The 1056530-nt window shown below is 44.0% G+C and overlaps 27 protein-coding genes across 34 annotated transcripts in view; 17 read left to right on the top strand and 10 right to left on the bottom strand.

The window, feature by feature from the left end:
- Positions 1-5072: 5072 nt before the first annotated feature.
- Positions 5073-7055, bottom strand: LOC119655583 (serine/threonine-protein phosphatase 6 catalytic subunit). The gene is made up of 5 exons (XM_038061523.1): positions 6866-7055; positions 6575-6703; positions 6335-6493; positions 6100-6254; positions 5073-6037 (listed from the first exon to the last, which is right to left on the bottom strand). Exons 1-5 carry the CDS (start codon positions 7028-7030, stop codon positions 5731-5733), a joined length of 915 nt encoding a protein of 304 aa, XP_037917451.1. The 5' UTR covers positions 7031-7055; the 3' UTR covers positions 5073-5730.
- Positions 7056-11679: 4624 nt separating this feature from the next.
- LOC119655795 (protein suppressor of forked) lies at positions 11680-32390 on the bottom strand. The gene is made up of 10 exons (XM_038061889.1): positions 32122-32390; positions 31743-32065; positions 31410-31685; positions 19546-19657; positions 19280-19471; positions 18431-18622; positions 17944-18357; positions 17779-17886; positions 12033-12306; positions 11680-11971 (listed from the first exon to the last, which is right to left on the bottom strand). The coding sequence occupies exons 1-10, from the start codon at positions 32152-32154 to the stop codon at positions 11751-11753; spliced, it is 2145 nt and encodes a 714-aa protein (XP_037917817.1). The 5' UTR covers positions 32155-32390; the 3' UTR covers positions 11680-11750.
- Positions 32391-32638: 248 nt separating this feature from the next.
- Positions 32639-34487, top strand: LOC119655022 (cilia- and flagella-associated protein 73-like). The gene is made up of 4 exons (XM_038060697.1): positions 32639-32977; positions 33042-33496; positions 33754-34041; positions 34124-34487. Exons 1-4 carry the CDS (start codon positions 32865-32867, stop codon positions 34351-34353), a joined length of 1086 nt encoding a protein of 361 aa, XP_037916625.1. The 5' UTR covers positions 32639-32864; the 3' UTR covers positions 34354-34487.
- Positions 34488-37579: 3092 nt separating this feature from the next.
- LOC119655767 (beta-chimaerin) lies at positions 37580-45389 on the top strand. 3 transcript variants are annotated; one of them, XR_005249953.1, is made up of 5 exons: positions 37580-37795; positions 37875-38918; positions 38978-39083; positions 44198-44430; positions 44959-45389. XR_005249953.1 is itself a non-coding variant. In XM_038061822.1 (4 exons), exons 1-4 carry the CDS (start codon positions 37735-37737, stop codon positions 44355-44357), a joined length of 1371 nt encoding a protein of 456 aa, XP_037917750.1. In that variant the 5' UTR covers positions 37580-37734; the 3' UTR covers positions 44358-45086. The 3 variants fall into 3 exon arrangements, 1 of the variants encoding a protein (XP_037917750.1); XR_005249952.1 differs by having other exon boundaries at positions 44198-44899; positions 44959-45388; XM_038061822.1 differs by having other exon boundaries at positions 44198-45086.
- A 14794-nt stretch (positions 45390-60183) lies between these two features.
- Positions 60184-70697, top strand: LOC119655898 (delta-like protein 4). Of its 3 annotated transcripts, none has more exons than XM_038062050.1 (8): positions 60184-60416; positions 68221-68434; positions 68899-69125; positions 69220-69301; positions 69520-69611; positions 69680-70067; positions 70145-70278; positions 70346-70697. In XM_038062050.1, exons 1-8 carry the CDS (start codon positions 60414-60416, stop codon positions 70553-70555), a joined length of 1350 nt encoding a protein of 449 aa, XP_037917978.1. In that variant the 5' UTR covers positions 60184-60413; the 3' UTR covers positions 70556-70697. The 3 variants fall into 3 exon arrangements, with proteins under 3 accessions (XP_037917978.1, XP_037917977.1, XP_037917981.1); XM_038062049.1 differs by having other exon boundaries at positions 68221-68437; XM_038062053.1 differs by having other exon boundaries at positions 60188-60416; positions 68221-68287.
- Positions 70698-76956: 6259 nt separating this feature from the next.
- On the bottom strand, positions 76957-102986 carry LOC119653593 (ras-related protein Rab-35). Its single transcript, XM_038058342.1, has 3 exons — positions 102350-102986; positions 85197-85496; positions 76957-78553 (listed from the first exon to the last, which is right to left on the bottom strand). Exons 1-3 carry the CDS (start codon positions 102399-102401, stop codon positions 78303-78305), a joined length of 603 nt encoding a protein of 200 aa, XP_037914270.1. The 5' UTR covers positions 102402-102986; the 3' UTR covers positions 76957-78302.
- A 325-nt stretch (positions 102987-103311) lies between these two features.
- Positions 103312-123847, top strand: LOC119653592 (PHD finger protein 12). Its single transcript, XM_038058341.1, has 9 exons — positions 103312-103485; positions 120733-120920; positions 120983-121425; positions 121653-121834; positions 121930-122004; positions 122069-123117; positions 123188-123338; positions 123396-123604; positions 123667-123847. Exons 1-9 carry the CDS (start codon positions 103438-103440, stop codon positions 123830-123832), a joined length of 2511 nt encoding a protein of 836 aa, XP_037914269.1. The 5' UTR covers positions 103312-103437; the 3' UTR covers positions 123833-123847.
- A 13853-nt stretch (positions 123848-137700) lies between these two features.
- LOC119656252 (gustatory receptor 23a-like) lies at positions 137701-139068 on the top strand. Its single transcript, XM_038062667.1, has 3 exons — positions 137701-138648; positions 138716-138874; positions 138949-139068. The coding sequence occupies exons 1-3, from the start codon at positions 137701-137703 to the stop codon at positions 139066-139068; spliced, it is 1227 nt and encodes a 408-aa protein (XP_037918595.1).
- Positions 139069-152379: 13311 nt separating this feature from the next.
- Positions 152380-153273, top strand: LOC119656251 (putative gustatory receptor 2a). Its single transcript, XM_038062666.1, has 3 exons — positions 152380-152925; positions 152978-153136; positions 153190-153273. Exons 1-3 carry the CDS (start codon positions 152380-152382, stop codon positions 153256-153258), a joined length of 774 nt encoding a protein of 257 aa, XP_037918594.1. The 3' UTR covers positions 153259-153273.
- A 16358-nt stretch (positions 153274-169631) lies between these two features.
- LOC119656250 (putative gustatory receptor 2a) lies at positions 169632-174851 on the top strand. Its single transcript, XM_038062665.1, has 5 exons — positions 169632-170463; positions 170524-170579; positions 170657-170683; positions 174561-174719; positions 174792-174851. Exons 1-5 carry the CDS (start codon positions 169632-169634, stop codon positions 174849-174851), a joined length of 1134 nt encoding a protein of 377 aa, XP_037918593.1.
- A 9120-nt stretch (positions 174852-183971) lies between these two features.
- On the bottom strand, positions 183972-185459 carry LOC119656247 (putative gustatory receptor 2a). Its single transcript, XM_038062662.1, has 4 exons — positions 184473-185459; positions 184339-184407; positions 184179-184268; positions 183972-184111 (listed from the first exon to the last, which is right to left on the bottom strand). Exons 1-4 carry the CDS (start codon positions 185457-185459, stop codon positions 184043-184045), a joined length of 1215 nt encoding a protein of 404 aa, XP_037918590.1. The 3' UTR covers positions 183972-184042.
- A 32891-nt stretch (positions 185460-218350) lies between these two features.
- On the bottom strand, positions 218351-219571 carry LOC119656246 (putative gustatory receptor 2a). The gene is made up of 4 exons (XM_038062660.1): positions 218801-219571; positions 218659-218727; positions 218498-218587; positions 218351-218419 (listed from the first exon to the last, which is right to left on the bottom strand). The coding sequence occupies exons 1-4, from the start codon at positions 219569-219571 to the stop codon at positions 218351-218353; spliced, it is 999 nt and encodes a 332-aa protein (XP_037918588.1).
- Positions 219572-227913: 8342 nt separating this feature from the next.
- Positions 227914-229226, top strand: LOC119656245 (odorant receptor 2a-like). Its single transcript, XM_038062659.1, has 3 exons — positions 227914-228671; positions 228736-229102; positions 229170-229226. The coding sequence occupies exons 1-3, from the start codon at positions 227914-227916 to the stop codon at positions 229224-229226; spliced, it is 1182 nt and encodes a 393-aa protein (XP_037918587.1).
- Positions 229227-233787: 4561 nt separating this feature from the next.
- LOC119655247 (odorant receptor 94b-like) lies at positions 233788-239462 on the bottom strand. Its single transcript, XM_038061038.1, has 3 exons — positions 238711-239462; positions 238280-238646; positions 233788-233988 (listed from the first exon to the last, which is right to left on the bottom strand). The coding sequence occupies exons 1-3, from the start codon at positions 239424-239426 to the stop codon at positions 233932-233934; spliced, it is 1140 nt and encodes a 379-aa protein (XP_037916966.1). The 5' UTR covers positions 239427-239462; the 3' UTR covers positions 233788-233931.
- Positions 239463-246030: 6568 nt separating this feature from the next.
- LOC119656037 (exopolyphosphatase PRUNE1) lies at positions 246031-252584 on the bottom strand. Its single transcript, XM_038062304.1, has 3 exons — positions 252451-252584; positions 247582-247641; positions 246031-247515 (listed from the first exon to the last, which is right to left on the bottom strand). The coding sequence occupies exons 2-3, from the start codon at positions 247630-247632 to the stop codon at positions 246460-246462; spliced, it is 1107 nt and encodes a 368-aa protein (XP_037918232.1). The 5' UTR covers positions 247633-247641; positions 252451-252584; the 3' UTR covers positions 246031-246459.
- Positions 252585-252631: 47 nt separating this feature from the next.
- On the top strand, positions 252632-263414 carry LOC119656036. Its single transcript, XM_038062303.1, has 5 exons — positions 252632-253147; positions 253203-253484; positions 253546-254073; positions 261787-262785; positions 262846-263414. Exons 1-5 carry the CDS (start codon positions 253010-253012, stop codon positions 263038-263040), a joined length of 2142 nt encoding a protein of 713 aa, XP_037918231.1. The 5' UTR covers positions 252632-253009; the 3' UTR covers positions 263041-263414.
- On the bottom strand, positions 263337-272382 carry LOC119656039. The gene is made up of 3 exons (XM_038062307.1): positions 271969-272382; positions 263753-263883; positions 263337-263694 (listed from the first exon to the last, which is right to left on the bottom strand). The coding sequence occupies exons 1-3, from the start codon at positions 272273-272275 to the stop codon at positions 263476-263478; spliced, it is 657 nt and encodes a 218-aa protein (XP_037918235.1). The 5' UTR covers positions 272276-272382; the 3' UTR covers positions 263337-263475.
- Positions 272383-272486: 104 nt separating this feature from the next.
- LOC119656038 (pyridoxal phosphate phosphatase PHOSPHO2) lies at positions 272487-273550 on the top strand. Its single transcript, XM_038062306.1, has 2 exons — positions 272487-272733; positions 272798-273550. Exons 1-2 carry the CDS (start codon positions 272707-272709, stop codon positions 273533-273535), a joined length of 765 nt encoding a protein of 254 aa, XP_037918234.1. The 5' UTR covers positions 272487-272706; the 3' UTR covers positions 273536-273550.
- A 7622-nt stretch (positions 273551-281172) lies between these two features.
- LOC119655517 (zinc finger MYND domain-containing protein 11) lies at positions 281173-300171 on the bottom strand. The gene is made up of 8 exons (XM_038061427.1): positions 299768-300171; positions 299566-299702; positions 287141-287731; positions 286868-287081; positions 286037-286808; positions 285745-285967; positions 285521-285676; positions 281173-281514 (listed from the first exon to the last, which is right to left on the bottom strand). Exons 1-8 carry the CDS (start codon positions 299898-299900, stop codon positions 281380-281382), a joined length of 2361 nt encoding a protein of 786 aa, XP_037917355.1. The 5' UTR covers positions 299901-300171; the 3' UTR covers positions 281173-281379.
- A 148-nt stretch (positions 300172-300319) lies between these two features.
- LOC119656164 lies at positions 300320-321884 on the top strand. 2 transcript variants are annotated; one of them, XM_038062508.1, is made up of 8 exons: positions 300320-300737; positions 300801-301178; positions 309522-312383; positions 312444-312946; positions 313005-313119; positions 313191-313438; positions 321250-321516; positions 321580-321884. In XM_038062508.1, the coding sequence occupies exons 1-8, from the start codon at positions 300405-300407 to the stop codon at positions 321752-321754; spliced, it is 4881 nt and encodes a 1626-aa protein (XP_037918436.1). In that variant the 5' UTR covers positions 300320-300404; the 3' UTR covers positions 321755-321884. The 2 variants fall into 2 exon arrangements, with proteins under 2 accessions (XP_037918436.1, XP_037918435.1); XM_038062507.1 differs by having other exon boundaries at positions 309522-312946.
- A 10197-nt stretch (positions 321885-332081) lies between these two features.
- On the bottom strand, positions 332082-936344 carry LOC119655312 (basement membrane-specific heparan sulfate proteoglycan core protein). 2 transcript variants are annotated; one of them, XM_038061144.1, is made up of 56 exons: positions 936169-936344; positions 935669-935875; positions 779070-779658; positions 771612-771774; positions 771381-771547; positions 770763-771155; positions 762788-763165; positions 754899-755531; positions 754262-754399; positions 498826-498933; positions 492324-492446; positions 473935-474102; positions 473454-473590; positions 472833-472926; positions 465490-465660; positions 464674-464817; positions 463833-463971; positions 463499-463584; positions 456462-456581; positions 455581-455712; positions 454022-454300; positions 445129-445365; positions 438384-438512; positions 432704-432781; positions 432364-432378; positions 431304-431437; positions 424818-424911; positions 423925-424305; positions 423353-423759; positions 421891-423288; positions 421397-421825; positions 420721-421335; positions 420394-420654; positions 420153-420324; positions 400675-400814; positions 400442-400616; positions 399482-400188; positions 399267-399414; positions 390504-390684; positions 390044-390447; positions 389367-389841; positions 389067-389307; positions 381034-381202; positions 374052-374108; positions 366916-367104; positions 358081-358247; positions 357682-357802; positions 357458-357621; positions 349859-350781; positions 349633-349796; positions 349308-349558; positions 349153-349242; positions 348942-349095; positions 348460-348876; positions 348250-348397; positions 332082-333195 (listed from the first exon to the last, which is right to left on the bottom strand). In XM_038061144.1, the coding sequence occupies exons 2-56, from the start codon at positions 935795-935797 to the stop codon at positions 333153-333155; spliced, it is 14169 nt and encodes a 4722-aa protein (XP_037917072.1). In that variant the 5' UTR covers positions 935798-935875; positions 936169-936344; the 3' UTR covers positions 332082-333152. The 2 variants fall into 2 exon arrangements, with proteins under 2 accessions (XP_037917072.1, XP_037917073.1); XM_038061145.1 differs by lacking the exons at positions 366916-367104; positions 374052-374108 and having other exon boundaries at positions 348942-349242.
- Positions 538097-540222, top strand: LOC119655313 (glucose dehydrogenase [FAD, quinone]-like). The gene is made up of 3 exons (XM_038061146.1): positions 538097-538378; positions 538459-538592; positions 538652-540222. The coding sequence occupies exons 1-3, from the start codon at positions 538225-538227 to the stop codon at positions 540197-540199; spliced, it is 1836 nt and encodes a 611-aa protein (XP_037917074.1). The 5' UTR covers positions 538097-538224; the 3' UTR covers positions 540200-540222.
- Positions 546359-549927, top strand: LOC119655314 (glucose dehydrogenase [FAD, quinone]-like). The gene is made up of 4 exons (XM_038061147.1): positions 546359-546488; positions 546624-546842; positions 547743-547876; positions 548299-549927. The coding sequence occupies exons 2-4, from the start codon at positions 546689-546691 to the stop codon at positions 549841-549843; spliced, it is 1833 nt and encodes a 610-aa protein (XP_037917075.1). The 5' UTR covers positions 546359-546488; positions 546624-546688; the 3' UTR covers positions 549844-549927.
- Positions 557762-566865, top strand: LOC119655317 (glucose dehydrogenase [FAD, quinone]-like). Its single transcript, XM_038061152.1, has 3 exons — positions 557762-558164; positions 565094-565227; positions 565302-566865. The coding sequence occupies exons 1-3, from the start codon at positions 558011-558013 to the stop codon at positions 566826-566828; spliced, it is 1815 nt and encodes a 604-aa protein (XP_037917080.1). The 5' UTR covers positions 557762-558010; the 3' UTR covers positions 566829-566865.
- Positions 576273-578499, top strand: LOC119655316 (glucose dehydrogenase [FAD, quinone]-like). The gene is made up of 4 exons (XM_038061151.1): positions 576273-576361; positions 576430-576616; positions 576680-576813; positions 576875-578499. Exons 2-4 carry the CDS (start codon positions 576463-576465, stop codon positions 578399-578401), a joined length of 1815 nt encoding a protein of 604 aa, XP_037917079.1. The 5' UTR covers positions 576273-576361; positions 576430-576462; the 3' UTR covers positions 578402-578499.
- On the top strand, positions 620434-623521 carry LOC119655315 (glucose dehydrogenase [FAD, quinone]-like). 2 transcript variants are annotated; one of them, XM_038061150.1, is made up of 4 exons: positions 620523-620542; positions 620601-620923; positions 621323-621456; positions 621972-623521. In XM_038061150.1, the coding sequence occupies exons 2-4, from the start codon at positions 620764-620766 to the stop codon at positions 623499-623501; spliced, it is 1824 nt and encodes a 607-aa protein (XP_037917078.1). In that variant the 5' UTR covers positions 620523-620542; positions 620601-620763; the 3' UTR covers positions 623502-623521. The 2 variants fall into 2 exon arrangements, with proteins under 2 accessions (XP_037917077.1, XP_037917078.1); XM_038061149.1 differs by having other exon boundaries at positions 620434-620923.
- Positions 936345-1015718: 79374 nt separating the features above from the next.
- LOC119656242 (PDF receptor-like) overlaps positions 1015719-1056530 on the top strand; it is a 221142-nt gene continuing 180330 nt past the window's right edge. Inside the window, exon 1 of the mRNA XM_038062658.1 lies at positions 1015719-1016602. The gene's annotated coding sequence lies outside the window, so the exon portion shown is untranslated. The remainder of the gene's footprint in view (positions 1016603-1056530) is intronic.

Below are 1056530 nucleotides of genomic sequence, written 5' to 3'. Positions count from 1 at the left end.
TCACCAAGCCGGGTAAGCGGTACATCAACCGAGATACTTGGCTTTGGAATGATGATGTTGAAATGAAGGTCCGTGAAAAGAAACGCCTCTACCACAAATTTCTCGACGACAAAACGCCTGCTAATTGGCAAATTTATAAGAATGCCAACCGGCAAGCAAAGAAAGCAGTCGCTGTCACCCGAGCGAACCATTTCAAAAATCTTTACGATAAACTGGACACTCGGGATGGCGAGAGACCTGTATCGACTTGCTAAAAGCCGTGATGAACGCACACAGGATATCGAACACTTCTGTTGTGTTAATGACAAGAACGGTACTTTGCTTACCAACCGTCGAGCCGCAACGGATAGATGGCGAGAATACTTTGAGCAGATTTCAACTGAAGAATTTGCTTATCCTCCACTTCCACAATCATTGCCGACATTTGGAGCAGTTCCACCAGTCAGCGCAACTGAGGTCGAGGAGGCAATAAAACAAATGAAATCGGGGAAAGCAACAGGACCTGACGACATCGCATCTGAGCCCTGGAAAGCGAAGAGCTGGGACCCAACACTGTGGCTCAGTGAATTCTTTAACCGAGTTATTCAGGAAGGAAGAACACCATCTGACTGGCAAGAAAGTATCACTGTTCCAATATGGAAAAAGAAAGGTAGCCCAGCAGAATGTTCAAATTACCGTCCGATCCGGTTGCTTTTCCATACCATGAAGATTTTTGAACGCATTCTTGACAACCGTATTCGCGAAATAACCGTGAATCAAGCCGGATTTGTCAAGAACTGCGGAACTACTGACGCAATACACGCTGCGCGGTTACTTATGGAGAAACACCGTGAGAAGCATCGCCCTCTTTACATTGCCTTTCTGGATCTAGAGAAAGCGTTTGACCGTGTACCACACGAACTCATCTGGTATGCTCGGTTCAATTGCTCTACCACGATCTGAAAAGTAAAGTTCGAAGTATGGCGGGTGTATCAAAACCGCTTCGTGTCTCTGTTGGAGTTCATCAAGGAAGTGCCCTCTCACCACTCCTCTTTGTCCTTGTTATGGACACCGTCACACGGGATATCCAACGTCCAGCGCCCTACACACTACTTTATGCAGAGCGCAATCAAGGATTTCTATTTGGGCGACGTCATGACAGAAAGCAATATCTTTAAGGAAGCTGTAAAAATTCAGGATGAGTTGAAGACACTTTTATAGTCAGCTGGGTTCAACCTTCGTAAGTGATGCGCAAACCATGAACGACTGCTTTGATCAATACGGAGCAAAGATAGAGAAGTGGAGCTTTCTGTCGACGACGAATGAAGGCGTGAAAACGTTAGGGTTAACCTGGAACCTCAAGTTAGATTATTTTCGCATAACCACCGTTTGGAAAGAGCCCACCAAGGTAACAAAACGGATGGTCTTGAGTGATACATCACGACTATTTGACCCATTAGGATTTGTCAATCCAGCAATTACACTGGCAAAAATATTTCTACAGGAATTGTGGTCACTAAAACTTGATTGGGATGAAGCCATGCCAATGGGACTCCATACTCGGTGACGTCAATTCCGCCAGGAACTTGTAGATCTTAACAGAATTCGAATACCCAGATATTTGGAAACGAAAAATGCCACAGTCAGTCTATACGCCTTTTCCGATGCTAATGGCAAAGCGATGGACAGGGACCGGTTTACCGGTTTCCTGGAGAAGAGCCACTACACCATATATTATAGCGGCCATCCAGTAAACCATGTGCTCGGAGTAGGGTTCTTAGTCAGCCAAAAAATGAAACCTGCTGTTATCGGCTTTGAAAGTATAAGCGAACGGCTATGCACTCTGCGCTTGCGAGGCAAGTTTAGAAATATAAGCCTCATAAACGTTCACGCCCCTACAGAGGAGACTGCAGAGTCGGAGAAGGATACCTTCTACGAGGCAGTAGAAAGAACCCTCGAAGCCTGTCCCAGATATGATATCAAAATCATACTTGGGGATTTTAACAGCCAAGTAGGGAAGGAGCCCGTATTCAGGCGATGCGTTGGCTCCCATAGCTTACACGAAAAAACAAATGATAACGGACTGCGGACTATTCAATTAGCAGGGTCACACGAAATGGTTGTTGGAAGTACCTGGTTTGCGCGGAAAGCGGTCCACAAACATACGTGGGCCTCTCCAGACGGGACCACTTTCAACCAAATTGACCACGTGTTGATCGAACGCCGCCACCTCTCAGCCTTGATGAATGTCAGAACATATAGGGGGGCCAATATAGACTCGGATCACTATCTCGTTGGCATGGTGCTCCGAGCTCGAATAACAATACCACCTAGAATCCACTCTGACAATCAGGTGAGAGTGAACACTGAAGCCATCCACAACACAACCCTCCGCGACACCTATAAGAGGGAAATGGATGCCGCAATAACCGCAGTCAATAGAGGACCTGGAGATGAAGCATCAACTAATGATCTTCACAACCACCTGAAGAACGTTATCATGGATACGGCCACAAATATACTTGGCCCCAGCCGCAAAAGGAGTCGGAACGGCTGGTTTGACGATGAATGTAAGCTAGCAACGGAACGGAAGAATGCCGCATACCGAGTAATGTTGCATTCTCAAAGAACGCGGGCACGCGCAGAGACTTATCACGAACTCCGTCGAGCGGAGAAGCGACTTCACAGACGGAAAAAGGAAGCCTGGGAGAACCAACAAGTCTGTGAACTAGAAAAGTACAGGGAGCAACCGCACCAGGCGCGGAAGTTTTACCAACAAGTCAGCAGGATGAAGCCTTATACACCTCGATGCTCATCCTGCCGAGACAAAGAGGGAAATCTGATTTCCGACAGAATGGGCATATTAGAGCGATGGGTTGAGTACTTTGATGAGCTACTGAACAACCAGAACATCGGCGAGTTGGAGGTCCCGCCAACTGAAGACGACGGACAAATACTGCCACCACCAAGTTTAGGAGAAACAGTCCGTGCAATTCATCGGCTAAAAAATCATAAGTCGCCAGGAGCCGATGGAATTACAGCCGAATTGGTTAAATATGGAGGCGACCAGTTACACCAAGTGGTTCATCAACTTGTGCTCAATGTATGGGACAGCGAATCAATGCCTGACGATTGGCAACGAGGCATAATCTGTCTCATACATAAAAAGGGAGATATCACACAGTGCAGCAATTATAGAGGTATCACGTTGCTGAGTACCATCTATAAGATATTCTCCACTATCTTGCTAGGCCGGATAGCCCCATACGCCCAGAACATCATTGGCCCATACCAAAGAGACTTCACTCCAGGCAAATCAGCAACAGATCAGATTTTCTCTCTGCGGCAGGCGATGGAAAAACTGTTGGAATATGGACAACAGTTGCACCATCTGTTCATCGACTTTAAAGCCGCCTATGATAGCATAGCCAGGGTAAAACTGTACACGGCCATGAGGGAATTCGGTATCCCGACGAAATTAATAAGGCTGACTAGGCTGACCCTGACCAATGTGCGAGGCCAGATAAAAGCAGCAGGATCACTCTCAAGACCATTCGACATCAACAACGGTCTACGACAAGGGGATGCGCTATCATGCGTCCTCTTTAACCTGGCCCTTGAGAAGGTGATCCGTGATGCTGAGGTGAATGCAAGAGGTACGATCCTCTTCAAGTCCACCCAACTACTGGCCTATGCTGACGATATCGACATCATGGGAAGAACCACCCGAGACGTTCAAACTGCCTTCATCCAGATCGAGCAGGCGGCGCGAGATCTTGGGCTGCACATCAATGAAGGCAAGACAAAATACATGGTGGCAACGTCAGCACCGAAGACGAGTCAACCAACAACATCAAACCGCACTGGTCAAACACAAGCACGAACAAGAATAAGGATAGGGGAATACAACTTTGAGACCGTTGACATCGACAACAACTACGATAACAACTACGATGATGAAATCCGCGCACGGTTGTTGTCAGTCAACAGAGCCTATTTCAGCTTATAAAGACTATTCCGCTCGAAACGTCTCACCATAGGGTCAAAGCTCTTACTGTACAAGACTATGATCTTGCCAGTCCTCATGTATTCCTCGGAAACTTGGGTTCTTAGCAAGAAAAATTGCAAACTCTTGGCCGCGTTCGAGAGAAGAATCCTCCGAAGAATTTTTGGCCCCCTACATGAGGATGGACGATTCCGTAGCCTACACAATGACGAAATCTATGAGCGATACCATGACCGTCCGGTTGTGGATAAAATCCGGCTCAATAGGTTACGGTGGGCGGGTCACTTAATCCGTATGGATGAGGATGATCCCACCCGGAAAGTCTATAAGAGCAATATCTATGGTAGAAAAAGAAGACGAGGCAGACCCTGCCTAAGATGGAGCGATGACGTGGGCCAGGACGCCAGACAGCTTTTAGGGATATCGAATTGGTGGACCTCGGCTTGAAACCGGGATGTCTGGAGTTCCTTATTAAGGCAGGCCTAGACCGGATACCGGTTGTTGCGCCGTTGATGATGATGATGAATGGCAAAGCGGTGTGGTAATATATTTACGCAGTGTGAATAACCATAGAGTTATAAAAGTGACACTTCTCTGTTCCAAGTCCAGAGTGGCTCCAGTGAAAACTATCACTCTATCAAGGCTGGAATTATGTGCAGCAACCCTTATGGTCGTCTAGCAGATCGTGCAACAAAAATCCTCAACATGGACATCGGCAGCATACACTATTGGACAGATTTGCAGATCGTCTTAGCTTGGACACCATCCAGGCCCTCATCGTTTCAAACCTTTGTGGCAAACAGAATTCCATCTACATAAGAGCTAACAAATACATCTAACTGGCGATACGTGAATACGAAACACAATCCTGCCGACTTGGTATCTAGAGGAGCTTGACCTAGTGAACTCATCAAAGATGTGGTATCAGGGTCCCGAGTTTCTCTCACAATCAGAGATTTAGTTGGCCATGTGGCCATTACCCTTACAATTCATAGTTATTGCATATAGAATTGTAGAGAGCAGGAAGAATATCACCATTAGCATGAAATGACTTTATGCTAGTGTCGTTGAAAATCAAACACCCTCGAATTTCTCCAAATAGTTTACTCTCAATATATCCAACTGACTGAATAAAGTATCATAAAGCCGTCATTATCACTATAATCATGTATTTCCTATAAAAAAGTTAAAATAATCGAAATGAGGGCATGTACATTCCAGAAAAGACAATTCTTATTTTATACATTTGTAGAAAGTAGGTGTCATTGTCTTATTTTCTTGCTTACTGTAGAAAATAACGTGAGCTAAAGTAATCCAAGGCGCAACATAACAGTACGTTTCTTTACAAGTTGTTCTCATTCACTCATTTAATCCTTTTCACTTTTCTCTAAGAAAGGACGTAATGCACGATACAAAAAAAATAAATATTGACAACTAATAATTAAAATTATTGTAGCCATTATCCCTGTCTATATCTATGTTCTATTGATTCGCAGTTAGATCACGTTTGTTGCGAACTGATTGGACACTGTCGATGAATATCTTGTTTTTTTACGAAAGCACAGCAAAATTTGGCAGTCGCCTCTTATCCAACGTATATCCAAGGAGTGTGTTGCAAGAGTGAGGAGATTGGTTTGTATGTTTACATGTATATAAAGTAGTGAAGCAGGTAGATGGGTGGTACCGTGTTCGCTTTGAAGTTAACACGTTTAATAGGAGGCACGAATACAAAATAAGTAGAGATATTATAAGAAGTACGGCGTCGTATTCTGCGCAGGTATGACTCTCTCGAAATCAGGCACAGCATTGAATATTTTTACGTTTCCCTTAGTCGATGTTGAGTCAAAGCTCAATATTGAAGCCACATTGCCGCACCGGTAGCAGTAGTTCGGCGCTGACCACACAGTCACTAGTTTATCGTTGAACATATATTTGATGCCTTCATTAACGAGTTGGTGAGCGCGACATATCAAATTGAGATTGTTAATTGTCATGAAATCCGCAGTGACTAGCGAACCGAACAACCAACCAGCACCTCGGGGACTTTCAGCCCTGCGACAATGAAAAAAACTGTAAAATCAAATATTTAAACGAGACCCTCAGTGGGTTCTTACCAAGATTCCATATCTTCCGGATCGGACCAGACTAGATCGCAAAACGCCCCCTTGTACGGAATCTCGCCATTCCGGTCTATTGTCCGAATTTGGTCGAGTGTTTTGATTTCAGGGCTAAGTCCACCGTGAACACAAAGAACATCTTCATCGATTAACTGGAAAAGCGTCACAATAACATGATGATGGTGCTGGTTAGAGATAAACGGTCTGATTAGGAGAAATATGCATGACTTACTGCTGCTATGGTTAGGAGATCGAAAACTCGGCAACAGTACTTCCAAGCATTCGCATTTCCGTATTTGCTGAAACACTCGTCATAGAAACCGTAGACTTTCGTAATTTGCCTCGATTCATGATTGCCCCGAAGGAGTGTAATGCGATCGGGGTAACGAGCCTGTGGGGAATAGTTCTCTTGTTATTATTACTAATTCCGAGCGCTAAATGTATAGCTCATCCGTAAAAATTCGAACCTCACCTTAAGTGTCAACAGCCTTGTTAATGTTTCCAAACTGTAGTAGCCTCGATCCACGAAATCTCCCATGAAAACATATTTAGTCTCAGGTACTTGCCCGCCGCACCGGAAAAGCTCCTCCAAATCATAGAACTGTAATTAAACTAGGTGAACTCTGTGTCGAAACTTTTGCAATCACCCTCGTATGAAGCTTTTTATGATGGACAGTGATAAATTGAAGTATGTAACTGACTACGCTTACCAAACCTCCACTTTCAACTGTACACAAAAGTGATAGTCTCCATCGACTCTTACCTGTCCATGTATATCGCCGCATACCGTAACCGGTGTACTAACTGGTTGAATATTCGACTCTTCTAACAATATATCGCAAACAATATCACAGAGTTGCTTCAAATCATTTTCAGGAAGATATTTACAATCCTTCACCAGTTCGACCCACCTGTCCAAGTCTGCCATTTTTCTACCGAGTTGAAGTTTCCCTCTTGACAGGTCAGTTTGGCGTGATTTTACTTTTTCAGTGGTTGGCATTATACACCGTGTCCCGTAATAGGTCATTGTGAATTGTTGCCTTTATAGGAGTTTGAATTTCTGAAGAGCACAATTTATCCGGGGAATGTTCTATATTAATTAAAAAATAATAATAATAAGTGAACTCCGTCGTAGTCGATCCCAAGCCCGGTTGTGGAAGGAGGAGGGATGGATAGCTTCAGTCTGAATGGCGGTATGCCACCGTAGCGTTTCAGTGGGTAGGTGAGGAGAGTGCAGAAACTTTGCAGTCCTGCAGATTACTCACTAAGGAAGCTATCCCCACACCTGGAAGTTAGGTATAAAATGCAAATCCATCTAATGAGAAGAAGGGGAAATTTGAGATCCGGTACGGATAACCGGCGGGAGTCGTCTGACTTAGTGAATGGGTCGGGCTCCCGTAATGGACAGCACGGCGTCGAAACTGATAGTCGTGGGGTGATTCGACGTCTAGGCGCCACGACGATCAGGGGCATAGCACCGCCTGCTGCAGCTGTTTCGCCACAATTTGTGGCGACCACTTCAGCAGGTTCATCATAATTCGCCAGGAGCCGATGGAATTACAGCCGAATTGGTTAAATATGGAGGCGACCAGTTACACCAAGTGGTTCATCAACTTGTGCTCAAGGTATGGGACAGCGAATCAATGCCTGACGATTGGCAACGAGGCATTATCTGTCTCATACATAAAAAGGGAGAGATCACACAGTGCAGCAATTATAGAGTACCATCTATAAGATATTCTCCACTATCTTGCTAGGTCGGATAGCCCCATACGCCCAAAACATCATTGGCCCATACCAAAGAGGCTTCACTCCAGGCAAATCAGAAACAGATCAGATTTTCTCTGTGCGGCAGGCGATGGAAAAACTGTTGGAATATGGACAACAGTTGCACCATCTGTTCATCGACTTTAAAGCCGCCTATGATAGCATAGCCAGGGTAAAACTGTACACGGCCATGAGAGAATTCGGTATCCCGACGAAATTAATAAGACTGACTAGGCTGACCCTGACCAATGTGCGAGGCCAGATAAAAGCAGCAGGATCACTCTCAAGACCATTCGACATCAACAACGGTCTACGACAAGGGGATGCGCTATCATGCGTCCTCTTTAACCTGGCCCTCGAGAAAGTGATCCGTGAGGCCGAGGTAAATGCAAGAAGTAAGTAGTATCATGGGAAGAACCACCCGAGATGTACAAACTGCCTTCATCCAGATCGAGCAGGCGGCGCGAGATCTTGGGCTGCACATCAATGAAGGCAAGACAAAATATATGGTGGCAACGTCAGCACCGAAGATGAATCAACCAACAACATCAAACTGCACTGGTCAAACACAAACACGAAGAAGAATCTAGGGTCGAAAATCACAACCGATAACAACTTCTTCTTCTTCTTATTCTTCAGCCTTTGTCCCATTCACAAGCGGGGTCGGCTCGTCGTGATCGGCTTCGCCATTTGGCTCTATCGGATGCCTGATCTGGGTGCAATCTCGAGGCTTTCAAATCCCCATCCAGCGTATCAAGCCACCGTTGCTTAGGTCTGCCTTTTGGTCGTTTACCATCGACTTCGATGTTCAGACCAATCTTGGCAAGTGAATTCTCGTTTGCACGAATTGCGTGACCATACCATCGAAGACGCCTCTCTCGCAACTTTTCCACGATCGGTGCAACCCCATAACGATCGCGACAGGTCGACCAAGAAAATGCATAGAATGTCGTTACAAACAACCGATAACAACTACGATGATGAAATCCGCGCACGGTTGTTGTCAGCCAACAGAGCCTATTTCAGCTTACAAAGACTGTTCCGCTCGAAACGTCTCACCATAGGGTCAAAGCCCTTACTGTACAAGACTATGATCTTGCCAGTCCTCATGTATTCCTCGGAAACTTGGGTTCTTAGCAAGAAAAATTGCGAACTCTTGGCCGCGTTCGAGAGAAGAATCCTCCGAAGAATTTTTGGCCCCCTACATGAGGATGGACGATTCCGTAGCCTACACAATGACGAAATCTATGAGCGATACCATGACCGTTTGGTTGTGGATAAAATCCGGCTCAATAGGTTACGGTGGGCGGGTCACTCAATCCTTATGGATGAGGATGATCCCAGCCGGAGAGTCTATAAGGGCAATATCTATGGTAGAAAAAGAAGACGAGGCAGACCCTGCCTAAGATGGAGCGATGGCGTGGGTCAGGACGCCAGACCGCTTTTAGGGATATCGAATTGGTGGACCTCGGCGCAAAACCGGGATGTCTGGAGTTCCTTATTAAGGCAGGCCTAGACCGGATACCGGTTGTTGCGCCGTTGATAATGATGATGACTTCAGCAGGTTCGCGTAGACAGCGGATGAAATGGACTGAAGAAATGAACCGCTTCGTCATCCGTTCGTACTACGAAACATCTTATCGCCCCATGTTGCACCAGAGATTCGCCCAGCGACTGTGCAACGAGTCGCAGACCAGTACCGCTTTATTACTGGCAGCGACACAATCCCGGCCATCATCAGGGAGCGTGTTCGACTTGAGGTCATCACGGAAACTGGTAACCGAGAGTCGATGGGGGCAGAGGCGACGGCATCAACAACAACACGCCATACTCCGCCGAAGCACTCTCCTCCACCGTCCAGCTGAGGTTCGGAACGAATTCCAAAGAGCGTGTATGGAATTCTCGGATATGGATCCTTTGCATAGACCAGGTATTCCCAGGCTCTATACATCTCCAGCAACTCCGGGAATTCTATCTCAAATCAATGATGAGATTGTATCTCGACTGTGTGCTGATATGTCGCTGCTTCAACTACAATCACTTGTGTATTGTAGTGCACGGTCAGAAGATTCGCTTTCGTGTTATTTGTTTGAGTGACCACAGAGATCCACCATGGAAAATTTGGCTCGAACGTCGGCGGGATTCACTAAGGCAAGACCTTGCTAGGCTGATTCAAATCAGTACTGGCAATGCCAGCAGATGAGTGAAAAATAAATTGCAAAGGGTTTACAGGAACTATGCTATCCCCAGTGAAACACGTGTAATTGAAATTCTGGACACACTAAAGCAAAAACTTTCTGTCGTATGCAGTCGGTTACGACGATATGGCGAAGATCATTCCAGACGTGCCCAGAATGCAACGTACGCAAGGAACCAGTGGAGTTTTTTTCAGATCACTTAACGAATCCCAACAGAGCGTCCAGACAGTGCCGTTTTCAGCAACGGAGCGAAAAAGTATTGGGGTGGATTTTAGGGGTTACCTGTCCAGCATGCCGAGTGGATCACCGCCGAAGGCACCCACGATGCCAATACGCCTGGCATGAATTTTGTTGATGTTACCGAAGAGGAAGTTCGACAAGCCATATACAGCTCGAAGAACTGGAGGGGTGCAGATTTAGATCGGGTGCAGAACTTCTGGTACAATAAGTTCACCATGGACGGCACACAGCATAAATCAGACATGAGTCGATCGGAGGAATTTCCATCCTTCCTCATTGTGGGGATTACCTACCTTATTCCTAAGAAGGACACGGTGCAAGACTCCGCAGACTCAAGACCGATTACTTGCTTACTAACTCTCTGCAAATTCATAACGGCCATTATTAGTGGAAGGGTCAAAGCGCACCTTGAGGCCAACAGCATTCTGTCTGAGGAGTAGAATGGGTTGCAAAGAACAAGACTCGGTAGTTGTAGGACAAGCAACTAGAGGCCAAAGAACCCTCTTTAGTTGCTATATCGATTATGCCAAGCTTTTCGATAGCGTCCTGTATACCTGGCTAATCGATGTCCTACATATCATACCGCATTGATCCGAAACTAATAAAGTTTTTGGCGACAGTCATGAAAGGGTGGCACACCATCTGAGGGTGCCAATGTCTCAGAGCCCATCCATATTCGGAGAGGCAGATTCCAGGGGGATTCTTTGAGTCCTCTTTGGTTTTGTATGACACTGAACCCCCTTTCATGGCTACTGAATGATGTCGAAACTACGTAGAAAAGAAGGTGACTATGGCGGCGTCTCGAGCAGGTGGTTGTAGTTCCCATAATATGGTCAGCTACAAGTATTGTACCTAAATCCCTCATGGCTTCCCTTGATGTCCTGGGACTCTTACACAGTCTGGTTCAAACCATGTACAAGTACACTATTCTGCATACATGCCCGATGTTGCGGGGAGTTCACGACGGACTCTCCCACTGATCTACCACTGGCCACCACCGCCAGCGCTCCTTCAGTTTTTAAGTAGGTAGGATCGTCCGAGCCTAAATGTCTGGCACTTAGTGCTAGTATTAGATAAAATCCGGGATCTGCCGAGATTGTGATAACTCGGAAAATAATAATAATCGTTGTGGCAACCGTAACGGCACACTGCAGGATTATAGTACCCTATAGAAGGCAAAGTGGCCAGCATTGCACTCGCCCGAAGTTATTATCCTGATTTGACTCAGGTACTCATTCACAGCTGATTCGACTGGCATCCGACGTCAAATCCCACTGCCACCAGTAAGATTTGAACCGCGACCTTTCGGACGATAGTCTGGTGCTCTAACCACTCTGCTTTTCGGACACAATTAAAAAATAAACTAACCAAGTATCTTAAAAATACTATATTTTATCATATGCTGATTTCACAATAGAAATTGGTTAATATAATTTTACTAATTCACTTATTAAAACGTTTCTGCTGTCTCAGCCGATATATATCATTGGCTGGTGGTGCAACTCCCGGTGTTTCATCGTCACTATCATCACCACCAGGAAGCATGCGCCGTCGCTTAAGTCCTCCTTCGCCGGAAAATGTACTATCGTCTACGATCCAATGTACTGACTTAGCTAAATCGAATAGTTTCGTATCACATCCATGATCACCGGTCGGCACAGGGGCTGTAAGGCAAACAAAAACATTTCTTAAAAAGTCAGTTCTATGAATGGATTATATATTTACCGTCTGGAAGTTTTATTCGATTGAATATATCGGTCAATGCATCAATTGATACAAATGGTCCTCGGAAACAGCTCGGTGGCGGTAGTTGAGCGCAGAGACACGCCAGCGCTGGTGGTTTTGGGAATGTTCCACCTTCGAGTGGATGTTCGCCTGAATATGCATTTGCTTTAGGTTTGTACGGAATCATTTGTGAGAAGTCGGGGCGCGGTAGGTTTGATACAGGCTCGTTGTCTGCTTCTTGACTTGCTGTCTTCGAACCAATGATGCCAGTCATCTGGAGGAATATTGATAAATAAGCATTTAAGTTGAGATATTTATCTAATATTCTTCGTTGGTATCCTAGGATACAGAGAAGGGTCATAATTTTAGAAACAACTGAGGCGGAAGAAGTCTACACACAGGAGATTCATCTTCCGGCGCATTAACTGTCAGCTTTTTTCAGTATTTTTTATGCTAAATAGGTACTTTTCACCAGAAACCGTCGCCGGACCTCTAGAACGCTTCCTGCGATAGTCTACTGAGACTCGATATGCCCGAAGAGTCGCGCCTGGTCGGTTATGCAGACGACGTTGGGTGAAAAGAGGGGCGAAGACGGCTATGGTTTCGTACCAGGACAGAGGCAACTCTTCAGACGCTGCCTCACCTCTGCCCTGGGAGCAAATTGATGCGGACTAAGGACTCCTCAACCCCTAAAAAGAAATTAAGAGAGGTGGTTGCCCGTGAAGAACGTCAACGCACCCTTACCGAGTGGCAAGCCTCTTGGCAAAGGGCACATGGACTGTGCGGCTCATCGACAATTTAGATCCGTGGCTGAACCGAACGCACGGTGAGATTGATTACTTCCTTATCCTTATCAACGGAAACGCTACAGGATTGGAGGGAGAGGTAGGATGCAAGCCATGTAATAAATGATGGATGAAGAGAGGCGAGTTTGGACAATAGTATCTCGTGGTTAACGGAATCGCAGTCCTTCGAAAAGTCCGTGTAAATGGTGTGGACTTCCTGTCAAGAGTTGAGGCATTCGGCCACAAAGTTGGTGAAGTCCAAAAGATTGGTAGCAGTGGATCGATGTTTTATGAAGCCGTTCTGCTCCATAGCTATAAGGTGGCCGAAGCCGGTGGTCAACCAGTCATTGACGAACCTCTTGAGAATATTGGAGCAGGATGAGAGGAGCGAAATAGGGCGGCAATTCTCAGCAAGGGTATGGTCACCGCTTTTGTGTATGGGAAAAATAAGGGCTTCTTTCCACAGGCTAGGAGAATGACACCCTTCGAGGCTCTCATTGAAAATAATGCAGAGAGAAAGGGAAATGAAAGAGGTTTTAATCAGGAAGAAGTTGGGAAGACCATCAGGGCCGGGTCCGACATTGGCATCAAGGTTATCATTAAGGTACTCCATCAAAGAAGGAATAAGGAGGAAGCAGTACTCAGAAGGGGGAGAGAGGAAGAAGAGGAAGAGGAGTTATGCACCAAGGAGATCCTTCTCCTGAAGAGAGTTAGCAGCGGAGCCAGAAAATTTGATGAAAGTGGGAGGAGACTGGGAGGCATTGCGCGCGTTACGGATGTGAGTCCAGAAAGGCTTCAAGTTACCACGCGCCGATTCGATTTCAACATTGTCTAGATAATCCTTCCTAGACTTAACTATCAACCACATAATTGAAGTTCGCAGAGCGCTGAAATGGCCAAAGTCTGTACCGCTTCCGGTGGATAAAAACTTTTTCCTCGCAGATTGCTTCGGACGAAGTTTTTTATGAATTTCAGTGGTGAACCTTAATGGGTAGGAGCTCAGGGATTTGGTGGAACTAAGGTACGTAACTAGGAAGAAAATTAGACAGAATGAAACAAAAAGAAAGGACGGCTTGGTCGCAAGTTAATGGTGAGAGAATAGGAGTCCAGTTGATTGACGACAGAGCTAAGTTCAAATCCTCAACGCTGCCCTTACGAAAGTTGAGCTTAGAGGGCTTGCGCATAGTATGGGAGTTGAGGCGTGGCAGTTGCATCTCGGACTCAAGAGCAGGATAATGAGCATCAGAAGCAATATATAGAAGAGCCAGAGAAGGTTAGGGAAAGGAGCCATTCAGGCATGTTATAGAGGACTAGATCGAGAGTGCGATTTAGATGATTTGTGGTGCGGTTGAACTCAAGAGCAGCACAGGTGTTCATGGGAGTAAATAAGGGGAGAGAAGTATGAGAGGAACAATTTGGAAGCTGTCGCGGGCCAAGAATTTTAGAAGAAGAGAGCAAAGGGTGATTAAAGTCACTACAGACAATGAAGGGAAGAGAGGCGAAAGTTACAGTAAGGGCTTCTGAAAGACTGTCGACGGATTCATCGTTCAGATAGGAGGGGCTGAGGCAAGGGAAGTATACGCAAAATATAATAAAAGGATTGGTGTTGAGAAAGAAAACACGTAAGGTGATCATAGGAGATAGAAGATGAAGAAAAGATGGATTCGGCTTTTAGAGGGGACTTAACCGCGATCAAGGCACCTCCACCAGCTGACTTACCTGAAGCTATGCGATCTCTGTCCCAGCGAAAGACAGAAAACCTCACGAGGAGCTCAGAACTTAAAATCCTATCATCTAACCACGTTTCAGTGATACAGATGAGATGGTGTTGGAAAGCCAGGACAGAAAAATTGAAATACGACAGCTTGGTACGTAGACCTCTCACATTTTGATAATAAAGACTTAAGCTAGTTGACAAGCTGTTTATGCTGGTCGGCGAGGTAGGTGGGCGACACGGAAATTTGTTCGTAATTTATTTCGCTGGTAAGGCTTAATGAATATTTCTTACGGCCAAAAGCAGGGTTTGGGGACGACATCGAAGTCATATGATTTAACAATTGTCTAAGATCCCCTTATTAATACCAAATAGTAAGAAACTCGTTAAAATATACTCCGCTTTGTGTCTTCTGGATGCTGCAATATGATCCCATGCGATGATCAGGGTGTGTGTGTGTGTGTGTGTATGGTGGGGGAGAAGCTACAGCTTCTGAGCACTCAGGCCGTGTTGGCCCATTGTACTCGCCTCCCCCGTCTAACGGAATATTCCGGATTCGTTAACGTATCGCAGGATTTCCGTAAGTGGATGTGATGCTACCCGTCGCAATTGGAGGACATCGGCACCAAAGATCTGATGCCTGATGCGTCCATAGGCGGGGCATTCACATAGGAAATGCTCCGTGGATTCCGCTTCCTCATTACAGTAGGGGCACGTATCATCTTCGGTAATTCCTATTCTGAACATATGCCCAGCTAGTGAATTATGGCCTGTCAGAATGCCCACAATACACCTGCAAGTCCTCCTGCTTTTCGACAGGATAAACTTTGCGGTACGTATGTTGGGTTCTGGCAGGAAAAGTTTGGTGTGTCGAGCAGCATTTAAGCTCTGCCATCTGTCGTTATGGGAAACTTGTTCCCAGTTTTTGAAAACAGATTTACCCAATGCTACTGATACCCCAATTGCTAGCTCCGGTCCCGGCATAGGGGAGATTGACCCCTCTTTCGCTAAAGCGTCCGAGATTTCATTTCCCTCTATGCCACAGTGACCAGGTACCCAGAGCAGTTTCACCGTATTGAATCTAGACATAGAGTTCAAACCGTTTCTGCATTCCTGAACGATTTTCGAGGTGATCAAAGGACTGCTCAATGCCCTCAGTGCAGCTTGACTGTCACTGCAGATTGCGATGCGCCTGCCCTTCAACCGCTCGTCAATCACCCAGTTTGTCACCCTTAGGATCACATAAACTTCGACTTGAAAACCCGTTGCATATTGTCCCAAAGGAAAAGCCCACTTTTTATTCGAGAGGTAGACTCCGGCTGCAGAACCTTTTTCTGTTTTTGAGCCATCAGTGTAGAAGACTTTCGTATATCCCACCACGCATTCTTCTGGGTCTTCCCAGTCTTCTCTACGCTTCAGGGTAACTACATATCTTGTACCAAACAGGTGTATGGGGACACGAGAATCGGGAGGCATTGTAAGAACTGGATTTAGCCCTCCCAGTAACTCTTCCAATGCTCTGTGCCCCCCACATCCGTTGTTTTCCCATAGATCTAATCGAATTAGCCTATGAGCTGCTCTCATTGCAGTGCTTTGAATAAATATATCCAGGGGCTGCAAATTGAGTAGAGAGCTGCGCCGGATGTCGTGTATTGGCAAATTTTGCAGTTCGCATAGCAGTGAGTCGATCAGCATACTCCACAGAAGCGGCGAAAGCACACCTCCTTGGGGGCAGCCCTTCGTCGCTTCTGTAGTCAGGTAGCGATCGACCCCTACCTCAGCGCACAACAATCTTTGCGTTAGCATAGCATGGATCCACTTAATTAAAGCATCATCAACACCATGCACTCTGGCGGCATCACAAAGTTTTTGAAAAGGCGCACAGTCAAAAGCCCCTTCAATGTCCACGAACACCCCCATCGCGTACTCACCATTCAAAGTTGCATCCTCTATCTTTGTGACCAAAGAATGAAGAGCAGACTCACAGGACTTTCCACGTTGGTAAGCATGTTGGTTTTCACTAAGTGGGTGTGACCTAAGTGCGTTTCCACGAATGTGACGCTCCACCAGTCTCTCCAAACCTTTCAGCAAGAATGAAGTCAAGCTGATCTGTCTGAAGTTCTTTGGATTAGAATAGTCATCTTTCCCAGGTTTCGGTATGAAAACTACCTTAATCTGTTGCCAAGAAGAAGACACCTAGCCCAGAGCAAGACATCCTCCAAAAATATTTTTTAGAGGTCGCTCTAAATGCTCCAAACCCTCCTTTAGCATTGCCGGATAGATGCCATCCATGCCAGGTGCTTTGAAATGTTCAAAGGACAGTATGGCAGCTCTCACCTTTTCATGGGTAACACCGCTTTCGCAGTGTTCCAGTTCCCCTTGCAACACTTGCGTGTTGAAGGGGTTGCAAGAACCGTCAACTCTTCCCCTACCACTTCTCTCACCCGTTCTCCCGGGTGGTGTACTTCCAGGAGGGTCTGTACTGAGTCCAGTCTGGAGCTCGTGAAAGTACCGTCGGGTTTTCTAAGAGAATCCAACTTGGCCGACTCATCCTTTTTGAGGACTCTGCACAGCCTTGAAGTCTCCCTTTCGCCTTCCAGTTCCTCACAGTACGCTCTAAAGGAGTCTCGTTTCGAGCACCTCACGAGCCTCTTATATTCTGTTGTGAGTTCCTGAAATTTAACCAGTCTTCGTCCTTGTTACTTTTGCAAGCACGATTTAGAAGTCGCCTGGTTGATTTCCTGAGTTTTTGCAGTTCTCGGTTCCACCAAGGGACCGTTTTACCGCTTTGTCCTCGGGAAATAGGACAAGCCTCTTCATAGCACTCTAAAAGTGTGCCGTTCAAAGTTTTATATGATCAGGGTAATTGAGAGTCAACTTTTCAATTTTCAAACCGCCGAGTTCAATCAAATTTTGGTTGTGATAATTAATATTTGCGTGGGTCTATAGGCTTGTACTGTTGCTATAAATTTATCACCTGCTCAACATGTGATACTAATGAAATTGGGTGATAGGTAATGGTCTCATAAAAAATTAAATACAAAAACGTAATAACGAAAAAGAAGGGTTTTCACAAACGAGCGAAAAGGAGACCTGTAAATATGTATTATATATTCTGCTGAACTCGTTCAGGTTTCACGTGTGTTGATATAATCCCATTATGAGTGCTTAGCACCTAAATTCCTCGCTATTTAATAGCGAATAGTTGAAAAAGCGGAAAATAGTAATTAAAAAATTTAAAACTCACGTCACTGTATCCAATCGACTTCAACTCAATCATTGTACAAGGATACAAGTCTAAAAACTTATATCGATCGACAAGTTGTGCCGTTTCTTTCCCTTCGTACTCTTTCAACTGGAATATACAAAGTATTAATAAAAATTCTCCATTCCACTAAACCGAATCGCATACATTCTGTAATACTGCACTGCGTCTCCTTTCCACCTTAACAATACTCGAAAGATCACCAATATTCGATTCGAACTCTAAAAATCGATTCCACACTTCAACTGACAGTTGTGGCGTCAACCCACCAGACGATAGTACACGTTCAAACAAGACCCTGGTGTTGTTATCTTCATTTAAATGTGATAAGTAGTCAATATAGCACATAACATATTCAGGACTTCCACCGAATCGTTTCAAGCCCAACTCGAAGATTCGGAATGCAATATCTTTATCCTTCGAGCAATAGTATTCCATAAGCGCTGCCGCTACGAATACATGATAACGAGATCGAACATCCTCTCGAGCTTTCTTGAAGACAGCTCGAGCTGATTTTATACCTTCCGCACGCCTTGCGAATTTCATATATTGTACATAAGTCTGTCGGGAAAGAGAGTTATTTAGAGATAGGGAAAATTTGGTATAAAATTTATATAAGACTAGATATACATACCAAAGTCGGATCAATATCAGGTATGGCGATAAATTTGTTGTAAATACTATGGACTTTGTCATACTTAAGACGGCCCTCTTCGAAATCAGCATAAGCGAAGTACAAAAGAGCATTCCTGCTCAGTACACCGCTTATTGCGCGTTCCAGAATGTTCGAAGCTTCATCACTGAATGCCCTTGCTGCAGTTACGTCCTATAAATTTATTCGTTTTTAACATTCTAAATATCTTAAGTAATCGAAATACAATGAGATACAGTTAGAAGAGTAAAAACGCGCAGCTAATATAGCATCGTTGGATTTTGATTGTTCTTTTCAAAGCATTTAGAAGCTGATTAAAATTATTTCGAAGAATTGAGTAAATTCAAACAAATTGCATTGCAATTTTGCATAAACTGGATCACAATTAATTTAAAATGTTCAAGTAGATCAAAGATATAAGATATGACCAATCAGTGTTTCATCCAAATCAAAACCCATCGATACCGTAAAGCCACTTACAAACTCATAAATTCATGAAATAAGAACCACGAAAGCTGAACTTCTGTCTAAAATCTGACTGGAAAAATGTGTCTTTATTAAAGTCACTTTGTCGTGAACAATCACAAACAATTTACACCTAACTAAATCATTACAAACTTCGGTTCTCTTTTGCAGCTTAACCATCATTTGGGTACATACAAAATTAAAATATAAATTGGCTAGAGATGAATTTGACTCTGTTATCGTTCCTTGTAACAGCAAATGTAGAATACAAATTGATATATTTGCTTTTATTCTACGTGATTGGAAACAAATTTTGACGGGATTGTTCCTTTCAGTAAAAGTAGTGATTAGAATAGTTATACGCACTCCTTTCTCTGTTAATAACTTCGAACTCTGATCTAAAAGTTGAGCAGCTTGATGCCAAACGGCCGGATGGTGCGTGAGTACGAGAAGACATTGTTCCGTCGCAAACATTGCACGATGCGTTATGAGAGCCGTGTCCTCCGTTCGTAGTGGATTGGATTTCTCGAATGCAATGTATTTTTTCCAGAGGTCAACCTGAGAAGGATGATTTTTATTAAAAAACGATGAATTTATAATAGAATTAGTCGAAAGAGTGTTTGCTTGCGTACTTGTTTCATTTCCTCTTTACTTAGGGTGGGTGGAATTGCTGGGAGATTTCTGTTTAGTCCTTTTGTGACGATCTCTAATTCTTTGGCTACTCTTCGCGCATTCATGTAATCCCTGAAAAGACACATATGAAAAGTAATCGTTTATTTTTTATATATTTGAATATGGATAAATGTAGATAACCTATTTCTTCTTTCTGTTCACCTAAATGAATGAGAGATGGAAATAGGAAAACACACTTCACTCAACGAAAGTCTAAATCTAAAAATTACTTCCGACAGAAACACTAATTGAATGTTTGAACACAGACAAACAATATTCAGTTCAAGGAGTCAAAGGGTTGTCGAGTTGGGTCAAGGGAAGCCATCTCTTTAATTAGTATATTAATTACACCAAGGCTTTTGATAGCGTCCCGCACACCTGACTAATTGATGTCCTACATCTGTTCCGCATTCTTCTTTTTTTTTCTTTAGCCTTTGTCCAGTTCACAAGCGGGCTCGGCTCGTGATCGGTTTCGCCATTTGGCTCTATCGAATGCCTGATCTGGGTGTAATCGCGAGGCTTTTAAATTCTCATCCAGCTTATCAAGCCACCGTTGTTTAGGTCTGCCTTTTGGTCGTTTACCATCGACTTCTATTCAGACCAATCTTGTCAAGTGAATTCTCGTTAGCACGAATTGCGTGACCATACCATCGAGACGCGTCTCTCGCAACTTTTCCACGATCGATGCAACCCCATAACGATCGCGGATATCCTCATTTCGGATGTGATCGAAATGTGTCACGCCACTAGTCCAACGCAACATCTTCGTCTCCATTACCGCAAGACACCGTTCATTGTCTTTTATAGTTGGCCAACAAGCAGAACTATAGAGAACGACAGGACCGACGACATTGCGATAAATTTTCGATTTCAGACGTTCATTGATACGTCGATCACAAAGAACACCAGTTGTGAAACGCTACTTTATCCAAGTTGCGTTTATGCGTGAAGCAATTTCATAACGCAGTTCTCCATTGGCTGATAGCGTTGACCGGAGATATTTAAATCGCTTAGTTCTGGGCAGATCACTGCCGCTGACAGGGAGATTCACTGAGTCTTCTTTGGTTCTGTATGACACTGAGCCCCCTTTTATGGCTGCCGAATGATGTTAGAAGACATGGTTTTGCAAATATGGTTTAGGTGCTAAGTGTGAGCTGACACACTTGACGTACTTAGATGACATTAGGGTGCATACTGGTACTGATGATTAGGAGTCTGCTATGAATAGTAGACATGTTTAGTCGTGATATTTGGATGTAATTTGGGTTAAATAGCCATCCGCAAAGGCCGTCACGAACCGCATGCTGGACATAGCATTGGTGACCTCCACATCCAAGCTATGATCTAAGCAGACTTCTACAAACATCTAGGAATTCTGCAAGGTACCCATGCTCGAGTTGGTGATCTGAAGGATGCTGTCCGAATTCCTAAGGTTTATGAAGCTTTGTCCGGATAGCTGAGTGGTTAGAGCACAAGGCTGTAGTACGGACGGTTGCGGTTCAAATCTCACTCATGGCAGTAGGATTTGTATCGTGATTTGACGTCGGATACCAGTCGACTCAGCTGTGAATGAGTACCTGAGTCAAATCAGGGTAATAATCTCGGGCGAGCGCAATGCTGACCACATTGCCTCCTACAGTATATATAGTGTACCGTTACGGTCTTGAATGAAGTGCTCTAACACACTTCAAGGCCCTGATTCAATATGGATTGTTGAGCCAACGATTATTATTATTATTATTATGAAGCTGGTAGTTAATTCCCATCTCTGGTGGAAGAATAAAATAAGCGCACTGAAAGTATTCATTATCCCTTCACTGACGTATGCATTCGGAATATTGTTGTGGACGAAAACCAATCTGATAAACGTCCAGCGCCGGTTACGGACCACTATGTCAAAATTGAGAGCGGATGAACAACGACTAGTGCAAAATGTATGGTTTGACGTTACAGACGTTGGCACATCTCATTTCTGGTTGCACTTTTATGGCACGAACAGGCATAGTGCTGTATGTAAGGTGATTCATCAAAACCGTGGATAAAAGCATGGTCTGATCACGGGAACATGCCCAGCTTATCGGTGTGAGCCGCTAGTAGAGCTCGATAGTTCTGCTTATGGCGTGCATTGGGACAACAAGCCTGACGTGCTGATAGTTGACAAAACAAATCGCTCCGCCTATATTATTGATGTCGCTATCTCCATAATAGCAACATTAAACGGAAATACGTGGAGAAATCAAAGAAATTTGGCATCTCGCAAAAATGGTTGCAGTTCCCACAATTTTATCGGCTTCAGGTATTGTATCTAAATTCCTTGGGGCTTTCCTTGATTTCCTGGGACTCTCACATAGTCTGGTTCAACCCACGCAAATATACACCATTCTGCATACATGCTCGATGTTGCGGAGAGCTTTTGATGGATTCTCAAATTAGCCTATCACTGGCCACCACCAGCAGAGCCTCTTTATCTTTTAAGAAGATAGGCTCGGACTAAATTCTTTGCACTTAGTGCTAATATTAGGTAAAATCCGACAACTGCCGAGGTTGTGACAACTAAGAAAATATATAAACATCCTGAAATACGATGAAATCTTTTAAAACCTCAATGAAATTATTAATATCTCGGCTAGTCACCTATTTAATACATTTTTCGAAGTATAATCGTTTATTAAAAGCATAGAAAGGATGTTTTTATTTGAGCGGGCTGTACCACTAATCCCACAAAACCATTTTTCTCCGTAACCGCAAAACTATGTTCGTTGTTTTTGCTGGTTACATAACCATCGTAGCGACAGGCCAAACAATGCTACGATCAATTTTGAATTTAGGGCCCCTGTTGATGCACCAATTGTAAGTCCCGTCAGCTGCGTTTGATTGAAACACGTATTTCGGGAACAACTTCTTTTCTTCTTCAGTTCGGGGTAATAAGTTGTTCCCGAAATATCGGTATTTGCAAAATGAAAACTATTGTTAGCGACGGAGATGGTGTTGCATTTCAACTTTTTAATCTTTTCGCTAGAAATACATTGAAGACAGACTGACTTTATTACATTTTTTCCTGATTGTTCTGATTCTGCTGCATCAAAATTATAAGTTTTTAGCGCGCTTAGTAAGGGGGACTTCCTTCTTCCTCCTACATGCCTTGTGTACCCCCACTTTCTCTGAAGGTGGGGTGAGGTTGGCAAATCAAAGGTTACCATGGTGACATCAGAACACCCCCATTGAAAAGCCATAGTTTTGTGACCGCTGCAATTTTCCAACGAGATTGAGGAAAGGTGATCTCCAACTTCAAATCCTACCTGGGGTTCAAAATTAAATCCTACCATTTTCACATCAAAATAATTCCACCTTGGGACGCCATTAGATTTTAGGCTGGAGAGATGGCGATAATTCAAAGGGAGGACCTTCCTCTTCTCTCCGTGAATAGGGTTGAAAATTTAATCTCAACTTAACTTTACCATGACGATATCCAAGAAAAACATTTTCAGGCGCCATTTTGATCAAGATTGAAAGGGGAACAATGTTCTTCTCCGCGGTGTGTTTGGAAATTCACTCTTTATCGAATTCAATTTAGTGGTGCTAAGAAAAAAATATCGAAGTTTCGAAAACGACCAGACAATACCAGAGATAATAATACGGGGGAGATGATTCTCTCAGAATATAAAAAAAACTAAGATCATTGTACAGGGTGCGGCAGCATAACTTCCTTTTTTCAAAACTCAATAAAAACTATTGTATGCATCGGAAAATATTTATTTATTTTTTATAATGTAGGTACATGTCTAAAGTTTTTATTTACATTGTTTTGAAGATCAAATCTGTTAGGTGACGTCCCCCATTCTCCATACATTGCGTAAACCGATTTCTGCCGTTTGTCATGACTCTTGTTAGCATAGCAGGTGTTATGTTGGCAATTTCTTCTTGGATGTTGGTCTTCAAATCTTGTAGGGTTCTTGGACGGTTCACATAAACACGGGATTTCAAAAAACCCCATAGAAAAAAATCACAAGGCGACAGATCGGGAGAGCGTGCCGGCCATTCCAAATCGCCTCTAATTGAGATAAGGCGCTCTGGAAAGTGTTCCCTCAAAACAGCCATCGATGCTCTTGAAGTGTGTGCTGTTGCACCGTCTTGTTGGAACCAAGTGTCCCCCAAATCCAAATTTTCTAGCCGTTGGGAAAAAAATTCTGTAGCATGTTTACATACCGGTCCGAATTCACTGTCACTGTAACCTCATTTTCCTCAAAAAACCAGGGACCAATAATTCCAGCTGAGGAAATTGCACACCACACTGTGACTTTGGGTGAATACAAAGGCTTTTGATGCAATTCTCGAGGGTTGGTGTCATCCCAGTAGCGCATGTTTTGTTTGTTAACCGACCCACACAAATGAAAATGGGCTTTATCGCTAAAAAAAACAATAGCACCCTCGGGAACAACATCAAGAAGTAGCTCACAGGCGTTCATCCGAGAATTGAATTCACGTTCTGAAAGTTCCTGCACTATCCCCATCTTATAGGGATGAAAATGAAGATCATTACGAAGAATTCTTCTCACAGAACGATCGGATAGTCCAAGGGCAGATGCGTATTTGCGCGCAGAACACCTTGGCGATCGCAACATTGACGCTCTCACTGCTTCAATGTTCTCAGGTGATCTAACGGGCCGAGGGACTCCAGTTCTTCCTTTTGTCGCACTTGCAGTTTGTCTGAGTATAGTGACCCATGTAACAATTGATTTGCGGTCTGGGACGGGAGCCAACGGGGCTAAATTAAAGCGATTCCGAAATGCACACTGTGTTGCAATAACCGAACATCCGCTTGAAAAGTAAACCTCAACGGTAAAGGCGCGCTCCTCACTATTCCAACGCATGATGGCGACTGAACCGTGTCTTCACTTCCGTCCGTCACTTCACTCAAGGAAAGTCTAAACCTAAAAATTACTTCCGACAGAAAAACTAATTGCATGTTTGTTTAGAAAATCGTTAGAAGGAAATGATAAATATGATTTCCTACCAACCCTCTACAGTTAAGTCCTTGAGGGTTTAACGTGAGCACCTGTCGTGGAGGCTTAATCCTACGGTCTTCTTAAGACACGGATTGATTTTGTAACCACAATCAGAGACAAGCAACAACGGTACCAGTCTATACCAAGTGCATGGCTCAGCATTCACACTGGTTTATGCAAGACATACCTAAATCTCTACCGAATTAAGTAGCACGGCACCCGTGTTGAAACGCAACACCACGCCGAGGCCCGAAGATTTCTTCTCGCTTGAGCACAACCATAACCCCCATGAAACTCCCACTAGGGGGCCAACCGCAAACAACCGAGCTGTACTCACATACAACGGGAGTTCACCCGAAGTATGAGAGTCCAGGGGCTATCCCGGTTCCCATGGTACCAGTATACCCCTGGTAAGGTTTCGTGACCAATTTGCCCGTACAGACTCGGGTCTGATCGCCCTGATTAGGCCTTTGGAGCATTCGCCTACTGCATCACGGCCGGCAAGCCAAAGTGAGTACAGCGTCTCCCGGTGTTACCACTACGGAGGTTCTCCTCGGCCACTTGGTTTTGATTTGGCCGACATGGTTACCGCCACCTCTGAGCACCACCAACCCTCTACAAGTTCAAAACGTCCGTTATTAGTGGCCAAGGGCAAGACCAACAACATTCTGTCAGAGGAGTAGAAGGGCTACCGAGTTGGGCCAAGTGGTTGCAACGAGCAACTCATTATCGACCCGGTAGTTGTAGAACAGGCAACTAGAGGCAATCTCTTTAATTGGTACATCGATTACACCAAGGCTTTTGATAGCGTCCCGCACACCTGACTAATCGATGCCCTAAATCTCTCCGCATTGATTTGGAACTAAAAAAGTTTTTGACAAAAGTTATGAAAGGGTGGCACACCGCCTTGTCAATGCATTCATCTAAGGGTACCAACACTCCAGAGCCCATCGGCATATGGAGAGACATTTTCTAGGAGGATTCATTGAGCTCTCTTTGGTTCTGTATGACACTGAACCCCCTTTCATGGCTACTGAATAATGCTAGAAGGTATGGTTTTGCAATCAAATATGGCCTACGTGTACTAGCACTGATGATTAGGAGTCTGTTACGAATATGTTTAGTCATGATATTCGGATTGAATTTAGATTAGAAAAGTGTTAAATCCAAGCCATCCCTAAAGGTCATCACAAGCCGCATGGCGGACATAGCATTAGTAACCTCCACATCCAAGCTATGATCGGAGCAGACTTCTATAAATATCTGGGAATTCTGCAAGGAACCCATGCTCGAGTTGGTGATCTGAAGGATGCTGTCCGAATTCCTGAGGTGTGTGAAGCTGATAGTGAATTGCCATCTCTCGGGGAAGAATAAAATATGCGCATTGAAAACCGTGCACGAAAACTGATTTGGAAAACGTCCAGCGCCGGATACGGACTACCATGTCAAAATTCCGAATTCCTCATCCAAACTCTGTCGTGAAAACCAGACCAAAAGCGGATCGATGAATGGAAGTCGAAGGCAATGCACGGTAAACACGTGAATTGTCTCTTGCAGCCATTTGCTGAAAAGATGGCTGTGTGTTGGGAAACTCTTTGCTGAGACGGAGAGGCTCATGTGTGCAATTCAGGATGGCGTGTTCGCAACTCAAACTTATAAAAAGCTCATAATGATAGAGGGAGTGGAGAACCACATGTGCAGAATATGTGTTTCGGAGTTGGACCATCTCATTTCTGGCTGCACGGTTATGGCTTCTGTGCAATACACGAACAGGCAAAATGCTGTATGTAAGATGATCCATCAAAACCTTGCATACAAGCATGGGCTAATCACGGGAACATATCCGATTTATCGGTATGAATCAAGCAAGCGATGCCCGATAGTGCTGCTTATGGCGTGTATTGGGATCGGCAAATTCTGACTGATTGCCATATAGCACACAACAAGCCTGACGTGTGGTTAGTTGACAAAACGAGTCGCTCCGCGTATATTATTGATGTTCCTATCCTCATAATAGCAACATTGAACGGAGAAATCACAGAAATTTGGCATCTCGAGAAAGTATTATAGTTGCAGTTCCCATAATATTATCAGCTACAGATATTGCACCTAAATTCCTTGGGGTTTCCCTTGATTTCCTGGGATTCTCATATAGTCTGGTTCAACCCACGCAAATATACACTATTCTGCATACGTGCTCGTTGCGAAGAGTTCTTGACGGATTCTCAAATTAGTCAGTAGTCATCACCACCAGAGTCCCTTTACCTTTTAAGAAGGTAGAATTGCCGGAGCCTAAGATGAGGCTACGTTTCAACTTCCGCTACAAATACCGTGAAGACATCCTGACTTTATTGTATTTTTTCCTGTTTTTTTTTTCTGGTTCTACTGCATCAAAATTATGTTTTCAGCGAGCGTAATAAGGGGGACTTCATTTTTTCTCCTAGATGCCTTTTCTACCCTCGCCTCTTCTGAGGGTGGGGTGAGATTGGGAAATCAAAATTTACCATGATGATATCAGAACACCCTCATTGAAAAGCCAAAGCTTTGTGACCGCTGCAATTTTCCAATGAGATTGAAGAAAAGAGATCTACAACTCCTTTTATAACTTTTTCGAAAGTGGGGTTCATAATTAAATCCTACCATTTTTACATTAAAATAGTTTCACCTTGAGACGCCATAACTTTTTAACTTCTCTCTCTTTTCCCTATATACCCTGTTCCCTCTGTGAATTGAACTGAAAATTTAATTCCAACTTTACCATGACGATATCGAAGAAAAAACATTTTCAGGCGCCATTTTCATGTTTTTCTCCGGGGTGGGTTAGGAAATTCACTCTTTATCGAATTCAATTTAGTGGTGCTAAGAAAAAAATATCAAAGTTTCGAAGGCGACCAGACAATACTAGAGATAATGATAAGGGGAAGATGATTCAATCACTACATTTGGCCCTTCGAGCCGAATAAACATTGCACACGGACGGGCAGTCATTCCAGGACATCTTTGAGTCGAACTCTGCGGAGCTTCCCGATGTGGAGCGGCTTCGTTGCCTTTGTTCCAGCCCCCGTGGTGACGCCACCGCATCTATTGAAAACATACCGCTCCCCGCCGAAAATTATAAGCACGCATGGGATCGGCTCGTCAAGCACTGCAACAATCAACGTGCTCTTGTCGATGCTGCCGTTTCCTAGCTGTACTCGATCTTCAGCGTAGCCTAAGAGTCGGCGACCGAGTTGTACCGGCTTCGCGGCAGTACGGCAGGTCAAGCATTGAGACAATCTTTTCGTTCACATGACGGTGAACGGTTAGATACACGCACTAGTCGAGACTGGCAAACATTGCGCGGCAAAATCATCATGCCTCCGACTGACGAGCTTTTGATGACTCGGATCGAGCGGTTGGAGTTTGTTGAACGACCGAAACTCGTAGCCAGAATGGACGATACTGTTAAGCGTAACTCTAACTCCCAGAGTCATTCTATATCGCTTTCTGTCCTAAGTTCGCGTCGATTGCTGTTTCTGAACGTTAGCGTTCACTGTCTTGGCGCGCTTGTATTTCAATTGTTTGGGCGAGCATAGGATGAAGTCTGTCGGACCACGAAGATTTGCCGAATTTGCCATGAATAGCATCACTAGCCGTTACAACACCGAGCAAACTAATTCTGCGCTAGTTGATAGCATTGTTAGCACTCCGATCGACACTCCTGTTGTGAGCACCGTACCGCTACATACGGAGATTCTTCTCACCACTGTTCGTGTCCTCGTATTTTCGGATATTCTCCGACGCGACGAGGACTGCGCTTTTGTTGATCCGTGTTTGTAGGCAACCTTTGTATCGGAATCGATCGCACAGCGGCTGCGTCTTCCCCGGAACTTCTCTTTCGTATTAATCTCTGTTGTCAAGGGCGCTCGCTGCCAAACTGTAAGCTACTGCTCGCAGTTGACTCTTTCAGCACATTTCCGATTTGAAATAGTGGCGAGTGAACCCTCTCATTCTACCGCATCTGAGGGACTACTTTGTATCAAATCGCTTACTTGGCGCTTTCGTTTCCTTTGCCGCGGACTGCAACTTGCGGACCCTCGTCTCGATTCGGATGACGTAGTCGACCTCATCATCGGAGCGGATTTCTTTCCTCGCCTCACACTGAGGAGACTAAGTCAAGCCCGGATGCTGCAGCCCTTACTCAGGTGACCGGCCCTCCTGCGCTGCTCGCCGACACAGAACTCTCTACGTCCCGTCCCCCCCTCAATTGCTGAAGATTGCATCAACGAACACTGTACTTCACCACCTCATAGAGCGGTTTTGGCTGCAAGAGGAAATTTGTAGCAGCAACTTATGTCCATCGACGAGCTTGCATGTGAGCAGCATTTTCGTGAGACGGATCGCCGATAAACTAATTCGTCATCTCTGGTCGGATTTTGTGGTGGCACTTCCATGGATTCGTGGGCAATCTACGCCATGGCAGATGTATGTGGTCAACCGCGTGGCCGACATACAACTCACCGTGCCTCACGCTTACTGGCATCACGTTGCTAGCATCGATAATCCCGCAGATGTGGCCTCGAGTGGAGTGTCCGCTCATGTGTTTATAAACACGGAGTGGTTCTCTGCTCCAAGCTTCTTCTCTTGCTCATCTGAGCGATGGTTATGCACGGATGAATTTTAGTCGCTCGAGTTGCTGCTGCGTCCAAACTGTTACTTCAACTTTCAACGTCCGCTAGATTATTAAGGATCACAGCTTGATGCTTGTAATTTATCGAGAAGGTACGCCGACGAGCGTGACCCTCGCAATCTGCGGTCGACAAGAAGCATCCAGATACGGACCAAGATATTTCGTTGTTTGTGCTGTTGGCGTCGGCGCGCTGCACCTCACTCTCGAATGACGACTGATCTGCCCGACTTACGTGTTTAACAATGCCGCCTGTTTTTATATTCGGGCGTAGACTTTGCGGCTCCTATTCATCTACAACCTTCACGAGGACGAAGAGTGCGCACATATAAAGGATACATAGTAGTTTTCGTTTGCTTCGCCCTCCGCGCCGTTCATGTCGAGGTCGCTTCGAGCTACCCAACTATTGATTTTTTGCTGGTTTTTCGTCGATTCGTGGCTCGTCGTGGTGGATTCGATACTCTCTCGAGTGATTGTGGCTCCAATTTCCTCGGAGCTGACAAGGATCTGTGAGAGCTCTTTTTGCAGGCTCAAGCTCAAAGTGCTTCCATCGTGCACGCTCTTTCTAACGAGGCGACTGAGTGGCGGTTTCACCCTCATTTCGAGAACGAAACATCATTTGAAACGTGTCATCGGCGATCTTATTTTCTGGTGCAGCTATGGAAATTAATTAGTAAAACTTTCCTCCTTTCTGCTTTCCAAATAGAAGTTGTGTTGGTGCTCTCTAAATAGGATCGAGACAAATTCAGAGAAAGAGTTTCATTTCGTTTTTCCCGTACAAAAAGCGTTCCGCCCAATTCTTTTAAGCTTTTGGGAAGGCTTGGCGCGATCTTGAGATAGGTCATCGAAGCCCCTGTGACTGCTTCCAACGTGCCGTGACGGCAACCATTTTTTTTTTATCCTTAGAAACAGATTAAAATTCGATCGAGATTGTACGTTGACTGGGGTAATGTTGCCACGCCATTTCTGCCCCACAAGGAGAGAGGATTGATGGAAAATTTAATTGTTAGCATTTTGTTTCTGGTCGCATTTCACCATGTCTAGCAACGGATGTGGACTTGAACATAATATCCACCACTTACTGATGGCCCTTGATGCAAAAAGACAGTAAGCATTCTTTCAATCATGAATTTGTGTATATGTAGAAAGAGGGTTTAAGGGGCATTCTCTGCTTGTTTAGAATATGTGGGATCCTAAGTCCACATCCACATGATGATGGACCGGACCAAATGAGGAGCAAATTACTCCCACGTTTTATAGTCCATGGATCACTAGTTTGGAGCACAGCATCCAAGCATTAGAAATTAAAAAAAAAACCAAAAAATGACTGACGGTTTCGTTCAGGGCAGGGGCAGGGAACCTTTAGTCTAGCTTAGACTAAAACAGCTGGCGTTTTAGTCTAATATAATTCGCAGCCTTGTCATGTTTTTGCGATGATAAAAGGAAGCGCTTTTCCACCTGTTGGCACTTTCGGTCACGCTGCTCCCAGGGCCGAGGTGAGGCAGCCTCTGATGAGTTGCCTTTGCCCTGGACGAAACCGTCAGTCAGTTTTCGGTTTTTTTAATTCTCTGCTTTCTCAGTTTGATTCAGGATCATTTATCATTCCAAATTGGGGTATCTTTCCATATGTTCCAACTATTGACGGAGCAAACCATTCTGTCTTTGGTAAACGATCAACATTTTAGGGACCATTTTGGGGCGGTAGTTTTTGTGCTTTGACTGCATTTTCATTAATTTGTGACAGTGATTAAGACCCGGGGCGCACTTCGTAATTGACGTCTGCCTAGAGTGCACTTTGTAGTCTGGGTCTTCCCTGAAGTGCAGTCAGATAATGGGGAAAGAGTATCAAGGATTTTCTGTGCTCCCACTGCTTTCAATTAATTCCCCCGAATTCCATAGGTTTCGTCTTCAATCAAAATCCAAGGGTGATAAAGAAAACTGGACGAAAATGTTACATCTCAATATCGATTGATAAGAGAGAATTAGTAATTTCAGATTATGCTGCCCCATGCTCCCAGCGCTTCTCTTTTTACATGGTTTGAACTAGTTAGCGTGGTCAATCTAAATATTCGCGCCTGAATTCAGTGTTGAATGCAAGGAATACGAGCTGTAAACCCCTCCGAGGAGAGAGACAGGAAACAAATCCACTTACCTTGAACGTTCCAAACTCATTTTCTCAGATATAATTGGGTTGATGTTCTGCTCAAAGGCAATGTACTCCTTCCACAATGTTTCAATTCCAATAATAGGTGTCACCACCGCTTTCTGATATACCTTACGCACAGCCGTAATTTTTTGATTCTCCGCATAACTTCCAACAGCCTCCACACTTTTCAAGAATGTAATGTAATCCTGCCAAATCGAAAACGAATGCAGATCCATCCCAATTTTTTCCAAAGCAAAATCGTACGCCTGAGCCAGCTTCTCCCTAAAGCGGAAGAGTAGTTAGAATCGAACCTCATCAAGGTACTCCTGAAAAACTTACTTGTGGGTGCTCAGTCCTGCTTTGGTCTCCTTCACGTAGGTCAAGTACAACTTCCAGAGGTCGATGTTCAAGATTTTAATGAGGCATCTTTGGAAAAGTTTCTCCACTCGTTCAAAGTTTCTGGCTTTGATTTCCTGTTCAATGTAGATTTTCCAGTAGCGAGCCGTGGTCGGGAAAACAGCTACGAGGGATTCATATAGCGAGCGAACTTCGTTTACATGCCGGCTTTGGCCTTCCCGTAAAAGCACTGACCATGATTCTACATCGTATGGACGTAATTCGACTGTCTGTTGAGCACGTACTAATCGTTCATGACCCCATTCCTATGAAATATACTTTTAATTTGGTTTCATTCTCGTCAAGCGAATTCTTCACTAACTATATCAATTTTGATTTGATCCTTCACAGACATCGTAGGTTAGGTTTTAATTTCCAGTCGTGATAATCTTGAACTTGTTTACTAAACTTTTAAATTATGTTTGAAATTAATTTAAGAACGTAATTACTCCTCATCAAACTGTATCTTCAATTATTACACTACTTTTCTGCCGGAATATCCTACTGTTGGCTATAGACGTAGGAAAACATCGCACCGAGTGACAGCGTTGAGTGATTGCTGATGTGTCTTCTTCTTTACGTAATCCCGGTGTTTCGACAACAGACGTAAAAAAAATTATAGGAAAAAATGCCATTGTGAATGGTTTTTTTTTTGCATAACGTTTCTATTTACTTTAATTAAAGATTTTACAGGAAAGTCGCTATTATGGTGAAAGTATTCTAATTTGTTTTAGTTGATATTACACGAATATCTACAATATTGTCTAACCTGTGGTATATTCAATGCATTTTCGAACTAAATCTGAAATTCCCGAGCCTGTGAATAAATTTAAAGGTTTACTCTCGAGAAATAAAAACAACTTTATTAAAAAAATCTACTTTGAATTTTGTTTTTTAATTTGATTTCCTTTAATACTCGTATAATTTCAATATGAACAGTCTACTGGATACGTAAAATTAATATCGATCAAACATAACTCATTCGTGACACGATTTTCAAGTTCTATTCTCATATTTCATAGATTTCACATTTATTCTGTGCTGTAAGGAATATTGTAAATAATAATGCCACGTACGAAACCAACGAAAAAATTAGGCATTTACGGAAGTTTTGATATTAATCCTGAAGATGCGGTTGGCAGTTATATAGAATCCAAACAACAAGAAAAACTCTACATGTAAGTTTTGACCCATAAGAAGGATCCTGTATAATACTTATTCCAACTCATCCATTTATTCTAGAAAACCTCCTGTTTGGGATATATCCCGTGATGGATTGGAATTGTTTGCCATCCAAAATGAACGCGAGCACAATGATACAGTTAAATTGCAAGAGGAGATGCTTGAGAATGCTCAAAAGCAAAAAGTCGTGAATATGAAACGTATCAAGGATATGTATAAAATTCAGCGAGAGCTACGTGAACAATTTATCAATGTAAATAACTTTATCCGGGACTGTGAGGAAAAGAAACGAGTGGCCGAGAAGAAAATCGGCGATGAGAGAAAGATGCATGAACAATTGGAAAAGGATATAGAGAAACTCATACAAGATATAGCTGATTTGGAAAAGTTTGAAGAAACACTAACGGAGACAGTTAAGGAATTGGAACCATATGAGAAAGTTATCAAGGATGTGGTGGAGAGTTCAGATATATTCAAATCGGTTAATGATTGCATGATTCGATGCGATGCATTAAGTGAGTAATATGTGGTTAGAGATCAAAATATTTTTTTTATAGTATTGGAAACTGAAGAAGCTTCTCTTTTAACAAAGGACGTTATATTATAATATTCGACACATTTTTAACAACAGCTTTAACTCGCAGCTTCTAGAATATGTTGAAAGACAGCAATTGTAGAAAAGCCATAAGCAAGAATTTCACTAGACTAACGCCATATTACCGACAAAAAAGGTACCATTGCTACACATTTTCATTTTCATTTGTTTGAACAGTGCTCGCTCAAGTGGAAATCACAGAATTGGAACAGGAAAAAATCAAAGGTATTGAAGAAATGCGTCGTATGATGGTAAAGGCAATGAATGAATCATCTCTAACAATCTTGGGTTTAAATAACGAGTTATCTGCAATGGAACGCAGCTACAGCATAGCAAAGGCGGAAAGTTTAAAATGGGAAAAGATAATGGCTGGAACAAAAGATTACATTTCTGAAAATGAGTTGACTAGAAATCGAATATTGGATGCTATCCAACAAATGTATCATTTACTTTGTCGCCGAAATGGTAAACTTTTTTTTACCGAGTCCTTAGAGAATGTCATCTCTATTTTATTTGTTCTGAAGTGATAATGTGATGTTTCTTCCAGGGGTTGATCCGACAGCTGGACGGTATGACATTGAAGAACAGCTTGATTACATTAAAAATGAAATTGAGATACTGCAAAAAGTTGTTAATTTGTGCAATAAGGATTTAGCAAAGAATGCTTCAGCATCACAGCAACATGCAATGTTCAGTGATGCTCCGACAAAGGATGGATCATCTAAGAAATCGAAAAAGAAGAAGGTCGCTGGACCGCGTATCCGTATAGCTGAATGAAAACTTATCTGTTTCTATTGGAGATATTTGGATATTTATTCGACAACATATTGTAGTAGTTTGTAGAATGATTTTTGAAGTAATTGATATTTTTTTCTGGCAAAAAATATAATTTAATCAAACAAAATGAGCGATTAGAGGAACATCTGAGTTGAATGAATTAATGATACTTATTGGTTCCCTGTTTGGAGTTTCGCTCTGTACCTGACAATATATATTTGATATGCATATGATAACACCACTGATCTTCTTCTATTTCTTCAGCCTTTGTCCCGTTCACAAGCGGGGTCGCACGTCATGATCGGTTTCGCCATTTGGATCTATCAAATGTCTGATCTGGATACAATCTCGAGGCTTTTAAATCCCCATCCAGCGTACCACATAACTTCGATGTTCAGACCAATGTTGGCAACTGAATTCTCGTTAGCGCGAATTACGTGACCATACCATCGAAGACGCCTCTCTGGCAGTTTTTCCATGATCGTTGCAACCCCATATCGATCGCGGATATCCTCATTTCGGATATGATCAAAACGTGACATGCCACTAGTCCAACGCCCACGTCCATCCATTTCGTCCATACTTAGACGCCGTTCATTGCCTTTTATAGTCAGCCAACACTCAGAAACATAGAGAGCAATAGGACTGACCACATTACGGTAAATTTTAGATTTGATTCGTTCGTTGATACGTTGATCACAAAGAATACCAGTTGTGGAACGTCACTTTATGCAGGTAATTTCATAACGCAGTTCTCCATTGGCTGATAGTGTTGACCCGAGATATGTAAATTACTCAGTTTCGGGCAAGTCACTGCCGCCGACAATGATCGTGTCTATTTCATGGGGATCTATCGTCAAAAACTCAGTTTTATTCAGGCGATAATTCCATTTTTGGACAAGTTACTCGAGATCATTTTTGCTATTAGACTCTCTCTAAACATCATCTGCATAAAGCAGTGTATACGGCGCTGGGCTTTGGATGTCCAGTGTGACGGTGTCCATAACAAGAACAAAGAGGAGTGGTGAGGGGGCACTTCCTTGATGATCATCAACAGGGACACGAAATGGTTTTGATACACCCGCCATACTTCGAACTTTACCATTCACATGGTGATAGAGCAATTGAACCGTGTGGCACACGGTCAAACACTTTTTTCTGATGATCCAGAAATACAATGTAAAGAGGGCGATGTTTCTCCATGAGTAACCGCGCAGCGTATATTGCGTCAGTAGTTTCGCAGTTTTTGACAAATCCCGCCTAATTCACGGTTATTCCAACGATTTCGCGAATACGGTTGTCAAGAATGCGTTCAAAAGCCTCCATGGTGTGTGAAAGTAACCAAATCGGGCGGTATTTATTATTATTAACAGTGGTACTTTCTTGCCAGTCAGATGGTGTTCTACCTTACTGAATAACCCGATTAAAGAATTCAATGAGCCACAGTGTTGGGTCGCAGCTCTTCGCTTTCCAGAGCTCAGATGCGATGTCGTCAGGTCCTATTGCGTTCCCCGATTTCATTCGTTTTATTGCCTCCTTGACTTCAGTTGCGCTGACATTTAAGTCCTTGAGGGTTTAACGTGAGCACCTGTCTTGCGACTTAATCCCACGGTCTTATTAGGACACGAATTGATTTTGTGACCACAATCAGAGCCCCGCTGAGACAAGCAACAACGGTACCAGTCTATACCATGTGCATGAGTTAGCATTCATACTGGTGGATGCAAGACCTACCTAAATCTCTACCGAACTAAGGAGTACGGCACCCGTGTTGAAACGCAAAACCACGGCGAGGCCCGAAGGTCTCTTCTCGCTTGACCATAACCAACAACCCCAATGAAGTTCCCACTAGGGGGCCAACCGCAAATAACCGAGCTGTACTCACATACAACGGGAGTTCACCCGAAGTATGAGAGTCCAGGGGCTTTCCCGGTTCCCATGGTACCAGTATACCCTTGGTAAGGTTTCGTGACCAATTTGCCACTTCAGATGAGTCCCCGTGCAGATTCGGATCTGATCGCCCTAATAAGGCCTTTGGAGCATTCGCCTACTGCATCACGGCCGGCAAACCAAAGTGAGTACAGCGTCTCCCGGTGCCACCACTATGGAGGTTTTCCTTGTGAAAGTGGAGGATGAGCAAATTCGTCAGTTGTCAGTCCTGTGGCTGTTTGTTACGACTTTTGGCAAGTCGATACACATCTCTCTCGCAATCCCGAGTGTCCAGTTTATCGTAAAGATTTTTGTAATGGTCCGCGTGAGGGCGACTTGGTAGAAGTAGTGTTGGATTCCCAATAAACTTTAATTGCGAATCGCACGAGCCTACCCTGGATGGCAACGGCAAGTCTGGCGGTTGCAGCAAAAAGGAACAAAGCGCGTGATTTCTACACCTTTAGTCTCATTTCCCTTCGCGACTGAAAACATCCTAGTCGACTGAATCTCGCTTTACGGAAGTAGAAATGCCGCTTCCAGTCCAAATGCCCTTGACGTCTTGAATGAGATCCCATTGCTCGTTGCCACGAACCTCTTATTTTTCGCTCACCCCACAATTCCCGGATGCAAGGGTAATGCACAATCGAACGGATTTAGTGTGTGAATTGTGCGAAAGTTACACCGCCGTTGACATGGAAACACACTCACCCCCGAAACACCTACTCGTCTTCCGTTTGACACTCCGCCGCTATGTTGTACAGCAAAACAGATCCGGCCAGCCCAACGATAAATGTTCCTTCGCTGGCTGAAACTTGACGACTCAAATATGAAATTTGAATTTCAAATTTGAATCTCTAAATTTTGAAAGCGGCCAGGAAAACTATATCGATGTAACAAGGCTCTTATACTTTTGGGGGCAATGAAATTAAATAGCAGAATTTTATAGGGCTTGATATTCAGTTCTGCCTTTGTGGTAGCTTCTTTTACTTGAGAGTTAGTATAAAAAATGTCTATGCTTATGCTTATGTTTCAATAGGTTGGACTATATCTTTTTATTTATTTCCACAATCAAATATTTTGACAACTCAATTGGCTTATAGCAGTTACAGATATAAATGGTATCATTCCACTGTTTCATGAAAAAATCTACTAAATCAACAGTACAAAAGGAAGTCATAAACTTGCTTCCTCCGCAAAAGTAACAATTGCGTTCATTTCCGGCCATTAAACTATTCCATGGTCTACCTCCGATCACTGAACTCAAATTCCATTTAGACACTTCAATTGGAATAACAAAGTGAATATGACAGCCCAATTAGGAAAATAGAGCGGCAGAGTGGGTGTGCGAATGTATCGCGATTTCCTTTGTAAAGTTGCAATTCTCACAGATTTTCTAACAAACACATTATGTATTCGATTTATTATTAAATAAACTATAAAGTTGCTTTGAAGATGGCCAACAAACGACTCAGTGAACCGAATTCTCCGGTCCGTAAAGTGTGGAAACCTGAATGTAAGTAATCCAATTAAGTCTTCAGTATTATTTGGGCGGCAATTATATTAATGAAAACAACATTCTGAAAACTTTTCAGTGTACAAAATTCAACTAGAAGCTCCCACGCCGAAGGCTATACTACGCCGCCACGATATAAACGATGCACCTGACTGCTTTGGCTACGAATATCATGGGGAATTGGGTCATTTGGAGGTGGAGAAAATGTTGGACGGAACTCCCGACGGTTCTTACCTGATCCGAAGGAGCCCAGGCTCGTCGGGATTCTACACACTGAGCGTGCGTTTCAACAACAAAACGAAACACTATAAGATCTACCATCAATGGAACGTCGGCTACTATCTGAAGGAGAACTCGAAGCGATTCGACACAATACACGACCTAGTCGCAGATGGTCTCGTGGATTTCTATATGCAAATCCACGCCGCGCCAATCATCAAGGAAATGTTATCTCAGACGAAGAATAACTACCAACAGAGCCCGTATATGACACTCAACCGACGGAAGTTACGTGCCTTATCAAATGATATTCGAAAATCTATCAAATCTGAGAATATAACTGAATCATCATCACCAACGGTGATTAGTCCCAGTCAAGAGGAAGTCGATGTTCTTCCAGTTGTTTATGAAAAGCCTCACGTTTTCAAAGTGCATACCTTCAAAGGTCTAAATTGGTGTGAGCTGTGCGCTAACTTCTTATGGGGATTCACTTCGCAAGGGGTGAAATGTGAAGATTGTGCTTTCATAGCGCATACCAAGTGCTCTGAGCTGGTTCCCGCGAAATGTGTGCCAGACTTGAAGAAAATCCGAGGCGTGTTCGGGACAGATTTAACTACTCTGGTCACCGCACATAACGGAACAATACCATTTGTTATACGACGTTGTGTTGAGGAAGTGGAGTGTCGTGGAATGTTACAGGAAGGAATCTACAGGGTATCAGGATTTGCAGATGAAATTGAAGCGTTGAAGTTCGCATTGGACAATCACGGAGAGAAGACTGATATGTCGGAGACGGCGTATGGGAATGTGAATGTTATCGCTGGCACATTGAAATTGTATTTGCGACTGCTGCCAGTGCCGTTAATTACTTTTCAAGCATATCCCGCGTTTATGGCGACCACACGTGAGTTGACTTTAAGCTTTATTGCTGGTTGGCCTTAATAATTTCTTATTCAAATTTAGGATGTAAAACGATTGGCGAGCAAATTCTGGCGTTGCGAGACGCATCGAAACAGTTGCCACCGGCACATTTCAAATGCTTGAAATTCATGATTGAACATTTAAATAGGTGAGTGACTATTCCGTATTTTTCCGGGTCGTTCTTTGTTTTCGCCGAAAGGATTTAAGCAGAGAACACTTCGAAAAAAATTCAACAATCACTGAGTAAGGCTTGTGGTCCTCCTATGCCCGCTACATGAATAAAGGGGGGGGGAAAGGCTTTGGGTTGGTTTGGTTTTTTCTCGACAAACACAAAAAGCGCTCTGCACCAGGCACGGATGGGATTATCTACACCTACGTCCATAGTCCGAATCAATCGGCACGAGAAGCTCTTCTGGATGAGTTAAATGATGGCTGTCTCAGAATGCACCAGACGACCGACGTGAGGTCAAACTAGTCCCGATCTCCAAGAAGGGTAAATCTTGAAATGATCTCAACAAATTTAGGCTGGTCTCCCTCCTCAATATTTTCTCCATATTAACAAATGAATGGAGAATCTCTGCCTGCTCCCAGAGAAAAGCTTTGCTTACAGGAGCCACCTTCTCATTTCTCAATAGTTTGCAGCTTCACATCGCCATTGAAATAAGCCCCCAAAAAATATGTTCTTAGCCTATTCCTGGACATCAACAAATCCTACGAGAGGGTGAACCTGTCGTTCCTCATGGGAATCATGGTTGACATGAATCTTCCCTCTGATATCAGCCTATGGATATGGAACATCATTCACAATAGGAAGTTAATCATGCGGATCCATCATGTCATGATAAACAACGGCATTCCCCAAGGTTGTGTCCTTAGCCCAATAATCTTCAACGATTACACGACATGTCTCCATAAGAAATTCTCCAGCGAAGTGGAAATTTTCCAATATGCTGATGACTTCCTAATTATAGTCTCTCGGGAGCACGCAGAAAATATTCTTCCAGTACAGGCGGATCTCTTCAAAAATCAGTGTAATGTCTTGAAACTTCCCATGAACTTGGAGGAGTCATGTACGATTGCTTTTGATCAGCCTTGGCTCGATCTATTCAGGTTCAACATCAATAATGTCTATTTTGAGCACAAAAAGTCAATCACCTTCCTGAGGAGAATCATCTCTGCCACTCTCACACTCAAGGAGCACATTGATTACACCTCGAATAAGGCCATGAAGACGTCCAGGGTCATAAATTTTTCCATCGGGGCAGCCGGGGACTTTATCCTATAGAAGTTTTAGAACTTCTATTATGCTATTAGAGGGATTGTTAGACCAATCATTGACTATGCCTCCAAATACTGCCAAATACCTTGAGAAGAAAATCGAATCTCCTACGGCGGCTTCCCTGAAGCGTTGTCTTGGCCTCATGAGGCCTTCTCCAATGTAGGTTATCTTTGCGCTAGCGGACGAACCTCCTCCCTCTTACAGGAGATTTGCTGCTTGAGAAGCTCATCAAGCCACGGCTGACTGACGCAATATGTGATGAGGGAGACTACTCACCAGTACAATATGGTTTTAGAGCGGGGCGATCCAAAAATGATGCCATTGAGGAGGTGGTCCAAGCGGTAAAATTGGCTGAGGCACACAGTCGCCACTGTGATGCTACTTGTAACCCTTGACATAAGAAGCGCCTTCAATTCGGCGAGGTAGTGCGACATGCTCGAGACACTGGACTATCGTTTTCATATTCCAGGCTACCTATTGCGGATGGGACTATCTAAACGACTATCGAAGAATAGCGCCGAATGAAGGTGACATCGAGGGCGACTCAGGGATCTACCTTTGGTCCGGACCTTTGGAACGTCTTATACGATAGCCTTCTATGACTTGAGATGCCTAATGAATCGCATCTGGTCGGGTAAGCGGATAATGTTGCTGCAATGGTTACCGTAGACACGGTTGAGCAAGCTCTGCGCACACTGGGAATGATGGATGGCTGAGCATGGATTTTCCCTGACTTTGAAGAAAACTGAAATCGTTGTGCTGGCCAAGGAGAGGCTTCCCACAATACTCTCTATCCAGGTAGGTGAAACCATGATCTTCTTGGAGCCGGCGGCGAAATACATCGGCATTATGATAGACATCAAGATGAACTTCTTCGACCAGATTCGCGACACCGAAGAAGGCGTCGCTTGATGATGAGCGCGGTACAGTCCGTCCTTGTTTACGGTTTCGAAGTATAGGCCGGCTCCCTCAATAAGGAAATGTGCCGGTAAGCGCCTAGCGCAAGTACAAAAATAAGGGGCTCTGCGAGTTTTGTCCACCTATCGTACCGTTCCGGAACCAGCTGTAAAGGTGATCGCCGGAGTTATTCCGATCGCTCTCCATGCTGCCGAACGGAGGCTAATATACCTCAGAAAAGGAGGGGGAAATAAGGAAGCTGTCGCTTGTGAGGAGAGCGACCGTACTCTCTGCGCGTGGCAACAATCTTGAGAAAGAGAACGGAGAGGTAGATGGACTGCGCATCTCATAAAAGACAAGGACGTGGGGGATGATGCATGCCACACTTTTTTCTTTGTGGAAGGTGGGAATGCCATCGCCATCATCTTCCGATGAAAGGATGGCTTGCGTTCCCGGACACCATAATTGAGGCGATGCTGCAGAGCGAGAATACATGGAGCCGAGTGGCATCTAACACAAAAAAGCATTCCGATGAGCTTGGCATAAAGAACCTTATGTTGAGAGAATGTTAGAAGCCTCATTGTTTGCAAGAGAGAAAGGTCGACCAAAGATAGCGAATGTTGTAACGAAGTCAAAGTCCAATAAACAAATTTTAATTTCCTTTTAAGTCAATGATTTTCGTTAATTTTCCGTATATGTATTTCGGCAACCACTTGATTCCTTCTTCAGCGGAATAATCCCAGAAATATCCTTAATCTAAATATATACTAACTGTTTTAATCTAATTATATTAATGACTAGGCCTTGATTATATCATAATTCACTTTTTGGTATCAGTGAATACAGATATAAATGCGCCTTACCCATATTTGTATTCAACTGGTGCTCCTGAGGCTGTTTTCCATTGAAGCAAGGTCCAATTTGTTGCGCTTGACCTCTTTCAGCATCGTTACCTTCCCCATTTTATGGTCATGTTCTACAATATGCCATGCGATTGCAGAGTTAGTTTTCCAAAGATTTCCCAACAGCCTTGCGGTTTTTAGCCACTTCTTGTGAAAATCCTTCGATGTTTACTTAGTCCACCTTATCACTACAACCCTGTTCCCAATTTAAGCCTTAACTTGATTTTATTCTTTGAGAATTGTGAATTTTGACTTCAGAAATCGATTGAAATAGGCGTCTTTGAAGAACACGAGAGCTGACAGAAGACTAGTTTTCGCGGAAACGTGAGATGATCATGCGGAAGTTTTTTCCCTTACTAAAAAACAGAGGCTGAACACCACAAAAAAATACCACCAACCCTAAGAACGCACTCCTCGATCATCTGGAGGTTATACAGATAATCTGACACAGAAGATGTAATGGGTGACGACAAACCGGAGCACCTTCACCTCCAGTTACTTTTGGTCGCTAACTTTGTGAACACGAAGAGAGTTCTCTACAAGGGGGGGCTGTTGGTTGCCACTTTCTAGCCCCCTCAAGAGCTCAATGAGGTAACAAAGGAGAAGTATTTCCTTCATGAATAAATGACCCGTGAAAATATTAAATCAGTGCAATAGGTCGGTATGAAGGTATCAGTGGCCGTCCCGGTGAGCGTAATTAGTGCTGTGGTAGCTCGTTTTAAAACCACGACTGCTATGATAACAGCAGATTTTCAGGCCAAGACCGACGCCTACTCTGCAACTAGAGATATTTTAGAGGTTCTCGACATTTGTTTAAACTAGTGTCCGTAGCACTGCTCCAACTGTAGTTGAGCATTCGTATGTAAAGGCATTATCTCCTAGTATCCCGGTGCAAGAAGCCCTTCGAAAACTGGAAGAATGGATCAAAGAGCACGATAGTACTCCGGAGGGTAAAGGAAAGGCCAAACTGTAGATCAAACTGGTGGCAACATGTATGTTAGAAAATTATTTTACTTTTAGAGATAAAAAAAATGGAACGACAGATGACCAAACCTAGAGTTTGGTTACGCTAACTTGATGACGATAAGCAAGATGTACTTGAACAAATCAACAAGTTAGGAAGGACGAGTAATCAAACGGTGGCATTCCCTTCCTTGACATCAACAAGACAAGAGGAATAACGGCTTCGAATTCGACATATATAGGAAACCATCGAGTACACATCGTCAGGACGTCTAACCACTCACACCAACATAAAGTGGCTGCCTACCGATCCATGGTGCACAGACTTTTGTCTATACCTCTTACCAAAGAAAGGTTTGAAGAAGAAAAATGATGCATTGTGGATACAGCCACAAAAAATGAATTTCGGCCGACTCTAATCCATAGCTTAATTAGGAAGATGCAAGGTACGAAGGAATGAAATCGCCTAACAACTTTGTTCGAACAAGAGAGGATGAAAACGTGACACACAACGAGCTAGCATAACATATTCAAGGAAAATGTTCCTAGCTTTGCGACGAATTTTGGCCAAAGAAGGCAGCGAACCAGTAGCAGGATTCACACGCTCTAAGCGCAATTAGACAATGAGATAGACCCGAACAAAGAAGAGGAGAAAAACGGCATCTACAAAATATTTTGCGAAGATTGCAAACCAAACCGCTAGACAACACTCGGGTCAAGGAACCTTTAAAAGAAGCAGAGCTAATAAAACGGGGCAGAAAAACACATCAGTTCTGCAGTCGCACGGTATATTGTAGAACATGACCATAAAATAGAGACGGTAACAGTGCTGAAAAAGGTCAAGCGCAACAAATTGGACCTTTATGTATGAGAGTTTCTTCATTGAAAAAGACCCTCAGGAGCACCGGTTGAATACAGATATGGGTAACGCGCATTCATATCTGTATTCATTGATACCAAAAATGAGTTATAATTAAGGTCTAGTCATTAAGATAATTAGATCAAAATAGTTATATATATTTAGATTAAGGATATTTCTGGGATTATTCCGCTGAAGAAGGTATTAAGTGGCTGCCGAAATAATCCAAATTCATATTTATTTCAAAATAATAAATTTATCCATATCCACTTTGACCATTTACGGTATTGCAGGTTTGGATTAATATAAAAAAATTCAAGGAATTGGAGACTTATCTGATGTTTTATCCATTTTAATTACAGAGTCGCTTCACACTATGCAGTCAATAAAATGAACGAACACAATTTAGCCACAGTATTCGCGCCAACGCTTATAGCCACACCACAACATATGACAGACCTATCGCAGGAAATCTTCATGCTATCATCTCTAATAACGAATTGCCAAGCAGTTTTCATGTAGAACATTATTTGTTAGCTGATATGACAATAGGCAATGTACGGACAGCATTTTCAGGGTAGAGGCATTGCCCAAGGTGAATAAGATTTCTGTAATATTGTAAATAGTCGCCAATTCGGATAAACGAAACTGTAATGATACATACTGGAGATTTTGAGGGGGCGCTAGGAATCTAGAAATCAGTATCGGTTGTTATGCCACATGAAAAGAGAAAATGTTAAGCCGATATTGTTCTTACGTTGATATTTCTGAGTGAAGAGAAGAGTTCGTACATTTGTGGGATCAAAAGCTAATTAATCCGTACAAAAAGATACATTACCAGTAACAAAAATGTGTAGCGATCGCAATAGAAATAGTAAATCAGCCAAATGGCCTAGAATAGAAGAATCTACAAATATTTACACGATTGTACTCATCTTATTTATAACGTCAGTATTTTTAAGCGTCTTAAAAGGCAACTAATTCGAAAATCAACGTCATTTACTTACTTTTCGGATCATATGTTACGAATCTCTATTAGTTTTTTTTTACCTTATATTACTACAGTGAGTATATGAATCATTGAACGATACAACTTTCAAATTTCCTATTTTTTCGCATCTAGCTTATAACCTTGATTAAGGAACCGAATAATTAACAAATGATAGTTGGTTCGTTGGACAGAAATGGAACCGAATTTCCGCAATGTCCGCCCAATTCAAAACCAAATAAGTATCGAAACGTTCTTTTCGTTATTACAATCATGCGGTTGAGTATTTATTTATTAAGAAAATCATTCGAATTTTCGGAAAAATATATTTGCAGAGAATGATGTTTATGATTTCATGTTGATTCGTTATTGGATTGTGATACTGATATATTAAATTAACAAGAATCTGAGAAAGGGTAAACTTTACGAGCTCATTGTATTCAAAGTTGATTCCTTTTTATAATAACTGTAGGTCTTAATTTGTACGTTTTATACATCCTACTTAAAAAATATACAGATATTGCCTAGCAAAATTTATTGTATACATAAAATACGCCTTTTATTTTGCAAATGCATAAAGTGGCTCTTCGCATATTTTTGTAAGACGCGCATTAGTAGATGTGGTTGTTGCTGGCTTGAGACGAGTGTGGGTGGACTTAGTCTTCAAATTCAGAAGTTAGCATAGGTGAGTATATAAATTGATTGGATTTTATTCTAGAGATTCAACTTCATGTTTAAAACATAATTTGTGAATATTCAGATTTGAATTACGTATTGAATTGTCTGAAGTAGAGCAAGTAGTTTTCGAAATTGAGTCGACCCAAACATAGAGTAAAGTGGGGTCAAATGCATCGGTTTTTTAGAGAGCTCTTTCGATGGTGTTTTTGCACTGATTTCGACGTATAAGCATGGGTTGGAAAGGTAAAATATCTGACAACATTGTGGCCATACTGACGTTATGTCTAGCTAAATATTTTGCAAGCTAAATCCAACAAGGCGAAGGTACATTTTTTTGCGATTTTAAAAATCTGGGGGCACGATAGGTCAGTATATTCGAAATGAAATAAAACAATGTACAAGTTTAGAAGATTAACGTTTCTACTTTTATTTCAAGAATATGAATACTGCAAATAATAAAAAAAATATGAACACAAAAAATAAAGGATATCCATTGCCGCTGTTTAGGTACGAAAATAGCAAATGATACACAAAAAAATGAAACAGTTGGCAAAAGTCATTTTTCAGCAGTTACGTCTGGTTTTCTACTTGCGAATGACTTCTTTGGTGTCTTCATCGCCGTCGAAGTGTTCTTGGTTAGCTCTAGGACGACGGCGTATTTTTTTTAATTCCCTTTGCTTCCCTTTTTCTATAAGTTTCTGTTGTTTTGCTGGCGTTCTTTCTCCTCTTTTTCCGCTGCAGCGGCTTGCTCAGCATCGCCGAAATCGTTAGAAGTGCAGCTGTACGTCGCTTCTGGCCACGATTCGATGGTTTGCACAGCTGAGTTTTGGGAAATGGCTCAATGTCTTCAATTGAAATTAATTGGTCGAGACTTGATCGACCGGGCTCTTGATCAGCATACGATCGATCAGCCTCTTGATGGGCATTTGATGAATGAGTTTGTTGGTGAGCATTCAAAGGACCAGTTTTTTGCTAGCATTCGATGGGCCAACCTCTTGATGGGCATTTGATGGAGCAGCCTCTTGTTGGGTATTCGATGGACCACTCCCTTGATCAGCTTCGTCCTCATAAAGTCGATCAGTTACAAATGCTGGCATGAAATCATCTTTCGAAAAAATGTCACGATTAAATTGCCAAATGCCACTTGATCTGAATTCAGCGACGATGTCCCTGCTGCAAGCGCCTTAACACAACGGCTCAGCGACCAGTTTAACTATGAGGTCGATATTAATAGGCACACTAAGCTTGTTGAACCACCATCGACCCCTTGCACGAATGGTCAAAATAGGTTTTGAGAGCCCCAACGAACTTCTCTATCGAGAGGCTGCTGTGTGGAGGTAGAGTTAACATTTCAATATTATTCTCCTTACAAAAGTCTAATCCAACAATTGTCATGTGAGATTCGTGATTATCCATGATGAGAAAAGCGTTTTCGATGGCACGATCAATTGAAGTTTTCACAGGGCGGCGCAAACTCAAGTCAGGGTGGCGTTTCATAAATCCATGCAGCCAGTCTCGGTTAGCTGCTGATTCTTCGACAGAATTTTTCAGTAACCAGGAATCAGTACTTCCTTGATGGCTTCAATTTTTTTTCAATTTGCATGCGTATTGAATTGAGCGTAATTGGTTGATATGAAAGTCCGTAGAATATTTGCTGTTTTAACCAAGTAATCGCGTAACATTTTTTCTTGTTCGTCATTAAAAAACTAAACAACGCCGTAACTAAGTCAACCAATCCACGACGACAGCCGAAGTGATTTATTTATTTAATTTAACGGACAACAAACAGTAAACTCCAATTACTTATTGTCCTCTGGAGGAGGAGAAAGCAATAATCTTATCCTATGCTTAAAACTATTATACTTAAAGTAGAGAAGTTAAAAGGACCAAGCTGTCGTGCGTTGTAATTTCAGCAAAGCCTAGGAATCAGGGAATGAAAGTAGACTTCGAGCTCTGCGATGGGCACGTTGAAAATGTTTGTGTTACGTGTGCTATAAGACGTAGAACGGCAGGTGATGTTGTTAGCGGCGAGGCAGTCCATCAGACCCGGGAATTTTAAAAAATTTGCATAGAACCATATATGTAGGATCTTCGCTGATGTAGGAAGCGAAGGTTCAGAAAGCGGAGGCGGGAGGGGTAGTCCACATGAGGGTGAATTTACGTTAACAAAAAATAAAAATAACAAAGGGCTTAGAATAGATGGGCCGCTAGAGGAGGGGGAAAAGGAGCGGGAAGTGCAGCCGCCAAAAGAGACGCTTGTCTTGCCAGCGCAGCGCAGTTTCTGCCACAACGAAAGACAGAGTAACCTTCGAGGAACTTGGAATCTAAATCCTGTCATCCAGCCAGGTATCAGAAATGCAGATGACGTGATGTTGGAATACTAAGACAGACAGTTTGAAATCCGACAGCTTGAACCTCAGACCCCTCGGCGAGGTCGGGGGCGAGCCGGAAATTTTCATGAAGTTTAGTCCTCTGATAAGGTGGTTGACGAAGACCCCCTGTGGGAAAAAGGAAGATTGGACGATAGCATCGAAGCCGTGGAGATATGCTACTTTGAAGGAAACTATCACTCGGTCAGGAGAGCCATCCTTCGTCAGCTTCATACATGAAAGAGGTGACAAAGTTGAGTTGGCTTTGCTTCTGATATACGCCAGAATTTCGTCGGATGTGGTGGAGTACGCCAGCCTTGGCACGAACAGCTGTTTCGGCGGCGAGACGACGTCCAATCGGGGGCCGCTCGGGCGACATGAGGTCGGAAAGGCCTGCGGTTCAGCAGTGGCAAGCATCGATGATACACAGGAGGAAGCGTGTGGTGGCTCTAATGCAGCGACAGAAGAAGTGCGTAGCGCAGTCGATTCTGAGTAGGGAACATGTCCCTCAGATGGAGGTTTCAGTTGGCTAGCGGACGTTGTCACAGTTTGTGGAAGCAGAATTGACGATGATTTTGAAACAGCATGTTGAATTGACGGCAAAGCCGCCGTGTGTTGATGCAGCAGTTGAATTGCATCAGATAGTGTGGTACCGCAGCAGGCGTTACAACGGTAGTTCTCTACCGTGAATCCAATACATGCGATATGGCCAATAACATGACGACGAACATGCCATCTACCTATTGTGCCCCCATACCGATTTAACTTCATTCTACTCTACTAAGTATGCAGTTTGCTTTGATGATTTTCCATGGGAATGGAGCTAGACTAGTAGAGTTATTCTATAGATATTTTTCGGGTCTACATTTGAAATTACGTTTTTATAAAATGCCTTTATTCTTACTTTGTGATCTTATATATAAAAATCAATTGCTGTTCGTTAGTCTCGCTAAAACTCGAGAACGGCTGAACGGATTTATCTTATCTTGGTTTTGAAATGTCCGTGGAGGTCTAGGGAAGGTTTAAAAGGTGAGAAAAATTCGAATAATTGCCGGTAAAACCCTAAAAACAGCACTTTTCTTCTTCCCATATAAACGTTTTTTTCTAAATAAAATTCAGAGTCAATTTGAACTTTATTGATATTCAATAAGTTCAATCACTCACTGTGTTCATCGGACCTCATATTACAGCTATGAAACGGACACATTTTTTAAAGCAACTAGAAATATTTGACAACCAAGTGACAATCTTTTATTTCTAAAAAGACAAAAGATATCAAATGTTTTACAGCTCAGAACATGTATTGGAAAATAGAATTTCTGTTTTTAGTATTTTTGTTTCTCACCGTCTAAACCTCTGAATTTCCATAAATATTTCAAGACCAATCTAGACTAGATATTAACTTTTGTTACAAATTAAATTTCTGAACGCAACGATAATATTTGACATTAGATTTGACAACCAACTAATATGTCAATCCATCCTGTTGCACTTTACAACACGGAAAGAAGTATTACGATATTGCGTCATGATATCTATGAGTGCGCGAGAACTTTCTTTATTTTGGCGAACCTTTGTGATAGTGACATTCCAGGTAATATGCTCTTTTTTTTTATATTTTGTGATTGTAACACTTTACTGCTAAGTGAGCGGAAAATTTTCTCACTTTGATTATTTACAATTTACGATGCCGAGGAGTAGACGACCTGACTTAGGTCGTCGCAGTCAATCAAATGTGCGAACAGCTACCTTAGGTGCTAACCGCACTGATGACTAGAGAGAGAGACAGATCAAGAAAATAGTCGTATTGCTATGTCAGAATTGCGTTATTTAGTGAGCGATAATGAAGTAGATAGGCTTAGAATGCAACGAGTTCGTGCACATCAAACACAACAACAGCAATCACGACATAATTAAATTGATCGAATCCGGAGACGGAATGCTTCACAATATGCTTTTTTTATTAAATACGGATTCGTTTTGTTTGTTTTAGAATTATTTTATACAAAAGTTTAGGTCTTTTATTTATCGATTGAGGCAGTACGAAGTCTGTCGGGTCAGCTAGTAAAATAATACACTTTATCAAGGATTTGTATGTCCGTGGAGAGTCAGTCACTCGATACGATAGAACGATCGTATCTTAAGCTGCCCTGCCTGAATAATTCAAACTTTAAGGTATAGTGCCGTCCTTGAGGCTACAATAATTCCCTGAGCTCCAAAATCCGGAACAGATATCAATTCTTTTTTTGGCTTTGTGGCCGGATTTCCCATCTTTTAGTGCATGTTTTTGTTAATGATAATAAACCTTGAGTATTCTCTTGAGGAAAATCAGTTCAACGTGTGCTTGAAGATTCCATAGCGGAAAAAACTTCCAGAGGCATTTCTCTTGAGGATTTCCTGCACTTGGATGGCTAGTTTTTGGTAGATTTCCTAACTAGCTTGCGGGAGATTCTGAACGGATTGCATTATATGATTTTGAACCTTTGGAATTATATTTGAGTAACGCTCTAATTGAAATTAACTACGCTTCCAAATGGCTGTAGTAAAATGTTGAGTGTTAAAGCAAAAAAAAAAATGCAACCTCCAGATACCATAAGCAGGAACTCATATCTTTGGTTGGTAAACAAAATCGTTTACTATCATAGGTGGTAAGCACGACCTCTTGTCCTTGAATATCTTATTTCATCGTATTACAAAAATATTTCCTGACGTATTTCTTCGACTGTTACAATTCCCCATAAACGAACAATTTTAGATATGTCTTACTCCAAGATTCACCTGGTGCGTAGGCTGCAAATTGCAACGTTTAATTCACAATCAAATTCAAATCTTTTGCATCTGCTGATTGGCTTTGACTACATCCAAATATAGAGCACTATCACGTCACACTATCATGATGTAATATTCATAGCTAGCTGGCACAAGCGAATGCCCTAATGTAGATATTTTACCATTTCGTTATTTGCCATTTTTATGGATATTAATTTTTTCATTCGCTGAATTAAAATCTCATATGCATATATCCACTTGTAATGAGCTAAATCTGTGTTTGTGTATGTACTATCATCTGTTATATTTATATACGGACATGTCGGCATGTTTACAATTTTTTGAATCAGACACACAGTTCGACCATTGAGTACCACCTACGCACAGAATATCTTTATAGATTTAGATATTCAATGGACGTCATTTTTCATTTCTGGTTTGCTGCTTAGATTAATCATATGTTTTGCATTGATATTGAGATATAATGTTTGGAAAGGAAAGGAGGAATACAAAAAAAATATTGAATCTAAATAAGAGAGGGTGTGTACTTGTGTTCATCAGAATTTGAATCCGGGAACTGAGCTTAAATCTTGTTCTCGATGACTTTGATAGAGTTGTCCCGCTAGAAAGTGGCAGACAAGTTAACCCTCAGATATACACTTATTTTTTTCGATTTTAATTGGAGTATTGAATGAAACTTATGGAATTTTAATGATCAAACGACCATCCTGAGTGGCCGAAGTCGACCTAGAGGGAAGAACTAACCCAATACCTAAAAAGTTGGCGAAATTGATAGTGAAGGCCCGCCCGCAAATACTGAAGCTCCATCGGAGCGCTGGGTCGACACGTGCTTGCACGCCTCTGTGCTACCCAGACTCGAGAATGTGGTGGGGGTCATTTGAATGCTACGTGCCTCACGTGTTATTATTCAAAATTCGTGCGTGGGCCCGCGCCGGATCTTGAAAATAACTACACAAACATAAAGATTCGCGTAAACCTAACGATTTAAACTAAAACGCGAGCTTAAATCTGAAAAGTGAAAATAAAAAAACGACGACTCAACCACGCGCTTGGAGCTGTATATCTCCGAACCCGAATCCCGCGTCCAAGAGGGGAGATCCACGACAGATCTTAGTCTCTATCCGTGTTCCTTCTGTCTCAAATGGTTATTGAGGTGCGACCTTTTGAGGTTCCCTCTCCTTCCCACACCCTCCGGCCATTATTCTGGAGGCAATCATACAAGACAATAAAATAAATAATATAAGAGAAAATATCAGAATAAAAAAAAATTCTCGAGCAGGTGGTTGTAGTTCCCATAATATTGTCAGCTACAGGTATTGTACCTAAATCCCTCACAGCTCCCCTTGATTTTCTGGGACGTTCGCATAGTCTGGTTCAAACCATGCAGAAGTATAGGGTGCAGCAGCATAAGTTCCTTTTTTCAAAACTCAATAAAAACTATTGTATGCATCGGAAAATATTTATTTATTTTTTATAATGTAGGTACATGTCTAAAGTTTTTATTTACATTGTTTTGAAGATCAAATCTGTTAGGTGACGTCCCCCATTCTCCATACATTGCGTAAACCGATTTCTGGCGTTTGTCATGACTCTTGTTAGCATAGCAGGTGTTATGTTGGAAATTTCTTCTTGGATGTTGGTCTTCAAATCTTGTAGGGTTCTTGGACGGTTCACATAAGCACGGGATTTCAAAAAACCCTATAGAAAAAAATCACAAGGCGACAGATCGGGAAAGCGTGCCGGCCATTCCAAATCGCCTCTAATTGAGATAAGGCGCTCTGGAAAGTGTTCCCTCAAAACAGCCATCGATGCTCTTGAAGTGTGTGCTGTTGCACCGTCTTGTTGGAACCAAGTGTCCCCCAAATCCAAATTTTCTAGCCGTGGGAAAAAAAAATTCTGTAGCATGTTTACATACCGGTCCGAATTCACTGTCACTGTAACCTCATTTTCCTCAAAAAACCAGGGACCAATAATTCCAGCTGAGGAAATTCCACACCACACTGTGACTTTGGGTGAATGCAAAGGCTTTTGATGCAATTCTCGAGGGTTGGTGTCAGCCCAGTAGCGCATGTTTTGTTTGTTAACCGACCCACACAAATGAAAATGGGCTTCATCGCTAAAAAAAACAATAGCACTCTCGGGAACGACATCAAGAAGAAGCTCACACGCGTTCATCCGAGAATTGAAGTCACGTTCTGAAAGTTCCTGCACTATCGCCATCTTATAGGGATGAAAATGAAGATCATCACGAAGAATTCTTCTCACAGAACGATCGGATAGTCTAAGGGCAGATGCGTGTTTGCGCGCAGAACGCCGTGGCGATCGCAACATTGACGCTCTCACTGCTTCAATGTTCTCAGGTGATCTAATGGGCCGAGGGACTCCAGTTTTTCCTTTTGTGGCACTTGCAGTTTGTCTGAATGTAGTGACCCATGTAACAATTGATTTGCGGGCTGGGACGGGAGCCAACGGGGCTAAATTAAAGCGATTCCGAAATGCACGCTGTGTTGCAATAACCGAACATCCGCTTGAAAAGTAAACCTCAACGGCAAAGGCACGCTCCTCACTATTCCAACGCATGATGGCGACTGAACCGTGTCGGGACAAAACTTTACAGTATCCCCTCTTGAACGAGACCACTAGCGCTCCGCTATGACATCAACTAACTGAGTGGCGTGCATTTTAAAAAAGGAAGTTATGCTGCCGCACCCTGTACATCATTCTGCATACGTGCTCGATATTGCGGGGAGTACTCGACGGATTCTCCCATTGACCTACGACCGACCACTACCACCAGCGCCCCTTTAGTTTTTAAATAGGTAGGATCGTCCGAACCTAAATGCTTGGTACTTGTAGTATTAGGTAAAATCTGGCATCTGCCGAGACTGTGATAACTCGGAAATATAAAAAAAGCACAGAAGGACCCAATCCGAAAAGGAAAAGGTGAGGATCGAGTGACATCTCCCAATACTTCAGGTTCGACAGTAACTGTGGTTCGGCGAAGGCATACCACAATATATACACAAGAGTAACATTTAAAGAAGTTTCAATAGAAATGAGAAAACTGTTGAAGGGACAAATAATTGAAATATCAAATGAGGGGTCGGAATTCCCGATCTGTGTACATGCTAACGTATAAAACGTGAAATACGAAATTATATAGAAAAAGTGAATTAACGTTAGATTTTTTTCTAAGGACTATATCTTTTTATTTTATTATGAATGCAATGCTGACCACATTGTCTCCTACAGTCAACTGTAGTGTACCGTTACGGTCTTGAATGAAGTGCTCTAACACACTTCAAGGCCCTGATCCAATATGGATTGTTGTGCCAACGATTATTATTATTATTATTATTATGAATATTATGGACATGTAAAAAAAAGGGAATAAGCGTTTTGATGATTTATAGCCTATTTTGATTAAAAATTATTAGGTGTGGTCATATTTGAGAATACTGGTTGATACAAAAAGTATATGTTCACCAGAGGTCTGGGAGAGGGATTTATTTTGACATTTTTTTTATATTTTCTTTATTATCAGTTTTTTTTATTATAATTCATTTAGTTATTATTTATTTTATTCACTTCCCTTTCCTTCTGTTTCATTATTACTTTGGTCATTTGAATATTTTTCCATTCTGTCGTCAATTTGAGGACTTCTTCCTTTTCTCCTCCTCCCTAACTTTGCGAAACTCTAACTCTCTGTCCTGGGAGCAGCATGACCGAAAGTGGCCACAGATGGAAAATGTTTCTTTATATAATCGCAAAAACAGGACAAGGTTGCGAATTACATCCAAGTTTTTACCGCCAATAATTTGAGCCTAAGCTAGGCTAAAGCTAAATTTTTTATTGGGATAAGAGGGATCCTAAGTCTGGATCCACTTGATGTTTAACCATTTTTTATGATAACCCATTCATAATGAATGAGTTGATGTCAGTCAAAATGATGTTGGTCTTCAATCGTTGGCGTACATTCTAGCGTTAAATCAACTTATTTAAATGTTTATTGTCGTTTGATATTCTTGAATGATAGAAAGTGAAAAACCTTGCTCTAAAGATTAGAATTTAAAAAAAATGTATGCATGTTTGCTTTTGTCACCGTTTGCAGACAGCGAAACTAGTTAGTAAACATTTATATCTTACTTCGGATATCGCACCCACTCGATAACATGACTGATGTAACTAAGTTCCTAAACCAAAAAACTGTAAATAAATTCCCGCGAATAAGATGATGAAGCACGCTCTTTTGAATATAGTATAGTTAGTTGCTCATTAATCATCAGTCCTCCAGAGAAGTCTGCATTTCACTCTGATGGGAATTGGAACCTTTGAATCGTAAGCTGGATAATTTTTAGCCAAATTTTGCACTAGCCAACTGCGTCAGAGGTTAAGAGATTAACTCCAGGGAAGTGCTTCAGTGCCTCTCCTCGCAAAAGAAGGCAGAGCTGTTCGGCAAAATGAATTGATTTAAGGAGCAATAACAGCTAGTTGGGTTAAGGTTTTTCAAAAACCTATTTTAAAAACGAACGAAAAAGCTAACTGACGGTTTCGTCCAGGACAGAGGCAACTCATCAGACGCTGCCTCACCTCTGCCCTGGGAGCAGCGTGACCGGTGTTCAACCCAAAAAGAGGAGTCCGTGGACTACAAAAGAGGAAGTAAGTTGCTTCCCAAGTGGTCCGGTCCGGCACCAAGTGGACTCCCAGCACCCTCAACAAAAGTCTATTTTTATTATGAAATATTTATTCAATCAATATTCGTCGAAAAATCAGATATATGAAATTCCTGGCTTGTAGAAAATTCAACAAGTTGAGGGCCGTATGTACGAGTACCATGCTTGAGTTTTCATCCAGCGTAAGCATTGTCGTCTTTGTGATTCTTAAAGTGTTAAATGGCGTTACGGGAAATGGAAAAAGGTTTATTAGGACTTCAAAGATCTTGAAGAATGTATCACATTTTGGTTCGGATTCCAATTGTTAAACAGGAAGCTGATAATTACTCAAATATGCCAAGATCCGTAGAACAGCTCCAAACCTAATTACCCGCCTGCGCTGATTAGGAAAGACAAAGTATATTCTGAGGTGCCGCCTGTCTGCCGGCCATTCTTTATGTTTAACACATCAGGGGTAGACTCGTCGATGCAGTTCGGTTTTAGAGCAATCAGGCATACGACACTATCGACTGAAGTATGGTGGACAAAGCAATGCTTTACTTGGGAAACAAAACCAGCAGCAAAACATATCCCAATAGATACCACACTTTTTATACTTTATCGAGTGTACGAATCCGAGCAGGATCAAAAGAAGAAGATACTCTCACAGAACCCTCGATGACGATCCACGGTGGATGGTCGTAAATGTGGTTCATCGAGGTGGTGCTCAATGTTAGAAATGCCTGCGATTTCATAAAATAGGGGATGTACTAGAAACACAAGGAAAAATACTTCTTTGTGTCGGACTATTTTTGCGAATATTGAGGGATCATATGCGAGATTGATCCTTCCTCTGTGAGACGCTGCAGGGATCTCTGGACTGCTTCCTTCGATAGTCTGCTAAGATTCAGCATGCCAGAACAGTCACGCCTGGTCGTTGCCGATAATGTTGTGACACCTGTTGGTGGATGCATTATTGAGCAGGCGCTAAGAAGACCTGGTATATGGATGCGATGGGTGAGCGAACACTTTGCGCTGGAAAAATTAAAGTGGTCCCCTTGACTAAAAAGAGAATCCCCAAAGGGTAAGTTTCTTGGATTGACGTTGAACTTGAAGATAATTTTTTTGAGTAAATCAAACGGCGGAGAAGTTTGTAGTAGGCCATTCGTTAATGTTAGAACTGCTTGTCATGAGCGTGATGTCGTCCGTTCTGTTATACGGCGCGGAAATATGGGCTCATGTGCTTGCGGGGAGGGGGGGTCACAACGTAAGCGACTTTGGCGAGTACAAGAATGGGAAAATTTTCTAGTGGTGTCTGCTCATCGTACTGTCCCAGAGGCAGCTGTGATGGTGACGGCGGTAGTTAGCTCCGTTGCCCTTCCTGCCAAAAAAACGGAAGACCACCTGACGCAAGAAAATGACTCCAGCAGTGTTGAAGGAAGCGGAAAAATTGTGGTATTAGAAAATGTGGCAAAAAGGTACAAGATGGTACTTTTATATGACCGTACCTAGGTTCACGCAAAAAGAAAAGATTTTCTTCTCTGTTGTTGTTGTATTTTATTCCATGCCTATGTACATGGTGTAATGTTACTACCAATATTGTTTATACATAGCTTGTTCTAGGTAGGAGCATGAACTAATCTAAAAACATCTCACACGAAGTAATGAAAACATCAAAATATTTATAATACAGATCACATATGAAAAGGAAGGAAAATAAACACAACCAAGTGCTAACGAATTCTAATTAAAAACCAACGAAATTTGAACTTCCTTTTCAATTTTAATGTTATGTTTTCAATTACGGCTGCAAAGCAACGACGCATCGGATTGGAAAGGTATTGAATCACATCGGGGCGAATTTCGTTTCCGACTTTCCACACTATCTTGGACTTGGGGCTCGAGCGAATGATACCGATGCTCAAACAAGTCAGGTTTACCGATAGGGGAGGTATGTAGAGTTGGCATGGAAATTATATAATAACCAATCTCTTGATGAAAAGGAAATATAGTTACAACTGCACTCGACCAAGGGACTGATGCCAAGCATTTATAAATACAATGTTTACATAACGCTACTAGATTTCGTAAGGACATAAAGCGATTACACTCTGGGTGGTGACCCCGATAATCGTTCGCTTCTACCCCTATAAAAACTAAAGGACCACGCATTTCGGTTTTAAATTTCTGCACAGTATTCGGGGATAGCTATTGCTAATGATCTTACCAATGAAAAAAGTCGATTCTGAAAACCTCCTAATGTGGCTTCCCCCTTAATTAAAAAAGTACTGAAAAATGAGAAAAAGTAATTAAAAAAGTACTGAAAAATGAGAAAAAGTACTGAGAATGAACTTAAAAAAGTACTAAATTTCGTACTTTTGGTATTAAAAATTCAACCCTGGCTTCCAGAAGGTGTGGTTGCCCATCAAAAACGGCGTTATACCCTGAATGAGTGGTTTTTTTTTGGGTGTGCGAGTCAAGAGGCGGATGGACTGTGCACCTGGTTGGAGAGTTTGGTTGGTGCCTGACACGGAAAGCATGTATGTCCCCTGTTCATTTCTTTATGGGATATAGGGCATACGCATAATCACTTTGTTCTTATTCCTCCTTTCTAAACTGTAATTTTTCATTGAGACTGTGTGCTTTTGTTTCATTATCATCACACTTACTTGGACGACACCGATAACACCACGTTTTCTTGTGAAAGGTATCAGCAATTCTATGCAGATACAGGTGAACTTTCTTAGTGAAATACTAACAGATGAAGCCGTACTGAGCATTCTTTTTCTTGCGAAAAAGATTGCGTTGAACTGGTGGAGGAATCGGATGTTTCTTTGAAATAACAAATCTCTTTTCTCCTGTCTCTTCCCGCTTGTGAAAGGAAGATACTTTTAGGCGGGACAGGGAGGAAGTTGGGAAGGATTAGCCTGAAGTAATATGTTAAACGGTTCCAAACTAGTTTTCTGATAAGGGGTGATGTTTAGTGGGTAGTCCGACGGCTTACGGCTGCAAGAATAAAACACTGACTGCGTAGACTCATTCACCTGCCCTGTCAAAAACAAATCCCATCACTCACTTATGGTATGTCCTATGAAAGTCCCCTTAAGTGGATAACTCGCTCTATTCGTTAAGCTTAGAAGAAGTTAGACTAGTTGACTCTGACCAAACCGGAACTAGCTATAGTTCGCACCGACGTGTGGCATTCACCTATCAGCACGCGTCAAGTATTGGGTTGGGGTTTGATTAGCACTTAGTTTTGCTGAGTGAAATTATGCGGTGTTTCCAACGATTAATTAATTGAAGTAATAAAAACTTGTTGTTTCTTTTTCGTTGGTGTGGATATTTATTCTTGCAAATACCGATATTTCGGGAACCACTTGTTCTCTAACAAGTTGTTAGCACTGATGAAGGGAACAAGTGGTTCCCGAAATATCGCTATTTGCAAGAATAAATATCCACACCAACGAAAAAGAAACAACAAGTTTTTATTACTTCACTTAGTCTTGCATTCTTCTATTAGGTGGCTTCCTCAACTGACCCTTTGGTCATGACATGGTAGTAGCATATATAGAGTAGCATATATAGGGACAAACTTAGCAAGACGTCTAGGCTGTGCATATCTTTAAGGTTGAATTGCTTCAAAGATATTATAAGTATTCCAAAGAAACGGTTAATACATTTGAATTTTCAAAAGGCGAAGTTGGGATGAAGAGCTCTACAAAGATCAGACGAAATCAAAATAACCCACACAATAGGCCTTTATTTTAAGCTACACACCTCCAAACACTCTTTTCTTTGAACTACTATATCTGTTGAGTGACATTAAGCTCGAATGTGATTTGAATGGATTTTAAGGAACATAAGTCGAGAAATCTTCACTTCTTGTCTAGAGGAATAATTGGATCGTACGTGTTTTATCCGATTAGTAGACCAGGAAAGGCGCCTCAATCATCCATGGTGAAGTTCATGGGTAAAGGTTACTGAACCTCTCTTTATCGTTACGTACATTCGTCCATACAAACAAGCTAAATAGCCTTTCACATTGCACAATCCACCATTTAACTACCATTTTAGGCTTGGGGTAAGTCGTTTATCGCAGGCATTAAACAAGTTTTCTGATTGACTCTCAGTACATTATGTAGTTCAATTGAACATCCTATTGTTACGTGGTCATCTATTATTGCCTCCTGTTCTCCGACTACGAGTATCTGTATCTAGGTAAGCTGGCATCTTCCAAGTAGTTCGATTAATCATACGGTAACGATTACCGGGGAATTTGAAGAGATAAATTAAGCATAAATACATAAAATACAAGTTCTGTTGACTGAAAAGGTAAACTTACCTTGAAAATTTGTCACCATCGCGACGCTGGAGACAATTGTAATGGAATATGGTAGTGCGACCATATTATCGAGGCTTCTTCAAAAGTTGAAGTAAACTACTGGAAGAAATTTTCAAGACAGTACCTTGGATTCTAGCTCTCATTAATTACAGTAATTACAGTAGCAATTTGATTCCGGCTCTAGAATTTATTTCACCTTCAAGGACGCGAATAATATTCGGTGAAAGCATTGAGCTGAAATCTTGGAATCTTTTAGGCTCTATCCGAATCAATCTATTTCTATTATTTTAATAATATTATTTTCTTGCTCTGCTGTACCGTCAAGCATGCAAATATCTTAAAATATCTGAGAATTTCGTATTCTCACAGGTTCATCCCACCACACTTATTTCTGCGATGCTATATTTGCTGCCTCCTTACAGCAAGTGATGCTTGAAGCTACTTGAGTAACTATAACATGTTTTTATCTTCTTTTTTGGGTTTTTAGTATATCAAGTGAAGCCTACTCCTACTAAGTAGTTATAAAAGTCTTGAGATACTTTTAACTGGTGATCAGTTAGTAATCGATCGATCCATTGTGCGGTTGTCTACCGTTGTCTCAAGAGTGTGCAAATTTTCTTAATAATATCTTCCGCTGCTGAGGTGCCGCGGAATATCTTTTTGCTTTTTTATTGGATTAAATATTTAGTGAACGTGCTTTTTAACGACATCTAGGACGAAGGTTTATATTTCATTGGATTAGTCCTTCGAATTAATAAAATGGTAAGTGTAGTTTTGGGTGATTGGTTGTCCGAGTGATCATACTTAAGGATGTGAAAGTGACGAAACACTATTAAGGGTACTTAGAATTCATGAAAACTTTTTAAGATTTGAATTCTATTCTTAGAAGCATTGCGTGATATAAATACTAAAATTTCGTGCTAAGATTTGGTTAACCCAAAGTTCAAACTATAATCGGATGTAAGGTGTCGCTGACAGTGTTAATTATGCGTTTGTGAAAAAAATCATTAACTAAAATTGGTAATTTTTGAACAAAAATGTGTTAAATTCCTGAATGTACTTACGTCATCCACTTACATTTATTTGACTATTTAGTTGAATTATTCAACAATGAGTAAGAAATAAATAGATAAAACCACTCCATTGACTTTGAACTTGAAGAGCCAACATGGGGGCGTTATGCTTATAAGGCACTGTTTGAATTTCAACAATGGCAAAGAGGCATTCATAAGTGTGGTGTTTGTTTATGGATTCAATTATTCTTAATTGCTTGACCATCATATGAAAATTGTTCTGGTCGTTTTTGAATATAAAGACGCGCTCCTCCCTTAGATCAAATCATAGGTGGAATCGGCACAAAGGACCTTATTGCATTCTTGTTGCGTGGCTCCTCCTTCAATGGCACTATGATCCAAATTGAATCTTGTCTTCCGAGATGCATAACCTTCAATTATCGAGTTTTAACAGCATGTTATCTAATTATCCAACATGTTCTAGGTCGTCTAGATGGTGGTGCTAGCATAGTAAGACAATAGAAATCGGGGTAAACATATTGCCTATAACAGCTACCAAACCTTGCGAGGATCTGCCTAAGATTCTAATTTGTCTCCCCATGCATCTGTTCGAGTCATATGTCTCCTTTTCAGGATTTATTGCAATTTCGTTGTAAGTCCATTTACAGGTTTTGCAAGTTTAATCCAGAATTTTTCAAGCCAATTCAATTCAATTTTAGAACTTTCCAAATTAACTTCAGACTATTCCAAATGTAATTCAGAATTTTCCATCTCAAATTCACACTTTTCCGTTTCCAATTCAGTATTTTTGCGATCTTTTACTGTAAAGTTTGGTACCAAATTTGATACCACTGGATGAGGATGGAATTAGGTTAGCAGCTCACCAATTTTCTATCGTTTTTTGTTTTAATAGAAAAAGTATATATATAAATACATATTCCTGGCGTACCAGGTTTATCCTCACCTGAGTTGCAAACGCAGAGCTGCCTACGACCAGGCGCGTGTCATGGGTTGCGGATAATGATATGATCCACCGGGTCAGCTACGAATATTGCAAGTTAATCTTGTAAATAAGTAGCCGCGGACAAGCAGAACGTTTCCCTTTGTGTTCGTCCTCCCTTATCGATTCTTCCTGTTCAGGGGGAGTAAACCTCCTTAACAAATCCGTAATCCGGGGTGAAGGAATCGACGCGCCTATCGGATGAATTGCAGTGACGTTACACTGTATTTCAGCGGCTCCCCTCCAAATACCTTCCCTACCTTTGGAGGTAACCATGGGGCATCGCAACATTGGGGCTCTGTTGCAGGGCTGACTGGTTCCCCATTACTCGTGGGAATAAAATTGGGGACGTTTGTTTAAATTCTTTAAATGGGACCCCAGGGACACGAAGACAGTACCCAACACGGTTAAGGGTCGTTCACCAACATCAGAGCGGCTCTTCGCCCTTGGATGTTTTGGCGGTTATGCCGTCAACCACTAGGGACGGGAGACCTAGGCGTCGTATAGTTTGGACGAACTAACTTAACGAATTTATCGTCCGCGCCTATTACCGTGTCACGGATTTGGAACGGAATCCATCAGGGTACAGACATCGACTACATGACGCGTTCATAACCCGATTTCCGGAGCTAAGTCATGTTCCGGAACAGAACGTCGTCAGCCAGTACCGGGTGATAGTGAATAACAACCGAGTTGCCTTACCAACTAGGCAACAAATCTTCCAAGAGGTTTCACTTGAGCTCGGGCTGGAGTCATCAAATTACCAGACTAGTCAAAGGAGTAACCCAAGTACTCCACCTATAAGGCACTCCATGAATCCAGTAGTCAGGAGAAGCTTAGTAACTGGGAATGTCGACCCAATTTATAATGAGGCTTTGACCGCATTCCAGATCGCATTCACAGAATATGCTGAGATTCTCCCAGACGCTAGGCCAAAGATCCCAAAACTGAAGTTTACTTCGGCAACTACTAACATCATTGCTGCCGTTGACAGAATTTTGGCTGGTTCACAGCCTGATCTTCGTTGCAGCTGCCACGGTTATTCGTCTCCATAATCAACATCTTAGAGCGAATAAGAGAGGTATGCGCAGAAGGACTTTACCGTTCTGGGTGTTTCGACTCAACAAAAGAGTCGAAAAGTTGAGAAAGGAGATTGGTCGTGTGACGCAAGCACTCCTTGGAAATCCATCACCAAGAGTGCACAGATGCATTGCGAACATCATTGGAAACTACCATCTGTCCAATGATATGCCAATCGAAGAAATCCTCGAGATGCTGAAGCAGAAACTTGCGGTATGCTCCAATCGCATCCGTAGGTATCAAAAAAGCTTTCAGCGAAGGACAGACAACACCTTGTTCTTCCAGAACCAACGCGGATTCTACAAAAATCTCACCAACTCAAGTCGGGAAAGCAACCTCGATCTGGATCAGGCAGAAGACTTCTGGAGAAGTGTTTGGAGTGAATCCAGCCGTTGCAATTTAGAAGCAGCGTGGCTCCCACACCTTATGCGTTCATGCGAGGCCCTCCCCGAAATGACCATGCCTGACGTAACTGAAGTCGACGTTGAAGCAGCCCTTGACAAGGCAGGTAACTGGAAGGCGCCAGGAGTTGACAAGATTCACAACTTCTGGCTGAAGCGGTTCAAGAGCACTCACAGGATATTGGCAAATCAATTTAATCAGATGATTGCCGATCCTGATTTAGTTCCACCATTTTTCACCAAGGGGATAACTTTCCTCATCCCCAAGGAACAGGGTGTCTCTTGCCCTTCAAAATGTCGACCAATTACTTGTCTTCCTACCATCTACAAGGTCTTCACTGCAGTTCTGTGCGCGAACATCTCAGAACATCTTGATGTTCATAAATTGATAGCTGAGGAGCAAAAGCTTATAATCGATACGGTAGCTGTAAAGCAGGCTGTCCATCAAAAACGAAACATCTCGACAGCCTACATCGATTATAAATCAGCCTTTGACTCCATATCACATTCGTGGTTACTACAAGTGTTACGCTTGTATAAAATCAACCCGAATGTCGTTCTTCTACTGAGAACAGTAATGAAGAATTGGAGCACGAAGCTATCGGTATCCTCGCAAACATCAGGAGAGATACCAATCAGGCGTGGCATTTTCCAAGGCGACTCTCTAAGCTCACTGTGGTTTTGTTTGGCTTTGAATCCGCTATCCCATCTTTTGCATGAAAGCAAATACGGGTTCCAAGTCAAGCATGGCATATTGTCGAAATGTACATTAAGCCATTTAATGTACATTGACGACATCAAATTGTATGCCAAAGACGAGAACCAACTTCGCTCCTTGCTGGACATCACCATCCAGTTCAGCAGGGATATCGGCATGCAGTTGGGTTTGGAGAAATGTCGCATAAAAACAATTGTTCGGGGAAAACACACCGACAACGAAGGATACAGCCAAAATAACATCCGAATTGAGGGCATGGATTCGGACGACGTCTACAAATACCTCGGCATATTGCAAGCAACAACACCTGCTGTAGCAATAATCAAATCTAAGTTGCTGAGGGAATTTGAATGGCGTCTGGATCTTGTCCTTAAAACTGAGCTGTACGGGAAAAATAAAATCATGGCAATCAACACCTTCGCCATTTCCGTCCTTTTATACACTTTCGGTGTGATACAGTGGAGTAATACTGATTTAGAAGCTGTCAATAGACGGGTAAGGGTAGTTCTTGCAAACAACAACATGCATAATAGAGCTGCCGACAAATTGAGGATCACTATCCCACGTCATCAGGGAGGAAGGGGGGTACTTGATTTAAAAACGTTGCACTATAATCAAGTGCATTCTCTTCGTGAGTTTTTCTATGAGAAACAATCCTCTAGCCAAATACATCAGACTACCGTCATGGCAGGTAATAAATTATCTCCTTTGAACTTAAGAAGCAGAGAATGGGATCCCATGTCGAATGTTACTTCAGTCCAACAGAAGATGTGGAAAGCGAAACCCATTCACGGAGGTCATATCAAAAATTTGTTGTTGTCAGACATTGACATCGAAGCCTCCAACAAATGGTTGACTAATGGTGTACTGTTCTATGAGACCGAAGCATTTCTAACTTCAATTCAGGATGCTTCGCTCCCAACAAAAAATTATAAACGGTACATTCTTCACGACTCCTCAATCACCAACTCCAGTTGTAGGTTATGCAACTGTGAAGAGAAGACCATCCAGCACATAACATCTGCGTGCAGGATGTTGAGCAGTACCGAGTACACCAATCGTCATAACTCCGTCTGCAAGATTCTCCATCAAAACCTTGCGTTGAAGTATAACTTAGTGGCAACCTACCATCCTTACTATAAGTATACTCCGCAGAGAATCTTGGAAAATGATCGGGTCAAACTACTGTGGGATCACACTTTTGCCACTGACCACAGTGTTAATCATAACAGACCCGATCTAGTTCTGCTTCTGAAGGAAGAACGAGCGTGCTTTATAATCGATGTAGCCGTACCGTTGGACCGGAACACTGTTGAAAAACAGCACGAAAAAATCCGGAACTACGGCCCCTTGGCAGACGATAGGAAGCAGACTTGGAGACTACAAAAGATTGAAGTAGTCCCAGTAGTAATTTCAGCGGCGGGATTAGTCCCGCAGAACTTACATAAAGCGCTGAAAACGTTCGATCTTAGGGCTGGACTATACATGGAGATGCAAAAAGCGGTTATCCTTGCAATCTGTGCTATAGTCCGAAGAGTCCTGTCCGGTAACAATCTGACCTAATGGGTTTCAGTCTTGATCCGCACTGTCTTCGATATAAGATCCATGTCTCTGTAGTGTAGGACCTCCGCGTCATTGGCTGAAGTGTTTGCGACAATCTGGATGTAGTAATACATTTTCGCATGGTCGCACACACTTTGCGTTAAAACGCATCATCGCTGTGATGCGGGCCTTTGGACGTTGCCTTCAGCCCATCCTTAGGTTGGTCACCCCTCGGTCCGGTTGAGCGGGAAGAGGGTCCGTGGGCTTTTTTAACTATATAATCTACTGGCCTATGCTGACGATATCGACATCATGGCAAGAATGACCCGAGACGTACAAACTGCCATTTTGGCGTGAGATCTTGGGATGCACATCAATGAAGGCAAGACAAAGTTAATGGGGGCAACGTCAGAACCGAAAACCAACCAACCAACAACATCAAACCGCACTGTTCAAATGGGAAGAATAAAGATAGGAGAATACAACTTTGAGACCGTTGATAACTATGCGGAAAATCTGGGCTCCTGAAAAAAACTTCGCGCAGGGGGAATCATTCCGTTCGTTGCCCCTCTAGTCAATAAATAATACCTAAATATTTTCTGAAGGCTTACGTGTAGTGACCGTGCTTGCCTATCAGTGAATATGGGATAGATTTTTTATACTTTTGCCCTTCTTAGTTATTCTACGAAACTTCACGAGTATGTGTTTTATTGCTGCCGAATTTGCATTTGGATAGGCCGCAGAACCCAAGAGTAAGTTAAACAGTGAAAGGCTGCCAGAACAACCATAAACAAAACTAGACCTAATAAATCTACCAGACTGCCCACGAAGAGCCGAATTTCTCCTCAAGTCGGATAGGCTCAGCAGGCGTAACGACTAATAACATCGATTCCTATTTCTGAATGGCACACTTTTGTCAAAAGTGACCAAAAGGCCGGCCAAAACAACGGAAGCTTGATGCGCTGGATGGGTATTTAAAAGCCTCGCGACTGCATTCAGATCAGGCATTTGATAGAACCAAATAGTGAAACCGCTCGTGAACGGAACAAAGGCTGAAGAAAAGGAAAAAGAGGAACGCACTCGGGAATACCCGATGTAATATTTGAAAAATCGAGAAAACGATAGCAGGGCTTAAAGATACGATAATTGGAAGGAACGCATTCGGGAAGGCAATGCTTTAAAAGGGGTATAGCACTACGATGAACATTTAGATGTGAAGGAAACCGGAAGGAGGAAATCTCCATCCAGCGCATCAAGCCGCCGTTGTTTTGGGTGTTTACCATCGACTTTGATGTTCAGACCAATCTCAGCGAGTGAATTCTCGTTAGCGTGAATTACGTGACCATACCATTGAAGACGCCTCTCTCGCAATTTTTCCACGATCGGTGCAAGTCCTTATCGATCGCGGATATCGTCATTTCGGATGTGATCAAAACGTGTCGCGTTACTAGTCCAACGCATCATCTTCGTCTCCATTACCACAAGACGCCGTTCTCTTTTACAGTCGACCAACACTCAGAACAATAGAGAGCGACAGGACGGACGACATTGCGGTAATGTTTAGATTTAAGACGTTCATTGATACGTCGATCATAAAAGAACACCAGTTGGTTCCAGGTTGCGTTAATACGTGAAACAATTTCATAAGGCAGTTCTCCATTGGCTGATAGTATTGACCCGAGATATTTAAATTGTTCATCGCAGTGAGCTGTCATTGACAGTGATTGTGCCAGTTTCATGGGGATCGGTCGTCAAAAATTCAGTTTTATTAAGAATCAATCTGAGACGATCATTTCATTTTTGAACAAGTTGCTTGAGATAGTTTTTGCTATTAGACGGCAGGAAAACATTATCTGCATAAAGCAGTGTATAAGCACTGGACCTTGGATGTCCCGTCTGACGGTGTCCATATCAAGAACAAAAAGGAGTGTCCGCAAAATCGATTATACGCTCGCCACCCTCATTGTGCACTCTCAACCCCTTTCCCCCTTGGCACCTGTTACCGTCTGCCTATTCATCCACATGACCATTAAGGTCGCCGGCAATGATGATATAATCATCAGCAGGCGCATCAGGTCAACCTATCTATGGTGTATACGCGGTAAAGAAGTGAATAGTGCGATCAGCTGATATAATGATCAGTTTCATCAGTCGGTCATTAAATCGTTCAACTTCTTTAATGGCATCACGGAGATGAGATGAGAGAGATAGAGATTTGATGACAATGCCAAACCGGTATTGAGTGTGTGGTCTACCAAAATAAAGAAGTTTATAGCCATTTTTGCCACGTTTGCGTTCTATGCCATAGATTTTCGAAGGGCTCTTGCGAGTTCATTGCTCTTTCTAGTTAGAGCGCCAATATTTAGCGTGTAGACTTACTTACGTCCTGACGCCGTCCATGTGTCAAGGACCCTTGGTCATTTATCGACAGGACCGGGGCCCGTCCTGCTGCGTCGACTGAGGTGGACGCCCTGGTATTTCTCCGAGGCTTGTTTCCCGATCCGATCAGGTTGTTTCCAATGACATTGGATACATTTTCTTGGTCGGCCTATCGCGGGACCTGTCACCAAGAGAGATCAGGTAGGATTTAGCATAGGTGAATAACTCCGACTATACTTTATTTATCTCCTTTGCTGTTGTCAGCATTTTATTTGTGTTTTACACGGGTGGGCTATGTTAAAAGCATAGCGGAGTTTTTATTTCCTTTCATATTGAACTGTATTTCGTCAATAGCATTAATACTCTGCAACTCCCTAGCTGTATAACGAATTCCGGATTGAACCTAATTAAATTTCTTAATTTCTCGTTTCAGATACGCTTATCATCGAAACAACTATTGGCTCTGACCGTAGTATTATCATCGTGCGCGCTAACATTAGGTACGCCCTCAACCCGATGTTATGACTGTAGTACAGTTTACAATCGTTTGGTCGGTGATTACTACACGAATACACCAACTTATACATATCAATCCCGTGTGGTTAACAGAGCTCCCGTGATAACTTACCGGAGTGATATTGTTTCAGGCAGTATCATCACTTTTTGTTTTTTTATGCAAAATATAAAATATAGTACTCACCCCAGTAATTTTTTACTATTGGTCGGTTAAATCCTGATAATGTTGACTTTTCTGGAATTATTCAGGAATATTGGATTTGATTTTGTTAAAATCGTGGAATAAAAATTAATTTGGGACCCGTGGACAGTCATTAGAGTCGTAATATTGAGGAAAATTAATATGTAACAAATTCAAAAATTTGATTACTAAAAGCTTATTGATGGTGGTCATACTCTGCTCAATTACTACATATAAGGAATTGAAGGTCTACACTATATTTACGATGGTTGTTTTAAGCTATCTCAAGGACTCTTCTCTCATGATTTTGAACTAATGTTCTACCTACTTTGCACCAACTCACTTATATTCCTTTTCCTCTATTAACTGACCACGAGGAAGTTCTTTTTCATAACATCTAATTTTCATATTTAGGTCAAGGATGTTTTGGAAATCCTTGCGGAACGAACGCTGTTTGCCAGGAAGCAGCTGGCGGCCGTCCAGTGTGCTCCTGCCCACCAGGCCACAGTGGAAATCCTTTAACTCATTGTCACAGAGCCGAATGTTTGGATTCAATCGAATGTCGATTTGACCAAGCTTGCAAGAATGGACACTGTGTGAATCCTTGCGTTGGAGCTTGTGGACCAAATGCCAATTGTGAGGTAAGCCAAAGTTGAAAATTTCACTATGAAACCTGGGCCTATTTTTAGATAGCAAAGACTAACTCACCTCAATGATAATGTTTCCATGTTGCAGCCACGTAACCATATTGCTGTTTGCAGTTGCCCACGCGGCTATGAAGGTGATCCGTTCAACTCTTGCCGTCTAAGTGATCCAGGTAGGTCTCTGTTTGTTTACTGCATTTGAAAACTATTCCTCTATCTGATGACCTTGATCTTGACTGCAAGATTTACAACTGCCCACTTTGCGTACAATATATCTCTTAGATAATTCTCGTGCATATCAAAATGAGAACCTATGTGGGCTTAAATATAGCCACTTTTAATTTAAATTTAATCCAATGTTATTAATTATTGTTTACACTCCCTTTTACAGAGCAACAATGCCATCCAAGCCCCTGCGGTGTGAATACAAAATGTGAAGTTCTTAATGGAGTTCCGACCTGTTCTTGTGTGACCGGATTCATTGTAATTATCTGAAAATGATGATAGGCGGTTCCAGGTAGTAATTAATAAGCTCATTCTGTCCATTCTAGGGAAATCCACTAACAGGATGTCGACATGAATGCGAAATCGATCAAGAATGTGGCCCACAGGAAATGTGCCAAGGTTTCAAGTGCGTAGCAGCTTGCTCACAATGTGGAAAGGGAGCAACTTGCAGTGGGGTAGCCAACCATCGTGCTGTCTGTGAATGCCCAAAGGGATATATTGGCAGCCCACACACTGAATGCCGTCCAGAATGCTATGGAGACGTTGACTGTCCATCAAATCGACCAGCATGTTTCTATGGTATCTGCAAAAATACTTGTGAAGGAGCCTGCGGTATCGGTGCTGATTGCCATCTGAGAGGACTTACCCCAGTTTGCAGTTGCCCACGAGATATGACAGGAGATCCATTCATTCGTTGCCGCCCCTTCACTGCCCGTGAGTTCAAGTTTTTGCCTCCTAAAAGCAATGATCGTTACTTATGAAAATATTTCAACATCTTTTCTGTACTTTAGAGGACTTGTGTGAACCAAACCCTTGTGGAACAAACGCCCAATGTGTTCCAGGACACGATAATACCGGCAAGGAACGACCAGTATGCACATGCCTTCCAGGCTACACCGGAAACTCATTAAGCCACTGCGTTCGAGTATGTCCAACAAGGATCTATTGAATAACATAACGAGTTTTGATAAAACTCTCTTAATTCTTTTCAGGGTGAATGCCAAAGCGATGCTGAGTGTCCAAGCAATCGTGCCTGTATCAACTACGAATGCGTAAACCCATGCATTAATAAATGCGGTTCAGGAGCTACTTGTGAACCTAAAAACCATGTTGCTGTTTGCCAATGTCCTCATGGAACATCTGGAGATGCTTTGCTTTCATGTCGACAATCGCGAACCTATCCTGTTGCAAGATATCACTAAGTAAACTTGTTGTTTAATATCCATGTCAGGATGCCTATGTGACGAGGAAATAATTAACTTGATTGAAGGTGTTCATGAGATCTGCCAATTTTTGTCTCCTAATTGTAATGATTTTAAATATAACAAACGAGTAATTTATTAATTTTTCCTTTTTTGGTATTTTTCCTTGTTTTGATGTTTGTGAAAAGGACCAATGTTACACTCTGTTACCTTCAGAGCTAGAAAGGACCTACCAAAATATAGTGACTTAGATATGTTAAAATAGAAATGGATTGTGCCTATTTGAAAATTTCGAAGCAATTCATTTGGTTCACACCTAAATTAGTATAATTTAGTTGTGTATACTTTTTAAAAAAGAACACGAATCGCCCCAAAACCAAGCCAGCTGGTATTAGGGCATCCTATTGATTACATAGAAATTGACATAACATTGAACAGGGAGAGGGAGAAACTTAAAGAGAAACTACATTTCTTAAAAATCCAGGAATATATGGAACGTTTTAATCATGAAGGATTATTCTTCTTCTTTTTCTTCAGCCTTCGTCTCGTTCACAAGCGGGGTCGACTCGTTGTGATCGGTTTCGCCATTTGGTTCTATCAAATGCCTGATCTGTATGTTGTAGCGAGGCTTTTAAATCCCCATCTAGCGTATCAAGCCATCGTTGTTTTGGCCGGCCTTTTGGTTGTTTACCATTGACTTTAATGTTCAGACCAATCTTGGCAAGTGAATACTCGTTAGCGCGAATTACGTGACCACACCATCGAAGACACCTCTCTTGCACTTTTTCCACGAACGGTGCAACCTCATATTGATCGAAGATGCCCTCATTTCGGATGTGATCAAAATGTGTCACGCCACTAATCCAACACAACATATTCATCTCCATTAACGCAAGACGCCGTTCATTGTCTGGCCAACACTCAGAATCATAGAGAGCGACAGGACGGACGACATTGCGGTAAATTTTAGATTTGAGACGTTCGTTGATACGTTGATCACAAAGAACGCCATTTCATCTTCAGTTCTCCATTGGTGATTGACCCGAGATGTTTAAATCGCTTAGTTCTGGGCAGGTCACAGACTATTAATCGGTGGAGATAGATGATGATGCCAGCAAAACTATGATGGCAGTAAATGACATCAATGAAAAGCACAGCGGTAATGCGATCTTTACTTGCATTTGATGGCCAGAAATCAGAAGGAACGGGACAAATATAGCGAACAGAGATGATTAATGCCACATGACGCCAGATGAACTCCACCTAAACTGAAGACTGCAACGATGAAGCAGTGGAACATAAATAAAGATGAGAAAGACGGTTATTCCGACCTAGAGAGCTTTTTGATATGGTCCAAAACTGTCGGGAAATCTAGAGGGGGCAATATAAAGTACTTTGGAGGCAATCGCAGTATTCAATACCAAGAACACTGATGAGTCACAGGATCACTGTACGCAGCTGAAGAAACCCGCCTCTAGCCTCTTGGGTGGCAATAACAAGCAGGGAAAGGAGCCAAAGAAACCTAAAATTGGCAGAAGAAAGGGAACACCGGAGGTTAAAGAAGAAACAACAAATAGAAGGGAGAGTGGAAACAAGGTAGTAGGAAAAAGCAGCGCTAATCCAACCAACCGGAGGATACAGTTACGCAAAACTTTTGAAAAATCTGAATAGTTGAATTCAGGCAAATGAGACTGCAAAGGTCAATGATATCAGGAATGCTTCAAGACTTTGAAGCAGGAAAAAAGGTTGAATTCGAATTTCTGCAACAACCAAAAAACGACGCTGCAAGGAGTTCTTACATACTTCGTACTGTTAAAAAGGAAGTGGAAAACGGTGTAAGAATGACCCTGAATGACCTTCTTGAGGAACTCTGTATTAAAGTTACAGCAGCAAAAGACAAAGAGTAAGTGCAGATATTCAAGTGAAGGAGCTGAAATGCTACTCAAGCTAAGTGATTGTGCCTGTTTCATGGGGATCGGTCGTCAAAAAGTTTTATTTAATTTCAATCTGAGACCGCGTTTCATGAGGCGATCATTCCATTTTTGGAAAAGTTGCTCGAGATCATTTTTGCTATTAGACTCTCTCTAAACATCATCTGCATAAAGCAGTGTATAAGGCGCTGGACGTTGGATATCCTGTGTGACGGTGTCCATAACAAGAACAAAGAGGAGTGGTGAGAGGGCGCTTCTTTGATGAACACCAACAGAAACACGTAGCGGTTTTGATATATCCGTCACACTTAAAAATATACTTTTTGGATTGTGGTAGAGCGATTTTCTGGCACTAAGTGTTGTTTAGAGTATACCAGATGAGTTCTTGTGGCACACGGTCAACCATTTTCTCTAGATCCAGAAATACAATGTAAAGAGGACGATGCTTCTCACGGTTTTCCTCCAACCATGAAATGGCTTATGATGTACTAGATAACGCCATTGGACCGCTATATTTCCAGACCGAATATAATGGTTCATGATAGAAAATTGATGGAAAGCTACGAATTTTTTCAAAGAATTCCAGCTCCATCCTTGACCAGTAGTAAAAAGTTGGTATAAAATCTTATAGGAAAATATTGAAGAAATCCTGAATATGAAATGAACAATCTTGAAAATGGTTTGAAAAATTGGTTTAGAAAATTCTGGTCCTTGCAAAACCTATATATAATATAAAGGAGTAATTAAAATTTGGCAACCACTTTTGGTCGTGTTGCTCCTAGGGTAGAGGTGAAGAAGCGTCTGAGTATTTACCTATCTTGGACAAAACCGTCACTCATCGTTTTTAATAGAAAATGATATTTAGTTAGAGGAACAAAGTAAGAACATTAATTTTGAAGAGTGAGGCATGTTTGGAATGCGACTTACTAAGAAGACACAAAATACTCTCTGATAATTGATGAAAAATAGGTACAATGGATAGGAAATCAAGGAGAAGAGAATATGAGTATGATGATATGAGATAGCTTGAATTAATGCAATAATTTTCCATGATTCAAACACAGAAGTCAAATTCCCACCAAAAATATTATTAGGTTCTTCCTTTACGTAGACTTGCCACTTGTTACGTTACTTGCTCTACGTAGACTCGTATCACTGAATTGCGTAGCACTCAACAAAAACCCGTTCTGTAACTTTAATATAAGCGTTTATTTTACATTTACTTATACAACCGTACTGCCCAATTAATTATAGAACAACTCTTTCAACTGGTACAGTTCCAACCGTATTCATAATCGACGCGATCTGTTCTAACAATTCCGACATTTCTATAACCTGCGGAATATTCCAGAAAGGCATGTGAACACTTTGCTAGAAAACTACTTTGTGCTTTTCACAAGATCTCCTTACTAGCATTAGAGTCATCTGTTAACAATTATCCTAACTAAATATTCGTCCTATTGTTATACAATTTGGAGGTCCTGGCTAATTGGCATTACTATTATTTACTTTGACGTCACACATAACTTGTTAAAACATTTTTTTGCTGTTCATATTTAAAATCATTTATTTTAGTTCGAGAAAATTTATTCCAGCTATTTTTTGAAAATGATATCTTTCAAATGTTTGCATTTGGCCTTGATGGCCAAATGTGCTCTTTTTTGGCGTTTTCCATCGTTTTCGCCAATGTTTCGGTCGATATGCCGGCTATTTCGCGTCGAATGTTGTTTTTGAGTTGAGCTAGAGTCCTTGGATTGTTGATGTATACCTTGGATTTGAGATAGCCCCACAGAAAAAAGTCTGGTGGCGTCAAATCTGGTGATCTCGGTGACCATGGAAAATCATCAGTGTTGTACATCAACCTTTCGGGGGACAATGTGTTCAAAAAATCGATTGTAGCGCGTGAAGTGTGGCAAGTTGCTCCGTCCTGTTGAAACCAGAAGCCTTCCATGCCATTTTTTTCGATGATTGACTCGCCATTGATGGTAACAGAGGCTCCATCGTCATTTTCGAAAAAGAACGGTCAGATGACCTTTCCCGCACCACACAGTCACTTTTTGATCGAAGAGAGGCTGTTGTTCTATTAATTGAGGATCCTCGGTAGCGTAGAAGCGACAGTTTTGCTTATTTACGCTTCAATTTAACTGGAAATGGGCCAAATGGGAAAATGGCCAAAAGTCTGGTTCATTGCGAACAATTTCAATGGTTCATTTGGCAGAACCAAGGCGTTTCGGATAATCAGTTGGGTTTAATTTTTGTGCCTATTGAATTTTGTACGGAAACATTTTTAAATCCATATGAATTATGTGCCTGAGTGTGGTTCTTGTAATGCCTAATTCCTGGGAACGGCGATAACTCGATGTTCGCGGAATCTCCTCAATACTGGCTGGTACGGCTTCTATATTTTCATTGGAGCGTCTTGTACGTTGTCTAGATGCGTGACTGGTATTGCTGAGACTACCCTGGTTAATAAATTTTGCGTATAAACCCTGCAAAGTGCTTGTAGATGGAACAATTTTCACTTTATTTTTTTTTTACGAAATGCACGTTTAGTTAACGCAATTGAGAGCTTATTTTGAATTTAAAAGTGAATTATTTCAGCGCGTTCCTTTGGAGTGTACCGCTCCATGTTATAAACTGTCTTGGGTTGACGCTAAAAACGTGGTATGTCATTAGCCAATCTGATATTCCTCCCAAAAGTTACAGGGTTGCCAGATGGGCCCTCAATAAATGGCCTACCCTGTAGTTTGTCCCACCTCTAATCAAGGATTTTTTCAGTGTTGTTTAGTCCACTTCAGTTTCTTTAGTTTTTCACTTCACCAACTTTTAGGTTTGTTGGCGCCGACGCGTCCGGTTTTAATGAGTTTCTAAATGTTTAGCTTCACTTTCACTCGTTGGGTTTTTTTCGCAAGGAAGGAAGGAAGGTTGATTGATTTTAGTCGGTTAGATTTCTTTACCGATTTGACGCGTCCTTTGGTCACGATATTCACGATCGAACTTTGACTTCGTGGGGGGACTTACGGCCTTTTTATACTCCGCGGAATGTTCCAGAAAGGCATAAAACACTTTGCTAGAAAACTACTTGGCGCCTTTGACGAGATCGCCTTACTGGCTTTAGAATTATCTATTAACAATCCTAAATAAATATTCGCCTTGCTGTTATGCAATTTTGCTGGTCAGGCTAATTGTCATTACTACGATTTGCATTGATGTCGCACATAATTTTCCCAATGTGATTTTCATTACAATATAATCCGTTATATTTCAAAACGAGCCTATGTAACCAATGTAGATGCAGGCAAGGAGGGCAATATTCAGGATGGCCGGTAGTATGAGTGAGGCGGGGAGCTGCCTAAATCGACGGAAGATTGATATTCTTTCTAGGCGGTATCCCGAATTACTGATACCAAGGGATAACAGGACAACAAGGTTTCACTTCGATAAGAAATTTGCAACACGTTGAAGTAACAAGGCAAACTGGGAGAACGTGGCTACGACATACGGCTTAAACCAGCAACTGATTACTTGGTACACTGACGGATCCCTCACAGCAGAGGGAGCGGGTGCCGGTGTCATTGGTCCAAGGAAAATGTACTTTGAGCCAATCGGCAGGTACACTAGCATATTCCAGGCGGAAATATACGGCATAGACAAATGTGCCTCCTTTAATCTGCAAAAGAACTACAGGGGATAGAACATAGCTATTCTCACCGATAGCCAAGCAGCGATCAAGGCACTTAGGTCCTACTAGGTGAACTGTAAACTGGTATGGGAATGCCTTGAGAGACTGAATACACTCGGCTCGTCCAACAAGGTCTGGATCCTTTGGGTTCCAGGCCATGCTGGGTTGGAAGGCAACGAGGCAGTGGGCGAACTAGCCAAGAAGAGAGCAGGGACGCCTTTACACGGGCCGGAGCCCTTCTGCGGAATCGGAAACGGTTTCATGGCTATGGCTCTAAGAAATGAAGAAAAACGGTTGAAGGAACTATACTGGGCGGGCCTACCAGGGATGGAGCTGTCCAGGGTGCTTAATAGGAATATGACCCCATACGCATTGCTTAAACCTCACCAAAAAGAACCTCCGAATCATAGTGGGAATTCTCACTGATCATTGTCGGCTAAACTATCACCTAGGGAAGCTAGGGATATCTACCGACACTGGCTGCAGGTTTTGTGAGGAGGAGTACGAAACCTCTCCTTCTGGGACAGTGTCCGGCACTTGTGCAAAATAGGTCGAGGCATCTGGGAGAACACTTAATACCAGATGCAAAGCTGAAAGATCTGGAAGTAGGGAACATACTAAAGTTCCTAACGGTTATAGGCCTGCTTGAGATACTATGATCAATAGGTACACTATTACCAGTAAAAGGGGCACAATAGTTCTTCAAGGACGCGGTGCGACTTTCCCTTAACAGAATAATAATAATAACCAATGTAAATAAATTTATAACGATATAAACAATAACTTCATTGATTGCACCTATAAATAATATTTATTTAATACAAATACATATTAATGCGTTTGATTTTTAATTACAAAGTATAAAACTCACAAAACGTGGTCAATTTTCTTTTCATTTTCAAAGGCAATTCAGCGAAACTATGAGACTGACAAGCGAAATGAAAACTTGTGTTAACAATAAATGAGTTCCAAGCATTGATATATCGGTTTCATTGTTCTCCATGCTTACATTGATGCTCTGTCCGCGACGCGATAATATGGGAACAATAGTTTCTAAAGGGTTTTGTAGGGCCAGAGAAGCTATAGTATAAATTCATATTTCTTCAAATAGAAAATTAGTAAATGCAGCTTTCCTGTTGATAACGAATGTGTCTAGCGAGTCCCGAATTCTAAATTTATTGTACATTGAAACAGATTATTGAATCAATCTATATCTACTGCCTGGAGGTTGTCCAGAGAATTAATTACGAGAATATGATTGCCTTTGAGAAGGGATCGGAATTATTCGAGTTGAGATCTCTGAAACGGAAGAAAGCGCTCTTTAAATAAATGAGCATTGCTTCCTTCGAATTAAAGATCAAGTTACATTGCACGAGTCTTAGTTTCAGCTCCAAGATATGTATACTTTCGCGTTGCGGTTTTGGACAGAGAATCAAGTAACAATGGTTACACCTTTCAAAATTAGAAGCAATTTTAACTTACACGATTCATTCCTAAAACGAATATTACACGATATAATTTTCGTAAAAGTGTAACAGGTTCATTTTCGCAATATCACACTTGTTTTTCTTTTATAAATTAAAGAAATTAATTGATATGGTTGTCTGAATTAGAATTGCAACATACACAATTAGCGACGTATTGCAAGAAAGGTCTAGCGAAACTAAGTCTGATTCTAGATAACATCTTTTCAGTGCAGGTAATTGTGTATTGTCATGCATTTCTAAAAAGATTTGCAAAGTAGAATTTCCGGAAAACTTGTACACTTTTCTTTTATGCATTACAATACACCACGTTCAATGCGCTTTGTAAGCGAAACTAGAAATAATCCCGACATGTATTAAAATTCGCTATAGTAAAAAGTAGTTTACATGTAATCCACCATAACTGGATTAAAACGAAAGGAATGGTGTAAAATACTTGTCTATTTCAAAAAGCTGGTAAAAAGTTTTCCATTACATTATTCCTAAACAATGTTTTTCGCTTCATAACAGTTCATGTTCCTAAGCTTTACGATTTAATTTTATGATCACCAAAAAAAAAAAAAATGTTTTGTTCGTTCTCGATTAGTTTATTTTTTATACTTTTATTATTTTTTATGTTTTTCATTAAAAAAATGGTAATAAATTTACAACTAGCAACATCGACTTTTATGCTTTTTCCCCGGCTTCAGATGTATCGTTTCATTTGTATTCTGAGCATTTTGCGCATTTTGTTGTAGCTTATGTTTTAGGACTTGTCGTGTTATTGCAAGAAACATTTTTTCAACGTTGATGTTGTCTTTGGCAGATGTTTCATATAACTCAATGTCCATTTGTCGTGCGAAACGCTGCGCATCCTCGGTTAATACAACTTTACGGGCGGGATCATCGTTTTTATTGCCAACTGAAAAATACCATAAAATTTATAGAAAGGTCTTTATCAAGAATCTCGAAGGACAAATTAGAAGGAATTGTGTTAGATTGTTGCACATGAAATGGCCGATTTGGCAATCAAGTGAAATTAGTTGCGATTTTGCTGTATCAAACCAGCACCAGTTGGGGTTTACTCAATTTCCCCAAAAATATGGTAATATACTATTATTAACTTAATTTGAATGGATATCGATATGGAGAGTATTTTGAGGCCTGGGCACCATATAGAGGCAGTTTCATGAATTTTTCAGATCTTTCGGCTGGGTAGTTTCTGAGAATGAGTCCGTTAAAGAAATCATCACTTTCCACCCCTTCAACCTAGAAGGATATCACTCACTGCACGTCTGGGGGTCCACAGTTCCCACCTTCTTACCAAATTTCGTGTCAATCGGTATAGCCGTTTCTGAGAAAAGTGCTTGTGACAGACAGACAGATCTGTGCGGAGTTGCCAAATCTCCCATCAGGCACGTCCCTTCGTGCGGATAAGGGAATGCTCGGCGGATGCGTAGGAATATGCACATATACGCATTTGGAGGTGTGCGTGTATGGGCATGCTTATGCGCAGGCCGGGTAGGTGGGAAGTAAACGCCCGCCTGTGGATAAAAATTGGCTATGGGAAGGATACCCAGAAATGAAACGAAACATGGAGGAACAGAAGGAGAATAAAGTTACGGTGCAGGGCTTCGGAAACCCAGTACCGGCGGCTTTTGGGAGTTGGCAAGCAGGCTCCCGACCGTCGATATCCCTCGACTGCAGTGCCTCGGTGGTGGATTACTTGACCACCGTTGCATCGAATACGACAAGTAGTTTGGAGAAAGGCATTTAAAAGGAGTACATCACTCCCGAGAATGTCGGTTCAAACGACACGAAAAGATGCCCCACAAACTGGTCATTTATTTGCCCATAGTGGGGTAACTACACCTGGTCGGAACACGCCGCAGGACTTAGTGTTTGATCCATTTAAGAGAAGCTCGACGATCGTGCGATGTCCTCCGAAATCAACCTTGATGAAGGAAGGAAATCAGGGAGCTCGCGGAAGGCTAATAAATACGTAAGCGCCCAATGGGAAAGCCAAGCGGAGGAGCCATGTCAGAGTCCGGACCAATCGTTTGCCCTACTCCGAAGGAAAATAGTAGAGTTGTCTGAATTTATTAAGGACAAACACAACGTGCACCAGGCCATTAAAAACATGGTGCGTACCATTCGTGTATTATACAATGATGCCAAGGAAGAAAAAAATGCCTCGAAGAAATCAAGCGTCACCCAGGCAACACAAGTGACACCCCCTCAAAATATAAAAGGCGGTAAGCTTGAAAAGAGGAGTAGAGAGGGTGCGAATGATTCTTTCGTGCAAAAGGGAAGTCAAACAAAGTTGCCAAAATCTTGGAAACTACGGCGCCAGCTCCAATCGACCCAAGGGAGGCAAAGCCTCAAAAGGGAACCAAGGAAGCATGGACCAAGGTTGTCGGAAGAAAAAATATGACACAGAAAAGAAGATTACGGCCCGAATTAATCATCATCTCAAAAAAAGGGGATATGACTTACGTCGATATCCTTAGGAAGGTCAAATTCGATCCTGAGCTGATGGACCTTGGAGAAAACGTCAGCCGAATCAGACGCTCCCAAAAAGGAGACTTGATGCTGGAGCTGAAGAAGTCTCCGGGCAAAACGGTGGAAAATTTCCTCGGCAAGGTGGAGAAGTCCTTAGGAGAAGAAGCTCAAGTACGGGCCAGAAAGCAGGAGATTGTCATACAATGTAAGGACATTGACGAAATCACGACCAAGGAGGATATCCACGACGCCTTAGAAAAGCAGTTTGGACCACTTGGCTTGCAACATTCCGCAATCAGGGGACTGAGGAAGGCATACGGAGGCACGCAAACGGCAACCATAAACTTATCAGCTGCAGCAGCGTTCAAACTGCTGGCGGTTGGAAAAGTAAAAATAGGTTGGGTCGACTCAGGGAGCAGGTGTCCCTTAAGGGCTGCTTTAGATGCTTGGAATTTGGCCACATAGCGGCGAAGTGCACCGGTGACTGTGGCAGGTCAAAAAGTTACAGAAAATGTGGGAAAGAAGGCCATATGTTCAGGGAGTGCAAGGCTGAGCCTGAATGTATGCTTTGCAAGGAAAAAAAGAGCGTCGACTGTCGGCACGTTGCAGGCAGCAGCAGATGCCCAGTGCTTAGGAGAGCCTTGAATGCAGTAAAGAAATCAGGTTGGTACAAATCAACCTCAACCACTGCGAGGCAGCGCTAGACCTTCTCTCGCAGACCATCTATGAGAAGGGAATCGAAGCTGCCATAATCAGCGAGCGTTATCGCAACAATAAGAGCGGTGCCTGGACTGCAGATGTAACTGGCAAGGCGGCAATATGGGCGTGTGGAAATCAAGCCATTCAAGAAGTGATGGAGTTTCCAGAAGTTGGATTCGTCAGGGCAAAAATAGCTGGTATCTGTATATATAGTTGCTATCCTCCACCAAGCGCGACGATAACAGAATTCGAAGGAATGCTAGGAAGATCATAGTTGGTGATTTCAACGCGTGGGCCGTGGATTGGGGCAGTCGCACTACGAACACCAGGGGCCGTATCCTGCTCGAGGCTTTCGCGGAGTTAGACTTGATGCTTGCCAACACATGAAACGTTTCAACTTTTCGTGGGACAGGGTCGGGCTCAATAATCGATCTGGCATATGTGAGTACCACATTGGCGAGGAGAATGACATGGCTTGTCAGTGAGCATTATACTCACAGCGACCACCAAGCGATTTTCCTCCAGATCGAATATGGGCCATGCGTCGATGTGCGTTCCCGTGAGGCTGGAAACCGGGGCTGGTCCGTGAAAGGGCTTGAGGAGGATGCATTCATAGAGATGCTATTGGGAGGCCAAAATCCCGGTGGTGCGGCTACGGAAAATGTAGAGCAAATGATGGGACGCGTAACGAGAGCAGGCTTAAGCAGGCTGTACGGACCAGCAAGTGAAAATGCTTCAAGGAACTTTGCACAGAGGCAGACCAAAGCCCCTGGGGAAAGCGTACAGGATAGTTATGAAGAAGATGAGAGGGCGAACATCACAACTGACCTGCCCGCATCTTCTGCTCGATATCGTGACGGCGCTCTTCCCCCCGGATAAAGGGGAACACAAACAGCACAAGCAAGCATTGGACGTCTACACCATACCTACGGTAACTGAGGAGGAACTTACGCAAATTTGCCGGAGAATTGATGATAACAAAGCACCCGGTCTGGATGCTGTTAACAATAGAGCCCTTAAAAACGCTGTTAAGACCAGACCCGACTGGTTTATCAGCGTGTTTGAAACATGCATGATAGAAGGAGTTTTCCCCGACCGGTGGAAGAGGCAAAAACTACTTTTGCTCCCGAAGCCGAATAAGCACCCAGGACACCCATCATCATACCGGCCGATTTGCCTTATCGACACGGCAGGAAAGATGCTCGAAAGGGTCATCTAGAACAGACTGCTCCCTATCATCGAATATAAGGATGGATTATCGGAGCGACAATTTGGATTTCGTCAAGTCCACTCAACGATCGACGCCGTAAACATTGTTTTGAAGCTGGCTTGAGATGCGATTTCGTCTAAAAAATGTTGTCCCGTGGTGACGTTGGACATCCAAAATCCATTCAATTCCGCAAGCTGGGAGTGGATAAAAAGCTCACTGGCTAAAACAGGTGTCCCGAGTTATTTGACTAAGCTCCTCAACAGTTACCTTCCGGAGAGGTCACTTTGGTACGACACGGATGAGGGATCCAAGCAGTACACCGTCACCGCAGGAGTACCACAGGGCTAAGTGGTACGTCATGTACAATGGGGCCCTTGTCCTTCCCGTGCCAAAGGAGGCTAGGATAATCGGTTTCGCAGATGATCTAGCTGTGGTTGTCGTCGCGAAACAACCTGAAGACGTTGAAATGTTCGCTAACGAAACCATTAGCGCCATAAAAGCGTGGCTGGAGATGGTTCAGCTTGATCTTACCCAACAAAAGACGGAGGCGGTCTTGATTACCAATCGCAGGAAGAGGAATAGGGTTAATATTCGTGTTGGTGGTCACGTCATCACTTCGAAACCGGTTATCAAATACCTAGGGGTGATGATTGACGCTAAAATCAATTTCAAGGGACATCTGGACTATGCCTGTGAGAAAGCGGCAAATACCAGCGTATCATTAGCGCGGATGATGCCTAACATTGGAGGCCCAAGATACAGTCGCAGATTACTTGTGGCCGGAGTGGTTCGCTCCACACTATTATACGTGGCACCAGTTTGGAAGGAAACACTAGCGTGTGAGAGTAATCGTAGGAGGATAAATATGACTTACCGCTTAGTGGCGTTAAGGGTGTTCAGCGCCTTCAGAATAATATCAGCCGAGGTAGCGTGTGTTATTGCGGGAATGATCCCGATAGACATTCTGGCAAGCGAGACACGCTGCCTGTACGAGACAAGGAAAATGAATCCTCTTGAAAAGGATGCAGAATACCGAAAGGCGGCAAGGCGAGAATCGCTGGAAAAGTGGCAGAAACGGTGCGACGACTCGCAGAGGCGTCGCTGGATCCATAGTTTGATTCCCCGTATTGAGGAGTGGATCCAGCGACGACACGGTGAGATTAACTACCATCTGACGCAATTCCTGTCAGGACATGGTGGTTACAGGAAGTACCTGCACCAATTCAGTCTGGATGATTCTCCCTTGTCTCCTGAATGTGGTTGCACACCTGAGGACCCGGAGCATGTTATGTTCCAGTGTCCATGATTTCTCTCAGAAAGGAGGAGTCTGGAACACTCCCTGAAAACCAACCTAAGCCCGCAGAACATCGTCGGGGAAATGTTGAAGTCGGAGAGAAACTGTTGTGCGGTGAACTCCGCAATCAAAAGAATACAAGAGAAACTTGGAAGAGCGGAGCGTGCAAGGAGGACGCGAAGGACGGAAGGCTTGGTCGCTTAAAGCGCAGTCCACCCCACGAAGTAATACTTTGCGGCGATCCGCGGGGAAGGAAAAAAGAGAAAGTGGGGATGGTTTTAGTGGCAGCTACAACCTGGCGCGGCAGTGTCTTTATAAAATTGCCAGCTCCATCCATAAAAAAAAAGACAGACAGACAGAGGGCCAAGGGGATATGGACCGAAGTCGAAAAAGTGACTGCAGCCATCGGAAAGAAGATTAGGCAGGAAGAAGTCATCCGAAAGAATGAACGCGAGAGGAGCACGAATATTAACATGAGCGCAGAATAAATTCTGATCCAGCCCCGCGACATAATATGGTAGTCCCGCGGGGAGAGTGGAAGGAGAAAGAGGTGGTTTTAGTGGGTAAGAGTCCCACATAACCGTGTGGCAGCAGCCTGCGGTAGCTTTTGAAGTGTGCCACGTTCCATCGGAAAAAAAGACAGACAGACAGACATTGAACCGATTTTAATAAGGTTTTGTTTTGCAAACAAAGCCTTAAAAAGGATGGAATAGAACCAAGAACGTATACTTTTTTCTGTATGAGCTCAAACTCGGTCATAAAGCAGCGGAGGCGACCAAGAACATTAACAGCGCATTTGGAGTTGATACGGTAAGCGAACGAACCACACGGCGATGGTTCGAAAAATTCCGGTCAGGCGACGTAAACCTTCAAAGTGAGCCACGAGCACATCCAGGACCATCGATTAACAACGGCGAGCTGCGTGTGCTAGTCGAATCCGACATACGTCAGTCTGTGAGAGACATTGCAGAGAAACTGCGCGTACACTATTCGACAGTTTCCCGGCACTTGCCACTACTTGGAAAGGTGAAAAAGCTCGACAAATGGGTTTCGCATGCCCTTACGGAGCAAAACGTGTCGCTTCGAATGGAAATTTGCAGTTCTTTACTCAACCGCAACAGGAGCGATCCCTTTTTGCACAGAATAGTGACATGTGATGAGAAGTGGATATTATACGACAATCTTCGCCGATCAGCACAATGGCTAGATGCTGATGAGCCACCGAAGCATATGCCGAAAGCGAGCCTTCATCCGATGAAGGTAATGGTGACTGTTTGGTGGTCTATAGCTGGAGTTATCCACTATTCTTTTTTGGCACCTGGAGAAACGATAAATGCACAGAAATACTGTGCCCAACTCGAGGAAATGCACCAAAAATTGAGTATTCAATGGCCGAGACTGGTCAACAGAGATGGTATGATACTCCTTCACGACAATGAAGGACCTCATGGATCCAGAACAACGGTTCAAAAGTTCAACGAATTGCAGTATGAGGCTCTGGTGGATGAGCACCATATTTGCCGAACCTTTCGTCAACCGGCTACCACTTTTTTAAGCATTTGGATCATTTTTTGGCGGAAAAACAATTTAGGTACGAAGAGGCTGTCAAAATTGCCTTCGACGAATTTATCAACACCTGACAGTTGGACTTCTACGAAACTGGCATACATGCTCTTGAATATCACTGGGAGAAGTGTTTTGAATCGATTGGCACCTATTTTGATTAAATAAATACAAACCAAAACGACCATTTCATTTGCAACAACCTAATACAATGAATCACACCAACCAATTAATTATGATAAATCTGAATGGAATCTACATCTATAGTAGACAAAAACCTTGTAGCCATCAACTTACCTAAAATCTTATTCACGACGTCACAATTATGCTCGATTTCTTGCAGCCATCGTCGGACATTCGCAAATGAGTCACCATTCGTTACATCATATACAATTATAACACCGTGCGTCCCACGGTAGTACGTACTGGTTATCGTCCGAAATCTTTCCTGTCCAGCAGTATCCCATATTTGTAGTTTGACCCGCTGACCATCTATCACCACCGTACGAATCTTAAAATCAACGCCAATTGTTGTTATATAACTACCAGAGAACATATCGTCTGAAAACCTAATGAGTAGAGATGATTTTCCAACACCTGTTCAGGAGAAAAGAGAAAAGGTTTCAGATGAAATAAGATATTCGTTCTTGTTTGATTCTTTGTTTGGAAATTTAATTTGAATGCGAAGTAGGCTAGCTCTGTGGAGCACTCAAAAATCATAAATTCCAATGTAATGGGCTTCAGGTAAACATTGGCGAAATCTGAGATACTAAGAGACGGTTTATAGCTGACTAAATGGAAATGCTTATCGGTTTATCGTTAAATTATTGGAACACAATATGAAAAGAAAAAATCACAGTTTCATCATAAGGGAACACGCAATATTCGCTCGATACAAAATTGTCTCCCCGGTCTTATGAGGTGGTACGATTTTTTTAGATAATCTCCAGCATCTGGATTAGTGTGGAGGAATATTCGAGCATCAGGATTTTGGTTATGTTACCCATCACCTTGAACTAATGTACCACTGTGATCAAAAAGTAAGGCGAATTTGTTTATAAAATGTAAATTCTTTATCTATTCTTCCAAATCAATTCCATCTCCTTCAAAATAATCCCCATCCGATAAAACGCACTTTTGCCAACGCTTTTTCCAGTCCTGGATACAGTGGGAATTGTCCTTTTTCGGTATAGCCTTCAAGGCCTTTTTTGATTCGGTTTTTAGCTCCTCAATCCTGTCAAAATGACATCCCCGTATTGGCCTTTTGAGTTTGCTGAATAGTCAGAAGTCGCACGGAGCCAAATCAGGCGAATACGGTGGTTGCGGAATGATATGAGTCGAGTTTTTTTGGCAAAAATGCCGCGAAGAACCAATGCTTTTTTTCCAAAAAATTTTGGCACCAATCGAGACACAAAACATCCTTCACAATGGTTTGTGCTGGGCCAAATGAAATTCCAACACTATCAACGAGGTCTCTAATTGTCAATAGACGATTTTCAAGCACCAGATCTTTGATATTTTGGTCGTGGCCCTCGTCGGTGGAGGTTGATGGTCGTCCAGAGCGTTCTCGGCCCGCTTTGAACTCGTTGTACCACTTATAAAGCCTACAAAAAAGTTCTGTCGGTTTTTTGTTTAAATTTGAAGCTTTATTGTGAAAAATTGGTTATACATTCATTGTTCAAAGTATTGCCCATCGCTAGCCACAACTTTGTTCCATCTTTCAGGCAACTCATAGATACCATCCCGCCAAAAATTAGCCGGCTTGGCCGCTATCCACTCATCGAGCCATTTTTTGAGTTCGTCGTAATTGGAGAAGTGCTAGTCAGCCAGGCCATGCTGCATCGACCGGAACAAATAGTAATCAGAAGGAGCAATGTCTGGAGAGTACGGCGGGTGGGGTAGAAGTTCCCATTTCAACGTTTCTAGATATGTTTTAACGGGCTGTGCAACATGTGGACGAGCATTGTCATGTTGCAAAATAACTTTATCATGCCTTTGCTGGTATTGCGGCCGTTTTTTCTTGAGTTCGCGGCTCAAACGCATCATTTGACGTCGGTAGAGTTTGCCCGTGACTGTTTCGTTCGGTTTTAGCAGCTCATAGTATATCACACCCAGCTGGTTCCACCATATACACAGCATGATCTTCTCACCATGAATATTCGCTTTGGCCGTCGATGATGAGGAATGGCCGAGGTATCCCCACGTTGCCCGACGCTTGGGATTGTCGTAATGGATCCACTTTTCATCGTCAGTAACTATTCGATGCAGAAAACCCTTCCTTTCTTGTCGTTGAAGCAGTTGTTCGCACGTGAAAAAACGGCGTTCGACGTCCCTTGGCTTCAGTTCATATGGAACCCAATTTCCGACCTTTCCGATCATTCCCATTGCTTTTAAACGGTGGGAAATGGCTTGCTGAGTGACTCCAAGTGTTTTCCAAGTTCTTCTTGCGTTTGCGATGGATCTTGGTCGAGCAATGCCTCTAATTCTTCATCTTCAAAAATTGTTGGCCGTCCGGCGCGCTCTTCGTCTTCCAAGTCAAAATTGCCACTTTTAAACCGTCCAAACCACCTCTGACACGTTCGCTCAGATAGAGCATGGTCACCATAAACTTCCACCAAAATGCGATGACTTTCGGTTGCTTTTTTCTTCATTTTGAAATAATAAAGTAGAAATCCCCGCAAAAACACATTATTTGGTACAAAATTGGCCATTTTCGTTGATGAAAAAAGTATTGTTGTTTACACTTCAATTAAATAATTTATACTGACGTTTGTGCCTATTGACAGTAGCTTTCCGATGAATGTTTGGAAATGTGGATGAATGGAATAAAAAACAAGCTACCCCATCTATTGTGAAAACCGACAGAACTTATTTGTAGGCCTAATATAAACATCTTTTTGTGCCATAGTTTGATCACCAAAAGCCTTCCGCAACATTTTCAACGTGTCCGCACAAGAATATTCGTTCCGCAAACAAAATTTCATGTAAGTTTTTTTGCACAATAAAATCATCCATTGTAAAACTCGAAAAATTCACTTTTGGTTGTTTACAAAAACACGTGTAACTCGAAGATAATTAAAACTTTTGACAAACAGACGCCTGACAAAGGTTATAGATAGTCCTACCAACCTAGGAAAAAAATTTACTTTCTTTCCTAATGCCCGGGAGTTTTAAATGTCAATTTTACCTTACTTTTTTATCACAGTAGTATAACTTAGTAAGGGATTACATGGATACTAACAAGACTTCATAATTTCTGGTTGGCAAGTCAAAATTCAGGGGGCGTCTATTTAGGTCAGGAAAACAAGCCATCCTCCTTTTCGTTATTCTAAAGCTTGCTTTAAGCCTTGGCTTTGGTCAACGCACACCTCCAGTCGACTTTTGCCGTCGAATGCATTTAGCTATCTATTGTTATCCCCTCCGTCCATTAAATTCTCAGGCTCCTCAGCGAACTCCCAACTATCTTGTGATTTACTCTGCCGTTACTTTTCCTCAGTCTATGTTCCCTCTCCTTCCTCCGAATCCCTCCCGATAGTGGATGTAACCTGCCCCGCATCGCCTACCATTCCACTTCTTACCCTTATCCTTGCCAAACCTCATTGGCAAACTTGATGCCAATGTCGGACCTGGATACGATGGTCTTCCAAACCTCTTTTTGCTTAAAACTGGTAAGTCCATCTCTCTTCCCCTACCCCTTAACTAACTCTCGAAGCATATAATTTTCCCGGCTTGTGGAAAGAGGCTCTCATCATCCCTATACACAAAAGTGACGATCGTAAACTTGCCGAGAATTATCGTCCCATTTCCCTTCTCTTCTCCTGTTCCAAAATCTTGGAAAGATATGTCAGCGACTGGTTGTCCGCCCACTTTGGCCACCAAATAGTGAAAGAGTAACACGGCTTCGTTAAGCGTAGGTCCACTGCCTCCAACCTGCTTGACTTTACCAACTTTGTCGCGAAATGTCTAAATTCACGGCAAAAAGTACATACCATTTACACTGATTTCGCTAAGCCTTCGACACTGTAAATCACATGATGCTTCTATCCAAACTCTCGTCTCTAGGCGTTCCCATACCACTTGCTTTATGGCTTGCCTGTTACCATTCCAACCGATCCTCACGTGTCTCTTTGGACGGCTGCACTTCCCGCTCCTGCTCCTCCTTCTCTGGCGTCCCACAGGGATCTATTCTGGGCCCTTTGTTATTTTTATTTTTTATTAACGACCTTCCCCGCCGTCTCCCCTTCTAAATTGTCGCTGTTTGCTCTATGCAGACGACCTTAAGCTGTTTTCCGCATTATCGTCGCCTAAGGACAGTGTTTCCCTTCAATCTAACTCTGGTTCGTCGGTGCTCGACTAATGGTTTAGCGCTAAACTTCAGAAAGTGTCACTCTATGTGTTATTCCCTAAAATCCTCAACCACTTCTCTCTCCTACTCTCTTAACGGACATTTCTTATGCTACTTAAATTCCAGTCAAGACCTCGGAATCACTTTCGACAATAAGCTCCGCTTTGACACCCATTGCCTCGAAGTCACCACCTCGCTCGTCCTCTGATTTTGACTAGATTCAACCCTTTTTAGCTCCCTTCAATTTCCTCATGAGGAATACCCTCGAGTACTGCTCCATGATCTGGTCACCCTTCCGTAACTGTGATTGTCTTGTCCTTGAAAATGTGCAACGTAAATTCACCTGTTCCCTCTTCTTCCAGAAAAGCTTCCCTCGTGTGGACTACCCCTCCCGCCTCCGCTTTCTGAACCTTCCTTTCCTGCAACAGCATAGACCCTATCTGGATCTATGCATATTTTCTAAACTTTCCTCGGGCCTGATGGACAGCTCCGCCGCTAACGACATCACCTGCCGTCCTGCGCCTTATAACACACGTGACGCAGACATTTTCAACGTGCCCTTTGCAGAGCTCGGCTTGGTCCTTTTAATTTCTCTACTTTAAGTAGTTTTAAGCATAAGGTAAAGACTATTGCTTTCTCCTTCTCCTGAGGACAATAAGTAATTACAGTTTACTCTGTTTGTTATCCATAAAATTAGATACATAAATTAATCTTTTCAATTCTCTGACTGGACCATTTCCGCCAATCATCTTCTTGAATTCTTTTCCTATTGTCCATACATAGTAAGATACAGACCCATTGGAGACAATGTACTTTTCTAGTAGTGATGATTTTGGCGGTCAAAAGGTAGTATAGGTACCCACGATGGAGCATAAAATCTGGAATACGCCTGCTGAACCAACACCACCGAACCCTATCTCCATCTCCACGTGGTAATCACTGGGAGTTGTTTTTTCATGAAAAATTGCAGACGGAGAAGGATGAAGGCGATTCTGCCGCGCTTAAAAATGCGACCAATTGCACTAATTGGTCATCCAGGTTGGGGGTTGGGTAGGGCTGACAACCCTACATAGAAAACCGATGTTGCAAAGCCACAGAAGGAGCGTCGGGCAGGATGGACTTTAAAACGACGAACCTGGCAACGACAACGGAATGACAATTTGCGCGTTTTCTCATGGAACGTGCGCTCCCTGTACAAACCGAATGCTGTTCAGCAGCTAGCCGATACTCTGTCCCAATATAAGGCTGATGCAACAACATTACAGGAGATGCGTTGGACAGGGACTGGTTTCCGGTCTGCAGAGTCGGAGAAGGAGCTGGTCCCAAGTATGATATCAAAATCATATTGGAAATTTCAAAAGCCAAGTAGAAACGGAGCCCGTATTTGAGCGATACGTCGGCTCCCATAGCTTATATAGGGATACCAATGATAACGGACTGCGGATCATTCAGTTAGTAGTATAACACGAAGTGGTTGTTGGAAATATCTGGTTTGCGCGGAGAGCGGTCCCCAAACATACGTGGGCCTCTACAGACGGGACCACTTTCAACCAAATTGACCAAGTGCTGATCAAACGCCGTCACCTCTCAGCCTTGATGAATGTTAGAACGTATAGGGGGGAGGGGCGCAATATAGATGGGGATCGCTTTCTCGTTGGCATAGCGCCCCGAGCTCGAATAACAACAGCACCTAGAATCCCCACACAGCTCTCCGCAACACCTATAAGAGAAAAATGGATGCCGCAATAGCCGCAGTCAACAGAGATCTGATCTTCACAATCACCTAAAGAACGTTATCATAAATACGGCCACAAACATACTTGGCCCCAACCGCAAAAAGAGTCGGAACGGTTGGTTTGACGATGAATGTAAGATAGCAACGGAACGGAAGAATGTTGCATACTGAGTAATGCTGCATTCTCAGCATTTTCAAAGAACGGGCACGAACTCCGGCGAACGGAGAAGCGACTTCACAGACGGAAAAAGGAAGCCTGGGAGAAACAACAGGTCTGTGAACTCGAAAAGTACAGGGAGCAACCGCACCAGGCGCGGAAGTTTTACCAAATCAGCAGGATGCCTTATACACCTCGATGCTCATCCTGCCGAGACAAAGAGGGAAATCTGATTTCCAACAGAATGGGCATATTGAAGCGATAGGTTGAGTAATTTGATGAACTACTGAACAACCAGAACATCGGCGAGTTGGAGGTCCCGCCAACTGAAAACGACGGACAAATACTGCCACCGCCAAATATAGAGGAAACAGTCCGTGCAATTCATCGGCTTAAAAATCGTAAGTCGCCAGGAGCCGATGGAATTACAGTCGAATTGGTTAAATATGGAGGCAACCAATTACAGCAAGTGGTTCATCAACTTGTGCTCAATGTGTGGGACAGCGAATGCCTGACGACGGCAAAGAGGCATTATCTGCCTCATACATAAAAAGGGAGATATTGCACAGTGCAGCGATTATAGAGGTATCACGTTGCTGAGTACCATCGATAAGATATTCTCCTCTATCTTACTAAGCCTGATAGCCCCATCCGCCCAGAACATCACTGGCCCATACCAAAGAGGCTTCACTCCAGGGAAATCTGCAAGAGATCAGATTTTCTCTCTGCGGCAAGCGATGGAATAACTGTTGGAATATGGACTTCAGTTGTACCATCTTTTCATGGGATTTAACGTCGCCTATGCCAGCATAGCCAGGTTGAAACTGTACACGGCGATGAGAGAATTCGGTACCCCGACGAAATTGATAAGACTGACTAGGCTGACCCTGATCAATGTGCGAGGCCAGATAAAAGCAGCACTCTCAAGACCATTCGACATCAACAATGGTCTACGACAAGGAGATGTCCTATCATCCGTTTTCTTTAACCTGGTCCTCGAGAAAGTGCTCCGCGAAGCTGAGGTAAATTGCGAACTATTGCCCGCGTTCGAGAGAAGAATCTACCGAGGAATTTTTGGCCCCCCACTAGACGATTCCGTAGCTTACATAACGAAGAAATCTATGAGCGATACCACGACTGTTGTGTGACTGGTTGTGGATAAAATCTGGCGATGGACCAGTCACCTAATCCGCATGGCTGAGGATGATCCAGCCCGGAAAGTCTATAAGGGAAATATCTATGGTTGAAAAGGAAAACGAGGCATACCCTGCCTGAAATGGAGCGATGACGTAGGTCAGGACGCCAGACAGCTTATAGGGATATCGAATATCGAATTGGTGGACCTTGGCGCAAAACCGAGGTGTCTGGAATTCCTTACTAAGGCAGGCCTAGACCGGACACCGGTTGTCGCGCCGTTGATGATAATGATGATTAAATTGAGAGCAATCCTTCTTTTCGATTCTCTGCTCGAACTCTAACTGACACCGAAAAATAGTTTTGCGATGTCAAGCCGTCACGATTCACACACCTTCGTGCGTCGAACAGGCAAGTTGCTCGTTCTGCCGCAATTCCATGAATAGACATGGTCCACTTCACACGGATACTCCGTGCGGCAGGTTGTGCTCTCCTTCAGTACAGCCGGTATCGCTCTGCTACAAGGATATGAGGGAGTTCTGATGATGATGCATACCCACAATGTGTTATGAACTACATATAAGGGAGCAAACAACAACCAATAACTACTTCGACCGCGTTGTTCCCAGGGTACAAGCGGTGTCTGATGAATTGCCTCTGCCGTGGACGAAACTGCAAGTCGTCTATATTTTTTGAATTTGGATTCTACCCTATAACAGAGGGGTCCGCGGATCAGAAACAGAGAAAGTAAATTTCTTTCCAATTAGTCTGGTCGGCCATCAAGTGGATGGTGGACTCAGGACTCCTTTATATCCCTAAAAAATTGTGAATAAACGAGGTTTTTGAGCTGGAGATACGTTGTGAGACATTTTAAGTGATCTCGAGTATAAAAATGATACGAATTACTGAGGGGCTTAAGTGCATTGTTTTTTTATGGCTTATCGGGATTTTCTCCAAAGACAGGCAACTGTGTACGAATCCACCGGAGTTACGAAATATCTGGATTGCATTGTACCTTATTGGGTGGATCACCATTTGGTCTCATGATGTAAAAAAATTGATGAATGTGCTTTGCAACAGATCTCTGGGCGACAATTTAATTCATGACTAAAAGCAATGATGCTGGCGTATAAAAGTAGACAAGAACCTTAGCCCAATCTTCGGTACAATTGACATCATCTAAGACACGAACGTTCACCGCTATAAGCCGTTTGCTTTTTCAACTACGATTTTTTCTATGAGGAATAATAATAAACAAATTTATGAAATATTAGGTTGGGGACAAAGTAATGTCGTATTTTGTCAATAGATGGCGACATTTAAACATATCTTGTGTTGTACTTATTGCATCGGGTCATAATATACGGCGACTTGAAGGCGACAATCTGGACTACAGGTGTCTCTTTGATAGTTTTATGATCGTACGTTTCAGTCTCAAGTTATAGCGCGTCAAAGATGGAGTCCACCAAGCAAGAAATTCGTCATATTTTACATTTTTACTACCTGAGAGGTAAAAATGCAACGAAGGCGGCCGAAAAAATTTGTGAAGTTTGTGGGTCCGATACTGTAACGATTCGCACAGCACAGCGTTGTTTTGATCGATTTCGTTCTGGTGTAGTGGATGTCGAAGATACACCCCGTACTGGTAGGCCAATCGTCGTAGAAACCGATAAAATACTCGAAATCATCGGATAGTCCGGATTGGCCAGGAACTGGATAAGGACCATAAAACCGTTTGGACCATTTGCAGAAGATTGGATTCCAAAAAAAGCTGGATGTTTGAGTGCCATACGAGTTGACGGAAAAAAATCTCTTGCACCGAATCAACGAATGTGATGCAATGCTGAAACGGAACGAATTCAACCCATTTTTGAAGCGGATGGTGACTGGTGATGAAAAGTGGTTCACGTATGAAAATCTCAAGCAAAAAAGATCGTGGCCGAAGCGCGGCGAGCCGGCCCAAACCATGGCCAAGCCCGGATTGACGGCCAGGAAGGTTTTGCTGTGTGTTTGGTGGGATTGGAATACAAACTAAACACTACATAAGATTCTCCACAGGGTGAGGTATTACCACCACTAATGTGGAGTCTGAAGGGTTCAATAGGAAGATCCTTCTTTAATAGGATGCAATCTGCATTAAGAATTCGGTGAATGAAGCGAGACTGCGCCTCAATCCAGCCAAGGCCACCATAATACCATCCACTAGGAAGCCGAAGCTTGATCATCCAAGTTTGACTACCTGGCATACGGGTTAAACCAGAAACGGAAGTCAAATATTTGGGAATCCCTCTATACTCCCCACAACCAAGGACTGACCAATAGTATAAACCAGCCACTGATTACCTGGTACACTGACGAATCCCCCTTAGCAAAAGGAATAGGTTCCAAACTCATTGGCTCGAGAGAAACTTACTCTGATCCAATGGGAATGCACACTAGCATATTTCAGGGGGAAATATATGCCTTCTTCAATCTCCAAAGGAACTGTTGACAAGCGACTATCAAGACACTTGGGTTCAACCAAATGAACTTCCCTGAATAGATAGCGGAGAAGCTGACGAGAAAAGGAGCACGGATAGATCCCTTCTGCAGAATCAGCTTCATGGCTGTGGCGATGAAGAATGCAGAGAAACAGTTGAGCGAATTTGACTTGGCGAACCTACCAGGAATGAAATAGTGCAGACTTTTCGTGCGGGATTTTAAACCCAAGCGTTCACACGTTTGAGTAAATATCACAAAAAAAGCATCCGGATAACAGTAGGAATACTAACTGGTTATTGTAGGCTAAAAAATATTAAAACTAAAGAGGATTCAACAAATGGAATATGCCTTCCCGTATATGGATAGGCTCTGAGAGTGTTGATACAATCAGATGAATGCACTAATAAGGTGCTATGCCTCCCTTCCATGACTGGTCTTGAGGTGTGTATTGACCCTTCCACTAATAACGGACGTTATGAATTTGTGAAAGGTTGGTAAGCAAGTAATTGGTCTTCTGTCTGCGGGGTCCTACAGCGCGCTCTTTTTAGGGGTAAGTTAGGTAATCTTCGCAGTGAGGAAAGGTGGATATTCCTCCACCGACAGATGACCTCAATTGCATGTGCCAATTGACCATGTATACTGGTGAACCTATTGTCCCAGAAGTATTGCACCCGATCTAGACCTGGGAGCCTTCAGTCCTTCGAACTGTTTATGGCTCGTCGAACCTCATCTTCGGTAACATCCACAAAATTCATGCCAGGTGAAGTGGCCCGCTGACTGCCATCGGTAGTAATCCATTCAGCATGCTGGACGGTTAACCACCAAAGTCAACCCAAATATTTAATCCTATTCGTTACCGAAAACTGCATTGTCTGGACGCTCTGTTGGGATTCGTTGAGTGATCTGAAAAAGTTTCGCCGGTTCCTCGCGTACATTACATTCTAGACATGTCTGGAGTAACTTTCGCCTTCGACTTTTGTATGTCCAGAATTTCAACTACGGATGCCTCACTGGGGATGCCATAGTTCCGGTAAACTCTCTGGACCCGTCTGTTGGTATTACCAGAGATTTTTGACGGACAATTTGAGCTTAGACTGAGGTCACCTTCACATTCTTCTGAGAAATGATCCTATGATTGGTATAGTTGACATAAAGTTTCCATCGGCGGTACCTGTGGAAGCCAAAGTATTTCCAATGGGCAAACATTTACCATTGGCCAAAGAGTTGTCAGCGTGCAGATGAAGTCGTTTCAGAAAACCAACTAAGGATGAACCTCTTCGAAGAAATCGTCGCAAACAAATCACTCCACTATGAGCTGCTCAACTATGGCCAGACCCTCAATTCGGTCTTCTACCGTGAGCAACTCGACGGTTTGAAGCAGGCGATTGACCAGAAGGGGCCAGGATTGGTCAGTAGGAATGGTGTTTTGTTCCACAACGCTCGGCCTCACACATTTGTGGCGCGGCAGGATCTGCAGCATTCGAAATTTATTTCGGATGTTGCGGATGCGGACGGGTAGATGGCGCGGAACTCTCCACTCACTCATTTTCGGAACGCACCAGGGGAGTGGAGAATTAGCGGTGGAAAAATGCCGTTGGTTGGGACAGTGAGGACCGCATGGAAATAAGCCGGTCTCTTCGGTTCCCAACCGCGGCGGCGAACTGATCTTTGTTTTTTTTCTTCTTCTATTTCGCTATTAAATAAATTTATTATAATTGAAAATTATCTTCAGAAGTAAACACCTAGAAATTATAATATCGCTTAGTATAATTCAAGTCAAAGATTGTGATCAAATCAGAACAGTGGTGACCCCGACACTAGAGCCCGCATAAGCGCCGCCGCCACAGACATCGACAACGCAGCAACGGCGGAAAATTAGGTTAGGTGTTTCGTATCGCGGGTTCTCCATTTCCTTGGTGGTGTTTTTGGTCTGCGCTGGAGAGCGTCCGCTTCGGTCGTAATTTTCTCTGTCCGTGCGTGCATTTGTGGGTGCGGCCTGCCGTGTCGGAGTAAAATTCACCGCGTTTCGTTATAAATGCACCGCGTCTGCAATACAACTCGTACTTTTCGTTAAACAAGATGTCGTTTGACAGCAAAGACGCGGCAGGCCCATCGGACACGCAAGTGACCGCCCTCGCCATACGCGTTCCTCCGTTTTGGAGGCGGAACCCGGAACTGTGGTTCGTGCATTTGGAAGCGCAGTTCCAAATGTCCGGCATCACATCGGACGCGACCCGTTTCAACTACGCGGTGGTCGGCCTGGACGAAGAGTCCATTCTTATGGTGTCGGACGTAGTGAAGTCGGCATCATACACTCAGCTCAAGAGTGAGTTGATCAGGGGCCTGTCGGCAAGCGAGTCGGCAAAATTAGACCACTTGCTGGCGGGTTTAACGTTGGGTGATCGAACTCCCAGCCAATTGCTTCGCGAAATGAGGCAATTGGGTGGGAGCAAGATTGGCGACGACCTGATCAAGTCGCTCTGGCTGCGACGGCTTCCGGAGGGCACCCAGGCGATACTAGCTTGCGTTTCCGGTTCCTTGGAGGAACTGGCAGCGACGGCCGACCAGGTACAGGAAGTGTACGTTCGACCAACCATAGCGGCCGTTCAACCACAGTCGGGTGAGGTGAGCGACTTACGGTGCGAGATAGCGGCTTTAACGGCCAGCGTGGCCGAGATGCGGGCGACGTTGGACGCTCAGCGTTCGAGTGCCAGATCGCGAGCTCGCTCACGGTCTGCCACACGAAAAGGGCGTTCGGGTAGCAGGTCGTCAAGACAGCCTGCGGACAAAGCTATTTGCTGGTACCATCTGAGATTCGGTGATAAAGCGACAAGATGTACGCTACCTTGTAAATTCGCACCTACCGCAAAAAAACTAGGTCCGCGGGGGGTCTTGGCGACGGCCACCCAGAGCGCAGCGCCACGTCGCCTAACTATTTTCGACCCCCTCAGCAGGCGCAACTACCTCGTCGACACGGGTGCGGAGGTTTCGGTTCTTCCCGTACCCCGGCATCATCGACTTTATCCACAACCTCTCAAACTGGCGGCAGCAAATTCCTCCCGCATCAATACTTACGGGTACAGGCAAGTGGACGTGAGTCTTGGCTTGCGTAGGACGTTTTCGTGGCGTTTCATCCTGGCGGATGTCAGCTTCCCCATATTAGGCGCAGACTTCTTGTGTCACTATGGGTTGCTGGTAGACATGCAAAATAAGTCCCTTATAGACTCCACAACCAACCTTAATTCGTCGGGCCAAATGGTATCTCACGCTGACAATAACCTTTCCGTTCTTTTGGAAGACATCACCGACTCTCGTGTTCGGACACTCCTCCAAAATTTCAGCCAGATTACTACCGAGTGTAGTCTCTCGAAACCAGTGAAGCACAATGTGCAGCACCACATAAATACTACTGGTTCCCCGATTTTCTCGAAGGTGCGTCCTCTACCACCCCAGAAACTGGCTATCGCGCGGAAAGATTTTGAACAACTTGTTCAACAGGGTATCTGTAGGCCCTCAAACAGTTGTTGGTCTTCCCCTTTACATATGATCCCTAAGCCAAATGGCGTCCCTGTGGGGATTACAGAAGGCTAAACGCACAGACTGTTCCTGACCGATATCCGATTCCACTCATCCACGACTTTGCGCATCACCTCGCGAATTGCCGCATCTTTTCGACCTTGGCCAAGGCATACCACCAAATCCCAGTAGCTCCTGAAGACATTCCAAAGACGGCAATATGCACACCCTTTGGACTCTTCGAGTTCACCCGAATGACTTTCGGATTGTGCAATGCGGCGCTAACCTTTCAAAGGTTCATTCACTCATTTCTGTTTCGTTTATTTGGATGATGTTTTGGTCGCTTCTTCCACTGAGAGTCTGAGCACTTAGCCTATCTCGAGTGCATTTTTCAACGTCTCCTTGAGGTCGGTTTAGTCCTAAACGTTGAGAAATGCAAATTCCTTCAACAACAGGTGAGATTCCTCGGCCACTCCATTTCCTCTGAAGGAATACAGCCCGACCCAGACAAGGTGCAAGCAATCACAAGCTTCCCGCGTCCAAAAACAGTGAGGGAGTTGAGGAGGTTCTTGGGCATGCTAAACTTTTACCGTCGTTTCCTGCCCAAGGCCGCCCATCACCAGTCCGTTTTGAACGCGTACTTGTCTGGCCCCAAAACAAAAGACACACGAGAGATTGTGTGGTCTGAAGAGGCTGTCCGCGTGTTCAATCAATCCCGACAGCAGCTGGCTGATGCTACACTTTTGGCATTTCCTCAGCAAGATGCACCCCTAGCCGTTTTTGTTGATGCCTCTGACATCGCAGTAGGTGCTGCCCTTCACCAAAAGGTGGATCAAGTTTGGCAGCCGTTGAGCTTCTTCTCGAAACAGTTGAATCCCGCTCAACGGAACTACAGTACCTACGATCGCGAACTGCTCGCCGCGTACTTGTCCATCAAATACTTCCGTTTCTCCCTAGAAGGCAGGCCGTTCACAGTGTTCACGGACCATAAGCCTCTCACGTTTGCTTTGAAACAAAAGCCCGACAAAGCGTCCCCTCGTCAGTTTCGACACCTGAGCTTCATAAGCCAGTTCACGTCAGACATCCAGCACGTGTCCGGCAAGGACAACATAGTTGCTGACGCTTTGTCTCGTGTCTCCGAGGTTAACATCCCCGCCTCACTCGATTTCTCGGCTATTGCCAAGGCGCAGGAGGATGACGCAGCACTTCAGAGCCTCAAGTCCAACCCCAAATACAAATTTCGGGAGTTGCCCATCTTCGGCTCAAACCTCTCGCTCTGCTGCGAAGACTCGGAAAAGGGACCTCGGCCATACATTCCGGCCACATTTCGCAAGGAAGTGTTCCACGCAGTTCACGACTTGGCGCACCCCGGCATCAGGACAACAAACCGGTTAGTCACCGGAAAATGCTTCTGGCCCTCCATGAACAAGGATATCAATTCCTGGGCCAGAGAGTGCATCGCATGCCAAAAGTGTAAAGTCTCCAGGCATGTAAGGAAAGAAGTGGGCTCATTCCCCCGCACTACCAAGCGTTTCCACACCATACACCTCGACATAATAGGGCCTTTGCGGGACTCGCACGGTTACAAGTATTGCCTCACAATCATCGACAGGTTCACGCGGTGGCCTGAGGCAATACCTCTGAAAGACATTACGGCGCAATCTTGTGCCGAAGCCCTCTGCCGAGAGTGGATACCTCGCTTTGGCGTCCCTGCAGTGGTCATCACTGACCAGGGAATGCAATTTGAGTCCACCCTTTTCTCGGAGTTAGGCAAACTCCTGGGTTTAAACGCCAGCGGACTACGGCATACCACCCGCAATCCAATGGGGTGCTGGAACGTTGGCACCGGACGCTGAAAGCCGCCATTATGGCATGCGACGACCCGTCCTGGACTCAAGTCTTGCCCCTCGTCCTACTCGGCCTTCGTACAACCCGCCGAGAGGAATTTGCTGCCAGCCCCGCGGAGCTGGTATACGGGGAGAACCCAAGACTCCCAAGCGATCCGGTCTTCGACAAGAGATCGGGTCTCACGGAGTCGGGGTTGGTGCGTCTGCTGAGGGACAATCTCCGACGCATCAAAGCGCCACCACCCACTCGACACTCGTCCATACCTGCTTGTTCGCCCAAGGAACTGGACACATGCACACACGTGCTGATCAGGACGGATGCCGTCCGGAAGCCACTGCAACCTCCATATGAGGGCCCGTACCGCGTTCTCGAGAGGGGAGAACATTTCTTCCAGCTCGAGATCGGTGGTCACAAAAAGGCGGTCTCTTTGTCCAGGCTGAAAACCGTGTGCGCCCCGAAGCAGTGTCGTGTCCGCTTTGTGGATTAACGGCGAACGAAGTTCCGGGATCCGTCGCCGAAATCCCCTAGGTTTCGTCTGGGAGCGGAGTGATGTGGCGCGGCAGGATCTGCAGCATTCGAAATTTATTTCGGATGTTGCGGATGCGGACGGGTAGATGGCGCGGAACTCTCCACTCACTCATTTTCGGAACGCACCAGGGGAGTGGAGAATTAGCGGTGGAAAAATGCCGTTGGTTGGGACAGTGAGGACCGCATGGAAATAAGCCGGTCTCTTCGGTTCCCAACCGCGGCGGCGAACTGATCTTTGTTTTTTTTCTTCTTCTATTTCGCTATTAAATAAATTTATTATAATTGAAAATTATCTTCAGAAGTAAACACCTAGAAATTATAATATCGCTTAGTATAATTCAAGTCAAAGATTGTGATCAAATCAGAACACATTTTTGATGACCCGCCAGAAGCTACGGGAGCTCGGTTGGGATGTCCTATCGCACCTACCGTATAGTTCGGACCTGGCACCGAGTGATTACCATCTCTTCCGATCCATGCAAAACGATGTTGGTGCTACTAAGTTCGCCTCAAAAGAGGCTTGCGAAAACTGGAGGGGACAATGGAGTTGCCTTCTAAATGGCAACAAGTTTGCAAACAAAACGGCGCATATTTGACTTAAATCGGATAATTCTAAGTATGTTAAATAAAGCGTTAAAATTCGATCACAAATACATTACTTTTTCCCCAACCCAATAGTTTTTATCACACTCGCACTTCTCACCCGGTTAAATTCAATATCAAAATCTCATGACGAGTTCCATTCCTGCATCCATAGGCGCGCAAATACCACAATTGCCAGCACAGCGTTTGGAGATCATGTGAAGTTTTTGGTGTTATTTTCAATTCCCCAGACGAAGTGTATTTTTCAACCTGCCAAGCGTGTACATATGTAAATGCATGAGTACATACATAGCGTATGGATATCATGAGATTTTGATTCGTGTCGAGATGAGATGGATGAGATTAAATGGAAAGCAAGAGTGTGCGGCTAAATGATTTCAGCTTTTATCGCTGTTGCATTTCAGTAGTGACGTAGAGAAAGTGTAGTTTGGAAAATTATGTAATTTGGTGTTATTGCAGAAGATGTAAATTGCGGATGGGGAGGAGGTTTAGGGGGTTACAAAGCAATTGGGGCGCGGAAGGATTCTCTGTCGTTCTCAAGGAGATTTGGAGGCAAAATTGTGTTAGCTTCTGTGCCTGAGTTGCTTAGAACTGAGGGGTTTGGATGGGATATATCTATCCGCCCCTATAACTAAGCCAGTTAGGATCATGCTGTAGTATGTAGGGGACTCCCCAAATAAGGAAATGAGTCCGGCGTTTGCTGGCACAGACACTTGATAAGATCGCTCCAAGCATGCCTTTCTGCCCACTGAGCAGTTCTGGAGCCATGCGTTTCGCTGATAAGCTCGCGACAGACCCTTGGATTACTCTTTCCGATCCAGATAAGGCAATGACCGTTTGGCCAGCGTTTCTGGACTTCTATTATCAGCAACGATCCCAATGCCTACTTGACGCCCTAAACCGGGTATGAAGCCCACGCTCGGCACACACGCCGACATCGAGTTTTCTCAGACAATTTGAACGTAATTCACAACAATTCATTCAGTCGGAATTCATTCTCTGGATTTCACGATGAAAACCTCACAAAACATTTTTAGATATGAAACATTCTGTGACGGATTAGGTGCCTACAAGGAAGTGGGATGCAATGCACGCGAACTCACCGCTGTCACCGATTATAAGCAGCTTGAACAGATGGTCGTAGTCTCGGGCCATTTTCTATGATAAATTAATATATTTACTTCACACAAAACTAACGGAAATCAACAGCGACTGCACGAACAAAAAATAACTAAAGCAAAAAAATAAAATCTTTTTTTTTTTGCAAAAATTTTAATTTGACAATTGCATTTACGCACGCACACGCACACACACATCCGACAATCAAATTGTCACTTTTCAGCAATATATCTTTATCTCATTCGAACTTTTTCACTTGTCACATTTCCGATCTCACTCTTGCAGTGCACTTTTTTGAAAACACTGGCGCGCTCCTATACCATCTTCACGTAAACACACACACAAACACGTCGTCTTGATATGAGTAATATTTTTCTTATTTACAATCACTTTTTCGAGAACTTTGAAGACAAAAAATTATGTTTGCGCCTGATATTAAGTCACCATACGATTGAATGATCAATTAACTGACTCGGAAGACAAATGGTCAAGTTTGTTTGAATGTTTAAGATATTTGATTGTGATTAATTAAGAAAGAAATCACGAAGAATTAAGGACAAATCGCACGGTAACCACGGTCGAGTACAGGCGGACATTTTGACTTTGACGTGACGGATTTGACTGAATATGGATGGAGTGGGTATTGTTAGTTGGTTTCAAATTGGAATTCGGGTTTGGGCGTTGTTTCGTGATGGGGCAATGCTGAGTTCTTTTAATATTGAAATTAATGGTTAATTGCTGTAAATATAAATTTCCATTTAATTATAACTGAGAATTTCGGATTACGTCAATAAAATTTTCTCAATCCATAAATTATTGAAATTAACCAATGCCTCCAATTAGATACCAACCAACTCTACCGAAATGCCACCTACCTTTCAATTTCCCTATTACCAATTCCATAATATCTGACAATTCCTTTGACGTTTTTTTCGTTCGCGTGAATATGTCAAAAGACTCAAACATTTTTCTGTCGTTTTCCATATACACTGTACAAGATTTTAGCCTCAATTGAGAATATAAATAGTTGAACGTTAAATTTCACCTCGACTATTGCTCAAATCTTGCAAAAATGTCGAAAATTGAGTATGATTTAAGTGTTTCGGGCAGCATAATGCAGGTACGTGGAAGAAATTCAAGTGCTGGGACAAAGTGTAGGAAATTGAAGCGCGAAAATTTACTATAGCATAACCTCCAGATAGTGGGCTAGTTCGCGGTGGATTTTATTAATTCTGCTCGCTGTTGTTCTAGTCTGAGGTATTTAAGGTATTTAGCGATGAAGGAGACAATTTTAAGGATGAATTTATGACGACTTCGTCAAGAATGGCGGAGTAGTGTGGAGGATTTCTGGGCTTAATTCCGTGGTCCATGGAATGACCTTCTCTAATGTCGAGAAGGGATGCTCGTCGGCTTGTTGTTTACTGTAGAACCAGTGGAGGAGTATTTATTTCCTAAATTCCCTTCCATCCCTCGATCAAGTCAATCTGATCCTTGAAAATATTGTGCCCTGTCCTGCGTAGCGCGTAATCCATCTGGATTGCAACGTTGCCTCTAAAATGCAGATAAACTCGAATTGAACCTAAATTCTAACACTTCACTGATAACAAACAATCTTCAGCAGCTTATCCTCAAAGATACAAGAGATGTATAAATATTGGGTTCGGGAAAAAGTAATGTCGTATTTGTGATCGAAATTTGACGCTTTATTTAACGCACTTAGAATTATCCGATTTATGTCAAATATGCGCCGTTTTGTTCGCAAACTTGTTGCCATTTAAAAGGCAACTTCATTATTCCCCTCTTATAAATCTCCCCCTCCTTATTTGCAAAAAACTCAGCCAGTATTTGCAAGCTTCTTTTCAGGCGAACTTAGTAGCACCAAGAGCGTTTTGCATTGACCGGAAGAGATGATAATCACTTGGTGCCAGGTCCGGACTATACGGTGGGTGCGATAGTACATCCCATCCGAGTTCCCGTAGCTTCTGGGGGGTCATCAAAGATGTGTGAGCCCGAGCGTTGTCCTGATGGAACACAACTCCATTTCTACTAACCAATTCTGGCCGCTTCCGGTCAATTGCCTGCTTCAAACGGTCGAGTTGCTTACAGTAGGGGACCGAATTGAGGGTCTGGCCATAGTTGAGCAGCTCATAGTGGATGACTCCCTTCCAATCCCACCAAACACACAGCAAAACCTTCCTGGCCGTCAATCCGGGCTTTGCGATGGTTTTGGCCGGTTCGCCGGGCTTCGACCACGATCTTTTTCGCTTGAGATTTTCGTACGTGATCCACTTTTCATCACAAGTCGCCATCCGCTTCAAAAATGGGTCGAATTCGTTGCGTTTCAGTAGTGCATCACATTCGTTGATTCGGTCCAAGAAATTTTTTCCCGTCAACTCGTGTGGCAGCCAAACATCCAGTTTTTTTTGGAATCCAATCTTCTGCAAATGGTTCCAAACGGTTTTATGGTCCTTACCCAGTTCCTGGCCAGTCGAGCGAATGCTCACATGCCGATCTACTTGGATGATTTCAACGATTTTATCAGTTTCTACGACGATTGACCTACCAGTACGGGGTGTATCTTCGACATCCACTACACCAGAACGAAATCGATCGAACCAACGCTGTGCTGTATGAATCGTTACAGTATCGGACCCATAAACTTCACAATTTTTTTTTAGCCGCCTTCGGCCCATTTTTACCTCGCAGGTAGTAAAAATGTAAAATATGACGAATTTCTTGCTTGGTGGACTCCCTCTTTGACGCGCTATAACTTGAGACTGAAACGTACGGTCACAACACTGTCAAAGAGACACTTGTAGCCCAGATTGTCGTCTTCAAATCGCCGTATAGTGTCACAGGGGCCGAGACAGAAAGCAAAGTCTTTAACTGATTTACAAGAATTGTTTATTTCACGTTTTAGACACGGAACATATTGTGGTCCATATCGGTCGGCGTCTCGAACTCGACTCCTTTGCTACCCATCGTTGTCGCGATTGTTCGTTTGTGACAGTTCGACCACTCCTGACAAATCGGACTCCTGGCCGGGCACGTTCCCCGGGTCTTCTTCGTTGTCGCTCCCATCGGTATCGTTGTCGAGGAAAGGTGCAGCTGTGCACCACGGTTTAAGATGTTCGGCGTGGAACACCGAATTAAAGCGCCTTTGTCGACGTTGGAGACCTTCGATATCTTCAACGACGTATCGGTCGAACCTTAAAACTTTCGAAATTACATATGGCCCTCGATATCGCGGCTCCAGCTTTCGAGAAAACCCCGTCGAAGGAGCAACGTTGGTAATCACGACCAGATCACCCTCCTGATATTGAGAAGGCTTCTTGCGCTGCCTATCGAATCGCTGCTTCCATTTTGCCTGCTCGGCTTCAATCGCTTTAGTTGCCCTTTCCCGTCGGATATCGATACTTTCTTGTGAATCGTTCGCTTCATCGTGGATGGCTTGTACGAGACGGTTATGAACAACGTCCCGCAATCGAAAATCGAATATGAGATCGTTCGGACTATATTTGGTCGTTGCATTTGTATTGCTGTTCAAAGTCCACTGGATGTCGCGGATAGCTGTGTCCCAATCTGAATCGCTTACACAGCTGGCTCGAAGACATTTGCAAACCGTTTGATTAATTCTTTCAATTGAGCCGTTGGCTCGAGGTGTTCGAACAGCTGTTTGAATGTGTTGGATCCCGTTTAATTTACAGTATTCGGCAAAGTTGTGAGAAGTGAAAGCCGTGCCTCGATCGGTGACGACAATAGCTGGTAGCCCAAAATACGAAGTCAATTCATTCAACGCTCGTATTACTGGCTGGGTGTTTACGCTACGGACGGCTTTTAAGACTGTAAATTTAGTAAAAGGATCGGTGATCCCCAGGATATATTGATTTCCTCGTGATGTCTTCGGCAGTGGTCCTACATGATCCAGGTGCAATTGCATGAAGGGAATAGGTTTCACAGTGTCGATGTATAGCTGCCCTTCGGCCTTCCCTGTCACCGTCTTATTGTACACGCATTCCATGCATGCTGATATATATGATTTGACATATTTTCTCATTTTCGGGAACCAAACATCTTTCCTCAATCGATCTAAAGTTTTCTCCGCAGCAAAGTGTCCCATGTCATCGTGGTACGTAGGCACTACTCTCCATCGCATTGCCGTCGGTACAACGAATCTCAACTGATCGTCAACTTTGCGGTACAAACGGTTATTTTTGTAAACGTATTCGCGTCGAATCTGTGTCGCTTGTTCAGAGCTCATTCCTTGAAGAACTTTGACAATATTTGCTAACTTCATATCCTGCAGCTGGATGGTCGTCAAGAAATCGTGTTCATCGAGTTCCACCTTAAGGACGAGGTCGGCGACTGTCTTGGTTGGGTTTGGAGGCTCTACGGGTGCTCTGCTCAGAGCGTCTACATGTCGCATGCGGTCAGCACTTCGATGGATGTATTCACAATCGAATTCCTGAAGACGTAGCCACCATCTAGCAATGTGAGGATGTAACGGCGTTTTATTTTTCGTAGATGTTATTGCAGCACAATCAGTAATGACACGAAACCTCTTTCCGATCAAAAACATTCTGAGCCGTTCCAGGCTGTCGACTATGGCTAGAACCTCTAGCTCATGACTGTGATATTTCGCTTCGGTCTCCGAGCACTTCCGACTGAAGTACATGACAGGTTTTAACCCGTTGTCGCTCTCTTGAAGTAACACTCCAGCAATTCCATTCGAACTCGCGTCCGTGTGGACTTCGTGCTGTCGCTTGACGTCGTAGATCTCTAAAATCGGTGGACGATAAAGAGCTCTTCGTAAGGTATCGAATGCTTCCTGTTCAAGAAATGTCCATGTAAATCGTTCCGCATCCTTCGTTTTCAGCAATCGAGTTAACGGTAAAGCTATCTGAGCATATCCTTGAACGAATCGTCGAAAGAAACTAGTTAGTCCAAGAAACCGTCGAACCTCGGTTCGATTACTAGGTGTTGGGAATTTCTGGATTGCATCGGTTTTCACTTCACCGGGTAGAAGACCTTCCTTAGTGATTCGATGTCCCAAAAAGGATACTTCGGTCGCTAAAAATGTACATTTCTCTATATTTAATGTCATACCAATTTCCGCTAATATTCCTAAGAACTCATCCAACGCTTCCAAGCCTTCTTTGATATTTTTGCTCGGTATGATGATTTCGTCAACATAAGATACTACTCGTCGTTTCATTCTCGAGGTGATTGTTCGGATTTCTCTTTGGAATTTGAATGGAGCGTTGGTCAATCCAAATGGAGCTACGTTGAATTCATATTGGCCTATATGAGTGGCGAAAGCCGTATACTTTTTCGATGATTCGGCAATCGGGATTTGGTAATATCCTGAAATGAAATCCAGCGTAGTAAAGAAGGAATTTCCGGCCAATTGTGCCACTTGCTCTTCCACACTGGGAACTGGGAATGGTTCCTTCACTGTAATCGCGTTTAATGCTCGATAATCGATACAAAGTCGGTCTGTACCATCTGATTTCGCGACCAGTATGACCGGAGATGAATATTCCGACTCGCTCGGTCGAATTATTCCAGCTTTCAGTAGCTCGTCGATCATTTCTTCCACTTTCAATCGCTTCGGGAACGGAACCTTGTAAGGCTATCGACTGACTGGTTTGCTGGTTGTAACACGGATTTCCATTTCGGTGGAATTTGAACGACCGATCGTTGATAAATTAGTAGAAAAACACTTATGCCATTTTTCCAATACTTCAAACAGTTGTTCTTTATCGATTGATGATATTGGTCCGGTTCGTATGTTCTCGAATTCCGATTTCATTTTAAATTCACGACCATGAATTGTGCAGCACCTACCTTCTTGCAGTATAATATCGGTTCCAATGAGTATCGGCTTATCCATCTGCTCGTTGTCCACGATATACAAAACTCCCTCCAGAATCACGTCGTCAATTCTGATTGTTGCAATTATTTTCTTATTGCAAAGGTATACAGCTCCACCGAACCCTTTAAGTTGTTGTGCTGGCTCGAATTGTTTAATCTGTCCAATTCGTTGAGCCTCAGACTGTCTGATCAAAGAACAGCTACTTGCTGAGTCCACAATACACTCAAATTCATCGTCGCCTATTTCCACTGTCTTCGTTAGCAATTTGTTGTCTGTGTGTTGTGCTATACGATTTATTGTCTCTCGGCGGTTGGCTTCTGTTCGCGCGGCTGTCGGGTAGTCATTCTGCGCATGGCCAGTTCTCTTGCATTTCACGCATAGTGGTCTTCGTTGCGGCTTCGGACAGTTCAACGACAAATGCCCTCTTTCGAAACAATTGTAACATAGCCTCGAGTTTTGATTTGCAGCATTCAGCAGCGGCGGCGATCGGAGTATATTCGTTCGTTCACCCCGAACGCTATTGGAATTATCGTTCGTTCCCGGATCGTTCGCTACAAATCGTCGTATGGCCACTAGCATTTCGCTCGGCGTGTTGAAATGCATCGTGGCTATGGCAGTTTGTAATGGTTTCATACAAAGCCCTCGTCGTATGTAATACACGATCGTTTCGTCGCTTCGCCCGTCGTCCCATTGCGCAGACGCGGAAAAAATATTCTTCGGTTGTTTCGTTGTGTGCGCGACGGCTGCTATCGAGCCGCTGTCGCATATCTTCTGTCGTAAATCGACTGGGGAAATCTGCAATTAGCGCTTTGGAGAATTCTTTCCACGTTGCAAACGTCGTTTGCAATCCGTCAATCCATCGTTTAGCCGGACCTTTCAACTTAGCCTGAGCGGCAAACAGAACGAGGTATTCCTCCCAGTGATATACCTGAGCCAATTTTTCAATTCGGTCGATGAATTGTTCGGCTGATGGGGACACATCGTCGAGCGGGTCAAATGTTGGTAGAATCCCGATAACATCTCGTGGTTGAAATACGTATTCCGCGGTCGGTTGACGAGTTGACGTCATCGTCTCGTTGCGCCGTCGTAGTGTCGGCTCGATATCGCCGAAAGCCGTTGAATGAGTCGGTGCGGTAATATTGAATGGTGTGCGTTGATGATGGGCTTCGGCAATAGCATCGTCGTCCTGGGGTAGGACAGCTGATGGAACGAGTGGAACAGGTGGTACGGGTGGTACACCGACTTGGCCATTTTTAATGGCCGCCATTATTGACGCCACATTTTCCACCAAAGCGGAAACCGTCTGTCGAAGGTCGTCGTCATTGTCCTCGATTTCGTTGTCGGACAATTCGATTTCATCGCTACCTTCACTGTCGATCAACCGCTTCACTAAATCCGGTTTTCGCCCGGCCGATCTCAACTCCCGGTGGCGCAGCAACTTCCGTAATACCGGGCACGTTAAATCTGCGATTGCGAATTTTTGTCGCGGCATTTTGCATTCACCGAAACCGAAAAGGAAGATCCCACTTCTGATCTGTCAAAGGGGCCGAGACAGAAAGCAAAGTCTTTAACTGATTTACAAGAATTGTTTATTTCACGTTTTTAAACACGGAACATATTGTGGTCCATATCGGTCGGCGTCTCGAACTCGACTCCCTGCTACCCATCGTTGTGGTCGCGATTGCTCGTTTGTGACAGTAGCATCAACAGCGTTTTGTATTGATCGGAAGAGATGGTCATCACTTGGTGCCAGGTCCGGAGTATACGGTGGGTGCAATAGCACATCCCATCCGAGCTCCTGTAGCTTCTAGCGGGAAATCAAAGATGTGTGAGTCCGAGCGTTGTCCTAGTGGAACACAACACCATTCCTACTAACTAATTCTGGCCGCTTCTGGTCAATCGCCTTCTTCAATCGGTCGAGTTGCTCACGGTAGAAGACCGAATTATGGGTCTGGCCATAGTTGAGCAGCTCATAGTGGATGATTCCCTTCCAATCCCACCAAACACACAGCAAAACCTTCCTGGCCGTCAATCCGGGCTTGGCCATGGTTTGGGCCGGCTCACCGCGCTTCGACCACGATCTTTTTCACTTGAGGTTGTCGTGTGTGATCCACTTTTCATCACAAGTCGCCATCCGCTTCAAAAATGAGTCGAATTCGTTCCGTTTCAGCAGTGCATCGCAGGCGTTGATTCGGTCCAAGAGATTTTTTTCCGTCAACTCGCGTGGCACCCCAATATCCAGCTTTTTTTGGAATCCAATCTTCTGCAAATGGTTCCAAACGGTTTTATGGTCCTTACCGAGTTCCTGGCCAATCGAGCGAATGCTCACATGCCGGTCTACTTGGATGATTTCGACGATTTTATCGGTTTCTACGACGATTGGCCTACCAGTACGGGGTGTATCTTCGACATCCACTACACCAGAACGAAATCGATCGAACCAACGCTGTGCTGTGCGAATCGTTACAGTATCGGACCCATAAACTTCACAAATTTTTTGCCCGCCGTCGTTGCATTCTCTCTGCCTCTCAGGTAGTAAAAATGTAGAATATGACGAATTTCTTGCTTGGTGGACTCCATTTTTGACGCGCTATAACTTGAGACTGAAACGTATGATCTATAAAACCTACAAAGAGACACCTGTAGTCCAGATTGTTGTCTTCAAATCGCCGTATAGTATGATCCGATACGATAAGTACAACACAAGATTGTAGCGACATGGTAATGACATGACAGCACCAACATGGCAACGCCTTTCAACAGCTGATATGCTCAACAAAGTAACGTCACTATATGGATCGGCAAGGATATAAATTCGACGCCATCCGACTCTTTTAGACGCTCTTTCTCTCGACCTTTTCGGTGTTTGTAACTTAATTGTTTTTCTCGAATTCGAATAAATGGGTAGAACCTAAAAACGTATTTTTATCATGTTTCTACATTGGTGACCCCGACGACTAGAGTTAAAATAAAAAGTGCAGTGATCTTAAATTTCCATACGTTTAATCGACACCAAGCGCGAGTTTCAAAATGGCCACTGAATCCAAATCGCCAGAAACGCCGAAAACATCCCTTCAAAGTGATTTCCTGCCACCGATAGCTAATCGACTAGCAGGCGTATTCGTGGAAGCGGCACGCATACAAAAATTTCCGTCATTTTATCGACCCGACCCGGCATTTTGGTTTGAGCAGGTAGAGGCTGCGTTCCACACTAATCACATCACGTCGGACGAAACAAGATTTAAGTACGTGATACAATTTGCCGAGCCGGAAATCCTTCCGCATGTGATCTCGATAGCACGAGATCCTCCGGCAACAAATAAGTACGAAGCCGTGAAGGAGAGGATATTGGCAGCTTTTGCAGAGTCCGCCGAATCCAAGCTGCGACGACTTTTCCAAGGGAAGAATTTGTAAAGAAAGAGACCATCGCATTATCTGCAGGACTTGCGAAACACTGGCGGGGAGCAGGTAACTGACGCCATGCTGAGATCGTTGCTACTTGAGCAATTGCCCGAAAATATTCGAATGGTGTTAGCAATTTCTAACGAGGCAGACATCGATAAATTGGCGAAAATGGCGGATTTAATGATCGAGATGCAACAACTGCCTTGCATTTCCACCGTTCAGAAGGCACCCACGGAAAATGAGGTCTTGGAGCAAATGTTGAACCGAATTGACCGACTGGAAATCACGACACGCAACCGGTCCCGATCCAAGCAACGGAGCACCAGAAGGCAAAGATCAGGTTCACGGAATCGAGGGTTTTGCTTCTTTCATCAACGGTTTGGGAAACAAGCGCGTAATTGCCGACCGCCATGTAAGTGGCAAAATAATTCCGCGACTTCGGAAAACTAAATTCGTCGTCCCGAATTTCGGCGGTCGAGGACGACCCCTCTCACAGTAAACCCAGCCGATTATTAGTACTCGATCGGAAAAGCTGCATGCATTTACTGGTGGATACCGGTGCTGATATTTCAGTTTTGCCTAAAGACAAAAATCAGCACGCGCCAATGCAATTTCAGCTTTATGCCGCCAACAATACGCCAATCAAAACATATGGACATCGCATCATAACGCTCGACCTCGGCTTACAACGACCGTTTACCTGGAGGTTCGTTTTAGCGGATGTTCGACAACCAATAATCGGTGTCGATTTGCTGCTCCATTATGGCTTATTAGTGGACCTACGCAGGAGGAAGATAATCGACGAAAATACCAACTTATCCTGCATCGCAAAGCTCACCGACACCACTTGTGGTACGACAACTTGTGGTATGACAACACTAAAGTCTAGCGAAAGTTATCATGACATTCTGAGAGATTTTGTCGACATCACAATTCCATCTGACGGAGCGAAGGTGATGGCTCATGATATCTACCACCATATCCTGACCTTAACGCCCGAAAAACTGCGCGAAGCAAAGGCCGAATTTGACTACATGCTACAACAGGGAGTTTGGCAACCATCGAGTAGCCCATAGGCGAGCCCGTTACACTTGGTACGGAAGAAAAACGGACAATGGAGACCATGTGGAGATTATCAGCGTTTGAACACTATCACCGTCCCAGATAAGTACCCCATCGCTCACATTAGTGACTTTGCGCACAAACTGAGTGGATGCAAGGTATTTTGCACGATTGATCTGACAAGAGCATACCACCAGATTCCTGTACCACCCGAGGAAATTCCCAAAACAGCTGTCATTACTCCTTTTGGGCTTTTTGAGTTCCGAGTAATGACGTTCGGTCTACGTAATGCCGCACAAACTTTCCAGCGGTACATTCATGCACTCCGCGGATTGGACTTTTGCTATGCATACATCGGTGACATTCTTATCGCTTCTAAATCGAACGAGGAGCATCGGAAGCACTTATTGACGATATTTAATCGACTCCGTGAATACGGATTATCCATCAATGTCGATAAATGCAGCTTCGGAACATCTTCTGCCGAATATTTAGGATATTTGGTGAGCGAAAATGGCATCAAGCCCCTTCCAGGACGAGTGGAAACCATTTTGAATTTCGGAAAACCGTCAACAATTGCCGATTTGCGACGATTTCTAGGAGCTGTTAATTTCTATAGAAAATCGTTGCAGAATGCAGCCGAAATTCAAGCACCTCTTCACGAGTATCTCATTGGTGCAAGGAAACGGAATAAACGCAAAATCGAATGGAATCCACGAGCAGATGTCTCATTTGAAAAGTGCAAACAGCAAATTGCCAACGCTGCGTTACTACGACATCCCATTGAGAATGCACCATTGGCCATCAAAACAGACGCATCGGACACGGCTATGGGAGCAGTTCTCGAACAGTGGAACAACGATGTTTGGGAACCGCTCGGTTTCTTTTCGAAGAAGTTCTCCGATACACAACGTAGGTACAGCACTTACGATCGAGAACTCCAAGCAATCTACAGTGCAGTCAAGTTTTTTCGCTACATGGTCGAAGGTCGTCCGTTATTAATCAAAACCGATCATAAGCCGATAACGTTTGCCTTCCAACAGAAAGCCGATAAAGCTAGTCCACGGCAATTAAGGCAACTGGACTATATCGGCCAATTCTCGACCAATATCATATACGTCACTGGCGAGGAAAACGTTACAGCAGACGCCTTGTCCCGAATTAGTGCTGTTACATTGCCGGTTGCCATAACCACCGAAGAATTAGCTACAGCGCAACGAAACGATGAGGAACTCCAACATCTACTGCGTTCTGAAACGACCTTGGATTTGAAAAAGTTGCGAGTTGACGACAAGGATACAATGTTGTACTGCGACGTGTCAACTTCCCAAATACGGCCGTATATCCCAATACTTCTCAGGAGGAGAATATTTGAGATTACTCACCGACTATCTCATCCAAGCGGACGCGTCACGAAGAAGCTGATTTGCCGAAAATATGTCTGGCCTAGTATGTCCAAGGACATTCTCGAGTGGGCACGAACATGTCTAGCGTGTCAACGAAGTAAGATTGGACGACATGTAAAACCATCGCATGGCCAAATCGATATGCCGGACACGAGATTCAGTCACGTACATATCGATATTGTCGGACCGCTAACGCAATCACAAGGTCACTCGTATGTATTGACTATGATCGATAGATTTACGAGATGGCCTGAAGCGGTTCCGATATGATCAATTACGGCAGATGTTATCGCAGACGCATTCTACACCAACTGGATTTCACGATTTGGAGCACCTACTATATTAACATCGGACCAAGGATCCCAGTTCGAATCCTTGATCTTCCAGTCGCTGACGCACTTAGTGGGTTGCAAAAAGATTCGAACCACTGCATACCATCCTGCTTCTAACGGATTGATTGAGCGATGGCACCGATCGATGAAAGCAGCTATTATGTGCCACAACAACCGTGAATGGGTCGAAGTTTTGCCAACGGTTTTGCTCGGTCTTCGTACAAGCGTTAAGGAGGATATTGGCGCAACAGCTGCTGAGCTAGTCTATGGGACAACGATTCGCATTCCTGGCGAGTTCTTTCTTGACGAGGAAATGCCTCCCGATCCGAAATTTTTCGTTGAGAAATTTCGTCACCATATGACGCAAGTTCGTGCAACGCCAATCTCTCAACATGATAGAAGGAAGGTGTTCGTCCACAAGGATCTTTCTACATGCTCACACGTGTTCGTGCGGATTGATCGAGTGAAGAAGCCGCTAGAGCATCCGTACGAAGGACCATATAAGGTGTTAGAAAGACTTTCCGACAACGTTTTTAAAATGGAAATTCAGGGCAAAGCAACAAATATCAGCGTCGAGCGACTAAAACCTGCCTATTTCGAAGTAACTTCTGATCCAACGGAAGCAGCCCAACGACCAATAAGTTTGGCTCCCAAAACGTATGTAGGACCAAGAGCGAAATCAGCGAGTGAGAGGCGAGTAATATTCGATACGTAGTTTTCCAGCCGTTAACCGTCAAAACTACTCAGGAGGGAGCAGTGTAGCGACATGGTAATGACATGACAGCACCAACATGGCAACGCCTTTCAACAGCTGATATGCATGATGGATCGGCAAGGATATAAATTCGACGCCATTCGACTCTTTTAGACGCGCTTTCTCTCGACCTTCTCGATGTTTGTAACTTAATTGTTTTTCTCGAATTCGAATAAATGGGTAGAACCGAAAAACGTACTTTTTTCATGTTTCTACAAGATATGTTTAAGTGTCGCCATCTATTGACAAAATACGACATTACTTTTTTCCCAACCTAATTTTAAATTAATTTTGTCATTTCGTTACCGCAGCGCGAACTGTATTGGGATTTTTTTTTTTTTTTTGGATTATCGAAAGTGAGGGTTTGGGCGAAAGTACGCAGTGGGTAGGACTTGGTCGAAATCTATTGTAGCCACAATCATTAAGGGGGGTAAAAAAACTGTTCTAGGACTGCGAATTCCGATAAACATTTCATGGTGGCTCTTCATTTCTCGCTCAGGATACAGCCCGTTAAATTTTGTTCTTCGCTCCTTGTTAAGAAAAAACAAATATAAAATTTATTACCAATTCTAAAGAAACTGTAACGGCTGCGATGAACAGTTCCGCGAGGAGACTATCAAGATCGACAACTTGAGCGCATCGAGGACAGAAGTGATTTCACTTCTATTTGGAGGAGAAATTCATAATCACATGTTACGGTCATTTATACTCTGCGGTAAACGATGGAAAAGCTGTTGGAATATGGCTATCAGTTGCATCATCTTTTCATCGACTTCAAGGCTGCATAAGATAGCATACCGATGTAAAACACGGCCATGAGAGATTTGAGTTTCTCGGCCAAATTGATAAGACTGGCTAGGTTGACCCTCACCAATATGTGAGGCTAGATAAAAGCAGGGGGATCACTCACGGGACCATGCAGCACAAAGACAAGAAGATGCTCTATCATGCATCCTTTTTAACAATGAACAAGTGAGAGAGCTAGGTTGCTTAATCGTCATTGCACGCGTGTTTGCATGGGCAATACGCTGCGTCGATGGTCTCACGGGACTCGTTGACGTAGTTCGAGTAGATCGACCCGATTTAGGGTAAGGTGAACACTCCAGGACTCCTTGGGAAACATTCTCCGATGACGGTAGACACGTTAACTCGGCATCCGTTCACGTCAACTTCGTAAAGGATGTCCGACAGACGCTGAAGGACTTACGGTCCAGAGTAGGGCGGCGACAGAGGCTTCCGCGCGGCATCCACGTGCAGAAAGACGGGAGTGCTTGTGCTAAGCTTTTTATTCTCGAAGGTTCTCTATCGATTTTTGTGGGTCGTCGGTACTAGGGGGAGTTTACGCATAACGTTGCGCAGATTGCTAAGGAACTCGTGGGGGCCCGTTAATTCATTGCTGGAAACGAGGAGTTCTTCTGGAAGCGACATGGTAGTTCCGTAGAGCATCTCCGCGCACGAAGCGTCCAGGCGTTCCTTGCAGGTAGTATGAAGTCTCCACAGGACGGTGGGCAGTATGTCTGGCCAGGCAGGGTTTTCCCCGTGGCACACAACTGCGGCCTTAAGTGTGCGATGCAAACATTTGACAATTCAGTTTGACGCGGAGTGATAAGGCGAAGTCCTGGTCCTAGAGCATCCGATGAAGTTGGTTGGCTCTCCCATAGCTCCGTGTCCAGGGTTTGCTCATGGGGCAGTTCATCTTCGCTGATGACGGCAGACATTTCGATGTTTTCGATACGGGAGAGTGCATCTGCTATTTCGTTGCATGAGACAGGAATGAAACAAAAGTCTGTTGTAAACTGGGATATGTACCTGAGGTGTTGCTGTTGTTGCGGCGAAGCTTTGTCGGCTTATGGTCTGTGAACACAAAGAACTCGGAACCATCTAGATAGTGACGGACGTTGCTGTAAGTACACTTAAGAGGTCCCTGACGGTGGCCGGTTTCTTGAATTTGTGGACTGCATCTACCCGAGACGTAGGTTTCGAGGAACTTTTTTCGCTAATAACATGCTCGAGATTCTCTAGCTCGTTCACACCGAAAGCGCATTTAGAAACGTTGATGACGATCCCAAACTTCGTGACACGGCGCAAGTGCTCCATGTGCTCTTGGTTCGACTCTGATACAACCAATATGTCGTCCATATAGCAAAAGGACCGGTCTAGTCCTTGCAAGACCTCGTCCATAAAACGTTGAAAGGTTTGCCAGCGTTATGGAAACCGAAGTTTATCGCCGTAAACTCAAACAGACCGGATGGTGTAGTGATCCCCGTTTTGGGGACATCGCTTTCGGCGACGTGTATATGATGGAAGGTCTTCAACAAGTCGATTTTGGAAAACGCATGTTTGCCAGCAAGGTTCATGGTGACATCTTCGATGTGTCGCATTGGTTATTTGTCCGGGGTGGTCACAACGTTGAGGCGCCGGTAGTCCCCGCACGGGCAACAGGAGCTGTCTTTCTATGGCACAATTTGTAGGGGGCTTGCCCAGGGACTTTTGGAAGGTCGGCAGTAACTTTTGCTTATCATGAACTGGAATTCCTCTTTCGCAACTTTCAAATTTTCAGGGTTAAGCTTCCGAGGGCGATCTGATACCGGTGGGACGACGGTCGGGATGCAGTGTCATGTGCCGTGAGTACGGCCAGCTGTGCTTAACACACGGTTCATAAGCCCTGGGAAATTCTTCAATCAGCGGCACCGTCTCGCTGCGATGCCAAACCGTCTCTCAATTTCACTCAAGGGAGGCGCGTGCCATGAGTGGCCGCGCGTGTTACAATTTTATGAGCTGCCCGGGCGAGATGACGCGCTGATGCGGCTTAGTTCCAACCGCCGCTCTTTAATTTGCTTCGCCAAGGAGTCGATCTCGGGAAAAAGATCGAAAAGGAGTTGGCTCGTCCTCGGTGACGCCAAACACGGTGAGAAGCCTTTGCTTAAGCGCCTGGTATCTATCAGTGTCGGGCAGCGCAAAATGCAAAATGTCTGCCACGTGGGCCAGAATTTATATACCTAACTCGGTTACAACTCTGTGGACTTTATTGGTGGATTCGGTCTCCTTTATGTATTATAACACCGTGGTGTGGACTAGCCGTTTTGTTTGTCCTACATAAATCTTGTCGCAGAGATGACCCGGAATTCATGTTTGTGTAGCCGCATTTTGATGTTCTGCGTCCGTCCCGAGCAGGTTGATGTTATCCATTGCCTAGGTTCTGTGTTCGCCTCCTGGAGGAGTGTTGAAAGTAGTTGTCTTGAGGCCTGGCGTAGTTTCTTTGTGATTCGATTTTCGATGGAGTTCCTGTTGTATCCGTTTTTAAGGTTTTGTAGAAAACAAAACCTTATTAAAATCGGATTACTGTCTGTCTGTCTATCTGTCTGTTTGTGGCGATTGACATCAAATTTGATGGAAAGGTGGGAACTATGAACGCTCACGCATACAGTGAGTTACGGCTTTCTACCTCGAATTTAAAGGATTGTCTCCATACATGCAAAAGGGAGGTTGACATTTTTTTCATCAACTATAGTCTTGTTTAGTACTTTCCGAATCCGGTCTTAGTTTTAACATTTCTTGGAAAGGTGGGGAATGCGGGGGGTTGAAAATGATCATAACTTTAACGGACCCATTCTCAGAAATTACTCAATCTAAACATCGTTTACAGCGTAAGCGTGATCACTGTGTATACAAAATTACTCAAATAGAAATGCGCATTAAATTGTGGCGATTTCGTGAGAAGAAAGAAGAAACGATGTCACTTACGCAATTAACAACCATTACGAATGTGGAAGAATCGTGGAACCAAATGAAAGACACGATCCACAAAGCGGCCTCTGCAATCCTCGGGGTCACCAAGCCGGGTAAGCGGTACATCAACCGAGATACTTGGCTTTGGAATGACGATGTTGAAATGAAGGTCCGTGAAAAGAAACGCCCCTACCACAAATTTTTCGACGATAAAACACTGGCCAATTGACAAATTTATAAGAATGCCAACCGGGAAGCACAGAAAGCAATCGCTGCCACCCGAGCGGGCCATTGGACCATTGGACACTCGGGATGGCGAGAGAGATCTGTATCGACTTCTCAAAAGCCGTAACGAATGCACACAGGATATCGAACACTTCTGTTGCGTTAATGACAAGAACGGTACTTTGTTTACAACACTTTGCTTGCACACGGACTCATCTGCTATGCTTTACGACAATACTTGGTGCCAGAAGAACTCGTGCGCTGGGTTCAATCTCTACCACGATCCGAAAAGTAAAGTTGGAAGTATGGCGAGTGTATCAAAACTGCTTCGTGTCTGTGTTGGTGTTCATCAAGGAAGCGCCCTCTCACAACTCCTCTTTGTTCTTGTAATGGACACCGTCACACGGGATATCCAACGTCCAGCGCCCTACACACTATTTTATGCAGATGATGTTTTCCTAGCATCTGATGGCAAAAATGATCTCGAACAACTTGTCCAAAAATGGGATGATCGCCTCATGCAACACGGTCTCAGATTGAATCTAAACAAAACTGAATTTTTGACGAGCGATCTCCATGAAACAGGCACAATCACTGTCAGCGGCAGTGATCTGTCCAGAACTGAGCGTTTTAAATACCTCGGGTGAACGCTATCAGCCAATGGAGAACTGCGTTATGAAATTGCTTCAACCTGGATGAAGTGGCGTTCCACAACTTGTGTTCTTTGTAATCGACCTATCAACAAACGTCTCAAATTGAAAATTTACCGCAATGTCGTCCGTCCTGACGCCCTCTATGGTTCTGAGTGTTGGTCGACTATAAAAGACAATGAACGGAAGCTTGCGGTAATGGAAACGAAGATGTTGCATTGGACTAGTGGTGTGACACCTTTTGATCACATCCAAAATGAGGATATCCACGATCGTCATGGTGTTGCCTCGATCGTGGAAAAGTTGCGAGAGAGGCGTCTTCGATGGTATGGTCACGCAATTCGTGCAAACGAGAATTCACTTGCCAAGATTGGTCTGAACATCGAAGTCGATGGTAAACGATCAAAAGGCAGACCTAAGCAACGGTGGCTTGATACGCTGGATGGGGATTTGAAAGCCTCGAGATTGCACCCAGATCAGGCATTCGATAGAGCCAAATGGCGAAGCCGATCACGACGAGCCGACCCCGCTTGTGAACGGGACAAAGGCTGAAGAAAAAGAAGAAGAAGTAGGCAGCGTCTAAATTGTTGCCTCTGTCCTGATAAGAAACCGTAGCTGTCTTCGTCCCTCTTTTATTTTTGGAAACGGGTGTTAAACTCAAAAAGAGGAGTCCGTGGACCATGAAAAGTTGGAGCAAGCTGTTCTCCATTTGGTTCGGTCCGGTATCAAATGGATGCGTACTTAGGACTCTCTAATCCCTAAAAAAATACATACTACGTAGTAAGGAGGCAAATGCACATTCAAATCTCTTTATAAAAGTAAGAAGAATATTCATTCGTCGTGTGTGCAGGCACAATTTTTGCATCTTTCATTTTTATTTTTTTCCAAAGGGAATATTATTGGTTTATTGATGCTATGATAATTTACAGAAAATACAAGAAATCACCAAACCGGACGAAGAGGAAACGGTGAAAATAATACCAAAACCGGTACCAAAACATCCGTACTACAAGCGTCCCGGTCGAGGACACAATCATGATAATTGCGATGCATGTCAGGAAGGTGGTGATCTACTCTGCTGCGATCGATGCCCATCAAGTTTTCACCTAAACTGCCAGTAAATATTAAAAATGCACTTTTTTTGGTTTCATATTTTAAATCTCCCTACTTCCATGCTAGTGATCCCCCTTTAAGCGAGGAGGACATCCCAAATGGACAGTGGCTATGCCACAATTGCCGTATGACATTGAAACCAAGCAGCTCATCGAAATCTGGTTCGGTTGAACGATCAACGAGTAAGACCTTAGAATCGGACCACTCGCGTCCAAACACACCAGCCAGTGAAATTGATTCCACATTGCCAATTAAAATACGTAATTTGCGGAAACGTAGTAGTAGTCATATTTCGAATTCGAGTGAAAGTGGGGCTGCTGTAAGTGCAGAGAAAAATGCAACTACAAATGCTAATAAATTGACGCCTGGTGTTGCGAAGGCGCTCGATCCGAATAAGAAAGTTACTCCATTGGAAGAATTGATCAAAGCTGCCAGCATTATGAATCCGAAACAGTTTGAATTGCCGCGCGATTTGGAGTTGAATCATCAGTTTCCTGGATCAGATAAAGGTAAGGGGAGGAGCGGGTTTGGGTTGCGTATAGGGTGATGAAATGAAAATGTAAAGCTAAGGAATAATTTGAGGATGGAAAGATTTTGATGTAAAGTGCAAATAAATTGAAGAAATTGCTCAATAAGTAACAATGATCTCAGTAATTATCTGCAAAACGATGATCGACAACATTGTTTTGGGTTTGGAAGCAAGTCGACCTATATATTATGCAATTTCTTTCTCTAGTGGAACCATGCGGAAAAAACGGATCAAAGCGTGTTCATCGCAACAATACAAAGTCGAAACCACACGAATTAGATGCTCAGGGATTGGTGCCGCTTCCGGCGAAAACATGCTTCTACTGTCGAAAATCATGTAAGAAGGCGCCTTTGATTGCATGTGACTACTGCCCACTATACTTTCATCAGGTAAGCGGATTATTGACTTGAATAAAAAAGTAGGTTTTGAGAGAAGAATGTCAGTTGCTTCAATGCAATAAAATAATTATTTTTTTTCAAATCAGGATTGTCTAGATCCACCATTGACTGCATTACCTACAGGTCTTTGGATGTGCCCACACCACCCGGAACTATTTATTGTAAGTAGGAGGATTTCTATGCCAAATTTATTTGATCCTCCCTAAATTCCCACATTCACTTCAGGATTGGAAACTAGTAAATAGCATATCAGCGACTGAACGTGTGAAATTGTGGAATCGTTTTGCCGGCCCCGTCGATCACGAAGTTGTGAAATCTGAATTTTTTCGGCGAGTACATACGAAAAATCCACCATTTCGCTATAAAGTTCAGCCGAAACCTCGTGATCGGGCGGAAATTCCTCCCATGATTGAGTATCACTATCAAAATCCTCCAGAACTAATTCCTTCCCTGCGTGATATCATCCGATACGAGTCGATTACACGAAACGGTTTCGTGGAAAAGCTTCAAATGGATCGAATGGATCTGACCCGATTGATCAATGAAGACCTGAACGCCATAAAAGTCGCCCAACAAAAAGTCAAAGAATTTCGAAAAGAAGTGGGCGATGCAGACATCACGGAATCAAGTGAGGACGAACCTTCCGAGAAAGAGGAAGAACCAAAAGTCAAAGCTAAACCGAAAACTGGTCGGCGGCGTGGTGCGAAACAAAACGACGAATCGAAAGTAGCCATAAAATCTGAGGATGACGAGAAGATGGATACAGGGGGGCAAGAAGAACATTCAAGGCAGCTGACTGCCGAAGAAATCGAAACAAAAAACAATATCAAGTCGGAAACAGACGATGAAGAAATGCTTGATATTAAAATCGATACAGAACTGCGAAATTTGGATGTGGATCTTATAAAAATTTTGGCATTTCAGCGTCTTCAACAGATAATTGTTGATAACCCAGATATCGTCGGGAAATATCGGAATCGAACCGCGGCGCGTACAATACGAGATATTTGCAAAGCAGATCCAAGCAAGAACATGCCCTTACCCAGTCAATTATTAACGCAAGAAGACATCGAAAGGATAGCAAGGACGTTTGCTGATGATGGAGATCACGATTCTGATGAAGTCGATGAATACGATCGCTATCAACCTACAATTCGTACGGACGAGGATAAAGCAAGGGAAATCGCTTTGAGATTAGAACCAAAGATATTAAAGTCACAGATAAGAGCGAGGGCGGTTATGACGCCAGTTGGAGACATTATAGAGGGGAACAAGTAAGTTAATTGCAGTTGTCCTGAATTTTAACGATTAAGTCCTTGATGGAACCAAACTACTTCCCTGCAGATGGTTTACATCATACACTATGGAAGGATCAGTTTATATGCGATATCGGAGCCTTCTGATTGGATCTGGCCCGGGATCAGACGTTCAATTAACCTTAGCCGGACACTGCAGTCAAATTTCGCCAAGGCATGCCATAATTTTTTACGACGAGGTAAGCAAATGGGTCAAATTCTGCTATTTGAATTTCAGTATCAATTTCTCGTCTTAGATTACAAAAAGTTTTGAACTTATCAATTATTCGGAATATGGAACCGAAGTGAATGGTCAAATATATTCCTGCGATTTCACCGAACACCCTCCAACACCTGCCAAACAGATTAAAGATGATCCGAAAGAGCTTTACACAAAAGTTCAACAAATTTTGGATAAGCGGCGAGGTATCAAGCGGGCGATGTGTGTTTTGGACGAAAATTCAAGGTTCGAAGCTCGAGAGGACATTTCAGCTCAAATTGTAACGAATTTCAAATGAATATTTTCAGAATGGCTGCACCTGAACTTCCTCCGTGCCGTTGTCCTTCACGACCCGCTCTAATTGCCGGCTGGGAAGGATCCGCGATTCTAACCCATGGATCTTTGATTCGTTTTGGATGCATACCCTTTGTGTTTTCAATAGCTGAATTCGACAGACTTTCAGAGGAGGAATAGCGGAGCCTTGCATTGCAAAAGTACCAAAAGCTAGACCTGATATTATGTTTTCAAAGTTTCTTTTAGATTCTAATTGTTCGTTTAGAGGGTTTTAATTTTCATTTCATATTCGTTAATTGCGTTCCGTTTAACCTAAACCACTGAGTTCCAGTTTGTTCCCAGATTGGTGTTATTTTGAGAACGAATAGGTTCGGTTGCAGTCTTCAAGACTTCGTATAAAAGAACGGAATGAAGAGGAAGCGTAAGAGAGCAATTGTGTGGTAGAGCCAACATTTCTTATCGCAACAAGGTTTATTTCCCATTATGTATGTGTAGTTTAGAATGATGTTTCCGTTGACGGAAAGCCCCAGCGATATATGTTTTTCTCCTTTGTTGGATAGTCAATCAGATCTGATCGTGAGTCCGTTGTTTAGAAAGGTGTAAAATGGTTAGTAGAAGAATTGAATGATGATATGAACTTGGTTGTGTTTGTGAATGAAAGTACAATTTAGTTACTCGGAGAATTTATCGTTTCTATTGCTATTAAATCATACTTTTCATATTAGTTTAGTTATCTACTCTTTATTGATATACATTACATTTAATATTAGAAATTTGATCGATTTGGATCAGTGTAAAAGTAAGGTTTTTTGAAATAAAAATTTATTGATAAGAACTGTTTTTTATTGGCAATAACATGGTCTTCCCCCTTCTGTGGCGGCACAGCGGAGGCAAGGACCATCGATTGCATTGCCGGTCGGTGCGCGCGCCCGATCGCGGAGGGAGGTAGGTAGGTAGGTATCAGTGGCCGCTCCGAGGAGCCCAATTAGCGCATTGATGCGCCGTTTTGATGCCACAAACTCCTAAGACCGTGACTGTTGTTATAGGAACAGGGAAGCAGAGTCCTGCTGGCTCGGATCTTCAGAGCCAGCCCGTAGCATTCACGAAGGAAAGCAGCTCTCCGACCCTGCAGCTAGAAATCTCACTGAGGTCCCCAAAGAATGGTTTACCCAGTGTCCGCAGCCTGACTCGAGCCAGAGCTGGGCAATCACAGAGAAAGTGCATGAGGGTTTCCCTTCCTTCTCCACAGCTTCGACAATGCGAGTTGTAGGGTAAGCCGAGCCCAGCGGTATGGTCCCCTATGGGCCAGTGCCCCGTGCAGACCGCCGTAATCTTGAATGCATTTGCACGCATCTGGCACAGGAGCTCTCGTGATCGGGCTATGTTATAAGCGGGCCAAATTCTCCTTGATTTGGCACAGCTTGTAAACCTTCGCCATCTCAGGCCCGCGGCTGCTAGGTAGTGCGAGTAGACTCGGCCCCCGACAGCCGCCAGCGGAACACCGACTGTATTCCCCGAGGGGCTGCCAAGAGCAGAGCCTTGCCTGGCCAATCCGTCAGCCCGCTCATTCCCCTCTATGTTCGTATGCCCGGGAACCCAGAGGAGAGTGATCTTGAGCGTGCCGCCCAGATGGTTGAGCGTGTCTCTGCGCTGCCCCACCAACCGGGAAGATGTCGTCGTTGAGTACAAGGCCTTGATGGCCGCTTGGCTGTCGTTCAGAATGGCTATGTTACGCTTGGAGCTCGAATCACGCTCCAGCCATCGACAGACTTCCAATATCGCCAGTACTTCCGCCTGGAATACACTGGTGAAACCTGGGAGACCATACGACTTGGATACACCGTGTGTATTCGAGGAAACCCCCGCGCCGACTCCATAGGCCATCTTTGATCCGTCCGTAAAGAATACCGTGTCATAGTCTTGCAACACGCCGCCGGTTTTCCACTTTGCCCTGGTTGGAAGGTCCACAGCAAAGTTTCTCGTGAAGTTCAGCCTGCGTGTCACATAGTCCGTGGGGGATGCCCCGATTTCTCGAGGTATTTCATCTAGAATGTTGCTATGGTCGTAGGACTTCGCTGCCCAGCATCCGCACTCACGTAGTCTGATGGCACTGCACACTGCAACATATTTGATGTGGAGGTCTAGGGGGAGGAGATGCAGGAGTACATTGAGAGCATCTGCCGGGCAGGACTGCAGAGCCCCCGTAGCACCTGCACACGCGGTTCTCTGAATCGTATTAAGCTTCGTTCTATTGTATTTCTTCTTCAAAGCCTGCCCCCATACAATAGATCCGTACGTGAGGATCGGACGCACTACAGCGGTGTACATCCAGAGAACCATCCTCGGCCGGAGACCCCATTTCTCCTGTATTAATGCGATGTCGATGTCTTCCTCTAAGAGGAAGACGAGCATATTAGCCGAGGCGCACTTCGAGTGCTGCAGATTTATCTGCGTTACCCTCAGCATGATTTGCTTGCGTGGGGGGTTTGTCAGCCCCCGTCGGACCGTCGATCGTCATCTCCTCCACCAGCTCGTTGGCGGCGTCGATTGGGTCGAGGTCGTCGTCCGGTTTTGCAGAGCGGAACACTTTTACTTTGGCATTCCTGAGTCCGAACCACACTTAATAATCAGCCTTTTTCAGTGCCTCCAGGCACTCCTCGTTTATGCGGAGTAGTACGGGCTGGCTGTTTATCTGAGGTTCCTCCTCCTTTATAACAACCCAGTCGTCCATGGGAATCCCGGGGTTGTGAAGGCGCAGGAAAGGGACGAGCTTGTCCTTCTCCATGCGGATCTTCGGCAACCAGATGCGAGCGACCGGTCTCCTGGGAATCTCGTCGTAAGGGATAATCTTGAGCTTAACGCCCTCCCAGGCGTCGCTGATCTTAGCGACACACGAGCCGAGAAAGTCCTTAGAGAACTGGTCCATGCAAGCTATTACGTGGAACCCACGGACCACCTGAGATGAATCAAAGTGGAGAGTGTGTCCCGGGTGCTTGCCTCCGGTCTCCACGAGATGTTCATAGACCATGCACACAGCCTAGCCTCCATACTGGTCCACACCTCCAGCGTTAGTTTGCCGCTAGCAGAATTGCCATCCGCCAACGCCACACGTAAGTGACTTCTGGCCACATCGCTGAAGGGCTTCGCAGTACGTGGCCCGTCGGCTGACGGTTGCTGTACAATTTCCTCCGTATGTTGCTTGGCGTCTGCGCTCTTGCCCACTCTGCTCCGCTTCTTATTTTGTTCGACCTCGTCTTGAGATCGGTTGCGTTTTAGGGCGATGGGCTTCGCCTTCTGCTCGTCAGCCCGGCGTTTGCTGTTGCATTCATTAACAATCGCCTGGTATTTAGCGAAGTCTTTTTCATCCCGCTCGTCGACAGTACCGGCCTCCTTATTCTTGGCAATCTTGCCGAGAATATGCATGGCCTTCTGGTACTGGCTCTTGAGCAGGACACCCGTGGACCTTGGCTTCTTAGCCGGTTTCCGGCGACCGACATTCTTGTCGGTTTTTGCTTTCGAGGGATCCCCCGACGCTGAGGGCTTCGGGTCAGGAGTACTATGTCTGGTACTCGCTACACCCAGCTTGACGGCAGTAGGTTCTAGGCTAGAAGCCACTTATCCGTCTGACACCTCGCTCCGGGAGGTCCCTGCGGTTGGTTTCAGCACAACAACAAGTACTGCTCTCGACGGCCACTGTCTCCTGGCTGGAGGCCAGCAGCTCGTCCTCCGATGATGCGCCTGGCATCATCTCCTCCTCTTCTATCGTCGTTTTAGTTTTTTTGTTAATTGAGTCCATGTCTTGGTCCCACGAGTAGTCCGGGAAGAATGTCCACCCTGGCTGGCCCGGTCACCAGGGTAAGAGTCTTATTTGAAACTGAAGGTGCCCAAGGTATTCAGAGTTCGCATACTAAAGACCAAGCTCCCCATTGGCCACGCAGCACTCGGCGTATGCTGTTCCACCGTGGCTTGGGGTCCTATTAGCACCTTCTCCGGTGCAGGGAGCACGATCCCCGGGCTGTTGCTTCGGTCCATCCCCCCGCCAGATCTACTTGCCCTTAACACATGACCAGCAGACAAGCAGATCCTCGTCAGTTGGATGGGCCTACTCCCAGCCCGGCCATACACACTCTTGGCCCGCCCGAAGACGGTTTCCAGCGGCCACCACGCGGAAGTCGTGTGAGGACTTGCCGAATTATGCAACTTTAACCTGAAGCATAATCTGACCAGGCCGCCGATCGCAGAGACATCCCAAGTTTTGCTAGCTGCGGAGATGAAGCGCAAATTTTTGCGGGGCCAGAATCCAGGGTCCATTGGTAGCAGCAGCAGCTGGGATAGATTTATTCTCCCGTTCGAAGCAGTCGGCGACGCCCCTCAAATGTGCAAACTGTGGCCAACTGGGTCACTTTGTCAATTTCTCTATGTACCCCCGTAGACTGGAATCAATCCAGCGCAAAGAGAGAGCCAAAAGCATCCCTCATTCCCGATCTGCTTCGTTCTTCCTCAATCTTGACAGATCCTCGTCTGTTCGTGTCTCTCAGCCTAGCACTTTGCCTCATGCCAACTGGACCGCCCCTCCCTCACTAACTCCGTTTTTTTACCGCAGTGGCCCGGGGTCGGGGGCTCGAAACCCTTAGCTTTTTATCGCCCCCAGATTCGTTCATTCCCAGGAGCGTCTCCATGGAAGCAAGGCCCCTATTCAATAGTCATTTTCCTCTCTGTGAAACACAATCTCTGACTTCTATCACAACTACCTCCGTCTCCCCCTGAAGACAAACCAGAAGCGTACTTACAATCCTCTTCAAATTGCTAGGTAACCAAAATGAAGGTGCTCACACTCAACACTAATTCGTTCATTTCCAACAACAAATGTTTTGCTCTCCACAAGTTCCTCGAGGATTCCGATCCTAATCTCGCTCTCCTAAACGAAACTAGACTGGGCAAGCCCCCAATGTAAAGCTACATGCTCCTGGTTACAGTACTTTCCGCAACGACGCGGTCAGAGGCACAGCCATACTAGTCAAAGCGGGACTTAGGGCATATAGCATCCCATCGGCAGTAGTCAGACTTCCTGTTAGGGGTGGTGGCGTCCTTCGAGTCCTAATCGGCTCTCTCTACTTCCCGGGCGGCACAGGTCGTCACCTCACTCCCATTCTGGACGCACTGTAGGAAATCGCGACCAGTTTCGATGCCTCCATTCTCGGCGGTGACCTCAACGCGAGGTACGTATCTTCAGCGACTCAGTTAACAACGAAAACGGCAAAGCGCGGATATTATTAACGTTGGAGTGCCATCTTTTCCTCGTCTTCTTTCCTAGACGACTTTATAATCTCGTCCAATCTCTCAGCATGTGCTCCTTTGGCAGCCCACTCGCACCAGCATGCCCTCAGCCTCTCTCTTCATCTACGGCAAATTGCAGATCCTTCAATCTGATAAACTGGGATGATTTCCAACGTGACTTAGCCAGTGCATTGGGCCCTCCGCTGAACAAATCGCGCATCCGCTCTAATGTTGAGCTAGATTTACACATCTGAAAGTCAATTCTGCCTTCGAAACTACAATTGACAAAAGTTCCAGTTAAAGAACCTGGTTACTACACCCGTATTTGTCGGAACCAGGTTCTTTAACTTTTCCCTCTCAACCCTCCTTTTAGTCCGCGATAGAAACAGACTGCTGCAGGGTAGGAAACGATTATTTCACCGCTTACGGAATAGATGCAACGCTGACTACCGTCTCCTTTCCGAGATCATCAGTCGATTGGTTGGAAGAAAAAAATCTTCTATTAGTGTCAACCACATCCCGATAAAAATAGGTAACTCCCAGTGTCGCTCCCCTGAGGAAAAAATATTCGCTTGCGTAGACTATTTCAGCCACTTATTCAGAGCTAAATCGCCAGCGGACCCCATCTGGAAATCGGTGGTTGCCATTACTGTCAGCGATAAAAGGTTGAGCTTGGAAGGTCTTACCTTTGCTCCTTTTTGCTCAGATGCCCGGCTGATATAGTCAGAACAGGCCCGTTCGCCTCCTTCTTTACCTAACTAGAAAAAGTCGAACTTCCAATCTCCCGGTCCAACAATAAAAAATCTTCGGGCCCCGACGTCCTGCGAAAGTGTGCGCCTACCATCAGTGAACGTCTCGCCACTCTCTTCAACAACTATCTGAACAGTGGCCATTTCCCGGTATCTTGGAAATCAGCCTTCCTCATACCTATTCCTAAGAAGGAGTGCTCCGCGATCTCAAAGATATGAGGCCTATTTCTCTTCTTTCCAATATTGGAAAAATCTTCGAACGTTTTCTACTAAGTCACCTCAATAGACACTACTCGCCTATCATTCCACTTAATCAATTCGGCTTCGAAAACCTCAGATCCACCGAGCAGACACTCCTGTATCTGCAAGACTATATCCTCAATGATCTGGAAAATAGGCATTGCACAATAGCCTGCGCCTTAGACCTCGAAAAGGCATTTGATTCAGTTTGAAACTAGGGCTTGTTCTACAAACTAATTCAGTCTAATTGTCTCCTCCCCTTTTTCAGAATCTTTGGAGACTTCATCTCCAATAGAACTTGCCACGTGCACTTCGATGGACTTTGCTCCATTTACTTCCCAGTAAACTCCCTCAGGGTTCTATTCTAGGCTCTAAACTTTTTAACATCTTCCTCCACGATATTCTCCTTCCTCCCGTAAACTTATCCCGAACGGCGACTGAGGCAGCCCCTCACCCGCCCTTTTCACCTAAGGACAATGGTCCTCCCGCGTCAGGAGGGATCCTCTTCGCTGATGACACCATCCTACATGCGAGCGGTTAGCTCGCTTATTTCAACCGGTGGACCCTTACCGTTAATTCTCTTAAGTCTGAGCTTATTTGGTTCAGAAACTCCAGCGGGAAGTGCCACTGGCGCACAGTGCCAGAAAGCAAAAACCTGCATTTACGCATTGCTAACCACCCGCTCAAGCCGAAAACAAACATTAAATATCCGGGAATCTCCTTCAATGACAAGCTTAAATCAAACCCTCACGTCAGATTTGCTATTGTCAATGCCTGTAAGGCCTCAGCTGCCTTAAAAAACTCCTCTCATCCCGGGCTCCGTTCCCTGCCACCAAAACCTTTTTGTACAAAACTCTTATTCATCCAATCCTGACCTATGATTTCCCAGCATGGGCTACCATGTCACCGAACGTAGCAGAAGCCCTCCAACACTTTGAAAGGACGATACTCAGGAAATTTACAGCCAAATACAGAAGACCAAACCTAAAATTCACATGATCAAGCTGTCGCGCGCCAGACTGAAAAAGTGGTTGTCCCACCCTAACCCGGTGATAAAAAATCTCGCTAAGCGCAATGCATTGTAAGGCGAGAAGAGGTACTACGTGTCAGGGCTGGCTCTTGCAGAGGCACAAATCGAGTAAAAGTAGCCCTTTCTCAGTTTGCTATCAACATTGAGAAAGGTCTGCGCTTTACTCCAAATCCGTCGATCAATTCTGTCCACCGGTGCCTAAAAACTCCCGTTTTCTTGTTTCATAGTACGCCAGTCATCAACACCCTCGTCCCAACCTTTGTGCGTCGAGGCGGATATGGAGAGTAAGAGAAAATCCGCGGGAAGCAGAAACAACCGCGCCTCCCGATGAGAGCATTACGAGTGCCAAACGGATCGGAGACAGCCTATTGCAGAGCGAACTGGTGAAAAAATGAAAGGAGGAATGGGCATTTGAAGGAGATTTCACTCAGGTACTCTCCAGGGCTCAAAGAAGACGGCGAATAGGGACAAGAGACAACATGCCGTTCCATCAAAAAAACCTCTGCTTAAAATTAAAGCGGACACGAAGGACGGAGCACCAAAAGGAAAGGTGGAGCGACGAAAGAGAACTAGAGAGAGGGCTCTGCTTATTACGGAAGGCAAAACTTTTGCGGAAGTCCTCAGTGAAACTCATTACAAGATCAAACTCGAATATAGCGGAGCAGAAGTGTCTTCCATTCGTAAAACGAGGGGTGGTGGAGTCCTAGTCGAACTAGGCCCGAGGTCAACAAATAAAATTACGTTCTGTGAAGCAGTCAAGGGGCTTCTGGGAGAGAAAGCTTTGGTTTCCAGCTTGGAACCCACGTGTTTTCTGGAAATCCGAGACCTTAACTTCTCACAGAAAAGAACGAGGTAGAAGAGGCCATTAAACGCGAATGTCCGGAGGTAACCAATGTCCGGATTTGTATCACCGCTGCGAATCCCCAAGGGCAAAAATTCGTTGTGGCGGAAGTTGCCGAGCAATATCGAGGAAGCTTCTAAACAGCGGGAAAACCAGAATTGGTTGTGTAGTCTGTAGGATACGAACCCGGGCCGCCACAACCAAATTTTACAGATATTTATATTATGGGCACACGTGAAGGACACCATGCCGTAAAAACGTTCAGTCAGGCCATAAAGCAAACACCTGCAATGAAAAGGAAAAGGAAAACTGCGTCCTAAGCAGGGACCGTGGCGCGTCTGATGAGAACGTTGTACACACTGCGGGTTCGGGGCGGTGTCCAGTCTTCACAGCAGAATTGGAAAGAGCTAGGCCGCGGTCAACATGATTCGGATCCTATAAATCAATATGCACCTGAGTGCAAACGCACACCAGTTGCTTGCGCAGTTCGCTGCGGATATCAAAGCTGATTTAGTACTCATCAGTGAGCAGTACCGAAAAAAGGACCCAGTTTCATGGCACCCTAACATATCAGGTACCTCTGTCATATGGGTTCGGGGCGGCACCCTCTTTAGGGTTCTTACCCAAGGCCAAGGCGGCTATGTCTGGATTCGGTGTTTAGGGATATCCTACGTCGAATGAGACGATGGTTTGGAGGACGCTATCTTAGGCACAGACGGGCGGATCCTGGTCGGGGGTGATTTCAATCCTAGAGCACTTGTATGGGACATGTCTGACACAGACTCTAGAGGGAAACGGATTCTCGAAATGACATCGAGAACAGAACTGGTAGTTCTAAACACCGGATCCATCTCAACGTTCTAACGCCCGGGCTGCGAGGGAAGCATTCCCGACGTAATTTTCGTGTCAGAATCACTGGTGTCGCTGGTGGACGCATGGTGAGTTCTGGAAGACTTCTCGGCAAGCGACCATCAATACATTGCCTTGGAAGTGGTGGACACAAACTCTTGGTGTGCGCCACTCCCGGCGCTCTTTCTGTGCATGGAACGTCGCGAAAGTGAACACCGGGAGGTTTGTTGAAACTCTTAGAACAGGTGGAGCCACGCTGGAGGTTACTCCTGGGGCTGACACTATCGTAAACTGACACTATTCCCTGCGAACTCCGTACGAGATGATGACGGCGGCGCCGAGAGTGCCGATGACTGTCCACTTTTCTCTATGAAAATCAAGAAGGCGCCAGGACCTAATGACATTCCAGCAGAGGTATACAAACTGATATTTCAATAACGGCCAGACCTACTGCTTGGTGCATTCCTTGCCTGCTTGCCTAAAAGAGGGAATTTTCCTTGCTCGTTGGAAGGTCGCGAGGGTTGCACTGATCAGCAAGAGGGAGGCGTCCCCGAGTTACCGGACCTCTGGAATGCTACCTATGATAGTATACTTTAACTCGACATGCCAGAAGAGTCGCGCCTGGTCGGCTATGGAAATGATGTCGCGGCGTTTGTTGCTGGACACCCTGGCGAACAGGCATAAAGCGGGCTCGGCATATTGATGCGACGAGTAAGCGGATGGATGACTACTCATGGTTTCAACCTTGCACTGGAGAAAACCGAAGTAGTCATTGCGACTACCCCCCCCCCCCCCCCCCCCCCCCCCCCCCATATCATTGGGCGAGTCAATAGTCGAGTCAAAACCAGCGGTAAAGTACCTCGGGTTGACTCTTGAGTCAAAGATAAGCTTTTTTGAGCAAATCAAAGCAGCAGCGAGCAAGGCTGCAGCTGGTGTTTCGGCGTTAAGTAGGTTAATGGCAAACATTTGGAGTCTTACATCTAGCTGGTGACGTCTTCTTTTTTTTTTTGTTGAGGAGGTGGAAATCTTCAAAAAGACACTGGTCTGGACACACCAGCGTGTGGGATTTTTACCCACTAAAACCACCCCCGACTCCCTCCCTGCCCCGCGGAACCACCATAAGGAATTACATCACGGGGCGGAGTCAGCTCACTCTAGCTTTGTCACCTTTCTTCTATAAGCGGCGCACGTGACCGCGTTTTTCTCCTCTCCTCTGCTTTTCGCAGTTTATTTTGGATAGATGCGATCATGGAGTTTACCGCATCCCAATTCTCTTGATGTGCTAGCATTTTCGGCACCTCTCCTAGAGTCTCCTCTAGATTCCTCCTTTCTTCCACAAATCTCGGACAATGGAAGAATACATGCTCTGGGTCCTCTGGGACTCCATTGCAATTTGGACAATCGGGTGAGGTCTCCAATTTAAACCTGTGAAGGTATTGGAGATATCCTCCGTGCCCCGTGAGAAACTGGGTGAGATTATAATTAACCTCACCGTGTCGTCTCTCTAACCACTCCTTGATAGCAGGAATGAGCCTGTGCGTCCACCGGCGCTTTCCCGAGCGTTCCCACCGCTCTTGTCATCTATTTATGGATCTCTCCCTTTCAGTCTTCCTCGTCCGCGATGAGGAAGAGGTTGGCTTTGGATTGTATATGTTCGCCATCTCATCTGCCAAGATGTCAATCGACATCATTCCAGAGATGACGGATGCTGCATCATCTGAGACAGTCCTGAAGGCAGAGCATACCCTCAGGGCTGTCCTCCTGTAGACTGAACTCAGTTTGGTAGCGTTCCCTGACATCCACAACGCCTCCCTCCAAACTGGGGTTGCATAGAGCATGATCGAGGTCACCACCCTGGCTATAAGCAACCTAGAGATATGCCGTGGCCCTCCAATGTTCGGCATCATCCTTGCCAGGGCCATACTTGCAGTGGATGATTTGTCGCAAACATACCGCACATGTTGCTTATAGCTAAGCTTCCTGTCTATCACCACTCCCAAGTATTTGATGGTCGGCTTGGAAGTGATGATATGATTCCCGATTCTAATACAGGCGTAATTTCTCTTCCGGCGCTTAGTGATGAGGACCGCTTCCATTTTTTCCTCCGCAAGTGTCAGACCAAAGCTCTTTAGCCAACTTTTAACAGCACCGATTGCATCACTTGAGTATAACTCAGCATCTTCGAGATGCTTTGCGACAACAACCAGCACTATGTCGTCAGCGTAACCCACCACTGTGGCTTCCCCCGGAAGGGGAAGATTAAATACATCGTTGTACATGATGTTCCACAGTAGTGGGCCCAATACGGAGCCCTGAGGGACACCCGCGGAAACAACATACTCCTGGGGTCCGTCATCGGTGCCATACCAGAGCCTCCTTTCAGTTAAATAACTATCGACGATAGCAGCGAGATAGGCGGGAATACCAACCTTCGCTAAAGATTTTCGCATTAGATTCCAATTGGCCGAATTGAATGCATTTTTCACATCCAGGGTTACTACCACGCAATATTTGCTGGTACTACCCTTCCCGTGAATTGCATCTTCGGCCAAGCCAGTAACCAATTTGATGGCATCAATGGTTGATCTGGCTTTACGGAACCCATACTGCCGATCCGAAAGGCCGCCTTGGCTCGCAACAACCGGGAGTAATCTATTATAGATTACCCGCTCTAGCATTTTCCCCACCGTGTCCACGAGACATATGGGTCGATATGAGGATGGTTCACCTGGAGGTTTACCTGGTTTAGGCAGAAGTACCAACTTCTGCCGCTTCCATGCTACTGGAAATATCCCCTCGGACATGCACGCTTCGAACAACTCAGCGAACATGTCCGGTCTGGATTTCACGGCAAGCTTAAGGGCCTTATTCGGTACTCCGTCCAGGCCCGGCGCTTTGTTGTCTCCTGTTCTACCGCAGATATCCAACAGCTCGTCTCTGGTGACTGGCGGAATTGCCGCCACATTCAGAGGTGGTTGGAATGTGTCGGTGCTCTCCTCTTACTGGGAGAATAACCCCTGGATGATTTTTAGCAAGAGGGTGGGGCACGTGATCTGCGGAGATGAACGGCCTCTGAATCGTCCCATCACAATTCTGTAGGCATTCCCCCACGGGTTTATGTTCGCTTCTGAGCAGAGCTCCTTAAAGCACTCCCTCTTGCTTCGCTGGATGGCGAGCTTGAGGTTTTTACGGGCTGCCTTATAGATGCGCTCTTTTTGTCCCTGTTCGACTCTACCTACCGCCCTCTGAGCCACTCTTCTGGCTCGGTGGCAGGCTGATCGAAGGCCGGTCAGTTCATCATTCCACCAGTAGTTTGGTCTTCTACTGGGGAATGAACACCTTCTAGGCAAGGACGCGTCACACGCTTTGGCAATGCATTGAGCTAGATGGATGGCTCTTTCCGTAGAGGTGCCTGCTTTATCAGGCTGATCTAACCACACCTCTATGAAGGTCTCCTCATCCAAAGATTTTGCAGACCAGCCTGAAATCTTTCTCGGTTTCGGGCATGATAGCTCTTTGGCCTGTGGCTCGACACATGTCTCAAGAAGATTGAAGCTGGTGACGTCTCTTGGTGAGTTCAATGCAGTCTGTCCTGCTTTACGGCGCAGATGTTTGGATTGACGCTCTTAGCGAGGAGGTATATCGTAAACGCCTCGCGCAAGTACAGAGACAGAGAGTTTTGCGGGTGATGCCTGGGTACCGCACCGTCTCTCACCCTAGACGAGTGGCAACTCTCTTGGCGAAATGAAACTAGAGGCAGATGGACTGCGCCGCTTATCAACAACTTGACTATTTCCTTACGTAGTTCTTAAGTGGGTCTCACCAGATTGGAAAGGCACGAACTCCAGATTGTGTGTTTTCCAATGGAGTTGTGGACGACACGCAGCACATCTTTTTTTCTTGTGGAAGGCGGGATGGGATTCGTCAGCCACTCTATTTAAACACAAGGGGTGGAGCTGTCTTGCCCATTACGTTCGGGTCCTTCTCGTTGCTAAGAAGATAGAGCTCGACCGGTGGAGGAGACGGATTGCAGGGGGTTCCTTGAATTGACAGTTCCTTTCCCCTGCTCTCCTCCCGTTGGTGAAGGAAATTCCCTGATTTGAAAGCTCCGCAAGGCAGGGGAGTTCGCGGACTAGCCCGAAGTAATGTGACAAACGATTCCAGGCTAGTTCTCTGACGATGGGGGCGAGGTGTTTAGTTAGTAGCCCGGCGACGTACCGAATCGAGAGTCCAACACTCTGTGCGTAAATACATTCATCCACCCTACCCCCCAAAAAAAAAATACCTGCATGGGTTTAAATTGGATACCGTACCTGATTACCCAAATTGCGATGGGGACCCCTCAATGATCGCAACGATCCAGAGTAGATTCCCAAAAACGGAATAATTTACGAACCCCGCGAATAGAAGAAAGGAGACCAAGCTAAAGTTAGCTAATTCCACCTTGGGATGTAATACCTAAAGGTGGTTCCACGGGGCAAGGAGGGTCGGAGTCGGGGTTGATTTTAGTGGGTAAAAATCCCACACGCGGGGGTGTTCGGGACAGACCCTTTTTAAAGATTTCCGCCTCCTTAAGAAAAAGATAGATAGACGGACAGAGAGGTATTGAGTTCATTTTGATAAGGTGTTGTTTTACACAAAATTCCATGATTCCTTGGACCAAAGAACTGGGAGAAAGTTTCTCTTCAACTGATCCGGTTCGCCATGAAGTACCATAGATGGCGAACGTAGGACTCTCTCAAGATCTTAAAGTCTTGATGGTACGATGTGCTGACGATTACTAATGACCAAGAAATTTTTAATTACTGTTCCTTCTTTGAAGCCGGAGATGAATGTAGTAAAGTAGAAAATGTCCCATTAATGCACACTTCACTTAATCCTACAATAGACATAAATTGATTGTCATCGATTGATTCTTTCCCATTAATAATTGCCTGCCATTGGCATCTGGCGTTTGGTAATTATTCACATGAGATTTTTATCAACCTCGGTTAGTGTAGGACACACAGGACCTTCCATTTTCACTCCGAGGTTTCCAGACGGTGACGACGGATCTCTAAAAATGAAGCTACTCCGTAGAACTTCCATAAAGGATTTATCTGGATTCTTAACAATTTACAAAGTGGCTGGCTTGGCACCATTTTCAAGAAAGGATTCAGTTCGTCTGTTCTTGGGAATCTATCAAGTTCTGCATCTGGTACTTGTTGTCTTTTTGTTTTTCTCGGCCTTTTTTATCTACGACGTCTTCAGCGGGAACACTCTATCAAGTTTGGTCAGTGGTCTTGTGTTTGTTGCGTTATCCTTGGCGCATGTTGTTCTGAATGTTCAGGCATTTTGCACTCGAAAGGACCAGCAAAGAATCCTTGATATGTTCCGGTTAATTGATTCTGAATTCCGGGAGAAGCTCACGGTTCGAACGAACACGGAAAGGTGGAATAGGAAATACGTTATCGGTTTTCTGGTCATTCTCTTGGTAATCCTGGGTAACGATGCGATAATATGTTTTTCGAGGGCAATGAATCAATTCACCGATGGATTTTGGGTTTCAACTTTTTCAAGGGAAATCGTTATATTGCGGCTTACCCAATGCATGCACTACGTGAGTATGGCAAGTGAACGGCTAAATTTGTTAAACGCGAAAATCGAGGAAATCGTAGCAGTTCGAAAAACCACCCCAACATTCATTATCCTGGAGGATAACTACGGGAGGAGGCGATTTAACAATGGGACCAAATCTGAATCAGTTTCGATTGAAAAGATTTTGATGTTGAAACAGATTTTCGGGCATATCTGGGAGGTCACCAATATTATCAACGATTGTTTCGGATGGTCCTTGCTGGCGATTGTTACGTACTATTTTCTGGATTTCACTAGTAACGGTTATTGGCTTTTCCTAGCCTTGGAGCATTTTATACCGTATTTTCTTATCATGGAATGCCTTTGCCGGATGATTCCACTTGCCTTTATGCTGAGCGTGTTATCATGGGTGTGTAATAATTGCAAACAAACGGTGCGGAAAGTTCCTTGGAGTGGTAAGGATATTCATGAAAGGAAAACTGATTTTCACTTTCTTTCAGAGTGAAACGACAGGTTGCCTTGTTCATAAATTGGAAAAATCTACTGAAAGTGAACAGTACAATGCCCTCGTCAGTGAGTTCTCTTTGCAAATCATGCATGAGCCTTTTCATATTTCTGCGAATGGATTTTTTACTATCGATTTTGAACTCCTTGGATCGGTAAGTCCTACCTACCTAACATACTTTGGTACCAAACTTTGCAAAATGTATTTGAATTTCTTCCTGGTGTTAAGATGGCTGCTGCTACGGTTACTTACCTTGTAATTCTGATACAGTTTTTGCTGAATGACAAGGGTCACAAAGAGGCATCAGCTGTAAACGCAACAACTCCTGAATCAGTTTCAACACCTTGAATTTCATGAACCCAAATAAATAATATTTTTCCTGATGACGGTGGTTTCTTTGCACTTTTGTGATTTTCATTTTTCATTGTTCAATGTTTTCAAAGTCCACCACTTTCATGGCTTACCAAGGATATTCGTCTGCTCCAGATACGTCTGAAATGTACATCAAATTGTCCTCATTCCATTCCCGGTTTTTATTTCAAATTCCTATCCTGTAAAAAATATCCTCCATTACACTTTCCATTCGTTGATTGTATGGTCTTCCTGCTATTGCTATGAGTATTAAAGGGTACAACTGGATGTATCGTTTTGAAACTGCAAGCGAAATTCTTTTGTGTGAGCGACAGCAGCAACTCGTTAGAACAAGTAGTCGCGCATAGGCGATTTGGAAAACTTGCTTCTTCATTTTTTAGCTCTTTTGGGGAGTGCTCTCGAGTACCCTACAATATCAAGTGGATCCCTTGGCTAATAAATTGTATTTTCATTTACGACGCGGCGGGGATCACTGCCTGTTAACATTGGTGTTGATGAAAGACACGAACCTTCGATATCATTTGCAAGATACGCTGGCTTCAACCTCTTAATGTTCTGTGAGCATAGCTCTGCTAAGGTGGTAGTTGTAACGTGTATCAGGAGCCAGCCCCTTCAGGACCCTGGTCGGGGAGTGTGCATTGAACGGGTGTTAGTAGACCGCGTTGCCCCGACCGAGCGCTGATCCGTCCGCGAATTCCAGGATCAGCTAAGCGTAGGTCAGGCCTCAGGGAGCTGGGGTAGGGACTGTGTCTCCGAGGGTACACCGGTTCCTGACTATTATGGCCCGCTCCCTTGCACACGATGCGCTGGTTACTTTTTCATGGAGAATAAACATACATTAATAAAAAAATTCGACGAAACAACATTAAAGGAGGAAGAGGTGAGTGCGTTTGGGCGGAGCACAAAAATGCGTCGTTCACCGCAGCGATCAGTGAAAGAGGCAGCGAGGATTGACATACCCAATGTGACACCGGGGCGCCCAAATAAAGAGGAAGCTTCATCAAGTGGTGCGACTGACCGTTCGGAGATGGTAACTCCGATACCTTGCAGTGCCCCTGTTTCGGAAGAAAGCTCAGTCAGAATCGCTAGTCCTGAGTAGATGGATTCGGTTACAAACCGAGTGGAAGTGCAGTCGACCGTCATAGCTAGAGCCTAAGAGGAAAAGGTCATCAGCAAATGTGCGGCAATGGCGAAGTATATGCGGTCGGCAACGTTCCTCTAGAAGAACGTCAGCAAAGGCGTCAAAACCGGGCTGATGGAACTGGAGGAACTATTGGACCACATCTCCTTCTATAGGCGAACGTGGAAAGCAGCGGAAGACGATTGGAGAGCAGAAAGAGCCGCACTCCCCGCAGAGAACGCTGCTTGCCTCAAACGGACCGCAGATAGCCCACTGCAAAGCGAACTGGGGAAAAAGCGGAAAGAGGACGACGTGTCCGAAGAAGTCTTTATCGAAGTAGTTTCCAGGGCCCAAAAAAAGAAGGCGAAGAAGGAAAAAAAGAAACAACTGACTCCGCCGCCAGAGACACGTCTGTCCAAAGACAAAGAGGCTGCCAACCAAAAGCCAGGAGCAGAAAGGACGAGGAAGCGAAGAAGGACCAGACCGTCGGATCTTCTCATTAAGCAGACAGAAGGCAAGACATTTGCGGAAGTCATTAGTGAAATGCGCTACAGGATGAAACCCGAAGACAACGGAACAGAGGTGTCGTCCATACGGAGAACAAGGAGTGGGGGAGTTCTCGTCGAACTGGACCCTCATAGACGACTAACAAAAGTACGTTTTGCTAAGCGGTCAAGGGGCTATTGGGGGAGAAGGCTCTTGCTTTCAGCCTAGAACCCATGTGCTCTCTAAAAATCCGGGATCTTGACTGCCTCACAGAAAAGGTCGAAGTAGAGGGGGCGCTAAAGCGTGAATGTCCAGAAGTAACCAATGCCCGGGTAGGTGTCTCCTCTGTAAATGCTCGAGGCCAAAAGGTTCCCGTGGTAGAAGTCCCCGAGCAATATGTGAGGAAACTCCTTAGCAGCGGGAGAATCAAAATCGGATGGGTAGTATGCAGGGTGCGAATGCGGATAGTCCTAACTAAGTGCTAGAGGTATCCATACTCCACATGTCAGCATCTTGCAAGGGACCGGACAGGAGGACAGTATGCCGGAGATGCGGCCAAGTGGGGTCATCAAGCGAAGACCTGCAATAAAAGCGAGAGTTACGTTCTCTGCAGGGATCGTGGCGCGTCTGGTGAGAGCGTTGCACACACTGCGGGTTCGGGACGGTGTCCGATCTTTTGGTTGGAGAGGGCTAGGGTGCGAACGGCATGATCCACATTTTACAAATTAACAAGCACCGGAATGTAACCGCTCACCAGTTGCTAGCACAGTTCGCTGCGGAAGTAAATGCTGATCTAGCATCTCGACTTATCGGGCACCGCTGCCATCTGGGTTCGGGATGACGTTCGACTTTGTGTTCTTGCCGAAGGCCAGGGGAACGGGTTTGTCTGGATCCGGTGCGTAGGGATAACGTTTTTTAGCGTTTACCTGAGGCCAAGCGAGACGATGCCGGATTTTCGGCGCCCGCTTGATGCTCTGGAAGACACCGTTTCGAGCACGGAGGAACGAATCCTGGTAGGCGATGATTTTAATGCCAGGGCTCTTGAATGGGGCATGCCTCAGTCAGACTTCAGAGGGAGACGGATTCTGGAAATGGCGGCGAGAACCGGGCTCGTAGTTTTAAACACCGGATCCACACCAACGTGTCGGCGCCCAGGCTGTGAAGGAGGTATTCGTGACATCACTTTTGCGTCGGAATCTCTGGCGTCATCGGTGGACGGGTGGCGAGGCCTAGAAAACTTCTTGGCAAGTGATCACCAGTACATCGCGTTCGAAGTGATTGACGCTACTTGCCGGCAAGCACCAACGCGACGCTCCCCTTGCCTGTGGAATGTCGCGAGGGTGAGCATCGAGAAGTTCGTCGAAGCTCTTGGTGCAGGCAGAACCGCGCTGGAGGGCACTCCGGGGGGTGGTAGCGTCGCAGTTGACACCGTCGTAAATTCAGTGATGAACCTGATAACGACGGCGTGTGAGGCTTCCATGCCTCGGAGGGGCCTCAGGCGCGACAAACCTTCTATGTACTGGCGGACGCGAGAAATTGCCGACCTACGGAGGGAGTGTCATAAGCTCTGCTATGTGGCACAACGTTTGCACGCCAACGAGGAGGCATGTGCCATAAAGGCAGAGCATAGATTAGCAAAAAGGAGACTCCGCAGCGCTATAAAGAAAAGCAAACCTCGCGGCTGGCAGAACTTTGTTAACGAGGTGAATGAGGGTCCGTGGGGACTTGGCTATAAGCTTGTCACCCAGAAAATCGGGGACCTGCGGAAGCCTTGCGTACTAAGTACCGACCAGATGGACCGCATTGTGCAGGCATTGTTCCCCAGACAAGTGATAGCGCGGAAAGCGTCGAGAATTGCCCCTTTTCACAATGAGGGAGCTCGAAGAAACGGTTCTCACTATGAAAAAGAAGAAGGCGCCAGGCCCTGATGGCATCCCGACGTAATTTTACAAACTGGTGTTCCGTCAACGACCAGAATTGCTGCTTGAAGTGTTCAACGTTTGCATGAAGGAGGGCATTTTTTCTTGTGGCTGGAAAATGGCCAGACTCGCGTTGATCAGTAAGGGTAAAGGAGAGCCGGAGCTCCCGTCTGCACACCGCCCGCTGTGTATGCTTGAGTCGGCCAGAAAGGTACTCGAGAAGCTCATCAAGAGTAGATTCCGCAAGGCAGTTCAAGTTCAGAACAGGAAGATCTTCAGTGGATGCTATTATCGAGGTCGTAGGTGAGGTTCATCGAGCTGAGGCACGCAGCCGCCAATCTCGACGGATAGTGCTCCTCATAACGCTTGATGTCAGAAATGTCTTCAATTCCGTAAGATGGACAGGTATGCTACGCACACTAGAAAACCCATTTCACGTGCCAAAATATCTCTTGTGGATATTGAGGGATTATCTGAAAGATCGCTCCCTGCTCTATGAGACGCTAGAGTGCCAAAGGAGGATGGAAATCGTGTCGGGAGTAGCACAGGGATCCATCCTAGGGCCGGACCTCTGGTACACTTCCTACGATAGTATGGTGAGTCTCAATATATCCGAAGAGTCGCGCCTGGTCGGGGATAGGGCTGCAGCTGGAGTCACGGCCTTGAGTCGGCTAATGGCAAATGTCGGGGGCCCTATATCAACTAGAAGATGTCTCCTTATGGGAGCAATGTAATCGGTTCTGCTCTATGGTGCGGAGGTATGGGCTGATGTCCTTGACAAGGAAGTGCATCGCAAACGCCTTGCTCAAGTGCAGAGGCGGGGAGCTTTGCGAGTGGCGTCTGCTTATCGCACCGTCTCCGAACCGGCTGTGATGGTGATCGCGGGAGGGATCCCCGTTGCCCTCCTTGCCAAGGAGCGCGAAGCTATCTACCGCCGTAAGGGCGAAAACTTAAGAGATGTGGTTGCCCGTGAAGAACGTTAACGCACCCTTACCGAGTGGCAACTTTCTTGGTAAAATGAGCCAAGAAGCAGATAAACTGCGGGGCTCATCGACAATTTAGACCCGTAGCTGAACCGTACGCACGGTGAGATTGATTACTTCCTTACCCAATTTCTAAGTGGACATGGAGGTTTTCAGTCTTACCTATACAGGATCGGGAAGGCGCGATCTCCTGATTGTGTGTTCTGCAATGGAGTGGCGGGCGACGCTGAACACACTTTTTTCTCTTGCCAGAGGTGGGACGGCTCTTTCGTCAGCGGCTTTATGCAGACACAGGGGAGCTCTCTCCAGACAACATTGTCAGAGATGGAATCGTATTGCGCATTATGTTCGCGTTCTTCTTATTGTGAAGAAGATTGAACTCGACCGGCGGAGGGATCAGACGGTAAGGGGTTCCCTGAAATAACAACTCCCTTCCTCCCCTCCCCTCCCGTTGGTGAAAGGAATTCCCTGACTTGAAGGCTGCCAAAGCCGGGAGAGCGGGAGGGCTAGCCCGAAGTAATGTGTCAAACGGTTCCAGGCTAGTTCTCTGATGACAGGGAGGTGTTTAGTTGGTAGTCCGGCAGCGTGCTGTTGCGGGAGTTCACCACTCTGTGCGTAAACGCATTCACCTACCCTACTCCCAAAAAAAAAAAAAATGATCGGGCGAGAGACGTCAGTAACATAGCACTGCCAAGTGACATGCTGGTTGCCAATTACTATGTTCGTATTTCCGAGAAACAGCAGATACGTCCGTGCCAGTGTCGATCAAGGCGGTTTTTTGATGGTGTCGGCCCCCGAATTTGACAACATCGGTTCTATCTTTTCGGCTGGTCCCTTTGCCATCACTATGGATTACGGCGCCGTTGCGTATCGTATGAAGAAGCTTTTGGTCTCCTAGTTCAAGCCCAAACAATATCTCCTTATTCTCTGTATCTTCGGACACTCAAACGCGCTTATGATCCGCGCCTTGAATGCATTATATTATATTTGCCAACTGGCTAACCACCTTGTTGAACCTGATGTCATCAACGTAATGGAGGTATTTACGAAAAGATGTCAAAGTTCATTGAAGCCCCTCGCGTAATCCGGAGAAGGGGCGGCATGAAGAACGTCGCCTATAACAAGAAGAAATAATATCGGTGACAAGATACAACCCTAGCGGATTCCGATTTGGATTTCAAATCCCTTTGAGAGATCTTAATTCAGCAAGTGACATTTTCCGCTGTCATATGTCGCCCCGATAATAGTTTTTATTTTCTCCGGGAGGGAGCACGCACAAACTCCTCCAAATTGTCATACTTAAGACGAGTGCCCTAGTCTAGATTGTAGGCCTACAAATTTCTACCCTTTTCATCGATTGCTGAATTAATGGATATGCCCTGGGAATGACATGCTCCATGCCCAAATATAGGGGCCCGAAATATGTCATGTGGTGGACGAATGCTAACCGAAAGGAAGAGCTTCCAAAAGGGACGTCGTCATAGTGTGATAAATCCCCATATTGAATTTGGTTCCCCATATTGATTAGGCTCGAGATCTTTCGTCGTATCATATAAAAAGTTGAGTTGAGGCAAGCGTTCCGTCGGTGAGCATAGCGATGACCTTTGGCGTAAGGTCTGCCGGATAGGCAAAAGGTAATGAAGTCAGGATATTGCCGACATTAAGGTGAACGTGTAGTCTGTGTTGACATGGCGTGATAGTATTTGTGCCAAGCGATGTGCATTATTTCCGATATCCGAGCCTTTAGTGTCTCCTGTCGATCGCGCTGAAGGGGAGAAAAAATTCTTCCTCGGCAGTGTTGTGAGAGCGAAGAGAGTATGGCGAGGCTTCGGATGACTGGGGATTTGAACAAAGCCATCTGGTGGGCCGTCCCATCTCGTGTCCGGTGTCTTATTGAGTGTCGTTTACTGAGGGTTATTTCCTTGTATTCTGGAGGACTGCAATGGTGGTTGTATTCCTGAAGTCGCTAGGGAAGGATGAGTGTAATCCTCGGTCGTATCGGGCTCTATCTCTTTTCCCGGCATTTGGTAAGGTCCTGGAGAGGATTATGGTCCAGGAGCTGTTGCTGGAAACTTCCCATGTGGTGTCAGATAGGCAGTACGGCTTCGAAATTGGCAGGTCCACCGATGACGCCTTAATGCATGTAAAAAAACTTGGCTGTCCATTCAAACAAATACGTCCTTGGAATGTTTGTAGATTTCAAGTGAGCATTTGACTACTTAAGTGGATTAATGTGAAGTGCGGCTGCCCGCAGGGATCTATCGCAGGTCCATTTATTTGATGATGAATGAACTGTTGGGTGAGCTTGGTTTAGTGGTTGAATGCGTTGGTTACGTGGATAATCTCCTTATTCTTGTTGAACCTTGTCTTCAGTCACGACTGTGTTCTGTGTAGGGCAGAATCACAGGACTGGTTTTATGTCCTTCGCGTCTGTCCAATGGGAACTTACAACGAAGTCTCACCGGAGGCTATGTGGTACCATAGGAGTCGGGATAGCCTTCTTAGAACGTTATTTGCGGTTGATCCCCTCTAGGTGTTTTATGGTGGTTGCGGTTGCGTCCATATTATGGGTAGAGCTTCATGTGGGTTCAAACGTGAAGTTGCGTTATGCAACTCGGGTGCAGTACCTCTTAGTTGCGGCAGAGGTTTTAGATAGGCTTCGCATCCAATGGTATGAATGAGCAGCCTACATTTAGTATAAACCAGTATATCTGTGTAAGTCACGGCGGGGCTCTGATTATCGTCTTTAAATCAATCCGTGTATGAAGAAGACCGTGTGCTTATGCCTATATGGCAAGTACTCACCAGGAGGTAACCCCTTTTAGTCGCCTTTTACGACAAGCAGGGAAGACTTTTATTATTCTATTCTTAAACCCCAACTCCAGGTGTTACCCAAGAAAACCTTATCCACCGTTTCGTTCGGACACTGCTGAGTTAGACTCAACAGCGAAGGGTTCTGTTTGATCGTTCCCTGAGACTACAAGGAAACATGCTGTGGATTTGGATTATCAATCCAGACAGGATGCAATGGTGATGAAAGCGTTTATTGCCTCGCGAGTTAAGAGAGTGCTTCGTGGCAGGTTTTCAGTTTTAGGTTCCAAATCCAAACTTGAAGACTTACTTACTTTGATTCTCCAGCGAGTGAACCGCGTCTCCATTTTTCTTAAGCGTTTCGCCAGCTTACGCGATGCGATTTAAGGTTTTTGTGAGAGCTGAGTATTGTAATATCGTCCGCGAAGTTGGAGAAAAGAAGGTCGGTAGGTCCACACGATGCTATATTTCCTAGACGTTTAGGTGGTGTTTAACGGAGAACTTTCTGCCAGTGATGCAGGAGGTCCCTGTTTTATAAAAAACAGAAGGCAAAATTTTATTGATTTTATAGATGTGACCTTGATGTCATACCTTATGATGAATCGCACCATCTTACTAAGCTTGAAACGTATAAGTCTCCGTGGTGTCGGCTGTTAAAATGGCTCGTCATTTGGAAGCGGCTCATCATCTTGTTGACGATTCGCTTGAAATACGTTCCTAAGGCGTTCTGCAAATGCAGTCCCTTTTCTTTTATTCTTGCATACCCAGGTCCCGTGGGCCAATCCTATCGGAGATTCACGTTGTATAGGTCTTTTCGAACGTCCCGTCCCTTTCCAAAGTGAGTAGTAGTTGCTTGCTGAATTTTGTAACATTTTGTCGAGGTAGCGATTAAGAGCTTAAATTTTTCGTCTTGAAATCCAACAAATCTAAGGGCTGCAAATTGAGTAATGCTTTCAGAGCTGATGACACCGGTGATGCCCAGACACACAGTTCTTTGCAGAGTGGGTAGTTTACAGTGAAAAATCTTTTGTCTCACCTTAACCCACGACATTACGGACGCATACGCGAACATCGGTCTAATGATAGCAACGTATATCTACATTACCACGTGATGCCTAAGTCCCCATGCCGGGGCAAAGGTTCGCCTCCCCAGCCTATAGGCTGTGAGAGCTAGTTTCATCCTAACCACTATATGTTTGTTCCAAAGAAGCTTCTTGTTTAGAATAACTCCCAGACTCCCAGACTCCCACTTCTTCGGAGAGTTGAAGGGTTGTACCCCTCATTTCTGGAAGGCAAAGATCATTCAGTTTCCTCATTTTTTTTGTAAATGATACCTTTGTGGTTTTATTTGGATTTACTGCAAGTCCATGCTTGAGACATCAACTGTCAATCAAATCAACAGCGTGTGATATATTTCTATGCACCTTTCCGAGATCTCGACCAATAACTAACAAAGCCATGTTATCTGCGTAAGCTTGAGCGTTTATTGGCAAATTTTGCAGTTCGCATAGTACTGAGTTGATCAACATGCTCCACAGAAGTGGCGAAACCAGAGACCTGACTCACTGCATTTTACACGTTGGTGCGACCTTAGCGCCTTCTCGCGAATGTGACGCTCAACCAGTCTCTCCAGACATTTCAGCGAAACTAATGTTAAGCTGATTTGCCTGGAGTTCTTTGGATTTGAATAGTCATTTTTGCCAGCCTTAGGTATGAAGACTACCTTTTTTTTTTTGGGGTAGGGTAGGTGAATGCATTTACGCACACAGTGTTGGACTCCCGATTCGGTACGTTGTCGGACTACCAACTAAACACCTCCCCATCGTCAGAGAGCTAGCCTGGAACCGTTTGTCACATTACTTCGGGCCAGCCCCCAAACTCTCCCGCCTTGCGGAGCCTTCAAATCAGGGAATTCCTTTCTCCAACGGGAAGGGAACTGTCAGTTCAAGGAACCCCCTGCCATCCGGCTCCTCCACCGGTCGAGTTCTATCTTCTTAGCAACGAGATATGGGGCAACACGGTTGGGGCAACACGGTTCCAGCTGTCAGCAGTCCTCAGCATCTCTTCCACAATGTTGTCTGGAGAGAGATCCCCTGTGTTTAAATAGAGCTGCTGACGAACCCCATCCCACCTTCCACAAGAAAAAAAAGTGTGGTGGGCATCGTCCACAACTCCATTGCAAAACACACAATGCGGAGAACGCGCCTTTCCAATTTTGTGCAGGTAAGACTGAAAATTTCCATGCCCACTTAAAAATTGGGTAAGGAAATAGTCAGTCTCACCATGCTTCCGATTCAGCCACGCACCTAAGTTGCCGATGAGCCGTGCAGTCCATCTGCCCCTAGTTTCATTTTGCCAAGAGAGCTGCCACTCGTCTAGAGTGTGTTGCCGTTCTTCGCGAGCAACCACCTCCCTTGGCTCATCTCCCTTGCGCTTGTATATGGCCTGACGCTCCCTAGCAAGAAGGGCAACGGGGATAACTCCCGCGATCACCATCACGGCCGGTTCAGAGACTGTGCGGTACGCAGACGCCACCCGTAAAGCTCCCCGTCTCTGTACTTGCGCGAGGCGTCTACGATATACCTTCTTGTCAAGAGCGCCAGCCCATACCTCTACGCCGTAGAGCAGGGCAGACTGCGTTGAGCTCATCAGGAAACGTCGCCTACTAGATGTAGGACCCCCAATGTTTGCCATTAGCCTACTTAGCGCCGAAACTCCAGCCGCAGCCTTGTTCGCTGCTGCTTGGATTTGCTCAGAAAAGCTCATCTTTGAGTCAAGAGTCAACCCGAGGTACTTTACCGCTGATTTTGACTCGATTATCGACTCGCCGAACGATATGGGATGCAGGGATGAAGACTACCTTAACCTTCTGTCAAGAGGAAGGCACGAAACACAGATGAAGACATCCTTGAAAAATACGGATGGTAGAGCAACTCTCGCTTTTTCATTGGTAACAACTGCTTGGCAGGGTCCCAATTCCCCTTACAACACCTCCGTGTTGAAAAGTTTGCAGAAACCTCTTCCTCCCACTTCTGAGACTTGTTCTCCCAGCTGGTTTTCTGTCTATTTTACCGCGTTGGTCTCGGGAAATAGGACAAGCTTCTTCAAAGCACTCTAAAAGTGTGTTATTCAGAGTTTTCAATTTATCTTTTATCGCTAAAGGAGTCCTTAGTCGTCTAGGGAACTGCACTTTGTTGTCAAGAAGTTCCTTGAATTTTGTTCAGTCCGTTTTCCTAGGATTCTATCTTTGACTGTTCGCCGTCAATAGTCAAATTAATTCTAAGTAAAGGTGATCTGAGAGTGAGACTTCATCTAGCACTCGCCAGTCTTTAATCAACTCAAACAACTGTGAAGTGCAGATTGTTACGCCAATTGCTTCACTTCTTCTTGGCCCCACGAACGTAGGGGCGTACCCTATGCTCGAGGCTATCAGATCAACTGAAGTGATAAAATCAAACAATTTCTCTATTCTAGGATTGCATTTGCTACTGCCCCCACAAATATGTTGAGCGTTCCCACCACAACCTATTAAGAATGTAAGGCTACTTGATTCTGCATACATTATCAGATTCAGATCGGCAGAGGACACAAAAAATCATACGAGAAGTAAGCAGACGCAACGATGACGTTTCTCCGCTAACCATTAACCTGGTACTGTAAGTTGACCGCAACAAGTTCCCGGGAACAGAATTGTCTCAGCATGGTTGCCTCTAACAATTGTGACATCAGAAAGTAAGCCCTAGGTCTCAAGGATCTCTCATCGAAGAAGATCCTAGTCTCCTTGCCTGACCCAATAGCATAGATTTTGTTAAAACGAACCCATGGCCCTTATAACAGAGATATATAAGGACAGTCCTGCAACTTAGCTAGTCTTGCTGCCAGTAGATAGGAATAGGCTTTTCCAAGTTGTAGGTTAACTGTTATGCTTGTAGACATAAGTGTAGTCTAATATGTAAGCCCCCGCTAACTGAAAAATCTGCAGCATTCAGTATGGATCTCACTGGGGATACCAGTCTATCCCTACCCTTCCACCAAAAGCTCCGCTTTCTTGTGTCCAATTTCTCTGGATATCGCCACATTTGGTGGTGTAGCAACTCCTATGTCCTCATTCCCAAGAAAATTTGCGTTCTTTTGCAGTGCCTGCCATTGTCGTTGGCTGAGGGCACTTCCAGGTTCACCAATTGCGTCCACATCATCCGCTTCCCTTTCTTCTACTTTTCCTGGTAGAGGCGGAAGAGAAGGCTTTGACAGGCAAGCCTGTAGTCCCTTCCTCTTTTTTAGAGGAGTTAGGCAGACGTGTCACCAATACGGCCGAATTCAGGTCTTCAGGTGTCATTTAGGGAGTTGCTGCTTTTTTTTTCTGACTAACCGCGCCACAGGTACCGGGTGCAGGTATTCCACTGACGTGAAAAGCTTGTCTTCCACAGATTTCTCCCTAAGGGAACGTGAAGCTGGTGAAGCCCTCTAAAATTCGTGTCTCGGCCACAACCTGATTTCTCAAAATCGCGGGTGGATTCTAAGTCTGTGACTTTTTACCACTTGGAGAGTTACAAACTTTTGTTTCCATCTTCATGTGTTTTTGGACAGTGTAGTAGTAAACTGCCACAGGCTCCCCCACCATGACAAGGTGGTATCCGGGAGAGGGGGGGGGGGAGTAGAAGAAGACTGTATACAGGAGTAACCAATCCAACGGCGAAGGGGCGCGGAATGTCATTGTGTATCTTTGGGGTAGGGACGAGATATCTAAATGGCCCCTGACCCACGTGGTTGATGTATTGATGGGCGTGGGCATGTGGGCGTAAACCAACTCAATGCATCGCATACACAGCGCTAACACCAGACGTTAGGCGCGGATTTTTTCTCCGGCAATTACCGTCGGTGGTCGATGAAGCGCAATGATATTTCTCCACTATAAAATTTCAGACAATATGCTGTCAGTCCTTTCGGTACAAGTGTAAGATAGATGACAGATGAGTGATCGTAATCTAGCTCGGAAGGTGAATGAGACAACAGTTGTTCTCGCTGAATCTTTTTAGTGACTGGAAAGTCTATAAGGTCATTGAGGTCTTTTGGCCAGTAGGTTGAGCTTCCACTATGTCAATATTTTTCATCAGAGCTGGCCATACGATTTTTTTTCTTGGAGTTATTAATCGTAAACCCTAATGTGTAAGCTTCACATTGTAGTCCCGCCTGTAATCAATTTTTTATCGAGGGGTTTAAAAGGTCCTCAAATTGTTGTTGTTTGTTGATCGAATGAAACCTAAATATGCGGTAATATTTGCATATATAGAGCTCACTCATTGCACACGGTCTTCTGCGCAAAAATTATCGAATTTTAATTAGAGAATACGAAGGTCATGGACGTTTCATACTTAGGTAGATTGCACCTGCAGTGAGCAACAAATTACCATGCATTATTGTTGATGACTGTGTTCGATCAATTTCTATAATTATTCTGCACTTTAATACATTAGTTTTGCTACTTTTTCATGGAAGACTGACCCAATTGCCTTTTGTAAATTCAGTGGAAGTCAGCCCTCGTGTAAACCCCATAAGAAATATTAAGATGAAAACTAATTTGTCTGATCCACGTAAACACATCCCAAACTTTTTGATTATCTTCAAAAGTGCAGGCCTAGCTCCATTCTCTGCAAATCAAAAGGAGCAAATATTCCTAATAATATTTCAGGTCCTTCATTTCCTCCTTATCACATACATTTTCATTTGCGTGGTGTTTATCCTGAAGGCATTCGAGGACGGAAGTAACCTTTCCACGCTTGTATCTATTCTAATCTTTGTTGCATCTTCGGTGGTGCATTTTGTATTCAATTTCGAATCAATTTTCACTCGGAACAAACAACGAAGAGTTTTCGATATTTTCTCTAAAATCGATAATGTGTTTTCTGCAAAGTTAGGGGTGAAAGTGGATACTGAGAAGATGAACAGGAAATATACTATTTGGTTCATAATGGGGACTTCAATGGTGTTATTCAGCGATGGACTCCTATGTCTGTCCAAGTATCTTAACGGCTACAACAATGGGTTCTGGTTCACGGTTTTCTCTAGATTGATCCTTAAATTGCGGATGTTCCAGTGCTTGCTCTATGTACAGGTTGCAAGTGAGAGGTTGAAGCTAGTGAACGAGAAGTTAAAAGAAATTAACTCTTTGGGTCGAAACCTTTCAAATTTTACCATTCTGGAAGCAAATAATGTCCCCTGTTTGGATTTGGGGGAGGCACACTCCCTGCACTCAATCAATCAAATTCTTGCCTTGAAGGACATTTTCGGTCGCGTATGGGAAGTCATGAATGTAATCAATGACTGCTTTGGTTGGTCCTTGCTGGCTATTATTAGCTATTGCTTCCTTGACTTTACGAGCAACGGATATTGGCTGTTCCTTGCCATGGAAGACATAGTCCCCGACTTCGTCGTTTTAGAGTGTCTTTGTCGAATGTTCCAGTTGGGGTTAATGTTGACTGTACTATCGTGGATCTGTGATATGTGTAAACGGGAGGTATGTTTTTCAGTCCTTTTAACAGAAAGTTGTTGTTAAGGGTATCTTTTAGAGTGAGGAAACCGGACGTTTGGTTCGAAAGTTTAAAAAATCTACCAACAATGAGCAGTACAACTCCTTGATCAGTGAATTTTCCTTACAAATTATGCATGAGTCAATACGTGTTTCCGCGAATGGATTTTTCACTATTGACTTCGAGCTCTTGGGATCAGTACAATCCTGAATTTGCGTTTGAGTCTATTCTAATCTTCATTAATTTTTTAGATGGCTGCAACGACTGTTACTTATCTTGTGATCCTTATCCAGTTTCTACTTAATGAAAGCGGGAATTAAAGCATTTTATCCAGTGGAATTTTATTTAATTTATTTAATGTATTTTAATAAAATAAATTCTTCTACGCTTTGCTCTGAGGAAGGGACTAAACGATTCCTGAAATATTGGTACTTGCTAAATAAATATCACACTAAAAAAGGGAAATGTTTTTCATTGTTCTATATTTTGTGTACGGGTTATAAGTTGCTCTCGAAAGTTACCGAGAGGAAGCTGGAACATTTCAGGAAAACAGTTCGGGACATGCTAGGTTTTCGAAAAACCTGAGGGCGGACTTGGCTCAGGGCCAGGAAAAATAACGACCATATTTCAGGTGAACGTATAATAATAATGTCAAGGTTGTCAAGTTGTCCCACTTCCAGGTGTTTGCTATTAGGTAAAAAACGAATGGTTGACTGACGGTTTTGTCCAGAGCAGAGGCAACTCATCAGACGCTGCCTCACCTCTGTCCTGGGAGGAGCGTGACCGAAAGTGGCGACAGGTGGTAAACGCTCCATTTATACAATCTATAATCGTAAACACGACATGATTACGGGCAGAGGTGAGGCAGTGTCTGATGAGCTGTCTCTGCTCTGGACGAAACTGTCAATAAACCTTTTGTTTTTTAAAAAAAAACTTGGATGTTTAATTCAAAACGAGGGGTCCGTGGACCGTAAAAGACAAAGTAAGTTGCTTCCCAAGTGGTCATCAAGTAGCTGTGGACTCAGGACTCTCTGTATTCTCAACAGAAAATTGGTATTAGGTATTCCCAATGCCTTAACCTAATTTGCCCACTGTAGATTGTCTCAGATCACGTACGAAGGTTCCATGATTCTCCTCACAAAATCTGCGCAGATATCCCTAGCTTTTTAAATTGATGATTTTGCCTGTTATGACCAGTGAGTATTCCTACTATGATCTTAAGGCTTTTCTTGGTGAGGTTTAAACAATCCTGCGAATACTTCTGGTTGTCGCCCCTTATGAGACGCATAGTGTTTCACTCATTAAAAGTTCGCCCAGTATATTTCTCTCAACCGCTCCTTTTCATTCCTTAGCGTCTGTATAACGTTGTTGCTCTTTCCATGGCTAACTTATTCGCAGCCTCATTGCCTTCTAACCCTATATGGTCTGGAACGCAGCATATTCAGACCTTACTGAGCGAGTCAGGCGTATTGAACCACATTGAGGGACATTCCCAAACAAGTTAAAAGTTCACATGATTGGTGCCTGATTGTCAATGCCAGTGTACCAAATTATCAGTTTTTTGTCAAAATAAAACTTCATTGTCATCCGTGGGTATCAATAATCCGGGATACCATCTAAAAAGAATGTTAATCTTCCCCCAATTAGGGCAGGTCTCTGCCACGCTGATACCCTTGCATATTCTGAAGGTTTCTCTTCCTTGTTTTTATATGTATGTAAAGATAAAAAGAAGTCAATCACAGAAAGACTTCCAGGGATGTCTTTGAGTACCTCCTCAGTGATGCACACAAGCAATCTTTTTTTATTCGTACACAGAGATGGAAAAACACGTCTGCTCGCGCGAAACGTCGCAACTACAGATGGTGTGAGATTCGTACCCACTTACAACTACCCCCAGTCTCTCGAGCCCCAATCCTGGGGGTCTACCCTCTAGGTATTATTTCGCCGGGAGGATTCGTTTTAGGGACTCGTCCCTATGTTCCTATCTGTTTTACTCCTTCATTCCTTCTTCAGCAGATCCCGCTGTACTTTTAGGATTGCGGAGGAGATCGTGACCCAGTTTTCCTTTGTCCTCAGTATCTCGCAACTATATTCTCCGGGTCCACGTTTGTGCCCAGGGTTTGGTTTGGACTCCTCTTTTCCATTGCAAACCTTGGGCAGTGAAACAATATATGCTCTGAATTCTCCGGTAAGCCACCGAACTTAAGACAATTCGGTGAATCATCCAAGCCAAATCGATGCAGATTATGCCCATAACAACCACCCGTGAGGAACCGGGTAACGTAGTAGTTGGTCTCCACATGTTTCCGCTCAAGATAAACTCTAATGTTGGAAATGAGCCTATACGTCCGGCGACCCTTTGGTAGACCCATTCTATCTGCGTTGCCAGACATTTTTCGACTCTGATCTTCTCGCATTCCTGTGTTCTATGTGTCTCTCCATGCGTCTTGCATGCCACAGCATACTCGTTTCTTTCAACGGACTGACGACAGGGATCATGGCCACCACTACCAGTACTCCCTCATCTGATGTGGTTCGAAAAGCGCTGTAAACTCTCTAAGCCATCAGCCGGTAAACGGAAGAATTTGCTAGCGCTTTTGCCCGCACAGGCGACGCATAAAGCAGAATGGATCACACCACTCCGACTAGAAGCAACCTCTGACAGTGTTTCGGCCCGCCAATATTCGGCAAGAATTTTGAAAGTGCTGGCTGCCTTTTGACGTGAATATTCTAGATGTTGTAGCTCAGCTTTGAGACGATCGTATATTCATCTACCTCCACTTTCACAGTGTTCTTCTTTCTACGGTTCGTTATCGGGGCCACTTTCGTTTTCTCGTCTGCCAAGGTCAGCTAGGCAGCAAGGCTCTTCCTAACCAGGTATTTTTCGCTCTCACTGTTTCCGTCGCGAAGATCGTCCACATCCTCTAGGTGCTTTGCTGTAGCAACTACGACTAGGTCACCCATACAGCTGACTATCGTAGCCTCTTCAGGAATGGAAAGAGCTAGAACCCCATTATGCATAACATTCCACACCAGAGTAGCCAGTACCGAGCCCTGTGGGACTCCCGCTGTCACGATGTTCACGACTCTCATCCGTCACGTACCAAAGAGTCCTTTCAGAAGGGTAATTTTCCACCAGACTCGCTAAATATCTGGGAACACCTATGTCTGCCAACGCCCCTTTAATTCGATTCCATTAGGCGGAATTGAATGCGTTTTTGATCGGGCCGCCGCGGACAACGTGTCTCCTTCAAAAGCTTTCGCTGTCCAGTCGGCAAACCACTCGGCTCTCAGCGAGATTTCTTTTTCGAGCTTGATTCGTCCTTGAAGTCCATGCAAATTGTCTGGTGGTCACCGTCAGTATTGCTCTTACTGACTTGCCAAGCGACTTTACTGATTAAAGCAGCGCTTACGTATGCGAGATCCAATATAGACTCTAGTCCCCTTCCTCTTAAAATGTATGAGGCCCCTACATTCGCGAGTACCACGTCAAGGAGAACACGTTCTCTCACATTCGATGTTCGGCCGTCGCATTAAAGAGCCCAGGCGTTAAATTCCTCTGCTATGATTTTTGGCCAACGCCAGAATCAGAGCGCTCAACATTTGCTCATACTCGACAAGTGTAGCACTGGGTGGGGCATAGCAGCTATATATGTGGATTCCTTTCAGTCAGTTCTGCATCTCCTGCATTGCCTCAACCTGATATTTGAATATCTTAAGTATCGATGCAGTGTCACCTGCTCTCTAAGTCGGTGCATAACCCAGCCTATTCCCTGCTGCTCACTGTTTAAGTGCTGCCTCCACTGGTAAGCTGATGATGGCGGTTTTTATCGCTGACTCTTGTAGCCCGATAAGATCGAATTGCTTTTCCAAGGCCCCGCGAACTTCCTTCTTTGGAGTGATCTCATCTATGCCTTTGCAGATTATAGTAATCTGCGACCTGCTGGTTCTTATATCGAGTTCCTGTCATGAAGACTTTTTGGCTCAAGAATTTGTTCGCGGTTGCATCCTTGAGCTCCAACATAAGATATCCTTTCTGAGGCCGTAAAATACGGCTAACATAATATCCCAAATTTGTGAGTTCGGGGTCAGCTTTCGCTCTCCCATGTCAGCGTATGATCCTTCACGATGTTTGGAGATGATAATAATCTCCGATTATCTTCCCCCTGTCTGTTCTTTTCCGAGGTGTCACCTTTCTCTAGGCTTTTACTCCTAGTTCTCGGAGTCGCGACTACGTAAGTTTCGCGGAAGCTGCTGCCATCCTCTTCAAATGTGCCGTTTTTTGGGAGTTGAACGTTTTTTTGCTTCAGGGGTTGCTGGCCTGCTGCCTCTTCAAACTGTTAGTTTCTCTTCTTTCATCTTGAACCTTTCTGTACTCCAACTGGATGCCCCTTGTCACGGCTCTTATATTCTGGAGAAAATTTCCTTGATGAATTCATAAAGTCCCTTGATTTTTTTACTCAGTGCGAAAAAGGCACCTCTCGATTAATCGCTCCATCCTACCTCACTCGGGTGATTTGACGTCAAGGTTTCTTCTTCTTCGTGTACTCCCGCTACACACGCTGTATGGCTTGATGAATACACCTTCACAACACGACAAAGAACAATTGCCGAGGACATCAGGTCCGTGTTTTTGTCTTTTGTCAGTTTGACGCAGGACAGAGGAGAAAGTAAACAAGCTTGGCCCTTTATATACTCCAGAACATCGTCGGTAGAAATTGCGAACGCTAGCCTAGAGATAAAGAGCTGTTTAGGTGGGGACGCCACTTTTAGCTTGAGGCCACTGGTATGGGTAGATGAAGTATCAGGATATATGTGGAGCTTCGTTGGTGACATGGACAATGTCAAAAAGTGGAGCGGCTGTGTTCCGATTCGTGATTTGTTGAGGAGGCTCCGGATATTGTCCCGTTGCGAGACAGGATCGGAGGCTCGGTGGACCGTAACTCGTCGCATAGGGCTGCTGGATCAGGGGTGTAGAGCCAGTGGAAGCAACCCTTATGTAGGAAGGCATTGCAGACTTGCATCCCTGCCAAGGTTTTTATCGGGATGTAAGGCAGCCGTTTCCATGAGATGTCACTCTCATGTACTAAGGGAACAGATTGTTACAGCTGTCAGCTCATGTGCAACCTATTCTGAATCGGTTGCTAAATGATAAGTTAATGCCATACCAAGCCGGTGTCGTTGCCGCCGGTCACGTTAGTTCACCACAAGGTTGACTAGTGGTTATCCGAGACTACCAACTGGAAGGTGTGAGTCGACTTGGTTTGGAAATAGCAAGGATCTTTGCCATCCACCAACTTTGTCCTGTCTGTCCGAACCCGTTTAGATCACTTGGGAAAGATATTTTCGGTGGTATCAACGCGCTTGGAAAATTTCCATCTCTACTAGAGTAGTCTACCCCGGGTGGTTTTAGTTTTTTTTTAATTTGGAGTTTAGGCACGTGAGTAAAATCTGTGCCTTGACAGGGAGGTAATATTTGTGATCCAAGATCCCCGGCCTTCATCTCGCTAGCATTCGAGTTAGCTCCAGTACATGCCGAATTGCGCTTTCGTGAATCCAGCTCCCCCTTGTTTAGGTACGAGCTCTGGATCAATAACGCAGGTCTCGAATTCGCAGAACCTGCAGCCTAAAAAAATCGACAAAAAGGACAATGAACAATCACAATCACCTGGCAAGTAGCCGCAACAACCGCAGAAGCAACGTCTACAACATCAACGTTGTGGGGATCGGACGACTCTTCGTTTTGTCTAACTAATCCGTCTATTTTCGCAAATATCGTTTGAGAACAGCGTGACAAACGTCTCTGGCGTCTCCGTACCCCCCGTGGCTGAAATGCCACTACAGGTGCCACCGCTTTGGCGATGTAATTTGGAAGACTGGTTCCGGCAACTGGAGGGGCAGTTCCCACTCGCGGGCATTACTGCTGATGTCACACAGTTAAATTACGCGCTGGTCGGCCTGGACGAGGAGTCGATAGGGCTCGTCACCGACGTTCCGGAGGAGTGTTCATATTTGATATTAAAAGGCACCCTCATCATGCGACGGTCGGTAAGTGAGTTAGCAAAGCTGACGGAGCTCACCTTAGGCGACTGCTCCCTGAGATAACTGCTGCGTGAGATGAAGCAGTTGAGGTCGGGATTGAGCTTCTGAAGTCGCTGTGGTTGCAGTGACAACAAGGAAGGGACCAGATGATCTTGGCCTGTGCGGACTCCGGATCATTGGAAGTATTAGCAAACATTGCTGACAAAATCCACGAGGTGCATGCGTGCTCCGTGGTCAGAGAAGTATCGCGGGAAACCACGGGCCAAATTGTTGAGCTTTAGCAGGCAGTGGCAGCCCTCGCAACTGCCGGCTCCAAACTAGCGGTAATGGTAGAACCTTTGGGTTTAGGTTGTAGGTCCTGAACTCGTTCGCGGCTCGCCACCCGAAATGGGCGATCGGTTAGCCGTGCGTGAAGGACCTCAACGAGTCCTGCAATTTGCCGGTACCACCACCACAAAGCAAAGAAATGTATCAGTCCGTGCACGTTCACATCTTCAAAAAACTGAACTGGTTGGGAGCTCCGGCGGTGGCTAGCCAGAGCGCAGCTCCACGTCACATAACAATATTCGATCCCTTGAGTAAGCGATCGAGACAGGCGCAGACGTCAGTTGGACTTAGTTCTCCCGGTATCGCGGAATAAAAAACTGACTCCGCATTACCTCAAATTGGCGGCGGCAAATTCTTCAACCATATACACTTACGGTTTCTAGCAAGTAGACGTAAGTCTGGGACTTCGACAAACGTTCTCAAGGCGTTTTGTAGTAGCGAAGATCAGTAGCGCCATATTAGGCGCCGACTTTCTAGGCCACCATGGATTGCTAGTGGATCAGCAGAATAGGTCCCTTATAGATCCTGTAACTTTGCTCAGGTTTTCAGGTAAGTTTGCCACCTGCTCTACTGTCAGTCTTTTGATCATTTTTGAAGAAGTAGTTGACCCTCGTATTCGCCCACTAGCTGGTGAGCTTCTCCACTACACATGATCCCAAAGTCCAAAGGCGAATGGAGACCATGTGGCGATTACAGACGTCTGAATGCTTAGACCATTATCCTATACCACTCATCCACGACTTTCCGCACAATCTCGCTAGCTGCTGTGTTTTCCTGATGTGCTTAACGTTGAAAAGCGCAAATTCCTTCAACAGCAGGTGAGGTTTTTGGCCCTGTCATTTTTCGACGAGAGTTAACAAACCCAGGGACCTGGATGTCTGCACACACGCTTTGGTTCGTGTGGATGCAACCACAATATGAGGGTCCATATGAAGTGTCGAACAGCGGGTGGCACTTCTTTAGGCTTGACGTCGATGGCAGGCCCAAAAAATCTCCGTGTCCAGGTTAAAGCTTTTTGTCTCCCGGGCTGAGGTCTCGGAGAAAAGGGATGCATGGCGTGTGAGATTCGTCTAAAGGTGGTGGGCCAGGAATCGAGTGATAAACCCACTGAACTATCCGCTGGGGGTGGGGTAGTGTGGAGGCGCGAGCTGATTAACGATGATTCGTTGGAGCTTCGCACCAGAATAATCTAATTCACCACGAAGTGAAACTCACCCGCCTGAGTGGCTCGCCGACCTGTGGGTAGTGGGGTGACAGTCACGAGGCCAACAGAAACATCCCTTTAATCATAAATGGTGATTAAAATGTAAACACCACACTCACATTTTATTCTCGTGTTATCCTTTGCAACTTTGTAGCAACATCGATTACATTTGCAAATTACTCTTGGTCGTCTCATTTCCGTGACGTGTGTTGAAAGGGACTAAATCAACATAATTCAGGGCAAATCATATCAGAAGTAATTATCAAAGTGTCGACGTGAAACTAATCAACTTGAAACATAAGTTTTCCGGCATTCTTTTGTGAGCTTAGGAGAGAAAAGGGCCTGTGAGCGTCATGTCTGAGTTTCTGTCAAACATAGACGTTTTCCAGAGGATTTTCAAAGTCATCGGGATTTCGCCAGTCGATATCTCCGAGCAATCACAAAGGACTTCTTCTGCTTTCACTGGCTATAATTCAATCATTATACTGTTATCATCCTTATTACTGTATTATAGCGCAGTAACACCAACAAGTATCTACTCTGATAGTGAATATATTGCCCAACTTTTGGACAACGCAAATCTCTGGGCTACCCTTAGTCTGCATATTTACATTCAGTTTGAGTCCTGGCGGAAGCATAACGTCCTGATAGATATCACGAAACAATTTAATGAAATTGACAATGAATTGGCAAAGAATTTTCAGGTGAAATTTAATCGAGCTTCGGTGAGGCGGAATATCCTAAAATTAGGTTTGATATATTCCTATACATTTTCAACCATTGTATTTTTGACGATGTTCCACGTTTACCTTGACTGATCCTGGCTCTATTGGTTTCTTACCTTCTTCGCTGAGTTGGTTGTACGTTGGAAATATATCCAGATTTGCCTGTACGTTACGTCGATTGACGATCGTGTGAAAATGTTGACGATAGAGGGGAAAAAGTATCTAAAGGAGTTGGAACTGACACGATTTGATAGCAGGAGGGAGCGGGAGAAGATACTCAATAAAGTCAGCCACTTTAGGGATATTCACACAAGGTTTTGGTGGATATGTGATAGTTTCAATGACTGCTTCGGGTGCACCATCGTGGCACTGTTTATAGTAAGTTTTTTGAGTATCATATCTCGAGTATTCTGGTTCTACGTAGGAATTGAGGCAGACCTTCCATACCCGGAGAATATCTGTATGTTTCACTTAGATTTCCTCCTTTCAAAAATATTTCATTTGCCAATTTGTAGTGGGAAAAGTTGAATCAGCGATGTATACCCCGCCTATCCTTTTGCAGCTATTCATGATATGCAGGAGCTGTTACAATTGCAGAAAAAATGTAGGTCCTTTGGCTGATCTAAATACAAATAATTTATTTCGAAAATATCCTAGAGTGACAGGACAAAACATTTATGGCATAGCGTCGCCAATTCAAGGTTTGACCCAACTTTAAACCATGCAATTCGTGAGTTAAGTTTGCAGTTTCTCCATGAGAATCTGATTTTCAGTGCATCTGGATTTTTTGAGTTGGACCTTAAAGCACTTGGGGGAGTAAGTTTCAGTTTCATACAAAATGTCAAAATGTAGATTTATCTAAGTTTTTATCTTTTTCATGATTTCAGTTGATCTTTGCAGCAACAATCTACTTAGTTGTCTTACTTCAATTTCAAATAGATGGTTGAGCTGGAATCTTGTCCACTTCTAAAGAGAAGTATCTTGTGACAAAGATTCAAGTATCTATTGGAAAATATGACGGTGTGTTAAGTGGTTCATAAAATAAAAGTATTATTCAGATTTGTAAAGGAATGAATATAGAACAAGTCGTAAGCTGAGCGCTTCAGGTTACAAGATTTTGTCTTTTTCTTATATAAGAATTTTTTGAGCGTACAGCTAACGTGATATTGACGAATTATCATCTTGAGGATGCAGTAAATTCACATGAAAAGTATAAATTTGACTTTAATGATATATTGATACGTAAATGCTTTCCTTAGGTGTCCACTGAGATACCGAATCTTGCGTACTCGAAATGGTTTCCATAAAACCTGGTACTTTCTAAGCCCCTTTTACTTGAAACCCCGAAGCTTCTGCAATCGGAATTTTCACACATAATGTCTCGTACATACTATTACTATTTCCGTGGATCCGTATCACTGAATTGCGTAACAATCGACAAAGTCCCGTTCTATAACTTTAATGGAAACGTTTAATTCATACTTAAGGACTCGCCAAACAGAAAGCGGATTGTCCGCGCATTCCGCAATCCGCCGCAGACTGCTGATGTCAAACAGCACGTGGACTGTTTACGGCGGACTAGTTTTATGCAAGAAGTGATTGAATGTACACCGCCGTGAATAAGAAGAAGAAATTGGAAACGGGTAGACGACATTAATCAAGGAACAGAGGAATTCGGTATATTTCATCGGATTTTACATGGAACCGAATTCCTTTGACGATCGTTTTTCTTTATTATCGAATACCCAGAGGAAGAGTTGAAAAACTGCATAATCTTGCGAAACAAAAATATCAAACTAGGACACTAGCGATTTGCTTGAGGTATTATTATTTTGTTAGGGAGAAGTCCGTCCTTTAAGGACGGACTATTGTGCCCGTTTTACTGTGTACCTGCTAATCATAGTATCTCAAGCACGTCTATAACCGTTAGGAATTTTAATATACTCCCTACTTGCAAATCTTTCAACTTTGCATCTGGTATTAAGTGTTCTCCCAGATGCCTCAACCTACTTTGAACAAGTGCCGGACACTGTCCCAGAACGTGTATAGGGGTTTCATCACACTCCGCATAGAACCTGCAGGCAGTGTCCGTAGATATCCCTAGCTTCCCTAGGTGATAGTTCAGCCAAGAATGACCAGTGAGAATTCCCACTATGATTCAGCTTTTATTTTTGGTGAGGATTAAGCAATCCTTTGCGCGTTTGGGGTTTGTATACCCCAATAAGAACCCTGGACTGGTCCATTCCTGCTAGGTCCGCTAAGTATAGTTCCCTCAACCATTCCTCTTCATTTTTTAGTGTCATAGCCATGAACTTGTTTTTGATTCCACAGAAGGGTTCTGACCCATGTAAAGGCGTCCCTGTTCTTTTCTTGGCTAGTTCGTCCGCCATCTCATTGCCTTCCAATCACACATGGCGTAGAACCCAGGGTATCCAGACTTTGTTGAACGAGCCGAGCGTATTCAGTCTCTCAGGGCATTCCCATACTAGTTTCGAACTTATCTGGTTGGACCTAAGTGCCTTGATTGCTGCTTGGCCTGCTCCCTGCTGTAAGGGATCCGTCAGTATACCAAATAATCAGTTGCTGATCCAAACCGTATGTCGCAACCACGCTCTCCCAGTTTGCCTTGTTACTCCAACCTGTTTCAAACTTCTTATCGAAGTGAAACCTCATTGTTATGTTATCCCTTGATATCAATAATTCGGCATACCGCATAAAAAGAATATCCATCTTCCTTTGATTTAGGCAGCTACCCGCCTCACTGATACTTCCGGTCATCCTGAAGATTGCCCTTCTTGCCTGCATCTGTATCTCCCTGGCCGGTGTGGTGAGTTCAGTTCTTTCTGCCCAGGTTATCATTGGCCTTACTATTGCAGTATATATCCAAATCTTCGGGCTGCAACATCATTTTTTTCCTGCTATGGATCTACAAATCATCAGATCCCTCGTAGCCTTCCGACAAGTGTTTCTGACATGCGTCTTCCAGAGTAATTTTTGGTCTAGCATAATTCCCAAATATTTGACCTCTGTTTCTAATTTCACCTCCGTGTCATGTAACCTTGTGGCTCTCAGGTGATGAAGCTTATGTTTCTTAGTGCATGGTACTATGATGATTTTGGATTGATACGCAGTCCTATCTTCTTGCATCAGGCACTAGTTACCTTTAGTCCACCAGTTTGGATTCTGTCACATAGGGTAGCCTCATATTTGTCCCTATAGATTAAACCAATGTCATCCGTGTAACCCTGGATCTGTATTCCAGTATTTGTTAGAACGTTTAGGAGTTCGTCCACTACCATACTCCACATAAGCGGTGACAGTACCCCGCCCTGTGGACAACATTGCCCATTCAGACAGCCAGGGTGTTTCCTACTCCCTTGCGGCTCAGGACAGCTTGCGCTGTGTTGTCGAATGCTCCTTCCATATCCAACACACAGGATTTCACCTGAAAACTTTATTTAGTTTCATCAGACAGCAGGAAGTAGTCGAGGATAGACGGACTGCTCGGTCTTGTCGGTATATCTGGCAAAACCATCTCAATATTGGCGAGCGAAAAAGGGTCGTGCATCCATTGTAGCAGTCTTTTCAAATTTATATATATTGACTGCTTTATCCCCTCAGGAGGTATGTCTCGCTCCCGAGAAGAAGGACATTAACTGGAGATTGCCCAAGACTTACAAGTCATGGCTCAGTTGCTTTGTTTTAGAATTACATTTGATGTAGATGGAGACTACCAGAATCCGTCTACCATTTGTAATTTTAACTAGTATCGTTGCAACAGAAGTAGTTTGCAGGTTCTCGATGACGACTTCCTCAAAAACGTAGTCTCTATGGACTAGAAGGGATCGGATGTTTCAGTCCAATGATATCTACCGTAGTGAGTAACGTGCACCTAAACGCAGCCAGCTTTTCTATTTTCCTTATTATCCCCATTTTGGCTGTTTTGTACTACATGGAATTTACAATAGTTCAGTAGTAGGCAGCAATAGTTAGCGATGTTTGTACCATAGGGAACAAAGTCTTTATTCCAGTTCCCTGAGGCCTAAACTGTGCTCAACAAATCCCGAAACTCATTCGTTCGGGGCGATTGGTTCCACTAATACCGGATCAATGCACACTATCCGATCGGAGGGACTGACTCCTGACACACGTACCACCAATACCCTGGCAGAGCCAGGCTCACATCTCTCCATCCACATTGCCAGGGAAAATCGGTCACTGACGGTTGACTCTTTCTCGAGAAACTTTTTCAAGATTACTACCCACGACGCAGGTGTAATGTAAAGGGTTACGGCTACTTGCCTATGGTGCTCTGAGGTGGCAAGGAAGCAGATGGAGCAGCTACTCTGTCGATCGAATCAATACCAAGTGGCCAAGGAGAACTCCCACGTGGTGGCACCAGGAAACGCCGTATTCGTATTGACTTGTTGGTCGTAATGCAGTAGGCGAATGTTTCAAGGCCTTGTACAATCAAATCCAAGTACAGACAGCTTCTAGGGACATCGAACTGATAGACCTCTGTGTTTGCTCTTAGGCACTCATCCTTCTCCTATTTGCAGCTTTCCTCCTTCTTTGTTCCTTCAGCAACTCCTCCTGTATTTGGATAATTGCGGAGCCAACCGCAAGTCACTTCTCCTCGGACTCCAGCATCTCAGTAACCAAGCTCTCCGGGGTCCCGCTCCTGCCCAGCACCTGGTTTAAGCTCCTTCTCTCCGTCGCAAATCGTGAGCAGTGAAACATCACATGCTCTGGATCCTCCGGTATGCCATCGCATCTGGGACAGTTCGGAAAATCATCCAACCCAAAGCGGTGCAAATACTGCCTGTAGCAACCACCGTGTCCCGTGAGGAACTGGGTAATGTGGTAGTTGGTCTCCCCATGTTTTCGCTCAAGCCACACCCTAATGTTGGGAATGAGCCTGTGCGTCCACCGACATTTCGCAGACTCGTTCCATCTGCGTTGCCAGAGATCAAGTGGCTCTGACCTTGCCGCATTTCTGCGCTGTGCATGCCTCTCCATATGTCTTGCATTGTACAGGACACTCATTTCTTTGGCCAGAATGTCAACCGGGATCCTGCCTGCCACCACCAATACTGCCTCATCTGATGTGGTTCTAAAAGCACTGCAAACCCTCAAAGCCATCCGCCGGTAAACCAAGTTCACCTGCTTCCGTCTCTGAGAGTTTGCAAGCGCCTTTGCCCACACAGGCGACGAGTAGAGCAGGATGGAGCGCACCACTCCGGCTGTTTTGCTGCAACAACCACGGCTAGGTCATCAGCAAAGCCGACAATCGTAGTCCCCTCTGGGACAGGAAGAGCAAGCACCCCATTATACATGATATTCCACAACAGGGGACCAAGTACCGATCCCTGTGGTACCCCGGTTGTGACAATGTACTCTTTGGGGTCCTCATCCGTCCCGTACCAGAGAGTCCTCTCTGAGAGGTAGTTTTCCACCAAATTCGCTAAGTATCCGGGGACACCTATGTCAGCCAACGCCCGTTTAATTCTATTTCAGTTGGCCGAGTTGAATGCGTTTTTGACATCCAACGCCACCACGGCACAGCAGCCGCCAGAAATCAGTGCACCTTTTGCCAGGTTTACCACCATGTCAATTGCGTCCACCGTAGAGTGGGCGCGTCGGAAACCAAACTGGCGTTCCAACAAACCATGGCTGGCTTCGACGATGGGCAGGAGTCTGTTGTAGATGACTCTCTCCATCATCTTCCCCATTGTATCTAACAGGCAGATAGGATGATACGACGCTGGGTTTCCAGGTGGCTTGCCAGGCTTCGGAGGCAACACCAACTTTTGCTTTTTCCACTGGGCAGGGAATATTCCTTCTTTTAGGCACGCCTCGAAGGTGTTGGCGAAAAGGTCGGGCCTAGTCTTCACTGCCAGTTTCAAAGCTCGGTTGGGGATGCCATCCAAACCTGGGGCCTTGTTGTCACCGAACCTACCACATATTTCCCGCAGCTCCTCCACAGTTACAGGCGGTATTATGCCGTCATTTAGCTGGACAAAAATTTGCCTTCCCCTATTTTCGTGGTGAGGGAATAGAGTGGTAACAATCTGTTTCAGGAGGCGCGGACAGGTCACCTGGGGTGATTTCCGTAGCCTTTTCATCACCACTCTGTAAGCCTCGCCCCAAGGGTTTATGTCGGCATGGTCGCACAGCTGTTTGAAGCAGTTCTTTTTGCTCCTCCGAATGGCTTCCTTTAGGCGGCCACGCAATTGCTTGTGTGCCTCCTCTCGACCGTCGGCACCGGGTTTTCTCCTGAGCCTCTGGCAAAGCCTCCTTGCCCGAAAACATGCGGCTCGCAAGCTTGCGATTTCGTTGTTCCACCAGTAGTTGGGTTGCCTACTGGGGAGCAATCGCTTTCTGGGCATAGTAGCATCGCATGCTTCCGCCACCCATCGAGTGATCTGGGTGGCTTTCTCTCCAGCCGTACCATTCAGGGATATGTCGGATTTGAGCACCGCGGAAAACGTGTCCCCCTCGAAAGCTTTCACTGTCCAGCCAAGCATACCACCCGGCATTCTACGAAAACTCTTTTTCGAGCTCGATCCGCCCTTGATCTCTATGCAGATTGCCTGGTGGTCGTTGTGAGTATAGTCCTCACTGACATGCCAAACGATTCTACTGGCTCAAGTGGCACTCACGTATGTCAGGTCCACTATAGACCCCAGGCCCCTTCCCCGGAAAGTGTGCGAAGACCCAACATTCGCCAGTACCACGTTCAGCTCCGCGAATGCTTCGAGGAGAACACGTCCCCTGACATTAGTTATCCGGCTGCCCCATTCAAGAGCCCACGCATTGAAATCGCCTCCTATTATGATCGGCCAACGTCCTCTTGCATCCAAAACAAGAGCAGCAAGCATCCGCTCATACTCGACGAGTGTAGCGCTGGGTGGAGCATAGCAGCTGTAGATTTGGATGCCCTTCACCTTCGCTCTGATGAAGCCCTCCTCCGGGTGCTCCATTATTTCCTGGAAGGCTTGTTCTCCACAAGTCCACAGCGCTGCTTGGCCCGTTTGGTCTTTGACCCAAATGCTACCACCGCGGTTTCGGTGTGGTTCACTTAGTATGGCCACATCGATGTTTTTCTCGGGGATGGTTTGCGCGAGTAGATCCTGCGCCGTCTCGCAGTGGTTGAGGTTGATTTGTATCAACCTCATCTGCGATTTGTGCTAAGGGCTCTCCTGTATTCCGGGCACCTGCCGCTGCCCGCAATGTGCCGATGGTCCACACCTTCCTTTCCTTTGCACAGTAGACAATTTGGGTCAGCTCCGCAGTCCTTGCTGATGTGGCCTACCACTCCGCATCTCCTGCATTGCTTTGACCTGTCATTTGGGTTAGTGCATGACTTCGCAATGTGACCAAAGCCAAGGCATCTAAAGCACCGTTTTAACGCCACCTGTTCCCTAAGGCGACACATAACCCAGCCTATTCTCACTCTCCCTGCTGCTAACAGTTTGAGTGCGTTCTCCACTGGTAGGCTGATGATGGCGGTTTGTGTTCCCCCATAGGCTTTCCTTAGCGTTTTCACCACTGACTCTTGTAGTCCGGCAAGATCGAACTGTTTCTCCAACGCTTCGCGAACCTCCTCCTTCGTCGTGATTTCATCTATATCTTTGCAGATTATAGTGATATCCGGCCTGCTAGCTCTTATGTCGGCTTCCTGCCATAAAGTCTTCCCGATTTGGCTTAAGAATTTGTCCGCGGTTACATCCTTGGATTTCTTAAGTTCCAACATGAGATTTCCTTTCTGCGACCGTCTAATACGGCTGACGTTGTCTCCCAAATCGATCCGGTTATTTGCGGTTGGCCTTCTAGTGGGAGTTTCATGGTGGCTGTGGTTATGTCCACATCGGGAACAGACTGCTTCTGGCCTCAAGCATGACTTGCACTCTACGACTTGGGTGCTGTACTTCTTAATTAGTTAGGTAGAGTCTTCAGCAGAAATAGGCATTCAGAAGGATACATTGCCTTTGTTCCCAATATAGTACCTATTATTGTAGGGGGAGGGATTGAAATTACCAGATAGGCTGAACATGAATACAGACCACTTGCTGAGTATGCCAGATGACATTTGTGTAAATTTAAGGAAGGGTATCTTTATCCATTAAAACTCTCTCCTATGAAATTTTCTGGTAGGTGATGAGAAAGGTGATAATATCCCACTCATCATTCATTTTGATATTTACCATAACTTTATTCCTTTCTACATAATAACTTCGATTACATTTGCGAAATTACACTTGGTCGATTTATTTCATCACTCATATCAATAGTAATTATCAAAGTGAGGGGGTGGAATTAATCCACTTAAAACGACAAACCTCTCGCCATTAGTTTCAGAGTCCAGATCAAGAGGAAAAAGCTAGCGAAAACCATGTCTGAGTTTTTGTCAACCATAAGAGTTTTCCACAATATTTTCAAATTTATTGGAATTTCACCAGTTGATATATCCAAGTCATCACGAGGAACCTCCTTCGCTTTCGCTGGTTACAGTTTAATGATAGTGTTGATAACCTCTTTATTACTCTATGGCAGCGTTGTTATAACCACGAGTATTTACACTGAAAGTCAATACATCGCCAAACTACTGGACAACACAAACCTTTGGGCTATCCTTTCAATGCATATTTACGTCCAGTTCGAGTCCTGGCGGAAGCATAATGTTCTAGTGGACATGACGAAACAGTTTGACGAAATCGACCATCAGCTAGTGAAGAATTTTCAAGTGAAGTTTGACCGTGCTTTGTTAAGGAGGAATATCCTTCCATTTGGCTTAATATACTCCTACACATTCTCATCGGTTCTATGCCTTACAACCCTTCATATCTACTGGGATTGTTGCTGGATTTATTGGCTCTTCACCTTCCTCGCTGAGTTTGTGGTACGTTGGAAATACATTCAGATCTGCATCTATGTTACATCGATTGACGAGCGTGTCAAAATATTGGCGAAGGAGGGAAGAAAGTATCTTAAGGAGCTGGAACTGACACGATTTGATAGCAGAAGGGAACGTGAGAAGGTTCTTGATAAAATATTCTACTTTAAGGATATTTACACGAGGTTTTGGTGGATATGTGATAGTTTCAATGATTGCTTCGGGTATACTATCGTTGTCTTATATCTGACCAGCTTTTTGAATCTAATATCTCGGACGTTCTGGTTCTACATAGGAACTCACGCTAATTTAGATTATCCGGAGAATCTCTGTATGTTTTACTGATATTTCAACCGCACCGGAATAACTAAGTTTATTTTCCAATTTACAGTGGTTAGCATTGAATCTGTACTATATCCACCACCAATCCTTCTGCAGCTATTCATCGTTTGTAGGTGCTGTTACAACTGCAGGAAAAATGTACGTTTTAAGATTTTTTGAACCTTTATTTTTTCTTGAACTAGATTATGAAGGACAATAGTGAAAGGAGAGTGACTTGTCCCATTTTCCCATTATCATCATTAATGACACTGTTTTTTGCCGTAGCAGGGAAACGGTTCTTTCACCATTACGGGTGGTCGTCCCTAGGCGCAATGCCAAGGACCAGACGATGTCGTTGGCTATGCGGACTTCGACTACTCTAATCAGATTGTCGTGGCCCTGGAATGTTCTTATAATTCGGCCTAATGGCCACTGCATTGGAAGAGTGTTATCCTCAACCCCACCATCAACCCTCTTTGCTTCCACTTGTGACGTTTCTGCAATTCATTCAGGTACTCGCGGGACCATCTTTTCCAGAATTCGTTTTTGATGTGTAACAAAACCTTCCACCGTGCGAGGAGAGTAGGCTGGGTCGACCTATCAGGATCATCTGGAGGTGCATCAAGCGGCGCTCCTATGAAGAAATGTCCTGGAGTGAGAGCCGATAAGTCATTTGGGTCCGAAGACGTCGGGGTTATCGGGCGCAAGTTTAAGACCGCTTTGACTTCTATAATGAGCGTCTCCAGCTCTTCGTAGGACAACGATGCAGTTGAGAGACTTCGTTGCAAAAGATGTTTTGTAGATTTGACAGTTGCTTCTCAAAGTCCTCCGAAATGCGGTGCTTTAGGAGGGATGAAGTGGAGCTGACATGCGCTAACGATTTGATTCTGGGCTTCTCTTGATAGTATAGCTTGATGCAATTCGCGGAGTTGGTCGCTAGCCCCCACGAAATTGGTAGCATTATCGCAATATATGTTGCTACATTGTCCGCGCCGGCCTATAAAATGACGCAATGCACCTATGAAGGCGGCGATGGTTAAGTCGATGACTACTTCCAGGTAGACTGCCTTGGTAGCGAAACAGCAGAATACGGCTATGTAAAATTTGTGGGGCTTCCTTCCGCGCACCTTATAGGTCCGCAAAAGTCGATTCCTACATTGCTGAATGGACCAGGAGGCTTTATTTTGTACGATGGCAAGTTTCCTATCATCTGGGATAGTAACTTGGGTTTAGCCCTGGCGCAACGCATGCATCGCTGGACGGTTGCTCGTGCTATAGATTTCCCCTTTATTGGCTACTAACATTGCCTCTTTATGGATAACATTGGACCGACGTGTAGATTCTCGATTTGAATAGCTGTCATAATACGGCAACAGTATGGGATGTTTTCTGTCTTAGGTTAGCTCAGCGACCTGTAGTCTTCCTCCTGCGCGTATAACGCCGTTGTGATCTACGAACGGAACTAGGCTTGACAATGGACTTTTCTTTGGCACCTCGTCATAGCGGGAGAGATCCTTCAGCTCTTGAGGAAAATGCTCACGCTGTATGCATCGGATGATGGTTCCTGTATTTCTGGGATTGACATCCTATGAGAAGAGGTTTTGTCCTTTCTTTGAGACTGCGCTTGGCAATTTTGAGCGAACCGGAGTATGTAGGCTACTATTCTAACCAGCCGATGATATGAGTTGCTGCGTCGTATGTCGCCCAGTATGCGCATTTGAGCGGGTTCAGCAATACTAGCTACCATCTTGGTCCGCTTCTCTAGGGCGCTGCTTTCAGGGGGTGTCACGTGTGGTGGCCATGCAGACTCCTTCCCATGCAGGAAGATAGGTCCATAAAACTATAAGCTGCATTCCTTGATCTTTTCCGGATTAACTCCTCGCGAGATTAAGTCTGCCGGATTTTGTTTGGAGCTCACGTGAAGCCATTGCTGGCCTGTACTGTAAGCTTGAATGGCGACTACCCTATTTGCCACGAAGGTGTGGAATGATGAGGACGACTCGTTGAGCCAAGTTAAGACAATTTCCGAATCTGTCCAGAAAAACCTGCTACCAAGTCGGTAGCAATCTTAACGGCGCTCAACTCGAGTCGGGGCAACGTAATTTGTTTGAGGGAAGCAATCCTTGATTTGGTGCTTAATGAGTTCACCCTTACGACACCTTGCCTATCTATGAACCGTATGTAGACTGGTGCGCCATAGGTCCTTTCAGAGGCATCGGAAAAGGTATGAATTTGGATGATTACGGGTTGGCTGAGGAACACATGCCTTGGAAATTTGACGTTGTTGAGCGTCTTGAGTTGTTCCTTGAAGGCGAGTCATTGATGGTGAAGATGTTGAGGCAAAGACTCGTCCCATTCAAAACCCTCTTTCCATAGCTGGTGTAGGAACATTTTCGCAATAACGATAACCGGGCCCATGATCCTGAGAATATCAAAGAGACGGACCGTATCTGAGCATACGCTATGTTTTGTGACAGCGCCACGAAGCTCGAACGCAGAGCACATCAACTTTGGGTGACCCTCCCAATCATAGGGCCTTGTATTGCTGGTCTCCATCGTGGTCGAAATCCAAGGGCACCTCGACATCTTCCATTGGGAATCCCTGCAGTAGCTGGGGATGATTACTGGATCATTTGCGTAAGTTGCCGTGTTTAGCAACTTTTTCAGTTGGTGTTGAGTGCCAGCCATGGCATTGTCCACGTAAAAATTTGATGGTTTTAGAAACAAGCGGGCATGTGCGAGCCCCCTCCTCACTTAGACTTTCAAGGCACCGGATAGCCTGAAAGGATGCTGATGTCACGCCGTAGGTAACTGTTCGCAACTAATATGCGCGAATGCGCTCACTGGGGTCGTTTTTCCACAAGATGATTTGGAAGGGTTGGTCAGCCTCATGAATCCAAATTTGCCTGTACATCTTTTGATGTCGGCAACGAATGCGAATGTAAGAACCGGAAACGAAGAAGGACGGAAAACAGTTCGGATTGGATGATTGGTCCTGTGACCAATATGTCGTTGAGGGAGATCCCTGAAGTGGCCTTACAGGATGCATCGAAAACTACACGTAGTTTAGTCGTTGTGGTGGTTGGTTTCAGAACTGTATAGTGAAGAATTAAGTAACGAAGCTTTGATGACTGCTTGATGTCAACCTCTCTCAAGTGATCTAGTTGGCAATGTGTGTGCGTGGATGTGTTGCAGCGTGTATTTGCCGTGTGTGTGACGCCAACACGCAGTAATACATACAACAGACGCTTTTAGGAAACGCATAGACTCTTTTAAAAAATGTCCAGGACTAGGTCCGCTTTCACCGGCGAGTGGGGCAAGAAGAAAAAGAAAACGCTCGCCGGCGTGCCACCAGCTGTGTCGGTGGCAGTTCAGTGCGTCTGGTGGAGATGAATTCACCACCGGTTGTTATTGCTTTTGATGTACCGCCACATCACTCAGCCTCCCAGCTGAAACCACGCGGGTTCAACGGAGGAACCCGGGACATGATCCCGCCAATGGAGTCCCCGGAAACCGATGCTTCACGGACGCTTTTTCGAGCCTCCCCTGGTCCTGGACCCATTTGAGCTCGTCTCGAACGTTAAGCTTGAAGGAGTGTTCCCATCGCTCCAGGTCTTTAATGGAGCCCTCGTATGGTGGGTGCAACGGCCTCCGAAAAGCGTCCACCCTGATGAGGACCTGTGAGCATGTCTCGAGGTTCCTGGGAGTGTGAGCCTCTGACGCCGTGTGTCGGGAAGGTGGAATTGGCTGCAGTTTGGAAAGCGCATCCCTGAGTAGACGCAGTATGCTGAAGTCGCTTAATCCTGCTCTGATATCCAGAACAGGGTCAGCGGGAAGTCACAGATTATCTCCCGTACATCATCCCCGCGAGGCTGGCCGTGAACTTCTCTCGGTGAGCTGTGCGAAGGCCGAGGTGAACGAAAGGCAGGGACCGCGACCAAAACAGATCTTCGCGTTAATACTTCCTGAAAGAATGAACTCCTAACATTTGAGAGGAACTATTTCACTTGTAGGTTCGCATTTTCGGTATTTCGGGAACCAGTTGCTTCGTTCCTGATAATCTTTGCATCAGTACTAAATAACTTATGTATTTTGAAACTATTATAGAACGAAAGGACAAAACAGATATGGCATAGTATACCGAATTCGAGATTTGATCCGTATTTAAATCATGCAATTCGTGAGTTGAGTTTGCAGCTTCTCCATGAGAACCTCATTTTCACTGGAGCTGGATTTTTCGAGTTGAATTTCAAAGCACTTGGTGGGGTAAGTTGCAATTTTCATTTGAATGTTATTATGTAGACTTCATTTAAATATCGATCTGTTTATTGATTTCAGTTAATCCTTGCAGCAACAATCTACTTAGTTATTCTACTCCAGTTTCAAACAGAAAGTTGAATTAACAAGTTATACTACGAATAAGAGGAAAGGGACTTGCGGAAACCACTTGAAATTTCACTGGAAATATAGTAAAGCACGGAATAATGTAGGAAATTAAAAATTAAAGAATAAAAAGTTATTCAGATTTGGGACAGAAAAAATAGTGAATACAGAGCACATAACAAGGGAAGAAACTGGAAGGCTTTTTGTCCGTTTTGTTGAGCATCCGATATGGACCCTGGTACGAATGTTTTTTCTTTCTTTTGGGATAGGGTAGGCGAATGCGTTTACGTACAGAGTGCTTAGCTCCCGCAATGATATGCCTGTCATCAAAGAATTAATCTGGAACCGTTTAATACATTACTTTGGGTTAGGTCCTTGGCTTAGGGACCCTTCTAGTCAGAAAGTTCCTTTCACCAACGGGAGAGGAGAGGAGGAAGGGAGTTGTTAGTTTAGGGAACCTCTTGCCATCCTGTCCGTTCACCGGTCAAGCTCAATCTTCTTTGCAGCAAAAAGAACCCGAGCGCATTGCCCAACACGACTCGATCTGCTAGCGCTCTTCGGCATCTTTCTGACAATACTGTCTGTAGAGAGCTCCTCCGTATTTGGATACGCGGTCGAAACTCATCCCACTTTTCGCAAAAGAAAAGGGTGCGCCGTCTACCACTCAATTGCAGAACACGCTACTGATTGTATGTTCTGCAATTGAGTCATCGTGTCTTCCCAATCTTGTCTCAGTCAGGGATCTAAATTGCCGGTAAGCTGCGCTATCCATTTATCTCTTAGTTCATTTTGTCAAAGGAGTTGCCACTCGGTAAGTATACGTTGATGTTGTTCACGGGTAATTACTTCTCTTAAATCTTCGTCGTTGCAGCAGTATGGCTTTCTATTCCTTACCAAAGAGAGCAGCAGGGATCGCTCCCGCGATCACCATCACGGTTGGTTCTGAGACAGCACGAGAAGCAGACGTGACTTGCAAAGCTCCTCCACTTGGGCAAGGTGCTTATGATACACCTCCTTGCCAAGACATCAGCCCATACCTTCGCCCCGTAGAGCACTGCGTTGCTCGCATGAGAAGACGTCTTCTGGTAGATATAGGACCCCAACATTCGCCATTAGCCAACTTAAGGCTGAGATTCCAGTTGCAGCAATGTCTACTGCTACTGTGATTTCCTCGAAGAAGCTCATTTTCTAGCGGAGTATTAAAACCGTCGCATTAATATGCAATGTCTGCTTTGTGCCAGTTCAACAATGCCTCCGGCAACAACTGCCATAACGTCGTTTCTAAAACTGACCAGGCTCAATTTTGCTGGCAGGCTATCGTAGGAAGCGTTCCAAAGTGGTGGCCTTAGGATCGATCCCTGTGCTACTCCGGTGATCTCCATTTTCCTCTGATCATCTAGCGTCTCATAGAGCAGGGAGCAGTCTCTCAGATAATTTCTCAATATCCGCAAGAGATAGTTTGGCACGTGGAATGAATTTTATAATGTCTGTTTCTAATTGTCCATCTCACGGAATTTAGGGCATTTCTCACATTAAGCGTTATGAGGAGCACTCTCCATCGAGATCGGCGGATGTGTACCTTGGCTCAATGAACCGCATCCCCAACTTCCATAACAGTGTCCACCGTGGTTCTCCCTGTTAAGAACCCAAACTGCCTTGGGGGTAAGTCCCCAGCAGCGCGAATCACTTCAGCGAGTCTACTCCTGATGAACTTTTCGAGTACTTTCCCGGCCCTGTCAAGCATACACGGCGGTTGGTATGGAGAGGACAGCTCAGGGTGTTCTTTTCCTTTGCTGATTAACGCAAGCCTCGCCACCTTCTAGCGACAAGGAAAAACTCCCTCCTTCAAACAAGCGTTGAACACCCCGAGCTCTTTCATTGTGAAAACGGGGCAATGCTCGACGCTTTCCGCACTATTGACATCAACCCGTATAGGATGTCTGTGGAATAATGCTCGTACAATGCGGTCCATCTGGTCGCAGGGTTTCCGCAGAGTCCCGATTTTCCGGATGACAAGCTTATAGCCAAGTTCCCACGGGTCCTCATTCACCTCGTTGACCAGGTTCCGCCAGCCGCGAGCTTTCTGTTATTGATAGCGCTGCGGAGTCTCCTTTTTACTGGTCCATACTGTGCCTTTTTGACGCATGCTCCCTCGTTAGCGTGTAAACCTTGTGCAAAACGGCGGAGCTTATGACACTCCATCCGTAGGTCGACAATTTCTGCTCTGATTACTTCACAAAAAACTTTCGCCAATTGAGAACGGGTGTCTTTTCTAGCACTCGTAAAGGTTGAAATTCCCCTGGAGGAATTAGTCAGCAATGCCTAGGCCGAGTTTTGCCTCCAGCACCTAAATGCAGTCGTAGACGCGCCTGATGGTCTTAACGTAATCCAGGTCCCTAGCATCTATCAAGTCCAGTTTTAAAAGGCACTGAGTAAACATTTCGTCTAGAGATAGGTACCCCCTGCTCATTCGGGAACCGCCGTTCAATTGCTCCACTCGGTCCATCAACTTCAACACATTAATCTGGACCTTCTGGATGGGTGCAATCGCTTTGGGCGACGGTTGCACCGCTGATGACGACTTTTCGGTCGTCGCAGTATCAACTTCGTCAAAAGCGACAGATCGACGTTTCGCAGACGAGAGACGTGTTGAAATGCGAGCTACCTAGGAGTGTCTTGAGAACCAGACTTTATGTCCTTTCTATGGCACACTTCCGGATCTTTCCTACGATTATCCGTCAACCGGTACTGTTAGGCGCCCAGCCGCTTCTTCATTATACTGTACCGGAGCTTCAGGTTATCAAAATCGCTTTGTCGGAAGTTCCTCCGGAACATCCTGACACCTCGAAGGTAGATGGTCTTACCTCAAGTTGTGAAGGCCAACTGCTCTCTGCTGGGCCAATCGCAGTTTTTTTTGGACGGTATGTTTTAGGAGCTCCGTCCTCGCATCACTAGAAGTGACCCAGAAAAGATCGTGAAGAAGGTTCAGTTGGCGCAACTGAGAGTAGGAACCTCCGTGAGTGATGATATTCTGACCAAAAGTTAAAGTTAAAGTAAGTGTTAAAGTAAGTGTGGAGTGTGTCCGCTGGTTGAATGTACAGATGATCTCAGCGCGCAGCAGATATCAGGGACCTTGCGGCCTCAGTCGCACTGATCAAGAGAAACGTAAGTTCATATGGCTATTAGGAATCGGTTAACCCGTTCGGAGGCATCTGCTTAGGGAGAATACAGAGCGGTGAACAAGTGTTTAATGCCCCTGTGCTTCATCCCCCGACCGAACGGAATAGTACCCCGTTGTCCGTCAACACCGATTTAAGAGTGCCGATCCTATCCACTAGAAATCGAGTTACAACTCAGCTGCGAAGCGGCGGGCCGACTCCATAAAAACGAATTTCGTGAAGTGATTAAGCACGACGATAGCTCCGACATTTTCCTACTTACTTTGTGGATACGGACCAATAATGAACGTAGGACTTTACTTGTTGAGCCATATGGGGTCAAAGGTGCATGCTTTTTAGACGATGTAAGGTCTTAGCAAACCCCACATGAGCACACAGGGAGTGCTCATGAAGTCGCTCAATCAAACCTCTCCGTGAATTCCCCCGGAACCAAAATTTTCCAACTCGAAGCTTCCTGAAGAGCATCTCCAGACGCGCGTTCTGTCCTTTTGTAGATGTAACCGCCGACCACGCGCAGATCCGGAAGTTGATGAGAATTGTACCGGATTCGAGCTATCAATACCAGATATTCCACAGATTTAAAACCGGGAGAGTTCAAGTGGGGTTCAGTGGTGTCCTCGTCGCTGAGCGCTGACATCTCCAAGGCATCAGTACCATGAACAGAATTGATGCAAAAAAAAACGATTCTTCTTATCTGACAGACAGGATGACCCCCTTAAGGCACTAGCAGAGCCGGCACTGACGCTTGAAACTAGGGGAGCACTTACACTTTTAGCACTCATCTATTGCTTTTTGGGCTTTTTTCACTGACAGACCAAGTTGAAAGGGTCTTTTTGTTGCTCCTCGTCGACGACCTCAAGGCAGAACTTTTTTGCTTCGGGTCTCCTCCTTTGGCTTACTTGCGGGCTCCTCCCGCGTTGGACGGGTTGACGAAGTCGCTGGTTGATGAGGCTCGCGCCCTGGAAGATAGTCAGCTGGTGGTTCTGCTAAATAGCTTGGTCAGGGCAATAGCTTGCTGCCCCACGTCCATAGCGGGAAAAACTGTCGCCAGCATAGATTGCAGGGATTTCACTGTGTCCCTAAATCCACGCTGATTTTCATTTTTCTGTAGAACATCGTCGTACTTAGCTCGTATTTCGTCGAGCTCAATGACCTCCGTAGGCATTTGTTTCTGTTTTTCGAAGTCATTATCACTGGATGGCGTGGGTAACTCCGGTACCACGTCATCCTCGGAAACATCGTTAATACGCATAATAGGGTCGCATTTCTCCGTACTTATTACCTGAAATTGCTAAAATCTATTTTTGGAAAACAGTTTCTTAGTTTATGAAGGAAGAGGAAACTTAATTTTGGATGTTCATCGGCACAGAGTGCCTAAAACTTTGTTGACGAGTCACAACCACCGATGACAGTCTGGCGGCAATAGAAATCTCTGCTCCTAAAAGCTGGCAGTTGATAGCGGCGGTGAGAATTTTTCCTGGGTAGGCACGGGTACAGGTTGGTGACACTTCACTACTGTCCACGGCAGTCAGATGCAGAATGGGCAAAGGGGCACAAAATCTCACTGTGAACCTTTCGGGTAGAGACGAGGTAAGATGTATTGGTGGGTCGAAGTCGCTTAGATAGTTTTCTTGGGTGTGAACCGCATAAGGTGAACACAGAAGGGCGACCTATTGCTGGAATTCAAACCAGGCGAAAACAAGTCAGAAGACTTGCAGAAAAAAATCGAGTCGTCACTGGGTGAGGCAGCAGAAGTGAAGCTCAGTCAAAATCGTGTGGTCATTGAGTGTAAAGACTTGGACGAGATCACAACGAAGGACGAAATTTGTCAAGCGCTACGATCCCAGTTGGGAATACAGTCGGTCCAGGAGCGAGATATTCTACGGCTGAGGAAGGCATATGGCGGCACACAAACTGCGTCCATAAGCCTAACACTTGAAGCGGCCAAAAGAGCTATCACAGCCAGTAAAGTTCGGATTGGCTGGGTCGTCTGCCGACTACGAGAGCAGATAACTCTAAAAAGATGCTTCAGGTGTTTGGAATTTGGGCACGTGGCGAAGAAATGTACTAGCGTTCACGATAGGTCCGACCTGTGTCGTAAATGCGGAAATAAAGGCCACATTGCAAAAGCCTGTGAAGAAAAACCCAATTGTCTGTTCTGCAGGCAAATAAACGTCATTGATGGCGCCCATGTCACAGGCAGCAGCACATGTCCGGTGTATAGGAAGGCGATCAACACCATGCGCAAATGAGGTTCCTACAGCTAAACCTGAACCATTGCTAAGCGGCTCAGGACCTGCTCTCCCAGACGACATTGGAAAACAAAATCGACGTTGCTATTATCTGCGAGCAGTACAAAAACCTAGACAGTGGAGTATGGGTCGCGGATAAGAGCGGAAAGGCAGCGATATGGACATGCGGAAATCGGGCCATAGAAGGAACCACCAAGATCCTCGAGAATGGCTTCACTAGAGCAAAAATAGGCGGAATATCTATTTACAGCTGTTATGCGGCTCCAAGCCTTACGACAGAGGAGTTCCATTCTTTGGTGGAGAGGTTAGCAACAGACGCACAAAACCATAGTCCTAAGATAGTGGCTGGAGATTTCAACGCATGGGCTGAAGAATGGGGCAGCCGAGAAACGAACGCAAGAGGACGAATATTACTCGAAGCTCTTTCTCGTCTGAATCTTGTAGTGGCTAACACTGGATGCGTAAACACTTTCCGTAAGAGAGAAATGGGGTCCGTGATAGATGTCACTTTTGTTAGCGATGTTTTAGCTAAGGATCTGCAGTGGTATGTCAGTGACGAATATACACATAGCGACCACCAGGCCATCATTTTTGAAATCAGACATGGAAAACGAATGAAACGGTCTCGGACGAGAGCTGAAAGGTGGGCAGCTAATAGGTTTGACGAGGAGATTTTCGGAGAGGTTTTGCAGCAAAATGCAGCGCTTTAAGGAAACGCGGAAAATAAAGCTCTGCAGATTGGCGAGAAGTTGCGACGAGCATGTGACGCATCCATGCCAAGGTATGTTGTATCAGAGAAGCGAGTTCCGAACTTTTGGTGGAATTCTGAAATCGGAGAATGCCGCAAGGCCTGCCTCAAGGCCAGAAGGCGCAGTCAGCGAAATAGAAACCGATCTGGATACGAGGAATTACATGAAGAATATAAAAACGCTCGGAAGAAACTACATGTGGCCATCATGAAAAGTAAATGCGAACACTTTAAGCGACTGTGTAATGAAGCTGACACGAACCCCTGGGGTGGCGCTTATAAAATCGTAATATCGAAAGTTAAAGGCAAACGCTCCCCACCGATCTCTTCCCCTACTCTGCTTGATGAAATAGTAACGGATCTTTTCCCACAGAATGTGAGTACCGCTAACCTTTCCACTGTCGAGATAGACACCGCGGAAGTTCCCACGGTAAGCGAAAAGGAGGTCCTCGAAACTGCGGATAAAATTGTTGGAAATAAATCACCTGGCTTGGATAGCATCCCCAATAAAGCTCTGAAGGCAGCAGTAAAAGTAGCTCCACATATGTTTGCCGAGGTGTTCACCACATGCCTTAAAGAAGGAGTATTTCCTACACAATGGAAGAAGCAGAAATTAATTCTAGTCCCCAAGCCAAACAAACCTTTGGATGAAGCTTCGTCCTACAGGCCGATATGCCTTCTAAATAATACTGGCAAACTATTCGAACGAGTAATCTATAACAGATTAATTCGAATTGCCGAAAAGGATGGCGGTCTCTCCGAAAATCAGTTCGGTTTTCGAAAGGGGAGGTCTATAACGGATGCACTTGTCCTAGTAGCTAACACAGCTAAGACCGCACTTGACGAGGGCAAATGTTGTGCAGTGATTACACTTGATGTGAAGAATGCCTTCAATTCCGCTAGATGGAGCAAGATACTTGAGTCCCTAATTAACTTAGGCGTGGCGAAGTACCTGGTGCGTATTGTTGCCGACTTCCTAATCGATAGGACTCTGTGCTGTCAGATGAAGGAATGAAATCCTACCAAACGACATGCGGAGTTCCGAAAGGGTCTGTCCTAGGGCCACTCTTGTGGATTATTATGTATAACGGGGTACTGACCCTAGACCTTCCTACTGGTGTGGCCTCCATTGGTTTCGCGGACGATATTGGTGTGGTGGTTGTTGCACGCCTTCTCGAGGAAGCCGAGCTCTATGCAAATGAAGCAGTCTATGAGATTAAATCCTGGTTAGAGAATGCTGGTCTACAGCTCGCAGAGCATAAGACGGAAGTAGTACTTATTACCAAGCGGAGAAAGTGCACTTCCATGAAGATCAAAGTTGGAACGCAAACAATTTATTCCAAGCCTGCACTTAAGTACTTAGGTGTAATGATTGACCAGAGGTTGAATTTCAGATTGCATGTGGAGGGTGTAGCAACCAAGGCATATAACATCGGAGCGCTGGTTGCGAGAATGCGACCAAATATAGGTGGCCCAAGGCCGAGCCGTCGACTCCTTATTTCAAAGGTGGTCAGTTCGATCCTACTGTATGCAGCCCCAGTATGGGCAGATGCACTGGAAAATATAATAAATAAAAAAAAAGATTGGAGCTGCGTATCGCATAAGTGTACTCCGAACATGTTGCGCTTACAGAACAATTTCTAATGAAGCAGCTTGCGTGATAGCAGGAATGATCCCGATTGAGATTCTGGCGAAAGAAATACAACGACTTTACGACCGAACGTATCTCACCGGAGAATCTCCTGCCCGTCGGCGACAGTTCGCACGAGCTGAAACTGTCGCGGAATGGCAAGAGAAGTGGGACGAGTCAGAAAAAGGCCGTTGGACTCACAAAATCATATGGGATATCCGGAAATGGATCGAGCGACCTCACGGCGAAGTAGGTTTCGACCTAACTCAATTCTTGAGCGGACACGGAGGCTATCGAGCATATCTGTACCGATTTGGGCGCGATGATTCGCCATATTGCCCACAGTGTGCAAACATTCCAGAGGACGCAGAACACGTCTTTTTTCACTGCCCCAGATTCGAAACCCAAAGGGCTACATTAGAAGTTACAACCGGGAAGCACTTTACACCCGAAAATATCATGGAGCTTATGGTGAAAGCCAAGGGGATATGGACCGAAGTTGAAAAAGTGATTACAGCTATCGGAAAGAAGCTTAGGCAGGAGGAAGTCATCCGAAAGAATGAACGCGAGAGGAACACGAATGTTGACATGAGCGCAGAATAAATTCTGATCCAGCCCCGCGACGTAATACCAAATGGGAGTCCCGCGGGGAGAAAAAAAAAATATAGTTTTCATGGCTGTGTTTTTTTATATCTTATCCCAATAGGAAACGAATGCATCCGAAAGATTGATCTTCAATGCATCTACTTATTTGCTACGTACTTCCTAGGAGAACAAATATGGCGTGCGCGTGTTTTCTTCTACCGAACTTCCAATAGAGAAATTTTGAAGCATTATTCACTCAGTGATTCTATTAAGATCCATTATCATTAATCCGAAATGAATCTTTAAGGAATGCAATGTTTGTTGTTATGACAAATGCTACCTCGCAGCAACTCGCAGCCATGTGCCGCAACACTATCACAAGTCCTTATGCACGAAATTTTGCTCGCGCAACTCCCGTCGCGGTCGAACTTGTGCAAGACTTTTTCGTCTCTATAAGATTTCAACTATACTAGATTATACTAGAAGTTGAATCTCCAGTGTATAGTCTTCTTGGGAATAACCGATCTGGACGAAAATAACAAGGAAATTTGGATGAAAATTCAAGTATAAATAAAGTAAAAGACAAATTAATGTTTTATTGACCAGAACGCTTGCTATCGTGCCCGAGAAAATCTTTTTTTGAGATGGATGGATAAGTTGTCGAGTTCAACGACTTTGTGCTGAAAATTTTGGAAAGTGTGCACAAGATATTAGTAAATATGAGGTGAAAAACTCGCTATGTGTCTTCCTCTCTTCTCTCTCCTCAAAAAATGGCCTTCACACATGATAACCTGTCTAAGTGTTCATCAATATCAACCTCGCTTTGAATTCACATAGAATTGGATCAGGATGACTAAATAAGTAGTGGTAGCCCCTGCAATCTGAAAGATTGAAAAATAGTCGGAATAAGTAGCTTTTTGTTTAGTCCTAGAAAGATGTGGTACGAACCGTATATAGTAAACTCATATCGATGTTAAAGAAACCAACTGCGTTGAATGCAATTTTCTGGTGAAGAAGTTGTAAAGAAAATTCCTCAATCTATAAAATGAATGGTTTGGTATGAAATAAGAAAGATACGTAGATATCTTACACCATGAAGGATACTCACAAGAAAATTTTGCTTATGGTTATCGGAATCAACTGGTATCTTATGTACCAAGAGGGCCGACTTAGTTGCCTGTAAATTAATGAAGCAAATTAAGCTAGTAGTAAGCGAATTACTAAACTAGATGGATATCTTACGCTTTGAGCAGCTAAAAAACACGCTCGACAAATCAGGATAATATTGAAACCATGCGGGATCAGAGATAGTATGAATGCCAACAGTCGCAAGTATTCCACCAATCCAACCGCAGTAGCTTGCATTGTTATCAGAGCCCAACATTTGGCAGTCATCAGGATAAAGTCATTTGCAATATTCACTAACAAGGATAATCCAAAGGATTGATTAAAGATTTTGTTTAGGTCCCACAAATGGTAGTAGATGCGCCGTAATACGTCCAGTTGATGATGGGAAGCGCTCTCCAAATTTGTCTTCTGCAGATACACCTCGGTGTGGTAGAAACCAAATTTGAGCTTCTTGGGGTTATCAAGATCCATCAGTTTCTTAGTAGAAAGTTTTAATCCTTGCAGACACTCGTTCAGTTTAGTAAGTCTCCATTTGAATGCGGTCACTATTGCGTATAACTCAAAATAACGTAGTGCACAGAGTTTCGATAAAATGGTATACAAAGCCCAGTATTCTATGGTGGAGAACTCCTTTAAATACAAATTAAACCCCAGAGTATAGGAACTAAACAAAAAGTATGCCGAGAACATTAATAGACAAGTCAACCCCACTTCCTTGCCGTTAGTTGCCCAGCCAGTGTCGACTTTCAGGACACTCTTGAAGAGTCCATCGATTTCTTTGAGCTTTTCAAATTGTCTTCTTTGCTTCCGATGATGCACCATGGTCTCTACCATAGTAACCGTGTATGCTATTCCAATACCAACCATTTGGGCATAATCTATTATTCTCCCCACCTGATTACTTCCTAAGGGATTTGTTTTATATTGCATCCGTATGACTGCATAAATCAGCCAGGATACAGTTGATATTAGCAGGACCGACGAATAAACCAATAAAAATTTACTGCGAACAAGCTGTCGATTCCTTGAGGTTAGTTGGGTATATCCGAATATTTGCATGAGACGCACGTAGACTTTCGGAATCGAACCAAAACCATCCATTTTATAGGATTCCGTTGCGTTACTATAATATCAATGACAATCCTTTTTATTCAACAATTCAAGCACAACTATTTCAGTCACTGCAGATACAGGATATTCATGTGGTATACCCAGCAACATTCAATCGAGACTATTTTAGCTTCCATAAATATGAACGTTCCCTCGACATATTCAGGAAAATCAATTAGCACTTAAGGACCTTCAATCATTGAAATAAGATTCTATCTCTACAAGCAAGATTGATTGTGATTAGGACATGAACATTTCGGGGAGACAATGTGATTCTATGCAAGGTAAATGGGTTCGAACTGTGCAATTCAGCTTTTCCCAATATATGGTATCCACATACATAAATATGCTCATGGTTAATGGGATTTTTGAGCTTCAATCTTGATTAAATACTACTCAAGACCAGGCACCATTCAGCCATTATCAATAGCATTTCTTGATGAAACTTTTGCCTTATCTATATATTTTTTTACAGTTAAAGTGGCCAATGAAGTTAAGGTCAAGTATAAGTGGCCGTTTCCAAGGAGCCCAATTAGTGCTCTGGTGTTTCCTTTTGATGCCACAAACTCCTAAGACTATTACTGTTGTCGTAAGAGCAAGGGGAACAGCTCGTAGCTTTCACGAAGTGAATTAACTCTGCTTCTCTCTCTATCCCGTTCCCTCAAAGAATGGTTTACCTAGTGGTCGTAATCTATCTTTAGCTAGAGCTGGATTATAGGTGACTGCCGTTATGAGAGCAGAAAGGGAGAGTCCAGCTGGGTCGGATCTTCAGAGCCAGCCCATAGCATTCACAAAGGAAAACGGTTTCCGCACTCTGCAGCTTGAAATCTCTCTGAAGTCCCCAAAGAAAAGTTTACCCAATGTCCGTAGCCTGACTCTAGCTAAGGCTGGACAATCGCAAAGAAAGTGCATGAGGGTTTCCCCCCCTTCTTTGTAGCTAGTAGGGTATGCCGAACCTGGCGGCATGGTCCCCTATGGGTCAATACCTGGTCCAGACCACCGCGTCTGGCACAGAAGCTCTTGTGATCGGATTTTGTTATAAGCGAGCCAAATCCTCCTTTTTTTTTTGGGGGCTAGGGTACGCACACAGTGTTGGACTCCCGATTCGGTACGTTGTCGGACTACCAACTAAACACCTCCCCATCGTCAGAGAGCTAGCCTGGAACCGTTTGTCACATTACTTCGGGCCAGCCCCCGAACTCTCCCGCTTTGCGGAGCCTTCAAATCAGCGAATTCCTTTCACCAACGGGAGAGGAGATGAGGAAGGGAACTGTCAGTTCAAGGAACCCCCTGCCATCCGGCTCCTCCACCGGTCGAGTTCTATCTTCTTAGCAACGAGAAGGGCCCGAATGTAATGGGCAACACGGTTCCACCTGTCAGCAGTCCCCAGCATCTTTTCGACATTGTTGTCTGGAGAGAGATCCCATGTCTTTAAATAGAGCTGCTGACAACTCCCATCCCACCTTCCACAAGAAAAAAAAGTGTGGTGGGCATCGTCCACAACTCCATTGCAAAACACACAATCCGGAGAACGCGCCTTTCCAATCTTGTGCAGGTAAGACTGAAAACTTCCATGCCCACTTAAAAATTAGGTAAGGAAATAGTCAGTCTCACCATGCTTCCGATTCAGCCACGCACCTAAGTTGCCGATGAGCCGCGCAATCCATCTGCCTCTAGTTTCATTTTGCCACGAGAGCTGCCACTCGTCTAGAGTGTGTTGCCGTTCTTCGCGAGCAACCACCTCCCTTGGCTCATCTCCCTTGCGCTTGTATATGGCCTGACGCTCCCTAGCAAGAAGGGTAACGGGGATAACTCCCGCGATCACCATCACAGCCGGTTCAGAGACTGTGCGGTACGCAGACGCCACCCGTAAAGCTCCCCGTCTCTGCACTTGCGCGAGGTGTCTACGATATACCTTCTTGTTAAGAGCGCCAGCCCATACCTCGGCGCCGCAGAGCAGGGCAGACTGCGTTGAGCTCATCAGAAGACGTCGCCTACTAGACGTAGGACCCCCAATGTTTGCCATTAGCCTACTTAACGCCGAAACTCCAGCCGCGGCCTTGTTCGCTGCTGCTTGGATTTGCTCAGAAAAGCTCATCTTTGAGTTAAGAGTCAACCCGAGGTACTTTACCGCTGATTTTGACTCGATTATTGACTCGCCGAACGATATGGGACGCAGGGTCGGAATTCTCTTTTTAGTCAGGATGACTACTTCGGTTTTTTCCAGTGCAAGGTTGAAACCATGAGTAGTCATCCATCCGCTTGCCCGTCGCATCAATATGCCGAGTCTGCTTTCCGCCTGTTCGACAGTGCGTCCAGCAACAAGCGCTGCGACATCATTTGCGTAGCCGACCAGGCACGACTTTTCTGGCATGTTGAGTTTAAGCGGACTGTCATAGGTAGCGTTCCAGAGGTCCGGCCCTAGGATGGATCCCTGTGCTACCCCCGACATGACCTCCATCCACCTTTGACCCTCTAGTGTTTCATAGAGCAGGGAGCGGTTCCTCAGATAGTCCCTCAAAATCCGTAAGAGATAGTTCGGCACGTTGAAGGTATTGTCTAGTGTGCCTAGAATGTCGTTCCATCTTACGGAATTGAAGGCGTTTTTGACGTCAAGCGTTACGAGGAGCACCACCCGTCGAGTTCGGCGGGTATGTGCCTCTGCTCGTCGAACGGCGTCCACGACCTGCATGACAGCATCAATTGCCGATCTCCCTGCCCTAAAACCAAACTGCCGAGGAGATAAATCTCCGGCGAGTCTACTTCTGATGAGCTTTTCGAGCACTTTCCCAGCAGTATCAAGCATACATAGTGGGCGGTATGAAGACGGCAGTTCGGGATCGCCTTTCCTTTTAGGGATCAGCGCAAGCCTCGCAACTTTCCAACGAGCAGGGAAAATGCCCTCTTTCAGGCAAGCGTTGAATGCGCCGAGCAGTAGGTCTGGCTGGTGTTGGAATACCAGTTTGTACACCTCTACCGGAATACCATTGGGTCCTGGCGCCTTCTTGTTTTTCATAGAGAGGACTGCCTGTTCCAACTCTTTTACAGAGAAAAGTGGACAGTCCTCTGCGCTCTCCGCGCCGACGTCACCATCCCATACGGGGTGTGCAGGGAAGAGTGCCCTCACAATGTGGTCCATCTGCTCGGCCTTAAGTGAACAGGGTTTCCGCAGAGCCCCGATTTTTCGGGTTACAAGTTTGTAACCGAGTCCCCACGGATCCCCATTCACCTCGTCGATCAGATCTTGCCAGCACCGAGCTTTACTCTTGTTTATTGCGCTGCGGAGTCTCCGTTCCGGATGGATCCGGTGTTTAGAACTACCAGTCCTGTTCTCGCCGCCATTTCCAGAATTCGTTTCCCTCTGGAATCTATGTGAGGCATGCCCCATTCAAGTGCCCTAGCATTGAAGTCACCCCCGACCAGGATCCGCCCATTCGTGCTTAAGATAGCGTCCTCCAAAGCCTCCAGCCTGCGACGAAAGTCCGGCATCGTCTCATTCGGCGTAAGATAGACACTAAAAAACGTTATCCCTGAACACCGAATCCAGACAAAGCCGCCCCCTCGGCCTTGGGCAAGAACCCCCAGGAGGGTGCGTCCCGAACTCAGATGGCAGCGGTAACTGATATGTCTGGGTGCCATGAAACTGGGCCCTTGTTTCGGTACTGCTCACTGATAAGTACTAAATCAGCTTTGGTCTCCGCAGCGAACTGCGCTAGCAACTCGTGAGCGGTTGCACTCCGGTGCATATTGATTTGTAGGATGCGAATCATGTTGACCGTATCCTAGCTCTTTCCAGTTCTGCTCTGAAAACTGGACACCGCCCCGATCCCGCAGTGTGCGCAATGCTCTCATCAGTCGCGCCACGGTCCCTGCCTAGGACGCAGCTTTCCTTTTCATTGCAGGTGTTCGCTTTATGGCCTGCCTGACCGCATTTACGGCATGTTGCCCTTCTGTCAGGTCCCCGACAGTTTGCAGATGTGTGCCCATAATCCAAACATCTGTAACATTTGGTTGGGGCAGCCCGAATTCGTATCCTACACACTACCCAACCAATTCTTATTTTCCCGCTGTTTAGATGCTTCCTCGCGTATTGCTCGGCAACTTCCACCACAGTGAGTTTTTGGCCTCGGGAGTTTGCGGAGGTGATACCAATCCGGACATTGGTTACCTCCGGACATTCGCGTTTGATGGCCTCTTCTACCTCGTTCTTTTCCGTGAGACAATCAAGGTCTCGGATTTCTAAAGCACACGTGGGTTCCAGGCTAGAAACCAAAGCTTTATCTCCTAGAAGCCCCTTGACTGCTTCACAGAACGTGACTTTATTTATAGTCTTCAGGCCTAGTTCGACTAAGAGTCCACCACCCTTCGTTTTACGTATGGAAGACACCTCCGCTCCGTTGTCTTCGGGTTTGATTTTGTAACGGATTTCGCTGACGACTCCGCAAAAGTCTTGCCTTCCGTCGGCTTAATAAGCAAAGCTGACGGTCTAGTCCTCCTTCGTCTCCCCACCTTTTCTTTTGGCACTGCGTCCTTCGTGTCGGCCTTAGTTTTAGGCAGAGGTTTTTCTGATGGCGCGACGTGTTGTTGTCTTTTGATCCTCTTCGCCTTCTTCTTTTCAGCCCTGGAGAGTACCTGAGTGAAGTCTCCTTCAGATGTCCCTTCCTCCTTTCGTTTTTTACCAAGTTCGCTCTGCAATGGGCTGTCAGCGATCCGTTTGGTACTCGTGGTGTTTTCCTCGAGAAACGCGGTTGTTTCTGCTTCCTGCGGATTTTGTCTTACTTTCCATGTTCGCCTATAGTATGAAATCCTGTCCAGGAGCTCTTCCAGTTTCATTAGCCCGTTTTTTACCCTCTTACCGACGTTTTTCTGAAGGAGCGTCGAAGATCGCATGTGCTTCACAACTGCCGTGCATTTTTTAATAAGTCTTTCCTTTTCTGCTTGCGCCAGAGTAATCGATAGCCCTCTCACTCGGCTTATATTCGAAACCATTCTATTAGTTTCGGCAGTTTCCACTGTGCTTCTTTCCCCAATTACAGCACTGTGTGGTATGGTTTGGGTTCCTATCTGTATTGCAGGTGCCGCATCACTTTCCAAGTCTTTCTCTCCGTCTGCGCTTCCCGATGTCTCGTCGGGTATCTCAGCCCTTGTTGCGTCCTTCGCTGAGCGCTGGGGCGAACGGCGCATTTTCGTGCTGCGAATAAACGCAGCAAGCTCACTCTCCATTTCCACTATCTCCTCGTTTCGTTCGTTTTTATTCTCCGTTTGAGTTGTTTACCAGCGCATCGTGTGCAAGGGAGCGGGCCGCAATAGTCAGGAATGGGTATACCCTCGAGGACACAGCCCCTACCCCAGTCCCCTGAGGCCTGACCTACGCTTAGCTGATCCCGGAATTCACGGACGGATCAGCGCTCGCTCGGGGCAACGCGGTCTACTAACACCGGTTCAATGCATACTACCCGACCAGGGTCCCGAAGGGGCTGGATCCTGATACACGCCACAACTACCACCTTAGCAGAGCTAGGCTCACATCACCCCATCGACGTCGACAGGGAGTTGTCGACGGCTCCGGGGACTCCCAGCGTGTCCCGGCGTGTATCGGTCATTAGCAGTTCGCTCTTCATCGAGAAACTTTCTCGAGGCTACTACCTAGGACGCAAGTATTATGCCAGCTAGGGGGTCAGAACTACTTGCTCGGGCACCTCGAGGACGCCACTCCCCGTATCATAAACGACCCATGAAGGATCGTTGACAATCCCTGAGGGATCCTTGACTTGGCACAGCTGGTAAGCCTTGGCTATCTGAAGGCCGCGGATGCTAAGTAGTGCGAGTTGACTCCGCCCTTGACAGCCGCCAGTGAAACACCGACTATACTCGCCGAAGGGCTGCCAAGAGCAGAGCCCCGCCTGGCCAAACCGCCAGTACACTCATTACCCTCTATGTTCCTATGCCCGGGAACCCAGAGGAGGGTGACCTTGAGCGTTCCGCCCAGACTGTCAGTGAAATAAAAACCGATCTGGATACGAGCAGCCACATGAAGAATACAGAAACACTGGGAAGAAATTATATGTAGCCATAATAAAAAGTAAAAGCGGACATTTTAAGCAACTGTGTGAGGAAGCTGAGACGGACTCCTGGGGTGGCGCCTGTAAGACTATAATATCGAAAGTCAAAGGCAAACGCTCTTCACCAATTTCTTGCCCTACTCTGCTTACTGGAATAATAAGGGATCTTTTCCAACAGAATGTGAGTACCGCTAACCTTCACATTGTCGAGATAGACACCGCCGAAGTTTCCATGGTAACTGAAAAGGAGGTCCTCGAAGCTGCGGAAAAAATATTCGTAAGGGATGACATTGAGCTTTGCGCTCTTCCAGGCGTCGCTGATCTTAGCAACGCACGAACCAAGAAAGTCCCTGGAAAATTTGTCCTCGCAAGCTATAACGTGGAATTCATAGACCACCTGAGAGAAAAAAGGGAATGGATGGTCTTTTTCATTCCGCTCGTCGATAGTACCGCCCCCCTTGTTCTTAGCAATCTTGGCGAGAATATGCATGGCCTTCCGATACTGGCTCTTGAGCAGGACACCAGTGGACCTTCGCATCTTAGTCGGTTTCCAGTGACGGACGTTCTTGTTGGTCTTTACTTTTGAGGGATCTCCCGATGCCAAAGGTTTCGGGTTAGGGGTTCTATGTTTGGTACTCGCTACACTCAGTTTGATGGCGGTGGATTCCAGGATGGAAACCACTAGTCCATCTGCCGCCTCGTTCCGGAAGGTCCCTGCGATTGGTTTTAACACAGCGTTGCTACGGCTGGCATCGAGTTTTATCTCCTGGCTGGATGCTAGTAGCTCGTCCTCGGATGATGCGCCTGGCATCATCTCCTTTTCGCCTATCGTCGGTTTATTTATTCTTAAAATTGAATCCCTATCTCGGTCCCAAGAGTAGTCCGGGAAGAACGTCCACCCTGGCTAACCCAACCAACAGGGTAAGAGTTGGACAATCGTGAAGGAAGGCCTCAAGGTTTCTCTTCTCTGCAGCTTCGGTAATGCGAATTGTAGGATATGCTGACTCTGGCGATATGGTTTCCCGTAGGCATTTGCACGCGTCTGGCAAAAGAGCACTTGCGATCGTGTCTTGTTTTAGGCGAGCCAAATCGTCCTCTATTTGGAGCAGGTGGTGAGCCTTCGCTGCGTGAGGTCCACGGCTTTTAAGTAGGTCGAGTAGATTTCTCTCTTTTTTATGCGTGGAGGTTTAAATCTTAAAAAGATGCTGCTGCGCTAAGTTGTAGCAGTGTGTGGAATTTTCATCCACTAAAACCATCCCCACTTCTTCTCTCAAATCCCCGCGAGACTACCGTGAAATATTACTTCGCGAGGAGGGCTCTGGTTAACACCGGCACAACTAAGTCGCTTTTTGGGTTCGTTCCAGTTCTTGCAGCGTTTTCTGTATTGCAAACCTCAGCGTCTCCTCTACGAGATTATGGGGTCCGATAAAAGAGTTGAGAGCGTCGTTTAACTTACCTCTTTCAATCCCTCCATCCAAACCTAAGCGATGCTAGTACTTCCTGTATCCACCGCGTCCCGTAAGGAACTGTGTTAAGTGGTAACTCATTTCTCCATGTTTTCCAGTAGACCACTTAGCTACCCTGGTTTTTGCTCCTTCTGTTGCTCACTCGATCGTCGCCTGCCCCATTCCTGATGTCCAACTTCATTTTCCGTATGGAAGACACTTTTGCTCCGTTGTTTTCGGGTTTCATCTTGTAGTGGATTCCACTAAGAACTTCGAAAAATGTCTTGCCTTCCGTCGACTTGATGAGCAGAACCGACGGTCTAGTCCTTCTTCGATTTCTCGTCTTTTCTGTTACTGGCTTTTGGTCTGTAGCCTTCTTATCCTTGTACAGACGGGTGGTGCTTAGAGGTGACGATGAGGAAGACAGAACCAAAACCAAGTGGCCGAGGAGAACCTCCATGGTGGTGGCAACGGGGGACGCTGTATCACAATGGTTTGCCAGCCGTGATGCGGCAGTCGAATGCTCCAAAGGCCTAATTAGGACGATTAGACCCGAGTCTGTACGGCGACTCATCGGAAGCGGCAATAGGTCACGAAACCTTACCAGGGGTATACTGGTACCATGGGAATCGGGATAGCCCCTGAATTCACATACTTCAGGAGAATTCCTGTTTTATATGCGTTCAGCTCGATTGTTGCGGTTGGCCCCCTTGTGGGAGCTTCATGGGGGTTGTTGATTACGTTCAAGTGAACAGAGACTTTCGGACCTCGACGTGGTGTTCCGTTTCAACCTGGGGGCCGTACTCCTTAGTTCGGTAGAAATTTATAGGTAGGTCTTGCATCCACTAGTATGAATGCTGAGCCATGCACTCGGTATAGACTGGTACCGTCGTAGTTTGCTGCTTTGATCGTGGTCATAAAATCAATCTGTGTCATAAGCAGACCGGGGGATTAAGTCCCCGAAACAGGTACCCACGTAAAACTATAGAGACGTAACTGTACAAAAGGGTCTTTGGCAGCGTAGCCGGTTGTTTCCTTTTATCCTTCCCCGCCTTTTTTTTTGGGACCTGGAAACTGCTTGAATAAAGTCTCTTTTAGGCATGTCTTTCTCTCTCCGTTTTTTTCCCCAGTTCGCTTTGCAGTGGGCTACCTGTGATCCGTTTGGTGTTTGCAGTGTTTTCAGCTGGCAGTACAGCTTTCCACGCTCACCACGTTGGCTTGTAGGAAGAAATGGGGAACAGTAGTTAATCTATTTCCATCAGCCCGTTTTTGACGCCTTTGCTAATGTTCTTCTGGAGGAATGTTACTGACCGTATATGCTTCATCACTGCCGCGCATTTCATGACGAGCCTCTCCTCCTCGGCTCTAGGTAAGACGGTCGACTGCACTTTCATTCGATTTGTGTCCGAATCTACCTACTCAGAACTAACGATTCTGACTGGGCTTTTTTCCGGAACAGGGACAGTAGAGGGTATTGGAGTTGTCGTTTCCGCACCTTCAGTCGGGTCACATAGTAAGGCATCCTCTTTTTGTTTTGGGCGGACATCGGACATTTCAGCCTTCGTTGCTTCTTTCGCTGTGGTGTGCGAAGCATTTTTGTGCTGCCCCCTCCTTCACTGATATTTCGTCGATTTTTTTGTATTATAATTATTCTCCATGGAAATTTCACCAGCGCATCGTGTGGAAGGGAGTGGGTCGCAATAGTCAGGAGCTGCTGTACCCTCGGGGATACAGCCCTTACCCCTGAGGCATGACCTACGCTTAGCTCACCTCGGAACTCACGGACGGACCAGCGCTAGCGCGGGGCAACGCGGTCTACTGATACCGGTTCAATGTACATTACCCAATATCAGGTCTCTGTCGATGGTCCCGGGGACTCCTAGTGTGTCCCGACGTATACCGGTCATTTGCGGTTCGCTCTTCAATAAGAGGCTTTCTGAAGGCTTATACCTAGGATACAAGTATGCTGCTAGCTAGGGGGTCAGAGCTTCTTACTCGGGCACCTCGGGGGCTTCACTCTCCGTATTATAAGTGACCCATCAAAGGTGGTTGACGATCCCTGAGGACAGAGGCTACGTATGAGCAATCAAAATATGTCCTGTCAAGAGATATGATTCATCCGAGGTCAGGTCTGGCGATAGGGCAAGGAAAAGGGGTTGAAGGGTTGACGCGGTTTTTATGAATAAAATAGATTCGATGTCAATGGAATAAATGATTGAAACCTTCCTAGAAAACTAGAAAAAGGTAGAGTGTTCATAGAGAAGAGAGAGTAAATTCAGGTCTGGTGATGACTTGCAATTTTTTTAACAAAATCCTTTTCATGTTCCTCGTGATTACTTCGTCATCGTCATTTAAGCCATGAGAGAAAGCTTTCACTAATGTTATTAATGGGGGTTCATAAATGAATGAATAATAATAGATCAAAATGATTTAAATGCAATTCAGATAAAATATCCTTAAAGACCTTCAGTTGGTTGTGAGCTATTCTTAAAGGACATTTATAATATTTGGATTTTTTTTAAATTTTTTGAATCAGAAAGAAAAAGTATGGAACCCAGTTCGGCTTCCTTTATTCATTTGCGAATTATGCAATTGGTAGGATACACCCAACTGTACTACTGTCCAAAGAGACAGAATCTTGTTCGGAGTAATATTCTGGTAGTTTATTCAATAATTCTGTGCATGGTTGTGATAACATGGTTGATATATAATTTGGTTGATATCGAAGCTCATTGGCGTTCTCTAGAGATCAATAGCGTAATGGAAACCATCGAGTATATCAACCTCATTGGAAGTGGCGCAGGATACATTAATTCTATTGTGCAATCCATAATCCATTGTGACAAACACTTAAAACATTTCAAGAAAACAATGGAGATCAACAAATTGTTCAAGCAAGTGTTAAAAGTTTATGTTCCCTGGGAACGATTACGCAAGAGGCTCGGAACCGTAGCTGGGGGGATGTTTTTAACCAGCTTTGCAGCCACGGCTTACATCCTGATGATAGCTTTGTATATGAAGTGGTACTATTACATACGTTACTGGCTCTTATACAGGATTCTATACAATTTTTGTTCGTTACGTTACTTCGAGAGTTACATGGTTGTCAGCGCCTTTAAATGGACATTCGACTACCTAAATAAATGCCTTCAGGAGCTTAGTTTTCTTGGTGGAAAACATATGGATGCCTATGAAAAAAAGAATCGAAAATTTGGATTGTATCTTACGGAGATGAACTACCAAAAACAGAGCCACAAAAACAGCGTTTATTTCAGATTTAAGATATTACGAAATATCTATCATCTGCAATGGGAATTAAGCAAAGTATTCAACGATATTTTTGGGTTATCCTTGTTAGTGAATATCGCAAGTGATTTTCTATCTTTTTTGACTTTGACCTACTGGATGCTAACTACTATGACAACCTTTTCAATGGCACTCGTGGACGTTGTTGCGCTGTTCGGTTTCCTGATATGTTTGGTGCCGCATTTACTCAATCTAATCCTCATATGCCGAATATGCTATCTGACCACTCAAAGTGTGAGTAAAAGGACTTGTAGACTAATAAGATTTTTTTACTCTAATATCAGGTGATGGTGATGTTTTTCCAGGCAAGCAGGACTGCACTTTTTGTCCATAAAATTCCACATGACCCCACTAATGAGAGCCATATAATGCAAGTAAGTGCGGCTATGAATTAAGATTGTTTAAAGCGCTGCTGCGAGATGCAACTCTACTCCATATTACAGATTGAAGAGTTCTCACTACAACTCCTTCATCAAAGGATTACCTTCAGCGCTTTTGGTTTCTTCAATATCGACATGAACCTACTCTACACCGTGCGTAATATTATCTTTGTGGGAAAAGTTGGCCACCTTGATCCTATTTCGACTTTTCCTTCCAGATTATTGGAGCTACCGCAACTTATTTGATAATTTCCATCCAGTTTTACCTGAGCGCCCAGAGGGGTTAGAGCTGGGTCCTGATTTCCACTAATTTATTTTCGGTGTCAACGATATTACGTGTATTACATATATGTATTACCACTCAAGCTTAAATAAAGATTTCCTTTTATGCTTGAAAGCGATTGGATTGTTATCAAGGAGGAGGAACCCCAAACAAAAAGCCAACCTTTTCTACTCCGTATAAACTATACTGGAACAGGTCGACTATAAAGTACGGTTCGGAGTCAGGAACGCAAAGGTAAAAGTGTTCCGCTCTGCAAAACCGGACGACGACCTAGATTCAATCGACGCCGCCAACGAGCTGTTATTATTCTGTTAAGGGAAAGTCGCACCGCGTCCTTGAAGAACTATTGTGCCCCTTTTACTGGTTACAGTGTACCTGTTGATCATAGTATCTCAAGCAGGCCTGTAACCGTTAAGAACTTTAGTATGTTCCCCACTTCCAGATGTTTCAGCTTCCCCCTTTGGGAGACAACGTCAGCCGCATTAGACGGCCCCAGAAGGGAGATCTTATGTTGGAACTTAAGAAATCCAAGGATGTAACCGCGGACAAATTGTTAAGCCAAATCGAGAAGACTTTAGGGCAGGAAACCGACATAAGAGCTAGCAGGCCGGAGATCACTATAATCTGCAAAGATATAGATGAAATCACGACGAAGGAGGAGGTTCGCGAAGCGTTGGAGAAACAGTTCGATCTTGCCGGACTACAAGAGTCAGTGGTGAAAACGCTAAGGAAAGCCTATGGGGGAACACAAACCATCATCATCAGCCTACCAGTGGAGAACGCACTCAAACTGTTAGCAGCAGGGAGAGTGAGAATAGGCTGGGTAATGTGTCGCCTTAGGGAACAGGTGGCGTTAAAACGGTGCTTTAGATGCCTTGGCTTTGGTCACATTGCGAAGTCATGCACTAACCCAAATGATAGGTCAAAGCAATGCAGGAGATGCGGAGTGGAAGGCCACATCAGCAAGGACTGCGGAGCTGACCCAAATTGTCTACTGTGCAAAGGAAAGGAGGGTGTGGACCATCGGCACATTGCAGGCAGCAGCAGGTGCCCGGAATACAGGAGAGCCCTTAGCACAAATCGCAGATGAGGTTAATACAAATCAACCTCAACCACTGATTTCTGGCTGTGCCGTGGTGGCGTTGGATGCCAAAAACGCATTCAACTCGGCCAACTGGAATAGAATTAAACAGGCGTTGGCTGACATAGATGTCCCCGGATATTTAGCGAATTTGGTGGAAAACTACCTCTCAGAGAGGACTCTCTGGTACGGGACGGATGAGGGCCTCAAAGAGTACATTGTCACAGCCGGGGTACCACAGGGATCGGTACTTGGTCCCCTGTTGTGGAATATCATGTATAATGGGGTGCTTGCTCTTCCCGTCCCAGAGGGGACTACGATTGTCGGCTTTGCTGATGACCTAGCTGTGGTTGTTGCAGCAAAACACCCAGAAGATGTGGAGGTTTACGCAACAGAAACAGTGAGAGCGGTAAAGTCCTGGCTAGAAAAGGCCGGGCTGACCTTGGCGGACGGGAAAACGGAAGCGGTCTTAATAACGAAACGCAGGAAAAATAACACTGTAAAAGTGGAGGTCGGTGGACATACGGTCGTATCAAAGCCGGCTATCAAATACCTGGGGGTGATAATTGACACCAAATTGAGTTTTAGGGAACACTTAGAGTATGCATGCCAAAAGGCAGCCAGTGCCACCACGGCACTTGCAAAAATGTTGCTAAATATTGGTGGGCCGAAACATTGCCGGAGGTTGGTGCTAGCCGGAGTGATGCGCTCCATCCTGGTCTACTCGTCGCCTGTGTGGGCAGAGGCGCTTGCAGACTCTCAGAGACGGAAGCAGGTGAACTCGGTTTACCGGCGGATGGCTTTGAGGGTTTGCAGTGCTTTTAGAACCACATCAGATGACGCAGTATTGGTGGTGGCAGTGTGTCCTGTACAATGCAAGACATATGGAGGGGCATGCACAGCGTAGAAATGTGGCAAGGTCAGAGTCGCTTGATCTCTGGCAACGCAGATGGGACGAGTCTGCGAAAGGTCGGTGGACGCACAGGCTCATTCCCAACATTAGGGTGTGGCTTGAGCGAAAACATGGGGATACCAACTACCACATTACCCAGTTCCTCACGGGACACGGTGGTTGCTACAGGCAGTATCTGCACCGCTTTGGGTTGGATGATTTTCCGAACTGTCCCAGATGCGATGGCATACCGGAGGATCCAGAGCATGTGATGTTTCACTGCCCACGATTTGCGATGGAGAGAAGGAGCTTAAACCAGGTGCTGGGCAGGAGCGGGACCCCGGAGAGCTTGGTTACTGAGATGCTGGAGTCCGAGGAGAAGTGGCTTGCGGTTAGCTCCGCAATCATCCAAATGCAGGAGGAGTTGCTGAAAGAACAAAGAAGGAGGAAAGCTGCAAATAGGAGAAGAATGAGTGCCTAAGAGCAAACCTACCCCGCGAAGTAATACCTCAATGGTGGTCCCGCGGGGCTGGGGCTGGAGAGACCGGGGGTGGTTTTTAGTGGGTGTGAATCCCACACGCGCCCGTGAATCCCACGTTCGGGCGGCGGACGTGTCTTTCTAAGATTTTCCACCTCCGTGTACGCACAAAAAAAAAAAAAAGATGTTTCAGCTTTGCATCTGGTATTAAGTGTTTTCCCAGATGTATCGACCCACTTTGCACAAGTGCCGGACACTGCCCCAGGACGTGCATAGAGGTTTCGTCCTCCTCCTCACAAAACCTGCAGGTAGTGTCCGTAGATATCCCTAGCTTCCCTAGGTGGCAGTTGAGCCGACAATGACCAGTGAGAATTCCCACTATGATTCTGAGGTTCTTTTTGGTGAGGTTTAAGCAATCCTTTGTAAGCATGGGTTCGCATCCCCCAATAAGCACTCTGGACTGCTCCATCCCTGGTAGGCCCGCCCAATATAGTTCCCTCAACCGTTTCTCTTCGTTTCTTAGATTCATAGCCATGAAACCGTTTCCGATTCCACAGAAGGGTTCTGGCCCGTGTAAAGGCATGCCTGCTCCCTTCTCGGCTAGTTCATCCGCTGCCTCATTGCCTTCCAACCTAACATGGCCTGGAACCCAAAGTATCCAGACCTTGTTGAACGAGCCGAGTGTATTTAGTCTCTCAAGGCATTCCCATACTAGTTTAGAGTTCACCTGGTTGGACCTAAGTGCCTTGGTCGCTGCTTGGCTATCGGTGAGAATAGCTATGTTTTGCCCCCTGTAGTTCCTTTGCAGATTAAAGGAGGCACATTTGTCCTATGGCGTAAATTTCCGCCTGGAATATGCTAGTGTACCTGCCGATTGGCTCAAAGTACATTTTCCTTGGACCAATGACACCGGCACCCGCTCCCTCTGCTGTGAGGGATCCGTCAGTGTACCAAGTAATCAGTTGCTGGTTTAAGTCGTATGTCGCAGTCACGCTCTCCCAGTTTGCCTTGTTACTCCAACGTGTTTCAAACTCCTTATCGAAGTGAAACCTCGTTGTCATGTTGTCCCTCGGTATCAGTAATTCGGGATACCGCCTAGAAAGGATATCAATCTTCCTTCGATTTAGGCAGCTCCCCGCCTCACTCATACTACCGGCCATCCTGAATATTGATCTCCTTGCCTGCATCTGTATGTGCAGATGGAGAGGGGTTAATCCCAGAAGGACCTCCAGGAATGCCGTTGGGCATGTCCTCATTGCCCCACTGATACACACGCAAGCCAGCCTTTGGAGCTTATGTAATTCCCTGGCTTGTGTGCTGAGTTGGGTTCTTTCTGCCCAAATTACCGCTCCATAGGTAATCATTGGCCTTACTATTGCAGTATATATCCAAAGTAGTATCTTCGGGCTAAAACCATATTTTTGTCTGCTATGGGCAACTGCAAGTCATCACAGCCCTCGTGGCTTTCCCACAAGTGTTTCCGACATGTGTCTTCCAGAGTATTTTTTGGTCTAGCGTGATTCCCAAGTATTTGACCTCTGTTTCTCGTTTCACCTCCATATCATGTAATGTTATGGCTTTCAGGTGATCCAGCTTACGCCTCCTAGTGTATGGTACTATGGTGGTTTTGGTTGGGTTGATCCGCAGTCCCACCTTCCTGCACCAGGCACTAGTAACCCTTAATCCAGTTTGGATTCTATCACATAGGGTATCTTCATATTTGCCCCTACAGATTAGAACAATGTCGTCCGCGTAGCCCTGAACTTGTATTCCAGTATTAGTTAACACGTCCAGGAGTTCATCCACTACCATACTCCACATCAGCGGCGATAGTACTCCACCCTGTGGACAGCCTTGAGTGGTGTTCATGATAATAGACAACGAGCTGTTAGAGGAGATGAGGATCGACGCTCCGACGGGGAGTAACAAACCCCCCACGCAAGCAGATAATGCTGAGGGTAACGCAGATAAATCTGCAGCACTCGAAGTGCGCCTCCGCTAATCTGCTTGTCTTCCTTCTAGAGGAAGACATCGACATCGCACTAATACAGAAGTCTTGGGTCGGAGGCCATTAAAGGGCTCCAAAGCAAATATTTTAATTTATTCCACGGCACAGGAGACGCTGATCAGGACAGACCTAGAGCATGTATCCTCATGAGGAAGAGTCTGCACGCTTTTCTGTGTGCGGTCCTGAGTGTCAGCGACCTAGTCGTGGTCAAACTGGACCAAGCGGGGGCAGAGAACGTGTATATTTCCTAGGCTGACATGGCTCACGACCGATCAGCTCCGTCAGAAGAACTACAACATCTGACGAACACCGTAGCAACAAAGAAGACCTGGGACGCCAATGCAAGGCACACGCTTTGGAGTAGCTCGGAAATCAACGAGAGGGGTGAGCCATTCTTTGATTTTATTATTACTTCAAAGCTATCGGTCTATAACAGGGACAGTGCACCAGCCTTCCATTTCCCCAGCTCGGAGACCTGTGACGGTTGGGACGAGGCTCTTGATATCCCCCTAATAACCGACAATGGAATTCTTAAGGTGGAGAACTGGAGAGTGTCTGACCAAAGATCCTTCTCAGATCACAGTTGGATTCTTTCCACTCTTGATCTCTCCGCAGAGGTCTCCAAACCCTTCAGAGACCCCAAGAGGATCGACTGGAGAAACTTTGACCAAGTAGTTAAGAACAAACTCTTCAACGCGCAAATTGGAAAGATTGGCACGACAGATGAACTGGAGTCAAAGGTCGAGGCTCTGGAAAAGGCATTCGATATCGCCTTTAAAGTTTCGTGCCCTACTAAGTACAACAAAAAGACTCTGCCACTGTTGCAGCAGCTCGCAATGATGACCCATAGAATAATAGATCCATCGGGTAATTCGGATAGTTTCCAAAACCGGTAGTTCCTCCTAAAGCTGCTTCCATTGAGTCAAAATCTCATCCGAGGGAATTTCATCCCAACCAATTCCTGACCGCCAAATTTTGTGTATCAAGACCTTGGCCGAAATCGTCACTGATGCGAGCCATTGAAGGGGTCAAAAATCCCTGCAATACTTGATAGAAGACATCGCTTTGTCATCTTTCTTGAAGGGTTATGCTTCAACAGTTTTAAGCGTCCTTCTTGGGGTTCCATATCAGACCAAGGGTGGCCATTGTTGAATCTTGTATGAACTCATGCAACCCCATAATTAACTTCACATTCATAACACATAACTCACATAATATAACTTTATCGTATCGTCAAAGTCGAAGAAATGTTGGAGCGCCTTTGCGAAGCGGTACTTTGCCAAACAGGATCCAGCCTAGCTTCGTTTCCTGAGCTAACAACAGTCTGCCCTTCTTCAATCCCAGTCTAATAATCTCTTCGAAGATCTCTGCTCCTAGATAGATCCCTGATTTAACGTTGAAGGCTAGAGGTCCACTTCGGTTTATAGAAAATCGATCCTTCGTTTGGAAGCAAGGACGTCAATAAGTCCATTATGTGGGCCTCCACGAGTAGCCTGAAATTGGATTGGAAATTCCTTGGAATACCTTCCGAATGGTTGCTGCGTGTACACCGCCAATTCCGCTAATTGAGGCAAGCGTTTTGGTTTTTTCTAGGCCCAGTTTGTTAGCGGCTTTCAGGGAGATGAAGGATGTGTGGGATCCAAGATCAACTAGAGCGCGCAAGACCGTGGACTTTCCAGTAACGCTAAACGCCTTTACTAGAGCTGCAGCCAACAGAACTCCGGAAACTTCTTGATCTTTAGCCATGTTCGCACTCACGTCCTTCTTGAAGTGCAGTAGTGTATGATGACTTTTGTTGCACTCGAGGCCAGACGTTCTGCTGTTGCACTTCCTAGTGTCAGCATGTGCTAAGCAATTTCGACACAACTTCTCCAGCTTTGCGAGCCGACACCTTTCTTCAGGGTAGGGTAGGGTCTCGTTATCGAACTCCCGCATGATGATGCGGGTCACCATAAGGCTCCAATCCTGAGTCGCGAATCCCAGGTTACGTAATCCAGCGAGACAGTTGCGGATTGTAGTGTACATTGACATCACGTCATTCGCAGACCTGTAATCCAACCTTTTAATATCGATGATCGCATCCAGATATTCAATAACTGCTTGGCGGGTGTTGGCAAACCGTTCCTCCAGAATAGTCAACGCCGCCTCGTAGTTTGCACTACTCAATTAAAGCTTGGAAACCGCTTCCTTCGCGGCTCCTTATAAATATCCTAGCAGATACTGTAATTTCTGAATGTTTCCCTAGGACCGATTGTTATGTATCACGGCCTTGAACAAATCGATAAACTGACTCCATTCCCTATTCTGACCAGCCTTAGTTGGACTATTGTCAGAACATCGAAAGCACCAGTGAATCCACGAGGCACAGTAAGATTTTATCCAAGGAACATAAGGTTCCTTGACGGAATCTTCTAGCGAAACCTTGGGGCTGCTGATTCAAACGCACTTTCCCGTCAGCAAGGAGGAGTCTGAATCTTGCTTGGAGGGTTTGCGGCCACCCCAGTTGTGCGAGACTATCAAATGAGTAATTACCGAGGTTAAGATCGGCTGGGATATAAACAGCTTCTCCGCATATAAATCTCTAGGCCCAGAGGACCTGTTTCGTGCTGAAGACACCTGAGCGCGTTCTGGACAACTACTTAAGGACGATTATGGACAGCTCTCCACGAGGCAATTGGCACGTTGAGCGATCACTGCAGTAAAGCAGTAGCTGTATTCTTGGATAGACAGAGGGAGCTTTCAACAACGTTAGCACCAACGCCATCAAGGAACCCTCGACCTGTATTGGATTGGAGAGGTATCTTACGCATAGGATTATATCCACGCTAAGTATCAGGATAATCCAGTCAGATCTGATAGGCGACCACTGGACCAGAGTTGTGAACAGAGGCGTGCCCCAGGGTGGCGCCATCTCTTCGGTGCTCTGGTTAATAGTAATGGAGCAAAATTTTACGAATATTGGACAGCAGTGGGGTGCAGGTGGTGTAGTATGCCGCGACTTGGTGATATTAGTATCAGGGATGTTTCCGTCCATTATGAGCGACATCATGGAAGGAGCGTTGCGAAAAGTGTGCCGTTGGGCCACAAGATGCGGACTTGGCGTAAACCCAACCAAAACGCAATTGATGCTATTCACCACCAAGGCAAGGATACCTAAATTCCACCTACCACGGCTGAATGAGCAAAGATTGGTTCTTTCCTCTAATGTAAAGTATCTGGGTGTAATCCTGGATCCTAAGCTAAATTGGAGGTTGAACATAGAACTGAGGGTTAAGAAGGCCTGTATAGACTTCTATACCTGTAAGAGAACCTTTGCAAAGAAATGGAGTCTCCGGCCGGGGATGGTTCTCTGGATGTACACTGCTGTAGTGCGTCCGATCCTGACGTACAACTCTATTGTATGGTGGCAGGCTTTGAAGAAGAAATACAATAGAACGAAGCTTAATAGGATTGAAAGAACCGTGTGTGCAGGTGATACTGGGGCTCTGCAGTCCTGCCCGGCAGTTGCTCTCAATGTACTCCTGCATCTCCTCCCCTTGGACTTCCACATTAAATACGTTGCAGCATGCAGTGCCGTCAGACTAAGTGAGTTCGGATGCTGGACAGCGAAGTCCTAGGGCCACAGATGAAATATCTCGGGAAATCTGGGCATCCCCCACGGACTATGTCACACGCAAGCTGAACTTCACGAGAAACTTTGCTGTGGACCTTCCAACCAGGGCAAAGTGGAAGACCGGTGGCGTGTTGCAAGACTATGACACAGTATTCTTTACGGACGGATCAAAGATGGCCTATGGAGTCGGCGGGGGGTTTTCTCGAATATACATGGTGTATCCAAGTCGTATGGTCATAGCCATTCTGACCGACAGCCAAGCGGCCATCAAGGCCTTGTACTCAACGACGACATCTTCCCGGCTGGTGGGGCAGTGCAGAGACGCGGGCCTGAGATGGCGAAGGCAAGCTGTGCCAAGTCAAGGAGAATTTGGCCCGCTTATAGCATAGCCCGATCACGAGAACTCCTGTGCCAGACGCGTGCAAATGCATTCAAGATTACGGCGGTCTGCACGGGGCACTGGCCCATAGGGAACCATGTCGCTAGGCTCGGCATACCCTACAACTCGCATTGCCGAAGCTGCGGAGGAGGAAGGGAAACCCTCATGCACTTTTTCTGCGATTGCCCAGCTCTGGCTAGAGTCAGGCTGCGGACACTGGGTAAACCATTCTTTGGGGACCTCAGAGAGATTTCTAGCTGCAGGGTGGGAGAGCTGCTTTCCTTCGTGAATGCTACGGGCTGGCTCTGAAGATCCGAGCCGGCTGGACTCTGCTTCCTGCTCCCATAACAGTCACGGTCTAAGGAGTTTGTGGCATCAAAACGACGCACAAAAGCGCTAATTGGGCTCCTCGGAGCGGCCACTGATACCTACCTACCATAGATGAATACGTGAAACTGCTTTTGGCTACATGGGTGAGCATGGCATTAGTGCCGCTTTTTATACACAAACTGATCGCATTTCCAATAATTTTCCAATAGAATCGCAATTAATTCGAGATAAACTAAACCTTTTCAAATAAAATTCCCGCTTCCATTACCTCTCAACACTCACGTTTTGTTGTGTGACCTTTGTTTACCTTTTATTTGCACTGAAGTAAACAATAAAACGTACACTTTAAATTTTCAACTTTTGAATGAAACTATTGTATCGGCAGCTTCTAAATAGAGTTTGGGCGCCATTCAAATGGCTTTTTTTCATTCAGAAATTTCTCTTTTTTTCGATTCAAAATACAAAAATGTACAAATCGGACAGAGTCCATGGTACATAATTTTTCGTTCAATCAATCTTCCGCAATGCATTTCCAAGTCGGCGCATTTTAGTGTGGGTACTAGCTATTAGATATAATGTGGCGAGGGTGCACTAAGAGTGACGCTTCTGCATAAGTGTCTTTAAGTTGAGCGAAAACTCAGCTGGCTCCGGTATCCAGTCCACAGTACATCTAGGTAGTACCCACATTCGATGATCATGGACTTCCGAATATGTTGAGGAAGCTTATCTCCACACATTATAGGCACTAAACCACTAGTAGATACTGCTAGATTTTAGGACCTATAATGTGTATGGATAATCTACCCCAAGACATTCGTAAGTCTGGGACCACTAAGTGTGGGTAATGCCTATTAGATATATTGTGGTCCAGTCAGCTGCTGTTGTGCCCTTAATATTGCTGTTCAGCAGATTAATTAATGGAACTTGAGTCGCCGCGGAATTCCGCATCCAAATCCTTTGCCGCTTTCGGCTTGGGATAGTTAATAGCCGAGAAATTGGACCTTCGATTTACCAAACTTACATTTCATCAGATTGACGACTACGCCATATTGCTGCAATCGCTCGAACAGCTGCTTAAGATGCTCGCGGTGTTAGTCTTCGTTCGGTCAAGCGTTGAGCATGTTGTCGATATATCATAATAATAATAATCGTTGGCACAACAATCCAATTGGATCAGGGCCTTGAAGTGTGTTAGAGCACTTCATTCAAGACCGTAACGGTACACTACAGGATTATAGTATCCCTGATTTGACTTAGGTACTCATTCACAGCTGAGTCGACTGGTATCCGACGTCAATTCATGATGCAAATGCCACTGTCACCAGTGATATTTGAACCGCAACCTTCCGTACGACAGCCTTGTGCTCTAACCACTCAGCTAGCCGGACAACCGTCGATATATGCGTAGGCAAAATGGAGACCACGGAGGATGCTGTCGATAAACGCTGGAACGTTTGCGCGGTGTTTTTGAAATCAAAGCTCATGAATGGAAATTCGAAGAGACCAGAAGGCGTGGTTATGTGCCATTGAAAATTATCACTTGGTCAGAAGGTCTTTTACTCTATTTCAGCGCGTTGCTCGCCCGCATCTTGACCCAATCGCTCCGAGGGAGAGTTCCGTTTGGTCGTGATTAAGTTTTTGCGTTTTTCGCTCCTTGAGGGGCTTGGACAACTCTGCATTTTTTCTCCAAGTAATCCGTATAGTTTCGCAATTGTTGTTTCATAACAGCGCAGCAAACGCCTCCGCCGCCTTCGCACCCCCCGTGGTCGCAGTCACGGTACGAGTGTCACCGTTTTGGCGTCAGCAAAGGTGAATCATTTGCTGATGGGGCTCACTTTACCCAGGCCATCTTGGCCTGTGCGAACTCCGGATCTTTGGAGGTGTTGGCAAACACCGCGGATAAAATCCACGGGGTAGCTGCTGGTCTTCTCTAATGCATATAATCCCAAAGTCCAAGGGCGACTAAAGACCAAGTGGGGATTACAGATTAATGCACAGCCCAGTCTAGACCGCTATCCCATACCACTCATTCACGACTCTGCGCAGAACCTCGCTAATGCCGTATTTTCACGACCTTGAACTTAACCACGGCACACCATCAAATCCCTGTAGCTCCAGAAGATATTCCGAAAACGGCAATATGTTCACCCTTCGGAATCCACGAGTTCACAAGGATGCCTTTTGGGAGGGGCAATGCAACGCAAACTATTCAGAGATTCATCCACTCTGTCCTGCGAAACCTTAACATTTATTTTGTGTATTTGGATGATGTTCTGGTCGCCTCTTCTTTAGAATCTGAACATTTGGAACATCTCGAATGCAGGTTTTACGTCTCCTTGATGCTGGTCTTATGCTTAATGTTGGAAAGTGGAAATTTCAGCAGCAGGTGAAGTTTCTAGACGACATGATTTCTCTTGAGTGAATTCAACCGAATGCAGACATGGTCCAGGCAATCATAGACTTCCTACAACCTAAAATGTTCAAGAATCTGCAAAAGCTTTTGGGCGCGTTAAACTTTTATCGTCGTTTCTTGAGCAAAGTTTCCCCTCTTCGGTTCAACCTCCAAAATACTCTGCGAGACCTCTGAAAAGGGGACCTAAGCCATGTATTCCGACCGCTTTTTGCAAGGAAGTATTCCATGCAGTACACGATTATGCGCATTCAGACAACTAATCGGCTGGTCACAAACAAATATTTCTTGCCATCAATGAATGAGGATGTTAACTCCTGGGCAAGAGAGTGCATCGCATGTCAGAAGTGTAAAATCACTAAGCACACATGTTTTCGGAGCTAGGCAAACTCCTAAGCTTCAAACGCCATCGGACCATTGCATACCACCCGCAATCCAATGGGATGCTGGAACGCTGGCATAGGACTCTGAAAGCCCCATAATGGCATACGATGACTCTTCGTGGTCGCAAGCCCATCCTGAGGAGTTTACCGCCAGCTTCGCCGAGTTAGTATACGGGGACAATTTGAGACTCCCCAGATCAGCCCTTTCCATCACTGAGCTTTTGCGCTTGCTCCGGGACACCGCGGACCCTCGTCATTCCGTCATTCTGCAATGAAAGCTAACACCCCCAAGGACCTGGACGTATGCACACACATCTTGGTTCGCGTGGATGCTTCCCGAAAGTCCTTGCAACCACCATATGAGGGCCCTTGTGAAATGTTGAACAGGGGGGAGAACGTCTCCGTGTCCAGGCTAAAGCCTTTTGTCCCCGGGGCTGAGGTCTAGGAGAAGAAAGTTGCACGGTGCGTGAGATTTGATCTGCGCCTCTAAAGTTGATGGGCCAGGAGTCGGGTTTTATCAGTTAAACCCATTATCAGCTTGGGGTGGGGTAGTGTGGGGCCACCTTGCACCTACAATGTATTAGTTTTATTTATTACAAAGAGTTACGCTAGTATATTCCGGAGGGGCCTTTGCTAGTCGCCGCGTCTGTGTCCCTGTTCCTTGCTTGAGCGAGAAGAAGAACATATGGGCGATATCGACACGTAGGCGACATCCGAGGTAAAAGACACGTCGAAGCTTACCCGATGATGACGATAGGGCCGCCGGAAAAGGGATGGTTTGGAGATCGTGTGTTGGGCGGAAATCAGTTACGCTGATAGGTGGTGCTCGTCGCCACAATTATGTCTCCTTGATATGCTTCACTCTCGCTATAAAGCGGCACAGAAGGCTCTAAAGAAGAGCATAAGATCGGCTAAACGATCATATTGGAGACGCTTTTGCGAAGAGCCTAACTCTCTTGAGGCAATCTCAAAGCTGAAGCGGATTCTGGTCAAAGAACGTAGCCAGAAACTGGGTTATCTACGTTTACAGAATGGGAAGTACACAGAAAGCGATGAAGAAACGGCAAATCATTTGCTTGAAGTACACTTCCCAGGCAGCATCCAAAATCTAATCTCGGGGCCAACAGGTACATACAGCCCTCAACCGAGAGACTGGAATCTGCCATGCAAAGTAGTATCACTGGAGCGGGTGAAATGGACATTTAACTCGTTTCATAGATACAAGTCTACTGGTCCGGATAGCATCATCCCTGCGCTAGTAATAGAAGGAATGGATGCCCTGGGTCTACACATTCGGAATATATATCGTGCATGCCTTGCACACGCTTATATTCCAATTATGATAAATGGCGGGATGTGAAGGTGTTGTTCATTCCCAAACCAAGAAAACCGACCTACACAGACGCAAAAAGTTTTCGACCGATCAGCCTAACGTCCTTTCTGCTAAAAGGACTAGAAAGACTAGTAGATCGGTTCATAAGAGATACACACATTCCTAAGTGGCCACTTCACCATAGGCGACAGCACTCCATGAACTTACGGCAAAAATTGAAAAGGCGATGTCCGAAAAAGAATACGCCTTAGGTGCAGTCATGGACATGGAAGGTGCCTTCAATTATGCCTCATTCGCGGCAATTTATGATGCGGCAAGACAGCATGGAATCGAACCGCTGCTAATCAGTTGGATCCTTCACATGCTAGAGTTGAGAAAAATCCACATATCGGTCGGCCAGAAGTCTATTGAGGCAGGATGTCTCAGGGGCTGCCCACAGGGAGGGGTTCTCTCTCCACTGCTATGGCTCTTGGTCATGGATACCTTGCTGTGGCTCCTGGAGGACAAAAAAGTCTTCTCGCAAGCATTTGCGGACGACCTAGCCGCAATAATTACTGGCAAGTTTGCGGACACAGTATGTGACCGCTTGAATGCAACTCTGCATGTAATCCACAGCTGGTGCCTCCGCAATGGAGTCACGGTGAACGCTAGGAAGACTGGACTAGTTATGTTCACTAGGAATGTCAGGTGGGGCAGCTATACGCTACCCACCTTAGCACTTGGAGGTGAAACGGAAAGCGGCCAATGACGCATATAGGTTCGATATCATTGGGCGTGGGAAGGTGGCCAATCAAACGGTCATGCGTCTATCTGGAAATTCCTTGAAAAACATCCGATAGCCCTGATGCCGACCGATCATATGGTTTCCAGATTCGTCTTTGAAAAGACATATACTGTCATAATCACCGAAAGAGAAGAATGGTCGACAAGTGGCCATGAGTCTTTTCAGATTAGAGACCTAATAATCTTCACCGACGGGTCAGTCATGGAGGATGGATCGGGCGCAGGGGTGTTCTCGGAGAATCCGATTATAGAACTGGCCCGACCCCTCGGAAAAATGACGACCATATTCCAGGCGGAGATATATGCCATTTCATTGGCAGCAGAAGAATGTCTGCGACAAAAATGGAGGGGTCGCACCATTCGAATCTGTTCCGACAGTCGGGCGGCATTATCAGCACTAAATGGCAACAACATATCAAGCCAGTTAGTGTGGAGTGGTTATCAGGTGCTGCTGAAACTTGGCCGACTGAACAAAACATTCATGATGTGGGTGCCGGAACACTCTAACATCGCCTGTAATAAGGAGGCTGACAGACTGGCTCGCCGAGGGTCTGGATCCACAATGGTGGGACCAGAACCAGCTTTTGGAATCCGACCATCTACTGTCAAGTCTACTTTGAAGGGTGAAATTGCAAGGATTCACGCAAGCGAGTGGAGAAATTTGGACTCTTGCCGGCAAGTGAAAATCCTTGTGAAGGAGCCTAGGGCCACTAGAGCGGCATTTTTGTTGTCCCTTAAGAAGCGGGACATGAAAACCCTAGTAGGGCTTTTGATGTGTGCAGCCAATGTGAGGAAGAGGAGGAGACGACCCTGCACTTTTTATACAGCTGCCCGGCATCCTCAGATCTCAGACGAAGACACCTTGGCAAGGTTTTCTTCAATGAAGAATCTGTTCACTCTCTGCCTCTGGAGAATGTTCTAAGATTCGCTAAAGCCTGCGAACACCGTAGGCGGGAAGCCATTGAATAGGCAACTTACGGGGATAGTACAATGGGCCTAACAATGGCCTGAGTGCTCGCAGCTACGGCTCCCCCCAGTTAACTAAACTAACTAACTATGCTTCACTCTTGAGGCGCGATGTGAATGGTGGAGGGGGTGGATCATGGCTAGATTAAGGCGCTGCCCTAGATACACTGACACGAAAAAGAGATTGATTGATTTGTATAGAAGGCTGGGCCATACCTTCCTAGATCGTGCATAGAATTTATGGAAATAATTAACAAAACCCCTTTATGTCTTTATGTATGAAATCAATTCGCTACGAACCCAATACCAACATTTTTTTCCTAGAAAAGATCATACGTGGGTGGAGTGTTCATAGAGTATTTATAAATTGAGGGCTGGCGATGATTTGTATTTAAAGAAATGCTTTTCATCTTCCACGTGATTTCCACTTCCTCATTGACATTTAAGCCGTGAGTGGAAGCTTCCATGGACAGAGTTCATGGCAAGTCATAAATGAAGGAGTAATAATAGATTAGAAGGATTTAAATATAATTCTGGTTAAGATACAATAAAAATCCTTCAGTTGCTTTTGAACTATTCTGAGGTGGATACCCATTTATATCTGGAACTCTTTAAATTTATTGAATCATAAGGAAGTATGGGGTCTCCTTCACTTTCGTTTGTCTATTTGCGATTTATGCAACTGGTAGGATACACCCAACTGCACTATTGTCCGAAGAAACAGGAACTGTTTCGCAGCAAATTTCTGGTACTTTATTCAATAGTTCTGTGCATATTAGTGACAACATGGGTGACATATGCTTTGATCCAAATCGAAGCTCATTGGAGTTCTCTAGGGATCAATAGCGTGTTGGAGACTATCGAGTATATTAACCTTATTGGTGGAGGAGCAGGATACATTAATTCTATTGTGCAATCCATAATCCATCGTGGCAAGCACCTAGTACACTTCCGGAAAACGATGGAGGTCGATAAATTGTTCAAGCAAGTATTGAAGGTTGATATCCCCTGGGAACATTTTCGAAAGAGGATCGGAAGAGTGGCTAGAGGAATGTTTCTAACGAATTTTGCAGTTACGGTTTACATCCTGGCGACAGCTTTGTATAAAAAGTGGTATAACTACGTACATTACTGGCTCCTGTACAGGATTCTATACAACTTTTGTGGCATGCGCTATTTCGAGACTTACATGGTTGTTAGCGCTTTCAAATGGATGTTCGACCACGTCAATGAGTGTCTGCAGGAGCTTAGTTTCGTGGGCAGAAAAAATATGGACGCCTATGAAATAAAGAATCGAAAATTTGGATTGTATCTCACGGAGATGACCTACCAAAAACAGAGCCACCAACACAGCGTTTATTTCAGATTCAAAATATTGAGAAGTATCTATAATTTGCTCTGGGAATTAAGCAAAATATTCAACGATATTTTTGGGTTATCCTTGTTAGTGAATATCGCAAGTGATTGTGTATCTTTTGTATCTTTGAGCTACTGGATTTTGACTATTATGACAAGGTTTTCAGCTGGACTTTTAAACGTTATTATTCTGTTTGGAGGGATGATATGTTTGGTGCCGCATTTACTCAATCTGATACTCATCTGTCGGATCTGCTATTTAACCGTACAAAGTGTGAGTGCAAGAATCCTTTGACTAATGTACAAATTTTTATGTTAACTCCGGGTGATTTCCAGGCAAGCAGAACTGCACTTTTGATCCATAAAATTCCACACGACTCCGGCAATGAAAGCCATATAACACAAGTAGGTATCCTACTGGCTATTCTCAATTTAGATACATTAAAATCTCTTATGTAATACAGATTCCATCATGAAACTCAATTTCAAATTCCAGATTGAAGAGTTCTCACTACAACTCCTCCATCAAAGGATTGCATTTAGTGCCTTCGGTTTCTTCAATATCGACCTGAACCTGCTCTACACTGTGCGTAATATTCTTCATTTATCCGTAATTTAATATAAAATCTCTTCCAGGAAAAAGATACTAACTTGCTTCTATTTAAATTTTCCCTTTCAGATTGCCGGAGCAACTGCGACTTATCTAATAATTCTCATCCAATTTTACTTGGGCGCACAAAGGGACTAGAGCTGGATCGTGATTTGTGACCCTATCTCTGATGATCTGCACATCCTTTCTTGCTGACTTTGAGTTTCCATCATATTATCTATAGTATATCCGGTTTAAAACAAAGTTTAGTAATCAATATCGAATAAAAGATTGCAATTAAATCTTCAAGTTTCAACGCAATTACTATGAAACGCAGCTCCTTGAATAGTCAGAAGGCGCATCGTAAAACATCAGAAAGGAACACTTTGTAGGTCCCTGAAATGAATACGGAGGATGACGCTATTAAAAATCGAAGAAAATTGAAAATTTCCGCGACCCCCGATTAGGAAAAATGGTCAAAAATACGAAATCGTCCGATTTCCACGGGCGATGCCTCGTTCGAAAGGGAATGGCGCCCAAATTCAGGAAACGCAAGAATTTTAACGCTACGATTTCGGGGAGGCGAGATATCGGGGGAAATGCGCCGCCCAGGGGGCTCCTGGAAATCTACGAAAAATGAAAATTTCCACGACCCCCGGGTGGGAAAAATGGTCAAAATGGTTTTACGGGCGATGCCTCGTCTCAAAGGGGATGGCGCCCAGATTTAGGAAATGCAAGGGTTTTAACGCTACGAGTTCGGGGAGGCCAGATATTGCGAGAAATGCGCCGCCCAGGGGCTCCTGGAAATCGAAGAGAAATGAAAATTTCCACGACCCCCGGGTGGGAAAAATGGTCAAAAATGCGAAACCGTCCGATTTCCACGGGTGATGCCTCGTTCGAATGGGGATGGCGCCCAGATTCAGGAAATGCAAGAATTTTAACGCTACGAGTTCGGGGAGGTGGTCAAAGGGTAGTAGGTCCCAGGGCGAAACGTGGATTGGTACCCACGATGGAGCATAAAACCTGGGAAACGCCTGCTGAACCAACACCAACAGCTCTACTACCAAACCTTATCTCCACCTCCACGTGGTGACCGCTCGGAGCTCTTTCTTAACGAAAAGCTGCAGGCGGAGAGACCGTTGACAATTTCTCCTATCTAGGGTCGAAAATCACAACCGATAACAACTACGATGATGAAATCCGCGCAAGGTTGTTGTCAGCCAACAGAGCCTATTTCAGCTTACAAAGACTGTTCCGCTCGAAACGTCTCACCATAGGGTCAAAGCTCTTACTGTACAAGACTATGATCTTGCCAGTCCTCATGTATTCCTCGGAAACTTGGGTTCTTAGCAAGAAATATTGCGAACTCTTGGCTGCGTTCGAGAGAAGAATCCTCCGAAGAATTTTTGGCCCCCTACATGAGGATGGACGATTCCGTAGCCTACACAATGACGAAATCTATGAGCGATACCATGACCGTCCGGTTGTGGATAAAATCCGGCTCAATAGGTTACGGTGGGCGGGTCACTTAATCCGTATGGATGAAGATGATCCCACCCGGAAAGTCTATAAGGGCAGTATCTATGGTAGAAAAAGAAGACGAGGCAGACCCTGCCTAAGATGGAGCGATGGCGTGGGCCAGGATGCCAGACAGCTTTTAGGGATATCGAATTGGTGGACCTCGGCGCAAAACCGGGATGTCTGGAGTTCCTTATTAAGGCAGGCCTAGACCGGATACCGGTTGTTGCGCCGTTGATGATGATGATACAGGCGGAGAAGGATGAAGGCAAGTCTCCCGCACCTAAAAACGGGACAAATTGTACTAACTGGTCCTCCAGGTTGGGGGTTGGGTAGACAACCTTACACGGAAAACCGATCTTACCAAGCCGCAGAAGGAGTCTCGGACAAAATAAACTTTAGAACGACGAACCCGGCAACAACAACGGAATAACGATTTGCGCATTTTCTCATGGAACGTGCGCTCCCTGTACAGACCGAACGCCGATACTCTGTCCCAATATAAGGCAACAGTAACAGCGTTGCGGGAAATGCATTGGACAGGGACCGGTTTCCTGGAGAAGAGTTGCTACACCATATACTCTAGCGCCCATCCAGTAAACCATGTGCTCGGAGTAGGTTTCTTAGTCAGCCAAAAAATGAAACCTGCTGTTATCGGCTTTGAAAATATAAGCGAACGGCTATGCACTCTGCGTTTGCGAGGCAAGTTTAGAAATATAAGCCTCATAAACGTTCACGTCCCTACAGAGTGTTGGGAAGGATACCTTCTACGAATTGAGTGGACCCTAGAAGCCTGTCCCAAGTATGATATGAAAATCATACTTGCAGATTTCAACTGTCAAGGAGGGAAGGAGCCCGCATTCAGGCGATACGTCGGCTCCCACAGCTTATATAGGGATACCAATTATAACGAACTGCCGATTATTCAGTTAGCAGTATCGCGCGAAATGGTTGTTGGAAATACCTGATTTGCGCGGAAAGCGCACCACAAGCAACAATGGGTTTCTCCAGACGGGACCACTTTCAACCAAATTAACCACGTGCTGATTGAACACCGCCATGACGGGAACATGCTGCCACCACCAAGTATAGAAGAAAAAGTAAGTGCGATCCACCGCCTTAACAACCATAACTCGTCAGGAGTCGATAGAATTACGGCCGGATTCGTTAAATATGGAGGCGACCAACTAAACCAAGCAGTTCATCAACTGATGCTCAAGGTGTGGAACAACCAATCAATGCCTGACGACTGGTAACGAGCCATTGTCTGTCCCGTACATAAAAATTACAGAGGTATCACGTTGCTGAGTACCATCTATAAGATATTCTCCACTATCTTGCTAGGCCGGATAGCCCCATACGCCCAGAACATCATTGGCCCATACCAAAGAGGCTTCACTCCAGGCAAATCAGCCACAGATCAGATTTTCTCTCTGCGGCAAGCGATGGAAAAACTGTTGGAATATGGACATCAGTTACACCATCTTTTCACCGACTTTAAAGCCGCCAATGATAGCATAGCCAGGGTAAAACTGTACACGACCATGAGAGAATTCGGTATCCCGACGAAATTAATAAGACTAATTAGGGTGACCCTGACCATTGTGCGAGGCCAGATAAAAGTAGCAGGATCACTCGCAAGACCATTCGACATCAACAACGGTCTACGACAAAGGGATGCGCTATCATGCGTCCTCTTTAACCTGGCCCTCGAGAAAGTGATCCGTGATGCTGAGGTAACTGCAAGAGGAACGACCCTCTCTAAGTCCACCCAACTACTGGCCTATGCTGACGATATCAACATCATCGGAAGAACGATCCGAGACGTACAAACTACCTTCATCCAGATCGAGCAAGCGGCACATCAATGAAGGCAAGACAAAATATATGGTGGCAGTGTCAGCACCAAAAACCAACCAACCAACAACATCAAACCGCACTGATCAAACGGGAAGAATAAAAATAGGAGCCTACAGCTTTGAGACAAGTTGAAAATTTCACCTATCTAGGGTCGAAAATCACAACGATAACATCTACGATGATGAAATCCGCGCACGGTTGTTGGCAGCCAATCGAACCCAAACGTCTCACCATAGGGTCAAAGCTCTTATTGTACAAGCAATGATTTTGCCAGTTCTCATGTATTCCTTGGAGACTTCAGGTTCTTAACAAGAAAAATTCGGAGGATTTGTCGGAGTTGGCAAGGTTGCATCCTATCACCGATATTATAGACGTGCTTCATGCTGCTTCTCCGGAGTTCGTGGAGGGATTCAATGGGCAATGACATCTTTCCCCAAACATCTCGACTACGCTGATGCTATCCGCTTGCTCTCTTACCATTCTCATCGGGTGATGGACGTTGGCTAAATGGTTGTTGATTTGAAAAGAGAGACAAGCAAAGTTGGATTGAAAATAAACACCAACAAAATCAAGGTTGTCAATCTGAAGGGTCAACGCACTCTCCCTATCTGTATTAATGGGCAGAGCATGGAAAGGGTCGATCAATTTGTATATCTAGGAGGTGTGGTTTCTGCGGATGGTGGCATTGAACTGGATGTTTCCCGATGCATCAACAGCTCTACATTCGCTTTCGCCGCCCTATCTGAAATCTGGAAATGCAATTATGTCAACATCAAGATCAAATTGTCTGTGACTGTTCCATGTTAGTATTATTTCCGTATTGCTATATGGGAGTAGCACATTGAAAGTGAACTCCACTGTTACTCAAAAACTCCAAGCTTTCGTCAAAACCTGTTTGTGTGGTGTCATCGCGCTTGTCTGAAACTATCTCAAACGAAGAATTTGGTCGGCGCACAGGCACTTGTATGCACTGTGATCGGAAGACGGAAGTGGCAGTGAATAGGTCACACTTTAAGGAGTGGCGATAATTGCATTGAGGGCTACGCCATCCAGTGGAGTCCACTCTCGGAAGATGACCGACTAGTGGGCCGCCCCAAGGCGCAGAGCGGTAGAGGACGAGGACGAGTGCGATCGTCTCGGGAAGTCGTGAGGAAGAGCTAAAGGACATTTCAGGTAAACGCGAGCGATGGGTGGAAGGTGTGGTTGATCCGCAATATACTATATAGGTATATGGTTATAAGATAGAATATGTTGGAACTATGGATTATTGAATGACACCACTTTATGTTAAGCTTATCAAGGCAAATTTTCATCTAATCTTGAAAATATCTTTCCAGTACAAATCCAAGCGAATTTAAAGGTAATCAACAGATACAGTAACCAGAAGTATCTAAATGATCAACGATGGTAGAGAGCACAGTCCAGTTCTAATCTGCTTCCGCATTCAAGTAGAACTGGATGAGAATTATTAAATAAGTCGTAGTAGTTCCAGCAATCTGAAAGCAGAAATTGAGTAAGATTAGAATGATATCTTTTTTGTTTATGCAATTTTATACTAGACTTCGGGTACGTACTGTGTACAGTAGGTTCAAGTCGATATTGAAAAAACCCAAAGCATTAAATGCAATCCTTTGATGAAGGAGTTGTAGTGAGAACTCTTCAATCTGGAATTAGAGATACAGTTGCACTATATAATGCATGGCTTTTATAAATTTCAATTTACAACCACACTTACCTGTGTTACATGACTTTCATTGGCCGAATCGTGTGGAATTTTATGCACCATGAGTCCAGTTCTGGTTGCCTGGAATAGTACCATCCAAGTTTTGGCATAAAAGTTCGTTAAATATATTAGTCAAAAAGAATCTTTTACTCACACTTTGAACGGTTAAATAACAGATCCTACAAATAAGTATCAGATTGAGTAGATATGGGACTAGACATGTGAAGCCTGCAAACAGGAGAGCAAAGTCTTTGAGTCCAGGCGAAAGTCTTGTCATTGCAGTCAACATCCAGTAGGTCAAAGTCAGAAAAGATATAAAATCACTCCCGATATTCACTAACAGTGACAGACCGAAGATATCGTTGAATATTTTGGTTAATTCCCAGAGCAAATTATAGATACTTCGGAATATTTTGAACTTTAAATAAACGTTTTGTTGGTGGTTGGGTTTTTGGTAGTTCATCTCCATAAGATACAATCCGAATTTTCGATTCTTTAGTTCATTCGCGCCAGTATCTCTTTTGGCGAGGAAGCTAACCTCCTGTAGGCACTCGTTAAGCTGGTCGAACATCCATTTAGAAGCACTGATAACTACGTAAGTCTCGAAGTAACGCAAAGAACAAAGATTGCTTAGAAGCCTGTATAAGAGCCAGTAATGTACGTAGCTGAAGACTTTGTTGTGTAAGATTATCACAAGAATGTAAGTCGTAACTGCAAGATTTGTCAAAAGCATCCCTCCAGCTACCCTTGCGATCCTCTTGTGGAATTGTTCCCAGCGAACGTTGACTTTCAATACTTGTTTGAACAACTTATTGACCTCAATCGTTTTTCCAAAGTGCATCAACTGCTTTTCATGGTGGACCATGGATTGCAGAATAGAATTAATGTGTCCTGCTCCGCCACCAACAATATTAAGATACTTCATTGTCTTGAATATGCTATTGGTCCCTGGGGAACTCCAACTGGCTTCGATTTCGACGACAGCATATATTAACCAAGACACCATTACCACGCATAGGATTATCGAATAAACTATCAGAAAATTACTCCGAAAGAGTTTCTGTCTCCTGGGACAGTAATACAATTGAGTGTATCCTGCCAGTTGCATAACTCGCAAAAGAACAAAGGAAAACGAACGAGATTCCATACTTTCTCCTGATTCAACAAATTTAGAAGATACTAGATAGTTATAAATAAGTATCCACCTTGGAATAGTTCAAACACAACTGAAGGTATTTTAGGATATCTTTATCTGAATTATATTTAAATCTTTCCGATCAATTACTGCTCATTCATTCATGAATTGCCGTGAACTCTATCGATGAAAGCTTTCACTCATGACCTAAATGGCAAGGACGGAGTAACCACGAGGAATATGGAAAGCATTTCTTAAAAATCTCCAAGTCATAATCATATCTGAACTTATAAATACTCTATGAGTACTCTTTTTTTTTTTTTGTGCGTACACGGAGGTGGAAAATCTTAGAAAGACACGTCCGCCGCAGCGGGCGCGTGTGGGATTCACACCCACTAAAAACCACCCCCGGTCTCTCCAGCCCCAGCCCCGCGGGACCACCATTGAGGTATTACTTCGCGGGGTAGGTTTGCTCTTAGGCACTCATCCTTCTCCTATTTGCAGCTTTCCTCCTTCTTTGTTCTTTCAGCAACTCCTCCTGCATTTGGATGATTGCGGAGCTAACCGCAAGCCACTTCTCCTCGGACTCCAGCATGTCAGTAACCAAGCTCTCCGGGGTCCCGCTCCTGCCCAGCACCTGGTTTAAGCTCCTTCTCTCCATCGCAAATCGTGGGCAGTGAAACATCACATGCTCTGGATCCTCCGGTATGCCATCGCATCTGGGACAGTTCGGAGAATCATCCAACCCAAAGCGGTGCAGATACTGCCTGTAGCAACCACCGTGTCCCGTGAGGAACTGGGTAATGTGGTAGTTGGTATCCCCATGTTTTCGCTCAAGCCACACCCTAATGTTGGGAATGAGCCTGTGCGTCCACCGACCTTTCGCAGACTCGTCCCATCTGCGTTGCCAGAGATCAAGTGCCTCTGACCTTGCCGCATTTCTACGCTGTGCATGCCCCTCCATATGTCTTGCATTGTACAGGACACTCATTTCTTTGGCCAGAATGTCAACCGGGATCATACCTGCCACCACCAATACTGCCTCATCTGATGTGGTTCTAAAAGCACTGCAAACCCTCAAAGCCATCCACCGGTAAACCGAGTTCACCTGCTTCCGTCTCTGAGAATTTGCAAGCGCCTCTGCCCCCACAGGCGACGAGTAGAGCAGGATGGAGCTCACCGCTCCGGCTAGCACCAACCTCCGGCAATGTTTCGGTCCACCAATATTTGGCAACATTTTTGCAAGTGCCGTGGTGGCACTGGCTGCCTTTTGGCATGCATACTCTAGGTGTTCCCTAAAACTCAATTTGGTGTCAATTATTACCCCCAGGTATTTGATAGCCATGTCCACCGACCTCGACTTTTACAGTGTTATTTTTCCTGCGTTTCGTTATTAAGACCGCTTCCGTTTTCGCGTCCGCCAAGGTCAGCCCGGCCTTTTCCAGCCAGGACTTTACCGCTCTCACTGTTTCCGTTGCGTAAATCTCCACATCTTCTTGGTGTTTTGCTGCAACAACCACAGCTAGGTCATCAGCAAAGCCGACAATCGTAGTCCCCTCTGGGACGGAAAGAGTAAGCGCCCCATTATACATGATATTCCACAACAGGGGACCAAGTACCGATCCCTGTGGTACCCCGGCTGTGACAATGTACTCTTTGGACAACTGGGGCTCTGCAGGCATACTCGATGAATGTCCCTAATATATTCTAGCAACTTCTCCCCAGGAGTCTTTATGTTAAATATGCTGTCCCACATAGTTAAGTTCTGGGAGTTTTACGAGAGAACCCGTGGAGGTAACACCGCGGAAGGCTAGCGATTTGGTGCGGCGTGACCACACAGTATTCCTTGCCGACGGATCAAAGGTGGTTTTTGGATTCGGAGCCGTAGTATTCTCAGATGCGTATGGTGTAGCGGAGTCGTTGGATTTTTCAGGATATGCTAAGGTACTCCTAGCAAAGGTGCTATTGCAAGGTTCAAGTCCTAAGCGTGGTGTAGTTATCATGACCGACAGCCAAGCTACCATTAAAGGCTTGTTTTCAGGCTAGAGGGGCAGTGCAGAAACTTACTAATTATTATATAGTTGTGTTGTTTGAACAGTAATATGCTTCCCTATGCACAGGAAGCTCTTGACACCTTTGACCCCCCCTCCCCCCCCAACCGAATTGACGAGAAAAGTTATCTATTTTTGAATTTTCTTCTTATTGTTCGAATCTTCTGATTTAGCTATGCCTGGAGGCATGACCACATATCTAGTCTCCAAAAGTTGATCAATGTCACTTATTGTGACGGGCATTTTAGGGTCTCGTAATGATGAGTCAAACTCCCTTCGGGTCGCCTCACCCATCTTCCTTGTTAGGACGAACGGAATGAGTAGAACTCCTTCGTCAGAATTGAACCCTGCTTTCCGTAAGTTCTGGACCGCAGACAGCATCATATCCAGTGCCCGTCCCAGCCTTTTTGAGTCCTCCTGAACGATTTGAGGGAGGTCAATTAACGCCTGGATATCCTTCTCTATTAAGGCTCGGTGATTACTATACCGACGGTCCAGAAAAGTCCGTGTTTGCGAGTAATTCTCGCCATATGCCCCGAAATGGTCTATTACACGTTTTACATCCCCTTCAATTTGCTCATCAAACGCTCTGCATATCCGATTTCTGAACCATCGTACACCGAGTTGAATAAACTTTTAAACGGCTTGCATTATACCCCCACTAAATAAAGGGATTCCTGGGACTGGTGGACTGGGTCTTAGCCGGTACTATCGATTCCAAAACGGAAGATCTTCCGAGCTGGCGTGAATAGGACCAACTCCATAGCTGAATCGATGCCATTCTTCATTGGTTTGTTTCGGTCGTTTGGATTCTGATTCTCCCCGTCACCCCCAACTGAACTTGTAAACGTCCTGGTAGCCTCCGAAGGAGGAGCAATAAGGTCAAGCCATCTGTTGACGGGGCCTTATGGTCCTCAGACCGCGGAACTGTTGCGTGATTTGCACCAACTACATTCGATACTGAGGAATGACTGGGTTGAAATTCCTTCACCGACTGAATCGTGGGCGATTTTCCTGCTGCACCTTGCAAGGATCTCAGCTTCTCCGCGATCTTGTTCTCTTCGGATATGACCGTTGGATGCACTTTGCAGATGGACTTAACTTCCTTACAGACGGCCAAGTCACCATTAAGGGTTTGTATTCAGGCTAGAGGGGCAATGCAGAAACACATTGAATTGTCTGGGCAACACGTTCAAAGTCACCCTCTTTTCCATGGGTACATAGAGGAAAATTAGCAGGCCGACCAATCGGAGAGGCAATGTTCAGCCGTTGACAGTCCCTTGGTAGAGAGAGCATTACCAAGCTTATTGCATGACGAATCTCCATACCCTTACGTCTCCAGTAAAATGGTCGTTGGGATTTCTCAGCAGCAGGACTTCAAACTGTCAGGGGGATATACTGGGGGTGTGTTGCTATCAAATCCAAGAAAAATCGAGGGTTTCTAAATTAGAAGTACTCGACTCGGAGTGCATGGTCGGTTGGCGAATTGGGAGCCTAGGATAGTGGAATCTGAGTAGATTGGTCGACTTTGACCGAAGTAAATCAGTCCTGCATAGACACGCATTCATTTTAAAAACGACACAGCGAAACAACGATATTCACTAGAAGAATATATTTTTTTTCGTACACGAATTGGGAAAGACGCGTCCACCCCAGCTCCGCCATTCAAACACCGGGGCTATAGCAGGCGCGTGTGGGATTAGCACCCACTAAAAACCATCCCGGTCTTCCCAGCTCCAGCCCCATTTAGATATCACTTCGCGGGGTAGGTTTGCCTTTAGGCACTCGTCCTTCTCCTCCCTTCGGGTTTCCTCCTTCTTTGTTCCTCAGCATCTCCACAACTAAGTTCTCCGGGCTCACGCTCCTGCCCAATACTTGATTTAGGTTTCTTCTCTCCCTTGCAAATCTTGGGTAGTGAAACATCACATGTTCTGGGTGTTCCGGTATGCTACCGCATCAAACTTTTCACCAATGACCAATGGTGTTATCAGGCGCAGCTGAGGCTTCACGAATGCTTTTTTGGAGCGTCCCCCGGTTCGGCAAAAGGTTTTAGTCTTGACAAGGTGCCGACACCCGAGCTTTAAAGAGTGTTCTTGGCGCCCCAGGACTTTAAAGGGGCCCTCATATGGGAGGTGCCTTCGAAAAACATCCATCCCAATAAGGACCTGAGAGCATGTCTGGAGATCTCTGGGGGTGTCGACTACCGGCGTTGTATGTCGGGAAGGCAGAGTTGGTCGCAGTTTCAAAACCGCATCCTTGAGCAGACGCTGCATGTTCGAGTCGCTTAACACCTCATTGATATTCAATAAATGGTCGGGAAAGGAGCAGCAGATCTCCGCAGGGCTGGCTGTGAACTCCTCTCGGCGGGCTGTGCGGAGGTCGTGGAGGACGAAAGGCAAGGACTGCGACTATGACAGATCTCTGCGAACCATTGAGGCGACCTTCAGCGCCCAGTGCCAACGTTTCAACATCCCATTGGACTGGGGGTTATAGGCAGTTGTTCTGTACCCTTTGGAACCCAGGAGCTTGCCTAATTCCGAGAAAAGAATAGACTCAAACTGCATTCCCTGGTCCGTGATGATTCCGGCTCGTACAACAAAGCTCAGGATCCATTCTCGACAGAGGGCTTCGGCACGCGATTGTACAGTAATGTCAGTTAGACGTATTGTTTCAGGTCACCGTGTAAACTTGTCAATGATTGTGAGGCAATACTCGTGCGAGTCTCGCAAAGAGTCAACGATGTTGAAGTGGAAGCGCTTAGGCCATTGAGGGAATACGCCTATTTCTTGTTTTACATGCTTGTACACTCTCTCTGTTACACTCTCTGGCCTGAAAGTTTACGTCCTTGTTCATTAATGACCAGAAGTATTTTCCGATGTCTAACCGGTTCGTCGTCCTGATACCTGGGTGCGCAAGATCGTGTACTGCGTGAAGTACTTCCTTGCAAAAATCGACCGGAGTAAGTGGCCAAGGTCCCTTGATAAAACGTCTGCAACGACTTTGTCTTTTCCAGACACATGTTGGATGTTGGAAGTAAACTTGCAGATGACGCTCAGTTGCCGAAGTTGGCGAGGAGACGTTGTGTTGGGTTTTTTTGTTTAAGCCCGAAAGCAAGGGGCTTGTGGTCCGTGAACAGAGTGAACGGCCTAGCTTCAAGGGAGAAATGGAAATATTTAACAGAGAGGTACGTTGCAAGTAGCTTACGATCGTAGGCGCAGTAGTTACGTTATGCTGGGTCGAGTCGTTTAGAAAGGAAGCTCAACGGTTGCAAGGTTTGGTTCGCCTGTTGCTAAAGAGCGGCGCCTACCGCTCTGCCTGAAGCATCGACGGCTAGGACTTGTTCGTCATTTGTCTAAGGTCCTCGAGTTCTTGTCGTATGTTCCTAGAAATTTCCGCAACCACGGCGAACGCGTACACTTCGTGGATTTTATCGACAGTGGCGGACCTCGAGTTCACGCAGGCCAAAATAGCGCAGGTGCTCTCTGGAAGTCGCTGCAGCCATAAGGATTTTCACAGCTTTGAGCCGACCTTATTTCCACACAGCTGCCCCATTTCTCGATGCAGCTGGCTGGAGATATGGTATGGAAAAAAGTGGCATCATTGTCGCAAAACGGGGCAACTGTACGATTAGGCGTTGCTGCTATCGCTGCGACATAAGAAACATAAGATAAGATGTAGCTGATGGTGTTAATGCGGCTGAAGGTGCTGGGTAAGATGTAGCTGCCACCTCGGAATATACCGGTATCGATGTAGGGATTCTAAGATACAAATTGAGTCGGTGCTTATCTCCAGCTTCGGCTCCACTCCACTCCAGTCCACTTTCAACCGAACACTTCCTCGCCATCAGAAAACTAGCCTGGAACCGTTCCATTACTATTACTTCGGGCTTTCCTTCCCGTTGTCCTGCCTTATGGAGCTTTCCAATCAGGGAATTCTTTTCATTCACCATTAGACGACTTAAGGTCAAAACTCTCTCTACTAACTGCGAATAACCGATACACGCCGGGAGTTTCCGGAGCTGTCCTCCTTGTCGTCGTCGATGGGATGATGTGAGGCTAGCTCTGCCAAGGTTGTAGTTGTGGCGTGTATTCCAGCCAGCCCCTTCGGGCCCCTGGTCGGATAGTGTGGATTGAACCGATATTTGTAGACCGTGACCGTCCGTGAATTACGAGATCAGCTAAGCGGAGGTGGGGCCTCGTGGAACTGAGGTAGGGGCCTTGTCCCCGAGGGCATACCCGCTCCTGGCTATTGCGGCTTGTTCCCTTGCACACGTTGTGCTGGTAAAAACTTAAATAGCGAATAAAGAAAATAAAAATGAAGAAATAATGGGAATGGAGAATGAATGGGCTGCTTGTACGCAGCACGATAGTACGACGCTCGCCCCACCCCCTAGCGAAGGACGCAGAAAGAGCTGAAATGCCCAACGAGACCTCGGCATGCGGCACCTACGATGGAGACGGCAACCGAGACTGTATCATGCAATGCTGTTGCCGCGATAGTAACTATTAAAACTGACCAGATGGTTTCGAATATATATCGAGTGCCAGCGCTGTCGACTATTCTTGCGAAAGCCGAAGAGGAAAGGCTTATCAGACGTTCCTCAAGAAAAAAATAAGCAGAGGGGTGAAAAACAGGCTGGTAGAGCAGGAGGAGCTGTTGGACATAATTTCGTATTACAGGCGGACACAGAGTTAATAGAAGATGCGCGAAAAGCAGAAACAACCGCATCCCCCGCTGAAAATACCGCAAACGCCAAATGAATGGCAGAAAGTCCATTGTAGAGGGAGCTGGTAAAAACCGAAAAGAGGAAGGGGTATATGAAAGAGGCTTCACTTAGGTACTGTCCATGTCTAAAAAGAAGAAGGAGAAGGAGGGCAAGAAGCAACAATAGGCCGCGCCATCAGAAAACCCTCTGCCTAAAATTAAGGTGGGCACGAAGGATGGAACACCAAAAGAAAAGGTGTGAAGACGAAGGAAGAACAGACCGCCGCCACCCGACGAAAGGCGGAATTTCTCAGCAAAATCTGTTATAGGATGAAGCCCCAAGATAGCGGAGCGGAAGTAGCATACAAAGTGGTCGATATGCAGACGGCAACTCAGGGTCGCCTTTCCCTTTAGTGATCACCGCAACTCTAGTCACCTTCCAACGAGAAGGGAAAATCCCCTCTTTTAGTCAAGCGTTGAATGCGCCGAGCAGTAGGTCTGGCAGACGTTACAGCACTAGTCTGTATATCTCTGCTGAGATGCCATCGGGTCCTGGCACCTTCTTGTTTTTGATAGAGAGGACTGTCTCTTTCAAGTTTCATCATCCCGTACGGAGTGACCAGGGAATAGTGCCCGTATAATACAGTTCATCACAGGGTTTTGGCAAGGTCCGATTTTTCGGGTTACCAGTTTGTAATTGAGACCCCATGGGTCGTTGACCAAGTCGTGCCAGCAGCGAGCTTTGCTGCTGTTTATTGTGCTACGGAGTCTCTTTTTGGATGATCTGTACTTTGTGATTGTGTGCCTCCTCCCGGTTGTTTAGATATTACCTCAAGGGGCGTAGTTTATGACACTCCGTCCGGAGCTCTGCAAATTCCTTCGTCCACCAATACATAGAAGGCTTGCCGCGTCTCCACACGCCTGGTCGATTATGCAGATGACGAACAATTTTTTTTGTTGTGTCGGGTTGTGTCAATGTATATAATACCTGAAATATCTGAAATCATGTTTTTATAAATAACTGGGTCTGTGACCTGCAAAATATTTAATAAAAGCCTTCCCTGAATAATTACTCAATCATTCTAATCCTAATGCTTTTAAAATTAATGAAAGTTCAATGATGCGTCTCCCATTTCATTGATATAGTATTTCTGGGACCACGTGCTTGCATTTTCCACCCCACGCCTGAAATTAATTCCTCAATTGCGTATATTGAAATTTCAATGATTTGAAGCGATTACATGGCTCTCTGAATAATAGATGAAGGGAAAATGCCAGAGCACCACTTCCTAGGTATAAATTGAATGTCCTTTGATCTGCTCGGGGTAGTCAACAGGCGACAATCGTGCTACTGTTTGTGTAAAATTAAGAACAACTATGGACCCTTCATACGAAGCAACCACATTGCCAATGGAGCGAGTTGATTTTGTGGCATCTGCAAAATTCACAATCAAAACTTTGTACTTTCTCGGATCCTGGGTTACTCCATCCTCAACATTCCAGTACAAACTATATGCGTTCATTGCGCAGATTTTCGGGGCCTTGACTTTCGCAATCAACGTTAATTTGATGCTGCCAGGAGTTCGTGATTTGGAGAACCTGATGTGGAGCATGCCAATATCTCTGACCATGCTGGGATATTGGACGAAATTGTCCAACTTGTATGTGAGGAGGCATGAGGTCCAGGAGTTCTTCAATCTGCTCAATTCGGACGATTCACAGGTGGATAGCTACAAGGAGCTCATGATTGTAAAACGGGCCAACAAATACGGAAAGAAGCTGACATATATTTGGTTCTGGTTATTTCTAACAGCGGGATTGAGTGCGTTAGTAACGATGATGTCCTCTGATCCGAAAGTTCCTTATCCGATTTATTATCCAGACTGGCGAGATGGACCGAGGATGTTTTACGCATCATGTGTATACCAAACTTTCTGCATAATTCATGGCTCCCTGGTGAACCAATCGAGTGATGCACTTTTGCCATGCTTTCTTACCGTACTGACCGGCCAAATTGATGCCCTTGGCTGGAGGCTAGAGAACCTTAGAAAGTTATCGCAACCTTCGAATGGAAATGAAGCCTTAATACGAAAAGAGTTCGTCAACTGCGTTAGGCGACACAAACATTTACTGAAGTGAGTAGTTGATCTTCCAATCCGAACCTCTGGTAAACCTCACTATTTCCACTATTTATTTCAGGCTATCTTTAAGACTGCAAAACATGTTCTCGTTTGTGACATTCTTTCAAATGTGCTTAGCCGGAATTATTGTTTGTGGATTGATCTTTCAGTTATCCCTACTGTCACCTCTTGACGACCCCAAAATGTTTCTCAAGTTACTGTCATTTGCTTCGGCGATATTCCTGCAGGTTTTTCTACCTTGTTTCACCGCCTACAACGTCCGAATTGCGAGTCAAGCCTTGAATCTAAAAATGTACTCAGCAGACTGGATAGGACTATCGCAGCCGTTGAAAAGGATGATTATTATATTTATGCAACGCCTCCAGTATCCGATTCTCATCACAGTGGGAGGGATCATTTTTCTTGGAATGGAGAATTTTATGGTGGTAAGACAGATATTCCTCTGAAGATAATTCAGATATTTTGAGTTTGAAAAACTGTTTTTTTTTTCAGGTGCTCAAATACTCGTATTCGTTGTATTCCCTGTTGAGGAAGGTTCAGTCGAAGTAAAGATTGGAGGCATTTGAAAAGGTTTTTCTTACTCTACATTTTTGTGTGCACTCTCTTTATTCAATATGCTGCATTGGAGAATTAGAAGTTATGCGTAGTTGTTTCCTTGAATAAACCTTATTGCATTGAATAAACCTTAGTTCAATCCTTGCTTATCACTACATTTAGCTACTTCAACACACAAACCCATTATCCCTTATTCCGGATTTCCCGACTTTTTCGACCTTCTAATTTTATGTAGCTCTTATTACGGAACTAGGGGTCAAGAATACTTAAATATTTTCTTTTCCCTGAATTCTGATTTCTGAATTCCGTTGTTGGTTCCTGGCAATGTGCTTCAACTTTCTTTAATCTTCTATGCCATGAAGCTCCATTCAGGGAATAGCCCGCATTATAGTTGTCACTTTCTGTAATATTTGACCTACTCACTGCCATTTCTGCCATCTTATCAACACACCAGCGGGCGAAAGCAACGATTCCTAGATATACAAATTGATCAACCCTTCATCAACTTTGGTGCTCTGCCAATTATTGCAAACAGGAAGATTCTGATGACCCACCAGACCGAGAACATTGGACTGTATTTGCCTCCACCAAATTCAGAGTCATTCAACCAAGATCCATGACTCAGGTTGTGAGCAAACAGATGACATGATTGTAACCGAGTTGTTTGAGGAAAGATTAGATCATCCATTGAACGTGTGTATGACCTCGGTAACAAAATGGAATCTTGGGAGACTCCGCTCGTCTCCCCCCCCCCTCCGTGGAGCATTCCAAATGCACTCCATGTTGGTGCTGTCAGAGCCTTTCTTGAACAACAGGAGAAATAGGCTTTTAAACTCAGAGAGGAAACCGGTCAGATCCAAGTGTGAAAATTATGCAGGAAAACTGAGCCCGGGGCGAAAATTATGCTGGCCCCCTATTATCCTTTTTTTTTTCATTGACATTACTACTCCTGGTCCCGAAGAAAACCCCGGACCTAAAGAGAATCTCGACTTTTCCACCCCCTCTGGTCAAGCCTGTGGTCAGAACTTCGTCGATGAGGTCTTCCTTCATCCGTGCTAGAATCACTTAGTCAGTCTGTAGAGACGACAAACAAATCTTCACATGTCTGGTGTATAGGAACGCAATCAATAATATGCGCAAATAAGGCTTTTACAGCTTAACCTGAATCAAGCCAAACAGCCCAGGACCTGATTTGTCATACTCGAGGAAAAATTCGCTTGCAGACAGTATGAATATCTCCACAGTGGGATCTGGGTTCGATAAAAAGGGCGGTATAGATACGCTGAAATCCAGCAATAGAAGAATCAATGAAGATTCTTAATAGAGTTATTAGGAGAGCGAAAATAATCGGTGTATCCACCTATTATTATTATTATTATCCACCTACCGTTGCTATGTTCCATCAATGACAAGACTACAAGCCAGAAGCCAGTAACAGAAAATACAAGGAAACAAAGAAGAACAAGACCGTCGGGTCTGCTGATTAAGCCGATGAAAGGCAAGACATTTTCGGAACTCCTTAGTGAAATCCAGTACAGGATGAAACCCGAAGACAAAGGAGTATCTTCCATATGGAAAACGAAGGGTGGCGGAGTCTTCGTCGAACTAGGCCGGAAGACAACTAGCAACAGTACGTTCTGCGAAGCGATCAAGGTCTCTCGTTTCTAGTCTAATGCCTATGTGCTCTTTAGAAATCCGAGATCTTGGCTGCCTCACAGAAAAGGTCTAAGGAGAGGAGGCCATAAAGCGTGAATATCCAGAGGTAACCAATGCCCGAATAGGTATTACCTTTGTAAATGTTTGGGGCCAAAAACTTGCTGTGGTGGAAGTCGCCGAGCAATATAAGAGGAAACTCCTTAGCAATGAGAAAATCAAATTTGATGGATAGAATGCAGGGTACAAATGTGGATAATCCCCATCAATTTCTGCAGGTGTCTGAACTGTGGACATACGTCAGCAACTTGCAAGGGACCCGACAAGCGGCCAGCATGCCGCAGATGTTTCAGGTAAGTTACCAAGCGAAGACCTGCAATGAAAGCGTAAATTGCATTCTCTGCAGGGATCGTGACATGCCATAAAGGCAGAGTATAGATCAGCAAAAAGGAAACTCCGCAGTGGGATAAATAGAACCAATGCTCGCAGCTGGCAGAATCTGACCAACGAGGTGAATGAGGTCCCGTGAGGACTTGGCTATAAAATTGTCACCCGGAAAATCGGGGCTCTGCGGAATCCCTACATACTAAGTACCACCGAGTTAGACCGCATTGTTGCGGGGGTGAAGGAGGGGGGCTGATGTCAATAGCGCGGAAAGCGTCGAGAATTGCGCCTTTTTCACAATACGAGAGCTCGAAGAAGCACTTCTCATCATGAAAAACAAGAAGGCGTCAGGTGCTGATGGTAACCCGGCGGAAATTTACAAACTGGTGTTTCGCCTACGGCCAGACTTGCTGCTCAAGGCATTTTTGTTTGTCACTGGAAGGTAGTGAGACTCGCGCTGATCAACAAGGGATAAGGAGGCTCGGAGCTGCCGTCTGCATACAGTCCGCTGAGTATGCTTGACACAGCCGGGAAAAGCGCATCAGGAGCAGACTCGCTGAAGCGATCTGTGCTGCCGAGGACTTATCCTCACGGCAGTTCGAGTTAAGAACAGGGAGGTCCACAGTGGATGCTATTATGGAGTTCGTGGATGCGGTTCTTCGAGCTGAGGCACACAGCCGCCCATCTCAACGGATAGTGCTCCTTATAACGCTTAATGTCAGAAATGCCTTCAATTCCGTAAGATGTCAAGCTATCTCTTAGGGCAAATATTGAGCAATTTTCTGAAAGACCGCTCCTTACTCTGTTGGACTCTCTGTTGGAGGGCCAAAGGAGGATGGAAACGTCAAGAATAGCATAGGGATCCATCCTAGGGCCGGAATTTTGGAACGCTTCCTACGATAGTCTACTGAGACTCGACATATGAGAAGAGTCGCACCTGCCGATCGCACTGTTGAATAGGTGCAAAGCAGACTTGGCATATTGATGCGACGGGTAAGCGGATGGATGAATGGACAAGGAGGTGCATCATAAACGCCTTGCTGAAATGCAGAGACGGGGAGCTTTGCCAGTGGCGTCTGTTTGTCTTACTGTTTCAGAACCGGTCGGTCAACGCCCCCCTTTGCATAATGAGCCAACAATTTAGATCCGTGGCTGAACTGAATGCACGGTGAGATTGATTACTTCCTTACCCATCTTTTGAGTGGGCATGGAGGTTTCGGGTGTGTTCTGCAATGGAGTGGAGGACGACGCTGAACGCACCTTTTTCTCTTGTGAAAAGTGGGACGGCTGAGCTAGTGACGCTTTATGCTGGCACAGGGCAGCTCTCCCTGTGCTCAGGTATAGCAGATTACTCACATCCGTCATCGTTCGCGATTTGCTAAAATGCGTTTCAACTCCACCAAGACTTCCCGGGACGCCCGCACTCCCCCTGTTCTGTGCCAAACGTTCTTGGGATGGCCCACCCGTGGGTGATATTTATTGTCATTTGCATTGCTAATGATGTTGGTATTTTTGTCTGATTCATATCCTTGTCTAAATTGCTGAGATGTACTGAAAGTCTAATGTCTTTATTATCAATATTATCCAATTTTAAAAATTGTCATTATTAATTTTAGGTTGTTATTTTCTGTATCCGAGTTAGAGACATTTTTCTTTCCTGGTTTGGGTAAGTGTTTCTCAAAGCAGCTTGTAGGATTCAGTTTCTTCAGTTTTGCTTCCTTTCGATTATCGTCAAATTAATCGTCCCTGCCCCTTCGTTCCTGCTGTCTCAGCACACCTTCGGGGGTTTTTTGAATGTTGCCACTTATATGTGTATTTCGCCAAGCGTCTCTAAGGAACTCAGTTGCAAGCTTATATGTGCTGTCAAGGATTTTTTTCAAACTGGAGATGTACATTCTGTCAAAATATAACTGGCTTTATTCTGCCAACTCCCTGGTATGTCCAGATGTTAGCCAGGTGACGAAGTAGTAAAAGGCCTCCTCTTTAACATTATAGAAGTCCAGGCTCGTCGAAGGATAGAAGGAAAGGTTATGACTCTTCCTGGGCCCAAAATAAAGACTTTACCAAAATTAGATTGTGTAATTTCGGCTTAGATTTTCTCGCTATGAACCTATGGAATTGACAATCACCAAGGGTTGTTCAACTCAGTACAAACATTGTTCTAGTCGACTTATCCAACAAGGGATGGTGTGCTTGGCTCTCTGTAGTCAATGTAAGGAAGATGAGGAGATTACCCTGCACTTCATATCTATCTTTCTGGTTTGCTCGTGACGATACTTTGAAAGGGTTTCCTTTAATGAGAAATCTGCATGCTCTTTGCCTTTAGGAGATATCCTTTGATTCGCTCATTTGATCCAGACAAACATACCAAAAGATGCCGATCGATGTGAAAAACAAATTTCTTTTAACATGTTCAGGTTGGAGAACATTTTTTCTTGATTGAGAGAGTGAAGGCGTTATACTCTATACTGGACTTCAAGGACTCAGATTCGAAGACCCTAAAAAAAGGACCATCAAGTTTCAGAGCAATTAACAACATTTATTGCCAATTACAACAAAGAGTGTGATAGCATTGAGTGCAAGTCTATAAAGGGGTAACTTTATGCATTCATTCCAATAGACGTTTTCGGTATCCTGTTCAGCGTGTCAATTTATCAAATGATTATTCCGAATGTACTCTCCTAAGTAATGAATATAGAGAATAGGAGAACCGTAAGACCTGCGAAATATAGAAAGGAAAAATGAAAAATTCTGAATAAAAATCAGAACACAATAGTGTTGTAAAGTGCCTAGGACCACCTACGTTCAGTAAAATTCTTGCCAATAATGTAGCAACCCCAGAAGCTTTTGTTGCAAAATTCTCAAGATGCAGATTGAACTTTAGTCAATCATGAGTCCTAAGTATATAAGCGTTGGTTGCAAATGTATGATGTATTCGCCAATTCCGATCTTTATCTACGTTTGCTTCCTTCACTTGATGATCAAAACTACCTCGGTTTTATGCTCTCCGAGCGTCAGACCAGCGTCTCCTAGCCAAAATCTGAGCTTAAAAGTCGCCCCGTTTGTGAGGATCTTGGTTTCCTCAATATCTTGTGCCACGATAGTTATTCCGATGTCGTTTGCAAAGCCAATGTATGTCACTCTTTTGGGCAGTTGCAACTTCAAAATTTATCCGCAGGAAAGGGACAGAGTAGCGATCCTTGTGGAACCTCACACGTTGTTCTATACGTCTTAGATCCTTCGTTCGAATGATAACACCATAGCCTCCCCCAATTCTATGACTATGCATACCAGGTATTTGGGAGTGGCTATTTTGACTAAAGTCGCTATTATTTTGCAGTATTGGAGGTATTCTTCACATCGAAAGTGACTACTGCGCAAGCTTTATTGGTATCCATTGCCTACTTCGCAATTTTTCGTCACCATACCGATCGCATTGACAGTAGATTTTGCCTTTCAGAATCCGAACTGTCTATCTCAGGGGCCATCCATCCTTTCTGTGGTCGATACAAGCCAATTTAAGATGACCCATTCGAAAAGTCTGCCGATACCGTTTAATAGACAAGTAGGCCTATAAGATCACCCCCAATAGATTAGCACAAACTTCTGTTTTTCCCATTAGCTGGGAAAATCCCTTCTTTGTGGCAGGTCGTAAATGTTTCAGTCAACCACCTTGAAACTGTTTTGGCGGTCACTGAGAGAGCTTTATTCGGACTGCCGTTTAAGCCTGGGGTTTTATTTTCAACAATCTTTTTCACGGCTTCCAGGACTTCTTCAGTGGTTACCTTGGAAATTCCATCGACATCTATCTGGGCAGGGGCTAGATTCGATTCACTTCAAGCGTCGGGGAAAAAATTACTAATGATATCCTGCAGCAAATCAGAGTTGGTGATCGGTGGTGAGCGTTTATCCTTTATTGATGTCAAGACTTCCTTGTATACACCTCCCCATGAGTCGGAGTCCGCTTCCTTGTATAACCTCTTGAAGACAGTTTTACTTCTAGAGGTGTCTGCTTGCAGTTCTTTCCTCACCTTTTTATGTCTGTCTGTTTCTCTGCCTATCACACACGATTTGCTCGAGAAGGGCTTAATCGATTGTCACGAAATTTGGTGACAAGGTGTGATCTGTGAATTCTTTAACATATAGCAAGTGGCGCAATTTTTTGTTGAGTTTGAACGGGGGCTCCTGTTACGAATGCAACAAATATGGCGCCACGTTAGGTGCCAACTCCGTTATGAATGCAACAACTGCGGCTCCACGTTGGACCCCAACTCTGTTAGGTACGCAACAAATATCGCGCCACGTTGGACGCCGACTCTGTTGCGAAGAAAGTAAGGTGTTGCATCACCTTGACAGCAACGCGATCATCAAGACTGTCAACCCACCAAACTCCCTTAAAAGATTTGCCTGTCATAAACACCGACTGAATGAATGAGATAATATGTAGAACCGGACGGCACGTGCTGAACCTAACCCCAACGCTAGCAGTTCGACGAGATGAGAACCGAGGTTCCTGGTTCTCAAATATTACCTACCTGTCAGAACACAGAGATTTTAGCACGTGCTTTGACTCAATAGTCAAAAAAACTAAACCCACCCGGGGTAAACGACCCTAATAGAGACGTAAAGTTTCGAAGCGGGTTCATACTACCGGAAATTTCAAACCCGAAGGAGCTAAATTGCCAAAAGGCCTAATAAGGGAGGGGAAAAATCCCAAAGAAAACTAACGCGCGCGGGATGAACGAGGAAGGACAAGCCTTGAGCGGATTCAGCCACCTATTCGACGAGTGGCCCCCGTCTTCCATTCCTCCTCACGGAGAACCAGATGACATGGCTCTACCGCAACCCCCCACCCTCCAAGGAAAGCCCAGTCCTTCTAGTTTTAGAGTGCTCTACCGTAACCCCCCCCCTCCAAGGAAAGCCCAGTCCTTCCTAGTTTTAGAGTGCTCTACCGTAACCCCCTCACCCTCCAAGGAAAGCCCAGTCCTTCCTAGTTTTTAGAGTTTCCGCCATTATGTTTGAAGCGGCAAGGGTGAGCAATTAGGTTGGAGTGGGTCGCCGCAGGGTCACGATATCACCTGGCCTGCCATGAGGAAAATTGACAGAGGAGATTCGGCTCATCTGGTTGTCAGAGGAGATTCACGTTTTGAAATGTGCCTCGCAAACGCAGAGTTCATAATTGTTCGCTTATGTTTTCAAATTCGGTAAGAGCAGCTTTCATTTTCGGCTGACTAGGGAACACTATAATATATGGTGTAGCGTCTCCTCTCCAAAAAAAAACAGGTGTCTGTCGAGCACATCTCTTGTAATGCTGTGACATCAGCCTTATTTGAGACAGGGCTGCTTAACAGCTCATAATTTGTACAGGGAACACACGTTCCATGAGAAAATGCGCAAATCGTTTGTCCGTTTTGGTTGCCGGAAACGTCGTTATAATTCGTGTATTCCGAGACTTCTTTTCAGGCTTCACCACAATTGTTTTCCGTTTCCGTGTTATCGGCCTTACCTAATTCTCAATCTGGAGAATGAGTTGGTACAGTTGGTACCGTTGTTGGTATTGGTTGAGCAGGCGTTTCCCAGATTTCTTTGACCCTTTAATGAATTGCACTCAAAACTGAAAAAAAATCGCTGAAGGAACTAAAGGTCATCCCGGTTGAGCTTGACGCTCAAAACAGAACTCTTCATCAGATTCTTCTGCATACCTGGTTGAAACTATTGCCAAGGTGTCTGAATGGAGGATATTGAAAGAAGTAGAATGGACCTTCCCCATTCACTTGTCCATCCAAAGCTCAGAAGCTCCACCTTTTAAACATTTGCTGAGGAGTTAACTCAAATTATTGACTCATCACATATTATAAAGTTCAATGTCGCGTTTGTTGGTTTTGTGGGTTTGGAACGTGGCTTTCAGCTTCGACCAGACTAGTCGAAGTTTGGAAGATGGCTGTGCCGTCACCCCTTCCCTAGCCTGGGAGGGACTTATGTCTGCGATTCTGATCAGATTCCTCACAAAACTTACTTGATTGTTTGATTGTTTCTGTGGACTTGCCTGAGAGACATGCGGTTGCAACAGTGCAACGTCCAGTTGATGATTCTCTCGCGAGTGTTTTCAATTAACTTGTCAGTGCCTGGCTTGTATTCCTACGGAACCTCACATCCATCACCCTGGCGTGCACAATGGAACCAGTGACTTTGGTTTTGGAGCCTTGTTACGTAGAACGCCAAAGGAGGTCAGGAGGAGATAAGTATCAAGGATGAAAATAAGACCATATTAAAAAGATTCACTTTCTGTTGGTCTGTCACACGCACTTTCCTCAGAAATGACTGTACCGATTAACACGAAACTGGATGCTAAGGTGGGAACTGTGAACTCCATGCATGCGATGAATTAAATTGCTGCACATGGAACTTAAGGTGGAGGAGGGGCGGTCCGCATATACTTAAAAGAGGGGTGCATATTTTTTCACCAAATATTGTCATGTGGGGTATCAATTGAAAGGTCTCGATTAGTACTTTTTGAATCATATATTAGTTTTGACAATAGTTGCAAAGGAGAGGAGTGCGGGGTTCGAAAGGGGCAATTACTTTAAGGACCCTATCTCAGAAACTACTCAACCAAAATTTCTGAAAAAAATATGGTAGTTCGAACACCATATCTAGGTCTCAAAATACTCTCCGTTACGATATCTTCTCAGATAAAGTTGATAATAGTCTATTTTTGTATTTTGAAAATTTACTGCGGACCCCCCTTAAGTTCATCCTAGTTCCGTAAAATTTTGCAGTAGGGTAGGTTTTGATAGGAAGCATCATACTGGAAAGGGTGTGGAACGCCTGCTACTGGATTATATGAATATCGTCTGTGCTGTGCAGTGCTGAACAGGCTAGCTTGTGAATCGCTGTTGGATCGTATGAATAGAGCTTTATTAACAGGCACTCGACGATATTCAAATCGTTTTCCAATGTCACTCTGGGAAAGCAGTGGTCCTTTTAGAAAATGTAAGCTATCTTCTTACCACCATGAAATTTTCCATTCCAAGGAACAAAATTCCACCGACAGTTATAAGAATTGGATGCTGCAGTCGTTGCATGAATATGATAATCATCTTCTTCGTGTCCTGGGGCATCTCCGACCATTCCGAGCTGTACGTGCTTAACTTCAATTCTTCAGTTTTGATTCGGACTTCATTTGCGGTGTAGCATGGAATGAAAATTTGAATGAATATTGCTGAAGCAAAACTCAATAGTTTAAAGAACAATTTCGGATCTTGTAGTGGCGACAGTAAAGATAGTTGAAATAGAAGTCCACATACAATCACACTCGATAGAAAGATCTGAGCAAAGGTCACTGTTGAGAAGACACTTTGGAGCTCTGAGGCTAACCTGGAACAGAATAAAATAAGGCATCACACTTCACTTTTACCTCGGCTTCAGGGGTCGAAATTACCTCAGCAAATGTTTATGTCGGCTGATACACCCTAGATATTCTCTCCTGGCCATAGCATCGTCCATCTTTTCAGTTTTCTTCAAAGTGCTCAGCTTCCAACGGAGGGCGTCAATCAATCCACCCAAAACCACCAAAAAGTACGATATGAAAGCATCAATGGCTCCGTTAGACAGGCTAGCACTAAACACGCAGATCAACTGATATCCACACGATATATAAAACATTTTAGGACCCTCACGCCAATCTGGATAGAATATAGGATAAGGGACTTTTGGGTCAAACGAGATCATCGGAGATAAAGCAGTTAGGCCAGCGGTTAAAAATATCCCGAACCAAATGTATATAAGTTTTTTTGCAACCTCGTTTGCACGGAGGATTATATCCAACTCTTCTTCGCCATAGACTTGGCTTTCATTCGAATTGAGTAGAGTGAAGAAATCCTTGATTTGGTATCTTCTCACATATAAATTTGCCAACTTTATGACGAATCCAGCCATAGTCAAGGAGATGGGCAAACTCAGCATAAATCCTTCCAAATCGTGTTGCGTCGGCAAAATGAGGCAAACATTCAGCATGAACGTGTATCCAATTAATATTTGCATGAAAAATGCGTAGATTCGGTACAGAAGGGATGAATCTGGAGTCACCCATACTCCAAAAAAATGAAGGAGTTTTATGTTGAATTGAGCCGATGCCACGAAATCGACTCTTTTCATCTTCTTAGATACTTTAATTCCGCAATTCTACACCGATTTAATTGAAAAATCACAACTAATTCCAGTCCAAGATGGGGCGTTCAATTTATACCTGAAGTGCTGAGGTTGACCAGGTAATTGAGCAATTATAGCTAATCAAAATTTCATTTGTAGTTTGATAGTCCCTTCATCGTGATTAACACGGTGTAATCGGCTCAAACTATTCAATTATTCAGAAGAGTTTTAAATTCTATTTGATTTTACCCCGAGGACGGTGCTTGCGTGCTAATAAGCTGGGAAAGTGTGTTTTAAGGGATGTAGCCAGCTACTAGGGTTTGTAGTTGAGCTTCAATTTGTAGTGCATTGGAACCATAAGGTATTCCCGGGAAAGGGAGATAGGGGAGAAGTGTAGAAAAAATATGCATGACACGAAACACGTTGTAACGTCTCATCAAATCGTTAGAAATCGATTGAAAAAAATCTAAAATTATGTAACCGTCGCATCCCAGACTGCCAAGTGATTAAGGGAAAATAGTCGTTTACCGTTGCAATGACCTTCGGTAGTTTCATAAGAAATGTCACCCACAGAGGGTAATAGCTTTGTTTAGCTTTGTTGTATGAGTCCTCCTCTCCATAAGGATTTTTTACTGAGAATAATGCGAGAAACTTGGGGATCCTATTCACTTCCCCGATATATGCAATAGGCTGGGACATCTCCTCAGCAAGGCAGCTGTGACTGGTTTTGATTCCATCATTTTCTCAAGGTGTTTAGGCATGATTAAAGAAGAGGAAGCATAGTCAAGGGTAGAGCATACAGCTTGCCTGTATAGTTTGTGCGTTCCTCTGTTGGACCCTACAGTTGGGGCCCATTGTAAGGTTGACAACCCTCGTAGACTTCTTAACTTTCTGATAGAATCGATATGCTCTTCATTTCTTTGCCTAGGAAACAGTGAAACAGCGAAAACTGACCGACTAGGTACGAACTGCGAAATTCTTCGGAGACGTGGCCAGGAGTGTGAAGTCGGACGATAATTATTCCCCCAGCGACAAACTAGCACCGGAGCTGTGGACCAGATGGTCAGGTCCTGGACAGCAAATGGGAACAAGAGGAATGTTTTCTGCTTTGATCTCTTGCAGGTGGTGCATGGGTTCCATGTCATAGCACCCAAGGACCAATTCTCTAAGGGCTTTTTTGGTTCGTGGATCGTTAAGATTAGCGGGGCACGGGAAGGCGTAAACCTCAAGGTCAACTCATACGACAAAATTCCCAGGAGGTTGGTTGCTGACATCTGGTCGTTGAAAACTCCAAGTCAACATGGACGACTGGCTGGTGATCAAGGAGAAGAGAAGGAACCTCACATGAATAGCCTTTTTCTACTCCGCGTATATGGAGAGTGCCTGGGGGCACTAGATATAGCGGACTATAAAGCGCGATTTGGATTTAGGAAGACAAAGGCAGAAGTTTTCCGCTCCACGCAACCGGATCTTGATCTGGATTCAGTCGACGCCACCAAGGGACTGACGATGATCCGAAAGGGGCTGAAGAATCTCCTACGCGAGCAGATCATACTGACAGAAGCGCAGATAAATCTGCAATACTCGAAGTGCGCCTTAACTAATCTAACGGAAGAAATCAGAGGAGGTCGAACCAGCAAAGGGTATCCCGGTTATTTATATTTCCGATTAATTCGTATACATTTGCCTCATCCAAGTCTTTATTTTTTACTCCCGATAAAATTGGTAGTCCCGATAATTTATACCAAACTGTCAGTCCCTTGACGATAGGAATTATCGGGATTCTACTACATTAAAATTTATTCTAAAGCACAAGATTCACTAATCGGGACAGACCTAAGGCATGTATAGTCGTCAAGAAGAATTTGCACGCTTTCCTGTGTCCGGACCTAAGTTTCAACGACATAACCGTGGTCAAACTGGAGCAGCAACATTTATATTTCCTCGGACTACAGGACTCAGGATCGATCAGGTCCGAAAAAACTGCAACGTTTAACGCCCATCATCGTAGCAAAGAAGGCCAACCTGTTGATAGGCTGCGACGTCAACACTAGCCATAAACTGTTGGGCAACTTGGAAATCAACGAACGAAGTGATTGTCTCTTTCAATTTGTTATTAACACAATCCTGTCGGTGTATAACAAGGGCAGTACACCGGCCTTTCACTTCCCTAGCTCGGGAAACTGTGACCATTGGAAGGACATCCTTGATATCACCCTACTAACCGGCAATGGGACTTTCAGGAAGGGAAACTGGAAAGTGTCTGGCCAGAGATTCTTCTGAGATCACAGTTGGATACTTTTCAGTGGTCTCTAAACCATTCGGAGACCCCAGGAGGATCGACTGCAGGAAGTGTGGGTAAGTTGTGAAGAACAAACTCCCCAGTGCGTGACCTGGGAGGACAGATAAACTGGAGACAAAGGTGGAGGCTCTGGGAAAAGCATTGAAAATTTCATATAAGGACTGTCTGAAGAAATAAAAGTCGGCCATCAAGACTGCCGGGAAGCAGCCCTGGCTGTATTATTGTCAAAACATTGAAAGCACCACCGAGTCTGTGAGACCCAATAAGATTCTGGCCAAGGAATATAAGAGCCCATCCTTCCTTGAGGCGGAAGGCTCCTCGACGGAATCTTCCGGTCAGGTCCCGAGACTGCAAGTCCATACGAGGTTCCTCGATAGCAAGAAAGAATGTGAGTCTGAATTTTGATTGAAGTGTATGAAACAATTCGATAAATATTCAGGATAAAACCAGCTGGGTTTTAAATAGACGGAATGGTAGTCATGCTACAGAGTCAGCAAAAAAGCATTGTACCGTGGCGCGTAGAGATTTACCATAGCTGCATTTTTTCGGATACGTACCCACTCTTGGAAACTCGCGTCCGTAGCTTTCACGCCGAAAGCGGCCATAAGTCCGCGAAGGATTTTCGACGCCTACCTCAAAGCCAGATCCACAGAAACCGTTCTTCACGAAGTAATTAGTTTAGCGGTCGTTACATTACCAGCAATATACTCTACCTACCATGATATACAGGGGGAGCATTCAATAATGTTATCAACGAAACCATTTAACCAGAATAGGATTGAAGGGAAGTCTTACGCAATTGACGATATCCATGGTAAGTGCCAGGATTACCCAGTCCACTTTAATCTGATCTGGGAGGTAGCCGCTTGACCGGAGCTGTATGTAAAGGTACTCCATTGCAATTATTTTTTTTTATTGAACGGATTTCTTAAAATTCTTCAAAGTACCGTCCTTGAGCTTTTACGGATTTTTTCCAGTGAAGGAGTCTTAGAGGATCTCCCGCAAAGTCTGTAGACTTTCCGAATATCCATACACAGAGCAATAAAATATTTCTAATCACTTTTCTCGATAGAAATGTGAATCAGCAGTGGATTTGGGCATGCACTTTTGGGTATGTGTTTCCTATAGGCAAAACAATTGTTCGGAAGGCAGCAATGATTTACAAGGAAGAAATTTAGACTGGCCTTGGCTTTGAATGCACAAGCTTGAGGAAAACAATGAGAGAAAAGGAGCCTTTCCTCTCATTAAAATTGGCTAATTAAGCCAGATTTTATTTATAGACTCTAGGAGGACTTCTTAAGCAGACTCAGCCACTGTATACAGGTATAGATGACACCATCGGGTCTAGAAACAGAACGTTTGTTGAGTCTGACAGCTCTTGCGTTGTAATATTTGCTTATGTGCTGGAGGTATAGTAAGGAGCCTTAAAATTCGATGGAGGAAATCTAGATCGAAGTATCCAAAACCATTGCATACCAAACTAAGATCCCAAAGTCTGCTAACCAGCGGAAACTAATATCGTAAGAGAGCTGCAGAAGAAGCCGGTATACTGCCTAAAAGCAGACAAAGGTAATGCGATTGTAATTATGAACAAACAGCACTACGACAATCTAGTAATGGAAAAGTTGACTGGAGGAAATTACTTTAAATTTAGGAAGGACCGGCTACCAGCATCCATAAAACGAGTAGAGAAGGCCGAAAAACAAAGTTCTCTAGTGTTTGATAACCCAGTCCAGCTCCGGATTCCAAACTCCTTTTTACCCAGAATCCGATGGCAACCAAAAATGCAGATTGCAGATTCTAACTGCCGTACTTACAACATTGCGAAGTAGTTGGTTAAGGAATGCCAAAAATTGGGGTCTAGCAACAGGAAACAACCTGTCAAAAATTCGAAAGAATTGATTGAAAGATTGAGTGTAGCAGGGACTTTGGCGGATAATATTCGCCTAGTGGCTTTCATATCAAAGGTTTATTCCCAACACGCCTGTAAAAGAGGCAATTATTAAATTTGAAGAGTGGTCACTACAATTTGGACAGAATGGAGGAGAAAGGCAAAACAATATGCAAAGTTGGCTTCCATCTGCATAAATGAAAACTATTTTACATTCAGGGGAGAATACTTCAAGACAACCTTAGGTGTAGCGATGGGCAATCCGCTCTCCCCACTCCTCAATGCAATCTTTATGGCATCATTTGGGGAGAAAATGGAGCAGGATAGATTGTTGCCAAATATATGGTTGAGGTAGATGGATGACATTTTGGCAGTAATCCCAGAAACATGTATCAACAGTATGTTGGATAGCGGATAATCCCGGTCACTTCGTTCCATAGTTACCAGCATAAAATGGCAGCCTATGGTACGATGATCAATCGCGTTCTGACAATCCCACTCACAGAGGAAGACTACGAGATCGAAAAACAATACATTATGGACACTGCAGGGAAGAGCGGGCATATCAGCACCACCATAGATGCGATGATCAGGAGACATACACGAAGGATAGTTTACTGGACAGCCAACAATCTACTTCTACCACATTAAAAAAATCAAACGTTGCCTTCTCAAATCTGCCCAAGCATAAAAAAATGCACAATGAAAAGGTTTGACATACAACCGGTAGGATCAAGTCGTATCTACCAGCTCAAATCTCAGCTTGCTAAGGAAAAGGACCAAAAATGCTCTTCTACGGTTTTTGGTTCGTTTCTCTTAATAAACCCACTGAAGAGCAGACTTGTTAACACTGATGAATGGTATATTGATATTTGCAAGACCAATAAATAACATTAGTGAATAGAAAAAAGCAAGTCTTAATTATTTCAAATAAAAAAGTATTCTTTATTCAATTATAAAGAAAGACTTTCGATTCCATCCGGTTATTCCTCAAAATAATATTACGGAGATATACAGGGTGCGGCAGCATAACTTCCTTTTTTAAAATGCGCGCCACTCAGTTAGTTGATGTCATAGCGGAGCGCTAGTGGTCTCGTTCAAGAGGGGATACTGTAAAGTTTTATCCCGACATGGTTCAGTCGCCATCATGCGTTGGAATAGTGAGGAGCGTGCCTTTGCCGTTGAGATTTACTTTTCAAGCGGATGTTCGGTTATTGCAACACAGCGTGCATTTCGGAATCGCTTTAATTTAGCCCCGTTAGCTCCCGTCCCAGACCGCAAATCAATTGTTACATGGGTCACTACATTCAGACAAACTGCAAGTGCGACAAAAGGAAGAACTGGAGTCGCTCGGCCCGTTAGATCACTTGAGAACATTGAAGCAGTGAGAGCGTCAATGTTGCGATCGCCACGGCGTTCTGCGCGCAAACACGCATCTGCCTTCGGACTATCTGATCGTTCTGTCAGAAGAATTCTTCGTGATGATCTTCATTTTCATCCCTATAAGATGGCGACAGTGCAGGAACTTTCAGAACGTGACTTCAATTCTCGGATGAACGCGTGTGAGCTTCTTCTTCATATCGTTCCCGAGGGTGCTATTGTTTTTTTTAGCGATGAAGCCCATTTTCATTTGTGTGGGTCGGTTAACAAACAAAACATGCGCTACTGGGCTGACACCAACCCTCGAGAATTGCATCAAAAGCCTTTGCATTCACCCAAAGTCACAGTGTGGTGTGCAATTTCCTCAGCTGGAATTATTGGTCCCTGGTTTTTTGAGGAAAATGAGGTTACAGTGACAGTGAATTCGGACCGGTATGTAAACATGCTACAGAATTTTTTTTCCCACAGCTCGGAACATCGTGGCTGTTTTGAGGGAACACTTTCCAGAGCGCCTTATCTCAATTAGAGGCGATTTGGAATGGCCATCACGCTCTCCCGATCTGTTCCCTTGTGATTTTTTTCGATGGTGTTTTTGAAATCCCGTGTTTATGTGAACCGTCCAAGAACCCTACAAGATTTGAAGACCAACATCCAAGAAGAAATTGCCAACATAACACCTGCTATGCTAACAAGAGTCATGACAAACGCCAGAAATCGGTTTACGCAATGTATGGAGAATGGGGGACGTCACCTAACAGATTTGATCTTCAGAACAATGTACATGAAAACTTTAGACATGCACCTACATTATAAATATATAAATAAATATTTTCCGATGCATACAATAGTTTTTATTGAGTTTTGAAAAAAGGAAGTTATGCTGCCGCACCCTCTATAAATGAGTACTTAACATCTGGGACTCGCTTCGGTCACGCTGCTCCTAGGGCAGAGGTGAGGCAGCGTCTGACGATTTGCCTCTGCCCTGGTATCTGCCTAATATTAATCAACACGGAATAAAAGCGAGAAATAAGAGACTGTTTTGAGACTACAAAAAAGTAATGTTTATTCAATTTTAAAGAAATAATAGAGAGAATAGGAATTTTAGTCTATATTTTTAAAGTGAGAAGGCTACTTCCACTTAAATGGGTCACGAATCATTATTGTTTACTCGTGGCAAAACGTGGTTTCAATAACATAAATCGACTCTGAATACTGCCGGAACCTTCAGCAATTTTCTACGTAAACATTCAGTGCGATCCTCTGGCGAACGAAAACGAACCCCTTTGAATTTTTCTCTATGAGTTTACCTTAATAATTAAGTTTACGGTAGAAATTTGGAGTCTTTTTAAAAGTTCAAGACAGCATTGTTTTTGATTTAATATAAAGTGGTAATACAACAATGTCCTCACAGTTTTTGTTTTAGTCACTTTTGTGAACATAAATCTGCTACCCGGTACGAATGTCATTCAAAATTCATCTAAAATCGTCTTCACCAGCGGCAAAATCTGTTTTCTTGAAGCTCTTATATTTTTTTGATTGAAATATTTGCCTTCTAGAAATTTACAATCTATATATTCCTCTAAATCGAAAGAATGATTGGAACTCTTCAAATTGCTTACAATAGCATCAAATAATGTATCATTTCCCATGTTAATCACGCCCACATCTCTCTTCAAACCGTCATCTGTAACTTTCATCCCTATCAACACTATAACTTGACACTGATGCGCTTTTGCGAACTTTTTAATGTTTTCTTCTGCATTTTCCAATGCTATGTAATCTTTAACCAACTTAGGGAAACCAGGCAGTGCAACTTTGATGGACTCGTTCTTCTTACTTGATATCAGTTTCATATCCTTCAACAAAATTTGATAGGAATCAAACGAACTGACATCAGCCCTGGCTTCCACTAGCTCATCGAATAATGTCTTGCGATAGTTGTCGACATTCGATAGTCCCAACAAGGACTCAATTCTTTCGCATACGTTGAAGTCTTTTTCTTTAGCTCTTTGAGCCTCCTTTGAAAAGTTCACGGTATCCAGTACAATCGCTGCATGAAGGAGTCTCAAAATATCCTTATAGTCTGCATAGTTTTCATCGCTTAATATTATGTTTGCAATCAAAGTTGCACATGAGCCTACTAGTTCCAGCTCCATTTTACATTCTTTCGGTATGGTGGAGTTCGGATCGAAAGGTCTATGGTCAAATACCGCTATGGGGGAGTATCTCGAGAAGTGATGATCGACCAAAACTACGTCATTGTTTGTTATGAATGACTCATTGATGTCGTCCTGGAATGTAATACTATCGAATTCGATGTTATTCTTCCTAAGGAAGTAGATGACTTCGGTTTTAATTGGTAACTCCTCTCGTTTGATATTGAACAAAGGTACAACGTGGGCGACTTTGGGTGAATTGGGAATTTTATTTTTGTTCCTGTTGTAATAGTAAGCCAGAGACAGCGAGCACACAGCAGAATCCAAATCGCAACTTTCGTTACCAATGATAATACAGAATCGTTCCTGTACAGAAAAAGAGATTCATTTAATTTTTTTTCTGAAAGGAAAGCTGATTATTCGAAAATTTACCGATAATTTGCTGGAAACTAATTTTCTTGCCTCACGTAAAAATGTGTTCATGATTGCTCCCTATAAATAAAAAACGAATTGTTATCAAGAAAAATATCACGTTCTACTCTTGATTAAAATGAATAGATCCCTGCGAGACGTCAGAGGAGGAGGAGAAGGAGCGGGATGTGCAGCCATCATAAGAGACGCGACAGAATCAGTTGGAAAAGTAAGAAGCAATCCATAAAACAAATGATATAGGAACGCTTAGAGACGAGAGTTTAGATAGAAGTACCTTGTGATTTACAGTGTCGAAGGCTTTAGCAAAGTCAGTGTAAATAGTATGCAATTCCTGCCGTGAATATAGATATTGTGCGACAAAGTTGATAAAGTCGAGCAAGTTGGAGGCACTGGACTCACGCTTAACAAAGCCGTATTGCTCTTTCACTATGTGATGGCTAAAGTGGGCGGACAACAAGTCGCTGATATATCTTTCCAAGATTTTGGAATGGGAGGAGAAGAGGAAATGGGGACGGTAATTCTCGGCAAGCGTACGTTCGCCACTGTTGTGAATGGGGATGATGAGAGCCTCTTTCCATAAGCTGGGAAAATGATTCTTTTCGAGGCTTTTGTTGAAAATAGGGGATAAGGGAAGGGAGATGGACTGACCAGTTTTAAGGAAAAAGAGATTTGGAAGATCAACGTAGCTAGGACCAACATTGGCATCAAGTTTGCCAATGAGACGAAGACCCCCTGTGGACAAAGGGAAGATTTGACGATAGCAAGTCTTGGGGATACGTTACTTTAAAGGAATCTTTACTCGCTCGGGAGAGCCATCCTTCGTCAGACTCACACATGAGAGAAATGACAAAGTTGAGTGAGCCTTGCTTCTAATATAGGCCAGTATTTCGTCGGAAGTAGTGAAGTACGCTAGCCTCGACACGAACAGTTATTTCGGTGGCGAGGCAACGTTCAGCAAATTTCATTAAATAGTGTGGTATCGCAGCAGGCGATACAACGATAGGCAGCATTCGGTGAGAATTTTGCGCCAATGTCTACGAACGCAGACGGAATCAACAAACATTTGACGTGAGAGATCGTATCACAGTACCCATCGCAGTCCGCAAACCTCTTGCCTCTTGCTAAATCGTCAAGACCGCTAAAGCGCATTTCCAGGAACCGACAGCGATGACGGATAGGTGTGGTTGACGCGCTATGGCCCACATAGGGCTCTATGGCAACAATATTAGATTAAAAATTTTATGCTTTTACTGGTAAAGTACCAATCTCAAAGAGGCTGAGAAGATACATCGGATATGATATCAATTAAGAATATTATTATTAGTATCCCAGGAATTGTCATAAAAACTAAAGGTGGAAGTGGATGCAGCGAGATATTTTGTAGCTAAGCCAAGTGAAGTCAAATGACTTTTGAATATTTGGCGGCAGGCTGTGATCAAAATACCTTAGGTGGTTAGGTAGAGAGATATAAAGAAACAGTAGAGCACGTCAACAGCTGTGCCTTTTCTCATACGCAGTAAGGATTCGCGAGCCTATTTTATTTCATCAATAAAGCCCGTAATACTGGAATGTGGTAATTCAAATGAATTTAGACCCCGGTCGAGGCGAAGAAGCGCAGTCAAAGATTGGAGAACGAGGATAACATGAATGCAGGTCTGACAACGATTTAGGGATTTAAATAGTGGTTCCAAGTCCAAGCCGATTGGCATTGTTTGTTAGTTGTGCACTGTTGTCGGTTTGACGATGTGGTCAAGTTTTGAAATTTTTACTTGGAGTTCGCAGATACCTACTTATCTGGTAGTAATGTCGCTACTGACGAAGCAAAAAGACAGGTGAGAAGAGCATTTCGCCATGGTTCTCGATCCTATAATAACCGGTGAAATTACACCTCTTGTGGATAATATGGCAAGCCACTGTAAGATGCGGATACGGACTGCTCCTCCGAACAGAGCGGAAATTGCCATCGTGTTCAAGTAGAGTAAACCCGACGGAAGCATTGGTCCAACGCGGTTAGCCTCGGCGAAAGTCCGGAAAGAGGATAACTCTTGTTTAAAATAGCCCTAGTTTGTTAGATTGAAGGATCTGCATTTATGCGGATGGGGGAGGGAAGGGAGAATTTGTTGTAAATGCATAGAAAAACTGAGGGCATTTCGTTGTTAACTGACTCGCCCCAAGTTACATGCATGGTGTTGAGGTCACCGCCAAGGAGGAAAGCGCCAAAACTGGCAGCGACTTCCCATAGTTCGGACAAAATGGTAAAGAGCCGATTAGAACTCGAAGCCCTCCTCCGCCCCTGACAGGTTATCTGACCACTGCTAACAGGCAGTTTGATGCAAATGCATCTGATTGGATGGTATTTGCTCTTAGTCCCGATTTGACTAGGATGGATGTGCTTCTGCGTCATTGCGGATTGCGATGTATTCGGGAACGTGTAGTTTAACATTGGGAGCTTCCCAAGTTTGGTTTCGTTAGGAAAGCAAGATTGGAGTCAGTTTCCTCGAGGAACTTGTGGAGATCGAAATGTTTGTCGTTTGAAATGAACGAATTGTTGATGAGTGTGATTTGAGGAGGAATTGTAAGTACACTTTGAGTCTATCTTCAGGGGGAAGACGAAGGTAGTTGTGATAGAAGTCAGAGATTGTATTCCAAAGGGAAAAGGAAGACATGCTAAAAAGGGTCCTGGCGTCCATGAGAGAGTGTAGGAGTGATGAAGAGCTGAGGGTTTCAAGAATAGAATGAGGCAAAAGGTCAGGCTGAGAGCTACGAACAACGGAGACTATGTTAAGGGGGAGGGGAGAGAACGGAGCAGAGCGGGAGTGCATGACACTTTTAGCTCTTTTTACTTTGGATTGATTCTAACCTACGGGGACATTTGAGAAATTGGCTCAGTGACTTAGCTGGCCACAGTTTACGCATTTAAGGAGCCCCGCCGAGTCCTTATCTGCGTTGCCTTGGACATTCGAACGGGGGCAATCCCTAAAGGCGTAGAGGCCCACGCATTTGACACATTTGTAGCCGCAATTCGAAGCCAAATTGTTAGCAGTTAAAGCACTGAATGACCACCCTTTTTCTGGATTTATCCCAGCTTATCCGCTTGTTTTTAGTTTAGAGACTATAGTGGCATCTGCCTCGGAATTGAGAGTCACGCGAAAGAGGCTTAAGTTGGTGTCGTTGTTCCGCCACCCCTAGGGTGGGGAACCTTTAGACGTGAATCGGCTTTACCTATGCTAATTCCTTAATTTACATTGCCACGTCGTCAGAAGTGTATTCGTGAGGGGGGATTCCTCTGAGAATGAGGGTTGGCTTCCTCCCCTCCATAATGGTGAAGGAATGACCTTCTAATTTGGAGGCCTTGGTTAATTGGAAGAGTCTCTTCGTCGGCAGGCAGATTAGCAATCTCATATTTTACGGTTTTGTCTATGTTCTTAGTAACCAGACCCAGTAGCAGTCAAGCCGTACATAAATATCGATGGGAGAAAATGAGTTTTACTACTATCTTTAACTATCGGCGGGCTGGCCGAATTGGCTGATTTCGAAGTTCCGGGGCATGAATGGGTCGCTTTGGGGCGGTGCTCATTGTCTGCAAGGAGATGGTCACGGTTTTTGTTTGCTGGAGCCTCGGAATCCGAGGTGCCCAAAGGCGTTCGTTTTTGCTTGTAGACAGACTTACATGAGACAAATTTGAATTCGTCTTGAAGTCCATGATTAATCGAGGAATTTGCTTCATAGTTCCGAGCGTCCGGCTCGTCCCCAGGAAGGAAGCTCTAGTAGTCGTGGATTATTATGAGTCGGCAGTCTTCGTTAATCATGTCTTCGGCCGTAACGGTATTGGCGGCCAGATGAAGGTGTTAGGTGGTGTTGTTAGAAATGCCCTGTCCATGGGCGGCGATGGTATATGTTAGGTCCACATCCTTTACACGCAGGGGTTTGACTAAAGTCTTGTTCCGATTTCAGTTTCTTATCAAATAAAGCACGTGGACTAAATCTCTAACTGTCGCGGGGTTTCCATTAAACCGGCTGTATAACTAAATAACTATATTAAGAAACTTGGCAACGACGGAGAAGCACGATCCAACCTCAGGTGCAACCAGTCGGTAGAATGAACCATTCACTTTAGCGGACACGAGCGAACTTCGGGACCAGTTTCACACTCTACACAGGTCCTAGTCCCGCGAAAATAGGCTTTGATGCTTAGCATTTGGAAGCTCATTGTCCGCCGTATTGCTGTTGTCCGAAAAGACATATCCAGTGTGGCTCTCGCCAGAGTTACCCGCTTAGTATCTTGAGCATGCATAGTACTTTTTCCAGCCCGATGACATAGTTCAATATTGAAATACAGGGCAATTTATGTACCCATCTCCAAAAAAGGTGTTTTCTGCTGCTACGCTAGAGGACGCTGTGATCATCTTTAAGAAAAAATGTAAACGGCATTTTAACGTGCGAACTTAATCACAGTCAGGGAACTAGAATTATTAAAAAATATCCAAAACTAAATTTTTGGTGCCTTGTCTAACTTTTTTTTTGTAAATTTTGGTGTTTTTTTCAAGGCCTCTTTAATGAATAAAAAAAAAACTACCGAATGAATCACAATTATCCTAGTTTGCAAACTATTTTGTTCTGAATAAGTCGTGAAAAATTCAAAGAATTTCGTTGGATAGATTTTGGGCTATGGTGGCCGCAGATTTCCAACATGAAGTTTCGAATTTTTTTTTAAATATTAGACGCTGTCCATTTAGTGTAACACACTGTATTCTGTACTGCAGAAATGGCAACAGTCCAATCAGACTGGGAACACTGGGCTAACCTATGAGTTAACTAAGTTTTGTTTGTATTCGGTTCTATTTCTATCAATTTCATAAAAACACTCACTTTGTCTGCCGCCACCGTCACATGAAATTCTGCCCAAAATATTGAAATCCTCCAAGACGCCGCACCGTTTCCCACTAATCGTTCCAATCAGCTGCTTGGCTCCTCTGTAGACTTCCCCTCATTTAGTACAAAACTGTCACTTGTGTCTTTGATAATCGCATCACTTTTCACATTGAAGTACTAATTCAACTTGGCTGAAGGAGCGACGCAATTTCTTTTTGCAAAAGCCATCGGCGCTTGTGAATTCCTCAAAATATTTCGTGTCCTCGTCGACGAAACGGCGGCAGTAGCTTTTTACTAGCTTTTATCCACGCAAAGTGTTTGGCTTGCGAGAAAATTGGTTTTGTGCGTCCGATGTTGGCCCCCAAACCCCTCAATAGGGGTTAAAAACGAGTAATCACTACCGCAGGCGGATACTTTTTTCCGAGATTTTTTTTGTTGTTGATTAGCAAAAGGTAATTACGGTGAAACGTGCAAGTTTCTTGTTGTCGTAATTGTGCACACGACTCTTGCTTGAAGCAGGTTACGCCCAGAGAGAGTGTAAAGCATCGCGACAAATATGTCGTTCCGGCTGCTAACCAATCGACTTTTCAAACAAAGTCGGTCCGCACTGCAATGGTATTATAAGCGCGATATCTATACCAACATTTTGGAACACGGAAAGAGCCGGGGAATCCCCTCTGCCCATCTCCACAAGGTACGTTTGTCCTGTTTACATAATAATTGGCTCCTTTAAAAGTTGATCATTGAAGGCTGGAGTTCAACAACAGCACAACCATCACAAGTCGCAAATCGCCTTACGAGCCTCCACTGGACTGTTCAGGTTTGGCCAGCATGCCCGGAAACTGTTCATTGACAATGTCCTCAATCGGGTCACCTCATCCTATTCGAGTGAACTGCGAGCTAGAGCTACAAAGAAACTCTTCTTCGGGGATTCTGCGCCGTTTTTCGCCCTTGTGGGAGTCAGCCTTGCTTCCGGAGCTGGAGTATTAACTAAAGAAGATGAATTGGAGGGTGTCTGCTGGGAAATACGTGTAAGTATACTAATCTCATTGCGCTGCTTTCGACGCTACTAGTAGTTGCCTTACTTTGCAGGAAGCCGCATCACGAATCCAAAATACCTGGAACAAGGAAGAGGCCTCCGGCGCTACCATCAACGACGAATTCACTCTAGACGACTTGGACATAGGACCCCCGATCGCGAAGGGTTGTGCCGCTGTAGTTTATGCTGCTTCAATGAAGAAACCTGACGAGAACAAAACCGATCCTGTTGAAGTTCCAACCCGTCCATCACCAGCACAAAGTCCCGTGAATTTGTCATCCCAAGAACGGATGGACGTTGATCCTTCCCCACGACGAGATTCGATATTGGCGAGCTATAAGAGTGGTGGCGGCGGAATGCTGTCTCCCATTCACAATCTGAGTCGGTTTGTCCACAACTTTGGAGGAAGTGTCGATAACTTGTTTATGTATGGAAACCGTTTAATGGGAAGCCAAATTAATTTGTTGCGAAACGACAACGAGGAAAACGCAGAGAATGCCGCAATGATGAATCGATCACGTCATAACTCTGAGATAAGCCAGTTTGAAATGCTGGACGAGGATGTGAGCGTGACTACGATGGTAAGTTATTATCTTGAATCAATAATAATCATATTCGTCAAAAAATTATAGCCAAAGACCATCGCGAGGAAGACAAAATATGTTGTCTAACAAGCGGTTTTGCATCTTTTTCTTCAGCCTTTGTCCCGTTCACAAGCGGGGTCGGCTCGTCGTGATCGGCTTCGCCATTTGGTTCTATCGAATGCCTGATCTGGGTGCAATCTCGAGGCTTTCAAATCCCCATCCAGCGTATCAAGCCACCGTTGCTTAGGTCTGCCCTTTGGTCGTTTACCATCGACGACGATGTTCAGACCAATCTTGGTAAGTGAATTCTCGTTTGCACGAATTGCGTGACCATACCATCGAAGACGCCTCTCTCGCAACTTTTACACGATCGGTGCAACCCCATAACGATCGCGGATATCCTCATTTCGGATGTGATCTAAACGTGTGACGCCACTAGTCCAACGTAGCATCTTCGTCGCCATTACCGCAAGACGCCGTTCATGGTCTTTTATAGTCGACCAACACTCAGAACCATAGAGAGCAACTGGACGGACGACATTGCGGTAAAATTTAGATTTGAGACGTTCGTTGATGCGTCGATCACAAAGAACACCAGTTGTGGGACACCCCGTCATCCAGGTTGCGTTAATGCGTGAAGTAATTTCATAACGCAGTTCTCCATTGGTTGATAGCGTTGACCCGAGGTATTTAAATCGATCGGTCGTCAAAAATTCAGTTTTGTTTAGATTCAATCTGAGATTGTGTTTCTTGGGGCGATCATTCCATTTTTGGACAAGTTGCTAGAGATCATTTTTGCTATCAGATGCTAGGAAAACATCTGCATAAAGCAATGTGTAGGGCGCTGGACGTTGGATATCCCGTGTGACGGTGTCCACAACAAAACAAAGAGGAGCGGTGAGAGGGCGTTTCCTGGATGAACACCAACAGAGACACGAAGCGGTTTTGATACACCCGCCATACTTCGAACTTTATTTTTCGGATCGTGGTAGAGCAATTGAACCCAGCGCACGAGTTCTTCTGGCACGAAGTGTTGTCGTAAAGCATACCAGATGAGTTCGTGTGCTACACAGTCAAACACTTTCTCTAGATCCAGAAAGGCAATGTAAAGAGGGCGATGCTTCTCATGGTGTTCCTCCATGAGTAACCGCGCAGCGTGTGTTACGTCAGTAGTTCAGCAGTTCTTGACAAATCCAGCTTGATTCACGGTTATTTCAACGATTTCGCGAATACGGTTGTCAAGAATGCGCTCAAAAATCTTCATGGTATGGGAAAGTAACCGGATCGGACGGTAATTTGAACATTCTGCTGGACTACCTTCCTTCCTGAATAATCCGGTTAAAGAATTCACTAAGCCACAGTGTTGGGTCCCAGCTCTTCGCTTTCCAGAGCGCAGATGCGATGTCGTCAGGTCCTGTTGCTTTCCCCGATTTCATTTGTTTTATTGCCTCCTCGACTTCAGTTGCGTTGACTGGTGGAACTGCTCCAAATGTCGGCAATGATTGTGGAAGTGGAGGATGAGCAAATTCTTCAGTTGAAATCTGCTCGAAGTATTCTCGCCATCTATCCGTTGCGGCTCGACGGTTGGTAAGCAAAGTACCGTTCTTGTCATTAACACAACAGAAGTGTTCGATATCCTGTGTGCGTTCATCACGGCTTTTAGCAAGTCGATACAGATCTCTCTCGCCATCCCGAGTGTCCAGTTTATCGTAAAGATTTTTGAAATGGTTTGCTCGGGTGACAGCGACCGCTTTCTTTGCTTCCCGGTTGGCATTCTTATAAATTTGCCAATTAGCAGGCGTTTTATCGTCGAGAAATTTGTGGTAAAGGCTTTCTTTTCACGGACCTTCATTTCAACATCATCATTCCAAAGCCAAGTATCTCGGTTGATGTACCGCTCACCCGGCTTGGTGACCCCGAGGGTTGCAGAGGCCGCTTTGTGGATCTTGAGTCAATAGTAATCATATTCGTCAAAAAATGATATCCAAACACCATCGCGGAAAGCCGTTTTTTTTTCAAAGACAAAATTTGTTGTCTAACAAGTGGTTTTGCATAAGTCCTCAAATATATTAGATGAAGTTGACAATAGACAGACGCGCCCTGGTGCCTGGCCGCTACTTCGCATCTCTCCCATATCTACCTCCGGCAGCGTTTAGCGGGCGGCATCTAGCTTAATAACAGATAAGCCCGGCAAAGTGTATCAGTGAGTGGCCGGCATTCAATCCATTTTGAGCTCCTAGGGCCTCCTTTTGTAGCGGAATACTAGAGCAACGCGATCTCAAAGTTCGACGAAGAAAAATTCGTTGGATCCAGCGGTGAAGTTGCACCCTAGCCTGTATCAGCGAATCGGTTGGAGGCACCTAAAAGTAACACAACCTCCACTGAACTTAGGGAACAGGAACTGCAACACCAAGCACAACAGGCCCTGGTCGGGTTAAACGAGGAATCTTTTGGGTTCCTCTGTCTTGGAGCAGGGCTCGTATGAAATACTAAAGAAGCGTCTAATACGGCGTCTGTCAGTGAGTAAGACAACCAAGCTGAATCGCTTCCTGACACAATTTTCGCTGGGCGATCGGACATCTAGTAAGCTGCTTAGGGAAATGAAGCAACTGGATGGAGACACAGTGGGGCCGGCTCTGGAGAGCACACGTGCCATTTTTGGCGTGCACAGATTCTGGTTCGCTGGACATGCTGGTGGCAAACGGAGACAAAATCCATGAGGCGCACTCGCGGCACTGGGTTAACTCGCGCAACTACCTTAATCAACGGCCGTAACCATCGTAGCTAAGTTAGACGACACCGTTGCTGCTCGAAACAAGTCGAGAAATAGGCACTCGGTTAGGTCGGCAGGACCCTCGATAGGTACTGGGCTATGTTGGTACCACCGAACGCTCGCGGAAAAAATGTACAGCCCTTGCGCCTTTGCAATAAAAAACTAGACCTGTCCATAGCTCTGGCGACAACTACCCGACCGACAACACCACCCCGTCCTTCCGTTTACGACTCCCTGAGTAGGCGCTACTATTTGATTGATACAAGCGCTGAGGTTTCGATTCTCCCTGTATCCAAGTACCATCGATTAACGTCTCACGCTCTAAAATTAGCGGCAGCAAATTCATCGTAGATCCGCACTTATGGTTGCAGGCAAGTAGACCTGAGTTTGCGACTTCGACGCACGTATTCGTGACATTTCATTTCAGCGGATGTTAGCACTCACATTTTGGGCGCAGACTTCTTGTGCCACTATATCCCAAATCACTGTGCCACGATTATCCCAAAACCAACCGTACGTCATCAGGGACGATCACCCCCTGCCGGTCAGATACTGTCCATCACTTTTGAGGACGTCCCGACCCACGTATTTACCTCTTCAGAAATACCGCAACATAACTACCGAGCATAGCCTCTTCCAGCCAGTAAAGCATGATGTCCAGAATCACATCAACACCATCGGCTCTCCTATCTTCTCTAAGGTGCGTCCACTACCAAGACAGTAGCTCGCTGTTCCGCGGAAAGGCTTTGAAGAGCTACTTAAACAAGGTATATGCAAACCCTCAGACAGTTGTTGGTCGTCGCCACTTCACCTGGTCCCTAAGCCAAACGGCAAATGGAGATCTTGTGGCGACTATAGACCCTAAATGCTCAGACTACTCAGGACCATATTCTATAGCGCTCATCCATGACTGCACATTCTCACGCTGTTAGCGGCCACAATATACCCCTTGATGGTATCCAACTGGACCTGGACAAAGTGCAATCAATCGCGAGCTTCCCGCTTCCCAAAACTGTTAAGGATCTGGGCGTGTTAAATTTCTACAGTCGTTTCGTGCTCAGGGTCATCCACCATCAATCGAGCTTTGACAACTATCTTTCCGGGTCGAGAACCAAAGATACTCGACTGATTGGGCAGCCCACAGCGAATATCCACGTATTTGAATCAAACAAGCGAACCGGTTAGCCACTGTGAAATATTTCTGGCCTTCTATGAAGAAGGGCACCAATTCTTGGTGTGTGAGAAATGTAAAACTTTGAAGCATGTAAGAAAACAAGTAGGCGTGTTTCCCAGGTTCACCAAGCGCTTTCAAATCAACAACCTCGACATCGTTGCCCCATTGCAAAATTTGCACGGTTCGAGGCATTGCTTCCTCATTATCGATAGGTTCACGCGGTGGCCTGAGGCGATTTCCCTAAAAGGGATTACGGCATTATCATGTGCCGAGGTTCTCTGTCGGGAGTGAATTCCACGCTTTATTTGTGCCGGCGATCATCATCCCTGATCAGAAAAAGCAGTTTGAATCCTTTCTTTTCTCGGAGTTAGGCAAACTCTTAGGCTTGAAATCCTAACGGGCAACTGCGTTTTTCCCTTAGTGCAACGGGATGCTCGAAAGATGGCACAGGACGCTATAGTCCGCCATAATGGCGCAAGACGATTCTTCCTGATCGCAAGTCCTGCCTCTTGTACTACTTGGCCTACGGACAGTCAGCCGCCAGGAGATTGCTGCAAGCCCCGCGAATCTTGGGTACGGAGAGAAGTGACCCAGTTCTCGACGTGCGGTCAAGCATAAATCCAACTGGTCTGTTGCGTCTGATCAGTGACGCCATGAGCCGGATCAAACCAACTATGCGTCATGATAAGGACCGACGCTTCGCGGAGGCCGTTGAAGCCACCATACGACGGATCTCATATAGTCCTTGAGGGAGCGCACTAATTTACCCTCGATGTCGGAGGCGCGTCCAAGAAGGTCTCGATAGCTGGCCTTTCTTCCGGGAGACAAATACTAAATACTACCGGGGAAGGCAGGATTCGACTTTCGGAGCTGAGGCAGTCGGACTTCCGCTGAAATCCCCTGGTTTCAGCTGAGGATGAAGTGCTGTGGAGACCACCTCATCATTATCAACGGCGCAACAACTGGTATCCGGTCTAGGCCTGCCTTAATAAGGAACTCCAGACTCCCCGGTTTTGCGCCGAGGTCCACCAATTCGATATCCCTAAAAGCTGTCTGGCGTTGACTTACGCCATCGCTCCATCTTAGGCAGGGTCTGCCTCGTCTTCTTTTTCTACCATAGATATTGCCCTTATAGACTTTCCGGACTGGATCATCCTCATCCATACGGATTAAGTGACACGCCCACCGTAACCTATTGAGCCGGATTTTATCCACAACCTGACGGTCATGGTATTGTTCATAGATTTCGTCGTTATGTAGGCTACGGAATCGTCCATCCCCATGTAGGGGGCCAAAAATTCTTCGGAGGATTCTTCTCTCGAACACGACCAAGAGTTCGCAATTCTTCTTGCTAAGAACCCAAGTCTTCGAGGAATACATGAGGACTGGCAAGATCATTGTCTTGTACAGTGACAGCTTTGACTTTATAGTGAGACGTTTCGAGCGGAACAGTTTTTGTAAGCAAAAATAGGCTCTGTTCGCTGACAACAACCGTTGTTATCGATTTGATTGCTCGGATCAATGGGCAGACGAGGTTCACGAGTTCATAGCACTTCACCTAGTAGAACTTTTGGAAACTTTTCAAAAAGGAACCCTTTATCCTCCCGCGATGCCTAGCAATCCTCCTCAAAGGAAACTTCTCCAAAATCCTTTTCCACAGCGTGACTTCACGGCTGTTCCCGGTGCTAATTCAATCTTTCACTCCTCCTCAAAGGAATCTTCTCCCAAATCCTCTTCCACAGCGTGACTTCACGGCTGTTCCTGCTGCTAATCTAGCCTTTCACTCCTCCTCAAAGGAAACTTCAACAAATTCTCCTCCACAGCGTGACTTCAAGGCTGTTCCCAATGCTACTCCAACCTTTCACTCCTCCTCAAAGGAAACTTCTCTCAAATCCTCTTCCATAGCGTCGCTTCCCGGCCACCCCGGTGCCAATCAGAACCTTTCTCCTATCTCACCGGCCAGTCCAGCTGTTCCACCAAGAATCGGTCCCCATGCCGCTACGCTCGCTTTGAACTCTGTAGAACTCCGAGAGTTCATGTTGCAGCAACATGCGCGTGCGCCTACGGATGCGCTAAATCATTCCCTTCTGTCAAGATGAATTCGCCCGAATGCATTCAATAATGTGCAATCTGCGGCGAATATTTAGGGTAATTGCACGTTATGAAATGCATTATTTGGGCAATTAATTCAGAAAGACGCGAATGAGTTTCCGCTCCTGTCGCGAAGCCGCGGTCACTACACATTGTAGCAAGGGAAAAGTTACCGATTTCCCCCAATCGACCTAACTGTACTCATTTCGCCCCTCTATCTTTCTCTTTCTGAAAATCCCACCGGGTAATATATTTTAGTGAATACCTTAAAGAGTATAATGGGCCACTACGGTCTGGCCTCTCCTCCATCTCAAAAACACCCTAGGAGTGTTTTAAATCGCGCAGGATGTAATATTAGGTTGAGGAAAAAAGTAATGTCGTATTTTGTCAATAGATGGCGACACTTAAACATATCTTGTATTGTACTTATCGCATCGGGTCATATTATACGGCGATTTGAAGACGACAATCTGGGCTACAGGTGTCTCTTTGACAGTTTTATGTTCGTACGTTTCTTTCTCAAGTTATAGCACGTCAAAGATGGAGTGCACCAAAGAAGAAATTCGTCATATTTTACATTTTTACTACTTGAGAGGTAAAAATGCAACGAAGGCGGCCAAGAAAATTTGTGAAGTTTATGGGTCCGATACTGTAACGATTCGCACAGCACAGCGTTGGTTCAATCGATTTCGTTCCGGTGTAGTGGATGTCGAAGATACACCCGGTACTGCTAGGCCAATCGTCGTAGAAACCGATAAAATCGTCGAAATCATCCAAGTAGGCCGGCATGTGAGCGTTCGCTCGATTGGCCAGAAACTGGATAAGGACCATAAAACCTTTTGGAACCATTTGCAGAAGATTGGATTCCAAAAAAAGCTGGATGTTTGGATGCCACACGAGTTGACGGAAAAAAATCTCTTGGACCGAATCAACGGCTGCGATGCACTGCTGAAACGGAACAAATTCGACCCATTTTTGAAGTGGATGGTGACTGTGATGAAAAGTGGATCACGTACGAAAATCTCAATGGAAAAAGATCGTGGTCGAAGCGCGGCGAGCCGGCCCAAAGCGTCGTCAAGCCCGGATTGACGGCCGGGAAGGTTTTGCTGTGTGTTTGGTGGGATTGGAAGGGAGTCATCCACTATGAGCTGCTCAACTATGGCCAGACCCTCAATTGGGTCTTCTATTGTGAGAGCAACTCGACCGTTTGAAGCAGGCGATTGACCAGAAGTGGCCAGGATTGGTCAATAGGAATGGTGATCTGTTCCACCAGGACAACACTCGGCCTCACACATTTTTGGTGACCCGCCAGAAGCTACGGGAGCTCGGACCTGGGACCAAGTGATTCAGAGTCAAATTTCGATCGCTACCCCGAAATCTACCAATGGCTCATAAGGAACAAATTGATGACAACATATGGCTTACAAATAACAACAACTGAAGCGTTAATGCTCGTCCTTACCCCCGGAATTCAATTGTCGTACATCCTAAAGCACTGCCTGTTCCAGATTTTGTTCTTTTTTTGAATGATCCTCGTATGTTAAAATTCTACCTTACCAATAGTGCGCAACTGATAATTCCATACTAAACTTCTTAGCTCTAATCGAATAAGAGAATGCAAGATTACGTCCACAGCGGAATAATCCTATCAAAATCCTTTTCTCTTTTCCAGGATCTGTCTCCATCAAACATCAGCATATGCCGATATTCACTAGCCTTAAAAATGATGTTTAACTACGACATTCAGAGCAATGCAATGTCAATTCTTCGCGCAATGTATAAAGAAACAATTCCGGCTCGATACCGTCCAACCAATGACAATTCCGACGGTTGGGAGAAGTTACTGCGTGACCAAACACTAACACTTCCACCACATCCAAACATAGTCCTAATGTTCGGTTATTTCTGTGCTGAAGTACGTAATCTGATTGGTGGACGAATTCTCTATCCAATGGCGCAACCGCCGCGTATAAATCCCCAAGGATACGGACGAAACATGAGCTTATATTTACTGATGAAGCGATACGACTGCAATTTGCGTTCGTACTTAGATAGCGAAAATGTAACAATGCGAACGAGGATTTTATTATTCGCCCAGCTTTTGGAGGCTTCCGCACATTTGTCGCGACATGGAGTTGCACATAGAGACTTGAAGTCCGATAACATTTTGATTGAGTTGAATGACGACAATTCGCCACCAGTTTTGGTGTTATCTGATTTTGGGTGTTGCTTAGCGGATAAAGTGCACGGTTTGTGTGTTCCATATACTTCGTATGATATGGACAAGGGCGGGAACACAGCCCTCATGGCTCCAGAAATCATAAACAAGACACCAGGCACATTTTCAGTTTTGAACTATTCAAAATCGGATTTGTGGGCTTGCGGTGCTATTGCCTATGAGATTTTCGGGCATCCAAATCCATTCTACGCTGCCGATGGTCAAGGAAACGAAAATGGCACAAAATCCCTGAAAAATAACAATTATTGCGAAGAAGATCTTCCGGAATTGACAAATGAATGCCCGCATATTATTAGAGAGTTAATAACAAATATTTTAAGTCCAAATCCAAAAAGACGATTGAGTCCCGATATAGCGGCAAATGTGATTCAACTTTTCCTTTGGGCTCCATCATCCTGGCTCAAACCGGCCGGCATGCCATCCAGTCCAGAGGTAGGTTCTATAGAAGTTAGTATTGTGGAATTGTACTCAAGTTACGTCTTCTGCTTTCAGATCCTTCAGTGGCTCCTTTCCCTGACTACAAAAGTAATGTGCGAGGGTCGAAGCGCCACAATCAACACAAACACAATTGCTTATAAGATGGGTCGACGTACTTACACTGAATATCTCCTAATCTGTAGTTTCTTAGCTCGCGCCAAGCTGCGACGATTGCGTGGTGCTCTGACGTGGATTCAATCGATTGTGTGAGAGGATTTAGTGCGGATGAATCCCGACCCTTACAGCTTTCAACTAAAAGTCTGCCTTGGGAGAAAAATTTCAAAAGAAATGAATGTGATATACTTTTTTTCTGCTTTGTTTTCGATTGGCTTATGAGAAAATCTAATGCTTTCCGTGCATTGAGTCACTAATTTTATTTTGATTCTGTTTGGTTTTTGAACACTATTTTTGAACGAAGGAAGTTTATTTCTGTATTGACTTGTATTTTGGATTGTCACGTGGATATTGAGTTGAGATTTGGTCTCCTTCAGAATTAAACATGAATCAATGATAAAAAATTGTTATTTAACTATTGGATTATGTATTCATAAATAAAGTAATTACAAATAAAACTTAGACTTGAATTGAACGAGGAAGCGATAAAATGACTTGTCTCCTATGAATCCCTCCAAACTAACCATCCAATTAATAGATATTTCGAATTTTTGAGTTATTGCTGTCCGATTTCTTCGAGAAGTGATGCTTTCTTAAGGCATACAGAAGCCCCGACACATCTTCGGTATCATTCAGAAACTTCTGAAGCGTTTCAAAGGCGGAGTGAGGCGGCTCAATGGCTTGCAATTCAAACAGTCGGTCTAGGACATTATATGAGAACTGAACAAACTTATTATCATCGAAGAAAAACTGGAATAAATTAGGCGTTATCGTATGTGTTATTTTATCGGTTTGAAGATGCTCTTACCATCACATCCCAGGTTTCCAGGTTCAGAGGAATCAATTTCAGACGCACTCCTAAGTGATTCATCATTGTATGTCCCAAGGTAGTTTCAATGCTCGCGGAATGCTTTAATTCTTGTGTTAGAAATTCATAATCTGCAATAGAAATGACAGCGATAACAGTCAAGGTGGTTTTACACGTAAATTTTCGAAAAAATTTTAAGCCCTAGTTGTTTGCTATGGGAACTGACTCGGACGTGGACATTGTAACCAACTCATTTCGCTCTGCATGGAAACGTTTATAAATCCCGATTTAATTTAGAAAGAAAACTTCAAGTTTACAGAATCAGTGGATATGTTTGAGCGATTCCCACAAGCCATCGGCCGCCTAAGTCCCCGTAAACATAGTCAACAATCACCGGCAGTGATTTCTGTAAGGTCAGCGTACGTCGCAGAATACTGCTATTCCATAACAAACATTAGCAACCTTGCCCATGTGCTAATGTATAACTTTGTAAGCGATTCCATGTTCCGGCTTGCTATCGAGCTATGTCGTCACCAGCACCATAGATCCAGTGATGTATGCACATGAGTGAGAATATTCTGACGACATCGCCCCCCGGCTGACTTTTGAATTTACTGTTGTATTTAGAACTTACAAACAAAACTTCTTGACCTGGGCAATTGTGTAAGTTCCAGGTTGCTGCAAGTGGTCTTGACGACCGAAGCTATTTAAGCTGCAGCGAGGCGGAAATAAAAGGAGTAGTTAAATTTAATTAACGCGCTTTTTAGCATGTGGACTTTGCTGAGTGCCCGAGCGGCTGAGGAAATTAATGTAGTAGCGTGGAAAAGTAAATAAAAGTGTTAAACGTAGACAAAAGTGTGGTTTCCTTCATTGAGGACGATGAACTCTCTTAGCCTATACAATGACGAAATCTATGAGCGGTACCATCACCGTCCGGTTGTGGGTAAAATCCGGCTCAATAGGTTACGGTGGGCGGGCCACTTAATCCGTATGGATGAGGATAATCCCACCTGGAAAGTCTATAAGGGCAATATCTATGGTAGAAAAAGAAGACGAGGCAGACCCTGCCTAAGATGGAGCGGCGTAGGCCAGGACGCCAGACAGCTTTTAGGGATATCGAATTGGTGGACCTCGGCGCAAAACCGAGATGTCCGGAGTTCCTTATTAAGGCAGGCCTAGACCGGATACCGGTTGTTGCGCCGTTGATGATGATGAACTCCCTTAGTGAGACAGGAATTCTGGTAAGACCCTAATTTAAAAGACTTACTCCACAACTATCATCTGTACTCGGCGGCGAGGGATAAAGGGACAGGAGACCGTCACTAGGCTGAACTTGGGACGACCTGTGTCATAATTTAAGACTCCCAACCAGTCGCTGATAACAATATGGTTACGAATCTCAAACCATACATTCAAGAAATGATCGACCAGCCGACACGGGAGCCCGATCGGCGAGAGAAATGCCGACATCATCATCATCATCAACGGCGCAACCGGAATCCGGCTTAGGCCTGAAATGCCGACCGAGAAATTAAGTTTGTAGCTAGCGTCTGCTTTCCAATTTTGTGTTTCGTATGTTTTAAAGAAATTTACATTAAAACTATCACATATGTATCATTGTATCTACCTTTCCAGAAAAAAAATCCCCTCATTTCATATTCGCCATACATACATGGATAATCAAAGATAGCAAGGGATATCTTCACTTCGTGGCTACTTAGGGGAGTATAAAAGATCAAAACATAAATGAGAGCCAGCAAAAGAATTGTTGCCCTTTTTCGAAGTGTTACACATCTGCTGCCACTTCCGCTATCTAATCAACGATACCTGGCCCGCACATCGAAGCAGCTCTTCGTCTAAGATTTTATCGGGGTAGAGTGCGCCGGTGACACGGCCGAGGCAGATGCTAACGAAACCCTGAAGGCATTTAGTAACAGATGAGGTCACTTTCTATGTGCTACTCTCACAAGAGAGTCCTTGAATCCGTCCACTGCCCTAAAATTGTTTAAAAGGTGTTGATGTGGCTAGAATAGGAAGACCCAGACTGCAAACCAACGTGATCTATGTCGATCAAGCTTTAGACGTGTTCTTTATACGTTCTTGGATGATGATGGTAGGGGGCGGCACGCAAATACCTCTACAATTTGACGATTGTACGGTTAAGAACCGTGGCTGGATGAGGACCATCGAAAAACTTGCGACTCAAGAAGCGGTATGCAATAATGAATTCATTATCATTTGCGGAAATGTCTGCCACTTGGACTAACGTAATAACAGACTTCGTTTTGTCGTTCGTAGCGGCAATATTAGCTTCCAATTCCCTACCCTCATCCATCCGCTTCCAAATTTCGACAATCAGACAGATCTAACGGGGACGTGGCCAACAAACTGACTTGCACCAGAAGAAAGAGAATTTTTTATGATGGGCTGATGTCCGATCAGCAAAATAATTTCCCCCTGCTGAACGATACCGGTTCCCAGGGCCGGGGGCTCTCCATCTCCGGAAAAAGATGCGCCTGCAATACGCAAGCGATTATCACTTGATTACCAGATATTAGGGCTTCTCTTGTTTCACACATCCGGATGACAACTCTTTAATCTACCGCTGATAGCAACATAGTCGAATCAGAATTTTCGTTAGTATATGTGGCAGCGCCAGCTCGGCGCGACAAGCAAGCATTGGTCCCGTGGTCCCGTCAATCGTGGCGGTCCTAGGAATTAGACGTCGTATATGCAACGATGCCACACGCTACCACTTGCTGATTTCTACCTTGGACTTTGACACTATCTTGGACGCGTGCGATAATATACATTTGCCCCCGGAAAGGGATAAATACGTAACTTTGAAGACGGCTATCATCAGCTGCTACCTGTCGGATCGCAACACTGCAGCCTGTTTCCTAGTGGACTTCGGCTCTGTGCTCTCCATTATTCCGAAACAACTCATTACAAGGCCACTTATAAACAGAGTTTCGTGCTACAGGCAGAAACAATGGGACGCCCATCACTACATTCGGCACTTAGCGTCTCACCTTGGACCTCGACCTGCGCAGAGCATTCCACCGCTAATGTTCAAACAGCCATCTTCGGAGCAAGTTCGGGCCGGCTTCACAAATTCACTCCATCAGCGTCATCTCAATTGACACTTCGCGACCTTTCGGAGGACAATAGGCAAATTATCGCTAAGTTCTGAAAGACTGCCTTTTTGCTAGGAGAAATGACAACCTTGCTAGATTTGCTAATTCACTACCAGATCGTCACTAATGGACCACCGGTTTTCGAACGGCCTAGACCCTTCATCGCAGCGAGGCAGGAATTCGACCTCCTGTTGGTGCGTGATGTCAGTGTGGGCCAGCCCTCAACACATGGTGCCCAAGGCTGGCGGAAAGTGACACGCTACGGGTGATTACCAACAACTAAATGCGATCACCCGCCCGGACCCGTACCCAAATGGATCTGCTCCAGGAGACTAGCGGTTTGGTATTTTTGGTCATCGACTTACAACAAGCCTTCTAACAGATTCTGGTCACTCCCGAGGACGTCTGCAAAACAGCGGAAGCAGGATTTTGTTCACAGGTATCAAAACGACATCCTGGTTTCCTCTAGCGAGAAAGAACATCGACGAACTTCTTTTGCTCCTACAGGCAGCCAAGCTCCAGGTCAACTGGGACAAATGCCAAATTGACCGGTTTGAAGTTGTATTCACTGACTATACATCCAAAATTCAGGCAATCACGAATTTCCCGAAAGCCACAGACACCTTGCGGCTAAGACGTTTTCTCGGCGTAATTAATTATTATGGCCGCTGCATCCCGCACGCCGTTGAGCTCCAGGTCCCGCTCGTCGAGCTATCCAAAGGCTGCACGAGCAAGAAATTCAAAATCAGTTGGACAATTGAGGCTGACTTCGCGTTAAAGCATTGGCCAGACAACTCTTCAGGCCAGGCAACTCGATTTCATCGGTTAGTTTGACCCCCGCTTCTAGTGTAGGCCTGGAGACCCAAATGTAGTGGCAGACAGTCTTGGGTGGAGACGGTCTCTATGCCCACCACACTCAGTTGCCGTGCTATCAGCAAGGTGCAGACGAAATATGAACAATTGCCGCACCTCATAGCCAACCCTCGTCGTAAGTTTCACTGACTCGGGTTGGACAGCCACGCGGCCTACTACACGGGGTTCAACGGGACGATCAAGTCGTATTTACCAATTTTACTGCTCCGCCAGACTTTTTACACCGTTCACACACACCCAAGCGGCTGAGCCACAGCCAAGCGGGTAACGCTTAGGTTCTTTTGGACAAATCTTCGCAAGGAAGTTTTGCGCTGAGCCAAGCAATGTGTGCCATGCCAGCTCTCTCAGTACACAACCACAACAGAGCAGAGTTTGTTAATTTCAAAACAAACAAACTATTACGTAAGTTCGACTGGCCGGATGCTCGCTCCGCCACAACACTCCACTTCCAGCTGCAACCAAATGGGGTTTCAGCGAAGATCTAGAAGCATCGCTTCCTCAACTCAGCTGCCTCAAGTGAAAATGGACGTACTTGGGTCCTGGTTGCATTTTTTCCTTGCTAAAATAGTATTGGCCTCGTTTAAAAGTCTCGAAGGGGCCCTCCTAAAGTGTCCGTCTTAATTAGGACATGCGTGCAGGAACCGAGATCTTTGGGCATGCCTGTCACATTTTCCGCGTATTTGGCAGGTGTTGCCAGCTTCAACTTCCGCACTGAGCCCTTGAGCAGATGCAAAAAACCGGTGATATTGAGCTCCGACCTAATGTCGAGCACAGGGTCGCTAGGGAGTCTCAACTTCTCCCCGTATACCAGGCCCGGGGGAGCTTGAGCAAATTCTTCGCGATTGGTTGTTCGAGTGGCAGGATTTGCGGCCAAGAAGAGTCATCTTGGGCCATTATCGCGGTCTTCAGTATTTTGTGCCAACTTTCAAGCATATCATTGGAATGCGGGTGGTACGCGGTTGATCGGTAGTTTTTCAAGTCGATAAATTATGGCCAACTCTTAGGGGAAGGGCTCAAACTGCATTCCCTGGTCGGTGAATTTAATGGCCGGCAGACTAACACGTGGAATCCATTCTCATTAGAGGGCCTTAGCGCAAGACTGTGCAGAAATATCTTTCAGAGGCATTGTCTCAGGCTAGACAATATCTGAAACCGTGCCAGTTTCGCAAAGGGCCAATTAAATCGAGGTGGAATGTGTAGACACGCTTTCTAGATCAACAAAGGAAGACACTTGCCTCTTTCTTCACATGCTCTACAGCCTTGCACTATCCTGCCCAAGAACTAATATCGTTCTTCATGGGGGGTCAGAAATACTTTGCGGTGACTAACCGATCCGTTGCCCGGATGCCTGGGTGCGCTAGATTGTTGAACGGCATGAAATACTTTCTTACGAAAATCAGCTGGAATATATGGGCCTTTGTTCCTTGTCTGAGGATTTTTTTACTGGACGTTGAGACCAAGATAAGAAGATCCCTAAATGTGTATTGATCCCAAGGCTCTGAATAACTGTGACTCCGCGATTGGCAGAAATCGACTGGCCGGATCTTGACCTCTACAAAACATAACATAGCGCCAGCAACTACTTACAGAGACGACATTTAAATCGGAACTGGCTGATAAAGCTCAAGTGCTAAAGTTGGCGAGAGGACGCTCTGTCGGTCTTTTGTTTCAGGCGAAAGTAAGTGGCTTATGATCCGTGAACATTATGATTGCGAGGTGCGCGGCTAATAACTCACGATTGAAAGGTCCTTTGAGCTGGGTTCAGTGGCTTGGAAAAGAACCTCAACGGCTACCAAATTTCGTTCATCTTTTGGTTAAGGACAGCCCTTACGGCATTACCTGAAGCATCAACGACGGCTACACGTCCATCTTGCTGAGGGATTCCTACAAGTGTACCTTCCACTAGTTGTTGCTTAGTGGCCTCAAACGGCTGGACAGCTGCTGGGGACCACACAATCAAGCGGAAGACTTTGATTTTCGACCCAGACAAGTAGCCGTTAAGGATTGATTGATGGTGGGTGGCATTGGGCAAGGAATGCCGGTAGAAGCTTAACATGCCCAAGAACCTTTTTTGATCCTTGAAGTGGGAAGCTTTCATTTTGACTGGGTAGGGGTAATCAGGTCGCAGTGGAATCTCACCTGCAATTATAAAAATTTGCAGTTCTCATCGTTGAGACCGGCATCAAGGAGATGTTGAAAAATGCAACTGAGCTGCTCTAAATGTTTGGATTCAGAAGAAGACGTGACCAAAATGGTATCTCTCAGTAGAGTGCGCGAAATCGTAGAATGAGGTATCGGTCTGGAATCGTCTGGGCATTAAAACTTCTGTAATTGCCACAAGGTCTCCAATTACCATTGGATTTAGTGACCATGTAAAATGGCGAAGATCAACAATCCTCTGAAGGTCTGCAAATACCTCCCTTTTCGTGCAACTGCAAGCTTCTGCCGTGGTACAGGACACACGTTGTGGTGCTGAACGTCAAGCTTAACGGGTTCAGAAAGACTGTGCTCGCAACTGATGTTGCGGCATTTTTGAAGGCAACCCCTTCAAAACCCGTAGAAAGAGTGTTGGACGTGCAATTCTCCTTAATGACCTTAGGAAGATTGTCGGGCCAATGAGTGTAGATACACTAGGAATCCGTAGTGGCACAGGAAGACGGCGATTAAGATGAGAATGCTGATAGTGAGGATAATGAAGAAAACGTTCGTCGACGGCTTAGATTGATACGTATCTGCCTGGCGGGAATTTGCTGCCACGAGTTTTAATGATTGCAGTGTTAAATTGTGATTTCGAGATGTGGGAAGAACCGAGACTTCAGCGTTTTTATTGACAAGGTAGTGGTACCGGCCCAACGAGTCGTAAATTGTAAGGCGACGTGGTGCTGCACTTCGGATAGATGTCTCCAGAGCTCCAGGCAAGTCTACTTTTTTGAAGAAAAGCTGGCATGCTGGTATCAGCGTCAGTTCGTCGAAAAGGCGAAAATATATACCGTTTTCGCCTTTTCGACGAACTTACACTGATACCAGCATGCCCCCGTATTTGCCGAAGATCTAAATGAGCTACAACCCGATCGCTCTTTCCGGGAGGCGGATCAAGGCCGCGATCTTGTCATACTTCCCAAACGCGAAGCAGAGCCACATGGCTTGACGCGTCACAGGACACCGCGCCAACCACGAGTTGCGTGTGGTCCTCATGAGTTTTAACTGCGTGGCAGACAATACACATATCATGGACCCCGCACATGTCAGAATGGCCTGTGTGTGTGTGTGGCCCAAATGCTTCATTTCCGTCTGCAATTGGCTTGGCGCACGGTCATCAAGTGCAAGCTCCGTCCGACACGAGAGTCCTGGGGGTTTAACGTGAGTACCTGTCTTGTAGACTTAATCCCATGGTCTTCTTAAGACACGGATTGATTTGTGACCACAATCAGAGCCCTGCCGCAGCAAGCTACGGCGGTTCCAATCTATACCGAGTGCTCTATCTCTACTGAACTAAGGAGTACGGCACCCGAGTTGAAACGCAACACCATGCTGCGACCCGAAGGTCTCTGTTCGCTTGAACACAACCACAACCCCCATGAGGCTCCCACTAGGGGGCCAATCGCATACAACGCTGAACGCACACACAACAGGACTCGGGTCTGATCGCCCTAATCAGGCCTTTGGAGCATTCGCGTACTGTGTCACGGCCGGCAAGCCAATGCGATACAGCGTCTCTCGGTGCCGCCACTATGGAGGATCTCCTCGGCCACTTGGCTTTGGTTCAGCCGGTAAGGTTGCCACCCGGCACCTCAGAGTACCGCTCCGTCCGACAGACACTTTATGAGCTGCTCATGCAGCTTCCTGTAAGCGCAGCCACTGAGTACGTCGGAGACAATCTCAATTGTCTCCTCATCCAGGCCGACAAAGTGCGTGATGTGTGATGACATTTTGACGCCGACTGAGGCGAATTGCGCTTCGAGCTTTCGGGACCACGCAGCCAAATTATCAACTGCTTTTACTGCACCAACTGAGGACCAACCTCGGGTAATTCCGATCAAATGTTTTCTAGGGAGTGCACGTTGGTTTCTCAATGGCTTCTAGCCACCATCTAAGTGACAGGCTCTGTAAAAAACAAACCTAAACCATCAAGCGAACATGGGGCAAACACAGAAAATCATTTATAGTACATGGACATATGTAGAAAATCCGCAAATTGGCACTCACCCTTCTTCCTGCCATCGATCTCCTCTTTCTGCAAATTCAATGAGATCTCCAGGTTTTGAATGCCGTGTTTCATCTTGCATATTTCCTCAATATTACGCCGCACCACCTCATCCAGCCGTGACTCTTCTTCCAGAAGTTCCTCTATCAAATTTTCATTCTTTTTCAATTCCTGGTCAGATTCCACTATGTCGTTGAAGTTTTTTTCGGCATCCCCTAAAATCGTTTTGATATCCAAGCCTACTGTTTTGTACCCAATGGGGGTCTCAAGTTTTGTCAAACAATGTCTACTCGCGTCCAATCTCGACATTTTCTTTTAGTTAAAAACCAATAATAAGTTCAAGCGTTTGAACGTAAATAAAATTGAAAAGTGTCAAATTCGTAACGACTGAACAGGCAGTTTTCCATATTCGTACTGCCATACGCAGTTGCTGGATTGTGTGGCGGAGTCAGGCAAGTTGTACTAAAATAAAGAATATGAAAGCGACAGACCTGTCAGATTGTCACTAATGACTTTTGTTTTGTTTATTGGATGGTGAGCTGTTGCACCGTGAGTGTGATATGATGATTTTATCTCGGGCTTTTTTATAACTCGCCTTATCGACAAATTGGCTTTAGGCTTAGGCCGATAGCGGTATTAGTAACAAATAAACGATAGCAATTAACTAGCTTTAAGTCAGCTGTGAGGTGGAATTCTCATGAAGTGAATTGGGTTAACTAAGAAAGTTTAGATTTGTGGCGATGAATTCAGTACAGTCGGGGTTTGAGGTAAAAAAAGAGATATTTTACGCTTGCAATGGTTTCTTAGATATCTTCTTGTTTTTGCTTTTAGGACAAACGCAAGCCGAGATACTTGGCGGCGTTCGACTTCGATCACACAATGGTCAACGACAACACGGATACTGTGGTCGCCTCACTTCTCAACCCAGGCGACATCCCGCCGGAGGTCATCAGTCTGAGTAAGACCGGATGGACAAAATACATGCAAGCTATCTTCGCATTGTTGCATCAGGCCGAAATCAAACCGGCTCGGATTAAAAAAACCGTCGTGGAAATCGCTGAAACTGCGGGCATGGTGAAGTGTCTGAAAACCTTGCGCGCCAACAATTTCGATCTCATCATTATAAGTGACTCGAACTCGCAATTTATTCGTGACTGGAATGATGCCCACGACTTGACGAATGACTTCGCCCAAGTATATACAAATCCTGCGCATTTCGACGAGCGTGGAATGCTCGTGTTGAAGCCCTACGAGCGTCAGACCGACTGCAACCTGAGCGCCGTGAACTTGTGCAAGGGGAAGGCCTTGTCGGAGTTTATATCACGCCGGCGTGAAGATAAGAATATTCGGTATGAACATGTCTTTTACGTGGGCGACGGAATGAATGATATCTGCCCGGCGTTACGATTATCAGAGGCGGATTTCGCTTGCATGCGCATTGATTACAGCATGGATAAGAGGATCAAAAAAGTGGCCGCGGATAATAATTTGGTGTTGCGGGCCCAGACGATACGGTGGACAAATGGATTGGACTTGTTGGCAGCAATTATTAGCAAAATAAAAATCTAACTGAGTTTGTTGGAAGCGATGTTTATGGCTTTTTTCCTCGAATAATTTGGGGTGTTAGTTTTTACGAAGCCTCCGTGATCTGCTCCTATCGACTGAGTCCAACATTTTCGAAAAAGCTTAAAGATATTCTGTTCTGGCTACTGACCTCATCACTCTTGACCTGAAACAACTCCTGACTGCATCTGTTCTTCCCGTCTAATTACCTTTACAGGTTAATATCCTCCGGTGGCCGTCATCTGTTGCGGGACAATTCGGGCCCACACGCCTCCAGGGACTGCCCCCGTTCGAATGTAGAAGACAACACCGAAAAAGAGTCGGCGGCACCACTCAAATGTGCAAACTGTGGCCAAATGGGTCACCTTGCAACTTCTCTATGTGCCCCCGTAGGCTGGAATCTATTCAGCGCAAAGAAAGCGCAAAAAGCATCCCGCACTCTCGATCTGCTTCGTTCTTCCCCCACCTTGACAGACCCTCACCTGTTCGCGTCTCGCAGCCTAACACTTTGCCTCATGCCAGCTGACCGCCCTGCCTTCAATGACCCCGTCTTTTGCCGTAGTGGCCAGGGGTCAAAACCCTTAGCCCTTTATCGTCTGCACATTCTTCCATTCCAAGGGGCTTTTTCATGGAAGCTAGGTCTCTATTCAATATGTCTTTCTCCTCTCTGTGGAGCACAATTTCCGACTTTTATCACAAATCTCTCCGTTTCCCCCCTGAAGACAAACCCGAAGCATACCTACAATTCCTCTTCAATTGCTAGACAACCAAAATGAAGATGCTCACACTCAACACTAATTCGTTCATTTTTAACGACAAACGTTTCGCTCTCCACAAGCTGTTAGAGGATTCCAATCCTAATCTCGCTCTCCTAAACGAAATCAGACTGGGGGAAGCTCCCAACGTAAAACTACAGCAGGCAGAGGCACAGCCATACTAGTCAAAGGGCAAATAGTATCCCATCGGTTGCACTGGCATCAAACTGCCTGTTATCAGTAGTCAGACTTCCTGTCAGGGGTGGTGGCGTCCTCCGAGTCCTAATCGGCTCTCTCTACTTCCCGTGCGGCACAGGTCGTCACCTCACTCCCACTCTGGACGAACTCTGGGAAATCGCGACCAGTTTCGACGCCTTCATTCTCGGCGGTGACCTCAACGCGAGGCACGTATCTTGGGGCGACTCAGTTAACAACGAAAACGGCAAAGTGCTTTTCGATTGGTTCCAGTCAGGCCCATTCCTTAGCGCGAACATCATTAACGCGGGAGTGCCATCCTTTCTTTGTGGATCTTCTTTCCTAGACGGCTTTATAATCTCGTTCAATTTCGCAGCATGTTTCAATAGCTGCTCCTCTCTAGCACCCCACTCGGACCATCATGCCATCAGCCTCTCTCTACATTTGCAGCAAATTCTCCCCTCACCACCATCCGCACAAATGCAGATCTTTCAATCTGACAAACTGGGACGATTTCCAACGCGACTAGACAGTGTGCTGGGCCCTCCCCTGGACAAATCGCGCATCCACTCTAATCTTGAGCTAGGGTGTATAAATTCCTACTTGGAGGCTGCCTTTTTCTTCTGATTATGCTTTAGGTTAAGGTTCCATAATCTGACAATTTCTCACACGATGGCCGCTAGAAACTGCCTTGGGACGGGCCCAAAAGTATGTAGGGCTGGGCTGGGAGTAGGCACATGAAACTGATGAAGTTCTGTTTGCCCAGGAATCGCCCTCCCCGCACTGGGAAAGATGTTAACAGCACCCCAAACCAAGGTCAACAGCATTCCTCTGAATGCTGCGGGAACAATGTGGAGCCTGGTATTTAGTATGCGATCTCTGAATAACTTGGGCACCTTCAGTTTCTAATAAGACCCTTACACTGTGGCTGGGCTAGCCAGTTGCCCATTACTCCCAAACTACTCGTGGACCCAAGACATGGATTCCAATTTAACAAAAAAATCGTTGACAGAAGCAGAAAAGGTGAAGATGGGAGGCGCATCGCCGGAGGACGAGTCGATAGGATCCACCTAGGAGACAGTAGCCCTCCAGGATAATACAGTCGGTGCCAGCCGTAGCACTGCTAGGCTGAAACCAACAACAGAGACCTCCGGGAGCGAGGCGGCAGACGGACTAGTCATTCCCAGCTGAGAAACGCCTTTAATCGTAATCGATCTCAAGACGAGGTCGAACAGCAACACAAGCAGAACAGAGTGTGCAAGGGCTCGGACGCCAAGCAATCTCTACAAAGAGCCGGGCCACGAGGCATGAGCTGCAAAAAGCTTCAGTGACGTGGTCGGGAGTCACTTACGTACGATGCTGGCTGGGGATATGGATCAGTATTGAGATCAGGTTGCCGGAGATGATCATCGAGCATCTCCACGACAGGACAGGGAAACAGGGGAATTCCGCTCCTGCTTCAATTCCTCTCAGGTGGCTCGTAGGTTCCATCATCCGAGGATCAATTCTCGAAGGACTTTCTGGGTTCGTACGTCGCAAAGATCAGCGACGCCTGTGCGGATACAAATTCCATACGACGAGATCCCTGGCAGATCGGTCGCTCTCATCTAGAGATCCGCATGCATAAGAACAAGCTCATTCAATCCTTGCACCGTCAAAACCCCAGGATTCCCATCGTCAACTGATTGGTAGGAGGAGGAACTCCAGATGAACAACCAAACCTTTCATGCTTCGTATAAACGAAGAGGGCCCGAGGGCATTGTAAAAGGTGGATTATAAAGTGCGTTTCGGAGTCAGAAACGCAAAGGTGAAAATGTTCCGTTTCGTGAAACCGGCGACGTGGAACCAATCAAAGCCTGTGACGAGCAGTTGAAGGAAATGAAGATCAACGGTCCGACGGCGATTGACGAACCCCTTACACCAAAAGATCTTACTGAGGGTAGCGCTTATAAATCTTTCCTTCGGGAGGAAGGCATCGACATGAATATGGAAATCCTTGTTCGGAGGCCGAACCATCGAAGATCTCTAAGCAAGTATTATTATTTATTCCGTAGCACAACATACCGTGATCAGGATAGACAGAGCATGTATCCTAGCCAGGAAGAGCTCGCACACTTTTCTGTGTCTACTCCGAAGTTCTGGAGGTCCTTGATTTGACCCTATTAACCGACAGTGGGATTCCTAGGGTTAAGAACTGGAGAGTGTTTGACCAGAGATCCTTTTCAGATCACATTTGGATACTTTTCAGCCTAGATCTCATCGTAAGGGGGGAGGATATGCCGTCGAGCGATCATATTAAATCGGCAATTACCGAGGATAAACTAGGCTCGGCTATAAACAGCTTCTCTGCATATAATTCTCCGGACCCAGACGGATAATCCCAGTCATCCTAAAGAAGCAGCAGGAAAGGTTTGTGCCGTGGCTTGTCAAGATTTACCGGAACTGTATCTCTTTGGGATGCGTATCACACACATCCTGGGCATCCACTTAAGGATGATTATGGGAAGAACGCCTTTCTGTGCTGAAACCTAGCACGCGTACCTACTAAATCCACAGAAATCGCTCTTCGCGAGGTAATTAGCTGAGAGAAAAACAGGAACAGAAAAAGCAGGATAGAACGAAGCTTAATAGGATTCAAAGAACCGAGTGTGTAGGTGCTCCTGGGGGTTTGAAGTCCTGTCAGGCAGATTTTCTTAATGTACCCCTGCACCTCCTCCTCCTAGACATCCACACTAAATATCCTGTAGCGTGCAGTGCTGTCAGAGTACGAGAGTCTGGATGCTGGACAATAAAACCCTGTGGCCACAGTAACATCCTAGATGGGAACTCTGGGCATTCCCAATGGACTAGGCGCCACACAATTCGAATTTCATGAGTAGTTTTCCTATGGATTTTTCAACCAGAGCAGAGTGAAAGACTGGCGGCGTGTTGCAAGGCTATGACGCAGTATTCTTCGGCAACGAATTTAGAGCCCCTGTAGTGTAGCCGAGTCATGGATTCCTAGGATTCGCCAGTGTATTCCAAGCGGAAGTACCGGGGGTACTGGAAGACTGTCGATGGCTGGGACATGGTCTAAACCCCAAGCGTAACATAGCTATTCTAACTGACAACCAAGCGGCTATTAGAAGTTGTAGAAACGAGAAAGAAACCTTCAGGCATTTCCTTTGTGGTTGCCCAGGTCTAGGTGGAAGGCTACGGACACTAGGTAAACCAGTATTTGAGGGCATCAAAAAGATCTCTAACTGTATGGTAGAAGAGCTACTTTCCCTCGTGAATACTATGGGCAGGCTCTGAAGATTTAAACGGCTAGACCCTGTTTCTTTGCTCTTACCACAGCAGACATGGCCTTAGGAATTTGTGGCATCAAGACGGCGCATCACAGCGCCAATTGGGCTGACGACATTGGATCCGAGCTTGGGAAAGCAAAGACCTCTTCAATCGGGTTATTGAGGTAGGTAGATCATCATTTAATTGGTAAGAAAGTATCACCGTTCCAATATGGAAAAAATAAAAGTCCAGCAGAATGTTCAGATTACCGTCCGATCCGGTTACTTTCCCATACCATGAAGATTTCACAACCGTATTTGCGAAATCGTTGGAATAACCGTGAATCAAGCCGGATTGGTCAAGAACTGTGGAACTACTGACGCAATACACGCTGCGCAGTTACTTATGGAGAAATACCGTGAGAAGCATCGCCCTCTTTAGATTGCATTGCTAGGGATCAAGCAGTGCACTGTAGGATTGCGATTGGTGGCTTTTCAGGGGCCAAGCCTCTTGTCTATCAAGACCATTAGTGAGTGGTGATAGCCACACCCTGTACTAGGTGACTCTACTATTAACAAAACGCTACGAATCTAGACTGGGGAGTCGAGAAACACCTCCCCCAATCCAGGGTGTCATGCGAACCGTGCCCATTGGATAGTTTGCAGTCGTGGGTAACTGACTGTATTCGAACGGAGCCTTACTGATACCTGGTCGCCTCAGTGAGTAAGTTAGACCTTACCGTGCTACGGGGGGCTATGGCACGGCGGACCTCCTAACCCCCATACTCGTGGGAATCAAAACCAATAAAACGGGACCCCTTACCGCACACACACTGGTTAATAAGGCGAAGAAACATCTCCGAAATAGTAAGAACCAGATGATTACAACCAAGAAAGGAGAAGTTGGGACGTCAAGCAGTGGATTCCAGGTCATCATTGGTAAACTACGTGCACAACAAACCACAAACGCCATTGCTCAAAAAGCAGGGACTAACAAAAACACGCCTGAGATAAATATATCCGACGTCAGGAAGGAGACAGGTCTCAGTGGCGCAGGTGCCCTTAAGAAGGCCCAGAATAGACCTAAGCCATCTTTACCGGAGCCGAGAAAGCGGGGAGTAGCAGGGAATGCTCCCAAAAAATCCAAACCTGAACCCAAGGAGGGAGAAAATCCGGGCAGGTCAGGAGTGAAGGCAGGACTCAGGAAGCCTGCCATTAGCTATGCTAGTGCGGTCAAGGGCCATACTGCCAAACATGTTTCCCGAGCAAATAAATACTCGTGAGGAGCAGGATCAGGAAACCGTCGAAGACCTTATCCTTAGGTAGATGTGTTCACCGGGATACGCTTTCGACCAGGTTTTATACTGGTGGACTGCGCGACGGAAGACACTGCAGAGTGGATTAGGACCATAGTTCCGAAATTGCCAGGCTGGGTAGGTGCAGAATTGTCAACATGTACTGGGGATGATATACCAGGAGCACACATGGTGACAGTTTTTCTCCCAAAAGCCGCGACAATAGAGACGGAAGATCTCATGGATCTCCCAATCGCTCAGAATGAGGATCCCCATACGCGATTATGGAGAGTCTTCAGAAGTCAGTTGCAGGAGGGAAAACTCCTTACGATCGGGGTAGATTACCGATCCCTGGAGGCAATCAAATGTCGTGGTTGCGATATCAACTGTCGATTTGGCAACATTCCCGTGCATGTGCACAGGGAAAAGCCGAGGAAAGATACCTCGGAGGAGATACCGGGTGAAAAGCATAGCGAGGTCCCCGAAGAAGTCTCAAAAACTATAGAGGCGGAAAGGACTGGATCAACCAGGGAAGTAGATCTGCTGCCCAGTGAAGAGCAGAAGCTGGACGACCTAGACCTAGCGCTTCTAGGGATCAGAGTGGACAGCGGAGCGGAGGAGGAAAGCGATACTCCGACAGTGCAGAAGAGCTCCAAACAATAACGGAGTCAATGGCCAGCACTAAGACAGCCCAGATAAATCTCCACCATGCGAAAGCTGTATCTGCGGTAATTGCAAGGGTAAATTCCAAGGAGAACATTGGAATAGTTCTGACTCAGGAGCCCTGAGAGTATCGGGGGCAGACTCGCGATCTGCAAGGCGGATGCATGCAGGTAATTTAGGACTCCTCTTGTGAAAAACCAGGTTTTCTTCAATGAAGAATCTGCACACTCTCTGCCTCTGGAGAATGTTCTCAGATTCGATAAAGCCTACGAACGCTGTAAGCGGGAAGTCATTGAATAGGCGATTTACGGGGATAGTACAATGGGCTTAACGTGCTCGGAGCTGCGGCTCCTTCCAGTAAACTCAACTAACTAAAGGGACTTGTAATTTGCATTAACGACTAAGATTGGTCTGAATATCGAAGTCAATGGGAAACGGCCAAAAGGCCGGCCGAAACAACAGTGGCTTGATATGCTGGATGCTGATGTGAGAGCCTCATGACTTCATCCAGATTAGGATTATGACCGAGCAAAATGGCGGAACCGACCAGGACGAGCCGATCCCACTTCTGAACGGGACAAAGGCTGAAAATCAAGAAGAACGTCACATCCAGCTAATATGCCATGAACGAAATTAGTTAGCCTTGAGCTTTGGGGTGGATTTAATCTCATAAACAAATAGGAAACAATCAAAGCAAAACAAATGAGCATCCCCTTTTGTAGCAAAATTCTCACCAGCCATTTTCTCTCTCCTTGCAACAATTGTGACATTTCCATAAAAAACAACTTGCAAACGTTTCATTTTTTTCCCATCAAGTAGTCATGGTCAAACTGAACAAAAGTGTCTCGAAGCTTCTTGTATTCTTTAGTGTCTTTTCATAGTCAGGCGGTTTCTTATCCTCTCAGCCAGCAGACAACCATAATAATGTCAACAAATGAAGATTTGGTACCAAAAACTCAATTTGTAATTAGAGGTGAAAATAAATAAATGTCTCTGCCTTTTCCCAGAATCATAAGATACAACTTAGCTACTCGAAACTTGGAAAGAACCTTTCAACTATTTCCAGCCATTGGCGTAGCTTCTTGAGCGATTTACATCATGCAAAGACGAAACGGACTGAAAGGATTCTCAGAAATTCGGAATCAATCCCGGAGTTCATAGAGCGGTTTAGCATAACTGGAGGAGAGTCCATTTCTGCTGGTGGGCAAGCGAGTAGTTGTAGTCATCAGAATTGTAGTCATAGGAGTAAAACGTAATAAAAAGATTTCCGTGGTATCTTAGCCACTGAGTAACTGATACTTCCATGATTTGATTTCCACTATTTTTTGTATTATCTTTCATTTGCAAAGAGGCTTCTGACAACGGAATAATTTGGATGAAACGAGATTGGAATTTAACATGTGTACATGCTTGATTCGCTTTTTACCTAAACAATAAATATTCCATAGATGAGAGATCGAAAACACGAGTGACGACAAATAAATCATTTTCAATGTTTGGGCGCTTTTCCGTGCGAGAAAAATATCACTAGAACATTTCACTTTTTGGCTAAGTTCAACAGCGATTAGATCAAGGAAAACAACAAGAAAATAAAGAGTAGAACATGAAAAAAAAGTCACTTCACTTTGAAAACACTTAGTCTAATAAATAGGTTGGTATTTACGCCTCGTTTTAGATTAGTCCGCTTTTCGGCGATCCCGTCGACATGCCTTTTTGTGCTCCATCTGCCAATGTTCCTGCTGGCATTCAGTCGAACAATAGGCTGTGTTCCAGCAACAATGGTAGATGGCCTCTTTGCCGCAATAATAACACTGGAAATATATTGGTCGGAAAATAATATGAAACCGGCCGGGGCTCTTGGCGATAGAAATATTAGGTTGGGGGAAAAATAAATGTCGTATTTTGCCAATAGATGGCGACAATTAAACATATCTTGTGTTGTACTTATCACATCGGGTCACACTATACGGCGATTTGAAGACGACGATCTGGGCTACAGGTGTCTTTCTGACAGTTTTATGATCGTACGTTTCAGTCTCAAGTTATAGCGCGTCAAAGATGGAGTCCACCAAGGAAGAAATTCGTCATATTTTACATTTTTACTACCTCTTATTTTTCTTCAGCCTTTGTTCCGTTCACAAGCGGGGTCGGCTCGTCGTGATCGATTTCGCCATTTGGCTCTATCGAATGCCTGATCTGAGTGCAATCTCGACGCTTTTAAATCCCCATCCAGCGTATCAAGCCATCGTTGTTTAGGTCTGCCTTTTGGTCTTTACCATCGACCTCGATGTTCAGGCCAATCTTGGCAAGTGAATTCCATCGAAGACGCCTCTCTCGCAATTTTTCCACAATCGGTGCAACCCCATAACGATCGCGGATATCCTCATTTCGGATGTGATCGAAACGTGTGACGCCACTAGTCCAACGTAAGATCTTCGTCTCCATTACCGCAAGACGCCGTTCATTGTCCTTTATAGTTGGCCAACACTCAGAACCATAGAGAGCGACAGGACGGACAACATTGTGATAAATCTTCGACTTGAGACGTTCGTTGATACGTCGATCACAAAGAACACCAGTTGTGGAACGCCACTTGATCCAGGTTGCGTTAATGCGTGAAGTAATTTCATAACGCAGTTCTCCATTGGCTGATAGTGTTGACCCGAGGTATTTAAATCACTCAGTTCTGGGCAGATCACTGCCGCTGACAGTGATTGTGCCTGTTTCATGGGGATCGGTCGTCAAAAATTCAGTTTGAGACCCTGTTTCATGAGGCGATCATTCCATTTTTGGACAAGTTGCTCGATATCATTTTTGCTATCAGATGCTAGGAAAACATCATCTGCATAAAGCAGAGTGTAGGGTGCTGGACGTTGGATATCCCGTGTGACGGTGTCCATAACAAGAACAAAGAGGAGTTGTGAGAGGGCGCTTCCTTGATGAACACCAACAGAGACACGAAGCGGTTTTGATACCCGCCATACTTCGAACTTTACTTTTCGGATCGTGGTAAAGCAGTTTTTGACAAATCCCGCTTGATTCACGGTTATTTCAACGATTTCGCGAATACGGTTGTCAAGAATGTGTCCTAAAATCTTCATGGTATGGGGAAGTAATCGGATCGAACCGTAATTTGAACATTCTGCTGGACTACCTTTCTTTTTCCATATTGGAACAGTGGTACTTTCTTGCTAGTCAGATGGTGTTCTTCCTTTCTGAATAACCCGATTAAAGAATTTACTGAGCCACAGTGTTGGGTCCCAGCTCTTCGCTTTCCAGAGTTCAGATGCGATGTCGTCGGGTCCTGTGGCTTTCCCCGATTTCTCTCTTTTTATTGTCTCCTCGACTTCAGTTGCGCTGACAGGTGGAACTGGTTCAAATTCAACCGCGGGGTGATGAGCGTCGGTTTTGACATACGGGGATGTGCAAGGAAATAAAGAGAGGTGGCGCTCGGGTAGGTTGGAAAGGAAGAGATCGAGAGTGCGGGCCAAGGAGTTTTTGGTGGTATTGAAATTCAGGGCAGAGCAAATGTACATAAAGAAAGAAAGTGGGAGGGAAGAATGGGAGAGGTTGTTGGAAGGAATAGGAAGGCTAGGATGATCAGGCCAATTGAGCATCGGGAGGTTGAAATTTCCACAAAGGAAGAAAGGGAGGGAAGGGAATCTGACGGTAAGGAGTTCAGACAAACTTTCAAACAATTCTTCATACAGGTGAGAAGGGCTAGCAGGAGTACCCTTCGGGGAGCTCGGAGTTTAATATGATATCGTCCAGCCAGGTTTCGGAGATACAGATGGCATGGTGTTGCTGAGCCAGCGCAGATAAATTGAAGGCCCCCGGCTTGGTTCCCCTGACGTTCTGATGAAATAGACGGACAGTGAACATGGATCCAGTTATATAGCTCGGCGAGGCAGGCGGGTTGCCTTGAAATTTACCCGCGAATTGGGGCGCTTATATGGCTTGATGAATACACCTTCAGGTCAGAAAGAAGGGTTGCCGAGGACGTCAACTTCGTGTGGATAAGTAACCTTGAAAGATGCAATCACCCGGTCGGTGTTGTTGCCTTTTGTGAGTTTAATGCAGGACAGAGGAGAAATTAAACCAACTTTGCTCCTTATATACTCCAGAATATCGTTCGTAGAAGTTGTGAACGCTAGCCTGGAGATGAAGAGCTGTTTAGGTGGGGACGCCACCTGTAGCTTGGGGCCACTGGTATGGATGGATGAAGTGCCCGGATATATGGCAGTAGTGGGAAGCGCAGCTTCGTTGGTGACAGAAACGGTGTCAAAAAGTGAGGCGGCTGTGAGATGGCAATGCCAACACCATATTGAGTGTGTGGGTTGCCAAAATAGAGAAGTTTACAGCCATTTTTACCGCGTTCGCGTTCAATGTCGCAGCTTTTGGCACCAGACCATCGGGTTTCTTGCAGAGCGCAGATATTAATGCGTTCCAGTTAGAGTACCAACATTTAGCGTGCAGACACGTATTTGTTTTGTTTTGTTCGGACTAACTTGCTTACGTTCTGACGTCGTCCATGCGTCAAGAACCCTTGCCCATTTCTCGGCAGGACCGGGGCCCGTCCTGCCACGTCGGCTGAGGTGGATGCCCTAGCATTTCTCCGAGGCTTGTGACTCATTCCGATCATCATGTTTGTAACGACATTGTATGCAATTTCTTGGTCGGCCTCTCGCGGGACCTGTCACCAAGAGAGATCAGATAGGATTTAGCATAGTGGAATAACTCCCAACTATACTCTATTTATCTCTTTCCCTGATCTCAGCATCTTATTTTTGTTTTGCTGAGGATAGTACAGAGTACGTTGCGTCAAACGCTCCTCCTTTACCTGGGCTTGGGACCAGCATACTATGTTAATAGCACGACGGAGTTTACATTTTTACTATCTGAGAGGTAAAAATGCAACGAAGCCGGCCAAAAAAATTTGTGAAGTTTATGGGCCCGAAACTTTAACAATTCGCACAGCACAGCGTTGGTTCGATCGATTTCGTTCTGGTGTAGTGGAAGTCGAAGATGCACCCCGTACAGGTAGGCCAATCGCCGTAGAAACCGATAAAATCGTCGAATTCATCCAAGTAGACCGGCATGTGAGTATTCGCTCGATTGGCCAGGAACTGGGTAAGGACCATAAAGCCGTTTGGAACCATTTGCAGAGGATTGGATTCCAAAAAAAACTGGATTTTTGGGTGCCACACGAGTTGACGGAAAAAAATCTCTTGGACCGAATCAACGAATGTGATGCATTGCTGAAACGGAACGAAATCGAACCATTTTTGAAGCGGATGGTGACTGGTGATGAAAAGTGGATCATACACGACAACCTCAAGTGAAAAAGATCGTGGTCGAAGCGCGGTGAGCCGGTCCAAACCATCGCTAAGCCCGGATTGACGGGAAGGAAGGTTGTGCTGTGTGTTTGGTGGAATTGGAAGGGAATCATCCACTATGAGCTGCTCATCTATGGCCAGACCTTCAATTCGGTCCTCTACTGTGAGCAACTCAACCGTTCGAAACAGGCGATTGACCAGAAGCGACCAGGACTGGTCAATAGGAATGAGTGTGCTCTTGGTGCTACTAAGTTGGCCTCAAAAGAGGCTTGCGAAAACTGGCTGAGTCTTTTGCAAATAAGGGGGGGGGGGGGTTCTAAGGGGAAGTTGCCGTTTAAATGGCAACAAGTTTGCGAACAAAACGGCGCATATTTGACTTCAATCGGATAATTTTAAGTACGTTAAATAAAGCGTCAAATTTTGATCACAAATACGACATTTCTTTTCCCCCAACCCAATATTTCGAGGAAGAGATACTCACCCATTGTTTTTTCTTTATGACGGCAATTGCTCGGTTGTGCTTCTCTATAAGCTGCTTGTTGCGTTCTGCTGCTCGCTCGATTTCCGCCTGAAGTGTTTGCGTCGCTAGTTTACAAGCTGCTGGGGGACATTTCAGCGCTTGCAGATCACGAAGCAGCTGAAAGACAAGGATAAGCATTGTTAAATACGCTACATTCCCACTAGGACTTTCGGTCATTTTCCCACCGTTTCAACGATGTCCTGCTTTGGCTTTCCAAGATTTGATTTGATTCGTGCTGGTGTGTTTGGCTTTGATGTTGGCCGGGAAGAATGATCTTGCGTCGAAGAGACTTCTGATTCCTCACCATTTGTTTGACTCACTGGAACTTGTTGATTCGGATCTTCGACGTCTGACCTTTTATTTGGATCATTTCCATTTGCTGATTTTTGTCTTGCCATGTTTGGTTTGCTGTATATCGAAGCGAGCGAACAAAAGGTCAAAATTCCATTCAAAAACTGACTTTTACCTGATACTCACCCCTTAGCATTCACCTTCTTCTTCAGCGGCGTAGAGATAGCGTTTGGTTTTGATTTTTTATTTGCAATCATATCAGCCACGCTATGAATGCTGCTTTCAGTTGCGCTGGAATTATTTTTCCTTCGTTTACCTCCTCTGTTATTTGGGGTCGTGTGACTTTGCAGGGGCGATGCAATCTCCCCTGTAGTAGTGGACGCAGTGGTCATAGTTGTGGAGTTCAACGATGTGTTCCACACTTCAGATGATGTATCCGCCTCACGATTTACTGAGTTTTGGGCGGTTTTCTTACCTTTCCCTGGTTTTCTTTTCTGGTTTTGCCAAATCGAGTGTATACCGGACAGATCAACTGGGTGCTTTCGTTCGGCTTCATAGGAGAATTGTCCAGGCGGCCATTTCGATAGTTCCTGATGGATCTCAAGTTCCTCCATGGCCTTATTGAAACTGACAGTTTTCTTTACTTTCAATGATTTGATATCAGTGTCGATGGGTAGAACGTAGACCGCGTCGATGTTAGCACGGAGATGTTGGCTACCGAAAAAACGCACATCGTAACGATTATTCTCTAGTTTTATCACTTTGGCCGGCCAATGACTGTAGCCAATTTGCTTTGCAAATACCAACTCATGGCGGGGCACGCATGGCTTGCAGAACCAATATTCATTCGACTTTTCGTTGGAATGACGGTAGCAGTCGGCACACTTACGAATTTCAGACAACTCAAACGCGCAGTCCGACAGAAGATACACGCAAGCATAGTATTCATCTGATTGCACTGGAATTGAAAATGTTCTACATCTCCACCACTGAAAAAGGAGACTCTTCAAAGCTTACCTCCATAAACAACCCCGACCGAGTGTTGTATATCCATAATATCACACTGAAACTCCGTTAGACTCGAATACCCATTCGATTTCAACTTTTTATCGATATAATCAAGCGTTTTTGGAAATTTCAGACATTTCTTTTCGAACAGCTCAAATTCTTGCTTCGATGGCATTGGAATGCTTGATGAAAACGGGAGAGGCGAATACGTATCGGCTGTGATCTGGAATACTCAAACATATCAGATGTCTCCCAACAGACGGACAAGAAAATAAAACCCACCCAAGTTTTTATTCGCGTAAATATGAATTTCAAAAGATAATTTTTCTCTTCGGCTTCAATGACTGGATCACTTTGTGTTCGATATAACCGGCACGAAGTGCACAACATCACATTATCCTGATTTTCATCTGTATCTAGGGCAGATGCATCGAGTTTCTCATAGGTGGATAGAACCCGCCTCGTTCGGCGACTGGGTGGTCGCACCTCGCCCATACACATCACATCTTTGGTCTCAGAGTTTTGTGATAGCAATCTTTGTATCCTTATGTCTTCCGTGCTGCTGGCAACCTCTCTTTTGAATGATGGTTTTTCTTCAACATGCTCTGCTGGGGGTTGTTGCTCTTCTACGTCTGCTTCATTGACTGTTGTCTCCATTTGTGAAACAGATTCTTCGACAGATTCTGTTGTGGTGTCATTTGTAGTCACTGGTTGCTGATTTGGAGGTGATTGTCCTCTCTTGTTTGTGCTGGAACTGTTGGCATTGGTTGGAGTACAATGCTCGTGGAAAACACGCGGACATAATGAACATTTTTGTAAATTTCCAGGACTGTGGCATTCGAAGCAGTACAGATCGTGGTCGAGGTCGGCTATCTGGGAATTATGAAAGTTTGCAAAGTTATTCTTAGTAATAAACAAGTCATTTTGCAATACTTTTTTTCTTAAATTATTAACGCCCTACTCAGAGCGTTCGTAGCTGCTGGGGGGACAACAAATTTGTAAAAATCCTTGTGGACATCTCTTGAATGCATTAACGCTCCTGCTTTAGATACAAATCCAGTCAATGTAGAAGACAAACTGAATTATGTAAAGTCAGTTGAATCAGATGGGAAAGTGGTCCCGAGAAGGCGGTCTAGTCTAGTTCAGCAGAGAGAGCCACAGCTCATTGTACTATTCCTGCAGAATGCCTATTCAGTGGTCTACAGCCGCATCTGAAAACATTCTCCAGAGGCAGAGAGTGCGTAGAATGTTCCTTGAAGAAAACCTTACCCAGGTGTTTTCGTCTGAAATCTGAGGAGGCTGGGCAGCGGCATATGAAGTGCAGGTCCTTACTTTGGCTACATATAGGCGAGGCAAGCACCTCATTTTCCATGTTATGCTTTACTTCTCGAGCGCATCATATACAGAGCTAATAAATGCCTTCAGTTCTTTACACTATTCGATTTGCTTCCATGGCGCCTTTCGGGACGTGACCGACAACCTCATTTACGCTGGAAACAAGAGCACTTTTGGTGGCGGTCAGCGTTTTTCAATATTCTCCGGCGTTCTGTTCAAGATGACAGCAGCGCAATCAGCAAGATAGTTGTCCCACCGTCGAATGACAGCTGAACCCCGTAAGCTAATCGTGTTGAATTTTGGAGGATGAAGCTGAACACGATGTGTATGTGATATACAAGTGAAGGCATGCGATCATCAAGGGATGGCCTTGCTCGAGGCCGAGTTCAGCGCTTCTCTTCGTACACTCAGAAGACAACTCTTAAATCTGTTGCTGATCGGGATGTGGTCAGTCCAAAAACTCTCTTGGTGCGTAGCACTGCACTATTGGAATGTACCTCATTCTGGATCAAGGTTTCGTAGTTGAGCATTAATCCAACAATGGATATACGCTTAGTTCCGGCAGACCATCCAGAATACAAGGGCGCAGGGCTGCAAGAGAGAGAGGAGTAGTGCCCAGAGTTGTGAAATCTCGCTTAACCCCAATAACCCCAAAATGTCCAGTCTTTATGTAAGCATTCTGGGGTACCTCGATAGCGTTGCTGAGAAGGGTTCGCACATTCCAAAATCCAATCATAACCGTTGACTGTTGGTGTCACTACTTCAGTGGGGCTCCGAGATTCCCGTCTTAATAGCGAATATCATTAGTCCGTGTGGATTTGGCCCCGCCTACTCCCAGAGACGCCAGGAATTTACATGACTATTCAGACTGTAGTGAGCGATAGTGACCTGGTCTGATTATACTTCAGGTTAAAGTTGCATAATTCCTCCTCGCGGATGCTGCTTTAAACCATCTTCGGACGGGCCGAGAGTGTGTAAGACCGGGCTGGGATAGGCTCATCCAACTGACGAGAATATGTTAACCTGCTGGTCATGTGTTAGGGGCAAGTGGATCTGCCGGGGGAAGGAGCGGAAGCAACAGCCCGGGGATCTTCCTCCCTCAAGTGGAGACGGTGCTAATAGGACCCCAAGCCAAGGTGCAACAGCATACGCCGAAGATTGCGTGTCCAATGGGGAGTTTGGTTTATAGTATGCGAACACTGAATATCTTGGGCATCTTCAGTTTCAAATAAGACCCTTACCTTGGTGGCCAGGCTAGCCAGAGTGGACATTCTTTCCGAACTACTCATGGGAGCAAGACATGGACTCAATTAACAAAAAGAAAATAACAAACCGACGAGTGAAGAAGAGGTGGTGATGTCGGGCACGTCATCGGTGGACGAGTTGCTGGCATCCAGCCAGGAGACAGTAGCCGTCGAGAGCAGTACAATCGGTGCCAGCCCTAGCACCGCTGTGCTGAAACCAACCGCAGGGACTTCCCGGAGCGAAGCAGCAGACGGACTAGTGGCTTCCAGCCTGGAATCCACTGAAGTCAAACTGGGCGTAGCGAGTACCAGACATAGTACTCCTAACCCGAAACCGTCGATGTCGGGGGATCCCTCAAAAGCAAACTCCGACAAGAACGTCGGTCACCGGAAACCGGCTAAGAAACGAAGGTCCACTGGAATCCTCCTCAAGGGCCAGTACCAGAAGGCAATGCATATTCTCAGCAAGATTGCTCAGCTGTCGACGAGTAAGATGAAAACGACCTCGCTAGATACCAGGCGATTGTTGAGGAAGATAACAGCAAACGCCTGACAGACGAGCAGAAGGTGACGCCCAACGCTCTTAAACGCAACCGACTTCAAGACTAGGTCGAACAAAAACACATGCGGAGCAAAGTGGGCAAGAGCTTGAACGCTAAGCAACCTCTGGGAAAAGGTAAACAGTCAGCCAACGAGCCACGAACTGCGAAACCCTTCAGCGACGTAGCCGGGAGCCACTTGCGTGTAGTGCAGGACTGCAAAGGCGAACAAAGGGCATCCGTTCCCTCTTTTGATTCCTCTCAGGTGGTCCATGGGTTCCATGTTATGGCTTGCGAGGACAAATTTTCCAGGGACTTTCTCGGTTCGTGCGTTGCCTGCGAAGGCGCAATGCTCAAAGTCATCCCCCAGGAGACCGAAGATCCCCATGAATAAGGTCAATCTCGTCCAATCCCTGCGCCTTCAAAATCCCAGGATTCCTATGGACGACTGGGTTGTTATCAAGGAGGAACCCCAGACAAGAAGCCAACCTTTCCTGATCGGCATAAACGAAGAGTGCCTGGAAGAATTGGAACAGGTACACTATAAACTGCGGTTCGGAGTCAGGAACGCAAAGGTGAAAGTGTTCAATCGACGCCGCCAACAATCTGTTGGAGGAGATCAAGATCGACGGTCCGACGGGGATTGGCGAACCCCTTCGAGGGGCCAACAGAATATATATGGCTGCCTTTCCCCCCTTGGTGGGGTATAGTGCCTACGCGTCCTTAATGTGTGACCTACCCACTGTCACTTCTGTTTTTTAATCACAGTGCGTACGAGTGCCAGACCTGTGTGTCGACCGAGTTCTTCGTTTGAGATAGTATCAGGAAAGCGTACTCTGATGATACGGCGCAGACAGGTGTTGACGAAGAGACGTCGACTTGGAGCTTTTGAGTAACAGTGGAATTCACATGCCATTTGTAACACAGAAAGGACACTAGTACAGAACAGTCTCAACTTGATTTTGGTGTTGAGATAACTGCATTTGTAGATTTTAAACAGTGCAGCAAAAGCGGATCTAGGGCTGTTAATCTGTCGCGCAACATCTAGATAGGGAGAGTGCGATGATCCGCCAGACTGAGAACTTTGGTTTTGTTATTTGTTTTTGTTTATCTTCAGTCCAACTCTACTTGCCTCTTTTCTAAATTCAGAGCCATTTGGCCAAGGTCCATGACCCGATGAGAGAGCAAACAGATGTCATCAGTGTAGTTGAGGTGTTTGAGGAAAGATGTCATTGTCCATTGAATTCCTCCACAAGCTCCAGACGACGCAGCATGCAGAACGTCACCGATAACAAGAAGAAATAATATCGGGGATAGGATGCAACCCTGGAGGACTCCGCTTTGGACTTTAAAATCCCCCGGCGAACATAATCCCATTCGACATTCTGGCGAAAAGAAATGAGTGTACTGTACCATGGAAGGTCTATAGACGAGCGAAGAAAGCTCAGAGTCGTATGATGTCTGGGAAAGCGGATGGCGGATGGAATCAGTCTTAGGATTGGTAGACGGTAGAGAGTTTGACTTGAGCGAAAACAGAGAGCCTCAACCGCTTTTGGTTGCATGGTACGCCAAATTGGCCGGTATGCAGTGGCATACCGAAGGATGCAGAGTATGTAATGTTCCACTGCTCAAGATGGCAATGTTCGCGATAGAGAGAAGGAAACAAAACCAACCCCTGAGGACAGGGCCCGCAGAATATATATATTTGCGGAGATTCTGAAGTTGATGGACTTGTTGTTGAGCTGATTTCCTTGGCAATTATAAAAATTCAATTTTTTACACCGAATCCGAATGCAACCCCGGCGGACTGCGCTTTGGACATAAAAATCCTCCGAGATTTTTCCTCGGTGCAGCACGTGCTCTGTTTACGCTATCGAAAGCTTTCTCGAAATTGGTGAAGAGCAGGTGCAGCGGAGAAAAAAATTCCCCGCACTGTTTCAAAACGATCGGTAGGATGTAGAATGATTCGGAACGGAGACTAGACTGCTCTCTGCCGATTAAGTTTTCGAGATGTTTTTGATGCGTTCCAGGATAATGTTAGCTATTATTTTTGTGACGGCAGGGAGCACGCAGACACAGCTCCAATTGTCACACTCTAAACGTGTGACCTTCCACTCTCTGGGAAAGGTTTTGGATTCCAAAGATTTCCGTACGAGTTGAAGCAGCAGATCTGCAATAATTGGAGGTGACAGCGGCAAATAACTCTGCATGCAAGCATGCAAGCTCTTTCCTGATGCGGTATACACTTCTGAAATAATTGCGATCTGTGGCATCGTCCGTTTTTCGGACCAGCACAATAGCAAATTCTCTCTTGTCACTGCCTACACTACGCTAAACTCATCAATCCCCTTCCATGACTCCGTAGTCAGCCAGCTCTTATGATGCCCCTTCGGGATGTGGCCGACGACATGTATAGCATCCGAGAAATGATCATTTTTTATGCCCCAATGCCCAATGCTCATCGACATTCTCAGGCGCGTTACTCAGTAAATCAGCAAGATAGCTCTCCCGCTATCAAGCGACAGCTGAGTTGAATAAGCGGTTGATGTTGAATTTATTGAGTCGCAGCTCCCCACACCAGCGAGAAATGGCGGAAGCAACACTCAAGCGATCACCAGATGATGATCCCTTTCGAAGCCGATGTAAGGGCCTGTTACGCACATCCAGAAAACAATTCCTAGATCTACTGGTGATTGCGAAGTGATCGATCTGATTGCTTGTACGGCGTTGGTCAGTTGAGACCCATCTGACCTCATGGCAGGCTCTTTACTCGAACAATGTGCCACCACTGACGAAGCGGTGGAATTTGCAGAAGTCCACGAACCTTTCACCATTACCGTTGCAGCCGTCAAGATCGTACTTCCCCATCACATGCCCGAGAATGGTATTGTCAGATCCTACCTGGGCACTCAGATCACTCATCACGATCCCAATGCCACCTTTAGGAAGCTTCCCTTGAACCGCGTTTAGTAGCTCGTAGAAAGCATCCTTCTCCATTAAATCGGAAGTTTCCGTTGGTGCGCCTGGTTAGTGAATTCAGTTCCCTGATCTGATTTCAAAATTTTAAATATTCCATATTTTAGTATAAATTCTTTTACTAGTGTTTCTGCTACCGTTTTAGCATCTTTAAATTGTATAGGGGCTGCTACTACAAATTTTGTTAATTCACACTGCATTGTCAAAACATATCTATAACCGTTTGATATGCGTAAAGGGCCTACTGTATCTATCGAAATAGTTTCAAAGCTCGTCGATGGAGTGTCTGTTTTTACCATTCTTTCCTTTGTATGACGGGTTTGTTTATTTATTCTGCAAGATTTGCAGTTAGATATATAATCTTTTACCATTTTACTCATATTCTTCCAGCAATAACGTTGTCTTAATTTCAAAATTGTCTTCCTGACTCCTAAATGTCCTCCATGTGGCGTGTCATGGTATTCTTTTATCAAATCTTTCTGTATCGCGATATCCTCAATTCTTTTAGGGGGTTCACATATCATTATATTTACTTCGAAGTTCTTTTCTTGTTGCAACGTATTAATTATACTTTTTAATTCATTTTTACCTAGTACCTGGAAAATATCATTTGTGTTCGAAAGTGCTAGCTTGTGAATTTTCCATTTAACCGCCTTTATCAATAACTTCTTCATGATAGATGTGTACATCATATCAGAATTATCGCTATTATTAACCGATTTGGTATCTGTGGAAAGTGTTGTTGAATGTAGTTTGTCACTAATCGAAACGGATTTCTTATTAGTTTTATTGCTACAATATACACTTATTCCCTCTGTGGTGCGTATAATTTTATTCTTACTTGATTCATTCAAAATGAATTTCAATTTTAATATATCTCTGACGTCTGATATCGAAGAACAATCCCAAATATGAAATTGATCAGGCTTCTTAGGATGATCTGCTTTAGCGTCCTCGTGCACGTTTTTTACAATATTGTCAAGCTTTCTCTTAGCTGACATACCCCTTGTAATCGCCAAAGTTTTCTTTACAGTAGTGTCATTCTCTACTGGAGTCATCTTCTTCAATATGTCTGAGTTTAATTCAATTCTTGAGAGTGCGTCAGCATTTGTGTTCATTTTCCCCTGCTTGAAAACAATGTCAAAGTCGTAATCTGATTCTCGTCAGTTTGGAAGATGGATTTTTGTGTGAAAAGAGTGATACTAACGGTCTGTGGTCAGTTACTACAATAAATTTCCTACCGTACAGGTATGGTCGGAAAAAGTTGATACCCCAATGTATGGCAAGTAACTCTTTCTCGATAACAGGTTTGTTTAGGTCATGTTTTCCCAAAGACTTACTGGCATAAGAAATTGGTAAGTCATTGCCTATTTTGCCCTGCGAAAGTACAGCGCCCAATGCATAATTTGATGAATCTGTAGTTAATATAAAGGGTCTGTCGAAATCTGGGTATTGCAGTATCGGTGGTTGGATAAGCTTCTGCTTCAATGTATTGAAAGCAGTCTGACATGCCCCTGTCCAGGTAAAAGTAGCATTCTTTTTTAAGAGAGCATTTAGTTCTTTCGCTATTCCCGCGAAGTCCGGGATGAAGCGTCTGTAGTAATTGCAGAATGCAACGAATCTACGCACTTCATCTGCGTTCTTGGGTATGGGATAATTTCGAATGGTTTCGTTTTTTGTAGGATCGGTTCGTATCCCTTTGTCCGTGATAAGGTGCCCTAAGTATACGACTTCTGATTTTAAAAACTATCATTTGCTGGCGTTCAACTTCAGGTTGTATTTGCGTAACCTCTGTAGAACTTTTATTAGATTTTCATTATGATGATTGATACTACATCCGAAAACTATAATGTCGTCAACATAAAGAAAAGCTTCTGATCCTAACCCAGTTAGTGCTATTGTTAACATTCGTTGAAAGCTATTTGATGAAATTTTGAGGCCGAAAGGTAGACGTTTAAACTGAAAATGACCTGTATCTGTTGAAAATGCGGTGAGTGGTCTAGAACTTTTTTCCAATTCTATTTGGTGGAATGAACTCGTCATATCCAAAGTTGAAAAGTATTTGGCCCTACCTATCTTGTCTAATACATCCTCTAGCCTTGTTAACGGAAATTTATCGCTTACAATTTTGTTGTTCAATCTGCGATAATCTACTACTAGTCTTCAGTGTTTTTTGTCATCAGTGCCCTTTTTTGGTACAATTAATAATGGAGAGTTGTAAGGGCTTACCGAAGGTTCGATAATGCTACTATCAGATAATTGTTTGACCTGTTCTTCAATCTCATTAAGCTGTGCGTGTGGTAATTTATAGTTTTTTGTGTATACTGGCACATCATCCATAGTTGCAATTTTTTGTTTATATAAAAATTATTTACGGTAAGTTTTTCTCCTTCAAGGTGAAAAACATCCTGATATTCTGCTATGATCTTCATAAGACTATCCCTCGCTTTCTTATCTTACACGTCTGTTCTTATCCCATCTAAAAGTCTCTGTAAACGGTCTGGACTTTGTGATGTTGCTTCTAATATTCGATAGTCCTTTAGTGGTTTTATCTCAGCATCGAAATGTTTGAGTTTTACCGGTCTATCATTTGTATTTAGTATTTTTACGTGACAAACACCTTTGGCTGGAATTATGGTGTTGCCTACAAAAACGCCTCTCCGAATTTCCTTACTTAGAATCAAACTGTCTTCTTCTCTTACCAGATCTATTGGTATTATTACCTCAGCTCTAGCTGCTATGTTAACGTAAGAACTTGTTAACGGTTTAGTGTTCATAGGAATTGTTACCTCGTCATATTTCGTACTGAAGGTTATGGTATAAGTTTCGAAATCTATCCGACATATGTATTTCTCTAAAATATCTCGCCCTATTATTCCATCTGTTTTTATTGGAAAGTTATCTCCTACTATATGAAATCTATTTCTATCAAATTTTTCACCTATACGTAAAGTAAGTTCTGTGGTGCCCGAAGATTCTATTGACTCTTTAGTGATGCCATTTAACTTGCATTTTTCCTTATCATCTATTCTGTCTGAACTAATTGTTAGTTTTTTGCATAGCGAAATATCTGCCCCTGTATCTATTAGAAAAGTTAAATCTTGGCCCAAATCCTTGCAATAAAGTTTTATATAACTCGAAATTGAATTATTGTTCAATAAGTTGTATACATGGTTTCCGGTAAGGATTCTATCTTTATTTTCTAATCTTGTTCCTCGCCGGAGGGTGTCCCGTTTCCCTGGTTCTGAATTATATTTACTCTGTAGTTGTTCCTATTATCTCTGGGGTTATTGCGATTCTGGTTGAAATTACCTCTATTCCTACCACGATTACTAGGTCTACTTTGGGTATTACTGTTATGTCTAGCGCTGAAACTTTGGTCACGATTCCGCCACGGTTGTTGATTATAGTTATTAGATCTATAGCTATTATTGGGTCGATAGTCTATTCTATTGTTAAATGAGTTATTTGAAGAATGGACATTTCCGCGGTTTGTATTTCTGTTTTGAAAATTTCTACCTGAACTATTCACTTGAAAAACACTAGCCCGATTTCCTGAATCTCGTTTCTCTAACTCTAATGCGTAATTTGCGGCTTCAGTCATGTCTTGCGGTCTTGAAGAGAAAACGGTATCTCTTATCTCAGGGTTTAATCCGGTAAGGAAAGTTGTAAGAGCTTGTCGCCCATTTAGTTTTGTAATCAAATTCTCTTCTGCCTCTGTCACCGTTTCACCCAATTCGGCAACTTGTAGGTGACTCAACTCACTTGTAAGGTGTAGTATTTTGTCCCGATAATTAGTCACTGAAGATTTGTTCTGGGATACTGAATTCAGTGTTGTTTGGATGCTCTGGATTGTGTTCGAGCTTACAAATTTTTGTTTTAACAATTTTACAAAGCTTGCCATATTAGTGGGTACATTAGTACCTACAGCTAAGCGAGCTGTTTCTGTTAACTTGACATTTATGACAAAATTTAATAACTGTTTTTTCCCTGGTTCGTTTAATGTCTCGTTTAAAAATTCTAGCAATTTTGTGAACGTATGGAGATCTTTATATTTACCATCGAAAGTTGGTATTACTTTGACGGCGGTTGTAATATCGAAGTCACTCATATTTGATTCTATCAATTGTATTTCAAAAAGTTCTTTAAAGGTATTGTACGCTTGTTTAAAAGATGTCGATAAGCTCAAGGTTTTACTATCAGTAGTGTTCTGGATTATGCTCGAGGCTTGAGCCTTTATCTGTTCTAAGTTTTGCAATTTTGAAAGGACAGTGTCACGTTTGTAACCTCTACCCGCACTTTTTTTTTGCGTTTGATATATCTCTTTGTAAGTTACTCAATAATCCTTTTAGAGTCTCTAAATCGCCCATGAAAAATTATTTTTGTGAATAATATGTTGTATTGAACGTTATTTATTGTGAAAGAAAAGTTAAATTTAAAAAAAAAATTGTTCTGTGGTTATACATTATTTCTATTAACTACCTTCCTAACGTAATTCGAATGGTGCCTATTATATAAGTATACGAAAAAAATTATGATGACGAAACATCCTGATGTCGTGATTGCCTGACGATATTCAGTCACGAGGCTGTTGTTGGTTGCCGAGCTGCAATTGCCCATGTTTAGCGTTCTGCTTAAGTAGTCGCAGTTGTTCTGTTATCTCCTTAGCTTTCTTTATAAACTCGTTCTTCTGGCTCCCCGTTGCGATAGTCGCTAGCCTGTAGTACTCTGCTTTTTCCTTTCTTAATTTCTGCCGTTTACCTTCTCTTGTCTTCTTAAATTTTTGTTGATGTCGCTCCTCTGCTTCCTTCTTCGCTTCAGTTCGCGCCTTTAGCTCCGGAATTGTTAATTTCTTCGGTCCTATATGTTTTAATTCATCCTTCGGGGTCGCTACATATGGTGGTGGTGCTGCCTCTTGCTGTTTGATACTTTCTGGCTTGTATTCCTCTGCTATCTTGATCATCCGATTGAATATACGGTCGACTTCTTTTTGAAAGTCGTCTTCGATTAATATGTTGATGGTGTCGTCCATGATGTGGAATTACCAACTTCTTGTTGGTCCATAATAGGCAGGGTCGTACTTTAAGCAGTACATAGAGCATACTTGCGAAAAAGTATCCCTCATGAGTATGGCTCTGGCAAGGATGAGGGCCGCAGCGTACTTGCTGTGCGCAGTCCCTGTTTGGGGAAAAGCGCTGCATGTTTTAGGCAATGAATATAAACTGAGTGCGGCATATAGAAGAGCAGCCTTGTGTGTTCTGCCTTTAGGACCGTCTCAGATGAAGCAGGGTTCGTCACCTGGACCGAAATCTTGCACTTAGAAGTCTGTCAGAAACCGGCTCCCAGGTTAAGAGAGCGCGCCTTGCAGCAGTCGTCAGACACCGGATTCGCGTCTGCTACCACTTGCTTTTCACATTGCCGTAAGATGGCGATGGGTTCTCTCCAGAGTTCCACCATCTTGCTTCGCTTAGTATGTCATCGCTGGAACTCCCGCTCAATTTGAAGAAAGCGAGCATTCTGAGAAACTTCACTACCGGTGTCGAGGAGCTCGAGCACATTCTAGAAACCAATCATAGTCGATTTTCGATAGCCAAAGGTCGTTGCCGTGAGATCAGCCCTTATCCGAGGCCTTGTTGACGTCTTGGTAGTAGAAGACTTCCAAAATTTGCAGGTTGCCAGCTTGCAAATTTCTGTTCCTTTTAGTCGCCTCTTACGACAAGCTGGGAAGGGTTTGAGTGTATTCTTATCCCCAACTCATAGGGCAGGGCAGACTACAGGGTCTGCAAGAAAAAGCCTCAAAGGGAGATCGCCAAGCCTGACGACTTTGCCCCGCTTGAGGGCATTCAAGACCGACATGATTTCAACTTTACTTAGAGGAGCAGTTGCATCCGTGTTTGGCGCTAGTGATGATCATTAAGGTCAAAGAGACCATCACATACTCGAGTAAGGTGGCTTGAAGGTGGTCCTCGGAATTTAACGTGAGTACCTGCCGTGAGGGCATAATGCCTCCGTTTTCATACCAGTGAATGCGAGGTCAAAATAACATTTCTGATATACTTACTGCATGCGGCTCCCTGTGAAGCACACAACCAAGAAAGAGCTCTAACCGCGATATGGGCGTAGCCACAACCAGCAAGAAATTCCCACAAGGAGGCCCACCGCCTACAGCCGAGCTGAAAACACATCCTCCAGAAATTCTCCTGGAGCACATTCTCTCAGGGCCTTCCCCGTCCCAAATAACTTCCAGTGAGGGTTCGTGGTAAGGACTTCAAAGTAGCCACTTGTGGCCTCGGTTCTGATCCGTAGACAAACAGAGAGGACATAGGACTAGTCCCCTGAATCCACCGTAAGACTCCCTTAGAAGAGACTACGCCTAGTCTAAAGGGAGCCTATATTGAGCCCAAAGTCTACGATAGAGCTAATCCTGGTGGACACATATTTGACCAATCATATGTGACTCGACCTTTTCCTACTTTCGTTCTATCTAATCTGCCATTTAGAGCTGCAAGTCTACTGAACCTTGGCTGGACAATGCGATGACTTGTCCATCGTGTGTCTTGGGATCTATGCCCGGGTCCTGATCTCCGTTCGACGGGATCATAGCGAAACTTACCGATACTCCAACTTCAGACGGAATTCGATATGTTCTTGTTGGACTTTTCCTTGCATTCCTGGCTGGAGTCGAGCTGTTGCTATTTACTTCCAGCAACCCATCCTCAACGGCATCCTTCACGGCATCTTCTGCTTCAGCTGAAACGAAATTACCAAAGGAGAGCTTGAAAATCGTCCCAATATGGGTTTACGCCTTGAATTACTTTCTGTCAGGCCCCCTTCAGTCATAAGAAATTTGACGATTTTGGAAGTCGAGGCAGTTGCTGGCTTCTGCTGCTTTATAACCGCCCATAGTATTCGAATTAAACTGCTGTTTGCTTTCCTCTCCTGATTCATTGCTTTATCGTGTGATGTGCGGTTTAGTGTAATATGCCCGGTTAGAGGCCGGTGATGGAAACAGGGCAGGATAAATACGTTCCTTTTAACCTACAAAATTAGCCGCTTTAATCTAATCCGGCGACTTTATCAATCAGCCCCTTCGGCAGCACTCTCACTACAGACGAAGAAGTGCACACCCGGGTTCAATCCAGAAATTATTTCACTTTTCTGTTTATATTTATTTATCGATTTCTGCCACTAATAAAAAACTAGTCTTCTTCTTGATATGAACTCGCAATCGAATTCAGCAGATTTAGTACAATTCATAAGGCAATGCCTTTGTTGACCGGCGATAGAGGGATTCTCAAGCGCTGACAACTTCGCTGTCGTTGTTTTACAGTTTTGAGAAGTTTTGAATTTGTTTAGGGGATCTGTTGTCGGTTGATGTATTCTTGCTTATTTCTGTGTTATTCCATCTCTGTTCGTAAACTGCCCTTTTGTGAATCTACACAGTGACAAATTATGGATTTAGACGGAGCCAAGGAGAATATAATGCCATTGGCTTGCGGGCGCAATGTGCGATATCTGCAGACGGCATTGAGTGCCGAAAACGATCATGAACTGATGGCGGAATTACAAAAACAAAGACAAGATTTCGAAAAAGCAATTCACGAATATGAGGGTGACGATCCTTTAGAGTTGTGGTTCAATTATATTCAATGGATTGAACAAAGCTATCCGAGTGGCGGAAAGGAGAATGGCTTGTTCGAAGTGCTTCAGCAATGTCTTGGCAAATTTGAATGCGACGAGAAGTATTTTCAGGATCGCAGGATGATCAAGCTCTGGATCAAATATGTGAGTGAAATGAATTCTCTTCCCTGTCGGTACATTTAGTTAAATATTCCCTTTCGTCTTCAGCTCGACAACCAAAAGGATCCTCAGGAATTCTACCAAACGCTATACAACCAAGGCATCGGGACCATGGTCGCTGATCTTTACATTTGTTGGGCTTATTATTATGATCTGTGCGGGAACTTTGCCAAGGCCGATGAGATATTTCGCAAGGGAGTGGATGCAAGAGCTCAACCGTTCGATGAGTTGGAACAGGCACATAAACATTTTGGTTTCACGATGTCGCAACGGCTCTTGTACAAGGACGAGGAGTCGAATTTGCAATTTATGTCGTCCTTGCAGGAGAGAAGACATGCATTGACATCTTTGAGGACACATAAAAAGAATGTGGGCAGCATTAGGACGGGAGCGGCGGTGAAGAGCTTCAATCCGGGCAAAGTTGAGGTGAGTATTTTTGTGTTAATATTTGGCTCAAATGAGTGAAAAAGTGATAAAGGCTGAGGTGACTTCTGTCTTTCAATGCCTCCTGGTTACTCCTCCATGGAGGGCATCCATATTGTTCTTTTTGTAACGTTTTCTTCCTATTTACATTATCGCCGCGCAAGGACGAGGCAATTCTAACATCACCACACAACTGCATTTGGCCACCAAGACCGCTGCGGCCGAAGAAATCAGTTAATAACGACGACTGCCCTCCCATAATAATCGACGACCACCAGAGCTTCCCTCCTGGGGACCAGCCTGACGCTCGGGACGGTGAAATATTATATCCAAGGATTTCAAGACGAATTCAAACTTTCCTCAGATAAGGTCTCGGAAACCGAGGCCCCAGCGAACAAAAACCGTTTCTATCTTCTTTCTGGCAACGAGCATCGCCCCGAAGCGACGAACGCACGTCCCGGAACTTCGAAATCTGCCGACATGGCCAACCCACCGGTAGTTAAAGATAAGAATAGAATTGGCTCTCTTTCCCCGATTTTTCTGTATAACTGCCAGGGAATTGGGCGTTGTTATCAAGAATATCGACACAAATGTCAAATTTGAGGATACCCACCTACCGGCCGGCCGACAGGCTCAAAGTCCGGCTCAATACCCACAACAGCTGTTCGTGTCAAGGCTAGCGTACTCCACTACGCCGGACGAAATTCTGCCCTATATCAGAAGCAAAACCAACTCAACTTTGTCATCTCTTTCCTGTGTTAAGCTGACGAAGGATGGCTCTCCTGACCGAGTGATAGCTTCCTTCAAAGTGACATATCCCCGTGACTTCGATGCTATCGTCCAATCTTCCTTTTGGCCCCAGGGGGTCTTCGTTAAGCCTTATCAGAGGTCTAAGCTCCGTGAAAATTTCCGGCCTGCCCGCCTGCCTCGCCGAACTTGATTCCAATCACTATACGCTATTTTATCAAAATGTAAGGGGTCTAAGAACCCAGCTGTCGGATTTCAAACTGTCTGGTTGACAGGATTTTAGATTCTCAGCCCCTCGAAGGTTACGCTGTCTTTCGTTGTGACAGAGACTGCGTTGCGCTTGGCAAGACAACTGGCGGAGGTGCCCTAATAGCTGTTAAGTCCCCTCTCCGTGCCGAAATTATCTTTTCCTCCTCCTCCTACGATTCTGTTACAATACGTGTCCTTCCGCCGAACGTATGTTCCTTTATCATATCGTGTGTACATTTTCCTGCCTAAGCCCGCCTTCTCTGTACGAGGATTTCTTCGACAGATTATCAGAGGCCCCAATCGTTTTGTTTCCTTCACTTTCTTCCATCCTCTGTGGCGACTTTAATCTTCCTATGCTCTCCGGGCCTTCCCTCCCGAACTCGACCCACCCTTCCCTTCCTCTATCCCCTTTCATGTAAACCTGTGGCGCCCTCAAATTTAACCTTTATAGAAACCACTTAGATCACACTCTTCACCTTGTCCTCTCTAACCTTCCTTTACGTTATCTTTCCTAATCCCTTCATGCTCCGTCTTATGTTGCCCCTGACGCCTATCATCCTGCTCTCGAGTTCGATGTTCAGATATCCCGACTCCACTCTTCTGTCGCTCGCAAGCCTACCAAGTTCAACTTTCGTAAGGCGAACTTCGAAGGTCTGAACTCAGCCCTGGCGTCAAACAACTGGGTCCCCCTCCTCTCTCCATTTAAGTGTGACTTAACACTTTCTATACCATTTTATCTGATCTTCCTTGTTACTTTCCCTCCTCTCCTAAGTGCTTACGCGCTTACCTCGTCTGGTTCACCACTGAAATTCACAAAAAACTACGTCAAAAACAGACTGCGAGAAAGAAGTTCCTGTCTTCTAGAAACGTTGCCGACTTAGTTTTTTTCAAATCCCTTCGTTCCACGGTCAAATCCTTAATACGTAAGTCCAGAAACGAATATTTGTCCAGCGTGGAAAACTCACTAAAGCGCGGAAACCTGAAACCTTTCTGGTCCCACATTTGCAACTCCCGTTGCCCTGCCCAGTTATCCCCTCCGTCCATTAAATTCTCTGGCTTCTCAGTTAACTCCACCAAACTATCTTGTGATTTACTCTGCCGCTACTTTTCATCAGTCTATGTTCCCCCAACCTGCTTGACTTTACCAACTTTGTCTAAATTCACGGCAAGAGGTGCATACCATTTACACTGAATTCGCGAAAGCCTTCGACACTGTAAATAACAAGATACTTCCATCCAAACTCTCGTCCCTAAACGTTCCCATACCCCTTGTTCTATGGCTTGCCTCTTACCTTTCTAACCGATCCTGCCGCGTCTCTTTTGACGGCTGCACTTCCTGCTACTTCTCCCCCTCTTCTGGCGTCCCACAGGGGTCTATTCTGCGTCCTTTGCTATTTTTATTTTATATTAACGACCTTCCTCCTCTCCTTACTTGTCCTTGTTTGCTCTATGCAGACGACCTTAAGCTGTTTTCCGCTATATCGTCGCCTATGGACTGTGTTTCCCTTCAGTCTAACCTGAACACTCTGGTTCGTTGGTGCTCGACTAATGGTTTAGCGCTAAACGTCAGAAAGTGTCACTCTATGTGCTACTCCCTAAAAACCTCACCTATTTCTTTCTCCTATTCGCTTAACGGACATTCCTTATCCTGCTTAAATTCCACTCACGACCTCGGAGTCACTTTCGACAAATAAGCTCCGCTTTGACACCCATTGCCTCGATGTCATCAATCGAGCAGCAAAATTGTCAGGATTTATTCTTCGCTCCTCCTCTGATTTTGACTCCATACAACCCTCCTTAGCTCTCTTCAATTCCCTCGTGAGGAATAATTTTTTTTCTTTCTTCTCCTGAGGACAATAATTAATTGGAATTTTCTCTGTTTGTTGTCCGTTAATTAAATAAATAATTAAAAGAAACTCCTATATCTAATCAAGATGACCAAACTAGAAAGTCATTCCTTCGCCCTAAAGGAGACGAGGGAGCCAACTTTAATTTTCAGAGGAATCTCCCCACACGAATTCACTCTCGAACATGCCGATGCGCGTGTCGAGGCTTTCTACCCTGTGGTCACGAGCCAACAGCATGGACCTAAGCCTCTTCCGTGTGATCTTCCATTCCAAAACAGATGCCAACATTTTTAGTAAACAAAATATTCTACTTCGTCAGCGAATCCAGCTGGGAGAAACCCAGAAAAAGGGACGTCACCCAATGTTTTAATTGTAAACCGTTTGGCCACGTTTCCTCAAACTGCGGATACGACCCCAGATGTGCCAAGTACGCGAGCCCACACACCTCTAGGGACTGCCCCAGCTCGATTGTACAAGACAATGCTGACAAGGAGTCCGCGGCAGCCCTCAAATGCGCAAACTGTGGCCAACTGGGTCACCCAGCCAATTTCTCCAAATGCTCCCGTAGGCTGGAATCAATCCATCGTAAAGAGAGAGCTAACAGCATCGCGCACTCTCGCGTCCTTCGAGCCCTAATCGGCTCTCTCTACTTCCTGGCCGGCACAGGTCGCCATCTCACTTACATACTGAACTTTGGGAAATTGCGGCCAATTTCGACGTCTTCATCCTCGGCGATGACCTCAACGCGAGGCCGACTCAGTTAACAACGAAAACGGCAAAGTGTTCTTCCTGTTTCCAGTCAGACCCATTCCTTAGCGTGGGCATCCTAAATGCTGGAGTGCCATCTTTTCCTCGAGGGTCTTCCTTCCTAGACGGCTTTATAATCTCGTCCAATCCCTCAGCATGTGTCACTAGCTGCCCCTCTTTGGCAGCCCACTCTGACTACATCCCCTCAGCCTCTTTCTGCGTCTACAGCAAATTCTCCTTTCCCTCCACCATCTGCATAAATGCAGATGCTTCAATTTGACAAACTGGGACGATTTTCAACGGGACTTATCCAGTGCGCTAGACACTTACATCTGGAAATTAAACTCTACCTTCGAAACTACAATCCACAAACATCTTCCAGTTGAAGAGCCTGGTTACTACAAATACGGATGTCTTTGACCCTCAACCCTCCTCTTAGTCCGCGATAGAAACAGACTACTACAGTGCAGAAAACGATTATTTCACCGGCTATGTAACCGATGCAACGCTGGCTCCGTCTCCTCTCCGAGATACTTAAAAACCTGTCCACCAAAGTCAATGGAGCTATTCGGCCCGGACTGAATGCATCCTACAAAAAACTCCTCCAATCCCTCAAATCTGGCCCACAAGTTTTCTAAATAATTAATCGATTGCTTGGAAGGATAAAATCTTTTCTCAACGCATCCCGTCTAGGCCTGCCTTAATAAGGAATTCCAGACAACCCGGGTTTGCGCCGAGGTCCACCAATTTTACAGAACGTCAACTACTCCCCGATAAAAATAAGTAACCTCCAGTTTCACTTCTCTGAGGAAAAAATATCCGCCTGCCACTTATTTAGAGCCAAATTGCCCGCGGACCCCATCTGGAACTCGGTGGTCGCCACTACTGTCAACGATAAAAGGTTGAGCTTGAAATGGTCTTACCTCTGCCCCTTTCCCCCCAGCTGCTCCGTTGATATAGTCAGAATCGGTCCGTTCGCCTCATTCCTTATCTCACTAGAAGAAGTCAAACTTGCAATCACCCGGTCCAACAAAAAAAAAACATCGGACCCCGATGATATCTCTAACGTTGTCCTGCGGAAGTATGCGCCTACCATCAGCGAACGTCTCCTGTTCAAAGCCTGCTTGAACAGCATACATTTCCCGGTATCATGGGAATCAGCCCCCCTTATACCTATCCCTAAGAAGAGGTGCTCGGGCGATCTTAAAAATATGAGTCCTATCTCTCTTCTTTCCAATATTGGAAAAATCTTCGAACATATCCTACTAAGTCACCTCAACAGACAATACTCCCCTATCATTCGACTTAATCAATCCGGGTCGAAAACCTCAGATCCACCGAGCAGGCAATCCTGTACATGCAAGACCACATCCTCAATCACATGGAAAATAGGCATTGTACCGTAGCCTGCTCCTTAGACCTTGAAAAGGAATTTGATTCAGTTTGGAAAGAGAACTTACACCACAAACTAATTCAATACATCGTTTTGGGTCGAAGAATTCGCAGAGCGTCCATTTTCCTCAACGAGTTTTTTCTCTCAGTTAGCGGTAGCACTCAGAGAAAAAACTCGCATTGTGTTTAATGGCTTCCCTGACGGGCTCAGTATAGCCGGTGATACCGCCAGAGCCCGGTCCGCACTTTGCCTCGAAAAATCCTGCTTCATTCTTTTCTCCTTATCACTTGCGGAGTTATCTGCTGCGGTGGCCAAGTAAGATTCAATCCTTTCCTATCCTTCAAAGAAAATTTGGGAGATTCATCTATATTTTTGTCTGGGTATTTGCCCTAAATTCAAGCACAGAGTCAGCATTAGGAATTGCCTTTTAAGTCTCGAGTCTTGCAAAAAACACCAAAAAGGCATTGCCACAGATCTATTCAACCTCCCGAAGCTGACTAGGAAGGTTGTCTTCGACATCTGATATCGGCACAAATAGTGGCGGACGTACAAAAACTGCCGAAAGAGGTACAATTCGGCCATCAAAACTACAAGTAAGCGTTCTGGCTAGACTATTGCCTAAATATTTGTAAGATTCTGGCGAAGGAGCATAGCAGGCCATTATTTCTAAAAAAGTTAGAAGGCTCCTGGTTGGATTCTTCTTGTGAGACTCTGAAGCTGCTAGTCCATATGCACTTCCCTACCAGCGAGGACGACTATGAGAAAGAATCTTGCTTACAAGGTAGTTCCAGTCGTGTGAGATTACCAAATCGGTAATTACTGAAGATAAAGTCATCATATAAACCTCCGGACCCAGCCGGCGTGCCAGTCATGCGTCAGAAAGAGCAAGAAAAGGTGACAATGTGGCTTGTCGAGATTTGCCGCAACTATTTCGTTCGGGTGAGGGCAGAACTCATGAAGACGCGCGCGTGCCTTTTTCGTGTTGAAGATCCTAGACTGCTTCCTGGAGATCCATTTAAGGACGATCATGGAGAGGAAGTCCTTTTTAAATCTCTGCAAGAATATCTCAAAGGCAAATCCCTAGAAATCGCCCTTCATGAGGTAATTAGCACGCTCCTCTACAGATAACATATTCTAGCTGCCGTTCTGGATATTAAGGGTTGAATGCTCCGTGCTGGCGCTAATGACAAAGCCGTCAAGGATACTCTAACCAGAATAGGATTGGAGGGGTATTTTTTACCACTAAGACAAGAGTACCCGGATTTCAGTTCGCGCGGCTGGACACGGATTCGCACCTGCCTTCAATGTAAAGTATCTGGGTGTGATCTTGCATCCTAAGTAAAATTTTAAATTTAACATAGAACTGACGGTTAAGGCCTGTTTAACCTTCGTTGCCTGCAAGAACACTTTTCTCCCACTTTTTTTGGTCCACGGTCCCCTCGTGTTGAGCTTAGCACCCAAATTAAGAACGAAGACGGCTTACAATTTCGCCCAGAGCAGAGGCTTCATCTGTAAGCAGTCTTCGTCCTTGATTTTTCAACGAGGAGTCCTTGGACCAAAAAAAGGGAGGAAGTTGCTCTCAATTTGGTCTGGTCCAAGGTCCCTCAATGGTCAAACAAAAAATCTAGCTTCGGCCAAGCTTAGGTCGAACTACGGCAGATTTATGTTAGTTATAATTCGCTGTCAACTTCTGTTTTGCCAATGTATAAAAGAAAAGCATTAACATCTGCGAATCGCTTCGGCAACGCTGCCCAAAGGTAGACGTTGGGCAACGTCTGATGAGTTGGCTCTGCCCTGAACGAAACCGAAAGTCGTCTTCGTCTCTGACTTTCAAGCTTAATAGGATTCAGGTTATACTAAGGCTATGTTGTCCTTTTCCCGGCCGATGCCTTAAATGTCCTCCTGCATCTCATCCATCTGAACTTTCAAATTAAATACGTGGTAGTGCTGTCAGACTATGTGAGTCCGGATGTTGGATAACGAAGTTTTACGGCCATACTAACGTACTAGACGAAATACTTCTGGAGCTTTGGTCATTCCCAATGGAATACGCAACACGGAAGCCGAGCTTCACGACGAATTCTGGAGTAGGCTTTCCAGTCAGGGTCAAGTGGAAGACCAGCGAGATATTACAAGGTTATAACAAAGTTTTTTTCATTAATGGGTCAAAGATGGTCTGTGGAGTCGGTGCAGGGGGGTTTATCAGAAATGCACGGTATAGCTAAGTCATACGATTTTACAGGATTTGCCAGTGTATGGAGAGTGAAGATACTAGCGATATTGGAAGCCTGGCATGATCTGAGTCGCAAGTTTAATATAGTCGTTCTGGCCGATAGCCAAATGGCCTTTAAGACTTCATACTCAGTGACGATATCATCCAGGCTGGTGAAGTAGTGCATGTTGGACGGCACCCTCGAAGTCATCCTCGTCTGGGTGACTTGTCATAGGAATATGGAAAGGAATGAGCCAGGTGACGAATTGGTCAGGCCTTGACAGTCTCTCGTCGAACACAGCGTGTCCCTGGCGACTGTCAAAGGTGGGCTCAACAGGCACTACTTGACAACTGCTGACTTCAGATGGCAAAGATTCAAAATCTGTGCCAAGTCGAGGAGGATTTGGCCTTCCTTTAACAAGACCTGATCGCGAGAGCTTTTGGGCACTGGTCCATGCCCATCGATCCGGCATTAGAATTGCTGAAGTTGCGAAGAGGAGTGAGAAACCTTAAGGCACTTCCTTTGCGATTGCTCAGCTCTAGCTAGAACCAGGCTTCTTTTGAGGACTTCAAAGATCTTCAGTTTAGTCGCAAGGTGAAGGAGCTGCTATTTTTTGTAAATGCTACTTAAGGGTTTCGACCTCAAAACCACTGCTCCAATTGGGCTCCTAGGAGCAATGCTGTCTCAGAAGTCTTCGGTATTCTCGTCGCATTCACTCAAAACCTGACGATGATGAGCTCTATCGCGGATAGCTTTCAGGCCGGTACTGACCGTCGCAGATGGGCGATTGCTGGGATCGTTAGTGGGGGGACCAGCGAACAAGGTATTGTTGCCAGATTTCGCCTAACCTTACGCGCGGCAAAGTTACAGCGTTGGGATCCTTTTTTGAAAGAACTCTCGTACTTTTCGCTGTCTCTACGTTGATATGATAATCTCCTTTCATTTTTTTGTGGTTCTTCAACGCTCAAAAGTGTTTCGGTTCGTTCGGGTTGAAATTTTCTTGTTTGGAATGTGTTGTTAGGCAAAGGATGAAGGGGTGTTACCACCCAGTATCAGTCTGAGTTTCATTAGTTATAGAGTCTAGCCACAAAAATCCTTATCGTTATTCTAATCGCATTATCCTCATAAAATTTATTTTCGTTTCATCTAGCTTGCTTCGAAAACTCCAGTTCAGCGAAGCAATGTGGCCATCAAAGTGTTCGATGATCAAAATCACGATCCGAATGCCGTTGAACCATCTACATCTGCTCCACCAACCGAGGAACATCCAATGTCCCAGTCACTTGTACGGAGTATTATTGATAGCACACGTAAGCAAGAGAATATTCGCGAACCGGGGCCCTGGTCCAAAGCTCGATTGAATAAGAAACGTTCTGTATGCTTACTCGGCTCTGGTAGTCATCACGAACCAGGATTTGAGATATTGGAAGATGATAACGCTGAATATCGAGCCCCATTACCAAAAGGCGATGTTAATTTTTCAAAAGGTATCCAATTGCCACCTGACTTTGTGCGTCAAAATGTACCACTCCCGAAGTGGGAAGTGCCCCCGACTCTCGATACGGATGGAGTGCGAGCAAATATATATCCATGTTATGAGAAAACCCAATTGTATCCCAAGGAGAATGAGGTGTATTGCCCGGAAGAGTACAGGGGTTGGTGTTGGTTTAAAAAACGAGGAATATCCAATCAGTTTACACAAAAACACGATCATATTTGGACGCCTAACTTGGATTATGGATTTCATTTGTATCCGAACTTCTGTAAAAAGAATCTTGAACAGACGGAATTCTCCACAAAAAGATTTGTACAAGATGAGGACATTTCAGCTAATCATAATTTCACATTTGCCTTCAAAGAAGTCTATCCGGATGATAGCACCGAGGAATTTTCGTTTGAGGAAATACTTTGGAAAAAAGTTCGGGAAGGAAAAAGAAAGCTGCAATTAAATACGGATGAGACTATTCTCATGGCAGAAGATTTGGATGAAACTCAGTGCGTTGCTGGCGCGGCCCCTCGAGACCGTCGAAGTTTGTTCCCATCGAGGAGATCAGTTTTGCCAAAAATGATGGCTCCTATTGTCGAGGCTCCTGTACAGCCACGAAGAAGCGTTATAACGGTGAATCCGCAAGGAAGTCCACCACTTGATGACCAGCCGGTTTCGCTCCAGCAACGTGCAGCAGAGGCATCCGTTTCGAATATTGCCCAAGATAAAGCGGAAGCTCAGATAAGACAGGGACTTGTTGGTGAAAGCGGATTTCCATCGGTGCTTCGGAAAATAAGCAGCTTCAGCAGTGGCGAAGATACCGAAAAGGAGGATAAATTGAAGCAGAAGGCAACGGCCCCGCAAATATTAGCAAGAGTTGGTAGTTTGGAAAATGATTGCGGCCCGCGTGATGAAGTTTTACCGAAGGCATTGCCTAGTGCCACCAAAATGAGTAATTTTGAAGATGATTTTGATGATGGAGATGTATTCAAGGCACCACAAAGCTTCCCGCGGCCGGCGAAACAAAGAGTTTCTATCCATCCCGTCCAAGATGAGGAGGACGAGGAGAAGGCGACGGACGCATTTGTCGTTAACGAAACTTGTTCCACGCAAACATTTAACTTTTTCATAAAATCTCAATCGGTAAGTACGCCAAAGCATTTGCGGAAGTCACAAGGTGCATGCTTGCAAGAGCAGGAGCTCCCAGCACCCAGAACATTAATGTCACCTCCAACACCACCCACTGAAAATGAAAACCAATTGAATATGACTCCAGCAAACACTCTTTTTCCGCCGAAACAATTGTCCATTATAATGGAATTGACTGAGACCAACACAGTGTCGTCCGGTACGAAATCAACGGCTGAAACTCATGATTTTGATTCGGAGTCATCAAAGTCGAATTACACGACGAAACCATCGAGTTTAGAGCAATATCCTATGTTGGATCCCATTCTTGAGGTGTCAGCTGCCCAGAAATCAAGGGAAGCAGGTCGACAATCGCCACAAGTGAATCGAGATGTGATGAAAATGACCGATGAAGAAGCAATGCCTGCTCTTATGATGTCTATGAAAGTTTTCGAAGATAAGACGGAGACGGTCCCGAAGATGTTGTTAACTAAACTTGGAAGTAATCCACCGCCGTCAACTAATGATGATGATTATGCGACTTTATTTACCACGACTCCTACAAAAGCTAGTCAGTTCTTGGCAGACAAGGTTAATCCGTCTGCGGTAAACGAATCAATGACTTTCTCTAAATTATCCGAGATAACTTTGCCAAGACTGGAATCCGGAAAGATTGTTTCAAAATTTGTTCCAGCGAAAGAATCAGTGCAACAAGGTTGGCATGAAGCAAGCTTGAAAAAGGACGGAATGAACGTAGATGATTGCGGTCTGGCAAATGATTCGATCACGTTCTCGAAGTTGAAAGATCTCACCAATCCTGGTGGCTTGATGGATAAGGGTAAAAAGCAAGTTGAACCTAGTGAACAGCGGCAGAAAGTGTTTGGAGATGGGAGTTTCGACGATAAGTCACTTCTGGAAGCTTTCGAAACTTCACTAGGATCAAAACATTTGAGAAATTTCAACCCTTCCGCGGCAAAATTTGAGACTAGCGACATTAAGCTGGAATTCAAGGAGCCTGCTATGCCCAATGTGCCATCTGAAAATCTGACTATGTCGACAATGAATCTAATTGGCGCGAAAAACTCCTCAATTTCAGAGGTTCCATTTTTTCCGAGCACATCGCAGATTCAGGAATCGTCAGTGCATATAAAACAGGAACCATTTGAAGCTGTCTCAGGTGGAAAGATTGTCAATTTTAGGAGTAGTTCGACATCGTCTCAAGCTTCTTTGGTACCGCAAACTCCTCAAACTCACGAAGCGTCTGCTCATGGTGAGAGAGGACTAGGCGACAGCATTTGCGCTGGGAAGTCTAACAGCCATCACGGTAGCTCCTCATCCGTCCAGGAACGATCAATATTGAGTCGATTTGCTGAAATCTCCCGTCGTCAATCGGAAAAAGTTGATGAATCGTTAAATATCGATTCTAGTCTACATGCATCTAACATTGGCCATTTTCAGGAACAAATGGGCGTAGTGTCAATGAAAAACCAGTCGGTTGTGTGGTTTCACGGACAAGATTCGAATTCAAGACCTAGTGCCATTGTGAAGCAAGAAACAGGGGCGACAGGCATTTTTTCCGAGTTAAAAACCAAACCTACAGATTTGGGTCGAAGTATTTATGTAAAAAGGACCCCTGAAACTAGGAAAGTTCATTGTCAGGATTGGTCGTATGATGAGGAAATATCCGAGGACAATCATTTCGTTCACGCTAACGTCGATTTAGACCAGACGAGGATTCTGATCACGGATAAAATCAATCAAAATGTTAATCCATTCGATCGAGAGTTAATTAAAGCCTTTTTAGATAATATCGAAATTAGTTCGTTTATAGAAAAGTTGCCAACTTGCACGATGGTGAATAGAGTGAGACCTTTGCAAAAGGGTAGCTCGGTGACTGTGGCAAATGTTAATTTTGATGTATTAAAAACGGTGGGAGAAGGGAGCTACGGTAGCATTTTTTGGTAAGATTGAAGATAGCAAAATGACTTCAGTACGCTTTCAACGATGTTTCCCTTGTAGTGCCAAAGAACGATCGACCGGAAATTTGTTTGCTATTAAACAGGAGAAACCAGCGAACCTTTGGGAGTACTACATTTGCTTAGAATTGAAGTCACGTATTAATAACGACAAAATGGTAAGTGGTCACAGATTTGACGTCGCTAGCACCGTTCATTCGGTTATTTTTCGTTTGCTCTCGGACTCTAGATGCGCGGATTTATGGATGTCGAATATGCTTTGATTGGAAACAATGCCAGCTTGTTGTTCACGGAGTTTTCGAAATACGGGTCGTTGATTGATGTCTGCTATAAAGTCCACGCTGCGACTGGAAAAAACATTGACGAGTTTGTTGTGATGGTTCTTGCGAGCCAGCTGTTGCTGATTATGGATCATCTGCACGCCTCGAAGATTATTCACGCTGATATTAAGCCAGATAACTTCCTGTTAATGTCGAAGTAAGTTCAGTTTTCTAATTTTTATGAGTAGCTGGTGCCTGGTATATATATGTACTTAAACATAACAGAACTGGTTAATATTTCCTGCGCTTCAGCAACATTTTGTGTACGAGTATGTATTTGCTGCAGTGAAATTAGTTCTATTGTCGCTGAACATGACAACTATTCCTTTCTATGTACCACGTAGCGTCTATTCATCCCCATGTGAATGTATTTGCTGTCAAGTTACTGCTAATTCAAGATGCTCTCGTAGCCAAATTGACAACGACCACGTTGTATTTTTTCAGTGTTTTATTTCCTTTTCCATCGCTCCGTTTGATGTATATAGAACCAGTATAGTCAACCCTTCGTGTTAAAAGGATTCCCTGGGATAACCCGCTCTACAGGCAATTCGCCCACTAATTGTTGCGTCGGCCCTGCATTCACCATAAACCATTTTCTTATTAACCATTTTACCGCAGTCAAGCCGTTTATGATCCAACATTTCTTTCTTATTCTATTAGGACCAATTGCGTTTCTCCATGAAGCATTAGGCGATGGTGCTCAATTACCAGATTTACGGAATGTTCTCTTGAATCCTTCCCCAGCTGCTCTGCGTCTCCAAATGGGGCAGGATTTGGGAAGCGTTTTCTTGACTAGGTGCAGCTAATTTCCTCGGGAAAAGCGCGTTGCACTATTCGCACATATACCTTTTCGGTTTCCCGCAATTCATTTGTATTTAGGCCTGTGTTATCGCCTGTTGTAACCCAACATCTGCACCAAGAAATTACTTTGACGAAAAAAATCGGCTGAGGGTTTCGTCCAGGGTCGAGGCAACTCATCAGGCGGTGCCTCATCCCTGTCCAGGGAGCTGCGTGAATGAAAGTGGCGACAGGCGAAAAACAACATTTTTATGTCCCTATTTCTAAATTAAAACTAAAAACGGGCGGGCGGGAGGAAGAACTAGGATGTGGGTTGGGATTACTCTACCGCCGGGGTCGAATAGGAGGTTTCTGGTTTGGAGAGATAACAGGATTTGATGAGTTTTTGGTGGAGGTGTACAGGATGAGGTCATCCGCGTATTGGAGGATTTGGATTGGGTTTGGTTGTGAGGTTGGTTTGGGTTGGTCTGGGGTCAACAGGAAGAAGAGGGTAGCGGAGAGGACTGATCCCTGAAGGATGTTATCCGGGCCTGAATAGGAAAAACGGAGGCGCTCTTGGAGTTGGACTTGGGATTTCCGTGCGTCAAGAAAACTAAGAATTAGCTTCTAGAGGTTCGAATGGAAATGGAAGACTTCGGAAAGCTACGAAAGCCTTCTTTATGTTGAGGATACAGGTCTATGGTCGGCGCGTTCCGGTTGAAGGCCAGGAGGACGACCGATTTGACCACGAGGAGTGCATGCTCAACCGAGTCTTTGAGTTTGTAGCCTGTAGCTATCGGGATTTAGAGGATTTTGGTTCTTTTTTGGGATAGGAACCATTCGAGCATTCTTTCAATCTGTTGGCAAGTGGGCAAGTGGTGTTTTGGGGTAGGACCGCGTTTTGTCTAAACGCGGGCAGGTTCTTTGAGGTCTCTGTATGTACCAGGGTTCAGTTTGGTGTTGGAGATCCGGTTGTGGAAATATTGGGTGTGGGTGGGGGTGAGGTGAGGACCCTTTCGCGGATGGATCTGATCTGTTCACTGATTTCGGAAAGTAGGTGAGAGGATGGCGGAGAGTATCTATTTCTAAATAGTCTCCGACTGAGGGTTTTTTTGTGTTGTATATTGTTTAGGATATCATCAAGGAAGATAATGAGGTTGTGGCAGTTTAAGAGACGGGATGGGATCAGTTCGTCACATACTTGCCGAATTGCTTCGGTGTATTGACGGACTGTTTGGTCGATGGTGTTATTGGAAACTGTACTGCTGGATGGGAGTAGGAGGGGTTGAAATTTACTTTTGAGGGCCAGGTTGATGTGTTTCCAGTTTGCGCGCAGGAAGTCGGGGACTGAGGGCGGGGTGGAACGAATGACTCTGTCTGGGAACTTGATATCTAGGATTATAGCATCATGGTCGCCGATGTCAGGGATTGTTTCGGTGAAGGGAAAGGTGTTTGGGTTGGGAATAACAGTTAAGTAACTGCTAATTTGGAAATGGTGTAGGTAGGAATGGTAGTAGCTTCTGTTGAAGATTGGAAGGGCTGGGCTGAAATGGGCTAGGTTGATGGTGGGATGGGCGGTTGTGAGGAAATGGTAGAGCGGTTTCCTGTTCTGGATGCCAAGATACCGACCATTGAGTTGAACATCTGCAAGAATTCTTCCGATTTCCTGGCGAACTCAAGGAAGTCAGGATTGGAGATGGTCGTTGGGTGGTTTTTACAGGTAGATGCATAGGGTTCCGCTTCTTGCGGCGTCTGCGAACTACACGGACGGTCGGGTGAAGGCGGGATTCGTTGTTGGGCGACCAGAGGGACGGAAGGCAGTTGTGGGGAGAGGGTGGGTGGTAGGCACACGTTTTTGTGCGTTTCTCCTTGAAAAAACGAAGGTATTTCCTATAATTTGTGGGGTGGTCGTTCCATCGCAGTTAACGCATTTAGGTGCCTGTTCAACCGTTTTGGTGCATTCGCCTGGACCATGAAGCTGGTCACACTTGATGCATCTGTATGCGAGATGGTAGTTGGTTGCCGCGTGTCCTATGCGCTGGCAATTCTTCCATTGCAGTTCGTTCTTGTCCTTGATCTGCTCGAAGCGGACGATCATGTGCTGCTTTGATTTGATGTTGCGCAACTGTTTCTCGTTGAATGTTGCGTCAAAAGTTAAGGTTAACATTGTTGTTCCTTGCCCAGGTCGTGGCAAAGGGTTTAGCGCTCAGTGTGCTGGAGACTCCCTGAGCTTTTAATTCGTCGATGATCTCCTGAGGGGAGAACGGTGCTTGTAAACCTCGGAGGATGAGGCTAGTAGTCTTCTGGGGTGGGAGGGTAGACGGGAAGAACGTGTTATGGTTCTCCAAAAGGGTCTTCCTGACGGTAGACTAATCTTCCGATGTTTTCGTTAAAAGTTGGTGAGACTTACCTGATTTCTTTATCAGGTAGTTATTAGGGAGGGTGCGGGAAATTGATTTAAAAATCTCTGGGTTCTCTACGACCACGAGTGGAGAGATTTACCTCCTGTTGGCGACGTGCTGTTGCGCGTAGCGTTGTTTGGCTCGGGTGATCTGGTAATGGTTGCTTGGCCATGCTGGCGGGACGTAGCTTCTTGGGTTTGTTGAGCATGGGGAAGGCTTCGGGGTGGGGCCCAGTAGCGCAAGTAGGGCCTGCTCTACGTGCACGGTCGTGTCCATCCCGTCATTTTGCAAGATGTCTCGAAAGTACGCATGATTGGCCTCTAGTGACACGGCGGTCAGCTTTTTGATCCGACCGCCTTGCCGTCGGATGTTCTCGAGAGTTTCCTTGAGTTTCTTAGTAGTTTTTTATTTTCTTTTCGGAGAGCGACCGTCTCATGGATCGCGCCTACGGATGTCTAACTTCTGACAGTGTTGTCAGATCCGGACTGCGAATCGGACTCGCAGTCGTTTGAGAGTTCATCTTGCTCGCGACTGTCAAGGGCGGAATCTTCTTGCACTACTTAGCAGCCGCGGGCCTCAGATGGCGAAGACTTACCACCTGTGCCAAGTCAAGGAGGATTTGGCCCGGTTGTTAGCCCAATCACGAGAGCACCTGTGCCAGACGCGTGCGAATGCATACCAGATTACGGCGGTATTCACGGAGCACTGGCCCATAGGGGACTATACCACCAGGCTCGGCATACCCTACAATTCGCATTGCCAAAGCTGCAGAGAAAGGGGGGGGGGGGGGGTCAGGCACTTCCTCTGCCATTGCCCAGCTCTAGCTAGAGTCAGGTTACGGACATTGACCATAAACGATTCTGTGAGGACCTCAGAGAGATTTCTAGCCGCAGGGTGGGAGAGCTGCTTTCCTTTGTGAATGCTACGGGCTGGATCTGAAGATCTGAGCCAGCTGGACTCTGCATCCCTGTTCTCATAACAGCAGTCACGATCTTAGGAGTTTGTGGCATCACAACGGCGCTAATTGGGCTTTCCCTTGAGGCCGGCCCCTTCTAAACGTTAAAAAAAATGGAAATTCCTACAGAAGCAGGTGAAATTTCTCGGTCACATAATTGCCCCTGACGGAATTCAACCTGACCCAGACAAGGTTGAGGCAATCAACAGATTTCCCTGCCAACCGCGCTTGTGTACATTGTAAAATTGTGATGCTCTTTAACTTGGACAAGAACCTAGAAGTCAGAAGTTTGCCAGAAACCGGCTCCCAGGTCAAGAAGGCGCGCCTTGCGGTAACCATCAGAAACAACCCGACATCGGATTCGCGTCTGCTATTACTCGGCTTTTCAGAGTACAAAAGCACATTGCCATAAGTGTGGCAAGAGAGAGAAGAGTACTCTTCAGAGTCCCGCCATCTTACTTCGCTTAGACTCAGAATGTCAAACTTATATCGTTGGCATTCCTGCTCAAGTTGAAGAAATCCAGCATTCTGGGGGTCTTCGCAACCGTTGAACCGAGAAGCGTGCGTACATTTCAGAAACCAGTTACAGTCTCTTTTCGATAGCCTGTGGTCGTTGCCGTGAGATCAGTCCCTATCCGAGGCGCTGTTGACGTTTCGGTAGTATTAAAATTTCAAAATTTCCAGGTTGTTAGCTCACAAATTTCTATCCTTTTTAGTCGCCTCTTACCACAATCAGAGGAGACTTTGAGTGTATTCTTAAGTTCCAACCGACAGGGTCCAAAAAGTGGGTTTTAATTTCATTAGAACGTGAATAATGTTCTTTTGCATCGTGAGTCCAATCAGCAAGAGATCGTGGAGCGATTTGCCGGAGGGGATTGTTTGTGATGCGTTGAACACCACTCTGTGCGTTATCGTTGAGCTCTCTGCCTTGCAGACTGCATGATGTGACAAATAATAGTTGGCCATCGAATAGACTTCCTTATGGGGAACCTCTATCATATGACCCAAGCTGAGGTACCTTTCATAAATGAAACATATTGTTGCCGAGATGCATCATTCGTAGCTAAGCGCTTTTCTAGTTGTGAAAAGCGATTGTGCGTAATTTTCGGTGAATGGCATAACTCATTGACTGGTTGCGCTTCCTCTTTGAATGGGAGTCAGTCTTCTCGTTGAATCCCATTTAGTTGTATTCGTATACCAAGTGTTTGCTCGTCTTGGGCGCTGAGTGCTTTTGGCGGTTGCTCTTCAATCTAATATCATTTCTTCAGCAGTTGCTTCGAGATTTCTTCGGTGCTAACAATACCATTGCCGCGTTTGTGTTTATCGGATGTGTCGGGTTAAGCAGTAATAAATCCATATAGTAGCACGCCGGTGTTGTCAGGGATGTCGTAAGGATGGACACGGTACGGTGTCCCTTCGCTGGTAGAGTGTTGAGGGATTGAACTTATTGCATTCGTGCATCTGGTGATCCTTTTGATATATGTTGCATTCAGTAGTGTCGTTGGCCACGAGCGCAGCGCTTCGATTCGCTTGGTCTTTTTCAGGAAACCAAGAGCTTCCAAAGTTCTGAAGCGACCAACGAATCTATAAATACTGATAGCTTCGGAATATCGGGTGTTTCTCATAGACGCTTCGACTCTTGATTTAGTTTCTGAACAATTGTTTAAATGGTCAGTACATCCCAATGTTCACGCTGATGCCTTCCATATTAGCTAGGAGCTTAGTAAATGTGTCTTTGGTCAGCTTGATCGTTGCATCTTCTCCTTTCTTTGTTATTGGTTTGCTTGGAATTTCCGCAAGTAATTCCAAACGATCGCGTTTTGGTTTTTCGTAACAACTCCCACAGCTTTTGGTAATTATCATTGTTGACCTCCAACTATTCTGACAGCCTTTGTTTCTGCTGGTGAGTTTTTAAGTACTACGTCTTCTCTACAGGAGAGGGCCCTTCGTTGTTATCGATCATCGACTTGAAGAGTTCGTTGAAAGTTCTCCACTGATCATAGTCACCATTGAATTTGGGAATAGCAATTTAGCAATTCGCTCCTTGAAATCGTTGATTCCTGCCTGGAAGTAAGTGAGAAGGTTCATGTAGATGTCCTCTGTCAGTCCATACTCCTGCGTAAGTTTTGTTGCGGATAGTACCACCGAGTGTAATTCCGGGCATTAAGTCCGAAGTTACTTAAGTCGCTCCAACCTTGCTTAGAAGCACCCTAGTGAATGACGGCTATCCTTCTCGAAATTTTGACGATGCTCGCAAAATTGTTCTGTTAGAGAGACCTATTGCTGGTTTCTACGATTTTCGTTTGTACTTGCACTAGAGCTACAACTTTGTATGCCCCAAATTATTTTGACAATAATTTCACGGTGGAAATTATGAATCCTATTTGCTTTACGCAGACGACCTTAAATTGTTTGCTTCTGTTTCGTCTCCGTTGGACTGTGCTCTCTTATAGTCCAACCTTGATAATTTCGTCCGTTGGTGTTCGGTCAACAAGCTAACATTTTTTTTTCTTCAGCCTTTGTCCCGTTTACAAGCGGGGTCGGCTCGTTGTGATCGGCTTCGCCATTTGGCTCTATCAAATGCCTGATCTGGGTGCAATCTCGAGGCTTTCAAATCCCCATCTAGCGTATCAAGTCACCCTTGTTTAGGTCTGTCTTTTGGTTGTTTATCATCGACTTCGATGTTCAGACCAATCGTGGCAAGTGAATTCTCGTTTGCACGAATTGCGTGACCATCGAAGACGCCTCTCTCGCAACTTTTCCACGATCGGTGCAACCCCATAACGATCGCGGATATCCTCATTTCGGATGTGATCTAAACGTGTGTCGCCACTAGTCCAACGTAGCATCTTCGTCTCCATTACCGCAAGACGCCGTTCATTGTCTTTTATAGTCGGCCAACACTCAGAACCATAGAGACCGACTGGACGGACGACACTGAATGTCAACAAATGCCACTGGATTTCTTATTCTCTCTTTTCTTATTCTCTCAGTGGACAGCCCCTTTCACTACTGACCTCCTTCAAAGACCTGGGTGTGATATTCGACGACAAACTTCGTTGACATCATCAATAGAGCTTCCAAAATGTCTGGTTTTATCCCACGTTCTTCCTTCGACTTTACCTCAATCCAGACCTCCTTAACACCCTTCAATTTCCTTGTCAGAAACATCCTTGAATATTGCTGTGTAGTCTGGTCCCCTTCCGCATTCGTGACTGCCGGCCTCTTGAAGTTGTACAACGTAAATTCACCCGGACCCTCTTTTACAAAAAGAACCTTCCACGGGTTGATTATCCGTCACGACTTCGCACCCGCAATCTCCCCTTCCTGCAGCAACGCCGCATTTTCTTTGATATATGTACTCTTTAACTGCTCCGTCAACTCAGATATTACTTTCCGTATCGCTTCGTCTCATAACACACGTAGTGCGGACATTTTTTATGTACCCTTCGCGGAGCTCGAGATTTACTTCCACTCTCCGGTGCCGAGGCTATTCCGGTCTTACAACGCCCTACAGCTTGGGTCCTTTGACTCTATTTCCTTCTCTAGTTTTAAGTGTAAAATACGCCATTCACTTGCTCCTCCCTCTGAGGACAATATGTAATAAGGAATTTGTCTTCTGTGTACTGGACTCATTGAATAAATAAATAAATAAATCCTATCTTGCACTAAGAAGGACAATTCCTCACCATCGTTGGTTTAATATTAAGAGATCGACAACTCAGCACGGGCTTTATTAGCACCCGAAAGATACTTAACGAAATCATTCATAGCATTAGATCTACTTTAACTTTGTTGAAAAGCTGGACTAAATTCAATTACCACATTTTACAGACTTGCCCATCCTTCGGACACGCCATCGGTGCAGCTAATCGACTTCGGTGTATCCATTGATTTGTTGTCATTCTTGCCTAAGCAAACTTTCAACTATGTCACACGCACGGAGGGCTTTACTTGCATCGAAATGCTCGAGAATCGTCCTTGGACCTATCAGCCCGACCTTTTCGGCTTGGCTGGAACGATACACGTTCTACTTTTCGGTAAATACATGGATGTCGAAAAGAGACACACTGGCTGGAATATAAAAACCCACATGCCGAGGTGAGTGTTTGGAATATTTTCTCTTAGTTTCGGCTCCAATATTTAATTGTGGAATCGTTTCAGATATCTGAATAGGAGTTTATGGAATTCGATTTTTACGACGTTGTTGAATATTCGGGATTGCGATTCAATGCCGAATCTGCAACAACTTCGTGTTATGCTAGGAGAGGAAATTGTCGAGAATGAGAAGCATGTGCAGGATAAAATAAGAGAATTCAATTTAGCCATCGAACGATGATTGGGATGGGATAGTTGCGAATTTTTTAATTGATTAGATTTAAATCTTCTTTTACTTTACAATTGCATTAATGTGCTATTAGAGAACTTATTTTTTTAGAGATAAATAAAATCGAACTAAGACTGCTCCTACAAACTAAATTTTGGTTTTTATTTATTCTTGTTGTTGTCGTTTGTTTCGTTTCTTGAAGCCCTGGCGAACTAACAGTTCTGTCACTGATGCGCTTCACGATAAACCTCCAGGAATGGGTGCTGGATCAGGAAAGTTTTGGGACCCTTAACTAGGAATTCGAATTCACCGGAACATTTGCACTTGTTCAATTGAATTGAGTATTATTTGGGTTCACACACATTTCAATTATTTGGGTTGTAGGCTTGTAGTATCGGCAGCTCCGCAGCATATGCATGATTTCCTTCGTTTTATTTTGCGATAAACTGACGAGAAGATTCATTCACTTGTACGCAGCACTTTTCCTTTTCTCCTATCGAGGATCCTTCAGCAACTCTATTGTTCTCCTTTCAAATAACGACCTCCAATCTCAACATCTTATAACACGAAAAACAGTAACGTATTTTGAAAATTTCATCTTGAAATTATCTTAATAAAACCTTCTCGCCTTTTAAATTTCCCGAAACCTTAAAATCCATCTAAATATTTTGAAATATATTTATTTTCGAATATTCCTAAATGATCATTAACCTTTTCTTTTGTTGTTGTTTTGTGTATTGCATGGATCGGCCGTGTACAGTTGTGCTGTGTATTAGCAAATGCATTTTTAATGTTCGCTTCGGGCTAATACAAGGTATTGCTGTGAAAACAGCTGATATATCATGGATTTTGGTTTTTTTGAGTGTTCAAGAGGCCAGATCGATGGCTGGCTAACGCTTTGGGGCAATGTTATCAGTGCCTATCAACTATTTTCTAACTACAAAGAAGTGGTTTGGAGGTAATAAGTTTGAGGACAATGAGGAAGTTATCAATATTTTAAGTTCGTATTTTGAGGAACTTTATGATCCACACTGTTGGAGTACCGTTATGAAAAAGGTATGCATTCATGGAAATTACGTTGAAAAAACAAAATTAAAAGTTTTTTTTCTTTATGAGATTTTTACCCCGCCCTTGTACCAACGAAGAGTTTTTGATTTAATGATTTCTTCTTCCCCCGGTACTACTCCGCATAAACGAGGAGTGCCTGGAGGCACTGAAAAAGGCTGATTATAAAGTATGGTTCGGAGTCAGGAATGTCAAAGTAAAAGTGTTCTGCTCTGCAAAACCGGACGACGACCTTGACCCAATCGACGCCGCCAACGAGCTGTTGGAGGAGATGACGATCGACGGTCCGACGGGGGCTGACGAACCCCCCACGCAAGCAGATCATGCTGAGGGTAACGTAGTTGTGATCAAGCTGGAGCAGGTGGGGGCAGAGAATGTGTATATTTCCTCGGTGTACATGGCTCACGACCGATTAGCTCTGCCAGAAGAACTACAACATCTGACGAACACCATAACAGCAAAGAAAGCCAACCTGCTGATAGGCTGCGACGCAAATGCAAGGCATACGCTTTGGGACAGCTCCGAAATCAACGAAAGAGGTGAGTCATTCCTTGATTATATTATTACTTCAAATCTATCGGTGTGTAACAGGGGCAGTACACCAACCTTTCATTTCCCCTGCTCGGAGAACTGCGACGGTTGGGAGGAGGTCCTTGATATCACCTAAATAACCGACAACGGCATTCTTAGGGTGGAGGACTGGAGAGTGTCTGACCAGAGATCCTTCTCTGACCACAGTTGGATACTCTTCAGTCTAGATCTCGCCGCAGAGGTCTCTAAGCCCTTTAGAGACCCCAGGAGGATCGACTGGAGAAAGTTTGGTCAGATAATTAAGAACAAACTCTCCGGTGCGCAAATTGGTAGGATTGGCACGACAGACGAACTGGAGTCAAAGGTCGGGGCTCTGGAGAAGGCATTTGATACCGCCTTCAAAGTCTCGTGGCCTGCTAAGTACAGCAAAAAGACCCTGCCACCGTGGTGGAACGAAGATCTCTCTAGTCTCAGGAAGCTGACCAGAGAAACCTACAACACCTGCTACAGGCAAAAATACTGGCAGTCATACAAGGACTGCCTAAAGAAGTACAAGTCGGCCATCAGGACCGCCAAGAGGCGGTCTTGGCTAGACTATTGTCAGAACATTGAAAGCACTAGTGAATCCGCGAGGCTCAGTAAGATTCTGTCCAAGGAACATAAGAGGCCATCCTTCCTTAAAAAGTCGAAAGGCTCCTGGACGGAATCTTCTAGCGAAACCTTGGAGCTGCTAGTGCAAATGCACTTTCCCTCCAGCGAGGAGGACTGTGAGTCAGAACCTCGCTTGGAGGGTTTGCGGCAACCCCAGCTGTGCGAGACTATCAAATTGGTAATTACCGGGGATAGGATCGGCTGGGCTATAAACAGCTTCTCCGCATACAAATCTCCAGGCCCAGATGGCATAATGCCAGTCATGCTACAGAAGCAGCAGGAAAGGGTTGTGCCGTGGCTTGTTGAGATTTACCGGAGCTGCATCACTTTAGGATACGTATCGCAGTCCTGGAGGCGCGCACGGGTGGTTTTCATACCAGAAGCGGGCAGGCGCGGTCATGAGTCCGCGAAGGACTTTTGGCCAATCAGCCTGACCTCTTTCGTGCTGAAGACCCTAGAACGCGTCCTGGACATTCACTTAAGGACGATTATGGAGAGAACGCCTTTCTCTAAGTCCCAGTATGCCTACCTCAAAGGAAAATCCATAGAAACCGTCCTCCACGAGGTAATTGGCACGGTTCAGCGGTCGCTGCAGTACAAGCAGTATACCCTTGCTGCCTTCTTGGATATAGAAGGAGCTTTCAACAACTTCAGTACCAACGCCATCAAGGAAGCCTTGACCGGTATTGGATTGGAGGGGTATCTCATGCATTGGATTATATCCATGCTGAGTACCAGGATAATCCAGTCCGATCTGGGAGGCAACCACTTGACCAGATCTGTGAACAGAGGCACGCCCCAGGGTGGTGCTATCTCACCGGTGCTCTGGTTAATAGTAATGGACAAAATTTTACGTACATTGGACAGCAGCGGAGTGAAGGTGGTGGCGTATGCCGACGACTTGGTGATATTAGTATCAGGGATGTTTCTGTCCATTGTGAGCGACATCATAGAAGGAGCGTTGCGAAAGGTGTGCCTGTGGGCCGCAAGATGCGGACTCAGCATAAACCCAACCAAAACGCAACTGATGCTGTGCACCACCAAGACAAGGATACCTGAATTCCATCTACCACGGCTGAATGAACAAAGATTGGTTCTTTCCTCTAATGTAAAGTATCTGGGTGTAATCCTGGATCCTAAGCTAAATTGGAGGTTGAACATAGAACTGAGGGTTAAGAAGGCCTGTATAGCCTTCTATGCCTGTAAGAGAACCTTTGTAAACAAATGGGGTCTCCGGCCGAGGATGGTTCTCTGGATGTACACCGCTGTAGTGCGGCGTACGGCTCTGTTGTATCGTGGCAGGCTTTGAAGAAGAAATACAATAGAACGAAGCTTAATAGGATTCAAAGAACCGCGTGTGCAGGTGCTACGGGGGCTCTGTTGTCCTGCCCGGCAGATGCTCTCAATGTACTCCTGCATCTCCTCCCCTTAGACCTCCACATCAAAGATGTTGCAGCGTGCAGTGCCGTCAGACTACGCGAGTCCGGGGCAGCGAAGTCCTACGGCCACAGCAACATCCTAGATGAAATACCTCGAGAAATCTGGGCATCCCCCACGGACTCTGTCACACGCAAGCTGAACTTCACGAGAAATTTTGCTGTGGACCTTCCAACTAGGGCAAAGTGGAAGACCGGCGGCGTGTTGCAAAACTATGACACAGTATTCTTTACGGACGGATCAAAGATGGCCTATGGAGTCGGCGCGGGGGTTTTCTCGAATACACACGGTGTATCCAAGTCGTATGGTCTCTCAGGTTTCACCAGTGTATTCCAGGCGGAAGTACTGGCGATATTGGAAGTCTGTCGATGGTTGGAGCGTGATTCGAGCTCTAAGCGTAACATAGCCATTTTAACAGACAGCCAAGCGGCTATCAAGGCCTTGTACTCAACGACGACACCTTCCCGGCTGGTGGGGCAGTGCAGAGATGCGCTCAACCGTCTGGGCGGCACGCTTAAGGTCACTCTCCTCTGGGTTCCCGAGCATAGGAATATAGAGGGGAATGAGCGGGCTGACGGATTGGCCAGGCAAGGCTCTGCTCTTGGCAGTCCCTCGGGGAATACAGTCGATGTTCCGCTGGCGACTGTCGGGGGCCGAGTCTACTCGCACTACCTAGCAACCGGGGGCCTGAGATGGCGAAGGCTTACAAGCTGTGCCAAATCAAGGAGAATTTGGCCCGCTTATAACATAGCCCGATCACGAGAGCTCCTGTGCCAGACGCGTGCAAATGCATTCAAGATTACGGCGGTCTGCACGGGGCACTGGCCCACAGGGGACCATGCCGCTAGGCTCGGCATATCCTACAACTCGCATTGCCGAAGCTGCGGAGAAGGAAGGGAAACCCTCATGCACTTTCTCTGTGATTGCCCAGCTCTGGCTAGAGTCAGGCTGCGGACACTGGGTAAACCATTCTTTGGGGACCTCAGTGAGATTTCTAGCTGCAGAGTCGGAGAGCTGCTTTCCTTCGTGAATGCTACGGGCTGGCTCTGAAGATCCGAGCCGGCTGGACTCTGCTTCCCTGCTCTCATAACAATAGTCACGGTCTTAGGAGTTTGTGGCATCAAAACGGCGCACCAAAGCGCTAATTGGGCTCCTCGGAGCGGCCACTGATACCTACCTACCTACTTTCTTCCCCTTCTCCTCCCTAACTACCGCGAATTCACACTAACCTATAAGAGACACTCTCCATTTCGATGTCCTTGCGTTGTGGATCTTGCCTCTCGAACGAGGCGCTCGGGTCCTGGGTTTAAGGCGCGCGGTCAAGCCGGTATTTTTTTTTTCATTTCCAGTTTAGCTTCGCATGTGTTTTTCGCTAGGTTAACGTAGTATTTCCTACCAGGTTGCTCTGATTTAACAAATTTACCGTCGATGGTTGTATGTCAAAGCTGGACACCATTCGCGTAGACCTTCCTGTCGCCAGGTGTGTTACACTGTTTGCGAAATTGATAGAATCTCACGTTTTTCACAATACACACATGCCTCGATTGATGAATTGAACGGGGTTTCGTCGATTGTTGAGACTGTGTAGCAAGGATGATTGCTCCCTTGCAGGAACCTGCAGGCACAAAGTGAAATAGTATGAGGTGCGATTTCTAGAAAAGTTCCTGTTTCGAGCTAACCGGACAGTTCTATACATGATTGACACGTCTACATCGAGCACCAAGATGCCTGTTGTATGAAGTTTAGGTAAAGTTATAATTTTAAATAAACGTCGCCGCGGTCATCTTCTTTTAAAAGTTGATGGCGCCTCAAATCGCTCATTGTCTGCTATATGTGTCCATATTGGTCCTGATCAAAGAGATTGGGATAACAAGCTGTCACCAATCAATTGTGCACTTCATTCTGCAAAACATGTCCCGATAGAGACTTCCCCCTATCACGTTTTTTGGCAAAGCATGGTCACCCATGGGGGTACCTACGTCTATTTACGACGACTGAAAGCCTTATAGGATGCGACCCTGGAGGTCTGTTTTCAGGATAACCTTGCTATTCTGAGAGCAGAGGTTCAAAGGCGCATTCTCCAAACAAGAGAACCACAGGAGAGGGCTTGCAACTTGCGATCCCGAGGTCGTGAATTTTAGGTCGAAGATATCGTGTGTGGGCGGCTCTCCAACTTAAGCAGTGCAGCAAAGCTGTACAATTCCAAACTGGATCGGAAGTTCGTACAAGCGAAGATCATCGGTAGAATCGGAACGGTTCAATGTGAGTTGGTAGACAGGGACGGTCATAACTTGGATGTCGCTCACGCGAAAGATCTCAGGTTTTCACTACTGTTTGAAACCTTGACTGCCTGTCCTCGCGCAGGAGTCCAATATACAGCCACCTTACAGCATTGATTACATCTTTGGTCTTCAGCTGTCTTTTTCTGAGCGGGCCTCGGCAACCTAGCTGCCCTGTAGTATGCGCATCTGTGCGACAGGTGCAGTCTTTCCTTTGCCTTTTTTTAGAGATAATCGAAAAGAGACATCTTCCCAAATAATGGCCTGAGGATGTCAAGGAACCTCAGAGGCCGCGGCTCGCTATACATTTGAGGTAGGAGGATGTGATCCGTCGTGGATCCTCCCTTTCGATTGTGGAATTTTACGGCTCCCTGCGTCTTTTATTTATTTCTTTTGCTTTTTTAGCTCGCGTGTTGTTTATTTCGTTAGGCTCGCGCGGACCCGCTTGTTTTGTTTATTTCTCAGGATCCGGTGCGGACTCACGCACCGGCAAAGACACGTGAATTTTTGTAAAATGACACGTGAGAGATCGAAGTGTTCGAAGGACCTTGTCCTCCTATTCCCGAGCCTGGCTAGCAAGTCCCGTCCAAGGGCGGAAAGAGGAAGTGCCCCTCTTCAAATCCGATGAAAGCTCATGGCGATCACATTTCCCATAAAAAACATAGCCCCTCAAACTGGATTTTTTAGATGATCATGGTAAAGTTTGATTTTTCAGCCCTACCCTTCTCATGGGGTGGGGTGGATATTTAGAAAGAATAAGGTTTAATATTGAACCGAAACCCCGCAGGGGTAAAGGAGGCTGTGGACGAAATAAACCGTCAAAATGTCAAAACGGTCGCTATTCCTTATAAAGTTACGGCTTCCTGTATATTCGTACGAAAATAGCTTCTTTTCGGAGTGGGGGATGATCACCAGAATTCTTCAACGGTGTTAAGGATAAGGATCTTTTTCTTCTAATTTCTTCCCTGCTTCTCTGGGAGTGGAGTTGGTAAATCAAGCTTTACCATAACGACGTTTAAATAAACTCCATTCGAAGCATCATAGCTTGTTAAGGGGGAGCGACTGCCACGATGTTTCAACGGAGTTTGATTAAGAAAATCTCCTGGCTCTCCCTTCATATCCTCCTTTATCCCTGCGGTATTGGGGTTCAAAATTAAACTTTACTGCTTTAACTTGAAAATAGCTCCACTTTGAGGCGCCGCGGCATTTTATGAATGTGGGGGGGGGGGGGGGGGACATAATCGCCACAATAATTTAACAAGTTTGGAAAATGGAGCCTCCTCTTTTCTTCTACGTATCCTTCCGATAAACTCCCTCTCATGGGGTGGAGTTAATTCAAACTTTACGTTGATGAAATAACAAAAATTCAATTTAAAGGCCACAACTTTTCTAGTGCGGGGGGGGGGGGGAGGCGGGGTGATTGCTACAAGTTGGGCTTGAGAACGGGGACCTCCTCTTGGGGGTGTGGGGGGTATCTTTTTGGAACTGGAAGGCGGCCTAGATTCACGAAATGCGAGAATTTTCACATTAAGACGTGGGGGAGGCGAGATATCGCGGAAATCGAGCGTGAGAAAGCCTCGTGAAAATCGAAGAAAACCGAAAATTTTCACGAACCCCGGGTCGTAAAAATGGGCAAAAATGCAAAATCATCGGATTTTCGGTGGGGGATGTCTCGTTCGAACGGGGAGGCGGCCTAGATTCAGTAAATGCAAGAATTTTCACATTACGACGTCGGGAAGCGAGAAATCGCGGAAAATCCACCGTGAGAAGGCCTCATGAAAATCGAGGAAAATTGAAAATTTTCACGAAGCCAGGGTCGTAAAAATTGGCAAAAATGCAAAATCATTGGATTTCGGTGGGGGAACGGGGAGGCGGCCAAGATTCAGGAAATGCAAGATTTTTCACATTACGATGTCAGGAAGGCGAGATATCGCGGAAAATCCACCGTAAGAAAGCCACGTGAAAATCGAAGAAAACCGAAAATTTTCACGAATCCCGGGTCGTAAAAATTGGTAAAAATGCAAAATTGTCGGATTTCGGTGGGAGATGTCTTGTTCGAACGGGGGCATTACATCAGCAAGATATAGCGGAAAATCCACCGCGAGAAAGTCTTGTGAAAATCGAGGAAAATTGAAAATTTTCACGAACCCCGGTTCGTAAAAATGGGGAAAAATACAAAATCGTCGGATTTCGGTGGGGGTGTCTTGTTCGAACTGGGAGGCGGCGTAAATTCAGGAAATGCGAGAATTTTCACATTACGACGTCGGGGAGGCGAGATATCGCCGAAATCGAGAGTGAGAAAGCCTCGTGAAAATCAAAGAAAACCGAAAATTTGCATGAACCCCGGGTCATAAAAATGGGCAAAAATGAAAAATTTTCGGATTTCGGTGGGGGATGTCTTGTTCGAACGGGGAGGCGGCCTAGATTCAGGAAATGCAAGAATTTTCACATTACGATGTCGGGAAGGCGAGATATCGCGGAAAATCCACCGTGAGGAAGCCTCGTGAAAATCGAGGAAAATTGAAAATTTTCACGAACCCCGGGTCGTAAAAATGGGCAAAAATGCAAAATCGTCGGATTTCGGTGGGGGATGTCTTGTTCGAACGTGGAGGCGGCCTAGATTCAGGCAATGCAAGAATTTTCTTACTGCGACCCCTGGAAGGCGAGATATCGCGGAAAATCCACCGTGAGGAAGCCTCGTGAAAATCGAGGAAAATTGAAAATTTTCACGAACCCCGGTTCGTAAAAATGGGGAAAAATACAAAATCGTCGGATTTCGGTGGGGGTGTCTTGTTCGAACTGGGAGGCGGCGTAAATTCAGGAAATGCGAGAATTTTCACATTACGACGTCGGGGAGGCGAGATATCGCCGAAATCGAGAGTGAGAAAGCCTCGTGAAAATCAAAGAAAACCGAAAATTTGCATGAACCCCGGGTCATAAAAATGGGCAAAAATGAAAAATTTTCGGATTTCGGTGGGGGATGTCTTGTTCGAACGGGGAGGCGGCCTAGATTCAGGAAATGCAAGAATTTTCACATTACGATGTCGGGAAGGCGAGATATCGCGGAAAATCCACCGTGAGGAAGCCTCGTGAAAATCGAGGAAAATTGAAAATTTTCACGAACCCCGGGTCGTAAAAATGGGCAAAAATGCAAAATCGTCGGATTTCGGTGGGGGATGTCTTGTTCGAACGGGGAGGCGGCCTAGATTCAGGAAATGCAAGAATTTTCACATTACGATGTCGGGAAGGCGAGATATCGCGGAAAATCCACCGTGAGGAAGCCTCGTGAAAATCGAGGAAAATTGAAAATTTTCACGAACCCCGGGTCGTAAAAATGGGCAAAAATGAAAAATCGTCGGATTTCGGTGGGGGATGTCTTGTTCGAACGGGGAGGCGGCCTAGATTCAGGAAATGCAAGAATTTTCGCATTGCGACATCAGGAAGATATCGCGGAAAATCCACCACGAGAAAGCCTTGTGAAAATCGAGGAAAATTGAAAATTTTCACGAACCCCGGGTCGTAAAAATTGGCAAAAATGCAAAATTGTCGGATTTCGGTGGGGGATGTCTTGTTCCAACGAGGAGGCGGCTTAGATTCAGGAAATGCAAGAATTTTCGCATTATGACGTCGGGAAGGCGAGATATCGCGGAAAATCCAGCGTGAAAAGGTCTCGTGAAAATCAAAGAAAATTGAAAATTTCCACGAACCCCGGGTCGTAAAAATGGGCAAAAACGCAAAATCGTCGGTTTTCGGTGGGGGATGTCTTGTTTGAACGGGGAGGCGAGCCAGATTCAGGAAATGCAAGTATTTTCACACTACGACGTCGGGAAGGCAAGATATCGCGGAAAATCTACCGCGAGAAAACCTCCTGAAAATCGAGGAAAATTGAAAATTTTCACGAACCCCGGATCGTAAAAATGGGCAAAAATGCAAAATCGTCGGATTTCGGTGGGGGATGTCTTGTTCGAATGGGGAGGCGGCCTAGATTCAGGAAATGCAAGGGTTTTCACACTGTGACGTCGGGAAGACGAGATATCGCGGAAAATTATCCTAAGATTGGTGAGAGCATTGGATCTGTTGTTCTCTTTACATGCAGGAAGTGGCGCCATTTTGTATTAAGTTTAAGGGGGGGGCGCGCTCCGCATACATGTGGATGCGGAGTGCAAGATTTTTTTTTTCATAAAATGTGATCATGTGGGGTATCAAATGAAAGGGCTCAATTAGTACTTTTCGAAACTGGTTCCATATTTGATATCGGGTGAAATATAGGGGAGTGAGGGCTCAAAATGTGACCATCAAAAAGTGTAAAAGGTGTTGGCAGCTTTGCATTTGTGTAAAGGACCGAACCAATGTGGTATTAAAATAAATGACAGACATTTCTTAAAAAAATCATTTATTTATAATATTGAGTGAGTTAATAGTTAATAACATTTTGGCACTTGTTGAATTTTGTTGTTGTTGTTGTTATGGTTACATATTTTTCTTTTCTGTTTGTTGTTCTTTTCTCATATATTCTGTATTTTATTTCGGATTTAATATTAGTAATAGTTGAGTTTTTGGGTTGTTTTTGAAAAATATTTTTATTGTTTTTGTTGTTTGAATTTGATGGTATTTAATAATTTTCTAGTATCAAGTGTATATGTGTGCGTGTGTATGATAGTTTTGCTGTTTTATTATTATTTTTGTTTTAAGCTAATAATATTCGATTTGAATTTGCATCATACAATTATATCACGTAGACACTTGCTTAAAATTTTAAATAATTTCATAATCAATACGTTGTTTTCTTCACTTATGGCCTTATTTATTGAGTTAGTTTTGTTCTTGGTTAATAGTAAATTACATATACAGTTTCTTTTCACTGGTTTAATTAGGGCTTATGTGTTTTTAAGATTAGTGTTATAGCTGCTTGATTTTTTTTTTATTTCTGGCTTATACTGACTGTTTTTTTTTTGTAATTATTTATTTGCGTAGTATGGCTTTTATATCGTTAGGAGACATTTATTGAGATGAACAACAAAGTAAATATTGGAGTCTGGTTTCATGACTATTTGTTATGAATTTTCTGACTATTTGTTTTGTTAGGGTTTGAATTTAGATATTTTATACACCCAAAATATTATTTGAATTCATTAAAAAAAATATTCTTTCTAACTTTTGAATAGAAAAATATAAACAAAAATGAACAAGGTAGGGAACACATTTTTGATGCTTTGCAATTATTATTTAAAAAAAAATGTATTTTATACATGATTTTTAGTTTAATATTCGTATATCCTAGTCTGTTATTGATTTGATGCTTAACAAAAAAATGCTTTCCTCTTTCTTTTATCATATATAAAAATGAGTTGACTTTCGAGGAAGTCTACTTCGTTATGACTATTTAGTTGCATTATTTATGCTCGCTTAGAGTGAATATTCGTTTCTTCCTTTTTTTAGACTTTTACTTAAACTACTGGCGGTTCTGTGCCCAAATCCAAATCGGAATCGCTGCAAATAAAAGAAAAAAATATAAAAAAATGTTATTGAAGGGTTAAATTATATTATGTTATGTTAAAATATCGAAATACATTGTTAATTGTAGTCTTACCACTAAATTTATCTCAAATATGCAGCAATGAAAATAAATGAATTTATTAGTAACATATTTTGAATTTGAATCAAACGCATGATCAGAATTGTATCTCAATTGAGCAATCAGCAAGGGCTAATATTACAGGTGTTATGATATGAAAAGTTCACGCCAAAAACTTCGGACACTTTTGGTTCGTAGCAGTAGAAAAGTATTATTCCGAAGTGAGCCAGCATAGAGAGAGTATTCGCACGCCCACTTAAGCCACACCCAACAGTTCTCACAATGTGCTTCGAGTAATCGCTGTTCTTTATGTACATAGTATAGCCCATAAGTTCTGTCAGTCGATGCGTATGGCGAGAAATGTTAGACTGCCGAAACTGGTAATACTGCGCACGGAGAGTACTTAACCATACCCCACTTCTGTCAGACTGACAACACGATTAAGTTTGGTAACTACGAAAAAAGAATCGCGATTATTGCGCTGAACCAATGTGGGAACACGCCGAAAAAGATTCATAGTTTGTTAAAAAGAAGCTGCCGATACCGCGAAACAGCTGACGCGGTTGATAGGAATTTCGTACATGCTGTGCGTGAGCATGTTCGTCGCAATCCTCTCCGAAAGCAGAAAGGAATGTGTGCCGGAACGGGGGTCTCAACTCGAAATATGGGCCGTCTTTTACGAGAAGATGTCGTTCTTGCTGTGTACCGGGGCGCGTTAGCTAAAACTTAACGAAGGAAATACGGCGAATTCGGTGTGCTGTTCTTCTGCAACGATTTCCCGGTAAAAAATATCGCAAAATTCTATTTTTTGATAAAAAAATGTTTACCATCGAGGAGAAATTCAACCGACAAAATGATCGGCGTCAAAACCAATACGAGCTGTACCAAAAGATGCTAGAGGATGTAGTCGAACCATTGAGTGAATCTCTATTCGTGGTGTTCCCAGTAAGACTCGGCCCCCGCTCACAAAGCCAAGATAATTCAGCAGTAATTAGCGGCAAGTGTCCCTGATCTTAGGCAGCCCAAAATTTGAATCCTCTGGTCTACAGTCTTTGGACTAAGTTAGAGAAGACTGCCTGCCATCGAACTTACACCGATTTGGAGAGTTTGAAAGCTAGCATCGTGCGTGCAGCTCGAGAAATGCCGCTTCATATCGTGCGCGAAGTGATCGATGCATGGCTTCACAGACTTCGGGCCTTTATAGCTGTTAGCGGCGGCCATTTTTATTTATTCAAAATTCGTTTGACAGCTCTATTTTTTCCTTTTCTAATGATGTACTTTTCGATTGATTTGGTTTATTACTTAGTGAGAAATAAAGATTTGCTTGACTGACAAATTTTATGGCTATACTATGTATACATTTTTATGCACTTCATGCATATTGATGAATTTCGTTTTTTTTTTCTACGGAAGATTGATGTCTGAACTTTTCGTACTCAATTGAAAAATCGGTAATTATGGATTTTTGCCGATTCTAGCAAACACAAAATTCAAATAAAAGTCGAGTCGAGGATAGGAAAGTGCCTGTCTTATTTCTACACTAAACAGATAGGTGACCAGTTGGTACAACCCAATTCTGACCCTCTTTAGGATAGAGTTCTGCTGGCTTCATGCCGAAGACTCTATATCAGGAAAGGCGTAGCAACTCCAGTTGGCCCTGCGGTGAGGGTAGTTGTTATGCTTTTGTCCGATGGACTTCTCGAGTTCGCAGCCGGTAGGATCATGATGGCAGTCCATAACATTTTGGCGAAACCGGCATGCACTAGCAGCTTTGCACATAACAAATTTGGTACAGCCGATAGTAGTTTGTGCATTATCAATCTGGTAGGATTATGGAAGCCAGTGTGCTAACACATAAGATTTTGAAAATCTTCAATACGAAACCTTGCTTCTTACTCACAAGGTAGTTGGGCAGCTGACATAGTCAGTTTAACTCCAACAATTTTGTGTAGAAAAAGAGGTATTGGCTTAAAAATTTGTTCCGAGAACTGGAAATGTCAGAGAACACATTAATGAATTGAGAGGGTGCATACGTAAACCCATAACCTTCAAAGCTTGAACTCTTAGAACTCCTAGACCAATATTAAAACAAAAACGGACGTGTATGTCAACGACATCTACCAGTATCAAGGAGGAGTAGCCCTCGAGATGACTACCCAGCGGTATCATCTTAGTAGAAATATTAGTCAATAAGCTTTAGTGGATCTACGACAAAGCGAGAGAATTGAATGATCTAACCTATTGGGAGACGTTAAGTAGCCATTTTGAACAGATTCAACTGTAAAGACAGCAAAAAGTGACTGAAATTAGGGACGTCACTGAAAAAAATAGAGTACATTTATCGGAATTTGTGTGGAGCGTGGAGTGTCAGACTACATAAATCCGGATGCTGGACAGCGAAGCCTTACGGTCACAGTAACATCCTAGACGAAATACTTCGGAAAATCTGGGCATTTCCCACGGGCTATGCCACACACAAGCTAAACTTTACGAGAAATTTTGCTGGGGACTTTCCAACCAGTACAGGGCAGTGGAAGACCGGCGGCATGTTGCAAGATTATGGCGCAGTATTCTTCATCGATGGATCAAAGGTGGTCTGTAGAGTCGGTGCGGGTTTTTTTTTAATACACACCGTGTATCCGAATCGTATGGTCTCCCAGGTCACGCTAGTGTATTCAAAGAGTTAGTACTAGCAATACTGGAAGTCTGTCGATGGCTGAAGCATGAGCCGAGACCCAAGCATAACATAGCCATCTCAGCGACGCATTCTCCAGGTTGGTGGGGCGGTGCAGAAATGGGCTGAACAGTCTGGGCGGCACGATCAAGGTCACCCTATTCTGGGTTCCCGGGCTGCTGGTGGCTGTCAAGGGCGGAATCTACTCGCACTACTTAGCAGCCGCGGATCCCAGATGCGAAGACTTAACATCAAGTTAAGGAAGATTTGGTCTACTCATAACAAAACCCGATCATGAGGACGCGGGTCGACAATAAAACTACCCAGTGAGAGGTAGTAATAAGAGAGATACCTGGTATCATAGTTGATGGTTTACTGGGAAACGATTTAATCTCGGAACAATGTAATGTAGAGGGGTCGAAGGGACAAATAGTGTTCCCGAGGACTCAGACCACTGCTGATCCATTCCAAGTACCACTAGAGCAAGTAACACTGGCATGTTGCACTGGGGAAATGGGATTGAAAGAATCCAAATACCAAATACATCACTCAGGCACGTTAATCAAGGGAGTGAGATTGCCTGGCTACAGCACCAGTGTGTGCTCACAATGGTTCGAGGGCAGATAAGAACAGACCCGAATCTGAAGTCAACACTTCGGGGGATGCTCCTACTGTGGAGACTCCAGTCGGCCAGCTGATTCCTTACAAGGAATTCAAGATAAATTTGCCATAGAACAGAGGGGTCAGCGTTAACAGAAAGTTGCACAAGGGGTCACGGGGCCAGCGAGAGGGCTAACTATCCAGAGGAAAGGCGCGGAATGGAAAGGGATAAGTACAGAGACAAACGAGAATATATTACAATGGAGATAAAATTAAAAGAGCCAGTGGGAGAACTGTCATGCATTCGGGGTACTGGTACACTTGACACAAAACACTCTCTGTCTGGCACAAGATATATGTAGCGGTATCTACTTTGGAAATAGTTTATTACCCGGACAAACTGGAGAAGTAGCCATCCCAGTGGTTAATAGGACAGAGACTGAGGTTGAATTAAAAATATAGTATTTCTAACTGACCCAGGTATACACACTCCAAAATGGGCGTACCAGAGAAACTGAAAACCCTGTAGTCTACCTTGCTAAACTATTCACAGCTAATGGCCTCCAAAAGAACGCAGAATAAGCAAGGTTGGACGAGATAAGAGATGAGCTAAACTTAGGGGACCAGTCATGAAAAGAGGAGGAAATTTCGATTAGACAATTCTGTAATGAATATCATGAAATATTCCACTTGAAGGAGATAAGTTAACCTATAGAAGCAGCATCACCCATCAAATTCCCTTGGTGCAGGATCAGGCGCCTACTAAGCAAAAACGTTATCGATTGTCGCAGGTATAGTGGCAGGTCATAGACCATCAATTGGTTTAAATGCTAGAAAATGGAATAGTCCAACCAAGTAAGAGCCCGTGGAATTCACCATTGTTGCTGGTTCCGAAAAAATCCGGCCGTAACGGAGAAAAGGAATGGAGAGTAGTGGTCGGTTTTCCTAAACTAAATGAGAAGCCCATAGAGAGCTCCTTTCCTCTTCCTCGAATAGAGAACATAGTGGACCAGTTAGGACATTCACGGTATTTTTCTACACTGGACTTAGCTAGCGGATACCACCAGGTGTTAGTGCACCCGAAAGATCGGGTTGAGACCGCTTTTGGTACGGATTATGGCCATTACGAGTTTAAAGCTATGTCGCTTGGTTTAAAAGGGGCTTCAGCCTCATTCCAAGGACTAATGAATTACGTCTTTACTGGACTACAGAGTCTGGGATATTTCGTCTATTTAGATGACATATTAACTTGTGGCAAAAACCTAGAAGACCACAATCGAAAGTTATGAACTGTATTCGACAGGGTCAGAGAAAGTAACTTGAAATTACAGCTTGAGGCCTGTAGTGTACCTAGGACATGTCTGCTCAGAAGAAGGACCAAGAACAGGTCGAAGTTAGTAACAAGTGTTAGAGATTTCCCCCAGCCGGCGAAAGTTAAATACGTCCAATCGTTCCTGGGATTAGCCAACTATTACCGGAAGCTCATTCCGGACTTCTCAAAAATTGTCCGATCGCTTACAAACTTGCTCCGCAAGGATGTTCAGTTCACATGAGCAGAGAAGGGAGAGCTACCATTAAAACAGCACTAATTTCATCTTTGATATTGTAGTATCCGGGCTTTTTCGTTTAATGGGACAACGGACGCGAGTGATGAATCAATGGGAGCACTGCAATGACAAGGACCTATAGGGAGGACCAATCGATAGGCTATGCCAGTAGGACATTAAACAAGGCAGAATGGAATTACTCGACTACTGAAAGAGAACTTCTGGGTGATGGGTCTGGACCGTGAAGATCTTCAGGTGTTACTTGCAGGGTAGGACCTTCACGGTATACACGAACCATAAGGGATCCTCGATGTACATGATCCGACTACAAGGTTGGTGTGACCGTGTTGAAAGTTCAGCTAATAGTGAATAAATGATATTTCTTAAAAACTGTCCCTTATTAGGAGGAGCCACGCGGACAGCCTACCATTGCTTTGCAAGTGGTGAGGAATCTGGTACAGAACTAATTGTGTATGAAGTGCTAGAACTGAGAATTTGTCGAGGTAAGCCAGGGGGACTCCGAAAGTCATGTACTGCTTATGTACTGAGAAAGAACTAAATGTGATATTATTTCGTTGTTCTGTAAATATTTACAGAAAATAAGTTTGCATTGACTTGCAAAAACTATATTTATAAACAATTTGATAAATTTTCATTTAATTTATTTAATAATAATTCTCTAGTTTTAATTTAAGATAAAGCATAGACTTTTTAACAGTTCAGAAAGTTTCAACGATTTATATATATCAGCTATTCAATAACAAGAAATTCTGATTTCGAGAACCTAAACAGAACCAATTGAACTATTTTTCTATTCACAAAATGGTAATAATTTGAGACTAGACCGAAAAAAAGATTTATTTTTATTTTTAAATTAATTAAAATTAAAGGCAATAGCAGTTCACTAAAAAAAATTAAATTAAAAATAAAAATAAATCTATTTTTGATTTATATTTTTATTTTTTATGTTTAATTAATTTAAATTAAGAGCAATAGCAATTGCCTAAAAATAAATAAATTAAAAATAAAAATAAATCTATTTTTGGCCTAAACTCCAATTGTTACCATTTTGTGAACAATAATTTGACTAATTGTAGTCAACTAATTTACCAATTTGCCTAGAAATATTTATATTTAATAATTTGCCGCGTTTTTCTCTAAACATTTATTTCTATTCGTTTTGAGAATGAGAGAGAGAATGCAGAGGTGAGGCAGCGTCTGACGATTTGCCTCTGTCCTGGTAAGAAACCGTAAAGCCGCCGTCACTTCACTTTTTTTAAAAAAGTTTGGGTGCAGGCCCAGCGAGGGGTCCGTGGACCAGAAAAGAAGGAGTAAGTTGCTCCTCAATTGGTCCGGTCCTGCATTAAGTTGATGCGGACTTAGGACCCCTCTTCATTCTCAAAACGAATATTTCAGCCATGGCCAGCTTTGGTCAGCAAGGCGGATTTGCGCTCAATATAATTCGTAGGCATGTCATGTTTTACGAATTATATAAAGGAGTATTCAACATCTGCGAGCCGCTACGGTCACGCTGCTCCCAGGGCAGAGGTGAGGCAGCGTCTGACGATTTGCCTCTGTCCTGGTAAGAAACCGTAAAGCCGCCGTCACTTCAATTTATTTCTATTTACGGTAGGAGGTAACCAAGTTAGTGATAATTTCCTCATACTATAAATATACCATTTATTTAATTTTCGACGGAAGTGTAGTGTAGCTTTTCTTTTTCAACATTTAAAAAATCATCTCTTACTTATACTCGTATCATTTTCATTTATCTACTTCTAATATTGTGTTTAACAACTCACAGCAATTTATTAGGAAACTAACTAATTTGTCATCATTCATTCGCGTATAGTTTCTAATTTTATTTCCTATCATTCACATCAATCAATTTCCTATGATTCATATCAATCATCATTCAACCCGTTAATCATTATTCAGTGCCGTAGACCAATCTCAAGTCATAATTCGATTAATTTTCGATTATGCATTATTCACATTTGTATTATTTGAATAAAATCAATTGTTCGTTGATATTTATATATTCCCCCTACATATAAAATTCCTAATAATATATACACATCAATTTATATTTTACCGTTTGAGCTCATCTAAAGATTTAATAACAATTTGTGCTATTCGTCCTAGGGTGGATGAGAGTAAAATAATTAATAAATTTTCTAAACTATCTCGACTACATAAAGACTGTTGGAAGCTAGTGTATGCCGGTCGAGGGTAAATAATATGAACCGGAGGCGGTTCCTCAAGTTCATCAAAACTATTTGGATCGAAACGATTGCCGAAATCGCTATCGAGATCGGTATAAACTAGACTTGATGGTATCCAATGTGGGCTTGTTGGAGTTAGTAAGTTTGTTAGTTAGCGGTTTTAATTTTAATAATTTAAATTTAAAAATATTTGGAACGCTGACTGTTAGTTAATTAATAAAAATAAATAAATAAATAAAATAAAAAAAAAAAATTAATATTTTGTAAAAAAAAGAGCAATTTCGCACTACTTTGAGGGTATAATCTGACTAATGATGGGCGAAAAAAAACTAGCACTAATGTCGAAGCCAGCAGCTGGGAAGGGTACCCTAACAATAATAATAACAATCATGGGCGCGGCAATCCAGTTGGATCACAGTCTTGAAGTGTGTTATATCACTTAATTCAAGAACGTAACGTACCCTATAGGAGGCAAGACGATCAGCATTGCGTTTGCCCGTGATTACTACCCTGATTCGACCCAGGTAGTTATTTACAGCTAAGTCGACACCCAGTCACGGTACAAATCCCACTGCCACCAGATTTGAACCGCGAGCTCAGCACTCTAACCTCTGAACCAACCTTTACTAAGTCTTTGGTGACGGTTGAATTTTCAACCCCACCCTTGGCGGGGATGATGAGTTTGGGGGGGGGGGGGGGGGGGGGTAGACCAAGGGCCTCCTCTATTAAAACAAAAAAAAAACAAACCCATGGTGGTCACCCTTGTCTTAAAAGGTTATGACTCCTCAAAGTGTTTTTTGTTTTTTTTTATATCACCTTGGTGTTCTCCGCTTCGGGCTGATTCCAGTTAACCCGTTGGGGAGTTCCGTCCCCACGTACTCGAGGAGGGCGATCAGACCCGAGTCTGCAAAGGACTCATCTGAAGTGCCTTCGGTCACGAAGCCTCACCGGAGGTTATCTGGTACCATGGGAACTGGGACGCCTTCTGAGAGCATATGCTCCAGGAGAATTCCTGGAGGATGTGTTCTCGGCCCGGTTATTTGCGGTTGGCCCCCTAGTTGGAGTTTCATGGTGGTTGTGGTTATGCCTACATCGCGGGCAGAGCTTCTCAGAGCTCAAGCGTGGAGTTGCGCTTTACAACTCGGGTGCCGTACCGCTTAGTTGCGGCAGAGGTGTTAGATAGGCCTCGCATCCACTGGTATGAATGCTGAGGCTGCACTCAGTATAAACCAGGACTGCTGTGCTTGAATGGCGGGGCTCTGATTGTGATCCCAAAATCAATCCGAAGAGGACCGTGGGATTATGCCTACATGGCAGGTACTCACGTTAAACCCCATCATTGATTTTCATATCACCCTGGTAAAGTTTGATGTTCAACCCTACCCTGTGAAGGAGAGAGGGTATGCAATTGCAAAAATTGTAGTGATCATTCTCGTTTAGATAGCTACGGGGTTCCAAAGTGGGTAGGTGGCTTCGAACCCCATCCCCTTATAGCAAAGGAAAGGTATGAAAGGAAAACCGGGAGATCTTCTCTTTCAAACTTCGCGACGCAAAATATGGGTACTATACCCAAGTCCCCTTGTGCACGTAACCCGCCTAATCCAACCGCTTTGCAGGGTTTTGATGCGGCTCCGATAGTTTCGACCTTCCCGGTGAACCCTCTAGCCCAAACTTCGCCCGCCGAACGTGCTTCATCAGGAGAGGCTGCTGTTCACCCATTAATAGGAGAATTTGGGGGCTTCATAGCTGTTCGAGTAGCAGTGCGCTGTCTCTCCACCGGATCATCAATGCCTTCCGCCGTAGCGCACCATACATCAGCCGCCTTCATTCCGAGCTCCTCTCCTTCGCACTCGGGTGACTCTCTGTTGCAAGTCGCATCACGGCCTAAGCAACTTTTGGTTACCAGACTTGCCTATTCTACTACTTTTGATAAAGTTCTTAATTACATCAGAAGTAAAGCTGGTTTTATCTCCGTCGTCTTTTTCGGGCATGAAGCTGACGAAGGATGGCTCCTCTGACCGCGTAATTGCATCCTTCAAAATGACGTATCCACATGACTTCAATGCCGTCGCCCAACCCTCCTTTTGGCCGCAAGGAGCATTCATTTTGCGTTACCAGCGGAATAAATTACGAACGAAATTCCCTGTCGCCCGTCTGCCTCGTCGACCAGTATGAACAACTTGTCAAGTAGCTTAAGTCTACGTACCAAGCTATCGTGTTTCAATCTTTCTGCCCTGGCTTTCCAACACCATTTCATCTGCATCATTGAAACGTGGTTGGATGATAGGATTCTAAGCTCTGCGCTCCTCGAGGGGTCTCTGTTTTTCGGTGCTACAGAGATTGCGTAGCTTCAGGTAAGTCTGCTGGTGGAAGTGACTTGTTCGCGGCTAAGTCACCCATATGAGCCGATTCCATCTTTTCTTCATCTTCGACCTCCTATGATTGTATCACCATACGTGTTTTCCCTCCCAACGACAATCTTTCGGAAAGTCTTACTATAACTTTGGTGGCGCCTTTAATCTCTCTTCGCTTTCCTGGTCAATTTGCTCCTTTCATCCGTCACTTCATTTTCATGAACACCTGTGCTGCTCTTCAGTTCAACCACACCACAAATCATCTAAATCGCATTCTCAATCTAGTCCTTACCAACATGGCTGAACGCCTCCTTTCTCAATCCTCCCTTGCTCTTCCCTATGTTGCTTCTAATGCCAATCATCCTTCTCTTCAGTTCGAGGTTCAACTGCACGCCCATACCATGCGTAAGCCCTCTAAGATCGTAAGGGCAATTTTGAGGGTTTAAACTTAGTTCTGGCGTCAATTAACTGGGCTTCCATTCTCTCACCATTAATCTGCGACTAAGACCTCCGCTCCTTCTTTTTTGTCTGACTCCCTCGCTAGTTACGTTCTTCCCTCTCCCAAATTCCAGAGCTCCAGAAATCCATAAAAAATTTGTGAGGAAAAAGTTTTTATTAACTGGAAGCTATGGAAACTTTGACCATTTTAACGCTCTGCGAACTTCAGTTAGGTCACTGAGAGTTATCTTATCTGGACAGTGTTGAAGTCGAATTGGCGCATGGTAACTTCAAGCCTTTCTGGTCTCGCATCCGTTACGCCCGCAATGCCCGTAGCCACCTCCCACTTTCATCATTCCCCTCCTTACACTCTTTTTTGTGGAGTACCTCACCAATGTCGGACCCGTCGCTGAAGTTTTCCCAACCTTCTCCTGATTAAAACCTCTAAGTTCATTTCTCTTCCTCTCTGCATTATTTTCAATAAGAGCCTCGAAGAGTGTTTTTTCCCAGCCTATGGAAAGAAGCCCTTATTTTTCCCATATGCAAAGGCAGTGACCATACTCTTGCTGAGAATTACCGTCTTACTTCGCTCCTCTCATCCCGCTCCAAGATCCTCGAGGGGTACGTTAATAATTGGTTGACCACCTACTTCCACGTCATTTACATGGACTTTTTTAAGGCCTTCGATTCCGTTGACCACGAGATACAATTGTCTATCTCAACATTCCTTCATCACTCTTTACATGGAGTGCCTCGTTCCTCTCTTTCCGATCCTGTAGCGTTTCCTTTGATGGTTACACTTCTAGTCCTTTTCCCCCTCCTCTGGTGTGCCGCAAGGATCCATTCTAGGACCTCTTTTATTTTTATTCTTTATTAACGACCTCCCTTCTATCCTCACTTATCCTTACTTGTTATAGATCGATGACCTCAAGCTGTCTTCCTCTGTTTCGTCCCCAATGGATTGCGCTTCCCTGCAGAGAAATCTGGATAGTTTGATCCATTGGCTCTTAATATCAGCAAATATCAATCAATGTGGTACTCGCTTGAAACCTCTCCCACCCCTTTCTCCTAATCTCTTGGTGGTTACTTTCTGTACTATAAGAACTCTATCTTCGTCCTGGGCGTAACCTTCGACGACAAAGTCCGTTTTGACACCCACTACTTCGATAACACCAACCGTGCTTCCAATATATTCGAATAAATTTTCATTTGTCAGCGTCACCATCGGAGACGGTTTTGGCATGAAAATAGCCACACTTCGGTGCACCCATAATTTTTTCAGAGGAGGTGGTCGCCAAAATTTTTTAGCCGGGTCAGAGAGGAGGGAAATTCCTCTTCTTTCTAAACACAGTCCCTCTCTTCTCCCCCTCACTGAGTGGAGTTAAACTTTCAGATTTTACCATGTTGAAAAAACCAAGGAGGAGTCATGACTTTTTAAGGGGATGGTCACCATGAGTTTTCGTCGGATTTGAAGAGGCGGGCCTCCTATCCCCCATGAACTGTTCACCACCTCCCGGGATGGGGTTGAAAATTCAACCTTCAAGTCCCCAACTAAAACCGGGAGGTCATGTTAGGTTCGCGCGTGTTTTCCAATTATATGAATACTCCCCCCCCTTCCCTCGAGTAGCCACAGCTCTCAAATTGTTCAACTTCAACAACGGTAGTGGCACTTCAACCGGAGGCAGCCAGCTTCCGCGACGAGGATTTGCGTCAGTCGCTTTGTGCGCACAGCCCCAATCTATTTAGCGACTGGAGGCGCAGGTAGCCAGATTTGTGAAGTTCGGGGCCTTTTACAAAGCCGATGTCTGGTTCTGGCCTACCCTGGTCAAAACTACGTTCAGTATTAGTAAAATGACTCGCGAAAGGATAAAGTTCAGTTTTGTGATCCAACATGTGGATGCGGAGTTTCTGTCGCTGATTAGGGCTGTTAATCCCTACTGTGCCAATAGGCATCTGTCGTCCTTTAAATAGTCAATGAGCTTCTTGACTGTGTCTCATTCCCAGGAGTCACAAAGCCTACTGTCCTTACAGTGATTATCGCCAGTTGAACAGAGTGACTGTTCTGGACAAGTATCTGTATGACGAGCCGGCTTCATTGGTGGCATCTTGATAACCTCAGAAACGCTGCGAGAACACGAACACGCCTTCGGAACTTTTGGATTGCAGATAAATTTGGGCCCTTTGGCAGACTCACAGGGTGCACACAAGTCTTAATCATGATGGACACCTTCTCGCGATGGTCAGAAGCACTGTCGACCAGAAATATATTAGCAGAGACAGTAGCGGATACTTTTTTCACTGCAGGTTTGAAGCGCCAGGGTCCAGGGGTCGCAGTTCGAAGTAGTTTTGTTCATGGGTACCTATGAGGGCACTTGGATGCGAGAAGAGTCAGACTTAGGTGTACCACGCCGCCTCGAATGCGATTTCAAAGTGCTAGGGAAGTCCGTAGAAAGACTTTCAGCGATAATGGCGATTGGTACGGTTCTGGAAGATTTATCGGGAAGCGACCATTAATACATTGCCTTCGAAGTGGTTGACAAAACCTCTTGGGGTGCGCCACTCCGGCGCATTTTCTATGCGTGGAACGTCGCGAGGGTGAACAACGGAAGGTTTGTGGAAACTCTTGGAGTAGCTGGGGCCGCGCTGAAAGACACTGCTGGGAGTGATGGCGTTGCAACTGACATTGTTGTAAATTCAATTATGAATCTGGTTACGACGGGCTGTGGTTTTTCCGTTCTTTTTGGAAGGTGGCAAGGCTTGCACTCATCAGCAAGGGGAAAGGCGGAGTTTCTGTCTTCATACCGACCACTTTGTATGCTTGATCCTGCCCGAAAAGCTAGACAGAAGTAGACTCGCTGAAGCGATGCGTGCTGCCGGCGACTTGGCTGATCGGCTTTAGAGCAGGAAGATCCACTTTTGGATGGCATCCACGAGCGGAGGCACACACAGCCGCTGTGGTCGATACGGGGTGCTTCATGTAACACTTGACGTCAGAAATGCTTTTAATACTGTAAGATGGACAGATTCAAGGGAGACTAGACAATACATCCCAGGTACCGAGCTATCTATTACAGATGTTGAGGTATTATCTGAGGAACCGCTCCCTGCTCTATGAGACGCTAGAAGGTCAGAGGACGATAAAGGCCACGTCGAGGGTAGCGCAGGGATGCGCCCTAGGGTTGGACCTCTGGAATGCTTCCTATGATAGTTTGCTTAGACTCGACATGCTAGAAGAGTCGCCATGCTTAGACTCCACATGCCAGAAGAGTCGCTCCTGGTCGGTTATGCAGATGGTGTTGCGTCTCTTGTCGCTGGACCCACTGTCGAACAAGCGTAGAGCAGACTTGACATATTTATGCGACAGGTAAGCGGATGGATGACTCCTCATGGTTTCAACCTTACACTGGAAAAAAATGACGTAGTTATCTTGACTAAAAAGAGAATCTTGACCCTGCTTTCCATATCGATGGATGAGTCGATAGAGTTAAAATCAATGATGGACCTCTTGACTCAAAGATGAGCTTCCTCTTTCTCAGCAGTGGGCAAGGCTGCAGCTGGAGTTTCGGCTTTAAGTCGGTTAATGGTAAACATTTGGAGTCCTACGTCTCGCAGGCGACGTCTCCTGATGAGTTAATCGCAATTTGTTCTGTTCTACGGCGCAGAGGTATAAATTGACGCTCTTGGTAAGGAAGTATATCGTAAACGCTTTGAAGAAGTTCAGAGAAGTACAGAGACAAGAGGCTTTGCGGGTGGCGTCTGCATACCGTACTATTTCTGAAGCCGCCGTGATGGTGACCAAAGGGGTGATCTCCATTGCCCTCTCGCTAAGGACCGAAACCAACACAGATAAGTGGCAACTCTCTTGCCAAAATGAGACAAGAGGCAGATGGACTGCATGACACATTAAAAATTTAGGTGCGTGGCTCAATCAGAAGCATGGTGAGACACTATTTCCTCACCCAGCTCCTATGTGGGCATAGAGGTTTCCAGTCTTACCTCCACAAGATTGGGGAAGGAACGAGTTCCTGATTGTGTGTTTTGCCATGGATTTGTGGATGACGCCCATCACACTTTCTCCCTTGTGGAGGGCGGGATAGGATTCGCCAACAACTTTATTCAAACATAGGGAATCTCTCTCCAGACAACATTGTCAAGGAAATGCTGAGAAGCCCTGATAGTTGGAGCCATGTTGCGTATAATGTTCGGGTTTTTCTCGTTGCAAAGAAGGTGGAGCTTGATCGGTAAAAGGCCGGATGGAAGGAGGTTCTTTAAACTAACAGTTCCCTTCCTCCTCTCCTCGACCATTGGTGAAATTAATTCCCTGATTTGAAGGTTTTCCAAGGTGGGAGAGATTGGGGGCTAGTCCGAAATAATCTGACAAACGGTCGTAGGCTAGCTATCTGACGATGCGGAGCTACTAAGTCCGACGGCATACCGTTGCCGGAGTCCAACACTCTGTGCCTAAAGGCATTCATCTACGTTACCAAAAAAAAGTCAGACGCGACCAGAACTATTCCCTAACTAGTTTGAACAAGGTGGCCGCAATGGAGAGCAACAAGGTCAAAAGGAGAAAAAGGAAAAAAAATAATAAATTTGAATATTGGCGCTTTTCGCCGCTGTATCCATAATTCCAATTGGTTGTCACATTATCTGTTCTATTTGACAATTCCAATTTGATTGTCTTGTTTTGCGCGCTTTGCACTAAAATAAAGGACTCGAAATGAAGGGCGGACAATTATTGGATAAGATAAGTCACTTGCCAAAAATGGTCTGATAATTGAAGACGATGGGAAATGACGTAAAGGCCGCTTGAAACAACGGTGGCTTGATACACTGGATGGTGATTTGAAAACTTCCCGACTGCATTCAGATCAGACCTTTAACAGAGTAAAATGGCGCAACCGATCACGATGAGCAGACTCCGCTAGTGTACGGGATAAAGGCTGAAGAAAAAGAAAATTGAACAAGACAGGAGATTGCGATTGAACACGTTCACAATTGGATGAAAATAGCGCTGGGCATCGCTAAGATCGCTAATTCCTCTGCGTTGAACTATGACTATCAGCGTTCCAAATATTTGAGTTATGGCTCTTACGACTACTAAATTTGAAAGGATAAACTCAATACTTACTCAGGACATTCATCAGCATTCACTGAACTAATAGCACGCAGTGCCAAATTGATAGGACCATCAGTTTCGTTCTCAATAACACGAATACATCCAACAAATCCGTGTATGAAGCGATTACCAGTGAATTTACCCAGGTCGGGTGCGCCACCTGAAATCAACCATATTATGAACTCCTTCTACAGGACCTAATCTTGCGGGACAGGATCTTACCAATGAAAAGATTTCCAGACAAATGGGTCTTTGTTCGTGGCGTTGGTCGGGTCTCACCATAGTACACCAGATGATCCAGTTCCAATTCGGCCTGATTGCCTTTACGTCTAATTATGGCAACGTGCCGTTGTCCATCATCAACTCGGAAGTCGTTATTTCTGGTTGTGGCTTCTTCGCCGTCCAGTCGATAATTATATTCTAAGAAACCGTCAACAATGGCCAATGCCAGGAAGTCTTGACCATCATAGTCGACTCCCTTCTCTTGGCCCCACCAGAGGAGAAGACCGTTTGGTTCGTTTGTAGAGAAGAGGATTGCCACGAAACTTTCAGGTTGTTCTGTTGCATTGCTAAACGCTATACGATCGATTTCAATATAGCCATCTCCGTGGAACTGGGCTGAGTTTTCAATACGGATATCTGCGGATTAAAAATGGGATCAAGTAAATATCGTGGACTAACAAGGGTACATCATCGATTATTACATTTATCGCAGAATTTTCCTGCAAATCCTAGTGGGCATAGACACTTGAAGTCGTCACCGGTCAGGACACAGGTCCCTCCGCTCTCGCATGGTTCACGGGCGCAGGCATCGGTATGGGAATCTATACTGTTCTCGTTAGAAGGTGGGAGCTGATTCTGCAAAAATTCATCAATTTGTAGTTTGGTTTGAAGGAACCACCCCCCATGACCTACCGTAATTTCGTTACTATCTCCGCAGTTCTGGACGTTTGCAGCATCCAAAATGTTGGCAATTAGGTCTATTGAATCTGTACCCTCTTCAAGCTGGAAAAGAAAGTCAATATTTGATTTGATCCTGCGTTATGTTATCCTTTCTGGGTTGTCCTTACTTTTGAAATACATCCTTCGAAGCCTTTCGTCACGCCCACGTGTTTGTTCAAATTGATGCGTCTGTCGTAGCCTCCAATGTACAAATGCGTTTTAAGATAGACACTGCGAGCAGGTCCTTCAGTGCGGCCACTTTGGGCTGGTTCGTTTCCGACCTTGAGGTGGACGACTCCCATTTTACGAGTGATGTGAATTTGAGTCCATTTGTGTGGAACGACAGGTGATTTCGAGCGGATGATCAGTGGTTTCAGATCTGGAAGAGTTAAGGAGAGACCAGGGAATCAATATTTGAACTCGGGATGTCCTGGATGGGCCGAAAGGACTTACGTGCACTGATGTATAGCCTCAACTCCAAATGTTTATCCTTGATTACAAGGGCGACAAAGTCTCCATTGGCATTTTCAGACTCAGCAACGTAGAGGATGACGGCATCTGCATCGTTGTCAGGACGAATATTGAATTTAATGTCTAATTTGAAGGCTTTGGGTGTCCTGAGAAAGAAAGAGGGAGGTATTAGATGGGACTCTTGGTAACGTAAGAGAAATCATCATACTTATAGGCAGCGTAACTTCCATCCTTGAATGACAAGCTTCCCTCATCCAAATGTTCAATATACTGGCATCTGTCACCTGTCCTGTTCAGTGGACAGTAGCATTCCATTCCGAAGTCGGTGTTTTCACAACGTCCAATTCCACAAATACCTGGAGCACATGATGATCCTTCTAGTGCGCAATTTTTGCCTGTGAATCCATCCTGGCAGATGCATGAATATCCCATTTCAGTTTGGCTCTCCAGACATACACCGTCATTCTGGCATGGATCATCAGCACAAGGTTCGCATGAAGTGATACCTTCCTTTAACAAAGCTTCCTGATTCAGTTCAACTGTCTTATCCTTCAGTACCAAGCGACTTATGCAACCAACAAATCCTTCTTGGGTAGCCACTGACGTTGGCGGGATCTCTTCCCAAGCTGGAACACCACCCAAGTATAGGCTTCCAATCAAATCAAGACCTACTGATTGTGCGACCGGTGGGAAGGCAACAGGACGTTGATCATCAACCATCATGAATCCATCCTTGCGGACACGGTTAACCTTAATAGTGTGCCATTCGCCAAGTTCGATAGGTTCTTCGGAGCGAATAATAGTTGGTTTTTGACCAAAGTCGAAACGGAATTCAGGATATCGGTCATTGAGGGAAAGTGCGATGTAGTCTCCGCTTCCTTTCTTTTGTCCATTGTACAGGATCAATCCGTTTTCACGTTCTGGGCGGAAGGTTATTTCGAAATTGAATTTCATGTAGGCGTTCTGTAGGGTTGGGAAGGACATGTAGCTTTTTGGTGCTTGTGGGAAGTATGGAATGGCACCGGTTACGACGAGAGTGGTCTTGGCATCAGATGATTGTGCTCCATTTGAAATGGTGCAAATGTAGGCTCCTGCATCCTTGGCTTGAACGTTGGATAGGTTGAGGGTGGGCTGGAATTGTATCGAGTGATGTATTAAAATAAATTGTTTTAAAAGAAAATGCTTGAATTTGAGGCTGGTTAGTAATATATATGCTGAAGCCTGTGTAGAGTTTGTAGGTTGTCCCTCAGGGTCGCCAATATTCGGGAATGCGCAGTGTGCTCAGTGCATGAGTGTACTTATGCGCAGGACGCGTTGGTTAGTGAAAGTCTTAACTGGGACAGAAATGGTCGGATAGGTTGGCAGACCAAGTAATCAATATGGAGGAGAAGATCAGCAAGAAAATTACAGTGCAAGGATTTGGAAGTCCTGGCTGCAAGGTTCCGGGGCCTTAAAATGTGAATAAGCCACAGAGTAGTGTCCGTGAATATCATCGGTGTTTCGAAATAACGGAAGGGACCCTTCTCGTATTGCAGAATGACTTTACCAGTCTGAACAGGCTGAAGAGGAACTTCGGAAAAATGGCAAGGATTTCTTCGGGTACTTTCAAGCCAGATAAGGGAGGCTGAAAGACTAGCAGCAGGCGTGTCAGGAACGATATAAAGCAGTCCTAGTTGAGGTCTCAAACGCAGAACTCCTGCTTGGAGTAGAAGTGCGAGGAGATATACTTGGACCTACTCATATGGACGATGTTGGAGCATCAAGACAGCAGTGGTCCATTGACATCAACTCGGATTCTATTGGAACGATGGTCAATTCCAAAGATTGGTGGAGAATATAAGGACTGGCGCATATTCAACGACATGTTTACGTCTTCGTTTCATGGCAAGAAAGGAGGGTAATGTCGTGAAATTTGTATAATACATAAATTCAACAACTGCCAGTGGTTAAGAAAGAGCTCGATTCTACCATCAAGTATGGGTGATGGGTGTCATTGCAGAATTCATTGTTGAACAGAATCGGCGTTAATACGGATCATTGGGATATCTTGACCATTTACTCAACAAACCAGGTAGCCAGTGCAGGTTTCATCAACGGCACAACAACCGGTATCCGGTCTAGGCCTGCCTTAATAAGGAACTCCAGACATCCCGGTTTTGCTCCGAGGTCCACCAATTCGATATCCCTAAAAGCTGTCTGGCAAACTGACCTATGCCATCGCTCCATCTCAGGCAGGGTCTCTCTCGTCTTCTTTTCTACTATAGATATTGCCCTTATAGACTTTCCGGGCTGGGCCAGTCTTATCCATACGGAATAAGTGACTCCTGTTAAATTCGAAACGCTTCCTTTGATGACATTGACAACGTGGAGCATCTACTGAGGAAAGGATCACTATTTGGCTCATCATGATGAAATAAAAAAAGGGATTCGCAGCAACGGAGGAACATAGCGCAAACTTTTTGGAAAAAGGATGTGGCTTCAATCGTTGCTCACCGAAGGACCTCTGTCAACTATGTTAAAAAAAACCCATTTTTTGCTATACAGTGATGGAATCGTAGTTTCAAATTTAATGTAAAACTTAGTCAACAATTATTGGGAGAACTACCGTACGAATAGGTCCACCAGAGCAAACCATTTGGTTGAACCGGTAGTCAAAGAATTTGACAGTCGACGCCACGCGTCAAGGTTCCAGGAACCCAGTCATTGTTAGCAGAGGACTCTGCTTCAATACTGCTAGCAACAGCTCGCGTCAAACCATTCTAGGCGAAGGTAATATGCAAAGGTCCTGATATGCGGAGTAGGAAGAAATGTCAGACAATAAACTTTCGTAGCCTATTCAATGATGAGTGATACCACGACCTCTAGCTATGGATGAAATCCGCCTAATAGATTGCGATGGGCAAGTCACATAATCCACATGGGTGAGGATGATCTAGGCCGAAAAGTCTATAAAAGCAATATATATGGCAGAAAAAGAAGACGGAGTAGTTTCTGCCTCACATGGAGCGATGGGGTAGGACAGGAGGCCAGACAGTTTTTGGTGAACCTTGGCGCAAAACCTAGATGTTTGGATTTTCTTACTAAGACAGGCCTAGACCGGATATCGGTTGTTTCGCCGTTGATGATGATGACACTGTCCGTCGAAAACTTAGCTGACCCCCGTGGTCAACTTCAGGACGCAATGACATTCTGCTAGGAGTTAAGAGTTACAGTGGCATCTTTTTACCAGGATTTAAAATGAGATCTCCTTGTGCAGTCAACACTAGATTCCGATTGATCTTACTTGCCAAGAAGTCGTGGAAGATGCTACTGATCATTTGGTTACAAAATCGTGGGAGATCGGCAAAAGTATCAACCGAATCGCCTGCAACGGATGACGAGAAAGCAGTCATGGAGGAGTATTAACAAACCACCACGGGAGACAATGCTGGGAGGGACATTTTGGAATTATAGTTACTCTTTGCCCTATCATGCTGTTAGCAAAGAAAATAGTATTCAATCTGTCTCAGATCCCACCATCTGGATACTGATGAGGTGGCGTATATATCGGTATGTAATGGTAGAAGAGAAGATATAGAGAAGATAGAGAAGGTATAAAGAAGATATACTGCCAAATGTTGGTATACCTTCAGGCACATGATTTTCAGGTAATAGTGTGGAGAAGTCATCCAAAGGAGCTTCTTAAGAACTTCAAATTAACTACAGTAACGTAACTTGGACCCTACATCAACCGAAAGATGGTGAAAATTGCTGAAGCTTGCCCAGCGCTAAAAGAATTCACATTCAAGGAAGCTCATGCGCTGAAGCAGGACCTCATCAAAGTGCAACTGAAGGGAGGGGGATGGATCAACAGAAAAAGGACTCGATGTGAAGTGGTAGACATTCTGGTCAGAGCTGCCAGTTTTTCAGGTAACTTTGATTTCGAGGTGGTGACAATGCAACAACTTAGCCTGCATCTTACTTCAGGGATTTTGTGATTCTTTGGAAGCAGCGTATGGAGCAGGTTGTAATGACATTATGTGATTGGTGATGGTCGAAGACAATCCTGAGTGGTCGTAGACGACCAAGAGAAGAAGCTATCCCAAAACCTAAAAAAAAGAAAGAAGGCGAAATTGACCGTGAAGGTCCGCCCGTAAATATTGAAGCTCCATCGAAGTGTTTCGCCGGCACACGCTTACTTGCCTTTTTCCTAGCCATGGCGAGCGTGGAGTCATAGAACCCCGGGTGTCGCAATCGAGAGGCAAGGTTCAGACGGCTCGCATCCTCCATTGATGCTTCCTCTGCCGCAGATGTATTGTTAGGCGCGGCTTTTGATGTTTCTTCCCTGTCTTAATATCCTCAGGCCAATGTAAAGAATGCCTGGAATAGCTTGCTGCTAATCGTATCTTTCCGCTAATTCAGCACAACGTCACTTCGAACTAGGTCTCTTTTGTCCAAAAACACTTAGGTTTCTTGTGCTTTACTGATCACTGATTGGATTCCTAAAACTCGCCAAAAGAATCCTTTGCGAACAAAGGAAGGGAAAATTCGAAGCTAAATTGCGACTTCAGCGTTCGCCATTAGCTCTGTGGTTCTACTAACCGAACTGGCTAGCCTCTCAAAAAGACGAAAACAGTCTCCGCTCTGAGTCCAGCTGATCAAGCTCCCAACCCCATCAGCCGGTCCGGGTCTTCGACCTTGAGTTTAAAATTTTAAATTGGCGGCAGCAAAAGCAAAAATTACATAAAATTTTTTCGGCATTACTAAATGCACTTATATTCACCCCAGCCAGACGCCATTATGGCCGCATGCAATGATTGCAGGATCAACGTTCAGCTTGCGTTTTTCCCTCTGAAGGCCGGAGCGTCTGGTTGGGAGCTTTTGATGTCTGAATGTTTTACAATTACGGACGTTATCCTTGATCTGTGAGGCAATTTTTGGCCAATAGAACCACAATTGCAGCCTACCCAAAGTTTTACTAACCTCCCCATGTTCACTTAAAGGATGATCATGGGCACGAGTGATCATCCCAGTCCTCAGCTCCTCGGGAATACAAAGCTTCGAAGCTTGTAGCTCTTGCAAATCATCTCCAGAAGTATGATCCGTTGGGTTGTACAACAATCCATCGCATACCTGTAGATCAGGGATTTTGTTACGCCTCACTTGTGGGCTGGTACCATCGCTGTCAAACATGTCTGTTCAGTGACAGTGCAATTTCACTGAGTTTGACCTTCTCCGACAGGTACGCTATTTATTGATGAGCGTGATGGTTTCGTCCCGGTTAATTTAACGAAATCAAGGTCAAAAATTGATTGTTCGAAAATGGCTTTAAAGTCTTGTAGAAAAGTGGAAGGTGATTGTCGTTAATAGAGTGATTCATATCCTCTCAACGCCTGACATTAAACAATGGCAACATATAAGCAGCCAAGCAAATCCAGCAAATGTTGCATCTCCGGGAATATTCCCGAAACTGCAAGTTGACTATATTTTTGTCTAAGGAGAAGAGTCCTAAGTCTGTATCCACTTGATGTCGGAGCAGACCAAATGGAGAGCAACTTACTTTCAGTCTTTTGGGTCCACCAACTCTTCTTTTTGAGTTTACCACCAAAGGTTCAAAAATGAAAGGAGGACGAAGACGGCTTACGGTTTCGTATCAGTGCAGAGACAACTCATTATCGCAAAACATGCAAATCATAATAAGGAGTGAACCGCTCCGGTCACCCTGCTCTCAAGCAGAGGTGGGGCAGCATCTGATAAGTTGCCTCTGTCCTGGTACAAAACATTTTCGTACTCCTTTAATGGTTTATATATAATGGTGGATTGGACCAGTGGAACAGTGCTAACGGAGCAGTGGCAAGTGATTAAAATCGAAGTTTCTCTGATTGCTTATTAGGAGGATCGAGCAAGAGGCCTTTCTAGGTGAAACCAATCTGCTCAACGCAACATTCCCTTGGCAAGAACTAGTTCGCTGATTAGGTTAACACATACGCTCCTCGATTTCCTCTGTTGATGTACGGTCTACCCCAATTGGTGCATTCAACAATTTGAGTGAAATACTGGATTACTGATGAACTAACAACAGTAAAACAGTTTGGGCGGAATATAGTATTCAGCACCAATTGTCCTTGGGGCAACCCACCCGTCGGCCACCTTGGGAAATTGGATTCCACTGCATGGCGTGCCCAGCAAGGCAATTGTCGCCCCTTCTTAATATGTGACCTATCCACTGTCACTTCCACCTTCCGGTCAAATTGCGTACGGCGCGTGTATCGAGCAAGTTCTTCGTTTGTAATAGTATCAGGTCAGCGTACATCGTTCACGAAGGCATGGCGCTTTTAAGTGAAAGAGGGGGGGGGGGTCACTTTCCATGTGCTACTCTCATGTAGCAACATAGAAAAAACACTAGTAGCGAACAGCGTTTGATGAAAGATGTCATCGTCCATTGAACTCCTCTACGTCCTCTGGGCAAGGACGCGTGAACTTTCTCCGGAAGGTCCCTCCTCCGCCAGATATACTTCCTGTCCACGCTATCGAAAGCTTTATCGCAATGGATGAACAGCAGATGAAGCTAGGACCTAAACTTCATTGTTCCAAAATGATCTGAAGGGTCCTGATGTAGTTAATGTAGGAGGATCCAGAGCAAAAACCAGCCTACTCTCTGTCGATCAAGATGTTCCAGAGATGTTCTTTAACGCTTTCCGGGATTGTTGTAGCTATTATTTTTGCAACGGCAGGGAGCATGCAGATACCCCTCTCAAAACAGGTGCTTTTCTTTGGAATGTTAATGGTCATTCCCTTTTTCCATTCTCTGGGGAAAGTCTCGGATTCTCGAGATTTCCGTACGATAGTGAGCAGCAAATTTGCAGTAACTGCAGGTGCAGCGATAAATAACTCTGCGGGGAGACCGGCACGCCAGATACTGATCCTTTTCGAGGTTCCTAAATTTACTAAATTAACTGCTTACTGCAAAATAGCAAATCTGATTGCTAGTATGGTGTCTGTCAGTTGAAACCCAGTTGACCTTATGTGAGTGGTTGAATGAGGCCCAAAAATAATGTGGATGATCATGGGGAGTAACCAAATGCACGATTCAGCCGTTTAGTCAATTGCATCTAGTAAGAATTGTCGAAGTTTGTCCTGGAAATGATGGACTGACCAGGGTTGTGACGGTGAGAGCAAAGAATAATGTTGTCAAACGACCTATTATAAAGATTTGCCCATTGCCAAGCAATCAATAATGTGAAATAGAGCCACCAGCAGGGGACGTTGGAATTCGTCTAAATCGACTGAAAAGGAAACAAAGGTCCAGGCGTCCGCAAACCAATGTCCAAACCAATGACCAATTTATTCGCATTACGAACTATAGGGACTATTCTGGTTGAGCCTCAATCTCTCGAGGGAAGGGATCATATCCGATCTGTAGCCAGCCAATTGGGACGAGAAGTCAACCATGTCTATGGATGCTATTAGACCATGGCTTAAATTGAGGGGCTTGAGCGGTCGTTACGCACTCTTAGGGAATTTGCTGAAAAGATTATTCGGAGTAAAGGACAAAGTTTGCGCAGGCATCCTTGATGACAGGTTGTTGAGACTTTGGAACATCATTGAAACCAGTTTGTAATCATTATAGCACTGGTGAAGGAGGCCCACCTCCATTATCATCTGCAACTAGCAGATATATCTGGGAATTTTATATTCCTCGGATTGGGGGAACGATTACACAACAGGCAAGCCATCAGCTCCTAGGCTATAATTGACACACCTTGTCACACTTAGAGGTCTACAAGAATAGAGTATGTTTCCACAGGATGATGCGTCATATACTTACACCAGAGGTATCCTGTCCTGGGTTGAACTTGCCATGTTGTCGTGTCCATTTAAATGTAGCTGGGTATGCGTTAGCATCACATTTTAGAACTACTGTTGAGCCAACTTCAGCATGTTGTACTTTAGATTGTCTAGTGGGACGTTTATAGCTTTCTTGTTCTTCAGCTAGAATGAAGAAATTGGGAGTGATTAACACTTTATTTCATTTTTAAATCTTCTACTTACGTTCAATGTTCAGTTCGTAAGTGGCGTTGATTTCTCCATTCGATGGAGTCCTGCAGCGACAGATATATTCTCCGGTATCTCCTAGTTGAGCGTTGTCTATGTACAATTTGTTGCCCTCTTGCTGTAATTTTATACAAGGATTTATTAGCATTTCTACTATCATGGAATAGAGAGGTGGGTGTTAAAAAAAGGTCTAAAGGCCTAGTTCTAGGAGGGACTAAGTTGCACTTGATCCTGCTGAGAGGGGTTCAGTTTTACTAGATCCAGGTGACAAGGTCTTAGTCTTGCTACATTCAATTGGAAGGTACTTAATCCTAGTGAATTCAGCAAGGAGGTACCTAGTCCTGTTAGTCCAGTTCGACCAACAGTTTACTTTGGGTTATTATGGATGCATCTTACCTTGATGTGCGGTGGCAAAGCCTGCCCATCGGCTCTTTCCCAAATAAGGGAGTTGTAGTAATTTGGCAGCGGGCTACATTCAACAACAGTGGATTCTCCAGCACGAAGGTAGGCACGTGGTGGATTCAGTTGCAATGACGGCGGTTCCGGAGCTGCATTTGAGGTTGCTATTTTTTGGTTTGTTTCAAGACAGGTTCAAAAAGTTCCGGTTGAAGAAGAATGATGATAATAAAGATAAAATTAGTGAATATTATCGATAAAAAATTATCCGAACAGATATAGAACAATTTCTAGGTATGGTGCAGATATTTAAACTAAACTGACAATTTTAGAGTTTTTTATTTTTATTTTAATAATAAATATTTAGATTGAATTGAATTTAACTAAATAGGTGAGAGTTTGCTTTCAATTTAATTCAATTTTCCACACCATTTTACTAAATCTACAATGGACAGTTACTATATTTCTATTTCACTATTTATCTTCTTTAGTTTAACTTTTTTACTTTCTATTTAATTGTTATTTAATTTTTAACTAAATTAATAAAAAGCAATTAACGCCGCCCAAAAAACCCAAAGATGAAAAAAAGAGCCAAAAGCCAATTTTGAAAAGTTAAAAAATGCACTTGCAAGTGTTATATTTATTTTTTCGCTTAACTAAAGGCGATGATATACATACGTTGAAGGGAATTGTATTATATTTATTACAAAACCCTTGAAAATAAAGCAACTACAGTAAAAGAAGAAAGAAAAAGAAAATTTTTTGCATTTTTTGTTAAAGATAAAAGCATTGACAAACTTCATTAAATATCATCAATCGAATTTTGCATTTTAAAATGAAAGAAATGTAGAAAACTGTTAAACTTATCATGCAAATTAACAATTCGTCAAACCATGCATGTTTCAAAGAAAATATAATTCCAGAAAGCCAATCAGATAATATAACAAACTGGAGAATTATCAATCTTATATAAAGGAGCATGAATGTGTGAAAATTATTTCTTTTTTATGTGAAAGATTATGAATGCATAAGTGATAAAAAATTATAAATTAAATTAGAGATGAAACAATTAAATTGATTTATAAATGGTTGGAACTAGATAGTACTAATTTTTTTAAATAAATTTTCATTTGAATTTCAATTTTAAATAAATAATATTTAAATTTTGAATTCGGAAAACCATATTTATATAATATAATTCAGGATGATGATTTAGAGAAATATAAATCAAATGATAAATAAGGATTTCTGGAATTAAAATATGTTTTTTACTGCTTGATATTTTTTGTTGTTTTCTTTTCTATATTTTGCAAGTGAAAGTCTAATATCAGAAATGTGCAAAAAGGTGTATATGAGAAATTTGTGTTATTTACCTAATCATATTGTTGATAGTTTAACCTAATTTATAAATGCCATTTGGTTTACTAAATATTGATTTAATAGATTTTTTTTCAAAGAGGAATAATTGTATACTATGTTTGTGGTTTCATCGTCTTCAATAGCTGATCTTCATAATAAATCTATGACCCAAAGTGAACTTTTACTGTAGATAAATATTCATTCATATATTCCTGTGTGGAGTTGCCAAATCTCCCATCAGGCGCGTCCCTTCGTGCGGATAAGGGGATGCTCACACGGGCATGGTCATGGGCATGCTTATGTGTAGGCCGTGTAGGTGGGAAGTAAATGCCCACCCGTGGGTAAAAATTGGCTATGGGAAGGATACCCAGAAATGAACCCAAACATGGAGTAACAGAAATAGAATAAAGTTACGGTGCAGGGCTTCGGAAACCCAATACTGGCGGTTTTTGGGAGTGGACAAGCGGGCTCTCGGCCGTCGATATCCAACGACCGCAGCGCTACAGTAGTGGGAACCTTGGCTACTGTCGCATCTAATGTTACAAGCGTACGGGAAGGACTGAAACTAGCTCCATTGACGGACTCGTTCAGAAGGAGCTCGATTCTTCGTTGATCCCTTCCCATACGGGCACGCTACACCCCAGTGGGAAGCGCGTAGCGGGAGTTGTCGATGAGGAAGAATCCTTGACGCCGAATCACCCGAACGATGTTTTAGGCAACGATCAGTGTGGACCTGCCTTTACTGCCCTAGGTAAAAAGATCATGGAGCTGTGTGAATTTATAAAGGAGCGCAGGAGCATTCACTAGAAAATAAGGGCCATGATAAGAGGCATCCGTTTGGCGTACGTCAAGGCCCAGGACGAACGAAGGGGAAACCCGTCGATTGAAAGAATGAACCAGGCAACTCAAGTAACGCCTATTCAAAATACAAAAGGGGAGAAACCAGAAAACCCCGAAAATTAGAAAGGATTAAACACCCAAACAGCTCATAAGAACTACGACTGAAGCTGCCAGTGAAACTATTGCAGCGGCGACCTCGAGAAAACAGACCGGACCTTCAAAGGCGGATGCGGAATAATAATAATAATAATCGTTGGTGCAACAATCCATATTGGATCAGGGACTTGAACTACGTTAGAGCACTTCATTCAAGACCGTACCGGTACACTACAGTAGTACACTCTAGGAGGAAATGTGGTCAGCATTCCGCTCGCCCGAGATTATTACCCTGATTTGACTCAGGTACTCATTCACAGCTGAGTCGACTGGTATCCGACGTCAAATCACGATACAAATTCCACTGTCACCAATGAGATTTGAACTGCGGCCTTCGGCACGACAGCCTTGTGCTCTAACTACTCAGCTATCCGTACACGGACAGGAAAGTGGAACCGCCTAAAAGAAATGATCGGAGGAAGATAAGACCAGAGGTGATTATCATTTCCAAACGAGGTGAAAGGTCATTCGCCGACATTCTCAGGAGAGTGAAGGCAGACCCCGAACTCACCTGCTTGGGAGACAATGTCAGCCGAATTAGACGGTCCCAGAAAGGAAGACCTTATGTGGGAGCTTAAAAAATCCAAAGATGTAACCGCGGACAAATTCTTGAGACTAATCAGAAAGTCGTTAGGACAGGAAGCCGACATAAGGGCTAGCAGGCCGGAGATCACTATATTCTGCAAAGAAATAGATGAAATCGCGACGAAGGAGAAGGTTCGCGAAGCGTTGGAGAAGCAGTTCGATCTGGCCGGACTACAGTAGTCAGCAGTGAAAGCGCTGAGGAAAGCCTATGGGGGAACGCAAACCGCCATCATTAGTCTACCAGTAGAGAACGCACTCATACTGTTAGCAGCAGGGAGAGTGAGAATAGGCTGGGCTATGTGTCGTCTTAGGGAACAGGTGGCGTTAAAGCCTTGCTTTAGATGCCATTGCTAAGGCATGCACTAGTCCAAATGACGGGTCGAAACATTGCAGGAGATGCGAAGTGGAAGGCCATATCAGCATGGACTGCGGAGCTGACCAAAATTACTTACTGTGCAAAGGGAAGGAGGGGATCATTACGTTGGCCGACCATAATAGTAGGCGATTTTAATGCGTGGGCTCTTGAATGGGGCAGCCGGACAACTAATGTGAGGCGACGTGTTTTTCTCGAAGCATTCGCGGAGCTAGACGTGGTACTGGCGAATGTTGGGGCTTCGTACATTTTCCGGGAAAGGGGCCTGGGGTCTATAGTGAACCTCACATACTTGAGTGCCACTTTAGCCAATATAGTCGCTTGGCATGTCAGTGAGAACTATACTCACAGCGACCACCAGGCAATCTGCATAGAAATCAAGGACGGATTGCGCTAAAAAAGAGTTTTCATAGAATGCCGGGTGGTAAGCTCGGCTGGACAGCGAAAGCTTTCGAGGGTGGCACGTTTTCCGTGGCGGTCAAACCCGACATATCTCTGAATCCCAAATCACCCGATGGATGACGGAAGCATGTGATGCTACTATGCCCAGAAGGTGATTGCTCCCCAGTAGGCAACCCAACTACTGGTGAAACAGCGAAATCGCAAGTTTGTGAGCCGCATGTTAACGGGCAAGGAGGCTTTGCCAGAGGCTCAGGGGTAAACCCGGTGGCAACGGCCGAGAGGAGGCACACAGGCAATTGCGGGCCCCCTAAAAGAAGCCATTCGAAGGAGCAAAAAAAACTGCTTCAAACAGTTATGTGACCACGCCGACATAAACCCTTGGGGCTATGCTTACAAAGTGGTCATGAAAAGGCTGCGGAGATCACCCTAGGTGACCTGATTTAGTTTGTCTTGAAATAAAACTGCGATAATTGGGAAAGGGCGATTTTCCTATTTAGGAAGGTAGCTTCGGAAGTGCTGAACGAGAGAGCTGACATTGCAACTGCCGAAACGGAAGGCGATTTATATTTTCTATGCGAGCATGGAGAGAGCACTTGCGTGTCTGGTTAGTCGTGCAGATTAGCTGTGAGGCCAAGCTACTGGAAAAAAGTAGTTTCTCAGAAAACACTGGAAATAAATCCTTAGGGTCCTTTAAGGAGAAGTACGATTCAGATCTAATCTTTGAGAATGTGTTCTCAAGAATAGTGTTCGGGTTCTAGCTTCTAGGGTAAGGGTAAGTGGAGATCCCCCCGGGGTCTAGTTTTTTCGGGCACGGAATAGAAATTTTAGTGATAAAAAGGGATAATAGGTGGTCAGCTCTATTTTCACCCCAGACATGTGCAATTTTCATTCCGGGTCCAAATGTTCCTCATAATTTTCACATCGAGCCCGAATTTTCTTTCTCTAGACTGGCAAAGATTCGAAGACGACAGCCTAGGACATGGAACCTAAAATAATGACGGAGCCCGGGGGTTGCCACAAAAATCAAATGTATTTTGAAGAATTATACTGGGGCTCTAACTGACACCTCCAAAGATGAAAAAGTCATCCGTAGCTATGTGGTACCTTACAGCAAAACTGAATCTGAGAGAATGAATGCGTATTTGCTCGCTCAATGGTGCAGAGTATTGTATTGTACCCAAGGCAAGGTCTGAAGAGGGGTGTTGGGGTGGAAGGGCTTAAAGGAGAATTATGCCGGGGTTCTTACTGGCACCCCTGAGGACGGCAAAGTCATCCGAAGCTATGTGGTGCTTTGCAGCTAGCTGAATCTAAAGAGAGAATGAAGGCGTGTCTGCTTGCTCAATGGTGCAGAGTATTGCAATCCCCAAAACCAGGCTTGACGAGCGAGACGGGGGGGGGGGGGTGGGAAAGAGTAAGGAGAGATTCCTCCTCTGATCGGCAAATGAAAAAATTCGAAACGGAGGAATCGTTAAGCAGGTGGCAGCAATGGTGAGAACAGGCGAAAAAGGGCCGATGACCCACATATTGATTTCCAGCATCAGAGGGTGGACGCAGAGAACGCATGGTGAGATAAACTATGATTTCACGCGGTTTCTCACGGGACATGGCGGTCACCGTAAATTGCTTTATAGGCTTAAACTGGGCAGCTCACCCAACTGTACCAACTGCGACGGTATTCCGGAAGACCCGGAGCACGTTTTCTTCAATTGTCCTAGATTCGCTAAAGAAAGGAAGAGTCTAGAGGAGACATTGGGAGGAACACTAGCACCGGAAATTGGAAAAATGCTTGCATGCCAGGAGAGCTTGAATTCAGTGAACGACATGGTAGGGCGGATTCAGTGCAGATTAAGAGAGGCAGAGGAGACGAGAAGGCGCGCCTACGAATGCAATCGATGGGCGAAGGGAAAGGCTAGACCCATGTCCATCCCGCGACAAAATACTTCATGGTGGTTCTGCGAGGAAGAGAATAGAAGTTAGGGGGTGGTTTTGGTGGGTAAAAATCCCATACGGTGGAACATGTGTACCAGTGTCTTTGGAAGATTTCCGCCTCCAGAAAAAAAGACGGACAGACGGACAGTAAGATAGACCGACAGCCAGTGAACCGATTTTAGTAACGTTTTGTTTTACATAAAACCTTAAAAAGGAATGTTTGCTGGAGAAGTTATCATATGGTCTTGGATAAGCTGATGGGAGAAACTGTATCGAATGCTAAACTGAACCTCAAAGAGATGTGGTGCCAGGGCGATAGCCTCGAATTCTTGTCTGTTTCGTATTGGAAGCAGCAGTACAGCTGTATATGTTGATTATCAGAGAGTTATTTCTGAGTTTGGTGGAGCCGCGTTGGAGAGAAGAATCTTTCGAAGAATGTTTGCCATACACGACGAAATATATGAGCCACACCACGATCGTGAACCTATGGATAAAATCCGGTCCAATCGGTCGCGGTGGGCGGGTCCCTTAGTCCATAATGGAGAGGATGATCTTCGCCGGAAAGTTTGTAAGGTACGATAGGAATATGGTAGAAAAAAAAAAGACGTAGCAGACCCTACCTCGGGTGGAGCGATTGCCTAGGATAGAACGTCAGGTAGTTGGATGTCTGGAGTTCTTTATTAAGGCAGGCCTAGACGAGATACCGATTGTTGCGCTGTTGATGACGATGATTAGGGTTTCGATCATTGTAAAATAACAAAGAGAGCGCTACGTTTTGTGAAAGAAGCGGCTGATGTGAGACTTATCTGTGGTGTTGGCTCTGAACGTATTATACAATTCATCGATAATGTTTGGGGGACCTGCCGGCTGGATTCCAAATTTTTCCAGGGGAGTCTTGCTTATAATCCATTGTTCCTGCTCCTCATATTCTCCGATGGAGGAGAATATGTATGAAAAGAAGTTCAGAATCACTAGTAGGTGTTGTCACAGAATGGATACGGAAATTTGTTCCAATTTATGGTAGAGTTTTGGACCTTTCCAGCGGGGAGGCCATCTAGTTAAATTTGGGCAGCTACCTATCCTTACAGACTAGGATTATTAGTAATCAGCTGAATTGGAACAGTAAATCTAAAAATGAACGAATTTACGGCTCCTGTATGAACGCGAGACCATAAGTGTCTAAGTAAAATAACTACAGACGGAAGATTGGGAGAATTGAATTTTTGGTTCATAGTTCAAGAAATGTTGTTATTTGGAGGCTTTTGACAATCTTTGGAAGAAGAATTTCATATGCCTTAGGGATTCGTCAGTTGAGAAAACGATGGACGGTGTTTGTTGTGGACGATGGCAACTAAATCATGGACCAGAGAGGAAGTAACTTTTTTTTTACTTGCAGAAAAATATATTTGAAACCAGAGTGTTAATTCTTCGGCAAACCGACCTCTTTACCGAACCATTTTAAAGATTTTTCTTTCTATGATTGGAAAGTATCTTCCAGAGAAATATTCATCAATGTTGGGAACTAAGTGATTAGGCTACACAATCAGGAAAATTTTAAATTAAAATGGCAAATTATTAAACTATAAATTAAGGTCACCTTGAATATAAAGGTGAAAATATAGTGTTTTTATAAAAACTTGAAGAGCATTGCAGCATTGGAGTCAACGATCCACAAACGTGTAAAAATTTTACATCCAGAAAGAGTATTTCAACAACAACTACTTGCGCGTGTACCTTGTGCTATTTATATATAATTATAATTTATAATAATATCAAATTGTGATAATTATATTATATAATTGTGTAAAATTTTCAAAATAAATTTGAAAATATTTAGCAACGTTTCAATGACTAATTTTTGGATATTTGAATATTATTTTGGTATTTTTTTTATATATTTTTTTTTCGAATTTAATATAATATTTTCGAATAAAAATGTTTTTTTTTTGTGTTAATTATGTTTGTTTTTTTCTTTTGTGGCCTTTGATTTATATATGAAAATGATTTATAGTCATCTCCACGCTCGTCCAATTTTTTTTCCCTACATATACATACATACATATAATGGTGCATTGCCAATTTGAATTTGACGATAGCTACTGTGCTTCAGTGCTGAGTGTGATACATTTACGTGACATTGATGTTGATTGATTTTGTTTTCACAGAAAATAATTATTTGATGTTGAAAAATATTATTAACAGAATATATCATGACCTAAATGCAATCAATTTGATTTTGTTTTTCATTGTGTCCGCAGATATATCAAATAGTTGGATATTTTTTAAAATTGTAGTACTCTAAAAATTTATGGCCTCTAAATAGAATAATCACATGGCTAAGTATGTAATTCCTAATCAGTCTTTAGAGAACTCGAGATCTACAAAATAAGAAATTTCATAAAAATAAATGCATGTTCAGCTTCGTTGATAAAAGCTTTAGGATTTTTAGGAAGTCAGAAATGGCAATTTTAAATAATATTAATTTCAAACTAGAATTATTATAATATCATAATTAATTTTAATTTGAAACTGGAATGATTTGTGCCAAATCAAAAATCAATAGACAAACTGTCGGAATGTAATATATCAAACTAAAGACTGTTGAAGGTCAATCCTAGATACTTTGTCTTTAATTTATAGTTTAAAATAAATAAAAAAGTTTTTTCTTATTTTGGATAGTGAGACCTTGTGCTTTCCGATGAAAAGTAAAATAATTTTCTGGTATTTTTTAGTATTTAATACCAAATGAGAGAACTTAAAAATTAATTTATAATAGAATTGATTTTATAAGATAATTTACGGAGCATTTTTGATTTTAATTGAAAATTTTCAAGATCATATTAATTTAATTGTTTTAATTGTGAATTTTGATACAAACTAGAGAAGTTTCAGGTAACTCTAATTTAATTGTTTATGAAATTTGATGCTGATTATATTTATTTATTTTATTATATTAAATATTATTTTATTAAATTAAATTTTATAAAATTTTATATAATTTAAAATTGAATATAATTCTGGGAAATCGACAAATAAATTTTAAAAAATAAGCCAATTGAAACAAAATATCCTGTGGACCAATGAAAAATTTTCAACATCAATTAATTTGCAGTATTTGATATTTTCTTTAATATACACAAATATCCTAAACAAATAAAATCTAAATAAAAAAAATAATTAAAACAACAAACCGATATGATTTCTCTTCTTTTGTACATTATACGGTCGATCCTTTTTCCATCTCTTCAATGTCGGGCAATTTAATTCATCGGAATGATCGACACAATCATAAATACCATCGCATACCCTGTCGCGCAGGATGCATGTGTGCGTATGTGATACACACTTGAAATCATTCGATCGACATAATCTTGGTTGCACTGATTATGTATAATATGATTTATATAAATAAATGAATTATATTAAAAGTGATCCACCCAATTTCGTATGCCATTCAATGCAATGCAAACAATATTGTGCATTATTTAATTTATCATTTCCATTCGTGGTTGTTCATCATCACCGAAGTCAGGCAAAAGGGATCCAAAGTATTTTCCAGTTGATTTCCATATAATTATTCGTGTTTGTTCCATGTTTTGTTTTAGATTTTTCAGGCAAAGTTGATATATATTTTGTTTTTATATCAAATATTTATAGCAGGCAATCAAATGATATTTAACGACGTAGAAGTGAGAATAGTTTGTTTTTTGTTTGTTTGAAGAGTAGTTGTTTAATATAGTATGAATAAAGGGAGAATGAAAAATATGAAAGAGAAAATTAATAAATTAGAATTAATTAGAAAAATAAATTTAAAAAATATTTATAAATTTGAAAGTATCTTTTTACAAAGAAGTACGTATACAGATATTGAAATGGCGTAGAAAGTATGCCTGCAAGTTTTTTGGGCTTAAAAATATAATAATTTGGTAATAAAAATGGAAGGTAATAAAAATGGAGCGTTCCAAAGGGTATGAATTTTAATTAGTTTTATTGTAGTATCCACTTTCCAATCAATTATACAAGTTTAGTTTGAAACAGGGAAAAGATGCATGTTGCATTGAGGAGGAATGGTAAAGCCCTCTAGCGCTGTGACCCTCAGAGGTCGTTCCCTCAGGGGTTATTAGCGACCTTTAACTGGTCGGTTACGATACGGGGTGTAACGTCCCCGAGTGAGTAGTTCTGACCCCCTAGCTGGCAGTATACATGCGTCCTAGGTAGTAGCCCCGAGAAAGCTTCTCGGTGAAGAGCGAACCGCGAATGACCGGTACACGTCGGGACACACTGGGAGTCTCCGAAGGCGTTGACAACTATCTGTCGACGTCGACGGGGTGATACAAGCGTAGCTCTGCCAAGGTGGTAGTTGTGACGTGTATTAGGAGGTAGCCCCTTCGTCCTCCTGGTCGAGTAGTATGCATTGAACTGGTGTTAGTAGACCGTGTTGCCCCGAGCGAGCGCTAATTCGTCTATGAGTTCCGGAATCAGCTAAGCGTAGGTCAGGCCTCAAGGACTGGGGTAAAGGCGGTGTCCTCGAGGGTACTCCCGTCCCTGACTATTGCGGCTCCCTTGCGTACAATGCGCTGGTCAGTTTTCCATGGAGAATAAATATAAATTATTAAAAAAAATCGACAAAACAACAGGGAAGGAGGAAGAGCTGGGTGCGTTTGGGCGCAGCACAAAAATGCATCGTTCACCACAGCGACCAGCGAAAGGGGGAGCGAGGGCTGACATAACCGAAGTTACTTCGCCAAAATAAAGAGGAAGCCTTATCAAGTGGCGCGACTGACCGTGTGGAGATGGCAACTCCAATACCTTGTAGTGCCCCTGTTCCGGAAGAAAGCTCAGTCAGAATCGCTAGTCCTGAGCAGATGGGTTCGGAAGCAAACCTAGTGTAAGTGCAGCCGACCGTCCTAGCTAGAGCCGAAGAGGAAAGGCTCATCAGGAAGTGCCCAGCAGTGGTGAAGCGTATGCGGTCGGCAACGTTCCTCCAGGAGAACGTCAGCAAATGCGCAAACGGGCTGATGGAACTGGAGGAACTGTTGGACCGCATCTCCTTCTAGAGACGAACGTGGGGAACAGCGGAAGACGATTGGAGAGCAGAAACAGCCGCACTCCCCGTTGAGAACGCTGCTTGCGTCAAAGGGTCCGCAGATAGCCTACCACAAGTCGAACTGAGGAAGAAGCAGAAACAGGACTACGTACCCAAAGGAGACTTTATCGAAGTAGTTTCCAGGGCCCAAAAAAGAAGGCAAGGAACAAAAAAAGGCAAGAACTGACTTCGCCAAAAGAGACCCGTCTGTCCAAAGACAAGGAGGCTGCTAGCCAAAAGCCAGAGGCAGAAAAGATGAGGAAACGAAGAAGGACTAGGCCGTCGGCTCTGCTCATTAAGCCGACGGAAGACAAGACATTTGCGGAAGTCCTTAGTGAAATACGTTTCAGGATGAAACTCGAAGACAAAGGAGCAGAGGTGTCTTAAATATGGAAAACGAGGAGTTCTCATCGTACTGGGCCCAAAAACCACTAACAAAAGTACGTTTTGCAAAGCGGTCAAGAGGTTATTAGGCTAGAAGGCTCTTGTTTCCAGCCTAGTGTCCATGTGCTCTCTAGAAATCCGGGATCTTGACTGCTTCACAGGAAAGGTCGAAGTGGAGGAGGCGATAAAGCGTGAATGTCCAGAGGTAACCAACGCCCGGATAGGTATCACCTCTGTAAATGCTCGAAGCCAAAAGTTTGTCGTGGTGGAAGTCCCCGAGCAATTTGCGAGGAAACTCCTTAGCAGCGGGAGAATCAAAATTGGATGGGTGATGTGCAGTGCTATAGGTGTCTGGATTATGAACACACGTCAGCAGCTTGCAAGGGTCCGGACAGAAGGACAGCATGCTGGGGATGTGGCCAACTGCGTAATCAAGCGATGCAATGAAAGCGAGAGTTGCATTCCCTGCAGGGATCATGGCGGGTCTGGTGAGAGCGTCGTACACACTGCGGGCTCGGGAGGGTGTCCAATCTTCAGGGCGGAATTGGAAAGGGCTAGCGTGCGAACGGCATGATCCGCATTTAACAAATTAATATGCATCAGAGTGCAACCGCTCACCAATTGCTAGCACAGTTCGCTGCGGAAGTAAATGCTGATCTAGTGCCAATTAGCGAGCAATACCGTCCTCACGGCATCTCAACTTATCGGGCAGCACTGCCATCTGGGTCCGGGACGACGTTCGACTTCATGGTCTTGCCGAAGGCCGAGGGAGCGGGTTTGTCTGGATCTGGTGTTTAGGGATAACATTTTTTAGCGTTTACCTGACGCCGAATGAGACGATGCCGGACTTTCGGCGACGGCTTGATGCTCTGGAGGACGCCGTTTTAAGCACGGAGGGACGAATCTTGGTAGGCTGTGATTTTAATGCCAGGGCTCTTGAATGCCTCAGTTAGACTCCAAAGGATTCTGGAAATAGCGGCAAGAACCGGGCTCGTTCTTTTAAACACCGGATCCACGCCAACGTTTCGGTGCCCACGCTGTGAAGGAAGCATTCCTGACATCACTTTTGCGTCGGAATCTTTGGCATCATCGGTGGACGGGTGGGCGAGTATTAGAAGATTTCTCGGCAAGTGATCATCAATATATCGCGTTGGAAATGGTTGACGCTACTTGCCGGCGAGCACCAATGTGACGCTTCCCCTGCTTGTCGAATGTCGCGAGGGTGAGCATCGGAAAGTTCGTCGATAGTCTTGGAGTAGGCAGGGCCACGCTAGAGTGCGGCTTGGGGAGGTGGTAGTGTCACAGCTGATATCGTCGTAAATTCAGTGATGAATCTGATAACGACGGCGTGTGGTGCTTCAATGCCCCGGACAGGCCTCAGGCGCGGCAAGCCTTCTATGTACTGGTGGACGGCAGACATTGCCGACTTACGGAGAGAGTGTCATAAGGTCCATCGTTGGCACACCAACGAGGGGACATACACCATAAAGGTACAGTATAGATCAGCAAAAAGGAGACTCTGCAGCGCTATAAATAAAAGCAAAGTTCGCGACTGGTCAACAGGGTGAATGAGGACCCGTGGGGACTTGGCTATAAGCTTGACACCCGAAAAACCGGGGCTCTGCGGAGGCCCTGCATACTAAGTACCGACTAGATGGACCGCATTGTGCGGTCATTGTTCCCCAGATACCCTGTACGGGTTGATGTCAATAGCGCGGAAAGCGTCGTGGATTGCTCCCTTTTTACAATGATAGAGCTCGAAGAAGCGGTTCTCACTATCAAAAACAAGAAGGCGCCAGGTCCTGATGGCATCCCGGTGGAAACTGGTGTTCCGCCAACGGCCAGAATTGCTGCTTGAGGCGTTCAACGCTTGCTTGAAGGAGGGTATTTTTCCTTGTTGCTGGAAGGTGGGCAGATTCGTGCTGATCAGCAAGGGAAAAGGGGACCCGGAGTTGCCATCTGCATACCGATCGTTGCGTATGCTTGACATGGCCGGGAAAGTGCTCAAAAACCTCGCCAGGAGTAAACTCGCTGAAGCGATCCGCGCTGCCGGGGGCTTATCGCAAAGGCAGTTCGGGTACAGAACAGGGAGATCCACAGTAGATGCTGTTGTGGAGATCGCAGATGCCGTTTATCGAGCCGAGGCACACAGTCGCCGGTCTAGACGGATAGTGCTCCTCATAACGCTTGATATCAGAAATGCCTTCAATTTCGTAAGATGGATAGATATGCTAGGCACATTAGAAAACTCATTTCACGTGCCAAGCTATCACTTTCAGATATTGAGGGATTATTTGAAAGACCGCTCGCTGCTCTATGAGACGCTAGAGGGCCAAAGACAGGGATTCATCCTAGGGTCGAACCTCTGGAATGCTTCTTATGATAGTCGGCTGAGACTCGATATGCCCCAACAGTCGCGCCTGGTCGGTTATGCAGACGACGTTGCGGCACATGTTGCCGGACGCACTGTTCAACAGGCGAAAGCAGACTTGGCATATTGATACGATGGGTAAGCGAATGGATGACTGCTCACGGTTTCAGCCTTGCGCTGGAAAAAACCGAAGTAGTCATCTTGACCAGAAGAAGAATCCCAACCCTACGTTACATATGGATCGGCTAGTTGACTATAGAGTCAAAACCAGCGGTTAAATACCTTGATTTAATGCTCGACTGGAGAATGAGCTTCTTCGATCAAATCAAAGCAGCAGTGGACAGGGCTGGAGTCGCGGCTAATGGTGAATGTCGGGAGCCCTATATCTACTAGTAGAGGTCTCCTTATGGGAGCAACGCAGTCGGGTTTGCTTAATGGCGCGGAGGTATGGGCTGATGATCTTGACAAAAAGGTGCATTGTAAGCGTTTTGCTCAAGTGCTTGCGTTCCGCCTCCGAACCGGCTGTGATGGTGATCGCAGGAGTGATCCCCGTTACCCTCCTTGCCAAGGAGCGCAAACCTATCTACCGCCATAAGGGCGAGAACTTAAGAGAGGTGGTCGCCCGTGAAGAACATCAACGCATCTTTACCGAGTGGCAAATTTCGTGGCAAATGAGCCAAGGGGCAGTTGGATGGCACCGCTCATCGACAATTTAGACCCGTGGGTGAACCGTTTTCGTCAACAGCTTTATGCAGACACAAGAGAGCTCTCTCCAAACAACATTTTCAGAGAGATGCTGAAGGGGGATGGCGGCTGGAATCGTATTGCGCATTATGTTCGGGCTCTTCTTATTGCGAAGAAGATTGAACTCGACCGGCGGAGAGATCGGATGGTAAGGGGTTCCCTGAACATCTCCGATCCTTCCCTTCCCTCCCGTTGGTGAAAGGAATTCCCTGATTTGATTTTTTGATATACCTTGGAATGTCACAGTGGCATAGTGTTGATAACAATTGGGACTTATATAAACGCTTTTCTAAAGATCGGTGCGGAGATAGTTTAGAACTCTATTCGAAGGGAACGTAGGTGTGGTAGAATCGCTGGACAATTACTTTATAACTGGCAAACCACCCTAAAGATTCACATTATGTCCATTGTTCTGGAATTTTTTTGATAGTTTTACAGATAAGATTGTTATGACAGATACAAGTAGTTTTACTAATTAATTTTATCTAATTTATAAAATAATTAAATCAATTAATTAAATTTTTTAAAAATAAGATATTGCAATACTTTCTATCGCCATTTATATGAGAAGGAATATATGAAAGAATTTTATATAAATTAAATAGGAAACATGTGTAAACGTTGATAGTTGTTTTTACAGAAAAAATACAACTAAAGCGCATTTACAAAAAAACGAGGCAAGAGTTTTTTTTATACAAAAATCAAAATGGAACAAAAAAAAACACACTACTACAACAAAAAACAAATAGCAACACTGAGAAAAAATACGGTTTTGATGATATTAGCAACATGTTTCGTAATTATAACCAATTGGGAAATATCAGATCATTCCGCTTGGATTTGTTTAAGGGAAATTAGTAAATAATTTCGTAAGTAATTTATTTTTTAAATTTATAGATTAAGGGATCGTCTTTGGAAGTGATTTATTTGGAAGTGAATTTATCAATTTTTTTATTTTTCTGAATTTTTCGCCCAATTATAGCAGAATGATCATAAATTTAATATTTTTTTTTTTGGTCAACACTTTATAGTTTCAAATAATAATTTTTTTTTCTCAAAATTATAAAGTGTGTTGCATTTCTCCTTTTTCAAGTTCTTGAGAATTTTGCCTGAATGTAAAATAGATGGGAAGGCAATAAATTTATTTGGTTGGTTGATTGGTAATTGAAGGTTTCATTGATATTCCAATACTTTCAATTTTGCTTATTGCAAAATAGTTTTCTGCAGAGAATATGCAGGAGACGAATTAAAAAAAAAATTGGTTTGATTCCGATGGTTTGGGTTTTTCTAATTCAGATTTTGCCTTGCCAAAAGTATTAGATATGATGATAGATGAGAGGATTTAAAGCAATAGAGATTGTATATTTTTTTAAAATATTATTCTTAGTTTTAATTCGTATCTTTTTCAGAAATATTGTTTTTTTTATCAAGAATTAATTTTTTTACATTTAGTTAGTCCCAGTAATATTTTAAAAGGTTTTGTTTATAGTTATGCCAATGTTACAATTATTAATTACAATCTCTATTGCTTGGTTCATACTAAGAGATATGAATTTTCAACTTGATTAGATCAACTAATCCAAAAAAAACGTTGAAGTCAATATTCTACTACACATTTTAATACTAAAACTAAGAAAAAACACTAATCAAAAAACTATATTCAAAACTGGTATATATGTATATGTCTATAAATATTTCTAACTTTTTTTTCTAATAAATATAAATGTTTATTCAAAACACACCTGGACATATATAGAAAACCATGCAATAAACCTCATTATAGGCGTGAGCTCCTCTTACTTAGGTTTATTCATTTTATTTTTTTTTATTATTTTCATGTTTAATTTTGTTTTGTCGTTTGGTTTGTGATGAAAGATAATATGAAGAACAATAGATATTTTTAACAAATTCAACCATTGTTTTTTGCATTTAATATTATCATATATGCATTGTAATATATTGTAGGCATAGCGAGAGGAAGAAACGAGAAGTAAAAGAAGAAGGAAAAAAATGATCAAATAAAAGAAAATTATTTTTAAAATATGTAAAAAAATCAATTAAATAGGTTAAATGAATGTTTTTTTTAAAAAAAGTAGTATTGGAAGGTAAAAATAAATATTATTATCGTTATATTAATATAGTTTGCAGTAACTGTAAATATTATAAATAATATAATCGCCTTCCTAGATAACTATAAAAATATAAAAGATTAAATATTATTATCATTCAAATAATAGAGAAATAAGCAAATATTATTCAAGTTTAAATGCCACATTTAAAGACCAAACCATAGAGTACAATTCTACACCAGGTTAGGAATTATAAACAATTAATACACAAATTTGTTTCAAGTTAAATTATAACAATTAGCAATATTTTGAAACTATATTGAAAATACAACATCTACGTTACATTTAAAGCCTACAAGGAAACTTCTAAGTGATGTTAAATTTATAATAGAGTTAGACAACCTTTTTCAACTATTTAAGTACTATTGTATAGGAAAATGCCATATATATACGGACGGAGCTTTTAATATTTTGAAATTATATGTAAATGAATTTAGGGGGGAGGTTTGAATTTTTTTCGCATTAAAGATAAAATTATTATTATTATTCATAATAAATAAATAATTAAAAAATATCCTTCTAATATTGTTGAATTAATTTGAGGATTTTGCTCAACGTGAACCAGTATAATTCAAGATCTTGTTTATCCAGGTTGTAATTTTGGCACCTGGTTGGTAATGGGACCCAAAAAATAATTTTAAATAGTTTATAAATTGGGAAAAATGTTATATATCCATTTGAAGCTATCATAAAGGCAACGCATTCGAGACATAACTGATTTTCTGATATGCTGAAATCTTGGAATCATAGTGAAGAGATTCTCTTTCCTTGGTTGGATATAACGTGAATCCGAGACCAGCTGCTGACTAGTTTCTTTTCAATTTTATCTCAGTTGTTTTGTCTTTACGGTCTTATGGGTGGTTATATTTTTTCACAGAATCCTTTGTTTCTCTCGTTTAATAGGAAGGGTTTTTGCGAAAAGTTCCTCCTAACTTCCTAAGCTGAGGTAACGATGATGATCCCCACGGTCGTTATGTTTTAACTCCTTGCAGTTGGCTTCTAAGTATCACGTCGTGGAATATGAGGAGCAGTTTTCTAGGGTCATGAGTCACCTTGGCTCCTACAGTGTACTGTAGTGTGCCATTGCGGTCTTGAATGAAGTGCTCTAACACACTTCAAGGTCCTGATCCAATATGGATTGTTGACCCAACGATTACTATTAGGAGTCGCTTATGTTAGCGACGCTCGGGAGAGCGTACAGCTCAACTCTATATGTCCAGATTCCTAGGATATCTGTTTCCCGAATTTTTCTGCTGAGGATACCCACTGTCAGGGATAGGGATAGGCACAGGGACAGGGACAAGTATTGGATGGTGCTCGAAGAGAAAGGGTCTCAAAAACCTAGTCTGTATATCTGGCGGTCGGTTTGAAATTAAAAGTCGAAGAGTTAGTTTAGTTTAGTGGGGCAAACCACAGCTCCAGGCACTCAGACTTTTGCTAGGCCCATTGCACTATCGCCGGAGATCGCCTATTCATCGGTTTCTCTCTGATGGCGATCACAGGCTTTCGTAAATCTGAGAAAATTCTCCAGAGGCAGAGAATGCGCAGACTCTTCGCTGAAGCAAACCTTACCAAGGTATCTGAGATCTGACGAGGCTAGGCGACTAGGCGAAGTGAAGGACTGTCTTTTCTTCCTCCTCGCATTGGCTTCATATGACCGAGACCACCACTCCGATGTTTTCTATGTGGTAGTTTACTTCTTAACGGTCAACAAAAATGTCGCTCAAGCGGCCTTGGGTCCTTTCACAAAGATTGTGGAAAAACTGCCAGAGAGGTGTCTTCGATGGTATGGTCACGTAATTCGCGCTAACGAGATTTCGCTTGCCAAGATTGGTACAAATATCTAAGTTGATGGTAAGCAACCAAAAGCCTGATCGAAGCAATGGTGCCTTGATACGTTAGATGGAAATTTAAAAGCCTCGCGATTGCATGGAGATCAGGCGAAACCGATAACGACGAGCCGATCCCGCTTGTGCACGGGACAAAGGCTGAAGAAAAAGGCAAAGAAAACATCGAAGCTACATTAATATTGAAGTGCTGAATGGGGGAAGGTTTAGCAATAAAAGGTTTCAAAAACAGACAGTTGAGTTTATTTTGAGGTTTAAAAGTAACGAACGGAATAAGGGCAGAACCTTTACCCATCCTAGAAGGAGCTAATAGATTTTTCTTGGTCCTGGCTTAATTTTCAGTAATCTAGCGTGGACCATGAAAATTAACGAAGAGGTGAGTGCTCTTTTCTATCTAATTATTGGGACCAGTCTAACAACACAGCCAGTACGTCAAATTTCCGTTTTCCTAATTTAAAAAATCACGAGGTCTGTGATTAAGCCTATGATATTATGTTACTATCTGATAGTGTGACTTTCAAGGTAGAAAACTGATGTTCTTTGGTTTGGATCTTGTGGCAGAATTTTCCAAACCATTCAGAGATCCTAAGAGGACTAACCAAGCGGTAGGGAATCACAAACTTCGAATCCACCAGCGACTTTGAGCAATCAGATCGCGGGTGAGGCACGGATCTCGTAAGCCGCACTAGATTCATGTTCCTCTACGGAGGAATCGGTGGAAGACTTGCTCTCAACTTCAATGGAAAGTCTGCACCCAGCGTCTGCGGGACGGTTAGCCAGAAACTCTCTTAATGAAAGGAACTGGAAATCTGACTACGGCCGACCTATCAGTGACTGTTGCCGAAATCTTCAAGAAAACGTCAGAGGAAGGGTACAGGTTAAATGTTGCCTGTTAGAACCTTCGGTGGCTTGATACGCTGGATAGGGATTTGAAAGCCTCGAGATTGCTCCCAGATCAGGCATTCGATAGAGCCAAAGGGCGAAGCCGATCACGACGAGCCGACCCCGCTTGTGAACGGGCCAAAGGCTGAAGAAAAAAAAGAAGACTAATACTGGGAGGTCTAGAAATCATCTAAGAGTCTATTCTGAGGGTGGTAAGGGGCCGCATAGTCCTGGGATATATACCAAAGGCGTGGAGACTGGCAAATGTTGTTTTTATTCCGAAAGCGGGTAAAAAGGATCCTTTTCTGCTAAATCTTTCGGACCAATTTGCCAAACTAGCGTAATCCCCTACATCGGTGTCAACACGATTACCGGGCAAAATGGGAGCTCCCGTCTCCATTCCGACCGCTGTGCATGCTTGACATGGCCGGGAAAGTGCTCGAGAAGCTCATCAGGAGTTGACTTGTTTAAGCGATCTGCGCTGCCGGGGGCCCCAAGGCAGTTCGGGTTCAAAACAGAGAGATCCACAGAGGATGCTATTATTGAGGTCTTAGATGCGGTTCTTTGAGTCGAGGTCGCCGATTTCGACGGATAGTGCTGCTCATAACGCTTGATGTCAGAAATGCCTTCAATTGCGTGAGATGGACAGATATGCTAGGCATATTAGAAAACTCATTCCAGGTGCCAAGCTATTTCTTGCAGATATTGAGACTTGGCGCGACGGGTAAGCGGATGGATGACTACTCACGGTTTCAGCCTTGTGCTGGGAAAAAACCGAAGTAGTCATTTTGATCAGAAGAAAAATCCCGACTCTACGTTACATATCGATTGGCGATCATGGTGATCACGGGAGTGATCCCCGTTGCATTCCTTGCCAAGGAGCGTAAAGCTATCTACGAGATTAATTATTTCCTTACCCAACTTCCAGGCGGGCATGGAGGTTTTCAGTCTTACCTGCACAGGATTGGGAAGGCGCGATCTCCTGATTGTATGTTCTGCAATGGAGTGGCGGACGACGCATAAACCTTTTTCTCTTGCAAGAGGTGGAACAGTTTCGTCAGCAGCTTTATGAAGACACAGAGGAGCTCTCTCCGGACATCATTGTCAGAGAGATGCAGAAGAGGATTGGCAGCTGGAATCGTATTGCGCATTATGTTCGGGCTCTTCTTATTACGAAAAAGGTTGAACTTGGCCGGTCGCGGGACCGTATGGTAAGGGGTTCCTTGAAGTAACAACCTCCTCCTCCCTCCCCTCCTGTTGGTGAAAGGGATTCCCTGACTTGAAGCGGGGAGCTAGCCCCAAGTAACGTTTCAAACGGTTCCAGGCTAGTTCCCTGACGATAGGTAGGTATTTAGTTGGTAGTTTGACTGTTCGGGAGTCGAACACCTACCCTTCTCAAAAAAAGCACACTAGCATGTTCCAGGCGAAAATATACGCCACAGACAGACTGCTTCATTTAGCGGCGATCAAGGCACTTAGGTCCAACCAGGTGAACTCTAAGCTGGTATGGGAATGCCTTGAGAGATTGAATACGTTCGGCTTGTTCTAGGGTTCTAGGCCATGTTGGTTACCTCGTTAGCGGCCGAATTTGCCAAGAAGAACAGACAATGGAAGTTGCTTTTAGAGTGTCGTGCTCAGAACAAAACCCAGCAAAAGGACGCTCCCTACGGTGGAGTTAACATTTGTTACAAGCATAAATACTGCTAGTCATAAGACGGTCCTGATTGGACTGTTGGTAAAATATAAGAAACATCAGTGATTCCGCAAGATTTAGTCAGATTCTGTTGAAAAGGAAATAGTAATAATAAGTGCTAAAGTGTTAATATTTTGTGCTTTAAGTGGTTTTTATATTTTTTATTTATGAGAATTAGCATTATGGATTAGCATTATTTGGATACTACGGAGAATTTTTTAGTCATGTCTCTTGTTATATTGGAAGATATATATTATAGGAAGGAGATAAATGACATAGAAAAGAGATAATGGATGGAGGGGTACTAACGTCTCATTAGCACGTCTCCGTCTCTTCATTGGTCATAAGAATTATTGGAGAAGTCCAATCTCGATGAATATATCTATACAAGAGGTAGTTATATATACATATTTCCATTTGGTTGGTTCGTTTTGCTATTTAAGGAAGTTTAAGATGGTTGTTTTGTTGGTTGTATCATTGTACTATTATTCATCCGACAAAGGAGGTGTTTATTGAGAAATGTAACTATAATTTTTATAGTTCCATCGAGAATGAACTATTTTTTCTTGGTACAAAATGCATGCCAGGGTAACAGAAAGTTAAAAACAAATTAATAGTAATTATTTTAAAAACATGAAAGCGCTGAAATACAAATATAACAAATACCTGAAAAAATAATCACGCACTGAAAAAAAAATTATATTCTTATAAAAGAAATGCCTGAAACGAGCTGCCACCATCCACAAAACACCATTTCACAAAATAAACAGGGAACAATTTAATAATGATATATAAACAAAGAAGTTTTACACAAACTGAAAAGGAGTTATGGAGAGAAAAGTATCTTTTATCTTAGATTTATATATATATAAAAAAAATCATGAAACTAAATCATAGAGGGCACAGAAAACACACGAATACGCATTGGTTGTGGAGTTTGATGTGCACGAAAATTATATGGATAAGTACAGGTAATGGATGCAAAAGAGGTTATGTGAGTATAGTTTGAAAAAAATAAAACCCAAAACCGATAGACTATTAATAACGATTATTATTTATCAAATTTGTTGTTTAAAAAAAAGCTTATTTTCTTTGATTTTTATGGTTTTCAAAGAGAGATTTATCAAAAACTTTCAAAAATAAGTAATAATATATAAAATATTATGTGGTTTTTTACGGTGCAAAGAAATAAAATTAAAATTAATATATATATATCTGCAGAAATATAAAGTAAAAAATATATTGTTCATTTTCTAAAACAATCAGATTTTATATTACTGGCGAAAACATTTTTAAGAGTGTGTCAGAAGTAGCGATGCATTGGGAAAACATGTACACTATTTATAGAGAAGCAGCTTCTCGTTATTATTTATAATTGTTATTAATTATATTTTATTGTTGTTTGTTAAGTAACCAAAATATCTTTCTTTGATTTCACCTTATTAGAAAGTATCAGAAAAAAAAATAACATGCAACAAACAAATTATTATTAAATGTTTGTAATTGCAGAAAGGTTTTGTTTTTCGCCGTATTGCAACAAAAGATTTAGATATAATAAAAATGATCAAAGTATCTTTTCTGTGTGTGATCAAACATGGTTAGCTGCTGCAATGAAGCTTGCGGAAAAGTTCTTTATACAAAGTTTTTACTTTATTGGCAGTTATTCGAGCGTTAGCGTATTGTCTAGTGAACACTTTTGCTAAAACAAATTTCGTTAAAGAAATACAACTAAGCAGTATCCATTTAGTGTGTGTATTAATCACCGTTAAGTAAGTCGTTCTTAATTTAAAAAAAAAATCTACGAGTTAAGTTTTTGACCTTTCGATGTTCTCGGATTATATATCAAAAAGATTTTATGGAAATTAATGAAAATTTAAGAGAAAATTCGGTGCATATTGTGAATATTTATATAAAATTCTATATGTGCCTATATTTGATTGATTTAAAATTAATAAAATAAAAAAAAAAAACAATATTGCGTCCACATAAAAATTAATTAATCAAAGAAAAAAAGAGTTTTTTTTATTGTGAGTGTTCAAAAATATTTAAAATATATATGTGTACTGGTCTTTCTTTTTTTTTAACTAAGGTTAATACCGCCACCGTTTTGTTTTAGATGAAGCAGTTTTTTTAGAAGAATAATTAGATGGTTGACGTTTACGACGATACTCACTCTTAACGGCGACTGTAACCTGATTGGCAGAGATAAGAGCTCCATCTCGAGAGATTATCTGGCAAGTGTAATCTCCAGTTTGAGATTGCGAGATGTTTCGTAAGATTAATGTTTCATTTGATGGGTCGTATTCTGGAGATAGTTGACCGTTTCTGAAGAGCCAATTGAACTGAAATGAAAAATTAAGGATAATGAATTATTTATTGTTTTAATGAAAGAATAGAACTTTGAGAATACGCAAGGACAAACAATTGTAACAAAATAGTACCAATATTTCCTTAGGATATTTAACATAGTATGCTGGTCCTAAGCCCAGTTTGCGGCCCCGTAGTTTGTACTATCCTCGGTAAAACCAAAGTTATTCCACTATGCTAAATCCGCAGTCCTGGAGGCGCGCACGAGTGGTTTTCATACCGAAAGCAGGCAGGCGCGGTCATGAGTCCGCGAAGGACTTTCGACCAATCAGCCTGATCTCTTTCGTGCTGAAGACCCTAGAACGCGCCCTGGACATTCACTTAAGGACGATTATGAGATCTCAAAGGAAAATCCACTGAAACCGCCCTCTACGAGGTAATTGGCACGGTTGTGCGGTCGCTGGAGTACAAGCAGTATAACCTAGCTGCTTTCTTGGATATTGCTGTGGACCTTCCAACCAGAGCAAAGTGGAAGACCGGCGGCGTGTTGCAAGATTATGACACAGTATTCTTTACAGACGGATCAAAGATGGCCTGTGGAGTTGGCGCGGGGGTTTTCTCGAATACACACAGTGTATCCAAGTCGTATGGTCTCCCAGGTTTCGCCAGTGTATTCCAGGCGGAAGTATTGGCGGTATTAGAAGTCTGTCGATTGCTGGAGCGAGATTCGAACCCCAAGCGTAACATAGCCATTCTGACCGAAAGCCCAGCGGCCATCAAAGCGTTGTAATCAGCGACGACATCTTCCAGGCTAGTGGGGCAGTGCAGAGACGCGCTGAATTGTCTGGACGGCACGTTCAAAGTCACTTTCCTCTGGGTTCCCGAGCATAGGAACATAGAGGGAAATGAGCGGGCTGACGGATTGGCCAGGCAAGGCTCTGCTCTTGACAGTCCTTCGGCGAATACAGTACAGGTGTTCCGCTGGCGGCTGCCGAGGGCCGAGTCTACTCGCACTACCTAGCAGCCGCGGGCCTAAGATGGCGAAGGCTTACGAGCTGTGTCAAGTCAAGGAGAATTTGGCCCGCTTATAATATCACGAGAGCTCCTGTGGCAGACGCGTGCAAATGCAATCAAGATTACGGCGGTCTGCACGGGGCACTGGCCCATAGGGGACCATGCCGCTACCCTCGGCATACACTACAATTCGCATTGCTGAAGCTGCGGAGAAGGAAGGGAAACCCTCATGCACTTTCTTTGCGGGCTAGAGTCAGGCTACGGACACTGGGTAAACCATTCTTTGGGGACCTCGAAAAGATTTCTAGCTGCAGGGTGGGAGAGATGCTTTCTTTCATGAAAGCTACGGGCTGACTCTGAAGATCCGAGCCGGCTGCGTTCTGCCTCCCCGCTTCCATAACAACAATCACGGTCTTAGGAGTTTCTGGCATCAAACCGGCGAACCAAAGCGCTAATTGGGCTCCTCAGAGCGGCCTCTGATACCTACCCCCTACCTACTCATGCTAAATCCTATCTAACCTCTCTTGGTGACAGGTCCCCTCATAGGTCGACCAAGAAAATGCCTCCAATAGGATTGGATCGAATAACAAGACTCGGAAAAATGCAAGGACGTCAACCTCGGGGTCCCGGTCTTGTCGAGAGATGGGCAAGGATTCTTGACGCAGGGTCGGCGTCAGGACATAAGCCAGTTAGTCCGAGCAGAAGCAAAACAAATACGTGTTTGTACGTTAAATGTGGGCATCCAAACTGGAAAGACCGAGGAACCACAAGAGCCCTTCGAAAAAGACGCATTGATATCTGCGCTCTGTAAGAAACCCAATCGTCTGGTGCCACTTCGGTCTCGGTGCTCCCAGGGCAGAGGTGGGGCAGCGTTTAATGAGTTGTCTATGGCCTGGACGAAATCGCAAGTTACACGGTAAAAATAGCGATAAACTTCTCTGATAGCTCAACACGGTGTTAGCATTGCTATCTCAGAGAGTTTCCGTGATGAGATTAAAGAAGTCGAACGACTTCCTGATTGAGATTTGTAACGTGCCTGCTGATGACTATATCATCATTGTCGGGGACCTTAATGGTCATGTGGGTGAGAAGGTAGACTGTAACAGGTGCCATGGGGGAAAAGGGTTTGGAGCGCGCAATGAAGGTGGCGAATGTTTAATCGATTTAGCGGACACCCATGACCTCGTAGTTATGAATTCATGGTTTCTCAAACGATTGTCTTATCTTCCTACATTTTGCAATGGGAACAGTAAGCGGGAAGTGGAGCACCCTTCGAGAGCTCAAAGTTTACTATGGTATCGCCCAGTCAGCTTTCGGAGATACAAATGACATGGTGTTGCTGAGCCAGCGCGGATAAATTGAAGGTCCCCAGAGACGGAATATGGGATTGGTGATTGACCTTCTGAGGATCTTCTAGTTTAAGGATCTCCAGTGACAGGTGTGCGAGGAATATACGCACAGAGACCACTAGGTTATCATCTTCCAAATGGAGCGTAAGACAGGTGCAAAATGTATCCAAAAAACTGAAGTAGCGGGTTGTACATCCAAGAAACTTGACGAGGAAATGTTCGAGAAAATGCTTCTGCAGGAAATAATGCCGATGGGAAACGCAGAAGGAAAGGTAACGCAGGTTCTTGACAGGATACACAAAGCATGTGACGCTTGCGCGCCACGCAGCACTGTACTCAAGAAGGCACGCAAGGTTACGCAAGGAAGCGGACTCCAATCCATGGGGAGGTGGATACAGGGCAGTCATGGGATCACTCGCTCGCTCGCCACTGCTCACCAATCCTGATTTGCTGCGGGATATCATTAGTACCCTCTTTCCAACAGTTTCAAATGAATCGAACCTGCCCACTGTCCAGATGGATTCCAATGAAACTCCGGAGGTAACCATTGGAAAAGTCCTGGAAGACGCAAAGAAAATTGTGGAAAATAAAGCCTAAGGCTTAGATGGCATTCCAAATAAAGCTCTGGTAGTTCCAAAGTGGTTCTCTGAAACATTTACGCCGTGCCTCAAAGAAGGAGTTTTCCCGGACGGAGCGACGACGTAGGCCAGGGCGTTAGATAACTCTTAGGGGTACCGAATTGGTCGATCTCGGCGCAAACAGACACTCCCTATGGTGGAACCATCATCTGGAATGATGAAACACTGCTAGCCATAAGACCATCCTGGTTGGACTGTTGGTAAAATATAGGAAACATCAGTGACTCCGCAAGAGTTAATCAGATTCTGAGGGAAATCGATCGGGAGCCGTACTTCTTAGTTCGGTAGAGATTTTCGTAGGTCTTGCATCCATTAGTACGAATGCTGAGCCATGCATGAGCTTAGTATAGACTGGTACCATTGTAGCTTGTTTCAGCGGGTCTCTGAATTTGGTCACAAAATCAATCCGTGTCTGAAGAAGACAGTGGGATTAAGTTCCTGAGACAGGTATCCACGTAAAACCATAGAGATGTAACTGTCAGCGCAACTGAAGTCGAGGAACTAATAGAACGATAGCAATCGGGGAAAGCAACAGGATCTGACGACATCGCATCTGAGCTCTGGAAAGCGAAGAGCTGGGACCCAAAACTGTGGCTCAGTGAATTCATTAACCGGGTTATTCAAGAAGTTAGAACGCCATCTGACCGAAAAATTCATCTGGCTAGGCACCAGAAAAGATTGCCACTCAGAGCACGCAAAAGTATTCCGTGCCAAACAGTCATGCCAATCTTGGCAACAGCGTCCAAGCCCCGGAACTATATACTAACCATGCCCACTTATAGACCTTTTCGTGGAGGCGCAGGTAAGGGAACACAGGGGTTATCTAACAATAATGATGGCGAAAACAATTAAAACTATGTTATACTATAAACGGGTGACGCTCTTTGGTATTCCTCTCACTATAACAATTAGCCAAGGTTCGCAGTTGGAGGCAGCAATCTCTTCTCTATAGGAAAACCAAAGGGTACTGAATGAATATGCCAAACGTCGTCCCTCTACTATTTACACGTTGCTGGCATATTTAAAAGACGGGGATCAAAGCTTCGCTACCAGAACTTTTGCTGGGAAACCCCATAAGAACCAAAAGGATTCTTTGTCTCCAAAAATTTGACAACTTGGCTCATTAACAACTAGGGCCATCTGTGACGCCACATTTAAGCCTTGCAACTAAGACCAACAGCGCAACATATCAAGTTGGAGTCCATCACGCATCAGGTTTTGCTCACCTGCAATGCATGTCTTCCAGCTCATTGAAGCTGTCAAACCATCGTTATACTCACTTACGTAGGGCCTTTAGATAAGGTAACCTCTCGAGGGAGAGTGCCTAGATACACTCAATTTCTATTGCCAGGTGCTACCGTTGGGAAAACTTCATAAACCCTTGGCTACGTTATGGAAACGGTAGAAGCTGGTATTGATGCCTAAAGGTATTATACCTTTTGGCAAGTGATTTCCTTTTTTGGCCTTAGTTCTTTTTGGTAGTGGGATGGGCTCATTTGGTACAGGTACGGCAACAGGTGACTTCTTTCGTGCTCTGCAAGACAAACGGCAGAGACCGATAATATAAAAAGAACTTCCCGAAATTGACTATTACAGCTCTATTCGGCCTCTTTGAGTTCGGTTCAATAAGATCTGGATACTTTGGGTTCTAGACCACATTCGACTGAAAGGCAATGAGGCAGCGGACGAGCTGACCAGGAAAGGAGTAGCGACGCCGCTATACCGACCAGAACAATTCTGTGGAGTCGGGAATGGGTTCATGGCTATGATATTGAAAAATGATGAGGAACGACTGAGGAAGTTTTACTGAGCAAACTTACCAGAAACGGAACAGCCCAGGGTGTTTAGGGGGGAATACGAACCCAAGTGCATTAGAGTGTTTAAACCTAACCAGTGGGAAGCTCACTGGTCATTGCAGGGTAAAATATTACCTGGGGAAGCTAGAAATATCTACGAACAGTGTCTGTAGAGCCTGTGAAGAGAATGATGAAAACTCCACACATGTTCTTGGACAGTATTCGGGACTCGTACAAAGTAGATTGACGAGGTTGACCAGATGTCTGGTTGAAACACATGGAAGTTGGGAACATAATGAAGTTCCTATCTATTGTAGGTTTGACAGCCTACTATAGTTCGTAGGTATAGTATAACCAATAAGGCGGTACAATTGTTCTTTTAGGACGCAGTGCAATTACGATCGTGGTTCATCAAGTTTGTTATCGTCACCCTATTTTAAGGATTGCTGAGGTTCTCAAAGGTCGACCTGCCAGCGATAGGAGACTCTCTTAGCGTGGACGCACGAAGTGGAAACAAAGCAGCGCTCGCTGACAACATTACACGTTGTTCCTTCATACTTTTCACTGGGCATCTGCCCGTAGTCTAGAAAGACTTCTGCTTCTTCAACACATCCTGCAGCACCAAGTAACCTGTAAATATGCTCTTTCGAGCAAGTGCGCGTTCTCTATGCCTTCCATCATTATTCCTCAAGTCAGGAATGCGACGATACCTTGCCTTTTGCCTCCTGTAGCACATCCTCGATGATGGAAAAAGGGTAATGGTCTGGGGTGGCTTGGCTGGGCTTCGTAACTAGATGGAGCGGGCTGAGCCACTGGCTAAATGATGGACGGATGGTTCCCTGCTCTTGTAAGTCGCGAAATTGCTCCTTCGGGGCTTCGAGGCGGAGGCCGACAAGCCTGCGTGGTCACTCGAAGACCGGTGGGTCCGTTGTGTATTTAAACATCGGCAAGTCTGGAAGAGTGACGGCTGCATTAAGCGGGGAGAAGCGGTCCTTAAACTCTTGGAGTAGAGCCGTGTACTGAAGTCCGGACTCTCCCGCAGGTGTAGCGATTTTTGGAAAGGCTTCTTCCTAGCAACGGATTTAGCGAGTAGCGAAATAACCGATCCAGAGTTTATTAGCAACTTGATTTGGGTGATCCAGACAAACACGTGCAGGCGGTTTTCTGCAGACACTGTAGCGCCGATCTCTGCTGTCTGGGTCGGAGGTGTCTTCCTTTATTTCCCTGGCTGCTGGAAGAGCATGGATTCTGAAAATTGACGTGCTTGAGGGCCATATACCTGCACTAGCTTGGGTTGGCTACTGGAGAGTTTTGACGGCCTATTAGTAGACTTTGTCCTCTTGATCTGGAGCGACTTCTTTGCTTCCAGGCGGAAACGGCGGCTTGGTTCTGAATCAACTGCCTAGTCAGCTAGATAAGCTGAGGTATGTCGAGGTGGAGCGCTACTAGTCTCTTGGCTATCGGATCGTTGTTTGTTTGGGGAAAGGATGAAGGTTGAGGCTGATGCGCAGCGATGGCGTAGACGGAATTGTCCGTAGTGATGAGCGAGGGTTGCCTGCTCGTCGAGGTTGGATGAATCCGTGAGTCTGTTGAGGATCGCAGCCTTAAGTTTCGCATACCTGTCCGTTTCTGGGGAGGAAGAGGGTTCAGGTGGACATTGACTACCTGGATAATGTCGGGAACTAGGAAAGAAACGACTAACGACGTTGCCAACGTTTCGGTCGCCTTTCCTTTTTCAAGGACCTTTACATACATATCTAACATCATTAGTCGTTTCTTCAAACATGTCGACTCATCCAGGAAAGGTCATTTGCTGTATTAACGACCGAACTTCACTATCGACATCACGGTCAGCCAGGCTCGTCTACCGGCGTCCTGAGTGTGAGTTGACAGACTTTTCACAATCGACTTACCTATTTCCGCTTATTACTGTCAGTCAATAGCCACCATAACTTCAGGGTTCTGGATCTTACCAATGACTTCCAAGAAAAGAATGGCTGCAATTTACAATCAGTAATGCAAGGATTGTGGATGTGGTTCCAATGTCATTTAAGGCAGTTTTACCCCGAAAGTAGAAGCGCGCCTCTTCACCATCCGCACCACCCCCTTTCAAAAACGTAGCAAGGAAAGGAGTCCAGTAACCTTAAATTCAATAAATTATTTTCTTGGACCTCATCCGGGCTCTTGATTCCTCACCGTGCGAGAGGTTCACTCATTATGACCCCAAAGACCTAACTAGAGAATATTATTTAATTTTGGGCGCCATAAGAATTTTTTGTTGAGGATACTGGGAGTCCTGAGTTCGTACTCACTTGACGAACCGGACCATTTGAGAAGTAACTTCCTTCCTCTCTAGTGGTTCACGGACTCCTCTTTTTTGGGATAAACACCCAAGTTTTCTAAAAAAATTGACTGACGATTTCGTTCAGGTCAGAAGCAACTCATCAGACGCTGCCTCACCTCTGCCCTGGCAGCAGCGTGACCGAAAGTAACGACAGGTGGGAATCGCTTCATTTATATATAATTGCAAACAGGTCATGAGTATGAATTATATTGAAGAGCTGCTTCCAGGGCAGAGGTGAGGCAGCATCTGATGAGTTGCCTCTGCCCTGGACGAAACAATCAGTTAACGATAAGGATGTTTTCTTTTCTATACAAGGGTATGCCAATGGTGTGGCCTAGGAATCCTTTTCATGATTAAGTTGTTTTTCAGAACGTTGGGGATGTGAACTTGAAGTCACAGTTGGAGACTACAGTGAGAAAGGTGCAAAACTGTGGTGTTCTTATTTCAAGGGTTACTTGTTCGGTCTTACTGTACACAGTCCTTGTTTAGGTTAAAAGAAAGAAATATTGACTGGACGAAGGTGCGGTTGCAGGTATGGTTCCCAGAGTAGCAAATCTGGAAAATTTGGTGCAACTCATGTGGTTTTTGTCGAAATTTGATCAAACTGATATTCTATGGTTATCCAGGAATTTTTCGTCCGGGTACTTTGTGGAGGCATGTTTTTCCTCAATGTCGTTGTGCTTTGTGGGGCTAATCGTCTTTTTTATCGTCCTTTTTAGGATCTCTAGAAAATATATTTAAAAAAAGGAAAAACTCACGCTTATTCCCGGCTCGTAGAGTTCCAATGGCACTGCGCATTTCAATGCAACACTGTCCCCTAGGTAGACTTCATGATAATTGGATGTTGCTGGTCGGTCGACGATGGTTCCACGGTTCACAAGTACTTCGGCAACTTTGGTGGCATTACCATGAACATTGGAAGCAGAGCAATAGTATCTTCCAGCGTCGATTGGTGTAATATAGTTGAATCTTAAGTAGTATCCATCCACAATAACGGATCTGGAAGGTAAAGGGTACATTAGCAAATGTTCCAGGGAGTAACCTAAGGATATACTCACGATGGCAGTGGTCGGTGATTCTCTGCATGCCATTCGACACGGATAGGATGTTCTCCGGTTGCATTACAGAAGATCTGTACATTCTCTCCGGTACGGACGATCATTGGCATTGGGGGTGAGAATGTAATACGAGGAATGTCGATAACAATTAATTCGGCAGTGACAAGTGGGTATTGACCATAATTATCGATAACGGAACACTGATAAAGGCCGGCAGCGTCAAAGTTGACATCTTCGATGATTAAACTATTTTCTGTGGTAAGGTAATTGCGAGGCAAGGGTCGTCCATCAACCCGATTCCAAGTGGTACGAGCATTGCTTCCTTCGATGTTACAAAGAAGAGTGGCGCGATCTCCTACTCCTACCTTGTAAGGCTGAAGTGAAGTTGGGGGTTGGTTGGGTCTAGGTGGAGGTCGTGGGACATAAGGTGGTCGATATGGAGACTCTGTTGATGGTGTATCAATATCGTGGATTCCTGGGAAAAATATTTGATGTTAAGACAATCAAAGTTTTTGTCGCTAAAGGAGGGGTTATTACTGTTTTTGTTTCGTCCTTGTAAAGACATGTTAGTAAAGAATATCATAGAAACATTAGTTGGACCAACGCTTGTGCTAATGACGAGCAGGGAGGAACCAGAATGGCATCCACCCTCGTTCTTTCTCAGCTCCTATCCTTACCTGTATCGCCGCGTCGTCTGTTGACGATGACGCTAATGTATTTCCGATCTGTTCCAGCTTCATTTGTAGCGGTACATGTATAAACTTTGGCGTCACTCATTTTAACCTGGTATGACTGTATTGTGGCCTCCCCACTAATTGAATATGTCGGTTGTGAATCTAGCACTCTAGGATATTGTTCGATTTGTGGATCCCAAACTACATGGGGCGATGGATTACCAGTTGCTGTGCAAGTAAGCTTGAGTTCATCGCCCTCTGTTAAGGACAATTCTCCTTCTGGTGGATCAAGAGTAATCTGCGGTGGACTTTGTACGATAATCACGGCAGTGAGACTGACATGTCCAGCAACATTATCAGCACTACATTGATATTCTCCAGCTTCATCGTTGGTAATATCTTCGAGACTGGAACAATGTGAGCTCTCAAAATTAGTTCCTCCATAGAAATTAGGTATACTTACACCATTGTTCCAGGGTATAGTTCCTTAATGCGCGATGAGAGTGGTTTGCCATCAAGTCGTTTCCAGGATAATTTTGGTTCGGGAATGCCAGCGATGGCACGACAACTGAGCATAGCTGATTCTCCAATGCGTACTTTTTGTGGTTCGCGTGGATGGATTTCAAGTACAGGCCGTTCACGTGCTGAAACGGATAGAAATTATTGAGCACAAGTACAGGTGTAGGAGGGTTGTTGAGGATATCACTGAACTTTTACCAGATGCCGATTTGCGTGCTTGCGATAGAAAGGGGAAAAAGTTATTTCTAAAAGTAATTTAGTTCGTACAATATTTGGTTTTGTTTCTTCTCAATTTGAGGGAATGGTTAAGTACTAGAAAAGGGACCATCCCCTTTTGACGAAAAGGGAGGTCAACATCGTTGGGTACTTTAGACAAACTACGTGCACTGGTTGGTCTATTTCTAAAAAAAAATCCTTTAAAGAGGAACGAAGATTCTGGCCCAAAATTGTCGAATAGAAGCAATAAAAGTTCTTAGGATTTAGGTGTTGGAGCATGGGAAAGGCGTGGTCTGAAGACCATGACCATGACTACCGTGAAAGTCCCGCAAATATTGAAACTCCATCTGCTTCGCCGCCTCGGTCGTGCTTGCATGCCTCTGTGCTAGCCAGGCTGGAGGATTTCTTCAATTTGAGGACTTCCTTTTCCCCTCCTCCTATTCGACCCCAAAAAACTCTCCTTACCATTAGGGATCCTCCAATAGAATGGCCTGATGAAGCCAAGGCAGGGAGAAATCCTTGATGGCCGTGACTCACCATACATCTCAGGCATCGATTGAGGATCCAATCCGCCGTGGATCTTCCCTTTTCATCGCGAGGTGTCCAAATCTAGAAAGGATCGTCATTCGCTTACAGGCAAGAAGATACAGTTCCCAAAAGCTTGAACGGCGCAATCTTGCAGCCTCCAGCCGGGAACGCCCGTATACCAGGACTTAGGGGAGACCTAAAGCCTCACGACACCACACAACCGAAAGTCATGGCAAGACACACTTCAGGGTCTGGACGCATCTCCACCGATACCTGAGAGGCTTCCCTTGTAGGGTCAAGATCTTATCCTTTAAACAAAACCGAGCACACTCACAAGAATGGCTCAACCTTCGTAGTATACTATAACGAAAGGGTAGGAAACTCTATTATACAAGCTGGGACGGGAAAATGACGGAACACTTGTTTTTGGGGAAAATGGCGTGAAACCTAAAACTTGAAAGACGAAGCCAAGTCTACGTGGTACCTTGCCAGGAACAATGCTGAGAAACTATTGTTAACCAGAATAGGCTATCCTCCACTGATTCAAGCAACCGGAACCTAGGAAATCTCTGACCCCACGTTGGGCGCCATTTGTCATAACAAATGATTACATCCTTGTCTTCTCGATTCTCCAAGTTACTAAGAAGGGACTGCAAGGGATCTGTGGAGGTGTTGGAGATAAGAAGGCCTGGAAATTGAAAATTGGGGTTCCGAACAAAGTCCTTGTCCGAGTGGGCCACTAGCATATTTGAACCATGTATGGTGGAAGGAATGTTTTCCGTGCACTAGAAATGGCAGATATTAGTTCTGCTACCGAAACCTCAAAGACCATCTGGCGTCCCCTCTTCATATTTCCCTATTTGAGTTTTAGGCACTACGGAAATGATGTTAGGGAGGGGGATATACAAAAGGCTGCTGCGATTCAGCAAACTTCCGGTTGCTTGGAGGCCAAGGAGACCGAAAACCAAGACGCAAGATGTTCCAGCATCCCATTGGACTGCGGATGGTATGCGCAATTTTCTGAGCACCGAGAAGAGACTAGATTCGAACCGGATTCCCTGGTTCGTAATAATTTGGGCGGGAACTCCAAAACGCAGAATCCACTCTCGACAGAGGGAATATTCTTACTTCCTTTTCAGGATGGCCAGTGAAGTTGCATAGTATGGGCACTCTCCCTGGCCCAATAATTCACATGGACCGCCAAAAATACTAGCTGGAAACTACTCCCTTCGTCGTCCGAATATCAGGGTGCCCAGAACGTGCACTGAACGAAACACTTCTTTACGAAAAACGGGCCTTTTTTGGAGATATAGGAAAGTGAGCCGAAGGTAGGGGTTGAGCTTGTATTTGGAGGCCGATTGCAGGCTCTGAAGGACTACGTTCGGAGCAGAGCGTCAGCAACTACACTGTCTTTACCGAACATATGTTGAATATCCGATGTAAACCGAAGCGAGGGGATGCTTTGTAAACCTGACAACCTGACAACCTGACGTTGTTGGGCAAAAGTTAGAGGCTTAAAGTTCATAAGCAGCATGAATGATCTGCCTTCACGGGGGAAATGGAAGCTACTTAGATATGCGGCTATTAATTCAGGATCGTAGGCACTGCAATTGCGTTGAGTGGAATTCATCTTTTTTTGGAACAAAGCAGACGGCTGCTAGCTTTGGTTACCCATCAGGTGGAAAGGAGCGCCTACTGCGCTCATGTCGAGGGAATGCCAAAAATGTTGCAACCACTAGCCGTTGCTTGGTGGCTTCAAACCCTTGACCTTGACTTCTGGACACCACACACAACCTCCCGTAAATCTTTGGTCTCAGGACCAGACTGGATGGCGGTAAGTGGGGTCTGGTGGCAAATGACGACTTCGAGCAAAAACCGACGATAGAAGTTTACCAAGCCCAAGAACCTTCCAAGGTTATTTACTGTATTAGGTATTGGAAAGCTTGCACTTTCCTTAGGTTGGGTTGTATGCCGTCAGGGACAATGGAATGGTCTAGAAATTTCACATGCTTCTGGAGAAATCTGCATTTTTCAGGGAGGTCTCCATATATCCTGCTCAATTATGACGTCGAACTACATCAGTACAAAAACGAGCTCCTGGGGTGGTCAAGGATACACCATCGAGAAGATTGGGGAGTCAGTAGTGTTGATGCGATACTGAACATGATTCTTAACTGGCTGAAAGATACTACATTTGGTAGTTATATTGCAGGACCTAACAGAGGTTGTGGGGTCTATCAGGGACCAATGCTGCATATCAGGGACGTTGATGTCAACTAAAATGAAGCGCCTCGAAAAATCCAAAGCGAAGGCATTTTACCTTAATTTGGTGTCTCTGGGTACTTGTCCCGGTTAATTGAGAGTTACCCTGCTCTGGTGTGAGACAGATAACGAATCAAAAAAATACATTGTGAAAGCAGGTGCTCCTTAAGTTTCCGTATCGGGATATTCGTTGTGGAACGTTCTGTACGATGGACCGTTTAGCCTTCGTAAACCAAAGGGCGCAGCGTTGAATGATTTTGCAGACAATGCTTGTTTGGTATTTTTCAGGATCTGGTGCGGACCCACGCATCGGTAAAGGACACGTGAGGGTTCGAAGTGCTCAAACCCACCTTTCCGAGCCTAGCTAGCACAGAGGCATGCAAGCACGTGCCGACGAAGCACTTCAATAGAGTTTCAAGGTTTGCGGGCGTCAACTTTTCAGGTTCATGGGATAACTCTCCCCACTTGGTCGTCTCCGGACACGTAGGATGGTCTTTTGGCTATCGACATGTGAGGGATCGAAGTACACAAAGGAAGGTGGGGGCCTGGCTAACACAGAAGTATGCATGCATATGGCGACGAAGCAGTTCAATAGAGTTTCAGTGTTTGCGGGCGTCAACTTTTCAGCTCTTCCCACTTGGTCGTCTCCGGATACTCAGGATGGTTTTTTGGTCATGGCCAACCCCATTTAGTCATTACAATCCTCAGACTGGAAAGCAAAATGGATGAGTCAGTTCAAATAGTTGTTGGAACCTGTATGTGGATATTTGAAAACTCCCTTAAAAATAACCCATGGAATTTCGAGAATGTTAATTCGTTGTTTCTGGTTATTCAGACCTCTCTAACAACTTCTCCATATTGGGTCCAACACTATATCGATCCTCAGTCTTTTGGAAGTGATAGCCAGTTATCCCGCTACTACACCTTCGTCTCCAAAAGCGCGGCAGATTGAATGAATTCTAGAGAAACTAGCGAAGGCAGAACCAACCACATGTGGCGGTCAGAATCGATCAAATGAGCCACAAGCTTCAGACTGAGAGCGTACTGACCAATGAGCTGGAGTTTGAGTTGACTTGTTAACAGCGAAAGATTCAGACTTCGGGGAACTTCTGAAGAAACCCAAGACCAGAGTAGATTCTCGTGGACGATGGGCCGTTACTTCAGCCGATAGCCAGCTAGCAGTTCTTAAAGAAACACCTATATCGGAAAAATTTGGGCACCAACAAAATTAGGTCACTCACACGCCGGTATATCCTGAGAAAATTGGTAGACCAAGTGAGTGGATACTCTTTGTAAATTTGGTTTTCCTTTCCCAGCATCAAGAACGGTCCTTTCGAAGAAGGAATCATTAGAATCCGATCGTCATTAATAGAGGAGGCATGCCAACTTTCCTAGGATATGATATTGTCATTGTTTTCAACACTGATGTGTGATCTGATTCGTCTCGGTCGTAAGGTTGGTCCGGTTGGAGTTCATCTAATCTAAGTACTCCAACTGAAACAGACGCGATATATCTAAATATTGGCAATGCGGATATGGTAAAGGCGAAACCAAACGATGACCAAACGGACTGCCTCCGACTTACAGAGCGCGGGAAAAGTGCAGATTCCTTCGGTGAATTTTTAGGCGTCTAAAAGAAAAGAGGCATAGTGGCCGTAGAAATAAAATTGAAGGCTCGGTGGAATGGAGGTGTCGCAAGTGCACGTGTCAATAAAGTGGGAGACAATACCAGTCGATCGACCAAATTTGAAAGGCAAGGAAGGAGTCAAAGCATAAAATTCGCTCCGATATGTGGTTGTTATTTACACTTTGGCACGCCACCGTTCTCGGTTACTTGAAATGCCCTTCGGCTTTCCCACGATTTTCTGAGACAACTGAACTATTTCTATATTGTTTTGCCCCAAGTGCCCTTGGAGTGACTACCCGGTCGACCATTTTGGGAGAGTGGATTCGCCCGTAATGCAATAGTCGCCTGTCCTTGATTCGTGGCCTGTCCACTGTCACTTCTGCCTTCTGATCACATTTCATACGGGTGCCAGCCTTGTGCACCGACCAAGTTCTTCGAGAGGAGAGTGGGATGACTGAAAGCATTGGTTTTGTTGGTGTTTATCTTCAGTCCAACTGTACTTGCCTCTTTTTCTAAATCCAGAGCCATTGGGCCGAGTTCCATGTTGAAGAGGGTGCAAAGACCGAGGAAGATTCTAAGTTGTTAGAGATAAGGGCGACGAAAGGTACGGAGGCGGGCGGGATAGTCAACACGCGGGAGGTTCATCTTGAAGAGGAGTGGGCGGATGAACTTGCGCTGTATCTTCTCTAGGGTAAGACAAGCACAATTACGGAAGGGGAATCAAGTCACGGAAAAATACTCAAGGATACTTCTCATGAGGGAGCATTATGAAAGGTTAGACCGAGGTGAAATCAGCACAGGAACGCAGTATGAAACCTGACATTTTGGAAGCACGGTTGGTGAATCGAATGGGTGGCTGTCAAAACGTAGTTTATCGTCAAAGGTTACACCCAGGTCGAGGATAGAGATAGGACAGAGAGCAACCACCAAAAGAGTAGGAGAAAGTGGTGGGAAAAGTTTTAAGCAAGTAACACGCCGAGTGGTATTTCTTGACATTAAGTGCCAGCTTATTAACTGTGCACCAATGGAACAAAGTAACGAGATTTGCCTGCAGTGAAGCGCAAACCATTGGGGGCGAAACAGAGAAAAACAGCTTGAGTTCATCATCCTATAACAAGCAAGAATAAGTGAGGATAGAGGGGAGGTCGTTGACAAAGAATTTAAATAAAAGAGGTCCTAGAACCGATCCTTATGGCACACCAGAGGAGGGGGAAGGGGTAAGAAGTGCAACCACCAAAGGGAACGCTACAGGATTGGAAGGAAACGTAGGAGGCAAGCCATATAATAAGTGACGGAAGAATGTTGAGAGAGGCGAATTTGGACAATAGTATCTCATGGTTAATGGATTCGAAGGACTTAGAAAAGTCCGTGTAAATGACGTAGAATTTCTGCTGCGAGTTGAGGCATTTGGCCACAAACTTGGTGAAGTCCAGAAGATTGGTAATAAAGCCGTGCTGCTCCTTAGGTATAAGGTGGCCAAAGTGAGTAGCCAGTCACTGATCTACCTCTCGACGATCTTGGAGAAGGATGAGAGGAGCGAAATAGGGCGATATTTCTCAGCAAAAGTATGGTCACATCGTTTGTGTATGAGAAAAATAAGGTCTTTTCTCCATAGGCTGGGAAAATGACACCCTTTGAGGTTATTGAAAATAATACAGAGAGGAAGGGAAATGAACTTTAATCAGAAAGAGTTTGGGAAGACCATCGGGGCCGAGTTCGACATTGGCGTCAAGGTGGTCAATGAGGGACTCCACCAAAGAGGGAGTAAGTAGGGCTCGGAGGAAAGGAGGATTTGGAGGGAACTGTGCTCAGAAGGGGGGGGGGGGAGTGGAAGAACAGTCTGTGGTGTTGAATTTAGATGGGATAACGCAGAGGTCTGGCAATTTTGTAGGAAACATACCCTACTTTTTCTTCTTCTTCTTCAGTCTTTGCCTCATTCAGAAGCGGAGGAGGGGGGGGGGGTTCATTCAGAAGCGGAGGAGGGGGGGGGGGGTTCATTCAGAAGCGTGATTGTTTAAGCCATTTTGATCTGGATGAAGTTGAAGGGCTCTTAAATCACCATCCCGCGTAGCAAGCCAACGTGTTGTCTTTTCATGTTGGTTTTGATGCTCAGAACAATCTTGGCAAAGGAGTGTGCTTCAGCGCGAATTGCATATCCATCATTAAAGACGTCCTTCTAACAATTCCTCTACGGTCGGTGCAACCTCATATCGTTTGCGAATATCCTCATTTCTGATGTGATTATGATGTGTTACGCCACTCGTCCGGCGTAACATTTTTGTCTCTAACACCGTGGGGCATCGTTCATTGCCTTTTATAGTCGGCCAATGCTCGGAACCATAGAGGACATAAGTTATCCGGTTATCGGCATAGCAAGAGGGGCGACGTTCATTTCAGTAGTTATTAAAGATGAAATTATGGAAATCTTTGGTAGAATGGGGGACAACAAAACTTCAGGTTGAGACAATAAGCTGAATGAGACCTTTAGGCTCGCAGTGAATTCTAGGGTTCTGCGTTGAGACTACTGTACAACAACGAAGTTAATCTTTCAGTTCCGGAAGAATCCATGGGGGTGGGATAGTCCGTGAACGCAGTAGTTATACTCATGTGAAACAATCAGTCCTGTTAAGAGAAGAAGAAGAACGAAGCCTCTGGTATGATGGATGCAAGGAGTACTTTATTTCTGCGGGTATACTACAGGCTTCTGCGCTGAGACTACTGTACAACGACGGAGTTAATCTTTCAGTTCCGGAAGACGCCATCTTGGTGGGTTAGTCTGAAGGCACAGTAGTTATGTCCATCTGAAGCAATCTGTGGTGTTAAGACTTAGTTGGAAAGTGGTGGCCTGACACTTGCGGAGGAAACAACAGGAACGATTTCATCACCAAGAATAGTAAGAGGAATTTCGCTCGAATTACAATTGGGGATCATATTATCACTTCCGAGGCAGCTAAGGTATACTCCGAAATGGTGATAGGCGTACAACCTAAATTTAATTAGCACGGGTAGGATCGTTGCTACAAAGCATGTAACATTGGCAAGAGGGTGGTAGGTGTTTGCAGGAGAGGAGAGGAAGAGAAGCGGCAAAAATTGTGTGGAGAGTAGTTGAGTGGCAGATGGAAAGAGAAAAAAGTAGAGGGGAAGGAGAGAATAATGAAAAGATGAAGGGAACATCGGGGTCTTTCCAATAGAAAGGGAAAGTGTAGAGGCAATGAATCAGGAAGGGAAGACTAGAAAGGGAAGAAGGGGAGTAGCTTTTCTCGAAAATAACTCTGCTGAGAGTGTGAAAATTGGTAGTTGAAGCACACTCCGGTTAATGAAAACAGGGAGAGTCCCTTAATGTCCTTAAATTCAGAAAATAGGAAAAGAAAGAATTCGCTACAGTGGTCTTGTATCGAAGAAACCAAATTTGTTTGCCAAATATTTAAGGCTTCAAAAATCTCTGGAGGCTCGTACTGATTGGGAAGGAAACCTATCTTCCCGTGTCCGTTGAAACTCAGCTTTTATAAGACAAATCCTGTAGGAATGTAGGTCCGTGATAAGAAATCTGTGAATGATAATGCGACCGTTTGGTTGTGGACAAAATCCGCGACTGCGGTGGGTGTGACTGGGTTCATATGGGTGGAAATGATCCACCCTGGGAAGCCTTTAAGGAAAATATTTATGGTTGAAAAGCAACACACGGTAGGCCCTGTCCCAGAGTAATGGTGTAGGCCAGGATATCAGGCAGTTCTTTGAAAAAATTGAGTTGGTCGATCTCGGCCCCAAACCGGGGTATTTGGAGTTCGTCATTGAGGTAAGTCTAGACCGGACACCGTTTATGATAGTTGTGATGAATCTGGTCCGTAGGGTAACACCAGTTTGATGGAATAATATTAATTTGGAGGAGGGGCGGGGATACGTCGGAAGTCAACGAAGGCCCGGAAAATCTAGAAGGAAATTAGGACTTCCTTTATTTTACTCTCTCTGACCGACCTGTAGAGAATATTATGATTAAAGCTGAGTAAGACTCCTTTGCTTTTATTCCTTTAAGGGGAAGTTATGCATTAAATTAAAAAAAAAACTCCTACTTACGTTCAACTTCTACTCTAGTGCTTGCTTGATCCGTTCCAGAGGGACTTTCAGCGATGCAAATATAGACACCACGATTGGCTGGTTGAGCATTCATGAATCGAAGGATATTTCCAGTTTGTTGTATATTTGAGTCGAGAGTGTCATGCAACTACAGAAAAACAAGTAACTTTAGTCCTGTTTCTTCCAAAATTTTCATTTAAATTTTGTCAACTTACTTTAGTCCATTTAATCGTGGGATATGGTGTACCGGTTGCTTCACAAGTGATAGCGAAATCTTGTCCTTGAATCAAAGTATTGTCTTCAAGGAGAGTTTTGATTTTAGGTGGTGTGCCCGAGATTCCTTCCTCTATCAAGACATCAGCTCGAGCGCTTGATGATAGTCCAGTGGTTGGTACGGTAGCTGTGCAAACATACGATCCAGTATCACGAGCTGTTGCTCCAGCAATGACAAGAGTATTATCCCTGATAACAATGTGTCCGCTATAGATGGGGGTGTTATCCTTCTCCCATGTGTAAATTGCATCTTCATTTGTTCGAATGTTGCAGATTAGACGGACCTCATCGCCAGTTCGTCCGTAGAATGATGGTGGCTCAATCAAAACGGTCGATGGTTGTGGAGGTTGTGGCGGGGGTGGTTGTGTTGTTTCTCCCATTACGTAGACTTGCACCAGGACTTCATTTGTACCAACTGAATTTCGTGCTTGACATTGGTAAGATCCTTCGTCGGATTTTTGGATTGAATCAAATCGTAGGTAGGGTCCTTCGGGACGTGCATATGGTGATAGGTATCCACCAACCTTAGTCCATGTGATGGCTGGGGGTGGATTTCCGGTAACAGTACAATACAAATCAGCTGGAGAATACTCAACGAATGTTTGGTAGGTTGGCTGAATTGTTACTGTTGGAATTGTGAGTTTGGGGGCTGTAAAGGAATAAAGGGTTAGTGATGTGCTTTAATTTTTGATTTCTGAATGGAGAGTAAGATTCGTCAACCATTACCATGTTTCTCAATGAATTCCTTTGAAAATTCTTGAAATTAGAATAATAGTAGGAAGCAATAAGTCCCTTTTGGTTTCTTATGGGGATATTAGGTGGTCCTGGACGACATCTATGTAAGTGATACCGAGATGCCCGCAGGAACTTCCTTATTATACTTAAAAAAAATTGCTACTTACGTCCGACTGTAACAGTGACGTGTTTCTCAGCAACTTCTGGTCCTCGTCGAGCCTGACAAACGTAAACACCAGAGTCGTGTTCCTGGAGATTTTGCATGTATAGACGACCACGGTCTTCATAGGATTGACGTGGTAGTTCACCATCAACTTTGGTCCAGGTTACAGACAATGGTACCTGAAAGATAGGATCAAATCAGAGATAGTTTGACTAGGTGACAGTTGGGAATACTTACTCCTGTGGCAATTATTTGTCCTGAGCAATCCAGAGTAACGGAACGGCCAATTTCAACAATTTGAATTGCTGGAGATGTAATCGTTACCGTGATTGTTGGTACTGGTACTGGTGGTCGGGAAGTTGTGGTAGATATTTCGCCTTAGGTGAGAGGAGAAGAGAACAATTATTAGATAAATAATCTGGATTCCGTTAAGATGAAACAACAAAGGAAAAGTGCAAGTTAGCCACGGGTTAGATGATTAAGGCTTTGTGTTAATTGAGACATTTACTGGTCCCGGTTAGTGGATGAACTGTTTCTAAACATGATTTCCGTGAAGACAAAGAATGATTGTTTATTTTGATTGTTATAGTTCGGAAATGTGGAATGGAAGGACTATTTTATTGTAAGAGAGATAGTATCAGAGTACGCCGGTTCCCTCACTTTGCTTCGAAGGAGGTATCTATTAGTAACAGCGGTAATCCCATTTCTTTGTGGGGCTTGTGTCCCTATGATCTGTGCAGGAATGTGTGATAAAATGCAAACTCTATTTAGGAAGAAGAAAGGTCCTAAACTTCGTAGGAAACTTTTTGATTCAACTGAAGATGAACCACTTGGATTTAGTCTTTCTTTCTGTAAACATAAAAAACCCTTAAATATCTTGAAAACCAGCAACCGCAACGTTTATCAAGGGTAGGGGTGTGGATTCTTAGTAGAGTAGGCCAAAAACTGTGGATTTTGCATAATAAGGATTCAGAAGACATTGAAGGAGAGATGTGGATCCTTAGGACCGTAGGAGATATGCCAGGACTATGAGATTCCTCAATGGATTGAGGGAGAGAAATGGGAATTGGTGAGGGGTCTGAATTGAGCCAGCAATAAAAGAGAGAAGAAAAAGAAGGGAATTTATTTGCTTAACCTTCTGAAATTGCAGGAATGAAGTTCAAAATCGTTGATAAAGCCGTCGTCCTGGAAGAGGTTTTGATGAGCTGTGCTGAAGGGGGATGGATATGGACGGTGGTACTCCTAACATCCAAGATGACTTTTTCAATTTTAGAGGATATTATTTATTTCAGCTCCGTATTCTCGCAGTTCATCCCAGGGGGCCTCCTCTAGAGAACAATACTTGGGCACACGATGGCACTGTTTGTACTTGGCATCCTATCGTATATGCATAGAGTACGTCTGACTATTTTATGTCTCAGGCTGCAGTAATTTCACTCGAAGGAGGCAATTTTCATCTCTTGTAACTTTGTTGATAACAGTAGGATTTCCACCAAACTTCCCAGGATCTTGTTCGATATCATTGCCGGAGCTGGAATGAGCGTAAGGGGGGTTTCCACTCGATCTTCCAAAAATATAGTAATATAATAATAGGGGGGGGGGAGTATTTTGAGACCTAAGCTCCATATATGGAGACCACAATGATTTTTTTCAAATTTTTTGAAATAAGTGTTCACTTCACCTTAGGGAAACGGCATATTTTGTTGTTTTGAAGCAGATGAGGAAGGAACAGCGTAACTCACTTGACACTTTTTCTTGATAGAGTAATGGCACTGTTCCCACGGGATAAAGGAGAACGCCAAAAATATAAGCAGGCTGTGGATATCTTCACCATACTTGCGATAACTGAAGAGAAACTTCTGAAGATTTGCAAGAGAATCGGTGATAATAGATACTATTCCCAATAGAGCCGTTAAACGCTCTGGAAGGGTTCCAGCCGTGACAAGTCTTCTATGTACTCGTGGATGGCAGAAATTGCCGACTTACTGACGGAGTGTCATAAGCTCCGTCGTTTGGTACAACGTTTATACGCCAATGAGGAGGCATGGGCTAATGACCTTGACAAGGAGGTGCATCGTAAGCACCTTAGTCAAATACAGAGACAGGGAGCTTTGCGAGTGGTGTCTGCTTAACCCACTGCCTCAGAACTGGGCATGATGGTGATCGTGGGAGTGATTCCCGTTGCCTTCCTTGTCAAGGCGCGTAAAGCTATTTACCGCCGCAAAGACGACAACTTAAGAGAGGTGGTTGCCCGTGAAGAACATCAACGCACAGTAAGGTACCGAGTGCCAACTCCCTTGGCAAACTGAGCCAAAAGGCAGATGGACTGCGCGGCTCATCGACAATTTAGATCCATGGCTGAATCGAACGCATGGTGAAATTGATTGGGGTATGGAGGTTTTCAGTCTTACCTGCACAGGGTTGAGAAGGCACGATCGCATGATTGTGTGTTCTGCAATGGAGTGGCGGACGATGCTGAACACGGGCTTTTTCTCTTGTAAAATGTGGGACGGCCTTCGTCAGCAGCACAGGGGAGCTCTCTCCAGACAACATTGTCAGTAAGATGCTGAAGAGCGCTGGCAGCTTGTTGCCCTTTATGTTCGGGCGGAGTTCATTGAACTAACAACTCCCTTCCTCCACTCTCCTCCCATTGTTGAAAAGGATTCCCTGATTTGAAGGTCCCCAAAGCCAGGAGAGCGGGAGGGCTAGCCCGAAGTAATGTGTCAAACGGTTCCAGGCTAGTTTTCTGATGACGGTGAGGTGTTTAATTGGTAGTTCGACAGCGTACTTTTGCAGGAGTTCAATACTTTGTGCGTAAACGGATTCGCCTACACTACTCCCTCCCCAAAAACTGCGCTATTAAAACCAGAGCTGACTGGTTGATCAGCATATTAGAAGCGAAACCTAGTTTCATTACCGCAGTCCAATAAGCGACCGGTTAAGCTCCACGAAAAACACTTCTCGGAAGGGACACTTTGGTAGTATGCGACTTAGTGGGGAGTACCACAGATCTCACCTGATGTACAGTGGGGTCTTGGTCCTTCGTATACCACGACAGTCGTGGTGTATGCTAATGAAGCCATTAACGCCGTGAATGCGTGGCTCCCGATAGCTCGACTTGATCTTGCGAAACAAAAGATGGAAACGGAATTGGACTATCATTATCAACGGTGCAAGAACCGGTATCCGGTCTAGGCGTGCCTTAATAAGGACCAGACATCTCGGTTTTGCGCCGAGGTTCACCAATTCGATATCCCTAAAAGCTGTCTAGCGTACTGACTTACGCCATCGCTCCATCTCAGGCAGGGTCTGCCTAGTCTTCTTTTGAGAATTGGATTATGCCTATAAGAAAGTGGAAAATACAAGGGTATCGTTGGAACAGATGATGCCTTACATTAAGGGCCGGCGATACAACCGCAGATTACTTGTGGCCGGAGTGGATCGCTCTATGCTATTGTAGCCTACTGGGGATCTAACATAGGAGACCTCTTTGGATATCACAATCCACTTTACTTCACTTATCCAACTGTCATGTTTCTACACACAATAGAGACATGCAAACTAAGAGACTTGTGATGAGTAGAAATTAAAAAGAGAGTTAGAGTTGAACCTTAACGTTTGGAACGAGGAATGGAGTATTCACCAGCGATCACATCCTCATCAGACGGATCATCATGTCTGACGTCCCACCGAAACTTGGGGTTTTGGCTATCCTTGGATGATTTGGTCTCTCAAAACATGTGGCGGTAATATCTCAACGGAGTATGCGTTTAGTATCCGAAACAACGTCATTCATTTACTTGGAAAGCTTACGTTTGGTGGATTCCTGGACCATAATACCCATTCCTAGACTACCCGGACCTCTTAGGTAGATGTTACCAGACGAATATATATGATCCATGCATGAACATTTGATGTCTTTTCAGTGGTTCGTCAAGTTGCTTTCGTAACCCCTTGCGTTCTCCAATTCTGGCATCCATCAGTGTCAAAATAATTTCGGGACCCTGGTTTTCCTGGGTCGGGCCTTGTAATTGGTCTTTGAACAAGGAAGTGTAGAGGTCGGTGTTAGTCGATCTGTGCGACCACATTGATCGGAAGGTTCCTCATGGGATTTTATAAGGTAACTTTTTCAAAAGATTTGTAGGTGGGTCAGTTGTAGAGTTCTAAATAGATTGCCACTTTACGTTCTTACAAATTACCGGAATTTTCATCAAGAAAACACATCCAATTCATGCTCCGGTGCTTAAAGGCTGTTCGGTCAAAAGGACAGCTCTTAATTACTCCCCGGAGTTCTCCCCAATCGCTCTTGGTTTTCAAGGTCCTAGGAAATCCAATATCCAGTAAGGAAGATGTTAAACGCGTGCCTAATTATTGATTAAGCTCATTACTAGGAAAAGCCTTAGATATGGAAGCATGTAAACGAAGGTTTGAAACCTTGAAAGCTTAGGCAACATAGAAATCCCAGATAAAAACGGTTATAAAGTTCGACAATAAAGGCCGTGATGGCGTCGTCACCATTATCAATTGCGCAACAACCGGTATTTGGTTTAGGGCTGGCTGGCTTGGTAAGCAACTCTAGAGATCTCAATTTGGTATTCCTATTGTCTGTTGTCCTGAGGCAGGGTCTGCCACGTCTTCTTATTCTTCCCTATATAGCAGAGGTAAAACAGTGCGTCCTGAGAGGAGAATACAGAAGTCAAAGGGGTTCGGTAGAACTACAAGGAAGACTAGCTGAAGCTATTCCCTGTTAACCAAGGATTACTGCATTTAACTGGGTAGACCTTGAAGGAGATTATGACAGAGACTTGCGAAATTTCAATTTAAAGTTTTTAAATCCACTCTGACACAGATAAGGAAATCGTTTTTAACAAAAATATTCACAGAAAACATTGTTAACGACTAAAGTTAGTTCTTTTAAATTAAAAAAAAATATTTATGACACATAATACAATTTTTTAACGATGTTAGCACAATTTGAGTTAAATTTAATTTAAATCAGTTGTGGATTTTTGGACAAACACAAAATCTTCTTGCGGCGAAAATATCTGAAACAATGGGAAACTACTGAAGCTAAACATTGAGTATACCTAAATCCACTGCTTGGAAAGGGTCTAACTGACAAACTATGTTCTTAACCTTTTTTCAAATAATTTATAAAATAAAAAAATAAAATAAAAAAATAAAATAAAAATTATTTTAAATAAAAAAAAAACCTAAAATATTTAAAAACCAAATCCTAAAACTATTTAAAATTAATTTAACACAAAACTAAATACCTGAAGGTTTGTTTAATTATAATAAACTAATCAGATATGAAGAGATGAGTAAAAGAAAATTTGAAATCTTGAAATTATAGATACATTTCGGCAAAACTGGAAATCCGATGTTGTAAGGAAATTTCATCTAAAATTGCATGGAAAAATTATAGGCTTGACATTAGGAGACGCTTTCCACTGAGTAGGGAAACAGTTTTCTACTTTTGTGGGAGGGGGGGGGGGTTCCCAAAATTAATTTTTTAAATGTTTCAGTGTGCATTTAAATATTGTTAGTTTGATAACTAACGATAATATAAATAAAAAATACATTTTATTTCTTTTGTATCTTATCAACAGAGGGGGCTACAAGCACAAAGTGGATTTTACTTTTGACATCTGTCATCCTCTATGGGATTGCTGTGGAGATGTGAACGAATTCCATTCAATAGTTTGTTTGCTGGGAGCGTTTACAGAGCTTTATTCCGGGGATTTTTTTTTAAAAAAAGGAAGAAATTTAATTCGCACTAACGAGAATTGATTTTCCAAGATTGGTTAGAACATTGAAGTCGATGGTAAATCAAAATGCTGACCGAAACAACGGTGGGTTGATACGCTAGATGGTGATTTAAAAGCCTCGGTGTGAGAACTTTGATTGCACGTTGAGAGCTGCGTTTGCTCAATCTAGACCAAAAACGTGTTCGAATGAGCATGCTCTCCTGGTGCAGTTTAGGGAGAACAAATCAGAGTTTTGATGCCGATTAATTGCTGAAGATGAAACTTGAATACACATAAAACTCGGTTATGGATAAGAATTGGCCATGGGAAGAATACTCAGAAGTAACACAAAGCATGGGAGAGCTGAAGGACAATAACGTTACGGTACAAAGCTTCGGAAATCTAGTACCGGCGGTTTTTGGGAGTAAGCAAGCGGGGTCCAAGTTATCGACATCCAACTACAGAAGTGCCTCAGTAGTGGAAACTTTGGCTATTGTGGCATCTAATGTTACAGGTACACGTGAGGGACTAAAACTGGCTCCATCGATGGATCAGCTCAGAAGGAGCTCAATTCATTGCCTATATGGGTACAAGCCCTCGCAATTGAAAGCGCTACCCCAATTGGGAAGTGTGTAGCGGGAGTATACGATAAGCAACAAGCCTGAAGGGCAAACCATCCGAGTGATGTTGGAGGCAACGATCAATCAAAGTGTACCAGACGACACAAGTAACGTTTGTTCAGAACCCGAAAGAGGTTGAGCGAACAGTTGAACAAATCAACAGGCCAACGAATCCGGAAAAGAAAAAGGGCTAAACTCTCAAACAAGTGGAGCACGTAAGGAGGCAGGTTGAAGCTTCCGGCGAAATTCACCTAGCCTCAATTGCGAAAAATAGGAGTGGATCTCGCAAAGCGGATGTAGAAGCTTCTCTCTAGGTGAAAAGTTCGGAGGAAGACAAGACTGAAGGTGAAGATCATCTCCAAAGGAGGTAAAGGGTAATACGCTGACATTATCAGGGGAGCGAAGGCAGACTGAGGATTCACGAATTTGGGAGACAATGTCAGCCGTATTAGATGGTCTCAGAAAGGATTTACCTTCTATTGGAACTCAAGAAATCCATAGATATAACTGTGGACAAATTCAGAGATCACCGCAAAAGAGGAGGTTTCCGAGGGCTTGGAAACTACAAGATTAAGCGGTAAAAACGTTGAGAAAAGCCCACGGAATACAAACCGCCATCATCAGCCTACCAGTGGAAGCAGCACTCAAACTGTTAGCAGTAGGGAGAGTAAGAATAGACTGAGTTGTGTGTGGTCTAAGAGAGTATGCAACACAGAAGGGATACTTTAAATGCCTTGTCTTCAGCTACTTTGAGAGGGCATGCACCAGTTCAAATAACTCGTCAAAGCGATGCAGGAGATCCGAAGCGCAAGGCCACATCAACAATTACTGTGTTTTTGACATTCTGTGGCATGGAAGAAGGGTGTGGACTATTGGCATATTGGAAATTTCTCTCAACACAAATCACAGATGAGGTTGATTCAACCCACCTCAACCACTACCAGGCGATGCAAGACCTACTCTAGCAAACCCTCCGCAAAAAAACCATCAATGTGGCCACATTTAGTGAGCCATATCGAAAGCACGATGGTGACATTTGGGTCAGAGACCAAATAGGCCAAGCAGCGTTATGGACTTGCGGGTAATAAGCCTTCCACTCAGAGGAAGGCTTCGTCAGATCAAAGGTCAAATTAGTTCACATCTACAGCTGCTATGCTCGACCCAGCGCTACATCTGCGGAGTATGAGCTGATGTTGAGCGCTCTGGCTTTGGTTGAAAGAGGACATGCGGCAATGATCAAAGCAGGTGATTTTAACACGTGGACTCTTGGTAAGACGAAGTGTTCTTCTCGAAGCATTCGTGGAGGTAGACATGGTACTCACGAATGCTGGGACGTCATTCACTCCCAGGGGAAGGGGCCTGTGGTCTATAGTGGACCTGACATACGTGAGCGCCGCTTTAATCAGAAGATCCAGAGAAGAGCTTTCGCAGAATGTCGGCTGGTTTGTTCGGCTGGATGGCAAAAATTTTTGAGAGGGACACGTTTTTCGCGGCTCTCAAGCCCGACATATTTTAGGATGGTACGGCCAGAGAAAAAGTCACCTTAATCACAGGATGGGTTATGGGAGTATACGATGCATTTATGGCCAGAAGACGACTGCTCCTCAGTAAAAAGCTCAACTACAACGAAATCGAAACTTCCGTTCCGTTCCGTTTTCGGTCAAGGAGGGTTTACCACAGGTAAACTCACAGGGGAAAGCGCGGTAATGATGGTCGAGGCAACTTCGTGGCCGAAACCAGGCAGAGTAGTAAAATGAACTGTTTCAAACATTTGGGCGGTCATGCTGGGTGGGGCCTACAGAATGGTATTGAAAAAAGCTGCAAAGATAGGCTCGGGTGACTTGCCCACGCTTTCTGAAAGAGATTGTTGTCATTCTGGTTCCCAACTCAATGAGGGCATAGTGCGTCCACTAGTTGCGGGAAGCGTGTGGATCGGCGCCATTAAGGCCCCAGGCTTGGATGGCATCCCTACCAAAGCTTTGAAACTAACAGTGAAGACTAGGTCAGTCCGGTCGCAATTTACCTCTCAGAGACGACTCTCTGGTACAGAACGGATGAGGACCCCAAATAGCATATCGGCGAAGGTGCCACAAGGGTTAGTACTGGATCTCCTGATGTAGAATATCATGTACATATAATGGGATGTTTGCTCTTCCCGTCCGAGAGGAATCTACGTTTGTCGGTTTTGCGGATGATCTAGCCATGGTCGCTATAGCAGAACACCCAGAAGATGTGACTAGAAAGAGCCCGGTTGACTTTGATGGACGAAAAAACTGAAGCGGTCTTAATATCGTCGGATATAGGTTCGTCTCAAATGTGAACGGGCACATATAACCCAGGAAGACTGCATGATCAGAGTGAAATGATCTCTGGCAACGCAGATGGGATGATTTACGAAGAATTGGTGGAGGCACAGGCTCATTCCCAACATTATGGTAGGGCTTGAGGGGAAACATGGGAAGACCAACTACCACGTTACTTAGTTTCTCACGGAACACAGTGGACACAGGCAGTATCTACATCAGTTTTTTTTGGATGATTCATCCAATTGCCCTAGATGCGCTGGTATACCAAAAGATCTAGAGCATCTGATGCTCCACTGCCTAGGATTCTCAATGGAGAGGAGGAATCCGAACCTAGCGTTGGACAGGAACGTGAGACCGAAGAATTTAGTTGCAGAGATGCTGACGACAAAGGAAAACTGGTCTACAGTAAAAGTTGCTGAAGAAGGAAAGAAGAAGAAAAGCAGAAAGGACGATTGCCTAAAGCCAAACTCACCTTGCGAATTAATACCTAAATTGTGGTCTTGCGAAACTGAGGCTGGAGAGACCGGGGGTGATTTTTAGTGGCCGCGAATCTCACACGCGCCCGCTCTACTTTCGGTGTTTATGCGGTGCAGTTGGAGCGGACGTGTTTTTCAAAGATTTTCCATCTCCGTGTACGTACAAAGAAAAGAAAGAAGAAAAGCTAAACTTGTGATGCCTTCTTTACTCTGTTTTCTGGCGGATGTTTGATGTTGATGCCAAGTGCCTGATATGTCCATTAGGACTAGGTTAGTCGTCTTTTAGTAGCTTACTACAGTCTCAATTTTTGTTTAGGGATTGATGAGTCCTAAGTCCTCATCCACTCGATGTGGGACCGGACCCAATGGAGAGCAATTTTCTCCGGTCACGTTACTCCCAGGGCCGAGGTAAGACACCGTCTGATGAGTTGACTCTGCCCTGGTGCGAAACCGTAGCCCTTTTCGTCCCTCTTTTGATTTTTGAACTTTGAGTGTCAAACCTAAAACGAGGAGTCCGTGGACCATAAAGAGTGACAGTTGCTGAGAGCTACTTTAGTCCTGACCGACATCAAATGGATGTGGACTTAGGACTCCTCAATTCCTAAACGAAAATTTTCGAGTTCCGGCAAAGCTTTGGTCCGAACTGTGGGCGGATTCGCACCGCTGTAATGTTTTGCCTAGCGTATAACACCTGCGAACCGCTTCGGTTACGGTGTTCCCAGAGCAGAGGGGAGGCAGCTTCTAATGAGTTGCCTCTGCCTTGGTACTAAACCGTAGCCGTCTTCGCCCCTTTTTTTGACACAGTCTCAATGTTACACGAAGGCGTACTATGATCCAAATTTGGACGACCTGGCGATAACGTTTACTCTACCAGAAAATTGGAGCGATACCTAAAAAGACTAAGAACCGAGTTGAGTTGGGATTTGGTGGGAGGAACTCGTCTTGCACTGGATTCTACTAGTCTAGAATCAGGGTTAAAGATGTTGAGGCAATAAGACCACAAGAAAGCGAGCACTGACACAGATGGGTCACAAGCTGCTACGTTAGGTAAGATGAAGGTTATCAACTGTGGAGATTCTGTGGGTGCATTTGAGAAAAGTCTTCGAGGCGTACCAATTCTAAATATTAGAGGAAGCCAATCAGACCCGAAGCTGTATGAAACCCATCTGAAGTGGAACCTATCAGCGTTATTAGAGGTTATCTGGTAGACTGGAACCAGGATAGTCCTCTAAGGATCTATGTTGCGGGGGAAATATTTTTCTTACTCAATGTAGCCAGGCCAAATTTGCTTATTTCCAGTTAGTTCTGTATTAATCGGTTTTTCTACCAGATGGGCTTTCAGCCCATGCAAGGCTAGTCGAAAAGGATTCTTCTGGCTAGTAATATATCACGGGAAGGACCAAAGATCAATGACATCTATATTTGTTGCTTCTGGACTTCCAATTAAATGTTGTTTGATGTTAAGTCGCTCGATGATGGACACAGGAAGTGACACTCCTTGATAAGTCCAAGCAATGATTGAGGAGCTGACCCTAAGCAGAAACGTGCAGGTAGGCGTAAAGGCGAAGCTGGGAAATATTATCAGCTGAAGAACGAACGTCAGGATATGTGTTCTCTAGGAAAAAATGGAGGAGTGGAATGTGGTACCTGCGATTGTCGTGAACGTAAATATAGGCCTAGATCTATGTGAGTACCTTATAAGCAGGAGAGTTACTTGGTTTGCCTGTGAGCACTTTTTCCGTAGTGGTCGGCCAGCAATCTCGATGTAGTTCAAATATATCTCGGAAATTTTTAAATAGCCTACGTGTGTTCTTCGCGAGGTATGAAGTCTCATATCTCGAATCCACCGGCATCCTTTGATAATAAAGTTGAGTTGGAGGTCTCAGCTAATTTAAGTTACCTATCATGAAGGAAGGTTCTCCATTTCATTGGAACGCCTGCACTAGATGACAATTGTAGAATCAGTAAGAAAGGAAGTAGAATCTTTGGCCAATGGTAGGAACAAGCTGGTTGCCAAAGTACACTCGACTGGCAGACTCCATAGCCAGCGACAAAACTAGTCAAAAGCGCAAGGCCAACGTATCTGCTGCAATTAACACTTTAAAATGCACTAGGTTTTCAACGGTTACTGCAACAGGAGGACTGGTGCCTTTGTTGAGACAGAACTTAATGAAGCTGGTACTCCTTTCAGAAAGACTAAGAAGAAAACGGTAAAGAAGAGGACGTATGTGAAAGTGGACGGTCAAATATTAAAGAGACCATTTACGATCTTGCAAGTGTATTTCTGGAAAACATACCTTCGCCTCCTAAATTTGAAGTGTGATCAGTGTCCCGGCGATAAGTTCTGGCGACCGGCTTAAATTCACCATTGTGAGTAGCAGGGTGAGCAGGGCAGAGCATGTTTATTATTGAATTCTCGACCTTCGAAGAAGGGCAGCGGAGATCAAAGATCTAGGTCTTGGGGGCTGGTAAGAAGGTTGTGGGCGTTTCAGATTGGTGACTGACAGTTTTTCCAAAGAAGCTCTAGTATATCAGTAAACTAAACAGGATCAATTTTCAGAAAGTGAGGAGTTGGTTGGTTGGGCTTCGAATCGAAAAAATTAACGCAGCTCTGTGTTGACTGGACATCCCAAATCAGCGAAGGCCTCTTCTGAATGGGGACATTGACTTGCGCTACCAGATGTGGCTATTCTCAAAAAAATCGAACAAAAGGGGATAGGGTCTTTGGCGGTAGAGTGTGAGAGAAATCTGGTAACATCAGGGATCTAGGCTGCCAAACTGACTGTGGTATGCTTTTCTAATTCTTTTTCATCACTATGCAAAGTTCGAGGACTGTCCTTTCATCTTTCTAGTATACGAGCCACGGGAAAAGCTGCCGTAGAGGGAGAGGATTGACCTGAGTCTAGTCAATTAGGAAGTGCCTTAGGTACCGCAAAGACCAGTACCTGAGGCACTCATTTGTCATCACTTTCTGGAACACTATTACGGAGGAGAAACGAGTTCCTTCAGACAAGATTGTCCTTATCTTTTTAACTGTTTTCTTTTACTCTCTCGTATCTTTTTTGCCCTGACAAAATTCTTTATATAAAAACTTTTTCTACTTGAATCTAGGAAGGTAAAAAATGAGAAATAACAGCAACTCGCGTCCAAACTAAGTAAACTAGTAAACATATTTTCAACAGATACGTAATAAACAAACATAAAAAGATACTTGTGATCTCTAAATCTACCAAAAGGTAGCTCATAAAGAAGTAAAAAAAAAAAATTATTCCTGAACCTATTCTGCATTCATGTTGAATACTAATTCCATTGGTTGGTTGTAGTTGTTCATCTGTTCTGAGTGGAACGCTCATCAGAAATAAAAGTTTATTTCCTTTGCGATAACTTTCCTCGATTTTGGCATTGTTGCAAATCCATTTTAAGCATTTGTTCGTGCAATTGGCGGTAGCTGTTTTATTCGAGCCTATCAATCCTACTTGCGTCGTTTTTGTTTCGGGTTAGGTGAGCGGATACATATTTAGTTTTAAAGAATTTTAAAAATTACATAGTTTATCTCAAAAATATCCAAACTTTTAATATGAATCGTAGAAGATGCAGTGACATCTTTTAACCAGCACGGTCAATCAAAAAATGACGTTTTGTCTTTCAAATGCACCCAACTTCATGCAAATACTAACAGCCACTCTATGTTCTTATGACAATCGTAAATGGTATACGTCAAACAGAGCGTTTTACGCTGCCTTACGGTAAGTGACACTTCATTATGTGCATCGTAAATGCGTAAATGACAGACAGTAGCTTGAGTGCTTATGCTGTAAAAGTACGGCGGGATAAAGGGTTAACATTGAATTTTAAACTTAGAAAAAAATACTGATGGCTACAAGTTAGCCTAGAGCATAGTAGCACCAACGTCATGTTGCAGAAACCTTGGGCAGACATGTGGGTGATCTCTGCTAGGGGGTCGGCCAAAGTGGTCGTTGTAATAATGAGTGGGACTCCTACTGACGTCGTGCTGGTGAGTAGGGGTGTGAATGTGACTGTTGATACCCCCCTCTCAACCACTTACGCCGACTCATTGGAATGCACGTGAGTGCAACTGGGTGGAATATGCTGCTCGGGTGAAGGAGCTACCCGGGCGCTCTCCCCTATTTGAATATGTGCTTTTGTCTGCCGATGAAAAAGTGAAATTGTTGAACGAATGGATGTCTATTGTCAATGACGGCATGTTGACGAAGCCCGAACGGAGAGAGATTCGTCGTCTGAGGAAGAGATTCCAAAGGGCAAGTCGCCAAAGTATTGTCAATCCTGATGTTGATGTCGACCAACTTAGGCTCCACTGTAAGCAAGGTGTTTCGTCGTATAAAGAGATGTTAATCGACTGCCTCAACATCTCTTTACAGAGAGAGGAAGACTGGAGGCGCTTCGTCGGCAAGCATAACGACGATCCTTGGGGAAGGGTCTACTGGGTTTGCAGTGCGGGACGAAATCATGAAATTGCCGGCATCAAGGTGAACGGAGATCCTATGTTGACATACCGGGATAGAGTTTGTGCTTTTCTGGGTGAATTATTTCCGAGATCTGAGCCTTTGGTGTCTCCTGATGGTCACGCGGAATTTGGGAGAGGAGGGAGGGGGGCCGAGGGGGGATTCCTTGTCTTCGGTGGTGTTGCGTGATCGAGAGAGCATGGCGGGGCAGAGGTTTCGGAAGTCACCTGGTTGGGATAGGATGACCATCTGGTAGCCATCCCATCTCATGTCCAGTGTTTGTTTAAGTGTTATCTATGGAAGGGTTATTTCTCTGAATTCTGAGAGACAGCCAGGTTGGTTGTGCTCCTGAAGTTGCCAGAAAAGTATAAGTTCTCCCGCCCCCACCATATTTTTTCTCCCAGTCCTGAAGAAGATTATGGTCCAGCAACTGAGGGTTGCATCGATCATGGAAAAATTGCGAGAAAGGCGGTATGGTAGGATGTTATGGTCACGTAATTCACGCTAACAAGAATTCACTTGCTAAGATCGGTCTGAATATCGAAGTCGATGGTAAGCGACCAAAAAGCTGGCCGACACAACGGCGGCTTGATACGTTGGATGGGGAATTGAAAACTTCGCGACTGCATCCAGGCCTTTGATAGAACAATGCAATTGATCACGAAGAGTCGACCCCACTTGTAAACGAGGCCAAGGATAAAGAGAAAGAATAAAACTGAGGGTGAAAACATCCCATCTGATGTCTGACAGGCAGTATGGGCTCCTACTAGCAGGTCCACCGAAGACATCTTAATGTTTGTGAAAAACTTTGCTGTTCATTATCCTTGAAATGTTTGTGGATTTCAAAGGCGCATTTGATCATCTGAGTTTTCGAAACTTCATGAGTGTGGCTGCCTGGAATTAGCTTTGATCAAGATGTCAGGCCCACGGGGATCTATTGCTGGTCCATTTATATGGAACCTGATGGTGGATGAACTGTTGGGTGAGCTTACTTTCGTGGTTGAATGCGTTGCATTCGCGGATGAACTCTTCATTCTTGTTAAGGGAAATAGCCGACTTGAGCTTCAGCAGCGGACAACTGAGTGCATGATCATTGTTAATGTGTGATCTCTAAAAGTCGGTGTCGCGGTCTCAACCGATGAAATCGTAGCGATGATGTTGAAAGGCTATTTACGATGTCTCCCATCGTTTAAATTGAACGGAGTATGGTTGAATTACCGGGAGAAAACGGCATGCTTGGGAGTCATAATCGGGGAGGGTATGTCCTTGTGCCCGCACCTGATTGAATTCAAGGTAAGTATGTTGAAGCGTGTGCCTTGTGCCCGCACCTGGTTGAGTTCAAGGTAAGTACGTTGAAGCGTGTGATGAAGTATGAATGGAGTCATAAGCAGGAGAGCTGCTAGATCCATATATGTTGGACTCTCTGTTTCGTGTTCTTCCTATGCGTCCCCTGCTTTGTACCACTTTCCGTTGACAGTGAAGGGAAGGAAACTGTTCTATGCTTGTCAGCGAGTGGTTTTGTTGACGTATCTTCCTGAGTGTCGTACGGTTGTGACCGATGCCATGCTTGTTTTACTGGGTGTTTCTCCTCTTGATATAGAGGCAGTCAGGCGTGACATGACCTACAGGATCAGGAGGGGCGTATCTTTGCTGCAAGCTTATTTGGTTAGGGTAGATAAGGTGAAAGGGTTGTTAGACGAGAGTGTAATATCTAAGCTTAGATGGGACGAAAGTGGGAAAGGTCATGCCCCATGCAAGTACGTTAAATATGTGTCTGTCAGAGGAAGCTTTATTGTGGAGTTGGGGCTTAAGATGGGATTCCACGTGACGGGCAATGGAAGCATGAATGAGGATATCTTTTCGCGGAGCCTTGCCTCCAGGCAGGGTTGTGTTCTGTGTGGGACAGACTCTGAGGACTCCTGGTTGTGCTGCTAAAAGTTGGCTAAAGAGCTCTAGTCTGACACTTGCGGAGGAAAAAACGGAAGCGGTCCTCATCACTAAGCGCCGGAAGAGAAATTACGCCTGTATTAGAATCGGGAATCAAATTATCACTTCCAAGTCGACCATCAAATACTTGGAAGTGGTGATAGACATGAAGCTTAGCTATAAGCAACATGTGCGGTATGTTTGCGACAAATCATCCACTGCAAGTATGGCCCTGGCAAGGATGATGCCGAACGTTGGAGGGCCACGGCATACCTCAAGGTTGCTTATAGCCAGGGTGGTGACCTTGATCATGCTCTATGCAATCTCAGTTTGGAGGAGGCGTTGTGGATGTCAGCGAACGCTACCAAACTGAGTTCAGTGTACATGAGGACAGCCCTGAGGGTATGCTCTGCCTTCAGGACTGTCTCAGATGATGCAGCATTCGTCATCTCTGAAATGATACCAATTGACATCTTGGCAGATGAGATGGCGAACATATACAATGCAAAGCCAACCTCTTCCTCATCGCGGACGAAGAAGACTGAAAGGGAGGGATCCATAAATAGATGGCAAGAGCGGTGGGAACGCTCGGGAAAGGGCCGGTGGACGCACAGGCTCATTCCTGCCATCAAGGAGTGGTTGGAGAGACGACACGGTGAGATTAATTATAATCTCACCCAGTTTCTCACGGGGCACGGAGGATATCTCCAATACCTTCACAGATTTAAATTGGAGACCTCACCCGACTGTCTAAATTGCAATGGAGTCCCAGAGGACCTAGAGCATGTATTCTTCCACTGTCCGAGATTTGTGGATGAAAGGAGGAATCTAGAGGAGACTCTAGGGGAGGGAAAATTTGGTGCCGAAAATGCTAGCACATCAAGAGAATTGGGATGCGGTAAACTTCATGATCGCATCTATCCAAAATAAACTGCGAAAAGCAGAGAAGAGGAGACAAACGCGGTCACGTGCGCCGCGTATAGAAGAAAGGTGACAAAGCTAGAGGGAGCTGACTCCGCCCCGTTATGTAATACCTTATGGTGGTTCCGCGGGGCAGGGAGGGAGTCGGGGGTGGTTTTAGTGGGTAAAAATCCCACACGCTGATGTGTCTAGACCAGTGTCTTTTTGAAGATTTCCACCTCCTCAACAAAAAAAAAAAGGCTCTGAGGACTGAGTACTGTGTTATCCGTAAACTAGACGACATTGGGTATCTATGATTTTAACCAGGGGTTTGTTAGCAGTGACACGTTTCGTACGTTCCTTCTTACGAAGGAGTGAGTTCTTTGATGCTGCTTCGTTTGCAGTATGATGGGGCAGTGGCCATAGTGACCGTGGCGGATAGCCAGCAGTTTTGGGTTAGCGTCGTCATGTGACATCTTATGTGTTGTATTAGTCGAGTGGTGGAAAGTTTTGGTTGCGGTTTTTCGTACTGAGCTGATTTTAGTTAACCTACTGGGCAATGCCACCTCCATGTACTCGAGGGGATCAGACGCATTCTTGGGGAATGTGCTCTTTGCCCGGCTGTTCGCGGTTGAACCGCTTATAGGAGTTTCATGGTGGTCATGAGACAGAGGAGGTTATCTGGTACCATGGGAACCGGGACAGCACTCTGAGAGTATAAGTTCAAGGAGAATTCTTGAAGGATCTGCTCTCGGCCCATCGCGGTTGGGTCCCTTGTGGGGATTTAATGGTGGCCATGAGCCACCGGAGGTTATCTGGTATCATTGGAACTGGGATGGACCTCTGAGAACATATGTCCCAGGAGAATTTTGGGGGATGTGTTCTTGGTCCGGCTGTTCGCGGTTGGCCCCTTTGAGGGAGTTTCATGGTGTTTATCAGTCACCGGAAGTTATCTGGTACCAAGGGGAATCGGGACGACACTCTGAAAGTGTATGTTCAAGGAGAATTCTTGGGGGATGTGCTCTTTGCCCGCTGTTCGCGGTTGATCCGCTTGTGGGAGTTTCATGGTGGTCATGAGACAGAGGAGGTTATCTGGTACCATGGGAACCGGGACAGCACTTTGAGAGTATATGTTCAAGGAGAATTCTTGAAGGATCTGCTCTCGGCCCATCGCGGTTGGGTCGCTTGTGGGGATTTAATGGTCATCATGAGTCACCGGAGGTTATCTGGTACCATTGGAACCGGGATGGACCTCTGAGAGCATATTTTCTAGGAGAATTTCTGGGGGATGTGTTCTTGGTCCGGATGTTCGCGGTTGGCCCCTTTGAAGGAGTTTCTCGTGGTTATCAGTCACCGGAGGTTATCTGGTATCATGGGAACCGGGACGACACTCTGGAAGTGTATGTTCAAGGAGAATTCTTGGGGGATGTGCTCTTTGCCCGGCTGTTCGCGGTTGATCCGCTTGTGGGAGTTTCATGGTAGTCATGAGACACAGGAGGTTATCTGGTAGCATGGGAACCGGGACAGCACTCTGAGAGTATATGTTCAAGGAGAATTCTTGAAGGATCTGCTCTCGGCCCATCGCGGTTGGGTCTCTTGTGGGGGTCTAATGGTGGTCATGAGTCACCGGAGGTTATCTGGTACCATGGGAACCGGGACGACACTCTGAGAGTATATGTTCCAGGAGAATTTCTGGGGGATGTATTTTTGGTCCGGCTGTTCGCGGTTCCCCCTTGAGGGAGTTTCATGGTGGTTATCAGTCACCGGAGGTTATCTGGTACCATGGGAACCGGGGCGACACTCTGAGAGTGTATGTTCAAGGAGAATTCTTGGGGGATGTGCTCTTTGCCCGGCTGTTCGCGGTTGATCCGCTTGTGGGAATTTCATCGTGGTCATGAGACACAGGAGGTTATCTGGTGCCATGGGAACCGGGACAGCACTCTGAGAGTATATGTTCAAGGAGAATTGTTGAAGGATCTGCTCTCGGCCCATCGCGGTTGGGTCTCTTGTGGGAGTTTAATGGTGGTCATGACGACACTCTGAGAGTATATGTTCCAGGTGAATTTCCTTGGGGATGTATTTTTGGTCCGGCTGTTCGGGGTTGGCCCCCTTGAGGGAGTTTCATGGTGGTTGTGCCCATATCGCGGGCACAGCTACTTGTGGGATTAAGCGTGAAGTTTGGTGGTGCACAGTATGAACCAGTGATTGTGGGCTCCATGTCTGAAAAGGACCGTGGAATTATGCCCACATGGCAGGTACTTACGTGATACCCCCAGGACCCTCATTCCCTAAGTTTAAAACAGTAACGAAGGAAGCTTTTTATGGTGATCCTTCAGCTATTCGAGCAATCATGAGAACGAGATAGAAAAAAATCGATGCATCTTTTAATTGACCGTGCTAGACATTGTATTCATTAAATTTGAACCTATTTTTTTATAGCTGAAAAGTTCGGTTATTTTTGGGATATATATCAATGAAAATTAGGGTAATTTATGTAAATGTGCGCAGAAATATGAATGAATGTATGTACAATAGGTTTTGAAATTAGAAACTCTCTGATTGGATGGATTCTGTTTGAAATTTTAATAGTTAAGGTTTAATTTCATGGCAAGAGTTAACTTTGTAATTCATATCATACAGTGCTTGAAATTGATTTTGTTGGAGGTAACGAGGTGATGAGTTGAGGTCCTTAAAAGGAGGTTTTTTTTCTCCGAAATACCATGCTTGTCCTTTTAGGTTCGAAATGTATCGAATGAGCGCTAATCTTTTGCCAAAACTGCTTCAAAACTTATCCAAGTAAGTAGGTTTCATTTTTGGTACTACTAGACGAAAAGGCGGAAAAAACTGCAAAAGGACCACTATCCGTAATGGAATTACCAGGAAGCTTAGGATATGAGCAGCTGATGGAAACAATGGTTTGCTGTATTTTGAGAACTGTCCCAAAACGTCTGCGAAGTCATTCTTGATAGTTGGTGTTTTTTATACAAGTCGAAATTTTGAAAAATTTGGTGCGAATCGTACTACTTTTAGCAAAAATATAATTTTAAAAAAAATTTTAATTTGCTGCTACAATGCAAAAAAGGAATAATAGTTGAATAAAACTCTTTATGCAGTCACTAAATATTGGTTGGTATCACCAGAAATTGAAAATGAAGTCCGCGTTGATACTGGGACCTCAACCACCTCCATACCACCCAACAAGCATCATTTTCTTAGAAAAAAAATATTTCAGAGTCTAATATCTATCACTTACCTTGATATCGGCATTGTTCACCAGAATATTGACTCTTGCAATTACACTGAACATGTCCTTTTGGTTGTAAACTGCATGACTCTGTGCCATCAGGGTTACAAGGACAACTAATGCATGAGCCAAATGCGGTATATGCATCAGATGTATTGCGATAGTGTAGTCGGTCGCAAGTCTATATAAACAAATGAAATGAATATAATAAACTCTGAAGAGCTATTTTCAGTTCCAAACATCGGCATACCTCACAACTTATGCCGGTATAACCTGCTGGACATCTACAAACTTCAACCTCACTTGCTGGTTCAGTTCCTTCTGAAAGAGCTGTATCAAGGATGATATCACGAATTCGTGAAGATGTGGTGGGCGACTTAAGCGTGGCTCGAATCAAAATCTGTTCCAGGTTGGCCAGAACACTAAGGAGATCTTGACGAGTAGCTGGTTGGATACCGATCCTTTCAACACGTTGCCAGTTGTCAGTTTCCTGTAGGGTAACTGTGACCAACTGAAATCAATGCAAAACATTTAGTTTTATATCTACGGCTGGACACAATAAGTTGGGTCTACTTACACCTCCTTCAGATCCTCTTGGTCTAGACCATACCAAGGTCCTTCCGTTTCCACGCAGAATTACATCTTGGCCCGGAACGTATTCTCCATATCCTTCAGATTCAACAACGAACTGCAACTTACCCCCATAGGATTTCAATTGGTTACCCAAAAGTTTATCAGGCAATCGCCAGAAATACATTCGGTCATCATTGAATTGATGAGACAATTCATTTTGTTCAAGATCCACTGAAATATCATCAGCAATACGAATTTGTCCTTCATGATCGGTCAGTGCTAGTTTATCAGTTACAAAGAATACACCCATTTGCTCCCTGAACAAGTTAGATGAATAGCATGTTCTTGAAACTCCGGAGCAGAAACATTCTGAACATCCCTTCCGGTTGGAGCCGCTCAAACCGAAGGTACCTTCACGACATTCATTACACCTTGCTCCCTCAACATTATCCTTGCATTGACAACGTCCATCATTACATGAGATCGTTCCGCGTGGGTCACAGTTCTCGCATCGAATGAGGTTCTCAGGTTGGCAACCTCGTGGTCCACTGAGGGCGTCACCTTGGAAGCCTGGGGCACAAAGCTCACAACTATTTCCAGCAGTATTATCCCGGCAATTCTATTAAGGATATAGGGTTTGCTTTGAAATAAATACCAAGGAATTAACCAGCACTTCTTACCAAGCAATGTCCGGAATCTGCGTCACATTCTTCTGAGTGTCCATTGCATTCGCATGGCTCACAGAAGCCCAAATATAGTCCCTCCTCTGATCGTTTATATCCAGGTGCGCAATCTTCGCAAGAAAGGCCTGTATGTCCTGGAGGACATCTACATTCTTCAACTTCGAAAGCGCGTGCGTTGCCAGTGTTTCGGGGTACTGAAGTATCCAAAGAGACGTCACTGATAGCTGCTTCTTCGGTGAATGTGGTGTAGGTTCCCTTGATGAAAATGGCCGAAACATCAGCCAAAGCCATCAGTAAGTGCTCCCTGTTGACAGTATTTCCATCCAAACGTTGCCATTCATCTTCCCAAATTGGTACACTGTAGGATTGTGGTCCAGCTGGTGGTACTCCATCCTTGCGGTAGTGCACGAACACGATATCATTTGACTGCAATCAGACAGTGGAAACAAGGGTCATTGGGGGTTCCAGGCATTTATTGGGAATATACTTACGCTCTTGATGACTACGTCTGGGGCATTGTTTTTCGACATGGCACCACTTTCATGTGGATTGTATCGAACTGTGTAACGCAAATATCCACCATACGATCCCAATTGATTTCCCAAGAACTCGTTAGGAAGACTCCAGAATTGAACCTCTTGATCCTCGTATCTGCCTCGGAAGCTGAGTTCCCTGCCAGTTTGCGCGATATTGTATTCAGATTCCAGTGGTTGGGGGTCTTCAAAGTTTGTGATCAAACTGAATCCATGTCCAGTGCCACCATATAATCGGGAGTGAATACTATCACGGTACAAAGAACTGCTTGTGCATTCCTTCGTCACACCCATGCAGAAGCAATCGATGCAACCAAATGCAGTTTTGTTATTCAGATGGAATGAGCTAGCGGCACACTGGTCACAGTACTGTCCTACGGTCTTTAGTTTACACTCGCAAGATCCATCGGCAGCAACTCGTTGAGTACCACGTTGATCACAATAGGTCGGGCGAACTGGGACACATTGACCGCCAGGTTGAAGTGGGTTTCCTTCGTAACCTGCATCGCATTGTTCACAACGACGTCCAACATATCCCTTAAGGCAATGGCAAATTGGTTCGTTATCAGCTCCCAAAGAGCATCCTCGGGCAAAGTAGTTTCCACCGCTGGTGTAGGGGCATGGGCATGGTCGGCATGGAATACCTCGGCTTGGGTTTCCGAATGTTCCATCGGGACAGGTTTCAGGTTCTTCGGGAACACAAACTCCTAGCCAAGATCCTTGCCTTCTTCGTACATAGCCTGGTGCACACTTTTCACAAGAATATCCCATATATCCTGTTGGACAGATACATTGTTCGACGAGTGAAGCAGATCCTAATCCTCTATCATCTACCGCTGCTGAATCCATGCTGATGCTCGTGACCTCAACCTCACGTTCGGCAGAGTCAATGTACTGAAGCTTAATAAGGATATATTGAACATCGGCCAGAGCCATCATGAGATGCTCCCTCGATGCTGGTTGTCCGTTTGCCTGATACCATGAGCCTGCGGTGAATTGAACTGAAATTCTGTTGGGTGAGTTGGGCCGTATTCCGTATCCTGCACGATGGACAAGCGTGTAACCATTGCCAATAAGGACTATATCCGGAGCATTATTCGGAGCGCCTGATCCGATGTATTGAAGGTCATACTTCAAGTAGCCACCATATGATTTGAGCTGATTTCCTTGGTAATCAGCTGGAAGCGATAGGTACGGAATCTCTCTTGTGTAGGGAATATCGGATGCCCTGAATTGGACGCCATGTCGTGTTTTGAGGAGATCATGTCCAGAGTATTCGCCAACGCGATATTCTCCTGAGCGTCCAGATTGGGTGTCGAGCCCAACGACGTTATGTGATTGGATCGGTGGCGGAAGCTGCAAAATGTAAGAGAAAAGTTAGGGCGGATAGTTCAAATACGTTGACTCCTGGATAACTTACCGCATAAGTGAATAAATCGGCACTCTTACACTGGCTGGCCACTCCGAAGCAGAAGCAATTGATACACTCTTCTTCGCGGCTTGCTTGTGAGTTGAACATTCCCGCGGGGCAAATATCTTCATCCGGGATAATGGTGACAATTGTGTCTGGGGTGACGAAAATACGTCCCTTAACATTGATCACCTCACAGGAGTATGCACCAGCATGATTGAGTTGCATATTTGTGCATTCCAGATGGCCTACACCGCCGCTATTGGAGGTGACACAGTTGTCTGGAATATGACCCCAGTTGAGTCGGAACAGGACAAGAGGAGTGGGTACTCCAGTAGCGCGGCATGTTATATTCAGGATTCCTCCAACTGGTATACTGACTAGTGGCGGTGGTGGTGAGATAATTTCAGGTGCCACTGAGGGAAATTAGGAGAAAGGTTAAATATGTGAGGAGAGTCGAAAGGGACCGCTAAAATTGATTGAGAGGAACTGGTGCTTGAGAGCTCTTTCTACAAAATTTTTGAGCCCCTGATTCATCCGATCAACCAATCTCTTTTAAGCCCTGAAATGTGAATACTTACTGCAACCAACTTCGTCGGACGTGTCTCTACAATCCGGTCGTCCGTCACAATGGAATGACTTCGGCACACATTGGCCGTTTCCACATTGGAATTCATCATATCTGCATGGTGATCCTGTCGGCTCTGGATCGCAGCTCTGCTCATCTGAACCATCTCCACAATCATCTTCTCCATCACAGCGCCAAAGACGATCCACACATTTTGAATTCATGCAACGGAATTGATCTGGATTACAGCGTTGTCCATGGCTGCAGGCATGTTCATCAGATTCATCGGAACAATGAGCAACTCCATCACAAATCTGACTCTTGGAGATACATTCGCCATTCATACAGGTAGCTTCGTGGAAGCCGCATGCTGTTGCCGGGCGTGGTGTGACATCTAAACGTTTCAATTGGAGTTTGAAGGGAGAGGGTGAGAAAATGAAGAGTTCCGATTAGTAGGCTTAAACTTATTCCTTGAGACTATTTACCAAGTCCATGATATGGGTTACGTTAGAGGAATTGATGAGAGTTGTTAGTACAGGGGTGGTTTTTGTTTGTGCGTGAATCAAAAAAAAAAGTTAGAGACAATATTGATTAACTGTAGGCTGTTTGTTTTAAAGGATAATTCCAACAGTCTCAATATACCTATGCCGAAAAATTCAAAGCCTATATGGGGCACAGTTCCGTACAGAATTTTTTTAGATGGCTTGATGAAGCCATCATCGTTCCACGCTGCATGTTAGTAATACGTGGGAATTTAGTAATATTGCGAGGAGAAATTATTGACCTTATTACTAAGTCCTTACAATTGACGCCTCCAATTATCGGGGACTCAAATATTATTTCCTTAATATTTGGGTCCCCGATAATTAAGACGCCCTCATTCATCGTCTCCACCAAATAACTTACATCGTTCGACTGTTAAATGAACAGTAACTCGTTGGCCTCGAGTAGAGGGTGGATATCCTTCAGCTTCACAAACATATTCGCCAGAGTCGCCAACCTAAAAATATAGAGTCCAAGGATAGAAAATTAGATTCAATGAGGATAACTTTGGGGGTCAAAAATCTGACAACATCTCTGTTATAGGTATAAGGTTTGGGGGTGAGTAATTACTAGTTCAAAGGGGGGAAAGCAGCTGCAGATTGATCCCTGGTTTGGGGCTGACAAAGAGCCGTAAATTGACGTATAGATTGCAGGACCGAAAAAGTCGAGGGAGTGGAGGAAAATGAAAAATCATTCGAAAAGCTGTGAGCGTTTATAACTTCGCCATTAGGCAGAAGGAAAACAAAAAAAAATTTGAAAGTGGTAAATAAATTGCGGGGGGAGGGGGATCGAAAGTGACTTGAAAAAGGGTGGAGTTGAGTTGATGAGTGAAAGCTGCGATATTGAGGTCAACAGGCGACTGCCCATGAAAGAACCAGAAACAGTGAATTATGTCCATCTATCTCCGTTTTGGATCCCAAGTGTCTGTGCCTTTTGGAGTGGTCAGGCAAGTCCTTAGCTTCCGATATTCCTGGACTGCGTCTCAGTGGTGGAGTATATGGCCATCACTGCATCTAGAGCTCCAAGTAGCCTGGAGAAAGGATATTTGACAGGAGCATATCACGCCCGAGCATATCTAAAGTGAGAGCAGTGTCAGGCTGGTCCGACATTCCTGAACTTTGCCTTGTCAGTGGATTATATGGGTATTGCAGCATCTAGAGCTCCAAATAGCCTGAAGAAAGGGCGTTTAACAGGAGCATGTCACTCCCAAGAAGATTTAAAGGAAGAGCAGAGTCAGGCAGGTCCTTAGCTTCCGATATTCCTGGACTATATCTCGGCGGTGGATTATATGGTCATCGCTGCATCTAGAGCTCCAAGTAACCTGGAGAAAAGGCGTTTAACAGGAGCGTATCACTCGAGAAAATCAAAAGTGAGAGCGGAGTCAGGCAGGTCCTTAGCTTCCGATATTCCTGGACTGTGTCTCGGTGGTTGAGTATATGGCCAAGCTGCATCTAGAGCTCCAAGTAGCCTGGAGAAAGGGGGTTTAACCAGAGTATATCACTTCCGAGAAGATTTAAAGCAAGAGCAGAATCAGGTAGGTCCTTAGCTTCCGATATTCCTAGACTGTGTCTCGTCGGTGGATTATATGGCCACGCTGCATCTAGAGCTCCAAGTAGCCTGGAGAAAGGGGGTTTAACCAGAGTATATCACTACCGAGAAGATTTAAAGCAAGAGCAGAGTCAGGCAGGTCCTTAGCTTCCGATATTCCTGGACTATGTCTCGGTATGGGAGTATATGGCTATCGTTGCATCTAGAGCTCTAAGTAGCCTGGAGAAAGGGCGTTTAACAGGAGCATATCACTCCCGAGAAGATCTAAAGCAACAGCAGAGTCAGGCAGGTCCTTAGCCTCCAATATTCCTGGACTGTGTCCTGGTGCTGAAGTATATGGCCATGCTGCATCTAGAGCTACTAACAAACAGGAGCCTTTAGAGTTGTATATAACTGTGCAAATGACTTAATAGATGCCATGCAAAAAGGACAATTCTCACTGATTCCTGTTCGAAAGACAGAACAAAAACGAAAGGGATCCCTTCAGGACATCAAAAGGCAATTACAGGTTCAACTAGAAAAAGCAAAATGACTAAAGAAGTCATTTTTCGGAAAGTTAAATTCCATCCCAAATAATGGACCTTGGAGGGAAAGTCAATTATTTGGAAGCAAGATTTTATGATGGAAAGAGAGCCCAAAGCATCGGTACCGGCGATCAGTTCTTCACTGGAAATGAGTTGGAGAAGCGTCAAATGAGCATCGAAGCGACGTCGCGCTGCCTTCTAGAAGACGAATCCCTGGCTGTGGTTCTTGGCATTAAATATCATCTAGTCGTCCTCTCTCTTGACTCCGATACCATGCAGGACATGATGGACGTCCTCTTGAACTCGTCATAGTGCAACAGGTAGGCGAATCTGAAGACAGAGATAATTGACCGCCTTACGGGTTTGTTTTCTACACAAGCTTCTCACCGAATTGTGGTTTGATGGCAGGAATCGCTCGCAGGTTCTCAGGCAGGTGAGTGCACTCGCAGGATCAGCTATCACCGATGATGAGATAAGGGTGAAATGGCTAGACCTGCTGCCCAGTAACATGGGTAGATTGCTGAAGGTGCGTCCATATCTACAGCTGCTATGTTTAGCTGTTTAGCGCAACGGAGATGCTAGACAGCTTGGTGTTGGACGCTTGAGACCACAGCCCCAAAATCATTGTCGGCGATTTGAACGCATGGCCTTTAGACTGGAGAAGTCGAGTGATGAATACCAGGGGCCAAATTTTCTTTGAAACTTTCGCGGAGCTGGACATCGCATTCGCCAACGTTAGACGCTTGCCTACTTTCCGAGGTAGAGGACTGGGTTCAATCGTCGATCTAACCTGCCTCAGTACCTCGTTGGCGGGAGGGATGGTCTGGCGGGTAATTGCGCACTATACCCACAGTGACCATCAGGCCATCTTTCTCGATATCAGGAACGGTGAAGGCGGCAATGGAATGAGCATCAAAAGCGAAAAAACCGGGACAGCTGAGCGGTCCACTGGAGCTTTCGAGGAAGAGACATTCTTGGCGGCTTTAGATGGAGGTTACGACCCGAAGGGAACGGCGCTGGAAAAAGTGAAAAAGTTATGTCAACGGATAACTGAGACCCTCGACTCTACAATGTCCCGACGCAAGTTGCAGCACAGTAGGAAGCCAAACTACTGGTGGAACCAAGAAATCGCGCTGTTGAGGGGCGCTGCTTACAAGGTTGTAATGAACAAGATTCGTGAACAAAAACCACCCCAAGTGACGTGCCCGCGACTCTTGCTCAAAATAATCGCAACCCTTTTCCAACAATAAGAAAAAAGCAGACCTCATCCAATGGTTCAACATAACGTCTTCACAATCCCCGCGGTGACCGGGGACTGGAGATCTGTCGACGAATTGGGGACAATAAGGCTACGGGATTGGACGGGATTCTGAAGTTGGCTGCTAAAATCAGGCCTGCATGGTTCATAAGTACGTTTGAATCATGCATAGTTGAAGGGGTGGTTCCCGCTCAGTGGAAAAGGAAGAGGTTGGTTCTGTTATCAAAGCTCCAAAAACCAACTGGCGCACCCTCTTCATATCGCCCTATCTGTCTGTGTGTCGACACAATGGTGAAGATGTTGGAGTCTGTGGTATACAACAAGCTACTTTCAATTGTCGAGCTAGCGGGTGGTCTATCAGAGCGGCAGTGTGTATTTCGTAGAGCGCGGTTGATGCTATTGCAATGGTCGTGGTCCTGGCCCGGGAGGCATCAGCCGCTGGTAAGTGCTGCGCGGTGGTAACGTTGGATGTAAGGAATGCCTTTAACTCAGCCAAATGGGGTTGGATCAAGGGCACCCTGGCTAAACTGGGTGTTCCTTAGCTCGGATAATCGAGTGTTACCTTTCGGAGAGACTTCTTTGGTACGAGACAGACGACGGACCGAAGGAATATATTGTGACAGCAAGTGTTCCCCAAGGCTCCGCACTGGGGCCCCTGCTGTGGAACATAATGAATGACGGAATGCTCGGCCTTTGCGTGCCATGGGAGGCAACATTGATTAGTTTTGCAGACGACCTGGCAGTGGTAGTAGTTGCGAATGACCAAAAGGACGTGGAACTGTATGCAAGTGAAACCATTCATGATATCAAAGCATGGCTCCAAATCGTGAAATTGGACCTGGCGGAAGATAAGACGGAGGCGGTCCTTAATACCAATCGCAGGAAAAACAACACTGTCAAAATCCACGTTGGTAATCACGAAGTCGTTTCATGATCGGTGCCAAGTTGAGCTTCAGGTGGCACCTGGAGTATGCGCGTGAAAAGGCAGCAAAGGCTAGTTCATTTCTAGCAAGGATAATGTCAAATATTAGAGGGCAAAAACCAAGCCGGCGGCTGCTTATCGCAGGAGTGGTAAAATCCATCCTGCTATACGCGGCTCCTTTCTGGGCGTGCGCCCTGAATAACACAGCGACCCAGAGAAGGGTATTTATTTATTTATTTAATTGAATGGACAACAAACAGAGTAACCTCCAATTACTTATTGTCCTCAGGAGGAGGAGAAAGCAATGATCTTATCCTATGCTTAAAACTTCTTAAAGTAGAGAAGTTAAGAGGACTAAGCTGTTTTGCGTTGCAATTTTGGCAAGCCTAGTAATCGGGGAATGAAAGTAGACTTCGAGCTCTGCGAAGGGCAGGTTGAAAATATCTGCGCAACGTGTGTTATAAGACGCAGGACGGCCGGTGATGTCATCAGTGGCGGAGCAGTCCATCAGACCCGAGGAAAGTTTAAAAAATGTGTATAGATCCAAATAGGATCTACGCTGTTGTAGGACGGGAAGGTTCAGAAAGAGGAGGCGGGAGGGGTAGTCCACACGAAGGAAGCTTTTCTTAAAGAAGAGGGAACGGGTGAATTTACGGTGCACATTTTCAAGGGCAAGACAATCACAGTTATGGGAGGGTGACCAGATCACGGAGCAGTACTCGAGGGTTGGATGGAGGGTAAACCATTAGTCGAGCACCAACGAACCAGAGTGTCTAGGTTAGATTGGAGGGAAACACAGTCCATAGGCGACGATATAGCGGAAAACAGCTTAAGGTCGTCTGCATAGAAGAAACAGGGACAAGTGAGGAGGGGGGGAAGGTCGTTAATAAAAAATAAAAATAACAAAAGACCCAGAATAGTTCCCTGTGGGACGCCAGAGGAGAAGAAGAAGGAGCGGGAAGTACAGCCGTCAAAAGAGACGCGGCAGGATAAGTTGGAAAGGTAAGAGGCAAGCCATAAAACAAGTGGTATGGGCACGTTTAGAGACGAGAGTTTGGAAAGAAGTATCTTGTGATTTACAGTGTCGAAGGCTTTAGCGAAGTCAGTGCAAATGGTATGCACTTCCTGCCGCGAATTTAGACATTTGGCGACAAAACCGGTAAAGTCAAGCAGCTTGGAGGTAGTGGACCTACGCGCTTACGCCGTGTTTCTCTTTCACTATGAGGTGGCCAAAGTGGGCGGACAGCCAGTCGCTGACATATCTTTCCAAGATTTTGGAGCAGGAGGAGAGGAGGGAAATGGGACGGTAATTCTCGGCAAGCATACCAGTCAATCGCGCTGAGTGTGTGCAGTGCATATAGAACGGTATCAGGTGGAGTAGTGTGCGTCATCGCGGGAATGATTCCCTTGGCTCTTCTGGCGAATGAGGCAGACTGTCTCTACCGGAGAAGGAGTGTGAATCCGACTGAAGTGGCTGCGGGTTTACTAAAAGCCACTAGGAAGGAGCTGTACAGGAGATGGCAGCAGCGATGCCATAATTTCGTAAAGGGCCGCTTGGTCCATACACTGATCCTGTGTATTGAGAGGTGGGTCGAGCGCAAGTATGGAGAATTAAATTACCACTTGAGGCAGTTCTTTACGGGACACGGTGGATAGAGGAAGTACTTGCATCGCTTTGGGTTGTAGGAGTCTCCAGACCGAGGACCCGGAGCATGTTACATTCCACTGTCCGCGAATGAAAAAAGAAGGTTCAACGATGCCATCAACGCAATTATCGGATCCCATAATTTCGTGGAGGAGATGCTTAGGTCCGGAGCAAACTGGAATGGGATAAACGGAATAGTAACTGCCATACAGGAGAAGCTGAACTGGAAGGAGCTCGAAAAGCGCAACGGACGCGTGACATATTTGTGCTGGCGTAAACCAGAGCACTCCTCGGGAAGTAATATTTCACGGTGCTCCCGCAAAGATACGTGGGGGTGGTTTTAGTGGGTGAGAATCCCACACACTGCTGGCCCCTGGCGCAGTAGAGTCTTTTTAAGATTTCAACCTCCACCCATAAAAAAACCAGTCAGAGGAGCACAATAGCTCTTTAAGGACGCGGTGCGATCTGTACACAACGACGGCTGAATGAGGTTCTGTGATTTAATTAAGATGATTGGTTACAGCCTAAGGAAACGAGCTTTGTTCTCGGATTAACTTGTAATCATCAGATCTACCATGGCTAAGTTTCAGTATGTGAGATATGGGGCCGCATTCGAAGACACGTGAGTGGATAGTGTCTCAGCTAAGGTCGTTTTTCTAATGAAGGGGGATGATTATCAAAGGGGGAACAAATTTTATTAATTTTATTTAACATATTGAAAAAATAGCGCCTCAGAAAGTTTGAGATAAAAAAAAAAATTAAAAACCAAAAGATAAATGTAAAATTTTGATCGGGTTACTCGCTTAAATCTTTCGTTTTAGTTGACTTGATTGACTCTTATTTGAATCATTTTTCCAGTTTAAATTTTTTTTTCAAATAAACAAACAAAATTGAAAATCGACTGTTAAGGGTCTTGCAATACTGAAAACATATTTATTTCTCCACTACTCACCTGAATATTTGGAATTTCCAAGCGTCCATTAACATCAGTTGAACCAGGTGGTAATGCAAGTCCATTTCCTCTTGACCATTTGACGCGTGCACGGCTGGGTCCTTCGTCACGACAACGGAATACAACTTCACGACCTGTTTAAAATGTTCAAGAAGATTTTAGTTTATCTAATTTAAACATTAAATTTCAATGGAGAAAAGCAAAATGGTACAGCTTTGTGCGCTTACACGCATTACTTCAAAGCTTGCCAGTGAAATTGACGCATGTGCATGTGGTTTTTTAATTTTTAATTTTTAGTCAGCATGAAATTTTGGGTGCTAAGTGCGTGGTCTAGTGCACTAGTCTGAATTTCAGCGTGAAAATATACTTATCTATATTTTATTTAAACATTTTGAATGTTTCTAGCAACACTTCTGTGGGTTTAACACAAAACATTAACAGTCCCCAAAGTATTTTCACAAAATGGGAGAATGCGTGATTTTTAGTTGCATTTTGCTTTGTTTGGGTGCAAAATGTTTTCAACATCTTTTTTTGTTGTTGGAGGGTGATCAGAATATCTGTGTTTTGGTGGTGATTTCCTCATTGTGATGAGATGAAATGTATTTTACAGAAGATTGTTTTTGAAATTCCGGTCATATTTTAGTATTTTTTTTTTTTTTAATTTATGGCCAGGGAATGATATGTTGCATTAACATTTCATTTTTTCTTGTGATTCCGGTTTAGCACTTTTATGTCTTTGGCTGAAACGAAACTTTCTATTCTATTCCGAGCTCTGAAGTCAAAAACTCTAACGAATTCAATTGTTAGACTTCGAAAAAGGGTCACAATTTGGATGACCAATGATTGTGTTAATTATTTACATGAATCTATGTTTATCATGATTTTTTGGACATCATGTAAATGTTTGAATGTATTTGTAACAAGTGCACAGTGGATTTATTTTCCCATGTGGTGAAAAATGTGTCGATGTCGAACAATATTTGATTTTTATATTCTCTGATCACCCTTTTTGCGGTGGCATGTGAAGGCTATTCATACCTCAACTTGAATAATAACTTACCTTCCTTAATATATCCTTTTTTATGTGTTGTTATTTTATATAAAGAGAAATATATAGTGTTTTAGTGCCTTTTTGTGGTTATTTTAATATGGAGAATATTTTGAACGTGAAGTTATATTATTAATTGTATAATCTGTGCAGATATCCATACTAAATACATTCACAGGAGAAGGAAAACTCTTTCAAGTATGGAAAATCAATTCAAACATCGGGAAAAATATATTTGTAAGTCTACCAAAGGTCACTTACTCGATTTGAAATCAAATCATTGGAAAATCAAGTAAAACAAATAAATAAAGAAAAAAATAACAATAAAAATTCAAAGAAATCAAAAACTTACTTTCTTTAATGATTTGCTCGTTCGGGTACGTTTTCAAGTTGAGTTGGGGATCTACACCTGGTGGTGGAGGGGTTGGACCTGTAAAATATTCAAAATTAATACAATTATTAATAAACAATTTAAAAATCAAATCAATCTCATTGAATCAATCTTTATTTTCAAGCAAATAGTACTGCACTCCACGCAAAATTTCTTTTCAAAATTAATTAGAATAAAATATGAAAAAGCCTTGGAAAATGGTAAAAGAAAAAAACAAAAAATGTAGAATTAATGCCAACCTTTCTCTCAATGAATGATGCTGGCTATTAGTTTGTTTATGTAGTAAATAAAACTTTTTTTTTAATATCTATTAGGGACTAATAAGTGCTAAAATAAGAAGTTGTTGGTGCATACGCTTTCTACGCTAATTTTGCTATCGTTTGAGCGGTGTTCCTGAGGTGCTAAGTTCGTTATACTAAAATTTTGATTCCATTGCTTTAGACAGACCCTCGGTAATATACGACACTTTATGTACCATTTGCAAGAAGTCAGAACCATCAAGGCCGAAGTCGACACTAAGTTTTTCCACTAATTTTCTAGACATCCGTTCGAAATTCCCGTCTAACAACTGCCTCAACGAACCTCTAATATATGCGGTAACAGCCCTCAGGTATATTTGCCTCCATCTGACAGGAATTGGAACTGCCTACGGACGAGACTCCGTGCGTACCTCTTCTGAAGAACCAGGAATTACTTCTACGGTAGTTGGAGGCATCCTCGATCACCTGCCTCTGATTCAGGCTCCTCATATGCTTCTTACAAGTACATCCCCGACTGCTTAATCTGCTGTACATCCGGCGGCAATGCTTTTGGTGCAGATCACAGTCTCACCCGCTACCAAAGTCTACAAAACAGGTGGCCACTGGAACTGTTCTAATAAAGTTTCCAATCCTGTTCCTCTGCTCCTCGGCTTTCAACAGCAGCTCAAGTCTTCGATAATGGTTCTGTCTTCGGGGAAGTGCGAGTTCCCGCCGGGGCACACAAACCAGGTACTTAATCGATTGCCTTAGTGGCTTTGGGTGAAAGGACCTCTCCCTATCAAAAATGTTTTTTAATCCTAGGATTACGTACGTTATTTCTTTGGACCAATAAAAGGACTGTAACCCGACAACAGGATAACTTTATTCAAAGTAACTTATCCCTACAAATTCGTTTCAATCGATTCCGTCTTGACTGTCTTTTGCTTGCTTATTTTACCAAATTGTTGGAGATTTAAGAGCCAAACTTTCAGTTCGTCCGCGCTGGTTTGGCAACACCGTGCCATCTGTATTTCAGGAACCTGACGTGAAGATAAAGTATTAAACTCCAAACTTCTCCAAGGATACTCTATTTTTTGCTGTGACAGGGACCGGGCTGCATCACGTAAGTTTACTTGCGGTGAAATCCGTTTGCAATTAAGCATTCCCTCCACACCGAAACCGTCTTCTTCTCCTGTGGTTCCTCTTAGAACTATGTTGTCTTACGTGCTACTCCATCCAACTCCGTCCTGTAAATTGTATCTTCTGCATACTTGCCCTTTACTCGCCATCTAACCCGTATGAAGAATTATTTGATAGTTACTGTCAGTTTTTTACTCTGCTGGTATTTTAGCCTTCCCATGCTCAACTGACCTTTAACATTGATTCAACATGCAGTTTCAAAATTACCAACAATCCTGCTCCCTCAAAATGCTACTTCATCGAGCACCAAGCGTAGCCTCATAAGGCGCTGCTGACTGCCTTTACTTATACCCTGCCGGTGATTGCAGCCAGCAATATTGCACCATACCTTAGTTGCCCTGGTCGAGTAATTTCCCGTCTCTATTTGCCACGCACTGTTCCACTGTATCTAGAAAAGATCGTACCAGCCCGACGACGTCCGTAAGCCAACTTAAAAATCGCCCTCCATCCGAAGCACATGTTCCTTACTCAGCATCGGCTGCTCTAAGCACCTGCATTGGCGCCGCCTCCTGTGCATCATCGACGTCCGACACCGCTGAACCGCAGGCCTTTCCGATTTCATGTTCGGTCCCGAGCGGGCTCCAACTGAACGTCGCCTCGTCGCCGAAACAACTGTTTCTGTAGAAGCTAGCGCACTCCACCACGTCCGCACAAATTCTGGCCTATATCAGAAAGCCAACTCAACTTTGTCACCTCTCTCATGTATAAATCTGACGAAGGATGGATCTCCTGACTGAATGCTATCGTCCAATCTTCCTTTTTGCCGCAGGAGGATGTTCATCAATCCTTATCAGAGGACTAAGCTTCGTGAAAATTTGCGGCACGCCCACCTGCCTCGCCGAACTTAAACCATTCTTACAACCTTACACTGTTTTATCAAAAGGTAAGGGGTCTAAAGACCAAGCTGTCGGATTTCAAACTGTCTGCCTTAGCATTTCAACATCACGTCATCTGCATTTCTGAAACCTGGTTGGATGACAGGATTTTAGATTCGGAGCTCCTCGAAGGTTACTCTGTTTTTCGCGGTGACTGAGACTGCGCTGCGCTTGGCAAGACAACCGGCGGAGGTGCCCTAATAGCTTTCACGTCTCCTCTCCGTGCCAAAATAATCTTTTCCTCCTCCTCCTGCCCCACTTACGATTCTGTCACCTCACGAGTCATTCCTCCAAACGTATGTTCCTCTCCTCGGGCCTGATGAATTGCCAACGATACCACCTGTCGTCCTGCGCCTTATAACAACCGAAACGCAGATCTTTTCAACGTGGCCTTGACAGAGCCCGAAGTCTACTTCCATTTCCCGATTTCTAGGCTTTGCCGAAGTTAGAACGCACAACAGCTTGGTCCTTTTAACCTCTCTCCTTTAAGCATAGGGTAAGATTATTGCTTTCTCCCCCTCTTGAGGACAATTAATAATTGGAGTTTACTCTGTTTATTGCCCGTTAATTAAATAAATCATAGCTTTAAGGCTATGTATTCCGCTGGGAAGCCAGTAAATAAAACGAGCGTCGAAGCCGCTCTTATTAACAGTGATTTTGAAACCATTTTTGGCCTCTCCTCTCGTTATTACCGTAATCTTCCTCAATTTTTCCCCACTTCCCCAATCAATTTCAATGACTCCACTGCCAATTCCCTGCGATCGACTCTGTCTTTACTTCTCCTCCGAGGTCGAGGAGATCCACTGAGCTCTTTATGTTTCTTCTAGGTGCAGACGACTCCCAGTCGCCCGCCGACTCTGTATAACCTTAAAGAAAATTCACGAAGAATGCTACTTTTCTTATTTTTGGGAAGATACCTTTATTATTCCTCAAAAGGGGGGATCCTACTCTAATTGTGAACTACCGTCCCATCTCTTTCCTCTCATCTTGCTTCAAAATCCTCGAGAGATATATCAACGGTTGGTTGACGGTGCACCGGTCATGGAAAGAGGTACATGCGATTTAGACCGATCCTTCTATAGCCATTAATCACAATATCCTCCTCTCCAATCCCTCTGGTCTTGACTTCCTCTCCCCAAACATGTCACAGCTCTCCTCCTACCAATCAAACCGTTCTCACAGACATGCCTTTTATGGCTACTCATCCCGTCCCGAGTCTCATTCTGGAGTCCACCAAGGCTCTATACAAGGCTGCTTACTATTCCTATTTTGAATTCTTTTAAGATCTGTGTATAGCGTGCGATGATAAACTTCCAATTAATTGCCACTTCATTGAAATTATCAACAGTACTTCGAAAATGACTAGTTTTATCCTACGTTCTTCCTCTGCCTTTATCTCAATCCAATCCACCTTAACGCTTTTTAACTTCCTTGTCAGAAACATCCTTGAATATTTCTCTGAAATTTGGGCTTCCAGCCGTAACTGTGACTAGTGGGCCCTTGAAGCTGCACCAAATTAAACCAACCCCTCTTTTTGAAGAACATTCCTTGTATAGACTATTCACCCCAGCTTCGTACTCTCAATCAATACTTGATGCCATTGAGGAAGTGATCCAAACGGCGAAACTGACTGAGGCATGAAGTTGCCACTATTGGCGAGTGGTGCTCCTATGATCCTAGACGTAAAGAAACGCTTCCAATTTTGTGAGGTGGTCCCATTTGCATGGGCCACCTGCAAATCGTTTTCTTACTCTATTGCGGATATTGAGGGACTATTTAAAGGACTTTGCCACGCTCTGCGAGAACCGTGAGCGGTTCAGGGACTACCCTTGGTCCGGACGTTTGGAACGCCTTATACGATCGGCTTCTATGACTTGAGATGCCTGATGAATCGCATCTGGTCGGATACGCGGATGATGTTGTGTCACTGGTTACCGCAGGGACGATTGAACAGGATCAGAGCATACATGGAATGGGATCGGAATGACGCTGAGTATTTGTCCTCCAAAAGAAATCCTAGAAGAATACTTTCGGTCCGGTTTTATTGCGGTTAGCCTTAACACGTTGAAAGCTTCGTTTTGGGGTTAGTGTGTGAAGCTGCCCTTTACAACTCGGAGGTCACACAATTTAATTGTGGCAGAAATGTTAAATGGATTTATGCTTACACAGGTCAATCTTATGAAAATCCATAGAATTTCAATGCTCTAAGTTGTTGAGGATGGTGCTAAATCTTGAAGTTCGAGATAGGCAACCATGCTTTCGTTACCTATCCTGGGTTCAATAAAAAACTATGCATCCATTGAATTTCCAGTTTTCACTCTCTGAGCAAATACGTTTCGCTTGATATCATCCCCGATTCGATTATATCGTACTCTCTACCATTCCACGATTTAGTAAAGCTCTCTATCACACTTTCCACTTACCCAGGAGTCGCCTGCAACATGCATCACATTCTTCTCATTTTCTTCTTTTCTTAAAAGATAGTACTTTTCTGATTCTATTTATCTCAAAGTCCTAAGTTTTACCACTAAGAGTATAATTAAAAAAAAAATCTCCAATATAATATTGCCTTGAGATTCGTTACACCTTTTCGTCCTAAAAATGTTATTATATTTTTGATTTGTTCGCATTTCTGCCTTGCTATTGCTATTATAAGTAACAGCTGGATGTACCGCCTTGATATTGCAAACGAAATTACTAAGCGAGGATGGTAATTTTATTGCGATCTCAATCAATGGTTGGAATTATATACCCATTCCAGTGGAAATTCAAATGGGACTAGATTTAGTTGTCTGAGATAATGAATCTATCGATGTTTTTATAGTTAATTTATCAACGGTATCGGCTCTTATTAAATGATGTTGTATCTTAAGATATGTTATCTACGATATGTTGAGAAAAAGTTCTACGAAGCGGTGCGTTGTTTAAGAAATTGTGAATCTTAAAAATTATTTTTCGTTTATAAGCTAAAATTAGATATTTCATAAGGACGAAAAGTGCATTTATATTTTCAAAAACTCTAACCTGTCGCTATTTTGGGAAAACTGCTGATAGTAAGAGAAAAGTGGTGCAAATAAGGCATTTTAAACTGAAAAAAGATATTTTCCTTGTGTTCGGATTACTAATCTAAAAAAGCCACACGATTAAGAAAAAAAAGTATCTAAAATTAGCACTAACTAAACTCTGTAACTATATTAGAGGGGTTAGAAACTCTGCATCGGTCGACTAAAAGCCGGAATTTTAGTTTGCCATTTCACGATAATTCTAGGTTTGGTTTTTAAAGAAAATATGCTCTCTTGAGAATAACAATTCTCTTGAAACACTTACGCAATACTTCACAATCTAATTCGTCACTTGTATCGTAAGGGCAATCAACAATACCGTTACATTGCAGATTTCGTGGTATACATGGACCATTTTCACATCGAAATTCAAATGGACTGCAACTTCTACCAGCTAATATTGTTGGGTGTTAAAATTGTTGTTTTTGAATTTTGGGAGTATTTTTAAAAATAAAATAAAAAAAAATTAATAAAATAAATAAACTTTAAATTTAAAAATAAAATAAAAAAGTGAAGGAGAATAAACTAAAGTGTTAGGTGGATCAAATGCCTAAATCGCATTTTTAATTTGTATTTTATATTTTTGCTTGTGGGTCTTGCTTGATTATAGGAAAGGATCCATCTTGATTGCTAGAAATTAGTCAAATATTACTATGCCTTCATGTACTAGACGTACAGACTGTACAGATATTTGATGAAAAATGGAACATAAATACCAAATGAACTTGACTTAATTATGTACGCTGTGGGGGAGGGAATTTATAGCACTAATAGAAGCAAAACTTTATGAAAATTCCAATGAGCAGTTAGGTTGAGAGAGGTAAAACTCTGTAGCTTTTTTTGTCGCCCACCATCTATAAGGTTCTACTAGGGGATTGTGTAACTTCAGCATGAATTGAAGCCAATGTAGGACGTCGTAAGCCTCATCTTGTCATGACGTTCGTTAGTGTAAGGCAACGAGCCATGTCATTTACGAGGTGTCCCTTTGCTACATATCTAGATTCAATTCAGAGTGTCAGTGAACACTTTGAAGCTAGGGCAAACTAGTGGTATTCGAAATGAACGTTACTGATGTCCTCAATGAAAAATTTGGTCCTTATCGTTCCACTAGAAACTACATCACGGCGGGCTTCGGTTCTAGATAGCTCAGAAAAGAAGATACGACCCAGGAGATGGTACTGACAAGGTTAATGTTGTCAAGAACACTGAACTGACAACTCTATCGAATTCGCATCAAGAACAAATGCTCCTTAGGGAGGAGGAAGGATAAATCAAGAGACCTATTATCAAGCACTTGTATATGGGGTGCAAAGCCGAGGACATGTTCAAAGTTTTCCGCCATGATTAATACTGGCGGAGTACCTCAAGGGCATAGTCAAATGGTTTAGAATCATAGTCTCAAAAGTTCTAGATTGGGATGAAGCTGAACTATTGACATAGGTTGGGGCAATACACGTGTCTGAAGTGGCAGGAAGTGAGACAAAGAGATTCCTAGATCCTATTGTTGCCCTGAGTGAGTGCCTCTATATAATTGGTGAGAGCAATCAATAGTAATGATTGGGCCAAGTGAATAGCGCGAGTTACGGACGAGTGACAGGCCGGAGGAGCAGATAGACACTCCAATATCCATATTTTCAATGGAGGAAGGTTCTAAAATATAATAGAGTGAATGACCGAAAAATCAGTACAGGTCGTATCGAAGGTATACGTTTAGTACTGATGCAGCAAGTTTTCGCTGATAACAAGAGCCGCTTCGTTGTCTCTTCGACACTCCGATGTCAGATAGGGCATACTCGGAAGCGAGAGTGAGATAGGCAGTAGGAAGCTTCCAACTGTGTGAATTACCAGCGCTATTTGGGATAAGTTTCAAAGTCATTGAAGGGTTCGTCCTGAAAGTGACAAACAAGTAGTTCTGTGTGGTTTGCCAGGGAAGGGTTATCAATAAAGAACTCAAAATCACAACGATGGCTATATGCCACAATATTACGGCCTGTATTTACTTATGGTGCGGTAATTTGGGCAGGTTCCACAGATCTCGGTACAACAGCCAAGGTCCTTTATAAACTCCAAAAATTTGCCTCCACTGGGGCTATGAGAATATTTCCAAAGGAATTTGGAATGCCTTCCTACAATTAACTCCACGGCACTCGAGGCAGAAATAAGGAGCAGGGTAGGTCAGAAATGGTATCGCAAAGATCTACAGATTAAACAAGCAAATGATAACTTGGTATACCAGTGAATCCCTCACAGCCGATGCATGAGTTTTTGGACCAAGGAAAAAATACTTCGAGAAAGTGAATACATACTGTAAGGCGATTGAAGGGTGTTCTAAATTTCACTCCCATCCTTATATTCCTATCGATTGCATATCTGTGTTTCCTATTCACTTCTTTGCCGAGTATAGATCTGTGAGTTGAAGCTTAACAATATCCTCAAAGTCAGCGCGTCTCTAATTGGGACTGACCTAACATACACGACCTTGGGCAATCGAAAATGGAGTATGATTGGTTTCTGGGATGAGTAGGCCCTCTTCGACAATGGTGGCAAAGGTCCTCAGAATCCTCGCTTTCTCCGTCTTGAGCGAGAATTTCAACGATATAAGTTGATCATTGTAGCCTTCCCTTCCCTCCTGCCGGAATGTCCTTTTTTAATCTGGAAGGCCAAGTGGTAACAGGCGCGAATCTGGTGTCGGGTTGCTTCTGACGGCTACGGCAAGGCGAACTCTCTTGACCTGGGTGTTGGTTTCTGATAGGTTTATAACTGGAAGATTCTGTGTCCAGGTTAAGAAGCATCATATTTGTGCAATGTTATGTACCAACGGAGAATTCCAATATAGTGGAGAAAGGTATTTTCTACGAGCAATTAAATGCGGTCCGGCGGAGGCTTTCTAAAGGTGACATTGTAATCGTGATGGATCATCTGAACGCCAAGGCGGGCTTTGACAACACCTTGTTCGGACATGTGATGAGGATACACGGTCCTCGCGACCGCGACGGTAATGGCACGAGGTCTGTATATTTTTGCCGCTTCCACCCCCTCGCCATTTGTGGCACTTCGCGATCAGTAGCTCTTGTATGATCTAACTGTCGCTCGACAGTTGGGGAGCTATTTTGCTGATCAGATGGCAGGTATACTGAGTAACCCGCCCGAGAATATCGATAAGCATTGAATCGCCATCAGAAACGCTCTTTCCTCGGGTATTACGCAGATCGAAGACCACGTTTCGAGGGGGTGTCATAAGGTCTGGCTGACGGCGGAGTTTTGGAAGCGGATCAATTAACGAAAGGAGTTGAAGGGTCTATTGATCGCTGCATGCGATGTCGGGCCTGACGCGCTCGCACTCTGATACCGAGCGACATCGCGAGAAGTTCTGGGTAGTGTTCGGCCATCAGTGCACTTAACAGAGTACAGCGGCTGGGCTTGATGGTCTCCCCGCAGAGTTATCTGCTACTTCTAGTCGTATGAAAATCTTGCAATTCGAGAACTTCCCAGAGAATGAAAGAAGGGAATGATCATTAAGATTCCAGGAAGGATACCCGTTTTGAGTGTGACAATCAGAGGGGTATCTTCGTGCTCCCTGTCGTTGCCAAGATAATATCTAAAAGAAATCCTGGAATGCATCAAAGTACATCTTGAAAAGTTGGTCGACAGAGAGCAGGCTACTTTCTTCTCTGAATCCTCCTGCTTTGGCCAAATCAACAACCTACCGATCATTTTGAAGCAGTGTTAGGAAGTTAGATCTTTGATTTGCCTGTTCCCCATTGATTCCGGGGGAGCTATCGAGAGCGTGAACGAGGAGTGTATCTGGAGTGCAGGAAGGACATTGCGGAGAAACTTGATAGTGCAAAGTGTAATGTGCTACACCGGGGTAAAATCCGATATTATTTCTTCTACGGAATAGATAGAGTGGCATCTTTCTTTAAACACCTAGATTACATCGGAGCTCGCTGTGAAACCCCACAGTGACACGCTTCTAAGGGGTAAGACTGTTAAAGGCTGACCATCGACTTACTAAACGGGGTCAGGGAGAAATTTTTAGTGAATAGGAAAATAAATAGGGCATCCCTATATTGAATTTCAACTTGTTCCGAATGCATCATCGACATAGACCTTCAAGGTTTGGCTTATGATCAGTAGACGAAGCTACACCAAGGAATACATAGTGTTAATCATCAGCATATAGAAAACAAGGACAAGAATATAAAGAGGAAATATTATTTTGGAATAATGACAGCAAAAATGAACGAGGGACCAGGAAGGGACAACATGGTGTGTGGTTCTAGTTAGAGCTAGGCCCGAAAGTTTCTCGTTCCGCGCCGCAACTTCAACAAATCGAATTATAAGGTATGGTGAGTCTGGAGGCATTGTCTGTTATAAATTAGTGTCCTAGGCAAACCGACGTGATTCCGCATGTATCTGGCCCAAGGTAATCTGGTTTTACGACAGAATTCCTCTGCAAGAAGACCAGATTCTCTTTGATTCACCGCAGCTGGTAAGTCTTTGTCGTCTGGAGAAAGTGACTGTCAACTAGTGCGTGTGGACTCTTCATAGTCTTCAGCGGGACACAAACTGTGCCTACCGGGGGCTGCCAAGAGCAGAGCTGCATCTAGCAAGCTCATCGACCTGCTAATTCTCCTGCATATTCCTATGACTGAGAACCTAGCAGAGATTGATTTTGAGCGTGTTGTCCAAAACTGTTCAGTGCGTGCCCCTACAGCCCCATAAACTTCCATGTTTCCATTGTGTAGTAAGCCTGAAAGGCAGCTTAGCTATCGACCCCGGTCAACGGCAGGCCCCTAGTATAGCTAGTACTTCCACTTGGAATATATTAGCGAATCTGGGACCGCACGATTGATCTACATTGTCCTTATCCTGAAATACTTTCAGACTGACTCTACAAACCATCTTTGACCTTTCGGTAAAGAATATTATGTTATGACTTCGCGGTGCTTCGTCGGTCTTTCACTCTGTCTTAGATGAAAAGCCCACCCTAAAGTTCCTCTTGAAGCTTGGATTGTGTTGGGAGTGCCCAGAGTTCACGTGGTAGTTTATTTAGGATGTTGGAAATGAAAGATGGGACAGCAATTGGAAGCGTTTGGAGCAGATGAGACAATAAAGAATTTTTGTCGACTTGGGTTACAACCTCCAACGGGAAGAGAAGTTGAGTGACCTGGTGGTGCTGCCTGGCCAAAAACCAAAAAAAAAGGGATCACTACACCGGAGCGTCCGTTCCTCTTCATTAGCAATAAAGGAAAAAAAACCGCTTGGTACATTTTCCACGTGGAGACGGAAACACATGCGGCGGGAATCAACATCAGACGATATCTCCTTCTTGTAAGTTAGGTTGCGGATTTAACCATTTATTGGGGCGTTGCATGTGATGTAAGACCTCCTTCTTCTAACGAGTCCAAAAGGAGTCACGCAGGTTGTTGAGTAGCCTCCATTGATTATTGATGGACATACGATGGTCTGAATGACTGTATGATTTGGGAGGGCACAGCAAGGATGATCCAACTAAATGGATGGAACTAATGGATGGGAATGGACCTTAGGCCTATAGCGTCGTTGGCGTTTGAATTGAGTGGGCAGAGGGACGTCGAGTTGAGACATGCTTCGATTTTCGGAGAAAGCGTTGATGCTTCGCTCTTTGAAGGTAAGGGTGGGATCTCCGATAGTTCTGCGAAAATGGTGCTTGAAATAGCACAGCACTGCTTCCCAGAGACCGCCAAAGTGTGGAGCGCAAGGTGGTATGAATGACTGCTCGGTGCTTCGGAAAGCCAAGACCGTGGTCACGCTGTCCATGAAGGGCGACGACTTGGTGAAAAGAGCTTGTAACTCCTTGTCGGAGCCTTTGAAGGTTGTGGCATTGCCGCAGTAGAGCTTCTCGCAGACTCCTCGGCGAGCGCAAAATTGGGCGTAAGCTCCAAGAAATGCATTCGAGTAAAGGTCGGATATAATTTCAATGTACACTGCTCGAATTACAAAGCAGATAAAAATAGCTACATATGTCGTCTTTCGTGGTTTTAGCGTGGTTACAACGTAGTCCAAGCCTGTGATGGCTAAGGCGACGAGCTCGAAGGGTAACGGGCCCATTTGCTGCACAGGTCTTCTGTCGATGAATCGAGTGCAATGAACGCATCAACGAAGTACTCTGGTGGTGACTGCTGAAGATCTCGTTATCCAGAATAAGCAGTAAAGATGGGATAGCATGAGTTGAAGGCCACTATGCAGTTGTTAGTTGGTGTGCGTCCTCGATGAGACGTCTAAAGGTGGTGCATCGCCTGGAAGCACGATGGGGTGTTTCTAGCTAAAATGGAAGCGGTGTGTAGTGTAGACGTCCACCTACTTGAATTAGTCCTTGCTGACAAATCAGTCCTTGCTGAGTCTGACTAATGGGCTGCGTTTTGATACTGACTTGCCAACGATAAGCCCCGCACGCTTGTCCTTGAAACAAAATGCACGAGCGAGGCTCATTGCTGGCGAGTCCGTATTCAATCTCACGGAGATTGACGGCATTGCACGATATGAAGTGTTTAGATCCAAAGGAAGAAAGAAGTTGAAGGAAATATTCTGGACAAGCTTACCGAGAATGGAACATTTCAGGGTGCTTATGGGAACGTATGAACCAATTCATTTACAGGATTATTCTCATCTGGCTAAAAAGTGCCTCTGGGCATAGTGGGCAAACTGTCCAACACAAAATTTTCATCTCCATTACCGCAAGATGTAGTTCATTGTCTTTTGTAGTCAGTTATCACTCAGAACCATAGAGAGCGACAGGACGGACGACATGGTGGTAAATTTTAGATTTTGGGTTGATATTTGTACATGAAGGAGGTTTTTAACTTTTCTAGCCAATCAAGTTCTTACACAAACACATTTATGAGACGTCACTCCAAAAAGAGATAAAAACTACACTGAAAAATTCATCTCAGTACATACCTCTCAGAGTTTATCCCTTTGAAAAGACGAGATATCTTAGAGCTACTTAAAAAGAATATTCAACTTACCGCAATCTCTTTCGTCTGAATAGTCAGAGCAATCTGGTCGTCCATCACAATGCCTGAAGATGCTGATACATTGCCCGTTACCACATTGCCATTCATTTTGTGAGCAACGAGAGGGTTCCGGCCTAGATGGACAATCAACCTCATCGGAGCCATCTTGGCAGTCACGGCGACCATCGCATTGAGCACCTCCATCTACGCAGCTTCCATCCCTACATTTGAATTGTGATGCTGTGCAACCTGTGATGGTAAAGATATTTTTTTAGTGAAATTGTAAGTGAAGGTCCTTTATGAGAACAGTTACAAAACTGCAAAAAAAGCGAAATTCAGTTGATTAAGTTCTTTTTTGAAAAACAACTGAAATTTAACTGCAATCTACACGTATTTATTTAACTTTCAAAAGAAACCACAATTTTTATCTAAATATCGATGTCCAAGTTTAAGGAGGGAGTTTAGGATTTTATACAAAACCTGTTGATGGTCATCATTCCAAAATGATTTATCCATTTATGAAAGATATTTCTAAATGATCAGGACATGCAGTTTGAAAAGTGTTAAAATCAATCCAACCATTGCAAAGAAGAGTTGCTTCTACTTTTAATATCTTAAATTGCTAGCAAACCAGATAGAAAGTAGAAAAAGATATTTCAACTGATAAAAATGATGAAATATTTTGTACAAAAAGATCTAACTAAATGAATGGATGATGATATAAATTTTACACGATGGAATAGTGAGGGATGAAAAATTTTAGGAAGCTCAAAAGGTCCAAAGCTGCTTTCGCTTTTTAGGACCTCTTACTCCTAATAAATGTCCTTTAGATTTTTTAAATATGATTTTTGTACAATGAAATTATCTGAATTACCAAATTTCCTACTTAAATTAACAGGAAAATTTCAAATCTATGAACGAGATTCAATGCATACCAAGGGATGATCAGGAGTTAACCTCATTGCTAAAGGTTACACTAGAAAATGGATAAATCTAAACTAACATTCCACTAAAAAGGGAACACTAAAGGCCCCTTAAAGAGGTTCGGAAAATACAAAACGAACATTTGTTTTTACATGTTTTCTACCATATTCACAGATAAAAGATACAAATTCAAAAATCTGATATTAACCAAAACAATTTTGTTCGTCTGAGAAATCTTTGCAATCGTAGTAACCATCACATCGCAGGGTCAAATTTATGCATAATTGACGATCGTTACATGGAAATTCAGTATCCTTGCACGGACCTATGATGACGGTTACAATACATAGACGCAGTGATAGTAGGAGCGGATAGTCGTTTCGCGCAAAGATAGAGAGAGTGTAGCATAGAAAAGATAGTTTAGATTATGGAAATTTCATGGAAAGGTATTCTAAGTTGTAGGAAAGATATTTTAGCATATTTAGGACGAGCAAAATGCTAAGGGAGAATAAATCTAATTAAAAAAATCTAAACTTGATTACCGAATTCAGTTAAAATGTAAAAGGTTAAGGTTGGGATTCTCGGTGAGATCGTGTGCAAAATTCGGCGGGGATTCTTTAACCTATATTTTGGCATAAATATCTGGGATAACAGTAGGAATATGGGAGCAGGGGAGATCGAAAATTGGTGCTGAAAGACCCAGGGATACAAGAATAAGTACGTATAGCTGAGATTGCATTTTCCACCTTCTTTTGTGACTAGTATTGTTTGGTTCTCCATGGGAAACTTACTAACGCATCGTATGCAAAGGAGCGGGCCGCAATAGTTAGTAATAGGTGCACCGCCGAAGTTAAAGCCCCTACTCTGGTTCACTGAGGCCTGACCTACGCTTAGCAGATCCCGCAACTTACAGACGGACCAGCGCTCGCTGGTAGCGACGGGGCTAGGTTTACATCACCCCATTGACGTTGGCAGAGAGTTTTAGATGGTTCCGAATATTCCCAGTATCGTTCAACGTGTACCGGTCACTCGGGGCTCGCACTTCACCTAGAGGTTTTCTCAAGGCTACTACGTAGAGGGCAGGTGTAATGCCAGCTAGGGAGTCAGAACTATTTACTCGGGCACATCGGGGACGTAGCTTCCCGTATTGTGAGTGACCCGTTGAAGATCGCAGGCGAACTCTGAGTCCTGGCGATTGTAACGCTGTATTTCTTAACCTCTGCCCTTGACTAGGGTTAATTTTTGGTGTAGAATGTATTTCAACTTAATGGTAGGTAGGTAGGTAGGTATCAGTGACCGCTCTGAGGAGCGTTGTGGTTCGTCGTTTTGATGCCACAAACTCCTAAGACCGTGACTGATTCTATGAGAGCAGAGAGGCAGAGTGCAACCGGCTCGGATCTTCAGAGTCAACCGGTTGCATTCACGAAGGAAAGCAGCTCTCCCACCTTGCAGCTAGAGATCTCTCTGAGGTCCTCAAAGAATGGTTTACCTCCCGACTTGGTCACTATGAAAAGTTTGGTTGGAGATTCGGCTGGAAGCGTGAGGTTCTCCCTGTGAAGAGCGTCTTCCTTCCTAGTCATAAGGTTAGCAATAGCAGCACGAATATTGGTCTTCAGCATATCCAAGGTGTTTGGACGATTACACGAAGGATTTGAGATATCCCCATTAAAAAAATCACAGGATACTATATCTGGCGAGTGTGTTGGTCATTCAAGAGCACCCTTTAAAGAGATATCACATTCAGGAAAATGTTCGCGCAAGAGAACCACTGCTGTCTCTGCCGTGTGAACTGTGGCGCCATCTTGTTGGCACCGCACATCCCTCAGATTAATTTTTTCAAGTTTGAGGAAGAAACATTCTTCAATCGTTTGAATATAACGGTCAGATGTAAATGTAATTGCTTCGTCGTATTTTTGAGAATAACCAGGGTCCAATAATGTCAGCTCTCAATAATGCACACCAAACAGTCCCTCGTTCTCTGAAGTTCTCGAGGGTTCCTGCCATTCCAATTGCGCATCCTGACAGATGGGAATGTGCCTCATCACTGAAGAACACAATCGCGTCATTAGGCAGGTTTTCGACAAAAGCTTCACAAACCCTTTCTCGTGAATGGAAACCGCATGAATTAGGTTTTTGCATCAGTACCGGTTGGTATTGATGAAATGTTAGGTCTTCGTTAAGAATCCGTCTTACTGTGCGATCAGAAATTTTGAGAGCAACTCAGTGCTTGGGTGCAGATCCCTTACGAGATTTCAAACTCGACTTCCATACCTAAGGACCTTCTCTGAAGTTTTTGGGGGTCCTGTTTTTTTTTCACACATTGCCAGTATCTATAAACGTGTCCACCCACTGAACAATCGATCTTCGATCAGGAACAGGTCCTGCGGGGGCGATTTTAAATTTCTGCGGACATATCTACTTTGATAATATGGCCGCTGTGTGGGGCTCAATTTAAATAAGGGAGTTCCCGCGTCGCACACTGTGTCTGCAGTTGGTGGATTAGCATCTTATTCTCCAGAAGTAAATTCAACCTTTTTTTGCTGGAAACTGATTCCCGGGTAATGGTCCAAAATGAATATTCGACACCAAGGAAATACAGCTTACTTTCTAGGAAGGTGGAGTTATCAAATTCGCCGTTTTGGAGTGAGTAGTATAGTCAGCCCTTTAAGTAAAAAGAAAAAAAGGGTTTTCCGGGCGACAAAACACTGAGGAAGGGAAAAACTGATTCCCGAAATGCAGTATTTGTTTAATGAAGAAAATTGTAGTTGTAGGAAACTGGTTCCTTTTTTTTCTACGTAGTGGAGCTATCTGAACAATTGAGGATAGTATGATATTGGAAGGAGCCAGGATAGTATGCGGTTGACTAACGCGAACACCAATAAAAGAAGGGGGAGGGGGGTTAGCAGACAATTCTGCAAGATTTGGGGTTAGCAGACAATTTTGCAAGATTTTTCCTAGGTTAGCTATTCACTAGTGAAGGCTGTTGAGAAATAAACCTTGGTTCTGTGGAGGATTCATTTGTAGGATTAACGTGCTCGAAATTGTCAGGGGGTAGTAGGCCGTTCGGTGACTGCAGCCTAAATTGGAGAGGTAAAGTTTCTATTCAATATACATGTATACTTGGCCTTTGACTCAAACTGATTTGGTGGGCGAAAATTAGGTTTGCACTTCTTGGAGTGACAATGGAGAACCCACGAGAGTTTGGGTAGTACCATAACTTTATTCGAATTACTAAAAAGGATTTGTGATAGTATATAGGTTGTAGAAAGCAAGCTGCCAGGGAAATCGTAATGAATTTTTTATTCTTTGAGAATTGCGGCAGTTCTGAGCCTCCATTGACTTGATGACGGTTTGAAACACTTGGGAAGCGATCTGCTTCCTCTCTTGTGGTCCATCCTTTTGGGTTAAACACCTAAGTTGTTAGAAGAAAATCACTGAGGATGAGTTGTCTCGGCCCTGGACGAAACCGTCAGTCAGTTTTTTTGGAGACGTGATAAGTTTCCTTCTCACTCTCAACAGCAATAAAAGGGAGGATCTTACCCCAGGTTTCAAAAAACCCACCAGGCTTCATTGAAAGATATGTAGCACTTTCGTAAATAAAACGCCAGACCGACGAGTCTTACATAGATAACCCTTTCACTAGCAAAACCAACTAGTGGTCAAAACCCCCAACGGCCGATTTCAATCTTCTCCATAACAAGAAGAATTCGAACGTAGTACACAACACAACTTCATCAGTCAGCATCTCCTAGGGTCCCTCTGATAATTTTAATTGGGGGCAGCTCCCCTATGTCTGCATAAAGTTTTTGACGAATCCTATTTCACCTTCCACAAGAGAAGAGAAAGGTATGATCAGTGCCGTCCACCATTCCCTTGCAGAGCACACAGTCAGGTGATCCTCATTTCCCAATCTTGTACAGATAAGACTGAAAATGAAAACCTCGATCCCTATTTAGGAGCTGGATAAGAAAATAATCAATCTAACCACGCTTTCGATTCGGGCACGGATCCTTCTGTTTCTTGGCTGATTCTGCCAAGAGGGTTGCCTCCCCTTGCGTCCTTCTCGAGCAACTACCTCCCTTGAGTCTGTTAACCATACTTCCGCGCTGTTGAACGGAGCGGACTGTGTTGCAGTCATGGGAGTAACCTATCTTGATAGGTGTAGGAGCTCCAACATTGGCCATTAACCGACTTAAGGCCGAAAATCTAGCTAAATCCTCGCCCCCGTTTGATTTACTCAAAACAGCTTATCTTCGAGTCGAGCGTCAATCCAAGGTACTTAAGTCATCCAACCGACTGTCCGTTGCATCGATATGCCAAGTCTCCTTTTCCCTTACTGAACAATGATTCCGGTAACAAGTGTCGCAACATTATCTGCATAACTCTTCGGGTATGTCAAATCTTAAATGACTATCGTAAGAGGTTTCCAGACCTAGGATGAACCCCGGGGCTACTTTTCAACGTGGTCTCCATCCTTCTCTGGCCTTCCAGCACCCCACAAGGCAGAGAACGGTGTTTTAAATAATCCCCCAATATCTGCAAGAAATAGCACTGCACTTGAAGCTAATTTTCTAGCGTGTCTGGCCTATCGGTCCATCCTATGGAATTGACATCATGTGCTGTGATGTCAGAAGCGTTCGGTGGATATATATCTCTGCTTGATGAAGTGCATTGCGACCTCTAGAATTCACCCTCCGAAATCGAGCTGGCTGGGGATAAGTCCACAGTAGCACATATCCTTTCAGTGAGTCTATTCTTCATGAGCCCTTCAAGTACTTTCCCAGCAATGTCGAGCATATAAGGTCGGTTTGGCATCTCATAGCCTGATCATTGCAAGACCCACTACGTTCCAGCGGGAAGGAAAAATGTCTTTCTCCAAGTAAGTGTTAAATGCACCGAACATTAGCTCTGGCCAATGGTAGAATGTCTGTGTATATACTTCTGTGGCGGGTGGAGACCGCTTCTTTAAGCCTTTTATGGCGAAAAGCGGGCAGTCCTTGATGCTTTCTGGCCTGTTGTCATCAACGCGTACAAGATATTTAGGAAAAATGCCCTTACAAGGCGGTCCATCTGTTCGGTATTAAGTGAGGAGGATTTCTGGAGAGTCCTGCTTTTTTGGGTGGCAGATTTATAACCTCGTCGTCCTGCCAGCAGTAAGCTTTGCTTTTGTTTCTCGCGTTTCGGGGTGTCCTCTCTAACGTTGTACTGCATGCCTCCTCCCGGGCGTGAAAACGTTGTGCCGCTTATGACGCTCCTTACGCGGCTTTGGAATTTTCTTTGTTAACGCTAGGTCCTTTTTCACAGATCTCGAAGCCTACAGAGGAACGTGACCTGAAATAGACAACTCCTTGAACATGTATTTGGAATGTGACTGCAGGCAGTGAAAAACTGCGCCATACTTCTGCCATAGTGACTATCGAAAAGTCAACTGCGGCTAGCATGTTGCTTTCCGAGATCCAGGACAAACCATCAGCGCACAAGTTGTCTTCATCAGACAAATCTTGAATGCCCCAAGTAAACTGATTAATGAAGGTTAAGTGTTGACCACTGCGATGAGTGGCAAGTCATCAAGATATGTACCGCATGCAAAGACTTGATGCCTCGGGGGTGATAGTTGGTTGGATCTTTTGAACCCCTTCCAGGGATAGAGTGCAGAAGTGGCTGAGGCGTTAGAATGTCCAAAGGCAACTGGGGAGCAACCGAAGCAATTATTGCAAGCTTGAATTTAAAATAATTCGACGATGGGCTTGACAAAAATCAGCGTCGAAAAATATAAGGCTAAAGTGATGTGTCTAAGCACTCCCTCAGCCGAAAACTTGAAGTCATGGTTGATGTTAGCGCTGAGCTTTATGACGAAAGAAATCCTGGAAGGAAGTGCATGGTCTGCGATCTCCTGCGTTTCAGTAAATTCCTTCTGTCATTGGTGCCCAGTTATTAATTACTATCAGCGGCACTTCCCACTACTCATATAAGCTCTTTCCTTTCGCTTCCTTATGCGTTTTTAAGAATTAAGGGGTGCAATGGTCTCATCAAATGAATTAGTTTTGACCGAATAACGAAATCAGTGCTTACTTTCAATTTTCATTTTTTTAGTCTTTAATGTGGAGATGACGTCATTGGCTAGTTCTGGAAATTTCACTGGGAGAACGTAATTGGCTAGATTTTGAAAGGCTCTGAAAGATCAGGGACCCGAAATAGCAACAAGAACTCGACTCCTTTGCTAGCAAACACTCAACTTTCGTGAAATTTGGATACCATAAAGTGGTACCTATGCCTGTCTGTACCAGCCTGTAGAGATGGGCTTTCTAGATTACACCTGTCGGGGTTTGACTAAAATAGACAAATGTCGGGGTGTAGATCGCTTTTCCCAGGTCCTTAAAGGATGCCACAAGGAAGTGGGATACTATCACAAGTCAGTTCTCGAGGAACCACTAGACCCAGCCAAATTAGCTTTTAACTAACCAAGCAGGCTAAGGCAGAAAGGTTGCTCAGGCTCCAAGCAAGGCAGTATGCAACGATTTTGGAGGGGGGGGAGGGGGGTGGTTTATCCCAAGGTTGTTCAGCAAGTGATAGAAGTGTGAAAGCTGGTCGGTAGCTATTTTGTCCCAGGTATAAATCCGCACACTAACTACTGATGCAAGTTGGTACGGTAACCGGTTGTGGGATATTCATGCTTCTTCCCGGATAGGCGAATTTGTAGGAAGTCGGCGAAAGTATACGGTTCCTGGGAGAATTCTGAGGCAGGTAAACCGAAGTTCATTTGATGCAGCGCGCCATAAACTAAGGGAAAGGGAAATACTTGGATTAATACAACTGAAAGGTCAGACATGCAGACGGTCAGACTGGCAATGAGATTAAGCTAACTGAGGGGATTTCCTTCGAGGTTACTTTTACTGAAACATCGGTGGCTTCTTGCATGTGGTAGACGCCGATTCAAAAAGAGGACAGGACTTCATACGAAGAGGCAAAACCTGGCATTGTTACCGCTATGAATGTGAGGTCACAGTGAAATCAACAATGGTGAGGTTCAGGATTCCAGAGTCAGCTGTGTTTGGGAGTGGAACCTCATAATTTAACAGCCGCAGGGTTACAGTAGTATCTGGCTTTGGTAACATTTGATGCTTCAAAATGAGAAAAGTATCAAGCGAGCGTTAATGGTGTAAAAGAATTGTAAGTGGACATCCAAAGCAACTTAAATGGAACTATGTCACTCGCTGCAAATCACCAACGAGAACCAAGGAGTTTGCATTACTTTGTCAGGAAGAATCAGTACAAAGCAAACCTATGGGACCTACGGAAATGGGGCTAAATATTCTCGGAAATAAAAATTTCGAATTTAGCGAAGGTGGAAAATATATACAGCAAAACATATGGTTGTGAAGAGATGGACGAGATGGAAAATGGTGAACCAATTGGTCGACAAAAGTAGCATCACTAATGCCAAAGGGAAGCGGAAAAATGCAGAGCAGGATTAAAGCCTGATTCCTATAATCTTTGGAAAGGCGAAAGGGTTCTTCTTTGAAAGAAGATTGGGATAAAAAAGTTGCTGAACGTGGTACTTTAGCTTTGAAGTCCCGAGAGATGGATGAGCCCAAAAAGGAGGCTCATAGGTCTGGAACAAAGTCGGGGTTAAAAAAGGGGAAAGTAGGAGAGAATCTGCGTTGAGGTAGCATCGCTGCTGTCGACTCGGACTTAAATGGATACGGAGTTGAATTTTACGGATACAGAAAAAGGACCTCTTTCTTGAAGTTTGGGTAGACATCATCAGAGAATTTCTGCAACAAAGTAGGAAGCCTGCTGGTTGAACAGGTTTTTGTCGGTAATTTTCCAATCAGGACAGGCACATTGATTCACCGCGGTTTTGCACACGACCTTCGTTGAATTATCATTTAAAAGTAAATAAGTTTTAATTGTTGTCCTTAATACCCAAGTGTAGATAATTTCTGTTTATCATAACCGACGACAAATAAATTCTACTTACATTCACTTTCATCAAAACCATCATCACAATCGCGCGTTTGATCACATCGTTCGGCATAACTATAACATTTTCCGCTACCAGGACAAGTAAGTTCCGGGCATGGATATGATGGTTGAGGCTTTTCCAGATATGTAGGTAAAGTGGTAGTTATACAAGCCTCCTCATCCTTACGATCTAAACATTCAACTACTCCATTACAAAGGATTGATCGTGAATGGCACGCATCATCACAGAAGAATTCATCAAAAGTACAATCGTCTGATGTGATATTTGGACTTTCTACGCTCATTTGGTAGATTTAAAGTTCAATTTCCAATGGTTTTCATGATGATGGATATGGTGTTGATCCAAGTTGATGATGATTGATGATGGAGAAATTAGAAAGAAAGATTTTTTTGTTTGGTTTTTTTTTGTGTTAGGAACAATGGGTGATACTGGTAATCACAGTAGTGTGGCTGGTGTAGTCAGAAGAAATGCTTTGCTAAATTTTTTGTGGACTTTTTAATTATTTTTTATATCAGATTTCAGCACTCGCGAAATTTTTGTTTAAGTAGATACTTTGTAAATTTTTTTAGATGATTTATATTTTTAATTTTAATTTATTATCAAAAATATATTTTTCACTCATCAGTGAGATATAGAATAAGAATGGAGTATTCAGGGACATGGAAGAGCTTCACTAATAAATCAAACATTTTTCTAAAATTTTACAAGTTGTTAAGGTCGAGGCCCATCGACATATCCACCTAATTCTTAATAAGAATGAATTGTAACTATGTAATACATAAAAATATAATAAATAAAATACATAAAAAAATTACTAAAATGTTGTTTTGTATATTAAAAAATGTAATGGTATATGACACTAAAATTGAAATTAAAACCACATGCTGCATCGAATAGTGCTGAATTCTATAAATGGTGCTGTTGATATAGATATACATATATAAAAAAAATGACTAAATTTTTTTCTTTTGATTTACACCAACTACTCTCTGTGCATTGATGATAATAATTAGTGCCAAAACAAATATTCTAAATATGTGATAAAGTTGAGACAATTTACCTCCAAGTATATTTTAATATTGAAAAGAAAATTATTTTATTTTAAAGCAAAATTGTCAATATAATGCTTTAAAATTCAGTTAATTCTTAGTAAAGATTTTGTTTTTGGCAAAATAATAGTTAAATTCACTTAAAAATATCTTCAACCTTCTAAATTTATTTATATATATATATTTTGCATAGTTGGTAAGTATTATTGGTTAAATTTCACCATTTTTATAATTGTGCTAGATTGATCCCAAATATTTGATCAGTAGATGCATTTTAGTATTAAACTTTTATAAATATTTTATAACAAATCAAGGCTGATAATGAAATGTAGCATGATATTTATATATGTTTCATTTTAAGCTATTATAATGTACCACAAATAACACAAAGTAATGTAAAATTTTCCAATAATAAAAAAATTAATATAAATTTTATAATTTAATTGATATGAAGTTAAATATATGAATATTAATAAATTAATAAAATGAATTTTAGTTAATTACCACTGTTACATGTGCTTGAATTTTCATCAGATTCATCCGAACAATCATCGACCCCGTCACACAAAAACTCTATGTTAATGCACTGACCATTTTTACATTGCCATTCATCATGACCGCATTTAGTAGTAGATGCTATTTTGAGTAGTATATTTGTTTTTAATAAAGTTAATTTAGTGATTTGTTAAATTTTAAATAAAATATAAAATAAAAAAATAAAATAAAATGGAATATATGATAAATAATTGTTAAAATATATTAAAATGAATATTATAAATGATTCTGAAAATAATTATAAAATTATAAGTAATAATTTGCCAATAATGCCAATATGGTTAACCAATTAAATATGTATTTGTTAGACATATATGGAAATAATATTATTAGTCACAAATAATGTATGAAATTGATAGAAGAGAAAAATGAGAGCCTTCATAAATTATTTCTGGCTTAAATTTTTGTTTTTGTAATTTAATTTTGTTATTTTAGTTCAGTGTAGGATAAATATTATTATATATATTTTATGTTTAAATGAATTTCCATTTCCATCACGAATGGATTTGCTGGATTTGTGACTAGGTATTCCGTTAACGGGAATGTTTGTCTTAACCATTTTCAAACAGAGGGTGATTAAGAGAAGAACCTCTCCTGTTAATTGGCTAGGAGGTGGAACAACATTTCAAATAATTCTTTGTTATTGATTCAATTTAAAGAATTATTTCTACGAACTTGGCTATAGTTGAAAATAATTATTTGCCATACTAGCATTACTACCAAAGCAATAATGAAAAGTCTCCACAGAGACCAAAAATATAAAATATAAAACCACACCAAAAATTCAATAAAATAAAAGAAAAAATAAAAACTTTTAATATAGTTTTTACCCTCGTGTGGACAATTTGCTTCATCAGATTCATCTGAACATTGTGGTCTACCGTCACAAACACGTTTACGGTCTAAGCATAGACCATCACCACATTGAAATTGATCGGGCGGACAACCGACTAAAATGTTGACAACACAAATGGAAGTAATAATAATAATAATAACAATATAATGAGCATAAAAAGAGAAAAGATAATTCAAATAATGGTAGAAGATAAAAACATATTATATCGCTTGGGCGCGATATTTTTTCAAAAGGACTAAAAGATTGATAAAATTCAAAACGAACATTTTATAAGCAAGCAATAAGCAGGCGCAGGGCGAGTAAATAAATATATTATAATAAAAATAAATAAATAAATAATTTAAAAATGATAAATAATCTTTAAATTTATTTTTTATTATTGCATTATTGCGGGATTCATTTTTAAGGCACTACAATAGAATTTGGGAAAAGAAAAAATAGTTTCGAAGTAGAATATAAGATTAAGTAGTCTTTTTTTGGTGGGGGGAGGGGGGATTAGCGTACGTGAATTAGCAATTTTGACTAACGAGCTAAATCAAGGTTGAAAATTTATTGTTATGTTCAAAAGAGACTGTGATTATTATTACACGGTATCATTCATATAAGAGTTGAGATTCTTAAATATAGTCCAGGATAAAAAAATTAAGGCCCTTTTAGCAATTTTTGCATGGCTTTGTAAATGGTGTCTATAGAATTCTGGACAACCTTGAAGCGATCATCTTAAAAGGCTTGTTATGCCACATAGATTTAAAGATGATTGTAATAGCTTCAATGATTGGAGGAAGATCTTGCCAAATAGTTTTGTGGATTGATTGTAGTCAATGGGGGCAGCAGAGCTACCACAAAATTCTAGCTCCAGTTTCTCTCTCTGGATAAGGCTTCACTCCATCGACCCACCAACTTTGTCCATCCATTCTTTTTTATGGTACAGGACCAACTCTATTCCATCCAGTGCAAGTTCTGTCTCAGCTTATTCAGGATAGGAGGCTGGAAATTTCCGTACTCTGTGCTGAGGTACAGCCTCATGATTTTTTGGCGACTTTGAGACGTTGTAGGAACCCCGAGTCATCATTGAAGACCTCATTAATCCCAAAAGGCTGGTGAGCTTCTAACTTAGCTAACTGTTGGGTTATATTCCTCCATTGGTACTGCTGTGCCCCCTTAGATCAAGGTTCCGATGATACAAAATCTGAAGTTCTAGGGTTTTCTTAAAGTCTGTAGCTTAACCCTTAAGAAAATATAGAAACGCACCATCGACTCTTTGAAGTATTTTAGCTCAGTTCAACTTCCACCTGGACCTTGAACAACCTTGAATTCTGAGCTCTTGTTATCGTGCGAACAAAAATTTAAGAGCTCTGGCTGCAATGGAATGGCAAATTATCTGATTAGCTTGCCTAACGATGGAAGTATTTGAGAAGCGGGTTATCTTGTTAACTGCATGCCTTTCCAGAAGCATCGTATACTATGCGCATGGCTGCATGTATCAACCGAAACTCAGAAGAATTAATGGGGAAACACCACTGAATTCAGTCAATATGCCAAGCTTGGAAGTTACCAAAGTTTATCAGACTAGGTAGGTAAGTAGGTATCAGTGACCGCTCCAAAGAGCGCAATTAGCGCTGTGGTGTACCATTTTGATGCCACAAACTCCTAACACCGTGACTGCTGAGAGCAGGGAGGCAGAACCCAGCCGGCTCAGAACTTCAGAACCAGCCTGTAGCATTCATGAAAGAAAGCAGCCCTCTCACCTTGCGGCTAGAAATCTCTCTGAGGTCCCCAAAGAATTGTTTACCCAATGTCCGTAATCTGACTCTAGCTAGAGCTTGGCAATGGCAGAGGAAGTGAGGGCCTCTCCCCTTTTCCGAAGCTTGGGGAATGCGAATGGTAGGGTATGCCAAGCCTGTCGGCATGGTCCCCTATGGGCCAGTGCCTCGTGCAGACCGCCGTGATTTTAAATGCAGAAGCTATCGTGATGGGGCTATGTTAAAAGTGGGGCAAATCCTCTTTGACTTGGCACAGGTTAGGCTAAGTAGTGCGTGGAACTCCGCCCTTGACAGCCGCCAGAGAAACACCGACTGTATCGGCCGAAGGGCTGCCAAGAGCAGAGCCCTGCCTGGACAATCGGCCAGCCCACCCATTCCCCTCTATGATTCTATGCCCGGGAACCTAGAGGAGGGAGACTTTCAGCGTACTCCATCACCCTGCAGGATGTCGTCGCTGAGTATAAGGCCTTGATGGCCGCTGCAGGCATTGACAGACTTCCAATATCGCCAGTACTTCCACTTGGAATACACTGACGAAACATGGGAGACCATATGACTCGGATACAGTGCGTGTATTCGCGGGGAATACCCAGATTTCCCGAGGTACTTCATCTAGGATGTTAGTGTGGCCGTAGGACTTCGATCTTCATCATCCGGAATCCACGTAGTCTGACGGGGGGACTGGGGAAGAGATGCAGGAGTACATTGAGAGCATCCACCAGGATTGCAAAGTCCCAGTAGCACCTGCAGACGCGGTTCTTAGAATCCAATTAAGCTTCATCCTATTGTATTTTTTGCTCAAAGCCCGCCATCATACAATAGACCCCATATGTTAGGATTGGACGCACTTTAGCGGTGTACATCTAGGGAACCATCCTCGGCCGGAGACCCCATTTCTTTGTAAAGGTTCTCTTGTAGACATATACTGGCTTTCTTAACCCTCAGTTCTCTCTTCAATCTACAATTTAGTTTTGGATCCAGGATTACACTCAGATACTTTACATTGGACGAAAGAACCAATCTTTGTTCTTTCAGCCATGGTAGATGGTACACAATTTTGCCCCGTCCGAAGACGGTTTCCACTGGCCACCACGAGGAGGTCGTGTGCGGACTTGCCGAATTATGAACCTTAAACCTGAAGCATAATCAGACCAGGCCGCCTTATCAGACTGACTCATTCTCCCCCTTTACTTATGGACCGATACATTAGTTACGTTATCGTTGATCCTAAGCCATCCATCAGAATGGAAGCAATTTGTTCAGAATTGATTTCTATCCATTGAAGAGCCCAATCAATGGGCAAAGTGGCAATATGCCTCTGTGGAGTAAAACCAATGGACTTTGCGTCAAGAGGTTTACCTTCATCCCCCCCCTTCAAGCTGCTCCTCGTCTCGGCCAGCTTGGCTAATTCAAATCTCGAGGTTCGGCTCATAAGGGATCATCTCATCAAGATAAGAAGCATGAAGACATACAAAAGCTAGTTCACGTTGCCTGGTTCGTCCGTTCAGAAGTTCATCTGAGCGAGTGGAAGGGGGCAGAGAGAGAGAGAGAGAGAGAGCTGAGCTACAGCGACTGTGAAATAACTTTCCAGGGTGTTAACAAATTCGAAACTAGTTGACGACCTCAATCTAATTTAGAGTTCGTAGACTCAATAGTTCAAGCAGAAACGACATTTCTCCATGGACAAAATTGGGAAGCTACCTAGTGCGAGTTACATTACGTGCCTTCTTCTTTGAGAGCGCAATTGTCCCATTCTAAGCTTGGCCCCTTGAAGTATCGCCTTAATTCACCCCGATATGGTGACTTCGTCCTCTGAACACAATCAGCTACCAATTCGCTCTCTGAATTGAAGTGCCTAATGGTTAGCGTCCCTTATCATTCCAAAAATTGGTCCGAAACTTCTTGATGATGGCACTCAGTTTCTTAATTATCGTTGGTCTTCACTCGTTTTCGGATGGGAGCTAGAAGACGCCTTATTAAATCATTCAATTAAAGTATCATCTGCAATGGGACAAGTTTTTCAAGGCGCTGAGGTACGGCCTGCTATGGTTCACGTTTTCCTCCTCAACTTATCTAAGAGTCGAGTGGTGACGAAGGCAGCTTAAGGTTACGTACCAGGGCAGAGGATATTCATCAGAGGAGAGAGGAGGGGGAGGGAGCAGCGTCACCGAAGCCGTTCGCAGGCATTATAGGTACGCACCTTTTTGTGTCCCATTCGTAAAAGTCACAACATGGGTGCGAGATATGTCCAACGTCAATTCTCCCATACTTCAGACCAAAATATGGCCCCTGCTAAGAAATTTTTGTTCAGTGATTGAGGGGTCCTAAGCATTCATTCACTCGATGTTGGACCGGACCAAAGGGAGAGCAACTTACTCCCACTTTTTTTGGTTTACGGACTCCATAAATTTGGTTCGTCCCCTCTTGATCATTGATACTGCGTTGTTTAGCCCAAAAGAGGAGTCCGTGGACCAAAAAAAAGTGGGGGCAAATTGCTTTCTATTTGGTCCTATTCGATATCAAGGGGATACATACTTAGGACTCCCAAATCCTTAAATAAAAAAATTATCTGAAGGTATTTGGTATGAACATCTTATGCTTGTCAGCGGCTCCAAATCCGATACATGCCCCTTTTGAAAAGGGACATCCTGGATGAGTTTCACCTAAGGAACCCTGCATTTTGAAGAAATCAACTGAAAGGAATAAACTTTTTTTTGGGCTTTTTAGGTTTTGCAAGTTTTTTGTAGGTTTTGCAAGTTCTTTGTAGGTTTTGCTTTGAGACCCTTCTCCAGCTGAGTTTTTGGTTCAAATTGTGATTAATTTTTGAAATGGAGGTACCAACTTCGTAAGAAACTGTAGAGCTTTCGAAGTGGTCAGCCCCCCTCCACTTGATCGCGAATTTAGGTCACTTTTAATAGCTGTGGGGTTGAAGAGGCCAAGCCAACATCCAAGTTAATTATGTATATCAAACCACGAGTGCAGAGCTATTCGAAAAACCAACGAAGAGGCGAATTTCGACTGTCTTGATTCGCCAGCTCCTAAGCGCAGTTTCAACGAAGCTTACGATTATCGAGACTTTCTTTGCCTTTTTGCTAGCGTGTTTGTGGGAAGGTGGGTTCGGCGTTCACCACTTCGTTCCCGAACTTATATTGTGGGAGGATAATGGAACGTTCTGTCTTATTGTTTTGCTTCAGTCTGGTGACCACTGACAGTGGCAATGGCTTGGATTTTAAATTAAGGTTTTCCCTTTATAGGCCTCGGTGGTAGCTCCAAGGGGAACTTGAACGTCGAAGTTTCGCTGGACTAAGAAGCATAACAATGGGGCAGTGTTAAGTAGCAATGATAGCTTTTAACGTAGATGAGAACGTTATTTGGAACAAGAGAACTTCCAAAAGGATGTAATAGTCGGATCAGAATTGAAAGCTGAAGATGAGCTAAGCGCTTTTCACACAACCCTATGCTGATGATGTCTTCCTAGCGTGTCATAGCAAAGTTAATCTAGAACACCTTGTTCAAAAGTGGAATGATCGCCTCATGCAAGACGGTCTGAAATTGAATTTGAATAAAACAGAATATTTGACGACGGAGACACTATCACTGTCAACAGCAGGGACCTGCCCAGAACTGACCGATTTAAATATCTCGGATCAATGCCATTTCCATCACGCATCAAGTGGTCTTTCACTACTGGTTCAAATCGAAAATTTACTGAAGAGTCCTCTTTTCTGTTGCTTCTATAGTTCTGAATGCTGACCGACTATAATAGACAATGCATGATGCCTCGCGGTAATCGAGAGGAAAATCTTGCGTTGAATCAGTGATCATATTTGAAATGAGGACATCTGAGATTGATATGGGGTTGCATGAGCTGGTGAAAAATTGCGATGGAGGGGTCACTGATAGAATTTACATGTAATTCGCGCTGATGAAACCACACTTGCCAAGATTGGCCACAACTTCAAAGACGATGGCAAACGACTAAAAGACCAACCGATGATGGTTTCAGAGCCTTTCGACTCGATCAAGATTAGGCGACCGAGCAAAATGGTGCAACAGGTCAAAACGGAGGTGAAGGCAAAAGTTGATTATGGTAATGAAAGGGGTCTCAACAATTGTTACTAAGCCGGATCGTCTTCACAGACGGGAATCGTTTCAAATGGTAGTAGGCAAGTCATCATTAAAACGAAAGAGTAACCACAAATCTGAAATCGGTCAGGGTCTGGGTCTGAATTTGCGCTTTTTCTTCCTCATTTTCGAGGGTGAATGAGCAGGATCAATCGACAAGTATGCTGAAGGGACATTGTTAATGGTGTCGTACTATCTGGAGCCCAGCAGTATTTTAACAATGCTAAGTAGGACTCTGTGCCGGACCGAAGAGCTAAGCGGGGCTTGTGCGGGTGCCCTACTTCTAGGGTCCTCATCCGATCTACTGCAGCAACTGATCGATTTTGAAAGCCAAGGCTTGTGAAAAGTGCCCACGAAGTCTGGCGTCACTGGATCAATTGTTACACCGAACGTAGGACGCCAAAAGTGATCTCAGAGGTTTGGTATTTGAAAGAGACCACTTCGAAGCCGACTGATTATGTTGTCACCAGTGATCCACGCTATTGTCGGTGACGTGATATACGGTTTGAACTGCAAACGAGACTTTTGGCCTTTCTACCCATCCAAATGGATTTTTTATGGTAGCAGATACTTGGCTTTTTTGAAGACCAGGTTTCGCTCACTGCCTGATACATACAGCGTCTCCTACTATCCAGGTTGGAAACGATATCTTAGAAAATCAACCTAAATATCTGCTTGTCTGTTAAAATATCTACCATCTCCTCTCATCCAGGCTTTTCAAGCCAGAGGCGAGATAGAGGACGTCACCGATTTCAACGGGAAATATATTCGGTAACAAAATGTAGCTCTTAAGAGCTATAAATATCTTTAGAATTTTATTTAGGTCTAGGAGAGACATTAATGTAATTATTTTTAATAAATATCATAAAAAAAATTTAAGGTTTAACAATTTAAAGGTTTGTAAAGTCAAAAGCAAGCAAAGAGTTCATAAAAAAGAAGGCTAATTGCATTATTGAGGAGAATAACCCTCAGCGCATTAGAAGAGATAATAATAGCAATAAGACGGTATTATAGGAACCAAAGTAACATTCAAGCAATGTTAGATTCAAGCATGTTTTCTTAAACTTTCTTTAATTTGCTGCAACCTACACACTCTCTAATCAACCTCTTCTCAAACACTTACCGCAATTATCTTCATCACTATAATCGGGACAATCATAACGTCCATTACAACGTGCACTCTCGGGCACACAAATATTATTGTTACAACTAAAATTGAATGAATAATAAGAAACAGAAAAATAAAATGAATATAAAATAATTGGAGAAAATATAAATTCAAAAGAATAGAGAACAAAAAATTATGGAAGAAGGGCTTAAAAAAAGATTCAATTAAGTTACTACAATTATCAAGAGAAAAGATACTTCTGGGTAAATTAATGAGAAAATTAAAATGACTAATTCATTGAAACTTTGAAATTAAAGTAACAAAATAAAGATACAAAATAATATCTTACTGGAATGCATCAATTGAACAGCTTGTGCAATTTAATTCGTCGGTTCCATCTTTACAATCATGAACACCATTACATCTTCCATCAATTGAGATACAAGTTTGGCCATCACATTGGAACTCATCCGAAGTACATTCGATATCTGAATTATTAATTGTTGTTTTTTTGTGAATTTCGATAATACAAATTGCAGATATGTCAATAGGAAAGCAGAAAAGTTTTAAGAAAAATCTAAAGATATTTTCGTTGGTTGGTTATATTTCTCAGAAGTTCAAACCATCGTAGAAGAAAAATTCGGGGTTTGAAATTGTGTAAAATGGTGAAAATAGATGAATTCGGGACTTTTAATAGTAGAATCATAGCTGCAGGATGTCACACTTGGGAAATTTTCATTTTCAATTATAAAATAGTTAGTCAAAAACAAACAGGGAAAAGTTATACATTTATAAGAAGATTTTTTAGAATCGAATACGTTGTCTGTTGTAAACGTCGGAGATGGAGAGGGAGGTGCGTTCGTTAGGCTGATATGTCACCAGTAAATAAATTAAATGAATTGTAGACCGGACGTTTCAATTAAATTCAATTAAATATGAAGAATGGTTTGTAAAAATTTGTATAAAATTATTTTAGTATTATTTAACTTCAAATATTTTTTTAAAAATAGTATGCAGCCGATAGACAACATATTCAAGTTTTTCATACGGGTTCAAACTTTTTTTAGTAAAACGGAGTAACAGATACATTTTATACAGAAAATTTTTAATTTACTTTGACTCATCAAATTTGAATTTAGTAGATATTAGGTCACACAACAATAGTTTTGGTTTTTAGTTTTTATTTTTACCTTCAAGAGGAGGACAACTATGTTCATCGGTTTCATCTAAACAATCAGGATAGCCATCACAACGTAAAGTTTGTAATATACATGTCCCATTATCGCATTCAAACTCGTCGTGAGCACATTTACTAGTATCCACTTCTACGGTTTCTATAGGGATTACGATGAAAATATTGGAGAGAGAGAGGATATGAAAGGTTTCCATTTTATTTTAATGATTTGTTAGATATGTAGTTGACTATCTTGAGTTTAATCGAAGGAATAGTTAGGGCTAGTTGCACATATTTTTTTGGGGAGAGTTGGAGTATTTTAAACTACAATAATTATAACTATATAATTATAACTACATAATTGTAACTATATAATTGTAACTACTATTACAATATTATAATTATAACTATATCACTTATTTATTTGGTTTTTAGCATTTAACATTTTGAAAATAGTTGATGTGAAACTAGCCCCAAAACATAGTAGAAGAATAGAACGGAAAGATTTGAAATAAAAAAGGTAGACTAGGTTCAATATTAACAACAATGGAAGCTCCTTGGTTTTCGACACAACCATTTTTAGGTATAAGTAGTAACAATTTGAGTTCCATTAGCTTATTGAGTCTTTTGATCAAAGTGCTACTATTAGGGGAGATGCCTGTGCAGGTATCTTCCATAAAATCACCGGAATCTCCGCTACTAAAGGTTCTAACACACCATTCCCCAAACAAAACGTATTCCTATCTATCACAGTCAAAGAAGAAAAGAGAGTGAATAGAAAAGAAAGTAGATTTTTGATAGTTGAAAAGTGATGAAAAAGAGAAATAGGTACCATCTTCGTAATCATAATTTAAACTTGGCGGACAATTCAGTTCATCCGATTTATCCGGACAATCGTCGATTCCATTACAACGTTTTGTATTTTCAATACAATTTCCATCTTTACAACGATATGGGGCATCAGATGGGCATTCATTATTTCCGTCCGTATGATTTGATAGTGCTATAAAAATTTTATGGTTTTACAAAATATATTTTCTGTGTTTTTTTTTATTTTTCACACGGAAAAAAAAATAATTTTAGTTCAAAAAAAAAAATTAAAATTTTGAAAAAATTGAAAAAGTTGAAAGGATTGTTTTTTAATTTAAAAATAAAATTAAAAAAAAAACTAAAATAAAAAGTATAGGATAAAACTCGGTTTTAATTGTGTTGTTAAATTTTAATTATTATTTTTATTTGAAGTGATCATCGATGTGTGATTAGAATTTTGGTAAAAATAACACCAGTTGTGAAAAAAAATCATAGAAACTATGTATATGACCCTAAAAATCTCAGAGGGGTGGTTGCATAAATGCAATTGGCTAGTGGTTTTAGAAGGGGGAAAATGCCCAAATTTAATAAATAAAATAAATGGTACAACCAGAAGTTTCTATTCCATATCAAGGGTGAATTATCAAATATTTTCCGAGGTTTTTTTTGAAATTATAGTTTGCTTGCTATAATAGTTTGTGGAAGTAGTTCTTTTTGCCAGTGTCACTCAATAATTGATTAATGAAAAAGGGTAATTTTTTATGTTATTAATATTAAGCCTGCAGTTGACATTTTTCATGGTTAGTCTTCTATAATCATTTCCAGATTGTTGGAGATACAGTAATGCTCAGAATCAGATAGGTTCTGAGAACGAGACGTGTTACTCTTTTTGGGTGTCAAATTTTGAGACATCACTCTCCTATGCTTAACTTGATATCAAATATGGGACCAGTTTCGAAAAGTACTAATTGAGCCTTTTTATTTGATATTCCACATGGCCATATTTTGTCAAAAAAATTTTGCACCCTCCATGTATGGGGAGCCCCCCTTAAACTTAACAAAAAATAGCGCCACTTACTGCATGTAAAGGGAACAACAGACCAAGCGCTCTTGACAATTTTCGTGGCAATCGGTACAGCCGTTTCCGAATAAATCGGGTGTGACAGACAGAGAGACAGACCTGTGCAGTGTTCACAGATCTCCAATCAGGCGCGTCCCTTCGTGTGGATAGGGGTATGCTTGGCGGATGCCTAGGAATATGCACATGTACCCATTTGGAGATGTGCAAGCATGGGCATGTTTATGTGCAGGTCGGGTAGGTGGGAGAAAAACACCCACCCGTGGACAAAAACGGCTATGCGAAGGACACCCAGAACAAGAAACCAATATGGAAGAAGAACGGAGAGAAAAAGTTACGGTGCAGGGTCTCGGACCCTCAGTACCGGCGGCTTTTGGGAGTGGATAAGCAGGCTACCGGCCGTCGATATTCCTCGACTGCAGTGCCTCGGTGGTGGATTACTTGACCGCCGTTGCATGGAATACTACAAGTAGTCTGAAGAGAGAGGCATCATTCCCGAAAACGTCTGTTCAAAATACACGGAAGATGTCCCACAAACTAGTCATTCATTAGCCCATAGTGGGGTGACTACACCTGGTCGGAACATGCTGCAGAACTTAGTGTTTGATCCATTTAGAAGAAGCTCGACGATTCTGCGATCTCCTACGAAATCAAAGTTGATGAAGGAAGGAAATCAGGGAAGCTCCCGGAAGGCTAATAAATGCGGAAGTGCCCAGTGGGAAAAAAAAGCCGAGGGGCAGTGTCAGAATATGGACGAATCATCGTTTGCTCTACTTGGAGGTGAAATAGTTGAGTTGTCTGAATTTATAAAGGACAAACACAATGTGCACCAGGCCATCAAAAACATGGTCCGTACCATTCGTACACTTTACAATAGTGCCAAGAACGAAAAAAATGCCTCGAAGAAATCAAGCATCACTCAGGCAACACAAGTGACACCCCCTCAAAATCCAAAGGGCGGTAAGCTTGAAAAAAGGGCTAGGGAGGGCGCGGACGATTCCTTCGGATCCACACAGAACGCGAACAGGCGAAAAGGCCTCCCACCGGCAAAGGGGAAGGCAAATAAAGTTACCAAAATCGTGGAAACTCCGGCACCGGCTTCAATCGACCCAAGGGAAGTGCAGCCCCAAAAAGGAACCAAGGAAGCATGGAAAAGAAGATTACGGCCCGAAAAAATTACCCTCTCCAAAAAAGGTGATATGACTTACGCCGATATCCTCAGGAAGGTCAAATCCGATCCTGAGCTGATGGACCTTGGCGAAAACATCAGGCGAATCAGACGCTCTCAAAAAGGAGATTTGATGCTGGAGCTGAAGAAGTCTCCGGGCAAAACGGTAGAAAATTTTCCCGGCAAGGTGGAGAAATCCTTAGGAGGAGAAGCACAAGTACGGGCCAGAAAGCAGGAGATTGTTATACAATGTAAGGACATTAATGAAACCAAAGCAGTTCGGACCACTTGGCTTGCAAGATTCCGCAATCAGGGGACTGAACATATATGGAGGCACGCAAAGGGCAGCGATAAGCTTGCTAGCTGAAGCAGCGTTCAAACTGCTGGCGGTTGGTAAAGTAAAAATAGGTTGGGTCGTTTGCCGACTCAAGGAGCAGGTGCCTCTCAAATGCCGTTTTAGATGCCTTGAATTTGGTCAAAAAGTTGCAGAAAATGTGGGGGAGGAGGTCATATGTTCAGGAAGTGCAAGGCTCAGATCAAATGTATGCTTTGCAAGGAGAAAAAGGACGCCGACTGTCGGCACGTTGCAGGCAATAGCATATGACCAGTCTTTAGAAGAACCTTGAATGCAGCAAAGAAATGAGGTTGATACACATCAAGCTCAACCACTGCAAAGCAGCGCAAGACCTTCTCTCGCAGACCATCTATGCGAAGGGTATCGAAGCTGCCATAATAGCGAGATGTAACTGGCAAGTCGGCAATATGGGCGTGTGAAAATCAAGCTATTCGAGTGATGGAGTTCCCAGAAGTTGGATTCGTCAGGGCAAAAATAGCTGCTATCTATATATATATATTTGCTATTCTCCACCAAGCGCGACGATAGTAGAATTCGAAGGAATGCTAGTCCCGGATGCAAGAAGCCGAAACCCTATATCATAGCGGGTGATTTCTACGCGTCGCACTACGAACACCGGCGATGTGCGCTCCCTCGGAGTTGGAAACCGGGGCTGGTCCGTGGAAAAGTTTGAAGAGGATGCATTCATAGAGATGCTATTAAGAGGCCAAAATCCCGGTGGTGTACAAAAAAGGTAGAGCAAATGATGAGACGCATAACGAGAGCATGCGACGCTGCTATGCGAGGCGGCGAGACCTCGCAGAAAGGCGCTCAAACTATTGGTGGAATGAAGAGGTCGCAGAGTTACGGGATGCATGTTTTCGAGCTAGAAGGATCTGCCAACGAACTAGAGGGAGACCGGATTTCGACGAGAAGCGGCAATTATATGTGAACCTTCGAGGTAGGCTTAAGCAGGCTATACGGACCATTAAGCGAGAATGCTTCAAGGAACTTTACGCAGAGGCAGACCAAAGCCCCTGGGGAACAGCGTACAGGATGGTTATGAAGAAGATGAGAGGGCTAACACCAAAACTGACCTGCCCGCATCTTCGACTCGATATCGTGATGGCGCTCTTCCCCCGGTAACTGAGGAGGAACTTGCGCAAATTTGCCGAAGAATTGGTGATAACAAAGCACCCGGTCTGGATGCTATTCCAAATGGAGCTCTTAAACTCGCTTTTAAAACCAGCGTTTTTGAGACATGCATGGTAGAAGGGGTTTTCCCCGACCGGTAGAAGGGGCAAAAATTAGTTTTGCTCCCGAAGTCAGGACACCCATCAACAAATGCTCTAATGGTAGATATTGATGTCGAAGAAGCGATTCAAGGACCTGAATCGTACGAATGGAAGCGTCCTATAGCAGAAGGGATACGTTCTCATCTCAAACATGACACGTGAGAGCTCGTAAAGCATCTAGAGCAAGGGAGAGTAATAGGCTCCAAATTGATACTCAAAAAAAAAGACAGATGCCAAAGGAAAAATCGAGCGCAGAAAGGCTCGAATAGTGGCCAGAGGCTTTATCCAAAGACCTGGATTCGACTACGATGAGACACCAGCACCAGTGGCAAGACTTGAAACCATTATATTGCTGGTGGCATTATCAACTGAAATGTGTAATGAGACAAGTGGAAATAAGAGATCAGGTCGATCATCCTGAGTGGCCGATGACGACCTAAAGGGCAGAGCTATCCCAGAAATCTAAACAAATTGGCTAAATTGACCGTGAAGGTCCGCCCACAAAGATTGAAACTCCATCAAAGTGCTCGGTCGACACGTTCTTGCACGCCTCTGTGCTAGCCAGGCTCGGGAATGTGGGGGGTCCTTTGAGCGCTTTGATCCCTCACGCTTCATTACTAAAAACCAACGTGTCTATTCCGATGCATGGGTCCGCACCGGATTCTAAACTCGACATTAATACGGATTTCGCGACGGCCTATCGAATGATAAACAGAACGCGAACTAAAATTGGAAATTAAAAGGAAAAAAAACGATTCGACCGCGCGCGTGGAGCCGTAGGTCTCCGGACCCGAGTGCCGCGATCAAGGAGGAGAAGATCCACGACGGATCACCGTCTCAATGATCGTCTCTTCTGCCTCAGATCTTGTATAAAGCACGGCCTCTGAGGTTCCCACCCTTCCTCGACATCCTCAGGCTAGTTATTCACTTTAAGGATGTCCCTTAATGGCGCCCAACGTGGGGCCCGACGTTTCCTGGATTCAGGCCTAATTTCGTATTTGCAGGTTTTCTGAATCAAGTGGAAGATAGCCTATTTCGGCTCCCAACTTCGTTTGGTGGTGTCGGATAGAGAATCAATAGATTCTCAATATTGTTCCCGGCTAGGCTCCACGTACACTTGCCTTCAGATTTCTAGTTTTAGGTTTCACGCCTTTTTCCCCGGAAGCAAGTGTTCCTAAGCGTCAATTTCCTATTCCCACTCATATCATTACAAATGGGAGCGAAACTGCACCAGATCGATGTGGAAAGAGCATATCTCCATGAAGAAGTCGACGAGGAAGTATACATGGAAGTTCCAGCGACACTGAAACAAGTCCAACATCAAGGTTGAAAACAGCCACAGACCCGACGAAACTGTCGAAGAATCCACACTACCGAGAGCTAGTGCTATCACTAATGTATTCAGCCGTAGCGACGAGAATGGATATCGCGCACAGCGTAAGCGTGCTGAGCTACTAGGACCAAACTAGGATCCAAAGGAGGAACATTGGGGGGCGGCAAAGAGAGGGTTCATAGAAATCTGAACACCGAGTCTAGCACGGATTTACGAAGGACCAGTAATACACAGGATACGCATTAACACTGGGAGGAGCCGAAATCAATTGGAAGTCCCGACAAAGGTCTCCATCGGGCATACAAGCTACTGACAAGCATCACATTTTACACCGTCGCACACAGGGAGTGTATAGCAAGGGCTCTGACAGCGTGAGCAGCAAGTCATGCGTAGTATACTTAAGTGTGTATAAAAGTACTCTGAATATGGTTTATAAATGGACTCTTCTATTAATTATTTCACTGAACTCTGCTTATTAATCATAAAAATTCTAGAAACCTATTTTTTCTCCATTCAATTGTACTGGCGGCAATGTGAAATTTATTGTTAAAAGATCCTAAGGATCTTGAAATCACAAACATTTTAAGAAGGCTCTTGTGGATGGGTGGTCTGAGGACCCACTATTGTTATATTTAATCTGGTGTTTTTCCCCTTGACTTAAAAAATATAATTAGAAATATGCATTGATTGTCACTAAATCTCATCTACAAAGTGAGTAGCCCGGCAGACCAGAGGAATGACAAATAAGTAAACCAAAGTGACTAATTCAAAATAATACCACCAAAGTAACTAAAATCATAAAACTTTTATGCAGAATTTCTTCTGAATAGAATCATATTTTTCCCCGTAGTAACTATTTCTGAATAGTTATAATAATTCATAGAGACATAAAACTGTGTCAAGAAAGTATTACCCAAAAACATTTAACACTTAAAAAATATTTGAATTTACCGCACAATCATTCCCAATAATAAAAACATTTAGCCAATATATTCTGTATGTGTTATTTGTTTGTTTGATTTATATTGATTGTTGCATGCATGTCTTAAAGATAGTATGCCAATTCGTGCGAAAACAATGAAGTGAGTGAATATTGCTTTTAATAGCTTCAATAGTTAATTCAATTGCTTAAATAATGGATTTTAATTGAGCAAACATAAAATGGTATTCAAATATGAATAATTTTAATTTTTAATTTAATAATTTTTAAAAATAGATTTGTGAATATAAAAATATAATACAATAAATATAATACAATATATTGAGTATAGCATTCTGAATATAATTGAATTAACTGAATTGCTGATCATGCATACGTGATTTTTTGTGATAATTGTACCAATTAACAAGTAAAGATTTGACCGAGCATAACGAAAAATTATAAATTAGTAAAATTTATAAAACTAAAATTAGAAATAAATCAAGTTATAATAAGTAAATAAATCAATAAAGTTATAATAAGTGATAATTTAAATAAATGAATAAAGTTATAATAAGTAATAAAAAATTTATACTATTAAAAGAAGTAAAAACAATTAAAACCAATTAACATACAAATCAACGGTAACATAAAATACATAAAAAAACCAAAAATAATGAAGGTCAGTGAAAGTTTTTTCATACTTTATAAAAATAGATTGTAAATTAACAAAAATAAAATTTCGAGAGATTGAAAACTGATAAATTATTAGACGTGTATGAAGAAGAATTATATAAGATTGTTGAATTTGAAGATGAAATTGAAACCGGTTTCTAGTTAAATTTATAATTAATGACTAAAATTTAGATACTTCGGAAGAAAGTTAAAGAAGTATAATTTTTTATAAAATATAAAAATATAATTTTAAAGGAATAAATAAGGTCTGGTAACCTTTTGACTAAAGAAATAAAGATTTGATTTGAAATTTTAGGAATTCAAGAATAAATAAAGAATCAAATCGAAAACAAGAAATACTTTTTTTGAGAAGAAGAAGAAGAAGAAAAGTAAAATGAAGTAAAAAAGTAAACAAATGTAAAATAAAGTAAAAAAAATGAAGCTCAATTGAAATAAAAAAAATAAAATTAAAAAAATTATAAATAAAAGAAAAAATGCTTCAAATTAATTTTAATCATGCATCAAATAAATAAAAATGTAAAAAAATGCATTCCAATACTTACGACATTCCGTTTCGTCACTTGCATCATAACACTGCCTTTCTCCATTACAAACCAATGATTTTGGTAGGCATCCACCGCCACGCAAACATTTAAACTAAAATTTGTTTGTACATTTTGTTTTCTTACTCGAAAAGTATTTGTATTTTGATTTTTCTTGAAAACTTTTTCCACAAGAGCATTAGGTTTAAATCATCAACGGCTTCAATTTGGAAGTTTTAATAATTTTTTTTAAATAAAACAATAAATAAGAAAGAGAGGTGAATTGGAAAAATGTCCATTGAATTACCTCTTCAACAGCTAGAGAGGGATTTTTTCCACAATTAAAAATTCAATTTAATTAAATAAAATAGATAATTTCAAATAAATATTAAAATATTTTCAACGTATTATTTCTAATAAAATCAAACAATCAACTAATATTTTCTTGCAAAATATTAAATTAAAATTTATTTTGCAATTTAAATATTCGACTTAAAGGTTTGCCTGGAAAACATAAACAATCCCCTTCTCTAAATTCTCAAAAAGTTTCCAAGAAATCCAAAATTTTCATAATTTGAAGACATTTATATCAAACAACGATTGCATGACGCTGGCCAATTGTTTTATGATTTTGAAACTCACCTCATGGTCGGCACATTTACACAATTTGGAACTTTCATCTTCACCATATTTGCAATCTTCTACTTGATCACAAACTGCTAATTTATGAATGCACTCTCCATTGATGCATGCGAATTCATCAGAAGTGCAATTGTTTTCTAATTTTGATTTGTTTTTTTTTTGTTTTTTTAATGAATTCCATTCCACCGAAAGATACCCCAGATAAAAATACATGAAATAATTGAAAATAATATTTAGCAAAAGGAAAAAAAGCTAATTTGATGATTGGTGGAAAATATGATAATTATAAATTATTGAAAATATTGTATATATCAATATTAGGAAGCTAAAATATTTAAAATATTTAATGATATGTCTGAATGAAATGAGATGAATTGAAAATTCATAAATAAAAATTTAAAAATCCCAAAAATTTTGAATAAAATAAAATTAAAGCTGAAAATAAATAAAAGCCAATAATAATGAAATAAATGAATGATACCTATCCGTGGTATAGTGGGAGGTTGATGCGGTTTTTCGTGCGATATACAATTGCTTTCATCTGATCCATCATTACATTGATATACTCCATCACAATGTTGTTCTTTTGGTATGCATTCACCAGTTAAACATGCAAATTCACTATGCTCGTCACATGCTCGTCTAGCAGCTTTTCATTTATTTTTTTTTTGGTTAAAAGAAAAATTAGAATAATAATAATTTTATTTTGATGGTTATGTTTTTGTTAATAATAATGAAATGTGAATTATAATGAAATTTTCAAGTTTTTAAAGACTATGGATGATAAGTTGTTCAAAAAATATTGAAAGTAACGAATAGAGAAAAAGGTATAAGCCATGTTCGTTGACTATATTAGAATGGAAACAATTTCAGATATTAATTTTATATAATTTTGCTCTGAATATACAATAAAAAATTTCAGCTTTACTATTTGATTTATAGATTTAATTTAAATAAATAATACCAACATTTTTAAACAGATAATTCGGCAGATTTCCGATGGAGGATTATCATCAATATTTTTTTAATTATAAAATTGAATTTATTATTTTATAGAACTAAAATGAGCTTTTTAACTAATCAAATTAATGAAAGCCCTTTACCATAAATTCAATATGGAAAAATACCATTCAATATTTCAAAAATTCAATATGGAAAAATACCATTCAATGATAATTTATTGAAAAAATTAAATACAAATGAGTACTAATTCTATTTAATGATTCTTAACTTCATATTTTAAAATTGCTTCCACTGCCGAATATGTGCGCAGGAGTCTCAAGTGTAAATGTTTTAATGGTTAGTGCATTTTTCGTTTAGTTTACGCATAAATAGTATTTCATAAAATGAATATAATACATAAACATAGAATCAACATATAAATTTAGAAATGAAAAAATAGCCCATGGAACATAAAACATAAATTCTGAAAAATGAGAGTAAATAAAACTGAACTGAGCTAAACTTAACATTTAACAAGGACACATATAATTTGTGGTATTATAACACTGGCTTGGTTTCCAATTTATTTCCAAAATTTCATATTTAACTCCAAAATAAAAGAAGGCAGTTTTTGGGGGTCCATTTTTGGCAGAATTTGTGCAAACTTTGGCAGAGGGAGTTGGAAATTTTAATTAACACCTAGAAATTTGAGATCTGGATGCTCCACGAAGGCCCCCCTTCTCGAATCATTGTCAAAATTGGGGGGGGGGATGAAGATTTAAGGCCACTTGGTTAATCAAACGATAACGGAAAAACGAGTACTAAGGGAAACAGCAAGTTGCAACGGAAACAAATTTGGAGCGAATATGTTATTCTATAAGAACAGTACATGGGATTTAAAACTGAAGAGTTTCATGCTCATCATAACGATGGTACGGGGTGCTCCTTCCAGGAAAACGGGGAAAGAGTTCTTATTCTAAAGCTTTCTCAATAAAAGAGCCGACAGGACGAGAATTGAAGTCATAGTTATATATCGCGAGTATTCAGGACCGCTGAGAGGAAGTTCGGGCTCGGGTTAAAAATTATGTGGACCCCTCTATTATCCTTTTAAAGTTTGTTATTTCGTGATTTGTCTCTATTCCGGCTCCAAGGGTAATCAACTTTTTTCCTCCCCTTTCATCAGGATTAGGTATCTTACTTGCAAGTTTCATCAGGTCTAGTCAACCTGCAAGTTTACTGCATACCACCTTTACCACGAGCTAGAAGACCTTATTAGGTTTACCTTCCTGACCCAAAACTTCGGTCCTGCATATTGCACTGCATATTTCCAGTAGCCCTTCTCTGATTCCTGTTGATAATACCAATCTTCCAAGTCTCTGATGACAGCCACGATTTCCTCTTCGCTGAAGGAAAAATCTTTAAAGGATTTTCAGCAGGAGATTAGTCTCCGTGATCCGTGGGAATATATGGCTTTTGAATGGTTTTACCATTACGCTCAACCCGTTCTAGTTACTACCTATCCCAATTTCAAGTATATCGTGCTCCCTGCAATATGGCAATTATATCAACCTTCTAATCTTTCGCACAATATGAATTTAAGGTCCTGCCGCATTCGTTGACAATTTGGCCTGGCTTTGGTCAAACCGATTAGTACCTTTTTATGCTTTCGTGAAGCATTCATGCATAATAAGGATCAGAAGTAAATATGAACCCCTTTGTTTTGAAGTCTCTTTCTCTATTTTGGAGAAATCTGCAAGCCCGCCGAGAATCAACCCTTACTCCTCCTCTCTCATCAGGCCTACCCAAGCTTCACGAAGGACTAAATAGGAAACATATAAGTGCGCTGGGAACAGAATCGTGAAAGTTGTATAATATGCTTGCCAAGTTGCAGGGATGTTTAGAATCAATTATCCTTATAAGAATTCATAGGTCCAACTAACTGAAAACGTGGATCACGTTAGAGGAAGGTTAAGCGCAGTATTTTTTGGAGTCAATGCTCTTTCCAGGATTGCGCCTCCGTGTGAAAGTGTCATCAGTTTGTCTAAGTCAACCGTAGTCGCTTGGTAAGTCTTTCGAGGAGTTGTACTGTATAGCCCTACATACATTACCAAGGATCTGATCAATACATCACTGACTAAGAAATCGAAATTCACGCATTTATCTGGGTCTTTAAATTGGAAAATCTAATTATTTATTCCCTTAAATCGTGTTAGATCACTTTATTTCAAGACCATAACTATCCCCTTTGAGGCAATGTGGTCTGCTTTTCGCTTGCCCAGGACTATTACTTCAATTTGACTTAGGCGCTCATTCACAACTGAGTCAGTTGATACCCGGAATGTAGCTTGTGATAGAAATCCAGATATTTTCAAACGAATATATGCATGTCGACCCAAGATTGCCTCCTCTAAATTATGTCTCACAGGGTATAGGGTTTACCAAATGAAAGAGTCTGAGTATATCCCCCCAAAACCAAGTTTTGGTAGGCTCTTTTCCATTTACCTCGGTGTTCAGGCCAATTTTAGGCTACCTGTTATGACCAGCTGACTTCTCGACACGCCTTAATCCAGGTTACATGGAGATGGGCGGAAACATCTACGGGTCTAGTGTGGAAAATATGTCCTTCTTTTCTTAAACATTTGGATACAAAAGGGAAGGATCCGTTCGATCATAGGCCGGCGCGGGTGTTATTGAAATAATATCTATTTAGGCATGTTGTGATAGCGTTCAAGGTTAGCCCCAGAAAACTTCGGGCCCGGGGGGAATCCTTCCTTTCCCGCCTCCTTTTGCCATCCGCTCTCATCAGGCCTGCGAGCATTCTCAGAGTGAGGATAGGAGAAGGAGTTGCTTGTAAATATTGAGCATCAAACACTCTGTAAGCACTGAAGGGTTCAAGAGATATTTCGTGGCAATGGTGGAAGAGCCTGATTCGTCATATGGGAATCACAATAACTTAAGGAGTATTTGATATGTTAGTGGAGGAGAGTTGCGAATTTGGTGAATAAAAGGAAACTTTTAAAGGGAAAGCATTATCAGAAAATATTGTATCAAACAAGGAGTCAAAAAATCAGTCAATTCAGTGATCTAGCGGATGTGCATGGTCCAACTAAGCAAGGAACATATTCGGAGAGTGAATGGTCTTCACTCAGATTCTTTTTAGAATGACGACTGGTTATCATAGGTGCCGCGGTGGGACACAAAACCTGGGAAATGCCCCCTGAACCAACACCAACAGCTCTACCACCAAACCATATCTCCACCTCCAAGTGAGGATCCCTGGGAGTCCTTTCTTAATAAAAAAACTGCAAACGGAAAAGGGTGAAGGCAAGTTTCCCGCGCCTTAAAACGGGACAAATTGTACCAATTGATTCTCCATACCCATGGGTTTGCGGTTTCCTATTCTACCGCAAGTCTTCATCAGCTTTATTCTATTGACTGATGGTTTTGCAGGACTTCTTATAGGCGATGAGTCCTGAGTTGCTCTTTTGGCTTTGGCAAGTTCACTAGTTTGATTTTTACTGGGTAATGAGCAGCTCCTAGGCATGGAGGCGTCATAGGCTTTGGCGATGCATGGTGCCACGTGGAGAGCTCTTTCAGTAGAGGCGCCTGCTTCATTAGCTTGGTCTGACTGCACCTTTACAAGGTTGGAGTTTGAATAGGGCTGGCAAACCCTATTCCGCTCAAAACCGTAATTACGACACCCATAGCATATCCTGTGTATGACGTGCGATTGGTCAGCGTGATCTACGTCTCATATGTCACCGTAAGAATAACTCTTCAACAGAACGAAAGCTCGCCCTGCTGTTCTGATAGGTATGCACGTGGCTTGACGTCAAGACCCTAAGTTCCTTAAGTTTAGACTATTAAGGGTTTAAATCGATGGTTTTCGGTCGATATGATCTATACCCCTGTTGGGTTTTTGAATTGACATGTTCGGAGCCGCGGTTAGGATGCCCCGCAGGCCAGAACTCGCCTTTATTGAAACTTTAGACCTCCCTCTAAATTTCTGGCACCTAAAACAGGTGCAGCTCATTTTGGTGGGTAAGTATCAACGGTCGTGCCAAGAAATCCAATTAGCTCTGTGAAGCGCAGTTTTGATGTAACAAAGTCCTAAGCCCATGACTGCTGCGATAAGAACAAGGAGGTTGAGCCCACTCGGTTCTGATCTTCAGAGGAAGCCTGTAGCATCCACCGAGGAAAGAAGTTTAGTAGAAGATTTTCTACTGAGTTTCAAAAAACGATTTGAACAGTTTGTTTCCCATTAGATGAACATACCACAACGAAAAATAGCTCTTCATCTTCAAAGACAAAGAGATTACCTCGAAATTTGTGTCCGTTCGGCATGACGACCCCTCCTGCCTTCCTCTTTAGTTATTAGCTGCAACCTTGCTGCAACCCTAGAACATCCAGGAGTCTTTGCAGTTCTAAACTACAGAAGAAGCACATGCGTCCGATATTTTTTTGGAAAACGGATTTTTAAAAAAATTAATTTTTGGGTGACCCTAAAGTAGGTCATAAGGAGTTATGGAGTTGGATAATTTGAATTCCGAGAGGAACTCCAAAAATTTACGGCGGTGGAAATTGCCGAGCAATATGTGAGGAAGCTTCTTAACAGCAAGAAAATTGGTTGGGTAATTTGTAGGATACGAATCCGGGTCGAACCAAATGTTACAGATATTTGGGTTATGGGCACACATCTGCAGCCTCCCTGTGGTCAGCCAGGCGGGCAACATGCCGCAGAAACGACCAGATAGGTCATAAAGCGAATATCAAAAACGAAAACGAGAATTGCGTTCAATGCATGGGTTGTGATGCATCTAATGAGAGTGTTGTACACACTGCAGGCTCGGAGCGGTGCAAAACTGGGGAGAGCTAACTTGATCTGCTTCCTATAGATCAATATGCAGCGGAGTGAAACTCCTCACGAGTTGCTAGTGCAGTTCGGTCCAGAGATCAAATCTAGTGCCTATCAGTGGACAATACCCAAACAAGGACCCAGCTTCATGGCACTGCTGCTAGTTGAGTTCAGGGCGCTCATCTTAGGGTTCTTGTCCAAGGCCAGAGGGACGGTTTTGTCTGGATTCACTGTTTGGAGGTAACATTTTTCAATGTCTGTCTAACACCGAATGAGACGATGTGGGACTTTTGATACAGACTTGATGCTCTGGAGGACGGTATCTTGGGAACAGAGGGGCGGATGCTGGTCGAAGTGACTCCAATGCCAGAGCACTTGAATGGAATATGCCTCACCCAGACTCGAGAGGGAAAAGAATCCTTGAAATGGCGGCGAGAACAGGACTCGTAGCTTTAAGCACGGGAGGCTGCGAGGGAAGCACCTAACCGACTTGACCATCGTGTTGAAATCGCTGGTGTCACCGGTAGATGGGGGCAAGTTTTGGGAGATCCACCATGACGGAGTACAGACCAGCCAAAAGAAGACTCCACAGTGCAAATAGGAGCAAAGCTCGCTGCTGGCAGGACCTGAACTTGAGGTTGCTGAAGCTGTTTTTTTATTGTTCCTCAAAAAAGGGGACAAAATAATCCTGGGTGAGAAGTACTTCCCTGTTGGTTTCCTAACAGAGAAGTACTGGGAGAAACTTGGGTTGGTGAGCTTGGCAACCGGTAGCCAATGTAAGGAAGAGGTGGAGATATTATAATTTTTTAATAAATGATGGGAGGATTGACGTTTTGGTGCAAAGAAATTACACTGTTCGATGCTGTTACCAGAGAGCAGCACAATTCTGGCCTCAATGTAGCTGATCTAAAATATGGCGGTATTTTTTTTTATATTTAGCTAGGAGTTAAGCAAGTGTTATAAGCTGTTTTTCTGACAAATTACTGACTAGTATCTAGAGGACATAGTTCTCAACTTCCATTTACTTTTATGGTACCAGAATCAAATGATGGTTCATGAATTCAAGAAAAGAAGAAAGCCCTGATATGAAGGTAGAGATAAAGCTTCGAAATCTTTATACTGCAAGGATATGCGTGAATATGTGACACTAACGAGACATAAATACTCTGTCGTTTTGGAAAATTCAGAACAGATCCTTTCCCTTATTCTACGTTGAAAAAAAATCATGTTCGAAAACGAATAGTCTTGATGAATGACAGACAATTGAAAATTCGACGTTTACTTTGCAATATCTCTGAATGACGCGACAGTGGAGGTTTCAAATGGACAACGCTGAATTGGATTATTTTTTTGTGCTTTCTTACTTACAACAATCCCTTTCGTCGGTGTAATCTGTACAATCATACGCGTAATTGCATCGTAAACTCATTGGTATACATTGTCCACTGTCACATTGAAATTCGCCGGGACGACAGTCATAGGATGATTCGGTATGCTCTGATTTATATTAAATTTAGTTGAATTTGGTTAGAGACAGAGGGTTGAGTGTCAAGTGTGTGAAAACTCAAAGGGTTGGGATGAGTTGACAGTGTGGTTTTTGAAAATGATTGGAAGATAGTTTACTGTTTCTTGTGAGTTTGATATTTTTTTTTTAATTTCTACGGATGAATTTGATGATTATATAACACTTTCTTTGTAATAAATGAACTTTTGGTATTTATTAATTTTTTTTTCATAATTTTCGTTTCTGTTTTTATTAATTTTAATTATTTTTTTATTTATTTTGTTTTAATTCTATTTCTATTATTTGATTTTTTTCCATTTGAAATTCATTATTTTTCATATTTAAATAAATAAATAATTACTTATTATAATTACAATCGTAGCACATTTTTTTTGAGTTTTATTATGTTTTTTTATAGTTTATGATTTATTTTTGTTATTATTTTAAATTTTGTAGTTATATTAATTTTGGCTTTTATTAGAAATCTACTCATGTTTTTGTTGTTTTTTCCAAATAGTACTAATTAAGAATAAGAAAATTACAAAAGAAATATAGAAAATAGAAAAGAAATAGAAAAAATTATAATTTTCAAGTTTGTTTTGTTTCTAGTTTATAATAATAATAATAATAATTAAAAATAAAATATAAAAGAAAATAGTTAAGATTAATAAAGTTTTTAGTTTATTGTAAAATAATGGTAGAAAATATTTATATTAGGCTGAGTTTTTATTTTAGAATCAAAATAATGTTAAAAAGACGCAAAATAATCACAAAAAACTGAACTGAATTGAAAATGATTGGTTTATATTTCTCTGGATATTATCCTCATAATTTATCAATTAATAATAATTATATAAAATTGTTTATACTTTCTTTTGTAATATCCCATTACCAATTCCTTTTTCTAATAGTTTAATGCCAATTCTTGATAATAATAATTCTTAAAAGACCAGAATCCAAAACACAGACTCTCAATTTTATCTAAAGCTAACAACAAAGATACATAGTAACATTTCCCCGTTTATCAAACCATCCAATATCCGGAGTATCTAAATTTCTATTTTCCTCCATACCCTCGTCCAATCATTGCTTTCAGACGGTCACTAGTCATATTATTAGTATTGATGCTGACAGCAGGGAAACCCTAATTTCCAATATTTTATTCATCAATATACAACTTGCATGCGGATTTGGGGGGGATTAAAGGTGTCTGCCATGATAGGGTGTTGTTCTTTCAAGTGAAAAAGGGATGCGGAACTGTTGCAGGTGAGAAAATCACTTTGTAGTTGGATGCTACTCGTATTCTCAAGTGTTTGAGGGTGGCGAGTTGGATCTTTTTCTGATTTGAATCTTTGATGTTGAAGTTTTATTGTTATTAGAGTTCTTGTTGATTTTTAGAATTTTCCTTAGTTTTCTAGTTGTTCCCAAAAGGGGTCGATGATTTCTTTGATTTACCCTTACTTCCCTCCTACTCTAATTCGCCGATTCCTACCTCTAACCCCACAATTTTCAAAAGCACCCTCTTCCGCCTTCCCTAAATATTTTAAAGGAGTAATTGATGTTCTATCAGAGAAATTTTACCGGAAATTGGTTAGTCGGTTAGCGTGGAATCTTTCGGTACTTGCAGTCATATGTGTATCCAAATGAGAGTCATGGTTATTCCATGTAGTTTTAGGTAGTTGTTCTTAGCGTTGTATCTGCAGATAATGCTCTTGGAAAGGTTGAATGTAAGCATGTTTGTATGTTCAGTGCTGTGCATACTTGCGGAAAGTATTAACATCGTAAGTTGGGTGCACTTGTTGCATGTCACTTTTATGTATTGGATATATAAATTGTAGTTGGAATCTGTTTGTATGCACCGCCGACGATCTTTAGATTGCGGAAAGAATCTCCAATTTCCAGGTAAAATAGCGACTAAATGAATGTATAGAGGCGATTATGTGTGTTCGTGGGGCTAGGCTGAGACGAGCGAGGAATATGGTGGTTGGTAATTTGATGATGAAAACGATTGAGAGAAGTGTTGGATAATTGTTTCGGAATTTAATAGAAAAAATCCCCATCGTAATGCGTTGACGGTGGGAGAAGGTGTTATCCTGTTTTTTTTTTTTTTTAAGGTTTGAGGGACCCGAAGTCTGCATCGACTTGATGTCGGACGGACCAAATGGGGAGCAACTTAATCCCACTGTTTTTCGTCCCTGGACCCCTCGTTTTGGGCTTAGCATCCAACGCTTCAAAAATAAGCAAAGACGGCTTTACGGTTTCGTACCAGGACAGGAGTAACTCGTCAGATCCTGCCTCACCTCTGCAGATACTAAAAACGCTCCTTTTTAAGAAAGATTTTCAAAAGGGGTTCTTTTATTGGCAAGACGGTGAAACATTCCCGTCCCTCTCTCGATGTTCAGAATGAGAGAGGTCTAGCGCTTCGACTACACAAAATTTTGATTCTAGACTCAGGGGACACAGAAAAGAGGGAAACCTGGAGGTTAACGGTAATTAAACTTAAAGCCAAGAAGTGGTCGCCGTGACCACCGTCAAGTGGTAACAGTGATTGAGATGTTGCGAGCCCCAGTTTCAACTAGTCTTGACTCGGTGAAAAGCCAAATTCGTAAAGCCAAGATCATTGCAGCCACTTTTGAGAACATCAGCTCAAAAAAGGACAAGAGAAAAAATTAAACTTCAGACGTGACGGTCTAACCGTGAATAAGGAGGCAATCATGTTGATTCTCAGTGAAGAGTATAGCCTTAGATTCGCCACATATTTAACTGGGAGTCAGTCAAATCGGTTCCCTTCTGAAATAAGCCTTTCCTGTCAGTAAGATGTGCCATTCGGTGCCACCTACTAGACCAGGTCTAAATTTTATTCATCGGTAATCATCCTTTAAGAAAACTCCTTAGGACAAATCGCGAACATAAAAGAATGTCGCCTCGAACTAAGGCCGAGGAAAAGGGTCGTTCAATGTAACGAGGCATAAGCCAAAGTGGCAGCGATCGTAATCTGCTCAAACGGCCAACAAAGAAGGTTCTGTCGATAATGGCTGAGTTTTCACTTGTAACCATAGATATCGAAACCGATGCATGGGTCTTCCATGATGACACAAAATCATTAAGTTGTCGCCTGTCCCCTGAGGGCAACCTCCTTTTAGTTGCATCATCACAAGGCATTGAACTTCCTTGATTCCCATGAAATATTACGATTAAACTTTGCCGATGGAAGCATAAACAACTGGCTTGGGTAGTACTGCTGCTTCCACAAAGACTTGTTGCCATCGTTCAACAAGTGCGTCATCTTCCTCGCAGATAGGGATCGAAATAGTGTTGAAGATCTCTAACAGTTTGCTGCCAGAATAATATCGACATCACTAACTGGGTATTACTTAGTAGGAGACTAGAAGGCAAAAGGTTGGTTTATTTTATCATCAGCGTGTCTGAGGCGGGAACGGATGGACTTCCGACTTTTTTAAGGATTCGCAACCGCCACTTTATAAAAGAAGACTCGGAAGCACAGTGAAAGTGATGCGCAATCCACAGCAGGAACATCTAATAATTAAATTTGCAGCATTGTGGAGGACCCACTACACTAATAGGACTACAGGCCATAGGACCTTCAGTCAGCACATTTATGTATTAGGATATTTACGTGCTTTACCAAAGAAAAATGACTGGAGGATTTGGAACATGAGAGGGAGAGAGTAGGACTGGTTCCATTGACGGATCTGTTCAGAAGGAGCTCAATTCTTCGTAGGTCCTCACCCATACCGGCAGAAGTGCCCACGATTGAAAGTACAATGTCCAGTGTGAAGAGTGTAGCGATCAATTGGGGGACATCAGGTTGACGTACGGTGTGGTCCAGGATGAAAGAGGAGTGAAGACGTCGGGCGAAACATAAGTGACGCCCAGTCAAAACAGGAGCGAGGAGAAACTGGGAAAAAGGCTGCGTAAGCGGTTGAATAAATCAGCAGGATAGTAAACCACCGAGAGAAAAGGGCTCAACTCTTAAGAAAAATATGCAGATCAGCAGGACGACTGAAATTGCCGGCGAAATTTATTAACTGCGATTCCTGAAAAAGGGAGTGGATTCCCGGAAAGTAGGATGCGGAAGCCTGGAGAAAAGTGAAATTTCGGAGAAGGAGAGACCCGAGGAAGACACGGTCGGTCGGAGATTATAATTACCTCCAAACCAGGCAAAGGGTCATGCCACGACATTTTCGGGAGAGAGAAGGCAGAGGCAGAACTTCCCAATTTGCGAGAAAACTCTAGTTGCATTAGACCGCCTCGGAGAGGAGATTTTAGGCTGGAACTGAAGAAATCTAGGAATGTAACCATGGACAAATTCTTCAAACCAAATCCGAAAATCCTAAGGACAAGGAGCCGACATAATTGCTAGCAAGCTGGAGACCATTATTGTTTGCAAATTGACGGGATCACAATGAAGGAGCAGGTTCGCCGGTTCTTGGAAAAGGTGTATGGTGGGGGAGAGGCGAAGTCTCCAAGCACTCAGACTCTGGTGGACTATTGAACTCGACCTTGGAGAAATAGTTCAAGCTTATCGGATTTCAGCAGTCAGCAATGAAGACGCTGCTAGAAGCCTTCTATGCAAACAAATAGGTGGGGGGGGGGGCGGGGATCAGGTAGCATTGAAACCGTGCTATAGATGCCTTGGGGTTTGCTCATATCTCGAAGTACCAGTGCGAACGACAGGTCGAAGCAAAGCAGGGGATGTGGACTAGAAGGCCAGTTGGGCAAGAACTGTGACACCTTGCCCTGAGTATAGGTGAATCCAAATGAGGCCGTTGCAAATCAGTCTCAAACACTGCCAGGTGGCCCAGCATTTATTTTCCTATACCATCCGCAAGAAAGATATCGATGTGGTCACAATTAGTGGGCGATATCGAAATCATGGCGATAGCATTTGGGTCAAAGTTCGAAGGAGCCAAGCATTTGGGTTAAATATCGAACGAACCAAGGCCTGCAGAGAACAAACCTTCTATGATATATTGGAGCACTTAGAGGAGGATTTTATCAGAGCGAAGATGAAAGGACTTTACATATACAACTGCTGCGTTTTACCTAGTGATACACGTGCCGACTATGAGCAGATGCTGAGTGTGTTGGTTTTGGACGTGAGAAGACGTGGGGAGATAATTAGGGGATTTCAACATGTGGGCCGAACAACGGATGTGAGATAGCGTGTTGCGATCGAACCATTTGCGGAGCTGGACGTGGTTTTCACGAATGTTGGCACGTCATACGCTCTCAGATGAAAGGCCTTGAGGTTTGTAGTGAATGTGACATATGTGATCGCCCCTTGGCCAGGAGAGCCACCAAGCGATCTGCGTACAAGAAGAAGAACTCTCAGAGAATGGTGGGTGGGTTGCTCTAGTAGACTGCGAAAGATCTTGAAGGGGATACTTTTTGGGTGGCGTTCGATCCAGAAAGAGTGCTAGATCACTCAATGGGTGACGGAAGTATCCGAAGTATCCGAAGACGACTGCTCCTCAGTAGGTAACCAATAACTGCTGGAATCACAAAACTGGAACTTTGCCAGTCGCATTTTTTTGGACAAGAAGGCTTTATCCAAAGGAAAACCCGGTAGTAACGAACAAGAGGAGCAATATAGGCAACAATAGGTACTGCTTGAAACAGTTGTGCAAAAATGCCAATATAAACCGACTCACATGTTAGTGATGAAAAAGCTGCAAACAACAGGTGACTTGAAATTATTGCCACTCTGTTTTCCCACAATCAGGGCAGCGAAAGGCAAACGGTAGCTCAGTTTAAAAAGCACGTGGAACCTCGAGTTACTAAGGGGTAACTGTGGGAAATATGTGGTAGGATCGGTGACAAAAACGCTCCAAGTTTAGAGCTCATTTCCAACAGCAGGGTATGGTTCGAGGAGAGAAACGGGGAGACCAATTAAAAAATTAACGAGTTTCTTTGAGAACACGGTGGTTGCTACAGGAAGGATCATCAGTACTTGGTGCAAGGTAGCTTACTGAATTAGACTGTATGTAGTGGCGTATTGACGAATCTAGCGTATTCCATTGCCCTAGGTTCACGACGACGGAGCGAGAAAATATGAATCAAGTTTCAAGAAGGAAGTGATAATGGATAGGTCACCCATTAACGAGGGGCGACAATTTCATTGCTGGCTACGCAATGTAGTGGCCCCTACTACCCCGAGACGAACGACGTGTGGGGAGTTCTGGAAGGACCGTGCACCAAGGGCTAGGGATGTAATTGAAGGGCTATGCCTCCCAACGGCAACTATATATTGTAAAGTACTCACTGCACTAATTAGTCATAGGAACATCAGTCAGGACATTAATGTGCCGCTTTTACTCAGCTGGATATAATTCTGGCTAACAAAAGTTATGTCAGCATCTTTCAGAAAGGAGGGTCTGCCTCAATCGTAGACCTAACCTTTGTCAGCCCTACATTGGTGCGTGGTATGCCCTGGTACACCACCGAGGACTACACCCATAGCTATGGGTGGAACCACCGGGAAAGGGACCGTCTTATCCGAAACCGAGAAAGATGTCAGGCTGATCTACAAAAGTTCTGGATAAGGAGACCTTCATAGAGGTATGGCACCAAATAAAGCAGACACCTGGTCGGAAAGAGCGGTTCATGTGGCCCAAACCATCGCAAAAATAGGTGATGCGCCCATGCCTAGGAGGTGCACATTCTCCAGTAGAAAGCCAAGCTACTGATGGAATACTCAACTGCCCAGCCTTCAATCAGCCTGTCACCTAGCCAAAAGAACGACTCAGAGGGCGGTTGGCAGAAACGACCAAGGGCAAAAAGGGCACACCTATAAGGAAGCCCGCAAAACCGTCAAGCTCGACATTCAACGGAGCAAGAGAAAATGATTCAAGAAACTCTGGAAGCGGATGCACCCCCGTCGGAAAGCGATTGGTATTCTGGTCTATCTCGCAGCTATTGTCAACAGCTATTTGAAAAACGAAGGCTTAGTATGACACTGATGACGGACACCAGGAGGACGTTGTCTCTGCGGGTGTCCCACAGTGCTTTGTACTGGTACTCGTATTGCTGTCGAACATCATGTACAACGATGAACTTAATCTTCCGGTTTCGGAGGAAGCCACGATGGCGGGTTACGACGACGATATATCGCTGGTTGTAGTCGCGAAGCATCTCGATGAGTTATACTCATACGAAGCGATAATTGGTGTTAAGTGTTGGCTAGAGAATTTTGGTGTGGCACCTGTGGATGAAAAAACGGAAATGATCCTCATCATCAAGTGTCTTTACGGCGGAAATTATGCCTGTAATCAAATTGGGAATCATATCATCACTTCCAAGGGTGCCAGCAAACACTTGGGAGTGATGATAGATGGAAAGCTCGGCTATAAGCAACACGTGCAATAGGCTTATGACAAACCATCCACCGCAATTGTGGCTCTGGTGGGTATGATGCCAAATATGGGAGGGGTATGGCATGCTTCCAGGTTATTTATAGCTGGGGTAGTAAGTTCGGTCCTGCTCTATGCAGCTCCAGTTTGGGGAAAGGCATTGCAGGTGACATTTAACGCTAACAAACTGAGTCTAATCTACAGAAGAACAGTCCTAAGGGTGTGCTCTACATTCAGGACTGTCTCAGATGATCCAGTATTCATCATTAACGTTTTAGCAGATGAAATGAGGAGCATATACAATGTCAATACAAGTCTATCTCTCTTTTATCGAAGACGAAGAAAGCCACAAGGGAGAGACCTCTAAATAGATGCCAAGAGTGGACACACGGGCTCATCCCTTCCATCAAGGGGTGGTTGGAGAGACGACACGGTGAGATTAGTTACAATCTTACCCAGTTTATTATGGGTGATGGAGTATATTGCCTGAAAGAAAGGAAGAATCTAGAGGAAATTCTAGGAAAGGTGCTCGTAGGCTGGGATGCGATCAACTCCATGGTCGGATCTATTTACAGACAGGTGCGGAAGGCAGAGGAGACCGCATAGAGACGAAAGGTAACCAAGTTAAAGTGCTCTGATTCAGCCCCGTGATGTAATACCTTATGGTGGTCTCTTGGGGATGGTTTTAGTGGGTACGAATCCCACACGCCGGCGCGTACAGGCTTTCTTTTTCTTTTGAAGATTTCCACTTCCTTGAGTCAAGGTGAAGCTAGAGTCCTTAGAGCTTCACACTGGAGAACCTCGCCAAAATTTGGACAAATGAAAAGGGAATGATATCAATCAATTACTTCTCATAGACCAGTTATCCTTTCCCGACTTCTAAAAAAGGATATGATTTCAGAATCATCAAGATGCGGGTAATACGGCAGTAATGAAGTAGTTTATAAAGATATGACAGAAATTGCTTGTTAAAGGACCTGAACTGGGGTTAACATTGGAGCAGGATCATCCGCGTAGACCTGAAGAGTTTCAAGAGGGACTTCTGACTTCTTTCTGACCCAAGTTGGGAGCTACTTTTAGGGAATTATGCTAAGGAGGAGTCGTTATTTCAAGGACCATGGAGCACGCCAATATTGGAGAAGGCAAATAGCCAATTGCTGAACATTTTTAAAAGGTCTACCGAACCAATTGAATAAGTCTCATATTGGGTGCTAATTTTAAGGTACCGGGAAAAAAAAGGAGGCGTTCATCCAAGGATCTGGGCTTTGGTTAACATAGAAGAAGAGCCAATAACTAAGAGCTGAAAATTTTAAGACGGGATTGCTAAGACAATACTGTGGGTTCCAGATTGGGGGCAACTTACAACGAACATGCAGACATAGTATACTCTGTCAATATATGTCCTTATAGAAACGAGTACATATAGCTCCACTGAATCGAAAGATGGGCAGGGTCGGATCCTTGAGTGTCTAAAGATTGAATTATCGAGAAAAAGAAATGAAGATAGTGAAACTGAAGAAGTGCTCTTCTGTTTCATCCCACAATGGTCCTACTTAAATCCCTCACGGTTTCCACTAATATCATCCAATATCCAAGGACAAATCCAGGAATGCTTCTCCACTTTTCAGTCACATTCTTTTGAGATATAAATTTAGATCCACAAAATCACAAGTCCAACTATATGAACACATAAATGCTTCCATAAGCATAAATAGATATGGTTGTGAGTATGCAAAAAAAAGGTGTCCAAAGCTCAAACGTTGTATTAGATTGCCGGAGTCATTATGTAGCGTCGGAAAAGTCCAACAGGTGGTTGAAATTCGATCCCCTTGTGTCTAGCGTGACGTCTATGCACTAAAAATCACTAGTTCAGAGATATACACATTTACCAGGTTACATATGTTAGCTTTGCATCAACATGAAAATGGTGATTTCTGCACATTTTAGATTTTTATACTCTTCTTCTTAGATACTTGTATAGGTTGCAGTTTAGATACATGCAAACCATCACGTGTGTTTTCATTCAATTCCATTGTAAGGAAGCAAATTCACTTTTATTTTTATGTTTTTCCTAGTGTATCTGTTTTGCCTTCGTTTTTCATCTCAGCTTTGGGTTAGTTGTTGGGTTGTTAGATATAGTGATATCTTCTTGTGGATGGTACTAATATAGATAGATAGATTCCTGTGGTTACATATGAAGAAATCTTCTGGAGCGTTTTTGTAGCAGTAGCTGAAGAAGAAAATGTATTGTATTTGAAATGGAAAAGAATTTTCTTGGACACAAGGAAACTTAGGTGCCTGCTACGGTAGGTTGGTTTCCTTTTGCTTTTGTCCATTGTTACATTGCAGGAACCATTGTTTTAGTTTGGTTTTTACATGGGTATAATCGATGGTAATATGTTGATGTGACCATTTGAATTTGCATAGGAAAGTGGACGATCGAAGGATGGATAGATAAGATAAGCATTTGGAGAAAGATTGTTCAGAGTTGCAGATTGCGGAAGTAATATATTTTTGAAAGGTTCTTTGGTTTTGTTATTTTATATTTATTTGGATTCAAATCTATTAATATGAATAGTTTTAGTGGTTTTTTGTCATAAAAAATGAGTCTTACGAATATTTTTTGAATTAATTATAATTTTTTCATTTAATTATTATTTTTTTAATATTTTAAAAATATTTATTGTTTTATTATAATTTTTAAACTTTTTTTAGGGTCATAGAAATCAATTGTATTTGTTTTAAATATTTTTAATAATAGTTTTTAACTCTACGATATTTTTAAAATGATTTTAGTTTTTTTTTATCTATCATTCATAGATATAGTACCTAAATACAATTTCCCCCATACTCTAATTATATAGATATAGACTTCCTTTGATGCAGCTTTCTCTTACTCTTATACCTTTTAGATCCCTTTATGCGAAATTCACCCTGAATTATGTCCTCCCATATCATATTCTGGGCCATTTTCTCATCTTACATTTAAGGTTTCTAAATAATTTATATTAAAAGATTGTGCAATTGATGCTCGAAAATTAGCTTAGGCTACTGTGCATGGGTGATTATTTCGAAAAGTAGTGCTTGATTTGGTGAACGTGAATATAATTTTGTGACCTCATGCTGTGCAGAATTTTCCCCTTACCTTCACAGCTTAATTGAAGGACTAGTTTGAAGAGTACTATTTATAAATTATACCCCAAACTATAATAGTTTCTGGAATCAACCACCAAAGCTACTTACCGTCGCAGTTTCTTTCGTCCGAAGCATCATCCGGACAATCGATGTTTCCATTACATCGAAGATCCTTTGAGATACATGTCCCATCATCACATTGCCATTTGTTATATAAGCAAGCTGAGGTAGCGTTTGTTAAGTTGTAGGCAGGGTAAAATATTAGTTTTGTTAGTTTGATTTTTTTCAAGTTATTATTTACAAAATTCTGGTCACCATATTGCTAATTCTTTGATTTTATAAATAGGTTCAATCTATTGGCATTATATAATTGCTAATCAGTTAGACACATACGACAATTTTCTTCATCCGCACGATCATGTGGACAATCAATTTTCCCATCACAACGTCCAATAATTGATATACATGATAGATCACGACAGGTGAATTTCCCATCCGGACAAAAATAATATATTTCTGGTATGACTGTGGTGTTAATATATAATTTTTAGAGAAACCAAAAATAATATTATAATTCCAGTTATTTTTTGTGTTATCCAAATTATTTTCATATTTTTTTATGTAAATAAAAATAATTTATTTATGAAAAATCATAATTTTTAGTTTGTATTTTTGTGATGTTATGTGATTTTTCATAATTTCATAGATTTCGAAATTATTATTATTTTTAAAATATTTTTAGATATTTATTAAGATAATATACACAATCCCCATATTTTAATGCAGCATGAGAAAAATAGTAGAAAGTATGAATTGTTTGTATAAAAATATAATAGATTTTAGATGGAATTGTGAGTGTGTTTTTCGTGGGTTTTCTTCCTAAACATTAATTAATTCAATTTTTTTGTATACGTGTAGGAGGTGAGTATACATATATACATATATATACGTGTGTCAAGAATAGAAATATCCATTTAATAAAATAGGGACTTTTCTCTCTTTTACGAGGAAAGGAATAAAGAAGAGAAAATTGATTTCCCATATCCGTTTTGATGACTCACCTGATCGACAGTTTTCTTCGTCATCGCCTCCTGGACAGTCCACACGTTGATCACATAGTTGATCAGGGTAGATGCAAGTTATTCCATCTCTGCAAGGTTGTTGGCCTACTCGACATTGTGGTCCTGCGGAATGGATTTAAATGAAAATTATAGTACTCATTCGTCTTTTGTGTTTTTCAGGTAGAAATTGATTTAAAAATGGATAACTTTCTGTATTATACATAAATCTATATATTTAAGTATTATTAACAAAATTTATACTATTAAATTCTATAAAAATGGTTATTTTTTAAATTTATTTATTTTAAATATTTTTTAATTTATTTTTTAAAATTCACTAATTTTACAATTTTTGTTTACGTTGTTTTACCTCTATATCTATATTATTTGTTTTTATGTTATTTTTTCGGATTTTGCCAAGGGTCTCTTTGTCAAACCTCAAGAAAAAGTTAAATTTGACAATTGTAAGATTCTGTGCTTATGTGACTTAGATTCTGCTCATAAATGAGATTTCTTTAGACGAATTTGTAAGAGGTCTTCGTATGGAAAGCGGCAGTTTTGACTTTGGTGGAACAATGGACTAATGATGTTGAAACCAAAAATCTGAGCGTCTCCAAACAGTGCTGCATGTTTTATGAAGAGTTGTAGTTAGATGACCGCCATTTAGATCCGAGACGGTTCTTACGAAACGATATCTTTCTTCTCCTTTTTGTAGACTTTAGTGCCATTTAAAACTGGCAGAAATACGAAGACGAAGACGAAGAGTAGAGTTTATTAGGAAGCAATGGGAAACCTTGACGAGTTCCTAAGCAGTGGTCAATGCTCCATGAAATATTTTGATCCCATGAATTGATTTCGGAAATCTCCTCTTGTTGAAGTACGAAAATACTAGAAAACTGCTGTCACTGATGGCTGTGCGATGGTCAAGAAGGCAGAAGGTTAGTCTCTTGACCTCGCTGCCCCGGATTTGAATTCCAATCGTAATGGGTATCTGTGTTCGGCTTGTGTTTGTCTCGCTGACCGAGAGGAAACAACGTAGGGTGCGCCTCTATATTCCAGGGAAGAAGTGAAGTAATTGACCTAACAATCTGCATTTCAAAGTTGTTGGAGTTGATGAAAGACTGGCGAGTGCTAGACAAAGTCTCACTTTCAGATCACTGTTCATTAGAATTTAGTGTGACTGTTACAGGTGAACAGTCTGTAATACAAAGATGGAATCCTAGGAAAATGGATTAAACAAAGTTTAATGAACTTCTTGGCGACAAACTGGAGCTCCCTAGTCGACTAAGGACGCTTTTGGCGATAGAAGCTCGATTGGAAACTCTGGTTCGCACACGTTTAGAGTGCTTTGAAAAGGCTTATCCTACTTTCTGAGAACAACGCGCAAAAACGGTTCCATGTTGGAACCAAGAATTGCAAAGACTCAGGAAATCAACTACACGATTTCTAAATCGTGCTTGCAAAAGCAATAAGAATAAGGACTCCGGACCTCATAGCGTGAATGCAACGTTCGAAATGAGGCTCCTTTTGAGCATATTGTGAGGAACTGGAAGGCGAAAGGGAGACCTCCAGGCTGTGCAGAGTCCTTAATAAGGACGAGTCGGCCAAGCTGGATTCTCTTAGAAAATCGGATGGTACTTTCAAGTCCAGGGTTGAGTCTATATAGACTCTCTTGGAGGTACACCACCCGGGAGACCAGGGTGGGAACTGGGAGGAAGAGAACTGGCGGTTTCAATGCACCCCTTTTAACACGAAAGTGTTGTAATGGGAATTGGGACACTGCAAGAGTGGTTGTTGCCAATGAAAAGGCGGGAGCTGTTATACTATCCTTTGGACAATTGAAAACACCTGGCATGGATGGCATCTATCTAGCGATGCTGAAGAAGGGTATAGAGCACTTAGAGCAACTTCCAAGAAATAGTTTTCAAGGATGTCTTGCTCTGGGCTACGTGCCTTCCTCTTGGCAGAAGGTCAAGGTACTCTCTATACCTATGTCTGGGAAAGATGACTATTCAAATCCAAAGAACTTCAGGCAAATCAGCTTAACATAATTTTTGCTCAAATGTCTGGAGAAACGTCACATTCACGAGAAGGGGGTAAGGTTGCACCCCCTAAATGAAAACCAACATGCTTACCAACATGGAAAGTCGTGTGACTCTGCTCTTCACTCCTTGATTTCAAAGATAGAGAATGCAACTCTGAAAGGCGAGTGCTCGATAGAGGTGTTCGTGGACTTTTGGCTTTTGACTGTGCGCCCTTCCAAAAGCCCTGGGATGCCGGCGATAGCATTGTGCTGATAAATAGGTGGATCTACGATGTGTGTTGAAGTGGGTGTTTATCGGTACCTAACATCGGAAGCGATGAAAGGCTACCCTCAAAGAGCTGTGCTATCGCCACTTCTGTGGAACGTGTTGATCGATTCACTACTATGCGAACTGCAAAATCTGCCAACATACGCTCAAGGGTATGCGGATGACTGAGGGCTGTTGGTAGTAGGGCGAGATCTTGGAACGGTGTGTAGAAATACACAACGCGCCGTAAATCTGAGTGACAGTTGGTTCCTCCCAATTTCCCCTATTTACAGACCGGAACCAGCAATTGGGGAATAAACTTCCCATAATGAAAGGTGGCTAAGCCTTCATACTGCTCAACACACCAAACTTTCCGCTGTCAGAGCTAAACAAGCATACAGCAAAGATTATTCTGTTGAAAAGCAGGAAGACTTTCGGCTGGACATATGTTCAGAATAGGAATTCTCTAAGATGATACGTGTCCATCCTGTAATGAGGGAGCGAAATCTAAGTAGTATTTTCTACGTGAGCGATACATAGGCGAATCCGGCATACTCTGCTAGACGGGGGAATCGAGTACAATGGAGCACTAGAGTCTCAGTGCTTAGAGGCTTTGTTTTCATTTCAGGTTTGATGTTCCCTGGATCGATCATTGCCTAGCACCCCATTGCTCTCAAGTATAATGCTGGTACAATCTAACGTCAGTTGGTCATTTGTAGAAGCCCAGACGATTGGGAGTTTTCCCCCAAGCGTGGAATTTTCAGAGCAACAGGGACTGGTTCAGGAGCCCTTCTACCCCTTATGCCATAAGCCATAAGTTCTACCATTGAGTGCTGATTTTGAATGTCTCCTGCTCTAAAATTACGCGGGCCTTACTTACAGTTAAATCAATAAATTGCTAAACGTTCCCTTCTGAACTCGCAGAATTTCGCTTCCATCACATAACAAACTTTCATTTTTCGAATCCATTTTAACTAGTTCTTTCTCGAGAGCCCCTCCTTCCCTTCAAGGATTCAATTGAGAGTATTGGCTATCAACAGCAAATTTCATTGACATCCCTCTTACTTAGTTTCGATCAGAATAAAATTTAGGTCACTCTATCGGTTCTGCTTATGGACGACATTGGTCATTTGGAATTTCCTTTAGCTTATACAAGCGAATCGGACTATTTGTTTCTGTTATGATCCCTCTTGTTATCCATCGCTTCAATCTTAGCCAGGTTAATTGATGATACTAAACTATTCCTAAAAGTCAGCCACGGTTATTATGTGGTACTCTTAAGCTTCCAGACCTTTTCTGATCGTAACCTCGATTATTCCTTTCAAAAACAGCAAAGATTGTTTCTCAATTGTACCTGGTCTGCTTGTGGAACAAGAGCTGAATTAACTCTGGATACCAAGGGAAGTCTAACCCTCAGTAATCCAGAAGGGGACCGCATTTCATACAGACATTTTAAAGGGAAAGTCTTCTTCTGTGTTTTAGTCTGAATTTTAGCATTGTGCATAACACACCTACGCATCAAATAATTGACGTCCTTTCACTCATTTTTTCATCTGATTCATCCTTTCCCGACGTCTGTTGTTGTACCACTGATATGGCCGTGACATGTACACCACAGCCTCGAACCTCGCTAATGTGGAGTCTGTAGGGATCAATATTAGGATACAGGCCACCATAACGCCAGGAAGTCCAAGTTTGATTACCTGGCATACGCGTCAAACCAGAAAGGGAGGTCAAATATTTGGTAATCCCCTTACACTCCTCACAGACGAGGGCTGACCTATAGTTTAAACAAGCCACTGCTTACCTGGCACACTGACGGATCCCTCTTAGCAAAAGAAGCAGGGACTGGAGTCACTGGTCCAAGGAAAACATACTCTGAACCAATGAGTAAGCACACTAGCATATTTCTGGTGGAAATATATGGCTCCTTCAATCTCCAAAGAAGAAAAAAGGGAAGCGACTATCAAGGTAATTGGGTCCAACCAGGCGAACTTCCTTGAACAGACAGCGGATGGGTTGACCAAGGAAGGAGCAGGGTGCCACTACATGGTCCAGAACCAGAGCTAAAAATTTGTAAAAGGAATTTTTGGAGCAATTAACTGAGCTACTTTTAAAGAACTGGATAAGGCAGAAGCCGTTCGTTCAAGGAATAGGGCTTACGTCAACATTGAAAAAGGCCAACCGTCAAAAGGTGTAAGTTTTCAGAGGCTGCTGAAGCAATTGAGTGAGTCCCACGCTGGGGCTGCTTTTAAGGTGCATAAAAGTCCCAAGCTTGATCACCCAAGTTAGATTACCTGGCATAGTAGTTAAGGCGAACTTCCCTGAACAGACAGTGGATGAGCTGACCAAGGAAGGAGCAGGGTGACGTTACACAGTCCAGAACCTTTCTGTAGAGCCATGTTTATGGATGCGACGATGAAAGGTGCAGAGAGATGTTGAGAGAATTTGACTGGGCGAACTTGCCAGAAATTAAATAGTGCAGAGTGTTCGGGGGGATTTTACACCCAAGCGGTTCCGGATAATAGTATGAATAGAAACTGGTCATTGCAGGCTCAAAAATAACTTAGGGTATCTAAGGATATCAATGGACATTGTTTGCAGATTCTGTGAAGGGAGTGATGAAACCTCTATGTTCTTTGGGAGTATCCGGCAAAGTAGGCTGAGGTACCTGGGAAAATATCATCACTTCAGGACAAACTATAATCTTTGGGCTATAACAATGCCTAGGGGAGGGATCGTGCAAAGCATCTGGAGTTAGGAGTAAACCGAACGGATTCGACCGCCAAAAAAAAGGCTTCACTGGCAGTCAACTCAGGAAGACGACTGTCTTGTTCCATTAGGCTAGGGTAGTAAACGGTGTAAAAGGATTAAAATGAAATTATTTTTGAGATTGAGGACATTGCAAACCTTCAATTTCTGCTTTAGATCGGGAGGCGCATACCGTGATATTGCACGGTTAAACTTTGCCGACCATGATACGAATGAATGGCTCCTGCGTTACTCTTTCTTCTTTAGTTAGGGTCAGACTACCCTTAAGAAGACATAATGCGCTGCCATCATTAAGTAAGTGTTTCCTTTGACTTTGGGGTAGTGAGACGGCAGGCATTGTAATTTCAGAACAGTTTGGTATCCAAAACAGTCAATCCCACCATCTATAAACTGTTAGGCAGTGAACAGGAGAAACAAGCTAACAGTCCGTTTGTCTGAAGATGTGGGAACATACAGCTACTCAAATCTTTCTTTAGACTTTAAAAATATAGTTTACTCCTGTATATAGAGAGAGAGCCAGGCTTTCCTATGCTCATCGTCTACTGTAACAGTTCGTACATGATCAATTTTCAGATATAGAAGTCGACATTTTCATTCCTCTTTTCTATTGCAGGATTCTGGTGAAATTAAGAGACAAATGATGGTGCAAAATGTCATGTGTGGCGTCGTGGTAAAAGAGAGGTTTTTCAATTCAAAGCAGAGTCCCCCCAAGGTCGCTGATATAATTCCTTTTTGTTATCGGTCACGTGCTTTGTGTCACATTGTCCGGGGGAACGAGGACTACCTTGAGACATCTGTCTATTGACTCATGGAGTCAGGGACCTTGACTAAATGGCTCCGGATCTCGACAAGGAAGCAAGCAGAGTCCAGCTGGACTTAGTACCAACAAAATCAAGGTTTTCAGCCTGATAGGTTATCCTATCTGCGTTAACAGACCGAACGTTGGGGTATCGATATTTCAAAAATAACGCCAATATCATCGATGGGTCCTTTTATGGGTATAACATATGGAATGTGACCACCAATGTTACTCAAAAGTTCTAAACCTTCGCGAGAAACTCTGGAACGATCAGTTGAGACCGCACGCAGGCCAGGTACCGATAGATGTATAAAGGAAGAGGACATAAATGGCAGTGGATAGGTCACGCTTAAGGAACGGGAGACAACTGCAATGTGGGCAATGTCATCCAAAAGAATTCGACGAGTGGGTCGATCTAGAAGCACATGGTGCATAACCGCAGAGGAGAAGCGCATGGTTTTCGGAGAGACTTTGAAGAAAGATGAAAGGTATTTCGTCCTATCGGGAAATTGATATTTATAACTTTCAAAACATATGTTTGCACATTAAACAAAATAACGACGCTAAAATGTCATAGTCATATACATTCACCCATTTTAAGTAACATTTTTGATACTGATCAGAGAAAAAGGATACTCACCACAACTTTCCTCATCTTCACCGTCAACGCAATCTTGATTTCCATTACAACGGTATAAGCTTGGTATGCATCGTCCGTCATTACATCTGAATTCTGATGGTGAACATGCTGCAAAGGAAAGGATAAAAGTAATAAAATATGGTCCATCTTGTTTGTAGATTTATTTTAATGTAAAGGAGAGGGGTCGAAGGGAAGCAATGCGAGGATCCAATGGAAGCATCCTGGAGAGGGAGAAAAACGCCGATGATTCGTTAAGGTTTATGGACATCTTAGGTAAAGTAGCTGCAACTTTTTGCTTATCAATGTTTAGCTAGTTCTGAGGGTTGAGGATTGGTAAAAGGACCAATCCAGAGGATCACTCATGGTGCGATCCCTTTGAGGGGTTTTATGGGCACAAGTTTACTTAGCAGGACCTTGCTCATATTGCAATCGAAAGGCCCTCGGATTTTAACTTGAAAAGTGGAGCCTCATGAAATGAGACATCAAGCGGGAACTTCGCCATGGAAGAAAACTGGAAATAATCTGGCCGAAAGTTAATCAAACTAACTAAGGACCACCGGCGGGCTTTGTGGTCAGAAACAACTGGGCAAACGCCCCTCTAATCGGCTCCCCCGAGGTTATAGGAACAATACGTTTCCACGGTTCCACTAAAGAAGGGTACGTGTAATGATTCTTAGGAAGGTCAAGCAGAAGTGAAGATAACTTTAAGGGGATAGGAGAGGTGTAGCTCCACACAGGGGTCAAAATAATATTTAGCAAAGAGAAGTGTTGACCCATCGCTGAAGGATGTATTTGTGGGGTCAACTCGATCTGCGTCGAAATGGTCAATAGAGCACCCAGTGTGTGGCTACTTAGCTTGAATATCACATACATTCTTTGATGGTATGTGGAGGCGTGTTAACTTTTATAACCCAGGGCACTTATCAGATGTATGACCGAAGATGAGTTTGACACAAAGTGGAATCGGATAGGATAAAGCGATCAGATGTATTTAAGGGTCCTTTGGAACATCATTATCATGCTTCTAGCTGGTCCGATATATGAGTTCACGATCGTTTGAATAATTGCAAAACGACTATCCTTTCAAATTATGGTGGAATTGCCCGAAGGTAGTTTTAGAGAGGTCTACCATCAATTTCTAGTATATTTCATGAAAGGTGAACCAAATTCCCGTCGCAAGTAGGTGCCCATTATTGAAGAAATAGTACTTCTTCTGCGGTAGCCTTTGTCTTGCTTAGTGACGAGGTTAGTTTGATTGGATCGGGTGCGTCAAATCGCTCGGTCGTAGAGGTGATCAGGGTGCATTCGATCGTCGACATCTAGGATTCGGGTTAGTACGAGCAAACTATGTAAGGACCTACTCAGCCATTATTTGGCTAGGTTTGTTCAACATTTTCTACGCCGTGGTCACCATAATAGGTGAACTACATGAAGTTTTGAAGGGAGCTGTAGTAATATGAAATGAAGGGTTCATAAGTGTGCCAATGGTCACGAGTAACTGGTTGGAGTAGGAAGACTTTTTTTTTGAGAATGATGGGGTCCTAAGTCTGCATCAACTTAATGCTGGACCGGACCAAATGGAGAGCAACTTACTCCCTCTTTTTATAGTCCACGAACCCCTCGTTTAGGGCTTATCACCCAAACTTTACAAAAATGTGAAGCGATGACGGCTTTACGGCTCCAAAGGCAGAGGTCCTCACCTCTGCGTCTGATGATTTGCCTCTGCCCTGGTAAGAAACCGTAAAACCGTCATTGCTTCACATTTTTGTAGTAGGAAGACGTTTGTTTGAGGGTTGAAGAGACAATTTTAGAAAAACTGGTAGTCGACCTCAAGTGGCTTCAGAGTTTGGCTCGCCATTAGAGTTTGCGCTTGATGCTAAAGGTATTCATGCTATTTTCGTTGCATTCTAGATCTCTTAGGTTGCTTATGGATTTTGGTTGGTATTCCATACTTGCTTAAGCTCCTGCAAGTAGCTGATGACTACGTGGTATCCATTGTCTACCATGTGGCTGGCTACCAGGGATTCTGTAGTCTTTCGTTTCCTGGCTATTCCTACTTTAACTGTTCCGTGAAAGCTGTGGTTATCAGCCTCTTTGTTTGTCCGATATGTGCCCAAAATATCATTTAAGTTGGCTTTAAGAACAATCGCCAAAATCCTTGTACTTCATGGAAGGATTGGTCATCGGGTATCGGGTATCGGGGCTTCATCTTCGATGTCGTTATCCTTATTACACTTTGATATCAGGTGAAATATAGAATGGTCTGTCAGTAGTTTAGTGTCCATTTGACAAGGATGACTGATAGGGCACTGGACAGAACAAGGGGAAGGTGGATCTCTTTAAATGGATAAGTTAACCAGACTGATGTAGCTCACCAGGATTCTCACTATGAGGTGCAATAGTGAGGACCTAGGGTTACTAAATGATTCTTATGCATGTCGTCAAGCAGTGTGAGGATCACGTTTTTTTTTTGCATTATAAATGCGCTTTTAGGAATGTTTCAGTTCTCCTGATAAGTCATTTACTGAATTCACATTTAGCTTGCGCTTCCTGCAACCATGACTAAAAACCTACAGTAAGCAGGTGGACTAAGACCTTGAATTAAATGTTTTTAAAGGTTCTTGAAGCAGTAGACGCACTCAGATAAGTTATGCGTTTACCTCATAAGAATCCTCGATCCTTCCTGGGAGAGCAAATTTCCAAACAAAAATCATCTATTCTCACCTAATACCCATTTTTCCAAACCACTTAAATCCTTCCCCTTCACCAGTTTTCCATTGAAACCAAAAGTTCCTATTATCCAGTTACACTTGTAACATAATCAACACAAAATTTCTCCATTATCCTTGTTTCGAAACTTTTTATATTAAGTATTTTCCCAGCTTTTTTGTCTTTTTCGTAAATCACTTTACCGACAAGTGAAAAGATGGAAGCCGGTATATCCTTACTCCTTGCGCGGTATAATCATTTTATTGCCGGATAACAACGATAAGGGAGAGAAAAATCCTAGTTGCCTTTTAACCTTTGGTGGTACCAACCGTTGCCACCATTGAAACGTAAAACGAGCACTTTTCAATGGAACATAGGAGAAAGGACGAAAAAGTCGTAAGTGCGGATGCAGTACAGCTCAGGTGTCTCTGAAAATTAAAAGGAAGCAAAAAAAAGCGTAAAATCACAGGAGATTTTCTCAATGAAACGTTCGGTGCTTTTGCTCTGTGGGTACTTCTCGCAGGAAGAGGTGGAGGGGGAAGGTGGTTGCTTTATGGCATCATAGAAGCTTGTCTAACTTTTTTTTGTAACTTGTCACCCACGTGTCTCAGGATATGGTTTACGTTTGTGTGCATATGGGACGTAACTCGATTCTTCTTGGTCCTTGACGGTTAAATTGTTTAGCTTGGGTTTTCTTGGAACTTACTTTGGTAAATACGATTGCATGGATGGGTGAAGTGATCGAAAAACATGAGAAAAGTGCACAAAACAAGGACAAAACTGCAAGAAAGTTATCTCCAAGGTTGAAAGATGGATGGAATGCAGGATATGTGATGTTCAAATGACACTTCTTGGTTTGTAGTTATTTGAACAAAGGGAGGACTTTTTTTTAATATAACACCGCCAGGTACTACATTTCTTTACTAAAAGGGGTAAAATTCTCAGTAAAAAGGGAAAGATAAGGAAAATAATAGCGATTTTTTGAGATAGGATGAAAATCCACTTTCCCAAAAGCTAAATCTCATTAGATAAGCTTGAAGAAGGGTTGGGGGAGGACGCAATGTGTTCGCCAAGAGGCTCTCATAGGAGTAGGTCAGTTACGAAGAGCTAATGGAAGAGCATATATTCGGAAAAGGAAAACCGAAAAGTCACGGGTAGTTGCCGAAGTAACCGTAGTTAGTAATACTAGCGTGAGAAGTCTTAAAGTCGCTACCCCTTCCCTGCATCCTTCGACGTCAAAATACCCCAATGACCGGGCACAATCGGCCCAGCCTATTCAAAAACTCTAAAGAAAACATGACTGAAAGCCTCGTTTAAAAGCGTGAGGGTTGAACATATCCACATATTTGCAACAAAGAACTATAGGCATATTTTCGGCCTAATGAACGAAAAAGACCCTTATGCCACCACATGCGTTCCCTCCCACTGCCTTTCGTAGTACATCACAAACTTTCTCAGTTGGAAGGTTAAACTCCTTCACTAGGCGAATCCAACTGTCCCTATTAAGTCACAATCGTGACTTTTCATCGCAAGATTTGAGCCCGTCCATGAGCCTCGAGAGGGGGTCATGGACATACATATCAGAAAGTTATTTTTGACAAATTCAATGGTGAACAAGTACAACGTTACAACCGTCAAAACTTCGGCACATTCGCCTGAAATATAGCATAGTGCACGGATGTATGAAGTGTACTAAAAGCCTTCTTCGCGGGGAATGGCTCGTCCCATCTACAATGTCGCATCGCCCTATCTATAGTGGCGCCACCGCCACCACATCCGAGTCAGAATCAGTTAATGATTGACTACTTCATGATCTCCGATAGGATCAGCCAGATCCTTGAAATAACAAGCAGTAAAACTACCCCAAGCATGTCGGACTGTTTTGCGGTTGAAATAAAACCTTCTACCCCTGAGCCTTACTGGAAATTCAATGTCAAGCCAGCGCGTCTTATATAAAGACGCCACTTTTCTCCAGATCAACAAGTGCTGGTCAAAAATATCTGTGATAGGCAGCAAGTAATCTAAATATAGAAATATTTGATAGCGGAAATAAGTGGGGACGGCTTCATCCATCCACTACTGCATGGTTTGAAGTGGATTGCAGAGTCCAAAAGACATCACACGAACCGATGAAGAGGTCTGTTAGGCCAGTCTTATCCTTGAATGCTTCGCCCAGAGAAGTTTACCAGAGCACATCCTTCAGATCTAAACTTGTAATAAATTTGGCCCTCGGAAGACGATTAAAAATCCCCTCGATGAGAGGTAAAGGATGAGCGTCCTTCCCGGTGACAATCAGGCTCTTTGCGATTCCTTTATAGCTCGCGAAGTCAGTATCTGACCAGTCTCTGCATTAGGAAGCTTCTCTATGGCGGGAAGGACTGACATCGAGGACGTGAATCGAAGGAATTGTACGTCCTAAGTACTTCGATTTGAAATACGGAAAACGGCCAATGACAGTATCGAGCCTTTCTCGCTGGGGTGTCCTCAACTGACGTTCTCAACATTTTTAACTGAGCATATGGAAGATGCAAATAAGTCTTTTGCGTCCTCGAACTTCCACGTTAACGTTGAGATAAGGAGAAACGTTATCGGTTTCGTCCAATCACGAAACGTGATGTCAGCCAACAACCTGCCTACTGTCCAGTGGCTACATAGTCCCGTCGGCACTCCCATTTGTACTGACCATCGTTAATGATCCTTCGAGTCAAATCCGAAGTCTAATCACTTACGGGGGCTCTGGTATTAATCAATCCTGCGACTTGTTCACCCAGGACTATGACGTCCGCATGTGGACGGATATAGTGGCTGGGCCGACTTGTGAGAACGGCAAAGTAGTAAAGACGACAGTTGTGCATTATTTGCCGCCAATATTGACGCATCGCCACCTTTGCTATTCCGAAGGTCCGCTCTCTGGTCACTCGGTACTCCCCGACCGCTACAGCACGGTAACCTTCTGGATTTTCAGACTGTGAATTCCTAGAGATGCACTGAATCTTCACATCTCCAAATTGAGCACCAGCCCCAAAATAGAGAAGTGGCCTCTGAACGTTGGGTCTTAATCCACGACGTAACATCTCCACCAATTTCTCTTCCGCTAAGCAATTTTCGCCTTAGCGAAGGCCCAGCTTTATAGTGGCTGTGGAAATCCTCGCATGGACATTGAGTGTGGCACCGTATAAGGAAGGATATCCAGGTCATCTAATGGGTCTCTAAACTGATGGCGAAAAGCCTCACGAAAAGAGGTTCATTAGTTTTGTATGACAGACACTAACAGCAGACGCAGTGCCAGTACTAAACTGTTGCTCTCCCTCTCAAAAGGGTGTGTATATGAGTCCACGATAATCCCAAATCTTCTTTCCGGGTTCAGTGAGTCAAAGCCTCCATGCGAAACAAGAACTCTGTGATTGGCAAAGACGTTGGTATGCCTTTAAAAACCAGTTCTCTGGAAGTGTTAAGCGGTTGAGCCTGACATCCAAGTGACGTATTATCATCGTCCAGATCAGATATGAAGCGGGTCTGAATCTGTTGTTATATCTGCAAAAGTTAGCAGATCCACACCGTCGTTAAGTCCGCGAAAATGTCAATATTCGGTCCATCGTAGTGTCTATCGTTTAAATGGATCACACTAGCTGAGCCAGGTAGCTGTTATGAAGGATCGGGGCATGGTCATGTCTGAAGGTTGAAGCGCTCAAACTAATCCTTCAACTCGTGAAGCGGTAAAGGTGTCCGCCACCTTTGCATCCTTCTTGGAAGGATCAACCCAACCTAAAGAAACTTTTTTCATGGTTTCATGCTACCGTCCAAGTGCCCGAGCCCAAGTGACCTGTGGTGCGTAACCAGTGATTTCTTTGCAGAAGAAAAAAAAAAGAAGAAGAAGGGAAGAGATTGTCGTTCCACAAAAAGTTTGGGAGAAGGTCGGATGCCAATACCTTTCAGCAGATAGTCGAAAAGCCCGGAGATTCAGAGGCGTCTGGAAGGTAATCAACTACGAGACGAACACCAGAAAAACTCTTAAGGTATACTAGCAAGGAAAGGATAAGAAAAATCTACTTTATTGGGTAGGGTGCGGAAATAAGGATTGGGAACACTTGCTTCTCTCTGAAGCAAGTTACCGGAACAAAGCTAAGAAACATTTGTCTTTCTATCCGGAACGCGAAAAGGAAGCCGGGAGCTGGGAGAAAAAGACCATCTTCGACAGGACTTAAACAATGGAAAGCTTCGCTAAGAACTCAATGAATGATAGGTCCACGTTGGGTGCCATTTATCTAAAGACCACCATTAAATCCGCATAGTCATTATTTGCTGCAAATTTTATTAAAATTTATGAGTCTTGACATAACTCCTTTCAATCAGGCCTATCTGAAGAGGGAGTCTGGAAAGATTGTTTCATAGACATGGGAGCATAATCAATGCATTACTCGCCCGGATTAACTTCACGTCATTTTCGCGCCCTTCCTTCTTTCAAATTGTCTAACTTCCAAACCTCCCTAATCTTAGGCCTGTTGAATCCGTCAATGGCTGGAAATCTTCAAGCCCAGATGAGATTGCTTATTTAGTAAGTAAAAACTCGCATTTCTCTAAAGTTCATCCTTAGATCCTTCAACAACTGCATCAACAATGGATAGTTTCCTACTACTTGGAAAGTCGCAAAAATTGTACCAGACCATTAGAAAGGCAAATCCAAGGAGTCCTCCAGCTTTTGGCTAATCTCTCCCTTGTCTAACCTGAGAAGCTTTTGAGGAACTGTAAACAATTGGTAAAGCCTAATACTGTGAGGTCATAGAGATGATCCCCGATCATCAATTCGGGTTCGGTTGTAAACATGGAAAAAAGCAGCCCGCCTAAGAGCACTTCTATGATAAAGTGTACTCCAGATTTAAGGTCGAAAGTAGGCCCCTTTGATTTGAAAACAAATGGACAAACGGGCGGACGAAAAATAATTCTTCACTAATTCCCGATCCCTATTGTTAAACCACCACTTAGTTTCTTCGAGGATAGACACTTCTACGTCAGTGTAGGGAAAAACATTCTCAGACGTATAATACTCTGCAGCATCAAGAGTTCCCCAAGGTTCCATCTCTGGACCTACATTGTACAAAATTACGCCCGTTCTACAAAAAATTTTCATCCGACGAATTATACGCTACAGAGCACCCACCTGCATCAGTTATTCCGCAACTAACAAGGGCATACGAATTCTACCCTATCGTACAGGTCTCATATACAGGACCGAGGTTGGTCCGCTTGGTCCTTGGCACAAATTCCATGACCGTGATTTCGATGTGGTTCGTTGATTATGGCCACGTCAATGTGTTTCTCGCGGATCGTTTGCGAAAGTAGATCCGGCGCGATTGGCGATGGTTGAGGTTGATTTGTGTCAACCTGATCGGCGATTTACATTGAGGACTCTCATGTTTTCCCCCTTGAACTTCAATAGAATGTCATCCTTTCTGGGACCGTCTCATCTTTCCCCAAATTAATGACTCTCTTGAGAATGCCAGCGTATGACCCTCCGAAATCCACTCCCGTTTTGCGGAATTACGGCTACATGAATTTCGCCGGGAGTTTCACTAGCTCTCCGTTTTTTTTTTGGGGAAATGAGCCTTTTTCCAGCTTCGAGGTGTGCTAGTCTGTTGATTTATTTAACCGTTCATGCTTCGTCTGTCCTGGATTCTCCTCTCTCGTTTTCCGGATGGGCATCACTTGTGTCGTCTGGCTAATTTTTTCGCACGACGCCTTTACCCTTCTTTTTTACTGCGCCTTACAATAGGTCAACTTGTTGGCTCTTATCATAGCCCTTATATTCTAATTAAAAATTCGGTGTTTGATCGGTGTTGAGATAGTTTGATGTGAAATTTTCTTTTGTTAAGGGTCCTCCCTCTACACATCCCCTCCTGCTCCTTGGGAGTAGTGCTTTCAATCGCAGGGTCTCTAGTCCCTCCCGAGCATTTGTAACCTTAGATGTCACAATAACTAAGGTTCTTACTACTGGGGCACTACTTCTATTGGATATCGACTGGCGACTCCCAGAAAAACTACCTATACTGAGTTTCTGAAACCATAGCCTCTCTTTTATTTCTGGGTTTCCTTTAAATAGGGCATTTTTATCCACGGGCAGGCGACAGTTGTTAGTTCGTCTTAGTCCCTGTAGCCCATAAGAAAGTTCTGCCTAATTGCAACGCCTGAAGCTGTGCCCCCAATCTTTGCCCATCTCAGAATTTAGTTTTCGAAAAAACAAACCCTCTACCAAATAATCGCGACCAAATAAGGTAAATGCCCAAGTCCCATTTTCTCCAATTCGAGTCCTTCTTTTTAATGTCTCTCTCCCATTCAGCATTCTATTTGCTATCAACTGGTTCTTCGGAAGCGATCGAAGCTTCTAGTTATGAGTTTTCCAGATTCTTTAAATGACTCTAAAATCTGGGGAGGCTTCGAGGGTTTCACTGTCTCGCAGCAGTTGTCCTCCTCTGGAGAGTCAGAGAGTCCTCAGTAGAGGAGTTGACGTTATTGAGGCTTTTGTGGGTTCCTAATAGGCGAGCCTCTCCCGCCTAAAAACGTACTCAAAAAATATAGCAACTGGTCCTCGAGGTTGGGGGCTAGGTAGGGCTGACAAACCTACACGGAAAACCAATTATTCCCGGGAAGTAAAAACTGCCCAACCCCTATCCCTTCTTAGGGACAACCAAATATTGAACCCCAATCTTTTACTGTCCCTTCCTTGTCTTTACAAACGATATCCGGTTATTTATTTAATAAGCCAATTCGGATTAAAAATAAAGCCACCACTGTCAATGAAGCTTCCTGTATTCGACAAATATATCTCATAAAATCTATTAAATTGTTCGTTTCAATTATAATTTTCCCAGCTGAATTCTGTGTGGAAATTCATTTTCAAAAATGTTACGCTAGAACGTCAAAAATTATTAAGTTATGACGGGGGCATATTTTTAATTGACTTTGGCAAGTGCGCAAACAACTCAATTGAGCATTCCAAGATACTTGATGGCTTGCAAAAAACCATGGGAAATTTCAAATTTCAAAACTATTGAGTGAGCATGGTAAGTGTTTTTAGATACAGTTGAATAGATTGTTGTCTAGCCGTTTTCAATTGGTATCGGTTTTCATGTTTTCTGAGTTCAAGAATAGAAGCTCGTGTATGGGAAGCTGGAAAATACGCTGGATTAAATCTAGATTTCCGCAGTCATGAAGACATTTAGATGTAATTTGAGATGGATGGATATTATGTCAGAAATACAAACTGAAATGACCTGCGTGGCTATCAGCCGATTGAGGGAGAAAGGTGGTTAATTACATATCTTTCTGATACTCTTCTATTCTCATTTCATAGTGGGAGACTTTAATCTTTAAGATTACCTTTCTTCCTCGGCATCCTGAGTTAGCGAAAAGATATCCATTTCGTTAACTCAACTTTTTTAACCTAGGTTAGCAATGGCGTTCAATTATCTTTTTCAAAATTCCAGCGTTCTGGAGAAGCAGACCAGGCTTGTGGTTTGCCCGGTCTGAGACCCAGTTCTAGACGTTTCAGATCACGAAGAAGAATCTTCGATTTGGTAAGGTTCCCAACGAGGTGGGCTTGGAAATTTTGACGCAGATAGCAGACATCCTTGAGTCGCCGGACCGGGTCCTTCAGATGGCCTAACTCCGTGGCATATCTGCGGTTCCTTCTTCACTATCACCTTCGCAATTCTGAGCGCTGTCAGTTATTTCAGGATTGCGAAAGTTGGATGCGTGTCACGTTATCCTGAGCTTCTACAAAAATTCGCGAGCATCCTAAACTTGGCCAAGCAAGTATATGCAAGGAGTAATGTCTACCACTACTGTCATTTGTCATTTCTAGCCCGCCCGTAGCCGGGAAGCTGGATGTCTGTATCTGATGTAGAAGGGATTCTCTCCTCACTCGAAAAGCCCTTGGAAAAGGACTTTGCATGTGGTTCCCAAAAGAGACAGTACCCGGAGGTCTTGCGGCGGTTAGAGACGTCTAAATGCCGTCACAAAGCCCGACTCCTGATATAGGACATAGAGGATATTGCTACTGGTTTGGAAGGGGAAACAATCTTTCCGAAAATCGACTTGCTAAGGCTTACCAGCAGATCCAAGCAGCCGAATTGGACATTTCTAAGGCGGTCTCGCTTTTTGGTTTGTTCGACAGCCCCATCGTTCCAGCGCTTTATGAACGACGTATCTCATCAACCGGCACGGTATCGCACCACCTCGCGGGTAGATGCGATCAAAAATTACAAACGCTCAGAAACCGTGAAGGTCCTTCGCAGATTTTTGGGGACGATAAACTATTATCGTTGATTTCTTCTTGTTAAACGAACTATGAAACCCACAAAGCACTTCAATGCTGCAGAGACTCAATCTTGCTAAGGGCTCGTTTCCCATCAGTCGCAACATTAGATTTGGTCACAGACGCATCCAACATAGGCATCAATTTTGAGGTGAAAATTGGACATAAACCATTGGTTTTGACCTTTGATCAGATTCGCAACAAAGGTTGAGAATGTCTCCTGCGAGTCGAACGTCATCGCCGACGCGTTGCCTAGAATTGAGCCAATCTCGTTGCCATCAGATATCAATTCCCAACTCGTAGTTCAATTGAAAACAATTCAAGGATACTGAGCTGGAAAACATTTTCGCTACCAACGTCTTTACAGCTACTTCCAGTGATACTCTCGAGTCAGCTGGAAGCGCGCCGGAAGCACACGAAAAAGGACCTTCAGCAGTTTGGAGCACTTTGCCAGTACATTCCCTTGGACATCGGTGAGCCGATTACAACATCCCGAGGTTTCAACTGCTGTTTGACCATACTAGATCGATTTTTTCGTTGGTTCCAAGCCGGACGAATCAGTTGAGCTCAGGGCCCTAAAGAGAAATTTTGGGGCCAGGGTGAAAATTATCCAGTAAAATGGGGCACGGGCTGAAAATTATGCTGAGATGAAAACTATCCGAGCCCCCTATTATCACGTTTCTCTTTGAAATTTCTATTCTAGGCTCCTGAAAAACTCCAGTCCCTGAAAAACTCTGGTCCCCGAAAAACTCCGGGGTTCCCCCCACATTTTAGAACCCCCCCCTTTTTAGGCCTTCTGAGTTATAATACTTTATGGATAAACTCTGGATTTACCCGAAGAGTGCTACATCGACGACAATGCAGATGAATGTGATTGATTGGTTGCACAACCTGCTGTAAGATCAAAACCGAAGAGAGTCGACCAGAAGTGAGTTCCACACGAAATACAAAGGGTGGCAAAGGGCTTAGTTGTTCTTTGAAATACGAGGTCTTGGCTGTCTCACAGGAAGGGTCGAAGAGACTGCCAAACGCCCAAAGGTAATCAATGCTCGGACAGGTATTATTTCTGCGAATTGTCGGGAAATACGCAAGGAAACTCCCTTAATAGAGGAAAAATCAGAATTGGTTGCGTAGACAATGTGTCGGAGATGCGGTCAGGTAGATCTTAAACCGAAAAATTGCATCGAAAACAGATTCATGGCGTTTGTAGGGATCATGACGTTTCTGGTAACTGTGTTGCACACACTGTGGGCTTGTGCCAGTATCCAGTCTCCAAAGCTAATACGTGGCTAACGTAATCCACATTCTATAGGTTGGCGTGCACCAGACTGGAACCGCTCCCGTAGTTTGCTGCTAAGGGAAAAAAGTGATCAAGTGCTAACCAGCCAAGCCAAGCCAAGCCAGAATAAGGACCCAGTTTTATGATATTTCGACTTATCAGGTAGTGCTGCCATCTGCGTTCGGAACGGCAGTCAATTTCGGATTCTTTCCCAGAGCCAAGGGGGCTTTGTTTGGATTCTGACCCTGAATCCTAGAAACGGTGGTGAGAACTGGGCTTATTGTTTTAAACACCGATTCCGGGCCATTATTCCGCTGCCAAGATTGCGGCAGAACTTTAACGTTGGAATCGCTACTACCGTCGGTGAAAAGGAGAGGAGATCTAGAGGGCTTTTTGACAAGTGAGCATCAATACATTGCTTTGAAGTGGTTGACGCTATTTCTCGGCGTGCAGCAATCTTCCTCCGCCTGGAATGTCGCAAAGTTGCCCATCGGGAGATTCACCGCAGCTTGTGGAACAAGCAGACCGACGCGGTTCATCGCCAGGTTACTCATCGAGCAAAGCCTCGCACTGCAACACAGTTACTGGGACGCTCATCACCACCTTAGACCTCAGTCTGTGCCGAACATTCCACTGGTTATTCATCATAGCCGATGTTCAAACGCACTCTAGTATCACGCATTAATCGTCGATTTTTGAGACCTTGCCTTCCACGTTGGCCTTACCAGTCTTTCCAAGACCTCATGTTCAGTTTGGCTACACAGGTTAACATCACCAGCGCCGTCTCATTTCGATCGACCCCTGCCGGCCTTTCGGGTGATAAATATAAGCAAATTAAAGCCAAGTTCTCCCAGACTGTCTTTTGCTAGGGGAAATGATAACCTTGCCAGCTCTGGTAGTTTACCACCAGATTGCGACTGATGGACCACACGCCCTCGACTCCTTACGGGAGAACGTCTCATTGAAGGGAAGCAAGAGATCGTCCTCCTAGTGGAACGTGGTACCATTCGGCATTTTTCGAGCCAATAGGTCCGTCCTCCGCACATGATGCTCAAGGCTGGTGGTAAGTAGCGCGCTATGGGTGAATACTGACAATTAAATTCGATCATCAGTTTGAACCAGTACCCACTGCCTATAATAAAGGATGTTTTCGGTATTCTTGTTCGTCGACCTGTACCGGGCCTTCTATCAGATTCTGGTCACTCTCGAGGAATGCAGCTCAAACATCTTAGCGGACTTCAAACCACCTCTTTGGTAAACTGAACATCGTTCGCAGCTACCAAGATGATATCCTGGTTATCTCCAACTATAATGAACTATATCGATGTTACCACGAAGAGCTCCCTTCGCTCCTACAAATAGCGAAACACCAGGTCAACTGGGACAAGTGTTAAATCGTCACAAAAAGAGTGGTTCCTGTCGACCAGAGCTAGGTAACCTCGGATTTTTCGAAACCAACAGACTGTGCGCAGCTAGGGAGTTTTCTCGGCGCTATTAATTATCATCGCCGCTGACCACGATAGCTGAATTACTCAAGAGTTGAACAATTAAGGCTGACTCCACGATTGAGTCTCTGCTGCCACTTCAGCCTTTCTGTCATACACTCAAAGGAGAGTTTTGCACACCGATGTTTAGACCACCAATGAGCAAGCTTCACATGACCTCCATTAGGGTTCTTCTCCAGGAAGCTGCCAACCTCCGACAGCGGTATTCCATTTATGATCGCAACAATCGCGCCGCTTTCGCTGCCGCTACATATTTTGAACGGATTTTGAAAGAACTTCCAATATATACCGACTATCGCCCGCTCACCATCGCTGCGCTAGGACTTCACTTCATCAAATCAGGCGGCTTAGCTTCATCAACTGGCGCTCCTCATCGCTAGTCCTCGCCTGAAGTTTCATCGGATCGAGTAGGATGACCACGCAGTGTAATACACGGAATTCAAGCACATCTACCGATTTCATTTTACCGCCAGGCTTTTGATACCGTACATCAACTGGCATACCCCAGCGGCCGGGCTATAGTCAAGTGTGCAGCGTTTATATTTTTTTTTTTGCTGAAGTTCGCTGATTTCAAAACGCTTAACATTTTGATCCCATCCATGTTGATAAGACCAAGGGAGGGCTACGGAAGTTCTCTCATTACTATCACATCTCTACACACTGTGGGCGCAAGCAGTTCCAGTCCTGGAACGGTGGCCCGCACCATTGCACCGGCCATATTGAGCCACTGGATTTTCATTTTTGATACGCCTTTGTACATCACTATTAATTAAGGTCGCTAATTTGAGTCTGACCACCTCTCGTTTTTCCGTGAAATATGTCCCCTCGACACCCTACTACCTCCAGGTTAATAGAGTAGCGGAACGGATGTACTACATTCTGAAGGCTATCTTAACGCGCATGTTCGAGATTCCATAGCTCCAGCAGACCTCCTTAGACTATCCACTACTTTAAGAAAGGATTTGCAAACCTGCGGTTGAAATAACTTTCGACCCATTGCTTCGCATTCCGGGAGAGTTCATCGTTACCCAGGATAAATCAGCTACCAGTCTCAAAGACTTCGTCAACGACGTGCGCAGCTTCTTTATAAAAAGCTTTGGTACCTCCACGTTCATCGTAGCCATTAATGAGGTCGCAGGAACCGGATCTATGGACCATCTGTAACTTGCTTATTTCGAGTTGGCAGACGCAACAACTGCCTATCCATTTGCAGCCTTCGGATTTGGCAATTCCATCACAACATCGCTCTCGCAACCAGTGCAGTACTCTCGGCGTAATCAAGCGTTGGTCCCGCGCGAGATTTTCCCTTGCAGTTCAATTCAATAATAGTGGTTCTAGGAGCCCATATCCCTACACTGTATCCCAGTTTCGCAAAGTGATGCAGGGCCCGGTACAGGGTTGGGAACTCATATATCCTGCAGTGCTCTTGTTTCGGGAAGAAGGCGAGAGAAAGTCGCTGGTACTGAGCCGCTGGATTTATACATAAGCTGACTGGGAGGACAGCTTCAGTTGTGAAGCACATACGGTCTGCAAGCTTTCTGCAGAACGTGCGCAAAGGCGTGTCAAACGGGCTGGTAGAACTGGAAGAACTCCTGGACTGGATTTCCTTTTAGAAGCGGACATGGGCATTAACAGAAGACGCATGAAAAGCAGAAATAATCATACTTCAACTGCAGTCAAATGCACCGCAGATAATCGGTTGCAGAATCAACTAGGGAAAAATGGAAAGAAGAAGACGCGCCTCAAGGAGACTGGACTGTAGCTGCCACCGCAATGCAACTGATAACGACAGCCGTGACTATATATTGGTGGACGACGGAAATTGATGAATTTCGAGGGGAGTATCATATGTCGTCCTTCACAATGACCAGCGTAGAAATGGGAAAAGCGCTAAAAAAATGTTTCATGTGGAAGATATGGTTGCCAGACCGAGATAACTGAGAACAACGTATCAAGGATGACAAGGATGACTAACGCGCCTTTTACGATGGTCATGAGCAAAGAGCTTGTTTCTTATACGAATCTTGATGAGGAGACGACATATGGAGAAGAGCAGTGTTGATCTCCAATTATCTCGACTCCGAAGGGGTTTTCCAAAGAGATCGGTTACTAAGGCATCTGGAAGCAATTTTGCCCCTGATGTGGTTTTTTTGAATATCTAACGGACAGGAAGCAGTCGATAATGGCCGGTTGGTATCCTCTATATTATATGATATAATGGAAGTTAAAGGTGTTACTTTAAAGGACTTGTGGCTGCTGTTGGAACAGACTGAAAAGAGGTATTGGAGCATATCTACTATTTTTTGATCACTGGTTTGATTGACAGTAAGACGAGGACGAAATCCCTTCAAGAAAGGTCATTAAAAAATAATCCACTTTGGGGGGCGGTTTTCGAAAATGTCCAAAATTGTCCATTGTCCACCTATCAAACAGCTTGTTTATGACTCTAAAAGGTGTATTTCCGCCACGCAAATGTGCGGCTGATATTACCTAATTTGTGAAGTCGGTATGGTATGTTAGTTTGACCTGTATGATTTAGTTTTGTCCTGAAAAAAAATAACTGTAATCCTCGTCCAAAGGTGTCGGGGCTGTGGCAAGTCTTGTCTGTGTCCTGGGAAAACGCGTCGATGGTCCTCAAATACTGGTTGTCTTATTGATTGAGAGTTGAATCCAGCAATTGATGGACCTCGGGGAACACCTGGGTGTTTTTCACTTTTTCCTGTTTATTGTTAGGCCAACAAATACTTCAGAATATCTACACCTGACTTACTTCGTCTACTTTTCGAATTCACAGACTTGCTGGTTTCCCTACAACCCCTTCATCTGTCTTTGCAGTTTGCATCCCCGCCTGACGAAGTTTGTAATGAATATTTGCTCAGTCGCGGTTCACTACTGGACTGCAGGATAAACTGATGCGGAATACAGATTCTGGGACCCAACCTATCACTCTCTGGAGTTGATATGTGGCCTTCCAAGAACCAAACTCCTCGTTTACCAAGACCGTTAGTGGGCGGCAGCCACACACTGTATGAGGTGACCATACTAATGACAGAATGCTACGGATCCAGGCCGAAAATATCTTCACCAATCCGGGGGGTTATGAGATAGTTTGGATATTGAGGTAACTGACTGTATTCAAATGGAGCCTTACTGATACCTGGTCGCCTCAGTGAGTAAGCCTGACCATACCGTTGCACAGGGGAACTCCTAATCCTTATACTCGTTGGGATTCTAACGTAGAAAATAAAAACATAAAAAAAGCTAACAACCAAACAGGACCTCGTACCTCAAATAAACTGGAGTCAAGATTAACAATGGCCTACTACGAAGACCACAACCAACAAAGGGCTTGGGGCTATAGTCTCTAAAACTAGGAAGGAAGAGAACGGAACTATCGACATGTGCTGGGAATGATATAACAGGGGCGTACATGGTGACGGTCTACCTTGCGAAAGTCAGGGAAGCTTTTACGCCCTTCTCATCACTAAAAACATAGATCTCTCTACATGGTTATGGAGCGTTTTAAGAAGTAAGGAGGAGGGCAAAGGCAAATTGCTGACGATCGGATAGATGACCGATTCTTGGAGGGAATCAAACGTCGTGGCTACCTTATCAATTACAAATTTGGCAGAACACCTATGCACGTGCACAGAGAGAAACTAAAGAACGATACTTCGGAGGGTACATCGGGTGGAAACTCTATCGAGATTATTGAAATAGTTCTGGCTCAAGGATTCAGGGTGTACTGGCAGCAGATTCGCCGTCTGCCAGGAGGAAGCATGCAAATGGCCTGGGATTCCTCTTGTGAAAAACGGAGAGCTTGAATTATTCACAATCGAAACTTACGAGTAATATACATTTGTTTTTCAGCATCAGAATAGTTCCTAAGAAACGGCACCTGAATCCAGGAATTAGTCGTTAGACTGGCGAAGTCATGCGAGAGGAAGAACATGTTCAGCTACAAGTGAGTGGTGACATTAGGAGTGGTGAAGGGCCTCAACAGAGTTTTCATTAACGCATATGAGGCTAAGGCAGAGACGCTTTTAAGGGACGTACCCTGGTGGAATAGGAACTTAGCTAGTACCAGAAAGGATGTGCGAAAACTCTTCAACCGGGCGAAACAAATCGGGGACTGACAGCGGTAAAAAAGAGCACTGACGACGTGTAGAAACGTAATTAGGGAATGGTTTGAATTAGGAGGTAGTTGAATTAGCCGAAATTTTAACTGAAAGATTTACATTTGAAGATATTTTCTTATTTATTGGCTAAAAGTATTTGGTAATATATTCTGGGACCAACTCTTCTGTCCCTTCTTCAGTGTTTTATCCTCTGAACATTTTCTTTGCAGTTTGGGTTCTTATAGCTATTTCTGTAATGATAATAAGCTCCTTTTCTTTTCCTGGTCTTTCCTAAACGTTCCACCAACGTGGAAAAATTGGTGCCCATGTAGGTGTTTAGCCTTTTTTCAGGGGGAATTTTCCTGATGCGGGGACTCTCGTAGGAGTCTAACATCGTACCCCTCCTTGAAAATATTGGCGCTGTCTAATGACAAATGGTCTCCCTGCTCTATTATATGTTTGGCAACCGCGGACTTTATCAGTGAGCTATTCCTATTTTTAGCGGATTCGCCTCCTTTATGTTGAAATAATAAAACTTGTTTTCTCTTTTTCGTTGGTGTGGATATTTATTCTTGCAAATACCGATATTTCGGGAACCACTTGTTCCTTTCATCAGTGCTAACAAGTTTGCTCATCTGTTGACATCTGCTGATATCTGTTGACATCTGTCAACAGATGAGCAAACTTGTTAGCACTGATGAAGGGAACAAGTGGTTCCCGAAATATCGGTATTTGCAAGAATAAATATCCACACCAACGAAAAAGAAAAAACAAGTTTTATTATTTCAATTAATTAATCGTTGGAAACACCGCAAAATTTCACTCAGATCCTTTATGTTTTCTAACATCCAGGTGTGGACTAGTTGTTTTGTTTTCCCTACGTAAATCTTGTCGCAGTCTGGGTAGGAAATCTTCTAAATGCCGCTTTTTTCAGTACACCTTTTTTTGTCTTTGACTGATTGTAACCGGGTCCTGAGTAGGTATCGTCTGCTGGTCGAAGTGACACGGAATCCACGTTTGTGTAGTCGGTTCAGCTTTTGGAGGATTGTTCCTGCTTCTTCCCTTATGATGATTGGTAATACATCGTTCACGTATCTGATCCAGAATCCCGGAAGTGCTCCAGACACCTCGAGTTCATTCTCCAGGTTCTCCGTAAATACCTCGCAATGCTGCGGTGAGAGGGCGTTGCCCATTGCTGCCCCGCAGGTTGTTTTATAAAATTTATTCCTGAATGTGAGATAGGATTCACTCATGCACGTGAAGGGCAGTTTCTTATACAGTTTAGCCTTCTTCCTCCATTCGGATATGTTTTCGTGTCTCGTGATCCATTTTTCGACCAAGTATTGGGATTCCTTCATCGGTATGCTTGGGAATAGCGCTTTTAGGCCAAAGGATACTAGTGTTTCATCAGTGTGTATCCCCCGACCTCGTTGAGTCTGGCAATGACTTCTCTGCCATTTTCCAATGACCGTTTTCCTATTTTAAGGCCTAACCTGTTGACTTCTTCCAAGAGCCACTTAGCAATATTTTGGGCCGGTGAATTGGTCACTGCTATTATTTCTCTGACCTCGTTGCCTTCTTAGTGTATTTTGGGGAGACATTTGATTTTAGGCAGAGATGGGTTAGGCATTCTCAGTTCGGCGGTTTTCTTAATGATGGGTTTGCATTTAGCCAGAGCCTTTTCCACTTTTTTAACGGAGTCTGGCAGAGTGTCCTTCCAGATGATATGAAACTTACTTCCTACTTTTTTGCCTACTAAGTCGTCCTTTGTCCATGATGACCACTGCATTTCCTTTGTTTGCTGGTAAGTAGAAAACGGGTTTCTCTTCCAATTCTTTAATGGTTTTGTGGTGGTTGGGTGATGCTCTTTTCCTTGTGGCCATTTGCTTGGTGGGGGTCAGTAGTAGTGGTTAGGGAAGCAAAACGAAACATCATCAACGGCGCAGCAACCGTTATCGGGTCTAGGCCTGCCTTAAAAAGGAACTCCAGACACCCCGGTTTCGCGCTGAGGTCCACCAATTCGATATCCCTAAAAGCTGTCTGGCGTCTCGATCTACGCCATCGCTCCATCTCAGGCAGGGTCTGTCTCGTCTTTCTCTTCTCTTTCTATCATAGATAGAGCTGGATCATCCTAATCCATATGGATTAAGTGACGCCCACCGCAACCTATTAAGCCGGATTTTATCTTTCGTCGTTATGTAGGAAACAGCTTTGAGAAATTCTGTCAAAGGATAGAACAAACCAGTTTGAAAAAGGAGGATGGTGCATTTACCGAGAATGAGGACGACAGGACAACTAATTTCCCGGGATCCTACCCTACAACGGACAGAAGGGAGGGAAAGGTGAATAGGAAACTAGCGAAAGCAGAATGGTCGGAAGCTAGAATAAGATGGACCGTAGGAACTTTTAAACCACTGAAATCACCCGGAGTAGATGGCATTTTCCCAGCACTACTCTAGAGAGGCTTTAAATAAGTTCTGCTTCCCTTCATAAACGTCAGTAACCATTGACCTGAATCCGTTCAAGTGGAGACGAAATTCTTCACAGATTCGCTGGCAAGTCTTCGAATTATTGGTGAAGCTAAAGGAAGACGACCCGACCAAAACAAATCGTACCTCCACAACCCAGCGTTTTTGTCCTCTTCAGGAAAATTTATTGATAACTCAGAAAGTTCATAGAACTTGCGTTGAAATCCATCCAAGAGTGAATTCCTTACAAACCGTGTCTCCACTAACTTTCTCTTGACTGTCCTCATTTCCTCGCGTCCTTCCTCCTTAGCCCGGTAGCCTAGGCTAAATCTGAAAATTGCTGATGACTATGAAATTCATTGGGAAAGTTAAAGTTCAAACACGGGAAAATTCTACATCGTCACATATTCATTGTGAAAGAATTTCGCTTGTTGTCAGTGGGAAATGTTTGTAGGAAATGTTTGGTTTGATGGAAACAGTTATTTTACTGCATAACCATTTTATATTGTGATTATTGCTGGAGTTGTTAAGCCTTAGTGGCTCAATTGCATGACTATTCCAGTCAAAGTATGGAAAACTTTGGTATAAAGTCAGGAAAAGTGGTCCTAGAAGGACGCAAAGGAGCCTTTACTGGAGCTGAATTCACAGGAGCTCCTGTGCCTTTGAACAAGCTCTTTGAAGACTCGAGCTCCTTTCTAGACCGAAACCAAACTCGGTGGGTAATTTTCCAGCAAGGCTGTAGCCCGAAGGGGTTAAAATCGAAAGAGACAGTCAAAGTTTTTCAATGTTCATATCCAGCAAGCCCCGGTGCAAACATTTTTAATGTCACGCAACCAACTGACTTGTGGATGGATCATTAATTTGTTGGTCTGTTAAATGACATCTTCATGTGGTAAAGGGTTGTTGTTGAAACATGCAAACCTCAACTCGAACTCACTTACAACAACAGCAATCGTCCCAATCCCGAGTTTCCAACCCCTCAAACCGCCCTCCTATCGCAAGCATACCATCTCCTGTTTCTGTCGCTAAAATATTTCCATCCCCTAAGCAGTTCCACTTGCACCCCATCAGCACTATGTATAGTTTCGTCATCGTCCTTCTTCTCATACCCAGGAAAGAATAGGACTCACAACAGGCAGACGACAAACACTGCAGACAATGGCATCGGCATAAGTTCAACTTGCCCGCGAATCCGCAGGAAAAAGTCGCAGGGAAAATTATGAGAATTTTCCCTTTTATTGCCAATTAGCATGACGACGACTATGATTCTTACTTTTGTGATTTACCTCAATTCTAATTGATATGATCCGCAAAGTACTCGGCTTCTGGTGCGACTCGGCTCCATTACGTTTACCGGTTTTTTGTTCTTTTCGGTGAATCTCCCTCCCCCCAATTTCAACCCCATGGAAGATGGTTGCGCCAGGCCCAAGGAAAGTTTCAAGAATAAATCCTTCACCGGCAAATTACGTACGTTCACCTCTTTAATTCAATTTTCACTTTAATGGCGTGGAAAGAAAGTATCGGAATTTGTGAATCTAAATCTGCGTACATATATACAATAAGGTACGTAGGTGCATATATGAAAGGGAAGGAAGGGTCTTCTACCAACGAAAAACAATCTTTATAATTTTGGAGCAGGAAGGGATGATACAGGCATCCTGTCGATTGATCCCGGCTCTTTCTGTGGGTTGTGTTTATCAGAGAGATTTGAGCCATGTATACATTACTTCTCTCATGTAAAAAGGTGAGATGTGTTCGCTAAGGGGATGATTATCTTATTTGGCTTTAAGATTTCATGGAATTACTGATAAAAAGATAAAAGGATTCGTTTTGGGGAAATTGTCAAAATGTTCAGGTCAAAAGCTAATATTGATTTTCTGTTGTTTGTGCGAAGGAAAGCGTGGTTAGAACGCTTCAGTACCATGCATTCCGCTTCCTGAGAGGCGCCAGAAGCTATAAAAAGGGTGGAGAGAATCCATGATTTCTTGGCAATAATGATTTGATTTCAGTGGAAATTGTGCTAAATTTGGAAGCTCATTTTTTGCCAAGGAAAAGTGAAAAAAAGAGCCATGTTACAAGGCTGGAATCTCGATAGTCATTCGTGCTAAAGATCCTTTTAAGGATCACCGTCTTATTGCGAGTACGACTCAAATCTGACAAGTCTCGAAGACAATTATTTGAATTAGTATTCGGTGGTTCGTGTTCTGCATATTTCAAATTGTCTGGTTTCAGAATTTTAAGAGGTGTTGACTGCTAAGCCTTGGGGGACTTATTTGAGCTTTGATGGCCAATCCATGGAAGCCATGGCTGAACGTGTCAACTGGTCAGCAAATCCTTAGGAGAAAAAAAGGGCTGAACTCCCAGAAAAGTAGAGCAAGCAAGGAAGACTGCTACTCAAGCTGTTAGTGAATCGCATGTAGCCGCATTTCCGGAGAGAGGGTATGAACCTCCAAGGAGGATGTTTTTTTTTTTGGGGGTAGGGTAGGTGAATGCATTTACGCACACAGTGTTGGACTCCCGATTCGGTACGTCGTCGGGCTACCAACTAAACACCCCCCCATCGTCAGAGAGCTAGCCTGGAACCGTTTGTCACATTACTTCGGGCCAGCCCCCGAACTCTCCCGCTTTGCGGAGCCTTCAAATCAAGGAATTCCTTTCACCAACGGGAGGGGAGAGGAGGAAGGGAACTGTCAGTTCAAGGAGCCCCCTGCTATCCGGCTCCTCCACCGGTCGAGTTCTATCTTCTTAGCAACGAGAAGGGCCCGAACGTAATGGGCAACACGGTTCCAGCTGTCAGCAGTCCTCAGCATCTCCTCCACAATCCCCTGTGTTTAAATAGAGCTGCTGACGAACCCCATCCCACCTTCCACAAGAAAAAAAAGTGTGGTGGGCATCGTCCACAACTCCATTGCAAAACACACAATCCGGAGAACGCGCCTTTCCAATCTTGTGCAGTAAAGCACCCGTAAAGCTCCCCGTCTCTGTACTTACGCGAGGCGTCTACGATATACCTCCTTGTTAAGAGCGCCAGCCCATACCTCTGCGCCGTAGAGCAGGGCAGACTGCGTTGAGCTCATCAGGAGACGTCGCCTAATACACGTAGGACCCCCAATGTTTGCCATTAGCCTACTTAACGCCGAAACTCCAGCCGCAGCCTTGTTCGCTGCTGCTTGGATTTGCTCAGAAAAGCTCATCTTTGAGTCAAGAGTCAACCCAAGGTACTTTACCGCCCAATGAGGATGTGGAAGCTTGGAGAAAGGTGGCTCCTCGGAAAAAAAGAGATAGGAGAAGAATACGACCGGAGATTATCATCATGTCCAAGCGTGGCGAAGGGTCATATGCTGACATTCTCAAGAGAGTGAAGTCAAACCCAAAGTTATCAATTTGGAAAACAATGTCAGCCGCATTAGGCGATCTCAGAAAGGAGACCTTGTGCTGATACTCAAAATAAATTCTTGAGTCAAATTGAAAAGTCGGACGGGAAGCCGAAATCAGCAAAAGCAGAGCGGAGATCTCTATAATTTTCAAGGATATAGATGAGGTCACCACGAAGAAGGAGGTTTGCGAGGCTTTGCAAAAAGACGTTGATTTCATTGGACTTGAAGAGTCACCGGGAAAGACGCTACGGAAAACCTACGGTGGAACACAAACCGCCATCATCAGTCTACCAGTGGAGGCCGGGTTATGCGTTGCCCTCTTAGGCGACGCATAAAACGGTACTTTAGATGCCTTGGCTTTGGTTACATCGCGAAGGCATGTTCGAGTGGTGATGGCGGGTCGAAGGAATGCCGGAGATGCGGAACTAAGGGTCACATCAGCAAGGACTGTGGAGCAGACAAAAATTGCCTACCATGCAAAGGGAAGGAAGGAGGAAGTGGACTACCGGCACATCGTAGGTGAGGATATGCAAATCAACCTCAACCACCACAAGGCGGCGCAGGATCTACTTTTGTAAATCATCCGCGAGAAAATATCGATGTGACTACAATTAGTGAGTCATATCGAAATCACGGTGGTAGCATTTCGATCAAGGATCAAACGGGCCAAGCAGCGTCATGGACTTGCGCAGAACAAGCTTTTCAGGAAACAATGGAACACCCGGAGGAAGGAAGGAGGAGGTTTCATCAGAGTTTACATATACAGCTGCTATGCTCTACTCATCTACACATTTGACGAGTATAAGCAAATACTGAGCGCTTTAATTCTGGATGTCAAAGGACATAGGCCGACCCTAATTGTAGGTGATTTTACTGGGTGGACTATTGAATGGGGCAGCCAGACAACGAATGTACGAAAACGTATTCTGCTCGAGGCATTCGCGAAGCTAGACGTGATACTTGCGAATGTTGAGACCTCATACACTTTCTGGGGAAGGAGCCTGCTATCTATAGTGAACTTGACGTTTGTCAGCGCCGCTTTAGTCAGAAGAGTTGCTTGGAAGGTTAGTGAGGATTATACACATTGCAACAACCAGGCAATCTACATGGAGGTCAAGGGCGAATTGAGCTCGAAAAAGAGCCCCTCAGAGAGTACTTTTTGGTATGGGACGGATGAGGGTCAAATCGTCACAGCGTGGGTACCACAGGGCTCCATACCGAATGCCTTGCTGTGGAATGTTATGTATAATGAAATCCTTGCGCTTGCTGTCCTAGAGGAGGTTATGATGGTAGACTTCGCCGATGATCTGGTTGTAGTTGTTGCAGCGACGGAAACGGTGAGAACGGCAAAGTCCTGGCTGGAACAGAATTGACCCTGGTGGATGAGAAAAACCGAAGCGGTCCTAATAACGAATTCTTTCAACCCCTAGACCTCTGTTCTGGATTAATTAGATCCCACCACTAATCTTCCAGAACTCGGTAAGAAAGGAAAAACGAGTAATATTATGCCTTTAAAGTACGTAACAATGATGTGTCTAGGTATACAGGAGAGAAAAACCGAAAGTTACCCACATTATAAAGGAGAAAACAAGGACTCCTCAAAATAAGGCAACTCTGTCGTAACTTTGAGTAAAGTGAAATATGGTAGTCAGGAAGCTCATTTAAACCTCCCAAGCCGCCTGGTCTAGATACCCTTTCCTCTTTCAGCAGAGGATTCTGGCTATGGAAGTCCTACTAGTGAACCTATATAGGGCCTGTTCGAAGTCGTCGGTATGTACCGACGGTTTCGAGGAAGGCTTTGTAATGAGGTATTTGGGGGAAAATAAAGCCTGAAAAGGAGCTTAACCGGGTGCATCTAATAATTCCTTAGCTCAGCGAATGGGCCTTCAGAAGGGGATACAATAAATTAAAAAGCTTCCGTATGGGCCCCAAAAAATTTAAACCTACACAAGTCCATCCAACAGGCACCACTAGGGCTCCAATTAACTTGCTGAGAATCTCGGTAATTTGTATAGTCAAGCGACTGATGGTTTTGGACGAATTATCGGGATTAAGAATTATTAGGAGTACAGACGCTTGGATACACTAACGTAATCTCCTGATTGTATGTTCTGCAATGGAGTGGCGGACGACGTTGAACACTCCTTTTTCTCTTATAAAAGGTGGGTCAACAACTTTATGCAGACACAAGTGACCTCTCCCCAGACAACATTGTCAGAGAGGTGCTGAAGGGCGCTAGCAGCTGGAGTCGTGTTGCGCATTATATTCGGACTCTTCTTATTGCGAAGAAGATTGAATTCGACTGGCGAAGGGACCGAATACTAAGGGGTTCCCTAAACTAGTAACTCCCTCCCTCCCCTCCCGTTGGTGAAAGGGATTCCCTGACTTGAAGGCACCCAAAGCCGGGAAAGCGGGAAAGCCCGAAGTAATGTGCCAAATGGTTCCAGGCTAGTTCTCTGATGACATTGAGGTGTTGAGTCCGACAGCGTACTGTTGCGGGAGTCCATCCCTCTGTGCGCAAACGCATTCACCTATGCTGCCCCAAAAAAATATCCCGTTTTAAACCCAGTATGGCAAATAAGTTTGGCGATTCATTCTAACTTCTTCCACAAGATCTTGTTTGTGACATCACGGCTCATACTAAGGGTATCATCACGTCATAATATAGGCCTTTTGGGGTGCTTGTAGACACTCCTGATATAGTGGTGAAATGTTTTTTTTGTGAGAAAAAAGCTAGACAGTCAATTTTGAGACAGGAATCGTTTGTGGTGTTGGGATGAGCCATCGGTTCTGAGCACTCTGACCACCGTGACCTGTTGTACTTAGGAAGAAAGACAACGGGTCGCTAGGAAACGGGTTATCGGGAAGCTGGACCAGGTTTTTCCACCAGCGTGGACTTGGAGGTAGATCAGTGCTGTCACTTTGGTGACCAGTGTTACATTCGCGGGGGTTGTGAGTGTGGTGGCACATTGGAGGCGCGAACCTGAACGCCATCGTTAATTCACCTCTGTCGCCGCATTGAATGGCTGTGGAAACAGCTGACGGCCTGACAGGAGATTGAAGTGGCAAATGTCAAGAATGACATTTTGTCATATGGACTCTAACCTTCCCCCGGGCAACGAAGAGCCATTCTTTCAAAAGGTCCAAAATATGAACGAATTGAAATAAATTTAACATTTTGGTAATCTTAGAGACATCTGTGATAGTTTCACGGAAAATTGTGCAATAAAGTGTACGGTCAACGAAGAAAACGGATTTTTTAATATATTGGGGAAAACGGTTCTCCAAAGTGGAGACCCTATACAGTTTTCAGGACCGTTTCTACGGGAAAGAGTGGTTGATTTAAAAATTGATCGAGGACAATTACTGTGCAATCGCGGCAAGCTGATTACCAACGAGAGTCTGCAACAATCTGGACACTGCAAAAGAATCTCGCAATTGTTAGTTGTTCTAACATCAATTCATTTTGATCGGCATCCAGCAAATCGTATCCCATCTAGTGTACGGTGTTCCCGTTTTATCGCGTGCTGATATACTGCCAAGTAGCACACGGTCACACGTTGCTCGCTCCTGTGTCCCGCCTCTTTTTTTTCCGCCCCCTTAAATTGAACTGAATATGTCGCTAAGGAGAAAACCGTTGGGAGGTGCAATTCCCCCGCTAGCAGCCATCGCGGTTAGGGTGCCTCCCTTGTGGCGGCGTGGTTCTGCCACGGACGTGCTTGAGAATTGCTCGTACGTCCGCTTGAAGGAGCAGCTAATTCGACGATTATAGGTAAGTAAGGAAGCAAAGCTTAATCACTTGTTGAATGAGCTTACGCTAGGCGATTGTACCCCCAGCCAGATCCTTCGAGAGATGAGGCAACTAGGTGAGGATAAGGTTGGCTTAGAGCTGCTAAAATCTCTCTGGCTACAGCGACTCTCGGAGAGCACCTTCCCATCATCTTCGCCTGCGCGGACCCTTGATCGCTGGAGGTACTGTCCGCCGAAAAGATATACAAGGTGTACGGGCGTTCCGTGATCGTGGAGGTTTCTCGAGACACAACTCGGGAAGTGGATGAACTCAAGTCCATGGTGACGACACTGACTGACGCGGTCACATAGCTCGCAGCGTTCAGGATGAAGATCTCGATCGCAATCACGTTCGAGGTCTGCTTGTCAAAAAGGACGATCGGGTAATCGCACGCCAGAACCCTCATCTGCCTCGACGATTTGCGGGTACCATTGCAAATACAGAGCCCAAGTGACTAAATGTACCACCGGCTGCACGTTTAACGGAACAAAAATCTAGGCTCGTTGGGTTCCTCGGCTATGGCTATCCGAACCGCAGAACCACGCCGCCTTACAATCTTCGACCACCTCAGCAGACGTTCCTTTCTGGTCGATACGGGAGCTGAGGTGTTGGTTCTCCCTGTACCTTGTCCGCACACCCTAATCCTGCAAAACTTACAACTGGTTGTCGTGAACTCTTCCCCCATTCGCAACTATGGCTACAGGCAGGTGGACGTGGGTCTCGAACTGCTCTGAAAGTTTTCATGGCGTTTGGTTTTGGTGGATATTATCATCCCCATATTAGGCGCAGACTTCCTGTGTCACTACGGGCTGTTGGTGATTCTGCAGAACAAGGCCTCGATGGAGCCCGCAACCTCACTACTGACGTCAGGGAAAGTTTCTTTCTGCAAAGATGACACTCTTTCAATTATTTTCGATGATTTGACGAAATAGCTGTTGGTCCTCTCCACTTCATTTGGTCCCTAAGCCAAATGGCGAATGGCGACCATGCGGAGACTATAGAGGTCTGAACGCTGAGGCATTTCCAGACCGATACCCCATCCCACTCATCCATGATTTTGCGCACTCGCTTACAAACTGCCGTGTTCTTACGACCTTGGATCTAGCCAAGGCGTATTACCAAATTCCTGCCGCTCCCGAAGGCATTCCGAAGACACCCATCTGCACCCCTTTCAGACTCTTCGAGTTCATCAGGATGACTTTCGGATTGTGCAATGCTGAGCAGACTTTTCAGAGGTTCATCCATTCTGTCTTGCGATACTTGTCGCTTCTTCTTCGGAATCTAAGCACTTGGATCATCTTGAGTCCATTTTTCAACGCTTCCTTGAGGCATTTTCAACTTCTGTTGAGGCTGGTCACAATATCCAGCCTGACCCAAAACAGCGTGCAAATGATAATTAAAGGGCCGAAGGGGTCTAGGGGGTTACCAATAAATAATCCTATCAGAGAACCCTTTATTCTATCAACTGTCAACCATCTGTTGGTATGCTTGAATTGCTTGGAGAGGCGCCAAATTTTAAACCGAATTCCGAACCAATCGAAAGCAACTGGCACATATCAGCCTCGATCATGTCTCCTGATTAAACAATGAACGCATCAACAATGCAACTTGAATAATTGAATTGTAATCAAAGTAGTCATGTTTTCACTAACTATTTCATCGGCATATCTGCTGGGTTGGACTCATGTCAATCAGACAATTATCTCGGAAATTAATTCAATTCCTGCAAATAACTGGTCTTGACATCAACAATGAAACTGATCCATCGACGACAAAGTGATTCCAATCTATTTTCTTGGCATGTTCTTCCAATGAATAATTAAAATTATTTCAGTCCATTTAGTACTCCCCGGGTAGACCAGAAATAGTAAATTTGTGTCACGAAGATAGTGCCAGGGAATGACTATGTATGGCAGTTGACGCACCCACCCTCGTCCACTTAGCATTAAGTATGTGCAGTATGTGATGCATATAATGGATGTCTTGATCTAGTTTTCAGAGTGCTTGATCATAAATCGATCAATTAGACTGACATGTCCATCAACATGCATGAATTGTTCATGTTCAAGTGCGTGGAGTACTGGGAAGACATAGATTGTCCAGTGTGTTGCTGGACGATTCCGGCTTGTGGTAAGAGCTAGACACCCACAAGTGTTAACTAGTGTTTGCAGATTGAGTTATCAGTTTGAAAAATCTGCATTCTTACGATGGTTTCAAGACATGATAGGGTAATTAGTTGGTGCATGCTAGATGACCTATTTTGTGATGCAATCTTGATTCTTTGAGTTAATACCACATATATTCAGCTAAGCTCCTTCACTCTTGTGCTTCCTACGACCTCTGGGACGAATTCAAATAGGAACGAGATTGCAGATGATGATCGTTGATTAGTCAGCGCATATTAATTAACCTTCTTCCAAGAAGCGGTCTTACCTAGAGTTAATTATTTAGAGGGAAAACTCTCAGTGCTTCTTCCAGTTTTCCAGAGCGAAGCCATGTCGCCTCATTCAGTTACAAAACTTTCTTCAAATTCAAATTAATAAAGTGATATAAACGCTTCCCTAGTTGCAGTTCTGAGGTATGCACATCCACCGGGAAAAAGTTCTGAAACCATTTCCACCTTGGAAAACGGAAAACAACCAGACGATCTCACTCAAAACTTTTCCGACTACATCCTAGCTCCTTTCTCGCCCCTTCGTAATCTAACCCCTTTCTCGAAAATCCACTATTTATTATTAATAACTTGTATCCTTCCAATACCAACACTCCATGCCACAAGAAAAATAATTTTCCTATCCATTTTCTGGACTATCTGAAAACAACAGACGGAAGTATGGAAAATACGAAAATTTTCCCACCACGTGTATTATTTACGGTTCACCTGCCATCATCATGTCTGACAGTGGTGAGAGTATCTTTTTGTTTTTCTTGAGAGCGTACCGTGGAAAACTAAAAGAAAATTAACACTTTCTCTTTTTCAATCCGTCGTAGTTGGTCCTGGTCCCTTCCGCTCTGGTCGATCGTCGAAGGTGCAAACAGAGAATGTATGGATGCTTATGTGAATGTCGTCGTCTTATCACGTCTGATTAAAAAACGTGATCTCATTGGAAAAAGTCAGATACGAAATGCGTTTTCCATCCAAGCGAGTGAGTGGCTGACAGCCTAGCATCGCTGAGGAAATGAAGTGGAAAAGTGATGGTTTTTCACCAAGAAGATGACAGGACTCTGATGCGAGCGCATGTTCATGTTCATTTCCTTCCTTTCCACTCGATATTTCCTCTAATTTGAAGTCTAAAAAAAAGAAGCCCCATGCGGGAAGGTCCTTCAGATTGTTCAAAAATAATGGGATTTAAAAAAGTCACCAATCCTCCTACAACTCCTTCTGAATCCTTAAGATGATATTCATCCTACCAGTTCTAAAGAAAGAGCCTCATTTCTGTGTCCTTTTGTCAACAAGCATTTATAAATATAGAAGCCGTCGGTGTCCCGGCAGAGAGTGCAACACAGGTCCTTTTGTACTGCAAGATTCCTCCCATGTCCTTTTCCAAACAATCCTACATTCCAAGTTGATTTTTCCGTTCTAAATTATTTCCGCAAATCTTCATTGTCGATGGTGGTTTCAATCTTTTGTAACGAATTCCGATTTCTACAGTTGCCATTGTTACGTGACTAAATATTTTATAAACTACGAGCCGTATGCCCTGATTTCGACTAAAGATATCCTTCGATACCGGTACAGAGCAAAGGGTGAAAAAAGACTCCACTCAAAGTACGAGCAGTGAGGTTGGTATGCCTCCTTACATCTCTTATGAAAGAAGGAAAAGAAAACATTTCTCAAGCTTCATCACACAAGCATGTCCTTGGCGTGAGGCAGAAGGACTTCACTAACAAACAAACAGAATGTTCCCTCGGATTGTACTGGGGTATTTTGTACTCATTTAGTCCTGCTTTGAAATCGGAAACGAGATTTCATTGAAATTTAACGCAGCCGAAATTGTTTGTATCCCCCTGCAGGCTTGACTTGTAAGCGGATACTAAACACAGCTCAAAATTTCAGTCATAGTCAACCCTCTTCCGAGCCGTTTTTCGTCCTGTGAGAATTCTTCATGTAATTCATCCCTGGAGATATTTGTTGCCGGGTTTTTATATTCGAATCCTGCCTTGCTCTCCGGCAAGGATATGCTTTCATTTCAGACGACGATACTATGCTTGCCTAATAGAATGCCGAAGGATCTTAGGTTGTGGTCCGGTAAAATCACATAGAAAGGATGGAAGAGGAATGGTTTGTCTCCGGCACCACGTGAACCGATAATATACAGATCATTTGAAAGTCATGAGGTTAGGTCTATACGTCCTTAAATCTCTCGGATACAATACCATTGCAGCCAGGACCATTTTCTACTTTTTCACCCCGGACAAGATGATGCACCCCCGATGTGGCTTCCAGGAGTCATCTTAATCTTCCCTTACAATAGCACAAGTACATAGTGCATTACCGCAAAAGTATCATGCGGTCCGGATTATAAACCAGGAACTGACTAGGCCAATTTGATATTCCTGCGGTGTCCTCCTTTAAAAAAAAATAACGACCTGATTTTCTCTCAATCCTCGATGGATACCCTCAAGAAACATTGACCTTCTCGGTCACCACTTGATTGCAATGCAAGTTAAAATGTAAAAGAGTCCTTCCATCCACCTCTCCTTCGATACATGTTTCCCGTCACAGCATGTCCTGTTTGCTGTTTGGTGTCGACTATCTTTTTATGTGTTGAAACTTTTAGATGAAAGGAAAAGAATAGAAACAGGAAGTTTCGAGGACATCGAAACCGGAACACGAGTGACCAAGTTCCGATTTCAATTTTCTATTTCAAAAGAAACAGGACGAGAAAATTTACACGTTTCAGGTTGATTAAAGAACGTTTTATGAAGTTTTGGATAGTTCAGAGGAGAAGTAATTATGAATAGGCGGAAGAGTTGGTTTGTTTACATCCGGACAATATAGGAAAGGATCCTTTTCGCATCTTGAGATATGGAGAAATTTCTCCCCAAAACATTACTTAACAAGTCGGAATACACGACGACGCTTCGTCTATAAAGGTTTTGTGCTTACGTTGTGTGAGGAATTTCCAATTGTTAATAATGGTCGGGGTTTTGCCAAACTTTTCAAAATTAAACTCTATGTTATTACTTATATAATAATAATATAATAATCGTTGGCGCAACAATCCATGTTGGATCAGGGCCTTGAAGTGTGTTAGAGCACTTCATTCAAGACCGTAACGTTACACTAGGAGGCAATGTGGTCAGCATTGCGCGTTATTACTTATAACCGTACTAAATTTTGTACTTCTAGGATCGCTTTCGGGTAAATATCTAAAGTATACCATCAATTTTGAAAAGTACTAACAGAGCCCTTTCGTTTGATACCCCACATGACCATACTCGGTGGGAAAAAAATTCACAGCCCCTTTCAAATTTATTTGGAAGCACCCCTCACAGTCAACACAAAATCGCGCCAATCGCTATCTGTAAAGTGATTCTTACAAACTTTGTGACAATTGGTTTAGCCATTTTCAAGTAAATTGATTGTGATAGACAGACAGATAGAACTAAGGATCGAAACACAAGGCAGGACAACCGTACTCCGAAAACCGAAATTCAAAAGAACGCCAGGATGGTCTACTAAAGCGATGGACGAGCAAACATTCATAGAGGTGTGGTTAGACCTGCATAGCAAAGCAGGCACCTCCATGGATAGAACTCACCATTCCACACAAAGCATCTGATGACGCATCGATACTTAGCAGATGCTCAATCCTCACTAGAAGACCTAATTTTTGGTGGAATAGTGAACCTGTCAGCTTCGATAGATTTGCCAACGAGGAGCATGGGTATAGGGGAAGCCCGCAAGAACCTCAAGCTCGCTATTCAGCGGAATTAGAGAGAATGTTTTAAGGACCTCCGTTCGGAAGCGGACACGAATCCGTGGGGTAGCGCCTGTAAAATCATGACAGGACAATTCAGAGGCCGTTCATCTCCGCAGACCACGTGCCCTATCCTCATAATTCAAGGGTTATCTCCCTAACAAGAGGAGGGAATCGACGCCTTCCAGCGCCCCCTGAATTACGGGAAAAGACACAAGAACGGGCAGAAAGCACGAGATTGTGATACAATGTAAAGACACTGATGAAATCACGACCAAGGAAGATATTCGCGAGGCCTTACTAAAGCGGTTTTGTCCACCTGGTTTTTATGATTTCGCAATCAGAGGACTGAGAAATGCATACGGAGGCCGGCAAACGGTACCTATAGGCTTACCAGCTGAAGTAGCATTCAAACTGCTGCGGCTGGTAAAGTCAAAATAGAGGGAGCAGGTGTCCTTCAGGCATTGGTTGAGATGCATAGAATTTGGCCACATAGCGGCGAAATGCTCCGATACCTGTGAGACCAAAAGATGCAGAAATTGTGTGGGAGAAGGTCATATATTCAGGGAGTGCAAGGCTGAACCTAAATTTATGCTTTGCAAGGCGAAAAATGGCGTCGACTGTCGCCATGCTGCAGGCAGCAGCAGATGCCAATTGTTTAGGAGAGGCAAGTCTTACTCTCGCAGACCCTCTATGAGAAGGGAATGGAAGCTGCCATAATCAGCGAGCCTTGTCCTTATACCACATTGGCAAGGAGAATGCCATGGTTTGTCAGTGAACATTATAGCAGGTAATTTTCAGTCAGATCGAATATGGGCTATGCACGATATGCGTTCCCGTGGAGCCGGCTTAAGGCTTAAGCAGGTTATATGGCCCAGCAAGCAAGAATGCTTCAAGGAACTTTGCCCAAAAGCAGACCAAAGCTAAGGGAAATAGCGTGCAGCGTGATTATGAAGTAGATGATAGGGCAAACGCCACAAGTGACCAGCTCACATCTTCTGCTCGATTTCCTGGTGGCACACGTCGCCCCGGATATAGGGGACAGAAAAAAAGACATAAGCAGGCAATGGTAGGTTACATTATCCCTGTGGTAAGTGAGGAGAAACTTGCAGAGAGTTGCCGGAGAATCGGTGATAACAAAGCTCCCGGTCTGGATGCTGTTCGGAATAGAGCTCTTAAACTCGCAGTTAAGGCCAGAGCCCACTGGTTTATCAGCGTGTTTGAAACGTGCATAGTAGAAGGAGTTTCCCCTGTTCGTGAAAGATTCAAAAACTAGTTTTGTTCCCGAAACCGCTCCATTTGCCTCATCGACATGGTAGGAAAGATGCTCGAAAGGGTCATCTACAATAGACTTCTGCTACCATTAAATATAAGAATGGAGCAATAATTTGGATTTCGACAAGCCCACTCAACGACCGACGGCCTAGATATTATTCTGAAGCAAGTTCGAGACGCGATGTCGTCTAATAAATGCTATGTCGTGGTGACGTTAGACGTCAAAAATGCGTTCGTCTCTCTAAATGTGACGTCGATTCCACCAGTCACCATGGAGGAGCTGTTGGAGATCTATAGTCGAACAGGCGCCAGCAAAGCCGCGGATCTGAACGGCGCACTGAATAAGGGCCGCAAGCGCCAAATTTGTAAACAGAGTTATTCTAGGCGTATATGTCTGAGGGTATTTTTCTGGCACCATGGAAGCGACAGAGGCTGGTGCTGCTCCCAAAGGCTAGGAAACCTCTAGGGAAATCGTCCTTCTATAATAGACGCACATGTTTTCTCGACACTATGAGGAAAATGTTGGAGGGGTAATTTATAATAATTTACTCCCGGTAGTCACGAGCCAAGGATGTCTTTCAGATCAGAGGTATGGGTTCAGCCAGATCAACCGTTGATGCCATCAAAATGGTTACTGGTTTGGGCGAAAATGCAATTCACGGAAGGGGTTGTACAAGCAAGTATAGCGTGGTGATGACCTGGGTCATGAGGAATGCATTCAACTTGGCCAATTGGAACTCAATATGAAAGTCTCTGGCGGTGACTGGTGTTTCCTTATACCTCGCTGCTATTGTCGCTAGTTACTTGCAAGAGCGGACGGTCTGGTATCACACCGATGATGAACCCAAGGAGTACGCTGCCTCCGTATAATAATGTACTAAACCTTCCGGATCCAGAGGAGGCGATGGTGGTGGATTACGGCGGCAATATAGCACTGAATGTGGTCGCAAAGGGCCTCGATGATACTGAGCTGTACTCAAGCAGAGCAATCAATGCTGTTAAGGCCTGGTTAGAGAGCGCTGGACCGGCACTTGCAGAGGAAGAAAAACGGAAGCGATCCCCTTCACGAAGCGACGCAAGAAAAATTACGCCTGTATTAGAACTGGGAATCGTATAATCACTTAGAAGCTGGCCAGCAAATACTTGGGAGTGATGACAGTCGGGAAACTAAATTTTAAGCAGCCCGTAGAGTATACTTGCGAAAAAGCATCGAGCGCGAGTATGACTCCGGCAAGAATGACGCCAAACCTAGGAGGGCCGCAACATACTTGCAAACTACTAGTAGCCAGGATGGTGAGTTCTATCTTGCTGTATGCAGTCCCAGCTTGGGAAAAAGCGTTGCATATTTTAGGCAATGTACGTAAACTGAGTGCGGTCTAAAGAAGAACAGTCTCAACGGTGTGTTCTGTCTTCTCAGATGATGCCGCGTTCGTCGTCTCGGGAATGATGTCGATTGACGTCCTGGCAGACGTGATGATGAAGATATATAACATTAGGTCTATCTCTCCTTTATCATAGGTGAAAAAAGCCGAAACGAAGAGATCCATAAGCAGATGGCAACAGCGATGGGAGCAGTCAGAACTGGACTTACAGGTTGATCCCTTTCATCGGGGAGTGGCTGGAGAACCCAGTCTCTCATCGGCCATGGAGAGTATCGTCAGTGCTTGTACAGGTGTAAATTGGATACTTCACCTGATTGTCCAAACTGCGATGAAGTCCCAGAGGACCCAGCGCGCATATTCTTCTAATGTGCTAGGTTCATGAAAGATAGGAGGAAGCTAGAGGAAGCCCTAGGTGAAGTGCTATCATCAGAAAATTTTATCCGGAGAATGGTAGCTTGCCAGGAAGATTAGGATGCGATCAACTCTATGATCGCAGTAATCTAGGATAAACTGCAAAAAGCAGAAGAAGTGAGGAACGCGCTTTTATGAACCCCGCGGGTAGACCGAAGGAGATCTAGCTACAGTTAGCTAACTCCGCTTCGTGATGTAATATCTAAAGGTGATTCCACGGTGTAGGGAGGGGAGGAGTTTGGGAGGGGAGGAGTTTGGAAGTCGGCGGTGGTTTTAGTGTGCAAAAATCCTACACTTTGGCGTGCCCAGGTCAAAGTCTTTTGAAGATCTCCAGGCAGACAGACAGATAGACAGATGGACAAAAAGGCAGACATCGAACTGATTCTAATAAGCTTTTCTTTTACACAAACCCTAAACAGAATAGAAAACCAATATACGAATCGTCTATATGGATCATGCCTCGCTGATTTGAAATCAGTCATGGGGGGAACCTGCAATCTGAGTGACTCAAGTCTACCGCAGTCTCTCATAATGTAGATGATAAAAGCGCAATCCCAAGGTGTAGATGAGAAAAGTGCAAGAACTTTAAAACCTTGTAGATAGCTGAGAAAGTAATGAGGAAGTAAGTAAGAGGCTTGAGGTCTATAGTGGAACTGACACCTGTGAACGTCACGTTCCTTAGGAGTTATTTGGCTTCAGGATAAACATTATACTCACAGGGATCATAAAGCATACAGGCCAAAAGGATTATTGAACCCCAAATTGGCATGCCTGGAAAGAGGCCTGTCCGCGTCTTCTCAAACAAATGGTTGGCATTTCTTTTCCTATTTACTTTGTTCGCCTACCACAAAAAGAGTATAAGGGAAGCCGTGGTCCAATCTAACCAGTGCGTAATATCCCCAGTTGACGAGAAATAATAGCGGGAAATATGTGTGAGGATCGACGACAATAATGACCCAGGTTGGATTACACTACCAATGGTCCAATTTATTCACTGGAGAAAGAATAGTTTTGTGTCCAGAAGAATAAGCAAAAGTTGGTGTTGTTTTTGCAGTTTAATGAGGCACCTGAACACCTACAGGATGTAATGCAAAAAGTATAGTAATTTACAGTAGACTGTTGCCCATCGGCGACAACGGCCATGGCTTTTCGGATCTCTTTTATAATTTTTGGTCACTTTCCACCTTCAAACTCTCGAATGTATGAGGCCAGCACCGGCCGATGTCCCAGCCGGGCCGTCGGTCAAATCGATTTTGGCTCCTAAGCCTTTCCAACGTCGGATTTTTTATGGTCGTTCACTAAATTTAAGGTCAGCTAGGCCTTCACGGAATTTGCTTCCTTGGTCTGAACAAATTTAGTAAGATAATTTACATTGGAGACAAATAGCATGTTTAGATTTCGATTATGTTGTCGGTCAATGCCGTGGGGTTGCCAAAATTTCTTTACCCGATTGCTGGTAAACAAATGAATTTTGGAGTCCGCGTGGATAATTTAAGTGGTCTAGATAAGATGTTTACTTTCCTCATGGCCTTAACGTCGCAAATTTAGGCCCCTTCCAGGTGTTGTCAATTTGACGTATCGTTTGCCTTTCAAGCAATTCGAGTTACACGGAAACAAACTCTAAATTCATTCTGTTCTTGAACTTGTAAGGGATGTACAAGCCAATGAGTAAGACCATTGATGTTGAACCAGGAACCCCGACAAGTTGAGACTGCTTTAATTGGGACTCCAGGACAGCGGTTAGCCCTTTTGACATCTGATGATTTTAGAATTTTTTGTGCGTTGCTGTTTAATGTTCCCTCGGAAAGAGCTTGGAGAAAATTTGATTTTGAGGGTTTTTTAAAGAACTTTATTTACATCCCTGGAAGGCCTTGTTAGGAGCTCTCAAGAATTGTTTTTCACCTGCTTTCTGCCTATGAGGTCTGGCTATGTGGGTAGGTATCTGAGCATTGCTCTGTCGTCTTCCATGTGTGACCTCTTCAGTGCCATTTTTGCCTTATAACTAGTTCATCAGATTATTATTGTATGAGGTGTGTTCTATCGAAGCGCTACCCTATGATGTGGGTCAAACTAGAACGGATGGATTACAAAGAATAAAGAGAGATGGTGATACCAGAATGCTGATTCTTTTCAAACCTTGTTCTGCGGATTCTGGCACCTCGTGGTCATAGGGTCAAAACCGTGAATTCACTAGGTCTTTAACAATTTGATCAAATCTATTCCCCTTTCAGTAGTAATAGGGAAAAATTTCTAAATGGGCTTTTAATTTAGCCGCCCCCCCTCCCTTGCCATATCAACTACTATCAAACAGTCAAGATAGTTTGATCCAAACAATTATAGATTGGCACCAGGAAACTAAACAATTTTGTGTAATTTTCCGGTTTACAAATTAGAACTTCTCCTCATTGTCTAGAGGAATTTGTGACTCGGGGCTGAAAATATGTAAATAATGTCGTCTGCAGATAAATATTTAGGAAAACACAAGAAAAAAACTTGAAAATCATCACAATAAAGTTAAATTGCTCTTTAATTCTATTTCTTGCTCTGAAAATCTTTTATTACCGTCAATCTATGAATGGAACTAATTCTTTATCTGGGCTTACCCTTAATTGCAATATTTTATTGCGCCCAGATAGGTGCGTAGATGATAACGAATTGTAACTCATTTAGGAATAATTTTTTGTATAAATTAAGAATTTTGGAAGAGCTACTTCGACTCCATTTTGGGTTGGCTCAGTTGACTGTGGAATCACCAGAACAAAAAAGATATTTAGAGGAAAAAAGGGGTCCTGCAGTGTTCGTCCTTTTGTTCAGTTTTGTTAGGCAAGAAATCAGGATAGGCAGACAAGCATGGATCTACTGGATCCACAATGTGCTGCCACCAGCGTGGGAGTGGCTAATCCGCTGATGATGCATTTGGTGACCACTCTATTGACATCGTATTGTAATACATCATCCCCGGATATGTGGCCCGAGGACTATGGACCATTGGCCTTAGAATACGGTACTATTATCTTGAATATGTTTTTTCTTTTCCTCTTTCCTTTTATCCGATCTTTAACCAGGGTATTGGTTTCTTTTCAGGACCTGAACAATATGACTTCATAGTAATTGGGGCTGGATCAGCGGGAGCTGTTGTTGCGAATCGCCTTTCCGAAAATCCTGCTCAGAAAGTTCTATTGATTGAAGCTGGCGGCGATCCTCCTATTGAGTCTGAGGTAATGCGCTCCACTCAACCTATCCTCAACGAATAATATGACTTCCCTCTTCATTCTAGATTCCAGGCCTCCTTACGAGCCTCCAAGAAACTGAATTTGATTGGTCCTACCCGACAAGATCCAACGGCAACTCGTGCCTTTCAATGATCGAGGAGAGTTGCATATGGCCACGCGGCAAATTATTGGGAGGATCAAGTTCAATAAACGGAATGCTGTACGCTCGAGGAAACTCATATGACTATGATAATTGGGAGCGACAAGGGAACCCAGCTTGGGATTGGCAGACCGTCCTGAAATATTTCAAACTTTCCGAAGATTTTCAAGGACGTGATCGATACAATGCCCATGGTGTTGGTGGGCCACTGAATGTAGAACCATTCCGGTCTCCCAGAAAGGATCAAAGGATGATCCTGAAAGCCTCCGAAGAGTTGAATTATCGGCAAGTTGATGATTTTGTGGATGGAAATGATATCGGGTTTGGCTATCTTTACGGAACTTTAAAAGATGGAAGAAGGTTTAGTACAGCCAAAGGTTACCTAACAAGGATTCGAGATAACCTGCATGTAATCAAACACGCAGTCGCTACCAAGATTAATTTTGACGCAGAAAAAAAGGCTGAATCAGTTACATTTGTCCTGGATGACATGCACGAGATGACAGTAAATGCAACCAAGGAAATAATTGTGTCAGCGGGAGTCATCGAATCACCTAAGCTTTTGATGTTGTCCGGAATAGGTCCAAGGAAGCACCTGACTAATTTAGGTATTCCCCTGGTACATGGTGCTCCCGTTGGTGATAACTTGCAAGACCACCCGGCAGTTCCATTGTTCCTAAGCCTTGAAGATCAAGGAAAAACAAACGAATCGACTGTCCTCGATGGAATTTATGACCAATGGATTCATCGTGTAGGACCGATGGGGATGGGAGTTCTCAACATAGGAGCCTTTGTGAACACCAAGAGAAATGCGATCAAGTATCCCGACGTGCAATACATCTACTTGCCAGTACCGAACTTTTCGAGGTTCGGGGCTCGTTATAAGCCAGGTGTTCGTCAAAGTATCCTTCATCGACTTAGCCCCAATGATCGTCTGATGGTTGTTTTTGTGGCCGCTCTGAATCCTAATTCACGTGGTAGGGTACGCTTAGCTAGCACCAACTATAAGGACAAACCATTCATTTTCCACAATATGCTAAGTGATGATCAGGACATCGAAACATTGATTCGAGGGATTAAAAAACAACTGGAGTTCGAGACGACAAGGTCCTTTGAAAGAAGTAACGCCAAATTCCTGAAGGTTGACTTGCCAGCTTGCAACGAGTTTCCTTATCAAAGTAATGAATATTGGCGGTGCTATGTCAGACATATGACGACGACCGTTCACCATCAAGTTGGCACCGTGAAAATGGGTCCTCCTATGGATCCTACTGCAATTGTCGATCATCAGTTGCGGGTACGTGGCGTGAAGGGGTTGAGAGTTATTGATGCAAGTATAATGCCAACGTTGATTAGTGCTAATACCAATGCGGCAGCGATTATGATTGGTGAAAAGGGCGCGGATTATATTAAGAGTAACTGGAATATGAGAAGATATGTCAGAGCAGGTTAATAAAAGCGGATGTCCTTTATGATGCAGAATATTAGTTTTATTTTTTGGGGGCTCGTTGATGGACCATTCAAGAATTAACTACTGGGTAGAATTGAGGTTAATTTTTGGCTGTCTTATATGGCGGTATTAACTGGGACAACATTTGTAGTAAAGGCGTGAAATTCGCAGGACCTTTCCCAAAGGATATTAGCTCAGATGATATTGTTTGGTGAACAGAGTTTCTATTTGCCTGGAATCTTCATTTCCTCTCTGGGTGTCGTTTTGACTTCGTTTCACGCGTTTTCCTTGTGAGTTTTCTGATCTTGAAAAATTTTCTATTCCAATCTTTGCCTTTCTCGGTAGTCTTTCTCGTCCCTTTTTGATTTCAGATTCCTTAAGGTACTGCAGTGTTTCCAGTTAGATTCATATGTCCTCTTTGGCCTCTCGTTCTGAATTTTATCAGCAAAAAGGTAGAGAACTCATTTTTATTGATGACGATCACGAACTATGGCATGGGGTTCGTACCAGGGGAGAGGCAACTCATCAGACGCAGCCCCACCTTTGACTGGGTGCGAATTATATCCAACGCAAGTTCGCCCACAGTTCGGACCAAAGTCTGGGTGGAGCTACATAATTTTTGTTTACGGATTTAGGATCCTAAGTCCATCCATGTGTTTGGCGAATTATAAAAGGGAGCGTATAGCACCTGAGAGCTACTTTGGCAACGCTGCTCCCAGGGCAGAGGTGAGGCAGCATCTGATGAGTTGCTTCTGCCCTGGTACGAAACCATAGCCGCCTTGAAAAAGAAGAGTTCGTGGACCAAAAATAGTGAGAATAAGTTGCTCTCCATTTGACCCGGTCCGACATCAAGTGGATGCGGACTTAGGACTTAGGACTCCTCAATTTATGTTAGCATTCTCTAACCTTAAGGGGAGTATACCGGTTTATGCCAAGTGCACGCTTGCTGTTCATACCAATGAGCTTGAAGTCTACCTAACATCCCTGTAATCTTCGGATATCGATTACCGATTTGGAAAAAGGGGCGTCAAATGCCAAGTTTAAGGCGCTCTTGCCTTTGGTTTGAAGTATAAACTCCAGCCAGCAGGAAACTTTATAAAAATCTTTCAGAAGGCTACCCCGGTTGCCTTGCTACTAGGTAAAACCCTTATTCGCGTTTCAATTGAATCCTGTTCGACTCCCCAACTGAGGTCACCTGTAGAGTGTGACAATGTCCTCTCCGCAGATAACAGCAGTTTTGGAGATTCAACAACTTTTAAGATTAACAGCTTTTGGGCTCGGTTGCAACAGAACTTTTGAAACTGGCTGTCGAGCAGGCTTCCCCATGGGAGACATCGACTTCGCTGACTTTTTTGACGCCAATCATTTTGATTTTCACTTTGTCAACTCTTTTACGTAGAAAGTACGTTCTCATGAGGTATAATGCTATTGCAATCTTACATGAAAAGTCCTTAGGATTGACGTAGTTTTTTTCCTAATAATCTGGTGGAGCCCCACCCGCTCTACACACACAGCTACGTTTTTTGAAGTTGAGTCGTTTGGCGGAGTTTCTAGACTGGGTACTATAATGCGGCTATCTTGCCATCTACTGAATGTCGGGCTCTCTTTTTCTCCGCGGAAATAGGGAGTACCGTTACTGCCGTCATGGATTCAAAGTAATTCCTTGGAAAATTCTGAAGAAAAAATACCTAGGGGATGATATCTGCCACCTAGTGAAATGGGAATTCCTTGAAATGGTTTCTGAATATCTTTCATGGAAAATTGCCTATTCTAATGGACAACGTAAGCCTGGAGAAGGTCGGAGCCGACGGTAGAAGAAGGCACTGCAAAAGAAAGTAAATCCCGTTGGGAATGAAGACATGGACATGGACGTTTGAAGCCAGGAAGTAGCACCTTCGATGGAAGGCGGAAAAAAACTATTACCCGTGGTGAGGGCCATACTGAAAGCAATAAACTTTTCGGTCAGTGGTAATACGCGCAAAAAGCATAAGATCAGCCCACCTTTGGTAAGGATCGGTTTCATGTGCTCTGCACTAAGGCTTTTTTTAAGGTTTTTCGGGAGGGTTAGAACCAAAATGGTTGGGGGTAATCAGAGAGAGGGAGCTTAGTCCCTGCTTTGGAAATACTGACACGAAAACGAAAAAAAGCCCCATATCCGCAAGCGATAATCTCATTTTTGACCGCTAACTTGGAAAGCCAAGATTTCAGGGGGCAACTTATCATTCTGCGAGAGTATTTGTGGAAGTAAAACTTGGAGCTTGGACAGAAGCCAAGCTTTATTAACTAAGTAGCCCCATTTGCAGTGCATTGATGAGACTACCTTAAAGTAATTCTCGCAGGTATTCCAAGCGATGGGCTGTGACGACCGACCTAAGATCACCACTGTAAACATCCAGTTGAGCACAACAGAGCCTATCGAATGTGTGTCACCCAGTCCACAAATAAAGGTAGGGGGAATCATGCACAACACAAATCAGGCGCTGGAGAGGAAGATTCATGAGTTTCAAGTAGGATGGATCCACTAATGTGGAGGATTTCAGCTTGGTGATCAAACTGGACTAAAAGAATCCGATCACAGGAGGTTGTACTTTTTCCTGAAAGGATTGAAATTCGATGATATCATCAAACTGTCTGGACTGGACTGTCTAATCCCAACCTCCGAAAATTTGTTAAATACATTTGAAAGAAAAGTCCTTCGGCAAATTTTCGGAACAGTTCGTGGCCGTGATGGATGGCAAATTCGGTACAGCCATGAGTTGTATGAACTGATCTAGATGAGCTAGAAGTCTCGAAATTCGTTAAAATACAGCGGCTTAAGTGGGGAGGGCATATCCAACGAAAGAGCCACGATCGCATGTCTGAAAAGGATATGAATGGACTACTGTCGACGGAACAATATTACGACGAAGATCGAGGGCACGGTGGGAGAGCACAATATGTACGGACGCCGAGGAACTACCAGGCTTCAAAAATTCAAGGACGCGGTTATGTGAACGAGATAACTGGAGGACAACGATCCAGGCGCCAGAGCCCGAGGTCAGGCTGTACTGCGAGGATAATGATGTTCTTACTGAAGAACGTCATCTTTATTTGCAGACTAGTAAGGAATATAGGCTTTAACTCAAACAATATTCAGAAAATTACGACATTTTCGTTGCGTTTTTTAGAGTGGAATTGCGGTCAGAGGATAAAGCTTACATTGGCAGAACCCTCGTATGAGACCTCAAACTGGTAAAGGGACTGCAAATTAAATTCCACCTGTTGGACCTACTTCATGGACCGAACTATCCTGATGCCTGTTTATGAATCCTGGAGTCAAATCAAGCAACCATATTGGGGCATTTCTGTACCCTACGTAGTTGTGGTCATCTTAAAGCACCAGGTTAATGAAAAGGGGAGAAACTTCACAGTTAACTCTTTTTCCTATGACTCTTTTTGTCCTCCGTCGAAGCACGAACTATAAGTTGCAGCAAGTTTCCGGGAAAGATTTGGTGGCAGCTAAAGCGTATTGTGAGCCGACAGTGATGGTGCGTAGTTGACTCGCTATGCCTCACATGGGGGTTCATAGCAACCATTTTGAATTTTTCATAAGGTGTGACGCGAAGACTCAACTTATGATATTTATTGAGGAAGTGGCAAATGTCACCCTAGAAGAGAGAAGCTATTTGATTTCATCATTTCAGATGGTTTCATTACGGAATACAGGCTGAATATTAAAGACAATGAACGGCGCCTCGCGGTAATGGTGACGAAGATCTTGTGTTGGATTTGTGGAGTAACATCCCATGATCATATCCTGAATGAGTGCATTTTTGATCGAAACACGACTGAAGGAATCGTGGTCATTGTCATGTTTCTCGGTCCCATTTTGCACAGACTTCCTCCATGTGCCCAGTTTCAACTGGCGTTAATTGCCTAGTACTGAAAGGATGAGATAAGTGGAGTTTTTGTCCTATCCGGGCTTATCTTCGAACTACAGTAAGAGTCATAAGGGAAACAGTATACGCAAAGCAGCAAAGGATATCAGGGAGGTCTATGAAAGCATTGGAGGAAGAAACGTTCATTAAAGTATGGTTAGGCCAGCCTACCAAGGCCGGCGGCCCTACGGAGAAGACACCATGTAAGGCAATGCATCACCAAGGCATGTGGCGCGTCCATGGTTAGGAGATGTACATTTACTAGTAGAAGATCAAACTGTGAACTGTCCAGCTTTCGAGAACGGTAGGTAAGATCGATCAGGGGAAAAGACCATACCTACAAGAAAACCCACAATAACCTTAAGTTGGCCGTCAGGTGGGGAAAGAGGAAATGTTTTAAACAGCCCTGTTAAAAAGCAGGCATCAACCCGTAGAGAAGTGCCTATAGACCCGTGATGGGATGACTAAAGGGCCGTTCATTTTCACAGATTGGGTGGTTTACCCTCTTGTTGGAAATCATTCAAAGGTTCTTCCTTCAGTTAGAGAGGAACACTGACCAGTTTCTAGCGACCATTGGATTTGACAGAAATTACGGCAGTCACCAGAGACGAGTTGTTGGAGATCTGCGGTAGAATAGGTGACAGAAAAGCCCCCGGGTTTGGACGACATACCGAATAAGGTCTTTGAGCTCGCCGTGAAATATAGACCAGACATGTTCGTTGAGTTATTCCAAGTGTACATGCATACAAGTTTATACAGGTTTAAACTAGATACTTTAGCTGATTGTCAGGACTGTTATAACGTCGCATCGGACCCATAGCATTTTTCAGGTCCGCGATTGAAAGCTGTCACTGAGAAATGTTGTTCGAAATATGCTAGCATCCTGGAAGAATTAGGAAAGGATCAACTCAATGATCGAGGGGAGGAGGGCATTGTTTTTGAAGATCTCCACCTCTTAAAAAAAAGTTGCTAAAAAAAAATACCAAACCTCAGTGTCCTTTATGTTATACAAGATGGTTTGGTTCGGACTCCATGGTCTGAGCAGGAGAGTGATCGGAAAGCGATTAGATCTTACACAAGGTCTGGATAGCGGAAATAAATTTACCTTATTTTAGTGGCTGTAAGGCCACATTTCTTCATATGGGGCAGGTGCCTATTCCTTGGACAGGCATTTTCTTACGGATAGTACGGGAGGATATGCGAGGTTGAGGGAGGTAAGGTTAGTCTGCATCTGTGGTTCTGAGTATTGGCCGATTATAAAAGGCCCTAAACGGAGCTTTGCGGTAACTCACTTTCCGAGATTGGTCTGGGTATTGAAGTCGACGGGAGGAGACCAAAATGTCGGCAGGAAAAACGTTGGGTCTATACGTTAGATAGTAGGCTGAGAGCCTCTCGAATGAAATGGTGGTCGACCCCGCTTCTGAACGGGACAAGAATGAAAAAGAGGGTTAGCATGAATTGCCCATCACTTGTATAGGTGTTGACCCACCTGCATGGTCAATTTTCACAAGGTTTTCGAGCGTATTCGATATTATTTCTTTGGGACATGAAAAAGTTTGATACGAGCTCCACATCTAAACATTTTTTTCAGACTATAGCCAAGAGACGCCATGATGGTCTCTTAACTGAAACTTAACGAACCTCACTTTGAATAAGAGCATGGGACTTTTTTTCCCCAAATCAAGGTCAAGTTGAAATGTAATGATAAAATCAAGGTTAAAATTCTATCGAAAAGCTAACGACCGCCATTCCAAAAATATAGTCACTGTAACAGTAGGTTGAACTGCCTGATTTAAGTGCTATAAGTATTTTAGCATGGCGAGTATTAACCCGGCTTCATTGGAGTCAATTAAATACCATTAAAATACCGTCATTGACTTCTAACTTTCCTTTCTTCGTCACGAATTCTTTAAATATTTTCCGGCCATACTAAGTATTGTTTTGTGCTATTGTATTACTGAATTTTTCCACATGCTTTTGATGATAATATCTAAGAAATGATAATATCAGAGAAAGAAATTTCTAATAATAACATTATTTTTGTTATTCAGAAAAGTCTAATTAGTCCAAATAATACCATTCCATAAATATTAATATCACTTCCAAAACAGCAGCACAATCTACCGCAATTTGTAGTCATATAGGGAGTTTGGGAAGATTATTCCTATTTTTATTTCAATTCGTTGTTATGCATTTGTCGTTTTTTTTTATTTTTAATCTTTTTCTTTGTTTCGTATCTCACTTGCATAAAAGCTCTGAGAAAATTAGACTATAAATTTGATGTCATTTCGGCCATTGCTTTTAGTTGAGTTGCCATCGATTGATGGGGAAATTTAGAAGGTTTCCTCTTTTGTTGAATAAATAATTTTAAAAAGGTAAAACCAAAGGACCTAAACCATCTATCTTTCATTGATCTAATTTTGGAAATATTACTTTAGATTTTTATAAAATAATAAAGATCATTTATAAACTTTTCCGTATAACTTTGAGATTTTCAACTTTCTTTTTAGTAATTGGGACACATCTTGGATCGAAACTTTGGTAATTAGACTAAAAGGCTCGGAAAGCGGTAAGGATGGAGTATTTCAGTTCGGAATGTTTAGCCAGAAGTGCTGGTCCTGGCAATCAGTTGATATCTACACTTATTGCTTCCCTGGTGACTATGCATTGTAATATGTCCCACCCAAGCATGTGGCCCAAAGATTATGGACCAACAGCTTTAGAAATTGGTGAGATATTTAGATAGTTTTAATGAAAAGTTATAAAACTTGAAGTGCTATAATATTGTTGAAGGTTTATGTTCTAATTATTAACACTTTTATATTAATAATAAAAGGAAACTTACAAATTTATGATGAAATATAAAAAATAATGATATATTTTCATGAAATTCTAATCAATGAATAAATTTTTATTTATAATTTTATTCCATCCATTCCATTTTGTGGAATTAATTTATTTTTTTTAGTAATATTTGTGAAAATAATTCATTATTTCTTATAATTCTAATCAGACGCAGAGTTCTTCTTAAATTTCAGTTTAGTGATAATTAATATTTGTATTAATTTTGGGAATGAGAGACGTAATATGTTTGTTGCTTTTAATCTAAATGCATAAATTAACTATCTTTTTATAATAAAATAAATAATTCACTATTTTTTTTTAATTCAAACCAAACGCGTAAAGTTCTCCTTAAATTTTGGTTTAGTACTAATTTTGTGAATGAGAAACGTAAAACATTTGCTATTTTTAATGTAAATCCATAAATTCTTTTTATAATAAAATTATAACAATCTTTTCTTTGAAGATATCTCTTGAAGAAAAATAAATATATTGAAGTAAATGAATCACACTTTCTTCTTTTGAATATAAATGAATATTTTGGTCAATTATAATTTTTCTTTTTTTATATTGATTTTAAATGAATAAACCAAAGACAATAAATTAAATAATTAAAATAAAAATAAGCAAAATTATTTATCTTTTATCTAAAACGCTTAAAATGTTTTCCTTTTTCAAGTTGATAATTTTAATATTTTTTTAAAATATCAGTTCGAGTACTGAATTATAAAAATTAATCAAATAATTCAAAATAAAAACAAAAAATCCATTTTTTTTTATATTTCCAGGACTGGAACCTTACGATTTTATTGTAATCGGAGGAGGAACATCCGGATCCGTAGTGGCTAGTCGATTGAGTGAAAATCCGGAATTCAAAGTGCTATTATTGGAGGCTGGAGGAGATCCTCCCATCGAATCAGAGGTTTCATCTTTGATTCTAATTTAAATTTTCAGTCATTGAGATATAGTTTGACGGTGATTTTGCTAATATTTTGTGACAGTGTTATAAAAACCTTCACGAGGGTTATCATGGACGCTTTTTTAGATCCATTTTCCGTAGTTGAAGACCCAATGAGAGGTGTCATAGCTAGGGCAAGTTTGTTTAACTAAAGGTTAGGCTGACCAGTTGATGTAGAAGTGGAGGGGTATTGGAGTTAAATAGTTTTGAATGAACATTTGAATTATATTATAAAGAGGGCACTCATTCATTTCTTCGTAGATTATAAGGCATCCCAACATTCAGTTAGATTAAGGGAGATAAAATTCATACCCCATTCCCAATAATACCAAGGCTTAGTATATTAGGCAGCACTTCTAACCAAACCATCATATTCCTCTTTACAGATTCCCGGCTTGACATACAAAGTATTCCACACTGAAGGCGACTGGCAATACAAAACAACTTCCAATCAACTCTCCTGCATGGCAATGCAAGATGAGTCTTGTGTTTGGAATCGTGGTAAAACCCTCGGGGGTACCAGCTCAATGGATTCAATGCTCTACTCACGAGGTGTATCACGTGACTACGACTACTGGGAACATAGAGGCAATTCAATGTGGAGCTGGCGTGATATCCTTCCATACTTCAGGAAGCTTGAAAATTTCCGTGGCCCAAATCAATTCAATACACTCGGAACTAAAGGACCTGTAAATATTGAAGCATTTTGGTCACCAAAAGATGACCAGAATATGATCCTGGAAGCTGCTAATGAGTTGGGTTATAAATTGGTCAATGATTTCCTTCATGATGATTATTCTCCGTGTTACGGATGGCACTATGGGATGGGAAAGGATGGATGGCGAATGAGTTCGGCCAAGGCTTATTTGAGTGGCGAGAAAGGCAATCGGCCAAATCTCCATGTTATCAAATATGCAGTTGCAAAAGAGATTGGATTTACCAAGAACAAGAAGGCGGAGAAAGTTTCATTTGTGTATAATGGAGAGCATAACTTGGAAGCTAAAGCAAAAAGGGAAATCATAGTCTCAGCAGGACCGATTGAAACTCCAAAACTGCTCATGCTCTCAGGAATAGGCCCATCGACCATACTCAAAAATCAAGGTATTACAGTCATCAAAGATTTGCAAGTTGGTGATAACCTTCAAGATCATGCCAGGGTCGATTTGTTCTGTAAGTTCTCCCAGCGATTCACCCAACCAGCCGAAATTCGAAAACTAGACGCTATATTCAATCAGGTTGTCCACCGATTTGGTTCATATGGAGCCCCAACGTTGGACGTTGGAGGTTTCATCAACACAAAAAATAGCAGCCGCTACCCCGATATCCAATTCGCCTTCATACCAGTTGCAAACATCTCTGATTATGCAAGACACTATAAAGAGACCACCCTGCGAGGTTTGGTGCGGGAGGTCCGTGACACTGACAAGGTTATAGTGTGCTCTGTAATCTTGTTACGACCAAAGTCCAGAGGACATGTTCGACTTCAAAGCAGTGACTACCGTGAGCAGCCTTTGATTATCCCAAATACCTTCCAGAAGGACGTTGACGTAGAAACTATGATTCAAGGCATCAAACAGATATTGCGGCTCGAGGAGACTGAAACTTTCCATCAATTCCACGCGAAGTTCATCAAAGTTCGTATTCCAGCTTGCAATAATGAGCGGTATCGAACTGTTAGATATTGGGAATGCTATGTGAAGCACATGTCTAATACTTTCTACCAACCAGCTGGGACTGCAAAAATGGGTCCCTCGTCGGATCCTAATAGTGTTGTTGACGCGGAAATGCGAGTTCGTGGAGTTAGAGGATTGAGGGTTGTTGATGCTAGTATCATGCCGACAATGGTTAGTGGACCTATAACTGGACCAACTATTATGATTGGAGAGAAGGGAGCGGATTCGATTATTGAAGGATGGAAGGATTTTCAGTAGTAAATGATATTTGAATTGTTGTTAGATATTGTACATAATTTGAATTGTTATTTCAATGAATAAAATTATAATGTTTTAAATGATTTTGATGATTTTTTTAAAATATTTTATGAATTGTTTTTGGTTTCAAACGGAAATTGATGTATTTTTCTTTTTCAAAGGTGATTTTTCGGAGAGCTTTGAAGTTATTCTAACATTTTATCTAGAAACAATTTGAGGAATAAATGCTTGCGAAGAAATGGAAGGTGTTAGAGTAATCGAATGATTTTTATAAGATCTAAACTATCATTTAATCCATTTATATTCCTTTTAAAGCAAACTTTCTTGAGATCATTTGTTTTTTTTTTTTAAAATATTGTTTGTTTAGGTTTTATTATTTTTTAGTGTTTTGCTTATTTATTTATTAATTTATTTATTTTTTGCTTTGATTTTTAATTTTTGTATTATTTTATTTATTTATTTTTTAATTTATTTTTTATTAAATAAAATATAACTGTAAAATATACTGTAATTATTTACATTTATTAATTTTATAATGTTAATACTATAATAAACTAAAAATTCCAAGGGAACCAAAATTTGATTTATTATAGTAAAATAAATTAAATTATTATAATAAAATAAATGGTTTTGTAATATTATAAACCATTTTTAATTTCCAAAACTTTACTTTACTGTCTAATTACTATTATTTTTGTTATTTCTATTTTGATGGTTCCCAACAAAGTCCTTTTTGCTGAGAATGTACCTGAATATATTTCCAGGCATCTAAATCTCAATTCAAATGACCTTTTAAACTAAAAATGACAAGAAAACTATTTAAAAGAGATTCGCGTCTAACTTCTTATTTTAGAATGCAAATATACTTTCTTCTAATTCTTTTTCCTTTTCTTTTACTTTTTTTCTAATATTTTACTTTCTTTTTATCTTCACTTTCAAAATTTTTTATCCTTTGGAAGTTTATATGATATTATAAGCATTAGACGCATTTATACATTCAGACAAGAATTAGAAATTCCCACATTTACGTAATAAATATAATTTAAATGAAGCTTTTAATTTAAGGCACCAATAAATCATATTTTTTTCAGCTTCTACTTAACAAATATAATCACACTCATTTTATCATTATTTATAAATCATTTTTTCTTTGCTCAAATGCAATTAAATTGTCCATCCAGATTTTTTTTTAAATAATTAAATAAATACAATTATCAAGAAAGTTTAAAAAATTACGTATTTGTCTGGTAAATATTATGAAAAAATTATAAACATGATAAAGACAGTGAAAGTAATGCAAATTTGGTAAATATCATAAAAACTGTGAAAATATTTGAAGAGATTTTAGTGAAGAATTACAAAATGCGATAGGAGATAATGAACGAGTATAAAAGAAAAAAAAAAATGTGGTTGATTGTGCAGTTGAGACTTGGATCATTGAATTGTTTAGTATTATATTTAAAAGGGTTCTTAAATACGGATTTGGCTAAGAAAATGTCTTGAAGGCGCCGAGAATTAACATAGATCATTCAACAGGAGTGGCGTTTTTATAGAAGAGATGGGGAGGATTAATATATGGATTCTCTTTCGGCGATTACCTACCTTGTTGTCAAAACTCCAAGGCGAGGTGTGGCTACCCTGCCGAGGATTGAATGGTCACAGGGATTAAGATGTGGCCGGGAACCAGATGACCCCCAGTTTCAGTTAGCCTTATCTCGGCAAAAAGGGGCTCTGCCGAGATCGACGTTTTCGAAAAAACAAAGGCCATAGCAGCCAACTATGAAGAAACTAAAAACTTAACAAAAACAAAAGAATTCAACACCACTTTGATCATGACGATGCAATCCTGAGCTTTTCGATCGAGAACCTGAGTCTAGACTCAGATTCACCACTTATTCAAGTGGGAACCAACCTATTGGAACGCAGTCCTTAACGGACAAGTCGAAGCAGTCCCCTTTTGTCAGAATTCCTGACCCCGGGCTCCAATTGGCGCCACCTGCTGAGGCTAAAGCCTTACCTACGGGTAAACATCTGTCTTCAAGCAGTAAAAAGCCTCCGGGCAAACAGTCTTCGGAAAAAACAATACTTCCGGGTAAACAGCCTTCGGGCAAACCGTCTCTGGCAGTGGCAGCGGTCTTCTGATGATCCCGAACCCTTCGGCTCGAATGACTTCAAAGAAGGCTCGGCCGGTAATGGCTAAGTCTTTATTTGCTGCCAAGGCTATCGAAGTCAACGGGTGGGTCTTGTATGACGAAACCAATCCTTCCGGTTACGATACTGAACTGTGTGAGTAGCTCAGGAGAAAACTCTTTCTCTTCTGTAAGGACTGCATCCTTGCAAGGCAGTACACTATGCTTTAAGTCGGTATGTTATGGATACACTTTGCCGATGAAAGCGTGAACGAGTGACGTTGATAGTACTTCTCCTCCTTTGCTTTAACAATTTGCAGGAGGGTGCATTCCTAAAGAGGGTCTCCGAGCTACCATCGTTTAGAAAGTGCTTTCTCTGGCTTACAGAAGAGAAACGTAGTGGTGGTGAGGTCTTGGAACAACCTGGAGTCCGGGAAGGCCGGGAACTTTCCTCACTATCGGTGTTCCTGAACCAAATATTACGAATGTTCGAGAATAAATGGTCTACCGGCTCTACTACGGGCTTGCGACCGTCACATTACAAGTGTCGGCTCCTAAAACCATCGGGGGGGGGGGGTGGGGGAGGGGGGGACGTGCAGCCCACGACATCTTCATCTATACCGTAGTTGTGGTGCCATATTTTTCAGATAAATTTCCAACATTATAAAGCGGTGATTGGACTCATCAGTCGTCGGATCATTAGTCACAAGACATATATACACCTCATATGAGAACTATGGGTTGTTGGTGGGGAAATTTGGGGCTTAAGCTTTCGGCATGCTGACTTGGAAATGATAGTACCCGCTCCTGCATGGTGGTTTCAAAAGAACTCCAAGCTAACTACCTAAATGATGGCGACAACACTCCGCTAAAATTGGCCATAAAAAGCCCAAAAAGGAGATAAGGAGATTCTATTGAACTGTGCTTATTTCCCTTTTGACGTAGACGAAGTTCCCAGTGGCATATTCATCCAAACAATATGCCAAAAGCAAAGGCATGTGAATAATAGCAGGATGTGATGTTAACGCCCACCATATATACTGGAGAAGTTCCAACATTAACGCGAGAGGATCGAGACTACTGGAGTATCTTGTAGAAACCGAATTGCACATCCTCAGTTTCGGTAATGAATCCACTTTCTTCAACGTGGTCAGGCAAGAGGTCATCGACATCACGGTGGCATCCCCTGACATTGCGACTCTTGTTTGAAAGTGGAGAGTATCAAACGATATCACGCTCTCTGATCACAGCAATCCACTTCTACCCACTCCATTTCGGATTCTTCGTAAGACAGAGTTACGATCCCCAGGAAGCGCATAAAGATCCCTGGGAGACGCATCAAATCAAATTTACCCCCAATCCATTTGGAAGTAAAATGAAAAACAGCTAACGACGCAAATAGGCCTGATACCATTGGCCCGGGGAAAGGCGGCCAAGCATACGGTCATGCGTCCAACTAGAAATTTCTTAGCAAACATTAGGTGCCCGCAGATCATATGGTTTTCAGATTCGTCTTCAAAAAGACATATTTCGTCGTAATCACCAAAGAGAGGAGTGTGGTCGATAAATGGCCTCGAACCTTCTGGAATTACAGACTTCACCGACGAAAAAGGATCGAGCGCAGGGGTGTTCTCGGGAAATCTGAGTATGGAACTGGCTCGACCTCTCGGAAAAATTACGACCATATTCCAGGCGGAGATATGGATGATGGTGGGTGCCAGGGTACTTAAACATCACTGGTAATAAGGAAGCTGATAGACTGGCTCACTAAGGTTCCAAAACTACAATGGTGGGGCCAGAACCAGCTTTTGGCATCCGGCCATCTGTTGTCAAGTCTACTCTGGACAGGGAAATGGAAAGGATTCCGGCAGCCAAATGGAGAAATTTGAACTCCAACCGGCAGATGAAAGTCTTTGTGAAGGAACCCGGGGCGGTATTTTTGTTGTCCCCTAGGAAGTGAGACATGAAAAGTCTAGTGGGGTTTTTAACGGGGCACTGCGCCTTAAATTATCACATGGAAAAAATCGGAGTGATGGTTGCGCCCATATGCAGCCAATGTGAGGAGGGTGAAGATACGTTGGTAAGATTTTCTTTAGCGGAGAACCTGCGCATTCTCTGTCTCCGGGGAATGTTCTCAGATTTGCGAAAGGGCGCGAACACCGTCGGCAAGAGGCCGATGAATAGGCGGTCTCCGGGGATAGTACAATGGTCCTAGTAAGTGTTTAAGGGCTTGAAGCTGGTGATCCCTCCACTAAGCTAAACTAAACTAACTAACTAAATATTTGGATTGGCTTTTATTGAAACGGCACTAAAATATGCGAAAATTAGATTAACAAGAGAGACATTACTGCTAATGAAGAAAATGGAGCCGCTTCTCCAATGCCAATAGAAAGTCTGAAGGATGAATTATCACAATTTACAGGAATGCCATTCTTTGCGAAATTAGAAGAGGGTGAAAATTAGATCGCCTCCTCCTTCTCTAGTCTTGGCCCCGTTCGGTAGCGGAGTCAACTGGTCTAGATCGAGTTGGTTTTGGTTTGGTAGCCAACTCATTTAGATGGAGTTCGCTTTGGGCCTGGTAGAGTCGAAAGTTTCTTCAATCGGTGCCTAGCGTACCAAGTTATTGCCAATTGTGCTATACGACGGGGCTCTACGTAAGATTACATTAGCTCTTGGACTCTTCAGTGTGGGACGTTCACTGGTACTTTCACTCCATTTACATCAGCCTGGTTTAGGTCTGAATTTACGACGGATTTCACTTACTCATTTCACTTCAATATAATACGCAGTGATATCGTGTTTGCGATTAGATATAAATGGAGCGATTACCAACTGTCGCTACTTTCGGTCACTCTGCTCTCAGGGCAGAGGTGAGGCAGCGTATGATGAGTTGCCTCTGCCCTGTACAAAAACATCAGCCAACTCTTTTGATAGGAGAGAAAGGAGGGATCCATGGATCACAAGAGAGGACGTAAGTTGCTTCCCAAGTAGTCCGATCTGTCATCAAGTTTATGCGGATTCAGGATTCCAACATCCTCAACAAAATCTCAATGTTTCAGAGAGGGATAGGCTTAAATTATCCCTTACGTACTTAAACTCAGACCCTTCAATTTCTGAAATAACTGAGTTGTTCCCTCATTTATCAGGTTCAAGTTCTCCTTGGCAGTCGGACATCACTGGTGTCATTTCTCCGCTTTCTTGGCCTTTTCCATGTATACCTAAGTTTGTGAATACCCCTCATTGGTCGGGGATGAAATTTTCTCCCACTAAACGGAGTTCTCCTTCTCTCTATGACACAATAGCCCGATGCTGGTTTTTGGCCTTCCGAAGTCTCTGCTTCCATCCTTTTCCGTTGAATAACCCTGTATCCGTCAGTTTTACAAACCAAGTGACGCATACTTGGGCTGTCAACCGAGCGTTTTCATGGACCTTGGGTCTTCCCAGCTTGCTTTCGATTAGACTTCAAGAAATTTTTAAATGTTTCCTTTCATTTGCCAGCTGGAGACTTAGAAGTCACCAGCTGTAAGTTTCGGGATAAGGTTGGACTATTTGACTGATTTTCAAGATTTTAAGGTTACCCTTTTAGGGTTTTCTATGGCATTTGCCTAAAATTATGGCTGATATCCACCAAAGTCTCAACAATAAAATCTTGTCCACACGCACATTCGAGACTTCTTAAAGTTGTTCATGGCTAGTTAGACGGGACTTCACTACTACCCTGCGTAGGTTTCGTCCTGGTAGTGTAGCAACCGAGGCAGCGATTTGAAAGCTGACTTTTTGGAGAATTTTCTCCCGGCCAAGGTTTTTATGATTGACTCTCCTGAGAGAAGTTTCTTGAGATTGTGTTTGATGTCTAAAATCGAGCAGAGTGCCTTTTAGGCGCGGTGTGTACTTGCGTTTTTTTCCAACCAAGTCCTAGTATCCAAAGCGATAAATGTGCTATATAACCTTCGCGTCCACTGATAAATTTTCATGGATCGATAGTTTCGGCTTTAATTGAGAGGGTGCCTCTTTAAGAGCAGTAAAGTTGGTGGGTGCATATTCCTCAACAATACTACAAGATGAGCAGAGTCCATAATGGCATACAATTTTAGCACGAAGTTTATCGGGATATTGTCTTCCATGCTTCAATGGCTCAATTTATAACATTGGCGCCCAATGTGGGGTGCGAAGTTTGTAAAGTTTGCCAATGAGAACTATTGGAGACAATTTATCCAAGCGCCATAAGTAGGTGTTTCTGGTCCTCAAACACGTGGGGAGTTCCGTCCCCACGTACTCGAGGAGGGTGATCAGACCGGAGTCTGCAAGGAACTCATCTGAAGTGGCTCTGCCACGAAGCCTCACCGGAGGTTATTTGGTACCATGGGAACCGGGATGGCCCTCTGAGAGCATATGCTCCAGGAGAATTCCTGGAGGATGTGTTCTAGGCCCGGTTATTTGCGGTTGGCCCCTTAGTGGGAGTTTCATGGTGGTTTTGGTTATGCCTACATCGCGGGCAGAGCTCGAGCGTGGAGTTGCGCTGTACAAGTCGGGTGCCGTACTCCTTAGTTGCGGCAGAGGTGTGAATGCTGAGCCTGCACTCAGTATAAACCAGGACCGCTGTGCTTGCATGGCGGGGCTCTGATTGTAGTCCCAAAATCAATCTGTGTCCGAAGAGGACCGTGGGATTAAGCCTTCACGGTAGGTATTCACGTTAAACTCCCAGGACTTTCGTGGTCCTCAAACATCTGCCCAACTTTTCTTTTCATTAGTTGGTGGGTCGAGATATCCAGGTAGATCCTGAAGTAAACTAAGGACTGGTAGATGCATTTGGTCGTAGACGAGACCTAGTGATACTTCATTTTAAAAAATTAGTCCTCTAACTTTTAATTAACCAGAAATGCAACTATCCCCGGCTGCTCAGCTTGCGGTCTAGCCTGCAGAAGTTTTGTCCAGTACAGAGGAGTCTTTTGGCAGAGCTGAATATACCGACTTTTCGGGCCCGACTTATGTGTCAAGTGGGAAAATGCGGACCACCTCCACAAATTCCGTTGTAACAATTACCTCTGGCAGTTGGTGCCTCAAATGATCACGTGTTATTCACAATGAAAGTCACCAGATGATAACAGTGAAATGAGTAGCTTGAATGGTCAAACCGTATTTCATGAACCATTTTTTTCTTTCTCTAGTTTAGTCAGATCTTTCACCAAAGAAGGGATCAAGTCATTCCCGAAAAAGGTATGTACAACAACGGAATAGTTTTCCAAATTGGTAGACCCTTGTCTTCGCTATCCGGCAAACTCAAAGTTGGGCTCCAGATTTGGGTACCTTCTAAGGTTTTACTTTTGAAAAACGTAAAGAATGTCCTGTCCCACATTGGGTGCCATTATGAGTTAGTGTTTTTTGGCTCCAATCAGTCCGGATGGTCTTCCACATCATTCTCCACAACGTAGTTTCCTTGGTCCTTATGATAAGCTTCAATACAGCCCTTCACAGGTGAACATTGGCTAGTAAATCTGATACTGACAACGTCCGTTACTAAGTAGTAATCCGTAGCTACCACTCTACCAAAAAGACCAAAAGAAAATATCTTTCCACCAATAAAAGCGCATCTGATCCCTTTTACGGCATTTAATCTTTTGTTCAACGAACTTGAATTTTTGTGGAAAACAAAGATTGAATTTCTTCTTTTTTTAAGGTCAGTTACCGAAGATCCCACAATTTTTCCACCAGAAAGATACTAAATAAGAAATAATTCTTTATTTACTTTCAAGTTTGTCAGTTAATACCCTTTTGCCGACAGTGTCTAAACCAGAAGCTTGTTCGCTTAATTTTCTTTTCACATTTATTTGATACAATAAGAATGGTGCTGCCAAATGCAAATAGCAGCAATGGAAGTCACAAGAAAAGCCTTGAATTGGCTATAAATTCTGCGTAATTTATAAAATTAATTTAGTTTTATTGCAAACGAATTTCGATTGTTCGTGATAGGGTCATTGAAAGTTGTTTGAGGGTGGTATTCTGGAGGTTCTGAATCATCGGAGAAACAGCAAGAAATTATGGACCTAATAAATCCCGTTTGTGAATCAACTAGCATTGGACCAGCTAACCAGTTGGTAACTACTTTGGTTACCGCCCTGTTTGCTGCTCATTGTAATATGTCGACCCCGAGTATGTGGCCTAAGGATTTTGGACCACAAGCTGTGATTGAAGGTAAGAGTTTGTGTTAATTCCTTCCCTTCTGAATTCCGGGATGTTGCAAATTCGACCTTGTTTGGGCTCCGAAAGACAACGGGAGATATATGGATCTGGGGAAGGAGACAGGAGCTATAAACTGGTGGTGCTATAAACCGCGCTTCAAGGTTGATCTTTAGAATCTAACCTGACTGTCTGTCAAAATCCGACTGGGAGCTGACTGGTATTATCTCAGAGTCTCAGAGGTGGAAAGCTCGGCACTCTTGCCTCAAAACTTGACTTGTCTCAGGTGCAGAAACCTTACCCCAATTCCTATCAAAGCTTAATTCACCTAGCTGAAGGTGAAGAAAGCCAGTCCATGTCAAATCGAAACCACTCCTCACTAAAAGCCTTTCATATTGACTAGAACATACAGGACCTCCTCCTCCAGTGTCAATGTTGAGTCGGTTTATAATTCACTAGGATTTGTTGGTGACTCAGGAAAAGGAAAAGTTGACCCATGCTTATGGCCTATTACGTCTTAGGTGTAAGCTATCTTTGAAAAGGTTCCTTGCATTGTTTCATGTACTATTCAGACATATCTCGAAGTATCTTTGTAAGAACTTAGAAACCTCCTCACGAAGCCGCAGAGTAGATACTCCAACGCCTCAAAAGCTAAGCACGTATAGGCTCCAGCTACTTCCTATCAAGTTTAACTTCTGCCCACTGAATGATGGATTTCCCACAAATTTGGCTACTTTTTACAGTCATTGCCCTTTAAGTCAAATTGTCCAGTTCACTTGAAAAGGGATCACACATTGCCTCCAGGATATCCATTATGTAAACCAGCCTTCATTGCTCAGCAATTTGACCGTCCATACTAGGCGGCCACTCGCTCAGAAAAGGGTATATTCCAGTATACCGCGGTTTAAAGGAGTCTCATTGGTCAAAGTGGACGCATCACACAATTTAGACCACGAGACCTTATTACATTTTTCTATGTAGATGTTGATAGCTACGTCGAAGGATTTTATTCTGTTTCCGCCGCTTTACGGGAAGGAATCTTTAGAACGGATAACGCTTTCTTTGATAGTACGTCAAAAATTAAGTGACCAAAATCTTCCTCCTTGTAATGCCAGTGGAAAACGCCTTTCCTTATAGCATGTGACTAGGATTAATAGGTCAAATCTTTGAGGCTCAAGTCCACCGAGAGAAACACTGACTTACATTACAGAAAACACTATTATACCAAGCAGACTTGTGGCGCAGAGGGGTTAACAACATTCGAAATTCGTGCCCGGAAACAACAACATAGTTGCTGACGCTTTGTCACGTATCTCCGAGGTTAAGATCCCCGCCTCGCTCGACTTCTCGGCTGTCGCCAAGGCGCAGATAGATAATGCAGTACTTCAGAGCCTCAAATCCAACCCTAAATATAAACTTCGGGAGCTGCCAATCTTCCGCTCGAACCTCTCTCCCTGCTGGGAATGCTCGGAAAAGGGACCCCGGCCATATATTCCGGCCACTTTTTGCAAGGAAGTGTTTCACCCGGTTCACGACGTAGCGCATTCAGGCATCAGGACGTCAAATCGGTTGGTCAGAAATACTTCTGGCCCTCCATGAATAAGGACATCAACTCCTGGGCCAGAGAGTGCATCGCATGCCAAAAGTGTCAGGTTACTAGGCATGTAAGAGAAGACTGTTGACAATACGCTTCCTGTATGGTTTCAGGCATTCCAAAAGTGGTACTTACCTAACTCCACCATTAATGATGGAGTTAGGTAGTGTCAGTGCCTGATGATGGTAAGACACCGATACGTGTCACGTCAGGATCAGGAATTATCTGATTTCGCCAGTTTTTAGAATAGGGCTTGCTTTATTTGGGTCAATTCAGGGGATACCATAAGGTAGCTCTATTCCAGTGACTCTGGAGCACATAACCGTGTTTACTCACTTCTTTAATGAATAAATAAAACCCAACCTTGAATTGGAAAATACAGGACACCATCGGCTGCATCCTTAAAGTACTATTGTGCCCTGGGTCGCCCTTCTGCATAGTGATTGGCTACTGAAGTTGGACTCATGGGCTCTTTATATCTAAGCGAAGAAGTGCTTTCTGTTTTGGCTTTAGTTAGGTTTCGTTTCTGACAGTACCACTATGGAACCTGTGTTCTTAATAGATTGACAAGGACCCTCAAACCAAATCGATATAACAAATATTTGGGTGAACCATATCGAAAACGCAATGTGAGGTGGGGCTTAAGAATACACTCAAAGCCTTCCCTGCCTGTCATAAGAGGGGGACTAAAAGGGGTAGAAATTTGTGGGCTAGCAACCCGCCAATTTTGAAGCTGTAATGCTACCGAAACGACAACAACGCCTCGGATAGGAGCTGACCTCTCGGTAACGACCTTTGGCTATGGAAAACGGACAATGATTGGTTTCTGGAAAGTGCGCAAGTTCCTCGACAACGGTAGCGAAGGTCCTCAGAATGCTTGCTTTCCCCAACTTGAGCCGCAACTCCAGCGATATAAACTGAAAACTTTAGGCCTAAGCGAAGTAAGATGGTGGGACTCTGAAGAGTTCTCCTCTCCCTCATGCGGCAATGCCCTTTTGTACTCTCGAAAGCCAAGTGGTAGCAGACGCAAATCCGGTGTCGGGCTGTTTCTGACGGCTACTGCAAGACGCGCTGTCTTGACCTAGGTGCCGGTTTCTGACAGACTTTTAACTGCAAGATGTAGGCTCAGGTTCAGAAGCACCACAATTGTACAATGCTATGCACCAATGGAAACTTCCGATGTAGTGGAAAAGGATGTTTTTACGAGTAATTAAACGCGGTTCAGGGGAAGCTTCCTAAAGGTGACTTTGTGATCGTGATGGGTGATCTAAATGCCAAGGTGGGATCTGGCAATGCCTTGGTCGGACAAGTGACGGGGAAGCACGGTCTTGGCGACCGTAACGGCATTGGTGGAAGGTTCATAGGTTTCTGCAACTTCCACCGCCTCGTCATTGGTGGCACACTGTTCGAGCACAGAGCCTGCCATAAAGCCAGTTGGTTTTCAACTGACCGACGCAGTATGAGCAACCATATCGACCACTTCGCGATCAGCAGTAGATTTAGAAATTGTCTTCTGGATGTGCGTAACAAGAAAGGCGCTGACATCGACCTCGAAAAGAATCACCATCTGATGGTCGCTTATGTTCGCATGCGTGTCGCGTCCGGCACTTCTCGCAGGATTGGCGAACTGCGACCCCCAAAGTTCAGCATCGATCGTTTACATGACCCAGCTGTCGCTCTGCAGTGGGGGAGCTATTTTGCAGATCGAACGGCAGATCTACTGAGTAACGTGAATAAAAATATCGGTGATCATTGGACCGCCATTAAAAATGCTCTTTTTTCGGTTGCTGCACAGGTTCCACGTTCCGAAGGGGCTTCATAAGATCTGGCTGACTGCGTAGTCGTGGAAGTGGATCGATTAATGGAAAAGGGTTGAAGGCTCTACTGATCGCTACGAATGATGGCGGCTGTGACGCTCTCGAACTCTGATGCTGAACAAAATCCGGAGAAGTTTAGCGTAGTGTACACCGTGAAAAGACAGAATTTGCTATTGCGCTCGTCAGAGAAGCGGAAGATGCCACAGATCACAATGATTTCAGAAATGTATGCCGCATCATGTGGCGGGAAATCTATCGATGGTCCTGTGAAGGACGTTAACGGTCGACTTCTCACTAACAATGATGAACAACTGAAGACGTGGAAAGAACATTTCACCAGGGTCCTTAACCGTATTATATTCGGTGAAGTTCCTCCTCTTGTGGATGAAGGGGGTATTCACCGTAACGTGCGAGTATTATTTCGGCCATTAATGCACTCAAACGGGGTAAAGCCGCTGAGCTTGAAGGTCTCCCCCCAGAGTTACTTATTGCTGCATCTGCAGTTATTCCATATCTACTCCTTCCACTCGTACGGGAATCTTGGTGATCCGAGACTTTTCCTAGAGAATGAAAAAGGTGAAAAAAGGGAATTCCAATGAAGGGTGCCCGTTTCGAGTGTGACAATTGGGTATCTGAGTGCTCCCTGCCGTTGCAAAGATAATAGCTAAAATAATCCTGACGCGGATCAAAGGACATCCCGAAAGTTTGATCGACAGATAGCAGGCTGATTTCCGCTCCTTATCCTCCTGTATTGACCGCATCAACACCCTACGGATCATTTTGAATAGTGCGCGGAATTTAGATTTTCGTTACACCTGCTCTTCATCGATTTCGAGAAGGCGTTTGATAGTGTAAACAGGGAGTGTATCTGAAGTGCTGCACCGAGATAAAATCTCGGAGGATTTTAAGGTCCAAAGCGGAGGGTTGCATCCTGTCCCCAATATTATTTCTTCTTGTTATCGGTGACGTTCTTCATGTTGCCTAGTCTGGAGGACGTAGAGGAATTCAATGGACAACGTCATCTTTCCTCAAACACCTCGGCTACGCTGGTGACATCTGTTTGCCCTTACTGGGTCATGAACCTTGGCCAAATGGCTGTGGATTTGGAAAAAGAGGCAAGTATAGTTGGACTGAAGATAAACGCCAAAAAACTAAGGTTCTCAGTCTGAAGGGTCATCGCGTTCTCCCTATTTGCATTCAGGGACTTCTCTTGGAAGCGTTGTTTCTGCGGAGGGTGGTACCGAAGTAGATATTGCTCGACGCATTAACAGCCCTAGATCCGCTTTCGCTACCCTGTGACGGATGTGGCAGTGGATAGGTCACACATTAAGGACTTAGATTGCAGGCTATGCCAAGCAGTGGAATCCATTGTCCCAAGATAGCTAACGAGTAGGTCGCCCAATTTAGTAGCTCTCACCACGATCTGGATTTTTCTGAAGGATTGGTTTCAACCACGCTCATCCAGACACAGGAGACCGTCTGTAATCAATTGCTCAATTGAAATCGCTAGTTTACGAAGGAGCTGCTATAGGCTTCGCTGGATTGCAAATGAGAGAATCTTTATGGCAGATCCGGTAGAGTATTGTCCTGCGAAGAAGGAATTTGGTCACCTAATCAGGAGGTGAAAAACACATTGGTATATAAGAGCTGGTTAATGGCATTAATACGAACCCAAGGTTCCGCTGGTAAAAGGTGATTATCAGAAAGTCAAAGTAACTCAAATGGAGGAAATCTTGCAGGCATTTTTGTCTTGTTCACCTTACCCGAGCCGAGGCTATCGACCAGAAGCGACTATTCACTCCTCACTAAAAAGTGCCTGATGGAGCCTGTTTTGACGATGACAAACAAAAAAGCGGCATCGTTAGACCATGTCCTTGTCGAAGAATTGAGGCTTGAACTTAGCCAAAGTAAAAACTGTGAAGAAGTGGTTCAGCGGCCAAAGGAGCTGCGGCGTACAGCTATCACTATCGATAAGTTGTACGCCTCGTAATCTTGGATGTAAGGGACGCCTGTTATTAAGGGAAGCGAACTGACATATCTAAGGATATTGAGGGGGTACCTGGGCTTTATCCTACGAGACCTTTGCATCTATCGAATGCTTAATATAATTTGCTGTGACTTGTGATACCTGGTAAATGGCACCTGGTCGAATACGTGGTTGGTTTTCCAGCACTAATCACCGCATTTTCGGTTCAATAAGTCCAGCGTGTGACAGAAATGGTGATATGAGAAACTGATTTGAAAGATGACTTAGCAGGGATTCTTTGTAGTATAGAAAAAGCCGAAGAGAACATCCTGGTCATAGGAGGGACCACAAGTCCCTCCTATACAAGTCGGTGAGATTACTGTCGAGTCCACCAAGCCGATTGGGAAAAGGTCCCGCTATGATGATTGACTCAAAAATGAGCTTCTTCGAATAGATTCGCGGTACCGCGAACAAGGCTACAGGCGGAATGAGGGCGGTTCAACTCATTCTTTTGAACGGTTCTGAAGTGTGAGCTGCTGCATTCAGTAAGGCTCCTAAGTGCAGGTTTAACGAAGGAGAGTTTTCTAAGGAGTCTGTGTCTAGTGCAATGACTGAGAACCAGTGGTGCTCGTGATACTAGCAGACATACTGGTCGCTCTTCGCTCTCCTTAGGCAAAATGCGAAGTGCAAAGAAGTTGCCTTCTGGAAAAATAGCACAAATTGGAAGGGGAGGTTACTATGGAATCTTAGGGCGTTCCGATCATATCATTATGCAAGTTCGTTTAGTTGATCGACATGTCCTTAACGATCTCAGCCTATCCTCCCTTCCTCCCTCAGATGCCGTAGGACTCGCAGTGTTTCCTCCTGAGAGCTTACCAATGTCTTTCAGGAAAGCTGTGTATGCTTTGCAAAAGCAGATACCAATTGCTACCAAGAATGTATGTACCTTTCTTGAAAGCAATGGTTCCATGAGTTTTAATCCATCTCGTGAGTGAACAATGACAACTGAGTTTCCTGGGGGACGAAATACACATGGCACTGGATATCTTCGAAAATACGTCAATTTTGTTCGGAACATACTGCAAGTTTCCAAACTAGGAGGATGGGTGACGGTGGGAAGTCAATTTTGCGTGCCTACCCCTATCTACCAATTTTACTGGAAAAAAATATTGGTACCCAAGCTCCGCCTCCCCCCGCAAAGGCTTTTTGTAAGTATCTTTTTGGGGGAGTTTGACATAAATTTGCTGGTTGCCATTTTAATGGAATGCCTAATCCTCAGGGAAGGAAATGTGGGATTCCCTGTTGGAAGAAGGATAGTTAATTTTTTGGGTCACCTGTTTGTATCTGGGAACTCTAGGTCGCGAATTTTGCGTAGAATAACACAATCACGGATCAAACTTATTAGGTTGAAACTACTCTGCAGGTGTCCAAGGGACGTTCTGCAAAAAACATTGGCAGTGGTACATAGAAGGTTCAGAGATCCTCCAACTTCCAGACCGGCTTAATTTCGGATGATATGCTGAAAGTTATCTTTTAAAATTCTAAAATATTTTCTCTATCGTTTCAGGATTAGGAACTTACAACTTCGTCATAATTGGAGCAGGATCGGCAGGATCGGTGGTTGCCAATCGCTTATCGGAAGATCCTAACCAGAAGGTTCTTTTATTGGAAGCTGGAGACGATCCGCCCATTGAGTCCGAGGTAATAAAAATATAAAAATAATGACCACAAACAACTCACTCACTGGTGTTATGTGTGTTCTACTCACCTTAAAGATCCCTGGCTTGGCAAACTCAATGCTAAACACTGAACTCGACTGGCAATACCCCACTATATCCAACGGACAATCATGCCAGGCTTTTAATGATAAATCGTGCACATGGAACAAAGGCAAAGTTCTCGGCGGTACCAGCACTATCAACGGAATGATTTATGCTCGGGGTAACGACAGAGACTACAACGAATGGAAGAATCAAGGAAATCCTTCCTGGGGATGGTACGATGTTTTCAGATATTTTAAAAGGTCCGAAAATTTCCGGGGCGAAAATCCTAATAGAGTTCATGGAATGAGAGGTCCTTTAAGAGTTCAACGATTTCAGTCACCTAAACAAATTCAAAGTGTTATCCTGAAAGCTGCTAAAGAGCTTGGTTACAACAAGGTGGACGATTTTGCTGATGGAAACAATATGGGTTTTGGATATCTTCACGGAACTGTTGCTAATGGAAGAAGAGTGAGCTCGGCGAAGGCTTTTCTCCGCAGTCATCGGCCGAATCTTCAAGTCATAAAACACGCTGTTGCCAGAAAGATCTATTTCAACCACGAAAAGGAGGTGGAATTTGTAAAGTTCATATACAATGAGGAAATGGAATTGGTTGTGAACGTGGGAAAGGAAGTGATTATCTCAGCGGGGTCTATAGAAACACCGAAGCTTCTAATGCTTTCCGGCATAGGTCCAGGGTATCATCTGAAGGCATTAGGAATACCTGTCGTGAGCAATTTAATGGTTGGGGATAATTTAATGGACCATGCCAAAGTTAGTTTCTTCCTAAAACTTAGGTATACCAGTAACACTCCTTTGGAAGTCCGTCAAATGGATGATATTTTTGAGCAATGGGTTCTCCACAGTGGAGGTTTGGGAGTATCTATTATGGACTTGGGAGGATATATTGACACCACCGGAAGGGGGGCGTATCCTGACGTTTATATCGGTTTCGCCCCTATTATGAATATTACTCAAGTGGCAGGCAAGTATACTGAGCCCACTAGGAGCAGTTTGTTGAACCAATCTGCTCCTTTCGACACCATTTTAGAGGTTTTTATCACACTCCTTAAGCCTAAATCCCGAGGAGTAGTTCGCCTGTCGAGCACTGACTATCGTGACAAACCCATCATCATGCCAAACACTTTCAGAGAAGAGTCTGATGTTAAAAGGATATTACGTGCTATTGAAAAACTTTACGATTTTGAAAGGACCAATACGTTGATGAGGGTTCGTGGGGACTTCTTGAAGTTGAACTTACCTCCCTGTGATGTGTTCGAATATAAAAGTTCAGAATATTGGGAGTGTTATGTGCAGTATATGTCGGAGAGCGGCTTTGATCCTGTTGGAACAGCAAGGATGGGACCAGTTTCAAAGAAGGATAGTGTAGTTGATCCTGAGTTATGTGTCAAAGGTGTTAAGGGGTTGCGGGTTATTGATGCTAGTATAATGCCCACGATAGTGAGTGGACCAACGAATGCTCCAGCGATAATGATTGGGGAAAAAGGTGCGGATTTTATTAAGGATACTTGGAGTTTGTGAATGCAGTTTTTTGAAATTTTTGTTAAATAAAGTTTGTTGTTAACTTGTTAGGTTTTTTGTAAGGATTGGAAGTTCGGAGTAAGAAGAGAAAGGATGTCTGGCTGTGAAACAAAATGAAGGTGGTACAAAAGTGACAGTACTTAGGTGCAACTCCAGCATAAATGGGGCTTTTTAGTAACCATTTTGCTCGCATTTAGCTAATACCTAGATAGGGTAGTTAGAATTATGGTCCTCAGGTTCATAGGACGATCTCCAATTGAAAGCTCACGTGGCTAGTCTTAGGAGACCAGAACTGTAAATGGCTGAAGTGACAGGACCTACCCTGAAGGGAAGGAGGAATGAAACTTTATGGATAGAACTCTGAGGAAATATTGAAGTTTTAAAAGGCAGGATAAGGTTCTCGTGGAACAGGTAGAGCACTAGAGACAAGAATTAATCGCGAAATATCAAAGGTCCCAATACTCTCATAAAGGTGGATCCTAAACTTGTGTTATTTTGTCAGGATAGGACCTACTTCTCCCTACTAACTGCTCCTTCAAAAAAGGCGATCCTTTTGGATAGGTATTCAGATTGACTAAATGGATTTAAAAAGTACCACTACCTCCACGCAGAGACGATGAAAAGGGACAAAAAATACGGAAAGGTACCTTGAATTTTGTTTTCGGACTTTTACAAAAGATCTCCAGTTGATGACTGCTATATATACTATCTAACTTTAAAAAAAGTCGCTTACGAAACTATTCCAAAATATAAAATTTAGGTGATTACGCGTGCACAAGGTGAACACCCTTTAATTAACGCACTATAAAGTTTTATAGTTTCACGCTTGTTCGCAGTGATAATGCACAAGTGCGTTCTAGATATTTTTTATAAGTTGTAAAGATATTACTATTGTGTTTGGTTTAACACCCAAGAAAATCTTCTGGTAATACTGCAAGGACTTACTATGTTTGAGCTGTCATTAGAGGAGGCTCTGTTTAAAATTCCATCGAAACTCACCTAGAAAAAATAGAAAAAAAATTGTATTTATTATTTTGTCTTTGATGGCTGCAATATTTTCTTAGAAAAAAGATACATTTGAAGAATCGATCCAAGAAAAATACATGTAAGTAACCATTCAATTTAACCAAGAACACGCATTGATAGTTACAGTTTGATCCCTTCTAGTGAATAGCCAGCTTCAGATTTGGAAAGTTTGGTTGAAACCGCGTTATATCTTGCTTCGATAGAGGTAACCCTTCCTTAAGCTTTGGACGACCATCATATGAATAATTTAAATTGGAATATCCTCCTGCTTACAAGCGGTCACTGTTTGAAACAGAGAGCTATATCATACCATTCGTTACCTCTATCTGCTGCCCAGAGGTTCCTTTTAGCGTTGGACGGGCTCATTCAGAAAAAAAAACTTAAATTTTTGCTGAGAAGTCCTGAGTTTCTTAAGAGATTTCCGAAAGTCCACCTCAATCCTTGACCACTCGAACTCATATCGAGGTTACCACCATGGATGTCCTCCAGGTCAAGGTAGTCAGAAAATGCTGAGTAGTTCGTCAAATGTCAATAAGACAAAGTGGTCGTTCCTGAGCATGGAGAGAGGTTTTCTCTCTGAGAAAGTGAAAGCACTAAGTAATTGAAAAATACCCACATTAGTTTCAAGATCAGTTTGAAGTTTGACACCGTTGTGCTTGGTACCGTTAGCCTCCCCCCCCCTCAACAAATATTCCTGGAGGTTATGCGTTTCCACTGGAATTTTCCTCTATATAATGAGAACTGCCCCAGTTCAAGCTCTGGCGTAAAGGTACCTAGTTTAAATAGTCATCAAGCTGAGAAGATATCAGTTTCTGGCGTTGAGTATCCAACACCTCTATTTTTTCGGACCTTATGGTAAATCAGATCTAACACTTACATTCGTGTAGAAGCATTCTTGGCTAAGGTGAGGGTTGCACAATTCTGTAAGGACTGCACTTACAGATTTTTAACATTTACAATCAATACACTCACATAAGAGGCATCGTTAGCGAGGAAGTTAGGAAGGAACTCCTTCTGGTGCTCATAAAATTGGGGTAGGCCGCAGTGAGGGAGATTAAGAGGCCGGCGTAAAGCCCATGAGGTGGATCAGCCCCGTAGAAACTCTGAAAAAGGCATATACTATAAATCGAATTAGGTTCCAGGGATGGGGGTAGGAAGGGTAGTTTAAAGGAACTAAGATGGGGAAGAGGGGGATTACTCCTCATGGAGGGTGAATTAACGTTGCACCTTTTCCATGCCAAAAAAATCTCGGTGACAGGGGGGTGACTAGAGAACGGAGCAATACTCGAAGATACTTCCAACGAAGGAGTTGAAAAGAGCAAAGGAGAGTTGAAAGGAAGCGTAGTCTAGGACCCCACAATTTGGCAGCCTAATTGCTGACTTCGAGGCAGTGGGTAGCGAAGTGGAGCCCGTTGTCGAAAGTAATTCCGAAGTCTTCAGTCTAAGGAATATTCGTCAAGAAATACAATAGGATGAAGATTAATAGGATTCAAAGAACCGGGTGTGCAGATGCAATTGGGGGTTCTGCAGTCCTTCCCGGCGGATGCTCTCAATGTACTTCTGCATCTCCTCCCCCTAGACGTTAATAATAAATACGTTGCAGCGTGCAGTGCCGTCAAACTAAGTTAGTCCGGATGCTGGGCAGCGAAGTCCTACGGCCACAACAACATCCCAGACAAAGTACCTCGGGAAATCTGGGCATTCCTCACGGACTATGCCACACGTGAGCTGAACTTCACGAGACCGGTGACGTGTTGCCAGGTTATTCATTACTGATGGATCAAAGATGGCCTGTGGAGTCGGTGCAGCGATTTTCTCGAATACACAGGTTTCGCCAGTGTATTCCAATCTAAAGTACTGACGATATTGGAAGTCTTAAGGAAGGCTTATAAGCTGTACCAAGTCAAGGAGAATTTGGCCAGCTTATTACATAGCCGTCAGGTTCGGCATACCCAACAATTCGCATTTCCGAAGGTGCGGAGAAGAAAGGGAAACCCTCATGCACTTTCTCCGCGATTGCCCAGCTCTAGTTAGAGTCAGGCTACGGACACTGGGTAAACCATTCTTTGGGGACCTCAGAGAGATTTTTAGCTGCAGGGTGGAGAGGTTCTTTCCTTCGTGGATGCCACGGGTTGGCTCTGAAGATCCAAGCCGACTTGGCTCTGCCTTCCTGCTCTCATAACAATAGTCACCGTCTTAGGAGTTTGTGGCATCAAAACAGTGCACCACAGCGCTAATTGGGCTCTTCGGAGCGGCCACTGATATCTACCTACTTACCCATCCGTCAAGAGGGTAGAAAAAAAAAGTGGGAGAGGATTTGAGGGAGTAGGGAAATGCAGTCTATAAGAAGCGATATAGCTGAAAGCAGTTTAAGGTCATCCAAATAGAACAAACAGGAAAGGCCGAAAAAGAAAATAAAAATTATTGGGGGTGGAGGACAGAATAGAGCCTTGTGTGGTTTGTTGCTTGTTGAGAAGAGGAGGAACAGGAACGCGATGTTTGGTCATCGTAAAAGACGTAGCATGATCGGATGGAAAGGTTCGAGGCAAGCCACTGAGAGAGGTAAGTTCGGACAAAAGTATCTTGGGATTTACAGTGTTGAAGGATTTAGAGTAGTCAATGCAGATTGAATGCACGTTTTGCCGAGAGTTTAGACATCTGCCACAAAGTTGGTGAAGTGTAACAATTTGGAGACAGTGGGCTTATCGGAGGGTGGAGTGGGCAATGTAGGCGGACAAACAAACGCTGACATATTTCTCAAAGATTTTGGATCAGGGGAAGACGAGCGAAATAGGGCAGGAATTCTCAGCAATATTGCGATCGCCTGTTTTGTGACTGGGTATGATGAAAGCCTGTAAATGGCTCTTATCAAAGTTCTTATTGAAGGGAATTCGGCTGACCAGTTTTAACCAAAAAGTGGTTTGGAGTACCGTCATGAGCAGGGCCAACGTTGACATCAAGGTTGTCAGTGAGCTACTTGACTAAGAGGGGCAGAATGAGGAGGATGGCAGGCTCCAGTAGTAAGTTTTTGAAGAAGCTTTCTGTGGCCCTGAAATCCACTGAACTAGACTGGGTAAGAGTGCAGGGACCTAGGCGAGGAAGGGATACGAAAAGGACCCGGAAAGGATTGAATAGTGGAGAAGGTGTTGCTTGGTCGAACGCTAATGGAGGAACGAACAGAGCCCAGCTGATTATTGCTGGGACTGGACAAAGCAGCACACAGGAAGGTTGAAAAGGAGAAGATCAAGAGTGCAGTTTAAGTGATTTCTGGAAAGGTTGAATTGGAGGGCGGCACAGGTGCCGTGAAAGTGGATAAAGGAAAAGAACGGTGGCAGGGCTTAGTGCTAAGAGATGGAAAGCCGGGAGTATTAGGGGCCATGAGGGCATAAGTGTATTACATTCACCATAGAAAATGAAAGGAAGAGGGGGGGGGGGGGGGGGTGGGGAGTGGTCATAATATGGTTAGAACTTCTTATAATCTCTCGAAGAAATATTCGTACGGGAGAGGGGAAATATATAAAGAATGGTATAAAGGGACATGCGTTTGGCGGTATAACTCGTACGATGATAAAGTCGTAGTAGGAAAAGGGAGGATTAAGAGTGGTTTTAGCTCGGAAAAGACATTTAAAAGTTATCAAGGTACCTCCGCCGTAGACCTGCCTAGTGCAGCGCAGTCTCTTTCGCAACGAAGGACAGAGAAACCTTCAACGAGCCCGGAATCTAAAATCGTGTCATCAAATCAGGTTTCACTAATGCAAACGTCGTGGTGTTGCAAAGCTGAGGCAGATAATTTGGTACGCGACAGCTTGGTCCTAAATGCCTTATATTTAGGTAAAAAAGTTTTAGGCTATTTGAAAAATCATTCAAAATCAGAGAAACAGGCGGGCGGCTTGGAAATTGTCGTACGGTCCTTTGAAAAGGAGACCCTTGGGACAAAAGGACCCCGCTGCGTCAAACGTGTGGGAATATGTCACTATCGCTATCGCTTGGTCTAACAAGTCATCCTCTGTCATATTCACAGACGCGAGAGATGAAGGAGTTAAGTTGGTCCTGCCTCTGATGTAGGCAAGAACAACGTTCGAAATGCAGGAATTGAGTTGGGATTGCTTTTGATGTAAGGAAGAGCAGCATTCCAAGTGGTGGAGTAAACTAGCCGCGACACGAATAGTTGGGTGGTGAGACAACGTTCAGCAGGGAGCCGTGGGAGTAACTAGAGGGTGAAGGCAGGTGTAGCTTACAGTTCAGCTGTGGCAGACATCGACGAGGCGCTGCAGGAAATCCGCGGATGTGCTAGTTCAGCGACATCAGATGAAGGAGAGGAAGACTTAAGTACGATACCAGTATTGTAAGCCCCAGTCTCAGAAGCTGAGGTTACGCTGGTGCCTGATGATGGACCATTGCCACTTTTTGTTGAATCGTTGCTAAAATTCCCGTGTGTCGATGCAGCTGTTGAATACCATTAAAGAGCATGGTACCGGAGCAAGCGTTCTAGTGGTAGGTAACGTTTTTGGAAAATTTCGCTCGAATGTCATCGAAGGTCATTCCACAGTACCCGCTGCAGTCTAGAAACTTTTAGCGAATACATTGCGGATCCTTACAAATAGGATAGGGTGTGCCACAGGTCGACTGGGATGTTGCCGAAATATATATGATTAAGGGTCAAATTGCACCCGCAGCCGAAGGGCTGTACGCCACCGCAGCGTCTCAGGGGGTAGGCCTTGCAAATTACTCACTGAAGAAGCTATTACCACACTTGGCAGTTAGAAATAAAATGCGAATCCATCTAATGAGAAGAAGGACAAGCTCGAGGTCCGGTACGGATAATCAGTGGGAATCATCTGACTTGGTGACTGGGTCGGACTCCCATAATGGGATACGATGATCAGGAACATTGTTCCGCCTGCTGCAACTGCTTCGTCACAATCTTTGGTGACCACTTCAGCAGGTTCGCGTAAGCACCGGATGAAATGGACTGAGCATATGGACCTCTTTATCATCCGCTTCTACAACGAAATAACGGCGGGGGTTGGTATAATATCTTACCGCCCAGTGTTACACCAGAGATTCATCAAGCATTTCCCACAATTCGCGCCCTTGACTATGCAGCAGTCGCAGACCAGTACCGCTTTATTACAGCGATAGCGGCACAATCCCGGCCATCATCAGGGAGCGCGTTCGACTTGAGGTCGTCACGGAAACAGGTGACCGAGAGTCGATGGGGGCAGAGGAACGTTGGCGGAACTCACTAAGGCAGGACAATGACAGACTAACTCAACTCGGCTCTGGCAATGCCGCCAGACGGGTGAAGAATAAAGTGCAGATGGGTTTATAGGAATAGTTCCCCCCAGTTCATCCCCAGTGAAACACTCGTAGCAGAAATTCTGAACACACTAAAATAAAAACTTTCTGTCATATGCAGTCAGTTACGACGGTATGGCGAAGGGCCAGACGTATCTAGAATGCAATTTTCGTGAGAAACCAGCGGATTATTTTCAGATCACTCAAGGAATCCCAACAGAATGTCGAGACAGTGCAGTTTTTGGTGACGGAAGTGAAAGAATATTTGGGTGGAGTTGGGGGGTACCCGCTAAGCATGCTGAATGGTTCAGGGTGAAGGCACCTCCCATGCTCCTACTCCTGGCATGAATTTTACTGATGTTACCGAAGAGGACGAACCATAAATAGCTCGAAGAATTGGAGGGGCCCAGATCTGGAAAGGGTGCAGAACCAGTATACATGGTCGGTTGGCACATACCATAAATCAGCTCATTAGTCAGCCGGAGGAATTTGCACCCTTCCTCATTGCGAGGTATACCTACCTTATCCCAAAAAGGACACGGTGCAGGATCCTGCAGATATAAGGGCGATTACTTGCTTGCGAACCTTCTACCTGGTCATAACGTCTATCATTTGTGGAAGGGTCAGTGCGCACCTTGAGGCCAACAACATTCTGTCTGAGGAGCAGAAGGGCTGTCGAAATGGGTCAAGGGATTACAAAGTGCAACTCATTATCGACTCGGTAGTTGCAGGAAAAGCAACTAGAGGCCAAAGAAACCCCTATGCTATGTCGAGTATGTCAAGGTTTTCGATAGCGTCCCACATTCTACATCTGTATCGCATTGATCCGAAACTAATAAAGTTTTTGGCAACGGTCATGGAAGGATGGGACACCACCTTATCAGTGCCTTCATCTGAGGGTGCCAATGACTCAGAGCCTATCCATATACGGAGAGGCATTCTCTCAGGGGAATTCTTTGAGTCCGCTTTGGTTTTGCATGACAATGAATATTACCGTGGACGAAGACCGATCTGGAAAACATCCAGCGGCGGATACGGACAATTATGTACAAATTCTGAATTCATCATCCAAACTCTGCTATGGAGCGAATGAATCTGCCTCGTGACATCGGAGGTAGGGGTGTGGTTAACGTGGCGGCACAAAATGGTCGGCTATCTGTAAGGCAGACTGTGGACTGACTCCAATTAAATTGAAGGACCGATCTTTCAATCCTCTGAGTGGGGTTAAGTCGGACCAAGAACAGATCCATGAATGGAAGTCGAAGGCAATGCACGGTAAACACGTGAATTCTCTTTGGCAGCTATTTGTCGATTTACATTTGTCGAACAGATGGCTGCGTGCTGGGGAGTTCTTTGCTGAGACGGAGGGGTTCATGTGTGCCATTCAGGACGGACCATACAGAAGTACACCATTTAGTATACGTGCTCGATGTTGCGGGGAGTTCTCGACAGATTCTCCGATTGACCTACCACTAGTGACCACCACCAGCGTTCTTTAGTTTTTAAGTAGGTAGGATCATCCGAGCCTAAATGCTTGGCACTTCGTGCTAGTGTTAGGTGAAATCCGGCATCTGTCGAGTTTGTAACAACTCGAAAAAAATAATGTACTCAGTATAGTTCCGAGATTAAATCTGACAACAGGATTTGTTTGTAATGAAAAAAAAAAATGAAACCCGATGTCCCGGGGATTGAACTCGGCACCTAATGCATATTGCGCAAACGTGATGTGAAGGAGCCACAGAGAACTACACCCAGTATGTCTACAGAAGGATGGGAAGCTACTTATAAATCGCACAACTATCTGAGGCACTTTTAGAAAATTAAAAGGTTGGCATTGTTTTCTTTGGATTTTTGGTAGCTGTTGCTATGCTATTGCTGGCATAATGGTCAGCTGGGTGTACGCATTTTGACTTAATTTCTTGAAAATTCTAAAAGAATCTTCTCTCTTGGATTAAGCCCGAATTATCCTTTCACAATATCTGAGGAAAAGTCGGACGCTGACTTTTTCACCATCATTTGTGTGACTCATCGAATTTTCACTGCAGACAGTCATTAACGAATATGTTTACGTGCATGGAATAGGTAGCCCCCAATGTAAACTTTTTTAAACAAACAAATGCAAAAATATCTCTGAATCATAATAAATATTTGAAATTGTTGAACTACTTCAAGGTCATTTCTTTATGGCTCTCTACGTAAAATAATTTCATCTCCGCTTTGCAGATGCACCGCAGGTTAAAATCCCATTCATAAATGAGAATGGTCCAGCCAAAAATTTCTCACGATGCGGACTCAGGACTGAATTAGGTGGAAAACAACTTTTGAAAAATTTACTGAGGAGCTTTCAGTATATTTTCGTCATTTCGTTATCTAACCGAGGGAGCTTACTTATCTTATTATTGGATAGCAAATGACCTTTGCAAGCTTCGACCTTTTGCATTTTGGAAGGGGTTTAATTTGGAGCAGGGCTGCCTAACATTTGGTGACGATATTTGGCCTTGGTCGCGGTGGTGGTCCAAAGAAACGTGAGGAACTTTCCATAAAGGACTCGTTATAATCTTTCTCTTGGTCCTATATAGTTTTAAGATTGAGTAGCGCAGATATGACTAGACCTACCGCCAAATGAAGAGGGGACCAGAATCCATGATCCAGAGCCCCATCGAAGCCAATAGGACATTATGAGAGACCTTATGATGGCATCCCCAAGGAGTAACATCCAATATAAATTCGACCCCTAGATCGTCTACCAAGGGTTGTTCGTCAGACGCTGAAAGCTCACAGTAGACAAAGTGGTCGATTGCCATTCTAAAACGAACAAAAACAAAGACAATTCCAATTCATGTTATTCTTATTTTTATGATCTTAACACCTTCGTAATTCCACCAATAAATTCATTGCTTCTTTCGGAGCAAAATAGGCCATCCAGACTGGGCGAACGCAAATGCGTCTATGAATAATTCTAGCGCCTGAATTCCATAGCGTGATGCTGATGGCTCTATAACAATGATTTCATCTAAGCCTTTCCTTTCATTGCGATTATTTCTTTTATTGTGTTATTTTAATTGTTTCATGAATTTCGTTTAAGCTTCGATGGTAGAAACATTGCGATGATATAAATATCACCGATTTAAGTGTTTTCCATCTTAGTTCTTAGATAGCGAGCGTGGAGATTTACAGAGAGACTTGACACCAGCACAAGGACGAAATAAGTAGTGGAACCATAAAGAATAAGCCCTTAAAGTCCTGAGTCAGAAACCTGATCTTATCTTTATTCCAGAACTCCCCACGTCTTAGGGACTAGAGCTGAACAATGGAGTCCATAGGCCAAACTTGTGCGGCAAGGAGCCTGGGTCCTGCAAATTACCTAGTGACCACACTGATATCGAGTCTTGTTTCAATGCATTGTAATACCTCGCCCTTGGACATGTGGCCGCCTGATCAAGGAGAAGAGGCTGTGAAAAATGGTGAAGTGTTTCCTTATTTTAAGCCCACCTCTTTTGACAAACTTGACTCTGATTGACCTCTAGGTTTTGAAAAGTACGACTTTATAGTGGTCGGAGCAGGATCAGCAGGATCTGTAGTTGCGAGTCGATTAGCAGAAAATCCGGATCATAGAGTTTTACTGCTGGAAGCAGGTTCAAATCCACCGATGGAGTCTGAGGTACTGGCAGCTCTTATTCTTATATTATCAGGTTTCGCCACTATTCCTTCTTATTTCCCAGATCCCTGGCTTGGCGTTCACTTTACTCGGCACAAAGTACGATTGGAAATACGAAACAACAACAAATAGTTTGTCCTGTTTGGGAAGTGAAGGCGAATCATGTACGTGGCACAAAGGAAAAACCCTAGGTGGATCGAGTGCCATAGACTATATGAACTATCACAGGGGTAACTCCAAAGACTATGATCTCTGGGAAGACGAGGGGAATCCTTCATGGTCCTGGCGAGATATTCTGTCGTTCTTCAAAAAATCTCAAAATTTCAAGGGTGACAATAGCTACGATGTACATGGAACTGGTGGTCCCATAACAGTTGAACCATGTATATCGTCGAAGCATGATCAATATATGCTTTTGGAAGCATCAGCTGAGTTAGGATACAGTCAGGTTACGGATTTCGTCCCCGGACAAAACCTTGGATTTGGTTTTCTTCCTTGCACTATGGACAACGGACGACGAGTGAGTACAGCAAGAGCTTATCTGCTGGAAGAGCGGCCTAATCTGCACATCGTCAGGGATGCATATGTGCATAAAATAGAGTTCGACGCTGAGATGAAAGCGACATCTGTAAAGCTCAAAATCAATAGCACTCACGAGTTGGAAGCGGATGCAACCAAAGAAATCATATTATCTGCAGGAGCGATTGAAACTCCAAAGCTACTTATGCTGTCTGGAATCGGTCCACAAACTCAACTACGACTCATGGGTATTCCAGTATTGAAGGATTTACCAGTAGGCGAAAATCTCCAGGACCATTGCTCTGTTTCTCTCTTCTTGAAGTACCAACCGGTCCAATATTTATCCAAAGAAAAACAACTTCTGGACGAAGTATACAACCAGTGGATTCACCACAATGGGGCATATGGTAACGCGGCTCTTGACATAGCCGGTTTCATCAGCACCAAACGGAGCACTCGCTATCCTGATGTACAATACCAATTCATCCCAATGGCGAATAGTTCACAAGCGAGCATCGGATTCAAGTCTAACATCCAAGCAAGTTTCGAAAGGATTCCCGATTCATACCGCATACTGAAAATTGACGTTGGACTTCTAAGACCTCGATCGCGAGGACACGTTCGACTTGAATCCAAGGACATCACCAAACCTCCAATAATCATACCCAACACCTTCCAAAAGGACTCCGACTTGAAAACAATCGTTCGCGGAATTAAGGAAATCGCCGATTTCGAACGTACTAAATCCTTTGAGCGTGTTCATGCCAGGATCATTCGAATCAATTTGCCAGCCTGTGATCTATTCAGATATAAAAGTACGAAGTATTGGGAATGCTATGCCAAATATATGACAAGTTCCATGTATCACGCAGCGGGAACAGCGAGAATGGGACCGGATAGGGATATTCATGCAGTGGTTGATCCTGAGTTGAGAGTGAAAGGCACAAAAGGATTGAGAGTGGCGGATGCTAGTATTTTTCCGAATATTGTTAGCGGAAATTTGAATCCACCGACAATAATGGTGGGTGAAAAGGCGGCGGAATTTATCAAGGACGCTTGGAGGCAACCATAGGCGATGTTGTAGTTTGTTTTGGTAATTTTATTGAAATAATTTAATTGTAATCGTTATTTTTTGCTGTTTTTGTTTAAAAATAAATGTTAGTGTATTGATTTGACCTTATTGATTAAGCTGGATGTTCAGGATGGAAGGAGGACCTAGTTCAACCAGTTTACCCGTAGCTGTATTCTGTGGTATGAAGACCTTCTACCTTGTTTTTGATGGTGAAGTTTGTCATGGAGGTAATTCCATTGCGTTTTAATCATTCAAATTCATTGGGGCATCTGTCAAACCCCCCCCCCTTGTTTGTCATCCTACCGGGACTGTACGTACATATATACGTGTACCTTCCTTAACTCTTTGATAAGTTTAAAGTTTGACATTATCCTGATCACCTGGAACCAACAAAATGCATTCTTGTGATATTAAGATACACCTCGTCCTGAATTCAAGCTTTCCAAAAGTGGATAATTTGGTAGCACAGCTACAGACTAGTTCTTTAGCTAATGCTGGAGTCGAGGATAAGCAATATTACACGGAGGGTCCAGATTGAAAGCTTGCCTGACTTCTGCTGGTACTTTACATGCTGTTCCAACGTCCTTAATTGAATGTGCCAGATAACCTCTTTCTTGCGGAAGACCCTGACTCTACTAGATTAGCCAATGGGTGTCAGGCCCTCCATGATCTGCACAAGGCCTCGCTATCCAAGTCGAATTCGTTGGTTACTGTCTATGTCTAAAAGACGCTTCGATTTTAGAAGTTCTATTTGAGGGACCTTCATCCTTTCATGAACTGTTATTTAAGGTGACACTTACTGTGTGGGCTTATCTTCTTCCCAGAAAAGAAGGCTAAACGTCTATCTTGAAGCTCCACTTCTGATGCTGAACGTTCAACCAAAGTAGGACCTGTCATCGTTTTTGGTTTCGTGGCACAGCAGAGGTTTGCATCAGAGCGGTTGCAAGGGTTATTTGCTCTGATTGTATTGATTGATATCATCTATTTTTGGGATCAAAAGAAGTGCGCACCTGCCTCGAAAATGGGAGAGTCAGGTATTCTTCAAAATGTACTCCGCCATTACGTAGGTGGAAATCGAGGACCAATTCTGAACTGAACTGAAGTTTAAATGGGAGAATGTTTTGAACTTGTCAAGGCCAGGACAAGCAAGCAACAAAGAATGTGGGAAGATATGTCAGTTTACTATAGAACAGGTCTCTGCGGAAGGAAGTAAGGAGAAAGGGCTACATACGATCTGATACCAGCAGAAAGAGCGTATAAACTACGAGATACAGGAAAAGTTCGCATTGGATAACTGGTCCATGATAACAGGAAGCATTGCGTGGGTAGCTTGTGAGAAAGGCTGCTTTTGATTGATTGTCCAATACCGAACGTTTTTATGACTAAATGGAGTTAATGATGGTCAGGCGGCCATCCTGAGGGGCCGGAGATGACCAAGAGGAGAGAGCTATTCCAAAAACTTAAAAAAAATGGGGAAGTTGACTGTGAAGGTCCCCCGAAAATATTGAAGCTTCATTGAAGTACTCCGTTGACTTGTGCTTGGATGACTCTGTACTAGCTAGGGTCGATGAAGTGGAGAAGAGAGACCTACCCTCTGAGCAATTCGATCCCTCACGTCTCATTATACAAAAATTTGCGTGTCCTTTATCGATGCATGGGTTCTCGGGGTAAAAAAAAATAACGGTGTAACGATCGAAAAGATCGAAAGGATCCATGGCGGATCTCGGTTCTCGATCAATGTTCCTCCTGCCTCGGCTGTATGATGAGGCGTGGCTTTAGAGGTTCCTACCTTGCGTTGGCATTCTCAGACCATACTTTTAAAGGATGCCCCTAGACAAGGCAAAGGAAATGTTGCATATGTCGCAAAACTACGGACGCTACAAAGTATAGAAATGGGTCATATCGACAAGAAGTGGAACAGGAGCTCAAACGTATATTCGGAGGCTGAAAGGAGGGCGCTCATAATAGGCGTTCTAGCAGAAGCAGTAAGGGTGCTGAATTGATGTTGATTTAAATTAGCCTCAATCATTCTAGGACACCCCTCATGAATAGGACGCGCAAAGAGCGTGTAAATCTTCTCAATAAGGTAGGAAGGTAACCGATTGGACATGCTCACGGATTCGTAGCTGTCAGAATCCAAGATCATCCTGGATGCTCTTGTTATGAATACACGAGGTCAGAGACCAAAATTCATTACCCTTGATATCAGAATAGGAAAGTTTACTTGCGGAAGAAAGAGGAAGTTGCCGTCTGCAATGTTTAGCTCAGTCGGACCTTGTATTCCTTATCGTAGATAAAATGAAAACCTATCGGATTTGAGGGTTTACTTCAGTTAAGGACCTGATTTTCGTCAGCATTGCCTTAGATAGTGATATCTTTTGGAGTTTCTGCCAGCGGTACATCGAAGGCTATCAATAGGAAATCGTTCTCGATCAAAGTGCGTCCAAAAACTCAGGAAGACTTCATGACTCTCTGTGAAAGTAATGAACGAGCGAATATTAATGGAGGTTTAGATGGACCTGAATAGCATACCAGACCTATCTTCGGCGAGAGTCGTGTAATTAGACAGCGTGTGACTCATTAATCTCGGGACAATATATATCCCTATCTAATTACTCGTGAAACTATGCAGAGCAGTGTAAGGGCGGTGCTCTGTCTGCTTCTAGAAAATTGGTTGCTGGAAACTGTTGCGCTAGGATACGCTAAAATGAAAATTCTGCCACTAGCTATGATCGCGACGTGGGATGTCCAATTGGAGGCAACTCCAGTGACGCCTATTCGAAACACAAGAGATGAGCAACCAGGGAAGAGGTTGTGCCAACGGTTGAATGAGTGAACAGGGGATTAAACCCCCAAAAGAAAAAAATGGTTCAACATCTAAGTAAGTCCAGGTGAGGAGACCGGCTAAAGCTACCCATGAAACTGACTTAGCCACAATTCCAATCCTGGAAACGTAGACCGAAGATGTTTAAGCCTGAAAAAGGTATTATCTCGGCAAAGGAGAGATTGGAGGGGGATATAACCAGAGGTTATCACCATCTCTACACGTAGAACCAGAACCGGAACTTACTAGTTTCTGAGGTAATGTCAGTTGCATTAGACGGTTTCAGAAACGAGACCTTTTGTTGGAGCTCAAGAAATTCAAAGATATAACAATGAACGAATCTTTGAGTCAAATTGGAAAGTCTTCAGGACAGGAAGCCGACACTAGAGAGGAGAAAGGCTCCCTCCTTATTGGACGGAAACACAGCACTAAAAAAGCCACCATCAGCAGCCGAACTATTGTCAGCAGGGAGAGTAGCTTCGGCCACATAACGAAGGCATGTAGGGGAGCGGAAGGCCATACCAGCAAGGACTGCGGTGATGACCCAATTGCACATTGCGAAGGAGGGCGTGGGTCATCGATGCATATGGGGCATATAGGGAAGCCACCTATGTGAATCGATAAATCAACCTCAACCACTGCCAACTGACGCCGGATTTACATATTCTCGCGGGAAAAATAGCGATGTGTCTATCATTAGTGATGTGTATCGAAATCACGATGGTGACATTTGGGTCAAAGATCAAACAAGGCTTCCAGGAGATAATGGAACAGCTACAAGAGGGATTCGTCAGAGCGGAGATGAAATTAGTTTCTATATATAGCCATGTTCCACCCAGCGGTACACTTTCGGAATATGAGGAAGTGCTGAGTCCTCTGATTACTTGTAGAGTTAGTGAGGACTATGTTCATAGTGATCACTAGTTCGAGCTCTAAAAAGAGCTCCCACAGAATGCTGGGTGGACAGTGAAAGCTTTTGATTTGGAGACGTTTCCGTGGTAGTCAAACTTGACATATCCCTGAATTATACGGCCCGAGAAAAAGTTACCCAGATCATCAAATGAATGACGGAAGCATGCGATGGTACCATTACGAGAAGGCGACTGCTCCTCAGTGGCCAACCCAATTACTGGTGGAACAATGAAATTGCAACTTTGCAAGTGACAGGCTTTATCAGAGGTTCAGACGAAAACCTGGTAGCGATGATCGACAGGAGGCACAAAGGTTACTTAAAAGAGGCCATTCGAGAAATGAAATGGAACTGCTTCAAACGTTTGTGCGAAGACACCAATATAAACCTTTGGGGTGGGACTAACATTGGGGTGAAGGGAGAGAGAAGTCAGCATAGCTTTTTACCCCAGGTGACCTGAAGGAATTGTTGCCACTTCCTTTTCTCTGCGGATGGCAAACGGTGGCCCAACTGAATGAGTGTGTGGTACCAGCAGCTACCAAGGAGAAGCTGTGGAAAATATACCGTAGGATTGGCGACAACCAGGCCCCACATTTAAATGGAATCCCTAACAAAGCTGTGAAGCAGGCAGTGAATAGTAAACCTAACCTTTTTAACAAAATGTTTGAGGTGTCTCCAAAGAAAGGAATACTCCCTGCTCAGTGGAAACCGGAAGAGTTGATATTGTTTCCCAAACGAAATAAACTTCCTGGAAATTCAGCATCATATCGGCTGATCTGCCTGTTTGATACCATAGGAAAATTGATGGAAGGAGTCATCTACAGCAAATTGTTACCCATCGTCGAAAGTGGCAATGGCTTGTCGCAGCGCCAATGTAGGTTTCGACACGGGCACGTCACAGTGGATGCAATGAATATGGTTGTGAATATAGCGGAGGGCGTGCTGATGCACGATGCCTGCTAAAACCAAATTCAACTTCACCAGCTGGAGGCGTATTAAAGGCATATTGACTGACATAGATGTTCCTGGATATTTGGTGGGTCTGACCGAGAGGCACTACCTTTTCTCCTGTTCAAAAGCGGATTTGGTTCAAAAAGGGATTCTCTGGTACTGGTCGGATGAAGGTTCCAAATATTATCGTGTATTGCCACAGGGGGTACCACAGGGTTTGGCACTGGATCCCCTGCTGCTGGGTGTCATGGATAGAGGAGTGATGTTTCTTTCCATCCCAAAGGAGGCTACAATTGTCGACTTTGCTGATGACCTCTCTGTCGTTGCTGGAGCAAAGCATCTACAGGATGTTGGGGTCAACGCGACGAAGAATATATGAGCAGTCAAGTCCTGGCTGCAAGGAGCCGGGCTGACCCTGGTGGATGCGAAAATCGAAGAGGGGGAGAAGATCGCTGGGAAGGTGGAAATTGATGGATATGCGGTCGCCTCTAAGCCGACTATAAAATACCAGGGGTAATTATTGACGAGTTAGTAGACTTAGCTCCAGACAGCACCTAGACTATATGTGTCAAAGGCAGCTATTTCAACGCAGCATTTCCAAAAATATTGCTGAATGCTGAAGCAGATTTCTTCCATAACATCAGATAAGACAATGTGGAAGTGAGAATTATTCCAGTCGCTACTCTAGCGAAGCAAATGAGCGTGCCCTACAAGTATGGAGGTGGAAACTAAATATGGAAGTACTGTTAAATGAGAGTTGTTTAATCCCTGGCAACGCAGATGGGACGAGTGTTCGAAGGGTACAGGTTCATTCCAAACATTGGAATTGGAAACACGGGGACACCAACTACTACATTATTCAAAACCTAACAGGACACGTTGAAGGCAGTATTTTCACTTCTTTGGGGTGGATGATGGTACCCTGGAGCACCGAGAGCATGTGATGTTTCCCTTCCCAAAGTTATCAACGGTGAGAGGAAATCTGAACCGAGTGCTGGGAGGAAGGGTGAGCGCGGGGAGTGTAGTTGCGGAAAAGCTACTTTCGGAAGAGATCTAGCTTCAGTTAAAGCAAGTTAGAAGGAGGAAAACTTAAAGCACGGGAAGCAAACTCTTGCAGTGAAGTCATACCTAAGTGGCAGTAGGCTGGGGCAGGAGAGCCCGTGGTTGGGTTGTAGTGAGTGTCATTCCCGCTTGTACGGCTAAACAGGGGAAGGCGTGTCCTTCTAATATTTGTTACATCCTTGTAGGCCCAAAAAAAAAAAATATCAGGGCTATATGTTGGCCTTAATGTTTTGGAACATTATGTTATCAGATATTATTAACATCCTGGATATTTAGGAGGTCAGGATAGTGGCTTATGCCGACGATGTACCAGTGATTGTGGTTGCAGAATAGTTTTAGAAAGCTGAATTCTGCTTATATGAAACGAATTATCCTACAAAGGAATCCTTAAAAGACGAATGTGGTTTATAGAAAAACCATCATGCGTAATGCGGCAGGTTACTGTCAATTTGGCCTATTTAGACCACAATTCCAGTTCCTTTGATCGCCACGTGAAGAACTAGGGAAGATGAGGAACTAGAAGAGAGGAACCTCTGAGCAGGTGACAACAATGAAGATGATGATCAGAAACGGGGTTCAGCTAGGTTTGAATGCAGAGTGAACATTAAGAGATTATTTCGCTTGAGGATCGAAGGGTCCTAAGTCCGCATCCACTTGATGTCGGATCGGACACAAAGGGGAAGCAACTTATTCCTTCTTTTTTTTTGGTTCACGGACCCCTTTTAGGTGAAGACGGCTTTACAGTTTCTTGCCAGGGTAAAGGCAAATCGTCAGACGCTGTCTCACCTCTGTCCCCACCTCGAAATCTTGCTGTGTTTTGAGAATTATATAAAGGAGCATTCAACATCTGTGAGCCGCTTCGGTCACGCTACTCCCAAGGCAGAAGTGAGGCAGCGTTTGACGGTTTGCCTCTGTCCTGGTAAGAAGCCATGAAGCCGTCTTCACCTAATATTATTGAGAGATTAATTTCTCATAGAGCATGAAAGTTACCACTGACATAATAAGTCGAAGCAGAATAAGTGGCCCAATGGTGTCCCGGAAGACGCAGAGTCATGTTGTCCCCTCATTATCTTATTCCTCCAAATGAAAGGAAAAATCTAAGAGAAAGATTGGGTAGGACCGTAGCACCACAAAATCTTGTTGAGAAATTGGAAACTTGCCGGTGAATGGAGCTGGTCATTCAGAAGCCGTTCAAATCCTGGCTTAGGGAAATAGGAAAGTGAGCTGATAGCAAGGCTTGGCTGCGAGAGCAATGAAGAGTGCAGGGAGAGGTGTTAGAGCTAAGTCCGCTCTACGATATAAAACTTTGCGACATTTCATGGGGAGGAGGGCAGAAGCCTTGGTGGTTTTATGGCTCAGCTTGCTGACAATATCCGTGTCAGAGTTTTTGGTTTCACCGAAAAAATAAAAAACAGAGGTTTACAGCAGGACCTTAAAAGTTATTTCGGTTTACAAAAGGAACCCAATAAGAGTGTGTTGCACCTTTAAGATCGTCCCGAAAGATGAGATAATGTTGTATGGGCTTTTGATGGGAGGCCTAGTTCGTCTGATCGGCTTATGGAGAATACCACAAATGAGAAATCTATAAGTGACAACAAAAATGGAAGGTTGGATTTGAAGATTGATTCAGCAAAGTCTGGAAGTAGGGAATGCACGTAAAGATTGACTATAATGTTACCTGTTTTTCCACGGATGTAAAGAATCTCGCAGATACCTGCATAGGTCCAAACTGGACAATTGTCCCAACTGCGACCATTTGGCAGAATACCCAGAGAACATTTTTTTTTACTTCTGTAGATTTTTAGACAGTCAATCTGTTGGGAGTGGCATCCCCAAGTACTCGAAGAGGGTAATCAGATCTGAGTCGGCAAGGGACTAATTTGCAGTGGCTCTTTCCACGAAGCTTCACCGGAGGTTATCTGGCATCATAGGAAATAGGATGGTCCTCTGAGGACATATATTCTAGGAGGATTCGTAGAGGTTATGCTCTTGGCCCGGTTATTTGCGGTTGGTCCTCTTGTGGTAGTTTCATGGTGGTTGTGGTTGTGCCAGTGGTCCTTGGTGGCTCAAGCGTGAAGTTACGCTGCACAATTGGGATCCTCGTAATGTTTTGCCGCAGGTTCATGAAAATGAGGGCATGAGTCATGCCTCTTTTTGAATCCCATGCAAAAGGTTTCCAAATGCGGGAATGAACCACGCCCCTTTTTCTATAATATGTAATTCATTTTTCATTTCATTTTCAATGAACCCATTCTACAGCTTCATTACCATATCCCTTAACGGTGTGAAAGTAATAAGCCTGATAAGCATAAAGACGAATACAGACACCCATGACGTAATCAAAATTCGAAGCCAGGCGGGTGATCTAGAAACCCGCATTCATCAAAGACAAATGAAAGTGAAAACGATTTCCGTAAATATCAAAGACTTTCCCTTAAACTCATCAGAATTTAGGCCAATTATGCGTTAGACGAGACTACGTCTGCGAGAATTGAAAAAAGATAAATCCATCTTAAATCAACATGGGGCCATGCTATTCATTAATGCTTAACCCAAACAACTAATCAGCCAATCTGTAGACACAATAAATATGTAAATAAGCCGAAAGGTATTCTTCTCCGGTGTCGCGTCTTCCTCAGCCCATCTAAGTAGGAACACCAAAGAACACGAACACGTATAAATAGTCTAACGTTTCCGAAAATCTCAGTTCATTACAACTTCTTGAAGAGTTGAGTACCTTCCTAAGAAGGGCGTTGGAAGACTACTGTGGAGTAGCATATCTGATTGACAATGGATTTTCTGGAACCCTCTTGTGCGGCTAGAAGTCTAGGACCGGCCAATGACCTCCTAACAACATTTGTTTCTTCAATTCTGGCGCTTCATTGTAACATATCTAACCCGGATTTATGGCCCCCGGATCATGGGGAAGATGCATTACAAAATGGTCAGTGGTTTATCTGCATTTGGGGACATGTCAACTTGTAACTAATTCTCAATTCGATTCTTCATAATTTAAAGGCCTCGATGACTATGACTTCATTGTTGTGGGGGCCGGATCGGCAGGATCAGTTGTGGCAGGACGTCTGGCCGAGGACACTAAAAATCGAGTTCTTCTGATAGAAGCTGGGGGAGATCCGCCGATAGAATCTGAGGTAACATGTACCCTAGTGAATTCAGTGAACCTAACAAATGCTCTCTTCTAGATTCCTGCCCTTGCCTGGTATGCCCTGGGTTCCTCTATCGATTGGATGTACCCAACAAGGACGAATGGATTATCCTGTCTGGGGATGAAAAATGAAAATTGTTTTTGGAACAAGGGGAAAGTGCTGGGAGGTTCTCATGCTACCAATGGAATGTACTATGTCCGTGGTAATCCTCGCGACTACGACAATTGGGAAGACCAAGGAAATACCTCTTGGGACTGGAACAATGTCTTACAATATTTCAAGAAAACTGAAAATTATAAAGGACCTAACAGATCCAGCAATCATGGAACGAATGGGCCAATGAATGTCGAGCCGTATCAGTCGCCGAAACTTGATCAATATATGATCGGTAGAGCTGCCAGAGAATTGGGATACAACAAAGTAGACGATTTTGTCGATGGACCCTATATAGGATTCGGGTTTACTGATGGAACCTTACAAAATGGAAGACGAATAACTACAGCCAAAGCATTTTTGACCAAGGATACACCCAATCTTCACGTCATAAAGCATGCAGTTGCGAGAAAAATTCAATTCAACCGAAAATTAAGGGCTGAAAGTGTAAGTTTTGTTTACAAAGGACATTATGAAATGAAAGCCAGAGCTCGTAAGGAGATCATCCTATCAGCAGGATCAGTAGAATCTCCAAAATTGTTAATGCTCTCTGGCATAGGACCAGCTTCACATTTGAAGCAATTAGGGATACCCGTCATTAAGAGCCTGCCTGTCGGGAACAACCTCCAGGATCACATTCGAATTGACGTATTCATGAAATTGAAATATAAGCACCGAATGAATTTGGATGTTGCAATCTTGGACAGCATCTTCAACCAATGGGTTCATCGCAATGGGACATTTGGAATGGCAGGATTTGACATTGTCGGTTTTGTTGATACTGATGGCAATGGTTACTACCCTGATATCCAGTATACATTTCTACCGGTAGATGATGCCAGTCTTTTCGGAGCTAATATGAAACCACATATCCTGCAAAGTCTTAAGAATCAAATTGATCCTTCTGACAGAATCTTCTCTGCATCCGTCACTTTACTAAGGCCTAAATCACGGGGATATGTGCGGCTTCAAAGTACTGACTATCGTGATCAACCCCTCATATTCCCGAACTACTTGGATGACAAGGATGATTTAAGACGAACAGTTCGAGGTATTCAAAAAGTTGTTGAACTGGTAAATACACCGACATTCCAAGATTTGGACGCTGAGTTGCTGAGATTGAATCTACCTGAATGTGTTTCGCATGTGTACCAAAGCAAACGCTATTGGGAATGCTATGCTGCCCATTTGTCCAACACACTTTGGCACCCTGTGGGTACGACAAAAATGGGCCCCAGTACCGATAAACGAGCAGTTGTCGACTCGACGTTGAAGGTGCATGGAGTGAAAGGACTCCGCGTTATTGATGGAAGCTTCATGCCTACTATTGTGAGTGGGAATACGAATGCTCCGATTATTATGGCTGCAGAGAAAGGGGCGGATTTTGTCAAGGCTGAGTGGGGATATTGAAGGGAAGTCTTGGATTCCTTCCATGTTCACTATTGTAGGATTAAAATAAATGCGAGAAGAGACTAATGTAATAAGGTTCAGTTCCTAAATTTGAGGATGGGAAAAGAGGATTGTAAAATATCGAGAAAATATATGACTGGCAAACGTATGTAAATTACTAATGCTACAATCAATCAACAGCTGTCAGGATTACTGGGAAGAATTGGGGAGAGGAGGAGCGAGACCTTGCAATCTCGGCGCTAGGGGCAGTCCTCCAGATCAGCATATCTGGAGCAGTTGCTGCTTCCGATTAAATTTGGGCCTGTGCAGGGATGATCGAAAAAAAAGCCCAACTGAACCGTGCCTGATCTCGTTAGCTAGTCTAGTTACTTAGCAAAGGGAGATTTGGTCAATCTTAAGTGGGATTTTCTCTCTAGAAGGTGGTGATTTATGGTTTATTCCATGGACAAATAGCTCTGAAACTTAACGTAATTCAGACATTCGCCTCCTTCGCCGGCTCAAAGTCATGTGACCATCTAAGAAAAGAAGAAGTTTTGAATGACAAGGACCGATATTGGATTGCAGAGTGATGAAAAGGAGAGTGGAACATGAACTAAGACTAAGTTGGAGCAGCTCCTGAAAGGGAATCTGTGGTAGGCGTTGAATTCGAGAGAGGGAAAGGAGGTTCTTCTCCCTGGGTCCGAAGATTTTTTCGGGCCCCGAATTTTATGCATAGTTTAATCTTCGGCGCAGACTTTCTCTGTTTGGGACCGTCCAACATTCGAAACTATTAAAACCTAAATTTCGCCCTGATCGACCGCTTACAATGTAAGTAAGATCCTCCACAACCGAAGTTCGCCTCTAAGATTACAAGTTAAGTTAGTTATCCGAGTTTGCAAGGGCAAGGCAGATCTAGGGGAAACGTTTTCTCAATGGGTCTGTTAGCAAGTTCACGTGTACATGAATGAGCAAGAGTATTTGAAAGCAATGGGTTTAGAGACAGCTCTTTCACTCCGTCACATGTACGAAAGCTTTGTGAGGCTACATGCACGCATGCCCTAGAGGCATAGACACAATTTTACAGTCCTCCTTGGGCACAGCATTGGTTGATATTGCGTCTCAGCATTTATTCTAGGGCATACGGGGTCTGTCGGTGTGTCCGAAGAGCTGTAAAGCTAATTACACGCATTCTAGCGTGGAATCCTTTCCACGATGCAGGCATAACCATAACCATCACTAGAGAGCCAACTACAAACAATTAAGCCAAAAGTACATCGGCTAAGAATTCTCCTGGAAAATGCTCTCAGAGGGCCATCAAATTTCCGGTGGTATCAAATAACCTCGGATGGCCCTCCGTTGCAAGAACGACTCCAGATGAGCCCTCTAAAGATCTGGATTTGGTAGATCTCCTAGAGTATTTGGAGACGACACTTTCAAAGGCTGAAGTCTGCTGCTGGACTCCTAAATATTCGATGGTTTCTACCAGCCGGATTTTCGCTCCCCACAAAATGTGGTTGACCTACCTAACGTTCAAAGTGAGCACAACACCAAGTCCGCCATCAGTGAGGTTACGAGGGTACCAACTGTCGATTATATGCAGAGTTGCATTAAAGCGGTCACACACTGTGGTCGTAAACTTGAAAATAGTGATTACGGTTAGATCGTCCCCAAATGATTGTGCGAGGACCTTTATGTCCTTCAGTAATCGTCGCAAGATGCCCATTACTAGAAGTCGTAACAGAAAAGAGAGAATCCCTCTCTGTGGAGAGCCCCTAAGACATCCCAAATCAATGGATTTTTATGCGACCAGTATGTTGATCTTCCTTCACTCCAGCATAAGGAAGATCCAACTGATGAAGGGCGGGTCGATTCGATGCTGTCATGCCACGTCACAAATGGCTGCAAATGAGGTATACTTAAAGCCGCCTTCGATGACCATGAATGCGCCTAAGGCGTAATCTTTTTCAGACTTCGCCTTCTCAATTTTTACCGAGAGGTCTTCTAGTGATGTCTACTTTTCTGGTAGGCATGTTGCCTACAGTGAAGTGGTCACCTAGGGATGTACACCTTTTCAGCCCTTTTAGTAGAAAGGAAGATAGACTAACCTGTCGGAAGCTTTTTGGTATCCGTGTAGGTAGCACTTCCTGGTTTGGGAATAAACGTCACCATCACATCACGCCAGTAAACTGGGATCTAAGCGTGTGATAGGCAAGCACGTTACATATTCCGAATATGTTAGCCAAGAGCATGCATTCCCTCTGAGTTGACCACCCTTGTGAAAGCGACATAGGCTGAAAAAAAACAGAAGAGGGTATGCATTCTTCATAGACCCTGCAACTTCGCTACAGACGTCAGGGAAGATTTCTACCTGCCGAGATGACACTCTCTCGTTAATTTTCGAGTACTTTGCTGACCATCGCGTCCGCGCACTCCTCAGAAAGTTTCGCAACATCATTACGGAAATTAGTTTCTCCAAACCGGTTAAGGACGATATGTAGCACAACATCAATACTACCGGCTCTCCAAGGTGCGTCCTCTTTCACCCAAGCAGCTTGCTGTTGCGAAGAGGTAGTTTGAAAATTTGATGAAACAGGATATCTGCAGACCATCAAACAATTGGTGGTCCTCTCTGCTTCATATCGTCGCTAAACCAAACGGCGAATGGTGGGCATGCGGAGATTATAGGAGTTTGAACGCTCAGACAGTTCCAGAGCGATATCTCACTCCAGTCATCTATGATTTCGCGCACTTACTAAGGATTTGCCGAGTTTTTATGACTTTGGATCAAGCCAAGAGGTACCACCAAATTCCTGTAGCTCCCGAAGACATTCCGAAGACTCCAGACTTTTCAAGTTCACTAGGATGACTTTCGGCTTGTGCAACACTGCACAGACTTTCCAGAGGTTCATTCAATCTGTTTCGTATACACGGATGATGTTTTGGTCGCTCCCACTTCAGAATCGGAGCACTTTGAGCATCCCAAGTGCTTTTTTCCACGTTTTCTTGAGGCCGGACTTGTCTTAAACGTTGAAAAATGCAGATTCCTACAGAAGCAGGTGAAACTTTTCGGCCACTTAGTTACCCCTGACGGTATCCAACGTGACCTAGACAAGGTTGACCCGATTAAGAGTTTTCCACTTCCAACCGCGATGAAGGATCTGGGCATGTTAAATTTCTGTCATCGTTTCTTATCCAGGGCCGCCCATCATCAAGCGATGCTGAACGCTTACTTGTCTGGGCCCAAAACTAAAGACTCCCGCGTGGTCTGCTGAGACCGTCTCTGCGTTTGAGACGGTCAAACAACAGCTTGTTGAGGCAACACTGCTGAAATTTCCGCAGCCAGATACTCTCCTAGCTGTGTCCGTCGATGTCTCAGATACTGCGGTAGACGCCGCTCTTCAGCAACGGATGAATCAAATCTGGCAACCCTTGAGCTTCTTTTCAGAACAGCGCAACCCAGCTCAACGCAACTGCAGCGCCTACGATCGTGAACTACTCGCTGCGTACCTCGCTGTAAAATACTTCAGTTTCTTCCTTGAAGTCAGGCGGTTTAGTGTATTCACGGACCACAAATCCCTTACATACGCGCTTAGGCAAAAGCCCGACAAAGGGACCCTTCGCCAACTTAGTGACTTGCATTATATTAGCCACTTCTGATATCCAACAATGTTGTTGCTGTGTATCGAATTTCGGAGGTCATTGTCGCCTCGGTCCATTATATGGAAATTACCGAGGCACCAAAAGATATAAATTCAAGGCGTTGCCTATTTTTGGCTCAAACTCTTACTTACTCTGCGAAACCTCAAATAAGGGATCCAGGCCATTCATTCCGACTGATTTTCGCACGGATCGCGATTAACGATCCTGCGTAACCAGGCATCACGGCGACGAACCGGTTAGCCACCGAAAAATATTTCTGGCCATCCATGAACAAGGACCAACTTCTTGGGCCAGACAGTGCATCGCGTGCCAGAAGTGAAAGATCAACAAGCACGTTTTAAAGAAGTAAGTCTGTGCCTTCCGTCAACCAAGCGCTTTCACACCATCCATCTACACATCATCGGCTCTTTGGAAGATTCGCACGGATTCAAGTATTGCCTCACAATCATCGACAGGTTTACGCGGTGGCCTGAAGCAATACCTGTGCCTGACATTACGGCGCAATCAAGTGCCGAGGCCCTCTGTCGAGAATGGATTCCGCGCTTTTGTCATGATCACGGACCATGGACTGCAATTCGAATCTACTCTTTTTGCGGAGTTTGGAAAGCTCCTTGGCTTTAAACTGCATAGGTCTACCCAATGGTATACTGGAATGTTGGCACTAGACGCTGAAGAACGCTCTAATGACTTGTGATAATCCTTCGTGGTCGCGGTCCTTGCTTTTCGTCCTTCTCGGTCTCCGTACAGCCCAGCGAGAGGAATTCGCAACCAGCCCAGCGCGGAGATGGTTTACGGGGAGAATCTACCCTTCCCCGCCGATCCTGTTCTGGACATCACAGCAGGGTTAAATGACTCGGGAATGCTGCGTCTGTATAGGGACGCGATTTCGAAGATACGGCCGATTTCACCATCCCGACATCTGACATTAGAGGTCAACACCCCCAGCGATCTCGAGACGTGTGACCAGGTCCTCATCAGGGTGGACGCCCCTCGGAAGCCGCTGCAGCCACCATACGAGGGCCCCTTTAAGAGTTCTAAAACGAAGAGAGCACTCACTGGTTCAAGCTTGACGTCCGAGGCAGGCCCAAGTGGGTATCTTTGTTGAGGCTGAAGGCCTTTGATTCGTCCGGTGACCCCCATTGGTGGGATAATGCGCACGGATTGTTTCGCTGAACCCGCGCGGTTTCAGCGGGGGGGGGGGGCGGCGGCGGAGTGATTTGGCGGCACATCGGAGGCGTGAACCTAGGCGCCAATATGAGTTCGCCTTCGCTGCTGTATTCAATGGTCGCAGAAACAGCTGACGGAATGACATGAGACTGGGCTATATGTCTCACTTGTTCGATTGAACTATTTTGTATGAAGGAGTCCAATATTATGGATGAGGGCTATATGCACCTGTTGGCTTTAAGATGTGATTTTGGATGGTGCCTGGGAAATGCAGTTCAAGCTAATGTTGTTTCATCGCTTTCTGTGTACTTTCCGCTTGTCAAACGTAGATAACTTTGCTTTAGGCTTCGTTCTATGACAAGAACCAGCTTGAGATTTGAGGTTCCCTCAAGAGAGTTAGTCTCTTCGCAAAGGCGTCTACACGATGATCGCTTAACCTACGTGAAGTTCTCTTTTAGAGGTTTCTGAACCTCTTGTGCCGAGAGAACCCTTATTGTTCTCCACTCTTCTGTCAAATCCAAGTTCCACCGGGGTATCTGCCATTCCTTGACGTCTTGAGTGGAGACCTCTCTTTGAAAGCTTCTCTCATGCTAGTTGTGATCATCTGGGCTGTTTTCTCAATTCCAGTAATGGATTGGATGCGTCTGTCAAGGCCCGTAATTTGGACACTCAGTTCTATTTTGTACGTGGCATATTCTGTCTTCAGCGGATTCTGAAATGGAGTGGTTTGGGGGTGAATCCAGGCCCATCCGAGACCATGACATCTTTTGATATTCCCCACTCTCAGACAACAGTCGCAATGTCGGGGGATGCCACCTCCCTCTCGCCTGACCACGTTGAAGAAAGTGGGTTCATTATCCAAATTGGGGAGCTACAGTTCGGTTCCCACTAGAAACGCTAATAGTTTCGATCCTCTCGAGTTGTTGTTGGAACATCCCCAGGATATATGGTGGGCGATAACAGCACATACCGCTGTCACCTTTACTTGTGGCATTTCTGATGAATCTTGCATTGGGAGCCTCATCTACGTCATAGGGGTCATATGCAGAACATCAAAGAATCTTCTTGTCTCCTTGTTGAGCTTTTACGGCCCACTTGACCGTTGTGGAGTCGCCGTCACATAAGAAAGATAGTTTGAAGGTCTTGTAGGAGATGCAGACCTTTTGAAACCACCATGCAGGAAAGTCAACTATGGACTGTATTAACACCTTTCCAAGCACTGAGTTAAGATTCATTGAAATCCAAATCCAGAACGCATTTATTATTCACAATGGACCGAATCACTTTCGAATTTTAAGATAGAAGATGCAGCTCCAGAGTGTGAAGGATGAATGAATAAAGATGCAAACAGGCTTGCATGGCACCAGTCTCTTGCACATGTAACAAATGATTTTCTTAGGTTGGAACATGCACATAAAAGATCTTCAGACTCCATAGAACCTGTTTTAGGATGAGATGGATTAATGGACTCGGATAAACTTAGATTATCGTCGCCCAGTGTTTATTTTGTACAATCAAATAGTTTATGAATGGAATAAATTTCAAATTTCCTATAAAAGTTCCATTAAACATAAAATCTCCCGCATCAGAGTCGAAAAAAAATTGGATGCGATTAAAGTTTATAGATACTCCGGATCCAAGTCCAAGATGCTAGCATACTCGAGAAAAATGATTTTCCTTGCTGAAAGAAACACGTTATCTGTCCAGAAGGTATTCAATCTAAAAATTTCCATTTACATATTAGAAGATATTTGGAGGTATATGAGGGTAATAGGGTCCAGTATAAAACCCTCTGTTGCGCTCAAAATTGGTTTAGTCTGGATTTGTTCGATTTTGGTGTATCTACGGAGCTGCAGTTTGGAAGTGTTGGAATTTCCCATCGACATGGACTATCTGAATCCGTCCTGTGCAGCCAGGAGTCTAGGACCCGCCAATAATTTGATAAACACCTTCATTTCTACAATGTTGGCCATCCATTGTAATATTTCGAACCCCGATATTTGGCCCCCGGACTATGGTCAATACGCGTTAAATTATGGTGAGGTATCTTTCTGAAAAATTTTATTCTAATTGGTATCGAGGCAAAAAGATGCGAATATCTTATTGTAATCTAGCAGTAAAGGTTTACTAGTCGTCCTTGCTTGACTTTGTGGCCTGAACTTCTGGGCCCAAAAACAAGGGATGACTGACTCAACAAGGGAGTTTCCTTTATAATTTTCAGGTCTGGACGAATATGATTTCATTGTATTGGGAGCTGGAACTGCAGGATCAATCATCGCAGCGCGCTTGGCCGAAAACGTTGAGAATAGCGTCCTTTTAATCGAGGCTGGCGGAGACCCACCCATCGAAAGCGAGGTACCTGCCTCGCAGGTCATCTAAATCTAATTCTCTTACTAAAAAGATATTTTCCAGATTCCAGCTTCAGCTTGGTTCACATTCGAAACAGCAATCGATTGGCAGTATCGGACCACATCGAATCAAATATCCTGCCTTGGACTGAATGGCGAAGCTGCAATACTGAACAGTGGAAAAGTCCTTGGAGGATCACATTCCATGAATGGACTATTATACCAGCGTGGCATACCCCGGGACTACGATGAGTGGGAAAACTTAGGAAATCCAACTTGGGGATGGTGGAATGTTACTGAATACTTCAGGAAAGTGGAGCATTTTCATGGAGACAACAGATACTACTACTACGGAACACGCGGACCGGTGACTATTGAATCATTCCAGTCCCCCAGGATTGATCAGTTCATGATTGTGAGTGCAGCGAGGGAGCTGGGTTACAGTACGGGTGTCGACTTCATAGAAGGTGATTATCTGGGATTCAAAAAAGTATATGGAACTTTGGAGGACGGAAGAGTGATGAGTACCGCAAAAGCATTTTTAACTAAAAAACAGCCAAATCTTCATGTCATTAAGCATGCCGTCGCTCGAAGGATCGGGTTTGACAGGAACTCCAAAGCAGAAAGCGTCAGCTTCGTTTATGAGGGCACTTATGAAATGCAGGTGAGAGCCCGGAAGGAGATCATCTTGTCAACCGGAGCAATCGAAACCTCGAAATTGTTAATGCTCTCCGGGATAGGACCTGAACGACACTTAAATGCCATGAGGATACCAGTCCTTCGAGATCTGCCTGTGGGAAACAATCTTCAAGCTCGTCCTCGAGTTGACCTTTACCTCAGATTAAAATACAGGAAAAGACTTGACTTGGATGTTCAACTATTAGATGCAGTCTACAGTCAATGGGTCCATCGAAATGGTGAATTTGGTGCACCAGCATTGGACATGGCAGGCCATGTTGATACTGATGGAAACGGATACTATCCTGACGTTGAATACTACTTCATAAGAATCGACAACGTGACTTTTTACACCAACAAGTTGAAACCTCAAATATCTCAGAGTATTCTGAAACAGGTAGACCCATCAGATCGAATTATTGCCGTGCTGGTGACACCTCTAAGACCAAAATCACGAGGATTTGTTCGACTTCAAAGTGACGACTATCGGGATGATCCCTTGGTATTCCCAAATTATCTACAACATCCGGACGATATGAAAAGGGTCGTTCGAGGCATACAGAAATTTGTTGAATTGGAAAATACTAAAACCTTCAATGACTTGGACGGCGAGATTTTGAGGATAGATCTTCCTGAATGTGATAGATATGAATACCGAAGTGACAGGTATTGGGAATGCTATGCAAGGTATATGACAGATACTATTTGGAATGTTGCTGCCACTGCAAGGATGGGTCCTAGTAGAGATAGAAGTGCGGTAGTTAACTCAGAGTTAGAAGTGCATGGAGTGAGAGGATTGCGGGTTGTCGATGCGAGTGTTATACCAAAATTGGTGAGCACGTCTATTAATCCAGCGGTAATGATGGTTGCTGAGAAGGCTGCGGATATTGTGAAGCGTAGATGTGGGTTTTGATTAAGGGAAGTGATTTGTTAAAGTGATTGCAGAAGTAAATTTTATGAAAGCCCAAATAAATGATGGAGCTATTTGTAAAGATGTGATATTTTCAGCTGGATACTGGTGAGTGTACCTTTGCTGGTTTCTCAGTCCCAAACAAACACGGCCTCCCGGGCGCCCTATTACCCTGTTCTTCTCCGCTCATCATATTTAAGGATATTCCTACGATACTAAGTTCTCAATTATGATGGTAAGGTTGGAGAGAGCTCCAAAGACTGTGGTGCCTTAAGATCTGAGATAGGAGAACATCGATTGAAAAGGATGCCATCCCTTGTGGATTGCTCGATTACTGAGCACTCGGGTCTAGAGTTTGCCGACTCCAGTTATGTGGTCGAGCTTCTTTATTTTCCGTTCTCACTTGGCTTCACCCGCTAAAAGGTAGGGACGACTGGTTCGACGATGGATCTAATTTAGCAACGGAGTGGAAGAATGCTGGATACTGGGCAATGCTGCACTCTAAAAAACTCACGGGGACCTATAATGAACTACGTCGAGTAGAAAAGCGACCTCACAGACAGAAAAAGGAAACCTGGGATAACCAACAGGCCCATGAACTCAAGAAGTACAGGAAGCTACCGCACCTAGAGCGGAAATTTTACCAACCAGTCAGCAGGATGAAGCTTTATACATTTCGATGCTCATCCCGTAGAGACAAAGATGAAAATCTGATTTTTAACCGTAAGAGTATATTGGAGCGAGTACTTTGATGAATTACTTAACAATCAAAATATTGACGAGTTGGAGGTCCCGCCACCCGAAGATGATGGACAAATGTTGACACTAGCCGAATTGGTTAAATATGGAGGCGACCAACTATACCAGGCGGTTCATTAACTGATACTCAAGATGTGGGACAGCGAATCAAAGCCTGGCGACCGGCAACGAGGCATAATCTGTCCCATACATCAAAAGGGAGATATCACACAGTGCAGCAATTATAGAGGTATCCGTTGCTGAATAGGTCTATAAAATACTCTCCGCTATCCTGTTAGGCCGGATACTCCCATACTGCCAGAACATCATCGGCCCATACCAAAGAGGCTTCACCCCAGACAAGTGAGCAGCACATCAGATTTCCATCAGATCCATGATGCTGATGTTAATGTGAAAGGCAGAGTCCTTTGTTGATTTTTTTTGGCAGGAGGATAGACCATTCTGAGTAAATGACGAGATTTATGAACCATACTTCGACCATCAGCTTGTGGATAAAATCCGGCTCAACAGGTTACGGTGGACGTATAGATGACAATGATCCAACCCCGAAAGTCTATAAGGGCAATATTTACGGCAGAAAAAGAAGACGAGACAAACCCTGCCTGAGATGGAGCGATGGCGTAGGCCAGGACGGCCGAGAAATTAGCAAATTGGTGGACCTTGGCGCAAAACCCTGCCTTACTAAGGCATTCATTTGTACGGCATTAAATGTGATGATAATGAAACTGATGCACTGTCTCATTGGAGTGAATAGGAAGAACTGTCAAAGGCACATCAGTCAGTGTCTAGTCTAGCCCTATCTTGAAAAGGAAATGCACACCCAAGTGTTGCAGCGACCAATCATTGGATCGCCATAAAGGCAACAATGGGAGATGACAAATGTATCAGTCAATTAAGGGGCGAAAACTCAAAGAAATAAAAATTAGTCTACGAGAAGGAAAATTTGAAAATTATAACCAGCCTGAGCATTACCAGACAAGGAAAAAGGATCACGAATACCTTGGAGATTACGGCGGTCTGCACGGGGCACTGGCTCATAGGGGACCATGCCGCTAGGCTCGGCTTACCCTACAACTCGCATTGCCGAAGCTGCGGAGAAGGAAGGGAAACCCTCATGCACTTTCTCTGCGATTGCCCAGTTCTGGCTAGAGTCAGGCTGCGGACACTGGGTAAACCATTCTTTGGGGACCTCAGTGAGATTTCTAGCAGCAGGGTCGGAGAGCTGCTTTCCTTCGTGAATGCTACGGGCTGGCTCTGAAAATCCGAGCCAACTGGACTCTGCTTCCCTGTTCCTATAACAACAGTCACGGTATTAGGAGTTTGTAGCATCAAAACGGCGCACCAATGCGCTAATTGCGCTCCTCGGAGCGGCCACTGATACCTACCTACCTACCTACCTACCTTGGAGAATTTACAACATAGTTACAGGCGATTCCTGGTGCTGAGCTGCTCCATTTATCCATACGAAAATTTTCGCAGTTACTTAAACTCAGCAACTTCGAACGCGATTGTAGATGGTGAGGTGATAGTGGGTAGGAGATTTCTGATCAAGGTCTATGCTGGAATCCTCCACAACCAGAAAATCCGTCGCCTTTATGAAGAATATGTCATTTACCACTTGTAGCCATTTTTGGTTACACTACTCCCTAGGTAGGACAACACCGTTAGTCGTTTTCTTGTGAAAAATTTGGATGCTTAGCCCAAAAAGAAGAAGGTGAAAGTCTCTCCCTAATTGATCCGGTCCATCAATAAGTTGGCTCAGGACCTCTCCAATTTTGAAACAAAAGTAAGGCATTGTCACCGAAATAAAAATATTTCTTATCAGATGGACCAGGGATGTCATTAGAATGTCGGAAAATGCTCCTGAAAACCGCTTCCTATGGTTGCAAAGAAGTGGTTTTCGTGGAAAGTTTTAGGCAGCACCCTCCCTTATGAACATATGCTGCCCAGGATTGTGTAGGGTAGTGGTTGTAGGTGGTCTGTATTTGCTCTACCGGTGATGTTCCGTGTACTTTCGGAGCTGGAGTTTTGGAGAATTCCACTGTGCGTCTGTTAAGCGCAAGGTGCGGATATACATTTTACCAAGTGACCATTGCAAGAAAGCTGGGAGAGACTCCTATACTAGAACTGGGGAAATTTAAGGATTTCCACGACAAGCAGGCGATCCCCAGATGTTATTGATTGAGAAGTCTTGAAAAGCCAGATTGACAAATTCACTTTACCATTTAGGTACTAAGGATTAGACACTGATCCTCATCGTTGGAATATCGTTGAAAATTGGAGAAATCTACGCAGGAGTTTGAGAAGTTTGTCAAGAAAGTCAGAGTATCCTAGAATCGTTTAACGTTCAATCGAACCAGTGTTAATTTTCTAGCTAAGTCCGTTTATGACCCATTACGATAGAAACAGTAGCCAGAGCACCACACCATCTCTTTAATTAAGGTCCTTATACTCCAAAGATCCAACTAGTTAAGTTTGGGGGGATTGAACCACCCGTAAAAAGGGTGCGCTTGCTTAACCAGTTTTGGTACTCCCGACGCTCATCATTTCGCTGACTTTCTTGGGAATTTTTACCTTAAGACATTCAAAATATATTTTCTAGGTCATAAATGAAATTTTAAAGCAAAGGTAAATTAAAAGATTTGGATGGTCATCCCCCCTTAAAGCAGCATTATAAGATAATCCTTGCAGAGGGTGAAGTAACTTTGATGCTGATTATAGGCTCGATGGATTCGATGTACGCCCTATGCGCAGGTTAAAGTGACTTAACACTTCTTGGAATAAGGTACGTTATTATTTCTAGTAAAATTGAAGATACTTACAATAAGATTTTTGGAGATAGGAATAAGTTTTATTCGGAATTGAAACTCACCTGTAAAGAAATAAAAAAAAATGTTCGTCATTAACTTGAATATGACCGTTAAGTTTTCGAATTTTTAACTTCTATATGTATATATATACATCTTTGTAATCACTGGGTTACCGGAGTCGACCTAGAGAGGAAAGCTGAGGAACCTAAAATGTTGGCTAAATCGACAGTGAAGGTTGGCTCGCAAATATTGAAACTCCACTAAAGTGCCTCGTCTACACGCGCTTGAACGTCACAGTGTTAGGGGAGGGGATAGGGTCGTTAGTGTTACTCGTGTCCGACAACTATCCAACAACTTCAAGTGTCCTTTTCACCGATGTATGGGTCAGCTCTACATGCACGTGAGTTATAGCTGACGGGTCAACCGCGCGTGGAGTCGGAAACCTCGGGACCCGAATACCACGCCCAAAAGGAATCCTCGAGGGATCACATCCTCAATCGATACCTCTAATACCTCAGATGTTCTTGAAACGTAGACTTTAGGGCTCACAACCTGCCTTTTCATCCTCAGATCATGAAAGTCGGGGATGCCCCTTGTTAAGTGTTGATACGCGCAGAAGTAAAGACTAAAAGGATCCACAGAGTATTGAACGCTACACACGCTCTTTATAGGAGATCTTTTTCCGAAATAGCCACAACATGGAGAGTTTCCCCCTGACTTTTAGTTGATTTTCGAAAACGTCAAACTGTCTCTACTCCTCTGCTATTTCAGCTTCACTAGGGATCGCTAACACTATCTGTCTAAAGTTAATTATCAAAAGTTACCGCAGAAGATAGGAAAGGATGACTCTGTACATGCCAAAAAGAACACCGATGATGGTACTTGTTGTTCAGATTTCATCGTTTCCAATATGAACTCTCAAGACTACTCCGTGCTTCCCACACCCACAGGTAATCCGAGTTGACTCTTCAGTTTGTAAAATTAGTTAGCGGCAAGGTGCATGCAATCTTTGGAAGAGAATATTACAAATCGCGTGCATAGAGCTTATTCGGAATTTCTTTAGGACTAATCACCTAAACCCGCTAGCGTCTGATGCGACTCAATATTAACTTCTGAAAATAGTCGCACTGAAAATCCAGACTTTTTCCACAGAACTCAAAAGAACCTCCTAAAATGTTACTAACAGAGGACACTGGCTTAACTTCAGTTGACCAACTACCAAATGTAAGATCGAAACCACTTCAACTACTACAAAAGACCAGCTACGGCCGTAAACCCATTTTCTCTCGTTAGCTGAGTAGCGGGTCCGCCTTCGCTCAGCCATCCGTTGCTCTACTAACTTTTCGGTCAGACAGTGAACTCAGATATCATCATAAACAGGGCCAGCAACAAAAGCTACCTCGATTCTGTTACAATTAGCTGAGAAGAGACTTTGAGCGCCGTAGCTTATACGTCACTTGGTAGGCTAAGCAACGTGTTAATGATCACTTTTGAAATATTAAAAAAATCTTTGCTATTATTGGAAATATTTTGAAGATTTTCTTAGGGTTTCGGAAAGTTTGAAAATTAAGAGGGTTTTGTTAATAACATTTTTCAAAGAAAAAAAAAAGGGAAACTGAAAGGACGGTAATGGAGGTGTTGAGGTAGCTCCCATCAGTAGGGAAAGGGATAAATGCTGCATATTAGCCAATGAAAGGCCTTTAGACGAAAATTTGATATATTTTTGTGAATGAGCATTTATCAAAAATGTTCACCAGCGATAAAGATGGCCATGAAATTCTCGTTCGCAGCCTAGACAAACATGAAATACTCGCCAAATAATTTTTCATTACACCACCGACCGCTTGGACAGTCAAAACGGGCAAAAAAACTTTATCCCATTCACGTTACGGCCACCGGTCAAATGCGGCATCTTCAGTCGTAACTGACAGGTCGAACTGAACGTGGATAACAGGCCTTAGTGATATTTGATTGATAATCGTGATTAGTCTCCTTGTCATTATACTTTATGCTATGCATTTGACAAGTCTAATGACACAAACATCCATGTCAGAACGGAGGTTCGAATTCGGGGCGTCAATATTAGCTGGAGGCTGGCGATCAATCGGCACGACCATCGCACCTGTTGTTACTGATAAATCATGGAAAATACCACGGACTTAAAGCTGCTACAAGGCCACCTCTAATCGATTTATTAGCTTAATCTGCACCTACTTATCACTGAATGGTTGCCTCCTTTCTTGATCGCCTTTTGATTTAAGATCCTTAAATTTCGGTCACGTGACTTGACTTTTATAGCAAAATGGGTTCTTCAAGAAACTTCGTTTATCTTTCTGTCTGTGTCATATGAACGGAATACTCTGATCTTAGACAACATCAAATAAAGGACAATGTTAGTTGACGAGCCAGACACCCGTGAACGTATTGCTTAAAGCACAGAGTGGATAGGTCACGCATTCAGAAGGTACATAATTCCAATTGTGGACTATGCTATGCAGTGGAATCCGCCGAACGACAGAGCATCGGCAGGAACCGTTTGTTACTTTGAAGGAAATGTAATGATGATCATTGGCTGTGAAGTCTTTCAGTACCTTCCATCATTGAACCGCTGACACTAGCAAAAGTTACGTCAGAGATAATGCCCTTGTAGCCTGGACGTCGCAATGTCGGAATACCAGGAGTATTAAAGACCATAAGTCCTGTCCTGGCAGCCATCTTTAAAATCTATGTGCATTGATGATCTGGTTGAGGCATGCCTCTTTCAAGGGCGGTTGTGTTAATGTCCTCCGACTAGAACTCTCCCTTCTGTGTTTCCAATCTCGTCCTCCAAGACGGTGAGCCTATTCCGAAAAGCGGGCGTAGATTTGTTCGGTGTAAGGTAAATGCTGAAAAACGTCACTTCCTTATGACGAACCAAACGAAGCAACTTCCTCGATCATGGACCCGCACTCGTACCCAAAAAGGAGTAGTACCAGATATATCGGCATACCGCGATAGTGAGCTCGTATCTCGATACTGCTTGCTGAGAAATGACAAGCCAGCTGTTCTCTCTAGCAAAATTTGCCCTACCAGGTCATAAGTAGTTGGATTTCTATGCATGTTTGCTTGTAGGAAGTGGGTCATGGTGTTTAACTTTTCGCATTTTGTGACTCTTCTGTGAAGATATAGCACCGCCCAGAACTGGGAACATGAGCCACATCTTCTTTCTATAGAATACGGTTCTTGCAAAGGACACAACACTTTACTGACTGCGGTTTGTGCTCCGGTTCGCCACACTTGTAACACAAAGTGCTTCTGTCCTGCTTGTTGTAAGCCCCTATTATGTGTCCATATGTTCAGTATTTAAAACAGCGGGTTAGCACTGCCCTTCGAATTATTCTCAAAAAAATGGAGAAGTCGGCTCGCTGTCTTCTCAGGAACACTGACAATGGGCAACTTTTGTCCTCAGGAGTTGACAGACGTACCACCCACCTTAAGGTTGCTCACATCTGAGTAATCCCTTTTTATAGCTTTCTCCGCCTCTTTCTCGTTAATAAGACGATTCAGATCCCCTATTTTAAGGGTTCTAGGCTGGAATCACTGTTTTCGTGCCCAGAATGCGCTGGATTGTCTGGCAGAACGAAGTATTTTTAACGGTTTTCGACCCAAGCTCGGCAAGGAGATCGGTCCGTTTAGTTACCACCTCGAGGAATTCTTCTTGATACTTCATTATAGGCAGATCGACTATTTTTTCTCACCTCCTTTTTTTGGGGGAAGGAAAAACCTGCTCGGACAGGCTGGGCAAAATTTCCGGATGGCAACGGTCCTTGTTTTTTCTTAAATACTCAAACTTATAACCAAGTCGACTCACGTATATCAGTTGGTAGCTCCGGATAACCACTAGACAATCTGGTGGTGAACTAACATGAGTGGCGATAACGATGATGACCCAGCATGGCATGCATTTATGATTTGGCAAACGATTCGAAATAGATTGAATATGAACTGTGGCATCCTGGTACCTTAGTAGAGCTGCCTCCGTCTCGATAAAAAGGCAAGACTGCAAGTACGTTTAAAGCAATGACCCCATTAAGTTTGCAGTGCAGCCTCAGTTGAGGCACTCCTGACGAGCGTCTGATCCGAGTTATGAACACAAATTTTCATAAGGGTTTGTGTCAACCCACGCGTGACATTCCTACTCGTATAGACAATCACAGGGATCATTTAGGGCGATTGTTCTTTCTAGCAGAGTTAGCGGCTTGCAACAGCAAATATGACGACATGACCGGCAATAGTCGGAAATTTTAGAAGCAACACCAATACACAACGCTCACCACTTCCGGTAGATAAAATGGGAGATCCCTCTAAAAATCCCTTTACAAGAAGCGCGAAGGTACGACGGTCATCTACTGAAAAAGTAAAAAGGCCGGCTGTGTGCCAACAGTGAAGTCGACTGGTAGTAAAAAAGGGAGTGACACCGTAGGAGCAAAAAGTCCTGGCGGCCAAAAAGGAGGGGAGGCTGTCCAATTTGAGTTCGGAAAAGGGGAAATGAAATTCATATCACAGAAGAAGATGGACCATATACGAAAGATAAGGGTAGAGGAAGAATAGCTACTCAAGAAGTGGGGGTTGGTGCAACGGAAAATGGAGGCGGCTACTATCATCCAGTGAGACATCTCTAAGGGTCGATAGAGATGGAAGAACTGCTGCACACCAGCAAAGCTCCTGGAGGACAGGCAAGACAGGAGCTGAGGAAAAAATACATCACTAGTGTAGCCCCTTGTTGCAAAGAATGCAGTGTCCTCAGTCCGCCCGAGAAAGACCAGGCACTTCGTATCAGTCGTGTGGATCTCCTAATAGTCAACAGAGGGGAGGGTCAGCTAAGATTTCGTCCCCATATCTTTTCGACTTTTGATGAATGAAGAAACAGTTTTGTGGATTCTACATTGTGCATCAGGTTATTTAGGTCCCCGGAGCCATTTGTCCGCTTTGTTTACAAGTCGGGTAATCGTGGAACTGTGACTTCAAGGTATGTTTTTCAAGCTTATTTGTAATACGGTTTTCAGCCCATAAATTGTAGGAGAAAACGTAGTGATAGTACACCCATGAAAGGAGCGGGATGCTATGAAGAATATATCATTAACAACCAAAGACCAATTTACATTAATTTTTAATAAAAATCAGCCATGAATCTTCTACTAATTTTCTTTGGAGTTATTTTAAGATGACTCGGTCAACTTAAGATAAATTAGTACCAGAAACTACGGTACTACTCACAATCATAACAAAAGTTCAATAAACTAACAAACGTGCGTCAGTTTCGATCGGAACCTTATAAAAATTCAACAAGTGTTCATCCAATAAAATCAAACAAGCGAATAAATGTGGACCCATGAATAGTTAATCATCCATTTCTTCTGCCTCACATGATCACAAAATGATTAAGAAAAGATACATAAAATGATTAGCTAAAGATTGGATATAAATACATAAGTTGGGTGCGTTACAAACTCAGTTAGATTTCTGGTCGAGTCCCCTTACGAGTATCGGTTTTACGTTATCGAAATTTGTGTACGGAATTTTCACGAGAAGGATACCTGACTCAAGATGGACTTTCTGGATCCTAGCTGTTCTGCCAGAAGCCTAGGACCTGCCAATACCCTGATAAATACATTTCTTTCGACGATGATAGCGATCCATTGTAACATATCAACCCCTGATATGTGGCCACCGGATTATGGAGAGCAGGCACTGGCTTATGGTGAGACCCCGTTCCGCTTAAATAGTGAGAAGGTATCAGTGTCCACTAGTGTTTCAAAAGTATCTTCGGAAAGTGATCAATGTTGTGTGAAGGACCTAAATTCTAAGTGGATCGTTCAGTGAGGGCGGACGGAGAAGAGTCAAAGTCCCTCCCTGATAGAGTCATCGTTATCAATGCTCTAACCTGGGGCGCCTAAGTAGGGAATCCGGAGCATTCCCGGTTGGCTCTGAGGCCTACCAATTTATCGTCCTCAGATAGGACCTAGGCCTATTCTAACATTCTATAGACAGTACCCTTATATCACTTACCAAGCTGCATCATCTTTCGCACCCCCACCCCCAACAAATTAACCAACTGAATATTTTCTGTATCTCCAAGGACTCGACGAGTACGATTTCGTCGTTATTGGATCCGGATCAGCAGGATCAGTGGTTGCCGGGCGCTTAGCGGAGAATATCGACAATAAAGTCCTTTTGATCGAAGCTGGAGGCGACACATACATAGAAAACGAGGTAAATCTTTAATAGATCCTTTCTCCCTTTAGTACAAACAACCTAATTTCAGATACCAGGATTCGGTTTTGGAGTATTCGGAACAGAAATCGACTGGCAATATCCAACGTTCCCAAACAACAAATCCTGTCTAGGAATGCAAGATGACTTTTGCGTGTGGAACAAGGGTAGAATCATAGGCGGCTCGCACTCCATAAACGGCATGATCCACCTTCGCGGTAATCCTAGAGACTATGATGAGTGGGAGAGGAACGGAAATCCTTCTTGGGGCTGGGATTCAATCCAACCGTATTTTCGTAAGACAGAAAACTTCCAAGGAGACAATAGGTACGGAATACATGGGGAGTATGGCCCAATGAATGTTGAGGCATTTCGATCTCCAAAGCTCGATCAGTTCATGATCCTTAATGCTGCTAGAGATCTGGGATATAATAAAGTGGAGGATTTTTCTGGAGGACCATATCTGGGCTTCGGGAAAATCTATGGGACCCTGAAGTCTGGAAGGAGAATGAGCACGGCGAAAGCTTTTCTCACCAAAAAGTATCCAAACCTCGATGTCATTAAACATGCAGTTGCTCGAAAAATCAGGTTCAATAGAAAACTGAGGGCAGAAGGTGTCAGCTTCGTATACAGGGATCGATACGAAATGGAAGTGAAGGCTCGAAAGGAAATCATTCTATCAGCAGGAACGGTCGAGACCCCGAAACTGTTAATGTTATCCGGTATAGGACCCAAAGTACATTTGAAAGCCTTAAGGATCCCCGTCCTCAAGGATCTTCCTGTAGGAAATAATCTTGGAGATCATGCTAGAGTCGATGTATTCCTCAGGTTGAAGTATAGGAAGAAGCTGGGTTTGGATACGAAATTGCTAGACGCAGTCTACAGTCAATGGGTTCATCGGGATGGTCCTTATGGAATGGCAGGTTTTGACGTTGGAGGATTCATAGCTACTGATGGGAATGGTATTTACCCAGATGTCCAGTTTATCTTTACACCAGTGGATGATATTACCCAGTTTGGAGCAAATTTGAAGCCAGAAATATTACAAAGTTTGGTCAACCAGATCAACCCTACAGATCGCATTATTTCAGTCTCCGTAACCGTGCTGAAACCTAAATCAAGAGGGTTCATTCGACTTCAAAGTACAGATTATCGTGAGAATCCATTTATATACCCGAATTACCTTCAGCACAAGGACGATTTGGATAGGGCTGTCCGTGGTATACACAAGCTTATAGAGCTAGAAGATACCCCGACATTTAAGGATTTGGAAGGCGAATTCCTGAGACCAGAGATACCTGAATGTGATGTTAAGGAGTATCGAAGTACGAGCTACTGGATATGTTACTCACGTTACATGACTAATACCGTATGGCATGCTGTTGGTACAGCAAAAATGGGTCCCAGGAAAGACAGAAGTTCGGTTGTTAGTCCAGAGTTACTAGTCCATGGAGTTAAGGGATTGCGAGTAGTTGATGCAAGTGTCATGCCAACCGTTGTGAGTGCGAACATCAATGCGGCCGTAATTATGGTTGGAGAGAAAGGTGCGGACTTCATAAGGACTTCGTGGGAAGGCTGACAAGATTGTTGAAGCCCCTCTAATGGGGTCTGTTTCTCTTGTAAAAAATTAAGAAATTGGAAGAACGGAAGCTGTTCCAGGGGCTGTTATACGTCAAACTAAACTGTCATGATATATTCTTCGTTTTATGTTTTTCACAGAAAATATTTTGAAATCATATTTGTGCGTGGTTCACCTGAGTTTAAGTAAATAAACTATTTTCGTTGTCAGATAATTTTATTGGCGCCATAATGACTGAACGCCAGCCTCTCGATCTCGTCTCAAAAATGGAAGGCACGAATAAGGGTTGGGGTCGCCTGGAAACTTTTTGACTCAAACCCTCCATGAGGACGAAAGATCAGGATCATATTTGATCATTCAGATTGACACTCCCTTAAGAAGGAACTAGTTATGTGTCTCTGATTGAGATATGATAAAGGGGCGTCCAATGGATTCGAAGAAGGCCACAGACTGGACTGTGGATTAGACCGATGGGAATATAGCGCTTCAGGAGCGAACATATTGCTCCACGGGGGTTGATATGTGGTTCTCCAGAAGCCATTCTTCCCGGCTTCTAACACTTTTAGTACATAGTGCCACACTTTCACGGGGAGACCTTACTATTGACAAAACGCTGCTGGTCTAAACTGGGGAGTCGAAAAATATTGTACTTCCCCAATCCAAAATATTATGCGGACCGGGCCGATTGGGTAGTTTGCAGACAAAGAGTAACTCTGACTGTGAAAGGAATGTCCCCATGAGTAAGTCTGATCATACTACCTGCTACTAAGGACTTTGACATATCCATGTGAATGTGAGTGCCGAAATCAATAAAAAAAAAGGAACAAACAAGAGGAACCCCATATCGGACGCAAATTACTGCAGCAAACGAAAGCATATCTCCGGAACACAGGTAACCAGAAAGGTGAAGTTTAAAAATTAGGCAGTATAGCCAAATTCGTCACTGAATTGTTGAGAACTCCACAACCAATGACCACAAGGCAGGGAGTAGTAACAGTAGGTCTAAGTTTAGTAAACTAGCCGTCAGAAAAAAAAACCGGCCTCGGCCTAGAAACCGAAAATCAAGTCGGAGGAAACCTGGAGTGAGCTTAGCGACGAGGATAGAGATGTGACCTCAACTATGCTAATGTCATGAAGGCTAGCCAACTGGCCTAAATTATTTCAGGAGAATATAGTCACTCGTGAAGGGTTGGAAATCATCGAAAACCCTACCGTCGGCTAAATGTGCAAGAAATGGAGAGAAAACTTTGTATTCAGTGTCGTACGCTTTCGACCAAGTCTGATACTGGCAGACTGCACGAAGGAGGATACTACATAATAGCTCAGGATCATAGTCGCAAAATTGCCAGTCTAGAAGTCAGCAGAACTGCTAACTGACATACCAGGGCCACTCGTGGGGACAATCTGCCTTCGCGAAGCCATAACGATGGAGACAGAAACTCCTAAACCTCATGATCGCCTACAATAAGTGCGTTCACACAAAGCTGTGAAGTGTCTTCAGTAGCAAAAGGGGGGGAGGGGGGCAAGGCCAACTGCTCACAGTCGGGGTGAAGGGACCATCTCTAGTGGAAATTAAAAGCTACAAGCGTCACTTCAATTACAGATATGGGTATTGAGATACCTGAGGGATTCGTACAGATTGTGGAGACCAAAAGGGCAATAGCAGTTAGACCTGTTCTGTCTATTGAGGAGAGCTAGACTATTTAGTCCTGCATCACTTAGGGCTCATAGTCATGGCAGAAAAGGAGAACAAGACTCTGGCACTAAAGAAAAGCCCTAATAATTATTGTAGCTCAGGTAAATCAACACCATACAAGCTGATTTTGTGATAAGGCCAACAGCTAAGTATGACATAAGAATAGTGCTGATTTAAAAACCTTGGGTGTACCGGGGTAGACCTTTATAGGAGAGAGTTTGGAGTGGAGAATTTCGGGGAAACTTCTATGCCGAAACGCAGAATAATGAAACTCAACTTTGACAAGTGACTGTGAAATCGGTAGAATAGTAAGGAATTCTAAGGGAACAGTTCCGGATTGCTATGTAAGGAACCTGAGCAATAACATGGCTCAATTAGAGGTGGGCGATTATATCGTAGAGGCAGTAGAGGCAAACCTCAAGTGAATCAACGACGCTGGTCGTATGGTTATGATGGTCGCTTCCTCAAGGAACATACCCCGGTGGAACAGGAACCTACCCAAAGGGGAGGCAAACCCCAGAAGATTGTCAACTGGGCCTAACAAACTTATGACTAGCAAGGCACACAGGCACTGACCATGTTCAGCAACGCGATTAGAGAAGGAAAGCCAAATATCTTCCGGAAATTCTATGAAGGGATTGAACAACCCATGAAATCATCCAGACTGTACAAGACCATAGTTAGGGACGGAGCCATTTCCTCTGTCTGCTTATAGCAGGAAGATGGGACATTTGCCAAGAATGAACAGAACAGAGTGTACCGATATTCGAAACCTCACTTCCCGCGGTTACAGTGGGAACTTGTAAACCACTGAAATCACGTAGAGTGGATGGTATCTTTCCAGGTTTATTTCAAATGGGCGTATTTTGCTTGCACTACAAGATGAACACCAATCATTCGCAATTTTCAACCTATTCCTACCAAGAAATTCATATTATCGTTAATGATTCCATTTCCCTGCAGGTCTTCCCGAGACAGTTGCACGCCTCCTCCACTGCTAATGCATGGCCTATACATTGTCATATCCGCCTTTTGATCAACTCAACCATGGATAACTGGCCTTGTGCCTTCGAAATTGTATCAGACCACCGTAATCCGATAATACGTCAGACAAGTGTTGACGAAGGCTAGGAGCTTTTACTTGAGGATTGGAATTACTTTCCATGTTCCATCCCTATATGTGCAATAGGCACACAAAAAAACCATTGGTAGTCTCAACTTTATCGTAGTTGGGAAAGGGAATACAAGGACCCGTCAGGCTAAGAGCCTTGGCTTTGATAGTGTCTATCTTCAGTCTAACTCTACTTCCGCCTTATATCAAATTTAGAGCCACTTGACCAAGTTGCGTGACTCCGTGAGAGAGCAGATATCACCAATGTAGTCGAAGTATTTGAGAAGCCCTTCACGTCCTCCGGACGAAGCAACACATAGAACCTAACCAAAATTAAGAGAACATAATAAAGGTGACAAAATGAAACCCTGATGGGCCCCGCTTTAAACTATACTACCTACTGACCCTGCCCAAAGCCTGTTCAGAATCGAGGAAGAACAAGTGAAGCTGAGATCTGAACTTCCACGCACTGTTCTAAAGTGATCCGTAGGGTATTGATGTGGTCAACACAGGAATATCCAGAGCGGATATTAGCCGACTGGGGAGACCGACAAGCCCAGCGGCTTTACTCCGTTTGAATGCATTGATAACCAAAATGACTTCTCTTCTATTTGGAGGACCAGTCCATATCCGCATGATACGCTGACTGCCGGATGTCTTGCACCTCTTGAACTAGACGTCATTGTAAATGAGGGATCGACCAGTAACGTCCTTCACGGGGAATATGGAAAGATTTACGGCCACATGCCAGTTCTTTTGTAATGCGGTATACAATTCTGCAATTCTGTCGCTATTGACAGCAATCAAGGATTTCACATGGATTTGGAGCTCGAACTGCTATTTCTCAAATGAGTATTCCAAGGTATCCAACGTCCAATCAGGAAGATATCTCTCCCACGGTCGAGTGACCATCAGCTGGTCATCTCTTTCGCAGCTGTCATCCACATTCTGAGGATAGCTCCTAAATTTGCTGCTGATCGCAAAGTAGTTAATCTACTTGTTAATTCGGTATCGATCATTTGAGACCCAACTGGCTTATTGAAAGCTCCATGCTCGGACAATATGCCCCAATAACGAGGCGGCGAAACCTACAGAAATACGCAAATCTTTCGTCATGACCGTCATGACTACCACGATTGTACTTCCCCATCACAGGCCCGAACAAGGTGTTTTGAGCGCCCACCTTAGCATTCATATCACCCATTACGATTAAAATGTCACCTTTAGGGAGCTACTCCTGAGCTGTGTGTAATTACCCATGGAAAGTATCTGTTTAAAGAATTTAGCATTTCTTCCGGAGGTTGGATCGAGCCTGTTTGCTCAGAAGCATCCCGTCATTTTGATAAATGTCACTTAGTAGGCCTTCTAACCCATTGCACCCCCAATAAGTATCAGCATTGCCGAGTAAGGCTCACGATAAGTCCTATCCGAGAATGACAGTTTATTCTTGCGCTTCAGCAGCGGATGAAGAAAACGCTGTGGTCTATCCGAATGAGAAGGTAATCCTCGGCTCCAAAAATGGTCGACCTACCCGCGTCAATTCTAGGCCAACTCTAGAGGGTGGTAGGGGCCAGAACAGGTATGGGATATGTACCAAGGGTATGGCTATGTTCAGACCAATGATGAAGGCAATCCATTGTACGGAAAACAGTGGATAAGGCCTTCGGGTCCTGGCATTAGCTTTGTAATATATGATTGCTAACACACATGCTAAAAAGCTTACCGGGAAAGACGATCAGCCGAAACTGTCTTGGATATCCAAGTTGTTTTCGACAATACATCATTTGCGGAAATACAGAATGCTCTTACCCGTGAGGGAGTCAGGAACACTTTGACCTTCACGATAGCCAAAATGTTAGAAAATGGATAACTGGTAGTACCTAGAATCCAACGTTAAAGCTGATGAACTCTTAGAAGAACTAAGAAATACTGATCAAAGGGCGTGGTTGACCAACACCGCGTAGTTCCATGTACAAAGGAGTTGACGCTATTAGACAAGGTGGCATAGAGGTTAAGCAGGAAGCAGAGGTCAAATAGCTAGACGATTCACGTCGAAAATATATGTAGAAAACCTACAAGAGGTCTAATGATTCGGATATGACACTATGTTGGGTTGGTACTGCAATAGTAAAACCAATAATTATTTGTGAGACAGTTATCTACGCGGATATGAACAAAATCGGGACAACACTCAGCGAGTTACTTAAACTTCAAAGACTGGTTTGTATCTGCATCACTGGGGTATATGAGCATGCCCAATAACATCCCTGTAGGTCCTTGTGGGACGTTTTCTCTTCAACTTGCCAGACAGATGTGAGTGCGAAGGACAATCTTCAGAATTTTCGAGGATATCGTGCAGGTACAGAGCTGTCTTAACCGGACGAAGATTGACATTTTTTCTAGGTAACTCCCCAAATTACTGGTACCGAAGGGTAGAATGACAATGGAGTGTTATTTGGATAAGAAATTTGACAGATGATGAAGCACCAGGCCGGACTGAGTTTGAGAGGCAGTGATCTACCACTTCAACGAATAACTGATTACCTAAGGTACTGATCAATCACTGGCAGCAGAAAGACTGTGTGCAGGGGCCATTGATCCAAAAAAGAGCTTCAAACTATTGGTTAACCATAGATTGGCATGATCATTTTTACTTGCAAAGGATCTATTGGGAGAGAACATTGCGACCCTTTCTGACAGGCACTTAGGTTCAACCAAGTAAAGTCAAAACTGACATGGGATTAAATGGACCAAAATGCCTAGAAAGGGAGAAACGAAACCAACGCGTGTAGACTATTCCAGATAGCAATAAGCACTAAAGTATTGAAATTATAGAACGCAGAACGTTTCGATTACGTTTATCACAAAAATTGCACGTCATATTGGTACGTGAGCATCCTGGAGGTTATGAACTTTTGAAGTAATTTATTTTTTTACTAAAAGTGTAAATAAAATAGTAAAAAGTTCAGATATTTTTAGCTTCAATAAAATTAGAATCTTTCTGCAAATATATACTCTAAAACAGAAACTACAGAAACTAAGAACCCCCTGGGCTTTCACCGATGCTAGTTACCAGAGGTTAAATGGAATTTAGATGGCATTTCTCGTCTCCTCAAAAATGACTTTCAGTTTTTTTAAAAAATATTGATAACAATAGAAAGCAATGGAAAGATACTTTTTTTTTTGTAAACCAGATTTATGTTTTATCAGAGGATTTAAATGGCAAGGCATAAACATATATTTGGGGTTTGCTTGGCTTTAGTTATGTATCAAGTAAAAGTATCTTTTCGGTAAATTATGGGCCTGAATAAATAAGTAATTATAAGAGAAAATTATATCTAATACCTTACTTGCAACCATTTAAATAAGAAAGCTTTTGAAAAAGAATATTTGTTTGGGTGCTCAAAAAAGTTTTCGGGGATTCATTGGGGAAAAAGATGATATTTCTTTCTTTGTAAGGGAACAATCAGAAACTGAACTCATAAAATGTATCTTTTTAATTTTCAACTTGAGGTCTCAGATGTTCGATCGAGAACTGATTTGCTTTTTTAGGTGATTGTCAATCCCCCGAAATGGTCAAACCGCCTTAATCACATCTACGCTCGATTGTTGCTCTTTCGAAAGGAAAACATTCTTTCCCTACTGTTCAACTCATTGTGTTTTTATGACGAAGCATTTGTTGGCCACTCTAGTGAATTCCATGATAGGGATAGCCACCAATGGAGCTGTCACCCTTTCTAAGAGTGTGACCTATCCACTGCCACTTCCGCCTTCTTCTCAACATGACTGCAGATAGGAAGAACTTCAGTTTAATTTTGAATTCTGTCTTCTTCAAATTCAAAGCTATTTGTCCAAAGTCCATGAGTCCGTGAGAGGGCAAATAAATGTCATCAAAGTTCTGGTTCCCTTGGGTTCGCCAAACTCTCTTGCGCGTGCTGTTCCCGCTTTCCTGGGATCACTTCTACGTTACCCTATATGATGCTATGTCTCTCTTCAATTATGTGCCATGCTATCATTGATTTCAGCGTTTTGCTCTTCGCATTCTTTCTCTGGCCGTTTCTGCTTCTCTTCCGCGCTCTCCCCAGCGTACCAAAACCAGCCTTTAAGTTTCTCACAATCTTGACGTGTCACCTTTTATAATCCCACTAGATTCATGTTTTAATTTGCGGTCCTTGGGGATCTCAGGCTGCTTTTGAGCTGGTAAGTCCTACTCGATAGCACCATATTGATGTTTAGCCCTTTCATCGTTTTTATCAATTTCGACGAAGCCGCGGAGTATGTGACCACTATTCTTCTTTTCCCTTCCAAGCTATTACCGGGGGATGTCATTGTAATTATTTCTTGTCATTTCTCCTTTTTCCACATGAGTCTTTCAATAATTGATCGTTGGAAGCCGTTCTTCACTTCGGTGTTGATTATATATTCCTTTTATTTCCTAATATTTTAGCACTGAGGAGCACGGTGAACAATCGGTGGATCAAGGCATGGAAAGGGGCCATTTTATTGCGAATGGGAGTGATTTGAATTATCTAATATCGTTCGCTGCATGCGTCGGTTTCCTATAAATGTCAAAATAGATCCCCTTTTCCTCTGTAATGATTCTTAAATCAAGAAACGGGAGTTTTCTATTGTCTTCCACCTCCATTGTGAACCTATGGTTTTGACGTACCTTATTGAGGACCTCCAGCATTTCATACAATTTATCTTCACGGACAATGGTGATGATGTCATCTATATTCTTTGACCAGATCTTTGGAATGTACATCATTCTCAATCTTGTCCCTGAATATGTCACTCAAAAAGGGTGAAAGGGAGTTCAAAATTGCCTCCCCTCTGGTTCCTTTGTAGAACTTCCCTCTGAATGTCAGGTATGGATAACCCACTTTCTGCTTTTTTAAGTGACGTATTCATGGACAAGATAGAGAATGATCTACATTCCAAAGGCCCTGGTCAAGGTATGTATACAACATTTTCACCATTGTCCGTGAAGACAAAGTAAAGGAGATGCTGGGGGTCCTGAACAAGATACATCGGAAACTTAGGTTTACAATGGAGGTAGAGGAGAGTTGTTCCGTTTCTTGATTCAATGATCCTTAGAGAGGAAAAGACGATCTTCTTCCTGTAGATATAATTCACAGTCATGATGTATTTGCAGTATATCGCGCTGCTGTTAGAGGAGAGGCTCAGCAGCCTCTGATGAATGGACAATACTTCCAGATGTTAGCATCTAGATGAGGAACCATAATTCGATGAATCTTTTAGAAGGAAATGCGAGATCAGCGTGGTTCTGATAGTAATAGCATTCGTGTGATGCACACGTAGAGAAAAGGGTTTGATCGCCTGTTGAACAAGTTTATCTAGTGTGCATTGTGGAAACATCTAGCGTCATAAGAGCTTTTTCACACTTTGTCATTGTGTTATCCTACACGCCCCTCAAGGAAGATTTAATTTGACCAACGTTTGACCTCGAGAAAAGCCTCTAAATTTGAAACGATAACGTAATACAACACAAACCTTAGCCTAACATGAAGAGAATAGATTTTTTAATGCCAAAAAACTCCGCCGGGTAGTTGCAAAAGGGCCGGTATCACCTTGCACCAATCGTCAAAAAATTGAAAGAAAAGCACCTTCAATTATAGGGTCGTTGCATCCAGGCCGAGAAAATTGGCTGCAATATACAAGTCGATGGAAACCGACCAAAAAACAAGTGGTTGGAGACAGCAAAGATTTTAGACCCTGAATGTAATCATCACAGGCATGACCAGTTTAAACCTACAGGAGTTGAAATTTCTATAGGCTTCGGCCATCCAGTTTGATATTCTCGAACTTTCTCTGGCGATAACTAGGCAGCATTTCGTGAGGTTCCCTTTTTCAGCGGCTGTTAACGCCAAACAAATCTAGCTCTCCCAAGGACTGAATATCCCCTCCCTTTTCAGAGCTAAAGTCTGCTTTTCGTTCATTCAACATCTTCATAATTTTATGGACTTTCGAAACCAACATTGCACTTTACCAAAGGTGCAGGTCACTTGGTTGAGCATGTCCTTCTGATCTGTGAGAACCGGTACCTGGCTCGCTATTAACCGAAAAAAAATACACAATAGCCTCGCCTGAATTCTGTAGTAGGTTGACGTCCTTTTTCTATGTACATTTTCAGTGCCTAGTTCTTTGAGACAGATAGGAACAGTGGAATGCAAGCATTGGCAATGATGAATCCGTCTTTGTTGCTTTTTCAAAATTAAAACCGCATATACACCAAGCCCAACATTAAGTTGTTGGGGATCAGACGCCGAAGGTGTCAAAGGAGCAGGTCATACAGGACAGACCGATGTCTTTATTGGTACTATGCAGTGGAATACACTATCCAATTCTACAATTTTTAACAATAACCGTAACCAAAGGAATTTTGGCCCGGGACAACGGCGGCTAAAGCTATTTGCACATCCATCCTGGATAAGGGAAACTATTTGTAATATTTGAGGCATCACCATTGAAGAAGAATTTCAAGCCAGGACAGCTCCCTGGCAAAGGTCAAATATACAACAAGTACGATGTGGTCCCAAACTAGGCTATGCTAGGCAGCACCAATAAGGGGGCAACTTCAGCCCAAGCCATGTTGGTGCTAAGATAATTTGTCTAGCTAGCAATTCCTAGAGAAAACTTCATAGCCCCAATCTCAAGCTTTCAGCTTCTTAGTCACCAAATATCTTTACATTGAGATTGGAGCGTAGATAATTTCCTTCGCTCGATGCGATTCTCACAAGTCCTCATGCCTATCGATAGCGATTTCCTTTTCCTCTATATCGCCCATATCTCCCTCTAGTTTGCAAAAGATTAAAATTTACGCTTCAAAAAATCTAAGCACAAACAGGGGGGGAGGGGGGGGGGGGGTTGTCAAATGCGTACTCAATCCACAAAAGAAAAAGGAAAATTTTAGACAAGTGACGATTTATTTCTTAAGATAGCCTCCGTGAAGTGTATTGAGCTAGACACCTGTCTGAAAAATACGTTTCCTCGAGGTCTGTCAAGTAGGCGTCCGCGGCGTTCGTCAAAGTTCTACCCGGAAGTGACTTTTTTAAGGTTGGAAACAAAAGGAAGTCACACGAAGCCAAATCTGGAGGATAAGGTAGATGGGGTAGTCTTCTTCAGGTAGTCCATGCAGATTATTTCCTGTAAAACCCAGAAAACGGCGGTCAGCAGCTTTTCGGCCGATAGGACAGTTCGTTGAATGAAGTCCACTGTTTCGACTGCTTCTTAGTCTCTGGTGTATACCAGTGGAGCCATGTTTCGTCGAAGGGTACGAAGGGACGCAGAAACTTTTTCGGATTGCGCTTAAACAGTGTCAAACACTGCTCTGAAGTGGTCTCATGGTTGGGTTTGCTGTCCGGAGTAAACAAAGGCGGTACCTATCGCGCCGATAGCTATCTCATGCCCAAAATTTCATGCAGGATATGACCCAGACGATTCTTTAAGATGCCTTCTATCTCAGCTATCGGTGGCCTGCCAATACGAGATCGTGGATTTTTTTCACGTTATCCTCTGAGTGACCCATTTTCGCGGTACCTAGGTGTGGTTCATAAAAAATTGACGTGCAACCACGTTGAAATTAGTTAAACCAATTTTTCACGGTCGCCATTTTAGGAGCAGAGTCATCGTACACAGCATCCAAACACTCGTATATTCGTCCAATGAACAACCTGATAGGGGCACTACCAAAGGAACTGTCCACTGCCTCGACTGGCGACTTTTATATTCTTTCATAATCCACTAATTGGAAAGGAGCCTTCTATGCAGACTAGGCAGACTAAAAATCTATAGTAACGCAACTGATCGTGGGTGCGTCTGTTTTTTTTTTGTTCAATTTGGGGACAGATTCTCTTATTTGCGGTCTAATACTTTTTTCACTATTTCTGAAAAAAAAAACCGCACAAGAACGATGGTATTATGGTTCGACCTAGAAGGATACGCAGGCGAAATTATGAAAATACGATAACTAAGGAGAGAACCAAAGTAGTTTAGCACAATTGCCATATTTGATCGATAAAAAGATTATAATCGATTATCGTTGGTGCGAACTCTGCAATTTTGCAGGAACAGTCGACCTAGGGCTACATTAAGGGACATAATCGAGTAATTCAGGTCAATGCCCTTACAAACCTCGATTTTTTCCATTTCCAGTAGCGCTTGTTATTATATTATTATGGATTCGTATCACTGGATTGCGTAGCACATTTACTTAAATTCGGTTTTTTCGAAGCTCAACATACTTGCTCCCATAAAATTAAAATATTATGTACTAAATATGACAGATTCTTCTTAGTACTATCATATGCCATGCTTGGTAGGTGCAAATTAATCTTCCCAAGTGTTGCCAGTGTTCAACTTTCATTGCATTTCCGTAGCCAGTTGAAAATTTCTCAAAAAAACTTACTGGCACACCCAATTTATCAAACAAAAGCTTTACGTTTCCAGTGACTTTCAAATTAAAAGCAAATTTGCATAAGTTTAATTCGAAAGTTTCTTCGAAAATTTACATTATAATTTTCGACAAATTCTAAACAAAACAATAGGGAGATCCCCTCATAGTTGTGTAATGGAGATCGCTTAATACTGCAGTAGTCCCGGGAGCTCAAGTAGTGAACCTTCCCTAAATATCTTTCTCCAACAAAACATAATCAAAAGTTTTCAGTGAAAATATTCTGTAATCATTTAGATAAAGTACCAAATTGCATGACTATAAAAATTCCACAGTTCATCAAATTCGATTAATTTTCAGTAGTTGATGAACGCGGTAGAATCAAGGAGGAAGGCGTGATTTTGTGGTTACCTGATAGGGAGGTCATAAATTTGGTTTAGTAGTGAAGCTAGGAAGCCGGGCAGGCAATCGGAGTGCATTAACTAGTTGGTTTGGTGGATTTTTTTTTGGTGGAACAAGGACGATGTATAATAATTTGATAGAGCCACAATGTGCAGCAAACAGTATAGGTTTGGCGAATGGGCTGATCACTACTTTGGTTTCAACGCTTTTGACGATGCACTGTAATATCAGTTCGAATGATATGTGGCCGCAGGATTATGGCCCAATGGCACTATTACATGGTGAATAGAAATGTGTTGTGGTCTTCCTAGGACCTAGTTCGTTTGACGCTTGTGGAAATTTTTAATATTTCGAAGTCAAAAAATTATTTAAAAAAAAATTAAATTAAATTAAATTAAATAATAAAAAAACAAAATTAAAACAAAAAATAGTTTCAAAAAGGACAGTAATAAAATTCAATGAAAAGATCATAACTTGGTGGTTCAGTGGATTACACTCAAGTTTAAAGCATGTGTTTTCCCAAAAATAGTGAATTTCAATTTTGGATGCTGACACTGCAATTTATTGCTCGATAATATTCAGGACGAAAAAGTGTCTTTAAGTTTCCAATTTCCAATAAGCATCAAATCAAGGAAGGCAAGTCCTCAGACCATTGAAAAATAATTGGGTTTTATTTTCAGGAGTGGAAACATATGATTTCGTGATCGTTGGAGCAGGGTCAGCCGGATCTGTTGTTGCCAGCCGTTTGGCAGAGGTTCCACAGTTCAAAGTTTTACTCATAGAAGCTGGTGGGAATCCGCCCATTGAATCAGAGGTAAATAGATAATACTACGTTAAAATCAGGGAGGGAGGAGGTTCTTCAGGATTAAAACACAAAGGTAGAAACTGGTAACCATGGACGTGATCCTGGTACGTTGGTCATACTTAGGAGTGCATAAAAACCATATACGATGATTCACTTGCATGCTAATACCACGAGCTTCTTGTTGCAAAATGAAGAAAAAGGACATCATGGTCCGAATATGACCCTATTGGTTGAACTCTTCCGAAAAAGTAGGGTAAACGGCTTCGTCAAGACAAGACGGAACTTGTCAAACGCTGCCTCACCTCGGCTCTGGCAGCAGGGTCACCAAAAGTTGTTGTCAAGTGTTGATTTCTCGTTTATAATGAACGAAGCAACTTAGAAACTCCCTGGACGAAACCACACTGACCAAAATGAGGCGCCCGTTCGTTCATACTCATCAGGTCCCCTTATAAAATGAATGTTGATTTAGGACTTCCTTAATTCAAACAAAAACTATGAACAATAATTTATCCTCCATTTTTCAGATCCCCGGAGCATCTTACGCACATCGGTTCTCCCAATACGATTGGCAATATCCAACCCATTCGAATCGTATTTCCTGCCTAGCAATGAATAACGAATCATGTATTTGGAGCAAAGGAAAAGTCCTTGGAGGATCTAGCTCGATAAATTCCATGTTCTACATCCGAGGTAATCCAAGCGACTACAATGAATGGGGTCAAGCGGGTAACACAGATTGGGATTGGGAACACCTCCTACCATATTTCATGAAATCAGAAAATTTCCAAGGTGACAACAAATATGACATGCACGGTCTTGACGGACCAATGACTGTAGGACCGTTCCAATCATCGCGGTATGACCAACTAATGATAATGCAAGCTGCCGAACAAATGGGGTACCCTTCTGTTGAGGATTTTGTAGATGGACACTATCTAGGATTTGGCAATATCTACGGGACTGTTGAGGATGGAAGGCGTGTAAGCACAGCGAAAGCCTTCCTTGTGGATGACAAGCCGAACTTACATATCATTAAAAATGCAGTGGCGAAAAAACTACATTTTGATCCGTCGAAACAAGTAACCTCGTTGAGTTTCGTGTACAATGGCAAGCATGAGATGAACGTGAAAGCAAATAGGGAGATCATCCTCTCAGCAGGGTCGATTGAAACACCGAAGCTCTTGATGTTGTCAGGTCTAGGTCCAAAAACGCATCTGCAGGCTCTAGACATTCCCGTCATGGTAGAACTACCGGTTGGTGAAAATTTACAGGACCATCCATGCGCTATACTCTTCTGGAAATTCGAGTACAAGTACAAGGTCAGCCCCGAACTACGGACCTTAGACACAATATACAAACAATGGGTGCATAGGACCGGGAAATATGGTATTGGTCCCTTAGACATCGGGGCCTTCCTGAACACGAAAGGTGCAAGTGAGTACCCCGATCTGCAGTTCATCTACACACCAATTGACAACATAACCGAATTCGGAGTAAACTTCAAAAAGCCAATCCTCCGAAGTCTTGAGCAACAAATAAACCCCGGGGACTACGTAATAGCTGTTCATGTCATATGTCTTCGGCCCAAATCTAGAGGGTTCGTTCGTCTAGCCAGCCTGGATTACCGGGACCACCCGGAAATCTTCCCGAATACCTTCCAAAAGGACGCTGACATGGATGCTATCATCTACGGAATACGGAAGCAGTACGAGTTTCTGGATTCAAAGATATTCCAGAAGCATAGTGCTGGAATCATTCGGGTGGATTTGCCTGCTTGTGACCTGCATCGGTTCAAAACTACGAAATATTGGGAGTGTTACGTGAAATATATGTCGAATTCGGTATTTGATGCAGTCGGGACTGCTAAAATGGGTCATAGACGAGATTTGATGGCGGTAGTGGATCCTGAGTTGAAAGTTCGAGGTACAAAGGGGTTGAGGGTGGTGGATGCCAGTGTTATGCCGAGTATTGTAAGTGCAAATACGAATGCAGCGACAATTATGATAGCAGAAAAGGGTTCGGATTTGATAAAAAGGACATGGGGTGTATTATAATTTTATATATAGTTGATAATAAAGATATGAATAGTGGAGGTGTTTTTTCGGTTAGATCTGCGGGTAGAGGCTTGTTTTCCCTGTTCGCCTTGACTAGGACTATCAGAGGAGTTAGGTAGACAGGTCATCAGGTTCCAGGAGTTGTTTCCCTTCTCCTATGACGTTCATATTTTGACTCCTCCAAAATCCCCTCTTTTGAAGGTTCGGCCAAATTTTGTTTATTGTTATTCAACAATGAATCTACAAGTTAAGCGAACTCTTCCCGCTATTATTCAAGGCCACTGCAATCTTCTATCTGAATACTTCGGGATCAACATTTCATTATCATTTCATCACCAAACAGCAAACAACTTTCTCTTTTGATCCGACATAATTCTTTGAAAACAATTGCAAGTTGCTCAGTGGAGACTTAGAGGCTTATCATCTCAGAGAAACGTCAGAGAAGTAGGTGAAGTATTCCCTCCGTTATATCATATAGACAGGTGACATCGTCGGTAGATATATGCACTGGAAGGAATTGTTACAGTAGCAGATTGGTTGGACTTAAAGATGATTATGCGTCGAATGCGCCAAAAAATCAAGGGCGATTCCAAGTTCAAGAGCAAACGAGGAACTTTGTACTGTTTTAGGGTTTAAAGGGGGACGTCAGGAGAGTTTGGGGTATTCAGATAAATCTATCTATGAAGATATTTTTATTAAAATCTATTTATCTATAAAAAATTAGCGAAAGTTTCTCTCCAATTGGCTGGAACTATCATTAAATGAAAGGCTGACAAGGTTGGTCTGTTTGCGACCACCGATTGTATAGGTAGTGAAGGACCCCTTACTTTATTCATCGTTATCTCCGATGAGGATATACAGTCTTTTGTTTCTGAAGGTGGACCTTATTGACAGCAGCACTATATGTTTTGGTCTAGAAGGAATTTTTACGCCCCTAACCCAGTACCAAATTATCCCACTTGTTAGTAGGACCTATTGTGACCCCATAGTGTCAGAGGTAGTTCTAATCGTTTTGCTTGACTGCTTTTAGTGTATTCAAAAAACCGGAATATGGTTGACTCTCACGAACCACATACCACTGTGAAGCCTTGTTTTCTCCTTGGCAAAAATGCAGTGGTAATAGATATAATTATACAAAGGATTTCCAAGGCACATTCCCTTGGTAGAGCTCAACAATTCGATTGATTTTTGCGGTTGAAAAGGACGAAATATTCTATCCGTTTGCTCCGTGGACATTGTCCGCAAGTCTGTAGTGTTATCAGTGAAGCTGGACACCGGACTCTGAACAAATGGCGACGACGACTCCATGTTGTTCAAAGGGTATAGTTGGTCATTCGCAGGTGACAACAACTTCTCGTCAGAGACCAGTTTATGACTGAAACTTCGGTGTCGCTTACAACAATCTTCAAACGCAATGGTTCCTGCTTTTAACTAATCACCCAACTTTTTAGAAAAGATTACAAACAGGTTCGTCCAAGGCAGAGGAAACCTTTCCTACGCTGCCTCACTTCTGCCCAGGAAGTAGCCTGGCCTGGGAATCAACCGATCCTTTAGAAAGACCATAAGTGCGGATTATTAGAAGAGGTGGGGCAACACCCGATGAGTTGACTTTGCCCGGGAAGGAACTCCTCTTTAAACTTGTTAGCAAAGCTGCAGAGGTCTTATTGCTTGCCTTTCCGTGACAACGACTTTATGTTCGATGATCTGGGTAGAGGTACCACATGGCATTTTTAGCCATTTTTTCAACCGAAGGATCGTGGATTTTTACAATTTTCTTCCAATTTCCCCGAGGTGGTAGTCTTAAGACTCTTGCATTTCCTGAATCTGGGTCGCCTCCCCTTTCGACGGAGGCATTACCTGTCAATTGTCTTCAAATTTAATCCAGTACATTTTGGTGAACAATTCGGGAAAGCGGAGAATGGCAATCAAGTTTCTGGATAATTTTCTGACCAGAAACAAAAGGATTTGTTGCTTTCGAACTTGCCATAAAATAAAGAAACAATGCGCCCCTTGCTGAGACTAAGGAAAGAGATAAGTCAAGGAAAGAGATAAGTGTGTAAATACGGTTTGCTTTTTGGCATCCCGGCGAATTAACAGTACAAGATGAGTGCCAAGAAAACGATATGATAGGTTATTGCCTATTACGACAGCGGTAATAATACCTGACCCCACGTGAGTCACAGTTATCCGAAGACAAGAGTACAATTTTCTTGGTTGATGGTGGAGAGCCTGTTGATGGTCTTCTTAACTGCAATACTAGGCGTCGTACACAGTTTGACTGGGAGGCTCAGAAAAATGTGAGCAAAAACCCTCCATTATTCAAGGAAGATTTTCTGTATTCACGATTCTATCTTTTCGGCCCTTTTTTAGAGCCATAATCCAGTGGCTGAGAGTGAACAGACTGGTTTTCCTTGGGTTATAACCCACTGAGCTGATTTACATCATTACCCCTGTGTCCAAGGGACTATAGAACGCAGAACGCAGGGCGCATACTCTATCTTAAAAGGGTTGAATACTTCATGAAACTTAAAATTAGGATAAGACCAGTTTTGGCGAGCGGATTTTCTTAAATAGTTCTGTACAAACCGGGATTTCGAGCATTCATCCTTACGATTTTCTTTATGATCCACAACGCCTTCCTGCAGGGTGGGGGCGGTGCTCTAAGCTGGCAGCGAAGAAAACTGTGCAGCAACCTTGTCGACCAAAACAAAACCAGGTGCTCAAGAAGAACTTCCACGTGGTCGCAACGGGAAACACAATACTAATTCTGGCTTGCTGAAGGTGATTCAGTTGGTGAATGCTTCAAGGCTTAATTAGGGCCATGAGATTCGGGACTCTTCTGAAGAGATTTCGGCCAAGAAACTTTACCAATGGTCTACGGGTACAATGGGAGCCGGGAAACCCTCTGAATATACATGTTTCAGGAGAATTCCTGGTTCATGTACTTTCAGCCCGGTTGTAGCAGTTGGCCCTGAAGTAAAAATTTCAGGGCGGTTGTGATTATGTCCAAGCGGAAAAGATATTTGAAATCTAAGGAACTGTTAGGCAAGAAAACTATCTGTCCTGGATTCTTTACCTTATCGTATTGGCTGAGTTTTAACGTAGTTCACCAGCGTGGAATGCGCAGAGGAATTATTCCAGTTTTCCTCCCTTTGGAGTCCTATTGAAAGCATTTTGTCTTTAACTGTGCGACGATGTGTAATTTGAGAAGACTTAATCTAATCCCCGCAAGAGATCATCCAGCTACAATGTCCTGGTTTACATAGCTTTTTCTGACCTAAAAGTAGGTGGCGTTACCCTTATGTTCGATTACTGGCAATACGGAGGAATTTGTGGAAACCCCCACAGAAGATATATCAATACTTTTGAACCTTACAAGAAACTCGGTGGTCTGTTGCCAAAAGTATCGGGGTAGAACGTGACCACTTGTTTTCTCTGGTTACGCATGCACTCAATATGGTGCCAGCATTCGTATCTCGGAGAGTTTCCGCTGAGAAATTGGTCATGGTTGCTATTATTTCAGCTAATCACGCAGATCTACTTCCTTACTACCTATTTGCCACTGGCAGGTCGATCTGAAGTCTGAAAAAAATGCTTTCAGCCAATTGCTCAATACAAAGGACTGCAACATGTCTGCCGGTGGTCATATCATCATTGTGTTGGTCCAGCGATAAATGAATGCGTTTGAGTAAAAGAAACTCCCAACGTAGGGCAGACCACAGGATAAATTTCAATCGAGAATAGTCTATAAAACTGAGAAGGAAGTAAGTAGTTCATTTGTTCTCCCTCGACGATTACCTATCTGGTTATGGTAAGGGAGCTCAGTAAGGAGGATCCTCCGGAGGTGGCACCTGAAGCTAAGCGGTAATCAGAACCCCAAGCCAGGATGTGACTATCATGCCGAGGGGTAAATGGTCACATCTAAGATGTAACCGTGAACGGAGAACTCTGGGTACCAGGCGACCTCCAATTTTAACTAGCCTTATCTCAGCAAATAGGGGCTTCACCGAGATCGACTTCGACGAAAGTCATGGCAGCACACTAATAAGAAATTAAAACCTGAAATACAAAAGGAAACAACAGCACTTCAACCATGACGATGCAACCCTGAGCGAAGGGGCCACCATGAGCTTTTCGATGGGGAAGTCTGAGTCTAGATTCAGGCCCTATTTGCAGCCAAAGCTATCAAAGCCGATGGATGCGTCTTCTATGACAACAACAATCCATCCGGTTACGATGCAGAGCAGTGCGAGAAGCTTTGGAAGAAACTTCTCCTAGCTATAAGGACTGCATCCTCGTAATTATTTATATTACACTTTGTATACCGCAAAATATTGCGGATAAACTTTGCTGCCAAAATACGAATGAGTGGTTCAGATAGTACTTCTCTTCCTTCACCGATGTACGGGAGGGTGCGCGACTGACTCTGAAGAAGGTTTCCGAGTTGCAATCGTTTAAAAAGTGCTTTCTTTGGCTTCCAGGGGAGCAGCGTAATGGTGCTGAAGTTCTGGAACAAGCTGGAATCCAGCACAACTTCCACACCTCCACCTGGATGTTATTAGGCAGTAAAGCAGGAGAAAGAGTCGATAGATCAGGAACTTTCTTCACTATCGGCGTTCCAGAACCGGATATTAGGAAGGTTCAGGAACACACGGGGCTATAGACTCTAGTACGAGCTTGGGACCATCATATTACAAGTGTCGGCTCCTAAAACCATCGAAGTTTGACGTTCAACCTATGGCATCTTCAGAGGCAGATGAGGGCCATATCTCTCAGATAAATGTTCTGCATTGTAAAGCGGCGACTGCTCTTATCAGCCGTCGGATCAATAGGTGCAGGACATTTATATACCTCATACAAGAACCATGGGTGTTAGTGGGGAAATTAGGGGCTGAAATTTTCAACATGCTGACTTGCTGTGTGCCAATGGAACCCCCTCCTGTATGGTGGTTTTAAAAGACCTCCAAGCTATCTTGGTTAACGACCTATGTGATGACGACATCACAACAATCAAATTGACCATAAAAAGGCAATAGGGAGATGATGAGATTCCACGGGCTCAGCTTATTTACTTATGAAGTAGAGGAAGTTCCTGCTGGAACATTCAGCAGAGCTGACCAATATGTCAAAAGTGAAGACATTGGAATAGTAGCAGGATGTGATGTTAACGTCGACCATATATGCTGTGGAAGTACCAACATCAACGCGCGAAGATCGAGACTACTGGAGTATTTGGTAGGAATTGAACTTCAGATCCTCAGTTTGGATAATGAACTTACTTTCTTTAACGTGTTCAGGCAAGAGGTCATCGCCATCACGGTGGTATTCTCTGACATTTTGGCTTTTTTCGGAGAGTATAAAACGGTATCACGCTCTCTGATCACAGGCACATTTATTTCGTAATGGGTATGAATCTATCTGCACCCACCTCATTTCGGAATACGCATAAGAAGAGTACGATCACTAGGAAGCGCATCAAGACCCCTAGGAGACGCATCAAATCCATTGTTGAAATTGAGAATTTAGATGATTCCAACTACCACGAAAGGAGCTTTCGAAGGGAATTGTCCACTCATGATGCCAAAGAAGAGTCGAATTTTGCGAAACAGAGAAGGTCGATAAGGGTGCTCCTCAACCGAGCTCAAAGGTCTGTTGGATTCGACACAAAGAGGTCCAAAAAGAATATTTGGTCGGGCAAACGATCATCATGGAGAGGCTTTCACGAAGCTAACGCGGATCCTTGTCAAAGAATTATCCACGTTTACTGAGTGAGAGGTACACAGAAAGCGATGAGAAAATGGCGAACCATTTGCTTGAAGTTCAATTCCCAGGGAGCATCCAAAATTTCATCTGGCAGATTTAGAGGCTCGATTGCCTCCAACCTACTCTAAATTTACCCCCAATCCATTTGGAGGTGAAGCAGCTAACGAAGCATATTGGCTTGATACTATTGGCGCGTAGTAAGGTGGCAAATTATACGGTCATGCGTCCATCTGATCAGGTGGATCTGATGCCCGCCAATCATATGGTTTCCGGATTCGTCTTCCAAAAGACATATTCCGTCGTAATCACCAAAGAGAGGAGTGTGGTTCAAAAATGGCCTCGAATCTTTTGGGATTGCAGACTTAATAATCTTCACCGATGAGCCAGTCATGGTAAACGGATCGGGAAATTCGAGTATGGAACTAGCTCGAATTCTCGGAAAAATGACAACCATATTTCAGTTAGAGTTGACGAAGCTGACAAACTGACTCGTCAAGGTTCTAGATCCATAATGGCGAGACCAGAACCAGCTTTTGGCATCCGGCCATCTACTGTCAAGTCTACTCTCTAGGGGAAAATTGCAAGGATTCACTCATCCGAATGGCGCAATTTGAACTTATGCTGGCAGACTAAAATCTTTGTGAAGGAACCCGTTGTTGTCCTTTAAGAAGTGGAACATGGAAATGCTAGTAGGGCTTTTAACGCGACATGGCTCCTTAAACGACTACATGAATAAGATCCAAGTGGTGGCCTCGGCTATATGTGGCCAATGTAAAGAGGAGGAAGAGACGGCCCTACAGTTCGTATGTAGCTGCCCAGCCTCCTCAAACCTCAGATGAAGATACCTTTGTAAGGTTTTCTTGAACGAACAGTCTGCTCATTTTCTATCTTTGGAGAATGTTCTGAGCTTCGCGTAAGCCTGCGAAGACGCCTGCGTAAGCCTGCGAGACGCCGATGAATAGGCGATCTACGGAGATAGTAGAAGGGTGTAACAAAGGTCTGCATGCATGGAGCTGCGGCTCCTCCCGCCAAACTAAGCTAACTGAGTAGTTCATCATGAATCTGGCTTATCGTCAGCACTACCAAGATCCCTTTTGTGCATTTTATTAAGTGTCCTGATCTTCGCAAAAGAGCGTGAACAGAGCAGACCCCACCTTAATTTGAGTTTAATCATTGTCCAAACACTCCGTACTTGAGCCACGGATCATGCTAGATTTCATACGAGAAAAGCTTTGTCAGACTCCGCGAATATTTGCTCTATTTTCAGAGTGGACAGAAAGTCTCCCTTTTAATTTAGGTCTGGGGCTTACGCATTTTGTAAGGGCCTCAAAAAAAAAAAAGGAATGTGGTGACAGTGAATAGCTCACAAAGCAGAAACTTGCTTCATTTTAAAGCGACAACGCGACAGGAGTTTTTTTTCGGGGCTATATTCTCGAATTCTCCAAAGCGCTTGGAACTCCTCGCGAACAATATGAACCTAATAACTAGCAATGGTTGCAAATTATTTTAATTCATTTCAGTTTCATAGCTAAACAAATATGACTCTTTTGTCAGCAAATAGTCACCATTTTAGTTCATAATAGCTCTGAGTCATGCAATTGTGCTCAGTAAAACGACACTGTTGCTTGCTAACCAGAATAATGTCGTCCATAATGCGCTATTTCTTTCGCTAACAAGCTCAGAATTGCTAACTTGATCCCAGTACCTACGTTGGAAAATTGAATCACCATTAAGAGGGTGGAGATACCATACAAACATCACACTTAGACGTACAGGTATGCAGCGATCGCAGTTATCTATTGACTGGTGCACAAGATTTAAAATCAGTCAACTTTAGATACTCCTACGCAGAACCATTTAGCGCACGCTTTCCAATGCTGAAAGTGCAAGAAAGCCCAGTGAAGGCATATCATTTCCTAACGAGTGGCAGTAACACACCTTAAGCCTGTCTACTGGAAAATTTCACACTTTTCATCTCTGTCAGGAGGTGTGTATTCAAGCAGCTTTTCACGACTCGTTTCATGGCTTAGAATAGAAAAACAGAAACTGAATAGAGACTTTTCATTGCGCTCAATGTATCTTTTTGTTCCGCGAATGATTTCATACGTTATAAACGGGTGGGTAGAGGCTGTGAGGCGATATGATCACATGATGACGTCGTTGAATTAAATAGCGTGACATAATTGCATCTACTTGAATTTATTATACTCGCATTGCAGAGAAATAATTCTGAAGATCATCTGATGTAAGACGTTGAAGGCTCTTTGCCAAGAATGCAATGAGGTTTTCTTTGTGGAGTAGTTTGGTCGCAATGAATGGAGGAGATATCAGTAAAAGGAGTCCATGCTCGAAAGATTTTCAAATAATCCCAATAACCTTGCTGTTTTGTACGTGCCCACATGTGCCCATCAATGAGGACCATAAATAAATTGGTCATCCTAACCGTCTCTCCTCCAATACCAACTCACGCTTGCCTGCTTAACTGCGCATTGGTCTACTACAAAAAACTGAGTTATTGATAGTATAAGATCGCCAATGATCCCTTGTCTATACGCATAAAAAGCTATAGCATTGCATGGTCAACTGTATCTGCAGGCGATTCTCATCGATCTTAAGGAATTTATGTCAGAGCAATTTGAATGATATCGCAGATGATGGAAATAATTAGAGATCGCTATCGCACTAATGTGTAGATCCAATAGAATGCATTTAATCATAGTCAATGAAGGAGCTGCATTGCTGGTGGATCTCGTAATTTGCAAATGATGCAACGGAAGATGCTTACTTTAGTCTGACACCTGGAAGATGTTATGCATGGTTGGTTTGGGAGCGAGGTATGTAGATTTATCGCGTATCTTTTTAGAATAGATAACAGGATTGGAACATTGATAATCCATTTACTTTAAATTCATCTTTCAATCACTAATGACTACACAAAAATGTTGAAACAGTTATTATTTCAATCCGTTCATTCCGGTCAGTTAGAAAAGGGCTAGATCTATTTTTTCATCTCCCCAAGCTTGCTACATCCCAATTTGATGGTGTTCAAACCCATTATATCAGTATAGAAGAGGAAAGCAAGTGGTTATGGACGGTCTGGACAGAGTACCAAATAAGACCCTTAAGCTTGCCGGGAAATCCACCCCGAACATGTTCACTGAGTTGTTCGAAGTGTGCATGTCCCAGGGAATATTTCCAGCAGCGTAGAAGCGACAGAAGTTGGTACTTCTGCCTCAGCCTGGTAAATCTCCAGGTGAACCATCCCCATACCGGACTCATATATCTTCATCTCATCGATAGTTATTTAACTGAAAGAAGGCTCTGGTATGACACTGATGGCGGACCCCAAGAGTACGTTGTTTCCGCGGGTGTCCCGCAGAGCTCCGTATTGGGGCCACTACTGTGGAACATCATGTACAACGATGTACTTAATCCTCCCCGAGGGAGGTCACAGTGGTGGGTTACGCTGACGACATAGTGCTGGTTGCTGTCGCAAAGCATCTCGAAGATGCAGAGTTATCAGTGCTGTAAAAAGTTGGCTAGAGAGCTCTGGTCTAATACATGCGGAGGAAAAAGCAGATGCGGTCCTCATCACTAAGTGAAGAAAGTGAAATTACGCCTGTATTAGAATCGGGAATCATATTATCACTTCCAAGCCGACTATCAGATACTTGGGGGTGGTGATAGACAGGAAGCTCAGCTATAAGCAACACGTACAGTATGTTTGCGATAAATCATCCACTGATAGTATGGTCCTGGTGAGGATGATGCCGAACGTGGGAGGGCCACGGCATAGCCAAGGTGGTGACCTCAATCATGCTCTATGCGACCCCAGTTTGGAGGGAGGCGTTGCGGATGTCAGTTAACACTCACAAACTGAGTGCAGTCTACAGGAAGGCAGCCCTGAAGGTATGCTCTGCCCTCAGGACTGTCTCAGATGAATGCTAATTCGTAATCTCTGGAATGATGCCGATTGACATCTTGGCAGATGAGGTCGCGAATATATACAATGCAAAGCCAATCTCCCGTTATTGCAGACGAAAAATGCTGAGAGGGAGAGATCCATAAATAGATGGTAAGAGCGGCGGGAACGCTCGTGAAAGGGTCGGTAGACTCACAGGCTCATTGGCGTCAACAAGGAGTGGTCGGAGAAACGACACGATGAGATTAATTACAAGCTCACCCAGTTTCTCACGGGGCACTGAGGATATCGCAATACCTGCACAGGTTTAAATTGGAGACCTCACCCGATTGTCCAAATTGTGACGGAATCCCAGAGGAACCAGAGCATGTATTTTTTGACTGTCCGAAATTTGTGGAAACAAGGAGGAATCTAGAGGAGACTCTAGGAGAAGTGCTGGTACCAGAAAATCTGGGGGCGAAAAGGGTAGCACAACAAGAGAATTGGGATGCGGTCAACTACATGATCGCATCTATCCAAAATAAACTGCGAATGGCAGAGAAGAGGAGAAAACACGGTCACATATGCCGCGTATAGAAGAAAGGTGATCAAGCTAGAATGAGCTTACTCCGCCCCGTGATGTAATACTTTAGGGTGGTTCCGGGGGGGGTTTTAGTAGGTAAAAATTCCACACATTGGTGTATCCAGACCAGTGTCTTTTGAAGATTTCTACCTCCTACCTAAACAAGTGATTATGGTAGAGCGCAAAGTTGTCCAAAAGAGAAATTTAGGTTACTTAGTGGTTAGTTAAGATAGACTCAGAGATCCTTTCCGTAAAAGTTCAAAACTTGGGAGGCCACCATTGAGGGCAATATCGCCCCTAGGCAGTCGAGATTTACCGCGGGACTCGGAAAGGAATTTGGAGAACCCCGGACTGACATAATTATCGATGCTGTAAAAGACGATCGTGGAAGCAACAACGCGTTGCTTCGCTGGGGGTACGTGATAATAAGCTGTCCTATATTAGGGCGAAGGAGAAGTAAAACGCCCAAACGTCATGTGGCATAGTCTCGCGATACACGCAGGTGACGCCTCCTCAACATGAGGTAGGTGAGAACGCGGGCAAACGGTGTAGGGATGGAAGATGGAAGAGATGGAAGAAAAAAGCTTCTTCGTCTAAGAAAGCTGCGCCGGCAAAAACTCCGGGTAGTCCTTCGACTGTAGGCTTCGCTTTGACAAAAGGAGAAGAGTCTACAAAAAGCGGAAAAGGGAAAAAGAAAATTCATCCGGAAATAATCATTATTTTCAAGAAAAGAGATATGTCTTACGCCGATATTCTTCGAAAAGTCAAAGCCGATCCGAAATTGACAAACCTGGATAGCAGTGTGATCCGTATCAGGAGTACGAAGAAGGGGCATCTGATAGTGGAGCCAAACAAATCCTGCGAGAAGACACCGGATAGTTTTCACAGGCAGGTGGAGAAGGTGTTAGGTGAGCAAGCTGAAGTAAAAGCTCGAAAGCAACAAATAATAATCGATTGCAAACACCTAGACGAAGCTAGATCACGAGAGGATATCTTAGCTGCGTTAAGGGAACAATTCAACCTCAGCAGAATAGAAGAAAGTGCGATAAAGAGAATGAAGAAGGCATATGGAGGTACACAGTCTAGCTAGCCGGTTGAATTGTTGGATTAAACTGATTACCAAGGGCTAGGGCTGGTTGGGTCGTGTGGCGACTTAATGACCAGGTATATTTCAAGAGATGCTTCAGATGACTCGATTTAGGTCACGATAGGTCGAGAAATGTGGAAATGAGGGCCACCTTGTCAAAGATTGTACTGGAGATCCGCGATGCATGATATGCAATGGGAAAAAGTTAGTGGACGACCGGAATGTGGCAGGTGGTGGCAGGTGCCCGGCATACAGGAGAAAGCTGAATCGTAGGGTTAAATGAGCTTGATACAAATTGGGGCAGCTCGGGACTTCCTATCGCAAACCATTGGAGAATAGTATGTGGACATAACAGTAATCTACGAATCTTTCTTAAATTAAAATAGTGCTAGGTGGGTGAAAACTTATCTGGAAACACGGCGATATGGTCATTTGCACGGCAAGCCATTCAAGAAACAATGGCATTCCCTCCGGTTTTGTAAGGGCAAAAGTCAACGACGTCCATATTTGCAGCTGTTATGCTCCTCCTGGTGCAACATTAGCGCAATACGTGGAGATTCTGGACGGCTTGGTGTTGATCACTAGGAATCACAGCCTCAAAATCATTGCCGGCGATTTCATCGCATGGGGTTTAGAAGCGGGAATTCGAGTGACCAACAACATGGGCTAAAGCCTGCGTAAAACCCTATTCGAAGCGTGCTCAACTTCTGAGGCAGAGGGCTTGGCTCAATTGTTGATCTGACTTTCTTCAGTGCCTCGTTGGCGAGAGGAATCGTCTGGCGGGTGAGTGAACGCAACACACACATTGACTATGAGGCCTTCTTTCTCGATATCAGACATAGGGGAGGCGACGATTGAGTGAGCAACAGAAATGGAAAAACCAGTATAGCTGGGTGGTCTACTGGAGCTCTCGAGGTAGAAACATTCCTGGCGGCTTTAGAAGGAGGTCACGACCGAAGGGAATGGCGCTGGAACAAGTGAGCCTGTTATTTCCACGGGTTACTAAGGCATGCGACTCTTCATCGCAGCGACAGAAGTTCCACCACAGTAGGAAACCAAACTACTAGTGGAACCAAGAAATTGTGCTATTGAGAGCAGGTTGTATGCGAGCGAGGAGGCTTTACCAAAGAACAAGAAGGAAGCCAGAACATCGGCAGTCAGAAAAAACTAACGCGATCTTCAAAGTAGTCTTAGGAAGGCCATACGGGAAAGTATGAAACTGTGCCTTGAGGCAAATACGAACTCGTGGGGCGCTGCATACAAGGTTCTAATGAACATGATTTGTGGGCAAAAATTACCCCAAGTGACGTACCCGGGACTCTTGTTCAAAATAATCGCAATCCTTTTCCTCCAACAGGAGAAGGTGAATTTCAACCAATGGTTCAACAGGACGTCTCCATAATCTCCGGGGTGACCGGTGGGAAATTATGAGAGATTTCTGGACGAATTGGGGATAATAACGCTCCGGGATTGGACGTGAATCCAAACGTAGCCCTGAAGTTGACTGCTCAAATCAGGGCTGGGAGGTTCATAAACATATTTGAATCGGGCAAAGTGGAAGGTGTGCTTCCCAGCCAATGGAAAAGGGAGAGGTTGGTTCTGCTACCTGCGAATCCCCAAAAACAACCTCTTCATATCGCCCTATATGTGTTTGGGATGCTAAGGGGAGGAGGGTGTGCAGTGCATATGGGACAGTATCCGGTGAGACTGTGTATGTTATCGCGGGGATGATTACATTGGATCTTTTAGCGAATGATTAGATTGATGAGCCTCCAAACTATTCCAAATACCTCGTTACATCCGAAGACCCAAAGTATGTTGTATTCGTGTGACTTAGTTGGGTTGGTGTGAATCAGAACCCTCTTCACAAAGTAATACTTGACGGTGGTTCTGCGGGGATATGGGGGGCGAGGTGGGGTCGTTATTAAACCACTTTAAAGGACGTTTTTATTAAAAATGGTAGAAAGCATCCCGACAAGATAAAACTTTAACATGCCAGGCTCATCATGAATTCCACCAAGTAAGCTTTACTTTGGTGGAACTTGGGCTAGGAGCTGATGATAAAGATATACTTCGCAAGGCAATCAGAGGCATTCCGGGTATAATCATTTTGGTACCTAGTCTCAACGCAGAGACCTAAGCTGTCCTGCGAGATACATGGAGATAAACTAATTAATCCAATTTGTTTATCGAAAGGTAATTAGCGCTACAGTGGGAATTGCCACAGAATTGTAAAGTGAGCGCAGTTAGAAATAGAGGTTTGCCTCCCTGGTGACGATGATCAAATGTCAGTCAATCAGGGAGGGCAAGGCAAGGAGGTCGTACCGAGACAATCTAAGCTTAGGACGAAAATTAAGGGGAACATGGAGACCGGAGTGGAAATTATTCGGGTCTGTCATAAAAATTATGGGGAGCCCTCCTAATATCCCTTTGAATCTATATCCTGGGCGCGGAGGATCGCCTTTTTCTATCACCCCCTCTCGTGAACTCTGGACAAGCGGATGTCATTTTAGATCAGAGGAGGTTTTTTTTTTGCGTTTTCGGTGATATCCACTTATGGTCGTAGTTCAATTTGGCTGACATGTGGGTAAACAGTCGCACAAACATAACGACTTTATTAGAGCAATCTTAAGTCGCCTATCTATTTGATCTACTTGATGGCGGATTGCACTAATTTTGAGGAGCAAATTGATCCTTCCACATGGACCACCCTTTTTGGGAAATTTTCTTCGACAATTTCAGGCAAACTTTGGAGTTTAAATGTGCTGGTTGGTGGATTGCTTCGACTGGCTAAGGATTACTAAACTTCGCGCGAAGATACCTTTAATTTAGCACCATTTCACTTCTCTGCTTCGGGTGCCTTTTTGGTTTATTTGCCGAGTCCTCCCATCATGGATGGGATCACGAAGTTGCTGCTGAACCTTGTTCGCGTAGTTCAGGGAAGTTAGTTGGTACTTTTGTGTCTTCAGCAACGTTGCAGTGCACTGTTCCGCGTTCATAAGTACATACAGGGTTGATGCCGTTAGAAGGGTAATAGATTTTACCGACTACGGATCAGTCGTGGGTAATCGTGTCTATTATATTTCCGGGAAATCCGGTAATGTAGCTGATTCGACTCTTTTAAAAAATGTGATCATATCTCAGATGGAAATATGTGTCAGTTTAGTGACAGTAGAAGATTAACCGGGGCAAAGCTAGTTTGAAGAAATTAGCCTGCCAGTCAATCTGTGGCACTTAGAGGCAATACCCAAGCAAACCCATTGGATTCGTTACTAGATACTTCTAAGAGCCTTTTTCTACAATGGTATGGTTAGTGCCACCGTTTGGCAGTCCGCTCTGAAGAGAAAAGTCGCGGACCAAAGCACTTTGTTATCCCTACAAAACGGGGACATGTAAAGGCTAGTAAGGATAACGAAGAACTGCCTTCGTCTTCAGAAAATGGGTTCAATGGGCTCGGCAAACGGCTCTGCAAATTAAAAGCGGTTTTGCAGCCTCCTTAGACTTATAACGAAGAATTCTCGCAAAGATTTTCTTCAATGAGGGCTCGATGTCCTTTCTGCCATCGACAGATGCCCTTATATTTGGAAACAATCTGCGAGCTGCGGCAGCAGAAACAATTACAGGTGTATGGTGGCCTTGTCCTTGTGAGGTCCTGAGGTTGTCTTCTGATGTATACATGGTACTATTTGTTCATTAACTTTCTCTTGGTTTCCAAAGTATTTTCAAAATAATGTTTGCTCGAGTGAGAGAGAGAGAGAGGTCCATGGAAAAGGATTTCGCTGAGCAATACAAAATCGAATTGTGGTTACAAAACCCATTATCAGATGTTTCCCTTCCCTATTTTGGATTACATGCACCTATTTTTACCAAATAAGTGATTGATTCCCTTCATTTTGACATCTTAAGTCACAATACTCCCTCGACTTCCATGCATCCAAAATCACCCGAACTTAAATTCTAAAATTATCTTCTGCATTTTCACCGGAAAATCTCATCCCACCAAACCCCTCCTGGCATTGACACATAATTAAAATCTCTCGAAAATTCATTTGCTTCTGTTACTTTTCATCACCATAGCAAGGATTAGGATTCTCCCTTCGAGCGGTGGACGCTTGATTATACTCAAATATGTATATCACTTGTCGGCTTATTTCTACCCCTTTTCGAAAAAAAACATGTCGTTAATGAAAATTACACGGAAAAAATCCAAAAAGCAGCACAAGTTTACAGATTAAGGAGCTTCCTAATTAGGCAATGATGATAATAGCGAGGTTGTGCCCTGTTTCGGAGGATCACAGCATAAATTGCGCCGCCAAGATGACAGCGAAACTTTGTGTTGTCTTTTGATTTGCTTGCCTGAAGGTAATAGGTCCACGGAATATTCCCAGCAGGTTTCGTAAGGGTAGGTAACCGTCAAAGGACCTTTTGACCATGATGTTGTCCTCATAGAATTTTTCTTATTTTTTGTTACCCTTATTAATACAAGAATTGCGAGGGGGGGGGGTGACAGAATGTAATTGTGGAAAAACGTCATGCGATAAATTGGGAAATATGAAGATTATCACTTACAAGTTAAGGATTCACCCTGGGTCCGGAAGGACCTACGAACATTATATCAGGAACTTAGTAAGGGCGCAGGGTAGCTGTAACCTCTTTAACCCAGTTCACAAACTGACTTTGATTAAATCCTTTCAGAGAGTTGGGGTTCAAAATTCATCAGAGTCCGATAGCCTTACTTCTGCATTGCTCAAGGATAAATCCTTAGAACTTTCCGTATGTTGAACTTGCTACTCATAAAAGGGACTGGGTATGTAGGTTGATGCCAACAAGTTGAATTCAGGTTTACGATTGTAATAACTGCGGATTTACTTTACGACAATTGCTAGATATGTCACCAACTGATGATTACCTCATCCCAAGGAATTTAAGGAGTTTGAGGGTTCTGTTTCTGACGTCCTCCTTCCACTTTTCACATTATTATGCAACTGTTAAATGCCAGCAAACAAAAGTGAAAGCACTTTTATATCCTTAAAGCGATTTAATAGCTGGGCTATGTCATAGGCTTTGGGAGGGAGCTTCAGTGGGGATCCATGTGATGACGGAGCTCATTTAATTATAATTTATACCCTCTACACGGTAAGTGCCTGCATGTCAACATGCGAGTAGGGTAGAGTAGATGCTCCTGGCTCATGTGTAGGTGCTCGACCGTTTTCTGCAATGCTAGGCTTCTTCTCGTCTACAGTTAAGGGTTATCATCCCTTAGATCCTTGTACTGAATTGATGTCAAGGATATTAGTAAACAAACATTTGAGGATAATGTCGGGGAGGAACGCCACTGAAAGAGGAAGAAAGGTCATGGAGTGAAAATCCAGAAACAATGGCTAAGTTCCGTTGGTAACACCGGTTTGGACGCAGGAAAACCCGGGAGCCTTTCTTCCTTCTCGCCCGTTATACTACCTCCAAGACTTGTAATGAGCAGACGAAGGACATCTTTGACATATTAATCCCTATGGTGTTGTGTATGTTCGTTGTTGAGCGGATGCCAACGTGGGTATAAGAGTATTAAAAGCAACAGATTGAATTTTAAACGTCGGTTGGTAAGCGTGAGAAACACCAAAAGGACAAGACCAAAGTGAAAAAGGGAAACATCAGTAGCAGGAATGCAGAGGGGATGAGAGTAGACATGGATTGGGACTTTGTATGGCTTCAGGCTGGATGGAATCAAGTGGTGGACACTTGACTACTATTGAGTTGATGTTGGCTCATTGCTTCCTTGTGCGACTTTACGGGTAATTGACAGAGTCCTGGACAAGGGGTGGAATGATATAAAGCGGTTGAGGATATGATTTGTAAATTGATTAGATGCATTATGGAGTTAATTTGTGAAGGTAGTGGATAAGACTATGGAATATGTTGAGTGTTTCACAGAACATATGTGACACAAGGAGGCAGTTTTTCATATTTTTTAGTTGTGACCCAAAATGTAAGAAGGTAAAATGGATCAATATGAACTGCTCCCTTGATACCATATACTGAACACCTAAGCAAGCAATATGGTTTGGGCAATGGTCAAAAGACCATGCTGATTGGTCGAAACCTACCAAGAGGGGATCGCTATCCTGCGAAGCTGAAAAGATGAAGAAACTGACAGCGAAGTTTCCCCTGTAAATTCAAAAGCCCGACTTCAGGGTTCCACTGGCACGTGCTTGTACGCCTGTGTGCTTATCAGGCTCAAGGATGTGGGGCCTCCTTTTAGATACTTCAGTCCTCCACTTATTATTAATCATAATCTTCTCCATCATCATCATCATCAACGGCGCAACAACCGGTATCCGGTCTAGGCCTGCCTTAATAAGGAACTCCGGACATCCCGGTTTCAAGCCGAGGTCCACCAATTCGATATCCCCAAAAGCTGTCTGGCGTCCTGACCCACGCCATCGCTTCATCTTAGGCAGGGTTTGCCTCGTCTTCTTTTTCTACCATAGATATTGACCTTATAGACTTTCCGGGTGAGATCATCCTCATCCATACGGATCAAGTGACCCGCCCACCGTAACCTATTGAGCCGGATTTTATCCACAACCGGACGGTCATGGTATCGCTCATAGATTTTGTCATTGTGTAGGCTACGGAACCGTCCATCCTCATGTAGGGGGCCAAAAATTCTTCGGAGGATTCTTCTTCCGAACGCGGTCAATCTTCTCCATAAATGACAAGTGAATTTTACTTAGTGGGGGAATGGAACTTTTCCGAAACAAAGACTTCCATAGGCTACTTCCCCCTCCTAAAATTGCTTAAAAGAATTGAAGAAAAAAAGGAAAAAACTCTGGAGCTCTCTGGCTGGAAACCTTATAAACTTTTGTTACAAATGAATTTAAAGGACCACACTGAAGTGAAGGCAAGTTGCTGTAAAATAACGTTACGACATGGATGGTCTGCGGAAGTTTCTCTATCTGTTTCAGAGAGGCACATTGTTTTCTTACGATGGTTCGCGATACGCCAAGCAAGGATACTAACGACATTGGAAGTCTGTCGATGGCTGGAGTATGATCCGACCCCCCAACATATACATATGCGCATCAGGGAATGGACGCATATGGGCTTGCTTATGCGCAGACCGGCTAGGCGTGAGCAAACGTCCACCAGTAGTGGGAAACTTGGCTACTTTGACATCTAATGCTACAAGAGATAGGTGCGAAGTGGAAATGAAATCCACATCAAATCCTTTCCAAAAGAGTTCAAAGCTTGGAAGATCACCACCGAGGGAAGTTTACCCCTAGATGGTCGAGATTAACCCCAGGACTTGGGAAGGAAAACGGATAGTCCCTTGGTCAGCATGAATACTGCTATCGTAAAAGGCGAACGTTGAAGGCAGCAAAGGCGAACGCATCAAGAGGAAGAGAAATATCCACCCGGGGAGGGAAACGCAAGTGACACCTCCTCAATGTGAGGTAGGTTAGAACACAAGCAAACGGATTAGGGACGGAATAAGTAAACCCCTTTATACTCAGCAAGCGACTAAGATGAAAAATGCCTCTTCGTCGAAAAAAGCTGAGCTGGCGAAAGTTTCTGGTAATTCTTGGATTACGAGCTCAATTTTGACAAAACAGGGAGGAATGAACAAAGGAGGATAGTAAAAAACGGAAGGAGAAAAACAAGGTTTGTCCGGAAATAGTCATTATTTCCAAGAAAGGAGATATGACTTACCCCGATATCCTTCGGGAAGTCAAAGCTAATCTGAAATTGACGGACCTGGGGGTAATGTGAGCCGTATCAGGCATACTCTGTGGGGGACCTTATGTTGCTGATAGTATTTCCCGCAAAAGTCAACGGCGTCAATATCTACATCTGTTAGACTCTCTCTAGTGCAAGATGAGGACAATATCTGGAGATTCTAGACAGCTCGGTGTTGGATGCTGAAGATCAAAGCCCCAAAATTATTTCCCGTGATTTTAGGGCCAAATCCTGTTTAAAACCTTCGCGGAGCTTGACATCACCCCCCCCCCCCCTCCTCTCCTCTCCTTTCCGAGACAGAAGGCTAGGCTCGATAGTCGATCTGATTTATGTTAGTGCCTTGTTGACGAGAGGGATGGCGAGTGAGTGAATATTACATCCCCAGCTACCACCGGGTCATCTTCTGCGACATCAGAAACGGAGGAAGCAGAATTGGAAGAACCAAGATACCTGGGTCGTCCACTAGAGTTTTTGAAGAAGCAGGTGTTATTCAAGGGATACAATCTATGACGGAGGGCTTGGTTTTTGGGAGCTAAAGGAGGCAACGTTGATTCGTTTCGCAGACGACCTGGTGGGGAAACTCCCCGAGGACGTGGAATTGTATGGAAGTGAAACCATTCATGCCATCTGAGCATGGTTACAAGTGATTAAACTAGACCTGGCGGACAACCAGATGGAGGCGGTTCTAATTATCAATCGCAGGAAACACAATACTGTCAGAATCCGGGTTGACAATCATGAGATCGTTTCAAAACCCAGCATTAGATACGGAAGTAATGATCGATGCTAAGTTGAACTTCAAGGAACACCTGGACTATCCGTGACGCTCGTTTATCTCTAGCAAGGATGATGCCTAATATTGGAGGGTCAACATCTGATCGCTGGCTGCTTATTCCAGAGACGATGAGATCTATCCTGCTATATGCAGCTCCTGCCTGAGCAGGAGCACTGGACAATACGGAGCTCCAAAGAGTTCGACATACCTGACAATCATGCACAGTGTGCGCAGCGCATATACAGCATCCGGTGAGACAGTATTTGTCATCGCGGGAATGAGTACCTTCGAGCTTCTAGGGAATGAGACACACTGTCTATATCAGAGAATAGGCACTAATCCAGCCGAAGTAACTGCGGGTTTCCAGGAAGCCACTAGGAAGAAGCTGTACAGGAGATGGCAGCAATGGTGGAATAATTCCGAAAAAGCCGCTGGATTCATACATTGATCCCGTGTATTGAGAGATGGGTCGAGCGGAGGCATGGAAGGTTGAATTACCACCTAACACAGGTTCTTACGGGATACGGGAAGTAATTGCATCACGAATCAGACGAGTCCCCAGACTGTCTCGAATGCGCAGCTACATCCGTGAACCGCGCGAAGATTAAGGTTATACGACACCCTCAACGCAGTTGCTGAGGGCGGAAGCAAATTGGAGCGTGGTGAGCTCAGCAATAGCTGCGATACACGAGAAGCCGCAAGAACTGGATCGAGCCTAGAACGCGCTTCAATCGCGTGACTTAATCATGCTGGTCTGAACCAGTGCTCTACTCACGGGGGGCGGGGATAAAGACGGAATAGTGGACGTGGTTTTAATGGGTGAGAATACCGTACACTGCTGCAACTTTGCGCAGTAGCGTTTCTGAAGATTTCAACCTCCACCCCTGAAAAAGCTCCCATTAAGCCTTTATACTCAATGGTGGCATCTTCTAAGCTAGTAGGGTTGTGCTGAGCCGAGCTGAACGGTCTGAGCGGCACGACAGTGCTTCGATGGACGTAGTCTGCGCCCCACTCCACCTGTGTAGTGTGAAGGAAGAAATGGCCCTTCTACGAAAACGTGCTTATACACGTTTATGCAATTATAGTGAACCATGCCGCTACCATTCGTATTGTCGAGTTTGCAGAGGGAGGGGAGGGACCCTTGAGCACTTTCCTTGTGAGTGCCCAGCTCTAGTTAGAGCCAGTCTTTGGGCAATAGACAGAGAGATTCTTCGATGACCTCAAAGAGATCTCTACCTGTAGGCTGAGAAAGAACCGTGGCATCAATTCGGTTCCTTAGAATGGACTCCGGTGCAGAAAGTAATATCCGAATTGCCAGAGCAGCCTATCAGGCGATTGCCAGAGTTTAAAAAGTGTACACATATCAAGGAAGATGTGGCGTTGCTACAGGGAGGGGAGATTGAGGATGCGGAGTCGTGACGGATAGTCAACCCGTGGGGGGGGGGGGGGGGGTGAATTTGAGTTGTACAACTTCAAGAGCGTAACCGTCACAGATGCGGAAGGGGAACCATACTACACAGCAATATTCAAGGATGTTTCTGCCAAGGGAGTTGAAGAATGTTAAGGAGGGCTGAATTGAGGTAAAGTAGGAGGAGAAACGTAGGATAAAGCCAGACGAAGTGGTAATTGAAAGTTTGTCATTACACCCAGGTCTTGGAAGGATGTTAGTAGTGAAAGGCGTTGTCCACTAAGAGAAAAGGAAGGTTGGGAAGGTTTTAAGCGAATAGCTCAACCGTTGACCGAACATCAACGGAACAAATTATCAAAGTTGGACTGCAAGGGAGCACAGTCCAGCGGAGATGAAACAGAGGCAAATAATTTAAGGTCGTGTATGTAAAGCAAACACGGGCAGGTGAGGATGGAAACGAGGTTTTTGATAAAAAACAGGAACAGTAGGGGGCCAAGTATAGAGTCTTAGGGAACACCAGAGGAAGGAGAGAAGGAACGAGATGAGTAAGCATGAAAAGAAACTCTGCAGGAATGCATAAGAGATAGGAGGAAAGCCAGGATATGATTGAGCGAGGGAGGTTGAGTAGTGAGAGTTTAGAGAGTAGAATATTATGGTCATCGCTATCAAAGGTTTTGGAGAAATCAGTGTAAATAACGTATACCTCCTGTCGTGAATCAAAACATTTAGCAACAAAGTTGGTATAGACGAAAAGATTTGAAGCTATATAGATCTAGATAGATCCATGTTTCACGAAACCATGCAGCTCTTTGACAATGAGGTGACCGAAGTGCGCGGTCGACCAGTCATTGACAAATCTTTCCAGGATTTTGGAGGAAGACGAGAGAAGAAAGATGTGGCGGTAGTCCACAACAAGAGAAGGGTCTCTACTCTTGAGGATAGGAATGATTAGGACCTCTTTCCAAAAATGGGGAAAGTAGGATTCTTCAAGACTTTTGTCGAAGATAGGAGGAGGGAAATGTGTGGGGTCAAGATTACCAATGAGGAACTCAACCAAAGAAGGCGTAAGGAGAGGAATGGCCAGAGATTCGGAGCAGTCCGCAGTTAGGAGAGGCATAGATGGATAGAGTGGTTGAAGGGGAAAACACGGAAGAGTGTTCAGAGAAGGTCGCAGGATTGTTGTAGGGAGTTGGCAGTGGAGTCAGTAAAACTGGTAAGAAAAAGGGAAAAATTGAGTAGGATTGCGAAAATTGCGCCCGTCAGACCAAAAGTTTTTCAAGTTACCGCGGGCAAGGGCGGCTTCATAAGTACCTTTTGTGCGCTTTTTTAATCCTTGACTTCACAATGGAGTGCATAGCCTTAAAGTAAGCAAGTTTGGCGTCATTCGGCCTCACCGTCGGTGGACTTACGAGATGCACCCCGGTTCCTGTTAGAGCGAAAAGTGGAGTACCTTTCGGGAAGCTCGGAGTTTAATATTGCATCGTTAAGCTAACTTTCGGAGATACAGATTGCATGGCGTTGCTGATCCAGCGCGAATAATTTGAAAGCCCCCAGCTTTCTTCTTAAAGCCCTAACAGTCTGATAAAACAAACGAAAAGCAAACATGGATTCAGTGACATTGCTCGGCGAGGCAGGCGAGTTGTCCTGAAATTTACCTGCGAATTGGGGCGCTTCTATGGCTTGATGAATACACCTTCAGGTCAAAAGGAAGGGTTGCCAAGGACGTCAAATTCGTGAGGATAAGTCACCTCGAAAGACGCAATCACGCGGTCGGTTGTGTTCCGATTCGTGATCTTCTGAAGAGGCTACGAATATTGTCCCATGGAAGGCGCGATGGAGCGAGACAGGATCGGAGGCTCGGTGGACCGTAACTCGTCGCATAGGGGTCGCTGAATCAGGGATGCAGAGCCAGTTGAGGGTGCGATATAGCGAGACAAGCTCGGAGGCTCATGGGACCGTAACTCATCGCATAGGGGCCGCTGAATCAGGGATGTAGAGGCAATTGAAAGAACCCTGATATAGGAAGGCATTGCAGATGAAATCAACTCAGATTGAGAGGCCTGCTGCACAGACTCCTGGGAAGATGTTGAGGCTACAGGCTGCATAATTGGGCGAATTTATTTGGTGCCATCGAATCAGACAAAAGTGGGAGACAATAAGAGCATCAAAGAGTAGATACCAAGTAAAAGACGTCAACCTTCCGTACCCTTTACGGTTGTACACGGAAGCAAGGACGAGATGAACTCGAGCTGGTTGTTTCCATTGTGAACCTTCGTAGCATCATTTCCGGAGGATCCATCGTGCACTGTCGTATAAGATTTATGGATAGCTTGGTTAATAATTGAACTAGTTGGACAACTTCTTCTTCCAATTAACCACTTTATGATTGAATCATCCGTCTCTCAGCGCTCCTTGGCTTACTACAATATACGCAACTAACTACCATAAACTTTTTTCTTATTTTTGTGAAGAACATTCTTATCACACGCAAGGTTACTTATCTTCATTGAAACCATCAACATAATCATGCGTAATGACGATAATTACTGCAGCTTGGGGCATCTCAATTTACGATCAATCAATTATAGTTTAAATGCGTTTTAATGCCATTAAATGCTTCAATGCACGAGCATGTAGGTGGCATTCCAAGATGCGCTCCTTATGGCTCTTTTCTTTTCGGACCATGGAAGATCTTCATAGTCAAGCCGTGGGTAATGAGCATATTTGAGATAAAATTCAAGGCTGACTTTATACGAGTGGTATCTTTTTGATTGATTAGATAGGAAGTAATTCAGATGAAATGATTAGTGGCGATTTATTTACTTGTGGTTGCCCATACGTGGGGTTAATTATAGAGTACCAGCGAATGAGGTTATTTATGGGACAGGTGATTTAGGATGATATATGATTGGAATGAGTTTAAAGTGGTTTGCACACTTGAGGAAGGAGATTTACGGTCGGTGTGATTAATATACCTAAACAAGTTGGGTTGAACAATTTCGGAAGGGTCCCAACTAGTCCAGTTTGTTTATGAAGAGGACAAGGGTATAGGATTCGCTCAATCAAAAAAAAAACCTGAGTCTCCAACAAGCCCTCAATGTTCATCTGATTCTGTTGATTGATTGAAGAGGAATGGGACAATATTCAGTTCCTCACTCAATCAGACTTCATACCTCTTTGACATTCCATTGATATTGGAATATTTCACGCTTATCATTCATATTTCACAAGCCATAATGCAACCACCATCAGTTACCATTAAATAACATTTGCACCACTTGAATCACGCGATCCTTTGGACAAATATCTACCACAAAATTACCCTCAATAACCTTTCTCCTGTTATTATTCGTCTCTTGTTTGCATTTTAACCACAACATCGGATAATACACATTCGCTCAATTAAACTCATTTGAGGGTGACAAAAATTGTAATGCTTTTCACTGGGTGTATTAAAATCTAGCCTTTGTGAGGGTAAAAGCAATTTGTGACTATGCATGTGTATCTTTATATATGCCTGTATAAAGGGAAGAGTTTACAGAAAAATGGGAATGAGCAGAGGAATCAATTATCCTTACGACTCAAGGTGTCTCTTACCCAATTTTACCCTTTACTGGGACCTTTCCCTTAAAACCTTAATATTCCTTTGACCAAGGAGACATCCATGTTTTGCTTGGTCAATTAATATATCTTTCGTTCATGCATTTCTCCTACTTTCCCCGTCACCCTCATCCCACAACCCTTCCAACATATTCAAAAAAAATTGACTCCGAAACAATCCAACACAGATTAATCTCTGACACCATTTACTCAATTGCTGAGGTTCGTTTCCATATCAAACATAATTTAGTTTCTACCCTTGATAAATACAAGGCAGCTACCCCCGAAAAAAATAATAATCCGAACAACAATTCAATGTTCTCTCTTCCATTTCAACTCCCGTTTAACCCCTAAAATTTAAATAGTATCTGGTTGTCGGTCATTTGCATTTAAATTCATAAAGTTTTCCAGAGTAGTCAAACACGAGGGAAATTATTATTTTTTTTTTATTTTCGGGAAAAAAAAAAGATTCTCATCATTCAGATGTATCTGAAACATATGAAATGATGAGATGAAATCAATATATGCACATATCCTTTATGAAGGGTTTGATGGCAGATTTAAACAAAATAATAAAAACAGAGCTCATAACAACTGCTTTTTTTTGCCTCTGCAGGGAAAATGGTGTGATTTATTGGTAAATTTATTATGCGGTTCACAGTAGACAAAAAGGAGAATTAATGAATAAAATATTTATGATAAATAAGTCATATGTTGTTGAATAATTTTGATTGAAATTATATTTTATCCAGAGACAGAGAGGGTCGAAGCGCGTGTCTCAATTTTCAGTGATAAAGCACAAATGAACTGATCAAATTCCTAAAATACAGATAGTCCCCGAGTTGAAGGGAACCCTCAGTGTTAGAAATTATTATCAAGGATATCCTAAGGTACCAAATTCGAGGCGAGATCTTTTTGATAGGAATTTGCATCATCTGTCTTCTCTTCACTCCCTTGTGGAAGTGGGATGGAAAAATTAAGCGACTTCGACCCCAACTTTGAAGAGTCGCTCCTGAGTTATAGCTCCAAACCACTTCCGAAGTAAACCCCACGAGAATCTTTTACCAAAGATCGGCCTGGTGGAGCAGACAGCGTTTGGAACTATGCTTCGGAAGCCTGTTCTCCAAGGCTCGTAACTGCTGATGACCACAAAAACTCAAGAAACGTTTGCAGGGACACTACTCAGAGATATATATAAATTTGTGGTAAGTTTCTACAGGCTTTAGATGGGACCATTGAGGATCACATGTACTTATTCCGCCACCATTCACACGGTTATTTTCTCAGGAACGAAGAGCTATAATAGCATTATCCGTAGTAATCACACCCCTTGGCGGAGTATAGCGCGTCAACCCACACCTCCCGAGACACTCGTAATCGTCCTCTACTATTCTACGTCAACTGCCCTTGAGGCGACCCACTCGTCGGCCATTTTGGGAGAGTGGATTGCACTACATGGTATAGCTCGCTATGCAACTGTCGTCCCTCCTCAATTTGTGACCTATCCACTGCCACTTCCATCAGTCTGTCACATCGCGTATGAGTGCCAGTCCTGTGCGACGACCAAGTTGTTCGTTAGCCAGCGTACTCCAATGTAATAAACAGAGAGAACCACTGAAAATTCCAAAGAGGAAACTGGGAAGTGAAGCTTGTGCTTTACCTAACCTAGTAACTTTTTCAGGTACGAGGGAAAAATAGGGCCAGATATATTCGTTGAGCTACACAGAAGACTGCTTTGCGATAATGACCCCAAAGTTTTTCGCAGACTTTTGAACTCGCTGCCGAATTAGATTCCAGGAATGCAGATGCAACACTAGGACTTGGCACGAGCCCCCCTCGAATCTACCAATTTGTCTTTTCTTTCTTCTTCGTTAAGGAATCCGGGGATCATTAGTCAGAATCTAGTTGATGTCCCACAGGGCCGATATCTAGTCGCAGCGGACTGACATCATGTAGATGCGTAAACTTCCAAGCAAAAACATATCCTTCTGGCTAGGCTTAGACCACTTTGCACTCACGTTTTCTTTGGGAATGCATATAAAAAAGCGTTTGGTACTTGTGAACCGCTTAGGTCACGCCACACCCAAGACAGAGGTGAGACAATATCCCATGAGTAGGCTCAGTTCAGGACGAAACCATAAGTCGCCTTTATCTTCTTTATAAAAAAGGGGTGTCTGTTCATCATCAGTAAACCTTGTCGTATCAACACGCATCAGGGATAATTGGCCAGAAGAAAACGCTCTTAGAGCAGCTGAAGACGCATCACTTTTTATAATAATGAACTCTTGTTGCAGGTGGTAAAAATATTGCCGAACTATTTTTGGCCATAAAATAAGCCTGCACTGAAGTCGAATCGCTCTCAGGTGCTATGGCAGAATTGCTGGTCGTACCTTGAGGTTTCTCCCTTGTGCCGTTGTGAGGGAAGCACCTGTTTTTTTTACCGAAAGTCAACAAAATCACATTGAACACTTTACATTGAGCAAACCTCCACTAATTATAGTTTTGGGCACTCAAACTGAAGGGCTTGTGTATTACATGTCCGGAAAAATACGGTTCACATTCTTGGCTACTAATTCTTTTAACGAAATTTCCAAGACATCTCTCTGTGTATCCAAAAGGAGTAAGCAGTGTCGGAATAGATGAAAATAATTCCATTGGAGCTAAGTTGAAAACAACTGGGATAGCAACATCTGCACCAAAAAAAAAGGGGACAGACCTCGCTCAACGGCTCTTCTCATTAAGCCGATTGATGTGAAGGTCCTTTAGATAAACAAGGTTTTCAAAAAAAATGCAATAGCGCCAAGCCGAAAAATGCCCGGGTAGATTCCCGGCTATATACCTGTTGATTTCGAGTTGAAAACTGATAGCTGATATTTTACAAGGTCCGCAACGGGAACAGTGTTTTCCAGCCTCAAATTCACTAGAATCAGAGATTCGGTCCATCTCGCGGACCATTAGAGATAGAGGAACTGTTCAAAAGGGACCACTTGGTTGTAATCAATCTCGAGCTGGGGTTCACATCTGTTAATTCCAAAGGGCAAAAATTGAATAACATCAGCGTCCCCAATAAGACAGCGTACCAACTTCTTGATAAGAGGCAAACAAAGATCGGGTGGATCATCTGCAGGATGCCGAAAAGGAGCAGTTCTCACTCAGTATTTCAAAGGATATCAAATGATACCCCGGCTAGGTTCTTATATACCCAGAACCTAGCTGGGGTATCATTTGATGAATGAACCGCTGTTCGCTGGATGGCGTAGCGCGAGAAAGAGACTCATTCAGAGATACCATTCTGAGGAAATGGTTAGTGGCAATCACAACGATCTATGGGCTTGGTTAGCTGCATAAAACACCCTGTTGGAGACACCTCCTCCTGTCCACCTTATCGGTGCTTTAATGGGGCGGTGAGGAAGACGAGGCAGTTACCCTGTCGCCGGACCAAAACCGAGTGTCCGTGGAAGCCCTCCATGTGGTGGCACCGGGAAACGCTGTAATCACTATGACGTTCTGGTCGCGATGTAGAAGACAAATGCTCCAAGGCCCAATATAGACGATTAGACCTGAGCTTGCACGGAGGCTCATCTGGAGTGTTTCGGCCACTAAAACTTACTAGGGGTATACTGGTACCATGAGAATCGGGATAGCACCTTGAATTTCTCCTGATTCATGTGCTTTGAGCTGGGTTGTAGCGCTTTGCGCCCTTGTGGGAGCTTCATGGGGATTGTGCCGTCCCCTTTTTCCTCAAAAAAGTATCGGCATTGAATGACTTACTTTACCCTATACGTAATAGTTTTTGTGAAAACCTGCCTTCGTCATTATTTTTGTATTAAATTTTATTTGGTTAAATAATAAAACTGATTAACGTTGAGAAACTCATTGACTAAATAGTGAATAGGACTCTCAAACATTTTTTGTTCTTGGTCAGCTCAAGGCGAAGGTTACTTTGTTGATTTAAATCAAGTCACTCCTGGCGGTTATTATCAAGCGATAGTGAGTCTTTCGTTTGGTGGACTCTGAAAATCACGACCCTGCGAGAATTGTCGACAATTTCAAAACGTGGATCTTATAATGGGGAAGCCGAATGAGGAACACCAGAGGATAAATCCTACTCAAAAACATCACCAGTTGACTGATGTTTTGGCTGTGTGCCGACCTTTTGAGGTAGGGTCGATCATCAACCTGACATACCTTAGTATCTCGGTGGCTGGTACGAAAGATGGTCTGCCGGGTTAGTGCGGACAAGACCCCATCTTTCTCAATATTTGAAACGGAGTAAACGGCTTTTGGAGGTTTACTGGAAGTAAAAAGGCTTGGCTAGCTGGCAGGTCTACCTGAAATTATGCGGAGGAGACATTCTTGGTTGCCTTGGAAGGAGATCACAGTCCGGAGGGAAACTGCGTCAGATGATTGAAACAATTTGGAATTCCTGTTTCCTGAGCCAACTGTTCTTGTTATGTATTACCTGGAAGTTAGTCAATATTGGAGTTATGGAACTGTAAGGATCAACACAGTCAGATTTTGGAGGAAGAACAAAATGCGGCTCAATGTTGAGGTGACACACGTCCTTCAGCGGAAACTCTAGCATATTTACCTTCACTCAGGTCGCCAACGAGTCAAACGATTCCCTAAAGCAGTGTTAAGCAGTGTTAAGAAGGAAGAAAGAAGTCCTCTTGCTGTCCCATATATCTTTTAAGAAAGATTGGCATTTCGATTTCCGCACTTTTGAAACTATGAAATTCTTACTGATTCGATTTAAAATGAGTGGATCTGAGAAATGCATCGATTTTGGCCAACTGCAACCAAATTCGGAACCGTCCAACGATAATTGACAGGTCCAGTTATTTCATGGTATTTGCCGACAGCTATCCTTAAGAAAAACAGCTTTTTATGAAGGACTCAAGTGGTATATTCCAATATATTTGCACGTATCCCATAGGGCATCGTGTTGCGCCTTCTTTTTGGAACTTCACCACGAAGAAATGGAACTTACTTATTGGGTCTGCGGGACTACTCCCAAAAATATTTCAGTGAACTTCGAGTGCCGAGAGGATATTACAAACATCCTACTATTCTCTGAACGGATGCAAGTGCAACACAAGGAAGTATGAGCCTCTCTATTGGCACAGAGTCCGTTCATTTAGAAACATTTTGTGTTTGCGAATCTATATAAAGAAGCGATAAATACCCTCGAGCGGCGTCAGTCACTACACTCCCAGAGTGGAGGTGAGGGAGCATCTGATGACTTGCCTCTGCTCTGGACGAAATCGGAAGTCTTTTCAGTCTTCCTTATAAAAAGGAAGCTAACTCAGTCGTTGAAGTAGGTTCGCTATTCACAGAGGAACAGCTATTGGCAGAGGAACAGAAGCCGAAGTCCACCGCTCTCAAACGCAATCGGTCTCAAGGTGAGGTCGAAAAAAAACAACAAGCGGAACAGTGTAGGCAAGAGCATGAACACTAAGCAACCTCTGGATAAGACTAAGCAGCAACAGCCAGCCGACGAGACTCCAACTGCGAAACCCTTGAGCGACGTAACCAGTAGCCGCTTACGTGTGACGCTGGCGCATGGCAATTCTGCTGGCTCGTCCAATCCCTGCGCCTTCAAAACTCTAGGATTTCCATGGACGACTGGGTAGTTATCAAGGAGGAGGAACCCCCTTGGCTAATCTGTTTGTCTTCCTCCTAGAGGAAGATATCGACATCACATTAATATTGGAGCCTTAGATCGGAGGCGAGCGAATCATTAAGGAGCTCCAAAACAAATATTATAATTTATTGCACAACACAGAAAACACTGTTCAGGGAAGGCTTTGAGCATACATCCTTGCGAAGAAGAGTCTGCAGGCTTTTCTGTGTCCAGACCTGAGTTCCAGGGACCTAGTTATGGTCAAACTGAAGCAGGCGGGGGAAGGGAACGTGTATATTTCCTCGTGTTACATGGCTCATGACCAATCAGGTCCGCAGAAGATTTGCAGCATTTGATGAGCACCATATTAGCAAAGAGGGCGAACCTTTTGATAGACTGCGACGTTAATGCAAGGCATACGTTTTGGAGCAGCTCGGAAATCAGCGAGAGAGGTGAATCTTTCGTTGATTTGATTATTAATACAAATCTGTCGGTGGGCGATACACCAACCTTTCATTTCCCCAGCTCGGAGAACTGTGACAGTTGGGAGGAGGTCCTTGATATCACCCTACTAACCGAAACCACGCACCACAGCTGTGTATATCCAGAGAATCATCCTCGACCCGAGACTCCATTTCTTTGCAAAGGTTCTATTGCAGGCGTAGATGTCTACACAGGTCTTCTTATCCCTCAATTCTATGTTCAATCACCAACTTATCTTAGGATCCAGTATTACAGCCAGAAACTTTACATTGGAGAAAAGAACCAATCTTTGTTCAGTCAGCCATGGCAGATGGAATTCAGCTACCTTTGTACCTTTGAGCATCGGTTCCGGTTTGCGTGGGCGTACGGCGAGTCCGCTTCTTTCCGCCTCTTTCCTAATGCTCAACATCCAAGGCACTAATATCACCAAATCGTCGGCATACGCCACTACCTCCATCCCGCTGCTGTTCAATATTCGCCGAATTTCATCCATCACTACTGACCAGAGTACCAAAGAGATGGCGTGGAGCGTGCCTCTGTTCACAGCTCTGGTCAAGTGGTTGCTTCCCAGAACCGACTGGATTATTTTGGCTCTTAGCATGGATATAATCCAATGCGTAATATACCCCTCCAAACCAATACTGGTCAAGGCTTCCTTGATGGAAGAAAGGCTCTGACTCACAGTCCTTCTCGCTGGCGGGAAAGTGCGTTTGAACCAGCAGCTCCAAAATTTTGCTAGAAGATTCCGTCCAGAAGCTGTCCGATTTTTTAAGAAAATATGGGCTCCTATCTCTAACCAAGACCGCTTCTTGATGGTCTTGATGCCCGACCTGTAAGTCCTGAGGCTGTCCTTGTATAGTTGCCAGTATTTATGCCTGTAGCAGATGTTGAAGATTTCCCTGGTCAGCTTCCTGAGGCTGGACAGATCTTCATTCCACCACGGCTCCATTGTACAGTCGCAGGCTTTGAGCAGAAAGTACAATCGAATGAAGCTTAATGGGATTCAAAGAATCGCGTGTGCAGGTGCTACTGGGGCTCTGCAGTCCTACCCGGGGGCAATGTGCCATCCTGGACGACGTACTTAAAAAAATCGGGGCACTTCCCACTAACTATGCTACATGTAAGCTGAACTTCACGAGAAACTTTGCTGTGGGCTTGGCAACCAGGGCAGAGTGTAAGACCGGCGGCGTGCTGCAAGGTTATAACACAGTGTTCTTCAACGACGGATCAAAGGTGGTCTGTGGAGTCGATGTTGGAGTTTTCTCGAATACACACATTGTATCCGAGTCGTATGGTCTCCCAGGCTATGTCAGTATATTCCAAGAGGAAGTACTGGTGATATTGGGAGCCTTTTAATGGCCTTTTAAAACTCAAAGCGTAACACAGTCATTCTGACCGACGGCTAAGCGGTCATTAAGGCTTTGTATTCAGCAACAACAGCCTGCAGAAACGCGCTCAACAGTGGGCTCAAGGTAACCCTCCTCTGGGTTCCCGGTCATAGGAACATAGAGAGGAGTGCGCGGGCTGACGGATTGGCCAGGCGGGTCTCTGCTTTTGGCAGTCCTTCTGCGGGTATAGTCAGTGTCTCGCTGGCGATTGTCAAAGGTGGAATCTACTCGCACCACTTAGCAGTTCACGGACCTCAGATGGGTCCAAATGCATACAACGGAATACCCTACAATTCGCATTGGCGAAGCTGCAGAGAAGAGGGGAAATCCTCAGGCACTCCCTTTGCGGTTCCTCTGCTCTAGCTAGAGTCAGGCTACGGATACCGGGTAAACCATTCTTTGGTGACCTGAGAGGCCACTGCAGGGTGGGAGAGCTGCTTTCCTTCGTAAATGCTACGGGCTGGCTCTGAAGATCTGAGCCGGCTGCACTCTGCCTCCCTGCTCTCATAACACCTGTCACGGACTTAGGAATTCGTTGCATCAAAACGGCGCACCACAGCGCTAATTGGGCTCCTTGGAGCAGTTACTGACACCTACCTGCCTACCCTTTCGAATTGAAAAAAAAATCATAATTTCTCGTAAGTAATGTACAACGATTTCCCTAGTTGATTGGCATAACGCAGGGGAGCACATGTGGCTTTTCCTTATATCCCTGAATGAGCAGAAACATCATTAGCCGGCCTTTTTCGTTTCACTATTTCAACTCCGAAAAGTGCATCTTTCAATAATTAGATACAGCTTCCTATTTTTAGTATGGACGAAGATTCCGTGATTAAATTTCTTTCAAAGCAAGATACATTTTTGCCGCTCTATAGTTTTCAGTCTTATGTAATTAAAATCCCCTCATTACATATCCATAGCGTAACAAATTGACTATGTCACGGAAAAATGATTGATGATCATGTCTCCCAACCAAGATATTAGATACAAACACTTTATCTATGCATTATCGATAATTATCTAAGCACCTCTAACTTGTGGCTCCAAACATCTTTCAAGTCTAAATCGAAAGAGTTCTCTCAACCCCGTATGGTCACTTCATTGCTTTGAGTACTCTCACTTACAGATAATTGCTGACTATCAATTTACGATAATTAATATAATTGTTATTACACGATATAAATGATTTCTTATTTATCTTTCTCCCATTAACCATCTGACGACCACTAAAGTGTAGTCGATTGCCAGATAATGTTGGAGTGATAAAATAAATGAAATGCTTGGGGGGCTCAGTGGCACTAAGTTGCTTCCATGGAGTCCATTCCAGTCACGATATGGGCTACTAACGGCCATTGGACCCTGAACATAGCATAAACACAGAAAAGCACCCGATTCAGACTATCCAAATCCATCCGATTGCATCTAAATTCAAATAAATATCGTCTGCCGCAACATTAGCGTTTGACTCCATTTTTTTTGCGTCCATCATGGGTTACTACACACGAAACTGTGTTATTATTAACGAAGCTAGTGAGATTTTTGCGTGGTCATTTGTTTATTTTTTGAATGAATGAATTTGTTTATATTGTCGAGGAAGTCGCGGAGAAATATGCAGAAGAGTTTGATATGGCTCCAGACATAATTCAGTGGGATATGAAAGGGTAACCACTGTTGGGTAACGTGCAGATCAGGACGATGGTTAGACTTACCATGGCAGGAAGTTCGTTAATTTGAAGTTTTTAAACACCAGATTGATTTGGACTTACCTGAAATGAAAAGAAAAAGAAAATTTATTATAACGCTATCAAATCTACATATGTATCTTTTGTGGAAGATAAGATTTTTTTAGCATTGATTTATATTAGACACACCCACGAAGGGAGAAATTGGGACGTCAAGCAGTAGATCCGAGGTCAACATTGGTATACTACGTGGACAACAACCAATAAACGCCACTGCTCAAAAAGCAGGGACTAGGAAAAGCACGTCTGAGATAAATATATCAGACCTCTGGAAGGAGACAAGTCTTAGAGGCGCAGGTACCTGTACTACCTGAAGGAAGGTCTGAAACCAGAAAAGACCCTTAACAAGACTCAGGATAGACCTAAGCTATCTTTATCAGAGCCGAGAAAATGGGGAAAAGTAGAGATTAGCCCGCATGAAGGGAATGCTCCCAAAAAATCCAAACCTGAACCCAAGGGGGAAGAAAACCCGGGCATATCAGGGGTGAAGCCATTAGCTATGCTAGTGCGGTCAGGGGCATTCTACGGGTCATACTGCCATAAATATTTCCCGAGCAAATACTCACTCGTGAGGCAGATGTGCAAGGGATGGACTTCGAAACTTGTGTTCACCGGGATACGCTTTCGACCAGGTCCTATGCTGGTAGACTGCGCGACGGAAAACACTACAGAGTGGATTAGGACCATAGTTCCTAAATTGCCAGGCTGGGAAGGGGCAGAACTGTCAACATGTGCTGGGTATGATATACCAGGGGCACACATGGTGGCAGTTTTCGCCCAAAAGCCGCGGCAATAGAGACGGAAGATCTCATGGGCCTCCTATCGTTCAGAATGAAGGTCTCCATACGCGATTATGTAGAGTCTTCAGAAGCAAGGTTGCAGAAAAGGGTAAACTTCTCAAGATCGGGGTAGACGACCGATCCGTAGAGGCAATCAAAAATCGAAGTTGCCATATCAACTGTCGATTTGGTAACATTACCGTGCATGTGCACAGGAAAAAGCTGAGGAAAGATACTTCGGAGGAGACACCGGGTGAAAAACATACCGATGTCCCCGAAGAAGTCTAGAAAGCCATAGAGGCGGAAAGGACTTGATCAACCAGAGAAGTTGACCTAGACCTAGGACTTCTAGGACTCAGGGTGGACAGCGACGCGCAGGAAAGCCCCATGTTGGAGGAGGAGGGCGATACTCCAAACAATAAAGGAGCCAATGATCAGCACTAAGACAGCCCAGATAAACCTTCACCATGCGAAAGCTGCATCTGCGGTAATTGCAAGAGCAAGTTCCAAGGAGAACATTAGAATAGTGCTGGCTCAGGAGCCCTGGGTGAAGTATGCAGGTAATTTGGGACTACTCTTGCGAAACACCAAGAGCTTGGATAATTTTTAAACGTAATTTAGAATATATACGCCTTTTAGAGTTCCTAACCGGGGACCATATGGCTATTAACGTCTCGTTGGAACCCGGGAAGAACACTCGAGAGGCAGTCGTGGCATCGGAATACTTCCCAGGAGGCGAAATCCGGGCTCCTCAGGAACAAGTCGCAAAACTGCTGAAGTATTGTGAGAAGAGGGCGTTACCACTTCTGCGCGGCTGCCATGCCAAAGCCCATCACGAAGTCCAGGGAAGCAACGACACCAATCGAAGAGGTGAGTACCTTCTTGAATTCAATAAGTTAGAAATGTATAACTTAGGGAACACTTTAACATTTGCGACCAGCACTAATCAGGAGGTACTAGACATAACTCTAGGAAGTGCTCTAATGAACAGGATGGTCAAGAATTGGAGGGTGCCGGATGAGCCCTCTATGTCTGATCACAGAATAACCAGATTCGACATTGAGGATAATTCCGACATAAAAAGAATAATAAGGAATCCCAGGAGAACGGATTGGAAATCCTATGTAACACACCTGAGAAACAATATGGCTCACCTTCAAGGGGGCGGTGACATCAGGAGCGAACTGGAACTAGAAACAGTGGTAGAAAACCTGAACACACTCGTCATTGGCGCTTATGAGGCCAGCTATCCGGCTAAGAGGGTTAAGTCATCAAGGGATGTACCATGGTGGAACACGAACTCGGCCAGAATGAGGACAGAGGTATGAAAACTCTTCAACCAGCCAAAACAAACCGGGGACTGGCAGAGGTACAAAAATGCAACGCGATCAGGGAAGCAAAACGGAACAGCTTCAGGGAATTTTGTGAAGGGATCGAACAGATCACAGAAGCAACCAGGCTGTAGCCAAACACTGAGCAATATCGTCTGTCTGTTTGAAGAAGGAAGATGGGACATTTACCGAGAATGTGGAGGACAAGGTACACCTGCTTCTCAGCATTCATATCCCGGGATCCTACCTGTCACCGTGGGCAGGCGACAACATTCTGCCTGACACTCCAGCAACGAATAAAAGGGGAAGAAAGGAGAACTGGAAACTAGTAAAAGAGATATGCCCAGAACCTAGGGTAAGGTGGGCAATGGGATCTTTTAAATCACTGAAATCACCCAGAGTAGATGGCATTTTCCCAGCACTAATCCAGAGAGGGGCGAGCATAGCACTGGGATACATACCAAGGGCATGGAGACGGGCAAAAGTGGTCTTGATTCCAAAAACCAGTAAAAAGGATCCTTTTTAAGTCTTTCGGACTCAAAACGGTGGAGAAGGTTATAGACAACTAAATTAGAACTAACGTTCCAAAGTGTAATCCCCTCCATCACTGTCAACACGCTTACCGGGCAGGAAACTGCTCTGTATCAGCTGACAGAAGGGCTAAGGGATGTCATAGAAACAAAAGAAATAGCACTGTGAGTGTTTTTGGATATCAAAGGAGCATTCGACAACACATCGCACACAGAGGTACAAGATTCTCTCAGCTGCAAGGGAGTGGGAAACACCCTGGCATTCTGGATGGGCAAAATGCTAGAAAGCAGGCAAACATAAGTATCGACAGGTACAAATTCTATTGTCATGAATACTACGCAAGGTTGTCCACAGGGCGGGCTACTACCGCCGCTTATGTGGAATATGGTAGTGGACAAACTACTGGATGCGCTAACAAATACTGGAATACAAGTCCAAGGTTACGCACGCGACACTGCTTTAATATGTAGCGACAGTGAATCCTTGAGGGTTTAACGTGAGCACCTGTCTGGACGACTTAACACCACGGTCTTCTTAAGGCACGGATTGATTTTGTGACCACAATCAGAGCCGCGCTGAGATAAGCAACAACGGTACCAGTCTATACCAAGTGCATGGTGGTGGTGGTGGTTTGCTTGAAATACCATGATTAATTGGTACACTATAACCAGAAAAAGGGGCACAATAGATCTTTAAGGACGCGGTGCGACTTCCCCTTAACAGAAATATTAGATACGAGTTACCAGAGATCAGATAAACTAAGACTGAGATGAAGCGATTTGACGAAATATCGAAAGATACAAATCCAAAAGACAAAGATATTTGCTCATCTAGAATGCCTAACCTTTTCTACCTAGAAATCTATTAAGACCTTTCCTAAACTCTGCTTAAAAGCGAAATTGGTTTCCAACCCTACATATCCCAACCACTATCTTCTCCACTTCTCATTTCGCTGGAATGGTTACTATTGATAAATTACATAATTCCACTGTCGTTTAATTCTTAACTAATCGAGCTCTTATAAGTATTTATTCCATAACTGATGAAGTAAATGATAGTAAACCGCATACTGACCGCGATATTACCTTTTATTCGAGTACATCAACTTCACGCAGAAGGACGACACTCGACAATTGCAATATGTTGTATCTATTTGTGGCCTGAAATTCTATATCAAAAACTAAATTTGATCCGCAATCAAACTCAGCCTAGTTTGATTAAAGTCATAATCGACAATCAATCAATTGAAATTCATTGAAATAGAACTGTTGGCAACAGATATCTCTATTGAGGGTCTAAGATATCAAAGGTTAATGTAGGAAAAATTTGAGACCGAGGGTTCCACAAGTATCTGATCCTAATGACAGTTTAATTTGAGATGAAGATTAGTCGAATTTTTCCGGGGATGAGTGCATCTATCAATGGAGTGTCGACTGAGACCCCGACTAAATTGAAGCAAAGCCAACCGCAATTTGTCTGACAGCACGGAATAGTCAAAACTGCCACTTCTTCAATGTCAGTGCCACTCAATTATAGCGCAAAGTGTTACACGCGTACTTATCGATAGTGCAAGCTTGCGCTATTAAAATCTGAATATGCGAAAGATATGACGATATGTGAAATGATAAAAACTCGGATACGTTATATCTTAAGATTCACTTTAGCGTTCAGTGAACCCGCACCAAGCTGAAGTAGCAGCACATTTGTGGTTTCTGTTCTGTAATAGATACACTCATTGCAGTACGGAATATCAGTTTAGATTGTGATTAGTTGACGCTTTTTCTTTCAATGACTTTATTGGAAAGTTCTCATGATTTGGATGTGATGCTGAGATGATATGAAAGGGGGTTGAAAAAGATGAGAAGTGCAAAACCAGATTTAAGAACGAAAGGTAAAGTGAAGTATGGTGCATGCCGAATAGAAGAATGAAGCCACAAAGGGACTATAATCTTGGGTTTTAAAAATTTTACATGACAATAGTCGATCCCCAGTATTGGCATGTATAGTCCTTCGAGTGCCCAAAGTTAGCAGTGTGATTGGTGGAATGGCAGGAGTTACCTACCAAATTCTGTTTCCGAAGAAATATCTTCAAAGCAGAGTCTGCTGTCGCCTGCTCCTACATAGTGCCGAAGAACCAGCTCGTTAAACGCCTGACAGTATGTGACACGGCTAAGCTTATTCACTCATTGATATATATAACGCTTAGGATACGCCAAGCCAAGAACTGTGTAGATGCAGAGACTTCTGGAGAGCAGACAGGCCGCCTGCACTGAACAAATTGGCTGTCACTGCCAATAAAATCAAAATGTTCCACGCCTTACCCATAATTGGCAAGGTGTTGCGTGGCACGTCAGACCAGGTTACCCAGCCGTAACAGACGATGACAGCCATCATTTCTATGTTATCGGAGACAATTGATGCTTTATCTTCTGGAGGTAGGACCAGATCGCGGTCTAGATCCGCCTTTCGAAAAGAGCGATCTGATAGTAGATCGTCGGGACTCTGGACAAGTGGCAGGCATGGTGGTATTACTGAAAGTTTGCTGAAAAGACCACTCAATGTACCAGCCCCTGTACTTTTTTTCCCAAAAAAAACTAGACTTGCTAGGGACTGGTAATGGGTATCCGGAACAAACCACCACATCACCAAACAAGTTATGACAGCCGTGTCACCAAATAATATATTAGATTTAGGCGCTGAAGTCTTGGTTCTCCAAACATCCTGAGGTATCGCCTAACACCAAAAGCTTTAAAACCTGCTGCAGAGAATTTTTTCGTGGACCTGCGCTTATAGTTGCAGGCAAGTAGACATGAGTCTGGATTTCGAGGAAAGTTCCTTTGTTTCGTTCGTGTGGATATTAGCACCCCCATTTTAGGCACAGACCTCCCGTGCACAATAGATTCCTCATCTCAAACTATACGCTCAACTATTTTTGTATCCTTTTTGAAGACGTTGCTGATCCACGTATTCACGCACTTCTTCGAAAACATCGCAACATCACTATAGAGTGCAGTTTCCCTGACCCAGTTAAGCATGATGTTCAGCACCACATCAATACTACTAGGTTCCCTATCTTTTCTAAGGTTCCTATATTACTTCCGCAAGAACTCCTTAAGTAAGGTATTTACAGACCTTGAAACAGCTGTCGGTTGAATCTATCGGTTGTTAATCAGTTAGATCCAATAACATACTGGAGTGCAGAAATATCCGCATTCGGGTCGGACAGTACTGGGGCAGGATGCCTTAGCAGCTGCCCACAGGGAGGGGGTTTCCTCTGCTTTATTTTGGCTTCTGTTAATGGACACCTTGCGATCGCTCGTTGAGAATATAAAAGCATTCGCACACGCATTTTCAGACGATCTAGCCATAATAATTATCGGCAAATTTGCTGACACGGATGTGACTGCTTGAATGCAGCTATGCATGTAATCTACAGTTGGTACCTCTGCAATGGACTCTAGTTATGTTCACTAGGAACGTTAGATGGGGCAGCTACATGCTACCCACCTCCTCAAGGGTGGAAATCCAGCTGCTGAAAACAGTCAAGTATTCAGGAACACATCCCGACTCCAAGCTAACGTGTACGCCCAAATCCAAAAGCAATATTAGAAATCCTGCGGATTGATCTAGGCCTGTAGGACTACGATAGGTGAGACCTGGGGAGTTTCACTGCACCGGATTGATTAGAAGTCCATTTCGATATAAGTAGGCATCGCCTTGTGTCCGAGACGGACGAGCTTACAGTATGAAGCTGAAAGCGCAGATTCAAAGGCTTAGTTGCCTAAGGATTACTGAAGCAAAGAGTACTATGCTGACGGCTGCAATTAAAGCTACCGGGCATTTATCCCTCCATTCATTTGGAGCTGAGATGGACAGCAACAAACGACGGCGGATACCGGTCGAACAAATGCTTTCCAGATTCGCCTTTAAAAAGTCATACTCTGGCGAAATGACCAAAAGCGAAAAATGACCGATAAATGGTCACGAATCCTTAGGATTACAGACCTGATATCCTTCACTGACGAGTTAGTCATGAAAGACGGCGGAGGGGTGTTCTTGGGAAATTCGATTATAGAACTGGCTCGACCTCTTGGAAAAATGACGACCATATTCCACGCGGAGATATATGTCAGTTCAGTAGTAGCAGAAGAATGTTTTCAACAAAAATGGCGGGGTCGCACTATTCGGACCTTTTCCGAAATTCGAGCAGCGTTGTTAGCACTAAACAGGAACAGCATACCAAGCTAGTTGTTGTGGAGTGCCACTAGTTGTTGCTGAAACTTGGCCAACTATACGAAACATTCCTGATGTTGCTGTCAGAGCATTCAAATATGGTAATAAGGAAGCTGACAGACTGGTTTGCCAAGGGTTTGGATCCACAATCGTGGCGCCAGAGCCAGCTTTTACCACCTGGCCATTCATTGTCAAGTCTGTTCTGAAAGGGTAAATTGCAAGAATTTATATTACAGATTGGAGAAATATAATCTCTTATCGTCATGCGAAAATCTTTGTAAGAGAACCCTGGGCTGCTAGAGTGACATTATTGTTGTCCCTTAAGAAGTGGGACATGAAAATCCCAGTAGGCTTTTAACAAAAGGCTGCTCCTTATACTACTATATTGAAAAAAACTGGAGTGCTGGTTTCGGCTCTATGCAGCCAATATGAGGAAGAGGATGAGACAGCCCAGCGCTTCATATGCAGCTGATCGAACTCCTCAGATCTCAAATGAAAACTCCTCAGTAAGCTCCTCTTTGACGAAGAATGTGTGCACTTTCTTTCTCTGGAGGATGTTCTCAGAGTCTCAAAAATCTTCGAACGCCACAGCCGGAAAGCTATTGAAGAGAAAACTTTCGGGGATAGTACAGAGTATAGTAGTATAGGCCTAACAAATGTCTGAGTGGAGCTATGGCCTTGATACTAAATCAAACTAAATTAAATTAGTCACGGCATGTCACCCAATCCCTGCAGCTCCCGAAGAGATTCTACCCTTCGAATTAACTAGGATGACTTTTGAACCGTGCAATATAACGCAAACTTTTTAGATGTTTATCCATTTTGAGCTACGAAACCTTGACTTTTCGTTTGTTCGCTTCCTCTTCTGGGTCTGTTGAACGGCACTTTTAGGCCGGTCTAGTCCTCAGTATTAAAACATTCAAATTCTTATAACCGCGGGTGTGATTCCCTCGCCATTTGATTACCGCTGAAAGCATCCAACAGGACCCAGTTACAATGTAAGCGATTTCGAGTTTCCCACTTTCAAAAATAGTGATGAATCTTAGAAGGTTTTAGGGCATGTTAAACTTCTACCTCCGTTTCTTTCCCAGGACAGCCCACTTTCGGTCGATCCTTAACGGTTAGGAGGAAAATGGGCACGAGGCTACCTAAGCATTTGGCACCATCAGGCACACAGCTGGTGGAAGCTACACTTTTGACAGCAAGGTAGCCACCTAGTTGCATTCATCGATTTCTCAGACATAGCCGTAGGTGCTGCCCTTCACCGAAAGGCAACTGATAAGATTCTTTTCCAAGCAACTGAACCCCGATCAAGACAACTACAGCGCCTATGATCGTGAGTTATTAGCGAACCTTAAACTCTCATTTAGGGAGTTTGCCATCTTCGATTCGACGTTCAACATATACTGCGATTCCGGAAAAAACATTTCACGATTTAACACACGAAGGTATTCGGATCGCGAATCGGCTAGTCACCGTAAAATATTTTTGGCCGTCCATGAAGAAGGACATTTATTCTTGGACCAGACAGTGCATCGCATGCCAGAAGTGCAAAACAACGGAACATGGGAGAAAAGCTGCGTATTCTCTCGGTCAACATCTTCGCAAGACTCGAAAGGTTGCAGGTATTACCTCATAATCATCCATAGGTTCACGCGGAAACTTGAAGGGATACCCCCGGAAAACATTACAGCATTAACTTGTGTCGAGGCTCTCTCGTCATAACCGACCAGGGAATGAGTTTCGAGTACTCCCTTTCCTTGAAGTTATGCTGATTAAGTCAACTTTGGTTTACTTTGTGTGATCTAAAGTACTCTTAATTGTGTTGTAAAATCAACCTTAAGTGGGTACTTAGAACGCTCTCTAGGGGTTTGAGTGCAAAGAAAGTAAGACTGATTGAGCAAAAGTCCTTCGCGGGGTCACAATCAAGCCTGTTTATTTTCGATATGAAAGCTATACGCACGGATACTTTGCTATGCAATACGTCCTTAAGTAAAACACGGGTTCGATAAATCTCCGTCAGCCACGGAATGACCTTTTGCTGTGGTTACATAATATATGGCTTTTTATTTCCAAGCTACAATTTCGATACAATTTCGAGGGTAAATCCTTTGGGTTATTTACCACGAAGCCTTGGATGTGCAAGGACATCATTCTACCCTGACTTTGACATCATCTTGATCCCTACTAGAAACTCGAAACTGATTCTTTGCTCAACTTTTTTGCAATCAGTGTGTACTGAATTTCAACCCCTCACAGCAGCCACCGATTTTAAGTGCCTAGTTCGTCTAAATTGACATCATGCCACTCTGAGGATCCTTTATCACGTATTCAGCCTTAAACTCTCTGATATGTATATTTTAATCAGCTAAACGTATCGTCCCACCCAAAAAATCGTAGAAGCAGCCTACCATCTGGTATTTTCTCCTCCTTTTTTCCGTGACATTCTCTGGCTGAGCCTAAAGAAGCTGACCTCCTTAGGCTCAGCCTTCAAAAAGAAATGTCAAATTGGTCCTCCGTGCATTCGTTCGACACGTTCTGTTTTTTGTAACATAGGAATTTAATTAAGGTGAATGCTGGTAGGTCATTCAATAACTGGTTTGGCGCACAGTTGTACCTACTTCGCTATACCTTTCCTCTATATAATTCTCATAGAATGCTCGGCTTAAAAGTGTCGGTTTGTTCTTCCGACGGCTCCATACGTTATAATAGTAAAACATAGAATATATTAGTATTTTGTAGACCTTATGAACCTTTCTTAACTAGATAGTGTGGAGGATTTCAGCGAATAGTTTGGTACGTATGCGGAGGCGTTATTCCTCTGAAGTAATTAGGGCCAACATGTCATCTGGCGCCCCAAAAAGAGGAAAGGAAGACGTGGACTCGTCGCATAGATGCCTGAATCGGCTCAGGGCTAGTCCTTCTCCGTCCATCCCGCGCACGTAGAGTTTTTTGTGATTTAGTCCCCTCCCTTATTAGGCCATTTGGCAATCTAGCTTCTTTTGCCAAGAAATTTTCTATGGTGTCAACACGCCTGAAGACTATGCGTCCCTATTAGATTAGTTTCCCCCGGGTGTTTTCAGTTTTTTGGCTATTGAATCAAGGCACGTGATAAAATCTATGTGTCCTACCAGGGAAATAATGTTTGACAACCAAGAACCCCAGTCCTCATCTCGACAAACTGCTAGCATTCGGGTTAGCTCTAGCAAGTGCCGTCCGGTTCCATATGTTATCACGCGCAGTCGGTGTTCACGACTGGTAAACCTGTTAGGAGAGCCTGGTTCTTTGACAACCTTGGTGCCCGTGCTGGTGTCAAGGTGATGCAACGCCTGATTCTCAGCGTAGTAGAGTAAGCGCCTAATGTGGGGCTACAGTTGTTGTATATGTTACAGAGTAGGCGCCCAGCGTGGGCCCACAGTTGCAATTTTACGAGTAGAAGTGACTCGTCGCCCTGTTCTGTGATGCTCATGGCTGTCTTTGGTCATCGCTTCTATTTCATGTGGTGGTCTTCTGGTCTTCTCGGTCCCCTGTTAAGGTCATGCAATCGGCTTTCGACTCGTTAACCCTGAGTTCGTCTTCACTTGCTGCTGGAACCAACTTTTGGCGCATCTCCTTCGAATGGATTATTAATGGGGCCTTTACATGCATATCCTCTAGGTACGCCATGAATTGTGCCAATTTTCGGAGCAGTGTAGGTCTGATGTCCCCTGAGGTCAAGTTGCTGACGAAGATTGAGATTGTCGTACCTGATTCTCATTGTTTTCCGTTGTATCTTTTACTAACCCAGCAAGATTCATTGGGATCTTTTTTATGTTCGGCAATTGTCCTATGAAGTACTTTAGGAGGAATGTTATCTCAGATTTGAAAGAAATCAACATTTTCACATCAGATAATGACTAAATCTAAATGAACCCATTTAGATATAACTCATTGCTGCACTTATTTCATCTCCATGCAACTACCTACAAATGACAATGCCTCAATGCCTAGTGAGTTGAGTTTAAATCAATTTCTCTCCCGCCCACATTTCAAACGTTCCCAACAAAACCATTAAACAATTTCGCACGTTACATTGTACGCTCCTTAGGTAATAAGCACCGTTGTAAACACTTAAGATGCGAGTATTTATAGTTTGAAATCTTTCAGATACTTCTAGCGTATTCTCAGCTTACTATGCGTGTGCGTCGTGTTACGCGAATAATTATTCAACCAAACACACAACAAAATAATTCATATTCGGTCTCATTATGTTATTAATGGTTTTTGTCTCGGAATACACATAAATTGAATGAGATCATCTCTGTTTTGGGGTTTGTGTTCCTTCCCGCGGTTCTGATAAATTGCAGAGCTACGCGCTACTATAGCAGCGAATTTCTAATCTCAGATACCCTTGGCTCAATTTGCAATTAAAAAACATTAACTTTGAAATTTTTTCGCGATTTTCTTCTGCACTATCTGGTGCGCTTAAGATAGAAGTGAAGTCAAGCATTATCAATAGAACAATATTTATATGGTCTTTGGTTGGAAAGAAGCTGGAGGAGACAGGGGCTCCCTGCGTTTTGCCTTATAAATAATGGAATCAGCTTTTATTTTGAACGCATAGAAGATAGTGGAGGCACGAGTTTTTCGATTCAAATTTTTTTCCAAAAAGTTTAGATAGTAAAACTACGCTTCTGTGACGAAGCTTCGACACTAGACAGAGCTCGGTGCTAAGTGCTGAGAACGATTTTTTCGAAAAATGGATCAAAAGTGATAAGTCCCATTCACACAGCGCAAATGCACAAAGCTGATTAGAGATACTTTGTACTATTATCACGCCCGCAAGATGCATGGTCGCTAGTTGCTCTGATTTCAGATGTGACATGGCGTTCATTTGCAGTTCGTACTATTTAATTTCTTTCTGTTAATAGCCAGCCGCATGACAACTTCATGAATTATTATAAGACAAGATCATGACGGAGGAGCCATGAAGTGATGAAAGATTCATTGGTGTTAAGAGGAATCACGCAGATGATTAATTAGTGAAGCGTAGTTTACGCAAGATGATTTGAAATAGAGCAAATGTGATGGAGAGACGTTGGGTTCAATTTTGGGTCCAGTGGTTTTCTGGAGCACAGTTGGGCTTGGTTTATGGATCGGGTTTTTGAGTCAATGTGGCGACCGTAGAGCTGTTGTTGAGCTTTGCTATTTTTCTATCACCGAAGAAACATTCAGGAAAGGCTTCATCCTTACCTGTTCAGAACTGAGGACACTTGGAGGCAGGAGAGATTAATGAAGATATTTCAAAGCCTAGCCACCATATATAGTGGCAGCCTCTTGATTTTTTTTTCAGATCTTTCGGTTAAGCAGTTTCTGAGAATGGCCCCGTTAAATAAAAAAAGATAACTTTTGACCCCCGGACTCCCCACCTTTTCAACAAATGTCAATATTAAGACCAGCTTTGGAAAGTACTAACCATGACCTTTCATTTGATACCGCACATGACTATATTTAATGAAAAAAATGTACACCCCCCTTTGCATGTATACCTCGTTAAATTCGACGTAAAATGATGTAATTCACTATATGCGTGAGCGTTCACAGTTCCCACCTTTCCACCAAATGTGGTGTCAATCGCTGTTACAGTCTCCGGGAAAAATACATGTGACGGACAGACAGACCGACGGACAGACAACAACCTGCGGGGTTCCACAAGGATCAGTCCTCGGTCCTCTCTCCTGGATAATAAAGTATGACGGAATTTTAAAGTTGTAACTACCCAAAGGAGTGACAATCCTTGGCTTCGCAGACGATATCGGAGTAACTATCGCTGCACAAGACATTGATGAGATCGTGGTACTCACAAGCGAGGCAATTTTTGAAATCAGGTCTTGGCTAGAGGAAGCTGGTCTGACACTCGCGAAGCATAAGATAGTCCTGATTACCAAACGAAGGAAACTAACGTCGATAAAGATCAGAATTGGTGAAAACATCATACAGTCGCAGCCAACGCTTAAATACCAAGGGGTCATGGTTGACCAAAGGCTGAAATTCAAGTCCCATCTTGAAAATTTAGCAATCAAAGCTTTCGGAGTGGCTACATTGTTGAAAAGAATGTCACCAAATGTAGGTGATCCTAGGCAAAGCGGTCAGCTTCCGATCTCGAGAGTTGGCAGCTGCATCTTGCTTTATGCAGCTCCAATCTGGGCACCGCCTTTGAAGTTGGAAGCAAACAGAAGAAAAATCGCAGCCCCATATCGATTGAGTGCATTGCGCGTCGCGCGCTTACCATACAAGATCAGACAAAGCAGCTTGTGTGATAGCAGGTTTGCTCCCTATCGACATCTTGGCGAAAGAGGGTCGACGCCTCTATGACCCATCATATGCAATAGGCGAGTTGTATACCTATCGCCAGCAATTGGGACGAAGTGAATCTATTTTGAAATGGCAAAAAATGATGATGATGAGATGATTCACATAAAGGACGCTAGACACACAGGATTATTCCGAATGTCTCTAAATGGATCAAACGAAGGCACGGTTAGTTAGCACCTAATTCAATTCCTAAACGGACATGAAGGGTACCGTGTATACCTTTATCGCTTCGGGCATGACGACTCCCGGAGCATGTTGTTTATAACTGCCGGCGGTTCGCCGCACACAGAGCGGAGGCGGAAATCGACGCAGAGGCACGGTTGACATCCGAGAATATCGTGGATCACATGCTAGTCTCTGAAACATCTTGGAGGGCGGTGGAAAAATTAATGAAGGCCATCCGATCCACAATCTGCTGAGGAGGGAGGAGCTTCGGAGGAAAGTTACAAATAACGACAAGAGCTGCAGTTCATAGCTGATCTAGCCCCACAACATAATACCGAAATGGCAGTCCCGATTTTAATAAGGATTTGTTTTATAGAAAACCTTAAAAACCAATATCATTTCCGTGAAAGGGGACGGCTAAAGGGTGGTGAAGGAACGTGATTTTAGTCCATTACAGAGGTCTCCTGATTTCACTTCATTGATTATAGGATTTCGCAAAGGACTTCAGCAATTCGTTAATGTGTTTCTTTTTCTCAACATTAAGCGTGGACATTGAAAGAACTATATCTGGAACGGTCATCCTCACTGCATGAAAAGCAAACAAGATATATCCGTACTTTGGTTTTCACCATTGTAGCCATAAAAATAGGCAGTTGGAACAGTATCTCCATATCCTGGAATGTAGGTGACTATCATACCAATGGAATTGTTGAAGGCTTCCAATGGTTAGAATATTTAGCATCCTCCCCCTCCCGTGGATGATACTATCAGGATTCAATTTAAGGAACTGACATGTAGACGTAAGTCTAGAGGGTTGTTTGAATCACTGTGCTAGGGATGTGCCTGTGGTATATATGTCCCAACAGTCATATAAATAAATACTGTAGTTTGGCAACATGTACGCTAAGTCCGCACAGTTTAGCTCTCGGCATTGATTCCACCAAGAACTTTCATACGCTCTTATGGTAGAAAAGTTTAGAACAGGGAAACTTGGGGCTTTAGTTATGAATAGTTGTTTGGATTTTATATGTTACAATATTTGGATGCAGTAAAGCTCAATTTACTACTGCATATGCATTCAGAATGTCAGGCTAAACATTTCAATGCTATACTGAGACTCTGTAATATCTTAAGGTGCAGTAAGCTTACGCAAATGGGACAATTTAAACTTTTATTAACTTCGCCAACAACTGCACGAGTTGCACCAAACTTTTCAGTATTATGCTTTCTGTTATGCTCTGTATTACATCACCATGCGTACTTTTAAAATGATTTTAATGAACAGCACACAGGACCATAACCATAGCTTTTCTTAAAATTGTTTGGTTTAAATTCAGCGAACAGGTGGTAAGTATCGCAGAGGCCACCACATTTAAAAAAAAAATTAAAGGTCAAATGATGTCATGGCATGTACTGATTGATATTTTAGGCATATTTACTGAACTTTGAGTGAATAGGTGAAATGTATGAATGACACCGTCAGCTAACACGGAAACCAATGCAGGAGGGCGGATATTCTTCGAGACATTCCTACTCCTGAAAATTGAACCTGCGAATTCTGGAGGAAGCAACACTTTCGGGGGGAAAAATTAGAATTGGTAATGAACGTTAACTTTGTCAGAAATACCTTAACCAAGGGCTTGCAATGGCATGCCAGCCAAGAGTACACATACAACGATCATCAGGCTAACATCTTCCACATCTTACATGGAAATAATATGAACCCATCAAACAGAATAGTGATAAGCTCGATAGCCAACAAATATGACGCGGAGAAGGTCATGGAGGTATTTTTGGATTACGCATTGTAGGCCGGAATCCGCGACGATTCCCCACACTATCCAATATTCTTTAACAGAGGCTAGGAATGTTTAATATGTTGTATCTCATTGCCCCAGGTTTACTGCTGTCACAGGCAAGCGCTTAACACCTGAAAATACTGGAAAGTTCGCGCTGGAGTCAACGTAGGCTTGCGACCAAGTTGAAAAGGGGTTGACAAAAATTCATGAACAGCTTTGGCAAAAAGGTTTCCGACGAAGAAAAGAAAAGGAGAGAACGCAGTTAAGAGCTGATCCAGCTGCGCGACACGATACTTTAAAGGAATCCTGTGCAAAGAGTGGAAGGAGGAATGAGAGTTTAACGTAACTGCATGACACGAGGCAGCAGTAAATTTAGACCCTTTCCCCACCGATAAAAAGACAGAAACTCTGGGTCAATACGGAACTAGGTGAAGAAGAAGTACAATCCAACTATTCACAATCAATGTTCAAGTGTTTAGGGGTAATGGTCGACTGACTGAACTGGATAGGGAAAATGCTTTATGCTAACTCCACCCAATAACATATGTATATGTAGCCCCAGTTCCTCATAACTACCCTGGAAAAGAAAGCAAAGAATGAAAAATGGGACTTACAAACCGCCTAAGTGCATTCCGAACACATGAATGACAAGGAAGGTGAAATGAGTCAGAATCTTAGATATAGAGAGGTCAGCCAGAAAAAAGGAAAGAAGGAGGAATGAAAACATGAGCATAAGAGCCAGATAATTTCCGAACTAGCCCCACGACTTGGCAATTCTGTTGGTAGACAGAAGGTGGAAGGATGTGGCTTTCATGGCCAAAAGTTCCTCATAATTATCTAGCAGTAGTTGGTACTGGCTTCTGAAGTTTTTACTTCCTACCAAGAAAAGGCAGACAAAGAACTTCAAAAGCCGCACATCTGATGAAGCTAGTTTTCGAGACATATGCCTTTGACAGATTCCTTCACCTTCCACCTGCCTGAATTTGGTCATTCCTTGTTCTTCAGCAGTCGAAAGTGGCAGTAAATAAGTCGCACATTAAATAAAGGTGACAAGTACATTACTCACTACTAAAGCAGGCCCTCCTAAAAGCATAAAGCCATTTAGAGTCCTTAAAAAGTTCTGAAGCATTTTTTCGAAAATTGGAGTTTAGGACATGAGGAGAACACCTTAAAAAACTGCATCGTATCCCAGGTGTCCGGATAGCTGAGTGGTTCGAGCACAAGGCTGTCGTACGGAAGGTCGCGGTTTAAATCTCACTGGTGGCAGTGGGATTTGTATCGTGATTTGACGTCGGATACCAGTCGACTCAGTTGTGAATGAGTGCCTGAGTCAAACCAGGGTAATAATCTCGGGCGAGCGCAATGCTGACCACATTGCCTCCTAGTGTACCGTTACACTTCAAGGCCCTGATCCAATATGGATTGTTGCGCCAACGATTATTATTATTATTATCGTATCCCAGAGAATAAGTCCTTATCTATTCTCATTTCGTTAATATTGTGTTCTACATCTTTGGGAACAGACTCAAGTTAGGCTTGTTTTGAGGGAAGGGGAAAGGGGGAGTCAAAGAATGGTGTTTCTAATAAAGCCTTACTGGTTGTTGATAGTAAGCAGAGGGAACGAGGATTTGAAAAATATTTTTGGTGTGGTCAAGGGGATAGTCACAAATGGTTGATTTTGGAAACTAGGTGTTAGTGTCCTTCTGTAACAATCTTGGGATAGGGGGCTTATTGGACCTCGACTTGGGAATGAAACCCTCAACCAAAGTCTAATGCAACTCCTGCCGATGAATGAATGGTTCCCCGGATAAATTATGTCGGAACGGTCGAATGGTCAGCAGATCTCTGAATGCTTTCTCCAAGGTTAAAAAGTTTGTACTTTCAAGAAGATCACTAGGAACTGGGAAAACGATCCTAAACAATTTCGACCAAATGTAAATTTTATTTCGGCTTGCTCGTGATTTTAATTGAATACTGTCATGATGTGCCCTAGAAGAGATGAAAAAAACATCACGGTGTCACGAACTGGGAGGGACAATAGAATTTCTACCTCAAATAGCCTACAATCCGCATTATCAGAAATTGGCGTGTTAGTGGCAAAATGGCCATGTGGTGTTACGGAACGAATAACTTCTTGAAGTGCTGCGGACGACTCTAGAAATTGGAGCTGAAAAATTAGTTGAGTTCCAGGGGAAGATACTCAGAATTAAGAAAAACAATTAGGGCGTAGGTAAAAAGGGATCAATTATAAAATTCGGGATTTCCTTGCATGAATGAGAATGCAGTTCCTCTCCTATGGACGGTCTTGTGGCTTTTCAATAGTTAAACATAGAAAGACTCTTCTGAACTTCGCAGACTCCGGTGGTATCCGAAGACATTATTTGCTGGACAATCTAACGCCCAAGATTTTCTCTGAACTATTATGGAAGTGTCATCTCTTGCGATGATTAAGTTAGTTTTATTTTAATGGCTGCATTTTTGGAACTTCCCAAAGCACGAGCTGGGTACAGTCGGCGTTTCGTTGACGATTGCGAAGCGCGGAATCTACTCACACTAAGTAACCAGCGTTAACTTCGTAGGCTCACCACGTGCGCCAAGTCAAGGGGGATGTGGTCCCCTACAATAAGACCGGATCGATAGAGTTCTTGGACCAGACGTGTGTAAATGTGTACAGAATTTTCGGCGGTCTGGCCGGGGCCTTGGTTTTTAGAAGATGCTCTTAAGCTCGGCATACCCTACAATTCACATTGCCAAAATTGGGGGGAGGAGGATTAAACCAGGCACTTACTTTACAATTGCCCCTCCTGGTTAGAGCCAAGCTTCAGCCAATAGATAAATAATTTTTTGATGACCTCAAAAATATCTCTATTTGTAGAGTGGGAGAGCTGGTATCATTCGCAAATGTTTGTGAGCTGGGACTGAAAATCTAAGCCGGCTGGATTTTATTCCACTTACTCTTTTTACAGCGGGTATAGCCTTAGTAGTTTCTGGAAAATAAACGGCGTACCATAACGCTAATTGGGCCGTACTAATATTTGAGTCGAATCGACAGTAAGTTGCTGTGATTGATTCGCTTTCCATTTTGGGATCTCTTTCGCCCACAAAACCGCAGTTGTGCCGATCTTTATTCAATATTCGTATATTATATATAACAAAACCTTTCTCTGTTTTGGAGGCTCAAGTAATATTGCTCCCTAGAATCCACAACTTTGGAGGTTTTTCCCAGTTCGTAATATACTTGAAAGCCTATCACCCGGTTTTGTGGTTTTGGAAGTCTTTAGAAGACCTTCATTTAAGTGTTCCCCTCGAGAAAGAAGCTTCCAGTTGGGATCTCTCATATAAAGAGAAAGGAATTGTGGTTCCTTCCAAGCGTAGCGTGTGAAAGATGCATTTGTCATAAATGCTCCTGATAAAATTGGTAATCGAAATCTAGTCTCCCATGTGGAGTGTTAAGTATTGACTGCGTAGGAATTCACAATCTGTAACATTAGCAAGATCTGCTAGGATCTATCGATAACAAAACAAAAGTTCTCAGTCTGAAGGATCAGCGCTCTTTCTGCATTATTTAGCAGAGAATCGAAGGTTCATGAGATGTCATTCATTTTATATATCTCAAAAGCGTGCTTTCTGCCGACGATGGCAACGAACTGGGTGTTGCTCGATGCATTGACAGCGCGAGATTCGCTTTTGTTGCCTTGTCTAAATTGTGGACGTCTTGATGTTGAAATAGCAAGATCGGGTTAAGACTGTTCTGTTCTAATGTTTTTTCTGTGTTTCTGGAGTAGCACATAGAACGGGAACATCATTGCTACTCAAAAGCCCCAACCGTCTGTCAACCCTTGTATAGGATGTATCATCGAAGTACGATAACCTGATACCATTTTCAACAAAGAATGTAAGCGCATAAGCTCGTGATCGCAGAGTAGAAATGGCAGTAGATAGGTCACACATTAAGGAGGGACGTAAATTCTATTGTTGCCTACGCCATGTAGAGAAACTCAGTGTCCCAAGATGGTTGACCAATTTGCCGGCACGAGATCATAGCAATGGAAGAGGAGTGCTGGCTTCTCGGGGAGTCCCTAGGAAAGTTGAAGCACATTTCAGCGAACCTTGACCATCCGTCAAGGGGTAAGGGGTCGGAAGTAACCACATTTCTTTCTTCTTCTTATTTTTTGTCGGAATAATAGCCAAGCCCATTCGATTTTGATGTCTTTTTGAAATTCATGCCTAGCAATGTTGGCTAATAATCATCAGTGAACAGGCATAGATTTCGTCTTGAAGGCTGCGTTATTATTTTTCCTAATTGAAGCAAATAGATTAGAGGCGAATAGATACATATTGGAAGTAGGGTAGGGTACGGGAATTCAAAATAGAGTTCCTCCCATTTCATGTGGAAATAATAAATTGTAGGAAGTGTTAACATACTCTACTGAAGATAAGCAACATACATTTTTAGGTGAAATAGTTAACAAGGAAGCAGTAGGAGCAAGACTAGACTAGACTGGGTTTAAGTTTCACCATTCTTCAGTCATACTAGGAGCTGAGGTTTGAGTGAGCTCTTCTTGAGCTCTATTTAATAGTAGCCTGTCACTTTTCGCTGATTGAAGCTTTGCAACCTTCAGCCAAGATCCTCTTTATAAAACAAATATGCTGATATCTTCGGTTCTTTGAACCATATTTTTGGCTTCCAGGCGTACTTTTCAGGTTAAACTAATTTTGGTGACCATAACTGCTAAATTTGCTCCTGTCTTCATCAAACTTATTGGCCTTGCTTAATTTTTTTCTACTGATTTAAAGATCCAATGGCACAGAATATTCTCACGAATTTTTTCCCAAAATAAGGCTGAGTTGACATTTGACTATTCAACACATTCCCTTGGTGTGCTGGATCTGTTCCAGTTAGACCCAACTCAAATAGGCTTTATTACTATATTACCGGATTAGTGACACAACACACTATGATCACCCCCGAAAAAAGGGGCATGAGCGAAGAACATGTGGTTACACCTTTCGGGAGAATATTTTAAGGGAAGTATTTTCGATGGTAAGGTCATGTAATTGCCGCTGACCAGCACTCACTAGCTGAAATTGATTTGAATATTGAAATCGATGGAAAACCACTCAAAGGTCAATCAAAACAACGATGGCTTGATAATTTTCGACCCCTTCTAGGCCTTCCAACCGAGGAAAGTGGCTAATTGAGTCTGGACAAGCCGACTCCAGACCGAACGAGGCAAAGGCTAAGGAAGAAGCAAAAAAAACCTCAACAAGAAGGTAGTAGTTTGCTCGAATCTAGATCAAAATGTTTTCAAAAGGTGCAAAGAATATATCGAAGATAATGCCTAATGACAGGAAACCTTCGAAGAAAATTCATCATATGCATGTTAGTAATTGGTCTTGCAATGAAAGGTCGACAACGGTGGATCTAATTCAATGAGGTGGTCACTGTCATGTTTCTTTGATAACTACTTGCAGCAGATCAATAGTGAGACAAGCACAAAGACAAATACAAACATTCATGACGACTGGACTCGAACCTATAGAAACGAGATGGAAAGATTGACGCTTAACTTTCTCAACCATTGTACTGAGTCAACTTTCCTTGTCGAATAAGGGAAAATCTTGGATTATTGTTTTTTAGATAGCATCTTATGGTGTTCTTTGTAAACGACGTATCTACGAACGCCTCAAATCTAAAATTTACTGCAATGTCGTCCGTCCGTCCGTAGAGAGTTCTCTATGGTTCTGAGTGTTGGCCGACTATAAAAGGCAATGAACGATGTCTTGCAGTAATGGAGAGGAGGATGTTATGTTAGACTAGTGACGTGACACTTCCGAAATGAGGATGTTTGCGATCGTAATGGGGTTGCACCAATCGTGGAAAAAATTCGAGAGAGGCGTCTTCGATGGTATGGTCTCGTAGCTCGCGCTAACGAGAATTCACTTGCCAAAATTGGCCTAAAGATACAAGGACTAGGATTAGGACTAACCAGGGAAAATACAGTAGTGATTTTCGACATACTCTTAAAATTTATCTTCAATTTCAAAACGAAAATAGACTTACCGTAATACTGTGAATAGGCTCCTTGTAATATTGTCGCCAAACAACAACTTACAAATAACACAACTATGGGGTGATGCCACCCCATTTTGATGAACTATTCTTTGACTTCTTCGCCTTCACACCTTCCCCGTTTTTGTGATGTAATCGGGCCAATTACAAACCCTTTATTTTGAAAGATGGAAAAACCATTTGTTAAAATACAATTCAGAGTCCTTTGACCTCCACAATGCGCGCTTTAAATGCAATTTTCATGTTTAAATCCTTTATTTTGGGAGTTCTATTGGTTTTAATATGCATTGACAATCTAATCTTCCACAAGTCGTTTTTCTAGTTGTGTAGATGTGGTTCATCCTAGTTTTTCCGAGGCAAGAGAGGGTGGCGGGTTTTTGGATGCAGTTGCAAAATACGAAAGGGGATGAAAAACGAATGACCAGAAAAAAACCTCCTGAGTGAATATTAAAATGCAAATTTTTCTCATATTTTCAATGCCCACTCAACATTTTATTGTCCTTGATTTGGGAGCGTATTGTTAAGCGATTTCTCCCCAACATAAACCGCGACGAGGAGATAAATGAACTCTAACAGGCAAAATGAAATTATCCTGAAAAATATATACATTCCTTCTTTGTTGTGATAATGATGATGCTAGCAATCATTTAGGATTGAGCGAAGCAGCAGGAAAGGAAGCTGGCAAACCATCACAATAGCGAAATTCGTGAAACGGAAAGCCGAACAGGCTGAAATTTTCTGAGATACATGCCGAAAGGATATGCGTCCTTCAAGGAAAACCTTCAAATCAAGCGAATTTTCATGTCAATCCTGAAAAAATATCGCGCGATAAAACATTTTTCGGGAGCTAAAGTGAAGGAAAAGTCAGAAACTTTTTGCCCTCCTTTTACTGCCTGGATTATTGTGATGCAAATCGTATCCTGAAAATGACGACAATTTTCTGATGGTTTGTGGCAAGTTTCTTGCTGTTCGTAGTACACGAGTTAAAGAATCCTTGACTCAATAGCGATTTTTTTTTCATCTATCGCGGTTTGACTTCCACTCGTACTTAAGATATTCCGTAATGGGAAAGTATTATCACTGAACAGTTTCAAGGATAGATATCATAATCTAACCCCTAGTCCGTCGCTAGCATCCCTTATGGTAACAAAGATTTCAGGGTTGAATCCAATGCAAGATACAAAACAAATTTGAACGTAAGCAAGGAGAAAAAAATTGCAATCTACTCCGTTCCACTCTAAAAAATGGATGTATTCAGGATCCTCCCAGATATCCTTAGGAATGTTTCTTTCGTTGTGGGAGGTTGTGTGTTTTTTTTCAGTACGATTCCGATTAATATAGAGTCCAGGATGGTAAAGGACTTTAGCACGACTCCTGCGGTGCGACATACAATTTACGAGATGTTAGCAATGTGTTTTCTGTGTTTTGCAAGGATGTTTTGGTGCTGGTGATGGTGGGACATTAACGAGCAGTTACGACTATTAAATTTTCACCAAAAAGTGCGAGAAAGCGAAAGATATATTTCGGGGATGGAGAGAGATTTTCGGGTGTTGAAATGGCAAATCGCTTTGTATTTCAAATTAAAAATTGAATGGCGACTCATTAGGTTTTGTGAGGGTGATGCTCTTTTGTTGTCGGGTATAGGCAATTTGAAGGGATAAATTTCGGGGATTTAAATTCTCTAGGGAACTTTTCCCCAGGACGAAAAGTTTCTGAAACTGTGTCTCAGAATGCAAATTAGATTTAGAAAGAACTTTATCCAAAATTGTTAAGATTTTCATCTTGAAGTTCTGCCGGATTTTCAAAAATTCAGAGCTCAAAAAACAATTTGAACCTATGATGGAAAAACTGGTTCCCGAAATGCAATATATTGTGTGTGTGTTTTTTTGTTGTTTAGTTTCACGTTGTCCTGCAAGGTTAACGATGTATGACACTTCATTTTCATTTTTTGAGACATGGTTTATTGTAGGAGTGACCTGACATGATTCTATTGGCTGTTTTTATAAGGTACACCCTTTGTGGGGGCAGGTCTATAGTGAGAAGTTGACTCAATGCGCAGGACTCGACACACTTGTAAGGAGTCCGTCATTATGACCAATTTGCCCCTCCGACGATGGCCTACCTTCTGGTGGTAAGGGAGCTCAGTAAGCAAGATCCTCTAGGAAACAAGAGGTGACACTCGAAACCAAGCGGTAATCAAAACCCCAAGCCAAGGTATGACTACCGTGCCGAGGGCCAAATGGTCACAGGGGCTAAGATGTGGCCGTAAACGGTGAACTGTCGGGCCTTGTTTCGACAAAAAGGGGTTCTGCCAAGATCGTCTTACTTTCTCTCATAAATCTGAGGCCAAGCCAACCAATAATGAGAAACCAAAAAAACAAAAAGCTATTAAAAACCTAAAATTGAATCTCGATCGTGACGCCGAGTGAAGGGGCAACCCTAAGGTCATCGACGAATAACCTGAGTCTCAGATTCTCCACTAACTCAAGTCGGAACCAACCTAATTGGGACCCCATTGCGGCTAAAATTTTGCCCTCTCCACGAACAGCAAACAGCCTTCGAGCAAATCACAACCCACCCGCTGTGTCAAGGTTGAGAGGAAAGGATCGTTTGAGGCACCTGCGGCTAAGCGATAGCGGTCCTCGGACGATGCCAACTCTTCGACACAAAAGACAGCAAAGAGGTAGGCCAGTAGCTTACTCCAAACAACAATTTTTATTTTATAGTGTAGATATATATTCCGGGAGCAACTTACCCCCTTTATCGGTACAAAGCTAGCTGAATTAGCTTTGTACTGATGAAGGGGGTAAGTTGCTCCCGAAATATATATCTACACTGTAAAATGAAAATTGTAGTTTGGAGTAAGCTACTGGTCTATCAATTTTAGGCTTGACTACAAATAGAAGACAATACCTAACCTCTCAGCAAAGAGGGTTTGACCGGCAACGGATAGGCCTTAATTTGCAGCTAAGGCTATCGAAGCCGATGAATGGGTCTTGTATGACGACACTAATCAACCCGGATATTAGGAGGAAACTCTTTCTAGCTGTAAGGACTGCGCTTTGCTTCGGTAGGTGTATACCCGAAAACGGCTAAACTTTACCGTCGAAAATACCAACGAGTGACTCAGGCTGTACTGCTACTCCCTCAAAAATATGTGGAAAGGTGCGCATCTAACTCTGAAAAGAGTCTCTGGACTACCGTCGTTCTAAAAATGCTCTGCTCTGGCTTCCAGAAAAAGAGCGTAATAGTGCTAAAGTTCTGGAACAATTTGGTATCCAGAACAACCCCAACACCACCACCTGATGGCAGCAAAACAGGAGAGAAAGCCAATAGGCTGGGAACTTTTCTTATTTTCGGCGTTCCTGATGTTAATAAGGTTCGGGAGCAAACGGGTTACCGGCTCTACTGCGGACTAAGGACCGTCACCTTACAAGTTTCAGCTCCTAAAACCATTGAAGGGGATGCGTAGCCCTCGGCATGTTCATCTGAAGCGTAGATGAGGTGCCATATTTCCCAAATAAATTTTCAGCGTTGTCAAGCGGCGACTGCACTTATCAGAAGGCACAGAAGATTCTAAAGAAAGGCTGAACGACCATCATTGAGACCAACTCCCATGAGGCAATCTAAAAACTCTCTCGAGGCAATCTAAAAACTCAAAAAAATTATGGCCTAAAGCTGGGTTATTTACGTTTACAGAGCGGGAGGTATACAGAAGGCGACGATGAAACGCTAAACCATTTGTTTGAAGTGCACTTCCCAGGCAGCACCCAAAATCTCATCTCGGGGCTGACAGGTGCACACAGCCCTTAACCAGGAGACTGGTACTTGCATGCAAAGTAGTATCACTGGAGCGAGTAGAATGGACATTTAATTCGTTCCATAGACACAAGTCTGCAGGACCGGGTGCCATCTTTCCTGCGGTAGTAATAGAAGGAATGATTGCCCTGGGTCTACATATTCGGAATATATATCAGGCATCCCTAGCACACGCTTATATTCCAATTAACTGGCGTGTTGTGAAGGTGATATTTGTTCCCAAACCAGGGAAACCCACCTATATAGACGCAAAAAGCTTCTGACCGATCAGTCTAACGCCCTTTCTACAAAAGGACTAGAGAGACTTGTAGATCGGTTGATAGGGAATCCACACATTACTAAGTGGTCACTTCACCATAGGCAACACGCTTACCAGAAAGGCAAGTCCACTGAGACAGCACTCCATAAACTCACGGCAAAAATTGAAAAGGCGATGTTCGAAAAAAGATACGACTTAGCCGCATTCGTGGACATCGAAGGTACCATCAATTATGCCTCATTCGCGGCAACATAGCATGGAATCGAACCGCTGTTAATCAGTTGGATCCTTCACATTCTAGAGTGGAGAAAAATCCACATATTGGGCGGCTAGAAGTCTATTGAGGCAGGATGTTTTAGGGGCTGTCCACAGGGAAGGATTCTCTCTTCTCTGTTATGGCTCCTGGTAACGGATACCTTGCTATGGCTCCTGGAGGACAGAAAAGTCTAGCCATAATAAGATTGCGGGCACAGTATGTGAACTCTACATGAAATCCACAGTTGGTACCTCCATAATCGACTCACTCTAGAAGACTAGACTAGTTGTGTTCAATAGGAACGTCAGGTAAGGCTACCCACCTTAGCAGGGGCGGAAATCCAGCTGGCACAAACAGTCAAGTATTTAGGAGTACATTTCGACTCCAAGTTAACGTGGAAGCACTATGTTCAGGAACAATGGCAGAAATCCTATAGATTGCTCTGGTGATGTAGGACTGCGATAGGTAAGACCTGGGGACTTTCACCAAAACGGATACATTAGATGATCATCACTAGTAATGAGGAAGCTGGCAGACTGGTTGGCCGAAGGTGGGGCCAGAACCAGCTTCTGACATCCGGCCATCTACTGTCAAATCTAATCTGAACGTCCCAGGCTTTTTCCTTTACCGACATCATCCACGAATAACAAACTCATTTGTTGTTTCCTTCAGAGAAGCACATTAAATTTCTATGATTAGCATTGCTGTAGTAAGCTCTCAGAGCTTGCCTGTTTTCTACACGATTTTTTTTCAGATCGCCGTTCTGCCGTGAAATGGCAAGGATTCCTGCAGTCGAGTGGAGAAATTCAAACTCTTGCCAGCAAGTAAAAATCCTTGTGAAAGAACCTGGGGTCGCCAGAGCGACATTTTTGTTCTCCTTTAAGAAGTGGGACATGAAAACCCTAGTAGGGCTTTTAACGGGACACTGGTTCTTAAACTACTACATGGGGTGGTAGTTTTGGCTAAGTGCAGTCATTCTGGTAATGGGACGGAGACAGCCCTGCACTCCTTATGAATCTGCTTTGCCTTTTCTGATCTCAGACGAACATACCTTGGTAAGGTTTTCTTCAATAAAGAATCTGCACACTCTCTGCCTCTGGAGACTGTTCTCAGATTCGCTAAAGCCTGCGAATGCCGTACGTGGGAAGCCATTGAATTGGCGATTTACGGGGATAGTTCAATGGGCGTAACAATGGCCAGAGTGTTCAGAGCTGCGGCGACCCCCAGTAAACTAAACTAACTAACTAATTATGAGCAGTTTCTCATGACCTCTCTCAAGCGCATGTTTGGTGGCTTGCCAAACAGCCTGGAGCTCCGCTGATAACGTTGTTAATGGGTTTTGTTTGTGTTGTTCCACCGTTACAGCTTGGTCAATGACAACTGCAATGCTGGTATCGCCTCCTCTGACAGAGGCATCTGTGGCATATATTTCGTAGTTCCTAGATGTGAAGTTGCTTATGGTAAGTCTGTCTCCTGATCTGCTATTACTTGTAGCTTACTTAGGTGGTGGGTTAGACTTGAGGAGGTCAAAAAGAAGAAGAGAAACGTTTATAAGTCGTAGCATTCGCGCTCTTTTGGACGGCCCGAAAGCGATAAGGTCGATTTGCATTTAGCCTTATTAGCTCTTTAGTTGCTAAAATCGTTATCCTGAGCAGAGGTAGTGGTTCATTTGCCAGAACAAAGGTGGACGGACAGCTGTTTTTGTGAGTCCTAGACATCATTTTAGAATTGTGGCTGCTAGTGAGGTGATTGTGTTATTTAGGTATCTGGGTGATAATACAGATATGGCGGCTGCGTAGTCCAGGATGGGTATTAGAACTTTGAAGAGTTTGATAGTGTTTTCAGGAGGGAGAAGCCAAGAATGCCCAATAGAGAAATTGATGACTCCAGCAGCTTTTTTTGCCTTAGTGATGGTGTCAACTGTTTGGCCTTTTAGCACCAAGGATGAGTTGATGGTCTTGCCTGGGAAGATTATCTTTTTGACTTGCTGTCTGCTGTATGCTGACGTCTCCAAGGTTCAAGGGGTGTAGGGAGCTACTGTTTTTTTTTTTTGAGAGTGATGAATTTTGATTTGTCCGGCTTTGGCTATTGAAATTGAGAAAAGGATGTCGTTTAGGTATCTTTACAGTAGACAATCCACTATGATAGGCGTGGCTATTGAGAGGGAGAATTATTTGGAGTTGTGTTGATGTGGTTTGAGCTCAGAAAGTCTAGGTATTTTTGGTAATTTTCAGAGTCCCAACTCCTGTTGTTGGCTTCCTCCACTTGGAAAATTGTTGATGCTTTTCCAAAACATGTTAGTGTCTTTTTCAACACTGAGTCCTTCCCAGATCCTGTCCCAGGCTTTTTTCTTTACCGGTTTTACCGCTTATACCCATTTGTTGTTTGCTTCAAAAAAGGACATTAAGTTGCTATAATTAGCATTGCTGTGGTAAGCTCCCGGGACAAGCCCCTTTTCTACAAAAAGTTTTTTTCAGATCGCTGTTCCACCGCGGTTTATAGGTAGAGTCCTTATGGATTCTGAATGTTGAATCTTTAATTTTAGCTTGGATTTCGGATGTCAAACCGTTTAAATTTTTGGTTGGAGAGATGGACTGGAAGATTTTAGGGGAAAGTGGCCTATTTTGAATTTCTCCTGAATTTTAACGGAGTTATTGTGAAGGGCAATTGGTTTATGCCTGCTCTTAGAAATAGGTTCTGCCAGTGAGGTCCAGCACCAGGATATAATATTTGAATTATTGAGGGTGACATCTGGGGCATATGCTTTTATTTTGCCATTTATTGACTGGTGCACGAAAGTTAACGCACCATTGTTGCATCCTCTGGTTGACTAGAGCAGAGGCAAGAGAAACATTGTCGTGGTCTACTCACATAATGGTCAACCTCCACTCTTACACTATCGATTCAAATGTGTTTAGAGATCTCAGACCCTTCGAAGGTTAGTTGATTCGTTTTGGATGGAAGGAAGATGTCTTTATTTTCCTGGGATCTGAAATTTGGCCTTTGCACTTTGGTGATTTTAATTGGAGAGTTTATATCCTGTAACATTTCTTCTTCGGAGAAATCAATGGGAATACCAATGGTGATACCAAATCTGTGATGATATGTTGGCTTTTAGCCTTAATGTACTCAAGGAGTTGCCAGAGGCCAGACTATTCACACAGAGAGCAGATTTGCAGGGAATTTTTATTCTTGGAGGCCTGTCTTCCTTGATTATTATTATCTGGTCATTAAGGAAGTTGAGCGACTTGAAAGGCTCAATTTTTTCTCTCGTTGTGTTTGTACTCGACCGGGTTTTTTTGCTCCATTGTAACTATATTTTGATTCTCCATGGGAGAAGGAAATTCTTGAGTCGAGTTCCAGACTCTTAGATGCCCTTCTTTCTTTCCTGGTTAGGACATGACCTCCAATTTCTATTTGGCTTCTGAAATGCGGCCCTACAGATGCCTGAGGAGATGATGAAATTTGGGAGACGGACTGACCTAAGCTTATTCCCCCCTTGTCCGGGGGTCTTATCTTACTTCGAGTTGTTGTAGAGATACATCGATACCAAAAAGGAGACTCCTTAAACTTTACGAGCAAGATTGGAGTCGTAATTTTGAAGCAGCTGCTAAAAGCCGCAACAAATAAAGAAAACTTCGCAATTAAAACTCTCTTCCAAATGCAATTTCCAGAAAATTCTTGGGGCAACCAAATGTCTTCAAATTAATAATGATTAATCCCACCCTTTGCTTTCTAAATCCTCAACGCAACAGAAAACATCACAACATGACAAAATCAAAATTCGGCTGACAAACCTGAATATCTTTCACGCATAGATTTATGGCAATTTCTGAAATATTTTTTGATAGATACAAAATATAATATTTTGTAAACGAGGACACTAATAACTCGTCCTCAGTAAGTCAACATGTCACCAGCCTTAACGATACTGCACGCAGTTTGTTTGAATGGAATCCCTCGCACCTACTCGCTCCCAGGCTATTAATAGCCTTGAAGAAAGGTGGAACAGTGTTATTTCTGGAATATCCAAAGATGCCATAGATGAAATCGTATTTTGGTATCTATTCGAATATTTAAGGGAGTCGTTGCAGGGACAATTATCATATTAATATCGGGACGAATTCTTCTGATTTTTATCTTGAATCCATGAAGTAAAAAAATTTAGATAAATCGCCAGAAGTGGGCTAGGTCGGAAAATGCAACATTTCAGTGAAAACGACAAGGAGGACCTTTAAGAGTGTGGACTTATTCTCCATCAAAACCAAAGAAGAAAAAGGAAACTCCTCCTGATGTCCAATAATTTTGGTCCGAATTGAGTAGGAAAAAGTCTCAGTCACCCTCAACATTTGCCAAGCCCAATTCTGCAGCACATTTCCATTACTCAAGAGAAGAAGCCACAAAATTTCAACCAAAATGTATTCCGATGGCTTTTCCTTCATCGATGGTATGTAAAAACAAATGGATCTACAATCTGTAGGTGCATCGTATGGTATGAAAATAGAATTTCCATGATGGTCCACCATTAGTCCACGTGGATATAATCTGTCTCATCGGAATCAGAACATATGTAAAAATAGGATTTGCTTCCAATGGATACCGAATGATCGACCTTATCTACATATTGTTTTGGATGTTTGAAAAAACAAAACGAATCAGATCAAACCAGCGATAATTCAGGGACTAATTTATGGCCCGATTAACATTAGCGGAGCATCTGAACAATTTATCAGTTGAAATTTTGATGCTGGTGTTCGCTGATGGTCACAGGAGCTAAAGAGTTATGGCTGCAACAGCGGGGATATCTGCATCTAGTTCCAATGAATTGATCGGACTTAATTTCAAGAGTCTGGTGTTTCTGACCAAGTAAATCTGATGTCCTTGTCCTGATCTAAGTACAAATAGTCAGCTGAAACAAACGAATTACTATGGGACCAAGCCCAGGTGCAGTTGCACTTCATTAGAGGAATTCAATTGATGACTCATGAATTGCGAGTCCACACTAATATTCCACACGAAGTTTGGACCATCTAGAAAAATTCGTCCTCTCATGGCGAGAAGCATTCCGAAAGGAGCCTCATCAGAGAAGAAAATATATCCCTAGGTGATATGTTAATGAGGACTCCTGGGTCTAACTGCCTCCCTTCAGCTAAATTATGTAAAAGAAATGGCAGGAGTTGGAACTCCAAGCACTCAGGCTCTTGGATTAGTGCCTCTATTTGCTATGCCTATTTGCAGCGCACCAAGGAATTTTCGAATTTGGGAATATTTGCGACGCTCACAGGACTTTGTGAGTGTGGAACACCTCCCAAAGGAAAAGAGTGCACAGGTTCATTTACATGGATTCCACCGGGGTATTTTCGATCGAGGTTCAAAGAAATTAGACAACTACAAATTGGCTTCATATGGCTTAGGCTGTCTTCAGGTACGCCATCGCATGCAAGATAATTCGGCGAAGCATCCAGCCCAAAGTGGGACAGCAAGTCATATGGTTAATCCATATTTCCACTCAAACCACAACTCAATGTTGAGAATGAGACTGTGGTCCGATGGCCATCGAAGACTCGTTCCATTTGCATTGCTACAAACCTTGTGACTCTGATCTTGCCCATTCCCGGGTCCTGTGTGACTCCTCTTCACATCCTGTGTGGTACAGCTCTTTTCGTCAGAATGTCGATTGCAACCATGCCTGCCACCACCAGTACTACCTCATCTGAAGTGGCTCTAAATGCGTTATAAAGCTTCAGCCTATTTCCGTCTCGAGTCTGTGACAGTGTTTCAGCCGCCAACATTCTGTAACATTTTCGCATTTGCTCCCGTGGCACTAACCACCTCTTATATGCATACGCTAGATGCTCCCTGAAGCTTAGTTTGGCGTCAATAATTACCTGCACATAATTGACAACCAGCCTAGGGATAACCTTGTGTCCACGGAGTTACAGTTTGACAGTGTTCTTCTTTCTACGGTTCATAATTAGCTCCGCTTCTGTTTTTCAAACCAGCAGGATCTTTACCGTATTCACCACCCCCCATACGTGATCCTTAACATCGTCTAGGTGCTTTGCTGTCATTACCTAAAAGGTTGACAATTCATTATGCTTTACTTTTCACAGCCGGAGACCAGTACCAATTTAGGTGGTACTCCCACTGTGACGGTATACTGCTTGGAGCGTCCTGTGCCCGAGAGTTCTTTCTGGAAAGTAGTTTTCGATCAGACAAACCAAGTATCCGACAACACCTATGTCAACCAATGCACCTTTAATTCGACCGGGGTTGGTGGATTTTTTTTATATTCAGTCCTAACAGGCACAGCTGTCACCAAAATTGAGTGTATCTTTTTCCAGACTTACTACCGTGTTTATTGCATAGAGTAGGCGTGTGGAAACCCATATATAAAACACAAACTTTCTCTTTCTCCATTAGGCAAGGTTTATTCCTTTTTTTAGAAACGTCTCGAAAATATTGCCGAAAAGTGGTTACCCAAACCTGAGACCTTATTGTCACCGATTTTACCCGCATATTCTCTGTAGTTCGTCCTCGGTAATTGAAGACACCACGCACTCGTTTAAGTGGACTACTGTCTGCCTTCCACACCCATCAGTCGTTTTTCCAGATATTGATTAACTGGCTTGCCAGTTGCTCCTAACCAAACAAATCGAGCCTTATATTGATCGAGTCAAGTGTTGTAAAAGGGATAGAAGAAGAATAGAAAAGAATAAGATCAAAACCAGATTCATACCCTCTTTCTACCCCTCTTTTACCAAAATCACTCTCTATATTTACTATTTTCACTGAATCTAACTTGATCAACTCCACCACGATATTTATAATCCCTGAGGGATGGAACAGAGGGACAAATGAATTTCACAGACAGTTGTGGGTGGAATTCCTCTGTTGTGACAGGAGAAGTGGTAAGAGGACTACCAAATTTTGGGAAGAAGCAAAAGGTAATACCAGAACGCCAATGGTTTTTATTATTGTTATAAAAACTTTTGCCCGAATTAGGCGTAAGGGCTTTACATTTAAAATAGTAAGCCTTCCTCCTCCTTCAGTCCTCATCCTCTTTAAGAGCCACCTGATAAGTCTGTAGTGCAGAATATGGACTCCATCTTGAACAAATGTTACATGTTTAGACTCTTTTTTGACCTCCGCAATTTTCAATAGGTCATTGCGGTCGTCAGATCTTTTCTCTTAAGACGGTCATTTACGATACGGTAGACCTGTCGGACACGCCTGAATTGACCCCAGTCCATACGCTGGTTGGACTGAACACACTATTCACCAATTGGCAAACCGCACGGCACTATCTGCTAAACTCTGGCATTGAAAGGTGTGTGGCCTGTGCGGCGTCTACACGGATCGGTTTGCCTGATCTCGTTACCAGCTGGATGGCCGAATCGTTTTTCAATCGATCAATCCAAGCCAATCTGATCCTTTTCACGTTTCGTCCATCATTCAACTGGACTGTTCAGGTGCAATTGATACGGCGGTCTGATCGTAGCATCATCGTGGAACTCAGATTTGGCAAGACAGAGGAAAATGACAAGGGTGCTCCTCAACCGAGCTTTAAAGTCTGATTCAGTCGTTTCCTGGATTTGGTACAAAGAGGCAAGATCATTATGGAGACGCTTTTGCGAAGAGACCAACTTTCTTGAGGCAACCTCAAAGCTAAAGCAAATCCTTGTCAAAGAATGTAGCCAGCAGTTGGTTTATCTTCGTTTACAGACCGGGAGGTACACAGAAAGCGATGAAGAAATAGCAAACCATTTGCTTGAAGTGCTCCACCCAGGCAGCATCCAAAATCTCATCTCGGGGACGACAGACACATATGGCCTTCAATCGGAAGATTGGACTCTGGCATACAAAGTAGTTTCACTGTGCACAGTATGTGACCGTTTGAATGCAACACTGCATGTAATCCACAGTTGGTGCCCCCATAACGGACTCACGGTGAACGCTAGAAAGACTGGACTAGCTGTGTTCACTAGAAACGTCAGGTGGGGCAGCTACGCGCTATCCGCCTTAGCAGGGACAGAAATCCAGCTGGTACATAGTCAAAAATAAAATAAAACCGAATGTATGATGGTGGAGCCAGAATCAGCTTTTGGCATCCGACCATCAACTGTCAAGTCTATTCTGAAGGGGGAAATGGTAAGGATTCACGCAGCCGAATTGAGAAATTTGAACTTTTGCCAGCAGGTGAAAATCTTTGTGAAGGAACCCGAGGCCGCTAGAGCCGCATTTTTGTTGTCCCTTAAGAAGTGGGACATGAAAACCCTAGTAGGGGTTTTAATGGGACACTGCCCCTTAAATTATCACATAAAAAAAAATCGGAGTGGTGGTCTCGGCCATATGCAACTAATTCAAGGAAGAAGAAGAGACGGCCCTGCACTTCGTATGCAGCTGCCCGGGCTCCTCAGACATGAGACCAAGATACCTTCGTAAGGCTTTCTTCAACGAAGAGGCTGCGCATTCTCTGCCTCTGGAGAATGTTCTCAGATTTGTGGAAGCCTGAGAATGCCGTCAGGGAGAGGCTGATGAACAAGTGACCTCCGAAGATAGAACAATGGGCTTAGCAAAGGTCTGGGTGCCACTAAACTAAACTCAACTAACTAAGGTATGATCCTGGTGAATACTTTAGACGACGAGGCAAACTGATTATATAAGAAGGAGAACACAAACCTGAGTAAACAAAGTGATTGGCCGAGTGACTAATAGTATGGGACCAGAAAAAAAATAGTCGGTGGACGCACAGTTTAATTCCGGTGAGACGACCTTTGATTTGACTTATTTCCTAGGCGAACAGGATGTCTACACTTAGTAATTCAATAGGTTCGGTTTAGTGAATCACCTGGGATGAAGATGCAGCGAAGATCCAGATCTGAAAGCTGAAAGAGAAACCTCCAGATTGCGCTAAAGACCTTCTTAACAGTTGATAATCTGGCAATAGGATAGAACGTGGAATAGGATACAACGTGGAATGCTGATGTTGCAAAGGTGAAAGGTGATTACCAGTCAGCTGAAACAAAGACACAGAAACCAAGCTTAATTAACTCCGCATAAAGCATTAGTAGCTAATTTATGTGGTGTGACCAGAACCAAGAACTGGACAAACAACCCCCCCCCCCCTTGGGCAAGAACGCAGGTTCGCGGGGAAAATGTGGAGAAACTATGGGAGGATTTGGTCGGTAGGAATCCGGTATGCGCATATCCATCATTGGTTGCTCCCGGCCAAAAACCAGGCAGACAGTCGGCCTTACTCTCCGTCTGCTTTTAGTCATTGTAAAACCATAAAAATGTACACGGAAATACAGGGAAAGGGAGGAAATTTGTGACACACTAGGGCTGCGCACCACCTCCAGTTGAAGCTCAAGAGAGTTTCAAATGAGGACCTAATTTTTGGGTATTTCTTTCGTTAGGATCACATGTTTCGGGTTTATTTATTCACGCAGTTTATTTTACTCTCCTTCCTTTCCTTTCCTTTCAGTGGTCTAACCGTCAATGATTTCGGTTGATCTTGGGGTCCTAGGACTAATCCTGGGGTCCGGCGAATTGACGCGCCAGGAACCACGAGTAATATCCTAGACCAACTAGCATTTCGAGAAGTCTAAGGATTGCCATTTGCCTTCGTCCACTCGTCTTTTTATGATGAGCCGGGACTGCTTATTTAAAAGGACCAATTATTTGGTTTAACTCCGTGTTGTGTAGTGCTTCCAGATAAAAGGGTAGTTCAACCATTCCATTCAAGGTCAATTGTTCTCCCAAATTTGATTTCTTTTCCAACTATCGTTTCCTATTATTGGCAGATAACAGCCTAGCACATATAGCATCCCTTTTGGATGAAAACTTTATCATGTTAGTATGCTACGCTCCTGAAGGATATTCAAAGCATCCCCTACCAAAGCCCATAACACTTAACCTTTTGATCTTACACAGAAACCCATTAAAACTGAATTTACTTAGACCATTAAAACCGTTCATAATAGATAAACGCAGTTAACTATTTTTTACAGCCCTCGCTGGTGTAGTATTTTCTAAGCGTTCACCGAACAGCCACCAAAGAAAAGGATTCACCACAACCACAAGCGACTATTGTCCCTTCTTGCATTCCAGAGCAAGCATTGAAGGAAGTGCAACAACTTTCCTGCATTCAGTCCTGTTAGCGACTGAATCGCTGGTTGAATGTTTGAACCATACAAGAATGGCCACAGGAGCCGGTTAACAAGAATGAACCCCACTAAGCAGAAAACGTGGTTTGGTGATCCACTTTGCGTTTTAAATTGTACACTAATGAGGTGCCTCTTATTTATTTACGTCGGGACGATGAGCCTGCGATGCTGCGAAGGTAAATCAAAGTTGAAAAGTCGAGCAGTAAGGAACGATTCCTTTTTTCCCATCTCGTTTAGGTCCTTTTCTGCAATTTTCCAGTAATTTTCCATTCTGAGAGAAATTTCGTGAAAGAGATACGTTTCGATGATGATGGTGTGCTCTACAGGTGGATGATGCGGACGATCTACCTTCAATTTATCTTTCCAAGTTGAATACGGAAAGATAGTGTTACAAGGAGCAGCTGATTAACCCCATATTAAAAGAGTAGAAGTCAAAGTTTTCGGAGCTGAACTTTTACCCAGAAATTTCGTTGGTTTCTGGTGGTTTTTAACTTAATAGCCAAACACTTCTGAGGAATTTTACACTTTCGGGGTTGCGCTTCCCTTGTTGTGATTGCCTTTTTCGATGAGTACGAATTTTTAGATACTTGACTTCAGACGAAACCATGGAAAAGCGTAGGATTAAACCAGAACTGTTTTGCTATTCCTGATGATTCAGAGAACAGGAACAACCGACTAGCCTAGATGCTACCCCCGAAACGTTGGTCCAGATACCTACATGCCCGATAATTGCTGTTCTCCACAAATCAGATATTTATCTCAGTCTATTATTTAATAGACGGTGAAAGGTTTGGGTTTAAGAAATTCAATCCCCCAATTAAAGGTAAGCATCATAATTTAATGATAGACAGATGGGTTTCGTAGCCGTGCCAGGGTCCTACCTCTTCCCAGTCGACAACAAGATTCCTGAATTATTTTCGCGACGACGAGGGGAGGGGGATTATGGTAATGGGGTGCCAAATTTCAAGTTAACAGTCAGAATGCCTTCTCTTAGATTATGAGTTTAGATTTTTAATTGGGTATAGTTATTACCAGATAATTGAATGGTGGTTTAGATACAGTCGAGACTATAATTATCCTTAAAGAGCGGAATCAGGACTTGCTGATGGAAAAGGGAATGAGTTGTAGTTTGAGGTTTTTTGCAGGAGATTTATGTGTTGATGGGTTTCAGCGCAAATTTAGGCTGAATTTCAATAAAAGACAAGTCGGGAAACCGGAAGCTGGGCGCTTCAATATGGTGAGAGCTATAAGAGGGCTCTACAGCAAATCGCAGCAAGAGGAACGAAATTCCCAGGGCAAATTGAAATTTGTTGCCCCAACTGTGTCACAGGCGACCCAAGTGACACCTAATCATATTGCAATCAACCAGCCACCAAACAAGAGAGTGCACCGAAGAGAGAAGGCAGGTCCTCCAAGTGCGAGCTCCGACAATCGATTCGACAAAATCCAAGGGGAATGAAAACGGTGGATGGACCAAGATAGTTAAGAAAAAGGCAAAAGTGCGAATTCGCCCAGAAGCGATTGTAATCTCCAGCAATGGAAGTTTGTCCTACGCAGAGATACTGAAAAATGTCAAAGCTGACTCCGACCTAAAAGATCTAGGTGGAAATGTCAGCAAGATTCGAAGGACCCAAAAGGGTGACCTCGTGTTTGAGCTGGAAAAAACCAGCTTGGGGAAAACTGATTGCTTCCGAACTCAGGTTAAGAATTCACTTGGGGAGAATGTCACAGTACGGACCCAAAAACATGACGTCTATATACAGTGCAAGGATCTCGATGAAGTGACATCCAAAAGAGAAATTTGCACTGTCTTGATGGAACAGTTCAAGTTGGAGGAACTTCCCGAAGAGTCCATTGTGAGTTTGCGGAAACCCTATAGGAGTACTCAAACGGACACATTGCGGTGACCAGTGGACGCAGTGCAGAAGTTATTGGCAGCCGGGAAGGTTCGAATCGGATGGGTTGCCTGCCGTCTGAGAGAGCAAATTTCTCTAAAGAGGTGATTCAAGTGCCTCGCGTTTGGTCATTTCGAGAAGGCATGCACCAGCGGCATTGATCGGTCCAATCGATGCAGAAGGTGTAGGGAGAAAGGCTATATTGCCAGGGAGTGCAATAGGGACCCCAAATGCCTATTGTACGAAGTAAAAGAGAGACAGGATAACCGGCATATTGCCGAAAGTAATAAATGTCCGGAATTTAGGAAGGCGCTCATTGCAATGAGAAAATGAGGTTTATTCAAATAAACCTCAATCATTGTGGGTCGCTCAAGATTTACTCGAGCAAACCATCTACGAATCCGAGGTGGAAATTGCCATCATTAACGAACCCTATAGAAACTGTTGGAAGGTGTAATGCAAGTCACCAAAGCATCTGAAGTTGGGAATAAAATTTGTGCCACAAATCAACATGATAATGGTTCCGATGAATGGAGCAGGTCAGATTAAGTGAACTGGAGGCTGTGTTGCCCTAGAACGAACCAGAAAACTTGATGTTAGCTCTGTCATTATCTGGTCAGCACGTCCAAAGCAACACCAAGGACGCAGCAACTATAATACTATCTCCATTAGTTCATGCAGAAGCGCCTAAAATCTCGCAGAATAGGACAATGAGAAATTGAGGCCCATTTATTTACAGTGGGAGATCATCCACTTCACTTCACACAAGGGATATGCTCAGAATCGTCTTAGTCTGCTTCCTCCTTGGCCAATTCGTCCAGCATGCCCCTGTCAATTGTTCTTCCTCAACATAGAGTCCCATGACTATGGACTTCTCTCCATTCTATAGACGATTTTGATCTACATAAAGAAGTTCCCTTAGTTCTTTGGTAGCTCGTCTACTGCTGGCTTGCTTTTTACCGCGTTTACCTGTTTGCTTAGAGGGTTTCTCCCTTGGCCTAAGAACTCCTGAATGTTTTATCGCTTCGGTCCAAAGGTAACCAATGCCCAGATAGGTATCAGTGGAAATTACTAGGCAATACGCGAGGGAACCCCTTAACAGTGGAAAATCCGAATTGGTTGAGTAGTGTATAGGCTACGAATGTGGATGGACCACCATTAAGTATTAAACGTCCTCAGACTATAGGCACACGTCTCCGTCACCGGATTGGAACTGATCCAACGCTACTCAACGAACACTATCGAAAAAATGACCCAGTTTCATGGCTACTCAACCTATCAGGTACTGCCGCAAACCGGGTTTGAACAGCTCCCAGCTTCGGGTTCTTGCCCATGGCCGAAGATGTAGCTTTGTCTTGATTCGATGTTTAAGGATAACGTTTTTTGGCTAACCCCGAAAGGAACAATACCTGACTTTCAACCTAGGCTTGCGGCCTGAAAAAAAGCCATTTCTTAAAGGGAATGGCGGATTCTGATAGAGGGGGGCTTGAATGCAAAGGTGCCAAGACTCCAGAGAGAAACGGATCCGTAGCGAAGGAAACATTCTGACGCAACTTTTGCATCGGAATCACTGGCGTCGTTAGTGGATGGGTCCCGATTTCAGGAAAACTTCTCGGAAGTGACCATCAACATATAACGTTCGAAAGAGTGAAAGCTATTTGTCGGGATGTACCTGCCCGCCACTCTCTCCACTAGGGGAGCGTTGCGAAAATGATCATTGACAAATTCGTCGAAGCTCTTGGGATAAGCAAAGCCGAACTGTAAGGAGAGGAGACTCCGAAGCGCTATGCACTAGAAGGGGAATGGGGATCTGCGAGGACTCGGGTATAAATTTGTCTATTGAAAAATCGAGACTCTGCGCGAAACCTGCTCACTTAGGGTCAACGAGATAGACTGTGTTGTACGAACCTTATCGGGGAAGGCACCCAAGACTGCCAGCCTTTCATCATAAAAGACCATGCCAATAAAGACGCACTTCTCGCTATAAAAATTAGGAAGCCGCCAGATCTTGATGGTATCCCCGCAAACATATATAAACTGCTACTGTTACTGCTCACGTAGTCCTTGCCTGACGGAAGGTACTTTTTCTTGCCGCTGCAATATAGCGAGGCTCGCGCTGATCATCCAACTGAAAGGAGACCCTGAGCTACCGTCTGCATGACCGCTGTGTATGCTTGATACAGCCCGGAAAGTACTCGAAAACTCATGAGGTGTAGATTCGCTGAAGTGATAACAATAATAATAATCGTTGGTGCGACAATCCAATTGGATCAGCATCTCACAGTGTGCCACCAGTTAGATTTTAACCGTGACCTCCCATATGCCTACCTGGTACTCCAACCACTGAGCTACTCGGATGATCGCTGAAGTAATACGTGCTGCCCTACCCTACACAGACCCGACTGGTGGAGCGGAGATATGGGCATGTTATCGACAAGCCATACAATGTACTGGGTGTCAGACATATAGCAGCTTTATGTATGTGAATTCGAGGAAATGCTTGACAGTCTTGTTCTCGACACAAGGGGTTGTAGTCTAAGGGCGACTGCTGGTGACTATAATGCTTGGGTCCGTGAGTGGGGTAGCAGAGAGACAAATGCAAGGGGCCGCAGTCTATTAGACGCTTTCGCACAGCTGGATATCATTCTGGCCAACGAAGGATATGTAAACACCTTTCAGAAAGAGGGGTCTGCCTCAATCGCAGACCTAAATTTTGTCAGCCCTACACTGGTACGTGGTATGTCCTGGTGTGTCAGCAAGGACTACACCCACAGCGATCACCAGGCAATCTTCTTTGGGCTATGTGTGGAGCCAGCGGACAGAAGACCATCATGCGCGAAAGCGAGAAAGATGTCAGGCTGGTCCGCTAAAACTCTGGATGAGCAGACCTTCATAGAGGTGTGGTTAGACCAACCTAATAAAGCAGGCACCTCTATGGAAAGAGCTTCCCATGTGATCCAATGCATCGCCAAAGCGTGTGACGCGTCCATGCCGAGGAGGTGCCCATTCCCCAGTAGGAGACCAAACTACTAGTGGAATACTGAACTGGCCAGCCTTCGATCAGCCTGTTACCGAGCCAGAAGAGCGGCTCACAGAGCGGTAGGCAGAATGGACCGAGGGCAAAAAGAGCGCCTATAAGGAAACCCGCAAAACCCTCAAGCTCGCCATCCAACGGAGCAAGAGGAAAAGCTTTAAGGAGCCTTGTTCGGAAGCGGATGTAAGACCGTGGGGGAGCGCCTATAGAATCGTAATGGGGCGATTCAGAGGCCGATCATCTCCGTAGATCAGGGATATCGAATTGGTGGACCTCGGCGCAAAATCGGGATGTCTGGAGTTCCTTATTAACGTCTGAACAACACCGCAATACCGTCAGTCACCAGTGACGAGCTGCTGGAGATCTGCGCTAAGATAGGAGATAACAAAGCTCCGGGTCTGGATAGCGTTCCGAATAGGGCCCTTAAGCTTGCCATGAAATCCAGACCGTTCGCTGAGTTGTTCGAAGCGTGCATGTCCGAGGGGATACTTCCTGCATCATGGAAACGACGACCTCCAGGTAAGCCAACCTCCCACAGATCTATTTGTCTTTTGACACTGTGGCCAAAATGCAAGAGCGAGTAATCTATAATAGATTACTTCCGGTTGTTGAGAGCCAGGGAGGTCTCTCAGATCGGCAGTATGGATTCCGTAAATCCAGATTAACCATTGATGCCATCAAAATGGTTACTGGCTTGGACGAAGATGCAATCCACGGAAAGGGCAGTACTAGCAAATATTGCATAGTAGTGACCCTGGATGTGAGAAATGCATTCAATTCGGCCAATTGGAACCTAACACGGGAATCTCTGGCGAAGATCGGTATTCCCGCTTATCTTGCAACTATTGTCAACAGTTATTTACAAGAACGGAGGCTTTGGTATGACAGCGATGACGGACCCCAGGAGTACGTTGTCTCCGTTCGTGATCCACAGGGCTCCGTACTGGGTCCTCTGCTGTGGAACATCATGTACAACGATATACTTAATTTTCCCCTTCCGGAGGAAGCCACGGTGGTGAGCTACGCCGACGATATAGTGCTGGTTGTGATCGCAAAGCACCTCGAAGATGCTGAGTTATACTTATGCAAAGCGATCAGTGCTGTTAAGTGTTGGCTAGAGAGTTCTGGTCTGACACTTGCGGAGGAAAAAATGGAAGCGGTCCTCATCACCAAATTTTGCCCGTATTTAAATTGGGAATCATATCATCACTTCTAAGCCTGCCATCAAATACTTGGGAGTGATGAAAGCTCAGCTATGAGCAAGACGTGCAGTTTGTTTATGATAAAGCATCCACTGCTGGTATGGCCTTGGCGAGGATGATGCCGAACGTTGGAGGACCACGGCATACCTCTAGGTTGGTGGGGTGGGTGGTAACCTCGATCATGCTCTATGCAACCCCAGTTTGGAGGGAGGGGTTGCGGATGTCAGGGAACGCTACCAAACTGAGTTCCGTCTATAGGAGGACAGCCCTGAGGGTATACTCTGCCTTCAGGACTGTCTCAGATGATGCAGCATTCGTCATCTCTGGAATGATACCCATTGACATCTTGGCAGATGAGATGATGAATATATATAATGCGAAGTCTATCCCTCCTTTATCGCAGACGAAGAACGCCGAAAGGGAGGGATCTCTAAATAGATAGCAAGAACGTTCGGCACGCTCGGAAAAGGGTCGGTGGACTCACAGGCTCATCCCTGTCACCAAGGAGTGGTTGGAGAGACTGTACGGTGAGATTAATTATAATCTTACTCAGTTTCTCACGGGGCATGGAGGATATCGCCAGAACCTCTTCAGGTTTAAACTAGACACCTCACCCGATTGTCCAAACTGCGATGGAGTCCCAGAGAACCCAGAGCATGTATTCTTTCACTGTCCAAGGTTTGTGGAGGAAAGGAAGAACCTAGAGGAGACTCTAGGAGAAGTGCTCGTACCAGAGAATCTGATGGGAAGAATGATAGCATGTCAGGAAGACAGGGATGCGATCAACTCCATGGTCGTATCTATCCAGAGCGCTGTTACGTACGCCGCGTAGAGACAAAAGGGGACCAAGCTAAAATGAAGTGACTCCACCCCGTGATGTAATACCGTACGGTGGTTCCACGGGGCTTGGAGAGGGGGGAGTCAGGGGTGCTTTTAGTGGGTAATAATCCCACACGCTGGCGTGTCCAGGCCAGTGACTTTTGAAGATTTCCACCTCCTCAACAAAAAAGACAGATAGACAGACAAACAGACGGACAGGCAGACACCGACTCGATTCTAATAAGGTTTTGTTTCACACGAAACCTTAAAAACAACATAATTTGCTGAAAAAAAATGGAACTTTCCCAAAAACTTTCGGCTAAACAAAAAAATGTTCCCACACTCTCTCTCTGTGATTTATTCCATCAAATTTTGAACATAATAAATCGAAATTTCGTCTCGTGAACAAATATTAATTTCCAACAAAAAGATAAATCACGATCCTTTTCAACAACATTAACTTTTCCTGATCTCAAATTTAGATATAAATGTATCTGACTGAGCGGACAATATGACAAATTTCACCAAAACACTTCACGTCCGACATAGACATTTCACTATCCAAATGACCGAGACTTGCTTCGAGGGGTGAAAAGTGCCGGAAAAATTGGAAATATGTTGTGACCCGACATTAAGAAAAGCCCAGAATAGATATTTAGATTAATATCTAAAGCATTTAACATAATCCTTACACCGAGCCATAAAAAAGGAAAGCATGTGGTCACACATTTGGCCATCTAAAATTGTAACGTCAGAAATATCGAGGAAAAGCGCGAGAAACATATCTCAAAGCAAATTGAATTACGTTCAGATACATTCCTACAGATGTAGATTAAAAATTAAAAATACGTCTGAGTGTAAAAATACACTTTATGCGTGTTTTTACACATTTGTTACTAGTTTTCGGGATTTTCTTTTTTTTCGTCTCTCTTGGAGACTTTTATTTCTATTTTTCAGATTCGATTTGTTTTCCCGCCGCCACTTGATTTATTTTCATTCTGAATCTAAGATTTGATAGCACGTAGAATCCGCTAAATTATAATGTTTTGTGTTTTCTTGTTTATAGGAGATTTATTAGTAGGAGACCGTCCAAGATGAGCCTTATTTTATTGAAAAGAGGGCGATGCGACCAAAGGGATTAAGTGGATAAGAGCATCTATCCCAGGCCTACTTCACAAGGCCTTTGAGGTTCACTTCAGATACACACGATCTGAAAATGATATTGGCATGAATTGGCTTTGAGAGATGTTGATAATCTCATTTGATATTTATGTCGATGTTTTGAATTCAATTAATTACAAAATCGTGACCTGAGGAGGATTTTTCCGAGAATGGAAATCTGCTCCTATAATTTTAGCCGGAGTATGGATTTTGCTTTTCGGTATTCATCTTACTTTGATGTCAATGGGGCAAGCTTGCAAAAACGAAGACCGATTGTTAGCACTTCCTGAAAGATCATAATAATATTCGGGGGCCAAACTGGCTTGGACAAGGGACAGGGCAAAGTTGCTGGTTTGAGATAGACTCCTGAATAACGCCGGGTCTGAACACAAATTCCCATAAGGATTTGTGTCAACCTATGCGTGGCCTCGCATGGTCCGGCATGATCAATCCCAAGAATCGTTTAAAGTGACTGCACTTTCTAACAGCTGGCACCAAACTACAATAACAATAACAACAACACGAGGACACAGCAATATATCTTGACCATTCGGATCCCCAGATGACTCGGCATATGTGAGGGCGACAACTGGCAGCTCTATGGATTGGTAGACGCTGGAACTTTGGAACTGTGCGCAGTGACGCTTCTTGCTCGATTGGTTTCGCATATCCTCGATAAATCGCAGTGACCACCGAAGGCCACTCACGAGTGGTTAGACTCCCGAGTCATGCTGGAATGGCTCAAAGGCCATCCGTGCAAATGACATATCTTTATTGCCAATCGCACAAGTGACATCATCACCCGACTTACTACGACTACTAGGTAGTATGTGCGAGCAACTGACTGCGTCACAGATGGCCTGAGCCTTGCTGACCTCGTTTCCCATAACCTCGGATGGCATGAACCAGATTGGTTGACGAAACCAGAAACCGATTGATCATCCTCAATGTCTGTCCACTGGCACGCCGACGAGGAGGTGCACTCCCTTGTTACCTTCGAGGAGAGACCAGACGAACGAACCCTCAACGCCGTCTGCATACAATTGCTCGCCGGAGCTGCAAAATTTCAAAAAATCATACGGATTTTGACCTGTTGCTCCCACTGGAAACTTTGCACTGTAGAAAAGCCAAGCAGAGAATGGAGCCTCGCCCCTGTATTTTGTTTCAGAGCCGGTCAACTTCAACATTTCAATGATGAGCGTGCGTGGCTCATCGTTGGCGAGTCAGTATCAAAACGTAGCCAATTGGCCCTTTCATTTGTCATCAAGGACTAATTCGAGTAGGTGGATGCCTACACTACTCATCGCTTCAATTCAACGAGAAACACGCCATCGTGCTTCCAGATGGGTGCACCGAGGATGCACACCAACTGACAGTGCATGGCAGCATTCAACTCATGCTATCATATCTCTACCGCTGGTTTTGGATAACGAAATGTTCAGCAGTCGCCACTAGAGTACTTCGTTGATACGTTCGCTGCACTTGATTCGGTGGCAGAAGACCTGTGCAGCCAATGGACCTGTTACCCTTGGAGCTTGTCGTCCCATCAAGAGTCTTCTCCATCACAGGCTGGACTACGCTGGACCAGTGCTCGTGCTGTTCTCCAGAGACAGAGGAGCTAGAACCACGAAAGGCTACGTATTTATTTTTATCTGTTTTGTCATTCGAGCAGTGCACATCGAAATTGTATCCTGACCTTTGACCTGTCACCTTTCTTCGAATGCATTTGTGGCAGCTTACTCCCGATTCAGCACCCGCGGAGAAGTCTGTAAGAAGCTCTACTTCGACAATGCTACAACCTTCAAAGGTTCTGACAAGAAGTTACAAGCCCTTTTCGTCAAATAGCCGCCCTTTATGGACAGCGTGACTCTAGGAAGCAGCTCTGCGCAACTTCAAGCACCACTTTCGCGGAACTATCGGAGATTTCACGCTTACTTTTGAAGAGCTGTCAGCACCGGCTGCAAAAATTGAAGTTTGACTCGATTCGAGGCCCCTCTGCTTACTCAGTTCAAATGCCAACGACGCTGCGGCCCTAACGCCGGCCCATTTCTTAGTTGGATAATCCTTGCTGTACTCTCCCAAACCCTACAGCGACTTAGACCAGCAATGGAGGCTACCCAATAAACTGCGTGACTGCTTCTAGGCTCGGTGGAAGAAGGAAGTCAACTCAACCTACAAGAAGGAGATATCATGCCCCTGCCGCTCCCCCTCTCCCTCGGTCTGATCACCAAGCCACATACAGGTATTGACGTGCAAGTGCCACGGTGAAAATGGCAACTACAACCCTCACTCGACCAGTAGTTAAGCTTAGCAAACTACCAACTGAACCCCCGAATTGGAAGCTTTCTACCAAAAAGCAATCAGAGGATGGTTGAACTTCATCCACGTCGGGCGAAGAAAAGATTGTTTTAAAAAAACAAATATACAGTTTTTTTCTCTTTCACATCTCGGTAAATTACCTTAAGGAACTTTTGGATTTCACTATTTACTATGATGGAACTCAGGTTTGGCAAAGTAGATAAGAAGAGCAAGCGCACTTCACACTATAGAACCCACTCTCTGAAAGCAGAGCGAACAGCCAAATGGAATCGACGCAGGGACTCAGAAAATTCTAATGAAAAGCTTGATTTCAACTAAACGATTATCATGAAGGCGGTTGTACAAGGAAGCTAACTCGGTAAAGGCGATCAACAGCATCATCATCATCAATGACCAGTATCCAATGACCATCATAACCAGTATCCGGTCTAGAAGTGCTTTAGCAACGAAACCCCAGATATCCTGGTTTTGCGCCGAGGTGTACCCATGTGGTATCTCTGAAAACTGGCCTACGCCATCGCTCCATCTGAGGCAGTTAGCGGTCGTGCCGAAGTTAAAGTAGATCCTAATCGAAGAGTATAACTAGCAATTGGGCAACCCTGCAGAGCGGGAAGTACAGAGAAACCAATCAGAAAAGGGCAAAACATCTGTAGGTGTAGACGACCTTGAATTCCATATGCAGCTATCCGGCGTTCTCGGATTTCGGACGAAAAAATTCCGGCCCTTCGCCTATTTTTCACCCATCCTACCTAGAGCTGCTGCAGACTACCAATTTTATGGACATGTAAACGCAACTAGCTCAAATGTACGAGTTCCCGCGAATCCGAATTAACAAAATTTATGCAATAGAAAGTATCTGGAGACTTTCATCAAAACAGGTTCAAGGTGGTCTAGAGCGATGTTGAGAAACACTGTTTCTACCCGTCGCCTTCCTTCAGTTCGATCCGAAATACATTTTTGATCGATTTTGCAGCTTTTGTTGAGGTCGACGGTACTTTATGTCCATTGTTTTTGACAACACAGCGCACGGGTTATAGTGTTACAGCGATACCCTTTTTGTACAAATAAGGCATATCTCCCAGGAAAGGGAGAAGTTTCGAGATGCAAATTCTGCTCCAGAGTTTATGGAGCTTCATTACAGCAAATATAATTCATGTTTTAAGGAGTTCAGCATGTGTCACCATCCATCCATTTTTACAGCATCATTGATCTTTTCGAGGGATGGTTGTGGAAAAGACACCCCCGCGATTTTGGATATATCGAAGGGAATGGATTGTAGCGTTTTCAAAATATAGGACCCATCCATTTTCAGCCTCTCTATTATCAGGTCCCTTTTTTACCACAACCCAAAAATTTAAAAAAAAGCCACGAAGCTGTATCTACTCGATGTCTAAGGCCTCAAAAACCTCTCCACACCGATATCTACTCCAATAATGTTAAGAAGACTCTATTCTATATTTCGAAAATTCACTGCAAACCCCTCTTATATTCATGGTTGGACCACAACATAGTAATATAGATCATGATATGGAGCACAATAGTGGAAACTTTGGTGGAGATCTTATTATTATCACCAAAGGGATGATAGGTTGAATTTTCGTTTTTTGGGTGAAATTACTCTATGTTCTCTCTATGTTGCTCTATGTTTTCGAGCAAGAAGGATCTGCCAACAATTTAGAGGAGGACTTCGGCGAGAAACGGCAAGTATATGTGAACCTTCGAGGAAAGCTTAATCAGCTATACGAACCAGCAAGCGAGAATGCTTCAGGGATCTTTGTATGGAGGCAGACCAAAGCCCCTGAGGAACAGCGTTTGAAGAAGGTAGAAGGCAAACACCACAATTGACTTGGCCGCATCTTCTGCTCGATATCGCGATGGCGCTCTTCTCCCCGGATAAAGGGAAGCGCACATTGGAGCCCATATGGCTAGTTCTCAGCCATCATTGAAATACCTGGGAATAACAAGCTGGGCTTTAAACCTCACTTAAAGCTTACTGGACAGGAAGCAGCAACTGTCGGCTTTACACTGGCAAGGATGCTTCTAAATATAGCCCGCGCGAAAACCACAGTCGACGATTTGTTTCATCGCGAGTCATCAGTTCTGTCCTTTTATACAGTGTGGGCGCCGCCATAAAAATCGGAGAGAATCGCAGACAGCTTCAAACTGCATATCGACTAAGCGCTCCCTGAAGATGTTGCGTCTACCGAACAATATCTTATGAGGTAGCATGCGTGATTGTGTTGATGTTCCCGGGGGATATTTTAACCGATGAGGCAAATCGTTTATACGGGAACCGGGAAACGAGCCTAAACAAGCAAAGTAAGCGTTGAGGTCATGGACTGCATGGCATGGGACCAGGCGGCGAATGGCTGGTGGACATACAGACTTATCCCAGACATAAGTATGTGAACTATTCGAAACCACGGCGAGACGAGTAACGATCTGACTTAGTTCTTAACCGGACATGGTGGATACAGGAAGTACTTCTATAGGTTCGGTTTCGATGAATTGCCTGATTGTTCTACGTGTGAAATTGCAGCCAAAGCTTAGCGAAGACGTAGAAAGGAAGCTAATGCAATTAACGCCACGCGAAACGGTAGCAGCTCATTTAGAGTGACTAGCTAAGAACTGAACACTCTCGCGAAACAATGCGAGAACGGCTGTCCCGCGGGGCGAGTGCGGAGAAAACATGGAAGGTTTTCATCAGTAAAACACCGACATCCGTGTCCTCGATTCCGGATGCGTCTCCATTATGGATTTCTCCCAGTCCAAAAAAAAAGTCAGACAGACAAACCGACGAACGGACAGACAACATTCATGGAGGTGTGTCTAGACCTGCCTAGGAGGGCAGGCACCTTCACGAATGGGGCTCTCCATGACACATAGGGTATCTCTAAAGCATATGACGCGTCGATGCCCAGGACATACTGATTCCCCACTAGAAGACCCAATTATTGGTGGAATGGTGAACTTGCCAGCCTTCGATTGATTTGCCACTGAGCCAGACGAACGGCTCAGAGGGCAATAGGTAGGATCGATCAAGGGCAAAGGTAATATGCCTATAGGAAAGCCCGTAAGAACCTGAAGCTACCCATCCAGCGGAGTAAGAGGGAGCGCTTTGGGGGGCTCTGTTCGCAGGTGGACATAAATCCGTGGGGTAGCTCCTATAAAATCGAGACTCAAAGATCGTTCATCTCCGCAGATCACGTGCCCTATTTTTTTGTTTAAAATAATCCCAGCAAGAGGGCGGTGCTGACACCTTCCAGCGGTCCCTAAAGATAACACCAATTCCACCAGTCACCAGGGGCAAGGTACTGAGGTCTACAGTCGGATAGGCGACAGCAAAGCCCCGGATTTGAACGGCATACCGAATAAAGCCCTCAAACTTGTCGTGAAATGTAGACCGGATATGTTCGTGGAGTTATTCGAAGCGTTCATGTCCGAGGGTATCTTTCCTGTACCATGGAAGCGACAGAAGGTGGTGCTGTTGCCAAAGGGTAGCAAACCTCCAATTGTTTCCGCGGGTGTCCCACAGGGCTCTCTCCTGGGCCCACGTAGGAGGGCCGTGGCATAATTGCAGGCTGTTCATAGCAAGGGTGATGAGTTTTATCTTGCTGAATGCAGTCCCAGTTTGCATGTTTCAGACAATGCATATAAACTGACTGAGGTCTACAAAAGAACAGCCTTAAGCTTCTGACTTCAGGACCGTCTCAGATGATGCGGCGTTCGTCGTCTCGGGAATGATGCCGACTGTCATCCTGGCAGACGAGATGATGAACATATATAACATCAGGTCCGTCTCTCTTGGTTATCGCGGGTGTAAAAAGATAGATTGAGCAAGCCAATAACACGTATTAATGACTACACTCTATCTAATGGTCGAACTTGAAGCCAAGAGAAGCGTTTTACCCCACAAATTATAAATAACAAACATACCAAGGAATAAGCGGGTAATTTTGGACTCAATACTACCTGTCAAGGCCGTAGGTTCCTGATAGTGCTCTTTTCACCTCCAATTATTTGTGTAATGAACCTGAGGACAACATTTTTCAAGGACATGAGTGGTATTCATAGGAAAGCATAAAAGCCAATTACTTAATTACAATTGATGGTCAATCATTGACCTTAACGTATTTATTGAACAACCAAAAATTGGCTGAAATTATTCCTCTAGTCACTCGACAGCTTATCATATCAATTATCTCCGAAAAAATCTTCAAAATCATTGTTTGATCGGATGGGCCGGGAAGGTAATTGCTGACAGGTATCATCAAAGATGTTGGGATCAAAGACCTAATATTAAAAAGCTTCTAATTATAATTATACAAGAATTCAACATCGGAAACGTGACGGCCATTAGCATTATAAATTTTGTTGTAAATTTACTATTTTTTCAAATTTATGTAAAGAATTTACAACTGATTTATGTCTTCACAGGCAGATATATATATATATGTATGCTTGCAAAACCTAATATATTCTCATATATACAATATTAAATATATTATATATCAGAAAAAAATTAAATACGGATTTTATCTTGTAAAAATTGATAGATAGATTTTTTTCTTTATTTTTTACAATATTTTTACTATTGTTGATATTTAATTTGAATCGATGCCAAATGAAATTTCAAGTTGAACTCACTAAAAATATCACCGTCATGTAAAAGGGGAACAGAAGAGGGAGGAAGAATAGAAATGAAAACACCCCACACATACATAAACAATATAAACTTAAAGAAAATATAAATATTTTACATCAGAGAAAAGTTGTGATCGCAGCAATATATTATGCCAAATGTATCTTTTTTATCCATTTTATTTCTCTTTCTTCTGGCAAACCACTAGAAGCATATTAATGTTAAGTAATAATTATTTTACCACTTGGAAACTATAGAATTATAGTGAAATGGTATTTTAAATAAATGGCAACTGGTGCGTCTCATACGAGTAATATTTTATTGAGTGACGAAGAAAGATACATAAAAACCATGAAAATTATAGATGAAAGTCAGGAGTTGATTTTTTATAAATAAACGTGGATAGTCTGGCTGAGTATTTTATTGATTTGATAGAAGAGCTGATCACTAAATAAGAAAGTGATAGTCCCCAAATATATCACTAGACAATTCCGATTATTATTTCTTCAAAAATCAAACCAATTAAATAATAAATCCCAACTGGCTTCTAAGCTTATCCCTTCTTGCAAACAAATCTCTCCTCGAAGAATTATTAAATCTATTTGCGTTTCTTATAATGCTCCTTTTTTCGCAATCTTTCAACCCTTTTTACTTTTAGCACTTCAGTAAACATACGGACGTGATTCAGGCAGTTCAAATAGCACCGAGACATACAGACGGACAGACAGACCGTAGAGACGTAATAGTACACGTAGAAATGCGAGTATCTTTTCTTTTTCTGAACAAATGTCGGGGACGAGACAATACACACTAAAGACGCCACCTGAGTAAGGAAAGAGCCGCTTCTTTTCTAGTTTAATTGATATTTTAAAATGAATAAGACATTAGTGAACAGGTTGGTGTTTATTTTACTTGAAATCTTTTCTTTGGATAATATTTAGATAATGCGTAATGAGTCGAGAGATATTCTGGTTTAAAGATGCAAATATTGTTGGATATAATGCAAAATGCAAATAGATAAAGAAAATATGGATAGAAACAGTACTCATGGTGAATTATAATAATATCATGATAAATGGTTTAAATATGTGGCAATGTCTAGTGAGATTTTAAATGACTATTGACAGAATTAGGCCTTTAATTTATGGTATCTGCAGCGAATTATATTTGTTTATTTACTGCCTTGTGGCGGACTATTGGAAAAATTCCATTACATTTTTGTCACTCCTATCTTAACATACCATTTTCTTAGGCCTTCCCGACTTATAGTTATTCATCAGGTAGCTTCGTTTCCAACTTTTCACAAAAGATCGTCTAACCTTTAAAATCCCTCCCCCCTTGTTGGAAAGTGGAGAGCATCAAACGATATCACGCTCTCTGATCATAGCTATCCACCTCCACCCACCCCAGCTATCCACTTCCACCCACCCCATTTCGGATTCCACGTAAGACAGAGGAAACGCATAAAGAATCCTGGTAGATGCGTCAAATCAATTACTAGAATTGAGGAACCAACTCAGATGATCCCCACTAGAATGAGAGAAGCTTTTGAAGAGGGAGGAAAACGACAAGAGTGCTTCTAAACCGAACTCTAAAGTCTGATTCAGCCGGTTGCTGCATTCGGTACAAAGAGGCTCAAAAACCTCTAAAGAAAACCAGAAGTTCGATCAAACGATCATCATGGAGACGCTTTTGCAAAGTGACCGCCTAAATGCAACACACATGTAACCCATAGTTGGTGCTTCTAAAATGGACTCACGGTGAACGCTAGGGAGACTGGACTAGTTATATTCACCATGAACCTCAGGTGGGTTAGCTACACGCTACCCACCTTAGCAGGGCCAGAAATCCAGCCGCTACCAACAGTCAACTATTTAGGAGCACATCTCGACTCCAAGTTAACAAACAAGCACCGTATTCGTCGTAATCACCAAAAGAGAAGAACGGTCGATAAATAACCTCGAAACTTTTGGCAATACAGATTTAATAATCTTCACCGACGGGAATCGACGAATCGGTCGCAGGGGTGTTCTCGGGAAATGCCAGTGTGGAACTGGTTCGACCCCCGGGAAAAATGACAACCATATTCCAGCTGGAGATATGTGCCATTTTATTGACAGCAGAAGAATGTTTACGGCAAAAATGGAGGGGTCGCATCATTCGTATCTGTTCCGACAGTCGGGCAGCACTATCAGCACTAAACAGAAATGACATATCAAGTCAATTGGTGTGGAGTTGTCATCAGATGCTGCTGAAACTTGGCCGACTGAACGAAGCATTCCTAGTGTGGATGCCAGGGCACTCAAACATCGTTGGTAATGAGGAAGCTGACAGAGTGGCTCGCCAAGGTTCCGAATCCACAATGATGGGGCCACAACCAGCTTTTGGCATCTAGCTATCTACTATAAAGTCTGCTCAGAAGGGAGAAATGGTAAGGATTCACGCAGCTGAATGGATAAATTTGGACCCTTGCCCCCTCCCCCCAAGTAGGGCTTTCAAAGGGACACTACCCCTTAAACTATCACATGGAAAAAACCGGAGTGGTGGTCTCAGACCTCGGACGAAGATACCTTGGTAAGGTTTTCTTTAGCAAGGGGTCTGCGCATTCTTTGTCTCCGGAGAATGGTCTCAGATTTGCGACAACTTGCGGAGGCTGTCGGCGACAGGCCGATGAATAGGCGATCTCTGGGTGAAAGTTAGGTCCTCTCCTCTTTATCTAATTTTTGCCCCATTCGGCAGTGGGATCAACTCGCCTATATCGAGTTCGCTTTGATCTGGGTGGACTCCAGAGTGCTGGAGTGCTAGAGTAATCGAGATAATCAGCATTAAATATCTAAAAAGTTGTAATTTTGTTAATTATGCTTTCAAGCTATCACCCAGGCTAGCATAACTAGGCCTGCAAACCACTTACTTTGCCCTTATAGCTTAGCCGATCAACTCAATTGGCTTCAAGAGAGCTGAAGGGAGTTGACAGAGGCAGCTTTTGGTCTAAAAATGGAATCCAGGAATTTTTCGGATCTCTCTCTAAATTGTGGGCCACTATTATACTTCTGTGAATTCACTTAGTTTCTAGCATCCGATTCCTCCTCATGGCATTACCAAAGACCTCCAACTACGACATCATCAGCAAGGTCATTACCGTTAATGTTATTCCGGTTCATGCTTGCAGGACTGCAAGATCGTAAATGTATGCTCCAAGGAAAATTAACGGCAATATATCGTCTGAAAATATCACCTTTTCGGCATAGGAAGGCATACTTGCCACAAAGTGAGATTGGCTTCGTCCAGGGCACTTTCAATCAATTCACTTTCGCCTGGTGTAGGTCTAAATTTGCGACGGATTTCATTTCAATATAATTCGCACTCATGTCGTATTTGCGAGTAGATATAAATGGAACGATAACCACCTGTCGCTACTTTCGGTCACGTTGCTCCCAGAGGTGAGGCAGCGTCTGATGAGTTGCCTCTGCTTTGGACAAAATCGTCAGTCAATTTACTTGGTAGCCCAAAAAAGAGGGGTCCATGGATCACAAGAGACGAAGTAAGTTGCTGCCCAAGTGGTCCGGTCCTTCATCAAGTTGATGCGGACTCAGGACCCCAGCATCCTTAATAAATGCTCAATGGTTTCAGAGCGGGATAGGTGTAAATGATGCCTTGCGTACCCAAACTCAGGCCCTTCAATTTCTGAAATAAGCGAGTTATTCCCTCATTTATCAGATTCAGGTTCTCCATGGGAGCCGGTGTCATTTCTTTTCTTTCTTGGCCTTTTCCATTTTTGCATAAATTTGTGTATGCCGCTCATTGGGAGGGGATGAACTTTTCTTTGTTTGTGAATACCACTCATTGGCAGGGGTACACCAAGCAGAGTTCTCCTTCTTTCCATGGCACAATAGTCCGGTGCTGGTTTTCGGTTTCACGAAGTCTTTGGTTCCATCATTTTCCGTTGAACGACCCCGTATCCATCTGATTTACAAACCAAGCGTCATTTACTCAAGCTGTCAGTCGAGTGTTTTCATGAACTTTGGGACTTCCCAGGTAGTCCCTCGGACAAGGAATTTTTAAATGTTTCCTGTCATTTGCCCGCTGGAGACTCAGAAGTCACCAGCTGCAAGTTTCGAAACAAGGTTGGACTATTTGACCAATAGGTTTGCAAGATTTGGAAGAATATCCTCTTGGGGTTTTCTATGGCGTTTGCCTAAAAGTATTGCTAATACCAGCCAGAGTCTCGATGTCCATGCTTTTAATGAAATCCCGTCCACCCTCCGATTTGAAATTTCTTAAAGCTGTTCGTAGCTAGTTCCACGGGACTTCACTACTACCCAACGAAGGTTTCGTCCTATTTATATAAAGATAGAACGAAGAAATCGTAGATCCTTTCGTATGGTACATACCATTCCGATGTTAAAAATGACCATTTTTATGCTCGCAGACAGTTAGGTACTTTGGGCCTAAGCGGCTCGGCACAGGCAAGCGCTACAGTAGCCTGTTTTTTGCTGCCTTGGTTCGAGTTCCACGGGGTTGGCCGCTGATTTGAAATAAGGACAGCTCATTCTCTGATGATCGTTCCGTCACCTATCCTTTCGCTTCGGTTAAGGAAGTAGTAATGCAGTTTTTGACGAACTTAAGGAACTGACTTTTTGAACATACGCAGCCTATGAAATCCCACGTATATAATGCATGCCATGCGGCAACGTATGTTATCTTAAGTGCTAAGTTGATGAGATCAGGAAAATTAAACAGTCAAAATGCGTAAATTGACCGCGCTCTCCTTACGCAGGCGCTACCAAAATAAGCTAAAATTTCCAGAGCGACGTTTTGAGTGGAAGAAGCATCACTTTGAAAACTGGGGCTGGAGAATCGGAACTTCTTTCACAAATCCAGTTCCGCATGGATGATAAAGTATTCGGCTGTGAGCCGGTCCTGAATTTCAAGTTGCTGATTGACAAGGGAGACAAGTGAACAACTCCTAGACATTGGATAGTCTAGGTTAGGTAGTTCTCAGTAAATTGCATATACTTGCTTGAGTGACGTGAGAAAAAATTCGGTGCGAAACGCATGTCAATTAACCGTTTAGGAAAAAGGTGTATGACACCTTTATCGAATGTTTTTTAAAGCAATTCTGATGCAACAGCTTCTATTACTGGGCATACATAAGCTGCTTTCAACTTATTTTATCTTATGACCAAATCATCCTTAAGTAATCAATTAAGCAACAACAATTTAGTTTATGTTAAACGAGGGCAATATTTCATAATTTGTGCACTAAATACCACGCCTTCCCGCCACCTCTCCATGTCTTCCCGAGAACCTTACATTCTTCCCTTGTTGTTCCATGCCATGTGATTCTAAGGGAACTCACCCGTCGGCTATTCTGGGAAAGTCCACTTCCACACGGTCCTTAAGTGAACTTAAGTCAACTTGGTCTTGAAGTATAGGCCTTTCTAGATTTCAGAAAAAACAGAAGAGGTGGATCTCGAGCTGTTAGTGGGTCGCTCAACATCAAGCTCGGTGGTAATAGCTATTAGTTTCCCCACAATATCTCTCCTGAGTAAAGTGTTCGAAATAGATTCCATGTTCACACTATCTTAAGCTTCTTTCTATCCGTCGAGTATTCGAGTTGTTCCCTGATACCTTCCAGGATGATTTTAACTAATATTTTCGCGATTGCAGGGAGTACACGAATGGCCCTCCAGTTTTGGTACTCAAGAGGGCTGCCCTTCTTCGGAATCTTAAAGATCATCCCCCCCTTCCGTATCTAGGGCAGATATCAAATTCCAAAGATCGATGACTTTACTTCGTTTGAGTTCGTTTATGGTAATGATAATTCCGCTTCCGCTAGGAGCTGATAATGGTGGCCCAGTGCTCAACTTTCTCGGGTAGCTTATTTTTACTCAGCGGGATAACGTTGGATCACCCAGACGGCCTGCATTGAAACGGGGGGAGGGGGGGCGGTGCTAACGCTCTCTTCCCCTGGGACCTGATGCAGTAACGGCAAGGAAGGGAAGGTAAACAACCATTAGATGATGATCCCTTTTGAGGAGTGTCACTTTTGTTCAAACATACAGAAGACGGTTCTTACCAGGGCAGAGGCAACAAACGCTGTCTCACCTTTGCAAAACACGACAAGGGTGCGAATTATATTCTACGTAAATCCGCCTACATTCCAAACCAAAAGCTTGGCCGGAGCTAAACAATTTCTTTTCTTAGGAATTGGGGAGTCCTAAGTCCGCGTTTACTTGCTGCAGGCCCAGCTGGGGTGAGGCAGCGTCTGAAGTGTTGCCTCTGCCTTGGTAAGAAACTGTAGCCGTCTTCGTCCCTTTTTTAATTTCAAAATCAGGTCGGTAGCCCAGAAATTTCTATCCATTTTAGCAGCTAAAAAAATGTTGAGTAACATTACATTCTTAAACTCCAACTCACATGGCAAGTAAGCGCGTGTCGGCTACTCTAGTTTAGCTACATTTACAAACTCCTTCAGTTTATGGGATAACTCTGCCCTCGACCCCGTCAGTCTGTGAAACTGGAAAGTCAACGACGCCACCATTTTGATCCTCATGATCATCTAACCGTCATTTCTATCTTTTTTGAATAGGAAAACGCGTTTATTTGCAAGGGAGTTGATGAAAAATTGAACTTTCTTCTATTTTTAAAAGTAATCGGCAATCGATGCAGCCATGGAGGCGCTTTTCAGAGTGTTGGCCCACTGGTAGAATAGGTAGCACTCGGCCTTATCTCTCAACCCACCGCCGATCCGGAAATTCGTTTCATACACTAACGACTTCAGGCCAGCAAACAGATGATAATCATTAGGTGATAAGCTTGGGGTTCAACAAGAGGCTCGGTGACGGTGTTTCAAACTTCCAAACTAGGTCAGAAAGTCGACTTTTTTACGATGAATTTTATAATCTCTTTTCGCACGTTTCTACTATCCATTAAATGTGGCCCATAGACTTCGCATAATTCATGGTGAGCATCGATGTCGGTAGTACCCTTGGCATTCAAAAAAAGGTATCGCTGCACATGGCTCAAACCTGTCAAGAGAGACGAGCGTTACTTTCATAGCAGAAGAACTATCTACCCAACCATATTAGCAAATCTCTTTTAAAATCGTTCCTCACCGAATAATTCGGGAAACCGAAGCTAAGTTAATAACAGTAGGATGCTCACCAAACTTTTCAGTATAATGTTCTGCTGTATAATTTTGTACTGCTAGAATGAGCTTCAACTTAATGTCCTATCCTTGCGGTATCGATTAAGACTACCCTAGATTGTAAGAACTTTGTCATGTTTGCCGAACCTAAGAACAGTCTGTTGGCCTTTTGAGTTGAGTTTGAGAATTTTTACTATCAAGCGGACTAGCTTCAGTTCAATCAAAAGATAAACTAAACTGACAGTCAGGAAGTTTGTACATCCGCATCCGCAGTTCCCATAGGTGGTGTTGTAGATAGTCAACCAGGATTAAGTTTTGTCAACAAAAGGACGAGTATGTAATAAGACAAAGTAGCGCTCCAGATGGAGCGTAACCAATCTGATCTACAGCCCATTCTTCGCGTGCCCACCTCCCAGGTCCGTTCAATTAGATAGTGCATAATTCAGATAGAATATCTATTCTAAAAATCTTCAAATCTTCATTCAAGAGCTTCAAGGCTTTTCCTTTTTTGTCCAAACCTAGAAACTCCAAGGAATTCAAAATGGGAGTTATTCTGTCCTTGCAATGCTTAGCTTGATAGCAGATAGCGGTGAGAAACCAGATGCAAAAATGTAAATAGTAATATAGTTTGAGGGTTATTCGTTCAAAAAAATCAAGTAGATATTTTTATTAATGGCAGAGATTTCGAACTTCGAGATTCGAGATTCTTTTAAACATCATCTAATCAGCATTTTGCGCTGAGTGTACAGGCGCTCTTGATCCTCTTTTTGCTGCTATAAACTATGTATTTGGGGCCTTTATCAAAATGACACGTGAACTCCAGGAGTCACAAAACATATTAATTTCATGGAAACAATGCAGCTAAAGGAAGGAGACAAGATGTATTCCACGATCATGTAATAACATCGAATCATATGACAAAAGCTACATAACAATGTCTCGTAAAGATAAGAATGAATTTCATGCAACTAAGCAAAATAAAATGACAATTTCACGGTAACACTTTACAGATGAGTTCATCTCAGATTTGTTTTCCCATTGTTAAGATTGTGCTGATTATGCTTACTCGGATCTCACCTAATCTTAAAGGTTTCGTGTTTTTTGCACTTGGATTTCATTTGAGGAACCTATGGAAGCCGGGGAATCCCCGGATTTTGTATCCCAACCCCAATATTTCCGCGAGGAAAAACTAAAAAACGTATCTTATCTGGAGGGTCATATTACACTAAATTTAAATTGTTTAGATTTTTACCAAACGAGCAACATCTTAATGTGGCTACGTTATTGATCCTTTTGCGGGCATATTTATATATATTAAAACCCTGAATAATAGGACATCTTTTTCAGTGATGAGTTTGGAAAAAGGAGGAAAATGTGATAGACAGATATTTGTTGTGAGGGCTAAGAACTGCTATTTGATTTAGGTGAGCACAAATCAGACACACCTTTCAAATATCAGTTCAAGCAATTTGGAAAGCAATGGTGAGCATATATACACTTTAATGTTGAGGTTGCACAAACTGAGCCTCCATTAATTATGGCTCCTAAGGTGGGGCCTAAATACTTTGAGTTTCACAAGAGCCACACTTCCAAAATTCCAAAAGCCCAATTTGAAAGTATGAGTCTTTGGTGGTCTGTGCCGAAAAAGTTGATTGTCCAAGCTCCTTCAAGGGTCTGTTCTTACCTTCTGTCGAATGGCAATTTCTTTCGTTATCAGCTTGTTGAATTTGGGTAATCTTTTCTCCCCGTTGAGATAAAGAAACGGACCGAGGTAGATATGGTGAAGCTATGCACGTTATTTGGCACATGTTGTGCTTTTCTCAAAATATGGAAGAAAGAAGCATCAAAAGTTTCGAGTTGACAGCTGGGCCTTTCTTCAAACCATTTTATTCATGTGGAGCCAGCCCGAAAGACTAGCAGCGGATGACATTGCAGTAATAGTAAAGAAAAGAAAAAAAAACTGAGATTGCATCTGAGCACGTACACCTAGTACTGCAACTAATTCAGCCTTGGAGGCTCACCTGAAGTCCAGGTTAAGCCTTGGCATAAAGATAAAGCGCTAAAGGATGAGCAATGTTACTGAATATTCGATGAGCCATAAGCTTTTAATTAGAGGTCACCAGGAATAGGGCATTGGGCAAGCCAACAAAGCAGTGAAAACAGTTTGGATTTTGGATACAACAGGCCGAAATGCTTCTTCGAAGATAAGAATTCACACGAGTAATAGTACCTCAAGTTTTGTTACTTGGTAAAATGGGAGCACCTTCCTTCATTCCCTTAGAATAATGAAGTGACCAAATCAAGGAGAAGGTAGGGAGCTTTTAGGTTTGACGAAAATGGGGAGTAGAGAGAGTTCAACTGTGAAGGCTATGTAGGTAATCTCTCGGTGGAGAATTAAATTTAAAAATGAAATCAGTTTCTTCGGAGAATGTACCACGCAAGCAATTTGGAGATAAGTCCTTGCATGCCAGCGCGTACACTTTAAAAATACTGCTGAGCCCAAATAACCGCAGAAGTCTACTCGAAGCAAAATAATCACAGAAGAAGTCAATGTAAGGCCGCCAACAAACTAATGAAAGTCTGTTTTAATGACAAAGACTCGTTTCAACGTTTGCGTAAAATTGGTTAAACTTACTAGCGGAAAACCACATTAAGTAGTAGTTTCACCCACTCTAGAATTATGAAAGCGAACTAGGTGGTTTAGTCAAAATTCTCAATTCTCCAATGGATTTAGGTGGACCGAATTCCTCTCTAAGATCGTTCACTTACACTACTTCGAAAACTGAGATAAAGGCCGACAACAGTTGAACATCAAACATGGTAGACAAATTGTTTGAAAGCAGAAAGATAGACTAAATTACCAGTCAGTGTTTAGAAAAATAAAGTGGTATAAAATTTACTGGCAAACCCTGAAAATTACGAAACAAATTTAACGCAGGTGAGTCGGATAATGTAATCTGGGGGCTATTTGACAGGCAGTGTCGAAAGGATGCTCCCTCTTATTACCATTCAAAAAAAAGTCAGTCAAACCTAAGGTCAACGCCAATTAGACAGGGTTCATCGTACTTCAATAAGATTGGAAAACAAATAGCCACCAGGAACTTTATTATGTCCCCTTCTTCCAAGCTTTTCAACCTGACATCTGGTATTATATATTCTCCTAGGTGCCTGAATCTAGTATGCGTAAGTGCCGGGTACTCCCTCAGAACATGTATGCAGGTTTCATCACTCCCCTTATAGAATCTACAGACAATATCCCTAGATATCCTTAGCTTCCACAGGTGATAGTTTAACGAGCAGTGATCGGTGAGCGTTCCCGGAAGTCCTTTTTGGTGAAGTTAAATAAATCTTTCGAGCACCTCGATTCGCATCCCTCCTGAGTACCCTAAACTGTTTCATTCTTGATAAGTTCGCCCAGTATAGTTCGCTTAGTCGTACCTGTTCATTTTTTTTAATGCCAAAGCCATGAACACGTTTCCGATTCCACAGGAAGGTTCTAATCGGCATAGGGTCGTCGCTGCTCATTTCTTGGCTAACTCGTCCATTGCGTCAGTGCTAACCCTTATTGAGCGAGCAGAATCTATTCAGTCTGTTAAGGCATTCCCATACCAATTTGAAATTTACTTACCAGGTGGTGCTTCTCTCTTGTATGGTTAGTTTTCCAATTTGCTTCAATGAGCTTCAAACTTCAAATTAGGAAGTTCGGCGCTGAGAGAAAATGTTCCAATCAGATATGTCAGTGCGCCCAAAAGGACGTTACGGGTGCAGAATGGATTTTACTCGACTCCTCCGCCTATCGGAATATTCCGAATTCGTCAATGTATCGCAGGATTTCCGTTCCTGGATGTGATGCTACCCGTTGCAACTGGAGAATATCAGCATCGAAGATATGATGTCTGATGCATCCAAAGGTGGAGCAATCACATAGAAAATGCTCCGCGGATTCCGCTTCCTCATTACAGGAGGGGCGCGTATCATCTTCAATATCTCCTATTCTGAACATATATCCAGTTAGTGAATTATGGCCTGTGAGAATGTCTACAATACTCTTGCAAGTCCTTCTGCTTTTCGACAGGATTAATTTTGTGGTATGCATGTTTGGTTCAGATAGGAAAAGTTCCTATATGTTTCAGGGGTATCTTCTACTAAACGGCTGTATGGGGACCCGGGAATCAGAAGGCATTGTAAGAACTGGATTCAGTACTCCCAATAACTATTCCAATGCTCAGTTGTTGGAAAGTGGTCGCTTAGTTCAAGGGCCCATCGTCAGGAGATACCCAACCAGAAGGTCTGAAAAATTTCTTGCTCCTTCCCCTACCCACCTATAACATCCAGGTTTCACCCAGTTATTTGCTCAAATTAAGTTAATCCAAGGTAATATACTCCCATATTTTGAGAAGACCTGCAACTCACCCTTTAGGTTCTTTCTATTATGGAAACATAAAATTGCACTGTATTTTATGGGGCACATTCCATAGAGTCCAGTGAAAACCCCGGTCTTATTAACTAAGTTAAAAATAGACCAAAGTTCCTCCATCGTGCGTGCAAATATTGGTCCTTAAAAAATCCTACAACCATTTATATAATACGCGGAAACTTTCCGGCTAGTTATCCTTGACCAAGTACTTATGGGAGTGTTGCTATTCAAAGGAACTGTGCGATCAAACAAGACGTTTGAGAAATCGGAGTAGTATTTATGATACTACTCTGAAACTGTATAGGATCGTTGATCATCATATCAGAATTATCTATCAGCACATAACCAAAGGAACTAAAAACAACCAAACAACTAAGAACGCAGATGGAGACTAGTTCGGTACAATGTTTTGACCATCCTTCCTGCAAAATAAAATACAGTAAACTCAACGTAATTACCAATGTAGGTAGGTGTAGAGAGTACTCAATAAGGGCTTTAGAAAAAAGTAGTACCGAAGACCGTTTCCGAGGACCTGAACTATTTTATGGGAAACGAAAAAAAGGTTGGACTAAGAATACGAATGGATGAGAAGCGACCCAAAAGTCTGCTGAAAAACGATAGCTTGAGATGGTAGACAGTAATATGAAGACCATTTGACTCCACCCGGACCAAAATCGTGACAGAGAGTAGCGTCAAAACCAGAGTTTGACAGACTAATTTCGCTATCAAATGGAACAAAGACTAAGGAAGCAAAAGAAATGTCTACATTTCACATCCTTCACATTCAGGAAGGAACCTGAGGTAGACAAACTTTTAAAATAGGGTTCAAAGCCATAACTAGTTTTCTAATGGGTGGCATCAAACAATTCCTTGGTTTCTTAATAGCACCATTTACACTTTTAGCTCTCAAATGGATCGCGTTTTACACACTTTTTTTTTTGTTCTCATAATGAGCACCTAACTACTCTGAAAAGGTACAGACAAGAAGCTCCACCGAAGAAAGGAACAACTGGTTCCCGAAATGCAGTATCTGCAAGCAATAAAATTCTTTCACTCTACAACAAACCTTTACTTTCCAAGATGGATAAGGACAAAGGGTATGCCACAGCGGATTTCACTAGGTTGCAGTATATGAAACGGTCAATCACCTATGCTTACTACATTACTGCATAAGGATAAAAATAGGAAATCCAGAACTTAATTAAAGATACTTCTTTGGAATAAAGATTTAACAGGAAAAGAGCTGGGGACTTTTATTGGCAAGAAGTGGTAATGATCAGTAGAAAATTATAACTTTAATAGGACACAGGCCAGGAGAAGCCCTGAGCAAGGGAGAAACTGGTTCCCGAAATGCGGTAATTCAGTAAAAAGTTATACATAAGAACGAAACGACCTAATAAAGTTTATGACTTTGAATTGGAAATCTAGGATTGCATGGGATTTTCAGGGAAACCGTCGTGGAAGTAATATCTAAAGATACAACAAAAATTTGTGAGATACAATTTAGGACTAATAAGTCTCATTCTAAATAGTAATTTTTCCGACTTTATTCCTAACCACCATTTTAGATTGCAATGGATTTGAACAATCTTTTCCCTTAGCTTCAAAAAAAGCTCAGCATAGTCCCGTTCCCGAATATCAAGTGATCAGAGAAGATAGATAAATAATTTTATTAGGACCACAGACCCATGCACAGGTTCCAGGAAAAATGTTAAATCCTTTTTGATTTGACAAAATATCTTGATATTTTCTTGAGCATCTTTCACTCCCAAAGTCTCATGAAAATTGCATTTAAACGCTTCAAAATTTTCATTATTCAAAATTACCCAAATTCAGCTTTCCCAGCAATAACTTTGTAAGATTTTTTTTTTATTTACAGAAAAAGAAAATCTACACTAAAATGCACTTTTCACTTTTCTCTCACACAAAAACTACTCCTTTTCCGCCTATAATTCGCCAACTTTTCCCGAACTGGAATTAATTAAAAACAATTTATCTAACAATCGACCGCCTGCAAACCGTTAACAAGAAATCCAAAAAGAAAATAGCGAAGGAAACCGTGAAAATTCCTTCACTACTCTCTTTACACAATTAATCCTTTTTTTTCCTGTTTCCGTTTCTTACAATTTTCCGAATTTTAGAGCCGTTATAACCGTTGGAAAAGTCAACAGCGAACTAGCAGCTCAGTTCGAATGGATTTTCCTAAGCGGTTGGAAAATCATTGAAAATCGTGCGTGTTCACTCCACCACATACAATTTGGAGTTGGTGGTGGTTTTTACCAGAAGTCGTGAATCCCGACCGTTAGTTGATGTTATGCGGAATTCAATCGAAATATGTATTATTTTGTGTACAGTTCAGATGGAAAGATACTTTTCGAAAAGTTGTTCGAATGTTCCAATTTTCTTTGAGGAAAGCACACTACCCGCCTCGACTTTTCCGATGGATTATGTTTAAACGCAGTCGCGGCTCGCGATCGACTGTGTGGAGATAATCAAGTCTTATGAGGCCCCAATGTGTGGTGCCTGAGTACGTCTGGTTGCCTATCTGACCCGGCTTTTTCGCGCGAGCTTGGAGCATAACACCAGCAACATCTGAGCTCCACTTCTTTGGATCAGTTTTCTTACTCAAAAGTTTTTCATCTAAAGATATTCCCATGTTGATTGCACGTTTGTGGGCTGTATACATGTGGGTGGTAAGTTGCTTGGAAAAATGTTGATGGTCATAGTCTTGGCATAGTGCAAGTGTGGATGGAAGAGGGAAATTGTGTTGCTAGCAACATTCGTGTTAGGTGAAAAGCAGGCACAGTGAGGGTGGAGTGGAATAGTTGGAAATCGGAGTCGACAATGTGAAATGTTGACGCGCCTTTCCTTGTGCAGACTCGTTTGAAGGATGTCTGGAAGGAGGCGGAGAACATTTGGTGCGTGCCTTTGCAGCCTGGGCGGAAATCAAGGGGGTGTGATTAAGTCCTTGAGATTCTTCTGGAAGATGATTGTTTGTTATGCTGGGGCAGATTGTACATAGTAGCGGCTGACACGTGGACGAGTTCGGATGTTGTGTTGCGGATCAGAATTATGTTTTGTTGTCGATAAGGAGTTAAATGGAAGAGTTAATCATTGTCTCAAGGATTCTTGCTGAATTACAACAATTGAATCTGATTCGGCGTAGAAAATTTTTGTCTTACTAAATTATCTTTTTAAATAAAATATATTTAAGTACGTAAAACAATTGTATATAAGATCTGAATGGAAGATTACTCGGAACAGGTGTAACAACAGATATCAGACCTGAAAAGACCTGAGGCGAGACAAGGTTTACAAGGAGGACTAGAACCAAATACAATCCTCAATCCACTACTTACTTTGTCTCTTTATTTCTTTGTGTTAAAAATAACTAAGTAGGCTAGTTTTGTGTTCTTCAAACATTTGAATGAATTGTAGTCTACCGCTTTCTAACAACGCCATAAATTTGAAAAAGGCGCCACATGAACCCATGTGAAACTAAAAATCTGAAAAAAACTCTTGTAGGTGGCTCTAGTGGCCTCCCAGTTTGGAACGAAGTTTGCCACCAGCATCTGCCATTCTCCGTTGTTGGGCGCATAAGAAGTGTTTTCATATGTCAACAGTAAAATTTTAAAATCTCTGATTTTTTGTTTTCATAACGAATTTGCGGGTGGTATACACCATACTTGTATTCTACATTGCTACGCACATATTCAATAGTCAAATTTTATGCACTGCTATCATTATATGTATGTTTTGCGAATATGAACATGACATATGGCGCTGGGGTGTGACATGAACACCAGGATATGTCGTGACGAGCTCCCTTTCGTTAATTTTAATACAAATTTCCGTTTCAAGCCCTATATAACATTTTCACGGCTGACCTCCGAATCCTTGCCATCGGCAGAGGCCTGATCCAATTAGCCGAAGAAACGCTTGTCTTTTCTTCGAATCTCAACTCCTACAAGGCAGTTGAGGCCATTGAAAAATATTTGATAGATCGCTGCAAATACAGCTTAGCTGGGGTATTGAAATTAAGAAGATAAAACCGCAAGTCTGCACTTTTCGGCGAAACTGTAAATATTTTCCCTGATCTATCCACAAAGAAGCTAACAGAGCTAAAATCGGGAAAACCATAGTGAGCAGATCGAAATTGATTGATACGACAAATTATATGTTACGGAGCCCCAACGTGGATCACATGATCATTGTCAGCCATGGAAAAGGCTATGACATTCGAACGTCGGATTTTACGACATTGCGCTGGCATGTCTTTCAATGGGGAACCGGGATGTCTGGAGTTCCTTATTAAGGCAGGCCTAGATTGGATACCGGTTGTTGCGCCGTTGATGATGATGATGATCCCCCTCACCCCTGGAACTATGGCATTCACTGCATGCAAATTTTGTATCAATAGGAGTAACCTTTTCTGAGATAATATGTGTGACAGACAAGCAAACAGACAGACAGATATGTGAGGAGTTGAGAGATCTCCCATATGGTCGGTCCCAAATTGGCGGATAGGGGCATACCTCTTGATGTGTAAATATGTGCTTACTTATCTCTGGTACGTGGACCAAAGTGTCTACATATGGTAAGCGTACCAAGAATAACTCAGAAGGCGTCGATATCCCTCGACCGCACTACTTCGGTGCTGGACACCGTGGCATCAAATGCTAGAAGTAATTTAGATTGAATGAAAGAGGTATTCGAGCGAAGCAAGGCCTTTCCAAGAATACTAGCAAGCTGGTCGCAAAATATTTGAGCTGTCTGAGTTCATCAACATGGTGAGATCCATTCGGGTCCTCTATAATAGATCGCAGAAGGAGGAAAAAGCACCGAAGCGAAAGCTGAAACCGGTCATCCAAACAATGTCACAAGTGACACCTAATCATAGTCCCATCGACCGGCCACCAAATAAAAGACTGCCTGAGAAAGATGGTGATTCTCTAGAGAATTTGCAGGCGCCTAAGCGAGAAGGCTCATTAGTAGTTGTGAAGAACGGAGGTAAAAGTACTGAAAGGAAGAAGCCTAAGCCCTTAGTGCAATCATCGGCAACCGAAGCGAAACCCAAGGAAATCGAAAATGGTAGATGGACCATTCACAAAAAGGTGAAGCAGAAATCGAAGGTGTGAATTCACCCAGAGGCAATTGTTACCAATTGGCCGCATTGGCAATCTGTCATACATGGAGATACTAAAAAAGGTCAAAGCTAACCCCCTTCAAAACCAAGCTAAGAACTCATTTCGAGAGAAAGTCACAGAACAGTCCCGAGGCAATGAGATCTCTATACAGGGCAAGGATTTCGACAGTCCAAAGATCTCGGTCCGATCGATGTAGAAGGTGCAGGGACAAAGGTCACATTGCGAAGGAATGCAATAGGGACCCCAAATCCCTATTGAGCGAAAAAAAAGGGATGGGGCAACTGGCATATTGTCTGAAGTAGCAAATGCTCGGAATTCAGGAAGGCGTTTGCAGCGATGAAAAAATGCGGTTCATTCAAATAAATCTCAATTATTGCAGGGTTGTTCAGGATTGAATTAAGCAACGAGGGCGAGAAGGAAAGTGCCATCGTAAGGAACCGTCACGGGCGGTATGGGTCACAGACTCGGCTGATGATGCAGCGATACGGGCGTGCGGTAAGCAAACTATACAAGGCACCATGAGCCAGTCGGTCGGTGGGTTTGTGTGGGCAAAAATAAGGGGCGTGTAGATGTACAACTGCTACGGCCCACCCAGTTGTCTGAGTTTGAAGACATGCTCTGGGCCTGGACGGAATACCGAATAGAGCCCCTAAGCTTGCCATGAAATCTAGATCGGACACGTTCGTCGAGTTGTCCGAAATATGAATGCCCGAGGGGTTATTTCCTACAGCATGGAAGTGGCAGAACTCAGTACTGTTGCTTAAGGCTGACAAACCTCCAGGTAAGCCAGGGAAAGCTATAATAGATTATTCCTGGTCGTGGAGAGACAACCTCTCAGATCGACAGTATGGGTTCGGTAAAGCCAGATCAACCATCGATTCCATCAAATTGACTTGGCTGAAAGTGAAATTCATGGAAAGGTTAGTATCAGCAAATATTGCGTGGTAGCGACCCGAGATGTGGAAAATGCATTCAATTAGGCCAATTAGAGTCGTATATAGAAGTCCCCACCTATCTCGCTACCTTTGTGGACAGCTACTTGTGAGAACGAACGCTCTAGTATAATACCGCTGAGGAATCTTAGGAGTACGTTGTCTCCACGGGGTTCCCACAAGGCTCCGAACTGGGCCTACTACTGCAGAACATCAATGATGTTCTTAATTTTCCGGTTCCCGAGGGGATCATGGTGGTAAACTACGCCAGCAACGTCGTGCTGGTTGTGATTTTAGTGGGAAATTAATCATGCCTAGGTGCGAAATAATGTGCGGAAAACCGCTGCTGTGAATGCAGTCAAAATTACAAAATGACATTCGCGTAAGAAATGCCGCGAAGAAGTTTGGCGTTAAGGCTGCTGATCTTGAAAATGTAACAATCACTGGATTAGGATTGACGTCGGTGTTTTTTTAAAAGATGAAACGTAACAATTTAAAAAAAATTAAACAATTTTAAAATTCTTCTTCTTCTTTTTCTTCAGCCTTTGTCCCATTCACAAGCGGGGTCGGCACGTCGTGATCGGTTTCGCCATTTGGCTCTATCGAATACCTGATCTGGGTGCAATCTCAAAATTTGTAAAAAGAAAATAAATAATTTTTAACATATTTCAGATATTTAATGAAGATCAGGAACAAGCTTTGGTCGATTACATTTTGGAAGCACCTGACATTTATTTTGAACTTTCACCAAAGGAAATTCGAAAATTGGCTTCCGAGTATGCCAGATAACTAAATTTCGACATACCAAATTCTTGGACGGAACAAGAAATTGCTGGAGAAGATGGGTTGTCCAATTTTTTGAAAAGGCACCATAGTTTCTCCATACGTAAACCAAGCAAGGCTTGCCAGAGCCTCAGTTTTCAATAGAGTGACTGTCAATGAATTTTTCCAAAATCTATAAACCACGTACAACCGAAAAGACTATCCTCCACGATCCAACTAAAATATGGACGAAACTGGTCTTATCACAGTACACAGTCCCTGTAAGATTGCAAGCCGCAAAGGTTTTAAGCAGATTGGACGGACCACCTCGGCAGAAAGAGGAATCTCGTGACAATGGCGTCAGCTTTATCAACACAAGGGAGCTGTGCCACCATTTTCGGTATTCCCAAGAGTAAACTTCAAATCTCATTTTTTGTCCAACGCACCCATTGGCAACGTCGGAAGCGCAAATAAGAGTGGCTGGATGATTACTTCTGATTTTTCGTGGTTTTTGAGACATTTTTGAGACCACTCTCAGGCTTCAGCAACAAATGCAGCGGTTCTCATTTTGGACAATCATTAACCTCATATCTCTATTGAAGCTCTCCAGTTTTGTCAACACAATCATATAACAGTTTTGTCTTTGCCGCCACCTTGTTCGCACAAATTCCAGCCCCTGTATCGGAGTGCTTTCGGTCCATTGAAAAAATTGTACAACCATTATTTTGACGTTTGGATGTTACGAAATCCTGGAAAGACGATGACAATATATGACATTCCTTTGATTGTCACCTCCGCGTTGCCCTTGGCTGCAACAAATTCAAAAATAACATCTGGATTTAGAGTGGCAGGAATCGTTCCCCCTGAATCCAGGTATTTTTGACGAAATTTATTTCTCGTCCGGTCATGTCACTGATAGACCATGGATTGAAGAAGACCGACCACGGTCAAGGGTGTCAACCGAAAGCAATGTGTCAAATGCCTCAGGGTCGAACCTGATGGAGGATGACATTCCTCTCGCATAGGTTCTCCAATTCATTCAATCTTTCCCAAAAGAGGGTGAAAGAAAGGTCACAAAAAAAGGTCGAAAACGCAGACAAACTGCAATTCTGACTGACTCCGCCGAAAGCAATGCACTGGTGGAAGAGGAACCAATGACAATGTCAATGCTAGAACATTGAAAGGATCATGTATTGTCAAATGTGAAGCCGTTAGTTTGTGTCGATAGAGACGACTGAAAGGGCATGAATTTTGAAGCTGACGATCGGGGAAATCTGAGCGGTATTGATAAGGTTTGGGAAATGACAGTAGATAAACCGATCACTTTCTTTTGAGTGTCATTTGCACCCAGACTCCCCGACCTATACATAATTTTGAAGCTCAGACCCTCCCCCGACCCTAGTGATCAAGAGTTTCACTCCTTTTCTCGAAATTTTCAATATTAACGTAGATCCAAGCGTATAAAGCTTTTCCCAAGATTGCTACAAATTTCAGACATTTTCCTTGCACCCAGATCTCCCGGCCTTTACATCATTTTCAAGCGCCGACCCTCTCCCGACCCAAGTGATCACGAATTTCACTCCTTCTCTTAAAATTCTCAAAATTAACGGTGATACAAGGGTTGAACATTTTTCCGAAGATTCCGACAAATTTCAGCAATTTTCCTGGCACCCAGACCTCCAGACCTATACTTCATCAGACCCTCCTTCGACCCTACTGATCACGGTGATGTGTACTTGGGATTGGAGGGGGGCTCTGACGATCAAAAGAAGGAGAACTTTGTGAAGTCCGACGTTAAGTGCCTTACTCGTTTCTGCACAGAATTGAGGTCTTGCGCCAGCCTAGTGCCGTAGGTGTTGGTATTTCGTGGGAGAAGGAGTCATGAATTTGCTAAAGTTTTTATAATTTGCCTTCCAAAATATAGATTGATGTTTCTCAGCGAATAAATGGGTGCTGACAAGAATGCGGAGGCGAGGGGAGGGGTAGCTTCATGATTTTTTCGTGGAGATGAACTCTGATTTTTAGTGGATTGAAGGACTGCTTGCAGTGAACGGTGTCCGGACGAGTTGGAGCCGCTAAAGTCCGGTAAAAACGGATTCACAACGAGTGGGAGGAGTGCCGATGGTTTTCCGCGATTTTCTTTTTTTCTTTCAATCAAGAAAGGTTTGTCATCAGTATAGGGAAAAAGGTAGATAAATACCCGTGGATAGTCCTTTGTGGAAAGGGCTCTTCGGTTAAGTATCAGGATAACATCAATGTCTATATGTGTTAACATTGAGACGTTTATATATGATACAATGGTCTAATGAGGGGAGAGTGACGGGTGGTTCCTGTATTGCGTCCGGTTAGTGATGGAATTTTGAAGAATCAATTTAGGAAGGAAGGAAGCTTGGAGAAACCTGTTATTCTACAATATTGTTTCAAGGAAAAGTCCTCTTGAAATCCTAGTGGGAGGACACATTTAAATAAAAAAATGTTCGAGCAACCAATGAAGTGTAAAAATTGAGAAAACTTGCTGAATGAATGGATGGGTAACTGCCTGTTTATTTATCTGTTCCGCCCTATTTACTAGACTCAGCAGAAAGAGGGTGTGTTATTCTTCAGATACTGACAGACCACCACGGAAGATTAAAAAGCAAAGTGGACTGAGCGTCACTGGAGACTACCTAGCAGACATCATGTGCGACCTAAAAACGGGGCATCCATACCTCAAATTGACTATGGTCGCAAACCCTGTGACTAGAAAAGACAATACTTTTCATAAAGAGAACCGCATACTTCGGCAGTGAAATCACAATTGAGGCTGTTCGTCGCGACCTCTGAGCCCTCGCAAGAGCTCAATGAGATCGCAAAGGTGAAGTACATCCTTTACCAAAAAGCCTCTCTTAAAAAATGCAAGGCAATTCAAGAAATGCAGCACTTCAACCATCAGATCTTCGGGCACATCGGCCCAAACTGTACCATCGTGCGCAGGTGCGTGAAGTGACACAAAAGGTCACACATGCAGGGAATGCCAGAGACCCGCAACTGAAGTGTCATGCTGCTGCAACTGTAGTGAAACTGGTCACCTTGTGAGTTATCGTGAGTGTCCAGTCTACAAATATATGGTAGCCGGAAAAGAAGCAGCCAAATCACGTAAAATTAATGATGTTTCTCAAGTCAAGCAGACGGTGACACAACTGTCATAGAGCTTGATAAGTCATCACCACACGCTGAAGCCGCCAGGTGAAGGTGCTCGACAATCTCTATCTAAAGTCTAGATACCTTACTTTTGTTGATGACTTCAACTTGAGGCACATATCCTGGGGTAATACGGCAGTTAGAAATGGGAAACCCCTACTGAAATGGATCCACGATCATTTCATATCGACCGACTTTGAAATGGTTTTTTTCAGAATATCCCACAAGACCTTCGTGACTAATTCTTGCTGTCTCAGGATAACAAGACAAAAGTTTCAGATCTTCTGTAACTCTTTCTCAAAACATGCCTGGCCACCATGCAGTGGAACTTAAATTGTCCTCCACTTCTGCACTGTAAAAGCGTGTAATTACCACGGCCAGATCTTTCGCCCAGACGATTTGGAATAAATTCAAGTCAGACCTAGTGCCAAGGCTGAACTTGAAAAAACTCGCGACCACCCAGAATTTATCGGATAAAGACATTGACTAAGCAATTATTCTGGCCACGGAAGCCATTAATATTTACCAGTACTCAGTAGCCAGTAATCTAGGTGGACATTCTTCCCGGACTAAACATAGGACCAAAACATAGGCTCAACCAAAAAATACAAAAAAAAAATAACGATAGAAGAAAAGGTACTGATGCCAAGCAGGCAGCTCCTACCAGAAAGCCACATATATTCTAAGCAAGATTGCAAAGAATAAGAAGGCCGGTACTGTTGACGAGCGTGATGAAAAGGACCTCGTTAATTACCAAACGATGGTTGAAGAATATGAGAGAAAACGCTTGGAAGACGAACAGAAGGCGGAGCCCATCGCCGTTAAACGCAATCGTTCTCAAGACTAGATAGAATAACAACACAAGCGGAGAAGCGTGTGCAAGAGCTCGGCCGCCAGTAGGCAGTAAAGTAAGCAGCAGTAACCAGCCGATGAGCCACGAACTGCTTAATCCTACAGCGAAGTGGCCATTAGCCACTTACATGTAGCGCTGGCGGTTGCCAATTCATCTAAACCAGTGTTGATCCAAGTTGTCCGAGATGATGATTGACCAGCTCCTGGACGACAAAGGCGAATACAAGGGATTCATCCCATGCTTCAATTCCCTCCTTGGCTTCCACGTTATAGAATGCGAGCAACGATTCTTCAGGGACTTTCTTGGTTCGTACGTGCTGCGTAAGATCAGTGATGCTTGGCAGGGCGTAAAGCTCAAAGTTATACCCTACCACTTGCATGTGGTTGCCGAAGATCCGTAGGGATGGGGAACAGTTAGTCCAATCCCTATACCATCAAAACTACAGGATTCTCATGGGTGAGGCAGACAGACTACAAAGTGCGATTTGAACAAAAAATTTGTAGTTCGGAGGATTTTTCGTATTTAGTTGCTTCTTGCAGTTTTATCTGAATTTTCGTGGACTGAATAGCCTAAAACGTGGAAAATGAGCCACCGAGCATGAGGAAGTGATGAGTTGCTTTCCTGCAACAGTTTTGCTTGAAATTGTGTGACATCGAGTGGGGTACTTGGGAAATAACTCATAGTTTGGGGAGATTTTGGGTGCTGTCAAAACCTTTCACACCAGAATCGTCCAGCTTCCGGTTTCCCGACTTTTTTTTTTAGCTCTAGCTGGCGTTCTGCTTTATCTCGTTTGGCTTCGCGAATTCCCTTGTTCGTTTGATTAATTTTAGTTCCGGTGGGACCCACGAATCGGTATAAATACGTTGATTTTTTAAAGATGACATGTGAAGGATCGAAGCGCTTCTCTCCTATCCGCCTCCACTTTCCCGAGTCTAGCTAGCACCGAGGTGAGCACGAACGTGTCAACCGAGCGCTTTGATGGAGCTTCACTATTTCCGAGCAGACCTTCACGGTCACTTAGCCAATTTCTTTTAGGTTTTGGGATAGCTCTTTCCTCTAGGTCGTCTTCGGCCACTTAAGATGGTCGTTTGGTCATCCTATTTCCCAACAGTTTCATTATAAAGTATATCCAAACATGTCTCCTCCCTACCACAAACCAAATAAAATTTTCAAACTATATTCGCAAATACATCTTTTCACTTATAATTTGCCCTTTTCCATTTCCACCCCCAACTTGCTGCTCTCTTCCGAATATGTAAATCAACTATTTGGATTAGATTGGATAAATCTGAGGAAAATTTGCATGGAAAACTTCACTGCACTAGCTTCATACGAGCAAATTCATGTACGTAATTACTTGTTTCAATAATTGAAAATCTTTTTGTCTGAATTCACTTTTCGCCATCCACCACCCCCAACAGTACTTTCCCTAAAACCATAAAATATTTTTGCATATTTTCCGCTGCCAAATAGCATGAGAGCGATTTAAACAAGGAGCAAGGATGCAAATGCAGAAAAAAAAATTACAAAACACACACCAAAAACTCAGTCTAACCAGAATTAAACAAACAAATATACGGAGTCCTTTGTATCGAAGCGCAAGGTTCGTGCTCCTGTGTTGTCGAATGTCCTTGCTTCCTATGAAGTGCTCGTGGGATTCAGGATGTTTTCTTATAACGCTGCTCGGCGTCAGTCAGTTCGATGCCTACGGAAGTTGTACGAGTGTAGACGGGAAGAGGTATTCGAGTATAATAGACCGTGGGTAGCCAATATTCAAAGGAGGTGTCGACTTGGAAAGGATATGGTTTTCGGTTGTTCACTTCAAAGGGAAATAATGTGCAACAGGTAGTCCGGTTCAATTACGGAAGTGGCTTTTATGTTTGAGATTGAAGATTAAGTTGAAAGGGTAGTGAAATGGTTTAATGTGGGATGAATGGGAGGAATATTGATGGCGCAATTTTTTTTATTTTCTTAATTTTCTTCACAGAGATACACATATGAAGTACTTTTAGGAAAAAACCGAACCGAAACCGAAAATGACGCGCCAATGACCATATTTAGTGGTCGGCCATGGACAGCATAACATTCCACATAACCTTTAAATTATTACTCTTGACTTTGGTTTTCTTGGTATATCTACTTTTGTGTTATGGTTTTAAGCACGAGTAGCGATTTTTGAAAAGTATGAATTTTTACGCGAAACTGGAGAAAAATTCCCAGGAACACATTTTTGAACCAAAAATGATCATTGACCTCTTTTTCATAATTAGCTCCAAAATGCTATGTACATGCCCAAGCCAGCTTGCAATTAAATTCATTTTGTCTAACGGATCAGCATAGGCAATGGAGAAATTTTACTGCGGGTGAGTATGTGAATTCCTGCAACAAATTTAGTAACGAGTGGTGTGCAGTCTTGACCTTTTTGTAATTGTTTTAGCCACAATATTTATATCCGGCAAAAAAGCAGGCTTAAATTAAAATTGTTATGTACTGGTGATATGTTTTTTTGGTTTAATGTTGCAATACGGAAATTAAGCGGATCTTGCATTGTCTCTGGCTTTCTGACGATCATTCACAGATTCACAGATAAAGAGGACGTTTCGGGAGTTGAACATGGACGACCATTGGAATTGCAGAAGTGGCTGGTTGCGAATTTTATGAAATTCTCGAACGTGTTTAAGCGATTGAAGAAAAGAGTTGAGGCAGATGCGAAGTTGGATTGAGAGGGTGATTCGTAGGGGAATAGCGCGAAGTCAATGCTTTCGAAACGTGAGTTCTTCATGAACATTCCGTACGCCGGAATTTTATTATGGATGCCACGACCTCGGAAAATTGGGAAATTTGTTTTATGAGTAATAAAGGAGACACGCTTTAAACTTCCTATGTGAAAGTTATAGAATTGAGAAGAGTACGGAATTTTGGAGAGGAGTCTTCTTGAGATTTGTGGATAAAGAGGGGCACTTTATACGCTAAACTGGACAATTACCGATCTGTGGGAGAGGTTATGTGAGGAGTTTGGCAACAGTTAGTATAAGATATTGGGAAGAATAATCTGAGAAAAAAACTCGATGCTATCAATACTCGAAAAGTACCTTCAAGTTCAGTTGTTCGCCAGCCGATTTGTTTTAGTGCTCTGCCGCTTGGCGGAACTGAAATTTTGGGGAGATTTGTTCGCAATATCATGCTTGGATTCCCGCCGAATGTTCTTAAATTAGACCTAAGATAGGAAAGACATCGATTGAGGATGTATTCCGATGTGAATCTTTCCTCTCAACTACTACAACTAGATACCCCGGGCCACGCCTTAATGAGACTTCAGATATGAGAGACATCTACAGGGGATGTAATATGTCGTGAATCTTTCCCGCAACTATGGTACTTGATTCACGAAGCTACACGAGTTGGCGGAGTAGAAAAAACGTAATCCCATATTCCTTTTTAGAGTTTTAGCTTCTGATGCGGTCCCATCGCACTCGATTAAGAATCCGAGCCCCAGGAGAAAATTATGGGGCTTCCCATGTTTCCTTTTATATATTTCAATAAAATCTTTACTCTGAACAAGGACAAAAGTTCATGCTTGGCGGATTACCCCTTTTCTCTCTCTCTCTCTCGTTTGGTCTACTTCTGTAAGAAAGTACTTTGGACGTGAAAACTGCGTCCTTAAAAGTTTCCAATTCCAATTTCATTCTTGAAGTAAAAGGCTTGGACAGTTTTTCGAAAAAAGAAGGTAGCAGGTGGTAAGACGGAATTATCCAGGTGCAACAAACATGACGGGTCACATCCTTTTTAACTTTAGAAACTAGAAATTAGTATCCCGTCGCATTCCGGGAAGAAAGTCGAGTAATTCTAAAAAAGCAAGAGCTTCAAATTGAATAGAATGCGTAGAGGCAAGTACGTTGGGAAGGGAGGAGGAAGAGCCCAGAATTTGTCTAAGAGCGGGGGTCGCAAATAGAGACTTCGAGAAAGTTAAATCGGAGTTAGGAGTCCACATGATTCCCAATTCGGGTCTGAATTTCGCCCCACGCCCAGTTCGCCGCGTGCAATATCTCTGCGGCACCGCAGTTTTAAAGCCACTGAGCAGGAGTCAGTAGGTAAGACGCCTTCCATCTGCTCTCCAACCAATTATGGCCACAATCGATGACCAAGCAATACAAACTCCGATCGCCTTAGCTGATAAGGTCAACGGCGCATTTCCATCAAACAGCGTTAGAAATAACGACATCCTTGCCTTCAGTAGCAGAAACCCAGGAATTGCCAAAGATGGTAAGCGACCAGATTTCATCGTCTCCATGCATCTTCAGCTAACTGCTAACCTTACACTTAACATCCACCTACGTTGGATGTTTTACCTTTACCCTAAAACTTTACCCCTGACCTATGTGCTTTGTTCTCTGCATTCTGTCCTCTGCCCCCTGCCATCTGCCCTCTGTCCTCTGTCCTTTGTAAAGGCACTAGAGCAAGCAATACTGGTTGTGCATCGGAAATAAAAGATCTTTGACCACTTTCTGCGATGCATTTGACTTTACGTTTGGAACCAGAACTGGTGTTCCTTGTGATAGGCGCATTAACGAACGTCTCAAATCTAAAATTTACCCTTCGCCCAGTCGTTCTCCACAGTTCCGAGTGTTGGTGACTATAAAAGACAATGAACTGCGCCTTACAGTAATGGAGACGATCATAACTCACCAGAGGATTCCCAAGTAAAGAGAGGATCCTAAAGACAGCATCTCATTGAGACCTAAGGTAGGAGAGACAAGGCAGAGGAAGTGATTATCGCGAATCTTTCTTCTTGATCACGGCACCAGGGTTACACGTTTCTTACTTCCACTTTATTTTTTTAATTTCTAGCTTCAAGTTAGAGGTGTTGACAAAATGAGGGTATCAGGGGAAATTATTTTGGCACTAGCCTCGCCCTGTCTAGCTACTTCTTCAATAGCTTCATTTCATAGCGAAAGATTTGAATTTGATCAGTTACCCATCGTCAGCACAATTAAATCAGGACGATGGAGGGAGGAGATCGACCATTAAAGATTCAACCCAACGTAGAGAGAAAATTTGAACCTGAGTGATGAGGATCGCCTTATTTTCTTTTATAGAAATAAAGTCTTTCCGAATACCGGCAAAAGTCTGGATTTGGGGGATTACCTCCTTTTGCCCCGTTCTCATCTGACTTGCTTCTACACGTTACTCGCGAAAGTTTGGATGTAGAACTTCTAGCCAACCCTTGCGCCAGTTTTCCGAAAAAAGAAGTGTAAGAAAGTGGTAAAACAAATCCAATTGCAAGCTAAGCCCATCGAGAGAGGAGGAAGTGACTTTCTCTGGGCCCAGAATTTTCCTGAGAATCGGGGGGGGGGGGGGGGGAGAAGAATAGAGAGAGAGTGGATAGGATATGCATGATTTTCATTCCGAGTCTGCATTCCCACGAGGTTTCTACTACGCAGAATATAACTGGCGAAATAGTTCGATCTTTTTTCAGGAGTAACAGTCCCATCTTAGAAGACTCAGTTTGGAATGCAAAAACCAGGGTCCATGATAGACGACAGTTAAAAAAATGAGCTCCAAAACATGGCGTACCTCAGCCTGCGAATCTTTTCATCAGGGTTGTTATTCGCCATCAAATAGAGACGAAAATACCTAGCAGAAGAGCCAATGACCACCAGCGTAATGCTCTGCGGGATAATTAAAAAATGTCAATGCTCTCATATTTCGAGGTGCTTGAAATATTAGAAACGGTTAGAGAGAGGTTTTCTTAACATAAAAAGAGTGTCATTATAGGCACACAGATTTCACACACTTTTGCTTGATGAGCACATAGGCACTCAAGATAGAAAGCGGGGGCGGGGGGGGGGGGGGGGGGTTTGGCCAAGGAGATGATTCCACCTGGCCTAAAAAATTCTCCGGGAGTTTCTCTCTATAATCTTGCTAGGCATGGAATCTTAAAGCGAAGCCCGATTATTGAATTAGTGGAGCTGGAATGGAACCTTGTTGGCACGAGCTAATTGTTAGGATAACTGCGGGTATAGCCACTGAAAAACCGACGAATAAACTGTTATTTACCATATGATGGCTCTGGAGGCTTTGCAGCGCTTTTAGAGCCACATCTGATAAGGAAGTACTGGTGGTGACGTGGATGACCTCAACTGACATTCTTGCGAAAAAAATGATCTCTTGAAACATAGATGGGACAAGTCACGGAAAGGTCGATGGATGCACAGGCTCATTCCCAACATTAGGATGTGGTTTGGTAGGGGTAGTGTAGCACGTTACAAAACTCCACACGGAACACACTGGCTGCTGGAGGCAGTATCTGCACCACGTTGAGCTGGTTGATTTACGGATTTTTTGTAGACGGTCGTATACCGAAGGGTGCAGAGCATGTGAGGCTTCACTGCCCAAGGGTCAGGATGGAGAGGAGGAACCTCAACAAAGCCCTGCGAAAACCGTAGAGTATAAATCAGGAAATGCTGTATGAGAGATAAAGCAAAAATGCCTTTTTAAGATCCTTTCACCTCCATACACGAGCAAAGAAAAGATGCTTAATGCATTCTGATCATCGTGTTACCAAAGATCACCCCCGCCCTCCTATTCTACTCACCCTGTGCGGGCGGATCTCATTAGTTAAAGGACAAATGGAAAACTGCCACCTTTCGTATTCATGGCACCGGGTATTTTTCCCCCTGGCAGAAAGCCCTCAAGGCATACCATGTTGGGTGAGGTAGAAAAATACACAAACCCAGAAAAATTACCGAAACCAAATTGAATAAAGCTTTTCTAAGAAGGATCATCAAGTTCCAGTTGGGCGGGACAAAATTGAAGAAGTTAAAAAAAATTTAGGAAAAGTTTCCTCATTTTGTAAACTTAGAGAGGAAATATTCCGGGCTGGAGAGAATCACCACCTTTCTCTCCTCTCTCAACAAGTTGGATTATTGCCTTAGGTTCAGATTCCACTGGTCACGGATCTTTTTTTCTGGTACTGACTTGCACAGCGTTAATTGTGGTCGTAGAACGCTCTGTGTTAGATAGGTCCTGGTTTTGCATTAGATAGAGCCTGCCTAGCAGCGTTAACAAATTTGAGCAGCGTGGGTTAGACTTCCCTCCTAGGCCCATGATATTTGACACGTGGATAACGCACCAGAAACCCCGAAAACTTGGATCGGTATCGTTAAACGATGAAGGTTTCCAGCGGATATGTCGACCACGCTCGCACAAATTAGAGAAGTGGAACAGTTTGCATTGCATTTGAGTTATCCTAAATTGCACAAAAAGAATCCTTCCAGGGATGAAACCAGTATCTAGATATAAACCCCCTAAGCCCTTGAACTATGTAGTATGACTTTGTCTGCATTGTCATCTTCCTATTACGTGAACTATTGCCATAACCAAATCTCAACCCCTGAAACTACTGCCTGGCAACATAAGGGTGGAAATGAAATCAACCTCGCTCAGTAATTAATAATGAAAATGACATTCAATAATTTGTCAACAACTTTACTGTCTTTTCGTATCTGTTGGCAAAAAATTTATTACCCATGTAACCCCTCGACTTGACGACAAAGGTTAATTTTTCTTTTGTTTCTTTGCTACCCCCTAGTTGGTAGTGAAATAGTGAAAAATCATTCACCGTGAAATACGTATAGATAGCATGATGACAGTGGAGTCAGTCCCGACGTTTTTTTGAGTGAAGGGTTGCAGGGGGGTGGAAAAGGGTGGTGAAGAGAGGGGGTAGGCTGCGAGGTGAGAGGAGAGAGAGAGAGTGAACGAATATAGTGCGGCTTTTGCAAGGTGTACGTTGAAGGTTGCTCAACTAGTTTGCGGAGACATTGGGTTCTTGGGCTGGGGGTGCAAGTTGTTGGAGGATTTGAATTTTTTTTGGGACGGGGAGGGAAGAGTTTCATGGCTATAGGCTTGCATAGAAACACTCTAAAATCTGGGAACGCTCAGGGGTTCAATTTCCTTGTTTTCAAAAATGGAAATCTATTTTGGGTGCAATTACAATCTCAATAAATTGTTATCCGAATTCTCCATGATTGACACCATTTTTAGATGGATTTCTGCATTCAATCACTAATTTTGCATAACATTTACATTTATATTACGAAACATGTGTAAATCTTTTTATATTTTTGAAAGCCCACCCAAACCCTGCACTCCTACCTCTCCGAATTCGCCGAGAACGCTTTCTATTTCGGACGATTCAGTATCATAAATCAGAATGAATATTGTGGGAAACCTAAAAAAAGATTTTTTGCTGTTGAAGTGCATGTTTTGACTGAGTTGACTCCTCGTCGTTTTATCATTTATGTGGGTCAACTTGGTCTATACGTTGCATGTACATATGTACGAAATGGAGTATATTCATTCACGTTGGTCTACGATTAATACCGACGGTGATATTTGCAATATTTTCGTAATTGATTAGATTCCGACGACATTGACCTCTAGGTGGGTGGAAATGTATTTTTGGAAGATCTCAGCTAGTGTATGAGATAATTTTCGTGGAAATGATTTTGGAGGTTCAAAATTTCGCTGATTTTTTTTTTGGGGGAGGCCTTATAAAGAGAGCAAATTTAAGCAGCTTGGAAACCTGTGGGGGGTTGCCAAATTTTCCATCAGGCGTCCCTTTGTGCGGATGAGGGAACGCTCCCCGGATGGCTTATGGGCATACACATGTACAGTGGATAAAAATTGGCTCTGGGAAGGATATCCAAACAGCAGGCCAAATAAGGAGAATGCATTGGAAGTGGGTAACAGGGCTTCCAGACGTCAGTATCCAGCGACCAAAGTGCCTCCCTGCTGGTAAATTTGGCTATTGTAGTGTAGGGTGAAATTGAGATTTCCACCGGATCTTTTTCCAAGAACTCGAAGTTTGAAAGGTCACCACCAAAGACCCCCGACAATCGAGATTCAATCCGGGACTCAGAAAAGGATACCGGTACCCCTACGAACATAGAAGGCAGCAAATCGAAACACCATTTATTTCATTGGGAGAATGCATAAACGAACCTTTTAAGCTCATCAAGGAGGGGAGAATGTCTACCAAAATATCAGCGCATTGATACTGGGCATTAAGTTGTCCTATATTACGGCATTAGTCATATTGCAAAGTCATCACTTCAAAACGCAATCGAGAACGCTGTTGTAAAGGTAGGGACCGTATTTGTGAACCCTTTGGTGCACAGCAAGCGGCCAAAGAAGGAAGAAGCTTCTTTACTGACGTAGAGTAAGCCGGCGAAAATTCCTGGGAAGGATAGTAGTTTCTCGATTATGACCACAAATTTGGTACAAGGGAAAGAATCAGCAGTTCGTAAGCCAGAGCACTGGTCAAAGGTAGGCAGAAAAATTGACAAAAAAAGACAAAAGGAGATATTTCCTAAACCGATATCATTCGGATAGTCAAAGCGGGTCCAGAATTGAGAAACGGGCGGTAGCGTGACTTATATCAGGGAAAAGCAGGTAGGGAGTCTGCTGTTAGGGGCTAAATAAATCCAACGAGACGTTAACGGATATTTTTCCTCCCCAGACAGACAGAACCCTGGGGGTTCAACGTAAGTAGTACCTTCCATGTAGACATAAACACACGACCCTCTTCGGACACGAAGCGATTTGGAGATTACAATCAGAGCCCTGTCATGACTGCACAGCGGTATTGGTCTACACTGGATGCAGGTGCAGCAATCATGCTAGTACATGCGAGGCCTCTTTAATACCTCTCTCACAACTAGAGGGTACAGCACCCGACTTGAGCTCATAAGAAGCTCTGCCCGCGATATGGGCACAATTATAACCATCATTGAACTCCACAAAGGACCAACCGCAAATGACCGGGTCGATGGTACGAAGCAATAAACAATAACTATCTCGGAGAAACCCAGCGTAGGGAGCGAATGAATTTCCACACTGTTTCGCTTCAAGTAAGGTCACCAGAACGCCCCTCAGTAGTTCACCAAGTGTAGTGATGTGCGCTCTCGGTTATCGTTGTGCATATGTTCCTTTTATGAACATTTTTATGGTTACTTAAGTCCGTAGCCTGTCTCAAGCCATGGTTGAGAAAGGAGAAGGGAGGGGTAGCTGTAGTCTGAATGACTGAGTTACACCTCAGATGAGTAGGGTGTCACGAACTACCTAGCCAGACCCAGAACATAGTTGCGCGAACTCTGCACGCTTCACACCACCTAGGGTGCTAGCTATTTATGAGGCCAAACCTGGATAGGGTTTTGCGATGCGGCAACAACCCATCCATGTAAAGTCTACTCCATGTCAACTCAACAACAGACTTGGAACATTCATTAAATGACGACGACCAAACAAACGTCTAATGGACTATTCTTTCGAATTTTGGAATGCACGCTCGCTAGACAAACCACGGACCATCAAGGCCCTCCTTTAACAGGTCGAGTTTTACAAATTGAGCATGAATGCAGTCCAGGGAACAAATTGGATTGGTAGGAAAATAAGCGATATGAATTCGCACACAATTTTCAAAAGTGGCATCCGGTCACAAGGTATTTGGAGTTGCATTTATAGTGAGCAAACAATTCAAGCCGCACGTCATCGACTTCCAACCTATCGACGAAAGGATGTGAGCGATTCGAAGGAAGGACTCGTCATCAAATGCACACCCCGACTGAAGTCAAGGAAGATTCAGTGAAAAACGAGTTTTATGCACGCCTGAAGACTCTGTTTGACTCACTCCCAACAAACGATGTCAAAATACTGTTGGGGGATTGTAATACGAAAATCGGAAACGAAAGCTGGCATCGGGGAACCACTAGAGGACACATCCTCTTGAGGAATGCAATCATAATGGTCAAAGATTAATTAACTCGCCAGGAATGGGAATCTTGCCGTAACCTCCACGTCCTTCCCACAATGGTGCATTCACAAATGGACCTGCAAATCGCCAGACAAATATACCGTAAACCAAATTAATCACGTCCTTATTGGTAAAAGATGGGCGTCCCGTGTATTGGATGTACGCTCATATCAAGGAACAAACTGCGATTTAGACAATCACTTGGTGAAGGCAACATATCAGTGCAGAATTTATTCAGTGCACCAATCGGGGATCAACCCTTCCAAAAATGTCGCGGCTGGTAAACTCCTGAGCGATGCTAAGGCGCAGGCATATACAGCCGGTTTGGAGGACATCATCATGTATCCTATACGACATCTGCAACACAGATATACAAGGGTTCTGGGGAGAACTTAAAGGCATCATCAAGGAAGTCGTAGAGAAGGTCGTGGGATACAAATCCCGGCGAATTAAATTGACCGGATGCAGAATATCACTCGACGGAAAGGACGAAGCCTACAGACAATATATCCAACCTGCAACCAGAGCCAAAAAAGGAAAAAAAGCGCTACGACAAATTAGGCGTAAAAAACGGGAGTATTTTGACGAACAGTTGCTGAACATTGATGAAAACTTACCTAATAGAAACACCAAACAAGCATATAGACTAATGAATACAATTAAGAACGGTTATCAACCCAAGACTAGCCTCTGCAAGGACAAAGATGGAAACATCATCAGCGATGGTGACAGGATCAACAAAAGCTGCGCATCCTATTTTCAGGTGCTCCTGAATCCGACACCGACACCCGTATTGGGGATCCTGGTTCCAGTACACATCTTCCGACATCAGAAGGGGTTGATTTCACCATGCGGTTACTGAAATGGAACTAAGCACCGGTCGCCGACGAGATTTCAGCTAAGCTGCTCAAATCCGGTGGAACGGGTCTATTAAATGCAGTACACCAACTACTCCTGCGAATCTGGAAAAACGAGGAGACTGTCGCGGAAGCTTCATCTGCCCCATCCACAAAAAGGAAGATAGACTGCGTTATGAAAACTACTGAGGCGTTTCACTAGTCTATTCGTCCTATAAAATACGGACGAAAATTCTGGAGAATAGAATTAGACCATACGCTGAACAACTCATTGGCGAGTACCAAGGTAGTTTTCAAGCCGAGTCGCTCCACAACCGACCAGCTTTCTACTGTCACACTAAGCCTGCAAAAGTGCTGCGAATATAACGTTGAGGTGTACCAAATCTTTGTCGACTTCAAGCAGACATACGAGGGTATAGATTGTGTAGTACTGTAAAACATAATGCTGCAATTTGGTATATCAGCTGTAGTTTAGCTGGTACGAGTGACGAAGATGACTATGAGTAATTCCATCTTACAGGTCAGGATCCAGAACAGGTTGACCGAGCCTCCTTCAACCTAGCACTTAAATACACTATCCGAGCAACACCATCGGGATGCTATTCATCAAGTCGACACAATTGTTACCGAATGAAGATGACATCAACATCATGATTCGAAAATTGACCGACCCAGAGGAACTTCTGCATACTTAGACTACGCATCGACTAGGTCAAAACGAAAATAATGATGCTATGAAGAAGTAGGATGCCAGCTCACTCAAGCATCAACGTAGAGGACCTAAACATCGAATTCATTCATTCAGCCTGTCAAAGGACGCAAATAAGACGGACAAGGTCAAGCAACGGATACAGCTAGCGAGTCAGATTTTCTACTCGGTCCTTTTTATAATGAAATCGAAGCTTATTCACAGAAATGCGAAGTTCCGCTTATAAAAAACCATCATGCGAAACCTGTGCCCTAACCCAAGCCTTCGAAAATTTGTTACACACATTCAAAAGGAAAGTCTTTCGGCGAATTTTCGGAGCAGTTCGCGACCGTAGTGGATAGATACAACCATGAGTTGCATGAACTGGATAATGAGCAAGAAGTCTCGAAATTCGTCAAACTACAACGCCTTCAATGGGCGGGGCGTGTCAAACAAATGATCGACGATTGTATGCCTAAAAAAGTTTTGAACGGACGATGTGTCAAAGGAACGAGACTACGAGGAAGACCGAGAGCACGATGGGAGAGTACAATATATACGGATATCGAGCAACTACTGGGCTTCCAAGATTGGAGGATGGGGTCACGTGACAAGATAATTGGAGGACGACGGTCCAGGCGACCAGGGATCGACATCTGGCTGTATTGCTACGATGATGATGATGATACGCGGTCTTTGTCTGGGCGAGGGCACTGGACATCGAGGTTGACTGAAGAAGTTTGTCCTACCAGCCAATCGTGTTGAGGGTGCATAGCGCACATAAGACAGTATCGAGTGAGGCAGTGTATATCATCACAGAAATGATTCCTCCGGTTCTTTCAGCGGATGAGGGACATTTTTTCTACTACGATGAAGCTGTACAGGGGTTGCAACAAAGGTGGGATAACTCTGGAAAAGATTTCGTATTGAGAAATGGTTCGAGCGAGAACACGAAAAATCGAATTACCACCTAAGACACTTCTTTAGGGAACACCGTGGTTACGGAATATATTTGCATTACATCGGATTGAGGAAGTCTCCAGACTATCCTGAATGCGCCACCCAAGGACCCTGAGAATGTCTGAGATACGCGGAGGAAAGGGAAAGGTGGAACGACGTCCTCAGCGTGGTGCTCGGATGGGGATGTAGACATAGGAAGCAACAATAACCGCAACACTAGAAAAGCTCTGAGAGCCGAAACCGTAAACCTAGATACAGAACAGATGCCACTATATGCCACAGGGCCGGATTTCTTTCGTAGATTCAACACTTTGCCATTTATAACATTTCATACAAAAATGTTAAAATCGACAAGAAATTATTGTATTACCTACACCAGGAATGCATCGCATAAAAACAAGATACCCTCCCCTGACCCATGTTCAAATAAAGAAACAATCAAGCTATTGATTACCATTGAATGTTGCTATAAATAGCAAGATCAACTTGAAAACATTCATCGGCAATAACCAATAACAATTCATTCTGCAGCATTCCCCGGTCCATCAAAATACCATCTTTCATTGTATCTTGCTTTCGCTGTGACAAAATCGAGAGTCAATCTGTTCGGATAATCGGCGATACAGATGCAACCGCGGCGAATATCAAAGGCCATTCAATGCATCCGAAAGAATCTTGTTCCAATTAAGATTGAGATTGTTCAACAGCAACCAACGCATGGTGGACAACATAATTACATAGCAAGCTGGTTCCCTTAGATTTCCATAAGAAACACCAAGTTTCGATCATGTTTGGTTAGCTCTTCAACCAGGGGTCATTAAATGGCTCTATATCATCATCCAGTGGATGACCCGCATCACAATCGACTAAACCCGGCTAAGTGATTGATCAATCCAAGGGTCCAGAATGTGGTGTGGTCCGCGGGCGGTGTCTTTCTTCAATAAATAATTGTTGATGCAAATGCGTGAGCAATGTAATGTGAATATCAACAATGCATGCTCGTTACTCTGGCGAGGGGGGGTACCAAGACCCATACCACGCATACTTGTTGCTGTGGTCAATTGTGGTGTTAAAGTGATGATCGGTCGTCAATTGAACGACTTTCCCTTCCAGTGTTTTGTAATGGAAGGAATTTGTTTGTTGAGGCGCCAAGATGATAGTCACTTTGCAATAGAGACGCAATCCCTCGACTCCTTCACCGCTATCTATTCCTAAATTTCAATGGTGTGGACTAAATTGATAACGACCGATTGCAGTAACTGGGCCAAGTGAAAATGATGATTTGTTGACGTACGATTTGATCTGATGGTTCAATTTCATTTGAATTTCTAGCGTGCATCACACTCTTTGATCTGTCATAATTTTAATAGATTTCATCAATTAGATACTCTTGATATGAGGCATGCGATTGGAAGTGCAAGTTATAGATACATTTGGACCAGTCTCAGTGGATACATTCGCTGTATTCGACAGACTGAGGCGCTTAATTTGAAATTTAATGTCATTCCCCTTTAACGGCCATAAAAACTGCTCGGGGAGATGGTTTTAGTTGCAGGACTGTATCTAAATCATACTTGTTGGCATCTATAGATGCTTCCCATCTTTCCTATGTTTTCTAGCCCCCACGAGGCAATTTCACACCACAACCGCAACAAATCCACACATAAAATCTCAACTCATCAATTTTATTGAAACATTTTGCACTTATAGCATATCTTGATTGATAAAAGTCATGCACATGGGTAAAGTGCATCCACTGAACGAGTGACCATGACGTTCCCCTTATGGATGGTTGATGGGTCATCTAACATTGAACTGCACTTAACATTTCGATCATTCCTCGAAGCCAATCTGTATCCATTCCATCCGATACCATCTGTTTATTATAACAAATACTTGCTCTCTTGTGCCGAGGTCAAACACTTGGACCAGAATCATTCAAAAATTATTCATATCTTTTTTTCGGCCCCGAATCTTACGGTCCAGAACTCTTCCTTCTTCTCAAAAGGCTTTCTCCTTCGTGGAACAATGGAAGCCAACGAACCAGACCAATCAGAATATATGATCAGAAAGTCAAAAGTTCCCTTACGACACCATTTGTTATGGCGCATTCGATTAAAATGCAGGCTAGCAATTGTGGCGAATTGAAGCTGAATATGCGTTGGAAATGAAGAAAAATCATTAGATAGAGATTAGGTCATCAAATGGACAACGAGAATGGCATAAGCCGCTCAGATGACTCTTCCAGGAACTTTATGACTTTAGCACGAATGTATCTATGTGCACTCATCTGGGATGATGATTTACATACTAAATGATATGCATCGCAAGATAGTGGTAGCCAAGTACCATTTTGATGATGATTGTCTAAGCAAAATAATTGTTGCCGTCGTCGTCACGAAGTGATCCAGATTGTAATGTTCTTTTTTCTGTGGTTTGTGGGAGTGCAGACATCTGAAGTGGTTCGAATCTTCTCGAAGAACAAGGAAGTCGGAGATGTGGTTGCTAAAATGACGCAGTTCTGGAGAGATAGATAATGGAAAGGACCAAGAAAAAACTCTGCCAAAAAGAGTCTCCACCTGGGCCAGAAAGGTCAAGAAAAGAAAAATCTAAGTATGTGTGGAATAGGCGGAGAACGTTAGTAATCTCAATGAACTAATGATTCTTCAGGATATCGCCTGTTTGTCATAGAGTTTCTCAAATGCTAAAAGAAAGCGTTATCTTAATTTGTGGGACAAACTTTTCCGAGGCACGAAAAGCGTTCGGTATATTCATAGAAAATCCAAGAGATGGCGATTACTAAGTCAGGAAGTGTTTGTTCTTAGTAAATGTCATTTTTTAGATAACTGTCAAAGTCTCGGTTATACCCGTCAAATGGTTTCATTTTGATTGTCAATTGAAGGAAGAAACTTTTACTTATTTCGAAAAAAATGAGAAAAGTGGGGTTTCGGACAGTGATTAATCACTTATATTTCAAAGGCTTAACACTGGAAGAGAATAAAGTTGAATTCATCGCACACACTTGAAATTATTTACAATTGCGTAAATAAACGTAAACATGGCCGTTCATCCACAAAAGATGAACATTCTTCGGGGGACCCAAGGGAAGTGACTACTTTCAAAATAATTGACAAAATCCCTCATAAGATTTTAACTGATCGACAAATTAAAGGACGCCAAATAATTAAGGTCACAGGTATATCTCAAAGTGCATTGATTCCGATTTTCCACATGGATGTTGAAAAACTTTCGGCAAGATGAGTACCATGCAATCGTGTGGTCGATTTTGAGGCTATTTTGGCGTTTTTTCATAGTAACTCCGATGAGTTTCTGCGTCAATACATTACTGGCATATAAACAGTATTACATTCTTCAGAGATAAATGAAGAGTCAAAACAAAGGGCTTTTAATGGCGAACGGGCTCCGCAGAAGGCAAACTTCATGGAAAAGAAGTGTCGCAATGCGGAAGAAAAACTCACAGAAAGACTAAAAAAATAGTTTTCCCGCCCTCAATGGAGGGTGCGTTTCAAGTGGCAATGGGCAAGAAGTGTCAAAAGAATGACGGTAATCCGGGTCCTGAAGAAATGGAGTCGCAATACGAGGATGCCTCAGCGACGGAATCGGTCATGTCTAAAAACATGAAGTCTAATGCAGGCCATGACAAGCCTTTAAATGAGGAGACTGTGTTCTAGAAAAAACACCAAACACTCATTAGCAAAGTTGAAGAGGCTCAAGACAAAAACCAACTTTTAGTAAGCCTAATCCGCTGTCTGCAGGCATCGAATTCCTCGTTACAGAAAGTCATAAAGACATATGGCGGACCTATCTGCAAGCCAAGCGAACTGGCCGACAACAACGCCACAGAAACAAATGCCCAGTGCCACTACTCCAACCAAATCTGCCAAAAAACAGCAGGCTCCAGCGACTTTTAAGCCACAAAAACAACCACCGCAGGCACTTCGGAAGAAACAGCTGAATACCAAAATTCCTCAAATTTTTGCCGTTGAACCGCTAAAAAATTTTAGGGCTACGTCAAGCCCTATTACAAATTTCGGGACCGAGGACTTTTGATTAAAAAAATCAGGGAGTTCTATTCATGAATTATCATCGTCAAGAACAAACAGGCGACCAAAAATCTTTTAGTGTAGAGCCAGGTGAAGTTCTTCACCTATTCTCTCCCCGCGGAGAAAATCACATCCCTTGATTTTCGCGGTCTAGACCACACTTACTCCGCATAGGAGGACCCAAGGTATATCCAGCGTGCTTTCCGTTAAACCCTTCGCTACAATGAAAGCGATGGTGAAGGGCCGTAAAATGAGCCTATGGCTAGCCACCTTTGACGCATTCTTCGAGATCGATGATCATTCGGCGTCAAATTGCCAGCTCCAATATCGGTGTGTCAAATGTGACGGCGTACACGAACCAGGTGAGTGTCCCAAGAACCTGGATGAAAGTCCATAGAGCGTAAATTGGGGGGCAAGCGACCACCCTACCAACCACCGCAAGTTTTCCTACACTGTCACAACCAGCTCCTTGAACCCAACAACCTCTCCACCATCATACCATTCTGTGAGAACTAACCTCACTCAACTGGAAAATCACGGTCCCTCGCTTTTTGGGAGGCGATTTTAACGCCAGTAATAGTTCCTGGTTTGACTCTTATATAAACGACAATGGTCGTCAATTTCAGCTCAGGATAACATCAAATCTTGCTGCACGTAACATCCCTCATTTTAGCCCGGTGCATCCTACTTATAACGTAAGGAACTGCCACTCGTACCTTCACCACTTCCTGATTAGGAGCAACATCAGCATAAATCCGAATGCGACTACATTTCCACTCCTGGAAACCATACCTGGCATCAGTGACCACGATGCCATCATCCTTGATATTCAACTATCCAAAAGAGTCATGCATTTTAATAGCAGCTGAATTCAGGAACGTTAACTGGGGGCTCATTTACCAATCCCTTAGACGTAAACTATCCTGAATCAAACGCCGATGCCTTTGAACATATCGAATTGGTGGACCTCGGCACAAAACCGCGATTTTTAGAGTGCCCTACTAAGGAGCGATTGGTTCATCCGTACGGACGATGGTGATGAATGCAAGTGCGCACCAAGGGGTGGCCCGCCGTCTGATCTTCGCTTTCAATGTGATCTCGCCCTCCTTAAGCATAGATTCCCTTTTTGTCTGCTTAAGTTCTTTAACAAAAATCTGCACGTTAAGTTCAGGATTGCCTGAAGAAGCGAGTTTACTTTTGCACCAAAGCGTCTCCATGGAGATGACTCAGTGGAACTTATGTTATTCGGCAGAACATCCTGAGCTTATTGCCTCGACTGATTCGGTCATCAGAGGTCTGTTTAGAAGTGCTGGCCCGTTCTCCTTCACTTTCTGCAATTCGAACAGCACTGAATTCCCCGAAAAATTCTTTTTCGCTCCTGATATCACCTTTGACAATGTATTTTTATAGGAACTTTGGAACAGGGGATAGTGGAGCGGCGAAATTGGTTATCTTCGTTATCTATTAACGACACAGACTTATGATTTGGCAATTCACTTGCGGATCGAGAAAATTCTGTTTTCTTTATAAGGATTACTGTCTGCAGAAAGAAGACGTGGACCATGTCTGTAGTTCCAGTCGGTGCCAGGTCTTCAAAAAAAAGCTAGACAAAGTTAAAAATCCGACACCATGATCTGCATCTTTCGAGCGAGCCATCGCTCACAATCTGATGGGTCAAATGAAGAAATGAAGAAGAGCTGACTTGGCGCTCCTCAGCGAGTAGTATCATCATAACACACCAATATATTTGGCACTGCTGTCATCTGAGTGGGATGGGTTCATTGTGAAGAAGTGACTTTTGCAACCTTTCCCCCAAACGGAACGAGTCTATGTCCGCTTTTCGGAATAGACTTGGTGCCTTGAAGTATGAAAACACGGAAGGGAGAGTTCTAGTTGGAGTAGACTTTAACGACATTGAATAGCTCATGGCTCAACTAGGCTCTCAGGGCAGGCAAATTTTGGAAATGTCTGCTAGGTTGAGACACACCTGACGCCCTGATTATGAGAACACCATTTTTGACGTAATATTAGCTACGGAACCCTTAGTACCAGCTGTGCAACTCTGGATGGTACTGAAAGATTTCATGGCCAGCGATCAGTACATTTCCTATGAAATTACAAACGGCTCATAACAATATTCTGAAGCTCGGCAGATACCTCCGAGGTAGAACATCGGGAAGATCGATATTGGCAAACTTGCCGAAGCTCTTCCAAGAAAGGTAAACAAGCTACTAGTCCTCGACCTAGATAGAAGAATTGCGACTGAATCATTAATGGATTCACCAGGGGACCTTGTCATGGCAGCTGATGATGCACCAAGAGAAGAAAAACTCCCATTAATTGATGGACGGCTAAAATTGCAAGTCTATGAAGGAACTGCCTCTAGCCTGGCAGATTTCACTTCGCACAAGAGGCTCAAACGAGGTAACACTGAGATCAACAATCAATAGATAAAAAACACGCTGTTGGCAATAGTTAGTCATTGACATTATCAGGGACTTGAGATGCAGGTATTAGTTGATTACCAAAAAACTTAGTGTTCATCAGTTCTTCAATACTATTAAAGCAGTGAAATGGTAGAAATTCTTCAAGCACTTTTTTCCTAACCATCCCATAAAAGTTGTCATTGTCGATAAGAGGGGAATACTAAGAAAGAACCACCTTCACTATCGAAGAACTCGAAGAAGCAGCCTTGTTCATGATGGGCAGAAAATCACTAGGACTGGACGGTATTCCCAGTGAAGTGCTGAAAGTTATATTGAAGTATAGGCTGGACTTGGTGCTTATCGCATTCAACGAATGCATAACAATGGGTGTTTTTGCCTTCCGCTCGAAGGTTGCTGAGCGTTGTCCTCTCAATATTTTGGACAAAACCGGGAAAACATCATCAAAACAGGGTTGATTGCAATAATACTAGACCGAAAGACTTCTCACCAAAACAATTTCAAAAATCAGCAAGCGATGAGATTGAGAAAGTGGTTCAAGTGGTCAGACTGGCTGAGGATCACAGTCGCCACTGTCGATAGGTAGGTAGGTAGGTGACAGTAGCAGCTCCGAGGAACGCAATGGAGCGTCGTTTTGATGCCACAAACTCCTAAGATGTGACTGCTTTTATAAAAGCAAGGAGGCAGAGTCCAGTCGGCTCAGATCTTCACAGGCCGCTGACAGCAAGGAAAGCAGCTCTGCAGTGCAAAGTCTTTCTGAGGTCCACGAAGAGTGGTTTGCCTAGTGTCCTTGTCCTGACTCTAGCTAGAACTGAGCGAAGTAAGCACCTGAGGGTTTTCCCCTCCTTTTTACAGCTTCGGCAATGCGAATTGTAGGGTATGTCGAGCCTCACGACATGGTATCCTATGGGCCAGTACCGCGTGCATTTTCAAGCGTTTGGCACAGGAGCTCTCGGGATCCGGCTTTGTTATAATCTGTCGATAAGTGCTCCCATTTGTTGATGAAGATGGACCGTTTAAAGAACTTGCTCTACGAGATCCGGGTAGGACATTGTAAAATGACAGTTTTATCGGGAATTGTTCAGGGGTCTATCTTTGGTCCGAACTTTGGCCCTGGTCGCTGAAAGCATGGTGGAATTAGTTCATTGTATACTGGGTATGGTAACGCCTTAAGTCAGCGGATGGAAAAACCAAGTAGAGGTCCTGACCAAGGAAATAACTCGGCATCATATTAGGCGCAAAGATTAGCTTCTTCGAACAGAATGGAACACAGCGAAGGCTGTTTGGGATTTGGCGGGCGATGGTCAGTTTGATTTAGTAGGCGTCCTTTGTTGTTGAGTGTGATTTAGTCAGTTGTTTTTCACGGTTTGAAAGTATGGTGAGGAACCGCAAGGACGTAGTGCAAGTACAACGGAGAAGAATTTTGCGCTTGCCTATCATGCTTTCTTGGAGGCAACAATAATGATGATACCAGTAGCTATTCTGATCGCCTTCCATGTTGAAGAGCGGAGGTCTATATAACGCAGACAAGAAAGTCAACCGCAAATATCCACCTTCCTCCTGAAGGATTGCTCTGGTTCTCGTGCTTCCATATCAAACGTCCAGTCGATTATTAATTGAACACTGAGCGGCTTGGCTTTGGCATTAAGGGAGTTCTTAAAAAGGCTCTATTTTTACTGCATATAAAAGAGCTGAACCATAGGAAAGGAAGACGTGTATTAGCGCTTGGAGTACCAAGTATACGCTTTAGCATCTACACCAATAAATGTAAGGTCTATCTAACACCTCTGCCACTTTTAGGTATCGACATTCAGTAGGAAAGAAATCTGACTTCACAGCGAGCTCAGAGTGCCCAACCAAGCGATTTGGGGTATCAATAATAGCCAGTACGAAACCTCTAGAAAGGAGCCAACAGCAAATAACCAACCAGGACTGGGGTTTCCAGAAAGGTCAGTTTTCAGAGGGCTACCCCATTTTCCCACTGAAGTACGCTGAATAAAGTTATTCCCTGAATGTGGATACAAATTGAAATTGGGGTGTAAAACGGATATATACCACTTGAAATCACGGGTGTTGTTAAATGGGCTTTTTGTTTGTGAAAGGAAAGTAAATCCTGCCAACCTTCCCTCCTTGACTGTTTTATTTAGTCTATTGGAGGATGAGCTCCTTCCCTGAACGAGTGCCATCTAACGTTTAAAGAGAGCTGACCGATAATTGATCTAAAAAACAACGAAAGGATCATCTCATCTCAAAAAATGTCCTGAACTCAAAAAATGTCCTTATCTGAAGAAATGTCCTTAACTCAAAAGATATCCTTAAATCCGACATCACATCTACGTAACTTTAAAAAAAGCAAACTTCCTCCTAACCCCTGAAGATTCCAAGACAAAAAAAAAGTTTTAATCAAAACCCCAAACTTCATTAAGCAACGAGTCCATTGTCCCTGTCGTCGACGCTTGCTCCTATTATTTACTGACTCCCACATGAGTACCTAGTTTAAAAAATTTTCAAACATGGTGAATATATGCGTAATCTCTACTACTCCCGTATAGCTTAAAGTACCCCCAATCCAACGCCTCGACGAAGGTACTTCTACTGGTTGAAAGTGCCGGGGCCGAAAAAGGATATGAACGATTTGCCGAGGAAACAACTTGATCCAGTTTTCATCTTATTTCTCCCCTGGACATTATCACACTTACTGGTTAAATGATTTCGTTTTTTTCGTCCTTCGTGGGTAATTCGTAGACATGCATGCGTGGGGGGGGGGGGGGGGGTCACCCTCTTAGGGTGAGGCAATAAGGAATTTGAGGATGTGCAAAGTTACTGTTTACTCATGAATATTCAATTGTTATAGATTTGAGCTGGTTTTGAGGGGATTTTTAAGTATGAGTTAAAGTTTTTAGGTTGACGTGCGTCTTGTGGTGGAGGAATTAGATTTAAGGACTTGTTGAGGGCACGCATTCGTCTGGTTAGTTGCTAAGGAGATGAGCTAAACTAGGACTTAAATGAACATAAATTACTTTCAGTCAAGCTCGAATGTCCTTGTTGGGCTCTTCAAAAAATTATGTATGACCAAGTCTAATAAATGAATTCACTGGAACTAAGGACCAAAAGGATCAGCGATGGTACTTGCAATACAGGACTTCCTCTGGTTTAAAATAAAAACAAATAACCAAGCAAAGTACAATGTAATCAACGGAATGAGAGCACTTCCATGGTTGCTTCCCTCTCCAGGACATGCAGCAGTAGCAGCTACAGTGCCATTCAAATCTAACACGATGTAATCGTGAGCCATTTTCCTCCTCTGGAAGTCCTTGAGGGAGTGATTTTAATCTTCGTGTAAATTGTTTTATCGTTCGTAGGGAGAAAAGTTCTAGTGTTTTTATCACCGATACAAGGACATTTGGTGTTGAATTTTCTGGAGAATTTATGGTGGATGTTGCTCGGTTGGTAGTGCGGATTGAGTGGGTTTTTTGGTAGTAATTCTTACGACTGGTTCCTGATATCTAGGTCAACTGTTCAATCTTGAAGTGCTGGACTATAATGGCCAATTAAAAATAAGGACTCACCTGTTGGTTGTGGCTCTGGCTCTGGTTCCGGGCAGTTGCTCTCATCTGTTCCATCGGTACAATCTGGATTTCCATCGCACTGTTGTGTTTTTGGTATGCATCTGGTTGCATCACACGCGAATTCATCAGGTTCACATTCTGTAAAATGAAACTGGCATTAGATTCCCGAAAAAAACCACCCTTTCCAAATTCGACACTAGAACAGAAAAAAAAAAGTTAAGCAAAATCATAAAAAAATAGTTGATGATTGGTTTTTATTGATTCGGATAGTGCAAAACACGCAGAGTTAGTAAAAGTGATGGAGCGTCGCCAAAATAGAGTCGAGTTAGAGTAAATTTTTCGAAGGGGGGAAAACAAATTTTGAGTCAGCAGACGAGACACAAACTGGATGATGAAAACGTTGATTTTGTTACGAATGGTGAGACCATTTCAGTGCCAATCTTGCTTGGTGCATCACTTCACCAGTGACCGTGATCAAGCAAATGGGGCACGAAAAGGGTGAATTAGTCATTTGAAAAAAAAGGCACACAAACACATAGGGTTAAGGAGAGAGTTAGCTCTATATAAAATGTTTATATAGAAAAGTACAGGAAAATAATTTAACACTAAACAAAATAAAATTAATTTTTGTAACTACCACGAGGACAGTCTTCTTCATCATCACCATCCGGACAATCGGGGGTACCGTCGCAACGTTGTACTTCACAAATTTCCACGGATCTATCTCTACAAACAACGACATCGTCACCACGACATCTTGGCGAGGAGCCCAAATGGGGAACATTTTCCTTCTCGAAAGGTTCTTCTAAATTACGTTCACCACCACCAATATCGTATTCATCGTAAGGGGTTGTCTCGTAATCATCACCATCGTCATCGTATGGACTTGAAGTTGCTGATGGAGCAACTGGTGGTATATATTCCGGTTCAGTAGGTGATTCCTCATGTGGTTCCCTTTCTGGTGATTCAAATGGTCGTTCAAATGGTCGTTCAACTGGTTGTTCAACTGGTGTTTCAACTGGTGGTTCAACTGGTGGTTCAACTGGTGGTTCAACTGGTGACTCATCTGGTTGTTCAACTGGTGATTCATCTGGTGATTCAACTGGTGTTTCAACTGACGGTTCGACTGGCTCTTCAATTGGTGGTTGACCGTCTAATTCAGTTATCGGTCTATCTGGTCGTTCAACTGGTCGTTCCACTGGTTCGTAGGGTCTTTCCGGGGACGGTTGGCTTGGTGGTTCAGTTGTTGCAGTGTCTTCGGATTTTTCACCTTTTTTTGATTGAATGGTTTGATTTTATGACGAAGAAGATTATAGTTAGGAGATTGATTGTGATTTGATTGATATTATTGATTAGATGTGTTAAAAAGTTGATTACTATTTAGTTTTTTGATTTCTTTCATAGAATGCAATGCAAGAGAAGATTATGAATGGTAAGATGATATCATGCGTATCCCAAAACCAAAGGCAGTTCATATGAGAGATGAGATTTCATGCAAGTAACATCGTTGGGCGTAACCCTTCCGGGTTTTCCAATCTTTTCCAATACGTGATTCCAATCCTAAATCCTTCCTTTTGGAAATTTGGACATTTTTTTTTATGTTCGTCGATTATATAACCAAAACTTTGTTTTTTACAAATGGGTCCATGCGGTGACTGTTTTTCCGTGTGTGAAACCAGCGCTTTTATAAAAACCCAATGAAGTGCTGAAGGTCACCCATTTTTGCCGATAAAAACAATGAAAAAATTTAAGCCGTTTCCAACGTAACCTAGAAAATATTGAAAGATCGACGAAAAAACCCCGATTCGCTGTAAGAAGGATCCAATTATAGATGATTGAAAGATAGCCCGGAGATGGGGGAGGGGCCGGTGATTCCCCACCCACGATAGGACCATCTACCCATTTGTAAAAGGATCCGTAATATTTCACGCTAGTTTACGACATATTTGAAATAGTTAAGACTTGCTTTTTTTCTATTCGCTAGTGATATTTATTAATCCTGCAAAAATCGATATTTCGGGAACCACTTGTACCCTTCATCAGTGCGGAGCAAGTGGTTCCCGAAATATCGGTTTTTGCAAGATTGTTTCGATATTCCAAATAATTTAATCGCTAGAAACACCGCGAAATTGCACTTAGCTTACAAAATAGTTCCCATAATTTTAGCGAAAAAAAAACTGAGCTAGAAAAGCGAGTCGCAGTATCTAACGTCACATGCCCTATCTGATATCTTTACCTGGCTAAAAAAAGCGTAACTCCATGTCGAGTCACAGAAACTTTCCCAAAGAAATTTGGATACCAATAACAGCAAGCAGAATTTTTTTTTTCTTAAAAACTACAAACTTATGTAGAAGAGAAAAACATTCATTTCAACGAAGCCATCGGGGCTCAAAAAGGGTACCTTTGGGAAAATCCATTACCGAGAAGTTTTCGCGGTCCCCATGTTAAATGGTCTTACTTTCGAGCGTGCGCCAATAAGGTCCAATACTTCTTACCGTTGATATACTCCTGTCAAATAGCATTTACGGATAGAAAAAGGACTGTCTCTGCCTCTGAAGGACCGAGAAATCAAAAATAAGATATAAATTCATGAGGTTCATTTCAATCTACTCAGCTTAGCCCCATTATTAAAAAAATACAAGCATATGCACGCTTGATAGCTGAGGGAAAAGTAAAGTTGAGTTGGATCATGGACAGACCCAGGGTATCTCCAAAAACATGCCCCAAATGTCTCCATTTCGCCCACGTTGCAGTAGCATGCACTAACCATTATAATAGGCCAAAAAGATGGGAGGACTGTTGACCTCATCAAGGATTACACCGAAAATCCATAGCTGCAGGTAGGTGTCCGGCATTTAGCAGGGAGCTGAATCTCAGCAATAAATAAGTCGGTTACAAATTAGCCTCAACCACTCCGAAGTAGGTCAGAACCTACTTTCACAAGCTATTCGAAAATCGAACGTAAACTTGGCCGCAATTTGTTAATAATACCAAAGTCACGGTAGCGCAAACTCAGTTGGGGATACCCCAAGATATGGGCATGCAAAAGACAAGGTATGCAGGCTACAATGGCATTTCCGGGAGCCGGTTTTGCTGGGATAAAAACCATCTGTAGCGCTATACTCCTCCCAGTGTCCCCCAATGTCCCAGCACAATATGAGGAGATGTTGGATAGTTTGGTGTTGCACGCTAGAGATGATAACCCTAAAATAGCAGCCTCATCGAAGCCTAAGTAGAGCTGAATCGTACAATTCAAAGTTGGATATTTGCAACCCTTCTGAGGTAGAGAGTTAGGGTCTTCGTCGATTCGGCATACTTCAGTACCTCATCACCTAGGGACCCATCACAACCACGAGGTTACTTTCTCATCGAAATCAGAGGAAGGAACAACCGCAGGCATGCACTGCCAGTAAAGAAGCGAGGATGGTTGGCTGGTCCACTGGGACTTTCGAGGAACAGATATTCCATTCCGTCTCAAAATGAGGTCACTGCCCGGAGAGAACAGCGATGGAAATGTTGGGTGAACTGGCCCACGCAGAATAGAGACATGTGAGGTTACAATGTCTTGGTGGCTTTTTGATCACAACAGGAAAACTGAACAATGGAAGCAAGAAACCTCGTTGTTGAGTCTATCAGTGGTTCTTACTCACAGACACTATGATCTCAGCAAGTAGGTTTCTTGGTTCCGTCAGTAAAACGGCAAGAGGGAAGCCAGAAAATCGAGGCCTGGAGGAAGGATACCGAATTGTCCGAAATAAAGTTAATAGAGTTGCAAGGAGAAAAACAAGGATTGCTGTCGTGGAATGCTGTCTATAGGACTGTAGTAAACCAGATACCTGTAATGACAATAAGGGATTGGGGTGGTCACAAGACCATCCTAAGTGGCCGGAGACGACCAAGAGGGGACAGCTATCCTAAAAAGCTAAAAAGATGCAAAACTGACCGTAAAAATCAGCCCGTAAATACTCACTACTTTTTTAGCATGCCAAAAATGTAAGTCTACCACATTTTCGGAATACGATGCCCTCTCTGGCCCAAGAATTCACATCCTTGTTCACGGACGCCCAGAAATACTTCCTAGAAGCTACTCGCTTCACCGTCCGAATATCGGGGTGCGTAGAAGGTGCACTGAGTGAAACATTTTCCTATGAAAAGCAGCCATAATATATATAGCCAAGGTCCCTTTTTGAAGACCTCGCAGCAAATGAGGAGGAGGAACCAAAGATACGGAACTCCTTCATTCTCCTCCATTATTTAGAGGCCAACTGGAGACACTGAAGAACTGCTTAATACTTCTGGAGTACAGCGATTGCCAAAAAATCGACTCCAGCTGGGATGTCTTTACTGGACCCACATTGAATGTCAGATGTAAATTAGCTGATGAAGGATAACTGCCGAAGTTTGGCGCGGAGACGCTTTGTCGGCCTTTGCCCTAAGGCAAAAGTTAAAAGCTTAAGTACGCGAACTAGGTGAACTGCCTTCTTTTGAGAGAGACACTGGAGTACCGAAATATGAGGCTGATAATTCACAATCGTTCGAGCGGGATTCAACTGTTTTGAGAAGAAACCAAATGGTTGCCAGCTTTAGTTCACTATATAGTGAGGAGTAGCGTCTACTGCGATGTCTGAAGCATTGACGAACACGTCAAGGAGTGCATTCTGCAAAGGGAATGTCATAAGTGTCGTGCCTATCAGCTACTGCTTGGTGGTTTCAAAGACTTGGATGGTTAACCTTCTACGGTTCTTTGCTTTTAGGTTCAGACAGCAAGGCGTGAAGTAGGGCCTTGTTATGAGCGACTTTGGGCGGAAACGACGGTAGTAGTTTACCAGGCCCAAGATAAGTCTAAGGTCTTTGACCGTCGTAGGCAGCAGAAAGCTCGCGATCACTTGCACCTTGCTTGGATCGGACTGTTCGTCGTCAGGCGTGGTGGAATGGCTTAAAAATTTCAATGTTGGAGGAATATGCAAGCCATTGTGAAGGAAAAATGAAAAATGCACTCGAGATTTCCAAATTTTCAGACTCAGTGGAAGAGGTGACCAGAACATCATCCAAGTAGACGAAACCAAAGTCCAAATAGATGAATCTCTCGAAGTTTTCCGCCGCATTGCACAGGTCAAAAGCTATCTTTGTGAACTGGAGGAGTTTTGAAGGTGTACATATTTTCGAGAGATACAGGAATTTGAAGGTCAACTTTGGTGAGATCCAAGGTCGGGAAGACATGACAGTTTCCTATGTTATGCGTTAAGTTTTGGAGGAGTGGAATGGGATTCAGAGCCGTTTTAACATTTGGGCATTTAAGATGTGACTATAATCTCCACAAGGTCGCTATCGCTATTAGGCTTGGGAATCGGGTGGAGGGGAGATGACCAACAGCTTGGAAGTTGGAAGGTCTACCAGGGATCAGTAGGCCACAATATCGCGGGAAGTCTGCGCCTAATATGGGGACGCTGAACTCAGCTAAAATGAAGCACTACGAAAAAGTCCGAGGCAAGTGAAGGTGATCACTTTCGATAGGCTAAAGCCTTTCTTCCAAGGGGCAGGCAGACGGCACTGAGGGGAAGCATAAGCGCCGCATACGTTTCGACGTCTACCAGTCGGCCGCCGCCCAACAGTCACGCCGTGGGTTCTCTCGCAAAAACCCCTTGGTTTCACCTTGGGCACAGAGTGCTCGCAGACAAGCCCATTGCACGTCGTAAACAAGGCTGTGAAGCGGGTTTCAAGTATAGTCTGACTCACCCTATCGGAGCGACAGTATGGATTCCAGCACGTCCGTTAGTAACCGCTGAGCATTGGTGGCGCTAGATTTCAAGAATGTCTTTAATTTGGCCAAGTGGCGTTGGATTCAAGGCACTTTGGCTGAATTGGGTGTCCTTAACTTTTTGGCTTGGATAATCGAGAGTTACCGCTCAGAGAGGCTGCTCTGGTACGAGATGGACGACGAAATAATATATTATGGCAGAATGTGTTCGTTAATCTTCCGTTTTGGGGCCTCTGTTGTCGATCGCCATGTACGATGGAGTGTTTGGGCTTCCTGTGTCAGAAGAGGCAACGTTTTCTGAAGGCAATCTAGCGGAAACTATATAGAATTAAAACCACTCATGCCATCAAATCATGGTTATGATTTGAGATGATCGATGTCAAGGTGAGTTTCAAAGGACCCTTGAGACTAATTTATGTCTAGCGGAGATAAGAGCTAATTCCGAGAGCGAAAATAAAGTTGAGCTCTCCTTATCATAAAGTTGATGAAATCCATTCTGCTAGCAGCGGGTTCTGTCTTAGCGACTACATTGGGCGATATTGTGAACCGAAAAAGAGTGAGTTCGGCATATCAGTCAATCGTGCCGAGGCTGTACAGTGCATGTAGGACAGAATTATGTGAGACAGTGTTAGTCATCGCAGAAATGATCCTCGTGGATCTTCTAGCGCACTATATCTACCATAGAAAGGGGGTGTCCATCTGAGACGATACCGGATGGAAGAACTATGCATTAGAAAGGGACTGTGTTGGAGATGGCAGCTTCGGTGGGACGTTTTCAAAAAGGGTCGCGCGAATTTTATTCAGTAATGAGTCGAGCGAAAGAGCGAACGATTGAACTTTCACCTGGTTGGGTTTTTTAACGGGGCTCATAGTGGTCATAGGAACTATTTGCGTCCTTCCAGATTGGACGAGTTTCCTGACTATCCACAATGGCTGATACCACCTGAATCCCATGCAACTTCGTATTGCAATAACTTACTTTTGTGTCTCAAAGCGGTCAAGTCTCACCCAGGTCTAGGGTGTAGAGTTGCAGCAGTGAATACACAAAAAGTCATGAATGAACAGTATATGCGGCTATTACCAGCTCCTATTTGTCAGCTCTTTCCAAGATTTCCCGGAAAGCTTGTATTGCCTCACTATTTCCGTCGTGTAGATCTAGGACGGCCCATTCTATGGGTTGTAGCTCTCTTCTGATGTGTGACCTATTCACTGCCGCCTTCAATTTCCGATCAGCACACCGATCAGTTCGTATCGACCTTGCTCTTCGTTTCAGACTTTGTTGGGCCGAGTACCTTGATGATACGACAAAGACAAACGTTGATGAAGGTTTAAAACTTTCCAGAATTTTGGACGAAGTGGCAGAACTCAACGACTGGCGGTACTGATACTGAAGACAGTAGAAAGTTGACCTCATAGTTCCGATGAAAAAATCCGTGGATGGATATTATAGTACAATGCTTGCATCTGTTTAAGATCATCTATATTGTAAGGATAAGAGCTGAAGGAAAGATCCTTTCTGGACTGTGGATAATATCCGGGTTAATGGGTTCCAGTGGTCAGTCACGAAATCCGTATGGAAGAGGGTGATGTGACATGCAAAGTCTATACGAGAAATATCTATCGTAGTAAAAGAATGCGTGGCAGACCTTGTCTAAGATAGAACAATGACATAAGCAAGAATACCAGAGAACTGGTAGAGATGTCAATTTGATGAATCTCGGCGCGAAACCGAGTTATTTGGAGTTCCTTATTAAGGCAGGCCTAGGCTAGATACTGGTTGTGGTACCCTGATAATGATGATGATATTCCTAAACCGAAAAATGCTTACAGAATTTAAGCCAATGTGCATAGCGCTTGTACAACATATTCAGCAACCTAAGTTGTCCTCAAACCTTTGATAATTTTTTTAAACTTCAGAGATGCAACATAGGCTGTCTGTTCAGCAGTTTACCTTTTTGGGTATTTCTCGGCCTCTGAGCACTCGTATCAAAGTGGTCCATTCTACTTGACACCTCTGCCTAAGAGAATATCCCAGATTCGTTCCCAGTTTTAGTTTGCTGCTGACAAATGTGAAAAGGTGTTTCGGTTTCAATTCGATATCTATTCGGTACCTAATTGAAACTGTATAGTACCAAAAGCTCCCATGATACGAGTAGGTTCTACTTTCACTTGTCGGCAGCAACCCAAACAGAACCGAAAACGAACCGAATCGAACAGAACCGTAAACGTGTGAAACAAGCCTAAGAAATAGACCCTGCGCCAAAACTAGGTTCTGTTTTTGAATCATCGGTGAAGATACTCAGGCTAGTCTTTTATATCTTTCGAATAAATGAGAAGATGCAATAAAAGCCTTTTCTCAAAAGTGAGTACGTAAGAGCTAGTTTCATGCATTTTGGCAGCGGATACCTGTAGCTCCGCTGTTCTTAAAGTAAAGCCAAGAAAACATGTCAAATGAAGGCTCCGGTTTGAAGTCGTCGATCATTTGATTTTCTCGTTCTTTTTCGAATGTTAGCTTTGACTGGATCATAGCAAGCATTGGGTAAAGTACATCAATATTTTATGGGTTAAAATTTAAGCTTTTAATTAAGACATGGAATAGCAGTTAAACTCTTTAAAGTTTAGGATTAAAGTCTGCCTAAACGTTAGGCTTTATTATGCGGTCCTGCAATTGGCTGAGTCCTTACTCCTGCGATTGCGCTTGGAATTTTCTAAGCAACTGACATGAGACAACATCCATAACATAACCACGACATCGAGAACATCTTTACCTGTAGCTGCTTGTTCAACTTCCATCTCATGAATATCAGAGATATCATGGATATCTTCACTCACAATCATCAGACAATCTTCCTCGTCAGATCCTTCAAGACAATCTTTCTTACCATCACAAATAGCACTCTTTGGAATGCACTGATAGGGATTTCGACAAGCAACCTCATCGATGGGACAATCGTCATCCAAATGAGAGTATTCATTAAATGTATCTACATAAGCGACACGAGGGTAGTTTTCGTTATCGAATACAATTCCGTAAGGGTTGAATGGTGCTTCCGATGTTGGAGGACCTTCAGTTTTATCGTAGAAGTGCAACTTTATTGGTGGATAGCCGGGAGTGTGATCTTCCGAAGTGAGGGATGTTGATACTCCTGGGAATAGTAGGAATGGATATAGATTGAGTGATTAAAAGGATTTTGTGATATAAAGGACCACATCTTTGCATGCTGAAATATTCAAAATTTTAGGTTAGAGTAGATACCGAGTTTGCCAAAAATCAAAATTGAGCCATAAAATTTTCAGAAAAACCTTAACATTTTTTTGGTGGAACAGGTATTTGTTTGGTTTAGATCTGTGTTAAGATATCCTGAATAGGAAGACAGTAGAATAAGCAGGGTAGCAGGTACTCTGGGCTTTCTACATTGCGGTGCCAAAAAACCAGCAGATGCACTCAGAATCATCAACGGCACCAAACCCTACTCTATTCTCTTCCTCGCAGTTAACATTGACTAGTACTTTGGGAGTAAATGGAAGAGGACGAGTTAATACGAACTAAGGGTAGTCAGCGATGCCTGAGCCTGAGGTAGCAAACAGAATCTTAGATGGGAGAGGGGATCAGTGCAAAGGAGCGGCGTAAAAAACTGGGTTTTAACCAAACGTAATAAGGTTTCAACTGCGTTTTTGACCAAGCGTGGAGCAAGCTGATTTGAATCTAAAGGGTGTAGACGAAATTGTGGAACACATCCGCAGAATTTAAAGGTAGAGCTTTTGCTACAAATAAATAGGCCAACGTTCAGTACAGCAGCAGAACTACCCAAGCAGGCAAGGGCAGAACGTGGATTGACCTCAGGAATAATACTAACCGAGCGGGACTTATATTGGAGGTGCAACTAAAAGGACCTTTTCGGAACTTAGAATATGGTCATCTCATTAGAAAGTGGTAAAGGGATAGTGGCATATCAGAAATTTATGCATATTGTCACGGCAATCCTAGACATATAATTGGTACACCTTAATCAACACACGGTAGTAAAGGATTTGCATCCCAAACCATCTATCAAGGAGGATAATATATCTATTACCACCGAAATGCCTAACCACCTCAACGGATAACCATGGTAATAGCAAGCTATCGGTGATCCCAACGCATGGCACCCCGGACTTTTCGACGTCTATAGCATTGGCAAGGACGGATAACTAGTAAGAATAAAAGGAACTAACAAGCAAGCAGGACCCAAAATCTCATTCAAACCGGTGCACCAGGTGGGTTGATATCTTCGCAATTCTGGCAACCAAAAATCAACACCAATGGGAAGGCAACCTGGACACTGGGACAACGGCACCAAACCTCACCCTGGTCTATTGTGAAGAACAGTTCTACTGAAGAACAGCGAATGGAAGGCAGAGACCAGAAAAAGTGTCGGCAAACTAAAAATAGCTTGGAAAAATTAGGTCTCAGTTATGTAGTAGCCAAATGGGATCCGGACTATTTAAACCAAAGCCGAAAGTTGGAAAAACGATTTCAAATACTCAAAAAGGACGCAAGTTTTCAATAGCAGACGCTGAAAACATGAGTACTGGAAAAATATTTAATTGACAGTTTCTTCCAGGGCAAAGGCAACTCATCAGATGCTGCCTCATCTCTGCTTTGGGAGCAGGCGGAAATCGCACCATTTACACTATATAATCGCAAACACGACATGAGTGCGAATTATATTGAAGAGAAATCCGTGTTAAGTTCAAACCTAAACCAGGCCGAAGTGAATTTTTTGTTGAGGATACTGGGAGTCATAAGTCCGGACCGGACCACTTGGGAACTTACTTCCTCTATTTTGGTCAACGGATTCCCCGTTTTTGGGGTTTAACACCCAGGGGAGAGGTGAGGCAGGGTCTGATGAGCTGCCTCTGCCTTGGACAAAACCATCAGTCAAAATTTGTTTTGGAAACCTTGAATGTTTAACTCCAAAAAAGAGAAGTCCGTGGACCACAAAAGAGGAAATAAGTTACTTCCCAAGTGGCCCTGTCCGTCATCAAGTGAGTGCGGATTCATGACTCCCAGCATCCTCAACAAACAAAAAGTACTACAGATGAATCTGTAAAAGGAAAATGTCAACAAAGAAAATTAACTTGAACTCGAAAAGAAAGAAGCTTCGGGAACTTAAGGAGTGAAGGCAAGTATCCCGGCGTGAGCCAGCAGAGTTGACTGTTATAAACGGGCATTCCAACTGAAGTCGTTTCTGGAGCCAATGCTCATTCGTCAGGAGAAGTGAAAAATCGGGAACCTTACCGTCGAACGGATGTATAAGGGATGAGAAACCAATCACCGATGACAGGACTAGTTTTTGGCAGTCTCTGCGACGAAGGGCACACCCATGACATCAGGTGCGGATTCCGCTGAAGGTGTAAGTCTGAGGAGAATTTTTTTATGAAAACCTCTTCAAAATCCAAGACGTGACAATTTAGAATGTAAATAGAAAACATACCAATATTCATAACCAGGTTCAAAAAAGAATTTCAAGATGAAAACCAAAGAAATGCTTGAGGGTGTTACTCAGGAAGCTTCTCGAAAAGGTACTAAGGAAGCTAAGGATAAAAGATTGGGAGTTCTATGTAAGATATCTGAGCAACAATACTATTCGCAGAGAGTTTGCAAAAACTGTCGGATGAAGAGGATTAATGGAGGGAAAAATGCAAAGTTCACCAGGCTGACAAGAGTTACTTGCTGACATGATCATGCAGTTGTCGCCCCTCCTTAATGTATGGCCTATTCACTGCCACTTTAGCCTTCCGATCACAGTTCGTACAAGTTCCAATACGCCGACCAAATTCTTCGTTCGAGATAGTGTCAGCCCAGCGTACAGACAGGTGTTAACGAAAACTTAGATCTTGTGAGCAACAGTGTGGATGACCAAACAAATTATACTGGCCAAGGAAAGGGCGATATCTGTCCGCATGAAGAGAAGAAATAGAACATTCAGCAAAACTGAGGAGGATAAAGTATACCAACGTCTAAATACTTATGTCCTTCGCCTTAACATCGTTTTGGCAAACACCGGGGGATCAGACACATTTCGAAGGGAAGAAGTGGGTTCTATAATAGACAAATCATTCGCCATTGATACCGTAGATAAGGGTCTCCAATGGCGTGTTAGTGAGCAAGCATTACACACATAGCGACCATCAAAAAATTATCTCCCACATGAGGTGCGCTGTTCGGCCAAAGCAAGGGATAGCTCCAGACATAGGATGGACTTCCAAAAAGCTTGACAAATTATTGCTACAAGGTACAAATTTGGCAGGGAATGCAATGGATAAGGTTCTACAGATTCTGGAACGGATGCAAATGGCTTGTGACGCTTTCCTGCTGCGGCGGAGGGAATCACTGAGCGGAGGGAATCACTGGTGGAATGCTGACATCAATGAGTATACTAATGCATGCGTAGATGCGAGGAGACGATGTCAATGCCACAGAAACAGACTAGAATATAAGGTCCTACACTAAATAGACGAGGTTTGCCAGAGAAAGAACTGTCAACGGCTATCCCAAAGAGCAAAACCGTGCACATCAAGCAGCTCTGCAGGGAATCTCACTTTGATCCTAAGGTGGCGCATACAAGACAGTTATGGTATCAACCAACGCGCTGACCCAAGTAATGTCCTGTTTCCTCAAAATATTAACAACGGTTCAAATCAACCCGGATGAAGTACCAGAGATAAGCGACGAAGAAGCGACCAAAAAGATCAAACTCACCAAGCTCCCAGCTTAAATGGCATATTGGACACATCTCTCAAATTGGCAGTAGGGATAGGACCAAAAACTTTCGCACAAGTGTTTATTGCATGCTTGAAAGAAGATGTCCTCCCTCCACACTGGAAGAACTAGGAATTGATACTCATTCCGAAGCCGAACAAGCCACTAGGCGAGTCTTCGTCGTATAGGCCAACATGACCCCTAAATACCATCGACAAATTTTTCGAGCGAGTTATCTATAATGGATTACCCCCAATCGCGGAAGGGGAAGGCGGTTTAGCAGTTTGGATTCCTGGAAGATCGATGCTGTCAATTTCGTGAAAAATGTGGCTAAATCGGAAATTTAAGGAAATAAATGTTGTTGGACAACCTTCGACGTAAAAACCGCCGTTAAAGAGATAGAAAGAAATCATTGAGAAGCTTGTAAGGCTGGGCACTCTGAAGGACCTTACACGTATTCTTCTCGAGTTTTTGGTAGAAAGGCGATCAGATGAGGGTCTTAAAGAATACCGAACAACCTGTGGAGTATCACAAGGGTCAGTCCTCGGTCCTTTGTTTTTTGGAAGATAATGTATAACAGAGTGCTAACGTTGCGTCAAGCCGGTGGGCTCACCCTCACTGAATTCTCGGATGACATTAGAATTACAGTGGTAGTAAGCCATGTTGATGACGTCGAAATATAAACCAACGCCATTGAAGCAATCTGACAAATAAAGCCGAGGTTGGAAAATACTGGACTATCACTCGCAAGGCACAAAGCAGAACTAGAGCTGATCATCAAGAGCAGGAAGAATGCCTCTATGATGATTAAAGTCGGAGACCATTCCCAGCTTACTCTCAAATATCTCGGGGCGGTTTTTACGTTTACCGAACAAAATCCGACGACCCAACGTATATAATAGTTGGGATGATGCCTATTGATATCTTGGCAACTGAATTCCTGCGAATTCAGGAACCAAGCTATGAAACTGGCGAATCTAACGCCGTTCGGCAATAGTCAACGAGGACCCTATCACTGGTAGAATGGCAGAAAATATGGGACTAAAGAAAGAAAGCTTGCTGAACACATTGGTTGATACCGAACATCGAGACCTGGATTAAACCAAGGAATTGAAATGTAGGATTTGACTGGACTCAGTTTTCAGGCAGATATGATGACCATCGAAGATACTTCATAGTATAGTCATGATAATTCGCCGAACTGATGGAAATGTGTGCACCTAACGGAGGATGTGGAGCATGAACTCCTCGATTGCCCAAATTTCGCAGGATATAGAATAGAAATGGAAGCGATAGTCAATACCCACTTATCAGCGACAAACATCGTGGAGAACATGTTGAGGTTCGATTAAGGTGTGAAAAGAGCTGGAAGAAGCAATGAAGAATATCCACGGCGGGAGGAGCTTGGAAGGAAAAACGGGGGAGGGGCACCATCATGAATAACAATTAAATACTAATCCAGCCCTGCCACGTAATACCTTCTGGCGGTCCCCCGGGAGAGGGCTGGAGAAGAAAGTAGTTTTAGTTGGTCAAAATCCCACATAACCGCCCGGCAGAAGTGAACGCTAGCTTTGGAAGCCTTCCACCTGCCAAATAAAAAACACTCATGTTGCGAGGTCCTATCCTATAGTAGGTGTTTTTTTTTTACAAAGGAGGAACCGTAGTTCCAGCACTCAGACTTTTAGTTGGCCCATTGTGCTAACCCCTTTAGACAATCACAAACATCTATGGATATTCGAACCCCAGGCATGACGTCGAGATTGTGAAACTGACGCCTCAACCATCTCGGCCATCGCACCGTCGTAGTAAATGATAATACCACACGGTGACACAGAGGTATTTTCGAAAACTAGAATAAGATGGGCAGTCGGGACCTTTACACTATTGAAGCCACCAAGGTGGGGCTGATATTTTTCCAGGACTACTCCTACTTCTTCAAAGAGATCTAATTTTCTCCTGAAATTGGTAGCTTTCGGATATATACTAAAGGCAAGGAAGCGCTCAGTAGTGGTCTTTCTTCCGACAGAGGTTAAAAAATTGATACACCCAAAATTTTTCAGACCATTTTGTCCGACATCCTTTCTATTGCAGACAGTAGTGACAGCTACATTAAAACTAATGCTACAATACATAATTCCTCATATCCAGGACCATCTGAATACCGGACAGGAAAACCAGCCTAAGCTGTCCAGCGTCAATTGATAGCTGCACTACGTGGAGCGATAGACGAAAGACGATAGACGAAGAAACAAATCCTTAAAGGAGTCAACGACACCCTTGTCTTTTAGATAAACATCAATCTGGAAACAGGTTAATGAACGTGTCAAGAGATACGATACTCATGAAAATAATTTAGGATTTTCCCGAGATTATGCTAATTTGACCTCAAATGTCAAGTATGGCAGCAACCGAGGATCTGGAAGAACTAACCAATACTGAAACTAAGGTCCAGAGCTGTGCTGATGGGGATATCCTAAACCACAGAATTCAGCTGCGACTAAAGATTGACAGGTATTAAGGAAGGGAAAGTGGAACTGGACATTGATTCACCAAAGATCACCACAGTGCCTATCGCTAGGAAGCTAACGCCGAGGGCCGGTGGTGAAGCAAGAGACAATGGTTCACTATTTGGGAATCACTTTAGAGGAAAGGTTTTTCTGGAGATCCCGTGTCAACAACATAGCAACAAATTCATGTAAACTACAAACTAAAAACACGATTGGTGCAAATACCCTGCATTGAAAGATTGAGGCGTGTCAAGTGGATCCTCAAAATTGAAGGAAGGATCCTGGCGTAATATTGTATTCTCAGTTCAATGAACCATTCACGAATATATAATAGTTTCGGAACGAAACGATAACAGTGATCTTATCAAACTCTTTCGATATATCCTTGAATTTGGACTTGAATCCTTGGTATGACCGTTAGTCCTTAGTAGCTGATGTGGCTGAATGCTAACTTTGTTCCATTCCTTAATTCAGGTATGTGACCAGAAGCTGCAGATAGTGAAGTGGTTTTCAAGGTTAACCTTTGAGAATATGGGTTCAGAGAATGGCATACCTGATACCAGGACCCTCGCAACGTCACCCAATCCGCAGGGGTAAGGATGATCCAGCCTGCAAAGTCAATAAGGGCGATATCTATGGGAGACCTTTTCTCAGATGGAGCGATGGGGTAGGCCAGGATGCCAGACAGCTTTTGGGGATACGGAATTGGTGGACGTCGGTGTAAAACAGGGAGGTCTAGAGTGGATAGTGGGGCGTCCTTCTTCTTAAATTGGAATAAGGACAACTGGAGCCATTCAATAGGGGGAGAGAACGAGAGAGAAACGAGTTTAAAGCAAAATTTAGGGTCGACTAACTGACACCAAATCTACTACTTCCCATCTGTATGGGTCCCAATTGAAAACGTGGAGGATATGCTTATCCTTTCAAGTGTTCTGCTGCATATTCGATGGTAGCTCCTAAAAGATTCCTAGCATTAAAAATCCCCAATAGCCGCATGCCTTAAATTAAACGCTTTATTATCATCTTGGATCGATATTCAAGCAAAAAAGCGAATTCTGTTAAAAAGCATTGAGAATCGAGCCTGTAACTTTGGCACTTTTCGTGGTTATATTTTCAAGCCTTTGTACCCGATTACCTTAGGCAGATATAGTTTATTGCGTTATTCCATTAAAAAGGATCGTCAGAAAGCGGCAAAGCGGTAGCGATCATTTGAAGCTTATATTATAGCTGAACTTCCTCCGGTCTCTTTAAAAAAGCGTTAAACCCTTCCTGTTATCTGCAGGAAACTATCTGATTTCGGTTTCTTTGTTTGTTTGTTTTTTCAGTTCATGTGGGTTAATTTAGAGTATGCACATGCTCCTTGCCTTCTAAGCGTTAAATAATGGGATTATTCGACTGATAGTGTGTGGTTATATTATGCAGGGTCATGCGTCAGAACCGTTGGTTCGGCATTGATGAAATTATGAACATCTGATCAGGATCACTCTTTACCTGCTGGAGGCTCATCATAGTCTTCAGGACGATCTTGGTCAATGGGACAATTTTCCTCATCGGAATTGTCAGCACAATCGGTGTAATCATCGCATTTTCGTTCCAATGGGATACACTCTGATCCATCTTTACAAGCGAACTCATACTCCCGACAATTGAGCTCGTAATTTGGAACCTCCTGGTCGATATCGGTATCTGTTTGTGCCGTATCGATGTTCGTATCTGTAGGCTCTTCCTCCTCTCCACCATTGGGTTCCTGTGGTTCGGCTGGTATTTCTGGAGGTGCCACATCGTAGGGAGCTTCACTTGTAGTCTGGATTGGAGTTTGATCCCGTCCTTCATCGGTAGGGGGGTAGCCTTCATCTGGTGCACCTGTATCGTCTATTCCTGTTTCTATTGTTTTTCAACCCAATATCAAAGCCGAATCGGAGTAGATTCAAGTGAGAAATCAAGAAAAAATTGTAATATTTATAATGTATCTAGGACAGTGTGAAAAACTTATTGAGTACGCTCTGCTTAAGGGAGTGGGAAAGCTACTTCAAGAACTACTGAACTAATCCTTCGTCCTTTGAACCTTGCATTTGAGGAGTTTTCCCATCAAGCGTCCATAAATCTTACCTTCCAACGTCTCCAACTTGAACAACTCTTCACTCGGTACTGTATAGTCACCAATGTTGTGGTAATCTCTGATTTGGTTCAACAAAATTCTCCTGATATCCTCGGGATTGACATCAGTTTTGGTACGAATGTCAGCAGTGATCTTCTGTTTCAAATTGTCCAATTGCCTGAAAGTGTTGAGATCCTAAGGTTACCTATTTTTTTCGGGATTAATTTACAAATCTCTCTTACCCGATCTCAATGACTTCCACGTCGATATGCGTACCAGGCATTTCCCGTGCGAAAAGGTCCTGGATACCTTGAACAATGGAGCTTGCTACCTCATTGAACTTTCCGCTTCCACGGACGATGAACTCTGGATCAGAGGCTTCTTCGATGATGAATCTCAGTCGCACTAAAATTAAATGAAATTGGTGATACCATGGACAATTTGGAAGGATCATCCCGCTAGAGGGTTACTTTTGATTCAGGACTATTCTATTTGCAAATATGGCACAGTTCCAAACTATTTCGGAAACTTGAACACAAAGGAAAGAAAGGGTAGTTCGAATACCGCGCGGAGGAGCTACTAACCGTAATATATTGGTGGTTTCCTCATCTCTCGTGCGTAGATCAAATTATTTATAGAAAGGATACTCAGAACACGAAGTCATTATAGACGGAAACGTAGTACCGGCGGCTTTTGAGAGTGAGCAAGCGGACTCCTCGTCGTTGGTGTTCTTCAACTACAATGCCTTGGTGGTGGACATCTTGGCCATGGTGGCATCTAATGATACACGTGAATTTGACCTTACCGAAAACACCAATAACAGCGCCGAAGGAGGATAAACTGAAAGCAGATTGAAGGACGAGAAATGTGGTAAAACACCAACCGAATTTGCTCAAGAGGGGCGGCCGCAGAAGGTACTCCAAAAGCAAGAAAAAGGCCGTTTCAGGAATAACTCGTCAACTTTGAGATCTGCCAAAAACCTTAAAATATAAAGCACAGGCAAGGTCAATGAAAGCCAAAAGTCATAGAGAACAGAGTCTTGATACGGAGGAATTACCCTTCACCCAACATGGGGGAAAACATTTAAGTTGTCCGAGCCAACAGAATATAGTCCTCTACAACAGAACCCAGAAGGAAGAAAGGAAAGGAATTCCGACGAGGAGCCGAAGCTAACCGTCTCAACAGTGTCATAAGAGGGGGGGGGGGAATCCTCTAGGGAATCAACAGGCGCCAAAGAGACAAAAAAATGCATACAGGTAGTTACCAAAAACGGAACTAAAAATTCAGAAGGGGAAAAGGATATGACCCAAGGAGGAACGTCTGCTAAACCCAAGGGGACCGAACTGAATTCGGCCTAAAAGACTGATCCTAGCCAAGATAAAACTGACTTCGACTCCAACCTGAAAGATCCGAGCAGAAATGTCAATAGGATCCGAGGAACCCAGGAAGGAAATTTCAGCATTGATGCGTACCCAAAAGTATGAGCAGGTACCTCAATGAAGTGAGAAACCTGCATTGCATTGAAGGAACACTTCAAGTTGAAGGACCTTACGAGGGAGTCTATCGTATAAGTTTACGAGAAGCCTACGGTGGATCTCAAGTGGCCATAACCATCATTACCAGTGAATGCGGTGCAGAAATTATTAGCAGCCGGGTCCGGGAAAAAAGGACCTTGTTGCCAAAGACTGCAATAAGGACCAAATCCCTATTGTGTGACACAGGAATGGGACGGGATAATCGGCATTTTTCGGTAGTGGTCAAATGCCTGAAATTTCAGCAGGGGTTGACAGCATTGAAAAAAATGAGATCATGGTGCCACGGTAGGCATGGGTCACAGATTCGTCCGCAATTTATCATAAAGCAAGCAGCATTATGTGGGCGAAAATATATTGTGTATATGTGTTTAGCCTAAACACCACCAACACCCTCCCCCCCCCCCCACCCCCTTCCAAACCTGAAACTGTTTGAATCCGAGGAAATACTTGAGAATCTTGTTTTCAGAGCAATGAACGAAGTCCAAAGGATATTGCCAGTGATTTCAATAATGGGGCATTCGTGTGAGGTAGCAGAGAATCAAATCAAAAGGGGCCGGGAAATGCTTGGCATTCTTGTTCTGGAAGTAAAAGGACGAAGTCCAAAGGGGATGATTTTTTGTGACTTCAACGCTTAAGGCCCCGGGTTGGTTAGCAGAGAAGCAAACGCAAGGGAACGCAGTCTATTTGAAGCTTTTGGGGAGCTGAATATAATTTTGGCCAACAAAGGTAATGTAAAAGCCTTCTGGAAATGGAATCTGGCTTGGCTATAGAGTTGATTTTTGTCAGCCCTACGTCGGTGCGTGATATTTCTTAGCGCGCCAGAGAGGACTGTACCCACAGCGAACTTCTCCTTCTTCGCCGAACCAAGAACCTACATGCCCAAAACGTAGGAGGACGTCAATCTGGTCCGTAAAAAACTTTGAATGAATAGACGTTTAAAAATGTGTGGTTAGACCAACTGCGTCCATACGGAAAGAGATCCCCACGTCACAAGCACATTCCCCAGCAGAAAAACCTGCTACTGGTAGGATAGCTGAGCCACATGAATGACTCAGAAGGTGGTAGGTTGGATCAATCATGGACGAAAAGAGCAGGTCTATAAAGAAGCACGAAAGAACCTCAAGCTGGCGATACAGCGAAGCAAAAGTAAATACTTTAAAGGGCAATGCTCTGAGATTCTCAGAAATCCGTAAGGGAGCGCGTATGAAATTTTGACAGGACGACTCAGAGGGCGTTCATTTCTGCAGATTTCGTGTCCTACCCTTGTTGGAAATCATCCAGGATTTATTCCCTGAACAGATTGACAACTCCCAGCGGCCTCTGCATACGACGACAGTTCGCCAAGCACCAGAGATGAACTGCTAGAACTCTGGGGCCTTTGAGTTCACACGTTTCCCAGGCTCTATGCATCTGTAATAACTCCAAGAAGTCTGTCTTAAGGTGGTGATACAATTGCATCTTGACTGTGTGCTGATATATCGCGGCAGCAACTACAATCACTTGTCTATGTTGACGCAGTTGCAACTGTCAGATTATACGGTCAGACAATTCGCTTTCACGTTAGTGGTTCGAGCGACCGAAAAAGTCCATCATGGAAAATTCGTCTGGAAAGTAGACATGACTCCTTACGGAAGGACATTGCTAGACTGACTCAAATCAGCACTAGCAATGCTAGTAGACGAGTGAAAAATAAAGTGCAGGCTGGTTTACCAGAACTATTTCATCCCCAGTTGAAATTCTGGACACACTAAAGCAGAAAGTTTCTGTGGTATGCAGTCGGTTGCGACGGTATTCAGAAAGTCACTCCAGAATGGAACGTACGCGTGAAATGAGCGGAGCTTTTCCAAATCACTCAAAGAAACCCCCCCCCCGTAACAGAAGTGAAACAATATTGGGGCAAACGTAGAGGGCTACCCACCCACCATGCTTAGTGGATTACCGCTGATGCCACTATGCCGAGCATGAATTTTATGGATGTTACCGAAGAGAATGGTCCACAATGCATAAACCGGAGGGGCCCTGTCTGGATCGGGTGCAGAATTTGTGGTACAAATGGTTCACCAGTCTGCACAGTCGGTTAGCACATAGCATAAATCAGGTCATTAACAGGCTTGAGGAATTACCATCCTTCCTTACAGCGGGGATTTTCTGCGTTATCTCGGAGAAGGACACGCGACTACGTGGTACCCCCTTATTCAGCTGAGAACGTTACATGATCATGGATAGATGGATAAATAACTTGTGCCGATTCGGGTTTTGTAATTCCGTACTGTGACCTTCCTGGCTCATTACACGTCCTACCCCTCATTGCAAGTGCATTCACTTTTTCAAAGCCTGGTTTTACCTTTATGTCCTGCCCCTCAGATGAACGTAACGAATCCGCGAGGGACTCATCTGAAGGAAGGAAGAAATTGGGTTAACCCTCCGAGAATATATGTCCTAGGAGAATTCTTAGGGAATTTGTCCGCGGCCCAGTTTTTGGTCTTGTGGAAATTTCATGGTGGTTGGGGCCTGCACCAAAATAAGCCAGTACCGCAATCTTGAAATCAATCCGTGTCCGAAAAGGGGCAGTGATACTATGCCTACAGTGAGAGTAGTCACTTTAAACCCCCAAGACCTTCATGCCTGTGTGCCGCAGAGTGACATATGCCATTTAGTTAAAGTCTGTATGATGTCAGCCTCGCGACTTTCTTCATCACAAGATTATAAGGCGACAGTTGCAACTGCACCTCCATCCCAATGGTAGACGTAGTCTTCATGGCACAGGTAATGTAGAGGAAGAGAGTCATCATTAGCTTCCTTCCAGCCTACATTTGGCCACCATAGTAGAGCTCTATAAAAGAGCAGGAACCTGGACACAATTGGAGTATACCCACAGCTCTTCTTGCAGCAAAGAGCATCCGCCTGTCCTTTATTATTATCACATGTGATAAGCGAAAGGGGCTGGCTGGTCGTTGTCTTATCGATCCTTCAGAATGAAATGTTGAGGGGAGGGAGGAGAGAAAAACACTCGCTTAAGAGGTCCTACAGGGGGCAGGGGGCAGAACTTAGCTATTCTCATCGATAGCCAAGCAGCGATCAAAGCACTCAGGTCCAACCAGGTGAACTCTAAACTGGTATGGGAATGCCTTGAGAGACTGAATACACTCGGCTCGTCCAACAAGGTCTGGATACTTTGGGTTCCAGGCCTTGCTGGGTTGGAAGGCAACGAGGCAGCGGACGAACTAGCCAAGAAGGGAGCAGGGACGCCTTTACACGGGCCAGAAACCTTCTGTGGAATCGGAAACGGTTTCATGGCTAGGAATCGAAAAAATGAAGAAAAACGGTTGAGGGAACTATATTAGGCGGGCCTACCAGGGATGGAGCAGTCCAGGGTGCTTATTGGGGGATACGAACCCATGCGCACAAAGGATTGCTTAAACCTCACCAAAAATAACCTCCGAATCATAGTGGAAATTCTCACTGGTCATTGTCGGCTAAACTATCACCTAGGGAAGCTAGGTATATCTACGGACATTGCCTGCAGGTTTTGTGAGGAGGATCACGAAACCTCTATACATGTCCTGGGACAGTGTCCGGCACTTGTGGAAAGTAGGTCGAGACATCGGGGAGAACACTTAATACCAGATGCAAAGCTGAAACATCTGAAAGTGGGGAACATACTAAAGTTCCTAACGATTACAGGCCTGCTTGAGATACAATGATCAATAGATACACTATAACCAGTAAAAGGGGCACAATAGTTCTTTAAGGACGCGGTGCGACTTTCCTTTAACAGAATAATAATAAGAGGTCCTTTGATGAGATGATCAAGTAGCACTTACAATAACAAATGGGAGAGTCCCAAACAGATTTGAGAGAGGTATGAATTACTGTAGAGGCTGAGTTTTCAGAGAAAGATTAGGGATATCTGATGGGCAGCTTACTTATATGATGGCGCAAGCTGGTTAGCGAGGATTTGTCCAAGCTACCGTTAGGGTTGAGCTTCTGGAGTCGCTGTGGTTGTAGCGACTTCCGGAAAGCATTCAAGTCATTTGGGTCTATGTGAACTGTGGATCGTTGGAGGTATTAACAAACACTGCTGACGAAATCTACGAAGTTCACGCGCACCCCGTATCTTTGCAGACAAAGCAAAAAAATGTGTCAGCCCGTGTCCGTTCGCGGCTGCAAAAAACTAAACTCGTTGGGAGCTCCGGTCACGGTGACCCAGAACGCAGCTCCACGTCGCTTAACAACGCAAGGGAAGCGGTGGCAGGCAAGATTAAAATCGTCCCCGCCATTCTTCGACGAGGACTACCACCCCCAAGGACCTGGATGTCTGCACACATGTCTTAGTTCGCGTTAATGCTTCCCGGAAGCCCTTGTAACCACCATATGAGGGTCTATATGAAGTGCTGAACAGAGGAGCAGCACTTATTTAGGCTAGATGTCAACGGCAGGCCCAAGAACGTTTCCGTGTCCAGTTTAAAGACTTTTGTGTATGGGCATGAGGTTTCGGGGAGAAAAAGTGCACGGCGGGTGGGATTTGATCTGTGCCTCTAAAATTGACGGGCCAGGAGTCGGGTTTGTCGCTGAAGAACAGTATCAGCTGGGGGTGAGGTAGCGTGGAGGTGATTAGCTGGTTAGCTGATTCGTAAGCTTACCTACGGCTGAGGTTAACTTAGGGATATTGTAGGGAGTTCCAAGATTTCTACTGGAGGGTGGGAGTAATTTTCTTGCATTAATAGTCGGCTCCATTAAAGCCTTATGATAGTTTTCTTATTAGAGTGCCCCTTGCAAGTCAATGCCCGCCGCGTTCTCTGCTCCTTCGTGAACCAAAACAATGGTTTCCCAAAGTTCCTTTCAATATTCAGAATAAATTTCAGTTAATCTATTAGTTTTCTCCTCCGATGTCTCTTTGTTTCAAGAGCTTTGATCTCTCTTCAGGGTCCTAATGGTTGATACCACATGCCCAGCATAATTGTTTGTGGCAACCATATAGGGTTTAGTAGGTCCGGTTGGCTCAGAAGTTACTGTAGTGGGCTGTGGTAGCAGAAGGTCGTGGTTCAAATGTCAATGGTCGCAAAGGAATAGATGGTCGGATACTAGTTGACTTAGTTGTGAATGAGTACCTGAGTCATATCAGGTGAGCGAAATGCTGACCACGTTGCCTCCCATAGTGTGCTTATAGTGTACTGTTACGGTCTTGAATAAAGTGCTCTAACACGCCTGAAGGTCTTGATTAAAGTGGATTGTCACCCCAATGATTATTATACGTGATAGGGTAGGGAAACATGTGGGGGTAGGTAGGTATCATTGGCCGCTCCGAGGAGCCCAATTAGCGCTTTGGTGCGTCGTTTTGATGCCACAAACTCCTAAGACCGTGACTGTTGTTATGGGAGCAGGGAGGCCGAGTCGACTCGGTTCGGATCTTCAGAGCCAGCCCGTAGCATTCACGAAGGAAAGCAGCTCTCCGACCCTGCAGCTAGAAATCTCTCTGAGATTCCCAAAGAATGGTTTATCCAGAGTCCGTAGCCTGACTCTAGCCAGAGCTGGGCAGTCGCAGAGAAAGTGCATGAGGGCTTCCCTTCTTTCTCTGCAGCTTCGGTAATGCGAGTTGTAGGGTATGCCGAGCCTAGCGGCATGGTTCCCTATGGGCCTGTGCCCCGTGCAGACCGCCGAAATCTTGAATGCATTTGCACGCGTCTGGCACAGGAGCTCTCGTGATCGGGCTGTGTTATAAGCGGGCCAAATTCTCCTTGACTTGGCACAGCTTATAAGACTTCGCCATCTCAGGCCCGCGGCTGCTAGGTAGTGCGAGTAGACTCGGGCCCCGACAGCTGCCAGCGGAAATGAGTACCTGAATCAAATCAGGCGAGCGAAATGCTGACCATGTTGCCCTCTCCAGAATAAGGAGCCCTTGGACTAAGGAAAAGTGGAAGAAAGTTCCTTACAACGCAGAAACTCGCCCAGGATTTCTTCAATTTTCAACCATAAAAGGACTAGGTTACGCTAGATCTAAGTTTGATATTCATACCAGTGGATACAAGGTCTATCGCTCTCCATCGCCATCATAATCGAGACATGGAGAGGAAAATTGGGAGGGAGAGGTCTGTTGTGTTCAAGTTTCACCGTTGGCTGTAATGATAATTGGAAAAAAAATTATTGCCTTTGATAAAAACTTACACAATTGCTCTTCAAGCGCTCCATTTCCTGATCCTGCAGCAAAATCGTCCTCATCGTCTGTAGGATAGACATCCCATTGTCGTTTGGGCCGTCCATCTTTTTTGGGCAACCTCCTCAGAGACTTTTTCAACAATTTCTCAGCTTTCTTCGCTTTCTTGCCGCCTTTCTTGCCTTTACCATGTTTCTTGCCATTTCGTTCTGTTTTCCTGACTTTTCGTGGTTTTGCTGCTTCCTCATGACCCAGCAATCGGCTTACTTCGCGCTTCAACCGTCGTACGCCATTAGTTAGCCAATTACCTGCATTGTCGGCCGCAACTTCATTCTCGGCGGGATTGTCGAGCGGGTTTTCATCGGGTTCATTGTCATCATCATCATCTGCTAGTTCCACATTTGCGTCTTCGCTAGAGTCATCGTCCATGAGAGCGACTCGCGGCGAATTCACGAGAGCATCGCTAGCGACCGGTTGGAGCATTTCTTCCACGGAGATGTCATCGAAAAGAGCTTTCGCCGGTTCGGAGAGAAGCAGCGATTTCGCTCTGTTTGTGGATTGACCGTCATCGAAAACGATGTCGCTGTCTTCGTTTGTGTTCTAAAATGAGAAAGAAAAGTTTTTGATTAAGTTCGGTTTGAGAATTAGATGGATGTGGAAAGTGAATTGTGGAACATTTTGGTGGTGGTATAAACAGATGAAGACTGGTCGCCGCACCATTCAGACGTTTGCATTGCAAGAATGGTTTCCGGTTTAAAACAAAAGACTTTCATAAACTTTTAACTTCCAATTCGATGGAAGACAACCAAACGGCCGACTGATACAAAGATGGTTTGATACGCTAGATGGTGATTTGACAGCTTCTCGACTTCAACTACATTAGGCCTGGACTGGAACAAATGGTGCAATCGATCAAGGAGACTGAAGAAGAGGAGTATCTCTGGACATTCTAACAGATATTTTCGAAGCGATATATGCTGACCTAAAGTGTCACGTGTTGTATGGAAGTAAGGTCATTGAGAATTTTGAAGCCCGCTGTATTCTGTCTCCGATGTTTCTTCTTCTGTCACCTCTTCAGTGACATTTCGTGCTACTTTGGTCCAAGGACACATAGAAGTTCAATGACTTTGACTAGACTAAACTAGACAATGGATTGGAAACATAATTTAATTAATATGAAAGCAAAGATGATACCCCGCCGAGTGTCCATCTCCTACCTTTTGTTCGACCGAACATACCTTAATGTTTTAAGAATTGAGGTATAACATATAATCATGCAAATAAAAAATAGGAAAAATGTTATGTCCAATACCTTTTACAGCAATGACTTGATGAGTTCAACTACGCGTTGTTCAACTCAACATTTGGGCTAAATTTTCCCAGTTTTATTTCCAGAGCAAAACTACCTAAAGGTTTTCAGCTCGAAAGGGTTTTTTTGCAATGTGGGTCTACAGTTTTGCCAAAGTAGCATCATCAGGACTGACAAAATGTGCTGGGAAAAAGGGTAAGCCCTTCAATACTTAGGAAGGAAATTTAATAGTGGAAGGGCCCGCATAATTTTCACGACGGGCATGGTCTCTCCACATAGTTTCCACTGAGGGCCTGGATTTTCTCCTTCGACTGCTCTGAGCGTTCTAATCCCTTTTTGCCACTTAAACTCTGGTGGCAAAGCTTGACTGCGAGCGCAATTGTGGTCAATATCTTTCTCCTCATCAAATTGGAGCTTTCGCCTGGTTGGATTTCGGCCGAAAGCAAATCCGCATAAATATATACGAATTGGGAGGCACAAAGGCGCTAGAAACAAGCCCACAATGCTATAAAATTGCCAACGCAAAAGATACCCCAAAGATGCTCCCAAAATGAGCCAACCATGTAGAAGGAGAGAGAACATTTTTTAAGGCGTAGGTTCAGTTTCAAGCAACGGGCAAGTGTCGTCAATATCCAACGATCGTAGCGCCATAGTAGCGAAAAATTTGGCTGTGGTATCTGGTATTACCAGTATGACTCTTAATTCAATAACGAGGTTACTCATGTTCAGCAAATAGAGGCGTTTGGTATGACAATAGAACTACACCTCCAATGCATGCAGGTTAAAGGCAGGTCACGAGATGCCCCGCCGAAATGTCTTTTGAGGGAAATATGGTTCTCAAGATCCTGGCCGAAATGCATAGTGCCATAGAGATAGTCGCTCAATATTACATAATGGATCACGGAAGCATGCAACATCATCATTTCGTGAGATCGTGAGGCATCATCAGCGGGCAATCCAGTTACTGGAGGAATACCAAAATTGCACCGTTGTGGGCGGCTCACATTTGTGTAAAGTGACTCTGTCAGCGACTCAAATGAACCCCTCTTGCATCGAACTGAAGGGGCTTCCAGTGAGTAACGTACAAAGAATCACATCGACCAACCCACAAACTATAAAAATGGAGGATGCCCCAGAAGTGTAGAAACTCCAAAGGTCGCACCTCATGAAAAACTGAGGCACGAGAAGCATCGATTGAGCATGTAATTCGTCAGGAAGTATCGATTGATGTAATCTGTCATGGATCTGCCCTCTTGATCACAGCCCTTGGGTCCCGAGTTTTGCGGTTCTACGAGCACTGTCAAGTGGGTATTTTTTATTTTTCAATTTTGGGTTTGCGCGTTTTTTCGGATAGGTCCACGCGATGTTCCTTTCTTTGTTTTTCAGGTTCCGTGGTATTATCACGCATTGGTTTAAAGTGTGTGTTTTGGAAATTGACACATGACAAGTTCAAATGTTCAACAGGGTCCTCCCACATTCCCGAGCCAGGCTAGCACAAAGGGGTTCAAGCGCATGTCGACGGGAGACTTCAGTGGACCTCCAGTATTCGGAGGCAGATCTTCACGGGCAACGCACTGCACTGATTGACGGTAACATGAGGCCATGAGGAGAGAGTGGGGCGAGGTAAGAGCGACGGGTGCTTATATCGCTTCACAAGTTGAATAGCCAAGCGTGATGCAATAGGCTTCATAAAATAAGCCTCCTTCAACTCTTGCACGCATAGACCCGCCAGACATTACTGTGTAATTTTGACAGACTTGAAGGCAGGTGGGAAACGCCTGCTAAACCAACACCAAGAGCTCTACTACCAAACCCTATGTCCACTTCCACGCAGGGAGTTCATTCTTTACGAAAAACTGCAGTTGGAGAAGGATGTAACTGAGTTTCTTGCTTCTAGAAACGGGACAAATGTATCAACTGGTCCTCCAGGGTGGGGGTTGGGTATGGTTGACAACCTTACACGGAAAAATGGGCAGGATCGAAATCAAAACGACGATCCCCGCCACGACAGCAGATTGCGCATTTTTCATGGAACTTGTGATCTCTGTACAGACCGATACCTTGTCCCTTTGCTGATGTAACAGCGTTGCAAGAGATGTGCTGGACAGGGACCGGCTTCCTAAAGAAGAGCCACCACACCATATATTATGGCGACCACCTAGTAAACCATGCGCTCGAAGTAGGGTTCTTTGTCAGCCAAAAAATGAAACCTGCTGTTATCGGTTTTGAAAATATAATATAGACATCAGTTGCATCGACTTGAAAGCCAATTTTATAGCATAGCCAGGGTATCACTGTACACGGCTATGAGAGAATTCGGTATCCCGACGAAATTGATAAGACTGACTAGGTTGACCCTGACCAATGTCCCAAGCCAGATAAAAGCAGCAGGATCCCTCTCGAGACCATTCGACATCAATAACGGTCTAAGACAAGGGAATGCCCTATCATGCGTGCTCTTTAACCTGCCCTCCATTATACTGAGGTAAATGCAAGAGGTATACTAATAATCGTTGGCACAACAATCCATATTGGATCAGGGCCTTGAAGTGTGTTAGAGCACTTCATTCAAGACCGTAACGGTACACTTGCAGGCAATGTGGTCAGCATTGCGCTCGCCCGAGATTATTACCCTAATTTGACTCAGGTACTCATTCACAGTTGAGTCGACTGGTATCGGACGTCAAATCACGATACAAATTCCACTGCCACCAGTGAGATTTGAACGGCGACCTTCCGTACGACAGCCTTGCGCTCTAACCACTCAGCTATCCGGACAAGACTCATAAACTTTTAAAAAAAGGATACTTGCTTTTTTTTTATGTAAAAGAGTATTTCGGGGCGACAGAATCTATCGGCCGGCAAAGATGGTTTGATACCCCAGATGGTGATTTGAAGGGTTCTCGACTTCAACTACATTAGGCCTGGGCTGAGACAAGTGGCGCAATCAATCAAGGCGAGCTGACACCGGTTCTGAATGGGACAAAGACTGAAGAAGAAGAGTATCTCTGGATATTCTCCATCAAAGCAACATATGACGACATAAAGTGCCACGTGTTGTATGGAAGTAAGACCTTGAGAAAATTTTGAAGCTCGCTGTATTCTGTCACCAATGTTTCTTCTTCTGTCACTACTTCGGTGCTACTTTGACCCAAGGAAACGTAGAAGTTCAATTACTTTGACTGCCCTAACCTAGATAAAGAATTTCAAACATAACATCAATATGAAAGCAAGAATGATACCCCACAAAGCACAAGGAACCATATGGACCAGTCAGCAAGCGATTAAAACGAAGGATGCCTTCGAAGCGTAGGAACTCCAAACGCCGCACCTCATGAAAAATTGAGGCAGGAGAAGCATTGAGCATGTGGTCCGTCAGGAATTTGCCCTCTTGATCACGCTTGGGACCCTAGCATCGGTTCAGCATGTGGTCTGTCATAGCTTTGCCCTCTTGATCACTTGAGTCTCGAGTTTTACGGTTCAGCAGGCGTTGTCGCAGATTCAGCTTCATGCGATGTTTCTTTCTTTATTTTTCAGGCTCTGATGTGATCCCAAGCATTGGTTTAAAAGCACGTCAAGTTTACATGGGGAACTGAAGTGTCCAAAGGGGTCCCCCACATTTCCGGGTCAGGCTAGTAAGAAGGGGTGCAAGCACATGACGACGGGAGACTTCAAGGGACCTTCAGTATTCGGAAGCCAATTTTCACGACAATTTCGCCAAGTTATTAGGTTTTTGGGGTAGGTCTATTTTCTTCGTTGACTGTGAACACCTTTGCTGGCTTTTGATCATTCCAGATTCCCAATGTCATTACAAATGGTGCCCAACATGGGGTAATAATAATAATCGTTGGCGCAACAATCCATATTGGATCAGGGTCTTGAAGTGTGTTAGAGCACTTCAGGAGGCAATGTGGTCAGCATTGCGGTTCTCAACATCCTTTTCGTGTGAGGAAATTGATTATCTGTTAGGATTTAAGGAATTGCCTTTACAGGCTTTTTTCCAAGTTTTTATGTGAAGTAGAACCTCATTTAAATCGGTTTACTGCCTGCCTGTTCGTCTGTCTGTCTGTCATATGCACTTTTCTCCAAAATGGCTGCACCGATTCAAACGAAATTTGGTAGACATATGTTAACTATGAAATCCCACGCATACAATGAGGAACATAAATTTACGGGGAGCTTAAAAAGGGGTTCTCCATACATACAATGGGAGATGTAAAATTTTTTCACCTAATGTACCCTTGTGGGGTATCGAATGAAAGGTTTAAATTAGTACTTTGACAAGCAGATTTTAGTTTCGACGTAAATTGGAAAATGGGTCAGTGAGGAGGACTGTCAGAATCCATCTGTAACGCACCAACACAGATAATTGATTGATTTGAAGGTCCGTGGAGATGTTGATGTACACTTCGCAGTTCATCCCTCAAAATCTTCAGTTAGGCTTTGCTGAACACCGAAACTGTTTAATTGTTACTTGTCATTCCTGATCCTTCTTCCTTTTTCAACCGAAGGTCTGACCTTACAGAGCATTCATGCTTTCCAGGATGAAGGCCTTCCTGGGCGCAAAACAGAGGTGTATATCCAAATGTGCGCACGCTCTTCGATAACGGTAGCGAAGGTTCACAGACTGTTCGCTTTCTCCAACTTGAGCCGGAATTCCAATGATGAAAGGTAGACGACATTCTGGGTCTGAGCAAAGGAAGATGGTGGGCCTTTTGAGAGTACTCCTATCCCTCTTTTCACACTAATGACAATGTGCTTTTGTACTCTGGAAAACCAAGTGGTACCAGACCTAAATCCGCTATCAGGTTGCTTCAGACTTCTACCGCAAGGCGCGCTCTCTTGACCTGGGAGCCGGTTCCTGATTCTGATTTCTAACTGTTAGAGTCCGGTCCAGTTTAAGGAGCATCTTCATTTGAACATCAAGGTGGTTTCCTAAAGGTGATATTGTGATCATAATGAGTGATCAGAGTCAGGAATACGCATTACGAAAGAACTTGCATTCGGTCGCATGTCTTTCAATGGTCTTGTGAAGGATGTCAACGGTCGACTTCTCATCAATCATGATGAATAAATGAAGAGGTGGATAGATTACTTCACCGCGGTTCCCAATCGTATCACATCAGGTGAAGTTCCTGCTCTTGTGGATGAAATATTTAGTCACCAGGACATGCAGATGTTCCTATAAGCAGAAGGGAAATGAATTCGTCCATCAATGCACTCAAACGGAGTACAGCCGCTGGGTTTCACGGTCTCCCCATAGAATTATTCATTGCTTCACCTTCAGTTACTGCTGCTTTCACTCGTACAGAAAGCTTGGAATTTCGAGATTTTTCCAAGAGAGAAGAAGAAGGGCATGATTGTAAAGATCCCAAAGAAGGGGACTCGTTTTGGGTGTGCGTGCTCCCTGCCGTTGGAAAGATAATAGCTAAAATAATTCTGGGACACATCAAAGAACATTTTGAAAACTTAATTGACAGAAACTAGACTGGTTCCCGCTCCGGATCCTCATGCATTGACCACATCAACTCCCTATGGATCATTTTGGAACAGTGCACAGAGTTTAGATCTTCATTGCACTTGCTCTTTATTGATTTCGAGAAAGCTTTCGGAGGCATTTCAGAGAAACTAATAGCTATTATCAGATCGACATATGATGGCGCAAAATGTCACAGTGCTTCACCGATGCAATATGCTGGAGAATTTTTAAGTCCAGAGCGGAGTTCGCCAGGGTTTCATCCTGCCATCAATATTATTTCTTCTTGTTATCGGTGATGATCTTCATGCTGTCTTTTTTGGAGGACGTGGAGGAGTTCAATGGACGCTGACATCTTTCTTCAAACACTTCGACTACACTGACAACATCTGCTTGCTCTTTCATCGGATCGGATTTGGAAAGAGAGGTAAGTAGAGTTGGACTGAAGATAAACACCAACAAGTTCAAGATTCTCAGTATGACGGGTCATCGCAGTCTCACTCTCCCAATCTGCATTAATGGGCAGAGCATCGAAAGCGTCGATCAATGTGTATATCAAGGAAGCGTGGTTTCTACCGACAGCGGTACCGAACTCAATGTTGGCCGATGCATTAGCAGCACTAGATAGACACTTTTTCAAACGAAAAACTTCGTTAGGGGCATTTACTTTGCAGGCTACGCCATACAGTAGAATCCTCTTTCCCAAGATGGAGTGGGTGAAGGGCACTTGGCGTAGAACAGTAGAGGAGGAGTGCGAGCGTCTCGGGGAGTCGTGGTGGGAGCTGAAGCGCATTTCAAGTAACCGTGTGTGATGGAACCATATATATTTATTCTTTGAACCATATAAATTTATTCTTTCAAATACTCGATGAGGTCCTTCCCATTGTGACTGCTGCTTTGGCGGTTTCCCTTTTCTGCGTGTTGCATTATGAAGCAGCAGTTGTTCTTTGATAAAGCCCTCAAAATTTCCCCTTAAATCGTACCTTGCTTTCTTCCTGTCACTCACAGTTCATAATTGTCCCCTAACTATTTCATGAATGACCTATGATCGGGTTCACTGCGCTTCTTTAGTAGAAAATCTTCGCTGCTTCCCTCCGCCGCAAATCAGACCTGAAGATCATTTTTGCTGGAGTCCTTAACGTTGTATCGTGAATTGCCAAATAATATGCCATCAAAAGGTGTGATATCCCAATCCCTATCCAGTCTACCATGGATTTTCTCAACGGTTTTGGTTATACCCAGGTGTCCACCGCTTGTTTCATTGTGGTATTCCCTAATGATTTCATTTATTTTTGTCTATGGAACGATGATAAGCTTTTATATACTTTCCCCATCCTCCGTTCCCCAAACGCACGATAAAGACATCCATCCTCCAACTGGAGGCTCTGCCTTTGAACCGAATAAGCCTTTGTGGTTGGACTTTCATTTGAAATTTCTTCCCAGATGGTTTTTGGTTTTCCTCCTTAAACTCTATTATTAACGCTAGGTTGGTATGATCTTTCTGGTCTTTTGGTATCTGCTCTCTAGTCCATTCTTCATCGGGTAAAATCATTAGTAAACAAATGTCGATGATTCAGGCTTTTCCTTCTGCATTGCTACAGAACTTATACTCGTCTTAATAATGCATCTGCGTTCCTGTACTTCCTCCTTTGTGGTATTCAATGGGAAACTCACAGCTTTCGAGTCTCTCAATCCATCGAGCCAATTGTCGGGGCCACGGTCCATCATGAAATTAAACGACTGTCCACAAAGGTACTTTTGGAAATACCTCAACGATTCAACTACTGCCGGAATAGGATATGCCAAAGTCGGTGCACTGAAAAGTCCTTTTTCAAAGTCTAAAAATGATTCCTATTGCTCCTTACCCCACGAGTATTTACGATCCTTTCTCGTAGGTTCATGTAAACTGATGACAATAGGTACAAATCGGCGATAGTAAGTAGACAAATCAAGCAGACTTTGCAGTTCGTATATAGTTATTGGGTCTTGTCCAACTTTTTTTATGACCAAGGTACCTTACCTCTTTCAGGAACAGCGAACATTTCTTTGCACTTAGTATGAACCTGGCATCTCGAATTCATTCAAAAACTTCCCGTAAGTTCTTCAGATGGTCGTTGACGTCTTTTCTCCGGACAATGTCATTCAGGTAGATTAAGCATGTTACCGGAAAGCTGCATAGTCCAGGCAAAGTCATCACTTAAAAATCGCTACAATCCATTACCAACGCTGAATGCAATTTTATCTCAAGCTTTTTCGGCGATTTCCACTTGACAGTATCCGCTTGGCAGGTCCACGTTAGAAAACCATTTGCTGCTGGATAGTGTATTCAGAGTATCATCGGTTCGAGACAGTGGGTATCCTTTAGAGATGGGTAGGTGATGTATGTAGTGCGTGAAGTGAAGTGAAGTGATATAACCTTAAAGTATGATATTACATTACCATCGCCGAACGCCATCTAAAGATTACAGCTTCACCTACCATTACCACATCACGAAGCATCAGCGCATTACCTAGCATCATCCCATTTCCTAGCCTCAACCCATTATCAAGCATCGTCCCATTACCAAACATCATCCCATTGCCTAGTATATCCCTATTACCTAGCAACGTACCATTACCAAACATCATCCTCTTCGTAGTATAAGTCGCGGTGGCAGTTGTTAATGCTGACGTCGAGTATCGGGATGGCTTTGGACATACTTTAGGTTGGCTACGGGCTGGCTTTGGGCTGGCATTGGGCTGGCATTGGGCTTTAGGTTGGCTTCGGGCTCGCTTTTGGATTTTTTTCGCGTTGGCATTGAGCTTGCTTTAGATCCAAATGGCGAAACCGATCACGACGAGCCGACCCCGTTTGTGAACGGGACAAAGACGGAAGAAAATGAAGATTGAGCTTGCTTTAGGTTGGCTTCGGGCTGGCTTTTGGATTGTTTTCGTGTTAACTTTGGGCTTGCTTTAGGTTGGGTTAGGGCTGGCATCTGGCTGGCGTTTGAGCTGTTTTCGGGTTGGCTTTGGCCTCGCTTTAGGTTGGCTTTGGGCTATCTTTTACGTTTTGAATGTAATAAATCCATGCCAAATGATTTTAGTTATAAGAAATATTAGGTACTATTGGTTACTGAGCGTTAAATTTAATGTTGACGTTATAACATCATATGTACGGCTAACGGTATAATGTCAAATGTTGGTGATGTTACTTTGTATTATCAATATCATCTTTTTCAATAAGTGAAGTGATATCACATTACCTACTAAGGTAATGTTTTACGCAACTCTAGTATCTTATATTGTTAGGTCGTTTAAATTCCTATAATGTACACACAACCGAGGACTGCTACCTTTCTTTTCCACGAGTATAACTGGGGAACTCCATGGACTAGCTGACGACTCAATAACTTTATTTTGGTGCATCTGTTCTATCAATTTTCGGATCTCATCTCGATTTCCAAGTGGCAACCTTCGGGGAACCTGCTGGATCGGATGGGTTTCACCAGTGTCGATCCTGCGCTTCACAATTGAAGTTCTATCAGGTTCTCTCTGGTCTGGTCGGTCAATCCTTAGACCACAAACTGCTGCTTTTTGTGGTCAAACATTTCCACATGGAGATAACCATTTGACAGGGACATTGTCATCCAAGTGTCTGAATTGTCTGGTATCATACAAACCATCGTTTTTCTCAGCCTCTTCAACTACCATACCTAGGAGAGGCTGGCAGTAGTGCTAGTTTCATCCCTCCTCTATCATGCCTCGTACTTCGCTTCGATGCCCAGACAGAAAAACACATTACAGGTGGATACTGTCGTTTTTTCGTCCCTGAATATCTACCCACTTAGATAATCTTGTTAATCTGATAATTAATCTTCAATATGACCACCAAACAATTAATAATAATTGACTGTAATTAAAGTGCCTGTAATTCGATAACTCCCTAGCCTAGAAAATCTTCAGTCAATATTCAAATATTGTATCTCTCATTCTAGTTTTCCATGGCAGTCTTCATTGCAGAAATAGATTAACTTTCAGCAACCTCTTACCAGCCTCATTTATCACCAGAAACATATCCGCATTCAAGGGCTTCCTCTCCTTGAGGGGGGTTTGACAGACAAATTTTCGGGCAGGTGATCATGAAGTTACTTCAGTTTAGGTCTGGTTAGATACAGTCTACTGTAAGTATCATATTTCTTCAAAAATGCCAACCAGATACATGCACATATGCATGCTCGCATATGAGTTTAGATAAACTTTTCGAGATAAAATTCCTCCATCATTCGCCTTGATTACATTGATGGGTTGGATACTGTAGAAGATACATTCTACCATAGTGCTTGTATCTATGCTGTTTTATTAGCGCCTTTTTATGGTATTTAGATTGGAAGTCGCGTACGTTACTTGCTTGAAACTTAGATGCCGTGGATATGGCATTGTAGACTCGGTGGTGAAGCTGAATCTTCAGTTTTTACTATGTTTGCTTGGCTGGTGAGACCACTCAAGCGCATGATGTCTGTGGTTAATGCACTTTATCTTTTCTGCTCGTTTATGAACTTATCAATTAATTGGTGAGATTATACCAAGTGTTTTCACACTTTTTGATGAGTTTACCCTAGTATTTGTTCACCGAATTGATGTTGAGTAAGTTGACCTATTTAGCCCTTTTTCATGTGGTGGTCTATGGAAGATTCCGTGGTTTTACCTGATGTGCATCGATGAGCCACTCAATGGGGATAGCTAACCGCACGCAAAGGCGCCCACATATCGAAACCTCTTCCATCTTCTTGTCTTAATTTTAATTAACTAAACGTTTCCAATATCCAATCAACCCACGACATAGCCTTCTATCATTAACTCAGATTTCCGCAATCTACCATATGTTAAGTCCCCCTGTGTCTTCTTGCGAATTTTGTTGGCTTTCTTTCTGAGGAACACACAAGAAAGAACTCATTTCTGTGAAGAGTAAAGTCATAAATCAGAATTTTCGCGCTCAGAGACCATTTTAAAAAACCAATCTAAACACATGCACACCTTGATACGTTCGTATCTGAATGGATAACCTGGATTTCGTAAATTTACGTTAGTCATAAATTACACCGATCTTACGAGTATGCATACATATGGTTATGGCAAAATAAAGGTGCATCTGCATGATCAGATCGATCGAAAGAAGATAACTAATGCCAAAAAGTTCGGAGAGAATATTGAAAAAATCCCAACAATTTATGTTCAAGAATTTATTAAGTTTCAGCTTCTTCCAGGAGACGAATGGAATTAAAAAGATTCTTCACTAAAAACCAAACGCCCCAAATTCTGTTTACCCAGAACGGCGGAATGCCAATAAAATACCTTAAGATCTCTCCAGGAGCAGGCATAGAATACCCCAGCCAGAGGAGGGTAAGGAAGGCGGAAAGAAAGAATAGTCTTCGAAAAGCACCCAAACCTTCTAGGTCCCAGGACTTTTTTCCTGCACAGGGAACAATGCAGGATCGTACCGAGAAAAACCCAAATCCGAGTTGAAAATTTTGAGCCCCCAGAAATTGGTCAATATTACGGGTCTCTGGGAATACAACCTACCGGGACGAATCCATTCCTTTATTCCTCCTCTCAGCGATTTCCGCGGGTTGTGCAAATCGTAAGGAGTAGTGATTTTGAACAACGCTATAATTTGGCCAGGATTGTTGACCTTCGTGGCTTTACGGTACGCTAAAGCAACGGGCAGATATCCCAGTCTACTCTCTGTCTAAGGATATTGGACAGGAGCCGGGAGAAGGTGGTTGCGTATGTCGGCGATTTGGTGAAAGGTGCGTCTGTAGGCCACAAGATGCGAACTCGGCATAAATCCATCTAAAACGGAAGAGATGCTATACACCACCAAGACAAGGTTACCCGAGTTCCAAAGTCCGAAGTACATCGGGAAATGTGAGCATTCCTCACGGACTAAACCACACCCAAACCCAACTTTACGAGAAACTTTGTTTTGGACTTCCCAATCGGAGCAGGGTATTCTTCACTGAAGGATCAAAGATGGTCTGCGGATATTCACAGTGTACCTGAGTTGTACGGTTTCACAGATTTTGCCAATGTAATCCAAGTGGAAGTACTGGCGATACTGGAAGCCTGTTGATGACTGGAGCATGATCCGAGCCCCAAGTGGCTATTAAGGCCTTGTACATAGCTGCGATATACTCCAGGAGCAGTGCAGAAATGCGCTGAACAGTCTGGGCGGCAAGGCGCTCAAGGTCACCCTCCTCTGGGTAATAGGTAGCTCTTAGGTAGGTCAAAGGAATGAGTAGAATGTCGGACTGGCCACCCAGGGCTCTGCTCATTGCACTCCTTCGGCGGGTGAAAGGTGTATCCCGTTGGCGACTGTCAAGTGTGGAATCTCCTCGCACTATTTAGCAGCCACGAACAGATGGCGAAGGCTCACCAACTGTGCCCAGTCAAGGAGAATTTGGCCCGCCTGTAACGAAACCCGATCGTGAGAGCAGTTCAACCCAGCGCATTCAAATGCATCCAAGATTCGGCCAGTATGCACAGGGCATTGTTCCATAGGGAACCATGCCTCCAGAATCGGCATATCCGACAATTCGCATTTCTGGAGAAGAAGTTATAACCTGCAGTCACTTCCTTGCGATCGTCCAGCTCTAGTTAGAGCCAGGTTACGGACACTAAGTAAACTATTCTTTAAGGACATCAGCATGTTGGGAGAGCAGTTTTGCTTTTTAAATACTACGACCTGACTCTAAAGATTTGAGCCGGCTTGACCCAGCTTCATTGCTCTTGTCACAGCAGTCATGGTCAAAACGGCGCACCGCAGCATTAATTTTGCCCAACGGGGTGCCTACTGATACCTATCACCTGCCTACCATCTCAGAGCGTTAAAAGTTAGCAAATTTAAAATAGGGTCAGATAAAGCAATACTCTTAGTAGCAGCAAAGCCGTAGAGAGAAAACCCGGGTTCGTGGTGGACATTTTTTTAAAAATTCTGGCCTGAGTCCCCCTATTATCCCTTCTTTTCATTGAGACTTCTATTCTCGCTCCTGAGAACATTCCGGCCCGGAGGAAATTTCCCCTTTCGACAACCTCTGGTCAGAGGCTCTAAAGTGGCGAGGAGGAAGACAGAGCAGCAACTCTGTCGGTCGAACCAAAACCAATTGACCGAGAAAAACATCCAGGTGGCACCAGGAATTGCTACGCTCACTTGACTTGAAGTCGAGGAATCTTGGAAAGGCCTTTAACGCTAGTATCGCCGTTAATATAGCGAATTTCGAAAAAAAATAGCGAAATTGGTAATCATTGATGTTAGGGAAGGTTTAGAGCGGCAAAACGGTATATAGATTGTAAACCGGGCTAGCACAGAGGCATGCAAGCATGCGCCAATGGGATACTTCAATGGAACTACAGTATTTACGTACGGACCTTCACGGTCAATTTCTCCTACTTTTCATGTTTTATTTTAGGTTTTCGGCCCATCCTGATGGTCGTTAGATCATCTCAAATCACTTAAGTCATTACAGTTGGTATACAGGTTACAGTGAGTGAAAGCTCCAATGCATGGAAGCTCATCTGAAATGGCTTCGGCCACGAAACTTTACCAGAGGTCTACTGGTATCATGAGATTCGGGATAGACATCTGAGTTCGTATGTGACAGGGCAATTCGTGTGGCATGTGTTCTCAACCTGGTTATTTTTGGTCAGCCCCCTAGTGGGGGGTTGTTGGTTACATCTAAGCGGACAAATCACTCAGGGGCCTTAGTTCGCTAGAGATTTAGGTAGGTTATGCATCTACGAGTATGAATTCTGAGCCATGCTCTTAGTATAGACTGGTATCCTTGTTCCTTGTCACAGCGGCGCTCTAATTCTGGTCACAAATTCAATCCGTGTCTTAAAAGGTCTAAACGACTGTTGCTCACGTAAGACCACCAGGACAGAGCCCCACAGCTCTCTGTTGATGCCGATGGAGTGATGTGAGCCCAGCTCTGGCAATGTGGTAGTTGTGATGTGTATGAGGAGCCAGCCTCTTCGGGAGCCTGGTCGAGTAATGTTCATTGAACCGGTGTTAGTATCCGTGAATTCAGAGATCAGCTAAGCGTAGGTCAGGCCTCAGGGAACTGGGGGAGGGGCTGCGTCTCCGAGGGTACACCCGTTCGTGACTATTGCGGCGCTCTCCCTTGCACACGATTTACTTGTGAATTTTCTATGGAGAATAAATCTAAACCAGCAAAAAAATCAACGAAAAAGCAGAGAAGGAGGAAGAACTGAGTGCGCTAAGCTGCAATACAAAAATGCGTCGTTGACCAGCGAAAAACGCAGCAAGAGCTGACATACCCGATGTGACACTGGGGCGCCCAAATTAAGTGGCGCAATTGACGGTGCGGAGACGGCAGCTCCAATACCCTGTAGTGCCCGTGCTCCGAAAAAAAGCAGGGTTAAAACCGCTAGTCCTGAGCGGACGCGAAGTGCAGTTAGCCGTCCTAGCTAAAGCCGAAGAGCAAAGGTCCATGAGGAAATCCGCGGCAGTGGTGAAGCGTAGGCGGTCGGCAACATTCCTCCAGGGGAACGTCAGCAATCGCGTCGAAAACGGGGAGAGGAACTATCGGACCGCATTTCCTTCTACAAGCGAGCGTGGAGAGCAGCAGAAGACGAACCGCAGATAGCATAATGCAAAGGGAACTGGAGAGAAGGCGGAAAAAGGAAGGAGATTTTATCAAAGTGGTTTCCAGGGTAAAAAAAAAAGAAGGTGGAGAAGAATAAAAGGAAACAACTGACTACGCCCCCAGAGACGCATCCCTCCAAAGGCAAAGAGGTTGCAAATCAAGTACCAGTAGCAGAAAAGATGAAGAAACAAAGAAGAATTAGACCGTCGGCTCTGCTCAATAAGCCGACGGAAAGCAAGACAGTTGCAGAAGTCCTTAGTGAAACCCGCTACATGGATTCTTGGATGAAAACCAAAGACAACGGAGCAGAGCTGTCTTCCATACGGAAAATGAAGAGTGGCGGTGTCCTCGTCGAGCTGGGCCCGACGAAGACCAGCAAGAGTACGTTCTGTGAAACAGTCAAAGGATTGGGGAAGAAGGCTCTTGTTTCTAGCCTAGAGTCTATATGCTCCCTAGAAATCCGAGATCTTGACTGCCTCACAGGAAAGGTCGAAGTGAAGGAGGCTATAAAGCGTGAATGTCCAGAGGTAGCCAATACCCGGATAGGTATCACCTCTGTAAATTTCCAGCCCGAAAACGCCGCAGTGGAAGTTCCCGGGCAATATGCGAGGAAACTCCTTAGCAGCGGGAAAAATTAATTCAAATCAAAATTAGATGGCAAGTATGCAGGGTACAAATGCGGATAGTCGCGACCAAGTGCAACGGGCATCTGGACTATGGACATACGTCAGCAAATTGAAAGAGACCGAACAGGAGGGAGCATCCTGAAGATGCGACTAGGCCCTGCCATGAAAGCGAAAGTTACGTTCTTTGCAGGAATCGTGGCGCGTTTGGTAAGAGCGTCGAACACACTGCGGGCTCAGGACGGTGTCCAATCTTTAGGGCGAAACTGGAGAGGCCTATGGCGTGACCGGCATGATCTGCATTTTACAAATTAACATTCACCGGAGTGCAACCGTTCACCACTTGCTAATGCAGTTCGCTGCAGAGGTAAAGGTTGAGCTAGTGCTAATCAGCGAGCAATACCGGAACACCGTCAAACAACGACAGCGTGTGAGGCTTCCATGCCCAGGAGGCGCCCCAGCCGTGATATGTACTGGTGGGCCGCAGAAATTGCCGACTTACGGAGGGAGTGGCATAAGCTCGGAACAACGTTTACAGGCCAACAAGGAGGAATGCGCCATAAAGACAGAGTATAGATTAGCAAAAAGGATTTTCCGTAGCACGATAAATAAAAGCAACACTCGCGGTTGGCAGAACCTGGTCAACAAGGTAAATAAGGACCAGTGGGGACTTGCCCAGACTTCCTGTACGGGTGGATGTTAATAGCGCGGAAAGTGTCGAGGATTGCCTCCTTTTAACAATGGGAGAGGTCGAAGAAGCGGTCTTCACCATGAAAAAGAAGAACGCGCCAGGTCCTGATGGCATCCCGGCGGAAGTTTACAGACTGGTGTTCCGCCACTTCCGACTTGCTACTTGGGGCGCTCAACGCGGTTCATCGAGCTGAAGCACACAGAAGAGTCGCGCCTGGCCAGTTATGCAGACAAAGTTGTGGCAATTGTTTCCGGACGCACTTTTGAACAAGCGCAAAGCAGAGTTGGCATATTGATGCAACGGGTAAGCGGATGGATGACTGCCCATGGTTTCAGCCTTGGGGCGAAAAAAACCGAAGTAGTCTCGAAGATGAGCTTCTTCGAACAAACCAAAGCGGCTGCGGACAGGGCTGCAGCTGGAGTCTCGGCCTTGAGTCGGATAATGGCGAATGTTGGGGGCAAAATGAGCCAAGAAGCAGATGGACCAAGCGACTCATCGACAATTTAAACCCGTGACTGAACCGAACGCACGGTGAAATTGATTACTTCCTTACCCAACTTTTGAGCGGGCATAGAGTTTTTCAGTCTTACCTGCACAAGATTGGGAAGGCGCGATCTCCTGATTGTGTGTTCTGCAATGGAGCGACGTACGACGCTGAACACAGCTTTTCCCTTGCGAAAGGTGGGACGGCTTTCGTCAATAGCTTTATATAGACAGCTCTCTCCAGACAATATTGAAGTCGGCCGGCGAAGGGACCGGGTGGCAAGGGGTTCCTTGAACTAAGAATTCCCTTCCTCTCCTCCCCTCCCGTTGGTGAAAGGGATTTCCTAATTTGAAGGCTCTCATAGCCTGAAGAGCGGGAAGACTAACTCAAAATAATGTGTTAAACCGTTCCAGGCTAGTTCTCTGATGACAGGGAGGTGTTTAGTTGGTAGTCAGACAGCGTTTTGTTGCGGGAGTCAAACACTTTGTGCGTAAAGCCATTCACCTACCCTACTCCCAAAAAAAAAAAAAAATCATGGAAGGAGCATCTGGAAAGATGCGGAGTTAGCATATATCCAACCAAAACGGAACTGATACTATTCACTGCCAAGACAAGGGTACTCGAATTCCAACTCCTGTGGCTATATGAACAAAGATTTGTTCTTTCCTTCAATGCAAAGTATCTGGGTATAATCCTGGATCCGAAGCTAAATTGGAAATTGAACATTGAACTGCGGGTTAATAGGGCCTTCTACACCTACACGACCTATCATACCCTAATGATCTTTGCAAAGAAATGGTGTCTCCCGCCGATGGTTCTTTATGTCTGGTTGTCCGTCTCATCCTAACATATGGCTCTGTTGTACGGTGGCAGGAATCAGCAGAAAGTACAATAGAACGTAACCTTACAGGATTCAGAGAACAACAGTTCTGCCCGGTAGATGCTCTCAATGTACTCTCTTACAACTCCTCCCCCTAGACCTGCACATTAAATGCATTGTTTACTGTAGTGTTCTTAAACTACGCGAGTCCGAATGCTGGACAGCGAAGCCCCACAGCCATTGTTACATCCTAGACGAACTACATCGGGAAATCTGGGCATACCCCACGAACTAAGCCACATGCAAGCCGAACTTTACGAGAAAATTTAGTGTGACTTCCCAATCAGGGTAGACTATTCTTCACCGAAGGAACAAAGATGGTCTGCGTAATCAGTGTGGGAGTTTTCTCCCATGTTTCGCCAGTGTATTCCAAGTGGAAGTACTGGCATTATTGGAAGCCTGTCGATGGCCGGGGCATGATCCGAACCCCAACTTTAGCATGGCCATTCTGGCCTAAGTGGCCCTTAAGGCCTTGTACTCAATGGTGACATCCTGCAGGCTGGGGAATGCTCAAGGTCACCCTCCTGTGGGTTCCCGGTCATAAGAATATTGAGGGAATGAGCGGGCTGACGGAGGACCTCTGCTCTTGGCAGTCCTTCGAGGGGTACAGTCAGTGTCTTGCTGGCGATTTTCAGGAGTGGAGCCCAGCAGCTGCGGACCTCAGAAGGCTCATCACCTGTGTGAAATCAAGGAGAATTTGGCACTTGTGTAGCGAAATCTGATCGTGAAAGCTGTTCAACCAGACGCATTCAATTGCATCCAAGATTGCGGCGGTAAGAACAGGCTATAGGGGACCATGCCTCTAGAATCGGCATATCCGACAATTCGCAGAAGAGGTTGTAACCCTCAGGCACTTCTTTGTGATCGCTAAGCTCTAGTTAAAGCCAGGCTACGGACACTAGATAAACCATTCTTTGTGGACTTGAGAAAGACATCCAGTTGTATGGTGGGAGAGCAGCTTTGCTTTTCAAATGCTACGATCTGGCTCTGAAAATCTGAGCCGGCGTGACTCTTCCTCACTGTTCTTATCATAGCAGTCACAGTCTTAGCAGTTTGTGGCACCAAAACGGTGAACCGTAGCATTAATTGGGCTCAACGGGGTGGCTACTGATATCTATCTATCTACCTACCATATCAGAGCGTTAAAAGTTACCAAACTTAAAACAGGGTCAGATAAAGCAATACTCGTATTAGCAGCAAAGCCGTTGAGAGGAAACCCGAGTTAGCGGTCGAAATATTTGAAAAATTCGGGCCTGTTTTTTTGATATTCCGAGCCCGAGAAAACTCCGGGCCGGGGGAAATCTTCCCTTTCCACCACCTCTCGTCACGTGTTCAATAGTGGCGAGGAGGATGATGCAGTAACCATAATTGCCGAATCAAAAACAATCTGTCGAGGAAAACATGGTGGCACCGGGAAACACGGTACTAACTTGACTTGAAATGGAGGAATCTTGAGAAAAATTTTAAACGCTTATATATCCGTTAATTTTGCGTGTGGAATGTCGCGAGGGTGAACATCTGGAAGTTCTTTGAAGCTATTGGAGCAAACGAAGCCGCGCTGGAGAGCGCTCGCTGTTTAATGAGACACTAGAGGGCCAGAGGAGTATGGAAATCACGTCGGGGGTAGAACAGGGGTCCATCCTAGGGCCGGACCTCTGGAACGCTTCCTACAAGAGTCTGCTGAGACTTGATATGCCAGAAGAGTCGCGCCTGGTCGGTTATGCAAACGACGTTGCGGCACTTGTTGTTGGATACATTGTTGAACAGGCGCAAAGTCGACTTTGGATATTGATGCGACGGATAAGCGGATGGATGCGCTGGAAAAACCCGAAATAGTCTCGAAGATGAGGTTTTTCGAACAAATCAAAGCAGCCGCGGACAAGGCTGCAGTTTGAGTTTCGGCCTTGAGTCGGATAATGGCGAATATTCGGGGCCTATATCTACTAGGAGATATCTTCTTATGGGAACAACGTAGTAGGTTCTGCTCTTCTTTCTTCTTTTTCTTCAGCCTTTGTCCCGTTCACAAGCGGGGTCGGCTCGTCGTGATCGGCTTCGCCATTTGGCTCTATCGAATGCCTCATCTGGGTGCAATCTCGAGGCTTTCAAATCCCCATCCAGCGTATCAAGCCACCGTTGCTTAGGTCTGCCTTTTGGTCGTTTACCATCGACTTCGATGTTCAGACCAATCTTGGCAATTGAATTCTCGTTTGCACGAATTGCGTGTCCATACCATCGAAGACGCCTCTCTCGCAACTTTTCCACGATCGGTGCAACCCCATAACGATCGCGGATATCCTCATTTCGGATGTGATCTAAACGTGTGACGCCACTAGTCCAACGTAGCATCTTCGTCTCCATTACCGCAAGACGCCGTTCATTGTCTTTTATGGTCGGACAACACTCAGAACCATAGAGAGCGACTGGACGGACGACATTGCGGTAAATTTAAGATTTGAGACGTTCGTTGATACGTCGATCACAAAGGACACCAGTTGTGGAACGCCACTTCATCCAGGTTGCGTTAATGCGTGAAGCAATTTCATAACGCAGTTCTCCATTGGCTGATAGCGTTGACCCGAGGTATTTAAATCGCTCAGTTCTGGGCAAATCACTGCCGCTCACAGTGATTGTGCCTGTTTCATGGGGTTCGGTCGTTAAAAATTCAGTTTTGTTTAAATTCAATCTGAGACCATGTTGCATGAGGCGGTCATTCCATTTTTGAACAAGTTGCTCGAGATCCTTTTTGCTATCAGATGCTAGGAAAACATCATCTGCATAAAGCAGTGTGTAGGGCGCTGGACGTTGGATATCCCGTGTGACGGTGTCCATAACAAGGACAAAGAGGAGTGGTGAGAGGGCACTTCCTTGATGAACTCCAACAGAGACACGAAGCGGTTTTGATACACCCGCCATACTTCGAACTTTACTTTTCGGATCGTGGTAGAGCAATTGAACCCAGCACACGAGTTCTTCTGGTACGAAGTGTTGTCGTAAAGCGTACCAGATGAGTTCGTGTGGTACACGGTCAAACGCTTTCTCTAGATCCAGAAAGGCAATGTAAAGAGGGCGATGCTTCTCACGGTGTTTCTCCATGAGTAACCGCGCAGCGTGTATTGCGTCAGTAGTTCCGCAGTTCTTGACAAATCCGGCTTGATTCACGGTTATTTCAACGATTTCGCGAATACGGTTGTCAAGAATGCGTTCAAAAGTCTTCATGGTATGGGAAAGTAACTGGATCGGACGGTAATTTGAACATTCTGCTGGGCTACCTTTCTTTTTCCATATTGGAACAGTGGTACTTTCTTGCCAGTCAGATGGTGTTCTTCGTTCCTGAATAACCCGGTTAAAGAATTCACTGAGCCACAGTGTTGGGTCCCAGCTCTTCGCTTTCCAGAGCTCAGATGCGATGTCGTCAGGTCCTGTTGCTTTCCCCGATTTCATTTGGTTTATTGCCTCTTCGACTTCAGTTGCGCTGACTGGTGGAACTGCTCCAAATGTCGGCAATGATTGTGGAAGTGGAGGATGAGCAAATTCCTCAGTTGAAATCTGCTCAAAGTATTCTCGCCATCTATCCGTTGCGGCTCGACGGTTGGTAAGCAAAGTACCGTTCTTGTCATTAACACAACAGAAGTGTTCGATATCCTGTGTGCGTTCATCACGGCTTTTAGCAAGTCGATACAGATCTTTCTCGCCATCCCGAGTGTCCAGTTTATCGTAAAGATTTTTGAAATGGTTCGCTCGGGTGACAGCGACCGCTTTCTTTGCTTCCCGGTTGGCATTCTTATAAATTTGCCAATTAGCAGGCGTTTTATCGTCGAGAAATTTGTGGTAGAGGCGTTTCTTTTCACGGACCTTCATTTCAAGATCATCATTCCAAAGCCAAGTATCTCGGTTGATGTATCGCTTACCCGGCTTGGTGACCCCGAGAGTTGCAGAGGCCGCTTTGTGGATCGTGTCTTTCATTTGGTTCCATGATTCTTCCACATTCGTAATGGTTGGCAATCGTATGAGTGGGACCGTTTCTTCTTTCTTCTCACCAAATCGCCACCATTTAATGCGCGGCGGGCCAGTACGTTCCTCACGCTGTTCTATCGGTGGCTTAATTCGCAGGACGGCAATCAACGGCCGATGTTGAGGTGTGATGGTCTCATAGGGAACGACTTTGCAATCAGTGACAGTGGTAAAATGTTGGCGTCTTATGAGAATATAGTCGATTTGCGTTTTATTGTTCCCACTATAAAATGTGGGAAGATGAGACAATCGTTTGATGAACCATGTATTCATAAGTACAAGGTCATGGGGGTCCGAAAAATCGATTATACGCTCGCCACCTTCATTGCGCGCTCCGAACCCCTTTCCCCCATGGCACCTGTTACCGTCTGCCTTTTCACCCACATGACCATTAACGTCGTCGGCAATGATTATGTAATCGTCAGCAGGCACGTGACAAGTCTTTTCATCGAGAAGTTCCCAGAAGGCATCTTTCTCGGCATCAGGTCGACCTGTCTGTGGTGCATACGCGGTGAAGAAGTGAATAGTGCGATCAGCTGATATAATGGTGAGCTTCATCAGCCGATCATCAAATCGTTCGACTTCTTTAATGGCATCACGGAAACCCTCTGAGATGGCAATGCCAACACCATATTGAGTGTGTGGGTTACCAAAATAGAGAAGTTTGTAGCCATTTTTACCGCATTCGCGTTCAATGTCGCAGCTTTTGGCACCAGACCATCGGGTTTCTTGCAGAGCGCAGATATCAATGCGCCTTTTCCGAAGGGCTCTTGCGAGTTCCTCGGTCTTTCCAGTTAGGGTACCAACATTTAGCGTGCAGACACGTATTTGTTTTGTTCGTTGTGTGCGGACTAACTTGCTTACGTCCTGACGCCGTCCATGCCTCAAGAACCCTTGCCCATTCCTCGACAGGACCGGGGCCCGTCCTGCAGCGTCGACTGAGGTGGATGCCCTAGCATTTCTCCGAGGCCTGTGACTTAATCCGATCATCATGTTTGTAACGACATTCTATGCATTTTCTTGGTCGACCTGTCGCGGGGCCTGTCACCAAGATAGTCGGTACTGCTCTATTGTGCGGAAGTATAGGTTGATAGCCTTGACAAGGAGGTGCATCGTCAGCGCCTTGCTTAAGTGTGGAGAGAGATCGGAACTTGGTGAAATGCACCGAGAAAGTTGATTTTTGAAAAAAAAAAACGCGTCCGCTAGTTAGTCCAGTGATAATATCTTGCATGTGTCGCATGGGATAATGATCAGGGGCTGTGATGACACTTAACCGACGATAATTGCCACACAGTTACCACGTTCCATCCTTTTTAAGCGCCAGATGTAGGGGGCTCGTCCAAGAGCTGCCGGATGGACCTTTTTTGCGGTAAACAGTAAAATTCCTGTTTGTCCTCCTGGACGTCCTAAATTAGTCAGCATAGCTGTGGGATCAACTAGTCGATTGTTCTTTGTATCGACCACAAGAGCATGATGTCGCAGGAAGTCTGCACCGATGATGGGTTTGGAAAGGGGGGGGAGGGTGGTTTATGAAATTTCCAACTGAAGGAACGTCTAAGAGCTAGATTAACGTCAGGCATTTAATAAGCGTATGTGCTTAGTGGGGTCCATTCACTGAGAATAGTTGAAAGTCTAAAACTAATTGTTTTTTTTTAATTGTCGAGCTTGAGGGTTTACTGATATGTCTTAATCTTGATCTCGAATGTCGTTTGTGGTCACGTCTTCCTTACAAGACGGTTTAAAGACACACGAATGACAGCTACTTCCTCTTTGACTGATACGAGAGGGTCTGGTGCTGGAGAAGTGATGGTGGAAACGTTAGGCGGTTCGCGGATTTCCAAGATACAGTGGTAGGCCATCTCCGAAAGACGCCCAAAATTGGAAATTTTCGAGATGCTGAAGATTGCTTGGACGTTGGCTGGCAACCTTTGAAACTAGAGAGTGCGAAATACGTTTTCCGACATTTTGGTACCAGCTTTGAGTTTCATTGCCCGCAACAACTGGGACGGCTCTAAATTCGGATTCAGCTGAGGCTGGATTCGGTATAAAGAGGCTTAAAAGGCTCTGAAGGTCGGCCAAATGATCATCATGGAGACGCTTCTGCGGAGAGACCAACTCTCTTGGGGCAACCTCGAAGCTAAAGTTGTGTTGAGGTACACAGGAAGCGTTGAAACAAAGGCAAACCATTTGCTCGAAGTGCACTTCCCAGGTAGCACCCAAAATTTCATCTCGAGGCCGACAGATACTTACAGCCCTTAACAGGAAGATTGGAATCTGACATACAAAGCAGTTTCGCAGGAACGAATGAAATAGGCATTTAACTGCCCTGCCGTATGCAGGTGCTCGGCTTCTTCAGACCTCAGACGAAGATACCTTGGCAAGGTTTTCCTTGAATTGTCAGTCTCCACCTCCAGAGGTGTCACTATCTCAGCGAGAGGTTTGTCACTCTCCATTCAAAGCAAATACTGAAGGCATACTCGTAGCTAGGGGATGGGCAGGGTAGGATGTTGCATGGTCTTTCTCAGTAAAACCAACTTTAGGAGTGGTACTACTAGAGTAGACTCAAAATCCAACATATACTGGTTTCAATCCTATCATATCTGGAGCTAGGTTCACTAGAAGTTGAAGGCTCCTCCATTGGATCTAATATGAATTAATGGAGGCTCCCTGAGCTATGGTCACTTTGGAACTATTATGTCAACACCTCATAAACTTCTTTTTGTGTTAATTCCTTTATGGTAATTTGCAATTACTATTCACCTGTTGGTCCCAATCGAATGCACTTTATGACAAAAGAATTGAGCGTGCAACTTAGGTCTCACTTTTACGATCTATTCCAATGAATAATGAATGCATATCTATGCAGCGAAATGCACCAAGCAATCAATCTGCAGCAAGAAAATCATTGCGCAACCCACGACAATCTATCGAATAATATCTATATTTTCCAAAAGATACTATCATCTTTAAAATTTCATCAATTTACTGAATGGAAAATAAGGGGCCGGTTTGAGTAAACAAGGACACCGGCATAGTGTGGAGCTGTGGCTGCAAAACTTCGTACGTTGCATCACCTCTATCAAAGGTCGATAAGCCAGGTCGTCCAGCAAAATTCTATTACACGCCTATTGGGCACAACCTCCATCCCAGCTATTGAAAGCCTTTGCCACGAGACCTCTAACCAGCCGATTACTGTGAGAAAACCACTGGATTGCAACAACAGCACCGTCGACAACAATAAGATGCGGAAGAAGATTGAATTGTTTGTTGTCTGATGCTATCAGGACAACCAGATAGAGCCTCCTTGAATCCAGGAGGAAGGGATGGTGGACGAACCTTGAATGTTGAGATGGGGTGGAATATACCTTGTCCTACGAAGATTAAACCTCAATTATAATTGTCTGGAAAGAGCGGTGCATATGCTATCATATAGACAGCTCCTAACTTTCACCTTCATCCCAGGGGGTTGGTAGAGCGTTCACTGCCTGTTGGAAGTAATTCGGATTCGACTACAACTTTGCATGAAAAACATCCACCGAAGACATAAAAGATACGAAAGCATGATGGAATGTGGTAAGATATGTAACGAGTTTGCCAGGAATTCGAAACTTGACCTAATATGGATTCTGGATAATTTGAGGAAAATGTTTTCTATACAATGCATGCGTGTCGTCTTTAATATCATCTCGACTTACTGTTTCGTCTGCAGTTCTACCGTTTAATGGTATCTAGAGCATTTTCTACGAAACGATCCGTCCGCATCACATTACATTGCATAGGCTTTAATTTGATAGTCAAATCCAACATCCCCGCATTGATTAAAGCTTCAAGTATAGTACATGCGTTTGCTTTTCGCTGAATTGCACTTTTATTTGGCAAAGAGAAAGTGTGAAATCTAAGGATTTTCACAGATAACAGAAATGTGCTTGAAACTGAATTAGAATGAAGTGAGTAGCGTTCAAGTTGGACGTGTTCCAAAGAGTTGCATATGAGGTAATCGATTACATATCAGCGAGAGAGAATCGGTCATTAAGACGGCGCCTGTGCTGATTGAAGCTCACATCGTAGCACAACTATCAATTATTGATTCAATTAGCTACTAAGAATCAATTTATGCCGTAAAGTGTCAGGTGGATAAAAAACGCGACCTCCCTGACTTCTCAAGTGACTCAAGACTGTCATTAGCGGAGATGAGATTTTTGAGCCCCGTGATAAGTATGCATATCGGGCCTCCGAAATGTGATTAGCTTCTGATTTCATGTTGAGAATTACACATAGTAATAAGCCCTCAATGAAGTCATCATTATGGTTGACATGATCACGACGATAATCGTCATCAGTTCCCAAAGTATTAATTGAGGAGCTTTGTATGTATGCCAATACCCGGTCACTTGCAAGTCTTAGAAATTGCCTGGCATTTCCTATATTCGCTGTTTGTATGCTTTATTCTATTTTAAGCGAAATTGTTTACTTTAGCGATGAAATGAAAATCGCTTTCGTGAATAATAATTAGTGGTTTTATGGATAAGATTATTTTTGTTTCGAATTATGAGGAAAAGATGCTTATTTGTTGGATTATGTCACTTCAAATACACTGATTGCATCACGTACCCAATGTGAATGAGCTATGGAGATGAAGCTTTCGCTTTTCGAGGAGACTGGAAGGAATTCAATGGCAAATATTTAATATTTGGGAATGGTTCTTGCTTAATTGATTTTTGAATTGAAGTGTTAACAAATCATGTTTTATTTGGGCGTGTGACAGGGACATGCTTAGGTCACAAAGAGTCTGAGTGTGGACCGAAATTGATCTCAAGAAAAGTAAAAATCACTATCAAGATGACAAATTTTGGAAGCACAACTTTGATAGAATCGACCAAGAGGATTGCAAGGAGCCTCTCTGGGTGGTCCTTGCCAGCCTACTGGGAAGAAGCGAAGTATTAATCTGGAAGGTACCATTCGCTTTGAAAGCAAAGATGTCCGCTTAAAACGGAGTCAGGCAGGCATATATCTGTGAGAGACCAGATGGAAGCCAGAACATGGAATCTCCTTATCTTTGAAGAAAACTGAAATCGTTGTCCTGACCAAGGAAAAGGTTCCCACAGTCCTCTCAATTTAAGACGGTCAAACTATGGTCTAGTCGGCAGGCACGAAAATGGGCTACTCCGAGCAGATTCGGAACACCATGATTTGCCAGATAGTGTCCAATATCGGATATCCCTCATCGAGCAGGCTACTCTCTCTGATTAGTACGGTTCAGTCCTTCCTTCTTTCCGGGTCCTAAGTATTGGCTGCCTCCCTCAGTAATCAGATGTACCCCAAGCGAATAGCACAAATAAAAAGACAAGGGGTTATGCCAGTTGTGCATGCCTATCATACCGTCTGGCGGTCAAAGGGTAGTATAGGACCCAGGGCAAAACATGGATTGGTACTCACGATGAAGCATAAAACCTGGGGAACGCCTGCTGAACCAACACCAACAGCTCTACTACCAAATCCTATCTCCACATCCACGTGGTGATCGCTGGTAGTTCTTTTTTCATAAAAAACTGCAAATGGAGAAGGATGAAGGCCGAGGATGAGTCTCCCGAGGCTAAAAAAGGGGCAGAATGTATCAACTAGTCTTCCAGGTTGGATAACCCTACACGGAAAACCGATGTCACAAAGCCACAGAAGGCCCCTCGGACAGGATGGATTTCAAAATGACGAACCCGGCAACGACAACGGATTAACGATTTGCGCATTTTTTCATAAAACGTGCGCTCCCTGTACAGACCGCTGAACAGCTAGCCGATACCCTGTCTCAGTATAAGACTGATGGAACAGCGATGCTAGAGATGCAATGGACAGGGACTGGTTTCCTGGAGAAGAGCCGCTACACCATATATTATAACGGCCATCCAGTAAATCATGTGCTCGGAGTAGGTTTCTTAGTCAACCAAAAAATGAATGAGCATTGAAAATATAAGCAAAAGGCTATGGACTCTGCGTTTGCGAGGCAAGATTAGAGATATAATCCTCACAAACATTCACGCTCCTACAGAGGAAACTGCAGAGTCGGAGAAGGGTACCTTCTACGAGGTAATTGAGCGGACCTTCGAAGCCTGTCCCAAGTATGACATTGCAATCATATTTGGAGATTTCAACAGTCAAGTTGGAACGGAGCCCGTATTCAGGCGATACGTTGGCTCCCTTAGTTTACATAGGGGCAAGGATAAGGATCCACTTCAAGGGGACCTCTCCTCATGTGTTGACAGTTCCTAAGTTATCTTCCATCAGAAGAGTTCCTCCAGAGCATAACATTGATCTTTCTGTACTCCAGGTAGGAATAGAAAGCAACTAGTTCACAGGGGATCGACATCATGTGACACTATTGGGTGCCGGAAAATCTAGTCTCTGGATTGGGGATGTGTGCGCTAAAAGTTGTGCTTTGTAGATGCTGACTGGTAGTGAGCAGATAGTTGCTGGTTCTCTATCGATTTCTAGGCGCTTCCCGCTCAGTGAACGTAGGTTGGCCAGGAGGAGAAGGCTAAGGGACTCGAAGGCTATCTTCATACTGGATGTGATTTTTTGTATTGCTGTCTCTATTCAAGTAACGGATTTGGTGTGACTTTCATGGGTCGTAACGCTAGCTTGCTGGCAGCGAAAGACAGAGAACCCGTCCGTTCGATTTCTAGAAAATATGTGGTTGTCTGCATCACTGCGTGTTAATGACGGATTTTCTTTAACAAACATCGTTGGCGTTAATATCGCAGCTTGCTATTATTCCTGTGCTTATACTCCTAAGCTATTGGGTGGTCCCCTGAATGTGTCATTAGGAACTCCGTCCTAGCCATAGAGTTATATATGTAGTACCAAAAATCTTCCTCCTTCCATGTTGACACCTTGTGGTTCCTTTTGTCGCAGTGGTGGCTGTTACATAGATTCTTGTCCAGGAAGAATGAAACCACAATTCAGAAGGAAGCCTGCTGCTTTCAAGCGTATACAGTAAATGTGCATACCAAAAGTAAAGCTCAAAATTTTTGCACCAACCATTGAGAATACTATATTAGATGATGAATAAAACTATTATTATTATCAAAACTCGATCTGATGCGAGCGTTCAACCAGATGCCAACGGCGGAGGAGGTCATTGATAAGACAGCCCTCACGAAGCCATTTGGCTTGTTTGGGTCATCGTACCTGACGTTCGGATTGCGTAATGAAACGCATTGTCGGCGAGGTTTCCCAAGGACTCAATTTTTGCCATATGTATATAGACGGCATACTCGCCTCATCCATAGGAGAAGAGAGCTCGACCAAATTACCCGAGGACTCAGTTTTTGCCATATGTATATGGACGACATCCTCGTCTCATCCATAAAAAAATAGAACTACCTAAAGCACATGCGTTTCCTGTTTCAGCATCTCAACCACTACGGAATCGTTATCAGTATGGCTAAATGTTGTTTCCGGCGCACTTGAGGTATTCTTTTTTGAACATCTGGCCAATACTGACGCTCGCTTACCACTCGAGGAGTCCAAACTGTCCGCAGCTACCCGAAGCCGAACACCGTCAAGGAGTTGTACCAGTTTCTTGGCTTCATCAACATCTACAGGGGCTGCAATCTGAACTGTGCTAAAACATTAACACCATTCAAAGCCCTTCTCGTCGACAATATCAAAAGAAAGGCAGAATTTTGTGGGACTCCTGAAGCCGAAGCGGCTTTTCAGAAGACAAAAGACGGACTCCTTCAAGCCACCTTGTTCGCCTATCCTTAGACTGGAGACTTTTCTAATTTCAGCGCTGGTGCGCCCCTTCAGCAACTGGCCTTCTTTTGAAATAAGGTTGACTAGCAAATCGACATAATCGTTATGCCTTGCTCAGAAGGCAAACGATGTCGCCTTATGTGCACGCAGATTCTCTCGTTGGCCTGAGGCGTCTTCGGTGTCGAACCAGGAAGTTACCACCGTTGCTTGGGCATCCTATCATGGCTGGATATGCCGCTTCGGCACGCTTCTTCGAGTGACAACTTATCAGGGAACTCAGTCCAAACTACACATTTTCAAATCGATTTGCCAGTTGACAGGTATGACTTATCTCCGCACTACGCTTTGTCACGCTCAGACCAACGGATTTGAGAGAGAAAATGCGTAATGAACCCGCGTATTACCAAGAGTTTTTCTCGGTATTTGCGCATCGTGTAGTGAGCATTTAGCATAGAAGCCATTGCCGCTGACCTTGTTTCCTGGTGAAGTCAACATCCGGCTTCGTTTATCATGGAGCAGCTCAGGTCGACCACCAAGTGACGACATGGTGAATAATAACGATAAATTTCAAGGAACATGCCTTAAGGAAATATGTCTCCGTAAAACACGACGCCATCGAAAGTACGATGCAAATGCCGTACGTTGGTCCTTTTTCGATCATTAACCACTCAGAGAAGGTTTTCCGTGTCAACTTTCACAACAGGCAGGTAAGTATCTCTATCAACCGTTTAAAGCCTGTTTACATACTTGGAGTGAAGCCAGATGATGAGGGACGAACCACTCCAATAGATGGTTTACGACATCAACAACAACAGCAGCTATCTTTGCAGGACGACGAACAACCAACGAAACAACCGAGATAATCTGCGGGACGCGTGATTTATTATCATTTCATGACTGGCAGCGGTGCACTATAGTGACTACGACTTCCTTCTATTGACAGTGCATGGAGACGAAAGGATTCCAACTGGCAAACACAAGCACTACACTCAGCTCGTCCCTAGATGTCTGCCTTATCCGGAAATTGTACGACCTCCTTTTGAATATACCAAGGTAGAAGTCTGGGATGGTACTTCCAAATCTTGACAAAATCTTACTAAAGTCCGCTTTGCTGGAATTGAGTTTGTCATGTGTGCCCTTAAATTCCTTGATCTTTTTTTTCCTTCTAGTTTGACCTACTCCGCGGTCGGGTGAAACTTAAAGCTTGCTTTTAGTCGGGTGTGAAGCCTTTCTTAGATGGAACCAATGTCACTATCCAACAACACCTTACGAACTAGATCCAACTAAATTAGGACCGCGTCGGAAAGGCATCACTAAAACTCCACGATTTAAAGGATTTAGTAAAATTCAGCTAATTTGGACATGAAAAAGGGGCCAAAGTTCCGACGCATAATACGCACTCTTGAAGTTATGACCTCATCAGGATTTGCGTCACTTAATAACGGACTGCCTCTGCCTTGATTTCAACTCAATTTTTGTTTGAAAGGTTCACATTCCCATTGCTCTCTCAGGACATTTGCTGTTTCTGAAGATTCTTTTGCAGTTCCAGAAATCTCGCTATCCTTAAGGATACTTACTGCGTCTAACGAAAAAGTAAAATATAGTCCTTAATCTGACATTGACACCCACCTGAAAAATAGAAAAAAAGTAAACATTAGACAGTTGATCACTTTTATAAATAAATTATAATTTGAAATGTCCTGGGGGTCCTAGAAGTGCAAAGGGATATATTTTCGCAAACAAATAGTCGAATATCAAAGGCGCTTCTGAAATACCCGAATATCCTTCAAAACCTCTTTCTCACAGACATCCCCAAGTCGTTACTTCATCAATACTTCGAGGATAACATTAGCGCACCAAAAGCAATCAACACACTTCCATTTCCAAATGAACAATACAATTTTTGCTCTTTTAGCCACATTTCACGTCCATCAAAGGACTTAACAAATCCTTTCCACTAGCGACTATCATCTCAAAGATAAATGGTCACTACACCATCTCACAAGGCAATGTACCCTTACAAGGAGGAAGTTTTAAGGAGCTTCTTAAGACATTGCAATTTGTCACTCTTAAATACCACACAATTGTGCTACATCAAATTTTATTAGCGGGGGCAAGAAGGACATGAAGGCAGGATTAACATGTTACGAGCATAATACCATCTATGGCATATTAGCGCTTCGATATTATGATATATTGCCAGCACGGCGGTGATAAGGATGCTGTGCGTGTCTGTGTTTCAGGATGACATACTGAACGTGGAACACCTATTCACCTGGAAGTCCTTTCTCACCTGGCATACCTAGGCCGAGACTAAGGAAGGACCAAACTAAGAGAGAATGGTCCTTGCTTTTCTGCAACATAGGAAATTCGAGGCCTGAAATAAACCACAAGGACAAAAAAATTACACCAACGTTCGATATGTATATATTATGGCTGAATATCCTGTCATCAGACAATTATCGTCCTGGAAAACTTTTAAGATGTTATAATAGTTGTGAGAGGAGCCAACCATCGACGGTCGTTAGTTTTTCCTTTTACTGTCTCTCCTTACATATATGATATATGCATATCATGCATGCAGGACATTCCGAAGAATCAGCTTCTCAGTAAGGACCCTTTGCTCACACGCCATGTATATGAGGGAGGAAGAACAGTTTAACAATGAGCTAGGAGAATACATATTTTTGGGGGACGTGATATGAATAATAAACACAGAGATTTCTGCAAACTATGAAGAGGAAGGAACTGATGGACTTAGTCCTTGTTGCTGTGATTTTTTGTTCCGATGGCGGAAAGAATTTCGATAATGGGTCGTATAATAGCATCAAATGTATCTAATAATGATGAAGAAAAGGAATATGTCCTGTGGTTGAGATGTGATCGATCATTTCTCAAGAGGATAGGTAATGTCTCTTTGGCGAAACTGTTGAACGTTGTGCACTTTAGTGGGGTGTCAATTTAAGGCTTGCTTGGGCCAGCATTGATTATCTGTAGTGTGGCTTCGCACCTCGGTCAGTTGGCTGTCATCGGTTCATACCATGTTTTGGACCTACTTTTAAAAATGTGGACTGATTTGCATAAGTCCTTGCGCAATTCAGTTCGGTTCCGATAAATATATGCAACCCAAAAACTGTGTGAACTGGGTGAAGCCTCGGTGGCCAGAAAACCCCAAAAAAACATTTTGTCAGATAGCACCTGACATAAGTTTCTCCCCCGACAAACATTCACTAATCTATGTTAAAGAAATTATCGAGAATACCACAATAAATCTGATAACGGATGATTCCGTCGAAAAATATCTTATCATTGAATGATATGCGAGTAGAGTAGATAATTGGGTCATTTAACTATTTCAGCTTGTGGCCGCATTTTTTTTGGTTAGTGCCTTCGAAATTGAGCCGAATATTTTTTTGATAAGCGCTCGTAGATCAGTATGTTGCCCATGAACGATATCCAATCTAGTGAAGTATTTCACCAGATATGGGTGCGATTATAGATAATCTGGCTCACGTCACTTGGCAATCCAATGTTGATATTTGGAAATAATATAAATATTTTGACGATAAGGGATGAATGGTATTCCAGGAATCCCACCCAGACTTAGTGGGGTAGGATTGGTATGAATGAAGACTATCTAGATGGTACAGAATTTCAATACGCAATCTTTTGACGTATAGATTAATTTGATTTTACATGGGTCTAGTCTGGCAAAACCAGTAAAATTCAGGGCTGTTTCCAACCACCATTAGTTCTGAATTATAAATACTTCCTATCCCCCGTAGAAACGTTTTTATTATAGTAAGTCACATATAAGTGGGGGCCTCATAATTATGAGCTCATTAGCGACAGCCTTATTAGAATCCCATCATTCCTTTGTAATCACGTATAACCCCTCCTGTGAGAAGTTGTTAGATCTCCCATCAGGCGCGTTCCTTCGTGCGGATAAGGGACTTCCCGATGTTGTACGAACATGTACATGTATGGGGGGTAGGTGAGGGAAAACGCCCACCCGCGGACAAAAATGACTACGGGAAGGATACCCAGAACAGAAAACCAAAAGTCGCTGGTGTGTGACTACTAGTTGGCAGTAACTGCGTCCCAGGGGGACTAGGGGAAAAAACCTGAGTTACTCCAACTAACTCAAGAGATGTGCAGGGGGGACTATTACTGAAAGCGTACGCAACTTTTGGCGGCTGTGTACTGTTTGGTAGGGGAGCATTTCAAAGAGGGGAAAGGCCCCAGCAAAGAAGAAGCGGCGCATGCCAACGATGAGAGAGAATTGAGGCAGTGCTAGCAAAAGTACTCAGGGTAGAAAATTGCCTGAAGGGTAATGTACTGAACATGTTCTATGAATTCGTCGTGGCGGAACATATTAAGGTGGTTGTTCGAAACTTTCAAGAGACCTGCGAAAAGGCCATGGGTGAGTTAGGTTCGACGAACTAATGCACAGCAAATACAAGACAATAACAAACTCCTACCGCGACCCCATTGCGGCAGGTATCTATTGCTACCAAAAAGATGGAACGAGCCACTCAAACAAGCCCAAAGTGGAAAGTTGTGGAGGGCGTAGAGAGGAGCAGAGGAAGAATGGAGGATATTGCTGTAAAGCTTCCAACACCAAAGAAAAACCGAGGGCTCAGAGTACCACTAGAGGAGGGACTGCAACGTTTGGATCTCAAATCGGTTCCACAATTGAAATCCCAGAAAATGGGAGCAAATGTTTAGACAACTGTGAAGCCAAGGAAGCAGCTAAAAAGGAGGAAGCCCCATCCGGATACAGCTGTTATTGAAAGCAGAGGTTACCTCTCATACCCTGAGATTCTGCGGAAGATCAAGGTAAATTCGACGCTAGGCGGCATGGGAGACAATACTATACGGATCAGAAGACCGCAGAAGCGAGAACTACTCCTGGGACTTCGGAAGACACCGGGCAAAAGGACGCTCAATTACCAGAACACAAGATAACGAAGGAGGACATATGGAGACAACTGGTGCAACAATTTCAAATTCCAGACGGCAATGTCGACGCAATAAAGAATTGGCGAAAAGCATACAGTGGCACGCAAACCGCAATCATCAGCTTGTCAGCTGTTTGGCGGAATAAGTTGCTGGAAGCTGGCAAAGTCAGGACCAGATGGGTTGTCTGTTCGGGAGATATCTCCTGCTATGTACATTGCATGTCTGTAGTACGGTCACATAGTCAGATCACGATAGGTCTCACTGGTGCAGGCGGAGTAGCGAAAAAGGACGCCTGGCACGAAATTGTGAGAAAGACCCTGAAGGCATGTTGTGTAAAGGTGCAGGTTTTGACGATAAGGGCCACGTCTTAGGAAGAGGAAAATGGGTGTTGTCTTGGAGGGAACAAAAAGGAAAGAGTAAATGAGATTTATTCAGATAAGTCTCAACCATTGTCAGGCCACACACGATCTTTTGAGCCAGTCAGTCCAAGTGCTCGATGTGGACGTGGCGGTTATTAGCGAATCATACAGAGGAAAAGATAACGCGGTATGGGCCACCGACAAAAGTGGAAAGTGAGCAATTCGGATGACAGGACGATACCCGTTCTATAGTTGGTACGCTTCGCCAAATGCGAATGTTACATGAACTGGCGTTAGACGCAAGTATACGATCCCCCCATTGTTATTGCGGAAGACTTTAACGCATGGTCTACTGATTGGGGAAGTAAGGTTTCTAACAATATGATGCTGGATGCTTTTTCTTCGCTGGACCTTGTTCTTGCTAATATTGGAAGTACGTATACCTTCCGGAAAGGAAGGGTACGTTCAGTGGTAGATGTTACCGTCGTGAGCAGTGTGTTGACCAAGCCTGGCGAGTTACTGAACACTACACGCATAGCAACTATCAAGCTATACTGTTTAGTTTAATGGAGGACAGGAGAATGGAGTATCCGAAGGACATAAAGTCATGCCCGATGAAGCAGTGGAGCTCAAAGATGTTTGGCGCGGAAATGTTCACTGATATATTTAAGAATAGTTCCACACCACCAGATATAGCGCGTGAAAAATCTGGGCAAATTGTCAGAAACATCGGTCGCGGCCTATGGTGCCTCTTTGCCAAGGTGTAGAAATAACGCTCACAGACTACCGAACCCGTGGTGGAAAGACGAAATCAGACGACTGCGTGGCATATACCTGCATACAATTACCAACGCGCAAATGATGCACAGAGAAAGGCAAGGCAAAGGCAAACTAGTCGAAGAGAGCGGTGGAAGGCGATCCGTGAAAGTAAATGGAATTCCTTTAAAGAACTCTGTCAAGAGGTCTACTTCAACCCGTGGGGAGGAGCTTGTGGAGCGGTAATGGCTAACTTGAAAGGAGCAGCCCCCCCAGTTTTGTTGCGAAGAATAGTGACTACTCGATTTCAACAGCAAAGCAAATATACTATTGCGTTCGAAAGAGAGCATCCCACAAAGGATGAGCTTGCTGTTGCCTGCAAAAAGGTACGGGCTAAAAAGGCACCCGAGCTGGACGGAATACCAAACGTGGCTTTGAAGGCGGCGATAAAAGCAAGACCGGAGTGGTTCATTTCCACTTTTAATTCCTGCTTGGAAGAGGGCACCTTCCTGACTCAGTGGGAAAGGCAAATACTGTAGCTGCAATGAAAATAATTTTTCTAGAAAAATGAAGCACCCATTCTACGGGAGTACCAGCTGAAGCAAACAAGACTGCGATCATTGAGACAGCTTTACAATGATTGACATGGTTTCCGCACCAAATTCTCGATCTTGACGTTATGCCTGCATTTAAATCCAGGCTACGGTCTTGGATGCATGGTAGAGAGTCACAAAAGGGGATAGATTTATGGTGCCACATGCGGTTCAAAGGATTGAACGCTGAAACAATGAGATGTTCGGCACTTTGAAGAAACGACTGTGAAAAAAGTGAGCTAGAAACTCCAAAGTTCAGTTTCTTTCTGACAGAAAAGAGATACTTAGTGCAAGATTCATCCAAGCTGCAAAATTCGACACAATAAACCTCCACCTTAAATATAAGGAAATGTAAGCAGAATCCTTTCCTGTCCTGTAAAATTTATTGACAAAACACTTGAGTCATAACAAGTCAAAAACAGACTGCTATTTGACACGAGTAGGTATGGAGGCAAGGAGGGCTGGGCCACTTTTTTTGGGCAGCATCTTCATTGGCACTTAGGGTTCAACTGGCCGACCGCGTGGCAATATTAGAAAAAATGAGCTCACACAGCCATGGCGACTAGGACTTGTAAAACTGTGGATGGTGCATGAACCCCAGGTATGACTATTTGTCACTACCTAAAAGTAATAGTACATCGGCCCTACTTAAAATTTGAGTGTTGAAACTAACCTGGCAGGTCTTTGAAAGGAAGCGAACCTATGTGGCAATGTTTATTACTAAAAGACTGACACTGACATTGCTTCAACGAGTCTTTGATCCTGATATGCAGTTGCTGTATCGCTGAATGGAAGACCAGAACGGAAAACCTTCAATCGTTGCCGGAAGAAGCACTAAGATATGCTTTGATTTGCGAAGTACGCAAAGTCATAAACGCATACTAGCAAATCCCAGTACACATGGCAGTCGAAACAGTAAACACCCAGAAGTGGTAACCATTCATGCCATCAAAGTATGGTAACGAATGGGTAAATTGGACTACCCAAAATCCCGTTTGTTAACCACGAGGTCATTTAAAAATCGATCTTTAGATACCTGGAATTAATGATCGACGTCAAGTTGAGAAGCAAAGGCTAGTTCATCTTTAACAAGGATGATACCTAATATTACCATTACCAAATATCACCATCACCGGCTTATCACAAGGCTGGTGAAGTCTATTCTCCTATACACGGCTCCTGTTTGGGCGGGAGCCCTGGACAAAGCGGTGAAATAGAGAAAAGTAAGTTCGTCATAGTGCGGTAATGGAGATGAGGATGTTGTGTTGGACTAGTGGCGTGATCCTGCCTTGATCACATCCGAAATGAGGATATCCGATATCGATATGGGGTTGCACCGATCGTGGAAAAATTGCGATATAGGAGTCTTCGATGTTATGGTCACATAATTCGCGCTAACGAGGATTCATTTGCTAAGATTGGTCTGAACATCGAAGTCGATGGTAAGCGAGCTAAAGGCCGGTCAAAGCAACGAACGGTGGATGGGTATTTGAAAGCCTCGCGATTGCATCCCTACCAGGCTTTTGATAAAACAAAATGACCCATCCGATCTCTGACCGCGCTTGTGAATGGAACAGAGGTTGAAGAAAAATAAGCACCCAACCTAGGGATAATTAAGGAAGACTACATGCCCAGCAAAAAACAATTGCGCAGGAAGGACCTTTTGCTTCAAAGTGTCTTCCTCGTTTGCTGAGTCAATGCTAGGTAAAAGCACCTATCATCAGCCAAATGACTTTCAGTAGAAATTTTCTTCGAATTAGAGAATATTGTTAAACCTGCCCTCCTCTTCCGCCTTATTGGAATAAAAAATGAGCGTTTTCAAAACTGTCAAAAGTGCATTTGCTCATACTTTCATGTCAGATAACGTATACGTGCCTAATGAAATCCTCCGACTGTCACACTACGAAGACAGGTCGATGAGGATAAGGAGCTGAGAGGTCTGCTGACTCTCCAGAGCTCGGTTACTGCAAAAACGTACGAGAAATGCTCCGTAGCCCCCTGACAAATGGAGCTCCATCATTACCTTAGTGAAGGAAGCAGAAATATCGATACTGTATCATGAAACAGCTTGTTGGTGATGGTAAGCCTTTCGATAATCCCAGAAAGGTCGTTAACTGTAGGTTTCTCATCAGCGATGATGAACAGCTGAAGAAGTGGAAGAAGCGCTTCATGTCGACTCTGACTCTGATAACATCCGTTGACGTTCCCCTTTCTGGGGATCCGTGGGGTCTTTCCAATGAATGGAAGAATGGATGACGATTAAGATTCCGAAGAAGAACATCCGCGTTTAGTGCAGTGTCTGGAGAGGTATTTACATACTTCCTGCTGTCGCAGAGAGAAGAGATAAAACCATTGTGCAATGCTTCGTTCTTCATAGATTTTGAGAAAGTTTCCGACAGCGTGGACAGGGACTAGATCCGCAACTCTATCTAAGAGGGGCATTCCAGGGCAACTAATCGCTATTATTTCGAAGTCATGTGCTACATCGTGGTAAATGTCAGAAGAACTTGAATTGGGCTGCATTTTCTCACCGATGCTGCCTTCTTGTTATCGGCGGTGTTCCACTTTGTGCTTTGGCTTGATGATGTGTAGCCAAACCCTTTGAATACGCTGATAATCTCTGCTTGCTCTCTCGTCGAGTCATACACCTTAGCCAAATAGCTCTGGGGTTTGACAAGAAGGTAGGAAGGGGCAACCAAAGTTCACGGTCTGACAGGTCACCGCATCCTTCTGTACAAGGACAGTGGCCTCCAGTGTTACTAAAAAGATCCAAACTTTCATTAATTCATTGCTCTGTCATGTTATCGGGATATTTTGGGCTGAGACAATAACTAATTAAGCACTTCGTTGTTGTACTTGTCAGATACCCATGGGCGTGTTGATGAGAAGGCAAAATTTGCAGTTGATAGGTCACATCTTAACAAAGGACGATAGCTCCATTCCTGAATATGCCATAAAATTTATTTATTAGTTCTTTTGACGGATAACAAACAGAGTAAACTCCAATTACTTATTGCCCTCAGGAGGAGGGGAATGCAATAGCCTTAACCTATGCTTAAAGCTTCTTAAAGAAGATAAGTTGAAAGGAGCAACCTATTGTGCTTTGTAACTTCGGCAAAGTCTAGGAATTGGGGAAAGGAAGTAGGCTCCGCGAAGAGCACGCTGAAAAGTCTAAGTTACGTGTATTATAAGACGCAGGATAGCAGGTGAGGCGGAGAAGTCCATCAGACCCGAGGAAAGTTCAAAAGATGTGCATAAATCTAGATAGGGTCTACGCTGTTGTAAGAACGGGGGAAGGGGGGACAGGGACAGACAGCGAAGGCGGGAGGGATAGTCCACACGATGAGGTTTTTCTTAAAGAAGAGAGAAGGGCTGAATTTAAGTTGCACATTTCCAAGGACAAGACAAACACATTTATGGGAAGATGACCAGACCATGGAAGCAGTACTCGAGGGTAATCCTCATAAGAGAATTGAAGAGAGCTAAAGAGGATTGGATGGAGTCAAATTCAGGGGAGGAGCGAAGTATAAAGCTTGACAATTTTGCTGATCGATTGGTGCCTTCAAGGCAATGGGGGTCGAAGTAGAGCTTATTATCGAAAGTGACTCTGACATCCTGAGCGGAATTTAGGGATTATAAGGAATGTTAAGAGAGTATTAAGAGAGTAGGAGGAAGTGGATGAAGATTTAAGCGAGTAGCACATATAGTACTGTGATACTTCCTGACATTTAGCGCTAACCTATTAACGAGCAGCAGGGAACTAGGGTGTCTCGGTTAGATTGAAGGGTTAAATATCATCGGCATGAAGGACACATAGGGGGGGGGGTCATTGATAAAAATAAAAGCAATAAAAGAATAGAGGAAGAGCAGAAAGACTGAGATGGGCAGCCATCAAAGGACACGCGCTAGGATCGGTTGGAGTGAGACTTTCTGACGTTTCGCGCTAAACGAATTAGTAGCGCACCAACGAATCAGAGTGTCTAAGTTAGATTGAAAGGTCTAAGGTTGTCGACATTGAGCAATCATGGACAAGTAAGGACAGGGGAAAGTTGTTGATAAACAATAAAAGTAATAAAGGACCCCGAATAGATACCTGTGGGACGCCAGAAGAAGAGGAGAAGGAGGCGAGATATGGAGCTATGAAAGGAGACGCGGTAGAATTGGTTGGAGTGACACTTTCTGGCGTTTTGCGCTAAAGTAATTAGCAGAGCACCAAAGAACCAAAGTGTCTAGGTTAGATTCAAGGGTTTAAGGTCATCGGCATTAAGAAACAAGGGACAAGTAAGGAGAGGGGAAGGTCGTTGATAAAAAAACGAAATAGTAAGGGATCCAGAGTAGATACCTGTCAGATGCCAGAGGAGGAGAGGAAGGAGCGAGAATTTGGATAGAAATATTTCGTGAAATTCAGGGTAGAAAGTATGCACTTCCTGCGGTGAATCTAAACATTTACCGACAAAGTTGGTAAAGTCGAGCAAGATTAAGGCAATGGACCTACGCTTAATAAAGCTGTGTTGCTCTTTCACTATGCGATGGCTAAAATAGGCGGACAACCAATCGTTGACATATCTTTCCAAGATTTTGGAACAGGAGGAGAAGAAGTGGGGGGGGGGGGGGGGATTGTTATTCTCGGCAAGTATACGATCGCCACTTTTGTGAGTGGGGATGATGAGAGCCTCTTTCCACAAGCCGGGAAAATGATTCTTTTCGAGGCTTTTGTGGAAGTTAGGGATATGAAAGTCCTGGGGGTTTAACGTGAGTACCTGTCGTGTAGTCAGCCCGAAGCGGAGAACCGCAATGGAACCTTTCACCAGCTAACTACTGCTCTGCGTACTAGAAGTTAAAGATAGGGGAAAGGAGACGAGTTTACCAGTTTTAAGCGAAAAGAGGTTTGGAAGACCATCGTTGTCCAAGCCGATATTGGCATGAAGTTTGTCAATGAGGTATTCGGCAAGGAGAGGGGTAAGGAGGGGAATGGTAGGCTATGCTGCTCAGGCTATATGCACTAGTGGGAGGGAAGAAGAGAGAACATAGACTGAGAAAAAGTGGCGGCAGAGTAAATCACAAGATAGTTCTGGGGAGTTAGCCGAGGACCTAAAAAATTTAATGGACGGAGCGGATATCTGGACAGGATAGCGTGAGTTGCCAATGTGGGATCAGAATGGTTTGTGAGTGAGTTTTCAACACAGGTCGGATATTCATTTTTGAACTTACGTATTACGGATTTGACCGAGGAAGACAGAGTTTGAATGGAACCCACTATCCCAGGCTGGCCGACAGATGGGTCTTCCTAGAACTTTGTGGCGTAAAAAAATTGAGGAAGAGTGCAAGCTTCTCGGAAAATCAGGCGTTTGGAATCGGCAGCGATGGGGCGTAAGTGTGGTTGATTCGCAGTGACCACAATGTGATTTATGGCAACTATCTAATGAAGTTCGTGATTTCGATATTGCTTCTCCTTTCGCTGGAAATTTGGAGCTTGTGACAAAATAGTTGGTGCGATCTATAACTAACCCTTTTCAAGATAAAGGGCCGACCTGCTAAATTGCTCACTGCAAGAAAGGAAGCCATCTTCATATCTTCAGTACGATTGCGAGTAACTTAGTACCTTGGATGGGTCGCTAGAATAAGATATACAGTATCTTTTTACGCTCAGATTTCCTGTACATCAAAGTAACTTGTGCGAACAACACGCCTTAATCGTGATTAGACAATCCACGTCAAGTGCGTTACCGCTTAGTCTGCAAAGTTCTCAACATCCACACGTGCATATATGAAATTACAGCGAAACACCGCCAAACACCTACATCCATATGGTCTCCATTTTCATGCTTTTGAACCCGCTTAAAAAATAATTTAGATACTTTGGTGAGACGAGGTAATGTGCGGTAATAGTATGCCATTAACGACAATTCCACATTGCCCGAAGTCCAAGGCAAACTGGTCTTTGTCGTTCTAAAGATTGGATCGTACCAATTAGATTTTTTCACGGGAATCTTTCTAAAGTAGGAAGAAATCTTAAATCTTATTTAACATATTCCATAATGGCAAATGTTTTGTTTAATGTTAAATATTTGTACAATACAAAGTTCGGTGGGATTTTTTTTTCTGTCAATTTTTGTCGGTAGATTGGCTAAATCGCTGTAGATGTTTCGCGTGATTGCCGGTGAAGATCACTTGAAGATATCTTGTATCTTAAGCTAATATCTTTGAGGTTTAAGTATGGTTCGTGGTCTTTGCTGATTTAGCAATAGACACAGACTTAGAATTAATTAAATTTATGCTTATTCAGCCTAATTACATGGTGGTTTGGTGATGAAAAGTTTGAGGGAGATTAGCAAAATGTGCTGTTAGAGATGGGGCTGAAAATCTGTTGAGAGCAAATAAAATATTCTCTTTTTTTTTTAAAAAAAAACATGGTCTTCTACACCTTTTCAATTTAAAATGAATTGTGTGCTAGAAATACGATCCCCTTGCTGACCTTTCAGTTCCATGGAGAACGTAAAACCGAGAGTAAGCCTCAAATTTAAAACGCAAACGAAGATATTTGCTCAAAAATGCATTCACTTTATTCTGTTTTTAATTTGTTTATTTAAAAACTTAGTCACAATCCTTATCGCATATCTAAGATGCGCTGTTCGCGCTTACTTCCAAGTGGTTGCATTCAATCCCTCCACAGCAATGAGTAATTGCCTTTCTTCTCAGCTTTGCAGCTTTCTTGTCTTTTATCTTTTTTTATCAGCACCGCGTTCTAGACATTGTATCTTATTTTCTTCTCAAGCAAGTTGTGGCTACAATTCGTTTTCGCAAACTTATGGAATTTTATTGTATCTTTTTTCGCCACTCATTTATGCACAAAGCCAGGGATACCTTGGTAGTGATGAGAATTTATGCATGTAGTGCGGACTTAGGTCTATTACGAATCAGATTGGATTTCATGATTTTGTCTAGAAAAATTAGCATGACTTGTGGGTAGTTATGGAGCGCGAAGTGAATACTGATAAGCCAGGAATTTTTAGAGTTATTGCAATTCTTTGGAATTTGGTTCGAGTAAACCCCAACATGCTTCGAACCTATTGTCGAGGTACCATCTCCATGCCAACTCCACAGCGGACTCTCTTATTTCCGAAAGGTTAAAAATCTAATGCCATTCTCTTTTCAAAGGAGTGGTCCCGATTCCTCAAACTTCAAACCATTGCCGACCTATCAAGCTCAAATATTACAGTCACGTCCGCCAAACAAATACCCAATCCATACCAAATGAGCCTCCAACCAGCAGAAAGCTCCACAAGCCACTCATTGTTGTCCTATTTATATTTGTTTCAACTCCATAAATAAAAGATTTCAAGTTCAATTCATTCTTATTCATCAGCTAATAAGCCGCCTCATATCCCTTATTCCCATCCCCAACAACCACAAATCCTCCCTCCATAACAATCGCTTGACATCGCCGTAAATCCTTTTAGTAAGCCCTCAAAAATGTATTTAGATGCCATCCCAACTAGATATGGACTTTAGAGTCAAGTCAAAGAACAACACCCGAGATGAGAATGTCATCCGGACAAGTGTCGTCCTGGCATCCTTACAAGAAGCAACTCATGAGAAAATACAACACAAGATAACTTATGTAGTCTCCTATGACCCTATTTAATAAAACGGCACGTTGCAAACGGCATCCTAAAGAGGCAAGAGAGAGAGTCCTTGATGTTGTCAGGAAAAAGCACGCAGTTGGGACGGTTTGGTTATGGTACAAACGATGAGTGTGAAGCCTCATCCGTGAAATAGTGGTGACGAGAGTGTGATGCATAAGAATTGTTGTGTCCTTAAGGAATTTCCAGCTTTCCATATACAAAATTTAAACATAGCCATCTTGGAAAAGGACGGCTTATGAATCGGTAAATTTACTTATGATTTCGACCCCATCTCCGTCCGCAGTGTTACGGTTCTGATTCGTCTTACCTCAAGTGTCCTTAACGAGAGAAGCTCCTGCTATCCCTGTAACAAAGCAACCTAGTCTGAGGATATAAAAAGCTTTTTAAACTGCGGTAAACTGTTGAAAGTTTAAAAGGACACTAAACTGTGATACAAAAGGAAGTCTCTGAAAAAACCTTTTATCGATATACTTCCAACGCTTTCTTCTTGGAATCCTACGATTTGTTACTTTTGGCCATTTTTCCGACCCAAAGGTCGTGAATATTTTCAATTTTCCTGGGTTTCTGAAGGACCCCCAGGCGGTGATCATTGCGTGATATCTGGTCTCCCCGACGTCGTAGAGATAACATTTTTGAATTTCCTGACTTCCTCCTCGACTATCTGAGAGCATCCTAAGGGTGGGCTTTGCATGATATCTGGCCTCCCCAACGACGTAGAGGTAAAATTTTTGCATTTACTGAATCTGGGTCCTCTCCGCCTTCGAACGAGGCACCACCCGACGATCCGACGATTTTGCTTTTTTCGCCATTTTTCCGACCAATTTTCTTGGAGTTTCTGGGAACTTCCCAGGCGTGAACTTTGCATGATATTTGGCCTTCCCGACATCGTAGCGATAACATTTTTGAATTTCCCGAATCTGGGTTGCCTCCCTTTTCGAACGAGGTATCACCCGCCGAAATCCGAAGATTTTGCATTTTTGGGCATTTTTCCGACCCGGGAGGAAGACCCTCGAGTTTCTGGGAACCTCCCAAGCGTGAACTTTACGTGATATCTGGCCTCCCCGACGTCGTAACGATAAAATTCTGGCATTTCCTAAATCTGGGTTACCTCCGCTTTCGAATGAGGCATCGGTCGCCAAAATATGACGATTTTATATTTTCGGCCATTTTTCCTACCCACGGGTTGTGGAATTTTCAATTTTTCTCGAGTTTCTGAAGGCCTCCCAGGGATGAACTTTGCGTGATATCTGGCCTTCCTGAAGTCGTATCATTAACATTTTTGAGTTTTTGAATTGAATCTGGGTCGCCCCCACTTTCGAACGAGGTATCACCCGCCAAAATCCGTCGATTTTGCATTTTTGGCCATTTTTCCGTCCCGGGGGTTGTGGAAATTTTCAATTTTCCTCGAGTTTCTGGGAGCCTCCCAGGTGTGCGTGATATCTGGCCTCCCCGACGTCGTAGCGTTAACATTTTCGAATTTCCTGAATCTGGGTCGACTCCGCCTTCGAATGAGGCATCGCCCGTCGAAGTCCGATGATTTTTAATTTTTGGCCATTTTCCCGACCCGGGACCGTGGAAATTTTCAATTTGCCTCGAGTTTTTGTGAGCCTTCCAAGGGTGGACTTTGCTTGATATCTGGCCTTCCCGACGTTGTAGCGATAAAATCTTTGCTTTTCCTGAATCTGGGTCGCCTCTGCCTTCGAATGAGGCATCACCCGTCGAAGTCCGACGATTTTTAATTTTTGGCCATTTTTCCGATCCGGGGCCGTTGAAATTTTCAATTTTCCTGAGTTTTTGGGAGCCTTCCAAGCGCTAAGCTTTCGATGATATCTAGCCTCCTTGACGTCGTAGCTATGAAATTGCTTTTCCTGAATCTGGTTCGCCTCCGCTTTCCAACGAAGCATCGCCCGCCGAAATCCAAAGATTTTGCATTTTTGGCCATTTTCCCGACCACGGGGGTCTTGGAAATTTTCAATTTTCTTCGAGTTTCTGGGAGCCTATCAGGCGTGACCTTGGCGTGATATCTGACGTCCCAAACGTCGTAGCGTTAAAAATTTTGCATTTCCTAAATCTGGCTCGACTCTGCTTTCGAACAAAGCATCAGTCAAAAATATCCGACGATTTTGCATTTTCGGCCATTTTTCCTACCCGGTGATCGCAGAAATTTTCAATTTTCCTTGAGTTTCTGGGAGCCTCCCAGGCGTGAACTTTGCGTGATATCTGGCCTTCCTAACGGTGCTCAGAGGTGACGGTGAGGAAGACGCGACGGGGCGGGGGGGGGGGGGGAAACCAAAACCAAGTGGTGGCACCGGGAGACGCTGTACTTACTTTGGTTTGCCGGCCATGATGCAGTATGCGAATACCCCAAAGGCCTAATCGGGGCGATCAGACCCGAGTTTGCACGGGGACTCTTCTGAAGTGGCAAATTGCTCACGAAACCTCACCAGGGGTATACTGGTACCATGGGAACCGAAATAGCCCCTGGACTTTCATACTTCGGGTGAACTCCCGTTGTATGTGAGTACAGCTCAGTTATTTGCGGTTGGCCCCCTAGTGGGAGTTTCATAGGGGTTGTTGGTTATGCTCAAGCGAGAAGAGACCTTCGGGCCTCGGCGTGGTGTTGCGTTTCAACACGGGTGCCGTGCTCCTTAGTTCGGTAGAGATTTGTATTAGACTGCTACCGTTGTTGCTTGTCACAGCGGGGCGCTGATTGTGGTCATAAAATCAATCCGTGTCTTAAGAAGACCGGGGGATTAAGTCTTCCAGACAAGTGCTCGCGTAAAACCCTCAAGGACTTAACTAGCCTCCCCAACTTCGTAGCATTGAAATTTTGGCATTTCTTTAATTTGGGTCGCGTTCGCTTTCGAACGCTCGCGGAAATCTTAGGATTTTCCATTTTTAGTCAATTTTTGGTTCCGGGGTGGTGGAAATTTTTAATTTTCCTTGAGTTTCTGAAGGCCTCGCAGGCGGTGATATTTGGGTGATATCTGGCCTCCCCGACTTCGTAGCGCTAACATTTTTGCATTTCCTAAATCTAGGTCGCCTCCGCTTTCGAACAAGGTATCGCCCGCCCAAAATCCGAAAATTTTGCATTTTTGGCCATTTTTCCTACCCGGGGGTCTTGAAAATTTCCAATTTTCCTTGAGTTTCTGAAGACCTCCCACGGGTGAACTTTGCGTGATATCTGACCTCCTCGATGTCATAGCGTTAACAGTTTTGGATTGGACTGGCGGTCGTAGAGGTTTTCAGTTTTTCTTGAACTTTGCATGCTACCAGGCCTCCCTGACATCGTAGCACTAAAATTTTTGAAATTCCCATTTTGAACGAGGTATCGCCCGCCGAAATCCGACGATTTTGCATTTCTGGCCATTTTTTCAACCTTCTTTGAATTTCTGAGGGTCTCCCAAGGGTGGGTTTTGCGTAATATCTGGCCTACGCAACGTTGTAGCGATAAAATTTTTGATTTGGCTGAATCGGGGTCGCCTTCGCATGTGCCTTCTGGAAGAAAGCCTTCAGCCTCACCAAGGAAATCTGCGTGGGCTTGCTACCGACACTCAAACTGAACTCATGTTCGCCATGCTCGCGGACCTTATAGGGACCCTAATATGATGGCCGTGGGTTGCTGAATGTGCGTGACGAGATGGCGAATGCGACTTCAAATTGGAAACGGTTTTCCGTAGCAAGCGAAAGAATCCAGTCTCTCCAAGCCCGTCTCTCTTACCGAAGACCAGAGTCCCGGGTTGTCATAGGCTCTCCTCGTCTCCAGACCAAAGAAGCTCTTCTCTCAACAGCTGAAATTAGTGGCAGCGAATCCATCAAAACCTGTTTCCCTCATGTCATCGAGATACTATGAACCGATTGACCTTAAAACGAAGAAGCTGGTTGGCATATGGGTCATAGATAAGAGAGCAGCAGTCGATATGCTACCCATTAAAGAAAAGCGATATCTCAGTGTGTGCTATGCTATGAATATGAAGGCCAATATCTCAGGACGGCCAATGGCAGGTTGGACTGGACACACTGTGAAACTCACTGTCCTCGTGAGTATTGAGCGATTCCTGCAGCTAGGTTAGTGCTTTCCTTTTTGGGATGCTCGGGAACAGGGCTTTTAGGCCGAATGAGGCCATTTTTTCATCACCCTTAATTCCTTTTACTTAGCCTTCTGCTGACCTGCTCTGTATTTTTTTGAGGTCCTTCATCCTGGGCAGGCCAGAATTATGCACTCTGAGGGTCAAGATTTTTCCAATAATCGTTTTGCTTCGTTGAGGTCATTTCCGACTCTTTTGATGGATTTTGTTGGAGAATCCTTACTTCGAAGAACTTGCCTTCGTTCAGCTCCTTCATGATTGGCTCATTGTATCCCTTTTTGTTCATTATGATGTTTATGTAGGGTATCAAAAGAGAAGTCTCGATTGTTACTTTCAAAAGCCGGTTTTAGTTTTGACATTTATGGGAATGGTGGGGAGTGCAGGGAGTTGAAAATTGTCATCGTTTTACCCGGAATCGGAAAATTTTGCAGCAATGTAGGCTACAAAACAGAGCAGAATCTATCAATTTTGGTGCAAACCGCACTATTATTAATAAAGTTATAAAAAGACAAATCTGTCCCTTCGACACCGAAGCGCAACATTAATGGGCACAAGATTGTCCTCTATATTTGGTGATACCAGGAAGGGGTCGTGTATTATGACCTTCTGAAACCAAACGGAGCAGTCACTGCTGATCGTTACAAACAAGAATTGGAGCATTTGAACCAGAACATCCAGCAATTGCATGCGAAAGCGGTGAAGGAAAATGGGTGGATGACAGGATCGTTGTGAAACCGCAGTCGTTCTATCGTGAGGATAGAAGTAAATTGCAAGAAAAATCAGAGAGATGTGGCACTAGCGAGGGAAGATATTTCGATTGATAGAATCATTCGTTCAATCTTAGGGTGCAGTGATGCTAATAACGGCAGCATGTCCACCAAACTTGCCACGACTCTGGACCCTAGCTCCCGCACACCTTCCCCTTCACATCTTATGCCATTATGGGCCATTCCTTTGATATATGAGTATCACCTATGACAAAGCAAGTGTTCGTATAAGTCGCTCCTCCGTTTAATGCTGTAAGGCCCACTCTTGTGGTGCTTATCCAAACTAACATTCCGAGTGATCCCTTCTTAAAATTGCTGTCATAAAGGTATGTAAGTGGGTAACTGCGGACACTTTTACGAAACCGAATTGAGGTCGTGCTTCATCCTTATAATTGAAAGCTACTTGAGGGCCAAATCTAGGATTTTTAATCTTAGGATATGGTAAGTTTTCCAGGATACAAACAACACTGAACATTGGCTTTGGTCAATCACGAAAGTAGAGCTACAACTGACATTGCACATGAGGTTAATGTAGAACTCAGAAAAGTCTCCTCCCCCACCTTGCCAAACAGCGTCGCATAGTATGCAAACGGGGGTCAACGATTAATTCTTCAGTGCTGCACATGACGCAGGCTGATGTGGCTGTTCCCATGTGAACTATTGTCGCACCCTCTTGGTCGGCAAACAATAACTATGGATGGATTTTTGCCACTTCACTTCTGTTGTTCCGCTCTTGGTGCTGGCTTCACCTATTTTTTCACCTATTGTGAACTGCAGCCCTGCACTCCTGTCGTAGCCCTTTGCTAACTTAGGTCAACTCCGGTTTATCATAACTCCTAATCGGCTGAAGTGAAAACTCAACTACCGAGCTGAGGTGTACTATGTATCCACTGATAGGATCCGGGCTAAATTTTGAAGGTTGGTTCATTACTCCACGACACCTAGGCCGAGTGAAAGCTGTGCAGCTTCGCCGTTCGATATGAAAGTAACTTCTAACTTGAAGCTAAAGCCGATTGAGGTAAGAACGAGAAATCCTTGTTTGGAAGTCTAATGCACTTCAGGAACCAAAATGCATCAACGATGATGGCTGAAGTCCACATTCAATGTAGGCAGCTGACCACCCGATAAATGTCAAAGACCTAACTTAGTTGCTAAAAATGGGACCAAAAAAGAAAGCAAGGGTCAGACATTGACTCTGGGTTTTCGTGACATAGATTTATTAGGTGTCACACGCCCGATTTAATGATAGCATAGACCACTACCCCGCGGTTTCACCAATATAAATAGCTATTTCACGTGACTATTCCAATATAGAGATGAACTCGCAACACTCATCCAAAACAAAAAGAAGTTTAATCGTGTTGACTGAATTCTTTGAAAATTAGCGGATGCAAGATATTTGCAACATGCATAAATAAAACTTGAACATGTTTTCAAGGCTACATTTTATAGAGCACTAGAAGTAACGAAACTATTTTAGTGGCTCTAAAACAATGCTTGCCTGGTACAGATCTTATTGACAATCCCCCGCATACCAGGAAAATAACCATCTAATTTTTCAATTGACTTAGAATAGATACAAAGATAGCTTTGCGGGCGCGTATTTAATCACCTCGCGACACACGCACTTCAGATGATGGAACGGATTGAAGTCTAGTTTTGAGATGAGTGACTGGTACGCGGAGGAGTTTGAACGGTTGGAGCATCTTAGTTTGTAGGGTGAAATGGGGCAGTTTGTCTAGGAAGTAAGGGGTTTTTTTTCGGGAATGAGAATTAATTTCAAATTTCAAAATGTATAGTGCAAACTATATCTGGAACTTATTGAATGAAACAGAAGTCTAATTTCCGTTTGACGTCCAGAAGAAGTTTGCCAAATTATAAACCACCTCCTTTTCTTTCATTTTCAGTTTGGACATCAACAACTCAGTCGGCCAAACCAAAACGAAGTGGCTGAGGAAACCCTTCTCGTGATGGTATTCACTTTGGTTTGCTGCTCGGGATGCATCAAGCGAATACTCCATGGCCTAATTAGAGCGATCAAACCCAAGTTTGGATGGGCACTCAGCTGAAGAGGCTTTGGTCACGAAACCTTACCTGAGGTATACTGGTAACATGTTTCAGAAGAAATTCTGGAGCATGTGAATTCCGCTCGGTTGTTTGCGGACAAGCGAACAAGAAACCTTCGGGCCTCAAACGTGGTGTTGTGGTTCAACACGGGTGCCGTGCTCCAAAGTTAGGTAGAGGTTTAGGTAGGTCTTGCATCCGCCAGCATGAATAAACTACGCCGCGCACTCAGTATACACTGGTACCGTTGTGCTTGTCTCAGCGGGGGCTCTGATTGTGGTCACAAAAGCAATCCATGTCTTAAGGGTGGGATTAAGACCACTGGACAGGTGCTCACGTTAAACCCATAGAGACGTAATTATCACCATTTATGATGGACCTTGCCAACCCACGTTCATTACAAACTCTAGCAGTTATCCATGCAAGATGACACCCTAAAAACGAAGCAGGGACAGCGTAGGGTTTCGTACCAGGAGAGAGACAACTCATCAGACCCGGTTTGTGGTTCACATGTATCAAACGCTTGGAGTGCGAATTATATTGAACGAAACACCACCCATACTTCAGACCAAACTTAGTCGGAACTAGAAAGGATCTCACACCAAATGGATGTGATCCCTCAATTCTGGATTAGCCTCGATATTTCTTCGAGGAGTGTTTGTATATTGGGAATAAATTCAGTCGATAGCTATTAATGTCAAATTTAACGAGACTAAGTCCTTTAGAGGAATGTCGCCTTACTTAATGTTCATACAGGATATTCTAGGGGAAGTACGGTTGAAGTTCGTTTTACTGCATATTCATGCTTTAAGGAGGTGGAGAGGAAGGGAGGGGGGAGAATAAATCAAATTGAACGCTGCATCACAAGTAGAATTTGCCTTTTTTAGACCATATATTTTCCAGCACTGTGGATAGTCAAAAAGGATGGTCATTCTATTTGTCAAATCAGGGAGACAGTGGCTAATAGCGGGGAGGTAATGACACCTACGATAAGGTGACTTGTACTACACTTCCGCCGAAAATGGACTCGAAAGTGGTGTTAAAAATATTAGGGAGCTTAATTAAGGCACACCAAGCTAGGTCAACTGCAAGCTCGAGGTGGAAGTATTTGAACAGCTTCTCCAATTCAGTCACTTTGTACCGGTTTGTACTAGCGATTAAGGCTGGAGAAAAGATGAGAAGCTGCAGAGAAAAGGAACATGTTTTCCATTTATGTGCTGAAGGGCCGCAGTGGGCAGGTGATAATGGATGCAGCGAGTAACTATGCATATGAAATATTATATATCAGGGAGCAGCTTTGTGGGTATGTTTAAGTAGCAGACACTCTGAGAGTATGGGGAGTAGAACGACAAGGCCGTTTAATATTTGAAGTGTGATCAAATTTACGTATCATATGTACATGTGTGCAGCAAACACGGCCAGGTGGGGATGGAGAGGGGTCATTGATAAAAAACGGGAATAGTAGGGGCCCAAGTATAGAGCCTTGGGGAACACCAGAAGAAGCAGAGAAGGAATGGGATGAGTATCCATGAAGAGAAATTCTGCAGTAGTATGAGAGGTAGGAGGAAAGCGATAAGATAATTGAGGGGGAAGTTGAGTACAGAGTGTTCAAAAAGGAGAATAGTGTGGTCAACAACATTAAAGGCTTTGGCGAATTAATAAAGACTAAAAGTTTTGATGCAGTGGTTCATGAAATCATGCTGTTCCCTCACAATGGGGTCACCGAACTACGCGGTCACCCAGTCGTAGACGTACCTCTCCAGGATTTTGGAGTAAACCGAGAGAAGAGACACGGAACGGAGAGATGATAAAGGCCTCTTTCCAAAGATACGGAAAGTGACAATCTTCGAAAATTTTGTTAAAGATAATGAACAGAGGAAAAGAAATGTATTGTTTACAGTTAACAAGGAAGATGTGCCTATCGGGACCAGGACCAACATTGGTGTTAAGAATACCAATGAAGAACTCAACTAAAGAAGGCGGAGGGAGAGAGCAGTCCGCAACTAGAAGAGACGAAGAGGGTGCAGTGCTTCAAGGAGTAAGTACGGTTTCAAGTTACCGCGAGCAAGGGCGACTTTACTTCTGTCTCTGCTTTGGACGAAAATGCAAGTCGTCTGTTTTTGAAAAATCGACCACTAATCCAAAACAAAGGAGTTCATGAACCAAAAACAGTTGCAGAAAGTTTCTCCCAAACTGGTCCGGTTTGCTGTCAAGTGGATGGCGATTAAGCACTTCCTTCTTCCCAAAACCAAAATCGCAATGTTAAGCTAACCCCAATTTCCAGGCGAGAAAGCAAGGGTAGGTTAGTGAGGATATCTGCCAATATGTGTCTGAGTTTAATTATGCGGTGTTTCCAGCGATTAATTAGTTCCCTTCACCAGTGCTAACAAGTCGACTTGTGCCCTTGTGCCTTCCAATCGTTGTTTGACGATTCGAGAGATAGCAGAGAAGAGAAGGTTTTGACCCAAAAATTGGAGATTGGATTCCAAGACTGATGACAGAGGATCAAAAAGCGCATCGCCTGAAGGTTTGTCAGTAGCTCTTAGAAATGGCAATGTGACGAATCTTTGGTTACAGTCGTCAAAGTGGAAGTGAAAAAAATCATCAAGACCGAAAAAGGCTCACCAGGTGAGACCAACCGTTAAAGTGATGCTCATTGTTCCCTTTGATTCAAAGGGTGTCATCCATCATGAATTCCTCCCAAAAGGTGAAATAATCAATCGTTATCGATACCTCCAAACCCTGAGGACTTAACACCAAAAGATTCGTCGGAAGAGCGCAGAATTGTGGGCCATAGGTGAGTGATTTTTCCACCACGACAACGCTCCTTGTCATACTGGGCTCGTCATTCGTGAGTTTTTTGCGAAAAACTCGATAACAACCCTTCCCCATCCCCCCTATTCTCCTGACCTGGTTCCAAGTCACTTGTGGCTGTTCCCGAAACTCAAGTACCCAATGACAGGACAGCGCTTTCAGACAATAGAGGAGATCAAAGAAAAAATACTTGAACAGTTGAACAGCATCCATGAAACAGAGTTTTCAAGATGCATAGAACAGGATATCGGTTATAGGAGAGGAAGTGCTGGGAAAAGTTGGTTTGCGGGGAAGGGATGGTCTGGTAGGTGAATGAATGCTATATCTGTAGTGACCACCAGGCCATTTTACTCGACATTTGAGACGGAGAAAGCAGAAGCAGAAGGCGGTCAACAACGAAACACAACCACAGGGCGTCACTGGTTAATAGAAACTTTTTGGAAGAATACAATTCTAGTGGCTTTAGAAGGGGGTAATGGGCTGAAACGAACACAATATGGAAAGCAGAATAAATGCCTCAACACGTAGCCTAGACATGTAAAGCCACAATGCTGAAAAGGCGTTTTGTCTTAAGTAGGAGACCAAAATACTAATGAAACCAGGAAGCTTGTAAGTTGGAGAGTTCGTCAGTGGCTTGAGCAATCATACTGGTGTCTCCAATTTAACCTTATTTTTTTTTCCTATATTGTTTTGTTGGCTGACAAATTGACCCAAGTGACAAATATCGTCCTTTTTACGTCAAGAAGAGAAAGGACCCAAGTTTTATATTTAACAGGAAGCTTGCTTGATTCCTGCGTTTTTACGGAAATCTGCGGATATATTGGGGACAACAAGGGTTCGAAATTAGATGAAATTCTAAACAGATTTCTCAAATCAACTGGCAAGTCCAGGCTCTTATGATTCACTAGCACTTTCGGACCGCAAATGGCAGAGAAAGAGAGGAGTTCCCCCCCCCCCCCCATGTGTACCATCATATCATCTCAATTTTTTTTGGACGTGTTGACTCAAGCAGCAATATGGCTTTCGTTCTATAGTCAATGCGATAGGAAGAGGTTGCCGAAGAAAGGATAAAACTGTTATTAATACCAACCGTAGGAGAAACAGCACCCTATGTTAGTGGCTATGGCATCCATCATCAAAAATCTGGGAGCAACGATCGATACCATACTGAGTTTCGAATGGCATTGCTATATGAGGCTGCTGTATAGACAGAAGCATTGGTCAGCACCGGGAACCATAGAAGTCGTCCAGCATTGGGACTAACTGCGGAGAGGCTTCTCATTTTCAAAAAAAAATTAAGGGTCGTACAGTCCAGCTAGAAGATGAAGATGTCCGAAGTGGCAGTGAGCTAGGAAGAAATTGTACCAAAGACAGTACCAACAGTGGGACAGCTCTGCAAATGTAGCCACGGTCATGGACTGATCCTGTATATTACGAGGTGGTTTGGTTGGAAGCATGGGTAATTCAGGTACCTCCAGATATCGGATATGGTAGTCAAAGTTTATAAAAGAATGCGCATCGCATTAGGTTAGGTAGGACGAGTTCCCCCCCCCCTCTCCTCCCTCCAATCTTCGATACACCGGGACCTCGGCAAAGGAGAAGGATAAGGAATATCACGATGATGAACCCGGTAAATTGATCCGCGGTACAGGTGAGTCTGGGGCTATTAATGTGGACCAGCTGGTCTAAACCAGAGCCCTCCTTCCAGGGTAACGTTTTAGGGTGGTTCGGTACAAGTCGGGGCCGAAAATAGCGAACTAGCGCAGCAGTGCTCCTCTATTCTTGGAATTTAGCCTGAACTCGAGTCTCGTTTGAAAAATTGAAATCAAAAACATACTTCCAGGTTTTCTTCACTCCCAACTATTCCACAAAAATTCTTTACAGATACTTCCAAAATCAAACGATATCCCAAGTCATAATTGGGAAATTACCATATATAGGAAGCCCCATTGCCCCATGCTAGAAAAACACCTTCCCATTGAAACTAGTACAGGAAAAAACCACTTCAAAACAACACACCTCATTGAAATCCCACCCCCCTCTCCGCTAGCCATGAACTCCGCGCATCCCTCACAGTAAAGTGCATGGGCATAAAATTCTAGTCCAAGTGCAACACCGTTGCCAGCCATACATTGCACTTTTGTCTCGCAAAATCACTCAGCACTCGGTCAGGAATCTGTGATGACCGTAATTGCATTTGGACATGACCGAGAAATTGTCGTCAATTTGATTGATGCGACAATTTGATATGAACGCGATAGTGGTGGCCTGCATAGTGTAAACTCGTCCATTATTTTCAATGTGTGATGTCACATATTAAATTTAATTGAGCGGTACAATTTGTCTTAGACCGCCCACATTGCTCTCGTATGGAAGCAATCTTTTTCTATATTGAATGCACGACAACGGCTTCTTGTTGAGATCTCAATTGGCTACTGTTTTTATGTGGTTTTATGGTCATTGAAGTTGGTGGATCTGATGGACGTTGGCGGGTTTGATTGATAGTCCACGTGGATTTGTTGAGATATTGTGGTAATGATGGATAGATAGGGGGTAGGACAGTTTTAGTAGGGAGTTATCCTAGGGATCTTACGTTTAGAAGTCCTGATCTCCAATTTCTTTCTAAGGTATCTGTATCTACTAGAGCGGTCCCCGTAAGTAAAGTCGATGTACCCCCAGTCCACTGTTAACAACCATTCAAAATGAGACATGACCCTTCCTACCTCCAGCAACTACTTTGACAAAAAATTTTGACTAAAAATTCGGCACAAAGCTCCCAAGATGAAGAAGTGATACATTATCTGACAAGGTTGCCCCGAATACAAGTGGGTTCATCTAGACAGTGCGATGGCCAAGGTGGTTGGAATGTGCGCCTCTCGATCTCGACCTCGTGCCCTGGGTTCGAATCCGGGCCAAGGTCGCGGATCTTTGTGATTATCTAAAGTGGATATTTATCTGGCGGTTCAACACAATGCCATCAGGGGGTTTCTGGTCCGTAGCTAGAAGAATAGACCAATAAGAAGTCGATGTGTGGGTTCCACCGTCGTTTTGGCACAGATGCGAAACGATGCGTGCCGGCATGCATGTTTTTTTCCAGTGGGCAGGAAACGAGCTCGATCACTGATTGCTCAGACGTTGGTCAGCGATTGCTTGAAAAGGAAGCATTTTTGATGATTGAACTAATTTTGGTTTTCTGATCGACACCGGCGCCAACGTGTCAATCAACCAACTTTTGTTAGAAAGCGGCATAAGATTAGTCTTGAACTTAGACGAACGTTTGAGTGGGGTAGTCGCCAAGGTGCCGCGACTGATACTATCACGACCTAATTCGACATTACGGCCCTCTGGCCGACCTAGGAAATGGCCGCCTGTTAGATCCAGCAACCGAATCGGGCTCGAAGGGCCAAGTGAAAAAATTACAATTTCAATCGATATCTATTGTCGCGGCCAGGTGCCACGCTATGTTAAAAGAATTTCCAAGGGTCCCGAAACCGGCATTTTACAAGCAAAACATTAGCCACGGTGTTAGGTACCATATAATAACCACTGGCACCCCTGTCAACGATCGCCTTGAGGATGGTACTGCAACGCCTGTCAGAATACTCAATCATCATCAAGGTTTAGAAATGCGTATTTGGAGTCCTCGAAATAGAATATTTAGGCCGTGCAATCTCACAGAACGGTTTCTCACGTCTCCAACATCGGGTTGATGCAGTACAAAAATTTCAAAAACCCAAAACCGTCAAGGACTTGCGGAGGAGCAATATACTTCTACTTAGGGTTTTTAAAGGACGTGGCTCAACTGCAAGCACCATTCACCCATTACGTACAGAACTCGAAAAAAGGCAACAAAACCCAAGTCTTCTGTAATCCGGATTTGAAGAGCTTTCCAGACATGCAAAGATTCTCTCGGAGACGCCACACTTCTGGTCCATTTCAAGCCTGCACTGCCTAAGTTTAATCTTGAATGCATCAGACACCGCAGTCAGTGGTGTCTTGCAGCAGTTTCACCGCACCGAACTTACATTCATGGAAAAGCGTAAGATCTGGGTCCAGTCGGGACCAACCCCCGCACTGCCCGAAACCCCGCGCCTGAAGGTGGCATCCAATGCCAAGACCAAAAAACCACTAGATTTAAGGCCATCGGTCTACCTACCACAATTATCCGCCACGTAGACCCAGCCACAGGTTCCTTCCAAATCATAAGACAAGATGACCTGAACCTTGAAATCACGGAAACTTCATCAGGAACTACAGTGTCAAACAGGATCCGGAAAAACCTATAGATTGAGGACAGACTATTGTCGGCATCCGGGTTTTGTACTATCAAATTATAGGTTTTAGGATTCCTTTCCTTTAGCTTCAGAAGTTATTTGGCTGGCAAGGGTAGTCTCCTGAAACGGAGCGGCAGCTCCTTCAATAAGGGAAAATCTGGTATAAGGGAGTGGTCCCGGTCATCCCCAGGCGCCTTCGTGTGCTGTATTGGCCAGCTAGATAGTCGAGGTAGTCAACATTCTTTCTAGGATCCCAAGGTAGGGGGTTGTCCCTAAGACAGCGACGAAATTCCCTCATGGATTTCCAGAAGGACATAACATCTTTTGTCTTAGATAAATCAGACTAAATTTGATACCAACGCTTCCGCTTAACGTTCGCAACCACCATCCCCCACAGTTGTTGGGCTTCCTTAAAAACGAAAAAATTTGTAATGTTGGAGTTAGTCCCAAAACGCCTATTTGCAATTTGTCTTTTTCCTTTCAAAGGGTTATCCTCTTGGGGTGTTAAGTTGCTGACCGGAGTCTTTATCCTAATCGAATCAATCTTGAATTTGGGAGAGACATTGAGCACCTGCGTGGAGATGCAGATGGGAGTGTGGTGACTATTAGATATTTTTGGTCCGTAATGGAATTCCACTGCCAATATTGACTGGCAGAATTTACAAGAGCACTGTCAAGAACCCAGCCCAATTGGTTTGACCGGCAGGTTGTAAAAAGTGGGCATACCATTATTAAGGAAGATAAATGAGAAACTGAGGACTGCAGCCTTGGTGAGGTAACCACCAAGGTTGATGGATCTGGCATTGAGACCCCCCTAATGAGAACGCTATAACGATGTCATAGACGGAAACATAGCTGGCTTTGCGAAGATTTACGGAAAGCCAAAATGACATCACCATAGCTGTTCTCCCTAAATTTAGAAATAAGGTTAAATGCAGAGATGAATTTAGAGAGGTGAGAATGGTTAGTAGTGTAGGCTTCTTGCAGCGCAAGGATATCAAAGCTTTTACTATGCCGAATAACCGCCAACATACAAGGCAATTGCAAAAAAAGTCAGTGGGGATTAGAATGAGCAAAGATATTCATTAGTAGGCATGTATCTTCATCCCGGGCCAGCGTTTGAAGGTCGGCCGTCATAACAAAACCCTAATCCATGGTATCTTGGTTCCCGAACGAGATTTAAACTCGTTCATATAGATAAAGTGGGACCCCTAATCGAATGACAGGGATACAAGTAAGTTAGGCAGGTTCCCTAGGTGGCCGGACGCTATCCTTTTGCGAGACTAATTGGCTCAATCGATCGCTAAAACGCTTTATAATCACTGGATTTCGTATTTTGGCTCACCTCAGGTGATTACTACGGACCAAGAGATTCAATTCCAATCAGGCTTTTGTGTATTCGCACCCTTGTTGGGCTGTGAAAGGACCAGGACTACTCAGAATCAACCAACCTCGAGTGGCCTGGTGAAACAGTGGCACCGGTCGTTAAAGGCCGCCTTTATGTGCGAAGAGAAAACCCCTGCTTGGGTAGACTCCCTTCTCACAGGCTTGTTGGGATTGCCCGGAAGCAACCAGGAAGATGTCGACGCATCAGTAGTCGGAATTCTTCATGCCAGACAACCATCAGGAAGACGTTAACGAGTTCATCACCCATCCTATCAAGAAGGGTTGAGGAACTTACGCTCAATCAACTCCTCCAAACATCCCAAGCGAACAATATTCGTCAGCAAGAGCTTCCAGTCGTGCTCCCATGTATTTTTGCGGGTCAATGCAGTATGTCGGGTGCTTATGCAACCGTATACCGGCGCTCACCGTGTGGTTCGAAGAATGTCAAACCTCGTTAACACAATCGAAGTCAACGGAAAGCACATCAACGTGTCCACCGAGCGCTTCAAACCAACCTTCGTTGAAGTTACCCAACCGGCATCACCAACCCAAGGTTACCAGCCCACCAGACATCAATGCAAGTGGGGATGATACGAATCGTTAGGTAGAGCCGATGCCCATCGGTTCCAAGCCTGCAGTGGTACCGGTTCTCCAGTCGGCTCCGAAATTCTCTCACCAGATTGAACCGCAACCAGGACATTGCTTGGAACACATGCAGAGAATTTCATCACCAATAAATCAGTCGCATCCTCACTCGGAGGGGTTGATGTAGCGGTTCAACACAATGCCAACAGTGGGACCAGCAGGACTGTGAACAAACTTAAACCAATGGAAATGTCCTGGTTAGCAATCTCCTCAGAGATTGTCATTTCAAAACAACTTCAATCTGCTAACTTTAAATTCAACCCGGAGACCTCATAACGTATATCCCCATATCAGGAACAATCGGGTGATGACAGTTAATCTCCACGTAACCTTGTCCTTGACTCTTCCACCAAATCCTCGACACCCAACTCTTCCGTCTGCTCAACTTCACATGCACAATGCATATCAGAACATATTTACGTATGTAAATGTATCAAAAATCTCTGGATATCATCCCCTGGGCAGTGTCTCACCATTATTTCGGCATTTCAAGCACGAAACATCAATTTCTCACCCCAAGCCAGAAAAAATCCCATCCTGGAAAAGAAAGTTCGCTAAGATTTTCCCCGGATTTTTTCTGCTAAATAATTTGGGACATGATCATAGTGGATTGGGGTTGCAGACGATAGTTTCCGTTGGTCACATTTTGTCATGACGGGGATGAAGCAGGTTCTTAAGTTAACAACTAAAGTTTAAGGAATTTAGTAAAGTCCCAGTTCGGGGGTGAGACTTTAAACAAATTACAAGTTTACCACGCTATTGGGGTACCATTAAAGTGGATTCTGCTAATACTTTTAGATTTCCTCTCAACAGGATTCAAAGATAGTTTTCCGGTAGCTTTCTTGTTGGAAAGATTTTTCAGTCCATGGTTTCAGTTCGTATCCTTTGCTCCTTTTGGGGATGATAATGACCGATTTGTGTGTGCCACGAGGAGACAATGCTGTAGATACACAAGAAACTGTAGGCACTAAGTATGATTGCAAAATGACCTCATTATTTGCATATTTTCTGCATTTATGCATCTGAATGAAAGGATGGTTGCCAACTATAAGAGATTCCTCGAATATGTCGGCATTGTCATCGACTAAGAAGTGAGAAAAAGCTATTTTGGTAGTTTGGGTTGATGCCGCGATGGTATAAATAGCAACAAGACATGTTTCTTGACCACGATCATGGGAAATTATGATGAATACAGCGTGTTCAAGAAAAGAGCACAATTTGACATTGGCTATAACGTTAAAGATACTTATCTCCGGCTTTCACACTTTGGAATAGTTTAAAAATGATATTAAAGAAGTTTAAGGTATACCGTGGATACCAAGGACTGATTGGGTTTGCCGTGCCATTGAAGACTAATTCTAACTGGTTAGGTTATATCTGACCCCTTGAACTCCTGGTGGATTCATGAGACCAAGACAATTAACGTTTTTCTTTCAGACACCATTAGTTCCTTTTACTTTAATTGGTGGTATCCACTTTGTCTTTTAGGCACTTGCTGGTTGGTGTCCTTCTTCTGTCAACCCTTTTGATTGTTGTCTGTATGTCAAGGGGCGAACAGAAAAAACGAAACTCATCTTCATCAGTCAGTCCTTAAGTCGGTCATTGCCTAGCTTGTCGTGATGAGGAAGTTTAGGAAGGCAGGTCCTCTGGGAAACCGAGGTGTAACTTGAAGCTAAGTTTTAATGAAAACTGCAGCCCAAAGTATAACTACTGTCCCGAGGGCTGAATGGTCATAGGGGTAAGAATGGGTTGTCAACGGTGAACTCTGGGTACCAGGGACCCTCTTGTCAACTAGCTTTGACTCAGAAAACAGCAGCTCTGCCGAGATTGACTTATTTTCCTATGGGAAAACAAAGACAACCACATAAAACGATATTAAAATTGAATAACATACAAAATCAAACGGACGGAAACCGTCACGATCCAACACTGAGGGGGGGGGGGGGCAATGCCGAGCTCATAAATGGAGAACCTGAATCTAAACTCAAATTCGCCAACCATTCAATTAGAGGTCAATCCAATTGGGATCTAACCCATAACAGACGAGCCCCTTTTGTCCCCACGCCTAACTCCGGGCTCCAGTCAGTGCCACCTGACAAACGTTAAAGGTTTTTAAAAGATTCCTGTATACCATTTTAAAGGTCTAATTCTCCTCTATATAAGTCATCACGAATTAAGGTCCTCTTTTCGAAAATCTCAATATCAACGTAGATACGCCTCGGAACGAGTCACCTTCGGGCAAATTACAGTCCTGATGGCCTCGACCCTTTTAAATGCGTATGTTCACGTGCATAAATTTTTAAAATAAAAAACCAGGAGTTCTCTGAGATATGTCTCGAAGCTGTCACTGGCCTAATGGGTTGGACAAGGCTGCGGAAACTCTCCGCAAATACGAAGCGACAGGCGCACTTTTTTCTGGGAGATTTCTGAGTAAATACTGTAAAAAGAGACATTTTTTGCGGACTGTAACAAGGAGGATTGGATTTATAAAAGGCCACTGGGACTCATCTTTGCATCATGTACAACAGATTTCACCTCTGCTATCCAAGAATCAATCAGGATTTTCATGTGCTTTAACGGTTCTTGTCTGGGTTTCAGATTGGAATGTTAGGTTACATTGATGAAGGCTGCTTAGTGAAAATTTTTCCCCACAACGGTTCCATAGAGGAGTTCTGTCTTCGACAGCACAGGAACGTAGAAAAGCGTCTGACTGCTGATACCTGGTGTTCGTTGCCGTGCTTTGACTGAGCTGAAGAGACTTGGTGATGAAGATGCCACGTTGAAACTACAACAACAACCTAAGATACATAAAGTGCGAAATCCTGAGATATTTCTCAAAACTTTTGTAATCTTTCAGCATTTGTTACACTGCTGGGAGTTGGAAATCCTGAAGACAGATTCTGGACGATACATTATAGCACCGCATAGGCTATTCATGCGTATACTTAGCAGCACATAAGGGACTTCCAGTTCTAGTTAACCAATCTGAGTAAGGAAATCGCGGCATCAAAGATAAGAGGAATAAAATATATAACTACCGCCTCCCCTTGGCTCTGAAACTTTCTAAAGGTGTTGTGCCACAGAGCGGAACAAGCTACCCTTATTTATTCCTGACCTTCACTACGAAATTGACGGAATGCTCAGTAACCTCGTTGTAGCTGGTCTTCCCGAAGTTCTACCGCTCGTTCCTAACTATCGAAGAGTGAAAGAACACCTCAACGGGATTCACCATCAGAGCGGAAATAGTGGACTCTCCCATTCAAACCTGAGCTGAGCTGCATGGTTTCGTCCACATCCAATCAAGCTCCTCATGCTCTGTGACAGCACCTTAATATAAGGAAGTAGGCCTACCTGTGGCGAGTCTGAGGAGGCTTCTCAGCTAGAGCATCTAATTTTTCGTGAACCATGATGTCAATTAACATCATTTCTGTTATAGCGAAGAAACCATATATCCTTAACAATGTTTGCCCTACATAGAGGCTTGTCGAGCGAGGCATTGAAGGGGGAGTTTTTCAGTGAAGGGGAGCATAAGGACCTTAACAACATTTGCTTGATTGTACGATGATCGAGTTGCACATCATTTTCTGTAATTTTTCAGAAGGTGTCCGCAGTCCGCCGCGGGCAAGACTTGTCCGCCGTGGTAAACTGCTTGCTGGTTGACTAGGATTATGCAATATTTCATAATACAGAGTTCAGTCCGCTTACTGTTTGTCGACCCTTCTAAGTTTATCGGAATTGGCAAGAAGTATTTTTTTATTGAAACTCTCTTTCTCTTTTCTCCTTTGGTTGCCTGTACGTCAGAGGGGGCTGTTTGTCATTAGAGGTCTCTGAGACCTTGTTGGAAGTATCAAGTTTGGACTTTTCTCTCCGAGTGCACACGTCTTGTTGAGATGCATCTCGATACCATCCGGGTTAACTATGGTCAACCACAATGATAGTGCTATGCAAGAATCTAACTGGCGAAAGTTGACCATTTAGGTGTACTAGCACCTAATGCAGCTAATAGGCGCTACCTTGCAAATAAAATCTTATCTATATCTAGGTTTGGAGGCTTAAATCAATGAGCATCTTGAAAACTACGTTTTCCAAGGATGTATACTAGGATGCCTAATGTATTTCTACTTTTCGTTAATGAGCTTCCCTTTTGTCCCCCTCCAGTGATCGCAGATGAGCTAAAATTACTTGTCTACTGATCGGTGAATATGCTGACACTAAATGTCACCAAATGTCAGTCGATATATTACTCACTTAAATCCTTTGCTATACTCTTGGTGAACAACCTTTTATGGCATGAGTGCAAGCTTCGACGGAAAGTATCCGCTAAGGCTGAAGTTGTCATTATAGAACAACCTAAGGACGTCGAAATGTGCGCTACTGGGAAGACATGAAAACGTACAGGGAGATGATCACTAACCTGAAAGAAAAATAAAGGCTTTGGTTATCAAATGTAGTAAAAGGAATACGAAAATAGTTTGGATTGGTAGCGACACTATCTCTACAAAGCTGGCTATCTAGTACCTGGCGGTGATAAATTCAATTTCCAGGGACGGTTGAAATATACCTACGAGAAAGCAGTAAAAACTAGTGTATCGCTTCAGCTTAGGAGGAGGGAATCGCAACTTCAAACATTCAGACATTTTGTTAGGGCCATTCCATTATCCCCTAGAATCACCTCTTGGATGTGGTATTCGCAGGTCTCTGCAAATTTGAGAACATTTCCCAGAGACAATGGGTGTGCAGATTGTTCGTTGAACAAAGCCCTACCGACGTATCTTCGTCTGAGGTCTGAGGAAGCCGGGCAGCTGCATATGAAGTCAGGACCATCTTCTCTTCCTCCAATTGGCTACATATAGCCGAGACCATTTTTTTTTCAAGGTAATAGTTTAAGGAGCAATATTTTCATATCTTATTTCGAAAGGAACAATAAAAATACCGCTCTAGTGGTCCTCGTCCTTCCACAAAGATTTTCGTCTGCCGGCTGGAATTCAGGTTTTCCCATTCGAATGCGTAAATACTTGCAATTTCAACTTTCAAAAGAGATTTAGTAGTGACATCAGGATGCCAAATATTGGCTCTGGTTCTACCATTGTTGATCCAGAGACTTGGCGCTCCAACCTCTCAACCTCCTAGTCACTAGCAAAGTTTAAGTGCCCTAGCAGCCATATCAGGAATATTTCGTTCAGTCGACCAAGTTTCAGAAGGACTTGGTAACCACTCAGCACCAACTGACTCAAGATGCTGATGCTATTTAGTGCTAATGACGATGTCCTACTCTTAGTAAAAATTCAAGTAGTGAGAACCTGTCATTTTCCCACCAAAACTTTTCTGCTGCCAATAAAGTGGCATACATCTCCCCTTATGAGGTCTTCTGGGTTTTCGAAAAAAATCCTGGGTCCGACCCGTCTTTTGATGACAGATGCAAACGCTGGCACAGAGAACATTGTGTTCTATAGCAGAAATAGTAAGTTTCCCATTACCAGGAGCCAGTTCTTCAAGGACGCGGTGCGGCTTTCCCTTAACAGAATAATAATAATTACCAGCAGCCATAACAGAAGGGAGAGAACCCTTTCTTGGGAGCAGCCCCTGTGACATCTTGCTTCAACTGAAAGCATTATCGATGTAAGTAGATGCACCTAAGACGTAACCGTTCTTGGATATCGTCTCCTCAATTTTTGCCGGAAGCTTATGCAGTTCTATCTCCACAGATTTCCCTTTCTGGTATGCATGTTTCTTATAGTGAAGTGGCCACTTAGGAAGGTATGCGTCCAATATAAATCGATTTACTAGCGTTTCCAAGAAAGTTGGGCTAATCGGTCGGAAGCTCTTTGAGTCCGTGTAGGTTGGTCATCCTGGTTTGAAAATGGATATCACCTTCGATTCACAGCAGGTAATTCACTTCCCTTTTATTTTGCCAAATCAGAGTTCTACCATGGTGTTTGCCTTTCCTTGACATATTGAGGGCTAAGCTGTCTTCATAATAATTGCAATCATTTGTTTTGCTGCTCATTGGTTCTTCCGGTATAAGAAGGGCTTGGTCTACATGAGAAGATGATACTGAATCTACCTGAATAGGATGCAGAATAGCGAGGATTGGTAAAGGCAGATTTACTGAAAACGTGGCAAGGACGAATGGAGGATTCTCAAAATGGACGCTGGAGAACAGAATCAGCGACGATATTGCGATCTGAACTACAATTTGATACATTTTCTAAAGGAACATGGTGATTGGATGAAACACATATCTTAGTAATAGCCAAGATTTGGGCACGGAAAGAGAAAGTTGATGTAATTTAGGTGGCTGTAAATTCAATATACAACACAAATCTGGTACAAAAAAAAAACACAAAATAAAAGACAGACAAACAGCATCGTTGTCGTCGAGGCCCACAGCCCATTTCGGCCTTGCCTTCATAATGGCTTTTTTCAACCATCCCGATCAATCCACCGCGTTCTCTAATTTTGGAAATTCGAGAGAGACGCTGTCTTCGTCGAGGTTTTCCTACCGAGACTTTCCTACATGAGTTTTCTTACCGGTCTAAGTCTTTCTGCTCCCCCCCTACCTTCAAATATTCGGTTAGGTGTATCGTGGCCAGCCCATTGCAATTTCCGACATTTAATTATTATTATTTAAAGACCTCGGGGTCGCCAAATATTTTGTACAACTCCTGGTTATATCTGATTCCCCATTGGTCGTCCTCTTGTTGGGCTCCTGGTATTCTTCTCAGGACTCTTCTCTCCAAGGTATTGACCTTTTTTAGGAAGGTTGTGTTAGGGCCCATGTTTGACATTCGGAGCATAGGACAGGTCTCATTATCGTTTTGTGTACTTGAAGTTTTGCTTTCCTATGCTAGCAGCTGGCTTTTAAAATCGGCACGACCGAGAAGGCCTTGTTTGCGAGTGGAAGTCTTCGTTTTATTTTGTTAAGCCAGTTTAATTTTTCGTCAGTTATACGCCTAAGTAAGTAAGTTTCCAAGTTATACTTGTCAATCGTTATATTTTGCCTAATGAGCAACATTTTTCTCGTTTGCATTGTGACGTCTTGTTTTCGTTAATTCGCAAATCAACTTCGTTTGCTGTTTTATCGAGGTTTATAAATATCTCCTTTGCTGATGTGAAAGATCGCTCCATAATGTTTACATCGTCTGTATATGCGACAATTTGGCAGGGCACATAGCGGCGTGACACAGGCAACTTTCCTATAACCTGCTCCATTGACAGATTGAAAGAGGTGCCGGCCCATCTCCTTGTTTTAAACTGACACATCAGCGGCCTGTTACTGACACTGACCTGCACTGCTATGTAGAACATTGCCATTCTGGTAAGGCTTACCAGTTTCCCTGGAATTCCCAAGTCAAGCATTATTTTGTAGAGAACACTTCGGTAAATGCTGCCATATGCCTGCTTGCGGACCAACAAATTCGTTGACTCCCCAGCATTTTTCTAGCACCTGTTGGACCGTAAGTAGCTGGGCATTGGTTGATCTTCCAATCCGAAAACTTCCTTGGTTATCAGTCGTCTTGTCGACGTGCAGTCTAATTCTTTTATTAGAACGTTTATAAGGATTTTATAGAACATACAAAGTAGTGAGATAGCTCTATAATTCTCACATGGGGGGATATCACACTTTTTAACCACTCTTGTGGGATTTGTTCGTGGTCCAAATGGAGAGAACCAAATTATAGTTCAGTGGGGATGTCATTCATGCCCGGCGCCATGTTCTTTTTTTTTGGCATTTGATTTCTGACTTTATTTCTTCCAATGCTGGCCGTTCAATATTCACATTACGTATATGTGGGGTTGGGACGAGGTACCTATCCAGGTCGTGCCCCATGTGGTTAATGGTGTGTCGATAGCTCTTAGATGGTTTTCTTGTGGGTGTTTCCCCATAAAGAGCCGTGCAATGGCATATGCCCGCAACCGCGGGGGTACATAACAATGCACTACATCACATACTTATTACTAATACCAGACCTTATGCGCGGAATTTTTCTCGCGCAATTCCCGTCGCCGTCAAAGATCCGCAATAATTTTTCTGCCTATAAACTTTCAAAGAATGCACTCTCGAAGTTGAATTTCCTGTATACATATACAATTTTTTAGTTGCTGAGGAGGAAAACCATGCACTCGTTGCATACCTAACCTCTGCTGGTCTTTAAATTTTTTATGTAGGTAGATGAAATATCAACCGTTTAGAAGGAATTTGTGTGCAGACAACAAAATTCTGTCCACCATTCGTTTCAATTATGAACTATGCCTTCATTGTCGAATCCATTTATCTAAGATACTCTTCTATAATAGTCTTAAGATTCAAATTCATCCCTAAGGTCATCAGAAAGACACATGTTCAAATTAGCCCAAAGTCAATTTGTTGTTGAAATCTAATCACGAAAGAGCCATCCACTACAAAACTTCAACATAAGATAAATCTGAGCTTCAACCGCATAGACTCAGGGCTAATCCCCAGATTAGTCAGCTGGCTTAATGCAGGCGGACTATTAATACCAATTAAAAACAATTAGTCCCACAAACATTGAAAAGCAAACAAATCCCCATTTACGAGAGCAACCACCTCCGATCGTTCCACTGGATGCTTTCCCATTGCCCTTTTCCTCGAGGTTTTATTTATAGATCCCAAAGAAATTTTGCGACCTAGATGCCATCACTCAGGCCCTGTCTGTATGACCCTCAGAAAATTTGGAAAGATTGTGTTTTTAATTGGGAACAAATCGTTTTTGGTTGTTTTTTAAATTAGATCTATTGATGTGGCTTTGTTGACGCGGTCGATGGCTGATGTAAACATGAATTGGGCTGGTTTTACTGCGGAACCTTCTAGATAATCTTGGGAGAAAGGTATCGACAGAAGGAAGGGAGAGCCTTGCCTCTAAAAATAATCTTGGAAGAATCAGTTTCCGCTGCAATTGTAATTCTTCAATTGGGTACGTTGTGGGGTGCATTGATTTTGTGCTGTTTTACTTTCAGGGAATTTTTGTTGCAGTTCTAATTTTAGGGTCATACCATGGTTTTGTTGTGGATTCGCTGACTCATTCAGCGATCAATTGATGGGGATCTTGGGAGCGAACTTTGATACAGAACAATTCAGTGGTTTAAGGTGCGGAGACCATTGAAGAAGAAATTTGCCAACAATCGTTCAATCTAATCAAACTAGGAAGGCACCGCGCACATAGAGACCTCCCCCAATTCACATACCACCAAGAGGCTTGAATCGACTTCAGAACTATTCCTATCAAACTTGACTAATCCGTATGAAGTGTAATTAATTCGATCTTTGCATTTGCAGCTGTAATATATCTGGATTCTTAGGATCGCCTTGGAGAATCGAGGATCCTTCGTCTCTTTGAGTCCAGCTCCAAGATGTGGAGATGAGCTTCCTCCTCTAAGTGACAGTCTTCATTGGAACGAAATGATTAAAAATTTTTGAATTTTTGACAAATGGAAAGATACACAATAAAAAATCTTTCTGGTTGATTGACTCCAGAGCCGATGAGCGGCAAGCTCCGACGGGTAGAGGTTGGACCGGCCCTCCACATTAAGACAGAGAGGCACGAGGATTGCCCATGTGCCTATGACCCTTAGGGCTCGAGAAGCGCTGAAGCCGAACAAAGAAGAGCAAAAACACGCATTGCGAATTTGGAAAGAAAAAATGAAGAACTTAACAAAACCTTAGAATAGTTCCAGATGAATATCGAAAAATTAGTAATCGATAATATAGAGTTAACGGAGAAACTGAAAGTGGGAGAGGCAAGGTTACTGTCCCCTCAGTCGACTGCGAAGAAACTGCGTGTTGCACCGGCTGACTGGGCCCGAAAGTAGCATCTTGGGGAAGAAAAAGGGAGAAAAAGTGTCTCTCATAAATATCTTCGGGCTAGGCGAGTGCGACCTGGGTAAAATATTGAACGAGATAGCTGGTCTTTCCGGCTTCGCAATAAAAAGAATTGGGACTGAAAAAGCCCGAACAAAATGTGAAAAAGCGGAGGACTATCACCAAGCGCGGGAGATCCTGGACAAGGTAGAGGCTCCGTACTTCATCGTACTTCAAACCTTCTACCTACAGGATTTAGACGTAGAGGAGGAGCCCAGCGAGGTGTTCGAATTGATTAGATTGCTTCGGGCCAAAACTCCAGAGATCAAGTTTGTCTCAGTGTCGCTCTGGACGAAACCGTCAGTCAGCTCTTTCGTTCTAAGTGCCGAGGTTTAGCACGAGGAGGTCTGCGGTGGTGAAGCCGGTTCTTTTACAGTTCTTTGTACGGACAGTCAGGCAGCGATTTGTTCGGCATCAAGTACCTGAACTGCCAGACTGTACGTTTCGAGCATCTGCAGAAGAATGATGTTTTACAGTGACCTGCACATCGCAGGGTAAAGAACATGAGATAGCAGATTCCAAGCTTAGCCTAAAAGTCGACCGCATCGGCGGTGCTAAGAGCTAGCACTCCCTCCAATTCCAATTGTGCCATGAAGTCCCCTTTACAGGAGGTGGTCCAACAGGAAAGCAATCTCAGAAAACCATCTCAATCCGAGGCATTCTTTAACGTTCAAAGATTTTTAATTCGTGAGAAACGATAGGTGAAATTGTGAGGGAGGAGCTGGTACCGGGATTCTCATGGGTCGGCAGTATCGTTTCAGACCCATCAACAGGTCCGAGTTTGAAACGTTTGAATGGTTGGAGGTCTCCTGTGTTTTGTTCTCGCTGCCTAGGGGACGAAATTTATACATTCTCTCAGTCTATGTAGTGGGAAGCAATCGAGTCAAATTCAAAAAGCCACAAACAACCTAAGAGGGATACTTCTCAAATCTTGAATAGAGCAATACCAGATAGAGTAGAAATTGAAACTTTGTGGGTAAGATAGTCCTAGTTTTGTGCATTGCTGACGCGCGCTTAAACTTCTTTTTTAAGAATCCTCAACGTAAACTGCAGACTCTCCCTTACGATAGCGTGGAGGTTCTAGTGAAGGTTCTTTTTGATGAACGAAAAGTCCGCCTTCTGTCGATGGAGAGCGACGTCCGCAGTTTGACCCTTAAAAAAAAATTAGGAGGAATTCCAAGAGAAGTTTGGTCAGGGATATCGGGAGGAATGCCCACCTATTGATGGGGACAATGACGGTACGATTGTGCCCGGGGACAGGAACTTGGACCTTTGCGTCGATCAAAGAATTTTCAAAGTGCTCCTAGAAAAGTCTCTGTTGACAAATCGGAGGCTAATTCCAAGTGCACTGCCTTCTAAGCGAAGCAACAGAATACCGCAATATATGTCTTCTGTGGTCGTTTCCCCTGGCTTGCAAATAGTAGTATATTGGACCGTAAAAATAAACACCAGAGTCAATAAATGGTCGCGCTGACTATACCCTTGGTAGGTTACCCATCATTTGGCTGAGCAGTTTCGGATTAGCGCCGGTGCAATTGGGACCCTTGTGGACGATGGATCGTGCTAATGTCTTGTCTTTCAATGGAAGAAAGTCGCAGAAAGTCTGCCTTGCTAAGGCTAAAAAGCCTTGGGGACCAACATGGGAATGATTCTTTGGTATGTTTTCCATAATCATCCTGGTTATGTGGTCTGAAGCTGGGAGTAACATTGGGTGTTCAGTGCTGAAGGATAAGTTTGCTGCTTCGAGTCTTCCACCTACTCTTAATAAGCTGGAGGCTTAATGAGTTGGAGGTATGGAGCTGTTCATGCCTTTGCAAATGGCACATTTTTTGAAGTCTTCTTGTTGGATGGCTCTGATAATGCATCGTAAGGTCTGCTGTCTCTCATTTTGTGTCAGTATGTGAACTGGTTTGGATTAACCTTGGTGTTGGGATCTGCCTTACGATGACTTCATCCATCTGATATGCACTTCCATCGGCAGTGCGGCGTTCCAATTCAGTTTTGGTTTCCACACGTCTTGCAGGAACATTTTCGCTGTTGATACAATTGGGGCAACCAGCCCTAGTGGGTCGAAGATGCCGAGCTAATGGTTCGTTTCGTGATTCTAGTGGTCTCAGTTGAAGTTGCGTTGATTTTAAACTCATCAGTCCTTGGTCTCCAGGACAGGCCTAAAGTTTTGATGTAGTCATCCTCATTTCCGCTGAAGTCATGGCACAACTGAATATTTTGTGGCGCTATTTGCTTTAAGAGACGTTTCTCGTTCGCTAACCATTTTTTTTTTGTCAGGTTAAATACTCCTTGGGAAAATGGCGGTTTGAGCTCTGCTTGATTTCTCAATAATTCCGAGAGGCTGTGAGATCCGGTCATGATGTCGTCGACATAGCAATTCTGTAAGATTACTTGTGCTGCGTAGGGATGACTGATCTGTGCCTTCCTGGACAAAGTCTCGAAACATTTGGTTGCGAAATATGGTACTGCCTTATGGGTTCTTCGGGGCTGCGTCTCCAGAGCACCAGTTAGAATTTCCTATTTGTTGGAAGAGTTCGATCTGACGGTACTTTTTCTCAATGTCCGCCATGATCACGTATCCAGGCTGTCTGAACCGAAGTGGAATGGCAAAGACTTCCTCCTAAATGGTGTTACCAGCCATTGGGTGCGACGTTGGACGTGGTTTTATCCGACGCATAGAAAACGACTCTGACCTTTGTTGAGGTACTGTCAGGCTTAACGACCCAATGATGTGGTAGGTAGTAATGTGGTTGGGGAATGTCTGTAGCCTCCTGCATGTGGCCCAGTTTCAGATATTCATCCATGAATTTGATGTACTCTTGTCTTAGCTCAGATTGACGTGTTAGCTTGCGTTCAAGCGCATGGGAACTTCGAAGAGCCATGTCCTTGGATTCGCCTAGCGTGCCTGGATCGGTTTTGAAGGGTATCGTCCCGCGGTAGTTCGCTTGGTCCATTGGCCGAAATGTGTCTCGCATTGTTTTTCATTTGGCGAGAAGTGCTGTTTGTCTGTCTAGACTCCAAAAACGATCCACTTGTTCGGAAAGATTCTTTTCCTCAATTCCACTCGTTGCATTATTGCTGGTTGTGCCACCGATTGCGCCTGCCACAATCCAACCTAACAGGATGTTTTGAAGGATGGGGAGGTTGGGTCCCAGCTTAATTGGTTCGATTGATAGAAACTGGTAATAAAATGCTACACCGAGAAAGAAGTCCATTCGATTAGGCTTGTAGAAGTGTGGGTCTGAAAATTAAATGTTTTTTTGGAATGTGAGGAATCCCTTCAGGGTTGCGGAGAAATTATGCGGGGAAGTACAAAAGACTCTACTGTGGTTGAGAATATTCTGAATTCAAATGGAAGTTGGCTCTGGTTGCAGTGGATTGGCGTCCATCTCCAATATCTTGAATTGACATATTGCTACTTGGCCTGAGATCGCAGGGTTCTTGTTGCCAAGGCAATTGCTTGGTTTCCCTTCTGGATACTGGTGTCATTCCCCGGCGTAGTGCTTGGTATTGACGACTCAGGTTTTCAGTCATGAGGAGACTACGATGGAGAGGCATCGTGGCTCTTCGGCAGTTGCAACAAGTTATTGTGTTTTTTGGTACAGAGTTTGTAAGCCCCCCTTTGACAGGTCTTAGCGGTATGACCAGCCTGAAGGCAGTTCAGTCAGTCAGTTTCAGTCAATTTCTTGGTGCCAGCTTGAGGAAGCATTTGCAGAAGAAAACTGAATGTCTGGCATCGCAAGTTATGCAGCTCGACCTGTCAGGTACAACTGATGTTAATGATCTTGCTGTAGATGGCCTTCTGGGTTTTCTAAAAACGCCAGAAACTCCGCCAAAGATTGCAGCTTCCTTGAATGCGTCAGGGATTGTTCATACAATGTATGTGTGGTTTTCAAACCGTGCCTAATTATGAATCATTTTTTTCTCCTCTGTGCAAGCGGCACATCTTCAACAGAATTCCTGAAATCACAAATCTAAATTTAACCTGCCTCTGAAAAAATCACTCAAACACCTAATCAAAAAAAAAAAAAGACTTGAAATACCCTAAAAATCTTCTTAACTGAATATATACAAACGCAAATTGTTTATTTATCCCCAGCACACATGCGTTCTTTCCAGCTATCAAGCCATTCAACTTCCTCCATTCCATTTGGCCTAGTTATTTCTAAGGAAAAACATATGCAAAATCCAGCGAAAATCTTAGGAAAATTGTTTAGAAAAATTCACCTTTAGAACATGTGTACATAACCTGCGTCCATTCTTGGTATCTAAAAATAGGGATTCGCCTTATGTATTGCAGTAACATAGAGGCTGGGAAAAACTATGCGAAATTTTCCTGGAGATTTGGATTGAGTGTCTTCAGTATGGGGTGCAGATGGTATCTCCCAGGGACGTCGGGGTTCTTTGTATTGGCGAAGCTTGGAGATCCTCTCACTAATCGTCTAATTAGAAGTGAAAGATGGGAGGATGTGTATTTTAGATTTTATGTATGGAATCATTGCATTTTAATATTTTTTCGACCAGAGTTTTATTTAGATTTAGCGATCATCCCCTCGCCATTTAGATACTACCAAGCTTCCCAGTTGTTTATTTCATTTGAAGGAATTAAATGCAACATTTTGCGAGATGCCCCCTCAGCGCCTCCCCAGTGAGTTCTCTCTTGTATAATTGGTTTTCAAAAACTATCTTTAGCTGTATCCCCGGAAAACTGTATACATTCTAGCACAAGGAGCACATAGAAAACAATTTACAGAGTGTTGACCTGGGGTCCAATATGAAATTCATCACTGGAAGCACATAGGTAACCATCAACAGTGCAATGGCCTTACAAATCCATTAGATCGCTCCCTAGAACCAGCTTGACACTTTGAGTGGAATATTAGGAACGTCTATACCTTTCGGATTGTCTATCAAAGGGTAATTTCCGTCGGTTTCATTTCAGTCAATACTATCAAACCCTCTTCAGAATGGAATTTTATTGCTCCACTACTTCCGCGATGTGCTTTTCAAACACTATTAGCTGGGACGTGTGACTGTTTCCAAGTCTCGCCGTACATAAAATGCAACTTTTTCCACCATTCAGATATCCTGAATGCAAGAGAACTATCTGAATCGAGTAGAGATAATGCAACCACCCACTCAAAATACCATCAACGGACTATTCCAGGTGAAAGGGATGAGTATCTGCCTCATAGAATCAGTCAATCTTTGAAGTCCTTTCTATTCGTCCTCCACTCAATCTGCCTACAATCTACCTTTCCCACCTGATTATTTTCGAACTAATCAGACGTAGTATTGTTTGCCGAAAATATTACATGAACTTCAAGTGGTTGAAGCAAGGGAAACCCCGCTTCAGAGGTAAGGAGAAACCAAATTCACACCTCAAATATCTCGCTTGGATATAAATGAAAGTAGAAAATCAGGCCATGATATAGTGAAAGTCCCGCTGCACTTGTATTCACCCCCATATGTGCGTTGGAGTCTGGGGGATGCACAAATTGCTAAGTCTTTAAGCGGCACTTGACATCTGGTCTTTGTCTTTTTGGTGAATTCCTTGCCTGCCTCCTTGCTCGTCTGACTAACGTGTGGAGGATTATGATGGGAGTCATCATTTTTCGCGGAAACGGAAAAAGTGAAAAATAGAGGAGCAAGGATGTCGATAGAAGAATTACAAGGCTTTTCGTGGTTGATGTACTAGGGGATGAAATGATGCTCTCCTAGAAGGGCATGTAGGCAGAGGCGTTTCAAACAGCTGCTGCCACAGATCAATAGAAACATCAAGGACTTTCTCTGCAAATATTGTTTCCAGTAGAAGCCCAAAATCACCATCACCAATCTTCCACTAGGAATTATCACATGAAATTCAATGATAGAACATCATATTTATATCGAAGATATACCATCCAAGGAGACCGAAATAATTGCCAACAAATTCATCATCTGGTTAGCAAAATGAATGCCAAAAATTCCTTATGTCTTGTGCATTAGAAAGTCCCCAACTATTATAAGAACGTGCCATTTTGCATTCTCATTACACTTTCCCATTTAATTTCTAATGAACGTGAGAAATAACTGCATGAAAAATTAAATTAGATGGGACATGTCTTGTTAAAAAGCATTTTAGGGGTTGAAAAATGAGTTGAATTTTCATTCAACCAATCTTTTCATATAAATAGCAGGAATACATATCTGATTATATGAACGAAGAAAATTTAAATTCAAAATTTTGCGCCACTTCATTTGTCAAATTGAAAGATTGTGTCATCTGACAAGTGTGTTCAAGATGGCCGCACAAGATGGAAACTACACTACTTCCACCATTATCTGATGAAAGCAAAAAATATTGACTATTATTAAGTGTGATGAAAATGAAACTGAAACGATACAACGGTGGTTTGATACCCTGGATGGTGATTTAAAAGCTTCGCAACTGCATCCATATCAGGCAAATGGCAGAACAAAACGACACAATCGATCACTATAAGCCGACCTAGCTTGTCAGCGGGACAAACGATAAAGAAAAAGAAAAGGATAATGAAACTGTAGCAGAATCTAAGTGAAACCTAAGACTGTAATCTATACTCACAACCAAGTGAGCAGGAGTCGGTAAATAATCAGAGCTTTAGACGATCATAGGTCGAAAATTGGGAACCTTCATGAAAGCAGGATTCACCGACAAATTTGTCTGCCCCTGCAGGAGAAAGGACAATTTCGTAACCTGTATACAAAAAACATCTTTAAGTGCTACCACGATTTTTTAGTTGTGGATAATATCTGGCTAAACAGGCAATAATGGGTGGATCAACTCATCCATATAAATCAGACTGGCGAAATTCGAAAAGTCAAAGGCGGCTGAATACAAGGCAGAAAAAGAGATGGCTAGAATGTTAAACAGCTGTTTGGGGTATCGAATTGGTGAACCTCCTTGAAAACCAAGATAATTTGCCAATCTCTACTAAATAAGACCTAGAGACTGGGCACGCTTGTTTCGCCATTGATGATGACAAGTGAGGGACGGAACCAACTCTGATTCTTCGTGGTGCACCCTCATTTCTCTTCACAGAAAAGGAGTCAGCCGAATAAGGGGTTTGCACCAGACGCAACCAATCTCTGTCTTCCCGGTACACCCTAATTTCTCTCCACAGAAAAGTTGTGGGTCGACATCAGGGATTTGCGCGAGATACAACCAGTTTCTGCCTTCAGGTTCTCTAACTTGTGTTTGGGAGTAAATGGTATTATTTTCGGAATCACTTTTGAGGCGGAAGCTCACTTTACCAGTCAATGAAATGGTATTTGTGAATTACGACCCATAGTGCGTGAAATGCCCGAAATAGGGACATTCAGTGACCCAATCAAATTTATTCAATTGTAAGGATGGAGTGTAACAACCCACCCCTTCTCCAACTTTCAACGGCAGTCTTTATAACAAAATATTCGTTTTCCTCCCCCTTTCATTACAGGGCTATCAGGGCGATTCTCTATGCTTAGTTTTACACCTTAGTCATTTCATCCGGACTTGTTCAACAAACATTCCGAACATCTTACTCTCTCTTGAAGATTTTTTTTTAAGGAGACTCTGCTCTTCTGTCTAATTTATGGCAGAAAACAAAAAAGAGTCCTTTGTTAATTACGGCAGCGTAATCCAAGGCTAGCGATTTTAGTTTCGGAAGCAAAACAAAGGGAGGCTGGACATCATCATCTGTACGGGATACAAGGGCAGGAATTGATTTACCCATTCCAAGAAACACAAGACGATAAATCTGTAATCCACATCCTGATTCCGCCCCCATCGAGCAATAAGTTACAGACTACAAATTGACGTTCAGTCTAAAGAGGGATACTCGTTATCAATTTTAGGTAGATCACAAATATAGTCTTTAACGCAATATCCAGCCTTGGTGAACCTGCATCAGGAAAATTCGGCATAAAGGCTCTCTACGGTGGCCTGAATGAACAGTTATATACGCCAGCATGAAAGGGAAACAACATAGCTATCATAGCTCATACGTTCTTAAACCTTCGTCAATATATTGGAATCACCTTCATGAATGCACTGAACAAACTTGGGCTGCATCCGATCAGGGTCGACTGCTTGCTACAGGAGAAGCTAATCAACGCAACCAAGAAAGCATACCGAACGGAATGACCAGAGAATTCAATGATTGCTTATTGATCTTCCTGCGCTAGAGAACCTAAAGATGACGGTAGAGATGGCAAACCACACAAAGACCTCAACTTCCAAATGCAGATGGAGGGAAGCAGAAAAGCACTGAACATGCCCTATCATCAGCTCATCAGGTTCCTTTAAATAGTAACACAGTTGAACCCATATATAGTGCAAACCAAACCAGCCTTGCCTCAACTCCTACTGGAAAGAAAGGTATAACATCGAAGGACCCTTATTTCCCAAACGGAAAGATTGCAATCCCGTTTGCCTATACAGATGCTGAGTTCATCATATATATGAAGACACGGACGACTGACCAGATAATTTTAGGTCTGTCCTTATATCCTTATATAGCCGCCTGTCATACCACGAAGGACCTAACCTTGATGAAACGACTCTTCAATAATCAAAGCACAGTAAAAAGGTTCCTCGAATTTTGTGAGTGAAACAAGCACAATGGAATTCAACATCATTCTCTTAGGAGAGTGGAGAGCTTGTCCTAGAGCAGACCTTCCGACCAAAGGACTCTTAGGACCAAAATAGATCTAACATTAAAATCAGTTGAATATCACGACAAGGGAGAACGTTGTGCTCAATATCAGTGGAATATAAGCTAATGGATTGCAGGAGCCAAGATAGTCACCAACCAAGATAGAGGTGGTCAAAGCGTAGTATATGTCCCAGGGCGAAACGTGGATTGGTACCCACGATGAAGCATAAAACCTGGGAAATGCCTGCTAAACCAACACCAACAGCTCTACTACCAAACCCTATCTCCACTTCCACGTAGTGACCGCTGGGAGCTCTTTCTTGACGAAAAGCTGCAGATAGAGAAGGATGAAAGCGAGTCTCCTGCGCCTAACAAAGGAATAACGATTTGTGCATTTTCTCATAGAACGTGAGCTCCCCGTACAGACCGAATACTACTGAGCAGCTAGCCGATACTCTGCTCCAATATAAAGCTGATGTAACAGCGTTACAAAAGATGCACTTGACAGGGACCGGTTGCCTGGAGATATATTACAGTGACCAACCAGTAAACGATGTGCTCGGAGTAGGTTTCTCAGTCAGTCAAAAAATGAAACCTGCTGTTATCGGCTTTAAAAATATAAGCGAACGGCTATGACCTCTGCGTTTGCCAGGCAAACTTAGAAAGCCTCATAAACGTTCACGTTCCTACACAGGAGACTGCAGAGACGAAGAATGGTACCAGCAGTTGAGCGGATCCTCGAAACCCGTCCCAGGTATGATATCAAAATCATACTTGGAGATTCCAACAGTCAAGTAGGGACTGAGCCCGTATTAAGATGATACGTCGGGTCCCATAGCTTACAAAGGGATACCAATGATAACGGACTGCGGATTATTCAGTTGGCAGTATCGCACGAAATGATTGTTAGAAGTACCTGGTTTGCGCGAAAAGCGGTCCACAAACAAACGTATGTAGGCCTCTCCAGACGGGACCACTTTCAACCAAATCGACCAAGTGCTGATTGAACGCCCTCAGCCTTGATGAATGGCGAAAAATATAGAGGGGGGGAGGCAAGCGGCCTGGAGTCATTTTGACCTCAACAAGATGATCAGGGATGCTCTCTGTGCCAAAAGTGGGCTGTGTCACATTAATGAAGGAAAAATCATCAAAAAACACTAGATTTTTAAGTGTCGCCGGGCTCCTATGGAGCGTGCAAAGACGGAAAATTTGGCGCTCGTGCAATTTAGATACAGGGTCAGTGTTAACCGTAACTTTTTCTGCGGCATCAGGTGAGAAACAAAGTCCCAGTGGTTTAAGAAACACTTTCGGCCTCCCCCCCCCCCTTCCCCTCTCTCGGCATCAACACTTTTAGTCTTTTGGAAAACTTTCACCCCCTCTCACTCTCTATGCATGTACCTAACTTAACCACACCTCTTCCAAAGTTTGATACCTCATCGGTTTCGCTGACCAACTTGACACTTTTTTTGTATTTGCAAGTTTTCTATATCGTCTAATGGTCGCTGTGGGGATAATCCTCATTATCCTCAGCAATCTCTTGGACGTAGGAAGGTAGGTTGCCACGCCATGCCGTCGAACTTATCAAAGTAAGAATTGAGGGAGCGTAGCGGTGTTTTACCTACACCGCCTTGGCAAAGGGCTTCACCATGAAATCTCGTATGATTTGCCCAAAGCACGCTTATGTTGCACATCTGTCTAATCTGCGATGCTCGTCTCATTACAAAGGCTATAGTAGGCTTCACGTCGGAAGTGGTCAGAAAATGCAATTCTGGGAGACTGGCACCGAGCTTCATTTGCCATTTGGACTGACACCAGCATTTGAAGTCTCACCGGTCTAATCTGTGACGAAAGTTAAACTTGGTAGGCTTGGGCGCGACAGGGGAGTGGAGTCAGCATATTGTTGTATCAAACTTGGGAGCACGATGATGAGCTTTAGGGGCAACGTATGAGGGGGCATGAGAAGATTGGGAAAGGCAATGCACAGGAAGGCTAGAGAGGATAAGATCGAGAGTGCGATCTAAACGGTTTTTAGAAAGGTGAAACTAGAAGGCGACATAGGTGTCCATGAAAATGGATAAAAGAAGGGAAAAGTGGGTGGGGTTGCTTGGGAAGGAGAGAAGGCCGAGAGTAGTAGGCCAGCAGGACATGATTAAAGTCGCCACACAGGATGTAAGGAAGTGAAAGGAGCGAAACCATGAAGACTTCTGATAACCTGTCGAATAAATCTTCGTAGAGAGAAGGGAGGTTGAAGCAAAGGAAAAATATACACAGGATATGATAAAAAAGCATTCGTTTGGCGGAATGACTCATATGGTGACAGAATCGTTGGTGGAGGAGGTGGAGGAAAAAAATATTTTGGCACGTAAAGGGGACTTAACAGCTATTAGGGCACCTCCGTCAGTTGTCTTACCAAGCGCAGCGGAATCTCTGTAACAACGAAACACACAGTAACCTTCGAGGAGCTCGGAATCTAACATCCTGTCGTCCAATCAGGTTTCAGAAATGCAGATGACGTGATGTTGGAGTGATAAGGCAGAAAGTTTGAAACCAAACAGCTTGGTCCTTAGATCCCTCGCTTTTCGATAAAACAGTGTAAAGTTGTGAAAATCGTTTAAGTTCGGAGAGACAGTAGGGCAGGCCCGAAATTTTCTATAAGCTTAGTCCCCTGACAAGGCTTGACAAAGCCTTCCTGTAGCTAAAAGGAAAATTGGACGATAGCATCTAAGTCGTGGGGATACGTCAATTTGAAAGAAGCTATCACTCGGTCAAGAGAACTATTTTTGGTGAACTTCATACATGAGAGAGGTGAAAAAGTTGAGTTGACCTTGCTTCTGATATTGGCCGAAATTTCGTCGGAAATTGTAGAGTACGCTAGGCTCGACATGAACAGTTGTTTCGGTAGTGAGGCGATGTTCAGGTGTGGCCTACGGTTCAGCGGTGGCGTCAACGATGCGCAGGAGGAAGTTGGTGTTAATTCAGCGACAGTAGGACAATCGTCAAAAGTACGTAACGCAGCCGAAGTTGAGTAGGGAACAAGTCCCTCTGATGGAGGGCGTTTGTTAAGTTGGGTTACGGACGTCGTCGGGCTGGTATTATCTTTTCTGGACGTAGTACTCGACTAGGGCGACTTAGGTATAGCGCCAGTATTGTTGGCCGCAGTCACCGGTAGTTTCAGGTTTCAGAAGCCGAGGGTAAAATGGCGCCCGATGAAGCAGCAGCTTGACGGGGCAGATTAGATGGTGATTGCATGTTGAATAGACGCTAAAGTTGTTATGTGTTCATGCAGCAGTTGAATTCCATCAGATAGCGTGGTACCTGTTATCCATGGCCAGATATTTGGCTCTCGTTGTAATGGCTATTAGGTTACCCCTCCTTTGCTCTATACCACATGGATTTCGAGACCCCTCACACGTTCTTGGGACTATGTCTCCGATCCCCATGTTTTCTGCATCGAAAGGACCCATCAAGATGGATTTGAATGCTTTCACGATGTACTCCTACGTGAGCTAAACTGTGCAAAAAAGTTCCGGGCCCATTGCTAGAATGCACCCATCTCTAAACTATCAGGTATGGAGGGTATTTTTATGAAAGTTTTTATCCCGGCCCGTTAAGAAAACTTGACCCCTTCTGCACCTTTTTCCTCAGGCCTCTATTGCGGAATCCTCTAGATGCTGACACTTGCATTGGCTTATCCCTTTGAATAGAAAGTGAAACCCCGTTTGCAGGGGCATAGTCAGCGGTGATCATAATAATCAACGGTGCAACAACCGGTATCCGATCTAGGCCTGCCTTATTAAGGAACTCCAGGCACCGCGGTTTTGCACCGAGGTCCACCAACATATGCAAGATACCAAGATATCCCTAGAAGTTGTCTGGCGTCTTGATCTACGCTATCGCTCCGTCTGAGGCAGGGTCTGCCTCTCCTTTTTTTCAGGGCTGATCAGGATCCCTTAGTTAGCAATGCCTCTAGCTATTAATAGCACGTTCGTTGAGGATTATTGGCTTACGGATATTGAGTAACCAAACCTTTGTTCATTCCACCATAGTGAATATATTTAGCCACTTCAAAGCGATTAGCAACATGGTCCCAGCCTCATCTACATAACCAGAACATATCTAAGTGTAAATATCTATGATTTTAATTGATCAATTGGTTTGCGAACGTGATTATAATTCCGACGTTCATGCGTGATTGATACGCATAGCGCGTGGAATCAAATCAATGTCTAGGTTAGGCTTGGCGGGACCTAATCTTAAATGGTTCGCTAATTAAGATGCGTGCGTGGAATTAGTGTGGCTTTTTGGAGATTACTGATTGATTATGATCTTCCAGTGGGGTTTCTTGGGTTGTTTGAATGCCTGGCCCGTAACGCAGACTAATTTTTATTTGCTCATTGTTCAGTCATGCCTGAAATGCCTGCAAACCTAAGTATCGCAATAGAGTGTGCCACTAAAGTGTAAATTGATTTCGACTGGCTCCAAGTCCGTGCCCAAATTGGTTCTTAATATCACGAAATGGGGGAGGTGGTTAGTGAATAGGAATTGTTATATTGTGTGGACAATTCAGAATTGGTTCTTATTTTATGATATCATCTTTGGACGGGATTATGTAATATGATTGATTTGGATTTGGATCTGATTAGTATTTTGAGACTGTTGGGGAGACTGTGATCCCGACTGAGGCTTTTATAATGAGAATGTATGATCACAGATTTATTCCAAAGAATTCTGCAGTTGTCGTCAGTGATGCTTCATAATCATTCAATCTGCTGCGACCCACCTATGGCAGTAGTCAGACCATTAGTTTCCGAGATATTACCCAAAAGTGTTTTAGGTATGTGGTATGATCAAGGTCGACCAGCCAGAAGGTGTGCTCAAAACGACTTACAGCCCTTTGGGATGCCTAATCAACGTTTCCAAAACCAAGGCTTCAGGTAAAATTTGACCATCCTCGATCGGTTCTCTCATTGTCCAGAAGTCATCTCTATTTCGGATTAAGAAACCGAGGAAGTCAATCAGGTCTTCCAAATGAATTGGGTGTCGCGGTACAGTGTACCGTTACTGACCAAAGTAGGTAGTTCGAGACAGATTTGTTCAACTCACTGAGCAAACTACTCAGCTCCAAGTGAACCCGTACTATACCATACCATCTGGCTTTGAAAGGTTTCATTGAACGCTGAAACCGCACTCTGAAGTCGACAAACATGTGCCACAAGGACAACCTTAAATGGGTCGGTATTCTTTCCGCTGATCTGTCAGGTCAGCTACGATATCCTTTCAAGGAGGATCTCGATATACCATCAACCAACGCAATCCGACACGGGTCAATGTCTTATCATAGATCGATTGTCGTCCTTAATCTACACCATTTTCATGGATACCAAGCATACCACTATTTCCATTGAGAAGTTGAAGCCGGCGTATCCTACAAAAAATGCCGTAGGTTCGCTACTATCATCAACACCTCCATTATCTAGTTCGACATTGTATTCCCAAACACGCTAATTCGTAGGAGCACATGCGGATCCACTGGGTGTTTCAACTTCCTCGTAGTTCATCTCAACGGTTGCTATTGAGTTTGAAATTTCTGGGATGGTATCTCCTACCACTCATTATGGCGAAGGACGACAAATTGGTTGATACGGCGTCAACCTGCTCGACGGAAAATTCAGCGAAGTTAGTTCACTCGTATCCTTTGAAATATCGGCATTTTCAAAGAATAGTCCGGTATTACTTTCTGCACAACTGGAAGGCCAATTCCAAACTTATAAAGTCACAAAGGACGAACTCAGGTTCGATAAGGTAGTTAGCGAACTGGACCCTGAAATCCTAGCGTATTCGGTGGACATAGTTGAATCATTCAACCCCCGCCCTCCGCCTCTCAGGGGTCGTAACAAGGGCTGAAATACCCGACGAGTCATCGGGACGCGCAGACTGAGAGAAGAACTCGCAAAGTGATGCGGGACCTGCAACAGAGACACTAACCCATACCTTACCACGCAGTGCTATAATTGCGGAAAGAGGCAGAGTGGAAACTGCCGAAACTAACCAAATGGTTTCGAATATAAGCCGAGTAGGAGGACTGTCCACTACTCTGGGGCAAGCTGAAGAGGAAAGACTTATTAAAAAATCCGCGCCAATTGTGAAGCGCATGTCATCTGCGACGTACCTCCAGAAAAACGTCAGCAAAGGGGTGAAGAACGGACTAATGGAACTGGAGGAGCTCCAGGACAGGGTTTCATAAAATAGGCGGACATGGATAGTAAGAGAAAATCCGCGGGAAGCAGAAACAACCGCTCCTCCCGACGAGAACACTACGATTATCAAACAGAGCAGAGCGAACTGGGGAAAAAACGAAAGGAGGAAGGGACATCCGAAAGAAACTTTACTGAGGTACTCCCCATGACTCAAAAGAAGAAGCCAAAGAGGAACAAGAGACAACAACACATCGCGCTATCAGAAAACCTCTGCCTAAAATTAAGGCGGACAAGAAAGACGGAGCACCAAAAGAAAAGGTGGGGAGACGGAGGAGGACTAGACCAGCAACTCAGTTTATTAAGCCGAAGGAAAGCAAGACTTTTGCGAAAGTCCTCAGTGAAATCTGTTACTAGATCAAACCCGAAGATAATGGAACAGAAGTGTCCTCCATTCGTAAAACGAAGGGTGGTGGAGTCCTAGTCGGGCTAGGCCCGAGGACAATAAATAAATTTACGTTCTGTGAAGTAGTCAAGGGGCTTCTGGGAGAGAAAGCTTTGGTTTGCAGCCTGGAACCCAAGTGTTTTATGGAAACCGAGACCTTGACTGCCTCACAGAAAAGAATGAGGTAGAAAAGGACATCAAACGCGAATATCCGAAGGTAACCAATGACCCGATTGGTATCACCTCTGCGAACTCCCGACGCTAAAAATTCGGTGTGGTGGAAGTTGTCCAGCAATACACGAGGAAGCTTCTACACAGCGGGAAAATCTGAATTGGTTGGATAGTGTCTAGGATACGAATCCGGGCAGCCCCAACCACATGTTACAGATGCTGGGATTATGGACACACATCAGCAACCTGTCGGGGACCTGACAGAAGGGCAACATGCCGTCAGCCAGGCCATAAAGCGAACACCTGTAATGAAAAGGAAAGCTGCGTCTTATGCAGGGACCATGGCGCGACTGATGAGAATGTTGCGCACACTGCGGGCTCGGGGCGGTGCCCAGTGTTCGGAGGAGAATTAGAAATAGCTAGGACGTGGTCAATATGATTCGCATCCTACAAATCAATATCCACCAGGGTGCAACCGCTCACTAGTTCCTAGCGTAGTTCGCCATCTGGATTCGGGGCGGTACCCCCCTTAAAGGGCATTTCAATGGGGCATGTCTCACATAGACTCCAGAGGGAAACTAATTCTGGAAATGGCGGCGAGAACAGACCTGGTAGTTCCAAACACCGGATCCACCCCAAAATTCCGACGCCCGAGCTGCGGGAGAAGCATTCCCGTCGTAACCTTCTGTCGGAATCATTGGTGTCGCTGGTGAACGGGTGGCGAATTCTTGAAGGCGTCTCGGCAAACGACCATCAATACATGGCCTTCGAAGTGAACACAAACTCTCGGTGTACGCCACCCCGGCGCTCTTTCTGTGCATGGAATTTTGCGAAAGTGGACACCAGGAGGTTTCTCGAAACTCTTGGAGCAGGTGGGGCCGCACTGGATGGTACTCCTGAGGGTGGTGGCGCTGCCGCGGACACTGTCGTAAATTCAATTACGAACCGAGATATTGCAAATCTTACATGTATTGGTGGACAGTGGAAATCGCAGAGCTCCGGAAGGAGTGTCACAGGCTCCGCTTTTTAACACAACGTCTAAGCGACCGGAAGGAGGCATATACCATAATGACGGAATACAAAGGAGACTCTGCAGCGCAATAAACAAGAGCAAAGCTCGCTGCTGGCGGTTATAAACTGGTAACCTGCAAAATCGGGGCTCTTCGGAAACTCTGTTTACTTAAAGCCGAGCAGATGGATCATATTGTAAGGGCACTATTACCTGCGCACCCCGCACGGGATGAAGACATCGGGCCGGAGAGCGCGGAGGACTATCCACTTTTCTCCATAGAACAGGCAGTCTTCTCTATGAAAAGCAAGAAGGACCCAGGACTCGATGGTATTCCAGCAGAGGTATACAAACTGGTTTTCCAACACCGGCCAGATCTACTGCTCAGCGTATTCAACGCTTACCAGAAATAGGGCATTTTCCCTTCTCGTTGGAAGATGGCGAAGCATGCGCTAATTAGCAAAGGGAGGGCGACCCTGAATTGCTGTCTTCATACCGTCCAATATGTATGATTGACACTGCTGGAAAAGTGCTCGAAAAGCTCATCAGAATGAGGTCACGCCGGGGGTAGCACAGGGATCCATCCTAGGGCCGGACCTCTGAAACGGTACCTATGATAGTCTACTTAAACTTCACATACCAGAAGAGTTGCGCCTAGTCGGCTATGCAGATGATGTCGCGGCGCATGTTTCTGGACGCACTGTTGAACAGGCGCAAAGCAGACTCGGCATATTGAAGCGACAGGTAAGGGAATGAATGACTACTCATCGTTTCAACCTTGCACTGGAAAAAACCGAAGTAGTCATCCTGACTAGAAAGAGAATTCCGACGCTGCGTCCCATATCGTTCGGCGAGTCGATAGAGTACCTCGGGATGACTCTTGATTCAAAGATGATCTTTTTGGGGCAAATTAAAGCAGCAGCGAACAAGGCTGCAGTTGGAGTTTCGGAGTTAAGTAGGTTAATCGCAATTATTGGGGATCCTACGTTGTCTCCTGATGAGTTCTACGCAGTCTGTCCTGCTCTGCGGTATAGAGATATGGACTGACGTTCTTGGCAAGGGGGTATATCGTAAGCGTCCCCCGCAAGTGTAGAGACAGGGAGCTTTGCGGGTGGCGTCTGCGTACCGCACTCTCTCTGAATCGGCCCTGATAGTGATCACGGGAGTTTTTGCTAAGGAGCGTCAAGCCATATACAAGCGCAAGGGAGATGGTGAAAGGGAGGTGGTTGCTCGTGAAGAAGGGAAACGCACTCAAGATGAGTAGCAGCTCTGTTGGCAAAGTGAAACTAGAGGCAGATGGACTGCACAGCTCATCGGCAACTTAAGTGCGTGGCTGAATCGGAAGCACTTTTAAGGGGGCATAGAGATTTTCAGTCTTACCTTCACAGCATTGGAAATGCACGATCTCCAGATTGTGTGTTTTGTAATGGAGTTGTGAACGGCGCCCATTATACTTTTTTTTCTTGTAGAAGGTGGATTTGTCAGCAGCTCTATCTAAACACAGTGGATCTCTCTCCAGACAAAATTATCGAGGAGATGCTAAGGAGTAGCTCGAAGAAGATGGAGCTCGAGCGGTGGAGGAGTCGGATGGCAAGGGGTTCTTTGAACTGACAATTCGCTTCCTCCTCTCCCCTCCCGTTGGTGGAAGGAATTCCTTGATTTGAAGGCTCCGCAAGGTTGAAGAGTTCGGAAACTAGCCCGAAGTAATGTGACAAACGGGTTCAGGCTAGCTCTCTGGCGATGGGGAGGTGTTTAGTTGGTAATTCGACAAGGTACCGAACCGGGAGTCCAACACTCTGTGCGTAAGTGCATTCGCCTTCCCACCCCAAAAAATAAGTACCCCCCTCCACGTTTGCAGTGATCCGAAAGTTGTATGTAAACACCCGTTTATGGCTTTATGACCGCAGTCAGAATATGGGACATAAGTCCCGAATGGAGTGCAGATGCCAACTCATCATGCACAATAGCATTTTCTTGCTAATTCAAGAGGTAATCCGGTTTATTTTCAGATGCCTTACTTGGAATTAAACTGTTAATATATCTAATAGCGATCAGCTCATCAATCTTCCACTTTCACTGGAACTAAGTTCAACAATCACTTCACAGGCATTAGCCACTCAACGGGCGTAACAATAGCTCCTATAGTAAACTATTTTTAACTGATTATCAAACCAGCTATTCCGATTGATATCAGTTATTATGAATTGAGTATACAGACTCGCTGGATTGTTGACAAAGTAATAATAGTGAATGCAATAAATGACGGGCAAAAATTGGGTCATGACTGATAATAGAACCCAGTTCTGACCATAAGACCGTCGGTACTTTTTTTTCCATTAATAGCGGAAATTATTTTAATATTTACTATTTATTACATTGTTGAAAAGCTTAGAGATGCCTTTACAGTGCAAAATTAGGGGGAGTCCTTTAACCCAAAGAAGTTGCCCCCATAACTGCTCGGGGACCATACACTGCAAATGACATCATACATCACGTCTGTAAATAAAGACAGATTTTAAGAAGATAGCATCATGGAGGTGAAAACGGGAGGTTGGCGAAGGTTATATACAAGCTCACTTTGGACCATCTGTAAGCCCACAAAACGATTAATACAATCCCAACCATTTTGCACCCAAAAGAGACAAAGGAGACAAACCAAAAACTTTACCGTCTGAAATATTAATAAATCTGAGACTAAACCTTCCAGCATCATCACCGAAACACATCTTGCCCTCGACTTAAAACTGGTTTTAAGGTCATCTGATGGTAAGTTCCCTTCACTCGATGCGCAAACCTTAAGCCAACTTCTTCAAGTACAAGGCATTCCCTATCAACATCCGATGGTGACCCTCTTCGTTCGCCACTCAATCAAGTTTCTTTCTTGTACTTATGAACGTGAACGATGACGACAATGATGATCCACCGCTAATCCAACTACTTGAGCCACCAACACTCCACAGAAAGCTTGAAAATAGATACTACACAAATATTATCTTTTCATAGCGTAACAGCAATAAGATACCATTGGAATACCGCAAGGGACCGTCTTAGGGCCCTAATTTTTTATCAACCAACATTGCGCAAACCGATCGATGTAATCGTACTTTGTAATTTTTTTTTTCGGCCCTTTGGACTTGGTGTCCTATATTTATCTTGTTTTCTATTTATGGTATCTTATTTTCTCTGACAACCAAGGGAACTGTTTGGATAAATTATTCCGAATTTTATATTGATTTATGGCGCCAAAGAAAGATCACAGCGTGAATCATCGAATCAATTTATTGGGCATAAAAGGCTGGCTGGAAGCGAATAAAGTAAATATAGCGGGTAGAGACTGGGTACTTATGTGAAAATAGGAAGAGAAGGCGATCTACTTTGATATTGGATGCTTGCTGATCTCAAGATACATACATAATTTATTGAAGAGCAGAGTTTATGCATGGATGACCTAGGATTGATAAAATTTAATGATTTTCAATTTATGTATTTTTAGGAGGGCGCTAAGGAAGCTGATGAATTGTTAAGTGTGGAATGAAATTTCAAAAATGGGTGGGCAATTGGTAAACAGTTGGAGAGTTGATTAATTGATGAGTATCTTTCATTGGAGGGAGGAATGTGAAGGATTTGGGGAAGAGGCTCTTCATTTAGTGTAAATAGATTAAAGCACAGTCGACCCATTTGCTCTTGATACGGTCGAAACTGCTCTTTGATTGCCTTTTTTGCTCTTTCTGTAAGTGGTTTCATATCTTCGAATTAAACTTCAAGTTTCAGATGGACCTAAATAACACATTTAGAGGTATGTGAGCCATATAGAGTTCCCGTTTCGGATTATTGAAAACGGCGCCCAATGTGGGATGTCCGATTACCTATTTTCTCCTTTGACTACATTGTCTGTCTGCTAGTCAAGCGTGAACCTAGACATTTTAAGAATGAAAACCAAACACAAATTCACTTCATTCAGCAAGAAGTCATCGTTAAAAATATAAAGAGGAGGAGCGGAGCAGGATGACTTAAAAGGGCATCAAGCAATCACGATTTTCTATTTGTCCTTAGACCTCCATTCAACCTCCATCTCCTCTCGCAGTAATGGGGTAAGACAACCCATGCTTGGACGGAAAATAGATCCTCCAAAAGTAAATTTTTCAAAACGCAGGCGTTTAGTAGGTTTTGCAGATTTGCCAGATGTCAGATAACGAAGCTCTCCTGCCATAGTAACGTCTGAGGAAAACAACCTCTGGAACTTTGAGCATTCCCAGCGGAGTATGTCACACCCGACCTGAGCTTTAAGAGGAATTTCTTTATGAGCTTGCCAATCAGGGCAGAGTGGAAGACCGGTAAGGTGTTGCAAACTTATGACAGGGCATTTCTTCTATCCTATATATCCCCTCGGTGGACCCAAGCGACGTTCCGCTAAAGACTGGGAAGGATGGAATCTACTTGCAGAAATTAACAACCTCTGACTGCAAAAGATGAAAGCCCACAAAGTGTGCCAAAGCAAGAAGGATTTGGCCCTCCTACAACAAGACCCCATCGCGAAAGCCTTTGGTCTTTTAAACTCATGCGAATGCGTACAGGATTACGTCAGTTTGCATGGGAGTGGCGACGACTGCCCGGCTTTAAGTAGAGCCAGAATACCGACACTAGGTAAACAATTCTTTGAAGATTTCAAAGATATCTCTGTTTTCAGGATTGAGGAACTGCAATCCATCATATATACTACGAATTGGTTTTGAAGATCTAATTCGGCAACATTCTCCTCCCCTTACCCCCTACCTTCGTACTTTCATTTGCTATTTGCCATCAACAGAGCTCTCAGCCGCATATGCTCAGCGTCCTTTTGAGACATGGCTCCAACTCTGGTTTTGAAGATCTGATTCGGCAGCATTTTCCTCCCCTTACCCCTTACCCCTTACCCCCTACCTACGTACCTTCATTTGCTATTTGCCATCAATAGAGCTGTCAGCCGCATATGTTCAGCGTCCTTTAGAGACATGGCTGACCACTCGACCTGCACCAAAGGTAAATCCTGATAGCATCCAGTGTTCATCAATGTACTCGAGTGTGTTGTTCAAAAATCGTTTACTCAGTAAAAAATTTTACCCATTACTAATCGACAGCCGAATCCCGGATACAAGGCGGATTGATTTGGGTGCTCAGTTCTCCTAGATGCAGTAGTGCGTATGAGCGACCATCAAATGATGCCCCTTTCTTTTATTACGCTCATTCAAAAGACAGCTAGTCACTTAGATCTACTGGTGACCGCGATGGGGTCGATTCAATTAAATGTTCAGTGTCGGTCAGTGAAAGCCCAACTAAGCATGTGGAAGTTTGTTCATCCGAACGGCGTGAACAGCGAACAGAAGCAACTCATCAGTCGCTCTCAAGGCAGAGGTGAGGCAGCGCCTGATGAATTGCCTCTGCCCTGGACGAAACCGTTTGTCAACTTTTTTGGAAATGGAGTAGCTAACGAGGCTGGGTTAGCTAATTATCCAGCTGATGGAATTCGTCAACCCAATGAATAATTTGCACCACGTCATCAAAAACCAGATCCGGGTCATCAGACCCTCCCTTAAGAAAGCCCGCGAGGAGCTTGGCAAGGGTTGCCTAAGACTGTCAAAGGCTGCGACGGCGGAGAGAGCAACTTGATTATCCCTAACGCTGCCCCACAGAAGGGATCTGATCGAGACCCGCCTTCAGTAAGTCACTTCACAGCCAAGACAAAAAACATAAAATTATGTCAGAAGATGCGTTGATGATCTAGCTTTACATCAGCAAGGACCAAAGGAAAAGGAAGACGCCAAGCCATTCGTCAACGATAGGGTAAAACTTGCCGAGAGCCAAAGGGATCCAAACCAAGGTTAAAACAAGATTGGATCAAGGTTAAGCCAAAAGAATTACTCAGAAAGGAAACCGCCACGAAGCTGACGAAGTACGAAGTAATAGCAACAAAAGAGGGCATGCTAACATTCTACGCAGGTTTAGGGTGGATCTCACATTAAGGGAGCGGCAGTATTACGCGAATTAGGAGAACACAAAAAGGAAGACTACTTTTCGAACTATTGAGGGTCACGGCGAGATATAAAAAAAATCGATGCTTCGCTCAGCAAGCAAGCGACCCTCCAAGTCAGTTATTGGCTGTGATAGAGTGCAAAGATCTTGAAGAGGGCACCACCAAAGAGGAAATTTGCATAGCGCTCAAAGACCAGTTGAAACCGGAAGACGAGCAGGAACCGGATATCAAGAGCCTAAGGAGAGTTTACAGCGGAACGTCGACAGCGACGCGAACCATATCTGTGGAGTCAGCTATAAAAGCACTTTCTGCAGACAAAATCTGTTTTGGATAGGTCGCACCAGGCTACGAAAGCCAATTGCTTTAAAAAAGTACTTTAAATACCTTGAGTTCGAACATATGACGAAGGACTAGCTATAAAGTGGCTAAAGTGGATGGCAAGTCATTGTCGTACCTCTCAAGGATCTTGGAGCAGGATGAGAGGAGCGAAATAGGGCGGTAATTTTCAGCACGAGTATGGTCACCGTCTTTGTGTATGGAAAAAATAAGGGCTTCTTTCCACAGGCTGGGAAAATGACACTCTTTGGGGCTCTTATTGAAAATAATGCAGTGAGGAAGGAAAATGAATTTAGAGGATTTAATCGGGAAGAGGTTGAGAAGACCAGCGGGGCCGGATCCGATATTGCAGTCAAGATTGTCAATGAGCTGCTCCACCAAAGAGGGAGTATGGAGGGAAATGGCGGGAGGTTCGGATGTAGCTGTGCTCAGAAGGGGGGGGAGAGGAAGAAGAGGGAGAGGAGTTTTACAATGAGGAGAAGTAACTGCAAAGTAAATCACAGGATAGCTGTGGAGAGGCACCAGTGGAGCCAGAGAATTTGATGAAAGTGGGAGCGGACTGGAAGGTATTGCGAGCATTACGGATGTGAGACCAGAAAGGCTTCAAGTTACCGCACGCCAATTCGACTTCAACACTGGCCAGATAATCGTTCCTAGACTTAACTATTAGCGAATGAACTGAAGATCGCAGAGCGCTGAGACGAAGTACTTTATGGATTTCAGTGGTAAACTATAATTGGGGACTTGAGGTAGGAAGGAACGCAACTAGGAAGGAGGTCAGACAGAATGGAAAAAATGGAGAAGAGGGCCTGGTCACAGTTTAATGGTGAGAGAATGGGAGCCCAGTTGATTGACCCCAGAGCTAAGTTCAAACGCTCAAAATTGCCCTTACAAAAGTTAAGCTTAGAAGGCTTGCGCCTAGTGTGGGAGTTGAGGCATGGCAATTGTACCTCGAACTGAAGAGTAAGATAATGGCATCAGAAGCAACATAGAAGAGCAAGAGAAGATTGAGAAGGGCGCCGATATGGGATGGTGGAGAAGACTAGATCGAGAGTGCGCTTTAGGTGGTTCGTGGTACGGTTGAACTGAAGAGCAAGAGTGTTCATGAAAGTGAACAAAGGGAGAGAGGGATGATATGAACAAATTGGAAGTTGTGGCGGGCCGGGTATATTTATATATATTTCTTCGGAGAATTGAAGAGTTGTACCCGCCACCTCTGAAAGACAAAAACCATTCAGTTTCCTCTTTTTTTGTAAATAATACCATTGTGGTTTTATTTGGATTTACTGAAGGAGCCTGTTTTCATCGCACAGTTGATAGTCGTGTCGATAGATTTAAAGCACACTTTGAGTAACCATAAGAAGAAAAGAATAACAATCCGCGCTCGAGGAGCTCTCCTCGAACAGTGCGAAGTATCCACCACTGACAGCACGAAATTTTCACAAAGGACCTCATTGAAGTTCCGAGCTATATATAAATGGACCCAAAGGAAATTTTTGAAAAAGATGCAGTTCGAATGAACCCTTGGTCAAAAAAACATTTAAGTCCCGTATCATTTGGGATTGTAGTAGAAAGAGCAGCCTCTAAAAGGTATCATAAATATTGGTTACAACTCTTCAGTCAGGGGGATTCATTCGTTCAAGGATTCAGATTCTATTCCGCAGCGAATCTCAAGGTTGACAGGCTAAAAAGGATGTTTAAGTTGCAAATGCAGCAACGACAGGTTTCTCTTCATTTCGATTGGGAAAAACTAGTATTGTGGAAAAGCAAAGCTCGCTCGTGTCAACGCAAACAGTAAAATGGGATCCATGTCTGATAAGCCAAGGACTAGGCCAATTTTGTATTTTAGCCTTAACTTTCATTCCGTAATTTCGTTATCTTTCCCTTTTACGAAATTTCCCGGTGCTCTCTCTTGACTTATTCACACTGACGAAGGGAAAAATGGTTCCCGAAATACGGTATGTGCGGTACGTCCTCACTTGTTGGCGCTGATGATGGGAACAAGTAGTTCCCGAAATATCGGTGAGGACTTGTTAGCACTGATGAAGGGAACAAGTGGTTCCCGAAATATCGGTGAGGACTTGTTACCACTGATGAAGGTAACAAGTGGTTCCCGAAATATCGGTATTTGCAAGACCAATAAGTTAACAGTAGCGAAGAGGAAAAACAAGTTTTTATTATTTCAGAAAATATTGTATTCAATGAAGGAGAACTCTCTGGTTTTTGAATACTGGTTAACAAATCGGTCCATTATATAATTATGATATATGTATATTTTAGAGGAAGCTTTGGAAATTTACTGCCGATTTCAGGGATCAATTATCTTTTGTCATTTATGAGGGAATCGTGCCATGCATTGCATTCAACTCCTCATTAATGATTCACTTATTTAGTTCCTCATAGCACTTAAAATCCAAGTGATCCACATCCCATAGCTGAAGTAATCATTCTAAGAAATAGTTTTATGAAACCTCATAAAAATCTATTGACCAATCAGTAAAACACGCAACACATTGGCTTCCTTATTGATGGGCTAAATCCGGGAGATGACTTCATTCCCACTCGCCCACCAAGTCCAGTCATCTTCAATCGCTCATAATTTGCCGGATTAAATGCGTGTACATAAGAACCAACACCAAAAAGCACAAAGTTACTCACTATTTTCCTCATCCACATCCTTCATCATAAAATTGAAATAAAAAAAAATAATGAAAGTGGATGCTTCCAATTGGCGATGAACTTATCAAACCACAAGAGGGAAATAGTGCAAACTTTTTACTCCCTGATTTGTTTATACTCTTTCGAGACGAAGGTCTATGGATGTCTGGAATAGTCGAAATTTCGAAAGATTCATTTGTTTACAATAGTTTGTTGGGAAAACAAAAAAGTTAAATAAACTCTTTGGAGTCATGTGGGAAGAAAACTATTCAAGAGTTAAGATGGACGATGTCGGGGAAAGGGGATGCCAAAATTCGGTGTTTTTTGTGGTCGAATTCCGTCATTTTGTGACCGAACGAAAGGAAGGACATAAATTCTCTGAACCTATATGAGGCCTGGGCCCATATTGTCAAAATCATCAATGAGGACCGAATTTCATTTTACTTTTTATATTTCACATTTTTGAACCAGAAAAAAATGTTAAAAATCATTTTTGAATAAAATTGCAAATTATTTTATTATTAAAATTATCTAATTTGTTACTTTATTGGTTTTTAATATTAATAAATTAAGAAAAGGCGAGAAAAAATCATTGAATGAAAATTATAATAAGGAAAAACCCATCTACTATGCGAAATCGAATGTATTTTGTTGTGTCAAAAAGTTTGATCTCGTCTGTCAAAACTGGAAATTTTTTAAAAATAAGTTGTTATAGTTTATGAATTATTCAAAGGCTATCGGTGAATTAAAAATATCATGGAGCCAAGGCGAATAAATTACCATAATCTTCAAAAAAGCTATGAATATCCACCAAACGTGGGTTTCATTTGAATTTATCTTCAAAAAAAGAAGCCCCACATGGGTTCGGGCAAAATCTATAATTATAAAACGCATATCAATTTAATTCTATTATAAATTCATTCAATGAAAGTTTATTAGTGCAAAAAACTCATTTATTTATGCAATCGAAAAATGCGTGACGCCAGCCGCCTTCACCTTTCCCATGAAATTAAACACACGTTCCACATGAATATATACAAATCAATGATTGGTGAAAAATTGCTGATGATGCTGATTAGGTCGGTAACCTGTACAGCTGATTTCTTGGATCCAAACTACTCCATCAGCGCACCAGATCCTGGGATTGGGAGCACATCCCCCAGGAGCTGACAGATCTATGTCGACGTGATTCATAGACACTTTAAGAGCACTTCGGCCCCAAGACTGAGTCGAAATGAACCACGTTTCATGAATAATGCACTGGGATGTGTTCCACAGACATTCGAGGACATGAAAAATAAATAAAGTTGGAAAGAAATGCAGACGAACAACATTGACTGATGGACGACTTCCTTGGATTAGTCACTCAGAAGAATCTCCAAGAAAAGATTCAAAACTGGATCCTTCTGAAACTTACTCAACCCACCACGCCCACATTAACTCACTAAGCCAATTATTCCCAAACTTTTTTTTTGTTGAATCCTGCATTCTTTCGGCGCTAGCGGCTTAACTTGCAATTTTCCCAATCCAAAAATAAATTTATTGGCCATGAATCGACGCAACAGATACTTTCATTTTCCTAGAATGCAACACACCCCGAACAACTCGTCAATGCGTCCCGCCCTCTCAACACAAACCGCTCCATAAACCCGCCCCCCCCTTCACAAATAAATGCATAAAATTTTCACCCGGAAAATGAATCTCAAAAGCAATTTTCATCAGCTCATCCGGAATCTGATGATGATCACATTCACCAATCCATTACAGATAATCATTGTTTGATGAGCAACATTTTGTTTATTTAAGCAAATCTGCGGGACTCGAAATGTTTAAATTAGGATTGATTATAATTTCGCCTTTTTCATGGGAAATTCTGACTTTTCACGCACGCCTAGGTTAATGATCTGATGTTCTTTTTGGGATTTTATTTATTTATTTCAATAAATTATTGGATTTTACTTGTATTTAAGATTTGAAGATAATGTTGCTGGGAAGGTGTTCGCAACATGTTCAACTTCCAAGGAAATTGTTGAGTATCGGCAAAATATTCAGGTTAATGATCTTAAAGATGGAATTGTTGGATTTGTTTATGTAATGAAGATGGAATAAGTTCCTTCATCTATGAACCATTAAATCCAAATGGTCAGATTAGTTTTTGGGGGTAAAATCACGGAAATGAACTCATCAATTCCGATAGAAGTAAAGATGGATTCAGCTTGATGGACAGATCAAATTATGAACAACCATCAAAGAATTTTAAACAGGAGCGTGTTACCCAACTTTTGAAATATTACATATCTGAATCTGTAGCTTAAACTTCAATGTTTATTTTAAAATTATAGACTTTGTTGCTATGTTTATTTACAGAGAAATGCGTCCATGGCAATTAGTTATGGCGAAAGTTCGAAATCTCACCTGCAAAACGATATTAAACTCAAAGATATTCTCGATTTTTATGGCCTTACCTGAAATTAAAAAGAAAGGAAAACATTAAAAAAGATATTCAGAATTTTATTAGATTCTTTGATAAAATATTAGCTTTAAAATTTGATTTTTAGGCACAGTTGCATCACCAAAAGGAATTTATTCTTTCTTCATAAATTCCGAAGATGAAAGAAAAGATGTTGCACAAGTAAAGACTGTAATCCAGCTAAATATTCCAATAAACCTAGGAAAATGAAAATATCCAATGTCCAATCCTAAATACCAACCCTGGAAAAAAACAACCCAACCCAACCCAACCCAACCTCCCACTTTCTATCCGATTAAAATATTAGATAGGTCGCTGTCATCTTCTTGAACCATTTCCATGTTCAAAAGACTAACCTCAGGGTTAACATGCCCTGACAGTGTATTATTTTTACCCACTAAAACCTCCCCTTGCCAAGCTACGACTGGATTTTTCCTATCCAGCTCCTTCTTTCCATATTTCTCATTTGCATTTATAAGGGAAAGCCCTCATGATCAACCCCAGCACTTTGGATGGCTTCGCTATGAAATTGACTGTTCCTGAAAAGCTTAAGGGTCGTCATAATTGTGACATCTGTCAACTTTTGAAATTTCCTTCTTCGAAAAATGAAGGATCCTCCTAAATCGAGAGCAGCTTACTCTCCCTTTTTTGGTCCACGGAACCCTCTTTTTGGGGATTAGGACCCAAGTATTCAAAAAAGACGAAAATGACTAAGTCAGTCCAAGGCAGAAGCAACTCATCAGATGCAGCCTCACCTCTGCCCTGAGAGCAGCGTGATCGAGCCCCCACGTCTTGGCTGTGATTACATAAAAAGGAGTGACTACCACCTCTTTTTTTGCTTTTGAGGCGGTGAAAATCTCCAAAAGACCCTGACCTAGACACGCCAGTGTGTCAGATTTTTACCCACTAGAACTACCCCCGACTGCCCCCTACCCTGTGGAACCACCTTCAGGTATTACATCACGGGGCTAAGTTAGCTTAATTTAGCTAGGGTCCTTCCGTCTATTCGTAGCAATCATAACCGTGCCTTCCTCTACTCTCCCGTTTTTTGGAGTTTACTTTAATGGAGTTGATGCCATCCCAATCCTCCTAGCAAGCCACCATTTTCTAAACAAAATTTTCCGGTGATAGCATTCCACCGAGAGTTTCCTCTAGTTTCCTCCTTTCCTCCACGAACCTCGGGTAATGGAAGAATACGTACGCTAGGTCCTACGAGACCTTACCGCAGCTTGGACAATTAGGTGAGATGTCCAATTCAAACCTATACAGGTATTGTAGGTATCCACCATGGCCGGGTGTCATTATAATTGATTACCTAAACTCCCTGATGCTGGGAATGAACCTGTGTGTCCTACGGCCTTTGTTTGAGTAGTCCCATCGCTGTTACCATTTAATTATAGATCTCTCCCTTTTGATTTTATCACTTGCAATAAAGGAGAGATGGACTTGATACTATATATAGGTTCGTCATCTCATCTGCCAAGATGTCAACCTGCACCATTCCAGAGATGACGAACGCCGTATCATCTAAGACAGTCTGGAAGGCAGAAAACACCCTTAGGGCTGTTTTCCCGTAGACCGCACTCAGTTTATATACGCTAGATAAGATATGCAGCACCGATCCCCAAACTGGGACTGCATACAACAAGAAGGAACACCCCACTCTCGCCACAAGCAGTCTGCAAGTATGCCACGGACCTCTCACATTTGGCACCATTCTTGCCAGAGCCATACTGGCGGTGGATGCCTTCTCGCAAATATACTCCCTGTGCTGCTTAAAACTAAGCTTTGCAACGTGCGCCTAGGGTCCATTACCGATGTTATATCAGAGCGTCCGTTCTCGCAAGTAGCTGTCCACAATGGCAGCGAAATAGGTGGGATCACCAATCGTCGCCAGGGACTTCTATATATGACTCCAACTGGCTGAATTGAATACAATTTTCACGTCCAGGGTTACTACCACGTAATATTTGCTGGTCCTTTCCGTGAATTGCATTTTCAGTGGAGCCAGTAACTAATTCGGTGGCATCAATGGTTGATCTGGCTTTACGGAACCCATACTTTCGATCTAAGGATGAGAATGATCCAGCTCGAAAAGTCCATAAGGGCAATATTTATAGTAGAAAAAGAAGACGAGGCAGATCCTGCTGAGATGGAGCAATGGCGTAGGTGAGGACGCTAAACAGATTTTAGGGATATCGAATTGATGGACTTCGGCGCAAAACCTTGACCGGATACCGGTCATTGCACCATTGATGATGATACTGTCAATCTAAGGAGCCTCTTTGGTTCTCAACGACCGGGAGCAATCTATTACAGATTACCTATTCCAGTACTATTCTTATAGTTTCTAGAAGGCATACCAGTCTATAGGAGGATCCATCCTTGGGCAACAGTACCAACTTCTGCCGCTTCCAAGCTGTAAGAAATATCCTCTCGGATATGCACGCTTCAAACAACTCGGGGAACATGTTCGGTCTGGACTTCACGGCGAGCTTAAGGGCCCTATTTGGCATTCCGTCCGGACTCGGAGCTTTGTTGTCACCTATTCTGCTGCAGTTCTCCAACAGCTTGTCTGTTGTCCTATAATTTTTAATGCTTGGGTGCCATGCCTCAAACGAGGGATCCGCGGACCAAAGAAACGTGGGAGTAAGTTGCTCTCCATTTGGTCCGGTCCAACAACAAGTGGTTGTGGACTTAGGATCCCTCACTTATCCTAAACAATTAATTTAGCTTGTCTGTGGTTACAGCCAGAATCGCCGTTACATCCAGAATTCTCTGAATGGAGCCAGCGCCCCTCTCTTGCTGGAGGAATAACCCCTGGGTGTTTATCAACAATAGAGTAGGATACATGATCTGCGGAGATAACCGGCCCCTGAATCGTCCCTACGCTCCTCCATGGATTTATATCTTATGGAGCAGAGCTCCAGCTTTGCTGGGTAGTCAGCCTGGGATTTCTGCGAGCTCGCTTGTATGCATGCTCTTGCACTTGATCGATCCTACTTACCGCCCTCTGAGCCGTGCGTCTGACTTGGTGGATCGAAGGCTAGTCAGTTTACTATTCCACCAGTAGTTGTGTTTTCTATTGGAACTACATCAGTATGGACGTGTCACATGCCTTAGAGATGCATTTTGTAACACAGAGAATTGTTTCCATGGAGCCGCCAGCCTTAGTAGGTTGGTCCAACCACACTTCCATGAAGTTCTGTTCATCCGATGTTTTTGCCGACCAGCCTGATGTTCTTCTCCACTTTGCATAAGTTTTTTGCCAACCGTGTGGCTGTCTCCTTTGTTCGAAGATAACCGCCTCATGATCGCTGTGGGTGTCGTCCTCGCTAACGTGGCAGGACATACAGCACATCAACGCAGGGCTAACGGAGGTCAGGTTTACGATTGAAATAGACACTCCTTTCCGGAAGGTACTTACGATACCTTCTTTGGTGGAATAATATCTAATTGGGCAAAAGCCTCTAATTGACTTCAGACCCTTGCGCTATTTTCTCCGCTTCCCCATTCCAAGGTCTACGCATTAAAATCATCTTCAATCACCTGCGGACTTCGTTCCCTTGCATCGTGAACAAGGTTCTTCAACATGTCCTCAAACTCAGGCAATGTGAGACTGGGCGGGGGGTAGCAGTTATACATATACACGTGGCTTATTTTTGCCCTCACAAAGCCAAATGACTCATGGTACGTTCTATAGCTTATCGACCGCACCATATGCCCACTACACCAGTCGGGTCTGTGACCCATACGCCCCATGAAGGTTCCTGTATGGTTACTTACGATAGCACCTTCCATGTTAGTCAATGTCTTCCTGAATTCCTAGCCAGTTATCCTGATCCTTCTTTTCTTCGCACAATAGTCATTTGGGGTCCCTATTGAACTCCCCGGTAATATGGCCTTTTTCACCGCACCTTCTGCATCGATCGGATCGATATACTATATATAGATCTCATGTTTTTGGGTCCGTACCGTGATATTTTCTCCTAAGAGAGTTCTTAATTTAATTACAAGAACCATCAGTTTTTCCCAAGCTGGATTTTTTCAATTCAAATAGGAGATCGCCTGTGTCGTTCGGAATTTGCTGACAGCTATGCCTAGATCCTTTAGATCCCTGTCAACTTTGACTTTCTTTAGTATCTCCGTGTACGACAGATTGCCCTTGCTGTGTTATCTCCCCTGTTGCTCCTGGATGAATCCACACTTTCGATTTCTTCTAAGCATTTTTGAGAATGACCTTGGTTCATCCACCATATTCGGTTCCCTTAGGTTCCGCCCCGGTTGCTGATGATTGCGCTAAGAACTCAAACTTTTTCCTTTCCATACTTTTAGCTCGATTCTTGAGAATCGCTAGTGCGCCTTTTTTGCAGTTAGACACCTGCTGGTTTTCCAGAGGATCGCCATTTTTCTTCCGCACTCTTCTATTTGCTGGCAGGTCGATGGCACTACGGTTAGGTGTCACATGGTTCGCCTGTGACACTGTTTGAACGGCCTGTTTTAGCTTTTGCTTGAGTGCTCCTTCCTCTTCCTGCGACCTATTATAGAGAACCCTAATGACTCTCACCATGTTTCTAATAGCTTGGTGCACGTTGATCTTGTCCTTTATGAACTAGGAAAGCTGAAAGATTTTTGCTCCAAGCTGGATGAAGGATAGTTCCTCCATGTCACTACTCCGTCCTCTACGAGCCCTGCCTGGATCACCCTTTTTAAACACTCCGCCACTCTTCACATTTACGGGGCTTTCCAGACTTTTTGCCGTCTTTGGCATTGGTGAAGATAGGAGAATTGAAGAGCTCCTTCTGAATGAGGCCCTTAATTTTGGAGTATATCCTGTGGTACTCCATCTTGGGTAGATGTGGCGGGTGTCAAAAACGGGTTCGTAGGCAGGCGATTTCCTTTCAGCACATCATTTTTCGCCTTGGTCGTTGGTGTTCCTGGCAGATCTTGCTTCGTTTGAACATCTCTTTCTGCAAATCTAAATCGCTTGTAGTCTTTCATGCAACGGTGGCCAAGTTGTCTACCACCGAGTTACTGCCGTCGAGGGATATTGATTGATTAATTGAATGAAACCGCGGGTACTGGGATTCCGAGCCCTTGCACCGTAACGTTACTCCTTCCCATAGGGCAGAGGTGAGCCAGCATTTTATAAGTTGTTTCGCACTAGACGAAATCGTTTGTGATCTTCGCCTTTTTTGGCAGATATGGAGAGGTTCTGTCTTATAATTATAAGCAATTGCGGTCTTTGTATATGAGAGGTACAGGTTTTTATTATAGGAGAGGTACAAGGCCTTAAGCCTTGTTCTTCCATGAAAGTGAAAATTTTCTCATGATCCTCGCAAGACTCAGCGAATATTAGGGTTTTGCCTGGCCTAGCGCTTTTAATTGTTGCTCTCAATCCCTTTTTCGTTAAAGTTCTCATTCCAGAATAGGGACCTCATTTATTTGGTACACCGAGATTGGATCAGTCATGCCCGATTTAGGTTTTCAGTTGTTGGGTTGTTTAGACCAGGGGGAAGGGAGTGGGAGGAGCCTTGTTTTTTATGCTCATACCTGAATGCAAAGTTGAAAGGGACCTCATTACCTCCTTCATCCCTTTCAAGTTCAACTTTCAGGCACATATCTTCGACTGCTGATATCTCTAATTGATCTGTCCCTGTCCGAAACTTTTGCTGCTGTTGAGGTTTATTTTTGATTTTATTTTAAATAAATAGTAAACGAAAGGAATTCCAATGACATATTCCAATACACGTACAAACCTAATTTACAATTCAGCCGGAACCTTATTTTTAAATGAGGTAAAGAATGAAGCCAAACGACCAAGCTCCAAACGATTATAGGCGACTTAGGTTGCAGGAGAATAAAAGTAAAAGTAGTACCCCAAGAGGCACCTCGAAAATACTAAGGGTGTGCACGCTACAACACAATTCACGGTTGATGCTGATGTTGGTGTCGATAACTATTGAGTGCTGTTTCAGGCTCCTTCTTGAGGATTATTAAAGAGATGCGCGAAACATCACCTTAGTAAGTAATTTGATATTATATCACTTGGTGAAAAAATGATATTACAAATCAATCATTTAAATCTAAAAATTTGCATGGCCACATTCGAATGCACCCGAACTACATTTCCAGACCAACACCATCCCAAATCCAGCTCATAACAATAGATACCGATTGCGGCATTTACATCGGCTTGTCACCCGGCAATTACCGCCGCCACTTTTGTAATGCGGTAATATTTGGTAATGCGGTGATATTATAATAATAAAGTGATATTAGGTAATGTTGTAATGTTTGGTAATGTTTGGATGGTGCTCGATGATGGTAATGTAATATTTCATTTGACGGTGATATCACTTTTGTGGTATCCATCTCAACATCCTTGCCACCTCTTGCCGTCCTTTTATGAATGCCTTCTAACACTTCAGCTGCTGGGCCTCCACTGGGTTTGTGATGACCAATCTTCACGTTGGTTTTTTTTGTTATTGAATTCTCAGGAAAGTATCGCTTTGAAGTTGGAAATTACAAATGAGGAGATCAATGACCTTTTCTCGATTTCGCAAACGTTTAACTCTACGACTTAAAAGGGCCGAAAAGAGAATTTAAGAAAAAGACCCATCAGTTCAAATTTGACAGTTACTAAAAAAACCAAAAACATATTTTGGAGATCTAAGGGAATTATAAACGTCACACTTATTAGTCAAGTTCACCTCCCCTCACCACAAAAATAATGAAGAACATAGTGGTTACCTCGAATTTTGACACGAGTGCATGGTATAGCCTTCAGGGGCTATTAGCAACCTCAGATATTTTTAAATTGCATTTATGTATGTATCTTTTAGAAGACAATATTCCTGCCCTCGAAGCATTTCTTATCTTTAATGCAATGAGCTGCTTAAGCTCATCCGACATGTTGATAGTTCCGACCAAGGTAGACCCTAATCTCGATCTGTGTTCCACAGAAACCTTAATTCGAGTATCTTTCCTTCATAGACCCGTCCTAAACTTAAAATCTGTCAGATTAAGCCACTCAATTTGTCCAGTGAATAATTTGCATTCTATCCATCGTCAAAGTGTTAAGTTCTTTTGCTTTGATTTTTGCAAACTGTTGCCATCTTACAAAGAAGCTTGGAAAAGGCTGTAAGATGCGTGACTACCGAAGCACTTTCTTGGAAACCGGGCATGATGGAATGCCCGAATTCACTGGATACATGTCTGCCTTTCTATATATTTATCTTTTATTGCGGCAACTGCCCAAATGGAGCGACTCCATCCGCGGTTGTGTTGCAGTGGACGCCGGAGCCGCAAATATGTTTGAATTTATGTTTGGTGGCTTTTTTTTGGCATGTCTTAGCCCCATTTTGAATGGATTTTAGATCGAAGTGATATAGGGATCCGCCGGACAGAACATGTATCTTCCGAGCATTGACGTCTGCCAATAATAGATATTTATGACAACAGCAGTCAAATTCGAACATTGTCTGAACAAATTCGATTTTGATTAGGTCAACTAATAGCTGGCCTTACCAAATCATATCTTTTTTGGGAGCGATAAACTATTTGGGGCTGACTGTGATGAAGCCCCTTCAAGGGTAACAATTTTTCACAATAACTTCTGTCCGGGTTTTATTTTCCTTCGTCTAATTGAAGTCAATTAAGTGTCTAAAATGTAAGCTGTAAGATACCATCGAATTGAGTTCCAATCTTAATTGGGTTGTTGGGCAAACCAATTTTCTTGAATCTCGCCTGAGCAGACACTGCTCTGGGTTGGTCATGGGGGATTTTTTCGGTTTTATTCTGGGTTGTGAAATGAAAATCAAGAATAAAAAAATATTAGCACTCGACGCTAATAAAAACTACTTAACAAGTACTTAAGAAAGGGCAAATTTCAGAGTCTTGGAGCTGGAGCTGATGGTATCCGTGGATTCCGCTGACGACAGGCTTTAATTCAGTGTCTGGGTCCATATGGCCGGCGAATTGTTTCGTATTTAAAGAAGACATTTTGAAAATCGTTTGGTTATACGCAAATTTATTTGACGCCACAAAGAGAGCGTAGCCATAAAGCATGAATAACGAGCCAACGAATTTTTTATGGGTTGTCCAGATCCAGACCATGGTCTTTGGTTGCAATGGTTCAAGCCGAACTGAGTCACAACTTGGCTTAGTGTCTCGGAGTCAAGCAAGTGTGGCTGAGGAGGGTGAACATGGTCTGGCAGCGAATGAGTTAAAAGTGAATCGAAATGTGAGGAGCAACAGGCATACGACATTAATTCATCGTCGATATGATGTCATCCAGCGCAATCCAACATATGAGCATGTACCGAGTGACATGCGATGGGGTGTTTTATGACCAGGGATTTGATGGTTTGCAATTCACACTCTGATCCAGAATCCGAACGATTGCTGGCTAATGATTTGATGGTCACTTTTCGCTGGGAAAATCGGTTAATGGCTGAGAATGTGGTGTTAAGTAATTTATACTCTGGAAATAATCAGCGAATTCTAAGACTTAGCGATTATTCTATTTCAAGGCAACTTAGATACTCAGATATGAGTCTGTTCACTCGAGGGTCTTAGGTGCTTCCACGCCGGGAAGAATAGGAAACTGACTACAAAACGTAACACCATCACGTGATTCATCCAAGTGCGAAACGTGGATTGGTACCCATGATGGAGCATGAAACCTGGGAAACGCCTGATGAACCTACACCAATAGTCCTACTCCACCTCCAAACCCTATCTCCACCTCCACGTGATGACCGCTGGGAACTCTTTCTTAACGAAAACTTGCAGACGGAGAAGGATAAAGGCGAATCTCCCGCGCCTAAAAACGAGACAAATTGAACCAACTTGTCCTCCAGGGTGAGAGTTGGGTAGGACTGACAAATCTACACGGAAAACCAAAGTTACGAAGCCACAACAGGAACCTCGAACTGGACGAATAACACAACGACGAATCCGGTAACGACAAAGGAATCACGATTTGCGCATTTTCTCATGGAACGTGCACTCCCTGTACAGAGATGGAGCTGTCAAGCAGCTAGCCGATACCCTGTCTCTATATAGGGATGAGGTAACAGCGTTACAGGAGATGCTTTGGACAGGGACCGGTTTCCTGGAGAAGAGTCGCTACACCATATATTACAGCGTAAATCATGTGCTCGGAGTGCCCAGTGGAAAAAGTAAAAGTTGGTGTTGCTTCCGAACCTTGGCAAGCCACCTGGAAACCCAGCGTGGTATCGTCCTATCTGCCTGTTGGATACAATGGGGAAGATGATGGAGAGAGTCATCTACAACAGACTCCTGCCCATCGTCGAAGCCAGCAATGGTTTGTCGGAACGCCAGTTTGGTTTCCGACGCGCCCACTCTCCGGTGACGCAATTGGCATGGTGGTAAACCTGGCAAAAGGTGCACTGATTTCTGGCGGCTGCTGTGCCGTGGTGGCGTTGGATGTCAAAAACGCATTCAACTCGGCCAACTGGAATAGAATTAAAGGGGCGTTGGCTGACATAGGTGTCCCCGTATACTTAGCGAATTTGGTGGAAAACTACCTCTTAGAGAGGACTCTCTGGTACGGGACGGATGGGGGCCCCAAAGAGTACATTGTCACAGTCGGAGTACCACAGGGATGGGTACTTGGTCTCCTGTTGTGGAATATCATGTATAATGGGGTGCTTGCTCTTCCCGTCCCAGAGGGGACTACGATTGTCGGCTTTGCAGATGACCTAGCTGTGATTGTTGCAGCAAAACACCCAGAAGATGTGGAGGTTTACGCAACGGAAACAGTGAGAGCGATAAAGTCCTGGCTAGAAAAGGCCGTGCTGACCTTGGCGGACGCGAAAACGGAAGCGGTCTTAATAACGAAACGCAGGAAAAATAACACTGTAAAAGTGGAGGTCGGGGGACATACGGTCGTATCAAAGCCGGCTATCAAATACCTGGGGGTAATAATTGACATCAAATTGAGTTTTAGGGAACACCTAGAGTATGCAATGCCAAAAGGCAGCCAGTGCCACCACAGCACTTGCAAAAATGTTGCCAAATATTGGTGGACCGAAACATTGCCGGAGATTGGTGCTAGCCGGAGTGGTGCACTCCATCCTGCTCTACTCGTCGCCTGTATGGGCAGAGACGCTTGCAAACTCTCAGAGACGGAAGCAGATGAACTCGGTTTACCGGCGGATGACTTTGAGGGTTTGCAGTGCTTTTAGAACCACATTAGATGAGGCAGTATTGGTGGTGGCAGGCATGATCCCGGTTGACATTCTGGCCAAAGAAATGAGTGTCCTGTACAATGCAAGACATATGGAGGGGCATGCACAACGTAGAAATGCGCTTGATCTCTGGCAACGCAGATGGGACGAGTCTACGAAAGGTCGGTGGACGCACAGGCTCATTCCTAACATTAGGGTGTGGCTTGAGCGAAAACATGGGGAGACCAACTACCACATTACCCAGTTCCTCACGGGACACGGTGGTTGCTACAGGCAGTACCTGCAACGCTTTGGGTTGGATGATTTTCCGAACTGGGCGATGGCATACCGGAGGATCCAGAGCATATGATTTTTCACTGCCCACGATTTGCGATGGAGAGAAGGAGCTTAAACCAGGTGCTGGGCAGGAGCTGGACCCCGAAGAGCTTGGTTACTGAGATGCTGGAGTCCGAGGAGAAGTGGGTTTCGGTTGGCTCCGCCATCATCCAAATGCCGGAAGAGTTGCTGAAGGAACAAAGAAGGAGGAAAACTGCAAATAGGAGAAGGATGAGTGCCTAAGAGCAAACCTACCCCGCGAAGTAATACCTCAATGGTGGTCCCGCGGGGCTGGGGCTGGAGAGACCGGGGGTGGTTTTTAGCGGGTGTGAATCCCACACGCGCCCGCTGTAGTTCCGCCGTTCGGGGGGCGGAGCTGCGGCGGACGTGTCTTTCTAAGATTTTCTACCTCCGTGTAAGCACAAAAAAAAAAAAAAATGTGCACGGAGTAGGTTCTTAGTCAGCCAAAAAATGAAACCTGCTGTTATCGGCTTTGAAAATATAAGGGAAAGTCTATGTACTCTGGGGTTGCGAGAACAAATTTAGAAATATAAGCCTCATTAACGTTCACGCCCCTACAGAGGAGACTGCAGAGTCGGAGAAGGATACCTTCTACGAGGCAGTAGAACGAACCCTCGAAGCCTGTCCCAGATATGATGTCGAAATCAAACTTGGGGATTTTAACAGTCAAATAGGTAAGGAGCCCGTATTCAGGCCATACGTTGGCTCCCATAACTTACATCAAAATACAAATAATAACGAACTGCGGATTATTCAATTAGAAGGGTCACACGAAATGGTTGTTGGAAGTACCTGGTTTGCGCGAGAAGAGGTCCACAAATATACGTGGGCCTCTCCAGACGGGACCACTTTCAACCAAATTGACCACGTGTTGATTGAACGCCGCCACCTCTCAGCCTTGATGAATGTGAGAACATACGAGTATAGGGGGGCCAATATAGACTCGGATCACTATCTCGTTGACACGGTGCTCCGAACTCGAATAACAATACCACCCAGAATACCCTCTAACAATCAGGCGAGAGTTAACAATGAAGCCATCCAAAACACAGCCCTCCGCAACACCTATAAGAGGGAAATGAATGCCGCAATAACCGCAGTCAACAGAGATCCTGGAGATGAAGCATCAACAAATGATCTTCATAAGTACGTGAAGAAAGCTATCATAAATACGGCCACAAACATAATTGGTCTCAGCCGCAAAAAGAGTCGAAACGGCTGGTTTGACGATGAATGTAAGCTTCAGTTCCGTTGCTGAACGGAAGAATGCCGCATACCGAGTAATGTTGCATTCTCAAAGAACGCGGGCACGCGCAAAGACTTATCACGAACTCCGTCGAGCGGAGAAGCGACTTCACAGCCGGAAAAAGGAAACCTGGGAGAATCAATAGGTCTGTGAACTCGAAAAGTACAAGGAACAACTGCACCAGGCACGCAAGTTTTACCAACAAGTCAGCAGGATGAAGCCTTATACACATCGATGTTCATCCTGCCGAGACAAAAAAGGAAATCTGATTTGCGACAGAATGATCATTTTGGAGCGATGGGTTGAGTACTTTGATGAGCTACTGAACAACCAGAATATCGGCGAGTGGGAGGTCCCGCCAACTGAAGACGACGGACAAATACTGCCACCACCAAGTATGGAAGAAACAGTCCGTGCAACTCATCGGCTTAAAACTCATAAGTAACCAGAAGCCGATGAAATTACGGCCGAATTGGTTAAAAATAGAGGTGGCCGCCAAGTGGTTCATTAACTTGTGCTCAAGGTGAGGGACAGCGAATCAATGCCTGACGACTGGCAAAGAGGTGTTATCTGTCTCATACATACTCGGGTACTGTACCCCTTAGCTGCGGCTGAGGTGTTAGGTAGGCCTCGCATCCACTGGTATGAATGCTGAGCCTGCACTCAGTATAAACCAGTACCGCTGTGCCACTCATGGCGGGGCCCTGATTGTGGTCCCAAAAGCAATCCGTGTCCGAAGAGGACCGTGGGATTATGCCTACACGGCAGGTACTCACGTTAAACCCCTAGGACTTTCATGTCTCATACACAAAAAAGGAGCTACCACGTAGCGCAGCAATTTAGAGGTATCACGTTTGCTGAGTACCATCTATAAGATATTCTCCACTATCTTGCTAGGCCGGATAGCCCCATACGCCCAGAACATCATTGGCCCATGCCAAAGAGGCTTCACTCCAGGCAAATCAGCAACAGATCAGATTTTCTCTGTGCGGCAAGCGATGGAAAAACTGTTGGAATATGGACAACAGTTGCACCATCTATTCATCGACTTTAAAGCCGCCTATGATAGCATAGCCGGAGTAAACCTGTACACGGCTATGAGAGAATTCGGTCTTCTTCTTCTTTTTCTTCAGCCTTTGTCCCGTTCACAAGCGGGGTCGGCTCGTCGTGATCGGCTTCGCCATTTGGCTCTATCGAATGCCTGATCTGGGTGCAATCTCGAGGCTTTCAAATCCCCATCCAGCGTATCAAGCCACCGTTGCTTAGGTCTGCCTTTTGGTCGTTTACCATCGACTTCGATTTCAGACCAATCTTTGCAAGTTAATTCTCGTTTGCACGAATTGCGTAACCATACCATCGAAGACGCCTCTCTCGCAACTTTTCCACGATCGGTGCAACCCCATAACGATCGCGGATATCTCTGTGAGAGAATTCGGTATCTCGACGAAATCGATAAGACTGACTAGGCTGACCCTAACCAGTGCGCGGGGCCAGATAAAAGCAGGAGGATCACTCTCAAGACCATTCGACATCAACAACGGTCTACGACAAGGGGATGCCCTATCATGCGTCCTCATTAATCTGGCCCTCGAGAAAGTGATCCGTGATGCTGAGGTAAAGCGATCCTCTTTAAGTCCATCCACCTACTGGCCTATGTTGACCATATCCGGGAAGGCACAACCCACGACTTACAAACTGCCTTCATCCAGATCGAGTAGGCGGCGATTGGGGCGAGATCTTGGGCTGCACATCAATGAGGGCCAGTTAAAATATATGATGGCAACGTCAGCACCAAAAACCACCCAACCAACAACATCAAATTGAAAATCATAACCGATAACGGCTACGTTGATGAAATCCGCGCACGGTTGTTGTCAGCCAACAGAGCCTATTTCAGCTTACAAAGCTGTTCCATTCGAAACGTCTCACCATAGAGTCAAAGCTCTTACTGTACAAGACAATGATTTTGCCAGTCCTCATGTATTCCTCGGAAACTTGGGTTCTTAGCAAGAAAAATTGCGAACTCTTGGCCGCGTTCGAGAGAAGAATCCTCCGAAGAATTTTTGGCCCTCTACATTAGAACGGACGATTTCGTAGCCTATATTTCGACGAAATCTATGAGCGATACCATCACCGTCCGGTTGTGGATAAAATCCGGCTCAATAGGCTACGGTGGGCGGGTCACTTAGTCCCTATGGATGAGGATGATCCCACCCGGAAAGTCTATAAGGGCAATATCTATGGTAGAAAAAGAAGACGAGGCAAACCCTGCCTAAGATGGAGCGATGACGTAGGTCAGGACGCCAGACAGCTTTTAGGGATATCGAATTAGTAGACCTCGGCGCAAAACCGGGATGTATGGAGTTCCTTATTAAGGCATGCCTAGATCGGATACCGGTTGTTGCGCCGTTGATGATGATGAATTTGCACTCTGATCCAGAATCCAAACGATTGCTAGCTAATGATTTGATGGTCACTCCTCACTGGGAATATCAGTTAATGGCTGAGACTGTGATGTTGGGACCCAAATTTGTTAAGAAATTTATGTTCTGGAAATAATCAGCGAATTCGAGGACTTAGCGCTTATTCCGTTTCAAGACAACTTAGATGCTCAGTTAGATGTGAGTCTATTCACTCGTGGGTCTTAGGTGCTTCCACGCCGAGAAGACTAGGAAACTGACTACAAAACATAACGCCATCGCGTGATTCATCCGCCCCCACCGGGTTATGCTTGATTCAGTCAAGCACCCACTATCCACCTTTGGAGCTCGAAAATTTACGTTACACAATGCGGGTATCTTCGCAACTTTATCTTTCAGCAAATATTTACAGTGCGAGTACTATATCAACTGTATCAACTCAGTTGACTGGCGTTGGTAAATTGAGAACCACATTCGCAATACAACAACACTAAATTCCATTGCACATACGTGTGTGCTAGACGTCCCGTCTATTGAACTCTCATATGGGATAATAGATCGGATTACAATTTTATCAAATATTGGCAATTCAGATTTGATTTCTTTCGTTTGTATTCTTATCGGATTCATTCGAGTAGAAATGTGCAAACTAAGGTACACACATATGATTCACGGACGTGCATGCATTATGAATGAGAATTGAGCCCCGGAAAATCCTCAGATCTCCGTCATTAATGCGAAAGATAATGATTCCGTGAACAATATTTAGAATCTATCAAAAATAATGTGGAAAACTTCCGAAATGGTTGGAGGAAGGAGGAAGTTCGTGTGCGGCAAATGGCTAGGCATTGAAAGTATCGGATACCCAGACCATCTCACGAAAAGCAAAAGAGCCTAAAAGAATTTCAGCCCCAAGTCACGTTCACATAATATAATAATGCTGGTGTCCCTGTTCAGAAAGGTTAGTCACAACGCCTGTGATAAGACTCTCCCAACGTCTAAACACCATAACAAGGCGCCTTCCACAGCAACACATTCATATGGTGGAGGAATTAGCGTTGAGGTCAACCATAGGATTGACTGCATCAGAACTGTTTTTACTTTTCTTTCTTTGTTAGATTTTCCCTTTCTGTAATTTTGTCGCTTCATGTTGAGTGTTTGCTGCATTTGATGGCTGCATCTCATTAATGCTTTTCATACAATTTATCTTGCACAATATCTTACATGTGGTATGTGTCTCACTAACCCAGTCTTTTGAATAGAGTGGGCTCTTTTGTAAATGCTACAATATTTACCTATTGTGCTCGCAAGATGAACACATGTGCGAGTATTTTGTATCATACAAATTGTATCTCGGTTTAGTGGCAACAAAACATTTATCTAGAACACAACATTTGAGAAGAGCCAGTGGTTTTGTTCACTACATCCTTGTCCGTCCTATACCAAAAATCACTTTGGGAAATCCAGTGAATTTCGACATCTAGAAACCACGCCTGGTTTTTTTCAACTGATAATGGTGCTGCTTTTAACATTTGGCGCCTTGAAAAGAAAGGTATGCACCCCTATCTGTGCTCATTGATTCCTTTGAAGATCTACCAGGCGAATTTTTAGTTTGGCAGCTCTCATCGTATCTAGGCTAGACGAAAGCGTCATCTACAAAAAAAGTTCAAGTTACCTAATTTACTAGGTTTACCAATTACCCAGCATATGCAGATCGAAAATCTTCCAAAAACACTGGTACACATGTGCCAGCGTGTGGGCTTTTTATCCAGTAAAAGAACCCCTTAATAATGTCGTCTCTCCCACGGGGTGGACATGACTCTAGCCTCTCCTTTTGCCTATCGATTGCATTCCTAAACGCGCCTTTCTCGCCTCCCATGCCTCTCTCAACCTGCACTGAGTCCGGCGGACCATCCATTTCTCCTCTAACGCAAGCATTTACCCAATTATATTTTCCGGTGCTACTGCTCCACCCAATGATTCCTCTAAACTACTCCTTTCCTCCAACAATCAAAGACAATGGAAGAAAACATGCTCAGTGTCCTTGGGAATACCGTCGAAGTTGGGACAAGTACCTTATGTACACGTGCCATGGGAATGCCTAAGTCTTTCAACCAAACTTCCCCTTCGAAAAGACCGCGTTTTTCTGGCAAGCCAGATGAAAGATTTTTGGAAGGGTGCATCCTTACGAGACCCTCAACCATGTTGCAACTCTAGCAGGGTGACTTGTTTAATACTACAGCCACCTCGAGTCCAACTTCATCGTTGAGCGCATACGAAGCATGCCTGAAGCAGCTTATGCCGTCCCCCAGTAAAACATTGAACCGTCCACCAATAACTTGGAGGTCGTTGCAGCATCCTTGTCAAAACTTGCCAAAATTCACGTTTCTCCTTCAAACCTTTATATATCCCCCAATTAAATCGCGCTATTGGTCCAGAGTGTTCATACCAATGCTTGATTGTTCACAGAACTAAATGAACACAATATGTTAAGCGTAATACTACATTAATCTAGCAGTTAACGACTTCGCCAACATCCTTGTGACGGGCTGCTGTTAGCCGATATGCAGGATATCCGTCTCCTGCATCACGGCCAACATCCCACAGTGAAGACAGCGTTTCCCGGCGTCTCTCTGTGGATGTTTCCTTTTGGCCATTTTGGCGTTGACTCAGCAGACAGGGTTGCTTCTCTGTCTCTCTCCTCGCCAGCTTAAAGCACCCGTAGTTGGGGCAGGGAACCTGTGTGTATTCTATTCGCCTTGAGAATGCCAAAGCCTTTCGGCCAAACTTCCCTTCTGAAGACACGGGATTTCTCTGCCGATGTCAGTTAGAAGATCCTCGGAGGGTGTGCCTTTACGAGACCCTTACTGGGGATGCAACTCTAGCAGGTTGATTTATTGTAAGACCACAGCCACCTCGAGTCCAACTCCACCGTTGAGCGCATAGGAAGCATATCTTGAGCATTGCGCAACCCCGACGAATGGGTTCTATAAAGATTCGGTAAAGTTCGATCTCTTCAGAGATCTGCCGAATTTGTAACGCACTCCAAGCTCCAACAGCTTATGCCATCCCTCGGTAAACGGGTGAACCGTAAACCAGGGAACTGTTCACCAATAAATTGGAGGTCATTGTGGCATGCTTGGATATCCACATATGTGTTGGTGGGACACACTAGGATACCCAACTCCTGTCAAAACTCACCTTTCTCCCCGACCTTTTCTCAGTTTGATTGCGTTATTGGTCCAGAATGTTATCATACCAATACTCGATTGTGTTCACAGAACTGTACCAGGATGCTGCGACATGCCAGCCCTCAGGACATTCGCCTACTATATCACAGCCAGTAAACCATTGTGCGTTTCCCGGTGCCACTTCGTGCAGGTTTCCCTTGGCCATCTGCCTCTTCAGCACCTTAGGGCACCCATAGTTGGGACAATTGGTTGAGCTGTCGTTTTCGTACCAGCGCAAAGGCAACTCATTAGACGCTGCTCCACCTCTGCCCTGGGAGCAGCGTGACCGAAGCGGCTCGCAGGTGTTATACGCTCCTTTTTATTATTCCTAAAACACAACCAGAGTGCGAATTATATTCAGCGTAAATCAGCCCATAGTTACTGGTTTTGAAGGAGCATGTTTCGATTGGAGCAGTGGTTTTCTTTCGCCGCTTCGTGATATACACCGCCTCAGTTTTAATACAAGATCTGCATCTTTCGGCCTTTTTTTGTAGCAGTGATCGTTTGGAATGAATATAACTCCATACCCGGGAGACGTTTTGCAACAACAATGACTGCTATATCATCAGCGTAACCCACTATTGTGGCCTTACTAGCAGCTGGGATGTTAAGTACGTCATTATGCATGATGTTCCACATTAGCGGCCCCAGATCAGAGCCTTGTGTAACAACCGCGCAGACAATGTATTCTCTGGGTTCATTGTCTGTATCATACCAGAGCTTTCTACCTGCTAAGTAGCTATCGACAAGTCCAGTTAAGTAACTTATTGCTGCCAATTCCGATACTTCGGCATTTGTCGATCTTACGCTTATATTGCCTGTCCTCCATCGCCTTTGGAATTTTATCATTGGTTTGTAGCACAAAGGTCACCTTGCCCAATTGTCTTCCACTCCTCGCTTTTAAGGTCTAAAGTTTGAGCCTTAAGTGAGTTTCTGTTTTGAACCAATATCAACCAATGTATCTGTGTTGGGGGTCCAGACAACAATCTTGTTAGTTCTGCCTACTCGCTCTGCCTGGTTAATTCCCAAGATAGCACCATCCAAAGGGGTGACAAGCCGAATCGACGCCTCCACTCAATCTTTAAGCCAGAGAGTATAATCAGGGCACACCTGTCGGGAAAGCTAATAGTGAACTAAGCCTGTTAGTGAAGGACCCATACCTGAGGCAGAATATTCGTTTTAACCAATTTACTTTATCCCGCGTGCAGGTACTTTTATAACACCGCACCCATTTTTAAAGTAGTCAGCGCTTCCATGCACGTTTCCCCAAGTGCTGTTGATCCTTTAAGTCTTTTCTACAGAATATCCTCACCGAAGAGCTAAATGTTTAACCTTTGGTTTATCACTTCTGGAGGAATTGGTTGGTTGGACCGAGGTTTAATTCCGGTGACATTCTCCTTTGGTTCCTTGGTCTCTATCAAATTTCCCCGCTGGGTTGGGTGCCATTTAAGATAACAATGGTTTCTTGCGGGTTATAATGCAACTTCCTCAGGTTGGCATGCGCAAACCACGAACCTCATTCTGGGGATGTTAGCGACTTTTTTCAGGTTTGTCCGCGCCTAAGTTTAGGTCTACCGAAAAGTTCACCTCCCCAACAGAAGAAGAGTATATAAGTGCATAATGGCGAGTATCTTGTCATAACTTCCTATATGTGCGCCTTTTCAAAAACTTTGTGATGCCACCGGAGAGCATGGTGTTGATGATGCTTTAATTAAGTGTATCACATGCTATGCTAACGCAGAGGTTGTTGTGCGCTGAGGTGGGTGTTGATCGGTATCTGACTGCAGAAGCAACGAAGGGTTACCCCCAAGTAGGTGTGCTTTCGCCACTTCTTCTATGCGAACTGCAAAATTTGCCAATACACGCTCAAGCTTATGCTGATGACGTGGCTGTGCTTGCTGTTGATCGTGATCTTGGAACGGTGTGTAGGAATATACAACGGTCCGTTGATTTCATAGACCTGGCCTTTCATTAGACATGGTCTTTCAGTTAATCCAAATAAAACCACAATGGTATTACTCACAAAAAGGAGAAAACTGGATGGACTTTGCTTCCCTAAAATGAGGGGTACTATCCTGCAACTCTCCGAAGAAGTGAAGTATCTGGGAATCACTCTAGATAAAAAACATCTTTGGAAGAAACATGAAGAGGTAGAAATGAAACTAGCTCTCATAGCTTATGGGCTGTGCAGACGGACCTTTGCCTCGACATGGGGACCCAGGCCTCATGTGGTAATGTGGATATACGTTCCCGTCATTAGGCCGATGTTTGTATATGCATCCGTAGTGTGGTGGGTTAAGGTGAGGCAAAAAGGTTTTCACCGTAAACTAGTCATACTGCAAAGAACTGTGTGTCTGGGTATCATTGGTGCCATCAGCCCGACATCCGGTGCAGCTCTAAATATTTATTCAAAGCGCTGCAATGAGAGCAGCTCATAGGCTAATTCGATTAGATCTATGGGAAAACAACGGATATGGGGGGCACAGAGCATTGGAAGAGTTACTGAGAGGACTGAATCCAGTTCTTACAATGCCTTCCGATTCTCGTGTCCCCATACATCTGTTTGGTAGAAGATATGAAGTTACCCTGAAGTGTAGAGAGGACTGGGAAAACCCAGAGGAATGCGTGGCGGGATATACGGAAGTCTTCTACACCGATGGCTCAAAAACAGAAGAGGGTTCTGGAGCCGGAGTCTACCTCTCGAATAAAAACGAGAAGTGGGCTTTTCCTTTGGGACAATATGCAACGGTTTTTCAAGCCGAAGATTATGCGACCCTAAGGGCGGCAAACTGGGTGATTGAGTTGAAGGGCAGGCGCATCGCAATCTGCAGTGATAGCCAAGCTGCATTGAGGGCGTTGAGTAGTACTTTGATCACCTTGAAAATCGTTCAGAAATGCAGAAATCGTTTGAACTCTATCTCTAGATTCAATACGGTGGAACTAATCTGGGTACCTGGTCACTGTGGCGTAGAGGGAAACGAAATCTCGTCTGCTTTAGCGAAAGAGGGGTCAATCTCCCCTATGCCGGGACCAGAACCAGCAATTGGAGTATCAGTAGCATTGACTAAGTCTGTCTTGAAAAACTGGGAACAAGCTTCCTGCAATGACAGGTGACAGAGCCTAAATGCTGCTCGACACTCCAAGCTTTTCCTACCAGAACCGAACATGCGTACCGCAAAGTTTATCTTGTCGAAAAGTAGGAGGACTTACTGAAGTATTGTGGGCATTCTGACAGGCCCATAATTCACTAGCTGGGCATATGTTCAGAATAGGAAGTACTCAAGACGGTACGTGCCCCTTCTGTAATGAGAAAGTGAATTCACGGAGCATTTCCCATGTGAATGCCCCGTCTATGGATGCATCAGGCATCAGATCTCTGGTGCCGATGTTCTCCAGTTGCGACAGGTAGCATCACATCCACTAACGGAAATCCTGCAATACCTTAACAAATCCGGAATATTCCTTTAGACGGGGGTGGCGAGTACAATAGGCCAACATGGCCTGAGTGCTCAGAAACTGTAGCTTCTCCCCCACCACACACACACCTCAGGTTGGCATGCGCAAACCACGAACCGAACCGAGCAGAATCCCTCATTTTGGGGATGTAAGCGACTTTTTTCAGGTTTATCCTCGCCAAAGTTTGGGTCTACCGAAAAGCCCACGTTCCCCAACAGCAGAATAGCTTATAAGTGCGTAATGGTGAGTACCTTGCCATCATTTCCTATATGAAGACTGCATTTAATCTTCTTGGATGGTGGGTTTTCGAAGGGTCGTGAGTGAGGTTTCATTGGCTATTAATATCAGAGGTCCCGTTCAAAGTTCTGAAAATCCCTACGAATTTAAAATGTTACCTGTCATCACCTGGAACTTCGCTAGTGCAATCTGGCAAACTGAAGGGTCTTTCTTTTCTTGTCTGTGTGGTTAATGAATCGACGTAGAATATACTACGTACAGTGTTGAAAGGAACGAGGAGTTGGAACACCAGTTTGTCCGGGTTTCCTCCTATTTACAAGAGTTTATTTAATTTTCTATTAAACCATCTTTTTCTGAACTAACTGTAGCCTCATTAGCAGGAAACAATGTCCATAGAGATATTCATATATTACGTCATGCTACTGTCTTGTCCAAAAACTCAGAACTTGCAGCCAATATTCTTCTATTGAATTCGGAATAGATACTTTCAAATCTACTGATGTGGGTAGTCAAACACCTCTTCCTCTATTCCCATCTGCATCTTCATCTTCATTCACGAATCGTATCAATTTCATTGAGAAATTCCACTGACCACCCACCGAATCTACCCGCATATTCTCCGCTTTTTCAACACTCCTCCCAATTAATAGATTAAATATCTGCATCTAACCGAAAATGCCACCGAACTGTACAAGTACATACTTATGTATCTGGTCTTGTTGTAAAAATCCAATAACGACTATATCTGTGAGTTTGCTTACTGGTCTATTAGTTTGCTTACTGGCATTCTTCTGGAGTTAGAGACCCACAGTCTCCAAATGTAGTAAAGACAAGTCCACCATCATCATAAAACCTCACCGAATAAACACCGAGCACTTGAAAAAAAAATCTGAAGAGAACAAATCTAATTCATGGTTCCTAACTTTTTCTATCTGAAATCTGATATAGAAATAGAAAAATAGTTAAGATTCGCCCACATTAACTAGCATTTCAGAGAGAAAGATATGAATGTAAATTGCCTTCAATCAGCAGCCACTTTTTCAATATTCACCAGAATTACGTATTCAAATGACGTTTTGGGCCATTGAATTGATTTGGTAGCGATGATGAAGACATTTTGGGTAGGAAGTCATCAAAAGGTTGAGGTACTTCACATATTGTCCCAGTAGTTCATGATGGACCTGAGGTAGCCTGCAATCTGTCAGCGGATAGTTAATGAGATCGTTGCTATGGTGTAGGTGCTTCCAGGCAACCATTGAGGTTCCAGGCATGTGGTCTAATGACTGGCGCTATCACGTCATTTTTTCGGCTCTTAAAATAATTAACGACTGTAACCTTAAACGGTTTGGTGTGTATCTGATGTTTCCGGTCTTTTGTGGTACAATGAGGTTTGAGTCTTTTGAAATTTTTTTGATTAATTACCGCCAAAGGCAGATTGAGTGTCGAGTTGAATGGGTTATATTTAATTCTATTCAAAGCTTTTCAGAGCTATTTTGGTAACCTGGTTGCCATTTATATCTGAATTTTGTCAACCTTGTACCTGTGTTTAGCATATTCATTTTATCGAGTTAATGCACAATTTTGAGCCGGTTTTTCCAGCATTTTTCACATTCTTCACACTTTATTCTTTTGTGGATTAACCGGCCGGGCAGACTACTTCAGAGATTTGAAGTAAGTTTGGTGCAATCCTGCACTTATTACTGAAGCATGAGTGCATATGGTATATCCGGTTTTTTGGCATTCCACTCGCTGATGCCACCTGCCTGTCGGCCTTGCTGTTTTTCAAATGTAATGCCAGCTCCAAAGAGCTCGAAGGAGCTTTAACTTTTTGTGCATTACACATTGGCACTACTTAGCACAACATGGAGTCCACCCCCGGGTTATAATGAACATACAAATATACCACTGGTCTTCTGCATTCAGCATTAACTATACTCGAAAAAATCAAAATTTGACTGACGGTTTCGTCTAGGGCAGAGGCAACTCATCAGACGCTGCCTCACCTCTGCCCTGGGAGCAGCGTGACCGAAAGTGCCAACAGGTGGAAAGACGCTCCCTTTTATCAGCACAAAAACACGACAAGGAGCGTCTTTCCACCTGTGGCACTTTCGGTCACGCTGCTCCCAGGGCAGAGGTGAGGCAGCGTCTAATGAGTTGCCTCTGCCCTGGATGAAACCGTCAGTCAAATTTTGATTTTTTCGATTTTTAGTGCTTGGGGTGCTACACTCCAAACTAGGGATCCATGGACTAGAAAAACGTGGGAGTAAGTTGCTCATCATTTAGTCCGGTCCACCATCACATGGATGTGGACTTAGGATCCCGCAGATCCTAAACAACAACCTAGCATTAACTATACTATTTTACAACGTATTAAATGATCCAGTATAAAGTTAGATTGGACACGCGAGGGATACAACTACCCCTTATGCCCGTATGCAGTTTCCTGAAAGAGTCTTCATCCCGCCGAGCAGCTGTCGACAATAATAGCAATACAGCTTAGAATGCCAATCGTCGTTAGGAATCTCTAAGATATCCTTATTCGCTGAATTATGTGCAACATTTGGGTAACACCAGAGGATATTTGATGGTACAACTCTTCCATGAATTTTATTCTCAAATCGAACCACTCAGCAAACATTCCTGACTTAAACTTTACCGCGACATATGAGGCTTTTCATGGATGTGCCGTGCTAATCAGGAGCCTTGTGATCCTCAATTCTATGCATCTGCTTGAAGGAAACCCATCTGTACCACATATTCTACATATTCTCCGCCAAGTTCTGTCAAAAAAATCTTCTTTTTTCCGTCTATTCCGTCTTTACCTACATAAAAGAAATAAGTCGGGAAATCGGAAGCTGGACCCTTCAGTCTTGAAAGGTTTTGTGTATTTCTTTTATCTGAACATTTTCCACCAAACTTGGTATACTATAGCTAAAAATTATAGTAATATACTATTAGTAACTTTATTTGAACAGACATCGATATGGGGGGTATTCCGGAGCCTAGCACATAGTGTCAACCCCCCTGATTTTTTCCGAGTTTTGGATTGGGTAGTTTCTGAGAATGGGTCCGTGAACGTAATCATAACTTTCAACCTCCGCACTCCCCAACTTTCCAACAATTGCCAAAACTAAGCAGCGGCATCGGGAAGTACTGATCGAGACCTTTCATTTGATACCCCACAAGATTATATTTAGTGAAAAAAAACTGTACACCCCCCCCACCCCCTTGCATGTATAGGGACCTCCTCGACATAGAATGATGTAAATCTCTATATGTGTGAGCGTTCACAGTTCCCATCTTTTCACCAAAGTTTATGTCAATCGCTATACCCTTTTCCGAGGAAAATGCGAGTGACAGACAGACAAACCTGTGAGGAGTTGCCAGATCTCCCATCAGACGCGACTCCAGTTGTCGGATAGGGGCTTTTGATGTGTAAATATATGTTCATGCACTTTTCTTACTGTGCATGGGCTAGTGTTTGCTCATATCTGGTGCGCGGACCAAAATGGCTATGTGAAGGATACCCAGAACATAAAGCCACCATGGAAGACGAGAGAAGGAGGAAACTTACGGTACAGGGGCTCGGAACTCCAGTACCAGTGGCTTAAATAAGCAAGCTCCCGGTCGTCGATATACCTCGACCGTAGTGCCTCGGTGGTGAACAACTTGGCCATCTTGGCATATAATGCTACAAGTACGTTGGATCTGGAGAAGCAGGTGTTTAAGCGAGGTACGACCTTACAGAGAACACCGGTAACAAGACCAAACAAAGATGAACTGAAGACAGACCGCTGGACGACTAAAACTGTGATAACAACCACCGCATATGTTCAATATGCGCGGCAGCAGGAGGTACTCCAGGGCCAAGAAAAGGATCCATTCAAAAGAGATCGTTAACTGTGAGACCTCCACCAATGGCAAACACGGTAAACGATAAGATACAGGCAAGGTCAATAACGGAGGAATTACCCTTCAACCAGCTTGGGGCAAAAATAGTTGAGCTGTCCGAGTTTATCAAGGACAAGCACAACGTGCTCCAAGCTATAAAGAATATGGTGATCACTATTAGAGTCCTTTATAATCGATCACCGATGAAGGAAAAGAATACTAAGGATACGGCGAACCACGAGCGACCCAAGTGACGCCTAATCGTACTGCCGTCGAATCATGGAGAAATGGACGAGTACGCGAATAAGAGGGGGATCCTATAAATACTCAGCAGGCGCCTAAAAGAAAAAAAGGCGGACAGGCAATTCTGAAAACCAGCATGAATACTTCTGAAGGAGAAAGCATGCAACGACTGTAAAAAAGTCGGCCAACGTTGCGAAGCCCAAATGAACGAAAACAATGGATGGACCAAAGTTACCAGCAAAAAAGTGAAAGGAAAAGCAAAAGTGTGAACTCGTCCAGTTGCAATTGTTATCTCCAGTAAGGGCAATCTGTCCTACATGGAGATACTTAGAAAAGTCAAAGCTGATCCCGACCTAAAAGATCTGACCGGAAAAGTGAACCGAATCTGAAGAACCCAGAAAGAGGATCTCATGTTCCAACTGAAAAAATCCAGTGTAGGCAAATCTGATGACTTTCGCAGTCAAGTCAAAACTTAGTTGGGGAAAATGCCGCAGTGCGTGCCTAAAAATATGATTCAAATAAACCTCAATCATTTTAGGGTCGCTCAGGATTTACTTGAGCAGACCACGTTCGACTCTGAATTTCCATCATAAATAAACCGAAAAGGATCCATCACGGTGGCATATGGGTTACAGATTCGATTGGTGGAGCTGGCGATATGAGCTTGCGGTCAACAGGCCGTACAATGTACTGCAAGTCAGGCAACCAGTGGCTTTGTGTGTGCAAAAATAGGTACTGTATATGTATACAGCTGCTACGCCCCACCAAGTTTGACACTGTCTGAATTCGAGGAAATGCTTGATAATCTTGTTCGCAAGGCAAGGGGACGAAGTCAAAAGGTGATTTCTGGTGATGACATAGTTCTGGCTAACGAACGTGCTGTAAACACTTTTCAGAAAGGGAAATCATGTTCGGCTGTAGACCTGAAATTTGTCAGCCCTGCGCTGGAGCGGGGTAGGCCCCGGTGCGTCAGCAAACGCTACACCCACAGCGATCACCAGGCAATTTTCTTTGAGGTATGTGTCGAGCTAAAGGGTAAAGGCCCTTCACGCCCGAAACCGAGAAGATTTCAGGCTGATCTGCAAAAGCTTTGAACGAGCAGAACTTCATAGAGGTGTGGTTAGATCAACCTGATAAAGGAGGCGCCTCTACGGAAACAGCCGTCCATGTGCCCCAATGCATTGCCAAGGCATCTGACGCGTCCATGCCTAGGAGGTGTTCATTCCGCCGTAGAAAACCAAACTACTGATGGAATGGCGGGTTCGTCTGTATGGCATCCACATCTTGTTAGCTATAACTATCAGAAGAGTCCAGCTTGGAAATAGAATTTCTAACAATTTTTCTAATGTGTGAGCTACCTATAATAGAAGGTTCTGGGATTAGCAGACGTGGAGACGTGGAATTTACCTTCTCTTGGCCTATTGCGAGTTATGTTGTTTACTCAAGCTTGTAACAGTCCTTGCCCAAGCGCAATTCTTTCCTAATGTTTAGGTTTATGAGTTCGCTGTTGGACAAACGTTCACGAATTAAGGAATCTTCTAACTAGAACTCTCATATACTTTCCTCAAAATGTCTGATGCTATGCTCCTGGGAAGCAATCATAGGCTTATCGGGCATAATGTAGAAGCTTCGATTGTCAGTTTTTGGAAATACAATACAGTTGGTGAAATTATGCGTACCTTCATGGATTTCTGCTTTTCTTTTTCTAGAAGACAGTCAAGGCCCTCTATTACAAGGTTCCAGTAAGCTTTAGTGGAAACGTCCTTTTACTGACCTCGTCTATTGAGCCCTTGCACCGTTTGCGTGGCCTTTCCACAGGACGGCGTCCTTCGGGTATGACTCTGTCATGTAGTCACTTGTCGTTCATCCATTCTAAGTGAAGCGCTCACTGCAATTTTCGTAGTTTTACCACTACCGATGCCATTGGGTCGCATAGAGCGATCCGGTCTAGACTTGCCTTAATAAGGAACTCCATACATCACAGTTTTGCGCCAAGCTCCACTGATATCTTTTATAAAAGGCTACCAGACATTCCCGACCATTTTGCCGTCAAACTTAAACTGTCCTCTATGGTTAGTCATAATCTATCCAGGACGAAGGGCATACCGGCTACAGCAATTAATCATAGCAATTTATTCCGCATGCGTAAAGCAGACTTTATCGAACCATGACATTATTCCCGTCTGTTCGGGTGATCGTAGGGAGAAATTAGGAGCCCGGGACGAAAAATATGAAAAAAACAGGCCTAGATTGAAAATTATACAGACCTCGTCATTACCATGTGGACGAAAACTGAAAATAATGCAACAATGAAGATTCGACAGCGGTGTGACCTGTGGACCTTCTCCCTATCTTTGAAATATTTATTGATCTTACACAAACCGATATTTCGGGAACCACTTGTTCCCTTCATTAGTGCTAACAAGTCCTCCTCTCTTCGACATCTTTTGGTCGATATATTAAAAAATATTCCAAAGAAATTAAGACTATTTACCCGACACCGAGGGGCTAGAGAAGAATGGAGGACCTCATACACAAGAAAGGACTTTTTATTAAATTTTAACACAGGAAGATAGAAATAACAGCAACAAATGAGCCCCTGTTGGCAGTGAGATAGCACAAGGTGACCTTCTATGCGCTATATGTGGAAGAACTTTTCATTCTGCTCATTAATCTGAAGGTGAACCTCGATTGTAACTAGAGCCTTCAAAAGATACCCGGACTTAGGCTTCAATTGGAGTCAGATATCTATATGTCGGCCTTTCGCCTGTTTTTGTGTGTGTTTCTCCATCCCATGTGACAAGATACAAATAGCTATGCCCGCAGCCATGTATTCGCTACTACGCTGCCGCACATCAGCGCACTGCCTTGCATACCAGGCATTAACACTAGAGTAAATGTGCGAAATTTTCGTCAAGAAAGTTGAATATGTGTAATGGTTTTTTTCTACCATACAATTTCAAGCAATGCGCGAGAGGTAAATCTCCTGTGTGTAGTCTTCTTGCTCTTCTGTTGTTATCGCTTTCTATTTATTACAAGTTGGGTTTAGACACAGAACTGGCACTGCTGCCTGCAGAGATCATCCAAACTAACAAATTCATCTACTCCATCTTGTAAATATCAAATTAGCTATCATTACCACCGCAGAACGATAATTAATCTAGCTCCTTTCAGGTTAGCTGTATTGTCAGCGCTTGCAATCTTTATTCTTAGACCACACATGGTACTATCCGTATCTGAAGACATTTAGGGATGCATGGCTCTTTTTCATCTGTAGTTAGCTCCTAATGGATGGGGCAAGGGCTGTTCTATCTTCCCACGAAGGGCAACTGCTAAACCTTTCTGACAGTCATGTGGAATACCAAATGGAGTTCCAAGTCATTTAGTTGTTCTTAAATTTATGATAGGAATCTTCTGACTTTTTCCAGTTTTTGAGATAAATAACTTTCACTATCCTCGGAAATTTCAAATTTTCCAAATTCTTTTCTCCTAAAATTTATATCAATTCAAACATTTACTGCTGAGATAACATATGTACAATATGCTAAATTTGGTATAACTGTCGCTAAATTATCTGTGTTAAAACTCAGTTACATAATATTCATAAAATAATTATCTCATTTCAACGTAACCGAGCCTCTTATCGATGTTCCAGAAACACATAAATTTTTTTTTCGACACTTTCGCACTCACTTTATAGTTTAGTAGTGTCGCCTGAAAATTCTATTATGTCATTGTGCCATTTTTATCTCTAGAAAGATAAATAAAGCTTTTACTTTATATAGAATACATGCAAGTGTTAGATATTCTCAAATTCAGAATAGAAAAATTCACGAAAATATTATTGACATTGACCTTCATTCGGAGCTAGAGTTGTCTAGATTCAGTGCTCAAAACAGAAGTATTCAGAGGGCCGGTGTTGATTGAGGCTTTTCTTGGCTTAGAATCTTGAAAATAACTATTTATTTTGCAATTATGCAGATTTTTATAGGAATATGAAAAGTACTTGGATGTAAGATTCTTGAATGCTTTAATGGACCTCTGAAATCGTCTCGTGGAGATTTAGTTTGAGGTGATAATGAATGTTTTCCAGCCTCTAGATAGCAAGTACAAAAATAAAACTGGGAAAACTGTGCAGACGCTTAAAACCTTTGAATTCAAAATAGACCTTTTAATGCGTAATACATAAGGGTTAGTTGGGGAAGTTTACATGCCTACTAAATCTGAGTTTCCTTCATTCACGCACAAAATGGATTTAGGCATATACAGGGTGCGGCAGCATAACTTCCTTTTTTAAAATGCGCGCCACTTAGTTAGTTGATGTCATAGCGGAGCGCTAGTGGTCTCCTTCAAGAGGGGATACTGTAAAGTTTTGTCCCGACATGGTTCAGTCGCCATCATGCGTTGGAATATTGAGGAGCGTGCCTTGCCGTTGAGGTTTACTTTTCAAGCGTATGTTCGGTTATTGCAACACAGCGTGCATTTCGGAATCGCTTTAATTTAGCCCCGTTGGCTCTCGTCCCAGACTGCAAATAAATTGTTACATGGGTCACTACATTCAGACAAACTGCAAGTGCGACAAAAGGAAGAACTGGAGTCCCTCGGCCCATTAGATGACCTGAGAACGTTGAAGCAGTGAGAGCGTCAATGTTACGATCGCCACGGTGTTCTGCGCGCAAACAAGCATCTGCCCTTGGACTATCCAATCGTTCTGTGAGAAGAATTCTTCGTGATGATCTTCATTTTGATCCCTATAAGATGGCGATAGTGCAGGAACTTTCAGAACGTGACTTCAATTCTCGGATGAACGCGTGTGAGCTTCTTCTTGATGTCGTTCCCGAGGGTGCTATTGTTTTTTTAGCGATGAAGCCCATTTTCATTTGTGTGGGTCGGTTAACAAGGTTGAAGACCAACATCCAAGAAGAAATTGCCAACATAACACCTGCTATGCTAACAAGAGTCATGACAAACGCCAGAAATCGGTTTACGCAATGTATGGAAAATGGGGGACGTCACCTAACAGATTTGATCTTCAAAAGAATGTAAATAAAAACTTTAGACATGTACCTACATTATAAAAAATAAATAAATATTTTCCGATTCATACAATAGTTTTTATTGAGTTTTGAAAAAAGGAAGTTATGCTGCCGCACCCTGTATAAGGGTTAGTTGGGGAAGTTTACATGCCTGAGTTTTCTTCATTCACGCACAAAATGGATTTAGGCATATACCTCGCCCACATCAGCAATTTTATTCGAAATATATTTGACTCCTGATGACTGGGATTTTTTTCTCTTTTTTCACGGAGCATAACGGTTACAAGGTGCTCTTTTCTCGCCAAGTTCATTTTAAATAAGGCTGGGCTTCAGTTTTGTTATGATCATCTCGTAAAAAAACACAAAAACAAGCAAAGCCTCCATGATGCGACCAAGATTCGTACCTGGAATACGATGAGGAGGTGTGGTCCCATCAATCAGCTTCGAAATTGCATTATGTTTATGGAGGGAAAACCAAGAATCGTCTAGCATAAAAAGGACATATTCGCATACTTTCTTATACGAATATTTCCATCCCTAAATTTCCACTAGCTAGACATCTCCAGGACTGGTTGAACCATCTTAAGCAGAACTTCTTCAAAACATCGACCAAATATATTATTCAAATAAAGAATTGACACCTTTAATCAAACCAACCATTTTAGTTACAGGCTCCTGCAGGAAGCTGATAACAGAGCGACACTTCTGAGCTAATATAAATTGGAATACCAGGAAATAGTCAGTTTATATAACTTCTCAACGGTCCAAGGTTTGGAGATACAAACATGCCACTAAATGCCTTCAAGTCAAAACAACTCTATGTCGCTTTGGTTAATAGATCCGCACGTTAGGGAAGAGCTGACCTAATAGTAAATATGGAAAATTACTTCATAACCACTGGACAGCTCGATTCATTATACCTCACCATGTCACGACAAACCGAGATGCCAATTCGAATCGGTCTTTCCAACTATCCTCGTCAATTTTTTGGGTGTTGATCTTATCAAGACCACGCCTTGCAACTTAAGGGGAATACCACGAATATATTGACGGCTCGTAGCATTCAATAAAAGAATCATCAGGGTCCATTGCAACCACCCAGGCAATGGCTACCATACCTGCCCAACAACTGCCAAAAAATTCGTTACAGTAATTCCTCAATGCTGGGGTAGTTTGGAAACGTAATGGCTTTCCTAGAAGTTGCTAATATTATTTGCCTAAACTTACCCAGCAATTTCCCATTACATTTGGTGACCGTGTTAGATAACATTAAGATTGCGCTGTATAAGTTGGAGCCATAGCAACCTTACGACTTTTCTGCCAATGCTATCTGTTACGTCTCTTCAAACCTATTATATGTATGCCCATATTCTATTTTACTCGCATTGTTATTGTGATATTGCTGGCAATATGATAAACTAAGTGAGCCTATCTAGCATTGACTACCGGATTGTTAGTGGCGATCTAGGAGGGGATGCTAGCCGATAAAGGTTTAAAAAGGTGCTTTATGCGGCTGATGAACAAAAAAGTCATTGGTGCCAAAAATGAATATTTTTACCGACAGCAGGAGGCTGACGAACATCTATTGATTTAGACTGAATGACGAAGAGTTCTTGAGGTATTACAAAAAAATATTTATCACATCAAGTTATTCAAGCGAAGCTGATATATTCTGTAAATTCACTAGATCGAAAGATATTTTTGGAGCTGGCAACTGCAGATAGGAAAAAAGAGGCAAGTATTTGCGAGTAAGGGGATTGAATTTAGAAGGTTCTTAAATACATAAATAAAAGATAATATTCTTCTGCACCGAGGTAGCCACATTATCAGTTGAAGGATGGCAATAATGTTTTTCCAGCTGATTTAAGGAAGTGTTGTGGAAGAAATTATTTCATGCCATGCCACAGGAATAGACAGTCTTCCGATCCGAATAGAAAGTGCAGCATTTAGAAAATGAGGTCACGTGAATTTTTTTTTGGTAGAAAGTTCATTTACTGCAAGGTATCCAGCGTCGAAAGATGAATTTTTCGAGCAGCACGTTCTGGTTGTATGGTTGAATAATTTGTAACCGCGATCAAGCTTTTTCTTTACGGATTGAGAGGCTGTGTCCTCTTGATAACAGATGAGAACAGCTAAAGAGAAATTTTCTCTCACTTTTTTTTGGCCCACGGGCCAATTCCTTTGGACTAAGTATACAGGGAGCAACCGCACCAGGCACGCAAGTTTTACCAACAAGTCAGCAGGATGAAGCCTTATACACCTCGATGCCCATCCTGCCGAGACAAAGAGGGAAATCTGATTTTCGACAGAATGATCATTTTGGAGCGATGGGTTGAGTACTTTGATGAGCTACTGAACAACCAGAATATCGGCGAGTGGGAGGTCCTGCCAACTGAAGACGATGGACAAATGCTGCCACCACCAAGTTTAGGAGAAACAGTCCGTGCAATTCATCGGCTAAAAAATCATCAGACGCCAGGAGCCGATGGAAGTACAGCCGAATTGGTTAAATATGGAGGCGACCAGTTACACCAAGTGGTTCATCAATTTGTGCTCAAGGTGTGGGACAGCGAATCAATGCCTGACGATTGGCAACGAGGCATTATCTGTCTCATACATAAAAAGGGAGATATCACACTGTGCAGCAATTATAGAGGTATCACGTTGCTGAGTACCATCTATCAGATAGTCTCCTTTATCTTGCTGGGCCGGATAGCCCCATACGCCCAGAACATCATTGACCCATACCAAAGAGGCTTCACTCCAGGCAAATCGGCAATAGATCAGATTTTCTCTCTGCGGCAAGCGATGGAAAAACTGTTGGAATATGGACAACAGTTGCACTATCTGTTCATCGACTTTAAAGCCACCTATGATAGCATTTTTTTTTCGGGTAGGGTACGGGGCCTATGATAGCATAGCCAAGGTAGAACTGTACACGGCCATGAAAGAATTCGGTATCCCGACGAAATTAATAAGACTGACTAGGCTGACCCTGACCAATGTGCGAGGCCAGATAAAAGCAGCAGGATCACTCTCAAGACCGTTCGACATCAACAAAGGTCTACGACAAGGGGATGCGCTATCATGCGTCTTCTCGAAACCTGGCCCTCGAGAAAGTAATCCGTGATGCTGAGGTAAATGCAAGAGGTGCGATCCTCCTTAAGTCCATCCAACTACTGGCCTATGCTGACGATATCGACATCATCCAGATCGAGCAGGCGGTGATTGGGGCGAGATCTTGGGCTGCACATCAATGAAGGCAAGACAAAATATATGATGGCAACGTCGGCACCGAGGACGAATCAACCAACAACATCAAACCGCACTGGTCAAACACGAAGAAGAATAAGGATAGGAGAATACAACTTTGAGCCCGTTGACAATTTCTCCTATCTAGGGTCGAAAATCACAACCGATAACAGCTACGATGATGAAATCCGCGCACGGTTATTGGCAGCCAACAGAGCCTATTTCAGCTTACAAAGACTGTTCCGCTCGAAACGTCTCACCATAGGGTCAAAGCTCTTACTGTACAAGACTATGATCATGCATTCCTCGGCGTGTTCGAGAGAAGAATCCTCCGAAGAATTTTTGGCCCCCTACATGAGGATGGACGATTCCATAGCCTACACAATGGCGAAATCTGTGAGCGATACCATGACCGTCCGGTTGTGGATAAAATCCGGTTCAATAGGTTACGGTGGGCGGGTCACTTAATCCGTATGGATGAAGATGATCCCACCCGGAAAGTCTATAAAGGCAATATCTATGGTAGGAAAAGAAGACGAGGCAGACCCTGCCTAAGATGGAGCGATGGCGTAGGTCAGGACGCCAGACAGCTTTTAGGGATATCGAATTGGTGAACCTCGGCGCAAAACCGGGATGTCTGCAGTTCCTTATTAAGGCAGGCCTGGACCGCCGTTGATGATGATCAAGCATACAACTTCTTAAAGAACTTCAACTCAGGATCCCTCACTTTGGAATCCTTTTTTTAACGACATATTTGTTTGATTGGTCCTTTCTAAAATAGACAATAAGTTTTCAAATCTTGGAACTAAACTTCAGATACAGAATACATTATTAAAAAAAGCAAGCGTGGTTACATACTACATTTTAGAAAGACGATTTTTTTAATCGAGTGACACTATACTGTTGTACCAGTCTCCCGGCTAAGAGGTTAGGATAGAATCTTCTTTCCCTCCGTAGTATCCTGGCCTAGGTTCTCTGCAGCAGCTCAATGTTGGATATGCAGGCTGAATCCTCCCCGATGAACTCTAGAATTATGAGGGCTTTGTAGAACCTGCGTTTGTACTCGAGCCGCAGCTGGCAGTTTTTATTTTGAAGCCTATATTTTGCAATTCTTTTGTCTCAATAGGTTTTCTCTGTCTTAAATGCCTTTCCAGGTTCAAACCGAGATATTTCACCTCCTTATGCTGAGGTATTGTTACACCATTGATAAAGACTTTTGAGCAGTTTGGTCGGCTCAGGGTGAAACTGACGTGACAAGACTTGGTTTCGCTCATGTGGATTTTCCATGTTGTAAGCCACTTTTCACTTCGGCTTAGGTAGATTCGCAAGTTTTTTTATGCAACCTGAGGATCGGTGTGAATACTTAAAATGGCTGTATCATCTGCAAAAATTGAGGTTATGAGGTTAGGATCAATTGATAGATCCGAGATTCAGATGAATTAGAGTGTCGGTGTCGGTCCGGGGACTCCAGCTTCAATGTTGTACTCGCGAGATCTGAAGGTTTTCTATTTCTCCCTGAATTTAATTTCCAAGAGGCAAGATTCCAAAATTCTATGAAACTGTACTGAAAGCAGCTTCTTCACTTTAAAAATCGGTCCTTCATCCCACACTTTTATCCTCCGGTGCATTTCTTATCTCAGAGATGATCCTTTGACCCTGTTCGTTTGTGCCATGTTTCTCTCGAAAGTCAAAGTCAAGTCTGGTGTTAAGGAATCACTTTGTTTTCCGTTAGACGTGGTGAGATTTATTATTTCGATAGGTGACAGACTTATGGGTATGTAGGATGCAACCTACGTTTGGTCTTTCCCTCATTTAGGAATCATCATAGTTTCTGAAAACTTACAAACTTTGGGAAAAAAGCGAGACGTAGAATTGCGTCGAATATCTGGGTCACGTGAGTGATTGCGAACCCCTTCAATATCTTTCCCGTGATTAGGTCATACCCTGGAGTTTTCGTTGGATTTACTTCTTCTTTAAATACTGGAACAACTTGTTTCGCTCTGAATGAGAAGCTTCTCTTCCGCACAGCGTTAGATATTTTTGGAAGTCTTCACTCCATCTGCGGTAAATGAGGAGGGACCACAATTGCGATCGACGCCTTCGATGCTCGGTACATTAATTTAGATAAGGACAGTGCGATGATCTGTCAAATTGAGAACCTTGGCTTTGTTGGGTCTTCAGTCCAAACCTACTTGTCTGTTTTTCTGAATCCGAAGCTATTTGGCAAAGGTCCATGACCTTATGTGAGAGCAAACAACAGTCCATTGCATTTCTCAATGTCCTCCGAGCAAGGCAGCATGGGGAACGTCACCGATAACAAAAAAAAATGACCTCAGTCACAAGATGAAACCCTAGCTGACTCCGCTTTGGATCCCAAAATCCTCTGAGATTTTACCTCGATGCAGCACGTGACATTTTGGGCTATCTTTGTCGCTCTGGTAATAGCTATTTATTTTTCCGGAATACCTTACCTCCTCTCCCTCCCGCCTTGAGCACACCAGATGCACTCACTCCCCGGAAGCTTTCTCAAAATCGATGAAAAGCAGGTGAAGCGGAGAGACCTAAACTTCGCACGCTGTTCCGGGATGATCCATAGCGTATTGATGTGGTCAATGCAAGAGGATCTAGAACGGAAACCAGCCTGGTTCCTGTCGATCAAGCTTTCGAAAAGTATCGTAGATGAGATGTCGACTGTTAACGTCTTTGACAGGACCGGCGAAAGATTTGCGACTAAATGGAAGCTCTTTCGTGTTAGTGGCGTCTTCTGCTACCCTGACAAGCGCAATAGTAAATTTGCTTTTGCACGGCGTACATTACGCTGAACTTCTCGGGTCAAGGGATTGCACCTTGCTGTAGCCGTCAGAAACAACTCGACCCCGGATTCACGTCTGCTACTAATTTCGCTTCTTACAGTACAAAAGCACATTGCAATTAGTGTCGCAGGAGGGAAAAGGGTATTCCCCAGAGATTCACCATCTTATTTAGCTGGGCCCTGAATGTCCAGCTTATATTGTTGAACTTGCCGCTTGAGTTGGAGAAAGCGAGCATTATGGGGACCCTCGCTACCGTTGTCGGGGAGCATGCGCACATTCCAGAAAACAATCGTAGCCTGTTTTTGATGGTCAAAGTTCCTAGCTGTGATGTTGGTCCCTATCTAAGGCGTTGTTGACACTTCGGTACCAATAAAGTTTCAAAATTTTCGAGTTGCTGGCCCATAAATCTCTGTCGCTTTTAGTCGCCTCTTACGGCAAGCAGGCGAGATGTTTCTCGGCCTTAAAGCTAAGACCAAGGTGTAGGACTATTGCTTGACGGATCCTTCCTTCCTTCGACCAACCTCAACTTACCTCAAAAGGTAAAAGGGCCCTCGTAGAATTCTAAAATTATTTAAAAGTAAGGAGTCAAAGATCTCCAGAATATGATAGGAAGAATTCTACCTTACTTTGTGGGAGACTCTATCTTAGATGACGGAACTTCATTCCCAAAGAACGTTTCAATCTTACAAATCCTGAATAACTTTTTTGAGCCCCAGTTCTCCACAGTTCGACCTATAGTAACTCTTCCGTCAATAATCATACAAGGCTAAAATTAGGCTAGCTCGAGCCATCTAAAAACGAAAAAAAACTTGATATAGTCCAAGGGCACCCCCAGAATCTATTATCACCAAACAAACATCTCCGACATATCATGATCTAGTCAACATTGACGAAGAAGGCGGAAGTGTCAGATTCATCATCAGAAAAAAATAAGACCCATCTCGATGACTGTCCTACTTTCCATGATTATGACTGATATGTAGCCGTTACCGTTCAATGAAAATGCAATTATTCACTATTTGTACATTAATTTTTTTTAAAATAGTTTTACTGCGGCGATAAAGATACTTCTGTATAATAAGCCACATATGACAAATGCATGTTTTCTTGTTGACAATTACAACACTCCTCAGCATTCGATAGGGCTCTGGGACGACTGCCTCATCATTCTTGTCATCGGAGCCTTTGTCACAACGATGATCCCTAGGCCACCTCTGGCCTAGTTTTTTTGTGTTATTCCCCATTCACAACGAGACCACAAGAAGTGATTAGACCAGGGCTGAGTACATCTGGAGTGTAATCACTATCAATTTGTTTAATGTGGTCATTATGGTGACATCATGCCTATTTTAAAAGACAAGATTGAATGGAAATTCATCCATTGAGATGCTCCCATAGATTTATATCTTTTTTTTTCCATCTTTTTAGCGCATGTTATACAATTCGGAGAACACTTAAGTGCGTGGTCTGAAAGAAAGGAAAACCGAATCAAGCATATCAACCATATTTGTAACAACTGCAACTACAAGTTTTCGGCGTCTTTCAAGCGCCGCCGGATGTTATGAAATCATCGAGAAATCTGCGACTGACCGGCATGTTCTTTTTTGGATTTAACATAGAAGAATCGCGTCATCGATGACAATGGGTGCAATATCCGCTATTACAAACCAAAGTAGTGGCGTCAATATCGTTGCCTTTTTGAGGGGTGCTTGGAGCGTTCTTTGTTTAAGGGTATGCCTTGAGAGTGCTGAGATCATTTTTGAATCTTGAAAGATCCAGATGGACAAAGGATGGGAGCAGAGTGCCAACATCTACATCTGATGGGAACTTTGAAATTTTTGGAAAGAGCCCTTCTACTATGCGCCCGTCAAACATGCTCATAAATTAGTCTGGGTGTGGTGTTAACAGCGAGTTTAAGGGCTTTATTTGGCTCATCACACAAACCGGGAGCTTTATTATCACCGAATCTCCGGAAAATCTCCGTAAATTCCTTCTCAGTTGCTGCAGGTACGTGGAAGATTTTTGAACCCTTTCTTATATTTCTGGCATTCCCCTTAACGCTGAGGAAAGAGCACTGCATGAAAGTCACCAACCAAGCAGCAAAATTGTCTGGCTTTATACTTTGTTCCTCCACTGATTTTGACTTCATCCAATTCTCGCCGTCAATTCCTTTGTAAAGAGTACCCTCGAGTACTCCTACGTGATCTGGTCACCTTCCCGTAACTATGATTGTCTTGCCATTCAAAAGGTGAAACGTAAAGTCGCTCTCTTCCCCTTCGTCAAGAAAAGCTTCTCTGATGTGGACTATACCTCCCGCACTGAGTTTCTGAAACGCCCCTTGTTACATCAGTGTAGAACCTATCTGGATTTATGCATATGCGGGTCTGATGGACTATTCCGTCTCTAACGACATCACCTGCCGTCGTGCGTCTTATAATTCTGTTAAGGGAAAGTCGCACCGCGTCCTTGAAGAACTATCGTGCCCCTTTTACTCGTTATAGTGTACCTATTAATCATAGTATCTCAAGCAGGCCTATAACCCAGGACGTGTATAGAGGTTTCATCATCCTCCTCACAAAACCTGCAGGCAGTGTCTGTAGATATCCCTAGCTTCCCTAGGTGATAGTTCAGCCGACAATGACCAGTGAGAATTCCCACTATGATTCGGAGGTTCTTTTTTGTGAGGTTTAAGCAGTCCTTTGTGCGTGTGGGTTCGTATCCCTCAATAAGCACCCTGGACTGCTCCATCTCTGGTAGGCCGGCCCAGTATAGTTCCCTCAACCGTTCCTCTTCATTTCATAGATGCATAGCCATGAAACCGTTTCCGATTCCATAGAAGGGTTCTGGCCCGTATATAGGTATCCCTGCTCTCTTCTTGGCTAGTTCGTCCGCTGCCTCGTTGCCTTCCAACCCAGCATGACCTGGAACCCAAAGTATCCGGACGTTGTTGGACGAGCCAAGTGTATTCAGTCCCTCAAGGCATTCCCATACTAGTTTAGAGTTCACCTGGTTGGACCTAAGTGCCTTGATCGCTGCTTGGCTATCGGTGAGAATATCTATGTTCTGCCCCCTATAGTTCCTTTGCAGATTAAAGGAGGCACATTTGTCCATGCGGTATATTTCCGCCTGGAATCTGCTAGTGTACCTGCCCATTGGCTCAAAGTACATTTTCCTTGGACCCCTCCCTCTGCTGTGAGGGATCCGTCAGTGTTTCAAGTAATCAGTTGCTGGTTTAAGCCGTATGTCCCAGCCACCCTCTTCCAGTTTGCTTTGTTACTCCAACGTGTTTCAATATGTTATCCCTTGGTATCAGTAATTCCGGATACCGTCGAAGTGAAACCTCGTTGTCATGTTATCCCTTGGTATCAGTAATTCGGGATACCGCCTAAAAAGAATATCAATTTTCCTTCGATTTAGGTAGCTTCCCGCCTCACTCATACTACCGGCCATCCTGAATATTGCCCTCTTTGCCTGCATCTGTATGTGCAGATGGAAAGGGGTTAATCCCAGAAGGACCTTCAGGGATGCCGTTGGGCATGCCCTCATTGCCCAACTGATACACACGCAAACTGAGTTCGGTTCTTTCTGCCCAGATTTCCCCTCCATTGGTAATCATTGGCCTTACTACTGCAGTATATATCCAAAGTAGTATCTTAGGGCTGCAACCCCATTTTTTTCCTGCTATAGGTCTGAAAATCATCAGAGCCCTCGTGGCTTTCAGACAAGTGTTTCCGACATGTGTCTTCCAGAGTAATTTTTGGTCTAGCGTCTTATAATATAGGCAACGGAGATATTTTCATCGCGCTCTTCACGAAGGTCCAACTCTACTTCCATTCCCGGATTCCTATACTTTTTCGAAGTTATAACGCACAACAGCTTGGTCCTTCAAACTTCTCTTCTTTAAGTACTTTTAATCATAGGTTAAGGTTCTTGCTTTCTGCTTCTCCTGAGGGCCAGAAGTAACTTGAGTTTACTTTGTTGATTGTGCCTTAATAAATAAATAAATAACAGGAAAAAGATACGAGCAAGTCACTAGTGGGTTTTACCCTCCTATTTTCTTCATAGCAACCCTGTACCTTGTTTCCCTCCCCCCCCCCCCCCCAGCTTTGGTCTGCTTCCGCGCAAAGTTACTTGAAACAGTCTCCTAACTGTCCAGTATAGCTTACTTAAGCCTGCCTCGAAGGTTCGCGTATATTTCCCATTTCAAGTCAAAGTCTAGTCCTCATCCAAATCGGAGGCAGATTCTTCTTCCTTGGAAGCATGCAGCCCACTACTCCGCAATTTCTTCGTTACATCAATAGTTTGACCGATTTGATTGGCAAGGATTCGACGCCTCGGCATAGCATGGCATGGACCTTATCATTTGTGCTACCTTTTCTGAACCCAGACCATTGGGGTTATGGCTTCACAATAGCATCCATATGACTGCAACCCTTTCAAACATTTTCATGGACCAGCCCTGATTTTTAGCTCTGCGGGAGCACACATTGCTGACCCATTTTCGATCTGGAGGAAAATTGCCTGGCGGTAGATAAGAGTACTTCACTCACTGAAAAACCAGACCATCCTCCTCCCCAATGTGGTACTGACATATGTCGGATCGATAATTGAGCCTGAGTTTGTCTCTGAAAAAGTAGTCACATTTCTGGTGTTGGCAAGCAGCAAGCCTAGCTCCGCTAAAACCTCGAGCAAAAGATAGGTGTCATCATCATCACCATAAACAGTCTAGGGCTACCATAGTAAGGAACTCCAGACACTCCCGGTTTTGCGCCGAGGTCCACCAATTCGATATCCCTAAAAGCTGTCTGGCGTCCTGACCTACACCATCGCTCCATTTCAGCGAGGGTCTGCCTCGTCTTCTTTTTCTACCATAGATATTGCTCTCGTAGACTTTCCGGGCTGGATCATCCTCATCCACACGGATTAAGTGACCCGCTCACCGTAACCTATTGAGCCGGATTTTATCCACATTAGTCCCTGATGTCATCAGTCTTAAATATTAGCATCTGCTGCTGACTGCAACGCAGGCCGGGTAGGTGGGAATAAAAACGGCCACGCGTGGATTGAAATTGGCTACGGGAGGGATACCCAAAAACAAAACCAAACATGGAGGAGAAAAATAGAGGGAAAGTTACGGTGCAGGGAAAACCAGTACTAGCCTTTTTTGGGAATGGGCAATCGAGCTCCCGGTCGTCGATATCCAACGGCCGCAGTAGTGGGAATCTTGACTACTGTGGCATCAACCGCGATGGATGGAGTAGAACTGGTTTCAGTGACGGACCCGTTCAGAAGAAGCTCGATTAGATCCCCACCCTTACAGGTACAAGCCTCGCGAATGAAAATGCTACACCTAATGGGGACAATGCCGGATATTTACTTGAGCGAGAGAAGTTGCAGCGGCAAATCAGGAGCTGCGTTCACCGCGCTAGGTAATCAAATCCTAGAGCTTTGCGAATTCGTCAAAGAACCCCGGAATATCCATCAAAACATAAGGGCAATGATTGGAGACATTAGATTGGCGCACGTCAAGGTCTAGGATGAAAGGGGGATAGAGGCATCGGGTAAAAAAGTAAGTCAGGTAAGTGACGCGCGCTCAAATCTCAGGAGAGGAGAAACCGGGGAAGAGGCTGCTCTAAAGGTCGTACGGGTCAACTGGCCAGCAAACCCCTAAGAGAAATAGGGCCCAACTCCCAAAAAAGTAGAGCAAGTAAGGTGGGCTGCTTAAGCTGCTGGTGAATCTCATGTAGCCATTTCGGGGAGAGGGTATGAACCCCCCAAGGAGGATGTGGAAGTTTGGAGAAAGGTGGCTCCTCGGAAAAAAAGAGATTGGAGGAGGATTCGACCGGGGATTTCATTACCTCCAAGTAAGTGAAGGCAGACCCGCAACTTACCATAAGAAGGTAGAGCGGAGATAATGTTAGCTGCATCAGACGGTCTCAGAAAGGAGACCTTATGCTTAAGAACTCCAAGGATATAACGGCCGATAAATTTTTCAGTCAAATTAAAAAGTCCTTGGGACAGGACGCCGAAATGAAGGAGACTTTGGAAAAGGAGTTTGATCTCATTGGACTTCAAGAGTCAGCGGTAAAGACACTACGGAAAGCCTAAGGTGGAACACAAACTGTCATCATCAGTTTACCAGTGGAAGCAGCACTCAAACTGTTGGCAGCAGGGAGAGTAAAAATAAGATGGGTTGGCCTCGGTCACATTGCGAAGGCATGTTCCAGTGTCAATTACAGGTCGAAGCAATGTCGGAGATGTGGAACAGAGGGCCACGTCAGTAAGGGCTGTGGAGCAGACCCAAATTGCCTACTGTGCAAAGGGAACCATCCGCACATTGCAGGCAGCAGCAAGTGCCTAGTCTCAGAGGCTCAGAGGAAAACCCTATGCACTACCAGGGATGAACTACGCATTTTTCCTGGTTACTAGAGTAAGGATCTTCAGTATCTCCAAGACTAACTTCCAAAACTTGGTTTCTAATTTCTCCACCTCCACCTTAAGACCCCCCTTAACAAAACATATTCTCTTGATTTGCATTATTTCCCAGTCGGCCCCGCTTCCAACAACGTATTCAGATCCCATAGAGTATCTCCCATCGTTCCTACGTGCGCACGCATCTTAAGTGCGAAACCTGTAATTTATATGTTGGATGCTTGATCGTCTTGAGGCCCCCGGCACTTACGTGTGTTACGTGCAGTTTTATTAATGTTATTTAGTTGTTTGTTGGTCTCAGCTAAGAGTCATCTTCCGCGAATTCTCCTGAGCCTGGTGCATGAATGCCGTCACCACGACACCCATCCATTCAATAGTGCAACACGGCTGTCGCCCTGCACCTCAAACTGACTTGGATACCCCGTTCAGAGTGGCATTTGCAACATTTGCATTTGTGCAATTGCACTGTATGCAAATAGCGTAAATGATTTTAATATATTTATAGAGTATCTAAACGCCTTAGGTATATGGTAATGTACGGAAATGTATGTCTAGCTGCGCCAGATCAGGAGGAAAGCGTGCGAGACGCAGAATTGTTGCATCTCGAGCAAGCGTGATGAACGGTCCCATACATATGATGCACTGATGCATTAGTGCAATTTTGCATGTAACATATTTGAACAAGCTGAGAGCGTGCTCTAGATATGAATGCTAAAATTAAAAGATGAAACTTTAGCTTTATCGACGCGGCTTGCTTGTTTTGATTCCAACAGAGACACATAGTTTATTGCTGAGATAATTTCGTTTAATAGTTGCATGTGGCTTATCACAAATTAGAGATGTCTGAGGATGGAATTCTGGACCAAAAGAACTAGGCAGTATGCAACTATCTACTCAGCAGAAGAGCTAGTTTCCGATGATATCAAGGAATGTTGGTAGCTCCTAGCTTATGTTAAGAAAATAGACCATTTTCAGCTCTTGTACAATGCATCTAACAATGGTGGGCGACAAAAAGTGGCAGAAGGGGAAAAAGAAGGTTCGTCAGGAAATAATCATCATTTCCAAGAAAGGAGGTATGTCCCAAGCCGATATCGTCTGGAAAGCCAAAACCGATCCGGAATTGACAGACCTGGGTGGCAGTGTGAGCCGTATCAGGCGTACGCAAAATGTGGATCTAGTGCTGGAGCCAAACAAATCCTGCGGAAAAACCATGGATAGTTTTCGCGGTCAGGTGGAAAATGTGCTAGGTCAGCAAGCAGACGTGAAAACTCGAAGGCAACAGATACTTATCGAGTGCAAAGACCTAGAAGAAGTCGCATCACGAGAGGATACCTGTGCTGCGCTAAGGGGACAATTCAACCTTAGCGAAATAGAAGAAAGTGCGATCAAAATAATGGAGAAAGCATATGGAGGCACACATACCCTTATTATTAATTTGCTGATTGAATCAGGGATTAAAGTGATTAATGTGGGCAAAGTAAGGATTCGCTGGGTCGTGTGCCGACTTAGGGAGCAAATATCTCTCAAGAAATGCTTAAGTCGACTCGATTTCTATCACTTTGCAGCATGTACAACATGTACTAGTGAGCACAATAAGTCCAGAAGGTGCTGGAAGTGTGGAGAAAAGGTCCATCTTATCAAGGACTGTACTGGAAACCCAGATGTGTAAACTGAAAAAGGGAGCGGACGACCGTTGCAAACGGTGGTAGGTACCCGACATATATGAGGGAGCTGAATCGTAGGGTTAAATGAAGTTCGAAGATATGAAGGTATAAATCAACCTCAACCTGAACCTTACTGAAACTACGTTAAAGCTACCTGGGTGAGAAACTCATCAGGAAACGCGGCAATATGTGCACAGCAACCCATTCAAAAAACATTGGTGTCCCCAAGAGGCGGCTTTGAATGGGCAAAAGTCAACGGTGTCCATAATTATAGCTGTTACGCTCCTCCTAGCGAACATATGGAGGGACGCTAAACAGTTTGGTGTTGGACGCTAGAGACCACAGTCCCAAAATCATTGCCGACAATTTCAACGATAGGAGCGGAAACTGGGGAAGTTGAATGACGAACACCAGGAACCAAATCCTGCTTGAAACCTTCGCGAAACTGGACCCCGTACTAGGTAACATTGAATGCGTGCCACTTTCCGAGACAGAGGGTTAGGTTCGATCGTCGATCTAACCTACCTCAGTACCTTGTTGGCGAGAGGGATGATATGACTGGTGAGTGAATACTACAGCCACAGCGACCATTATGCCATCTTTCTCGACAACAGCAATGGGGGGGGGGGGGGGCAACAGTCAGGTAGCAACAGAAGAGAAAAACCCATGATAGCTGAGTTGTCCATTGGAGCTTTCGGGGAGGAGACGTTTCTAGCTACATGCAGCTATATGCAGTTATGTAAACGAGTACAACGCCGCGACGCAAGTTTCGTCACAGTAGGAATCAAGAAATCGAGTTGTTGAGATCATCGTGCCTGCGAGTGAGGAGGCTTTACCAAAGGGCCAGAGGGAAGACAAAACATCGGCGGTCGGAGAAAGAATATCGCGATCTTCAAAGTAGCCTTAACATGGGTATACGGAAAAGTAAGCGGAATTCCTGAAAGCAGTTGTGCCTAGATGCAAATACGAACCCGTGAGGCGCTGCTTACAAGATTCGTGGACAGAAAACACTTCAAGTGACGTGCCCGCGACTCTTGTTCATAATAATCGCAATCTTTTTCCCATAACAGGAAAAAAGTTGACTTCATCCAATGGTTCAGCATGACGTCTTCTCAATTCTTGCAGTGAGTAAGGAGAAACTACGGGAAATCTTGGGACGAATTGGGGGAAATAAGGTTCCGGGATTTAACTGAATTCCGAAGAAATCCTTGAAGTTGGTAGCTAAAATCGGTCTCGCATGGATCGTAAGTACGTTTAATCATGCGAGGTGGAAGGAGTGTTTTCCACCCAGTGGAAAAAGCACAGGTTGGTTCTGCTACTGAAGTCCCAAAAACCGTCTGTCGCAGTCTCTTCATATCGCCGACACTTTAGACACTATGGGGAAGATGTTGGAGAGGGTGATCCATAATAGACTGGTACCATTCGCCGAGCAAGTGGGTGGTCCATCGGAAAGTCAGTGTTGTTTTCGCTGAGCGCAGTCCACGGTCCATGCCACTGCAGCGATCGTAGACCTGGCCCAGGAGGCATCGACCGCTGGTAAGTGATGCGCCGTGGTAACGCTGGATGTCGGAATGCCTTTTAATCAACCAACTGGGGTAGGATTATGGGTACACGTGTTGGTGTCTCCGGTTACTTAACTCGGTTAATCGAGAGTTATCTCTCGAAGTGAGTTATTTGGTACGAGTCGGACGACCGGCCGAAGGAATATATTGTGACTTGTCCTGCTGTGGAACATAATGAGGCGTGCTCGGCTTTTGCGTGCCAAAGGAGGCAACGTTGATTGGTTTCATAGACGACGTGGCAGTGCATCGTCTGCAAAATTCCGAAACACCAGTAGGACGTAGAACTGTATGCAAGTGAAACCATTCATACTATCAAAGCATGGCTCGAAATAGTGAAATTCAGCCTGGCGGAGATTAGACTGAGGCGGTCCTTGTTACCAACCGCAGGAAAAACAACACTATCAAGATCGGAGTTGGTAATCACAAGGTCGTTTCAAAATACTTGGGGTAATGATCGATGGCAAATTGTGCTTCAAGGGGCACCTGGACTATGCACGCGAAAAGGCAGCATAGACTAGATTATCTCCAGCAAGGTTGTTGCTTTATATTGCAGGACAAAAATCTAGTCGCTGACTGCTTATTGCAGGCGTAGTAAAATCCACCCTGCTACACGCGGCTCCTGTCTGGGCGTGTACACTTGATAGGACAGTGAACCATGGAAGAGTAAGTTCGGCATACCGGCTAATTGCGCTGAAGGTGTGCAGTGCATATAGGACAGTATCTGGTGAGGCAGTGTGTGTCATCGCGGGGATGATTCCTTTGGATCTTCTAGCGAATGAGGCACACTGTCTCTATTGGGGAAGAGGATCAATCCAGCCGAAGTCAATACGAGCTTCCAAAAACCCACTAAGAAGCAGCTGGCAGCAACGGTGGGATAATCGCAAAAGAGGCCGCTGGACCCATACAAAACATGGAGAATTGAATTACTGCCTAACACAGTTTCGTACGAGGCACGATGGATACAGGAAGTACTTGCATTGCTTCGGATTGGCTAAGTCCCCAGACTATCCAGAATGCGCCGCTGAACTCGAGTACCCAGACCATGTTATATTCCACTGTCGGAGATTCGCAATTGAAAGAGATAGGTTAGACGACGCCCTCAACGCAGTTATCGAACCCCATAATTTCGTGAAGGAGATGCTTAAGTCAGAGGCAAATTGGAGTGCGATAATCACAGCAACAACTCGATACACGAAAAGCTGCAGGAACTGGGTGTAGCCCGAAAAGCGCTATGGACGCGTGACTTAGTTGCACTCGTGTAAACCAATATAGCCGGAGAAGTGGGGGTGGTTTTAGGGGGTGAGAAACTGCAAACTGGCGCAGCCGATTTAAATTTCCACCCGTAAAAATACAATGCATCTAAAACCCGAGGATTGTCTCTCCGTATACAAGCAGATATGCTTATGCAGTAATCCAGTGGCCGATATTGAAACCTACCCCTTGTATTTCCAAGGTGATGCGAGTCTCCTTGGGCGCCTGAATGGAGGTTTTCCTAATAGATATTAACATCTTAGAAAATCCTACTCTGATAGAGTTATTTTTTGTGAGGACTTAATACTGATAATTGTACTGGAGAATGTAGGGGAAGAATTTTTTGAGCTACACATGAGATTAATGAACCATCCAAGAATAAATTAGAAAACGTCCTGACATCATTAAAACACGTTCGGTTAATTGCCCCTCGGAGCCGCGTTACCCCATTCAAAACCCAAGTGAAAATGAGTTCCAGCTCATATACCATTCCAAAACTAGGATTTAGAGCGTGGTATCTCTTGAAGAATTGGAGACGTACGGAATAGCTTAGAGACGGTTCCTATTAGATTGACAGAATATACCAACTTCGAGGTAGGTTAGATTAGCAATCAAAAGAATATTGAGAACAAATTAGTACAGCGAAGGGTCGCTATCATCCATAAATATTTTTCAGCTGTGGACCTTGATCATGCAAAATCGAGGTGCAATTCTGTGGATTGCGCTTCTAGAGGTCTGACCCCGCAGGGGCGTATTGCTCACGAGCCATGGTTCAACGGACCACAGTTCCTGCAGCACGATCTTCCCCTTTCGCCATTCGTTACTTCGGTTTCAGTGCCGGTTTTCTAGTCTCACTACGTTAGTGACACCAATTGCAAGATTCCTTCGGTGGAGGATTAGGACTGCAGATCCCTACTCAGTCCAAGAGTTACAGCAAGCTCAATATGCAGTAGTTAAACTTCAGCAGAGGCAAGTTTTTAGGGGCGCATATGGAGAGAATTCAACGAGGGAAAGCAACAGAAAAGTAGCATTGGCTGTCAACACTTGACCCGTTCATACAGGAAACCTCTACTTGTGGGTGGAAGACTGGGGCAGGCGCTCATTCCTTTCGAACAAAAACATCCAGTAATATCAGTCAAGTCACATTTGGTCGACTTAATAATTGAGCAAATCAGTAAATCAACATTGCCGAATTGACCTAACTATGTGACTATTCTCTGGGAGAAGTGTTATATTCCCGGCCTACAGCAGAAGGTCAAAAAATATATTAGGAGGTGTGTTTTGTGCATTAACATGCATGGAAAAACCGCAGCGTCGAAGATGGCGGCGATAATGTTTTTTCCGGAGGATCTAAAGGTGTTGATTAGGAGGTGGACCATATTTTAAGAAGGAGAGTTATTGCGCTGATGCTGACTATACCATTCAGTCGAATCCATTATCCCACAATGGACGACGAGTGGGTTGTCCTAGAAACATGTTGATCGAGAAGACCGGAAGAGAGCAGCTTATATGTGTGGTTAAAACGTTATGCACCATTTAGGAGATGATGGCAACCGTATATCTCAGAAGTGCAAACCTTCTGTCTGTATCGCTCACTGACCTTTGAGAGCCAAACAATGTCTCGTAGGTATAGAGATCGTACTGATTCCCCGTTGAAGATAAGCGTTCTGAAGGATGGAATGCAAGAATTAGATGTTGTTGAAGAAATGATGAGTTTAAGGACAATGACGCCCTGAGTTCAAAGTAGCAGCATCCACTTTGTTCAAGGTCTTTTGAAGGAGCAGCAAAATTCGGCGGCCAAGAACCGCTTAGTGACTAACTAGCTCTCAAATTGTATCCCCAAAAATGTTTGACGTAAGTTAACCCTCACCCAGAAATCACAAAAATAGAATCTATCTCTCAACCAGCACAGTTGCCTCAAAAAAGTCAAAAATTTTCTGATAACTCTTTATCAACGATGTCATCGTAATGAAATCTGAATTAATTTTTTCATCCCCGCCTTTCCGCAACCCAGAAAAAAAAATCACCACCACAAAAGCTAACAAGTTTAAATTTCAAATCGGTTTCGGTTCAATCACTTTTATAGTGCACGGGCATCAACAAAGATAGATACAACCTTCTGTGACGAACCCAACCATAACACACCAAAAAAAAAAAAAAATGAAAATCTAATATTAAAAAAAATCTGCTTATCAAATCTAAATTTCAAGAGCTTCCGGTTTTCTATTGCATAAAAATCACAAAATTTTATTGCTTTGCGAATAAAAAAGAACTTCTTCATGACCAGATGAGGTATTGTTTTGTATCTGTGCTGTGAATCTGGGGTATAGGGCGTCAGGTTACGGTTAGGCGATAATATGCTGCTGATGAGGTATAGGACACTCGTAAATGGAATTGTATCTGACAGATAAGGTCAGAGATTCAGGGGAAATGTGGACGAGTAAGCAGTTTTCTGTGGAATAGTCGAGCTCTAGATAGGGGTCGTATTCCAGTATGTTCTTATCGTCCCGGGTAGATAGGTACATAGCCTGGTCTTTAGCTTTGGATTTTCCAACAGCAAAGATTTAATGCTTTTTTATTTCAGCCTGTAGTCGCGTTTCAGACCTTGGCCTAGGAAAGCCCCTGTTTTCATCTCCCATGGTCAGACTATCCCGTCTGGTTCCGATAATGGGAATTTCATTAATCCATGTATCGGCATGAATATTATTGGCTTACCACAGCACGAGGAATCAAGTTACCCAGTAGTTTCAGAGTATTCAGTTTTTGGTAGCATGTGCTTTAATGACGCTTCAGCATATTGTTTCCTGCTTTGGCCCATATTATTATATGGTTGCAATTCAAGCCTTGGGCCGGTATAGCGCTTCAACCACACCTATGCGGTTACCTGAAATGCGTTTAAGCTTCCTTCACGATTTTCTAAGATGCTTGAACTCCTTCTCTAGTGTTCTGCGCCAAATGTCACTGGGGCGACCTACTTGTCAGCCATCTTAGGGGAGTGGATTCTGCATAACATTGTCAGCAATGCAATTATCACCCCTCGTTAATGTGTGAACTATCCACTGTCACTTTCGCCTTCCAAACAGAATACATACGGGTACCAGGCTGGGATCTACTTGCCTGGACTAAAAGTAAGTCAAATGCTGGACAGAGCCTTAGTCGAAGCCTACCTAGCCTAAAATTACGAGAACACATGCTCAAAAGTAGACCCTTTCTCGGGAGTGAAAATTGTAATGAATACGTGAGTATGAGATGGCCAGAGCGACCATCCGAATTGGCCAGGGGAATCACAAGGGCAAACGTATTCCAATAACAGAGAAAGGGCAAAAGCCAGCAACTAAAAAGAAGTGTACTGACCTGTCCCGCTAGCAAGTCTCTGTGCTCGGCAAACTCAGAATCCGTATGGTGTTTTTCGGAAGCTTAACAAAAAAAACAGTGCGTTGGGACGCCACTAGATCCTAAGATGCCTCCTTGATGTCTCTGCATCTACGGACATTGATTATGGAGATACTCCTTGTGATGAGACAGCTGGTCCATGTCCGATCGGGGTTACATAAAAAGTGTTTTTTTCCGCTTCAACGATCCTATCAAAAGAAGCATAGAGCCCACATAAAATACCGGATGGGCAGATGGCCCAGTGGTTAGAAATTTGTACTGTCGAAACGGAAGGTCGCTTAAAACCCAATGGTACCAGTCGACTTAGCTGTCAATGAGAACCTGAATCGAATCAGGGTATTAATCACGGGCGAGTCCAATTCTGACAACATTTCTTCTTTTAGGTACACAGAGCGCTCAGAAATTAATAGCTTAGTTTATATGAAATCTTAATCCGAATTTAGCACATATACGGATGTAACCCCACCGTAAAACAGCAAACCAGCTACCATTTCCTTCGAACGTAGCATACTGTGATGCATATTAGGGTCATTAAAGGTAGAGAAATTAAGTACAATCAAGTGCTGTTTAATGTTTTGAACACCTCTTGAACCTAAGGACGACACACTTCCATCCCTTTAACATTCCGGATGAACCAAAGGGAGAACAAGACCCCATACCCTATTGTTTGTACGAAGTAGAGGCAGCTTTGATTAGAAACTATTCAGCAGAATGTAGACAACCGAACAAATACCTGACGTCTGGAGGAAAAAAGAGGGAGAGACTGAGAGAGTATACAGACAACATCATCGGATAATACCAACGTGGTTTCAGATCCGGACGATTGACAAAGGACCAGATATTCACAGTTAAGCAGGGATACTTTGACTTATGTCGGCGTACGATAGTGTAAATGTGTACAAAACAATAATGGAGCTAAAAATCCCGCGAAGCTAGTCCGGCTAGTTAAAGCCCCAATGATAAATAAAAAGAGCCAGGTAAAAATCCAAATTTATCTGACACAAAGCTTTCCTACAGTGCCAAGACTTAAACAAGGGGATGGTCTGGCCCCCACCCTCTTTAACTTGGTGCTTGAATATGTCGTCAGGAAAGTGATCTCAATTTATACCAGAGGTACGTTACTAGTGAAACCGCGCAAATGGTGGCGCACGCAGACGGACATGGATATTGTTCAAGCAGTTTAAGCCAGCAGCGAGGAAAGTGGCTTAGGTTCAATGAATCCAAAACGAAATACTTGAGCCAAACTCGAAAGGCGCAGAACATTGCAATAGTCGAACATAATTTCGAGGAAGTGGACCAATTCATCTACCTAAGAGCCCTAATCTCGAAGGACGAAAATGAAGTCGGATTACTACTGCTCACAAAAGATTTTATGGGGAGGACCACCCATAATGAGATCCAAAAAAGTATAGAGGCGCAATAAACTGTGCAACTGGTAGCCGATTAAAAGGCAACCCAAGCAAACGTTGGAAGGACTCAGAGGACGCAGATTGCTGATCAATTCTTAGATTTTCTAACTGGAGCATGTACTCCTTAGATCGAGAAGGTTGAAGGCGATGCATCCAGGAGGCCATGGCTCGATTTGGGCTGTAGCACCATCGAAGAAGTTGAATTATTCAAAATGTATAGTGAACCAACTGTGTTGACCCCACTCAAGGAGCAGAAACTGCTATTGGCTGGCTTGCGAAGCGAATGACAGATGACCAAATCCCCACTATGGAAGGTCCAGGAAAAAGGTGTCTCTACAGAAAAAAATCATAGAAGATAGGAGGACTCGATGGAAATGGATGAAAAGTAACTGTTGAAATTCAAGATCCAAACACCGTTGTTAGACCGAAGCCACGGGAGTCGACTCCTATTCCAGGCCAAACTTAATTTGGGCCATCGCGTCATCGGTGATGACGATCATTTCGGTATTTTGGAGGGAATTTAATATCATAGTCCGTTTTTCCATACCCTGCTTCCTATTCTGCCAAAGCTGTGCCAGATGCATTCGTTATCCTTTGCGGGGATAACAGAATTCTTCCAGGAATTGGTATGAATCGACCATTGTTGGTTGTAATCATCATGAGAATTAGACAATTTTCAAATGATTGTGGCGGAGAGAACCTTTGCAACTACGAGTCGCGTTGGCCATGGATTCGAAGGTTACTGTAGGGAAAATCCGTGAGAGGTCAGCTTTTGGCGGAACTTTTATAGATATAGATTTATTTATAGATACTGAGAAGACCACGGAAAACAATGCGAACCCACTCTTTTCTCAGAGTTCGAAAAGCCCCTGGGCAATTGAATTCCAAAGTCAGTGTAGAGAAAATCCGAGAGACAATAATAAGAGGTCAGCTTTTTGGCGGAACTTTCAGTGACAGATTTATAGACACTAAGAAGATCCAGGAAGACAATTCGAATCCACTCTTTTCTCAAAGTGCGGATAGCTTCTAAGATTCACACGGCAGCGAATAACCTACGATTACCCGGCAACGTGGTCCTCGAAAAGAAGGACGGGCCTGGAAAAGCCGGATTATTGCGGCTTCTATGGAGGCCGTTGAAGCCACCTCTACCATCTCCTGAAACACAGTCGTTCCTACCCATAGGGTGCTTGACGTCTGCCACCACGTTCTGGTCAGAAGTGATGCCACTCGAAGAACACTGCAGCCACCATATGAAGGTCCCCACAAGGACACTATTGGGTAGATTTTGTTGACGGAGACAGCGCATCACTGCGCGAATTTTAAATGACGCGATCGATGAGTCGAGATAATTGGAAGAAAGGCATTCTGAAGACCAAGGCCCCAAATAGGCTGTAGAGACACGACGACGACGACGATTTCAATTTCCATGTTACTGGATTCCATATTACTTCTGCACTAATGCGTAATCATAGTAAAAATACCATAGGGCTCCGTGCTAGAACACTTCTTGTGGAATATCGTGTATATATTTAGTCTCCTGAAGGTCAGTACATTGGGGTTTGTTAGTGATCACACCCGTATTGGGCAAATATATACTTAACCTACCAGTTGTGAAGGAGGTCAATATAGGGGACTTTGGAGTTTGTCAATGATCACACCTTGATCAGAAGTGCGAATACTACGAGCACGCAAAAGTATCAGCAAGGAAAATCGACAACATAATAAAATAACACTGATGAGATTCGAGCTAGATCTGGTGGAAACAGTGGTAAATCCCCTGCAAGAATGATGCCTGGCAAGGGAACACCAGGACACGATCACAGACTGGTCATACCCATTATGGCAGGTCCCATATTGCCTCATGAAATGTCAGCTTGAGCAGAGAAATTAGACATGGAAGCATGCAGCAAGGGCCAACTCTAGAACTGCGTCCAAGAGAGGTGTCTGTTCGGTAAAAAGAAGGATCCCAATTGATCTTCAACTAAGAAAACGCATAGCAAGTAGCATGAGGCCCAGAAGGACAATTTACCTGAAAAATAATAGGCAATGAAGGAACAAATCTCGAAAAGGTGGTAACAGTGGAATTTGGAGTAACAAAAGACTTAATGAACCCAAAAACTCATTCTCTATATTATCGAAAAAGTGCCTAAAAAATGATATGGGAAGGCAACATCATGGACCAATTCCGGACAGGACTCAGCAAATGTCATCAACGATACTTACAAAGTTCTCCACTTGATGTTCCCTGGAGTTGCACCAAGGCAGCAATGCACCTAGGGACACAGAGCATACACTGTTCAGTGGCCTGCATTTCCGAGGGGTCTGGGCGCTCCGAGCAGCTTAAAGAGGAAGATGCTTAATTCGAAGAAAATTGGCAGACATTAATTAAGATAATCCAAGAAAGGCTACGAGAAGGGCCGAAAGATCTGCTGACGTGGTAGCTTAGAGCCAAACTTGGTGCGGGGATTTAGCGGTTTTCCCTTGGTTCAAAGGCGCCAGAAAGGAAGAGTAAGGGTTTCTTGTGAGGAAAAAGCCTTGCATTTTCTGAAAATATAGCTGGCTCCATATGGTCGCGAAAAAGTTAAACTTTCGACTGAATATCAATCGGGCCCCTTTGGATTTAATCGGATACGTGGGTTAGGAACTGATGAAAAACTTCCAATTGACCCCCCCCCCCCCCCGCAATATTCCGATGAAAATTTTTATTAACTTTTTAAAGTGGAGGTAGACGCTTGAAAACCCTAAGCAGCGCGTAGATGAGCAAAAAGTTTTTATCTGAATATACCCCCACGTCCTTCAGGGGATAGTCTAAATTGCGCTAAGACGATCCTTAAAAGCTAAGCGTTGTACTCGAGAACAAAAGGTAGTTACCCTGTTTTGTGACTTCAGAGTCCAATGCATATAGCGTCTAGCCATATTCAAGTCCTGGTTGAAAGGAGTGACCCATGTTCGACCCCGCTTATATCATCTTCTCTTAGGGCACCTAAATCGATGAAAAATGACTCGACTCGGAAGCAAACAACAAGAGCTATCTCCAGAACCACATCAAAAAAGAGGTCTCTCTAAGAAGTACGATCCCAATCGATTTTCCACTAGGAAAACGCGTAGCAAGTAGCATGAAGCCTGGAGGGACAGTTTACCTAAAAACCAAAAGGCAATGAAATCTCAAAAAGGTCGTAGCAGAGGAAGTTGGACTAACAAAAGAGATATTGAACCTAAAAACTCCTTCCCTATATCATCAAAGAAGGAACTGAAAGACCATATGGGAGTGCAGCTTGATTGAACTGATTATGGGCAGAGCTCAGGCTGTGCTTTTACACAGGTCCCCACTTGATGCCTCCTCGAGTTCCCCCAAGGTAGCGATACACTCAAGGACCCTGGGCATATACTGTTCTGTCGCCAAAATTTCCGAGGGAGGTTCTTAATTCAAAGAAAAATTGGTCAACAGTAACTAAGATAATCCAAGGCATCCTTCGAAAACGATGGAAAGATTTGTTGACTTGGTAGCTTAGAGCTATACTTGGCGCAGGGATTCAGTGGTTTTACCGTGGTTCAAAGGAACCAGAATGGAAGAGCAAGCGTTTCTTTTTAGGAGGTATCCTTGCATTTTCTAGAAATATAGCTGGTTCCATACGGTGAAATGAAAAATAAAATTTCTGACCGAATATCAATTGAGCCCTGATGGATTTGATTTTAGTGGTCAACTATGGGATATGTGGGGTAGGTACTCATGAAGAACTTCTATTTGTTCGACAAAACCGATCTGGGAATACCAATATTCCGGAAAAAATGTTCAACTATTTTTAAAGTGAAGGGGGAGGTGGGCGCTTTAAAGACCTAACCAGAGGGTAGCTGGAGAAAAAATCTTTTTCTGAACATGTTCTCTCGCCAGTCATGGGGGAGTTTAAATTGCTCTAAGATGATCCTTAAAAACTAAGCATTATCCTAGAAGTAACTACGTTTGATGTCTTCAAAATGTGATACATAGTGTGGCTAGTCATATTCGAGTCCTGGTCTTCTCTTAGGGTATCTAAATCGATGAAAAACGACTCGATTTCTGTCTGAACGCTGATATCCTATCATGCTTAATGAGGATTTAAAAACCTTTTCTCTCTCGCAGGATCAAGCTTGAGATGAAAAGAAGAAGAGAGTTTGGACCCAGACGAGCCGAGCTGACTGCCAGAAGAAGCAGAAGCTAAGGAAAAAGAAGATGGGAACTAAGGTCTATTCTGAAGGAATAGGTATATAGGTGTATAAATACTCCTACATTTAATCCAGGGGTCATTTCAGTTTTGACCATCGTTGGGATAACAGCGAATAGAAAGGAAAAAAAGGATGGAAAAGAGCCAAGAACGTATACTTTTTCTGTATGAGTCCAAACTCGGTCATAAAGCGGCGGAGGCGACCAAAAACATTAACAGCGCATTTGGAGCTAATACGGTAACCGAACGAACCACACGGCGGTGGTTCGAAAAATTCCGGTCAGGGGACGTAAACCTTCAAAGTGGGCCACGTGGACATCCAGGACCATCGATTGACGAGGACGAGTTGCGTTTGCTAGTCGAATCCGACACACGTCAGTCTGTGAGAGACATTGCGGAGCAACTGGGCGTACACTATTCCGCAGTTTCCCGGCACTTGCAACAACTTGGAAAGGTGAAAAGCTCGATAAATAGGTTCCATATGCCCTTACGGAGCAAAACATGGCGCTTCGAATGGAAATTTGCAGTTCTTTACTCTCCCGCAACAGAAGTGATCCCTTTCGGCACAGAATAGTGACATGTGACAAAAAGTGTATATTATACGACAATCGTCGCCGATCAGCACAATGGCTAGATGCTGATGAGCCACTGAAGCACATACCGAAACCGAGCCTCCATCCGAAGAAGGTAATGGAGACTGTTTGGTAGTCTACAGCTGGAGCTATCCACTATCCTTTTTTGGCACCTGGAGAAACGATAAATGCACAGATATACTGTGCCCAACTCGAGGAAATGCACCAAAAATCGAGTATTTAACGGTCGAGATTGGTCAACAGAGATGGTGTGACACTCCTTCAAGACAATGGACGACCTCATGTTTCCAGAACGACTGTTCAAAAGTTGAACGAATTGCAATATGAGACTCTGCCTCATCCACCATATTCATCGGACCTTGCGCCAACTGACTATCACTTTTTTAAGCATTTGGATCATTTTTTGGCGGAATAACAATTGAGGAAAGAAGAGGTCATCAAAATTGCCTTGAATGAGTTTATCAACCCCTGAAAATTGGACTTCTACGAAACTGGTATAAATGGTCTTGAAGCTCGCTGGGAGAAGTGTTTTGAATTGACTGGCACCTATTTTAATTAAATAAATAAATTTTTGTAAGCTTTACAGTCGTTTCAAATTTTTGTACAAAAATGGCCATTTCATTTGCAACAGCCTAATAGTTATACGCCCACATTCAGGGGACAAGCACAATGACGAACACAAACATCCTTGACGAACTGAAATTCGAATTCGGGGCAACGAGACTGAAAGCCCAACACCTAATTATTTCAGTCATCTCGACCATCACAAGGGCCATGTATAGTAATGTAAAGTGGAGGTCCTTTCTGAAGGGGACTTAGGCTTTTCACATACCAGGCTGGAGGAAACCAAGGCTATTTCGGAGAGCATGAATTTTTAAGGTTACCAGGTTTGCAATGCATCAAGTCTTGAAGAACTCATGAGGTATCCATCTGATTCCTTCAAGTTTCAGCCCCCAACTTTACAGCTTCCCTTCTAAGGACATAAGTACAGAACTGAAATATTGAGATTTTTACCAGAAAGGGCGGTCAAATCCGCGTCAAAACCCTGTCAAAAATTGAAGAAATTCTACTTCAGGAAAATTTAGGTCAACCAATTTCCTGGCTAAACTAGTTTTCACAAATAATTTCGAGCGAATTGGATCTAGAAGAAGTATCTTCTCGGCCAGAAGTAAAGTAAGTGGAATCATCATTCCGCAGGAGGCTTGCCCAACTACCCAACCAGCTGATTGGGGTTGCTATTTGTGCACCCACTGAATTACTTCAAGCCTATGTACGCGCAAATGCACGCCATGCAACCACATAAAGATCACCTTGATGCTCGTTTGCTCTATGTAACATGGTCCACGGCTGGTACGTCTCATATGCAGATGAACTTGAAAACGGATGTACAGCATATTATTCAATTAAAATGCATCTGGTTCGCATAGTTCCAAAGACACAGAAATCATTCATAGAATACACTTAACCTGGTCTAGTCTCGTCTAGCTCAGACAGAGATCGCACCGTGGACCAACCGTTCATAAAAGATTAATCAGAACAGAACCTGATGAAAAGAGGAGCCTCGATTCAAGACGAACTCATCCCGTTCACCTTCAAGAGGGCATTATCATCGCACCGGATTGGACTAGTGCCAGCGGAGCCCACTCGAACCTAAGCCTACCACACTTACCTTTATCGTTGATGCATGACTCGAGATGACTGTTACAGCCAAACATAAGGCCAGGATACGCCACATATTAATACCACTTGCACTACCGTTTGTCCTTCTCGACACTACAAGATGGGGCCGGGACCCCATTTTTCCAAACTCTATTGTAAATCCAATCTAGGCTGCGGGGACGGAATGCACCGAGTCGATGCACTCAAGTAATCCTTTCTACGGAAAAGAAGTTAATCGAAAACTAGAAACACATTTAAGACACTCAAAGAATCACTAAAACGCCCTTCAAGGATAGTCGCGTTTGCGAGTCGATTGCGATTAATTAGATACACTCGAGGGTACTGAACGATCAAAGATACCGCGGCTCACGACTCTACTCTATGGACTATATATGTTAGCAACAAGGAAGTAAGTAGCAAGCAACCGATACTATGCTGGTGGGCTTAGTGGTCGGCGGGTGGACAACTGTATCTATAGCTAGATGTTGGGCAGGGAAAACTGGAAAGTACCTCCGTGAAGATACTCTTAGGTTTCCGCTTGGACTTGGTTTCCTTCTCAAAACTCCACCAAAGACCAATATGCAAAATAGCGAACCGGTCTGCAAGCGATAACTCTCCGAGAAGGAATAAGTCCAAGAACTGAACTAAATCTGAACTGAACCGATCCGCGAACAACCAAGACTGAATCTGTTTTTAGGTATCACCCGACTCTCTTGACTGTCGAGTGCGTCCATAGTACGTATATACGAATAGTGTAATATAGTATCTTATCGCATGTTCAGATTTAACTCGGCTTAATTTTTTGGCTTTTCAACTCGACTCTCTTTCCAGAGTGTCGTCTTCTTATGTACAGCCCGCTATATGCCCAAGGGGTAGGAGGATGTCTTCAATATTTTACTTTTTTTCTGCAAGGATATGAAGGAGTAGAAACGCGCGCGAATCTATCTATATCTGTACGCGAGCGAGATTGAATGAAAAACGCGATTACTATTGTGCCCGTACCAGTTGACGGCGCACAACTGAATGGAGTATCTCGAGCTTCACTCTAAAGTCAGCCAACAGACCCAAGATATTCTTCTCAATCATACAATTTTCGTCGGCTTTTTACCTTCGGCTGAACAGTCTACATGAGCACCATATGTAGCATGCTAGCGTACAGATAGCCGGCCAGCCTTAGATGCAAGAAGCACGAAAGAAGTATGCGCGAGTGAGAGCTTTTCTACACCACACTCGTCGCCGTCGTGGTCGTCCACGACTCGGTGTTTGCCACACAGCAGTCACCTTCCTTCCAATTAGATAGTGTTGAAGGCTTACAATGGGACGAGACAATTCTTACATGCGTTTTTCTTTAAAACAATCCGAAAAGATAAAAGATACATGCATAGCTCAATGTGTGTGCAGCCGAGCGAATGTAATATAGTCAGCATGAAAATTAGATACTTGAAAATGTTCCTTAATTGTGGGTGCATGAGCATTCATGACTCATGGGAACATAGAAAACTACAGACTTTTCGCCATGGGCTAGGCCGAGTAATGCTCAGATGCAGATATCATCATCTAATTACTTTTCACACTTCTCAGACTTCGCTCGCATCCTCAATGGTACTTAGTTAGGGACTTAGTGTGGGGGGGACGAAAAATATTTGTGCAGATATCTGGTTTTCGCACCACGAAGAGGACATTCCATACATCTGCCATCCTAAACAAAAGATTTCAAGAGAGCCTCATCTCTAGCCATTCTAGTCCATCTGAAGACTTTACATCTGATAACAATCTAAATAAATAATCGAGCCATACTTAGCTCATGATGGACCCTCAGTTCTTCGATTCTAGGGGAATTCAGAAGCATTTTGCGTCTTTTATATTTCATTTAAAAAGATATTCTCTATGGACCGATTCCAAGAAAGATACTTAAACTGAGACTCCATCTGAGTCTTGTGAAAATTTTGGTTAAGTGATTTTTATTAAAAACCGAAATATGACTGACATGAATCATTAATTGAGACATTCAGACACTGTTAAGGCGATTTCGTTTAAATATGATTAAATAACCACTCAATCTTGTCATCATATTTGTGGCCAAAAAATTCAGCCCCAAATTGTGGGAAATTTCTAGGCAATGGGTATAGTGGGAATGACTCATTTCTGAGCAATAAATGGTATCAATTTAACTAAAATAGATTGACCTTATGAGTTAGGAATCACCTTTGTGAGTTAGGGCTTAAGAATACACCCAAAGTCTTCCCTGCTCGTCTTAAGGAGCGACTAAAAAAGATAGAAATTTAGTGGACTCGCAACCTTCAAAATATGAAACTTTATTACTACCGAAATGTCAGCAGCACCTCGGATAGGGACTGACTACACGGCTACGTCCTTTGGCTATCGAAATCGGACTGTGATTGGCTTCTAGAATGTGCGTACGCGACAACTAGGAACGAGGGTCCTCAAAATGCTCGGTTTCTCCAACTTGAGCGGGAATTTCCACAATACAAGCTAGACATCCTGGACCTAAGCGAAGTAATATGCTGGAACTCGGGAGAATACTCCTCTGAGCAAACGCAAATCTGGTGTCTTAGAAGCCAATCTCTGGCAGCCTTCAAACTGCAAAATTCCGATCCAGCTTAAGGACCATCACAATTGTACGATGTTGTGCACTGCCCGAAACTTCCTATATAGTGGAGAAGGATACTTTCTGCAAGTAATTAGGCGCAGTTCAGGGAAGGAGTCCCAAAGGTGACATTGTGATCGTGATAGGTGATCTGCATGCCAAAGTGGGCTCTGACAACACCTTGCTTGGATAAGTGATGCAACACAGGGCAGATTCATAGATTTCTTCAACTTCCACCACCCATCATCATTGGTGACACATTGTTCGAGTACAGAACCTGCCATAAGGTCACGGAACCTGTATCTACCGCACTCGCCTGCCAAGGACTTTCGGTCAAACTTCGCCTCCGAAGAGAGGGCGTTTTTCTGGCGAAGCTAGATGGAAGACTTCTCGAAGGGTGCGCCTTACGAGACCCTCACCGGGAGGGGGAGGGAAACTCTTACAGTTTGACCTATTGTAACACCACAGCCAGCTCGAGTCCAACCCCACTGTTGAGGGCATACGAAGCATGGCTGGATCATTGCTCAACTCCGAAGCATCCGTTTTTTAAAGATTCCCCCTAAGCCAATGCAATCGTCTGTTCAATCCCTTTACAAATCTGCTGGATTTGGAACGCACTCCAAGCTCCAAGAGCTTATGCCATCCCACGGTAAACCAGCCAACTGCTAAACCGGGGAACCGCCCTTCAATAAATTGGAGGTCGTTGTGGCATGCTTGATTACATCACATGGGTTTTTTTTTGGGGGTAGGGTAGGTGAATGCATTTACGCACACAGTGTTGGACTCCCGATTCGGTACGTTGTCGGATTACCAACTAAACACCTTCCCATCGTCAGAGAGCTAGCCTGGAACCGTTTGTCACATTACTTCAGGCTAGTCCCCGAACTCTCCCGCTTTACGGAGCCTTGAAATCAGGGAATTCCTTTCACCAACGGGAGGGGAGAGGAGGAAGGGAACTGTCAGTTCAAGGAACCCCCTGCCATCCGGTTCCTCCACCGGTCGAGTTCTATCTTCTTAGCAACGAGAAGGGCCCGAACGTAATGGGCAACACGGTTCTACCTGTCAGCAGTCCTCAGCATCTCTTCGACAATGCTGTCTGGAGAGAGATCCCCTCTGTTTAAATAGAGCTGCTGACGAAAATAGAGCCCATCCCACCTTCCACAAGAAAAAAAAAGTGTGGTGGGCGTCGTCCACAACTCCATTGCAAAACACACAATCCGGGGAACGCGCCTTTTCAATCTTGTGCAGGTAAGACTGAAAACCTCCATGCCCACTTGAAAATTGGGTAAGGAAATAGTCAGTCTCACCATGCTTCCGATTCAGCCACGCACCTAAGTTGCCGATGAGCCGCGCAGTCCATCTGCCTCTAGTTTCATTTTGCCAAGAGATCTACCACTCATCTAGAGTGTGTTGCCGTTCTTCGCGAACAACCACGTCCCTTGGCTCATCTCCCTTGCGCTTGTATATGGCCTGACGCTCCCTAGCAAGAAGGGCAACGGGGATAACTCCCGCGATCACCATCACGGCCGGTTCAGAGACAGTGCGGTACGCAGACGCCACCCGTAAAGCTCCCCGTCTCTGTATTTGCGCGAGGCGTTTACGACATACCTCCTTGTTAAGAGCGCCAGCCCATACCTCTGCGCCGTAGAGCAGGGCAGACTGCGTTGAGCTCATCAGGAGACGTCGCCTACTAGACGTAGGACCCCCAATGTTTGCCATTAGCCTACTTGACGCCGAAACTCCAGCCGCAGCCTTGTTCGCTGCTGCTTGGATTTGCTCAGAAAAGCTCATCTTTGAGTCAATAGTCAACCCGAGGTACTTTACCGCTGATTTTGACTCGATGATCGACTCGCCGAACGATATGGGACGCAGGGTCGGAATTCTCTTTTTAGTCAGGATGACTACTTCGGTTTTTTCCAGTGCAAGGTTGAAACCATGAGTAGTCATCCATCCGCTTACCCGTCGCATCAATATGCCGAGTCTGCTTTGCGCCTGTTCGACAGTGCGTCCAGCAACAAGCGCTGCGACGTCATCTGCGTAGCCGACCAGGCGCGACTCCTCTGGCATGTCGAGTTTAAGCAGACTGTCATAGGTAGCGTTCCAGATGTCCGGCCCTAGGATGGATCCACGTGCTACCCCCGACGTGACCTCCATCCACCTTTGACCCTCTAGTGTTTCATAGAGCAGGGAGCGGTTCCTCAGATAGTCCCTCAATATCCGTAAGAGATAGTTCGGCACGTTGATGGTATTGTCTAGTGTGCCCAGAATGTCTTTCCATCTTACTGAATTGAAGGCGTTTCTGACGTCAAGCGTTACGAGGAGCACCACCCGTCGAGTTCGGCGGCTATGTGCCTTTGCTCGTCGAACGGCCTCCACGACTTGCATGACAGCATCAATTGTCGATCTCCCTGCACTAAAACCAAACTGCCGGGGAGATAAATCTCCGGCAGCGCGTATCGTTTCAGCGAGTCTACTTCTGATGAGCTTTTCGAGCACTTTCCCAGCAGTGTCAAGCATACATAGTGGGCGGTATGAAGACGGCAATTCGGGGTCGCCTTTCCCTTTAGGGATCAGCGCAAGCCTCGCAACTTTCCAACGAGCAGGGAAAATGCCCCCCTTCAGGCAAGCGTTGAATGCGCCGAGCAGTAGGTCTGGCCGGACATCACATGGGTTGGTGGGATACACTACGATACCGAAGACTTGTCGAAACTCACCTTACTCCCTCAGATCCTTCAAAAACCCTTATTTTAATCACGCTATTGGTCTAGCATGTTCGCACCAACACTCCATTGTGTTCACAGAACTAAATGAACCCAACATAATAATAATAATCGATGGCACTACAACCCATATTGGATTAGGGCTTTGAAGTGTGTTAGAAAACCCAACATGTTACTCGGAAAACTTAATTAATCTAGCACTTGACGACATTATCAACAGCATTATACCAGTGTTCGGATAGCTGAGTGGTTAGAGCGCAAGGCTGTCGTACGGAAGGTCGCGGTTCAAATCTCATTGGTGGCAGTGGAATTTGTATCGTGATTTGACGTCGGCCACCAGTCGACTCAGCTGTGAATGAGTACCTGAGTCAAATCAGGGTAATAATCTCGGGCGAGCGCAATGCTGACCACATTGCCTCCTAGTGTACCGTTACGGTCTTGAATGAAGTGCTCTAACACACTTCAAGGCCCTGATCCAACATGGATTGTTGCGCCAACGATTATTATTATTATTATACCAGGTTGCTGTCAGCCGACATGCCAAGCCTTAGAGCATTTGCTCACTAGATCAAGGCCAGCAAACCATAGTGATACAGCGTTTCCCGGTGTCACCTCTGGCCTTTGGTATTGGCTTTGGCCTTTTTAATATTGGCTCAGCCGACAGAGTTGCTGTCCCGCCTTCCTCCCGTCACCTTGAGCACCTGCCAGAAGGTAAATTGGGTTTCAACTGACAGATAACGAGCAATTAGATCGACTATTTCGCGACCAGCAGCGGATTTAAGAGTTGTCTTTTGAATGTCCCTAACCAACCAAAGAAGCGTCGACATTGGCCTCAAAAAAGGGATCACCATCTGTGTCACTTACGTTCGCATGCGTGTTGCGTCCGCCACTTTTCGTAGGTTTGAAGACCAGCGACCCCACAAGTTCAAAATCGAGCGCTTGCATGATCGGGCGACAGCAGTACTGAGTACCCCGCCAGAGAAAATCGATCAGTATTAGGTCGCTCACGTCTCGAATGCGCGCCATATGGTCCTCCAGACTGCGGAATCGTGGAAGCGGATCGATGAAGGGAAGGGATTTAAGGCTCTATTGACTAATGCGAGCGATGGTGAACATGGCGCGCTCAAACTCCGATACCAGATAAAATCCTGAGAACTTCAACATAGTGTATGCCGTGAAAAGAGAGAATTTTCTATTCCACCGGGCAAGGAAGCGGAAGATGCCATAGAATACAATGATTTCAGGAGGAAAGAGCTTACATTTGGTCGCACATCTCCCAATGGTCCTGTAGACGATGGTAACGTGCGTTTTCTCAACCACGATGACAAACAATTGAAGAAGTGGAAAGAACACTTCACCACGGTTCTTAACCATCTCACATCCAGCGAAGTTCCTCCTCTTGTGGATGAAGTGGCTCAATCATCGTAACATGTGATTATTTATCGCTGCGCTTGCAGTTACTATAGATCTGCTACTTCCACTCGTACGGAAATCTTGTGAATCCGAGGCCTTCCCCAGATAGTGGTAGAAGAGGATGACCGCTGAAATTCCCAAGAAGGGCATCCGTTTTAAATGTGACATTTGGAGGGGTATCTGTGTGCTCCCTACCGTCGAAAAGATAATTGCTAAAATAATCTGGAGTGCGTGAAAGATCATCACGGAAGCTTGATCGACATGCTGGTTTCTGGATCCTCCTGCATTGACCACATCAATATCTTACGCATTAAGCGAGCGCAATGCTGACCACATTGCCTCCAGTGTACCGTTACGGTCTTGAATGAAGTGCTCTAACACACTTCAAGGCCCTAATCCAACATGGATTGTTGCGCCAACGATTATTATTATTATTTTCTTTAAACAGTGCCCGAAGGTTAAATCTTCGCTGCATCTGCTCTTCATAGATTTCGAAAAAGCTTTCGAAAGCGTGAACAGGAAGTGTATATGGAGTGCCCTACGAAGAAGCGAGATGAACTAATGGCTATTATCAGAGTGACATATGATTGCGCAAAATGTCACATACTGCGCTGTGGTAAAATATCGGCGGAATTAGATCCAACGCGGAGTTCGCCAGGATTGCATCCCGTCACCGATACTACATTTTTTTTTGTTATTGGTGACGTTCTTCATGCTACCCTGTTCGGAGGATGTGGAGGAATTCAATGGACTATGACATCTTTCTTCAAACATCTCGACCACATTGATGACATCTAATTGCTCCCTCACCGGGTCATGGATCTTGGCCAAATGACTCAAATGATTTGGAAAGAGAGGCAAGTAGAGTTGGTTTGAAAATGAACACCAACAAAACCAAGGTTCTCAGTATAATGGATCATCGCATTTCCCTATCTGCATTAATGGGCAGACCATCGAAGTCGTTGATCAATTTGTATATCTAGGAAGCTTGGTTTTCGCCCGCTGTGGCACCAAGTTGGATGTTGCCTGACACATTAATAGTGCCAAATCCGCTTTCACTGCCCTGTCTAAAGTCTGGAAATGCAATGTCCTCAACAGCAAGATCAAGCTGTCCTGTGCCAATGTCCTTTCTGTGTTGCTATATAGGAGCAGCCCATGGAAAGTAAACTCTTCTATTACTCAAAAGCTCCAAGCCTTCGGGAACACCTGTCTGCGTCTTAGGGAGTCTACTGGCTTAGGCACTATCTCAAACGAAGAACTTGGTCGTGAACAGACCAACCACTCGTACGTGCTGTGAACGGAAGTGGTAGTGGATAGGTCACGCAATTGCATTGCTGGTTACACCATGCAGTTGAATCCACTCTTCCAAGATGGATGGCAGGTGGGTCGTCCAAGCGCACTTGGCGCAGTACAGTAGTAGAGGAGCGTATTCGTTTCAGGAAATTGTGGGGGAGCTGTAGTGTATTTCAAGTAACCGGGCAAGATGGCGTACAGTTGTGGTTGGCGGGCCTTACACCACCAAGGGGTAAACAGCAATCATATATATCTGGAAGTCATCTCCGTAAATATTAATAGCATGACAAACGGAAGATCCAGGGCATTAAGAAGTCTAAGGAGAATCGGATAAAAATGCAAGTGCAACCTTCATGACAGCCCATAAATATCCTTCAGAATAGAAATTTCTTGAGTTGTACAGACAAGAACCCTATTAAAAACCGGCACCCGGTTGAGACAAAGCAGTTGAAAATCTGGAGCTTTCGGCCCTGGCCTGGGCCCAAGGTTTTTCAGTTCATTGGTTCCAAAAGCAATCCTTAGAGTCCTGCCATCCGCTTCCGCGTCCCTGAAGGCACCACAGGCTCTTCTAGACTGTTCTAGAATGTTCAGCACTTGTTAGGATAATTAACCCGACTACCACAGTGTGATCACATTTTTTTCCGTGACTGTATAGCCACAATATAGTTCACTAATTTCGTTATTATAAATTCATCGGAATTGTTCATCCTCACTAAATTCTTCGGAAGATCTTCTTCTCGAAGGCTTCTAGCGGTTGCTTATGACCCCATTTTTCGAAGAGTAGGCGGAAACTGGCCAGATCATAGTTTGTAGTTAGACCTCCGACCCTTTGGGGAGGCATTGTAAACAAGCTGATGAAGGGATATCTCCGCTCAACAAGAAACTAGATAATGTGATGCCGAAAGCTGTGGTATAAAACGAGAACGCGGTTAAATTGGCTATAAACTACAAAGATCTTTATGAACAACTGGACACTCGTGGGGGAGGGGGGGCATGGTTAGCATGTCATCGACCCTAGCCCAAGCCCTAGCCGCATATTATCGAATTCAAACCTATCAACGAAAGGTTGTGTGCGATTCGCATCAGGACTCATAATTTCAACCTCTGCAGTGAAAGACGAGTTTTATGCACGCCTGGAGACACTGTTTGACACTCTTTCAACAAACGATGTCAAAATTCTGTTTGGGAATTTTAATGTGCAAATCGGAAACGAAAGCTGGCATCGGGAAACCACTGGAGGGCACAGCCTCCACGAGGAATGCAATCATAACGGTCAATGATTAATTGATTTCGCCAGCGGTAGAAATCTTATCAAAAGCTCCCCATGTTTCACGCACCGGCGCATTAACAAACGGATCTGGAAATTACAAGGCACATATACTGCCAATCCAATTGATCAGGTCCTTATTGGTAAAAGACAACCCAGGACTAGTTTCTGCAACATCATCAGCGATGTTGATATTATCAACAAACGTTGGGCATCTTATTTTGGAGAGCTTCTGAATTCGACACCTGCCGACATACAAGTAGTCCAAATCGATGGGGGAATTGGTGATCCTGGCCCACTACATATCCTCCGGCAGCAGAGGAAATTTATTTCGCCATTCGGTCACCGAAATCAAGCAAAGCGCCAGGCAACGACGAGATTCCACCCGAGCTGTTAAAATCTGGTGAAACGGGTCTACTAGATGCAGTACACCATCTACTGCTCTGGATCTGGGAGGACGAGGAGCGACTCTAGACGACTGGTCCATATATCCCGTCCACAAAAAGGAAGATAGGGGATGCGTTGTGAAAACTAGAGAGGCATTGTACTAGTCTGTTCGTCCTATAAAATACTGACGAAATTTCTGGAGAATAAAATAAGACCATACGCTGAATGACTCACTGGCGAGAACTAAGGCGGTTTCAGCCCGATTCATCATGTCCTGAATACTGACCAATGCAGAGGAACTTCTGCGGACTACGCATCAATGAGGATAAAACGAAAATAATGATGCAGTCAAGAAGTCGGACGCCAGCTCATTGGAGCTGATGGCGTAAGGGTCCCCAACATTGAATTCGTGGACAAAGGATATGCAAAACCATCATACGACCAGTGCGAAACATGTACTTTAGCCTTTGAAAACTTGCTAAATACATTCGAAAGGAAAGTCCTTTTCGGATCAGTTCGTGACCGTGATGAATGGCGCATCCAGTATAACCATAAGTTGTAAGAACTGCACGATCAGCTAGAAGCAACTAGTCGCCTTCCAAGATTGAAAGACGTGGTCACATGACCAAGATGATTTGATCACAACGATCCAGGCGGCCAGGCCCCGACGTCGGGCTGTAGTGCCAGTATGATGATTAATAGGTTAGAATAACATCCTTCTCTTGACAGTGGAATTCCGAATAGACTTTTCCCAAGATTTTCACACTCAAAGATAGATAGGCATATCGCAATGAAATTCCTCTAGGTTAAATTTCAGTTCCTTTCAAGAAACTTGGGCTGAAGTGCAGGGACAAACAGCAGTATCTCTTGGACCTGAGAAAATCCATGCAATTTTGGTATCTTCAAAGAACTAGTTGCATAGAACCTTTAGACCTTCTTGGAAAAATTTGAATAAAACATACGAGCCTAGCAAGATCGGGCCTTGAGCGGCGAGCTCTGTCAAAGGACCTGTCAGTTTTGTATCTCTGTTAGTACCTTTACTTTCTGTGGAAGTCATAAAAGGACTACTTTCTTGACCTTTTTCACAATGTGGGCCTTGGTTTGAATTATTGTTCCTTCTTCTTAGAGAACAGCGATAGCAAAAACCGTGTTAGAGGCCGCCAATGAAGCCCAATTTTCTGCACGATACCTGGTGATTTGTCATTACCTATTTCTCGGCATTACCCCAAATAAGGCAGTCAAAATTGTGCAGAAATGCGAGTATGATATTTTGCTCGTCGGCCTTATCTTTTTGATCAAATAAAATATATCTAATTATATTAAGAGAATATAGATTTAATCTTTGTTCTATTGAACTACGGGGATAGAGTTATCATTTCTTGGTGTTGAAGGGAACCTTTTATTTATTAGGTTGCACAGATTTTTTATACTGTTACATCAAAAACAACCAACCACAGTTCTCAATACCTTCCCAAACCTGTCTTGAAAAAAACCTACAATCTTCGCATCAAATGTCCAACCGTCAACCACAAATCTTATCACCTTTACGCAGTTAAGATTTTTACTCTCTAACCAACCACCGTAGCGTACTTTTACTCTACTAACAGTTAGTGCGTAATGGAGATGCACTCGGCTAATGCAGTTCAGGTGCACAAAGCCTGCACCGTATCTCTTCACACTGCCAAGCCTATCTTCAATCACTTATACTTTTTGTAGAGTGTGGCGCTTGGAGAAATGAGGTCTCTTCCGCCTTCAGGTGCCAACGGCCTTTACTGATGGTACTGATAATGTTCATACAAATGCAGGCACGTTGTTACCTTTACGATTTCTTATCACTTAGCCTAACACCTCAACGGAGGAGGTGAGGTTGACATGGGTCCGATGATAAGAGAGTGAATATGAACAGGTGAAAATACGAGTGTGATGTAGCCGTGAAGACTGGGAGGAGTACAATGGAAAAATCTCTTCTAATGGTGATGATTCAGAGCATATCAGCACGAAGACGTGTTGGTTCTTCAAAAAGCAGGAAGAGATAGATATGTTTAAACAATGACGACGTCAAAATGTGTCTTCAATTACTGCACCTATTTTTTGGGGAGCAAGATCGAGAGGTTCAGATTTTTTAGGCGTGATCAACTGAGTATCGCAAGATGAGCAAACTTATATCGAAGAATGGACAAACGGAATTTACTAGTAATTCAACAAAAATTTGCCAATTTGTTGATTGAAAATTGACATCTTTAATTTTGTAGAAAAATGACAAATTTTATTTTTTAACTGCCAAATAGTTTTTAATTCCACATATACCGGTATTTCGAGGACCAGTTGTCCTCTTCCTCAGTGAGTTTTTGTCTGAACTGCTTATGGTCCAGCTTGTCCTCAAATATTTAAATCTAGACCTCAAATATTACTTACTATTAATTACTAAATAATTACATTCTCCCTCGACGATTACCTACTTTGTCTTGGTGAGGGAGCTGAGTAAGGAAGACCCTCCAGGAAAAGAGAGGTGACACCTGAAACCAAGCGGTAATCAAAATCTCAAGCCAAGGTGTGACTACCGTGCCGAGGACTGAATGGTCACAGGGGTTAATATGTGGCCGTAAACGATGAACTCTGGGTACCAGGCGACCCCCAGTTTCAACTAGCCTTGTCTCGGCACAAAGGTGCTCTGCCGAGATCAACTTACTTTCCCCAATAAAACTGAGGCCATCGCAGCCAATTATGAGAAATTAAAAAAGCAAAAACAAAAACCCTATAAAAAACTACAATTAAACCTCGATAGTGACAATCAAACCCCGAGCGAAGGGACAACCCTAAGCTCATCGATGGAGAACCTGAATCTAGACTCAGATCCTCCACTTACTCAGGTGGGGACCAATCTAATTGGGACCCAGTCGTTAACAGGCAAACCGAAGCAGGCCCTTTCTGTCAGCATTCCCGACCCCAGGCTCCAATCGGCGTCACCTGCTGTGGCTAAAGTCTTGTCCAGGGGTAAGCACCTATCCACGGACAGGAAGCAGTCTTCAGGCAAACCGCCTTCGGGCAAACCGCCTCCGGGCAAGCCGCCTTCGGGCAAATCACAGCTGACGGGCTGTGCCAAGGGTGAGCGGAAAAGATCATTAAGAGGAAACTCCTCCTAGCTGTAAAGATTGCATCCTCGCAAGGCATTAACCTTCGCTTTGAGTCCGTAGGTGTATACCGTAAAATGTTACGGGTAAACTTTTCCGACGAAGACACGAACGAGTGGCTCAGGCAGTACCGCTCTTCTCTCAACGACATATGGGAAGGTGCGCGACTAACCCTGAAAGGGGTTCACGAACCCGATGGTAAGAAGGGACCGTCACGTTGCAAGTGTCAGCTCTTAAGACCATTGAAAGGGGCGTGCAGCCCTCGGTATCGTCATCTGAAGCGTAGATGAAGCGCCACATCTATCAAATAAATTTGCAGCATGTAAAGCGGCGACTGCACTTATCAGGCGTGGGATCAATAGCTGCAAAAGCTTTATATACCTCATACAAGAACCGTGGGTTGTTGGTGGAGTAGTCAGGGGCCTAAACTTCCAAGATGTTGACCTGTTGCATGCCAATGGAACTGATCGACCCCTCTCCTGTATGGTAGTCTCAAAAGACTTCCAGACTAATTTGGTTAACGACCTAACCATAAAAAGTCAACAGGGAAATAAAGATATTCTATGGTGCTCTGTATATTTCCCCTGTAACGCAGAAGAAGTTCCCAGTGGAACATTCATCAGAACTATCCAATAAGCCAAAAGTAAAGACATGGGGATAATAGCAGGATGCGATGTCAACGTTCACCACATATGCTGGGGAAGTTCCAACGTCAAAGCAAGAGGATCGAGACTACTGGAATACATAGTGGGAACCGATTCGCAGATCCTTAATTTGGGTAATGAGCCCACTTTCTTCAACGTGGACAGGCGAGAGGTCATCGACATCACGTGGGCATCTCCTAACCTTGCGGCTCTGGTCGTAGAGTGGAGAGTATCAAACGATATCACACTCTCGGATCACAGATGCATTAATTTCGTAATGGGATGGATCCACCTCCACCCATTTCATTTTAGAATCCGCGGAAGGCAGATTAGGGGATGTATAAAATAGAATTGAGCGCCTGAGTCACGTTTCCCGAGGGAACGAATCAAATCCATTGCTGGAATTGAGAAGACAACCCAGATGATCACAACTAGCATGAGACAAGATGCCAAAAAAGGGTAAGACACCATGGTAGAACTCGAAAAACATAGGAGAACGGCAAGGATGCTCCTCAATCGTACTTTGAAGTATGATTCAGTCGCTAGCTGGAATCGCTATAAAGAGGCACAGCTGAATTGGATTCTAGTTAAAGAATGTAGCCAGAAGTTGGGTTATCTACTCAAATCCACGGAGATAGCACTCCATGAAAAATAATTCCCCTTAGGCGCGCTCATTCATGGACATCGAAGATGCCTTCAGTTATGCTTCATACGCGGCAATTTCTGATGTGGCATGACAGCATGGAATCGAACCGCTGCTAATCAGTTGGATCTTTCACATGCTAGAGTGGACTGGATGTATACATCCATAATAAAACCCATTCTGAGGTATGCATGCATCGTCTGGTGGCCGAGACTGAACTTTGCTAACAGCAGGAAGTTGCTAAGGCAGATTCAAAGGCTTGGTTGGTAAAATATTACTAGAGCAATGGATACTACGCCGACTGCGACACTTGAAGCTATCCTAAATCTACTCCCATTAACTTGGAGGTGAAACGGAAAGCAGTCAATGACGCATATAAACTCGATACCATTGGTGGCCAATCATCCGGTCATGCATCTATCTGGAAATTCCTTGACAAACATCCGGTAGCTCTGATGCCCCCAATCATATGATTTCCAGATTCGTCTTTGAAAAGACATACACTGTTGTAATCAGCGAAAGAGAAGAATGGCCGACAAGCGACCATGAGTCTTTTCAGATTACGTACTTAATAATCTTCATCGAGGGGTCAGTTATGGAGGGCGAATCGGGCGCAGAGATGATCTCGCGCGACCCCTCGGAAAAATGACGACCATATTCCAGGATATATATTCAATTTCATTAGCAGCAGAAGAATGTCTGTGACATAAATGGAGGGGTCGCACCATTCGAATCTGTTCCGACATGAAATTCCGGGGATTTTAGGTAAGTACCTGCCGTGTAGGCAGATTTCCATGGTCCTCTTTGGATAGGGATTGATTGTGGAACCCCAATCAGAGCCCCGCCATGACTGACACAGCGGTACTGGTTTATACTGAGTGCAGGCTCAGCATTCATACCAGTGGATGCAAGGCCTATCTAACACCTCTGCGGCAGCTACGGCACCCGAGTTGTATAGCGCAACTCCACGCTTGAGCTCCAAGGAGCTCTGCCCGCGATGTAGGCATAACCACAACCATGAAACTCCCACTAGGGGGCCAGCCGCAAATAACCGGGCCGTGAACACATCCCCCAGGAATTCACCTGGAGCATATGCTCTCAGAGGGCCGTCCCGGTTCCCATGGTACCAGATAACCTCCAATGAGGCTTCGTGCCAAAGCTACTTCAGATGAGTCCCTTGCAGACTCGGGTATGATCGCCCTCCTCGAGTACGTGGGGACGGTACTCCCCAACGGGTTGACTGGAAATCTGTTCCGACAGTCAGACGGCAATATCAGCATTAGACACCAACGGCATATAAGGCCTGTTAATGTGGAGTTGTCATCAGTTGCTGCTGAAACTTGACCGACTGAAAGAAACATTCCTGATGTAGGTGCCGGGCACTCAAACATCGCTGGTAATGAGGAGGCTGACAGACTGGCTGGCCGAGGGTCTGGATCCAAAATGGTGGGGCCAGAATCAGCTTTTCAAATTGCAAGGATTCGAGCAACCTAGTGGAGAAATTTGAACACTTGCCGGCAGGCGAAAATCCTTGTGAAAGAACCTGGGGTCACCAGAGCGGCATTTTTGTTGTCCCTTAAAAAGTGGGACATGAAAATCCTAATAGGGCTTTTAACGGGACACTTCTCCTTAAATTACCATATGGAAGAGACTGGGGTGGTGGGTTCGGCTATGTGCAGCCAATGTGAAGAGGAGGAGGAGATGGCCCTGCACATTTTATGCAGCTGTCAGGCCTCATTAGATCTCAGACGAAGACACCTTGGTAAGGTTTTCTTCAATGAAGAATCTGCACACTCTCTGCCTCTGGAGAATGTTCTCAGATTCGCTAAAGCCTGCAAATTTGCGGAAGTCATTAGGGTCCTTATTTACCCTTAGGTTATCCTCCTCCGTTATTGCATGCTTCTTTTTGATGATGTGTCTGGCTACCAATGATTTGAGGGCATGTGTTGGTCTGCTTTTTGCTTTCACCAGATTTGCTTCTCTCATATGTTCGTTGAACCTCGTTGTTATTAATCTTCTAGTTTGCCCTAAATAGGATTTTTCACAATCAGTGCAAGTTATCTGATAGATTCCGCTTTTCGCTCTGTCTTCCTTGGGGACCTTGACGCTTCCTAATCGTGTCTTCAGTTGATGTGATCTGCTGGTAGATATCACTTCGATGTCGCGTTTCGTTGGAGTGTTCTTCACCTCCCGTTTTTCAAGATAGTCCCGCTTGTGTAAAAAATGGCGTTAGATTATTCCTTTCCATTTTCCTCATATTTTTACTGATTATTCCTTCTATGGTCTTCCTGCTGAGCCCATTCTTTTCCGCAGTTTCAATAATGTGACGTTTCTCATTGTTTAAACGTTCCTTTGATGAAGGCATGGTTGTATGGTGCCATTTTTTGTGAGAAGAAAAGTTTTGATGTTCCTGTGATGGCTCTCTGTGTGGATGTTGGTTTTTGGTAAACGTTAAATTCAATTTTTGCTCTGTTGTTGATGATCAGTAAGTCCACGAAGGGTAGTTGGTGGTTGTATTCAACTTCCACGATGAATGTAATGGTCTTTTGGACCGTATTCATTTATTTGTTGAGTGTCGCAAAAATGTCGTCCACATATCTGACCCAGAATCTTGGCAAAACACCAAGTTGTTTTATACGTTCCCCTAGTCGCTCCATAAAGATGTCGCCGATAAGTGGTAATAGCGGATTAGCTATGTTGACGCCCCCTATGGTTTTGAAGTAGCTTTCACTCATGCAAAGGGTTGCTAACTTCACATCGTCGTACCTTCCTTCTCCACCACGGTTCGTCGATGTTAATAAGTTCTTCTTCTAAGTATGCCAATCCTTCCTTTACTGGTATACTAGGTGAGAGGGCTTTGATGTCAAGTGGAACCATACCTTCCTCATCCGAAAGTGTTTTTGTGTTTCGAAGTTTTTCAATGAGTTCTTCCCTGTTCCTTACAGCTCGTTTTCCGTTTTGTCGCCACAATGATTTCATCATTACCTAATTTGTATATTTTTGGTAAACCTCTGACACGAGGGAAAGCCGGGTCTGTTATCCCGGGTTCAACAGGGAGCCCATAGAAGGAATAATGAGTAAAAACATTACGAAAATGGTAAGGAATAACCTGGTAATACCAACTTTAGAAAATAGCCCTTATTATAGTGCTAACAATTTTAGAAACTTGTCAACTTTTCTTCTAAAAAGAAAAAAATAATAAAGGAATAGAGCCTGAATCGCCTGAATGACCTAAAAAATAATTCCTTCAAAATCTTTCAGGGCAAAATTTGTTCATTTTGAAACAATTGTCATTGTCACTTCCTATCATTTTTAAATTGTTAAATTAAATAAATAAAGAACATATTTTGAATAAACTTCGTCACCTTTTTTCCATGAAAGTGTCAAATCGAGTTTCCTTCTGTATCCAAGTCTGCATTGTTTACCATCCAACAACCACAAACAAACCACCACGTGATCGAAAATCTCTAATCATCCTTTCATCCCAATCCTATTTCCCAAGCTTCAAATTCCTTTCCACCCGCTCCGCTTTCCACCATTCGTGCAATCAAACTTATCCCCCCAACAAGAGAAAAACTCCTTTTTTTCCCGAAGATATAACAATTTCCTACGGAAATCATCAACCAACCACGACCTGTTAACATATCAATAACACCAAATGATAACAATAAAATCTTAAGATGAAGGTTTACTGTACTAAGTTCAAGCACTTTAAGGGTTGTTTCCGAATGTGCTTTTCTGCAAAGCTCCGCCCTCACCGTATGGTTCACTGAGCTTTATCGAGGATCAATACGCATGTCCTGCAATTGACGATTTTTTTTGTTGTTTGCTTATGATAAGAGTCGTTCGTACATCCAATCTCCGGAAGTAAGGATGGTGGAAGGAGGGAGCTAAACACGTGGTGCGTTTGTTTATATTTTTAGGAAGGATTCTAGTGTAGGTTGTGATACTGAGTTTCAGGGATATTCAGGAGTATGGTAATGTAATAAACTCTACAGCCTCTTCTGTAGACGAATATAGTAACCACCGTTCTAGGAACATGGTTTCCGGGATAGGGCATACGCATTTCCGTAAATTTTTCCTTTTCGATGATAGATAATCTCGAGGTTGCGGCGATACATGATCCGTTCTTAGAATAAACTTTTGGCTTTAGAGGTATTTGTGAAAATGCTTAGCTGCGTCCCTGCGAGTTACACAATAACTCGCTCGGCTTTGAAAGGATCCTGCTGTAATACGACGCCATCCTCTCTTGTCCATTTGGTCTTACTGCACCGATTCCAACATTGATTCCATCGGTATCCACAATAAAAATTTTCTTGGGGTTCGGACCCGTTTTGACACCTCCGGCAGATACTAGGTGACTAAGATGAGAATGAGTGAGAAGCTAAGCTAAATCACTTGCTGACGGAGCTTACCCCAGCTGCTTCGAGAAATAAGGCATAAAGTTGGAACGGATCTGCTAAACTGCCTCTGGCTGCAGCGCCGCCCGGGGAGCATCTGCGCTATTTTAACTTACGCGGACTCGAGATCGATGCTGCCCGCTACCGCCGATAAGATTCATGAGGTACACGCGTGACCCGTGTTGACTCAGTTGTCACGGCGAACAACCGCGGAACAATTGGCGGAATTCCGAAACTCAATCGCAAATTCGAAGCTGGTGGGAAAGGTAGATCCCGATACCATCAAGGCCAACCTCCCGGAAAGAGCGATCGGGTAGACGCACACCGAGCCCTCAAAATATTCGAATATTTGCTGGTGCCACGGCTCATTTGTGGATGCCTTGCACTTTTTCAGCTAAAAAAACTAGCTTAGCGAGGAGCCTCGGTGGCGGCTACCCGATGCGCAGTACCGAATAGCCTTTCAATTTATGACCCCTTAAGTAGATGCTGATGCTGATTCACACTGGGGCGGAGGTTTCGGTCCACCCAATTACGCGCCCAAATAAATTGATTCCCCGGAACTTTAAGTTGGCTGCCGTGAATGTCTCCCCAATATACACTTACGGTTATAGGCAGTTGGACATGAGTCTGGGTTTGCGTGGAACTTTCTCGTGCTGCCATATTTTCTCGACCTTAGATCTAGCCAAGGCGTACCATGAAATGTCTATAGCTCTTGAAGAAATTCCGAAAACGGCTATTTGCACACCTTTCGGATGCTTCGAGTTCACCTTTGATTTTCGGCTTGTACCATACTGCGCATACTTTTCAGGGGTTCATCCACTCGGTTCTGCGAAACTGAAACCTCTATTTCGTCTACATGGATGATGTTTTGGTCGCTTCTTTCTCAGCATCTGAGCTATTGGATCATCTCAAATGCATTTTTCAACGTCCCCTTGAGGCCAGACTTGCTCTGAACGTTGATAAGTGTAAGTTTCTAAGAAAGCAAGTCAAATTCCTCGGCCACTCTATTACCCTTCATGGAATCCACCCAGACCAAGACAAGCTAGAAGCCATTTCAAGTTTCCCGCTCCCCAAAACCCTAAAGGATCTACGAAGGTTTCTTGGCATGTTAAACTTCGGTCGTCGTTTCTTGCCCAGAGCCACTCAACATCAAGCGACCTTCAACGCTTACTTGTCTGGGCCTAAAACAAAAGACTACCGCGTGATTGTGTGGTCTGGAAAGGCCATCCAAGCGTTTCAAAACGTCAAAGAACAGCTGGTTAGCGCCGCCCTTTCGCCATTTCCTCAATCAGATGCGCCCCTAGCCATGTTTGTTGATACCTCTCAGACACAGTGGTAGGCGCTGTTCTTCACCAGCGAGCACCTGGCAACCGTTGAGCTTCTTCTCTAAGCAATTGAAACCAGCTCGTGCGGAACTACAGCGCTACGGTCGTGAGTTACTGGCCGCGTACCTGACGTTTTTCCCTCGGGGCATTCGCTCACACTGTTCCCAGGGCACAACCCCTCACGTTCACTCTCAAACACAAGCCCAACAAAGCATCCCTCGCTCTGATATTCAACACGTGCCTGGTAAGGACAACGTGGTTGCAGATGCTTTGTCATGTGTTTCCGGGGTTACGGTCCCCGCCACGGCGGATTTCACGCCAATCGCCGAGGCATAGAAAAAAGACGCAGAATTTCAGGACAGATTTCAAGTATAGATTCAAAGAATTCCATATATTCGGCTCAAATTCCCTATTCTGCGTGAACTTGAAAAAAGGACCAAGGTCACTTATTTCGGCCGCTTTACGCAAGGAGGTATATCACGCTGTGCACGATCTCGCGCAACCAGACATCCGAACATCGAACCGGTTAGTAACAGGAAAGTACGTCTGGCCCACCATGAACAAGGACATCAGTTCTTGGGTCAGACAGTGCATCGCGTGTCAGAAATGCAAGGTCACCAAGCATGTAAGGAAAGAAGTAGGCATATTCCCTCGGTCGACCAAACGTTTTCACACCATTTGCATCGACATCATTGGCCTCACAATAATCGACAGGTTTACGCGGTGGCCTGGAGCAATATGTCTGACTGATATTTTTGGACAATCATGTGCTGAGACCCTTTCTCGAGAGTGGATCCCGCACTTTAGTGTATCAGCCGTAAGTTTAACAGACCAGGAATGCAGTTCGAGTTTGCTCTTTTCTCGAAGTTAGGCAAGCTCCTTGGTTTCAAACGCCATGGGACAACTGCATACCGCCCGCAGTCCAATGGGATGTTAGAACGATGCCGCTGCACGCTGAAGGCCACTTTAATAGCTCGCGACGATTTGTCTTCATCGCTGGCCTTGCCTTTCGTCCTACTCAACAGCCTAGTGAGAGGAATTCGCGAACAGCTCCGTGAAAATTGAGACTGCCTGCCAACCCTGTGCTCGACACGAGCTCGAGTATAAGCGACACTGGTGTGCTGCGCCTGCTTAGTGACGCGGCACTGGACTACCAAAGTCAGCACCTCCAGGGATCTCCAGACGTGCTTCGAGGTCCTCATCAGAGTGGATGCTGCTCGGAGGCCGCTGCAAGCACCATACGAGGGCCCCTTCAAAGTCCTGGAGTGAAGCACACACGCATTTATATGTCCGGGGCGGCCCCAAGTGGGTCTCCCTATTGAGACTCAAGCTTTTTATGGGGCAACAGGTAGAACCGGCAACACAAGGCGTTCATTTCGCCAAATGCATAGTTTCAGATGGGGGCGGGGTAATGTGGCGACACATGTACCACAGTAAGCACATCAAATGTGCGAATCGTATCGCATTGGACGCACCCATCGGCACTAAACCGGAGCCAGCACATCTAACTGTGAGCCACAAGGCATGGGCGGAACGTTATTCATATCAACGTCATCGCAGAGCACAACTCTCAGTTTGGCATGGGTTGGATTGGAGATTACCTTAATAGGGATTTCGATGTTTCGCCATATTAGCTTCCGTAAAACTAAATCCAATGTGCAGTCATGTATAGCAAGGAGATCCATTCCTCACCTCGACGTATCACACGTTTTTCTTCACATACTGGGTAACGATTTCTTCTTAGATTGCTGCAGTCGCCTCTCAGATGCCCAATCTATTCGCAATTCCAATAACGCATAAATCGACTCCTTGTTTCTTCGTCCATCCGGAAGGAGTCATTCTTCGGTATTTACATTCGTCCATTAGTTCTCACGCTCTACAGTGGGTCGTTAATGAGGCCAATTTGAAGTCAAAAAAAGGCCTGAAATTGGAGACACTATACGAAAGCTTCCTTTAAAGGTTTCTTGTCAGTCCGTTTCATCAATCAGAGCCTAGTTGAACACATCCACAGCAGCATCATTGCTATTTTCCTGACCCATTGTTAGAAAGGGCAAAGTCAACCATCCGATGTTCTGGACAGGTTTTTGTAGAATCTTCCCGCTTTTCGTGACTTGGAAGACTCCCATATCGAAGGTCCAGCAGTGGTGGCCTGCAATATCTCCATAGTACCAAAATTAATACATTGGGCCTTTCTTACTAACTCCACCCATTGTTTATCGCAGCTATCTCGAACTTGTAAATTTTGTCCATCAAACACTGGTGCTTTTGGGTTTCTTCTAGATGCCTCCTCTTCCGACATCACCGACAATCCACAACAATATAATGAGACATTCGGTTTGCCTCTGCTCCCTGCTTAAGGAAATTTTTATTAAGTAATGATTGTTTCAATGTATCAAACGAAGGCACGGTGAAGCTAGCTACGACCTAACTCAATTCCTAAGCAGACACGGAGTGTACTGTGCATCATTATGACTTCGGGCGCGATGACTCCCCATATTGACCGACATGCGAGATGATTCCGAAGGATGCGGAACCGATGCGATCCATTCATACGTCCATAACTGATTCTGCCTTTGGACGTAATAACGAAATGGCAGTCCCGCGGGGTAAGCGAAGGCGAAGGAAGTGGTTTCAGTGAGCATAAGTCTCACATACCCGCATAGTAAAAGCCAGCCTTCCAACGTCAAAAAAAAAGAATAGACAGACGGACAGAGAGACATCGGATCGACTTTAATAAGCTAACAAAGAACCCTAACTAGAGAATGAACAAAAGCTTCTAAACTTCCCGAAGAAAGAACCAAGCATAAAAAATCAGCTGTACTTTTATCGAACTGGCTACTGTGTGTGCAACAAAAACTCCGCATTATCAACGGTTTTCGCAGCAATACTCGCATACATCGACTTACTGTAATTGTCCGAGACAAACGCTAATACACAGTGTGGTAGTAATAACAATAATCGTTGGCACAACAGTCCGATTGGATCAGGGCCTTGAAGTGTCTTAGAGCACTGCATTCAAGATCGTACAGGATTACAGTATCCTTTACGAGGCAATGTGGTCAGCAACGCGCTCGTCCGAGGTTATTCCCCTGATGTTGACACGAGTACTGATTTACAACTGAACTGGCATCAAGTCACGATGCAAATCCCACTACCACCAGTGAGATTTGAACCGCGGCCTTCCGCACAACAGACTAGTGTTCTAACCACTGAGTTATCTGGCCACAGCGAGTCTGGCAATGCATGGAGAAAACAACAACAAAAAAGATCAATGATCATTTTTCGTTATTGGAAAATGTCGAAATTGGGATTCAAAATATTTAAATAAGTTTTAGGATTTCGGGAGGAGGGATTTTGTAGATAAGTCACTTAAAATGACCATTTACTGATTAATATAAATAAATAATAAAGGGAAAATTGTGCCTGGAAGTAAGTCCGGTCGCAGGACAAAAGCGAAAGAATGAAGTCACAGGCACTACAAGTTATTATTAACTTTAAATTTCACGGGCAAATAAGAGGGTGCAAATTCGCTGGTATTTTTCTCTATTTCTGGGCTGCAAAAAAAAAATTTATAAGGGCGGGGATCACCTTCTTTACCCTCCCTTCTTGTGAAACCTGCACATTATTAACTGAATATACCAATCAAATCGAGCACCGAGACTAGTATCTTTCTTTCCCCAAATGGGAAATTCTTTCCGGGAATTCCATTTATAACTCTTGCGTAGGCCTCTCCCATTGGAAGCGATAGCATAAATACATATATTCATTGAAGTTGAAGTTCACATCAACCTACTGACACTAATATTCAAAATCCATTATATTATCAGTCCTCGATTCAAAGAAGACACAAAATAATTCGCTTTTTACTTAGTGGAAACAATATGTGCATTTGCAGCCAGAAGGGCACCAAAGGTTAATTAAAATCATTTCATTCCTTACAGCTTTTCGCTGCGAAGCTCTCCATCTCAAACTTTCAGATAACAAGTTCGCTCGGAAAATGTATCTAAGATACAGAGTTTGGTTCGTATATAAGATATGTATCGAAAAGTAGCTTTTCTGAATTTTCACATGACTGGTGAACACAGCAGCGTGTTGAGCATTCTCAATGGAAAAACTTTGTTAATTTGAATCTATAAAAAATTCCTAAACCAAAAAAGCAGAAAAGATACGGTCTATGGTGGATTCCTTTTAGTCCTCCCGTGCATCCTTATTTTTAAATCCATAAGTGAAAGGAGAAGGTTTTAATTACGAATTTTGTTGTATCTGATAAAATTATCTATGAAAGGAACGACTCGAAATACCAAGAATGTTTATTTATCTCCGCATTGAATGCCGAGGAGACTGTTCACTGCCTCGGAGACCTTCAGAATCTCCAGGAAAATTGAAAATTTCCACGACCCCCGGGTAGCAAAAATGGCCAGAAATGCAAAATCTTCGTTCGAAAGGGGAGGCGACCCAGGATCAGGAAATGCAAGAATTTTAACGCTACGATGTCGGGAAGGACTTGAAAGTCCTGGGGGTTTAACGTGAGTACCTGCCGGGTAGGCATAATCCCACGGTCCTCTTCGGAGATGGATTGATTTTGGGACCACAATCAGATCCCGGCCATGTAAGCACAGCGGTCCTGGTTTATACTGAGTTCAGGCTCAGCATTCATATCAGTGGATGCGAGGCCTATCTAACACCTCTGCCGCAACTAAGGGGTACGGCACCCTAGTTGTACAACGCAACTTCACGCTTGAGCTCCGAGGAGCTCTGCCCGCGATGTAGGCATAACCACACCCACCATGAAACTCCCACTAGGGGGCCAACCGCAAATAACCAAGCCGAGAACACATCCTCCAGGAATTCTCCTGGAGCATATGCTCTCAGAGAGCCGTCCCGGTTCCCATGATACCAGATAACCTCCGGTGAGGCTTCGTGGCCGAAGCTACTTCAGATGAGTCCCTTGCAGATTCGGGTCTGATCGCCCTCCTCGAGTACGTGGGGACGGAACTCCCCAACAGGTTGACTGGGATCAGCCCGATGCGCAGAACCGCAACGGAACCTTTCACCAGCTAACTACCGTTCTGCGTGCAATACAACAAAAATAGACATCACAAGACAACATAAACACAAAACACACAGTACAGGTGGCTATCCACCATGGCCACTAAGGCCATTCACCCAACAACCGCAGGCGAAGCAGCGTCGAGAAACTCCCTCCTTCGTTGGAAGGCAGCACACGCAAAAACATTAGCACATCGAAGTGTCTCACTGCTAGCAAGGCACTGGCTAAAATCAAAGATACCGTTCACCACTCGAACACCCATGTCATCTAGATTGTGGATGTCACAGTACGCCGGGCAGACACAGAGAACATGGAACCAATCCTCTGAGTCAGCCCCACACAGAACACAATCCTGACTGGAAGCAAGGTTCCGCTTGAAGAGAAACTCATTCAAGCTACCATGCTCCGTCAGGAGAAGCCCATCTCAAGCCCAAAGTCCACGACGGAACTTCCTCTGGCAGATACATATCTGACGTACTGCCGACCTTTCCCACATTCGTTCCATCTAAGCTGCCACTTAGATGTTACACTCTCGTCTAACACCTTTTTGACCGCAAGCGGCCCTAGCCCTTCAACCTGATTAATACTAACTAAATCTGTTTGCAGCAAAGGTACGCCCCTCCTGATCCTGTAGGCCCTGGCACGCCGGACTACCTCCAGATCAAGAGGAGGAACACCCAACAAGCCCTGCATGGCGTCGATCGAGACCGTACCACATACAGGAAGACACAATGACAACGCCACTCGCTGACAAGCGTAGAGCAGCTGCCTGCCCTGCACCGTCAACGCAAAATCAAACAACAAAGGGGACCCATACGTGCAACATGCCAGAAGGAGTCCCACATAAATGTATCTAGCAGCTCTCCTGCTTAGACCCCACTCACACCTCATCACACGCCTCAACATACACACCAATTTAGTCAATCGTGGCTTGAGCTCGCGCAGGTGCGGAGCCATGGACATGCGTTCCGCGATCGTGACTCTCAAGTACGTCACTTTCTTCCGGTATTTCAATGGAACTCAATTGAGTTTAACACATGGCGTACGACGCAGGTAGTCTTTCAGCATCATCGCGATGGTTTTTTCCGTTGAGACCGCGACACCGACTTTTAAAGACCACGAGTTAACGATGCGCATGTACTCAGTACCCTGTCGCTCGACCTAACACCGAGTGTTCCCCTCAACAAGAATGAGGAGATCATCCGCGTAGACAACACATTCAGCAACAGTCAAAAGCTCACCCAACAGTTCATCCATCATCAGATTCCATATAAATGGACCTGCGATAAATCCCTGTGGGCCGCACTCCACGTTCACCCACACACGCTCATTGACACCTTGGACGAATGCTCTTCTGCCGTGGAAGTCGCTCTTCCACAGAGCCAATTCCAGGCAGTCTCACTCACAAATTTTGGACAACACAGACGACCAACTTAGGTAATCAAATACGCCTTTGAAAGCTACAAAGATTCCAAAAACGTATTTGCTAGAACAACGGACAACAAGGTTTTTGACATGTATTAAGGCATCGTCGGTGGACCTACCAGTACGGAAGCCATACCGCCTGTCAGACGTCAGATGGGATGTTTTCACCCCCAGTCGCTGAACCATAATCCTCTCCAGGACCTTGCCAAGGGCCGGGAGAAGAAATATCGCCCTGTACGACCGAGGATTACTCTTATCCTTCTCCGGCGACTTTAGGAGCACGACCACTCTGGCAGTCTTCCAGAATGCTGGGAAATAACCCTCACGAACACAACACTGAAACAAACACTGGACACGAGATGGGATGGCCTGTCAGATGGCTTTGCACATCTCGCCAATCATCCCATCCCAGCCAGGTGTCTTCCGAGACCTGAGCCTCGCCATGCTCTCCTCGATCTCACAACATCTCAGGGGAGGAATTACTTCCCCTTCCTGAGAGCGACCGTCAGGAGACACCGAAGGTTCGGATCTCGGAAACAATTCACCCAGCAAAACACAAACACTGTCATGCCAAGTCAGCATAGGTTCACCGTTCACCTTGATGCCGGCTATGTCATGACTACGTTTCCCTCTACATATCCAGTATACCCTACCCCAAGGGTCATCACAACGCTCACCAACGAATCGCCTCCAGTCTTCTTCTTTCAACTGCCTCAACAAATCTTTATAAGACAGGACACCTCGCCTATAGGCGAGCCTAAGTTGGTCAACGTCAACATCCGGACGGACAACACTCAGACGGCGCGCCCTTTGGAATCTCTTCCTCAGGCGCCGGACTTCCCTCCTCTTTACACGGAGAGCATTCGTCCACCACGAGGCATGCTTCCGAGCCCTTCGTTCGGGCTTCGTCAACATGTCATCATTTACACTACACATCCACTCATTCTACACCGCAACTTTCTCATCCACAGACAAAAGGACAAACTCAGAGAGGGGAGAGCGGCCGGCTAACTCCTCCAGTCGAGCAACATATAAACCCCAATTACACCCACGCGTACTCCAACGTATCGGCATAAGCGGGGGATCAACACTCACATTCACACCCCTATTGACAAGCACGACCTCAATAGGAGTGTGGTCAGTCACATTACATCCATTCAACAATTTCCAAGACAGAACAAACGCCTTTGCTGCGACATTTACACACGTAATATCAATATCACTGAGAGCTGAAAGTCGAAACAGTAGACATTCAAACAAAACAAATCGTGCTTTAACAATACTTCGGACAACACCTCTCCCCTACGTATAACACGGTGGCAAGATGTGTGCTGGGCCACATAGGGGAGACCGCGTTCGCGTCTATGCCCAGGATGAATGGTGTTCCGCGAATACGCGGAACCACCTCATCCAGGTACGCAATATACGGCTCCAGGTCGTCTGTGGGTGGACAGTACATGCTCGAGCAAAACCACCGCCCTAAAGGCCTGTCGGGAAGGGCAGATATCATGCAAAGTTCACCGAGAGGGAGACCCTCAGGAACTCGAGGAAAATTGAAAATTTCCATGACCCTCGGGTAGGAAAAATGGTGAAAAATGCAAAATCTTCGGATTTCAGTGGGTGATACCTCGTTTGAAAGGGGAGGTGACCCACATTCAGGAAATGCTAGAATTTTAGCGCCGAGAGGGGGGCCCTCAGAAACTCGAGGAATTTGATAGAAGTCAGGGATGGGATTGCTGCTGTGATTCGAATTTGGACAGTAAGAAAGAATGACCTGTGAATAAGAGACCGAGAGACAGTTCAGGGGAAATTACTACGTTTTGCTCCTTAAGATCCCTTCGCCCATGACTTGGAAAAGAGGTACTCCATTTTTCAGTGAGGTCAAAAACCGTACTTTTATCGGACTGAAAATGGGTGGTTGCCCCTTAATAATCTAGAAATAAAAAATTTATTGACTGTGAAATGTTGGACCCATAATTTCTCCTTGGATTATTCCTGGTAAACATTTAATAATGAATCTTGATAAGATTGAGAAAAATTAGATCTATGTCGTAATATGTGTGAAGAAAAAGTTCATTGTCACTGAATTACTTTCATAAAATATAATTTTTTTTTCCACTCAATGACAAAATTAACAGTTCTAAAAATTATCAAGAATAAAAACGTAATATAAGGTCGATTCTAGCACATTGAACTTCCTTTTTTGTCATCTTTATCTTTGCTTATATTACTTTTAAAATTGGAGCCATTGCAAAATTTAATGCTTCCAACTATTGAGCGTATCTTCATATCTGTATGTATTTGTTTTATAACATTACGCACAAAGTAGCAACTTTTGCTATTATTCTCATTCACATGTCCCTAAAAAATTCAAAAAAAAAAAAACTATAAAATTCATATCAAAATCTGAATGACCTCAACCCATTAAAGGAAGTGTAACTAAATTAAAGAAACTCGAAACACATTATCTGTAGAAATATTCAAGTTGTCTTATCTCAACTTGTTTTTATCAATTCAACCAATACATGCACATATTTGTCTATCTCTTGTTGCGATAGGTACTCGAATTATACCCCAAACTTCTTGATTCGCCAGAATCTGGTCTTGATTAAGTATAGACCAAGGCGAGGCGTTTTATTACTAGGAAGTTCATACGACTCCCTCTCCTCATTTCGTCTAAATGCCAAATGTTCATTTTGAATGAAAAATTACGAAAAAAGTTCATATTTAATGAAAAAATCTGTTTAGCAATGATACTAAGTAAAGAAATTTTGATATATTATCACCCATCAAGGGTCATATGTCACAAAGAATTCATAATTTTTGTCAGAAGAAATCAAGAATACTCAAGAAAAGGAGATGAATTAAAATTTAATTTTAAATTTAGATTGAATTAAATTCATCAAGAAAATATTTTTTATGATAATAAAATAAATAGAATTTATTATCTCTGAACCAAACTAAATTCGATGATATATGTATCTATTAATATTCGCACGTGTATTGCTAGTGTCCTAGTTATGGGTATGGACAAACATGTTGCCCTTGAGACGATACTGAATGGTTCAAATTCCAATGTACGCAAACCCTATGACTGCATATATTACACCAAAATTGAAGAGGTATTTTCCCAAAAGACTGCAGTTCCAAGATGGAAAATCGACCATTGTTTGTAAATAACGTTCAAAATATCATTACCCAACCGAGATCTTCACAACAAACTTAACCTAAGGTTAATGATATTGGCAATCGATGGCAATGAATATTATTATATAATAAATACCCATTTACACTTCGAAAGCATTCTTACCAACTGTAAATTACTGAAGAGCCTGAGTTCAATAAGTGAACTGAATTTTAAAAAGAAATATTTCTTTTATTCAAGCGCAAGGTTAAGCGCCTTTAGGAGTAGCAAGTGCCTAGATGGGGGACAAATTGGATATTTTTCGTTTTAACATTCATTTATTAGTCTCTTGAAATTACAGTCAAAATAAGTAATAATATAAGGCGGGAAACAGGGGGCTAGATGCTTCAGTAGTAAAAGGTTTTGTGTTTCCCTGTGAAGAACGATGAGTACATGGCAGTTCCGCCTGTACATAGTTGAATATTCAACTGCGCGCTATCTTTCAAGGACTCATTTTGACAAGAAAATGGTTCTGGAAAGCACTGTATTGATAATATTCAACCTTATGGGCTTCACACTAGGAGTTCAATATTATTCACAAATGTGACATAGTAATCCTACAAAAGATACAAACAAGTCGAAAAAGACATTTGATTGTGAATTTGTCCCATTAGTACGTAACGCGTAATATACGCATATATTACGTCAGAATATTCACTTTCGGGTGATATTGACATTCAAAATCTTGAATTTACAAAGAAGTGACTACTTTGACCTATTATAGCTATTTACACCCCCCTTTTGCATGGATGGGGACTCTCCCCCCCTTCAATTCGACATAGAAGGATGTAACTCATTGTATGCGTGAGCCTTCACAGTTCCCACCTTTTCACCAAATTTGGTATCAATCGCTATAAGCGTCTCTGAGGAAACTGCGTGTGACGGACGGACAGACAGACATTTTGGCAAATGAGATGGCGAACATATACAATGCGAAGCCAATCTCTACCTCATCGCAGACGACGAAGGCTGAAAGGGCGAGATTCATAAATAGACTGCAGTCCTGAGTCCGCACCCGCTTGGGACTCAGGACTCCCAGCATCCTCAACAAAAAATATTTACTTCGGCCTGGGTCAAGTCTGGACTTATGACGGATTTCACTTGATTTCACTAGAATATAATTCGTACCCATTACGTGATTATGTTTAAGCGGAGCAATTACCATCTGTCTGTCTGTAGTAAGTTCATTTGAGCAAATATCGAATTGGCACATATTTTGAGGCCAAGATTTCATCTAAGCGAACCACCCTGATTTTTTTCGAAATTTTTGGTTAGGTAGTTTCCAAAAATAAGTCCTATTTCACTTTAATTGTGTACATTTTCCTTTCTCGGGCACCCTACAATTCACATCAAAACTAATTTCAGTTTCGGAAAACACTAGCCGAGACCTTTCGTTTGATATGCCTCACGGCTACATCCATTGAAAAAACTAGTAAGTCGCCCCGGTGCATGCATGGGGAGCCCCCCTTTATATTCCACCTAAATTTATGCCACTCACTATATGCGTGGGATTTCATAGCTCCCATATCTCCACCAAATTTGGTTCGGATCGGTTTAACCATTTTGGAGAAAAGTGCGTATGACAGATGGACAGACAGAGAGTGAATCGATTTTAATCAGGATTTGGTTTATACAAAACCTTACAATAATTGACCAGAGTTATGGATAATGGGATCTAGGCTGTTACCAACTACAAGAGCAGCTTACCAGCGTGTAAAATGAGTAAACTCCATCCTAAAAACAATGGACCAAACAGAGTCAGGAAGAGGAAATTTCTGACAATTCTAGATGGAAACCTGAAAAATAGAATACTAATTAATTAGAAGAAACGTCTAACTATCTACTGTGACGCACAGTGGCGCGACTCCAAAATGTTATACATCTGTAAAGAAATGAATGCGTTTACGCACAGAATGCTGGACTCCGCAACAGTACGCCGTCGGACTTCAAACTAAACACCTCCCTGTCATCATAGCTGGCCTGGAACTGCTCTCCTGGCTTAGAGGGCTTTTGAGCCAGGCAATTCCTTTCACCAACGGGAGGGGAGGGCAGGGAAAAAGTTATCACTTCAGGAAACCCCTTGCCTCTCGCGATCACTATCACGGCCGATTCTGACACAGTGCCATAACCAGAAGCCACTCGCAAAACTCCCCGTCTCTACACTTGTCTAAGACGCTTACAATGCATTTCCTTGTCAAGGGCATCAGCCCTTACCTTCGCGCCATAGAGCAGAACCGTCTGCGTTGCTCCCATAAAAAGGCGTCTCCTAGTAGATATAAGACCCCCAATATTCGTCATCAACCGAACCAAGGCCGAGACTTTAGCTACAGCCCTGTCCGCAGCTTCTTTGATTTGCCTGAAGAAGCTGACCTTCGAGTCTAGCACTAAACCAAGGTATTTAACAGCTGGTTTTGACTCTATAGTCAACTCGTCGATTGATGTAAGATGCAGCATCGGGATTCTCCTTCTGGTCAAGATGATTACTTCGGTTTTTTCCAGCGCAAGGCTGAAACGCCGCATCAATATGCAAATCTGCTTTCCGCCTGTTCAACAGTGCGTCCGACAATAAGTGCCCCAACGTCGACCATAAGCATCTAATAAAGCAGGGAGCGATTATAATTTGGCACATGGAATGAGTTTTCTAATATGCTTAACATATCCATCTTACGGAATTGCAGGCATTTCTGACATAAAGTATTCTTCTTCTTCTTCTTCAGCCTTTGTCCCGTTCACAAGCGGGGTCGGCTCGTCGTGATCGGCTTCGCCATTTGGCTCTATCGAATGTCTGATCTGGGTGCAATCTCGAGGCTTTCAAATCCCCATCCAGCGTATCAAGCCACCGTTGCTTAGGTCTGCCTTTTGGTCGTTTACCATCGACTTCGATGTTCAGACCAATCTTTGCAAGTGAATTCTCGTTTGCACGAATTGCGTGACCATACCATCGAAAACGCCTCACTCGCAACTTTTCCACGATCGGTGCAACCCCATAACGATCGCGGATATCCTCATTTGGGATGTGATCTAAACGTGTGACGCCACTAGTCCAACGTAGCATCTTCGTCTCCATTATCGCGAGACGCCGTTCATTGCCTTTTATGGTCGGCCAACACTCAGAACCATAGAGAGCGACTGGACGGACGACATTGCGGTAAATTTTACATTTGAGACGTTCGTTGATACGTCGATCACAAAGGACACCAGTTGTGGAACGCCACTTCATCCAGGTTGCGTTAATGCGTGAAGCAATTTCATAACGCAGTTCTCCATTGGTTGATAGCGTTGACCCGAGGTATTTAAATCGCTCAGTTCTGGGCAGATCACTGCCGCTGACAGTGATTGTGCCTGTTTCATGGGGATCGTGTTGCATAAGGCGATCATTCCATTTTTGAACAAGTTGCTCGAGATCATTTTTGCTATCAGATGCTAGGAAAACATCATCTGCATAAAGCAGTGTGTAGGGCGCTGGACATTGGATATCCCGTGTGACGGTGTCCATAACAAGGACAAAGAGGAGTGGTGAGAGGGCACTTCCTTGATGAACTCCAACAGAGACACGAAGCGGTTTTGATACACCCGCCATACTTCGAACTTTACTTTTCGGATCGTGGTAGAGCAATTGAACCCAGCGCACGAGTTCTTCTGGCACGAAGTGTTGTCGTAAAGCATACCAGATGAGTTCGTGTGGTACACGATCAAACGCTTTCTCTAGATCCAGAAAGGCAATGTAAAGAGGGCGATGCTTCTCACGGTGTTTCTCCATGAGTAACTGCGCAGCGTGTATTGCGTCAGTAGTTCCGCAGTTCTTGACAAATCCGGTTTGATTCACGGTTATTTCAGCGATTTCGCGAATACGGTTGTCAAGAATGCGTTCAAAAATCTTCATGGTATGGGAAAGTAACCGGATCGGACGGTAATTTGAACATTCTGCTGGGCTACCTTTCTTTTTCCATATTGGAACAGTGGTACTTTCTTGCCAGTCAGATGGTGTTCTTCCTTCCTGAATAACCCGGTTAAAGAATTCACTGAGCCACAGTGTTGGGTCCCAGCTCTTCGCTTTCCAGAGCTCAGATGCGATGTCGTCAGGTTCTGTTGCTTTCCCCGATTTCATTTGTTTTATTGCCTCCTCGACTTCAGTTGCGCTGACCGGTGGAACTGCTCCAAATGTCGGCGATGATTGTGTGCATTCATCACGGCTTTTAGCAAGTCGATACAGATCAGCCATCCCGAGTGTCCAGTTTATCTTAAAGTTTTTGAAATGATTCGCTCAGGTGACAGCGACCGCTTTCTTTGCTTCCCGGTTGGCATTCTTATAAATTTGCCAATTAGCAGGTGTTTTATCGTCGAGAAATTTGTGGTAGAGGCGTTTCTTTTCACGGACCTTCATTTCAACATCATCATTCCAAAGCCAAGTATCTCGGTTGATGTACCGCTTACCCGGCTTGGTGACCCCGAGGGTTGCAGAGGCCGCTTTGTGGATCGTGTCTTTCATTTGGTTCCATGATTCTTCCACATTCGTAATGGTTGGCAATCGTATGAGTGAGACCGTTTCTTCTTTCTTCTCACCAAATCGCCACCATTTAATGCGCGGCGGGCCAGTGCGTTCCTCAGCTGTTTTATCGGTGGCTTAATTCGCAGGACGGCAATCAACGGCCGATGTTGAGGTGCGATGGTCTCATAGGGAACGACTTTGCAATCAGTGACAGTGGTAAAATGTTGGCGTCTTATGAGAATATAGTCGATTTGCGTTTTATTGTTCCCACTATAAAATGTGGGAAGATGAGACAATCGTTTGATGAACCATGTATTCATAAGTACAAGGTCATGGGTGTCCGCAAAATCGATTATACGCTCGCCATCTTCGTTGCGCGCTCCGAACCCCTTTCCTCCATGGCACCTGTTACCGTCTGCCTTTTCACCCACATGACCATTAAGGTCGCCGGCAATGATTATGTAATCGTCAGCAGGCACGTGACAAGTCTTTTCATCGAGAAGTTGCCAGAAGGCATCTTTCTCGGCATCAGGTCGACCTGTCTGTGGTGCATACGTGGTGAAGAAGTGAATAGTGTGACCAGCTGATATAATGGTGAGCTTCATCAGCCGATCATCAAATCGTTCGACTTCTTTAATGGCATCACGGAAACCCTCTGAGATGGCAATGCCAACACCATATTGAGTGTGTGGGTTACCAAAATAGAGAAGTTTGTAGCCATTTTTACCGCGTTCGCGTTCAATGTCGCAGCTCTTGGCACCAGACCATCGGGTTTCTTGCAGAGCACAGATATCAATGCGCCTTTTCCGAAGAGCTCTTGCGAGTTCCTCGGTCTTTCCAATCTGGGTACCAACATTTAGCGTGCGGACACGTATTTGTTTTGCTTTTGCTCGGACTAACTTGCTTACGTCTTGACACCGTCCATGCATCAAGAACCCTTACCCATTTCTCAACAGGACCGGAGCCCGTCCTGCCGCGTCGACTGAGGTGGACGCCCTAGCATTTCTCCGAGGCCTGTGACTTAATCCGATCATCATGTTTGTAACGACATTCTATGCATTTTCTTGGTCGACCTGTCGCGGGGCCTGTCACCAAGAGAGATCAGGTAGGATTTAGCATAGTAGAATAACTCCAATTATACTCTATTTATCTCTTTCCCTGATCTCAGCATTTTATTTTTGTTTTACTGAGGATAGTACAGAGTACGTTGCCTCAAATCCTCCTCCTTTACATGGGCTTGGGACCAGCATAATATATTACTATATTAACGGCATAGGGATACTAACAAAGAATCCCCAGAGTAAACTGGAAGGCGAAAGAAGAGGAAAATACAGCCGGCGCAATCAACGGTCTTACCTAGTGAAAGTTTACTGAACCATCTGGAGGAAAGTATCAATCACTCTACTTGGACTAAAATAGAGAAAAAAGGAAGACTACAAAAGAGATCGCGGCCAGATGCACTGATTATAAAAACAATAAGCGAGTTGACTCCAGGACTTGGGTGAACACATGAACAGGATAAGACGCACGCAGAAAGGCGATTTACTCCTTGAGCTTAGGTCTAGGGTGAGTAAGTCTCATGATCTCCATAAGAAAATTAATTTATCATTGCGTAAAGCAGCGGAAGTAAAGGTGAGCCAGGACTCATTGCTGATTGAGTACAAGGACACAAAAGCGGAGATCTGCGAGGCCTTGAAGACTCAACTTGGGCTAGACTCTATCCTTGAGTCCAATCTGATCAGGCTACGTAATGCATATGGTGGTATTCAAATGGTCACAATAGCCTTGCCATTCGAAGCGGCGAAAAAAACTACTACTGTTGATAAAATCCGCGTTGGCTGGGTCAGCTGTCGACTGCGAGAGCAGATATCTCTAAGGAGATGTTTCAAATGCCTGGCTTTTGGACACATTTCGAGAAACTGTATGGGCAAGTACGATAGGTCAAATTTGTGCCGAAGATGCGGAGAGGAAGGGCAAAGAGTGCAGTGGAAATTATAAATGCCTAATATGCGGAGAAAGACAGGAGAGTAACATCGACCATATCACAGGCAATTACAAATCTCCGTTGTTCAAGAAGGCGATTTCAGCTTATTATAAATGAAATTCCTACAGTTGAGTTTAAACCACTGTCAAGCAGCCCAGGACCTGCTGTCCCAAAGTGTGCTTGAAAATAAAATCGACATTGCCATCATATATAAATACTCTGAATGTGACAAGGAAATGTTCGAGGAAATACTTCTGCAGGAAGCGATGCCGATGAGAAACGCAGAAGAAAAGGTGACGCAGGTTCTTGAAAGGGTACAAAAAGAATGTGACGCTTCCTTACCACGCCACACTGTACTCAAGAATCGAATGCCCAACTTCTGGTGGAATGCCGAAATCGATGAACTTCGCAAAGTTTGCCTGAAAGCCAGGAGACATAGCCATCGCAGCAGAAACCGGCCTGAGTCTGAAGAATTGCACAACCGATATAAGAAGGCGAGGAAAGAACTGCAAGCAGCCATCTATAGAAGTAAAACTGCACCTTTCAACGCATAAAAAAAAGGCATCTTGGCAAATGAGATGATGAACATCTACAATGTGAAGCCAATCTCTCCCTCATTGCAGACGAAGGCTGAGAGGGCGAGATTCATAAATAGATGGCATGAGCGGTGGGAACGCTCGGGAAAGGGTCGGTGGACTTACAGGCTCATTCCCGCATTCCTGTCATCAAGGAGTGGATGGAGAGACTGCACGGTGAAATTAATTATAATCTCAGCCAGTTTCTCACGGGGCATGGAGGATATCGCCAATACTTGCATACGTTTAAATTGGAGACCTCACCCGACTGTCCAAATTGCGATGGAGTACCAGAGGACCCAGAGCATGTATTCATCCACTGTCCGAGATTTGTGGAAGAAAGGAGGGATCTAGAGGGGACTCTAGGAGAGGTACTCGTACCAGAAAATCTGGTGCCGGAAATGATAGCACATCGAGAGAATTGGGATGCGGTCAACTACATGATCGCATCTATCCAAACCAAACTGCGAATGGCAGAGGAGAGAAGAAAAGCGCGGTCTCGTGCGCCGCGTATAGAAGAAAACTAAATAAGCTAGATTGAGCTGACTCCGCCCCCTTGATGTAATACCTTATGGTGGTTCCGTAGGGCAGGGAGGGAGTCGGAGGTGGTTTTCGTGAGGAAAAATCCCACATGCTAGTGCCCCCAGTGTCTTTTGAAGATTTTCACCTCCTCACAAAAGAAAAGACAGACCGACAGACAGTAAACCAATTATAATCAGGTTTTGTTTTACACAAAACCTTAAAAAGGATCGGGAAAAAGTAGATTCTTGGTAAATGGAATTTTAATATTCCACTCAAATGTCAATTATTCTTTTTAATTATGACGTCAGCGTCTTATTTGCGCGGCTTTAGAAGCAGTGAATTCGCTCAAAAATTGCTAAGCTAGAACTACTATAACTTTGGCGGATTTCCATGAAATTTGGCATGTGTATGCAAGTTATTATCCTCTATAATAATAATAATAATCGTTGGCGCTGAAATCCATATTGGATTAGGGTCTTGAAGCATGTTAGAGCACTTCATTCAAGACCTTAACGGTACACTACAGTAGTACACTGTAGGAGGCAATGTGGTCAGCATTGCGCTCGCCCGAGATTATTGCCCTGATTTGACTCAGGTACTCATTCACAACTGAGTCGACTGGTATCCGACGTCAAATCACGATGCAAATCCCACTGCCATCAGAGAGATTTGAACCGCGACCCTACGTACGACAGCCTTGTGCTCTAACCACTTACCTCTATGCTGCTGCAAAATTTGGTATTCCTAGGATGAACTTAAGGGGGGTTTTCAGTAAATTTCTAAAGTTGTTAATATACTACTAGTAAGTTCATTTGAACAGATATCGAAATGGCACATATTTTGAGGCATAGATTTCATCTAAGCGAACCACCCTGATTTTTTTCAAAATTTTTGGTTTGGTAGTTTCCAAAAATAAGCCCTGTTTCCTCACTTTAAGTGTGTACATTTTGCCTCCTTTCTCGGGAACCTTACAATTCACCTCAAAACTAATATCAGTTTCGAAACACATTAGCTGAGACCTTTTGACCGTTTGATATGCCTCACGGCTACATCCGGTGAAAAAAAAATGTTAAATCACCCCTTCGCATGTATGGGAAGCCCCCGCTTAAATTCCACGCTGTATGGGTGGGATTTAATAATTCCCACAGGTCCACCAAATTTCGTTCGGATCCGTTTTGTCATTTTGGAGAAGAGTGCGTGTGACAGACAACCAGACAGACAGTGAATCGATTTCGATAAGGTTTTATTTTACACCATCGTGTAGAATGAGTAAACTCCATGCCAAAAACAATAGACCAAACAGAGCCAGGAGGAGGAAATGCCTGACAATTCCAGACGGAACACTGAAAAATGAAACTCTGACAAGAATCTAGAAATGCATAACAATAAGCTCCAAAATAAAACGCAGGTAGAGTTCCGCATTCTCAGATCTTCAAAGCCCGCCTATAGCAGCTGGAGACCTGCTTGGGGCCCACAAAGAATGGTTTACCAAATGAGTATAAACCCTTAATGGCTGCTTAACGATCAGTCAAAATTGCTCCGTTACGCTAGGAACGCGGATCATGATCCAGCCAGCAGTAGGGTTCCAATATCGTCAATACTTCTGCTTGGAATATATTGACGAATCCTGGGAAACCGTATGACTCGCTACAACTCCGTCTATCCGATAAAACTTTCGCAGCAACTCCAAAAATAATTTGTGATCTGTCGGTGAAGAATAGTATGCTATGGCCTTGCAATACGTTAGGAGTCCTCCACTCATCCATGGTTAGAATAGAGAATCAAGAGCAAAGTTCCCTTTGAAGCTCGGCTTGTGCGTAGGATAGTCCGTTGGGAACGTTCAGACTTACCTTCTCTAGAATGTCATTATGGCCTTAGGGCTTCGCTGTTCAACAAGCGGGCTCACATAGCTTGACAGCACTGCACGCTACAACGTATTTAATGTGGAGCTCCAGAGGGAAGAGGTGTAGGAATACACTGAAAGCATCTCCCAGGCAGCACTGCTAAGTCCCATTAACACCTGCACACGCGGTTCTTTAAATCTGGGGGAAACCACATTAGAAGCCTTATTTTTACGTACTTTTACGAGATTTTTTTAGTGTGACGAATTAATTAGAATTTTACCAAGTTGAGACATTATATTAGTCACAGTTCCAGCAACACGGGGCGCATATCTTGGGGCACGAACAACGAAAACGGCAAAGTGCTTTTCGATTGGTATCAGTCACGCCCATTCCTTAGCACATCATTAACGCTGGAGTGCGATCTTTGTCTCGTTGGTCTTTTTTTCTATGCCGCTTTATGATCTCATCTAATCCAGCATGTGTCACTAGCTACTCCTTTTTGGCAGCTTACTTCAACCTTCATGCCCTCAGCCTCTCCCTACATCTACAGGAAATTCTCTCTTCACTTCACCATCCGCATTAATGCAGATCCTTCAATCTGACAAACTGGCACCATTTTCAACGCGACTTATCCAATGCACTGGGTCCTCTCCTGGACAAATCGCGCTCCTACCCTAATGCTGTGCTAGATATATAAATCTGGCAAGTCAACTTTGCCGTCGACTCTACAATTGACAAACACGCTCCAGCTACTACAAATACGGGCGCCTTTCCTCCTCAACCCTCTCCTGTTAGGCCGCAATAGAAACAGATTACTGCAGCGTAAGAAACGATTACTTCATCGGTTACGGAACAGATGCAACGTTGACTACCTTCTCCTCTCCGAGATCATCAAAGGTCTGTCCTGCAAAATCAGTGGAGCTCCTCCGAATTCGGTCCTCCAACTTGGACCACAAGTCTTCTCAATAATTAATCAATTGGCTAGAACCTTTGCCCCTTTTTCCCCAGCTGCCCGGCTGATATAGTCCGTATGTGCCCACAGCTCCTCATTCACCTCGTTGACCTCCAATGCGACTCTGCCTGTTTCAAGAGCTTCGAAGAACTTCCCGATCTTCACCATCGCGTCATTCTACACGCAGTCGGAGCGCTGGGTTGATGCACACTGATAAGTAACGTCAACCACTTCCAATGCAATATACTGATGATCACTGATGCTGCCAGAGATTCCCAGGAAAAAGTAATATCACGGATGCTTCCCTCGTAACCTGGGCACCGAAACGTTGGTTTTCGCCCCATTTCCAGGATCTGTTTCTCTCCAGAGTCTGGCTGAGGAATGCCCCGTTCAAGTACTCTAACATATAAATCATTGCCTGCCAGGATTCGCTCCTGCTTTCCTAAAATGGCGTCCTTCAGAGGATCAACCCGGTGCCGAAAGTCCGACATTGTCTTATTCGGCGTCAGGTGAGTGCTTAAAAAGGGAATCCATAAAAATCCAGACAAATCCATTCCCTCGTCCTTGGATTAGAACACGAATTCGAAAGTCGACCCGAACGCAAATAGCAACGGAAGCTAATAAATCGAAAAATCATGAAGCCAGGTTCCTGTTCCGGTATTGCCCGCTGATTAGCATTTTATCAGCCTTTCCCTCTGCAACAAACTGCGGTTGCCCTCCGGTGCATGTTAATTTGTAGAATGCGGACCATGTTATTCGCGCTCTAGCCTTTTCTAGTTCCGCCCTAAAGACTGGACACCCTCCCGAACCTGCAGTGTGTGCGACGCTCTCACCAGACACCCAATGATCCCTGCAGAGGACGCAGTTTTCGCTTTCATTGCAGGTTTTTGCTTGGTGACCTACCTGACCGGGTCTGCGGCATGCTGTCCTTCTCCGCACGCTTTATGATCTCCTCCACTTCAACCTTTTCTGTGAGGCAGTCAGGATCTTGGATTTCTAGAGGGAAAATAGGCTCGGGACTAGAAACGAGAACTTTCTCTCCCAGTAACCCCTTGATCGCTTCGCAAAACGTACTCTTCCTAGTCGTCTTCGAACCTAGTTCGACGACAGCTGCTTCTCTTTGGACAAACGGATCTCTGGCGACGTAGCCAGTTCTTTCCTTTTATTCTTAATGTTTTGAGCCCGGGAAACTATTTGAATAAAGCCTCCTTCATGCATGTCTTCCTCTTTCCGCTTTTTTCCCAGTCCGCTTTTGCAGTGATCTATCTGCGAACCATTTGGCGTTAACGGTGTTCTCAGCGGGAAGTGCGGTTGTTTCTGCTTTCGGAGCATCTTCCGCTGCTCTCCAAGAACGCCTGTAGAGGGAGATGCGATCTAATACTTCCTCCAGTTCCATCAACCCGTTTTGGATGCCTGTGCTGATGTTCCTCTGTAGGAACGTTGCCTCTTCGTCTCTAGCTAGGACGGTCAACTGCACTTCTACTCGGTTCGTGTCCGAATCCACCTGGCCAGGACTAACGATTCTGACTGGAATTTTTTCCGGAACAGGGACACTATAGGTTATTATAGTTGCCGTCCTTGCACAGTCAGTCGCGCCACTTGGTAACGTTTCGTCTTTATTTAGGTGTCCCAGTGTCACATCGGGTATTTCAGCCCTTGCTGCCTCTTTCGCTGGTAGATGTGGTCAGCGATGAAGGTCTCTATGTGATAGATCTAAAAAAGAAACGTTAGGAAAACTGGACTACAAATGAGTGACGAAGCCGAACACTCCACCATTGTCAACTGGCTAGACAGCCACAGGGTGAAATTCTACAATTTGTTTTTGACTCGGAGAAACGTATTGACAGATGGACTCTGTTCCCAGATTTGAAGATTAACACAAGATGAAAAGTTGCCGAAGTAACCAAAGATGATGGCTTTTACTAGTGTGATAAATGCATCTATCACTAGGGAATAAAGGGCACGAGGTTTAGCTAGCCTTTCTGTCCCATACCTTTGGTCATATTAGCTATTCTACCGTAATCGCGACGGGGACTTCCCTATAAGCTGGGGTTTGAGAAAATACCCAAAGCCTGCCTTGGAAAAGAGGATTAAAAAGGAGAAACATTTCAGGGTGAGCAAACTGCAAATTTCGAAATTTTGCTGCTATCAAAACATTAATAACGCCTTGAATAAAAGTTGGTCTTATAGCGGAGATTCTTTGCTATCGAAAACGGTATCGAGGGTCTAAAAAAAACTGGTCGAGAATTGGTGGGTGTAGCAACGCGATCGAGGAAGCAACGCGGAACAGATTCAGGGAATTCTGCGAAGGAGTCAAACAAATCACAGAAACAACCAGGATATACAAAGCTACAGCCAAACACATGGTAAAATCTTCTGTTTGTCTGAAGAAGGAAGATGGGATATTTATCGAGAATAAGGAGGATAAAGTACACCTGCTTCTCAGAACTAATTTCCCGGGGTCCTACCCCATGGCGGAAGGCAACAACATTCTGCCTGACACATCAACAACGAACAAAAGGGAGTGGCGTCTTCCCAGCACTGATCCAGAGAGGCCTAGAATGCCATGATCTACAAGGTAGTGGCAGGCCAGGCCTTCCGGATGGGCAGAATGTTAGAGATTAGGCAAATAGAAGTACTGACAGAGGTACTACATCGCTTATGTGCAGTATGGTAGTAGGTGAACTCCTGGACAATCTAACAAATAGTTGAATACAGGTCGAAGGTTATGCATCGTTTTAATCTGTAGGGTTAAATATGAGGATACCCTATGAGACAGAATCCAAACTGGATTAAGGGGTACTAGTGCCTGGTGGAGAAATAAAACTGAGTTTTTAACGACCCATCCCCATGAAACAAGCACAATCGCTGTCAGCGGCAGTGACCTGCCCAGAATTGAGTTATTTAAATATCTCGGGTCAATGCTATCAGTCAATGGAGAACTGCGTTTTGAAATTGCTTCATGCATTAACGCAACCCGGATGAAGTAGCGTTCTACAACTGGTGTTCTTTGTGCATTCCTCTCGTCCTGTCGCTCTTCATGATTCTAAGTGGTGGCCGACTATAAACGACAATGAACGGCGACTTGCGGTAATTAAAACCAACATGTTGCTTTGGACGTGGGGCAAAGAGGATGTTCCCAATGGCATCCTTCGAGGTCCTTCTGAGATTAACCCCACTCGATCTGCACATACAGATGCAGACAAAGAGGGCAATCTTCAGGTTGGCCGAGAGTATCAGTGAGGCCGGGAGCTGCCTAATTCGAAAGGAGATTGCTATTCTTTTCAAGTTATTGATACCAAGCGATAACATGACAACAAAGTTTCACTTCGATAAGAAGTTTGAAACACGTTGGAGTAACAAGATAAACTGGGAGAGCGTGGCTGTGACATACCGCTTATTATCTGGTTCACTGACGGATCCCTTACAGCAGAGGGTGCAGGTGCCGGGGTCATTAATCCAAGAAAAATTTACTGGTATTTCAGGCGGAAATATGCACTATAGACGGACCTGCCTATTTTATTCTGTAAAGGAACTACTGCTGACAGAACATTGCTATTCTGACTGATAGCCAAGGGGCGATCAAGACACTTAGGTCCAGCCAGATGAACTGTGAACTGGTATGGGAATGCCTTCAGAGACTGAATACGCTGAGCTCCCACAATAAGCTCTGAATACTCTGGGTTCCAGGCCATGTTGGGTTGGAAGGCAATGAGGCAACGGACGAGCTAGCCTAAAAGGGAGCAGGGACGCCTCTACACGGGCCCGAACCGTTCTGTGGAATCGGAAATGGGTTCATGGCTATGACATTAAAATATGAAGAGGGACGGCTGAGAGAACTATACTGGGCTAGTTTCCGTTCTTGTAAAGCAGGATTAAAGGAACCTTTGTGACTAAGTTATACAGGTACTCGCTGGATGCTGAAAAGAGGCTGAAATAACTGTAGACCTGTCGATATGTAATCTGTAATAAGCCGTTTCTCTGGTAAATTAGGTTAAATTATTATTCTAAGAACATTGTTAAGGCCGATTGTCCGTGACATTTAATTAACTAATTTTAGTCAAAGTGTCTTAAATAGGATTACAACCTACAAACCGGAAACCGACAAGAGATATTGCTTCCAGTAGCTCTCCCTTATTATAGATTTGTTATCCTCTTCACTACCGCATCTCAACGGTCGCCCGATAATCAATCAAAGATTCAATAAAGCTAATAAGCCGATTAGCACGTGCCCCTTATTTTTGCATAGAATATCACCTGAAATATTATCGATAACAAAAGGAATAGATAATGCGCTAATAGTCCTCATTAATCTAGCTGTCGCCTGTCTTCCAAGTAATGTTCATTAATTTGGCAGACTCAGATCCGCCATTAATCGATATGAGCTTTCACTGGGGAGCCTTCATATTCGCTAAACAAACAAAAATGTTTATCTTCGAAAACCGATTTGTTTTCATTATTCCAGATTTTCTAATTATTACAATATGTTGTGAAGAAATGTTAATTTCTAAAGAAATTGGGTTTCCTCCAAGCCGCTCACGTAATCTAGATCCATCCTCCAATATTACCGACGTCATGGGAAGCATAAATAAACAATGAGGTCAAATATTGGATTTCGGGCGCCCCTGGATGAAATTAAGAGTAAGTGGTCAAAGTTTCATTTCTAAGGGTTGGATTACAGTAATCTCAAAACTGAAGATACTCAGATTTCAAGTTTTTCATCGGCTGAAATTATGAAGAGTTTTTCATCTAGAAACCTGGGAAACTTTGGAAGATTAAAGTCCCTTTTGAGCCCCCCCCCCCCCCATTTTTCCTTGGAATTTATTGAACCATCTTGGGCTCACGATAATTATGGCCCTTAAGGGTGATCACAGACTGAGTTCATTTTATCAGACTTGCGGTCTTTTTGGGGGTTGCTATTTTTAAGGTATTGTGTCAAACACAAAACTGTCCGTCTGTCCGTCTTATTTTTTGTTGAGGAGGTAGAAATCTTCAAAAGACACTGGCCTGGACACACCAGCGTGTGGAAGAGGTTGGCTTCGCATGGTATATATTCGCCATCTCATCTGCGAATACGTCAATCGGCATCATTCCAGAGATGACATCATCTGAGACAGTCTTGAAGGCAGAGCATACCCTCAGAGCTGTCCTCCTGAAGACTGCATTCAGTTTGCTAGTGTTGACTGACATCCGCAACGCCTCGCTCCAAACTGGGGTCGCATAGAACATGATTGAGGCCACCACACTGGCTATAAGCAACCTAGAGGTATGCCGTGGCCCTCCCAGCAGTGGATGATTTACCGCAAACATACTGTACGTGTTGCTTATAGCTGAGCTTCCTGTCTATCTCCACCCCCAAGTGTTTGATGGTCGGCTTGGAAGTGATGATATGATTCGCGACTCTAACACAGGCGTAATTTCTCTTCCGTGTGTCCGTCTGTCTGTCTGTCCCTTTGTCCGTTTGTCCATCTGTCCGTCTTTTTTTTTGTTTAAGGAAGTAGAAATCTTCAAAAAACTCTGGCCTGGGCACGCCAGAGTGTGGGATTTTTACCCACTAAAACCACCCCCAACACCCCCCTACCCAGTGGAAGCACGTTTAGGTATTACATCACCGGGGGGAGTTGTCTTACTTTAGCTAGGTCTCCTTCCGTCTTCCCGCGGGGTTCGTAACCGCGCCTTTCTCACTTCTTCGGCGTTTCGCAGTTTATCCTGGAATACTGTGATCATGGAATTGATCGCATCCCAGTCTTCCTGGCAAGCTACCATTCTCCGGACAAAATTTTCCGGTGATAGCACTTCACCTAGAGTTTCCTCTAGGTTCCTCTTTTCTTCCACGAACGTAAGACATTGGAAGAATATGTGCGCTGGGACCTCTGGGACCCCGTCGCAGTTTGGACAATTAGGTCCGGTGTCCAATTTAAACCTGTACAGGTATTGACGGTATCCTCCATGGCCGGTGAGAAACTGGGTGAGATTATAATTGATCTCCCCATGCTTTCTTTCCAGCCACTCCCTAATGGAAGGGATCAACCTGTAAGTCAAACGACATTTTTCTGACTAGTCCCATCGCTGTTGCCATCTGCTTATGGATCTCTCTCTTTCGGCTTCTTTCACCTGCGATAAGGGAGAGATGGACCTGGTGCTGTAAATGTTCATCATTTCGGTTGCCAGGATGTCAATCGGTATCATTCCCGCGATGAAGAACGCTGCATCGTCTGAGACGGTCCTGAAGGCAGAACACATCCTTAAGACTGTTCATCGGTAAACCGTACTCAGTTTATATGCATTGCCTAAAACCTGCAGCGCGTTTCCCCAAACTGGGACTGCGTACAGCATGATAGAACTCACCACCCTGGCTATGAGCAGCCTGCAAGTATGCCGCGGTCCTCCTACGTTCGGCATCATCCTTGCCAGAGCAATACTCGTGGTGGATGCTTTTTCGCAAGTATGCTCTATGTGCTGCTTAAAATTGAGTTTTCCGTCTATCATCACCCCCAAGTATTTGATGGCCGGCTTGGCCGACTGTCCACATATCAGTTTCCTGTCGAAGGCTGCTCACCACCAAGCAAAAAGATTCCAGGCGTTTGAAACTGTCAAACAACAGCTGGTTGATTGTTACTCTTGTGGCATTTCGTCGGCCAAATGCTCCCCTAGCCGTGTTTGTCGATGCCTAAGAAACAGCGGTAGGGGCTGCTCTTCACCAAGGAATGAACCAAGCCTGGCAACCGTTGGGCTTATTTTCTAAACAATAAAATTTAACTCAACGTAATTTCAGAGCCTTCAATCATGAGCTACTTGGCGCGAATCTCTCCATAAATTACTTCCGTTTCTCCCTTGAGGGCAGGCCGTTTACTGTGTTCATGAGCCGCAAGCCCCTTATTTGCACGTTCAAGCAAAAACCCGACAAAGTGTCTCCTCGCCAGGAGAGTTGTGTTAGGGGCAAGTGGATCTTGCAGGGGATGAACGGAAGCAACAGCCCGGGAATCGTCCTTCCTACACTGGAGAAGGTACTAATGAGACCCCAAGCCCTAAGTGGAACAGCATACGTTGAGGACTGGGTGGCTTCGTCTTTCGTATGCAAACTCTGAATACTGTTGGCACCTTCAGTTTCAAATAAGAACGTAACTCTGGTGCCAGAGCCGGGGTGGAGATTGTTCTCGGACTACTCGTGGGACCAAGACATTGACTCAATTTAAAAAAAAAACAACAACAAAACAAATAAACCGACAATAGAAGAAGAGGTGGAGATGCAGCCGCATCATCGGAGGACGACAGGAGAGAGTAACCGTCGATAGCAGCACACTCGGTACCAGCCGCAGCACCGCTGTGCTGCAACCAACCGTAGGGACCTCCCGGAGCGAGGGTGCAGAGGGAAAGAGCGACGGGCGGCTGAAGAAGACCTCGCTAAATACTAGCCGATTGTTGAGGAATTCAACAACAAACGCCTGGCAGACGAGCAAAAGGCGCATTCCACCGCTCTCAAAAACAATCGATCGCAAGACGAGGTCGAACAAGATTACAAGGGGAGCAGGATGGCCAAGAGCTCGAACGCTAAGCAGCAACGGCTAGCCGATGAGCCATGAATTGCGAAACCCTTCAGCATGCGGATGGTAATTCCGGCAAACTAGTGGCGTGTCTGGGCCAGTATTGAGGCCAGGGTGTCGGAGCTAATCATTGGGCGTCTTCTAAACGCCAAAGGCAAACACACGCGATCCATCCCCTGCTTTGATTCTTATCAGGTAGTCTGTGGGTTCCACGTTATAGCTTGTAAGGATCAATTTTCCAGAGAATTTATCGGTTGGTGCGTCGCTAAGATCAGCGATGCCTGGGAGAGCGTAAAGCTCAAAGTCATCCCCTACGACGAGATTCTCAGGATACGGGTCACCGCATCTGGTTGCCGAAGATCCACATGGATAAGGACAAACTCTTTCAATTTTTGCGCCTCCAAAACCCCAGGATGGCCCAGGAGGTTATCAAAGAGGTATAAACGGAGATCGCCTGGAGGCACAGGAAACGACTATAAAGTGCGGTTTGGAGCCATGAACGCACTGATGAAAGTGTTCCGCTCTGCAAAACCGAACAACGACCTGGATACAATCGAAACCACCAACGAGCTGTTGGAATAGATGAGGATGGACGTCCGACGGGGGCTGACGAACGCCCCACGCAAGCAAATCATGCTGAGGGTAACGCAGATAAATTTGCAGCACTCGAGATGCGCCTCAACAAATCTGCTTATATTTCTCCTAGAAGAAGACATCGACATCGCACTAATACAGGAGCCTTGCGTTGGAGGCGACCGAACCATCAAAGAGCTACAAAGCAAATATTTTAATTTATTCCACAACATAGGAGGGACAGGACAGACCTAGAGCATATATCTTCGCGAGGATGAGTCTGCACGCTTCTCTGTGGATACTTTGGATACTTTTCAGTTTAGATCTCACCACAGAGGTCTGCAAACCCTTCAGAGGCGCCAGGAGGATCGACTGAAGAAAGTTAGGTCAAGCAATTAAGAACAAACTCTCTAGTGCGCAAATTGGCAAGATTGGGACCACAGACGAACAGGAATCAAAGGTCGGGGCTCTAGAAAAGGCATTCGATACCGCCCTTAAAGTTTAATGCCCTGCTAAATTCAGCAATAAGACACTGCCACCGTGATGGAATGAAGATCTCTCCTGCCTCAGGAAGCTGGCAGACGAAATGTTCAATATCTGCTACAGGCATAAATATTAGCATCCATACAAAGACTACCTGAAAACCTACAAGGCGGCCATAAAGACCATCAAGAGGTGGTTTTGGTGGGACTATTGTCAGAGCATCGAAAGCGACAGCGAATCCGCGAGGCTCAGTAAGGTTCTGTCCGAAGAACATTAGAGCCCATCCTTTCTTAAAAAGTGTTAAAGCTTCTGAACGGAGTTTTCAGGTCAAACTTTGAAGCTGCTGGTTCAGAAGCACTTTGCCGCCAGCGAAAAGGACTGTGAGTTAGACCCTCGCTTGGAGAGTATGCGGCCACTCCAGTCGTGCGAGACTATCAAATCAGTAATTACCGAGGATAAGATCGGCTGGGCTATAAACAGCTTCTGCATATATAAATCTCCGGGCCCAGATGGCACAATGCCGGTCATGCTACAGAAGCAGCAGGAAAGGATTGTTCTGTGGCCTGTTGAGGTTTACCGGAGCTGAATCTCTTTAGGATATGTACCACAGTCCTGGAAACTCGCATGAGTGGTTTTCATACCGAAACCAAGAGTCCCTGAAGGACTCTCGACCTCAGATCTTCCGTGTTGAAGAACCTAGAGCGCATCCTAGACATCCACTTAAGGCCGATTAGGGAGGGAACGCCTTTCTCCAAATTCGAGCATGCCTATCTTAAAGGCAAATCCACAGAAACCGCCCTCCACGAGGTAATTGGCACGGCTGAACGGTCAATGTAGTACAAACTGTATAACACAGCTGCCTTCTTAGACACAGAGGGAGCATTCAGCAACGTTAGTACCAACGCCATCAAGGAAGCCTTGACCAGTATTGGATTCGAGAGGTATTTTACGCATTGGATTATATTCACGCTGAGAACCAGGATAATCCAGTCAGATCTGGGAGGCAACAACTTGACCAGAGCTGTGAACAGTGGCACGCCCCAGGATGGCGCCATCTCTCCGGTGATCAGGTTAATAGCGATGGACGAAATCTTACGATTGTTAGACAGCAACGGGATGAAGGTAGTGGCGTATGCCGACGACTTAGTGATATTAGTGTCAGGGATGTTTTCGTCCATTATGAGCGATATCAAGGAAGGAGCGTTGGAAAAGTTGTACCATAAACCCAACCAAAACGGAACTGATGCTATTCACCACCAAGACAAGAGTACCTGAATTCCACCTATCACGGTTGAATGAATAAAAATTGGTTATTTCCTCCAATTTAAGTATCTGGGTGTAACCCTGCATCCAAAACTAAATTGAATATTGATAAAGAACTGAGGGTTGAGGAAGGCCTATATAGCCTTCTATGCCTGCAAGAGAACCTTTGGAAAGAAATGGGGTCTCCAGCTGATGATGATTCTCTGGATGTTCACTGCTGTGATGCGTCCAATCCTAATGTACGGCTATATTGCATGGTGGCAAGCTTTGCGCAAAAAGTACAATAGAACGGAGCTTAATAGGATTCAAAGAACCGCGTGTGCAGGTGCTGCTGAGGCTCTGCAGTTATGCCCCGCAGATGCTCTCAATGTACTCCTGCATCTCCTCCCCCTTGACCTTCACATCAAATATGTTGCAGCGTGCAGTGCCGTCAGACTACGTGAGTCCGGATGCTGGGCAGCGAAGTCCTACGGCCACAGCAACATTCTAGATGAAATACCTCGAGAAATCTGGGCATCCCCCACGGACTATGTCACACGCAAGCTGAACTTCACGAGAAACTTTGCTGTGGACCTTCCAACCAGGGCAAAGTGGAAGACCGGCGGCGTGTTGCAAGACTATGACACGGTATTCTTTACGGACGGATCAAAGATGGCCTGTGGAGTCGGCACGGGGGTTTTCTCAAATACACACCGTGTATCTAAGTCGGATCGTCTCCCAGGTTTCGCCAGTGTATTCCAGGTGGAAGTACTGGCGATATTGGAAGTCTGTCGATGGCTGAAGCGAGATTCGAGCCCCAGACGTAACATAGCCATTGAGACCGACAGCCAAGCGGCCATCAAGGCCTTGTACGACATCTTCCAGGGTGGTGGGGCAGTGCAGAGACGCGCTGAACCGTCTGGGCGGCACGCTCAAGGTCACCCTCTACTCGGTCCCAGGGCATAGGAACATAGAGGGGAATGAGCGGGCCGGCGGATTGGCCAGGCGAGGCTCTACTCTTGGCAGTCCTTCGGCGAATACAGTCGGTGTTCCGCTGGTGGATGTCGAGGGCCAAGTCTACTCGCACTACCTAGCAGCCGCGAGCCTAAGATGGCGAAGGCTGACGAGCTGTGCCAAGTCAAGGAGAATTTAGCCCGCTTACAACATAGCCCGATCACGAGAGCTCCTGTGCCAGACTCGTGCAAATGCATTCAAGATTACGGCGGTCTGCACGGGACACTGACCCATAGGGGACCATGCCGCTAGGTCGAAACTGCGGAGAAGGAAGGGAAACCCTCATGCACTTGCTCTGCGATTGCCCAGCTCTAGCTAGAGTCAGGCTACGGACACTGGGTAAACCACTCTTTGGGGACCTCGGAGAGATTTCTAGCTACAGGGTGGGAGAACTGCTTTCTTTCGTGAATGTTACGGGCTGGCTCTGAAAATCCGAGCTGGCTAGATGCTGCCTCCTTGCTCCCATAACAGCAGTCACGGTCTTAGGAGTTTGTGGCATCAAAACGACGCACCAAAGCGCTAATTGGGCTCTTCGGAGCGGCCATTGATACCTACGTACCTATCTTTCTGAAGATTGTATTGCATCCCTACAACATCGTTTAAAGGGTTACGACCACCTACAAACTATTTGGTGATGTGGTATACGGTCATTAGTGGAGCTCCCTTTGCCCTCATGTATACGAGTTTTCATTTCACGTACTTTGTTCCGCTGAAGAAGCTTCAGCGCGTCGTGTTCACCCCGAATCGCTGCTATCAGCAAAGTTCGCACTTCCTATTTCCATATTTCCACAGTCAGGCAAGTCTGTAATGAAGTTATCTTGAAACGCAGGGCAAACTAGGACGAATCGGAGCACACGTGTCAGGGTATACTGACATCTTCTGCACCGATGGCTCAAAAACAGAACAGCGTTCTGGAGCAAGAGTCTACCTCTCGTGTGAAAATGAAAAGTGGGCTTCTCCCCTGAGATAATATGCAACGGTCTTTCAGGCTCAAGTATTACCGATTTGATAGTCTCGCGCAGCTGGGGTAGCTGCAAACTCTTCAAGCAAGCCTCTGACTCACAGTCCCCTTCACTGGCGGGAAAGTGGGTCTGAACCAGCAACTCCAAGTCTTCACCAGAAGATTCCGTCCAAGACTCTTCCGACTTTTTAATCTTACTGAGCCTTGCGTATACACTGGTTCTTTCAATGTTCTGACAATGGTCCTACCACTTTTACTTCTTCAGACTGTGAGCGGCTGCCATGTATGCCTGTAGCAGATGTTGAAGATCTCCATGGTCAACTTCGACTGGACAGATCTTCATTCCAAGGTGGCAGTATCTTCTTGCAGTATGGATTGCCTTTTCTAGTGCATCTAGCTCTGATTTCAGTTCGTCTGTCTTGCTAATCTTGTGAAATTTGCCGGCCGGAGAGTTTATTTTTGATACCTTGACCAAGCTTCCTCCAATCGATCCTTCTAGGTCCTCTGGAAGGTTTGGAGACCTTTGCGGTGAGATCTAGTCTGAAAAGTATCCAACTATGATCGGAAAAGGATCTCTAGTCAGGCATTCTCGAGTTTTCCACCATAAGAATCCCATTGTCGATTAGTAGGGTGATATCAAGGTCCTCTTTCCAACTGTCACAGTTCTCCGAGTTGGGAAAACGGAAGGCTGATGTACTGCCCCTGTTACACACCGAGAAATTTGTATTAATAATAAAACCAAAGAAGAAGGTCTATCTCGCTGAATACAAGCTTCGTAGTCTATCTCTTGCATATCCGCGTGACGACAAGGTCTTCGATGGTTCCTTGCTTCTTACGAGTGAGTATTTACTCGGGAAATATTTTTGGCAGTATGGTTAGTCGAATGGTCTTGATGGCGGGATTTCTGATTCCTGCCTTCACCCCTGACCTGCTTGGGTTTTATCCCCTCTTGGCTTCAGGTTTGGATTCTTTGGGAATATTCCCCTCATGCGGCTAATCTTTGCTACTCTCCGCTTTCTTGGCTCCAATAAAGATTGCTTAGGTTTGTCCTGAACCTTCCTGATGGCGTCTTCTGGTTTTAGGCCTTCCTTCAAATAACGCAGGTACCAGTTAACACCTGCACCACTGAGACCTGTCTCTAACAGTGATCTTAGGTGTGCTTATCCCTGCTTTTCGAGCAGTGGTTTTTCTTGGTTTTTCTCTTGGGGGTATACCAATGTTGAACTTGGCTCTACTGTTTGATGCCCTTCCCCTTCTTGGGTGTAATCACTTAGTTTTCAGTATTTTGAAAATGTGCCTCTGCCTAGGTAAGTCGTGTGTGCAATACAGGGTCCCGCTTGTTTTGTTGTAGTTTTCTTTATTTTTGTAATGTTACTCATTTGATTCCCACGAGTATGGGGGTTAGGAGGTCCACCGTGCCATAGCTCCCGTAGCACGTCAAACTTATTCACTGAAGCGACCAGGTATCAGTGAAGCTTCGTTCAGTTCTGTGTAGACAGCCCATTCTAGATCTGTAGCCTTTTGTTAATAGCACGGTCACCTCGAACAGGGTGAGCCTATCATGACTAACTAACGGTCTTGGTAGATGAGAGGCATGACCCCTGAAAACATCACCTTAGAGCAGAGACAGCTCACTTTTAGAGAGAGAGGTAGGTTAGCCCCAGGGAGCTATATTCCTCGTCAGTCTATCCTGCAAGGGGCTACTTGACCCCTGGAAGTTGAGGGTCGAGGTAATCCTGGAAAATACTAAGTGGGGATGAGCTTTAAATAGAGATGAAAGCTGAGACATTAGGAACAATTTGTCATCTCTCACGGGAATGACGAGCTAAGATTGAATTTTAAATTTGTACATCATTATGCACTCATAAAACTCAACATTCCGACTATGAAGAGTGAAGAAAAGTTTTAAAAAAATCCCTCGGGAATAAATGCAATTTATTGTAGCTCTTCAAGCATTTAATCTGGTTGTTAATCTGTAGTTGTGAATTCATAGAGCAAGCATTACAAGACGTCGTGGATACATCACTTCTACGGCTTCATTGTTGGGTTTAAATCCGAAAGCTTCGAGTACTCTGAGAAAACGTCGAAAACGTCTTTATATCCAGATCAACTTCGAAATAAGATACTAATCCATTAATACGCCAAGATAACAAGCGCACCCCCCTAGCTCACCTACCCAGTCCGAGGTCTAGTCTTGGTCGATTTTCTTTTCACTGAGCACTCAAGGTGGCGGATCATGCTTCCTCCGAAATGCACACATGCAATTATGAAACTTGATAGCTGCAAAGCCTTGCCTTGCATTGCGGTTGAGAACAGAGTTCGGTTCCAGCGTGAATTCTCCAGCACAATGCAAACATTGACATCTTACATTTTTCCTGGTCTTGTACGAAGCGTATCTATTTTATTTGGTCTACAAATTTCATCTTTTAATTTTTATTGTACGAGTCAATGTTTGGAAACCATTAAAAGATACACAGAGCCGTGAGCTTAGCTGAAATTAAGTGCAATCCAGGTGGACTGCAACGATACAGGTGCGTTTCGAGGCGAAGGTGCTAATCCCAGTATAAGCCCCGATAAGGAAGCATTTGGATGCCACATCCGGAGGTTAATTATTAATAGTTGTTCGTAAATAAGATAGGGGATTGCCTATTTGCACGAAGCAATCTGAACTTGTATTTTTAAAGTTCGGAGATAAGAGCTACAACCAGGCCTTAACCAAGCCCCGAACGGTCGTCTTCAAGTACTAATGGAACCCTGCTAGTCTCCTCATCTCCCAACACGTTAAACTAATTTCCGCTTTTCGATCGATTCCGAATGCAGGCGTGCTTCTTAAATTAATTCCTCACAGCTGCCAAGGCTTTGATCCACGCTTCCTCAAATTATTACAAATTACCTCTTTGTTTTCCTTCAAGCATGTCTCAACGAAACAGCATAACAGAACCAAGTTTCTTCCGCTACATGTTCTCCAAACCCAAAAGGATACAAACTTTCTTCCAAACCCACCCCGTAGACTCCATAACGAGTGAAAATTAGATGATGTACCCAGACGACTAGCAGTCGGGACTAAAATCCAGAAAGGACTCCAATAGGAACTTGTGTGTAAATCTCTCAAGGCAGAACGGTTGGAATCCTTTGAGCGTGGAAACTTTTGGGATAGGAAAAGGAAACGACAGTAAACAATTTCGTATTATGTCAATGTTCAGTCGATTATTCCTAACGTCTCTCTGTAGAAATTCATTTCGTTATGTGGTTACTGGCAATAGGAAAATTGCGCAACCATTTATAACAAAGAACCCACCCCCCGGGGTGATATGATGTTGGGAAAGTTTCTGGTCTTGACAAGTGTCCTTAGATTGCATAAGATGGAAGTGAAAGGCGTTTTCTAATGTGCAATGTTTATAGTCGATATGACGAAGGGATGAATGAATATGGGGAGGGGGTAAGCGACTGCCGAATAATGAATTGCATTTGAGCTCAATGAGACGTTCATTGATCTGGATTGACTCGGGGAATCTTTGCGGGGGTTGCTTGTGGAACACATCTTGAATGGTTTTCGTCATAACGTTGTAACCCCCTGGAAACCATACAATTTGCTTTAATGTGAGTAGCATTTCTAGTTTGGATGGGATTGGCTAGTTCGGGAAAATTGTCTGCACTCAAATATATGTTCACTGAGATCACCAGGACTTATTTGGATTAGTCTAAGTCCTTCCATGACAATTCATATCAATGATTTAATAACGACATTAAATCATAGTTGGGATGATCTAAGATGTATCCTCCTTAGAAAAGACATGGAGAGAGTCATTCAATCAAGAACCCTTAATCCGGGAGAGTCAGTTAAGAAGTTTTAGTTCCAATGAAAGTAGAAAACTGTTTAATCGCAGGATATACGGCGAGAAGCTGACGATCGTGTGCACTATATCGTTTTTCAGTATCCGTCAACTTTCTCTAGAAGAAGGAAACTCCCACCCAAATGTCGTATCCATTACCGTGCTGGAAGCGTCGTCCCTTCAAGAGCTGCGGAAAGCGTTGCTTCCATTGTCCACGCTAAACCAGCTTGCTTTGATTTGGTTGGCAAACCTTTAAGTAGGTCTTTCAGTGGAGCTGTGATTTAGGAGGCCTTAGGAATACAGCGGTGGTAGGTAGGTTCGGGAAGCTCTCGATAACCTGGATCTTGTATACCAAAGGTTTGATCTCATCCTCGGAAACGATATAGCCAAGATATTCAACCAGGCCTTTAACGAGCATGTACCTGCAGGGTCTGCCTCGTCTTCTTTCTCTACCATAGATATTGTCCTTATAGACGGTCCGGGTGGGATCATCCTCATCCATACGGATTAAGTGACCCACCCACCGTAACCTATTGAGCCGGATTTTATCCACAACCGGATGGTCATGGTATCGCTCATAGATTTCGTCATTGTGTAGGCTACGAAATCGCACGTTCCATGAGAAAATGCGGAAATCATTAATCCGTTGTCGTTGCCGGGTTGGTCGTTGTAAGATCCATCCTGTCCGAGGCTCCTTTCGTGGCTTCGTAACATCGGTTTTCCGTGTAGGGTTGTCGGCCCTACGCAACCCCCAACCTGGAGGACAAGTTGGTATAATTTGTCCTGTTTTTAGGCGCGGGAGACTCGCCTTCATCCTTCTCCGTCTGCAGCTTTTCGTTATGAAAGAGCTTCCAGCAGTCACCACGTGGAGGTGAAGATAGGGTTTGGTAGTAGAGCTGTTGGCGTTGGTTCAGCCGTTAAAGTGCCGCGTCGATTATCGTTCTGGAAGCGTCGTTCCTGCGGAAAGCGCTACTTTGCTTCGCTGGAATACTGTCTCCGCTTCCATGTCCACGTTAAACCAGCTTCCTCTGACTTGGTTGGCAAGCCTTTTAGTATTTCTTTGAATGGAGCCGTGATTTCCGACGCCTTAGGAATGCAGCGATGGTAGGTAGGGTCGGGAAACTCTTGATAACCTGGGTCTTGTATGCCGGAGGTTTGATGTCATACTCCAAAACAATATAGCTGAAATATTCAACCAGGCTCTTAACGAGGATGCACTTGCTGGAGTTTATTCAAAACTTCGCTTTGCGTAAAACCTCGAAGTGTTGATGCTGTTGAGCGTCTGAGGCGATGAAAATGTTATTCAGGGAGTATCTTGGGAATGAACGCTCATGGACGTTTGAGAGACTGAGCTGCGTTGTTTTGACCCATCGATGAGCGAGTAAATTCGTAAACGGCTGAATGTGGTCGTGATAGCCGTCTTTGGGGTATCCTTCGCCACGATTGGAGCCTGATAAAAAGCTTTCCGAAAGTCCTCAACCATGGGTAATGGGTATTGATCCGCGATAGTACTGGCATTTAGGCGTCTGTAGCGAGCCAGGATCCGCCCGGTTTTGAGACTAGCGAGCTGGCTCACTGTCTAGATGAGAGGCACACAATACTCTGCTCACGCAAGGGCCTAAATTGTTAGTTGCCTTTTAGTGGACACCGACAAGCTTATGTGGATGTTCAAAACCCGAAGGAACGATGGTGTGAAGCTCATGCTGGACGGCGGAATCGCGGAATGAGATGGTAGTGCTGTGTCACGAGTATATGTCGTTGAACTCGTTCCTTAGAGTTGAACATCGGACGCCTAGCTAGTGATGCAGTTGGTAGCCTGTGAACCGATGAAAATGCTGTGAACTGTTGCCGGAATTACTAAATTGTGCTTTGAAACGATGCCAGTTAAGCCCTAATAAGTGCAAACCGAAGGTGTGAACTGGTGAAATGTAAGCTGCACGAAGAGGAAGAGGCTGCCGCTGAAAGTGCTTTCTTTTTATAGAAGATTTCAGAAGTAACGAAATAATTGATCCCGAACCAATGAGGTACCCTATTCATGCAGGCGAATCGAAAAAGTGCAGGCGACTGGGAGCGTGACATTGACCCCCTGCCGCCTCAGTTAGAGGTAGCACTATTGGTTTTCCTGGTTTTAGGATGGACCAGCGTAGGGTTGCCTGCATTTCTGTTTGTATATACCAAACGTGCAATGATACCAACACCAATCCGAAGTGGTGGCTGGCGGGTTGGAACGAGTGCGTTGATAGGTAGTTGATCTGCTTCGTTCGAACCTGCAGCTTGTACCTGCAGGCTCTATCTAGTGAAAGAAAAGGGCTGAGCCATGCTAAGACCAAAGGCGGCCAACTCTTGAATAAGTAGGTCAGTTTCGGTGATTCGTCAAAGATGTTGTCATTAAGGCTGGTAACAGGGTCCTGACAGCCAAACCAGATAGATCAATTGCGATATGCTCACCCGCAAGCGTGGCCTGTTCATCCAGGTTTAGCATTCTTAAGAGCTGGCTAATGCTCAGGGCGGGGGAAGGGGGGTCACTAATTCGCCGCGCGTCTTCTGTAATTGATTTCCTGGCATATGTCCGTATCTGTTGCGGGAACCAGCGCAACCTTTGGAGCTATATTCTGGAATTTGTTCAAATCCCCCAAGGGTTTAACAACTAATATCCTCCATGGGAGTGGTAAAATGCTTATCCTTCCGAACAACTTTGGGTAGTGTTTGGAATTAGTACCTTTTGTGACTTGCACTTACCTCTTTTCTAATAGTTTACCCATCTAAGAGGTGGAGGTGCTCCTGGAGGGAAGCCAAGAAGACCCCATAGCACTACACATGGATGCACATTTCCAAATGTAACCCCTCTGAAGAATTTTGGGAGATAGATTAATCAACTTAGGACACAGGATCATAAGGAAGACCTAGATGACTGGGACCACATGGAATATCTCCATTTTCTGAACCTCGTAAGAAACAATTATACCGGTTCCGACGATTTTCCTATGTGGCAAATATCGCCTTTTTTCACTTTCATGATGAGTTCTATTATATACACATACGTCCAATAGCTGAATCTTATGGCGCGAGAGATTCACCTTGAGGCGCTGAGTGAGATCTGGCTCAAATAAACCACTCTGGATGACTTGTTTGAGGTCAAACTTGTTCCGATTCTGAAGAAAGGAAAGACTCAGAAGATTTAAACAACTTCAGACCGATCTCGCTCCTAAATGTGTTTTCTTAACATGTAAACTCAATGGTGAAGGCCCCGAGGATTACCACTTCCTTGGCAACAACTGCTTCGCCTATAGAAGGCGCAGGTTTACCACCTCCTGCTTCAACCGTAGTCTTCTACACATCTCCATTGATAAGAGCAAAAAAAAATTATATCCATTGACATCAGTAAGGCTTGAGTGCTATGAGGGGGTCGATCTGTCGCTCAAGATGATGTCAGACATGAATTTCTCACCTAACATTATCCTATGAACTCAGAGACTCTTGTTCAATTGGAAAGTGTCCATGTGTGGCCACGAAGCTTCGGTAAGCAATGGCTCGCACGAGGGGGTCCGGTGCTCTCTAACATCCAACCTCCATGAGAAGTGCTCCAATAAACTGGAGATGTTCCAGTATGAAGATAATTACCTGATCGTAGTAACAGGGGAGGGAGGAGGCCGTAAATATCTTCCATCAATAAGCACGTTTCTTTACTCACCAATGTGGCAGACCCAAACTGCCTGTTAATGTTGAAAAATTTTTCACCATCGGCTCTTGCACAAGTACTTGGAATAAACACCAACACTGTTCTCCTTGAACACAAAAAGATCATTACCTTCTTGGGGAGAGCGGTTTCGCTAGCAGTAAAGGACCATCTTGACTTCATCACTAACGAAATGAAAAAAGCTGCAAAGGTGCTCAACTTCGAGGCGGGGGTCTTCACCCGAAGAGGTTCCCAATATAGGGGGGTGCTAAGATCCTTCATAGACTATGCTTCCTCAACAATCTTTTTGTCCAAATACCTTCAGAATAAGACAGAAACCTCCCGGCCGGTCTTGGACTCACCATCCCTGGACCAGCTCATGTCGTTTTTGCTCTCGCTAACGAGCTTCCTCCCTCCTCCAGAAGAACCCTGCAGGCGCGAGAGAAATACTGAATGCAAAAGTCTTTAATTCTTCTCTCTACTATCTCATCAGGGGCAAATATGTCGCCCTTAACGTGTCAACTGCAATTTTCAGTAAATTCCATACAATCATAGAAATAGATTCGATCCTCACCGCCAAGCTCCTTGCTCTCTGGCAAGCTATAAAGCTATTAGGTGACGCAAAGGTCGTAAAACAATCTTCATCATGGATTCCCCCCAAATCATTAAAGTCCTCACCAGCAAAGTACCGTCAAACTACCAGGTCAAATAGGCGCATGATGAAATGAGGAAAGCTCGGCTTATAGAGGTCCTTATCCCTTGGTTTCCTGGACATAGCAGTGGAGCATTTATAATGAAAAGAAAATGAGGTTGTTAAAGAAGCTAGGGTAGCTGGCCTCCCTCCACGTTCTCAGATATATAGGCTGTATGGTACAACACCAAAAATTTAGCCTTCTGATCGCGGAACCTCTCTAAGGAAGGAATGCATACGGGCAACTCAACTGGACACAGACAACATATCATAACCGCTGACATCATAGACACAAGCCCCCGCGATGGAAAGCGTTACCGCCAGTAGGATGATTTAGAGGGAGTTTACGACGGGAAAGGAACCTTGATGTCAAACCACCCGAGCAATATTGGAGGCAGGGACCATGCAGGAGCTGTCTTTATCGTATTGGGTGGAACTTTACGAATTCATAAAGGAGCGCAGAAATATTCACCAATATAAGGGTCACAATAAGGGGCATCCGGTTTTCGTACGGGAACGCGCAGGACGAAAGAGGGGTGAAGGCGCCGAATGAAAAAGTGAGCCAGGCGACGCAAGTAACGTTTCTTCAAAAGACGAAAGGGAAGAAACCGGAGTAGAGGCTGCACAAACTGCGACTCCGGGAAAAGGGAGCGAACCTCTCAAGTGAATGTGGAAGATTGGAGAAAGGTGTCACCTCGAAAAAGAAAGGAGGAAAATAGGACCGGAAATGATGATAATCTCCAAACGACATTCTCGGAAGAGGAAAGGTAGACCCTAAAGATCCCACTCTGGGAGGCAATGTCAGCCGCATTAGATGGTCCCAAAAGGGAGATTTTGTTTCGGTGCTCAAGAAATCCAAGGTATTAAACAGCAGGGAAATTCTTCAGCCACATCGAAAAGGCTTTAGGACAGGAAGCCAGCATAAGCGCTAACAGGCCGAAGATCACTATAATCTCCGAAGATATAGATCAGATCACCACGCCTTGGGGAAATCATTCAATCTTTTCACACCACAAGAGTTTGTGGTGAAAATGCTGAAAAAAGGGAAATACCATCAACAGCCTACCTGTCGAGGCAGCACTCAAACTGTAAGCAGCAAGGAGAGTAAGAATAGGCTGGGTTATAAGTCGGTTTAGGGAGCAGGTGGCACTGCAACTGCGGTTACATCGCGAAGGTGCCCTGTGTGTAGAAAAGTCCTCAACATAAATCGGGCCAAGCAGCGTTATGGACTTAGGGGAAATAATAGAGCACCTGGGGAAAGACTTCATTAGAGCAAAGATGAAGTGGCTATGCTCCACCCATCGCTACACTACGAATATGAGCAAATGCTGAGCATTCTGGTTTTGATTCAAAGGGACGTTGGCCGACCAGCATTGCAGGTAATTGTAATGCTCAAGAAAGGCTCTTAAATGCGGCAGCAGGACAACGAATGTGAGAGGATGTGTCGTGTTCTCCTACTCGCGAATGTTAGTTTAGTGAACCTGACATACGTGAGTGCCGGTTTAGGCAATAGAGTGGCTTGGCAAGTCAGTGAGAACTATACTCACAGGGACCACCAAGCAATCTGCACGGAAATCAAAGGAAAATCGGACTCGAAATGGAAGAATTCCGGGTTGTTTCGGCGACAAATGGCCAAGGGTTTTGAGGGGTGCTCGTTTTCCGCGGCACTCAAGTCAGTTGGTGATACAGCCAAAGATAAAGTCACTTAAATCTCCCGATGGGTGACGAATTTCATTATGTCCAAAAGGTGATTGCTCTCGAGTAGGCAAAGCAACAGCTGTGCGATCATGCCAGTATGAACCCTTGGGGTGAGGCCACAAGGCTGGTAATGAAAGACTGCGAAGATCGCCCCAGACAATCTTTCCGCGTCTCCTGAAAGAGATTGTTGCCACTCTACTTCCTTACCTCAAAAATAATGGAAGGTAAACGGTTGTCCACTTCAACGAGGGCATAATTCCTCCAGTAGAGCAGAGGACCTGCTGGAAATATGCATTAGGATCGGCAACAACTAGGTGCCAGGTTTGGATGGCATCCCTGACAAAGCTTTGAAGTTGGCAAAAAAGACTAGGCCCGACTTTTTTCCTAACACTTTCGTGGAAGCAAAGTTATGGTTTGTCGAAGCGCCAGTGTGGCTTCGGTGTGCCCATTCTACTGTGGATGCAATAAGCATGATTCTGAATCTGGAAAAAGGCGTATGAGTTAGCAAGGCTGCTGTGCCGTGTTGCTATTGGATGTCAAAAACGCAATCGACTCGGCCGATTGGAACATAATTGAAGGGACGTTGGCTGACACTGGTGTTCCTGGGTATTTGACGAATCTGTTTGAAAATTACCTCTCAGAGTGGATTCTCTGGTACGGAACAGATTAGAGCCCCAAAAAGTACATTGTCACAGAAGCTCAATACTCGGTTCTCTATTGTAGAATGACGTGCATAATTGGGTGCTTGTTTTTCTCGTCCCAGATGGTACGACGATCGTCGGCTTTGCGGATGATCTAGCTGTGGTTGAAATAGCAAAGCAGCCAGAGTATATGGAGGTCAACGCAACAGAAACAGAGCAGCAGAATTCTGGCTACAATGAGTCAAGCGGAGCTTGACGGATGGGGAAATGAAACCGGCCTAATAATGAACCGTAGGAAAAAACATTGTGAAAACAAAAACCGGTGGATATACCGTCGTGCCAAAGCCGGCTATCGAATTGCTAGGAGATATAATTAACGCCAAACTGAGCTGAGCATGGAAAACCTAGAGGATGCATGCCCAAAGGCAACTTGTCCCACCTCGGCTCTTGCAAAAATGTTCCCGTAATATTGGCGAACTGAAACACTGTGGAAGGTTGCTTCTGGCTGAAGTGGTGCGATCCATTCTGCTTTTCACCTGTACGGGCAGAAGCACTTGCAAACTCTCAGAAATGGAAGTAGAGGAATTCAATTTACCGGGTGATGGCTTCCAGGGTTTGCAGTGCTTTTAGAACAACGTCAGATGGGACAGTACTGATGGTCATGCCTGTAACCATTCTGGCGAAAGAAATGTGTGATTTACCTCGCAAAATGGATGGCAGGGGTACACAGAACGCAGGAATGCGGCGAGGCCACAGTGGAATAATCTTTGGCAACGCAGATGGCACGATTCTACCCAGGATCGGTGGACGCACAGACTCATTCCCAACATTAGGGTGTGCCTTGTGTGTTTGTGAGCGGAAACACGGTGAGATCAACTACCACATTACCCAGTTCCTCATAGGACATACCAATTGCTACAGGCAGTGCCTGCACCGCTTTGGGTTGGATGATTCACCGAATTTTCCTGGATGCGATGGCATTCCGGAGGATGCAGAGCATGTGATGTTTCACTGCCGGAGAGGAGGAATCTGAACCAAGCGTTGGACAAGAGCGTGATCCAGGAGAAATTAGTTGCAAAGATGCTGGCATGAAAGGAACACTGGAGGATCTAGAGCATGTGATGTTTCACTGCCGGAGAGGAGCCACAATGGAGAGGAAGAATCTGAACCAAACGCATGAGCCAGGAGAAATTATTTGCAAAGATGCTGAGATGAAAGGGAAACTGGCCTATGGTCCCTTCCGCAATCGTCAAAATAGGAAAGGAGTGGCTCAAGGAAGAAAATCAATAAGGGCAAAGGAATGAGTGCCTGAAGACAAACCCACCTCTCGAAGTAATACCTAAATAGTGGTCCCGCCCGGCTGTGATTGGAGAGACCGGGCGTATTTGAACTAATTAAAACTTGTTTTTTTCTATCCACTAGGGTCATTTATTGGTCTTGTAAACACCGATATTTCGGGAACCACTTGTTCCCTTCATCAGTGCTAACAAGTCCAAGTCCAAAAAAATCCGTGGTATGCACCCCAAGAGAAGGTTGCTTTTCTCAGGAAGGAACCAGACGATTTCTGGACCACTCTGGAATAGCGCTGGGAAAATACCATCCCTTCCAGGTGATTTCAGTGGCTTGAAAGTTCCCACTAACCATTTTACCCAAGCTTCCGAGCATACTCCTTTCCTTTATCCAAGGAAGGCAAGACATTTGCGGAAGTCCTTAGTGAAATCCGCTACAGAATGAAACCCGAGGAGAACGGAGCAGAGGTGTCTTCGATACGGAAAACGAGGAGTGGTGGAGTTCTCGTCGAACTGGGCCCAAAGACGACCAACAAGAGCACGTTCTGCGAAGCGGTCAAGGGGCTATTGGGGGAGAAGGCCCTTGTTTCCAGCCTAGAACCCATGTGCTCTCTGGAAATACGGGATCTTGACTGCCTCACAGAAAAGGTCGAAGTAGAGGAGGCGCTAAAGCGTGAATGTCCAGAGGTAACCAATGCCCGGGTAGCTATTACCTCTGTAAATGCTCGAAGCCAAAAACTTGCCGTGGTGGATGTCCCCGAGCAATATGCGAGGAAACTCCTTAACAGCGGGAGAATCAAAATCGGATGGGTAGTATGCAGGGTACGAATGCGGATAGTCCCCACCAAGTGCTACAGGTGTCTGGACTATGGACACACGTCAGCAGCTTGCAAGGGTCCGGACAGGAGGACAGCATGCCGGAGATGCGGCCAAGCGGGTCATCAAGCGAAGACTTGCAAGGAAAGCGAGAGTTGTGTTCTCTGCAGGGATCGTGGTGCGTCTGGCGAAAGCGTCGCACACACTGCGGGCTCGGGACGGTGTCCGATCTTCAGGGCGGAATTGGAGAGGGCTAGGGTGCGAACGCCATGATCCGCATTTTGCAAATTAACATGCACCGGAGTGCAACCGCTCACCAGTTGCTAGCGCAGTTCGCTGCGGAAGTAAATGCTGATCTAGTGCTGATTAGCGAGCAATACCGAAACAAGGACCCGTCCTCATGGTATCTCGACTTATCGGGCACCGCTGCCATCTGGGTTCGGGACGACGTTCGACTTCGTGTTCTTGCCGAAGGCCGGGGGGACGGATTTGCCTGGATCCGGTGTTTAGGGATAACGTTTTTTAGCGTTTACCTGACGCCGAATGAGTCGATTCCGGACTTTCAACGCCGGCTTGATGCTCTGGAGGACGCCGTTTCGAGCACGGAGGGACGAATCCTGGTTGGCGGTGATTTTAATGCCAGGGCTCTTGAATGGGGCATGCCTCAATCAGACTCCAGAGGGAAACGGATTCTGGAAATAGCGGCGAGAACCGGGCTCGTAATTTTAAACACCGGATCCACGCCAACGTTTCGGCGCTCAGGTTGTGAAGGAAGCATTCCCGACATCACTTTTGCGTCGGAATCTCTGGCATCATCGGTGGACAGGTGGCGAGTCCTAGAAGACTTCTCGGCAAGTGATCATCAGTACATTGCGTTCGAAGTGTTTGACGCTACTTGCCGGCGAGCACCAACACGACGTTCCCCCTGCGTGTGGAATGTCGCGAAGGTGAACATCTGAAGGTTCGTGGAAGCTCTTGGAGCAGGTAGGGCCGCACTGGGGGGCACTCCGGGGGGTGGTGGTGTCGCAGCTGACACCGTCGTAAATTCAGTGATGAATCTGATAACGACGGCGTGTGAGGCTTCCATGCCCCGGAGAGGCCCCAGGCGCGACAAGCCTTCTATGTACTGGTGGACGGCGGAAATTGCCGACCTACGGAAGGAGTGTCATAAGCTCCGCCGTTTGGCACAACGTTTGTACGCCAACGAGGAGGCATGTGCCATAAAGGCACAATATAGATCAGCAAAAAGGAGACTCTGCAGCGCTATAAATAAAAGCAAAGCTCGCGGCTGGCAAAATCTTGTTAATGAGGTGAATGATGACCCGTGGGGACTTGGCTATAAGCTTGTCACTCGGAAAATCGGGGCTCTGCGGAAGCCCTGCATACTGATCACCGACCAGATGGACCGCATTGTGCGGGCATTGTTCCCCAGACACCCTGTACGGGTTGATGTAAACAGTGCGGAAAGCGTCGTGGATTGCCCCCTTTTCACAATGGGAGAACTCGAAGAAGCGGTTCTCATTATGAAAAACAGGAAGGCGCCAGGCCCTGATGGCATCCCGGCGGAAGTTTACAAACTGGTGTTCCGCCAACGGCCAGAATTGCTGCTCGAAGCGTTCAACGCGTGCTTGAAGGAGGGCATTTTTCCTTCTCGCTGGAAAGTGGCCAGACTCGCGTTGATCCGTAAGGGTAAAGGAGATCCGGAGCTCCCGTCTGCATACCGACCGCTGTGTATGCTTGACACGGCCGGAAAAGTGCTCGAGAAGCTCATCAGGGGTAGACTCGCTGAAGCGATCCGTGCTGCCGGGGACTTATCCGCAAGGCAGTTCGGGTTTAGAACAGGGAAATCTACAGTGGATGCTGTTATGGAGGTCGTAGATGCGTTTAATCGAGCCGGGGCGCACAGCCGCCGATCTCGACGGATAGCGCTCCTCATAACGCTTGACGTCAGAAATGCCTTCAATTCCTTAAGATGGACAGATATGCTGGGCATACTAGAGAACTCCTTTCACGTGCCAAGCTATCTCTTGCGGATATTGAGGGATTATCTGAAAGACCGCTCCCTGTTCTATGAGACGCTAGAGGGCCAGAGGAGGATGGAAATCACGTCGGGAGTAGCGCAGGGATCCATCCTAGGGCCGGACCTCTGGAACGCTTCCTACGATAGTCTGCTGAGACTTGATATGCCTGAAGAGTCGCGCCTGGTCGGTTATGCAGACGACGTTGCGGCACTTGTTGCCGGACGCACTGTTGAACAGGCGCAAAGCAGACTTGGCATATTGATGCGACGGGTAAGCAGATGGATGACTGGTCACGGTTTCAACCTTGCGCTGGAGAAAACCGAAGTAGTCATCCTGACCAGAAGGAGAATCCCGACCTTGCGTCCCATATCGATCGGCGAGTTGACTATAGAGTCAAAACCAGCGGTTAAATACCTTGGTTTAATGAGCTTCTTCGAGCAAATCAAAGCAGCCGCGGACAGGGCTGCAGCAGGAGTTGCGGCCTTGAGTCGGCTAATGGCGAATGTGGGCGGCCCTATATCAACTAGGAGACGTCTCCTCATGGGAGCAACGCAGTCCGTCCTTCTCTATGGTGCGGAGGTATGGGCTGATGCCCTTGACAAGGAGGTGCATCGTAAACGCCTAGCTCAAGTGCAGAGGCGGGGAGCTTTGCGAGTGGCGTCTGCTTATCGCACTGTCTCCGAACCGGCTGTGATGGTGATTGCGGGAGTGATCCCCGTTGCCCTCCTTGCCAAGGAGCGCAAAGCTATCTATCGCCGTAAGGGCGAAAACTTAAGAGAAGTGGTTGCCCGTGAAGAACGTCAACGCACCCTTAACGAGTGGCAAGTTTCTTGGCAAAATGAGCCAAGGGGCAAGTGGACTGCGCGGCTCATCGACAAATTAGACCTGTGGTTGAACAGAAAGCACGGTGAGATTGATTACTTCCTTACCCAACTTCTAAGTGGGCATGGAGGTTTTCAGTCTTACCTGCACAGGGTTGGGAAGGCGCGATCTCCTGATTGTGTGTTCTGCAATAGAGTGCCGGATGACGCTGAACACACCTTTTTCTCTTGCGAGAGGTGGGATGGCCTCCGCCAGCAGCTTTATGCAGACACAGGGGAGCTCTCTCCAGACAACATTGTCAGAGAGATGCTGAAGAGCGCTGGCAGCTGGAATCGTATTGCGCATTATGTTCGGGCTCTTCTTACTACGAAGAAGATTGAACTTGACCGGCAGAGGGATCGGACGGTAAGGGGTTCCCTGAACTAACAACTCCCTTCCTCCCCTCCCCTCCCGTTGGTGAAAGGAATTCCCTGACTTGAAAGCTCCCAAAGCCGGGAGAGCGGGAGGGCTAGCCCGAAGTAATGTGTCAAACGGTTCTAGGCTAGTTCTCTGATGACAGGGAGGTGTTGAGTTGGTAGTCCACCAGTGTGCTGTTGCAGGAGTCCAACACTCTGTGCGTAAACGCATTCACCTACCCTACTCCAAAAAAAAAAAAAAAAAAAAAATACCTAAATAGTGGTCCCGCCCGGCTGTGATTGGAGAGACCGGGCGTATTTGAAATAATTAAAACTTGTTTTTTTCTATCCGCTAGGGTCATTTATTGGTCTTGTAAACACCGATATTTCGGGAACCACTTGTTCCCTTCATCAGTGCTAACAAGTCCAAGTCCAAAAAAATCCGTGGTATGCATCCCAAGAGAAGGTTGCTTTTCTCAGGAAGGAACCAGACGATTTCTGGACCACTCTGGAATAGCGCTGGGAAAATACCATCCCTTCCAGGTGATTTCAGTGGCTTGAAAGTCCCCACTAACCATTTTACCCAAGCTTCCGAGCATACTCCTTTCCTTTATCCTTTCCTTGTCTATTATTGGGATCCTCAGTGGTTCAGGACTCGGGAAAATAAGTTTTGAAGATTAAATGTGTCCTGTCTTCCTCATTTCCGGTAAATTTCCCAATTTCCTTTCTCAGACAAACAAATGATGTTGGATTATCCTTGGCTACAACGGATCAATGAAAATTAATTTAGGGACCTCCACGACTATGGTCCTAGCTGAGTTTCCTCTCTAACCGAAATCCTACAATACGGTATCTATTTACAAAGTGTGTTTCGTAATCACCCTTAGTCCTTACTCGGTAATTTTTAGCTTGAATAGAAGGCTAAAGGAATGTCAGGAAAGAAATCAAAGACTGGTCTAAGGTAAATCAATTGTCCACTTCCTTTCTTCCACCCAGACTTTTAAGGTATTTATGGAAGGATACGTGCGTATCTTATAAGTGATATTCTAATGCCAAATGAGGATTCGATACGTTTTCATAAAAGTAACCGATGTGATAGAGAAAATCAGGAGATTACAAGATTATTACAAGCTAATCTTACCCTCAAGTGTAAGCGATACTTACGCAGTATCCTTCCTGTTTATTCGATGACGTTACCCCCTAAGATATCTATATATCCCCGCTTTTGCTGACGTCTGAAATATACTCGCAGTACCTAGCCCTTCCACAGAGTATCATTATGTCCTTTTTTTTCCAATTAATTTTGAAATCTCGGAAAGGATATAAGCGTCCAATTTGGATGATCATATAATCCGTGAAGCCGAGGAGAGGACACAAGGACATTGTATATTCATATTGTCATTTTATCCTTACCCTCTAATTATCCAGAAGAACACAACAGGGGCAGGTCCTTTTGAAAGAAGTATGGTCTCTCTGAAGGGCGGCTGATGTACGGATTCAGTTTTATGTTATTATCTGGAAGTCCTTTTGTTGTGGAGATTATTGGGGTAGTTAGTATTATTATCAACTCGGTCCTGAACTTGGATGGTTTGCCTTTTCGTACGTCATTGTTTCTTCCTTTTGAGGCTCACAATGGACACACTTTTCTCCTGAATTATCTGCTTGACTTTTTTATGACTACATTGTTTGCGCACCTCCAGAAGTCCTTGAAGCCTCGTTATCGCTCTTGATGTGTTTCTCCCTTTGGAACTGGTACTGATTTTATTGGATTTCTCCTTGTTACGTCCACATTTCCATACAAATCGGATTCTGACCATCATGTTGGAAGTACCATGCATAGATTGCTACAAGGCTCGATGGGTTTTTGGAAAGTGAACTCACAAAATTCCTTGAGTCATTCAAATTTCCGAAGGATGCAAATCTACAAATGTTGAGTGTGTACTTGTGTAGGTGTCTAGGACGAGTAGTAGCAATATCAAGTAAATTGGAGTAATTCGAATTGAACTAGAGTTGGAAAAGTTGAACGTCTAACTGGATACTGTTACCCTCAAATTGGATAGGGGATGGGATGTTTGTCTTGGAAACTTTTCGAATGTCTCTACACGTGAGTGGTTGAAGTTGTGCTAAATCGGCTTGTTGTGTATGAGAAATTGAGGAGGAAGTGAGTCCTGTGGAAAGGTTCTTTGGACGGGAAGTGATGGCATTCCGATTCCTGGTAACTCTGTCGTACCTACGGTAATCGATACTTCAACTACAGAACATGAATCAACGGTTAATGATTGTTTACAAATTGATTTTCACGGAAAAGCAACTTTAGTCCTTGAGGGTAGCTTCATTGTACCGATTCCCCTGTATCTGTACATTACCACCAAAGTGAGATGCATTCGTAGGTATTCGTTTTCCCTGAATTCGAAAACTTTATACGCCACAAGCTGCAAATTAGAACCCACAACTGTCGGTCGAGTTCAGTTTTCCGCTCTCCTTAATGACCCATTTAGCACTCAGTCACGAACACCACTTAACCAAAATCAGGAACTGTTAATTTACATGAGACCAAAACCACCCCCTCTCTACAACCCCCGTCTAGCCTCATCGCCATCAATTCCATCGAAAATAGAATTTCATTCAACAACTCTCCCAACTTCAATTACAAAATCATTTAAGGATCCTTTCCTGCATTTAGCGGTTATGGAAATGCATCACACGTAGCTTCTGCGAGTAGTTGGTTACTGTTAACCCCATTAACCGTGATTTATCCTGGTTCGTGGAGCTCAATCTTGCTGCAAAGTGTTTTCATGCACTTCCTGCGAGAACAGCCAGTGTACAACTATTGCACACCCTTGCAGGGTACGTCTATTCCACCCTCTTGTACAAGACAACACAGCAAGGATACCCGGTGCATACTTCACGTTCAAGGGTAGTTAGTGAACAACTCTGCATTTCGGCATTCTGTGTTAACTTTCTGCATGGATTTCACTATTCATGGCCAGTGGTAGATACATACAACGGTCACATACCGAATGAAATCCGTTTTGATGAAAATCACGATTTCAAGTGCTCAACGAATCTGTTGAAATACGCAAAGGATGCCAATTTCGCAGTTTTCCCTTTCGGCATTCACATAGTTCCACATAAATAATCACATGGGAATATGAGCATTCGAAAATCAGAAAGGTTAATTGAAGTGAAGTCAAGACCATGGAAAATTCGGTCATGGAAAACCAATAAAAATGCGTTCGATCCCCCAAAATCAACTGAGACCTTTCCATCCGAGCACTCTGTTCTGTGTACGTCCAATCAACCAAGGACGAAATAAGAAAAGATTTGACAAAAGCTAATGGTCTTGTAGGTCATCCACTCCAACAATTCCTTCCAACCCCAATCAACTTTGAATATGAATCCACCTTTCTGCCTCCTGCAGATGACCCCCAAATAATTGAATACCTTCGGTAGGTGCAATGGTAGGATCCTGGCCAGCTTTTCCAAAATTTTAATATGTTTTTCACAAGTGTTTGGATGGAAATCTTCAAAGTGTTACACCATCCAAGCAAAATTGGTTTCCGCACGTGCCTGGACGTGTGGGAATTTCATTTATGTAAGTCAATTCATCCCCAATTCGAAATATTGTGTACAGTGGTAAAATTTGGGAAGGCTCAAGTATAAATGCGAGCGAAACACGTGCGGAAGTTGTAGTGACAGGAAAAGTGTCAATATTTACTTGCCTTTTATATATTTTCGCCATAAAAATTAAAAATGAAATCTTAATAAAGAGAATAGGACTCAATGCCTGTTCCGAGGAGCAAATTAGCGCTGTGGGGCGCCCCTTTTAATGCCACAACTCCTAACACCATAACTACCGTTATAAAAGCAAGGAGGCAGAGTCCAGCCAGTTCAGTTTTTCAAAACCCGTCCGTAGCCTCCACGAAGGGAAGCAGCTCTCCGAACCCTGAAACTGGAAAACTCTCCAAGGTCCTCAAAGGCTCGACAATCGCAAAAGAAGTGCCTGAAGGTTCCACCCTTCCCGCAGCCTCGGCAATGCGAATTGTAGGGTATGCCAAGTCTGGCGGTATGATCCCCTATAGGCCGTAGCCCGGTGCAGACAACCATAATCTTTTATGCTTTTCCACGCGTCTGGCACAAGAGCCTTCGCCATCTGAGGTCCACGGCTGCTGAGTAGTGGAAATAGATTCCACCCTAGACAATCGCCAGCGGGGCACAGACTGTACTCACCGACCCATTCTCAAGAGCAGAGCCAGCCCGGTCATTCCCCTCCATGTTCTTCTGAACGCGAACTCAAAGAAGGTGCCCTTTGACGTGCTACCCAGCCTGTCCAGCACGGTTCTCCACTATCCCATCAGCTTGGAGGAAGTTTTTTTCTGAGTACGGTAAATGAATGGATTTACACACAGAGTCTTGGACTCCAGTCGTCGGACTACCAACTAAACACCTTCCCATCGTCAGAGAGCTAGCCTGGAACTGTTTATCACATTACCTTGGGACTAGTCCCCGAATTCTCCCACCTTGCGAGGCCTTCAAGTCAGAAATTCCTTTCACCAATGGGAGGGGAGAGGAGGAAGGGAATTGTCAGTTCAAGGAACTCCCTGTCATCTGGCTCCTCTACCCGAACCCAGAGCTCCTCAGCATCTCCTCCACAATGTTGTCTGGAGAGAGATCCCCTGTGTAGAGCTGCTGACAAATCTCATCCCACCTTCCACAAGGCAAAAATATGTGATAGACGTCATTCGCAACTCTATAGCAAAACACAATCCGGAGACCGTACCTTTCCAATCTTGTGCAGGTACGACTGAAAACCTTTACGCCCACTTAAGAACCGGGTAAGGAAATAGTCAGTCTCACCATGCTTCCAGTTGTTGTGAATGAGGCGCGCAGTCCATCTGCCTCTAGTTTCATTTTGCTAAAAGAGTTCCCACTCATCTAGAGCGCGTTGCCATTCTTCACGAGCAATCACCTCCCTTGGCTCTTTTCCCTTGCACTTGACGCTCCTTAGGAAGAAGGGCAACCTCCTTGCCAAGAGCATCAGCCCATACCTCTGCACCGTAGAGCAGGAGAGACTGTGTTGAACTCATCAGGGGACGTCGCCCGCAATATTTGCCTACTTAACGCCAAAAACTCCAACTGCAGCCTTGTTCGCTGCTGCTTTGATTTGCTCAAAAATTTTTGAGTCAAGAGTCAGCCCGAGGTACTATACCGCTGGTTTTGACTCGATTATCGACTCGCCGAACGATATGGGACGCAGGGTCGGAATTCTCTTCAGGATGACTACTTCGATTTTTTTCCAGTGCAATGTTGAAACCATGAGTATTCATCCATCCACTTACCCGTCGCATCAATATGCTGAGTCTGTTTTGTACCGATAGCGTGTCCAGTAACAAACACCACGACTCTTCTGATATGTCGAGTTTGAGTAAACTATCATAAGTAGCGTTCCAGAGGTCCGGCCCTAGGACTGTGCTACCCGCAACGTGATCTCCATCCTCCTCTGACCATCTAGCGTTTTATAGAGCAGGGAGCAGTTCTTCAGATAGTCCCTCAATATCCGTAAGAGATAGTTTGGCACGTGGAAAGTATTGTCTAGTGTGCCTGGAGTGCCTTTCATCTTACGGAACTAAAGGCGTTTCAGTCGTCAAGCGTTACGAGGAGCGCCACCCGATGGGCTCGGTGGCTATATGCTTCTGCTCGCCGAATGTCATTCACGACTTGCATGACAGCATCAACTGTCGATCTCCCTGCTCTAAAACCGAACTACCGTGGAGATAAGTCTCCGCGACTTTTCCAGCAGTGTCAAGCATACAACTCAAGGTCGCCTTTCCATTTGTTGATCAGCGCAAGTCTCACCACCTTACAACGAGCATTGAAAATGCCCTCCTTCAAGCAAGATTTGAATGCGCTGAGCAGTAAGTCTGGCCGGTGTTGGAATACCAGCTTGTACACCTCTGCTGGAATACCATCGGGTTCTGGCTCCTTCTTGCTTTTCATAGAGAAAAGACGACGTCATTTTCCGTACGGGGTGCGTAGGGAATAATCCCCGTATAATGTGATCTATCTGCTATGCCTTAAGTAAACCGCAGAGCCCCAATTTTTCGGTTTAACAGTTTGTATCTGAGTCCCCATGGGCCCCTATTCACCTTGTCGACCAAATCCTGCCAGCAACGAACTTTGCTCCTGTTTACTGCACTGCGGAATCCCCTGGGCATGGAGGCTCCGCAGGCCGTCGTTATCTGGTTCATAAATGAATTTACGACAATGTCAACAGCAGCGCCACCACCCCCAGGAAGACCCTCCAACGCAGCCCCACCTGCTCCAAGAGTTTCGACAAACCTCCCGGTGTTTACTTTCGCATCGTTTCATGCACAGAAACAGCGCCGGGATGGCGCGCACCGAGAGTTTGTGCCCGCCCCTTTGAAGGCAATGTATTGATTGTCGCTTGCTGAAAGGTCTTCCAAAACTCGCCACCCGTCCACCAGCGACACCAGGGACTCCTTTGCCAAGGTAACATCTAGAATGCTTCCCTAGCAGCCTGGACGCCGTTGGTGTGAATCCGATATTTAAAACTACCAGTCCTGTTCTCGCCGCCATTTTGAAAATTCGTTTTCCTCTGGAGTCTGAGTAAAGCATGACCCGTTCAAGTACCCTGGTATCCGCTCAACCGTGCTTAAGATAGCGTCTTCCAAAGCATCAAGCCTGTGTCGAATGTCCGGCATGGTCTCATTCGGCATAAGACAGACACTGAAAAACGTTATCCTTAAAAACCGAATCCAGACAAAGCCGTCCCCTCGGGCGTGGGTAAGAACCCTAAAGAGGGTTCCGTCCCGAACCCATATGTTAACGGAACCTGATATGTCAGGGTGCCATGAAACCTGGTCTTTGTTTTGGTACTGCTCACTGATGAGTACTAAATCAGCTTTGGTCTCCGCAGCGAACTGCGCTAGCAACTCGTGAGCGGTTGCACTCCGGTGCATATTGATCTCTAGGATACGAATCATGTTGACCGCGTCCTAGCTCTTTCCAATTCTGCTCAGAAAACTGAACACCGCCCCGAGCCCGCAGTATGCGCAACGTTCTCATCAGTCGCGCCACGGTCCCTGCATAGGACGTAGATTTCTTTTTCATTACAGGTGTTCACTTTATGGCCTGCCTGACCGCATTTACGGCATGTTGCCCTTATGTCAGGTCCCCGGCAGTTTGCAGATGTGTGACCATTTTCCAAACATCTGTAACATTTGGTTGGAGCAGCCCGGATTCGTATCCTACACACTATCCAACCAATTCTTAATTTCCCGCTTTTCAGAAGCTTCCTCGCGTATTACTCCGCAACTTTCACCGCAGCAAGTTTTTGGCCTCGGAAGTTCGCAGAGGTTATACCAATCTAGGAATTGGTTACCTCCAGACATTCGGGTTTGATAGCTCCTTCTATCTCGTTCTTTTCGGTGAGGCAGTTAAGGTCTCGAGTTTCGAGAAAACACATGGGTCTTTCCAGGCTGGAAACCAAAGTTTTCTCTCCCAGAAGCCCCTTGACTGTTTCACAGAACGTAACTTCCGCTGTCCGCTTTAAATTTAGGCAGAGGTTTTTCAGGTGACACGACGTGTTGTTGTCTCTTGTTCTTCTTCGCCTTCTTCTTTTGAACCCTGGGGAATAACTGAGTGAAATCTCCCCCTTCTTTCGTTTTTTCCTTAGTTCACTCTGCAATAGGCCGCCTAAGATCCGTTTGACACGGTGGAAAAATAGTGTTCTCACCCTGCATGCTCGCCTATAATATTACATTCTATCCAGAAGCTCCTCCAGCTCCATCAGCCCGTTTTTCACAAATTGCCGACGTTTTTCTGGAGGATCAGAGCAGATCACATGCGTTTCACAACTGCCGCGTATTTCTTAATAAACCTCCCCTCTTCAGCTTGCGCCCGAGTAGTCGACAGCCCTCCTACTCGGCTTATATTCGAAACCATAGTTTCGGCAATTTCAATTGTGCCTCTTTCCGCAGCTATAGCACTGCGTATAAACGTAGGCAGCTCACTCTCCATTTCGACGATCTCCTCGTTTGTTCTGTTTTTGTTCGCCATTTAAGTTTTTTACAAGCGCATCGTGTGCAAAGGAACGTCTGGGGCGGGTATACAATCGGGGGCAAAGCCCCTACCCCGGTTCTCTGTGGCCTAACCTACGAAAAGCTGATCCCGGAATTCACGGACGGATCAGCGCTCGCTCGATCGACACCCCACGGGACAATCCTTTCTTGTTGCATCTGTAGCATAAAGAGATTTTTATGCGGCGAAGCCCAGCCAATTTTATCCTCGATAATTACCGATTAAATAGTCTGGCATAGCCAGGCAGCTGGATATCCTCCCAGCAAGGTTATGACTCACAGTCCTCCTCGCTGGCGGAGAAGCGCGTCTAAACCAGCACCTCCAAGGTCTCACCAGAAGGTTCCGTCCATAAGCCTTTCGAATTTTTAAGAAAGGATAGGCCCCTATGTTTGTTACAAAAAATCTTACTCAGCCTCACAAATCTGCTGGTGCTTTCAACGTTATGACAATAGCCCAACCAGGACCGCCTCTTGGCAGTCTTCATGACCGAGTTGTATTTCCTCAGGCAGTCTTTGTATGGCTGGCAATGTTTGCTCCTATAGCGGATCTTGAAGATCTCCCTTGACAGCTTCTGGAAGCTGAATAGATCTTCATTTCCCCACGGTGTCAGTACCTTCTTGCTGTATTTAGCAGGGCACGGGACTTAAATTGACTTTTCCAGGGCACCAACCTTTGATTCCAATTCGTCCGTCGTGGCAATCTTACCAATTTGCGCACCGAAGAATTTGTTCTCGATATCTTGACCAAAATATCTAGGGTTGATCCTCCTGGGGTCTCTAAAGGGTTTGGAGATCTATGCGGCGAAATCTAGACTGAAAAGTATCCAACTGTGACCTGAGAAGGATCTCTTGTCAGACACTGTTCAGTTCTCCACCCAAAGAATCCTAATGTCGGTAAGTAGGGTGATATCAAGGGCCTTCTCCCAAGCATCACAGTTGTCCGAGGTGAGCAAATGGAAGGTTTATGTATGGCCCCTGTTACACAACGATAAGCTTGTAGTAATAATAAAATCTAAAGAATGGCTCGCCTCTCTCGTTGATTTCCGAGCGGCCCCAAAGCGTATGCCTTGCATTGGTGTTGCAGTCTATCAACAAGTTGGTCTTCCTTATTGGTATAGCGCACGTCAAATATTGTAGTTTTTCTAGCGAAACTGATCAGTCGTGAGCCATGTAAACCGAGGAAAGGTGAACGTCCCCTGCCCCCCACCTGCTCCAGTTTGACCACGACTAGGTCGCTGGAGCTCAGATTCGGACACAGAAAAGTGCACGGACTCTTCTTCGCGAGGATACATGCGTCTTCTGCGCTATGGAATAAATTAAAGTATTTACTTTGGAGACCTTTGATGGTTTGGTCGCCTCCGACCCAAAGCTCTTGTATTAATCCAATGTCAATGTCTTCCTCCAGGAGGAAGATGAGCAAATTAGCCGAGGCCCACTTCGAGTGCTTCAGATTTATCTGATCTGATTGCATGGGAGGTTCATCGGTCCGGCGGACTGTTGATTCTCATTTCCTCAACAGCTCGTTGACGGCGTCGATTGCATCCAGGTCGTCGTCGGGGTTTGCAGAGCAAAACACTTTGTAATCGACCTTTTCCAGTACCTCCACGCGCACTCCGTTTATGCGTAGCAGAAAAGGTTGGCTCTTTGTCTGGGGTTCATCCTTCTTGATAACAACCCAGTCATCCAAAGGAATCCTGGGGGTTTGAAAGCGCATGGATTGTAAGAGCTTGTCCCTATCCATGCGGAACTTTGGCAACCAGATGGGAGCGACCGGTCTCCTGGGAATCTCATCGTAGTGGATAACTTTCAGCTTTACGCCCTCTCGAATCAAGAAAGACCCTGAATAATTGACCCTCTCAAACTACAACGTGGAATCTACGGACCACCTGACGGGAATTAAACCGGGGGGTTGATCCCGCCCTCTGGCGGCCAGGAGAAGCTCAATGACCATCTCCCACAGCCTGGAATCAACAATGATCTACACTTCCGGCGCTAATTTACTGCTAGCGGAATTACCATGTGACAACGCCACATGTTAGTGGCTCCTGGCCACATCGCTGAAAGGTTTCGCAGTTCATGGCTCGTCGGCTAGCTGTTGCTACGTACTTTTCTCCAGATGTTGCTTAGCGTATGAGCTCTTGCCCACTCTGCTCCCCTTTGATCTTCTTCATCCCGCTCGTCGACAATACCAGCCTGCTTATTTTTAACAATTTTGCTCAGAATATGCATGGCCTTCTTGTACTGGCTCTTGTGCAGGATACCAGTGGACCTTCGTTTCTTTGTCGGTTTCCGGTGACGATCGTTCTTGCCGGATTTTACTCTGGAAGGATCCCCCGACATCAAGGGTTTAGGACGTCTATGTCTAGTACTCGCTACACCCGGGTTGACAGTACTGGATAGATTCCACGCTGGAAATCACTAGTCCGTCTGCCGCCTTGCTTCGGGAAGTCCCTGAGGTTAATTTCAACACAGCGGCGCTACAGCTGGCTCCGAGTGTGCTACTGTGGTCGGTCACTCTCTCCTGGCTGGATGCCATCAGCTCGTCCTCCGATGATGCACCTGGTATCACCACCCTGACTAGCCGGGCCACCAGGGTAAGAGTCTTATTTGAAACTGAAGGTGCCCAAGGTAGTTAGAGTTCGCATACTAAAGACCAAGTTCCCCATTAGCTACGCAGCACCTGACGTATGCTGTTCCACCTTGACTTGGGATCCTATTAGCCCTTTCTCCAGTGCAAAGTGGACGATCTCCGGGTTGTTGGTTCGGCTCATCCCCTCGCCAGATCCACTTGCCCCTAACGCATGACCAACAGACAAGCAGATCCTCGTCAGTTGGATGATCCTACTGCCAGCCTGGCTCTACAAGCTCTTGGTCCATCCGGTTTCCAGCGGAGGTCGTGTGAGGATTTGCCGAATTATGCAAGTTTAACCTGAAGCATAATCTGACCAGGCCGCCCCTGCGGAGTGAGTAAAAGTGTCACATAATCGTATGACAGGAGTGGACCTTAGGTTTAGATTCTTTCCATCTTCCATAGTCCAAAAAGACAGATAGTGAACCGATTTCACCAAAATTTTGTTTTCCCTTAAAAAACTGAGCTGCCCTGAGGTGGGGTCTGGGGGTTATGCTTAGTCGGTAACCTTGTGAAGGGAGTCTGACACACAAATGTGCATGTTAACGACGACATATCGTGAAATATAATACTTCCCAGCCAGTTGGAAGTTAATGCAAATAAACCTCTTGTATATTATCTCACAAAATTTGGATTATCTCAAAGATTAGTAAAACGAGAATCGAGAGCACCACCGAATTCCTGCAAACACTTTAATTACTTCACCCTCTTATCTCTGTTTACTGAACTGCCATTTTTTCAGTATCTCAATTTAAATAAGAAAACCTCAACAATGACCGTATCTATAACGAAAATAGCAACCAAACAATGCGCTCCAGATATTTTTCAATCGATGTAACAAGCAGAATGAGCGGCCACAGCAACACCACCTCGTCAATCGCGCCCCGTTCTGGTACCAATCTCAAGTTCAATGCAGCATCCAAATGAAAACACACAACAATCTTTCTCCCAAGTATCCGCCAAACCGTCCACTAGATAATCTAGAATGGAAAAATTGATATCTAGACTAGATCTAGATACTGTAGTCGCCGAGGGGGTGGCATGCCAGAGGGCGGATGGGCCGCATGGGCGATCGTAAGATACAAGCGGGTGCAGATGGTTTTCCATCCAAATAGCACCCAACTGAGTAAAATTGGAGTTGATATCAACGTTAGCGGAATCTGAAAGCGTGGAGCGTGCAGCGAGTGTGCGGCGCAGAGGATAGTGAAAATTGGGGCTTTAGGGCAATAAGTTTTCACGCTTCTGGGTACATTGTGCGGCACCGCGTAATTACAGCAAGCAGGACCAGTTCAAGCTTTCAGCATCCAGTTAAGATCCACAGTGTGCATTCGCTTTTCATTTAGTGAACATCGCGTGGAAATTCTGCTGGAGTGAGTTGTTGCAATAGCAAGGGGGGCTCTAGTTTGGATACCGAGTGGAAAGAGAGAGAGAGGCTTTCAATATCGGACTGTCACCGGCGGAAAAACTCTCGGAACTTTCTCAGCTTTCCGCTCAGCTTCACTGTCTTTCCAAGCATTTTCCTCGTGTGACGATTATTGTTTGGTGACCGGCCTATTGTTTACGTTCATCACGTGGTCGGGACAAGCGTCTGCGCCCACGAACTCACGTCCCATCCCCATCCTCATCTCCCAGTTAGGAGATCCCATGGAGACTCACCTTCCCGGTCTTAGTCCCAACGGACAACACATCCTAAGTTGAAGGATAACTAACGCTTCTGATGAATGTGACAAACGGATTCGGGGAATCCCCGTCGTAGTCGATTGGGTTGGATTTGGGGTGCGAATTCAGACTTAGATCCGTCATCTTTGCGGGGTGGTGTATCCCTACGGGGTGAGCGAAAGCAAGGTGCACCAAAATACTCGAATCGCGGTTTTGCGCTCTGCTCGTCAAACATATGCGAACGAATTGCATTAAAAAGGACTTGCCCACCGAACTGAAGGCTCAGTCGACGTCTGTTTGGCAAGCTGGAAAGTTTGTCTCGTCTATTTCCTAAGAGAATTGAAATAGATAGCGCGCAAGGTGTATCCATTCCGTTCCACTAACCGGCACACTGTTGGCCTGAATCCAGGATACACATACGTTCCCATAGACTTATCGGAAAGTGAACCGTGCGAAAATATCCAGTTGAATATTTTTAAAGTGTGCAAGAGAATCCTTTTTTTTTGGGCAAAGCTATCGGTTTTTATCTAGTTGAGGAAAGATTGTGTGCGTTGTGAGTCCTTGTTAAAAAAAAATTAGGTTTTTTTTTTGTGAGCTATTCACGTGGAAGAAATATATAGTGTGAGTGGAAAAAGGATCAATCCTCGGCTTTCTGGAGGTATCTTTTCGAGAATACAAATTACAATTGTTCGTTTGAGATAAATAGTGCGAACTAAATATCAATAGTGTGAGAGCGAGCATAGTGTGAAGGCTGCAGCCTTTATTACGCGGAGCCATATCCTTGCTGCAGTGAAAACGAATGAATAGTGAAGTGTTTGTATTGCACTTCTTCCTTTTTCTATTGGAAATATTGGAAAAGTGACGACTGTAAATTAGAGCTCGATTCAGCATTAGTGCCAGTGAAAGTGTTCATGTATTGAGGACAGAGGCAGGAGCAAGGACATCGAGCTCAAAGGTTACATAAGTGGATTCGATGATAAATCTCCTGGTTTATGTAATAAGGTAGGCCTTTTTTTTGATTTGGTAGTACACGTGTGCTTACTTCAGTATTTCTGTTGATCATTTGTGCCACTGGCGACTATTGGAAGGATAATAACATGTCGAAGGATAACGTGACACTGAAGTTTTTCAAGTAGCGTACAAATGGCGGTTCTTTAGAGGTCCTAGATTCGAATAAAGCAATTTGAGATAGTTCAAGACTTGTTCTTCTTCCGAAGAAGGATATCCTTCCCGTCGTCCTTGCAGAAGACAATCAATTAAAACCATCAAATTTTTATAATCAAACTCCTCCACGAATTTCAAAACGTCTCTCCACGATGTAATATGCAACATAAATATTGAACCCGAATCTGAAAATATCCTTGGACCAAAAACGGACCAAAGGATACTCCTCTTCCAGCGTTTTTCTTTCTATGGAGACTAAAAACTGGCACAAAATCCTCCTTTAGTGGTATTTCCAATTTCAGCTCTGTCTGCTTGTATTAGGTTTTAATTTCATTTCTCGAGTTTCCGCGTCCTATGTCCTTTGCCAGATACCTTTGGAATGCCATTTTAAATTTCCTTACGTCAGAACTGTTTTTTAAAAGAAGTAAATTAGAAAGAATTGGATTTTTCCTGCTTGAATTTCTTTTGAAATTTACAAGACAATGGTCAGTGGACAATGGCTTGTACTCATCAAAGTGGAGATCCTGGAAGGAGATTCGCTTTGTTTTCACTTTTTCTTTTTCGATTAGTGATTCAGTGGACATGGTAATTTTTTGGTCCTTTTTTAGGAAATGTGTTCGTTTACCGATTACCTTGTCATCTTTACTTCATTGAGGTTACTTATCTAAGGTTTCTGACGAGTAGGCGGTTTTTAATGAATCTGAATTTTTTGAGCTATACCCAAGTCCTTAATCAATGGAAGGGGCTCTAATTGAAAGCATCGTCTGTCGTTTTTTTTTCTCGGCAGGATTCCGTCCCTTCAATCCCATTGGGAAAGGTTCGATACTAGCAAGAGAACTTTTCACACAAAAACTAGGTGGTACCATGAGCGCCAAGTCTTCCTCTTCTAAGGTTTGGTCTTATTTTCTTGGGTGTTATCATCAAAGTATTCAATGTCCTTAGACATATTGCAAATACCTTTCGGATTTTCTCAAAAATTCTCTCATTACCAGTACCAAAGTTTGTAGTTATAGCCAATAAATTCTCCAAACGTTACGGAGGCTTACACCGCAGATTTTAGTAGATTTTAGTAGATAGTCCCTCGACGATTACCTACCTTGTCGTGGTGAGGGAGCACAGTAAGGAAGATCCTCCAGGAAACGGGAGGTGACACCTGAAGCCAAGCGGTAATCCAAACCCCAAGCCAAGGTGTGACTACCGTGCCGAGGGCTGAATGGTCACAGGGGTTAAGATGTGGCCGTAAACGGTGAACTCTGGGTACCAGGTGACCCCCAGTTTCAACTAGCCTTGTCTCGGCAAAAAGGGGCTCTGCCGAGATCGACTTACTTTCCCCGGAAAAATTGAGGCCATGGCAGCCAACTATGAAAAAACAAAAAAACAAAAACAGAAACCTATAAAGCAAACACTATTAAACTTCGATCGCGACGATCCAACCCCGAGTGAAGGGGCAACCCTGAGCTCATCGATGGAGAACCTGAGTCTAGACTCAGATTCCCCACTTATTCAAGTGGGAACCAATTCAATTGGGACCCAGTCCTTAACGGAGGAGCGAAGCAGGTCCCTTCTGTCAGTACTCCTGACCCCAGGCTCCAATCGGCGCCACCTGCTGAGGCTAAAGTCTTGCCCATGGGTAAGCACTTGTCCACGGACAGCAAACTGCCTCCGTTCAAACCGCCTTCGGGCAAACTGCCTCCGGGCAACGCACAACCAAAGAGCTGTGCCAAGGTTGAGGGGAAAGGAGCGTTCGGGGCACCTGCGGCTAAGGGGAAACCGAAGCGGCAGCGATCCTCGGATGATCCTAACTCTTCGACACAAAAGGCAGCAAAGAGGGCTCGGCCGGCAACGGCTAGACCTTCACTTGCAGTCAAGGCTATCGAAGCAGATGGATGGGTCCTGTATGACGACTCTAATCCATCCGGCTACGATACTGAGCAGTGTGAACAGCTTAGGAGGAAACTCCTCCTAGCTGTAAGGACTGCGTCCGCGCAAGGCATTAAGCTTTGCTTTGAGTCGGTAGGTGTATACCGTAAAATGTTACAGCTGAACTTTGCCGACGAAGACACGAACGAGTGGCTCAGGCAGTACTGCTCCTCCCTTAACGATGTGTGGGAGGGTGCGCGACTAGCCTTGAAAAGGGTCTCTGAGCTTCCATCGATCAAAAAGTGCTTTCTCTGGCTTCCAGAAGAAGAGCGAAATGGCGTTGGGGTTCTGGAACAACTTGGTGTACAGAACAACCTTAACACTTCCACCTGGTTGCTGCTAGGCAGCAAAACAGGAGAGAGAACTGATAGGCCGGGAACTTTTCTCACTATCGGCGTTTCCGAACCTGATGTTAAGAAGGTTCGGGAAAAATCGGGTTGCCGGCTCTACTATGGGCTGGGGACCGTCACGTTACAAGTGTCGGCTCCTAAAACCATTGAAGGGGACATGCAGCCCCCGGCATCTACACCTGAAACGTAGATGAGGTGCCACATTTCCCAAGTAAATTTGCAGCATTGTAAAGCGGCGACTGCACTTATCAGTCGTCGGATCAATATCTGCAAGACATTTATATACCTCATACAAGAACCGTGGGTTGTTGGTGGGGCAGTCAGGGGCCTAAACTTCCAACATGCTGACCTATTGTATGCCAATGGAAGCGATCGACCCCGCACCTGCATGGTAGTCTCCAAAGACTTCCAGGCTAACCTGGTTAACGACCTATGTGATGGCGACACCACATCGGCTAAGCTAACCTTAAAAAGTCAACAGGGAGATAAAGAGATACTATGGTGCTCTGCATATTTCCCCTACGACGCAGAAGACGTTCCCAGTGGAACATTCATCAGAGCTATCCAATATGCTAAAAGTAGAGGCATGGGGGTAATAGCAGGATGTGATGTCAACGCTCACCGCATATGCTGGGGAAGTTCGAACATCAATGCAAGAGGATCGAGACTACTGGAGTATCTAGTAGGAACCGATTTACAGATCCTAAATGTGGGTAATGAACCCACTTTCTTCAACGTGGTCAGGCGAGAGGTCATGGACATCACGGTGGCATCTCCTGACATCGCGGCTCTGATCGGAGAGTGGAGAGTATCAAACGATATCACACTCTCAGATCACAGACGCATTGATTTCGTTATGGGCATGGATCCACCTCCACCCACTCCATTTTGGAATCCGAGGAAGACAGATTGGGTAATGTATCAAACAGAATTGAACGCCCAAGCCACGATCCCTGGGAGGCGCATCAAATCCATTGCTGGAATTGAGAAGACAACCCAGATGATCACAACTAGGATGAGAGAAGCTTTCGAAGAAAGCTGTCCACTCAAGATGTCAAAGAAGGGTAAAACACCATGGTGGAACTCGGATTTGGCAAAACAGAGGAGAACGACAAGGATGCTCCTCAATCGTGCTCTGAAGGGTGAATCAAGCACTAGCTGGAATCGCTATAAAGAGACACAGAAGGCTCTAAAGAAGAGCATAAGATCGGCCAAACGATCATCTTGGAGACGCTTTTGCGAAGAGACTAACTCTCTTGAGGTATGGTCACGCAATTCGTGCAAACGAGAATTCACTTGCCAAGATTGGTCTGAACATCGAAGTCGATGGTAAACGACCAAAAGGCTGACCTAAGCAACGGTTGCTTGATACGCTGGATGGGGATTTGAAAGCCTCGAGATTGCACCCAGATCAGGCATTCGATAGAGCCAAATGGCGAAACCGATCACGACGAGCCGACCCCGCTTGTGAACGGGACAAAAGCTGAAGAAAAAGAAGAAGACTAACTCTCTTGAGGCAACCTCAAAGCTGACGCGGATTCTGGTCAAAGAACGTAGCCAGAAACTGGGTTATTTACGTTTACAGAATGGGAAGTACACAGAAAGCGATGAAGAAACGGCAAATCATTGGCTTGAAGTACACTTTCCAGGCAGCATCCAAAATCTAATCTCGGGGCCAACAGGTGCATACAGCCCTCAACCGAGAGACTGGAATCTGGCATGCAAAGTAGTATCACTGGAGCGAATGAAATGGGCATTTAACTCGTTCCATAGATACAAGTCTGCAGGTCCGGATGGCATCATCCCTGCGCTAGTAATAGAAGGAATGGATGCCATGGGTCTACATATTCGGAATATATATCGCGCATGCCTAGCACACGCTTATATTCCAATTAAATGGCGTGATTTGAAGGTGTTGTTCATTCCCAAACCAGGAAAACCCACCTACACAGACGCAAAAAGCTTTCGACCGATCAGCCTAACGTCCTTTCTGCTAAAAGGACTAGAAAGATTAGTAGATCGGTTCATAAGGGACACACACATTCCTAAGTGGCCACTTCACCATAGGCAACACGCCTACCAGAAAGGCAAATCCACGGAGACAGCACTCCATGAACTTACGGCAAAAATTGAAAAGGCGATGTCCGAAAAAGAATACGCCTTAGGTGCATTCATGGACATCGAAGGTGCCTTCAATTATGCCTCATTCGCGGCAATTTATGATGCGGCAAGACAGCATGGAATCGAACCGCTGATAATCAGTTGGATCCTTCACATGCTAGAGTGGAGAAAAATCCACATATCGGTCGGCCAGAAGTCTATTGAAGCAGGATGTCTTAGGGGCTGCCCACAGGGAGGGGTTCTCTCGCCACTGTTATGGCTCTTGGTAATGGATACCCTGCTGTGGCTCCTGGAGGACAAAAAAGCCTTCGCGCAAGCATTTGCGGACGACCTAGCCGTAATAATTACCGGCAAGCTTGCGGACACAGTATGTGACCGCTTGAATGCAACTCTGCATGTAATCCACAGCTGGTGCCTCCGCAATGGACTCACGGTGAACGCTAGGAAGACTGGACTAGGAACGTTCACTAGGAACGTAAGGTGGGGCAGCTATACGCTACCCACCTTAGCAGGGGCGGAAATCCAGCTGGCACAAACAGTCAAGTACTTAGGAGTACATTTCGACTCCAAGTTAACGTGGAAGCATCATATCCAGGAACAATATCATAAATCCTGGAGATTGCTCTGGTGCTGTAGGAATGCGATAGGTAAGACCTGGGGACTTTCACCTAAACGGATACACTGGATGTATACATCGATAATAAAACCCATTTTGATGCATGCATGCATCGTCTGGTGGCCAAGACTGAACTTTGCTAACAGCAGGAAGCTGCTAACGCAGATTCAGAGACTTGGTTGCCTAAGTATTACTGGAGCAATGAGTACTACGCCGACTGCGGCACTTGAAGCTATCCTAAATTTACCCCCCATTCACTTGGAGGTGAAACGGAAAGCGGCCAACGACGCATATAGGCTCGATACCATTGGGGCGTGGAAAGGCGGCCAATCCAACGGGCATGCGTCTATCTGGAAATTTCTTGAAAGACATCCGGTAGCCCTGATGCCGACCGATCATATGGTTTCCAGATTCGTCTTTGAAAAGACATACACTGTCGTAATCACCGAAAGAGAAGAATGGTCGACAAGTGGCCATGAGTCTTTTCAGATTACAGACCTAATAATCTTCACCGACGGGTCAGTCATGGAGGATGGATCAGGTGCAGTGGTGTTCTCGGAGAATCCGATTATAGAACTGGCCCGACCTCTCGGAAAAATGACGACCATATTCCAGGCGGAGATATATGCCATTTCATTGGCAGCAGAAGAATGTCTGCGACAGAAATGGAGGGGTCGCACCATTCGAATCTGTTCCGACAGTCGGGCGGCATTATCAGCGCTAAATGGCAATAACATATCAAGCAAGTTGGTGTGGAGTTGTCATCAGGTGCTGCTGAAACTTGGCCGACTGAACGAAACATTCCTGATGTGGGTGCCGGGGCACTCTAACATCGCCGGCAATGAGGAGGCTGACAGACTAGCTCGCCGAGGGTCTGGATCCACAATGGTGGGGCCAGAACCAGCTCTTGGAATCCGACCATCTACTGTCAAGTCTACTCTGAAGAGTGAAAATGCAAGGATTCACGCAACCGAGTGGAAAAATTTGGACTCTTGCCGGCAAGCGAAAATCCTTGTGAAGGAGCCTAGAGCCACTAGAGCGGCATTTTTGTTGTCTCTTAAGAAGTCAGACATGAAAACCCTAGTAGGGCTTTTGACGGGACACTGCCCCTTAAACTACCATATGGAAAAGATTGGGGTAGTGGTTTCGGCTATATGCAGCCAATGTGAGGAGGAGGAGGAGACGGCCCTGCACTTTTTATGCAGCTGTCCGGCATCCTCAGATCTCAGACGAAGACACCTTGGCAAGGTTTTCTTCAATGAAGAATCTGCACACTCTCTGCCTCTGGAGAATGTTCTCAGATTCGCTAAAGCCTGCGAACACCGTAGGCGAGAAGCCATTGAATAGGCAACTACGGGGATAGTACAATGGGCCTAATAATGGCCTGAGTGCTCGGGGCTGCGGCTCCCCCCAGTTAACTAAACTAACTAACTAACTTAGTAGATAAACCCTAATGAGAGAAACGTTTCCGGAGGCTGTAAGCTGCTAATCAAAAAGCTCGGGACTTAGACAGCATACTCTATAAAATCCTTCTTGCTCCATGCTTCCAAATAGGCATATCAGAGCAGGACTGCCTTGTAAATGGTAGAATCCAATATTATTGCTGCATGTTAATCCGCTTTCAAGGGAGCCATGTTACAAATCCAAATGCCTTTTTGACAGGGAGAATGCTGAGAATGCTCCGGCCTGATTCCGCTACCAACTGGGTAGAACCTTCCCAAATAACGTTTTTCACGGCCTGTCCCATATGGTCAATAGGATTTCTATTGAATTTTGAGCTATCGCTCTCAGCTCTTTCATTGCCACGTGTTGTCTTCCTCTAACCTGGTCTGGAACCCACAGTGTTCAGACCTTATTGAGGTGAACCGAGCGTGTTGTCTCTCAAGGCGTTTCCATACCAGTTTAGAGTTTACCTGGTTGGACCTAAGTACTTAAGTCGCTGCTTGGTTGTCGGTCACTATAACAATGTTCCGACTCCAATAGCTTTTGACCTTTGGAGATTGAAAGAGGCACATCTGTCTATGGCATATCTTTCCGTGGTTACCCATTGATTCAGATTACTTTCTGCTTGAACCAATGACTTCGGCGCCTACTCCCTCTCCTGCGAGCAATCCATTAGTGTACTAAGTTATCAGTTGCTGGCTTAAGCCATAGGTGGCTGCCACGTTCTCCCAGTTTACCTTTTTACTCGTTGCCATGTTATCCTTTGGTACCAAAAATTGGGGATGACGTCTGGGAAGAATATCAATTTTCCTTCGATTTAGACAGCTCCCCGACCATTTTGAAGATTGCCCTCCTTGCTTTTATCTGTGTGTAAAGAATGAGAGGAGTGAATCCCAAAAGGACCTCAAGGGATGCCGTTGGGTATGTCTTCATTGCCCATTGATATTCACACAAGCCACTCCTTGCAGTTTTTGTAACTCCCTGGCTGTTGTGATGAGTTCAGTTTTTTGTGTCCAGATTACCCCCCCCCCCCCCCCCCCATAAGTAATCATTGGCTTAACTATTACAGTGTGTATCCAAAGTAGTATCTTCGGGGTGCATCCCCTGCTATGGACCTGCAAATTATCAGAACCTTTGTAGCTCTGCGGCAAGCGTTTTCAACGTGCGTCTTCCAGAGTAGCTTTTGGTCTAGTGTGATTCCCCAATATTCGACCTATGTAACTCGTTTCATCTCCATACCATATAATCTAGTGGCTCTCAAGTGGGCAAGCTTGCGTTTCCTAGTGAATGGTGCTATATTGGCCTTGAATAGATTTATACGCAGTCCCGCCTTCCTGCACTAGCTAATAGTGATTCATAGTCCAGTTTGGAAACTGTCACATAGGTTATCCTCATATTTTCCCCTACAAATTAAAACAATGTCATCAGCAGAACCCCCTACTTGTATTGTATTGTTCCTTGGCTCTGCTTGGAGTTCGTCAACTGCCATATTCCACATTTATGGTGTTTTTTTTTGTTGGGATTAAAGTAGGTGAATGCACTTACATACAGAGTTTTGGACTCTCATGACAGTACGCCGTCGGATTACCAACTAAACACCTCCCTGTCATCAAAGAACTAGCCTGGAACCATTTGACAATTATTTCGGGGTAGCCCTTCCGCTCTCCGGGCTTTGGGAGCCTTCAAGTTAGGGAATTCCTTTCACCAACGGGGAAGCAAGGGAGTTGTTAATTCAAGGAACCCCCTTGCCATCCGGTCCCTCCGCCGGTCGAGCCCAATCTTCTTCGCAATAAGAAGACCCCGAGTATAATGCGTAAGGCGACTCTTCCTCCTCCCTCACCATCGCTCTGACAATGCTGTCTGGAGAGAGCTCCCCTGTGTCTTCATAAAGCTGCTGACGAAAGCCGTTCAAACTTTCACAAGAAAAAAAGTATGTTCAACGTCGTCTGCCACTCTCCTTCAGAACATCCAATCAGGAGATCACGCCTTACCAATCTTGTGCAGGTAGGCCTGAAAACCTCCATGCCCAATTAGAAGTTCGGTAACGATGTAATCAATCTCGCCCAGCTTCAGCCGTTGGCTCAGTTTGTAAACTTCCATCGTAATACCTTCAGGACCTGGCACCTTCTTGTTTTTCATGGTGAGAAGGGCTTCTTCGAGCTCTCTTATTGTAAAAAAGAGGCGATTCTCCACGCTCTTCGCACTATAAACATCAACCGGTATGGGATGTTAGGGGAATAATGCCCGTGCAATTCAATCCATCTGATCGGTATTTTGTATGCAGGGTTACTGCAGAGCCTCGATTTTCCGGGTGACCAGCTTATAGCCAAGTCCCAACAGGTTCTCATTCACCTCTTTGACCCAGATTGCAGCGGTACCCGATAAGTCGAGATGCCATGAAGCGGAGTCCCTGCTCCGGTGTTGCTCGCTGATTCGCACTAGATCAGCCTTTACCTCCACAGCAAACTGCACTAGCAACTGGTGACCAGTTTCACTCCGATGCATATTAATTTGTGGAATGCGGATCATGCCAGTCGCGCCCTAGCCCTTTCTAGTTCCACCCTAGCCCTTTATAATTTTGCCCTTAAAAATTGGCACCGTTCCGATCCTGCAATGTGTACCACGCTCTCACCAACGCCACATCCCTGCAGAGAACACAATTTCCGCTTTCATTGCAGGTCTTCGCTTGGTGACCTACCTGACCGCATCTGTTTCCCTTTATCCTTTCTTTTTTTGGGCTCTGGAAACTACTTGGATAAAGTCTCCTTCAGGCACGTCTTCATCTTTCCACTTTTTCTCAAGTTCGTAAGCGACCCGCTAAAGGTCGCTATGGACCCCTAAGACCACACTTAGGGTGATAATACCCCTACTTTGTGGATAACTTTGCCTAGTGTTCATGACAATGGTACATCTATTTTTCCACTCTCTAACATTCTGCCCATCCAGAAGGCCAGGGTTTTTCTCACCCCTTGTGGATCATTGTCCGACTCGATGCCCTTAGTATTCCAAAATTCGGCTCCTTGCCACTCTTAGAAGTGATCCCAAGATGATTTCAACTAGAGAAGAGCTTGAAACAACAGGACAATGGCTGTAGATTTAGGAATGCCAGCTGGTGGAAGCGACATCAAGTCCGATCGCCGGGGAACTTTAGTCCTAATCAAGGAGAAGGGTCACTTCACACTAAATTCAATGAGGTTGTGAGTACGTAAAGTTACATTTCCGGATCCTGAGAGGATTCTGAGGCAGGTAAAGCTCAGAAAGCTACTAGTTCGTGCCTCTTCTACCAACGGGCTGCCCATCTAAGCAGGAGGCTAGGTCGATGGTCAACGACTCCGCAAGGAAGCCTCATTTCCAGGCCCGAATGCGGACCTATATGAAGGCTAAAAGTGGGTTGCTGGAACAGGTTGCCATGGTTCCCCATTTACTGCTTTGGTCCACCACTTCCAGCGACTGATCAATAGATCCCTTATTGGAGACCAGGGCTTTTCAACTGAATGACGGGCAAGTTAAAGTGTTCGACTCAAAATATACCATCGCGATTTTCGCGGATGGAAAAGTTTGACAAAATTTATAAACGCCAATCCTGCGAGCATTGGTTCAACTTCAAAATTGATATAGACTTAGAAGTTGAAGATGCTCGCCAAGACTTCAACGCCGTGGAAAGTTATCCTTAAGCAGATAATATCAGAATACTCGAAGGAGGTGCAAACACTGATAGAAGGGAATATTTGTTCTCAAAGTGGCGATTAACAATTGGAAGCCAACAGTTGGCTGCTTGAGGTCTGGCTGAACCTGCTTTTTAGAAATCAACTTTCTAGTGGCTTGCGCGCGACACCACTGGACCAGTCAAGCTCCGTGACAGCTGAGCCCCTTTTTGCTTAACCAAAGATTCTCAGTTGCTTTCCGGGTTTTGGCAGCTTGCCGTCTTTTTACCTTATAAACTCGTTACCGACGATAACTTGCAGAGTGCCCAGTTTGATCGATCAATGCCAAACGTATGCCGTGAACCTTGAGCATTCACCATGCGCGTAACAGGAGAGTTGAGTCGCGATATCTGAACATCGAACTCGAAAGCAGGATGAAAGGCGTCATGGAGAACGTAAGACAGGGCATGAGGAGATTCGGAAAGTCAACGCACAAGAAGGTTAAAGAGGACAAGGTCAAGAGTGCGATCTAAGGAGTTTTTAGAAAAGTTACACCGGGGGGGGGGGGCGGCACAGGTGTTCATGAAAGCAAATAAAGGCAGGAAAGGGTCGGTGGAGTTATTAGGGAGGGAGGGAAGGCCAGGAGAGCATGGGCTGATTAAAGTCGATACAGAGGCTGAAAGGAAGTGAGGGGAACAAAACGATTAGGATCTCTGATAACCTGTCGAAGAAATCCTCGTACAGAAAAGGCGGGCTGAGGCAGGAAAGGCGTTTGGCGGAACGACTCGTATGGTGATAAAATTGTAGTTGGGGGAGCAAGGGAAAAGATTATTTCGGCACGGAGAGGGGACTTAACAGCTATTAGAGTACCTCCTCCGGTTGTCTCGCCAATCGCAGCACAGTATCTGTCACAACAAAAGACAGAGTAATCTTCCGGGAGCTCGGAATCTTAAATCCTGTCATCCAGTCAGTTTTCAGACATGCAGATGTTGGAATGTTACGACGGACAGTTTGGTCCTTAGACCCCTCACATTTTGATAAAACAGTGTAAAGTTGTCAGAATCATTGAAGTTCGGCGAGGCACGCCAGCGGGCCAGAAATTCTCATGCAGCTTAGTCCTTTGATAAGATTTGACGAAGACCCCCTGTTGCCAAAAGGAAGATTGGACGATAGCGTCGAAGTCATAGGAATACGTCACTTTGAAGGAAGCTATCACTCGCTCAGGAGAACCATCTTTCGTCAGCTTCACACATGAGAGAGGTGACAAAGTTGATTTGGCTTTGCTTCTGATATAGACCATTTTTTTATGGGACGTAGTGGAATACGCTAGTCTCAACACGAACAGTTGTTTCGGCGACGAGGCGATGTTCAGTTGGAGCCCGCTCGGGTGGGATGAGGTCGAAAAGGACTGCGGATTATTGGTGGCGGACGTCGATGATGCACAGGAGGAAACGTGCGGTGGTCCTAATGCAGCGACAATAGGACAATTGTCAAAAGTGCTTAGTGTAGCCGATGCTAGGAAACATGTCCTCCGGATGGTGGGCATATTGCAGATACCTTTCGGATTTTTTTAAAAAATCTCTCATTGAAGTACCAAAGTTTGTACTTATAGCCAACAAATTCTCCAACCCTATTTGTTCGAAGAAGAGGCGTTGGCAGACCACCAGAACCCTTAGACGTGTTGATGACTACTGTAATGAGAGAAATGTTATCGGATGGTTACAATACGACGGTAAATCACAAATTTCCGGACATAGGCAGCATACTCTATAAAATCCTTAAACTCGTGGTGAAGTCTAGATGAAACATGGTTGCTCGATGGTTCCAAATAGGCATATCAGAGCAGGACTGCCTTGCAAATGGTAGAATCCAATATTATTGCTGGATGTTAATCAGCTTTCAAGGGAGCCATCTTACAAATCCAAATGCCTTTTTGACACTATAGGGAGAATGCTGAGAATGCTCCGGCCTGGTTTCGCTACCAACTTGGTGAAACCTTCACAAAATTACGTTTTTCACGGCCTGTCCCGTATGGTCAATAGGATTTCTATTGAATTTTGAGCTATGGCTCTCAGCTCTTTCATTGCCACGTGTTGTCTTCCTCTAACCTGGTCTGGAACCCATAGTGTTCAGACCTTATTGAGGTGAACCGAGCGTGTTCAGTCTCTCAAGGCGTTTCCATACCAGTTTAGAGTTTACCTGGTTGGGTCTAAGTACCTAGGTCGCTGGTTGGTTGTCGGTCAGTATAACAATGTTCCGACTCCTATAGCTTTTGAGCTTTGGAGATTGAAAGAGGCACATCTGTCTATGGCATATATTTCCGTGGTTACCCATTGATTCCAAATACTTTTTCCTCGAACCAATGACTTCGGCGGCTGCTTCCTCTGGTGCGAGCAATCCCTTAGTGTACCAGGTAATCAGTTACTGGCTGAGACGCTCTCCTAATTTGCCCTCTTACTCCATCGTCTTTCAAACTTCTTATCGAAATGAAACCTTGTTGTCATCTTATCCCTTGCTTTCAGTAATTCGAGATAACGAAAGAACTTCGGTTTTCCATCGATTTAGGCAGCTCCCCACCTCACTGGTACCCCCGGATATTTCGAAAACCGCCCTCCTTGTCTACATCTGTATGTGCAGATGAAGAGGAATCAATCCCAGAAGGACTTCCAGGAATTGTGTTGGGCTTTTTCTCATTTCCCACTGATACTGAAGCCAGTGAAATTTGTGTGACTCCTTGGCTTTTGTCCTGAGATCAGTTTTTCTGCCCCGATTAACGCCCTATAGGTAATCATTGGCCTAAATATTGCAGTGTATATCCAAAGTGGTATCTTCAGAGGTAATCCTCATTTGTTTGCTGCTATGTACCTGCGGCTTATCAGAGCCTTTGCAGCTTTCCCACAAATGTATGTTTTCAAAATGTTTCTTGCTGAATAGTTAGTTACCTCAAAGGATTGGTCCGCTACCCATATCTTGAGGAGTTTCCCTCTGCCCTCCTCCTTGCTTGTAAAAATTCATCATAACCGTGTGTTGTTGCCATGTTTTGAGTGACTAGGAGGAGTCGAAGCTTCCCTGTCTCAATTGCTCCGGCTCTGGGAAAGCAGACTATTACCACGTATGTTTCTGATAGCTCATCCCAAGCACATGTCGACAGTTCCATTCCCCTCCATTCTGGCAACTTAGGGGCTATAGTCTTAAGCCAAGACAATCTGCCGTGCCCTCCCTTGCACAGTTTACCAGTATAAGACCTGATCGAAAACGTATGCCGGTGAATACGAGTTCCTTATCCTATCGCTCATATATCTCAGTAACGATGAGATTCTGACTTTTTTCCTGGTCCTCACAAATACGTTCAACAATATGGCCAAGCCTCTTTACCATAGCATAGCTAATAGCGGGTTTCTACCTACTCCCCCGACCACACCAGGATTTCCCCTCTCTTAGGCTCTGGTTTGGATTTCTTGGGAGCATTCCCTTTTCGTAGGCTCCGCTGCTCCCTGCTTTCTTGGGTCTGATGTTGAAGACTTAGGTCTGCTCTCAACCTTGTCAAAGGGCTCTTCTGGTTACAGGCCTCCCTTAGATAGCGCAGATACCATTTAACACCTGCGCCACCGAGGTCCGTCCCCTTCCTAACGTCTGATATGCTGACCTCAGGCGTACCTTATTTGGTGCTTGCTTCAGTATGCGATTCACAAAACATGGCAGAGTTATAGGTTCGTCGATTTTTCGGTGGCACAAGTTGTGTTTAGCTTAGGCGCTAAGTCCGATTTGAATTCCTCCCAGACTGTAACAGCAAAAGTTCTGATAGCGGTTAAGATCCGTTTTTGTAGTTGAGAGGACGAGAAACATTGGAGATCACCTGCAAAATGGTCAGACATACTTGATGATGCAGGGTTTCTCCTGATAGCTGTGTTTGGTTTAGGTTGCTTTTGGGTAGTCGAGGATAAACTGACTGCTCGGGCTTGGTAGAGGGCCGCTAATTCATTTAACCAAGGTTGCCTCATTTAATATGGATTGCCTTGTCGCCCCAGGAGGTACGCCCAGAGTTGAAACCGCCACCGAAAAGGAGGTATTTTGGCTTTAACTAGAGATTGCCCAAGACTTCCAAGTCCTGGCCCAATTGCTTTGTTCGGAAATGACATTTTATGTCGATGGAGTCTACCAAGATTCCAAAAGATAATCGTTAAAGACTTGGAGGGCCACGTCGGAATTTTTGTCCCCCCGGATAATAGTATATTCGGTAAACTTGACGTTATACCAGCTTTTAAGGTGAGTCAACGAATTGCAGTAAACGTCTACTTTCAGAGTGTCACGTAACAATTGGGAGCCAATGGTGGGCTTTTTTAAGATCTGTTTGAAACCCTTCTTTAGCAATAGATTTCCTAACGGCTTACGAGTATGATACGCCTGACTGGTCAAGCTCTATGAAGGCTGAACTCCTGTTTGCTCGACTAAAGATTCTTCAGTTGCCTTCCGGGTTTCGGGAGCTTACCGTATGACTACCATATCCTTATGGAAAACCTCAGTACCTCACAGTGTGCCCAGTTTGACCGCAGTTGCAGCAATTCGGAACGTCCACCGTATGTCTTAAACACTCACCCCATCGATACGCCTAACCCATCTGGGCACTATCGAGCAATTTTGGACAATATGTCCGAAGTTTTGGCAATTATAGCACTGCATCGGCTCCACTGGTTTTGCCTTTTGGAGAGTAATACTTTGATGAAGAATGTACTTGGACTTGAAAACTTCACTTATTTTTTCGGAGGGCTCAAAGTTGACTGTAAAAAGCCCAGACAGGGATTCGATAGGGAGCAGGGAATTCACCCTGTAGAAGGGTCACAAAAATGGCAACCAAACTAGCTTCCATAAATGAATACTCTGAAATGAGTTTCGTCATAACTTCCTCCGGATGAGTTCCCTTGCAAAAGTCATGGATAATTCTGGACTGAGTCCTAAGGGATGATGGTGCCTTGTAGTGGCATTAAGCCAATGCGATTTGATGAGCGGAAAAATTATTGGGGTGGTCTTGAGTGGAATTTAAGCAAGATAAGGAATGTCCGTTAAGAGAGTACGAGAAAGAAGTGGGTGAAGATTTTAGGGAGCAGCACATAGAGTGACACTTTCTGACGTTTAACGCTAAACCAATAGTCGAGCACCAACGAACCAGAGTGTCCAGGTTAGATTGAAAGGAAACACAGTCCATAGGCGACGATATAGCGGAAAACAGCTTAAACTCGTCTGCATAGAGCAAACAGGGACACGTAAGAGGGGGAAAGATCGTTAATAAAAAATAAAAATAACAAAGGACCCAGAATAGATCCCTGTGGGACGCCAGAGGAAAGGGCTAAGGAGCAGGAAGTACAACCGTCAAAAGAGACACGGCAGAATCGGTTGGAAAGGTAAGAGGCAAGCCATAAAACCAGTGGTATGCTTTAGTGAACTCAGTGTAAATGGTTTGCACTTCTTGCCGTGAATTTAGACATTTGGGGACAAAGTTGGTAAAGTCAAACAGGTTGGAGGCAGTGGACCTATGTTTAACGATCACGTGTTGCTCTTGCACCATGTGGTGGCCAAAGTGGCCGGACAACCAGTCGCTGACATATCTTTCCAGAATTTTGGAACAGGAGGAGGAGGAGAGGAAGGAAATGGGACGGTCATTTTCGGCAAACGTATGATCCCCAGTTTTGTGAATGGGGATGATGAGAACCTCTTCCACAAGCGGGAAAAATGATTCTCTTCGAGGCTTTTGTGGAAAATAAGAGATAGGGGAAAGGAGATGGACTTACCAGTTTTGAGCAAAAAGAGATTTGGAAGACCATCGTAGCCAGGGCCGAAATTGTTATCAAATTTGTCAATGAAGTACGCGACTAGAACAGGGGTAAAAACGGGAGACAACAGGAGATGCAGAGCAGGCTACATCCACTAGCAGGAAGGATGCGGAGGAAGGAGGGGGAACATTGACTGAGGAAAAGTAGCGGCAGACTAAATCACAAAATAGTTTGGGGGGGAGGGTAGTTAGCTAGCCAGAGAATTTAATGAACGGAGGGGATAGTTGGACAGGACAGCGGAAGTTACAAATGTGGGATCAGAAAGGTTTGAGGTTTCCGCGCTTTAGTGAGTCTTCAACATGGGTCAAATATTTGTTCGTGGACTTATGTATTAAGGATTCGGCCAAGGAACGCAGGGTTTCTAAAAGGCAGGAAGTTCTTCTTCGCAGTGTATATTTGACGAAGTTTTTTGTGGACTTCACTGGTGAACCAGACGGGGTAAGAGCGTAAGAATTTAGGAGAGGAGGGGGCGTAACAGGAAAGAAGATGAGATAAATTGGTATAGAAGGTGTCGTTGGTCACACGTTTATGGAGAGAGGAGGAGAACCCAGTTGATTGCCGTCAGGGCTGGGTTCAGACTTTTAAAGTTCGCCTTACGAATGATGAACTTGGTAGGCTTGTACGCGACAGGAGAGTGGAGTCGGGATATCAGCAACGTAAGACGGAGGCATGAGGGGATTAGGAAAGGCAACGCACCGGAAGGTTAGAGGGGTGGTTTCCAGAAAAGTTAAACTGGAAGGCGACACAAGTATACATGAAAGTGGACAAAGGAAGGAAAGGGTCGGTGGAGTTTTTAGGGAGGGAGGGAAGCCCGGGAGTAATGGGCCAGAAGAACATGGGAAGGTTGAAGTCGCCACAGAGGATGATAATCTATCGAAGAAATCTCGTACAGAGAAGCTAGGTTGAGGCCGGGAAAACATACACACCATATAACAAAGAAGCATACGTTTGACATAATGGCTCGTATGGTGACAGAATCGTAGGTGGAGGAGGAGGAGGAAAAGGTGATTTCGGCACGGAGAGGAGACTTAACAGGTATGAGGGCACCTCCGCCGATTGTCTTGCGAAAAGCAGCGCAGTCTCTCTCACAACGAAAGACAGAGCAACCTCCGAGTAGCTCGGAATTCAAAATCCTGTCATCCAGCAAGGTTTCAGACATGCAGATGACTAAATGTTGGAATGTTAAGGCGGACAGCTTGGTCCTTAGACCCCTCACATTATGATAAAACAGTGTAAAGTTGTCAGAATCATTGAAGTTCGGCGAGGCTTAAATGAAGCTTAGTCATCTGATAAGATTTGACGAAGACCCCCTGTTGCCAAAAGGAAGATTGGACGATAGCGTCGAAGTCATGGGGATACGTCACTTTGAAGGAAGCTATCACTCGCTCAGGAGAGCCATCTTTCGTCAGCTTCACACATGAAAGAGGTGACAAAGTTGATTTGGCTTTGCTTCTGATATAGGCCAGTATTTGGTGGGACGTGGTGGAATACGCTAGTCTCAACACGAACAGTTGTTTCGGCGGCGAAGCGACGTTCAGTTGGGCCCACTCGGGCGAGATGAGGTCGAAAAGGACTGCGGTTCATTGGTGGCAGACTTCGATGATGCACAGGAGGAAACGTGTTGTGGCGCTAATGCAGCGACAATAGGACAATTGTCAGAAGTACTTAGTGTAGCCGATGCTAGGAAACATGTCCCTCGGATGGTGGGCGATTTTTTAAGTTGGCTAGCGGACGTGTTCGGGCTGATACGACCTTTTATAGACGCAGTGGAACAGTGCATAGCCGATAGCGGCAGAGAATTAGTCGACCGGGGGCGACTTAGGTATGGCGCCAGTATTGTTGGCCACAGTCGCCAACAGGGTAGAAGCAGAGCTAGTCAGCGGCTTTTTAGGAGCTGTGGCTACACTGGTGCTCAATGAAGCAGTAGCATTGTCTTCATCAACGCTAAGGTGTGCGTCTTTCGGTTGTAGCGGGAAATATTGACGTCAGCATTCATTGGAGGAACCTCGTGACGTCAATAAATTTGAAAATCGTTTTTATCGGTAACTGGATTTGAGTGCCACCAATCTCGCATTTCACTGGTTGTCGGCCTCTTTTGATCCGTAATTATTTCTTAAAATTGTATCTTTTTGAAAAAACTTTTGAGAGCTCCCAAAATTTGACGGCACAGAGTTACACACTCTGTTTGTCAACGAGTCACGAAGTTTGGCGGCAATAAAACCCTCTGCTCTTAAAAGCTGTCGGCTAGTGACGACGGAGAGAACTTCTCCCTGGGTGGGCGCTTCTTCCTTGGGAACCCGAAAAAAGCATCTGGTAAATTAGGCAGCCAAATGCAAACTGGCGGCTCAGAGAAGCCTAAACGGCCTTGAATCTAGAATCGTCTTATACTATACTGTCAGGATTGAGAGGGTCACTGAGCAGTAGGCTCCTTTTTCTGCCTATCAGTGGGACCGAACTTCTAAAGTTTATATTTCCCACCCCTCCCCCCAAAATTAGCTTTAAAGTCTAGTGTAGCTTCGAATGGCCTTCGGTATTTCCATCCTGGGGCTGTATTTAGAATCAGCCAAGCTCTTAAAATTACCCAGATATTGAAGCCCCTCTTTGTGATACAAATTACCCAATGCAGCGGATATATTTTTTTTTATGGATGGAGGTGGAAATCTTAGAAAGACGCTGCTGCGCCAGGTTGCAGCAGTGTGTGGGATTCACACCCACTAAAACCACCCCCACTCTTCCGCCCCTCCCCGCGGGACCACTGTGAAGTATTACTTCGCGGGGAGGCTCTGGTTCGCTATACTAGCTCGTCCATGTCACGTCTCCGTCATGCCGCCTTCCGAGCTGGATCCAACTCCAGGAGTTTTGTCTGCACCACGGCTACTGCCTCATTTACCGCCATCCACTTTTCCTCCGACTTCAACATGTCTTCCACCAGGTTGGAGGGCTCGATGTCCACCCCTAAGATGCTGTTCAACCTCCTTTTCTGCTGCAGAAATCTGGGACAATGGAACATAACGTGCTCCGGGTCCTCGAGTGTAGCACCGCATTCAGGACAGTTGGAAGACTCGTCCAACTCGAAGCGATGCAAGTACTTCCTATAGCCACCGTGTCCCGTAAGGAACTGTGTCAGGTGGTAATTCAATTCTCCGTGCTTTCGGTTGACCCATTTCTCGATACACGGGATCAATGTATGGGTCCACCTGCCCTTGTCCGAATTATCCCATCGTTGTTGCCACTTGCTACACAACTCTCTCCTGATGGCTTTTCGGAAATCCTCATTCATCTCGGCTCTATTTGCCTTCCGTTTTTCGTAGAGCCAGTGTGCCTCGTTCGCTAGAAGATCTATAGGGATCATTCCTGCAATAACACACACTGCCTCTGTCGACGCCGTCCTAAATGCGCTGCACACCCTTAGCGCAATTGGCCGGTATGCCGAACATATCTTCCTCCGGTTGACAGCGTGTTTCAACGCTCCCGCCCAGCCAGGGGCCGTGTATAGCAAGATCGACCTCACCACTCCCGCGATGAGTAGCCTGCGACTATACTTCGGCCCTTCATCCTTGCAAGGGATGAGCTGGCATTTGCTGCCTTCTCTCGCGCATAATCCAAGTGTCCCTTGAAACTCAGCTTGGCATCGATTATCACCCCTAGGTATTTGACAACCGATTTTGAGACGACCTCACGATTGCCAACCTGGATGGTAACCGTGTCGCTCTTCCTACGGTTGGTAATGAGGACCTCCGTCTTTTCGTCCGCCAGGTCCAACTTGGCCATTCGTAACCATGACTTGATGGTATGAATGGCTTCATTTGCATAAAGCACCACGTCCTCGGGATGCTTTGCAATTGGAACTACCGCCAGGTCGTCCGCAAAACCAATCAGCGTTGTCTCCTCCGGCACGCGAAGGCCAAGCACTCCGTCGTACATTATGTTCCACAGCAGCGGTCCCAATACAGAAACTTGAGGCACACCTGCTGTCACAATGTACTCCTTCGGCCCGTCGTCCGTCTCGTACCAGAGAAGTCTGTCCGAAAGGTAACTTTCGATGAGCCGAGCCAAGTAACTAGGAACACCCAGTTTGGCCAAAGTGTCCTTAATCCAGCCCCAGTTGGCTGTGTTAAAAGCATTTTTGACGTCCAGCGTCACCAGAGCACAGCATTTGCCCATGGGCATTGCATTTCGAGCCAATTCCACGACCTTTGCTACTGCATCGACCGTAGAACGGGCTCGTCGAAACCCATATTGCCGCTCCGAAAGACCACCCGCAAGCTCGATGAACGGGAGCAGCCTGTTGTATATCACCCTCTCCAACATCTTCCCCATGGTGTCTAAGAGACAAATAGGGCGATATGAAGAGGGCACGCCGGGTGGTTTTCGGGGCTTTAGTAGCAACACCAGCTTCTGCCTCCTCCACTGGGCGGGAAACACTCCTTCCGCCATGCACAATTCGAATGTGCTTGCAAACCACCTTGGTCTGGCCTTGACCGCCACCTTCAGAGCCCTGTTCGGAATTCCGTCCAATCCCGGAGCCTTGCTGTCCCCAATACGTCTGCAGATTTCCCAAAGTTCCTCTTCGGTAACATCAGGGATCGAGAAGACGTCCTGCTGAGCTGCCAGTTGGGGTTCTCTTTCGTCCTGCTCCTGCTGCGGGAAAAGAGTTGCAATTATGATATTTGCAACAAGAGCCGTGGGCATGTCACCTGAGGTGATTTTCGCCCGCGGATCTTCTTCATTACAACTTGGTAGGCTGTACCCCACGGATTCGTATTAGCCCCATGCAGAGCTTCTGGTAGCATTCCCGCTTGCTTCTCCGAATGGCCTTCTTAAGGTTGCTTCGCAGATCCCTGTATTCCTCCTCACGGTCCTGGTGCTCCGGCCTTCCCCTTGTCCTGTGGGAAAGTCTCCTCGCTCGGAGACAAGAGGATCTCAAGGCAGCGATCTCCGTGTTCCACCAGTAGTTTGGCCTCTTGCCGTGGTGCACGCAGCGGATATATTTTCGCTTTATTATGGAGTCATAATACCTTCTTTCCTGGATCCCAGTGAACAAGAGGGCCTACTCCTCCTACTGGTAATCCTCAAGGAGCAATCAATTTTCAGCCTTTCAAACATATTATGTTTCTCATTATGTGCCAGGAGGGTTTTTAATTGTTGATCCCGTTTTTAAGTACTTTGGATAGGGATTCATTTTACTTCCCATACTTTTGAATTTTATATCAAATTTTGCTCATCTAGTTCAAACCCGCCCACCATAATGATATTGCGTACTCGCGAATCCTTTTTCGTTAAGTAGAGCGAAATGAATCCAGAAAATTACATTTCCAAGAAAAAGATATTCACATTTACTGTTAAAAATTCCTTTAAGGCAATTTTAAAATTTTATCCAATAATGAAATGAAAGTACCAAATAAGAATCCTGCACTGAATACAACAAGAGATTTGGAAAGTTCAAACAGTGAAATACGCCAAAAGCATTCCACAGGCACCATTCACTAATCAAATTGGGCCACTCCAGCCACATATGTGTGTCCTGATGCATGTGCATATATAAGAGTCTGAACCAGGAGCATGAAGGACTTTCTGGTATTTTCTCGTTAAATTATCAGCAGAAAAACAAAACAACAAATAAACGATCCCTTGATGTTGAAATTTGATATATAATTACACAGCTTCATACTTCGCTCACATTGTTTCCTCCCTCCACATCTGTCCCAATCAGGTCAAACTGACAACCCCCCCCCCCCCCCCCCTTAGCCTTCCAACCAAATCAAGCGTAACTATGCCGTCGTCTTTAGTTTCCAGATTTGACGAATCAGCGACGGAAGCAAGAGCCAGGATGTAGACAGGACTCTCAGATATCTTATTAGATTTTAGTTCATCTGAGCGATATCAGGAGCAGGGCATACTTCAGCAGAAGCCTCCTTCTGGTACTAAGACGGACTGATACGACATCATCACTTCACTTCTAGGCGGAAGAAACCACAATGTTGAGTACTTCATTTGCTGATTCTGATAAATGATATTGTTGTTATCCTTGTATTGTTCTAATTAAGCTAAGTCAGCAGAAAATGCTTAGTGGTTCGTCTAACTGAAATCCTTAATTGGATTTTGAGTCGGCCACTTGTCGGGATTCGTTTTGATGTCATGGCTTTGTAGGTTCATAGTCAAACTAAGCTACTTTTCTGAACCGTGCCCTTCCTTCCTGCCTCTAGATCCTTAGACCAGTTTTTCGGCTTCCATCTGGTCCCTTCCAAATTCCCAATATTTCGGCTCCGCGGTGAAATGGTAATGATACGATATAATAGCGAATAATCATAAGAACATTATTCCATTCCACAGTCATCAGCCGGGTCGACCACAATGCAGCAATACATTCCTTTGGCAGAGGGAAATTGCGCGGAAAACAGCAAAAAGGAAAACAGAGAGAGAGAAAAAAACCCTGAAATTGACTTTGAAATCCAGTTTGTAGGCCAAGACTGAGAGATTGTGCCATGATTATGATTGCGTTGAGTTGACATTGTCCTCGTTTTGCTGATGAAATGTAAATCGATATTCTTTCGCCAGCAACGTTTCCTCGTGCCTGTGACCAGCCTCCCCCGCACATTGTTCAATTCCTTCGGCTCCTTCATGGTATGGCCTCAAAAAAAGAAAATCCAATATAGCTGTTGTGAGACTCTTTGTCAAGGCACGAATAGACAATTGTGTATACCATAATGCAGTGAGTATAGAACTTGGAAAGGATGGAAACTATCTCAATCCTTGTTGCCGGCACTCTCGCTGCATTTCAGCTCCTTGCAGCAAACTTGGATTCATTCACCCATGCACTGCTGCGAAGGAGAGACGTCCGGGAATGCAATGACTAACAAATTCGAAGTCTTCAGGCATGGCTCATTCATTCATTCATTGCCTTTCAGAACATGCATCCTTCTTCGTATCGCCATGCTTGAACGGAATCTATCCGGCAATCTCGTCCCTTTGCGGATGATTATATGGAACTTTACGTTCGGTCGTAGTGAGGCTTTGCTTCGCTTCGTTGCTTCCTATATGAAATATTCTTATCGGGGGTGTACTCGCATTAGAATATGTGGGGCATCATAAGGCGCTATTTGAAACCTGGCAGTGGTGGCGAGACTGAAACTACTTAAATATTTCCCTTTTGAAAGCCAAGGTACCCTCAGTGTTGTTCCGATGATTAAAACCATTCGATGAACGACGTAAAAAAACTGCGCAAAAAATAAGGATCAGAGGAGGTCCTGCGAATTTTTCAGGCACCCTTACTTGAAAAAAGGATTTCTTGCATCTGTTCTGGCCACTGTGGTGCTTCCAGCAAACAGTCCCGGTCAGATCTGGCTGATGTAGCCCTCTTTTTCCGTGACGTATCCTTTGACATCCTTATTACTGTTACTGGAATCGTCAGAATTTTTCACCACTGTAATCATGTTGATGTTGACGACCCAGACGCCCTTTGCCTGGCTTCCCAAAAACCTGTGATATTAGGGTCCCGAGTCCCCGGACCATAAATGTGTTCTCCCTTAGATTTGAAGGATAGTTGAGGGTATCGTCTATCTTGGACGGAACCTGGCCGGAAGCAGTTATCGACGCTCTTTCCTCCATTTTTATTAAGGTTTAGAGTTAAGCAACCCCCTCCTCCCCACATTCGCCTTCTTCCTTCCTCGGAGAACGACCGCAAAGCATTACTTCGCTTAGAAGATTACGCTCCAAGTGACCAAGCCTTCCGTTTTTCGCGCCCTCCTTGCCCGCTCTACTTTTTCAAGTTCCGCCTGAATCTTTCTGATCGTGGAATTCACCATACACGAGCTGCGGACTTATACTGATTTTCAGAGAGTGTTCCTAGCTCCTTCTCTCTAAGCAAAATCATGGACAAATTGTAGAAAATGACATCCTCCGAGTCCTCACCAACCTGAATTGGTGCAGATACTTCCTATAACCACCATTCGTTGACAGGAATTCGGTCGAATGGTAGTTAATCTTGCTGTGTCGTCGCTGAATCCACTTCTCAATATTTGGAATCAAATATCAAAAGCGACCCCTCTGAGAATCATTCCCGTCTTGCAGCCTTTCGGTATTCTATATCCTTTTCAAGTAATTCATTCTCTTTTTCTCGTACAGGCAGTGTCAACGTGTCTCACGTGTCAGAAGGTCTACGGAGATCATTTCCGCCATAACACACGTCGCGTCGTCTGAGATTGTTCTGAAGGTGCTCCACACCCTTAGCGCCACTAAACGGCCAATCATGGTTACTTTCCCCAGATTGGTCTTGCATGCTAGTGATTCCTCCCACGGTTCAATGTATAATAATGTACAGCGAATCACTCCGGCCACAAGTAATCTCCGATTGTATCTTGGGTCCTCCAATTTGGTATTTGCTAGTTTCTCACAGACATAGTCCTGGTGTCCCTTTAAATTGATCCTAGCTTCAATCATCATCATCAAGTGATGATGTGGCCACCAACACGAATACTAATCGTGTTCCTTTTCCAACGATTGATAATCAAGACCGCCTTCATCTTTTGTTCCGCACGGTCAAGCTAAACCGTCTCCATCCACGCTTTTATGATGCCAATGGTTTCATTAGCGTAAATCCACATCTTCAGATTTTTTGGCCACGACAACCACGGCTAGACCACTAGCCAACCGATTATCATGGCCCCCTTTGGTACGGAAAGGACGAGGACCCCGTTGAACATCACATTCCACATGAGAGGACTTGAACTCTGCGGTACTTCTTCTGTGACAATGTATTGTTTGGGTCCCTCATGCCTATCGTACCAAAGAGTCCTTTCTGATAGGTAACTTCCAAGAAGCTTAGTTAAGTTAACCCCGCTGCGCCACATCACTCCGCCCCTAGATGAAACCTAGCGGTTTCAGCGACTGAACTCGGAACTGTGTTCCCCATCATTCGGCGAAGCGATCACGACGTTGATTTGGAGTGCAAACGGGCTTCAGCCTGGATAAGGAGACAGCCTTTTTATGTCCCCCGATCTCGAACTGGAAGAAATGCTCTCCCCGCTCGAGAATACGGTACAGGCCTTCATATGAAGGCTGACAGCATCCGTCCTGACCAGGACATGCGTGCACGTGCCAGGACATTGGGAGCGCGGCAGGTGCGGACGAGTGTCGGGTGGGAGGTGTGGCTTTAATGCGGCGAAGGTTGTCTTTCAACAGACGCAGCAATCCTGAATCTGTGAGACCCGATTTCTTGTCGAAGACCGGATCATTTGGGAACTTTGAGCTCTCCCCGTATACCAGCTCCGCGGGGCTGGCAGCAAATTCCTCTCGGCGGGTTGTACGTAGGCCGAGTAGGAGGAGAGGCAAGACCTGAGTCCAGGACAGATCATCGCGAGCCATAGTGGATTGCGGGTGGTAAGCCGTAGTTCGCTGGCCTTTGAATCCCAGGAGTTTGCCTAACTCCGAGAAAAGGGTGGACTCAAATTGCATTCCCTGGTCAGTGATGACCGCTGCAGGGACGCCAAGGCGGGGGATCCACTCTCGACAGAGGGCTTCGGCACAAGATTGCGCCGTAATGTTCTTCAGAGGTATTGCCTCAGACCACCGCGTAAACCTGTCGATGATTGTAAGGCAATACTTGTAACCGTACGAGTCTCACAAAGTGCATACGATGTCGACGTGTATGGTATGGAATCGCTTGGTAGTGCGGGGAAATGAGCCCACTTCTTTTAAACTTTTGGCATGCGATGCACTCCCTGGCCAAGGAGTTGATGTCCTTATTCATGGTGGGCCAGAAGTATTTCTCAGTGACTAACCAATTTGTTGTCCTGATGCCTGGACGCGCTTCGTCATGAACCGCGTGGAACACTTCCTTGTGAAAGGTAGCCGGAACGTATGGCCGAGGTCCCTTTTTCAAGTATTCGCAGCAGAGAGAGAGGAGGTTCGAGCCGAAGATGGGCAACTCCCGAAGTTTATATTTGGGGTTGGATTTGAGGCTCTGAGGTACTGCCTTTGCGATAGCCGAGAAATCGAGTGAGGCGGGGATGTTAACCTCGGAGACACGAGACAAAGCGTCAGCAACTATGTTGTTCTTGCCGGACACGTGCTGTATGTCGGACGTGAACTGACTTATAGAGCTCAGGTGTCGAAGCTGACGAGGGGACGCTTTGTCGGGCTTTTGTTTTAAAGCATATGTGAGAGGTTTATGGTCCGTGAACACTGTGAACGGCCTGCCTTCTAAGGAGAAGCGGAAGTACTTAATGCTCAAGTACGCGGCAAGCAGTTCTCGATCGTACGCGCTGTAGTTCCGTTGAGCGGGGTTTAACTGTCTGGAGAAGAAGCTCAATAGCTGCCAGACTTGGTACACTTTTTGGTGAAGAGTAGCACCTACTGCGACGTCAGAGGCATCAACAAAAACGGCTAGGGGTGCATCTTGTCAAAGAAATGCCAAGTGTGTAGCATCAGCCAGTTGTTCTCGGGATTTATTGAACGCGCGGACAGCCTTTTCAGACCACACAATCTCTCGTGTGTCTTTTGTTTTGGGGCCAGACAAGTATGTGTTCAAAACGGACTGGTTTTGGGCGGCCTTGAGCAGGAGACGACGATAGAAGTTTAGCATGCCCAAAAATCTCCGCAACCCCCTTACTGTCTTCAGTCGCGGGAAACTTGAGAGCACCTTGTCTGGGTCGAGCTGTATTCCGTCAGGGGAAATGAAATGGCCGAGGAATCTCACCTGTGTTTGGAGAAACTTGAATTTATCAACGTTTAGGACTAAACTGTCCTCAAGGAGACGTTGAAAAATTCACTCGAGATGGGCTATGTGCTCAGACTCTGAGGAAGAAGTGACCAAAACATCATCCAAATATACGAAACAGAAGTCGGGGTTTCGCAGGACCGAGTGAATAAACCTTTGAAAGTTTTATGCCGCATTGCACAACCCGAAAGTCATCCGTGTGAACTCAAAGAGTCCAAAGGGTGAGCATATTTCCGTCTTTGGAATGTCTTCTGGAGCTACAGGGATTTGGTGATACGCCTTGGTTAAATCCAAGGTCGAAAAGATTCGGCAGTTTGCGCGATGATGCGCAAAGTCGTGGATGAGCGGAATAGGATACCGGTCTAGAACTGTCTGCGCGTTTAGCTTTCTGGAATCCCCACAGGGGCGCCATTCGCCGTTTGGCTTAGGGATCATATGGAGTGGGGAAGACTAACAGCTGTTCGAAAGTTGTTAACCCCGCTGCGCCACAAGGTAATTAGGGACACCCTTTTTAGCCAATGAGTTTTTTATCCACTCCACAGCTAGTTGAATTCAACGCACTTTAAACGTCCAACGTCTCTATGGCACAGCATTTATTAAATGGCACCACGTCTCGAGTCTGCTTCAACACCACATCTACGATATCGATCGTTGTCTGAGCTTATCCAAATTCAAACTGCCGCTCCAATAGGCCATCCTTATATTCTTTGATACGGAGAAGTCTATTGCGGATGACCTTTTCGAGTACCTTTCCTACCAGTGGTATGATGGTGGATGTCCCGGTTGATTATTGGGTTTCGGGAGCAAAACTTTTTTGAATCTTCCACCGAGCTCAGTCGGATCTGGTCTTAACAGCGAGTTTAAGAACTCTGTTGGGAATAGCATTTAAACCGGAAGCTTTATTATCACCGGTACTCCGCCAAATCTATGTAAGTTCCTCCTCAGTTATTGCAGGTATGGTGTAGACAGCCAATGCTTATTTATATGTTTTACGCCCCCTTTTATCCGGAGGGAAGAGGAACATTAAGGGGTCGAGCAAAAGACGCGGGCGGATCAGTCGTTGCTGACCAATTACGAAGTTTTGATCTACCTCCGGGCAAAGTTCCTCGAAGCATTCTCGCTTGCTAGTCCGAATAACCGGCTTTAACCTACTTCGATGGTTCGCATATACTTCCCGTTTCTCGTCCAAGTCTGGTCTTCCTCTAGATCGTCGGCAGATCCTCCTTGCTCAAAAATATGCAGCTGGCAACCCCGCGATCTCTTCATTCCACCACTATTACAACAGACCATTCTCCCCCCCCCCAATGATATTGACTAGTGAATCCAACCCTGACCCACCAGAGGTGGATACCTTTGCGGTATTTGCAAGCACCAAGACTAGCTCCGCACCGGCATCGAGCAGGATACGGCTCTGGTGCTTGTAGTTCGACTTCCCCAATTCGCAACCAATGCATTTCGAATTCTTGCATCTGAGACCACCATTATCCAGTATTTCCTCAAATTCTGCTACCGTCACGCTTGGTGGAGCATAGCAACTATATATGCCAGCTATTTTTTTCCTGACGAATCCATTTCCCCTGGACAGGGCAGCATGAAAAACGTCACCGATAACAAGAAGAATTAATATCGGTCACAGGATGCAACCCTTGCGGACTCAACTTCAGACCTCAAAGTCCTCCGAGATTTTACCTCGGCGTGACATTTTGCGCCATCATATATCGCTCTGATAATAGCTCTTAGTTTCTCTGGCATGCCTCTCCTGCGTAGAGCACCCCAGATACTTTCCCTATTCACGCTATCGAAAGCTTTCTCGAAATCGATGAATAAAATTGAGGAAATCATATGCGGAAGCATCGCATTCAACTACCAATCTAAGTTCTCCCAACAGTTTATACTCCTTCCGATTCCATATAAATGAGCGTGCGATAGATCCCTGTAGGTAGCCGCTCTTCACAATTGACCAATACGCGCCCGTGTACGTCTTGGACGAAGGCTTTCCTACCATGGAAGTAGCTCTTTCGCAGAACTAACGCCTGGCAGCCACACTCAAAAATTTCGATAACATAGATGCCCAAAATAAGTAATCCTTTGAAATCTGCAAAGATTGCAAGGACATATTTGCTAATACAATGGATGAGAAAGTTTTCACATCCATGAAGGCGTCGTCGGTACACCTGGCAGTTCGGAGCCATCCTGCCTTTTTCACCCCAGATAAGACGTTTTCACTCCCAGTTATTAGGCGATGATTCCCTCCAGGACCTTACCATAAACCAAGAGAAGAAATGCAGCTCTATACGGCAAAGGGTTACTTCTGTCCTTATCTGGTAACGTTAGGAACACAGCGACGCTTGTAGACTTTCCGAAAGCAAGGATATAGTCTTCCCATAAGCCCCACAAGTACGGACACTGACTGGACTTGAGATAAGATGGCTCGCCTGGCAGCTTTGCACATCTCGCTAGTCCGGCCCGGTGACTTCCAATACCTGAGCTCCACCATGATCTCCTCGATCTCGGAACACTCGATATTGACCCAATCACAACCATCAGATTCCAACCGTCGAAAAGCGGGCCAAAAGCACATTCCTCAGGATGACGGCCATCCCGATTCCCATCGTAATGGATAACCTCTTGTGGGGTTTTGACAAAATCCACTTCAGATTAATACAATACAAAGCTACTCCTTGTACTGATGAAGGGGGTATGTCGCTCCCAAAATATATATTTATGTTTCGCTTCCTCATCCTCTGCAAGCTGCAAAAATGTTCTGACAAACAGGAAAGTAACAGGGACTTCTCTAAAGGAAATGGTTATGAGTATATACTCCTGAACTGACATATCTTTCGATGGCCCGTATAGCACACGCTGGAAAGCATATTTTCAATGTCAGACGAGATCACGAATTCAAGCTTTCTCCATCGAAGTAAGATTTGCGCAAAATCATCTTGAGGTTCTGGGTATCATTGAGGCTGACCCCCTGTGGGGGATCTGTTGAGGTGTTGGAGATAAGAAGGCCCCGAAATTGGAAATTAGAGTTCCAAACAAAGCCCTAGTCCGAGTAGGCCACTAGCACATTTAAATCGTATATGATGGAAGGAATGGTTCCCGCGCATAAGAAATGACAGATATTATTTCTGCTACCGAAACCTCAAAGACCACCTGGCATGCCCTCTTCAGATTTCCACATTTGTCTTTTAGGCACTGCGGAAAAGATGTTACGGAGGGTAGTATATAAAAGGTTACTGCTGTTCATTGAGCTTGCGGCTGTAGGGAGGCCAGAATCAGGCAGGACGAAAAGCAAGACCAGCAAACAGGACGAATCGTCATGTGCCATAATGGCTGCATTTAGCGTCTGCTGTCAACGTTTCAAAATCCCATTGGACTGTGGATGGTGTGCGCAACTTTTCCAGCACCGAGAGGATAGTAGATTCGAATTGCATTCGCTGGTTTGTGATAATTTGGGCGGGAACTCCAAAACGCAGAATCCACTCTCGACAAAAGGAATACTCCTACTTTTTTCCTAGCATACCTACTGAAGTTACAATTCTGGCATGTGATGCACTCTCTGGCCCAAGAATTCACATCCTTGTCCATGGACGGTTAAAAATACTTGCTGAAAACTACCCGCTTCCTCGTCCGAATATCAAGGTGAACAGATCGTGCACTAAGCGAAACACTTCCTTACGAAAAGTGGCAAAAATAGATGACCTAAGTCCCTTCTCGGAGGACGGGGAGCCAAAGAACTTGTATTTGGAGGTCCACTGCAGGCTCTGAACATCGATTGCCAAAAAATCGAGTCCAGCTGGGATATTGATCTGAGACGTCGGGAACAAAGCGTTGGCGACTAAACTGTCTTTACTAGAAACATGTTGAATGTCCAATGTAATCTGACTGATGAAGGCTAACTGCCGAAGTCCGAGGAGGAGGCACTTTGTCGGATTTTTGTCGTAAGGCTTAATTACGCGAACAAAGTGAACTGCCTTCTTTTGGGGGAGACACTGGAGTACCCAAATATGAAGCTGATAATTCACTACTGTAGACACTGCAATTCTGATGAGGGGGATTCAACTGTTTTGAGAAGACACTAAATGGTTGCCAGCTTTAGTTCACCATCTAGTGGAAAGCAGCATCTACTGTGATGTCTGAAGCATCGACGAACACGTCTAGAAATGCATCATGTAGAGGGAATGTCAAAAGTGTCGTGTCTATCAGCTGCTGCTTGGTGGTTTCAAAGACTTGGATGGTTAACCTTCTACGGTTCTTTGCTTTTAAGGTTCAGACAGCAAGGCGTGAAGTAGGGCCTTGTTGTGAGCGACTTTGGGCGGAAACGACGGTAGTAGTTTACCATGCCCAAGGTAAGTCTAAGGTCTTTGACCGTCGTAGGAAGCGAAAAGCTCGCGATCACTTGCACCTTCCTTGGTTCGGGTTATACATCGTGAGGGGTAGTGGAATGGCTTTATAATATCAATGCTCGAGAAATCTGTAGAACATTGTGGAGGAGACGTTGAAAAATGCTTGAAATTTGGAACGTCTACCAGATACCAGCAGCTCACAATGACGCGAGAAGTCTGCGCCTAATATGGGGACACTGATGTCAGCTAAAATGAAGCGTCACGAAAAATTTCTACGTAAGCAAAGACGATCTGGGCAGGCTAAAACCAGCTTGGGTGGAGTGCGCTAGCCGAACACGCCCATTGCTCGTCGTAAACAGGGACTCAGTCTATTAGAGCGACAGTATGGACTTCAACGGGTCCGTTCGTAACCGTTTCGCATTGGTGGCACTACATTTAAAAAATATTCTTAATTCGGCTAACTGACGTTCGATTCAAGGCACTTTGGTTGAACTGGGTGATCGAAAGTTACCGCTGAGAGAGGCTGCTCTGGTACGAGATGGACGGCGCATTGGAATAATGATGACTATGACAGCAGGTATTGGTTGAACTTTCGTTTTTAGGCCTCTGTTGTCGATCGTCATGTAGGATGGAGTATTTAGGCTTCGTATGTCAGAAGAGGCAACATTGACTAACTTCGCAGGCGATCTAGCGGCAATTATATGGAGGTAAAGCCATTCATGCCATCAAATGATGGTCATGAATGGCTAAAATGTATTCGCCGGATGGAAAACAGAAACCACTTCCGTCACCAACCGCAGCAGAAACAATTCTGTTAACACCCGAAAGAGAGTGAGTTCGGCATGCCAGTCAGCAGTACAGTGTGTAACGAACAGTATTATATGAGTCGGTGTTAGTCATTGCAGGAATGATCCTCTTGGATCTTCTAGCGAATGAGGCGCACTATCTCTACCAAAAAAGAGGGTATCCGTCCGAGATGATTCCGGATGGAAGAACTATACATAAGACGAGGCTGTGCTTGTTATTGCAGGGACATTAAATACTGGTCGAACTCTTATGGTGGAGCTATCCATCTTGACAACCGGGTAGGCATCGCAGCATACCAGTGCTAGTAAGGCACTGGCTATCATTAAAAAAAATACGTACGCTATATGAACGCCTATGACGTCAAGATTACGGATGTTACAGTAAGCTGGACTGACGCATAGAACATGTAACCAGTCCTCTGAGTCTGCCTCACACAAACCATAATTCTGACTGAAAACTAGGTTCTGAGAGAAGAAAAGCTTATATAAGCTACCATGCCCCATCAGAAGGAAGCACATCTTTAGCGTAAAGTCGACTCCCTCTGACAGGCACACATTTTACTTACTTATAAGTGGCCCTACTTTTACTACTGTTGTTCCACTTAATCCGCTCTCACTCTTGCCCAACAACTTTTTTACCGCAAACCGTCGTAACCCCTCCATCTGGTTACTAATCGCAAATCATTTTGCCACAAAGATAATCCCCCTCTGAACCTGTAAGCCTTGGCACTCCGGACTACTTCTGAATCAAGAGAGGCGAGTACCGAACAGTACCTGCATGGCATCGGTAGAAACCGTGTGAAATACAGGAAGAAATGTTAATAAGACCACTCAATGACAGACATAAAGCAATTTCCTGTCCGGGGCCGTCATTCCAAACTCACTCAATAAACAAGTACCCAAGGTGCGTGCAGGAATTTCTCCCTTCCCTTCAGCGCGATTGCCTGGGGCTACCGAAGGCTCCGACTTTGGGACCAACTCATCCAGCAAGACACAAACATTGTCACGCCATGTCAAAGAAATCTCTCGGCAGGTTAGAGTGAGACAAGTAAACCGAAGTTTGGAAGATCATTTATCATACCCTCTTTTGGGGGAGGGGCCGAAATCCTATTGCTTGAGATATGGTTGCGCCTGGTTCTTTCAAAAGTTACCACTAAGGTCATGGCTTCTTCGATTTTCTGCGTAAAGGCCTGGGTATAAATTCATAGGCTCACTGTCTTTCGATTTTCCTCAGGTTATAATTAGCTTGGCCTTATTTTAGTTGGGTACCTGGAGCATATATGGAAACATATTATCCTGACAGGCTGTCAGGAAGTAACGAAGGATGTGGTAAATCAACAAAGTTGTAGAAACTCAACATTGTCTTGATTAGTTTCTAGGCAGTAAACTTTCAAATGAAATTTCTCAGACTGGAAACCTCATGAGGAACCAAAGTCTAGGATCAGTACCTCATACGGAAAAGCACTGTCTTGAGCAAAAAAAATCAATGAAAATACAACGAACAGGAGGAAGCTTACCCTTGACTTCTATGCATGATGGAAGCAGCTGAAACTTTAATTCCAGCTGCACCTTTAATTCCGTTGCAGAATGATGAAATATGAAGGAATCCTTGATGTTTTTGTTAACAAATTATTTCAACCTGAACTCCTTTCTCGTTTAGTATGCACTTTCTCGGCTCTATGGGGGTGCACTCTTGACATACGCTAATATAGAAAATGCATAGCGAAGGGTAATTTGAGTAATACCAACCAAGGTACATCCTTCCATCCTTTCTGCTGGACTTTTGTCTGCCCGAAATAGAGGCTGTCTGATCCCTCACACAAAAGCATTCTCCGCAAAGGAATGCTGTGGCTATGCATAGTATGCATACCATTCTGGATGGATATATTTAGATACAATATATGCAGCTTCCCCCGCTCTGTGATGTCCCAATTAGCTCTCTAAATACAGAGGAATATACAGAAAAGGATTCCGTAGATAGAATCCAATAAAATAACCCCACAATACGGAGGACGAAAAAGTTGATTATGTCTCCGGCCCAAGCGTTCGGCTCAACACTAGAATAACACATAACCCGGCAGAAATACCATAAGGACCAATCGAAGTAACGAGTTTTAAACGAAAATCGATTATCCTCCATTGAATGGCTTCAATACAATGACCAGGTTTCCCACAAAACGGTGCTCATCTCCATTCGCGTGACCTTCAATGTTTGCCGCTATCGGATGAAGTCAGGAGCCAAGCCAGACATGGCTCCCCGCAGGATTTGATTTGAATCCGGTTCAATCGTAATCTATGGATGCAGGATCTGTTCATGTCCCATATGAATGCATCCTTGTGTGCACATATGAAGCGACGACGACGGCTTTCTATGATAGGAAACCACAGGATATCGATTCAAGCTTTTTTCATAGGAAAATTTAAATCTATCTCGTCTCTTTGTGCCAAGGGAATGGATACAAATTTAGATGTGATGGAATATAGTAGCTTAGATAATATATATGGCGTCGATGATGGCATGGATATAAATAGGATAAATTAATTGAAAACTTTGTCCAAGAGATTTTTTCTTTAATTTAGTTGTGGTGAAATCGTGGGTGTGCATCTGATTTGTTTGGAATGGTTGATAAAATGTAATTAAATTGTGGTTTAAAATGGTATTTCCCCTGGGATGTGTACAAGAATAATCGAATCCTAACTGATCTCAAGGATAAACGGGAGCAATCTGTTAATTTGTTGGTGCCTTTTGTCGGCTTAATGGATTACTTCCAGCTAAATTGCGGAGAGAGAATGAGAGTCATAGACCGGGAAAAATTATTGTGTCTGGAAAACCTGTAGGTTACTCTATACTTTGCTGGGAAATTAATTAAATTTTCATCGGGTTTGATATTCGGTACCTTCACTTTCAAATAGGACCCTTACCCTAGCGGCCGGACCAACCAGGGTAGACATTCTTCCCAGACTACTCGTGGGACCAAGACATGAGCTCAATTTAAAAAAAACAAGAAACGACGACAGAAGAAACGGGGGTGATGCCAGGCGCATCATCGGAGGACCAGCTGCTCGAATTGATCCAGGAGACAATAGCCGTAGACAGCAGTACAGTCGGTCCCAGCCATAGCACCGCTGTGCTGAAAACAAACGCAGGTTCCTCCCGGAGCTGTAGCGAGTACTAGACATAGTACTCCTAACCCGAAAGCCTTAAGGTCGGGAGATCCCTTTAAAGTGAAAACCGACAAGAACGTCGGTCGCCGCAAACTGACTAAGAAGCGAAGGTCCACTGGTGTCCTGCTCAAGAGCCAGTGCCAGAAGGTCATGCATATTCTCAGCAAGGAGGACGAATAAGGAGGCCGGTACTGTCGACAAGCGGGATGAAAAAGACCTCGCTAAATACCAGGCGATTGTTCAGGAATATAATATCAAGCGCCTGGCAGATGAGCAGAAGGTGAAGCCCATCGCTCTGAAACGCAATCGATCTCAAGACGAGGTCGAGCAAGATCAGAAGCGGAGCAGAGTGGTCAAGAGCTCAGACGCTAAGTAGCATCCGAAAAAAATTGTGTAGCAAAAGTCAACTAACCGGCCACAAACTGCGAAACCCTTAAGCGGCGTTGCCAGGAGCCACTTACGTGTAGCGCTGGCGGATAGTAATTCTACTAGCGGCAAATTAGCGCAGGAGGTGTAAACCAGTGTCCAGGCCAGGCTGTCGGGAATGGTCTTCGAGCATCTCTTGGACACCGAAGGCAAATACGCAGGACTCATCCCCTGCTTTGATTCCTCTCAGGTGGTCCGTGGGTTCCACGTTATAGTTTGCGTGGACCAGTTGTCCAGGGACTTTCTCGGTTTGTGTATCGCTAAAATCATCGATGCCTGGGAGGACGTAAAGCTCAAGGCCCTTTACGACGAGATTCGCAGGAGACCGGTCGCTCAAATCTGGTTGTCGAAGATCCGCATGGATAAGGACAAGCTCGTCCAATTCCTGCGCCTTCAAAACTGCAGGATTCTCATGGACGACTGGGTTGTTACCAAGGAGAACGAACCTCAGACAAACAGCTAAACTTTACTACTTCCGTATAAACGGAGACTGCCTGGAGGCACTGGAAAAGGTCGGTTATAAAGTGCGATTCGGAGTCAAGAATGGAAAGGTAAAAGTGTTCCGCTCTGCAAAACCGGACGACGACCTAGATAAATCTGCATCGCTCGAAGTGCGCCTCGACTAATCTGCTTGTCTTCCTCCTAGAAAAAGATATCGACATCTCAGTAATACAGGAGCCCTGGGTCGGAGGCGAGCGAACCATCAAAGGACTCCAAAGCAAATATTTTAATTTATTTCACAACACAGGAGACGCTAATCAGGACAGACCTAGCATGTCTTCTCGCGAGGAAGAGTCTGCACGCTTTTTTGTGTCCGGAACTGAGTTATAGCGACTTAGTCGTGGTCAAGCTGGAGCTGGCGGGGGCAGAGAACGTGTATATAACTGTGACGGTTGGGAAGAGGTCCTTGATATCATCCTAATAACCGACAATGGGATTTTTAGGATGGAGGACTGGAGAGTGTCTGATGAGAGATCCTTCTCGGATCACAGTTGAATACTTTTCAGTCTAGATCTCGCCACAGAGGTTTCCAAACCCTTCAGAGACCCCAGGAGGATCGACTGGAAAAAGTTTGGTCAATCAATTAAGAACAAACTTTCCGATGCGCAAATTGGTAAGATTGGCACATCAGATGAACTGGAATCAAAGGTCAGGGCTCTGGAAAAAGCATTCGATACCGCCTTTAAAGTCTCATGCCCTTCTAAGTACAGCAGAAAGACACTACAACCGTGGTGAACTGAAGATCCAGCCTCGGGAAGCTGACCAGAGAAATCTTCAACATCTTGCTTGGAGGGTTTGCGGCCACCCCAGCTTTGCGAGACTATCAAATCGGTAATTACCGAGGATAAGATCGGTTGGACTATAAACAGCTTCTCCGCATATAAATCTCCAGGCCCAGATGGCATGATGCCAGTCGAAAGCAGGCAGGCGAACCAGAGAAGGAGCCAGAAAACTTAGGACAGTGATCAAGTCTCCATCGCGTTCGGAAGCGAAGTCGATTTCGTCCGCTTCTCGGGTCAGCTTCTCAATGATCACCGCACGATCATACTTATTTTAGTCATGAACATTGTGGGTCATAGTACTGATCCCTATCAACTTTTCGAGTGATTTCAATAAAACTTTTAGACAGCGAAGTCCGCTCCCCTTTCAATAGCTTCCATCCCAGCGATGTCACGCTTTCTCTAGATCAAGAAAGGTAATGTAGAGAGGGTGATCTTTCTAAAGATGCTTCTCCGCGACCCACCGACATGTATGAAAATTACAATATGGGGTGGGTTCTCTTCGAGGTACCGGACGAGTAGCTCTAACCCACTCGATAGCGTTATATCTGCATTTTAGGTAGTAGCCTTGACTAGTGACTGATACACGTCTAGACACATTGACAGTCCCCCTCTCAAACATTGTTGACAACCCTTTGCCGACGTTGACGGGTGATATGAGCTTAGCTTTACGAAGGTGGTAGTTCTGGCATGTATCAAGAGTCAGTTACTTCGGGTATGTGCATTGAACTAGTGTCAGTTGACCGTGTCCCCCTAAGCGAGCGTTGATTCGACTTCTCCCGGAGGGTACACCTGTTCTTGACAATTTCGGCCCGCTCTCTTGACTATATAAAACTGAGAAGATTGTAGAAACGGAGAAAGACTTGGCTGCATTAGGGCGCAACCTGAAAGTCCGTCGTTCTTCGCAGTATATAACGAAGGAGGCAGCACAGGCTGAAATACCCGACTAGACAACGGGATGCGCACCGCCAAATAAAGAGAAACCTTGGCCAAGTGATGCGGCTCCTTGGATGAGGATAACAGCCCCAATACCCTGTTCTGAGAAGAGGCACAGAGAGAATCGCTGCAAGTAGACAGACGGGGTAGGATGTATAGCGTGTAGGAGCGCAGTCGACTATCCTTATGAAAGCCTAAAAGGAAAAGCTTACCAGGAAATACATGGCAGTTGCAAAACGCATTCTATCTGCAATCTCCCTTCAGAAAAATAAATGTAAACAAAGGCGTGAATAACGAGCTGATGGAGCTGAAAGAATTCCTAGATCGCACCTCCTTCTACAGACGGGAAAGGACAACAACAGAAGATGCACAAAAAGCAGAACCAAACGCATTTTCCGGTGAGAGCACCCTACGCGTCAAACGGATCGTTGATAGTCCGTTGCAGACCGAATAGGGCGGAAAGAGGAAGGCTGAAGGTGACCTCATCCAGATAGTCTTCAAGGCCCAGAAGTAGAAGACCAAAAAGGACAACAGGGGGCAACACGTCACGCCGTAATATAACCTTCCGCCTTCCCGCAAAAAAGGTGGGGAAACGAAGTAGGACTGAACAGTTCCGCTTATTGAATCGACGGAGGCAAGACCTTTGCGGAAGTCTTCAGCAACATCCGCTATAAGCTCAGGACTCAAGACAGCGAAGCAGAAGTGTCTTGCATACAAAAGACAACGTTCGAAGTCGACAAACAAAGGCACTTTCTTCGAATCGGTCGAGGTGCTACCGGAAAAGAAGGCTCCGGGTTCAAGCCTACAACCCAGGTGTTCGCTTGAAATCCGAGATCTTAACTGCCTCATTGAAACGACTGAAGTAAAAGATGCCATCAAGCGCGACTATCCAGAAGTGACAAATGGCTGGATAGGTGTCACCTTTGGGAATTGTCAAGGCAAAAATCTGCCTGTGGTGGAAGTGGCCAAGGAGCACGCAAAGAAACTTATTAGCAGTGGGAAAATCACAATTGGATGCACACCCCTGTAATCTGCCGAAGATGTGACAGGAGGGCAGCAAGTCGCGATGTACCGTCACAAAGCGGCTACTTGGAAAGAAAAAGGAGAGTTGTCTTCTCTGCAAGGATCATGGCGCATCTGATGAGAAGCGTTGCACATATTTCGGCTCAGGGTGATGTCCAGTCTACAGAGCGGAATTGAAAAGACCTAGGGCACCGGCAACAAAATCTGCATCGTACAGATCAACATGCGCCGAACTGCAAGCTTTTACGTCCGCAGCGAACTGTACTAACAACTCATGACCATTGTTAGTAGAATTCACTGCGGAGATAAAAGCAATTCCGGAACAAAGACCCAGCTTCTTGACATCTCGCCTTATCAGGTACCGCTGAAAACTGGGTTAGAGGTGGCGTCCACCTTAGAGTTGTTGCCCGACCACGAGGGGTGGCTTCTTCTGGGTGCGGTGGTTAGCGGTAACGTTTTCCACCATCAATCTAATACTGGCCGAGAAGACACAGGACTATTGAAAAAGGCCTGATGCTCTGGTTGATGCTGTCCTTGACATAGAAGGTTAGATGCTTGTTGGGGTGACTTCAATGCTCAGGCACTTCAATAGGGCTTTACCTTTCACACGTCACCCAGACTTTAGAGCGAAATGACGGTGAGATCACATTCCCGCGCTCAAGCTGTGAAGGAAGCATCCTTGATCTAACTTTGGCGTTGGAATCACTGGTGGATAGGTCACGGGTTCTGACAGACTTCTCGGCAAGCGGCCATCAATACATTTTATTGGAAGTGATTGACGTACCTTTCGGTGTACACTAGCATGGCACTCTCCCAGTTCGTGGAACGTCGCGAAGGTAAACTCCGGAACATTTGTCGAAGGTCTTGGATGAGGGTACTGCAACTGCAACTTGTGCGCCTTCCATGCCCAGGAGGGTCCCCAAGCGTAACAAACTTCCTATGTATTTGTGGACGGCGTAAATTGCCAAACTTCGGAAGGAGTGCCTCTGATGTTTTACACAACGGTTAAACAAAGGGGAGGAGGCATGCAGCACAACGACAGAACAGAGATCAGCCAAAAAAGGAGTCCGCAGCGCATTATACAAAAGCAAAGCTCACTACTGGCAGGACCTAGTCGACGAGATGAATAGAGATCAGTGGGG

The sequence above is a fragment of the Hermetia illucens genome, chromosome 4 (assembly GCF_905115235.1).
Source record: "Hermetia illucens chromosome 4, iHerIll2.2.curated.20191125, whole genome shotgun sequence".
NCBI lineage: Eukaryota > Metazoa > Arthropoda > Insecta > Diptera > Stratiomyidae > Hermetia > Hermetia illucens.
This window is presented reverse-complemented; position numbering and strand designations above follow the sequence as displayed.

Excerpts from the sequence above, each read along its gene's own strand:
- LOC119656247 (XM_038062662.1), bottom strand. The coding sequence starts at position 185,459 with ATGGATGGTTTTGGTTCGATTCCGAAAGTCTACGTGCGTCTCATGCAA. Across the intron at positions 184,408-184,472 it reads GTTTTTTAGCTGCTCAAAGC|GCAACTAAGTCGGCCCTCTT; the intron begins GTAAGATATCCA and ends ATTAATTTACAG. Across the intron at positions 184,112-184,178 it reads ATATGAGTTTACTATATACG|ATTGCAGGGGCTACCACTAC; the intron begins GTTCGTACCACA and ends TCAATCTTTCAG.
- LOC119656245 (XM_038062659.1), top strand. The coding sequence starts at position 227,914 with ATGGACCCTTCATACGAAGCAACCACATTGCCAATGGAGCGAGTTGAT. Across the intron at positions 228,672-228,735 it reads CGACACAAACATTTACTGAA|GCTATCTTTAAGACTGCAAA; the intron begins GTGAGTAGTTGA and ends TATTTATTTCAG. Across the intron at positions 229,103-229,169 it reads GAATGGAGAATTTTATGGTG|GTGCTCAAATACTCGTATTC; the intron begins GTAAGACAGATA and ends TTTTTTTTTCAG.
- LOC119653592 (XM_038058341.1), top strand. The coding sequence starts at position 103,438 with ATGTCGAAAATTGAGTATGATTTAAGTGTTTCGGGCAGCATAATGCAG. Across the intron at positions 103,486-120,732 it reads TTTCGGGCAGCATAATGCAG|AAAATACAAGAAATCACCAA; the intron begins GTACGTGGAAGA and ends GATAATTTACAG. Across the intron at positions 123,605-123,666 it reads GTTTTGGACGAAAATTCAAG|AATGGCTGCACCTGAACTTC; the intron begins GTTCGAAGCTCG and ends GAATATTTTCAG.
- LOC119655312 (XM_038061144.1), bottom strand. The coding sequence starts at position 935,797 with ATGGGGTCCCGGCCCCATCTTGTAGTGTCGAGAAGGACAAACGGTAGT. Across the intron at positions 473,591-473,934 it reads TCCCACTATACCACGGATAG|AAAACAATTGCACTTCTGAT; the intron begins GTATCATTCATT and ends AATCAAAATTAG. Across the intron at positions 389,308-389,366 it reads AATCACCGACCACTGCCATC|ATCCGTTATTGTGGATGGAT; the intron begins GTGAGTATATCC and ends TTTACCTTCCAG.
- LOC119656252 (XM_038062667.1), top strand. The coding sequence starts at position 137,701 with ATGAAGCTACTCCGTAGAACTTCCATAAAGGATTTATCTGGATTCTTA. Across the intron at positions 138,649-138,715 it reads GTAATAATTGCAAACAAACG|AGTGAAACGACAGGTTGCCT; the intron begins GTGCGGAAAGTT and ends ACTTTCTTTCAG. Across the intron at positions 138,875-138,948 it reads ATTTTGAACTCCTTGGATCG|ATGGCTGCTGCTACGGTTAC; the intron begins GTAAGTCCTACC and ends CCTGGTGTTAAG.
- LOC119656164 (XM_038062507.1), top strand. The coding sequence starts at position 300,405 with ATGGATTTAGACGGAGCCAAGGAGAATATAATGCCATTGGCTTGCGGG. Across the intron at positions 312,947-313,004 it reads AGCTACGGTAGCATTTTTTG|TGCCAAAGAACGATCGACCG; the intron begins GTAAGATTGAAG and ends TTTCCCTTGTAG. Across the intron at positions 321,517-321,579 it reads ATAAAAACCCACATGCCGAG|ATATCTGAATAGGAGTTTAT; the intron begins GTGAGTGTTTGG and ends GAATCGTTTCAG.
- LOC119656250 (XM_038062665.1), top strand. The coding sequence starts at position 169,632 with ATGTCTGAGTTTTTGTCAACCATAAGAGTTTTCCACAATATTTTCAAA. Across the intron at positions 170,464-170,523 it reads AGATTATCCGGAGAATCTCT|TGGTTAGCATTGAATCTGTA; the intron begins GTATGTTTTACT and ends TCCAATTTACAG. Across the intron at positions 170,684-174,560 it reads AGGACAATAGTGAAAGGAGA|AACGAAAGGACAAAACAGAT; the intron begins GTGACTTGTCCC and ends AAACTATTATAG.
- LOC119655313 (XM_038061146.1), top strand. The coding sequence starts at position 538,225 with ATGGATCTACTGGATCCACAATGTGCTGCCACCAGCGTGGGAGTGGCT. Across the intron at positions 538,379-538,458 it reads ACCATTGGCCTTAGAATACG|GACCTGAACAATATGACTTC; the intron begins GTACTATTATCT and ends GTTTCTTTTCAG. Across the intron at positions 538,593-538,651 it reads ATCCTCCTATTGAGTCTGAG|ATTCCAGGCCTCCTTACGAG; the intron begins GTAATGCGCTCC and ends TCTTCATTCTAG.
- LOC119656251 (XM_038062666.1), top strand. The coding sequence starts at position 152,380 with ATGGGGACTTCAATGGTGTTATTCAGCGATGGACTCCTATGTCTGTCC. Across the intron at positions 152,926-152,977 it reads GTGATATGTGTAAACGGGAG|AGTGAGGAAACCGGACGTTT; the intron begins GTATGTTTTTCA and ends GGTATCTTTTAG. Across the intron at positions 153,137-153,189 it reads ACTTCGAGCTCTTGGGATCA|ATGGCTGCAACGACTGTTAC; the intron begins GTACAATCCTGA and ends TTAATTTTTTAG.
- LOC119655314 (XM_038061147.1), top strand. The coding sequence starts at position 546,689 with ATGGAGTATTTCAGTTCGGAATGTTTAGCCAGAAGTGCTGGTCCTGGC. Across the intron at positions 546,843-547,742 it reads ACCAACAGCTTTAGAAATTG|GACTGGAACCTTACGATTTT; the intron begins GTGAGATATTTA and ends TTATATTTCCAG. Across the intron at positions 547,877-548,298 it reads ATCCTCCCATCGAATCAGAG|ATTCCCGGCTTGACATACAA; the intron begins GTTTCATCTTTG and ends TCCTCTTTACAG.
- LOC119655316 (XM_038061151.1), top strand. The coding sequence starts at position 576,463 with ATGGAGTCCATAGGCCAAACTTGTGCGGCAAGGAGCCTGGGTCCTGCA. Across the intron at positions 576,617-576,679 it reads AGAAGAGGCTGTGAAAAATG|GTTTTGAAAAGTACGACTTT; the intron begins GTGAAGTGTTTC and ends ATTGACCTCTAG. Across the intron at positions 576,814-576,874 it reads ATCCACCGATGGAGTCTGAG|ATCCCTGGCTTGGCGTTCAC; the intron begins GTACTGGCAGCT and ends CTTATTTCCCAG.
- LOC119656038 (XM_038062306.1), top strand. The coding sequence starts at position 272,707 with ATGAATTCAGTACAGTCGGGGTTTGAG. Across the intron at positions 272,734-272,797 it reads CAGTACAGTCGGGGTTTGAG|GACAAACGCAAGCCGAGATA; the intron begins GTAAAAAAAGAG and ends TTTTGCTTTTAG.
- LOC119655317 (XM_038061152.1), top strand. The coding sequence starts at position 558,011 with ATGGACCTAATAAATCCCGTTTGTGAATCAACTAGCATTGGACCAGCT. Across the intron at positions 558,165-565,093 it reads ACCACAAGCTGTGATTGAAG|GATTAGGAACTTACAACTTC; the intron begins GTAAGAGTTTGT and ends CTATCGTTTCAG. Across the intron at positions 565,228-565,301 it reads ATCCGCCCATTGAGTCCGAG|ATCCCTGGCTTGGCAAACTC; the intron begins GTAATAAAAATA and ends CTCACCTTAAAG.
- LOC119656246 (XM_038062660.1), bottom strand. The coding sequence starts at position 219,571 with ATGAAGTATCTTAATATTGTTGGTGGCGGAGCAGGACACATTAATTCT. Across the intron at positions 218,728-218,800 it reads GTTATTTAACCGTTCAAAGT|GCAACCAGAACTGGACTCAT; the intron begins GTGAGTAAAAGA and ends GTACTATTCCAG. Across the intron at positions 218,588-218,658 it reads ATGAAAGTCATGTAACACAG|ATTGAAGAGTTCTCACTACA; the intron begins GTAAGTGTGGTT and ends CTCTAATTCCAG.
- LOC119655898 (XM_038062049.1), top strand. Across the intron at positions 69,126-69,219 it reads GACCAAATGCCAATTGTGAG|CCACGTAACCATATTGCTGT; the intron begins GTAAGCCAAAGT and ends TCCATGTTGCAG. Across the intron at positions 70,279-70,345 it reads CATTAAGCCACTGCGTTCGA|GGTGAATGCCAAAGCGATGC; the intron begins GTATGTCCAACA and ends AATTCTTTTCAG.
- LOC119655315 (XM_038061149.1), top strand. The coding sequence starts at position 620,764 with ATGTATAATAATTTGATAGAGCCACAATGTGCAGCAAACAGTATAGGT. Across the intron at positions 620,924-621,322 it reads CCCAATGGCACTATTACATG|GAGTGGAAACATATGATTTC; the intron begins GTGAATAGAAAT and ends TTTTATTTTCAG. Across the intron at positions 621,457-621,971 it reads ATCCGCCCATTGAATCAGAG|ATCCCCGGAGCATCTTACGC; the intron begins GTAAATAGATAA and ends TCCATTTTTCAG.
- LOC119656036 (XM_038062303.1), top strand. The coding sequence starts at position 253,010 with ATGTCGTTCCGGCTGCTAACCAATCGACTTTTCAAACAAAGTCGGTCC. Across the intron at positions 253,148-253,202 it reads CCTCTGCCCATCTCCACAAG|GCTGGAGTTCAACAACAGCA; the intron begins GTACGTTTGTCC and ends TGATCATTGAAG. Across the intron at positions 253,485-253,545 it reads GTGTCTGCTGGGAAATACGT|GAAGCCGCATCACGAATCCA; the intron begins GTAAGTATACTA and ends CTTACTTTGCAG.
- LOC119655767 (XM_038061822.1), top strand. The coding sequence starts at position 37,735 with ATGGCCAACAAACGACTCAGTGAACCGAATTCTCCGGTCCGTAAAGTG. Across the intron at positions 37,796-37,874 it reads TAAAGTGTGGAAACCTGAAT|TGTACAAAATTCAACTAGAA; the intron begins GTAAGTAATCCA and ends AAAACTTTTCAG. Across the intron at positions 38,919-38,977 it reads CGCGTTTATGGCGACCACAC|GATGTAAAACGATTGGCGAG; the intron begins GTGAGTTGACTT and ends ATTCAAATTTAG.
- LOC119653593 (XM_038058342.1), bottom strand. The coding sequence starts at position 102,401 with ATGGCCCGAGACTACGACCATCTGTTCAAGCTGCTTATAATCGGTGAC. Across the intron at positions 85,497-102,349 it reads GCTTATAATCGGTGACAGCG|GTGTTGGAAAATCATCTCTA; the intron begins GTGAGTTCGCGT and ends TCTCCTGAACAG. Across the intron at positions 78,554-85,196 it reads CGTCGTGAATAAGATTTTAG|TTGGCAATAAAAACGATGAT; the intron begins GTAAGTTGATGG and ends GGTATTTTTCAG.
- LOC119656037 (XM_038062304.1), bottom strand. The coding sequence starts at position 247,632 with ATGAACACATTTTTACGTGAGGCAAGAAAATTAGTTTCCAGCAAATTA. Across the intron at positions 247,516-247,581 it reads TAGTTTCCAGCAAATTATCG|GAACGATTCTGTATTATCAT; the intron begins GTAAATTTTCGA and ends TTTTCTGTACAG.
- LOC119656039 (XM_038062307.1), bottom strand. The coding sequence starts at position 272,275 with ATGTCGAGATTGGACGCGAGTAGACATTGTTTGACAAAACTTGAGACC. Across the intron at positions 263,884-271,968 it reads GATCGATGGCAGGAAGAAGG|ATTATGAATTTCTAACACAA; the intron begins GTGAGTGCCAAT and ends TTTCTATTGCAG. Across the intron at positions 263,695-263,752 it reads TGGAAACCTGGGATGTGATG|TTTTTCTTCGATGATAATAA; the intron begins GTAAGAGCATCT and ends AATTTATTCCAG.
- LOC119655517 (XM_038061427.1), bottom strand. The coding sequence starts at position 299,900 with ATGAATCAGGAGAGGAAAGCAAACAGCAGTTTAATTCGAATACTATGG. Across the intron at positions 286,809-286,867 it reads GGTCGGGGTTGTTTATGGAG|TGCAATCAGATGAATACTAT; the intron begins GTAAGCTTTGAA and ends TTTCAATTCCAG. Across the intron at positions 281,515-285,520 it reads TCATAAAGAAAAAACAATGG|TGTTATTATTGCGGCAAAGA; the intron begins GTGAGTATCTCT and ends ATATATTTCCAG.
- LOC119655247 (XM_038061038.1), bottom strand. The coding sequence starts at position 239,426 with ATGAAAAGAGTCGATTTCGTGGCATCGGCTCAATTCAACATAAAACTC. Across the intron at positions 238,647-238,710 it reads CGACATAAACATTTGCTGAG|GTTAGCCTCAGAGCTCCAAA; the intron begins GTAATTTCGACC and ends ATTCTGTTCCAG. Across the intron at positions 233,989-238,279 it reads GAATGGAAAATTTCATGGTG|GTCTTACGGTTCTCCTATTC; the intron begins GTAAGAAGATAG and ends TATATTTCGCAG.
- LOC119655583 (XM_038061523.1), bottom strand. The coding sequence starts at position 7,030 with ATGGCAGACTTGGACAGGTGGGTCGAACTGGTGAAGGATTGTAAATAT. Across the intron at positions 6,255-6,334 it reads ATCTCCTAACCATAGCAGCA|TTAATCGATGAAGATGTTCT; the intron begins GTAAGTCATGCA and ends ACGCTTTTCCAG. Across the intron at positions 6,038-6,099 it reads CCGGAAGATATGGAATCTTG|GGCTGAAAGTCCCCGAGGTG; the intron begins GTAAGAACCCAC and ends TCATTGTCGCAG.
- LOC119655022 (XM_038060697.1), top strand. The coding sequence starts at position 32,865 with ATGCCACGTACGAAACCAACGAAAAAATTAGGCATTTACGGAAGTTTT. Across the intron at positions 32,978-33,041 it reads CAACAAGAAAAACTCTACAT|AAAACCTCCTGTTTGGGATA; the intron begins GTAAGTTTTGAC and ends CATTTATTCTAG. Across the intron at positions 34,042-34,123 it reads TTTACTTTGTCGCCGAAATG|GGGTTGATCCGACAGCTGGA; the intron begins GTAAACTTTTTT and ends TGTTTCTTCCAG.
- LOC119655795 (XM_038061889.1), bottom strand. The coding sequence starts at position 32,154 with ATGTCTGTGAAGGATCAAATCAAAATTGATATA. Across the intron at positions 19,658-31,409 it reads ATGAGTTTGGAACGTTCAAG|GGATTACATGAATGCGCGAA; the intron begins GTAAGTGGATTT and ends GTGTCTTTTCAG. Across the intron at positions 12,307-17,778 it reads AGTCGATTGGATACAGTGAC|ATGACTGGCATCATTGGTTC; the intron begins GTGAGTTTTAAA and ends ATATTCCTCCAG.